Source organism: Rattus norvegicus, chromosome 5, assembly GCF_021556685.1.
Source record: "Rattus norvegicus strain SHRSP/BbbUtx chromosome 5, alternate assembly SHRSP_T2T, whole genome shotgun sequence".
In the NCBI taxonomy this organism is placed as follows: domain Eukaryota; kingdom Metazoa; phylum Chordata; class Mammalia; order Rodentia; family Muridae; genus Rattus; species Rattus norvegicus.
Window position 1 is genome coordinate 163,323,016 of NC_141538.1, and position 1,153,433 is coordinate 164,476,448.

The 1,153,433-nt window shown below is 40.4% G+C and overlaps 15 protein-coding genes, 3 long non-coding RNA genes, 6 other non-coding genes and 11 pseudogenes across 94 annotated transcripts; 16 read left to right on the forward strand and 19 right to left on the reverse strand.

The window, feature by feature from the left end:
- Nucleotides 1–27,363: 27,363 nt before the first annotated feature.
- On the forward strand, nt 27,364–189,215 carry LOC148006145 (uncharacterized; annotated as a pseudogene).
- Nucleotides 122,048–873,047, reverse strand: Rex2l4 (reduced expression 2 like 4). Of its 8 annotated transcripts, none has more exons than XM_087551703.1 (4): nt 872,983–873,047; nt 153,195–153,287; nt 132,682–132,808; nt 122,048–131,781 (listed from the first exon to the last, which is right to left on the reverse strand). In XM_087551703.1, the coding sequence occupies exons 2-4, from the start codon at nt 153,198–153,200 to the stop codon at nt 130,478–130,480; spliced, it is 1,437 nt and encodes a 478-aa protein (XP_087407829.1). In that variant the 5' UTR covers nt 153,201–153,287; nt 872,983–873,047; the 3' UTR covers nt 122,048–130,477. The 8 variants fall into 8 exon arrangements, with proteins under 8 accessions (XP_087407829.1, XP_087407833.1, XP_087407826.1 ...); XM_087551707.1 differs by having other exon boundaries at nt 153,175–153,287; XM_087551700.1 differs by lacking the exon at nt 872,983–873,047 and adding an exon at nt 155,028–155,227.
- Nucleotides 123,682–123,788, forward strand: LOC120103190 (U6 spliceosomal RNA). The gene has a single exon (XR_015621631.1). It is a non-coding gene; the product is annotated as a U6 spliceosomal RNA (small nuclear RNA).
- On the reverse strand, nt 166,448–168,480 carry Csnk1g3-ps3 (casein kinase 1, gamma 3, pseudogene 3; annotated as a pseudogene).
- On the reverse strand, nt 170,092–185,046 carry Rex2l1-ps1 (reduced expression 2 like 1, pseudogene 1; annotated as a pseudogene). Of its 2 annotated transcripts, none has more exons than XR_015621315.1 (4): nt 184,900–185,046; nt 183,744–183,836; nt 173,785–173,911; nt 170,092–172,910 (listed from the first exon to the last, which is right to left on the reverse strand). The product of XR_015621315.1 is annotated as a reduced expression 2 like 1, pseudogene 1, transcript variant X2 (transcript). The 2 variants fall into 2 exon arrangements; XR_015621314.1 differs by having other exon boundaries at nt 183,529–183,836.
- Nucleotides 181,192–182,621, forward strand: LOC148006146 (uncharacterized). The gene is made up of 2 exons (XR_015621322.1): nt 181,192–182,285; nt 182,428–182,621. It is a non-coding gene; the product is annotated as an uncharacterized LOC148006146 (long non-coding RNA).
- Nucleotides 199,787–220,469, forward strand: Zfp34 (zinc finger protein 34). Of its 3 annotated transcripts, XM_087551697.1 has the most exons (5): nt 199,787–199,923; nt 200,967–201,059; nt 206,086–206,194; nt 216,883–217,009; nt 217,875–220,469. In XM_087551697.1, exons 3-5 carry the CDS (start codon nt 206,165–206,167, stop codon nt 219,116–219,118), a joined length of 1,401 nt encoding a protein of 466 aa, XP_087407823.1. In that variant the 5' UTR covers nt 199,787–199,923; nt 200,967–201,059; nt 206,086–206,164; the 3' UTR covers nt 219,119–220,469. The 3 variants fall into 3 exon arrangements, with proteins under 3 accessions (XP_087407823.1, XP_087407825.1, XP_087407822.1); XM_087551699.1 differs by lacking the exon at nt 200,967–201,059; XM_087551696.1 differs by lacking the exon at nt 200,967–201,059 and having other exon boundaries at nt 199,787–199,844.
- Rpl9l3 (ribosomal protein L9 like 3) lies at nt 235,751–236,449 on the forward strand (annotated as a pseudogene).
- On the forward strand, nt 285,426–307,296 carry Zfp715-ps3 (zinc finger protein 715, pseudogene 3). The gene is made up of 4 exons (XM_087551688.1): nt 285,426–285,543; nt 289,029–289,137; nt 303,521–303,647; nt 304,531–307,296. The coding sequence occupies exons 2-4, from the start codon at nt 289,108–289,110 to the stop codon at nt 305,940–305,942; spliced, it is 1,569 nt and encodes a 522-aa protein (XP_087407814.1). The 5' UTR covers nt 285,426–285,543; nt 289,029–289,107; the 3' UTR covers nt 305,943–307,296.
- On the forward strand, nt 309,239–310,503 carry Csnk1g3-ps2 (casein kinase 1, gamma 3, pseudogene 2; annotated as a pseudogene).
- Rex2 (reduced expression 2) lies at nt 330,911–364,941 on the forward strand. Of its 7 annotated transcripts, none has more exons than XM_087551693.1 (6): nt 330,911–331,049; nt 332,678–332,770; nt 342,224–342,332; nt 357,414–357,527; nt 359,161–359,287; nt 360,178–364,941. In XM_087551693.1, exons 5-6 carry the CDS (start codon nt 359,245–359,247, stop codon nt 361,452–361,454), a joined length of 1,320 nt encoding a protein of 439 aa, XP_087407819.1. In that variant the 5' UTR covers nt 330,911–331,049; nt 332,678–332,770; nt 342,224–342,332; nt 357,414–357,527; nt 359,161–359,244; the 3' UTR covers nt 361,455–364,941. The 7 variants fall into 7 exon arrangements, with proteins under 7 accessions (XP_087407819.1, XP_087407821.1, XP_087407815.1 ...); XM_087551695.1 differs by having other exon boundaries at nt 330,911–330,969; XM_087551689.1 differs by lacking the exon at nt 357,414–357,527.
- Nucleotides 368,145–368,251, reverse strand: LOC120103192 (U6 spliceosomal RNA). The gene has a single exon (XR_015621632.1). It is a non-coding gene; the product is annotated as a U6 spliceosomal RNA (small nuclear RNA).
- Nucleotides 400,709–442,906, forward strand: LOC148006147 (uncharacterized). 4 transcript variants are annotated; one of them, XR_015621320.1, is made up of 5 exons: nt 400,709–404,969; nt 406,393–406,501; nt 410,350–410,412; nt 416,306–416,404; nt 428,276–442,906. It is a non-coding gene; the product is annotated as an uncharacterized LOC148006147 (long non-coding RNA). The 4 variants fall into 4 exon arrangements; XR_015621319.1 differs by lacking the exon at nt 410,350–410,412; XR_015621318.1 differs by having other exon boundaries at nt 406,393–416,404.
- On the forward strand, nt 463,784–463,890 carry LOC120103207 (U6 spliceosomal RNA). Its single transcript, XR_015621648.1, has one exon. It is a non-coding gene; the product is annotated as a U6 spliceosomal RNA (small nuclear RNA).
- Zfp534l1 (zinc finger protein 534 like 1) lies at nt 483,580–505,971 on the reverse strand. Of its 8 annotated transcripts, none has more exons than XM_087550754.1 (7): nt 505,817–505,961; nt 504,667–504,759; nt 504,382–504,454; nt 500,040–500,155; nt 499,588–499,695; nt 490,654–490,780; nt 486,644–489,657 (listed from the first exon to the last, which is right to left on the reverse strand). In XM_087550754.1, exons 4-7 carry the CDS (start codon nt 500,088–500,090, stop codon nt 487,994–487,996), a joined length of 1,950 nt encoding a protein of 649 aa, XP_087406880.1. In that variant the 5' UTR covers nt 500,091–500,155; nt 504,382–504,454; nt 504,667–504,759; nt 505,817–505,961; the 3' UTR covers nt 486,644–487,993. The 8 variants fall into 8 exon arrangements, with proteins under 8 accessions (NP_001418166.1, XP_087406880.1, XP_087406881.1 ...); XM_087550755.1 differs by having other exon boundaries at nt 505,670–505,961; XM_087550753.1 differs by having other exon boundaries at nt 504,334–504,454; nt 505,670–505,961.
- Rex2l6 (reduced expression 2 like 6) lies at nt 591,889–612,559 on the forward strand. The gene is made up of 4 exons (XM_087551709.1): nt 591,889–591,995; nt 596,886–596,994; nt 609,009–609,135; nt 610,002–612,559. Exons 2-4 carry the CDS (start codon nt 596,965–596,967, stop codon nt 611,243–611,245), a joined length of 1,401 nt encoding a protein of 466 aa, XP_087407835.1. The 5' UTR covers nt 591,889–591,995; nt 596,886–596,964; the 3' UTR covers nt 611,246–612,559.
- Nucleotides 626,053–626,159, forward strand: LOC120103211 (U6 spliceosomal RNA). Its single transcript, XR_015621486.1, has one exon. It is a non-coding gene; the product is annotated as a U6 spliceosomal RNA (small nuclear RNA).
- On the reverse strand, nt 645,206–649,407 carry LOC148006148 (casein kinase I pseudogene; annotated as a pseudogene). Its single transcript, XR_015621316.1, has one exon. The product of XR_015621316.1 is annotated as a casein kinase I pseudogene, transcript variant X2 (transcript).
- Nucleotides 649,486–668,516, reverse strand: Rex2l2 (reduced expression 2 like 2). 13 transcript variants are annotated; one of them, XM_087659935.1, is made up of 6 exons: nt 668,431–668,495; nt 667,202–667,294; nt 666,869–666,989; nt 662,271–662,378; nt 653,307–653,433; nt 649,486–652,425 (listed from the first exon to the last, which is right to left on the reverse strand). In XM_087659935.1, the coding sequence occupies exons 4-6, from the start codon at nt 662,298–662,300 to the stop codon at nt 650,846–650,848; spliced, it is 1,737 nt and encodes a 578-aa protein (XP_087516061.1). In that variant the 5' UTR covers nt 662,301–662,378; nt 666,869–666,989; nt 667,202–667,294; nt 668,431–668,495; the 3' UTR covers nt 649,486–650,845.
- Nucleotides 723,954–724,157, reverse strand: Vom2r-ps78 (vomeronasal 2 receptor, pseudogene 78; annotated as a pseudogene).
- LOC120103205 (U6 spliceosomal RNA) lies at nt 748,660–748,766 on the forward strand. The gene has a single exon (XR_015621646.1). It is a non-coding gene; the product is annotated as a U6 spliceosomal RNA (small nuclear RNA).
- On the reverse strand, nt 755,086–756,568 carry Csnk1g3-ps6 (casein kinase 1, gamma 3, pseudogene 6; annotated as a pseudogene). The gene has a single exon (XR_015621313.1). The product of XR_015621313.1 is annotated as a casein kinase 1, gamma 3, pseudogene 6 (transcript).
- Nucleotides 758,166–780,556, reverse strand: Rex2l1 (reduced expression 2 like 1). Of its 2 annotated transcripts, none has more exon segments than NM_001408785.1 (5): nt 758,166–760,562; nt 761,566–761,692; nt 775,536–775,636; nt 779,255–779,347; nt 780,401–780,556. In NM_001408785.1, coding segments are annotated over 3 exon segments (1,422 nt in total). In that variant the 5' UTR covers nt 775,566–775,636; nt 779,255–779,347; nt 780,401–780,556; the 3' UTR covers nt 758,166–759,297.
- Nucleotides 810,365–827,529, reverse strand: LOC148006149 (uncharacterized; annotated as a pseudogene).
- Nucleotides 834,976–873,061, reverse strand: Zfp534l2 (zinc finger protein 534 like 2). 2 transcript variants are annotated; one of them, XM_087550757.1, is made up of 4 exons: nt 871,591–873,047; nt 865,551–865,650; nt 838,974–839,100; nt 834,976–838,057 (listed from the first exon to the last, which is right to left on the reverse strand). In XM_087550757.1, the coding sequence occupies exons 2-4, from the start codon at nt 865,578–865,580 to the stop codon at nt 836,433–836,435; spliced, it is 1,782 nt and encodes a 593-aa protein (XP_087406883.1). In that variant the 5' UTR covers nt 865,581–865,650; nt 871,591–873,047; the 3' UTR covers nt 834,976–836,432. The 2 variants fall into 2 exon arrangements, with proteins under 2 accessions (XP_087406883.1, NP_001389457.1); NM_001402528.1 differs by having other exon boundaries at nt 835,014–838,057; nt 872,903–873,061.
- On the reverse strand, nt 840,112–849,183 carry LOC148006150 (malate dehydrogenase, mitochondrial pseudogene; annotated as a pseudogene). The gene has a single exon (XR_015621317.1). The product of XR_015621317.1 is annotated as a malate dehydrogenase, mitochondrial pseudogene (transcript).
- Nucleotides 873,062–944,882: 71,821 nt separating the features above from the next.
- Nucleotides 944,883–944,989, forward strand: LOC120103200 (U6 spliceosomal RNA). The gene has a single exon (XR_015621639.1). It is a non-coding gene; the product is annotated as a U6 spliceosomal RNA (small nuclear RNA).
- Nucleotides 944,990–949,294: 4,305 nt separating this feature from the next.
- Rex2l3 (reduced expression 2 like 3) lies at nt 949,295–980,419 on the reverse strand. Of its 3 annotated transcripts, none has more exons than XM_087551686.1 (4): nt 979,722–980,419; nt 957,426–957,525; nt 953,285–953,411; nt 949,295–952,369 (listed from the first exon to the last, which is right to left on the reverse strand). In XM_087551686.1, exons 2-4 carry the CDS (start codon nt 957,453–957,455, stop codon nt 950,880–950,882), a joined length of 1,647 nt encoding a protein of 548 aa, XP_087407812.1. In that variant the 5' UTR covers nt 957,456–957,525; nt 979,722–980,419; the 3' UTR covers nt 949,295–950,879. The 3 variants fall into 3 exon arrangements, with proteins under 3 accessions (XP_087407812.1, XP_087407811.1, XP_087407813.1); XM_087551685.1 differs by having other exon boundaries at nt 979,642–980,419; XM_087551687.1 differs by lacking the exon at nt 979,722–980,419 and adding an exon at nt 978,329–978,419.
- Nucleotides 980,420–1,016,563: 36,144 nt separating this feature from the next.
- Zfp933 (zinc finger protein 933) lies at nt 1,016,564–1,045,687 on the reverse strand. 4 transcript variants are annotated; one of them, XM_087551256.1, is made up of 5 exons: nt 1,045,577–1,045,687; nt 1,024,267–1,024,423; nt 1,021,590–1,021,716; nt 1,021,177–1,021,390; nt 1,016,564–1,020,200 (listed from the first exon to the last, which is right to left on the reverse strand). In XM_087551256.1, the coding sequence occupies exons 4-5, from the start codon at nt 1,021,191–1,021,193 to the stop codon at nt 1,018,985–1,018,987; spliced, it is 1,233 nt and encodes a 410-aa protein (XP_087407382.1). In that variant the 5' UTR covers nt 1,021,194–1,021,390; nt 1,021,590–1,021,716; nt 1,024,267–1,024,423; nt 1,045,577–1,045,687; the 3' UTR covers nt 1,016,564–1,018,984.
- LOC148006151 (U2 spliceosomal RNA) lies at nt 1,031,393–1,031,513 on the reverse strand (annotated as a pseudogene).
- A 7,505-nt stretch (nt 1,045,688–1,053,192) lies between the features above and the next one.
- On the reverse strand, nt 1,053,193–1,060,288 carry Miip (migration and invasion inhibitory protein). 10 transcript variants are annotated; one of them, NM_001017450.2, is given in 10 exon segments: nt 1,053,193–1,053,493; nt 1,053,764–1,053,901; nt 1,054,638–1,054,734; nt 1,054,850–1,054,979; nt 1,055,303–1,055,355; nt 1,055,437–1,055,545; nt 1,057,285–1,057,369; nt 1,057,734–1,058,096; nt 1,058,355–1,058,551; nt 1,060,122–1,060,288. In NM_001017450.2, coding segments are annotated over 9 exon segments (1,161 nt in total). In that variant the 5' UTR covers nt 1,058,469–1,058,551; nt 1,060,122–1,060,288; the 3' UTR covers nt 1,053,193–1,053,421.
- A 4,746-nt stretch (nt 1,060,289–1,065,034) lies between these two features.
- On the reverse strand, nt 1,065,035–1,096,013 carry Mfn2 (mitofusin 2). 9 transcript variants are annotated; one of them, NM_001429964.1, is given in 20 exon segments: nt 1,065,035–1,066,818; nt 1,068,121–1,068,255; nt 1,069,711–1,069,907; nt 1,070,961–1,071,116; nt 1,072,569–1,072,789; nt 1,074,279–1,074,381; nt 1,074,610–1,074,714; nt 1,075,032–1,075,158; nt 1,077,393–1,077,514; nt 1,077,626–1,077,693; nt 1,078,203–1,078,356; nt 1,079,581–1,079,688; nt 1,079,790–1,079,898; nt 1,081,042–1,081,166; nt 1,082,186–1,082,348; nt 1,086,036–1,086,171; nt 1,089,957–1,090,135; nt 1,094,263–1,094,283; nt 1,094,712–1,094,851; nt 1,095,967–1,096,013. In NM_001429964.1, coding segments are annotated over 17 exon segments (2,274 nt in total). In that variant the 5' UTR covers nt 1,090,132–1,090,135; nt 1,094,263–1,094,283; nt 1,094,712–1,094,851; nt 1,095,967–1,096,013; the 3' UTR covers nt 1,065,035–1,066,748.
- Nucleotides 1,096,014–1,096,062: 49 nt separating this feature from the next.
- On the forward strand, nt 1,096,063–1,096,874 carry LOC134487036 (uncharacterized). The gene is made up of 2 exons (XR_015621323.1): nt 1,096,063–1,096,208; nt 1,096,647–1,096,874. It is a non-coding gene; the product is annotated as an uncharacterized LOC134487036 (long non-coding RNA).
- Nucleotides 1,096,875–1,101,344: 4,470 nt separating this feature from the next.
- On the reverse strand, nt 1,101,345–1,128,267 carry Plod1 (procollagen-lysine, 2-oxoglutarate 5-dioxygenase 1). The gene is given in 19 exon segments (NM_053827.2): nt 1,101,345–1,102,160; nt 1,104,701–1,104,826; nt 1,106,435–1,106,581; nt 1,107,802–1,107,906; nt 1,108,502–1,108,567; nt 1,109,150–1,109,263; nt 1,110,342–1,110,483; nt 1,111,271–1,111,396; nt 1,111,658–1,111,762; nt 1,113,274–1,113,395; nt 1,115,923–1,116,054; nt 1,116,669–1,116,770; nt 1,117,585–1,117,682; nt 1,119,233–1,119,296; nt 1,120,208–1,120,320; nt 1,122,072–1,122,235; nt 1,122,598–1,122,734; nt 1,123,624–1,123,715; nt 1,128,144–1,128,267. Coding segments are annotated over 19 exon segments (2,187 nt in total). The 5' UTR covers nt 1,128,220–1,128,267; the 3' UTR covers nt 1,101,345–1,102,004.
- Nucleotides 1,128,268–1,132,626: 4,359 nt separating this feature from the next.
- 2510039O18Rikl (RIKEN cDNA 2510039O18 gene like) lies at nt 1,132,627–1,138,881 on the forward strand. Of its 5 annotated transcripts, none has more exons than XM_087549484.1 (4): nt 1,132,627–1,133,807; nt 1,136,174–1,137,027; nt 1,137,516–1,137,677; nt 1,138,177–1,138,878. In XM_087549484.1, exons 1-4 carry the CDS (start codon nt 1,132,775–1,132,777, stop codon nt 1,138,192–1,138,194), a joined length of 2,067 nt encoding a protein of 688 aa, XP_087405610.1. In that variant the 5' UTR covers nt 1,132,627–1,132,774; the 3' UTR covers nt 1,138,195–1,138,878.
- The last annotated feature ends 14,552 nt before the right edge of the window (nt 1,138,882–1,153,433 follow it).

Sequence of the window (1,153,433 nt, forward strand, 5' to 3'; positions counted from 1 at the left end):
GAAGCCTCGTGGAGTGGAAAGAGGAATGTAGATCACTGCCTTTAATCTCATAGCAATAAAGAAAATCCTTTAATCTTCCTTTCCTGCATATTTAAGCATTGGAAAAATTATGAGTCACGCCAGCAATGGTGGGAACTGCATCAAAGATGCCATGGAAACTCCCAGGTCACAGGACCTGCTTGGCTAGTGGATAGACAGTTACTAGACCATGACTGAGACCTCTTTTCTGCTCATGAGAACACTGACCTTCAAATCTTATGTTCATATATTAACTGTGTTGGTAATCTGCTGGCTATACATGTCACTCATCCTGATATTTTTCATTCATTTTATTGTTCCCAGAATATTTAAATAATGATTTGTAAGAGAATTTCTTAACTGTTGTTTACAAACATGCTCATATTAGCTTGGTGACAGGTACAAAGCTGGTATAATTCACATCCATCTATGCTTCCTAACTCCCCTGTTTTATCAGTCTCCTAGTCAAAAGTGGCCTTTATGGTTGGAGATATGTCATTCCTAGTGAGATTTTTAGATATCAGTCCCTTAAGTATTACTTCAATTTTGATTTAATGTGAAATTTTATTTAACATTATTTTTAATTTTAGCTGTATTTAGAGTTATGGTTACATAAACATTGATTAAGCCATGAAACACTCCATATTAATTTTTTGCCTGAAATATTTGAAATTTCAGATGAAAATATAGCATTCAGAATGATGCCCTCATATACTGATTTATTATTTTTGCCCTTGGGTTTGAATGACCTCTGAATGGAAGTTTTGGGTCTCAGTTATGCTTACTAAAACTGCTCCATAAAGGTTTTTTCTAATTTTATGCTACACATGAGCTGAGGGGATTTTATGTAAAATTGTATAGGTTCTTTCCTGTTGAGCAAAGTACTTTTAGAAGTCTGGGTACTTTCTGAAGAATATATTTTTCATGTGGAGGTTTCACTGATAAGCATGACCTTTTCAACTGAGAAGCAGAACAGAGTCTTGGAAAGTGCTGTGAAAGGAGACCATAGCAAAAGTACCAGGTGTTTTTCAGGATTCAAGATAGGGATGAGCAGCACTTCAGGGCACTGGGAAGGAAATAGGCATATTCCCTTGGAGGCTGTTTTGATGGTGTACCAGTTCACAGAGGTGCTTTTTTTTAAAAAAAAAAAATAGAAATTCGGTTCAATTCCCATAACACATGGTAGCTGATAACCAACCTTACTGTCAGTTTTGGATTCTGATTCCTTTTTCTCAGTGCAGTTGTCAAGTGACACAAAGAAGACATATATCTGCTCTGAAAACAAACCCCAGCTAACATAAGAATCTTTTGAGAAAGTGCAGTTAAAAAAGATGGTAAAAATTTTTTCCATGTTTTATCTCTCTATAATTGTGTAAAATCTATTTTACATAATCTCAAGATTTTCCTAATGATTATGTGATTGACTTTTTATGTAAGAATTAATGTTAGACACTAGCTACAAACCACTGAACTGAGAAAAGGACCCCTGTTGGAAGAACTAGAGAAAGGATTGAAAGAGCTGAAGGCCCTTGCAACCCCATAAGAACAACAATGTCAACCAACCATAGATTCCAGGGACTAAACCACTGCTCAAAGACTGTAAATGGACTGACCCAGGGCTCCAAGTGCATATGTAGAGGAGGTTGGTCTTGTTGGGCACCAGTGGAAGGAGAAGCCCTTGGTCTTGTCAAGGTTGGACCCTCAGTGCAGGGGAGAGTAAGTGTGGGTGGATGGGGGGGAACCCCCTTATGGGGAAAGGGGAGGGGATGGGGTTGCTTATGTCCAGGAAACCAAGAAAGGGAATAGTATTTGAAATGTAAATAAAGAAATATATCCAATTAAAAAAAAACAAATCCAAATTTTCCCCAATGGTGGGGGAGGAGACTTAATGTTAGAGAAAGTGTAGTTTACCTAACTGTGACTGACAAACTTTTCCACAATCTGGATTGTTTTTCCATTGTTATCTTCTATTGTATTCCTCAGGCCAATAGGCAATAATTCTACTATTCTAATTTTAATATGAATTTTTATTCCAATTCTGGATGCTTTGGAACTCTGCCTTCTTAAAATTCCTTGTCACTCTCACATTAGAAAATAGAATTTTCAAAAATGATTCACCTGCTGAAACAAGTTGTTTACCATCTTTACATAAGAAAACCTGCTTTTAAGTTGTGCATCTATGTTCATTGAGACGATGCTAGTGGTTGAACATGCTTGTGTGGAGGAGGGCTACTGATTTATTTAAGATAACTTTGTATCCAGCCACTTTGTAAAATATTTATCAACTGTAATTTTCTGGGAGAATTTTTGAGCTCATTTATGTATAGTGTCATATCATCTGAAAATAGTGATATTTTGATTTCTTCCTTTCCAATTTGCATCCTATTCATCTCCTTTAGCTGTCTTATTGCTCTTGATAGAACTTCAAGTCCTACATTGAGGAGATATTGGGAGAGTGGATAGCTTTGTCTTATCCCAGGTTTTAGTGGAAATGCTTCAAGTTTTTTCCATTTAATTTGACATGGGGTATTAGCTTGCTCTATATCACCTATATTGTGTTTAGATATGACCACAATATCTCTTCTCTCTCCAAACATATCATAAAAGTGTTACATTTTGTCAAACACACTTTTGGCATCTAGTGAGATATTTTTTTTCCATTTTTTAAAATGGTGCATTATTGTGATGGCTATTCTTGATTGTCAACTTGACTGTTTCTCGAGTGAACTGCAAATCAGAAATAGAGGGAACACTTGTGATCCAGATCTGAATTTCTAATTCACAGGCTTCTGACTGAGAATTTGACAAGGAAGACACAAGCTTTTGATCCAAATATATGATGCCATGAGAAGCTTAAGTATCAGGAGTCATCATAAGACAAGCTAATAACTCACTGGTGATCTTCCTGAGATTAGTTGCCCTTAGACTAAAAATGTTTGATAGTGCTTCAATAGGCAAGGAGAAAATCATTTGAGGAAAGAGTCCTATTGTTGGGGACCAGAACCAGACTACCAGACTGGGCAAAGCTAGAGCCCTGCCCTGAGCAGATTCCTGAGAATGTCTTGACCTTTTCAAAGAAAGAACATATCCCTGGAAGACTGTTGCCTCATTGTCTAAGGAGGATATCTTGTGGTTTAATGATTCACCTTATGTCCTTGGGTACTTCCCAGTACTCCCCCCTCCCCCCCTGCACTAAGCTTAATTCCTGCTTCAGAGCTTTAAATGCTGTACATTCCTCTCAATAAACAGACCTTGACAAGGACACTGCTTGGTCTCTTCATTCTCGCCGGTTCTCCCACAGGTCTGGGTCCCCCTTGACTCCCACGAATAACTGGGTCCTCGCTGGTGGGGGCAAGTGGCACCCAAAGTATGGACCCTCACTGGACAGAAAAAGGAGTTGAGGACACCGGGTATTTGTCCAGAAACGGATGCAGGTAAAGTGAAAGTAGCTGTGCGATCTGGTGTTCATGGCTGTGCACTCTCACCACTCATGAGAGAAAGACGTAGCAGGTAAGAGTTTTCTGTCTAATTGAGAATGGGCAAAAAATATCTAAGGAAGCGGTCTTTATCAAAGACCTTAAGGCTTCTCTCAGGGAAAGGGGAGTAAGAGTTAAGAAAAAGGATCTCATTAAATTTGTTTGTCTTTGTGTCAGAAATTTGTCCTTGGTTTATTATTGAAGGACCAGAAATTAGCTCCTATAGTTGGGACAAGGTTGGAAAGTGTTTAAATGACTTATTGTAAGAAAAAGGATCCGAGGTGGTTCCGATTCAGGACATAGCGTGTTTGTATCTTTGTGTTTTGTGCCTGCTAAACTCTGGGTCTGTATTTGCTACTCTGGGTCTGTATTTACTCGCAAGTTCTGGAGTTCTGGTTTTGCAGTTGCTCCCATCTTGGGCTGAGAGGGAGGCTCGTGTCTCAGGAGAGACTCAAATGTGAGCGGTAGATGTGCCAGGGGCTCACCGATTGGGCTGCCCTGGGAGACATCCCAGGAGGTGAGAAGGGACCCCAGGGACTACTGGGAGATTCCTGACTGGGTGCCTGTGAGGATTCAGTGATTCTCCTGGATTGGAGAAAAGACCCACCTCCCAGCCATCTGTATTTCCAGAGTAGTCTTTGTCTATGTGTCTTAGGTCTTTGTTTTCTGTTACTTGTGGTTTTTGACAATGGGAAGATTCTGGTTGGGAAAGAGGAGTGATGTGGAACCCATTCCCCTTCATCTGTCTTTGGTGAGCTCATGAAAGCTTCCATCGGAATCAGTTCGGTTTTGTGGCAACCTTGTGGAGGCTGCTTGTTTTTTTTTTTTTTTTTTTTTTTTTTGTCTGTTAATCTTTTGATTGTCTTTCTGTATGACTGAATGCTATTTGCCCTCTTCGGCGGACCTCTATTTTATGGACTCTCTTCTTGTTTTCTCACCATCCCACTTGAGATGCTTGCTAGTAGCTTTTACAGGAAATCTATAATGCTCACATGAGGAGTGTGCTTTAGAAGCAAGAATTTCATGTTTGCCCTGGGTTCCATCGGGATAGGTGTGGGCATAGGCTTGATTTCTATTGCAAATGATGTAACATTGCATATGTTAGTATTCCTAACACTTCTTGGGACTGTGCCTCAGGGATCACAACCTGTATAAGGTTAGAAGTTCTAAAAGGCAGTCATGACCTTTGTGTGTAGGTTCAGATAGTGTCCAGATTGGAATTCTGATGCTAAAGACTTAGTAAGACACAAAAGAGAGTTGAGAATTACTTATGGCTATCTTAAGGGTGAATCTAGGTGCTGCAAGGGCAGCTACAAGGACATCTGCAACACAAGGCTTATGGAGAATTCAGAACTGCCATTGACTTCGATATAAAAAGAGTAAAAAGACTTTTTTAGCTGACCTCCAAGAATCCCTAACCTCCCTCTCAGAGGTAGTCCTTCAGAATAGGAGAAGATTAGACCTGATATTCCTTAAAGAAGGAGGTCTGTGTACTACACTAAAAGAAGAATGTTGCTTCTATGTAGACCATTCAGGAGTAATTAAAGACTCCATGAGTAAACTTAAAAAATGGTTAGACAAAAGACAGAGAGACAGAGACCATCAGGGATGGTTCGAGAGCTGGTTTAGTAGATCTCCTTGGATGACTACTCTGATGTCTTCCCTTATGGGACCCTTCTTAATTTTGCTTCTGTTTCTGATTATAAGTCCATGTGTGTTAAATAAACTAGTTACCTTCATTAGAGAAAGAGTAAGTACTGTTCAGATTTTGATGTTATGTCAGCAATATCATGTTTTAATTTAGTTCTATGATTCAAACTAGCCACTAGAAGAAGTGGGGAATGAAAGTTAGAAGTTTTAAGGTTGCCCCCCTCCCCCCAGACAAAGGTTCAGAGTAGAAGAAAAAAAACTGGTTAGACCTTGGAATTGTATGTTTCAGGAAGCTTCTCCTAGGACTATAGAATAGGTAATTACATCAGCGGGTTCGGCACTCTCTCCCAGAAACTAGCTGATCTTAAAGTTAGATTAAAATCTTAGAGAACAATCTTGAAAAGCAGGAAGCTTCTCCCAGGAACTAGCGTACCATAAAGTTAAATAATATTGAGAAGCAGGAAGCTTCTCCCAGGAACTAGCGGACCATAAAGTTAAACAATCTTGAGAAACAGGAAGCTCCTCCTTGTGATCTTTCACTGGTATTCTCGACATTTTCCAATGATGTCCTTCCTACCCCCTTTTCCCCAACAGCAGTGTTTTGGCAGCAATATCCTCTTTACTGGATACATTAACCTGCCTCCTCAAGTAGGGTCCTTCCCACCTATCCCTTGCTGGTGGTGCAGATCATACGTCTTGGAAGAGAACAGTCCCATAAGCTCTTTGGAAGGAACCCGGATGCTTTAATCTTAACCTATAGCCCCTCCCAGGTCTCTCTTGGCTCAGTCAACATGTAGACGAATGGACAATTAGCTGCATTGCCTTTCAAATATAATGATAGATAATCATTACCCCTCAGATAAGTTGATATAGTTTTTTCACAAAATTACAGTCCCAGTGGTCTTTCCAAAGGTAACACGTGATCACCCTATCCGGGAGTCTACTTTGTCTTTACAGATGGCTCCTCTAATGGACAAGCTACATTTTCCATTGATGGTCAAATACAACAGTTCTCTACCCCTTTAGATTCTGCTCAGCTGGTAGAGCTTCAAGCTATCCTTGTAGTATTTCGTGTGCTGCCCAATGCACCCTTTAACCTATATACAGATAGCTCATATCTTGCCTTTTCTATCCCCCTGTTAGAAACAGTGCCCTATATTTGCCACCTTACAAAAGTATATTCAGAGGCGTTCTTGCCCCTTCTTTGTGGGACACATCCGAGCACATACAGGATTGCCAGGCCCCTAGTTCGATAGTAATGATGCTGTTGATCGCCTCAATGATGCTGTTGGCCCAGGGGGCCGTCTCTACACCCCTTACACTTGCCCAAAAAGCACAGGACTTATATCACCTTAATACACAAACCCTTAGGATTAAATATAAGATCACCCGTGAACAGGCTCGCCAAATAGACTGTAATTGCAAAGGCTGCATGACCCTACTGCTTGACCCCCACCTAGGGGTCAACCCCCATGGGCTGGATCCTGGAGAGCTCTGGCAAATGGATGTCACCCATCTTCCCTCCTTTGGTCAATTAAAATATATTCATGTCACCACTGATACCTTTAGTGGCTTTACCTATGCACCCCTGCAGACAGGGTGGCCACCAAACTTGTTATAAGTCATGTTCTGGCTTGCCTCACAGTTTTACCTCAACCTAAGATTGTTAAAACAGATAATGGACCTGGATATACTAGCTCTAACTTTAAAGACTTTTGTTACCAACTCGGAATTAAACATGTCACGGGCATTCCTTATAATCCTCAGTGACAGGGTATAGTTGAAAGAGCTCACCAAACCCTTAAAAATATGATCCATAAATTACAGTCAAATGGGGGAATATTATTCCCCCTCTCTGGTAATCACAAAAATTTAATAAACCATGCACTCTTTGTCCTTAACTACCTTGTTGTGGAAAAGAATGGAAAAACTGCAGCAGACCGCCTGTGGCACCCCCATAATACTTATGATTATGCACGAGTCCTATGGAAGGACCCATTAACATCCCAATGGTATGGCCTTGATCTGGTCCTCATTTGGGGACGTGGATCAGCCTGCACTTATGATTCAAAGACTGGGGGCACCCATTGGCTACCTGAGCACCTTGTTAAGATCTTTAACCCAAATCTAACAAGAGGAACCACAAAAGCCAAGCCAATGTCAGTCCTGAGAAAGCACTCCAGGGTCTTATTTACCTTACAGGAGGATGCCATCCTGTACTAGGTAGTACACAGATGAAAAAGGATCTCTAAGTGCCAGGACTTTTCCTGAACAGACAATGATACTCGTTACTTTTATTAACAGTTATGTGCCTGCCAGCCATCACAGCAAAGGTGATCACTCATATTCTAAAAATTCAAAATCAAATATATCACCATATTAAAATATTCTTGTGGTACTGGAGTAATGCCACCAGTGCGTCACGCCCACCTCGTCCAGCAAGGAAGACACAACACCGTCGGATTCTTCTCAATAGCCTTTATTGCAGGAACACCTCATTGTTGATACGGGGACCCTGAGCAACAAAGGCACTAGCCTTATATACAAAACAGGCTATGGCTGTATATTTGTCCTCTAGGGATTGGTGGAGCGTGAAATACCTCATTAGCATGAATATCACCCCGCCCTTGTAGATGCTGGAGGTATGCCAACACATACACTGTAAGGTTGTTTACCACAAACGACCACCGGATGTCAGTGCCATCTTTTTGTCTATATGTGCCGCTCCCTACAACTCCTCCTTTTTTGTTTTATAAAAAGCCATTAGATGGAGGTAGTGGTCTGAGAGAGATCAGACATGTCTCACAGAGTGCCCAGCTCGGCCATGGCGAGTCACTCTTGCAGTTAGGACTGCACCCCAATGGCGAGAAATGAAATATATGCTGTAACACACCGTTCTGGGCTATACGTGTGTTTTTATTGGGGGAGAAACTGGGCAGAGAAACATTTGACCAGCCCGTATGTTTAAACAGGGTATAACCACCTCTGTCTATGACTGGTCTAGATCAGGGTGTCTCGTCAATATTGTCATTGCTCCTGTCTTAGGTCGTTCCTCTTGGAGGCTCAGTCTTACCCGTCATAGGGTTACCCTATCGCCACCGGGCCCCGTGTCTTAGGTTGGTCCGAGCCCGAGCTAAGTTGCCCGTCTCTGGATACAATGACTTCACATGACAGTGACAAAATATGATCTAGGGTGAACTCTTAATTTTTCAAAGAGGCCAGCCATATGTTGGGAGAAGCACCATTTTCAATGGCAACCATAGCCTGGTAAACAATCGCTTTGTGTCTGGAATGCTCTCTTTTTAAACGGCAGAAGAGCCAGAGACATACTCCGCATCCCAAGAGGACAATGGCCCCCCAGGCAAACATGCCAGCCCATTCTTTAAAAAATGAGAAAGCATGGGTAATCCATGAGGTGAAATCTCCAAACGTGATAGGTTCCAATCTAGTGTTGTTAAGGACAGCAATCTGCATCAGCAATTGTCTTGATAGCTGCTCTGCTTTCATGGACCAGTTTCCTTTCAGATAAATCGAGATTTCTTTGCTCTGTTGAGAATACTGAGAAAAATTAGCTTGCAAAGGAGTAATGCATAAACCTCTAAGGGAGGAAACGCAGAACAGCTGTGTCATATGATATAATGCTTCAATTTGTTCTTGGATTAAATCTATCCATTGATTAGCTAATAGAAAGCCAGATGCCAAGTGGGCATTAAATTCTTCTTGTATCTCTAGTGCCAGTGCGGTTCTTTCCACAATCTGATTGATAGTCTCAGCCGTCTGTACTTGATTAGTCATAGCAATTGCAGCTGTAGTTGCTGCAGCGGCTGATAGTACAATGGCTGAAATTATAGCTGCTGTAATACCAAAATCCCTTTTGGTTCTTAGTAAATGAAGTATGGGAAAGTTATCTGGATTTGCTTCCACAGGGATTGGCATAAAGGAGGGAATCTTGACCATCACTGTGGTATCATTGGTGCCATTCCAGCATTCAGCTAAATAGCAGACTACATCAGAGTTATTACAATTTGAAGCATCATCGCTTAGTGCTTATCAGAAAGAAGAAAGGTGGTCTAACACATACTGAAGCACCAACGGCAGTATCATTTGCTAAAAGTCCATTAATCTTTACATTTACTAAACTGGTTTTGTTATTTGTTCTAGTGGCTGAAATATTATACAATGTAAAGTCTTCACCTAATAATAGGGCAAAAGGAATTAGAGATGTGTATGCTCCCTGCTCATTTGATAATACCCCCTGATACCAAGGCCAAAAATTATGCTTGCCAGTAATTGCTATGAACTGGCATGGGTACTGGCCAGGATCTGGCAATAGCCCACAGAGTGAGTCAATCAACCTGCATTACCATTCCCAGCAATAATAGAGTGCGTAGTTCCATTGTCAGGAATAGCAGGAGGCAGTTTGAGAGTCAAATGCTCAGGCACCCAAATTGGATTGTCTTGATTCTGTGGAAAAACACAAACAGCTCCCCTAGATCTCGAAATCACGGGATCTGGGCCATACCATTCACCAGTTAAGACATCCTTCCACTTTACTTCTGCATTAGTCATAGGTGTAGTAGCAGCATGGTGATCCGCAGCAGAGCGGCCATGAGCATCCAAAATTAAGAAATTTAGAGTAAACAAAGCTAAAGAAAGTTGTTCTTTTGACGTTTGGCCACTGGCAATTCCCTCTTTTTGTTTTTGTATAAGCTCTTTTAAGGTACGATGTGCTCTTTCCACAATTCCTTGACCCTGGGGATTGTATGGTAATCCAGTAGTATGCTCGACCTGCATTGTTTGGCAAAATGCCTGAAAGGACTTTGCAGTATAGGCAGGTCCATTGTCTGTCTTGAGACTATCAGGCTTTCCCCAGGCTGCCCACGTCTCTAAGCAATGACTAATGGCATTATGAGCCTTTTCACCAGTCATCATTGTGGCATGTATAATACTGGAACAGGTATCAACAGAAACATGTGCATATTTTAAATTTCCAAATTGAGATATGTATGTGACATCCATCTTCCAAATTATTAGCAGAATCAGACCATGAGGGTTAATTCCCACCTGAGGAGGGTGGTGAAATTGAACACAATTCTGGCAACGTAATACCACATCACGAGCTGCAGCTCTAGAGATTTTAAATTTTTGCTGAAGAGTGAAGGCAGGAACATGAAACTTTTGATGAAATTTTCTAGTGAAATCAACTGGAACAGCATGAAAAATAAACTCTCTATGAGTACTAGCATCCACCAGGGCATAATTGCTGGCCATGGGACCAGGCAAATTAGTATGGGCTCAAATATGTTGTATGAAAAATTTATTTTTTCTGGCCCAAATCAATTTTTGTAATTCTAAAAGAATTTGACATACAGTACTAGTTGACCTAATTGGCCCTGCAATTTCAAGTGAGCGCACAGCGTTAACTACATAAGCAGAATCAGAAATTAAATTAAAAGAATCATGAAATCTTTTAAAACCTTAAGCTGAGAATCCCCTTTCAGGATCTCAGTAGCAGCCCTTTATCAAACTGTCTCAGTGGGCTAAATGCCCATGTAAAAGAAAACATTAATCCTGACCTTTGCCACAGCCAAAGCCTGAATTCTAAATTTTGACTGGCAAAATAAAGTTCTTCACAGTTTGCTGTAGACTTTTTCTGAAACTACTTCAGGGGCTCCCCTGTCCCCAAACCTGGCACATTTTGACCATAGGGGCAGAAACTGGCTGCTGAGGGGATAGGATCAAAGGCACTCTCCATGTCAATGATGACCAACGGGAAAGGTAACTTAATGTTGGAGATCAACTCCTCTCTTGGAATAAGGCCAGCAGATAAGGTAGGCTCCCTTAAAGAACTTCTCTTAATGAACACTCTCCTTCTGTGAGCAAGTGTTGAAGGTCAGGCCACTAAAGGCAGCAACTGGAATATTTTTTCTCTGACCCTGTTCTTTGAGGGATGGATAAATTCCTTTCTTGTTCTTGTTTTCCTTAGAGTCCTCCCCCGCCTCACTCTCAGCCTTTTCAGATCATTCCTCCTGTAGCATTTCTAATGCAGCCTGTCCCTTTTCTATAGCCTGCTGACAGCATTTCTGATCTAGGCAGCTACGCACTAAGCGCCATACCGGCCGAACCCCCCACCTTTAAGGTTCCTTGCTCCCAAGCAAAATCTAAATCCTTTCCCAGCTTATCCCAGCTGCCCACCATGAGATTCCCAGAGACAGTGAACCAAGGTGCAATGGCATCGCACTCACTAAGAAATCTCTCTATAGTGCTTCTTTTCATCCTAAGCCTTTTTCTTTCAAACAGCTCTTGAAGAGCCAGAAAAATTGGGTGAGACTGAGAAGTCCCCATGCTCGCTACCGGGGCTCCATGGCTAGTTTCACTCCCCCGTACTGTGTGGGCTGCGAGCACAAGCACAGATAAAACACTATGCTTCAAAAAATAATGTTGGCTATCAACCAACACACCGCCACTAGAGCGGGGGTCCATAAAATTAAATTTCCTTTTGATTTTAAGCTTACGCTGACCAAGAAGCTCCTGAAGAGCTGACAGGAGTGGGGTGGAGTGTGAGTTTCCCATGCTCTACGAGCTTATTTACGATTGATTTACAAGCAGGGTGGGCTGACGTGTTTATTAACACACGATCTTGTATCTCATCATTAGTGGGCTCTTCCCAGCAAATGCACTCATGCCTGGGACGGTGGCAATTCAAACAGTAACAACACCACGACACAAAAAGGGTAAAAGGCAAAAGTGCTAGTCCGACCCACAGGGGATCAATTGGGGAAAACAACATTGCTGTGTTCCACAAACCTTTTTGCCTCTAAACCAAGGCTTTCATCATCTCTGCTTACTCCAGAGAACTTTATTGTCCTTACTTGGGAACTTTATTGTCCCTACTTGAGAACTTTATTGTCCCTTTACCCGGGAGCTTTATAGTCCCTCACCCGGGAGCTTTATAGTCCTTTATCCGGGAGCTTTATTGTCCCTTATCCAGGAGCTTTATTGTCCCTTATCCAGGAGCTTTATTGTCCCTTACACGGAAGCTTTATTGTCCCTTACATGGGAGCTTTATTGTCCCTTATCTGGGAGCTTTATTGTCCCTTATCCAGGAGATTTATTGTCCCTTACACGGGAGCTTTATTGTCCCTTATCCGGGAGCTTACCGACGTTGCCATCTTGAGGGCGAAGAGTTCTGAATCCATGCGGATGTCCACGGGTCCCTGTATGGACCACCAGTTGTCACGCCCACCTCGTCCAGCAAGGAAGACACAACACCGTCGGATTCTTCTTAACAATCTTTATTGCAGGAACACCTCATTGTTGATATGGGGACCCTGAGCAACAAAGGCACTAGCCTTATATACAAAACAGGCTATGGCTGTATATTTGTCCTCTAGGGATTGGTGGAGCATGAAATACCTCATTAGCATGAATATCACCCCGCCCTTGTAGATGCTGGAGGTATGCCAATACATGTGCTGTAAGGTTGTTTACCACAAACGACCACCGGATGTCAGCGCCATTTTTTTATGTGCCACTCCCTATATCAGTGGAAATAATCCATGGAAATAATCCGTGATCTCAGCCTTTACTGTCATCTTAACTAAATTTAGAGTCACCCAGGAAACATGCTGCTAGACATGTGTATGAGGATACTTCCTCAGATTTTCAGTTGAGAATGGAACACAAACCCTAGACCTATACAGCACAAAACAGTGGGCTGTGGACATGGACTAAATAAAATGTGGAAAGTAAGCTGATCAGCACCATGCCTCTCTCCTACTTCTTTACTGCTGACACAATGTGACCATTCACACTCATGCTCCCATCATCATGCCTTTCTTGCTAGGAAGATTTGTATCTCTCTGGAACAAGGAGTCTGTCCTATACAAAGTCTTGCTTAAGTGGCTACTGTCTGCTCTATCATCTGTCTGTCTGTTGGTCTTTCTATCTTTCATGTATATATGTATGTATGTACGTTTATATGTATCTATCTATAATTTATCATTGTTGTATGAGTGTATGGGTATGAGTTTGGAGGTCAGAGCAAACCTTTCAGGAATTGGCTATCTGCTTCCAATGAGAGGGTCCATGGGATGGAACTCAGATCACCAGAATTGTGGGGCAAGCACTTTTTCCTTAACAGTCATTTTATTAGACCATGTGGTAGACTCTTTCCTCCATAGATGCATATGTAGAAAAGACACAAGAATCATGTGTTTGAATTTGTTCTTCATGCTGAAAATGTCTCATTGTGTATATAAACGTTTAAAAATCTTGAACACTAAAGGAGATCTAGTCTAAAGCAGTTCAGACCAGGGACAGTGGGCCTGGTGTAGCATCCTTTGGTCTGCCTGGGCTATATGGCACAATATCAGGGACTGAGATGTTAACCCAAGTCAAATATAAATGCTACTAGTCCTGGATGCTGATGTTCAATGTCAGGCATTGGTGATCTGGCTTCTGAAGGTTTCCCTCTTTGCTTCTAGAAAGCCACCATCTAACAGTTTCCTACACGATATCTTGGTGCTTGTTGTACCTTGCTGAAGTTTGACAGAAAATCAGTGTTAGAGGAGTGGGGCCAGATCATTACCTCCTAAGGCTATTCCTCCAGATACAGTCATGTGCTTTGGAGTTTAGACCTTGCACACACAGGTTGTGTGTGTGGTGGTATGGTTCAATCCATGTGCATCTCTCTTCTCTGTAGGGAATGGTTCTGGTGCTTGGTTCATGAATCTGTTTGTGACCACAGAAGTTCCTGTTTTCCAATTGGTTTTTGATTGATCAATAAAGATGCTAACAGCCAACAGGTGGGCAGAAGAGGTGGGAACTCTAGGTTTCCATAGACAGGCTGAGATGCAGGAGGAGGAAAGAAGATTCAGCATGCATCAGAGGGAGAGAGAGCCACTAGCCATGAAATTTCTTGGCCAAGCTTTCTATTTGAAGTCCCCATTGCACTGGAAAACGTTCTGTAGATCAGGTTAGCCACAAGCTCAAGAGGTGCTGCTACCTATGCTACACAATTTCTGGCTTCATTTCTCATTCTTAATGCTGGACACAATCTCCAGTTCAGGTCCCAGCCAGGGGATCTTGAGAACAAATCCTTTAGATACTACAGGGGTAAAGTCAGCAGCACCCTGGGTGGCTATGGCCATAGACAGTTGAAATGAGTTACTGCTCATCAGTCTGTGGCCCCTTCATGTAATTCTAAACAGAGACTGCAATGTCTCCTCCATTTCTCACTGGCTTTGGCCTAGATGATGAAAGATAGCTCCAGGTGCCACACAATATACTCACATTCACAATGTTGGGAGAAGTGTTTCTGAAACCACTCTGTGCTACTGCTATTTAGGCTGAGACAGACAAGACAAGAGCCAGGCAGAGGAAAACCTTAGGTTGTGCCAAAATGTGAATCCCTAGAACATTGTAGCAACACAGACGTACTTGTCTTAGAAGAAGTAAATAATGTTGGAATGAATGCTACAGAATGAACTGGGAAGAGACAAGAAAACAAAAACACAACAAACAATTTAAAAAAATTAGAGTAAGGTAGTGAATGTCCCTCCCCACATACCTGTAATGATAGCAATGGAGAAGGTGAGGTATGTGGATTATGATGTCAACTTCAACACTGGCTTCTACAAAAGAAATATAATATAATATAATATAATATAATATAATATAATATAATATAATATAATATAATATATGTAATTAATATAATATAGTATAATAGACACAGACACACCTGAGAGCATAAGTAAGACCAAATCTCCTTCACCATGCTACCTGCCTGGTGGCTTCAGGACACACAAAGGCAGAAGTCATCTGGGACAGACACTTCCCGTTTCTGTATGCACCTGGAGATGAAATGCTCCTACAGCTATCTGTACCCAAATCCTGTGGGGGAGAGAGCTGAACTCAAAAGTGCTGACAATCCTGAGAGCTCAGGGGAGACTGCCACTTCTGCTCATGTTCCAGGCCCAAGAGCCACCTCCCTAGTGCCATCTGGAGACTGTAACCTAGAAACAGTCAGGGGCAGGACTCTTCCAGTTTCTGCTTGCATGGAGAGTTGACAGTGAGTCACTAGAAGCGTCTACATACCTGAGAGCAGATGTAAGACCAACTCGTTTGCTCCAAGTGACAAACTTGGAGGCTTCAGGTCATACAAACCCAAGAGCACCTCTCTGTTCCCAAATCTGGCTGGAAGAAAACAGAACTACAGGAGTGCTGACACATAGGCTTACCGGAGGGTTAAGCCACTGTCAGAGACAGCAAGACAAGCTAAAACCAGAGACAACCTGATTTTGAGAGTCAAGCACAGGAAATTAAGCAACAGATACTAAGATTACTTGGCATCATCAGAGGCCAGTTCTCCCACCAAAGCAAATACTGGATATCCCAACACAGTGGAAAAGCAAGATTTGGATTTTAAATCACATCACATGATGAAAAGAGGACTTTGAGAAGCACATAAATAACTCTCTTAAAGAAATACAGTACAACACAGGTAAATAGGTAGGATTACTTAAAGAGGAAACAAAAAATTCCCTTAAAGAATTACAGGAAAACACAAACAGGTGAAGGAATTGAACAACACCATCCAGGATTTACAAATGGAAATAGAAACAAAACAGAAATCACAAAGGGAGACAACCCTGGAGATAAAAAACCTAGGAAAGAGATCCGGAGTCATGAACACATGCATCACAAACAGAATACAAGAGATAGAAGAGAGAATATCAGGTGTAGAAAGTACCATAGAAAACATTTAAATAACTGTCAAAGAAAATGTGAAATGCAAATAGCTACTAACCCCAAAAAATCCAGGGAATCCAGGACAGAAGGAGAAGTTCAAACCTAATGATAATAGGTATAGAATAGAGCGAAGATTCCCAAAATAAAGGACCAGTAAATATCTTAAACAAAATTATAGAAGAAAAGTTCCCTAACCTAAAGAAAGAGATGCCCACAAACATACAAGAACCTTACAGAATTTGAAATAAATTAGACCAGAAAAGAAATTCCTCCAGACACATACTAATCAAAACACCAAATGCACTAAAAGCAGTAGGAGAGGAAGGTCAAGTAACATATAAAGGCAGGACTATCAGAATTTCACCAGACTTCTCACCAGAACTCTGTCTGCCTCTTAAGTGCCGAGGAAAGGTCCATCTCACAATGCTTTCTTCTGTCATAGAAACAAGGTCCCATGTAGCATGGGCTGACCTCCAACTCAACACTTTTGACTCTACTTCCCAGTACAGAGATAATTTGTATGAACCTAGTTTACTTATGAGCTGGATAAAGAGTAGGAGGTTACACAAGTTTCCTAGTCTGAGAAAGCCTCATTCCAAATTGTTGAAAGACCAGTTGGTCATGAAGGAGTTCTGCAATACAATACAGCATAGGCACATTTGCAGTGAAGCTGGAGGCTAGACCCAGGTGCCTGCATGCCACAGGGTGGACATTTTAAGAAAGGTCTGACAGGTGATCAGAGTACAGATCTATGAAATCACAGGTACAATTTTAAAGGATACCCCAGGTATAGGTGAAGGTGTCAGGAGCTTGGTGTGCAAGCAACATTCAGGATGAGACCATGGGCTGAGCATAGTGCAGGGTGAGGGTGGAGCGATGCAGCTCACAGTCTGGGAGGATTCAGAGCAAGGTAGGACATGTTTTTATAGGATTCCTCCTTGATGCTGAGATGTAAAAGGAAGCATGGACAGCAAGAGAGAAGTTCTAAATTCTAGAGTTGTATTAAGGAATTTCTAGAGAATGTACTAGCTGTCAGTACATGCAATATGTGAAAGGGAGGCAAAGTCAAGTTTGAGCCCAAGGCATAGGGTGACTTAGTACATTCACGAGGCTGCCAATAACAGATATAGGAGTAGGAGCTAAACTGAGGTTGGAAGTGGAAACCAGGACCTTTGTTATTGATGTGAGATGAGGACTTTTTAAAATTTTCATTTTATTTAATATATTTTCATGTAATTTTTTTTTCTTTTTTTCGGAGCTGGGGACCGAACCCAGGGCCTTGTGCTTGCTAGGCAAGTGCTCTACCGCTGAGCTAAATCCCCAACCCCTGTATTTTTTTTTTTTTTACTTGGAGTGAAACACTTTTTTGTTTGCTTGTTTGTTTGTTTTATTGCCATTTCAGCTTGGGTCTTACTAAGCAGCGTTGTTTGGCCTGACGATTGTTATGTAGAACAGGCTGGTCTTCAATGAAGAGAGATCTGCCAACATACCTCCCTCCCACAACCCCGCACTAGTGTTGGGATTTAAAGCAAGTACACCCAAGCAAGATTTCCTTCATATTTAGATATAGGTCATCCTATGTATTCCAGGCTAGCCGGAAATGAAGATCCTCATGTCTCAGATCATCTACCAAGTGTGAGATGTCACCTACTCTGTGCCTTGAATTTTATTTTTTTACAGAGTCTTATCAGATTTGCCTTATCCAGGGTTGTTACATGCCACCAAACACTCTCAGTTGTCAGAGTAGGTGAGATGAGTGGCCTGATTTCCCAGCCATTCTCAGTGTTGTTTTTAGGCCCAGGTAAGAGGATATGTTAGTTTATACCAAGGGCTGAATAGAGATGACTCAATAACTTAGAGTACTAGATGTTCTTGTAAAGAACCTGGCTTTGATTTCCAATACCTACAAGGCATCACACACTGTGTAGGGACAGAGCAAGCATGACAATGCCACCACTCCTCCGTCTTGTACTGTTGATGAGGCCATTAAAGGTTTTGCTTGAATTTTATCTCCTTAAAGAACCCTTTGAAAATCTCTCAACTTCATTTTCAGGAACCCAAGTTCAGCAAACGGCAGATGACTTATCTCAGCCTGTTTGTGCTGGAATCCCCCCTGCCTAACTTCTTATCTTAAATTCTATTAGAGAATGCTTACTTCTGTAAGGATTCCACCTCAGCTGCCTCATGTGAAAATCTGGTGCTCAGAACACTCAGTGGACTTGGTTGCTCAGCTTCCTTACCCAGGGTTAGGAGTCTGTGTGTTATCCCTGATTTTGCTGTAACAAATTAACTCAATGATTTTGGACCTAATTTAAATCAAGCATTTACTAAATAATAAAAACGTATCAAGATTAGGAAAACTGGTTCTCTATGAGTTGTTATTATTTGCCCTGCTGCATTTTCTTTCCAGGGTCTCTATCTATCTATCTATCTATCTATCTATCTATCTATCTATCTATCTATCTATCTATCTATTTATCTTGGTGTTTCTAACCACTTATTGAACTCAGTTTTCATATCCTATATTGTCCTCTTTTCTTTCAGGCATCTGCTATTTTGTTCTTACCCAGGAACCATTTGGTTCCTCTCTACTTTGAGTTGATTTACATGGTCTACAGGCTTTGATCTCTTTGATCATACCTCAGGTTTTTCAGTTCTGTATCTTGGATATCATGTAAATTGCCCTGATTAGGGGATACATAAAGGTTTGTGGTTTGAGCCAATGACAGTTCCCGTTAGTTTTAATTTGTTTTGGGAATTTGAACTGTGTGTCAGAGTTCAGGGGAATTGCTATGTTTTGTGCATTTTTAGACTAGGGTGCTAGACTGGCAGTGTGAGAAGTTAGTCAGGATAAGTCGGTTCTGAAGAGTTCACAACCCAGGTGCAGTATCCTACTGCATCCAATTCTAGTCTAGATTGGCAGCAAGCTTGTTATGAAGCTGTGCAGAGTAGGTCCTGGGCATCCTGACAGCTGCAGTTGTGTGGAAGGCAGCCTGCAACAGAGTTGGAAAAGTGGTTCCTGATGGGGAGGGTGGGCACACCTGCCTAATCAAATGAGATTAAGAAAAAGATAAAATAAAAACCAGTGAACTATCAATCGAGCACACAAGCAAACAAAAATTCAAAGCAACAACAACAACAACAAAATCTGTGAAGAATTGGGAAGCTAACTAATTAAAAGCTCCTGAAGTATGTGGGATTAAAGGAATCATGTAACAGGAAACTGCTGAATATTGGGCGGGACCAGAATGAGTTGCTAGGAGGAAGCTGGCGGGAGTGACAGGAAGTTCCACCAGTCCAGCGTTCTTGGCATATCTGTGCTGCCTTGTGGTCGGGAATTTCTTGTGGAAGACTCGTCCTGAGTTTTCGTTTACCTGAAATCATCCTCAAGCTGCAGTTTCTTTGCTGGCTTTCTACAATATTCAGGAGCTCTTCCAGTCACCTGCCAGGTCAGAGGAGCTGCTGTGGTGAGAAAAGTTCAGGAGCAGAACCGGGGTGTGGGTCAGGGCTGGATTTTCTGTGGTCGCTCTCAAAATTCTGTTGTGCATATCCTTCCATTGTGAGGAAGTTTGAAATTCTATGAAATTATGATAATGCTTTAATTAATTTTACGGTTGCCAGCATATGTTTCTAAAATAACCGTGTACGTCCTTTGCAGTATCTGCAGTTTGTACATGGGAGTTCTCCTTGCTAAAGCCTTAATAAAACTCCTGAAATTCAAATTTTCCCACGTTTCTAAAGAACTGTGTTCCTCCTTTTGCCATTTTGTTTCCCCTTCTCCAGGGGATTGATAAGGCATCCTGAGAGAGCATATAAGTGACCAGTGCAGATTTGATTGATGTAGAAAATACAGGCTATAAAGCACAATCATATGGCTGTAAATATTAACCTGCAATGAGTAAAATTATACTCCTCATTAATTTTACACTGAGGTGTATGCAAGCTTTGATGTAAATACAGCTTTCGTCATAGGCTTAGCTATTAACATTACAACTTAGGTTTGAATGAAAAATGACGAGAGGCTTGAAGCAAAATTTGGCTGTGGAGAAGACATTTTGTAGGTTCTGTTAACACTGAGTGTCACCAGGCAAAAAACAATTCCACCATGTGGGCAAGCTGTATTAAATATTACATCCTGTCCAAGAGACGGACTTTGAGCACTTGCTACAGGGGATTGTGTAGACCATTGTAGTTCCCAATGAGGATTTATCATTTTTCTAAGATTTGCCACTGGTAGCATTCTAGGAAGGTATTTGTTTCTTGGGCAGCTGGTACTTGGAGGTTGATTTTTGGCTTTTCAGTCTGAAGGAGAAAGCTGTCAGAGTTAATCTGGTTGGGTCCAGACTGAACCCGGATGTGTTTTGTTGGAGACAAGAATTGAGTATTTGAATGGAGGTTAGAGTGCTTGACCCTGGGAGCCGAGGAAGCACCTAAACAACAAGGTGTGCATTGAAATGTTAAAAAGGCACTATTGTTAGCTTAATTCTGCCTGAATTCCTTTGAATTCCTCCAAGGTTCAGCCCACCCGCTGAACTTGGATGGTATCAGACCATGGTATTTTTCTTAGTAGAAAACTGACTATAGATTAAGACACAATTAGACAGCATATTTTGGAATTATTAAGATGGCTCACTTTCATAAGAAAAATGATTCCTTGATTCATGGAAAGCACTCTGCCCATGTACCTCCATGGTTTGTTGAGTTCTGCTGTGTGCACCAGTTGCAGGTGTGGGAATGCTTAGAGCCTGCACTCAAGGCTTTTTTTCTGAGACCTCTTGTTGTTGTAGAAGTTCAACAGTTTGAATTCCGTGGGTCATGATAATTTTCTTGCAGTTTTCCTTAGTTCTCCTTGGAGAACTAATGATCCATTTTCATGGAATGTTTTCTTCTTTCATGTTTAATCTTTTGTCTGGTGTTGGCATCTTAGATTATTTTTCCATGAAAAGTTCTATGGTCTTTCTCAAGAATATGTTCTTATATTCAGGTCTCCATATGCTCAGCTAAATCTGCATAACTGGAAATCAAAACTGAGAGCTCTGGATGCTAAAGGCCAAGGGAATTTTAACAGAGGATCCAGGTATGTGAGAAGGTTTTAACAGGGGTTGGTGTAGGGCTCACCTGTCAGGAGAAAGAGGACCTGAATTTGATTTTGGCAGATTCTACTTCGTTAATGATTCTGGAAATTTTCACTGAGAATAAATTTAGATGTGGTGATATTATGGACTTCCCATTGTGTGTAATGCTGTAATCACTCAGCCGATGTCAATATTGAATTCATTTTCAGGCTCTGAATTAATTGTTGCCCCTTGAAAACAAAGATTATTTTACCAAGAGTGAGAGCAGCATCAGGCTATGGGTGTGACAGTGGTCATTTTCACATGAAACAAATGTCAGTAGTGGATTCCCACCTAGGACCTGTGACCTTCCCTATTGGATATTAGCTGGATTCCCAGTGTAATCTTTTTTTTTTTTTTTTTTGTTTGGTTCTTTTTTTCGGAGCTGGGGACCGAACCCAGGGCCTTGCGCTTCCTAGGTAAGCGCTCTACCACTGAGCTAAATCCCCAGCCCCTTCCCAGTGTAATCTATGTATTATTTTTTTCCTATAGAGCTGACATCAGCTTGAACCAGAAAACCTTGTGTTACCCACAGGTAGTCTTGCCACTGAAAGACCCCCGGAGAACACCTTTCCCTCAGGAGGAGTCCCAAGCGCCCAATGACCGAGCCGAGTCCACTCGGATGCAATCAGCAAGAGGGTTTATTGGAAAACACAGGTACCTGCGGGCACACAGTCTCTTCGGAGGACTTGCGCGCCCAGCAGCTCCAGCATGGGGCTTTTATAGGGATTGGGGAAGCAGAAGCGGGCGTACAGAAGCAGATGCATAGTTACGGGGATTGGTGGATTCAAATGAGGCACATAGACATGTTCACATGTGATTGGCTATTTCACATGATGAGGTAATAAGGTATAGCTACACACATTGGCAGGTTTGGGGTGTCCTGGATGTTGGGGGCTGGGGGCTTATCTCTTCCTGCCAGGTGGCCTGTGAGTCAGATCCGGTACTCCTGGTCTGTTCTGCATTCCTTTCCTTTTATGGTCTGTTAGTTCTAGCGGCAGGGCGGGGCTGCCTGGACTTGCTTTTCACAGTGTTTAGTCCTGAGGTTGTGAATTTTGAAACATACTCTTTTAACTTCATATTTTTAAACCTTAAATCTGTATAATTTTCCTTTCACCACTAGGATAGCAGTGGTCATCCCTTGCCTGACAGATTGAGACTGCAGCACACGGGATGCAAATCTGCTTTAGGCCGTTAATGATTGTCCATTTGCATGACACTATTTGACGTTATGCTGTAAGGAGAGAATCCAAGATATGTGCTGACAGAGTGAAGGGCCTGTTCTGAGGTGTTTTTCTCCGGAGAGTTCCCTTGAATTCTGAATTGTCTATTCTGTCCACTCTAAATATTTTCCTGTCCTTAAACCGTGTTTTTACTGATGCACTGTGTTGAATTTGTCTTGATTAGAGCAGGGTAACTACTATTTCCTTTTTTGCACTGTTTACTCTTCTTTTGTTTTTCTTTGCCTTAGTATTTTAAGTATGTTTCTTCTCCTATATCCTAGAGAACTCTCCCACAGAACAATGTTAGATTTTCCACAGGGTTGTAAAAGTAAATCTTATTCTGCTACTGTTATGTTGTGTCGGAGCCTAACTGCCTCTACCTATTTACTTGGCCTAGTCCTGTAAGCCTCTAGCATCCATTCATTCTTACCAAGGCCTAGCGTACTTTCAAGTTCTGAAATTTCCGGCTCAACATGCTCACCCATTTTATTCCTTTTCAATTCTTAACTGACCGGTTCAACTCAGTTCTACCAGCTCAAACTCCTCTCCCATCTGATTTATTCAACCTGGTTATTCTCTCAGACACTGAATTACTACTCTACTTGGCATTAAATTGAATGTAGCAATCTTTTCTAATCATCTGTCTCTTTCTCTTGCTCATTCTTTCGTTTCCTGTGCCTAGGATGTTCTCTTTTCAATCTGACTCTGTAAAGCTCTCCCAGGAAAACTGTTTCCTTTTCCCTATGTGTTGCTCTAATCTCTTACCTGTACAATACTGCTGTCCATGCAGTCTATTGAATTCCTTTACAATTCTCTTCCTGTACTGTCCTTCTCCCTCGTAAGTAGCTTCCCTTTCCTCTCTCATCTAAGGAGAGTTGCATGTATCCTATTCTGTCAGATCTTTCTCTGCATTTCTGCCATTCAAGGAGACATGAATTTCAAGCATAGGTACCTACTTCTACATACTTTTGCTACTTTTGTTGTTTGGGAATAAAGTGAGTACGAAGGGCTTGCTGGTAGTCCAACCAGAGTGATCAAAGTTATATCCCATGGGGTGAATCACACCCTAAGTCAGGATCAAATATCCCAACATAATATCCTGTCAGGCAAAGTCTGAAATATTTTCCTAGGGAATGTTAGGCTAGCATCCTATGGTCTTCTAGTATTCAACACTTCCAGTTTCTGAACACTACACATTGCTATTTAAGTTTATCTACTTTAAAAAGTTTGTGATGAAAGAAATGATAATAAACTTTGAGTGGATGGCTCAAAAAATTCAGAATTATGTCTGTTTAGAATCATGTGTATATTTGAGGAAATGTCAGTTCCATCATTAAATGTAGAAGCTCTAGTGTTCATGATGATTTCATGGTGGAAGCATGTAAAACTGTGGGTTATTCTTTCCATTGTAGAATGAGATCTTGTTCAGTCTCCATGAAATAGAAGATTCCCATTATATACATAGACAACATAATTCCATGATGCACATTCATTTATGGAGTTACTATTGTTGAAACTTTATCCCAGTGTCTATTACTAGAGCAGGAATTTATGATCTGTTGCTGATACAAATGGCAACAATACTTAGCCTTCAAGTCACAGGCAAGAATCATAACGTGACATGATTTGCATAAAGCTCCTCATCTTTCTCTGAAAATGTATGCATTCCTACGACCATTTTTTCTTACTCACTTGACGCTCCCTACAAGTACCTGAGGCATCGAGTTTTACATGTTGTAAATAGATGACAATAGCATATTTCCCCCTGCATCCCCAATTTCTGTTATACAGAAATTCCTGATGTCAGTAAATTTCCTATCATACGAACTAGGGATTATCCTCAGTTTTTCATTCATATTATAATTGTGTGAATATTTACAGATATTGGTAATTGCTTTTTCTCTTTTGGGTTTTCTTTTGTTTCTTTTTGATTGTTTGTGTGTTTTCTGCTGCAGATATTATAAAGTTCCTAGAGTTTACTGTAATCCGTGCTGTCTAAATCCCTTAGTGCTTACACTTTTAGGTGAATGGCCTTTGGACATGAAGTGCCCTAGAGCATGTGTACAGTTATGCTCTCTTCCTTCTCTGTCCCATCCCTTGTTGTTCATGTTCCCTTTCCTTCCCTTTCCTTCCCTTTCCCCAAATGCTGGCTATGTACAACAGCACTCTCTGAATTCTCAATTTCCCTTTACAAACCATGTTTGAGCCAGGCTGAAAGCACTTCCATGCTCCTCATAGACAGAACTATTTAAATTCATTTCCCATATTTCTACATATAGCAGTATAGCAGTTGTAACTTCCCTTTTTGGCCTTTCCTATCGGAGTGACTTTTGACCCTCTTCCAGTGCCATCTTTGTATTTCCTTTGTAGGCTGACCTCAGTTCAAACCAGTCAAGTTTTGTTACCTACTTGTCACTATTACAGTGGCAGTCATCCATTGTCAGACAGGTTCGTGTTTCAACACAAGGCATCAGCATCTAGAGAAAGGCATAAGGACTCATTATACTCAGCAGTCTACAGAGCACTTTTTAGCAGTTTATAATCTACACCAACATATGCAAGACCCTTTTAGACACGGGGTGTTCTTCTGACTTCTCAGATTATTCTTTAGGAATATATAAAATGGAGTGATGTTTTCTAGTATTTTTCTATAACTTACTAAGTTCATTATAAGATTGGAGGATTCTCTTTGGATATTTGTAGTTTTTCAGTTGAAGACTTTGTTTCTTATAGTTTGAAAAAACTTTCCTTCCTTGTAGCCTTATTTGAACATTGAAAATATTTTAAGTCTCACTTGCTCTATATAAGCACTGCTACACTGTCATAAGCTATTGTGGAGGCTTTGAAAATCCTAGACTCTCTTCTAAAAAGAATAGAATGCTGAAAATTTCTTCAGTTTTTGTAATGATTGGTTTAGGATTTGGGTATGATCTTTATTAGACTAAAGGATGTTCTTTCTCTTTTCACATTACTTAGAACTTTCTTAGTGATATTTTGCCCCAGGCCTTTTGTAGATAATCGACATGGTTATGATATTATCCTCACTGACTGCATGTATTTCTGCCTCAAATTGTTTGCTTTATGCTTGTTGAAACAGTCCTGTATCTCTGATAGGAAATGAAGTCGAGTTCATGTTCTGCATCCATTAGAAACTTTTTTCAATTTACACTGGTATACCTGGATCTTATCATTTTCTTTGTGCTTATTTTTGTGGTCATTTGCTTTTGAATACAGAGAAACCAGCTTCCTGTGATAACTGCACAACATCCCTTTTTTTTTCTGTATTCTGCTCTATTCTCTGTGAAATATTATTGTGGTATTTTCTAAAGAAATTCATGAATTCAGTGTTGCATCTTTTAGTCTCCAGAGAGTCTTAGAAGAAACACTGAGGGCCTGGGTATCAGCACTTGCTTATTTCCTCGGATTAGTGTTATGACAGTGAGAGATTACTTGGTCACTTGTTTCTAGGAAATCTTTATTTTCCTGATCAATTCTTATTAATTTTATATGACTTTCTCCAACACTTTATCACCGATATTTCCCAGTGTCAATATAAACTATTGAGGCAGGGGCATCAAAAATAGATCATCCATATAGATGTGAAATACCAAGAGAATTATCTGACATCAGAGATATATAAGGTCAATGTCATACATAAAATGTGCTGAATATGTGATGATGTCATGGTCATGACAACTTTGTGTAGTAATAGTATCTAAACATTTAGAATGAATTCTAGGTTTTATTTATGCAAAAATGTGTATGTATATGTATTTGTGTACATATATGTGTATGTACATGTATTGGTATGTATGCTAGGAGACCCATATCACACATTCTTTCATGTGAACTTACAGGAGTGATGGCCTGAGAGGAAATCCATAGCAGCAATCTCAGAAGAGTCTCACTGTATTCATGTTTTATGGATTTAGAACCTGAGAACTGCCTGAAAAAAATGTCAAGATGCTAATATATACATGTTCAGGAAGTTATACCAACATTGATAGTATTTTAGCAGATTTGATATAACGTCGGAATAAATCCCTGTGTATTAATATTATACCCCGCAGCCATAAGTGACTTTATACCATCCTCCTCCTTGATTTTGTTTTCACTTTGCCTAGAACTCTTGTTCTCAACCCTTGCCTAGTGATGTCTTTGTGGTCAATTGACAGTTTCAGAAGATTTGTAAAAAACCAACTATCATAAAATATTTACTTCTTATAGTCTTGTGAGCTTATACACCACTTCTGTCAGGAATCTGCATGTGGGTCTGAAAAATTGTAGATGTATCAACTTTCAACTTCATGGAACTGTAATAAAAGTTTACCATACCATTAGAAAATTGGAGAACAAGTGGCTTAAAATTTTAATGTAAGTAAATTCCATTTAAAGACATTCTTCTCTTTAATTGTAATACTCCACATATTAATCCATTTCTGTGGATATTAAGGGGTCTAGGTCAATACATACAAATGTGTGCATGGGAGTTAGAAAACAAAGCCATATTTATAGGAGAAATAAGATGCAAATAGAAGTTTTATCTCATGAAAAATCGAAAGCCTCAGATGATGGTGAAAATTAACAACTTTGTATTTTGCAGAAAAAAAAAGAAAAAAAATATTCAGCAGAGAGGATCTTTGTACTCCAAGACAACAGGACACACATAGGAAAGAGATATCCTGTATCTGCCTGGTAGAATGGACAGGAATCTCATCAAAGTCTCATATATTGTATTTTAGTGTGACGGTTAATGAAACACCATTCAATTCTGTGCATTAATCCTGGTATCCACTAGCCATTTGTCCTTGACTCTAGACCCAGGGAGATAAGTTCTCAGTAATAACCCTGAGTAATCGTGTTTTACAGCAGGTATTCATGTGCTCTGTTTGTGCCTGGTGCCTGCTGATGTTAAAAGAGACCTCAGATTATACTCATATTCCCTACACACTAAATATGTGACTCATGCTCACAATTCTGTAGAAATGTTGACAAGTTTCCTCATATTTTGTTTTTAATGTCCTTTTAGATGGTTTAGTATTGTCCTTAACGAAGTTGTATTAATTTCATCTTTGTAGTTTCAAACCCTTTTGTGAAAGTTCAAGAACACTTCCAATATTTGAATCTGGGAGAAGAACAACATAAAGAATGAGTGTGTCTGTGATAAATACTCTACGGGTCAGTGTGCTTCCACATTTCTTTGAAAAATCCTCATTTATTCCAACCATTCAATAGTTTTATTATCTATATGATGTAATATTGTTTAAAGGGCTTCTTTTCTATAATCTTCATTTTCTTCTGGGACAATGAAAATTAAATGTTTAGGTCTTTCACATGTATGAAATCCTTAAATTTTTAGTGGATTTTCTACTGTGAGGACATACAGTTTTCAAGGGCTGAATACATGCAGGTCTCAAAGAGAATCTATTGTAAATGATTCTCAAAAAGTATAGCGATGACTAATTTGTACATTGGATGGATTTGAATTAGTGGGGAAGGAAGGTCCATGTGTCACAGAAGGTGCATTTCAGATTTGGACATGGTTCCAGACAAAAACTTGTGAATGTGGATATGGAATTGTGTGGAGTCTGATGTCACTGAACAATATATAGAAGAGAAGAATTTGGAGAAGAATAAAATTATAAGGGATTCACTGTCTTGAATCCCAATAGTAAATATATTAGCTCTTTAGAGGCACAGGAAGGAATATGTGTTGTTTTTTTTTTTTTCATTTATTATATATAAGTACACTGTAGCTATCTTCAGACACACCAGAAGAGGGCATCAGATCTCTTTACAGATGGTTGTGAGCCACCATGTGGTTGCTGGGAATTGAACTCAGGACCTCTGGAAGAGTAGTCGGGTGCTCTTAACCGCTGAGCCATCTCTCCAGCCCGGAATATGTGTTTTTATTTTGCAGTAACATAATAGATGTGTTTGTGAGCCAATGCAGAATTCAGCATGCAAATTTTCTTGGCATTTTATGTCACATGATGATTATGGATGTGTATAGACATGAAATCTTTTTGTTCCACAAAGATTTCAAGACACATACTGCCCAGTGTGGTGGTGTGTGGTAATTTCTCAATATAGAAATTGTTATTTCGGGGCTGGAGAAATGGCTCAGCGGTTAGCAGCACTGACTGCTCTTCCAGAGGTCTGGAGTTCAACTCCCAGCAACCACATAGTGGCTACCCACCATATGTAATGGGATCTGATGCCCTTTTCTGGTGTGTTTGAAACAATATATTCATATACAAAAAGTAAAATAAACCTTTAAAAAAGGAATTGTTATTTCCTTTTGACTTTTGTTTCACATTTCAAAGTAATGTAAGTCCTGAGTTCTATTTCTTCCCATGGAATTTATTAGTAGAAATTTTCTGGGGCTCATAGCCCTGGTGTTGTATATGATCTATAAATTTTCAATCCTAAGTAAACATCCTTCCTAACTTGTTTTCTTCTTTAGAAGGAAGAATGCTTTATCTACTCTTTGTTTCCTGTTCTACCAAACTATGTGTTACAGAGGGACATACTGAAGGGTTGTGATGATTTTTCTACATTTCTTTTTTTATTGGTTATTATATTTATTTACATTCTAAATGTTTTCCCAATTCCCAGTTCCCTTTCTTCAAATCCTGTATCCCCTGCTCCCTTCCAGCCCTTACTGTGGATGCTCCCTCAGTCCTGGAACCATTGCTGCCCGAATGCCCTAGCATCCTCCTATGCTGTTACATTGAGCCCCATCATGGGCTTCAACTCACTTTGAAGCCGGATAGGAAAATCTTCTGCTACACTTGGTGCTTGGTGGTGGGTCCCTCTATTTATACTATTTGGTTGCTAGTTTAGTTCCTGGGAGCTCAGGGTATCTGGTTAGTTGACACTGTTGTTCTACTTATGGGGTTGCATTCTCCTTTAACTACTTCACTCCTTCGGGTAACTCTTCCATTTGGGTCTCCTTGCTGAGTCCAATAGTTGGCTGTGAGCATCAGATCCACCTCTGCAATAGTCAGATACTGTCAGAGCCTCTCAGTGCATAGCTGTACCAGGTTCCTCACAGCAAGGGCTTCTTAGCATCAGCAATAATGTTTGGGTTTGATGCCTAGAGATGGGATGGATTCCTACATGGGTAGTCTCTGAATGGCCTTTTCTTCAGTGTCTGTTCCACTCTTTGTCCTTGTTTTTCATTTAGACAGGAACTAATCTGGGTTAATATTTTAGAGATGGGTAGTTAATGCCATCCTTGAACTGGGAGCTGATCCTATCCAATAGATATAGTTACTACAGGTTTTCTCCCCTCTTTGTTGTACATTTCAGCTAACAAAATCTGTGTTGTGTCCTGGGAACCTCTTGCTTCCCAGCTATCTAGGATTTTGTAATAGCTACCTCCAGTTTACCATCCTCCACTGCTATACACATCTGTTAAATTTCCTATCCTCTGTACATCTTCCGTCTCCTCCCACACTTGATCATACCCTTCCTTTTACCTCATCCTCGTCTCTCCCTCCTAGGTCCCTCCTTCCTTTTCCTTTCTGTGATTTTCCTTTACTCCTTTAAAGTAGAACTGAAACATCCATGGTTTGGCCAGAGGTATCCATGGTTTGGGCTTCATGTTTAACTTCATATGGTCTGTGAGTTTTATCATGGTTATTCACAACTTTTTTTCTAATATCCACTCTTCTGCGAGTTCATACCTTGTGTGTTCTTGTGTGAATGGTTACCTCACTCAGTATGATATTTTCTCATTCCATCCATTTGCCTTCTAAGCTCATGATGTCCTCCTTCTTAATAGCTGAGTCATATTCCATTTTGTAAATGTACCATATTTCCTGTATCCATTCCACCTAGCAGGGACATCTAGATTGTTTGCACCTTCGGCCTAGTATAAATAAGGCTGCTATGAACATAGTAGGACATTTATCTTTGTTATTTGTTGGACCATCTTTTAGGCATAGGCTCAGGAGTGGTGTAGCTGAGTCTTCAGACAGAAGTATGTTCACTTTTCTGAGTAACCAACTTGCCATTGCACCAGCAATGGAGGATTGTTCCCTCTATCAACATCTTAGCCATCATATGCTGAACCTGAGTTTTTGATCCTAGCCATTCTGACTCCTGTGAGCTGAAATATAAGGGTCATTAATTTGTGTTTCCCTGATGACTAAGGATGTGAACATGTCTTTATGCTTCTCAGTTATTCCAGATCCCTCAGTTGAGAGTTATTTGTTTAGCTTTGTTCCCCATTTTTGATAAGGTTATCTGATTCTCTGTAGCCTACCTTTTTGAGTTCTCTGTATATATTGGATATCAGCCCTCTGTTAGATATAGGCTTGGTAGAGATCTTTCCAGTCTGTAGGTTGCTGTTTCATCCTCTTATCTGTTTCCTTTGCCTTTCAGAAACTTCTCAATTTTATGAAGTTCCATTTGTCATTAGTTGATCTTAGAGCCTGAGCCATTGGTATTCTGTTCAGAAATTTTCCCATTTGCTGGTGTATTTGAGGATTTTTATCCCACTTCTTCTATTAGATTCAATGTATCTGGTCTTATGTTGAAGTCCTAGATGTATTTGCACTTGAGCTTTGTATAAGCAAAAAAGAATGAATGGATCACTTTGCATTATTATTATGTAAGTGTTCCTCTGCATGTTTTTATGTATACTAAATGATAAATTATGCCCCTAGGTCCCTGAGTTCAGCACCAAACCCTTGAGATTGAAGTCACAGCAAGTGTCTTTATCTCTTAGTCATTTTGTCATATATCGGGTTTACACTTCTCATGACCATTTGTAATAGAAGTAATATATAACCTGAATATCATAGTTTTGAAAAAGAAGAAAGAATTGTACAAAACACTTATCTGTGCACATGACCATTCTGATACTCAAATGAGGTTATATTACAAAGAAAAGAAAATAAAGCTAAAATTACAACATTGAAATTTTCAAATTAAGTCAATGCCATGAGGAATAATATATTCGATACTTATGAACAATTAGCACAATTTTCCCTCCATTGAAAAAGATTTAATCAAGAAAAATGATTCTATTTCATCAAAATGCATTGTCACATGTAACATTCATTTTAACATACATATCAAAGTATTCTTTGTGAAAGATCAGATGGAATTTATGAAATCTATGTTTTATGTATTGCTTGTGCCAGGTTTTATAGAACTTTAAATAATTTAATTCCCTGTAGTAGTGTTTTTTCTTGGTTGTGAATAAATGTATTTACATAAAATACTTTTCCTAGGTATTTCATTCTATGTGTCACTTGCAATGTTTGTTATGTGTCTTGACGTTGCCCTCCTTTTCTGTTTAAGGAAAAAAATCTCTAACATTTGGTTTACCCATTGATTTTTCATTTAATATTCAACTTCTTCCTTATTCTAGCACTGTAGCTAGACCATAGAATGTCAAATGCAGATGTTATAATACAGGATTGAACTATTGTCCATATTAAGTGAGGTAGTCATTGTAGAATTGATAACATATTTTTCCTCATCATAAATTCACCATCTGTGATGTGACATTAGGATTCTATTTGATACCAACCTATACAGCATATAGGTATACTATTGTTTCCAGAAATCAAATGAACATTTTTTATTTTGTAAAAGATTACAGCTTTTGAGATGATGATATCATGCATTCTCAGAGAGATGAAAATACAAGAAAATATATGATTATTTTAATGTGTTTTGAACTTACATTTAATATCTTTTGTTGTATAATGTATGTTTGTAACACTTGTCTGAAATTATGCCTATGTGCTGTATATTCCTCGTGCCAGAAGTCTTCGGCAGAGATTATTGGATTTTAAAGAACTGAGTATAAAACTCCATTTTGTAGTACTATGAGGTTGCAGGCAAGCAAGTTTCATAATAGAGGACTTTAAAAGATATTACACAATCAAATCTGCTAAAAAAAATTCAAATGAACTGATGGTGTAAATCTTTCCTTCACTGCTAAGGTCTCAAAAAAAAAAAAAAAAACCACAGAAAATTCAAGGTTGTGAGAGCCTTCATAAATGAGAGCATTAGTGTAAGTCATTCTGCAGATTGTCTATAGAAGAGCGGCAATTCATAACTTTAGATTCATATCAATGAAACTTTGAGAAAATATTTGCCCTTCAATATTTTTCTTTCATATTCTGTATCCAAAGTATCTCCAATTCTTGAGAGCCATTTTTTTAATGTAGGAAAGCAAGTTAGTACTGTAGCACATAGGTACTTTTCTGTTACAGGGTTTCTTAACCTTCAAGGATGTGGCTCCAGAGTTCACACAAGAGGAATGGGAAAGTCTCAGTTTTGCTTAGTGGGCACTGTACATGGATGTGATTTTGGAGAATTACAACAATCTATTGACTGTGGGTAAGAATGTACTTGTTGTAGATTACTGAATCTTACTTTGAATTTTCTTATATTGTTTTTATGTAAACTCTTTAAAAAGTCTGGACACAACTAGCACAAGGGAAGTTCCTCTTAGCATGATAATTTTTTCATGGTATTTTCTTTACATTTCTCAGCTTAATTTGGAAAAGTAACCAGTATCCTATTCCCCGAGATCTTTCCATACCTCTTTTTTTTTTATTAACTTGAGTATTTCTTTTTTTTTTAATTAACTTGAGTATTTCTTATATACATTTCGAGTGTTATTCCCTTTTCCGGTATCCGGGCAAACATCCCCCTCCCCCCTCCCCTTCCTTATGGGTGTTCCCCTCCCAACCCTCCCCCCATTGCCGCCCTCCCCCCACCAGTCTAGTTCACTGGGGGTTCAGTCTTAGCAGGACCCAGGGCTTCCCCTTCCACTGGTGCTCTTACTAGGATATTCATTGCTACCTATGAGGTCAGAGTCCAGGGTCAGTCCATGTATAGTCTTTGGGTAGTGGCTTAGTCCCTGGAAGCTCTGGTTGCTTGGCATTGTTGTACATATGGTGTCTCGAGCCCCTTCAACCTCTTCCAGTTCTTTCTCTGATTCCTTCAACGGGGGTCCTATTCTCAGTTCAGTGGTTTGCTGCTGGCATTCACCTCTGTATTTGCTGTATTCTGGCTGTGTCTCTCAGGAGCGATCTACATCCGGCTCCTGTCGGTCTGCACTTCTTTGATTCATCCATCTTGTCTAATTGGGTGGCTGTATATGTATGGGCCACATGTGGGGCAGACTCTGAATGGGTGTTCCTTCAGTCTCTGTTTTAATCTTTGCCTCTCTCTTCCCTGCCAAGGGTATTCTTGTTCCCCTTTTAAAGAAGGAGTGAAGCATTCACATTTTGATCATCCGTCTTGAGTTTCATTTGTTCTAGGCATCTAGGGTAATTCAAGCATTTGGGCTAATAGCCACTTATCAATGAGTGCATACCATGTATGTCTTTCTGTGATTGGGTTAGCTCACTCAGGATGATGTTTTCCAGTTCCAACCATTTGCCTACGAATTTCATAAAGTCATTGTTTTTGATAGCTGAGTAATATTCCATTGTGTAGATGTACCACATTTTCTGTATCCATTCCTCTGTTGAAGGGCATCTGGGTTCTTTCCAGCTTCTGGCTATTATAAATAAGGCTGCAATGAACATAGTGGAGCACGTGTCTTTTTTATATGTTGGGGCATCTTTTGGGTATATGCCCAAGAGAGGTATAGCTGGATCCTCAGGCAGTTCAATGTCCAATTTTCTGAGGATCCTCCAGACTGATTTCCAGAATGGTTGTACCAGTTTGCAATCCCACCAACAATGGAGGAGTGTTCCTCTTCCTCCACATCCTTGCCAGCGTCTGTTGTCCCCTGAGTTTTTGATCTTAGCCATTCTCACTGGTGTGAGGTGAAATCTCAGGGTTGTTTTGATTTGCCTTTCCCTTATGACTAAAGATGTTTAACATTTCTTTAGGTGTTTCTCAGCCATTAGGCATTCCTCAGCTGTGAATTCTTTGTTTAGCTCTGAACCCCATTTTTTAATAGGGTTATTTGTTTCCCTGTGGTCTAACTTCTTGAGTTCTTTGTATATTTTGGATATAAGGCCTCTATCTGTTGTAGGATTGGTAAAGATCTTTTCCCAATCTGTTGGTTGCCGTTTTGTCCTAACCACAGTGTCCTTTGCCTTACAGAAGCTTTGCAGTTTTATGAGATCCCATTTGTCGATACTTGATCTTAGAGCGTAAGCCATTGGTGTTTTGTTTAGGAAATTTTTTCCAGTGCCCATGTGTTCCAGATGCTTCCCTAGTTTTTCTTCTATTAGTTTGAGTGTGTCTGGTCTGATGTGGAGGTCCTTGATCCACTTGGACTTAAGCTTTGTACAGGGTGATAAGCATGGATCGATCTGCATTCTTCTACATGTTGACCTCCAGTTGAACCAGCACCATTTGCTGAAAATGCTATCTTTTTTCCATTGGATGGTTTTGGCTCCTTTGTCAAAAATCAAGTGAACATAGGTGTGTGGGTTCATTTCTGGGTCTTCAATTCTATTCCATTGGTCTATCTGTCTGTCTCTGTACCAATACCATGCAGTTTTTATCACTATTGCTCTGTAATACTGCTTGAGTTCAGGGATAGTGATTCCCCCTGAAGTCCTGTTATTGTTGAGGATAGTTTTAGGTATCCTGGGTTTTTTGTTATTCCAGATGAATTTGCAAATTGTTCTGTCTAACTCTTTGAAGAATTGGATTGGTATTTTGATGGGGATTGCATTGAATCTGTAGATTGCTTTTGGTAAAATGGCCAATTTTACTATATTAATCCTACCAATCCATGAGCATGGGAGATCTTTCCATCTTCTGAGGTCTTCTTCAATTTCTTTCCTCAGTGTCTTGAAGTTCTTTTTGTACAGTTCTTTTACTTGCTTGGTTAAAGTCACACCGAGGTACTTTATATTATTTGGGTCTATTATGAAGGGTGTCGTTTCCCTAATTTCTTTCTCGGCTTGTTTCTCTTTTGTGTAGAGGAAGGCAACTGATTTATTTGAGTTAATTTTATACCCAGCCACTTTGCTGAAGTTGTTTATCAGCTTTAGGAGTTCTCTGGTGGAACTTTTGGGATCACTTAAATATACTATCATATCATCTGCAAATAGTGATATTTTGACTTCTTCTTTTCCGATCTGTATCCCCTTGACCTCCTTTTGTTGTCTGATTGCTCTGGCTATATTGAATAAGTAGGGAGAGAATGGGCAGCCTTGTCTAGTCCCTGATTTTAGTGGGATTGCTTCAAGTTTCTCTCCATTTAGTTTAATGTTAGCAACTGGTTTGCTGTATATGGCTTTTACTATGTTCAGGTATGGGCCTTGAATTCCTATTCTTTCCAGGACTTTTATCATGAAGGGGTGTTGAATTTTGTCAAATGCTTTCTCAGCGTCTAAGGAAATGATCATGTGGTTTTGTTCTTTCAGTTTGTTCATATAATGGATCACGTTGATGGTTTTCCGTATATTAAACCATCCCTGCATGCCTGGGATGAAGCCAACTTGGTCATGGTGGATGATTGTTTTGATGTGCTCTTGGATTCGGTTTGCCAGAATTTTGTTGAGTATTTTTGCGTCGATATTCATAAGGGAAATTGGTCTGAAGTTCTCTTTCTTTGTTGTGTCTTTGTGTGGTTTAGGTATAAGAGTAATTGTGGCTTTGTAGAAGGTATTCGGTAGTTATCCATCTGTTTCAATTTTGTGGAATACTTTGGATAATATTGGTATGAGGTCTTCTATGAAGGTTTGCTAGAATTCTGCACTAAACCCGTCTGGACCTGGGCTCTTTTTGGTTGGGAGACCTTTAATGACTGCTTCTATTTCCTTAGGAGTTATGGGGTTGTTTAACTGGTTTATCTGTTCCTGATTTAACTTCGGTACCTGGTATCTGTCTAGGAAATTGTCCATTTCCTGAAGATTTTCAAGTTTTGTTGAATATAGGTTTTTATAGTAAGATCTGATGATTTTTTGAATTTCCTCTGAATCTGTTGTTATGTCTCCCTTTTCATTTCTGATTTTGTTAATTTGGACGCACTCTCTGTGTCCTCTCGTTAGTCTGGCTAAGGGTTTATCTATCTTGTTGATTTTCTCAAAGAACCAACTTTTGGTTCTGTTGATTCTTTCTATGGTCCTTTTTGTTTCTACTTGGTTGATTTCCACTCTGAGTTTGATTATTTCCTGCCTTCTACTCCTCCTAGGTGTATTTGCTTCTTTTTGTTCTAGAGCTTTTAGGTGTGCTGTCAAGCTGCTGACATATGCTCTTTCCTGTTTCTTTCTGCACGCACTCAGTGCTATGAGTTTTCCTCTTAGCACAGCTTTCATTGTGTCCCATAAGTTTGGGTATGTTTTACCTTCATTTTCATTAAATTCTAAAAAGTTTTTAATTTCTTTCTTTATTTCTTCCTTGACCAGGTTATCATTGAGTAGAGCATTGTTCAATTTCCAAGTATATGTGGGCATTCTTCCTTGATTGTTATTGAAGACCAGTTTTAGGCCGTGGTGGTCCGATAGCATGCATGGGATTATTTCTATCTTTCTGTACCTGTTGAGGCCCGTTTTTTGACCAATTATATGGTCAATTTTGGAGAAAGTACCATGAGGAGCTGAGAAGAAGGTATATCCTTTTGCTTTAGGATAGAATGTTCTATAAATATCCGTTAAGTCCATTTGGCTCATGACTTCTCTTAGTCTGTCTACATCTCTGTTTAATTTCTGTTTCCATGATCTGTCCATTGATGAGAGTGGGGTGTTGAAATCTCCCATTATTATTGTGTGAGGTGCAATGTGTGTTTTGAGCTTTAGTAAGGTTTCTTTTACATATGTAGGTGCCCTTGTATTTGGGGCATAGATATTTAGGATTGAGACTTCATCTTGGTGGATTTTTCCTTTGATGAATATGAAGTGTCCTTCCTTATCTTTTTTGATGACTTTTAGTTGGAAATTGATTTTATTTGATATTAGAATGGCTGCTCCAGCTTGCTTCTTCTGACCATTTGCTTGGAAAATTGTTTTCCAGCCTTTCACTCTGAGGTAATGTCTGTCTTTGTCTCTGAGGTGTGTTTCCTTTAGGCAGCAGAATGCAGGGGACTCGTTGCGTATCCAGTTTGTTAATCTATGTCTTTTTATTGGAGAGTTGAGGCCATTGATGTTGAGAGATATTAAGGAATAGTGATTATTGCTTCCCGTTATATTCATATTTGGATGTGAGGTTATGTTTGTGTGCTTTCATTCTCTTTGTTTTGTTGCCAAGACGATTAGTTTCTTGCTTCTTCTAGGGTATAGCTTGCCTCCTTATGTAGGGCTTTACCATTTATTATCCTTTGTAGTGCTGGATTTGTAGAAAGATATTGTGTAAATTTGGTTTTGTCATGGAATATCTTGGTTTCTCCATCTATGTTAATTGAGAGTTTTGCAGGATACAGTAACCTGGGCTGGCATTTGTGTTCTCTTAGGGTCTGTATGACATCAGTCCAGGATCTTCTGGCCTTCATAGTTTCTGGCGAGAAGTCTGGTGTGATTCTGATTGGTCTGCCTTTATATGTTACTTGACCTTTTTCCCTTACTGCTTTTAATATTCTTTCTTTATTTTGTGCGTTTGGTGTTTTGACTATTATGTGACAGGAGGTGTTTCTTTTCTGGTCCAATCTATTTGGAGTTCTGTAGGCTTCTTGTATGTCTATGGGTATCTCTTTTTTTAGATTAGGGAAGTTTTCTTCTATGATTTTGTTGAAGATATTTACTGGTCCTTTGAGCTGGGAGTCTTCACTCTCTTTTATACCTATTATTCTTAGGTTTGATCTTCTCATTGAGTCCTGGATTTCCTGTATGTTTTGGACCAGTAGCTTTTTCCGCTTTACATTATCTTTGACATTTGAGTCAATGATTTCTATGGAATCTTGTGCTCCTGAGATTCTCTCTTCCATCTCTTGTATTCTGTTGGTGAAGCTTGTATGTACAGCTCCTTGTCTTTCTTTTGGTTTTCTATATCCAGGGTTGTTTCCTTGTGTTCTTTCTTGATTGCTTCTATTTCCATTTTTAATTCCTTTAACTGTTTGATTGTGTTTTCCTGGAATTCTTTCAGGCATTTTTGCGATTCCTCTCTGTAGGCTTCTACTTGTTCTCTAAGGGAATTCTTCATGTCTTTCTTGAAGTCCTCCAGCATCATGATCAAATATGATTTTGAAACTAGATTTTGCTTTTCTGGTGTGTTTGGGTATTCCATGTTTGTTTTGGTGGGAGAATTGGGCTCCAATGATGCCATGTAGTCTTGGTTTCTGTTGCTTGGGTTCCTGCGCTTGCCTCTCGCCATCAGATTATCTCTAGTGTTACTTTGTTCTGCTATTTCTGACAGTGGCTAGACTGTCCTATAAGCCTGTGTGTCAGGAGTGCTGTAGACCTGTTTTCCTCTCTTTCAGTCAGTTATGGGGACAGAGTGTTCTGCTTTCGGGCGTGTAGTTTTTCCTCTCTACAGGTCTTCAGCTGTTCCTGTGGGCCTGTGTCTTGAGTTCACCAGGCAGTTTTCTTGTAGCAGAAAAGTTGGTCTTACCTGTGGTCCCGAGGCTCAAGTTCGCTCGTGGGGTGCTGCCCACGGGCTCTCTGCAGCGGCAGCAACCAGGAAGACCTGTGCCGCCCCTTCCGGGAGCTTCAGTGCACCAGGGTTCCAGATGGCCTTTGGTGTTTTCCTCTGGCGTCCGAGATGTGTGTCCAGAGAGTAGTCTCTTCTGTTTTCCCAGGCTTGTCTGCCTCTCTGAAGGTTTAGCTCTCCCTCCCACGGGATTTGGGTGCAGAGAACTGTTTATCCGGTCTGTTTCCTTCAGGTTCCGGCGGTGTCTCAGGCAGGGGTCCTGCCGCTCCTGGGCCCTCCCCCACGGGAGCCCAGAGGCCTTATACAGTTTCCTCTTGGGCCAGGGATGTGGGCAGGGATGGGCAGTGTTGGTGGCCTCTTCCGCTCTGCAGCCTCAGGAGTGCCCACCTGACCAGGCGGTGAGGTCTCTTTCCCATGGGGTCTGGGAGCAGAGAGCTGCTGCGGGCCGGGATCCGCGGGTTGGGACTTCCGGTAAACACAGGACGTGCCCGGTTCTAGAGGAGTTCTGCCTCTGTGTGTCCCGATTTCACCAGGCAGCTTTCTTGCAGCAGACAAGTTGGTCTTACCTGTGGTCCCGAGGCTCAAGTTTGCTTGCAGGGTGCTGCCCACGGGCTCTCTGCGGCGGCAGCAACCAGGAACTTGAGTATTTCTTATTTACATTTCGAGTGTTATTCCCTTTCCCGGATTACGGGCCAACATCCCCCTAGACCCTCCCCCTCCCCTTCTTCCTGGGTGTTCCCCTCCCCATCCGTCCCCCATTGCTGCCCTCTCCCCAACAATCATGTTCACTGGGGGTTCAGTCTTAGCAGGACCCAGGGGTTCCCCTTACACTGGTAATCTTACTAGGATATTCAATGCTACCTATGAGGTCAGAGTCCAAGGTCAGTCCATGTATAGTCTTTAGGTAGTGGCTGAGTCCCTAGAAGCTCTGGTTGCTTGGCATTGTTGTACATATGAGGTCTCGAGCCCCTTCAAGCTTTCCAGTTCTTTCTCTGATTCCTTCAACGGGGGTCCTGTTCTCATTCAGTGGTTTGCTGCTGGCCTTCGCCTCTGTATTTGCTGTATTCTGGCTGTGTCTCTCAGGAGAGATCTACATCCGGCTCCTGTCTGCCTGCACTTCTTTGCTTCATCCATCCTGTCTAATTGGGTAGCTGTATATGTATGGGCCACATGTGGGGCAGGCTCTGAATGGGTGTTCCTTCTGTCTCTGTTTTAATCTTTGCCTCTCTATTCCCTGCCAAGGGTATTCTTGTTCCCCTTTTAAAGAAGAAGTGAAGCATTCACATTTTGATCATCCGTCTTGAGTTTCATGTGTTCTAGGCATCTAGGGTAATTCAAGCATTTGGGATAATAGCCACTTATCAATGAGTGCATACCATGTATGTCTTTCTGTGATTGGGTTACCTCACTCAGGATGATATTTTCCAGTTCCAACCATTTGCCTACGAATTTCATAAAGTCATTGTTTTTGATAGCTGAGTAATATTCCATTGTGTAGATGTACCACATTTTCTGTATCCATTCCTCTGTTGAAGGGCATCTGGGTTCTTTCCAGCTTCTGGCTATTATAAATAAGGCTGCTATGAACATAGTAGGGCATTTTATATATGTTGGGGCATCTTTTGGGTATATGCCCAAGAGAGGTATAGCTGGATCCTCAGGCAGTTCAATGTCCAATTTTCTGAGGAACCTCCAGACTGATTTCCAGAATGGTTGTACCAGTCTGCAATCCCACCAACAATGGAGGAGTGTTCCTCTTTCTCCACATCCTCACCAGCATTTGCTGTTACCTGAGTTTTTGATCTTAGCCATTCTCACTGGTGTGAGGTGAAATCTCAGTGTTGTTTTGATTTGCCTTTCCCTTATGACTAAAGATGTTGAACATTTCTTTAGGTGTATCTCAGCCATTCGGCATTCCGCAGCTGTGAATTCTTTGTTTAGCTCTGAACCCCATTTTTTAATAGGGTTATTTGTCTCCCTGCAGTCTAACTTCTTCAGTTCTTTGTATATTTTGGATATAAGGCTTCTATCTGTTGTAGGATTGGTAAAGATCTTTTCCCAATCTGTTGGTTGCCGTTTTGTCCTAACCACAGTGTCCTTTGCCTTACAGAAGCTTAGCAATTTTATGAGATCCCATTTGTCGATTCTTGATCTTAGAGCATAAGCCATTGGTGTTTTGTTCAGGAAATTTTTTCCAGTGCCCATCTGTTCGAGATGCTGCCCTAGTGTTTCTTCTATTAGTTTGAGTGTATCTGGTCTGATGTGGAGGTCCTTGATCCACTTGGACTTAAGCTTTGTACAGGGTGATAAGCCTGGATCGATCTGCATTCTTCTACATGTTGACCTCCAGTTGAACCAGCACCATTTGCTGAAAATGCTATCTTTTTTCCATTGGATGGTTTTGGCTCCTTTGTCAAAAATCAAGTGAACATAGGTGTGTGGGTTCATTTCTGGGTCTTCAATTCTATTTCATTGGTCTATCTGTCTGTCTCTGTACCAATACCATGCAGTTTTTATCACTATTGCTCTGTAATACTGCTTGAGTTCAGGGATAGTGATTCCCCCTGAAGTCCTTTTATTGTTGAGGATAGTTTTAGCTATCCTGGGTTTTTTGTTATTCCAGATGAATTTGCAAATTGTTCTGTCTAACTCTTTGAAGAATTGGATTGGTATTTTGATGGGGATTGCATTGAATCTGTAGATTGCTTTTGGTAAAATGGCCATTTTTAGTATATTAATCCTGCCAATCCATGGGCATGGGAGATATTTCCATCTTCTGAGGTCTTCAATTTCTTTCTTCAGAGTCTTGAAGTTCTTATTCTACAGATCTTTTACTTGCTTGGTTAAAGTCACACCGAGGTACTTTATATTATTTGGGTCTATTATGAAGGGTGTCGTTTCCCTAATTTCTTTCTCGGCTTGTTTCTCTTTTGTGTAGAGGAAGGGTACTGATTTATTTGAGTTAATTTTATACCCACCCATTTTGCTGAAGTTATTTATCAGCTTTAGTAGTTCTCTGGTGGAACTTTTGGGATCACTTAAATATACTATCATATCATCTGCAAATAGTGATATTTTGACTTCTCCTTTTCTAATCTGTATCCCCTTGACCTCCTTTTGTTATCTGATTGCTCTGGCTAGAACTTCAAGAAGTATATTGAATAAGTAGGGAGAGCGTGGGCAGCCTTGTCTAGTCCCTGATTTTAGTGGGATTGCTTCAAGTTTCTCTCCATTTAGTTTAATGTTAGCAACTGGTTTGCTGTGTATGGGTTTTACTATGCTTAGGTATGGGCCTTGAATTCCTATTCTTTCCAGGAATTTTATCATGAAGGGGTGTTTAATTTTGTCAAATGCTTTCTCAGCATCTAATGAAATGATCATTGTTCTTTCAGTTTGTTTATGTAATGGGTCACGTTGATGGTTTTCCATATATTAAACCATCCCTTCCTGCCTTGGATGAAGCCTACTTGATCATGGTGGATGATTATTTTGATGTGCTCTTGGATTCGGTTTGCCAGAATTTTATTGAGTATTTTTGCGTTGATATTCATAAGGGAAATTGGTCTGAAGTTCTCTTTCTTTGTTGGGTCTTTGTGTGGTTTAGGTATAAGAGTAATTGTGGTTTCATAGTAGGAATTCGGTAGTGATCCATCTGTTTCAATTTTGTGGAATAGTTTGGATTATATTGGTATGAGGTCTTCTATGAAGGTCTGATAGAATTCTGCACTAAACCCGTCTGGACCTGGGCTCTTTTTGGTTGGGAGACCTTTAATGACTGCTTGTATTTCATTAGGAGTTTTCGGGATGTTTAGCTGGTTTATCTGTTCCTGATTTAACTTTGGTACCTGGTATCTGTCTAGGAAATTGTCCATTTCCTGGAGATTTTCAAGTTTTGTTGAATATAGGCTTTTATAGTAAGATCTGATAATTTTTTGAATTTCCTCTGAATCTGTAGTTATGTCTCCCTTTTCATTTCTGATTTTGTTAATTTGGACACACTCTCTGTGTCCTCTCGTTCGTCTGGCTAAGCATTTATCTATCTTGTTGATTTTCTCAAAGAACCAACTTTTCGTTCTGTTGATTTTTTCTATGTTCCATTTTGTTTCTACTTGGTTGAGTTCAGCTCTGAGTTTGATTATTTCCTGTCTTCTACTCCTCCTAGGTGTATTTGCTTCTTTTTGTTCTAGAGCTTTTAGGTGTGCTGTCAAGCTGGTGACATATGTTCTTTCCTATTTCTTTCTGCAGGCACTCAGACCTATGAGTTTTCCTCTTAGCACAGCTTTCATTGTGTCCCATAAGTTTGGGTATGTTGTACCTTCATTTTCATTAAATTCTAAAAAGTCTTAATTTCTTCCTTTATTTCTCGATTGACCAGGTTATCGTTGAGTAGAGCATTGTTCAACTTCCATGTATATGTGGGCGTTCTTCCCTTATTATTATTGAAGACCAGCTTTAGGTTGTGGTGTTCTGATAGCACGCACGGGATTATTTCTATCTTTCTGTACCTGTTGAGGCCCGTTTTTTTTGACCAATTATGGTCAATTTTGGAGAAAGTGCCAGGAGGAGCTGAGAAGAAGATATATCCTTTTGCTTTATGATAGAATGTTCTATAAATACCTGTTAAGTCCATTTGGTTCATGACTTCTCTTAGTCTGTCTACGTCTCTGTTTAATTTCTGTTTCCATGATCTGTTCATTGATGATAGTGGAGTGTTGAAATCTACTATTATTGTGTGAGGTGCAATGTGTGTTTTGAGCTTTAGTAAGGTTTCTGTTACGTATGTAGGTGCCCTTGTATTTGGGGCATAGATATTTAGGATTGAGAGTTCATCTTGGTGGATTTTTCCTTTGATGAATATGAAGTGTCCTTCCTTATCTTTTTTGATGACTTTTAGTTGAAAATTGATTTTATTTGATATTAGAATGGGTACTCCAGCTTGCTTCTTCAGAGCATTTGCTTGGAAAGTAGTTTTCCACCCTTTCTCTCTGAGGTAGTGTCTGTCTTTGTCTCTGAGGTGTGTTTCTTGTAGGCAGCAGAATGCAGGGTCCTCGTTGTCTTTTTATGTCTCATATGTCTATGTCTTTTTATTGGGGAGTTGAGGCCATTGATGTTGAGAGATATTAAGGAATATTGATTATTGCTTCCTGTTATATTCATATTTGGATATGAGGTTATGTTTGTGTGCTTTTCTTCTCTTTGTTTTGTTGCCAAGACGATTAGTTTCTTGCTTCTTCTAGGGTATAGCTTACCTCCTTATATTGGGCTTTATCATTTATTATCCTTTGTAGTGCTGGATTTGTAGAAAGATATTGCGTAAATTTGGTTTTGTCATGGAATATCTTGGCTTCTCCATCTATGTTAATTGAGAGTTTTGCAATACACAGTAACCTGGGCTGGCATTTGTGTTCTGTTAGGGTCTGTATGACATCTGTCCAGGATCTTCTGGCTTTCACATTCTCTGTCGAAAAGTCTGGTGTGATTCTGATTGGTCTGCCTTTATATGTTACTTGACCTTTTTCCCTTACTGCTTTTAATATTCTTTCTTTATTTTGTGCATTTGGTGTTTTGACTATTATGTGACAGGAGGAGCTTCTTTTCTGGTCCAATCTATTTGGAGTTCTGTAGGCTTCTTGTATGCTTATGGGTATGTCTTTCTTTAGGTTAGGGAAGTTTTCTTCTATGATTTTGTTCAAGATATTTACTGGTCCTCTGAGCAGGGAGTCTTCACTCTCTTCTATACCTATTATCCTTAGGTTTGATCTTCTCATTGAGTCCTGGATTTCCTGTATGTTTTGGACCAGTAGCTTTTTCCGCTTTACATTATCTTTGACAGTTGTGTCGATGATTTCTATGGAATCTTCTGCTCCTGAGATTCTCTCTTTTATCTCTTGTATTCTGTTGGTGAAGCTTGTATCTACGGCTCCTTGTCTTTCTTTTGGTTTTCTATATCCAGTGTTGTTTCCATGTGTTCTTTCTTGATTGCTTCTATTTCCATTTTTAATTCCTGCAACCATTTGATTGTGTTTTCCTGGAATTCTTTCAGGGATTTTTGTGATTGCTCTCTGTAGGTTTCTACTTGTTTATTTATGTTTTCCTGTGTTTCTCTAAGGGAGTTCTTCACGTCTTTCTTGAAGCCCTCTAGAATCATGATCAAATATGATTTTGAAACTAGATCTTGCTTTTCTGGTGTGTCTGAATATTCAGTGTTTGCTTTGGTGGGAGAATTGGGCTCTGATGATGCCATGTAGTCTTGGTTTCTCTTGCTTGGATTCCTGCGTTTGCCTCTCGTCATCAGATTATCTCTAGTGTTACTTTGTTCTTCTGTTTCTGACAGTGGCTGGACTGTCCTATAAGCCTGTGTGTCAGGGGTGCTGTAGACCTGTTTTCCTGTTTTCTTTCAGCCAGTTATGGGAACAGAGTGTTCTGCTTTCGGGCGTGTAGTTTTTCCTATCTACAGGTCTTCAGCTGTTCCTGTGGGCCTGTGTCCTGAGTTCACTAGGCAGGTCGCGTGGAGTAGGAAGGTTTGTCTTACATGTCGTCCCGAGGCTCAAGTTTGCTCGTGGGGTATTGCTCATGGGGTATTGCTCATGAGCTCTCCGTGTGGGCAGCAACCAGGAAGATCCGCGCCGCCCTTTCCGGGAGCTTCCGTGCACCAGGGTTCCAGATGGCGTTTGGTGTTTTCCTCTGGAATCAGTAATGTGGGCAGAGTGCAGTCTCTTCTGGTTTCCCAGGCGTGTCTGCCTCTCTGAAGGTTTAGCTCCCCCTCCCACGGGATTTGGTTGCAGAAAACTGTTTATCTGGTCGGTCCCTTCAGGTTCTGGCGGTGTCTCAGACGCAGGGGACTTGCTGCTGCTGTGCCCTTATCCAAGGGAACCCAGAGGCCATACACAGTTTCCTCCTGGGCCAGGGATGTGGGCCGGGGTGGGCAGTGTTGGTGGTCTCTTCCACTCTGCAGTCTCAGGAGTGCCCACCTGTCCAGGTGGTGAGGTCTCTCTCCCACGGGGATTGGGAGCAGCGAGCTGCTGCGGGCAGGGATCCGCCGGTTTGGAAATCCCGCTAAAAACCAGAAGTGTCCGGTCCTAGAGGAATTTTGCCTCTGTGTGTCCTGAGTTCACCAGGCAGTTCGCTTGGAGCAGGAAGGTTTGTCTTAGCTGTGGTCCCAAGGCTCAAGTTTTTTCGTGGGGTGCTGCCTACGAGCTCTCCGCGGGGGCAGCAACCAGGAAGATCTGCACCGCCCTTTCCGGGAGCTTCTGTGCACCAGGGTTCCAGATGGCATTTGGTGTTTTCCTCTGGAGTCAGTAATGTGGTCAGAGTGCAGTGTGTTCTTTTCCATACCTCTTATCTAACTTTAAATGGAAGCTTCGGTATTAAAAAAAATACTGTTCAGAACAAGGAATTATCTTTCTGGACACATAATAATTGGAGCACATTAATCTTAATATCACATTGCACTTGTTATTTATGATTTTTAATAATGCAAATGGTTTTAAGTAGATGTATAGCTGTTGTTTTGGATAATTTTAATTTTGCTTATTTATTTGCATTTTGATATGTGGTCTCTGAGTTTAGTACTGATACAGCTTGTTGTTTATCCTCAGCATTTTGGATGGAGACAGAAGTATATGTATAGAATTCATTTATGAACTTCAATTTCTAGCTGACCACAGCTATACACCGTCAATCTGAATCAAATTGTAATAAAAAACTAGAAATATGTTATTCAGAGATCTACTTTGTGTGTGTTCAATATTGATTGATGACTTATTTTTCCTAACTTCTGCAAGGTACAGTTTTTATGATAATATTTTGAAGTGTATTATTATTCCTTTCAGTTAATATGGATCAGAATTGGGGTATTTCTGAGGATCCAAGGAATGATATGAAAGGAGTAAAACCAATTTTGAGAGAATAAATCCTTGAGATGGTGTAGTTTACCAGATAATTCAGCAAACACCAATTATTGAATCTCTTTCTCTCCAGTGCAGTAACCCTTGTAATCCCTAATTGCACTTTTCTTTTTCAGAAAATCATCTGATACATGGAAAAGATGGGAAGGTCTTGGATCAAGACACAGAGTGCATTGTCCATGAGCATGTGAATATCCAAGATAAGTTTTGTAAATTGAATAAGATTAGCAAAATGACTCTTGAATCCACCCAAAGTACACCTTATAAAACTAATCTCCGAGATTCCCTCCCTTAAATCCTCAAACCTGAAAAGACATAAAGTGTGGAAAACCAGAGAAGTTTACAAATATAAAGACTGTGTACAGTTTTCAAATGAACTTGCTGTCATTGGCGTAAATTCTGGAATCCACACAGAGAACAAAGAACACAAAAATACAGAATTTGATAAGGATTTTGTCTATAAACATAAACTGATGCTGAAACAAGACATTAATGGTGAGAACCTTCACCAATGTAGTGAATGTAAGAAATGCTTTACCCAAAAAAGGAAACTTCATTTGCATCAGAGAATGCATACAGGAGAGAAACCTTACAAATGCATTGAATGTGGCAAATGCTTTGGCCGAAAAGCCTATCTTAGCATTCATCAGAGAATTCATACAGGAGAGAAACCTTACAAATGCAGTGAATGTTACAAATTCTTTATTGTAAAAGGCACTTTGAGAAACCATATGAGAATTCATACAGGAGAGAAACCATACAAATGCAATGAATGTGTCAAATGCTTTAGCTACAAAGATAGTATGAGAATTCATCAGAGAACTCATACAGGAGAAAAGCCATACAAATGCAGTGAATGTGACAAATGCTTTGCTCACCAATCCCATTTTAGTATTCATCAGAGATCTCATACAGGAGAGAAACCTTTCAAATGTAGTGAATGTAAGAAATCCTTTAATTACAAAGGTAGTCTGAGAATTCATCAGAGAACTCATACAGGAGAAAAACCTTATAAATGCAGTGAATGTGACAAAGACTTTGTGTAGAGGGCTGCAATAACATTCGCCACCACTAGATGGCGCTGGCTTCCACTGCGCCCCACGTGGAAGGCCAGGATAGCCTTCGCCATTACAAGATGGCGCCAGCCTTTGCCGCGCCAGCCGACTCCCTTTCAGGAAGTTAACTGTGCGCATGTGCAAGAGTGCCTTCATGCCAGGTCTTTGCCCACTCCGGGGCGTGCCTTATGAGATCATTGGATAAGCAACCAATCAGGTGTAGATGCGCTGCGCTAGAGTGTATATAAGCGCACCATGTTGGCGTGGCAGAGGCTTCTCCTTAAGGTATTAATAAAGTTTGGTCACAGCAAGGATTTCTATGTACCTGTGTGTTTCTTGCCGGCAAGAGGTCGCGCGTGGGACATTTGGTGCCGAGAACCCGGGACATAAAAGCCACATCATCGCCGGCGCCAAGGGGAGCCTCCGTTTCACGGAAGAAATCCAGAAGCTGTGGAATGCGGGTAAGACTCTGAGAGACTATGTTTAGCCTTGATCTGTTCCAACTCACTCCGCTGCAGGATGCAGCAGGAGCCTTTATGGTTCCTCTGGCCGCCGTCGGGCTTTTTCTATTGACCTTTGAGTTTCTAGTTACCGCCAAACGGCGTCAGAGGTCGCGTGGGAATTGCCCAGCTGTAACAGCAAAGCGGAGAGTGTTGAGGGAAGGGTGAGGCGTGTCAGAAACAGCGTGTAGTGAAAGGTTGCAAAGAACTGATCGATCTCAAGCACCAGGCCCCTCTGCGGTCTTACCACTGTTAGAGGCGAAAGGTTGGGGAAAGAACGCCCCGGGTGAGAAGGGAGGAGATAAAAGGAACACAGCATTTTGGGAGAAAAATTTTGTCTTTGTGCCTGTAAAAGGTGTGCTTAAGCTCCGGCGCCGGCTCTCGGGACACCACGGTGTCCGTGCGCCAACGCGACAGCTTTACAGAGTCATACTGATCAGATTTGATAGAAGCAGACCGCCTGAAAATTTATTCAGGAGAATCAAACAAAAGGACATCTCAATGTCCATGCACAGCTTGATGGAGCTAATGTAATTGGGTTGTGAGTGGAAATATTCAAGACTGTGTTTCACTTCCATACCATTTGTGAATGTCAGTCGTGCTGCTCAAATAATATATCTCAGTATCTTACAGGAATTGGGTTTCAACACGTTGGTGGACTAGTCCAGGAATTGAGACAATCCATCGTCCATATCGACTCCACTCGAGTGGATAGTCACCGTGAACACCATCTGTTTTTTTTCCCTCTTTGTCTATTGTTTGTCCCTGGTGCACCAGGATGTCCCCATGTCTGTCAGTGTATGTCTGTGGTTTTTGTTTCTCGTTGTTTAAATGTTTTATGTTTCGTGTTCAAAAGAAAAAATGGTAAAAACTTATTTTGCTGGTCGTTCATACCTTAACTTGGTTTTAACTCGCTTCAAGAAGGGAACAATAAATAAAAAGCAGTTTCAATTGGCTTTTGGAGCCTACATCTGTAGCTAGAAGCCTAAGTCTGCTGGGCAATCCCCCCGGGGGCTGGCTAAATGTTTATACTAGCTAATCCTAAAGGCACCAGGAGCTTCACAGCCTCTATGGTAATGAAAATCTTTGACTGTGATTATTGGACTCAACAGGTGACAAGGTGCTTCTCTTAAAATCACAGCTAGAAAACTAAAAATGGTGTTTGGTGTAAATATTAAGATATGTGTAGCCACTTCAATTTTGTTTCTCATTGGTTTTAAATGTGTATATATGCTCTACTTGCCTTGCTCATAGATTGTTGGCTTTTTAGTTATTGAATATGGTTAAAAAGGTATGATATTGGTAACAGAAAGTTGACATAAAGCTGGTAATCTGGATGAAGTAATTCTAGATAACATGTGACATAAATTGAGATAATATTTTTATGGAATTCTTATTCTAGAAACCAGGCTTCTAAAAGAACTTAGGACAATGTCTCTTTGTTGAGGTATTGGAGACTACACCATGGTGCATTCGTATGTAGGTATTGACAGTCAAACTTTGTAACATAAAAGATAGACTTGGGGTGCCTTGGAGACTAGATTGTTTGTTGGAGGTTGAGTTTTGCTTTCCAAAGTTGTGGTTTGCCCTGAAGCTATCTGTATTTTGATGCTAATTCCACTGCCCGGAGAACAGCTGCCTAGTCACGTACTCAGAACTCAGGTGACCTTGTGGTTGAGCTCTGGTGTTACAAGGAGAATTTAAGGATTGTGATTAAGGATTGCTAATGTTACATTGACTAACTCAAACTTATTTATAATTGAGAAAAAATCAAACAGGTAGAGATTGTTACAGGATTTACAAAGGATTGATGAGGTTTTAGAACTTGTGAGAGCATTACAGCTTGTTTGCTTACTTCAACCACCATTTCAAGATAGATTTAGAGGATTGCTAACAGCCTTGTATTATGCAATTTTGTTGCTTCTTCAGTGTAAGAAGTTAGAACCTTGAATCTTTCAGTGTATATGGAAATTTTTACTACAAACTTTTGTTCTCAAAATGAGCTTTAATATTTGGGGAGTAGCTGTTGCACTACTCCAGAAAAGAATATTTGAAACTAATTTTAAGCTACTAAGGATATGTTAATTGGCTAAGTACCTCACCTTACCAGAGGACTTAGGTCTTTGTTATGCACATTGGAGATAAAGCTTCAGCTGTGTTAGTACAGAGTTGTGGACTAGAGTCATGGAAGTATTTTTAAAAAGAAACCTGGTAAAACATATCTTATTCCAAACAACAGTTAATTGGTTATTACAAAATACTGATATTTGGCCTATTACATATACAAATTTTTTTAGACAAAATTGATAATTTTACTTTTTACATGCTTTTGTATTTACTGTAAATTTGTACATACAACCCATAGGAAATGCGCTTACTATATTTATAGGTGGTTCATCTAATGAAAAGGCTACATATATGATTGGATCACTTGTTTATTCTCTTGAGTTTCTGCTGCTTCAGCACAGATTATTAAATTCCATGCTTTAGTCACTGTGTTTAAAATATTAAAAAAATCAAGCTTTCAATTCATATACTGATAGCCAATGTGTGGCTTGTGGTTTACAATTGATTTCAATTACTTAATGCTTTACTAGAGACAGGTTTTCTATATAAAATCAGTGAATGATTTCAGTGTGAATGTCTGACAACTCACTGTCCTTTCAGTGCTCTGGCTCAGACGACTAAACAAAACCATAGACCCAGCTCTTTGAAAATGGTAATGGAGTTGATAACACACCCTCACGAAAAGAGGAAGACTCCATTTGCTTACTTTCAATGCCCAGCTTCACCCTGCCAACTCAGAGATTTCTAAATAAGGCTAAAACTGGACCTTGTTTGGATTTGACATTTCCAATTAATGCTTATGTTTAGGTAAATAGAGTTTGTGAGGTGCTGGAGAGATGGCTTAGTGGTTAAGAACACTAAGTACTGTTCCTTAATAGACCATTTAAGAACTCAAACTGGATTGCATGGGCTCCTTAAAAAGGGAGGACAATGATACCAGACAGATTATAGGCCTTACATAGAAGCAATTAATCAAAAAATCTCATTCTTTATATATCCAAAACAATAATGCTGGAGACAATAATTTGGTATACAAGTCAATTTATAAATACAAGTGCTCAGCGTCCTCAATTTAATCCTCGAGGACTTACCTTAATAAATAATATCTTTACTATATCTTAATAAATAAAAAGGGGGAGTTATCCCTGTATGCTAAATAATGCTCCTTTTATTTCAGTTTTAAAATTTGGATGCCAAAGTTTATGGCACCCTACAACTAGGCATACTTCTGCCTAGGTGAAATAGAGTGATCCACGTATTGGCATGATCCTGTCCAGATATTTTATATGGGGAAGAGGGAATGTTTGTGTTTTTTCTACAGGATGCTACAAGAGTGTGCCAGCTGCCTGAGTGGCAGATGAGACTTGCTGATCCTGGTTACATGAAGATTCAGCTCTCGTAGTTCGGGTCCCTAGAGTCATTCCTCTGCCCTGAAAGGAAGATGGAAGATCCCCCTTCACCTTTTGTCATCACAGAGATTTTGCCGTTGCTGCAGTCAGTGTTACTGCTGCGTGTGTTCCCGTCCCACTGTGGCCTGCTCTCTGACCCTCTGTACACTGCTGCTTGCCGGAGAAGACTGGACTCCAGCTGTTACCCCTGTCCCTTCATTTCCCTGGTGACTTTTGCTGCTTTAACTGGTAACTGGTGTTGTCATTTTACAGACTGTAGCTTCACAAGAAAGCCACCTGCGTAAAGCTACAGTGGACTGGGGAACTCTGTCCTGGTTATACAGATCTCAGAAATGGTTCCATTGTCTGCTGGTTGTTCCAGAGAAAAATGACTGATCCTAAACTGTCCTGGAAAAGACCTTGACACTTGCGCTGCTATTGTAGCAGCCTTTACTGCTGCAAACATTGTGTCTGCAGTGTCTGGAGTTATCCTCCCCCAATCTATTGTTAGACAAGTACAGTGGGTGATCTTTCTGGAGTAGTTGCTAACAATTGGGAATTCTAAATTTTATTATAGGAGCGGCTTGACTACTGCCCTTGGTGGTAACAGCTGAGGAGGACCAAATGAGGTGCCCACTACTTATCGGGAGTGGCTCTGTTTGATGCAGCCCTATGTTGTGGATTAGTGTTCATACTATGGTTGGTTTGCAAACTCAGATCTCAACAGAAACGTGACAAGGCCGTTATCACTCAAGCACTTGTGGCCATTGAACAAGGGGCCTTCCCTGGAATTTGGTTATCTATGCTCAGGAATTACTCGGTATCTGAGTTCTCTGCTCTTACACCCCATGGATCTGTGGATCCATTGCACTGGGATGAGAGAGACTCATTGATCCTTTGATCAGCCCTTCCACATCGCTGAGGTTTCCTCATTGCACGTGATAGGGTGATCATGACTGTTATAAAATAATATAAATTATAAGGGTGAGATGTAGAGGGCGGCAATAACATTCGCCACCACTAGATGGCGCTGGCTTCCACTGCGCCCCACGTGGAAGGCCAGGATAGCCTCCGCCATTACAAGATGGCACCAGCCTTCGCCGCGCCAGCCGACTCCCTTTCAGGAAGTTAACTGTGTGCATGTGCAAGAGTGCCTTCATGCCAGGTCTTTGCCCACTCCGGGGCGTGCCTTATGAGATCATTGGATAAGCAACCAATCAGGTGTAGATGCGCTGCGCTAGGGTGTATATAAGCGTACCATGTTGGCACGGCAGAGGCGTCTCCTTAAGGTATTAATAAAGTTTGGTCACAGCAAGGATTTCTATGTACCTGTGTGTTTCTTGCCGGCAAGAGGTCGCGCATGGGACTGCTTTGCCCAAAAATCCCATCTTAGTCTTCATCTCATACAGGAAAGAATCCTTTCAAATGTTAGTGAGTGTGAGAAATCCTTTAAATACAAAGTTAGTCTGAGAATTCATCAGAGAATTCACACAGGAGAGAAACCTTACAAATGCACTGTGTGCAACCGATGCTTTGCCCGAAATTTCAGCTTTTATTTGCACCAGAGAATTCATACAGGAGAGCAACCATACAAATGTACTGATTGTCACAAATGCTTTACCAGAAAAATCTTGTCTTAGTATTCACCAGAGAATTCATACAGGAGAGAGACCTTATAAATGCAGTGAATGTGACAAATGCTTTATCCAGAGAAGCAATCTTAGACGTCATCAGAAAGTTCATAAAAAAAGAGAAACCTTACAAATCCTGTGAATGTAACAAGTGTTTCCCAATAATAGCAGTCTTAGCACCACAGCATTCTTATCGTAGAGAAATTTTAGAAATTGCAGTGAGTGAGAAAATCCTTTACCAAGAATGGTCATTTTAGATTTCTCCATAAAATGTATACATGAGAGAAATTCTTCCAGTTCAGTGATGGAGCACACAATGTTTACTTTTGTCTGATCTCTTAGGATAACACAGACAATACATGTAGAAGAGAAACCTCACAAATGCACTGTCTATATAAATATGTTTGACTTTATTTTATGTTAAAAAACTTCTGAATATTTAAAGTGAGGAAAGTGTTTCCACTGGAAAAGAAGTGTAGCATATGTTTTAAATAGGCTTTATTCTTTACAACACTTGATGTTCTACACTATGGAATTATTATGAGTACAGAAAACTTGTGAAAACCTTCATGGCATGTTCAAATCATTGACAATGTCAAATACTTGGGCTGGGGTATACTCTGAAACTGTGAAAATGTAGCAAAGTTTTCATTAAAACTTTTACTTGTTCATCCTCAAATGCTGCAAGATAAAGATGAGGTGGGGAATCCAGAAGAATATACTATTTTTGGACAATTCCCTCAAAACTAAAATAAACCATTCCAAAAGAAAAGTAATTAAAGTATGAAAAGCACATTCCAAACTATTTCACAATGCTGACAGCATTTTGTATATTTAGTTCTATGAAGAAATTCAGACAAATTATACTTAAAAGAGGATTTGATATGCTGAGCCTCAAAATTGGATTTTCTTCATCCTATTGAGATGCCTACAGATATGCTATGTACTTGGAGAACCCAGTATTCATAATCCCTATCACATGTTGGTTTCACATTTCAGGATAACTGACTACGAGTCCCTTGTGCTCTGGTGAACAACTTCTTCCCCATTACCCCATAATTAAATCAGTAATTCTCATTGATTCATCAAGTTTCACTTGGTCATTTTCAATTTCTACTTAAGATGCTTAGAGAAATATGTTGTGTCTCCCAAGGAAATGTCTCTCATGAAACAAATGTAAAAGCCAGTTGTATTTTCTGTAAACTTGTAACATGAACTTAACACTTTATAACAATCTTAACTGCCATAGTACTACTAGGTTAATTTAATAATCCTTGAAGCAGACCAAATAGAGTGTGTGTTAGAGCTTCAACAATAAGTCTGTTCTCTTTCTTGAATTCATGGGAATATGAAAGAAAATGTACCAAACAATAAATGAAAATATGGCCTCATCATTTTCAGGTATAGACATTTATATTGTGCTTTGTAACTGCATGTCTCCAAACTCCTTAATACCCCTTGATTGAGCCAAATTCCAATAACACTCAGAACAATGCTACCAATTGGCACATATTATAGATCATTATTGTGTCCTGTGCTGTTGTGCATTAAGACTCCACTCTACTACAAGAAATGACATAGATTTCCTTTCTATTTCATAAATCATTTCTGGAATGATAATATTTTATACATTTCACAATGAAAATCTTAAAGAAATGTTCAACTTGTTATCAGTGCATTACTTCATCTGAATTTCACGCATGAGTTCATTCATACAAATGTCAGGAACTTCTGAGATAGCCTATCATCATTAGACGAGGTACATTCTCACAGATAGTTTAGATGTCCCAAATATCCTGCAAATACATTAGGAAGTACTGAAAAAAGACAAAAAGGTGTTTCCTTTAAGGTAAAGCTCTATGCTAGAATATTCATACAAAATTCTGGAAAGCTCAAAATAAGGATCTTAGAAAAAGTGAAATGTTAAGATTAACAAATCCATATATAACATAATTTTCCCTTCTTTAAAAAAGTAAAAAAATTGTTGAACTTGTGAGAAACTACTGACTGAAAACATTGAGTTGTTGTCAATATTGCTGTTTGTGGAAACATGACATTTTTCGTAGAATTTTTAGTACACACAAGCTCCTGCTTTACAATTTTCATGAATGAATTCTGTCAATTGGAGCATCACAGATGTTGAAAGCAAACCCGCCAGGCAATTGAAAATTAGATGTTGGAAATAGCTCTTTAAAATCTGGAAATTTTAACCAACCAGATATTTTCTGGAGATTCCAGTTTCACACATCCACTGGATCTAGGCCCCGTTGCGTGATGACTTAAGAAGTCATCACAAATCTGCGGAGATTTCTTGTGCCATGGTATAATTTCAAGATGTGTACTATGAAAACACATCTGACCTACCTGTAACACAATATGATTGTGTTCATTCTATAACTATTTATGTACATACTTCTTGTCTATGGTACAGCAAGTATATAGTGAGGGTGGACAAAAATGGTCCAGGTAGAATCACTGTTGGAGTTATGTGGAAGACAACATATGAAGCATTTGAAGTATACAAGTCATTTGCTCAGAGAAAATGACTATGTGAAATCTGAAGTCCAAGGTATCAGAGGCTTTCTGGATTTGGAACCTATAGTATTTGTGGAAGAACATAGCAAAAGCCACACTATCCATCATATTACAGGATCCAGAAGGATTTTCCTAGAGGAATTTCCAGTGAATACATTTTTAGCAACCTACCAGGACTAAGATAATACCATACAGGGAAAATAAACTTCTTTTCAACTCCAGGAAACCTTGTGGGACAGCCTGGCAAACATTTGGAGTAGGTGAGAAGAATCATTCCTCAATTGAAACTGGTGTTGTGATGGGAGAACTAAGAAAGGGGACTGAGATCCTGAAGGAAGGAGGGTTCAGAAGCCCATCCTTGTTGTCAGGACTCTAGAAGCTTCAAGGAGTGGAATGAGCATTGGAGATCACTGCCTTTTGCCTCATACCAATAAAAATTACCTTCATCTGCATTTCCTGCAAATTTAGGCTTTTGAAAAAATTCTCAGTCATTCCAGTAGTGATGGAATCTGCATCAAAGAAGCCATGGAAACTCCCAGGTCACAGGACCTGCTTGCCTAGTGGACTGACAGGAACTGGACAATGATTGAGACCACTTTGTCTCCTGTTCATGAGAACACTGACTCTCAAATCCTACAGTTCGTATATTAACTGTGTTGGTAATCTGCTGACTATAAGTGTGATTCATTCTGATTATTTCATTTTAATGTTGCATGATATTTGAATAATGATTTCTGAAAGGGATTTCTTGTCTGTTGTTTGCAAACATGGTCATATTTGCTTGGTGACAGGTAAAAAGCTGGTATAATTCACATCCATCCTGGGTTTCTAACTCCCCTGTTTATCATTCTCCTAGTCAAGAGTCTCTGGTCGGAGATTTGTCATTCCCAGTGAGCTTTTTAGATAACAGTCCCTTAAGGATTACCACAATTTTGATTGAATGTGAAATTATATTTAGCAATCTTTTTTTAATTTTATCTGTCTTTGAAGTTATGGTTATATAAACATTGATTAAGCAATGAAACACTCCATATTAATTTAACCTCTGAAATATATGAACTTTCAGGTGAAAATATAGCATTCAGGAAAATGTCCTCAAATACTGATTTATTACTCTCTTATACTTTCGATTCTGTAAAAACACTTTATCTATGTGTGCTATGAGGTGATTTTTGTACACAATGTATTTCTAATTTGAAAATGCATTATAGATTAAGATAACAATAGAAAATAAAATTTAAATTATCCTGGATGGTTAACTATGAGAAAAGTTCTGTCTTTTGTCTCTATCCAAAATGATGCATTGTTCCTGTGTATTCACAGCGAAGGTGAACTGCTGTTGATTGCATTTGATTTGTTTTCTTGAAAAAGCATCTCCATCCCTCAGACATAGTATACCTTGTAACGTCCTCAGAAGCAACTGTCTGTCCCTGCCTTCTTTAACTTTTTTTTTTTTTGGTTCTTTTTTTCGGAGCTGGGGCCCGAACCCAGGGCTTTGCGCTTCCTAGGCAAGCGCTCTACCACTGAGCTAAATCCCCAACCCCTGTCCCTGCCTTCTTAGTACTGGGGTTAAAGCAGTGCAAAAGCACAACTGGCTCAGACAGTCTCTAGGTGACAATTCAAGAGGATGGTCATGACTTAGAACATGATATGCTGGCTTTCATATTTTGATTTACTGAGATTGGATGCTTCAGAACTACAGCCATGTGGAATTTTTCCTTTATTTCTTAATCCTTGTGATTTCAGAAAAAAAAAACCACATTGCAAGTTGATGAGCATTGTGTGAATGAAGATTACATCTCAAAGAGAAAACTGCGGTCATTAGAAGCAAGGGAACATTGTATGTTCCTTTGTTTATTCTTCCTGTTGTTCCTGACTGGAGATATAACTTCATATTTACTTCCAAGGAAATCTCAAGAACTCAATGCTGTACACTATTCTTTTCCAAATCATTTACTCCCATTTGCACCCTTGGGTTTGAATGACCTCTTATTAGAAGTTTTGGGTCTCAAGTAATGCTAACTACCACCCGTCCATAAAGATTTTTTCTAATTTTAAACTATATGTGAGCTGAGGAATTTTATGCAAAATCGCCTAGGTTCTTTTCTCTTTATCTGATGAGCAAAGTACCTTTAGAAGTCCAGATATTTTCTGAAGAATATATTTTTCATGTTGAGGGCTCACTGATATGCATGACCTTTTCTGTTTTTTTCTCCATCTTTATTAATTTGGGTATTTATTTACACTTCAATTGTTATTCCCTTTTCCAGTATCCAGGCAAATATCCTCCTAAACCCTTCCACTCCCCTTCTGTATGGGTGTTCCCCTCCCCATCCTCCTACCATTACCACCCTCCCCACAACAATCCCATTCACTGGGGGTTCAGTCTTGGCAGAACCGAGGGCTTCCCCTTCCACTGGTGCTCTTACTAGGCTATTCATTGCTACATATGCAGTTGGAGCCCAGAGTCAGTCCATGTATAGTCTTTGGGTAGTTGCTTAGTCCCTGGAAGCTCTGGTACGTTGGCATTGGTGTTCATATGGAATCTCAAGCTCCTTCAAGCTCTTTCAGTCCTTTCTCTGATTCCTTCAACGGGGGGGCCTGTTCTCAGTTCAGTGGTTTAATGATGGCATTCGCCTATGTATTTGCCATATTCTGGCTGTGTCTCTCAGGAGAGATCTACATTGGGTTCCTGTCAGCCTGTACTTCTTTGCTTCATCCATCTTATCTAGTTTTGTGGCTGTATATGTAAGGGCCACATATGGGGCAGGCTCTGAGTGGGTGTTCCTTCTGCCTCTGTTCTAAACGTTGCCTCCCAATTCCCTGCCAAAGGTATTCTTGTTCCCCTTTTAAAGAAGGAGTGAATCATTCACATTTTGGTCATCCTTCTTGAGTTTCATGTGTTTTGTGCATCTAGGGTAATTCAAGCATTTGGGCTAATAGCCACTTATCAATGAGTGCATACCATGTGTGTTTTTCTGTGATTGGGTTACCTCACTCAGGATGATATTTTCCAGTTCCATCCATTTGCCTATGAATTTCATGAAGTCATTGTTTTTGATAGCTGAGTAATATTCCATTGTGTAGATGTACCACATTTTCTGTATCCATTCCTCTGTTGAAGGGCATCTGGGTTTTTTCCAGCTTCCAGCTACTATAAATAAGGCTGCTATGAACATAGTGCAGCATGTGTGTTTGTTGTATGTTGGAGCATCTTTTGGGTATATGCCCAAGAGAGGTATAGTTCAGTCCTCAGGTAGTCCAATGTCCAATTTTCTGAGGAACTTCCAGATTGATTTCCAGAATGGTTGTACCAGTCTGCAATCCCACCAACAATGGAGGAGTATTCCTCTTTATCCACATCCTCACCAGCATTTGCTGTCACTGGAGTTTTAGATTTTAGCCATTCTCACTTGTGTGAGGTGTAATCTCAGGGTTGTTTTGATTTGCATTTCCCTTATGACTAAAGATGTTGAACATTTCTTTAGGTGCTTCTCAGCCATTTGGCATTCCTCAGCTGTGAATTCTGTTTTTAGCTCTGAACCCTGCCCCCACCAGTGGGGACCCAGTTATTCGTGGGGGTTGAGGGGGACCCATACCTGTGGGAGAATGGGCGAGAAAGAGGAGTGAGACCAAGCAGTGCCCTTGTCAAGGTCTTTTTAATGAGAGGAATGTACAGCATTTAAAACTCTGAAGCAGGAATTGGAGCAGGCACTGAAGCTTAGGGCAGGGGGAGGGGAAGTACTGGGAAGTGCCCAAGGACATGAGGTGAATCTCTAATCCGAAAGATATCCTCCTTAGTCAAAGAGGCAACAGTCTTTGGGGGACATGTTCTTTCTTTGAAAAGGTCAAGCCCTTCTCATAAATCTGCTCAGGGCAGGGCTCTAGCTTTGCCTAGTTTGGCTGTCCGGTCTCAGTCCCCAACAGAACTCCCATTTTTTAATAGGGTTATTTGTCTCCCTGCAGTCTAACTTTGTGAGTTCTTTGTATATTTTGGATATGAGCCCTCTATAAGTTGTAGGATTGGTAAAGATCTTTTCCCAATCTGTTGGTTGCAATTTTGTCCTAACAACAGTGTCCTTTGCCTTACAGAAGCTTTGTAGTTTTATGAGATCCCATTTGTCGATTCTTGATCTTAGAGCATAAGCCATTGGTGTTTTGTTCAGGAAATTTTCTCCAGTGCCCATGTGTTCGAGACTCTTCCTCACTTTTTCTTCTATTAGTTTGAATGTATCTGGTTTGATGCAAAGGTCCTTGATCCACTTGGAGTTAAGCTTTGTACAGGGTGATAAGAATGGATCAATCTGCATTCTTCTACATGCTGACTTCCAGTTGATCCAGCACCATTTGCTGAAAGTGCTGTCTTATTTCCATTGGATGGTATTAGCACCTTTGTCAAAGATCATGTGACAGTAAGTGTGTGGTATCGTTTCTGGGTCTTCAATTCTATTCCACTGGTCTATCTGCCTGTCTCTGTGTCAACACCATACAGTTTTTATGACTATTGCTCTGTAATACGGCTTGAAGTCAGGGATAGTGATTCGCCTAGAAGTTCTTTTAGTGTTGAGCATAGTTTCACTATCCTGGGTTTTTTGTTATTTCAAATGAATTTGCAAATTGCTCTTTCTATCTCTATAAAGAATTGAGTAGGAATTTTGATGGAGATTGCATTGGATTTGTAGATTGCTTTAGCAAAATGTCCATCTTTACTATATTAATCCTGCCAATCCATGAGCATGGGAGATCTTTCCATCTTCTGGTATCTTCAACTTTTTTCTTCAGAGGCTTGAAGTTCTTATCATACAGATCTTTCAGTTGCTTGGTTAAAGTCACACCGAGGTATTTTATATTTTTTGGGACTATGATGAAGGTGTTGTTTCCCTAATTTCTTTCTTGGCTTGTTTCTCTTTTTGTAGACGAAGGCTATTTGAGTTAATTTTATACTCAGCCACTTTGCTGAAGGTGTTTATCAGGCTTAGTAGTTCTCTGGTGGAACTTTTGGGTTCACTTAAATATACTACTATATCATCGGCAAATAGTGATATTTTCAGTTCTTCCTTTCCAATCTGTATCCCTTTGATCTCCTTTTGTTGTGTGATTGCTCTGGGTAGAACTTCAAGAACTACATTGAACAAGTAGGGAGAAAGTGGACAGCCTTGTCTAGTCCCTGATTTTAGTAGGATTGCTTCAAGTTTCTCTCCATTTAGTTTAACATTAGCTACTGGTTTGCTGTATATGGCTTTTACTATGTTTAGGTATGGGCCTTGAATTCCTGTTCTTTCCAGGACTTTTATCATGAAGGGGTGTTGAATTTTGTCAAATTCTTTCTCAGCATCTAATGAAATGATCATATGGTTTTTATCTTTCAGTTTGTTTATATAGTGGATTACATTGATGGTTTTCCATATATTAAACCTTCCCTGCATCCCTGGAATGAAGCCTACCTGATCATGATGGATGATTGTTTTGATGTGTTCTTGGATTCGGTTGCAAGAATTTTATTGAGTATTTTTTTCATCGATATTCATAAGGGAAATTGTTCTGAAGTTCTCTTTTTTTGTTGGGTCTTTGCGTGGTTTAGAGTAATTGTGGCTTCATAGAAGGAATTTGGTAGCGCTCCATCTGTTTGAATTTCGTGGAATAGTTTGGATAGTATTGGTATGAGGTCTTCTATGAAGGTCTAATAGAATTCTACACTGACCTCATCTGGACCTGGGCTCTTTTTGGTTGGGAGACTTATAATGACTGCTTCTATTTCTTTAGGAGTTACGTGGTTGTTTAAATGGTTTATCTGTTCCTGACTTAACCTTGGTACCTTGTATCTGCTAGGAAATTATCCATTTCCTCCAGAATTTCAAGGTTTGTTGAATATAAAATTTGTAGTAGGATCTGATGATTTTTGAATTTCCTCTGGCTCTGTTGTTATGTGTCCCTTTTCATTTCTGATTTTGTTAATTTGGACACATTCTCTTTGTGCTCTTGTTAATCTGGCTAAGGGTTTATCTATCTTGTTGATTTTCTCAAAGAACCAGCTTTTGGTTCTGTTGATTCTTTTTATAGTCCTTTTTGTTTCTACTTGGTTGATTTCAGCTCTGAGTTTGATTATTTCCTGCCTTCCACTCTTCCTGGGTGTATTTGCTTCTTTTTGTTCTAGAGCTTGTAGGTTTGTTGTCAAGCTTCTGATATATGCTCTCTCCTGTTTCCTTCTGCAGGCGCTCAGAGCTCTGAGTTTTCCTCTTAGCACAGCTTTCATTGTGTCCCATAAGTTTGGGTATGTTGTACCTTCATTTTCATCAAATTCTACGAAGTCCTTTATTTCTTTCTTTATTTCTTCCTTGACCAGGTTATCATTTAGTAGAGCATTGTTCAACTTCTATGTATATGTGGGTGTTCTTTACTTATTGTTATTGAAGTCCAGCTTTAGCCTGTGGTGGTTTGATAGGATGCATTGGATTATTTCTTTCTGTCTCTCTTGAGGTTGGTTTATGACCGATTCTATGGTCAATTTTGGAGAAAGGACCATGAGGTGGTGAGTAGAAGGGCTATCCTTTTGTTTTAGGATATAATATTCTATAAGTATGCTAAGTTCATTGGGTTCATGACTTCTCTAAGTCTGTCTATGTCTCTGTTTAATTTCTGTTTCCATGATCTGTCCATTCATGAGAGTGGGTGTTCAAAACTCCCACTATTATTGTGTGAGGTGCAATGTGTGCTTTGAGCTTTAGTAAGGTTTCTTTTATGTATGTAGGTGCCCTTGTAATTTGAGCATAGATATTTAGGATTGAGAGTTCATCTTGGTGGATTTTTCCTTTGATAAATATGAAGTGTTCTTTCTTATCTTTTTTGATGACTTTTGGTTGAAAATTGATTTTATTCGATATTAGAATGGCCCCTCCAGCTTGCTTCTTCAGACCATTTGCTTGAAAAGTTGTTTTCCAGCCTTTTACTTTGAGGTCGTGTCTGTCTTTGTCTCTGAGGTGTGTTTCCTGTAGGCAGCAGAATGCTGGCTCCTCATCGTGTATCCAGTTTGTTAATCTGTGTCTTTTTACTGGGTAATTGAGTCCATTTATGTTGAGAGATATTAAGAAATAGTGATCATTGCTTCCTGTTATATTCATGTTTGGATGTGAGATTATGTTTGTGTGATTGTCTTCTCTTTGTTTTGTTGCAAGACAATTAGTTTCTTGCTTTTTCTAGGGTGTAGCTTGCCTCCTTCTGTTGCACTTTATCATTTATTATCCTTTGTAGTGCTGGATCTGTAGAGAGATATTGTGTAAATTTGGTTTTGTCATGGAATATCTTGGTTTCTCCATCTATGTTAATTGAGAGTTTTGCAGGATACAGTAACCTGGGCTGGCATTTGTGTTCTCTTAGGGTCTGTATGACATCTGTCCAGGATCTTCTGGCTTTCATAGTCTCTAGTTTTGAGTCTGGTGTAATTTTGATATGTCTTCTTTGATATGTTACTTGACCTTTTTCCCTTACTGCTTTTAATATTCTTTCTTTGTTTTGTGCATTTGTAGTTTTGACTATTATGTGAGTGGCAGAATTTCTTTTCTGGTCCAATCTGTTTTGAGTTCTGTAGGCTTCTCGTATGTTTATGGGTATTACCAAGGCAAGTATTAAAAATGACAACATATATGTAGGACTGGCTTACAGTTTCAGAAGTTCATTCTATTATCATCAAGGTAGGAGCATGGCAGCTTCATGGTGCAGGCAGAACTGGGTGTTCTACATCTTCATCTGAAGGTGCTAGTGGAAGACTGACTTCTATGCAGTAGAATGAGGTTCTTAAACCCATGCCCACAGTGACACACCTACTCCAACAAGGCCACACCTAGTAGTGGGTCAGTCCTTGGGCCAAGCATATACAAACCATCACACTTTTAAACCTCAGATAGAGCAAAAGGGTTTTTAGGACCTTTTAGAAGTTACCATCGGCATTCAGTATAGTCAGAGCTTAGAATGTCCAGAGACTATCAGTCTTTAAAGTCATAGTAGAATGCTGCTATGTGTCCCCTTTCAACCCCTTCTCACTGGGAGGCCCCTGGCAAGCCATCATCTCTAAATGACCAGATCGACTCTGGGCCCCTGTGTGCTGAGTGCCCCGTTACACAGGCTCAGGCAGTGGGACAGCTTTTTCTTGCCTCAGCTGTTCCCTGTGTCCTTCTCTGAGACTCTCATGAAAATAAATAGCACACAGAGGCTCAATTTGTTTGACAAATTCACTGTATAATTGAAAGTATCCTGACATGTAATAAAGAAAATGAAACAGCTTTATGGTCCAGACTATGGAAAGAGTTCTCTGTAATGCTTGTGTATGATATAGGAAGCTCTGGGTTCAACCTCCTGCACTGCATAAAGCCACATGTGACAGCATAACACCATGAACCTAGCCCTTAGGGAAGTGAGGCAGCAGGATTACAGATTGAATATTAACCTCAGAGAGACTCTGAGTCTGAAGTACGCCAGTGCTGCTTGAGAAGTACTATCAAAAATGGAGATAGGCAGCTACGGTAGAATACATCTTTATCCAGCTTTTAGAGGAATGTTGATCTCTGTAAATTCAAGGTAAACCTGGTTTACATAGAGAGTTCCAGACAACCAAGAATCCACAGTGAGTCTTTTTCTCTCAATTAGTAAATGAATAATTAAACAAGCCAGGTTATGTCACACAGCTCCAATCTCAGGTTTGAGGCAGAAGAAGGAGGTTGTCCTAGGACTTCTTTTGTAGACCAGACTGGCCATGAATTACAGACATCCCCTCTCCTCTGATTCTGTGCTTATTTATAGGTGTGCATCACAATGCCTAGCTAAATCCCTCCAGGGCCTCACTTCCTCTTTTAGCTCTTTAAGCGTATAGGTTGCTATATGGTTCTTAACCCAGGGGATGCTGAACACCCATGATAGGAGTCCCCAATCTTCCAAGGGGAATCTGGAAAGCCAATCCAATCTCAGGCCTGAGAAAGCACTCCAAATTCTCATTTTCCCTAGGGGAGGATACCTTCTGTACCAGATGAAAAAGGTTCTCTAATTTTCAGGCCTTTTCCTGAATAGACAATGATACTCATTACTTTATTGAGCAGTTATGTGCATGCCATTCATCACAGCAAATGTTGATCACCCCTAATCTGAAAACCAAAATTGGATAAATCTCCAAATTAAAAATTCTTATAGTAACATAGTAATACCATTAGTGGAAAAAGTCCCTGATCGTATGTGATCTCAGTTGTTATTGTCAACTTACCTAATTTTAGAGTCACCTAGGGAACATGCTGCTAGACATGTCTAGGATTTCCTCAGATCTTCAGCTGAGAATGAAACACACACCCTGGATGTATGCAACACAAAACAGTGGGCTGTGGACTAGGACTAAATAAAAAGTAGAAATTAAGCTGAGCACCACCATGTCTCTCTCCTGCTTCTTTACTACAGACATAATGTGACCATTCACACTCATGCTCCTGTCACCATACCTTCCTTGCCATGCAGGCTTGGATCCCTCTGGAACCAGTAGTCAGTCCTATACAAAGCCTTGCTTAAGTTGCTTTTGTTGGGTTATTCCCCTGTCTGTCTGTAATCTATGTATGTATGTATGTATGTATGTATGTATGTATGTATGTATGCATGCATGCATCTATCTATCTATCTATCTATCTATCTATCTATCTATCTATCTATCTATCTGCCAAACCAACTCCAGTAGATTATATGTGACAAGTTCCACAGCCTGAGGCTTTGACTCCAAAAGGACGAGGTCTCCTGAAACCAGTTGTGGAACTCTCTAGCTGGAGAAATATATTGAGGCTTGGTCCTCATGGCAGTCTGTCTGTTTTATCTTCTATCTCCTTTTCTCTATTTATGTTCCTGATAGCTTGGGCTGAGACTTTAAACAAGAAAATTGGATTAAAATGCCATCCCTTGATACGGGGACACTGGCCATGATCTTTTCTCCAAGAGATCTAACACCTTGACTCGTAATCATTTATGTAATTATAAAATAGTACTATGATGAAAATCCTCCCAACAATACATGAATTTGTATGGCTATGCATGTGTAATTGAGGTGGGCTCTGACATTTTGGTACAGAAAGCATTATTTTTAAGTATAGTTTTAAATTGAACTTTGAGGATTTTTAGTAACACAGAAGCTAGATGTTAGACAAAGATTACCATAGAAGTTTATTAACTTGTTCAGAATCTAGGGATCATTAACAAATTGCCCCTGAAGATCTTTTGAACACACTCTTGGAAGTTTGCTATTAACTATAAATGATATTCTGTACTTATTTTTGTTAAGTGATAATGATATTATCTATTTTGTTTGTAATTGATTCTTTGAACCCACTCTTGGGAAAGTGTATTGCCTGAATGATTTTATATTTCATTGTGTCTGATGATTATGATAATTGTTCTTTGTAACTGCTTCAGTGAACAAATCTTTTAGGATTGTAATACCTGTTTCTCCTGTATTAAAAAAAAACCCATTTGAAAGCTGCAAAATACACTCAGATTCAAACTGCCTCTACCCACCTAGTCTTCGATGACCCATGTCCCAGAAAACCCCGCACCTGGCTGGGGTGGTTTCTGGCATCTATCTATCATTTATAATTCTGGCTGTATGAGCGTATCGGCCTGAGTTTGGAGGTCAGAGCAAACCTTTCAGGTCTTGGCTATCTGCTTCCACTGAGAGGGTCCATGGGACGGAACTCAGATCACCGGGATTGTGGAGCAAGCACTTTTACCTGAAGAGCCATCTTAAACCATGTGATACACTATTTCCTCCATAGATGCATATGTACAAATCATGCACTTGAATTTGTTTCTCATAGCAAAAATGTCTCATTGTGTATGTAAATGTTTAAAAATCCTGAACACTAAAGTAGACCTAGTCTCAAGCAGTTCAGATCAGGGACAGTGGCCCTGGAGTAGCTTCCATTGGTCTGCCTGGGCTATATGGCACAACACCAGAGACTTAGATGTTGACCCAAGTCAAGTCTAACTGCTCCTAGTTCTGGAAGCTGAAGTCCAATGTCAGGCATTGGTGATCTGGCTTCTGAAGGTTTCCCTCTTTGCTTTTAGAAAGTCAATCTCTTACAGTTTCCCACACAATCCCTTTGTGCTTGTACCTTGCTGAAGTTTGATAGAAGAGCAATGTTACAGGAGTGAGCCCAGGTCATACCTGCTTAACGTTCCTAAAGGCTTTTCCTCCAGATACAGCCATGTGATGTGGAGTTTAGACCTTGGACACACAGGTTGTGGGTATGCGAGTACAGTTCAACCCGTATGCATCTCTCTTCTCTGTAGGGAGTGGTTCTAATGCTTTGTTGATGAATCTGTTTATGAATGCATAACTTCCTGTTTCCCAATTGGTTTTTGTATGATCAATAAAGATGCTAGCAGCCAATGGGTGGGTAGAAGATGTGGGACCTCTAGGTTCCCACAGACAGGCTAAGAGATGCAGGAGGAGGAAAGAAGATTCAGCATGGATTGGAGGGAGAGAGAGCCACCAGCCATGAAATTTCTGGGCCTAGGTTTCTATTTGAAATCCTGATTGCACTGGAAATTGTTCTGTAGATCAGATTGACTGCAAGCTCAGAAGGTGCTGCTACCTATGCTATACAATTTCTGCCTTCATTCCTCATTCTTTTTTTCTCGAAGTGAGTTTGTTCTTATTTATTTTTTTAATGTGTGTGTATGTGTGCAAACATTCATGAGTGTCAGCTCATGCATACAACCTGGACACTAGTCCTTGCTTTCATCTTGTTTGCAGCATCATTTCTTCTTTCCATGCCACCGGGAATATGGGGCTACCTGGCCCACTAACTTCTGTGCATTCTCTTGCTCTCTGGCTCCCATTTGGCTGGAAGAGGACTGAGATTTTGGGCATAGGATACTACCTGGGGATCTGAACTCAGGTCTTCAGGTTTACATGGCAAGCACTCTACCCACAGAACCACATTGCCAGTGCAGAGTGTTATAGTTTTAGGTCCATGGTATTAGAGACTGCAGATGTGACAACTTCCTGAAGGGATGCAGATCTGATTGACACTAGAGTGATCTACCTCAGGATAAACTGCTTTCTCTGAGGAACAATCCATGGAAACATGAGACTGGCCTTGGGGAGATTTTCATCCTGGGTAGGGACAGCCATAAATTCTCCTTAAGGATTAATAGACCATTTCAGAAACTGTTTTAGTTTCTTGTTGGTCTCTTCCCCTCACGCTGCCAAATAACCGGTTTCATCTTTGTGTCTTGCTAGAAGCACTCTCAAGCTTATTTTCTTGCCTTGTAGAAGCTGCTTATGAGATCAGAGGCCCCTCCAGTCAAGCTTAGCCCTGCCCTGGGGCAGAGATAAACAGGCCCAGAATCCATTTCTCAGATTGAAACACTGTTGAGTCATGCAGCCTCATCTGACAGCTGCTCCCTCCAAGGTGCCCCTTGTCTGTACCTGATAAGGAAGCTCATTCCAGAGCACCGTCTTGAGAGTTCACAAGTACAAACAGACACTCTCAGGCCCTGGTGTTTTCTTAGAGTAAATTATTGACATTCTGAACAGCTGAAACATGAGGAAATGGGGAAAGCAAAACAAACAGATTCAGTACTAACTTCAGTTTTCTCTAGCAAGGCCATGAAAAAGTTTTTGAATCTATAATTCAGCCCAGGGCAGGCTCAGGAGTTCCTTGAAGCTATGGAAGCAAGAAGGAAGAAGGTTAGACTAAGGGAGGTGCATTCACGAAAGAACAAATGGCAAAATACCCAGAGAAAAATGTGTTCCTACCTTTGCCACAGACAGAGACAATGGATGTTATAGCATCCTCAACAGCACATAAACAAAACTGATTTCCCCAAGAGGAATGTCCTCCTCCTATAAATGATGTGTAAAGGGTGGGGGAAATGGGGTGTTAAGAACATAGTAACAGTTATGTAAGACTAGTATTAGTGCCATACTACACCCAGTCATCAGTATTTCCCACCTCATTCCTCATTCTTAATGCTGGACAGAAATGCCAGCCAGGACAAATCCTTTAGACACTACAGGGGTAAAATTGGCAGCACCCTAGGTGGCTGTGGCCATAGACGATTGAAGTGACTTACTGCTCTGCAGTCTGTGGCCCTCTTGTAATTCTAAACAGAGCAATTTCCTTTCCATTTGTCACTGGCATCAGCCTAAATAATGAAAGGCAGCTCCAGATGTCACACAATATATTCAAGTTCACAATGTTGGGAGAAGCATTTCTGAAGCCATTCTGTGCTTCTGCTATTTAGGCTAAAATGCTCAGAACAAGACAAGAGCCAGGCAGAGGAGAACCTTGGGTTGTGAAAAAATCTGAATTTCTAGAACATCACAGCATCACAGAGTACTTGTTTTAGAGGAAGTAAATAATGTTGCAATGTATGCTGCAGAATGAATTGGGAAGAGACAAGAAAATAAAAACACAACAAACAATTAAAAAAAAAAACTAGAAAAATGTAGTGAATTTCTGTCCCCACACTCCTGTGATGCCAGCAATGGAGAGGGTGAGGTAGGAGGATAGGGATGTCAAGTTCAACACTGGCTTCTACAAAAGAAAAGAATAAGAAATAAAATAAAATAAAATAGTATAATATAAAATAAAATAGACACTGACACACCTGAAAGCAGAGGTAAGACTAACTATTCGTCTCCAACTGACCTACCTGGTGGCCTCAGAACACAAAAAGGCAGAAGGCATCTGGGACAGGACACTTCCGGTTTCTGCCTGAACTTGGAGCTGAACTGCTTGCACAGCACTCTGTACTGAAATCCTGTTGGGGAGAGAGTTAGACTCTCAGAGTGAGACAATTCTGAGAGCTCAGGGGAGAACACCACTTCTGCTCACATTCCTGGCCCAAGAGGAACCTTCCCATTGCCCTTTGGATACAGGAACCTAGGAGCAGTCAGGGGCAGGACCCTTCTGATTTCTGCCTGCACCAAAAGCTGAAATCCAGTCATCAGAAGCACTTACACACCTGAGAGCAGAGGGAAGACCAACTCTTCTGCTCCAAGTGACATTCCTGAATGCTTCAGGTCATGCAATCCCAGGAGCTGCTCTATGTTCCCAGATCCAGCTGGAAAACAAACAGGTCAACAGGAGTGCTGACACACAGGCTTACAGGAGGGTCAAGCCACTGTCAGAGACAAGCTAATACCAGAGACAACCTCATGGTTGAATGGCAAGCACAGGAACCTAAGCAACAGAAAACAAGACAACATGGCATCATCAGAGACTAGTTCTCCCACCAAAGCAAATACTGGCTATCCCAACACACCAGAAAAGCAAGATTTAGATTTAAAATTACATTTTATGATGATGATAGAAGACTTTAAGAAAGAAATAAATAACTCCCTTAAAGAAATACAGGACCACACAGGTAAACAGGTAGAATTCCTTAAAGAGGAAACACAAAAGTCCCTTAAAGAATTGCAGGAAAACATAACCAAACAGATGAAGGAATTGAACAAATCCATCCTTTATTTTAAAATGGAAATAGAAACAATAAAGAAATCACAAAGGGAGACATCTCTGGAGATAGAAAACCTAGGAAAAAGATCAGAAGTCATAGGCACCAGCATCAACAACAGAAGACAAGTGATAAAAGAGAAAATATCAGGTGTAGAAGATACCATAAAAAACATTGACACAACCATCAAAGAAATTGTAAAACACAAAAAGCTCCTAGCCTGAAGAATCCAGGAAATCCAGAACACAGTGAGAAGATCAAACCTAATGGTAATAGGTATAGGAGAGAGTGAAGACTCCCAAATTAAAGGGCAAGAAAGTATCTTCAACACAATTATAGAAGAACACTTCCATAACCTAAAGAAAGAGATACCCATAAACATACAAGAAGCCTACAGAATTCCAAATAGATTGTACCAAAAAAGAAATTCCTCCTGACACACACTAATCAAAAAACCAAATGCACAAAACAAAGAAAGAATATTGAAAGCATTAGGGAAAAAGTCAAGTAACATATAAAGCAGACATATTAGAATTATACCAGATGCCTCACCAGAGCTGATGAAAGCCAGAAGAACCTGGGAAGATGCCATACAGGCTCTAAGAGACCACAAATGCCAGCCCAGGCTACTATATGCACAAAACTCTCAACATAGAGGGAGAAACCAAGATATTCCATGACAAAACCAAACTTACACGATATCTGCAAAGAAATCCAGGCCTGCAAAGGATAATAGATGGAAAACTCCAACACAGGAGGAAAATTCCATCGTAGACAAAACAAGAAAGTAATCTCCTTGCAACAAAACCAAAAGAAGAAAGACACACAAACATAATTCCAGTCCCAAAATAAAAAAATAACAAGAAACGACAGTCACTGTTCTTTAATATCTCTTAATATGAATGAACTCAACTGCCCACAGAAAAAGACATAGACTAACAGACTGGATACATAAAGCAGACCCAGCATTTTGCTTCACACAGGAAACACACCTCAGTAACAGACACTACCTCAGAGTAAAAGGCTAAAAAATAACTTTCCAAGCAAATGGTCCAAAGATACAAGATTGAGTAGCCATTCAAATATAGAATAACATCAGATAATGAGGATAAGATAAACCATCTAAAGAGTACCATAACTCTTAAAGACATAGAAGCATTCATTAAACCCCCCCCCCAAAAAAAAAACAAAAAACAACTCAGGACCAGATTGGTTTAGTGCAGAATTCTATCAGACCTTCATAGAAGACATCATACCAATACTGTCCAAAAGATTCCACAAAATAGAAACAAAAGGAGCACTACCCAATTCCTTCTAGGAAGCCATAATTAAACGTATACCTAAACCACACAAAGACCCAACAAAGAAAGAGAACTTCAGACCAATTTCCCTTATGAATACTGACACACAAATACTCAATAAAATTCTCCCAAACCAAATACAAGAACACATCAAAACGATCACCCACCATGATCAAATAGGCTTCATCCCAAGGTGGGAGGGACAGTTCAATATACAGATATCCATCAACATAATCCACTATGTAAACAAATTCAAAGAAAAAAAAGACACATGATTGTCTTATTACATATTGAGGGAGCATTTGACAAAATTCAACACCCCTTCATGTTAAAAGTCTTGGAAAGATCAAGAATTCAAGGCCCATACCTAAAGATAGTAAAAACAATATATGGCAAACCAGTAGCCAACATCAAACAAAATGGAAAGAAACTTGAAGCAACCCCACTAAAATCAGGGACTAGACAAATATAGTACTCGAAGTCCTAGGGAGAGCAATCAGACAAGAAAAGGAGTTGAAAGAGATACAAATTGTAAAGGAAGAAGTCAAAATATCACTATCTGCAGATGATATGATAGTATACTTAAGTGACCCCAAAAGTTCCACCAGAAAACTTCTAAGCCTGAAAAACACCTTCAGCAAAGTGGCTGGTATGAAATTACCTCAAACAAATAGTAACCTTCTTCTGATCAAAGGTAAATAGGCTGAGAAGGTAATTAGGGAAATGACACCCTTCACAAATAAACACAAATAATATAAAATACCTCGCTGTGAGTGGGAGGGACTAGGGGGATGTTTGCCCGGAAACTGGGAAAGGGAATAACATTCGAAATGTAAATAAGAAATACTTAAGTTAATAAAAAATAAATAAATAAATAAATAAATAAATAAATAAATAAAATACCTCGCTGTGATTCAAATAAAGCAAGTGAAAGATGTATGCGACCAGAACTTCAAATCTCTGAAAAAAAGAAATTGAAGAAGATCTCAGAAATGAAAAGACCTCCCATGCTTTGGCAGGAATAATATAGAAAAAAATGGACATTTTGCCAAAAGCAATCTACAGATTCAATGCAACCCCCATGAAAATTCCAACTCAATTCTTCATAGTCTTAGAAACAGCAATTTTCAAATTCATTTGGAATAGCAAAAAACCCAGGATAGCAAAAACTGTCCTCAACAATAAAAGAACTTCTGGGAGGAATCACCATCCCTGGCCTCAAGCTGTATTATACAAAGAAATAGTGATTTAAAAAAAAAACCTGCATGGTATTGTTACAGAGACAAGCAGGTAGATCAATGGAATAGAATTGAAGACCCAGAAATGAACCCACACACCTATGGTCAATTGATCTTTGACAAAGGAGCTAAAACCATCCACTGGAAATAAGATAGTGTTTTCAACGAATAGTGCTGATTCAACTGGAGGTGATCATGTAGAAGAATGCAAACTGACCCATTCTTATAATCCTGTACAAAGCTGAAATCCAAGTCCATCAAGGACTTCCACATACAACCAGATACACTCAAATGAACAGAATTAAAACTGGAGAAGACCCTAGAACATATAGGTAGTGAACCAAAAAGACCAATGGCTTACACTCTAAGATCAAGAATGGACAAATGGGACCTCATAAAAATACAAATCTCCTGTAAGGCAAAGGACACTGTCATTAGGATGAATGGCAACCAACAAATTGGGAAAAGATCTTTACCAATCCTACATCCAATAGAGGGCTTATATCAAATATATACAAAGGACTCAAGGGTTAGACTCCCGAGAGCCAAATAACGCTAATAAAATGCGGTACAGAGCTAAACAAAAAATTCTTAACTGAGGAATATCAAATGGCTGAGAAGTACCTAAAGAAATGTTCAACACACTTACTCATTAATAAAATATAAATCAAAACAACCCTGAGATTTCACCTTACACTATTCAGAATGGCTAAGCTAAAAAATTCAGGTGACAACAGATGCTGGTGAGGATGTGGAGAAAGAGGAACACACATCCATTGTTGGTAGCATTGCAAGCTGGTACAACTACTCTGGAAGTCATTCTCGAGGTTCCTAAGATAATAGACATTGCACTACCTGAAGACCCAGCTATATACCTTTCCTGAGCATATACCCAAAAGTTGTTCCAACATATAACAAGGGCACATGCCCGACTATGTTCATAGCAGCTTTATTTATAATAGCCAGAAGCTAGAATGAATCCAGGCATCTTTCAACAGAGGAATGGATACAGAAAATGTGGTACTTCTACACAATCGAGTGCCACTCGGCTATTAAAAACATGACCTCATGAAATTCATAGGCAAATGGATGGAACTAGAAAGTATCATCCAAAGTAAGATAATATAATCAGAAAAACAATCACACATGAATATGCACTCATTGATCAGTGCATATTAGCTCAAAAGCTCAAATTACCCAAGATACAATCCAGAGACCACATGAAGCTCAAGAACAAGGATGGCCAAAGTGCAGTTTCTTCAGTCCTTCTTAAAAGGAGGAACAAAGATATTCATAGGAGGCGATATGGAAAGAAAGTTGGGAGCAGAGACCGAAGGAACAACCATTCAATGCCTGCCCCACCTGGTGATCCAGCCCATATACAGTCACCAAAACTTGGCAATATTGATGTTGCCAAGAAGTACACGCTGACAGGAGCCTGATATAGATGTCTACTGAGAGGCCCAGCCAGACCATGAAAAATACAGAGGCAAATACAAACAACAAACCATTGAACTGAGAATATGGTCCCCATTGGAGGAATTAGAGAAAGGATTGAAGGAGCCACTGGAGCTTGCAACCCTATAAGAACACCACCAACCAACTGGATCTCACGGGGACTAAAGCATACCAATAGGAGGAGAAGACCTTTGTCCTGACAAGGCTCGACCCACCAGTGTAGAGGAATGTCAGGGTGGAGAAGCCAGGAAGGGATGGGGAGACTCTTATAGAAGAAGGGGAGGGGAATGTGTTGGGTCTTGTGGATGCAAAACCAGTAAAGGGGATAACATTTGAAATGTAAATAAAAAATATCCCATAAAAATAAAATAAATCCTGCTTAAACAAAATACGGACTAGCCTGTCATGCAATGGAATATTATTCAATTTCCAAATAAGAAAGTAGTGTTGCAGAAAAAGTGTGCACAGTAGGCTTACTATTATCTAGACTAACAGCCGTCCCTATATACTCAATAAACTTGTTTTCTTCCAGGCAATAAAATTAATAAGGGAATTCTGACATACTATGCAATGGATGAATCTTACTATATACAATGAAATAAGCCCAATCTGGCTTGCTGTATTGAGCTGTCCACAGACAGCACCTCCACAGAGCACTTAACAGGGGCCACATAATCATCATCTTTTTATTCTCATCCTAATCCTCCTTCTCCTCGTCCTCCTCTTCTCCCTCCTCCTCCACCTCTTGTTCCTCTTTTTTTTCTTCAGAACTGTGTCTACTTCTTGAATGAAGATTAAAGGCCCTTGTCACCATGCTTTCTTCTGTCTTAGGGACAAGGTTCCATGTAGCACAGGCTGGCCTCCAACTCAACACTTTTGATTCTTCTTCCCAATTCAGAGGTAATACGCAGGAACCTAGTTTACTTATTAGCTGGAGAAAGAGTGGGAGGTTAGACAAGTTTCCTTGTCTGAGGAAACAACATTCTAAAGTGTTGAAAGACCAGTTGATCATGAAGGAATTCTATGATAGAATACAGCATAGAGACAATTGCAGGGAAGCTGAAGGCCAGACCCAGGTGGCTGCATGTCATGGGGGTGAACATTTCAAGAAAGGTTTGAGCAGGTGAGCAGAGTAGAGATCTATGAACTCACAGGAACAAGTCAAAAGGATATCCCAGATGTATGTGAAGTTGTGAACAGTCAGGAGCTTGGTGTGCAAGTAACAGTCAGGATGAGACTATGATGAGGGATAGCACAAGACAACTGGAAAGAGATGTACACTGTTACAGCTCTTAGACGGGACAATGGCCAGATACATCTAGGAGTAAAGGAACCCACTCTCTGAGATACTTTCTTAGGAAATGCTAGGCTAGAGTGCTATGGTCTTCTTGTACTCAAGAGTCTCAGTGTCTGAATACTATACATTACTATTTGTGTTTATCTACATTAAAAAGATTGTGACCATCAAAACAGGTGAAATTAGCATGCAGTAGTAACAAATATTTATCCATAGATTAAAATCAGGAGTGTGGTAAAAATTTAAAATATAAAATGCTGTCTTTTACCCCAACTAGATCTGGCACTGCAGTGTGCCAAGATATCTGCTAGATATCTTGCCTGAAACGCACATCACAACTCCTCGGCAGCCCAGTGTCTCTAGCCGCTGCACACTCTCTTACACTTAAAATCACTACAAGAAAGAACACACAACAAAACAATCTTTGATCTAATTGATAGGATATAATTGCCCACCTAAACATACAAAGCCCTGTACACACCCATCCCTTACGAACATTCATAACAACCTGTAAGCGTACTGCATGGAATGTTGTCCCACGGCTACCTGCAGTCATCTCCTCTCTCTCCCTCTTCCCTCAAACTTTTCTCCTGCCCATCCTTTCTTCTTGTCCAGTGACAGGCCTTGTTCTATCCTGTATTTTACAAATTAAATGGGGAGAAGGTTCTGATGAAATCACCTGAGTCCTGAGTATGCAACTAGGCAGCTGTCCTTGGGGCAGTGGAATTAGCATCATAATACAGATAACTCCAGAGCAAACCACAACACAGAAGAGCATGGAAAAATATTTTTCATACCCTGAGAGAAAAGTGGCTACTAGTATTGACAGTATATAAGGTACATTTGTATGCAGTAATTCATTAAGACATGTTTTTTAATCAAGAACCTACTTAGATAATAAACTAGTAAAAATACACACAAAAGAATAAGACATAAATTTTTCATGAGGTCATAGGAAATTAGACATTTCTTGTGATGAATGAATGAATACCTGAAAATGAGGAATTATTCCTCATGTACAACACAGTAAAGCTCTATCCCACACAAGGAATGGAGAACAATTTAAACCATCTTTTGCCACTCACAATGCCAGCAAAATCTTCTATATTAAAAATCCCAAGGAATACAATCTCACAAAGAACAAAGTTTCATTGACCAATCTTCAAAGAAGTACAGAAAAAATCCGTGGTAGAAGTCAGAATAGATGAAACAGATATCTACATAATGAAGACTGTTATTTCTGAATCTTGGTTGTGAGTTCAGGAAGAAGAAATTCTGCATAACGAAACTGACAGCATATGTAGGGATACTTGAATGCATTCCAATTTAAGGAGTAGTTTAACTCATGGCACACAAATTTAATCACTCTGGTTGGAATACAAACAAGTCCTTACTACTCATTTTAATCTCAAACAACAAAAGTACACTTACTATGTAGGAGGTACCTATGTTTGAAAGGGATGTCTACTTGAATGGCAGAAAATGTGAAATGTCAGAGAACGATCTGACAAAACATGGTATGCCCAAATTTCCTGAGAAGAAAGAGGAAAGGGAAGGTACTTAAGGGAGAGAAAATAGGACAGGAAGAAGAGAATCATAAGGAATTCAGTAGACTGCATGGAGAGCATTCCATTAGAGTAACAAAGAGGGAGAGGGAAATAGTTTTACTGGGAGAGTTTTACAGAGTCAGATTGAAGAGAGAACATGCTAGGAACAGGCAAAGACAGAGTGAGCAAGAGAAAGAGTAGACAGAGGATTAGAAAAGATAGCTATACTCGGTTGGGGATTTAGCTCAGTGGTAGAGCGCTTGCCTAGGAAGCGCAAGGCCCTGGGTTCAGTCCCCAGCTCCGAAAAAAAGAAACAAAAAAAAAAAAAAAAAGAAAAGAAAAAAGAAAAGAAAAGATAGCTATAGTTACTTTAAAGCCAAGCAGAGCACTTTGGTGTCTTAGATAAGAACCAGATTGTGTAAGTCAGCTCAGAGAATAGTTTGAGCTGGAACAGTTGAATTGAACCAGCCAGTTAAGAGTTGAGGAGGAACAAGAAAGCAGGAGCTTATTCAGCAGTAAATTTCAGAGGTTGAAAACTCTCTAGGCTTGAATAAGATTGCATGGAGGCTAGAGGCTACCAGGACTAGGCCAAGATAAATAGAAAGAGGCAGTAAGTCTCCCATAAAACAATTACAGTAGGAGAAAGAAAGATACATTTACAACCCTATGAAAAATCTAACATTGCTCAGTAAAAAAAATCTCTCTGGAACATAAGAGAAGAAACACACCTTAGAATACTAAGGCAAAGAGACACAAAACTAAGCAATACAGAATATATCAACACTAATATTCTATTCTAATGAGACTTAATTCAACACACTGCATCAGTGAGAATACAATTCAAGGACTGAATATCATTTAGTTGGACAGAATATGTGATTCAGAAAGCAAGTGCATCCTGGAGAAATACGATTCAGATCAAACTATTCACTTGTTCAAGAAATATCTTGGATGGACTCTGGTGGTAGCATTCATAGTGTCAAAAACTGCTATGCAGACTTAGGTAGGGGGCAGAGTTATTAAAGGCCATACCGGGATGTCCATCCTGTGTGATACAACCTCAATCTGCCAGGCAAGGCTTGGCCACTGGTATCATAGTGGCAAGATTCTCTGTGGGTAAGAGAAGGTATTCTGCTTCAAGCTGAGGCCAATTCCATGCTGGGGGTGGGACTACATACATTAAACTTGGAATCTGGCTAAAATCCAATAAGGAAAGTCCCAGGCCCTTAGGAGGTAATCAACTACTGACATTTGCTTCATGTATAAATGGCCTTCGCCTAACCCATAGCTAGATGCTGCTTTCAGTATGGGTAAATTAAACTTTGTTTACAATGGGCAACAGCTATTTCAGAGCCCCAGAACTAATCCAATATTGTCATCAACTGACTGCTAACTGCACTGCCAACCGTGGGAAATCCATATGATCAAATCTAGTATTATTCTCACTGAACTTTTCCAGAATAATTGATGTAATGGAATCTGACAAAACCAAATTCATGCCTTCCTTCTACTGACAGATGAGCGCCATCCCACCTCTTGTTCAATCCCTCTAATAAACCTGGATGCTTTGTTAGAAGTCTTTGTTAGATGGCCATTACCATCCCAGAGCTCTTAGTTTTGATTTACAGTTATACAGATTTGGCTGAGGATACAGACACCTGAAAATCAGAAAATATTGCTCAGAAAGAACCTGGAACTTTTCATGGAACCAAAATGAAAGATGCCAACATCTGACAATAGGATTAACATGAAGGAAAGAGGTGATATCATGAAAATGTCTCTTTGCTCTGAAGATTTCACTTTAACCTATGAGATGTGAGAGTTAGTCACTCAGTTAGCATTCATGCAGAGTCGTTTCATAAACAACACTGAGGAGGAGCAAATAACACTGCAAGAAAATTACTTTGACCCACAGAATCCAGAGTATTGAACTTCTGCAACTGTGGGTCTCTGAAAAAAGCTGTGAATGCAGGGTCTAAGCATTCCCACAACTGCAAGAAGTCCACATTGCAGAACCCAACAAACCATGAATGTGCACGGGGAGAGAGCTTTTCATGAACCGAGGAGCCATTTTCTTAGGTGAGCAGTCATAATGATTCAAAAGCTGCTGTCTTATTCTATCTTACTGTACAATAAGTTTTCCACTTATAAAAATATCTTGGCCTGATATCATCCTCTCACTCTATGCTGAGCTGTAACTTGGAAGGATTCAAAGAAATCAGGAGGAAAGGCTAACTGTAGTGCCTATTAACATATCCATGAAGACATTGTTGCTTAGGTGCTTTCTCGGCTCTTCGTTTTCTCTTGGCCAACCCCTTTGTCCTCCCTTCTCATCCTCAGTCTCCACCTCCTTCCCCAATTTCATGGCCTGCTTCAGTCTGGACTCAGCCAGATAACTCTTTCTCCCTCAGACAGAAATGCCAAAAATTGACCTCACCACTAGCCCAAGACCCAGGTATCTTCTTGCAATGAAGTAGGTTGCATGTCTTAGGAAAATAATAAAGCCTCGTGGGAAACTACAATCAGCTATACAACCCCTATAGCATGTGACCAAACTTCATCTCTTGGTCAGGATATAATATTTAATAAAGCTTGCCCACATGGTGAATTATTTTTTTCTCTGGCGACACTCAGGGTTAGCAGAACCTACAATATATCTTCTTCCCAGCCATACCTTGCTGCAATCCTGTCGTTTTTCATTCAAACCTAAGGTATGTTACTAACTAAGCCTATGAAAACATACTTCTGAATGATATATTTACATTACATCCTGCATATTGCTAAGTGTAAAATTAATGGAGAGTATAACTTTACTCAGGAAATGTTAATATTTACAGCCATATGATGTGGCCTTATAACAAGTATTTTGTAATTCAATCAAATCTGCACTTCTTCCTCATATGACAAAATATCTACAAAGCTCTCTTGAAATGCCTATTCAGTACTCTGGAGAAAGGGAAATAGAATGGCAAAGGGAGGAACAGGGGAGTTAAGAAAGAATGAATGAATTTGAATTCAAGGAGCTTTATTGAGGATTTTAGAAAGAACCCTGGCTTATAAACTTAAAATAAGGCCAAGGCAGATATTTTAGAAGACTATTCCGGCAACCATGAAATTAATTAAAACATCACCATAAGCCCAATTCACAGAATCTCAAACTTCCTGACAATGCTAAGATATCCACAACAGAATTATAAATATAGTGGCAGGAAATGCACCCCCACTCCACACCGCTGCTCCGCTCCTGCCTGTTTCTGGTCCCAGCAGCTCCTCTGACCTGGCAGGTGACAGGACCAGCTGATGAATGTCCTAGGAAGCCGGCACAGCAACTGCAGCTTAAGGAAGTTTTCAGGTACCTCCAACACTCAGGACTAGTCTCCCACCAGGACTTCCTGAACCAGAGAAAGGTGAGACACATTGAGAACACAGGAATGGCAGAACTTCCTGTCACTTCTTCTGAGTTTCTCCCAGCAACTCCTTCTGGAGCCCAATATTCAGCAGCTTCTTGTTACTTAATTCTTCTAAGTCCACCTATTTTGGGACCTTTTAATTAATTAGGTTTCCAATTCTTCACAGCTTTTTTTTGTTGATTTGGATTTTTGGTTGCATGATTGATTGATTTTTCCTTTGGTTTTTATTTTATCTTTTTCTTAGACTCATCTGAACAGGCACATCTGCCCATCATCCCCTCAGGAACCACTCCTCCAAGTCTGTTGCAGGCTGCCTTCCACACAACTGAGGCTGTCAGGATGACCAGGACCTACTCTACATAGCTTCCTCATAAGCTTGTTGCCAGACTAGACCAAAAGTGGGTGTAGTAGGATACTGCACCTGGGTTCTGAACCATTTACATCCAAATTCTCCTGCCTAACTTGTCACATTGTGAGTCTAGTATGCTGGACTAAAGATGCTCAAAAGTCATCGATCCCTCTGAATTCTGGTACTTAGAACAAATACCAAAACAAAGTAAAACGAAGATACAATGCCTTTGGCTAAACCACAAACCATTTGTATCCCATAACGATGGCAATTTACATGATATCCAAGATAAAGAATTTAGTACCCAAAGTCATGATCAAAGAGATCAAAGCTTGTATACCGTGAAAATCAACTCAAAGAGGCCAGGAACAAAATGATTCGTGGGCAAGAAAATAATAGCGGATGCCAGAAAGAAACAAGGACAACAACGTGGGATGTGAAAATTGAGTTCAATAGGAGGTTAGACTCACCAAAAATAAGAAAATAAGGAAAATGCAGTAGGATGAAAAATAAAAACTCATAGAGAAGCACTGGGAAACAGATTATCAGACTTATAGTTGGGGAGCTGGATGCCTCAGTCAGAGAAAATAAAGAATTAAAATGATGTTAGATTAAGGCACAATATGATGTTATATTAAGGGTGAGGTAAAAATGAGAAACTCCTTTGGAAAACTGTCTAGATATTTGTCAAAAAAGACAATGTAAGAAGGAAGATAGAAATAGAACTACAATACATACTGCACTCTTTAGCAATTTGTTCATTGACAGTTTCTAGACTGATCTCTATAATCCCTTATGTACACCCATCCACATCTGTAAATGCTGGGGAAAGGAGACTCCACAATTACCCAAGTCTCTGTAGAGAATACAGTTACAAAATCAACTCCTTTCATGATTGTAATGAGTTCTAGGATTATCAGGAGACTCCTGACATTCAAAAACTTTTGTGATGATTGTGATAGTTAAACTGTATTCAAGCTCAGCATGGGGGAGAGAGCTCAGAAACACAATCACAGACCTGGGTGTCTGTCACTAAATTACAGGGTTTTGAGCCCATGGACACGTGTGAGATGGCAGAGCTAAAGTTTTCCATTGTGTGTGAGTTTTAATCTTTCCCACATAAGGCTGACACACAAAAAAATTAAGACCCCAGCTAACTGATTCTGCATATTGAATACATTAAACATAATGGTGATTAATAATTCATGTGATTAGTTAAGGAAAGAAATAAAAGCCTTCCTCAGACACATTTATTTTTTGTTGGTTATTTTATTTATTTACATATCAAATGTTATCCCCCTTAACAGTTTTCCCTCCATAAGCCCCCTATGCTTTCCTTCATTCCCCTGCCTCTATGAAGTGCTCCCCTGCTCAACCGCCCACTCCTAGCTCAGTGGCATAGGGTTTGTTCTTCTATCCTGGGTCATCAAGTCTCCTAAGGACCAAGGGGCTTCTTTGCATGTGATGTCAGATAAGGCAATTCTCTACTACTTATCCAAATGGAGCCATGGGTACCCTCTCTGTACCCTTTGGCTGGTGGTTTAGTCCCTGGGAGATTTGGGGGTGTGTGTTGGGTTGATCTGTTGTTCTTCCTTTGAGGTTGAAAACCCCATAAGCCCCTACAGTCCTTGCCCTAACTTCTCCATTGGGGTCCCAATGCTTGGTCCAATATTTGGCTGTGCATATCCACATCTGTATTGTTCCTGGTCTGTCAGAACCTCTCAGTGGATTAGTGTTATTAAGCACAGGAAAATACCTTCAAACAGATTGCCACATTAAAAGACAACACAAATAAATATAAAGATGCAAAGGAAAACACAAACAAGAGAAGGATATGAAGAAACAGTCCAAGACCTGAAAAGGGAAATGGAAGCAATAAAGAAAATGTAAATTGCAGCAAGCCTAGAAATGAAAAACCTAGGAAAGAGAACAAGATCTAGAGTTGTAAGCATCACCAAGAGAATTCAGGAGATGGAAGAATCTCAGGTGATCTTTGATTGGGTCAGGAGAGAAATAAAAATAGACATTTAAGACTTTCTAGATTTCAATGAAAATGTGGACACAACACACCCAGATTTAGGAGGCACTAGGAAAGCAGAGCTAATAGGAGAGATCATAGCACTAAATGCCATCATATAGAACTTGGGCCTTCTCACACTAACAAATTAAAATTATATCTGAAGGCTCTGTTAAAAAAGTGAACAAAAAAGAGCTAGGAGTAGTACACAGCAGGAGATAAACAAACTCATGCCCAACAGGCCAAAGATAAAACCTGGAGGGCCATCTCTGATAGATAGAAAGGGACTCAATGTGGAGGGATGGTGTCACTGAGCACCTTCAAGGAGCGGTAGGGAATGGCAGCACAAAACAATGTCTAACAGTGTCAACTAACCCAGAAGCCTGGGACTTCTCAAAGTCTACTCTGCCAACTAAAGATCATAGAAAGATTGGATCCAGGCCCACTGAACATGTGTAGAAGAGGACTTCTGTTTCTGTTCTCAGTGAAAGAGGAACTAATCAGAGAGGAACTTGATGTTAAGAGAATGGGAATATGGGGTGGGGGATGTGGGAGAGGGGTTGAGGGAAGAAGAAGGGAGCCCTCTCTCAAGGGAAAGGGGAGGGGTAAGAGAATGAAGAAATTGTGGAAGAGGACCAGGAGGAAGGGCAACATTTAAAATGTGAAAATTAAAAGTTAATATTAAATTATTACTGAAATAAATGTTAAAATATTACTGAAAGGATGACTAAGGATGTTGTCCTTCTTTTTTATTTGCAATCTTCAGTTTTATTGAGTTTCTGTGAGGTTTTCTTCCTGTGACAATAAGAGCAGTTTAATGGTTCCAGCTACTTGTGGTTAAGCTTACAAATAGGATGGCAAACTATCCAGATAGCTTGTAGAATGTTAGCAAATTTAGGTATATTCTTTGAGACCTTGTGAAGAATGGTATGTGGTGGCAGAAGTCCATGGTGATTTGTGGTCCTTGAAGCATGAAGAGATCCCACGTACATGTTGAATATTTCTTTAAATGCTTTTCAGCCAGTCAAGATTGCTCTGTTAAGAATTCTGTTTAGCTCTGGACCCCATTTTTAAATTGCGTTGCATGGTCTTTTGGAGTATAACTTCTTGAGTTCTTTGTATATTTTGGATATTAGTGCTCTATTGGATGGAGGGTTAGTGAAGATCATTTTGTAATTTTAAGGTTGCAATTTTCTCTTATTGAGAGAGTATTTTCCCTTACAGAAGGTATTCAGTTTCAGGAAGTCCCATTCGCCCATTTTGGATCTTAGATCCTGAGCTATAGGTGATATGTTCAAGAAAATTTGCCCTGTTCCAATATATTTGAGGATCTTTCTCACTTTTTCTTAGATTCAGTGTATCTTGTTTTACATTGAGAACCTTGATCCTATTGAATATGAGCTTTGCTCATAATGATAAATATTGATCAATTTGCATCATTAAATATGCAGACCACCAGTTAAACTACCCTGATTTGATGAAGATGCTTTCTTTTATTCACTGTATCGTTTTTGACACTTCTTTTCAAATATCAAGTATTCATAGTTGTATGGATTTATTTCTGGTTCTTTGATTCTATTCCACTGATCTACCTGTCTGTCTCTGTACCAATTCCGTGCAGTTTTGATCACTATTTCTAGGTAGTAGAGCTTGAGGCCATATGTTAATTTTCCCAAAAGTTCTTCTATTGATGAAAAATTGTTTTTGTAATCCTAGGATTTATTTTTATTCCATGTAAAGTTGAGAATTGCTATAATTATAAATTATGTAAATATAGATAATATATTACTATATAATTATAATTATAAAATTAATAAATCAGTATGCAAGAACACATTTCTGAATGCAATATTTATGTCTGACAGCTCACACATTTCAGATGAAAATTTAATATGGAGTGTTTCTTTGCTTAATCAATGTTTATATAATCATAACTTAAAGAGAGAAAAAACATAAAAAATTAATAACATATTGCTTAAGTTCAATAAAAATTCTAGTGGCCCTAAAGGGAATGATATCTAAAAAGCTTCCTGGCATGCATAATCTCCAAGGTCAAAGACCTTGATCCAGACAGTGATAAAAAAATAAGTAGAGTTAGAACCATGAATGGATGTGAAATATACCAGATTTATACCTACCACTAGGCAAATATAACCATGTTTTCAAACAACAGACAAGTATGTCCTCTTAGAAGTTTTTGTGTAAATAGCCTATTAGCCATAAGATGAGTAAAAAAATCAGGATAAGTCACATTCTTATATGTCAGAAATTTAACAACACAGTTATAAAGTGCGCACTAGAATTTGAGAGTCATTGTTTGTATGAGAAGAAGAAAAAGTGGTCTCAATCATGGTCCAGCTCCTGTTTGTACACTAGCCCAGCCAGGTTCAAACTCCTTTAACCTGGGAGTTTCCATGGATTCTTGTTTACAGTTCCTTCCAGTGCTGTGGTGAGTGAAAATTTTGCCAAGGCCTAAATTAAAAACTACATGTGAAGTGAATTTTTACATTGCTGCAAGATATAAGGCACTCCTAGATATACACCATGCAGCTTCCAAACTCCTCCTCACAAGGGGCACTTCTGATCCCACACTCTTTCTTTAATCCCTCCATTCCTTTTCTGAGTTCTCCTGTTACAAAACCAGTTTCAATCAAGGAATAAGTCATCACACCTACTCATAATGTTTCTCATCCCCAGGATGTCCCACCAGGTGTCCTATAGCTAAATAGAAATATCCTTTCCCTACAGGGTACTACCTCAGTCCAGGTGGTTTCATAAATGAAGCCACTGGAAGTTACTCTAGGAAAGCTCATCAGGCTCCTGTAGTGTGGCTCTTACTGTGTAACTTAAAATGCTTCTCCACAAATATGAATGTTTCAAATCCATTGACACTCAGTTTCCATGTTCCTCAAACATGATATGGTTAATTTCTCTGAGACAATGACTTTCTTCTTTGTCAATCTGTACATGTATTCTTGTATATAACTCCAATAGTGAGCCTATGTGAAACTGACCCGTCCAGCAGGTCCAGTTATTCAGGGTCCCGAAGAGGCCTTCTACCTGTGTATCAAATGGGGGTGAAGAGAAGAAGGAGACCAAGCAAAAGTTCTGTTGTCAAGGTCTCATTTATTGGGGTGAACGTTACAGCTTTTAAGGCTTTCAGGTAGGGGGAGTGTCCTTTGTGAAACACAAAGGATGGAGGGAGAAGGGCATTCCAGCAGCGAGAGCAGAAGGTGAAGAGGTCATGCGATGGAGATGCTGGAGACGTCTGGTGTTTGCTCAGACTGAAACATCCTGTGAAAGTTATCTTTCTGTGCTGTAAATTCATGGGAGAGGTTTTTGTCCAACACTCTCAAGACTTATGGCAGTCATTTCAAGGTTGAACATCTGTGGCCATGCAGTCAAGAGTCACGTAGACACTTTGAGCCACAAAGCGGCCAGGCCCAAATCCAATACGGTTCCCTTCATAAAACTACTTTGTCGCCCCTCATCACATGCTTTCTGTACCAAGGACAAGAAGTATGTATATAAATGGTTATAGAATGAAGACACTCATATTGTGTAAGGGGTAAAAGGTAAGAAGTGTTTTCATTGTGCACAATTTGAAACATTACCATGACACTGGAGGTCTCTGCATATTTGGGATAAGGATCTCTAAGTCATCAAGCAGTGGGGCCCAGATCCATTGTCCAGGTGAAATTGGAATCAACAGAGCCTCTCCAGCTGTTTGCAATTTCCAGGCTGTTAAGGGCTATTCCATACACCTAACTTTCAATTGCCTGCTGTGTGAGTTTCAATATTTCTGATGCATCAATTGACAGAAATTACCTTTCACCATTGGAAAGTAAGGGACTCTACTGCTTCTACTGCTAGTTAGATTCTACTAATGATGAGGTTCTGTATCAACAAATTCCAAAACTGAGAAAAATGTAATATTATCATTCAGTCGTTTATCACAAATTGAACAATTTCCTCTTTTAAAAATTATGTAAATATTATATAGTTATATGGATTTGTTTTTGAACCATACAACTCTCTCTTAGATCCTAATTTTCTGAGGCTTCCTGAATTTAGTGTAAATATTATAATATATTGCATTAGCTTGGAAGAAGGATTTTTTTCATCTTTTTCCATTATTTCCAAGTGTACTTCCAGGATGTCTGGGTTTCTAAACTGTGCATGAGCATCTGCCTCATTTACTATACAAAGGGTATTTCTTTAATGATTTATAATTTCATGGTGTTTTGTGAATGGTCTCACACATGAAATTAAAATAAAGATAATACCTTTATAGTGAGTTGTTCGCATTTTCTTCAAAATGTATATTCTCTGGTGTGTAAAATGTTAGAATTCTGTAAATGATTTAAGAAAAATAGAAATCTAAATATTCCTTGTGGCTAATTAAAATATTAAGGGACAACATGACTGGACTGGTGTGTAGCAAATTGGGAGGAGGGTAGACTGGGGATAGTCCCAAGAGATTCCCAGGACCCAACAGGGAGAACATTAGCTAAAATACCCAAAAAAGAGGATATAGAATGTGCAGATACCATATCCAGCGGAAATGCATGTCCCCCAGTTGAGGGAGGGGGCCACATTACTGCAACCTAAAAATATTAATCCAGAATCCCTCCTGTCCAAAGCAAATGCAGGAACAAGAGTAGAGAACAGACGAAAAGAAATGCTATCCATAGAATGCACCACCATCACATCTGAAAACATCAGACCTAAACACTATTGCTGATGTCAAGAAGTGCTTCCTGCTAGTGAAAGGAGAATTATACGAATTCTAGGTTTGGAGATACAAAATTAAGCCCCTGCAGCCAAGACTAGCAGGCCATAAAGATAGAGGAATGCAAGAAGCACTGCCCAGGCAGCACTAGCAGGCCATAAAAGAATAAACCCCCAAAAGGCCACAGAACTAGGGCTAAGCCCTACCGCCAGGACCAGCAGGTCATAAAAGATAAGGAGCACAGGAAACACTGTCCAGGCAGGACTGGCAAGCCATAAAGATAAGGAAAAGGAATGCAGGAACCAGCCTGAGTTAATGAGACTGACTCATGGGACGTCTGGCAGGAAGACATCTCCCCCCAGCTCACTCAGGGCCATATTTCAACTAGGTGTCCTCCGGCCCCTGATAAGCCCCTGACTTCTAGCACGTACTCTTTCTGCTTTGTTCTCACTGCTATGTTTGAATGAGCCAATTGTATGTAACCACGTCAAAACCCCTAGCTTTCTCTATATAACCCTCTGACTTTTGAGTTTCGTTGTCAACTCCTCTGTCTCCTGCGTGAGACACGTGTTGGCCCGGAGCTTCGTTATTATTAAACGACCTCTTGCTTTTACATCAAGACTGGTCTCTCGTGTTACCTGGGGTGCACCATCCTGAGACTAGAGCGAGGGTCTTACACTAGAAGCTGTTATAGATGTCCCCTGATAACCACTGTTAGAGCCTGACCAATACAGATGCAGATGTATTTAGTGAAACCTGAGACTGAGCACAGGAATGCCAGTGGAAAAGTTTGGGGAAAGACTGTAAGAGCTGAAGGGGTTGCAACCCCATAGGAAGAACAATATCAACCAACCAGACACACAAATGCTCCCAGGGACTAATCCACCAATCAAAGTGTTCACATAGGGGGACCTGTCACTCCAGGTGGATATATTGCAGAGAATGCCTTATAGGGCATCATGGGAAGGGGAACTGCTTGTGGAGGCTTGATGACTCAGTGTAGTTGAATGATAGGACACCGAGGCAGGAGTGGGTGGCCAGGTGGAGAACACCCTCATAAAGGCAGAAGGAAAGGGGGAATGGATAGGTGTTGTGGAGGGGAAACCAGGAAGGGGAATAACATTTGAAATGTGAATAAATAAAATAACAAACAAAAAATTTAAAAAATTACAAAAGAAAAAAGAGAATTAATTAAAATCAATATTGTGATATAAATGAGTCAAGGAAATATTGAATGGCAAATATTTTCTTAAGGTTTTATGAAGATGTGTCTGAGGATATGAACTGCTGCTCTCCATAAACAATCTATAGAATAACTTAGCATAAATGTTTGCATTTAGATTCACATTTAGAAAGTCCCTCATCTTCATGAATTTTCTGTGGTTTACCAAAATCTTAGCAGCAAATGAAAGATTTGCCACCATCAATTTAGTGACAACCTGACTTTACGTATTTTGAAAGGTAGGAAAAAATAGAATGCTGTCATAAAGTTACAATATTTAAAATGCAACCCCTAGGGCAATAGTTGTCAGCATCAGGTAAGTATAAAAAATAAGCACAGGAAGGGATAAATGTTCAAGGGAATAAACTGGACAGTTTTTCATAGCATGTTGCCTTATGATTCTTGTCTGTACTACCAGGCTGAGTAATGTTGTCATCTTTCTAAGCAACAGATCATGAAATCCTGCTCCACAGACAAATGCTGTGCTTTAATGTTAACAGTATTTAACATATAAAAGGAGTGGGTATCATGACATTATTCTGCCCATGTCTAAAACTGGAGAAGTACATCTGCTATTTTATCAAAACTGAGCAACAAGTCACCCTAGGACGGAAAGACTATCCCATGGTTTTACATGCTTCCACCATGAAGTCACCATGAACACTAAAGTTTCTACTTTAAAACTTGGAACTGATATTTACTCAAATATATACCTACTTTTGAATGGATATAATTCTGGACTTTTGAGTCTTCCAGTCTAAGTTTAGTATCACCTGTTACAGCAAATCTTTTTACAATAGACAAAATTCAAATAGCTATGTGTAGTGTTCAGACACTGAAAACCTTGATTAGTATAAGTCCATAGCATTTTAATCTAGTATTTCCTAGGAAAGCCTTTCAGAGGTTGGTTTCCTCAACTTCATATGTGTCCAGCCATTCTCACACGTAAGTGCTATGACAGTGTGCATCTGTATTCAATGTAATTTGTCCTATCCCTTACCAACAAAGAAGCTACATAATAATAACATATAATAGCAATAAATACCCATAAATTAAAATCAGGAGAGTATGGCATGATATTTTTAAAGCCCTGAAAATAAACAACTGCCAACTTTACTGTTATGTCCAGAAAAAATGGCTATTAGTATTGATAGTGTTAAATATACACTTGAATGTAGTAAATCATCAAGAAACATTTTTAAGTCAACAACCAACTTAGATAATAAACAGATGAAAATATGCACAAAAGAATGAGATATGAAATATCCATGAGGTCACAGGTAATAAGGTAGTTCTTGGTGTTCAGGGCAGATTGTGAACCACAGATATCTAGACTCCAGTCCTACACCATACCTTAGACCTGGGCAGAGAGAGGTGGTCTCAAAGGAGTGCTACCACACCTAAGAACAAATGCTCACAGGCTTACAGACTCACAGGAAGGACAAGTGCCTGTCAGAGACAACAGAACCAGCTATCACCAGAGATAACAAGATAGCAAGATGTAAGTGTAAAAGAAAAACGAAGGCTCTCTGGCATCATCAGAAACCAGTTCTTCCATCATAGCAAGGCATGGATACCCCAACACACTTGAAAACCCTGATTCTGATTATAATGATGGAGGAATTTAGGAATGACATAAATAACTCCTTTAAAGGAATATAGAAGGACACAGGTCAACAGGCAGAAGCCATAAAACGAAACACATAAGGCTCATAATGAAATACTGGAAAACACACACAGAATGTAACAAAACCATCCAGGATCTAAAAATGGAAATAGAAGCAATAAAGTAATTACAAAGGGGGACAACCAAGGAGATAGAAAGCCTATGAACATAATCAGAAGTCATAGATGCAAGCATGATGAACAGAATACAAGAGAAAGAAGGGAAAATTGCAGACATAGAATATACCATGGACACACATGGTATGCACTACTTGATAAGCGGCTATTAGCCCAAATGCTTGAATTACCCTAGATGCCTAGAACAAATGAAACTCAAGACAGATGATCAAGATGGATGTGAATGCTTCAGTCCTTCTTTAAAAGGGGAACAAGAATGCCCTTGGCAGGGAATAGAGAGGCAAAGATTAAAACAGACACAGAAGGAACACCCATTCAGAGCCTGCCCCACATGTGGCCCATACATATACAGCCATCCAATTAGACAAGATGGATGAAGCAAAGAAGTGCAGACCGACAGGAGCCGGATGTAGATCGCTCCTGAGAGACACAGTAGGAATACAGCAAATACAGAGGCGAATGCCAGCAGCAAACCACTGAACTGAGAACAGAACCCCCGTTGAAGGAATCAGAGAAAGAACTGAAAGAGCTTGAAGGGGCTCGAGACCCCATATGTACAACAATGCCAAGCAACCAGAGCTTCCAGGGACTAAGCCACTACCTAAAGACTATACATGGACTGACCCTGGACTCTGACCTCATAGGTAGCAATGAATATCCTAGTAAGAGCACCAGTGGAAGGGGAAGCCCTGGGTCCTGCTAAGACTGAACCCCCAGTGAACTAGATTGTTCAGGGGAGGGCGGCAATGGGGGGAGGATGGGGAGGGAAACACCCATAAAGAAGGGGAGGGAGGGGGAGGGGGATGTTTGCCTGGAAACCGGGAAAGGGAATAACACTCGAAATGTATATAAGAAATACTCAAGTTAATAAAAAAAAAAAGAATATACCACGGAAAACATTGACACAAGAGTCAAAGAAAATGCAAAATGCAAAAATCTCTTAACCCAAAACATCCAGGAAATCCAGGACACAATGAAAAGTCCAAAGTAAGTATCATAGGTATAGAAGAGAGTAACGATTTGCAGCTCAAAGGACCAATAAACATATTCAACAAAATTATAGAAGCAAACTTCCCTAACCTACAGAAACAGGTGAGATTAAATACATGAGATACCTACAGAACTCGAAATAAATTGAACCAGAAAAGAAATTCTTCTGGTCATATAATAGTCAAAATGCCAAGTGAACAAAGCTGAGAAAGAACATTAAAAACAGCAAGGGAAAAGATCAAGTAACATATAAAGCAGACCTATCAGAATTACACCAGACATCTCAACAGAGACCCAAAAACCCAGAAGGTCCTGGGCAGATGTCATACAGACCTTAAGAGAACACAAATTCCAGACCAGGATACTACACTCAACAGAATTCTCAATTACCAGAGATGGTGAAACCAAGATATCCTCTGACATAATCAAATTTATACAATATCTTTCTACAAATCCAGTCCTACAAATTGCAATAGATGGACAATTTTAACACAAGGAGGATAACCACTGACAAGGAACAGCAAGAAATGAATCTTCTTTCAACAAATCCAAAAGAAGGTAGTCAAACACACTTAATTCCACTTTTAACAACAAAAATAACAGAAAGAAACAATTCCTGTTCTTTAATATTTATTAACATCAGTGGACTCAATTCACAAATTAATACACATAGACTAACAGACTGGATACATAAACAGAACACCGAATTTTAATTCATACAGGAAATGCACCTCAGTGACAAAGACTGACCATACCTGAGAGTAAAAGGCAGGAGATTTTTTTTTCAAGCAAACAGTTCCAAGAAGCAAGCTGGGGTAGCCATTTGAATATTGAATAAAATTGACTTTAAAACAAAAGTTATAAAAAAAAGGTGAGGAAGGGCAATTCTTACTGTTCAAAAAAAATCTACCAAGATGAACTCTCAATACTTAACATCTATGCCCCAAATGCTGTGGTAGCCACATTCATAAAAGAAACTTTACTAAAGCTCAAAGCACACATTGAACTTCACACAATATTAGTAGGAGACTTCAACACTTCTCTCTCACCAATGGACAAATCATAGAAACAGACCCTAAACGGAGACACAGGAAAACTAAAAGAAATTATTAACCAAATGCAGATTGATTAGATTTTTAGAACATTTCATTCCAAAACAAAAGGATATACCTTCTTCTCAGCACCTCATGTTACTTTCTCTGAAATGACCATGTAATCAGTCAGAAAAGAAGCCTCAACAGATACAAGGAGATTGAGATAATCCCATGCATCCTATCAGATCACCATAGACTAAAGCTGGTCTTCACGAACAACAAAAACAACAGAAAGTGCACATACACATGGATGCTGAGAAGAAGGCATATTCTTTTCTTTTTGAATGAAATGTTCGTAACAACTCTCTACTCATTGATAATTGGATCAGGGAAGAAAAAAATAAAGGAATTAAAGAATTTTTAGAATTTAAAGAAAATTAAGGTACAACATTTCTAACCTATGGGAAACAATGAAAGCAGGGATAACAGTAAAACTCATAGATATAAGTGACTCCATAAAGCAATTGGAAAGAGCATATAATATAAGCATAACAGCATATTTAAACCTCTAGAACAAATGGAAGCAAATTACTCAAAGAGTATAGACAACAAGAAATAATCAAACTCAGGACTGAAATCGACCAAGTAGAAACAAAGAGAACTATACAAAAAAAGAACAAAACCAGGAGATGGTTCTTTGAGAAACTCAAGAAGATAGATAAACCCATAGCCAGACAAATAAGAGGGCAAAGGGACAAAATAACAATTAACAAATACAGAAAGGAAAAGGGAGGCATAACAACAAAAACCAAAGAAATTGAAAAAAATTATCAGATCCTTCTGCAAAAGCCAATACTCAACAAAACTTGAAAATCTGGATGAAAAGGATGACATTCTGATCAAGTACCAAAGTTAAATCAGGATTAGATAAACAATTGCCTTATGCCCTAAGATCAACAATTGATAAATGGGACCTCATAAAATCAAAAACCTTCTGTAAGCCAAAGGAGACTATCAATAGGACAAAACAGCAACCCACAGATTAGCAAAAGATCTTTACCAACCATACATCTGATAGAGGGCTAATATTCATTATATACAGAAATAAAAAAATTAGACTCCTGAGAACCAAATAACCCTATTAAAAAGTGAGGAAAGTAACTAAAAAAAAATTCTCAAATGAGGAGTTTCACATGGCTGTAAGCACTTAAAAGTGTTCAACATACTTAGCCATCAAGGAAATGCAAATCAAAACATCCCTGAGATTCTACCTCTCACCAGTCATAATTACTAAGGTGTCACTCAAGTGACAGCGGAAGCTAGAAATGATGAGGAGACAGAAGAAAACTCCTCCATTTCTGGTGGGACTGCAGGTTGGTACAACCACTGTGGAAATCAGTCTGGCAGTTATTCAGAAAATTAGACATAATACCACCTGAGCACACAGCTATACTAATGCTGGATATCTTTCCAACATATAATAAGAACGCATTCACCACTATGTTCATAGCAGTCTTATATTTAATTGCCAGAAGCTGGAAACAACACAGATGTCCCCCAATAGAGGAATATATAAAGAAAATGTGGTAGTTTTATACAATGGAGTACTATTCAGCCATGAAAAACAATGATTTTGGCTCCAGACACTGCCTGGACCTGAAGGGTCTGTATGAACAGTCCTCTGCACCCAAATCCCATGGGAGGGAGAGCTGAACCTTCAGAGAGGCAGACATACCTGGGAAGCCAGAAGAGACTACACTCTGCCCACATTTCTGACTCCAGAGGAAAACACCTAATGCCATCTTGGACCCCAGTGCGCGGGGGCTCCCGGAAAAGGCGGCACAGGCCCTCCTGGTTGCTGCCCTCACGGAGAGTTCAAAAGCAACACCCCAGGAGCAAACTTGAGACGAGGGACCACAGGTAAGACCAACTTTTCTGATCCAAGCAACCTGACTGGTGGTCTCAGGACACACAGAAGCAAAATTCATCTGGGACCGGACACTTCAGGTTTTTAGCTGGATTCCCAACCTCTCTGATCCCCGCCCTCAGGTCGCTGCTCCCAAACCCTGTGGGAGAGAAAGCTCACTGCCTGGACAGGTGGGCACTCCTGAGACTGCAGAGCGGAAGAGACCACCAATACTACCCACCCCTGGCCACATCCCTGGCCCAAGAGGAAACTGTATATGGCCTCTGGGAGCCAGAAGATAGGGGCACTGAAGCTGCAGGTCCCCTGTGCTCCAGACACCACTGGTACCTGAAGGTACTGGATCGACAGTTCTCTGCACCCAAATCCCATGGGAGGGAGAGCTAAACCTTCAGAGAGACAGACACGCCTGGGAAGCCAGAAGAGACTACACTCTGCCCATATTTCTGACTCCAGAGGAAAACGCAATGTGGGACCCAGGTGCTTGGGGGGCTCCTGGAAAAGGCAGCTAGGACCTCCTGGTTGCTGCCCTCATGGAGAGCTCAAAAGCAACACTCTACGAGCAAACATGAGCCCTGGGACCACAGGTAAGACCAACTTTTCTGCTCCAAGACACCTGCCTGGTGAACTCAGGACACGGGCCAACAGGAATAGCTGAAGAGCTGTAGACAGGAAAAACTACACGCCCGAAAGCAGAACACTCTGTTCCCATAACTGGCTGAAAGAAAACAGGAAAACAGGTCTATAGCACTCCTCACACACAGGCCTATAGGACAGTCTAGCCACTGTGAGAAATAGCAGAACAAAGAAACACCAGAGATAAGCTGATGGAGAGGGGCAAGCGCAGGAACCCAAGCAACAGAAATCAAGACTACATGGCATCATCGGAGGCCAATTCTCCCACCAAAGCAAACATTGAATATCCAAACACACCAGAAAAGCAAGATCTAGATTTAAAATCATATTTGATAATGATGCTGGAGGACTTCAAGAAAGACATGAAGAACTACCTTTGAGAAATGCAGGAAAACATAAATAAACAGGTAGAAGCCTATAGAGAGGAATCATAAAAATCCCTGAAAGAATTCCAGGAAAACAAAATCAAACAGTTGAAGGAATTAAAATTGGAAATAGAAGCAATAAAGAAGGAACACAGGAAACAACCCTGGATATAGAAAATGAAAGGAAGAGACAAGGAGCCGTAGATACAAGAATCACCAACAGAATACAAGAGAGAGACGAGAGAATCTCAGGAGCAGAAGATTCCATAGATATCATCGACACAACTGTCAAAGATAATGTAAAACGGAAAAAGCTACTGCTTCAAAACATACAGGAAATCCAGGACTCAATGAGAAGATCAAACCTAAGGATAATAGATATAGAAGAGAGTGAAGACCCCCAATTCAAAGAACAAGGAAATATCTTCAACAAACTCATAGAAGAAAACTTCTCTAACCTAAAGAAAGAGATGCCCATAAACATACAAGAAACCTATAGAACTCCAAATAGATTGGACCAGAAAAGAAACTCCTCCTGTCACATAATAGTCAAAACACCAAATGCACAAAATAAAGAAAGAATATTAAAAGCAGTAAGGGAAAAATGTCAAGTAATATATAAAGGCAGACCTATCAGAATCACACCAGACTTCTCGCCAGAGACTATGAAAGCCAAAAGATCCTGGAAAGATGTCATACAGACCCTAAGGGAACACAAATGCCAGCCCAGGTTAATGTATCCTGCAAAACTCTCAATTAACATAGATGGAGTAACCAAGATATCCCATGACAAAACCAAATTTACACAATATCTTTCTACAAGTCCAGTGCTACAAAGGATAATAAATGGTAAAGCAAAATATAAGGAGGCAAGCTACACCCTAGAAAAAGCAAGAAACTAATCACTTTGGCAACAAAACAAAGAGATGAAAAGCACACAAACATAACCTCACATCGAAATATGAGTATAACAGGAAGCAATACTCACTATTCCTTAATATCTGTCAACATCAATGGTCTCAACTCCCCAATAAAAAGACATAGATTATCAAACTAGATACGCAATGAGGATCCTGCATTCTGCTGCCTATAGGAAACACACCTCAGAGACAAAGACAGACACTACCTCAGAGTGAAAGGCTGGAAAACAACTTTCCAAGCAAATGGTCAGAAGAAGCAAGCTGGAGTAGCCATTCTAATACCGAATAAAATCGATTTTCAACTAAAAGTCATCAAAAAAGATAAGGAAGGACACGTCATATTCATCAAAGGAAAAATCCACCAAGATGAACTCTCAATATAAATATCTATGCTCCAAATACAAGGGCACCTACATACATAAAAGAAACCTTACTAAAGCTCAAAGCACACAATGCACCTCACACAATAATAGTAGGAGATTTCAACACCCCACTCTCATCAATGGACAGGTCATGGAAACGGAAATTAAACAGAGACCAAGACAGACTAAGAGAAGTCGTGAACCAAGTGGACTAAACAGATATTTATAGGAAATTCTATCCTAAAGCAAAAGGATATACATTCTTCTCAGCAAATCATGGTACTTTCTCCAAAATTGACCACATAATCGGTCATAAAACAGGCCTCAACAAATACAGAAAGATAGACGTAATCCCATGCATCCTATCAGACCAGCCTGGGCTTAAGCAGGTCTTCAATACCAATAAGAGAAGAACGCACACATATACATGGAAGTTGAACAATGCTCTACTCAATGATAACCTGGTCAAGGAAGAAATAAAGAAAGAAATTAAGACTTCTTAGCATTTAATGAAAATGAAGGTACAACATACCCAAATTTATGGGACACAATGAAAGCTGTGCTAAGAGGAAAACTCATAGCTCTGAGTGCCTGCAGAAAGAAACAGGAGAGAGCATATGTCACCAGCTTGACAGCACACCTAAAAGCTCTAGAACAAAAAGAAGCAACTACACACTGGAGGAGTAGAAGGCAGGAAATAATCAAACTCAGAGCTGAAATCAACCAAGTAGAAACAAAAAGGACCATAGAAAGAATCAACAGAACCAAAAGTTGGTTCTTTGAGAAAATCAACAAGATAGATAAACCTTAGCCAGACTAATGAGAGGACACAGAGAGTGTGTCCAAATTAACAAAATCAGAAATAAACAGGGAGATATAACTACAGAATCAGAGGAAATTCAAAATATCATCAGATCCTACTACAAAAGCCTATATTCAACCAAACTTGAAAATCTGCAGGAAATGCAAATTTTCCTAGAGAGATACCAGGTACAGAAGTTAAATTAGGAACAGATAAGCCATTTAAAAAACCCCATAACACCTAAAGAAATAGAAGCAGTCATTAAAGGTTTCCCAACCGAACAAGAATACCCTTGGCAGGGAAGAGAGAGGCAAAGATTAAAACAGAGACTGAAGGAACACCCATTCAGAGCCTGCCCCACATGTGGCCCATACATATACAGCCACCCAATTAGACAAGATGGATGAAGCAAAGAAGTGCAGACCAACAGGAGCCGGATGTAGATCGCTCCTGAGAGACACAGCCAGAATACAGCAAATACAGAGGCGAATGCCAGCAGCAAACCACTGAACTGAGAACAGGACCCCCGTTGAAGGAATCAGAGAAAGAACTGGAAGAGCTTGAAGGGGCTCGAGACCCCATATGTACAACAATGCCAAGCAACCAGAGCGTCCAGGGACTAAGCCACTACCTAAAGACTATACATGGACTGACCCTGGACTCTGACCTCATAGGTAGCAATGAATATCCTAGTAAGAGCACCAATGGAAGGGGAAGCCCTGGGTCCTGCTAAGACTGAATCCCCAGTGAACTAGACTGTTGGGGGGAGGGCAGCAATAGGGGGAGGGTTGGGAGGGGAACACCCATAATGAAGGGGAGGGGGAGGGGGAGGGGGATGTTTGCCCGGAAACCAAAGATTTATTATTAAGTATTAAATAAAAAAAATAAATGTCTCCCAACCAAAAAGAGCCAATGTCCAGACAGGTTTAGTGCAGAATTCTATCAGACCTTCATAGAAGACCTCATACCAATACTATCCAATCAATTCCACAAAATTGAGACAGATGGAGCACTACCGAATTCCTTCTATGAAGCCACAACTACTCTTATACCTAAACCACACAAAGACCCAACAAAGAAAGAGAACTTCAGATCAATTTCCCTTATGTATATCGACGGAAAAATACTCAATAAAATTCTGGCAAACCGAATCCAAGAGCACATCAAAACAATCATCCACCATGATCAAGTAGGCTTCATCCCAGGCATGCAGGGATGTTTAATATACGGAAAACCGTCAATGTGATCCATTATATAAACAAGCAGACAGAAAAAAACCGCATGATCATTTCATTAGATGCTGAGAAAGCATTTGACAAAATTCAACACCCTTCATCATAAAAGTCCTGGAAAGAATAGGAATTCAAGGACCATACCTAAACGTAGTCAAAGCCATATATAGCAAACCAGTCACTAACATTAAACTAAATGGAGAAAAACTTGAAATAATCCCACTAAAATCAGGGACTAGACAAGGGTGCCCACTCTCTCCCTACTTATTCAATATACTTCTTGAAGTTCTAGCCAGAGCAATCAGATAACAAAAGGAGATCAAGGGCATACAGATTGGAAAAGAAGAAGTGAAAATATCACAATTTGCAGATGATATGATAGTATATTTACGTGATCCCAAATGTTCCACCAGAGAACTACTAAAGCTGATAAACAACTTCAGCAAAGTGGCTGGGTATAAAATTAAATCAAATAAATCAGTAGCCTTCCTCTACACAAAAGCGAAACAAGCCAAGAAAGAAATTAGGGAAATGACACCCTTCATAATAGTCCCAAATAATACAAAATACCTCCGTGTGACTTTAACCAATTGAGTAAAAGATCTGTACAATAAGAACTTCAAGCCTCTGAAGAAAGAAATTGAAGTAGACCCCAGAAGAAGGAAAGACCTCCAATGATCATGGATTGGCAGGATTAATATAGTAAAAATGGCCATTTCACCAAAAGCGATCTACAGATTCAATGCAATCCCCATCAAAACACCAATCCAGTTCTTCAAAGAGTAAGACAGAATAATTTGCAAATTCATCTGGAATAACAGAAAACCCAGGGTAGCTAAAACTATCCTCAACAATAAAAGGACTTCAGGGGGAATCACTATCCCTGAACTCAAGCAGTATTACAGAGCAATAGTGATAAAAAAAAACTGCATGGTATTGGTCCAGAGACAGGCAGATAGACCAGTGGAATAGAATTGAAGACCCAGAAATGAACCCACACACAACTATGGTCACTTGACTTTTGACAAAGGAGCTAAAACCATCAAATGGAAAAAAGATAGCATTTTCAGCAAATGGTGCTGGTTCACCTGGAGGTCAACATGTAGAAGAATGCAGATTGATCCATGCTTATCACCCTGTACAAAGCTTAAGTCCAATTGGATCAAGGACCTCCACATCAAACCGGATACACTCCAACTAATAGAAGAAAAAGTGGGGAAGAATCTCGAACACATGGACACTGGAGAAAATTTCCTGAACAAAACACCAATGGCTTATGCTCTAAGATCAAGAATCGCCAAATGGGATCTCATAAAACTACAAAGATTCGAGACACCGCCGGAACCTGAAGGGACCGACCGGATAAACAGTTCTCTGCACCCAAATCCCGTGGGAGGGAGAGCTAAACCTTCAGAGAGGCAGACACGCCTGGGAAACCAGAAGAGACTGCACTCTGCCCACATCTCTGACTTCAGAGGAAAACACCAAACGCCATCTGGATCCCTGGTGCACGGAAGCTCCCAGAAAGGGCGGCGCAGTTCTTCCTGGTTGCTGACGCCATGGAGAGCTTGCAAGCAACACCCCACGAGCAAACTTGAGCCTCGGGACCACAGGTAAGACAAACTTTCCTGCTCCAAGCGACCTGCCTAGTGAACTCAGGACACAGGCCCGCAGGAACAGCTGAAGACCTGTAGATAGAAAAAACTACACGCCCGAAAGCAGAACACTCTGTTCACATAACTGGCTGACAGTAAACAGGAAAACAGGTCTACAGCACTCCTGACACACAGGCTTATAGGACAGTCTAGCCACTGTCAGAAATAGAAGAACAAAGTAACACTAGAGATAATCTGATGGCTAGAGGCAAACGCAGGAATCCGAGCAACAGAAACCAAGAATACATGGCATCATCAGAGCCCAATTCTCCCACCAAAGAAAACACTGAATATCCAAACACATCAGAAAAGCAAGATCTAGATTTAAAATCACATTTGATCAAGATGCTGGAGGACTTCAAGAAAGACGTGAAGAACTCCCTTAGAGAAACACAGGAAAACATAAACAAGTAGAAGCCTACAGAGAGCAATCACAAAAATCCCTGAAAGAATTCCAGGAAAACACAATCAAACAGTTGAAGGAATTAAAAATGGAAATAGAAGCAATCAAGAAAGAACACATGGAAACAACCCTGGATATAGAAAACCAAAAGAAGAGACAACGAGCCGTAGATACAAGCTTCACCAACAGAATACAAGAGATAGAAGAGAGAATCTCTGGAGCAGAAGATTCCATAGAAATCATCGACTCAACTATCAAAGATAATGTAAAGCAGAAAAAGCTACTGGTCCAAAACATACAGGAAATCCAGGGCTCAATGAGGAGATCAAACGTAAGGATAATAGGTATCGAAGAGAGTGAAGACTCCCAGGTCAAAGGACCAGTAAATATCTTCAACAAAATCATAGAAGAAAACTTCCCTAACCTAAAGAAAGAGATACCCATAGGCATAAAAGAAGCCTACAGAACTCCAAATAGATTGGACCAGAAAAGAAACACCTCCCGACACATAATAGTGAAAACACCAAATGCACAAAATAAAGAAAGAATATTAAAAGCAGTAAGGGAAAAAGGTCAAGTAACATATAAGGGCAGACCTATCAGAATCACACCAGACTTCTTGCCAGAGACTATGAAAGCCAGAAGATCCTGGACAGATGTCATACAGACCCTAGGAGAACACAACTGTCAGCCCAGGTTACTGTATCCTGCAAATCTCTCAATTAACATAGATGGAGAAACCAAGATATTCCATGACAAAACCAAATTTACACAATATCTTTCTACAAATCCAGCACTACAAAGGATAATAAATGGTAAAGCCCAACATAAGGAGGCAAGCTACACCCTAGAAGAAGCAAGAAACTAATCGTCTTGGAAACAAAACAAAGAGAAGAAAAGCACAGAAACATAACCCCATATCCAAATATGAATATAACAGGAAGCAATAATCACTATTCCTTAATATCTCTCAACATCAATGGTCTCAACTCCCCAATAAAAAGACATAGATTAACGAACTGGATACGCAACGAGGACCCTGCATTCTGCTGCCTACAAGAAACACACCTCAGAGACAAAGACAGACACTACCTCAAATTGAAAGGCTGGAAAACAACTTTCCAAGCATATGCTCTGAAGAAGCAAGCTGGAGTACCCATTCTAATATCAAATAAAATCAATTTTCAATTAAAAGTCATTAAAAAAGATAAGGAAGGACACTTCATATTCATCAAAGGAAAAATCCACCAAGATGAACTCTCAATCCTAAATATCTATGCCCCAAATACACGGGCACCTACATACATAAAAGAAACCTTACTAAAGCTCAAAACACACGTTGCACCTCACGCAACAATAGTAGGAGATTTCAACACCCCACTCTCATCAATGGACAGATCATGGAAACAGAAATTAAACAGAGATGTAGACAGACTGAGAGAAGTCATGAGCCAAATGGACTTAACAGATTTATAGAACATTCTATCCTAAAGCAAAAGGATATACCTACTTCTCAGGTCCACATGGTACTTTCTCCTAAATTGACCAAATAATTCGTCAAAAAGCGGGCCTCAACAGGTACAGAAAGATAGAAATAATCCCATGCGTGCTATCAGACCACCATGGCCTAAACCTGGTCTTCAATAACAATAAGGGAAGAACGCCCACATATACGTGGAAGTTGAACAATGCTCTACTCAACGATAACCTGGTCAAGGAAGAAATAAAGAAAGAAATTAAAGACTTTTTAGAATTTAATGAAAATGAAGGTACAACATACCAAAATTTATGGGACACAATGAAAGCTGTGCTAAGAGGAAAACTCATAGCTCTGGGTGCCTGCAGAAAGAAACAGGAGAGAGCATATGTCACCAGCTTGACAGCACACCTTAAAGCTCTAGAACAAAAAGAAGCAAATACACCCAGGAGGAGTAGAAGGCAGGAAATAATCAAACTCAGAGCTGAAATCAACCAAGTAGAAACAAAAAGGACCATAGAAAGAATCAACAGAACCAAAAGTTGGGTCTTTGAGAAAATCAACAAGATAGATAAAGCCTTAGCCAGACTAAGGAGAGGACACAGAGAGTGTGTCCAAGTTAACAAAATCAGAAATGAAAAGGGAGACATAACTACAGATTCAGAGGAAATTCAAAAAATCATCAGATCTTACTATAAAAGCCTATATTCAACAAAACTTGAAAATCTGCAGGAAATGGACAATTTCCTAGACAGATACCAGGTACCGAAGTTAAATCAGGAACAAATAAACCAGTTAAACAACCCCATAACTCCTAAGGAAATAGAAGTAGTCATTAAAGGTCTCCCAACCAAAAAGAGCCCAGGTCCAGACGGGTTTAGTGCAGAATTCTATCAGACCTTCATAGAAGACCTCATACTAATAGTATCCAAACTATTCCACAAAATTGAAACAGATGGAGCACTACCGAATTCCTTCTATGAAGCCACAATTACTCTTATACCTAAAACACACAAAGACCCAACAAAGAAAGAGAACTTCAGACCAATTTCCCTTATGAATATCGATGCAAAAATACTCAATAAAATTCTGGCAAACCGAATCCAAGAGCACATCAAAACAATCATCCACCATGATCAAGCAGGCTTCATCCCAGGCATGCAGGGATGTTTAATATACAGAAAACCGTCAACGTGATCCATTATATAAACAAACAGAAAGAACAAAATCACATGATCATTTCATTAGATTCTGAGAAATCATTTGACAAAATTCAACACCCCTTCATGATAAAAGTCCTGGGAAGAATAGGAATTCAAGGACCATACCTAAACATAGTAAAAGCCATATACAGCAAACCAGTCGCTAACATTAAAATAAATGGAGAGAAACTTGAAGCAATCCCACTAAAATCAGGGACTAGACAATGTTGCCCACTCTCTCCCTAATTATTCAATATACTTCTTGAAGTTCTAGCCAGAGCAATCAGACAACGAAAGGATATCAAGGGGATACAGATCGGAAAAGAAGATGTCAAAATATCACTATTTGCAGATGATATGATAGTATATTTAAGTGATCCCAAAAGTTCCACCAGAGAACTACTAAAGCTGATAGACAACTTCAGCAAAGTGGTTGGGTATAAAATTATCTCAAATAAATCAGTAGCCTTCCTCTACACAAAAGAGAAACAAGCCGAGAAAGAAATTAGGGAATCGACACCCTTCATAATACACCCAAATAATATAAAGTACCTCGGTGTGACTTTAATCAATGAAGTAAACGATCTGTACAAAAAGAACTTCAAGCCTCTGAAGAAAGAAATTGAAGAAGAGCTCAGAAGATGGAAAGATCTCCCATGCTCATGGATTGGCAGAATTAATATAGTAAAAATGGACATTTTACCAAAAGCGATCTACAGATTTAATGCAATCCCCATCAAAATACCAATCCATTTCTTCAAAGAGTTAGACAGAACAATTTGCAAATTCATCTGGAATAACAAAAAACCCAGGATAGCTCAAACTATCCTCAACAATAAAAGGACTTCAGGGGGAATCACTATCCCTGAACTCAAGCAGTATTACAGAGCAATAGTGATAAAAACTGCATGGTATTGGTTCAGAGACAGACAGATAGACAAATGGAACAGAATTGAAGACCCAGAAATGAACCCACACACATATGGTCCCTTGATTTTGACAAAGGAGCCAAAACCATCAAATGGAAAAAAGATAGCATTTTTAGCAAATGGTGCTGGTTCAACTGGAGGTCAACATGTAGAAGAATGCAGATCGATCCATGCTTATCACCCTGTACAAAGCTTAAGTCCAAGTGGATCAAGGACCTCCACATCAAACCAGATACACTCAAACTAATAGAAGAAAAACTAGGGAAGCATCTGGAACACATGGGCACTGGAAAAAAATTCCTGAACAAAACATCAATGGCTTATGCTCTAAGATCAAGAATCGACAAATGGGATCTCATAAAACTGCAAAGCTTCTGTAAAGCAAAGGACGCTGTGGTTAGGACAAAACGGCAACCAACAGATTGGGAAAAGATCTTTACCAATCCTACAACAGATAGAGGCCTTATATCCAAAATATACAAAGAACTCAAGAAGTTAGACTGCAGGGAGACAAATAACCCTATTAAAAAATGGGGTTCAGAGCTAAACAAAGAATTCACAGCTGAGGAATGCTGAATGGCCGAGAGACACCTAAAGAAATGTTCAACACCTTTAGTCATAAGGGAAATGCAAATCAAAACAACCCTGAGATTTCACCTCACACCAGTCAGAATGGCTAAGATCAAAAACTCAGGGGACAGCAAATGCTGGTGAGGATGTGGAGAAAGAGGAACACTCCTTCATTGTTGGTGGGATTGCAGACTGGTACAACCGTTCTGGATATCAGTGTGGAGGTTGCTCAGAAAATTGGACATTGAACTGCCTGAGGATCCAGCTATACCTCTCTTGGGCATATACCCAAAAGATGCCCCAACATATAAAAAAGACACATGCTCCACCATGTTCATCACAGCCTTATTTATAATAGCCAGAAGTTGGAAAGAACCCAGATGCCCTTCAACAGAGGAATGGATACAGAAAATGTGGTACATCTACACAATGGAATATTACTCAGCTATCAAAAACAATGCCTTTATGAAATTCGTAGGCAAATGGTCGGAACTGGAAAATATCATCCTGAGTGAGGTAACCCAATCACAGAGAAACACACATGGTATGCAGTCATTGATAAGTGGCTATTAGCCCAAATTCTTGAATTACCCTAGATGCCTAGAACACATGAAACTCAAGACGGATGATCAAAATGTGAATGCTTCACTTCTTCTTTAAAAGGGGAACAAGAATGCCGTTGGCAGGGAATAGAGAGGCAAAGATTAAAACAGACACAGAAGGAACACCCATTCAGAGCCTGCCCCACATGTGGCCCATACATATACAGCCACCCAATTAGACAAGATGGATGAAGCAAAGAAGTTCAGGCAGACAGGAACCGCTTGTAGATCTCTCCTGAGAGACACAGCAAGAATACAACAAATACAGAGGCGAATGCCAGCAGCAAACCACTGAACTGAGAACAGGACCCCCGTTGAAGGAATCAGAGAAAGAACTAGAAGAGCTTGAAGGGGCTGGAGACCCCATATGTACAACAATGCCAAGCAACCAGAGCGTCCAGGGACTAAGCCACTACCTAAAGACTATACATGGACTGACCCTGGACTCTGACCTCATAGGTAGCATTGAATATCCTAGTAAGATCATCAGTGTAAGGGGAAGCCCTGGGTCCTGCTAATACTGAACATGATTGTTGGGGAGAGGGCGGCAATGGGGGGAGGATGGGGAGGGGAACACCCATTAAGAAGGGGAGGGGGAGGGATTAGGGGGATGTTGGCCAGGAAACCCGGAAAGGAATAACACTCGAAATGTAAATAAGAAATACTCAAGTTAAAAAAAAATATGAGACAAAAAAAAAAAAAAAACCTACAAAGATTCTGTAAGGCAAAGGACACTGTGATTAGGACCAAATGGGAGGGAACAGATTGGGAATAGATCTTTACCAATCCTACAACAGATAGAGGGCTTATATCCAAAATATACAAAGAACTCAAGAAGTTAGACTACAGGGAGACAAATAACCCTATTTAAAAATGAAGTTCAGAGCTAAACAAAGAATTCACAACTGAGGAATGCCGAATGGCTGAGAAACACGTAAAGAAATGTTCAACAGCTTTATTCATAAGGGAAATGAAAATCAAAACAACCTTGAGATTTCACCTCACACCAGTCAGAATGGCTAAGATCAAAAACCCAGGTGAGAGCAAATGCTGGCAAGGATGTGGAGAAAGAGGAACACACCTCCATTTTTGGTGAGATTTGCAGACATTCTGGAAATCATTCTGGAGGTTCCTCAGAAAATTGGACATTGAACTACCTTAGGACCAAGCTTAACCTCTTTTGGGCATATATCCAAATATGCCCCAATATATAATAAAGACACATGCTCCACTGTGTTCATAGCAGCCTTATTTATAATAGCCAGAAGCTGTAGAGAACCCAGAAGGTGATTACTTAGGTTAGATTCTGTAGTCTCTTCCTTGTACTTTCCCATTGCTATATACAGTGTAGAAGAGAGGACTGATGCTCTCACCAATTTGACAAATGAAAGATAGTTAAAGATTGAAATCTACTGAGACAAGTGTGTTGACACTGCCGAATTCAAATAGTTGGATTACATAAGGAAGGACAGCTGGGAGAAGGGACACTAAATACCTGGGTTAGAGGGCAGGATAGCCCAGCAACACTCAGTAGTAAGTACTTAGAAATGTGGGAGAGGATTACGTTGATGGTTTTCTGTATATTAAACATCCCTGTTTCCCTGGAATGAAGCCTACATGATCTTGATGGATGATTGTTTTGATGTGCTCTTGAATTCAGTTTGCAATAATTTTATTTAGTATCTTAGCATTGATATTCATAAGGGAAATTGGTCTAAAGTTCTCTTCCTTTGTTGGGTCTTTGTGTGGTTTAGATATAACAGTAATTGTGGCTTCATAGAAGGAATTTGGTAGTGCTCTGTCTTATGAATTTCGTGGAATAGTTCAGATAGTATCAGTATGAGGTCTTCTACGAAGGTCTGATAGAATTCTGCACTGAACCCATCTAGACCTGGGCTCTTTTTGGTTAGGAGACTTTTAATGACTGCTTCTATTTCTTTAGGAGTTATGGGGTTGTTTAAATGGCTTATCTGTTCCTGATTTAACTTCGGTACCTGGTATCTGTCTAGGAAATTGTCCATTTCCTGCAGATTTTCAAGTTTTGTTGAATATAGGCCTTTGTAGTAGGATCTGGTGATTTTTTAAATTTCCTCTGATTCTGTAGTTATGCCTCCCTTTTCACTTCTGATTTTGTTAATGTGAACAAACTCTGTGTGTCCTCTGGTTAGTCTGGCTAAGGGTTTATCTATTTTGTTGATTTTCTCAAAGAACCAGCTTTTGGGTCTGCTGATTCTTTGTATAGTCCTTTTTGTTTCTGCTTGGTTGATTTCTGCTCTGAGTTTGATTATTTCCTGATTTCTACTCCTCCTGGGTGTGTTTGCTTCTTTTTGTTCTAGAGCTTTTAGGTGTGCTATCAAGCTGCTGATAAATGCTTTCTCCTGTTTCTTTCTGCAGGCACTCAGAACTATAAGTTTTCCTTTTAGCACAGCTTTCATTGTGTCCCATACGTTTGGGTATGTTGTACTTTCATATTCATTATATTCTAAGAAGATTTTAATTTCTTTCTTTATTTCTTCCTTGACCATGTTATCATTGAGTAGAGCATTATTCAACTTCCATGTATATGTGGGCATTCTTTCCTTACTGTTATGAAGACCAGCTTTAGCCTGCAGTTTTCTGATAGGACATATGGGATTATTTCTATCTTTTTATATCTGTTGAGGCCTGTTTTATGACCGATTATATGGTCAATTTTGGGGAAAGTACCATTATATCCAAAATATAAAAGAACAGAGTTAGACTGAGGGGAGACAAATAACCCCATTAAAAAATGGGGTTCAGAGCTGAACAAAGAATTCAAAGGTGAGGAATGCTGAATGGGTGAGCAACACCTAAAGAAATGCTCAACATCTTTAGTCATAAGGGAAATGCAAACCAAAACAACCCTGAGATCCCACCTCACACCAGTCAGAATGGTTAAGATCAAAAACTTAGGTGACAGCAGATGCTGGAGAGGATGTGGAGAAAGAGGAACACTCCTCCATTGTTGGTGGGATTGCAGACTGGTACAACCATTCTGGAAATCAGTCTGGAGGTTCCTCAGAAAATTGGACATTGAACTGCCTGAGGATCCAGCTATACCTCTTTTGGGCATATACCCAAAAGATGCCCCTAAATATAACAAACACGCATGCTCCACTATGTTCATAGCATCCTTATTTATAATAGCGAGAGGCTGGAAAGAACTCAGATGCCCTTCAACAGAGGAATGGAAATGTTAAGAAAATGTGGTACATCTACATAATGGAATACTTCTCTGCTATCAAAAACAATGACTTTATGAAATTCGTAGGCAAATGGATGGAGCTGGAAAATATCATCCTGAGTGAGGTAACCCAATCACAGAAAAACATACATGGTATGCACTCATTGATAAGTGTATGTTAGCCCAAATGCTCAAGTTACCCTAGGTGCACAGAACACATGAAACTCAAGAAGGATGACCAAAATGTGAATGATTCACTCCTTCTGTAAAAGGGGAACAAGAATACCCTTGGGAGGGAATAGGGAGGCAAAGTTTAGAGTAGAGGCTGAAGGAACACCCATTCAGAGCCTGCCCCACATGTGGCCCATACATATGCAGCCACCAAACTAGATAAGGTGGATGAAGCAAAGAAGTGCAGGCCAACAGGAACTGGATGTAGATCTCTCCTGAGAGACACGGCCAGAATATGGCAAATACATAAGCAAATGCCAGCAGCAAACTAGTGAACCGAGAACTCAACCCCTGTTGAAGGAATTAGAGAAAGGACTGAAAGGGCTTGAAGGGGCTTGAGACCCCATATGAACAACAATGCCAACCAACCAGAGCTTCCAGGGACTGAACCACTACCCAAAGACTGTACATGGACTGACCTTGGGCTCCAACTGCATAGGTAGCAATGAATAGCCTAGTAAGAGCACCAGTGGAAGAGGAAGCTCTTGGTCCTGCCAAGGCTGAACCCCCAGTGAAAATGATTGTTGGGGAAGGGCGGTAATGGGGGGAGGATGGGGAGTGGAACACCCATATCGAAAGGGAGGGGGATGGGTTGGGGGATATTGACCCGGAAACAGGGAAAGGGAATAACAATTGAAATGTAAATAAGAAATACCCAAGTTAATAAAGGTGGAGAAAAAAAAAGGAAAAAGAAATGTGGGAGAGGGCTGGAGAGATGGCTCAGCAGTTAAGAGCACTGACTGCTCTTCCAGAGGTCCTGAGTTCAAATCCCAGCAATCGAATGGTGGCTCACCACCATGTGTCATGAGATATGATGCCCTCTTCTGGTATGTCTGAAGACAGCTACAGTGTACTTCTATAAAATAAATCATTAAATAAATCTTAAAAAAAAGTCACAGAAACTGGTGGTTAGGTCTGCTTTGATTTGTTAATTAGGCACCTCAGCATGATATCCCAGGGTTTGAATCTTAACAGTATAGAGTAGTGAGAAGGTTGACATGGTTTACGTATGATCTCAAAATGTTGAAACAGGCTTTATAGTCTCATATTCTTCAGGGAATAGACATGTGAATTAAAGCATGCCTTGAACTCCTCACAACTTCTCAGGATCTGCATATAATTAAACAGGAAAAATTATATTTCTATTAGGCATAGTTTTATTGTTTAAACACAAACGTGGTTTCCAGACATAAGTTTAGTTACTCATCCAGAAACTTGGCCTATGTAAATGGCCAGTTTAGTCTTTCAGTGATCATCTAAAATTGATTACCTGACAGCAGGTTGCTAATGACAAGTAATGTCAGAGCAGGAAGTCTCTTACCTTCTTTTCTCCCAGTCCATTTATGTTCTGTGAATACACCAATTTCAATATTCCTAACTAAACTCAATTCTTACATAGGTCTCGCTTCGTTTGAAATTTCATGCAAGACCCAGGAATATTGTATGACACACAATCAGTGGTGAATTTTTCTTCTCATAGATCATTGTGGGCCCATCCTGAGAGTAGTTGCAGGACTGTTTTCCAGGCACTGGGCAATAGAATCAGGATTAGAGATTCAAAGAAACTCTTAGCTACACAGCATGAGGAAGGTGGGGCTACATGAGGCTTTGCAGTAGAGAAGAAAAAGGAGTGAAATTTTTAGTTAATTAGAAACTCCCCCAAGCATATTTCTTGCTTTAGAGAAAAAGCACTTTAAAATAATTTTATTTGCCTGAGGTTATCTTCTCTGAGGCATATACCCTCGGTTTGCTTACCTAGCCTAGTCATGAAAATTTCTAGTCTCTGTAAAATACCATCTAGACTTAGAATATATACAGATTCTGAGATTTGAGGGTGAATAAGCTCACATTTCCTAGTTATTCCTGATCTTTTGCTGACTGCTCAACTCAGCTGTTCAGCTAAAAATCCTTCTACACACCAACTGATTTAACTCTGCTCGCTTCCTTCCTTCCTTCCTTCCTTCCTTCCTTCCTTCCTTTCTTTCTTTCTTTCTTTCTTTCTTTCTCTCTCTTCCTATCTATCTCTATCTCTCCATGTGTGTGTGTGTGTGTGTGTGTATGTGTGTGTGTGTGTGTGTCTATATTGCTTACTTCTTCCCTTCTCTCTGTTCATGTCATATTTCTCTTTTTCTTCCCCTCCCTGCCTACCTCTCACACACTGGTTACTTTCCTGAACTCAGTCTTTGCTGAAGGTGAACTCATCCAAGAACAGCTTCCCAATAACCTGGCACTTAATCTAATCTCGTCTTTCTTGAATTGGTACATTTCACCAGCAGAGAACATATAAATTACCAATGGGGATTGGTCTACTAGCAGGGTGTGTGATCCAGGGAATAACTAGAATTTAATCAGACTACACAAGGAGCCACAATTGTCTACTGCAAACCACACCAGCTCCTGAAGCTCAACAGTCTGATCTACCCAGATATGGGCAATTACCCTGTGCTTACCATGTTCAGTTTTGAAGCTTGCTTGAGCTTACCTCTGAGCACCAAGTATGCACTCTTTAAATGAGGATGGATAGCTTGCATCTGTAATTCTCAATTATAACCTGGCTGCATCCATGGTACAAGCACATAACTTCCTGGAATGCTGGGAATTGTAGTTCTTTAAGAATAACAGAGGCTCAAGACCTCAAGAAATGTTCAAAGTCCTTAGTGATCAGAGAAATGCAAATCAAAACGACCCTGTGATTCCACCTTACCCCAGTTAGAATGGCTAACACCAAAACAGCAGGTAACAACACATATTGGCAGGGATGTGGAGAAAGAGGAACACTCCTCCATTGCTGCAAGGAATGCAAACTGGTACTACTACTCTGAAAATTAATTTGAAGATTCCTCAGAAAATTGGAAATAGACCTACCAAAAGACCCAGCAATACAACTCTCGGGAATATACCCAAAAGACGCCTACGGTGCCATAGGGGCACATGTTCCACTATATTCAGAGCAACTTTATTTGTGATCGACAGAAGCTGGAAAACAACCCAGATGTCGGAGGACATAAGAATGGATACAAATATGTTGTTTATTTACACAGTGGAATACTACTCAGCTAATAAGAGGAAGGACATCCTGAAATTTGCAGGCAAATGGATGGAACTAGAATATATTGTAGGGAGCTTCGACGTGCCGCGCCTCAAAGATGGCACTGGTTTCTGCCTTCCACTCTCCCGATGGTGAGCGCTCCTTGTAGTAAACAAGTCCTTATTTGGCTATGCATGCCTGGCCTGCTAGGTTCCGCATAGTGACAGCCTGTCTGCATGACCCACGTGGCACATTGGGGTTGGTTGGCATTGGATACTTAAGCTGATGTAGGGCGTTTCCCAGAGTAGTATCAAGATTGTATCAAGGTTCCTGAATAAACTGCTTGAAGAAGGTCTCCTCTGGTCGTGTCTTCCTTGCTGGTCAAGGTTGGTTGCGATAAGTGGTGGCCCGTACGGGGACCTCCTGAGATCAGAACTTCTTGCAGTCAGGGCAGTGCTGGTAAGTTCCCAAGGTAAGGTGGGATCATAAATACCTCGGGAAATAAGCGGCCATAAAGTCTCAGGGTAGTGAGCAAGAAAGTTCGCAGTAGCAGCGAACCGAAAGTAAAGTTCGTGGCAGCAGTGACCCGAAAGTAGCAAGACGCGCGGTGAATTTAGCCGTAGCAGCGTAGAAAGTTTTTGTCGTGGGGACATCACAGTCTCATCCAATTTTTCTGGCTCTTCAAGAGCTGTTTGAGCAAAAGAAGCTAAAAATAAAAAGGAGCACCATGGAGAGATTCTTGAGCGAATGCGATGCCATTGCACCTTGGTTTGCAGTCTCCGGTAATCTCACGGTGGCGAGCTGGGACAAGTTAGGCAGAGACATTGATTTTGCCTGGGAACAGGGGACTTTAAGACCTGGGGTCCGTCCAGTGTGGTGCTTAGTGCGTAGTTGCCTCGAGGATCAGAAATGTTGTCAGGCAGCTATAGAGAAGGGGCAAGCTGCCCTAGAAATGCTTCAAGAGGAGAGGTCAGAAAAGCAGGGAAGTGCAAAGGAGACAGACTCAGAAAAGACAGATACAGAGGAAGAAACAGATGAAACAGATTCAGAAGAAGAGTTACAAGAGTTGATAGATCAAATGCAGAAACAATCTCTAAGGAATAGACAGAAGAAGAAAAGGAAAAAGTCTAAAATGGCAGAGGAATCTCCTGGGCGGTTCTCCTTGGCTCCTCCTCCCTGCAATGTTGTAGAGGGAGGAAGTAGAGTTTCGGGTAGTATATTCTGCCCTGAAGTGTGGAGAGCAGTTCGTACTGAGCTGCATTTGGCCTATCCTGTCTATGTGGATGCTAATCAACAAAGATATCATGAGCCTCTTGATTTCAAGGTGATTAAAGCCTTGGCTGAGTCAGTGAGAACATATGGTATCACTGCCTCCTTTACTATTGCTCAGATAGAGGCTCTGCACAGATTTTGCATGACTCCTAATGATTGGACTAACCTGGCACAAGCATGCCTCAGCCCAGGGCAGTATCTAGATTGGAGAGCTTTTCTAATACAATATGCCAATGAACAGGCTGCTGCCAATTTATCGGTAGGAGGTGGGCAGGCAGCCTGGGACAGAGACATGTTGTTAGGGCAAGGGAGTTTTGCTAATCAGCAGACAGGTTTCCCTGGGGAAGTTTATGCACAGATAAATGAAATTGCAACAAAGGCATGGAAGTCTTTGCCTAATAAAGGAGAAGTGAGCAGAAATCTTACTAAGATCCACCAGGGTCCCATGGAGCCATTTTCTGATTTTGTGGCCAGATTAGTGGAAGCAGCGGGCCCTGTTAAGGTTACTAGCACTGTGTGCTCTTTGCTAAAAGAGCTCCAAAAATTCATATGGCACAGAGATCAGAAGTTTTTTATTCAACATATTAGAGCTCATACTGGCCTATCTGATCCTTTAAGCGAAGGAAATGATATTGTAGACCGTTGGACCAGGACAGAGTGTATTTTCTTTTTTCTTTTTTTTTTCTTTTTTTTAACTTGAGTATTTACATTTCGAATGTTATGCCCTTTCCTGGTTTCCGGGCAAACATCCCCCTAACCCCTCTCCCTCCCCCTCTATATGGGTGTTCCCCTCCCCATCCTCCCCCCATTACTGCCCTCCCCCCAACAATTACGTTCACTCAGGGTTCAGTCTTGGCAGGACCAAGGGCTTCCCCTTCCACTGGTGCTCTTATTAGTCCATTCATTGCTACCTATGAGGTTGGAGCCCAGGGTCAATCCATGTATAGTCTTTGGGTAGTGGTGTAGTCCCTGGAAGCTCTGGTTGCTTGGCATTGTTGTTCATATGGGGTCTCAAACCCCTTCAAGCTCTTTCACACCTTTCTCTGATTCTCAGTTCAGTGGTTTGTGGCTGGCATTCACCTATGTATTTGCTGTATTCTTGCTGTGTCTCTCAGGAGAGATCTACATCCAGTTCCTGTTGGCCTGCACTTCTTTGCTTCATCCATCTTGTCTAATTGGGTGGCTGTATATGTATGGGCCACATGTGGGACAGGTCCTGAATGGGTGTTCCTTCTGTCTCTGTTTTAATCTTTGCCTCCCTATTCCCTGCCAAGGGTATTCTTGTTCCCCTTCTAAAGAAGGAGTGAAGCATTCGCATTTTGATCATCCGTCTTGAGTTTCATGTGTTCTGTTTCATGTGTTCTAGGGCAATTCCAGCATTTGGGCTAATAGCCACTAATCAATGAGTGGGTACCATGTGTGTTCTTCTGTGATTGGGTTACCTCACTCAGGATGATATTTTCCAGATTCATCCATTTGCCTATGAATTTCATAAAGGCATTGTTTTTGATAGCTGAGTAATATTCCATTATGTAGATGTACCACATTTTCTGTATCCATTCCTCTGTTGAAGGGTATCTGGGTTCTTTCCAGCTTCTGGCTATTATAAATAAGGCTGCGATGAACATAGTGGAGCATGTGTCTTTTTTTATATGTTGGGGCATCTTTTGGGTATATGCCCAAAAGAGGTATAGCTGGGTCCTCAGGTAGTTCAATGTCCAATTTTCTGAGGAACCTCTAGACTGATTTTCAGAATGGTTGTACCAGTCTGCAATCCCACCAACAATGGAGGAGTGTTCCTCTTTCTCTACATCCTCGCCAACATTTGCTGTCACCTGAGTTTTTGATCTTAGCCATCCTCACTGGTGTGAGGTGAAATCTCAGGGTTGTTTTGATTTGCATATCCCTTCTGACTAAAGATGTTGAACATTTCTTTAGGTCTTTCTCAGCCATTCGGCATTCCTCAGCTGTGAATTCTTTGTTTAGCTTTGAACTTCATTTTTTAATAGGGTTATTTGACTCCCTGTGGTCTAACTTCTTGAGTTCTTTGTATATTTTGGATATAAGCCCTCTATCAGTTGTAGGATTGGTAAAGATCTTTTCCTAATCTGTTGGTTGCCTTTTTGTCCTAACCACAGTGTCCTTTGCTTTACAGAAGCTTTGCAGTTTTATGAGATCCCATTTGTCGATTCTTGATCTTAGAGCATAAGCCATTGGTGTTTTGTTCAGGAATTTTCTCCAGTGCCCATGTGTTCGAGATTCTTCCCCACTTTTTCTTCTATTAGTTTGAGTGTATCTGGTTTGATGTGGAGGTCCTTGATCCACTTGGACTTAAGCTTTGTACAGGGTGATAAGCATGGTTCGATCTGCATTCTTCTACATGTTGACCTCCAGTTGAACCAGCACCATTTGCTGAAAATGCTATCTTTTTTCCATTGGATGGTTTTGGCTCCTTTGTCAAAATCAAGTGACCATACGTGTGTGGGTTCATTTCTGGGTCTTCAATTCTGTTCCATTGGTCTATCTGTCTGTCTCTGTACCAATACCATGCAGTTTTTATCACTATTGCTCTGTAATACTGCTTGAGTTCAGGGATAGTGATTCCCCCTGAAGTCCTGTTATTGTTGAGGATAGTTTTAGCTATCCTGGGTTTTTTGTTATTCCAGATGAATTTACAAATTGTTCTGTCTAACTCTTTGAAGAAATGGATTGGTATTTTGATGGGGATTGCATTGAATCTGTAGATCGCTTTTGGTAAAATGTCCATTTTTACTATATTAATTCTGCCAATCCATGAGCATGGGAGATCTTTCCATCTTCTGAGCTCTTCTTCAATTTCTTTCTTCAGAGGCTTGAAGTTCTTATCATACAGATATTTTATTTGGTTGCTTAAAGTCACAGCGAGGTATTTTATATTATTTGGGATTATTTCTATCTTTCTACGTCTGTTGAGGCCTGTTTTTTGTCCAATTATATGGTCAATTTTGGAGAAAGTACCACGAGGAGCTGAGAAGAATGTATATCCTTTTGCTTTAGGATAGAATGTTCTATAAATATCTGTTAAGTCCATTTGGTTCATGACTTCTCTTAGTCTGTCTATGTCTCTAATTTCTGTTTCCATGACCTGTACATTGATCTTTTTTGATGACTTTTAGTTGAAAATTGATTTTATTTGATATTAGAATGGGTACTCCAGCTTGCTTCTTCTGACCATTTGCTTGGAAAGTTGTTTTCCAGCCTTTTACTCTGAGGTAGTGTCTCTCTTTGTCTCTGAGGTGTGTTTCCTGTAGGCAGCAGAATGCAGGGTTCTCATTGCGTATCCAGTTTGTTAATCTATGTCTTTTATTGGGGAGTTGAGACCATTGATGTTGAGAGATATTAAGGAATAGTGTTTATTGCTTCCTTTTACATTCATATTTGGATGTGAGGCTATGTTTGGGTGCTTTTCTTCTTGTTTTGTTGCCAACACGTTTAGTTTCTTGCTTTTTCTAGGGTGTAGCTTGCCTCCTTATGTTGGGCTTTACCATTTATTAATCTTTGTAGTGCTGGATTTGTAGAAAGATATTGTTTAAATTTGGTTTTGTCATGGAATATCTTGGTTTCTCCATCTATGTTAATTGAGTGTTTTGCAGGATACAGTAACCTGGGCTGGCATTTGTGTTCTCTTAGGTTCTGTATGACATCTGTCCAGGATCTTCTGGCTTTCATAATCTCTGGCGAGAAGTCTGGTGTGATTCGGATAGGTCTGCCTTTATATGTTACTTCACCTTTTTCCCTTACTGCTTTTAATATTCTTTCTTTGTTTTGTGCATTTGGTGTTTTGACTATTATGTGATGGGAGGAGTTTCTTTTCTGGTCCAATCTATTTGGAGTTCTGTAGGCTTCTTGTATGTTTATGGGCATCTCTTTCTTTAGGTTAGGGAAGTTTTCTTCTATGAGTTTGTTGAAGATATTTACTGGTCCTTTGGGCTAGGGGGTCTTCCGTCTCTTCTATACCTATTATCCTTAGGTTTGATCTTTTCATTGAGTCCTGTATGTTTTGAACCAGTAGCTTTTTTCACTTTACATTATCTTTGACAGTTGTGTCGACGATTTCTATGGAATCTTCTGCTCCAGAGATTTTCTCTTCTATCTCTTGTTTTCTGTTGGTGATGCTTGTATCTGCGGCTCCTTGTCTCTTCCTTTGGTTTTCTATATCCAGGGTTGTTTCCCTGTGTTTTTTCTTCATTGCTTCTATTTCCATTTTTAATTCCTTCAATTGTTTGATTTTGTTTTCCTGGAATTCTTTCAGGGATTTTTTGGTTCCTCTCTATAGGCTTCTACTTGTTTATTTATGTTTTCCTAAGTTTCTCTAAGAGAGTTCTTCATGTCTTTCTTGAAGTTCTCCAGCATCATGATCAAATATGATTTTAAATCTAGATCTTGCTTTTCTGGTGTGTTTGGATATTCAGTGTTTGCTTTGGTGGGAGAATTCGGCTCCGATGATGCCATGTAGTCTTGGTTTCTGTTGCTTGGGTTCCTGTGCTTGCCCCTCGCCTCTGATTATCTCTGGTGTTACTTTGTTCTGCTATTTCTGATAGTGGCTAGACTGTCCTATAAGTCTGTGTGACAGGAGTGTTGTAGACCTGTTTTTCCTGTTTTCTTTCAGCCAGTTATTGGAACAGAGTGTTTTGCTTTTGGGCGTGTAGTTTTTCCTGTCTACATGTCTTCAGCTGTTCCCGTGGGCCTGAAGAGTTCCTGTGAGTCAGAAATGTGGGCGAAGTGTAGTCTCTTCTGGCTTCCCAGGCTTGTCTGCCTGTCTGAAGGTTTAGCTCTCCCTCTCACGGGATTTGGATGCAGAGAGCTGTTAATCCAGTCCCTTTAGGTTCCAGCAGTGTCTCGGGCACAGGGGTCTGCAGCTCCAGTGCACCTATCTACGGTTTCCCAGGGGCCGTATACAGTTTCCTCTTGGGCCAGGGATGTGGGCAGGGGTGGGCAGTATTGGTGGTCTCTCCCGCTCTGCAGTCTCAGGAGTGCCCACCTGTCTGGGTGGTGAGCTCTCTCTCCCACGGGGTTCAGGAGCAGTGACCTGCGGCAGAGTGTATTTTCTTGAGCTCCTGTCTTGATTTGGCCAGACACTTCCATCAACAGTTTCATGTGCCTGCAAAGACTTTACAACAAAAGTTTCATTTGTCTCCAGCTGATGCTAAACAATAGTTTTGGACTGCCCACAGTGTGTGACTTTGCATCATCCCCCTAGTGTGGGGGTTAATCCCAGGGGCTTACTGCCTTTAAGGATTTGGCAAATGGACGTAACTCACATATCAGGATTTGGACTCTAAAATACATTCATGTTTCTGTGGATACCTGCTCAGATGTCATTCATGCTACCCCTATCAAGGCACGCAATGTTATTGGACACTGCCTAGAAGCCTGGGCTGCTTGGGGAAAGTTCCAACACTTAAAGACTGATAATTACCCAGTGTACACTGCCCACTCCTTCAAATCCTTTTGCAAGTAGATGGATGTGCAGTTGAACCATGGCCTCCTTATAATCCCCAAGGTCAAGGTATTGTTGAGCGAGCACATCGTAATTTGAAGGAATGCGTAATTAAACAAAAAGGGGGAATAGGCCATGGCAGAACTCCCAAGGAACAGATATCCTTAGCCCTTTTTACTCTTAAGTTTTTGATTATGGATGATGATGGCCTTTCTGCCGCTGACCGATATCAGTGTCGGGCGGGCACGTTGAAAGGTTATGTGAAGTGGAAAGATGTGCTCACTGGCTTATGGCATGGGCCAGATCCTGTGCTGGCGTGGGTGAGAGGATCTGTTTGTGTGTTTCCCCAGGACCAGCAAGATCCGTTGTGGGTCCCCAAGAGATTGACCAGGAGGTGCAGCAAGAATGAAGATCCTGCTATTGCTGACACTTCTCAGTGTGACCCAAGTGCTGGTCCAAACAGAGCCCTGGTGGGGGATACTATGGGTGTTCCCGAGACCCATGCCGATACGCCATGACCTTTAAGCCCACTCCTGTATGTGTTTATCTTCCTTTTGTGTGTATTGTTAGTAATGCTAGTCAGGAGTTTCGGGAGGTTTTGGTGTGCTCTAATAATACCCGCTTTATACACAATGCTGGGATGCAGAAAAGTTTGCTATCAATGTGGTTGCTTGCATGCCCAGATGGGTTCCAGTTCCTGTGGATGTCCCCCATGCTATTGAAAGATCCCCGAAGAGAAACCCTTTCTAAAGTTGCGGGAAATCGTGGACCCCAGACACAGAGAGACCATTTTGGATGTAATAAGCAAAGGCGAGGTTTATTACGGAGACCTATTACAGAGATCTCCGGGCTGACACGTATCCCGCGCAGGAGACAGAGGTGTCGACCACGAAACTCAAAAGTCAGAGGGTTATATAGAGAAGGCTAGGGGGTTTTGGCGTGGTTACATATAATTGGCTCATTCAAACATAGCAGTGAGAACAAAGCAGAAAGAGTACGTGCTAGAAGTCAGGGGCTTATCAGGGTCTGGAGGACACCTAGTTGAAATATGGCCCTGAGTGAGCTGGGGGGAGATGTCTTCCTGCCAGATGTCCTATGAATCAGTCCCATTAACTCAGGCTGGTTCCTGCATTCCTTTTCCTTATCTTTATGGCTTGCCAGTCCTGCCTGGACAGTGTTTCCTGTGCTCCTTTATCTTTATGGCCTGTTAGTCCTGGCTGTAGGGTTTAGCCCTCGGTCTGTGGCCTTTTGGGGTTTATTCTTTTAATTTTGTATCTGTGGCCTTTTGGGGTTTATTCTTTTAATTTTGTATCTCCAAACCTAGAATTCGTATAATTCTCCTTTCACTATAACTCTATTTAGACAAAAAGGGGATTTCAGCATCACCGCTGCCATAATTACAGCTATATCCCTTGCCGCAGTAGGAGCAACAACTGCTGCCATAGCTATGAGTCATTCCGTACAGACAGTCCATACGTTGAATAAAGGTGGCCTGATCATGGTCAATCAAAGAATTGACCTGGTACAAAAGCAAATTGACACACTGTGGCAGCTTGCACAGCTAGGTTGCCAGTGGAGATACTCTGGCCTATGTGTGACCAGTATTCAGTATGAAAGTTTTATGCGTGCAGCTAATCTGTCTAAACAGTTGTCAAGTTATCTTCTGGGTAATTGGACTGGAGAATTCGATTTCTTAATGGATCAGCTACGTGTAGTCATCGTGACCGTGACTCCACATGTGCGGATGCTGGACTGGCTACGGGATTGTCATCTTGGATTGCTGCTGCTATGAATCATCTGGGCAGGTATGGGAGCCCTAGCTGGACTCTTGCTGCTGGTCTCCCTAGTGAGCCTGTGATGTCTCTGTAGAATGAGGTTTGTCCAGAGGCAGCACGCGGCTATGGTGGTACAGGCATTTGCAGCCACTGAGGCAGGACAGTCCCATCAAGCCTGGCTTATGGTCATTCAGAAGACCTAGTTGCACCTCGCCCCTGAATATGTGTGAGTGACCCTGCCCAGTGACGGGCAACTTCCCTTCTACCTAAGGCATGGAATCTTGTGGGAGACAAGGTGTCCTAAGACAGGTTTAATGAAGGGATGATCCTAAGACGGGGGTCGCCACGCTCAGCTGTGCCTTTGCCTGCTTGATTAATTAAACAAAAAGGGGCAACTGTAGGGAGCTGTGACGTGCCGTGCCTCAAAGATGGCACTGGTTTCCGCCTTCCACCCTCCCAATGGTGAGCACTCCTTGTAGTAAACAAGTCCTTATTTGGCTATGCATGCCTGACCTGCTAGGTTCCGCATAGTGACAGCCTGTCTGCATGACCCACGTGGCACATTGGGGTTGGTTGGCATTGGATACTTAAGCTGATGTAGGGCGTTTCCCAGAGTAGTAGAAGAATGTATCAAGGTTCCTGAATAAACTGCTTGAAGAAGTTCTCCTCTGGTCATGTCTTCCTTGCTGGTTGAGGTTGGTCGCGACAAAATATCATCCTGAGTGAGGTATCTCAGACCTACAAGGTCTTGTTAATGTGAAATCTTAGGTTTGAATAAAAAATGAAGACAGGATTGCAGAAAGGTATGGCTGAAGAGGTATGGACTTTGATCACATGGTACAGGGGGTTGTGTAACCCATTGTAATTTCCCATGAAGCTTTAGTATTTTCCAAAACATGCAACCTGCAGCATTGCCAAGGTACCTGGTTCTAATGGTGAGATTAATTATAATATTTGGCATTACAATCTGAGGAAGAAAGCATTCAGAGTTATCTGGTTGTGTCCAGACTGAACCAGGAACATGAGGTGTGGGGGAGTGGTATTGTGGACTAGAAGAGAGGATAGATGGGACTGCTAAGGGAGAACCAGGATCCAAGAAAGCACTAGGCCACATTGTCTGCATTGATATGTTAATAGGCATCACAGTTAACCATTCCTCCTGTATTCCTTTGAGTCCTTCCCAGGGTCAGCCCAGCACAATGAGAGGGGATGATATCAGGCCATATTTTTAAAAGTAGAAAAGTTACTCTAGATTAAGGCAGAATTAGACAGCACCTTTTCAATAATTATGATTGCTCACTTACTTAAGAATAATGTCCCCTTATATCATGAAAAGCACTCTGCCCATGCGCGTTCATGGTTTGTAGAATTCTGTAATGTGAACTACTTGCAGGTGTGGGGATGATTAGACCCTGCACTTAGGGCTTTTTTCAGAGACATATAGTTGGAGAAGTTCAACAATCTGCACTCCGTGAGTCACAATAGTTTTCTTAAAGTCTTTTTTGCTCCTCCTCAGTTTTGCTTCTAGAAGGACTCTGAATGTATGTTAACTGTGTGACCAACTCTTACATCTCAGAGGGTAAACTGAAATCCTCAGAGAAAAGAGATATTTTCATGATACTTTTACATTTTCACTTTACTTCATGTTTATTCTTTCACCAGGTATTGGCTCTTTTTGTTGGTTTGAATTTTTCTGGCCTCCCTGATTGATTGTTCCTTTGTTTTGATGTTGTCTTTTTCTTAAACTCATCTGATCATTCATGTGTACCCACCCTCACCATCTGGAAACCACTCCTCCAACCCTGTTGCAGTCTAACATGCAACTGCAGCTGTCAGGATGCCCAGGAACTACTCTGTACAGCTTCCCCTCAAGGTGCTGATAGACTAGACCAGAACTGAATGTAGTAGGATACTGCACCGTGGGTTCTGAACACTTCATACACAAGTTCTCCTGCCTAAGTTCTCACATTGTGAGTATAACCCACTGAGCTAATGATATTGACAGCAATCCCTCTGAATTCTGATGCTCAGAATATATATCCAATACAAAGTAAAACAAAGATAAAGTGCACTTGGTTGGAACCACAAACCATATATCCCATTAGGAATGCAATTTACATGACAGTTAAGATAAAGAATTGAATACCCAGAGTCAAAGCTTGTAAACCAGGGAAATCAATTCAAAGAGGACAAGAACAAAATGATTCTTGGGGAAGAAAATAATAGCAGATGCCTAAAGGAAATGTGGACAACAATGTAGGATAAGAAAATTAAGTTCAATATGAGGTTAGAAACACCAAAATAGACCCTGAAAGGAAAATTCAGTAAGGCAAGTAAAAATAACTCATAGAGAACCTGTAGGAGACAGATTATCAGACTTGAAGAAAAGGTAGAGTAGCTGGATGCTGCATATGTTGCAGACAATGGCCTTGTTGGGTACCAATGGGAGTGGAAGCCCTTGGTCCTGCCAAGGCTGGATCCCCACCCTGATGTATGAGAATGTCAGGGTGTGGAGATGGGAAAGGGATGTTGTTGGGGAGGGGAAACACACTTCTAAAAAAGGGAGGGGGATGGGATAATGGGATTATGGAAGGGAAAATGTGAAAGGGAATAACATTTGAAATGTAAATAAAAATATTATTTAAAAAAAGAAGTAGGCATCTAATTTCAAGGAGTTGGACTTTACCAAAAATAAAACAAATGATGAAATGGTTTAAATGTATAGGACCTGAAGGTCAGGGAGGAAAACTGAAGCCATATATGGTTGATATAGTCATTCATTTATGGAAAAGAGATCTGCTACAGCAGCGGAAGATAAAAAAGCACATCCCCACAGTTTTAGAATCTGACCATGAAACCAGTCAGCCTCCTAAAAAATATTAAATTCATGCTGGCTCCAGCAGCATATATCCTAAAATTGGAACTATACAGAGAAGATTAACATGGCCCCTGCACAAGGATAACATGCAAATTCATGAAGCATTAAATATTTTGAAGCCCTTAAAGAGGAAACACAAAAATCCCTTAAAAATTACAGGAAAACACAGCCAAACAGGTGAAGGAACTGAACAAACCTATCCAAGATCTAAAAATGGAAATATAAACAACAAATAAATCACAAAGGGAGACAACCTTGGAGATAGAAAACCTAGGAAACAGATCAGGAGTCATACATACAAGCATCAGCAACAGAATACAGGAAATAGAAAAGAGAATCTCAGAGGCAGAAGGTATCATAGAAACACTAACACATCTGTCACAGAAATTGTAAAATGCAAAAAGACCGTATCCCAAAACATCCAGAAAATCCAAAACATTATGAGAAGATCAAACATAAGGAAATGTGTATAGAAGAGGTGAAGTTTCCCAACTTAAAGGGTCAACAACTATCTTTAACAAAATTATAGAAGGAAACTTCCCTCACCTAAAGAGAGAGATGCCCAGAAACACATCAGAAGCCTACAGAGCTATGAATAGATTAGACTAGAAAAGAAATTCTACCCATCATATAGTAGTCAAAATACCAAATGCACAAAAGAAAGAAAGAATATTAAAAACAGTAAGGGAAAACGGTCCATTAACATATAAGGGTAGACCTATCAGAATTACACCAGACTTCTCACCAGAGACTATGAAAGCCAGAAGACCCTTGGGTAGATGTCATACAGCCATGAAGAGAACACAAATGCCAGCCCAGGCTACTATATTCAGCAAAACTCTCAATTAACATAAATGGAGAAACAAAGATATTCCAATACTAAAACCAAGGTTACACAATATATTTCCACAAATCCAGCCCAACAAAGGATAAAAATGGAAGACTGCAACACAAGGAGGGAAACGATACCCTCAAAAAAGCAAGAAAGTAATCTTGCCATCATCCCAAATAAAGAGAGACACACAAGCATAATTCCATCACTAACAACAAAAACAACAGGAAACAGCGATCACTATTCCTTAATATCTCTTAACATCCTTAATTGAGGACTCATTCCCCAATAAAGAGACATAGAAGAACTGACTGAATACATAAAGAGGACTCAGCATTTTACTGCACACAGGAAACATACCTCAGTGACAAAGACACAATAACTCACAATAAAAGGTTGGAAAAAATTGTCCAAGCAAATGGTCCAAAGAATCAAGCTGGAGTTGCCATTATAATTTCAGGAGCCTGATTTAGCTGTCCCCTGCGAGTATCTGCCAGAGCATGATAAATGCAGAGGCAAATGCTAGTAGCCAACCTTAGAACTGAAAACAGGGTCCTCATTGGAGGAGTTAGAGAAAGGATTGAAGGAGCTGCAGGGGCTTGAAACCCCATAAGAACTACAATAACAACCAATCAGTTCTCCTAAGGACTAAACCATTGCCCAAAGACTACCATGGACAGACCCATGGCTCCAGCTGCATATGTACCAGAGAATGGTCTTGTTGGGAACCCTGGGAGAAGCCCTTGGTCTGGCCAAAGCTGTACCCCCCAATGTAGGTGAATCTCAGGGAGGGGAGGTAGGAAGGGGTGAGTGGTTGGGTGGCAGAACACACTCATTAAAGAAAGGGTATGGGATATGGGGTTTATGGAAGGGAAACCAGGAAAGGGGATAACATTTGAATAAAATGTAAATGAATAAAAATAAATATAATTAAAAAACAAAAAGAAAAACATTTTCAATAAAAATACTTTTAAAAGAAAAACAAATCTCATTGGATGCCAAAAACATGTTTGATAGAATCCAACCCCCTTTATCATAACTCTTGGAGAGAAAAGGGATGCAAGGGGCATACCTAAATAAAATATTGGCAACATACTGCAAGCCAATACCCAAAATCAAATTAAATGGAGAGAAACTTAAAGAATTTTCCATAAAATCAGGGACAAGTCAAGGGTGTCCACTCTCCCCATAACTCTTCAAAACAGTACTAGAAATTCTAGCTCAAGTAATAAGGCAACTAAAGGAAATCAAAGGGATATAAATTGGAAAGGAAGAAGTAAACTTATCACTATTCGCAGATGATATGATAGTATATACAAGTGAAATAAAAAATTCTACCAGAAAACTACAGTTGATAAAAATTTTAGCTAAGTGGCTGGATAAACAATTGACATGAAAAAAATCAATAGCTCTCCTCTATAAATTCAATAAACAGACTGAGAAAGAATTTATGGAAACAGAACCCTTCACAAGTAACACAAAGAAAATGAAATACCTTAATTTACCTCTCACCAAGCAAGTGAAAACTTGTCTGACAAGAACTTCAAGTATTTGCAAAAAGAAAAAATAACTGAGATGTCAGAGGCAGAAAGATCTACCTTGCTCATGTAACATGAGGATTAACATAATAAAAATGTCCATCTTACCAAAAAGAAACCTACAGATTCAGTGCAATTTCCATCAAAATTTCAACACAGTTCTTCACATATTTTGAAAAAATAAAACCTTCATCTCATTATCAAAATAAATAAACAAAAAATAAACACAGGATAAAACGATTCTGTACCATAAAAAAACTTACTGAGGTGTCAATATCATTGACTTTAATAAACACAGGATAGATAAAATTATCCTGTAGCATAAAAAAACTTACAGAGGTTTCAATATCATTGACTTTAAGCAATAGTGCTGAACAATAGTAATAAAACTTGCTTGTATTGGTATAGATACTGAGAAGTGGTTCAATTCAATACAGCTGTAGATCCAAAAATAAATCCATGTACCAATGTACACTTGATTTGTTGAAAAAGAAGCTAAAACCATACAATGGAAAGGAGAGACTATCTTATATGAACGAGGCTGGTATAACTAGATGTCTTCATGAAGAAGAATGCAGATATTTATCACCCTGCAAAATACTCAATATTTTGATCCAAATGGATCAATGACCTCTTTACAAATCCAGATGAAATCTAAGAACACAGAAATTGGAGAATAGCCTTGAAACTATGTGAACAGGAGAGAACTTCCAAAAGAGAACACCAATGGCTCTGGAACTAAGGTCAAGAATTAATAAATCGAAACTTGTGAATGTGAAAAGCTTCTGTAAGTCAAAAGACACCATCTTCAGGATAAAAGTAGGTGAAGAAAAGATCTTCACTAACTACATCCAATAGACAGGGACTTGTGCTTCTAATGGAAATGGGGTAAAGAATTCAGTTAGGGGTACTGGGAGGAGAGGAAAGGTTGTGTACTTTTATTTTTTTAACTTTTTTTTTATTAGATACATTTCTCTCTCCCCCCATCTTTATAAAATTGGGTACTTCTTACATTTCAAATGTTATTCCCTTTCCCTGTTTCCAGGCCAACATCCCCATAACCAGTACACTTGCCGATCAATATGGGTGTTCCCCTCCCCATCCTCCAGACATTACTGCCCTCCCCCCAACAATCCCGTTCACTGGGGGTCCAGCCTTGGCAGGACCACGGGCTTCCCCTTCCACTGGTGCCTTTACTATGCTTCTCATTGTTACCTATGCACTTGGAGCACACGGTCAGTCCATGTATAGTCTTTGGGTAGTTGCTTAGTCCCTGGAATCTCTGGTTGGTAGGCATTGTTGTTCATATGGGGTCTCAAGTGCCTTCAGCTCTTTCAGTCCTTTCTCTGATTCCTTCAACAGGGGCCTGTTCTTAGTTCAGTGGTTTGCTGTTGGCATTCACCTATGTATTTGCCGAATTAGGGCTGTGTCTCTCAGGAGAGATCTATGTCCAGTTCCTGTCAGCCTGAACTTCTTTTCTTCATCCATCTTATCTAGTTTGGTGGCTGTATATGTATGGGCCACATGTAGGGCAGGCTCTGAATTGGCGTTCCTTCAGCCAATGTTCTAAACTTTGCATCCCTTTCCCCTCCTAAGGGTATTCTTGTCCCCCTTTTAAAGAAGGAGTGAAACATCTGCATTTTGGTCATCCTTCTTGAATTTCATGTGTTATGTGTGTGTTGGGTAATTTGAGCATTTGGGCTAATATCCACTTATCAATGAGTGCATACCATGTGTGTTTTTCTGTGATTGGGTTATCTCACTCTAGATATTTTCCAGTTGCATCTATTTGCCTATGATTTTGATAGTCACTGTTTTTGATAGCTGAATAATATTCCATTGTGTGGATTAACCATATTTTTGTATCCATTCCCCTATTGAAGGCCATCTGGGTTCTTTCCAGCTTCTGACTATTATAAATAAGGCTACTATGAACATAGTGGAGCATGTGTCTTTGTTACATGTTGGAACATCTTTTAGGTATATGCCCAAGAAAGGTATAGCTGGGTCCTCAGGTAGTGCAATGTCCAATTTTATGAGGAACCTGCAGATTGATTTCCAGAATGGTTGTACCAGTCTACAATCCCAAGAACAATGGAGGAGTGTTCCTCTTTCTCCACATCCTCGCTAGCATCTGCTGTTACCTGAGTTTTTGGTTTTATCCATTCTCACTGGTGTGTGGTGGAATCTCAGGGATGTTTTGATTTGCACTTCCCTTCTGACTAAAGATGTTGAACATTTCTGTAGGTGCTTCTCAGCCACTCAACATTCCTCAACTGCTAATTCATTGTTTAGCTCTGAACCTCATTTTTTCATAGGGTTGTCGCACTGCACTTTAACTTCATGAGTTCTTTGTATATTTTGGATATAAGCCCTCTATCAGTTGTAGGAGTGGTAAAGATCTTTTCCCAATCTGTTGGTTGCTGTTTTGTCCTAACAACAGTGTCCTTTGCCTTACAGAAGCTTTGTAGTTTTATGAGATCCCATTTGTCTATTCTTGATCTTAGAGCAGAAGCCATTGGTAATTTGTTCAGGAAAATTTTTCCAGTGCCCATGTGTTCCAGATGCTTCCCCACGTTTTCTTTTATTAGTTTGAGTGTATCTAATTTGATGTGGAGGTCCTTGATCCACTTGGACTTAAGCTTTGTACAGGGTGGTAAGAATGGGTTGATTTGCATTCTTCTACATGCTGACCTCAAGTTGAACGAGAAGCATTTGTTGAAAATGCTATCTTTTTCCATTGGATGGTCTTGGCTCCAAAAATCAAGTGACCATAGGTGTGTGGGTTCATTTCTGGTTCTTCAATTCTATTCCACTGGTCTATCTGCCTGTCTCTGTACCAATACCTTGCAGTTTTTATCACTATTACCTCTGCAATAGTGCTTGAGGTCAGGGATGGTGATTTCCCCGGAAGTTCTTTTATTGTTGAGGATAGTTTCAGGTATCCTGGGTTTTTTGTTATTCCAGATGAATTTGCGAATTGTTCTAAGTCTATGAAGAATTGGATTGGAATTTTGATGGGGATTGCATTGAATCTGTAGACTGCTTTTGGTAAAATGCCCATATTTTCTATATTAATCCTACCAATCCATGAGCATGGAAGACCTATGCAGCTTCTGAGATCTTCAATTTCTTTCATCAGAGACTTGAAGTTTTTATCATACAGATCTTTCACTTGCTTGGTTAAAATCACAACGAGGTGTTTTTTATTATTTGAAACTATTATGAAGGGTATCGTTTCCCTAATTTCTTTTTCAGCCTGTTTACCTTTTGTGCAGAGGAAGGCTACTGATTTATTTGAGTTAATTTTGTACCCTGACACTTTGCTGACATTGTTTATCAGTCTTAATAGTTCTCTGGTGGAACTTTTGGGGTAATGTACATATACTACATATCATCTGCAAATAGTGATATTTTGACTTCTTCCTTTCCAATCTGTATCCCCTTGATCTCGTTTTGTTGTCTGATTGCTCTGGCTAGGAGTTTGAGAACTATATTGAATAAGTAGGGAGAGAGTGGGCAGCCTTGTCTAGTCCCTGATTTTAGTGGGATTGCTTCAAGTTTCTCTCCATTTAGTTTAATATTAGCTACTCATTTGCTGTATATGACTTTTACTATGTTTAGTTATGGGCCTTGAATTCCTGATCTTCCCAGGACTTTTATGATGAAAGGGTGTTAAATTTTGTCAAACGCTTTCTCAGCATCTAATGAAATGATCCTATAATTTTTATCTTTGAGGTTTTTTCTATCGAGGATTATCTTGATGGTTTTCCATATATTAAACCATACCTGCATCCCTGGGAATGTAGCGTACTTGATCATGGTGGATGATCGTTTTGATGTGTTCTTGGATTCGGTTTGCAAGAGTTTTATTGAGTGTTTTTCATCAATATTCATAAGGGAATTTGGTCTGAAGTTCTCTTTCTTTCTTTGATCTTTGTGTGGTTTAGGTATAAGAGTAATTGTGACTTCATAGGATTTTGGTACTGCTCCCTCTGTTTCAATTTTGTGGAATAGTTTGGACAGTATTGGTATGAAGTCTTCTATGAAGGTCTGATAGAATTCTGCACTTAACCCATCTGGACCTGGGCTATTTTTGGTTGGGAGACTTTTAAGGTCTACTTCTATTGCTTTAGGAGTTATGGGGTTCTTTAAATGGTTTATTCGTTCCTGATTTAACTTTTACCTGGTATCTGTCTAGGTAATTGTCCACTTCCTCCCGAATTTTAAGTTTTGTTGAATATAGTCTTTTTTATTAGGATCTGGTGATTTTTTGAAATTCCTCTGATTCTGTTGTTATGTCTACCTTTTCATTTCTGATATTTGTTAATTCGGCCACAGTCTCTGTGCCCTGTGATTATTCTGGCTAAGGGTTTATCTAATTTGTTGATTTTCTCAAAGCATCAGCTTTCAGTTCTATTGATCTTTGTTTCTTTCAAGTATGAATTCTCTGATGAATTCTCAGACTACTTTTGTAGCCAAAGCATTTATCACATTCATTGCATTTGTAACGTTTATCTCCTGTATGTACTCTCTGGTGAATACTACGATGGCATTGTAGGCGAAAACATTTGTCACATTCACTGCATTTATAAGGTTTCTCTCCTGTATGAATTCTCATATGGCTTCTCACAGTGCCTTTCTGAGTAAAGCATTTGTCACATTGACTGCATTTGAAAGGTTTCTCTCCTGTATGAATTCTCTGATGATTACTAAGATGGGATTTGTGGCCAAAGCATTTGTCACATTCACCACATTTGTAAGGTTTCTCTCCTGTATGTATTCTCTGATGAAATCTCAGAGTGCCTTTTTCAGTAAAGCATTTGTCACATTCACTGCATTTGTAAGGTTTCTCTCCTGTATGAATTCTCTGATGAATCCTAAAATTACATTTGTCAGTAAAGTATTTTTCACATTCACTGCATTTGTAAGGTTTCGCTCCAGTATGAATTCTCTGATGAATATTAAGATGGGATTGTAGGCGAAAGCATTTGTCACATTCACTGCATTTGTAAGGTTTCTCTCCTGTATGAATTCTCATATGTCTTTTCAGAGTGCCTTTTTCAGTAAAGCATTTGTCACATTCACTGCATTTGTAAGGTTTCTCTCCGGTATGAATTCTCATATGGGATCTCAGACTGCTTTTTTCAGTAAAGCATTTGTCACATTCACTGCATTTGTAAGGTTTCTCTCCAGTATGAATTCTCTGATGATGCCTAAGATAGGATTCTCGGGCAAAGGATTTGTCACATTTATTACATTTGTAACGTTTCTTTCCTGTATGAATTCTCTGATGCAAATGAAGATCCCTTGTTTTGGTAAAGCATTTCTCACATTCACTACATTGGTGAAGGTTCTTACCATTAATGTTTTGTTTCAGTGCCAGTTTATCTTCATGGACAAAATCCTTATCAAATTCTTTATTTTTGTGTTCTTTGTTCTCTATGTGGATTCTGGAATTTACACCAACGATAGCACATTCATTTGAAAACTGCATACAGTCTTTATATTTGTAAACTTCTCTGGTTTTCCACGCTTTATGTCTTTTCAGGTTTGAGGATTGAAGGGAGGGATCTCGGAGATTAGTTTTATAAGGTGTACTTTGGGTGGATTCAAGAGGCACTATGCTAATTTCTTCCCATTTACAAAACTTCTCTTGGATATTCACATGCTCATGGACAATGCACTCTGTGTCTCTATCCAAGACCTTCCCACGTTTTTCACATATCACATGATTTTCTGAAAAATAAAAGTGCAAATAGGGATGACAAGGGTTACTCCACTGGGCAGAAAGAGATTCAATAATGGGTGTTTGCTGAATTATCTGGTAAACTAGACCATCTCAAAAATTTATTTTCTCAAAATTGGTTTTACTCTTTTCATAATCATTCCTTAGATCCTCAGAAACACCCCAATTCTGATCTATATCAACTGAAAGGAATGAAAATACCTTAATATTGTCTTAAAAACTATACCTTGCAGAAGCTAAGAAAAATAAGTCATCAATCAATATTGAACATACACAAAGTAGATCTCTGAATAACATCTCTAATTTTTTTTATTACATTTTGATTCAGAGTGACATTGTATACATGTACTCAGCTACAAATTCATAATGATAAATGAATCCTATACATATGCTTATGTCAGTATCCAAAATAAAAGAAACATGAAAATAAAGAACATGCTGTCTGAATATAAACTCAGAGACCACATCTCAAAATGCAAAGAAATAGTCAAAATTAAAATTCTCCAAACCAACAGCTTTATATTTACTTAAAACCTTTTGTATTATTAAAAATCATAATTAAAGAGATTAATGTAATAATAAAATGAATGTGCTCCAATTATTATGTGTCAAGAAATACAATTCCTTGTTCTGAACATTATATATTTTTTAACTCAGAAGTTTCCATTTAAAGCTAGATAAGAGGTATTGGAAAGATCTTGGAGAATATAGCAGTGGTTATTCCTCCAAAGAAAGTGCAGAAATGTAAAGGAAATGCCATGGAAAAATTATCATGCTAAGAGGAACTCCCCTTATCCTAGTGCTTTCCAGACATTTCAAAGAGTTCCATAAACACAATGTAGGAAAATTCAAAGTAAGATTCAGGAATTCTACAAAAAGTGCATTCTTACCCACAGACAGTAGATTGTTGTAATTCTCCAAAATCACATCCATGTACAGTGTCCGCTGAGCAAAACTGAGACTTTCCCATTCCTCTAGTGTGAACTCTGGAGCCACATCCTTGAAGGTTAAGAAACCCTGTAATAGAAAATTACCTATTTGTTACTTTACAAAATTGCTTTCCTACATTAAAAAATAGCACTAATGAATTGGAGATAATTTGTTATATATATTAGGAAAGGAAAATATTGAAGGACAAATATTTTCTCAAAGTTTCGCAGATATGAGTCTAAAGTTATGAATAGCTGTTCTTCCACAGACAATCTATCGAATGATTTACAATAATGCTCTCGTGTAATGAAGGCTTTCACATTCATGAATTTTCTGTGGTTTTTTGAGATCTTAGCAGCAAAAGAAAGATTTGCCACCATCAGTACATTTGAATTTTTTTGTGCACTTTGGATTGTATAATAACTTTTTAAGTGCTCTATTATGAAATTTGTTTAACTGCAGCCCATGGTACTACAGATCGGTTTTTATACTCATTTCTTTAAAATCCAATGATCTCTGCTGAAGACTTCTGGCAGGAAGAATATACAGCAAATATGCATAATTTCAGACAACTGTTACCAGCATACATTATAAAACAAAAGACATTAAATATAAGTTCTTAATTAAAATAGTCATATATTTCCTTGTACTTACGTCTTTCTCAAAATGAATGATATAAACATCTCAAAAGCTGTAATCTTTTACAGAACATAATATGTTCATTTGATTTCTGGCTACAGTAATGTACCTATATGTAGTATAGGTTGATATCAAACAGAATCCTAATGTCAGATCACAGATGGTCCAGTTATGATGAGGAAAAGTATGCTATCAATTCTACAATCTCTACACCATACAATATGGACAATAGCTCAATCCTGTGTGCAGCTGGGCCTCACATGCCTGTATTATAACATATGTATTTGACAATCTGAAGTCTAGCTACAATGCTAGAAACTTTCCATAAGGAAGAAGTAGAGTATTAAATGGAGAATTAATGGATGAGTCAAAAGTTAGAGTTTTTTCTTTAAACAGAAAATGAGTGCAACATCAGGACATATATTAAACATTCCAAGTGACACACAGAATCAAATACTTAGGGCAATTATTTTATGTAAGTATCTTCATAACCAAGAGAAAAATGTTACAGGGAATTAAATTATTTAAAGTTCTATAAAAGCTAGCACAAGCAATACATATAACACAGATTTTATAAGTTCCATATGATATTTCACAAAAGAATACTTAGATATGTATGTTAAAATGAATGCTGTACATGACAATGCACTTCAATGAAATAGAATAATTTTCTTTGATTAAATCTTTTTAATGATAGGGATAGTTATCCTAATTTTTCATAAATATGGAATACATTATTCCTCATGTGACTGACTTAATTGAAAACTTCAATGTTGTAAATTTTAGCTTTATCTTTTTCTCTTTGCAATATAATCTCATTTGAGTATCATAATGGACATGTGTGCAGATAAGTGTGATGTACAATTCTTTCTTTTTTTAAAAAATTATAATACTCAGATTATATATTATTTCTACTACAAATGGGCATCCGATATATAAACCTGTGGCATGAGAAAATGACTAAGAGATAAAGATATTTGCGGTGACTTCAATCTCAAGGGTCTGGTGCTGAACTCAGGGACATAGAGGAATAATTTATCATTCAGTGCATCTAAAAATATGCAAATCAACAGTTACATACTTAAAGAGAAAAATATTGGAAAGAAATAAACATGGTCAAAACCCTTCAGTTTTTCCCTATGTATAACATCATTTCAGGTTAGAGGAAAGAGAGCAGTGAACCATTCTTCCTGCTAAAGAAAAGAAGAAAACAAAATTAGGAAAAAATTCCAAGCAAATAGTCTCATGAAACAAGCTAGAGTAGCAACGCTAATATCAAATAAAACTGACTTTCATCCAAAAGTTATCAAAAAATATGAGGAAGGACACTCATCAAAAAAAAAATCCTAGATGAACTGTCGTTTCTGAACATATGTGATCAGAAAGGGCACATTGATAAAAGAAATGATACTGAAGCGGAAAGCACACATTGATCCTCACACAATAATACTAGGAGACTACAACACCCACTCTCACCAATGGACAGATCATGGAAACAGAAACTAAACAGAGACAGAGTGAACCTAACAGAGCTTATGAATCACATAGATTTAACAGATATTATAGAGTATTTTATCCTAAAACAAAATAATATACCTTCTTCTCAGCAACTCACAGTACCTTTACTAAAACTGACCATATAATCAGACATAAAACAAGTCTAAATCAATACAAAAAGACTGAAATAATTCCATATATTCTATCACATCACCACCGACTAAGGATGGTCTTCAATAAAAGCAAACAGCCCACAGACATATGGAAGCTGAATGATTCTCTACTCAAGTGGTCAGGGAAAAATGTAAAAAAATTGAGGATTTTTAGAATTTCATGAAAATGAAAAAACAATATACCCAAACTTATAGGACATCATGAAAGCACTGCTAACAGAAAAATTCAGAGATCTGAGTGCCTCAATAAAGAAATTGGTGAGATCATACACTAGCAGCATAACAGTGTATCTGATAGTTCTAGAACAGAGAGAGGCAAATACACCTAAGAGGAGTAGCCTGTAGGAAATAATCAAATTCAGGGAAAATATTAACTGAGAAGAAACAAAGGAAACTATCCAAAATCAACAAAACCAAGAGATGCTTCTTTGAGAAAAATAGCAAGATGGACATATCGTTAGCCAGACTAACCAGAGGACACAGAGGCAGTATCCAAATTAAAATCAGAACTGAAAATACAGACATAAAATAAAAACTGAAGAAACTCAAAAAATTATGAGATCCTACAACACAAGCCTATACTCTAGAAAACTGAAAAAATCTAGATGAAATGGATGATTTTCTAGACAGATGCCAGGTACCAGAGGAATCAGGATCAGATAAAACATATACACAGCCCCATAACCCCTAAAAAATAGAATAAGTCATTAAAAGACTCCCCACAAAAATGACCAAGGACCAGATGGACATAATACCTGCAAAGTTTAACTAATACCAATGCACTTCAAAATAGTCAACAAATAGAATCACAATTAACACTACCTAATTCATTCTATGAAGGCACAGTTATGCTCATACCTAAACCACCAGAAGAAACAAAAAAGAAAGCTAACATCAGACTAATTTCCCCAATTAATATCAGTGAAAAATATTCAAATTGAATCCAAAAGCAAATCAAAAATCATCATTCGCCATGATCAAGTAGGCTTATTCCCAGGGAAGCACAGGTGGTTCAATATACCAGAAACCACTAGCATAATCCACTATATAAACAAACTCAAAGAAAAAAAACCACATGATCAACTCAGTGGGTGTTCAAGAAGCCTTTGACAAAGCACTCCTTCATGTTAAAAACATTGGAAAGATCAGGAATTCAATGTGCATATCAAAATATAATTAAAGCAATAAACACTAAACCAATAGCCAATATCAAACTAAATGGAGGGAAACATGAAACAATCCTACTAAAATCAAGAAATAGATAAGGATGCCCACTTTCCCCTATCTATTCAACACAGTATTCAAAGTTCTAGCCAGAAAAATTAGAATAAAGAGGAGATCAAAGGTACACAAATTAGAAAGGCAGAAGTCAAAATAACACTATTTGCGATTGATATGGGAATATACCTTGTGACCACAAAAAATCAATCAGAGAACTCCTAGAACTGGTAAATAACTTAAGCAAAATATCTGGCTGTGAAATTAACTTCAAAAAATTAGTAGCATCCCTCTACTCAAAAGAAAGAAGGGTGGGAAAGAAATTGGAGAAATGACACCCTTCATAATAGTCACAAACATTCATAAATATGTTTGTGTGACCCTAACCAATAAGTGAAAGATCTATTTGACAAGAATTTCAAATTTCTGAATAAAGAAGTACAAGACTGCAGAAAATGGAAAGATATCCCAGGCTTGGGGATCAGCAGGATTAACAGAGGAAAAATGGCCATCTTATCAAAAGCAGTCTACGGGCTCAATGCAATACCCATTAAAATTCCAATGCAATTTTTTAGAGGGAAAGAACAATTCTCAAATTCATCTGGAATAACAAAAAAACCAGCATAGCGAAAATTATTCTTGAAAATATAAGGATTTCAGGGGTAATCACCATCCCTGACCTCAAGCTCTACTACAGAGCAACAGTAGTAAAAAAGAAAAGTATGGTATTGGTAAAGACACATGCAGGTAGATTAATGAGATAGAATTGAAGAAGCAGAAATAAACCCATACACCTACAGTGATCTGATCTTTCACTAAGATGCCAAACTATCCAGTGGAAAACAAATAAGATATTCAACAAATGGTACTGGTTCAAGTGGCAGTCTCCATTTAGAATAATGCAAATTGATCCATTTTTTTTTCTTACACAAAGCTCAATTGCAAATGCATCTAGAACTTCCACATAAGAAGAGATACATAAATCTGATAGAAGAGAAATGGGAAAAATCCTCAAATGCACCAGCAATTGGGGACATTTCCTTAACAGAACACCAACGGTTCAGGCTCTAAGATCAACTATTGACAAATGGGACCTCATACAATTGAACATTTTCTGTAAGGCAGAGATAGTTAATAAGACCAAACAGCAAACTATAGACTGGGAAAGATCTCTACCAAGCCATATCTGATAGAGAGTTAATATCCAATAAATACAAAGAATTTAGAAAATTAGACTACAGAGAATCAGATAACCTTATTTAAAAAATGGGGTACAAAGCTAAACAAGGAATTCTCAACTGAGAGATCTGGAATAGCTGAGAAGCACCTATAGACATGTTCACATCCTTAGTCAACAGGGACACAAAAATTAATGAACTTTAGATTCCACCTCACAGGAGTCAGAATGGCTAGGATCAAAAACTCGGATGACAGCATATGATTGTTGTGATGTGGAAAAAGGGGAACACTCTTCTGTTGCTGGTACAATTGCAAGCTGCTACAACCACTCTGGAAAAGTATGGTCGTTCCTCGGAAAAGTGGATATAATTTTACCTGAGGACTCAGCTATACCACTCCTGGGCGTATGACTAAACAATGGTCAAAGGTAAATGTTCCACTATGTTCATAGCAGACTTATTTATAATAGGCAGAATCTATAAACAATCTAGGTGTCCCCTCTGATGTAGAATGAGTAAAGAAAATATGGTACATTTACACAATGGAATATGACTCAGTTATTAAGAATGAGGACATGATGAGCTTAGAAGGCAAATGAATGGAATGAGAAAATATCATCCTGAGTGAGGTAACCATTCACACAAGAACACACAAGTCATGAACTCACGGAAGAGTAGATATTAGAACAAAAGGTTTATGTACCCATGATAAAACTCACAGACCACATGAAGCCAGACAGGAAGACCAAACCATGAATGCCTTTGCCCAAACTGTGGATGTTTAAGTCCTACTTAAAAGGAGTAACAGAAAATCACAGAAGGGAAAAAGGAAGGAGGGACCTAGGAAGGAGAGAGGACGGAAGGGCAGGATCTGGTGCGGGAGGAGATAGGGAGATGTACAGAGGGTAGGAAATTTAACAGATGTGTGTGGCAATAGAGGTGGGAAACTGGAGGTAGCTATTACAAAGTTCCAGATACCTGAAAAGCAAGGGGTTCCCAGGACACAACACAGATGTTGTTAGCTGAAATACACAACAAAGCGGGGAGAGAACCTGTAGTAACCATATCCACTGGATAGGATCAGCTCCCAGTTCAAGGATGGCATTAACTACCCATCTCTAAAATATCAACCCAGATTAGTTCCTGTCAAATGAAAAGCAAGGATAAAGAGTGGAACAGACACTGAAGAAAAGGCCATTCAGAGACTGCTCACCTAGGGATCCATCCCATCTCTAGGCATCAAACCCAAACAGTATTGCTGATGCTAAGAAGCCCTTGCTGTGAGGAACCTGGTACAGCTATGCACTGAGAGGCTCTGACAGTGTCTGACCAATGCAGATGTGGATCTGATGCTCACAGCCAACTATTGGACTGAGCAAGGAGACCCAAATGGAAGAGTTACCCGAAGGACTGAATAGTTAAAGGAGAATGCAACCCCATAAGTAGAACAACAGTATCAACTAACCAGATACCCTGAGCTCCCAGGAACTAAACTAGCAATCAAATAGTGTAACGAGAGGGACCCAAGTCCCCAGCAGCAAGTGTAGCAGAAGATTTTCCTATCTGGCTTCAAAGTGAGTTGAAGACCATGAGGAGGCTCAATGTCACAGCATAGGAGGATGCTAGGGTATTCAGGCAGCAATGGTTCCAGGACTGGTGGACTATCCTCATACATGAAGGGGGAAGGGAGCAGGGGATAGGAGATTTGAAGAAAGGGAACTGGTAATTGGGAGAACATTTCGAATGTAAATAAATACAATAACCAATAAATAAAGCAATGTAGAACCATCCTCACATCCCTTCAGTATGTCCCTATGTAAAACATAGTTGGTAGAACAGGAAACAAAGAGTAGATAAAGCATTCTACCTTCTAAAGAAAAGAAAAAAGCAAATTAGAAAGGACATTTATTTAGGATTGAAAATTTATATATCATGTACAACACCATGCTATATGCCCCAGAAAATTTTTACTAATATACTAAATTGGGAAAAAATAGAATATAGGACTTATACTACTTTGAAATGCAGAACAAAAGACAAAGGGAAGTAACAATTTCTATATTGAGAATTTACCACACAGCATCATACTGGGCAGTATGTGTCTTGGAATCTCTATGGAACAAAAAGATTTCATGTCTATACACACTCATAATCTCCATGTGACATAAAATGCCAAGAAAATTTGCATACTGAATTCTGCATTTCCTCACAAACACATCTATTATGCTACTGCAAAATAAAGACACATATAGCTCCCTGTGCCTCTAAAGAGCTAATATATTTACTATTGGGATTCAAGACAGTGAATCCCTTATAATTTTATTCTTCTCCAAATTCTTCTCTTCCATATATTGCTTAGTGATATCAGAGTCCACATAATTCCATATCCACATTCACAAGCTTTTTTCTGGAACAGTGACCATCTCTGAAATGTACCTTCTATGACACATGTGACCTTCTTTCCACACTAATATAATAGCACACAAATCCATCCAATGTACAAAGTAGCCATCACTATACTTTTTGAGAACATTTACAATAGATTCTTTTTAAGACCTGCATGTATATATATAGTCCTTGAAAACTGTATGTCCTCACAGTAGAAAACCCAGTAAAAATTTAATGGTTTCATATATGTGAAAGACCTAAATATTAAATTTTCATTATCCCAGAAGAAAATGAAATTATAGAAAATAAGCCCCCTTTTTCTGCAACAAGCGACCTGCCTGGCGGACTCAGGACACACAGAGGCAAAATTCCTCTGGGACCGGAAACTTCCGGTTTTTAGCTGGAGCCCAAACCTCGCTGATCCTGGCCCACAGCTCCCTGCTCCCAAACCCCTTGGGAGAGAGAGCCCACCACCCGGACAGGTGGGCACTCTGAGACTGCAGAGCGGGAGAGACCACCAGTACTTCGCACCCACTCCCACATCCCTGGCCCAAGAGGAAACTGTTTAGGGCCTCTGGGAACCAGAAGATAGGGCCACTCGAACGGTGGACTGGGCGGACCTGAAGGGAGTCAACAGTTCTCTGCACACAAATCCCTTGGGACAGAGAGCTAAACCTTCAGAGGGGCAGACATGCCTGGGAAGCGAGAAGAGACTACACTCTGCCCATATTTCTGACTCCAGAGGAAAACACCTAACGCCATTTGGGACCCCCCTGCATGAGGGCTCCAGGAAAAGGCAGTGTAGGCCCTCCTGGTATCCGCCCTCACGGAGAGCTCAAAAGCAGCCCCCCAAGAGCAACTTGAGCCCTGGAACCACAGGTAATAACGACTTTTCTGCTCCAAGTGACCTGCCTGGTGGACTCAGGACAAAGGCTCACAGAAACAGTCGAAGACCAGTAGACAGGAAAGACTACCCGCCCGAAAGCAGAACACTCTGTTCCCATAACTGGCTGAAAGAAAACAGGAAAACAGGTCTACAGCACTCCAGACACACAGGCATGTAGGGCGGTCTAGCAACTGTCAGAAATAGCAGAACAAGGTAATACCAGAGACAACCTGATGGCGAGAGGCAAGTGCAGGAACCCAAGACTACATGGCATCATCAGAGCTCAATTCTCCCACCAAAGCAAACATGGTATATCAAAACACACTAGAAAAGCATGTTCTACACTTAAAATAACATTTGATCACGACGCTGGAGGACTTCAAGAAAGACATGAAGAACTCCCTTAAAGAAACACAGGAAAACATAAATAAACAAGTAGAAGCCTATAGAGAGGAATCATAAAAATCCCTGAAAGAATTCCAGGAAAACATAGTCAAACGGGTGAAGGAATTAAACATGGAAATAGAAGCAATAAAGAAAGGACACAGGGAAACAACCCTGGATATAGAAAACCAAAGGAAGAGACAAAGAGCAGTAGATACAAGCTTCACAAACACAATACAAGAGATAGAAGAGAGAATCGCAGGAGCAGAAGATTCCATAGGAATCACCAACACAACTGTCAAAGATAATGTAAAGCGGAAAAAGCTACTGGTCCAAAACATACAGGAAATCCAGTACTCAATGAGAAGATCAAACCTAACCATAATAGGTATAGAAGAGAGTGAAGACTCCCAGCTCAAAGGACCAGTAAATATCTTTAAAAAAATCATAGAAGAAAACTTCCCTAACATAAAGAAAGAGATGCCCATAAACATACAAGAAGCCTACAGAACTACAAATAGATTGGACCAGAAAAGAAACTCCTCCCGTCACATAATAGTCAAAACACCAAATGCACAAAACAAAGAAAGAATATTAAAAGCAGTAAGGGAAAAAGGTCAAGGAACATACAGGCAGACCTATCAGAATCACACCAGACTTCCCACCAAAGACAATGAAAGCCAGAAGATCTTGGACAGATGACATACAGACCCTAAGAGAACACAATGCCAGCCCAGGTTACTGTATCCTGCAAAACTCTCAATTAACATAGATGGAGAAAACAAGCTGTTCCATGACAAAACCAAATTTACACAATATCTTTTTATAAATCCAGCCCTACAAAGGATAATAAATGGTAAAGCCCAACATAAGGAGGCAAGCTACACCCTAGAAAAAGCAAGAAAACAATCGTCTTGGCAACAAAACAAAGAGAAGAAAAGCATACAAACATAATCTCGCATACAAATATGAATATAACAGGAAGCAATAATCACTATTCCTTAATATCTCTCAACATCAATGGTCTCAACTCCCCAATAAAAAGACATAGATTAACAAACTGGATACGCAATGAGGACCCAGCATTCTGCTGATTACAGGAAACATACCTCAGAGACAAAGACAGACATTACCTCAGAGTGAAAGGCTAGAAAACAACTTTCCAAGCAAATGGTCTGAAGAAGCAAGCTGGAGTAGCCATTCTAATATCGAAAAAAATCGATTTTCAACCAAAAGGCATCAAAAAGGATAAGGAAGGACAATTCAAATTCATCAAAGGAAAAATCCACCAAGATGAACTCTCAATCCTAAATATCTGTGCTCCAAATACAAGGGCACCTACATACATAAAACAAACCTTACTAAAGCTCAAAGCACACATTGCACCTCACACAATAATAGTAGGAGATTTCAACACCCCACTCTCACCAATGGACAGAACATGGAAACAGAAATTAAACAGAGACATAGACAGACTAAGAGAAGTCATGAACCAACTGGACTGAACAGATATTAATAGAACATTCTATCCTAAAACAAAAGGATATACCTTCTTCTCACCACCTCATAGTATTTTCTCCAAAATGGACCATATAATAGGTCATAAAACAGGCCTCAACAGATACAGAAAGATAGAAATAATCCATAGAGTCCTATCAGACCTCCACAGGCTAAAGCCATTCTTCAACAACAATAAGGGAAGAACGCCCACATATACATGGAAGTTGAACAATGCTCTACTCAACGATAACCTGGTCAAGGAAGAAATAAAGATATTAAAGACTTCTTAAAATTTAATGAAAATGAAGGTACAACATACCCAAACTTATGGGACACAATGAAAGCTGTTGTAAGAGGAAAACTCATAGCTCTGAGGGACTGCAGAAAGAAACAGGAGAGAGCATATGCCACCAGCTTGACAGCACACCTAAAAGCTCTAGAACAAAAAGAAGCAACTAAACCCAGGAGGAGTAGAAGGCAGGAAATAATCAAACTCAGTGCTGAAATTAACCAAGTAGAAACAAAAAGGATCATACAAAGAATCAACAGAACTAAAAGTTGGTTCTTTGAGAAAATCAACAAGTTAAAGCCTTAGCCAGACTAATGAGAGAACACAGAGAGTGTGTCCAAATTAACAAAATCAGAAATGAAAAGGGAGACATAACTATAGAATGAGAGGAAATTCAAAAAATCATCAGATCCTACTACAAAACGCAATATTCAACAAAACTTGAAAATCTGCAGGAAATGGACAATTTCCTAGACAGATACCGGGTACCGAAGTTAAATTAGGAACAGATAAACCATTTAAACAACCCCATAACTCCTAACGAAATAGAAGCAGTCATTAAAGTTCTCCCAACCAAAAAGAGCCCAGGTCTAGACGGGTTTAGTGCAGAATTCTATCAGACCTTCATAGAAGACCTCATACCAATACTATCCAAACTATTCCACAAAATTGAAAGAGATGGAGCACTACCGATATCCTTCTATGAAGCTACAATTATCTTTTTTTTTTTTTTTCTTTTTTTCAGAGCTGGGGACGGAACCCAGGGCCTTGAGGTTGCTAGGCAAGTGCTCTATCACTGAGCCAAATCCCCATCCCCGCTACAATTACTCTTATATCTAAACCACAGAAAGACGCAACAAAGAAAGAGAACTTCAGACCAATTTCCCTTATGAATATTGATGCAAAAATACTCAATAAAATTCTGGCAAACGGAATCCAAGAACATATCAAAACAATCATCCACCATGATCAAGTAGGCTTCATCCCAGGCATGCAGGGACAGACGGTTTAATATAGGGAAAACCATTAACGTGATCCATTATATAAACAAACTGAAAGAACAAAACCACATGATCATTTCATTAGATGCTGAGAAAGCATTTGACAAAATTCAACAACCCTTCATGATAAAAGTCCTGGAAAGAATAGGAATTCAAGGACCATACCTAAACATAGTAAAAGGCATATATAGCAAACCAGTAACTAACATTAAACTAAATGGAGAGAAACTTGAAGCAATCCCACTAAAATCAGGGACTCGACAAGGCTGCCCACTCTCTCCCTACTTATTCAATATAGTTCTTGAAGTTCTAGCCAGAGCAATCAGACAACAAAAGGAGATCAAGGGGATAGAGATTGGAAAAGAAGATGTCAAAATATCACTATTTGCAGATGATATGATAGTATATTTAGGTGATCCCAAAAGTTCCACCAGAGAACTACTAAAGCTGATAGACAACTTCAGCAAAGTGGCTGGGTATAAAATTAACTCAAATAAATCAGTAGCCTTCCTCTACACAAAAGAGAAACAAGCCGAGAAAGAAATTAGGGAAACGACACCCTTCATAATAGACCCAAATAATATAAAGTACCTTGGTGTGACTTTAACCAAGCAACTAAAAGATCTGTACAATAAGAACTTCAAGACTCTGAAGAAAGAAATTGAAGAAGTCCTCAGAAGATGGAAAGATCTCCCATGCTCATGGATTGGCAGGATTAATATAGTAAAAATGGCCATTCTACCAAAAGCGATCTACAGATTCAATGCAATCCCCATCAAAATACCAATCCAATTCTTCAGAGAGTTAGACAGAACAATTTGAAAATTCATCTGGAATAACAAAAAACCCAGGATAGCTAAAGCTATCCTCAACAATAAAAGGACTTCTGGGGGAATCACTATCCCTGAATTCAAGCAGTATTACAGAACAATAGTGATACAAACTGCATGGTATTGGTACAGAGACAGACAGATAGACCACTGGAATAGAATTGAAGACCCAGAAATGAACCCACACACCTATGGTCACTTGATTTTTGACAAAGGAGCCAAAACCATCCAATGGAAAAAAGATAGCATTTTGAGCAAATGGTGCTGGTTCAACTGGAGGTCAGCAGGTAGAAGAATGCAGATCGATCCATGCTTATCACCCTGTACAAAGCTTAAGTCCAAGTGGATCAAGGACCTCCACATCAAACCAGATACACTCAAACTAATAGAAGAAAAAGTGGGGAAGCATCTTGAACACATGGGCACTGGAGAAAATTTCCTGAACAAAACACCAATGGCTTATGCTCTAAGATCAAGAATCGACAAATGGGATCTCATAAAACTGCAAAGCTTGTGTAAGGCAAAGGACACTGTTGTTAGGACAAAACGGCAACCAACAGATTGGGAAAAGATCTTTACCACTCCTACACCAGATAGAGGGCTTATATCCAAAACATACAAAGAACTCAAGGAGTTAGACAGCAGGGAGACAAATAACCCTATTAAAAAATGGGGTTCAGAGCTAAACAAAGAATACACAGCTGAGGAATGCCGAATGGCTGAGAAACACCTAAAGGAATGTTCAACATCTTTAGTCATAAGGGAAATGCAAATCAAAACAACCCTGAGATTTCACCTCACACCAGACAGAATGGCTAAGATCAAAAACTCAGATGACAGCAAATGCTGGCGAGGATATGAAGAAAGAGGAACACTCTGCAATTGCTGGTAGAACTGCAGACTGGTACAACCATTCTGGAAATCAGTCTGGAGGTGCCGCAGAAAATTGGACATTGCACTACCTGAGGACCCAGCTATACCTCTTTTGGGCATATACCCAAAAGATGCCCCTACATATAACAAAGACACATGCTCCACTATGTTCAACCCAGATGCCCTTCAACAGAGGAATGGACACAGAAAATGTGGTACATCTACACAATGCAGTACTACTCAGCTATCAAAAACAATGACTTTATGAAAGTCATAGGCAAATGGATGGATCTGGAAAATATCATCCTGAGTGAGGTAACCCAATCACAGAAAAACACACATGGTATGCACTCATTGATAAGTGGATATTAGCCCAAATTACCCTAGATGCACAGAACACATGAAAATCAAGAAGGATGACCAAAATGTGAATGTTTCACCTCTTCTTTAAAAGGAACAAGAAAACCCTTGGCAGGGAATAGGGAGGCACAGTTTAGAGCAGAGGCAGAAGGAACACCCATTCAGAGCCTGCCCCACATGTGGCCCATACATATACAACCACCAAACTAGATAAGATGGATGAAGCAAAGAAGTGCAGGCCAACAGGAACTGGATGTAGATCTCTCCTGAGAGACACATCCAGAATACAGCAAATACATAGGCGAATGCCAGCAGCAATCCACTGAACTGAGAACGGGACCCCTGTTGAAGGAATCAGAGAAAGGTCTGGAAGAGCTTGAAGGGGCTCGAGACCTCATATAAACAACAATGCCAACCAACCAGAGCTTCCAGGGACTAAGCCATGACCTAAAAACCATACATGGACTGACCATGGGCTCCAACCTCATAGGTAGCAATGGATAGCCTAGTAAGAGCACCAGTGGAAGGGGAAGCCCTTGGTCCTGCCAAGACTAAACCCCCAGTGAATGTGATTGTTGTGGGGGAGGGTGGTAATGTGAGGAGGATGGGGATGGGAAGCCATATAGAACTTTTAATATATATAAAGTTCAGACAAGGAATTGTATTTCTTGACACATAATAATTGGAGCACATTCATTTTATTACTACATTAAATTAAAAAATAGTTCTAATGAATTGGAGATTCTTTGTAATACAGATTAGGAAAGGGAAATATTGAAAAATAAATATTTTCTCAAAGTTTCATGGACATGAGTCTAAAGTTATGAACTGCGATTATCCCACAGATAATCTGCAGAATGAGTTACAAAAATGCTCTCATTTATAAAGGCTCCTAATTTATGAATTTTCTGTGGTTTTCTGAGACTTTAGCAGGAAAAGAAAGATTTGCCACCATCAGTATATTTGAATTTGTTTGTGCAGTATGGATTGGATAATATCTTTTAAAGCCCTCAATGATGAAATTTCTTTAACTGCAATCTCATGGTATTACAAAGTGGATTTTTATATTCATTTCTTTAAAATCCAAAAATCTCTGCTGAATATTTGTGGCAGGAGGAATATACAACACATATGTATAATTTCAGACAAATATTACCAACTTACATTATACAAAAAAGATATTAAATATAACTTCAAACTATCTTGGGGTGACTTTAACCAAGCAAGTGAAAGATCTGTATGACAAGAACTTCAAATCTCTGAAGAAAGAAATTGAGGAAGATCTCAGAAGAAGGAAAGATCTCCCATGCTCATAGATTGGCAGGATTAATATAGAATAGATGGCCATTTTGCCAAAAACAATGTACAGATTCAATACAATTCATACTCAGTTCTTTATAGAAAGAACAATTTAAAAATTCATTTGGAATAACAAAAAAAAAAAAACAAAAAACGCAGGATAGTGAAAACTATACTCAACAATAAAAGAACTTCTAGGGGAATCACCATCCCTGACGTCAAGCAGTATTCCAGAGCAATAGTCATAAAAACTGTGTCAAAATTAACAAAATCAGAAATGAAAAGGGAGACAAAACTACAGAATCAGAGGAAATTCAAAAAATCATCAGATCCTACTATAAATGTCTATATTCAACAAAAATTGAATATCTGGAGGAAATGTACAATTTCCTAGACAGATACCAGGTATCAAAGTTAAATCAAGACCAGATTGAACAAGCCCATAACTCCTAAAGAAATAGAAACAGTCATTAAAAATCTCCCAACCAAAAAGAGCCCAAGTCCAGACGGGTTCAGTGCAGAATTCTATCAGACCTTCATAGAAGACCTCATATCAATACTATCCAAACTATTCCACAAAATTGAAATTGAAAGCACACGACCAAATTCATTCTATGGAGCCAAAATTACTCTTATGTCAAAACCACACAAAGACCCAACAAAAAACGAGAACTCCAGACCAATTTCCCTTATGAATATTGACGCAAAAATACACAATAAAATTCTTGCAAACCGAAAACAAGAGCACATCAAAACAATCATCCATTGGGATCAAGTACGCTTCATTCCAGGGATGCAAGCATGGTTTAATATACAGAAAACCATCAACATAATCCACTATATAAACAAACTGAAAGATAAAAACCTCATGATCATCTCATTAGATGCTTAGAAAGCATTTGACAAAATTCAACATCCCTTCATGATAAAAGTCCTGGAAAGAACTGGAATTCAAGGTCCATACCTAAACATATTAAAGGCCATATACAGCAAACCAGTAGATAACATATCCTAAATAGAGAGAAACTTGAAGCAATCTCACTAAAATCAGGGACTAGACAAGGCTGCCCACTCTCTCCCTACTTATTCGATATAGTTCTCTAAGTACTAGCCAGAGCAATCAGACAACAAAAGGAGGTCAAAGGAATACAGATTGGAAAGGAAGAAGTCAAAACATCACTATTTACAGATGATATAATAGTATATTTAAGTGACCCCAAAAGTTGCACCAGAGAACTACTAAAGATGATAAACACCTCCAGCCAAGTGGCTGGGTATAAAATTAACCCAAATAAATCAGTAGCCTTCCTCTACACAAAAGAAAAAAAAGCTGACAAAGAAATTAGGGAAATGACACCCTCCATAAGAGTCCCAAATAATATAAAATACCTTGGTGTGACTTTAACCAAGCACATGAAAGAAAGATCTATATGATAAGAGCTTCGATTCTCTGAAGAAAGAAATTGAAGATCTCAGAAGATGGAAAGATCTTCCATGCTCATGGATTGGCAGGATTAATATAGTAAAAGTGGCTATTTTACCAAAAGTGATCTACAGATTCAATGCAATCCCCATCAAAATATCAATCCAATTCTTCAGAGATCTAGACAGAACAATTTGCAGATTCATCTGGAATAACAAAAAACCCGGGATAGCTAAAACTATCCTCAACAATAAAATGACTTCTGGGGGAATCACCATGCCTGAACTCAAGCAGTATTACAGAGGAATAGTGATTACAAACTGTATGCTATTACAGAGGCGTGCAGATAGACCAGTGGAATAGAATTGAAGACCCAGAAATGAACCCACACACCTATGGTCACTTGATTTCTGACAAAGGAGCCAAAACCATCCAATGGAAAAAAGATAGCATTTTGAGCAAATGGTGCTGGTTCAACTGGAGGTCAGCAGGTAGAAGAATGCAGATCGATCCATGCTTATCACCCTGTACAAAGCTTAAGTCCAAGTGGATCAAGGACCTCCACATCAAACCAGACACACTCAAACTAATAGAAGAAAATATGGAGAAGAATCTCGAACACAGGGGCACTGGAGAAAATTTCCTGAACAAAACACCAATGGCTTATGCTCTAAGATCAAGGATTGACAAAGGGGATCTGCAGAAGCTACAAAGCTTCTGTAGGGCAAAGGACACTGTTTTTAGGACAAAACGGCAACCAACAGATTGGGAAAAGATCTTTACTAATCCTACAACTGATAAAGGACTTCTATCCAAAATATATGAAGAACTCACAAAGTTAGACTGCAGAGAGACAAATAACCCTATTAAAAAATGTGGTAAAGAGATAAACAAAGAATTCATAGCAGAGGACTATCTAATGACTGAGAAGGACCTAAAGAAATGTTTAACATCTTTAGTCATAAGGGAAATGCAAATCAAAACAACTCTGAGATTCCACCTCACACCAGTCAGAATGGCTAAGATCAAAAACTCAGGTGATAGCAGATGCCGGAGAGGATGTGGAAAAAGAGGAACACTCCTCCATTGTTGGTGGGATTGCAGACTCGTACAACCATTCTGTAAATCAGTCTGGAGGTTCCTCAGAAAACGGGACATTGAACTATCTGAGGAACCAGCTATACCTCTCTTAGGCATATACCCAAAAGATGCCCCAACATATAAAAAAGACACGTGCTCCACGATGTTCATAGCTGCCTTATTTATAATAGCCAGAAGCTGGAAAGAACCCAGATGCCCTTCAACAGAGGAATGGATACAGAAAATGTGGTACATCTACACAATGGAATACTAATCAGCTATCAAAAACAATGACTTTGTGAAATTCCTAGGCAAATGGATGGAACTGGAAAATATCATCCTGAGTGAGGTGACCCAATCACAGAAAAACTCACATGGTATGCACTCATTGATAAGTGGATATTAGCCTGAACGCTCCAATTACCCTGGATGCACAGAACACAGGAAACTCAAGAAGGATGACCAAAATGCAAATGCTTCACTCCTTTTTCAAAAGGGGAACAAGAATACCCTCAGGAGGGGATAGGGAGGCAGAGTTTATATATTTGGTTGTGAGCCTAGCCTTTAACGGCTGAGCCATCTCTTCAGCCCGGGAGGAAGAGTTTAAAACAGAGACTGAAGTAACGACCATTCAGAGCCTGACCCACATGTGGCCCATACATACACAGCCACCAAACTAGATAAGATGGATGAAGCAAAGTGGTGCAGGCTGATAGGAAATGGATGTAGATCTTTCCTGAGAGACACAGCCAGAATAAGGCAAATACATAGGCGAATGCCAGCAACAAACCACAGAACCAAGAACGGGACCCCCACTGAAGGAACCAGAGAAAGGAATGAAAGAGCTCAATGGGCTTGAAACCCCATATGAAGAGCAATGCCAACCAAACAAAGCTTCCAGGGCCTAAGCCACTATCCAAAGTCTACACATGGACTGACCCTGGGCTCCAAATTCATAGGTAGCAATGAATAGTCTAGTAGGGGCACCAGTGGAAGGGGAAGCCCTTGATCCTGCCATGGCTGGACCTCCAGTGAATGGGATTTTGGGGGGAGGGTGGTAATGGGGGAAGGATGGGGAGGGGAACACCCATAAAGAAGGGGAGGGAGATGTTGGCCTAGAAACTGGGAAAGGGCATAACATTTGAAATGTACATAAGAAATACCCAATTTAATAAAGATGGGGGGGAGAAAAAAGTGAAACCATAGAAGGCAATTTACACACAAATAAAAAACTCAAATAAGAAAAAAAAAGAGTCATGAATGGCTCTCCCTAGGTGCTGACCCTTTTGGTGAAACACCAAGCTTTCTGACAGTGGATGACTGCCAGTGTAACGGGTCAAGTAGGTAACAGAAACTTTACTGATTTGAACTGAGGTCAGCCTAATAAGGAAATGCACACATGGCACTGGAAGCTGTCAAAAGTCACTCTAAAGATCCATAGGGCCAAAAGTGAATTTATACCTGACACACTGGCTATATTTAGAAATACTAGGAAATCATTTATATCGTTCTGTGTACACCACAGCACGGTGATGCTTTCAGGCGAAGTCAGACACATGTGGTTGGTAAATGGAAGATGCCAGTTCAGAGAGTGCTGAGGAAACAACATGCACTGGGGGAACAGGTAGGGCTGAAAAGGATGGAGGAAGTGGAGGTGTGGAACACACACTGTCATTACCATGGAAGTTGGAATTATGAATATATGACAGTGTGGATGCCCATCCAAAACCTGCCTCAGAACATACATGAAACACAAGGATATGATGAAAACATGAATAACAAGAGATGGCACAGAGAATGAAGACAGGCTAACTGTGGAAGTGCACTAGGGCACTTCACGTGCAAAAGCCGTTCCCCTAAAAATGCAAGTTCTAGGGGACTTAGACAACAGATTAAAGTAAACTCTAAGAGCTCTGAATACCAACAATAGCAAAGAAAACAGATAATACAAATACACTACCAGAATGTTTCTCTCTAAATATTCTAACAATTGTAATATGCATTTAAAAAAGACCCTAATCCCTAGTTTATATGATAGCAAAGTTACTGACAACGGAAATTTATATACCACAGAAAATGGAGATGCAGGGAAAAATATAATGCTGTCATAAATTTAAAATATGTAAGAATTGATGCCCCGGGCATTTGAGGACAGCATCGAGTGGGTAATAAAAGGTGGGCATAGGAATCCATGAATTTCCATGGAGTAATCAGGGAATTTTTGCAAAGCATGTTACTTTATGATTTGAGCCTGTGACACAGGCTGAGCATGGTTTTCATTTCTAACAGCAATAGATCATAAATTCCTCGTCCAGTGATAGACGCTGGGCTTTAGCTCCAACAATAGTGAATACAGAAAATGAATGTGTGTCATGGAACTATTTTGTCTATGTGTAAAACAGGAAAAGTACATTTTCCATTTCATGGAGACAGAGCAAGAGCTCATTCTAGGATGGGAAGGACAGCCCATGGTTTTGCATCCTTCCATCATGAAGTCATCATCAACACTAGGGCTCCTACTTTAACCCTTGGAACTGACTTTTCCTCAAATACACACCTCATTCTGAAAAGACATAATTCTGTACTTTCGAGCCTTTGAGTCAAAGTTTACTGTCACTTGCTTCACCTCAGTCTTTTTAAAGTAGATAAACTCAAATAGCAATGTGCAGTGTTCAGACACTGGGACTCTTAAGACCATAGCATTCTAGCCTAGCATTCCCTAGGAAAATATTAAAGAGATTGACTTCCTCTACTCCCAGATGTATCTGGCTATTGTCATATCTAAGAGCTGTAACAATGTATATCTCTTTCCAGTTGTCCTATCTCTTAACATCAAAAGAGGGGACGTTATAATAGCATACAATAGTAAAAATAGTTATGCATAGATTAAAATCAGGAAAGCATGGAATAATATTTTTCTGGTTCTGAGAAAAATAATTGGCAGTTGTAGTGTTGAATTCAGAAAAGTAGCTACAAGTATTGACAATAGATAAGGTACAGTTGAATGTTGTTATTCATTAAGACATGTTTTTTAATCAAATCCTACGTAGACAATAAACTGAATAAACATGCACAAGAGAATACTACATACATTTTTCATGAGGTCATAGGAAATAAAACTTTTCTTGTGAAGAATGAATGAGAACTTGAAAACTAGGAATGATTCCTCATGAACAATACAGTAAAGCTCTAACCGACACAAGGAATAGAGAACAATGTGAACCATAAGTTGCTACTCACAAGGCCAGCAAAACCTTCCAAATTAAAAATCCTAAGGAACACAACCTCACAAGCAGCAAAATTTCATTGAACAATCTTCAAAGAAGTTCACAATAAAATCCTTGCTGGAAGTGAGAACAGATGAAAACGGTATCTACATAATGAAGCATATTTTTTGTGAATCTTGGTTTTCAGTTCAGGAAGAAGAAAACTGACAGTGTATTCTGTGGTGATACCTGCATCCTTTGTTAGAAGTCTCTTTGGCCTTTACCGTCCAGGGCTCTTAGTTTCGATTTACAGTTATGCAGATTTTCTGAGCATATGGAGACCTGAAAATGGGAAAATATTGTTGAGAAAGAACCTGGAACTTTTCATGGGACAAACATGAAAGATGGGAACAAGTAGCAAAAGGATAAGTATGAAGGAAAGAGAAGATATCATGAAAATGCCTCTTTTCTCTGAGGATTTCAGTTTTCCCTATGAGATGTAACAGGTAGTCACAGTTAACATTCACTCAGAGTCCTTTTCAAAGCAACATTGAGGAAGAGAAAGAAACACGGCCAGAAAACTATTGTGGCCCACAGAATCCAGACTGTTGAACTCCTCCAATCAGAGGGCTCTGAAAAAAGCCCTGAGGGCAGGGACTAAGCATTCCCACACCTGCAAGAAGTGAACATTGCAGAACTCAACAAACCATGAATGTGCATGGTCAGAGAGCTTTTCATGAACCAAGGAGACATTTAACTTAAGTGAGGAATCATAATTATTCAAAAGGTGCTGTCTAATTCTGTCTTCATCTACAGTAAATTTTCCACTTATAAAAATACCTTCTCCTGATAGCATCCTCTCCCTGGACTGAACCTTGGAAGGATTCAAAGAAATTCAGGAGGAATAGACAACTGTGATGCATATTAACATATCAATGCACACACTGTTCCTTAGGTGCTTTCTTAGTTCTCGGTTCTCTCTTGGCCAACCCCTCTATCCTCCCTTCTCATCCTCAACAACTGTGCCACCACCCAATGTCAAGGTGTGGTTCGGTCTGGACCCAACCACAAAACTCTGACTGCTTTCTCCCTCAATCTTAAAAAGTCAAAAATTGACCTCACCACTACCCAAGACCCAGGTATCTTCTTGCACTGCTATATGTTGCATGTCTTGGGAAAATAATAAAGCCTGGTGGGAAATTACAATGGGCTATACAACCCCCTGTAGCATGTGACCAAAGTCCATCACTTGGTCAGGATGTAATATTTTTTTTTTCTTTTTTTCGGAGCTGGGGACCGAACCCAGGGCCTTGCGCTTCCTAGGTAAGCGCTCTACCACTGAGCTAAATCCCCAGCCCCAGGGTGTAATATTTAAGAAAACTTGTCCACACGGTGGAATTGGATTTTCTCTGGCAACACTCAGGGACAACAGAACCTACAATATATCTTCTCTTCAGCAATGCTTTGCTACAATCCTGTCCTCATTTTTCATACAAACCTAAGGTTTAATATTAATAACTAAGTCTATGAAATCACACTTCTGAAATTCTGTGTTTACATCACAGCCTGCATATACCTCAGTGTAAAATTCATGGAGAGTATAACTTTACTCAGAAAATGGTAATATTTACAGTCACATTATGGGGCTTTATAACAAATATTTTCTAATTCAATCAAATCTGCACTAGTTCCTCATATGTCAAAGATCTACAAAGCTCTCTTGGAATACCTGTTCAGTCCGCTAGAGAAAGGGAAATGGAACGGCAAACGGAGGAACAGGGGAATTAAGAAAACATGCATGATTTTGAACTCGAAGAACTTTACTAAGGCTTTTTGAAAGAAAACCCTGCTGTACAAACTACAGATGCAGCCAAGAATCTACGAGGTTATTTTAGAAAAATATTCTGGCGACCACAAAATTAATTAAAGCATCACCTTCAACCCCAGTTCACAGATCTCAAACTTCCTGACAACGCTAAGATATCCACGACAGAATTATAAAAGTGGCGGCAGAAAATGCACCCCCGCTCCACACCGCTGCTCCGCTCCTGCCTGTTTCCCGGTCGCAGCAGCTCCTCTGACCTGGCAGGGTGACAGGACGAGCTGATGAATGTCCTAGGAAGCCGCCAGCGCAACTGCAGCTCCAGGAAGTTTTCAGGTACCTCCAGGACTCTGGACGAGTCTCCCACTAGCACTTCCTGAAAGGGAGACAGCAGAGACTCGGAGAAAGTTTGAGGGGCGGAACTTCCTGTCACTTCCGCGGGTTTCTGGGAGCAACTCCTTCTGGACCCGCCCAATATTCAGCGGCTTCCTGTTACGCAAATCTTCTATGCCCACCTACTTCGGAACATTTTAAATATTTTCCGTCCAAATTCTTCACAGACTTTTTTTTTTTTAATCGGTTTGTATTCTTGCTTGCCTGCTTCTGATTTTTCCTTTGTTTTTATTTTGTCTTTTTCTTAATCTCATCCAATCAGGCAGGTGTGCCCCCGCTCCCGATCGGAACCACTCCCCCAACTCTGTTGCAGGCTGCCTTCCACACAACTGCAGCTCTCAGGAGCACAGGATCTACTCTGCACAGCTTCGCATCAAGCTTGCTGCCAGTCTAGACCAGAAGTGGATGTAGTAGGACACTGCGCCTGGGTTCTGACCCATTTACATCCAAGGTCGTCTGCCTAACAGCTCACATTGTGAGACTAGTGCGCTGGGCGAAATATACACAAAAGATAGCAATCCCTCTGAATTCTGATGCTCAGAACAAATACCCCCCAAAACTAAGACGAAATTAAAATGCCCTTGGGAAAAACCACAAACCTTATATGAACTTCGAAATGAAGGTGATTTACGTGATATCCAAGATAGTGAATTGAATACCTAGAGTCAAAGCTTGTAAACCGGGAAACTCAACTCAAAGAGGACAGGAACAAAATGATTCGTGGGCAAGAAAATAATAGCAGATGTCTGAAGGAAATGAGGACAGCAACATAGGATATGAAAATTAAGTTCAATAGGAGGTTACAAAAACCAAACATAAGACCCTAAAAGGAAAATGCAATAGGAAAAATATGGCAAGTTAAAATGCATTCCAGCTAAGCATTCTCCATGTGGAGAGATAGTGTCAACGACCCAGCTTCAAGGAGCTGTAGGGAATGGAAGCCCAAAACAAAGTCCAACGCAGTCAACTAACCCAGAATCCTGGGACTTCCCAGAGTCTACTCTGCCAACTAAAGACCTTACAAGGGTTGGATACAGGCCCAATGAACATGTGTCGAAGAGGACTTCCGTTTTAGGCCTCAGGGAAAGAGGATGTGCCTAACCATAGAGGAACATGATGGGAAGAGAATGGGGACACCTGAAGGGTTGAGGGAAGAAGGAGGGAGCCCTCTCTCAAAGCAAAGTGAAGGAGTAAGGAAATGAAGAAATCTGGGAAAGAGGACCAGGAGGTAGGGCAACATTTAAAATGGAAATATTAAAAATAAATTTGAAATTATTACTGAAATATTTCTTAAAATATTACTGAAAGGATGATTAAGGATGTTGACCATTTCTCTTTTTTTATGTGAAATCTTCAGTTTTATTGAGTTTCTGTGTGGATTTCTCCTTGTGACAATAAGAGCAGTTTAACGCTTCCTACTACCAGTGGTCCAGCTTACATATAGGATGGCAAACTGTCCAGATAGCTTATAGAACTGCAGCAAATTTAGAAACACTTTTTGAGACCTAGTACCTAATTGTGAGTCATGGTATGTGGTGACCTAAGTCCATGGTGATATGTAGCCCTTGAAGCATGAACTGCTCACCTTCTACATGTTGAATATTTCTTTAAATGCTTCCTGGCCAATCAAGACTGCTCTTTTAAAAATTCTATTTAGCTCCCCATTTTTAAATTTTATTACATGGCTTTTTGCAGTTTAACTTTTGAGTTCTTTTTATATTTTGCAGTATTTTTGTATATTACTCCCATATTGGATGTAGGCTTAGGGGAGACCTTTTCCAAATTTTAAGGTTGCAAATTTCTCTTATTGAGAGAGTATTTTGCCTTGCAAAACGTTTTTAATTTCATGAGGTTTCATTTGCCCACTATGGATCTTAAATCTTGACAAATTGGTGATCTGTTCAAGAAATTTTGACCTGTGCCAATATGTTTGAGGATCTTTACCACTTTTTTCCCCATTAGATTCAGTGTATTTTGTTTTACATTAAGAACCTTGATCCAGAGAGGAGGGCCCAGGTGCAGCAGGTCCGCTGCATCTGAGACACCACCAGAACCTGAAGAGACCGATCGGATAAACAGTTCTCTGCACTCAAATCGTGGGAGGGAGAGCTAAACCTTCAGAGAAGCAGACATGCCTGGGAAACCAGAAGAGAATGCACTCTGCACACATTACTGATTCCAGAGGAAATCACCAAACGCCATCTGGAACCCTGGTACACGGAAGCTCCCGGAAAGGGTGGCGCAGATCTTCTTGGTGGCTGCTGCCTCGGAGAGCTCATAAGCAACACTCCACGAGCAAACATGAGCCTTGGGACCACAGGTAAGATCAACCTTTCTGCTGCAAGCGACCTGCCTGGTGAACTCAAGACACAGGCCCACAGGAACAGATGAAGACCTGTAGATAGGAAAACTACATGCCCGAAAGCAGAACACTCTGTCCCCATGACTGGCTGAAAGAAAACAGGAAAACAGGTCTACAGCACCCCTGAAACACAGGCTTATAGGACAGTCTAGCCACTGTCAGAAATAGCAGAACAAAGTAACACTAGAGATAATCTGATGGCGAGAGGTAAGCGCAGGAACCCAAGCAACAGAAACCAAGACTACATGGCATCATCGGAGCCCAATCATCCAACAAAGCAAACACGGAATATCCAAACAGACCAGAAAAGCAAGATCTAGTTTCAAAATCATATTTGATCATGATGCTGGAGGACTTCAAGAAAGACGTGAGAACTCCCTTAGAGAACAAGTAGAAGCCTACAGAGAGGAATTGCAAAAATCCCTAAAAGAATACCAGGAAAACATAAGTAAACAAGTAGAAGCCCATAGAGAGGAGTCACAAAAATCCCTGAAAGAATTCCAGGAAAACACAATCAAACAGTTGAAGGAATTAAAAATGGAAATAGAAGCAACCAAGAAAGAACACATGGAAACAACCCTGGATATAGAAAACCAAAAGAAGAGACAAGGAGCTGTAGATACGAGTTTGCCCAACAGAATACAAGAGATGGAAGAGAGAATCTCAGGAGCAGAAGATTCCATAGAAATCATCGAATCAACTGTAAAAGATAATGTAAAATGGAAAAAGCTACTCGTCCAAAACATACAGGAAATCCAGGACTCAATGAGAAGATCAAACCTAAGGATAATAGGTATAGAAGAGAGTGAAGACTCCCAGCTCAAAGGACCAGTAAATATCTTCAACAAACTCATAGAAGAAAACTTCCCTAACCTAAAGAAAGAGATGCCCATAAGCATACAAGAAGCCTACAGAACTGCAAATAGATTGGACCAGAAAAGAAACTCCTCCCGTCACATAATAGTCAAAACACCAAATGCACAAAATAAAGAAAGAATATTAAAAGCAGTAAGGGAAAAAGGTCAAGTAACATATAAAGGCAGACCTATCAGAATCACACCAGACTTTTCGCCAGAAACTATGAAAGCCAGAAGATCCTGGACAGATGTCATACAGACCCTAAGAGAACACAAATGCCAGCCCAGGTTACTGTATCCTGCAAAACTCTCAATTAATATAGATGGAGAAACCAAGATATTCCATGACAAAACCAAATTTAAACAATATCTTTCTACAAATCCAGCACTACAAAGGATAATAAATGGTAAAGCCGAATATAAGGAGGCAAGCTATACCCTAGAATAAGCAAGAACCTAATCGTCTTGGCAACAAAACAAAGAGAAGAAAAGCACACAAACATAACCTCATATCCAAATATGACTATAACAGGAAGCAATAATCACTATTCCTTAATATCTCTCAACATTAATGATCTCAACTCCCCAATAAAAAGACATAGATTAACAAACTGGATAGGCTATGAGGACCCTGCATTCTGCTGCCTACAGGAAACACACCTCAGAGATAAAGACAGACACTACCTCATAGTGAAAGGCTGGAAAACAACTTTCCAAGTGGAAAGGAAGAAGTTGGTTGGAAGAAGCAAGCTGGAGTAGCCATTCTAATATCAAAAAAATGAATTTTCAACTAAAAGTCCTCAAAAAAGATAAGGAAGGACACTTCAAATTCATCAAAGGAAAAATCCACCAAGATGAACTCTCAATCCTAAATATCTATGCCCCAAATACAAGGGCACCTACATACATAAAAGAAACCTTACTAAAGCTCAAAAAACACCTTGCACCTCACACAATAATAGTAGGAGATTTCAACACCCCACTGTCATCAATGGACAGATCATGGAAACAGAAATTAAAAAGAGACATAGACAGACTAAGAGAAGTCATGAGCCAAATGGACTTAACAGACATTTATAGAACATTGTATCCTAAAGCAAAAGGATATACCTTCTTCTCAGCTCCTCATGGTACTTTCTCCAAAACTGACCATATAATTGGTCAAAAAACGGGCCTCAACAGGTACAGAAAGATAGAAATAATCCCATGCGTCCTATCAGACCATCACAGCCTAAAACTGGTCTTCAATAACAATAAGGGAAGAATGCCCACATATACGTGGAAATTGAACAATGCTCTACTCAATGATAACCTGGTCAAGGAAGAAATAAGGAAAGAAATTAAAGACTTTTTAGAATTTAATGAAAATGAAGGTACAACATACCCAAACTTGTGGGACACAATGAAAGCTGTGCTAAGAGGAAAACTCATAGCGCTGAGTGCCTGCAGAAAGAAACAGGAGAGAGCATATGTCACCTGCTTGACAGCACACCTAAAAGCTCTAGAACAAAAAGAAGCAAATACACCCAGGAAGAGTAGAAGGCAGGAAATAATCAAACTCAGAGCTGAAATCAACCAAGTAGAAACAAAACGGACCATAGAAAGAATCAACAGAACCAAAAGTTGGTTCTTTGAGAAAATCAACAAGATAGATAAACTGTTATCCTGACTAATGAGAGGACACAGAGAGTGTGTCCAAATTAACAAAATCAGAAATGAAAAGGAGACATAACTACAGATTCAGAGGAAATCAAAACATCATCAGATCTTACTATAAAAGCCTATATTCATCCAAACTTGAAAATCTGCAGGAAATGGACAATTTCCTAGACAGATACCAGGTACCGAAGTTAAATCAGGAACAGATAAACCAGTTAAACTACCCCATAACTCCTAAGAAAATAGAAGCAGTCATTAAAGGTCTCCCAACCAAAAAGAGCCCAGGTCCAGACGGGTTTAGTGCAGAATTCTATCAGACCTTCATAGAAGACCTCATACCAATATTATCCAAATTATTCCACAAAATTGAAACAGATGGAGCACTACTGAATTCCTTCTATGAAGCCACAATTACTCTTATACCTAAACCACACAAAGACCCAACAAAAAAAGAGAACTTCAGACCAATTTCCCTTGTGAATAGCGACGCAAAAATACTCAATAAAATTCTGGCAAACCGAATCCAAGAACACATCAAAACAATCATCCACCATGATCAAGTAGGCTTCTTCCCAGGCAGGCAGGGATGGTTTAATACATGGAAAACCATCAACATAACCCATTATATAATCAAACTGAAAGAACAAAACCACATCATCATTTCATTAGATGCTGAGAAAGCATTTGACAAAATTCAACACCCCTTCATGATTAAAGTCCTGGAAAGAACAGGAATTTAAGGTCCATTCGAAACATAGCAAAAGCCATATACAGCAATCCATTAGCTAACATTAAACTAAATAGACAGAAACTTGAATTAATCCCACTAAAATCAGGGACTAGACAAGGCTGCCCACTCTCTCCCTACTTATTCAATATAGTTCTTGAAGTTCTAGCCAGAGCAATCAGACAACAAAAGGAGATCAAGGGGATACAGATTGGAAAAGAAGAAGTCAAAATTTCCCTATTTGCAGATGATTTGATAGTATATTTAAGTGATCCCAAAAGTTCCACCAGAGAACTACTAAACCTGATGAACGCATTCAGCAAAGTGGCTGGGTATAAAATTAACTCAAATACATCAGTAGCCCTCCTTTATACAAAAGAGAAACTAGCCGAGAAAGAAATTAGGGAAATGATACCCTTCATAATAGTCCAAAATAATATAAATACCTCGGTGTGACTTTAAACAAGCAAATAAAATATCTGTATGATAAGAACTTCAAGCCTCTGAAGAAAGAAATTGAAGAAGACCACAGAAGATGGAAAGATCTCCCATGCTCATGGATTGGCAGGATTAATGTAAAAATGGCCATTTTACCAAAAGCGATCTATGGATTCAATGCAACCCCCATCAAAATACCAATCCAATTCTTCAGAGAGCTAGACAGAACAATTTGCAAATTCATCTGGAATAACCATAAACCCAGGATAGCTAAAACTATCCGCAACAATTAAAAGGACTTCTGGGGGAATCACTATCCCTGAACTCAAGCATTATTACCGAGCAATGGTGGTGAAAACTGCATGGTATTTGTACAGAGAAAGACAGATAGACCAGTGGAATAGAATTGAAGACCCAGAAATGAACCCACACACCTATGGTCACTTGATTTTTGACAAAGGAGCCAAAACCATCCAATGGAAAAAAGACAGCATTTTCAGCAAGTGGTGCTGGTTCAACTGGAAGTCAGTATGTACAAGAATGCATATCGATCCATGCTTATCACCACGTACAAAGCTTAATCCACGTGGATCAAGGACCTCCACATCAAACCAGATACACTCAAACTAATAGAAGAAAAAGTGGGGAAGCATCTTGAACACCTGTGCACTGGAGAAAATTTCCTGAACAAAACACCAATGGCTCATGCTCTAAGATCAAGAATCGACAAATGGGATCTCATTAAACTGCAAAGCTTCGGTAAGGCAAAGGACACATTGTTAGGACAAAACGACAACCAACAGATTGGGAAAAGATCTTTACCAATCCTACAACAGATAGAGGGCTTATATCCAAAATATACAAAGAACTCAAGAAGTTGGATCGCAGGAGACAAATAACCCAATTAAAAAATGGGGTTCAGAGCTAAACAAAGAATTCACAGCTGAGGAATGCCGAATGGCTGAGAAACACCTAAATAAATGTTCAACATCTTTAGTCATAAGGGAAGTGCAAATCAAAACAACCCTGAGATTTCACCTCACACCAGTGAGAATGGCTAAGACCAAAATCTCAGTTGACAGCAAATGCAGGTGAGGATGTGGAGAAAGAGGAACACTCCTCCATTGTTGGTGGGATTGCAGACTGGTACAACCATTCTGTAAATCAGTCTGGAGGTTCCTCAGAAAACGGGACATTGCACTACCTGAGGACCCAGCTATACCTCTCTTGCGCATATACCCAACATATAACATAGACACGTGCTTCCTTATGTACATAGCAGCCTTATTTATACTAGCCAGAAGCTGGAAAGAACCCAGATGCCGTTCAACAGAGGGATGGATACAGAAAATGTGGTACATCTACACAATGGAATATTACTCAGCTATCAAAACAGTGACTTTATCAAAATCATTGCAAATGGATGGAACTGGAAAATATCATCCTGAGTGAGGGAACCCAATCACAGAAAAACACACATGGTATGCACTCAATGGTAAGTGCCTATTAGCCCAAATGCTTCAATTACCCTAGATGCACAGAACACATGAAACTCAAGAAGGATGACCAAAATGTGAATGCTTCACTCCTTCTTTAAAAGGCGAACAAGAGTACCCTTGGCTGGGAATAGAGAGGAAAACTTTGGAAAAGAGGCAGAAGGAACACCCATTCAGAGTCTGCCTGACATATGGTGCATACATATACAGCCACCAAACTAGATAAGATGGATGAAGAAAAGAAGTGCAGGGCGACAGGAACCGGATGTAGATCTCTCCTCAGAGACACACACAGAATACAGCAAATACATAGGCGAATGCCTGCAGTAAACCACTGAACTGAGAACGGGACCCCCGTTGAAGGAATCAGAGAAAGAACTGGAAGACCTTGAAGGGGTTGGAGACACCATATGAACAACAAAGCCAAGGAACCAGAGTTTCCAGGGACTAAGCCACTACCCAAAGACTATACATGAACTAACCCTTGATCATGTATCTGGAGGATTAATATAATAAAAATGTCCATCTTGCCAAAAAGCAATCTACATGTTCAATGCAATTTCCATCAAAATTCCACACAATTCTTCACATATCTTAATAGAATAAAACCTCCACCTCATATAGAAAATGAAAATAAATAAATAAAACACAGGATAGATAAAATGATCATGAACCATAAAGAACTTCTGGTATTATCTATATCAAGAACTTTAAGCAATACTGATGAAATAGAAATAAAAGCTTGCTTTTATTGTAATAGAAACAGACAAGTGGTTCAATTGAATACAACTGTAGATACAAAACTAAGCCCATGTATCAACGAATACTTGATTTGTTGTAAAAAAGCTAAAACCATACAATGGAAAGCAGAAAGTATCTTATACAAATGAGGTTGGTGTAACTGCATGTCTTCATGAAGAAGAATGAAAATATCTATCACCCTGCAAAAAACTCAATACTTTGATCCAAGTGGATCAAAGACATCTTTATAAATCTAGACAAAATCTAAGAAAACAGAAATTGGGGAACAGCCTTCAACCTACTGGAACAGGAGAAGACACTTTCCAAAACAGAACACCAATGGCTCTGGCACTAAGGTCAAGAATTAATACATGGTACCTTGTGAATGTGAAAAGCTTCTGTAAGTCAAAAGACACCATCTTCAGGATACCAATAGGTGATGAAAAGATCTTCACTAACTACATCCAATAGACAGGGACTTGTGCTTTTAAGGGAAATGGGGTAATGAATTCAGTTACAAGTACTAGGAGAAGAGGAAGAGCTGATATTGTGTCCTAATGTGAATAACTTCAATTGAAAAGATACACATGACAAAGAAAGATATTCACTTACATAGAAAACAGAATAGAAACATGACATGTAAGAATGCCCACATTGCTAGTACCACAAAATGAAGAGTGTCTAACGAATTCCCCAAATACTTTTCGACAAAGAAATCTAGAAACATGAATTTTCCTAATTTTACAATACACAACAATTTTAACAACTATTCAATACTTCTATTAATATACAGAGTTATGAATAGAATGGTGACCACATCATCTCCATACACAGTATACTAAATTATAATAGCTCTAATATTAATTCTTATATAGAAAGTAAATAATATGTACATGAAGAAAATCTTGAAAAGAGTAAGTGCTAGAAGCCAGCCTTGGTGGGGTCTTCTTTCCTGTTGGTTCTTCTTGAAGAATCAGAGGAGAAAGTGTCAGCTGAGGATATGACTTTTTCTGATGGGATATGGGGTAAGGCATTGTCTTAAGAGATATTTAGGGTTGCTGTGTCATGATAAGTGTTTACTAATCTAAGTCTAAATTACTGTGCCACTGTAGATGATCTGCCTTCTGTGTTCCTTACAGACGAGAAACTACACTCTGGCACTTAGCACCTCTTCCTAAATCATCAAACTAGCAACTAAATAGTCTATTTACTATCTCAGTAGAAACTGCAAGACTTTCTCAAGCTGCATATACTTTCTCCCCAATAACCCCAACGATGAGTACACCTGGACCTATTTTATGCACCCTCACAATATGCTTGCTGTACCATAGACAAGATGTGTGTGCATAAATGGTAGAGAATGAAGACAATTCTAATGTGGGAGGGGTAAATGGTAACATGGGTTTTCATTGTGCACAACATAAATTTTTCCATGACACTGGTAATCTCTGAATATGTGTTGTAATGATCTCTAAGTCATCAAGCAGTGTGCCTAGATATATTGAATATGTGAACATGGAATCAACAGAGTCTCCAAGTGGTTGCACTTTCCAGAGTGTTAGGGATACTCTAGACCCCTATTAATTGCCTAGTGTGTGAGCTTCAACATCCCTCCCTGATGCAGAAATTGACAGAAATCACCTTTGATCATTTGAAATCAAGGGCCTCTACTGCTTCTGCTAGTAGTTATATTCTACTGTCAATGATGCCCTCGTTCAGCAAATTACAATACTCATTAGTGTCTCACAAGCTGAACAATATCCTTATTTTCTAAATGAAGAACAAAATATGTACAGACATCAATTTGTTCATAGTAACATGCGATTTTGTCTTTGAAACTTAAGAACTCTGAGCCTTCCTGAATTTGGTATAAATATTCTAAAATAATGCTTTACCTTGGAGTAGAAATTTTTTCATCTTTCTTCATTACTTCCAAATGTAGTCCCAGGATGTTGGGTTTCTAAACTGTGCATGAATATCTGCCTCATGTACTATACAAAGGACATTTCTTTAAAGATTTACAGACTCAACATGGTTGTATAAGCGGACTTGAAAATAAAATTAAGATGAATATCTTAATAGTGAGGTTTTTTCTTCACAACGTGCTTTCTTAGATGTGTAAAATGTTAGAATTCTATAAACTATTTAAGAATGGAAATCTAGATGAGATAAAATGTATGCCTGTGTCCTTACATCCTTACAAAGAAGGCTTGCGAAGTGGAATGGACTTGGCTAACGACAGAACTGTTACACTGTTCATATGCAGGCACTGTGAAAGCTATGGAGGCAAAGCTCCCTGCACTCTCTCCAGAATATTCTCCAATCAACAACATTGTGCTCAAGACAGGGAATTCCAGAGACTTAGCCAAGCTGAATACAAGAGATTCATGAGCACAGAGGGCAGCAGAGTGGCCCAGTGTTTGTTGCTGGGAGTATGATTCTTTTCCGTAATTGAAGAACAACATAACAGGCAGCCACCATTGTATAGCATGTCCTCCGGTTTCTGCTTCTGAGAGAAATGTGGCCATGAGCAGTAAGTAGGCTCTTAATGGGGCTCCAGCCTTACACACTGAAAACAAGTTTACATTTTCATCCTATCCTCAGTGTGTTTCTAAACTCTAACACACATTACTTATCCAATACTCACTTCTTGCCATCTATCATATATTATCATCTGGAAGCAGAGTGACATTATCAGATGTTCCTGGTGCTTCTTCTGCAGTTGCACCTCACACAGTGGTGCCAGAGAAGCCGAGCTCATATTTCCAATACTGCCAATTTATTGACTGCCAGAGTTAGCTAATCCCATAGTACTTTTTCCTCAGTACCTCGAGGCAGTGACTGTACCATTATTTCACAAAGAGAAGGTCAATATGATTCATGAATTACAGTACCATCAGACATACTGAAATCAATTAAGATGTCACAAAACAGGAATTGTTCAAAAAAGTTGTTTTTAATATTTGGGCAACTGTTTTCTCTGCTGCACTAACCAGTGAGAGGAATATTCCTGTTTGATTATGCTTTTATAGAAGATATAAAGAAATCAAATTAGGTACAATTAATTGACATTTGGACACCTGAATTGTTTTCCTATGGAACTGTTTTCAACAATACACTTCATTCGTCCATTCCATTCAAGGATGGGAAAAGCACTCACGTTTTGACAAGATTTTAAAGCTTCCATAAAGTTAAATCAGGGATGAGGTGATGAATGTAAGACCACCACAAAATGAAATATGAAAGTATGACGCTTTTGTTTCAAGAGTGAATCCTTGAAAATATATGTGGTCACTATACAGATGATTTTAATCACAAGACAGGATATAAACATGTAAATAACTCCCCAGGATATGTCTGTCTCCAGTCATTTGTGACACTGTATGGTTTTTCTTTCCCTTTGTTTAAAAAAGCAGCAGCACCACATATTCAAAACTCTCTGGCAGTTGGTTTTATCCATCACTTCAACTTCCATAGGGGCTGTAATGGGTACAATTGACCATCCGGCTGTGGGGTCATCCATGTTTAGTTCTCCATTTGCAGAACTTACAACCTGGTTTTTAGACCGCTGTATCTTGTCTCTGTTGGTGTGCTTCTCTGTTTGATGACAGACTGGGGTCTTGCTGAACTGCACCTACAGGAGTAGGCAACTGTTTACCAATCCAGTCACATTCATAATCAAACATATACCCTTTGCAATCAAACAAGAGAGTAAAAAGCTTTTTTAGGTAATCATAGTCTGGCTTTTCAAAACAATCTAGCCTTTGTATGTAACAAAGATATGTTGCCATTTCTTGGAAGTATTCACACAGCACTTCTATCGGTGTGGCTCGTTTCATGTCTCCAATTTTCTGATATCTCTCTTAGTGTATGGACCTTTAAGGCGTGCCAAGGAAGACCGCCTCTCAAGAAGTACATGAACATATGGCTTAAAGGTTCTAATAAATCAGCTCTTCTACTCTGTTCTTTTCCTACATGTGTGTTTAAGCTCATGTATCTGGCTGTTCCAGTAAGGATTCGTGTTCTCTGTATGGTATATGATTCTTTGTCTCTGGATCAATATATTCCTTTGCCAAACCAAAATCTGAAAGACCCCCCTCCAGAAAGGGGATTATACGAGCCCAGCCCTAGGCCCTCAAACATAGAAATGACAGATGAGTTTTAATACACAGGCAGGCCTGGAATGAAAATAAGCCTTATGAGAAAGTTCAAGAAGTTCATATGAGTCTCAAGCTTTGTGGGACAAGCTGACCCAACATTTAGACAAAATAGCCCAGAAAAGAAAACAAAATGCAGAAACTAGACTAAAATATGGGCAATGCTCCATGGGCCACCTGGCAAGGAAAAAGAAACAGTCCCTGACCCCCCGGGAGACCCGACCACCATGTACTTTTTGCTAACTCACTGTTATGATTATAGCCAAAATAGGTAATGTACACGTATGCCTCGTTTACTCCACCAATCACATCCCTGTAACCATGCATCTGCTTCTGTAAGCCTGCTTCTGCTCCCCAAAACACTATAAAAAGCCCATCCCTGGTTCTGGTAGGCGCGCCAGTCTTCCGAATTGACTGGGACGCCCACAGATACCTGTGCTTCCTGATCAATAAAAATCCTCTTGCAGATTGCAGCCTGTGGACTCGGACTGGTCATTGGGGCTTGAGGATCTCCCTCCTGAGGGAAGATTCTCGCTGAGAGAATGATATGAATGACTTGCTGCGCTTTGTTTCCTGGCCGTCCTATTAAGAAATTCTCAGGCTTCATATGTCTGTATATCAAGTTCTTTGAGCGGATATACTCAATGGGAGAAATTGGTTGTATAGCTATCATGAGAACTGTTTTAAGAGGAAATGTTCTATCACAGAGGTCAAACAAATCTTCCAAACTAGGTGCCAGCAGTTCAAGCACCATACCGTTGTATTTACCACAAGGGCCAAAACATTAAACTTGAGGTACACCATCTCCAGATGCTAACTGCTTACAGAATCTGTACTCCAAATGCAGCTGTGGTGCTCTGGATTTCATGGACTCCAGTTTAATCGCCACATATTCATTTGTATATAAACTTTTCCATAATTGTAATTCTCTAAATTTGCCACATCCAATTTTTTCCCACCTCTAAAGTTAGGTCCAACCATTAAAACTCCAGATGAAGAAATCCCAGTTCCTCGAATGCTGTGCCCTGACCAACCACTGGCGTGCCATTCTGTCATCTGATTTGTCCTTGTCTTTCTTTTTCACGAGTTAAAGACCTACACTCAACTGAGAAAACATTCACTGTATAATCTGATCAACAGTTTCCATTCTATATGTATACTGTCATGATATCTGAACTGCAGGAGTTAAATACTGAGTTTTATTGTGTTTGCTTTGAGCAAAGTACATGGATATTTGGGCCATTTATAATGTGATACCACTTCTTTACAGTGTTTGACCAAATTTGTATGTCTATGATATTTGTAAACATATGCATGATCTGTATTTCTTATCATAAAACTACTTAGTTTTATTCTCAGTAGGGTTTTTTTTTGGGCTGTATAATGTTTATATGATCTGACCTCCTTATACATAAGGTGTGTATATTAATCCAATTATGGACTTAAATATTTTAAAGTATGAATAACTTTATTTGCTGCAAAGTCCAGTGTGTAGACATTTGCTTTTTGGCAATATTTTTAAGTGCTCCATTTTAGTGCCAGAGAATAAATCTTTGGCACAGACTGGTCAGTAAGAGGTAATGCAGGTATGTTCAGGTTAAGGCATCTATGTTTTGCATTTTTATGCTTCTTTTCTGGCAACATTAATGAAATCAGCATTGCCTGAATGTCTGAATACTGAAAATCAGCCCTGTTTAAAAGTGTGTAATTGAAAAAGAATTAAATAAAGGTAGTTTTTTAAAAAAAGGAAATCTGCTTTGTTCCTTTTGGTACAGTGGAATATTCAAGTGCAACAGTACAGGATAACATAATGATCTGTAATATGTGTCAGTGGGTAGCATTGTTCTGAAAGTTACTGGAGTTTTGTTTAATTAAGGGGTACTATTGATTTCAGAGCCATGCAGAGACACATCACAGTGTGGATGGCTATACCTGAAGATGATGAAGCCATATTTTCATTTATTTTCTTGTTGACTTTTCTCTCATATTTTCTTGTATTAAGGAAAGAGGACAGACTAATTGTTGAGTCTCTGAAAGCCTCTACATGTTTTCTGATTCAAGTCTTGTTAAATTAACCTAGTACTACTATGGCAGTAAACCTGGACATTGATCAGAATCATCTCTATTTTAGTTAACATAAATCATAATTTCTAATACAGTGTTTCTAACTTTTCTGATGCTAAACACTGACATACAATTCAAATAATTCTAATGTGGGCAGAATAACTTGGAGTTGAATGATTTCTCAGTTCTAAGACCATCATAAGTATATGTTTTCTATGACCTTAATCAACCCCTATGACAGAGCGATTACTGCAACCAAAGTGGTTGATAGCCACCCACTGAAAATGACTACTATAACATTTATTTTATGGGATTGTAGAAAATACTCATGACTTCAGCATATGTTTTATGAGAGACATTTCCTAGGAAGATGGAACATATATTCATCTAAGGATCCCAAGTATGAACTTAAAACAACCAAATCAAACATGGGGACTCATTCACATTTATTTACAGGACAATGGGGAAGGAGTCGTTGACCACACAGCACAAGGACACATAATCAGTCTCAGTAGTTATCCTCAAACATGAAACCAGCATTTAATAAAAATTATGAATACGGATTGTCAAAGGAGACTTAACATCTGTAGACATATTTATAGGATAAAGAACAAACAGTTTTCATATCTCAGTTTGTCAAATAAACCTTTTTAAGTATAATTTGTCTGAATTTGATCACTTGAATATACAGAATGCTGCCAGTATTATTAGATATTTTGAGGGGTGAAGTCCCTTTGAAATAGATAATTTCTCTTGCCATGCACATGTTACACAAGACTATATTATTCTGGCTTCCCCACATGTCTTCATCTTGGAATATTTGAGGGTGAACTGGTAAAAGTTTAATGAAAACTTTCCTACATTGTCAAATTTTCAGAGTTTTTCTCAGCATAAATAGTTGACATTTTCTAAGATTTGAACACTGCATGAAGGTTTCTGAAGTTTTCATAATCATACAAATTCGCTAGTGTGGAAGCTCAATTTTTGCAAGATACACTTACCCACAAAAAATTTAAAATGTTTTCTCAGACCTGAAATGAAGTCAAAGATATTTCCAAATACATTATATTTCTTCAGATTGTCACATGTACGTATTCTGTTAATTCTAAGAGATAGGCCAAAAGAAAATATTCACACCTCTAATACATTTGAAAATTTTCTCTCCTTTAATATTATCTAATTGTTGGGAGCGGCTAAAGATAGCACTGACATCTAGTGGTCGTTTATGGTATACAACCATTAAAGCCATGTCCTTGGCATTCTGGCATTTACATGGCCAGAGTGATATTCATGCTAATAAGGTATTTCATACTCCACCAATCCCCAGAGGACAAGTTTACAGCCACTGTCTGTCTTGTATTTAAGGTGAGTGCCTTTGTTCCCCGGGGTCCCCCGTATCAAGAATAAGGTGTTCCTGCAATAAAGGCAGTTAAGAAGAGCCCAATGGTGTTGCATCTTCCTTGCTGGTCGAGGTGGGTGCTTCATCTAATGAATTTTAAGACGATATTTGCTGGTAAAGAATTGTTTTATTGACTAAATTTATAATGCTTTTCTACTGTATGTAATCTGTCAGACATTGTAGTTAATGCATTTTTCATGTACATGACACTTGCAAGTATTATCTCATGTATGAAATCTCTGATGTCTTCTCAGGCAAACATTTGGGTAAGGCATTTGTCACATTCACTGCATTTGTAAGGTTTCTCTCCTCTATGAAGTCTCTAATGTACATGAAGACTGCATTTCTGGGTAAAGTATTTGTCACACATTTGTAAATTTATTCTCCTGGATGAATTCTCTGAGCAATTGTCAAAGTAACTTTGTGAGTAAAAGATTTGTCACATTCAGTTCACTTACATTGTTTCTCTCCAGTATGAATTCTCTGATGAATTCAGACTTAGTGGGTAAAGCATTTCCCACATAAAGGGAATTTGAAAGGTTTTTGTCCTAAATGAATTCTCTGATGAATACTAAGATGAGACTGTCGGCCAAAGCATATGTCACATTCACCATATTTGTAAGGTTTCTCTCCTGTATGAAGTCTCTGATGTACACGAACAGTATAGTTTTGGGTAAAGCATTTGTCATATTAACCACATTTGTTTGGTTTCTCTCCTGTATGAATTCTCTGAAGAATTCTCAAACTAATTCTGTGGTCAAACCATTTGTCACATTTACTGCATTTGAAAGGTTTCTCTCCTGTATGAATTCTCATATGGTTTCTCAGAGTGCCTTTTTCAGTAAAGCATTTGTCACATTTACTGCATTTGTAAGGTTTATCTCCTGTATGAATTCTCATATGGTTTCTCAGAGTGCCTTTTTCAGTAAAGCATTTGTCACATTCACTGCATTTGTAAGGTTTATCTCCTGTATGAATTCTCTGATGAATAGTAAGATTGGATTGGTGGCCAAAGCATTTGTCATATTCACTGCATTTGTAAGGTTTCTCTCCTGTATGAACTCTCTGATGAATCTTCAGACTGCCTTTGTAGCTGAAGTACTTGTCACATTTACTGCATTTGTAAGGTTTCTCTCCTGTATGAATTCTCATATGGTTTCTCAGAGTGCCATTCTCAGTAAAGCATTTGTCACATTCACTGCATTTGTAAGGTTTATCTCTTGTATGAACTCTCTGATGAATACTAAGATGGTATCCTTGGGCAAAGAATTTGTCACATTGACTACATTTGTAAGGTTCCTCTCCTGAATGGCTTCTTTGATGACGCATAAGACAGGATTGGTGGGCAAAATATTTGTCACATTGACTACATTTGTAAGGTTTCTCTCCTGAATGAATTCTCTGATGCAAATGAAGATTCTCTTTTCTGGCAAAGCATTTATCACATGTACTACATTGGTGAAGGTTCTTACCATTAATGTCTTGTTTCAGCATCAGTTTATGTTTATAGACAAAATCCTTATCAAATTCTGTATTTTTGTGTTCTTTGTTCTCTATGTGGATTCCAGAATTTACACCAATGATAGCATATTCTTTTGAAAACTGTACACAGTCTTTATATTTGTAAACTTCTCTCATTTTCCCAGCTTTATGTCTTTTCAGGTTTGAGGACTGAAGGGAGGAATCTTGGAGATGAGTTTTATAAGGTGTACTTTGGGTGGATTCAAGAGTCATTTTGCTAATTTCCTCCCATTTACAAAACTTCTTTTGGATATTCATATGCTCATGGACAATGCACGCGGTGTCTTGTTCCAAGACATTCCCATGTTTTCCACCTATCAGATTATTTTCTAAAAAATGAAAGTGCAAATAGGGATGGCAGGGGTTACTGCACTGGAGAAAAAGAGATTCAATAATGGGTGTTTGCTGAATTATCTGGTAAACTAGACCATTTCAAGGATTTATGCTCTTAAAATTGGTTTTACTCTTTTCATAATCATTACTTGGATGCTCAGTTCTGATCTGTATCAGAATGATAATACACTTCAAATATTATCTTAAAAGTTGTACCTTGCAGAAACTAAAAAAAATTAATCATCAATCAATATTGAACATACATAAATTAGATCTCTGAATAACATATCTCTAATTTTTGATTATAATTTGATTCAAAGAGACATTGTATACCTGTGGTCAGCTAGAAATTCATAATCACAAATGAATCCTATATATATGCTTGTGTCAATTCCAAAATGCTGAAGATAAAGAGCATGCCGTATAAATACGAAACTAAGAGACCACATATCAAACTACAAAGAAATAGGGGAAATGAAAATTCTCCAAACCAACAACTCTATATCTACATAAAACATTTTTCATTATTAAAAGCCATAATTAAAGAGATTAGTGTAATAATAAAATGAATGTGCTCCAATTACTATATGTCCAGAAATACAATTCCTTTTTCTGAACATTATATTTTTTAACTCATAAGTTTGTTTTATAGCTAGATAAGAGGTACTGGAAAGATCTTGGAGAATATAACACTGGTTATTCCTCCAAAGAAAGTGCAGAAATGTAAAGGAAATGCCATGGAAAAATTATCATGCTAAGAGGAACCTCCCTTATCCTAGTGCTTTCCAGACATTTCAGAGAGTTTACATATACACAATGTAGGAAAATTCAAAGTAAGATTCAGGAATTCTACAAAAAGTGCATTCTTACCCACAGACAATAGATTGTTGTACGTCTCCAAAATCACATCCATGTACAGTGTCCACTAAGCAAAACTGAGACTTTCCCATTCCTCTAGTGTGAACTCTGGAGCCACATCCTTGAAGGTTAAGAAACCCTGTAATAGAATATTACCTATTTGTTACTTTACAAAATTGCTTTCCTACATTAAAAAAATAGCGCTAACGAATTGGAGATAATTTGTTATATATATTAGGAAAGGAAAATATTGAAGGACAAATATTTTCTCAAAGTTTCGCAGATATGAGTCTAAAGTTATTAATAGCTGGTCTTCCACAGATAATCTACAGAATGATTTACAATAATGCTGTCATTCATAAAGGCTCTCACATTTATGAGTTTTCTGTGGTTTTCTGAGACTTCAGCAGCAAAAGAAAGATTTGCCACCATCAGTACATTTGAATTTTTTTTGCACAGTGTATATTGGATAATATCATTTAAAGCCCTCTCTTATGAAATTTGTTTAACTGCAACCCCATGGTACTACAAACTGTATTTTTATATTCATTTCTTTAGAATCCAAGAATCTCTGCTAAATACTTCTGGCAGGAGGAATATATGGCACATATGCATAATTTCAGACAAATGTTACCAACTTCCATTATAAAAGAAAAGGTATTTAATATAAGTTCAAAATATAGGTATTAAAATAGTCATATATTTCCTGGTATTTATATCTCTCTGAGAATGGATGATATAATCATCTCAAAAGCTGTAATCTTTTTCAGAACATAATACATGTTTTTGATTTCTGGATACAATAATGTACCTATATGTAGTATAGTTTGATATCAAAGTGAATACTAATGTTACAGCACAGATGGTCAAGTTATGATGAGGAAAAATATGCTATCAATTCTACTATGTCTACCTCACACAATATGAACAATAGCTCAACCCTGTGTGCAGCTGGGCCTCACAGGATTGTATTATAACATATGTATTCCATATTCTGAGGTCTAGCTACAATAATAGAAACTTTCTGAAAGGAAGAAGTAGAATATTAAATGGAGAATTAATGGATGAATCAAATACTAAAGTTTTTTCTTAAAACAGAAAAGGAGTGCAATGTCAGGACATATATTAAACATTCCAAGTAGCACATAGAATCAAATACTTAGGGCAATTATTTTATGTAAGTATATTCAAAACCAGAGAAACAATGCTACAGGGAATTAAATTATTTAAAGTTCTAAAAATGCTACCATAAGCAATACATATAGTACATAGTCATATATAAATTTCATATGATCTTTCACAAAAGAATACGTGTGATATGTGTGTTAAAATGAATGCTATATGTGACAATGGATTTCGATGAAGTAGAATCAATTCCTTTGATTAAATCTTTTTTAATGATAGGGATAATTACTCTAATTTTTCATAAATATGGAATACATTATTCCCCCTGAGATTGATTAATTGAAAATTTCAATATTGTACTTTTAGCTTTATTTTCTTCTCTTTGGAATATAAGCTCATTTGAATATCTGAATAGCCATGGGCACAGATAAATGTTATGTATAATTCTTTCTTGTTTAACCAAACTATAATATTCAGGTTATATATGATTTCTATTACAAATAGGCATCAGATACATAAACCTGTGGCATGAAAAAAATGACTAAGAGATAAAGACACTTGTTGTGATTTTAATCTCAAGGATTTGGTGATGAACCCAGGAACCTAGGTTCATAATTTATCATTCATTGTACCTAAAAATATGCAGTTACTTACATACTTGAAGAGAAAAATGTTGGAAAAAAAACAAACATGGTATAACATCATTTTGAGTAGAGGAAAGAGAGCCGATGAACCATTCTACCTTCTAAAGAAGAGAACACATGGGGAAAAAAAATCCAAGCCATGATCCCATGGAACAAGCTGGAGTAGCAACTCTAATATCAAATAAAACTGACTTTCAACCCAAGGTATCAAAAAATATAAGGACATTTCACACTCATCAAAAACAAAAATACCAAGATGAACTGTCATCTGTGAACATATATGATCCAAAAGAGCACATTTGCAAAAGAAATGTTACTGAAGCGGAAAGCACACATTGATCCTCACACAATAATACTGGGAGAGTTCAACACCCACTCTCACCAATGGACAGATTAGTGAAACAGAAACTAAACAGAAACTAAACAGAGACAGAGTAAACTTGGATTTAAGAATCATACAGATTTAACAGATATATAGAGAGAATATTTTATCCAAAAACAAAATAATATACCTCCTTCTCAGCACATCATAGTACCTTCAGTAAAATTGACCATATAATCAGACATAAAACGAGCCTCAATCGATACAAAAAGACAGAAATAATTCCATACATTCTATCACATCACCATGGACTAAGGATGATCTTCAATACAAACAAGAAGAAGCCCACATACACACGAAACCTGAATAATTCTCTACTATGTACTATCACTCTACAATGATAAGTGATCAGGGAAAAGCATAAAGTAAAGATTTTTTAGAATTTCATGAAAATGAAGAAACAACATACACATATTTATATGACATGATGAAAACATTGAAAATCCCACAGTTCCCTGCACTCAAATTCCTTGGGGAAGAGAGATGAACACGTAGGAGTGTAGAAATCCTGAGACCACAAGACAGACTGCTACTTCTGCACACCTCAGGAGGAGAAACTGCACAGCGCCTCTGGACACAGGAATATAGGAACAGGTAGCCACTGGTACACACAGTTCTGGTCTGTGCCTAGGACTGAACTGCACCAGCCAAACAGCTCCCCGCACCTAAACACCACGGGGGACCCTCAGAAGTGTGAACACTTCTGAGAAGTCAGAGGAGATTACCCTCTGCCCACATTCCAGACTCAAGAGGGAATCGCCTAGTGCCAACTGTGGTGCCTGGGTGCAAGGACCTAGGAGAACTCAGGGGCAGGACCCATTGATTCCTGCCCGCGCCTTCAGCTGGAAGACAGTCTGCAGGGAGTACCAAGAAACCTGAAAACAGAGCACCTGTTCTCAGAAAAGCCTGACAGAAAAGAGGAAAAGGGTTCTACAGGAGTGCTGACATAGAGGGCTATAGCAGGGTCAAATCAGTCTCAGAAACGGCAAGACAAGCAAACACCACAGACAACTCAATGGCTAGAGGCAGGCGCAGGAACTTAAGTGCAACAGAAACCAAGACTACTTGGCATTATCAGAGCCCAGTTCTCCCACCAAAGAAAATACTGGATATCCAAACACACCAGAAAAGCAAGATTTAGATTTAAAATCGCACTTTTTTGATAATGATGGAGGACTTTAAGAAGAACATAAAGAAGTCCCTTAAAGACATGCAGGAAAAAACAAGTAAACAAGTAGAAGCCCTTAGAAAGGAAACACAAAACTCCCCTGAAAGAATTATAGGAAAACAAAAGCAAACAGGTGAGGATTGAATAAAACCTTTCAGGAGTTAAAAATGGAAAACGAAACAATAAAGAAAGCACAAAGGGAGACAACCCTGGATATAGAAAATCAAAGGAAGAGACAAGGAGTTATATATACAAGCATCAACAACAGAATACAAGAGACAGAAGAGAGGTGCAGAAGATATCATAGAAAACATGGATACATTGTCAAAGATAATATAAAGGGGAAAAAGCTCCTAGCCAAAACATCTAGGATATCAGGACACAATGAGAAGATTAACCCTAAGGATAAGAGGTATAGAAGAAAGTGAAGACTCCCAACTTAAATGGCCAATTAGATATATTCAACCAAACTATAGAAGAAAACTTCCCAAACCTAAAGAAAGAGGTGCCCATAAACATACATGAAACCTGAAGAATTCCAAATAGATTGGACCAGAAGAGAAATTCCTCCCATCACATAATAGTTAAAACACCAAATGCACAAAACAAAGAAAGGTTATTAAAAGCAGTAAGGGAAAAGGGTCAAGTGAGATATAAAGGCAGACCTATTAGACTTACACCAGACTTCTTACCAGAGACTATGATAGCCAGAAGATCCTGGACAGATGTCAAACAAACCCTAAGAGAACACAAATGCCAGCCCAAGTTTACCGTATCGAGCACAACTCTCAATTAACACAGATGGAGAAACCAAGATAGTCCATGACAAAACCATATTTATACAATATCTTTCTACAAATCCAGGCCTACAAAGGATAATAGATGGAAAACACCAATACAAGGAGGGAAACCACCCCATACAGAAAGCAAGTATGCAATTTCCGAGTAATGGAACCAAAAGATATACAGACAAACATAATTCCACCTCTAACAACTAAAATAACAGGGAGCGACAATCACTATTCCTTAATGTCTCTCAACATCAACGGACTCAATTACCCAATAAAAAGCCCCAGGCTGAGAGACTGGATACATAAAGAGAACCCAGCATTTTGCTGCATTCAGGAAACATATCTCAGAGACAAAAACAGACAGGAACTCAGTATAAATGGCTAGAAAACAACTTTCCAAGAAAATGGCCCGAAGAAACAAGCTGCAGTTGCCATTCTAACATCAAATGAAATTGACTTTCAACAAAAAGTCATTAAAAAATATAAGGAAGGAAACTTCATATTCATGAACTCTCAATCCTAAATATCTATGTTCCAAATGCAAGGACACCTACTTTCATAAAAGAAACCTTACTAAAGCTCAAAGCACACATTGCACCTCACACAACAATAATAGGAGTTTTAACTTCACTCTCATCAATGGGCAGATCATGGAAACAGAAACTAAACAGAGATATAGAAACTAACAGAAGTTATGAAGCAAATAGATTTAACAGATATTTATAGAACATTCCATCGTAAAACAAAAGGATATACCTTCTTCTCAGCACCTCATGGTACCTTCTCCAAAACGGACGATATAATTGGTCACAAAACAGTCCTCAACAGACACAGCCAGATAGAAATAATCCCATGCATCCTATCAGATCACCACGCACTAAGACTGGTTTTCGATAACAACAATAATGACAGAAAGCCCATATATACATGGAAGATGACAACTTGGTCAAGGAAGAAAAAAAGAAAGAAATTAAAGACTTCTCAGAATTTAATAAAAATGAATATAAAACATTCCCAAACTTATGAGAAGCAATGACAGTTATGCTAAGAGGTAAACTCATAGCTCTGACAGCCTGCAAAAATAAACAGCAGAGAGCATATATCAGCAGATTGACAGCACACCGAAAAGCTCTAGAACAAAAAGAAATAAATGAAACCAAGAGGAGTAGAAATCAGAAACAAAAAGGACTATACAAGAATCAACAAAACCAGGAACTGGTTCTTTGAGAAAATAAACAAGATAGATAAATCCTTAGCAAGACTGACCAGAGGGAACAGAGAGTGAATCCAAATTAACAAAATCAGAAATGAAAAGGTAGATATAACAACAGACTCTGAAGAAATTAAAAAGATCATCAGATCCTACGACAAATGTCTATATTCAGCCAAATCGGAAAATCAGGAGGAAATGGACAATTTTCTAGACAGATATCAGGTACCAATGTTAAATAAGGTACAAAGAAATCAACTAAACAACCCCATAACTCCTAAAGAAATAGACGCAGTTATTAAAAGTCTCCCAACCAAAAACAGACCAGGACCAGATGGGTTTAGTGAGGAATTCTGATAGATTTCATAGAAGAGCTCATACCAATACTGTCCAAACTATTCCACAAAACAGAAACAGACAGAGCACTACCAAATTCCTTCTATGAAGCCACAATTATTCTTACACTGTAACCACCCAAAGACCCAAAGAAAGAGAACTTCAGACCAATTTCCCTTATGAATATTGACACAAAAATACTCAATAAAAGTCTTGCAAACCAAATCCAAGAACACGTCAAAACGATCAATCATGATCAAGTAAGCTTCATCCCAGGAAGCAAAGATGGTTTACTATACAGAAATCCATCAATGTAATCCATTATATAAAAATTTAAAGAGAAGAACAACACGATAATTTCATTAGATACTGAGAAAGCATTTGACAAAATTCAACACCCCTTCATGATAAAAGTCCTGGAAAGACCAGGAACTCAAGACACATATCTAAGCATAATAAAAGCAATATGCAGCAAACCGGTAGCTAACATCAAACTAAATTGAGAGAAACTTGAAGCAATCCCATTAAAATAAGGAACTATACATGCTGCCCATTCTCTCCATATTGACTCACTATAAGTCCTAGCCAGAGCAATCAGACAATGAAAGGAGGTCAACGGGATACAAATTGGAAGGCAAGAATCCAAACTATCACTCTTTGCAGATGCTATGATGGTATACTTGTGACCCCAAAAGTTCCACCAGAGAAGTACTTAACCTGATAAACAACTTCAGCAAAGTGTTGGAGTATAAAACTAAATTAAACAACTCAATAGCCTTCCTCTACTAAAGAATACACAGGCTGAGAAAGAAATTAGGGAAATGACACCCTTCACAATAGTCCCTAATAATATAAAATATCTGGTTGTGACTTTAACCAAGCAAGTTAAAGATCTGTATGACAAGAACTTCAAGTCTCTTAAGAAAGATATTGAGGAACATCTCAGAAGATGGAAAGATCTTCCATGCTCATGGATTGGCAGGATTTTTATGGTAAAAAAGGCCATTTTGGTAAAAGCAATCTACAGATTCAATGCAATCCCCATCAAAGTTCCTACTCAATTCTTTATAGAGACAAAAAGAGCAATTTGCAAATTCATTTGGAATAACAAAATACCCAATATATGCAGCAAAAACTACACTCAATAATAAAAGGACTTCTGGGGGAATCACCATCCCTGAATTCAAGCAGTATTACAGAGCAATAGGCATAACAACTGTACAGCATTGATACAGAGACAGGCAGATAGATCAGTGGGAGAGGACTGAAGATCCATAAATGAATGGCTAATGGCTACCCTGACTGATGACCTAGATTTGAATGGTGTTTCATTAGCTATTACAACCAAACACTATATCTGAAACTTTGGTGGAGTTCGACTTCTTTTTACCAAGCAGATACAGTATATCTATTTTCCATATGTATCCTATAATCTTGGAATACAAAGATTCTATCTGCCAAATATCATGGGTTCTACAAAAGCATAAGTTGTCATCAGATTTAGGTATAGCCATTTTCATCAGCATCTACGAAGGCTTTCAATAGTTCATGACATAAAACTTCTGTTTCCAACTTTCTTTTCCTTTCAATATGGCCCTGTTTCCAAATGCCCGTGACACATTTTTACGCATGGATCTTGATCCCTTGACATCTCCATGAATGCATTACTATGTAGAGTATTATGATTAAAGCCAGAAATGTCTTCAACTAAAATTTACTATTCTGAAACTTTAAGCCACTTGTTCTCCACTTTTAATGGTGTGGTAAACCTTTATTATAGTTCCAGGAATTCAAAAGTTGCTTTATCTACATGTTTCAGACCCACATGCAGATTGATAACAAGAGTGGTGTATCAGTTCCCAAGACCATAAAAATTATGGGTTTAATAATGGTCAGTCTTTGACAAACCCTGTGAATGTGTCAATGGACCACAAAGAGGTCATAACTCAAGGCTTAAGAACAAGGGTTCTAGGCAATGTCAAAACAAGATCAAGAAGGAGGTATGGTAGAATTCAGTGATGGCTGCCAGGGAAAATACATATACACAGCGATAAGATGAACCATTTAAGGGTATGCTCTTGGAATGATTCCCTCATTATACCAAATCTGTTAAAATAATATCACTGTTGAAAAATCTTCCTGAGCATGCATATATCTGCATTGTGTCATTGTCTCAGGCAATTCTCAGGTTCCAAATCAGTAACAAATATGAATACAATGAGACTCTTGGAGCCTTGCAGTTAAGGATTTCCTTTCTGGCAAACACTCTTGTAGGTTGAAGAATGTGTGACATGTGTCTTCTGGCATATATACCAATACATATACATACACATACATGCAAATATACATACATATGTTTATGTATAGATAAAAACATAAGAATTCAACCTTAATATTGAGATACTATTAGTATACAAAGTTTTCAGGACCCTGGATTCAGCAAATATTCAGCGTTTTTAATGTATGACATTGAACTTATGTCTACCATGTCAGATATCCTGGCATTTGATGGGTATATGAATAGTCTATTTCAATGCCCCTGCCTCAAAGATTAGACTGACACTGGGAAAAAGCAGATGATGGAGTGTCAGGAAAATCATATATAATTAATAAGAATTGATGAAGAAAATAATTTCCTAAGGAACAAGTAAAAAAGCAAACAATCGAGGGTACAGGCGCGGTGCAGGGCTACTTCGAGTCCAGGTGGGCATCGGGGCCAGGTGAGTGGCCCCATAACGTGGAAGGGATGATCGAGTTCTTCTAGAAGATGTCCTGGAAACCTAAGTTGCTGGAGCTCGAAGTGACTTGATGGCACTTCAGAACCATCGGGCTGTTTCATGGAACTTCCACTGAAGCGGTGCGGAAATGGAGACTGAAATGAGACTCCAGCTGTGTTGATCGCTTTTGAAGCCTTCTTCGCCTTCCTTTAACAAAGCAATCCGTAGTTTCTGGTTCCTGGCCTAAGCTTGATTCTATCTATGTGTTTGTCCTCCTCCCAGACTCCTTCAGATTTTGAATAAGGAACCCAGCTATGCCTATTGTCTGACATCTGAATAGAATGAACCTCAGCCATTGTAGCCAGCTAGAGGAAAACACATCTGCTAATCAGTGCTTCTGGACACTAGATCAGGCCAGACTGGGCTTCGAAAGTCCCAGTCTCAAATAAATGTGATTTTATATATATAAAAAAAAAGTAAACAATCTATGTCATAATACTAGGCCAAGCAATAATCAAGTGCAGAAACCCAGGCCCTCCGTGTTCCTTCTAACACTGTCTGAGGAGTAAACAGATGCAGCACTGAATTCTTTAGAAAATCCCACAGTAATCATGTACAGTGAATATTACAGAATACAGAAAGAAAGGGAATGTGGTACAGTCATCAAACAAAGCTGACTTTACTTGGATCCAAAAGCAAATGAACATAAAAATATGCAATTCTGTACTTTTGAGCCTTTCAGTCAAAGTTTACTATCAATTGTTTCACCATAGTCTTTTTAAAGTAGATAAACTCAAATATCAATGTGTAGTGTTCAGATACTGAGGCTCGTAAGACCATAGCATTCTAGCCTAGCATTCCCTAGGAAAATATTAAAGAGATTAACTTCCTCTACTCCCAGACGTATCTCGCTATTGTCATATCTAAGAGCTGTAACAATGTACATCTCTTTCCAGTTGTCCTATCCCTTAACATCAAAAGAGGGGATGTTATAATAGCATACAGTAGTAAAAATAGTTATGCATAGATTAAAATCAGGAGAGCATGGAATAATATTTTTCTGGTTCTGAGAAAGATAATTGGCAATTGTAGTGTTGAATTCAGAGAAGTAGCTACAAGTATTGACAATAGATAAGGTACAGTTGAATGTCGTTATTCATTAAGACATGTTTTTTAATCAAATCCTACGTACACAATAAACTGAATAAAACATGCAAAAGAGAACACTACATACATTTTTCATGAGGCCATAGGAAATAAAACTTTTCTTGTGAAGAATGAATGAGTACCTGAAAACTAGGAATGATTCGTCATGAACAACACAGTAAAGCTCTAGCCCACACTAGGAATGGAGAACAATGTGAACCATAAGTTGCTACTCACAAGGCCAGCAAAACCTTCCAAATTAAAAATCCTAAGGAACACAACCTCACAACCAGCAAAATTTCATTGAACAATCTTCAAAGAAGTCCACAATAAAATCCTTGCTGGAAGTGAGAACAGATGAAAAAGGTATCTACATAATGAAGCATATTTCTTGTGAATCTTGGTTTTCAGTTCAGGAAGAAGAAAACTGACAGTGTATTCTGTGGTGATACCTGGATCCTTTGTTAGAAGTCTCTTTGGTCTTTACCATCCAGGGCTCTTAGTTTTGATTTACAATTATGCAGAATTTCTGAGCATATGGAGACCTGAAAATGGGAAAATATTGTTGAGAAAGAACCTGGAAATTTTCATGAGACAAACATGAAAGATGGGAACAAGTAGCAAAAGGATAAGTATGAAGGAAAGAGAAGATATCATGAAAATGCCTCTTTTCTCTGAGGATTTCAGTTTTCCCTATGAGATGTAACAGGTAGTCACAGCTAACATTCACGCAGAGTCCTTTTCCAAGCAACACTGAGGAAGAGAAAGAAACACTGCAAGAAAACTATTGTGGCCCACAGAATCCAGACTGTTGAACTCCTCCAACCAGAGGGCTCTGAAATAGCCTTGAGTGCAGGCTCTAAGCATTCCCACACCTGCAAGAAGTGAAAATTGCAGAACTCAGAAAACCATTAATGTGCATGGTCAGAGAGCTTTTCATGAGCCAAGGGGACATTTAACTTAAGTGAGTAATCATAGTTATTCAAAAGGTGCTGTCTAATTCTGTCTCAATCTAGAGTAAGTTCTCCACTTATAAAGATACCTGTGAAGCCTATTATGTCACACTTCTGAATGCTGTGTTTACATCACAGCCTGCATATGCCTCAGTGTAAAATTAATGGAGAGTATAACTTAACTCAGGAAATGTTTATATTTACAGCCATATGAAACGGCTTTATAACAAAGATTTTCTAATTCAATCAAATCTGCACTGGTTCCTCATATGTCAAAGATCTACAAAGCTCTCTTGGAATGCCTATTCAGGCCGCTAGAGAAAGGTAAATGGAACGACAAGCGGAGGAACAGGGGAGTTAAGAAAGCATCCATGAATTTGAACCGGAAGAACTTTACTAAGGCTTTTTGAAAGAAAACCCTGCTGTACAAACTACAGATGCGGCCAAGGATCTACGAGGTTCTTTTAGAAAAATATTCTGGCGACCACAAAATTAATTAAAGCATCACCTTCAACCCCAGTTCACAGATCTCAAACTTCCTGACAACGCTAAGATATCCACGACAGAATTATAAGAATGGAGGCAGAAAATGCACCCCCGCTCCACAGCGCTGCTCCGCTCCTGCCTGTTTCCGGGTCGCAGCAGCTCCTCTGACCTGGCAGGGTGACAGGACGAGCTGATGAATGTCCTAGGAAGCCGGCACCGCAACTGCAGCTCCAGGAAGTTTTCAGGTACCTGGAGGACTCAGGCCTAGTCACCCACCAGGACTTCCTGAACGCGAGGAAGCCAAGACACGTGGAGAAAGGCGGAAGGGCGGAACTTCCTGTCACTTCCGCGGATTTCTGGGAGCAACTCCTGCTGGACCCGCCCAATATTCAGCAGCTTCCTGTTACGCAAATCTTCTAAGCCCACCTACTTCGGAACATTTTAATTATTTCCCGTCCTAATTCTTCATAGATACTTTTTAATCGGTTTGGATTTTTGCTTGCTTGCTTCCTTGATTTTTCCTTTGTTTTTATTTTGTATTTTTCTTAATCTCATCCGATCAGGCAAGTGTGCCCCCGCTCCCGATCGGAACCACTCCCCCAACTCTGTTGCAGGCTGCCTTCCACACAACTACAGCTGTCAGGAGCGCAGGACCTACTCTGCACAGCTTCGCATCAAGCTTGCTGCCAGTCTAGACCAGAAGTGGATGTAGTAGGACACTGCGCCTGGGTTCTGACCCACTTACATCCAAGGTCGTCCGCCTAACAGCTCACATTGTGAGACTAGTGTGCTAGGCTAAAGATACACAAAATATAGCAATTCCTCTGAATTATGATGCTCAGAACAAATACTCCCCAAAACTAAGATGAAATTAAAATGCCTTGGGTTAAACCACAAACCTTATATGAACTTCCTAATGAAGGTGATTTACATGATATTCAAGATAATTAATTGAATACCCAGAGTCAAAGCTTGTAAACCCTCTGTACTTCTCTCTCATCTCTTCCCATATCTGAACTGGCCCACCTTTTTCCTTTCTCTCCTCTCTCCCTTACACATCCCGCTCTGCACTTCCCAGAGATTATTTTCTTCACCAGTCTGAGTATCCCTGTAAGGTCTACACTTAGGCATGGTCTTCTTTCTTCTTGGATTTCATATGTTTTTTTTTAGTGGTATTGTGATTATTCAAAGCTACTTTTTGGCTAATATCCACTTATTAGTGAGTGCAAACCATGTGAGTTCCTTTTTTACTGGGTTATCTCACACAGGTTGATTATTTTCAAGTTCCATCCATTTGCATTCAAATTTAATGAATTTATTGTTTTAGTGGCTGAGTAGTACGCCATTATGTAAATGTACCACATCTTCTGTATGCATTCCTCTAGTGAGGGGTATCTGGCTTGTTTCCAGCTTCTGGCTATTATAAATAAGGCTGCTATGAACTTAATGAAGCATGTGTCCTTTTTATATGTTGAAGTGTCATTTGAGAATATGCCGGGAGCAGTATAGCTGGGTTCTCAGGTAGAACAATTCCCAACTTTCTGAGTAACCACCAGACTCTTTTCCAGAGTGGTTGTACCAGATTGCAGCCACATCCACATTCCTTTGTCTCCACATCCACACCAGCATCTGCTGCCACCCAAGTTTTCATCTTAGCTATTCTGACTTATGTATGGTAGAATCTCATGGTTGCTTTAATTTGCATTTCCCTGTTGATTGAAATGATGAACATTTCTTTAAGGGTTTCTCAGCCATTCGAAATTGGTCAGTTGAGAGTTCTCTGTTTAGCTCAGTACACCATTTTTAAATAGGGTTATGTAGTCCTCTGGGGTCTAACTTCCTAAGTTGTTTGTATATTTTCGATGTGAGTACTCTATCACATGTAGTGTAGGGTTGGTAGACATCTTTTCTCAAACTGTGGATTGCCATTTTTTACTTATTACAGTGAGCCTTGCCCTACATAAGGTTTTCAATTTTATGAGGTCTCATTTGTCATTTTTTTATATAAGAGCATAAGCCATTAGGATTCTGTACAGAACAATTTCCCCTGTACCACTTGTTCAAAGTTCTTTCCCACTTTCTCTTGTATTAATTTCAGTTTTTCTGGTGTGATGTGAAGGGCCGTGATCTACTTGGACTTGAATTTGTTAAAGGAGATAAGAATGGGTCAATCTGCATTCTTCTACAGGCACACTGAATGTTGAAACAACCACATTTGTTGAAAATGCAGTAATTACTTTTAGTTAACATAGGTATGCATTTTTTCAGGATAAAATAGGTGATTTTCCATTGCAGGGCCTGTTAACCTTCAAGGATCTGTCTGTGTACTTTTCACTGGAGGAATGGGAATGTCTCTAATTTGCACAGAGAGGATTGTATATAGATGTGATGTTAGAGAATTACAAAAATCTATTATTTGTGGGTAAGAATGTACTTCTTGTTGAATTTCTAATTCTTTCTTTGAAATTTCCTACTATGTGTTTATGTAACTCTTTTAAATGTCTAGAGACCCCAAATGAAGGAAATTCAAGTTAAAATCTGACCTTTTTCATTATGTTCTTTTAATATTTATCTGCTTGCTTTGGAAATGTCCAGATATTTACTTTCTGAAATTTCATTACAGATATATTACTTATCTGTCCTAGCTTCTGCAATGTACAATTAGATTTTGTTTTCTTTTTATTGGTTATTTCATTTACTTACCTTGCAAATGTTATGCCAATTCCCTATTCCCCCTACACAAACCTAATATCCTATCCCTTCTTCCCCAGCTTCTATGAGGGTTCTCCCCCATCTACCCAAAAACCCAATCCTGTCTCACTGCCCAAGGAATACCCTACACTGGGGCATCAAGGGTTCACAGGACTGTGGGCCTTCCCTCCCATAGATGCCATTTAATATAATCCTCTGCTTCATATGCAGGTGGAGACATGTGCCCAATCATATGTAGTTTTTGGTTAGTGGTTTAATACCCGGGAGCTCTGGGGTTTCTGAATGGTTGATACTGTAATCCTTAGTATGGGGTTGAAAACCCCTCCAACTCCTTCAGCCAATATCCTAACATTTCATTGTGGTCCCTGTCCTTAGTCTGATTCTGGCTGCACGCCTCCACTTTTGTATTTGTGAGGCTCAAGAATAGCTTCTGAGAATACAGCTGTATCTAGCTCCCGTCACCAAACACTTTATGGTGTCAGCAATAGTGTCTTGGCTGCTATCTGTATATGAAATGGACCCCATTTGGGGCAGTCTCTAGAGTGCATTTCCTCCAGTCTCCCCTAGAATATTTGTCCCTGTATTTTGTTTAGACATGTGCAGTTCTAGGTTAATATTTTTGAGAAGGGTACATGGTATAATTTGAAAATAAGATTTAAAAGGTTATTATCATTTCATACCATTTGATATAGATAAGATTTGAGGTTCTTTTGAGGAACCATATTATCACTAAAAAAAAAAAAAACCCAAATCCTCTCTTGAGAGCACATATCCATGAGAATATATAGTTTACCTAAAATTCCAGCAAACACTTGATTATTGAATCACTTATTCCTCATTTAAGTAATCCCTGTTATGCCTTATTACATTTTTTCAGAAAATCAATTTGTATGAGGAAAGTATGAGACGGTCTTTAATCAAGACACAGAGCACATTGTCCAAGAGCATGTGAATATCCAAGAGAACTCTTCTATATGTGACAAGCTTAGTAATAATATTTATGAATCCACCCAAAGTACATTTTGTAAAACTAAACACAGATATGCCTCTCTTCAATCCTTAAATCTAACAGGATATAAAACTGGGAACACTACAAAATGTTGTAGATATAAAGACTGTGTAAACCCTTTAAATGTGTGTTCTATCACTAATCTCAATCAAGCAATCCATATAGGGCAGAAAGAACAAAATAGAAATACAGAAGATTAAATTTTTAAGTAAAACATTTGTCACATTCAGTGCATTTAAAAAGCTTCTCTCTTGTATTAATTCTCTGATGAATTTTAAGATAGCATTTTTGGGTGAAGACTTTGTCACATTGACTATATGTGTAAGGTTTAATTTGATACAGTTTTTGTCTCTATACAAAAACTCATGCTCAAAGAAAACAATAGTGAAGGGAGCTCTTATAAATGTAATGAATCTGAGAAATGCTTTACTCAGAAATGCAATCTTCAAAGCATCAAGCAAAGGAACCTTACAAATGTAGTACATGTGACAAAGGCTATACCAAAATTTCCATCTAAGACTTCATCAGCGAATTCAAACAGGAGAGAAACAAATGCAGTGAATGTCACAAATTCTTTATACAATAATCCAAACATAGTGCTTATAAGAGAATTCATGTAGGAGAGAAATATTACAAATGCAATGAATATGAGAAATGCTTTAGCCATCAATCCTGTCTTAGGATTCATCAGAGGATTCATACAGGAGAGAAAACTTACAAATTCAGTGAATGTGACAAATGCTTTACTAGGAAGCATCATCTGATAATTTGTAGGTAGCCGTATTGGATTTGGGCCTGGCTGCTTTGTGACTGCATAGCTCAAGGTGGCTACGTGACTCTGGGCTGTATGGCCACAGATGCTCACCCCTCGGTGGCTGCTGTAAGATTATGAGATTGTTGGACAAAAGCTTCTCCCAGGAAGACCCCGGGAGCAATCACAGGATGTTTCAGCCTGAGCAAAACACCAGATGTCCCTGAGCAGATTCCTGAGAAGGGTTCAACCTTTTCAAAGAACATGTCCCCAGAAGACTGTTGCCTCTTTGTTTAAGGAGGATACCTTGCAGTTTAGTGATTCACCCTATATCCTTGGGCACTTCCCAATACTCCCCCACCCTAAGCTTCAGTTCCCGCCTCTATTCCTGCCTCAGAGCTTTAAATGCTGTACATTTCTCTCAATAAACGAGACCTTGACAACGGAACTTTTGCTTGGTCTCCTTCTTCTCTCCACCCCCTTGACTTACAGGTAGAATGCCTCTTCGGGACCCTGAATAACTGGACCCGCTGGACAGGTCAAACAATTAATCATCAATTAATCATCAAACAATTAATACATGAAACAACACTCACAAATATTGTATATGTGACAAATGTATTACCACAACTTCAGTCTGAGATATCATCAGAGATTTTATACATTAGAGAATCTTTGTAAATAAAGAGAATGAGGCAATCCTTTATGAAGAAATATCATCGTAAATTATTTAGAAAATACAGGAGAAAAACCTTTTGAATGTATTGAAGAGGTGAATACTTTAGTTTTGACTCATTTCTTAGAATTTAACCAAGAATGTATACAGCCAGGAATCTGAGCAAATATAATATATGCATTAATATCTGACTTCATATCAGGTCAGGGGAAACATCTGAACAGCTTTTTGTAGTGAAAGTATTTCTTCTGTGAAAAATGTGGCATGTGTTTTATTCAGGGTGTATGCGTGCAACACTTGAGGATCTACACTAGAGAATTTGTTTGATCGTGAAAAACTTGTTAAAACCATGCAATGTTCAAATCTTAGATAGTGTCAACTATTTGTGCTGGGAGAAACTCTGAAAATGTGACAATGTAGGAAAGTTTTCATTAATCTTTTACTGGTTCACCCTCAAATAATACAAGATGAAGACAAGTGGGGAAGCCAGAAGAATGTAATACTGTGTAATCCTTTCAGGGAGACAGAAATAATCCATTATAAAGGGAAACTAATTAAGATGTGTACTATACCCCTCAAAATTTCCAATAAAACTGGCAGCATTCTGTATATTCAATTCAAATGGATGAATTTAGGCAAATAATACTTCAAAGTATATTTGACATTCTAGGCCAAGAAGACTGCACGTTCTTTATCCTACATATATTCCTACAGATATGAATTGTGCTTTGAGTATCCAGAAACAAAAATTCTTATCAAATGCTGGTTTCATATTTCTGAATAATACCTGATTCTGAGTCCCTTGCGCTCTGGTCAACAACTCCTTCCCCATTGTTCATAAATTAAGAGGAATGATTCAACAAGTGTGAATTGGTTGTTTTCAATTTTCACTTGGGATACGTAGATGAATATATTTCCACCTTCTGGCATCTTCCTCAATTTTTCTTCTTCAGAAACTAAGTTCTTGTCATACATGCTTTCACTATCTTGATTAGATATAAATGAATTTACTTTATTTGGTTTGTGGCTATTGCATAACTTACTTTTTATCCTGTTTACTGCCTCGAGTAGAAGATGTCTACTTCTATTTTTAAGTCAACTGTGCATCCAGCCACTTTGGCAAAATATTTTTCAACTGTAGTTTTCTACACTTTTGGTCTCCTATTATCTGAATAAGTTATATTTTGAGTTTTTCCTTTCTACATTGTAACTCCTTGATCTCCTTTAGTTGCCTGATTGATATTTCTAGAGCTTCCAGTTACTATAATGAAGAGATATGTGGAGAGTGGACAGCCTTGTCTTGTCCATGATTTTAGTGGAAATGCTTGAAGTTTCTCTCCATCTAATTTGATTTTTGGTATTAATTGCTGTATATTGCCTGTATTTTATTTAGATATGCTCCTTGTATCTCTTTTCTCCCCAAACTTATCATGAAGACACGTTGGATTTCATCAAACACATTTGTGGTGTCTAGTTAGATATTTATATGGGGTTTTTCTTTCAGTTTTTTATATTGTGCATTATTGTGATGGTTATACCTTGTTGGCAACTTTATGTACATTCGGAACAAACTGCAATCCAATAATGGAGGGAATACCTGTTATGTAATCTGTGTCATTAGGAAACAGGCTTCTGATTCACAACTTGACATGAGATGACACACACTTTTGATCCAGATCATGAGGCATAGTGGACATGAGTTGTTTAGTCCTTGACAAGGTACTAAATACATTAAATCACAGGAATCTGAGGCAAGCAGAATTCTGAGATCTAGGCCAGTTTGGCACATAGTAAATTTCAAAACAAGGCACGGTTGTGCACATCATTAAGGCGGGGCATACCTTCTGATGTAGGCCTGCATAATGATGATAGAAGGAAGTCTCACTTTTCTTCACCTGCTTGCACTTACTTGCCATATGTCTGTTGTAAACTACTTCTTGAGGAATCCAGTATATACAGAAAAGCAGATGAGACGACTAGTTTCCTAGGATTGACTTAGATTCTTGGCTTTCCCATTAACTGCTTTCCATTGTTAGGTTAGTTGGTAGATTTTTGTATAGTGAACCACTACTGCATCCATGGAAATATTTGCATTAGCTCTTCTTTGAAAGGTTGTTATAATTGTGCACTAAAATCATTTGGCCAAGGATTTTTGTTGTTGATGTTGTTGGGAGAATATTAATGACTCCTTCTATTTCTTTCAGGGTTATAAGACTGCCCAGATAGTTTACCTGTCCTTGATTTATTTTTGGAAATAGTTAAATCATCCATTTACTTTATATTTTCCAAATTTGTGGAATATAGGTTTTTGAAGAAAGACTTAATGCTTTATGAATTACATGAGCATCCATGTTCACGACTCTTTTCCTATTTAACACTGTCATAATTGGGTTACTGTCTCTCTGTCTTTTATTTAATTTGGCTAACGTTTTGTCTGTTGGGAGCAGCCTCAAGATGGTGGAAGCAGCCTTCAGCTTGAAAAGCTATTTTATTCTAGCCATATTTTAGAAAAAAAAAAGCATTAGCCTTAGGTTAGATCAAAGCAGCCATATCTATGCCTGCACCTACAGTTCTGCTTGAATTTAATAGATAGAATAAATCTAGTTCTCAGGTCACTGAGTACTGATGGTCAGGCACTGGTGGTCAGGCCACTAAGCAACCCACCTTACTGTTCTCCCTGATTGGCCGATTTACCCAGCCAATAACCTGGTCATTGAGCCAGGCACATTCTTTTGTAGTTACCTAACCCCTCCCCACATTTTGCTTCTACCAGTATATCTTCTGCCTGAGAAAAATTAAAAATTGTCAGCTTGATCAGACTTCCTGACTTGCTGTCTGTTCTTTGAGTCTCTTGTCCCCCATTCTCTCCTAGGGGAACCCCAGACCCAGGTCAACTGTCCTGCTAGTTTGGGCATTTATCTATCTTTGTTGATTTTCTCAAAAAACCAGCTCATGGGTTCTTTGATTCTTTCTGTTATTTGTGTCTTTTTTTGCTTTTATTCATTTTATTAATTTTTTATATTAATCATTTCATTTATTTACTTCATAAATGCTGTCTTCCTCCTTGGTCTACCTTCTGTGAATTCTTCACTGCATAACTCTCTTCCCTTTGCATATGAGAGTGCTCATCCACCCACCCACTCCTCCCTCACCCTGCTAGCAATACACATGGCTGGGGCATCAAGTTTCTACAGAATTAAGATAATTGCTTCTCACAGAGGCCAAAAAAGGCAGGCATAGTTTACATATTTTTTGAGGAAAATGGAGCAGCCCAAATATTCTCTTTAGTTTGTGGCTTAATTTCTCCCTCTTTCAGCTTGATCCCTCTCTTCTTTTGCCTCCTGTGATTATTTTCCCTCTTTTAACTGGGATTGAAATATCCATAGTTGATCCTTTCTTCTTATACATCATATGATCTACGAGTTATATTATGTGTATTGTGAACATTTTGTCTAATATCCGCTTGTCAGTGAGTGCATACGATATACATTCTTCTGTCCCTGGGTTTCTCACTCGGGATATTCTCTAGTCTTATCTATTGCCATGCAAATTTCATGATATCCCAATTTTAAATAGCTGAGTAGTGCTCCATTGTGCTGAAAAATACTATTTTCTCCAACCATTCCTTTGCTAAGGGACCTCTGGGATGTTCCCATCATCTGACTATTACAAATAAGGCAGCTATGAACACATTTGACATGTGCCATTGTGGTATGTTGAGAATCTTTTATGTATTTGCCCAGGAATGGTATAGCTAGGTCTATAGGTACAACTATTTCAAATTATCTGAGGAGCTGCTAGATTAATTTCCAGAGTGGTTGTGCCAGTTTGCAATCCTACCAGCAATGAAGGAATGTTCCTCCTTTTCCACAGCCTCACCAGCTAGAGCATTTAGACAACAAAAAGAGTTTAATGGGATACAATTTTTTAAGGCAGCAGTCAACATATCATTATCTGTGGTCGCTATGCTTGTATATAGGAGCCACCACCAAAATTCTACCAGAGAATCCACACAGCTAATAAATAACTTCTTCAGAGTGGCTGGATATAAAATTAACTCAAACAACTCATTAGCTTTACATTATACAAGGAGTAAATGGACCATGAAAGAAATTAGGGAAACAACACCATTAACAATAGTCACAAATAAGGTAAAATTTCTTGGTATAACTCTACCCTAGGAAGTGAAAGATCTGTATGACAAGAGCATTAAGTTCTTGAAGAAAGAAAAGGAAGAAATCCTCAAGAGATATATCCCCCATGCTTATAAATCATTATACTTCACATATTAAAAACAATCATGTTACCAAAATCAATCAGCAGATTAAATGAAATCCCCATCAGAATCTCAACTCACTTCCTCACAGACATGGAAAGAGCAGTTCTCAACTTCATATGGAATAACAAAAAAACCTAGGATAGCAAAAACAAATTTTCAGCAATAAAAGAACTTCGGGCTAAATCGTCATCTGACCTCAACCTTACTACAGAGTAATAAAAGTGATAAAAAAATTCATTGTATTGGTACAGAGACAGTTAGTTCAGTGGAATAGAATCAAAGAACCAGAAACAAACCCATAAAACTATGGACACTTGATATTTGAAAAAAGAAGCCAAAACAATAAAGTGGAAAAACTGACAAATCATGTCAGTTTAACTCTTGGTCTGCATGTTTAACAATGCAAATTGATCCATATTTATCACCATGTGCAAAGGTCAGATTCAAATGGTTCAAGGGTCTCAATGTATAACAAGATACACTGAATGTAAGAGGAAAAAAAAGTGGGAAAGTTCCTCAAACATATTGGCACAGGGCAAAAAATTTCTTGAACAAATCACCAATTTGTTAGGATCTAAGATCCACAATGGGCAAATGAAACCTCATGAAACAGAAAATGTTCTATAAGGCAAAATATTCTCTGAGTAAGAGAAATTTGCGACCATAGAATTGGGAAAAGGTCTTTCCTAAGCCTACATGCAATATGGCACTAATATAAAAAAATAGAGCAAAATATAATAAGAATTCAAGAAGTTAAACTCCAAAAAACCATGTAATGCAATTTAAAAAACGAGATGCAGAGTTAAATAGAATAGTTAAAAGAGCAATCTTGACTAGTTGAGAAGCATTTAAAGAAATATTCAGTATGTACAAGGGGAGCAATACATGCTTCAAGGACCACATATCACCATGGACTTCTGCCACCACATACCATGCCTCACGATTAGCTACTAAATCTCAAAGAAATTACCTAAATTTGCTGCAGTTCTACAAGCTATCAGGATAGTTTGCCATCCTATATGTAAGCTTAACCACTAGTTGTAGGAAGCATTAAACTGTCACAAGGAGAAAGCCACACAGAAACTCAACAAAACTGAAGATTCCACATAAAAAAAGGAAAATTTTAACATCCTTGGTTATCCTTTCAGCAATATTTTAATATTTATTTCAGTAATAATTTCAAATTAACTTTTAATCATTCCATTTAAAATGTTGCCCTGTCTCCTGGTCCTCTTTCCCAGATTTTCATTTCCTTACTCCCCCACTGGGATGAGAGAGGGCTCCCTCCTTCTTCCCTCAACCCTCCAGGTGTCCCCATTCTCTTACCTTCAAGTTCCTCCATGATTATGCACATCCTCTTTCACTGAGACCAAAAACGTAGGTCCTCTTCAACATATGTTCAGTGGGCCTGGATCCAACCTTTGTAAGATCTTTAGTTGGAAGAGTAGACTCTGGGAAGTCCTAGGCTTCTGGGTTAGTTGACAACATTGGATTTTGTTTTGGGCTTCCATTCCCTCCAGCTCCTTGAAGCTGGGTCATTGACACTATCTCTCCTCATCGAGTCCATTTCTATCTGTTATGCATGGTCTCTCCAGGTTTAATCTTCAGACTGTTGAACATGAGTTTATTTATCTCTTGCTGTGTATTCTTCCCAGTTGTTTTTGCCTCTTTTTTTAAACAGAGCCTTCAGATAGACTTTGAATTTGTTAGTGTGAAAACTCCCAAGTTCTATATGATGGAATTTAGTGCTATGAACTCTTTTCTTAGCTCTGCTTCCTTAGTGTCTCAAAAGTCTGGGTGTGCTATGCCCACATTTTCATTGAATTCTATGTATTCACATTTCTTTTTTTCTTTTCTTTTCTTTTCTTTTCCGGAGCTGGGGACCGAACCCAGGGCCTTGTGCTTGCTAGGCAAGTGCTCTACCGCTGAGCTAAATCCCCAACCCCCTCATTGAATTCTAGAAAGTCTTCAATGTCTATCATTATTTCTTTCTTTACCCAATCAGTGATCACCTGAGGTTCTCTCTTCCACCTCCTGAATTCTCTTTGTGATGCTTACAACTGTAGCTCTTGTTCTCTTTCCTAATTTTTCCGTTTCTAGCATTGTTGCAGTTACATTTCTTTAATGCTTCCATTTCCCATACAGGCCTTGGACAGTTTCTTCATAGCTTTCTCCTGTTTGTGTTTTTCTTTACATCTTTATATTTATTTGTGTCATCTTTTCATTTGGCTATACGTTTGAATGTATTTTCCTGTGCTTAATGACAGGAGCCCAGTATAGCTGTCCTCTGAGAGGCTCTGTCAGACACGGAAAAATACTGCTGCGGATATATACAGCCAAATACTGGACCAAGCATTGTGTTCTCAATGGTGAAGTTCAGACAAGGGCTGTTGGAGCTGTTGGAGTTTGCAACCTCAAAGGCAGAACAGCACTATCAACCAAACAGACACCCCAAATCTTTCAGTGCTTAAACCACCAACCTAAGACTACAGAGGGGGTAACCTTGGCTCCAGCTTGATATCTAGTCGAGGATTGCCTTATGTGGTATCACATGCAAAGGAACCTTAGTAGGTTTGATGACCCAGGATAGAACAACACTAGTCCACTGAGTTAGGAGTGTGTATATGGGAGGGGGAGCACCCCATACAGGGAGGGAAAGGGAATAAGGTATAGGGGGCTTATGGAGGTAAAACATGGAAGAAGGATAACCTTTGAAATGTAAATAAAAAATTACCAATAGAAAAATAAATACATCTGAGGAAAGGCTTAATTTCTTTCCTTAACTAATCTCAGATGCATTATTAATGACTATTATGTTTAATGTATTCACATATGCAGAATCAGTTAGCTGTAGAAGTTATTTTTTTTTATTAACTTGAGTATTTCTTATTTACATTTCGAATGTTATTCCCTTTCCAGGTTTCCAGGCAAACATCCCCCTATCCCCTCCCCCTCCCCTTCTACATCGGTGTTCCCCTCCCAATCCTCCCCCCATTACCGCCCTCCCCCCAACAATTACATTCACTCGGGGTTCAGTCTTGGCAGGACCAAGGGCTTCTCCTTCCACTGGTGCTCTTACTAGGCCATTCATTGCTACCTATAAGGTCAGAGTCCAGGGTCAGTCCATGTATAGTCTTTGGGTAGTGGCTTAGTCCCTGGAAGCTCGGGTTGGTTGGCATTGTTGTTCATAAGGGGTCTCGAACCCCTTCAAACTCTTCGAGTTCTTTCTCTGATTCCTTCAACGGGGGTCCCGTTCTCAGTTTAGTGGTTTGCTGCTGGCATTTGCCTATGTATTTGCTGTATTCTTGCTGTGTCTCTCAGGAGAGATCTACATCCGGCTCCTGTCAGCCTGTACTTCTTTGCTTCATCCATCTTGTCTAATTGGGTGGCTGTATATGTATGGGCCACATGTGGGACAGGTCCTGAATGGGTGTTCCTTCTGCCTCTGTTTTAATCTTTGTCTCCCTATTCCCTGCCAAGGGTATTCTTGTTCCCCTTTTAAAGAAGGAGTGAAGCATTCGCATTTTGATCATCCGTCTTGAGTTTCATGTGTTCTGTGCATTTAGGGCAATTCAAGCATTTGGGCTAATAGCCACTTATCAATGACTGCATACCATGTGTGTTCCTCTGTGATTGGGTTACCTCACAAAGGATGATATTTTCCAGATCCATCCATTTGCCTATGAATTTCATAAAGTCATTGTTTTTGATAGGTGAATAATATTCCATTGTGTAGATGTACCACATTTTCTGTATCCATTCCTCTGTTGAAGGGTATCTGGGTTCTTTCCAGCTTCTGGCTATTATAAATAAGGCTGCTATGAACATAGTGGAGCACGTGTCTTTTTTATATGTTGGGGCATTTTTTGGGTATATGCCTAAGAGAGGTATAGCTGGGTCCTCAGGTAGTTCAATGTCCAATTTTCTGAGGAACATCCAGACTGATTTCCAGAATGGTTGTACCAGTCTGCAATCCCACCAACAGTGGAGGAGTGTTCCTCTTTCTCCACATCCTCGCCAGCATTTGCTGTTACCTGAGTTTTTGATCTTAGCCATTCTCACTGGTGTGAGGTGAAATCTCAGGGTTGTTTTGATTTGCATTTCCCTTATGACTAAAGATGTTGAACATTGTAGAAGTAATTTTTTTGTGTGCCAGCCTTTTGTAGGAAAGAATAAAACTTACCACAATGGAAAACATGTAGCTCTACCCTGTCGCATGTGTCCAGGGGCTCAGAACCCTGTAATTTAAGGACAGACACCTGAGTCTGTGGTTGTGTTTCTGAGCTCTCTCTCCCATGCTTAGCTGGAATCCATATTAACTTGCCATAGTCATCACAACAGTTTTTGAATGTCAGGATTCTCCTGAGAATCCTAGAACTCATTATAATCATGAAAAGTGTTGATTTCTTAGCTATATTCTCTAAAGAGACTTGGGTAATTTTGGAGTCTCCTTTCCCCAGCATATGCAGATGTGGATGGGTGTACATCATGAATTATAGACATCAATCTAGAAACTATCTATGAATAAATGGCTAATAATGCAGTATGTATTGTAGTTCAATTTCTATCTTCCTTTTCATTTTTTCCTTTTTGAAAAAATCTAGACAGTTTTGCAAAGGAGTTTCTCTTTTTCACCTCACCCTTCAAGAAATAAATAAATAATATTGTGCCTTAACCTAACATCATTTTAATTCTTCATTTTCTTTGATTGAGGCATCCAGCTCCTCAAACTTTTCTTCAAGTCTGATAATCTGTCTTCCAGAGCTTCTCTATGCGTTATTGTTATTCTTCCTACTGCGTTCTCCATTCAGGGTCTTATTTTTGGTGTTTCTCAAGTCCTATTGAATTTAATTTTCATATCCTATGTTGCTGTCCTCACTTCCTTCAGGCATCTGCTATTATTTTCTTGCCCACGAATCATTTTGTTCTTGTCCTCTTTGAGGTCATTTCCCAGGTTTACAATCTTTGACTCTGGGTATTCAATTCATTATCTTGGACATCTTGTAAATCACCTTCATTAGGAAGCTCATGTAAGGTTTGTGGTTTTACCCAGGGGCATTTTAATTTCGTTTCAGTTGGGGGGGGGTATTTGCTCTGAACATCATAATTCAGAGGGATTGCTATCTTTTGTGTATCTTAAGCCCAGCGCACTAGACTCACAATGTGAGAAGTTAGGCAGACGACCTTGGATGTAAGTGGGTCAGAACCCAGGCGCAGTGTCCTACTACATCCACTTCTGGTCTAGACTGGCAGCAAGCTTGATGCGAAGCTGTGCAGAGTAGATCCTGCGCTCCTGACAGCTGCAGTTGTGTGGAAGGCAGCCTGCAACAGAGTTGGGGGAGTGGTTCCGATCGGGAGCGGGGGCACACCTGCCTGATCGGATGAGATTAAGAAAAAGACAAAATAAAAACAAAGGAAAAATCAAGGAAGCAAGCAAGCAAAAATCCAAACCGATTAAAAAATATGTATGAAGAATTAGGACGGGAAATAATTAAAATGTTCCGAAGTAGGTGTGTTTAGAAGAATTATGTAACAGGAAGCTGCTGAATATTGGGCGGGTCCAGCAGGAGTTGCTCCCAGGAACCCGCGGAAGTGACAGGAAGTTCCGCCCTCCCGCCTTTCTCCATGTGTCTTGGCTTCCTCGCGTTCCGGAAGTCCTGGTGGGTGACTAGGCCTGAGTCCTCCAGGTACCTGAAAACTTCCTTAAGCTGCAGTTGCGGTGCCGGCTTCCTAGGACATTCATCAGCTGGTCCTGTTACCTGCCAGGTCAGAGGAGCTGCTGCGACCGGGAAACAGGCAGGAGCGGAGCAGCGCTGTGGAGCGGGGGTGCATTTTCTGCCTCCACTCTTATAATTCTGTCGTGGATATCTTAGCATTGTCAGGAAGTTTGAGATCTGTGAATTGGGGTTTTAGGTGATGGCTTTAATTAATTTTGTGGTCGCCAGAATATTTTTCTAAAAGAACCTCGTAGATCCTTGGCCGCATCTGTAGTTTGTACAGCAGGGTTTTCTTTCAAAAGCTTTAGTAAAGTTCTTCGAGTTCAAATTCATGGATGCTTTCTTAACTCCCCTGTTCCTCCGTTTGCCGTTCCATTTCCCTTTCTCTAGCGGACCGAATAGGTATTCCAAGAGAGCTTTGTAGATCTTTGACATATGCGGAACTAGTGCAGATTTGATTGAATTAGAAAATCTTTGTTATAAAGCCGTTTCATATGGCTGTAAATTTTAACATTTCCTAAGTTATACTCTCCATTAATTTTACACTGAGGCTGTGATGTAAACACAGCATTCAGAAGTGTGTCTTCATAGGCTTCATAGGTATTTTTATAAGTGGAAAACTTACTGTAGATTGAGACAGAATTAGACAGCACCTTTTGAATTACCCACTTAAGTTAAATGTCCTCTTGACATAAAAAGCTCTCTGACCATGCACATTCATGGTTTGTTGAATCGTGCAATGTTCATTCACTTCTTGCAGGTGTGGGAGTGCTTAGACCCTGCACTCGGCTTTTTTTCAGAGCCCTCTTGTTGGAGGAGTTCAACAGTCTGGATTTTGTGGGCCACAATAGTTTTCTTGCAGTGTTACTTGCTCCTCCTCAGTGCTGCTTGGAAAAGAACTGTGCATGAATGTTAGCTGTGTGATTACCTGTTACATCTCATAGGGAAAACTGAAATCCTCAGAGAAAAGAGGCATTTTCATGATATCTTCTCTTTCCTTCATACTTATCCTTTTGCTACTTGTTCACATCTTTCATGTTTGTCTCATGAAAAGTTCCAAGTTATTTCTGAACAATATTTTCCTATTTTCAGATCTCTATATGCTCAGCCAATCTCCATAATTGTAAATCAAAACTAAGAGCCCTGGACAGTAAAGGCCAAAGAGACTTCTAACAAAGGATTCAGGTATCACCACATAATACACTGTCAGTTTTTATGTCACCAATTTATGCTGCAGAATTTCTTTTTCCTGATCTGAAATCCAAGATTCACAAATAACACTCTTTATTGTGAAGAAATATGTTTTCATCTATTCTGACTTCTACAAGGATTTTATTGTGAACTCCTTTGAAGATTATTCGAATAAATTTTGTTCTTTTTGTGATTGTATTCCTTAGGATTTTTAGTTTGGAAGGTTTTGCTGGCCTCGTGAGTAGCTATGTGTCGTTCACATTGTTCTCCATTGATTGTGTGGGTTAGAGACTTACTGTGTTCATGAGGAATCATTCCTAGTTTTCAGGTACTCATTCGTTCTTCACAAGAAAAGTTTTATTTCCTGTGACCGCGGGAAAAATATATGTAGTATTCTTTTGTGCATGTTTTATTCACTTTATTGTCTACGTATGATTTTAACTAAAAAACATGTCTTAATGAGTAACGACATTCAACTATACCTTTACTACTGTAAATACTAGTAGCTACTTTTCTGAATTCAACACTATAGTTACCAATTATTTTCGCTCAGGGCCTGAACAATATTATTGCATGCTCTGATTTTAAACTATGGATAAATATTTTTACTGCTAGGCTAGAATGCTATGTTCTTAAGAGTCCCAGAGTCTCAGCTTGGGGATTTAGCTCAGTGGTGAGTGCTTGCCTAGCAAGCTCAAGGGCCTGGATTCAGTCCCACGCCCCGAAAAAAAGAAAAGAGAAGAAAAAGAATCCCAGTGCCGGAACACTTCACATTGCTATTTGAGTTTATCTACTTTAAAAAGACTGGGGTGAAACAAGTGACAGTAAACTTTGACTGAAAGGCTCAAAAGTACAGAATTATGTCTTTTCAGAATCAGGTGTGTATTTGAGGAAAAGTCAGTTCCAAGGGTTAAAGTCAAAGCCCTAGTGTTGATGATGACTTCATGATGGAAGGATGCAAAACCATGGGCTGTCCTTCCCATCCTAGAATGAGCTCTTGCTCTGTCTCCATGAAATGGAAAATGTACTTTTCCTGTTTTACACATAGACAAAATAGTTCCATGACACACATTCATTTTCTGTATTCACTATTGTTGGAGCTAAAGCCCAGCGTCTATCACTGGACCAGGAATTTATGATCTATTGCTGTTAGAAATGAAAACCATGCTCAGCCTGTGTCACAGGCTCAAATCATAAAGTAACAAGCTTTGCAAAAATTCCCTGATTACTCCCTAAAAATCCATCTATTCCTACGCCCACCTTTTATTACCCACTCGATGCTGTCCTCAAATGCCCAGGGCATCAAGTCTTACATATTTTAAATTTATGACAGCATTATATTTTTCCCTGCATCTCCATTTTGTGTGGTATATAAATTCCTGTTGTCAGTAACTTTGCTATCATATAAAGTAGGTATTAGGGTCTTTTTTAAATGCATATTACAATTGTTAGAATATTTAGAGAGAAACATTCTGGTAGTGTATTTGTATTATCTGTTTTCTTTGCTATTGTTGGTATTCAGAGCTCTTAGAGTTTACTTTAATCTGTGTTGTCTAAGTCCCCTAGAACTTGCATTTTTAGGGGAACGGCTTTTGCACGTGAAGTGCCCTAGTGCACTTCCACAGTTAGCCTGTCTTCATTCTCTGTGCCATCTCTTGTTATTCATGTTTTTATTATATCCTTGTGTTTCATGTATGTTCTGAGGCAGGTTTTGGATGGGTATCCACACTGTCATATATTCATAATTCCAACTTCTATGGTAATGACCGTGTGTGTTCCACACCTCCACTTCCTCCATCTTTTTCAGCCTTACCTGTTCCCCCAGTGCATGCTGTTTACTCAGCACTCTCTGAACTGGCATCTTCCATTTACCAACCACATGTGTCTGACTTAGCCTGAAAGCATCACCGTGCTGTGGTGTACACAGAACGATATAAATGATTTCCTAGTATTTCTACAGATAGCCAGTGTGTCAGGTATAAATTCACTTTTGGGACTGTGGATCTTTAGAGTGACTTTTGACAGCTTCCAGTGTCATGTGTGCATTTCCTTATTAGGCTGACCTCAGTTCAAATCAGTAAAGTTTCTGTTACCTACTTGTCCTTTTACACTGGCTGTCATCCACTCTCAGAGAGGTTGGTGTTTCAGCACAAGGGTCAGCACCTAGGGAGAGCCATTGGTGACTCTTATAGCCAGGAGCCTACAGAGCCCTTGTTAGCAGTTTGTGTGCTAAACCAGCATATCCAAGATCCTTTTAGAGATTGAGTGGTCTTCTTACTTCTCAGGTCATTGTTTAGGAACGTATAAACAAAATGATAGTTTCTTGTATGTTTTCCATAGATTATCAAATGAATTATTAGATTGGTGCATTCTCTTGGGATATTTGTAGCTCCTGAGTTGAAGAATTCTATTTCTTGTAATTTGAGAAAGCTTGCATTCCTCATATACTCATTTGAACATTGAAAATATTGTAAATCTTACTTGCCCTTTGTATGCACTGCTGTTGTGTGAAAGGTTAGTGTGCACACTAGTGTGGATGACAGTACCACATTCCCTTCCTTGTCTCTTTCTCTTTTTAAGAATTATTTATTAATTATTATGTATAAGTACACTATTGCTATCTTCAAACACAGCGGAAGAGAGCCTCAGATCTCATTACGGAAGGTTGTGAGCCACAATGTGGCTGCTGGAATTGAATTCAGGACCTCTGGTAGAGCAGTCAGTGCTCTTTACCACTGAGCCATCTCTCCAGCCCCCTGTTTATCTTCTGAGTAGAGTAGAATAATGACAGCTGTCTTCGTTTTTGTAAAGGTAGGTTTTGGCTGCTGGTTATTATCTTCATTAGTCTGAGGGATCCTCCTTCTCTTCCACATTCTTTAGAACTTTCTTCGTGATCCACTGTGATATTTTGCATTTGGGTCTTTGTAGATTTATTGACATGGTTGAGAGCCTTCTCTCACTGATTGTATGTAGCTTGTGCCGTGGGTTGTGTGGTTTGTTCTGGTTGAAACTGTCTTGCATATCTGTCATGAAATCAAGTCCAGTTCACTGTTTGCAGCAATTAGTGAGAAACTTTTTTCAATGTACACTGGAGCTCCTGGACTGCTATTATTTTCTTTGTACATATTTTTATGTTCATTTGCTTTTGGATCCAGGTAAAGTCAGCTTTGCTTGATGACTGTACCACATCCCCTTTCTTTCTGTATTCTGTAATATTCACTCTGCAAGATTATTGTGGGATTTTCTAAAGAATTCAGTGCTGCATCTGTTTACTCCTCAGACAGTGTTAGAAGGAACACGGAGGACCTGGGTTTCTGCACTTGATTATTGCTTGGCCTAGTATTATGACATAGAAAGTTTACTTTTTTACTTGTTCCTTAGGAAATTATTATTTTCTTCATCAATTCTTATTAATTATATACGATTTTCCTGACACTTCATCATCTGCTTTTTTCCAGTGTCAGTCTAATCTTCTGAGGCAGGGGCATTGAAATAGACTATTCATATATCCATCAAATGCCAGGATATCTGACATGGTAGACATAAGTTCAATGTCATACATTAAAAACACTGAATATTTGCTGAATCCAGGGTCCTGAAAACTTTGCATACTAATAGTATCTCAATATTAAGGTTGAATTCTTATGTTTTTATCTATACATAAACATATGTATGTGTATTTGCATGTATGTGTATGTATATGTATTGGTATATATGCCAGAAGACACATGTCACACATTCTTCAACCTACAAGAGTGTTTGCCAGAAAGGAAATCCTTAACAGCAAGGCTCCAAGAGTCTCACTCTATTCATATTTATTACTGATTTGGAACCTGAGAACTGCCTGAGACAATGACACGATGCAGATATATGCATGCTCAGGAAGATTTTCCAACAGTGATATTATATTAGCAGATTTGGTATAATGAGGGAATCATTCCAAGAGCATACCCTGAAATGGTTCATCTTATCCCTGTGTATATGTATATTCGCTGGCAGCCATCAGTGAGTTCTACAATGCCTCCTTCTTGATCTTGTTTTGACATTGTCTAGAACCCTTGTTCTGAAGCCTTGAGTTATGACCTCTTTGTGGTCCATTGACACATTCACAGGGGTTATCAAAGACTAACCATTATAAAACCCATATTTTTTATGGTCTTGGGAACTGATACACCACTCCTGTTATCAATCTGCATGTGGGTCTGAAACATGTAGATAAAGCAACTTTTGAATTTCTGGAACTATAATAAGGGTTTACCACACCATTAGAAAAGTGGAGAACAAATGGCTTAAAGTTTCAGAATAGTAAATTTTAGTTGAAGACATTTCTGGCTTTAATCATAATACTGTACATAGTAATGCATTCATGGAGATGTCAAGGGATCAAGATCAATGCATAATAATGTGTCACGGGCATTAGGAAACAGGGCCATATTGAAAGGAAAAGAAAGTTGGAAATAGAAGTTTTATGTTATGAACTATTGAAAGCCTTCGTAGATGCTGATGAAAATGGCTGTAACTAAATAAGATGACAACTTATTCTTTTGTAGAACCCATGATATTTGGCAGATAGAATCTTTGTACTTCAAGACTATAGGATACACAGGGAAAATAGATATACTGTATCTGCTTGGTAAAAAGAAGTCAAACTTCACCAAAGTGTCAGATATTGTATTTGAGTGTGATGGCTAATGCAACATCATTCAAATCTAGGTCATCAATCAGGGTAGCCATTAGCCATTTATCCTTGACTCTAGACCCAGGGAGATAAGTTCTCAGTAATAACCCTGAGTAATCGTGTTTTACTGCAGGTGTTCATGTGCTCTGTGTTTGTGCCTGGTGCCTGCTGATGTTGAAATAGACCTCAGATTATACTCATATTCCCTACACACTAAATATGTGACTCCATGCTCACATTTCTGTAGAAATGTTGACAAGATTCTTCATATTTTGTTTTTAATATTCTTTTATGTGGTTTAGCATTGTCTGTAACTAAGTTTTTTTTTTTTTTTAATTTCAGCTTTGTAGTTTTCAAACCTGGTTGTGAAATTTCAAGAAAACTTCCAATATTTGAATCTGTGAGAAGAACAACAAAAAGGATGAGTGTGGCTCTGGGAAACACTCTACAGGTCAGTGTACTGCGCACATTTCTTTGAAAAATCTTTTTATTCAACCATTTAATAATTTTATTATCTCTATCTTGTAATATTATCTGAAGGACTTATTTTCTATAAACTTCAGTTTCTTCTGGGATAACAAAAATTTAATGTTTAGGTCTTTCACTTTTACAAAACCATTAATCTTTTACTGAGGTTTCTACTGTGAGGATGTACTATTTTCAAGGATTGAAGACATGCAGATCTCAAAGAGAATCTATTGTTAATGATTCTCAAAAACTATATCGATGCCTAATTTGTACATTAGATGGATTTGTGTGCTATTATATTAGTGTTGAAGGAAGGTCCCATGCGTCACATAAGTTACATTTCAGAGATGGTCAAGGCTCCAGACAAAAGCTTATTAATGTGGATATGGAATTATGTGGAGTCTGATATCACTGAGAAATATATGGAAGAGAAGAATTTGGAGAAGGACAAAATCATAAGGGATTCACTGTCTTGAACCCCAGTAGTAAATATATTAGCTTCTTAGAGTCATAGGTGATAGAGGAATGTACATTTCTTTTTTGCGTGCAAATGAAGAATTCAGTATGCAATTTTTTTTGGAGTTTTATGTCAAATAATGATTATGGGTGTGTTTAGACATGAAATCTGTGTCTTCCAAGAAACATTCCAAGAGACATTCCAAGAGACATACTGCCCATTGTGGTGCTGTGTGGTAAATTCTCAATGTAGAAATTGTTGTTTCCCTCTGTCTTTTGTTGCACATAGAAGTAGTGTATGTCCTGTATTCTCCACATTTCTATTTCTTCACATGGAATATATTAGTAAATATTTTCTGGGGCAGATAGACTTGGTATTGTGTATGATCTATACATTTTCAATCCTAAATAAACGTCCTTTCTAACTTGTTTACTTTAGAAGGAAGAATGCTTTATCTACTCTTTGTTTCCTGTTCTACCAAACTCTGTGTCACATAGGGACATAATGAAGGGTTGTGATGATGTTTCTATATTTCTTTATTTATTGGTTATTGTCTTTATTTACATTCTAAATGTTCTCCCAATTCCCAGTTCCCTATCCCCTTCTTCTATGGGGATGCTACCCCACTCTCAAATCTATTCCTCATTGACTGCCCTAGCATCCTCCTATGCTGGGACTTCCAGCCTCTTCATGGGCCTCCTCTCCTCTTGATGCCAGATAAGAAAATCTTCTGCTACATATGCTGCTGGTGACTTGGGTCGCTCCATGTGTACACTTTGGTTGCTAGTTTAGTCTCTGGGAGCTCTGGGGATCTGGTTAGTGGATACTGTTGTTCTACCTATAGGGTTGCAATCCCCTTCATCTATTTCAGTCCTTCAGCTATCTCTTCCATTGGGGTCTCCCTGCTCTGTTCAATGGTCAGCTGTGAGCAACTGGTCAAACTCTGCTATGGCCTCTTGGTGGATACCTGTTCCAACTTCCTGACAGCAAGGGCTTCTTGGCATCAGCAATATTGTTTGGATTTGATATCTAGAGATAGGATGGATCCCTAGGTGGGTAGTCTCGGGATGCCCTTGAGTCTCTGTTCCATTCTTTGTCCTTGCTTTTTATTTAGATAAGAACCATTCTGGGTTAAAATTTTGAGATGGGTAGTTGACCGCATCCTTGACCTGTGAGCTGTGCCTATCCAGTGGATATGGTTACTACAGGTTCTCTCTCCCGTTTTTTACTTTTTCAACTAGTATCATCCCTATTGTGTCCTGGTAACTTCTTGCTTACCAGGTATCTGTATTTTCTAAAGGCTATTTCCAGTTTCCCATTGTTCACTGCTACACACATCTGTTAACTATCCTACCCTCTATACATCTCCCCTGTCTCCTCCCACACCTGGTCCTACCCTCTGTTTTTCCTTACCCTCCTCTGTCCCTCCTAGGTCCCTCCTTCCTTTGCCCTTGTGTGATTTTCTTTTATTCCTTTTAACTGGGACTGAAGCATGGTTTGGGCAGAGGCATGCATGGTTTGCGCTTCCTGTTCAGCTTCATATGGGCTGTTAGTTTTATCATGGGTATTCACAACTTTTGGTCTAATATGCAATCATCACTGAGTTCATACCATGTGTTTTTGGATGAATGGTTACCTCACTCAGGATGATATTTTCTCATTCCATCCATTTGCCTTCTAAGCTCATGATGTTCTCATTCTTAATAACTGAGTTGTATTCTATTGTGTAAATGAACCACATTTCCTGTATCCATTCCACCTCAGAGGGACATCTAGATTGTTTACAGCTTCTGCTTATGAAAAATGTGGCTGCTATGAGCATAGAACATTTATCTTTCCTATATGTTGGACCATCTTTTAGGCATATGCCCAGGAGCAGAATAGCTGGATACTCAGGTAGAATTATGTCCACATTTCTGAGGAACCACCATACTTTTTCAGAGTGGTTGTAGCAGCTTACCGTTGCATCAGCAATGGAGGAGTGTTCCCCTTTGTCCACATCCTAGGAATCATATGCTTCTCCTGAGTTTTTGATCCTAGCCATTCTGTCTCCTGTGAGGTGGAATCTCAGATTTGTTAATTTGTGTTTCCCTTTTGATTAAGGATTTTTTTCTTTCTTTCTTTATTAATTTGAGTATTTCTTATTTACATTTCGATTGTTATTCCCTTTCCCGGTTTCCAGGCCAACATCCCCCTAGCCCCTCCCCTTCCCCTTCAATGTGGGTGTTCCCCTCCCCATCCTCCCCTGCATTACCGCCCTCCCCCCAACAATCACGTTCACTGGGGGTTCAGTCTTAGCAGGACCAAGGGCTTCCCCTTCCACTGGTGCTCTTACTAGGATATTCATTGCTACCTATGAGGTCAGAGTCCAGGGTCAGTCCATGTATATTCTTTGGGTAGTCGCTTAGTCCCTGAAAGCTCTGGTTGGTTGGCATTGTTGTTCATATGGAGTTTTGAACCCCTTCAAGCTCTTCCAGTCTTTTCTCTGACTCCTTCAACGGGGGTCCCGTTCTCAGTTCAGTGGTTTGCTGCTGGCATTTGCCTATGTATTTGCTGTATTCTTGCTGTGTCTCTCAGGAGAGATCTACATCTGGTTCCTGCCAGCCTGGACTTCTCTGCTTCATCCATCTTGTCTAATTGGGTGGCTGTATATGTATGGGCCACATGTGGGGCAGGCTCTGAATGGGTGTTCCTTCTGCCTCTGTTTTAATCTTTGTCTCCCTATTCCCTGCCAAGGGTATTCTTGTTCCCCTTTTAAAGAAGGAGTGAAGCATTTGCATTTTGATCATCCGTCTTGAGTTTCATGTGTTCTGTGCATCTAGGGCAATTCAAGCATTTGGGCTAATAGCCACTTATCAATGAGTGCATACCATGTGTGTTTTTCTGTGATTTGGTTACCTCACTCAGGATGATATTTTCTAGTTCCTTCCATTTGCCTATGATTTTCATAAAGTCATTGTTTTTATAGCTGAGTAATCTTCCATTGTATAGATGTACCACATTTTCTGTATCCATTACTCTGTTGAAGGGTATCTGGGTTCTTTCCAGCTTCTGGCTATTATAAATAAGGCTGCTATGAACATAGTGGAGCACGTGTCTTTGCTATATGTTGGGGCATCTTTTGGATATATGCCCAAGAGAGGTATAGCTGGGTCCTCAGGTAGTTCAATGTCCATTTTTCTGAGGAACCTCCAGACTGATTTCCAGAATGGTTGTACCAGTCTGCAATCCCACCAAAAATGGAGGAGTGTTCCTCTTTCTCCACATCCTCGCCAGCATTTGCTGTCACCTGAGTGTTTGATCTTAGCCATTCTCACTGGTGTGAGATGAAATCTCAGGGTTGTTTTGATTTGCATTTCCCTTATGACTAAAGATGTTGAACATTTCTTTAGGTGTTTCTCAGGCATTCAGCATTCCTGAGCTGTGAATTCATTGTTTAGCTCTGAACCCTATTTTTTAGTAGGGTTATTTGTCTACTTGCAGTCTAACTTCTTGAGTTCTTTTTATATTTTTGATATAAGCCCTCTTTATCTGTTGTAGGATTGGTAAAGATCTTTTCCCAATCTGTTGGTTGCCGTTTTGTCCTAACCACAGTGTCCTTTGCCTTACAGAAGCTTTGCAGTTTTATGAGATCCCATTTGTCGATTCTTGATCTTAGAGCATAAGCCATTGGTGTTTTGTTCAGGAAATTTTCTCCAGTGCCCATGTGTTCGAGATGCTTCCCTAGTTTTTCTTCTATTAGTTTGAGTGTATCTGGTTTGATGTGGAGGTCCTTGATCCACTTGGACTTAAGCTTTGTACAGGGTGATAAGCATGGATCGATCTGCATTCTTCTACATGTTGACCTCCAGTTGAACCAGCACCATTTGCTTAAAATGCTATTTTCCATTGGATGGTTTTGGCTCCTTTGTCAAAAATCAAGTAACCATAGGTGTGTGGGTTCATTTGTGGGTCTTCAATTCTATTCCATTGGTCTGTCTGTCTGTCTCTGTACCAATACCATGCAGTTTTTATCACTATTGCTCTGTAATACTGCTTGAATTCAGGGATAGAGATTCCCGCTGAAGTCCTGTTATTGTTGAGGATAGTTTGAGCTATCCTGGGTTTTTTGTTTTTCCAGATGAATTTTCAAATTGTTCTGTCTAAGTCTCTGAAGAATTGGATTGGTGTTTTGATGGGGATTGCAATGAATCCGTACATCGCTTTTGGTAAAATGGCTATTTTTAATATATTAATCCTGCCAATCCATAAGCATGGGAGATCTTTCCATCTTCTGAGGTCTTCAATTTCTTTCTTCAGAAGCTTGAAGTTATTATTGTACAGATCTTTTACTTGCTTGGTTAAAGTCAAACTGAGGTACTTTATATTATTTGGGTCTATTATGAAGGGTGTTGTTTCCCTAATTTCTTTCTCGGCTTGTTTCTCTTTTCTGTAGAGGAAGGCTACTGATTATCTGTTCCTGATTTAACTTCGGTACCTGGTATCTGTCTAGGAAATTGTCCATTTCCTGCAGATTTTCACGTTTTGTTGAATATAGGCTTTTACAGTACGATCTGATGATTTTTTGAATTTCCTCTGATTCTGAAGCTATGTCTCCCTTTTCATTTCTGATTTTGTTAATTTGCACACACTCTCTGTGACCTCTCGTCTGTCTGGCTAAGGGTTTATCTATCTTGTTGATTTTCTCAAAGAACCAACTTTTGGTTCTGTTGATTCTTTCTATGGTCCTTTTTGTTTCTACTTGGTTGATTTCAGCTCTGAGTTTGATTATTTCCTGCCTTCTCCTCCTGGGTGTACTTGCTCCTTTTTGTTATAGAGCTTTTAGGTGTGCTGTCAAGCTGTTGACATATGCTCTTTCCTGTTTCTTTCTGCAGGCACTCAGAGCTATGAGTTTTCCTCTTAGCACAGCTTTCATTGTGTCCCATAAGTTTGGGTATGTTGTACCTTCATTTTCATAAAATTTTAAGAAGTCTTCAATTTCTTTCTTTATTTCTTCCTTGACCAGGTTATCGTTGAGTAGAGCATTGTTCAACTTCCATGTATATGTGGGCTTTGCTCCCTTATTGTTATTGAAGACCAGCTTTAGGCCGTGGTAGTCTGATAGCACGCATGGGATTATTTCTATCTTTCTGTATCTGAGGCCTGTTTTTTGACCAATTATATGGTCTATTTTGGAGAAAGTACCATGAGGATCTGAGAAGAATGTATATCCTTTTGCTTTAGGATAGAATGTTCTATAAATATCTGTTAAGTCCATTTGGTTCATGACTTCTCTTAGTCTGTCTACGTCTCTGTTTAATTTCTGTTTCCATCAGCTGTCCATTGATGAGAGTGGGGTGTTGAAATCTCCTACTATTATTGTGTGAGGTGCAAGGTGTGTTTTGAGCTTTAGTAAGGTTTCTTTTATGTGTGTAGGTGCCCTTGTATTTGGGGCATAGATATTTAGGATTGAGAGTTCATCTTGGTGTATTTTTCCTTTGATGAATATGAAGTGTCCTTCCTTATCTTTTTTGATGACTTTTAGTTCAAAATTGATTTTATTCGATATTAGAATGGCTACTCCAGCTTGCTTCTTCAGACCATTTGTTTGGAAAGTTGTTTTCCAGTCTTTCACTCTGAGGTAGTGTCTGTCTTTGTCTCTGAGGTGAGTTTCCTGTAGGCAACAGAATGTTGGGTCCTCATTGCATATCCAGTTTGTTAATCTATGTCTTTTTATTGGGGAGTTGAGGCCATTGATGTTGAGAGATATTAAGGAATAGTGATTATTGCTTCCTGTTATATTCATATTTGGATATGAGGTTATGTTTGTGTGGTTTTCTTCCCTTTGTTTTGTTGCCAAGTCGATTAGTTTTTTGCTTTTTCTCAGGTATAGCTTGCCTCCTTATGTTGGGCTTTACCATTTATTATCCTTTGTAGCGCTGGATTTGTAGAAAGATATTGTGTAAATTTGGTTTTGTCATGGAATATCTTGGTTTCTCCTCTATGTTAATTGAGAGTTTTGCAGGATACAGTAACCTGGGCTGGCATTTGTGTTCTCTTAGGGTCTATATGATATCTGTCCAGGATCTTCTGGCTTTCATAGTCTCTGGCGAAAAGTCTGGTGTGATTCTGCTAAGTCTGCCTTTATATGTTACTTGACATTTTTCCCTTATTGCTTTTAATATTTTCTTTATATTTTGCATTTGGTATTTTGACTATTATGTGACGGGAGGAGTTTCTTTTCTGGTCCAATCTCTTTGGAGTCCTGTAGGCTTCTTGTATGCTTATGGGTATCTCTTTTTTTAGGTTAGGGAAGTTTTCTTCTATGATTTTGTTGAAGATATTTACTGGTCCTTTGAGCTGGGAGTCTTCACTCTCTTCTATACCTGCTATTGTTAGGTTTGATCTTCTCATTGAGTCCTGGATTTCCTGTATGTTTTGGACCAGTAGCTTTTTCCGTTTTACATTATCTTTGACAGTTGTGTCGATGATTTCTGTGGAATCTTCTGCTCCTGAGATTCTCTCTTCTATCTCCTGTATTCTGTTGGTGATACTTGTATCTACGGCTCCTTGTCTCTTCCTTTGGTTTTCTATATCCAGCGTTGTTTCCCTGTGTTCTTTCTTGTTTGCTTCTATTTCCATTTTTAATTCCTTCAACTGTTTGATTGTGTTATCCTGGAATTCTTTCAGGGATTTTTGCGATTCCTCTCTGTAGGCTTCTAGTTGTTTATTTATGCTTTCCTGCGTTTCTCTAAGGGAATTCTTCATTTCTTTCTTGAAGTCCTCCAGCATCATGATCAACTATGGTTTTAAATATAGATCTTGCTTTTCTGGTGGGTTTGGATATTCAGTGTTTTTTTGTTTATTGTTGGTGGGGAGTCCCATAATGACTTATTCTATTTCTTTAGGGATTTTGGAACTGTTTATATGGTTTATCTGGTCCTTATTACTTTTGCTACATGGCATCTGTCTAGAAAATTATCCATTTCATCTAGATTTTCCAGTTTTGTAGAGTATAGGCTTGTGCTGTAGGATCTCATAATTTTTTGAATTTCTTCTGTTTCTCTTGTTATGTCTCTCTTTTCAATTCTGATTTCAATTTGGATACTGCCTCTGTGTCCTCTGGTTAGTCTGGCTCATTATATATCCATCTTGTTACTTTTCTCAAAGAAGCAACTCTTGGATTTGTTGATTCTTTGTATAGTTCTCTGTGTTTCTTCTGGATCAATTTTTTTCCCTGAATTTGATTACTTCCTGCAGGCTACTTCTCTTAGGTGTATTTGACACTCTCTGTTCTAGAACTATTAGATACACTGCTATACTGCTAGTGTATGATCTCACCAATTTCTTTACGGCGTCACTCAGAGCTCAGAATTTTTTTATTAGCAGTGTTTTTTTTTATTAGATATATTTCTTTACTTACATTTCAAAATTTATTCCCTTTCCTGGTTTCCTGTCCATAAACCCCCAGCCCCCATATTGGTTGTCCCCCATCCATTCCCCTTACTGCACCCCCCCCCATATTCCTCTGCACTGGGGTTCCATCCTTGGCAGGAATAAGGGCTTCCCCTTCCACTGGTACCCCAACAAGTCTATTTTCTGCTACATATGCAATTGGATGCCTGGGTCAGTCTATGTATATCCTTTTGATAGGAGTTTAGTCCCTGGAAGCTCTGGTTGGTTGACACTGTTGTTCTTATGGGGTTCCAAGCTTCTTCCAACTCTTTCAATACTTCTTCTAATTCTCCCCAAGCAGGTCCTGTTCTCAGTTCAGTGGTTTGCTGTTATCATTGACCTCTGTATTGGACATGCTCTGGATGGGTCTCTCAGGAGAGATCTATATCCTTTCCTTTCAGCATGCATTTTTTAGCTTCATCAATCTTATCTAGTTTTGGTGGCTGTGTATATATATATATATATATGGGCCACATGTGGGCCAGGCTCTGAATGGCCGTCCTTGAGTCGCTGTTGTAAACTTTGCTTCTATATCTGCCTCAGTGATTTTTTCCCCCTTTTGAGAAGAGTAGGAGCATCTGCATTTCAGTCATCCCTCTTTTTGAACTTCCTGTGGTCTATGGATTGCATCTTGGGTAATTTGAGCTTTGGGGATAATATCCACTTATCAATGAGTGTACACCAAGTGCATATTTCTGTGATTGGGTTACCTCACTCAAGAAGATATTTTCTAGTTCATTCTATTTGCCTATGAATTTCATGAAGTCATTGTTTTTGATAGTTGTGTAGTACTCGGTTGTATAGGTGTACCACATTTTCTGTATTCGTTCCTCTGTTGAAAGGCATCTGGGTTCTTTCCAGCATCTGGCTATTATTAATAAGGCTGCTATGAACACAGTGCAGCATGTGTGTTTGTTGTCTGATGGAGAATCTTTTGGGTATATGCCCAGGATAAATCTAGATGGGTCCTCAGGTAGTGGAATGTCCAATTTTCTGAGGAACTTCCAGACTGATTTCCAGAGTAGTTGTACCAGTTTGCAATTCCACCAACAATGGAAGAGTGTTCACCTTTCTCCACATCCTCACCAGCATCGTCTGTCACCTGACTTTCTGAGTTTTAGTCTTAGATATTCTGATTAGAGTGAGGTTGAATTTCAGGGTTGTTTTGTATTTCATTTTGCTGATGACTAAGTATGTTGAACAATTTTTAGGTGCTTTTGGCCATTCATCAGCTGAGAATGTTTTGTTTAGCTATATTTTTTAATACAGATATTTGGCTCACTGTAATCTAACTTCTTTTTTTTTTTTTTTCCGGAGCTGGGGATCGAACCCAGGGCCTTGCACTTGCTAGGCAAGCGCTCTACCGCTGAGCTAAATCCCCAACGCCTGTAATCTAACTTCTTAAGTTCTTTGTATATTTTGGATATTACTCCTGTATCAGACGTAGGATTAGTAAAGATCTTTTCCCAATCTGTTGGTTGCCATTTTGTCCTAATGACAGTGTCTTTTGCCTTACAGAACTTTGCAGTTTTATGAGGTCTCATTTGTTGATTCTTGATCTTAGAGCAAAAGCCATTGGTGTTTTGTTCAGGAAAATTTCCCGAGTGCCCATATGTTTCCTACCCTTTCTTCTACTAGTTTGTGTGTATCTGGTTTGATATGTAGGTCCTTGATCCACTTGGACTTAAGCTTGTACAGGGGGATAAGAATGAATCAATTCACATTCTTGTATATGCTGTCCTCCAGTTGAACCAGCACCATATGTTGAAAATGCTATCTTTCTTCCATTTGATGGTTTTAGCTCCTTTGTCAAAGATCAAGTGACTATAGGTGTGTGGATTCATTTCTGGGTCTTCAATTCTGTTCCACTGATTTATCCGCCTGTCTTTGTACCAATACCATACAGTTTTTATGACTGTTGCTGTGGAATACTGCTTGAAATCAGGGATGGTGATTCCCCTAGAAGTTCTTTTATTGTTGAGTATAGTTTTCACTATCCTGCGTTTTTTTGTTATTCCAAATGAGTTTTTAAATTGTTCTTTCTATAAAGAATTGAGTATGAATTGTATTGAATCTGTAGATTGCTTTTGACAAAATGGCCATCTATACTATATTAATCCTGCCCATCATGAGCATGGGAGATCTTTCCATCTTCTGAGATCTTCCTCAATTTCTTTCTTCAGAGACTTGAAGTTCTTGTCATACAGATCTTTCACTTGCTTGGTCAAAGTCACACCAAGATATTTTGAACTTATATTTAATGTCTTTTTTTGTATAATATAAGTTGGTAATATTTGTCTGAAATTATACATATGTGTTATATATTCTTCTTGCCAGAATTCTTCAGCAGAGATTATTGGATTTTAAAGAAATGAATATAAATATCCATTTTGTAGTACCATGAGGTTGCAGTTAAACACGTTTCATAATAGAGGACTTTAAAATATATTATACAATCCAAACAGCACAAACAAATTCAAATGTACTGATGGTGGCAAATCATTCTTTTCCTGCTAATGTCTCAGAAAACCACAGAAAATTCATAAATTTGAGAGCCTTCATAAATGAGAGCATTATTGTAAGTCATTCTGCAGATTGTCTGTGGGAGAACAGCAGTTCATAACTTTAGACTCATATCCATGATACTTTGAGAAAATATTTGTCTTTCAATATTTTCCTTTCCTCATCTGTATTAAAAAGATTCTCTAATTCATTAGCGCTATTTTTTAATGTAGGAAAGCACTTTCGTAAAATAACAAATAGGCACTTTTCTATTACAGGGTTTCTTAACTTTCAAGGATGTGGTTCCAGAGTTCACACTAGAGGAATGGGAAAGTCTCAATTATGCTCAACGGGCACTGTACATGGATGTGGTTTTGGAGACGTACAACAATCTATTGTCTGTGGGTAAGAATGCACTTTTTGTAGAATTTCCGAGTCTTACTTTGAATTTTCCTACATCGTGTTTATGTAAACTCTCTGAAATGTCTGGAGAGCACTAGGATAAGGGAAGTTCCCCTTAGCATGGTAATGTTTCCATGGCATTTCCTTTACATTTCTGCGCTTTCTTTGGAGGAATAACCAGTGTTATATTCTCCAAGATCTTTCCAATATCTCTTATCTAGCTTTAAATGGAAACTTCTGAGTTAAAAAATATAATGTTCAGAAAAACGAATTGTATTTCTGGACATATATTAATTGGAGCACATTCATTTTATTATTACATTAATCTCTTTAGTTATGGTTTTTAATAATGCAAAATGTTTTATGGAGCTATAGAGCTGTTGGTTTGGAGAATTTTAATTTTGCCTATTTCTTTGCATTTTCTTATGTGGTCTCTGAGTATAGTACTCATACACCATGTTCTTTATCCTCAGTATAGGATTCATTTATGATTATGAATTTGTACCTGTATACAGCTATACAATGTTACTCTGAATCAAATTATAATAAAAAATTAGAGATAGGTTATTCAGAGACCTACTTTGTGTATTTTCAATATTGATTAATGACATATTTTTTCCTAGCTTCTGCAAGGTACAATTTTTAAGATAATATTTTGAAGCATATTATCATTCCTTTCGGTTGATATAGGTCAGAGTTGAGGCACTTCTGATGATCCAAGTAATGATTATGAAAAGAGTAAAACCAATTTTGAGAGCATAAATCCTTGAGATGTCTAGTTTACCAGATAATTCAGCAAACACCCATTATTAAAACTCTTTCTCTCCAGTGAAGTAACCCTTGTCCTAATTGCACTTTTATTTTTCAGAAAATCATCTGATAGGTGGAAAACATGGGAAGGTCTTGGAACAAGACACAGAGTGCATTGTCCATGAGCATGTGAATATCCAAGAGAAGTTTTGTAAATGGGAAGAAATTAGCATAGTGACTCTTGAATCCACCCAAAGTACACCTTATAAAACTCATCTCCGAGATCTCTCTGTTCAGTCCTCAAACCTAAAAAGACATAAAGCTGGGAAAACGAGAGAAGTTTACAAATATAAAGACTGTGTACAGTTTTCTACTGAATGTGCTATCATTGGTGTAAATTCTGGAATCCACATAGAGAACAAAGAACACAAAAATACAGAATTTGATAAGGATTTTGTCTATAAATGTAAACTGATGCCGAAACAAAGCAATAATGGTAAGAACCTTCACCAGTGTAGTGAGTGCAAGAAATGTTTCACCACAAAAGGGAATCTTCATTTGCATCAGAGAATTCATACAGGAGAGAAACCTTACAAATGCAGTGAATGTGACAAATGCTTTACTGAAAAAGGCACTCTGAAAACCCATATGAGAATTCATTCAGGAGAGAAACCTTACAAATGCGGTGAATGTGACAAATGCTTTACTGAAAAAGGCACTCTGAAAACCCATATGAGAATTCATTCAGGAGAGAAACCTTACAAATGCGGTGAATGTGACAAATGCTTTGGCCAAAAATTCTATCTTAGTATTCATCAGAGGATTCATACAGGAGATAAACCTTACAAATGCAGTGAATGTGACAAATGCTTTGGCCGACAATCCCATCTTAGTCGTCATCAGAGAGTTCATACAGGAGAGAAACCTTACAAATGCAGTGAATGTGGCAAATGCTTTACTGAAAAAGGCAATCTGAAAAACCATATGAGAATACATACAGGAGAGAAACCTTACAAATGCGATGAATGTGACAAATGCTTTGGCCACATTTCCTATCTTAGGCATCATCAGTGGATTCATACAGGAGATAAACCTTACAAATGCAGTGAATGTGACAAGTGCTTTGGGCGACAATCCTATCTTAGGCGTCATCAGAGGATTCATACAGGAGAGAAACCTTACAAATGCAGTGAATGTGACAAATGCTTTACTGAAAAAGATAATCTGAAAAACCATATGAGAATTCATACAGGAGAGAAACCTTACAAATGCAGCGAATGTGACAAATGCTTTCGCTACAGTGTTGATTTGAGAATTCATCAGAGAATTCATCCAGGAGAGAAACCGTTCAAGTGTGGTTAATATGACAAATGCTTTACCCAAAAATGCAATGTTCATGTACGTCAGAGACTTTGTACAGGAGGGAAACCTCACAAATGCAGTGAATGTGACATATGCTTTGGCCAACAGTCTCATCTTAGTGTTCATGAGAGAATTCATTTAGGAGAAAAATCTTTCAAATGCCCTGAATGTAACAAATGCTTTACCCACTAATTCTGAATTCATCAAAGAATTCATACCTGAGAGAAATCATGTAAGTGTACTGAATGTAACTAATCTTTTACTCACAAAATTACTCTGACATTTTTTCAGAGAATTCATCAGGAGAATAAACTTACAAATGTGTAACAAATATTTTACTCAGAAATGGCAGTCTTCATGTCCATCGGAGACTTCATATAGGAGAGGAACCTTACAAATGCAATGAATGTGACAAATGCTTTACCCAAATGTTAGCTTAAGAAGGCATCAGAGATTTCATACTTGAAATAATACTTGCAAGTGTCATGTATATCAAAAATGCATTACATACAATGTCAGTCTGATAGATTACATACAGTAGAGAAACATTATAAATTTAGTCAATGAGACAACTCTTTACCAGCAAATATCGTCTTAAAATTCATTAGATAATACTTAAAGGAGAGAAAACTTTCAAATGTATTAGCGGTTTGAACCTTTTCTTTTGGCCTTTCTCTTAGAATTAACAGAATATGTACATGTGACAATCTGAAGAAATAGAATGTATTTGGAAATATCTTTGACTTCATTTCAGGTCAGAGAAAACATTTTAATTTTTTTGTCAGGAAAGTTTATCTTGCAAAAATTGAGGTTCTACACTAGAGAATTTGTATGATTATGAAAACTTCAGAAACCTTTATGCAGTGTTCAAATCTTAGCAAATGTCAACTATTTATGCTGAGAAAAACTCTAAAAATATGACAATGTAGAAAAGTTTACATTAAACATTTTTCTTGTTCACACTCAAATATTCCAAGATGAAGACTGTTGAGGAAGCCAGAATAGTAATAGTGTTGTGTAACACTTTCATGGCCACAGAAATTATCTATTTCAAAGGGATTTCACCCCTCAAAATATCTAATAAAACTGGCAGCATTCTGTATATTCAAGTGATCAAATTCAGATAAATTATACTTAAAAAGGTTTATTTGACAAACATATACAAAAACTACTTCTTCTTTATCCTATAAATATGTCTACAGATGTGAAGTCTCCTTTGACAATCCAGTATTTATAATTCTTATTAAATGATGATTTCATATTTGAGGATAACAACTGATTATGAGTCCTTGGGCTGTGTGGCCAACAACTTCTCCATTGTCCTGTAAATAAATGTGAGTGATTCATGAAATTTGATTTGGTTGTTTTCAGTTTACACTTGGGATCCTTAGATGAATATATGTTGCATCTTACTAGGAAATGTCTCTCATAAAATATATGCTAAAGTCATAAATATTTTCTCCAATCCTGTAACCTAAACCTTATAGTAGTGATTTTCAGTGGGTGGGTATCACAACTTTGGAGGCAGGAATGGCCCTGTCATAGGGGTTGCTTATGATCATAGAAAACAGACTTATGATGGTCTTAGCACTGAGAAATCATTCATTCAACTCCAAGTTAGTCTGCCCACATTAGAGTTATTTGAATTGTATGTCAGTATTTAGCATCAGAAAAGTTAGAAACACTATAAGAGATTATGATTTGTGTTAACTAAAGTACGAATGATTCTGTTCAATGTCCAGGTTTACTGACATAGCAGTACTAGGTTAAATTAAAAAGACTTGAAACAGAAAACATGTAGAAGCTTTCAGAGACTCAGCAATTAGTCTGCATTCTTCCCTGAATACAAGAAAATAAGAGAGAAAAGTCAACCAGAAAATAACTGAAAATATGACTTTATCATCTTCAAGTCCAGCCATCTAGACTGTGATGTGTCTCTGCATGTCTCTGAAGTCATTAATACCCCTTAATTTAACAAAACATTAACTTTCAGAACAATGCTACCCACTGTCACATATCACAGATCATTATGTTATCCTGTCCTGTTGTGCCTAAATATTCCACTGTACCAAAATGAAGGAATTAGATTTCCATTCTTAAATAATTTATAGAATTCTAGCATTTTACACATCTAAGATTGTACGTTCTGAAGAAAACACTATTAAGATATTCATCCTAATTTTATCTTTGAGTCCATTTATACAACCATCTTGAATCTGTAAATCTTTAAAGAAATATCCTTTGTATAGTACATGAGGCAGATGTTCATGCACAGTGTAGAAACCCAAACATCCTGGAAATACATTGGGAAGTAATGGAGAAAGATGAAAAAAATTCTACTCCAAGGTAAAGCACTATTTTAGAGTATTTATACAAAATTCAGGAAGGCTCAGAAACTTAGGATCTAAGACAAAATCGTATGTTACTATGAGCAAATTGATGTCTGTACATATTTAGTTCTACATTTAGGAAATAAGGATATTGTTCAACTTGTGAGAAATTAATGAGTATCGGAGTTTGCTGAAAGAGGACCTCATTGTTAGTACAATCTAACTACTACTAGAAGTAGTAGAGCCCTTGCTTTCAAATGATCATAGGTAATTTCTGTCAATTACTGTATCAGGGAGGGATGTTGAAGCTCACACACTAGGCAATTAATAGGTTTCTAGAATAGCCCTTAACACTCTGGAAATTGCAACCACTTGGAGAGTCTCTATTGATTTCAAGTTCAGATATTCAATATATCTAAGCTCACAGCTTGATGACTTAGAGATCATTATCCCAAATATGCAGAGATCTCCAGTGTCATGGAAAAATTTAAATTGTACACAGTGAAAATCCATGTTACCATTTACCCTCCCACATTATAATTGACTTCATGCTCAATCATTTATACACACACTTCTTGTCTATGGTACAGGAAGCATATTGTGAGGGTCGATAAAATAGGTCCAAGTACAATCATCATTGGAGTGGGGAGAAAGCACATGCAGCTTGAGAAATCTTGAAGTTTCTACTGAGATAGTAAAAAGGCTATTTACTTGCTAGTTTGATGATTTAGGAAGAGGTGCTAAATGCCAGAGAGTGTAGTTGCTGGCCTGTAAGGAACACAGGAGGCAGGTCATCTACAGTGGCACAGTAATTTAGACTTAGATTAGTAAACATTTATCATGACACAGCAACCCTAAATATCTCTTAAGACAATGCCTTATCCCATATCCCATAAGAAGAAGTCATATACTTATACTTAGCTAACACTTCCTTCTCTGATTCTTTGAGAAGAACCAACAAGAAAGAAGACCCCACCGAGGCTGGCTTCTAGCACTTATTCTTTTCAAGATTTTCTTAATGTCTATATTATTTACTTTTATTTAATATTAGAGCTATTAGAATTTAGTTTGCTGTATATAGCGATGATGTCACCATTCTATTCATAAATCTGTGTATGTTAATAGAAGTATTAAATAAATTTTTATATAATTGTGTATTATAAAATTAGGAAAATTCATGTTTCTAGATTTCTTTGTCGAAAACTATTTGGAATATTCTTTAGACACTCCTTTTTGTGGCACTAGTGATATGGGCATTCTTACATGTCATGTTTCTATTTTGTTTTCAATGTAAGTGAATGTCTTTTTTTTTTATGTGTATCATCTTGATTGAAGTTATTCATATTAGAACACATTATCAGCTCTTCCTTTTCTCTTAGTACCTGTAACTGAAATCTTTACCCCCATTTCCCTTAGAATCACAAGTCCCTGTCTATTGGATGTAGTGAGTGAAGATCTTTTCTTCACCTATCGGCATCATGAAGATGGTGTCTTTTGACTTACAGAAGCTTTTGACATTCACAAGGTTCCATGTATTAATTCTTGACCTTAGTGCCAGAGCCATTGGTGTTCTGATTTGGAAGTTGTCTCCTCCTGTTCCAGTAGGTTCAAGGCTATTTCCCAATTTCTGTTTTCTCAGATTTTGTTTGAATTTGTAAAGAGGTCTTGGATCCATTTGGATCAAAATATTGAGTATTTTGCAGAGTAATATATATTTCCATTCTTCTTCATGAAGACATCCAGTTTACCAGCCTCATTTGTGTAAGTTACTTGCTTCTTTCCATTGTATGGTATTAGCTTCTTTTCCACCAAATCAAGAAATGGGTTTATTTTTGTATCTGCAGCTTATTCAATTAAATCACCTGTCTGTTTCTATACCAATCAAAGCAAGTTTTTATTACTATTTCATCAGTATTGCTTAATGTCATTGATATTGATAACACCAGAAGTTCTTTCATGGTTCGCGATCATTTTCTCTATCCTGTAATTTATTTATTTATTTGTTTATTTCTTTTTTCTATATGATGTAGAGGAGGTTTTATTTTTTCAAGATATGTGAAGAATTGTGATGGAATTTTAATGAAAATTGCACTGAATATATACATTGCTTTTTGGCAAGATGGACATTTTTATTTTGTTAATCTTCCTGATGCATGAGCAAGGAAGGTCTTTCCCCCTTCTGATACATTCTCAGTATTTTTTTTCAAATATTGAAGTTCTTGTCAGACAACTTTTCACTTGCTAAGTGAGAGGAAAATTAAGGTATTTCATTTTGTTTGTGGCTATTGAAAAGGGTTCTGTTTCCATAACTTCTTTCTCAGTCTGTTTGTTGAATTTGTAGAGGAGAGCTATTGATTTCCTCAAGGCAATTGTGTATCCAGCCTTAGCTAAAATGTTTATCAACTATATTTTTCTGGTAGAAATTTTCAGCTCACATATATATATACACACATACTATCATTTCATTTGTAAATCGTGGTATTTTGACTTCTTCCTTTCCCAGTTGTATCCCCTTGATCTCCTTTATTTGCCTTATTGCTTGAGCTAGGATTTATAGTACTGTTTGAAGAGATGTGGGGAGAGTAGACAGCCTTGCCTTGTCCCTGATTTTAGTGGAATTTCTTTAAGTTTCTCTCCATTTAATTGATTTTGGGTTTTGGCTTGCTGTAAGTTGCCAATATTTTATTTATGTATGTCTCTGTCTCCGTTTCTCTCTGCAAGTTATCATAAGGAGGGTTTGGAGTTTGTCAGATATGTTTTTGGCATCCAATGAGATTTACTTTTCTTTTAAAAGTCTTTTTATTGAAAATCTTTTTCTTTTCATTTTTGTTTTTTTAATTAGATTTATTTTTATTCATTTATACTTCAAATGTTATTTCCTTTCCTGGTTTCCCTTCCATAAACCCCTTTTCCCATACCCCATGCCACTTCTTTCATAAGGGTTTTCTGCCACCCAACCCCACACTGCTTCCTACCTCCCCACCCTGAGATTCATCTACATTGGAGGGTACAGCTTTGTCCAGACCAAGGGCTTTTTCTCCTATTGATTCCCAACAAGGACATTCTCTGGTACATATGCAGCTGGAGCCATGGGTCTGTCCATGGTAGGCTTTGGGCAGTGGTTTAGTCCTTGGGAGAACTGGTTGGTTGGTATTGTTGTTCTTAGGGTCTTGCAATCCCCTTCAGCTCCTTCAATCCTTTCTCTGACTCCTCCAATGAGGACCCTGTTTTCAGTTCTAAGATTAACTACTAGCATTTGCCTCTATATTTGTCATGCTCTGACAGAGCCTCTCAGGAGACAGCTAAATCAGGTTCCTGATATTATAATGGCTACTCCAGCATGATTCTTTGGACCACTTGCTTGGAAAATTGTTTTCCACCCTTTTATTGTGAGATATTATGTCTATGTCATTGAGGTGTGTTTCCTGTATGCAGCAAAATGCTGGGTCCTCTTTATGAATCTAGTCTGTTAGTCTGTCTTTTTATTGGGGAATTGAGTCCCCAATTAAGGATGTTAAGAGATATTAAGGAATAGTGATTGTTATTGCCTGTAATTTTTGTTGTTACAGGTGGAATTATACTTGTGTGTCTCTTTTCATTTAGGTTGGGAGCAAGAAGATTACTTTCATCTCTTTCAGCTCTTTATATTTTTGGTTGTGAACCTTTAACGGCTGAGCCATTTAAGAACAACAAAGCCAACCAGCCAGAGCTTCCAGGGACTAAACCACTACTGAAAGACTATACATGGACAGACCCAGAGCTCCAGCTGCATATGTAGCAGAGCATAGCCTTGTTGAGGCAACACTGGAAGGGGAAGCCCTTGGTCCTGCTGAGGTTGGACCCCCATTGCAGGGGAATGTGGTGGTGGTGGAGCAATAAAGGGGTTGGATGGGGGAACACACATATGGAGGAGGGATAGGGGATGGAGGCTTATGGACAGGAAACCAGGAGAGGGAATAATATTTGAAATGTAAGTAAAAAATATATCTAATAAAAAATTTAAAAAAGCAAAAATAACAACAAAAGAAGACTACAGTCTTGCTTTTTTGACGTTATCATTTCCCTCCTTCTGTAACTGATTATATGGTCAATTTTGGAGAAGGTACCATGAAGTGCTGAGAATCAGGTATATTATTTTATGATGGAATGCTCTAAAATATCTGTTAAATCCATTTGGTTCATAACTTCTGTTAGTTTCTCTATGTCTCTGTTCAGTTTCTCTTCCATGATCTCTCCATTGATGATAGTGGGGGTGTGGAAATTTCCCACTACTGTTGGGTGAGGTGCAAAGTGTGCTTTGAGATTTACTAAGGTTTCTTTTATGAATGTAGGTGTGTCAGTCCATTGATGTTAAGAGATATTGAGGGTTAGTTTTTGTTTTTCCCTGTTATTTTTGTTGTTAGAGGTGAAATTATGTTTGTGTATATCTCTTCTTTTTGTTTCATTATAAGGAGATTACTTTCTTGCTTTTTATAGGGTGTCATTTCTCTTTTTGTATTGTAGTTTCCCATTTATTATCCTTAGTAGGGCTGGATTGGTAGAAACAAATTGTTTAAATTTGTTTCTTATGGAATATCTTGGTTTCTTCATCTATGTTAATTGAGACTTTTGCTGGATATAGTAGCCTGGGCTGTTATTTGTGTTCTCTTAGGGTCTGTATGACATCTGCCCCGGATCTTCTTGTTTTCATAATCTCTCGTGGGAAGTCTGGAGTAATTCTGATAGGACTACTTTTATATGTTACTTGATCTTTTTCTCTTACTGCTTGCAATATTCTTTCTTCGCTTGGTGCATTTGGTGTTTTGACTATTATTCGACATGACAAATTTCCTTTCTTTTCCAGTCTATTTGGAATTCTGTAGGCTTCTTGCATGCTTATGTGCATCTCTTTCTTTAGGGTAGGAAATTTTTCTTCTATAATTTGTTGAGGATATTTCCTGGCCCTTTAAGATGGGAGTCTTTGCTCCCTCCTATACCTATCCTCCTTAGGTTTGATCTCTCATTGTGTCCTGGATTTCCTGTATGTTTTGGGTTAGGAGCTTTCTGCCTTTTATATTTTCTTTGATGGCTGTGTCAACATTTTCTATGGTATCTTCTTCTCCTGAGATTCTCTCTTGTATTCTGTTTGTGATGCTTGCATCTATGCCTCCTGATCTCTTTCTGGGTTTTCAATCTCCAGGGTTGTTACTCTTTGTCCTTTCTTTATTGTTTCTATGTCCATTTTTAAATCCTGGATGCTTTTGTTCAATTCCTTCACCTGTTTGGTGGTGTTTACCTGTAATTCTTTAAGGGACTTTTGTGTTTTCTCTTTAAGTTCTTCTACTTATTTACCTGTGTTGTCTTGTATTTCTTTAAGGTAGATACTCATGTCCTTCTTAAAGTCCTCTATTATCATCATGAGATAGGATATTAAATGCAAATCTTGCTTTTCCGGTTTGTTTGGATATCCACTATTTGCTTTGGTAGGAGAACTGGCCTCTGATGATGCCAAGTATTCTTGATTTCTGCTGCTTAGGTTCCTGTACTTGTTTCTAGCCATCAGTAGGTCTCAGGCGCAAGCTTGTCTTGCATCTCTGATAGGGAGTTGACCTTCCTACAAGCCTGTGTCAGCACCTCTGAAGACCTACTATCCTTCAGCCGGATCTGGGATCAGGGAGCTGCCCCTGGGTTTGTATGTCCTGAAATCTCCAGGTGGCTTTCTTAGAGCAGAGGAGTTGGTCTTACCTCTGCTCTCAGCTGTGTCAGCCCTCCATTTGACTGGCTTTAGGCTCTCAGTGCAGGCAGAAACTTGGAAGGGTGCTGCTCCTGATTGCTTCTAAGTTACTGTATCCAGATGTCACTGGGCAGGTACCTCTTGGGCCATGACTGAGCAGAAGTAGTGGTCTCCCTTGAGTTCTCAAGATTATCTGCACTTCTGAGTGGTCAGCTCTCTCACCCAGATATCTACCTTTTAAGAGTGTAGGACATTGAAATGTACCCTGGTTCTTGGTTGAGGAGGTGTGATACCCTGGTGTCCCTGAAAGGGACAATAGGCATTTCTTCTGACTCCCAGGAAACCAGGCCTGTCACCAGCCCACAGCCCTCCATAGATTTATGGCTATCAGTCTTGTAAGGGCAATATCTCAAACCTCTCCACAGGTAGAGCACAAGGCCACAGGTCATGTAGGCTCAAGAGAGATATCCATTATATTTAGGTACCTAAAGTCCTGGAGGCTTAGCCAATGAAACTTTCCTTCCCAGACATTCCTTCCTGCAAAAGGTATTAATCTCAGGCCCAACCTGAGAAGTGGGGCATAGTTTTACTCATTTACTTTCTGCCATGGCAATACGTGCCTTAAAGCTGTGGGTTGTCTATTTTATCATGATCCACTGTGAGGAGTCACAGAAAAGGCCTTCACCTACAGAGTCATTGTCTAATTTCCCAGCAACAGCTGCCATCCAGCTCAAGCATTCTGCTGTCCACCTGGTACTTCCCCACCATTTCCCCCTAGGCCCTAGGCTAGATTCAGCCCCTTGGTCCCCAACTCAGTGTTCAGCTCTTCGGCAGCCTCCCGGCAGTACCTGGATGCCCAAGAATCTGAGAACCTCGTAGCCCTGGCCTCCTAACGGGGCTGGGGACCCCTGAGCCAGCTCAGGCTGTGTTCAGTGCTCAGACCGTGCTTCCCCACCCCAGGATCAGAGTGGCATTCTGCATCTTCCCACAGCCCGACACCTAACTAGTGGTGACATGGGGTAAGCATTGTCAACTTCCTGTCTCTGGCCCCTGAAGAGCAGAAGAGGCCTGTGGTAGGTTGGGGGCAGGACCCTAATAACCCTACAAATGGCGCCAGTTATAAACCTACAACTGGTGCTACCAATGTGGTACAAACCCAACTAAAGCATACCCCCACCTGGTTACCCACAAAGATACATTCAGAACTCAAAGACCATAAACATGACCTAGTTCCAAAGACTAGGACTTCCTCTGATATCTCTCTCTTTCTTTCCATGTGTTCCTGGTAAATTGCTCTACCACAGTGCTGACTAGCCTTAACTCTCTATCTCTCCCCCATCCTCACAGCAAGGGCTCCAACACAGTTAACAAAGCTGCATTAAAAACAACAGCACTCTGAGCTCTCTGCTTCCCCTGCCTACCAGCTGGGGCCCAACCCAAGGTTCCCTGAGGTCCCCTTCAGTCTGAAAAGGTAGATCTGCCTGCCCTAGTCTTCTTGTACTGGGCAGAAGACAGCTACCACTCGGGCTAGAAACACAGCTAATGTGGATGCTGCCTGTGACTCCTCTGGCCTTAACTGTGCTATCAAGCCTCTATGCTTCTTCCTTTGAGCTTTTCTTCAAAGTTTGCCTTTCATCTCCTTCCTCTCTACATTTAGAATATACCAGCCAATATATGTATAGAAGTGTGTGTGTGTGTGTGTGTGTGTGTGTGAGTGTGTGTGTGTGTGTGTATGTGTGTATGTGTATGTGTAAGTATTTATGTAAACAGGGGGATATGTCGGCTAGAGCACACAGAGCAGCCCACCCTCATCCCCTTTCTTCTTGCCTGGTCAAAGACAATAGAAAAACACACCTGAAAACAAAAAGTTTTCAGGCTGTTTTAAAAATGTTTATTCTCCCTAACAGGAGCAGGAGCACCTAAGGAAAGGTTTATGCTTCTCAACCCAAAATTTTCATACTTTGCTTAAATGTGTGTTTTGTCCCTAACATTTGTGACTTATGTCCATTTTTTTTTAATTTTTAAAGATTTCTTTGAAGTTACAAAGTTATCTACTCATACAGGTCAAACTAACTATATTGATAATCATTATTTAATACTTAATCAACAAGTTTCCTTTTACAGACCAACTGTTTCTGCTTCTCCCAGATGCATAATTCACATCTTATTCTTTTCCTCAGCCATCCAAAGCAGACCTAAAGGATGCTTTCCAGTATTAAGTTCCTCTAACACCCTTGCTTTCCTAGGATCATAACAACAGACCATGATTTACTCCTAAGCAAACTGTCATAGGCTTAACACATGCCACCCAGCCTTTGCAGACAACCCCCTGCTGGGATACTGCTCTTCTGTTCCTAGTCCCCTAGAGCTTTATCTACTGTGATATTTCTACCAATCCAGCTGAGACTAAATGGCATCTCTCTGACCTGCCTGGGACAACAAAGCTACATTCCTCCTGACACCTGATCTGACTAAAGACTCTCAAGACACATTGAGACCCACAGAGGACAAACTTGGGAGCTTCCAGCTACAGATGAACTCTCTTGCTACAGCCAAATGGCTACTGAACTTTCAGAAAGTTACATGATAGTAAGGAAAACATGGTGTCTATCTAGATTAATCAAATGTTATTCAAAACCAATGTTAATACACTCAAACTGTATAACCCATGGCATATTTACTTGGCCCAATAATCCTTTGTCTCCCTAGTGTCCACCTGAATCCTTCTTACCCCTCTGGTTTGTTCCTGCTACCCCTGCAGCCTGTCTAGTGTTTTCTTTGGGCACCCCCATACCACCTAAAATTATCACTACAAATGACACCATCATTCTTGTGAACCTCTCTTTAAAAAAAAAGTTAAAAGGGGGAGTTGTTGAACTGTGAAAGGCACCCTGGTTACCAGTTGAGGAGGTTTGATACTCCAGTGACCCTGAAAAAGACAGTAGGCATTCCTCCTGACTCCCAGCGCCCCAAACCCCTCTATAGGTAGAGGACATGGTCACAGCTCAAGTAGGCTCAAGACAAGTCTCCATTATAATGAGGTACCTAAAGGCCTGGAAGCTTAGCCAATGAAACATTCCTTCCCAGAATCCCCTTCCTACAAAAGTTATTTAATCTCAGGCCCACTAGAGAACTGTGTTACAGTTTTACTCATCTCCTTTCTACCATGACAATAAATACCTTAAAGCCATGGACTGTCTCTTTTCATCAGGATCCATTGTGGGGAGTCTCAGAAATGGCCTTCGCCTACAGAGCCAGTCTAATCTCATTTACAAGGTCTCCCTGCACTCCCAGACACCTCTGCCATCAAGCCTGCAGCCTTCCACCATCATGCCAAGGATTATCCACCACAGGACCAGCTGGGGCGCCCACATTGCCCCTCAGCCCCAGGCTTGATCCATCCCTGCCGATGCCCATTCTGTTCTAAGTTATTCTGTGGCATCCCAGCAGCACCTAGATACACAAGGGCCTGAGAACCTGACATCCCTGGTATCCTTGCAGGCCCCAGGAATCCTGAGCCAGTTGTTGCTATGTCCTAATACCAGACTGTACTTTCCAAACTCAGAGCTGTATACCCTAGGCCTGACATCTACCAGGCGGTAACAGGGGTTAAGCATGGTCAACTTCCCACATTTTGCCTGAACTAGTGGCCCAAGCCCTGTGGTGGAGCTGAATGGGGACCCATGAACCATACAGAAGTGGCCAACTTGCAAGCCAAGATTTTGGAGAGAAAATGGTGACATTGTTTCCACTGTCACCCATTCCTTCAATCTCGATATTATTCACTTGTATTCTTTGTTTTTCACTTGATCATCTCTAGAGTTTGCCAAAATATTTTGTCTTGGTCCGCTTAGGTTTTTTGAATTGTCTGTAGAATTTGCCTCAGCCTTGTCATCTGGTCTCAAAATACCTATTTTTAGAGCAGTGATGTTTAATTGTCCCGAGGACGAGAACTCTACCTGCCTGGCTTTGCAACCTGTAGGCTGTCCCCCTGGGAGATTTTTGCTAAGGTATTGCTCCACTTGTCTGTTGTTGGTCTACAATCCCTAGCCAAATGTCAGCCTTTGCACATCTTTGACATATCCACAATGCTAGGCCCACTTTTGGGATTAATTTGGTTTTTCCTGCAGTGATTATGGGATAACATTTGCCACCACCATTAAGACATTTGAAATCTTGGGCTGTATCTAGGTCTGTACTGGCCACTTCTCCTATTAAGGTCATATCATGTGAATGAGGTCTAACATCAGCTGTATATCTAATCCACTTGCCTATTGATGCTGACCTTGCCCTCAGTGGTCTGCTTATTTCCTTTCATTCGCAATGCTCATTTCTAAAGGCTAAAGAGTCAATTATTGCCTTTCTTGCTACTGGATCTGTAACACTTCTTTCCACATCTGAGGTCAACTTTAGCAAGAGGTATGGGAAGGTTTCCTTTTTAATTTGCATGATTTGAGAAAATGGTTTAAGTCTTTTCCCTGAATCTGCACCTTTGTCCCAGGCATTCAGACGGCAAATTGACACAATGACATAGTTTCCTCATCATATACAGTCTGCACCTCTATTTCAGCAAAGCAACGCTCATCAATCAGATGACCTTTGCAAGTCTCTCTACCACTGGCTCTTTTTTCACATGCTATCTCCTTCGCCTCTTCTCTCCACCATGACAAGTATTGTAAATGTGATGCAGGTCCTAGTATTGCCTTTGCCAAATCCTTCCAGGCTTGGCGGATTATAATATATTTAATAGTCCAAGAAGTCAGGATTTGTTGTTCAAATGGTGAATGCATTCTAAAGTTTGTGACACTTTCCTCAAATTTTCTTAATTCTAACACATCCATTCGAATTCCTGGTCAACATGTGGATGATGATATTCTGGATGTTTTTGTTGTGTACTGAGAAGATATACTGAAGTTTCTTTTCTAATTACTTTGGTTGGCTTTCTATCTTCTCTCTCTACCTGAGTATTTTCCTTAATTGAAAATTTAATTTCCTCCTTAAGGTCTGTGTCCATGCTTCATATCTCTACTTTTGTCACTCCTTTTGCTCCTCGAGTTCCTGTGTTCTCTGTTTGAGGTTCTGTCTCCACATTTTAAATTGTTCTTTATATATTAATTCTGATATTCTGCTATCAATTTCATTTTAATTGATTAATTTTAATCAGTTAATTCCTAAGGTTTTCTTGCAATCCATCTTTACCTCTCTTATTCTGAACTATAATTTCCTTTGTTTTCAATTCTAATGTTTCCTCTGGATCATGTTACCATGTCTTAACTTTCTCTTCCTGTTGTTCATGCTGCTCTATAAATTCCCATACCTTCTCTTCTAGGCCTTGCTTCCATAATATTAGCTTCCCTTTCCATTGTAATTCTAATATTGTAGCATATACCTTAATGATTTACTAGCTTTAGTAAATTTTCCTCAAGATTTTGCTTCCAAATTTTATCTCTATCATCTTGCTATTCAGTCTGATCTGTGAATTATTGAATCCCTTCTTCTAGCTTGTCTACCAGCTCCTGTCTCCAGTCTTCATTCTCCTCTTCCTGTTGCCAATCTTGACTGATAAAATCCTCAACCTTTAGCTCTAGAGTTTCTTCTAGGCCATGTTGCCAAGTCTTATGTTTATGACTTATGCTGTGTTATTTATGGATTTCTCAAATGTTTCCTCTAATCTTTTTCCTATGGTACCCAGTTATTTCTTATCTAGGGCTCTGTCTTTTGAGAAGACAGTAAATCAAGAGGACAAATATTGCAGTACCACTGAATGTCAATGTGTGTATTTTCTTTAAATCCTTCCCTGTCAAACAGTTCAAAATCTCATCCCATAGCACCCAGAAGGTAGTTATTGTTTCTCACCTTTAAGTATCAAAAATCACACACACACACACACACACACACACACACACACACACACACACACACTCACAGGCAGGTGCTGACTGTAGAATTATCAGCAGTTTCTGTGTTTCTTAGCTGCCTCTCTGTTTGGGTCGCAGCTGGCAGTGTGTGCTTGTGTGCTGCTCTCAGAAGCCCTGTAGCACAAGCATTTGGGGGAGTCAGTCTGTTCCATGTCCTGTGTAGACTTGAGGGATATGGTGAGAGTAAAATGCTCTTTCAGGCTTAGATGCCCAGATCAGCTCACTGTACTGACAGACAAACTGTCTCCCTAGCAGTTGGGATCTAAGGAACCCTGTGGCTCCCATGGAATCTTACTTAGGGCTGTCCAAGTCCACCTGCAGGCTGGGGTGCTACCTGTGGGTGTAGCTGCTGTCTGAGCCTCACTGCAGCTCTCTATTTGCCCCTCACACCCAGTCAGCTTCAATTCAAAGTGTGCTACAGCTTTAGAACACTGATTCAGCTGTGTATTTGGGACTGGGGGAAGGACGGTGGATTTTTATCTGAGGACAGATGGATTATAATTGATACTTTGGGTGCCAATTTGTTACAGTAAATTTCCAACACTAAAAAGCCCCTGAAAATAACACAAAACTCAGATACAATATTTACAAGCCTTGATTGGGCAGAGTTCCCACTGCAGTCCTCTATTCACCAGCTAGGAGATCCCTTGCTGTTTGCAGCTTCTCCAGGCCATGTGATTCTTCTCCATCTTCCTCTGTCTCCTCCATTTCCTTTTCTGCCACTTCTCCTTCCTCTCCTCTCCCTCTCTAAAACCTCCAGCCCCATCTTTACCTTGTACTGCCAAATTACAGGCTAGAACTTTATTTGACCAACTAAAACAGGGGAAAGTTCACATGAAATCACCAGAGTTCATGATCTAGTCCTTTTCAGGCCAGTCCCTCTGAAGGAAGATTTAGAATCAAAATACAAACATAAGCAGGGCAATCCACAAAAACATTATTCTTCCCACAACCCCAATGTCCTTCATCCACTGGAGCTACCAGATTGGCATACAACTGTGGCCTAACAACCATGGAAGTCCCCACTAAGCACAAGACACTTGAGTGCAACACACTTTTCTCCTTCCTCAATTTTTCCCTTACTTGTTAGTTTACACCCTTGTTTCCTCTGGCCATTGTTAGCCTCTCCTCCCAAGGCATGGATCCCCAAATAAGATCCCTTAGGTTCCTCCTTTTCCAAAGGGTTGTGAATGTCAAGTTCTCAGATCTGGAATCCTTCCAGACTGAGCTGCAGTTCTAGCCCCACCATGAACCCCTCTGAGAACATGTGGGAACCTGATATATGGTGAAGGTTTTCTTTCAGGCCCAGACATGTGTGTTGCATTCTTGGATAGTTCCCCTGACCTCTTTTGTTTTGGTTCTTCTTGGCATTATTACTAGTCTAATATCTTTTTCCCCAGAGGAAGTTATTGCCACTCAGAATGAACACAAGTCAGAAAAATGTGAGTGTGAACACATCCATCATTGCCTTTGCCCCCAGCCCTCTTGGCCTTGACTGTTCCTTAAGACGGTCAGGAGGAGGCGTGTTTTGAAGGTGTCTGAATTCCTGTTGCTAACACCCAGCTCCCCATCCACAGTTCCTATGGCATGCATTTAGTGCCAGGCATGCTACTGCCCTAATTCTCCAATACTTACAAGCCTCTCTCACATTTGCATCATGACCTAGGAATGGCTTATGAGTTTCCGAGCCCATCCCATCATTTTCATATGTCCATGGTTATTATGTATATTTTCCAATTGGCAGAAATATCTCATGGTTTTTCCCAGAATTCAGGGCTGGTGAGATGTCTCTGAGGACAAAAGCCTAAAATGGAGTCAAAAAAGTAAAATGGAGGTTTTTTTTCTATGTCAGTCCTTTCACACATGGACCAACAGGGTCACAATATATCCATGGCCCTTCTCAGTCCCAGCAGATCAGACTCTCATAGCTCAGCATCCCTGCTCTTTCTTGCCTGCAGACTTTGGCTCCCAAATTCATCATGGTGTGGCTTGAAGTCTCCTCATAGTTCCGTACAGCTGCTACAGAGTTATCCCTAGACAGAACAGTGGAATAACCTCGCATTGGTGCTCCTCTTTGCTAGTCCTGTCCAGAGTCCCTCCGTGGCTTCTACCATGAAGCTAGATCATAGGACGCAGCATCTCCTCTACTTTGGGGAATCAGGTATAAAATGCCGCATACAGTTGGGACATTTCTTGCTCTGCTCTGCCACCCTAGTCTGTGCAATGTGCATTTTAGGCGTTTTTTTTTTTTTTTTTTTTTTTTTTTTTTTTGTCTTCCAGAACATTTCCTGTTCCTATTCCTAAGCACAGGATAGCTTGTGTGCACATTCTACTATACATTTTATGCCCACTTCAGCAATCTCTATTTCATAGTTGGGAAGTCTTCAAGGCAAACTTCAGTCAATGTCAAATGGTAACAATTAAAGCAAAAGGGAGCTATGAATTTGAAAGTATTGTCCAGTTAATAGGAGGTGAATGAAAACATGAACACAGAAAAGTATATGGCTCCTCCTAGGTATCAAATGTTTCTTATGGATAAAAGAGAGAGCATAGCCAGACACAGGGAGAGTCCACAATGGACATTACCATGAGCCACATGAAGAGAGACAGGAGGCAGAGCCAGACTAAGAGGTCAGGAGTTTAAATGATCAATTAAAAAAACAAGTGGCCTCTCTTTGCCCCATCTACTTCAAGAATGAAGACCATTCTCAGCAATCAGACTGTCAACATTCCAGAAAATGTTGACATCACTCTGAAGGGGTGCACAGTCATTGTGAAGGGCCCCAAAGGAACTCTGAGGAGGGACTTCAATCACATCAATGTAGAGCTGAGTCTTCTTGGAAAGAAAAAGAAAAGGCTCCGTGTTGACAAGTGGTGGGGTAACAGGAAGGAACTGGCCACTGTCAGAACCATCTGCAGTCATGTTCAGAACATGATCAAGGGTGTGACACTGGGCTTCTGTTACAAGATGAGGTCTGTGTATGCTCACTTCCCTATCAACGTCGTTATTCAGGAGAATGGGTCTCTGGTTGAAATCCGAAATTTCTTGGGTGAAAAATACATCCGGAGGGTTCAGATGAGGACAGGTGTTGCTCGTTCTGTCTCTCAAGCCCAGAAGGATGAGTTAATCCTTGAAGGAAATGATATTGAACTTGTTTCAAATTCAGCGGCTGTGATCCAGCAAGCCACAACAGTTAAAAACAAGGATATCAGGAAGTTTTTGGATGGCATCTATGTTTCTGAGAAGGGAACCATGCAGCAGCCTGACAAATGAGACCTCAGTTTCGTAGCTTCAGAAACAAGATCCTGATAACAAGTACAGTTTGGGCTCTGTGGGAACAATAAAAGACTTATATATTGAAAAAAAAAACAAGTAGCCAAAATAGTTGCATTAAATGAGGAATGACAGCTGGGAGGACATATTCCTGACCCCTGGGTGAGGGGTCTGGGAATGACAGCAATAACATGTAACAGGTAGGTATGGGGGGATGTTAGGAGAGTCTGGAACCCAGGACTTAGGCACCTTATTAATTAGGCACCTTGGTCTTTGTCCCAGGGTTTAAGATTTACCAGTATGGAGGATCGGAAAGATTGAAATTATTTAATTATAAGCTTAAATTTAAACTAGGTTTTTATTCCTTCCCTTGACTAAGTTATCAATGGAAGCCACCAGAAAGAGGGGTATAGATGGGAGATGGGAGAAGCAGGGGAAAAGCTGAGCAGGATCAGTTATGGGTGGGAGAATAGAGAGCCTAGAGGGCCAGGAGAATGAATGGAAACATGGACCTGTAAGAGGCGGGTATTGGAGGGAAACATCTAGTAGGTCCTATAAATCTTGGTTGTGAGAGACTTCCTTCATGTTGCCATGCTCCCACATTGATGACAACGAACCAAATCTCTGAACCTGTAAGTTTTCAATATTTAAATGTTGTCATTATAAGAGTTGTCTTGGTCACCTGACTGTTCATAACAGTAACACCTTAACTAAGACAGCAAGTCTTAGTTACAGAGCAGGAGGAACATCTGAGATACTTGAGATGTTGCTCTACACAGAAACAAACATGAAAGCACTTGAGCAAAGGAATGAAATTCTTCATGACTGGAAAACCTTGGGAATAGAAACGAGTAAGAGATAGGAGCTGGGATGCTTAAAGAAAACGGTTTTAAGAGCAGTACCAAGAGAAATTACATAATTTGAAAAACCCCAAGGAATAGCAAATTTGTTGTGGTAGGTTGTTTTAACTTAAGAATTCACGAGGTTTAATCAAGGGATAAAGCAAGGTCATTATCCAAGGGTACAACAGATTGGCACCCAGATGACCCAAGACAGCACAGCTTTTCTCAGAAACATTTTTTCTAATGTAATTCCTTTTGTAAAAGCCTGAAGATGGAGCTATCCTAGAATTATTATGCCTTCCCTGAGAGAAATCACTCCACAGAAAAGTAAAAGACGAATTAAGAAAAATCAGTTTAGTGATCACATGCATTCATCTCAGGCTAATTATCAGAGTATTCAGCCTAGTATAAATTTTGCATTCAACACATGCAGTCATCCTTAAGTCTCTTTTAGGTTCAGGCCCCAGGTTATGCTTTGAACAATTTAAATATGGACTGGAGATTACAAGCCTAGACACTCAGGCAAATGAAAGATTCACATAATACATATCCTGGGAGACTCATTTCTTACATAACCATTGTCCTAAAAGAGAAGCTTGTTCTACCTGGCTGATTCAACTCAGCTGTACAGGATCAAACTCCTCTCCATGATGGCATTCAATCTGGCTTCTCTCAGATTCTCTTCCATTACTCTGTTTGGTCTCCGGAAATACCTTCCAATCTTCTATTTCCTTATCATTCTCTGGATTGTTCAATCTTCACCTGTGTCTTCCTTGTCCTCTGTCCAATTTGTCTCTGTAAACTTCTCCTGAGAAAACTGCCCATTTCTCTACACTGTTCTCTATGAGGAAATTCCCTTTCTTCCGTCGTTCTGGGACAATTGGCCATATTTAGTTCTGTAATATCTCTGATTTGTCACTTTATCTGACATTGAATTAAATATCACTTTGAAATTTGGGTGCATTATTTTACATATTCATTTGACGTTGCTTGTGTCAAGGGCATATGAGTATTCAAGGCTTAAGTATTAAAGTCATGTGCTAAGGGCTGAGTCACACCAGAGCACACTCTCTGATTTCTCTATGTGATCAAATATCCTGCATCAAAGCTCTATTTTATTGTCAATAATTTGGGAGTTTAGTGAATGCTCCCCATGTTCTAGGCCCCAGGCTGTTACTGGCTCTGCCAAGCATGTCCCTGTGTTGAAAATGAGCTATGTCATTCTCCATATGTGAAGGCTTTATGGAAATCCTTGTTTGATCAAGCTAGCTTTCAAGAGGACAGTGTTTTTTTCCTTTGCCAAGAGTTTACGACACTGTAATCTTGATCTTGTGGAAGACTATGCTTTTCTTCAAAAGAAAATTGTACCATTTAGGCACACCAGGCCTTAATGTTGTTTGTGACCCTATATTGCCCCATTGAACAGCTCCTTAGAGTTCTGGTCTTTGATATGGGGTGTCCTAGTGGCTGGATGTGATCAGTGTTCTCTCATTTGTTATGGGTTGGAGTCAAATTTTGAGACAATTCTGGTAAACAAGTGTATATTTCATCATTCTCATCTCTACCATGCCTGATTTGCATACTACTTATCTGGGTGGTGTTTTAGAGGCAGTCCTCCCTCTGCTACATTCTAATTGGTGTCACTATTACTTAATTATTTGTCAATGCTTCACATATCAGTTGTACTCTTGAACAACACACTTAAAATTTAAGTGCTACCCAACACATGAAATACCTTTTACAACCTCCATCAAATTAACTATGATAGGATCTTACTCTTACATTTTAAATGTTGAGGGCAGAAGTTGTAGAAGATAGCAAGAAAAACTAGGGCTCTAAAAATTTTAAATCCTGCCCGGGATGTTTCCACAAAAGCAACTGCTCCAAAATGCTCTGTGCAGATGCAGCCCTGCAGAGCCCACCATCAATTCCAGGAAATGACCAGAACAACAACAACAACAACAACTACTACTACTACTACAAGAAGAAGAAGAAGAAGAAGAAGAAGAAGAAGAAGGAGAAGGAGAAGGAGAAGGAGAAGGAGAAGGAGAAGGAGAAGGAGAAGGAGAAGGAGAAGGAGAAGGAGAAGGAGAAGAAGGAGAAGAAGGAGAAGAAGAAGACGAAGAAGAACAACAAAATAATAATAGTAATAATAATAATAATAATAATAATAACAAAAACCCTCAGGTGAGTACATCTGGCTTGCACTCACCGTCTACACCCATGGAGGACCCAGCACACCAACTCCAGTCATTAACTCCTGAGCTACCTGCTCCTCCCTGTTGTGAACAATGACCCTGGAATCAATATGTTGCTTGCTACTTCTGATCTTACCTGAGTTCCCCTCACAGCACTCAATAGAAACTTCTCCTTCTTCATCCTGAAATCAAGGTGGAGAGGTTGGATTTGTAGTTTTCAAAATGAACTTGTATGCCTCACATACCCAGGAGTCAGGTAATTCCCTGGAATGTGGAGAATTGTAGTTGTATGGTAATAAAAAAGCCTGCTGGGAAATTATAGTGACCTAATATATTTTTCTGTTAAAGCCCCTGGAATATGTCACTGGCCCTTTCCAGCAGGCAAATCCTGGGGGAATTTTCCTGATAAGGTTCAATTATCGGTTTATGTTTAATATTTAATAATTGAGTACTTTAAATATGGCCTCAAATGGTTGAGTTGGGTTTTTTTGGCAAACATCAAGATTACATAGAGTCCCACAGTCAGATAACTCTACACTAAATTTGCCCTTCAATCCAGATACTAGAGAAGTGACTTGAACTGCCAATGTCAATGGCTATCCTGAGGAACACTTCTTCCCATCAGGTACCTGAAGTTAGTCCTCACAGAAGTAAGTAGTCTCTAGTAAAATCTAAGATAAGCAGTTAGCTACATGGTGGCTCATAACTATCTGTACTGCGATCTGCTGTCCTCTTCTGTCCATGAATGCATACGGGCTGGCAGAACATTGTATACATAATAAATATGGTGTCTTTTGTCTGCACTTACTATGTGATTTCTTGAGATGAAATCAATGGAGTCTTTTGTTTCAAGTGATATCATATGCTCTTATCAGGGTTTAAAAATATTTTTGTCTGTGCTGTAGTGTGCACATGCCACTGCCTAAGTGTCAATGTAAGAGATAAGTTTGTAGGAGATTTATAGGTCTCACAGACACTGAACTGACATCATCAGGAACAATAACCAACTTTAGTCATTGAGACAATTCTCTGGCATTCGTTTGAACTTATGAAAAGGAAACAACTGTTTAGTGCTCAGTATAAACTAACACATGCGAGAAAAAAGATATCAGTTTATATTTTCATTTGCAAGTGAGATTTATTTTTCAAATTGTTTTGTTTTACTCCATCTTGGATGAAGATACGTTTAAAATTAGAAAGAATACAAAATTTTGATGTAATGCATAACCCTTTTTGAGCATCATCTCTTAGAAGACTCAGTGTACAGTATCTGTAGGGTGTAAAGCTAGCAACCTGACCTTGATCATCATATAAAAATGTCCAATGTAGACTCTACAAAGTTGTCTTTCCAATCTGCACATATATGCCATGGCTTGAAACCTTGTAATAATAGCAGACACACACACACACACACACACACACACAAACACACCACACACACACAGCAGAAATGTTTTGATGTATATTAATTTCATTGCTGTTACAATATCTACCATCTCTACATAATTCCCTTACAAGTCACTCTTTGAAGATGCAGTTCCCACCAATATCTAATAGAAAGTTGAAGTAGCATGGGTTTTCAAATATTATCCACATATCCATAGCAATTGAGGTATATTGAGTGATATGCAGTTGATTGCTGATTATTTTATTTCATTACATCTCTGACTGATAAGGTATTAAATGTTTTTGATATTCTCTTCTATTAAACATTTTAACATTAACATTGGTAAATGAATTGACAAGATAAGAAAAGTTAGCTGTACATCTTCTACCATTGGACATGTACTCAGGAAGGGTCACATGAAAATAAAGAATTCATTAATAATAAAGAATCATTAGCCTTGCCTAATGATTGACACCATAACCAGGCTAGATAACAAGCAACATTTCTTTCTTTTTTTAATTTGATATATTTCTTTACTTACATTTCAAATGTTATTCCCTTTCTGGTTTCTTGTCCATAAGCCCCCATCCCCTCCCCTACCTTATATGGGTGTTCCCCCACACCAATCCCCCATAGCAGCAACACCCCCAACATTCTCGTGCACTGGGGATCCAACCTTGGTAGGACCAAGGGCTTCCCATTCCACTGGTGCTTCATCAAGTCTATTCTCTGCTACATATGCAGTTGGAGCCCTGGGTCAGTCCATGTATATTCTTTCATTAGTGGTTTAGTACCTGGAAGTTCTGCTTGGTTGGCATTGCTGTTCTTATTGGGTTGTAAGCTCCTTCAGCTCTTTCAGTCCTTCTTCTAATTACCCCAAAGGGGTCCTGTTCTCGGTTCAGAGGTTTGCTGTTAGCATTGACCTTTGTTTTGTACATGATCTGGATGTGTCTCTCAGGAGATATCTATATCGGGTCCCTTTTAGCATGAACATTTTAGCTTCATCAATCCTATCTAGTTTTGGTGGCTGTATATCTATGGTCACTTGATCTTTGACAAAGGAGCTAAAGCCATCTAATGGAAAAAAGATAGCATTTTCAACAAATGGTGCTGGTTCAACTGGAGGTCAGCATGTAGAAGAACACAGATCGATCCATTCTTATCACCCTGTACAAAGCTTAAATCCAAGTGGATGAAGGACCTCCACATCAAATTAGATACTCGCAAACTAACAGAAGAAAAAGTGGAGAAGAGTCTCGAGCACATGAGCACTGGGGAAAATTTCCTGAACAAAACACCAATGGCTTATGCTCTAAGATCAAGAATCGAGAAACGGGACCTCATAAAACTGCAAAGACTTTGTAAGGCAAAAGATGCTGTCATTAGGACAAAACGGCAACCAACAGATTGGGGAAAGATTTTTCCTAATTCTACATCTGACAGAGGGCTAATATCCAAAATATACAAAGAATTCAGGAAGTCAGACTCCAGAGAGCCAAACAACTGTATCAAAAACGGGGTACAGAACTAAACAAAACAATGTGAGCTGAGTAATTCAAATGGCTGAAAAGCACCTAAAGAAATGCTCAACATCCCTAGTCATCAGGGAAATGCAAATCAAAACAACCCTGAGATTTCCCTTACACCAGTCAGAATGGCTAAAATCAAACACTCAGGTGATAGCACATGCTGTTGAGGATGTGGGGAAAGAAGAACATTACTCCATTTTTGGTGGGATTGCAAACTGGTACAACTACTCTGGAAATCACTCTGGAGGTTCTTCTGAAAATTGGACATTCCACTACCTGAAGACCCAGATATGCCTCTTCTGGGCATACACCCACAAGATGCTCCAACAAGCAACATTTCTAGTGATTTTGAGAACATCTGAAAAACAAAACCAGTGACAACCACACAACACCATTCACACAAACACCCTTGCTTGAAAAATGTGAGTACACATAGTCTGATATTTAAATAAACAATGGACCACACAGGTGATTGGCATACATTCCATACATTGGAGCAACTAAAATACAAATCACAAGTGAAAATGCAAAAGAAGATGACCAAGAATCACAGAAGGAAAATAACAATGGCCTAATAAATTTCTCTAAATGGAATTGTCTCACATATATTAAACTTTAATATCTACTTCAAATATTTCAAAATAAAACCAACAATTGGTGATCACCTTCAATATATCTCAGTGAACATGATAAACAATATGTTTCCTTCAAATTCATGATTAAAAAGAGAAGCTGCAATATTTTTTCCAGAAACTTAAAAAACAACTTTCATATTTAAAGTCTATTGCTGTAAAATTAAAATAATTCACTGTCTTTTATCCCACACTAGACCTGTCCCCATACTGCCCCAAGATATCTGGTAGATCTCTTCATCTCAGACAGAAAAGCATCTCACTCACTCTGCTACTCCATCCAATATCATACTGCCGATGACTTCTCTCAGAGCCTGGCAACAATCTCTCTACCCATCTAGTCCCCAAGGCAGGGAACCATGCCACAAATATACATCCCAATTCTGTGACGGCCTATTGTCTCCCCACCACATACTCTCTGGAACTTAAATGGACACATGAAAGGACACACAGCGAGACAGGAGGGAGAAAGGGAGAGAAGCCATGGCAGGACATTGGAGGCTGCTGTTAAGATTCCACTTTGTGTATTTACAGGTTGTTATTAATATTCTTAAGGGATGGATGGCACTGGGCTTTGTAGGATTAAGTGGGCAAATATATCTTATCAATTGGGTCAAAGATTATTGTGTTGTGTGTTCTTTTATGTGACAGTTTGAGTGTAGGAAAGTGTGTGGTGGCAGGAGACACTGGGCTGCCAAGGAGTTGGGATGTGTTTCTGCCAAGATATCTAGCCAATATCTTGGGGCACCATGGTGCCCAACCTAGCCAGGTAAAAGACAGCAATACATTTTTATTTTTATATTTTTATAACAATAGTTGGCAAACCAATGTGATGGGCAAGAATCCACTAGTAATCCAAAGATTTGAGAGAAAGTTTTATTTCCTAAGTCAGAGGAGACCAGTGCCATTTTAAGTCATGTGATATCTCAAACATGGGAATTCAACAAAGAAGCAGGGAAGTAGCCTGGGCTGTCAGGCTGTAACTCCCAGGCTGTGTGATAAGGTAATTGTAGATCAGAGAGTTAGATATTAAAGCTACTTTTAAAAGAAAGTTGTTTAGAAAGTCTTTCAGGATACTCATATTCCTTCGAACATGGGCTCCATAGGAATTTTGGGTTGAAATCCTAGTTACACAAGCTACTTCTTTTTTTTTTTCACAAGCTACTTCTTAATTATAGGTCTTATTAGAAGGTGATTATATTTGTTCTTAGAAAGGAGAGAGTAATGAGATTTCCTGAATCATGTGATGATTTTCACCCATGGTTCAGAACTTAGGGAAAAATTAGTCACTAACTCCAAGTAGAGAGTTGTGATAAATGTCTGTAATACCAGGCAGAGTGAATGCAGATATATATTATAGAAGTTATTAAGGTTAAAGAAAAAACTGTGGCTCTGGATAGAAAGCTTAACAGATGGATATATTTTGGGCTAAAGTCCTGAGTTTTAAGTTGCTTATTCGTTTCAGAATTGATAGACGATGTTTAAGTTTGTTTTAAGGAGAGCAGAGAGATTACCTGAATCATGTGGGGATTTTCATCTATGGTTCGGAACGTAGATAGGGAAAAATTGGTCACTAACTCCAAGTAGAGAGTTGTGATAAATGTCTGTAACACCAGGCAGAGTGAATGCAGATATATATTATAGAAGTTATTAAGGTTAAAGAAAAAACTGTGGCTCCGGGTAGAAAGCTTAACAGATGGATATATTTTGGCCTAAAGTCCTGAGTTTTAAGTTGCTTATTGGTTTCAGAATTGATAGACGGTGTTTAAGTTTGTTTTAAGGAGAGTAGAGAGATTACCTGAATCATGTGGGGATTTTCATCTATGGTTCGGAACTTAGATAGGGAAAAATTGGTCACTAACTCCAAGTAGAGAGTTGTGATAAATGTCTGTAACACCAGGCAGAGTGAATGCAGATATATATTATAGAAGTCATTAAGGTTAAATAAAAATCTGTGGCTCTGGGTAGAGAGCTTAACAGTTGGATGTATTTTGGTCTGATGTCCTGGTTTGATATATTGCCTATTGATATTGGAGTTGATAGAAGGTATTTGGTTTGTTTTATGAATTACCCCGCTAAAGGCCATATGGGTTGTTGATGCTGGCTAGCGAGAGTTTGTGGTTATTTCTTTTTTTTTTAATATATCTACCACAATAGGAAGCTCAGATTCTCTTAACATGGGCTCCGCAGGAATATTGGGTTAATTTCCTGATACCACAGAGTACAAAAGCCTATCAGGCTCATTGTTTTGATTAATTCCTTTTTAAAAATTGTTTAATCTTCATAATGGGTGTGACTTTTAGTTTTATGGTTATATCACTCTGGAAGAGAGTGCAAGATACAAGCTTTTTGGTTACAGACTAGGGAACACAGTAGTTTGGGAGAAAGATTTTGTCTTTGTGTTTTGAAAAAGTGTGATTAGGCTCTGGAATCCCCACAGAGTCATACTGATCAGATTTGATAGAGGTAGACCGCCTGAAAAATTTATTCAGGAAAATCAAACAAAAAGATATCTCCATTCAAACTTTTGTCTTGAGAGTTGTATTTTGCCGAGTGTACCTACTTGGATTCCTGGTATGAAGGATGTTCAGCTGGAGTGGACTTGAGATTTTACCTCCACATACCATTTCTAGGTCCCAATCTCTGCTTCATGCTTCAGGTTTGGCCGTGAATTTTGAGTATCCTCATTTAGCTCCCATGTGTGACACTTGTGATGCCAGTTTCTTGGTGATTTTATGTTCCTCTCAGCACTAAGTCAAACTAAATGCTTTTATAAATTGCATTAGACATTGTGTTTTATCACAGTGCCAGAAAAGGCACTAATACACACCCATAAAACTTCCCATTTAGATGAGTTATTTCTTTAATTGAAGACAATCATGAAATCTAAAAGGCTTCCCTTATTGTCTAAACTCCTAGAGCTGTTTTCCATATGAGACTGCAAGGGCAAATGTGAAGAAGAGTGACAACGTAATGTTTGAATAGATTGTTGACACTTTTCGGAATCTTTTTCTCTAGAATAATGTTTTATGACAGGTTATAATTGTGTTGGCTAAATATATCACAAATTCTTTATAGTCTGAGATTCCCTAAGTATGAGTTTTTTCAGATGCTCAATACTAAATCAATGTGCACAGGCTCTTACACATTCATTATACACTAAAGGTTGTACTTGTACATAAAGGTAGCAAGAAGTGCAATACATTACGAAACTGAACACATTAATGGGATTTCTCAGCAGTATGATTTTTTTAATGATTTCTAAGAGTACTACAATATTCAAAAGCTTTATCTCATCACTTACTTATTGGTGTTTCTCTCCTGTGTGTACACTTTTATCTATTAAGGGATGTTATTTAAGTGAAATGGCTTCATCACATTGCTTTCATTTGTGGCATTTATCTTCTGTATGAATTCTTAAATGACATTGAAGATGATAGCAATGTACAAAGGCTTTGCTGCATTGATTACTTTGATAGGGTTTGTCTTCAGTATGGGTCCTTTTTTGCAGACTCTAGAGTTTATAGTTTATTTTATTCATATTGTGTCACAATCTAATTTTCGGGGACATATATCTAAGGGAAACTCAGGCACAGAATCGGTTTAACAGTGCCTCATTTCCTTGTAAATATCAACCTAATGAAGCAAAAGAATCTCATGCCAACTTTCCTGAAAATGCAGCATTGATAAAATGGTTTTTGATAACAATGACAAAACAAAATCCAAAACAAAATTGCATTAAAGTTAAAAGCCATCCTTGCAAAATTTAACATTTGTGACTCCTGTGACTCATGCAGGTTTATGGGGAAATTAAGTTTGGAAAGTGGATATTACTTATATCCCTAGTTTTGGGATGTTCACGTCATTGTGGACACTTTCAAGACAATCTCCCTCATGGACAGCGAAGTAGTGGGATAGTGAATCTAAGAACATCACAAATGAACCATATAAAATGACCAAGAATCTTTTCTTATACTTTGTTTATATATATATATCTTGGAGAGTTTCCTGTCCCTCTACCCTCCAATTTCTTCTATACTTTCCCCTTCAGCAAAAATCCCTTCAATAACTCATTAGAAAAAGAATAAAAAACAAAAACACAGAGCCACTCATTCTCAAATGCTCCCCCAAAATCTACATCGAAATCTGTAATATATCCAGAGGACTTCATGCAGATGCTTATGTGTACTATGCTTGCTGTTGTAGTCTCATGATTTCACATGAACTTGGTTCAGTTCATTCCAATGGCCTTTTCTACGTGTGTCCTCCATCATTTCTAGTTTTTACACTTTTTTTTCTCTCATTGGGTTTTCTGGCCTATTTGTGGGATGTTTTGATAGAGAAATCCTATTTAGAGCTCTATGTTCCAAGCACTCTGAATTTACCAGTAGGTGTTAGAATTCCTTCCCTTCTGATGCTGGGGAAAGCTTCTCTGATGATGATTGAATAAGACACTAGTCTATGAGTATTACAGAGTATCATTGGGAATCACATTATTGATGCATTTTTTTTCTAGAATGGTAGTGTCTGGTTTCCCCATGGGTCTTTGCTCTATTTAGTATCTGGATTTTAGTTACCCAAGGAGGGTTGGATATGAGTTCCATCTTTCAGAATAGGACATAAATCAAATGAGATATTGGTTTGCCTCTTATAACCTTTGTTTCACCATTGCTCTAGCATATCTGGTAAGTGGGAATTTTTTTTGCCATATGTTTTGTGGCTAGATTGGTTTTCACATTTTTCTTTTGTTAGTCTGCTAAGTAACTTCTAAAACAAAAGACAATGGTATATAGGCAGGAAGGTTCAACTTCTCCCTGTTCAATCGGTTCTGTTGCTGATACTCTTGGCAATGGAGCCCTGCTCTCAATTTTGTCAGAGCAAAGAGTTATTATAGCAGCACAATGGGTTGCTTGTGGATTTGAAAGTGGTGAATTCAATTCAATTGAATGAAACTCAGTTGGGATACTGTAATATTTATTTGATGTAACTACAGGGTCAGTTTGGACTTCTTCACTCTCATTAGTCAGATACTGCATTTGGATTGCCTTTCTCTCATTTAGGGAATGTACACAAGAGTAGGTTTCCCTATCATCCCTCAAATACTCTCTCAATTCCACCTGTCTCTCAGCATTTTTGCCCTCAACCTTAACTTCCCTCCACTGTCTATCTCATACTCCCATTCACATTCCCACTTTACTCCAGTCCGTCCATGAAATCTATTTTATTTTCCTCTCCTAGGGAATCTGTGTGCCACAATGCCCAACCCAGTCAACTTTTTTTTTATTAACTTGAGTGTTTCTTATTTACATTTCGAGTGTTATTCCCTTTCCTGGTTTCCGGGCAATCATCCCCCTAATCCCTCCCTCTCCCCTTATGGGTGTTCCCCTCCCCATACTCCCTCCATTGCAGCCCTCCCCACAACAATCACTTTCACTGGGGGTTCAGTCTTAGCAGGAACAAGGGCTTCCCCTTCCACTGGTGATCTTACTAGAATATTCATTGCTACCTATGAGGTCAGAATCCAGAGTCCAGGGTCAGTCCATGTATAGGTAGTGGCTTAGTCCCTGGAAGCTCTGGTTGCTTGGCATTGTTGTTCATAAGGGGTCTCGAGCTCCTTCAAGCTCTTCGAGTTCTTTCTCTGATTCCTTCAACGGGGGTCCCGTTCTCAGTTCAGTGGTTTGCTGCTGGCATTCGCCTCTGTATTTGCTGTATTCTGGCTGTGTCTCTCAGGAGCGATCTACATCCGGCTCCTGTCGGTCTGCACTTCTTTGCTTCATCCATCTTGTCTAATTGGATGGCTGTATATGTATGGGCCACATGTGGGGCAGGCTCTGAATGGGTGTTCCTTCTGTGTCTGTTTTAATCTTTGCCTCTCTATTCCCTGCCAAGGGTATTCTTGTTCTCCTTTTAAAGAAGGAGTGAAGCATTCACATTTTAATCATCTGTCTTGAGATTCATTTGTTCTAGGCATCTAGGGTAATTCAAGCATTTGGGCTAATAGCCACTTATCAATGACTACATACCATGTGTGTTTTTCTGTGATTGGGTTACCTCACTCAGGATGATATTTTCCAGATCTAACCATTTGCCTACGAATTTCATAAAGTCATTGTTTTTGATAGGAGAATAATATTCCATTGTGTAAATGTACCACATTTTCTGTATCCATTCCTCTGTTGAAGGGCATCTGGGTTCTTTCCAGCTTCTGGCTATTATAAATAAGGCTGCTATTAACATAGTGGAACACGTGTCTTTTTTATATGTTGGGGCATCTTTTGGGTATATGCCCAAGAGAGGTATAGCTGGATCCTCAGGCAGTTCAATGTCCAAATTTCTGAGGAACCTCCAGACGGATTTCCAGAATGGTTGTACCAGTCTGCAATCCCACCAACAATGGAGGAGTGTTCCTCTTTCTCCACATCCTCGCCAGCATTTGCTGTCCCCTGAGTTTTTGATCTTAGCCATTCTCACTGGTGTGAGGTGAAATCTCAGGGTTGTTTTGATTTGCATTTCCCTTATGACTAAAGATGTTGAACATTTCTTTAGGTGTTTCTCAGCCATTCGGCATTCCTCAGCTGTGAATTCTTTGTTTAGCTCTGAACACCATGTTTTAATAGGGTTATTTGTTTCCCTGCGGTCTAACTTCTTGAGTTCTTTGTATATTTTGGATATAAGGCCTCTATCTGTTGTAGGATTGGTAAAGATCTTTTCCCAATCTGTTGGTTGCCGTTTTGTCCTAACAACAGTGTCCTTTGCCTTACAGAAGTTTTGCAGTTTAATGAGATCCCATTTGTGGATTCTTGAATTTAGAGCATAAGTCATTGGTGTTTTGTTCAGGGAATTTTTTCCAGTGTCCATGTGTTCCAGATGCTTCCCTAGTTTTTCTTCTATTAGTTTGAGTATATCTGGTTTGATGTGGAGGTCCTTGATCCACTTCGACTTAAGGTTTGTACAGGGTGATAAGCATGGATCGATCTGCATTCTTCTACATGTTGACCTCCAGTTGAACCAGCACCATTTGCTTAAAATGCTATCTTTTTTCCATTTGATGGTTTTGGCTCCTTTGTCAAAAATCAAGTGCCCATAGGTGTGTGGGTTCATTTCTGGGTCTTCAATTCTGTTCCATTGGTCTATCTGTCTGTCTCTGTGCCAATACCATGCAGTTTGTGTCACTATTGCTCTGTAATACTGCTTGAATTCAGGGATAGTGATCCCCCCTGAAGTCCTTTTATTGTTGAGGATAGTTTTAGCTATCCTGGGTTTTTTGTTATTCCAGATGAATTTGCAAATTGTTCTATCTAACTCTTTGAAGAATTGGATTGGTATTTTGATGGGGATTGCATTGAATCTGTAGATCGCTTTTGGTAGAATGGCCATTTTTACTATATTAATCCGGCCAATCCATGAGCATGGTAGATCTTTCCATCTTCTGATGTCTTCTTCAATTTCTTTCTTCAGAATCTTGAAGTTCTTATTGTACAGATCTTTTACTTGCTTGGTTAAAGTCACACCGAGGCACTTTATATTAGTTGGATCTATTATGAAGGGTGTCGTTTCCCTAATTTCTTTCTCGGCTTGTTTCTCTTTTGTGTAGAGGAAGGCTCCTGATTTATTTGAGTTAATTTTATACCCAGCCACTTTGCTGAAGTTGTTTATCAGCTTTAGTATTTCTCTGGTGGAACTTTTGGGATCAGTTAAATATACTATCATATCATCTGCAAATAGTGATATTTTGACTTCTTCTTTTCCGATCTGTATCCCCTTGACCTCCTTTTGTTTTCTGATTGCTCTGGCTAGAACTTCAAGAACTATATTGAATAAGTAGGGAGAGAGTGGGCAGCCTTGTTTAGTCCCTGATTTTAGTGGGATTGCTTCAAGTTTCTCTCCATTTAGTTTAATGTTAGCAACTGGTTTGCTGTATATGGCTTTTACTATGTTTAGGTATGGGCCTTGAATTCCTATTCTTTCCAAGACTTTTATCATGAAGGGGTGTTGAATTTTGTCAAATGCTTTCTCAGCATCTAATGAAATGATCATGTGGTTTTGTTCTTTCAGTTTGTTTATATAATGGATCACATTGATGGTTTTCTGTATATTAAACCATCCCTGCATGCCTGGGATGAAGCCTACTTGATCATGGTGGATGATTGTTTTGATGTGCTCTTGGATTCGGTTTGCCAGAATTTTGTTGAGTATTTTTGCGTCGATATTCATAAGGGAAATTGGTCTGAAGTTCTCTTTCTTTGTTGGGTCTTTGTGTGGTTTAGGTATAAGAGTAATTGTGGCTTCATAGAATGAATTCGGTAGTGCTCCATCTGTTTCAATTTTGTGGAATATTTTGGATAATATTGGTATGAGGTCTTCTATGAAGGTTGATAGAATTCGGCACTAAACCCGTCTGGACCTGGGCTCTTTTTGGTTGGGAGACCTTTAATGACTGCTTCTATTTCGTTAGGAGTTCTGGGGCTGTTTAAATGGTTTATCTGTTCCTGATTTAACTTCGGTACCTGGTATCTGTCTAGGAAATTGCCCATTTCCTGCAGATTTTCAAGTTTTGTTGAATATAGGCTTTTATAGTAAGATCTGATGATTTTTTGAATTTCCTCTGATTCTGTAGTTATGTTTCCCTTTTCATTTCTGATTTTGTTAATTTGGACACACTCTCTGTGTCCTCTCATTAGTCTGGCTAAGGGTTTATCTATCTTGTTGATTTTCTCAAAGAACCAACTTTTGGTTCTGTTGATTCTTTCTATGGTCCTTTTTGTTTCTACTTGGTTGATTTCAGCTCTGAGTTTGATTATTTCCTGCCTTCTACTCCTCCTGGGTGTATTTACTTCTTTTTATTCTAGAACTCTTAGGTGTGTTGTCAAGCTGGTGACATAAGCTCTTTCCTGTTTCTTTCTGCAGGCACTCAGTGCTATGAGTTTTCCTCTTAGCACAGCTTTCATTGTGTCCCATAAGTTTGGGTACCTTCATTTTCTTTAAATTCTAAAAAGTCTTTAATTTCTTTCTTTATTTCTTCCTTGACCAGGTTATCATTGAGTAGAGCACTGTTCAATTTCCACGTATATGTAGGCATTCTTCCCTTATTGTTATTGAAGACCAGCTTTAGCCCGTGGTGTTCGGATAGCACACATGGGATTATTTCTATCTTTCTGTACCTGTTGAGGCCCATTTTTTGACCAATTATATGGTCAATTTTGGAGAAAGTACCATGAGGAGCTGAGAAGAAGGCATATCCTTTTGCTTTAGGATAGAATGTTCTATAAATATCTGTTAAGTCCATTTGGCTCATGACTTCTCTTAGTCTGTCTACATCTCTGTTCAATTTCTGTTTCCATGATCTGTCCATTGCTGAGAGTGGGGTGTTGAAATCTCCTACTATTATTGTGTGAGGTGCAATGTGTGTTTTGAGCTTTAGTAAGGTTTCTTTTACATATGTAGGTGCCCTTGTAATTGGGGCACAGATATTTAGGATTGAGAATTCATCTTGGTGAATTTTTCCTTTAATGAATATGAAGTGTCCTTCCTTATCTTTTTTGATCACATTTAGTTGAAAATTGATTTTATTTGATATTAGAATGGCTACTCCAGCTTGCTTCTTCCGACCATTTGCTTGGAAAGTTGTTTTCCAGCTTTTCACTCTGAGGTAGTGTCTGTCTTTGTCTCTGAGGTGTGTTTCCTGTAAGCAGCAGAATGCAGGGTCCTCATTGCGTATCCAGTTTGTTAATCTATGTCTTTTTATTGGGGAGTTGAGGCCATTGATGTTGAGAGATATTAAGGAATAGTGATTATTGCTTCCTGTTATATTCATATTTGGATATGAGGTTATGTTTGTGTGCTTTTCTTCTCTTTGTTTTGTTGCCAAGACGACTAGTTTCTTGCTTCTTCTAGGGTATACCTTGCCTCCTTATGTTGAGCTTTACCATTTATTATCCTTTGTAGTGCTGGATTTGTAGAAAGATATTGTGTAAATTTGGTTTTGTCATGGAATATCTTGGTTCTCCATCTATGTTAATTGAGAGTTTTGCAGGATACAGTAACCTGGGCTCGCATTTGTGTTCTCTTAGGGTCTGTATGACATCTGTCCAGGATCTTCTGGCTTTCATAGTTTCTGGCGAAAAGTCTGGTGTGATTCTGATAGGTCTGCCTTTATATGTTACTTGACCTTTTTCCCTTACTGCTTTTAATGTTCTTTCTTTGTTTTGTGCATTTGTTGTTTTGCCTATTATGTGACGGGAGGAGTTTCTTTTCTGGTCCAATCTATTTGGAGTTCTGTAGGCTTCTTGTATGCTTATGGGTATCTCTTTCTTTAGGTTAGGGAAGTTTTCTTCTATGATTTTGTTGAAGATATTTACTGGTCCTTTGAGCTGGGAGTCTTCACTCTCTTCTATACCTATTATCCTCAGGTTTGATCTTCTCATTGAGTCCTGGATTTCCTGTATGTTTTGGACCAGTAGCTTTTTCCGTTTTACATTATCTTTGACAGTTGAGTCAATGATTTCTATGGAATCTTCTGCTCCTGAGGTTCTCTCTTCCATCTCTTGTATTCTGTTGGTGAAGCTCGTATCTACGGCTCCTTGTCTCTTCTTTTGGTTTTCTATATCCAGGGTTGTTTCCATGTGTTCTTTCTTGATTGCTTCTATTTCCATTTTTAATTCCTTCAACTGTTTGAATGTGTTTTCCTGGAATTCTTTCAGGGATTTTTGTGACTCCTCTCTATGGGCTTCTACTTGTTTATTTATGTTTTCCTGTAATTCTTTTAGGGATTTTTGCGATTCCTCTCTGTAGGCTTCTACTTGTTCTCTAAGGGAGTTCTTCACGTCTTTCTTGAAGTCCTCCAGCATCATGATCAAATATGATTTTGAAACTAGATCTTGTTTTTCTGGTGTGTTTGGATATTCCGTGTTTACTTTGGTGGGAGAATTGGGGTCCGATGATGCCATGTAGTCTTGGTTTCTGTTGCTTGGGTTCCTGCGCTTGCCTCTCACCATCAGATTATCTCTAATGTTGCTTTGTTCTGCTATTTCTGACAGTGGTTAGACTGTCCTATAAGCCTGTGTTTCAGGAGTGCTGTAGACCTGTTTTCCTGTTTTCTTTCAGCCAGTTATGGGGACAGAGTGTTCTGCTTTCGGGCGTGTAGTTTTTCCTATCTACAGGTCTTCAGCTGTTCCTGTGGGCCTGTGTCTTGAGTTCACCAGGCAGGTCGCTTGAAGCAGAAAAGTTGGTCTTACCTGTGGTCCCGAGGCTCAAGTTTGCTTGTGGGGTGTTGCTTATGAGCTCTCTGCGGCCGCAGCAACCAGGAAGATCTGCATCGCCTTTTCCAGAAGCTTCCGGGCACCAGGGTTCCAGATGGTGTCTGGTGTTTTCCTCTGGCGTCAGAGATGTGTGCAGAGTGCAGTCTCTTCTGGTTTCCCAGGCGTGTCTGCCTCTCTGAAGGTTTAGCTCTCCCTCCCACAGGATTTGGGTGCAGAGAACTGTTTATCTGGTTGGTCCCTTTAGGTTCCTGCGGTGTCTCCCCCAGTCAACTTTTCTACTCTTAACTTCTCCAGATGTAATGGTTTGTAAGGTGATTATTTTAGTATTGGTTGATATCCACACATAAGTAAATATATTGCTCATTTTTCTTTCTGTGTCTCTGATAATGTAGTGGATTATTTTTTCCAGGTATATCCTTTTGTCTTCAACTTTTTTGAACTATCTATCTATCTATCTATCTATCTATCTATCTATCTTTATCATCTATTTGTCTATCTCTATCATATATATAAGACTATATATATGATAGATATATAACTTCATCATTATAATCTACCATTTATTAACAGATACCTTTCTAAAAAGCAGAAAATTTGAAACTGAATACCACATCCAAAAAAGTTGCATCTCTTGCTGTGAAGATTCCAGGACAAAGGCTACATTCATTTCTTTTAACCTGGTGTCTCAGATTCGTTACTTTCTCCAGGTATCTAATGGGACCTAAATGGGGGGAAAGGACATTGCAAAAATCCCTGAGTACTGGAAGGTCACAACAACCTTACACTACTGATGTTAACTACCACACAATCAAGACTGTAATTCTAGAAACAGTGTCAAAACCAACTGTCAAACACCTGTTCCCGTTGACCCTTGCTGTCCTTACTGGATAGACTCAATATGTCTTTTTGTAAAGTTATATGCTTATGCTTATTCTTAAACACTAATCCTTTTTTCCAATATACTGAGCTTCTAAAGACACCATGCGCCTATATAGGAAGTGTCTTGTTTTGGTACTGGAAGAATCCAGGTTTCATGATTTGCAGAGGAAGCTGGCATATCTGCTCTTTCCTGGGTTGCCAGAGTATCATGAATTTCTCTCTGTTGGTGACCTGAAGATATGGTTTCATTTAGGGTTCAGCATCTGACAATTGATCCTATCCATTCCTGCTTTTGAACTGAATCATGCTCTGCCTTACCCATTTCTCAAACAGTTCTTGTTTGTTGCAAGATTGCATTTCTCTTTATTCAGATGTTTGGACACAAAATTATCCACTTTATGCTGCAGTTTCTCATGAATCAGCATGGTATGCTGGCAATTCAGTCCTGGCAAAACTTTCCAAGTAGGCCATAGCTCTTCAGCTGTTGAGAGAGAGAACAATGAATTATTTGTCTTCCATAGGCAGCAGAATGGAAATTGACAAGGAGGCCTACTCCATTCCACTATCTAGAAATACTAAGAAATGTGTACTTTCTAGCAACATCAATAACATAAGAACATCCACTCACAGGTGAATAAAAACTTTCTTAGATTTTGATTGGATGATAGGCATTTTGAAATAGATTTGTTGCTGTACAGCAGTTTCCTTCAGTTACACCCTCAACTGCAAAGTCTGTGCATGATCCAAAGCTTCTCCCTCTTGTGATCGGGAAGTGTCCTGTTGAAGCTGCAGTGATGATACTTTCTTTTCTCCATCCAATTTGGATTAATGAGTGAAGTGTTCAGAGGTCTGGTATGCCAACACAGAGCATAACTACTGGCTCTAGAAACCTGTGACTTCTCTGGCCTAGGGAGACCCTTGATAATGTCTCTTGCCTGTATGCCACTAAAATCTTCTTATTCCTTGGCACTTTTCTATTCATACCACATTCAAATCAAACAATTTTATATTATCTGGTCCCCCCACGCCACCCAGTTTTTGCCCAAATGACCATGTTTCTAGATTTCAAAATGATCTTTTCCTGACATTTCTGCAGTCTATGAATACTATCATTCATATTTAATGTGCAGACATTAGTATATGGTCCCACATATTATAGTCTCAAATTTCTGGTGTGTTTTTCTGCAATTTTCTATGAAATTTTGTGAATTTTGCTGGGTGCTGATAAAGTACATTCAATATTGATCATTATAAATAAAGGCGTTTTAAAAGCTACAATTCAAAGGAGAAGAAAGATTATGTTTAACTCTGAGTGTATTAGTCACAATGAAAGACTATGCTTGTTGTTTATTGGCTGGGGGATATAAGTGTAGGGTTTGCTGCAAATAATAGGTCTGGCAGAGTAACACTCCATGGGACAATAAACAAATATATTATAATAGAACTCTGTAATCATTTCAGCACTGGTCAATGGTGTATTGTGTGTTACTGACAATGAAATTCTTGCAGCACTCAGGGAAAAGGTGTCCCAGTGCAAGTGTTACAGCTCTGAAATAAAAGGTCTCCTGGCAGCCAAAATCCAAGATATATCTCGAAACCCCCATGGAACAACTAACCACACACGAGATTTACTGGGAAAAAAGACTGAAGGAAGGCTTCCTCTGCTCAGCCAAGAAGCACAGAAATGAGTGGCAGGCAGGCTTTGTATAGGGTTTCTTTGAGGGATAGGATTTTTAAGAGTAGACGTATCTCAGGTTGGAGACTGGTGCAATTTTATGTCCTAAGATTGAGTGAGCTTAGGGATTCCTGAGTAATTAAAACTGGAAGGTTTAATTTTGTTTAGTCCAACCAGCCTCTTGGCCCCTCAAATTTTTTCCTGGAGACTGGCCCATTAGCTTGGAGAAGGACTGAGTGATGGACCCCAGTATTCAGCAAGAATCGGATGAGTTTCCCTTCCACTTTCAAGGTAACAATATATGTAGGGATGGGGTCTGAATCCTGTCCTCCCTAGTTGCTGCCTTCCCCAGGGCCAAAACTTTCACCACTTGGGGGTACTTTTCTCAAGTCCTAGGATTTCCTGCCCCCAGGTTCCATTTGTTGCAAAACGCTTAGGCACAGTGGGCCCTCTCCTTGCAATATGCACACTGGTCCTTTTCAAGGGGTTTTCTGTCTCTTTTTGGTTGGAGTCTCTCTTCTCTGCTTTCCCTAATTACTGTAGTCAAGATTCTCTGTAAATTCCTTTTCTGTCACTTTTCTTTTTATCTTCTTTTCATCTTCTTTTCTCTTTCTCTGCTCCTTCTCTGTCTCCCTGTTTTGGTAGACTTTCTCATCAAGATCCAATAAATCCCTCAATCATTTATTCTGTAGTCCCTCTAGCCTTGGAAAATTTACCCCAATACCTCTTCTAGTATGGTCTATAAAAGCCATAGTCACAGTAGTTGTGCTACACCCTGCTGGGGTCACATGTGTACATTGGAGGAATGCTTCCAAAAGCCACTCTATAAAGGCTGAGGGCCTGCTCCACTGGTCCCTGTTTCACTTCACGTACCTGGAGCAAATAGGTGGGTCATCCTGCAACCCACTTAAGACCTGCCAATAGAGACTGTTGATAGAGCTTCAGGCGCTCCTTACCACCTACTGTATTAAAGTCCCAGTCAGGTCTAGTCAGGGGAAATCCACTGTTGATGACACCTTGGTCAATTGATGGCGCCCTTGTTTCTGAGGGAACAGACATTCTTTCACGCTTCCTGCATTATGCTCTCTTGTTCCTTGGTCATGAAGAACACTCTCATGAGTTGTTAGATATCATCCCAGGTGGGCTGATGAGTAAATAAAACAGTCTGGGATTTAGACTGAAGAGGGAGTCAGGGGTATTGGGCCTTCCAGTTGTACAGTTTGGCTGAAAAGAAAGGCCAATGTTGCATGAGCTTTTAGCAATCCTCATCTGTGGGGCTGTAGGCTCAGAGGGGCAGGGCCAATGCTGTATCCAGTGAAGTGGGCCTTTTGGTCCATGTCTCGATTGCAAGTCCTAGTTCTGAGGGTCCCTCTCTACTTTCCCTCCCTTGCTGGGAGGAGGAGGAAGGGCATGTGGCAAGGTGATGCTGGATGAGGGCTAAAGAGAGATCCTTGAGGAGGAGCCTTAGGGAACTTGGGCCATGGTAGGAGGTAAGGGAGTGAAGGATCCATCAGTATCAGCTCCACTGTGGAAGGGGCCAGTAGAATGTTCGTTCAAAGTCTGTATTCCTGACAGGCTTCTCCTTCATGGAAAGGACCTGTGAAAGTCTTGAAGAAATATAAAGCTGTTATCCAAAAGAGGGGTTGGTGGGGGGACCTCTACTAGATCCTTCTATGTAACGATATAGTGCACTTGGTCTGGATGCCTGAGGGATCCTGGTCTAAAGATTCTTTCCTTTACTGCTTTGATAACCTGCAAATCAAAGTTCCCTAGGTATGGCTACCCTACTCTAAAGGTGGACCATTTGGAGGATCAGAGAGTAACTAACTTTCCCTTCATTATTACTGCTAACAAGTTTTCTCCTCTTTCCCCAACTTCCCTCCAGTGGTTAACTAGGGTGTTTAACGTGGTAGATTTGGTCTGTCTCATGTCCAAAACTGCATCAGTCTAAGTCCAAAAATAGAGAGAAAAACAATCTACACACAGACAGTTAGCCCCTGCCATGGGTGCAGAGAAAGATTCAATATTCTCCTGCCAATACTGTAGTCCAAAACCAAAGAGAAAGACAATCCAGACAGCTTTCTCCTGCCTAGGGCACAGAAACCAGGTAATGAGGTAATTTGGCCAACATATTGGTATTAGGTCTAACAGGTTCCTAAAGGAGCAGAGTCCTCCTGACTCCCTCTGGGCAGGTTGGGAGGACTGTAGCATGCACCAGACTCCCCATGGTCACTACGTTAATTCACATCTGCCAGTGGCAGTTTGAATGCAACAGACCAGAGGTTCTCTAAGCCTTACAGATATTCACAAGCAAATCAAAAGTAAGACAGAAAACCCTGATACAGTGAACATGGATACATACAACCATGGTACCTGACACCAAGTTAGAAATATTCCTCTGACAACCATCCTTCTTGAAATCATAGTGGGGGGGTCTACCTTCCTGAAAATGCACCAACTTAGTCTTAACAATTAGGAGACCCCACTCCCAGCCTCTAGAGAGACACAAGAACAGAGTTTCTATTTCAAGCACATTGGGGTCGATCTTCAACGTCATGCCAAGAGACTATAAGGTGACTCTGAATGGCTATAACCAGTAGTTTTTAAACTTTTGGGGGGGACAAATTATATCAGCAAAGTTATAACTTAAACTTATTGGCTAAGCATATTAACCTTTGAATCTATTGGCAAGGAAGCATATGACATGCTTTCAAACTCTATGTGGGACCAGAGGGTCAGGTGACCAACAATCAGTACATTTTGCAGTTTTTCAAGAATATCCCTGCTCCTCCTGAGAACTATGGGTGAAGATGTAAATTGACCAAGACTTGACACATGGTGGGAAGCTGGTACTTGGCCTAATCTTGACCTGAGGTAGTTGGTGTGAGTCTGGTGAAGGCCACTTGAGTACTTCAATTTCACTTTGCATCTCTTGCAAAGCAACTTTCCATAACAAGGGCACTGGAACATAGAGTCAATGTTCTTGCAGACACCTGCTTGACTTATTCATATACAATGAGTTGTGTTGGTCTTGTCTTTCGCCATGAGAACTTGCTGTCAGTTTGTGAAAAGCACCCCTTTTCGTTATCAAAAGCCTGAATTGTTTAGGTATTTTTATGAAATCATAATGACCAACAACTCAGTTGATGTAACCCAGTGAAAAGACAAGATCAATGAGAACTCCATAGCTTTCAGTATTTAGAAAATTCATTAAAATCACCTTCATACACTTATAAGATGGCACTTTTCTTTTGGAGCCCGTGCCACCGTGGTACCTAGATCCAGACGTAGGCCTAAGCAAAAACACGTATTCGGTCCATTAGTGTTACAAGAATGCCAAAGCTTTTACTGTGGTCAACAGAATATATGCCCCGATTTTACTGACTGGAGAAATCCAGGAAGCACAGTGGAAAAGCAGGCTTATGCCCTCAGGAACAAACAAAGAGGAACAAACACCAGGAACCAATTCACCATGTTACTCACCACCCAGGTGTACCACCCATGCATACCTCCCAGGGAAAACAAATTTCATGGAGTTCCTTTGTTAGGAATAAAATGCTTCCAAATATATCAGCAAGGCTGAGCAGGGGCCAAACACTGATCAGGTCCAGGAGGGTCCAACAAGTTTCAATTTTTATTTTCATTTATTTTTACAAACATGTTAGAAAGAATAAGACAGTGGAACTCCATGGTTTTTTGCTCCCTGGTGCTATACTATGCGTTGCTATAATCATAAGTGTGGCAATATATTATACAAAAGATCTTACCTTCTAAAAGAAGGCAAATTTTCCTGAACCTCACAGTCAGAGTTAAGGCAACTAGAATTAAAGATTAACACTGTCATCCTACTATGTACTCAATTGATGGTTTAAAAGATACTTTCAAAGAACAATGCAATAATAAAATTTATTTTACTTGGATTTCTATCAGCTTTTAAATCTTACTTGAGTCATATCTACAGTCATAATTTATGTACTTTTCAATTCCATGCCCAAAATCTGCATGAGTATCACTTGCTGAAAGCATGAAATACAGAGGCTTAAAGCAACCTTCCAAAATGAATATAGCATTATGGGCACTGATTGATAAACAGTGATGTTTATAAATATTTGTTGTCTTAATCACTTGGAGTCACTTACCTAATCCTTTTGAAAACTTTGTTAGAGATTTCTGTAAACTATTTCATAACCTCCCCCACATGTAGGTTACCTTGATATTCCATAAACAATTCAAAGCTCTTCCTTAGGGCCAGCCAGGAGGATAAAAATAGACATCAGACAGATACAAGCAGTGTAAGCATACACTTCCACAGTGACAAGTCATACCATTATAGAGAGAGATACACAAGACGGCCTTCAGACAGTTACATATTTAAACTTACACAACAGACTGAGGATGGACTGCACAGAAAAATGAAGCAGAGAATTGACCTTTGTACTCAATCTTTATTGGTATATGTGAAAGTTTCTGGAAAAGAACTCCAATGACTTATGCTCTAACATCATGAATTGACAAATGGGACATCAGAATATTGAAAATCTTCTGTAAGGTGAAGGACACTGTCAATAGGACAAAATGGTAACCAACAGATTGGAAAAAGATCTTTACCAATTCTACATCCAATAGAAGGCTAATATCCAAAATATGCAAAGAACTTGAAAAGTTAGACTCTGGAGAGCCAGATAACCCTATTGAAAAATAAGATACAGGGCTAAGCAGAGAATTCTCAACTGAGGAATGGATACAACAAACATGGTACCCTTAGACTATGGAGTACTACTCAGCTATTTAAAGCAACACTTTTATGAAATTAGCAGGCCAATGGATGGAACTTGAAAATATCCTGAATGAGGTAATCCAGTCACAAAATGACACACATGGTATGTTTTCACTGATAAGTGGATATTAGCCAAAAAGAAGCTTGGAATACCAAAGATTCAACTCACAAACCATATGAAACCCAAGAAGAAGATTACATCAAAGTGTGGATGCTATGGTACTACTCATTAGGGGGTAGAGAATATTCTCTAGGAGGTAGAGTGAGATGGAGATCTGAGAGGCAGAGAAGAGAGGGAGAGAAAAAATGGTTGCCAGTTCAGATAAAGAGGAGATGTGGGAGAAAGGCAGAAGACCAGAAATTTGAAAGTAAGTGCATAGCAGTGGGGCAGGTGAACTGGGGCTAACCACAAGAAAGTCCCAGATGCCAGGGACCCAGGTATTCCCATGACCCAACAGAGAGCACGTTAGCCAAATTACACAACAAAGTGGAGATAGCACCTGGAAAGACTATATTCAGTGGATAGGATGGGCCCCTAGTTAAGGAATGTGTCTACCTACCCATCTAAAAATGTTAATTCAGAATTCCTCCTGTCAAAAGGAAATTCAGGGACAAAGAGTGAAACAGAAACTGAAGGAAAGGCCACTGAGAGACTGCCCCACCTATGGATACTTCTTATGTGCTCACAACCAACCGAGACACTATTGCTGATGTCAAGAGGTACTTAATGGCAGAAGTCCAGTTTAGCTGTCACCTGAGATGCTCTGCTGGAGCCTGAACAATACAGATACTATGGACACAGCCAAACATCGGAGTACACTTGGGAAGCCCAATGAAAAAGTTAGGGCAAGGACTGTAAGAGCTGAAGGGGTTTGCGACCACATAGGAAGAGTAACATTATCATCCAACCAGATCCTCCAAGCTCCCAGGGCCTAAACAACCAACCGAAGTATATAAGGGATACCCTCAGCTGTATATGTAGCAGAGGATTGCTTTATCTGGCATTACTGGGAAAGGACCCCTTAGGGGGTTCTTTGCTGATGAGGCGGTAGTGGGTGGGGGAGCACCCTCATAGAGACAGGGGTAGGGAGGATGGGATAGGAGGATTACGGAGGAAAAACTGGGAAAGGGGATAACATTTGAAATATATATATATATATATATATTCATAAAATAAGCAATAAAAATAAATGGAACTTAGTGAAAGGTTTTTTATTTTTCCTTAATCTCAGATTAATAATTAATCACTGTAGAGGGCCGCTATAACATTCGCCACCACAAGATGGCGCTGGCTTTCACTGCGCCCCACGTGGAAGGCCAGGATAGCTTCCGCCAATACAAGATGGCACTGGCCTCCGCCTCGCCAGCCGACTTCCTTTCAGGAAGTTAACTGTGTGCGCATGTGCAAGAGTGCCTTCGTGCCAGGTCTTTGCCCACTCCGGGGCGTGCCTAATGAGATCATGGGTAAGCGACCAATCAGGTGTGGATGCGCCGCGCTAGGGTGTATGTAAGCTGTGCCATGCAGGCGCGCGGGGCTTCTCCTTAAGATTGAATAAAAGTTTTGTCCCCGCGTGTTTTCTTGCTGGCGAGAGGTCGAGAGCGGGACAAATCACCATTAACTTTAACCTATTCACACTTGCAGAATCAGTTAGCTGGTGACATTATTTTTTTTGCATCAGTCTAATATGGGAAAGAATAAAATTCACCACAGTGGAAGCAAGTAGCTCTGCCATCTCAAAGGTGTCCATGGACTCAGAACCCTGTGATTTAAGGACAAACCCCCACACATGGGCTTGTGTTTCTCAGTTGGAATCCTGTCACAATCATCACAACTGTTTTTGAATGTCAGTCTCCTGAGAATCCTAGAACTCATTAAAACATGAAGAGCTGATTTCCTAGCTACATTCTCTAAAGAGTCTTCGGTAAATCTGGAGTCTCTTTTCCCCAGCATATGTAGATTTGTATGGGTATACGTAAAGAATTATAGAGAACAATCAGTAAATTATTTATGAAAAAATAACTAAACAGTGCTCTATTATTGTAATTCTATTTCAATCTTTCTTTTTACTATTTCTCTTTTTTGACAAAAATCTGGACAGTTTTCCAAAGGAGTTTCCCTTTTTAACCTCACCCTTCAACCAGTAAATAATGTTGTGCCCTACGCTAACATCATTTTAATTCATCATCTTCTTTGACTGAGGCATCCAGCTCCTCTACCTTTATTCAAGTCTGATAATCTGTCTCATACAACTTCTCTATGATTTATTCTTATTCACCTTACTGAATTTTCCTTTCAGGGTCTTATTTATGGTGTTTCTAACCTCCTATTGAACTGAATTTTCATATCCTACATTGTTGTCCTCATTTCCTTTAGGCATCTGATATTATTTTCTTGTGCATGAATCATTTTGTTCCTGTTCTCTTTGAGTTGACTTCCATGGTTTACAAGCTTTGAATCAGGGTATTCAATTCTTTATCTTAGATATCACATAAATTGCACTTCCTATGGGATATGTATGGTTTGTTGTTTCAAGCTGGTGCATTTTATCTTTGTTTAATTTAGTATTGGATATATATTATCAGCATCAGAATTCAGAGGGATTGCTGTCTTTTCTGTATCTTTAGCACAGCAGATTAGACTCAAAATGTGCAAAGTTAGGTAGGAGAACTTTTGTCTGAAGGGTTCAGGACCGAGGTGCAGTATCCTACTACATCCAGTTCCAGGCTAGCCTAGCAGCAAACTTGAGGGGAAACTGTGCAGAGTAGGTCCTGGGTGTCCTGACAGCAGCTGTTGTATGAAGTCAGGCTGCAACAGGGTTGAAGGAGTGGTTTCCAGATTGGGAGGGTGGGCACACCTGCCTGATCAGATGAGTTAATTCAGTCAGTGTGTAGAATTTTGAGCCCGAACAGCTGAGTTGAGCAACCAGCAAAAGGTCAGGAATAACTAGAAAATGTGAGCTTATTAACCCTAAAATTTCAGAGTCTGTAAATATTCTAAGCCTAGATAGAATTTATAGAGCAGACATTTTCATGACAAGGTTGGTAAGCAAACTGAGGGTATATTCCTCAGAGAAGACAACATAAGGTGAAAAAAATTACTCTTACAGAGCTTTTTCTCTAAGGGAAGAAATATGCTTTGGAGTGCTAGTAATGATTTGTGGCAGGATTCTGTGGTGAGGGGTTATTTCAGATCCTGAGAACCCATGTCTTGCCACCTAGTGGAACTGTGGTTATCAGTCCACTGTTGGCTTGTTCAGTAATGTTCCTGATATATCCTGTCTTCCCCGTGAACAGCAAGGATTTGTTAGACTCCACCTGAGTTTGTCCCAGTGTATGATAGTTTCTACTGACCTCATAGAAGTGTCTCATTTCTGTCCACGGTTCCCCTGTAAATATTGTACAAGTTACTCTTCTTCTTCTTCTTCTTCTTCTTCTTCTTCTTCTTCTTCTTCTTCTTCTTCTTCTTCTTCTTCTTCTTCTTCTTCTTCTTCTTCTTCTTCTTCTTCTTCTTCTTCTTCTTCTTTTCGGAGCTGGGGACCGAACCCAGGGCCTTGCGCTTCCTAGGCAAGCGCTCTACCACTGAGCTAAATCCCTAACCCCTGCTATTCTTCTTAAGATTACTGCATTACATGTAGCTTGTGAAAGACACTTGTCGCAGGATATTTGATAATTTTGTGAACCTTGAGTATAAACAATTTTAAATAAAATCAACCATATATCAAGAAGTGTAGCAAGCAACCAGTGAAGAGCAAGGGAACCTAGGATTATTAAGAAATAACCTAGAGGGTAAGAGGGAGTTGGGAGCACAGACAGAGATGCACAGGACACAGCAGGTAGGTGCATTCAATTTGGAGGAGGTCATTTGAAATGGTGTGGTTGAAAAAGAACCCTTCTGGGTTTTCAGCTGAAGAGGAAGGTCAACAGGTGCTTTCTATGCCTCTCTGAGATAGAAGGCTTCATCCCCAGAATCTGGCTCCTGTGTCTTCCTTGGTAAAATTGAATGATTCAGATCATTCAAACAAAAAACCTCACTATTGCACGTTTTATAATTTCCATCTTCTACTTTTGCTAACTTTCTCATCCTCTGGGACTTCCCACTTAGGACCCTGCCACTGATGACTGACATGTTGATTTACAGTACTAATTTTCTTATAAGACAATTATGGGAATATCTTTTCTATGTAAATCTCCTATTTAGCTAAGTGCTTAGAATTGAAATCTGTGGTCCACACTTAAATTTTTCAAAGCATAACATGGCTTCTGATCCTAAAACTGACTTAAGGGTGACAGCATATGTGTAAAGCTAAATCTATTTTGGGCTGATTCATCTTTGAGGACTACTCAGAGCCAAATGCATGATGTTCTTACAAAGATGTATTTAAATAATCTTTACTATTGTGTAGAGTGATTTTCCTTGGGAAAACACATTGATTCTAGGACAGCTACATCTTCAAACCTTTACAAAATTGTTTCTGATATGAGTTGTGTTGAATCAGGTCACCTTGATCCCTGTCTGCTGCTCCTGAGGACAATTACCTTGGTTTTCTCTTGATTAAACTTCTCAAATTCTTCAATTTAAAGGCTGTCACACAACAGAGTTTTAAAATTACCCATTTGAGTTCTGTAAATAAGAGTTCACTACAGCAACAGGAAAAGTATTTGCTGTAGGAGTATGGCTTCCACTTTCAGACCAGAACTGGAGGAATGATTTGAGGCATACACTGCAAGGAGAAGCAGGATAGGCAATATGTAGATCGAGACTAAAGTTTAAGGGAGTGAGCTGTAGGGGTCACTGTTATTTAGAAGAAACTGATTCAGGCAAGTGAGGGATGCTATAATTTCTGAGCATGCACCAAATCATGCATTTAAATAAAATCAGAGCTGATTGGTAGGTGTACAATTTGAGAAGGTGAGATTGAGCCAGTGAATGTGAAATTTCCAAGCAATGGTCATTCCTTTGCAGGTATGTGCAACCTGCATTGACATTGTTAGCTCAGAGATTTCAGACAGAGGTTAGTGGCTGTAGCTGTGTGTTTGGGGTTACAGATCTCAGTAGCTAACATTGCACAAAGTGCCAAGATCAAACAAGGCCTTATTATTGCATCTCCTCTACCAGGAAATAGTCTGCTCCTTTTCAAAGTCAGTATACCTATCTCTTTTTCAATTATATTTATGTTTTTTAATAGTCAATTCTTGCTACTACTATTTAAATTTCATTTTCTTTATGAAACACTACTCTGATCTGGTATTTCGGTCTATTCTCCAAAGTTTCTAATTTACTAAAAATTTCATTCCTTTTTCTCCTCTATTGCAAAGCCTCATGTAGCCCCACCTTCCTCATACTGTGTAGCTAGGAGTTTCTTTGAATCCCTAATCCTGATTCTATTGCCCAGTACCTGGAAAACAGTCCTGCAAGTACTCTCAGACTGGTCCCACACTGGTCTATGGGAAGAAAAATTCACCACTGACTCTGTGTCCTACAATCTCCCTGGATCTTGAAGGAAATTTCAAACAAAGCAGGACCTATGTAAGAATTGAGTTTAGTTAGGAACTTTGAAACTGGTGTATTCACAGAACACAAATGGACTGGGAGAAACGAAGGTAAGAGATTTCCTTTTTTTTCCCTCCATTTTTATTAAATTGGGTATTTCTTATTTACATTTCTCTTTTTTATTTTTTTATCTTAATAACTTGAGTATTTCTTATTTACATTTCGATTGTTATTCCCCTTCCCGGTTTCCAGGCCAACATCCCTCCCCCTCCCCTTCTATGTGGGTATTCCCCTCCCCATCCTCTGCCCATTACTGCCCTTCCCCCAACAATCACTTTCACTGGGGGTTCAGTCTTGGTAGGACAAAGGGCTTTCCCTTCCGCTGCTGCTCTTACTAGGCTATCCATTGCTACCTTTGAAGTTGGAGCCCAGGGTCAGTCTATTTAAAGTCTTTCGGTAGAGGCTTAGTCCCCGGAAGCTCTGGTTGGTTGGCATTGTTGTTCATATGGGGTTTCAAGCCCCTTCAAGCTCTTTCAGTCTTTTCTGATTCCTTCAACGGGGGTCCTGTTCTCAGTTCAGTGGTTTGCTGCTGGCATTCGTCTATGTATTTGCCATATTCTGGCTGTGTCTCTCAGGAGAGATCTACATCTGTTTCCTGTCAGCCTGCACTTCTTTATTTAATTATCTTATCTAGTTTGGTGGCTGTATATGTATAGGCCACATGTGGGACAGGCTCTGAATGGGCATAACTTCAGCTTCTGTTCTAATCTTTGCCTCCCTACTCCCTCCCAAAGGTATTCTAGTACCCCTTTTAAAGAAGGATTGAAGAATTCGGATTTTGGTCATCCTTCTTGAGTTTCACGTGCTCTGTGCATCTAGAGTAATTCGAGCATTTGGGCTAATATCCACTTATCAATGAATGCATACCATGTGTGTTTTTCTGTTATTTGGTTAGCTCGCTCAGGATGATATTTTCCAGCTCCATCCATTTGCCTATGAATTTCATAAAGTCATTGCTTTTGATAGCAGAGTAGTATTTCCTTGTGTAGATGTACCACATTTTCTGTATCCATTCCTGTGTTGAAGGGCATCTGGCTGAATTCCATCTTCTGGCTATTATATATAAGGCTGCTATGAACATAGTGGTGCATGTGTCTTTGATATATGTTGGAGTATCTTTTGGATATATGCCCAAGAGAGGTATAGCTGGGTCCTCAGGTAGTGGAATGTCCAATTTTCTGAGGAACCTCCAGACTGATTTCCAGAATGGTTGTATCAGTCTGCAATCCCACCAACAATGGAGGAGTGTTCCTCTTTCTTCACATCCTCACCAGCATTTGCTCTTGCCAGAGTTTTTGGTTTTAGCCATTCTGACTGGTGTGTGGTGGAATCATAGGGTTGTTTTGATTTGTATTTCCCTTATCACTAAAGATGTTGAACATTCCTTTAGGTGCTTCTCAGCCATATTGCATTCCTCAGCTATGAATTCTTTGTTTAGCTCTGAACCCCATTTTTAATAGGGTTATTTGTCTCCCTGCAGTCTAACTTTGTGAGTTCTTTGTATATTTTGAATATGAGCCCTCTATCAGTCGTAGGATTGGTAAAGACCTTTTCCCAATCTGTTGGTTGCCATTTTGTTCTAACAATGGTGTCCTTTGCCTTACAGAAGCTTTGCAGTTTTATGAGATCCCATTTATTGATTCTTGATCTTAGAGCATAAGCCATTGGTGTTTTGTTCAGGAAATTTTCTCCAGTGCCCATGTGTTCAAGATGCTTCCCCACTTATTCTTCTCTTAATTTGAGTGTATCTGGTTTGATTTGGAGGTCCTTGATTCACTTGGACCTAAGCTTTTTACAGGGTGATAAGAATGGTTCGATCTGCATTCTTCTACATGCTGACCTCCAGTTGAACCAGAACCATTTGCTGAAAATGCTATCTTTTTTCTATTGGATGGTTTTGGCTCCTTTGTCAAAAATCAATTGACCATAGGTGTGTGGGTTCATTTCTGGGTCTTCAATTCTATTCCACTGGTATATCTGCCTGTCTCTGTACGAATACCATACAGTTTTTTTTTAATCACTATTGATCTGTAGTACTGCTTGAGTTCAGGGATAGTGATTACCCTGGAAGTCCTTTTATTGTTGAGTATAGTTTTAGCTATCCTGGGTTTTTTGTTATTCCAGATGAATTTGCAAATTGTTCTGTCTAACTCTTTGAAGAATTGGATTGGTATTTTGATGGGGATTGCATTGAATCTGTAGATTGCTTTTGGTAAAATGGCCATTTTTACTATATTATTCCTGCCAATTCATGAGCATGGGAGATCTTTCTAACTTCTGAGATCTTCAATTTCTTTCTTCAGAGGCTTGAAGGTCCTATCATACAGGTCTTACACTTTCTTGGTTAAAGTCACACGGAGGCATTTTATATTATTTGGGACTATTATAAAGGGTGCCCTTTCCCTAATTTCATTCTCGGCTTGTTTCTCTTTTGTGTAGAGGAAGGGTACTGATTTATTTGAGTTAATTTTATTCCCAGCCACGTTGCTGAAGGTGTTTATCAGGTTTGTAGTTCTTGGTGATACTTTTGGGATCACTTAATATACTATATCATCTGCAAATAGTGATATTTTGACTTCTTCCCTTCCAAACTGTATCCCTTTGATCTCGTTTTGTTGTCTGATGGCTCTGGCTAGGATTTCGAGAACAGTATTGAATAAGTAGGGAGATAATGAGCAGCCTTGTCTAGTCCCTGATTTTAGTGTGATTGTGTCAAGTTTCTCTCCATTTATTTTAATATTAGCTACTCATTTGCTGTATATGGCTTGACTATGTTTAGCTATGGGCCTTGAATTCCTATTCTTTCCAGGATTTTTATCATGAACCAGTTGTCCTCGGCAAGGTACTAAATACATTAAATCACAGGAGTCTGAGGCAAGCAGAATTCTGAGATCTAGGCCAGTTTGGCACAGAGTAAAATTCAAAACAAGGCATGGTTGTTCACATCATTAAGGTGGGGCATACCTTCTGCTGTAGGCCTGAATAACGATGATAGAAAGAAGTCTCACTTTTCTTCACTGCTTGCACTTATTTGCCATACATCTGTTGCAAACTACTTCTTCAGGAATCCAGTACATACAGAAAAGCAGATGAGTTGACAATCCTCCTGGCACTGACTTAGATTCTTGGCTTTCCCATTAACTGCTTTCCATTGTTAGGTTAGTTGGCGGATTTTTGTATAGTGAAACACCACTGCATCCATGGAAATATTTCCCTTAGCTCTTCTTTGAAAACTTGTTATAATTGTGCACTAAAATCATCTGGCCAAGGATTTTTGTTGTTGATGTTGTTGGGAGAATATTAATGACTCCTTCTATTTTTTTCAGGGTTCTAAAACTGCTCAGATAGTTTACCTCTTCTTGATTTATTTTTAGCAATAGTTATCTGTCTAGAAAAATCACCCATTTACTTTATATTTTCCAAATTTGTAGAATATACATTTTTGAAGAAAGACTTAATGCTTTCTGAATTACATGAGCATCCATGTTCACGTCTCTTTTCCTATTTACAATTTTCATAATTTGGTTACTGTCTCTCTGGCTTTTAGTTAATTTGGCTAACATTTTGTCTGTTGGGAGCAGCCACAAGATGGTGGAAGGAAACTTCAGTTTGAAAAGCAATTGTATTCTAGCCTTATGTTAGAAAAAAGCAATAGCCTTAGGTTAGATCAAAGCAGCCATATCTATGCCTGCATCTACAATTCTGCTTGAATTTCATAGATAGAATCTATTCCAATCTAGTTGTCAGGTCACTGAGTACCGATTGTCAGGCCGTGGTGGTCAGACCACTAAGAAACCCACCTTACTGTTCTCCATGATTGGCCGATTTACCCAGCCAATATCCTGGTCATTGAGCCAGGCCTATTCTTTTGTGGTTACCCAACCCCTCCCCACATTTTGCTTCTACCAGTATATCTTCTGCCTGAGAAAATTAAAAATTGTCAGCTTGATCAGACTTCTTGACTTATTGTCCTTTCTTTGCGTCTCTTGTCCCTCATTCTCTCCTAGATGGACCCAAGACCCTGGGGAACTGCCTTGCAGGTCTCGGCAAATGGAGCCAGAACAGGGACCTCCTGGGGATCACAGAGGAGAGGACACCACTCACAAGTAGACAACAGTCCTGTCTGTCCATCGCAGAAGCACCAGAGAGCAACTCAAGATTGTTAGGATGCCACGGAACACCCACCATGAGACAGTCTTGGAGGAGTTCATAGTGTGGCACAGATCTTAAGGTTAGTGTAAGTGATGTGACAAGCATTTTCAAAACAGTCACTATTTGTGACAGGGCTGAAACAGTCACTCAAGATGTGAGGAATTAGGGTTGAAAAGAAGAATCTAAAGAAATTTTAGATTTGCTAGAGGATATATGCCTCTGGTTTCCCCGGGAAGGAACAATTGATCAGAAAATGTGGTTCAGATTTGGAGATTGTTTCAAAGACTATTATGAGGTTCTCAGGCCTGAGAAAATTCCATTCACTACCTTCAGTTACTGGTCTCTTATTACTGACATCCTTAGAACCACCCCTGAGTGGCCAGACCTTCATCACTTGGTCACAGGAGAGCATTCACTGAGAGAAAGTTCTTTGAGGGCGCTTGCTTCCCTCCCTTGAACCGCTGACCCTATCTCAGGAGAGGAGTCAGTCTCTGGCATTAAATCACCTTCCCTGTTTAAGTCACCTTCCCCAACTGTCATTATTAACATGGAGAGTGCCTTTGTTCCTATCCCCGCTAGACCTACCTCTGCCGAAAAGACTATACCCAATTTCCCACCCAATACAGCAGAATATTAATCCAGTAGGCGACTTTATCCTTCCCTTCAATGTTTAGGCAGTGGTAGTGGTTTTGTCCTGAGGGGGAGACAAAATTAGAGGAGGGAGCTGCCCATTTTGAGTCAAAACCGGCCACTATTGCACTGGCGACAGCCATAACTGGTACCCACTTTCTGTCATTCTTTACCCCTCCACCTTATGACATTCTAGATGAAGTCCTTGATTCACCCCCTGTCTCAGATGCCTGTCGCCAGCTGGCCAATGATGTGGCATCACTGAGACACATGGTAGATACTAGAAAAGGGCAGGTACAATTACTTAAAGCACTTCATGATTTAGAGGCAGAATTGACAGAACTGACATTGTCCCCAACTTAAAGCTACAGGCCAGGGTAAATCAAGAAGCTCAAAGTTTTAGCCATTCCTCTCTCCATAAGGAGTGGGGCAAAAGCCCCTAGAGACCCCTCCAACCCAGGTACCCTGGAGGAAGTGGAGGATCTAGATACAGAAGGAGATTCTGAGGAGGAGGCAGAACATCACCCTGACTCACAAGAGCTGGGAGTTAACTCTGCCTCTGCAGCAGCTAGCTCAGGTCCCGCATAGCTTGGGCTGTGCCGGATCCTACATGCTATCACTATCAGACCCTAGATTTCAAAATATTAGAAAAATTCAAAACAGCGGTAGCAAATTATGGCTCCATTTACATTGGCACTGTTATGATCCTCTACTGAGGGATGGCTTAAGCCAAAATAATTTTCGCAGCTCGCCTGAGCCGCACTCTCAGGCAGCGACTTTGTGCTTTGGAAATCTGAAATGGCTGAGGCTGCAAACGAAATTGAAATGAAAAATCATGGACGTCCTGATACCAGGTCATGGACAGCAAAAAAATTCTTGGCAAGCCGCCCTTTTATACTCTAGAGTCTCAGATGCTATTTTCTCCTGGTCTTTTGGCACAAGTTCATCAGGCACGCCTGACAGCCTGGAAAAGGCTGCCTCCCAAGCCTGGTTTCTCTTCCCTGCTCACTAAGGTATTCCAGGGAGCTGACGAACCATACAATTCTTTTGTCAGCCATTTGACCGTGACAGCAGAGCGTTTATTTGGTGTCCAAGAGCCTGAAAATCCCTTTATTAAACAGCTAGCATTTGAAAACACCAATCCCACTTACCAGGATATTCTCAAACACCACTGGTCAAAGCCTCTGGCAGAGTCTGTAAACCTCTGTGCAGAGGCAGGAACAAGCCACGCAATTGGTTTAGCTATCAGAGCTGATCTTCAAAGGGCAGCCTTATATAATTCTCAAAAAACCTGCTTTAACTGCAAACAAGTTGGTCATTCCATGTGAGAATGCCCCCACCCTCGCCAAAATAAAAGACCTCCAGCTGAGGGAGAAGGAAATACGCCCCTGATGCTGGCTCTGCTGACTACTTTGTGCCCCTGCTGCCTTAAAGATTGATGCTGGGCTAGGGAATGCTGATCCAATACTGACAGCCAAGAGCGCCCTATGCCACCGCAGCAGTCAGGAAACTTCCCATGGGGTCATCCTCCAGTCACCTCTTTCAGGACCGACCTGGGGCCATAGGGTTTGTCCCTCAGCAAGCCAGCCACCCCTCACTAAATCGATTGCAACCCTCACCCAATCAATTGCCCATCTCTGGAGAGCCACAAAGAACAGTTCAGGACTGGAACTCTGTGCCTCCGCCAGTACAATATTAACTCCAGAGGAAGGCATCCAGGCCATATCAATGGGAGTTCATGGCTCCTTATCCCCAAATACTCATGGCTTGATTTTAGGTAGAACTTCACTCTCCCTGAAAGGACTCCAGATCACACCTGGGGTTATGGACCCCGACCACCAGGGAGAAATACCGGTCCTGGCCAGTCCCACAAGTAGCCCGGTGCTTGTACCCACACAGCAAGCCATTGCACTTTTTTTTTTACTCCCCACAATGCCAGTCAAAAATCCACATCATAAAGATGCCAGGACCCTGGGAGAATGAGGAATATTTGAGGTGTTTTGGGCCAAGAAGATATCTTCTTCTTGACCTATGCTTACTTTGAGTCTGAACGGCAAAATCTTCCAAAGACTTTTAGACTCAAGAGCTGATGCCACCTTTATTTCTGACAGTTTCTAGCTGACTGCCTGGCCGTTAACTGACTCAGTCACTCACCTACAAGGAATTGGACACTCTAAAAATCCACAAGTTAGTGCTCAGACCATTAGGTGGACAGATCTGGAACTGTGATTCCCTATGCAATACCTGACTTGCCAATTAATCTCTGGGGAAGAGACATCCTTTCCCAGATGAATGTTATTATGTGTAGCCCTAATGAGACAGTTGCAGAGCCTATGTTAGCCCAGGGATTCCTACCTGGACAAGGATTGGGAAAATAGGCACAGAGCATTAAAGAACCATTGGCCATGATACAAAAGTTAGATCAAAGAGGCTTGGGATCCCCGCCTTCACATTTTCCCTAATGGTCACAGTCATGCCTGCTCCCCCGACTTATACAGAGAATATCTCTCATGCAGAGAAGATCTCTTGGAGAGATAATATCCCTGTCTGGGTTGATCAATGGCTGCTAACTCAGGAAATACTGGCAGCTGCTAGGCAGTTAGTGCAGGAACAGTTAGCAGCTGGCCACATTAAGCCATCCTCTTCCTCTAGGAATGCCTCAATTTTTGTATTTAAGAAAAAAAATCTAGCAAATGGAGACTCTTACAGAATCTTCGCATGCTAAATAAAGTTATGATACCCATGGGAGCACTACAACCTGGTCTTCCTTCTCTTCCTGCCATTCCTGCTGAGCTTTTTTAAATGATTATTGATTTAAAAGATTGCTTATTTACCATATCTCTTCACCTGGAAGGTTGTCACCATTTTGCATTTAGCATTCCCCAAGTTGATTTCCAGGGGCCTATGGATCGCTTTCATTGGCAGGTCCTTCCTCCGGGCATGGCCAACAGCCCTACCCTGGCTCAAAAATATGTAGCCCAGGTAGTTCAGCCCATCAGGAGAGCTTGGCCACGGATTTATCTCCTCCATTACATGGCTGATATATTATTGGGAGCTCCTTACATCCAACAAGCCTTTTCTTGTTTTCAACAATTTCAAGAGGCACTCAGCTCCTAGGGGCATAAAAATTGCCCCTGGAGGGGGCTGGGGATTTAGCTCAGTGGCAGAGCGCTTACCTAGGAAGCGCAAGGCCCTGGGTTCGGTCCCCAGCTCCGAAAAAAAGAACAAAAAAAATTGCCCCTGGAAAGATTCAAATGTGAGACCCATATTTCTATCTGGGGTATGAGCTTGAGTTAGAACAGATCCGTACCCCCAAAGTTGAGCTTTAGCTTTCATCCCTTACAACTTTATATGCTTTTCAACAATTACTTAGAAACCTCCAATTTATCCACCCCTATCTAAAGATCCCCCCAGGCTCTAGTCCCTCTTAATGAAATTCTTTCAGGAGATTCTCATCCCTTGTTCCCCTGAGTCCTCACCCCCGAGGCCACTTTGGCACTCCAATAGATAGGTCAGGCTATTTCCTGTAAGATCTCATTCCAGATACATTATGCTTCTCCCCTATATTTTATTGTTTGTGCTACCACACATACCCCAGTGGGAGGTTTTTAAAAATAACCCCAGGCTCCAAAAGAAAAGGACGCCCTCTATTTTGGGTATATCTTTCCTCTAATCCAAACAAGGTTTTGGCCATCTATTACTCCCTATCTTCTACCTTAATAAGAAAAGGAAGAAAAACGTCTAGACAATATTTTGGAAAAGACCTTGAAATTATCATTGTCCCCTATACTTCAGAGTAAGTTGACTGGCTATTTCAGTCCAATGATGATTAGGTCATAGCTTGTGCCTCTTTTGCAGGAACTGTAGATAGACATTATCCAAATGATCCCCTTATGTAGCTTATAAAATTATATTCATTGACCTTTCCTAAATTTCCTCCAATACCCCATTATGTCAAGCTACTTTGGTATTCAGAGATGGTTCCTCAAATGGAAAAGCTGTTTATGTTATACAGGCACACATCACCATGACACAGTCCCCATATTCCTCTGCCCAGCTTGTTGAGTTGTTTGTGGTACTCCAGGGTTTTTTTAAATATTTTATTTATTTAGTATATATGAGTACATTGTAGTTGTCTTCAGATACAACAGAATCTGCTATAGATGGTTTTGTGACATCATGTGGTTGCTGGGATTTGAACTCAGGACCTCTGGAAGAGCAGTCAGTGCTCTTAGCCACTGAGCCACCTCTCCAGCCCTCCAGGTTTTTAAAATATTAGCAACAACCCCATTTAATTTATACACTGAAAGTGTCTACATAGCCCATTCTATTCCAGTATTAGAAACAGTCCCATATATTAAGCCTGCTTCTCCTGTTCCCAAGTTGTTCATAGAAATTCTATCCCTTATTATGAAGAAAACAGAGACATTTTTCAAGGAATACTTGAGGCCCACTCCAGTCTAGGTGGCCCTCTGTCAAAAGAGATCTCTCTGACTGACGAAGCCACCCGTGTTACCTTCCCTGCCCTTACAGACCCCATAGATCAGGCAAAGCGGGTTCATACTCTACACCATCTAAATGCCTCCACCTTGTGTCAGATGTTTAAGATCTCCAGAGATCAAGCAAGGGAAATAGTTAAGTCCTATGGAGGATGTGCCACCTTGCTACCAGTTCCCCACCTGGGAGTCAACCCCTGAGGATTGGTTCCCCACAAACGATGGCAAAGGTATATTACCCACCTTCCCCATTTTGGGAAGTTAAAATACCTTCATGTCACCATAGATACTTACAGTGGGTTCATTCACGAATTCCCCCTCTCAGGAGAAGCATTCCTTGATGTGATCACCCGCACATTACAGTGTATGGCCACCATGAGAAAGCCACAGGTTATCAAAAATGACAATGGCCCTGGATACGCGGGAGCTAAATTTCAACAGTTTTGTGCAAAGTTTGACATTAAACATGTCACAGGCATTCCATATAATCCTCAGGGCTAAGGCATAGTATAATGAGCCCATCAGACCTTGAAGAACATGCTTCAATATTTAAAAAAGACACAGATGCTTATTCTCCTCTGACACCTCAACATAGGCTCAATAATGCCCTCTTTGTACTTAATTTCCTATCTCTAGATATTGATGGCCAGTCAGATATTGACTGATGGTGGCATCTTAGGTCACAAGACTCCCACACTTAGTGCGATAGAAAGATTCCCTCACAGGACAGTGGAAAGGACCGGACCAAGTCCTCACTTGGAAGTGAGGATCTGCCGGTATATATGACAAAGGAAATCCTGGTACAAGATGGTTGCTAGAAAGACTTTTAAGAACTATTTACCCACCTATGTCCAGAATGAAGCTGTCGTCTCCTCCTGGTACTCATCTCTTTTCTCTTCCAGATGCTGCTCCAGAAAAGATCCTTGAGATCCTGCTGTTGATGAAGGTGTTCTCCATCCCTTGTCACCACAAGCCCAAGTACTCTAATAATAGTTTTATGCCTTGGAACTATACCTGGGTAGTTCTTACAGAAAGGTAGATGTGGATTGGTCAATATCATGGACTTCTAATGCTATCTCTTGGCCTACTTCACTCCATCCAGATCTCTGTAAACTAGCCCTTGGGGCCAGAGCTCTTTGGAGCCTTGAACATTGGTTTGAGTTACAAGTTGCCCCAGAGGATAGTATGCCCCACACTCAGAGTGATCAATCCCACAATTTGTTCATTTTGGTCCACAGATCTGAGCAGCCTGGCTGCAATAATTCAATTAGATGCACCTTGCTCCAGGCCACTGACTTTTCCTTATGTCATGGGTATCACAGAGGTAGTGCTGTGGACAATAAATGTGGCAGCAAGTCAGATTATTACTGTGCCTCCTGTGGATGCAAGACCACTGGAACAACTTATTGGGAACCATCCTCTTCTTGGGATTACATCACAGTGTCTAGAAATTTCTCTCTCCCCTCTAACTATATCAACCGCAACGCCCTCTCTAGGGGCAGTGAGCCTTCCACCTTGGGCTGGTGTCTTCCCATAGATATTAAATTCACAGACCAGTCAAAGGGCAAAGACTGGACACACAGCTTCTCATGTGTCCTCGATCTATATCAGACTAGGACAGACAGAGGTCTCACTTTTACCATAAAACTTCTCAAGGAACTCATCCATGCTTCCAAACCAATACCAATTGGGCCTAATCCTATCTTAGTACATCCACTTCAATCTCCTTCAAAACCACAATCCCCTACCCCTGCTAAACATGTTCCCCCACTGTCAGTTTCTTCTCCCCAAAACCATGCATGTCCTTACCCTAATAAATCAAACCTTTATTATGTTTAATGCTACATCCCCCGACTTTGTGGTCAATTTCTAGTTATGTTATCACTCTCAGCCACCCTTCTACGAGGGAATCACTATTCCTGGTACATTTTTCCCCACCAATGACTCTCGACATTGCTGTTGACAACCTGGAGAATGGAATGGTTTGTCCCTCTCCCAGGTCTCTGGATGAGACCTTTGTGTCACCCTTACTACTCCCCCCTCACAATATGCCCACCTTTGTAATCTCACCCTTGCCCCTGATAAAAATATCCAATACCTGCTGCCCCCAATGATGACTGGTGGGCTTGCCTTGATGGCCTTACTCCCTGCTTTTCAACTGAGGCTTTCCCCACAAAAAATTCAGACTTTTGTATTCTTGGATAAATAGTCCCTTAACTAATCTACTACCATTCAGAGGAATTTTTTCATCTCTGGGATTAGTGTTCTGACCTACCCCCCACATTAGTCCATCAACGCTGAGAACCCATTTCTGCCATCACCATATCTGTTCTCCTTGGCCTTGGTGCCATGGGAGCATGGACAGGTATCTCTTCACTGGTTCTCTCTAAATCCAGGTACCAGGAACTCAGCACTACCATATAGAATAAATCTGGTTGTCAGGTCACTGAGTACCGATGGTCAGTCACTGGTGGTAAGATCACTAAGGAACCCACCCTACTGTTCCCCCTGCTTCGCCAATTTACCCAGCCAATTACCTGGTCATTGAGCCAGGCCCATTCTTTTGTGGTTACCTAAACCCTCCCCACATTTTGCTTCTACTAGTATATCTTATGCCTGAGAAAAATTAAAAATTGTCAGCTTGATCAGACTTCTTGACTTGCTGTCTATTCTTTAAGTCTCTTGTCCCCCATTCTCTCCTAGGTGAATGCCAGTCCCAGGTCGACTGCCCTGCTAGTTGGGGCATTTGTCTATCTTTGTAGATTTTCTCAAAAAGCAGCTCATGGTTTCTTTGATTCTTTCTGTTGTTTGTGTCTTTTTTTGCTTTTATTCATTTTATTAATTTTTTATATTAATCATTTTATTTATTTACTTCGCCAATGTTGTCTTCCTCCTTGGTCTACCTTCTGTGAATTCTTCACTGCAGAACTCTCTTCCCTTTGCATCTGAGAGTGCTCATCCACCCACCCACTCCTCCCTCACCCGGCTAGCATCCCACATAGCTGGGGCATCAAGTTTCTACAGAATTAATATAATTGCTTCTCACAGAGGCCAAAAAAGGCAGTCATAGTTTACATATTTATTGAGGAAAATGAACCAGTCTAAATATTCTCTTTAGTTTTTGGCTTAATTTCTGGGAGTCTGAGTGTCTGGGTTAGTTGATACTGCCTTTCTTCCTATGGTGTTACAATCCCATTCATCTCCTTCAGTTCTTCTCCTTACTGTTCCATGTGGGACCCTGACTTCAGCTTAATGATTGCCTGTATCTGCATCTCTCTTTGTCTGCTGCTGGTAAAGCATCTCAGATGACAGTCATTCCAGCCTCCTTTCTGAAAGCAACATGGCATCAATTACAGTGTCATGATTTGATGCCAGCCCATGGGATCAATCCCAAGTTGGACCAGTCAGTAGATAGTCTTTTCTTCAGTGTCAGATCCCCTTTGACACTGCTTGTCCTTTGACTTGAACAATTCTGGTCAAGATTTTTTTTCTTCTTTTTTTTTGGAGCTGGGGACCGAACCCAGGGCCTTGCACTTGCTAGGCAAGCGCTCTACTCTGGTCAAGATTTTTGAAGATGATCAGGTAACCCCATTCCACGAAGGGGGCCAATTCTTTCTACTGGACATGTTCTATTTATATCCCATCTACCTACTGTTGTACATTTTGACTAAGGTCATCATCACTGGTTCCCAGGATCCTCCAACATCCACTGTGTCTGGAACTTTCTAGAGTTTTGCCCTTTCCCACACTCCAACACCTTTGCATACGTCTATTCTGTGTCATGGCCCTCTGGCCTTCTCTCCTGTCTCCCTCATACCTGATTTTTGCCCCATTTCCCTCCCTTCCCCCTCTTTCAGCTTAATCACTTTTCTACCTCTTCTGATTATTTCCCCCTTTTAACTGGGATTGAAATATCCATACTTGATCCTTTCTTCTTACACATCATATGATCTATGAGTTATATGATGTGTACTGTGAACTTTTTATCTAATATCCGCTTATCAGTGAGTGCATATGATATACATTCTTTTGTCCCTGGGTTCCTCACTCAGGATATTTTCTAGTTTTATCTATTGGCATGCAAATTTCATGATGTCCCCAATTTTAATAGCTGAATAGTGCTCCATTGTGTTGAAAAATACAATTTTCTCCATCCATTCCTTTGCTAAGGGACATCTGGGTTGTTTCCATCATCTGACTATTACAAATAAGGCAGCTATGAGCACAGTTGACATGTGCCATTGTGGTATCTTGAGAAACTTACATATATGCCCAGGAATGGTATAGCTAGGTCTACAGGTACAACTATTTCTAATTTTCTGAGGAACTGCCAGATTGATTTCCAGAGTGGTTGTGCCGGTGTGCAACCCTACCAGCAATGAAAGAGTGTTCTCCACAGCCTCACCAGCTATAGCATTTAGGCAACAAGAAGAGTTTAATGGGATACAATTTTGTAAGGCGGCAGTCAACGTATCGTTATCTGTGGTCGCTATGCCTGTATATAGAAGCAACCACCAAAATTCTATAGAGAATCCCCACAGGTGATAAATAACTTCTTCAAAGTGGCTGGGTATAAAATTAACTCAAACAAATCGTTAGCCTTACATTATACAAGGGGTAAATGGACCATGAAAGAAATTAGGAAAACAACACCATTAACAGTAGTCACAAATGATGTAAAATATCTTGGTATAACTTTTCCCTAGGAAGTGAAATATCTGTATGACAAGAGCATTAAGTTCCTAAAGAAAGAGAAGGAAAACCTCCAGAGATAGAAAGATCTCTCATGCTCATGGGGCATTAGACTCCATATATTAAACAGCCATGTTACCAAAATCAGTCTGCAGATTAAATGAAATCCCCATCAGAATTTCAACTCAATTCTTCACAAACATGGAAAGAGCAGTTCTCAACTTCATATGGAATAACAAAAAAAAAAACAAACCTAGTATAGCAAAAACAAATTTTCAGCAATAAAAGAACTTCTGGGTAAATCATCATCTGACCTCAACCTTACTACAGATTAATAAAAGTGATAAAAAAATTCATGATATTGGTGCAGAGACAAACAGTTAGGTCAGTGGAATAGAATCAAAGAACCAGAAACAAACCCATAAAACTATGGACACTCAATATTTGAAAAAAGAAGCCAAAATCATACAGTGGAAAAATAGAAAGCATCCTCAACAAATCATGGCAGTTTAACTGGTGGTCTGCATGTTTACCAATGCTAACTGATCCATATTTATCACCATGTGCAAAGCTCATATTCAAATGCTTGAAGGGTCTCAATGTATAACAAGATACACTGAATCTAATAGAAAAAAAGGTGAGAAAGGTCCTCAAACATATTGGCACAGGACAAAAAATTTCTCAAACAAAACACCAATTTGTCAGGATCTAAGATCCACCAGGGGCAAATGAAACGTCATGAAACAGAAAATGTTCTATAAGGCAAAATATTCTCCCAATAAGAGAAATTTGCAACTTTAAAATTGGGAAAAGGTCTTTCCTAAGCCTACATGTAATATGGCACTCATATAAAAAATAGAGCAAAATATAAAAGGAATTGAAGAAGTTAAAGTCCAAAAACACCATGCAATGCAATTTAAAAATGAGATCCAGAGTTAAATAGAATTGTTAAAAGAGCAATCTTGACTAGTCAAGAAGCATTTAAAGAAATATTCAACATGTACAAGGTAAGCAATTCATGCTTCAAGGACCACATATCACCGTGGACTTCTGCTACCACATCCCATGCCTCACAATTAGCTACTAGGTCTCAAAGAAATTACCTAAATTTGCTGCAGTTCTACAAGCTATCTGGATAGTTTGCCATCCCATATGTAAGCTTAACCACTAGTAGTAGGAAGTGTTAAACTGCTCTCATTGCACAAAGAGAAAGCCACACAGAAACTCAACAAAACTGAAAATTCCACATTAAAAAAGGAAATGTTTAACATCCTTGGTTATCCTTTCAGCAATATTTTAATATTTATTTCAGTAATAATTTCAAATTATCTTTTAATTATTCTATTTTAAATGTTGCCCTATCTCCTGGCCCTCTTTCCCAGATTTCTTCATTTCCTTACTCCTCTACTTTGCTTTGAGAGAGGGCTCCCTCCTTCTTCCCTCAACCCTTGACCTGTCCCAGTTCTCTTACCATCAAGTTCCTCTATGATTAGGCACATCCTCTTTCACTGAGGCATAAAACCAAAGTCCTCTTTGTCATATGTTCAGCGGGACTGAATCCAACCTTTATAAGATCTTTAGTTGGCAGAGTAGACTCTGGGAAGTTCCAGGATTCTGGATCAGTTGACAGCATTGGACATTGTTTTGGGCTGCCATTCCCTACAGCTCCTTGAAGGTGGGTCGTTGACACTATCTTTCCACATTGAGTCCCTTTCTATCTGTCATGCATGGACTCTTCAGGTTTCATCTTCAAACTGTTGAGCATGAGCTTTTTTATCTTCTGCTGTGTATCTGTCCCATTGTTTTTGCTTCTTTTTTAAACAGAACTTTCAGGTATACTTTTAATTTGTTAGTGTGAGAACTCCCAAGTTCTATATGATGGAATTTAGTGCTATGAACTCTCTTCTTAGCTCTGCTTTCTTAGTGCCTCAAAAGTCTGGATGTGCTATCCTCACATTTACATTGACTTCTGGAAAGTCTTCAATGTCTATCTTTATTTCTTTCCTGACCCAATCAGTGATCACCTGAGGTTCTCTCTTCCATCTCCTGGATTCTCTTTGTGATGCTTACAACGGTAGCTCTTGTTCTATTTCCTAGGTTTTCCATTTCTAGCATTGCCACAGTTATATTTCTTTATTGTTTCCGTTTCCCTTTCAGGCTTTGGACAGTTCCTTCATAGCCTTCTCCTGTTTGTGTTTTTCTTTACATCTTTATATTTGTTTGTGTCTTCTTTCAATGTGGCTGTCTGTTTGAATGTATTTTCCTGTGCTTAATGACAGGAGCTCAGTATAGCTGTCCTCTGAGAGGCTCTGCCAGACCCGGAAAAATAGTGATTCGGATATACACAGCCAAATATTGAGACCCTAATGGTGAAGTTAGGACAAGGACTATAGGAGCTGTTGGGGTTTGCAACCTCAAAGGCAGAAACACAGTATCAACCAAACAAACCCCCCAAATCTTTCAGGACTTATAACCACCAACTAAAGTGTATAGAGGGGGTACCCATGGCTCCAGCTGGATATGTAGCAGAGGATTACCTTATCTGGTAACACATGCAAAGGAGCCCCTTGGTCCGTAGGAGGTATAAAGACCCAGGATAGAAGAACACTAGGCCACTGAGTTACAAGTGGGTGGATGGGAGGGGGAGCACACAATACAGGGAGAGGGAAGGGAGTAAGGTATAGGGGGCTTATGGAGGTAAAACTTGGAAGGGGGATAACCTTTGAAATGTAAATAAACAAAATTACCAAGAGAAAAATAAATACATCTGAGGAAAGGCTTAATTTCTTTCCTTTACTAATTCAGATACATTATTAGTGACTATTATGTTTAATATATTCACCTATGCAAAATCAGTTAACTGTAGAAGTTATTTTCTTGTGTGCCAGACTTATGTAGGAAAGAATAAAACTCACCGCATGGAAAACATGTAGCTCTGCCCTTTCCTATGTGTCCATGGGCTCAGAACCCTGTATTTAAGGATAGACATCTGAGTATGTGCTTGTGTTTCTGAGCTCTCTCTCCCATGCTTAGCTGGAATCCATTTTAACTTACCATAATCATCACAACAGTTTTTGAATGTCAGGATTCTCCTGAGAATCCTAGAACTCATTATAATCATGAAAAGTGTTGATTTCGTAGCTATATTCTCTAAAGAGACTTGGGTAATTCTGGAGTCTCCTTTCCCCAGCATATGCAGATGTGGACGGGTGTACATAATGAATTTTAGGGACCAATCTAGTAAATATCTATGACCAAATGGCTAAAGAATTCCATATGTTTTATAGTTCTATTTCTATCTTCCTTCTCACTTTCCTTTTTGACAAAAATCTAGACAGTTTTCAAAAGGAATTTCTCTTTTTCACCTCACCCATCAAGCAGTAAATAATATTGTACCTTAACCTAACGTCATTTTAATTCTTCATTTTCTTTGACTGAGGCATCCAGCTCCTCAAACTTTTCTTCAAGTCTGATAATCTGTCTCCCAGTGCTTCTCTATGCGTTATTATTATTCTTCCTACTGCATTTTCCTTTCAGGGTTTTATATTTGGTGTTTCTAACCTCCTGTTGAACTTAATTTTCATATCCTATGTTGCTGTCCTCATTTCCTTCAGGCATTTGCTTTATTTTCTTGCCGACCAACCATGTTGTTCTCGTCCTCTTTGAGTTCATTTCCCGGGTTTAGAATCTTTGACTCTGGGTATTCAATTCATTATCTTGGATATCATGTAACTCACCTTCATTAGTAATCTCATAAAGGTCTGTGGATTCACCCAAGGGCATTTTAATTTCGTCTTAGTTTTTGGGGGTATTTGTTCTGAGCATCAGAATTCAGAGGGATTGCTATCTTTTCTGTATCTTTAGCCCAGCGCACTAGTCTTACAATGTGAGAAATTAGGCGGACGACCTTGGATGTAAGTGGGTCAGAACCCAGGTGCAGTGTCCTACTACATCCACTTCTGGTCTAGACTGGCAGCAAGCTTGATGAGAAGCTGTGCAGAGTAGGTACTGTGCTCCTGACAGCTACAGTTGTGTGGAAGGCAGACTGCAACAGGGTTGGAGGAATGATTCCTGATCCGGAAGGTGGGCACACCTGCCTGATCGGATGAGATTAAGAAAAAGACAAAATAAAAACAAAGGAAAATCAAGGCAGCAAGCAAGCAACAATACAAACGGATTTTAAAAAATGTCTATGAAGAATCTGGACGGGAAATATTTAAAATGTTCCGAAGTAGGTGGGCTTAAAAGAATTATGTAACAGGAAGCTGCTGAATATTGGGCGGGTCCAGAAGGAGTTGCTCCCAGAAACCCGCGGAAGTGACAGGAAGTTCCGCCCTTCCAGTTCTCTCCATGTGTCTTGGCTTCCTCGCGTTCAGGAAGTCCTGGTGGGTGACTAGGCCTGAGTCCTCCAGGTACCTGAAAACTTCCTTAAGCTGCAGTTGCGGTGCCGGCCTCCTAGGACATTCATCAGCTCGTCCTGTCACCCTGCCAGGTCAGAGGAGCTGCTGAGACCAGGAAACAGGCAGGAGTGGAGCAGCGCTGTGGAGCGGGGGTGCATTTTCTGCCGCCACTCTTATAATTCTGTCGTGGATATCTTAGCATTTCAGGAAGTTTGAGATTCTGTGAATTGGGGTTGAAGGTGATGCTTTAATTAATTTTGTGGTCGCCAGAATATTTTTCTAAAATAACCTCGTAGATCCTTGGCCGCATCTGTAGTTTGTACACCAGGGTTTTCTTTCGAAAAGCCTTAGTAAAGTTCTTCGAGTTCAAATTCATGGATGCTTTCTTGACTCCCCTGTTCCTCCGTTTGCCGTTCCATTTCCCTTTCTCTAGCGGACCGAATAGGTATTCCAAGAGAGCTTTGTAGATCTTTGACATATGAGGAACTAGTGCAGATTTGATTGAATTGGAAAATACTTGTTATAAAGCCGTTTCATATGACTGTAAATATTAATATTTCCTGAGTAAAGATATACTCTCCATTAATTTTACACTGAGGTATATGCAGGCTGTGATGTAAACACAGCATTCAGATGTGTGATTTCATAGACTTAGTTATTACCTACTGTCCTGTTACACTGGCAGTCATCCACTGTCAGACAGGTAGGTGTTCCAATGCAAGGCTCAGCACCTAGGGAGAGCCATTGGTGACTCTTATAGCCAGGAGGATACAGAGCCCTTGTTAGCAGTTTGTGTGCTACACCAGCATATCCAAGATCCTTTTAGAGATTGAGTGGTCTTCTTAATTCTCAGGTCATTCTTAAGGAATGTATAAAACATTGTGATATGTTCTTGTATTTTTTCTATAGATTATCAAATGAATTATCAGATTGGTGCATTCTCTTGGGATATTTGTAGCTCCTGAGTTGAAGAATTCTGTTTCTTGTAATTTGAGAAAACTTGCCTTCCTCATATTCTTATTTGAACATTGAAAATATTGTAAATCTTACTCGCCCTTTGTAAGCACTGCTGTTGTGTGAAAGGTTAGTGTGCAGGCTGTGCACACTAGTGTGGATGACAGTACCACATTCCCTTCCTTGTCTCTTTCTCTTTTTAAGAATTATTTATTAATTATTATGTATAAGTACACTATTGCTATCTTCAAACACAGCAGAAGAGAGCCTCAGATCTCATTACGGAAGGTTGTGAGCCACAATGTGGCTGCTGGAATTGAATTCAGGACCTCTGGTAGAGCAGTCAGTGCTCTTTACCACTGAGCCATCTCTCCAGCCCCCTGTTTATCTTCTGAGTAGAGTAGAATAATGACAGCTGTCTTCGTTTTTGTAAATGTAGGTTTTGGATGTTGGTTATTATGTTCATTAGTCTGAGGGATGCTCCTTCTCTTCTACATTCTTTAGAACTTTCTTCGTGATCCACTGTGATATTTTGCCTTTGGGTCTTTGTAGATTTATTGACATGGTAGTGAGCCTTCTCTCACTGATTGTATGTAGCTTGTGCCGTGGGTTGTGTGGTTTGTTCTGGTTGAAACTGTCTTGCATATCTGTCATGAAATCAACTCCAGTTCACTTTTTGCAATAATTAGAGAGAATCTTTTATCAATGCACACTGGAGCTCCTGGACTGCTATTATTTTCTTTGTGCATATTTTTATGTTCATTTGCTTTTGGATCCAGGTAAAGTCAGCTTTGTATGATGACTGTACCACATTCCCTTTCTTTCTGTATTCCGCAATATTCATTGTGCAAGATTATTGTGGGATTTTTCTAAAGAATTCAGTGCTGCATCTGTTTACTCCTCAGAGAGTGTTAGAAGGACAACTGAGGGCTTGGGTTTCTGCACTTGATTATTGCTTGGCCTAGTATTATGACATAGAATGTTTACTTGTTCCTTAGGAAATTACTATATTCTTCATCAATTCTTATTAATTATATATGATTTTCCTGACACTCCATCTTCTGCTTTTTCCTGGTGTCACTAATTTTCTCATGCAGGGACATTGAAATAGACTATTCATATATCCATTAAATGCCAGGATGCCTGACATGATAAACATAAGGTCAATGTCATACATAAAAATCGCTGAATATTTCCTGAATCCAAGGTCATGAAAACTTTGTGTACTATAATTACCTCAACATTAAGGATGAATTCTTATGTTTTTATCTATACATAAACATATGTATGTATGTATGCATGTATGTGTATGTATATGTATTGGTATATATGCCAGAAGACCCATGTCACACATTCTTCAACCTACAAGAGTGTTTGCCAGAAAGGAAATCCTTAACCGCAAGGCTCCAAGAGTCTCAGTATATTCATATTTATTACTGATTTGGAACCTGAGAACTGCCTGAGACAATGACACAATGCAGATATATGCATGCTCAGGAAGATTTTTCAACAGTGATATTATATTAGCAGATTTGGTATAATGAGGGATCATTCCAAGAGCATACCCTGAAATGGTTCATTTTATCCCCGTGTATATGTATTTTCCTTGGCAGCCATCAGTGAGTTCTACAATGCCTCCTTCTTGATCTTGTTTTGACATTGTCTAGAACCCTTGTTCTGAAGCCTTGAGTTGTGACCTCTTTGTGGTCCATTGACACATTCACAGGGGATTTCAAAGACTGAACATTATAAAACTCATATTTTTTATGGTCTTGGGAACTGATACACCACCCCTGTTATCAACCTGCATGTGGTTCTGAAACATGTGGATAAAGCAACATGAATTTCTGGAACTATAATAAGGGTTTACCACACCATTAGAAAAGTGGAGAACAAATGGCTTAAAGTTTTAGAATAGTAAATTTTAGTTGAAGACATTTCTGGCTGTAATCATAATACTGTACATAGTAATGCATTCACGGAGATGTCAAGGGATAAAATCAATGCATAAAAATGTGTCACGGGCATTAGGAAACAGGGCCATTTGGAAAGGAAAGGTAAGTTGGAAATAGAAATTTTATGTCATGAACTGTTGAAAGCCTTCGTAGATGCTGATGAAAATGGCTGTAATGAAATCTGATGACAACTTATTCTTTTGCAGAAACCATAATATTTGGCAGATAGAATCTTTGTACTCAAAGACTATAGGATACACATGGAAAATAGATATACTGTATCTGCTTGGTAAAATGAAGTCAAATTTCACCAAAGTGTCAGATATTGTATTTCAATGTGATGTCTAATGAAACGTCCTTCAAATTTAGGTCATCAATCAGGGTAGCCATTAGCCATTTATCCTTGACTCTAGACCCAGGGAGATAAGCTCTCAGTAATAACCCTGAGTAATCGTGTTTTACAGCAGGTATTCATGTGCTCTGTGTTTGTGCCTGGTGCCTGCTGATGTTGAAATAGACCTCAGATTATACTCATATTCCCTACACACTAAATATGTGACTCCATGCTCACATTTCTGTAGAAATGTTGACAAGATCCTTCATATTTTGTTTTTAATATCCTTTGATGTGGTTTACCATTGTCCATAACTAAGTTGTATTAATTTCAGCTTTGTAGTTTTCAAACCTGGTTGTGAAATTTCAAGAAAACTTCCAATATTTGAATCTGGAAGAAGAACAACAAAAAGAATGAGTGTGGCTCTGGGAAACACTCTACAGGTCAGTTTGTTGAGCACTTTTCTTTGAAAAATCTTTTTTGTATTCAACCATTTAGTAATTTTATTATCTATATGTTTAATATTATCTAAAGGACTTATTTTCTGTAATTTTCATTTCCTTCTGGGATAATGAAAATTTAATGTTTAGGTCTTTCACTTTTACAAAACCATTAATTTTTTACTGAGTTTCTAGTGTGAGGACATACTATTTTCAAGGACTGAAGACATGCAGATCTCAAAGAGAATCCATTGTTAATGATTCTCAAAAACTATATTGATGCCTAATTTGTACATTAGATGGATTTGGGTGCTATTATATTAGTGTTGAAGGAAGGTCCCATGTGTCACATAAGTTACATTTCAGAGTTGGTCAAGGCTCCAGACAAAAGCTTTTTAATGAATTATGTGGAGTCTGATATCCCTGAGCAATATATGGAAGAGAAGAATTTGGAGAAGGATAAAATTATACGGGATTCACTGTCTTGAACCCCAATAGTAAATATATTAGCTCCTTAGAGGCACAGGTGATAGAGGAATGTATCTTTCTTTTTCATGCACAAATGAAGAATTCAGTATGCAATGTTTTTTTGGAGTTTTATGTCAAATAATGATTATGGGTGTGTTTAGACATGAAATCTGTGTCTTCCAAGAAACATTCCCAGAGACATTCCAAGAGACATACTGACCATTGTGGTGCTGTGTGGTAAATTCTCAATGTAGAAATTGTTGTTTCCCTTTGTCTTTTGTTCCACGGTTAGAAGTAGTGTATGTCCTGTATTCTCCACATTTCTATTTCTTCACATGGAATGTATTAGTAAATATTTTCTGGGGCATATAGCCTTGGTGTTGTGAATGATGTGTAAATTTTCAATCTTAAATAAACGTCCATTCTAACTTGTTTTCTTTAGTAGGAAGAATGCTTTATCTACTCTTTGTTTCCTGTTCTACCAAACTCTGTGTCACGTAGGGACATAATGAAGGGTTGTGATGATGTTTCTACATTTCTTTATTTATTGGTTATTGTCTTTATTTACATTCTAAATGTTCTCCCAGTTCCCAGTTCCCTATCCCCTTCTTCTATGGGGATGCTACCCCACTCTCAAAACCATTCCCCACTGACTGCCCTAGCATCCTCCTATGCTGGGACTTCCAGCCTCTTCATGGGCTTCCTCTCCTCTTGATGCCAGATAAGAAAATCTTCTGCTACATATGCTGCTGGGCACTTGGGTCCCTCCATGTGCTCTCTTTGGTTGCTAGTTTAGTCCCTGGGAGGTGTGGGGTATCTGGTTAGTTGATACTGTTGTCCTACCTATAGGGTTGCAATCCCCTTCAGCTATTTCAGTCCTTCAGCTATCTCTTCCATTGGGGTCTCCCTGCTCTGTCCAGTGGTTAGCTGTGAGCATCAGATCCTCATCTGTACTGGTCAGACTCTGCCATAACCTCTCAGTGGATGGCTGTTCCAGCTTCCTAACAGCAAGGGCTTCTTGGCATCAGCAATAAGGTTTGTATTTGATGTCTGGAGATGATATGGATCCCTAGGTGGGTAGTCTTGGGATGTCCTTGGGTCTCTGTTCCACTCTTTGTCCTTGCTTTTTATTTAGACAAAACCATTCTGGGCTAAATTTTTGAGATGGTTAGTTGACCGCATCCTTGTCCTGCGATCTGTGCCTCACCAGTGGATATGGTTACTACAGGTTCTCTCTCCCCTTTTTTGGTTATTTCAACTAATATCCCTATTGTGTCCTGGGAACTTCTTGCTTACCAGATATCTGTATTTTGTAAAGGCTATTTCCAGTTTCCCATTGTTCACTGCTACACACATCTGTTAACTATCCTCCCCTCTATACATCTCCCTGTCTCCTCCCACACCTGGTTCTACCCTCCATTTTTCCTTACACTCCTCTCTCCCTCCTAGGTCCCCCCTTCCTTTTTCCCTTGTGTGATTTTCTTTTATTCCTTTGAAGTAGGACTGAAGCATGGTTTGGACAGAGGCAGCCATGGTTTTAGCTTCCTGTTCAGCTTCATATGGGCCGTGAGTTTTGTCATGGGTATTCACAAGTTTTGGTCTAATATGCAATCATCACTGAGTTCATACCGTGGGTGTTGTTTCCCCAATTTCTTTCTCGGCTCGTTTCTCTTTTGTGTAGAGGAAGGCTACTGATTTATTTGAGTTAATTTTATACCCAGCCACTTTGCTGAAGTTGTTTATCAGCTTTAGTAGTTCTCTGGTGGAACTTTTGGGATCACTTAAATATACTATCATATCATCTGCAAATAGTGATATTTTGACTTCTTCATTTCCAATCTGTATCCCCTTGATTTCCTTTTGTTATCTGATTGCTCTGGCTAGAACTTCAAGAACTATATTGAATAAGTAGGGAGAGAGTGGGCAGCCTTGTCTAGTCCCTGATTTTAGTGGGATTGCTTCATGTTTCTCTCCATTTAGTTTTATGTTAGCAACTGGTTTGCTGTATATAGCTTTTACTATGTTTAGGTATGGGCCTTGAATTCCTATTCTTTCCAGGACTTTTATCATGAAGTGGTGTTGAATTTTGTCAAGTGCTTTCTCAGCATCTAATGAAATGATCATGTGGTTTTGTTCTTTCAGTTTTTATATAAAGGATCATGTTGATGGTTTTCTGTATATTAAACCATCCCTGCATGTCTGGGATGAAGCCTACTTGATCATGGTGGATGATTGTTTTGATGTGCTCTTGGATTCAGTTTGCCAGAATTTTATTGAGTATTTTTTGCATTGATATTCATAAGGGAAATTGGTCTGAAGTTCTCTTCCTTTGTTGGGTCTTTGTGTGGTTTAGGTATAAGAGTAATTGTGGCTTCATAGAAGGAATTCGGTAGTGCTTCATCTGTTACAATTTTGTGGTATAGTTTGGATAGTATTGGTATGAGGTCTTCTATGAAGGTCTGATAGAATTCTGCACTAAACCCGTGTGGACCTGGGCTCTTTTTGGTTGGGAGACCTTTAATGACTGCTTCTATTTCGTTAGGAGTTCTGGGGTTGTTTAAATGGTTTATCTGTTCCTGCCCACCTGTCCGGGCAGTGACCTCTCTCTCTCATGGGGTTTGGGAGCAGTGAGCTGTGGGCGGGGATCCAATGTATCTGGTCTTATGTAGATGCATTTGCACTGGAGCTTTGTATAAGGAAAAACAAATGCATCAATATGCATTATTCTAAACGGTGACTGTCACTTGAACCAGTGCCATTTGTTGAATATCTTGTTTGTTTTCCACCGCATGGTTTTGGCTTTTTAGTTAAAGATCAGATGACTGTAGGTGTATGGCTTTCTTTCTGCTTCTTCAGTCCTATCTCATTAATCCACCTGCCTGTGTCTTTAGCAAAACCATACCTTTCTTTTTTACTACTATTGCTCTGTAGTAGAACGTGTGGTCAGGGATGGTGATTACCCCTGAAATCCTCATATTGTTAAGAATAATTTTCTCTATGCTGGGGTTTTTGCTATTCCAGATGAATTTGAGAATTACTCTTTGTATCCCTCTGAAAAATTGCATTGAAATTTTTATGGGTATTTCATTGAGCCTGTCGACTGCTTTTGATCAGACGGCCATTTTTCCTCTGTTAATCCTGCTGAACCCTGAGCCTGGGATTTTTTTCCATCTTCTGCAGTCTTCTTTTTATTCTTTATTCAGATATTTGAAGTTCTTGTCAAAAAGATCTTTTACTTATGGGTTACTCACACTAAGATGTTTATGAATATTTGTGACTATCTTGAATGGTGTCATTTCTCCAATTCCTTTCCCACCCTCTTATCTTTTGAGTAGAGGAATGCTACTGATATTTTGTTGTTAATTTCACACCCAGATATTTTGCTTAAGTTATTTACCAGCTCTAACAGTTCTGATTGATTTTTTTGGTCACATCAATGGCAAATAGTGATATTTTGACGTCTTCCTTTCTAATTTGTATTCCTTTGACCTCCTCTTTATTCTAATTATTCTGGCTAGATCTTTGAGTGCTATGTTGAATAGATAGGGGAAAGTGGGCTTCCTTATCTATTCCTTGATTTTAATACGATTGCTTCATGTTTCCCTCCATTTAGTTTGATGCTGTCTATTGGTTTAGTGTTTATTGCTTTTATTAAATTTTGGTATGCACATTGAATTCCTGATCTTTCCAATGTTTTTAATATGAAGAAGTGTTGTATTTTGTCAAAGGCTTCTTGAACATCCAATGAGGTAATCATGGGGTTTTTTTCTTTGAATTTGTTTATATAGTGGATTATGGTGATGGTTTTCTATATATTGAACCAACTGTGCTTCCCGGGGATCACCTATTGGATCATGGTGAATGATCCTTTTGATGTGCTTTTGGATTCAGGCTGCTATAATTATAATTATATTGAATATTTTTCATTGTTGTTAATAAATGAAATTAGTCTGAATGTAGCTTTCTTTGTTGGGTTTTTCTGTGGCTTACATATGAACATAACTGTACCGTCATAAAATGAATTAGGTAATGTTCCTTGTGATTCAATTTTTTAAGTATTTTGAAGGGTATATTGGTATTAGCTAATCTTTGAAGGTCTGGTAGAATTCTGCACTATGACCATCTGGACTTGTTTATTTTTGGTGGGGAGTCTTTTAATGATTTATTCTATTGCTTTAGAGATTATGGAACTTTTTATATGGTTTATCTGATCCTGATTACCTTTGCTACATGGCATCTGTCTAGAAAAATCATCTGTTTCATTTAGATTTTCCAGTTTTGTAGAGTATAGGCTTGTGCTGTAGGATTTCATAATTTTTTGAATTTCTTCAGTTTCTCTTGATATTTCTCTGTTTTCAATTTGGATACTGCCTCTCTGTCCTCTGGTTAGGCTGGTTTAGGATATACACATCTTGTTATTTTTCTCAAAGAAGCAACTCTTGGTTTTGTTGATTCCTTGTATAGTTCTCTTTGTTTCCTCTGGCTTAACTTTTACCTGAATTTGATTACTCCCTGAGGGCTACTCCTCTTAGGTGTATTAGACTCTCTCTATCTAGAACTATCAGAAACACTGTTATGCTGCTAGTGTATGACCTCACCAATTTCTCTATGGAGGCACTTAGAGCTCTGAATCTTTCTGTTAGCAGTGCATTCTTTTTTATTAGATATATTTTATTACTTATATTTCAAATGTTCTTCCCTTTCCTGGTTTCCTATCCATAAGCCCCCATTCCCTCTCCTTCCCCAATATGGGTATTCGCCCCATCCATCCACCTAACTGCCCCCCCACCCCCGTATTCATATGCACTGGAGACAACCTTGGCAGGAACAAGGGCTTCCCTTTCCACTGGTGCCCCAACAAAGCTATTCTCTGCTACATATGCTTCTGGAGCCCTGGGTAAGTCTATGTACAGTCTTTCGGTAGTGGTTTAGTCCCTGGATGCTCTGGTTGTTTGGCATTGTTGTTCTTATGGGATTCCAAGCTTCTTCAACTATTTCAATCCTTTCTCTATTTTTTCCCAAGGGGGTTCCTGTTCTCAGTTCAGTGGTTTGCTGCTAGTATTGACCTCTGTATTGGACATGCTCTGGATGTGTCTCTCAGGCTGTATGTGTGTGTGTGTGTGTGTGTGTGTGTGTGTGTGTGTGTGTGTAGGCCACTTGTGCGACAGGTTCTGAATGTCTGTTCCTTCAGTTGCATTAAACTTTGCTTCCATATCCCCTCCTATGGATTATTTTCCCCCTGTTAAAAAGGAGTAAGAACATCTGCATTTTGATTGTCCTTTTTTTTTTTTGAGCTTCCTGTGGTCTGTGAATTGCATCTTGGTTAATTTGAGCTTTTAGCCTAATATCCACTTCTCAATGAGAGCATTCCAAGTGTGCTTTTCTGTGACTGGGTTGCTTCACTCAGCATGATATTTTCTACTTCTTTCCATTTGCCTCTGAATTTCATAAAGTCATTGTTTTTGATAGCTGATTAGTACTCCATTGTGTAGATATACCACATATTTTGAATCCATTCCTCTGTTGAAGGACATCTGGGTTCTTTCCAGCTTCTGGTTATGATAAATAAGGCTGCTATGAACATAGTGGAGCATGTGTCTTTGTTTTCTGTTGGAGCATCTTTTGGGTATATGCCCAGGAGAGGTCTAGGTGGGTCCTCAGGTAGTGGAAGGTCCAATTTTCTGAGGAACCTCCACACTGATTTCCAGAGTGGTTGTACCAGTTTGCAATCCCACCAACGGTGGAGGAGTATTCCTCTTTCTCCACATCTTTGCCAGCATCTGTTGTCATCTAATCTTAGCCATTCTTACTAGTGTGAGGTGGAGTCTCAGGGTTCTTTTGATTAGTATTTCCCTGATGACTAAGGATGTTGAACACTTCTTTAGGTGCTTTTCTGCCAGTCAATATTCCTCAGCTGAGAATGTTTTGTTTACCTCTGTACCCCATTTTTAAATAGGGTTATTTGGCTCTATGGAGTCTAACTTCTTGAGTTCTTTATATGTCTTGGATATTAGCCCTCTATGGGATGTAGGATTAGTCAAGTTCTTCCCCAATCTGTTGGTTGCCATTTTGTCCTAATGACAGTGTCTTTGGACTTACAGAAGTTTTGCAATTTTATGAGGTCCCAATTGTCGACTCTTGATTTTAGAGCATAAGCCATTGGTATTTTGTTCAGGAAAATTTCCCCAGTACCATGTGTTCGAGGCTCTTCCCCACTTTTTCTTCTATTAGTTTGGTTCTTGATCCACGTGGACTTAAGCTTTGTACAGGATGATAAGATTGGATTGTTTTGCGTTCTTGTACATGCTGACCTCCAGTTGAACCAGCACCATTTGTTGAAAATCCTATCTTTCCTCCCTTGGATTGTTTTAGCTCCTTTGTCAAAGATCAAGTGACCATTGGTAGGTGGGTTCACTTCTGGGTCTTCAGTCCTCTTCCACTGATCTATTTGCCTGTCTCTGTATGAATGCTGTACAGTTGTTATGCCTATTGCTCTGTAATACTGCTTGAAGACAGGGATGGTGATTCCCCCAGAAGTTCTTTTATTATTGAGTATAGTTTTTGCTACATATATTGGGTATTTTGTTAATCCAAATGAATTTGCAAATGCTCTTTTTATCTCTATGAAGAATTGAGTAGGAATTTTGATGGGGATTGCACTGAAATTATAGATTGCTTTTGGCAAAATGGCCTTCTTTACCATATTAATCCTGCCAATCCATGAGCATGGAAGATCTTTCCATTTTCTGAGATCTTCCTCAACTTCTTTCTTCAGAGACTTGAAGTTCTTGTCATACAGATCTTTAATTTGCTTGGTTAAAGTCACAACCAGATATTTTATATTATTAGGGACTATTGTGAAGGGTGTCATTTCCCTAATTTATTTCTCAGCCTGTGTATTCTTTGAGTAGATGAAGGTTATTGATTTGTTTGAGTTAATTTTATATCCTGACACTTTGCTGAAATTGTTTATCAGATTAAGTAGTTCTCTGGTGGAACTTTTGGGGTCACAAGTATGTCATATCATCTGCAAAGTTTGATAGTTTCGATTCTTGCCTTCCAATTTGTACACCTTTGACCTCCTTTCACTGTCTGATTGCTATGGCTAGGACTTATATTGAGTAAGTATGGAGAGAATGGGCAGCATGTCTACCTTCTGATTTTAATGGGATTGCTTCAAGTTTCTCTTAATTTAGTTTGATGTTAGCTACTGGTTTGCTGTATATTGCTTTTACTATGCTTAGATATGTGCCTTGAATTCCTGGTCTTTCCAGGACTTTTATCATGAAGGGGTATTGAATTTTGTCAAATGCTTTCTCAGTATCTAATGAAATTATCATATTGTTCTCTTTAAGTTTGTTTATATAGTGGATTACATTGATGGATTTTTGTATATTAAACCATCCTTGCATTTCTGGGATGAAGCTTACTTGATCATGATAGATGATCGTTTTGTCATGTTCTTGGATTTGGTTTGCAAGAATTTATTGAGTATTTTTGTGTCAATATTCATAAGGGAAATTTGTCTGAAGTTCTCTTTCTTTGTTGGGTCTTTGGGTGGTTTCAGTATAAGAGTAATTGTGGCTTCATAGAAGGAATTTGGTAGTGCTCTGTCTCTTTCTATTTTGTGGACTAGTTTGGACAGTATTGGTATGAGCTCTTCTATGAATGTCTGATAGAATTCCTCACTAAACCTATCTGATCCTGGGCTCTTTTTGGTTGGGAGGCTTTTAAAAACTGCTTCTATTTCTTTAGGAGTTATGGGGTTCTTTAGTTGATTTATTGGTTCCTGATTTAATGTTGGTACCTGGTATCAGTCTAGAAAATTGTCCATTTCCTCCAGATTTTCCAGTTTTCTTGAATATAGACATTTGTAGTAGGATCCAATGATTATTTTAATTTCTTCAGAGTCTGTTGTTATATCTCCCTTTTCATTTCTGATTTTGTTAATTTAGATACACCCTCTGTACCCTCAGGTCAGTCTTGCTAAGGATTTATCTATCTTGTTGATTTTCTCAAAGAACCAGCTCCTGGTTTTATTGATACTTTATATAGTCCTTTTTGTTTCTACTTGGTTGATTTCTGCCCTGAGTTTGAATATTTCCTACTTTCTACTCCTCTTGGGTTCATTTATTTCTTTTTGTTCTAGAGTTTTTCGGTGTACTGTCAATCTGCTGACATATATTCTCTCCTGGTTTTTTTTTTTTTGTTTTTTTTTTGTTTTTTTGCAGGCTGACAGAGCTATGAGTTTACCTCTTAGCACAACTTTTATTGTGTCTCATAAGTTTGGGGATGTTTTATATTCATTTTTATTAAATTCTAAGAAGACTTTAATTTCTTTCTTTATTTCTTCCGTGACAAAGTTGTCATTGAGTAGAGCATTGTTCATCTTCCAGGTATATGTGAGTTTTCTGTCATTATTGTTGTTATTGAAAACCAGTCTTCGTGTATGGTGATCTGATAGGATTTATGGGATTATTTATATCTTCCTGTATCTGTTGAGGCCTGTTTTGTGACCCAATTATATCGTCAGTTTTGGAGAAGGTACCAAGAGTTGCTGAGAAGAAGGTATATCCTTTTGTTTTAGGATAGAATGTTCTATAAATATCTGTTAAATCTATTTGCTTCATAATTTCTGTTAGTTTCTCTATATCTCTGTTTAGTTTCTATTTGCATGATCTCTCCATTGATGAGTGAGGTTAATACTCCTATTATTGTTGTGTGAGGTGTATTGTGTGCTTTGAGCTTTAGTAAGGTTTCTTTTATGAAAGTAGGTGTCCTTGCATTTGGAGCATAGATATTTAGGATTAAGAGTTCATCTTGGTGAATTTTTCCTTTGATGAATATGAAGTTTCCTTCCTTATATGTTTTAATGACTTTTTGTTGAAAGTCAATTTCATTTGATATTAGAATGGCAACTGCAGCTTGTTTCTCCGGGCCATTTTCTTGGAAGTTGTTTTCTATTGTTGTAAAAATATAAAAATAAAACGGTAATATTGGTCTTTTACCCTGCTGGGTCTACACCTCGGTGCCCCAAGATAGCTGCTAGATATCTTGGTGGAAACACATCCCAGAAGCACACTTTCCTACACTCAACCCCTCACGTAAAAGAACACTCAACACAATAATCTTAGATCCAATTGGAAAGATATAATAGGCCACTTAAACGTACAAAGCCCGGTACCATCCATCCCTTAGGAACATTGCTAACAACCTGTAAATACACAGAGGAGAATCTTAACATCACCTGCCATGGTTTCTCCCCTCTCTCTCCCCTCTGTCCTGTCTCTTCCCCTCTGTCTCTCCTCTGTCCTGTCTCTTCCCCTCTCTCCTAGTCTCCTCCACCTCCTTCAAACTTCTCTTCCACCCATCCTTCCTTCTCCTCCAATGGCAGGCTTCTTTCTATCCTGTACCTGTTCCTCACCTGTACTTTACAAATTCAGTGGGTTCTGGTGAAGTCATCTGACTTCTGAGTACAACACTAGGTAGCTGCCCTTGCGGCAGTGGAATTAGCATCAAAATACAGATAACTTCTGGGCAAACCACAACAGTTTTCTAGCCATTTATACTGAGGTCCTGTCTGTTTTTGTCTCTGAGGTGTGTTTCCTGAATGCAGCAAAATGCTGGATCCTCTTTATGTATCCAGTCTCTTAGCCTAGGGCTTTTTATTGGGTAATTGAGTCCATTGATGTTGAGAGACATTAAGGAATAGTGATTGTCGCTCCCTGTTATTTTCGTTGTTACAGGTGGAATTATGTTTGTCTGTCTATCTTTTGTTTCCATTACACAGAAATTACATATTTGCTTTATGTACAGTGTAGTTTCCCTCCTTGTATTGGTGTTTTCCATCTATTATCCTTTGTAGGGCTGGATTTGTAGAAAGTTATTGTATAAATTTGGTTTGGTCATGGAATATCTTGGTTTCTCCATCTATGTTAATTGAGAGTTGTGCTGGATACAGTAACTTGCGCTGGCATTTGTGTTCTCTTAGGGTTTGTATGACATCTGTCCAGGGTCTTCTGGCTAACATAGTCTCTGGTAAGAAGTCTGGTGTAATTCTAATAGGTCTGCCTTTATATGTCACTTGACATTTTTTCCTTACTGCTTTTAATAACCTTTCTTTGTTTTGTGCATTTGGTGTTTTAACTATTATGTGATGGGAGGAATTTCTCTTCTGGTCCAATCTATTTGGAATTCTTTAGGCTTCTTGTATGTTTATGGGCATCTCTTTTTTTAGGTTAGGGAAGTTTTCTTCTATAGTTTTGTTGAATATATCTATTGGCCATTTATGTTGGGAGTCTTCACTTTCTTCTATACCTATTATCCTTAGGGTTAATCTTCTCTTTGTGGCCTGGATTTCCTAGATGTTTTTGGCTAGGAGCTTTTTCCCTTTTATATTATCTTTGACAATTGTATCCATGTTTTCTATGATATCTTCTGCACCTATATTGTATCTCTTGTATTCTGTTTTTGATGCTTGTATATATAACTCCTTGTCTCTTCCTTCGATTTTCTATATCCAGGGTGGTCTCCCTTTGTGTTTTTGTCATTGTTTCTGTTTCCATTTTTAAATCCTGAAAGGTTTTATTCAATCCTTACCTGTTTGGTTTTGTTTTCCTATAATTCTTTCTGGGGAGTTTTGTGTTTCCTCTCTAAGGGCTTCTTCTTGTTTACTTGTTTTTTTCCTGCATGTCTTTAAGGAACTTCTTTATGTTCTTCTTAAAGTCCTCCATCATTATCAAAGAAGTGCGATTTTAAATCTAAATCATGCTTTTCTGGTGTGTTTGGATATCCAGTATTTTCTTTGGTGGGAGAACTGGGCTCTGATAATGCCAAGTAGTCTTGGTTTCTGTTGCACTTACGTTCCTGCGCTTGCCTCTAGCCATTGAGTTGTCTCTGGTGTTTGCTTGTCTTGCTGTTTCTGAGACTGATTTGACCCTGCTGTAGGCCTCTATGTCAGCACTCCTGTAGAACTCTTTTCCTCTTTTCTTTTAGGTTTTTCTGAGAATACGTGCTCTGATTTCGGGTATGTCTGTCCTCCTGCAGACTGTCTTCCAGCTGTAGGCACAGGCAGGAATCAATGGGTCCTTCCCCTGATTTCTCCTAGGTCCTTGCACCCAGGGGCCACAGTTGGCATTAGGCGATTCTCTCTTGGGTCTGGAATGTGCGCAGAGGGTAATCTCCTCTGACTTCTCAGATGTGTCCACACTTCTTAGGGTCTAGCTCTGCCTCCTGTGGGATTTAGGTGCAGGGAGCTGTTTGCCTGGTGCAATTCAGTCCTGGGCACAGACCAGAACCATATGTAACAGCGGCTGGCTGTTCCCATATTCCTGTGTCCAGAGGCATTGTGCAGTTTCTCCTCCTGAGGTGTGCAGAAATAGCAGTCTGTCCTGTGATCTCAGTATGTCTGCACTCCTGGGTGTTCAGCTCCCTTCCCCAGGGGATTTGAGTGCAGGGAACTGTGGGATTTTCAGTGTTGTCATCGTGTCCTATAAATATGTGTATGTTGTTTCTTCATTTTCATGAAATTCTAAAAAATCTTTAATTATTTTATGCTTTTCTCTGATTACTTATCATTGTAGAGTGATAGTACATAGTAGAGAATTATTCAGGTTTCACGTGTATGTGGGCTTCTTGTTTATATTGAAGATCATCCTTTGTCCATCATGATGTGATAGGATGTATGGAATTATTTCTTTCTTTTTGTATCGATTGAGGCCTGTTTTATGTCTGATTATATGGTCAGTTTTAGTGAAGATACTTGGACGTCCTGAGAAGGAGGTATATTATTTTGTTTTAGGAGAAAATATTCTCTAGCTGTTAAATCTATATGATTCTTAAATCTTAGGTTCACTCTGTCTCTGTTTAGTTTCTGTTTCTGTTTACTTTCTGTTTAGTTTCTGTTTCACTCATCTGTCCATTTGTGAGAGTGGGTGTTGAACTCTCCTAGTGTTATTGTGTGAGGATCACTGTGTGCTTTCTGCTTCAGTACCGTTTCATTTGCAAATGTGCCCTTTTGGATCATATATGTTCACAAATGACAGTTCATCTTGGTATTTTTGTTTTTGATGAGTGTGAAATGTCCTCATATTTTTTGATACCTTGGGTTGAAAGTCAGTTTTATTTGATATTAGAGTTGCTACTCCAGCTTGTTCCGTGGGATTATTGCTTGGATTTTTTTCCCATCTGTTCTCTTCTTTAGAAGGTAGAATGGTTCATCGGCTCTATTTTCTCTACTCAAAATGATGTTATACATAGAGAAAAACTGAAGGGTTGTTACCATGTTTGTTTTTTCCAAATTTTTCTCTTCTACTATGTAAGTGTTCATCTGCATATTTTTAGTTACAATGAATGATAAATTATGCCCCTAGGTCCCTGAATTCATCACCAAACCCTTTAGATTGAAGTCACAGCAAATATCTTTATTTCTTAGTCATCTTTTCATGCCACAGATTTATGTATCTGATGCCCATTTGTAATAGAAATCATATATAACTTGAATATTAAAGTTTTGTAAACAAGAAAGAATTGTACATAACATTTATCTGTGCCCATGGCTATTCAGATATTCATATGAGCTTGTATTCCAAAGAGAAGAAAATAAAGTTAAAAGTACAATATTGAATTTTTCAATTATTTTTGAAAAATTAGAGTAATTATCCCATCATTAAAAAAGATTTAATCAAAGAAATTGATTCTACTTCATCGAAGTGCATTGTCACATATAACATTCATTTGAACACACATATCTAAGTGTTCTTTTGTGAAAGATCATATGAAACTTATATATAACTATGTACTATATGAATTTCTTGTGGTAGCATTTTTAGATCTTTAAATAATTTAATTCCCTGTAGCATTGTTTCTCTGCTTTTGAATATACTTACACAAAATAATTGCCCTAAGTGTTTATTAAGTATCTATGTGCCACTTGGAATGTTTAATATATGTCCTGACATTGCACTCCTTTTCTGTTTTAAGAAAAAATTCTAATATTTGATTCATCCATTAATTCTCCATTTAATAGTCTACTTCTTCCTTTTGGAAAGTTTCTAGCATTGTAGCTAGACCTCAGAATATGAAATACATATGTTATAATACAGTTCTGTGATGACCAGCTGCACACAGCATTGAGCTATTGTGTGAGATAGACATTGTAGAATTGATAGTATATATTTCCTTATCATAACTTGATCATCTGTGATGTGACATTAGGATTCACTTTGATATCAAACTATACTACATATAGGTACATTATTGTATCCAGAAATCAAAAACACATGTTATGTTCTGAAAAAGATTACAGCTTTTGAGATGATTATATCATTCAATCTCAGAGAGATATAAGTACAAGGAAATATATGACTATTTTAATACCTATATTTTGAACTTACATTAAATACCTTTTCTTTTATAATGAAAGTTGGTAACATTTGTCTGAAATTATGCATATGTGCTGTATATTCCTCTTGCCAGAAGTCTTTAGCAGAGATTCTTGGATTCTAAAGAAATGAGTATAAAAATCCAGTTTGTAGTACCATAGGGTTGTAGTTAAAGAAATTTCATAATAGAGGGCTTTAGATGATATTATCCAATACTAACTGTGCAAAAAAATTCAAATGTACTGATAGTGTCAAATCTTTCTTTTGCTGCTAACGTCTCAGAAAACCACAAAAAATTCATAAATGTGAGAGCCTTCATGAATGAGAGCATTATTGTAAATCATTCTGTAGATTGTCGGTGGAAGAGCAGCAATTTATAACTTTAGATTCATATCCAAGAAACTTTGAGAAAATATTTGTCTTTCAATATTTTCCTTTCCTAATCTGTATTACCAAGAATCTCCAATTCGTTAGCGCTATTTTTAATGTAGGAAAGCAATTTTGTAAAGTAACAAGTACATACTTTAATATTACAGGGTTTCTTAACCTTCAAGGATGTGGCTCCAGAGTTCACACTAGAGGAATGGGAAAGTCTCAATTATGCTCAGCGGGCACTGTACATGGATGTGATTTTGGAGACATACAATAATTTATTGTCTGTGGGTAAGAATGCACTTTTTGTAGAATTCCTGAATCTTACTTTGAATTTTCCTACATTGTGTATATGTAAACTCTCTGAAATGTCTGGAGAGCACTAGGATAAGGGAAGTTCCCCTTAGCATGGTAAGTTTTCTATGGCATTTCCTTTACATTTCTGCGCTGTCTTTGGAGAAATAACCAGTGTTATATTCTCCAAGATCTTTCCAATATCTCTTATCTAGCATTAAATGCAAATTTCTGAGTTACGAAAAATAATGTTCAGAAAAAGGAATTGTATTTCTGGACATATAATAATTGGAGCACATTAATTTTACCATTACATTAATCTCTTTAAATATGGTTTCTAATAATGAAAAAATGTTTTATGTAGATATAGAGCTGTTGGTTTGGAGAATTTTCATTTTGCCTATTTCTTCGCTGTTTGATATGTGGTCTCTGAGTTTAGTTTTCATACAGCATGCTCTTTCTCTTCAGTATTTTGGATGCTGACACAAGCATATATATAGGATTCATTTGTGATTATGAATTTCTAGCTGACCACATGTATACAATGTCTCTTTGAATCAAATTATAATGAAAAATTAGAGATATGCTATTCAGAGATCTACTTTATTTATGTTCAATATTGATTGATGATTTAGTTATCTTAGTTTCTGCAAGATACAATTTTAAGATAATATTTGAAGTGTATTATCATTCCTTTCAGTTGATATAGATCAGAATTGAGCATCCAAGTAATGATTATGAAAAGAGTAAACCAATTTTAAGAGCATAAATCCTTGAGATGGTCTAGTTTACCAGATAATTCAGCAAATACCCATTATTGAATCTCTTTCTCTCCACTGCAGTAACCCCTGTCATCGCTAATTGCACTTTTATTTTTTAGAAAATAATCTGATAGGTGGAAAACATTGGAATGTCTTGGAACAAGACACCGTGTGCATTGTCCATGAACATATGAATATCCAAGAGAAGTTTTATAAATGGGATGAAATTAGCAAAATGACGCTTGAATCCACCCAAAGTACACATTATATAACTCATCTCCAAGATCCCTCCCTTCAGTTCTCAAACCTGAAAAGACATAAAGCTGGGAAAATGAGAGAAGTTTACAAATATAAAGACTGTGTACAGTTTTCTAATGAATGTGCTAACATCGGTGTAAATTCTGGAATCCACATAGAGAACAAAGAACACAAAAATACAGAATTTGGTAAGGATTTTGTCTATAAACATAAACTGATGCTGAAACGAGACATTAATGGTAAGAACCTTCACCAATGTAGTACATGTGATAAATGCTTTGCCAGAAAAGAGAATCTTCATTTGCATCAGAGAATTCATTCAGGAGAGAAACCTTACAAATGTAGTCAATGTGACAAATATTTTGCCCGACAATCCTGTCTTATGCGTCATCAAAGAAGCCATTCAGGAGAGAAACCTTACAAATGTAGTCAATGTGACAAATTCTTTGCCCAAGGATACCATCTTAGTATTCATCAGAGAGTTCATACAGGAGATAAACCTTATAAATGCAGTGAATGTGACAAATGCTTTACTCAGAAAGGCACTCTGAGAAACCATATGAGAATTCATACAGGAGAGAAACCTTACAAATGCGATGAGTGTGACAAATACTTTGGCCAAAAATTCCATCTTAGTAAGCATCAGAGAATTCATACAGGAGAGAAACCTTACAAATGCATTAAATGTGACAAATGCTTTGGCTGCAAAGGCAATCTGAGGATTCATCAGAGAGTTCATACAGGAGAAAAACCATACAAATGCAGTGAATGTGACAAAGGCTTTGGCCACCAATCCAATCTTACTATTCATCAGAGAATTCATACAGGAGATAAACCTTACAAATGCAGTGAATGTGACAAATGCTTTACTGAAAAAGGCACTCTGAGAAACCATATGAGAATTCATACAGGAGAGAAACCTTTCAAATGCAGTAAATGTGACAAATGCTTTGGCCACAGAGTTAGTTTGAAAATTCATCAGAGAATTCATACAGGAGAGAAACCATACAAATGCAGTGAATGTGACAAAGGCTTTGGCCACCAATCCAATCTTACTATTCATCAGAGAATTCATACAGGAGAGAAACCATACAAATGCAGTGAATGTGACAAATGCTTTACTGAAAAAGGCACTCTGAGAAACCATATGAGAATTCATACAGGAGAGAAACCTTTCAAATGCAGTAAATGTGACAAATGGTTTGGCCACAGAGTTAGTTTGAGAATTCATCAGAGAATTCATACAGGAGAGAAACCAAACAAATGTGGTTAATATGACAAATGCTTTACCCAAAACTACAGTCTTGGTGTACATCAGAGACTTCATACAGGAGAGAAACCTTACAAATGTGGTGAATGTGACATATGCTTTGGCCAACAGTCTCATCTTAGTATTCATCAGAGAATTCATTTAGGACAAAAACCTTTCAAATGCACTTTATGTGGCAAATGCTTTATCCACTAAGTCTAAATTCATCAGAGAATTCATACTGGAGAGAAACAATGTAAGTGTACTGAATGTGACAAATCTTTTATTCACAAAGTTACTTTGACAATTGTTCAGAGAATTCATCCAGGAGAATAAATTTACAAATGTGTGACAAATACTTTACCCATAAATGCAGTCTTCATGTACATTAGAGACTTCATAGAGGAGAGAAACCTTACAAATGCAGTGAATGTGACAAATGCCTTACCCAAATGTTCGCCTAAGAAGGCATCAGAGATTTCATACATGAGATAATACTTGCAAGTGTGATGTACATGAAAAATGCATTAACTACAATGTCAGTCTGACAGATTACACACAGTAGAGAAACATTATAAATTTAGTCAATAAAACAATTATTTACCTACAAATATTGTCTTAAAATTCAATACATAATACGTAAAGTAGAGAAAAATTTCTAATGTATTAAAGATGTGAACCTTTTCTTTTGTCCTATCATTTAGAATTAACACAATATGTACATGTGACAATCTGAAGAAATATAATGTATTTGGAAATATCTTTGATTTAATTTCACGTCAGAGAAAACATTTTAAATTTTTTGTGCGAAAGTACATCTTGCAAAAATTGAGCTTCCACACTAAGGAATTTGTATGATTATGAAAACTTCAGAAACCTTCATGCAGTGTTCAAATCTTAGAAAATGTCAACTATTTATACTGAGAAAATCTCTGAAAATATGACAATGTAGGAATTTTTTCATTAAACTTTTACCTGTTCACCCTCAAATATTCCAAGATGAAGACATATGGGGAAGCCAGAATAATAAAGTGTTGTGTAACAGTTTCATGGCAAGAGAAATTATCTGTTTCAATGGAACTTCACCCCTCAAAATATATAATACAACTGGCAGGATTCTGTATATTCAAGTGATCAATTCAGACAAATTATGCTTAAAAAGGTTTATTTGACAAACTCAGATACCAAAACTCTTTGTGCTTTATCCTATAAATATGTCTACAGATGTTAAGTCTCCTTTGATAATCCGTATTCATAATTCTTATTAAATGCTGGTTTCATGTTTGAGGATAATGACTGAGACTGATTATGTGTTCTTGTGATGTGTGGTCAACAACTCCTTCCCCATTGTCCTGTAAATAAATGTGAATGATTCCCCAAGTTTGCTGTGTTTGTTTTAAGTTTATACTTGGGATCATTAGATGAATATATGTTGCATCTTACTAGGAAATTTCTCTCATAAAATATATGCTGAAGTCATGAATATTTTCTACAATCCCGTAACATAAACGTTATACTAGTCATTTTCAGTGGATGGATATCAACCACTTTGGTTGCAGTAATCGCTCTGTCATAGGGGTTGCTTAAGATCATAGAAAACATATACTTATGATAGTCTTAGAACTGAGAAATCATTCAACTCCAAGTTATTCTTTCCATATTAGAATTATTTGAATTGTATGTCAGTGTTTAAGCATTAGAAAAGTTAGAAACACTATAATAGAGATTATGACTTGTGTTAACTAAAGTAGGGATGATTCTGTTCAATGTCCAGGTTTACTGCCATACTAGTACTAGGTTAATTTAAAAAGACTTGAATGAGAAAACATGTAGAGGCTTTCAGAGACTCATCAATTAGTCTGCACTCTTTCCTGAATACAAGAAAATATGAGAGTGAAGTCAACAAGAAAATAAATGAAAATATGGCTTCATCATTTTCAGGTATAGTCATCCAGATGTGTCTGGATGTGATGTGTCTCTGCATGGCTCTGAAGTCATTAGTACCCCTTAATTAAACAAAACTCCAGTAATTTCCAGAAAAATGCTACTTACTGACACATATTCCAGATCATTATGTTATCCTGTCCTGTTGCACCTGAATACTCCACTGTACCAAAAGGAACAAATCAGATATCCATTCTTTTTTTTAAAACTACCTTTATTTAATTCTTTTTCAATTACATACTTTTAAACAGGGCTGTGTTTAAAAGACATTCAGGCAATGTTGATTTCATTAATGTTGCCAGAAAATAAGCATAAAAATGCAAAACATAGATGCATTAATCTGAACATACCTGCATTACCTATTACTGACCAATCTGTGCCAAAGATTTATTCTCTGGCACTAAAATGGAGCACTTAAAAATATTGCTAAAAAGCAAATGTCTGCACACTGGCCTTTGCAGCAAATAGATTTATTCATACTTTAAATTATTTAAGTCCATAATTGGATTAGTATACACGCCTTCTTATGGATAAGAGTTCAGATCATAAAAACACTATACAAGGCTGGAGAGATGGCTCAGCGGTTAAGAGCACCCAACTACTCTTCCAGAGGTCCTGAGTTTAATTCCCAGCAACCACATGGTAGCTCATAACCATCTGTAAAGAGATCCAATGCCCTCTTCTGGTGTATCTGAAGACAGCTACAGTGTACTTATATATAGTAAATGAATAAATCTTAAAAAAAAAAACAGTATACAGTCCAAAAAAACCCTACTTAGAATAAAACTAAATAGTTTTATAAGAAATACAGATATCACATATTTTTCAAATATCATAGACACACGAATTTATTCAAATACTGTAAAGAAGTGGTTTTACATTATAAATGGCCCAAACATCCATTTACCTTGCTCAAAGCAAACAAAATAAAACTCAGTATTTAACTCCTGCGGTTCAGATACCATGACAGTATACATATAGAATGGAAACTGTTGATCAGATTATACAACGAATGTTTACTCAGTTGAGTGTAGGTGTTCAAAAGCAAGAAAAAAGATAAACAATGTCCTGATCTGCTATGTTCATGGGGGTGCCTGATTTATCAAAACAACACATTGAACTTTTGGCTAATAAGAAAAATAAATTACAAAATACAATTAAATACCTGTAAGTTCAATAATGAAGTAAAAAAATGTGGACTCATTTCACTTACTACATATTTTAATGTTACCTCAAGACAAACCAAAAAAATAAATTAGCACACCTGAAGGCTCACAGGTAAGACAGAGGATAGAGTGTGTGGAAGGAGCAACAACTTTCTAGGTAGAAGATGAATGTGTGGTATGGTCAACAGCATCGTTCTATTCAGTCTTTAACTCCTGTAAAAGAAAGACAAGGACAAATCAGATGACAGAATGGCACAGCCCAGTGGTCGGTCAGGGCACAGCACTCGAGGAACTGGGTTTTCTTCATCTGGAGTTTTAATGGTTGGACCTAACTTTAGAGGTGGGAAAAAAAATTGGATGTGGCAATTTTAGAGAATTATGATTAGGGAAAAGTTCATATACAAATGAATATGTGGCGATTAAACTGGAGCCCATGAAATCCAGAGCACCACAGCTGCATTTGGAATACAGATTCTATAAGCAGTTAGCATCTGGAGGTGGTATACCTCAAGTTTACTGTTTTGGCCCTTGTGGTAAATACAAACGGTATGGTGCTTGAACTGCTGGGACCTACTTTGGAAGATTTGTTTGACCTCTGTGATAGAACACTTTTTCTTAAAACAGTTCTCTTGATAGCTATACAACCGATTTCTCGCATGGAGTATGCCCACTCAAAGACCTTGATATACAGAGATATGAAGCCTGAGAACTTCTTAATAGGACGGCCAGGAAACAAAGCCCAGCAACTCATTCATATCATAGATTTTGGTTTGGTAAAGGAATATATTGATCCAGAGACAAGGAAACATATACCATACAGAGAACACAAATCCTTACTGGAACAGTCAGAACATGAGCATAAACACACATCTAGGAAAAGAACACAGTAGAAGAGCTGATTTAGAAGTTTAAGCCATATGTTCATGTACTTCCTGAGAGGCGGTCTTCCTTGGCAAGGCTTAAAGGTGCATATGTCAAAAGAGAGTTCAGAAAATTGGAAACACGAAATGAGCCACACCGTTAGAAGTGCTGTGTGAAAACTTGCCAGAAATGGCAACATATCTTTGTTACATAGGAACGCTAGATTTTTTTGAAAAGCCAGACTATGATTACCTAAGAAAGCTTTTTACTGACTTGTTCGATTACAAAGGGTATATGTTTGATTATGAATGTGACTGGATTGGTAAACAGTTGCCTACTCCTGTAGGTGCAGTTTAGCAGACCCCACTCTGTCATCAAACAGAAAAGCACACCAACACAGAGACAAGATACATCAGTCTAAAAACCAGGTTATAAGTTCTACAAATAGAGAACTAAACATGGATGACCCCATGGTGGGATGGTCAAATGAACCAATTATAACCCCTACGGATGTAGAAGTGATGGATGAGGCCAACTGCCAGAAAGTTTTGAATATGTGGTGCTGCTGCTTTTTCAAATGAAGGAAAAGGAAAACCATACAACGTCACAAATGACTGGACACAGACAGATCCTGGGGAGTTACTTACCTGTTCATATGCTGTCTTCGTGATTAAAATCATCTCTATAGTGACCACATATATTGTCAAGGACTCACTCTTGAAACAAAAACGTCATACTTTCTTATTTCATTGTTGGTTGTCATACATTCATTCCCCCATCCCTTATTTAACTTTATGGAAGCTTTAGAATCTTGTCAAACATGAGTGCTTTGCCCATCCTTGAATGGAATGGACGAATGAAGTGTATTGATGAACACAGTTCCACAGGAAAACAATACAGGTGTCCAAATGTCAATTAATTGTACCTAATTTGATTTCTTTATGTCTTCTATAAAAGTATAATCAAACAGGAATTTTCCTCTCACTGGTTAGTGCAGCAGAGAAAACAGTTGACCAAATATTAAAACAACTTTTTTGAACAATTCCTGTTTTGTGACATCTGCATTGACTTCAGTATGACTGACGGTACTGTAATTCATGAATCATATTGGCCTTCTCTTTGTGAAATCATGGTACAGTCACTGCCTAGAGGTACTGAGGATAAAGTACTATGGGATTGGCAAATTCTGGCGGTCAATAAACTGGCAGTATTGGAAATATGAGCTCAGCTTCTGTGGCACCACTGTGTGAGGTGCAACTGCAGAAGAAGAAGCGCCAGGAACATTTGCTTAATGTCACTCTGCTTTCAGATGATAATATATGATAGATGGCAAGAAGTGAGTACTGGAGAAGTAATGTGTGTTAGAATTTAAAAGCACACTGAGGAAAGGATGAAAATGGGAACATATTTTCAGTGTGTAAGGCTGGAGCACCATTAAGAGCCAATTACTGCTCATGGCCACATTTCTCTCAGAAGCAGAAACCCGAGGACATGCTATACAATGGTGGCTGCCTGTTATGTTGTTCTTCAATTAAGGAAAAGAATCATACTCCCAGGAACAAACACTGGGCCACTCTGCCGCCCTCTGTGCACACAAGTCTCTTATATTCAGCTTGGCTAAGTCTCTGGAATTCCCTGTCTAGAGCACAATGTTGATGAGTGGAGAATATTCTGAAGAGAGGGTGGGCAGTGTGCTTTGCCTCCATAGCTTTCACAGTGCCTGCATATGAACAGTGTAACAGTTCTGTTGTTAGCCAAGTCCATTCCACTTTGCAAGCCAGTTTTGTAAGGGCATAAGGACAAAGTCATACATTTTGTCTCATCCAGATTTCCATTCGTAAATAGTTTATGGGAATCTAACATTTTAAACATCTAAGAACGTACGTTCTGAAGAAAAAAACTCACTATTAAGATATTCATCTTAATTTTATTTTTGAGTCCATTTACACAATCATCTTGAGTCTGTAAATCTTTAAAGAAATGTCCTTTGTATAGTACATGTAGCAGATGTTCATACACAGTTTAGAAACCCAAACATCCTGGATCTACATTGGGATGTAATGGAGAAAGATGAAAAGATTTCTACTCCAAGTAAAACATTATTTTAGAATATTTATACAAAATTCAGGAAGGCTCAGAAACTTAGGTTCTAAGACAAAATCGTATGTTACTATGAGCAAATCGATGTCTGCACATATTTTGTTCTTCATTTAGAAAATAAGGGTATTGTTCAGCTTGTGAGACACTAATGAGTATTGGAATTTGCTCAAAGAGGGCATCATTGACAGTAGAATATAACTCCTATTAGAAGCAGTAGAGCCGGGGGCTGGAGAGATGGCTCAGTGGTTAAGAGCACTGACTGCTCTACCAGAGGTCCTGAGTTCAATTCCCAGCAACCACATGGTGGCTCACAACCATCTGTAATGAGATCTGATGCCCTCTTCTGGTGTGTCTGAATACAGCTACCATGTACTTATATTCAATAAATAAATAAAATCTTAAAAAAGAAAAAGAAGCAGTAGAGCCCTTTGCTTTCAAATGATCATAGGTGGTTTCTGTCAATTACTGCATCAGGGAGGGATGTTGAAGCTCACACACTAGGCAATTATTAGGTGTCTAGAATATCTCTAACACTCTGGAAATTGCAACCACTTGGAGAGTCTCTGTTGATTCCATGTTCACATATTCAATATATCTAGGTACACTGCTTGATGAATTAGAGATCATTACACCACATATGCAGAGATTACCAGTGTCATGGAAAAATTTATATTGTGCATAATGAAAACCCATGTTACCATTTATCCCTCCCACATTAGAATTGTCTTCATTCTCTACCATTTATATGCACACATCTTGTCTATGGTACAGCAAGCATACTGTGAGGGTGGATTAAATAGGTCCAGGAGTACTCATCGTTGGTGTTATTGAGGAGAAAGCACATGCAGCTTGAGAAAGTCTTGCAGTTTCTACTGAGATAGTAAAAAGTATGTTTAGTTGCAAGTTTGATGATTTAGGAAGAGGTGCTAATTACCAGAGTGTAGTTTCTGGCCTGTAATGAACACAAGAGGCGGGTCATCTACAGTGGCACAGTAATTTAGACTTAGATTAGTAAACATTTATCATGACACAGCAACCCTAAATATCTCTTAAGACAATGCCTTACCCCATAAACCATCAGAAAAAGTCATATCCTCAGCTGACACTTTCTCCTCTGATTCTTCAAGAAGAACCAACAAGAAAGAAGACCTCCACCAAGGCTGGCTCCTAGCACTTATTCTTTTCAAGATTTTCTTCATGTACATATTATTTACTTTCTATATAAGAATTATTATTAGAGTTATTATAATTTAGTATACTGTGTATGGAGATGATGTCACCATTCTATTCATAACTCCGTGTATGTTAATAGAAGAATAGTAGTTACAGTTGTTGTGTTTTGTAATATTAGGAAACTCCATGTTTCTAGATTTCTTTGTTGAAAACTATTTGGAGAATTCTTTAGATACTCTTCATCTTGTGGTACTAGCAATGTGGGCATTCTTACATGTCATGTTTCTATCCTGTTTTCTATGTAAGTGAAAGTCTTTCTTTGTCATGTGTTCTTTTCAATTGAAGTTATTCATATTAGGACACAATATCAACTCTTCCTCTTCTCCTAGTACACGTAACTGAATTTTTTACCCCATTTCCCTTAAAAGCACAAGTCTCTGTCTATTGGATGTAGTTCGTGAAGATATTTTCTTCACCTATTTGTATCCTGAAGATGGTGTCTTTTGACTTAAAAAAGGTTTTCACATTCACAAGGTACCATGTATTAATTCTTGACCTTAGTGCCAGAGCCATTGGTGTTCTGTTTTGGAAAGTGTCTTCTCCTGTTCCAGTAGGTTGAAGGCTGTTCCCCAATTCCTGTTTTCTTAGATTTTTGTCTGGATTTATAAAGATGTCTTTGATCCATTTGGATCAAAGTATTGAGTTTTTTGCAGGGTGATAGATATTTTCATACTTCTTCATGAAGACATGCAGTTACACCAATCTCATTTGTATAAGATAATTTCCTCTTTCCATTGTATGGTTTTAGCTTTTTTACAACAAATCAAGTATTCGTTGATACATGGGCTTAGTTTTGTATCTACAGTTGTATTCAATTGAACCACTTGTCTGTTTCTATTACAATAAAAGCAAGTTTTTATTACTATTTCAGCAGTATTGCTTAAAGTCCAAGATATAGATAACACCAGAAGTTCTTTATGGTTCATGATCATTTTATCTTCCTGTGTTTTATTTATTTATTTTCATTTTCTATATGAGGTGGAGGTTTTATTCTTTTAAGATATGTGAAGAATTGTGTGGAATTTTGATGGGAATTGTACTGAACATGTAGATTGCTTTTTGGCAAGATGGACATTTTTATTATATTAATCCTCCAGATACATGATCAAGGGAGGTCTTTCCCCCTTCTGATATCTTCTCAGTTTTTTTTTTCTTTTTCCAAATGTTGAAGTTCTTGTCAGACAAGCTTTCACTTGCTTGGTGAGAGGTAAAAGAAGGTGTTTCATTTTGTTCATGGTTATTGTGAAGGGTTCTGTTTCCATAACTTCTTTCTCACTATGTTTGTTGAATTTGTAGAGGAGAGTTATTTATTTCGTCTACTCAATTTCATTCTTGGCTTGTTTCCCTTTTGTGTAGAGGAAGGCTAATGATTTATTTGAGTTAATTTTATACCCAGCCACTTTGCTGAGTGTGTTCATCAGGTTTAGTAGTTCTCCACTGGAACTTTTGAGATCACTTAAATATACTATCATATCATCTGCAAATGGTGATATTTTGACTTCTTCTTTTCCAATCTGTATCCCCTTGATCTCCTTTTGTTGTCTGATTGCTCTGGCTAGAACTTCAAGAACTATATTGAATAAGTAGGGACAGAGTGTGCAGCCTTGTCTAGTCCCTGATTTTAGTGGGATTGCTTCAAGTTTCTCTCCATTTAGTTTAATGTTAGCGACTGTTTTGCTGTATATGACTTTTACTATGTTTAGGTATGGGCCTAGAATTCCTATTCTTTCCAGGACTTTTATCATGAAAGGGTGTTGAATTTTGTCAAATGCTTTCTCAGCATCTAATGAAATGATCATGTGGTTTTGTTCTTTCATTTTGATTATATAATGGATTACATTGATGGTTTTCCGTATATAAAACCATCCCTGCATGCCTAGTATGAAGCCTACTTGATCATGGTGGATGATTGTTTTGATGTGCTCTTGGATTCTGTTTGCCAGAATTTTATTGAGTATTTTTGCGTCGATATTCATAAGGGAAATTGGTCTGAAGTTCTCTTCCTTTGTTGGGTCTTTGTGTGGTTTAGGTATAAGAGTAATTGTGGCTTCATAGAAGGAATTCGGTAGTGCTTCATCTGTTTCAAAATTCTGGAATAGTTTGGATAGTATTGGTATGAGGTCTTCTAGGAAGGTCTGATAGAATTCTGCACTGAACCCATCTTCACCTGGGCTCTTTTTGGTTGGGAGACCTTTAATGACTGCTTCTATTTCATTAGGAGTTCTGGGGTTGTTTAAATGGTTTATCTGTTCCTGATTTAACTTTGGTACCTGGTATCTGTCTAGGAAATTGTCCATTCCCTGCAGATTTTCGTGTTTTGGTGAATATAGATTTTTGTAGTCGGATCTCATGATTTTTTGAATTTCCTCTGATTCTGTTTTCTCTCCCTTTTCATTTCTGATTTTGTTAATTTGGACACACTCTCTGTGTCCTCTTGTTAATCTGCCTAAGGGTTTATCTATATTGTTGATTTTCTCAAAGAAACCAACTTTTGGTTCTGTTGTTTCTTTGCATGGTCCTTTTTGTTTCTACTTGGTTGATTTCATCACTAAGTTTGATGATTTCCAGCCTTCTACTCCTCCTGGGTGTAGTTGCTTCTTTTTGTTCTAGGACTTTTAGGTGTGCTGTCAAGCTGCTGTTATATGCTCTCTCCTGTTTCTTTTTGAGGCACACATAGGTATGAGTTTTCCTCTTAGCCCAGCTTTCATTGTGTCCCATAAGTTTGGGTATGTTGTACCTTCATTTTCATTAAATTCTAATAAGTCTTTAATTTTGTTATTTCTTCATTGACTAGGTTATCAATGAGTAGAGCATTGTTTAGCTTCCATGTACATGTGGGCGTTGTTCCCTTATTGTTATTGAAGACCAGCTTCAGTCTATGGTGGTCTGATAAGACGCATGGCATTATTTCTATCTTTCTGTATCTGTTGAGGCCTGTTTCATGATCTATTATATGGTCAATTTTGGAGAAAGTACCATGAGGTGGTGAGAAGGTATATCCTTTTGTTTTAGGATAGAATGTTCTATAAATATCTGTTAAGTCCATTTGGTTCATGACTTCTCTTTGTCTGTCTATGTCTCTGTTTAATTTCTGTTTCCATGATCTGTCCATTGATGAGAGTGGGGTTTTGAAATCTCCTACTATTATTGTGTGAGGTGCAATGTGTGCTTTGAGCTTTAGTAAGGCTTCTTTTATATATGTAGGTGCCCTTGAATTTAGAGCATGGATATTTAGGGTTGAGAGTTCAACTTGGTGGATTTTTCCTTTAATGAATATGAAGTGTCCTTCCTTATCTTTTTTCATGACTTTTAGTTGAAAATCACTTTTATTAGATATTAGAATGGCTACTCCAGCTTGCTTCTTCAGACTATTTGCTTGGAAAGTTGTTTTCCAGCCTTTGACTCTGAGGTAGTGTCTGTCTTTGTCTCTGTGCTATATTTCTTGTAGACAGCAGAATGCAAGTTCCTCATTGCATATCCAGTTTGTTAATATATATCTTCTTATTGGGGAGTTGAGACCATTGATATTTAAATATATTAAGCAATAGTGATTATTGCTTCCTGTTATATTCATATTTGGATGTGAGATTGTGTTTATGTGCTTTTCTTCTCTTTGGTTTGTAGCCAAGACGATTGGTTTTTTGCTTTTTCTAGGGTGTAACTTGCCTCCTTATGTTGGGCTTTACCATTTATTATCCTTTGTAGCACTGGATTTGTAGATACATATTATGTAAATTTGATTTTGTCATGGAATATCTTGGTTCCTCCATCTATGTTAATTGAGAGTTTTTCAGGATCCAGTAACCTGGGCACAGGCATTTGTGTTCTCTTAGGGTTTGTATGACATCTGTCCAGGATCTTCTGGCTTTCATAGTCTCTGGTGAGAAATCTGGTGTGATTCTGATAGGTCTGCCTTTATATGTTACTTGACCTTTTCCCCTTACTGCTTTTAATATTCTTTCTTTATTTTGTACATTTGGTGTTTTGACTATTATGTGATGGGAGGATTTTCTTTTCTGGTCCAATCTATTTGGAGTTCTGTAGGCTTCTTGTGTGTTTATGTGTATCTCTTTCTTTAGGTTAGGGAAGTTTGCTTCTATGATTTTGTTGAAGATATTTACTGGTCCTTTGAGCTGGGAGTCTTCATTCTATTCTATACCTATTATCTTTATGTTTGATCTTCTCATTGAGTCCTGGATTTCCTGTATGTTTTGGACCAGTAGCTTTTTCCATTTTACATTATCTTTGACCGTTGTGTTGATGATTTCTATGGAATCTTCTGCTCCTGAGATTCTGTCTTCTATCTCTTCTATTCCTTTGCTGATGCTTGTATCTGTGGCTCCTTGTCTCTTCCTTTGGTTTTCTATATCCAGAGTTGTTTCCCATTGTGCTTTCTATATTGCTTCTATTTCCATTTTTCATTCCTTCACATGTTTGATTGTGTTTTCCTGGAATTCTTTCAGGGATTTTTGTGATTCCTCTTTATAGGCTTCTACTTGTTTATTTGTTTTCCTGCGTTTTTTTCTAAGGGAGTTCTTCATGTCTTTCCTGAAGTCCTCCAGCATCATGATCACTTGTGGTTTTAAATCTAGATCTTGCTTTTCTGGTGTTTGGATATTCAGTGTTTGCTTTGGTGGGAGAATTGGACTCTGATGATGCCATGTAGTCTTGGTTTCTGTTGCTTGGGTTCCCACGCTTGCCTCTCACCATCAGGTTGTCTCTGGTGTTACCTTGTTCTGCTATTTCTGACAGTGGCTAGACCTTCCTATAGGCCTGTCTGTCAGGAGTGCTGTAGACCTGTTTTCCTGTTTTCTTTCAGCCAGTTGTGGGAACAATGTTCTGCTTTCGGGCGTGTAGTCTTTCCTGCCTATTGGTCTTCAGCTGTTCCTGTGGGCCTGTGTCCTGATTCCACCAGGCAGGTCACTTGGAGCAGAAAAGTTGGTCTTATCTGTGCTACCCCGGCTCAAGTTGCTTATGGGAGTCTGCTTTTAAGCTCTCCGTGATGTTCGCAACCAGGAGTGTCTGCGCTGCCTTTTCCCGGAGCAGCCGGGCACCGGGGTCCTAAATGGCATTAGGTGTTTTCCTCTGGAGTCAGAAATGTGGTGAGTGTAGTCTCTTCTGGCCTCCCAGGTGTGTCTGCCCCTCTAAATATTTAGCTCTCCCTCCCACGGGATTTGGGTGCAGAGAGCTGTTGATTGGTCCCTTCAGGTCTGGGCGGTGTCTGGACCACAGGGGACCTGTCTTCCGGTTCCCAGAGGCCCTATACAGTTTCCTCTTGGACCAGGAATGTGGGCAGTGGTGGGCAGTATTGGTGGTCTCTCCTGCTCTGCAGTCTCAGGAGTGCCCACCTGTCTGGGTGGTGAGGTCTCTCTCCTCTGTAGGCTTCTTGTATGTTTATGGGCATCTCTTTCTTTAGCTTAGGAAAGTTTTCTTCTATGATTTTGTTGAAGATATTTACTGGTCCTTTGAGCTGGGGATCTTCACTCTTTTCTATACCTATTATCCTTAGGTTTGATTTCTCATTCAGTCCTGTGTTCCTGTATGTTTTGGATCAGTAGCTTTTTCCGTTTTACATTATCTTTGACCATTGTGTCAATGATTTCTATGGAATCTTCTGATCCTGAGATTCTCTCTTCTATCTCTTCTATTTTGTTGTTGATGCTTGTCTCTACGGCTCCTTGTCTCTTCTTTTGGTTTTCTATATCCAGGATTGTCCCCCTTTGTGCTTTCTTTATAGCTTCTATTTCCATTTTTAATTGCTTCACCTGTTTGATTGTGTTTTCCTGGAATTCTTTCAGAGATTTTTGTGATTCCTCTCTATAGGCTTCTACTTGTTTATTTATATTTTCCTCTGTTTCTCTAAGGGAGTTCTTTCTTGAAGAACTTCTTTCTTGAAGTCCTCCATCATCATGATCAAATGTGATTGAAAATCAAGATCTTGCTTTTCTGATTTGTTTGGATATTCAGTGTTTGCTTTGGTGGGAGAATTGGGCTCTGATGATGCCTTGTAGTCTTTGTTTCTGTTGCTTGGGTTCCTTCGCTTGCCTCTCGCCATCAGGTTGTCTCTGGTGTTACATGTTCTGCTATTTTTGACAGGCTAGATTGTCCTGTAGGCTTGTGTGTCAGGAGTGCTGCAGATCTGTTTTCCTGTTTTCTTTTAGGCAGTTGTGGGAACAGAGTGTTCTGTTTTCATGCATGTAGTCTTTCCTATCTACTGGTCTTCAGATGTTCCTGTGGGCATGTGTCCTGAATCCACCAGGCAGGTCGCTTGGAGCAGAAAAGTTGGTCTTACCTCTGGTCCCAGGGCCGAAGTAGCTCCTGGAGGCCTGCTTTTGAGCTCTCTGTGAGGGCGGCAACCAGGAGGGCCTGCCCCTCCATTTCCTGGGACCCCTATGCACAGGGGTTCCAGATGGCATTAGGTGTTTTCCTCTGGAGTTAGAAATGTGGGGAGAGTGTAGTCTCTTCTGGCTTCCCAGTCATGTCTGCCCCTCTGAAGGTTTAGCTCTCTCTCCTTCAGGATTTGGGTGCATGAGCTGTTGACCATGTCCCTTTACATCCGGGTGGTGTCTGGACTGCAGTGGACTTGTCAATTGAGTGCCCCTATCTTCCTGTTTCCAGAGGCCCTATACATTTTCCTCTTGGGCCAGGCATGTGGACAAGGGTGGGCAGTAATTGTGGTCTCCCCCACGCTGTAGTCTCAGGAGTGCCCACATGTCTGGGTGGTGAGCTCTCTCTCTCATGGGATTTGCGAGGAGGGAGCTGGGGGCCTGGATCTGCGAGGTTCCGGCTCCACCTAAAACCGGAAGTGTCCAGGCCCAGAGGAATTTTGCCTCTGTGGGTCCTGAGTCCACCAGGCAGGTCACTTGGAGCAGAAAAGTCGTTCTTAACTCTGGTCCCGTGGCTGAAGTTGCTCCTGGGGGCTGCTTTTGAGCTCTCCCCTTCCATGGTTTCTGACTTTGCTTTTAATCACTGTCTGACTGAAGACCTTTGCCTTTGGAAATTATGCATTCCTAGGGAAATTTTCAGATATTGGTCCCTTAAGGACCGATGGAAGTTTGATTGAATCTTAAATCATATTTTATCAATTCTTTTAAGTTTTTGTTCTCTTTAAATTTATAATTATATAAACATTGATTAAGCAATGAAACAGTCCATGTTAAATTTTTATCTGAAATGTATGAACTGTCAGACATGAATACAGCATTCAGAAATGTGTCCTCACATACTGATTTATTAATGTTATACCTTAGATATTGAAAAAAAACACACTGTGTATGATGCTATGGGATGGTAAGTGACCACATGTTTTTGTAGTTTGAAAATGCATTCTGAATTATAATAAAAATAAATATCAAATTTTAAAGAATCCTAATCTGGTAACACTGAAAAATTCTGTGTCTTTTGTCTGCATCGAAGCAGTGCATTATTGCCCTATGTACATGGCTAAGGTGGCAAGTTGTTGAGTGATTTGATTCGTTTTGTTCAATAAGCTTCTTTTTCCTGTCTTAATAAGAAGTCAGCTTGTAAACCTAGTAATATCTCAAGAAGCATCTGTCTGATTCTCCTTTCTTAGTACTGTGTTCAAGTGGTGCAAGAATATTTCTGGCATAGTTACTTCTCTTCTTGACATTTAAGATTTTTAAACAGTCGTGGATGTGACTATGAACTCCTCTTAAGTGGAGGGTCAATATTTAGACCCTGTTCATCTTGTTTTGTAGTGAGTTTGGGTGCTGAAGAGCTGCAACTCTGTGGTTTTTTAAGTGAGAATAGGTATATTGCTTCATGTCTTGCTTTTCCTTCTGGTTTTTGAGGAAGTGTAGGAGCATTTTGTAAATGAATGTTACATATCCATCAGAAAACTGAGATCTTCAGAAGAGAAGAGAACATTACATGATCCTCTGTCTTTTCTTTATGTTATTCCTTACTGGGGGTGTAAGCCATCCTTCACATTTTATTCCACGAAAATTTTAGGAACTCAGTGTTATATAATAGTGTCATCTCAATGATTTAGTCCCATTTATACTCTTGGTATATTATTGACCTGTGATTAAAAGTGTTGAGACTCAAGTTATGCTAACTTAAAGTGCTCCATAAGGATTTTCCCTAATGCGAAACTCTCTACGAGCTGAGGAAGCTTATATAGGATCTTCTGCAATGTTTTATCTTTATCCTTTGAGCCAAGTCATGTTAGAAGTCCAGGTTCTTTCTGAAGAATATAATCGTCAGGGGCAGGGCTCACTGATAAGCATGATTATTTCAACTGAGGCCCAGAACTAAGAGTCTTGCGAGGTGCAGTGAAAAGAGACTATGGCAAACACACCAGATATTTTTTCAGGTCTGTGGATAGGGATGATCTGGGTTTAAGGAACCTAGGACTGAAAGGGCATTCCCTTGGAGGGGTATTCTGATGGTGTACCAGTTAATATGGTTGTTATTTTTGGTAATAGATGATCAATTCAAAGCTCAAGCCACATGGTGGCTGACAACCATCCTAAATGTGAGTTCGGGACATCTGATGCCTTTTATGAGTCCAGTTGGCAACAGACACAGAGCATAAACACATATGGTCTACAAACAGGTAACCTAAGCTAAAATTTTTAAAAAATCCATTGAAGAAGTATGGGAGCAAATATATTACAAATTTGTTCTTCACATTCTGTCTTTCTAATTGATTCCATCTTTATTATTGATTCTGCATGAAATCATTTTAAATATTATTTTCCTATTTCAAGATTTATTAGTTTCAAGATTTTCCTAATGTCCGTGTGATTGACTTTCAATATAAAAGTTAATATTAGGGAAATTATAATTTACCAAACTGTACATGTCAATGATGATGACATCATTCTCTTCATATCTCTATGTATGTCAATAAAGGTACTAAATAATTTGTCATAATTTAAAAATTAGGAAAATTCGTGTTTCTAGCTTTTTTGTCTGAAATATCTAGAGAGTTCTTTAGACACCCATCACTTCTTGATGCAATAATATGTGCATGTTCACCTGTCAAATTTCTGTTCTTCTGTTTTCCATGTCAGTGAATGTCTTCTTTCCTTAATGAGTTTCATTTTGATTGAAATTACCCATTCACATTATTTCCCAGTATCACCCTTCCTCTCTGCCCAGTGACCACTTACACAAGTCACCCCCTTCCCCTTAGAATCAGAAGTCCCCATCTGTCAGATGTAGAGCTACTAAAGATCTTTTCCTAACCTGTAGGTATCCTGACAATCGTGTCTTTGACTTGCAGAAGCTTTCATATTCATGAGGTTTTATTTATTAATTCTTCATCTTAGTGTCAGAGGCATTGCTGTTCTGTTTAGGAAGTTGTCCCCTGTTCCAACAAGTTCAAAGCTGTCCACCTCTTTTTGTTCTATTAGATTAAATATATTTAGATTTATAACAAGGTCTTTGATTCACTTGGACTTGAGTAATATACAGGGTGATAATATGGATCTATTTACATTTTTCTTCATGAAGACATCCAGTTAGAAAAGCATCATTTGTAAAAGATACTCTCCCCTTTCCATCGTAGTTTTTAGTTTCTTTGTCAAAAATCAAGTGTCAATAGGTTTGGGGGTTTATTTTTTGGTACTTAAATTGAATTCCATTGATCCACTTATCTATTTATATAACACTACTATGCAATTTCTAATTACTGTAGTTCTTCAGTACAGCTTAAACTCATGAATATTGATCCCCCAGAAGTTCTTTATATGTTTTTCAGTACCATTTTATCTATTCTGTGTTAAGAATTTTGTTTTTCATTTTTGTATGTGGTCGAGAATGTTTCTTGCAAGATCTGTGAAGAATTATGTTGGAAATTTGATGGAAACTGCACTGAATCTTTAGAATGGATTTTGGTAAGATTGAGATGTTCATTATGTTATTTTTACTGATATATCATCAGCAATGGAGAAATTTCTACCTTCTGGTATCTTCATTAGTTCTTCTTCTTCTTCAGAAACCTTAAGTTCTTATCATACAGGCTTTCACTTGCTTGATGAGAGGTAAATGAATTTACTTTATGCTGTTTGTGGTTATTCCATAACTTACTTTTTATCCTGTTTACTGCCTTGAGAAGGGGATGTCTACTTCTATTTTCAGGTCAACTGTGTATCCAGCCACTTTGCTAAAATGTTTATCAACTGTAATTTTCTACAGTTTTGGTCGCATATCATCTGAATACAGTGATAGTTTGAGTTCTTCCTTTCTACATTGTATCCCCTTGATCTCATTCAGTTGCCTGATTGCTTTTGCTAGTTCTTCCAGCTACTATATTGAAGAAATGTGGAGAGAGTGGACAGCTTTGTCTTATACCTGATTTTAGTGGAAATGCTTGAAGTTTTTCTTTGTTTATTTTGATTTTTGATATTAGCTTGCAGTATAGTGCCTACATTTTATTTAGGTATGCCCCTTGTATCCTGCATCTCTCCAAACTTACCATAAAGACATGTCGAATTTTATCAAACATATTTTTGGTGTCTAGTGAGATATTTATATGGGGTTTTTCTTTCAGTTTTTTACATTGTGCATTATTATGATGTCTATATCTTGTTGGCCTCCTGTCTACATCGGGAATAAACTGCCATCCAGTAATGAAGGGAATACTTGTTATCTAGATCTGTGTCTTTAAGAAACAGGCTTCTGATCCACATCTTAACATGGAATGACACATAGTTTTGACCCAGATCTTGAGTCATAGTGGCCATGAGATGATTAGGCCTAGACAAGGTAGTAATTACTTTTAATCAAAGGAATCTGAGGCAAGCAGAATTCTGAGATCTAGGCCAGCCTGGCACAGAGCAAATTTCAAAACAAGGCATGGTTGTGCACATCATTAAGGTTGGGCATACCTACTGATGTAGGCCTGCATAATGATGATAGAAGAAAGAAGTCTCACTTTTCTTCACCTGCTTGTACTTACTTGACACACATCTGTTGGAAACTACTTCTTGGAGACTCCAGGTTATACAGAAATACAGATGAGAAAACTAGCCTCACGGGAATGAGTTAGATGCTTGACTTTCCCATTCACTGGGTTCCATTGATAGGATAATTGGTGGATTTTTTGTATATTGAAACATGGGTGCATGCCTGGAAATATTGGCATTATCTCTTCTTTGAAAACCTGTTAGAATAGTGCACTAAAACCATCTGGCCAAGGATTTTTATTGTTGCTGTTGTTGGGAGAATATTAATGACTACCTCTATTTCTTGCAGGATTATAAGACTGCTCAGATAGTTTACCTGTTCTTGATTTAGTTTTGGCAATTGTTATCTGTCTAGAAATATAATCCATGTAATTTATATTTTCCAAATTTATGGAATATAGGTTTTTGAAGAGAGACTTAGTGATTTTTTGAATGACATGAGCATCCATATTCATGTATTTTTTCCCCCCATTTCCAATTGTCGTAATTTGGTTACAGTCTCTCTGGCTTTCAGTTAACTTTTCTAAAGTTTTTTCTGTCTTTGTTGATTTTGTCAAAAACCAGCTCATTGTTACTTTGATTCTTTCTTTTGTTTGTTTGTTTCTTTCTTTCTACTTTTTTTGCTCTTAATCATTTTATTCATTTTTTAAATTAATCGTTTTATTTACTTATTTTACAAATGTTGTCTTTGTCCTTGGTCTACCTTCCATGAATTCTTCACTGCATAACTATCTTCCCTTTGCATATGAGTGTGCTCATCCCACACACTGACTCCTACCTCACACTGCTAGCATCCCACATAGCTGGGGCATCAAGTTTCTACAGAATTAAGATAATTGTTTTCCACCAAGGCCAAATAAGGCAGTCGTAGGTTACATATTTATTGAGGAAAATGGACCAGCCCAAATATTCTCTTTAGTTTGTGGCTTAATTTCTGGGAGCTCTGAGGGTCTTGGTTAGTTGATGCTGCTTTTCTTCCTGTGGTGTTACAATCCCATTCATCTCCTTCAGTTCTTCTCCTAACTCTTCCATATGGGTCACTCACCTCAGCTCAGTGGTTGGCAGTATTTGTATCTTTCTCTGTCTGCTGCTGGTAAAGTCTCTCAGATGACAGTCATGCCTTCTCCTTTCTGAAAGCACAACATGGCATCAATAATAGTGTCAGGGTGTGGTGCCAGCGCATGGGATGAATCCCAAGTTGGGCCAGTCAGTGGATAGCCTTTTCTTCAGTCTCAGATGCCCTTTAACACTGTATGCCCTTTGACTTGAAAAATTCTGGTCAAATTTTTTGAAGATGATCAAGTATCACCATTCTGCCAAGGGGGCCATTTCTGTCTACTGGATATGCTCTATTTATATCCCATCTACCTACTGTTGGACATTTTGGCTAAGGTCATCACCTCTGGTTCCTGGGATCCTCCTACATCCATCATGTCTGGAACTTTCTAGAGTTTTGCCCAGTCCCCACTCCAAAACTGTTGCATATTTCTATTCTCTGTCATGGACCTCTGGGCTTCTCACCTGATTCTTCCACACCTGATTTCCCCCCATTTTCCCTTCCTTCCTCCTCTTTCAACTTGGTCCCTCTCTTCTTCCTCCTGTGATTATTTTTTCTCCCTTTTAAGTGGAATTTAAGTATCCATTCTTGATCCTTTCTTATATTTCATATGACCTGTGAGCTATATAATGTATATTGTGAATTTTTTGTTAATATCTACTTATCAGTGAGTGCATATGATATGCATTCTTTTGGTCCTGGGTTCCTCACTCAGGATATTTTCTATTTTTATGCATTTGCATGTAAATTTCATGGTGTCTCCATTTTTAATAGCTGAGTAGTATCCATGTGTTAAAAATACTATTTTCACCATCCATTCCTTTCCTAAGGGACATCTGGGTTGTTTCGATCATCTGACTATTACAAATAAGCCAGCTATGTACACAATGGAGCATGTGCCATTGTGGTATGGTGAACATCTTTTATGTTTATACTCAGGAGTGGTATAGCTAGTTCTATAGGTAGAACTATTTCAAAATTTCTGAGGAACTGCCTGATTAATTTCCAGAGTGATTGTGCCAGTTTGCGATCCTACCAGCAATGAAGAACTGTTTCTCTTTCTCCAAAGTCTCACCATCTAGAGTATTTAGACAACAAAAAGACATTAAACGGATACAGTTTTGAAAGGCAGCAGTCAACATATCACTCTCTGTGGTTGCTATGATTGTATATATGAGCAATCACAAAAATTCTACCAGAGAATCCCTACATGTGCTAATCAGCTTCTTCAAAGTTGCTGGGTATAAAATTAACTCAAAGATTTCAATAGCCTTACATTACACAAGGGGTAAATGGACCATGAAAGAAATTAGGAAAACAACACCTTTCTAGTAACAAATAATGTAAAACATCTTGGTATAACTCTACCATGGGAAGTGAAAGACCTGTATGACAAGAGCATTAAGTTTCTGAAGAGAGAAAAGGATGAAGACCTCCAGATAGCAAGATCTCAGATGCTCCTGGATCATTAGACTCCATATAGTAAAAACAGCCATGTTACCAAAATCAGTCTGATTTTAAATGAAATCCCCATCAGAATTTCAACTCAATTCTTCACAGACATCAAAAGATCAGTTCTCAACTTCATATGGAATAATCAAAAAACCTAGGATAGCAAAAACAATTTTTCACCAATAAAAGAACTTCTTGGTAAATCACCATCTGACCTCAACCTGTACCTTTGATTAATAGTGATTAAAAAAATTCATGGTATTGGTACAGAGACAGATGGTTAGATCAGTGGAGTAGAATCAAAGAACACGAAATAAACCCACACAACTATGGACACTTGATATTTGAAAAAAGAAGCCAAAATGATACAGTGGAAAAAAGAAAGTATCTTCAACAAATCATGGCAGTTTAACTGGTGTTTTGCATGTTTAACAATGCAAATTGATCCATATTTATCACCATATGCAAAGCTCATACTCAAATGGATCAAGGTTCTTAATGTAAAAGAAAATACACTGAATCTAATAGAAAAAAAAGTGGTAAAGATCCTCAAACATATTGGCACAGGGAAAAATTTCTTGAACAGATCACCAATTTGTCAGGATTCAAGATCCATAGTGGGCAAATGAAACCTCATGAAATTAAAAACGGTTTGTAAGGCAAAATACTCTCTCAATAAGAGAAATTTGAAACCTTAAAATTGGGAAAAGGTCTTCCCTAAGCCTACATCCAATATGGGACTAATATACAAAATACTGCAAAATATAAAAGGAACCCAAAAGTTAAACTGCAGAAAGCCATGTAATACAATTTATAATTGGGGAGCTAAATAGAATTCTTAAAAGAGCAATCTTGACTGGCCAGGAAGCATTTAAAGAAATATTCAACATGTACAAGGTGAGCAATTCATGCTTCAAGAACTACATATCACCATGGACTTCTGTCACCACATACCATGCCTCACAATTAGCTACAAGGTCTCAAAGAGAATATATAAATTTGCTGCAGTTCTATAAGCTATCTGGACAGTTTGACATCCTATATGTAAGCTTGTCCACTGGTAGTAGGAAGTGTTAAACTGCTCTTATTGTCACAAGGAGAAAACCTCACAGAAACTCAGTAAAACTGAAGATTGCACATAAAAAAAGAGAAACGTTCAACATCCTTAGTCATCCTTTCAGTAATATTTTAATAAATGTTTCAGTAATTATTTCAAATTTACTTTTAATCTTTCCATTTTAAATGTTGCCCTACCTCCTGGTCCTCTTTCCCAGATTTCTTCATTTCCTTACTCCTTCACTTTGCTTTGAGAGAGGGCTCCCTCCTTCTTCCCTCAACCCTCCAGGTGTCCCAATTCTCTTACCATCAAGTTCCTCTATGATTATGCGCATCCTCTTTCACTGAGACCAAAAACGTAGGTCCTCTTCTACACATGTTCATTGGGCCTGGATCCAACCTTTGTAAGATCTTTAGTTGGAAGAGTAGACTCTGGGAAGTCCTAGGATTCTGGATTAGTTGACAGCATTGGACTTTGTTTTGGGCTTCCATTCCCTACTGCTCCTTGAAGCTGGGTCGTTGACACTATCTCTCCACATGGAGTCCCTTTCTATCTGTCATGCATGGTCACTTCAGGTTTCATCTTCAGACTGTTGAGCATGAGTTTGTTTATCTCCTGCTGTGTATCCCTCCCAGTTCTTTTTGCTTCTGTTTTTTAGCAGAACCTTCATGTATACTTTTAATTTGTTAGTGTGAGAACACTCAAGTTCTATATGATGGAATTTAGTGCTATGAACTCTCTTCTTAGCTCTGCTTTCTTATTGTCTCAAAAGTCTGGATGTGCTATCCTCACATTTACATTGACTTCTGGAAAGTCTTCAATGTCTATCTTTATTTCTTTTCTGACCCAATCAGTCATCACCTGAGGTTCTCTCTTCCATCTCCTGGATTCTCTTTGTGATGCTTACAACGGTAGCTCTTGTTCTCTTTCCTAGGTTTACATTTCTAGCATTGCTGCAGTTACATTTCTTTATTGCTTCCATTTCCCATTCAGGCCTTGGACAGTTTCTTCATAGCCTTCTCCTGTTTGTGTTTTTCTTTACATCTTTCTATTTATTTGTGTCATCTCTTAATGTGGCTATCTGTTTGAATGTATTTTCCTGTGCTTAATGATAGGAGCCCAGTATAGCTGTGCTCTGAGAGGCTCTGTTAGTCCCAGAAAAATACAGATGGGGATATACACAGCCAAATATTGGAACAAGAATTGGGACCCCAATGTGGAAGTTAGGACAAGGACTGTAGGAGCTGTTGGGTTTTGCAACCTCAAAGGGAGAACAACAGTATCAACCAAACGACCCCCCAAATCTTTCAGGACTTAAACCACCAACTAAAGTGTACAGAGGGGGTACCCATGGTTCCAGCTGGATATGTAACAGAGGATTGCTTTATTTGGTATCACATGCTAAGGACCCTTTTGTCCTTTGGTGGTTTGATGACACAGGATAGAAGAATGCTAGGCCACTGAGGTAGGAGTGAGTGGACGAGAGGGGGAGCAAGTCATGTGGATGGGGAAGGGAGTAAGGTATACAGGGCTTATAGAGGGAAAACTGGGAAGGGGGATAATATGTGAAATGTAAATAAAGTAAATAATAAAAAATAAATGCATCTGAGGAAATTCTTTTATTTCTTTCTTAACTAGTCTCAGATGAATTATTAATGACTATTATGTTTAATGTATTCACATATGCAGAATCAGTTAGCTGTGGAAGTTATTTTGTTGTATACCAGCCTTATGTGGGAAAGAATAAAACTCACCACAATGGAAAACATGTAGCTCTGCCCTTTCCTATGTGTCCATGGGCTCAGAACCCTGTAATTTAAGGACAGACACCCGAGTCTGTGGTTGTGTTTCTGAGCTCTCTCTCCTATGCTTAGCTGGAATCCATTTTAACTTGCCATAATCATCACAACAGTTTTTGAATGACAGGAGACTTCTGAGAATCCTAGAACTCATTATAATCATGAAAAGTGTTTATTTCTTAGCTATATTCTCTAAAGAGACTTGGATAATTCTAGAGTATTTCCTTTCCCCAGCATATGCAAATGTGGACGGGTTTATATAATGAATTGTAGGGACCAATCTAGAAAGTATCTATGACCAAATGGCTAAAGAATGCCATATGTTTTATAGTTCTATTTCTATCTTCCTTCTCACTTTCCTTTTTGACAAAAATCTAGACAGTTTTCAAAAGGAATTTCTCTTTTTCACCTCACCCATCAAGCAGTAAATAATATTGTACCTTAACCTAATGTCATTTTAATTCTTCATTTTCTCTGACTGAGGCGTCCAGCTCCTCAAACTTTTCTTCAAGTCTGATAATCTGTCTCCAGTGCTTCTCTATGCGTTATTGTTATTTTTCCTATTGCATTTTCCTTTTAGGGTCTTATGTTTGGTTTTTGTAACCTCCTATTGAACTTAATTTTCATATCCTATTTTGCTGTCCTCATTTCCTTCAGACATCTGCTTTATTTTCTTGCCCACGAATCATTTTGTTCTCGTCCTCTTTGAGTTGAGTTTCCCGGTTTACAAGCTTTGACTCTGGGTATTCAATTCATTATCTTGAATATCATGTAAATCACCTTCAGTACGAAGTTCATATAAGGTTTGTGGTTTAACCCAAGGGCATTTTAATTTCGTCTTAGTTTTGGGGGGTACTTGTCTGAGCATCAGAATTCAGAGGAATTGCTATATTTTGTGTATCTTTAGCCTAGCACACTAGTCTCACAATGTGAGCTGTTAGGCAGAAGACCTTGGATGTAAGTGGGTCAGAACCCAGGCGCAGTGTCCTACTACATCCACTTCTGGTCTAGACTGGCAGCAAGCTTGATGCGAAGCTGTGCAGAGTAGGTCCTGCGCTCCTGACAGCTGCAGTTGTGTGGAAGGCAGCCTGCAACAGAGTTGGGGGAGTGGTTCCGATCGGGAGCGGGGACACACCTACTGATCGGATGAGATTAAGAAAAAGACAAAATAAAAACAAAGGAAAAATCAGAAGCAGGCAAGCAAAAATCCAAACCGATTAAAAAAATCTGTGCAGAATTTGGACGGGAAATAATTAAAATGTTCCGAAGTAGGTGGGCTTAGAAGAATTATGTAACAGGAAGCCGCTGAATGTTGGGCGGGTCCAGAAGGAGTTGCTGAGAGAAACCCGCGGAAGTGACAGGAAGTTCCGCCCTTCCAGCTCTCTCCCTGTCTTGGCTTCCTCACATTCAGGAAGTCCTGGTGGGAGACTCGTCCCGGAGACCTAGAGGTACCTGAAAACTTCTTTAAGCTGCAGTTGCTGTGCCGGCTTCCTAGGACATTCATCAGCTGGTCCTGTCACCCTGCCAGGTCAGAGGAGCTGCTGCGACCGGGAAACAGGCAGGAGCGGAGCAGCGCTGTGGAGCGGGGGTGCATTTTCTGCCTCCACTCTTATAATTCTGTCGTGGATATCTTAGCATTTCAGGAAGTTTGAGATCTTTGAATTGGGGTTTTAAGTGATGCTTTAATTAATTTGGTGGTGGCCAGAATATTTTTTCTAAAACAACCTCGTAGATTCTTGGCTGCATCCGTAGTTTGTACAGCAGGGTTTTCTTTCAAAAAGCCTTAGTAAAGTTCTTCGGGTTGAAATTCCTGGATGCTTTCTTGACTCCCCTGTTCCTCCGTTTGCCGTTCCATTTCCCTTTCTCTAGCGGACCGAACAGGTATTCCAAGAGAGCTTTGTAGATGTTTGACATATGAAGAACCAGTGCAGATTTGATTGAATTAGAAAATATTTGTTATAAAGCCCCATAATGTGACTTAAATATTAACATTTCCTGAGTAAAGTTATACTCTCCATTAATTTTACACTGAGGTATATGCACGCTGTGATGTAAACACAGCATTTCAGAAGTGTGATTTCATAGACTTAGTTATTAATATTAAACCTTAGGTTTGTATGAAAAATGAGGACAGGATTGTAGCAAGGAATGGCTGAAGAGAAGACATATTGTAGGTTCTGTTAACCCTGAGTGTTGCCAGAGAAAATCCAATTCAACCGTGTGGACAAGTTTTCTTAAATATTACATCCTGACCAAGTGATGTACTTTGGTCACATGCTACAGGGGGTTGTATAGCCCATTGTAATTTCTGACCAGGCTTCATTATTTTCCCAAGACATGCAACATATAGCAGTGCAAGAAGATACTTGGGTCTTGGGTAGTGGTGAGGTCAATTTTTGACTTTTTAAGATTGAGGGATAAAGCAGTCAGAGTTTTGTGGTTGGGTCCAGACCGAACCACACCTTGACATTGGGTGGTGGGAGAGTTGTTGAGGATTAAAAGGGAGGATAGAGGGGTTGGCAAAGAGAGAACCAAGAACTAAGAAAGCACCTAGGGAACAATGTGTGCATTGATATGTTAATAGGCATCACAGTTGTCTATTCCTCCTGAATTTCTTTGAATCCTTCCAAGGTTCAGTCCAGGGAGAGGATGCTATCAGGAGAAGGTATGTTTATAAGTGGAAAATTTACTGTAGATTGAGACAGAATTAGAGAGCACCTTTTGAATAATTATGATTCCTCACTTAAGTTAAATGTCCCCTTGGTTCATGAAAAGCTCTCTGACCATGCACATTCATGGTTTGTTGAGTTCTGCAATGTTCACTTCTTGCAGGTGTGGGAATGCTTAGTCCCTGCCCTCAGGGCTTTTTTCAGAGCCCTCTCCTTGGAGGAGTTCAACAGTCTGGATTCTGTGGGCCACATTCTGGCAGTGTTTCTTTCTCTTCCTCAATGTTGCTTGGAAAAGGACTCTGAGTGAATGTTAACTGTGACTACCTGTTACATCTCATAGGAAAACTGAAATCCTCAGAGAAAAGAGGCATTTTCATGATATCTTCTCTTTCCTTCATACTTATCCGTTTGCTACTTGTTTTCACCTTTCATGTTTCTCCCATGAAAAGTTCCAGGTTCTTTCTCAACAATATTTTCCCATTTTCAGGTCTTCATATGTTCAGCAAATCTGCATAACTATAAATCGAAACTAAGAGTACTGGATGGTAAAGGCCAAAGAGACTTCTAACAAAGGATGCAGGTATCACCACAGAATACACTGTCAGTTTTCTTCTTCCTGAACTGAAAACCAAGATTCACAAAAAATATGCTTCATTATGTAGATACCGTTTTCATCTGTTCTCACTTCCAGCAAGGATTTCATTGTGAACTTCTTTGAAGATTGTTCAATGAAATTTTGCTGGTTGTGAGGTTGTGTTCCTTAGGATTTTTAATTTGGAATGTTTTGCTGGCCTTGTGAGTAGGAACTTACGGTTCACATTGTTCTCCATTCCTAGTGTGGGTTAGAGCTTTACTGTGTTGTTCATGAGGAATCATTCCTAGTTTTCAGGTACTCATTCATTCTTCCCAAGAAAAGTTTTATTTCCTATGACCTCATGAAAAATGTATGTAGTATTCTTTTGTGCATGTTTTATTCAGTTTATTGTCTATGTAGGATTTTGATTAAAAAACATGTCTTAATGAATAATGACATTCAACTGTACCTTATCTATTGTCAATACTTGCAGCTACTTTTCTGAATTCAACACTACAATTGCCAATTATTTTTCTCAGAACCAGAAAAATATTATTCCATGCTCTCCTGATTTTAATCTATGCATAACTTTTTACTACTGTATGCTATTATAACGTCCCCTCTTTTGATATTAAGGGATAGGACAACTGGAAAGAGATATACATTGTTACAGCTCTTAGATATGACAATAGCCAGATACATCTGGGAGTAGAGGAAGTCAATCTCTTTAATATTTTCCTAGGGAATGCTAGGCTAGAATGCTATGTTCTTAAGAGTCCCAGTATCTGAACACTACACATTGCTGTTTGAGTTTATCTACTTTAAAAAGACTGTGGTGAAACAAGTGACAGTAAACTTTGACTGAAAGGCTTGAAATACAGAATTATGTCTTTTCAGAATGAGGTGTGTATTTGAGGAAAAGTCAGTTCCAAGGTTTAAAGTTGAAGCCCTAGTGTTGATGATGACTTCATGATGGAAGGATGCAAAACCATGGGCTATCCTTCCCATCCTAGAATGAGCTCTTGCTCTGTCTCCATGAAATGGAAAATGTACTTTTCCTGTTTTACACATAGACAAAATAGTTCCATGACACACATTCATTTTCTGTATTCACTATTGTTGGAGCTAAAGCCCAGCGTCTATCACTGGACCAGGAATTTATGATCTATTGCTGTTAGAAATGAAAACCATGCTCAGCCTGTGTCACAGGCACAAATCATAAAGTAACATGCCTTGCAAAAATTCCCTGATTACTCCATGGAAATTCATGGATTCCTACGCCCACCTTTTATTACCCACTCGATGCTGTCTTCAAATGCCCGGGGCCTCAAGTCTTACATATTTAAAATTTATGACAGCATTATATTTTTCCCTGCATCTCCATTTTCTGTGGTACATAAATTCCTGTTGTCAGTAACTTTGCTATCATATAAACTAGGGATTAGGTTCATTTTTTCATGCTTATTACAATTGTTAGAATATTTAGAGAGAAACAATCTGGTAGTGTATTTGCATTATCTGTTTTCTTTGATATTGTTGATATTCAGAGCTCCTAGAATTTCCTTTAATCTGTGTTGTCTAAATCCCCTAGTACTTGCATTTTTGGAGGAATGGCCTTTGCATCCAACGTGACCTAGTGCACTTCCACAGTTAGCCTGTCTTCATTCTCTGTCCCATCTCTTGTTATTCATGTTTTCATTATATCCTTGTGTTTCCTGTATGTTCTGAAGCAGGTTTTGCATAGGTATCCACTCTGTCATATATTCATAATTCCATCTTCCGTGGTAATGACAGGAGATCCGCTTTGTCAATCCTTGATCTTAGAGCAGAAGCCATTGGTGTTTTGTTCAGGAAATTTTCTCCAGTGCCCATGTGTTCGAGATTCTTCTCCACATTTTCTTCTATTAGTTTGAGTGTATCTGGTTGATGTGGAGGTCCTTGATCCACTTGGACTTAAGCTTTATACAGGGTGATAAGCATGGATAGATCTGCATTCTTCTACATGCTGACCTACATCTTCTACATCTTCTACAGTTGAACCAGCATCATTTGCTGAAAATGCTATCTTTTTTCCATTTGATGGTTTTGGCTCCTTTGTCAAAAATCAAGTGACCATAGGTGTATGGGTTAATTTCTGGGTCTTCAATTCTATTCCACTGGTCTATCTGCCCGCCTCTGTACCAATATCATATAGTTTGTAATCACTATTGCTCTGTAATACTTCTTGAGTTCAGGGATGGTGGTTCCCCTGGAAGTCCTTTTATTGCTGAGGATAGTTTTAGCTATCCTGGGTTTTTTGTTATTCCAGATGAATCTGCAAATTGTTCTGTCTAGCCCTGCGAAGAATTGGGTTGGAATTTTGATAGGGATTGCATTGAATCTGTAGGTCACTTTTGGTAACATGGCTACTTTTACTATATTAATCCTGCCAATCCATGAGCATGGAAGATCTTTCCATCTTCTGAGATCTTCAATTTCTGTCTTCAGAGAATCGAAGTTCTTCTCATATAGATCTTTCTTTCATGTGCTTGATTAAAGTCACACCGAGATATTTTATATTATTTGGGACCCTTATGGAGGGTATCATTTCCCTAATTTCTTTCTCAGCTTTTTTCTCTTTTGTGTAGAGGAAGGATACTGAATTATTTGGGTTAATTTTATACTCAGCCATTTTGCTGGAGGTGTTTATCAGGTTTAGTAGTTCTCTGGTGCAACTTTTGGAGGTCACTTAAATATACTATCATATCATCTGTAAGCAGTGATATTTTCACTTCTTCCTTTCCAATCTGTATCCCTTTGATCTTTTGTTGTCTGGTTGTTCTGGCTAGTACTTCGAGAACTATATCGAATAAGTAGGGAAAGAGTGGGCAGCCTTGTCTAGTCCCTGACTTTAGTGAGATTGCTTTCAGTTTCTCTCCATTTAGGATAATGTTAGCTACTGGTTTGCTGTATATGGCTTTTATTATGTTTAGGTATGGGCCTTGAATTCCACTTCTTTCCAGGACTTTTATCATGAAGGGGCATTGAATTTTGTCAAATGCTTTCTCAGCATCTAATGAGATGATCATGTAGTTTTTATCTTTCAGTTTGTTTATTTAGTGGATTATGTTGATGGTTTTCTGTATATTAGACCATCCTTGCATTCCTGGAATGAAGCCCACTTAATCACGATCGATGATTATTTTGATGTGCTCTTTTTTTCGGTTTGCAAGAATTTTATTGTGTATTTTTGCGTCAATATTCATAAGGGAAATTGGTCTGGAGTTCTCTTTCTTTGTTGAGTCTTTGTGTGGTTTTAGTATAAGAGTAATTTTGGCTCCATAGAATGAATTTGGTAGTGCTCTTTCTATTTCAAATTTGTGGAGTAGTTTGGATAGTATTGGTATGAGGTCTTCTATGAAGGTCTGATAGAATTCTGCACTGAACCCATCTGGACCTGGGCTCTTTTTGGTTGGGAGACTTTTAATGACTACTTCTATTTCTTTAGGAGTTATGGGATTGTTCAATTTGGTCTTGATTTAACTTTGGTACCTGGTATCTGTCTAGGAAATTGTACATTTCCTCCAGATAATTCAAGTTTTGTGGAATATAGACATTTGTAGTAGGATCTGATGATTTTTTGAATTTACTCTGATTCTGTAGTTATGTCTCCCTTTTCATTTCTGATTTTGTTAATTTTGACACACTCTCTGTATCCTCTGGTTATTCTGGCTAAGGATGTATCTATCTTATTAATTTTCTCCAAGAAACAGCTTTTGGTTCTGTTGTTTCTTTGTATGGTCCTTTTTGTTTCTACTTGGTTCAGTTCAGCTCTGAGTTTGATTATTTCCTGCCATCTACTCCTCCTTGTTGTATTTGCTTCTCTTTGTTCTAGAGCTTCAAGACTTGCTGTCAAGCTGCTGATATATGCTCTCTCCTGTTTCTTTCTGCACGCACTCAAGAGCTATGAGTTTTCCTCTTAGCACAACTTCCATTGTGTCCCATAAGTTTGGGTATGTTGTACATCATTTCATTAAATTCTAAGAAGTCTTTTATTTCTTTCTTTATTTGCTCCTTGACCAGGTTATCATTGAGTAGAGCATTGTTCAACTTCCATGTATCTGTTATTGTTCTTGCCTTATTTTTATTGAAGACCAGCTTTAGCCCATGGTGGTCTGATAGGACACATGGGATTGTTTATATCTTTCTGTATCTGTTGAGGCCTGTTTTGTGACCGATTATCTGGTCAATTTTGGAGAAAGTACCATGAGGTGGTGAGAAGAGGGTGTATCCTTTTGTTTGAGGATAGAATGTCCTATAAATATCTGTTAAGTCCATTTGGTTCATGACTTCTCTAAGTCTGTCCCTGTTTAATTTCTGTTTCCATGATCTGTCTCTTGATGAGAGTGGGGTGTTGAAATCTCCTACTATTATTGAGTGAGGTGCAATGTGTGCTTTGAGCTTTAGTAAGGTTTCTTTTATGATGTAGGTGCCCTAGTATTTGGAGCATAAATATTTAGGATTGAGAGTTCATCTTGTTGGATGAATATGAAGTGTCTTTCCTTTTTTTTTTTTTTATACCTTTTGGTTGAAAATCTATTTTATTCGATATTAGAATGGCTACTCCAACTTGCTTCTTTAGACCATTTGCTTGGAAAGTTATTTTCCAGCCTTTTACTTTGAGGTAGTGTCTGTTTAGTCTCTGAGGTGTGTTTCCTGTAAGCAGCAAAATGCTGAGTCCTCATTGTGTATCCAGTTTGTTAATCCGTGTCTTTTTATTGGGGAATTAAGTCCATTGATGTTGAGAGATATTAAGGATAGTGATTGTTGTTTCCTCTTATCTTAGTATTTGGAGGTGAGATTATGTTTGTGTACTTCTCTTTATTTTGGTGTAAAGAGGTCAGTTTTTTGCCTTTTCTAGGGTGTAGCTTGTTTCCTTGTGTTGGGCTTTACCGTTTCTTATCCTTTGTAGGGCTGGATTAGTAGAAAGATGCTGTGTAAATTAAGTTTTGTCATGCAATATCTTGGTTTCTCCATCTCTGTTAATTGAGAGTTTTGCTGGATACAGTAACCTGGGCTGGCATTTGTGTCCTATTACGGTCTGTGTGACATCTGTCCATGATCTTCTGGCTTTCATAGTGTCTGGTAAGAAGTCTGATGTAATTCTGATAGGTCTGTCTTTATATGTTACTTGACATTTTTCCCATACTGCTTTTAATGTTCTTTCTTTGTTTTGTGCATTTTTGTTTTGACTGTTATGTGACGGGAGGAGTTTCTTTTCTGGTCCAATCTATTTGGAGTTCTGTAGACTTCTTGTTTGTTTATGGGCATCTCTTTCTTTAGGTTAGGAAAGTTTTCTTCTATGATTTTGTTGAAGATATTTACTGGTCTTTTGAGTTGGGAGTCTTCACTCTCTTCTATACCTATTATCCTTAGGTTTGATCTTCTTATTGTGTCCTGGATTTACTGTATGTTTTGGGATAGTAGCTTTTTTCATTTTACATGATCTTTGACAGCTGTGTAGATGATTTCTTTGGAATCTTCTCCTCGTGAGATTCTCTCTTCTATCTCTTGTATTCTGTTGGTATGCTGGCATCTGTGACTCCTGATCTCTTTCTTAGGTTTTGTATCTCCAGGATTGTCTCCCTTTTTTCTTTCTTTATTGTTTCTCTTTCCATTTTTTACCCCTGGTTGGTTTTGTTCATTTCCTTCTCCTGCTTTGTTGTTTTTTCCAGTAGGCCTTTAAGGGATTTTTGTGTTTCCTCTTTAAGGGTTTCTTGTTGTTTACTTGTGTTGTCCTGTATTTCCTTAAGGGAGTTATTTATGATCTTCTTAAAGTCCTGCATCTTTATGATAAAATGTGATTTTAAATCTAGGTCTTGCTGTTTTGGTGTGTTTGTATATTCAGTGTTTTCTTTGGAGGGAGAATTGGGCTCTGATGATGCCATTTAGTCTTGATTTCTGTTGCTTGGGTTCCTGTGGTTACCTCCTGCCATCAGGTTGTCTCTGGTGTTACCTTGTTTTGCTATTTCTGACAGTGGCTTGAGTGTCTTATAGGCCTATGTCTCAGGAATGCTGTAGACCTGTTTACTTTCAGCCAGTTATGGGAACAGAGCATACTGCTGTCAGGCATGTAGTTGTTCATTTCCACTGGCTTTCATCTGTCCCTGTGGGCGGGAACCAGAAGGTTCTGCCCCTACTTCTCTTGGGTTCCTGGGTTTTGGAGCAAGGAACTATGGGCCAGGATCAGTGAGGTTCAGTGCCAGCTAGAAACCGGAAGTGTCCGGTCCCAAAGGAATTTTTGCCTTTGGGTGTCCTGAGTCCACCAGGCAGGTCACTTGGAGCAGAAAAGTTGGCCTTACCTCTGGTATAGGGCCTGAAGTCTTTTCTCATTTCTGGCTATCAGCTAGCTCTCTGTGAGGGCAGCAACCAGAAGGGCCTGCCCCTACTTCTCCTGAGTCCCTGTGTGCCAGGGTCCGAGAAGGCGCTAGGCATTATCCTCTAGAGTCAGAAACGTGGACAGAGAGTAGTCTCCTCTGGTTTCCTTGGCGTGTCTGCCCCTCTGAAGGTGTACCTTTCCCTCCCATGGGATTTGTGTGCAGGGAGCTGTTTGACCAGGTACGTTGAGATCCGGGCGAATTCTGGACTGCAGGGCTCCGCAGCTTAACTGCTCCTATCTTCCTGTTCAATATATTCTTGTATTTTTTCTATAGATTATCAAATGAATTATCAGATTGGTACATTCTCTTGGGATATTTGGAGGTCCTGAGATGAAGACTTCTGTTTCTTATAATTTGAGAAAACTTGCCTTCTTCATATCATTGTTTGAACATTGAAAATATTGTAAGTCTTACTTGCCCTTTGTAAGCACTGCTGTTCTGTGAAAGGTTAGTGTGGAGGCTTTACACTTCCTTGTCTCTTTCTTTTTTTAAGATTTATTTATTTATTATTATTTATAAGTACACTGTAGCTATATTTAAACACAACAGAAGAGAGCATAAGATCTCATCAAGGAAGGTTGTGAGCCACTATGTGGCTGCTGGAATTGAATTCAGAACCTCTGGAAGAGCAGTCAGTGCTCTTTACCACTGAGCCATCTCTCCAAGTCCCCTGTTTCTCTTCTGAGTAGAGTGGAATAATGACAGCTAACTTCAGTTTATGTAATGATAGGTTTGGGATGTTGGTTATTATCTTCATTAGTCTGAATGATGCTCCTTCTGTTCCACATTCTTCAGAACTGTCGTAGTGATCTACTGTGATATTTTGCCTTAGGCCTTTCTTAGATCTATTGAGAAGGCTGTGAGCCTTCTCTCACTGATTGTATGTAGCTTGTGCTGTGGGTTGTGTGGTTTGTTCTGGTTAAAACTGTCTTGCATATCTGTCATGAAACCAAGTCCAGTTCACTTTTCGCATCCATTAGTCAGAAACATTTTTTTCAATGTACACTGGTGTACTTGGACTGCTATTATTTTCTTTGTGCATATTTTTTATGTTCATTTGCTTTTGGATCCAGGTAAAGTCAGCTTTGTGTGATGACTGTACCATATTCTCTTTCTTTCTGTAGTCTTCAATATTCACTGTGCAAGATTATTGTGGGATTTTCTAAAGAAATGTGTGGATTCAGTGCTGCATCTATTTACTCCTCAGATAGTGTTAGAAGGAACACTGAGGGCCTAGGTTCTGCACTTGATTATTGTTTGGCCTAGTATTGTGGTATAGAATGTTTACTTGTTTACTTGTTCCTTAGGAAATGACTATCTTCTTCATCAATTCTTATTAATTATATATGATTTTCATGATACTCCATCATCTGCATTTTCCCAGTGTCACTCTAAACTTCTGAGGCAGGGGCATCGAAAGAGGCCATTCATATATCCATTAAATGCCAGGAGAGGTATCTGACATGAAAGACATAAGGTCAATGTCATACAAAAAATGTTGTATATTTGCTGAATCCAGGGTCATGAAAAATTTGTGTACTAATAGTATCTTGACATTAAGGATGAATTCTTACGTTTTTATCTATCCCTAAACATATGTATGTATATATGCATGTATGTGTATGTATATGTATTGGTATATATTCCAGAAGATCCATATCACACATTCTTGAACCTACAAGAGGTTTTGCCAGAGATGAAAGCCTTAACAGCACAGCTCCAAGAAGCTCACTGTATTCATATTTATTAGTGATTGGGAACCTGAGAACTGCCTGGAACAGTTGCACAATGTAGATATATGCATGTTCAGGAAGGTATTCCAACAGTGATAGTATTTTAGCAGATTTGATATAATGAGGAAATCATTCCAAAAGCATGGCCTGAAATGGTTCATTTTATCCCTGTGTGTATATGTGTTTGTGTATGTTCGTGTGTGTGAGTGTGTGTGTGTGTGTGTGTGTGTGTGTGTGTGTCTGTCTGTGTGTGTGTGTGTGTGTGTGTGTGTGTTTATTTCCCCTCCCCCCTGGAAGCCATCAGTGAATTCTACCATACCTCCTTCTTGATCTTGTTTTGACATTGCCTAGAACCCTTGTTCTTAAGCCTTGAGTTGTGACCTCTTTGTGGTCCATTCACACTTTCACAGGTTTGTCAAAGACTGACCATCATAAAACCCATATTTTTTGTGGTCTTGGGAACTCATACACCACTCCTGTTATCAATCTGCATGTAGGTCTGAAACATGTAGATACAGCAACTTATGAGTTTCTGGAACTATACTAAAGGTTTACCACACCATTAGAAAATTGGAGAACAAATGGCCTAAAATTTTAGAATAGTAAAGTTTATTTGAAGACATTTCTGGCTTTAATTGTAATATTCTACATATTAATGTATACATGGAGATGTCAAGGGATCAAGATCAATGCATACAAATATGTCATGCAAATTAGCAAACGGGATAATTGAAAGGAGAAGTAAGTTGGAAATAGAAGTTTCATGTCATGAACTATTGAAAGCCTTCGTAGATGCTGAAGAAAATGGCTATAACTAAATATGAAGACAACTTACTCTTTTGCAGAACCCATAATATTTGGTAGATAGAATCTTTGTACTCCAAGACAATAGGATACACATGGAAAATAGATATACTGTATCTGCTTGGTAGAAAGTAGTTGAATTTCACCTAAGTGTTAGATAGTATATTTGATTGTGATGGCTAATGAAACACCATTCAAGTCTAGGTCATCAATCAAGGTAGCCACTAACCATTTGTCCTTGACTGTAGACCCAGGGAGATAAATTCTCAGTAATAACCCTGAGTAATCGTGTTTTACAGCAGGTATTCATGTGCTCTGTGTTTGTGCCTGGTGTCTACTGATGTTAAAATAGACCTCAGATTATACTCATATTCCCTACACACTAAATATGTGACTCCATGCTCACATTTCTGTAGAAACGTTGACAACATTCTTCATATTTTGTTTTTAATATCCTTCCATGTGGTTTAGCATTGTCCATAACGAAGTTGTATTAATTTCAGATTTGTAGTTTTCAAATGCGGTTGTGAAATTTCAAGAACACTTCCAATATTTGAATCTGGGAGAAGAACAACAAAAAGAATGAGTGTGGCTCTGGGAAACACTCTTCAGGTCTGTGTGCTGTCCACATTTTTTTGAAAAATCTTTTTTGTATTCCAACCATTTAATAATTTTATTATCTATATGTTATAATATTGTCTAAAGGACATATTTTCTATAATCTTCATTTTCTTCTAGGAAATGAAAATTTAATGTTTAGGTCTTTCACATATATAAAACCATTAAATATTTGTTGGGTTTTCGACTGTGAGTACATAGAAATTTTCAAGGACTGAAGAAATGCAGATCTCAAAGAGAATCTAGTGTAAATGATTCTCAAAAACTGTATCAGTGCTTAATTTCTACATTAGATGGATTTGTGTGCTATTGTATTAGTGTGGAAGGAAGGTCCCATGTGTCACCTAAGTTGCATTTCAGAGATGTTAGGGTTCCAGACAAAAGCTTGTGAATGTGGATATGGAATTATGTGGAAGCTGATATCTCTGAGCAATGTATGGAAGAGAAAAATTTGGAGAAGGATAAAATTATAAGGGATTCTCTGTTTTGAGCCCCAATAGTAAATATATTAGCTCCTTAGAGGCACTGGTGATGGGAGGAATGTATCTTTCTTTTTTGTGAGCAAGTGCAGAATTCAGTATGCAAATTTTTTTGGAATTTTATGTACAATAATGATTATAGGTGTGTTTAGACATGAAATCTGTTTGTTCCAAGAAACATTCCAAGAGACATACTGTCCATTGTGGTGCTGTGTGGTAAATTTTCAATGTAGAAATTGTTATTTCCCTTTGTCTTTTGTTCCACGTTTATAAGTAGTATGAGTCCTGTGTTCTCCATCTTTTTATTTCTTCACAGGAATTATACTAATAAAAATTTCCTGGAGCATATAGCCTTGGTGTTGTACATAATGTATAAATTTTCAATCCTAAATAAATGTCCTTTCTAACTTGTTTTCTTCTTTTCTTTACAAGGAAGAATGATTTATCTACCCTTTTTTTCCTGTTCTACCAAACTAAAAGAATGATTTATCTACCCTTTTTTTCCTGTTCTACCAAACTCTGTGTTACATAGGGACATCATGAAGGGTTGTGATACTGTTTCTACATTTCTTTATTTATAGTTTATATATTTATTTACATTCTAAATGTTCTCCCAATTTCCAGTTCCCTATTCCTTTCTTCAATGGGGATGCCACCCCACTCTCAGAACCATTCCTGGCTGATTGCCATAGCATCCTCCTATGCTGCGACCTCCAACGTATAATGAACCTCCCCTCTTATTGAAGATAGGTAGGAAAATCTTCTGCTACATATGCTGCTAGGGACTTGGGCCCCTCCATGTGTACTATTTGGTTGCTAGTTTAGTCCTTGGGAGCTCTGGGTTATCTGGTTAGTTGATACTCTTGTTCTACCTATAGGGTTGCAATCCCCTTCAGCTACTTAAGTCCTTCAGCTAACTCTTCCATTTTGGTCTCCTTGTTCAGTCCAATGGTTAGCTGTAGGGATAAAGTTCACATCTGTGTTGCTCAGACTCTGTCATAGCCTCTCAGTGGATAGCTCTTCCAGCTTCCCGACCTCAAGGGTTTCTTGGCATCAGCAATAATGTTTGGACTTGATGTCTGTAGATGGGACGGACCCCTAGGTGGGTAGTCTTGGGATGGCCTTGAGTCTCTGTTCCATTCTTTGTCCTTGCTTTTCATTTAGACAGGAAACATTCTGGGTTAATATTTTTGAGATGGGTGGTTGACCGCATCCTTGACCTGCAAGCTGTGACTATCCAGTACCTATGGTTACTATAGGTTCTCTCTCCCTTTTTTTGATTATTTCAACTAAAATCAACCCTATTGTGTCCTGGGAACTCTTGCTTACCAGGTATCTGGATTTTATAATGGCTACCTCCAGTTTCCTATCGTCCACTGTCTCACACATCTGTTAAATATCGTACCCTTTCTCTATACATCTGTCCTGTCTCCTCCCACACTTGATCCTACTCTCCGTTTTTCTCACCCTCCTCTCTCCCTTCTTGGTCCCTCCTTCCCTTTCCGTTCTGTGATTTTTGTTTTAGTCCTTTTAAGTAGGACTGAAGCATCCATGGTTTGGGCAGAAACATCTATGGTTTGGGATTCCTGTTGAGCTTCATGTGGTCTGTGAGTTTTATCATGGGTATTCACAACTTTTGGTCTAATATGCACTCATCACTGAGTTCATACCTTGTGTGAATGGTTATTTCACTCAAGATGATACTTTCTCATTCCATCCATTTGCCGTCTAACCTCATGATGTCCTCCTTCTTAATAGCTGAGTCATATTCCATTGTGTAAATGAACCATATTTCCCTTATCCATTCCACCTCAGAAGGACATCTAGATTGTTTACAACTTCTGCTTATGATAAATAAGGCTGCTACGAGCACAGTACATTTATCTTTGCTATATGTTGGACCATCTTTTAGGCATATGCCCAGGAGTGGTATAGCTGGGTCCTCAGGTAGGACTATGTTCACTTTTCTGAGCAACCACCATACTTTTCCAGAGTGTTAGCAGCTTGCATTTGCACCAGCAATGGAGGAGTGTTCCCCTCTGTCCACATCCCAGCAATCATATGCTTCTCCTGAGTTTTTCATCCTAGCCATTCTGACTCCTGTGAGGTGCAATTTAAAGTTCATCAATTTGTGTTTCCCTGATGACTAAGGATGTGAACATGTCATTAGATGCTTCTCAGCTATTCCACATCTCTCAGTTGAGAATTCTTTCTTTAGTTTTTTACCCCAATTTTAATAATTTCATCTGATTCTCTGTAGTCTTAACTTTTTGAATTCTTTTATATATTGGATATTTGCTCTCTATCAGATATAGGCTTGGTAGAGATCTTTCCCAGTCTGTAGGTTGCTGTTTCTTCCTATTAACAGCATCCTTTTCCTTACAGAAAATGTTCAATTGTATGAGGTCCTGTTTGTCAATGGTTGATCTTAGAGCCTGAGCCATTGGTATTCTGTTCAGGAAATTTTCCCATTTGCTGGAGTATTTGAGGATTTTTTTCCCCCACTTTCCCTTCTGTTAGATTCAATGTATCTGGTCTTATGTAGAAGTCCAAATGCATTTGCACTTGAGCTTTGTATAAACAAAAAAGAATGGATCAATTTGCATATTCTAAAGGGAGACTGCCACAGAAATGAAAGATCCCGCTTAACATTAGTGCAGCCATTTCTTAAAAATAAAAAATTTTAAGTTGGCCTCTGCTTAGCCCCTAGACGTTAGACCAGAAAGTACAGAAAGCACATTCCCACCCACTCTCCAGGAAGCTACCCGGGCACAAGAACAGATGATATAGCTGTGGCCTTGTCCTGGGAACTGCAAGAGGGGAACCATCTGCCAAGTCAGATATCCTTGGTCCTTGTCCTGGGAACTCCAGGATGGGAAAACATTTGTCAAGTCAGATGTCCTTGATACTGGAAGAGCTGCACTGATATGGTTGCGGCCTTGTCCCGGGAACTCCAGGACGAGAACCATCTGCCTAGTCAGATATCCTTGCCCCCGAAATAGCTGAGCTAATGAAGCTGTGTGACCTTGTGGTGACTATATAGACTGTATGTTCCTTCTGTTCGGGGCTGTTCACATCCCTCCTGCGTGAGGACCATGTTGAGCCCCAGTGCACTGGTATCCCAAGTAAACCTCTTGCTTTTGCATCAAAATGCGAGTCCCACGTGTTGGGGAGGGGGAGGGTTCCTCAGGATTGGAGTGAGAGTCTCCTCATTCTGAGGGTCTTTTAGAACTAGTACCATTTGTTGAATATCTTGTTTGTTTTCCACTGGATGGTTTCAGCTTCTTTGTTAAAGATCAAATGACTGTAGTTGTATGGGTTTATTTCTGCTTCTTCAATTCTATCTCATTAATCTACCTCCATGTGTCTTTAGCAAAACCATACCTTTCTTTTTTACTACTATTACTCTGTAGTAGAACTTGTGGTGATTAATGCGGAAATCCTCATATTGTTGAGAATACTTTTTGCTATGCCAGGGTTTTTGCTATTCCAGGTGAATTTGAGAATTACTCTTTCTATCCCTCTGAAAAATTGCATTGGAATTTTGATGGGTATTCATTGAGCCTGTAGACTGCTTTTGATAAGATGGCCATTTTTCCTCTGTTATTCCTGTTGTTCCCTGAGCCTGGAATATCGTTCCATCTTCTGCAGTCTTCCTGTAATTCTTTATTCAGAAATTTGAAATTCTTGTCAAAAAGATCTTTCCCAGGGTTGGGGATTTAGCTCAGTGGTAGAGCGCTTGCCTAGCAAGCGCAAGGCCCTGGGTTCGGTCCCCAGCTCTGGGGGAAAAAAAAAATTAACAACAAAAAAAAGATCTTTCCCTTGTGGGTTAGTCACACTAAGATTTTATGAATATTTATGACTATCTTGAACGGTGTCATTTCTCCAATTCCTTTTCCATCCTCCTCTCTTTTGAGTAGAGGAATGCTACTGATTTTTTGGAGTTAATTTCACACCCAGATATTTTGCTTAAGTTATTTTCCAGCTGTAGGAGTTCTGATGGATGTTTTGGGTCACCTAGGTATACTACCACATCAATGGCAAATAGTGATATTTTGACTTCTTCCTTTCCACTTTTTATTCCTTTGACCTCCTCTTTATTCTAATTATTCTGGCGAGAACTTTGAGTGCTATATTGAATAGATAGGGGAAAGTGGGCATCCTTATCTATTTTTTGATTTTAATAGGATTGCTTATGTTTCCCTCCATTTAGTTTGATACTGGCTATTTGTTTAGTGTTCATTGCTTTTATTATATTTTGGTATGCTCATTGAATTCGTGATCTTTCCAGTGTTTTTAAGATGGAGTGTTGTATTTTGTCAAAGTCTTCTTGAACATCCAATGAGGTGATTATGTAGTTTTTTCTTTGAGTTTGTTTATATAGTGGATTATGTTGAATGTTTCCCATATATTGAACCAACTGTGCTTCCCTGGGATGAAACCTACTTGATCATATTGAATGATCATTTTGATGTGCTTTTGGATTCAGTTTTATAAAATTATATTGAATATTTTTCACTGATATTAATAGGGGAAATTAGTCTGAAGTTAGCTTTCTTTGTTGGGTCTTTTGGTGGTTTAGGTATGAACATAACTGTGCCTTCATAGAATGAATTAGGTAGTGTTCCTTGTGATTCTATTTGTTGAATATTTTGAAGCGTATTGATATTAACTAATCTTTGAAGGCCTGATAGAATTCTGCAGTATGACCACCTTGCCCTTGATTCTTTTTTGGTGGGGAGTCTTTTAATGTCTTATTCTATTTCTTTAGGGATTTTAGAACCATATTTTCCAGTTTTGTAAAGTATCAGCTTGTGCTGTAGGATCTCATAATTTTTTTTTAATTTCTCCTGTTTTTATTGATATATCTCTATTTTCAATTCTGATTTTAATTTGGAATCTGCCTCTGTGTCCCCTGGTTAGTCTGGCTTAGGATATACCCACCTTGTTATTTTTCTCAAAGATTCAACTCTTGGTTTTGTTGATTGTTTGTATAGTTCTCTTTGTTTCTTCTGGGTTAATTTTTTCCCTGAATTTGATAACTCCTTGCAGACTACTCTTCTTAGGTATACTTGCCCCTCTCTGTCTAGAACTATCAGATACACTGTTATGCTGCTAGTTTATGATCTCACCAATTTCTTTATGGAGGCACTCAGAGTTATGAAATTTTTTGTTAGCAGTTGCTTTTTTTTAATTAGATATATTTCTTTACTTATATTTCAAATGTTATTCCCTTTCCCGGTTTCCTGTCCATAAACCCCCATCACCTGCCCTTCCCCCATTGGGTTTCCCCCCATCCACCCCCCTTAATGCCCCCGCACCCCCCATATTCCACTGCACTGGGGTTCCAACCTTGGCAGGACCAAGGACTTCCCCTTCCACTGGTGCCCCAACAAGGCTATTCTCTGCTACATAGGCAGTTGGATCCCTGGGTCAGTCCATGTATATTCTTTCGATAGGTGTTTAGCCCTGGAAGCTCTGGTTCATTGGCATTGTTGTTCTTATGGGGTTGCAAGCTCCTTCAACTCTTTCAATCCTTCCTCTAATTCCCCCCAAGTGGGCCCTGTTCTCAGTTCAGTGGTTTGCTGCTATCATTGACCTTTCTCTATTGGACATCCTCTGGATAGGTCTCTCAGGAGAGATCTATATCCTGTCCCTTTTGGCATGCATTTTTTAGCTTCATCAATCTTATCTAGTTTTGGTGACTGTATATATATGGGCCACATGTGGAGCAGGCTCTGAATGACCGTTCCTTGAGTCGCTGCTCTTAACTTTGCTTCCATATCCTATGGATTTTTCCCCCTTTTAAGAAGGAGTGAGGACATATGCATTTTGGTCATTCTTTAATGGATTGCATCTTGGGTAATTCGAGCTTTGTGGCTACTATCTACTTATCAATGAGTGTACACCAAATGCATTTTTCTGTGATTGGGTTACCTCACTCAGGAAGATATTTTCTAGTTCATTCAATTTGCCTATGAATTTCATGAAGTCATTGGTTTTGATAGTTGTGTAGTACTCCATTGTGTAGGTGTACCACATTTTCTGTATCCATTCCTCTCTTGAAGGGCATCTGGGCTCTTTCCAGCATCTGGCTATTATACATAAGGCTGCTATGAACATAGTACAGCATGTGTATTTGCTGTATGTTGGAGCATCGTTTAGGTATATGCCCAGGAGAGGTCTAGCTGGTTCCTCAGGTAATGGAATGTCCAATTTTCTGAGGAACTTCCAGACTGATTTCTAGAGTGGTTCTACCAGTTTGCAATCCCAACAACAATGGAGCAGTGTTCTTCTTTCTCCCCTTCTTCGCCAACATGTGCTGTCACCTGAGTTTTGGAGTTTTAGTCTTAGCTATTCTGACTGGTGTGAGGTGGAACTTCAGTGTTGTTTTGATTTGCATTTCCCTGATGAATAAGGATGTAGAACATTTTTAGGTGCTTTTTGGCCATTCGATATTCCTCAGCTGAGAATATTTTGTTTAGCTCTGTTCCCAATTATTAATAGAGTTATTTGGCTCTCTGGAGTCTGACTTCTTGAATTCTTTGTATATTTTGTATATTAGCCCTGTGTCAGATATAGAATTAGTAAAGATTTTTTTCCTAATCTGTTGGTTGCTGTTTTGTCCTGACAGTGTCTTTTGCCTTACAGAATCTTTGTAGTTTTATGAGGTCCCATTTGTTGATTCTTGATCTTAGAGCAAAAGCCATTGTTGTTTTGTTCAGGAAATTTTCCCGAGTGGACATGTGTTCGAGATTCTTTCCCACTTTTTCTTCTATTAGTTGGAGTGTATCTGGTTTGATGTGAGAAGACTGGTGTGATTCTGATAGGTCTGCCTTTATATGTTACTTGACCTTTTTCCCTTACTGCTTCTAATATTCTTTCTTTATTTTGTGCATTTGGTGTTTTGACTCTTATGTGACGGGAGGAGTTTCTTTTCTGGTCCAATCTGTTTGGAGTTCTGTAGGCTTCTTGTATGTTTATGGGTATCCGTTTCTTTAGGTTGGGGAAGTTTTCTTCTACGATTTTGTTGAAGATATTTACTGGTCCCTTGAGCTGGGAGTCTTTACTCTCTTCTATATCTATTATCATTAGGTTTGATCTTCCCATTGAGTACTGGATTTCCTGTATGTTTTGGACCAGTAGCTTTTTCCGTTCTACATTATCTTTGACAGTTGTGTCAATGATTTCTATGGAATCTTCTGCTCCTGCGATTCTCTCTTCTATCTCTTGTATTCTGTTTATGATGCTTTTATCTACTGCTCCTTGTCTCTTCCTTTGGTTTTCTATATCCAGGGTTGTTTCCCTGTGTCCTTTCTTTATTGCTTCTATTTCCATTTTTAACTCCTTTACCTGTTTGATTATGTTTTCCTGGAATTCTTTCAGGGATTTTTGTGATACCTCTCTATAGGCTTCTACTTGTTTATTTATGTTTTCCTGTGTTTCTCTAAGGGAGTTCTTCATGTCTTTCTTGAAGTCCTCCAGCATGGTTATCAAATGTTATTTTAAGTGTAGATCATGCTTTTCTAGTGTGTTTTGATATTCAGTGTTTGCTTTGGTGGGAGAATTGGGCTCAGATGATGCCATGTAGTCTTGGTTTCTGTTGCTTGGGTTCCTGCGCTTGCCTCTCATCATCAGGTTGTCTCTGGTGTTGCCTTGTTCTGCTATTTCTGACAGTGGCTAGACCTTCCTATAGGCCTGTGTGTCAGGAGTGCTGTAGACCTGTTTTCCTTTTTTTTTTTTTCAGCCAGTTATGAGAATAGAGTGTTCTGCTTTCAAGCGTGTAGTCTTTCCTGTCTACTGGTCTTCAACTGTTTCTGTGGGCCTGTGTCCTGAGTCCACCAGGCAGGTCGCTTGGAGCAGAAAAGTTGTTCTTACCTGTGGTCCCGAGGCTCAAGTTGCTCGTGGGGGGCTTCTTTTGAGCTCTTGGTGAGGGCGGCAACCAGGAGGGCTTCCGCTGCCTTTTCCTGGAGCCCTCGTGCAGGGGGGTCCCAGATGGCGTTAGGTGTTTTCCTCTGGAGTCAGAAATATGGGCAGAGTGTAGTCTCTTCTAGCTTCCCAGGCATGTCTGCCTCTCTGAAGGTTTAGCTCTCCCTCCCAAGGGATTTGGGTGCAGAGAACTGTTGACTGATTCCCTTCAGGTCCAGGTGTGTCTGGACTGCGTGGGGTCTACAGTTCGAGTGCCCCTGTCTTCTGGTTCCCAGAGGCCTTATACAGTTTCCTCTTGGACCAGGGATGTGGACAGGAGTGGGCAGTATTGGTGGTCTCTCCCACTCTGCAGTCTCAGGAGTGCCCAACTGTCAGGGCGGCGAGCTCTCTCTCCCAAGGGGTTTGGGAGCAGGGAGCTGTGGGCCAGGATCAGCGAGGCTGCGGCTCCAGCTAAAAACGGAAGTGTCTGGTCCCAGAGGAATTTTGCCCTGTGTGTCCTGAGTCCAGAAGGCAGGTCGCCTGGAGCAGAAAAGTTGGTCCTGAGGCTCAAGTTGCTGGTGGGGGGCTGCTTTTGAGCTCTCTGTGAGGGCGGCAACCAGGTGGGCCTGTGCAGCCTTTTCCTGGAGCCCCCGTGTACCGGGGTCCCAGATGGCGTTAGGTGTTTTCCTCTGGAGTCAGAAATGTGGGCAGAGCATAGTCTCTTCTGGCCTCCCAGGTATGTGTCTCCCCTCTGAATGTTTAGCTCTCCCTCCCATGGGATTTGGGTGCAGAGAGCTATTGATCAGGTCTGGGTGGTGTTCTGGACCTCGGGGGACCTGCCACTCCAGTGCCCCTGTCTTCCGATTCCCAGAGGCCCTATACAGTTTTCTCTTTGGCCAGGGATGTGGTCAGGGATGGGCAGTATTGGTGGTCTCTCCCGCTCTGCAGTCTCAGGAGTGCCCACCTGTCCGGGCAGTGAGCTCTCTCTCCCAAGGGGTTTGGGAGCAGGGAGCTGTGGGCCAGGATCAGCAAGGTTTGGGCTCCAGCTAAAACTGGGAAGTGTCCGGTCCCAGAGGAATTTTGCCTCTGTGTGTCCTGAGTCTGCCAGGCAGGTCGCTTGTTGCAGAAAAAGGGGGCTTATTTTCTATAATTTCATTTTCTTCTGGGATAATGAAAATTTAATATTTAGGTTTTTCACATATATGAAACCATTAAATTTTTACTGGATTTTCTATTTCTACTGTGAGACATACAGTTTTCAAGGACTATATACATACAGGTCTTAAGAAGAATATATTGAAAATGATTCTCAAAAAGTATAGTGATGGCTAATTTGTACATTGGATGGATTTGTGTGCTATTATATTAGTGTGGAAGGAAGGTCCCATGTGTCATAGAAGGTGCATTTCAGAGATGGTCACTGTTCCAGAAAAAAGCTTGTGAATGTGGATATGGAATTATGTGGATTCTGATATCACTGAGCAATATATGGAAGAGAAGAATTTGGAGAAGAATAAAATTATAAGGGATTCACTGTCTTGAATCAATAGTAAATATATTAGCTCTTTAGAGGCACAGGGAGCTATATGTGTCTTTATTTTGCAGTAGCATAATAGATGTGTTTGTGAGGAAATGCAGAATTCAGTATGCAAATTTTCTTGGCATTTTATGTCACATGGTGATTATGAGTGTCTATATACATGAAATCTTTTTGTTCCATAGAGCTTCCAAGACACATACTGCCCAGTATGGTGCTGTGTGGTAAATTCTCAATATAGAAATTGTTATTTCCCTTTGTCTTTTGTTCTGCATTTCAAAGTAGTATAAGTCCTATGTTCTATTTTTTCCCAATTTAGTATATTAGTAAAACTTTTCTGGGGCGTATAGCGTGGTGTTGTACATGATATATAAATTTTCAATCCTAAATAAATGTCCTTTCTAATTTGTTTTCTTCTTTTCTTTAGAAGGTAGAGTGCTTTATCTACTCTTTGTTTCCTGTTCTACGAACTATGTTTCACATAGTGACATACTGAAGGGATGTGAGGATGGTTCTACATTGCTTTATTTATTGGTTATTGTATTTATTTACATTCAAAATGTTCTCCCAATTACCAGGTCCCTTTCTTCAAATCTCCTATTCCCTGCTCCCTTCCCCCTTCATGTATGAGGATAGTCCCCCAGTCCTGGAACCATTGCTGCCTGAATACCCTAGCATCCTCCTACGCTGTAACATTGAGCCTCCTCATGGTCCTCAACTCACTTTGAAGCCAGATAGGAAAATCTTCTGCTACACTTGCTGCTGGGGACTTGGGTCCCTCTGGTTATACTATTTCATTGCTAGTTTAGTTCCTGGGAGCTCAGGGTATCTGGTTAGTTGATACTGTTGTTCTACTTATGGGTTGCATTCTCCTTTAACTACTTCAGTCCTTTGACTAACTCTTCCATTTGAGCATCAGATCCACATCTACATTGGTCAGACACTGTCAGAGCCTCTCAGTGCATAGCTGTACCAGGTTCCTCACAGCAAGGGTTTCTTAACATCAGCAATACTGTTTGGGTTTAATGCCTAGAGATGGGATGAATCCCTAGGTGAGTAGTCTCTGAATGGCCTTTTCTTCAGTGTCTGTTCCACTCTTTATCCTTGCTTTTCATTTGACAGGAACTAATCTGGGTTGATATTTTAGAGATGGGTAGGTGTCACCATCCTTGAACTGGGAGCTGATCCTATCCAGTGGATATGGTTACTACAGGTTCTTTTCCTGCTTTGTTGTGTATTTCAGCTAACAACATCTGTGTTGTGTCCTGGGAACCCCTTGCTTTTCAGGTATCTGGAGCTTTGTAATAGCTACCTCCAGTTTCCCACCTCTATTGCCACACACATCTGTTAAATTTCCTACCCTCTGTACATCTCCCAATCTCCTCCCGCACCAGATCCTGCCCTTCCGTCCTCTCTCCCTCCTAGGTCCCTCCTTCCTTTATCCCTCCTGTGATTTTCTGTTACTCCTTTGAAGTAGGTCTTAAACATCCATGGTTTGGGCAAAGGCATTCATGGTTTGGTCTTCCTGTCTGGCTTCATGTGGTCTGTGAGTTTTATCATGGGTACATAAACCTTTTGTTCTAATATCTACTCTTCCGTGAGTTCATACCTTGTGTGTTCTTGTGTGAATGGTTACCTCACTCGGGATGATATTTTCTCATTCCATTCATTTGCCTTCTAAGCTCATCACGTCCTCATTCTTAATAACTGAGTCATATTCCATTGTGTAAATGTACCATATTTTCTTTACCTATTCTACATCAGAGGAACACCTAGATTGTTTATAGATTCTGCCTATTATAAATAAGTCTGCTATGAACATAGTGGAACATTTACCTTTGACCAGTGTTTAGTCATACGCCCAGGAGTGGTATAGCTGAGTCCTCAGGTAAAATTATATCCACTTTTCCGAGGAACGACCATACTTTTCCAGAGTGGTTGTAGCAGCTTGCAATTGTACCAGCAACAGAGGAGTGTTCCCCTTTGTCCACATTGCAGCGATCATATGCTGTCACCCGAGTTTTTGATCCTAGCCATTCTGACTCCTATGAGGTGGAATCTAAAGTTTGTTAATTTGTGTTTCCCTGTTGACTAAGGATGTGAACATGTCTATAGGTGCTTCTCAGCTATTCCAGATCTCTCAGTTGAGAATTCCTTATTTAGCTTTGTACCCCATTTTTTTTAAATAAGGTTATCTGATTCTCTGTAGTCTAATTTTCTAAATTCTTTGTATTTATTGGATATTAACTCTCTATCAGATATAGGCTTGGTAGAGATCTTTCCCAGTCTATAGGTTGCTGTTTTGTCTTATTAACTATCCTCTGTCTTACAGAAAATGTTCAATTGTATGAGGTCCCATTTGTCAATAGTTGATCTTAGAGCCTGAGCCATTGGTATCCTGTTCAGCAAATTTCCTCAATTGCTGGTGTATTTGAGGATTTTTCCCACTTCTCTTCTATCAGATTTTATGTATCTCTTCTTATGTGGAAGTTCTAGATGCATTTGCAATTGAGCTTTGTGTAAGAAAAAAAAGAATGGATCAATTTGCATTATTCTAAATGGAGACTGCCACTTGAACCAGTACCATTTGTTGAATATCTTGTTTGTTTTCCACTGGATGGTTTTGGCATCTTAGTTAAAGATCACATGACTGTAGGTGTATGGCTTTATTTCTGCTTCTTCAATTCTAGCTCATTAATCTACCTGCATGTGTCTTTACCAATACCATACTTTTCCTTTTTACTACTGTTGCTCTGTAGTAGGGCTTGAGGTGAGGAATGGTGATTACCTCTGAAATCCTTATATTTTCAAGAATAATTTTCGCTATGCTGGGTTTTTTGTTATTACAGATGAATTTGAGAATTGTTCTTTCCCTCTAAAAAATTGCATTGGAATTTTAATGGGTATTGCATTGAGCCCGTACACTGCTTTTGATAAGATGGCCATTTTTCCTCTGTTAATCCTGCTGATCCCTGAGCCTGAGATTTCTTTCCATTTTCTGCAGTCTTGTAATTCTTTATTCAGAAATTTGAAATTCTTGTCAAATAGATCTTTCACTTATAGGTTAGGGTCACACAAACATATTTATGAATGTTTGTGACTATTTTGAAGGGTGTCATTTCTCCAATTTCTTTCCCACCCTTCTTTCTTTTGAGTAGAGGGATGCTACTAATTTTTTGAAGTTAATTTCACACCCAGATATTTTGCTTAAGTTATTTATCAGTTCTAGGAGTTCTCTGATTGATTATTTGTGGTCACAAGGTATACTTCCATATCAATCGCAAATAGTGTTATTTTGACTTCTGCCTTTCTAATTTGTGTCCCTTTGATCTCTTTATTCTAATTATTCTGGCTAGAACTTTGAGTACTGTGTTGAATAGATAGGGGAAAGTGGGCATCCTTATTTATTTCTTGATTTTAGTAGGATTGTTTCATTATTTCCCTCCATTTAGTTTGATATTGGCTATTGGTTTAGTGTTTATTGCTTTAATTATATTTTGATATACACATTGAATTCCTGATCTTTCCAATGTTTTTAACATGAAGGAGTGCTTTGTCAAAGGCCTCTTGAACACCCACTGAGTTGATCATGTGTTCTTTTTCTTTGAGTTTGTTTATATAGTGGATTATGCTAGTGGTTTCTGGTATATTGAACCAACTGTGCTTCCCTGGGAAGAAGCCTACTTGATCATGGCAAATGATGATTTTTGATTTACTTTTGGATTCGATTTGAATCTTTTTCACTGATATTAATTGGGGAAATTAGTCTGATGTTAGCTTTCTTTTTTGTTTCTTCTGGTGGTTTAGGTATGAGCATAACTGTGCCTTCATAGAATGAATTAGGTAGTGTTACTTGTGATTCTATTTGTTGACTATTTTGAAGTGCATTGGTATTAGTTAAATTTGCAGGTCTTATGTCCATCTGGTCCTTGGTTATTTTTGTGGGGAGTCTTTTAATGACTTATTCTATTTTTTAGAGGTTATGTGGCTGTTTATATAGTTTATCTGATCCTGATTCCTCTTTTACCTGGCATCTGTCTAGAAAGTCATCCATTACATCTAGGTTTTTCAGTTTTGTAGAGTATAGGCTTGTGTTGTAGGATCTCATAATTTTTTGAGTTTCTTCAGTTTTTATTTTTATGTCTGTATTTTCAGTTCTTATTTTAATTTGTATACTGCCTCTGTGTCCTCTGGTTAGTCTGGCTAAGGGTATATCCATCTTGTTATTTTTCTCAAAGAAGCATCTCTTGGTTTTGTTGATTTTGGATAGTTTCCTTTGTTTCTTCTCAGTTAATATTTTCCCTGAATTTGATTATTTCCTACAGGCTATTCCTCTTAGGTGTATTTGCGTCTCTCTGTTCTAGAATTATCAGATACACTGTTATGCTGCTAGTGTATGATCTCACCAATTTCTTTATTGAGGCACTCAGATCTCTGAATTTTTCTGTTAGCAGTGCTTTCATGATGTCCTATAAGTTTGGGTATATTGTTTTTTCATTTTCATGAAATTCTAAAAATCCTCAATTTTCTTACATTTTTCCCTGACCACTTTAGTAGAGAATCATTCAGCTTCCATATGTCTGTGGGCTGTTTGCTTTTATTGAAGACCATCCTTAGTCAGTGGTGATGTGATAGAATATATGGAATCATTTCAGTTGTTTTGTATCGATTTAGGCTTGTTTTATGTCTGATTATATGGTCAATTTTAGTAAAGGTACTGTGAATTGCTGAGAAAAAGGTATATTATTTTGTTTTAGGATAAAATACTCTATAATATCTGTTAAATCTACATGATTCATAAGCTTTGTTATGTTCACTATCTCTGTTTAGTTTCTGTTTCCATGATCTGTCCATTGGTGAGAGTGGATGTTGTAGTCTCCTAGTATTATTGTGTGAGGATCAATGTGTGCTTTACGCTTCAGTATCATTTCTTTTATCAATGTGCCCTTTCTGATCATATATGTTCAGAAACGACAGTTCATCTAGGATTTTTATTTTCTTTGATGAGTGTGAAGTGTCCCTCCTCATATTTTTTGATAACTTTTGGATGAAAGTCAGTTTTATTTGATATTAGCGTTGCTACTCTAGCTTGTTTCATGAGACTATTTGCTTCGAATTTTTCCCCATTTTGTTTCTTCTTTTCTTTGGCAGGAAGAATGGTTCACCTGTTCTCTTTCCTCTAACCTGAAATGATGTTATACATACAGAAAAACTGAAGGGTTTTGACCATGTTTATTTCTTTCCAATATTTTTCTCTTTAAGTATGTAAGTGTTGATCTGCATATTTTTAGATGCACTGAATGATAAATTATTCCTCTTTGTCCCTTAGTTCAGCACCAAACCCTTGAGATTGAAGTCACAGCAAATGTCTTTATCTCTTAGTCATTTTCTCATGCCACAGGTTTATATATCTGATGCCAATTTGTAGTAGAAATAATATATAACCTGAGTATTATAATTTTGATAAAAAAAGAACGAATTGTACATCACATTTATCTGCACACATGTCCATTCTGATACTCAAATGAGATTATATTGCAAAGAGAAAAAGATAAAGCTAAAATTTACAACATTGAAGTTTTCAATTAAGTCAATCACATGAGGAATAATGTATTCATATTTATGAAAATTAGGATAATTATCCCTATCATTAAAAAGATTTAATCAAAGAAACTTATTCTAGTTCATTGACATGCATTGTCACATACAGCATTCATTTTAACATACATATCTTAAATATTCTTTTGTGAAACATCATATGGAACATATGAAATCTGTGTTATATGTATTGCTTGTGCTAGGTTTTATAGAACTTTAAATAATTTAATTCCTTGTAACATTTTTCTCTTGGTTATGAAGATACTTACATAAAATAATTGCCCTAAGTATTTGATTCTGTGTGTCACTTGGAATGTTTAATATATGTCCTGATGTTGCACTCATTTTCTGTTTAAAGAAAAAACTCTAACTTTTGACTCATTAATTCTCCATTTAATACTCTACTTCTTCCTTATGGAAAGTTTCTAGCATTGAAGCTAGACTTCAGAATGTCAAAGACATATGTTATAATACAGGCATGTGAGGCCCAGCTGCACACAGGATTTAGCATATTGTCCATATTGTATGGTGTAGATATTGTAGAATTGATAGCATATTTTTCCTCATCTTAACTTGACCATCTGTGATCTGACATTAGGATTCTGTTTGATATCAACCTATACTACATATAGGTATATTATTGTATCCAGAAATCAAATGAACATATTATGTTCTGTAAAAGATTACAGCTTTTGAGATGCTTATATCATTCATTTTGAGAGAGATGTAAGTACAAGGAAATATATGACTATTTTAATACCTATATTTTGAACTTATATTTAATGTCTTTTATTTTATAATGTATGCTGGTAACAGTTGTCTGAAATTATGCATATTTGCTGTATATTCTTCCTGCCAGAAGTCTTCACCAGAGATCATTGATTTTAAGGAAATGAGTATAAAAACACATCTGTAGTACCATGGGGCTGAAGTTAAACAAATTTCATAATAGAGCACTTAAAAAGTTATTATACAATCCAAAGTGCACAAAAAAATTCAAATGTACTGATGGAGGCAAATCTTTCTTTTGCTGCTAAGGTCTCAAAAAAACCACAGAAAATTCATGAATGTGAAAGCCTTCATTACATGAGAGCATTATTGTAAATCATTCGGTAGATTGTCTATGGAAGAATAGCAATTCATAACTTTAGACTCATATCTGTGAAACTTTGAGAAAATATTTGCCCTTCAATATTTTCCTTTCCTAATGTATATAACAAATTATCTCCAATTCGTTACCTATTTTATAATGTAGGAAAGCAATTTTGTAAAGGAACAAATAGGTAATTTTCTATTACAGGGTTTCTTAACCTTCAAGGATGTGGCTCCAGAGTTCACACTAGAGGAATGGGAAAGTCTCAGTTTTGCTCAGCGGGCACTGTACATGGATGTAATTTTGGAGACTTACTACAATCTATTGTCTTTGGGTAAGAATGCACTTTTTGTAGAATTCCTGAGTCTTACTTTGAATTTTCCTACATTGCATTTATGTAAACTCTCTGAAATGTCTGGAAACCACTAGGATAAGGGATGTCCCTCTTAGCATGATAATTTTTCCATGGTATTTTCTTTATATTTCTCTGCTTTCTTTGGAGGAGTAACCAGTGTTATAGTCTTCGAGATCTTTCCAACACATCTTATCTAGCTTTTAGGGGAATTTGTGAGTTAAAAAATATAATGTTCAGAACAAGGAATTATATTTCTGGACACATAATAATTGTAGCACATTCATTTTATTATTACATTAATCTCTTTAATTGTGATTTTTAATAATGCAAAAGGTTTTAAGTAAATATAGAGCTGTTGGTTTGGAGAATTTTAATTTTGACTATTTCTTTGCATTTTGAGATGTGGTCTCTGAGTTTAGTATTCACACAGCATGTTCTTTATTTTCAGTATTTTGGATACTGACATAAGCATATGTATAGGATTCATTTATAATTATGAATTTGTAGCTAATTACATGTATACAATGTCACTCTGAATCAAATTGTAATAAAAAAATTAGAGATGTTATTCAGAGATCTACTTTGTGTATGTTCAATATTGATTGATGACTTATTTTTCTTAGCTTCTGCAAGGTACAATTTTTAAGAAAATATTAAGGTATTTTGATTCCTTTCAGTTGATATAGATCAGAATTGGGGTGTTTCTGAGGATCCAAGGAATGATTATAAAAAGAGTAAAACCAATTTTGAGAAAATAAATCCTTGAGATGGTCTATTTTACCAGATAATTCAGCAAACACCCATTATTGAATCTCTTTCTGCCCAGTGGAGTAACCCTTGTCATCCCTAATTGTACTTTTATTTTTCAGAAAATTATGTGATATGTGAAAAACATGGTAAGGTATTGGATAGAGACACAGAGTGCGTTGTCGATGAGCATGTGAATATCCAAGAGAAGTTTTGTAAATGGGAAGAAATTAGCAAAGTGACTCTTGAATCCACCCAAAGTACACCTTATAAAACTAATCTCCGAGATCCCACCCTTAAAGCTGGAAAAACCAGAGAAGTTTACAAATATAAAGACTGTGTACAGTTTTCAAATGAATGTGCTATCGCTGGTGTAAATTCCAGAATTCACATAGAGAACAAAGAGCACAATAAAGAATTTGATAAGGATTTTGTCCATGAAGATAAACTGACACTGAAACAAAACATTAATGGTAAGAACCTTCACCAATGTAGTGAATGTGAGAAATGCTTTACCAAAACAAGGGATCTTCATTTGCATCAGAGAATTCACACAGGAAAGAAACGTTACAAATGTAGTCAATGTGACAAATCCTTTGCCCGAGAATCCTATCTTAGGCATCATCAGAGAATTCATACCGGAGAGAAACCTTACAAATGCAGTGAATGTGACAAATGCTTTACTGAAAAAGGCACTCTCAGAACCCATATGAGAATTCATACCGGAGAGAAACCTTACAAATGCAGTGAATGTGACAAATGCTTTACTGAAAAAGGCACTCTGAAAAGACATATGAGAATTCATACAGGAGAGAAACCTTACAAATGCAGTGAATGTGACAAATGCTTTCGCCTACAATTCCATCTTAACATTCATCAGAGAATTCATACTGGAGAGAAACCTTACAAATGCAGTGAATGTGAAAAATACTTTACTTACAAATGTAATTTTAGGATTCATCAGAGAATTCACACAGGAGAGAAACCTTACAAATGCAGTGAATGTGACAAATTCTTTACTGAAAAAGGTACTCTGAGATTTCATCAGAGAATACATACAGGAGAGAAACCTTACAAATGTGGTGAATGTGACAAATGCTTTGGCCACAAATCCCATCTTAGTATTCATCAGAGAATTCATACAGGAGAGAAACCTTTCAAATGCAGTCAATGTGACAAATGCTTTACTGAAAAAGGCACTCTGAGAAGCCATATGAGAATTCATACCGGAGAGAAACCTTATAAATGCAGTGAATGTGACAAATGTTTTCGCCTACAATGCCATCGTAGTATTCACCAGAGAGTACATACAGGAGATAAACGTTACAAATGCAATGAATGTGACAAATGCTTTGGCTACAAAAGTAGTCTGAGAATTCATCAGAGAATTCATACTTGAAAGAAACAAAGATAAACAGAACCGAAAGCTGATGCTTTGAGAAAATCAACAAGATAGATAAACACTTAGCCAGAATAATCACAGGGCATAGAGACTGTGGCCAAATTAACAAATATCAGAAATGAAAAGTTAGACATAACAACAGCATCAGAGGAATTTAAAAATATCACCAGATCCTAATAAAAAGACTATATTCAACAAAACTTAAAAATCGGGAGGAAGTGGACAATTACCTAGACAGATACCAGGTACTGAAGTTAAATCAGGAACAAATAAACCATTTAAAGAACCCCATAACTGCTAAAGCAATAGAAGTAGACATTAAAAGTCTCCCATCCAAAAAAAGCCCAGGTCTAGAAGGGTTAAGTGCAGAATTCTATCAGACCTTCATAGAAGACTTCATACCAATACTGTCCAAACTATTCCACAAAATTGAAACAGATGGAGCAGTACCAAATTCCTTCTATGAAGTCACAATTACTCTTATACCTAAACCACACAAAGATCCAACAAAGAAAGAGAACTTCAGGCAAAATTCCCTTATGGATATTGATACAAAAATACTCAATAAAACTCTTGCAAACCGAATCTAAGATCACATCAAAACGATCATCCACCATGATCAAGTATGCTACATCCGAGGGATGCAGGTATGTTCAATATATGGAAAACCATCAAGATACTCCACGATAGAAAAAAACTGAAAGATAAAAATCACATGATCATTTCATTAGATGCTGAGAAAGCATTTGACAGAATTTAACACCCTTTGATCATAAAAGTCCTGGGAAGATCAGGAATTCAAGGCCCATACCTAAACATAGTCAAAGCCATACATAGCAAACCAGTCACTAACATTAAACTAAATGGAGAAAAACTTGAAGCAATCCCACTAAAATCAGGGACTAGACAAGGGTGCCCACTCTCTCCCTGCTTATTCAATATAGTTCTCGAACTCCTAGCCAGAGCAATCAGACAACAAAAGGAGATAAAGGGGGTACAGATTGGAAAGGAAGAAGTCAAAATATCACTATTTGCAGATGATATGTAGTATATGTACATTACCCCAAAAGTTCCACCAGAGAACTACTAAACCTGATAAACAATGTCAGCAAAGTGTCAGGGTATAAAATTAACTCAAATCAGTAGCTTTCTTGTGCGCAAAAGATAAACAGGCTGAGAAAGAAATTAGAGAAACAATACCATTCATAATAGTGTCAAATAATCAAAAACACCTCAGTGTGATTTTAACCAAGCAAGTGAAAGATCTGTATGATAAAAACTTCAAGTCTCTGAAGAAAGAAATTGAAGATTTCAGAAGATGTATAGGTCTTCCGTGCTCATGGGTCAGCAGGATTAATATAGAAAATATGGCCATTTTACCAAAAGCAATCTATAGATTCAGTGCAATCCCCATCAAAATTCCAATCCAATTCTTCATAGACTTAGAACAATTCGCAAATTCATCTGTAATAAAAAACCCAGGATACCTAAAACTATCCTCAACAATAAAAGAACTTCCGGGGAAATCACCACCCCTGACCTTAAGCACTATTGCAGAACTATAGTGATAAAAAACTGTATGGTATTGGTACAGAGACAGGCAGATAGACCAGTGGAATAGAATTGAAGAACCAGAAATGAACCCACACACCTATGGGCACTTGATTTTTGACAGAGGAGCCAAGACCATCCAATGGAAAAAAAGATAGCATTTTCAACAAATGCTTCTCGTTCAACTGGAGGTCAGCATGTAGAAGAATGCAAATCGACCCATTCTTACCACCCTGTACAAAGCTTAAGTCCAAGTGGATCCAGGACCATCACATCAAATTAGAGGAAAACGTGGGGAAGCATTTCGAAAACATGGGCACTGGAAAAAATTTCCTGAACAAAACACCAATGGCTTCTGCTCTAAGATCAAGAATCGACAAATGGGATCTTATAAAACTACAAAGCTTCTGTAAGGCAAAGGACACTGTTGTTAGGACAAAACGGCAACCAACAGATTGGGAAAAGATCTTTACCACTCCTACAACTGATAGAGGGCTTATATCCAAAATATACAAAGAACTCATGAAGTTAAACTGCAGTGTGACAACCCTATGAAAAAATGGGGTTCAGAGCTAAACAATGAATTCGCAGCTGAGGAATGTTGAATGGCTGAGAAGCATCTACAGAAATGTTCAACATCTTTAGTCATAAGGGAAATGCAAATCAAAACAACCCTTAGATTCCACCACACACCAGTCATAATGGAAAAGACCCAAAACTCAGGTAATAGCAGATGCTGGCAAGGATGTGGAGAAAGGAACACTCCTCAATTGCTGGTGGGACTGCAGACTGGTACAACCATTCTGGAAATCAGTCTGGAGGTTCCTCAGAAAATTGGACAGTGAACTACCTGAGGATGCAGCTATACCTCTCTTGGGCATATACTCAAAAGATGCCCCTACATATAACAAAGACACATGCTCCACTATGTTCATAGCAGCCTTATTTATAATATCCAGAAGCTGGAAAGAACCCAGATGCGCTTCAACAGAGGAATGGATACAGAAAATGTTGTACATCTGCACAATGGAATACTACTCAGCTATCAAAAACAGTGACTATCAAAACCATAGGCAAATAGATGCAACTGGAAAATATCATCTAGAGTGAGATAACCCAATCACAGAAAAACACACATGGTATGCACTCATTGATAAGTGGATATTAGCCCAAATGCTCAAATTACCCAAGACACACAGAACACATGAAACTCAAGGATGACCAAAATGCAGATGCTTCACTCCTTCTTTAAAAGGGGAACAAGAATACCCTTAGGAGGGGAAAGGGATGCAAAGTTTAGAACAGAGGCTGAAGGAACGCCAATTCACAGCCTTCCCCACATGTGGCCCATACATATACAGCCACCAAACTAGATAAGATGGATGAAGCAAAGAAGTTCAGGCTGACAGGAACTGGACGTAGATCTCTCCTGAGAGACAGCCAGAATTGGCAAATACATAGGTGAATGCCAACAGCAAACCACTGAACTAAGAACGGGCCCCCTGTTGAAGGAATCAGAGAAAGGACTGAAAGAGCTGAAGGCGCTTGAAACCCCATATGAACAATAATGCCTACCAACCAGAGATTCCAGGGCCTAAGCAACTACCTAAAGACTATACATGGACTGACCGTGTGCTCCAAGTGCATAGGTTGTTAATGAGCAGCCTAGTAAGGGCACCAGTGGAAGGGGAAGCCCGTGGCCCTGCCAAGGCTGGACCCCCTGTGAACGGGATTGTTGGGGGGAGGGCAGTAATGGTGGGAGGATGGGGAGAGGAACACCCATATTGATGGGCAAGTGTAGTGGTTATGGGGATGTTGGCCTGGAAACGGGGAAAGGGGATAACATTTGAAATGTAAGTAAGAAGTACTCAATTTTATAAAGATTGGGGAAAAGAGAAATATATCTAATAAAAAAAAAGTTAAAAAAATAAAAGTACACAACCTTTCCTCTCCTCCCAGTACCCCTAACTGAATTCTTTACCCCATTTCCATTAGAAGCACAAGTCCCTGTCTATTGGATGTAGTTAGTGAAGATCTTTTTTTCACCTATTTTTATCCTGAAGATGGTGTCTTTTGACTTACAGAAGCTTTTCACATTCACACGTTTCAATTTATTAATTCTTGACCTTAGATCCAGAGCCATTGGTGTTCTCTTTTGGAAGTTCTCTCCTCCTGTTCACATATTTTCAAGGCTATTCTCCAATTTCTGTGTTCTTAGATTTCATCTGGATTTGTAAAGACATCTTTGATCCATTTGGATCAAAATATTGAGTATTTTGCAGGATAATAAATATCTGCATTCCTCTTCATGAAGACATCTAGTTGTACCAGCCTCATTCATATAAGATAGTCTCTCCTTTCCATTGTATGGTTTTAGCTTCCTTTTCAATACATCAAGTGTACATTGATACATGGATTTATTTTTGGATCTACAGCTGTAGTGAATTGAACCACCTCTCAGTATCTATACCAATACAAGCAAGTTTTATTACTATTGTTTAGCACTATTGCTTAAAGTCAATGATATTGACACCTCTAAGTTTTTTTTTTTAAGGTACAGGATCATTTTATGTATCCTGTGTTTATTAAAGTCAATGATATTGACACCTCGGTAAGTATTTTATGGTACAGGATCGTTTTATCTATCCTGTGTTTATTTTTTGTTTATTTATTTTGATAGTGAGATGGAGGTTTTATTTTTTCAAAATATGTGAAGAGCTGGGTTGAAATTTTGATGAAAATTGCACTGAATCTGTAGATTTCTTTTTTGGTAACATGCACATTTTTATTATGTTAATCCTCATGATACATGAGCAAGGTAGATCTTTCTGCCTCTGGCATCTCAGTTATTTTTTTCTTTTTGCAAATACTTGCAGTTCTTGTCAGACAAGTTTTCACTTACTTGGTGAGAGGTAAATGAAAGTATTTCATTTTATTTGTGTCACTTGTGAAGGGTTCTGTTTCCATAAATTCTTTCTCAGTCTGTTTATTGAATTTGTAGAGGAGAGCTATTGATTTTTTTCATGTCAATTGTTTATCCAGCCACTTAGCTAAAATTTTTATCAACTGTAGTTTTCTGGTAGAATTTTTGATTTCACTTGTAGATACATACTATCATATCATCTGCGAATAGTGATAAGTTTACTTCTTCCTTTCCAATTTATATCCCTTTGATTTCCTTTAGTTGCCTTATCACTTGAGCTAGAATTTCTAGTACTGTTTTGTAGAGTTATGGGGAGAGTGGACACCCTTGCCTTGTCCCTGATTTTATGGAAAGTTCTTTAAGTTTCTCTCTGTTTAATTTGATTTTGGGTATTGGCTTGCAGTATGTTGCCAATATTTTATTTAGGTATGCCCCTTGCATCCCTTTTCTCTCCAAGAGTTATGATAAAGGGGGTTGGATTCTATCAAACATGTTTTTGGCATCGAATGAGATTTGTTTTTCTTTTAAAAGTATTTTTATTGAAAATGTTTTTCTTTTTGTTTTTTAATTATATTTATTTTATTCATTTACATTTTATTCAATGTTATCCCCTTTCCTGGTTTCCCTTCCATAAACCCCATATCCCATACCCTTTCTTTAATGAGTGTGTTCTGCCACCCAACCACTTACCCCTTCCTACCTCCCCTCCCTGAGATTCACCTACATTGTGGGGTACAGCTTTGGCCAGACCAAGGGCTTCTCCCAGTGGTTCCCAACAAAACTATTCTCTGGTACATATGCAGCTGGAGCCATGGGTCTGTCCATGGTAGTCTTTGGGCAATGGTTTAGTCCTTAGGAGAACTGATTGGTTGTTATTGTAGTTCTTATGGGGTTTCAATCCCCTCCAGCTCTTTCAATCCTTTCTCTAACTCCTCCAATGAGTACCCTGTTTTCAGTTCTAAGGTTGGCTACTAGCATTTGCCTCTGCATTTATCATGCTCTGGCAGAGACTCTCAGGAGACAGATAAATCAGGCTCCTGAAATTATAATGGCAACTCCAGCTTGATTCTTCGGACCATTTGCTTGGACAATTTTTTCCAACCTTTTATTGTGAGTTATTGTGTCTTTGTCACTGAGGTGTGTTTCCTGTGTGCAGTAAAATGCTGAGTCCTCTTTATGTATTCAGTCAGTTAGTCTATGTCTCTTTATTGGGGAATTGAGTCCTCAATTAAGGATGTTAAGAGATATTAAAGAATAGTGATTGCTGTTTCCTGTTGGTTTTGTTGTTAGTGATGGAATTATGCTTGAGTGTCTCTCTTCGTTTGGGATGATGGCAAGATTACTTTCTTGCTTTTTTTGAGGGTATCGTTTCCCTCCTTGTGTTGCAGTCTTCCATTTTTATCCTTTGTTGGGCTGGATTTGTGGAAATATATTGTGTAACCTTGGTTTTAGTATTGGAATATCTTTGTTTCTCCATTTATGTTAATTGAGAGTTTTGCTGACTATAGTAGCCTGGGCTGGCATTTGTTTTACCTTCATGGCTGTATGACATCTCCCCAAGGGTCTTCTGGCTTTCATAGTCTCTGGTGAGAAGACTGGTGTAATTCTGATAGGTCTGCCCTTATATGTTAATGGACCATTTTCTCTTACTGTTTTTAATATTCTTTCTTTTGTGCATTTGGTATTTTGACTACTATATGATGGGTAGAATTTCTTTTCTGGTCTAATCTATTCAGAGCTCTGTAGGCTTCTTAACGTGTTTCTGGGCATCTCTCTCTTTAGGTTAGGGAAGTTTCCTTCTATAATTTTGTTAAAGATATTTATTGACCCTTTAGGTTGGGAATCTTCACTCTCTTCTATACCTATTTCCTTATGTTTGATCTTCTCATAATGTTTTGGATTTTCTGGATGTTTTGGGATAGGATCTTTTTGCATTTTACAATTTCTGTGACAGATGTGTTAGTGTTTCTATGATATCTTCTGCCTCTGAGATTCTCTTTTCTATTTCTTGTATACTGTTGCTGATGCTTGTGTGTATTACTCCTTGACTGTTTCCTAGGTTTTCTATCTCCAAGGTTGTTTCCCTTTGTGATTTATTTGTTGTTTATATTTCCATTTTTAGATCTTGGATAGGTTTGTTCAATTGCTTCACCTGTTTGGCTGTGTTTTCCTCTAATTTTTAAGGGATTTCTGTGTTTCCTCTTTAAGGGATTCAAAATATTTAATGCTTCATGAATTTGCATGTTATCCTTGTGCAGGGGCCATGTTAATCTTCTCTGTATAGTTCCAATTTTAGGATATATGCTGCTGGAGCCAGCATGAATTTAATATTTTTTAGGAGGCTGACTGGTTTCATGGTCAGATTCTAAAACTGTGGGGATGTGCTTTTTTATCTTCCGCTGCTGTAGCAGATCTCTTTTCCATAAATGAATGACTATATCAACCATATATGGCTTCAGTTTTCCTCCCTGACCTTCAGGTCCTATACATTTAAACCGTTTCATCATTTGTTTTATCTTTGGTAAAGTCCAACTCCTTGAAATTAGATGCCTACTTCTTTTTTTAAAGGATATTTTTATTTACATTTCAAATGTTATTCCCTTTCACATTTTCCCTTCCATAATCCCATTATCCCATCCCCCTCCCTTTTTTAGAAGTGTGTTTCCCCTCCCCAACAACATCCCTTTCCCACCTCCACACCCTGACATTCCCATACAACAGGGTGGGGTTCCAGCCTTGGCAGGACCAAGGGCTTCTACTCCCATTGGTACCCAACAAGGCCATTGTCTGCTACATATGCAGCATCCAGCTACTCTAACCTTTTCTTCAAGTCTGATAATCTGTCTCCTACAGGTTCTCTATGAGTTATTTTTACTTGCCTTACTGAATTTTCCTTTCAGGGTCTTAATTTTGATGTTTCTAACCTCATATTGAACTTACTGTTCTTATCCTACATTGTAGTCCACGTTTCCTTTAGGCATCTGCTATTATTTTCTTGCCCAAGAATCATTTTGTTCCTGTCCTCTTTGAGTTGATTTCCCTGGTTTACAAGCTTTGACTCTGGGTATTTAATTCTTTATCTTAACTGCCATGTAAATTGCATTCCTAATGGGATATATGGTTTGTGGTTCCAACCAAGTGCACTTTATCTTTGTTTTACTTTGTATTGGATATATATTCTGAGCATCAGAATTCAGAGGAATTGCTGTCAATATCATTAGCTCAGTGGGTTATACTCACAATGTGAGAACTTAGGCAGGAAAACTTGTGTATGAAGTGTTCAGAATCCAGGTGCAGTATCCTACTACATCTAGTTCTGGTCTAGTCTATCAGCACCTTGAGGGGAAGCTGTACAGAGTAGGTCCTGGGCATCCTGACAGCTGCAGTTGCATGTTAGACAGACTGCAACAGGGTTGGAGGAGTGGTTTCCAGATGGGGAGGGTGGGTACACCTGAATGATCAGATGAGTTTAAGAAAAAGACAACATCAAAACAAAGGAACAATCAATCAGGTAGGCCAGAAAAATTCAAACCAACAAAAAGAGCCAACACCTGGCAAAAGAATAAACATGAAGTAAAGTGGAGACATCATGAAAATATCTCTTTTCTCTGAGGATTTCAGTTTAGTCTCTGAGATGTAAGAGTTGGTCACACAGTTAACATACATTCAGAGTCCTTTTAGAAGCAAAACTGAGGAGGAGTAAAAAAGACTTTAAGAAAACTATTGTGACCCACGGAGTGCAGATTGTTAACTTCTCCAACTATATGTCTCTGAAAAAAAGCCCTAAGTGCAGGGTCTAATCATCCCCACACCTGCAAGTAGTTCACATTACAGAATTCAACAAACCATGAACGTGCATAGGCAGAGTGCTTTTCATGATATAAGGGGACATTATTCTTAAGTAAGTGAGCAATCATAATTATTGAAAAGGTGCTGTCTAATTCTGCCTTAATCTAGAGTAACTTTTCTACTTTTAAAAATATGGCCTGATATCATCCCCTCTCAGCATGCTGGACTGACCCTGGGAAGGACTCAAAGGAATTCAGGAGGAATGGTTAAATGTGGTGCCTATTAACATATCAATGCAGACAATGTGGCCTAGGTGCTTTCTTGGATCCTGGTTCTCCCTTAGCCATCCCATCTATCCTCTCTTCTAGTCCACAATACCCCTCCCCCAAACCTCATGCTCCTGGTTCAGTCTGGACACAACCAGATAACTCTGAATGCTTTCTTCCTCAGATTGTAGTGCCAAATATTAATCTCATCATTAGACCAGGTACCTTCTTGCAATGCTGCAGGTTGCATGTTTTGGAAAATAGTAAAGCTTCATGGGAAATTACAATGGGTTATACAACCCCGTGTACCATGTCATCAAAGTCCATACCTCTTCAGCCATACCTTTCTGCAATCCAGTCTTCATTTTTCATTCAAACCTAAGATTTCACATTAACAAGAACTTGTAGGGCTGAGACACCTCACTCAGGATGATATTTTCTAGTTCCATCCATTTGCCTGCAAATTTCAGGATGTCCTTTTTCTTATTAGCTGAGTAGTATTCCATTGTGTAAATAAACCACATATTTGTATCCACTCTTCTGTCATGGGACATTTTGGTTGTTTTCCAGCTTCTGTCTATCACAAAGTTGCTCTGAATATAGTGGAACATGTGCCCCTATGGCACCGTGGGCGTCTTTTGGTTATATTCCCGAGAGTTGTATTGCTGGATCTTTTGGTAGATCTATTTCCAATTTTCTGAGGAATCTTCAAATTAATTTTCAGAGTAGTTGTACCAGTTTGCATTCCCTGCAGCAATGGAGGAGTGTTCCTCTTTCTCCACATCCCTGCCAATATGTGTTGTTACCTGTGGTTTTGGTGTTAGCCATTCTAACTGGGGTAAGGTGGAATCACAGGGTCGTTTTTATTTGCATTTCTCTGATCACTAAGGACTTTGAACATTTTTTGAGGTCTTGAGCCTCTGTTATTCTTAAAGAACTACAATTCCCAGCATTCCAGGAAGTTATGTGCCTCCTGTACCATGGAGGCAGCCAGGTTATAATTGAGAATTACAGATGCAAGCTATCCATCCTCATTTAAAGAGTGAATGCTTGGTGTTTAGAGGCAAGCTCAAGCAAGCTTCAAAACTGAACATGGGGAGCACAGGGTAATTGCCCATATCTGGGTAGATCAGACTGTTGAGCTTCAGGAGCTGGTGTGGTTTGCAGTAGACAATTGTGGCTCCTTGTGTAGTCTGATTAAATTCTAGTTATTCCCTGGACCAGACACCCTGCTAGTACACCAATCCCCATTGGTAATTTATATGTTCTCTGCTGGTGATGAAAGAACCTAGCTCGAGTCTCAGGATGGTGCTCCCCAGGAAACACCGATCCCAGACGAGCCCCCAAATGAAAGAACCTACCTCGAGTCTCAGGATGGCGCACCCCAGGAAACACCGATCCCGGACGAGCCCCCAAATGAAAGATCTCTGAAGAGAGAGACCCTTATTCAAGTCTTGGGAAATCAAGGACCCCAGACACAGAGAGACCATTTTGGATGTCATAAGCAAAGGCGAGGTTTATTACGGAGATCTATTACGGGGATTTCCGGGCCGACATGTATCCCATGCAGGAGACAGAGGTGTCGACCCCGAAGCTCAAAAGTCAGGGGTTTATATAGGGAAGGCTAGGGTGTTTGGCGTAGTTACACACAATTGGCTAATTTCTGGCACGGCTATAAGTGATTGGCTCATTCAAACATGGCAGTGAGATTACAGCAGCAGAAGAGTACGTGCTGACTGGAGAGTACAGGATTTTAGAAGCTAGGGGCTTATCAGGGTTTGAAGGACATCTGGTTAAGGTGTGACTCTGAGTAAGCTGGGGGAGGTGCCCTTCTGCATCTTTATGGCCTGTCAGTCCGGGCTGCAGGGTGGGCCCCGCCCTGCCTGGACAGTGTTTAGCCCTGAGTCTGTGGATTTTGAAACTTACTCTTTTAATTTTATATTTTTGAACCTTAAATCTGTATAATTTTCCTTTCAGTGAAATGAACCAATTCAAGAAAGACTAGATTAGATTAAGTGCCAGGTTATTGGGAAGCTGTTCTTGGATGACTTTGAAAGACCCCCAGAGTGGGGAGACCCTCACTCAAGTCTCGGGATGACGCGACCCCCCAAGAACTCACAAAAGACCGTCCTTGTTGTAATCACATGAGGTTTATCGATAGCAACCGGTGCACTGGGGTCGAGACTCGTATCCCACGCAGGGGCAGTGGAGTTCGACCCCGAGAGGCTGGGTGAAGAGGTATTTAAAGGGAGAAACCACAACCCGAGGGGACAGGGATGGCGTCATTGGAAAGTGTGTAGAATAACAGTGAAAAATCACAAGGAAGAACTCTCTGTCCCCCAAGATTGTTTCCTAGGAGAAGCTGTCTCCTACTTCTCAGATTGTTTAACTTCATGGTCCGCTAGTTCCTAGGAGAAGTTGTTTCCTGCTTCTCAAGATTGTTCTCTAAGATTTATGGTCAGTTAGTTTCTGGGAGAAAGCTGTTGAGCTGACCAATGTAATTATCCATTCTAATAGCCCTAGGAGAGGCTTCTTGGAACATACAATTTTGGGGCCTAACATGTTTTTTTTCTGCTCTAAACTTTGTGTCTAGGGGGGCAACTTTAAAACTTTTATCTTTTAACTTCACCTTCAGCAAAGACTGAGTTCAGGAAAGTAACCAGTGTGTGAGAGGTAGGCAGGGAGGAGAAGAAAAAGAGGAATATGACATGAACAGAGAGAAGGGAAGAAGTAAGCAATATAGACACACACACACACACACACACACGGAGAGATATAGATAGGGAGAGAGAGAAAAAAGAAAGAAAGAAAGAAAGAAAGAAAGAAAGAAAGAAAGAAAGAAAGAAAGAAACCAAGCAGAGTTAAATCAGTTGGTGTGTAGAAGGATTTTTAGCTGAATAGCTGAGTTGAGCAGCCAGCAAAAGGTCAGGAATAACTAGTGAAAAGCTCTCAGAGAGAACTTTCCCTAGGGAAGGAGACCCTCCAGCCCAATGACCAGACCGAGACCACAGGATGCAATCAGAGGTGCAAGAGGATTTGGTTTATTGTCAGGATACACAGGCACCTGTGGGCACTTCAGTCAACTCGGGGGACTGGCGTGCCCAGCAGAACCAAGGACGGGTTTTTTATAGGGTTTTGGGAAGCAGAAGCAAGCATACAGAAGCAGATGCATGGTTACAGGGATATAATTGGTGGATTCTAATGAGGCGAGGGTTCAGCCTGGGGGCAAGTTCCCTAGCCGCCTTCCTGGAACATAAAGGCTGACTTGGCCCCCCACCAGGGTGTGGGACCTCTCCCAGGGCTTTCCACATTCCTCTTTTTCATTGTCAGGCGCTTAACCACAATCATCCTGTTGCCAGGCGCTCAACCACACACATCCTGCTTGGCAGCCACTGTGTTCTCAGTGTTCTGACCTTTCCCTGCACCAGTCATCTTAAGTACAGTCTTGCAAAATGGCGTTACTGCTGCTAAGCTGGGGTCTTTCATTCCCCCATTTTTTTGCTAACTTTGAGTGAAATCTTTCACTCGACTTGGTTAAGAAATCTCTGTCTCCAGTTGTCTCAGCCTATGGTACTGCTGGGTCAGTACAAGGGTCTGAATGACTGAAAATCTATCCCTCATGAACTGTACCAGCCTGTTAAGGATACAGGGTCCAAAAAGGAGAATTAGGAGAAGATTAAGTAGACAGGAGGGTAGCAAATCAAGGGGATCGGTTAAACCACCCCTCGAACCACCCTTGTTGGGAATCAAACAGCTTTTGTCTCTGGGCCAAGCATTCTCAAAGCTTAGCCATATTATCTCTTACTATTCCGCTATGGTCTGCATAGAAGCAACACTCTTCTTTTAGAGCAGCACACAATCCACCCTCGTGGAGGAACAGCATATCTAGCCCCCGTCTGTTTTGGAGGACTACCTCAGACAACAATGTCAAGCACTTTTCTAATGCTGACAGGAAGTAGGTCCCAGTGGGAACCCTCTGAGTGGTGTTGCAGAGGGTATGGTGTGTGGGGGGTACATTCCCCAAGCAAAGCCCTCATCCCAATACCTCGGGCAGAGTTAGTTTGTGGCTAGGGGTATTGGCACAGCTGTCCGGGGCAGTGGTCAGATTGGTATAGTTTCCAATGACTGCCACCCCTTCATAATATGGCAGACCAGAAACGAGGCACAACCAGCACTCCTGAGTCCTAGAAGGGTCTGAATAATTGAGAGCCAGATATGCACCAGTCACCAAATTGAATAGTCGATCCCCGGTGCCTGGCGACGGGGAGGTCAGAATGGTGGAGCCCCCCGTCGTAGAGAAGGGGTTTGTAGGGGTGTTACCAGGGGCCTGAGTGACTTTAGGCAATGACGGGGGTTGGGCCTGTGCTGGGAGCAAGGGAGGTTTCTGATCTTGTAGAACTAGGTTGGGTCCAATGGGTCAAGTGGCCAGGGGAGAAACCTGTCTATTTAGAGAGAACAGGCCCACCGGGTCGGTCCCTGTGACATATAAGCGCAGGCCCCAAGATTTGGGCCCATCCCAAGTCGCTCTCCTACCTGAGTCGGTGAAGTGGAGGATGAGGGGATTGCATTTCCTGCCCTGTTTACACGAGGTGTAAGGAGAACGACCGTCTCGTTTCAGAGTGATCAGGTCTCAAGAGGAGGATGGCTTCCAATACTCATCCCCAGTGGTCTCACATCCCCACTGGGCACAGTATCCACTCCCCAGCCCTCTGCACTCCTGGCTCACTCTGTGTCCAGGGCAAACGTAGATCTCCTTGCCGTGGGACGCCAGGCCGCAACCATAGTAAGTGGTTGAGGGATGCCAATTATGGGTAGTGCCAGGCTCCCACCTGTAGTCCACCACATCACAAAGGTCAAAGTATAAGGGAGGGAAGGCATCGGCCAGCGTCCCCCTTATGGAGGTAGCATTAGCCATCCCTCCCGTCATGAGATTAGTGACTGTCCAGGTAATGTTATAAATGTGGTGGGGGCTTATTCCCCTACTGACTCCGGGCCACAAAAGGGCTAGGAGGAGCCACGTAGGAGTTTTAACTTTAAGGGGTTTGGGGTGCGCTGAACTTTCCATGTCTGGGGTGTAGTGTTGTAATTAGTCTATTCCTCAGACCGGGCTGCCTTGCCGTGTGACGCGTGGATCCAGGCCGCGATCCCGTCCACCTTTAGGGCTGTCGGGGTAGTCAGGAGGATGGTGTAGAGTCCTTTCCACCGTGGATCGAGATTCTTGGTCTGATGTCTGAGCACCCACACGGTGTCTCCAATCTGGAACGGGTGTGGCACCACTGGATGCTCAAGCTTGTCCTGGTAAGCAGCAGCCAGAGGTTTCCAGATGTCTCTCTGCACGATCTGTAGGACCTGCAGATCGGCCCTCAGAGAAGGGCTGTCAGCAGAATCAGCAATGTTTGAATCAAAGAAATGGACAAATGGGGGTGGTGCTCCATACATTATTTCAAAGGGAGTTAGACCATGGGGGCCCGGGGTGTTCCGGGCCCGATATAGAACTAGGGGAAGGAGGGCCACCCAGTCCTTTGAGCCAGTTGCAAGCATAAGTTTGGATAAAGTCTCCTTAATTGTTCTATTCATGCGTTGTACCTGACCTGAACTCTGGGGTCTATAGGCACAATGTAGTTTCCAATCAATCCCCAGTAATTTGGCCACCAACTGACTTACTTGGGAGACGAAAGCGGGTCTGTTGTCCGACCCCAACGCTTGAGGCATGCCATACCTGGGAAAGATTTCTTTGAGGAGCTTCTTGGTGACCATCTTTGCAGTCTCGTGCTTTGTGGGGAAGGCTTCGACCCATCCTGAGAAGGTGTCTACCAACACTAGAAGATACTTGTATCCATACATACCTGGTCTAATTTCAGTAAAATCAATTTCCCAATGGATGCCTGGCGGTGTCCCCTAGGACGAACTCCTTGTCCAATCATGGTCCTTCCCGGGTTAACCTGAGCGCATGCTTTGCAACTCTCAGTCACCTTTTGTATTGCTTTGTCCCTATTCAAAAAAACACAGGTTTATCTTTTCTCGATCTAGTAAGGTTTTCATCTTCTTAAACCCCAAATGGGTCAATTTATGTAGGAAGGAGATCAATTCAAAAGTCATATTTATTGGCATAACTGTCTTTCCTTTGTAGACCCACTGTTTTACTTGAGGATAGTAGATGGCCCCCATTTTTTCTAGGAGCCCTATATCCTAATGGGTATAAACCCAACTGGTTTGTCTCACCGGTAGGGACGTGGGTTGATCTGGGCTTTTTAAGGGCAGAGTTTGTTTGCTCATGGCCACTTCTCGCGCCGTGGTGTCAGCCAGCTGGTTTCCTCGTGCCTCTGGGTTGTGCCCTTTCTGGTGTCCTGGACAATGCATAATACTCAGTCTTTTGGGCAAAAATAGGGCTTCTAAGAGGGCCAGCATTTCGGCCTTATTTTTGATATCCTTACCCTCGGATGTGAGCAGCCCCTGCCTTCGGTAGATCTCCCCATGGATGTGTGCCGTGGCAAAGGCGTAACGGCTGTCTGTATACACATTTAGCCTCTTACCTTTTGCCATCTTGAGCGCCTGAGTCAAGGCGATGAGTTCAGCCCGTTGTGCAGAGGTACCAGCAGCCAGGGTTCTCGCCCAAATCACTTTGTCCTCCGTAGTGACCGCGGCTCCAGCCTTTCGCTCCCCGTCTGCCAAGAAACTGCTGCCATCCGTGTACCATGTGTGGTCAGCATTCTGAAGAGGCTGGTCTGATAGGTCCTGCCTGGTTCCATGTACTTCTGCAAGTATTTGTAGGCAGTCATGCTGTTCTGCCTCCTCTGGTAGAGGAAACAAGGTGACAGGATTGAGAGCGACTATGGGCCCAAACTGAACTCGCTCTGCATCCAGTAACAAGGCTTGGTAGTGGGTCATGCGGGAATTAGAGAGCCAGCGGTCCGGGGGCTGCTTTATCAAGGCTTCCACTACATGGGGTGCCAGGATGGTGAGTGGCTGTCCCAAGGTCAATTTTCCAGCGTCTTTGGTCAGGACGGCAATAGCTGCCACCATCCTCAGGCACGGTGGCCAGCCAGAGGCCACACGGTCCAATTTCTTAGACAGGTAGGCTATAGGGCGCTTCCAGGGTCCCAACCTGTGTGTTAGGACCCCTTTAGCATACCCCTGTTTCTTGTCTATGAACAGTTCAAAGGGTTTGGTAATATCAGGGAGACCCAAGGCAGGGGAGGACAATAAGGCCTATTTGATGTTATTAAATGCTTTTTGTTGCTCTGGTCCCCACTGGAAGAGCACCCCCAGTTTAGTGAGGGGGTACAAAGGGGCTGCCATCTCAGCAAACCCAGGAATCCAGAGGCGGCAGAATCCCGCCTTCCCCAAGAACTACCGTAGCTGTCGGCCATTCTTGGGGGCAGGGATGCCGGTCACAGTCTGTTTCCTGGCTGGGGTCAGCCATCGCTGTCCATCCCGTAGCTGATATCCTAAATAAGTAACCTGGGTCTGGCAAATTTGACCCTTTTTGGCAGAGGCTCGATAGCCCAATCGTCCCAAAGTCTGTAAAAGTGATTCGGTTCCCTGGTGGCATGCAGTTTCAGAAGTGGCAACTAGGAGGAGGTCATCTACATACTGCAAGAGTATGAGGGTGGGGTGCTGAACTCGAAAGTCAGCTAAGTCCCGATGTAAGGCCTCATCAAAGAGCGTTGGGCTGTTTTTAAAACCTTGAGGCAGTCTTGTCCAAGTTAATTGTCCTGAAAGCCCTATTTCAGGGTCTTTCCACTCAAAGGCAAATAAGGGTTGGCTTTTTGGGCTCAGCCAAAGGCAAAAGAAGGCATCCTTCAGGTCTAAAACTGTATACCAAGTATGTGTAGGGGGCAGTGTACTGAACAAATTATAAGGGTTTGGGACAGTCGGATGGATATCTTCTACCCTCTTGTTGACCTCTCTCAAATCTTGTACTGGCCTATAATCTCCAGTGCCGGGTTTCTTAACAGGCAGAAGAGGCGTGTTCCAAGGCGACCGGCAGGGGACTAGGATGCCTTGATCCAGGAGCCTCGTGATGTGAGGTCTCATGCCTTGATAAGCTTCATGTGACAGAGGGTATTGTTTTATGGAGACTGGAGTTGCAGTGGCCTTTAACTGGATAATTAAGGGGGGCTGTTGGAGCGCCAACCCCATTCCACCAGTCTCTTCCTAAGCCAGTGGAAAATTCGTGACCCAAGTGTCTATTTCTAGGGATTGTGAATTGTCCTATCCCGGTTCATATAGTCTATATTCATCCTCTAATTGAAGGGTTAGAACTTGAAGGGGAGTTCCGTGGGGGCCAGTTATTCGGGCCCCTCCTTCCTCAAAATGGATTTGTGCTTTTAATTTGGTGAGCAGGTCACGGCCCAGCAGAGGGTATGGGCAGTCCAGAACATGTAAGAAGGAATGTGTCACCTTACCGGTAGCCAGCTGAACCCGGCGGTCTGTAGTCCATTGGTATTGTTTCCCGCCAGTGGCTCCTTGTACCCAGGCCATCCGGGCACTGAGTTGTCCTGAAGCTCGGGTGAGGACTGAATGCTGGGCTCCTGTGTCTACCAGGAAGGTAACAGGCTGCCCCCCAACTTTAAGCGTTACCCTGGGCTGGGGGGGGGGCTCCTGGCCCTGACCTCCCTAACCTTCATCTAGGGCCAGAAGGGAGGTTCGTGGTTGAGGCTTTCAGGGTCCGCCAGGCTTCTTGGGGCATTCTCTGGCCCAGTGCCCTCTCTCTTTGCAATAGGCACATTGATCTTTATCCAGCTTCGGCCCCTTTCGAGCTCCCACCCTATATCCCTTCCTTTCCTGGCCCTGAACTACAGTGGCCAAGATTCGGCTCAACTCTTTGTTTCTTTTTTTTATCTCTCTCTTCCCTCTCTCTGCGGACTCTATCTTCTTTCTCTTCTTGTGTCTCCCTCTTGTTAAAAATCCTTTCAGCTTCTTTAATAAATCCTGTAATGTATAGCCCTACAAATTCTCTAATCTCTGTAACTTAGTCCTGGTATCTGGTGCGGCCTGCCAGATGAAGGACATAGAGACACTTGTCATTTTTCCTGAGTCATCTGGGTCATAGGGGGTATACATACAGTAGGCCTCCTTGAGTCTCTCTAGAAAGGCGGAGGGAGTTTCCCCAGCTTCCTGTAAAACCTGCTTTACCTGAGCCAAATTGGTAGGGCGTCATATTTAAAGACCCCCAGAGTGGGGAGACCCTCACTCAAGTCTCGGGATGACGCAACCCCCCCAAGAATTCACACAAGACCGTCCTTGTTGTAATCACATGAGGTTTATCGATAGCAACAGTGCACTGGGGTCGAGACTCGTATCCCACGCAGGGGCAGTGGAGTTCAACCCCAAGAGGCTGGGAGAAGAGGTATTTAAAGGGAGAAACCACAACCCGAGGGGGCAGGGATGGCGTCATAGAATAACAGTGAAAAATCACAAGGAAGAACTCTCTGTCTCCCAAGATTGTTTCCTAGGAGAAGCTGTCTCTTACTTCTCAGATTGTTTAACTTCATGGTCCGCTAGTTCTTAGGAGAAGTTGTTTCCTGCTTTTCAAGATTGTTCTCTAAGATTTATGGTCAGTTAGTTTCTGGGAGAAAGCTGTTGAGCTGACCAATGTAATTATCCATTCTATAGCCCTAGGAGAGACTTCTTGGAACATACAATTCTGGGGCCTAACCTGTTTTCTTTTTCTGCTTTAAACTTTGTGTCTAGGGGGGCAACTTTAAAACTTTTATCTTTGATTCCCCACTTCTTCTCGTGGCTAGTTCTAATCTTAGAACTAAATTTTTGTATCTTTATAATATTGTTTTTTTTTAACCTTGTAAAACATGATATTGTTGACATAACATCAAAATCTGAACAGTACTCATCTTTTTTTAATGAAGGTAACTAGCTTATTTAACACACAGGGACCTATAATCGGAAACAGAAGCAAAATTAAGAAGGGTCCCATAAGGGAAGATATCAGAGTAGTCATCCAAGGAGATCTACTAAACCAGCTCTCGAACCATCTCTGATGTGTAAGTCTAGGGAGCTTTTTGAAGATCTGAGTGTCTCTCTAGGTCCCAGCTCTCAGCCCCAATGGCTAGTGTGTGGCTGGTGAAGGCTGAGACTTGACAGCTGTCAGGGTGGTCAGCAGCACCAGGTACGGTCCTTTCTAGCGAGGCTCAAGTGTCTGGGCTCAGTGTCATTGTATGTAGCCAAGTCTCCAACCTGGAACTGGTGAGATGTCTCAGGGGTCCCCGGGGCATATGTTGCCAGCTGTGAGCAGATTTCTTTCTGTATCACCTGTAGGTCTTTTAGCCTGGCATACAAATCATTATTACTATGACATGTTGGTTCAGTAACATCATCTAATACAGTCAGAGGAGCTGAAGCCCCATATAAGATCTCAAAGGGGGTTAGGCTGAATCTAGAAGGGAGATTTCTTGCTTTGAAGAGAGCAAGAGGGAAGGAGTATCTCCATGGTTAATTTGGTCAGGGTCTCTTTTAGAGCTTATCTATTCCTGGAAAGGTATCTACAAACACTAGGAGATAAGCAATTTGGGCCTTTTCTTCTGTTGTACATTCTAAGTGAGGCCATTCCTTAGTCTAATCTCAGTTCCCAGTGGCTGTCTCTTGTAGGCCTGTAAGCAGGATAGGCTCCTGCATAGCTATTCCCCGAGCCACTTTATCTGCTTTGTTCTGACCTTTATGAAGAGAACTGTTTCTTTCGGTAGACAAGGTAGCCTCGGCTTTCAGCAGGGATCAATCAGCCAGTTGAAGAGGTCTTTTTCCCCACCCATTGGCTTCTGCCAGTACTTGATACTCATGCTATGGTGGCTCCAGGTCAGGATTGGGCAGCAAGGTGACCAGATTGCCCCCAACCGGTGGAGAATCTAGTCCATGGCAGCTGACCAGTGGTCCCATCTTTTGGGACATTCTATTCAGAGGCAAAACATCAGCCACTCTATCACCCTGGATTGGGTGACAGTTGTTAGTGCCCAGCTGGCAGGAGTGATGGGTTCTAGGCAGAACAGCACTAAGCCACACATCTCCCAGCATCAGGTACTGGTGCACTGAGACAGTCTTAAGCTCCACATACACAGTCTGCAGATATGCATACACATGGCCTCACCCAGCCATTTTAGCCCACGCAAGCCATCTTGGAGAGCAAATTTTTCATGGATAGGGGCAGTCAGGGATGACCATGAGCTAGTGGGTTACCCAGCCCATGCCAAGGTCCACTGTTCTTCGGGTAGTCCATAAGTATTGTTTGTTGCCAGTAGCCCCCTGTACCCAAGGTCTTTGGATACTGGCCCACTGGGGCATAGGAGCACAGAGCGTTGGGTCTCTGTATCCATAAAACAACTGGACAGGCTTCTCTTCTATCTCTGCGCATAGCCAGCACTCTAGGACCAAGAGGCTCTCCAGTGGCCCCTCTTGTTCTTTCTGGGGCAGTCCCTGACCCAGTGTCCTTTTTCTTTGTATTAGGCACACTGATCTTTAGCCAGGAATTCTCTTCTGTTGTCAGGTACTGTCTTCTTAGGTTCCCTAACTACTGTGGCCAGTATATGTTCCTCTCTTGTCTTTTATCTCTCTTTAGCTCTCTAACTTCTTAACCCTTTAAATTTCTGTAACTTTCTCTTTATATCTTTCCCTTATCTTAGCCAGATTGGTGGGGCATTTTCCAGCCCCCCGGAGACCCACCTTTGGAGCCTGGGGGCAGACCTGGAGCACTCCCTACCTCCAGGCATATTGAATCCAACAGGCAGAAGTGAGGGCCTTCCATCCATGTCTGGAACATTTTTTTCTGGTCTCTAGTTGGATTCTGTATTTCCTGTAACAGCTATTAACAAGCATCTCAAGTGGGATGTTGAGAAAACAAGAAGAGAGTCCAGAAAATAGAGGTCTGCCAAAAAGGACAAAAGCATTCAGTCACACAGAAAGACAATCAAAAGATTAACAGACAAAAAAAAAGTGTGCACAAAAACAAAAGACAAGTGGCCACCGCAAGATCACCACAAAACCAAACTGATTCAGATGGGAGCTTCCGTGAGCTCACCAAAAACAGATGAAGGGGAGCGGATTCCACATCACTCCTCTTTCCCAACCAGAACACAAAACAAAGACCTAAGACACACAGACAAAAACCACTCTGGAAATACAGATGGCCAGGAGGGCAGGTCTTTTCTCCAATCCAGGAGAATCACTGAATCCTCACAAGCACCCAGATGGGAATCTCCCAGGCGTCCCTGGGGTCCCTCCTCACCTCCTGGGACGTCTCCCAGGGCAGTGCAATCAGTGAGCCCCAGGCACGTCTACCACTCACACTCGCTTCTCTCCTGAGACACAAGCCTCCCTCTCAGCCCGAGATGGGAGTGACTGCAAAACCAGAACTCCAGAACTCGCGAGCAAATACAGACCCAGAGTAGCAAATACAGACCCAGAGTTTAGCCGGCACAAAACACAGACACAGACAAAGACACAGACGCTATCTCACCTCCAAGTGGGTCTTTGGAGACGAGGGTGGTCACCCATCCCGGACGAGCCCCCAAATGAAAAGACCCCCAGAGTGGGGAGACCCTCACTCAAGTCTTGGGATGACGCAACCCCCCCAAGAATTCACACAAGACCGTCCTTGTTGTAATCACATGAGGTTTATCGATAGCAACCAGTGCTCTGGGGTCAAGACTCGTATCCCACGCAGGGGCAGTGGAGTTCGACCCCGAGAGGCTGGGAGAAGAGGTATTTAAAGGGAGAAACCACAACCCGAGGGGGCAGGGATAGCGTCATAGAATAACAGTGAAAAATCACAAGGAAGAACTCTCTGTCTCCCAAGATTGTTTCCTAGGAGAAGCTGTCTCTTACTTCTCAGATTGTTTAACTTCATGGTCCGCTAGTTCTTAGGAGAAGTTGTTTCCTGCTTTTCAAGATTGTTCTCTAAGATTTATGGTCAGCTAGTTTCTGGGAGAAAGCTGTTGAGCTGGCCAATGTAATTATCCATTCTATAGCCCTAGGAGAGGCTTCTTGGAACATACTGGGCCTAACCTGTTTTCTTTTTCTGCTCTAAACTTTGTGTCTAGGGGGGCAACTTTAAAACTTTTATCTTTCAGTATAGCCCCTCGGAGACCTGCTAGGAGCAACTGGCGATAAAGGCGTAGGTGTCCCTTACCTTCAGCCGTATTGAAATCCCAGTTTGGTCTCTTGAGTGGGAATGCAGCACCAATTTCCTCAGGCAGCTGGGTGGGGTGCCCATCATCCCCCAGAATATGCTTTCTGGCCTCTAGGAACACTCTCTGTTTTTCTTCTGAAGGTAAGAGGGCCTGTAAGAGCTGTTGGCAGTCATCCCAAGTGGGCTGGTGGGTAAGTAAAACAGATTCTATTAGGTCGGTGAGGGCCACCAGATCTTTTGAGAAAGAGGGGTTGTGTTGTTTCCACTTGTAAATGTCGGCCGCTGAAAACGGCCAGTATTGGGTCTGGCCACCGGTTCCCTGTCTAAGTGGGTAAGCCTGGGAAGTTGAATCCGGCATCACCTCGTGCCTACTGTGCAATCTCCCTGCGACAGGGGAGAAAACCTCATCAGACTGTGGCCCGGCAACTGATCTGGCAGGCGGCTCTGCCTCCTCCACTTCAACCGGGCATGTAGGTAAACGATATGGGGAAGGGTCTTCAGAGAGATCTATAAGAGGGGAATTTGAATCTGCCGGGAGGACAGGTTTCTCAGAAGGCTATGATTTAGTTAGAGTGGGGTAAAAAGAGGAAGACGTGGCCAGAGGGCCAGGTGGGGCTGAGGGGACCGGATGGGGGTTGAGGGGAGGCCAATTCGGGTCTACGAAGGGTTCCGCCCAAGGGGGGTGGGGTCCAAGGTGAGACTCTCCCAAGTGATGATATAAGGAACCTGATCAGGATGTCCGTGGAAGACCCGATCTTTAACCTGTAAAATAATGGTCTTATTAAACGTGCCATTCACTGGCCATCCTGCTCTGAAAGTGGGCCATTCGGAGGTGCAGAGGGTCTGCCATTTTCCTTTTTTGACCTCGACAGACTGATTGTTTGCCAGGTCATGGACGTCCTTCCAATGGTCAAGAGTGAGACTTAGGGGCATTGTTAGAGACTGTCCCATGTTAGTTCTAAAGAAGATTAGAACACAGAGAAAACAAACAATCCCAACAGTTAAACAAGCAACAGACAGGCATGCTGCGCGGCTTTGGTACCAAACTGAAAGCAAAAAGTCAGATGGAGGTGACGAAGGCCCTCTGAAAGCAAAAATGCAGACAGAGGTGCCGTACGTCCAGATCCTTCTCCTCCAACCAGAGTCTCAGATTGAGCCCCGAAAAGCCGGGCTCCAAGCACCCTTGGAACGTCTTCCAGGGCTGCAGGGCAAGAAGTCCGAGCTCGTCAGCTCCTTCTCCATCCCGCCCAGATTCAAAACAACCCAAATTAGAGTCAAACTAGCTGACCGCTTATAGAACAAACAGAATAGGGCAGAACAGACAGAATCAGACAGACGCCGGCCAGCTTACCTCCCTGGGGGTGGACGGTGGTCTCTGGGTGGAGGATCTCGAATCCCGGATGAGCTCCCAAATGAAAAACTCTCAGAGAACTTTCCCTCGGGAAGGAGACCCTCCAGACCAATGACCAGACCGAGACCACAGGATGCAATCGGCAAGAGGATTTGATTTATTGTCAGGATACACAGACACCTGTGGGCGCTTCAGTCAACTCGGGGGACTGCCGCGCCCAGTGGAACCAAGGATGGGTTTTTTATAGGGTTTTGGGGAGCAGAAGCAAGCATACAGAAGCAGATGCATGGTTGCAGGGATATAATTGGTGGATTCTAATGAGGCGAGGGTTCAGCCCGGGGGCAAGTTCCCTAGCTGCCTTCCTGGAACATAACGGCTGACTTGGTCCCACACCTCTCCCGGGGCTTTCCACATTCCTCATTTTCATTGTCAGGCGCTTAACCACAATCATCCTGTTGCCAGGCGCTCGACCACACACATCCTGCTTGGCAACCGCTGTGTTCTCAGTGTTCTGACCTTTCCCTGAACCAGTCATCTTAAGTACAGCCTTGCAAAATGGCGTTACTGCTGCTAAGCCAGGGTCTTTCACTAGGAAATGTGAGCTTATTCATCCTCAGATCTTGGAATCTGTATATATTCTAAGTCTAGATAGGATTTTACACAGAATAGAAATTTTCATGACTAGGCTAGGTAAGCAAACCGAGGGTATATGCCTCAGAGAAGATAACCTCAGGCAAATAAAATTATTTTACAGTGCATTTTCTCTAAAGCAAGAAATATACTTGGGGGAGTTTCTAATTAACTAAAAATTTCACTCCTTTTTCTCCTCTACTGCAAAGCCTCATGTAGCCCCACCTTCCTCATGCTGTGTAGCTAAGAGTTTCTTTGAATCCCTAATCCTGATTCTATTGCCCAGTGCCTGGAAAACAGTCCTGCAACTACTCTCAGGATGGGCCCACAATGATCTATGAGAAGAATTCACCACTGATTGTGTGTCATACAATCTTCCTGGGTGTTGCATGAAATTGCAAACAAAGCAGGACCTGTGTAAGAATTGAGTTTAGTTAGGAACATTGAAATTGGTGTATTCACAGAACACAAGTGGACTGGGAGAAAAGAAGGTAAGAGACTTCCTGCTCTGACATTACTTGTCATTAGCAACCTGCTGTCAGGTAATCAACTTTAGATGATCATTGAAAGACTAAACTGACCATTTACATAGGACAAGGTAATCAAGTTTCTGGATGAGTAACTGAACTTATACCTGGAAACCAAGTTTGTGTTTAAACAATGAAACTATGCCTAATAGAAATATAATTTTTCCTGTATGAATGTGCAGATACTGAGAAGTTGTGAGGAGTTCCAGGCATGCTTTAATTCACATGTCTATTCCCTGAAGAATATGAGACTATAAAGCCTGTTTCAACATTTTGAGATCATATGTACACCATGTCAACCTTCTCACTACTCTGTACTGTTAAGATTCAAACCCTGGGATGTCATGCTGAGGTGCCTAATTAACAAATCAAAGCAGACCTAACCACCAGTTTCTGTGGCATTTCTTTCTTTTTTTTAAAAAGATTTATTTAATTATTTATTCTATAGAAGTACACTGTAGCAGTCTTCAGACACACCAGAAGAGGGCATGAGATCTCATGACACATGGTGGTGAGCCACCATGCAATTGCTGGGATTTGAACTCAGGACTTCTGGAAGAGCAGTCACTGCTCTTAACTGTTGAGCAATCTCTCCAGCCCTCTCCCACATTTCTTTTTCCTTTTCTTTTTTTTTTTCCTCCACCTTTATTAACTTGGGTATTTCTTATTTACATTTCAATTGTTATTCCCTTTCCCTGTTTCAGGGCCAATATCCCCCCTCCCCCTCCCTATCAATATGGGTGTTCCCTCCCTATATTGCCCCCATTACCGCCCTCCCCCAGCAATCATTTTCACTGGGAGTTCAGCCTTGGCAGGACCAAGAGCTTCCCCTTCCACTGGTGCTCTTACTAGGCTAGTCATTGCTACCTATGCAGCTGGAGCCCAAGGTCAGTCCATGTATACTCTTTGGGTAGTGGTTCAGTCCCTGGAAGCTCTGTTTGGTTGGCATTGTTGTTCATATAGGGGTCTCAAGCCCCTTCAAGATCTTTCAGTCCTTTCTCTAATTCCTTCAACAGGGGTTGAGTTCTTGGTCCACTGGTTTGCTGCTGGCATTCGCCTATGTATTTGCCATTTTCTGGCTGTGTCTCTCAGGAGAGATCTACATCCGGTTCCTGTCAGCCTGCAGTTCTTTGCTTCATCCACCTTATCTAGTTTGGTGGCTTATATGTATGGGCCACATGTGGGGCAGGCTCTGAATCGGTGTTCCTTCTGACTCTATTCTAAACTTTGCCTCCTTATTCCCTCCCAAGGGTATTCTTGTTCGCCTTTTAAAGAAGGAGTGAAATGTTCACATTTGGTCATCCTTCTTGAGTTTCATGTGTTCTGTGCATCTAGGATAACTTGAGCATTTGGGCTAATATACCCTTATCAATGAGTGCATACCATGTATGGTTTTCTGTGATTGGGTTATGTCACTCAGGATGATATTTTCCAGTTCCATCCATTTGCCTATGAACTTCATAAAGTCATTGTTTTTTTATAGCAGAGATTTATTCCATTATGTAGATGTACCACATTTTCTGTATCCATTCCTCTGTTGAAGGGCATCGGGTTCTTTCCAGCTACGAGCTATTATAAATAAGGCTGCTATGAACATAGTGGAGCATGTGTCTTTGTTATATGTAGGGGCATCTTTTGGATAAATGCCAAAGACCGGTATAGCTGTGTCCTAAGGCAGTTCAATGTCCAATTTTCTGAGGAACCTCCAGACTGATTTCCAGAATGGTTGTACCAGTCTGCAATCCCACCAAAAATGGAGGAGTGTTCCTCTTTCTCCACATCCTCACCAGCATTTGCTCTCAAATGGGTGTTTGATCTTAGCCATTCTGACTGGTGTGAGGTGAAATCTCAGGGTTGTTTTGATTTGCATTTCCCTTATGAATAAAGATGTTGAACATTTCTTTAGGTGTTTCTCAGCCATTCAGCATTCCTCAGCTGTGAATTCTTTGTTTAGCTATGAACCCCATTTTTTAATAGGGTTATTTGTCTCCCTGCGGTCTAACTTCTTGAGTTCTTTGTATATTTTGGATATAAGCCCTCTATCAGTTGTAGGACTGGTAAGGATCTTTTCCCAATCTGTTGGCTCCCGTTTGGTCCTAACCACAATGTCCTTTACCTTACAGAAGCTTTGTAGTTTTATGAGATCCCATTTGGCGATTCTTGATCTTAGAGCATAAACCATTGGTGTTTTGTTCAGGAAATTTTCTCCAGTGCCCATGTGTTCAAGATGCTTTTCCACTTTTTCTTCTATTAGTTTGAGTGTATCTGGTTTGATGTGGAGGTCCTTGAGCCAATTGGACTTAAGATTTGTAGAGGGTGATAAGCATGGATCGATCTGCATTCTTCTACATGTTGACCTCCAGTTGAACCAGCACCATTTGCTGAAAATGCTATCTTTTTTCCATTGGATGGTTTCAGCTCCTTTGTCAAAAATCAAGTAACCATAGGTGTGTGGGTTCATTTCTGGATCTTCAATTCTATTCCACTGGTCTATCTGCCTGTCTCTGTACCAATACCATGCAGTTTTTATCACTATTGCTCTGTAATACTGCTTGAGTTCAGGGATAGTGATTCCCCCAGATGTCCTTTTATTGTTGAAGATAGTTTCAGCTATCCTGGGTTTTTTGTTTTTCCAGGTGAATTTGCAAATTGTTCTGTCTAACTCTTTGAAGAATTGGATTGGTATTTTGATGGGGATTGCATTCAATCTGTAGATCGCTTTTGGTGAAATGGCCATTTTTACTAAATTAATTCTGCCAATCCATGATCATTGGAGATCTTTCCATTTTCTGAGGTCTTCTTCAATTTCTTCTTCAGAGTCTTAAAGTTCTTATTGTACAGATCTTTTACTTGCTTGGTTAAATTCAAACCGAGGTACTTTATATTGTTTGGGTATATTATGAAGGGTGTCGTTTCACTAATTTCTTTCTCAGCTTGTTTCGCTTTTGTGTAGAGGAAGGCTACTGATTTATTTGAGTTAATTTTATACCCAGCCACTTTGCTGAAGTTGTTTATCAGCTTTAGTAGTTCTCTGGTGGAACTTTTGGGATCACTTAAATATACTATCATATCATCTGCAAATAGAGATATTTTGACTTCTTCTTTTCCAATCTGTATCCCCTTGATCTCCTTTTGTTGTCTGATTGCTTTGGCTAGAACTTCAAGAACTATATTGAATTAGTAGGGAGAGAGTGGGCAGCCTTGTCTAGTCCCTGATTTAGTGGGATTCCTTCAAGTCTCTCTCCATTTAGTTTAATGTTAGCAACTGGTTTGCTGTATATGGCTTTTACTATGTTTAGCTATGGGCCTTGAATTACTATTCTTTCCAGGACTTTTTTATCATGAAGGGGTGTTGAATTTTGCAAATGCTTTCTCACCATCTAGTGAAATGATCATGTGCTTTTCTTCTTTCAGTTTGTTTATATAATGGATCATGTTGATGGTTTTCCGTATATTAAACCATCCCTGCATGCCTTGGATGAAGCCTACTTGATCATGGTGGGTGATTGTTTTGATGTGCTCTTGGATTCGGTTTGCCAGAATTTTGTTGAGTATTTTTGCATTTATATTCATAAGGGAAATTGGTCTGAAGTTCTCTTTCTGTGTTGGGTCTTTTTTTTTTGGTTTAGGTATAAGAGTAATTGTGGCTTCATAGAAGGAATTCGGTAGTGCTCCATCCATTTCAATTTGTGGAATAGTTTGGATAGTATTGGTATGAGGTCTTCTATGAAGGTCTGATAGAATTCTGCACTAAACCCGTCTGGACCTGGGCTCTTTTTGGTTGGAAGACCTTTAATGACTGCTTCTATTTCTTTAGGAGTTATGGGGTTGTTTAAATGGCTTATCTGTTCCTGATATCTCTCTAGGAAATTTTCCATTTCCTGTAGATTTTCAAGTTTGGTTGAATATAGGCTTTTGTTGTAGGATCTTATGATTTTTTGAATTTCCTCTGATTCTGTTGTTCTGTCTCCCTTTCTTTTCTGATTTTGTTAATTTGTACACACTCTCTGTGTCCTCTTGTTTGTCTGGCTAAGGGTTTATCTATCCTGTTGATTTTCTGAAAGAATCAACTTTTGGTTCTGTTGATTCTTTCTATGGTCCTTTTGGTTTCTACTTGGTTGATTTCAGCTCTGAGTTTATTTCCTGCCTTCTACTCCTCCTGCGTGTATTTGCTTCTTCTTGTTCTGGAGCTTTTAGGGGTACTGTCAAGCTGGTGACATATGCTCTGTCCTGTTTCTTTCTGCAAGCACTCAGAGCTATGAGTTGTCCTCTTAGCACAGCTTTCATTGTGTCCCATAAGTTTGGGTATGTTGTACCTTCATTTTCATTAAATGCTAAGAAGTCTTTAATTTCTTTCTTTATATCTTCCTTGACCAGGTTATCACAGAGTAGAGTATTGTTCAACTTCCATGTATATGTGCGCGATCTTCTCTTATTGGTATTGAAGACCAGCTTTAGCCCATGCTGGTCTGATAGGATGCATGGGATTATTTCTATCTTTCTGTATCTGTTGAGGCCTGTTTTATGACCAATTATGTAGTAAATTTTGTAGAAAGTACCATGATTTGCTGAGAAGAATGTATATCCTTTTCTTTAGGATAGAATGTTCTATAAATATCTGTTAAGTCCATTTGGCTCATGACTTCTCTAAGTCTGTCTGCGTCTCTGTTTAATTTCTGTTTGAATGACCTGTCCATTGATGAGAGTGGGATGTTGAAATCTCCTACTATTAGTGTGTGAGGTGCAATGTGTGTTTTGAGCTTTAGTAAGGTTTCTTTTATGTATGTAGGTGCCCTTGCATTTGGAGCATAGATATTTAGGATTGAGAGTTCATCTGGGTGGATTTTTCCTTTGATGAATATGAAGTGTCCTTCCTCATCTTTTTTGAGGACTTTTAGTTGAAAATTGATTTTATTTAATATTAGAATGGCTACTCCAGCTTGCTTCTTCCGACCATTTGCTTGGAAAGTTTTTTCCAGCCTTTCACTCTGAGGTAGTGTCTGTCTTTGTCTCTGAGGTGTGTTTCCTGTAGGCAGCAGAATGCAGGGTCCTCGTTGCATATCCAGTTTGTTCTCTATGTCTTTTTATTGGAGAGTTGAGACCATTGATGTTGAGAGATATTAAGGAATAGTGATTATTGCTTCCTGTTATATTCATATTTGGATGTGAGGTTATGTTTGTGTGCTTTTCTTCTCTTTGTTTTGTCGCCTAGACGATTAGTTTCTTGCTTTTTCTAGGGTGTTGCTTGCCTCCTTATGTTGGGCTTTACCATTTATTATCCTTTGTAGCACTGGATTTGTGGAAAGATATTGTGTAAATTTGGTTTTGTCATGGGATATCTTGGTTTCTCCATCTATGTTAATTGAGAGTTTTGCAGGATACAGTAACCTGGGCTGGCATTTGTGTTCTCTTAGGGTCTGTATGACATCTTTCCAGGATCCTCTGGCTTTCATAGTCTCTGGCAAGAAGTCTGGTGTGATTCTGATAGGTCTGACTTTATATGGTACTTGACCTTTTTCCCTTACTGCTTTTAATATTCTTTCTTTATTTTGTGCATTTGGTGTTTTGAGTATCATGTGACAGAAGGAGTTTCTTTTCTGGTCCAATCTATTTGGAGTTCTGTAGGCTTCTTGTATGTTTATGGGCATCTCTTTCTTTAGGTTAGGAATGTTTTCTTCTATGCGTTTGTTGAAGATATTTACTGTTTCTTTGAGTTGGGGGTCTTCACTCTCTTCTATATCTATTATCCTTAGATTTGATCTTCTCATTGAGTCCTGGATTTCCTGTATGTTTTGGACCAGTAGCTTTTTCCGTTTTACATTATCTTTGACAGTTGTGTTGATTATTTCTATGGAATCTTCTGCTCCTGAGATTCTCCCATCTATCTCTTGTATTCTGTTAGTGATGCTTGTATCTACGGCTCCTTATCTCTTCCTTTCGTTTTCTATATCCAGGGTTGTTTCCCTGTGTTCTTTCTCATTGCTTCTATTTCCATTTTTATTTCCTTCAACTGTTTGATTGTCTTTTCCTGGAATTTTTTCAGGGATTTTTGTGATTCCTCTCTATAGGCTTCTACTTGTTTATTTATGTTTTCCTGCATTTCTCTAAGGGAGTTCTTCATGTCTTTCTTGAAATCCTTCAGCATCATGATCAAATATGATTTTAAATTAAGATTTTAAATAAGATTTTAAATTCTGGTGTGTTTGGATATTCAGTGTTTGCTTTGGTGGGAGAATTGGGCTCCGATGATGCCATGTAGTCTTGGTTTCTGTTGCTTGGGTTCCTGCACTTGCCTCTCGCCATCTGATTATCTCTGGTGTTACTTTGTTCTGCTATTTCTCACAGTGGCTAGACTGTCCTATAGGCCTGTGTGTCAGGAGTGCTGTACACCTGTTTTCCTGTTTTGTTTTGTTTTTTTTCAGCCAGTTATTGGAACAGAGTGTTCTGCTTTTGGTTGTGTAGTTTTTCCTGTCTACTGGTCTTCCGCTGTTCCTGTGGGGATGTGTCCTGAGCTAACCAGGCACTTCACTTTGAGCAGAATAGTTGGTCTTACCTGTGGTCCCAGGGCTCAAGTTTGCTCGTGGGGTGTTGCTTTTGAGCTCTCCGTGAGGGCAGCAACCAGGATGTCCTGCGCTGCCTTTTCTAGGAGCCCCCGTGCACCGGGGTCCCAGATGGCGTTAGGTGTTTTCCTCTGGAGTCAGAAATATGGGCAGAGTGTAGTCTCTTCTGGCTTTCCAGGCGTGTCTGCCTCTCTGAAGGTTTAGCTCTCCCTTCCACGGGATTTGCGTGCAGAGAACTGTTGATCCAGTCCCTTCAGGTGCCAGAGGTGTTGAGCCAATATCATTGTTTTTAATGGCTGAATAGTATTCCATTGTGTAAAACTACCACACTTTCTTTATATATTCCTCTTTTGGAGGACATCTGTGTTGTTTCCAACTTCTGGCAATTAAAAATAAGGCTGCTATGAACATAGTGGTGAATGCATTCTTATTATATGTTGGATAGATATCCAGCATTAGTATAGCTGTGTGCTCAGGTAATACTATGTCTAATTTTCTGAATAACTGCCAGACTGATTTCCACAGTGGTTGTACCAACCTGCAGTCCCACCAGAAATGGAGGAGTTTTCTTCTGTCTCCTCATCGTTTCTAGCTTCTGCTGTCACTTGAGTGACACCGTAGTAATTATGACTGGTGAGAGGTAGAATCTCAGGGATGTTTTGATTTGCATTTCCTTGATGGCTAAGTATGTTGAACATTTTTAAGTGCTTACAGCCATGCGAAACTCCTCAGTTGAGAATTATGTTTTTAGTTACTTTCCTCATTTTGAATAGGGTTGTTTGGTTCTCAGGAGTCTAATTTTTCATTTCTGTATATAATGAATATTAGCCCTCTCTCACATGTATGGTTGGTAAAGATCTTTTGCTAATCTGCGGGTTGCTGTTTTGTCCTATTGACAGTCTCCTTTGGCTTACAGAAGCTTTTCGATTTTATGAGGTCCCATTTAACAATTGTTGAGGGCATAAGGCATTGGTTTATCTAATCCTGATTTAACTTTGGTACTTGATCAGAATGTCATCCTTTTCATCCAGATTTTCAAGTTTTGTTGAGTATTGGCTTTTGCAGAAGGATCTGATAATTTTTTCAATTTCTTTGGTTTTTGTTGTTATGTCTCCCTTTTCCTTTCTGTATTTGTTAATTTTTATTCTGTCTCTTTGCCCTCTTACTTGTCTGGCTATGGGTTTATCTATCTTCTTGAGTTTCTCAAAGAACCATCTCCTGGTTTTGTTCTTTTTTTTTTTTTTTTGTATAGTTCTCTTTGTTTCTACTTGGTTGATTTCAATCCTGAGTTTGATTATTTCTTGTTGTCTATGCCTTTTGAATACATTTGCTTCCTTTTGTTCTAGAGGTTTCAAATATGCTGTTATGCTTATATTATATGCTCTTTCCAATTGCTTTATGGAGTCACTTATAGCTATGAGTTTTACTCTTACCTCTGCTTTCATTGTTTCGCATAGGTTAGGAATGTTGTACCTTAATTTTCTTTAAATTCTAAAAATTATTTAATTCCTTTCTTTTTTCTTCCCTGATCCAGTTATCAATGAGTAGAGGGTTGCTAAGAACATTTCATTCAAAAAGAAAAGAATATGCCTTCTTCTCAGCATCCATGTGTATGTGCACATTCTGTTGTTTTTGTTGTTCGTAAAGACCAGCTTTAGTCTATGGTGATCTGATAGGATGAATGGGATTATCTCAATCTCCTTGTATCTGTTGAGGCTTCTTTTCTGACTGATTATATGGTCAATTTTGGAGAAAGTAACATGAGGTGCTGAGAAGAAGGTATATCCTTTTGTTTTGGAATGAAATGTTCTAAAGATCTAATCAATCTGTATTTGGTTAATAATTTCTTTTAGTTTTCATGTGTCTCCGTTTAGGGTCTGTTTCTATGATTTGTCCATTGGTGAGAGAGAAGTATTGAAGTCTCCTACTAATATTGTGTGAAGTTCAATGTGTGCTTTGAGCTTTAGTAAAGTTTCTTTTATGAATGTGGCTACCACATTTGGGGCATAGATGTTAAGTATTGAGAGTTCATCTTGGTAGATTTTTTTTTGAACAGTAACAATTGCCCTTCCTCAACTTTTTTTTTTATAACTTTTGTTTTAAAGTCAATTTTATTCAATATTAAAATGGCTACACCAGCTTGCTTCTTGGAACTGTTTGTTTGAAAAAAAAAATCTCCTGCCTTTTACTCTCAGGTATGGTCAGTCTTTGTCACTGAGGTGCATTTCCTGTATCAATTAAAATTCGGTATTCTGTTTATGTATTAAGTCTGTTAGTCTATGTCTATTAATTTGTGAATTGAGTCCACTGATGTCAATAAATATTAAAGAACAGGAATTGTTTCTTTCCATTATTTTTGTTGTTAAAAGTGGAATTGAGTGTGTTTGACTATCTTCTTTTGGGTTTGTTGAAAGAAGATTCATTTCTTGCTGTTCCTTGTCAGTGGTTATCCTCCTTGTGTTAAAATTGTCCATCTATTGCATTTTGTAGGACTGGATTTGTAGAAAGATATTGTATAAATTTGATTATGTCAGAGGATATCTTGGTTTCACCATCTCTGGTAATTGAGAATTCTCTTGAGTGTAGTATCCTGGTCTGGAATTTGTGTTCTCTTAAGGTCTGTATGACATCTGCCCAGGACCTTCTGGGTTTCTGGGTCTCTGTTGAGATGTCTGGTGTAATTCTGATAGTTCTGCTTTATGTTACTTGACCTTTTCCCTTGCTGTTTTTAATGTTCTTTCTCAGCTTTGTTCACTTGGCATTTTGACTATATTATATGACCGGAAGAATTTCTTTTCTGGTTCAATTTATTTCGAGTTCTGTAGGCATCTCACGTATTTAATCTCACCTGTTTCTTTAGGTTAGGGAAGTTTGCTTCTATAATGTTGTTGAATATGTTTATTCGTCCTTTGAGTTGCAAATCTTTACTCTCTTCTCTACCTATGATACTTATTTTGGTCTTTTCATTGTGTCCTGGATTTCCTGGATATTTTGGGTTAAGAGCTTTTTGCATTTTGCATTTTCTTTGACTCTTCTGTCAATGTTTTCCGTGGTATATTCTATGTCTGTGATTTTCCCTTCTTTCTCTTGTATTCTGTTCATCATGCTTGCATCTATGACTTCTGATTATGTTCATAAGCTTTCTATCTCCTTGGTTGTCTCTCTTTGTAATTACTTTATTGCTTCTATTTCCATTTTTAGATCCTGGATGGTTTTGTTACATTCTGTGTGTTTTTTGTTTGTGTTTTCCAGTATTTCATTATGAGCCTTATGTGTTTCATTTTATGGCTTCTGCCTGTTGACCTGTGTCCTTCTATATTCCTTTAAAGGAGTTATTTATGTCATTCCTAAATTCCTCCATCATTATAATCAGAATCAGGTTTTTCAAGTGTGTTGGGGTATCCATGCCTTGCTATGATGGAAGAACTGGTTTCTGATGATGCCAGAGAGCCTTCGTTTTTCTTTTACACTTACATCTTGCTATCTTGTTATCTCTGGTGATAGCTGGTTCTGTTGTCTCTGACAGGCACTTGTCCTTCCTGTGAGTCTGTAAGCCTGTGAGCATTTGTTCTTAGGTGTGGTAGCACTCCTTTGAGACCACCTCTCTCTGCCCAGGTCTAAGGTATGGTGTAGGACTGGAGTCTAGATATCTGTGGTTCACAATCTGCCCTGAACACCAAGAACTACCTTATTACCTGTGACCTCATGGATATTTCATATCTCATTCTTTTGTGCATATTTTCCTCTGTTTATTATCTAAGTTGGTTGTTGACTTAAAAATGTTTCTTGATGATTTACTACATTCAAGTGTATATTTAACACTATCAATACTAATAGCCATTTTTTCTGGACATAACAGTAAAGTTGGCAGTTGTTTATTTTCAGGGCTTTAAAAATATCATGCCATACTCTCCTGATTTTAATTTATGGGTATTTATTGCTATTATATGTTATTATTATGTAGCTTCTTTGTTGGTAAGGAATAGGACAAATTACCTGGAATACAGATGCACACTGTCATAGCACTTACATGTGAGAATGGCTGGACACATATGAAGTTGAGGAAACCAACCTCTGAAAGGCTTTCCTAGGAAATACTAGATTAAAATGCTATGGACTTATACTAATCAAGGTTTTCAGTGTCTGAACACTACACATAGCTATTTGAATTTTGTCTATTGTAAAAAGATTTGCTGTAACAGGTGATACTAAACTTAGACTGGAAGACTCAAAAGTCCAGAATTATATCCATTCAAAAGTAGGTATATATTTGAGTAAATATCAGTTCCAAGTTTTAAAGTAGAAACTTTAGTGTTCATGGTGACTTCATGGTGGAAGCATGTAAAACCATGGGATAGTCTTTCCGTCCTAGGGTGACTTGTTGCTCAGTTTTGATAAAATAGCAGATGTACTTCTCCAGTTTTAGACATGGGCAGAATAATGTCATGATACCCACTCCTTTTATATGTTAAATACTGTTAACATTAAAGCACAGCATTTGTCTGTGGAGCAGGATTTCATGATCTGTTGCTTAGAAAGATGACAACATTACTCAGCCTGGTAGTACAGACAAGAATCATAAGGCAACATGCTATGAAAAACTGTCCAGTTTATTCCCTTGAACATTTATCCCTTCCTGTGCTTACTTTTTATACTTACCTGATGCCGACAACTATTGCCCTAGGGGTTGCATTTTAAATATTGTAACTTTATGACAGCATTTTATTTTTTCCTACCTTTCAAAATACATAAAGTCAGGTTGTCACTAAATTGATGGTGGCAAATCTTTCATTTGCTGCTAAGATTTTGGTAAACCACAGAAAATTCATGAAGATGAGGGACTTTCTAAATGTGAATCTAAATGCAAACATTTATGCTAAGTTATTCTATAGATTGTTTATGGAAGAGCAGCAGTTCATATCCTCAGACACATCTTCATAAAACCTTAAGAAAATATTTGCCATTCAATATTTCCTTGACTCATTTATATCACAATATTGATTTTAATTAATTCTCTTTTTTCTTTTGTAATTTTTAAAATTTTTTATTTGTTATTTTATTTATTCACATGTCAAATGTTATTTCCCTTCCTGGTTTCCCCTCCACAACACCTATCCATTCCCCCCTTCCTTCTGCCTTTATGAGGATGCTCTCTACCTAGCCACCCACTCCTGCCTCAGTGTCCTAGCATTCAACTACACTGAGTCATCAAGCCTCCACAAGCGGTTCCCCTTCCAATAATGCTCTATAAGGCATTCTCTGCAATATATCCACCTGGAGTGACAGGTCCCCCTATGTGAACACTTTGATTGGTGGATTAGTCCCTGGGAGCATTTGTGTGTCTGGTTGGTTGATATTGTTGTTCTTCCTATGGGGTTGCAACCCCTTCAGCTCCTACAGCCTTTCCCCAAACTTTTCCATTGGCATTCCTGTGGTCAGTCTCAGGTTTGACTGCATACATCTGCATCTGTATTGGTCAGGCTCTAACAGTGGTTATCAGGGGACATCTATAACAGCTGCTAGCAGGAAGCACTTCTTGACATCAGCAATAGTGTTTAGGTCTGATGTTTTCAGATGTGATGGATCCCTAGATGGTGCATTCTATGGATAGCATTTCTTTTAGTCTGTTCTCTACTCTTGTTCCTGCATTTTCTTTGGACAGGAGGGATTCTGGATTAATATTTTTAGGTTGCAGTAATGTGGCCCCCTCCCTCAACTGGGGGGCATGCATTTCCACTGGATATGGTATCTGCACATTCTATATCCTCTTTTTTGGGTATTTTAGCTAATGTTCTCCCTGTTGGGTCCTGGGAATCTCTTGGGACTATCCCCAATCTACCCTCCTCCCAATTTGCTACACACCAGTTCAGTCATGTTGTCCCTTAATATTTTACTCAGCCACAAGGAATATTTAGATTTCTATTTTTCTTAAATCACTTACAGAATTCTAACATTTTACACACCAGAGAATATACATTTTGAAGAAAATGTGAACAACTCACTATAAAGGTATTATTTTTATTTTAATTTCATGTGTGAGACCATTCACAAAACATCATGAAATTATAGATCATTAAAGAAATACCCTTTGTATAGTAAATGAGGCAGATGCTCATGCACAGTTTAGAAACCCAGACATCCTGGAAGTACACTTGGAAATAATGGAAAAAGATGAAAAAAATCTTTCTTCCAAGCTAATGCAGTATATTATAATATTTACACTAAATTCGGGAAGCCTCAGAAAATTAGGATCTAAGAGAGAGTTGTATGGTTCAAAAACAAATCCATATAACTATATAACATTTACAAAATTTTTAAAAGAGGAAATTGTTCAATTTGTGATAAATGACTGAATGATAACATTACATTTTTCTCAGTTTTGGAATTTGTTGATACAGAACCTCATCATTAGTAGAATCTAACTAGCAGTAGAAGCAGTAGATCCCCTTACTTTCCAATGGTGAAAGGTAATTTCTGTCAATTGATGCATCAGAAATATTGAAACTCACACAGCAGGCAATTGAAAGTTAGGTGTATGGAATAGCCCTTAACAGCCTGGAAATTGCAAACAGCTGGAGAGGTTCTGTTGATTCCAATTTCACCTGGACAATGGATCTGGGCCTCACTGCCTGATGACTTAGAGATCCTTATCCCAAATATGCAGAGACCTCCAGTGTCATGGTAATGTTTCAAATTGTGCACAATGAAAACACTTCTTACCTTTTACCCCTTACACAATATGAGTGTCTTCATTCTATAACCATTTATACACATACTTCTTGTCTGTGGTACAGAAAGCAAGTGATGAGGGGCGACAAAGTAGTATCATGTAGGGAGCCGTATTGGATTTGGGCCTGGCCGCTTTGTGGCTCAAAGTGTCTATGTGACTCTTGGCTGCATGGCCACAGATGTTCAACCTTGAAATGACTGCCATAAGTCTTGAGAGTGTTGGACAAAAACCTCTCCCATGAATTTACAGCACAGAAAGATAACTTTCACAGGATGTTTCAGTCTGAGCAAACACCAGACGTCTCCAGCATCTCCATCGCATGACCTCTTCACCTTTTGCTCTCGCTGCTGGAATGCCCTTCTCCCTCCATCCTTTGGGTTTCACAAAGGACACTCCCCCTACCTGAAAGCCTTAAAAGCTGTAACGTTTACCCCAATAAATGAGACCTTGACAACAGAACTTTTGCTTGGTCTCCTTCTTCTCTTCACCCCCATTTGATACACAGGTAGAAGGCCTCTTCGGGACCCTGAATAACTGGACCTGCTGGACGGGTCAGTTTCACATAGGCTCACTATTGGAGTTATATACAAGAATACATGTACAGATTGACAAAGAAGAAAGTCATTGTCTCAGAGAAATTAACCATTTCATGTTTGAGGAACATGGAAACTGAGTCTCAATGGATTTGAAACATTCATATTTGTGGAGAAGCATTTTAAGTTACACAGTAAGAGCCACATTACAGGAGCCTGATGAGCTTTCCTAGAGTAACTTCCAGTGGCTTCATTTATGAAACCACCAGGACTGAGGTAGTACCCTGTAGGGAAAGGATATTTCTATTTAGCTATAGGACACCTGGTGGGACATCCTGGGGATGAGAAACATTATGAGTAGGTGTGATGACTTATTCCTTGATTGAAACTGGTTTTGTAACAGGAGAACTCAGAAAAGAAATGGAGGGATTAAAGAAAGAGTGTGGGATCAGAAGTGCCCCTTGTAAGGAGGAGTTTGGAAGCTGCATGGTGTATAACTAGGAGTGCCTTATGTCTTGCAGCAATGTAAAAATTCACTTCACATGTAGTTTTTAATTTAGGCCTTGGCAAAATTTTCACTCACCACAGTACTGGAAGGAACTGTAAACAAGAATCCATGGAAACTCCCAGGTTAGAGGAGTTTGAACCTGGCTGGGCTAGTGTACAAACAGGAGCTGGACCATGATTGAGACCACTTTTTCTTCTTCTCATACAAACTGTGTTGTTAAATTTCTGACATATAAGAATGTGACTTATCCTGATTTTTTTATTCATCTTATGGCTACTAGGCTATTTACACAAAAACTTCTAAGAGGACATACTTGTCTGTTGTTTGAAAACCTGGTTATATTTACCTAGTGGTAGGTATAAATCTGGTATATTTCACATCCATTCATGGTTCTAACTCTACTTATTTTTTTATCACTGTCTGGATCAAGGTCTTTGACCTTAGAGATTATGCATGCCAGGAAGCTTTTTAGATATCATTCCCTTTAGGGCCACTAGAATTTTTATTGAACTTAAGGGATATGTTATTAATTTTTTATGTTTTTGCTCTCTTTAAAGTTATGATTATATAAACATTGATTAAGCAAAGAAACACTCCATATTACATTTTCATCTGAAATGTGTGAGCTGTCAGACATAAATATTGCATTCAGAAATGTGTTCTTGCATACTGATTTATTAATTTTATAATTATAATTATATAGTAATATATTATCTATATTTACATAATTTATAATTATAGCAATTCTCAACTTTACATGGAATAAAAATAAATCCTAGGATAACAAAAACAATTTCTCATCAATAGAAGAACTTTTGGGAAAATTAACATATGACATCAAGCTCTACTACCTAGAAATAGTGATCAAAACTGCATGGAATTGGTACAGAGACAGACAGGTAGATCAGTGGAATAGAATCAAAGAACCAGAAATAAATCCATACAACTATGAATACTTGATATTTGAAAAGAAGTGTCAAAAACGATACAGTGAATAAAAGAAAGCATCTTCATCAAATCAGGGTAGTTTAACTGGTGGTCTGCATATTTGATGATGCAAATTGATCAATATTTATCATTATGAGCAAAGCTCATATTCAATAGGATCAAGGTTCTCAATGTAAAACAAGATACACTGAATCTAAGAAAAAGTGAGAAAGATCCTCAAATATATTGGAACAGGGCAAATTTTCTTGAACATATCACCTATAGCTCAGGATCTAAGATCCAAAATGGGCGAATGGGACTTCCTGAAACTGAATACCTTCTGTAAGGAAAAAATACTCTCTCAATAAGAGAAAATTGCAACCTTAAAATTGCAAAATGATCTTCACTAACCCTCCATCCAATAGAGCACTAATATCCAAAATATACAAAGAACTCAAGAAGTTATACTCCAAAAGACCATGCAACGCAATTTAAAAATGGGGTCCAGAGCTAAACAGAATTCTTAACAGAGCAATCTTGACTGGCTGAAAAGCATTTAAAGAAATATTCAACATGTACGTGGGATCTCTTCATGCTTCAAGGACCACAAATCACCATGGACTTCTGCCACCACATACCATTCTTCACAAGGTCTCAAAGAATATACCTAAATTTGCTAACATTCTACAAGCTATCTGGATAGTTTGCCATCCTATTTGTAAGCTTAACCACAAGTAGCTGGAAGCATTAAACTGCTCTTATTGTCACAGGAAGAAAACCTCACAGAAACTCAATAAAACTGAAGATTCCAAATAAAAAAGAAGGACAACATCCTTAGTCATCCTTTCAGTAATATTTTAACATTTATTTCAGTAATAATTTAATATTAACTTTTAATTTTCACATTTTAAATGTTGCCCTACCTCCTGGTCCTCTTCCACAATTTCTTCATTCCCTTACCCCTCCCCTTTCCCTTGAGAGAGGGCTCCCTTCTTCTTCCCTCAACCCCCTCTCCCACATCCCCCACCCCATATTCCCATTCTCTTAACATCAAGTTCCTCTCTGATTAGTTCCTCTTTCACTGAGAACAGAAACAGAAGTCCTCTTCTACACATGTTCAGTGGCCTGGATCCAATCTTTCTATGATCTTTAGTTGGCAGAGTAGACTTTGAGAAGTCCCAGTCTTCTGGGTTAGTTGACACTGTTAGACATTGTTTTGTGCTGCCATTCCCTACCGCTCCTTGAAGGTGGCTCAGTGACACCATCCCTCCACATTGAGTCCCTTTCTATCTATCAGAGATGGCCCTCCAGGTTTTATCTTTGGCCTATTGGGCATGAGTTTGTTTATCTCCTGCTGTGTACTACTCCTAGCTCTTTTTTGTTCACTTTTTTAACAGAGCCTTCAGATATAATTTTAATTTGTTAGTGTGAGAAGGCCCAACTTCTCTATGATGGCATTTAGTGCTACGATCTCTCCTATTAGCTCTGCTTTCCTAGTGCCTCCTAAATCTGGGTGTGTTGTGTCCACATTTTCATTGAATTCTAGAAAGTCTTTAATGTCTATTTTTATTTCTCTCCTGACCCAATCAAAGATCACCTGAGATTCTCTCTTCCATCTCCTGAATTCTCTTGGTGATGCTTACAACTCTAGATCTTGTTCTCTTTCCTAGGTTTTTCATTTCTAGGCTTGCTGCAATTTACATTTTCTTTATTGCTTCCATTTCCCTTTTCAGGTCTTGGACTGTTTCTTCATATTCTTCTCTTGTTTGTGTTTTCCTTTGCATCTTTATATTTATTTGTGTTGTCTTTTAATGTGGCAATCTGTTTGAAGGTATTTTCCTGTGCTTAATAACACTAATCCACTGAGAGTTCCAACAGACCAGGAACAATACAGATGTATATATGCACAGCCAAATATTGGACCAAGCATTGGGACCCCAAAGGAGAAGTTAGGGCAAGGACTGTAGGAGCTTATGGGGTTTTCAACCTCAAAGGAAGAACAACAGATCAACCCAACACACACCCCCAATCTCCCAGGGACTAAACCACCAGCCAAAGGGTACAGAGAGGGTACCCATGGCTCCATCTGGATATGTAGTAGAGGATTGCCTTATCTGACATCACATGCAAAGGAGCCCCTTTGTCCTTAGGAGGCCTGATGACCCAGGATAGAAGAACAAACCCTATGCCACTGAGTTAAGAGTGGGTGGTTGAGCAGGGGGGCACTTCATAGAGGCAGGGGAATGAAGGAGGGCATAGGGGGCTTATGGAGGGAAAACTGTTAAGGGGGATAACATTTGATATGTAAATAAATAAAATAACCAACAAAAAATAAATGTGTCTGAGGAAGGCATTTATTTCTTTCCTTAACTAATCACAGATGAATTATTAATCACCATTATGTTTAATGTATTCAATATGCAGAATCAGTTAGCTGGGGTCTTAATTTTTTTGTGTGTCAGCCTTATGTGGGAAAGATTAAAACTCACACACAATGGAAAACTTTAGCTCTGCCATCTCACACGTGTCCGTGTCCGTGTCCATGGGCTCAAAACCCTGTAATTTAGTGACAGACACCCAGGTCTGTGGTTGTGTTTCTGAGCACTCTCCCCCATGCTGAGCTTGAATCTAGTTTAACTGTCACAATCATCACAAAAGTTTTTGAATGTCAGGAGTCTCCTGAGAATCCTAGAACTCATTATAGTCATGAAAGGAGTTGATTTTGTAACTATATTCTCTACAGAGACTTGGGTAATTCTGGAGTCTCCTTTCCCTAGCATTTACAGATGTGGATTGGTGTACATAAGGGATTATAGAGATCAATCTAGAAACTGTCTATGAACAAATGGCTAAAGAGTGCAGTATGTATTGTAGTTCTATTTCTATCTTCCTTCTTACATTGTCTTTTTTGACAAAAATCTAGACAGTTTTCCAAAGGAGTTTCTCGTTTTTACCTCACCCTTAATCTAACATCATATTGTGCCTTAATCTAACATCATTTTAATTCTTTATTTTCTCTGACTGAGGCATCCAGCTCCCCAATTATAAGTCTGATAATCTCTTTCCCAGTGCTTCTCTATGAGTTATTATTTTTCATCCTACTGCATTTTCCTTATTTTCTTATTTCTGGTGAGTCTAACCTCCTATTGAACTCAATTTTCACATCCCATATTGTTGTCCTTGTTTCTTTCTGGCATCCACTATTATTTTCTTGCCCACGAATCATTTTGTTCCTGGCCTCTTTGAGTTGATTTCCATGGTTTACAAGCTTTGATCTCTTTGATCATGACTCTGGGTACTCAATTCTTTATCTTGGATATCATGTAAATTGCCATCCTTATGGGATACATATGGTTTGTGGCTTAGCCAAAGGCATTATATCTTCATTTTACTTTGTTTAGGGTATTTGTTCTAAGCACCAGAATTCAGAGGGATTGATGACTTTTGAGCATCTTTAGTCCAGCATACTAGACTCACAATGTGACAAGTTAGGCAGGAGAATTTGGATGTAAATGGTTCAGAACCCAGGTGCAGTATCCTACTACACCCACTTCTGGTCTAGTCTGGCAGCAAGCTTATGGGGAAGAAAATGTAGAGTAGGTCCTGGGCATCCTGACAGCCTCAGTTGTGTGGAAGGCAGCCTGCAACAGACTTGGAGGAGTGGTTCCTGAGGGGAGGATGGGCAGACGTGCCTGTTCAGATGAGTTTTAAAAAAGACAAAATAAAAACCAAAGGAAAAAATCAATCAATCATGCAACCAAAAATCCAAATCAACAAAAAAAGCTGTGAAGAATTGGAAACCTAATTAATTAAAAGGTCCCAAAGTAGGTGAACTTAGAAGAATTAAGTAACAGGAAGCTGCTGAATATTGGGCTCCAGAAGGAGTTGCTGGGAGAAACTCAGAAGTGACAGGAAGTTCTGCCATTCCTGTGTTCTCAATGTGTCTCACCTTTCTCTGGTTCAGGAAGTCCTGGTGGGAGACTAGTCCTGAGTGTTGGAGGTACCTGAAAACTTCCTTAAGCTGCAGTTGCTGTGCCAGCTTCCTAGGACATTCATCAGCTGGTCCTGTCACCTGCCAGGTCAGAGGAGCTGCTGGGACCAGAAACAGGCAGGAGCGGAGCAGTGGTGTGGAGTGGGGGTGCATTTCCTGCCACTATATTTATAATTCTGTTGTGGATATCTTAGCATTGTCAGGAAGTTTGAGATTCTGTGAATTGGGCTTATGTTGATGTTTTAATTAATTTCATGGTTGCCGGAATAGTCTTCTAAAATATCTGCCTTGGCCTTATCTTAAGTTTATAAGCCAGGGTTCTTTCTAAAATCCTCAATAAACTCCTTGAATTCAAATTCATTCATTCTTTCTTAACTCCCCTATCCCTCCCTTTGCAGTTCTATTTCCCTTTCTCCAGAGTACTGTATAGGCATTTCAAGAAAGCTTTGTAGATATTTTGTCATATGAGGAAGAAGTGCAGATTTGATTGAATTAGAAAATACTTGTTATAAGGCCACATCATATGGCTGTAACTATTAACATTTCCTGAGTAAAGTTATACTCGCCATTAATTTTACACTTAGCAATATGCAGGATGTAATGTAAATATATCATTCAGAAGTATGTTTTCATAGGCTTAGATAATAACATACCTTAGGTTTGAATGAAAAACGACAGGATTGCAGCAAAGTATGGCTGGGAAGAAGATATATTGTAGGTTCTGTTAACCCTGAGTGTCACCAGAGAAAAAACAATTCACCATATGGGCAAGCTTTATTAAATATTATATCCTGACAAAGAGATGAAGTTTGGTCACATGCTACAGGGGTTGTATAGCTGATTGTAGTTTCCCACGAGGCTTTATTATTTTCCTAAGACATCCAACCTACTTCATTGCAAGAAGATACCTGGGTCTTGGGCTAGTGGTGAGGTCAATTTTTGGCATTTCTGTCTGAGGGAGAAAGAGTTATCTGGCTGAGTCCAGACTGAAGCAGGCCATGAAATTGTGGATGGAGGTGGAGACTGAGGATGAGAAGGGAGGATAGAGGGTGTCAGAGCCTCCTGGGTCCCCTGCAATGTTTCACCCACCTGGTCAGACCCTTCTGGGTCTCTTGCAGGGTTTGACCCCAGCTGAGCCCTGCTGATGCATGTGGAAGCCTTTTGTTCCTAACAAAGGAGCAGTCTGGCCTGGTACCAACACACCTTGCTGGTGGTCAATTTGTTCCTGCCTTTTGTCTTCTCGGTCTTTGTCTTTAAGATTTAGGCTGATCTTCCTGGATATTTCCCTAGTTTATTCAGGACACATAGTTGGCCTTTTGTTACCAAAGTTGGTGTGCTTCCCAGATATTTTCTATCTGGTGTACTTGGGGTATATATTTGGTGAATAAAGTTACAGGAGCCCTTCCTCTTCTGGCTTGACACGAATAACCTGTGTGTGTGTGTGTGTGTGTGTGTGTGTGTGTGTGTGTGTGTGTGTGTGTGTGTGTGTGTGTGTTTCTTTAATCCCGCAGACTTCTGCCCGATTCTCAGTACCGTGTCGGTGCAGGCACGGACAAGAGGGGTTGGCCAAGAGAGAACGAAGAGCCAAGAAAAAGCACCTAAGCAAAAATGTCTTCATGGGTATGTTAATTGGCACTACAGTTAGCCTTTCCTCCTGATTTCTTTGAATCCTTCCAAGTTTCAGCTGAGCATGGACTGAGAGGATGATATCAGGCCAAGATATTTTTATAAGTGGAAAACTTATTGTACAGTAAGGTAGAAGAAGACAGCAGCTTTTGAATCATTATGACTGCTCACTTAAGAAAATGGCTCCTCGGTTCATGAAAAGCTCTCTGCCCATGCACATTTATGATTTGTTGGGTTCTGCAATGTGGACTTCTTGCAGTTGTGGGAATGCTTAGACCCTGAATTCACAGCTTTTTTCAGAGACCCACAGTTGCAGAAGTTCAATACTCTGGATTCTGTGGGTCACAGTAATTTTCTTGCAGTGTTATTTGCTCCTCTTCGTGTTATTTATAAAACGACTCTGCATGAATGTTAACTGAGTGACTAACTCTCACATCTCATAGGTTAAAGTGAAATCTTCAGAGCAAAGAGACATTTTCATGATATCACCTCTTTCCTTCATGTTAATCCTATTGTCAGATGTTGGCATCTTTCATTTTGGTTCCATGAAAAGTTCCAGGTTCTTTTTGAGCAATATTTTCTGATTTTCAAGTGTCTATATCCTCAGCCAAATCTGTATAACTATAAATCAAACAAAGAGCTCTGGGATGGTAATGGCCATCTAACAAAGACTTCTAACAAAGCATCCAGATTTATTAGAGGGATTGAACAAGAGGTGGGATGGGGCTCATCTGTCAGTAGAAGGAAGGCATGAATTTGGTTTTGTCAGATTCCATTACATCAATTATTCTGGAAAATTTCAGTGAGAATAATACTAGATTTGATCATATGGATTTCCCACGGTTGGCAGTGAAGTTAGCAGTCAGTTGATGACAATATTGGATTAGTTCTGGGGCTCTGAAATAGCTGTTGCCCATTGTAAACAAAGTTTCATTTACCCATACTGAAAGCAGCATCTGGCTATGGGTTAGACGAAGGCCATTTACACATGAAGCAAATGTCAGTAGTTGATTCCCTCCTAAGGGCCTGGGACTTTCCTTATTGGATTTTAGCCAGATTCCAAATTTAATGTATGTAGTCCTGCCCCCAGAGTGGAATTGGCCTCAGCTTGAAGCAGAATACCTTCTCTTACCCACAGAGAGTCTTGCCACTATGATACCAGTGGCCATACCTTGCCAGGCAGATTGATGTTGTATCACACAGGATGTACATCCTGGTATATCCTTTGATCACTCTGCCCCCTGCCCAAGTCTGCATAGCAGTTTTTGACACTATGAATGCTACCACCAGAGTCCATCCAAGATATTTCTTGAACAAGTGAATAGTTTGATCTGAATTGTTTTTCTCCAGGATGCACTTGCTTTCTGAATCACATATTCTGTCCAACTAAATGATATTCAGTCCTTGAATTGTGTTCCCACTGATGCAGTGTGTTGAATTAGGTCTCATTAGAATAGGATATCAGTGTTGATATATTCTGTACTGTTTACTTTAGTTTTGTGTCTCTTTGCCTTAGTATTCTAAGGTGTGTTTTTAATGAACAAATGAAAGAACCCCAAATTGGGACTCTCGCTCCAGTCTCGGGATGGCGGCATGCCCCAGGAAGCTCGAGAAGCCATTCATGATGTAATAACAAGAGGCAGCTTTATTAACGAGATCTCAGGCTGACACCGAGGTCTCAGGTCGACACACCACACCTCTCACGCAGGAGATAGAGGGCCGACAACGAGCCTCTTCAGGCAGTGGTTTATATAGGGGAAGCTAGGGAATTTCGCGTGGTTACACAGGATTGGCTGATTCAAATTGTGCACAGTTACTTTTGGCCCGGAGTTACATCAGCAAAGAGTACATGCTACCTAGCCGCTCAGCAATGTGGGGTGGGATGATCCATCACACTCAGCAGGGGGATGACTCACCTCTAGGGAGTGAAGGAAGGGGAGGGGGTGGCTCCAAATGGTCCGGCAAGCCCTATAGTCTCCCTCAGGTACGTCCGGACCTTGTTTCTGACTAACTTTTTGAAATTTATCTCTTCAGTTTCTTCTCTTATGTTCCAGAGAGATTTTTTTTTTTACTGAGCAACGTTAGATTTTTCATTGGGTTGTAAATGTATCTTTCTTTCTCCTACTGTAATTGTTTTATGGGAGACTTACTGCCTCCTTCTATTTACATTGGCCTAGTCCTGGGAGCCTCTAGCATCCATACAATCTTATTCAAGCCTAGAGAGTTTTCAACCTCTGAAATTTACTGCTGAATAAGCTCCCGCTTTCTTGTTCCTCCTCAACTCTTAACTGGCTGGTTCAATTCAACTGTGCCAGCTCAAACTACTCTCTGAGCTGACTTATACAATCTGGTTCTTGTCTAAGATGCCAAATTGCTGTCCTTGGCTTTAAAGTAACTATAGCTATCTTTTCTAATCCTCTGTCTACTCTTTCTCTTGCTCACTCTGTCTTTGCCTGTTCCTAGCATGTTCTCTCTTCAATCTGACTCTGTAAAACTCTCCCAGTAAAACTGTTTCCCTCTCCCTCTTTGTTACTCTAATGGAATGCTCTCCATGCAGACTACTGAATTCCTTTTGATTCTCTTCTTCCTGTCCTGTCTTTCTCTCCCTTAAGTACCTTTCCTTTCCTCTTTCTTCTCAGGAAATTTGGGCATACAATGTTTTGTCAGATCTTTCTCTGACATTTCACATTTTCTGCCATTCAAGTGGACATCCCTTTCAAACATAGGTACCTCCTACATAGTAAGTGTACTTTTGTTGTTTGGGATTAAAATGAGTAGTAAGGACTTGTTTGTATTCTAACCTGAGTGATTAAATTTGTGTGCCATGAGTTAAACTACTCCTTAAATTGGAATGCATTCAAGTATCCCTACATATGCTGTCAGTTTAGTTATGCAGAATTTCTTCTTCCTGAACTCACAACCAAGATTCACAGATAACAGTCTTCATTATGTAGATATCTGCTTCATCTATTCTGACTTCTACCACGGATTTTATTCTGTACTTCTTTGAAGATTGGTCAATGAAACTTTGTTCTTTGTGAGATTGTATTCCTTAGGATTTTTCATATAGAAGATTTTGCTGGCATTGTGAGTGGCAAAAGATGGTTGAAATTGTTCTCCATTCCTTGTGTGGGGTAGAGCTTTACTGTGTTGTACATGAGGAATGATTCCTAGTTTTCAGGTATTCATTCATTCATCACAAGAAATGTCTAATTTCCTATGACCTCATGAAAAATTTATGCCTTGTTCTTTTGTGCATATTTTTACTAGTTTATTATCTAAGCAGGTTCTTGATTAAAAAACATGTCTTAATGAATTACTGCATACAAATGTACCTTATATACTGTCAATGCTCGTAGTCACTTTTCTGGATTTAACACTACAGTTGACACTTTTCTCTCAGGGTACGAAAAATATTTTTCCATGCTCTCCTGTGTTGTGGTTTGCTCTGGAGTTATCTGTATTATGATGCTAATTCCACTGCCCCAAGGACAGCTGCCTAGTTGCATACTCAGGACTCAGGTGATTTCATCAGAACCTTCTCCCCATTGAATTTGTAAAATACAGATGAGAGCCAGTACAGGATAGAACAAGGCCTGTCACTGGACAAGAAGGAAGGATGGGCAGGAGAAAAGTTTGAGGGAAGAGGGAGAGGGAGGAGAGGACTGCAGGTAGCCGTGGGACAACATGGAAGCTGACTTTAAGATTCCATGCAGTACGCTTACAGGTTGTTAGGAATGTTCGTAAGGGATGGGTGTGTACAGGGCTTTGTATGTTTAGGTGGGCAGTTATATCTCATCAATGGGATCAAAGATTATTTTGTTGTGTGTTCTTTCATTTAGTGATTTTAAGTGTGCAGCGGCTAGAGACACTGGGCTGCTACAGAGTTGGGATGTGTGTTTCAGGTAAGATATCTAGCAGATATCTTGGGACACTGTGGTGCCAGATCTAGTGGGGGTAAAAGATAGCATTTTATATTTTAAATTTTTACCACACTTCTGATTTTAATCTATGGATAAATATTTGTTACTACTGCATGCTAATTTCACCTGTTTTGATGGTCACAATCTTTTTAATGTAGATAAACACAAATAGTAATGTATAGTATTCAGACACTGAGACTCTTGAGTACAAGAAGACCATAGCACTCTAGCCTAGCATTTCCTAAGAAAGTATCTCAGAGAGTGGGTTCCTTTACTCCTAGATGTATCTGGCCATTGTCCCATCTAAGAGCTGTAACAATGTACATCTCTTTCCAGTTGTCTTGTGCTATCCCTTATCATGGTCTCATCCTGACTGTTACTTGCACACCAAGCTCCTGACTGTTCACAACCTCACATACACCTGGGATATCCTTTTGACTTGATCCTGTGAGTTCATAGATCTCTACTCTGCTCACCTGGTCAAACCTTTCTTGAAATGTTCACCCCCATGGCATGCAGCCACCTGGGTCTGGCCTTCAGCTTCCCTGCAAGTGTCTCTATGCTGTATTCTATCATAGGATTCCTTCATGATCTACTGGTATACCAACACTTTAGAATGTTGTTACCTCAGACAAGGAAACTTGGCTAACCTCCCACTCTTTCTCCAGCTAATAAGTAAACTAGGTTCCTGCGTATTATCTCTGAATTGGGAAGAACCAAAAGTGATGAGTTGGAGGCCAGTCTGCGCTACATGGAACCTTGTCCCTAAGACAGAAGAAAGCATGGTGACAAGGGCCTTTAATCTGCATGCAAGAAGTAGACACAGTTCTGAAGAAAAAAAGAGGAACAAGAGGTGGAGGAGGAGGGAGAAGAGGAGGACGAGGAGAAGGAGGATAAGGATGAGAATAAAAAGATCATGATTGTGTGGCCCCTGTTAAGTGCTCTGTGGAGGTGCTGTCTGTGGACAGCTCAATACAGCAAGCCAGTTTGGGCTTATTTCATTGTATATAGTAAGATTCATCCATTGCATAGTATGTCAGAAATCCCTTATTAATTTTATTGCCTGGAAGAAAACAATTTTATTAAGTATATAGGGTCGGCTGTTAGTCTAGACAATAGTAAGCCTACTGTGCACACTTTTTCTGCAACACTACTTTCTTATTTGGAAATGGAATAATATTCCATTGTATGACAGGCTAGTCCGTATTTTGTTTAAGCATAATTTATTTTATCTTTACAGGATTTTTTTATTTACACTCCAAATGTTATCCTCTTTGCTGGCTTTCCATCCACAAGACCCCACCACATTCCCCTCCCCTTCTTCTATAAGAGTCTCCCCATCCCTTCCTGCTTCCCCACCCTGACATTCCTCTACACTGGTGGGTCGAGCCTTGACAGGACAAAGATCTTCTCCTATTGGTATGCTTTAGTCCCCATGAGATCCAGTAGGTTTGTGTTGTTCTTATAGGGGTGCAAGCTCCATTGGCTCCTTCAATCCTTTCTCTAATTCCTCCAATGGGGACCATATTCTCAGTTCAATGGTTTGTTGCTTGTATTTGCCTCTGTATTTTTCATAGTCTGGCTGGGCCTCTCAGTAGACAGCTATATCAGGCTCCTGTCAGCATGTACTTCTTGGCAACATCAATATTGCCAAGTTTGATGGATGTATATGGTCTGGATCACCAGGTGGGGCAGGCATTGAATGGTTGTTCCTTTGGTCTCTGCTCCCAACTATCTCTCCATATCACCTCCTATGAATATTTTTGTTCCTCCTTTTAAGAAGGATTGAAGAAACTGCACTTTGGCCACCCTTGTTCTTGAGCTTCATCTGGTCTCTGGATTGATCTTGAGTAATTTGAATTTTTGAGCTAATATGCACTGATCAATGAGTGCATATTCATGTGTGATTGTTTTTCTGATTATATTATCTTACTTTGGATGATATTTTCTAGTTCTAGCCATTTGCCTATGAATTTCATGAGGTCATTGTTTTTAATAGCCGAGTGGCACTCGATTGTATAGAAGTACCACATTTTCTGAATCCATTCCTCTGTTGAAAGACGCCTGGATTCATTCTAACTTCTGGCTATTATAAATAAAGCTGCTATGAACATAGTTGGGCATGTGCCCTTGTTATATGTTGGAACAACTTTTGGGTATATGCTCAGGAAAGGTATAGCTGGGTCTTCGGGTATTGCAATGTCTATTTATCTTAGGAACCTCGAGAATGACTTCCAGAGTAGTTGTACCAGCTTGCAATGCCACCAACAATGGATGTGTGTCCCTCTTTCTCCACATCCTCACCAGCATCTGTTGTCACCTGAATTTTTGATCTTAGCCATTCTGAATAGTGTAAGGTGAAATCTCATGGTTGTTTTGATTTATATTTTATTAATGAGTAAGTGTGTTGAACATTTCTTTAGGTACTTCTCAGCCATTTGATACTCCTCAGTTGAGAATTTTTTGCTTAGCTCTGTACCCCATTTTATTAGCATTATTTGGCTCTTGGGAGTCTAACCCTTGAGTCCTTTGTATATATTTGATATAAGCCCTCTATTGGATGCAGGATTGGTAAAGATCTTTTCCCAATCTGTTGGTTGCCATTCATCCTAATGACAGTGTCCTTTGCCTTACAGGAGATTTGCATTTTTATGAGGTCCCATTTGTCCATTCTTGATTTTAGACTGTAAGCCATTGGTGTTTTTGGTTTAGGAAATTTTTCACACTACCTATATACTCTAGGGTCTTCTCCAGTTTTAATTCTGTTCATTTGAGTATATCTGGTTTTATGTGGAAGTCCTTGATGGACTTGGATTTCAGCTTTGTACAGGATGATAAGAATGGGTCAGTTTGCATTCTTCTACATGATCAACTCCAGTTGAATCAGCACTATTTGTTGAAAACGCTATCTTATTTCCAGTGGATGGTTTTAGCTCCTTTGTCAAAGATCAATTGACCATAGGTGTGTGGGTTCATTTCTGGGTCTTCAATTCTATTCCATTGACCTACCTGCTTGTCTCTGTAACAATACCATGAAGTTTTCTTAAAATCACTATTTCTTTGTATAATACAGCTTGAGGTCAGGGATGGTGATTCCTCCCAGAAGTTCTTTTAATATTGAGGATAGTTTTTGCTATCCTGGGTTTTTTGCTATTCCAAATGAATTTGAAAATTGCTGTTTCTAAGACTATGAAGACTTGAGTTGGAATTTTCATGGGGGTTGCCTTGAATCTGTAGATTGCTTTTGGCAAAATGTCCATTTTTTTTTCTATATTGTTCCTGCCAATCCATGAGCATGGGAGGTCTTTTCATTTCTGAGATCTCCTTCAATTTCTTTTTTTCAGAGATTTGAAGTTCTGGTCATATACATCTTTCACTTGCTTTATTAGAATCACAGCGAGGTATTTTATATTATTTGTGTTTATTGTGAAGTGTGTCATTTCCCTAATTACTTTCTCAGCCTATTTATCTTTGATCAGAGGAAGGTTACTATTTGTTTGAGGTAATTTTATACCAGCCACTTTGCTGAAGTTGTTTTTCAGGCTTAGAAGTTTTCTGGTGGAACTGTTGGGGTCACTTAAGTATACTATTATAGTATCTGCAGATAGTGATATTTTGACTTCTTCCTTTCCAATTTGTATCTCTTTCAACTCCTTTTCTTGTCTGATTGCTCTGCCTAGGACTTCGAGTACTATATTGAATAAGTAGGGAGAGAGTGGGCAGCCTTGTCTAGTCCATGATTTTAGTGTGCTTTCTTCAAGTTTCTTTCCATTTTGTTTGATGTTGGCTACTTGTTTGCTGTATATTGTTTTTACTATCTTTTGGTATGGGCCTTGGATTCTTGATATTTCCAAGACTTTTACCATGAAGGGGTGTTGAATTTTGTCTAATGCTCCCTCAATATGTAATAAGACGATGATGTGTCTTTTTTTTCTTTGAATTTGTTTACATAGTGGATTATGTTGATGGATATCTGTATATTGAACCGTCCCTCCCACCTTGGGATGAAGGCTATTTGATCCTGGTGGGTGATCATTTTGATGTGTTCTTGTATTTGGTTTGTGAGAATTTTATTATTTGTGTGTCAATATTCATAAGGGAAATTGGTCTGAAGTTCTCTTCCTTTGTTGGGTCTTTGTGTGGTTTAGGTATACGATTAATTATGTCTTCCTGGAAGAAATTGGGTAGTGCTCCTTTTGCTTCTATTTTGTGGAATCATTTGGACAGTATTGGTGTGATGTCTTCTATGAAGGTCTGATAGAATTCTGCATTAAACCAATCTGGTCCTGAGCTATTTTTCTCTTTGATTCTTTTTTTTCTTTGTTTGGGAGATTTTTAATGAATGCTTCTATGTCTTTAAGAGTTATGGTACTCTTAAATGGTTTATCTTATCCTCATTATCTGATGTTATTCTATATTAGAATGGCTACTCCACCTTGCATCTTTGGACCATTTGCTTGGAAAGTTATTTTTTAGCCTTTTACTCTGAGGTAGTGTCTGTTACTGAGGTGTGTTTCCTGTGTGAAGCAAAATGCTGAGTCCCCTTTATGTATCCAATCTGTTAGTCTATGTCTTTTTCTGTAGGCAATTGAGTCCATTCATGTTAAGAGATATTAAAGAACAGTGACGGTCGTTTCTTGTTATTTTTGATTTTGGGACTGGAATTATGTTTGTGTGCCTTTCTTCTTTTGGTTTTGTTGCAAGGAGATTACTTTCTTGTTTTGTATAGGATGTAATTTCCCTCCTGTGTTGGAGTTTTCCATCTATTATCCTTTGCAGGCCTGGATTTCTTTGCAGATATCATGTAAGTTTGGTTTTGTCATGGAATATCTTGGTTTCTCCCTCTATGTTGAGAGTTTTGTGGATTTAGTAGCATGGGCTGGCATTTGTGGTCTCTTAGTGTCTGTATGGCACCTTCCCAGGTACTTCTGGCTTTCATCATCTCTGGTGAGAAGTCTGGTATACTTCTAATATGTCTGCTTTATACATTACTTGACTTTTTCCCTAATGCTTTCAATATTCTTTCTTTGTTTTGTGCATTTGGTTTTTGGACTAGTATGTGTCAGGAGGAATTTCTTTTTTGGTACAATCTATTTGGAATTCTGTAGGCTTCTTGTATGTTTATGGGTCTCTCTTTATTTAGGTTAGAGAAGTGTTCTTCTATAATTGTGTTGAAGATACTTTCTGGCCCTTTAATTTGGGAGTCTTCACTCTCTTCTATACCTATTACCATTAGGTTTGATCTTCTCACTGTGTCCTGGATTTCCTGGATTCTTCAGGCTAGGAGCTTTTTGTGTTTTACAATTTCTTTGATGGTTGTGTCAATGCTTTTTATGGTATCTTCTACACCTGATATTTTCTCTTTTATCACTTGTCTTCTGTTGGTGATGCTGGTGCCTATGACTTCTGATCTTTTTCCTAGGTTTTCTATCTCCAGAGATGTCTCCCTTTGTGATTTCTTAATTGTTTCTATTTCCATTTTAAAATAAAAGATGGATTTGTTCAATTCCTACACCTGTTTGCTTATGTTTTCGTGCAATTCTTTAAGGGACTTTTGTGTTTCCTCTTTAAGGAATTCTACCTGTTTACCTGTGTGGTCCTGTATTTCTTTAAGGGAGTTATTTAGGTCCTTCTTAAAGTCTTCTATCATCATCATGAAGTGTAATTTTAAATCCTAATCTTGCTTTTCTGGTGTGTTGGGATAGCCAGTGTTTGTTTTGGTGGGAAAAATGGTCTCCGATGATGCCATGTAGTCTTGTTTTCTGTTGCTTAGGTTCCTGTGCTTGCCACTCAACCATTAGCTTGTCTCTGACAGTGGTTTGACCCTCCTGTAAGCCTGTGTGTCAGCACTCCTGTTAACCTGTTTGTTTTCCAGCTGGATCTGGGAACATAGAGCAGTTCCTGGGATTGTGTGACCTGAAGCATTCAGGAATGTCACTTGGAGCAGAAGAGTTGGTCTTCCCTCTGCTCTCAGGTGTGTAAGTGCTTCTGGTGACTGGATTTCAGCCTTTGGTGTAGGCAGAAATCAGAAGGGTCCTGCCCCTGACTGCTCCTAAGTTCTTGTATCCAAAGGGCAATGGGAAGGTTCCTCTTGGGCCAGGAACGTGAGCAGAAGTGGTGGTCTCCCCTGAGCTCTCAGGATTGTCAGCACTCTGAGAGTCTAACTCTCTCCCCAACAGGATTTCAGTACAGAGTTCTGTGCAAGCAGTTCCACATATATGTTGTCATTCTTAATACTTGCCTTGGTAATAGTGTCTGTTTAGAGCAATAAAAAATTAAGCCAGGTGTTGGGACCAGGGACTTGGCTATGGCTGTGATAGGCTTGACCATGCTTTTGTTTGGAAAAAGGTGTATTTTGGAGATTTTGGATTTGTTAAGCAGTGGAATGTTTTAAGTGGGGCTTAATGAATGATTCTAGTGCAAATACAAATACTTTGTACAGAGAGTGATTTGAACTGTGCAAACATAGCTAAAGAGATTTCACTGAAAAATTTCAATATGTGGCCTAGAGACTGGTTCTGTGGGATTTTGCTGGAAAAAAAGTGTCTGTTTTTGCCATTGTCCAAAGAGTGTACCTGAGGGTAAGGTGAAGAGATTAAGAACAATTGCTTTGAAAATGGAAGTCTAAAAACTGCCTAGTATAAATTCTGTTGTGTGGTTACAGAAGTTCATTCTTATGGAGAGCATTTTAATGGAATGGATCAAGTTGAGAAAGGAAAACTATAAAATATATGGTTAGAGTATTGAAGCGGCACCAGGAAGGAAAGGGAAGCTCAATCCTGTGTTCTAGGAGATAACAGATTAAGGGAGTAGAACCTTAGGGCAAGTTCCTACCGAGCTAAGTTTGGATCCAGGCATGGTGATACGAACATTTTAAACCCAGGAGAAAAAAAACCAAGCAGGTCTCTGAGTGGAAGACCACTTGAGAAAGAGAAATTCTAGATAAAGAAAAGCTTAAATCCAGGAATAGAGGTACAAATTTTAATCCCAAGAGATAGGCATGCAGGTCTCTGAGTTCAAGGTCAATGTACAGAGCAAGATACAGGACAGCCAAGCTTAAGACATGAAGGGGTTGGAAAAGAGGAGACTAGTGATAATGTAATAGAAAAGGGGATCATTTCCAGCTCCTGAAAGCAGAACTTGGAAGCTTTGGCTTTACAGTCAAGAAGAGAAGGAGACTACTAGAACAACTGATGCTGGTTAGCTGAAGCTAAGAAATTAGTGGTGATTGAGAAGAAACCAGCCTGACTGAGGTGAAATCTTCTGGGAAGTGTTTTCTTAGAGCACAAAGAAGCTGTGTTCCAGAGATAGCCATGATTGTATCTCATACTACAGCTGTACTGGGTAATGTGTAAGAGTCACCCAGGTGGTCCTGGTTTTGGGGTTCTGGGTTCATACAAAGTATCTGAGGCTTGGCACTATGAAGAGAGCCCATGAAAGGCTATTTGTGAAGCCTAATTGTAGCACAAGACCCCAGTGTATTGGAGATGCCAGTACCAGGGGATGAACACCAAGAAGAGCCAGCACAGATATAGGCAAGTTGACAGCCAAGAATAGCTATCACAATAATGCACCATTTTTAAAAATGGAAAGAAAAACCCCATGTAAATGTCTCATTAGATGCCAAAAAAATGTTTGCCAAAATGTAACCCTTTTATGATATGTTTGAAGAAAGAAGAAATACTGAGGTGAAATCTAAACACAATATGGGTGATATAGAGGAAGCTAATACCCCTTATCAAAATAAATGGAAAGAAAATTGAAGCATTTCCACAAATCTGGGAACAAGACAAAGTGGTCCACCCTTCCAATATCTTCAATGTATTACTTGAATTTGTACCAGAAGTAAGACAGCACAAGGATATGAAAAAGATGTAAATTGGAAAGGAAGCAGTCAAAGTAGCACTATTTTCAGATGACATGACAGTATACATAAGTGAGCTCAAAAATTCAACCAGAAAATTACAGTTGATAAATATTTTAGCAAAGTGGCTGGACACAGTTACCTGAAAGAAATCAGTAGCCCTCCTGCATACAAGCATATTCTACCATCAGCATCATGTTACTGAACATGGGTGCACAACTGAAAAGCAGGTTTTCTCATGTAATGATGGTAAATAATTTGTTTCAGAAGGAATGAACCATTTCTGCAAAATATAAAAAGCAATGCTAAAATGACATGGAATGTTAAGAAGGCAGAGTTCAAAAGCAACTAGATTTGGAATAAAAATTGATATTAAAGTTATAATAGTGGAATTATTGACTATTGGCTGAGAAATACAACAGAAGATAACAATGGAAAGATAAGCCAGACTGCGTAAAAGTTTGTCAGTCACAGTTTATTAATTATACTTTCTATAACATTAATTCTTACGTAGTCAATTACATGAATTTTATGAAAATCTTGAGATTATGTAAAATAGATTCATAGATAACTAATTATATAGAGACAAAATATGGAAAAAAACTTTTACCATCTTTTTAAACTGTACTTGTTTGAAAGATTTTTTGTTTATGTTTGCTGAGGTTTTGTGCCAGGTACCAATTGAACTCACAAAAAGGCATTAGATGTCCAAAACTAACTGTAAGGTTGGTTATCATGTGTTATGGAATTGAACCGATTTCCTATTTTTAAAAAGGAGCACCTTTTGAACTGGTACACCATCAAAACAGCCTCGAAGTGAATGTGCCTAATTACTTCCCAGCCCCTGGAAGGGCTGCTCAACCCTATCTTGAAACCTGAAAAATACCTAGTACTTTTGCTATAGTCTCCTTTCACAGCACCTTCCAAGACTCTTTGTTCGGCTTCTCAATTGAAAAGGTCAGGCAGATAGGGCCTCTGGGAACAGGAAGATAGGGACACTCAAGCTGCAGGTACCCCCAGGTCCAGACACCAGACAGATCTGAAGGGACCCTGTCAAATAGCTCCCTGCACCCAAATCCTGTGGTAGGGAGAGCTAAACCTTCAGAGGGGCAGACATGCCTGGGAAGCCAGAGGAGACTATACTCTCCCAACATTTCTAACTCTAGAGGAAAATGACTACTGCCATCTGGGACCCCTGTGCACAGGGACCTGAAAAAAGGTGGGGCAGGCCCTTCTGGTTGCTGCCCTCATGAAGAGCTGAAACACAGACCCCGAGGAGTGACTTCAGGCTTGATACCAGAGGTAAGATCAACTTTTTGGCTTCAAGTGACCTGCCTAGTGGACTCAGAACGCCCGCCCACAGGAACACCTGAAGACCAGTAGACAGGAAAGACTACACGACTGAAAGCAGAATACTATGTTCCCATAACTGGCTGAAAGAAAACAGGAAAACAGATCTACAGCACTCGTGACACACAGGCCTATAGGATGGTCTAGCCACTATCAGAAAGACCAGAACAAAGTAACACCAGAGACAACCTGAGGGCGAGAGGCAAGTACAGGAACCCAAGCAATATATGGCATCATCAGAGCACAATTCTCCCACCAAAGCAAACACTGGATATCCAAACACACCAGAAAAGCAAGATCTAGATTTTAAATCACATTTGATCATGATGATGGAGGACTTCAAGAAAGACATGAATAACTCCCTTAGACAAACACAGGAAAACATAAAAAACAAGTAGAAGCCTATAGAGAGGAATCACAAAAATCCCTGAAAGAATTACAGGAAAACACAAACAGGTAAAGGAATTAAAAATGGACATAGAAGCAATAAAGAAAGCACAAGGGGAGACAACCCTGGATATAGAAAACCAAAGGAAGAGACAAGTAGCCATAGATACAAACATCACCAACAGAATACAAGAGATAGAAGAGAGAATCTCAGGAGCAGAGGTTCCAGAGAAATTATTGACACAACTGTTAAAAATAATGTAAAATGGAAAAAGCTACTGGCACAAAACATACAGGAAATCCAGGACAAAATAAGAAGATCAAACCTAAGGATAATATGTATAGAAGACAGTGAAGATTTCCAGGTCAACGGACCAATAAATATCTTCAACAAAATCATAGAAGAAAATTTCCCTAACCTAAAGAAAGAGATGCCCATAAACATACCGGAAGCCTACAGAACTCCAAAGAGATTCAACCAGAAAAGAAACTCCTCCAGTCACATAATAGTCAAAACTACAAATACACAAAACAAAGAAAGAATATTAAAAGCAGTAAGGGAAAAATGTCAAGTAACATATCAAAGCAGATGTATCAGAATTACACCAGGCTTCACACTAGAGAATATGAAAGCCAAAATATACTGGACAGGTGTCATACAGACCCTAAGGGAATACAAATGCCAGCCCAGGTTACTGTATCCAACTGAACTCTCAATTAATATAGATAGAGAAACCAAGATATTCCATGACAAAACTAAATTTACACAATATCTCTCTACAAATCCAGCACTACAAAGGATAATAAATGGTAAAGCACAACACAAGGAGGCAAGCTGCACCCTAGAAAAAGCAAGAAAGTAATTGTCTTGCAACAAAGCAAAGAGAAGGCAAGCACACAAGCATAACCTCACATCTAAACATGAATATAACAGGAAGCAACAATCACTATTCCTTAGTATCTCTCAACATCAATGGACTCAATTCCCCAATAAAAAGACACAGATTAACAAACTGGATATACAATGATGACGCAGCATTCTGCTGCCTACAGGAAACACACCTCAGAGACAAAGACAGACACGACCTCAGGGTAAAAGGCTGGAAAACAAATTTCCAAGCAAATGGTCTGAAGAAGCAAGCTGCAGTACCCATTCTAATATCGAATAAAGTTGATTTTCAACCACCTACATTCATAAAAGAAACCTTACTAAAGCTCAAAGCACACATTGCACCTCACATGATAATAGTAGGAGATTTCAACACCCCACTCTCATCAATGGACAGATCATGGAAACAGAAATTAAACAGAGACATAGAAAAACTAACAGAAGTTATGAACCAAATGGATTCAACAAATATGTATAGAACATTCCATCCTAAATCAAAAGGATATATCTTCTTCTCAGCATCTCATGGAACCTTCTCCAAAAATGACCATATAATCAGTCACATAACAGGCCTCAACAGATAGAGGAAAATAGAAATAATCCCATGCATCCTATCAGATCACCACGCACTAAGACTGGTCTTCAATAACAACAATAATGACAGAAACCCCATGTATACATGGAAGTTGAACAATGCTCTACTCAATGACAAATAGGTCAAGGAAGAAATAAAGAAAGAAATTAAATACTTCTTACAATTTAATGAAAATGAAGATACAACATTCCAAAACTTATGGGACACAATGAAAGTGGTACTAAAAGGAAATCTCATATCTCTGAGTGCCTACAAAAAGAAACAGTAGAGAGCAGATTGACAAGACGCCTTAAAGCTTTAGAACAAAAAGAAATAAAGAAACCCAAGAGGAAGCAGGAAATAATCAAACTCAGGGTTGAAATGAACCAAGTAAAAAGGAAAAGAAGCAACAAAACCAGAAGCTGTTTTTTTGAGAAGATCAACAAGATAGATAAACACTTAACCAGACTAAGCAGAGGCCACAGAGAGTGTACCCAAATTAACAAAATCAGAAATGAAAAGAGAGGCAAAACAAAAGAATCTGAAGAAATTAAAAAAAAATCATCAGATCCTTCTACAAAAGCCTGTATTCCACAATACTGGAAAATCTGGAAGAAATGGACAATTTTCTAGACAGATACCATGTATAAAAGTTAAATCAGGAACAGATAAACCATATAAACAATCCCATAAACCCTAAAAAAAGGAAGCAGTTATTAAATGTCTCCCAACCAAAAAGAGCACAGGAACAGATGGGTTCAATGCAAATTCTATCAAATCTTCATAGAAGACCTCATACCAATACTCTCCAACCTATTGCACAAAATTGAAACAGACGGAGCACTACTAAATTCCTTCTATGAAGCCATAATTACTGTTATACAGAAACCACACAAAGACCCAACAAAGAAAGAGAACTTCAGGCCAATTTTCCTTATGAATACTGACGCAAAAATACTCAATAAAATACTTGCAAACCGAATCCAAGAACATATCAAAACGGTCATCCATCATGATCAAGCAGGCTTCATCCCATGGATGCAGGGATGGTTTAATATATGAAAATCCATCAATGTAATCCACTATATAAACAAACTCAAAGATAAGAACCACATTATCATTTCATTAGATTCTGAGAGAGCATTTGACAACATTCAACCCCCCTTCATGATAAAAGTCATGGAATGATCAGAAACTCAAGGCTCATATCTAAACACAGTAAAAGCAATAAACAGCAAACCAGTAGCTAACATCAAACTAAATGGAGAGAAACTTGAAGGAATCCCACTGAAATCAGGGACTAGACAAGGCTGCAGACTCTCTCGCTACTTATTCAATATAGTACTCAACGTCCTAGCCAGAGCCATCAGACAGTGAAAGGAGGTCAAAGGAATACAAATTGGAAAGGAAGAAATCAAAATATCACTATTTTCAGATGATATGATAGTGTACTTAAGTGACTTGAAACCTTCCACCAGAGAACTATTTAATCTGATAAACGACTTCAGCAAAGTGTCAGGGTATAAAATTAACTCAAACAAAGCAGTAGCCTTCCTCTACTCAAAGGATAAACAGGCTGAGAATGAAAATACGGAAATGACACCCTTCACATTAGTCCCAAGTAATATAAAATATCTTGGTGTGACTTTAACCAAGCAAGTGAAAGGTCTGTATGACAAAAACTTCAGTTCTCTGAAGACAGAAATTAAGGAAGATCCTAGAAGATGGAAAGATCTCCTGTGCTCATGGATTGGAAGGGTTAATTTAGTAAAGATGGCCATTTTGCTAAAGCAATCTACAAATTCAATGCAATCCCCATCAAAATTCCTACTCAATTCTTTATAGAGATAGAAAGAGCAATTTGCAAATTCATTTGGAATAACAAAAAACCCATGATAGTGAAACTATGCTCAACACTAAAAGAACTTCTAGCTGACTCACTATCCCTGACTTCAATCAGTATTATAGAGCAATAGTCATAAAAACTGTATGGTATTGATACAGAAACAGGCAGATAGACCAGTGAAATAGAACTGAAGACCCAGAAACGAAACTACACACCTACCATCACATGATCTTTGACAAAGGTGCTAAAACCATCCAATGGAAATAAGACAGCATTTTCAACAAATGGTGCTGGTTGAATTGGAGGTCAGCAGCTGGAAGAATGCAATTCTATCCATGCTTATCACCCTGTACAAAGCTTAAATCCAGTTGGATCAAGGACCTCCACATCAAACCAGATACACTCAAAGTAATAGAAGAAAAAGTGGGGAAGAGGCTCAAACACATGGGCACTCGGGAAAATTTTCTGAACAAAACACCAATGGCTCATGCTCTAAGATCAAGAATCAACAAATGGGACCTCATAAAACTGCAAAGCTTCTGTAAGGCAAAAGACATTGTCATTATGACAAAACGGCAGCCAACAGATTGGGAATTATTGTTACCAATCCTACATCTGATAGGGGGCTAATATCCAAAAGAACTCAAGAAGTCAGACTCCAGAGAGCCAAATGACCCTACTAAGAAATGGGGTACAGAGCTAAATAAAACATTCTCAGTTGAAGATTATCGAATGGCCAAAAAACACCTAAAGAAATGTTCAATATCATTAGTCATCAGGAAAATGCAATTCAAAACAATCCTGAGAGTCCACCTCACACCAGCAGAATGGCTAAGACAAATAACACAGGTGACAGCAGATGTAGGTGAGGATGTGGAAAAAGAGGAACTGTCTCCATTGTTGTTTGGATTGCAAACGAATACAAACATTCTGGAAATCAATCTGGAGGTTCCTCAGAAAATTGGACATTCCACTACCTGAGGACCCAGATATAGCTCTCCTGGTCAAATACCCAAATGATGCTCCATCATACAACAAAGACACATGCTCCACTATGTTCATATTAGCCTTATTTATCATAGCCAGAAGCTGGAAAGAACCCAGATGCCCATCAACAGAGGAATGGATTCAAAAAATGTGGTACAATGCAGTACTACTCAGCTATCAAAAACAATGAATTCATGAAATTCATAGGCAAATGGAATGAACTAGAAAATATCATCCTGAGTGAGGTAACTCAACCACATGAAAACACACTTGGTATGCACTCATTGATAAGTGGATATTCGTCAAAAAGCTCATATTACCCAAGATACAATCCACAGACCACAGGAATCTCAAGAAGGATGACCAAAATGCAGATGCTCCCACTCCTTCTTAAAAGAGGAAAAAATATCCATAGGAGGAGATATGGAAGCAAAGTTTAGAGTAGCGGCTCAAGGAACGGCCATTCAGAGCCTGCCCCACTTGTGGCCCACATATATACAGCCATCAAAACTAGATCAGATTGATGAAGCTACAAAATGCATGCTGACAGGGACCGGATATAGATCTCTCCTAAGAGACACATGCAGAACATGTCCAATGCAGAGGTCAATGCTAGCAGTAAACCACGGAACTGAGAACAGGACCCCTTTGGGGGGAATTAGAGCAAGTATTGAAAGAGTTGAAGGAGTTTGCAATCCCATAAAAATTACAATGCCAACCAACCAGAGCTTTCAGGGACTAAACCACTATTGAAAGACAATATCTGAACTGACTCAAGGCTCCAACTGCATATGTAGCATAGAACAGTCTTGTTGGGGCACCAGTGGAAGGAGAAGCCCTTGGTCCTGCAAAGGTTGGACCCCCAGTGCAGGGAAACATGGGGAGGGCAGTAAGGGGAATGTATGTGGGGAATACCTGTATGGGGGAGGGGGAGAGGAGGGGGTGAGGGCTTATGGAGAGGAAACCAGGAAGGTGAATAACATTTGAAATATATGTAAACAAATATATCTAATAAGAAATTAAAGAAAGAAAGAAATTAACATTTGGAAATATACGGCACTCCTCCATACCTTTTTAGGAAATTTACTTTTACCCATGTACAGCATCTATTTATGCCAAAAGAACAAATTGGAGCCTATAGCTTGGAATGTCACTTTGATGTAGAGTAGTCTGGCCTCAAATGAAGAGGAAGACACCTGCCCCAGTTCTCCTAATAAGATAATGCCAATATAAATAACTTGACTATTTTTTCTCTACAGAGTCTTGCAATATAATCATACTTTATATCTCAAGAATATAATTTATATTCTAGAAAACATTATTTCACTGTCGATTTACACAGCACTAACATTGTAAGAACTAGAAACATCCATAAAATGTATTTTATCTGTACAGGGCAAAAGGAACTTGTTGTCCAAGATAAGCGCTAGGGAAATACGTTATGTAACAGCATAGGGTTTTCTCTTCAATGCGAGAGAAGTGCACTCCTTTCTGATCAGAAGTCAGGGAATGGATGTAGTAAGTAGTTTGGCAACCTGTATTATATGTAGTGCAGGCTACATCTGAAATTGCCCATCTATTAAGTTTGTCCCATACTCTTCCTTCCTACGGTATTGTTTCTGAGTCAATAGAATCTAGCCTTAGAGAGATGTGACTTGCACTGTCAGCATGGTATCTTCTACTCTAGGCTTAGTCCTCTTCTAGAACCTTTAGTATTAGAATCCAACATAGAAATTCCCGAATTTACTCAAGCTCAGGACTTACAAATCCCACCAATCTCCAACCTGATATATTTCCCCTCCTAAAAATCCTACCCCCACAAAAAAACCCTATAGAAAGCCTGATTCCCGCTCAGTTTTCTTCTGCTTCTGACTTGAGCAGAAACAGCCTCCCTCTAGAATTCTTCTCGTATGTGTAGTTAGTTGTTCCATGGGGCTTTGAGGTATATGTTGACCTCTGACTGCCACTGGACCTTTATGTGAGAGCTGTTAACACTAGGCACTGAGACATTTTTTCCCCTGAGCACTGAAAGAAGTTCATTGAGGATATCCCACAATACACATCCCACCAGTGCTGAATTACTTACAGAGTGATAGTGAACAAGATTTCTTTTGGTTTTGTTTCATGAGTTGTTACTCTGCCAGACCTAGTGTTTGCAGAGACCCCCACACTTATACCACCCAACCAGTAAAAATCAATCTTTTATTCTGACTAATAAACACAGAGTTAAACACAATCTTTCTTCCCTTTGAAATTAAGCTTTATGATATCTTATGTACAATGGCTCACAACGAATATACATTATCACCACCCAAAAAATGTTTCACTGCAAACAGCAGAAAAACAGACCAGGAATTTGAAATTAGAATATGGGAGACCCATATAGTACTGACTGCACATAAAGTATTCATGATGCTGTTCATAGTGTTCATCATTGTCAGTAAAGGAAGACTCTGACATCCAGAACCATGATCGATTTGACAAAAACAATAGGGAAGAAAATTCCCAGTCTATGCTACTACAAATATGGTTTGCCTCACTATCAGAGTCACTGATTTTGAATGGCTTGTGGTTATCAAGGACCCAAGGAAACGAAAGATGAGGGAAATGAGCAGAATGTAGTTGACAGTGTGCATATTACCTTTCCAAATGGAATGGACTTCATGATTCAGAAAAACACCAAGAATGAGAACACTTAAGGCAATGAAGCAGAGAGGAACACAGGCAAGAGACATTCTCAAGGGATCTCCGTAAGCCAGAGAGGACACAGGTTTATGGAGGCAGGAGTTATGCTCTATGTTGGCAGACCAGTACTCTGGACCCTTCACATACTAATCCACATTTGGTGGAAAACAGAAAGTATCATTATTGCAGCTTCCACACTTCTAATCTACATGACACTTCATGAACACACATGGTAGAAACTTTGCAACATGCACAAACTTTGCAGTTAAGGGTGTAACTGAAGAGCATTGTTGTATACCAACAATCCTAATTAAAAATGCTCATCATCTTCACTGATTAAATTCTAAGAAATATATATTTTTAAATTTTGTTTATCTAGGTGTGGATGTTGCTAGGTTATTGTTTTTGGTAGAAACACACATTTCTTAGTACATTCTAGATAATTGAATAGAGTAGGCCTCCTACTCAATGACCATTCTACTGCCTCAGGAAGACCAGTAAGTAGCTCACTGCTCTCATAGTAGAAGAGTGAAGATCAATGGTCTCTTTGAAAAGTTTTGCCAGCACTGCATTCCCAACATACCAAGCAGACAGTCACAGAAAGTGGAACATTTTGTGTCAAGACATTTGGACAAACAGAAATGTGATTTTGCAATGAACATGAACTAGTTGGGGAGAGGCAGAGCATGGTTCAGACAGAGAGATTGGAAGCAGGAATGGACAGGATCAGTTCTCAGTGGTGAGCCCAAAGTAAAGCACATAATCAGGCCACCCATAGAGAGAAATCCATGAAATCCTGCCATCCCAGAAAGAGAATCTATGCCAGCTTCCTCTGAAGAACGTGAAAGCTGCGATTCCTGGCACTATCAGAAAACACTTCCAAGAAGTGTCTTGATTTCTTTAGAAACACAAATTAATGAAGACATGGATTTCTGTTTCATATGCATATAATTTTAGTCAAAGACAGGCTGTAGGCTAGCCTGTCAGGACCTCAAGGGTCAATGGAAAAAGGTATCTGACAGTTTCTTATGATACTGTTGCTTGTATTAGAAGCTGTGATGTGGGGTTGGGGATTTAGCTCAGTGGTAGAGCTCTTGCCTAGGAAGCACAAGGCCCTGGGTTCGGTCCCCAGCTCCGAAAAAAAAAGAACAAAAAAAAAAAAAAAAGAAGCTGTGATGTGTAGCAGTAAATATCAGTAAGGGTAAGGTTATTCTGACCTTCCTGTGCTTAGGGAGTTTAACTATTTCCTTTCCCCTTTCATAGGTACCATTGGCAACTGATAGAGAGTGAAGAATCTGAGATATAAGGAAAGCCCAGCAGCCTATGCCCTCGCATTCCCAAAACAACAGGTGAAACTTACTCTGGATGTAGGGCTCAATTCCAATTTTTTGATTTTAAAAGACAGCTGCTAATAAAAAGTATACATTTATTATTATTATGAAGATAGATAAATAGATAGACAGACAGACCGACAGTCATTACTCAAATTTACATTTGAATACTTCATCCTCATGAGTCAGTAACCTGAGAATATATCCAAGGGCAGAATATGGTCCCCTAAACTGTCGTCTTTTGTCAACATATTTTTCACAACAGTAATGTTAACATGCTCAACATAAGAGAATATAATAAATGTTAAATACCTTATCTGACACAGATGTAATGAAGTAGATTAATCAGTAATCAACTGCTTATCTCACAAGATATTGTGAATGCTATAGATATATTATTTGATGTTTCATGCTTCTTCACGTTCCCATCAGTTACGTTTTGGCACTGTATCCTGAAATAGTAACTTCTAAGTGAATTATCTAGACATGGTAGATGCTATAACTGCAATGAAATTAACTAAAATAGAAATATTTATGGTGTGTGTGTGTGTGTGTGTGTGTGTGTGTGTGTGTGTGTGTGTGTGTGTGTTATTACACGGTTTTAGGCCATGAAAAATATGTGCAGATTGTAATAGAATGTTGTGTAGTCTAAACTATACATTTTTTTATGTGATGATCAAGGTCAGTTTGCTACCTTTGCATCCTACAGACATTTCACATTGAACATTTTAACAGACGGTCAAAATATGTTAGGCATTACAAGAATAAAATAATGTATTCCTTCTGATTGTAAACATACTATCATGCAAAGATGGCAGAAACCAAAACAATTTGAATAATAAACCTATTTGCAAATAAGTATTATATACTGCTATCTTTTTTAGTCAAATGTGGTAGTTTGTAATTAGGACTAAAGAGGTCCTTCATTCACAGAACCACAAACAGATACCAGAGAATTAACTAAATTAATTCTAAGCTAAAGTTAGTTGATGCTGAGCCTGATGCCCTCAGTGCGGTAGCTCCAATACTCATATGACTCCTAAAATATTTTCTCTTATATTTACACTTGGACTATAGCCTATGCATTTTCATACTCCAGCACATACATGAATATTTTTAAACCCACATAAGAGCAAATGACATCACTTGAATCTAATACTTTGTAGGTCTCATCTCTAGAACTCACATGATATAGGCAGTTGATAGACAACAATAAGTGTTTCTCTCACTAACACATACACAGTGTGGTACAGGTGCATACACAAACAGTTCAAACTTTTGAATTAACCAATTTACTACATACACACACACACACACACACATAATGTTTTGCCTGCAGGTATGGATAAATGGAGAATAGGGCGTGCTTCCTTGCAGACTAAAATTCAGTTGGATGATGAGAGAAAGTGGTCCTCTGGAAATTCATGGACTCTGTCAACTCAGGCTGCTTCTCCAGTATTTGGATTTAAGAGTAAATTTGGGTGAGAGAGTTATCTGGTTAGGAGACACTATATGTTAGTTCTGATTTTTGGCCGAAAACTAACTGAACCATTTTGGGCCATATTTAAAGCAATAATTTACTAAATATAAAATGCTGATCAAGAGCTGGACATTGTTCACTAAATTTTCCCAGAATTTGCAATATGGACAGGCCCAGTTACATAATCCAGGAGCTCATATACAAAATTCAATTAGATCACCATATTTTCCTATTGGGATTACTTATTTCCACAGAACTACAATTTCCAACATTCCAGAAAGTTACAAAATTAACAGTTTAATTTAGGAAATTGCATATACAACCTCTCCACCTTGATTTGAGGAGGAAGAACAAATGCCGACTGAGTGCTTTGAGATGAGCTCAGGCAAGTTCAGAAGTATCCACATGGATGGCCTAGAGTTACTGCCTAAAATGAGGAGGAGCAATCAGCTTAACAGTAGAGCTGGTATGGGGGTCCTCCATGGACCCCAGGCACCCAGATGTGGTCACCTGTGAGGTGTCTTTTAGTTCTAGTCATTCCCTATACTCAAGGGTAGGCTCTGAATAAATTCACTCTGCAAGGCTGCATCTGCACAGAGCATTTGGAGCAAGTGTTTGTGTCAAAACCTCCTTGGCAGCATACAAAATTTACAGAACCCTAGTTTCTCTTACTATCCTCTATAAGTTCTGCCTCAGCGTTTAAAATTTAGGGGTAAGATACTTTTGTAATTAGTTTGATGGAGATTGTAAAAGGTATCTCATGTGTTCGGTAGCGCTCCAATATTAAATGAGATGTACAAGAGTACAACTGATATGTCAAGGATTTACAAATTCTTATGTATTAATGAAACCAAGTAGAATGTAGCAGATGGAGGACTGCCTCTAAAACACTACACAGATAAGTAGTATGCTAACCAGGCGTGGTAGAGATTAGAGCCTAGGCCTTGGGGGCTTTCATTGAGGACAAGATGTATTAACAATAAAATAGACCTCGGTTGCAGAGATTAATCACACATATGTTTACAGAATCTGGTTGAAGATAGGACATGCTAGGCACAGTGGACAAAACAAACCAGAGAATGATAAAAAGATAAAAGATTAGAGCATATTGACAGAGATGCTGGAAAAAACAGATTGAATGCCATCATGATGAGAAGTTTGAGCTTGAACAGCTGACTTGAATTATCAGGTGGGATGATGTGCTGTTTTAGGGCAATGGTATTAGTAAGAAGTGAGTCTGATAACATCTGTATGATGTAAATCTTTCATCTGCATAAGTATCTAGATTTGCAGTCTCCAGTCCATATTTAATTTGTTCAAACCATAGCATGGGACCTGAACCAAAAAGGACCTTAAAGGTGACAGTTTACGTTGAATGCAAAAATGTATTCTGTTATGACTACTCTGATAATTAGCCAGAGTTGAATGCATATGGTCACTAAAGAGATTTTTTGGAATTCTTCTTTTGTTTGTGAGTGGTGTGATTTTTCTCTGCAAAAGCATATTGATTCTAGGACATCTCTATCTTCAGCCTTTTACAAAAGGAAACCTTTACAAAAAATGTTTCTAAGAAAAGCTGCGGTGACTCAGGTCACCTTGAGTCTAGTGTGTTTGCTCCCCTGGGCAATGACCTTGCATTTCCTCTTGAATCAATGCAAAATCTTGAATTAAAGGCCCTACCACAAAAGAGTTGGTACACATTGAGGTTTATTCAGTTACATTATTTATCTTGGTATTGCTCTATACATTTTGTTTTCTGTAAGCATCACTACTCCAATCTCTTACTTGTTTATATTCCCAATGCTTCCCAGCCATGAAGAATTTCACTCCTTTGCTCAACTGCTTTCATATTTGTTTCTGTTTAGACCAACATCTCCTGTAGCTCAGGCTTTACTCATGCTCTAAGACTTGCTGTCTTAGTTAGGGTTTTACTGCTCTGAACAGAGAGATGACCAAGGCAACTCTTATAAGGACAACATTTAATTGGGTATAGCTTACAAGTTCAGAGGTTCAGTTTATTATCATCAAGGTGGTAGCATGGCACCATGCAGGAAGCCTCTGAAAACCCAGGTCTGTAAAACTTTCTAGAGGTTTCTCTAACCCCCACCTCCTGCAGCTCCATGTTTCCATTCATTTTTCTGGCCCTCTGGAATTACTCTTGCCTCCCACACATAAAAGATTCTGCTCCTCTTTTTCCTACACCTCCTCTTTCCAAAATAGTTCTCACCCTCCCTTGGTCTCCATTGATTACTTAGTCATGACAGAAATGAAAACAATAGCTCAATTTATTCCAATAAGTTTTGAGATTACACTGAAATCATTTTAGTCTTTTCTATCCTCCCTACTATTAAGTCTTATACCCTGGGATAAAAGCCAAGCTGCCTAATTAACAAATCAAAGCAATCTTGGGTTCTAGATTGTCCTAACATCCATGCCTCCCTACCTCATAGAGGGTATTGCTGTCATTCCCATTCCCATAGTTCAGGGTTTGAATAAACCTTCTCACAGCAGTCCTTCATCATGTACTGTAACCATGGATACCTCATCTTTTTATTGCCCATTTTACACCTGGCCTCTTGGTTCGGTTGTCCCTCCTCCCTCGGTGTGACTCAAACCAAGGAAGTGAAAGATCTGTATGACAAGAACTTTAAGCCTCTGAAGAAAGAAATTGAAGATCTCAGAGGATAGAAAGAACTCCCATGCTCATGGATTGACAGGATTAACATAGTAAAAATGGCCATTTTGCCAAAAGCAATCTACAGATTCAATGCAATCCCCATGAAAATTCTAACTCAATACACCAAAGAGATAGAAAGAGCAATTTGCAAGTTCATGTGGAAAAACAAAAAATGCAGGAGAGTAAAAACTATCCTCAAAATAAAAGAACTTCAGGGGAAATCATCAACCCTGACCTCAAGCAGAATTACAGAGTGATAGTGATAAAAACTGTGTGGTATTGGTACAGAGACAGGCAAGTAGATCAATGGAATAGAATTGAAGACCCAGAAATGAACCTACACACCTATGGTCATTCGATCTTTAACAAAGGAGCTAAAACTATCCAGTGGAAACAAGATGGCATTTTGAACAGATGTTGCTTGTTTAACTGGAGATCATCATGTAGAAGAATGCAAATTGACCCATTCTTATCGCTCTGTACAAAGCTGAAGTACAAGTGGATCAAGAACTTCCACATAAAATCAGATACCCTCAACATAATAGAAGAAAGACAGGGGAAGAGCTTCGAACATATGGGCACAGGGGAAAATGGCCCAAACAAAACACCAATGGGTTATACTCTAAAATCAAGAATGGACAAATGGGACCTCAGAAAAATGCAAAGCTCCTGTATGGCAAAGGACACTGTCAACAGGACAAAACAGGGACCAGCAGATTGGGAAAATGTGGGGAGCGAGTGTGGCAGCAGTCCCAAATGGCGCCGGGGACTGCAGCTAAATCTCATGACTAGCACCTGACTTCCTCACACACCCGAAATTACTCACGTCCATTGTGAGAGCTGCACAGGCACACCATGACACAAGATAAGACCGCATGACGTGGACCTATGAATTGAGATTATGTAGACTGGATTGATGAGGCAGAGTTGAGGGAGGATATAAGGGAGTATGTTCGGGGGCTGGAGAGGAGGAGAAAAAAGAAAGATTCCTGCTTGCATGCTGTAAGGTTCCTGAATAAACTGCTTTGAGAAGAACGCTGTGTCATCGCTCTTTTCTGTGGGTCGGAAACAGAAGCGACAAGTGGGGGCCCGTACGGGGACCCTCCTCCTTCGTTCAGAACTCATTGCTGTCAGGGTGGCTAGCCGGTAAGTTCCCAGGTAAGTGGGATGAGAAAAGTTCTCTGAATGAGACTATAAGGTTCCCGGTTTTGGGACAAGTCGCACCAAGCACAATGGGGAACTCAACATCAGCTCAGATAGTTCGCCAAGCCCTCAAGGATTTGTTAAAAGTGAAAGGAATCGGGCTAAAGAAAGAAACAGTAGAGAATTTTTTAAAAGCAGTGGACCAGGTTGCTCCGTGGTTTCCAGTGACAGGACATCTTACAATGACCAGTTGGGAGAAATTAGGGAAAGATTTGAGGTTTGTCGAGGAGCAGGGGGTTTTACCAAAAGGAGTGCTGCCAGCGTGGAAATTAGTGAAAAATTGCATAGGAGATGAGGAAAGGTGTGGCGTGGAGCTCCAAAAGGGAAATGAGGCACTAAATCAGGTTAGGAAGGAACGTTCTCAAAAATCAGAGATGAAGGAAATTCTAACGAGGGGGAAATGTCGGAAGATGATCTGGAAAGCATCGCCGACAGCTTGGAGAAAGCGAAACTAAACCATCGGCTCTGAGGCTGCCTCATCCACCTCCGTATGCTCTGGGTGGGGCAGAAGGACATATTTTACACCCAGAAACCTGGAGAGATCTGCGAGCCCAATGATTCCCTGTATTTCAGGATGTGCTGGGCAATCGCACACATGAGCCGCTGGACTGGAAGATCGTCCAAAGACTGGCTGAGGGAGTACGTGCATACGGAGTTAGCGCTGCTTATGTAGTCATGCAGCTAAAATCCTTACACTGCTTTTGCATGACTCCTAGCAATTGGCAAAATCTGGCTGGCGCCTGTCTGACACCAGGCCATTACTTGCACTGGAAGGCATATTATATTGAATTTGCCGCTGAGCATGCAGCGCTCAATGCTTGTAATGGGCAGCCTGCTTGGGATCAAGATATGTTGTTAGGACAAGGGAGATTGATAGCGGCACAAATCAATTATCACCTTCAAGTGTATGAACAAATCAATACCCTAGGGACCAGGGCATGGAAATCCCTTCAAAATAGAGGACAGGTGAGTGGGAATTTGACTAAGGTTCTCCAAGGGCCCACAGAGCCTTTTGCAGATTTTGTGCCAAGGATAATGGAAGCCGGAGGCCGTGTTTTTGGAGATCCTGATACTGCCATGCCCCTGTTGAAACAACTTATCTTTGAGCAGTGTACTAAAGAGTGTAGGCAAGCTATTAATCCTTATAAGAATAAAGGATTGGAGGTGTGGATGAAGCTCTGCAGGGACTTAGGGGGGCCTTTGACTAATGCAGGGCTGGCTGCTGCCATCATGCAGATGTCCCAAGGAGGGAATGGCCAAAAGAATGATAACTGCTTTAAATGTGGCCAGCCTGGTCACATGAAGCACCAATGCCCACAGCTGAGTGGGTCCGAAAAGCAGCAACCTCAGCGGCCTAGGATGCCTGGACTGTGCCCAAAATGCAGAAAGGGTAATCACTGGGCCAATGAGTGCCGTTCAGTAAAGGACATTCACAGGCAGCCACTTAATCCCGGTGCCCAGCCAAAAATTTGAGGAGGGGTCCCCAACCCCAGGGCCCGCAAATATATGGAGCAGTATCGGAGCGATGGCCCAACCTGAATCCTCTGATGCAGTGGGGCCGCCCTGTTGGGAGCAACTAAAGATGGCACTGACTTCTAGTGGTCGTTTGTGGTATACAATCATTAAGCCGTGTCTTTAGCTTTCTTCTGGCATTTTACAAGGCCAAAGATGATAAGCATTTTAATAAGATATCTCTACATCACCAATCCCCAGAGGACAAGTTTACAGCCACTGTCTGTTTTGTACTTAATGCGAGTGCCTTTGTTCCCCGGTGTCCCCGGAATCAACAATGAGGTGTTCCTGCAATAAAGGCTGTTAAAGAAGAATCCAACGGTGTCGCGTCTTCCTTGCTGGTCAAGGTGGGCGCTTCAACTGGTGGCCAAAGTACGGGGACCCGAGAAAATTATCTTTTCTCGTTTGGATTCAGAACTTTTTCAGCCTCAGGATGGTCGACATCGGTAAGTTCCCAGAAGGGGCAATTAGCTTCCGGAATTGGGACAATAAAGTTACTGGAATTGGGACGATAAAGTTCCCGGAATTGGGACGATAAAGTTCCCAGAATTGGGACGATAAAGTTCCCAGAATTGGGACGATAAGCCTCCCAGAATTGGGACGATAAGGCTCCTGGAATTGGAACGATAAAGCTCCTGGATAAGGGATTATAAAATTTCCCTAATAGGACAATAAGGTTCTCTGGAGTAAGCAGAGACGATGAAAGCCTTGGTTTAGAGGCAAAGGGGTTTGTGGAACACGGCAATGTTGTCTTTCCCATTTGATCCTTTGTGGGTTGGACTAGCACTTTTGCCTTATACTCTTTTTGTGTTGTTGTGTTGCTACTGTCTGAATTACCACCGTCTAGGGCACGAATGCATTTGCTGGGAAGAGCCCACTAATGATGAGCCACAAGATCGTGTGTAAATAAACACACCAGCTCGCCCTGCTCGTAAATCGATCGTAAATCGATCATAAATAAGGTCGTAAAAGCATGGGAAACTCACACTCCACCCCGCTCCTGTCAGCTCTTCAGGAGCTTCTTGGTCAGCGTAAGCTTAAAATTGAAAAGAAAATCCTGTTGCGTTTTCTTGATGAATGTAACCGTTGTGCTCCATGGTTTATAGTGTCAGGTTCGCTCACTTTAAGAGCATGGGACAAGTTAGGAAAAGATCTGGATAGGGAAACAACAGAGGGCAAGCTTAAACCAGGGACAAAGCCGCTTTGGCGTATGGTTCGTGCCTGCTTAGAAGATAAACGATGTGAAGAAGCTGTTCGGACAGGTCAGAAAATCCTTACAGAGCAATAAGAGAACATGTCAGAAGGAGGGAAAGTTTTGAAGGAAGGAAAGAAAAGAAAAGGAGGAAGAGAGGTAAAAGAAAAGACAGAAAAAAATCAAAGAGAGGATAGACAAAGGCGGGAATAATAATCAGGACCTAGAGACAAAGAAAATATATCCCTCATTAAAGGCATTGACCTTGGGAATGTCTAGTGACTCAGAGCTTAGTGATAATGACTTAGTTGACCTTGAGGAAGAAGCCGCTTGGTATGAGAAAGAGATTTATCATCCTGACTGGCCACGTGCCAACGCTATGCAGAAAAAAGCCAAAGAATTAGATAAGAAAGCAATTATACCAACGGCACCACCTGCATCTCCATATAACTTTCAATGTAAAAGGACAGTGAAGCCTGCAGGAGGTACTTCTTTTTGCCCAGAAGTATGGAAAGAGTTAGGATTGAGTTTTCCAGTTTTTCTGGATGTAAACGGGCAGCAACATCATGAACCTGTTGACTTTAAGACAATAAAGCAATTAGCAGAGTCAGTCAAAACCTATGGAGTCAAGGCAGCTTTTGTTATCGCTCAAATTGAGGCTCTTGGCAGATACTGTCTCACCCCTGGAGATTGGGGGAGTTTAGCTAGAGTTTGCCTCTCTCCGAGTACGGAGCAAGTGTAGTGAAAGGAAATTTAATTTTATGGACCCCGCTCTAGTGGCAGTGTGTTGGTTGATAGCCAACGTTAATTTTTTGAAGCATAGTGTTTTATCTGTGCTTGTGCTCCCAGCCCACACAGTAGGGGGGAGTGAAAATAGCTGCAGAGCTGCTGCAGTGAGCATAGAGACTTCTCAGTCTCACCCAATTTTTCTGGCTCTTCAGGAAATGTTTGAAAGAAAAAGGCTTAGGATAAAAAAGAAGCACTATAGAGAGATTTCTTAGTGAGTGCAATTGCCATTGCACCTTGGGCTCGCTGTCTCTGGGAATCTCACAGCGAGACAGCTGGGATAAGCTGGGAAGGATTTAAATTTTGCTTGGGAGCAAGGAATCTTAAAGGCAGAGTTTCAGCCGGTATGGCACTTAGCTGCCTCTTAGAAGATCAGAAGTGCTGTCAGCAGGCTATAAAAAAGGGACAGGCTGCATTAGAAATGCTACAGGAGGAATGATCTGAAAAGGCTGAGAGTGAGGTGGGGGAGGACTCTAAGGAAAACAAGAACAAGAAAGGAATTTCTGCCAGTTGAAGGCCTGACCTTCAACTTTTGCTCACAGAAAGAGAGTGCTCATTAAAAGAAGCTCTTTAAGGGAGCCTACCTTATCTGCTGGCCCTATTCCAAGAGAGGAGTCAGTCTCCAGCATTAAGTTACTTTTCTCCTTAGTCATCATTAACATGGAGAGTGCCTTTGATTCTATCCCCAAAGCAGCCAGTTCCTGCCCCTATGGTCAAAATGCCCCAGGTTGGGGGGCAGAGAAGCCCCTCGGACTACAAAACTGCCAACAGCCAAAGGTGAAAGTTAAAACAGAGAGCATTCCAGGAAACTGGTCGGCCCAAGCCTAACCAGATGTGTTTCAAATGAAGATGCTTCATCAACTCTGACCAACTTTTACTCTGACAGGACGAGATAAAAATAATGAGGACCTGAAGATCTGACCCTTCTCCTGATTTAGTAGCTCTGTTCCAAGAACCAGGGGCCATAAAACCTTTTGGCGTCTCCTTATCTCCTGGAGCCATAAAACAGGGACATATTGGGGTAAGATGGGCTAGAAAAGGCTTTGATGATTTGGGCTAGCATGAGTAAAACTTATAATAAAAAAGAGACAAGGTAATGGTAAAGTGTTTTTGTGTATGCGTTCTTTTAGAGTTATGTTTTAGTCTTTGGACCCTGATTAGAGATAGTTTACACCCTAGACATGAGAGAGAATAGGTTTTGGAAAAACAGTCCTCCCAGACTCTCCACAGATGCTTTGGAGAAAGAGAAAAACTTTCAGAGCTCTCCTGGGAACAGAAGAAAGGCAGGAGACGTCCTGCCTCTCTGCTGGCTCCTATTGGAGAAAATGTTTATTTCTGGTTCTGGGTTCCATAGGCAGGATATCTGGGTCCCCTCAGTGGGACACCATCTAGTTTTTCCCCTCTATGTCTATTGTCTGTCCTTGGTGCACCAAGCTGTCCATGTCTGTCAGTTTATGTCTGTGGTTTTTGTTTCTCGTTTAAATGTTTTATGTTTCATGTTCAAAAGAAAAAATGGTAAAAACTTTATCTGCCGATCGTTCACACCTTGATTTGGTCTTAACTCGTTTCTAAAAAGGGAACAAATGAATAAAAAGCAGTCTCAATCGGCCTTTGGAGCCCTGTACCTTCGGCAAGGAGCCTAGGTCAGCTGGAGAAGCTGCCCAGGGGCAGAGCATCTGCAGGAGCTGATCTTAAAGGCGCCAACAGCTCCTCAGCTTCTTGGTACAGGAGCTGATGGCTACTTCTCTTAGAAAAATCCCTGACTTGTTATTAGACTTAGCAGGTGACAAGGTGCTTCTTTTAAAATCACAGCTAGAAAAGCAAAAATGGTGCTTAATCTAAATATTAAAGACATGTGTAACCACTTCAATTTTGTTTCTGACTGGTTTTAAATGTATAAATATGCTCTACATGCCTTGGTCATAGATTATTGGCCTTTAAGTTATTGGATATGGTTAAAAAATTATAACATCTATAACAAGAAGTTGACATAAAACTGGTAATTTGGATGGAGTCATTCTAGACAATATGTGACATGAGCCAACCTAGATAACAGGTCTAAATTGAGATAATATTTTTATAGAACTCTTATCCTAGAAGCCAGGCACCCCCCAAATTACAGAATGTAAAATCGTATTGGAAGTTTTTTAAAAGATTTCATGATTCTTTTAATTTAATTTCTGATTCTGCTTATGTAGTTAACGCTGTGCGCTCACTTGAAATTACAGGGCCAATTAGGTCGACTAGTACTGTATGACAAATTCTTTTAGAATTACAAAAATTGATTTGGGCCAGAAAAAATAAGTTTTTCACACAACATATTCGAGCTCATACTAATTTGCCTGGTCCCATGGCCAGTAATAACGCCCTGGTGGATGCTAGTACTTGTAGAGAATTTATTTTTCATGCAGTTCCACTTGATCTCGCTAGAGAATTTCATCAAAAGTTTCATGTTCCTGCTTTCACTCTTCAACAAAAATTTAAAATCTCTAGAGCTGCAGCTCGTGATGTGGTATTAAGTTGCCAGAATTGTGTTCAGTTTCACCACCCTCCTCAGGTAGGAATTAACCCTTGTGGTCTGATTCCACTAAAACTTTGGCAGATGGATGTCATGCACATATCTCAATTTGGAAATTTAAAATATGCGCATTTTCTGTTGATACCTGTTCTGGTATTATACATGCCACTCTGATGACTGGTGAAAAGGCTCGTAATGCCATTAGTCATTGCTTAGAGGCCTGGGCAGCCTGGGGAAAACCTGATAGTCTCAAGACAGACAACAGGCCTGCCTACACTGCAAAGTCCTTTCAGGCATTTTGCCAAACAATGCAGGTCAAACATACTACAGGATTGCCATACAATCCCCAAGGTCAAGGAATTGTGGAAAGAGCACATCATACTTTAAAAGAGCTCTTACAAAAACAAAAAGGGGGAATTGCCTATGGCAGAACACCAAGAGAACAGTTGTCTTTAGCTCTTTTTACTCTAAATATTTTAATTTTGGATGCGCATGGCCGCTCTGCTGCGGATCGCCATGCTGCTACTAAACCTATGACTTAGGCAGATGTAAAGTGGAAGGATGTCTTAACTGGTGAATGGTGTGGCCCAGATCCCGTAATTTCGAGATCCAGGGGAGCTGTTTGTGTTTTTCCACAGAATCAAGATAATCCAATCTGGGTGCCTGAACGTTTGACTCGCAAACTGCCTTCTGCTCTTCATGAAGATGAGACTACTAACGCTACTATTACTACTGGGAATGGTAATCCAGGTTGATTCACTCATGCTGTGGGCTATTGCCAGATCCTGGCCAGTACTTATGCCAGTTCATAGCAATTCTACTGTCTTGCCAACCTTTTTCTCCACATCCTGTTTGCGTGATGTTCCTTGTATAGTGCCTAAAGGAGAATCGCCACAACAGTATACTGCCACTAATCTTTCTTTATTACATACATTATGTTTCACTCTTAAAAATTCCTCCCAGCCTTGTATATGGCTGCGAAGGACCACATTGGCTAATTGGTTAGATCCTGTTAGCAATAGTGGTATGGGCACTGGAAACATCCTGGCTGCTTTGAGTCAAATTACCCAAGGAGCCTCTTCAGGCAGTGGAGACACATCAATCAATAAGTCTGCTAAGTTGAACATTACAACTTTGATTATGATGCATAATTGTAGTTTTCCATCACCCCCGGGGCAAGGCATTCACACACTGGATGACTCTACCTGTCGTAGAGTCCTACCTACTTGCCCCCCATATCAAGCCTTTCCACCTAAATTTACCCCATGTTAGAGTCCATTCCATAGAGCAAAACAATTCCTACCAGGATTTGAATTTTCCCCTCCTCTTGGCAATGTACAGTATAATCGGAAAAAAAAAAAAAAAGACTGGCAGGCGTAATTTTTGGCCTTGGTATCAGTGGGTATTATCAAATGAACAGGGAGCATACACATCTCTAATTCCTTTTGCTCGATTATTAGGTGAAGAATTTACATTGTATAATATTTCAGCCGCTAGAGCAAATCACAAAACCAGATTAGTAAAAATAAAGATTAATGGCCTTTTAGCAAATGATACTGCCGTTGGTGCTTCAGTATGTGTTAGACCACCTTTCTTCTTTCTGATAAGCACTAATGTAAGCAATAATGCTTTAAATTGTAATACCTCTGATGTAGTCTGTTATTTAGCTGAATGCTGGGATGGCACCAATGATACTGCAGTGATGGTCAAGATTCCTTCTTTTGTGTCTATCCCTGTGGAAGCAAATCCAGATAACTTTCCCATACTTCTTTTAGTAAGAACCAAAGGGATTTTGGTATTACGGCAGCTATAATTTCAGCCATTGTACTATCAGCCGCTGCAGCAACAACAGCCGAGATTCCTATGACTAATCAAGTACAGACGGCTGAGACTATCAATCAGATTGTGGAAAGAACTGCAGTGGCATTAGTGATACAAGAAAAATTTAATGCCCACTTGACATCTGGCTTTCTATTAGCTAACCAACGAATGGATTTGATTCAAGAACAAATTGAGGCATTATATCATATGACACAGCTGTCCTGTGTTTCCTCCCTTAGACGTTTATGTATTATTCCTTTGCAACATAACCTTTCTCAGTATTCTCAACAGAGCAAAGAAATCTCGAATTATCTGAAAGGAAACTGGTCCATGAAAGTGGAGCAATTATCGAGACAATTGCTGATGCAGATTGCTGTCCTTAACAACACTAGAATGGAACCCATCACGTTTGGAGATTTCACCACGTGGATAACCAATGCTTTCTCCTTTTTCAAAGAATGGGCTGGCATGTTTGCCTGGGGGGCCATTGTCCTCTTGGGTTGTGGAATATGTCTATGGCTCTTTTGCTGTTTACAACGAGAGCATGCCAGACACCAAGCAATTGTTTACCAGGCTATGGCTGCCATTGAAAGTGGTGCTTCTCCCAACATATGGCCGGCCTATTTGAAAAATAAAGAGTTCGCCATAGATCGTATTTTGTCACTGTCATGTGAAGTCATTGTATCCAGAGACGGGCAACTTTCCGCGGGCTCAGACCAACCTAAGGCAGGAGCCCGGTGGCAATAGGGTTTTTCCAACGATGGGCAAGGCCGAGTTTTGGAGAGGAATGACCTAAGACAGAAGCAATGACATGTATTGATGTGACACCCAGATCTAGACCAGTCATAGAAAGAGGTGGCTACGCCCCGTTTGAACATTTGGGCTGGTCAAATGCCCCTCTGCCCAGTTTCTCCCCCAAATTAAACACACACGTATAGCCCAGAACGGTGTGTTGTAACATAAGTCATCTCTAGCCATTGGGGTGCAGTCTTAACTGCAAGAGTGGCTCGCCATGGCCGAGCTGGGCACTCTGTGAGGCATGTGTGATCTCTCTCAGACCACTACCTTCATCTAATGGTTTCATTTTTTTTATAATACAATAAAGGAGGAGTTGTTGGGAGCAACTAAAGATGACACTGACATCTAGTGGTCGTTTGTGGTATACAACCATTAAGCCGTGTCTTTAGCTTTCTTCTGGCATTTTACAAGGCCAAAGATGATAAGCATGTTAATAAGATATCTCCACTCCACCAATCCCCAGAGGACAAGTTTACAGCCACTGTCTGTTTTGTACTTAAGGCGAGTGCCTTTGTTCCCCGGTGTCCCGGGAATCAACAATGAGGTGTTCCTGCAATAAAGGCTGTTAAAGAAGAATCCAACGGTGTCAAGTCTTCCTTGCTGGTCGAGGTGGGCGCTTCACTGCCCCGGAGAGCAACAAAAGGAAGCGCAGGACTCAAACTCAGTTCCACCACCAGACTCGTATTGACCCCTCAAATGGGAACTCAGGTGGTGGATACAGATTTTTAAAGGCCCCTTACCTGCTGACACCGTAGGTTTGATTTTAGGAAGTAGTTCTGTTACCATGCAAGGATTAATAGTTCATTCGGGAGTGATTGATCCAGATTTTACCGGACAAGTTAAGATAATGGTGTCGTCCCCTCGAGGCATTGTTGCAATCTCTCCTGGGAATAGGATAGCTCAATTGCTCCTTTTACCTAGCTGTCACTCTAAGTTTCCTGCTAAAGATTTAGAATGGGGAAGCAAGGGTTTTGGCTCCACTGGGGTCTCTAACATTTTTTGCTCATTGGACCTTGAGACCCAGGCACTATTATGGCTACCTATTGAAGGAAAGTCCATATCTGGCCTCCTTAATACAGACGCTGACTGTAGCATCATCAGCATCAAGGATTGACCCACTGGATGGCCAAGACAACAGTCAGAGCAAACTTTACGAGGATTAGGATATGCTCAAATGCTGGAAATGAGCTCTCGCTCCTTGCACTGGAAGGATGAGGAGGGACATTCTGGCCAGTTTCAGCCATATGTATTGGCTGTCCCAGTGTCTTTGTGGGGCCGGGATTTAATGAGGGAGATGGGTTTTATTTTAACTAATGAAGGAAGCTATAGCTCCCAGACCCAGAATATCATGAGAAAGATGGGCTATGTCCCTGGAAGAGGGCGAGGCCGCTCATTACAGGGAAGGGCCTCCCCGGTGACAGCACACAAAAAGACTGATCGTGGTAGACTGGGTTTTTCCTAGAGGACACTGTGGAAGCACTACTTATTACATGAAAAACTGAGGTACCGGTGTGGGTTCCACAGTGGCCACTACCGTCAGAAAAATTGAAAGCTGCCCAGGAACTGGTGCAGGAACAGCTGGACTTGGGCCATTTACGACCCTCTACGTCTCCCTAGAATACCCCTATATTTGGTATAAAGAAAAAAATCAGGAAAAATGGAGACTTTTACATGATTTGAGAGAAATAAATAGACAAATAGTTCTGATGGGACCAGTACAGAGAGGGCTTCCATTGCCTTCTGCCTTACCCAGAATTTGGCCTTTAATAGCTTTAGATATTAAAGATTGTTTTTTCTCTATTCATTTACATCAGAATGATATGGTTAGGTTTGCCTTTACTGTCCCTTCTCAAAATCATGAGATGAGCCTGATAAAAGATTTGAATGGACAGTTCTGCCACAGGGTATGGCAAATAGTCCTAGTATGTGTCAATTATATGTTGACATGGCCTTAAAAGGGGTTAGACAGAGATTTCCTAAGGTAAAATGTTATCATTACATGGATGACATCCTTATTGCAGCTCCAAGAGAGGAGTTGCTTGATGAGGCATATGGCTGGTTACACAGCTACAGGAAAGGAACTTAGTTGTGGCCCCGGAAAAGGTACAAAAGGACTTAGTAGTAAACTATTTAGGGACAAAAATAACTGCAGATTCAGTGACCCCACAAAACATCCACATTCGTACTGATAAGTTATGTACCTTAAATGATTTTCAAAAATTATTAGGAGACATTCAGTGGGTTCGACCTTATTTGTCTTTAACCAATAAACAATTGCAAAATGACCTTTTGCCAGACGATACTGACTTGAATTCTCCCAGATATCTTACTGACATTGCCAGAGCGGCTTTGAATTTAGTGGAGCAGGGTATTCAAGTTGCTGCCTTGAAACGCCGAGATGAGTCACAGCCTATTGTGCTGTGTATCTTGCCAACAGAAGCACAGCCAATAGGGGTCTTATGGCAGGGAGCTCCCTTGCTCTGGATACATCCAAAGATATCCCCAGCCAAAACACTTGTTCATTATCCCACTTCAGTGGCTCACTTAGCCTTGCTTGGCATTCAGCAATGTATACAGTACTTTGGCATCCCACCAAAGGATTTGATAGTTCCCATAATGTAAAGCAGCTGGAAGTGTTGTCAGCCTCAATAGATGATTGGGCTATTTTGTGGTACAGTTTTCAGGGCAACTTTGATAATCACTTTCCCAAAGATCCAATCCTACAAGTGCTTACAGCACATCCTGTGATTTTTCCTCATATTACTTCAAAATATCCTTTATCGAATGCTCCACTCATCTTTACAGATGGCTCCAAGACAGGGCAGGGAGCATATTTGGTGGCAGGGTCCTCACCAGTTATCATACAATTTCCCCCTGCATCACCCCAAGTTATTGAGTTACAAATTGTGATTAAGGTGTTTGAATTATTTCCAGGTCCTTTTAATTTGATTTCTGATAGCCAATATGTTAATATGTTACTCTGTTTGGAAGTGGTGGGCAAAGTTAATTTAAAATCTACCATTGGAAATTTAATTGTTCCCTTATGTGATTTAATTTTAAAGAGATCCTCACCCTTTTTTGTATAACACATTGGTGCTCATACCGGATTGCCTGGACCCTTGGCTGAGGTATGATATTGTAGATAAAGCCTCTAGGGCATGCATGACCTTCTTCATTGCTTCACCTGTTACATTGGCCCAAGATTTTCATTCACATTTTCATGTTAACTCCAAGACCTTGTCCTCCTGATTTAAAAGTTCTCGTGCAGAGGCGAGAGATATTGTAAAAATGTGCCAAAAATGTGCCCTGTTATTGCCTCAGATTGGGGTTGGTGTCAATCCACGTGGCTTGCGCCCTCTATACCTATGGCAAATGGATGTTACCTACTTTCTAGAATTTGGAAAGTTAAAATATCTTCATGTTTCCATCAATACAGTTTCTGGAGTTGTTTCTCCCTCTCTACATACAGGAGAGAAGGCACATCATGTGATTGCACATTGCTTTGAAGCTTGGGGTGCCTGGGGGCAGCCTAAAGAATTGAAAACTGATAATGGGCCGGCCTATACTTCTGTTTCTTTTGTGTCCTTTTGTAAAATGATGGGTATTCGATTGACTCATGGATTGCCCTATGACCCTCAGGGGCAGGGCATTATTGAATGAGCCCATCGCACCCTAAAGGAATACTTAATTAAACAAAAGGGTGGAATTGCCACCGCTGGCTCCACCCCTAGGGAAAGATTAGCCATTGCCCTTTTTACTTTGAATTTTTTGAATGAGGACAATCATGGGTGGGTTGCAGCTGAGCTTCATGGCAACCCTGATGCTTCTTCAAAAGGCATGGTCATGTGGAAGGACGTCCTAACTGGTACTTGGCAGGGCCCTGATCCAGTGTTGGTTTGGGCGAGAGGGTCTGTTTGTGTGTTTCCCCAGGATCATTAGCAGCCGCTGTGGGTCCCGGAGAGGCTGACCAGAGCGGTACAAGATGAACGGAGGGAGGATACTTTGGATGTTCCTAGTGTTGCCGATGCTTTCTGTGGTGATGGCTGAAGACCTACACTGGGGGCTTTTATCCTATCCGTGTTTCCCAAGCCCCTGCCGCTGATGCATTTGGCACAAGTGTTCCCACGACTTTTTTCCTCTAATGCTTCACTAAAGCTACCCTTCCTACCCTGGGATGGTGATATAGAGCCTATAAATGATTTGATGCGGCTTTTCCAACTGAGTGGACATGTCCTTAGTGGGAGGACTGGCCAATTGGATCGCCGCCGCTGCCTCATGGCTGAAGGAATGGGCTGGACTTGCTGGGTTTACCCTATGCCTGATTCTTATTAGTGTCCTGGCCTTTTGGTGCATGTGCCGTATACAGTTTCGTCAGAGCAGAACTCAAGCCTTAATGATACATACAGGCTTTTGCAGTGGTGGAGACGGGACAGTCTCCTCAAGTGTGGCTTGGCATGCTTGACAAGTAGTCAATGACGGGTAAGACTCCCTGGGCGTGTCACCAACCTAAGACAGGGATCAAACCTAAGCTGTTTGTCTCCTGATGATGGGTAAGGGGCATTGCTATAGGGGGCAACCTAAGATAGGCATTCTCTCTGCCAAAAACATAAAGAAGGGGGAGATGTGGGGAGCAGGTGTGGCGGCAGTCCTGAGATGGCCCCCCGGGACTGCAGCTAAGTCTCATGACTAGCACCTGATTTCCTCACATACCCGAAATTAGCCACGTCTATTGTGAGAGCTGGGCAGGCGCACCATGATGCAAGATCAGGCCATGTGACATGGACCTATGTACTGAGATTACGCAGACTGGACTGATGAGGCAGAGTTGAGGGAGGATATAAGGGAGTGTGTTTGGGGGCTGAGGGAGGAGGGGAAAAAAGAAAAGAAAGATTCCTGCTTGCATGCTGTAAGGATCCTGAATAAACTGCTTTGAGGAGAGCGCTGTGTCATTGCTCTTTTCTGCCGGTCGGAAACAGAAGCGACAGGAAAAGGTCTTTTCCAATTCTACATCTGATAGATAGCTAATATCTAATACGTAAAAAGAAGTCAAGAATTTTGACTCCAAAGAAACAAATAACCCTATTAAAAATGGGGTGCACATCTAAACAAGGAATTCTCAACTGAGGAATACTGAATGGCTGTGGAGCACTGAGGAAATGTTCAACATCCTTACTCATTAGGAAAATGAAAGTCAAAACAACCAGATATTCCACCTCACACCTGTCAGAATGGCTAAGGTCAAAAACTCAGGTGATAGAAGATGCTCACGAGGATGTGGAGAAAGAGGAAAACTCATCCATTGTTGGTGGCATTGGAAGATAGTACAACCAATGGGGAAATCATTCTGGCAGTCTCTCAGAAAATTGGAGATAGAATTACCTGAGGATCCAGCTATACCACTCCAGGCTATACAGCCAAAAGATGTTCCAAAATATAACAAGGACACATGCTCCACTAAGTTCAAAGCAGCCTTATTATAATAACCATAAGGTGGAAAGAACACAGATGTTCTTCATCAGAGGAATGACTACAGAAAATGTGGTACATTTACAGAATGCAATGTGCATATATGCTTATAGAATGAAGACAATCATATTGTTTTGGGGTAGACAGTCAGATGAGTTTTCACAGTGCACAATTTGAAATTTTACCATGGCACAAGAAATCTGCAGGTTTGGGATAATGATTTCTAAGTCATCAAGCAGTGCCGCCTAGATCCATTTAACTGAAACTGAATCTTCAGAAACTGTCCCGTTGGTTGCAATTTTCAGATTGTAAAGGGCTGTCACCAAAACCTAACTTTCAATTGCATGGTAGGTGTACATTCAAGTTCCATGATGCTCCAACTGACAGGAATCATCCATGATAATTTTAAAGCAGGGGCCTGTGTGTACTAAAAATTCTACTAAAAATGCCATGTTTCCACAAACAGCAATATTGAAAACAACTCAATATTATCTCTCAGTAATTTCTCACAAGTTCAACAATTCCATTACTTTTATAAAATAGCGGAAAAGTATGTTATATATGTTCACTGTACCATATTACTTTTTCTAAGATCCTAATTTTCTGAGCTTTCCAGAATTTTGTATGAATATTCTAATATACTGCTTTCTCTTGAAGTAAAGACATTTTTGTCTTTTATCAGTACTCCCAAATGTATTTGCAGGATGTTTGGAATATCTAAACTATCTGTGAGAATGTTCTTCCTCTAATGTTGATAGGCTATCTCATAGGTTTGTGTTATTTGTATATGAATAAACACACACATGAAATTAAGATGAAGATAATGCATTGACAATGAGTTGAATATTTCTTTAGGATTTCTACTGTCAGATGTGCAAAATATTAGAAATGACTTATGAAAGGGAAATCTAATCATTACTTGCAGTAGAGTGGAGTATTAGGGCACAACAGCACAGGGCACCATAATGATCTACACTATGTGCTAATGGGTAGCATTGCTCTGAGTGTTACTGGAATTTGGCTCAATCAAGGGGTATTGAGGAGTTTGGAGACATGCAATTACACAGCACAATATGTATGTCTCTACCTGAAAATGATGCATCCATATTTTCATTATTGTTTGGTACTTTTTATCATATTTCCATGAATTCAAGAAAGAGATCAGGCTCACTTTTGAGGCTCCAACATGCTCTCTATTTTGTCTGTTTCAAGGCTTATAAAATTAACCTAGTAGTACTATCACAGTAAGACTAGTATTAAATATTAAGTTCATGTTACAAGTTTGCAGAAAATACTATTGGCTTTTACATATGTTTCATGAGAGACATTTCCTTAGGAGACATGATATATATTTATCTAAGAATCCTAAGTAGAAATTGCAAACCACCAAGTCAATCTATGGGCTTTATTGGATTTAATTTCAGTATAATGGGAAAGGAGTTGTTCACCAAAGCACAAACGACTCATAGTTGTTATCCTGAAACATGAAACCAGCATTTGATAGGGATTGTGAATATTGGATACTCCAAGTACACTGCATATCTGTAGGCATCTCTATAGAATGAAGAACATCCAATTTTGGTGGCTCAATGTATCCAATCCTATTTTAAATATAATTTGTCTGAATTTCTTCATGTGAATTAAATATATAGAATGCTCTGAGTATATTAGTTTAAAATGTGTTTTACATACCTTAATGAGTTTTCCTATATAACGATTTATTTCACTTTCAAGGAAATTATCCAAAAAATACTATATTCTTCTGGCTTCCCCACTTTATCTTTATCCTGCAATATTTGAGGGCAAACAAGTGAAAGTTTTAATGACAACTTTCCTACATTGTCACAATTTCAGAGTACATCCCAGCAGAAATATTTGAAGTTATCTACGATTTGAATAAGGCATGAAGGTTTTCACAAGTTTTCTGTACTCATAATAATTCCGAAGTGTACAACCTCAAGTGTTGTAAAGAATAGATCCTATATAAAACACATGCCACACTTTTTTTCTCCGGTGGAAACACTTTCCTCACTATAAACATTCAGAAGGTTTTTTTAACCTAAAATGATGTCAAAGATATTTCTGTAGACACTGCATTTGTGAGGTTTCTCTTCTATATGTAATGCCTGTGGCATCCTAAGAGATAGGACAAAAGTGAAAAATTTGTACCACATCACTGAATTTGAAGAATTTGCCACCAGCTCTACATAAGAAATTTTGTGTGCAACTGGGATTGTATAGCACCTTTTAAAGTCCTCTATCATGAAATGTTTCCCAGCAACCTCATGGCACCACACAATGGATTTTTAAACCCAGTTCTTTATAATCCAATGATCCCTTCTGAACACTACTGGCAGGAGGAATATACAGCATGTATGCATAATCTCAGGCGAATGTTCCCAACATACATTGTAGAACAAAAGACCTTAACTCTAATAAAACATACTTCCTAAAATAGTCATAGATTTCCTTGTGTTTATATCTCTCTGAGTATGCATGATAAGCTCATCTTAAAAGCAGCGAACATGTACAGAATGTACCATGTACATTTGATGTCTGCATGTAGTAATGTACCTTTATGAAGTATGCATTAATATCTAACAGTATCCCAGTATCATATCAAAGACGGTCAAATTAAGATGAGCAAAAATATGGTTTCAATTCTACAATGTCCACTTTGTTCAAATAGGGACACTAGTTCAATCCTGTGCAAAGCTGTGTCTCACATGACTGCATTGTAACATATCTATTTCACATTATAAGGCCTATAAAAGATTATAACCTTTCTATAACAAACCGGTAGTATATAAAATGCAGAATGACTAAATATCAGAGTTTTATCTTTAAACAGAAAAGGACTGCATAGTCAGGTTATAACAGTAAACAATTAAAAAGATATATAAAATCAAATACATAAGGAAATTATTTTATGAAAATATATTCCTAACCAAGAAATAGAAAAACCACTAGTAGAGAGCATTAAATTACTTAATGTTATATAGAAGTGGGGAAAATAATACACATAATACAATTTCATAAATTTCATAATACCTTTCACAACAGAATACTTAGGTCTCTATGTGGAAATAAATGGAATGTGTGGCAATGCATTTTTTTCTTTCTTTCTTTTTTTTTTTTTGAACAGGGGATTGAACACAAGGCCTTGCGTTTGCTAGGCAAGTGCTAAATCCCCAACCCCATGGCAATGCATTTTGATGAAGTAGAATCATTTTCTTAGACCAAATCTTGTTTTTAATTGAGGGAGAATTGTGCTAACACTTCATAAATATGGGATATATAATTCTTCATGTGATTGTATTAATAGGAAATTTCAATCTTGTATTTTTAACATTATTCTCTTCTTTGGAATATGACTTCATTTATATATAAGAATAGTAGCCTACATAGATAAGTATTACATTTAATTCTTCCTTTGTTTTTTAAAAACTATAACATACATGTTACATCTTATGTCTATTACAAATGGGAACAGAAATATACACCTGCAGAATGAAAACAAATAACTGAGAAGTAAAGGCACTTGCTGTGACTTCAGTTTCAAGCATTTGGTACTGAACCCCAGGATCTACAGGCATAATGGATCATTCAGTATACATAAAAACATGCAGATGAATGATTATGTACTGAAAAAAATATAAAGAAAAAGAAAACATCAACACAACCCTACAGTTCTTTCCCTATGTAACACATCATTTCAGGGAAGAGGAAATAAAGTAGATGAACCATTCTTCCTTTTAAGAAGAGAAGAGAACAAAATTGGGAAAAAATATTTCCAAGCAAATAGTCCCAAGAAACAAGCTGGAGTAGCTATTCTAATGTTGGATACAATTGACTTTCAATCAAAAGTCATCAAAAAAGGTAAGGAGGGACAACACTTCATACTCATCAAAGGAAAAATCTAAGAGGATGAACTCTAAATTCTGATCATCTATGTCCCAAATGCAAGGGCACCCTCATTTGTAAAAGAAACTTTACTACAGCCCAAAGCACACAATGAACCTGACACAAAATAGTACGAGACTTCAACACCACACTCTTCACCAATGGACAGATCATGGAAACACAAATTAAACAGAGACACAGTGAAACAGGAATTATACAACCAAAAGGATTTAACAGATATCTACAGAACATTTCATCCTAAAACAAACAAACAGAAATACCTTCTTCTCTGCACCTCATGGTACTTTCTCCAAACCTGACAAGACAATCGACCACAGAAGAGCAGACCAACTTTCACAAAATCAACTGATAAAAGAAGATTGCAATAGTTCCATGCATCATATGACATCACCATGGACTAAGGATGGTCCCTCATAACACCAAAAACAACAGAAAGCCCACATACACATGGAAGCTGAACAACTCTCTACTCAATAACTTGGTCAGAAAAGAAATATAGAAAGATATTGAAGACTTTTTAGAATTCAACATAAATAAAGGAACAACATTCCCAAACTTATTTGAACAAAGAGGAAAATTCAAAGCTCTGAGTGCCTCCATAAAGAAATTGGAGAGATCATAAGCTAGCAGCTTAACAGCATTTCTGAATGCTCTAGAACAAAAAGAAGCAAACACACACAAGAGGAATAGAAGGCAGGAAACGATCAAACTCAGAGATAAATTCAACTAAGAAGAAAAAAGAAAACTATTGAAAGAGTCAACAAAAACCAGAAGCTGTTTTTTTGGGGGGAAGAGGAAAATCACCGAGATGGATAAACCTTTTGCCAGACTAACCAGAAGGCACAGAGATGGTATGGAAATAAACAAAATATGAAATTAAAAAGGACACATCACAACAGAAACTGAGGAAATTCAAACAATCATGACATCCTACAACAAAAGTGTATACTCAAGAAAACTGAAAAATCTAGAAGAAATAGAAGGTTTTCTAGACAGATACCAGGACCCAAAGTTAAATCAGGGTCATATAAATCATTCATAACCCATAAAAAAATAGAAGCAATCATTAAAAGTCTGTGAGCTAAAAAAAAAAAACCCAAGACCATATGGTTTTAGTGCAAATTCTACCAGAACTTCAAAGAAGACCTAATAACAATGCTTTGCAAACTAATCCACAAAATAGAATAAAAAAGAATACTACCTAATTCATTTTTGAAGCCCCTGTTACACAGATACCGAAACCACTCAAAGACCCTAAAAAGAAAGAGAACTCCAGATGAATTTCCCTTATGAATATCAATGCAAAAGTACTCAATAAAATTCTAGCAAACTGAATCCAAGAACACATCAAAATGGTCATTCGCCATCAACAAGTAGGCTTCATCCCAGAGATACAGAGATGGTTCAATATACAGAAATCTATCAACATAATACAGGATATCAACAAATTCAAAGGGGAAAAAAACACATGTGATCATCTCATTAGATGCTGAAAAAGCATTTGACAAAAATACAACACCCCCCTTGTTATAAACATCGCAAAGATCAGGAATTCAAGGCCCATATGTAAACAAAATAAAAAGCAATATACTACAAACCAATAGCCAACATCAAATTAAATAGAAAGTAACTTGAAACAATCCCACTAAAATCAGGGACTAGACAAGGCTGTCCACTTTCTCCCTATCTATTCCATGTAGTACTCTAGGTTTTAGCTAGCAAAATTAGACAACGAAAGGAGGTCAAAGGGATACAAATTAGAAAGGAAGTCACGAAATCACTATTTGCAGATGATATGATAGTATACATGAGTAACCGCAAAAATTCCACCAGAAAAGTCATAGAGCTGGTAAAAAATTTCAGCAAAGTGGCTGGATATAAAATTAATTAAATCAGTAGCCTTCCTCTACTCAAAGGATAAACAGGCTGAGAAAGACATTAGAGAAATAATACCCTTCATAATAGTCACAAATACCATAAAATATCTTATGTTACTACTAACCAAGCAAGTGAACGATCTGTTTGACAAGAACATCAAGACCCTGAGGAAAGAATTCGAAAAATACCTCAGAAGATAGAAACATATCCCATGATCATAGATAGGCAGGATTAACAGTGGGAAAAAATTAGCCATCTCTACAGATTTAAGAAATCTACAGATTCAATGCAATAGCCATCAAAACTACAATTCAATTCTTCACAGAGAGTGAGCAATTCTCAAATTGATCTGGAATAGAAAAAAAAAAGATAGCAAACACTATTATCAATAATATAAGGATTTTGCACGGGAAATCACCATCCCTGACCTCAAGCTTTACTACAAAGCAAGAATGATAAAACCCTCAGGGTATTGGTACAGAGACAGGCAGGTAGAACAATGGAATAGAATTGGTGACCCAGAAATAAACCCACACACCAAAATTCAAAGGGAAATACACATTTCTATATTGAGAATTTACCACAGAGCACCACACTGGGCAGTATTGCTCTAGAGACAACTAGATTACAATACTGAGCACACCCATTTATCATGGTGTGAGATAAAATGACAAGAAAACTTAGAACACTGAAATAAATCTGCACTTGCTCAAAAACACAACAGAGACATGCCTGGGAAGCCAGAGGAGACTACTCACTGCCCACATTTCTGACTCTAGAGGAAAACGCCTAGCGCCATCTGGGCCCAGTGTGCAGAGGGTCCTGAGAGAAGGCAGGGGAGGCCCATCTGGTTGCTGCCCACTCGGAGAGCTGAAACCCAGCTCTGAGTAGTGACTTGAGGCCCGAGACCAGAAGTAAGACCAACTTTTCTACTCCAAGTGACCTGCCAGGTGGACTCAGGACACACAAAGGCAAAATTCCTCAGGGACCAGACACTTCTGGTTTCTAGCTAGGGCCTGAACCTCACTGATCGTGGTGCACAGCTCCCCGCTCCAAAACCCCGTGGGAGACAGCGCTCATCACCCAGACAGGTGGACACTCCTGAGACTGCAGGGCAGGACAGACCCCCAGTACTGACCACCCTTGCACAGATCCGTGGCCCAGGAGGAAACTGGATAGGGCCTTGGGGAACAGGAAGATAGGGGCACTCAAGCTGCAGGAACGCTGCAGACTAGCCTCCAGCCAGATCTGAAGGGACCTGCTCAAACAACTCCAGGACACAACGAGACTATCAAATCTAAGGATAGTAGGTATAGAAGAGAGTGAACACTCCCAATTCAAAGGACCAGTAAATGTCTTCAAAAAAATCATGGAAGAAAACTTCCCTAATCTAAAGAAAGAAATGACCATAAACGTATAAGAAGCCTACAGAACTCCAAATAGATTGGACCAGAAAAGAAACTCCTCCCGTCACATAATAGTCAAAACACCAAACGCACAAACAAAGAATATTAAAAGCAGTAAGGGAAAAAGGTCAAGTAACATATAAAGGCAGACCTATCAGAATTGCACCAGACTTCTCAACAGAGACTATGAAAGACAGAATATCTTGGACAGATGTCATACAGACCCTAAGAGAACACAAATGCCAGCCCAGGTTACTGTATCCAGCAAAACTCTCAATTAATATAGATGGAGAAACCAAGATATTCCATGCAAAACCAAATTTACACAATATCTGTCTACAAATCCAGCCCTACAAAGGATTATAAATGGTAACGCCCAACAAAAGGAGGCAAGGCACACCCTAGAAAAAGGAAGAAACTAATCATTTTGCAACAAAACAAAGAGAAGACAAGAACAAACATAATGTCACATCCAAACACGAATATAACAGGAAGCAACAATCACTATTCCTTAATATCTCTCAACATCAGTGGACTCAATTCCCAAATAAAAAGACACAGATTAACAAACTGGGCAGGCAATGAGGACCTAACATTTTGCTGCCTACAGGAAACACACCTCAGACACAAAGACAAACACTACCTTAGATTAAAAGACTGGAAAACAACTTTCCAAGCAAATGGTCTGATGAAGCAAGCTGGAGTAGCCATTCTAATATCGAATAAAATTGATTTTCAACCAAAAGTCATCAAAAAAGATAAGGAAGGACACTTTATAGTCATCAAAGGAAAAATCAACCAAGATGAACTCTCAATCCTAAATATCTATGCTCCAAATACAAGGGAACCTATTACATAAAAGAAACCTTACTACAGGTCAAAGCACACATTGCACCTCACACAATAATAGTAGGAGATTTCAACACACCACCCTCATAACTGGACAGATCATGGAAATAGAAATTAAACAGAGACATAGACAGACTAAGAGAAGTCATGAACCAAATGGATTTAACAGATATTTATAGAACATTCTACCCTAAAAAAAATTGGATATACCTTCTTCTTATCACCTCATGGTACTTTCTCCAAAATTGACCACATAATTTGTCATAAAACAGGCCTCAACAGATAGAAATAATCCCATGTATCCTAGCAGACTGCCACAGGTTAAAGCTGGTCTTCAATAACAATAATGAAAGACTGCCCACATATACATTGAAGTTGAACAATGCTCTACTCAACCATAACCTTGTCAAGGAAGAAATAAAGAAAGAAATAAAAGACTTCTTAGAATTTAATGAAAATGTATGGGACACAATGAAAGCTGTGCTAAGCGGGAAAGTCATAGCTCTGAGTGCCTGCAGAAAGAAACAGAAGAGAGCACATATCAGCAGCTTGACAGCACACCTAAAAACTCTAGAACAAAAAGAAGCAAATACACCCAGGAGGAGTAGAAGGCAGGAAATAATCAAACTCAGAGCAGAAATCGACCAAGTAGAAACAAAAAGGACTATACAAAGTATCAACAGAACCTAAAGCTGGTTCTTTGAGAAAATCCACAAGAGAGATAAACCCTTACCCAGACTAAACAGAGAACACAGAGAGTGTGTCCAAATTAACAAAATCAGAAATGAAAACGGAGACATAACAACAGAATCAGAGGAAATTCAAAAAATCATCAGATCCAACTACACAATCTATATTCAACAAAACTTGAAAATCTGGAGGAAATGGACAATTTCCTAGAGAGATACAAGGTACAGAAGTTAAATCAGGAACAGATAAACCATTTAAACAACCCCATAACTCCTAAAGAAATAGAAGCACTCATTAAAAGTCTCCCAACCAAAGAGAGCCCAGGTCCAGATGGGTTCAGTGCAGAATTCTATCAGACCTTCATAGAAGACCTCATACCAATACTATCCAAAATATTCTACAAAATTAAAACAGATGGTGCGTTACCGAATTCCTTCTATGAAGCCACAATTACTCTTATACCTAAACAACAGAAAGACCCAACAAAGAAAGAGAACTTCAGACCAATTTTCCTTAGGAATATCGACGCAAAGATACTCAATAAAATTCTTGCAAACTGAATCCAAGAGCGCATCAAAACAATCATCAATCATGATCAAGTAGGCTTCATTCCAGGGACGCAGTATGGTTTAATATAAGAAAACCATCAACATAATCCACTATATAAACAAATTGAAATATAAAAACCACATGATCATTGAATTAGATGCTGAGAAAGCATTTGACAAAATTCAACACCCCTTCATGATAAAAGTCCTGGAAGGAACAGGAATTCAAGGCCCATACTTGAACATAGTATAGTCATATACTGCAAACCATTAGCTTATATTAAACTAAATGGAGAGAGACTTGAAGCAATCCCACTAAAATCATTGACTAGACAAGGTTGCTCACTCTCTCCCTACTTATTCCAATATAGTTCTCGAAGTCCTAACCAGAGCAATCAGACAAAAAAGGGAGATCAACGGGATACAGATTGGAAAGGAAGAAGTCAAAATATCACTATTTGCAGATGATATGATTGTATATTTAAGTGATCCAAAAAGTTCTACCATAGAACTACTAAACCTGATAAACACCTTCAGCAAAGAGGCTGGGTATAAAATTAACTCAAATAAATCAGTAGCCTTCCTCTACACAAAAGAGAAACAGGCCAAGAAAGAAATTAGGTGAACGACACCCTTCATAATAGTCCCAAATAATTTAAAGTACCTTGCTGTGTCTTTAACCAAGCAAGTGAAAGATCTGTATGATAAGAACTTGAAGCCTCTGAAGAAAGAAATTGAAGAAGACCTCAGAAGATGGAAAGATCTCCCATGCTCATGGATTGGCAGGATTAATATAGTAAAAATGGCCATTTTACAAAAAACGTTCTACAGGTTCAATGCAATCCCCATGAAAATTCCAATCCAATTCTTCATTGAGTTAGACAGAACAATTTGCAAATTCATCTGGAATAACAAAAAACCCACGATAGCTAAAACTATCCTCAACAATAAAAGAACTTCTGGGGGAATCACTATCCCTGAACTCAAGCAGTATTACAGAGCAGTAGTGATAAAAATCTATGGTTTTGGTATAGAGAGAGGCATAGACCAGTGGAATTGAATTGAAGACCCAGAAATGAACCCACACACCTATGGTCATTTGATTTGTGACAATGGAGGCAAAACCATCCAATGGAAAATAATACAGCATTTTCAGTAAATGGTGCTGGTTCAACTGGAGGTCAGCATATAGAAGAATGCAGATTGATCCATTCTTATCACCCTGTACGAAGCTTAAGTTCAACTGGATCAAGGACCTCCACATCAAACCAGATACACTCAAACTAATAGAAGAAAAAGTGGGGAAGCATCTCAAAAACATGGCCACTGGAGAAAATTTCCTGAACAAACCACCAATGGCTTATGCTCTATGATAAAGAATCAACAAATGGGATCTCATAAAACTACAAAGCTTCTGTAAGGCAAAAGACACTGTTGTTAGAACAAAAGGGCAACCAACAGATTGGGAAAAGATCTTTACCAATCCTACAACTGATAGAGGGCTTATGTCCAAAATATACAAAGAACTCATGAAGTTAGACTGCAGGGAGACAAATAACCCTATAAAAATGGGGTTCAGAGGAAAACAAAGAATTCACAGCTGAGGAAGCACCTAAACAAATGTTCAACATCTTTAGTCATAAGGGAAATGAAAATCAAAAGAACCCTAAGATTCCACCTCACACCAGTGAGAATGGCTAAGTTCAAAAACTCCTGGGCCAGCAGATGCCGGCAAGGATGTGGAGAAAGAGGAACACTCCTTCATTGTTGATGGGATTGCAGACTGGTACAACCATTCTGGAATTCAGTCTGGAGGTTCCTCAGAAAATTGGTCATTTAACTACCTCAGGACCCAGCTCTACCTCTCTTGGCCATATACCCAAAAGATACACCAACATATAACAAAGACCCATGCTCCACTATGTTCATAGCAGACTTATTTATAATAGCCAGAAGCTGGAAAGACCCAGATGACCTTCCACAGAGGAATGTATACAGAAAATATGGTACATCTACACAATGAATTACTACTGTAATATCAAAAACAATGACTTTATGAAATTCATAGGCAAATGGGTGGAACTGGAAAATATCATCCTGAGTGAGGTAACCCAATCACAGAAAAACGCACATGGTATGTACTCTTTGATAAGTGGATATTAGCCCAAATGCTCGAATTACCCTAGATGCACAGAACACATGAAACTCAAGAAGGAAGATCAAAATCCAGATGCTTCACTCCTTCTTTAAAAGGGAACCAAGAATACGTTGGAAGGGGATAGGGAGGCAAAGTTTAGAACAGAGACTGAAGGAATGCCCATTCAGAGCCTGCCCCACATGTGACCCATACATATACAGCCACCAAACTAGATAAGATGGATGAAGCAAAGAAGTGCTGGCTGACAGGAACTTGATGTAGATCTCCCCTGAGAGACACAGCCAGAATTTGATAAATACATAGGAGAATGCCAGCAGCAAACCACTGAACTGAGAACTGGACCCCAGTTGAAGCATTCAGAGAAAGGTGTGAAAGAGCTTGAAGGGGCTTGAGACCCCATATGAAACATACCAACCAACCAGAGCTTCCAGGCTCTAAGCCACTACCCAAAGACTATATACATGGACTGACCCTGGGCTCCAACTGCATAGACAGCAATGAATAGCCTAGTAAGAGTGCCAGTGGAAGGGGAAGCCCTTGGTCCTGCCAAGATTGAATCCCCAGTGAACAGGATTTTTGTGGTAGAGTGGTAATGGGGGGAGGGTGGGGAGGGGAACACACATATATAAGGGGAGTGGGATGGGTTAGGGGGATGTTGGCCTGGAAACCGGGACAGGGAATAACAATTGAAATGTAAATAAGAAATACCCAAGTTAATAAAGATGTAGAAAAAAAAAAGGAAGCATGCATGAATTTAAACCCAAAGAACTTTACTAAGGCTTTTTGATGAAAACCCTGCTGTACAAACTACAGATGCAGCCAAGGATCTACGGTGTTACTTCATAAAAACATTCTGGCGGCCACAGAATTAGTTAAAGCATCACCTTAAACTCCAGTTCACAGTATCTCATGCTTCCTGACAATGCTAAGATATCCACGACAGAATTATAAGAGTGGAGGCAGAAAATGCACCCCCGTGCCACACAGCTGCTCCGCTCCTGCCTGTTTCCTGGTCGCAGCAGCTCCTCTGATCTGGCAGGTGACAGGACCAGCTGATGAATGTCCCAGGAAGCCTGCGCGGCAACTGGGCTTAAGGAAGTTTTCAGGTACCTCCAGGACTCAGGACTACTCTCCCAACAGGACTCCCTGAACACTAGAATGGCTAGATTCTCAAAGAATCTGCTGGAAGTGCAGAACTTCCTGTCACTTCTGGGGGTTTCTCAGAGTAACTCCTTCTGGGCACGCTCAATATGTAGCAGCTTCCTCTTACTTAATTCTTCTAAGCCCACCTACTTCGGAGCATCTTAATCATTTCCCGTCCAAATTCTTCATAGATATTTTTTTAAATCTGTTTGGATTTTTGCTTGCTTGTTTACCTAATTTTTCTATTCTTTTTATTTTGTATTTTTCTTAATCTCATCCGATCAGGCAGGTGTGCCCACGCTCCCGATCGGAACCACTCCCCCAACCGTGTTGCAGGCTGCCTTCCACACAACTGCAGCTGTCAGGAGCGCAGGACCTACTCTGCACAGCTTCGCATCAAGCTTGCTGCCAGTCTAGACCAGAGGTGGATGTAGTAGGACACTGCACTTGGGTTCTGACCCATTTACATCCAAGGTCGTTTGCCTAACTTCTCACATTGTTAGTCTAGTCCACTGGGCTAAAGATACAGAAAAGATAGCAATCCCTCTGAATTCTGATGTTCAGAACAAATACCCCCAAAAAACTAAGATGCAATTAAAATGCCCTTGGGTGAATCCAGAAACCTTATATGAGCTTCCTAATGAAGGTGATTTACATGATATCCAAGATAATGAATTGAACACCCAGAGTCAAAGCTTGTAAACCCGGGAAATGGACTCAAAGAGGACATGAACAAAATGACTTGTGAGTCAGAAAATAATAGCAGATGAAATGAAAGAAATGAAAGCTGAAAGAAATGAGGACAGCAACATAGGATATGAAAGTTAAGTTCAATAGGAGGTTAGAAACAACAAACATAAGACCCTGAAAGGAAAATGCAGTAGGAATAATAATAATAATAATGCATAGAGAAGCACTGGGAGACAAATTATCAGACGTGAAGAAAAGTTAGAGGAGCTGGATGCCTCAGTCAAAGAAAATGAAGAATTAAAATGATGTTAGGTTAAGGCACAATATTACTTATTGCTTGAAGGGTGAGGTGAAAAAGAGAAATTCCTTTGGAAACCTGTCTAGATTTTTGTCAAAAAAGGAAAAATGTGAAGGAAGATAGAAATAGAACTACAGTATACACTGCATTCTTTAGCAATTTGTTCACAGATAGTTTCTAAATTGATGTCAATAATTCATTATGTACACCCGTCCACATCTGCATATGCTGGGGGAGACTCCAGAATTACCCAAGTCTCTTTAGAGAAAATAGCTAAGAAATCAACACTTTTCATGATTCTAATGAGTTCTACGATTCTCAGGAGAATCCTCACATTCAAAAACGATTGTGATGATTATGGCAAGTTAAAATGGATTCCAGCTAAGCATGAGAGAGAGAGAGAGAGCTCAGAAACAGAAGCACAGACCAGGGTGTCTATCCTTAAATTACAGGGTTCTGAGCCCACGGATACATGTGAGACGGCAGAGCTTCATGTTTTTCATTGTGGTGACTTTTATTCTTTCCTACATAAGGCTGGCACGCAAAAAAATTACTTCCACAGTTTACTGATTCTGCATATGTGAATACATTAAACATAATAGTCATTAATAATGCATCTAAGATTAGTCAAGGAAAGAAATTAAGCCTTTCCTCAGATGTATTTAGTTTTCTATTGGTAGTTTTGTTTATTTACATTTCAAATGTTATCCCCCTTCCAAGTTTTACCTCCATAAGCCCCCTATACATTTCTCCCTTGCCCCTCCCCGTATGCGGTGCTCCACCTCCCATCCACCCACTCTTAACTCAATGGCCTATTGTTCTTCTATCCTGGATCATCAAACTTCCTAAGGACCAAGGGGCTCCTTTGCATGTGATACCATATAAAGCAATCCTCTGCTACACATCCAGCTGGAACCAAGGGTACCCCCTTTGTAGTCTTTGATTGGTGGTTTAAGCCCTGAAAGGGGGGGGGTCTGTTTGGCTGATACTATTGTTATGCCTTTGAGCTTGTAAACTCCAACAGCTCTAGGTCCTTGTCCTAACTTCACCATTGGGGTTACAATGTTTGGTCCAATATTTGGCTGTGTATATCTGCAGCAGTATTTTTCAGGTTCTGGCAGAGCCTCTCAGGGATAGCTATACTGGTCTCCTGTCATTCAGCACAGGAAAATACATTCAAACAGATAGCCACATTAAAGATGACCCAAATAAATATCAAGATGTAAGGAAAAACACAAACAGGAGAAGCCTATGAAGAAACTGCCCAAGGCCTGAAAGTGAAATGGAAGCAATAAAGAAATGTAACTGCAGCAATGCTAGAAATGGAAAACCTAGGAAAGAGAACAAAAGGTATGGTAGTAAGCATCACCACGAGAATTCAGGAATTGGAAAAGCTCCAATTACCAAACATACAATCCATAAACCACATGAAGCTAAAGAAGAAGGAAACACAATGTATGATTGCTTAAGTCCTCCATAAAAGGGGCAAAATATTCATAAGAGAGAGTACGGAGACAAGAAGGAATGATCATTCACAGACTGTCCCACCTGGGGATCCAGCCCATATATATAATGCCAAAAAAAAAAAAAACCAAAAACAAAAAAACTAAACATTATTGATGAAACCAAGAAGTGCATGCTGACAGCAGACTGATATAGCTGTCTCCTGAGAGGTTCAGCCAGAACGTGAGAAATACAAAGGCAAATGCTAGCAGCAAACCACTGTACTGAGAAGAGGGTCCCAATTGGAGGAATTAGAGAAAGAATTGAAGGAGTTGAAGGAGCTTGCAGCCCCATAAGAACAACAACACTAAGCAACCAGAGGTCCCAGGGACTAAACCATTATCCAAAGTCTACACACAGACAGACCCATGGCTCCAGCTGCATAAGTAGCAGAGAATGGCATTGTTGGGCACCAATGAGAGGAAAAGACCTTGATCCTTGATCCTGCTAAGGCTGGACCACCTACCCCAAACACGCTATACAGGAACATCCAGGTGTAGAGGTAGGAAGGTGGGGTTGTTGGGGAGGGGGAACACCCATAACAGAAGGGAGGGGAATGGGATAAAGGGACTATGGAAGGGAAACTGGGAAAGGGAGTAACATTTTAAATGTAAATAAAAATATACATTAAATTAAAAAAAAGAAGTAGACATCCAATTTCAAGGAGTTGGGACTTTACCAAAAATTAAAAACAAAAAAAAAAACAAAATAAACAGTGAAATGAATAAAACATATAGGATCTGAAGGTCTGGGGAGAAAATTGAGGCCATACATGGTTGATATAGCCATTTATTTACGGGAAAGAGATCTCTTACAGGAGTGAAAGTTAAAAAACTATAACCCCTGAGTTTCAGAATCTGGCCATGAAACCAGTCAAGCTCCTAATAAAAAGTTAAATTAGTGCTCGCTCCAGTAGCACATATCCTAAAATTGGAAGTATACAGAGAAAATTAACATGGCCTCTGCACAAGGATAACATGCAATTTCATGAAGCAGTAAATATTTGGAAGGCCTTAAAGAGAAAACACAGAAATCCCTTACAGAATTACAGGAAAACAGCCAAACATGTAAAGGAATGGAACAAAAATATACAGGATCTAAAATTGGAAATAGAAACAATAAATAAATCACAAAGGGAGACAACCCTGGAGATAGAAATCCTAGGAAACAGATCAGGAGTCATAGACACAAGCATCAGCAACAGAATATAGGAAAGGGAACAAATAATATCAGAGGCAGAATATACCATAGAAAACATTAGCACAACTGTCACAGAAATTGTAAAATGCAAAAAGCTCCTATCAGAAAATATTTGGAAAATCCAGAACACAAGAAGATCAAACATAAGGATAATAGGTATAGAAGAGAGCGAAGAGTCCCAATTAAAGGATCAGTAACTACCTTCAATAAAATTATAGAAGGAAACTTCCCTAACATAAAGAAAGAGATGCCCACAAACATACAATAAGCCTACAGAACTCTGAATAGATTGGATGAGAAAAGAAATTCTTCCTATCAAACAATTGTCAAAATACTAAATGCACAAAACAAAGAAAAATATTAAAAACAGTAAGGGAAAACAGTTCATTAACATATAAGGGCAGACCTATCAGAATTACACCAGATATTGACAAGAGACTATGAAAGCCAGAAGACCGTGAGCAGATAGCAAAAAGTCAAGTCATGAAGGGAACAAAAATGGCAGCCCAGGCTACTATATGCAGCAGAGCTCTCAATTAACATAGATGGAGAAGCCAAGATATTCTATGACAAACACCAAATTTACACATTAGCTTTCCACAAATCCAGTCCTAGACAAAGGAAAAAATTGAAGTCTCCAACACAAGGAGGGAAAGGATACTGTGAAAAAAGCAAGGAAGTAATCTTTTTTTGTTGTTGTTGCTTTTTTAAATGTTTTATCAGATATATTTTTTCACTTACATTTCAAATGTTATTCCCTTTCCTAGTTGCCTGTCAATAAGACCCTATCCTCTCCCCCTCCCTAATATGGGTGTTCCCCCATGTATCACTCTTACCTCCTCCCTCACCTTGCCTGGCAATGGGGGTCCAACCTTGGCAGGACGAAGGGCTTCCCCTTCCACTGGTAATTCAACAAGGCTATTCTCTGCCACATATGCAGTTGGAGGCCTGGGTTAGTCCATGTATAGTCTTCTGGTACTGGTTTAGTCCCTGGAAGCTCAGGTTGGTTGGCATTGCTGTTCTTAGATGGATCAGTCGTTAAAGCCTAGGCTCACAACCAAAAATATAAAGAGCTGAAAGCATTGAAAGTAATCTCCTTGTTCCCAACCCAAATGAAAAGAGACACACAAATATAATTGTACAACTAACAACAAAAATAACAGGAAAACATTATTCCTTAATACCTCTTAACATCATTAATTGGGGACTCAATTCCCCAATAAAAAGAAAAACTAATAGACTAGATACATAAAGAGGACCCAGCATTTTGCTGCGTACAGGAAAAACACCTCCCTCAGAGACAAAAACACAGTATCTCACAATAAAAGCCTGGAAAACAAGTTTTTAAGCAAATGGTCCAAAGAATCAAGCTACAGTAGCCATTATATCATCAGGACCCTGATTTAGCAGTCTCCTGAGAGTTTCTGCCAGAACATGACAAATACAGAGGCATATGCTAGTAGCCAACCTTAGGATTGAAAACAGGGTCCCCACTGGAGGAGTTACAGAAAGAACTTAAGGAGCTGAAGGGGTTTGCAAGCTCATAAGAAAAACAATACCAACCAACCAGTTTTCCCAAGGACTAAACCACTATCCAAAGTCTACCATGGACACAAGCATGGCTCCAGCTGCATATGTGCCAGAGGATGTCCTTGTTGGGAACCAAACGGAGAAGCCCTTGGTCGGGCCAAAGTTGAACCCCCCAATGTAGATGAATCTCAGGGCAGGGAGGTAGGAAGGGGTGGGCGGTTGGGTGGCAGAACTCACTCATTAAAGAAGGGGCATGGGGTATGGGATATGGGCGGTTTTTAAAGGGAAAATGGAAAAGGTGATAATATTTGAAATGTAAATGCATAAAATAAATCTAATTAAAAAACAAAAAGGAAAAGAAAAATATTTTCAATAAAAAGACTTTTAAAAGAAAAACAAATCTCACCAGATGCTAAAAACATATTTGGCAAACTCTAAACCCCCTTATGATAACTCTTGGCGAGAAAAGGGATACAGGGGGCATACCTAAAGAAAATATTGGAAACATACTGCAAGCCAATATCCAATATCAAATTAAATGGAGAGAAACTTAAAATATTTATACAAAAATCATGGACAAAGCAAGGCTGCCCTCTCTCCCCATATCTCTTCAAATAGTACTAGAAATTCTAGCTCAAGCATAAGGCAACTAAAGGAGATCAAGGCGATAAAAGTTGGAAAGGAAGAAGTCAAAATACCATGATTTACAAATGACATGAGAGTATATATAAATGAGCTTAAAATTTCTACCAGAAAAGTACAGTCGATAAACAATTTAGCTAAGTGGCTGGATACACAATTGACTTGAAGAAATCAATAACTCTCCTCTACAAATTCAACAAACAGGGTGAGAAAGAAATTATGGAAACAGAACCCTTCACAATAGCCACAAACAAAATGAAACACCTTCATTAATCTCTCACCAAGCAAGTGAAAACTTGTCTGACAAGAACTTCAACATTTGTTGTTGGGGATTTAGCTCAGTGGTAGAGTGTTTGCCTAGCAAGTCAAGGTTTGGTTCTCAGCTCCAGAAGAAAAAAAAACAAAAAAACAAAAAAAAACGAACTTCAACATTTGCAAAAAGAACAAAAAAACCTGGGAAGATATCAGAAGAGGGAAACACTTCCCTTGATCATGTACCTGGAGGATTATCATATTAAAAACGTCCATCTTGCCAAAAAGCAATCTACATGTTCAGTGCAATTTCCATCAAAATTCCACACAATTCTTCACATATCTTAAAAGAATAAAACCTCCACCTCATATAGAAAATGAAAATAAATAAATAAAACACAGGATAGATAAAATGATCGTGAACCATAAAGAACTTCCGGTGTTATCAATATCAATGACTTTAAACAATACTGCTGAAATAGTAATAAAAATTTGCTTTTATTGGTATACAAACAGAAAAGTTGTTCAATTGAATACAACTGTAGATACAAATGTAAGCCCATGTATCAATGAATACTTGATTTGTTGAAAAAGAAGCTAAAACCTTACAATGGAAAGGGGAAAGGATCTTATACAAATGCAGTTGGTGTAACTGATGTCTTCATGAAGAAGAATGAAAATATCTATCACCATGCAAAATACTCAAAACTATGATCCAAATGGATCAAAGACCTCTTTACAAATCAAGACAAAATCTAAGAAAACAGAAATGGGGAACAGTTCAACCTACTGGAACAGGAGGAGACACCTTCCAAAACAGAACACCAATGGCTCTGGCACTAAGGTCAAGAATTAATAAATGGAACCTTGTGAATGTGAAAACCTTCTGTAAGTCAAAAAACACCACCTTCAGGATACCAATAGGTGAAGAAAAGATCTTAACTAATTACATCCAATAGACAGGGACTTCTGCTGTTAAGGGAAATGGGGTAATGAATTCAGTTATGGGTACTAGGAGAAGAGGAAGAGCTGATATTGTGTCTTAATGTGAATAACTTCAATTGAAAAGATACACATGACAAAGAAAGACATTCACTTACACAGAATAGAACCATGACATGTAAGAATGCCCACATTGGGTCCCCATAGAGAAGGGCCCAGGAGCAGCAGATATACTGCGTCTGAGACACCGCCAGAACCTGAAGGGACAGACCGGATAAACAGTTCTCTGCACCCAAATCCTGTGGGAGGGAGAACTAAACCTTCAGAGAGGCAGACACGCCTGGGAAACCAGAAGAGACTGCACTCTGCACACATCTCTGACGCCAGAGGAAAACACCGAACACCATCTGGAACCCTGGTGCACTGAAGCTCCCGGAAAGGGTGGCGCAGATCTTCCTGGTTGCTGACGCCGTGGAGAGCTCGAAGGCAGCACCCCACAAGCAAACTTGAGCCTCTGGACCACAGGTAAGACCAACTTTTCGGCTGCAAGTGACCTGCCTGGTGAACTCTGGACACACAGAGGCAAAATTCCTCTAGGATCAGGCACTTCCAGTATTTAGCGGGGTGGGGGTGGGGAGTCCCAAACCTGCAGATTCCTGCCCGCAGCAGCTCTCTGCTCCAAACCCCGTGGGAGAGAGACCTCACTGCCTGGTCAGGTGGGCACTCCTGAGGCTGCAGAGCGGAAGAGACCACAAACACTGCCCACCCCTGCTCACATCCCTGGCCCAAGAGGAAACTGTATATGGCCTCTGGGTCCCTGTAGAGGAGGGCCCAGAAGCAGCAGATCCACTGCGTCTGAGACACCGCCATAACCTGAAGGAACAGACCGGATAAACAGTTCTCTGCACCCAAATCCCGTGGGAAGGAGAACTAAACCTTCAGGAGGCAGAGACGCCTGGGAAACCAGAAGAGACTGCACTCTGGACACATCTCTGACGCCAGAGGAAAACACCAAATGCCATCTGGAACCCTGGTGCACGGAAGCTCCTGGAAAGGGCGGCGCAGATATTCCTGGTTGCTGCCGCCACAGAGAGCTCGTAAGCAACACCCCACGAGCAAACTTTAGCCTCGGGACCACAGGTAAGACGAACTTTTCTGCTGCAAGTGACCTGCCTGGTGAACTCAAGACACAGGCCCACAGGAACAGCTGAAGACCTGTAGAGAGGAAAAACTACACGCCCGAAAGCAGAACACTCTGTCCCCATAACTGGCTGAAAGAAAACAGGAACACAGGTCTACATCACTCCTGACACACAGGCTTATAGGACAGTCTAGCCACTGTCAGAAATAGCAGAACAAAGTAACACTACAGATAATCTGATGGCGAGAGGCATGCGCAGGAACCCAAGCAACAGAAACCAAGACTACACGGCATCATTGGAGCCCAATTCTTCCACGAAAGCAAACACGGAATATCCAAACACACCAGAAAAGCAAGATCTAGTTTCAAAACCATATTTGATCATGATGCTGGAGGACTTCAAGAAAGGCGTGAGGAACTCCCTTAGAGAACAAGTAGAAGCCTACACAGAGGAATCACAAAAATCCCTGAAAGAATTCCAGAAAAACATAAATAAACAAGTAGAAGCCCATAGAGAGGAGTCACAAAAATCCCTGAAAGAATTCCAGGAAAACACAGTCAAACATTTGAACGAATTAAAAATGGAAATAGAAGCAATCAAGAAAGAACACATGGAAACAACCCTGGATATAGAAAACAAAAAGAAGAGACAAGGAGCTGTAGATATGAGCTTCACCAACAGAATACAAGAGATGGAAGAGAGAATCTCAGGAACAGAGGATTCCATAGAAATCATCGACTCAACTGTCAAAGATAATGTAAAGAGGAAAAAGCTACTGGTCCAAAACATACAGGAAATCCAGGACTCAATGAGAAGATCAAACCTAAGGATAATAGGTATAGAAGAGAGTGAAGACTCCCAGCTTGAAGGACCAGTAAATATCAACAAAATCATAGAAGAAAACTTCCCTTACCTAAAAAAAGATATACCCATAGGCATACAAGAAGCCTACAGAACTCCAAATAGATCGGACCAGAAAAGAAACACCTCCCGTGACATAATAATCAAAACACCAAACGCACAAAATAAAGAAAGAATATTAAAAGCAGTAAGGGAAAAAGGTCAAGTAACATATAAAGGCAGACCTATCAGAATCACACCAGACTTTTCGCCAGAAACCATGAAAGCCAGAAGATCCTGCACAGATGTCATACAGAACCTAAGAGAACACAAATGCCATCCCCGGTTACTGTATCCTGCAAAATTCTCAATTAACATAGATGGAAAAACCAAGATATTCCATGACAAAACCAAATTTACACAATATCTTTCTACAAATCCAGCACTACAAAGGATAATAAATGGTAAAGCCCAACATAAGGAGGCAAGCTATGCCCTAGAAGAAGCAAGAAAGTAATCGTCTTGGAAACAAAACAAAGAGAAGAAAAGCACACAAACATAACCTCATATCCAAATATGAATATAACAGGAAGCAATAATCACTATTTCTTAATATCTCTCAACATCATTGGCCTCAACTCCCCAATTAAAAGATATAGATTAACAAACTAGATACGAAACGAGGACCCTGCATTCTGCTGCCTACATGAAACACACCTCAGAGACAAAGACAGACACTACCTCAGAGTGAAAGGCTGGAAAACAACTTTCCAAGCAAATGGTCAGAAGAAGCAAGCTGGAGTAGCCATTCTAATATCAAATAAAATCAATTTTCAACTAAAAGTCATCAAAAAAGATAAGGAAAGACACTTTATATTCATCAAAGGAAAAATTCACCAAGATGAACTCTCAATCCTAAATATCTATGCCCCAAATACAAGGGCACCTACATACGTAAAAGAAACCTTACTAAAACTCAAAACACACATCGCACCTCACACAATAATAGTAGGAGATTTCAACACCCCACTCTCATCAATGGACAGATCATGGAAACAGAAATTAAACAAAGACGTAGACAGACTAAGAGAAGTCATGAGCCAAATGGACTTAACAGATATTTATAGAACATTCTATCATAAAGGAAAAGGATATACCTTCTTCTCAGCTCCTCATGGTACTTTCTCCAAAATTGACCATATAATTGGTCAAAAAACGGGCCTCAACAGGTACAGAAAGATAGAAATAATCCCATGCGTGCTATCAGACCACCACGGCCTAAAGCTGGTCTTCAATAATAATAAGGGAAGAATGCCCACGTAGACATGGAAATTGAACAATGCTCTACTCAATGATAACCTGGTCAAGGAAGAAATGAAGAAAGAAATTAAAGACTTTTTAGAATTTAATGAAAATGAAGGTACAACATACCCAAACTTATGGGACACAATGAAAGCTGTGCTAAGAGGAAAACTCATAGCGCTGAGTGCCTGCAGAAAGAAACAGGAAAGAGCATATGTCAGCAGCTTGACAGCACACCTAAAAGCTCTAGAACAAAAAGAAGCAAATACACCCTGGAGGAGTAGAAGGCAGGAAATAATCAAACTCAGAGCTGAAATCAACCAAGTAGAAACAAGAAGGACCATAGAAAGAATCGACAGAGCCAAAAGTTTGTACTTTGAGAAAATCAACAGGATAGATAAACCCTTAGCCAGATTAAACAGAGAACACAGAGAGTGTGTCCAAGTTAACAAAATCAGAAATGAAAAGGGAGAGATAACTACAGAATCAGAGGAAATTCAAAAAATCATCAGATCTTACTATAAAAGACTATATTCAACAAAACTTGAAAATCTGCAGGAAATGGACAAATACCTAGACAGATACCAGGTACCGAAGTTAAATCAGAAACAGATAAACCAGTTAAACAACCCCATAACTCCTAAGGAAATAGGAGCAGTCATTAAAGGTCTCCCAACCAAAAAGAGCCCAGGTCCAGACGGCTTTAGTGCAGAATTCTATCAAACCTTCATAGAAGACCTCATACCAATATTATCCAAACTATTCCACAAAATTGAAACAGATGGAGCACTACCGAATTACTTCTATGAAGCCACAATTACTCTTATACCTGAACCACACAAAGACACAACAAAGAAAGAGAACTTCAGACCAATTTCCCTTATGAATATCGACGCAAAAATACTCAATAAAATTCTGGCAAACCGAATCCAAGAGCACATCAAAACAATCATCCACCATGATCAAGTAGGCTTCATCCCTGGCATGCAGGGATGGTTTAATATACGGAAAACCATCAACGTGATCCATTATATAAACAAACTGAAAGAACAAAACCACATGATCATTTCATTAGATGCTGAGAAAGCATTTGACAAAATTCAACACCACTTCATGATAAAAGTCCTGGAAAGTATTGGAATTCAAGGCCCATACCTAAACATAGTAAAAGCCATATACAGCAAACCAGTTGCTACCATTAAACTAAATGGAGAGAAACTTGAAGCAATCCCACTAAAATCAGGGACTAGACAAGGCTGCCCACTCTCTCCCTACTTATTCAATATAGTTCTTGAAGTTCTAGCCAGAGCAATCAGACAACAAAAGGAGGTTAAGGGGATTCAGATCGGAAAAGAAGTCAAAATATCACTATTTGCAGATCATATGATAGTATATTTAAGTGATCCCAAAAGTTCCACCAGAGAACTACTAAAGCTGATAAACAACTTCAGCAAAGTGGCTGGGTATAAAATTAACTCAAATAAATCAGTAGCCTTCCTCTACACAAAAGAGAAACAAGCCGAGAAAGAAATTAGGGAAATGACACCCTTCATAATAGACCCAAATAATATAAAGTACCTCGGTGTGACTTTAACAAAGCAAGTAAAAGATTTGTACAATAAGAACTTCATGACTCTGAAGAAAGAAATTGAAGAAGACCTCAGAAGATGGAAAGATCTCCAATGATCATGGATTGGTAGAATTAATATAGTAAAAATGGCCATTTTACCAAAAGCGATCTAGATATTCAATGCAATCCCAATCAAAATACCAATCCAATTCTTCAAAGAGTTAGACAGAACAATTTGCAAATTCATCTGGAATAACAAAAACCCAGGATAGCTACAACTATCCTCAACAATAAAAGGACTTCAGGGGGAATCACTATCCCTGAACTAAAGCAGTATTACAGAGCAATAGTGATAAAAACTGCATGGTATTGGTACAGAGACAGATAGACCAGTGGAACAGAACTGAAGACCCAGAAATGAACCCACAAACCTATGAGAGTTGATTTTTGACAAAGAAGCCAAAACCATCAAATGGAAAAAAGACAGCATTTTCAGCAAATGGTGCTGATTCAACTGGAGGTCATCATGTAGAAGAATGCAGATCGATCCATGCTTATCACCCTGTACAAAGCTTAAGTCCAAGTGGATCAAGGACCTCCACATCAAACCAGATACACTCAAACTAATAGAAGAAAAACTAGGGAAGCATCTGGAACACATGGGCACTGGAAAAAATTTCCTGAACAAAACACCAATGGCTTATGCTCTAAGATCAAGAATCAACAAATGGGATCTCATAAAACTGCAAAGCTTCTGTAAGGCAAAGGACACTGTGGTTAGGACAAAATGGTATCCAACAGATTGGGAAAAGATCTTTACCAATCCTACAACAGATAGAGGCCTTATATCCAAAATATACAAAGAACTCAAGAAGTTAGACCGCAGGGAGACAAATAACCCTATTAAAAAATGGGGCTCAGAGCTAAACAAAGAATTCACAGCTGAGGAATGCCAAATGGCTGAGAAACACCTAAAGAAATGTTCAACATCTTTAGTCATAAGGGAAATGCAAATCAAACAATACTGAGATTTCACCTCACACCAGTGAGAATGGCTAAGATCAACAACTCAGATGACAGCAGATGCTGGCGAGGATGCGCAGAAAGAGGAACACTCCTCCATTGTTGGTGGGATTGCAGACTGGTACAACCATTCTGGAAATCAGTCTGGAGCTTCAGCAGAAAATTGGACATTGAACTGCCTGACCATCCAGCTATACCTCTCTTGGACATATACCCAAAAGATGCCCCAACATATAAAAAAGACACGTGCTCCACTATGTTCATCGCAGCCTTATTTATAATAGGCAGAAGCTGGAAAGAACCCAGATCCCCTTCAACAGAGGAATGGATACAGAAAATGTGGTACATCTACACAATGGAATATTACTCAGCTATCAAAAACAATGACTTTATGAAATTCGTAGGCAAATGGTTGGAACTGGAAAATGTCATCCTGAGTGAGCTAACCCAATCACAGAAAGACACACATGGTATGCACTCATTGATAAGTGGCTATTAGCCCAAATGCTTGAATTACCCTAGATGCCTAGAACAAACGAAACTCAACACAGATGATCAAAGTGTGAATGCTTCACTCCTTCTTTAAAAGGGGAATAAGAATACCCTTGGCAGGGAAGGGAGAGGCAAAGATTAAAACAGAGACTGAAGGAACACCCATTCAGAGCCTGCCCCACATGTGGCCCATACACATACAGCCACCCAATTAGACAAGATGGATGAAGCAAAGAAGTGCAGGCCGACAGGAGCCGGATGTAGATCGCTCCTGAGAGACACAGCCAGAATACAGCAAATACAGAGGCGAATGCCAGCAGCAAACCACTGAACTGAGAATAGGACCCCCGTTGAAGGAATCAGAGAAAGAACTGGAAGAGCTTGAAGGGGCTCGAGACCCCAATTACAACAATGCCAAGCAACCAGAGCTTCCAGGGACTAAGCCACTACCTAAAGACTATACATGGACTCTGACCTCATAGGTAGCAATGAATATCCTAGTAAGAGCACCAGTGGAAGGGGAAGCCCTGGGTCCTGCTAAGACTGAACCCCCAGTGAACTCGATTGTTGGGGGGAGGGCGGCAAAGGGGGGAGGATGGGGAGGGGAACACCCATAAAGAAGGGGAGGGGGAGGGATTAGGGTGATGTTTGCCCGGAAACCGGGAAAGGGAATAACACTCGAAATGTATATAAGAAATACTCATGTCAATAAAAAAAAAAATGCCCACATTGCTAGTACCACAAAATGAAGAGTGTCTAAAGAATTCTCCAAATAGTTTTCGACAAAGAAATCTAGAAACATGGAGTTTCCTAATTTTACAATACACAACAACTGTAACTACTATTCAATACTTCTATTAACATACATGGAGTTATGAATAGAATTGTGGCCGCATCAATGCCATAAACAGTGTACTAAATTATAATAGCTCTAATATTAATTCTTAAATAGAAAGTAAATAATATGTACATGAAGAAAATCTTGAAAAGAGTAAGTGCTAGGAGCCAGCCTTGGTGGGGGTCTTCTTTCTGGTTGGTTCTTCTTGAAGAATCAGAGGAGAAAGTGTCAGTTGAGAATATGACTTTTTCTGATGGGATATGTGGAAAGGCATTGTCTTAAGAGATATTTAGGGTTGCTGTGTCATGATAAATGTTTACTAATCTAAGTCTAAATTACTGTGCCACTGTAGATGACCCGCCTCCTGTGTTCGTTACAGGCCAGAAACTACACTCTCTGGCACTTAGCACCTCTTTCTAAATCATCAAAGTAGCAAGTAAATAGCCTTTTTACTATCTCAGTAGAAACGGCAAGACTTTCTCAAGTTGTTTGTGCTTTCTCCCCAATAACTCCATCAATGAGTACACCTGGAGATATTTTATCCACCCTCACAATATGCTTGCTGTACCATAGACAAGAAGTGTGTGTATAATGAAGAATGGTGAATGAAAAAATAATAATGTGGGAGGGGTAAATGGTAACCTGGGTTTTCATTGTGCACAATTTAAATTTTCTATGACATTGGTAATCTTTGCATATTTGGTATGATGATCTCTAAGTCATCAAGCAGTGTGCCTGGATATATTGGATATGTGAACATGGAATCAACAGAGACTCTCCAAGTGGTTGCAATTTCCAGAGTGTTATGGATATTCTAGACACCTAATAATTGCCTAGTGTGTGAGCTTCAACATCTCTCCCTGACGCAGTAATTGACAGAAATCACCTATGATCATTTGAAAGAAAAGGCCTCTACTGCTTCTACTAGTAGTTATATTCTACTGTCAATGATGCCCTCTTTCAGCAAATTCCAATACTCATTAGTGTCTCACAAGCTGAACAATATCCTTATTTTGTAAATGAAGATCAAAATATGTAAAGTCATCGATTTGCTCATAGTAATATACAATTTTGTCTAGGAAATTAAGTTTCTGAGCCTTCCTGAATTTTGTATAAATATTCTAAAATAATGTTTCACTTGGAGTAGCAATTTTTTCATCTTTCTCCATTACTTCCCAATCTATTTCCAGGATGTTTGTGTTTCTAAACTGTGTATGAACATCTGCCTCATGTACTATACAAAGGACATTTCTTAAAAGATTTACAGATTCAAGATGGTTGTATAAATGGACTCAAAAATAAAAGTAAGATGACAATCTTTTTTTTATTATTAATAACTTGAGTATTTCTTATATACATTTCGAGTGTTATTCCCTTTCCCAGTTTCCGGGCAAACATCCCCCTCCCCCCTCCCCTTCCTTATGGGTGTTCCCCTCCCAACCCTCCCCCCATTGCCGCCCTCCCCCCATAGACTAGTTCACTGGGGGTTCAGTCTTAGCAGGACCCAGGGCTTCCCCTTCCACTGGTGCTCTTACTAGGATATTCATTGCTACCTATGGGGTCAGAGTCCAGGGTCAGTCCATATATAGTCTTTAGGTAGTGGCTTAGTCCCTGGAAGCTCTGGTTGCTTGGCATTGTTGTACTTTTGGGGTCTCGAGCCCCTTCAAGCTCTTCCAGTTCTTTCTCTGATTCCTTCAATAGGGGACCTATTCTCAGTTCAGTGGTTTGCTGCTGGCATTCGCCTCTGTATTTGCTGTATTCTGGCTGTGTCTCTCAGGAGCGATCTACATCCGGCTCCTGTCGGTCTGCACTTCTTTGCTTCATCCATCTTGTCTAATTGGGTGGCTGTGTATGTATGGGCCACATGTGGGGCAGGCTCTGAATGGGTGTTCCTTCAGTCTCTGTTTTAATCTTTGCCTCTCCCTTCTCTGCCAAGGGTATTCTTTTTCCTCATTTAAAGAAGGAGTGAAGCATTCACATTTTGATCATCCGTCTTGAGTTTCGTTTGTTCTAGGGATCTAGGGTAATTCAAGCATTTGGGCTAATAGCCACTTATCAATGAGTGCATACCATGTATGTCTTTCTGTGATTGGGTTAGCTCACTCAGGATGATATTTTCCAGTTCCAACCATTTGCCTACGAATTTCATAAACTCGTTGTTTTTGATAGCTGAGTAATATTCCATTGTGTAGATGTACCACATTTTCTGTATCCATTCCTCTGTTGAAGGGCATCTGGGTTCTTTCCATTTTCTGGCTATTATAAATAAGGCTGCGATGAACATAGTGGAGCACGTGTCTCTTTTATATGTTGAGGCATCTTTTGGGTATATGCCCAAGAGAGGTATAGCTGGATCCTCAGGCAGTTCAATGTCCAATTTTCTGAGGAACCTCCAGACTGATTTCCAGAATGGTTTTACCAGTCTGCAATCCCACCAACAATGGAGGAGTGTTCCTCTTTCTCCACATCCTCGCCAGCATCTGCTGTCACCTGAGTTTTTGATCTTAGCCAATCGCACTGGTGTGAGGTGAAATCTCAGAGTTGTTTTGATTTGCATTTCCCTTATGACTAAAGATGTTGAACATTTCTTTAGGTGTTTCTCAGCCATTCGGCATTCCTCAGCTGTGAATTCTTTGTTTAGCTCTGAACCCCATTTTTTAATAGGGTTATTTGTTTCCCTGCGGTCTAACTTCTTGAGTTCTTTGTATATTTTGGATATAAGGCCTCTATCTGTTGTAGGATTGGTAAAGATCTTTTCCCAATCTGTTGGTTGCCGTTTTGTCCTAACCACAGTGTCCTTTGCCTTACAGAAGCTTTGCAGTTTTATGAGATCCCATTTGTCGATTCTTGATCTTAGAGCGTAAGCCATTGGTGTTTTGTTCAGGAAATTTTTTCCAGTGCCCATGTGTTCCAGATGCTTCCCTAGTTTTTCTTCTATTAGTTTGAGTGTGGCTGGTTTGATGTGGAGGTCCTTGATCCACTTGGACTTAAGCTTTGTACAGGGTGATAAGCATGGATCGATCTGCATTCTTCTACATGTTGACCTCCAGTTGAACCAGCACCATTTGCTGAAAATGCTATCTTTTTTCCATTGGATGGTTTTGGCTCCTTTGTCAAAACTCAAGTGACCATAGGTGTGTGGGTACATTTCTGGGTCTTCAATTCTATTCCATTGGTCTATCTGTCTGTCTCTGTACCAATACCATGCAGTTTTTATCACTATTGCTCTGTAATACTGCTTGAGTTCAGGGATAGTGATTCCCCCTGAAGTCCTTTTATTGTTGAGGATAGCTTTAGCTATCCTGGGTTTTTTGTTATTCCAGATGAATTTGCAAATTGTTCTGTCTTACTCTTTGAAGAATTGGATTGGTATTTTGATGGGGATAGCATTGAATCTGTAGATTGCTTTTGGTAAAATGGCCATTTTTACTATATTAATCCTGCCAATCAATGAGCATGGGAGATCTTTCCATCTTCTGAGGTCTTCTTCAATTTCTTTCCTCAGTGTCTTGAAGTTCTTATTGTACAGATCTTTTACTTGCTTGGTTAAAGTCACACCGAGGTACTTTATATTATTCGGGTCTATTATGAAGGGTGCCGTTTCCCTAATTTCTTTCTCGGCTTGTTTCTCTTTTGTATAGAGGAAGGCAACTGATTTATTTGAGTTAATTTTATACCCAGCCACTTTGCTGAAGTTGTTTATCAGCTTTAGTAGTTCTCTGGTGGAACTTTTGGGATCACTTAAATATACTATCATGTCATCTGCAAATAGTGATATTTTGACCTCTTCTTTTCCGATCTGTATCCCTTTGATCTCCTTTTGTTGTCTGATTGCTCTGGCTAGAACTTCAAGAACTATATTGAATAAGTAGGGAGAGAGTGAGCAGCCTTGTCTAGTCCCTGATTTTAGTGGGATTGCTTCAAGTTTCTCTCCATTTATTTTAATGTTAGCAACTGGTTTGCTGTATATGGCTTTTACCATGTTTAGGTATGGGCCTTGAATGCCTATTCTTTCCAGGACTTTTATCATGAAGGGGTGTTGAGTTTTGTCAAATGCTTTCTCAGCATCTAATAAAATGATCATGTGGTTCTGTTCTTTCAGTTTGTTTATATAATGGATCACGTTGATGGTTTTCCGTATATTAAACCATCCCTGCATGCCTGGGATGAAGCCTACTTGATCATGGTGGATGATTGTTTTGATGTGCTCTTGAATTCGGTTTGCCAGAATTTTATTGAGTATTTTTGCGTCGATATTCATAAGGGAAATTGGTCTGAAGTTCTCTTTCTTTGTTGTGTCTTTGTGTGGTTTAGGTATAAGAGTAATTGTGGCTTCGTAGAAGGAATTCGGTAGGGCTCCATCTGTTTCAATTTTGTGGAATAGTTTGGATAATATTGGTATGAGGTCTTCTATGAAGGTTTGATAGAATTCTGCACTAAACCCGTCTGGACCTGGGCTCTTTTTGGTTGGGAGACCTTTAATGACTGCTTCTATTTCCTTAGGAGTTATGGGGTTGTTTAACTGGTTTATCTGTTCCTGATTTAACTTCGATACCTGGTATCTGTCTAGGAAATTGTCCATTTCCTGAAGATTTTCAAATTTTGTTGAATATAGGTTTTTATAGTAAGATCTGATGATTTTTTGAATTTCCTCCGAATCTGTAGTTATGTCTCCCTTTTCATTTCTGATTTTGTTAATTTGGACACACTCTCTGTGTCCTCTCGTTAGTCTGGATAAGGGTTTATCTATCTTGTTGATTTTCTCAAAGAACCAACTTTTGGTTCTGTTGATTCTTTCTATGGTCCTTTTTGTTTCTACTTGGTTGATTTCAGCTCTGAGTTTGATTATTTCCTGCCTTCTACTCCTCCTGGGTGTATTTGCTTCTTTTTGTTCTAGAGCTTTTAGGTGTGCTGTCAAGCTGCTGACATATGCTCTTTCCTGTTTCTTTCTGCAGGCACTCAGCGCTATGAGTTTTCCTCTTAGCACAGCTTTCATTGTGTCCCATAAGTTTGAGTATGTTGTATCTTCATTTTCATTAAATTCTAAAAAGTTTTTAATTTCTTTCTTTATTTCTTCCTTGACCAGGTTATCATTGAGTAGAGCATTGTTCAATTTCCACGTATATGTGGGCATTCTTCCCTTATTGTTATTGAAGACCAGTTTTAGGCCGTGGTGGTCCGATAGCACGCATGGGATTATTTCTATCTTTCTGTACCTGTTGAGGCCCGTTTTTTGACCAATTATATGGTCAATTTTGGAGAAAGTACCATGAGGAGCTGAGAAGAAGGTATATCCTTTTGCTTTAGGATAGAATGTTCTATAAATATCCGTTAAGTCCATTTGGCTCATGACTTCTCTTAGTCTGTCTACATCACTGTTTAATTTCTGTTTCCATGATCTGTCCATTGATGAGAGTGGGGTGTTGAAATCTCCCACTATTATTGTGTGAGGTGCAATGTGTGTTTTGAGCTTTAGTAAGGTTTCTTTTACATATGTAGGTGCCCTTGTATTTGGGGCATAGATATTTAGGATTGAGAGTTCATCTTGGTTGATTTTTCCTTTGATGAATATGAAGTGTCCTTCCTTATCTTTTTTGATGACTTTTAGTTGGAAATTGATTTTATTTGATATTAGAATGGCTACTCCAGCTTGCTTCTTCTGACCATTTGCTTGGAAAGTTGTTTTCCAGCCTTTCACTCTGAGGTAGTGTCTGTCTTTGTCTCTGAGGTGTGTTTCCTGTAGGCAGCAGAATGCAGGGTCCTCGTTGCGTATCCAGTTTGTTAATCTATGTCTTTTTATTGGGGAGTTGAGGCCATTGATATTGAGAGATATTAAGGAATAGTGATTATTGCTTCCCTTTATATTCATATTTGGATGTGAGGTTATGTTTGTGTGCTTTCATTCTCTTTGTTTTGTTGCCAAGGCGATTAGTTTCTTGCTTCTTCTAGGGTATAGCTTGCCTCCTTCTGTTGGGCTTTACCATTTATTATTCGTTGCAGTGCTGGATTTGTAGAAAGATATTGTGTAAATTTGGTTTTGTCATGGAATATCTTGGTTTCTCCATCAATGTTAATTGAGAGTTTTGCTGGATACAGTAACCTGGGCTGGCATTTGTGTTCTCTTAGGGTCTGTATAACATCAGTCCAGGATCTTCTGGCCTTCATAGTTTCTGGCGAGAAGTCTGGTGTGATTCTGATAGGTCTCCCTTTATTTGTTACTTGACCTTTTTCCCTTACTGCTTTTAATATTCTTTCTTTATTTTGTGCGTTTGGTGTTTTGACAATTATGTGACGGGAGGTGTTTCTTTTCTGGTCCAATCTATTTGGAGTTCTGTAGGCTTCTTGTATGTCTATGGGTATCTCTTTTTTTTAGGTTAGGGAAGTTTTCTTCTATGATTTTGTTGAAGATATTTACTGGTCCTTTGAGCTGGGAGTCTTCACTCTCTTCTATACCTATTATCCTTAGGTTTGATCTTCTCATTGAGTCCTGGATTTCCTGTATGTTTTGGACCAGTAGCTTTTTCCGCTTTACATTATCTTTGACAGTTGAGTCAATGATTTCTATGGAATCTTCTGCTCCTGAGATTCTCTCTTCCATCTCTTGTATTCTGTTGGTGAAGCTTGTATCTACAGCTCCTTGTCTCTTCTTTTGGTTTTCTATATCCAGGGTTGTTTCCATGTGTTCTTTCTTGATTGCTTCTATTTCCATTTTTAATTCCTTCAACTGTTTGATTGTGTTTTCCTGGAATTCTTTCAGGGATTTTTGCGATTCCTCTCTGTAGGCTTTTACTTGTTTATTAATGTTTTCCTGTGCTTCCCTAAGTGTGTTCATGTCTTTCTTGAAGTCCTCCAGCATCATGATCAAATATGATTTTGAAACTAGATCTTGCTTTTCTGGTGTGTTTGGATATTCCATGTTTGTTTTGGTGGGAGAATTGGGCTCCGATGATGGCATGTAGTCTTGGTTTCTGTTGCTTGGGTTCCTGCGCTTGCCTCTCGCCATCAGATTATCTCTAGTGTTACTTTTTTCTGCTATTTCTGACAGTGGCTAGACTGTCCTATAAGCCTGTGTGTCAGGAGTGCTGTAGACCTGTTTTCCTCTCTTTCAGTCAGTTATGGGGACAGAGTGTTCTGCTTTCGGGCGTGTAGTTTTTCCTCTCTACAGGTCTTCAGCTGTTCCTGTGGGCCTGTGTCTTGAGTTCACCAGGCAGTTTTCTTGCAGCAGAAAATTTGGTCTTACCTGTGGTCCCGAGGCTCAGGTTTGCTCGTGGGGTGCTGCCCAGGGGCTCTCTGCAGCGGCAGCAACCAGGAAGACCTGTGCCGCCCCTTCCGGGAGCTTCAGTGCACCAGGGTTTCAGATGGTCTTTGGCTTTTTCCTCTGGCGTCCGAGATGTGTGTGCAGGGAGCAGTCTCTTCTGGTTTCCCAGGCTTGTCTGCCTCTCTGAAGGTTTAGCTCTCCCTCCCACGGGATTTGGGTGCAGAGAACTGTTTATCCGGTCTGTTTCCTTCAGGGTCCGGCAGTGTCTCTGGCAGGGGTCCTGCCGCTCCCCCACGGGAGCCCAGAGGCCTTATACAGTTTCCTCTTGGGCCAGGGATGTGGGCAGGGGTGAGCAGTGTTGGTGGTCTCTTCCGCTCTGCAGCCTCAGGAGTGCCCACCTGACCAGGCGGTTGGGTCTCTCTCTCACCGGGTCTCAAGATGACTATCTTAATAGTGAGTTTTTTCTTCTTCAGAATGTACATTCTTAGATGTTTAAGATGTTAGAATTCCATAAATTATTTAAGAATGGAAATCTGGATGGGACAAAATGCATGACTGTGTCCTTACGTCCTTACAAAACTGGCTTGCGAAGTGGAATGGACTTGGCTAGCAACAGAACTGTTACACTGTTCATATGCAGGCACTGTGAAAGCTATGGAGGCAAAGCACACTGCCCACTCTCTCTTCAGAATATTCTCCACTCATCACCATTGTGCTGTAAACAGGGAATTCCAGAGACTTAGCCAAGCTGAATACAGACTCATGAGCACAGAGGGCAGCAGAGTAGCCCAGTGTTTGTTGCTGGGAGTATGATTCTTTCCGTACTTGAAGAACAATATAACAGGCAGCCACCACTGTATGGCACGTCGTCGGGTTTCTGCTTCTGAGAGAAATGTGGCCATGGGCAGTAAGTAGGCTCTTAATGGTGCTCCAACCTTACACACTGAAAATATGTTCCCATTTTCATCCTATCCTCAGTGTGTTGTTAAACTCACACAGTACTTCTCCAGTACTCACTTCTTGCCATCTATCATATATTATCATCTGAAAGCAGAGTGACATTAAGCAAATGTTCCTGGCGCTTCTTCTTCTGCAGTTGCACCTAACACAGTGGCGCCACAGAAGCTGAGCTCATATTTCCAATACTGCCAATTTATTGACCGCCAGAGTTTGCCAATCCCATAGTACTTTATCCTCAGTACCTCTAGGCAATGACTGTACCATTACTTCACAAAGAAAAGGCCAATATGATTCATGAATAACAGTACCATCAGACATACTGAAATAAATGCAGATGGCACAAAACAGGAATTGTTTACAAGAGTTGTTTTTAATATTTGGGCAACTGTTTTCTCTGCTGCACTAACCAGTGAGAGGAAAATTCCTGTTTGATTATGCTTTTATAGAAGACATAAAGAAATCAAATTGGATTACAGTTAATTGACATTTGGACACCTGTATTGTTTTCCTTTGGAACTGTGTTCATCAATACACTTCATTCGTCCATTCCATTCAAGGATGGGAAAGCACTCATGTTTGACAAGATTCTAAATCTTCCATAAAATCAGGGATGGGGGAATGAATGTAAGACAACCACGAAATGAAATATGAAAGTATGATGTTTTTGTTTCAAGAGTGAGTCCTTGACAATATATGTGTTCACTATAGAGATGATTTTAATCACGAGTCAGCATATGAACATGTAAATAACTCCCCAGGATATATCTGTGTCCAGTCCTTTGTGACGTTGTATGGTTTTCCTTTTCCTTTGTTTGAAAAAGCAGCAGCACCATATATTCAAAACTTTCTGGCAGTTGGCTTCATCCATTACTTCTACTTCCATAGAGGCTGTAATTGGTCCATTTGACCGTCCCACCATGGGGTCATCCATGTTTAGTTCTCTATTTGTAAAACTTACAACCTGGTTTTTAGACTGATGTATCTTGTCTCTGTGTTGGTGTGCTTTTCTGTTTGATGACAGAGTGGCGTCTGCTGAACTGCACCTAGAGGAGTAGGCAACTGTTTACCAATCCAGTCACATTCATAATCAAGCATATACCCTTTGCAATTGAACAAGTCAGTAAAAAGCTTTCTTAGGTAATCATAGTCTGGCTTCTCAAAAAAATCTAGCGTTCCTATGTAACAAAGATATGTTGCCATTTCTGGCAAGTTTTCACAAACCACTTCTAACGTTGTGGCAAATTTCGTGTTTCCAATTCTCTGAACTCTCTTTTGACATATGCACCTTTAAGCCTTGCCAAGGAAGACCGCCTCTCAGGAAGTACATGAACATATGGCTTAAACTTCTAAATCAGCTCTTCTACTGTGTTCTTTTCCTAGATGTGTGTTTATGCTCATGTTCTGACTGTTCCAGTAAGGATTTGTGTTCTCTGTATGGTATATGTTTCCTTGTCTCTGGATCAATATATTCCTTTACCAAACCAAAATCTATGATATGAATGAGTTGCTGGGCTTTGTTTCCTAGCCATCCTATTAAGTTCTTAGGCTTCATATCTCTGTATATCAAGGTCTTTGAGTGGGCATACTCCATGCGAGAAATCGGTTGTATAGCTATCAAGAGAACTGTTTTAAGAAAAAGTGTTCTATCACAGAGGTCAAACAAATCTTCCAAAGTAGGTCCCAGCAGTTCAAGCACCATACCGTTTGTATTTACCACAAGGGCCAAAACAGTAAACTTGAGGTATACCACGTCCAGATGCTAACTGCTTATAGAATCTGTATTCCAAATGCAGCTTTGGTGCTCTGGATTTCATGGGCTCCAGTTTAATCGCCACATATTCATTTGTATATAAACTTTTCCCTAATCGTAATTCTCTAAAATTGCCACATCCAAATTTTTCCACCTCTAAAGTTAGGTCCAACCATTAAAACTCCAGATGAAGAAAACCCAGTTGCTCAAGTGCTGTGCCCTGACCGACCACTGGGCCATGCCATTCTGTCATCTGATTTGTCCTTGTCTTTCTTTTTCAGGAGTTAAAGACTGGCTAGAAAGATGCTGTTGACCACACCACACATTCATCTTTTACTTGGAAAGTTGTTACTCCTTTCACACACTCTCTCTTCTGTTTTACGTGTGAGCCTACAGGTGTGCTTATTTATTTTTTTGGTTTGTCTTGAGGTAACATTTAAAATATGTAGTATGTGAAATGAGTCCACATTTTTTTACGTCATTATTGAATTCACAGGTATTTAATTGTATTTTGTAATTTATTTTTCTTCTTAGCCAAAAGTTCAATGTGTTGTTTTGATAAACTGGGCACCCCCATGAACATAGCAGATGAGGACGTTGTTTATCTTTTTTCTTGCTTTTGAAAAGCTACACTCAACTGAGATAACATTCACTGTATAATGATCAAGTTTCCATTCTATATGTATACTGTTATGATATCTGAACTGCAGGAGTTAAATACTGAGTTTTACTTTGTTTGCTTTGAGCAAGGTAAATGGATGTTTGGAACATTTATAATGTAAAACGACTTCTTTACAATATTTGAACAAATTCATGTGTCTATATTTGTAAACATATGCGATATCTGTATTTCTTATCATAAAACTATTTAGTTTTATTCTAAGTAGGGTTTTTTTTTTTTTTTTGGACTGTATTGTGTTTTTATGATCTGAACTCCTTATATGTAAGAAGGCGTGTATATTCATCCAATTATGGACTTAAATATTTTAAAGCAGGAATAACTTTATTTGCTGCAAAGGCCAGTGTGTAGACATTTGCTTTTTAGCAATATTTTTAAGTGCTCCATTTTAGTGCCAGAGAATAAATTTTTGGCACGGACTGGTCAGTATTAGGTAATGCAGGTATGTTCAGGTTAAGGCATCTATGTTTTGTATTTTTATGTTTATTTTCTGGCACCATTAATGAAATCAACATTGCCTGAATGTCTTTTAAACACAGCCTTGTTTAAAAGAATTTAACTGAAAAAGGTTAAATAAAGGTAGTTTAAAAAAAAAAGAATGAAAATCTGATTTGTTCCTTTTGGTACAGTGGAATATTCAGGCGCAACAGGATAGGATAACAATGATCTGTAATATGTGTCAGTGTGTAGCATTGTTCTGAAAGTTACTGGAGTTTTGTTCAATTAAGGGGTACTAATGACTTCAGAGCCATGCAGAGACACATCACAGTCTGGATGGCTATACCTGAAGATGATGAAGCCATATTTTCATTTACTTTCTTGTTGACTTTTCTCTCATATTTTCTTGTATTCAGGAAAGAGTCCAGAAACTGTTGAGTCTCTGTAAGCCTCTACAGGTTTTCTGATTCAAGTCTTTTTAAATTAACCTAGTAATACTATGGCAGTAAACCTGGATATTGAACAGAATCATCCTACTTTAGTTAACACAAATCATAATCTCTAATACAGTGTTTCTAACTTTTCTGATGCTAAACACTGACATACAATTCAAATAATTCTAATGTGGGCACAATAACTTGGAGTTGAATAATTTCTCAGTTCTAAGACCATCATAAGTACATGTTTTCTATGATCTTAAGCAACCCCTATGACAGAGCGATTACTGCAACCAAAGTGGTTGATATCCACCCAATGAAAATCACTACTACAACGTTTATGTTATGGATTGTAGAAAATATTCATGACTTCAGCATATATTTTATCAGAGACATTTCCTAGGAAGATGGAACATATATTCATCTAAGGATCCCAAGTATGAACTTAAAACAACCACATCAAACTTGAGGAATCATTCACATTTATTTACACAACAAAGGGGAAGGAGTTGTTGACCACACAGCACAAGGACACATAATCAGTCTCAGTCGTTATCCTCAAACATGAAACCAGCATTTAATAAGAATTATGAGTACTGGATTGTCAAAGGAGACTTAACATCTGTAGACATATTTATAGGATAAAGAACAAACAGTTTTGGTATCTGAGTTTGTCAAATAAACCTTTTTAAGTATAATTTGTCTGAATTGATCACTTGAATATACAGAATCCTGACAGTTTTATTAGACATTTTGAGAGGTGAAGTTCCTTTGAAATAGATAATTTCTGTTGCCATGAAAGTGTTACACAACACTATATTATTCTGACTTCCCCACATGTCTTCATCTTGTAATATTTCAGGGTGAACAGGTAAAAGTTTAATGAAGACTTTCCTACATTGTCATATTTTCAGAGTTTTTCTCACCATAAATACCTGACATTTTCTAAGATTTGAACACTGCATGAAGGTTTCTGAAGTTTTCATAATCATACAAATTCTCTAGTGCGGAAGCTCAATTTTTGCAAGATATACTTCCGCACAAAAAAAATTTAAAACGTTTTCTCTGATCTGAAATGAAGTCAAAGATATTTCCAAATACATTATATTTCTTCAGATTGTCACCTGTACATATTTTGTTGATTCTAAAAGATTGGCTAAAAGGTTCACATCTCTAAAACATTTGAAATTTTCTCTACTTTAAGTATTATCTAATGAATTTTAAGACGATATTTGCAGGTAAAGAATTGTTTTATTGACTAAATTTATAATGTTTCTCCACTGTATGTAATCTGTCAGACTTACATTGTAGTTAATGCATTTTTCATGTACATCACACTTGCAAGTATTATCTCATGTATGAAATCTCTGATGCCTTTCTAGGCTAACATTTGGGTAAAGCATTTGTCACATTCACTGCATTTGTAAGGTTTCTCTCCTCTATGAAGTCTCTAATGTACTTGAAGACTGCATTTATGGGTAAAGTACTTGTCACACATTTGTAAATTTATTCTCCTGGATGAATTCTCTGAACAATCGTCAAAGTAACTTTGTGAGTAAAAGATTTGTCACATTCAGTTCACTTACATTGTTTCTCTCCAGTATGAATTCTCTGATGAATTAAGACTTAGTGGGTAAAGCATTTCCCACATAAAGGAAATTTGAAAGGTTTTTGTCCTAAATAAATTCTCTGATGAATACTAAGATGAGACTGTCGGCCAAAGCATATGTCACATTCACATTTGTAAAGTTTCTCTCCTGTATGAAGTCTCTGATGTACACGAACACCGTAGTTTTGGGTAAAGCATTTGTCATATTAACCACATTTGTTTGGTTTCTCTCCTGTACAAATTCTCTGATGAATTCTCAAACTAACTCTGTGGCCAAACCATTTGTCACATTTACTGCATTTGTAAGGTTTATCTCCTATATGAATTCTCCGATGAATAGTAAGATTGGATTGGTAGCGAAAGCATTTGTCACATTCACTGCATTTGTATGGTTTCTCTCCTGTATGAATTCTCATATGGTTTCTCAGAGTGCCTTTCTGAGTATAGCATTTGTCACATTCACTGCATTTGTAAGGTTTATCTCCTGTATGAACTCTCTGATGAATCCTCAGACTGCCTTTGTAGCCAAAGCATTTGTCACATTCACTGCATTTGTAAGGTTTATCTCCTGTATGAATTCTCTGATGAATACTAAGATTGGCTTGCTGGCTAAAGTATTTATCACATTCACTGCATTTGTATGGTTTCTCTCCTGAATGAATTCTCTGATGAATTTTCAGACTGCCTTTGTAGCGAAAGCATTTGTCACATTCACTGCATTTGTATGGTTTATCTCCTGTATGAATTCTCTGATGAATACTAAGATAGGATACTTGGGCAAAGGATTTGTCACATTGGTTACATTTGTAAGGTTTCTCTCTTGTATGGCTTATTTGATGACACATAAGCCAGTATTGTCGGGCAAAATATGTGTCACATTGACTACATTTGTAAGGTTTCTCTCCCGTATGAATTCTCTGATGAATCCTCAGACTGCATTTGTAGACAAAGCATTTGTCACATTTACTGCATTTGAAAGGTTTCTCTCCTGTATGAATTCCCATATGGTTTCTCAGAGGGCCTTTTTCAGTAAAGCGTTTGTCACATTCACTGCATTTGAAAGGTTTATCTCCTGTATGAATTCTCTGATGCACTCTAAGATGGGATTTTCTGCCAAAGTATTTGTCACATTTATCGCATTTGTAAGGTTTCTCTCCTGTATGAATTCTCATATGGCTTCTCAGAGTGCCTTTCTGAGTATAGCATTTGTCACATTCACTGCATTTGTAAGGTTTATCTCCTGTATGACTTCTCTGATGAATACTAAGATGGGACACTTGGGCAAAGAATTTGTCACATTGGTTGCATTTGTATGGTTTCTCTCCTGAATGGCTTCTTTGATGACGCATAAGACACGATTGTTGGGCAAAATATTTGTCGCATTGACTACATTTGTAAGGTTTCTCTGCTGAATGAATTCTTTGATGCAAATGAAGATTCCTTTTTCTGGCAAAGCATTTATCGCATGTACTACATTGGTGAAGGTTCTTACCATTAATGTCTTGTTTCAGCATCTGTTTATGTTTATAGACAAATTCCTTATCAAATTCTGTATTTTTGTGTTCTTTGTTCTCTATGTGGATTCCAGAATTTACACCAAGGATAGCACATTCATTTGAAAATTGTACACAGTCTTTATATTTGTAAATTTCTCTCATTTTCCCAGCTCTATGTCTTTTCAGGTTTGAGGACTGAAGGGAGGAATCTCGGAGATGAGTTTTATAAGGTGTACTTTGGGTGGATTCAAGAGTCATTTTGCTAATTTCATCCCATTTACAAAAGTTCTTTTGGATATTCATATGCTCATGGACAATGCACTCTGTGTCTTGTTCTAAGACATTCCCATGTTTTCCACCTATTAGATTATTTTCTAGAAAACAAAAGTGCAATTAGGGATGACAGGGGTTACTGAACTGGAGAGAAAGAGGTTCAATAATGGGTGTTTGCTGAATTGTCTGGTAAACTAGACCATCTCAAGGATTTATGTTCTTAAAATTGGTTTTACTCTTTTCATAATCATTACTTGGATGATAAATTCTGATCTATATCAACTGAAAGGAATGATAATACATTTCAAATATTATCTTAAAAATGGTACCTTGCAGAAACTAAGAAAAATTAATCATCAATGAATAATGAACATACATAAATTAGATCTCTGAATAACATATCTCTAATTTTTTATTATAATTTGATTCAAAGAGATATTGTATACCTGTGTCAGCTAGAAATTCATAATCACAAATGAATCCTATATATATGCTTGTGTCAGCATCCAAAATACTGAAGATAAAGAGCATGCTGTATGAATACTAAACTCAGAGACCACATATCAAACTGCAAAGAAATAGGGGAAATGAAATTTCTCTAAACCAACAGCTCTATATCTACATAAAACATTTTTCGTTGTTAAAAACCATAATTAAAGAGATTAATGTAATAATAAAATCAATGTGCTCCAATTATTATATGTCCAGAAATATAATTCCTTTTTCTGAACATTTTATTTTTTTAACTCAGAAATTTGCATTTAATGCTAGATAAGAGATATTGGAAAGATCTTGGAGAATATAACACTAGTTATACCTCCAAAGAAAGTGCAGAAATGTAAAGGAAATGCCATAGAAAAATTATCATGTTAAGAGGAACGCCCCTTATCCTAGTGCTTTCCAGACATTTCAGAGAGTTTACATATACACAATGTAGGAAAATTCAAAGTAAGAATCAAGAATTCTAAAAAGTGCATTCTTGGGGCTGGGGATTTAGCTCAGTGGTAGAGCGCTTACCTAGGAAGCACAAGGCCCTGGGTTCGGTCCCCAGCTCCGAAAAAAAGAACCAAAAAAAAAAAAAAAAAGTGCATTCTTACCCACAGACAATAGATTGTTGTACGTCTCCAAAATCACGTCCATGTACAGTGCCCGCTGAGCATAATTGAGACTTTCCCATTCCTCTAGTGTGAACTCTGGAGCCACATCTTTGAAGGTTAAGAAACCCTGTAATATTAAAGTATGTACTTCTTACTTTACAAAATTGCTTTCCTACATTAAGAATAGCACTAACGAATTGGAGAATCTTTGTAATACAGATTAGGAAAGGAAATTATCGAAAGACAAATATGTTCTCAAAGTTTCTTGGATATGAGTCTAAAGTTATAAATTGCTGCTCTTCCACAGACAATCTACAGATGATTTACAATAATGCTCTCATTCATGAAGTCTCTCACATTTATGAATTTTTGGTGGTTTTCTGAGACTTTAGCAGCAGAAGAAAGATTTGCCACCATCACTACATTTGAATTTTTTGCACAGTTAGTATTGGATAATTTCATATAAAGTCCTCTATTATGAAATTTATTTAACTGCAACCCCATGGTACTACAAACTGGACTTTTATACCCATTTCTTTAGAATCCAAGAATCTCTGCTAAAGATTTCTAGCAGGAGGAATATATGGCACATATGCATAATTTCAGACAAATGTTACCAACTTTCATTATACAAGAAAATTATTGGATCCTACTACAAATGTCTATATTCAACAAAACTGGAAAATCTGGAGGAAATGGACAATTTTCTAGACAGATACCAGGTTCCAATGTTAAATCAGGTACAAAGAAACCAAGTAAAGAACACGATAACTGATAAAGAAATAGAAGCAGTTATTAAAAGTCTCCCAACCAAATAAAGCCCAGGACCAGATGTGTTTAGTGAAGAAGTCTATCAGATTTCATAGAAGAGCTCATACCAATACTGTCCAAACTATTCCACGAAATAGAAACAGACAGAGCACTACCAAATTCCCTCTATGAAGCCACAATCACACTTATACTGAAACCACCCAAAGACCCAACAAAGAAAGAGTACTTCAGACCAATTTCCCTTATGAATATTGAAACAAAAATACTCAATAAAAGTCTTGCAAACCAAATCCAAGAACACGTCAAAACGATCATCCATCATGATCAAGTATGCGTCATCCCACGAATGCAAGGATGGTTTAATATACAGAAATCCATCAATGTAAGCCACTACATAAACAAACTTAAAGAGAAGAACAACATGATTATTTCATTAGATACTGAGAAAGCATTTGACAAAAATCAACACCCCTTCATGATAAAAGTCCTGGAAAGACTGGGAATTCAAGGCACATATATAAGCATAGTAAAAGCAATATACAGCAAACCAGTAGCTAACATCAAACTACATTAAGAGAAATTTGAAGCAATCCCAGTAAAATCAGGAACTAGACATGCTGCCTGTTCTTTCCCTATTTATTCAATGTAAGTCCTAGCCAGAGCAATCAGACAATGAAAGGAGGTCAAAGGGATACAAATTGGAAGGCAAGAATCCAAACTATCACTCTTTGCAGATGATATTATGGTATACTTGTGACCCCAAAAGATCCACCAGATAACTATTTAACCTGATAAACAACTTCAGCAAAGTGTCGGAGTATCAAACAAACCAATAGTCTTCCTCTCCTAAAGAATACACAGGCTGAGAAAGAAATTAGGGAAATGACACCCTTCACAATAGTCCCTAATAATATAAAATATCTGGTTGTGACTTTAACCAAGCAAGTTAAAGATCTGTATGACAAGAACTTCAAGTCTCTGAAGAAAGAAACTGAGGAAGATATCAGAAGATGGAAAGATCTTCCATGCTCATGGATTGGCAGGATTAATATGGTAAAGAAGGCCATTTTGCCAAAAGCAATCTACAGATTCAATGCAATCCCCATCAAAATTCCTACTCAATCCTTTATAGAGATAAAAAGAGCAATTTGCAAATTCATTTGCAGTAACAAAATACCCATATATGTAGTGAAAACTATACTCAATAATAAAAGGACTTCTGGGGGAATCACTATCCCTGACTTCAAGCAGTATTACAGAGCAATAGGCATAAAAACTGTACAGCTTTGGTACAGAGACAGGAAGATAGATCAGTGGCAGAGGACTGAAGTCCCAGAAATGAACCCACCTACCAATGGTCACTTAATCTTTGATAAAGGAGCTAAAGCAATCCAATGGAAGAAAGATAGCATTTTCAACAAATGGTGCTGGTTCAACTGGAGGTCAGCATGTACAAGAGTGCAAAACAATCCAAACTTATCATTCTGTACAAAGCTTAAGTTCAAGTGAATCAAGAACCTCCACATCAAACCAGATACATGCAAATTAATAGAAGAAAAAGTGGGGAAGAGTCTCGAACACATGGGGACTGGGGAAAATTTCCTGAATAAAATACCAATGGCTTATGCTCTAAAATCAAGAATTGACAAATGGGACCTCATAAAATTGCAAAGCTTCTGTAAGGCCAAAGACACTGTCATTAGGACAAAATGGCAACCAATAGACTGGGAAAGATTTTTACCAATCCCACAACAGATAGAGGGCTAATATCCAAAATATACGAAGAACTCAAGAAGTTAGACTCCAGAGAGCCAAATAAACCTATTAAAAATGGGGTACAGAGCTAAAAAAAACATTCTCAGCTGAGGAATATCGAATGGCAGAAAAGCACCTAAAGAAGTGTTCAACATCCTTAGTCATCAGGGAAATGCTATACAAAAAACCCTGAGATTCTACTTCAGACCAGTAAAAATGGCTAAGATTAGGTGACAGCAGATGCTGTCGAGGATGTGGGGAAAGAAGAACACTCCTACGTTGTTGGTGGGACTGCAAAGTGGTACAACCACTCTGGAACTCAGTCTGGAAACTGCTCAGAAAATTGGACCTTCCACTACCTGAGGACCCACCTAGATCTCTCCTGGGCATATACCCAAAAGATGCTCCAACACACAACAAAGACACATGCTCCATTATGTTCATAGCAGCCTTATTTATCATAGCCAGAAACTGGAAAAAACCCAGATGCCCTTCCATAGAGGAATGGATTTAAAAAATGTGGTGCATCTACACAATGGAGTACTACTCTGCTATGAAAAACAATGACTTTATGAAATACATAGGCAAATGGAAAGAACTAGAAAATATCATCCTGAGTGATGCAACCCAGTCATAGAACAGCACACTTGGAATGCACTCATTGATAAGTGGATATTAGCCCAAAAGCTCGAATTAACCAACATGTAATTCACAGACCACAGGAAGCTCAAAAGAAGGATGACCAAAATGCAGATGTTCTTACTCCTTTTTAACAGGGGGAATATATCCATAGGCGGGGTTATGGAAGCAAAGTTTAGTGCAACAACTGAAGGAACGGCCATTCAGAGCCTGTTCCTCATGTGCCATATCTATCTATCTATCTATCTATCTATCTATCTATCTATCTATCTATCTCCACTAAAACTAGACAAGATTGATGAAGCTAAAAAAAATGCTTGCTGAAAGAGATTAGATATATATCTCTCCTGAGAGACACATCCAGAGCATGTCCAATACGGAGGTCAATGCTAGCAGCAAACCATTGAACTGAGAATAGGACGTCCTTGGGGAAAATATTGAAGGAAGGATTGAAAAATATTGAGGAAGGATTGAAATAGTTGAAGAAGCTTGAAATCCCATAAGAACAACAATGCCAAACAACCAGAGCATCCAGGGACTAAACCCCTACCAAAAGTCTGTACATAGACTTACCCAGGGCTCCAGAAGCATATGTAGCAGAGAATAGCCTTGTTGGGGCACCAGTGGAAGAGGAAGACCTTGGTCCTGCCAAGGTTGGATCACCAGTGCATGGAAATATGGGGGGGGGAGAGTTAGGTGGATGGATGGGGCAAATACCCATATTGCGGAGGGAGAGGAAATGGGGGCTTATGGATAGGAAACCAGGAAAGGGAAGAACATTTGAAATATAAGTAAAAAAATATATCTAATAAAAAAGAAGAAAGCACTGCTAACAGCAAAATTCAGAGCTCTAAGTGCCTCCATAGAGAAATTGGTGAGGTCATAAACTAGCAGCATAACAGTGTATCTGATAGTTCTAGAACAGAGAGGGTCAAATACACCTAAGAGGAGTAGCCTGCAGGGAATAATCAAATCAGGTAAAAGTTAACCCAGAAGAAACAAAGAGAACTATACAAAGAATCAACAAAACGAAGAGTTACTTCTTTGAGAAAAATAACAAGATGTATATATCCTAAGCCAGCCTTACCAGAGGACAGAGAGGCAGTATCCAAACTGAAAATAGAAAAATTTCAATAGAAACTGAAGAAATTAAAAAACGTATGGGATTCTACAGCACAATCCTATACTCTACAAAACTGAAAAATCTAGATGAAATGGATGATTTTCTAGGCAGATGCCAGATAGCAAAGGTAATCAGGATCAGATAAACCATATAAACAGTTCTATAATCCCTGAAGAAATAGAATAAGTTATTAAAAGATTCCCCCACCAAAAATAAACAAGACCAGATGATGATACTGCAGAATTCTATCAAACCTTCAAAGATTAGCTAATACAAATATACCCTTCAAAATACTTAGAAAATTGAAGCACAAGGAACAGTACCTAATTCATTCTATGAAGGTACAGTTATGCTCATATTTAAACCACAAAAAGACCCAACAAAGAAAGCTACCTTCAGACTAATTTCCTTTATTAATATAAATGAAAAATATTCAATATAATTATAATTATAGCATCCTGAATCCAATAGCACATCAAAAGGATCATCCACTATGATCCAATAGGTGATCCCAGGGAGCACAATTGGTTCAATATATAGGAAACCATCACCGTAATCCACTATATAAACAAATTCAAAGAAAAAAAACCACATGATTACCTCATTGGATGTTCAAGAAGGCTTTGACAAAATACAACACTTCTTCATGTTAAAAACATTGGAAAGATAAGGAATTCAATGTGCATACAAAAATTTAATAAAAGCAATAAACACTAAACCAAAAGACAGCCATAAAACTAAATGGAGGGAAACATGAAGCAATCCTATTAAAATCAACAAATAGATAAGGTTGCCCACTTTCTGCTATGTATTCAATATAGCACCCAAAGTTCTGGCCATAATAATTAGAATAAAGAGGAGGTCAAAGGAATACAAATTAGAAAGGAAGACGTCAAAATATCACTATTTGCCACTGATGTGGCAGTGTACCTAGGTCACCCGAAACATCAATCAGAACTGCTAGAGCTGGAAAATAACATAAGCAAAATATCTGGGTGTGAAATTAACTCCAAAAAATCAGTAGCATTCCTCTCCTCAAAAGATAGGAGGGTGGGAAAGGAAATGGAGAAATGACACAGTTCAAGATAGTCACAAATATTCATAAATATCTTAGTGTGACTAACCCATAAGTAAAAGATCTTTTTGACAAGAACTTCAAATATCTGAATAAAGAATAAAAAGAAGACTGCAGAAGATGGAAAGAAATCCCAGGCTCAGGGTTCAGCAGGATTAACAGAGGAAAAATGGCCATCTGATCAAAAGCAGTCGACAGGCTCAATGGAATACCCATCTAAATTTCAATGCAATTTTTCAGAGGGATACACATAGTAATTCTCAAATGCATCTGGAATAGCAAAAACCTCAGCATAGCAAAAATTATTCTTAACGATATGAGGATTTTAGGAGCAATCATCATTCTTGACCACAAGTCCTACTACAGAGCAATAGTAGTAAAAAAGAAAGGTATGGTTTTGCTAAAGACACATGCAGGTAGATTAATGAGATAGGATTGAAGAAGCAGAAATAAACTCAGACACATACAGTCATCTGATCTTTACCTAAAAAGCCAAAACCATCCAGTGGAAAACAAACAAGATATTCAACAAATGGCACTGGTTCAAGTGACAGGCTCCATTTAGAATAATGGATATTGATGCATTCGTTTTTCATTATACACAGCTCAAGTGCAAATGCATCTACGACTTCTACATAGGACCAGATATGTTGAATCTAATTGAAGAGAAAGTGGGATAAAAATGTTCAAATACACCAGCAAATGGAAAAATTTCCTGAACCGAATACCAATGGCTCAGGCTATAAAATCAACTATTGACAAATGGGACTTCATACAACTGAACATTTTCTGTAAGGAAAACTATACTGTTAATGGGACGAAACGGCAACTTACAGACTGGAGAAGATCTCTACCAAGCCTATATCTGACAGAGAGCTAATATCCAATGTATAAAAATAACTCAAAAAGTAAAGACTACAGATAATAAGATAAAATTATTAAAATTGGGGTAGCTAAAGAAAGCATTCTCAACTGAGAGATCTGTAATAGCTGAGAAGCCCCTAAAGACATGTTCAAATCCTTAGTCATCAGGGAAACACAAATTAACAAATCTTAGGTTCCACCTTCCAGGAGTCAGAATGGCTACGATCAAAAACTCAGGAGAAGCATATGATTCCTAGGATATGGACAAAGGGGAACACTCCTCCATTGCTGGTGCAAATGTAAGCTGCTACAACCACTCGAAAAGTATGGTGGTTCCTCAAAAAATTGAACATAATTCTACCTGAGTATCCAGCTATTCCACTCCTAGGCATATGCCTAAAAGATGGTCCAACACATAGGAAATATAAATGTACTATGGTCATAGCAGCCACATTTATCATAGGCAGAATCTGTAAACAATCTAGATGTCCCTCCAAGGTGGAATGGATACAGGAAATATGGTTCATTTACACAGTGGAATACAACTCAGCTATTAAGGATGAGGACATCATGAGCTTAGAAGGCAAATGGATGGAATGAGAAAATATCATCCTGAGTGAGGTAACCATTCACACAAGAACACACACGGTATGAACTCAGTGATGATTTCATATTAGACCAAAACTTGTGAATACCCATGATAAAACTCACGGCCCATATGAAGCTGAACAGGAAGCTCAAACCATGGAAGCCTCTGCCCAAACCATGCTTCAATCCCACTTAAAAGGAATAAAAGAAAATCACAGCACGGAAAAGGAAGGAGGGACCTAGGAGGGAGAGAGGAGTGTAAGGAAAAACGGAGGGTAGAACCAGGTGTGGGAGGAGACAGGGGAGATGTATAGAGGGGAGGATAGTTAACAGATGTGTGTACCAGTGGATGATGGGAAACTGGAAATAGCCATTACAAAATCCAGATACCTGATAAGCAAGAAGTTCACAGAACACAATAGGGATGATATTAGTTTAAAAAATAAAAAAAGGCGAGAGAGAATCTGTAGTAACCATATCCACTGGTAAGGCACAGCTCTCAGATCAAGGATGCAGTCAACTACCCAACTCAAAAATTTTAACCCAGAATGGTTCTTATCTAAATAAAAAGCAAGGACAAAGAGTGGAACAGAGACTCAAGGCCATCCCGAGACTACGCACCTAGGGATCCATACCATCTCTAGATATCAAATCCAAACATTATTGCTGATGCCAAGAAGCCCTTACTGTGAGGATGCTGGAACAGCTATCCACCGAGAGGCCATGGCAGAGTTTGATCAGTTGCTCACAGCTAACCATTGGACAGAGCAAGGAGACCCCAATGGAAGAGATAGCTGAAGGACTGAAATAGATGAAGGGGATTGCAACCCTATAGGTAGGACAACAGTATCCACTAACCAGATCCCCAGAGCTCCCAGAGACTAAACTAGCAACCAAAGAGTACACATGGAGGGACCCAAGTCCACAGCAGCATATGTAGCAGATTTTCTTATCTGGCATAAAGAGGAGAGGAGGCCCATGAAGAGTCAGCAAGAGAGGAAGTCCCAGCATAGGAGGATGCTAGGGCAGTCAGCAATGAATGGATTTGAGAGTGGGGTAGCATCCCTATAGAAGAAGGGGATAGGGAACTGGGAATTGGGAGAACATTTAGAATGTAAATAAAGACAATAACCAATAAATAAAGAAATGTAGAAACATCATCACAACCCTTCATTATGTCCCTATGTGACACAGAGTTTGGTAGAACAGGAAACAAAGAGTAGATAAAGCATTCTTCCTTCTAAAGAACACAAGGTAGAAAGGACGTTTATTAAGGATTGAAAATTTATAGATCATACACAATACCAAGTCTATATGCCCCAGAAAATATTTACTAATACATTCCATGTGAAGAAATAGAAATGTGGAGAATACAGGACATACACTACTTCTAACTGTGCAACAAAAAACAAAGGGAAATAACAAATTCTACATTGAGAATTTACCACATAGCACCACAATGGGCAGTATGTCTCTTGGAATGAGACTTGGAAGACAGATTTCATGTCTAACACACCCATAATCATTATTTGACATAAAATTCCAAAAAAATTGCATAGTGAATTCTGCATTTGCACACACAAAAAAATGTACATTCCTCTATCACCTATGACTCTAAGGAGGTAATGTATTTACTATTGGGAATAATTTTATCCTTCTCCAAATTCCTCTCTTCCATATATTGCTCAGTGATATCAGACTCCACATAATTCCATATCCACATTAAAAAGCTTTTGTCTGGAGCCTTGACCATCTCTGAAATGTAACTTATGTGACACATGGGACCTTCCTTCAACACTAATATAATAGCACAGAAACCCATCTAATGTACAAATTAGGCATCAATATAGTTTTTGAGAATCATTAACAATGGATTCTCTTTGAGATCTGCATGTCTTCAGTCCTTGAAAATAGTACGTCCTCACAGTAGAAACCTCAGTAAAAAATTAATGGTTTTGTAAAAGTGAAAGACCTAAACATTAAATTTTCATTATCCCAGAAGAAAATGAAGATTATAGAAAATAAGTCCTTTAGATAATATTACAACATAGAGATAATAAAATTATTAAATGGTTGAATAAAAAAAGATTTTTCAAAGAAAGGTGCGCAACACACTGACCTGTAGAGTGTTTCCCAGAGCCACACTCATTCTTTTTGCTGTTCTTCTCACAGATTCAAATATTGGAAGTTTTCTTGAAATTTCACAACCAGGTTTGAAAACTAAAAGCTGAAATTAATACAACTTAGTTACGGACAATGCTTACCCACATAAAAGGATATTAAAAACAAAATATGAAGAATCTTGTCAACATTTCTACAGAAACGTGTGCATGGAGTCACAAATTACTGTGTAGGAATATGAGTATAATCTGAGGTCTATTGTAACATCAGCAGGCACCAGGCACAAACATAGAGTACATGAACACCTGCTGTAAAACACGACTACTCAGGGTTATTACTGAGAACTTATCTCCCTGGGTCTAGAGTCAAGGATGAATGGCTAATGGCTACCCTGATTGATGACCTAGATTTGAATGGTGTTTCATTAGCCATTACAATCAAACACAATACCTGACACGTTGGTGAAGTTCGACTTCTTTTTACCAAGCAGATACAGTACATCTATTTTCCATATGTATCCTATAGTCTTGGAGTACAAAGATTCTATCTGCCAAATATCATGGGTTCTACAAAAGAATAAGTTGTCATCAGATTTAGGTATAGCCATTTTCATCAGCATCTACGAAGGCTTTCAATAGTTCATGACATAAAACTTCAATTTCCAACTTTCTTTTCCTTTCAATATGGCCCTGTTTCCTAATGCCCGTGACACATTTTGATGCACTGATCTTGATCCCTTGACATCTCCATGAATGCATTATTATGTAGAGTATTGTGATTAAAGCCAGAAATGTCTTCAACTAAAATTTACTATTCTGAAACTTTAAGCCATTTGTTCTCCACTTTTAATGGTGTGCTAAACCTTTATTATAGTTCCAGGAATTCAAAAGTTGCTATATCTACATGTTTCAGACCCACATGCATAGTGTATCATGTGTATCAGTTCCCACGACCATAAAAAATATGGGTTTTATGATGGTCAGTCTTTGTCAAACCCTGTGAAAGTGTGAATGGACCACAAAGAGGTCACAACTCAAAGCTTAAGAACAAGGGTTCTAGGCAATGTCAAAATAAGATCAAGAAGGAGGTCTGGTAGACTTCAGTGATGGCTGCCAGGGAAAATACATATACACAGGGATAAGATGAACCATTTAAGGGCATGCTCTTGGAATGATTCCCTCATTATACCAAATCTGCTAATATAATATCACTGTTGGAAAATCTTCTCGAGCATGCATATATCTGCATCGTGGAGACTTGCTGTTAAGGATTTCCTTTCTGGCAAACATTCCTGTAGGTTAAAGAATGTGTGACATGGGTCTTCTGGTATATATACCAATACATATACATACACATACATGCAAATATACATACATATGTTTATGTATAGATAAACACATAAGAATTCACCCTTCATATCGAGATACTATTAGTACACAAAGTTCTCATGACCCTGGATTCAGCAAATATTCAGCATTTTTAATGTATGGCATTGACCTTATGTCTACCACGTTAGACATCCTGGCATTTAATTGATATATGAATAGTCTATTTCAATGCCCCTGCCTCAGAAGATTAGACTGATACTGGGAAAAGGCAGATGATGGAGTGTCAGGAAAATCATATATAATTAATAAGAATTGATGAAGAAAATAGTAATTTCCTAAGGAACAACTAAGTAAACATTCTATGTCATAATACTAGGCCAAACAATAATCAAGTGCAGAAACCCAGGCCCTCAGTGTTCCTTCTAACACTGTCTTAGAAGTAAACAGATGCAGCACTGAATTCTTTAGAAAATCCCACAGTAATCTTGCACAGTGAATATTACAGAATACAGAAAGAAAGGGAATGTGATACAGTCATCACACAAAGCTGACTTTACCTGGATCCAAAAGCAAATGAACATAAACATATGCACAAAGAAAATAATAGCAGTCCAGGAGCTCCAGTGTACATTGAAAAAAGTTTCTCACCAATTGCTGCAAAAAGGGAACTGGACTTGATTTCATGACAGATATGCAAGACAGTTTCAACCAGAACAAACCACACAACTCACGGCACAATCTACATACACTCAATGAGAGAAGGCTCACAACCATGTCAATAAATCTACAAAGACCCAAAGGCAAAATATCACAGTGGATCACGAAGAAAGTTCTAAAGAATGTAGAAGAGGGGTTGGGGATTTAGCTCAGGGGTAGAGCGCTTGCCTAGGAAGCGCAAGGCCCTGGGTTCAATCCCCAGCTCCGAAAAAAAGAACCAAAAAAAAAAAAAAAAAAAAAAAAAAAAAAAAAAAGAATGTAGAAGAGAAGGAGGATCCCTCAGACTAATGAAGATAATAACCAACATCCAAAACCTACCTTTACAAAAACGGAAGACAGCTGTCATTATTCTACTCTACTCAGAAGATAAACAGGGGACTAGAGAGATGGCTCAGTGGTAAAGAGCACTGACTGCTCTACCAGAGGTCCTGAGTTCAATTCCAGCAGCCACATTGTGGCTCACAACCTTCCGTAATGAGATCTGAGGCTCTCTTCTGCTGTGTTTGAAGATAGCAATAGTGTACTTATACATAATAATTAATAAATAAATCTTAAAAAGAGAAAGAGACAAGGAAGGGAATGTGGTACTGTCATCCACACTAGTGTGCACAGCCTGCACACTAACCTTTCACACAACAGCAGTGCTTACAAAGGGCGAGTAAGATTTACAATATTTTCAATGTTCAAATAAGGATATGAGGAAGGCAAGTTTTCTCAAATTACAAGAAACAGAATTCTTCAACTCAGGAGCGACAAATATCCCAAAAGAATGCACCAATCTGATAATTCATTTGATAATCTATAGAAAAAATACAAGAAAATATCACTTTGTTTCTACATTCCTAAACAATAACCTGAGAAGTAAGAAGACCACTCAATCTCTAAAAGGATCTTGGATATGCTGGTTTAGCACACAAACTGCTAACAAGGGCTCTGTAGGCTCCTGGGTGTAAGAGTCACCAATGGCTCTCCCTAGGTGCTGACCCTTGTGCTGAAACACCAACCTCTCTGACAGTGGATGTCTGCCAGTGTAAAAGGACAAGTAGGTAACAGAAACTTTACTGATTTGAACAGAGTCAGTCTAATAAGGAAATACACACATGGCACTGGAAGCTGTCAAAAGTCACTCTAAAGATACATAGGCCCAAAAGTGAATTTATACCTGACACACTGGCTATATGTAGAAATACTAGGAAATCATTTATATCGTTCTGTGTACACCACAGCACGGTGATGCTTTCAGGCTAAGTCAGACACATGTGGTTGGTAAAGGGAAGATGCCAATTAGGAGAGTGCTGAGGAAACAGCATGCACTGGGGAAACAGGTAAGGCTGAAAAAATTGGAGGAAGTGGAGGTGTGGAAACACACACGGTCATTACCATAGAAGTTGGAATTATGAATATATGACAGTGTGGATACCCATCCAAAACCTGCCTCAGAACATACATGAAACACAAGGATATAATGAAAACATGAATAACAAGAGATGGCACAGAGAATGAAGACAGGTTAACTGTGGAAGTGCACTAGGGCACTTCATGTGCAAAAGCCGTTCCCCTAAAAATGCAAGTTCTAGGGGACTTAGACAACAGATTAAAGTAAACTCTAAGAGCTCTAAATACCAACAATAGCAAAGAAAACAGATAATGCAAATATAGTACCAGAATGTTTCTCTCTAAATATTGTGAACAATTGTAATAAGGATGAAAAAATGAGCCTAATCCCTAGTTTATATGATAGAAAAGTTACTGACAACAGGATTTTATGTACCACAGAAAATGGAGATGCAGGGAAAAAATAATGCTGTCATAAATTTAAAATATGTAAGAATTGAGGCCCCGGGCATTTGAGGACAGCATTGAGTGGGTAATAAAAGGTGGGCAGAGGAATACATGAATTTCCATGGAGTACTCAGGGAATTTTTGCAAAGCATGTTACTTTATGATTTGAGCCTGTGACACAGGCTGAGCATGGTTTTCATTTCTAACAGCAATAGATCATAAATTCCTGGTCCAGTGATAGACGCTGGGCTTTAGCTCCAACAATAGTGAATACAGAAAATGAATGTGTGTCATGGAACTATTTTGTCTATGTGTAAAACAGGAAAAGTACATTTTCCATTTCATGGAGACAGAGCAAGAGCTCATTCTAGGATGGGAAGGACAGCCCATGGTTTTGCATCCTTCCATCATGAAGTCATCATCAACACTAGGGCTTCAACTTTAACCCTTGGAACTGACTTTTCCTCAAATACACACCTGATTCTGAAAAGACATAATTCTGTATTTTCGAGCCTTTCAGTCAAAGTTTACTGACACTTGTTTCACCCCAGTCTTTTTAAAGTAGATAAACTCAAATAGCAATATGTAGTGTTCAGATACTGGGACTCTTAAGAACATAGCATTCTAGCCTAGCAGTAAAAATATTTATCCATAGATTAAAATCAGGAGAGCATGGAATAATATTGCTCAGGCCCTGAGGGAAATAATTGCTAACTGTAGTGATGAATTCAGAAAAGTAGCTACTAGTATTTACAGTAGTACAGGTAAGTTGAATGTCACTATTCATTAAAACATGTTTTTTAGTCAAAATCATATGTAGACAATAAACTGAATGAAACATGCACAAGAGAACACTACATACATTTTTCATGAGGTCATAGGAAATAAAACTTTTCTTGTGAAGAATGAATGAGTACCTGAAAAGTAGGAATGATTCCTCATGAACACAGTAAGTCTCTACTCACACAATCAATGGAGAACAATCTGAACCACACATAGCTGCTCATGAGGCCAGCAAAACCTTCCAAATTAAAAATCCTAAGAAATACAATCACAAAAAGAACAAAATTTAATCAAATAATCTTCAAAGGAGTTCACAATAAAATCCTTGTAGAAGTCAGAATAGATGAAAACATATTTCTTCACAATAAAGAGTGTTATTTGTGAATCTTGGGTTTCAGATCAGGAAGAAGAAATTATGCAGCATAAATTGGTGACATAAAAACTGACAGTGTATTCTGTGGTGATACCTGGATCCTTTGTTAGAAGTCTCTTTGGCCTTTACCGACCAGGGCTCCTAGTTTTGATTTGCAATTATGGAGATTGGCTGAGCATATAGAGACCTGAAAATGGGAAAATATTGTTGAGAAAGAACCTGGAACTTTTCATGAGACAAACATGAAAGATATGAACAAGTAGCAAAAGGATAAGTATGAAGGAAAGAGAAGATATCATGAAAATGCCTCTTTCTCTGAGGATTTCAGTTTTCCCTATGAGATGTAACAGGTAGTCACACAGTTAACATTCATGCACAGTTCTTTTCCAAGCAGCACTGAGGAAGAGAAAGAAACACTGCAAGAAAACTATTGTGTCCCACAGAATCCAGACTGTTGAACTCCTCCAACCAGAGGGCTCTGAAAAAAGCCGAGTGCAGGGTCTAAGCATTCCCACACCGGCAAGAAGTGAACGAACATTGCAGAATTCAACAAACCATGAATGTGCATGGTCAGAGAGCTTTTCATGAACCAAGGAGACATTTAACTTAAGTGGGTAATTCAAAAGGTGCTGTCTAATTCTGTCTCAATCTAGAGTAAGATTTCCATTTATAAATATACCTATGAAGGCTATGAAGTCACACTTCTGAATGCTGTGTTTACATCACAGCCTGCATATACCTCAGTGTAAAATTAATGGAGACTATAACTTAACTCAGGAAATGTTTACATTTACAGCCATATGAAACGGCTTTATAACAAATATTTTCTAATTCAATCAAATCTGCACTGGTTCCTCATATGTCAAAGATCTACAAAGCTCTCTTGGAATACCTATTCGGTCCGCTAGAGAAAGGGAAATGGAACGGCAAACGGAGGAACAGGGGAGTTAAGAAAGCATCCATGAATTTGAACTCGAAGAACTTTACTAAGGCTTTTGAAAGAAAACCCTGCTGTACAAACTACAGATGCGGCCAAGGATCTACGAGGTTATTTTAGAAAAATATTCTGGCGACCACAAAACTAATTAAAGCATCACCTTCAACCCCAGTTCACAGAATCTCAAACTTCCTGAAATGCTAAGATATCCACGACAGAATTATAAGAGTGGAGGCAGAAAATGCACCCCCGCTCCACACCGCTGCTCCGCTCCTGCCTGTTTCCCGGTCGCATCAGCTCCTCTGACCTGGCAGGGTGACAGGACCAGCTGATGAATGTCCTAGGAAGCCGGCACAGCAACTGCAGCTTAAGGAAGTTTTCAGGTACCTCCAGGACTCTGGGACGAGTCTCCCACCAGGACTTCCTGAAAGGGAGACAGCAAAGACACTGAGAAAGTTTGAGGGGCGGAACTTCCTGTCACTTCCGCGCGTTTCACAGAGCAACTCCTTCTGGACCCGCCCAACATTCAGCAGCTTCCGGTTACATACTTCTTCTAAGCCCACCTACTTTGGAACATTTTAATTATTTCCCGTCCTAATTCTTCATAGATACTTTTTTATCGGTTTGGATTTTTGTGTCCTTGCTGCCTTGATCTTTCCTTTGTTTTTATTTTGTCTTTTTCTTAATCTCCTCCGATCAGGCAGGTGTGTCCCCGCTCCCGATCGGAACCACTCCCCCAACTCTGTTGCAGGCTGCCTTCCACACAACTGCAGCTGTCAGGAGCGCAGGACCTACTCTGCACAGCTTCTCATCAAGCTTGCTGCCAGTCTAGACCAGAAGTGGATGTAGTAGGACACTGCGCCTGGGTTCTGACCCACTTACATCCAAGGTCGTCCGCCTAACTTCTCACATTGTGAGACTAATGCATTCTTTAACCATTTGGTCATAGATACTTTCTAGATTGGTCCCTACAATTCATTATGTACACCCGTCCACATCTGCATATGCTGGGGAAAAGAGACTCCAGAATTATCCAAGTCTCTTTAGAGAATATAGCTAAGAAATCAACACTTTTCATGATTATTATGAGTTCTAGGATTCTCAGAAGACTCCTGTCATTCAAAAACTGTTGTGATGATTATGGCAAGTTAAAATGGATTCCAGCTAAGCATGGGAGAGAGAGCTCAGAAACACAACCACAGACTCGGGTGTCTGTCCTTAAATTACAGGGTTCTGAGCCCATGGACACATGTGAAAGGGCAGAGGTACATGTTTTCCGTTGTGGTGAGTTTTATTCTTTCCCACATAAGACTGGTACACACACACACACACACACACACACACACACACACACACAAAATAACTTCAACAGCTAACTGATTCTGCATATGTGAATACATTAAACATAATTGCCATTAATAATTCATCTGAGATTAGTTAAGGAAAGAAATAAAAGCCTTTCCTCAGATGCATTTATTTTTTATGATTTATTTTATTTACATTTCAAATATTATCCCCCTTCCCAGTTTTCCCTCTATAAGCCCTGTATACCTTACTCCCTTCCCCCATCCACATGACTTGCTCCCCCTATAGTCCACTCACGCCTACCTCAGTGGCCTAGCATTCTTCTATCATGTGTCATCAAACCACCAAAGGACCAAAGGGCTCCTTAGCATGTGATACCAAATAAAGCAATCCTCTGTTACATATCCAGCTGAAGCCATAGGTACCCCATCTGTACACTTTAGTTTGTGGTTTAAGTCCTGAAAGATGTGGGGGGTCGTTTGGTTGATATTGTTGTTCTGCCTTTGAGGTTGCAACCCCTATCAGCTCCTACAGTCCTTGTCCTAACTTCCACATTGGGGTCCCAATTCTTGTTCCAATATTTGGCTGTGAATATCCCCATCTGTATTTTTCCGGGACTGACAGAGCCTCTCAGAGCACAGCTATACTGGGCTCCTATCATTAAGCACAGGAAAATACATTCAAACAGATAGCCACATTAAGAGATGACACAAATAAATATAAAGATGTAAAGAAAAACACAAACAGGAGAAGGCTATGAAGAAACTGTCCAAGGCCTGAATGGGAAATGGAAGCAATAAAGAAATGTAACTGCAACAATGCTAGAAATGTAAACCTAGGAAAGAGAACAAGAGCTACAGTTGTAAGCATCACAAAGAGAATCCAGGAGATGGAAGAGAAAACCTCAGGTGATCACTGATTGGGTCAGGAAAGAAATAGAGATAGACATTGAAGACTTTCTAGAAATCAATGAAAATGTGGGCATAGCACACCCAGACTTTTGAGGCACTAAGAAAGTAGAGCTAAGAAGAGAGTTCATAGCACTAAATGCCATCATATAGAACTTGGTAGTTCTCACACTAACAAATTAAAAGTCTATCTGAAGGTTCTGTTTAAAAAACAGAAGCAAAAACAACTGGGAGGGATACACAGCAGGAGATAAACAAACTCATGCTCAACATTCTGAAGATGAAACCTGAAGAGACCATGCATGACAGAAAAAAGGGACTCGATGTGGAGAGAGTGTCAATGACCCAGCTTCAAGGAGCTGTAGGGAATGGAAGTCCAAAACAAAGTCCAATGCTGTCAACTAACCCAGAATCCTAGGATTTCCCAAAGTCTACTCTGCCAACTAAAGATCTTAGAGAGGTTGGATACAGGCCCACTGAACATATGTCAAAGAGGACCTACGTTTTTGGTCTCAGTGAAAGAGGATGTGCATAATCATGGAGGAACTTGAAGGTAAGAGAATGGGGACACCTGGAGGGTTGAGGGAAGAAGGAGGGAGCCCTCTCTCAAATCGCAGTGGGGGAGTAAGGAAATGAAGAAATCTGGGAAAGAGGACCAGGAGATAGGGCAACATTTTAAAGGGAATGATTAAAACTTAATTTGAAATTATTACTCAAATAAATATTAAAATATTGCTGAAAGGATAACCAAGGATATTAAAAATTTCCTTTTTTATGTGGAATCTTCAGTTTTGTTGAGTTTCTGTGTGGCTTTCTCCTTGTGACAATAAGAGCAGTTTAATGCTTCCTACTACTAGTGGTTAAGCTTACATATGGGATGGCAAACTATCCAGATAGCTTGTAGAACGGCAGCAAATTTAAGTAATTTTTTTTGAGACCTTGTAGCTAATCGTGAGGCACGGTATGTGGTGGCAGAAGTCCATGGTGATATGTGGTCCTTGAAGCATGAATTCCTCACCTTGTTCATGTTTAATATTTCTTTAAATGTTCCTTGACTAGTCAAGATTGCACTTTTAAGAAATCTATTTAACTCTGGATCCCATTTTAAATTGTATTACATGTTTTTTTGGATTTAACTTCTTGAATTCTTATTATATTTTGCTCTATTTTTCTATATTAGTGCCACATTGGATGTAGGCTTAGGAATGACCTTTTCCCATTTCTATGGTTGCAAATTTCTCTTACTCAGAGACTATTTTGCCTTATAGAACATTTTCTGTTTCATGAGGTTTCATTTGCCCATTGTGGATCTTAGATCCTAACAAATTGGTGATGTGTTCAAGAAATTTTTTGCCCTGTGCCAATATGTTTGAGGAACTTTCACACTTTTTTTCCTTTTAGATTCAGTGTATCTTGTTATACATTAAGACCCTTGAACTATTTGAATATGAGCTTTGAACATGGTGATAAATATGAATCAATTTGTATTGTTAAACATGCAGATCACCAGTTAAACTGCCATGATTTGTTGAAGATGCTTTCTTTTTTTTCCACTGTATTGTTTTGGCTTCTTTTTTCAAATATCAAGTGTCCATAGTTTTATGGGTTTGTTTCTGGTTCTTTGATTCTATTTCACTGACCTAAGTGTTCTGTCTCTGTACCAATACCATGAATTTTTAACCACTATTATTACTGTGTAGTAAGGTTGAGGTCAGATGGTGATTTACCCAGAAGTTATTTTATTGCTGAAAATTTGTTTTTGCTATCCTAGGTTTTTTTGTTATTCCACATGAAGTTGAGAACTGCTCTTTCCATGTCTGTGAGGAAGTGAGTTAAGATTCTGATGGGGATTTCATTTAATCTGCAGATTTATTTTGGTAACATGGCTGCTTTTAATATGTGGAGTCTAATGATTTACGAGCATGGGAGATCTATCTCTGGAGGATTTCTTCCATTTCTTTCTTCAGGTACTTAATGCTCTTGTCGTACATACCATTGACTTCCTAGGGTAGAGTTATGCCAAGATATTTTACATTATTTGTGACTATTGTTAATGGTGTTGTTTTCCTAATTTCTATCATGGTCCATTTACCCTTTGTATAATGTAAGGCTAATGAGTTGTTTGAGTTAATTTTGTATCCAGTCACTCTGAAGAAGTTATTTATTACCTGTGGGGATTCTCTGGTAGAATTTTGGTGGTGGCTCCTATATACAAGGATAGCGACCACAGATAATGATATGTTGACTGCTGCCTTACAAAATTGTATCCCATTAAACTCTTTTTGTTGTCTAAATGCTCTAGCTGGTGAGGCTGTGGAAAAAGAGGAACATTCCTTCATTGCTGGTAGGATTGCAAACTGGCACAACCACTCTGGAAATTAATCTGGCAGCTCCTCAGATAATTTGAAATACTTGTACCTATAGACCTAGCTGTACCATTCCTGGGCAAATACATAAAAAATTCTCAACATACCACAATGGCACATGTCAAATGTGTTCATAGCTGCCTTATTTGTAATAGTCAGATGATGGGAACATCCCAGATGTCCTTTAGCAAAGGAATGGTTGGAGAAAATAGTATTTTTCAGCACAATGGAGCACTACTCACTATGAAAAATTGGCACATCATGATATTTGCATGCTAATAGATAAGACTAGAGAATATCCCAAGTGAGAAACGCAGGACAGAAGAATGTATATCGTATGCACTCGCTGACAAGCAGATATTAGACAAAATGTTCACAATACACATAATATAACTCATAGATCATATGTTGTATAAGAAGAAAGAATCAACTATGGATATTTCAATCCCAGTTAAAAGAGGGAAAATAATCACAGGAGGCAAAAGAAGAGAGGGATCAAGCTGAAAGAGGGAGAAAGGAGGGAAATGGAGCAAAAATCAGGTATGGGGGGAGAGGAGAGAAGCCCAGAGGGCCGTGCACTAAATAGACGTATGCAACAGTGTTGGAGTGTGGGACAGGGCAAAACTCTAGAAAGTTCCAGACACAATTGATGTAGGAGGATCCAAGGAACCAGTGGTGATGACCTTAGCCAAAATGTACAACAATAGGTAGATGGGATATAAATAGAACACGTCCAGTAGAAAGAGTTGGCCCCCTTTGTGGAATGGGGGTACCTGATTATCTTCAAAAATCTTGACCAGAATTGTTCAAGTCAAAGGAAATGCAGTGTCAGAGTGGATCTGACACTGAATAAAAGGATATCCACTGACTGGCCCACCTTGGGACAAATTCCATGGGCTGGCATCAACAATGACACTGTAATTGATGTCATGTTGCTTTTAGAAAGGAGCTTGGCATGACTGTCATCCAAGAGTCTTTACCAGCAGCAGAAAGAGATAGATGCAGATACAGCCGTTCATTGAGCTGAAGTCAGGGTCCCACCTGGAATAGTTAGAAGAAGAACTGAAGGAGATGAATGGGATTGTAACACCATAGGAAGAAAAGCAGTATCAACTAACCCAGACCCTCAGAACTCCCAGAAATTAAGCCACAAAATAAAGAGAATATTTGGGCTGGTCTAGTTTCCTCAATAAATACGTAAACTATGACTGCCTTTTTTTGGCCTCTGTGGGAAGCAATTATCTTAATTCTGTAGAAACTTGATGCTCCAGCTATGTTGGATGCTAGCAGGGTGAGAGAGGAGTGGGTGGGTGGATGAGCACTGTCATATGCAAAGGGAAGAATGTTATGCAGTGAAGAATTCATGGAAGGTAGACCAAGGAGATAGACAACATTTGGAAAGTAAATAAATAAAATGATTAATATAAAAAATTAATAAAATTAATAAAAGCAAAAAAGAAGACAGAAACAACAGAAGAATCAAAGAACCCATGAGCTTGTTTTTTGAGAAAATCTACAAAGATAGACAAATGCCCCAACTAGCAGGACAGTTGACCTGGGTCTGGGGTTCCCCTAGGAGAGAATGAGGGACAAGAGACTCAAAGAACAGACAGCAAGTCAGGAAGTCTGATCAAGCTGACAATTTTTAATTTTTCTCAGGCAGAAGATATACTAGTTGAAGCAAAATGAAGGGAGGGGTTAGGTAACCACCAAAGAATAGGCCTGACTCAATGACCAAGTTATTGGCTGGGTAAATCGGCCAATCAGGGAGAACAGTATGGTGGGTTGCTTAGTGGCCTGACCACCAGTGCCTGACCATCTGTACTCAGTGAACTGACAACCAGATTTATTCTATCTATTAAAAATTAAACCAGAAGTGTAGGTGCAGGCGCAGATAGGGCTGCTTTAATGTAACCTAAGGCTATTGCTTTTGTTCTGATATTGCTTTCCAGTGTTGTACAGAGTTTTCTTGCATTCATTTATTCCTCACGAGAACTGTCTTTTTTAAATTATTGATTATTTTGCTTATTTGCATTTCAAATGTTATCCCCATTCCTGTTTTCTTCTCTGCAAATGCCCTCTCCTACCCCTCCCCATTTCTCCATGACATTGCTCCCCCAACTCACTTACCCATTCCTGCCCCTCTGACCTAGAATTCCCCTATATTGAAGCATCAAGGCTTCACAGGATCAAGGGCCTCCCACCCCTGTGGTGCCAGACAGGGCCATCAACTACTACATATACAGCTGGAGCCATGGATCCCTCCATGTTTTCTTTGGTTGGTGGTTTAGTCCCTGGGACCTCTGCGGGGGAGGCTGCCAGGTTTGTGGAGATATTGTTCTTCTTGTGGGCTTGCAAACCTCTTCAGCTCCTTTATTCCTTTCTGTAACTCTTCCACTGGGTTTCCCCTGTTCAGTCTGATGGCTGGCTTCAAGCATCCCCATCAGTACCAGGAAGGCATCTCAGGAGATATCCATAGCAGTCTACTGTCGGCAAGCATTTCTTGGCATCAACAATACTGTCTGGGTTTGCCGGCTGTATACGAGATGGATCCCCATGTGGGGCAGTCTATGGTTGGTCTTTCCTTCAGTCTCTGCTCCCCTCTTTGTCCCTTTATTTCCTTTACACAGGAGAAATTCTGAGCTAAAATTTGTGAAGAGAATGTGCCCCTATCCCTCAACTGGGAGTCATTCCTAACCTCTGGATAGGGTCTCTCTCCCCTTTGTTGGGTAATTCATCTAATGTCATCCCCATTGGGTACTAGAAGCCTCTTTTTCCTGGTGTCTTGGAATTACTGTTGGTTACACCCAATTTCCCATACGCAATTGCTACACAACTCTGTTCATTTTTCTGATCCTCTGTAATCTTCTCAATCTCCTTCCACATCTGATCCTGCTTCCCTTTTTTCCTCTCTCCTTCCTACATTCTTTCCAAGTCCCATTGAGCCTCTGCCTTCTTTGATTATTTCATTACCACTTCTAAGTAGGACTGAAATTCAACATATTGGTCTTCTCTCTTCTTGATCTTCATATAGTCTATGTTGTGTCATGAATATTCTGAGCTTTTTTTCCCTAATATTGACTAATCAGTGAATACATAACCATGTTTGTTCTTTTGTGATGTTATCTCACTCAGGATATTATCTAGTTTCATTCCTTTGCCTGCTGATTTCATCAAGTCATTGTTTTTAATGGCTGAATAGGACTCTATTGTGTAAAACTACCACATTTTCTTTATATATTCCTCTGTTGAGGGAAATCTGGGTTGTTTCCAGCTTCTGGCAATTATAAGTAAGGCTGCTATGAAAATAGTGGAGAATACATTCTTGTTTTATGTTGGATAGATATCCAGCATTAGTATAGCCGTTTGCTCAGGTAGTACTATGTCCAATTTTCTGAATAACTGCCAGACTGATTTTCACTGTGGTTATACCAACCTGCAGTGCTACCAGAAATGAAGGAGTTTTCTTCTGTCTCCTCATCCTTTGTAGCTTCTGCTGTCACTTGAGTGACTCATTAGCAATTATGACTAGTGTGAGGGGGAATCTCAGAAATGTTTTGATTTGCATTTCCCTGATGACTAAGTATGTTGAACATTTTTAAGTGTTAACAGCCATGTGAAACTCCTCAATTGAGAATTATCTTTTTAGTTACTTTCCTCATTTTTAATAGGGTTATTTCGTTTTCCAGAATCTATTTTTTTTTAGTTTTTGTATATGTCAGTTATTAGCCCTCTATTAGATGTAGGGTTGGTAAAGATCTTTTGCTTATCTGTGGCTTGCTGTTTTATCCTATTGACAGTCTCCATTGGCTTACAGTAGCTATTCAATTTTATGAGGTTCCATTTACCAATCTTAGGGCATAAGGAATTGATTTATCTAATCCTGATTTAACTTTGGTACTTGATCAGAATGTGATCCTTTTCATCCAGATTTTCAAATTTTGTTGAATAATGGCTTTTGTAGAAAAATCTGATATTTTTTCAATTTCTTTGGTTTCGGTTGTTATGTCTCCCTTTTCCTTTCTGTATTTGTTAATTTATATTCTGTCTCTGTGCCCTCTTTTTGTGTGGCTATGGGTTTATGTATCTTCTTGAGTTTCTCAAAGAACCATCTCCTGGTTTTGTTCTTTTTTTTTGTATAGTTCTCTTTGTTTTTACTTGGTTGATTTCCGTCCTGAGTTTGATTATTTCTGGCTGTCTATTCCTTTTGATTACATTTGTTCCTTTTGTTCTAGAACTTTCAGATGTGCTGTTAAGCTTCTAGTATATGCTCTTTCCAGTTTCTTTATGGAGTCACTTATAGCTATGAGTTTTACTGTTGGACCTGCTTTCATTGTGTCCCATAGGTTTAGGAATCTTGTGCCTTAATTTTCTTTAAATTCTAAAAAGCCTTTAATTCCTTTCTTTTTTCTTCCCTGATCCAATTATCAACGAATAGAGAGTTGTTAAGAACATTTCATTCAAAAACAAAAGAATGTACCTTCTTCTCAGCATCCCTGTGTCTGTGCACTTTCTGTTGTTTTTGTTGTTCTTGAAGATCAGCTTTAGTGTGTGATGATCTGGTAGGATGCATGGGATTATCTCAATCTCCTTGTATCTGTTGAAGCTTGTTTTGTGACTGATTACATGGTCAGTTTTGGAGAAAGTAACATGAGGTGCTGAGAAGAAGGTATATCCTTTTGTTTTGGAATGAAATTTTCTAAAAATATCTGTTACATGCATTTGGTTCATAATTTCTTTTAGTTTCTCTGTGTCTCCATTTAGGTTCTGTTTCTATGATTTGTCCATTGGTGACAGAGAAGTGTTGAAGTCTCCTACTACTATTGTATGATGTCCAACGTGGGCTTTGAGCTTTAGTAAAGTTTCTTTTATGAATGCAGCTGCCCAAGTTTTTGGGGCATAGATGTTAAGTATTGAGAGCTCATCTTGGTAGATTTTTTCCTTTGATAAGTAAGAATTGTCCTTCCTCATCTTATTTTTAGAACTTTTCTTTTAAAGTCAACTTTTTTCCAATATTAAAATGGCTACCCCAGCTTGCTTCTTGGAACTGTTTACTTGAAAAAAAATATCCTGCCTTTTAATCTGAGGTAGGGTCTGTCTTTGTCACTGAGGTGCATTTCCTGTATGAATTAAAATTCAGTGTCCTCTTTATGTAACCTTGTGAGTGGTTATTGTCCTTGTGTTAAAATTGTCCATTTATTGCAATTTGTAGGGCTGGATTTGTAGAAATATATTTTATAAATTTGATTATGTCATAGGATATCTTGGTTTCTCGATCTATGGTAATTGAGAATTTTCTTCGGTGTAGTGTCCCGGACTGGAATTTTTTTTTCTTTTTTCTTTCTTTCTTTTTTTTTGTGCATGCTATTTCTTTTTATTAACTTGAGTAATTCTTATATACATTTCTAGTGTTATTCCCTTTCCCGGTTTCCGGGCAAACATCCCCCTCCCCCCACCCCTTCCTTATGGGTGTTCCCCTCCCCACCCTCCCCCCATTGCTGCCATCCCCCCAACAGTCTAGTTCACTGGGGGTTCAGTCTTAGCAGGACCCAGGGCTTCCCCTTCCACTAGTGCTCTTACTAGGATATTCATTGCTACCTATGAGGTCAGAGTCCAGGGTCAGTCCATGTATAGTCTTTAGGTAGTGGCTTAGTCCCTGGAAGCTCTGGTTGCTTGGCATTGTTCTACATATGGGGTCTCGAGCCCCTTCAAGCTCTTCCAGTTCTTTCTCTGATTCCTTCAATGGGGGTCCTATTCTCAGTTCAGTGGTTTGCTGCTGGCATTCGCCTCTGTATTTGCTGTATTCTGGCTGTGTCTCTCAGGAGCGATCTACATCCGGCTCCTGTCGGCCTGCACTTCTTTGCTTTATCCATCTTGTTTAATTGGGTGGCTGTATATGTATGGGCCACATGTGGGGCAGGCTCTGAATGGGTGTTCCTTCAGTCTGTTTTTTTTTTTTTTTTGGTTCTTTTTTTTTCGGAGCTGGGGACTGAACCCAGGGCCTTGCGCTTCCTAGGTAAGCGCTCTACCACTGAGCTAAATCCATTACTCTCACTGGTGTGAGGTGAAATCTCAGGGTCGTTTTGATTTGCATTTCCCTTATGACTAAAGATGTTGAACATTTCTTTAGGTGTTTCTCAGCCATTCGGCATTCCTCAGCTGTGAATTGTTTGTTTAGCTCTGAACCCCATTTTTAATAGGGTTATTTGTCTCCCTGCGGTCTAACTTCTTGAGTTCTTTGTATATTTTGGATATAAGGCCTCTATCTGTTGTAGGATTGGTAAAGATCTTTTCCCAATCTGTTGGTTGCCATTTTGTCCTAACCACAGTGTCCTTTGCCACACAGAAGCTTTGCAGTTTTATGAGATCCCATTTGTCGATTCTTGATCTTAGAGCATAAGCCATTGGTGTTTTGTTCAGGAAATTTTTTCCAGTACCCATGTATTCCAGATGCTTCCCTAGTTTTTCTTCTATTAGTTTGAGTGTATCTGGTTGATGTGGAGGTCCTTGATCCACTTGGACTTAAGCTTTGTACAGGGTGATAAGCATGGAGCGATCTGCATTCTTCTACATGTTGACCTCCAGTTGAACCAGCACCATTTGCTGAAAATGCTATCTTTTTTCCATTGGATGGTTTTGGCTCCTTTGTCAAAAATCAAGTGACCATAGGTGTGTGGGTTCATTTCTGGGTCTTCAATTCTATTCCATTGGTCTATCTGTCTGTCTCTGTACCAATACCATGCAGTTTTTATCACTATTGCTCTGTAATACTGCTTGAGTTCAGGGATAGTGATTCCCCCTGAAGTCCTAATATTGTTGAGGATAGTTTTAGCAATCCTGGGTTTTTTGTTATTCCAGATGAATTTGCAAATTGTTCTGTCTAACTCTTTGAAGAATTGGATTGGTATTTTGATGGGGATTGCATTGATTCTGTAGATCGCTTTTGGTAAAATGGCCATTTTTACTATATTAATCCTGCCAATCCATGAGCATGGGAGATCTTTCCATCTTCTGAGGTCTTCTTCAATTTCTTTCTTCAGTGTCTTGAAGTTCTTATTGTACAAATCTTTTACTTGCTTTGTTAAAGTCACACCGAGGTACTTTATATTATTTGGGTCTATTATGAAGGGTGTCGTTTCCCTAATTTCTTTCTCGGCTTGTTTCTCTTTTGTGAAGAGGAAGGCTAATGATTTATTATAGTTAATTTTATACCCAGCCACTTTGCTGAAGTTGTTTATCAGCTTTAGTAGTTCTCTGGTGGAACTTTTGGGATCACTTAAATATACTATCATATCATCTGCAAATAGTGATATTTTGACTTCTTCTTTTCTGATCTGTATCCCCTTGACCTCCTTTTGTTGTCTGATTGCTCTGGCTAGAACTTCAAGAACTATATTGAATAAGTAGGGAGAGAGTGGGCAGCCTTGTCTAGTCCCTGATTTTAGTGGGATTGCTTCAAGTTTCTCTCCATTTAGTTTAATGTTAGCAACTGGTTTGCTGTATATGGCTTTTACTATGTTTAGGTATGGGCCTTGAATTCCTATTCTTTCCAGGACTTTTATCATGAAGGGGTGTTGAATTTTGTCAAATGCTTTCTCAGCATCTAATGAAATGATCATGTGGTTTTGTTCTTTCAGTTTCTTTATATAATGGATCACGTTGATGGTTTTTTGTATATTAAACCATCCCTGCATGCCTGGGATGAAGCCTACTTGATCATGGTGGATGATTGTTTTGATGTGCTCTTGGACTCGGTTTGCCAGAATTTTATTGAGTATTTTTGCGTCGATATTCATAAGGGAAATTGGTCTGAAGTTCTCTTTCTTTGTTGGGTTTATGCGGTTTAGGTATAAGAGTAATTGTGGCTTCATAGAAGTAATTCGGTAGTGCTCCATCTGTTTCAATTTTGTGGAATAGTTTGGATAATATTGGTATGAGGTCTTCTATGAAGGTCTGATAGAATTCTGCACTAAACCCGTCTGGACCTGGGCTCTTTTTGGTTGGGAGACCTTTAATGACTGCTTCCATTTCCTTAGGAGTTATGGGGTTGTTTAACTGGTTTATCTGTTCCTGATTTAACTTCGGTTCCTGGTATTTGTCTAGAAATTTGTCCATTTCCTGCAGATTTTCAAGTTTTGTTGAATATAGGCTTTTATAGTAAGATCTGATGATTTTTTGGATTTCCTCTGAATCTGTAGTTATGTCTCCCTTTTCATTTCTGATTGTGTTAATTTGAACACACTCTCTGTGTCCTCTCGTTAGTCTGGCTAAGGGTTTATCTATCTTGTTGATTTTCTCAAAGAACCAACTTTTGGTTCTGTTGATTCTTACTATGGTCCTTTTTGTTTTTACTTGGTTGATTTCAGCTCTGAGTTTGATTATTTCCTGCCTTCTACTCCTCCTGGGTGTATTTGCTTCTTTTTGTTCTAGAGCTTTTAGGTGTGCTGTCAAGCTGCTGACATATGCTCTTTCCTGTTTCTTTCTGCAGGCACTCAGCGCTATGAATTTTCCTCTTAGCACAACTTTCATTGTGTCCCATAAGTTTGGGTATGTTATACCTTCATTTTCATTAAATTCTAAAAAGTTTTTAATTTCTTTCTTTATTTCTTCCTTGACCAGGTTATCATTGAGTAGATCATTGTTCAATTTCCACGTATATGTGGGCATTCTTCCCTTATTGTTATTGAAGACCAGTTTTAGGCCGTGGTGGTCCAATAGCACGCATGGGATTATTTCTATCTTTCTGTACCCGTTAAGGCCCATTTTTTGACCAATTATATGGTCAATTTTGGAGAAAGTACCATGAGGAGCTGAGAAGAAGGTATATCCTTTTGCTTTAGGATAGAATGTTCTATAAATATCTGTTAAGTCCTTTTGGCTCATGACTTCTCTTAGTCTGTCTACATCTCTGTTTAATTTCTGTTTCCATGATCTGTCCATTAATGAGAGTGGGCTGTTGAAATCTCCTACTATTATTGTGTGAGGTTCAATGTGTGTTTTGAGCTTTAGTAAGGTTTCTTTTACGTATGTATGTGCCCTTGTATTTGGGGCATAGATATTTATGATTGAGAGTTCATTTTGGTGGATTTTTCCTTTGATGAATATGAAGTGTCCTTCCTTATCTTTTTTGATGACTTTTAGTTGAAAATTGATTTTATTTGATATTAGAATGGCTACTCCAGCTTGCTTCTTCCGACCATTTGCTTGGAAAGTTGTTTTCCAGCCTTTCACTCTGAGGTAGTGTCTGTCTTTGTCTCTGAGGTGTGTTTCCTGTAGGCAGCAGAATGCAGGGTCCTTGTTGCATATCCAGTTTGTGAATCTATGTCTTTTTATTGGGGAGTTGAGGCCATTGATGTTGAGAGATATTAAGGAATAGTGATTATTGCTTCCTGTTATATTCATATTTGGATGTGAGGTTATGTTTGTGTGCTTTTCTTCTCTTTGTTTTGTTGCCAAGATGATTAGTTTCTTGCTTCTTCTAGGGTATAGCTTGCCTCCTTATGTTGGGCTTTACCATTTATTATCCTTTGTAGTGCTGGATTTGTAGAAAGATGTTGTATAAATTTGGTTTTGTCATGGAATATCTTGGTTTCTCCATCTATGTTAATTGAGAGTTTTGCAGGATACAGTAACCTGGGCTGGCATTTGTGTTCTCTTAGGGTCTGTATGACATCAGTCCAGGATCTTCTGGCCTTCATAGTTTCTGGCGAAAAGTCTGGTGTAATTCTGATAGGTCTGCCTTTATATGTTACTTGACCTTTTTCCCTTACTGCTTTTAATATTCTTTCTTTATTTTGTGCGTTTGGTGTTTTGACTATTATGTGATGGGAGGTGTTTCTTTTCTGGTCCAATCTATTTGGAGTTCTGTAGGCTTCTTGTATGCCTATGGGTATCTCTTTTTTTAGGTTAGGGAAGTTTTTTTCTATGATTTTGTTGACGATATTTACTGGTCCTTTGAGCTGCGAGTCTTCACTCTCTTCTATACCTATTATCCTTAGGTTGATCTTCTCATTGAGTCCTGGATTTCCTGTATGTTTTGGACCAGTAGCTTTTTCCGCTTTACATTATCTTTGACAGTTGAGTCAATGATTTCTATGGAATCTTCTGCTCCTGAGATTCTCTCTTCCATCTCTTGTATTCTGTTGGTGAAGCTTGTATCTACAGCTCCTTGACTCTTCTTTTGGTTTTCTATATCCAGGGTTGTTTCCATGTGTTCTTTCTTGATTGCTTCTATTTCCATTTTTAATTCCTTCAACTGTTTGATTGTGTTTTCCTGAAATTCTTTCAGGGATTTTTGTGTCTCCTCTCTATGGGCTTCTACTTGTTTATTTATGTTTTCCTGGAATTCTTTCAGGCATTTTTGGGATTCCTGTCTGTAGGCTTCTACTTGTTTATTCATGTTTTCCTGTGTTTCTCTAAGGGAGTTCTTCACGTCTTTCTTGAAGTCCTCCAGCATCATGATCATATATGATTTTGAAACTAGGTCTTGCTTTTTTGGTGTGTTTGGATATTCCATGTTTGTTTTGATGGGAGAATTGGGGTCCGATGGTGCCATGTAGTCTTGGTTTCTGTTGCTTGGGTTCCTGCGCTTGCCTCTCACCATCAGATTATCTCTAGTGTTACTTTGTTCTGCTATTTCTGACAGTGGCTAGACTGTCCTATAAGCCTGTGTGTCAGGAGTGCTGTAGACCTGTTTTCCTGTTTTCTTTCAGCCTGTTATGGGGACAGAGTGTTCTGCTTTCGGGCGTGTAGTTTTTCCTCTCTACAGGTCTTCAGCTGTTCCTGTGGGCCTGTGTCTTGAGTTCAACAGGCAGGTCACTTTCAGCAGAAAAGTTGGTCTTACCTGTGTTCCCGAGGCTCAAGTTCGCTCACGGGGTGCTGCCCACGAGCTCTCTGTGGCGGCAGCAACCAGGAAGATCTGCGCTGCCGTTTCCGGGAGCTTCAGTGCACCACGGTTCCAGATGGAGTTTGGTGTTTCCTCTGGCGTCCGAGATATGTGGAGAGTGCAGTCTCTTCTGGTTTCCCAGGCGTGTCTGCCTCTCTGAAGGTTTAGCTCTCCCTCCCACGGGATTTGGGTGCAGAGAACTGTTTATCCGGTAGATCTCTTCAGGTTCTGGTGGTGTCTCAGACACAGCGGTCCTGCTGCCCTTGGGCCCTCCTCCACGGGAACCCAGAGGCCTTATACAGTTTCCTTTTAGGCCAGGGATGTGTTCAGGCGTGGGCATTGTTGGTGGTCTCTTCCGCTCTGCAGCCTCAGGAGTGCCCACCTGACCAGGCGGTGAGGTCTCTCTCCCATGGGGTCTGGGAGCAGAGAGCTGCTGCAGGCCGGGATCCACGGGTGTGGGACTCCCCCCCCCCCCGGTCTGGAATTTTTATTCTCTCTCTTTTTTTTTTTTTTAAACAATGTTCAATTTTTTTGATTCAGAATACTTGTGTCATTCATGGAAAATAGTTTGATACTGTACGTTGTATGTTATAGATTTTTATTTTCCCCTCAAAAGTTCTAAGTCTCTCCTCCTCCCTCTCCTTTACTAAAGTAAGGACACCCTAAAAATGTGTGAACAACTTTTTTAAAAACAAAGTTAATTGAACCAAACTGTAATAGCACTACACGAGACAGCTTAAATCAGGACAGAAGAGTGCACACTGATGCCTTGCCTGACAGAGGTCGCTACTCACACTTTTGTAATCAGAAAGCATGCTCACAAATCAGCAACCCCAACGAGTAAAAGGAAACACTGTCTGCGACAATCATTTCAGTTTGTAGAACCAACTGTCTTCTATCAGTGACAATATATTAATCAAGCAGCTTTAGGGAATTTTTGTTCTCTTAAGGTCTATGTGACATCTGTCCAGGACCTCTGGGTTTTTAGGTCTCTGTTGAGATGTCTGGTGTAATTCTGATAGGTCTGCTGTATATGTTACTTGACCTTTTTCCCTTACTGTTTTAATGTTCTTCCTTAGCTTTGTGCACTTGGCATTTTGACTATTATATGACAGGAAGAATTTCTTTTCTGGTTCAACTTATTTCAAATTCTGTAGGCTTCTCGTGTATTTATTCTAACCTGTTTCTTTAGGTTAGGGAAGTTTTCTTCTATGATTTTGTTGAAGATATTTACTGGTCCTTTGAGTTGAGAATCTTTACTCTCTCTATACCTATGATACTTACTTTGGCCTTTTCATTGTGTCCTGGATTTCCTGGATGTTTTGGGTTAAGAGCTTTTTGCATTTTGCATTTTCTTTGACTCTTGTGTCAAATGTTTTCTGTGGTATATTATATGCCTATGATTTTCCCTTCTTTTTCTTGTATTCTGTTCATCATGCTTGTATCTATGAGTTCTGATTTTGTTCATAGGCTTTCTATCTCCTTGGTTGTCTCCCTTTGTAATTACCTTATTGCTTCTATTTCCATTTTTAGATCCTGGATGATTTTGTTCCATTCTGTGTATATTTTTGTGTGTGTTTTCCACGATATCATTATGGCCCTTATGTGTTTCCTTTTATGGCTTCTGCCTATTGACCTGTGTTTTCTGTTTTTCTTTAAAGGAGTTATTTATGTCATTCCTAAATTCCTCCATCATTATAATAAGAATCAGGCTTTTCAAGTGTGTTGGGGTGTCCATGGCTTGCTGTGATGGAAGAACTGGTTTCTGATGATGCCAGAGAACCTTGGTTTCTGGTGATTATGTTTTACACTTGCTTCTTGCTATCTTGTTATCTCTGGTGATAGCTGGTTCTGTTGTCTCTGACAGGCACTTGTCCTTCCTGTGAGTCTGTAAGCCTCTGAGCCTGTTAGCATTTGTTCTTAGGTGTGTTACTGCTCCTGTGAGACCACCTCTCTCTGTGCAGGTTTAAGGTATGGTGTAGGACTGAAGTCTAGATGAGGATGGTTCACAATCAGACCTGAGCATCAAGAACTACCTTGTTATCTGTGACCTCATGGATATTTCATATTTCATTCTATTGTGCATATTTTCATCCATTTATTATCTAAGTTGGTTGTTGACTTAAAAACGTTTCTTAATGATTTACTACATTCAAATGTGTATTAAACACCATTAATACTAATACCCACTTTTTCTGGACACAATAGTAAAGTTGGCAGTTGTTTATTTTCATGGCTTTAAAAATATCATTCCATACTCTCCTGATTTTAATTTGTGGGTATCTATTGTTATTGTATGTTATTATTGTGTAGCCTCTTTGTTGGTAAGGGATAGGAAAAATTACCTGGAATAGAGATGCGCACTGTCATAGCACATAAATGTGAGAATGGCTGGACACATCTGAAGTTGAGGAAACCAATCTCTGAAAGGGTTTCCTAGGAAATACTAGATTAAAATGCTATGGACTTGCACTAATCAAGATTTTCTGTGTCTGAACACTACACATAGCTATTTGAATTTTGTCTATTGTAAAAAAGATTTGCTTTAACATGTGATAACAAACTTAGACTGGAAGACTCAACGTTCAGATTTATTGCCATTCAGAAGTAGGTATATGTTTGAGGAAATATCAGTTCCAAGTTTTAAAGTAGAAGCTTCTTTAAAGTGTTCATGGTAACTTCATGGTGGAAGCATGTAAAACCATGGGATATTCTCCATCCTAGAGTGACTTGTTGCTCCATCTTGATAAAATAGCAGGTGTATTTCTTTAGTAATAGACATGGACGGAATAATGTCATGATACACACACATTTTATATGTTAACTACTGCTAACATTAAAGCATAGCATTTGTACGTGGAGCAGGATTTTGTGATCTGTTGCTTACAAAGATGACAATATTACTCAGCCTGTTATTACAGATGAGAATCATAAGGTAACATGGTATGAAACAACTGTCCTGATTATTCCATTGAACATTTATCCCTTTCTATACTTATTTTTTCATACCTACCTGGTGCTGTCCACTATTGCCCTAGAGGTTGAGTTTTAAATATTGTAACTTTGTGACTGCATTTTATTTTTTGATGTCTTTCAAAGTACATAAAGTCCTTTTGTCACTAAATTTTCTATCACACAGACTAGGGATTATCCTCATTTTTGCATATTATAATTATTAGAATATTGAAAATATTAGAAAAAAACTTGTTAGAGTATTTGCATGATCCCTTTGCTTTGCTATTGCAGATATCACAAAGCTCCTGGAGTTTACTTTAATCTGTGTTTTCTAAATCCCTTGCTTTTTCAGGTGAATGGCCTTTCTTCAAAAAGTGCCCCCAAAACACTTGCACAGTTACCCTCACTTCATTCTCTTTCCTTGTTATCACAATTTAATCCTATCTTTCTGTTTCATGTGAGATCTGAGGCAGGGTTTTGATGGGCAGCCATGCTCTCTTGGATTCATAATTCTATATGCCACTGTACATGACAGTATGGATTTCCATACCTCCCCTTCCTCCATCTTTTATTGTCTCCCCTTTTCTCCCACACTTCCAGATTTTGACCCAGCAGTCTCTGAATTGGCAGGTGTGCATTGAAACCATGATTGTCTTATTTAGCCTGAAGGCACCACAATGCTATCTTGTAGAGAGAGAACCATTTACAGGCATTTCTAGTATTTTACATGTAACAGTGTGTCAGTTATAAATTCCATTTTCCTTATGATCTTTAGTGTGACTTTTGACCAGCTTCCAATGCCATCTATGTATTTCCTTGTAGGTTGACCTCAGTTCAAAGTGATAAAATTTCTGTTACCTAAAAAATATCCTTGTCACTATTACACTGATGGACATAAGTTGCCAGACAGGTTGGAATTGCAGAAAAGGTGTCAGCATCTGGTGACAGCCTTTGGTGATTCCTTATGCCCATCAACCTACATAGCCCTTTTTCCAATTTGCATGCAACATCAGCATTTCCAAGACCTTTGAAGACACTCAGCACTCTTCTGACTTCTCAGACTATCTTTCAGGAATGTGTAAAACCAAGTAATGTTTTCTTTTATTTTAATAACTTATTAAGTGTATTATCAAATGTTAGTTTTTTCTTGGTATATTTGAAATTCTTGAGTTGAAGAATTATATTTCTTATAATGTGAGAAAACTTGGCTTCCATGTATCCCTTTCTGATATATTGAAAATAGTCTGGGTTTTAGTTGATATTTATAAGCACCGTTACACTGTGATAAGTTACTGTGGCAGTTTTGCAATTCTTTGTCTCTCTTCTGAAATGAGTAGAATGAGGACAGCTGTCTTCCATTTTCATAACGATAAATTTAGCATGTTGGCTATTATCTACATTGGACTGAGGGTGTTCCTTCTGTTCTCATGATGTACAGAGTTTGCATTATCATCTACTGTCTATTTTGCCCCAGGAACTTCATAAGTATATTGAAATTGTTCTGAGCCTTCTCTCACTCTATGTATATTGAGCCTTGCCTTAAATGAGGTAAAATTCTGAAGGAATGAAACTTAATATTAGAAGGTTGAAATCTTCAATTAAGTAAAACTCCTGAAAAATAATGTATTAAATATTCATGGAGTGTTAGTTTAATTCTCCGTTCAGTTTGAAAGCAAAATTTGTTCAAAGAAAATAATTCTACTTTGTTGGAATGAATTGTCACAGATGCTATTTATTTTTACACAATTATCTAATCATTTTGTAATGAAAGGCCATATGGAATTTATGAAATTCTTATTATGTTATCGCTCATGCAAACTTACATAAAACATTATTTAATCTTGTCTGTCTATTTATGCTTTTGAATATATATTCTCATAAATAAACTTCCCAAACTATTTGATTCTATATGTAATATGGAATGTTCTATGTATGCCTTGATGTTGCAGTCCATTTCTGTTTAAAGAAAAACCTCTGACATCTAATCCATCCATTAATTCTGCATTTCACATTCTACCCATTTATTCTAGAAAGTGAGTACAATGGTATCTAGGCCTCAGAATGTCACATAGATATGTTGTAATAAAGTCATGTAAGACCCAGCTGCACACAGAATTGAGCTAGTGTCCTTACTTGTACAAGGTGGACACTGAAAAATTTGAAAGCATATTTCCCTCATCATAACTTTACCATCTTTGATGGAACACTGGGATTGTGTTTGGTATCAACCCATACTTCATTAAGGTGCACTACTGCATCTAGACATCAAAGGTACATGTTACATTTTGTAACCATTTGCTGATTTTAAGATGATTATATAATGTTTTTAGGAAAGATCTAAATACAAGGAAGTCAATGACTATTTTAGAACGTATCTCTTATTAAAGTTAAGGTTCATTTTTCTTCAATTTATGTTGCTTACATTTGCCTGAATGTATGCATATGTGCTATGTATTCCTCCTGCCAGTAATGTTCAGAAGAGATAATTGGACTTTAAAGGAGTGGTTTTAACTATTCATTGTGTATTGCCTTGTGTACAGAGAAACAAATATTGTAACAAAGGACTTTAAATGATATAACATAAATAAAACTGCACACAAAAATTTCAAATATAGTGATGATGGTGAATCTTTCATTTGCTGCTAAGATTTTGGTAAACCACAGAAAATTCATAAGACGGGGACTTTTTAAATGTGAGTTTAAATGTGAACATTTATGCTATGTTATTCTATAGATTGTCTATAAAAGAGCAGCAGTTCATATCCTCAGACATATCTCCATAAAACCCTAAGAAAATATTTGCCATTCAACATTTTCTTGCCTCATTTATATCTCAAAATTGATCTTAATTAATTCTTTGAGTTTTTTGTTCTCTTATAAATTTTTTTATTTTTTACAGGTTATTTTCTTTATTCACATTTCAAATGTTATTCTTCCCAGTTTCTCCTCCACAACGCCTATCCACTCCCCACCCCCCGCCTTTATGAGGGTGTGTTCCACATGGCCACCCACTCCTGCCTCAGTGTCCTAGCATTCCACTACCCTGGGTCATCAAGCCTCCATAATAGGCTCCCCTTCCTGTTATGCCCTATAAGGCATTTTCTGCAATATATCCAGAGGAGTGACAGGTCTCCTTATGTGAACACTTTGATTGGTGGTTTAGGCCCTGGTAACATTTGTGGGTCTCATTGGTTGATATTGTTGTATTTCCTCTGGGGTTGTAAACCCCTTCTGCTCCTACAGTCCTTCCCCTAATTTCTCCATTGGCTTTCCTGTGCTCAGTTTCAGGTTTGACTGCATACATATGCATCTGTATTGGTCAGGCTCCGGCAGAGGTTCTCAGGGCACATCCATAACAGCTGTAAGCAGGAAACACTTCTTGACATCAGCAACAGTGTCTGGTGTTGTGGTCTTCAGATGTGTTGGTTCCGGGGAAACTCTTGGGACTTTTGAGTGGCTACCACCAATCTGCCCCACTCCTGACTGCCACACACCTCATTTCAATTTCCTGACCCTCTGTACTTCTCTCTCATCTATTCCCATATCTGAACTGGCCCACCTACTTGCTTCTTCTCCTCTCTCTCTTGCACATCCCTCTCTGCACTTCCCAGAGATTATTTTCCTCACCCTTCTGAGTAGCACTGTAATGTCTACACTTTGGCATGATCTTCTTTCTTCTTGTGTTTCATATGTTTTATTACTGTTATTGTAATTATTCAAAGCTACTTTTTGGCTAATATCCAATTATTAGTGAGAACATGCCATGTGAGTTCCTTTTTTACTGGGTTATCTCACACAGGTTGATTATTTTCAAGTTCCATCCATTTGCATTCGAATTTAATGAATTTATTGTTTTAGTGGCTGAGTAGTACGCCATTATGTAAATGTACCACATCTTCTGTATGCATTCCTCTAGTGAGGGGTATCCAGCTTGTTTCCAGCTTCTGGCTATTATACATAAGGCTGCTATGAACTTAATGGAGCATGTGTCTTTTTATATGTTGAAGCATCATTTGAGAATATGCCGGGAGCAGTATAGCTGGGTTCTCAGGTAGAACAATTTCCAACTTTCTGAGTAAGCACCAGACTCTTTTCCAGAGTGGTTGTACCAGATTGCAACCACATCCACATTCCTTTGTCTCCACATCCACACCAGCATCTGCTGCCACCCAAGTTTTCATCTTAGCTATTCTGACTTATGTATGGTAGAATCTCATGGTTGCTTTAATTTGCATTTCCCTGTTGATTGAAATGATGAACATTTCTCTAAGGGTTTCTCAGCCATTGGAGATTGGTCAGTTCAGAGTTCTCTGTTTAGCTCAGTACACCATTTTTAAATAGGGTTATGTAGTCCTCTGGGGTCTAACTTCTTAAGTTCTTTGTATATTTTCGATGTGAGTACTCTATCACATGTAGTGTAGGGTTGGTAGACATCTTTTCTCAAACTGTGGTCTGCCACATTTTACCTATTAGAGTGAGCCTTACCTTACATAAGGTTTTCAATTTTTTGAGGTCTCATTTGTCAATTTTTGATCTAAGAGCATAAGCCATTAGGGTTCTGTACAGAAGAATTTCCCCTGTACCACTTGTTCAAAGTTCTTTTCCACTTTCTCTTCTATTAATTTCAGTTTATGTGGTGTGATGTGAAGGTCCGTGATTTACTTGGACTTGAGTTTTGTACAAGGAGATAAGAATGGGTCAATTTGCATTCTTCTACAAGCACCCCGAATGTTGAAACAACTGCATTTGTTGAAAATGCAGTAATTACTTTTAGTTTAACATAGGTATGCATTTTTTTCAGGTAAAATAGGTTATTTTCCGTTGCAGGGTCTGTTAACCTTCAAGGACGTGTCTGTGTACTTTTCACTGGAGGAATGGGAATGTCTCTAATTTGCACAGAGAGGATTATATATAGATGTGATGTTGGAGAATTACAACAATCTATTATTTGTGGGTAAGAATGTACTTCTTCTTGAATTTCTAATTCTTTCTTTGAAATTTCCTACTATGTGTTTATGTAACTCTTTTAAATGTCTAGAGACCCCAAATGAAGGAAAATCAAGTTAAAATTTGACCTTTTTCATTATGTTCTTTTTATATTTATCTGCTTGCTTTGGAAATGTCCAGATATTTACTTTCTGAAATTTCATTACAGATATATTAATTATCTGTCCTAGTTTCTGCAATGTACAATTAGATTTTGTTTTCTTTTTACTGGTTATTTTATTTACTTACCTTGCAAATTTTATTCCAATTCCCTATTCCCCTTACACAAACCTAATATCCTATCCATTCTTCCCCAGCTTCTAAGGGTTCTCCCCCATCTACCCAAAAACCCAATCCTGTCTCACTGTCCAAGGAATACCCTACACTTGGGCATCAAGGGTTCACAGGACTGTGGGCCTTCCCTCCCACAGATGCTATTTAATATAATCCTCTGCTTCATATACAGCTGGAGACATGTGCCCAATCATATGTAGTTTTTGGTTAGTGGTTTAGTACTCGGGAGCTCTGGGGTTTCTGAATGGTTGATACTGTAGTCCTTTGTATGGGGTTGAAAACCTTCAGCCAATATCCTAACATTTCATTGGGCTCCCTGTGCTTAGTCTGATTCTGGCTGCATGCCTCCACTTCTGTATTTGTGAGGCTCAAGAATAGCTTCTGAGAATACAGCTATATCTAGTTCCCATCACCAAACACTTTATGGTGTCAGCAATAGTGTCTTGGCTGGTATCTATATATGAAATGGACCCCATTTGAGGCAGTCTCTAGAGTGCATTTCCTCGTCTCCCCTAGAATATTTGTCCCTGTATTTTGTTTAGACATGTGCAATTCTAGGTTAATATTTTTGAGAAGGGTACATGGTATAATTTGAAAATAAGATTTAAAAAGTTAATATCATTTCATACCATTTGATATAGATAAGATTTGAGGTTCTTTTGAGGAACCATATAATCACTAAATAAAACCCAAAAACCTCTTTGAGAGCACATATCCATGAGAATATATAGTTTACCTAAAACTCCAGCAAACACTCGATTATTGAATCACTTATTCCTCATTTAAGTAATCCCTGTTATTCCTTATTACATTTTTTCAGAAAATCAATTTGTATGAGGAAAGTATGAGATGGTCTTTAATCAAGACACAGAGCACATTGTCCAAGAGCTGTGAATATCCACGAGAACTCTTCTATATGTGACAAGCTTATTAATAACATTTATGAATCCACCCAAAGTACATTTTGTAAAACTAAACACAGATATGCCTCTCTTCAATCCTTAAACCTAAAAGGACATAAAACTGGGAACACTACAAAATGTTGTAGATATAAAGACTGTGTAAACCCTTTAAATGTGTGTTCTATCACTAATCTCAATCAAGCAATCCATATAGGGGAGAAAGAACAAAATAGAAATACAGAAGATTAAATTTTTAAGTAAAACATTTGTCACATTCACTGCATTTAAAAAGCTTCTCTCCTGTATTAATTCTCTGATGAATTTTAAGATAGCATTTTTGGGTGAAGACTTTGTCACATTGACTTCATCTGTAAGGTTTAATTTGATACAGTTTTTGTCTCTATACAAAAACTCATGCTAAAAGAAAACAATAGTGAAGGGATCCCTTATAAATGTAATGAATATGAGAAATGCTTTACTCAGAAATGCAATCTTCAAAATCAGCAGATAATTCATCAAGCAAAGGAACCTTACACATGTAGTCAGTGTTGCACTTACTTGTCATACATCTGATGGAAACTACTTCTTGAGGCATCCAGTATATACAGATAAGCAGATGAGATGACTAGTTTCCTAGGATTGACTTAGATTCTTGGCTTTCCCATTAACTGCTTTCCATTGTTAGGTTAGTTGGTAGATTTTTGTATAGTGAACCACGACTGCATCCATGGAAATATTTGCATTAGCTCTTCTTTGAAAGCTTGTTAAAATTGTGCACTAAAATCATATGGCCAAGGATTTTTGTTGTTGATGTGGTTGGGAGAATATTAATGACTCCTATTTCATTCAGGGATATAAGACTGCTCAGATAGTTTACCTGTTCTTGATTTATTTTTGGCAATAGTTATCTGTCTAGAAAAATCATCCATTTACTTTATATTTTCCAAATTTGTGAAATATATGTTTTTGAAGAAAGGCTTAATGCTTTATGAATTACATGAGCATCCATGTTCATGACTCTTTTCCTATTTAAAATTGTCATAATTGGGTTACTGTCTCTCTGTCTTTTATTTAATTTGGCTAACGTTTTGTCTGTTGGGAGCAGCCTCAAGATGGTGGAATCAGCCTTCAGTTTGAAAAGCTATTTTATTCTAGCCATATTTTAGAAAAAAAAAGCATTAGCCTTAGGTTAGATCAAAGCAGACATATCTGTGCCTGCACCTACAGTTCTGCTTGAATTTTTTTCTTTACAATAATTGATCAAAATTAACAAGAGGTATATGCATAGACTAGCTAACCTGTGTTAATTAGTTCCTCCCCCTCTTTTTTTTTTTATTAACTTGAGATTTTCTTATATACATTTCGAGTGTTATTCCCTTTCCCAGTTTCCGGGCAAACATCCCCCTCCCCCCTCCCCTTTCTTATCGGTGTTCCCCTCCCCACCCTCCCCCCATTGCCCCCCTCCCCCCAACAGTCTAGTTCACTGGGGGTTCAGTCTTAGCAGGACCCAGGGCTTCCCCTTCCACTGGTGCTCTTACTAGGATATTCATTGCTACCTATGAGGTCAGAGTCCAGGGTCAGTCCATGTATAGTCTTTAGGTAGTGGCTTAGTCCCTGGAATCTCTGGTTGCTTGACAATGTTGTACATATGGGGTCTCGAGCCCCTTCAAGCTCTTCCAGTTCTTTCTCTGATTCCTTCAACGGGGGTCCTATTCTCAGTTCAGTGGTTTGCTGCTGGCATTCGCCTCTGTATGTGCTGTATTCTGGCCGTGTCTCTCAGGAGCGATCTACATCCGGCTCCTGTCACTCTGCACTACTTTGCTTCATCCATTTTGTCTAATTGGGTGGCTGTATATGTATGGGCCACATGTGGGGCAGGCTCTGAATGGGTGTTCCTTCAGTCTCTGTTTTAATCTTTGCCTCTCTATTCCCTGCCAAGGGTATTCTTGTTCCCCTTTTAGAGAAGGAGTGAAGCATTCACATTTTGATCATCCGCCTTGAGTTTCATTTGTTCTAGGCATCTAGGGTAATTCAAGCATTTGGGCTAATAGCCACTTATCAATGAGTGCATACCATGTATGTCTTTCTGTGATTGGGTTAGCTCACTCAGGATGATATTTTCCAGTTCCAACCATTTGCCTACGAATTTCATAAACTCGTTGTTTTTGATAGCTGAGTAATATTCCATTGTGTAGATGTACCACATTTTCTGTATCCATTCCTCTGTTGAAGGGCATCTGGGTTCTTTCCAGTTTCTGGTTATTATAAATATGGCTGCAATGAACATAGTGGAACACGTGTCTCTTTTATATGTTGAGGCATCTTTTGGGTATATGCCCAAGAGAGGTATAGCTGGATCCTCAGGCAGTTCAATGTCCAATTTTCTGAGGAACCTCCATACTGATTTCCAGAATGGTTGTACCAGTCTGCAATCCCACCAACAATGGAGGAGTGTTCCTCTTTCTCCACATCCTCGCCAGCATCTGCTGTCACCTGAGTTTTTGATCTTAGCCATTCTCACTGGTGTGAGGTGAAATCTCAGAGTTGTTTTGATTTGCGTTTCCCTTATGACTAAAAATGTTGAACATTTCTTTAGGTGTTTCTCAGCCATTCGGCATCCTCAGCTGTGAATTCTTTGTTTAGCTCTGAACCCCATTTTTTAATAGGGTTATTTGTTTCCCTGCGGTCTAACTTCTTGAGTTCTTTGTATATTTTGGATATAAGGCCTCTATCTGTTGTAGGATTGGTAAAGATCTTTTCCCAATCTGTTGGTTGCCGTTTTGTCCTAACCACAGTGTCCTTTGCCTTACAGAAGCTATGCAGTTTTATGAGATCCCATTTGTCGATTCTTGATCTTAGAGCGTAAGCCATTGGTGTTTTGTTCAGGAAATTTTTTCCAGTGCACATGTGTTCCAGATGCTTCCCTAGTTTTTCTTCTATTAGTTTGAGTGTGTCTGGTTTGATGTGGAGGTCCTTGATCCACTTGGACTTAAGCTTTGTACAGGGTGATAAGCATGGAGCGATCTGCATTCTTCTACATGTTGACCTCCAGTTGAACCAGCACCATTTGCTGAAAATGCGGTCTTTTTTCCATTGGATGGTTTTGGCTCCTTTGTCAAAAATCAAGTGCCCATAGGTGTGTGGGTTCATTTCTGCATCTTCAATTCTATTCCATTGGTCTATCTGTCTGTCTCTGTACCAATACCATGCAGTTTTTATCACTATTGCTCTGTAATACTGCTTGAGTTCAGGGATAGTGATTCCCCTTGAAGTCCTTTTATTGTTGAGGATAGCATTAGCTATCCTGGGTTTTTTGTTATTCCAGATGAATTTGCAAATTGTTCTGTCTTACTCTTTGAAGAATTGGATTGGTATTTTGATGGGGATTGCATTGAATCTGTAGATTGCTTTTGTTAAAATGGCCACTTTTACTATATTAATCCTGCCAATCCATGAGCATGGGAGATCTTTCCATCTTCTGAGGTCTTCTTCATTTTCTTTCCTCAGTGTCTTGGAAGTTCTTATTGTACAGATCTTTTACTTGCTTGGTTAAAGTCACACCGAGGTATTTTATATTATTTGGGTCTATTATGAATGGTGTCGTTTCCCTAATTTCTTTCTCCTCTTGTTTCTCTTTTGTATAGAGGAAGGCAACTGATTTATTTGAGTTAATTTTATACCCAGCCACTTTGCTGAAGTTGTTTATCAGCTTTAGTAGTTCTCTGGTGGAACTTTTGGGATCACTTAAATATACTATCATAACATCTGCAAATAGTGATATTTTGACCTCTTCTTTACCGATCTGTATCCCCTTGATCTCCTTTTGTTGTCTGATTGCTCTGGCTAGAACTTCAAGAACTATATTGAATAAGTAGGGAGAGAGTGGGCAGCCTTGTCTAGTCCCTGATTTTAGTGGGATTGCTTCAAGTTTCTCTCCATTTAGTTTAATGTTAGCAACTGGTTTGCTCTATATGGCTTTTACTATGTTTAGGTATGGGCCTTGAATTCCTATTCTTTCCAGAACTTTTATCATGAAGGGGTGTTGAATTTTGTCAAATGCTTTCTCAGCCTCTAATGCAATGATCATGTGGTTCTGTTCTTTCCGTTTGTTTATATAATGGATCACATTGATGGTTTTCCGTATATTAAACCATCCCTGCATGCCTGGGATGAAGCCTACTTGATCATGGTGGATGTTTGTTTTGATGTGCTCTTGAATTCGGTTTGCCAGAATTTTGTTGATTATTTTTGTGTCGATATTCATAAGGGAAATTGGTCTGAAGTTCTCTTTCTTTGTTGTGTCTTTGTGTGGTTCAGGTATAAGAGTAATTGTGGCTTCATAGAAGTAATTCGGTAGTGCTCCATCTGTTTCAATTTTGTGGAATAGTTTGGATAATATTGGTATGAGGTCTTCTATGAAGGTTTGATAGAATTCTGCACTAAAGCCGTCTGGACCTGGGCTCTTTTTGGTTGGGAGACCTTTAATGACTGCTTCTATTTCCTTAGGAGTTATGGGGTTGTTTAACTGGTTTATCTGTTCCTGATTTAACTTCGATACCTGGTATCTATCTAGGAAATTGTCCATTTCCTGAAGATTTTCAAGTTTTGTTGAATATAGGTTTTTATAGTAAGATCTGATGACTTTTTGAATTTCCTCTGAATCTGTAGTTATGTCCCCCTTTTCGTTTCTGATTTTGTTAATTTGTACGCACTTTCTGTGTCCTCTCCTTAGTCTAGCTAAGGGTTTATCTATCTTGTTGATTTTCTCAAAGAACCAACTTTTGGTTCTGTTGATTCTTTCTATGTTCCTTTTTGTTTCTACTTGGTTGATTTCAGCTCTGAGTTTGATTATTTCCTGCCTTCTACTCCTCCTGGGTGTATTTGCTTCTTTTTGTTCTAGAGCTTTTAGGTGTGCTGTCAAGCTGCTGACATATGCTCTTTCCTGTTTCTTTCTGCAGGCACTCAGCGCTATGAGTTTTCCTCTTAGCACAGCTTTCATTGTGTCCTATAAGTTTGGGTATGTTGTACCTTCATTTTCATTAAATTCTAAAAAGTTTTTAATTTCTTTCTTTATTTCTTCCTTGACCAGGTTATCATTGAGTAGAGCATTGTTCAATTTCCATGTATATGTGGGCATTCTTCCCTTATTGTTATTGAAGACCAGTTTTAGGCCGTGGTGGTCCGATAGCACGCATGGGATTATTTCTATCTTTCTGTACCTGTTGAGGCCTGTTTTTTGACCACTTATATGGTCAATTTTGGAGAAAGTACCATGAGGAGCTGAGAAGAAGGTATATTCTTTTGCTTTAGGATAGAATGTTCTATAAATATCCATTAAGTCCATTTGGCTCATGACTTCTCTTATTCTGTCTACATCTCTGTTTAATTTCTGTTTCCATGATCTGTCCATTGATGAGAGTGGGGTGTTGAAATCTCCCACTATTATTGTGTGAGTTGCAATGTGTGTTTTGAGCTTTAGTAAGGTTTCTTTTACGTATGTAGGTGCCCTTGTATTTGGGGCATAGATATTTAGGATTGAGAGTTCATCTTGGTGGATTTTTCCTTTGATGAATATGAAGTGTCCTTCCTCATCTTTTTTGATGACTTTTAGTTGAAAATTGATTTTATTTGATATTAGAATGGCTACTCCAGCTTGCTTCTTCCGACCATTTGCTTGGAAAGTTGTTTTCCAGCCTTTCACTCTGAGGTAGTGTCTGTCTTTGTCTCTGAGGTGTGTTTCCTGTAGGCAGCAGAATGCAGGGTCCTTGTTGCATATCCAGTTTGTTAATCTATTTCTTTTTATTGGGGAGTTGAGGCCATTGATGTTGAGAGATATTAAGGAATAGTGATTATTGCTTCCCGTTATATTCATATTTGGATGTGAGGTTATGTTTGTGTGCTTTCACTCTCTTTGTTTTGTAGCCAAGACGATTAGTTTCTTGCTTCTTCTAGGGTATAGCTTGCCTCCTTATGTTGGGCTTTACCATTTATTATCCTTTGTAGTGCTGGATTTGTAGAAAGATATTGTGTAAATTTGGTTTTGTCATGGAATATCTTGGTTTCTCCATCTATGTTAATTGAGAATTTTGCAGGATACAGTAACCTGGGCTGGCATTTGTGTTCTCTTAGGGTCTGTATGACATCACTCCAGATCTTCTGGCCTTCATAGTTTCTGGCGAGAAGTCTGGTGTGATTCTGATAGGTCTGCCTTCATATGTTACTTGACCTTTTTCCCTTACTGCTTTTAATATTCTTTCTTTATTTTGTGCGTTTGGTGTTTTGACAATTATGTGATGGGAGGTGTTTCTTTTCTCGTCCAATCTATTTGGAGTTCTGTAGGCTTCTTGTATGCCTATGGGTATTTCTTTTTTTAGGTTCGGGAAGTTTTCTTCTATGATTTTGTTGAAGATATTTACTGGTCCTTTGAGCTGGGAGTCTTCACTCTCTTCTATACCTATTATCCTTAGGTTTGATCTTCTCATTGAGTCCTGGATTTTCTGTATGTTTTGGACCAGTAGCTTTTTCCGCTTTACATTATCTTTGACAGTTGAGTCAATGATTTCTATGGAATCTTCTGCTCCTGAGATTCTCTCTTCCATCTCTTGTATTCTGTTGGTGAAGCTTGTATCTACAGCTCCTTGTCTCTTCTTTTGGTTTTCTATATCCAGGGTTGTTTCCATGTGTTCTTTCTTGATTGCTTCTATTTCCATTTTTAATTCCTTCAACTGTTTGATTGTGTTTTCCTGGAATTCTTTCAGGGATTTCTGCGATTCTTTCAGGCATTTTTGCGATTCCTCTCTGTAGGCTTCTACTTGTTTATTAATGTTTTCCTGTGTTTCCCTAAGGGAGTTCTTCACGTCTTTCTTGAAGTCCTCCAGCATCATGATCAAATATGATTTTGAAACTAGATCTTGCTTTTCTGGTGTGTTTGGATATTCCATGTTTGTTTTGGTGGGAGAATTGGGCTCCAATGATGCCATGTAGTCTTGGTTTCTGTTGCTTGTGTTCCTGCGCTTTCCTCTCGCCATCAGATTATCTCTAGTGTTACTTTGGTCTGCTATTTCTGACAGTGGCTAGACTGTCCTATAAGCCTGTGTGTCAGGAGTGCTGTGGACCTGTTTTCCTCTCTTTCAGTCAGTTATTGGGACAGAGTGTTCTGCTTTCGGGCGTGTAGTTTTTCCTCTCTACAGGTCTTCAGCTGTTCCTGTGGGCCTGTGTCTTGAGTTCACCAAGCAGCTTTCTTGCAGCAGAAAAGTTGGTCTTACCTGTGGTCCCGAGGCTCAGGTTCGCTCGCGGGGTGCTGCCCACGGGCTCTTTGCGGAGGCAGCAACCAGGAAGACCTGTGCCGCCCCTTCTGGGAGCTTATGCAGCCTCAGGAGTGCCCACCTGACCAGGTGGTGAGGTCTCTTTCCCACGGGGTCTGGGAGCAGAGAGCTGCTGCGGGCCGGGATCCGCGGGTGTGGGACTTCCGGTAAACACAGGACGTGCCCGGTCCTGGAGGAATTCTGCCTCTGTGTTTCCCGATTTCACCAGGCAGCCTTCTTGCAACAGACAAGTTGGTCTTTCCTGTGGTCCCGAGGCTCAAGTTTGCTCGCGGGATGCTGCCCACGGGCTCTCTGCGGCATCAGCAACCAGGAAGACCTGTGCCGCCCCTTCCGGGAGCTTCAGTAAACCAGGGTTCCAGATGGCCTTTGGTGTTTTCCTCTGGCGTCCGAGATGTATGTACAGAGAGCAGTCTCTTCTGGTTTCCCAGGCTTGTCTGCCTCTCTGAAGGTTTAGCTCTCCCTCCCACGGGATTTGGGTGCAGAGACTGTTTATCCGGTCTGTTTCCGCGTTTGGTGTTTTGACTCTTATGTGACGGGAGGTGTTTCTTTTCTGGTCCAATCTATTTGGAGTTCTGTAGGCTTCTTGTATGCCTATGGGTATCTCTTTTTTTAGGTTCGGGAAGTTTTCTTCTATGATGTTGTTGAAGATATTTACTGGTCCTTTGAGCTGGGAGTCTTCACTCTCTTCTATACCTATTATCCTTAGGTTTGATCTTCTCATTGAGTCCTGGATTTTCTGTATGTTTTGGACCAGTAGCTTTTTCCGCTTTACATTATCTTTGACAGTTGAGTCAATGATTTCTATGGAATCTTCTGCTCCTGAGATTCTCTCTTCCATCTCTTGTATTCTGTTGGTGAAGCTTGTATCTACAGCTCCTTGTCTCTTCTTTTGGTTTTCTATATCCAGGGTTGTTTCCATGTGTTCTTTCTTGATTGCTTCTATTTCCATTTTTAATTCCTTCAACTGTTTGATTGTGTTTTCCTGGAATTCTTTCAGGGATTTTTGTGTCTCCTCTCTATGGGCTTCTACTTGTTTATTTATGTTTTCCTGGAATTCTTTCAGGCATTTTTGCGATTCCTCTCTGTAGGCTTCTACTTGTTTATTAATGTTTTCCTGTGTTTCTCTAAGGGAGTTCTTCACGTCTTTCTTGAAGTCCTCCAGCATCATGATCAAATATGATTTTGAATCTAGATCTTGCTTTTCTGGTGTGTTTGGATATTCCATGTTTGTTTTGGTGGGAGAATTGGGCTCCGATGATGCCATGTAGTCTTGGTTTCTGTTGCTTGTGTTCCTGCGCTTGCCTCTCGCCATCAGATTATCTCTAGTGTTACTTTGTTCTGCTATTTCTGACAGTGGCTAGACTGTCCTATAAGCCTGTGTGTCAGGAGTGCTGTAGACCTGTTTTCCTGTTTTCTTTCAGCCTGTTGTGGGGACAGAGTGTTCTGTTTTCGGGCGTGTAGTTTTTCCTCTCTACAGGTCTTCAGCTGTTCCTGTGGCCCTGTGTCTTGAGTTCACCAGGCAGGTCACTTGCAGCAGAAAAGTTGGTCTTACTTGTGGTCCCGAGGCTCAAGTTTGTTAGCGGGGTGCTGCCCACGAGCTCTCTGTGGCGGCAGCAACCAGGAAGATCTGAGCTGCCGTTTCCAGGAGCTTCAGTGCACCAGGGTTCCAGATGGCATTTGGTGTTTTCCTCTGGCATCAGAGATGTGTGCAGAGTCCATTCTCTTCTGGTTTCCCAGGCGTGTCTGCCTCTCTGAAGTTTTAGCTCTCCCTCCCACGGGATTTGGGTGCAGAGAACTGTTTATCTGGTAGATGCCTTCAGGTTTTGGCGGTGTCTCAGACGCAGCGGTCCTGCCGCTCCTGGGCCCTCCTCCACGGGAACCCAGAGGCCTTATACAGTTTCCTCTTGGGCCAGGGATGTGGGCAGGGGTGGGCAGTGTTGGTGGTCTCTTCCATCTGCAGCCTCAGGAGTGCCCACCTGACCAGGCGGTGAGGTCTCTCTCCCACGGGTCTGGGAGCAGAGAGCTGCTGTGGGCCGGGATCCGCGGGTGTGGGACTCCCCCCGGTCTGGAATTTTTATTCTCTCTTTTTTTTTTTTAACAATGTTCAATTTTTTTGATTCAGAATACTTGTGTCATTCATGGAAAATAGTTTGATACTGTACGTTGTTTATTATAGATTTTTATTTTCCCCTCAAAAGTTCTGAGTCTCTCCTCCTCCCTCTCCTTTACTGAAGTAAGGACACCCTAAAAATGTGTGAACAACTATTTTAAAAACAAAGTTAATTGAACCAAACTGTAATAGCACTACACGAGACAGCTTAAATCAGGACAGAAGAGTGCACACTGATGCCATGCCTCACAGAGGTCGCTACTCACACTTTTGTAATCAGAAAGCATGCTCACAAATCAGCAACCCCAACGAGTAAAAGGAAACACTGTCTGCGACAATCATTTCAGTTTGCAGAACCAACAGTCTTCTATCAATGACAACATATTAATCAAGCAGCTTTAGGGAATTTTTGTTCTCTTAAGTTCTATGTGACATCTGTCCAGGACCTTCTGGGTTTTTAGGTCTCTGTTGAGATGTCTGGTGTAATTCTGATAGGTCTGCTTTATATGTTACTTGACCTTTTTCCCTTACTGTTTTAATGTTCTTCCTTAGCTTCATGCACTTGGCATTTTGACTATTATATGACAGGAAGAATTTCTTTTCTGGTTCTACTTATTTCAATTTCTGTAGGCTTCTCGTGTATTTATTCTAACCTGTTTCTTTAGGTTAGGGAAGTTTTCTTCTATGATTTTGTTGAAGATATTTACTGGTCCTTTGAGTTGAGAATCTTTACTCTCTCTATACCTATGATACTTACTTTGGCCTTTTCATTGTGTCCTGGATTTCCTGGATGTTTTGGGTTAAGAGCTTTTTGCATTTTGCATTTTCTTTGACTCTTGTGTCAAATGTTTTCTGTGGTATATTATATGCCTATGATTTTCCCTTCTTTTTCTTGTATTCTGTTCATCATGCTTGTATCTATGAGTTCTGATTTTGTTCATAGGCTTTCTATCTCCTTGGTTGTCTCCCTTTGTAATTACCTTATTGCTTCTATTTCCATTTTTAGATCCTGGATGATTTTGTTCCATTCTGTGTATATTTTTGTGTGTGTTTTCCACGATATCATTATGGCCCTTATGTGTTTCCTTTTATAGCTTCTACCTATTGAACTGTGTTCTTCTGTATTCCTTTAAAGGAGTTATTTATGTCATTCCTAAATTCCTCCATCATTATAATAAGAATCAGGCTTTTCAAGTGTGTTGGGGTGTCCATGGCTTGCTGTGATGGAAGAACTGGTTTCTGATGATGCCAGAGAACCTTGGTTTCTGGTGATTATGTTTTACACTTGCTTCTTGCTATCTTGTTATCTCTGGTGATAGCTGGTTCTGTTGTCTCTGACAGGCACTTGTCCTTCCTGTGAGTCTGTAAGCCTCTGAGCCTGTTAGCATTTGTTCTTAGGTGTGTTACTGCTCCTGTGAGACCACCTCTCTCTGTGCAGGTTTAAGGTATGGTGTAGGACTGAAGTCTAGATGACTATGGTTCACAATCAGACCTGAGCATCAAGAACTACCTTGTTACCTGTGACCTCATGGATATTTCATATTTCATTCTATTGTGCATATTTTCATCCATTTATTATCTAAGTTGGTTGTTGACTTAAAAACGTTTCTTAATGATTTACTACATTCAAATGTGTATTAAACACCATTAATACTAATACCCACTTTTTCTGGACACAATAGTAAAGTTGGCAGTTGTTTATTTTCATGGCTTTAAAAATATCATTCCATACTCTCCTGATTTTAATTTGTGGGTATCTATTGTTATTGTATGTTATTATTGTGTAGCCTCTTTGTTGGTAAGGGATAGGAAAAATTACCTGGAATAGAGATGCGCACTGTCATAGCACATAAATGTGAGAATGGCTGGACACATCTGAAGTTGAGGAAACCAATCTCTGAAAGGGTTTCCTAGGAAATACTAGATTAAAATGCTATGGACTTGCACTAATCAAGATTTTCTGTGTCTGAACACTACACATAGCTATTTGAATTTTGTCTATTGTAAAAAAGATTTGCTTTAACATGTGATAACAAACTTAGACTGGAAGACACAATGTTCAGAATTATTGCCATTCAGAAGTAGGTATATGTTTGAGGAAATATCAGTTCCAAGTTTTAAAGTAGAAGCTTCTTTAAAGTGTTCATGGTAACTTCATGGTGGAAGCATGTAAAACCATGGGATATTCTCCATCCTAGAGTGACTTGTTGCTCCATCTTGATAAAATAGCAGGTGTATTTCTTTAGTAATAGACATGGACGGAATAATGTCATGATACACACACATTTTATATGTTAACCATTGTTAATAAAGCATAGCGTTTGTACGTGGAGCAGGCTTTTGTGATCTGTTGCTTAGAACGATGACAATATTACTCAGCCTGTTATTACAGATGAGAATCATAAGGTAACATGGTATGAAACAACTGTCCTGATTATTCCATTGAACATTTATCCCTTTCTATACTTATTTTTTCATACCTACCTGGTGCTGTCCACTATTGCCCTAGAGGTTGAGTTTTAAATATTGTAACTTTGTGACTGCATTTTATTTTTTGATGTCTTTCAAAATACATAAAGTCCTTTTGTCACTAAATTTTCTATCACACAGACTAGGGATTATCCTCATTTTTGCATATTATAATTATTAGAATATTGAAAATATTAGAAAAAAACTTGTTAGAGTATTTGCATGATCCCTTTGCTTTGCTATTGCAGATATCACAAAGCTCCTGGAGTTTACTTTAATCTGTGTTTTCTAAATCCCTTGCTTTTTCAGGTGAATGGCCTTTCTTCAAAAAGTGCCCCCAAAACACTTGCACAGTTACCCTCACTTCATTCTCTTTCCTTGTTATCACAATTTAATCCTATCTTTCTGTTTCATGTGAGATCTGAGGCAGGGTTTTGATGGGCAGCCATGCTCTCTTGGATTCATAATTCTATATGCCACTGTACATGACAGTATGGATTTCCATACCTCCCCTTCCTCCATCTTTTATTGTCTCCCCTTTTCTCCCACACTTCCAGATTTTGACCCAGCAGTCTCTGAATTGGCAGGTGTGCATTGAAACCATGATTGTCTTATTTAGCCTGAAGGCACCACAATGCTATCTTGTAGAGAGAGAACCATTTACAGGCATTTCTAGTATTTTACATGTAACAGTGTGTCAGTTATAAATTCCATTTTCCTTATGATCTTTAGTGTGACTTTTGACCAGCTTCCAATGCCATCTATGTATTTCCTTGTAGGTTGACCTCAGTTCAAAGTGATAAAATTTCTGTTACCTAAAAAATATCCTTGTCACTATTACACTGATGGACATAAGTTGCCAGACAGGTTGGAATTGCAGAAAAGGTGTCAGCATCTGGTGACAGCCTTTGGTGATTCCTTATGCCCATCAACCTACATAGCCCTTTTTCCAATTTGCATGCAACATCAGCATTTCCAAGACCTTTGAAGACACTCAGCACTCTTCTGACTTCTCAGACTATCTTTCAGGAATGTGTAAAACCAAGTAATGTTTTCTTTTATTTTAATAACTTATTAAGTGTATTATCAAATGTTAGTTTTTTCTTGGTATATTTGAAATTCTTGAGTTGAAGAATTATATTTCTTATAATGTGAGAAAACTTGGCTTCCATGTATCCCTTTCTGATATATTGAAAATAGTCTGGGTTTTAGTTGATATTTATAAGCACCGTTACACTGTGATAAGTTACTGTGGCAGTTTTGCAATTCTTTGTCTCTCTTCTGAAATGAGTAGAATGAGGACAGCTGTCTTCCATTTTCATAACGATAAATTTAGCATGTTGGCTATTATCTACATTGGACTGAGGGTGTTCCTTCTGTTCTCATGATGTACAGAGTTTGCATTATCATCTACTGTCTATTTTGCCCCAGGAACTTCATAAGTATATTGAAATTGTTCTGAGCCTTCTCTCACTCTATGTATATTGAGCCTTGCCTTAAATGAGGTAAAATTCTGAAGGAATGAAACTTAATATTAGAAGGTTGAAATCTTCAATTAAGTAAAACTCCTGAAAAATAATGTATTAAATATTCATGGAGTGTTAGTTTAATTCTCCGTTCAGTTTGAAAGCAAAATTTGTTCAAAGAAAATAATTCTACTTTGTTGGAATGAATTGTCACAGATGCTATTTATTTTTACACAATTATCTAATCATTTTGTAATGAAAGGCCATATGGAATTTATGAAATTCTTATTATGTTATCGCTCATGCAAACTTACATAAAACATTATTTAATCTTGTCTGTCTATTTATGCTTTTGAATATATATTCTCATAAATAAACTTCCCAAACTATTTGATTCTATATGTAATATGGAATGTTCTATGTATGCCTTGATGTTGCAGTCCATTTCTGTTTAAAGAAAAACCTCTGACATCTAATCCATCCATTAATTCTGCATTTCACATTCTACCCATTTATTCTAGAAAGTGAGTACAATGGTATCTAGGCCTCAGAATGTCACATAGATATGTTGTAATAAAGTCATGTAAGACCCAGCTGCACACAGAATTGAGCTAGTGTCCTTACTTGTACAAGGTGGACACTGAAAAATTTGAAAGCATATTTCCCTCATCATAACTTTACCATCTTTGATGGAACACTGGGATTGTGTTTGGTATCAACCCATACTTCATTAAGGTGCACTACTGCATCTAGACATCAAAGGTACATGTTACATTTTGTAACCATTTGCTGATTTTAAGATGATTATATAATGTTTTTAGGAAAGATCTAAATACAAGGAAGTCAATGACTATTTTAGAACGTATCTCTTATTAAAGTTAAGGTTCATTTTTCTTCAATTTATGTTGCTTACATTTGCCTGAATGTATGCATATGTGCTATGTATTCCTCCTGCCAGTAATGTTCAGAAGAGATAATTGGACTTTAAAGGAGTGGTTTTAACTATTCATTGTGTATTGCCTTGTGTACAGAGAAACAAATATTGTAACAAAGGACTTTAAATGATATAACATAAATAAAACTGCACACAAAAATTTCAAATATAGTGATGATGGTGAATCTTTCATTTGCTGCTAAGATTTTGGTAAACCACAGAAAATTCATAAGACGGGGACTTTTTAAATGTGAGTTTAAATGTGAACATTTATGCTATGTTATTCTATAGATTGTCTATAAAAGAGCAGCAGTTCATATCCTCAGACATATCTCCATAAAACCCTAAGAAAATATTTGCCATTCAACATTTTCTTGCCTCATTTATATCTCAAAATTGATCTTAATTAATTCTTTGAGTTTTTTGTTCTCTTATAAATTTTTTTATTTTTTACAGGTTATTTTCTTTATTCACATTTCAAATGTTATTCTTCCCAGTTTCTCCTCCACAACGCCTATCCACTCCCCACCCCCCGCCTTTATGAGGGTGTGTTCCACATGGCCACCCACTCCTGCCTCAGTGTCCTAGCATTCCACTACCCTGGGTCATCAAGCCTCCATAATAGGCTCCCCTTCCTGTTATGCCCTATAAGGCATTTTCTGCAATATATCCAGAGGAGTGACAGGTCTCCTTATGTGAACACTTTGATTGGTGGTTTAGGCCCTGGTAACATTTGTGGGTCTCATTGGTTGATATTGTTGTATTTCCTCTGGGGTTGTAAACCCCTTCTGCTCCTACAGTCCTTCCCCTAATTTCTCCATTGGCTTTCCTGTGCTCAGTTTCAGGTTTGACTGCATACATATGCATCTGTATTGGTCAGGCTCCGGCAGAGGTTCTCAGGGCACATCCATAACAGCTGTAAGCAGGAAACACTTCTTGACATCAGCAACAGTGTCTGGTGTTGTGGTCTTCAGATGTGTTGGTTCCGGGGAAACTCTTGGGACTTTTGAGTGGCTACCACCAATCTGCCCCACTCCTGACTGCCACACACCTCATTTCAATTTCCTGACCCTCTGTACTTCTCTCTCATCTATTCCCATATCTGAACTGGCCCACCTACTTGCTTCTTCTCCTCTCTCTCTTGCACATCCCTCTCTGCACTTCCCAGAGATTATTTTCCTCACCCTTCTGAGTAGCACTGTAATGTCTACACTTTGGCATGATCTTCTTTCTTCTTGTGTTTCATATGTTTTATTACTGTTATTGTAATTATTCAAAGCTACTTTTTGGCTAATATCCAATTATTAGTGAGAACATGCCATGTGAGTTCCTTTTTTACTGGGTTATCTCACACAGGTTGATTATTTTCAAGTTCCATCCATTTGCATTCGAATTTAATGAATTTATTGTTTTAGTGGCTGAGTAGTACGCCATTATGTAAATGTACCACATCTTCTGTATGCATTCCTCTAGTGAGGGGTATCCAGCTTGTTTCCAGCTTCTGGCTATTATACATAAGGCTGCTATGAACTTAATGGAGCATGTGTCTTTTTATATGTTGAAGCATCATTTGAGAATATGCCGGGAGCAGTATAGCTGGGTTCTCAGGTAGAACAATTTCCAACTTTCTGAGTAAGCACCAGACTCTTTTCCAGAGTGGTTGTACCAGATTGCAACCACATCCACATTCCTTTGTCTCCACATCCACACCAGCATCTGCTGCCACCCAAGTTTTCATCTTAGCTATTCTGACTTATGTATGGTAGAATCTCATGGTTGCTTTAATTTGCATTTCCCTGTTGATTGAAATGATGAACATTTCTCTAAGGGTTTCTCAGCCATTGGAGATTGGTCAGTTCAGAGTTCTCTGTTTAGCTCAGTACACCATTTTTAAATAGGGTTATGTAGTCCTCTGGGGTCTAACTTCTTAAGTTCTTTGTATATTTTCGATGTGAGTACTCTATCACATGTAGTGTAGGGTTGGTAGACATCTTTTCTCAAACTGTGGTCTGCCACATTTTACCTATTAGAGTGAGCCTTACCTTACATAAGGTTTTCAATTTTTTGAGGTCTCATTTGTCAATTTTTGATCTAAGAGCATAAGCCATTAGGGTTCTGTACAGAAGAATTTCCCCTGTACCACTTGTTCAAAGTTCTTTTCCACTTTCTCTTCTATTAATTTCAGTTTATGTGGTGTGATGTGAAGGTCCGTGATTTACTTGGACTTGAGTTTTGTACAAGGAGATAAGAATGGGTCAATTTGCATTCTTCTACAAGCACCCCGAATGTTGAAACAACTGCATTTGTTGAAAATGCAGTAATTACTTTTAGTTTAACATAGGTATGCATTTTTTTCAGGTAAAATAGGTTATTTTCCGTTGCAGGGTCTGTTAACCTTCAAGGACGTGTCTGTGTACTTTTCACTGGAGGAATGGGAATGTCTCTAATTTGCACAGAGAGGATTATATATAGATGTGATGTTGGAGAATTACAACAATCTATTATTTGTGGGTAAGAATGTACTTCTTCTTGAATTTCTAATTCTTTCTTTGAAATTTCCTACTATGTGTTTATGTAACTCTTTTAAATGTCTAGAGACCCCAAATGAAGGAAAATCAAGTTAAAATTTGACCTTTTTCATTATGTTCTTTTTATATTTATCTGCTTGCTTTGGAAATGTCCAGATATTTACTTTCTGAAATTTCATTACAGATATATTAATTATCTGTCCTAGTTTCTGCAATGTACAATTAGATTTTGTTTTCTTTTTACTGGTTATTTTATTTACTTACCTTGCAAATTTTATTCCAATTCCCTATTCCCCTTACACAAACCTAATATCCTATCCATTCTTCCCCAGCTTCTAAGGGTTCTCCCCCATCTACCCAAAAACCCAATCCTGTCTCACTGTCCAAGGAATACCCTACACTTGGGCATCAAGGGTTCACAGGACTGTGGGCCTTCCCTCCCACAGATGCTATTTAATATAATCCTCTGCTTCATATACAGCTGGAGACATGTGCCCAATCATATGTAGTTTTTGGTTAGTGGTTTAGTACTCGGGAGCTCTGGGGTTTCTGAATGGTTGATACTGTAGTCCTTTGTATGGGGTTGAAAACCTTCAGCCAATATCCTAACATTTCATTGGGCTCCCTGTGCTTAGTCTGATTCTGGCTGCATGCCTCCACTTCTGTATTTGTGAGGCTCAAGAATAGCTTCTGAGAATACAGCTATATCTAGTTCCCATCACCAAACACTTTATGGTGTCAGCAATAGTGTCTTGGCTGGTATCTATATATGAAATGGACCCCATTTGAGGCAGTCTCTAGAGTGCATTTCCTCGTCTCCCCTAGAATATTTGTCCCTGTATTTTGTTTAGACATGTGCAATTCTAGGTTAATATTTTTGAGAAGGGTACATGGTATAATTTGAAAATAAGATTTAAAAAGTTAATATCATTTCATACCATTTGATATAGATAAGATTTGAGGTTCTTTTGAGGAACCATATAATCACTAAATAAAACCCAAAAACCTCTTTGAGAGCACATATCCATGAGAATATATAGTTTACCTAAAACTCCAGCAAACACTCGATTATTGAATCACTTATTCCTCATTTAAGTAATCCCTGTTATTCCTTATTACATTTTTTCAGAAAATCAATTTGTATGAGGAAAGTATGAGATGGTCTTTAATCAAGACACAGAGCACATTGTCCAAGAGCTGTGAATATCCACGAGAACTCTTCTATATGTGACAAGCTTATTAATAACATTTATGAATCCACCCAAAGTACATTTTGTAAAACTAAACACAGATATGCCTCTCTTCAATCCTTAAACCTAAAAGGACATAAAACTGGGAACACTACAAAATGTTGTAGATATAAAGACTGTGTAAACCCTTTAAATGTGTGTTCTATCACTAATCTCAATCAAGCAATCCATATAGGGGAGAAAGAACAAAATAGAAATACAGAAGATTAAATTTTTAAGTAAAACATTTGTCACATTCACTGCATTTAAAAAGCTTCTCTCCTGTATTAATTCTCTGATGAATTTTAAGATAGCATTTTTGGGTGAAGACTTTGTCACATTGACTTCATCTGTAAGGTTTAATTTGTTACAGTTTTTGTCTCTATACAAAAACTCATGCTAAAAGAAAACAATAGTGAAGGGATCCCTTATAAATGTAATGAATATGAGAAATGCTTTACTCAGAAATGCAACCTTCAAAATCAGCAGATAATTCATCAAGCAAAGGAACCTTACACATGTAGTCAGTGTTGCACTTACTTGTCATACATCTGATGGAAACTACTTCTTGAGGCATCCAGTATATACAGATAAGCAGATGAGATGACTAGTTTCCTAGGATTGACTTAGATTCTTGGCTTTCCCATTAACTGCTTTCCATTGTTAGGTTAGTTGGTAGATTTTTGTATAGTGAACCACGACTGCATCCATGGAAATATTTGCATTAGCTCTTCTTTGAAAGCTTGTTAAAATTGTGCACTAAAATCATATGGCCAAGGATTTTTGTTGTTGATGTGGTTGGGAGAATATTAATGACTCCTATTTCATTCAGGGATATAAGACTGCTCAGATAGTTTACCTGTTCTTGATTTATTTTTGGCAATAGTTATCTGTCTAGAAAAATCATCCATTTACTTTATATTTTCCAAATTTGTGAAATATATGTTTTTGAAGAAAGGCTTAATGCTTTATGAATTACATGAGCATCCATGTTCATGACTCTTTTCCTATTTAAAATTGTCATAATTGGGTTACTGTCTCTCTGTCTTTTATTTAATTTGGCTAACGTTTTGTCTGTTGGGAGCAGCCTCAAGATGGTGGAATCAGCCTTCAGTTTGAAAAGCTATTTTATTCTAGCCATATTTTAGAAAAAAAAAGCATTAGCCTTAGGTTAGATCAAAGCAGACATATCTGTGCCTGCACCTACAGTTCTGCTTGAATTTTTTTCTTTACAATAATTGATCAAAATTAACAAGAGGTATATGCATAGACTAGCTAACCTGTGTTAATTAGTTCCTCCCCCTCTTTTTTTTTTTATTAACTTGAGATTTTCTTATATACATTTCGAGTGTTATTCCCTTTCCCAGTTTCCGGGCAAACATCCCCCTCCCCCCTCCCCTTTCTTATCGGTGTTCCCCTCCCCACCCTCCCCCCATTGCCCCCCTCCCCCCAACAGTCTAGTTCACTGGGGGTTCAGTCTTAGCAGGACCCAGGGCTTCCCCTTCCACTGGTGCTCTTACTAGGATATTCATTGCTACCTATGAGGTCAGAGTCCAGGGTCAGTCCATGTATAGTCTTTAGGTAGTGGCTTAGTCCCTGGAATCTCTGGTTGCTTGACAATGTTGTACATATGGGGTCTCGAGCCCCTTCAAGCTCTTCCAGTTCTTTCTCTGATTCCTTCAACGGGGGTCCTATTCTCAGTTCAGTGGTTTGCTGCTGGCATTCGCCTCTGTATGTGCTGTATTCTGGCCGTGTCTCTCAGGAGCGATCTACATCCGGCTCCTGTCACTCTGCACTACTTTGCTTCATCCATTTTGTCTAATTGGGTGGCTGTATATGTATGGGCCACATGTGGGGCAGGCTCTGAATGGGTGTTCCTTCAGTCTCTGTTTTAATCTTTGCCTCTCTATTCCCTGCCAAGGGTATTCTTGTTCCCCTTTTAGAGAAGGAGTGAAGCATTCACATTTTGATCATCCGCCTTGAGTTTCATTTGTTCTAGGCATCTAGGGTAATTCAAGCATTTGGGCTAATAGCCACTTATCAATGAGTGCATACCATGTATGTCTTTCTGTGATTGGGTTAGCTCACTCAGGATGATATTTTCCAGTTCCAACTATTTGCCTACGAATTTCATAAACTCGTTGTTTTTGATAGCTGAGTAATATTCCATTGTGTAGATGTACCACATTTTCTGTATCCATTCCTCTGTTGAAGGGCATCTGGGTTCTTTCCAGTTTCTGGTTATTATAAATATGGCTGCAATGAACATAGTGGAACACGTGTCTCTTTTATATGTTGAGGCATCTTTTGGGTATATGCCCAAGAGAGGTATAGCTGGATCCTCAGGCAGTTCAATGTCCAATTTTCTGAGGAACCTCCATACTGATTTCCAGAATGGTTGTACCAGTCTGCAATCCCACCAACAATGGAGGAGTGTTCCTCTTTCTCCACATCCTCGCCAGCATCTGCTGTCACCTGAGTTTTTGATCTTAGCCATTCTCACTGGTGTGAGGTGAAATCTCAGAGTTGTTTTGATTTGCGTTTCCCTTATGACTAAAAATGTTGAACATTTCTTTAGGTGTTTCTCAGCCATTCGGCATCCTCAGCTGTGAATTCTTTGTTTAGCTCTGAACCCCATTTTTTAATAGGGTTATTTGTTTCCCTGCGGTCTAACTTCTTGAGTTCTTTGTATATTTTGGATATAAGGCCTCTATCTGTTGTAGGATTGGTAAAGATCTTTTCCCAATCTGTTGGTTGCCGTTTTGTCCTAACCACAGTGTCCTTTGCCTTACAGAAGCTATGCAGTTTTATGAGATCCCATTTGTCGATTCTTGATCTTAGAGCGTAAGCCATTGGTGTTTTGTTCAGGAAATTTTTTCCAGTGCACATGTGTTCCAGATGCTTCCCTAGTTTTTCTTCTATTAGTTTGAGTGTGTCTGGTTTGATGTGGAGGTCCTTGATCCACTTGGACTTAAGCTTTGTACAGGGTGATAAGCATGGAGCGATCTGCATTCTTCTACATGTTGACCTCCAGTTGAACCAGCACCATTTGCTGAAAATGCTATCTTTTTTCCATTGGATGGTTTTGGCTCCTTTGTCAAAAATCAAGTGCCCATAGGTGTGTGGGTTCATTTCTGCATCTTCAATTCTATTCCATTGGTCTATCTGTCTGTCTCTGTACCAATACCATGCAGTTTTTATCACTATTGCTCTGTAATACTGCTTGAGTTCAGGGATAGTGATTCCCCTTGAAGTCCTTTTATTGTTGAGGATAGCATTAGCTATCCTGGGTTTTTTGTTATTCCAGATGAATTTGCAAATTGTTCTGTCTTACTCTTTGAAGAATTGGATTGGTATTTTGATGGGGATTGCATTGAATCTGTAGATTGCTTTTGTTAAAATGGCCACTTTTACTATATTAATCCTGCCAATCCATGAGCATGGGAGATCTTTCCATCTTCTGAGGTCTTCTTCATTTTCTTTCCTCAGTGTCTTGGAAGTTCTTATTGTACAGATCTTTTACTTGCTTGGTTAAAGTCACATCGAGGTATTTTATATTATTTGGGTCTATTATGAATGGTGTCGTTTCCCTAATTTCTTTCTCCTCTTGTTTCTCTTTTGTATAGAGGAAGGCAACTGATTTATTTGAGTTAATTTTATACCCAGCCACTTTGCTGAAGTTGTTTATCAGCTTTAGTAGTTCTCTGGTGGAACTTTTGGGATCACTTAAATATACTATCATAACATCTGCAAATAGTGATATTTTGACCTCTTCTTTACCGATCTGTATCCCCTTGATCTCCTTTTGTTGTCTGATTGCTCTGGCTAGAACTTCAAGAACTATATTGAATAAGTAGGGAGAGAGTGGGCAGCCTTGTCTAGTCCCTGATTTTAGTGGGATTGCTTCAAGTTTCTCTCCATTTAGTTTAATGTTAGCAACTGGTTTGCTCTATATGGCTTTTACTATGTTTAGGTATGGGCCTTGAATTCCTATTCTTTCCAGAACTTTTATCATGAAGGGGTGTTGAATTTTGTCAAATGCTTTCTCAGCCTCTAATGCAATGATCATGTGGTTCTGTTCTTTCCGTTTGTTTATATAATGGATCACATTGATGGTTTTCCGTATATTAAACCATCCCTGCATGCCTGGGATGAAGCCTACTTGATCATGGTGGATGTTTGTTTTGATGTGCTCTTGAATTCGGTTTGCCAGAATTTTGTTGATTATTTTTGTGTCGATATTCATAAGGGAAATTGGTCTGAAGTTCTCTTTCTTTGTTGTGTCTTTGTGTGGTTCAGGTATAAGAGTAATTGTGGCTTCATAGAAGTAATTCGGTAGTGCTCCATCTGTTTCAATTTTGTGGAATAGTTTGGATAATATTGGTATGAGGTCTTCTATGAAGGTTTGATAGAATTCTGCACTAAAGCCGTCTGGACCTGGGCTCTTTTTGGTTGGGAGACCTTTAATGACTGCTTCTATTTCCTTAGGAGTTATGGGGTTGTTTAACTGGTTTATCTGTTCCTGATTTAACTTCGATACCTGGTATCTATCTAGGAAATTGTCCATTTCCTGAAGATTTTCAAGTTTTGTTGAATATAGGTTTTTATAGTAAGATCTGATGACTTTTTGAATTTCCTCTGAATCTGTAGTTATGTCCCCCTTTTCGTTTCTGATTTTGTTAATTTGTACGCACTTTCTGTGTCCTCTCCTTAGTCTAGCTAAGGGTTTATCTATCTTGTTGATTTTCTCAAAGAACCAACTTTTGGTTCTGTTGATTCTTTCTATGTTCCTTTTTGTTTCTACTTGGTTGATTTCAGCTCTGAGTTTGATTATTTCCTGCCTTCTACTCCTCCTGGGTGTATTTGCTTCTTTTTGTTCTAGAGCTTTTAGGTGTGCTGTCAAGCTGCTGACATATGCTCTTTCCTGTTTCTTTCTGCAGGCACTCAGCGCTATGAGTTTTCCTCTTAGCACAGCTTTCATTGTGTCCTACAAGTTTGGGTATGTTGTACCTTCATTTTCATTAAATTCTAAAAAGTTTTTAATTTCTTTCTTTATTTCTTCCTTGACCAGGTTATCATTGAGTAGAGCATTGTTCAATTTCCATGTATATGTGGGCATTCTTCCCTTATTGTTATTGAAGACCAGTTTTAGGCCGTGGTGGTCCGATAGCACGCATGGGATTATTTCTATCTTTCTGTACCTGTTGAGGCCTGTTTTTTGACCACTTATATGGTCAATTTTGGAGAAAGTACCATGAGGAGCTGAGAAGAAGGTATATCCTTTTGCTTTAGGATAGAATGTTCTATAAATATCCATTAAGTCCATTTGGCTCATGACTTCTCTTATTCTGTCTACATCTCTGTTTAATTTCTGTTTCCATGATCTGTCCATTGATGAGAGTGGGGTGTTGAAATCTCCCACTATTATTGTGTGAGTTGCAATGTGTGTTTTGAGCTTTAGTAAGGTTTCTTTTACGTATGTAGGTGCCCTTGTATTTGGGGCATAGATATTTAGGATTGAGAGTTCATCTTGGTGGATTTTTCCTTTGATGAATATGAAGTGTCCTTCCTCATCTTTTTTGATGACTTTTAGTTGAAAATTGATTTTATTTGATATTAGAATGGCTACTCCAGCTTGCTTCTTCCGACCATTTGCTTGGAAAGTTGTTTTCCAGCCTTTCACTCTGAGGTAGTGTCTGTCTTTGTCTCTGAGGTGTGTTTCCTGTAGGCAGCAGAATGCAGGGTCCTTGTTGCATATCCAGTTTGTTAATCTATTTCTTTTTATTGGGGAGTTGAGGCCATTGATGTTGAGAGATATTAAGGAATAGTGATTATTGCTTCCCGTTATATTCATATTTGGATGTGAGGTTATGTTTGTGTGCTTTCACTCTCTTTGTTTTGTTGCCAAGACGATTAGTTTCTTGCTTCTTCTAGGGTATAGCTTGCCTCCTTATGTTGGGCTTTACCATTTATTATCCTTTGTAGTGCTGGATTTGTAGAAAGATATTGTGTAAATTTGGTTTTGTCATGGAATATCTTGGTTTCTCCATCTATGTTAATTGAGAATTTTGCAGGATACAGTAACCTGGGCTGGCATTTGTGTTCTCTTAGGGTCTGTATGACATCACTCCAGATCTTCTGGCCTTCATAGTTTCTGGCGAGAAGTCTGGTGTGATTCTGATAGGTCTGCCTTCATATGTTACTTGACCTTTTTCCCTTACTGCTTTTAATATTCTTTCTTTATTTTGTGCGTTTGGTGTTTTGACAATTATGTGATGGGAGGTGTTTCTTTTCTCGTCCAATCTATTTGGAGTTCTGTAGGCTTCTTGTATGCCTATGGGTATTTCTTTTTTTAGGTTCGGGAAGTTTTCTTCTATGATTTTGTTGAAGATATTTACTGGTCCTTTGAGCTGGGAGTCTTCACTCTCTTCTATACCTATTATCCTTAGGTTTGATCTTCTCATTGAGTCCTGGATTTTCTGTATGTTTTGGACCAGTAGCTTTTTCCGCTTTACATTATCTTTGACAGTTGAGTCAATGATTTCTATGGAATCTTCTGCTCCTGAGATTCTCTCTTCCATCTCTTGTATTCTGTTGGTGAAGCTTGTATCTACAGCTCCTTGTCTCTTCTTTTGGTTTTCTATATCCAGGGTTGTTTCCATGTGTTCTTTCTTGATTGCTTCTATTTCCATTTTTAATTCCTTCAACTGTTTGATTGTGTTTTCCTGGAATTCTTTCAGGGATTTCTGCGATTCTTTCAGGCATTTTTGCGATTCCTCTCTGTAGGCTTCTACTTGTTTATTAATGTTTTCCTGTGTTTCCCTAAGGGAGTTCTTCACGTCTTTCTTGAAGTCCTCCAGCATCATGATCAAATATGATTTTGAAACTAGATCTTGCTTTTCTGGTGTGTTTGGATATTCCATGTTTGTTTTGGTGGGAGAATTGGGCTCCAATGATGCCATGTAGTCTTGGTTTCTGTTGCTTGTGTTCCTGCGCTTTCCTCTCGCCATCAGATTATCTCTAGTGTTACTTTGGTCTGCTATTTCTGACAGTGGCTAGACTGTCCTATAAGCCTGTGTGTCAGGAGTGCTGTAGACCTGTTTTCCTCTCTTTCAGTCAGTTATGGGGACAGAGTGTTCTGCTTTCGGGCGTGTAGTTTTTCCTCTCTACAGGTCTTCAGCTGTTCCTGTGGGCCTGTGTCTTGAGTTCACCAAGCAGCTTTCTTGCAGCAGAAAAGTTGGTCTTACCTGTGGTCCCGAGGCTCAAGTTCGCTCGCGGGGTGCTGCCCACGGGCTCTTTGCGGAGGCAGCAACCAGGAAGACCTGTGCCGCCCCTTCTGGGAGCTTATGCAGCCTCAGGAGTGCCCACCTGACCAGGTGGTGAGGTCTCTTTCCCACGGGGTCTGGGAGCAGAGAGCTGCTGCGGGCCGGGATCCGCGGGTGTGGGACTTCCGGTAAACACAGGACGTGCCCGGTCCTGGAGGAATTCTGCCTCTGTGTTTCCCGATTTCACCAGGCAGCCTTCTTGCAACAGACAAGTTGGTCTTACCTGTGGTCCCGAGGCTCAAGTTTGCTCGCGGGATGCTGCCCACGGGCTCTCTGCGGCATCAGCAACCAGGAAGACCTGTGCCGCCCCTTCCGGGAGCTTCAGTAAACCAGGGTTCCAGATGGCCTTTGGTGTTTTCCTCTGGCGTCCGAGATGTATGTACAGAGAGCAGTCTCTTCTGGTTTCCCAGGCTTGTCTGCCTCTCTGAAGGTTTAGCTCTCCCTCCCACGGGATTTGGGTGCAGAGACTGTTTATCCGGTCTGTTTCCGCGTTTGGTGTTTTGACTCTTATGTGACGGGAGGTGTTTCTTTTCTGGTCCAATCTATTTGGAGTTCTGTAGGCTTCTTGTATGCCTATGGGTATCTCTTTTTTTAGGTTCGGGAAGTTTTCTTCTATGATGTTGTTGAAGATATTTACTGGTCCTTTGAGCTGGGAGTCTTCACTCTCTTCTATACCTATTATCCTTAGGTTTGATCTTCTCATTGAGTCCTGGATTTTCTGTATGTTTTGGACCAGTAGCTTTTTCCGCTTTACATTATCTTTGACAGTTGAGTCAATGATTTCTATGGAATCTTCTGCTCCTGAGATTCTCTCTTCCATCTCTTGTATTCTGTTGGTGAAGCTTGTATCTACAGCTCCTTGTCTCTTCTTTTGGTTTTCTATATCCAGGGTTGTTTCCATGTGTTCTTTCTTGATTGCTTCTATTTCCATTTTTAATTCCTTCAACTGTTTGATTGTGTTTTCCTGGAATTCTTTCAGGGATTTTTGTGTCTCCTCTCTATGGGCTTCTACTTGTTTATTTATGTTTTCCTGGAATTCTTTCAGGCATTTTTGCGATTCCTCTCTGTAGGCTTCTACTTGTTTATTAATGTTTTCCTGTGTTTCTCTAAGGGAGTTCTTCACGTCTTTCTTGAAGTCCTCCAGCATCATGATCAAATATGATTTTGAATCTAGATCTTGCTTTTCTGGTGTGTTTGGATATTCCATGTTTGTTTTGGTGGGAGAATTGGGCTCCGATGATGCCATGTAGTCTTGGTTTCTGTTGCTTGTGTTCCTGCGCTTGCCTCTCGCCATCAGATTATCTCTAGTGTTACTTTGTTCTGCTATTTCTGACAGTGGCTAGACTGTCCTATAAGCCTGTGTGTCAGGAGTGCTGTAGACCTGTTTTCCTGTTTTCTTTCAGTCAGTTATGGGGACAGAGTGTTCTGCTTTCGGGCGTGTAGTTTTTCCTCTCTACAGGTCTTCAGCTGTTCCTGTGGCCCTGTGTCTTGAGTTCACCAGGCAGGTCACTTGCAGCAGAAAAGTTGGTCTTACTTGTGGTCCCGAGGCTCAAGTTTGTTAGCGGGGTGCTGCCCACGAGCTCTCTGTGGCGGCAGCAACCAGGAAGATCTGAGCTGCCGTTTCCAGGAGCTTCAGTGCACCAGGGTTCCAGATGGCATTTGGTGTTTTCCTCTGGCATCAGAGATGTGTGCAGAGTCCATTCTCTTCTGGTTTCCCAGGCGTGTCTGCCTCTCTGAAGTTTTAGCTCTCCCTCCCACGGGATTTGGGTGCAGAGAACTGTTTATCTGGTAGATGCCTTCAGGTTTTGGCGGTGTCTCAGACGCAGCGGTCCTGCCGCTCCTGGGCCCTCCTCCACGGGAACCCAGAGGCCTTATACAGTTTCCTCTTGGGCCAGGGATGTGGGCAGGGGTGGGCAGTGTTGGTGGTCTCTTCCATCTGCAGCCTCAGGAGTGCCCACCTGACCAGGCGGTGAGGTCTCTCTCCCACGGGTCTGGGAGCAGAGAGCTGCTGTGGGCCGGGATCCGCGGGTGTGGGACTCCCCCCGGTCTGGAATTTTTATTCTCTCTTTTTTTTTTTAACAATGTTCAATTTTTTTGATTCAGAATACTTGTGTCATTCATGGAAAATAGTTTGATACTGTACGTTGTTTATTATAGATTTTTATTTTCCCCTCAAAAGTTCTGAGTCTCTCCTCCTCCCTCTCCTTTACTGAAGTAAGGACACCCTAAAAATGTGTGAACAACTATTTTAAAAACAAAGTTAATTGAACCAAACTGTAATAGCACTACACGAGACAGCTTAAATCAGGACAGAAGAGTGCACACTGATGCCATGCCTCACAGAGGTCGCTACTCACACTTTTGTAATCAGAAAGCATGCTCACAAATCAGCAACCCCAACGAGTAAAAGGAAACACTGTCTGCGACAATCATTTCAGTTTGCAGAACCAACAGTCTTCTATCAATGACAACATATTAATCAAGCAGCTTTAGGGAATTTTTGTTCTCTTAAGTTCTATGTGACATCTGTCCAGGACCTTCTGGGTTTTTAGGTCTCTGTTGAGATGTCTGGTGTAATTCTGATAGGTCTGCTTTATATGTTACTTGACCTTTTTCCCTTACTGTTTTAATGTTCTTCCTTAGCTTCATGCACTTGGCATTTTGACTATTATATGACAGGAAGAATTTCTTTTCTGGTTCTACTTATTTCAATTTCTGTAGGCTTCTCGTGTATTTATTCTAACCTGTTTCTTTAGGTTAGGGAAGTTTTCTTCTATGATTTTGTTGAAGATATTTACTGGTCCTTTGAGTTGAGAATCTTTACTCTCTCTATACCTATGATACTTACTTTGGCCTTTTCATTGTGTCCTGGATTTCCTGGATGTTTTGGGTTAAGAGCTTTTTGCATTTTGCATTTTCTTTGACTCTTGTGTCAAATGTTTTCTGTGGTATATTATATGCCTATGATTTTCCCTTCTTTTTCTTGTATTCTGTTCATCATGCTTGTATCTATGAGTTCTGATTTTGTTCATAGGCTTTCTATCTCCTTGGTTGTCTCCCTTTGTAATTACCTTATTGCTTCTATTTCCATTTTTAGATCCTGGATGATTTTGTTCCATTCTGTGTATATTTTTGTGTGTGTTTTCCACGATATCATTATGGCCCTTATGTGTTTCCTTTTATAGCTTCTACCTATTGAACTGTGTTCTTCTGTATTCCTTTAAAGGAGTTATTTATGTCATTCCTAAATTCCTCCATCATTATAATAAGAATCAGGCTTTTCAAGTGTGTTGGGGTGTCCATGGCTTGCTGTGATGGAAGAACTGGTTTCTGATGATGCCAGAGAACCTTGGTTTCTGGTGATTATGTTTTACACTTGCTTCTTGCTATCTTGTTATCTCTGGTGATAGCTGGTTCTGTTGTCTCTGACAGGCACTTGTCCTTCCTGTGAGTCTGTAAGCCTCTGAGCCTGTTAGCATTTGTTCTTAGGTGTGTTACTGCTCCTGTGAGACCACCTCTCTCTGTGCAGGTTTAAGGTATGGTGTAGGACTGAAGTCTAGATGACTATGGTTCACAATCAGACCTGAGCATCAAGAACTACCTTGTTACCTGTGACCTCATGGATATTTCATATCTCATTCTATTGTGCATATTTTCATCCATTTATTATCTAAGTTGGTTGTTGACTTAAAAACGTTTCTTAATGATTTACTACATTCAAATGTGTATTAAACACCATTAATACTAATACCCACTTTTTCTGGACACAATAGTAAAGTTGGCAGTTGTTTATTTTCATGGCTTTAAAAATATCATTCCATACTCTCCTGATTTTAATTTGTGGGTATCTATTGTTATTGTATGTTATTATTGTGTAGCCTCTTTGTTGGTAAGGGATAGGAAAAATTACCTGGAATAGAGATGCGCACTGTCATAGCACATAAATGTGAGAATGGCTGGACACATCTGAAGTTGAGGAAACCAATCTCTGAAAGGGTTTCCTAGGAAATACTAGATTAAAATGCTATGGACTTGCACTAATCAAGATTTTCTGTGTCTGAACACTACACATAGCTATTTGAATTTTGTCTATTGTAAAAAAGATTTGCTTTAACATGTGATAACAAACTTAGACTGGAAGACACAATGTTCAGAATTATTGCCATTCAGAAGTAGGTATATGTTTGAGGAAATATCAGTTCCAAGTTTTAAAGTAGAAGCTTCTTTAAAGTGTTCATGGTAACTTCATGGTGGAAGCATGTAAAACCATGGGATATTCTCCATCCTAGAGTGACTTGTTGCTCCATCTTGATAAAATAGCAGGTGTATTTCTTTAGTAATAGACATGGACGGAATAATGTCATGATACACACACATTTTATATGTTAACCATTGTTAATAAAGCATAGCGTTTGTACGTGGAGCAGGCTTTTGTGATCTGTTGCTTAGAACGATGACAATATTACTCAGCCTGTTATTACAGATGAGAATCATAAGGTAACATGGTATGAAACAACTGTCCTGATTATTCCATTGAACATTTATCCCTTTCTATACTTATTTTTTCATACCTACCTGGTGCTGTCCACTATTGCCCTAGAGGTTGAGTTTTAAATATTGTAACTTTGTGACTGCATTTTATTTTTTGATGTCTTTCAAAATACATAAAGTCCTTTTGTCACTAAATTTTCTATCACACAGACTAGGGATTATCCTCATTTTTGCATATTATAATTATTAGAATATTGAAAATATTAGAAAAAAACTTGTTAGAGTATTTGCATGATCCCTTTGCTTTGCTATTGCAGATATCACAAAGCTCCTGGAGTTTACTTTAATCTGTGTTTTCTAAATCCCTTGCTTTTTCAGGTGAATGGCCTTTCTTCAAAAAGTGCCCCCAAAACACTTGCACAGTTACCCTCACTTCATTCTCTTTCCTTGTTATCACAATTTAATCCTATCTTTCTGTTTCATGTGAGATCTGAGGCAGGGTTTTGATGGGCAGCCATGCTCTCTTGGATTCATAATTCTATATGCCACTGTACATGACAGTATGGATTTCCATACCTCCCCTTCCTCCATCTTTTATTGTCTCCCCTTTTCTCCCACACTTCCAGATTTTGACCCAGCAGTCTCTGAATTGGCAGGTGTGCATTGAAACCATGATTGTCTTATTTAGCCTGAAGGCACCACAATGCTATCTTGTAGAGAGAGAACCATTTACAGGCATTTCTAGTATTTTACATGTAACAGTGTGTCAGTTATAAATTCCATTTTCCTTATGATCTTTAGTGTGACTTTTGACCAGCTTCCAATGCCATCTATGTATTTCCTTGTAGGTTGACCTCAGTTCAAAGTGATAAAATTTCTGTTACCTAAAAAATATCCTTGTCACTATTACACTGATGGACATAAGTTGCCAGACAGGTTGGAATTGCAGAAAAGGTGTCAGCATCTGGTGACAGCCTTTGGTGATTCCTTATGCCCATCAACCTACATAGCCCTTTTTCCAATTTGCATGCAACATCAGCATTTCCAAGACCTTTGAAGACACTCAGCACTCTTCTGACTTCTCAGACTATCTTTCAGGAATGTGTAAAACCAAGTAATGTTTTCTTTTATTTTAATAACTTATTAAGTGTATTATCAAATGTTAGTTTTTTCTTGGTATATTTGAAATTCTTGAGTTGAAGAATTATATTTCTTATAATGTGAGAAAACTTGGCTTCCATGTATCCCTTTCTGATATATTGAAAATAGTCTGGGTTTTAGTTGATATTTATAAGCACCGTTACACTGTGATAAGTTACTGTGGCAGTTTTGCAATTCTTTGTCTCTCTTCTGAAATGAGTAGAATGAGGACAGCTGTCTTCCATTTTCATAACGATAAATTTAGCATGTTGGCTATTATCTACATTGGACTGAGGGTGTTCCTTCTGTTCTCATGATGTACAGAGTTTGCATTATCATCTACTGTCTATTTTGCCCCAGGAACTTCATAAGTATATTGAAATTGTTCTGAGCCTTCTCTCACTCTATGTATATTGAGCCTTGCCTTAAATGAGGTAAAATTCTGAAGGAATGAAACTTAATATTAGAAGGTTGAAATCTTCAATTAAGTAAAACTCCTGAAAAATAATGTATTAAATATTCATGGAGTGTTAGTTTAATTCTCCGTTCAGTTTGAAAGCAAAATTTGTTCAAAGAAAATAATTCTACTTTGTTGGAATGAATTGTCACAGATGCTATTTATTTTTACACAATTATCTAATCATTTTGTAATGAAAGGCCATATGGAATTTATGAAATTCTTATTATGTTATCGCTCATGCAAACTTACATAAAACATTATTTAATCTTGTCTGTCTATTTATGCTTTTGAATATATATTCTCATAAATAAACTTCCCAAACTATTTGATTCTATATGTAATATGGAATGTTCTATGTATGCCTTGATGTTGCAGTCCATTTCTGTTTAAAGAAAAACCTCTGACATCTAATCCATCCATTAATTCTGCATTTCACATTCTACCCATTTATTCTAGAAAGTGAGTACAATGGTATCTAGGCCTCAGAATGTCACATAGATATGTTGTAATAAAGTCATGTAAGACCCAGCTGCACACAGAATTGAGCTAGTGTCCTTACTTGTACAAGGTGGACACTGAAAAATTTGAAAGCATATTTCCCTCATCATAACTTTACCATCTTTGATGGAACACTGGGATTGTGTTTGGTATCAACCCATACTTCATTAAGGTGCACTACTGCATCTAGACATCAAAGGTACATGTTACATTTTGTAACCATTTGCTGATTTTAAGATGATTATATAATGTTTTTAGGAAAGATCTAAATACAAGGAAGTCAATGACTATTTTAGAACGTATCTCTTATTAAAGTTAAGGTTCATTTTTCTTCAATTTATGTTGCTTACATTTGCCTGAATGTATGCATATGTGCTATGTATTCCTCCTGCCAGTAATGTTCAGAAGAGATAATTGGACTTTAAAGGAGTGGTTTTAACTATTCATTGTGTATTGCCTTGTGTACAGAGAAACAAATATTGTAACAAAGGACTTTAAATGATATAACATAAATAAAACTGCACACAAAAATTTCAAATATAGTGATGATGGTGAATCTTTCATTTGCTGCTAAGATTTTGGTAAACCACAGAAAATTCATAAGACGGGGACTTTTTAAATGTGAGTTTAAATGTGAACATTTATGCTATGTTATTCTATAGATTGTCTATAAAAGAGCAGCAGTTCATATCCTCAGACATATCTCCATAAAACCCTAAGAAAATATTTGCCATTCAACATTTTCTTGCCTCATTTATATCTCAAAATTGATCTTAATTAATTCTTTGAGTTTTTTGTTCTCTTATAAATTTTTTTATTTTTTACAGGTTATTTTCTTTATTCACATTTCAAATGTTATTCTTCCCAGTTTCTCCTCCACAACGCCTATCCACTCCCCACCCCCCGCCTTTATGAGGGTGTGTTCCACATGGCCACCCACTCCTGCCTCAGTGTCCTAGCATTCCACTACCCTGGGTCATCAAGCCTCCATAATAGGCTCCCCTTCCTGTTATGCCCTATAAGGCATTTTCTGCAATATATCCAGAGGAGTGACAGGTCTCCTTATGTGAACACTTTGATTGGTGGTTTAGGCCCTGGTAACATTTGTGGGTCTCATTGGTTGATATTGTTGTATTTCCTCTGGGGTTGTAAACCCCTTCTGCTCCTACAGTCCTTCCCCTAATTTCTCCATTGGCTTTCCTGTGCTCAGTTTCAGGTTTGACTGCATACATATGCATCTGTATTGGTCAGGCTCCGGCAGAGGTTCTCAGGGCACATCCATAACAGCTGTAAGCAGGAAACACTTCTTGACATCAGCAACAGTGTCTGGTGTTGTGGTCTTCAGATGTGTTGGTTCCGGGGAAACTCTTGGGACTTTTGAGTGGCTACCACCAATCTGCCCCACTCCTGACTGCCACACACCTCATTTCAATTTCCTGACCCTCTGTACTTCTCTCTCATCTATTCCCATATCTGAACTGGCCCACCTACTTGCTTCTTCTCCTCTCTCTCTTGCACATCCCTCTCTGCACTTCCCAGAGATTATTTTCCTCACCCTTCTGAGTAGCACTGTAATGTCTACACTTTGGCATGATCTTCTTTCTTCTTGTGTTTCATATGTTTTATTACTGTTATTGTAATTATTCAAAGCTACTTTTTGGCTAATATCCAATTATTAGTGAGAACATGCCATGTGAGTTCCTTTTTTACTGGGTTATCTCACACAGGTTGATTATTTTCAAGTTCCATCCATTTGCATTCGAATTTAATGAATTTATTGTTTTAGTGGCTGAGTAGTACGCCATTATGTAAATGTACCACATCTTCTGTATGCATTCCTCTAGTGAGGGGTATCCAGCTTGTTTCCAGCTTCTGGCTATTATACATAAGGCTGCTATGAACTTAATGGAGCATGTGTCTTTTTATATGTTGAAGCATCATTTGAGAATATGCCGGGAGCAGTATAGCTGGGTTCTCAGGTAGAACAATTTCCAACTTTCTGAGTAAGCACCAGACTCTTTTCCAGAGTGGTTGTACCAGATTGCAACCACATCCACATTCCTTTGTCTCCACATCCACACCAGCATCTGCTGCCACCCAAGTTTTCATCTTAGCTATTCTGACTTATGTATGGTAGAATCTCATGGTTGCTTTAATTTGCATTTCCCTGTTGATTGAAATGATGAACATTTCTCTAAGGGTTTCTCAGCCATTGGAGATTGGTCAGTTCAGAGTTCTCTGTTTAGCTCAGTACACCATTTTTAAATAGGGTTATGTAGTCCTCTGGGGTCTAACTTCTTAAGTTCTTTGTATATTTTCGATGTGAGTACTCTATCACATGTAGTGTAGGGTTGGTAGACATCTTTTCTCAAACTGTGGTCTGCCACATTTTACCTATTAGAGTGAGCCTTACCTTACATAAGGTTTTCAATTTTTTGAGGTCTCATTTGTCAATTTTTGATCTAAGAGCATAAGCCATTAGGGTTCTGTACAGAAGAATTTCCCCTGTACCACTTGTTCAAAGTTCTTTTCCACTTTCTCTTCTATTAATTTCAGTTTATGTGGTGTGATGTGAAGGTCCGTGATTTACTTGGACTTGAGTTTTGTACAAGGAGATAAGAATGGGTCAATTTGCATTCTTCTACAAGCACCCCGAATGTTGAAACAACTGCATTTGTTGAAAATGCAGTAATTACTTTTAGTTTAACATAGGTATGCATTTTTTTCAGGTAAAATAGGTTATTTTCCGTTGCAGGGTCTGTTAACCTTCAAGGACGTGTCTGTGTACTTTTCACTGGAGGAATGGGAATGTCTCTAATTTGTACAGAGAGGATTATATATAGATGTGATGTTGGAGAATTACAACAATCTATTATTTGTGGGTAAGAATGTACTTCTTCTTGAATTTCTAATTCTTTCTTTGAAATTTCCTACTATGTGTTTATGTAACTCTTTTAAATGTCTAGAGACCCCAAATGAAGGAAAATCAAGTTAAAATTTGACCTTTTTCATTATGTTCTTTTTATATTTATCTGCTTGCTTTGGAAATGTCCAGATATTTACTTTCTGAAATTTCATTACAGATATATTAATTATCTGTCCTAGTTTCTGCAATGTACAATTAGATTTTGTTTTCTTTTTACTGGTTATTTTATTTACTTACCTTGCAAATTTTATTCCAATTCCCTATTCCCCTTACACAAACCTAATATCCTATCCATTCTTCCCCAGCTTCTAAGGGTTCTCCCCCATCTACCCAAAAACCCAATCCTGTCTCACTGTCCAAGGAATACCCTACACTTGGGCATCAAGGGTTCACAGGACTGTGGGCCTTCCCTCCCACAGATGCTATTTAATATAATCCTCTGCTTCATATACAGCTGGAGACATGTGCCCAATCATATGTAGTTTTTGGTTAGTGGTTTAGTACTCGGGAGCTCTGGGGTTTCTGAATGGTTGATACTGTAGTCCTTTGTATGGGGTTGAAAACCTTCAGCCAATATCCTAACATTTCATTGGGCTCCCTGTGCTTAGTCTGATTCTGGCTGCATGCCTCCACTTCTGTATTTGTGAGGCTCAAGAATAGCTTCTGAGAATACAGCTATATCTAGTTCCCATCACCAAACACTTTATGGTGTCAGCAATAGTGTCTTGGCTGGTATCTATATATGAAATGGACCCCATTTGAGGCAGTCTCTAGAGTGCATTTCCTCGTCTCCCCTAGAATATTTGTCCCTGTATTTTGTTTAGACATGTGCAATTCTAGGTTAATATTTTTGAGAAGGGTACATGGTATAATTTGAAAATAAGATTTAAAAAGTTAATATCATTTCATACCATTTGATATAGATAAGATTTGAGGTTCTTTTGAGGAACCATATAATCACTAAATAAAACCCAAAAACCTCTTTGAGAGCACATATCCATGAGAATATATAGTTTACCTAAAACTCCAGCAAACACTCGATTATTGAATCACTTATTCCTCATTTAAGTAATCCCTGTTATTCCTTATTACATTTTTTCAGAAAATCAATTTGTATGAGGAAAGTATGAGATGGTCTTTAATCAAGACACAGAGCACATTGTCCAAGAGCTGTGAATATCCACGAGAACTCTTCTATATGTGACAAGCTTATTAATAACATTTATGAATCCACCCAAAGTACATTTTGTAAAACTAAACACAGATATGCCTCTCTTCAATCCTTAAACCTAAAAGGACATAAAACTGGGAACACTACAAAATGTTGTAGATATAAAGACTGTGTAAACCCTTTAAATGTGTGTTCTATCACTAATCTCAATCAAGCAATCCATATAGGGGAGAAAGAACAAAATAGAAATACAGAAGATTAAATTTTTAAGTAAAACATTTGTCACATTCACTGCATTTAAAAAGCTTCTCTCCTGTATTAATTCTCTGATGAATTTTAAGATAGCATTTTTGGGTGAAGACTTTGTCACATTGACTTCATCTGTAAGGTTTAATTTGATACAGTTTTTGTCTCTATACAAAAACTCATGCTAAAAGAAAACAATAGTGAAGGGATCCCTTATAAATGTAATGAATATGAGAAATGCTTTACTCAGAAATGCAATCTTCAAAATCAGCAGATAATTCATCAAGCAAAGGAACCTTACACATGTAGTCAGTGTTGCACTTACTTGTCATACATCTGATGGAAACTACTTCTTGAGGCATCCAGTATATACAGATAAGCAGATGAGATGACTAGTTTCCTAGGATTGACTTAGATTCTTGGCTTTCCCATTAACTGCTTTCCATTGTTAGGTTAGTTGGTAGATTTTTGTATAGTGAACCACGACTGCATCCATGGAAATATTTGCATTAGCTCTTCTTTGAAAGCTTGTTAAAATTGTGCACTAAAATCATATGGCCAAGGATTTTTGTTGTTGATGTGGTTGGGAGAATATTAATGACTCCTATTTCATTCAGGGATATAAGACTGCTCAGATAGTTTACCTGTTCTTGATTTATTTTTGGCAATAGTTATCTGTCTAGAAAAATCATCCATTTACTTTATATTTTCCAAATTTGTGAAATATATGTTTTTGAAGAAAGGCTTAATGCTTTATGAATTACATGAGCATCCATGTTCATGACTCTTTTCCTATTTAAAATTGTCATAATTGGGTTACTGTCTCTCTGTCTTTTATTTAATTTGGCTAACGTTTTGTCTGTTGGGAGCAGCCTCAAGATGGTGGAATCAGCCTTCAGTTTGAAAAGCTATTTTATTCTAGCCATATTTTAGAAAAAAAAAGCATTAGCCTTAGGTTAGATCAAAGCAGACATATCTATGCCTGCACCTACAGTTCTGCTTGAATTTTTTTCTTTACAATAATTGATCAAAATTAACAAGAGGTATATGCATAGACTAGCTAACCTGTGTTAATTAGTTCCTCCCCCTCTTTTTTTTTTTATTAACTTGAGATTTTCTTATATACATTTCGAGTGTTATTCCCTTTCCCAGTTTCCGGGCAAACATCCCCCTCCCCCCTCCCCTTTCTTATCGGTGTTCCCCTCCCCACCCTCCCCCCATTGCCCCCCTCCCCCCAACAGTCTAGTTCACTGGGGGTTCAGTCTTAGCAGGACCCAGGGCTTCCCCTTCCACTGGTGCTCTTACTAGGATATTCATTGCTACCTATGAGGTCAGAGTCCAGGGTCAGTCCATGTATAGTCTTTAGGTAGTGGCTTAGTCCCTGGAATCTCTGGTTGCTTGACAATGTTGTACATATGGGGTCTCGAGCCCCTTCAAGCTCTTCCAGTTCTTTCTCTGATTCCTTCAACGGGGGTCCTATTCTCAGTTCAGTGGTTTGCTGCTGGCATTCGCCTCTGTATGTGCTGTATTCTGGCCGTGTCTCTCAGGAGCGATCTACATCCGGCTCCTGTCACTCTGCACTACTTTGCTTCATCCATTTTGTCTAATTGGGTGGCTGTATATGTATGGGCCACATGTGGGGCAGGCTCTGAATGGGTGTTCCTTCAGTCTCTGTTTTAATCTTTGCCTCTCTATTCCCTGCCAAGGGTATTCTTGTTCCCCTTTTAGAGAAGGAGTGAAGCATTCACATTTTGATCATCCGCCTTGAGTTTCATTTGTTCTAGGCATCTAGGGTAATTCAAGCATTTGGGCTAATAGCCACTTATCAATGAGTGCATACCATGTATGTCTTTCTGTGATTGGGTTAGCTCACTCAGGATGATATTTTCCAGTTCCAACCATTTGCCTACGAATTTCATAAACTCGTTGTTTTTGATAGCTGAGTAATATTCCATTGTGTAGATGTACCACATTTTCTGTATCCATTCCTCTGTTGAAGGGCATCTGGGTTCTTTCCAGTTTCTGGTTATTATAAATATGGCTGCAATGAACATAGTGGAACACGTGTCTCTTTTATATGTTGAGGCATCTTTTGGGTATATGCCCAAGAGAGGTATAGCTGGATCCTCAGGCAGTTCAATGTCCAATTTTCTGAGGAACCTCCATACTGATTTCCAGAATGGTTGTACCAGTCTGCAATCCCACCAACAATGGAGGAGTGTTCCTCTTTCTCCACATCCTCGCCAGCATCTGCTGTCACCTGAGTTTTTGATCTTAGCCATTCTCACTGGTGTGAGGTGAAATCTCAGAGTTGTTTTGATTTGCGTTTCCCTTATGACTAAAGATGTTGAACATTTCTTTAGGTGTTTCTCAGCCATTCGGCATCCTCAGCTGTGAATTCTTTGTTTAGCTCTGAACCTCATTTTTTAATAGGGTTATTTGTTTCCCTGCGGTCTAACTTCTTGAGTTCTTTGTATATTTTGGATATAAGGCCTCTATCTGTTGTAGGATTGGTAAAGATCTTTTCCCAATCTGTTGGTTGCCGTTTTGTCCTAACCACAGTGTCCTTTGCCTTACAGAAGCTTTGCAGTTTTATGAGATCCCATTTGTCGATTCTTGATCTTAGAGCGTAAGCCATTGGTGTTTTGTTCAGGAAATTTTTTCCAGTGCACATGTGTTCCAGATGCTTCCCTAGTTTTTCTTCTATTAGTTTGAGTGTGTCTGGTTTGATGTGGAGGTCCTTGATCCACTTGGACTTAAGCTTTGTACAGGGTGATAAGCATGGAGCGATCTGCATTCTTCTACATGTTGACCTCCAGTTGAACCAGCACCATTTGCTGAAAATGCGGTCTTTTTTCCATTGGATGGTTTTGGCTCCTTTGTCAAAAATCAAGTGCCCATAGGTGTGTGGGTTCATTTCTGCGTCTTCAATTCTATTCCATTGGTCTATCTGTCTGTCTCTGTACCAATACCATGCAGTTTTTATCACTATTGCTCTGTAATACTGCTTGAGTTCAGGGATAGTGATTCCCCTTGAAGTCCTTTTATTGTTGAGGATAGCATTAGCTATCCTGGGTTTTTTGTTATTCCAGATGAATTTGCAAATTGTTCTGTCTTACTCTTTGAAGAATTGGATTGGTATTTTGATGGGGATTGCAGTGAATCTGTAGATTGCTTTTGTTAAAATGGCCATTTTTACTATATTAATCCTGCCAATCCATGAGCATGGGAGATCTTTCCATCTTCTGAGGTCTTCTTCATTTTCTTTCCTCAGTGTCTTGAAGTTCTTATTGTACAGATCTTTTACTTGCTTGGTTAAAGTCACACCGAGGTATTTTATATTATTTGGGTCTATTATGAAGGGTGTCGTTTCCCTAATTTCTTTCTCCTCTTGTTTCTCTTTTGTATAGAGGAAGGCAACTGATTTATTTGAGTTAATTTTATACCCAGCCACTTTGCTGAAGTTGTTTATCAGCTTTAGTAGTTCTCTGGTGGAACTTTTGGGATCACTTAAATATACTATCATAACATCTGCAAATAGTGATATTTTGACCTCTTCTTTACCGATCTGTATCCCCTTGATCTCCTTTTGTTGTCTGATTGCTCTGGCTAGAACTTCAAGAACTATATTGAATAAGTAGGGAGAGAGTGGGCAGCCTTGTCTAGTCCCTGATTTTAGTGGGATTGCTTCAAGTTTCTCTCCATTTAGTTTAATGTTAGCAACTGGTTTGCTCTATATGGCTTTTACTATGTTTAGGTATGGGCCTTGAATTCCTATTCTTTCCAGAACTTTTATCATGAAGGGGTGTTGAATTTTGTCAAATGCTTTCTCAGCCTCTAATGCAATGATCATGTGGTTCTGTTCTTTCCGTTTGTTTATATAATGGATCACATTGATGGTTTTCCGTATATTAAACCATCCCTGCATGCCTGGGATGAAGCCTACTTGATCATGGTGGATGTTTGTTTTGATGTGCTCTTGAATTCGGTTTGCCAGAATTTTGTTGATTATTTTTGTGTCGATATTCATAAGGGAAATTGGTCTGAAGTTCTCTTTCTTTGTTGTGTCTTTGTGTGGTTCAGGTATAAGAGTAATTGTGGCTTCATAGAAGTAATTCGGTAGTGCTCCATCTGTTTCAATTTTGTGGAATAGTTTGGATAATATTGGTATGAGGTCTTCTATGAAGGTTTGATAGAATTCTGCACTAAAGCCGTCTGGACCTGGGCTCTTTTTGGTTGGGAGACCTTTAATGACTGCTTCTATTTCCTTAGGAGTTATGGGGTTGTTTAACTGGTTTATCTGTTCCTGATTTAACTTCGATACCTGGTATCTATCTAGGAAATTGTCCATTTCCTGAAGATTTTCAAGTTTTGTTGAATATAGGTTTTTATAGTAAGATCTGATGACTTTTTGAATTTCCTCTGAATCTGTAGTTATGTCCCCCTTTTCGTTTCTGATTTTGTTAATTTGTACGCACTTTCTGTGTCCTCTCCTTAGTCTAGCTAAGGGTTTATCTATCTTGTTGATTTTCTCAAAGAACCAACTTTTGGTTCTGTTGATTCTTTCTATGTTCCTTTTTGTTTCTACTTGGTTGATTTCAGCTCTGAGTTTGATTATTTCCTGCCTTCTACTCCTCCTGGGTGTATTTGCTTCTTTTTGTTCTAGAGCTTTTAGGTGTGCTGTCAAGCTGCTGACATATGCTCTTTCCTGTTTCTTTCTGCAGGCACTCAGCGCTATGAGTTTTCCTCTTAGCACAGCTTTCATTGTGTCCTACAAGTTTGGGTATGTTGTACCTTCATTTTCATTAAATTCTAAAAAGTTTTTAATTTCTTTCTTTATTTCTTCCTTGACCAGGTTATCATTGAGTAGAGCATTGTTCAATTTCCATGTATATGTGGGCATTCTTCCCTTATTGTTATTGAAGACCAGTTTTAGGCCGTGGTGGTCCGATAGCACGCATGGGATTATTTCTATCTTTCTGTACCTGTTGAGGCCTGTTTTTTGACCACTTATATGGTCAATTTTGGAGAAAGTACCATGAGGAGCTGAGAAGAAGGTATATCCTTTTGCTTTAGGATAGAATGTTCTATAAATATCCATTAAGTCCATTTGGCTCATGACTTCTCTTATTCTGTCTACATCTCTGTTTAATTTCTGTTTCCATGATCTGTCCATTGATGAGAGTGGGGTGTTGAAATCTCCCACTATTATTGTGTGAGTTGCAATGTGTGTTTTGAGCTTTAGTAAGGTTTCTTTTACGTATGTAGGTGCCCTTGTATTTGGGGCATAGATATTTAGGATTGAGAGTTCATCTTGGTGGATTTTTCCTTTGATGAATATGAAGTGTCCTTCCTCATCTTTTTTGATGACTTTTAGTTGAAAATTGATTTTATTTGATATTAGAATGGCTACTCCAGCTTGCTTCTTCCGACCATTTGCTTGGAAAGTTGTTTTCCAGCCTTTCACTCTGAGGTAGTGTCTGTCTTTGTCTCTGAGGTGTGTTTCCTGTAGGCAGCAGAATGCAGGGTCCTTGTTGCATATCCAGTTTGTTAATCTATTTCTTTTTATTGGGGAGTTGAGGCCATTGATGTTGAGAGATATTAAGGAATAGTGATTATTGCTTCCCGTTATATTCATATTTGGATGTGAGGTTATGTTTGTGTGCTTTCACTCTCTTTGTTTTGTTGCCAAGACGATTAGTTTCTTGCTTCTTCTAGGGTATAGCTTGCCTCCTTATGTTGGGCTTTACCATTTATTATCCTTTGTAGTGCTGGATTTGTAGAAAGATATTGTGTAAATTTGGTTTTGTCATGGAATATCTTGGTTTCTCCATCTATGTTAATTGAGAATTTTGCAGGATACAGTAACCTGGGCTGGCATTTGTGTTCTCTTAGGGTCTGTATGACATCACTCCAGATCTTCTGGCCTTCATAGTTTCTGGCGAGAAGTCTGGTGTGATTCTGATAGGTCTGCCTTCATATGTTACTTGACCTTTTTCCCTTACTGCTTTTAATATTCTTTCTTTATTTTGTGCGTTTGGTGTTTTGACAATTATGTGATGGGAGGTGTTTCTTTTCTCGTCCAATCTATTTGGAGTTCTGTAGGCTTCTTGTATGCCTATGGGTATTTCTTTTTTTAGGTTCGGGAAGTTTTCTTCTATGATTTTGTTGAAGATATTTACTGGTCCTTTGAGCTGGGAGTCTTCACTCTCTTCTATACCTATTATCCTTAGGTTTGATCTTCTCATTGAGTCCTGGATTTTCTGTATGTTTTGGACCAGTAGCTTTTTCCGCTTTACATTATCTTTGACAGTTGAGTCAATGATTTCTATGGAATCTTCTGCTCCTGAGATTCTCTCTTCCATCTCTTGTATTCTGTTGGTGAAGCTTGTATCTACAGCTCCTTGTCTCTTCTTTTGGTTTTCTATATCCAGGGTTGTTTCCATGTGTTCTTTCTTGATTGCTTCTATTTCCATTTTTAATTCCTTCAACTGTTTGATTGTGTTTTCCTGGAATTCTTTCAGGGATTTCTGCGATTCTTTCAGGCATTTTTGCGATTCCTCTCTGTAGGCTTCTACTTGTTTATTAATGTTTTCCTGTGTTTCCCTAAGGGAGTTCTTCACGTCTTTCTTGAAGTCCTCCAGCATCATGATCAAATATGATTTTGAAACTAGATCTTGCTTTTCTGGTGTGTTTGGATATTCCATGTTTGTTTTGGTGGGAGAATTGGGCTCCAATGATGCCATGTAGTCTTGGTTTCTGTTGCTTGTGTTCCTGCGCTTTCCTCTCGCCATCAGATTATCTCTAGTGTTACTTTGGTCTGCTATTTCTGACAGTGGCTAGACTGTCCTATAAGCCTGTGTGTCAGGAGTGCTGTAGACCTGTTTTCCTCTCTTTCAGTCAGTTATGGGGACAGAGTGTTCTGCTTTCGGGCGTGTAGTTTTTCCTCTCTACAGGTCTTCAGCTGTTCCTGTGGGCCTGTGTCTTGAGTTCACCAAGCAGCTTTCTTGCAGCAGAAAAGTTGGTCTTACCTGTGGTCCCGAGGCTCAAGTTCGCTCGCGGGGTGCTGCCCACGGGCTCTTTGCGGAGGCAGCAACCAGGAAGACCTGTGCCGCCCCTTCTGGGAGCTTATGCAGCCTCAGGAGTGCCCACCTGACCAGGTGGTGAGGTCTCTTTCCCACGGGGTCTGGGAGCAGAGAGCTGCTGCGGGCCGGGATCCGCGGGTGTGGGACTTCCGGTAAACACAGGACGTGCCCGGTCCTGGAGGAATTCTGCCTCTGTGTTTCCCGATTTCACCAGGCAGCCTTCTTGCAACAGACAAGTTGGTCTTACCTGTGGTCCCGAGGCTCAAGTTTGCTCGCGGGATGCTGCCCACGGGCTCTCTGCGGCATCAGCAACCAGGAAGACCTGTGCCGCCCCTTCCGGGAGCTTCAGTAAACCAGGGTTCCAGATGGCCTTTGGTGTTTTCCTCTGGCGTCCGAGATGTATGTACAGAGAGCAGTCTCTTCTGGTTTCCCAGGCTTGTCTGCCTCTCTGAAGGTTTAGCTCTCCCTCCCACGGGATTTGGGTGCAGAGACTGTTTATCCGGTCTGTTTCCGCGTTTGGTGTTTTGACTCTTATGTGACGGGAGGTGTTTCTTTTCTGGTCCAATCTATTTGGAGTTCTGTAGGCTTCTTGTATGCCTATGGGTATCTCTTTTTTTAGGTTCGGGAAGTTTTCTTCTATGATGTTGTTGAAGATATTTACTGGTCCTTTGAGCTGGGAGTCTTCACTCTCTTCTATACCTATTATCCTTAGGTTTGATCTTCTCATTGAGTCCTGGATTTTCTGTATGTTTTGGACCAGTAGCTTTTTCCGCTTTACATTATCTTTGACAGTTGAGTCAATGATTTCTATGGAATCTTCTGCTCCTGAGATTCTCTCTTCCATCTCTTGTATTCTGTTGGTGAAGCTTGTATCTACAGCTCCTTGTCTCTTCTTTTGGTTTTCTATATCCAGGGTTGTTTCCATGTGTTCTTTCTTGATTGCTTCTATTTCCATTTTTAATTCCTTCAACTGTTTGATTGTGTTTTCCTGGAATTCTTTCAGGGATTTTTGTGTCTCCTCTCTATGGGCTTCTACTTGTTTATTTATGTTTTCCTGGAATTCTTTCAGGCATTTTTGCGATTCCTCTCTGTAGGCTTCTACTTGTTTATTAATGTTTTCCTGTGTTTCTCTAAGGGAGTTCTTCACGTCTTTCTTGAAGTCCTCCAGCATCATGATCAAATATGATTTTGAATCTAGATCTTGCTTTTCTGGTGTGTTTGGATATTCCATGTTTGTTTTGGTGGGAGAATTGGGCTCCGATGATGCCATGTAGTCTTGGTTTCTGTTGCTTGTGTTCCTGCGCTTGCCTCTCGCCATCAGATTATCTCTAGTGTTACTTTGTTCTGCTATTTCTGACAGTGGCTAGACTGTCCTATAAGCCTGTGTGTCAGGAGTGCTGTAGACCTGTTTTCCTGTTTTCTTTCAGCCTGTTGTGGGGACAGAGTGTTCTGTTTTCGGGCGTGTAGTTTTTCCTCTCTACAGGTCTTCAGCTGTTCCTGTGGCCCTGTGTCTTGAGTTCACCAGGCAGGTCACTTGCAGCAGAAAAGTTGGTCTTACTTGTGGTCCCGAGGCTCGTTTGTTAGCGGGGTGCTGCCCACGAGCTCTCTGTGGCGGCAGCAACCAGGAAGATCTGAGCTGCCGTTTCCAGGAGCTTCAGTGCACCAGGGTTCCAGATGGCATTTGGTGTTTTCCTCTGGCATCAGAGATGTGTGCAGAGTCCATTCTCTTCTGGTTTCCCAGGCGTGTCTGCCTCTCTGAAGTTTTAGCTCTCCCTCCCACGGGATTTGGGTGCAGAGAACTGTTTATCTGGTAGATGCCTTCAGGTTTTGGCGGTGTCTCAGACGCAGCGGTCCTGCCGCTCCTGGGCCCTCCTCCACGGGAACCCAGAGGCCTTATACAGTTTCCTCTTGGGCCAGGGATGTGGGCAGGGGTGGGCAGTGTTGGTGGTCTCTTCCATCTGCAGCCTCAGGAGTGCCCACCTGACCAGGCGGTGAGGTCTCTCTCCCACGGGTCTGGGAGCAGAGAGCTGCTGTGGGCCGGGATCCGCGGGTGTGGGACTCCCCCCGGTCTGGAATTTTTATTCTCTCTTTTTTTTTTTTAACAATGTTCAATTTTTTTGATTCAGAATACTTGTGTCATTCATGGAAAATAGTTTGATACTGTACGTTGTTTATTATAGATTTTTATTTTCCCCTCAAAAGTTCTGAGTCTCTCCTCCTCCCTCTCCTTTACTGAAGTAAGGACACCCTAAAAATGTGTGAACAACTATTTTAAAAACAAAGTTAATTGAACCAAACTGTAATAGCACTACACGAGACAGCTTAAATCAGGACAGAAGAGTGCACACTGATGCCATGCCTCACAGAGGTCGCTACTCACACTTTTGTAATCAGAAAGCATGCTCACAAATCAGCAACCCCAACGAGTAAAAGGAAACACTGTCTGCGACAATCATTTCAGTTTGCAGAACCAACAGTCTTCTATCAATGACAACATATTAATCAAGCAGCTTTAGGGAATTTTTGTTCTCTTAAGTTCTATGTGACATCTGTCCAGGACCTTCTGGGTTTTTAGGTCTCTGTTGAGATGTCTGGTGTAATTCTGATAGGTCTGCTTTATATGTTACTTGACCTTTTTCCCTTACTGTTTTAATGTTCTTCCTTAGCTTCATGCACTTGGCATTTTGACTATTATATGACAGGAAGAATTTCTTTTCTGGTTCTACTTATTTCAATTTCTGTAGGCTTCTCGTGTATTTATTCTAACCTGTTTCTTTAGGTTAGGGAAGTTTTCTTCTATGATTTTGTTGAAGATATTTACTGGTCCTTTGAGTTGAGAATCTTTACTCTCTCTATACCTATGATACTTACTTTGGCCTTTTCATTGTGTCCTGGATTTCCTGGATGTTTTGGGTTAAGAGCTTTTTGCATTTTGCATTTTCTTTGACTCTTGTGTCAAATGTTTTCTGTGGTATATTATATGCCTATGATTTTCCCTTCTTTTTCTTGTATTCTGTTCATCATGCTTGTATCTATGAGTTCTGATTTTGTTCATAGGCTTTCTATCTCCTTGGTTGTCTCCCTTTGTAATTACCTTATTGCTTCTATTTCCATTTTTAGATCCTGGATGATTTTGTTCCATTCTGTGTATATTTTTGTGTGTGTTTTCCACGATATCATTATGGCCCTTATGTGTTTCCTTTTATAGCTTCTACCTATTGAACTGTGTTCTTCTGTATTCCTTTAAAGGAGTTATTTATGTCATTCCTAAATTCCTCCATCATTATAATAAGAATCAGGCTTTTCAAGTGTGTTGGGGTGTCCATGGCTTGCTGTGATGGAAGAACTGGTTTCTGATGATGCCAGAGAACCTTGGTTTCTGGTGATTATGTTTTACACTTGCTTCTTGCTATCTTGTTATCTCTGGTGATAGCTGGTTCTGTTGTCTCTGACAGGCACTTGTCCTTCCTGTGAGTCTGTAAGCCTCTGAGCCTGTTAGCATTTGTTCTTAGGTGTGTTACTGCTCCTGTGAGACCACCTCTCTCTGTGCAGGTTTAAGGTATGGTGTAGGACTGAAGTCTAGATGACTATGGTTCACAATCAGACCTGAGCATCAAGAACTACCTTGTTACCTGTGACCTCATGGATATTTCATATCTCATTCTATTGTGCATATTTTCATCCATTTATTATCTAAGTTGGTTGTTGACTTAAAAACGTTTCTTAATGATTTACTACATTCAAATGTTTATTAAACACCATTAATACTAATACCCACTTTTTCTGGACACAATAGTAAAGTTGGCAGTTGTTTATTTTCATGGCTTTAAAAATATCATTCCATACTCTCCTGATTTTAATTTGTGGGTATCTATTGTTATTGTATGTTATTATTGTGTAGCCTCTTTGTTGGTAAGGGATAGGAAAAATTACCTGGAATAGAGATGCGCACTGTCATAGCACATAAATGTGAGAATGGCTGGACACATCTGAAGTTGAGGAAACCAATCTCTGAAAGGGTTTCCTAGGAAATACTAGATTAAAATGCTATGGACTTGCACTAATCAAGATTTTCTGTGTCTGAACACTACACATAGCTATTTGAATTTTGTCTATTGTAAAAAAGATTTGCTTTAACATGTGATAACAAACTTAGACTGGAAGACACAATGTTCAGAATTATTGCCATTCAGAAGTAGGTATATGTTTGAGGAAATATCAGTTCCAAGTTTTAAAGTAGAAGCTTCTTTAAAGTGTTCATGGTAACTTCATGGTGGAAGCATGTAAAACCATGGGATATTCTCCATCCTAGAGTGACTTGTTGCTCCATCTTGATAAAATAGCAGGTGTATTTCTTTAGTAATAGACATGGACGGAATAATGTCATGATACACACACATTTTATATGTTAACCATTGTTAATAAAGCATAGCGTTTGTACGTGGAGCAGGCTTTTGTGATCTGTTGCTTAGAACGATGACAATATTACTCAGCCTGTTATTACAGATGAGAATCATAAGGTAACATGGTATGAAACAACTGTCCTGATTATTCCATTGAACATTTATCCCTTTCTATACTTATTTTTTCATACCTACCTGGTGCTGTCCACTATTGCCCTAGAGGTTGAGTTTTAAATATTGTAACTTTGTGACTGCATTTTATTTTTTGATGTCTTTCAAAATACATAAAGTCCTTTTGTCACTAAATTTTCTATCACACAGACTAGGGATTATCCTCATTTTTGCATATTATAATTATTAGAATATTGAAAATATTAGAAAAAAACTTGTTAGAGTATTTGCATGATCCCTTTGCTTTGCTATTGCAGATATTACAAAGCTCCTGGAGTTTACTTTAATCTGTGTTTTCTAAATCCCTTGCTTTTTCAGGTGAATGGCCTTTCTTCAAAAAGTGCCCCCAAAACACTTGCACAGTTACCCTCACTTCATTCTCTTTCCTTATTATCACAATTTAATCCTATCTTTCTGTTTCATGTGAGATCTGAGGCAGGGTTTTGGTGGGCAGCCATGCTCTCTTGGATTCATAATTCTATATGCCACTGTACATGACAGTATGGATTTCCATACCTCCCCTTCCTCCATCTTTTATTGTCTCCCCTTTTCTCCCACACTTCCAGATTTTGACCCAGCAGTCTCTGAATTGGCAGGTGTGCATTGAAACCATGATTGTCTTATTTAGCCTGAAGGCACCACAATGCTATCTTGTAGAGAGAGAACCATTTACAGGCATTTCTAGTATTTTACATGTAACAGTGTGTCAGTTATACATTCCACTTTCCTTTTGATCTTTAGTGTGACTTTTGACAAGCTTCCAATGCCATCTATGTATTTCCTTGTAGGTTGACCTCAGTTCAAAGTGATAAAATTTCTGTTACCTAAAAAATATCCTTGTCACTATTACACTGATGGACATAAGTTGCCAGACAGGTTGGAATTGCAGAAAAGGTGTCAGCATCTGGTGACAGCCTTTGGTGATTCCTTATGCCCATCAACCTACAGAGCCCTTTTTCCAATTTGCATGCAACATCAGCATTTCCAAGACCTTTGAAGACACTCAGCACTCTTCTGACTTCTCAGACTATCTTTCAGGAATGTGTAAAACCAAGTAATGTTTTCTTTTATTTTAATAACTTATTAAGTGTATTATCAAATGTTAGTTTTTTCTTGGTATATTTGAAATTCTTGAGTTGAAGAATTATATTTCTTGTAATGTGAGAAAACTTGGCTTTCATGTATCCCTTTCTGATATATTGAAAATAGTCTGGGTTTTAGTTGATATTTATAAGCACCGTTACACTGTGATAAGTTACTGTGGCAGAATTGCAACCCTTTGTCTCTCTTCTGAAAAGAGTAGAATGATGACAGCTGTCTTCCGTTTTCATAAAGATAAATTTAGCATGTTGGCTATTATCTACATTGGACTGAGGATGTTCCTTCTGTTCTCATGATGTACAGAGTTTGCATTATCATCTACTGTCTATTTTGCCCCAGGAACTTCATAAGTATATTGAAATTGTTCTGAGCCTTCTCTCACTCTATGTATATTGAGCCTTGCCTTAAATGAGGTAAAATTCTGAAGGAATGAAACTTAATATTAGAAGGTTGAAATCTTCAATTAAGTAAAACTCCTGAAAAATAATGTATTAAATATTCATGGAGTGTTAGTTTAATTCTCCGTTCAGTTTGAAAGCAAAATTTGTTCAAAGAAAATAATTCTACTTTGTTGGAATGAATTGTCACAGATGCTATTTATTTTTACACAATTATCTAATCATTTTGTAGTGAAAGGCCATATGGAATTTATGAAATTGTTATTATGTTATCACTCATGCTAACTTACATAAAACATTATTTAATCTTGTCTGTCTATTTATGCTTTTGAATATATATTCTCATAAATAAACTTCCCAAACTATTTGATTCTATATGTAATATGGAATGTTCTATGTATGCCTTGATGTTGCAGTCCATTTCTGTTTAAAGAAAAACCTCTGACATCTAATCCATCCATTAATTCTGCATTTCACATTCTACCCATTTATTCTAGAAAGTGAGTACAATGGTATCTAGGCCTCAGAATGTCACATAGATATGTTGTAATAAAGTCATGTAAGACCCAGCTGCACACAGAATTGAGCTAGTGTCCTTACTTGTACAAGGTGGACACTGAAAAATTTGAAAGCATATTTCCCTCATCATAACTTTACCATCTTTGATGGAACACTGGGATTGTGTTTGGTATCAACCCATACTTCATTAAGGTGCACTACTGCATCTAGACATCAAAGGTACATGTTACATTTTGTAACCATTTGCTGATTTTAAGATGATTATATAATGTTTTTAGGAAAGATCTAAATACAAGGAAGTCAATGACTATTTTAGAACATATCTCTTATTAAAGTTAAGGTTCATTTTTCTTCAATTTATGTTGCTTACATTTGCCTGAATGTATGCATATGTGCTATGTATTCCTCCTGCCAGTAATGTTCAGAAGAGATAATTGGACTTTAAAGGAGTGGTTTTAACTATTCATTGTGTATTGCCTTGTGTACAGAGAAACAAATATTGTAACAAAGGACTTTAAATGATATAACATAAATAAAACTGCACACAAAAATTTCAAATATAGTGATGATGGTGAATCTTTCATTTGCTGCTAAGATTTTGGTAAACCACAGAAAATTCATAAGACGGGGACTTTTTAAATGTGAGTTTAAATGTGAACATTTATGCTATGTTATTCTATAGATTGTCTATAAAAGAGCAGCAGTTCATATCCTCAGACATATCTCCATAAAACCCTAAGAAAATATTTGCCATTCAACATTTTCTTGCCTCATTTATATCTCAAAATTGATCTTATTAATTCTATGAGTTTTTTGTTCTCTTATAAATTTTTTATTTTTTACAGGTTATTTTCTTTATTCACATTTCAAATGTTATTCTTCCCAGTTTCTCCTCCACAACGCCTATCCACTCCCCCCCCCCGCCTTTATGAGGGTGTGTTCCACATGGCCACCCACTCCTGCCTCAGTGTCCTAGCATTCCACTACCCTGGGTCATCAAGCCTCCATAATAGGCTCCCCTTCCTGTTATGCCCTATAAGGCATTTTCTGCAATATATCCAGAGGAGTGACAGGTCTCCTTATGTGAACACGTTGGTTGGTGGTTTAGCTCCTGGTAACATTTGTGGGTCTCATTGGTTGATATTGCTGTATTTCCTATGGGGTTGTAAACCCCTTCTGCTCCTACAGTCCTTCCCCTAATTTCTCCATTGGCTTTCCTGTGCTCAGTTTCAGGTTTGACTGCATACATATGCATCTGTATTGGTCAGGCTCCGGCAGAGGTTCTCAGGGCACATCCATAACAGCTGTAAGCAGGAAACACTTCTTGACATCAGCAACAGTGTCTGGTGTTGTGGTCTTCAGATGTGTTGGTTCCGGGGAAACTCTTGGGACTTTTGAGTGGCTACCACCAATCTGCCCCACTCCTGACTGCCGCACACCTCATTTCAATTTCCTGACCCTCTGTACTTCTCTCTCATCTATTCCCATATCTGAACTGGCCCACCTACTTGCTTCTTCTCCTCTCTCTCTTGCACATCCCTCTCTGCACTTCCCAGAGATTATTTTCCTCACCCTTCTGAGTAGCACTGTAATGTCTACACTTTGGCATGATCTTCTTTCTTCTTGTGTTTCATATGTTTTATTACTGGTATTGTAATTATTCAAAGCTACTTTTTGGCTAATATCCAATTATTAGTGAGAACATGCCATGTGAGTTCCTTTTTTACTGGGTTATCTCACACAGGTTGATTATTTTCAAGTTCCATCCATTTGCATTCGAATTTAATGAATTTATTGTTTTAGTGGCTGAGTAGTAGGCCATTATGTAAATGTACCACATCTTCTGTATGCATTCCTCTAGTGAGGGGTATCCAGCTTGTTTCCAGCTTCTGGCTATTATACATAAGGCTGCTATGAACTTAATGGAGCATGTGTCTTTTTATATGTTGAAGCATCATTTGAGAATATGCCGGGAGCAGTATAGCTGGGTTCTCAGGTAGAACAATTTCCAACTTTCTGAGTAAGCACCAGACTCTTTTCCAGAGTGGTTGTACCAGATTGCAACCACATCCACATTCCTTTGTCTCCACATCCATACCAGCATCTGCTGCCACCCAAGTTTTCATCTTAGCTATTCTGACTTATGTATGGTAGAATCTCATGGTTGCTTTAATTTGCATTTCCCTGTTGATTGAAATGATGAACATTTCTCTAAGGGTTTCTCAGCCATTGGAGATTGGTCAGTTCAGAATTCTCTGTTTAGCTCAGTACACCATTTTTAAATAGGGTTATGTAGTCCTCTGGGGTCTAACTTCTTAAGTTCTTTGTATATTTTCGATGTGAGTACTCTATCACATGTAGTGTAGGGTTGGTAGACATCTTTTCTCAAACTGTGGTCTGCCACATTTTACCTATTACAGTGAGCCTTACCTTACATAAGGTTTTCAATTTTTTGAGGTCTCATTTGTCAATTTTTGATCTAAGAGCATAAGCCATTAGGGTTCTGTACAGAAGAATTTCCCCTGTACCACTTGTTCAAAGTTCTTTTCCACTTTCTCTTCTATTAATTTCAGTTTATGTGATGTGATGTGAAGGTCCGTGATTTACTTGGACTTGAGTTTTGTACAAGGAGATAAGAATGGGTCAATTTGCATTCTTCTACAAGCACCCCGAATGTTGAAACAACTGCATTTGTTGAAAATGCAGTAATTACTTTTAGTTTAACATAGGTATGCATTTTTTTCAGGTAAAATAGGTTATTTTCCGTTGCAGGGTCTGTTAACCTTCAAGGACGTGTCTGTGTACTTTTCACTGGAGGAATGGGAATGTCTCTAATTTGCACAGAGAGGATTATATATAGATGTGATGTTGGAGAATTACAACAATCTATTATTTGTGGGTAAGAACGTACTTCTTCTTGAATTTCTAATTCTTTCTTTGAAATTTCCTACTATGTGTTTATGTAACTCTTTTAAATGTCTAGAGACCCCAAATGAAGGAAAATCAAGTTAAAATTTGACCTTTTTCATTATGTTCTTTTTATATTTATCTGCTTGCTTTGGAAATGTCCAGATATTTACTTTCTGAAATTTCATTACAGATATATTAATTATCTGTCCTAGTTTCTGCAATGTACAATTAGATTTTGTTTTCTTTTTACTGGTTATTTTATTTACTTACCTTGCAAATGTTATTCCAATTCCCTATTCCCCTTACACAAACCTAATATCCTATCCATTCTTCCCCAGCTTCTAAGGGTTCTCCCCCATCTACCCAAAAACCCAATCCTGTTTCACTGCCCAAGGAATACCCTACACTGGGGCATCAAGGGTTCACAGGACTGTGGGCCTTCCCTCCCAGAGATGCCATTTAATATAATCCTCTGCTTCATATACAGCTGGAGACATGTGCCCAATCATATGTAGTTTTTGGTTAGTGGTTTAGTACTCGGGAGCTCTGGGGTTTCTGAATGGTTGATACTGTAGTCCTTTGTATGGGGTTGAAAACCTTCAGCCAATATCCTAACTTTTCATTGGGCTCCTTGTGCTTAGTCTGATTCTGGCTGCATGCCTCCACTTCTGTATTTGTGAGGCTCAAGAGTAGCTTCTGAGAATACAGCTATATCTAGTTCCCATCACCAAACACTTTATGTTGTCAGCATTATGTCTTGGCTGGTATCTATATATGAAATGGACCCCATTTGAGGCAGTCTCTAGAGTGCATTTCCTCGTCTCCTCTAGAATATTTGTCCCTGTATTTTGTTTAGACATGTGCAATTCTAGGTTAATATTTTTGAGAAGGGTACATGGTATAATTTGAAAATAAGATTTAAAAAGTTAATATCATTTCATACCATTTGATATAGATAAGATTTGAGGTTCTTTTGAGGAACCATATAATCACTAAATAAAACCCAAAAACCTCTTTGAGAACACATATCCATGAGAATATATAGTTTACCTAAAACTCCAGCAAACACTCGATTATTGAATCACTTATTCCTCATTTAAGTAATCCCTGTTATTCCTTATTACATTTTTTCAGAAAATCAATTTGTATGAGGAAAGTATGAGATGGTCTTTAATCAAGACACAGAGCACATTGTCCAAGAGCTGTGAATATCCACGAGAACTCTTCTATATGTGACAAGCTTATTAATAACATTTATGAATCCACCCAAAGTACATTTTGTAAAACTAAACACAGATATGCCTCTCTTCAATCCTTAAACCTAAAAGGACATAAAACTGGGAACACTACAAAATGTTGTAGATATAAAGACTGTGTAAACCCTTTAAATGTGTGTTCTATCACTAATCTCAATCAAGCAATCCATATAGGGGAGAAAGAACAAAATAGAAATACAGAAGATTAAATTTTTAAGTAAAACATTTGTCACATTCACTGCATTTAAAAAGCTTCTCTCCTGTATTAATTCTCTGATGAATTTTAAGATAGCATTTTTGGGTGAAGACTTTGTCACATTGACTTCATCTGTAAGGTTTAATTTGATACAGTTTTTGTCTCTATACAAAAACTCATGCTGAAAGAAAACAATAGTGAAGGGATCCCTTATAAATGTAATGAATATGAGAAATGCTTTACTCAGAAATGCAATCTTCAAAATCAGCAGATAATTCATCAAGCAAAGGAACCTTACACATGCAGTCAGTGTTGCACTTATTTGTCATACATCTGATGGAAACTACTTCTTGAGGCATCCAGTATATACAGATAAGCAGATGAGATGACTAGTTTCCTAGGATTGACTTAGATTCTTGGCTTTCCCATTAACTGCTTTCCATTGTTAGGTTAGTTGGTAGATTTTTGTATAGTGAACCACGACTGCATCCATGGAAATATTTGCATTAGCTCTTCTTTGAAAGGTTGTTATAATTGTGCACTAAAACCATCTGGCCAAGGATTTTTGTTGTTGATGTGGTTGGGAGAATATTAATGACTCCTTCTATTTCATTCAGGGTTATAAGACTGCTCAGATAGTTTACCTGTTCTTGATTTATTTTTGGCAATAGTTATCTGTCTAGAAAAATCATCCATTTACTTTATATTTTCCAAATTTGTGAAATATATGTTTTTGAAGAAAGGCTTAATGCTTTATGAATTACATGAGCATCCATGTTAGTGACTCTTTTCCTATTTAAAATTGTCATAATTGGGTTACTGTCTCTCTGTCTTTTATTTAATTTGGCTAACGTTTTGTCTGTTGGGAGCAGCCTCAAGATGGTGGAATCAGCCTTCAGTTTGAAAAGCTATTTTATTCTAGCCATATTTTAGAAAAAAAAAGCATTAGCCTTAGGTTAGATCAAAGCAGCCATATCTATGCCTGCACCTACAGTTCTGCTTGAATTTAATAGATAGAATAAATCTAGTTCTCAGGCCACTGAGTAGTGATGGTCAGGCACTGGTGGTCAGGCCACTAAGCAACCCACCTTAATGTTCTCCCTGATTGGCCGATTTACCAAGCCAATAACCTGGTCATTGAGCCAGGCACATTCGCTTGTGGTTACCTAACCCGTCCCTTCATTTTGCGTCTACCAGTATATCTTCTGCCTGAGAAAAATTAAAAATTGTCAGCTTGATCAGACTTCCTGACTTGCTGTCTGTTCTTTGAGTCTCTTGTCCCTCATTCTCTCCTAGGGGAACCCCAGACCCAGGTCAACTGTCCTGCTAGTGGGGCATTTGTCTGTCTCTGTTGATTTTCTCAAAAAACCAGCTCATGGGTTCTTTGATTCTTCTGTTGTTTCTGTCTTCTTTTTTGCTTTTATTTATTTTATTAATTTTTTATATTAATCATTTTATTTATTTACTTTCCAAATGTTGTCTATCTCTTTGGTCTACCTTCCATGAATTCTTCACTGCATAACATTCTTCCCTTTGCATCTGAGAGTGCTCATCCACCCACCCACTCCTCCCTCACCCGGCTAGCATCCAACATAGCTGGAGCATCAAGTTTCTACAGAATTAAGATAATTGCTTCTCATAGAGGCCAAAAAAGGCAGTCATTGTTTACATATTTATTGAGGAAAATGGACCAGCCCAAATATTCTCTTTATTTTGTGGCTTAATTTCTGGGAGTTCTGAGGGTCTGGGTTAGTTGATACTGCTTTTCTTCCTATGGTGTTACAATCCCATTCATCTCCTTCAGTTCTTCTTCTAACTATTCCAGTTGGGACCCTGACTTCAGTTCAATTGTTGGCTGTATCTGCATCTGTCTCTGTCTGCTGCTGTTAAAGACTCTCCGATGACAATCATGCCAGGCTCCTTTCTAAAAGCAACATGACATCAATTACAGTGTCATGATTGATGCCAGCCCATGGGATGAATCCCAAGTTAGGCCACTCAGTGGATATCCTTTTCTTCAGTGTCAGATCCACTCTGACACTGCATTTCCTTTGACTTGAACAATTCTGGTCAAGATTTTTGAAGATAATCAGGTACTCCCATTCCACAAAGGGGGCCAACTCTTTCTACTGGTCGTGTTCTATTTATATCCCATCTACCTATTGTTGTACATTTTGGCTAAGGTCATCACCACTGGTTCCTGGGATCCTCCTATATCCATTGTGTCTGGAACTGTCTAGAGTTTTCCCCTATCCCACACTCCAACACCTTTGCATACGTCTATTTAGTGCACGGCCCTCTGGGCTTCTCTCCTCTCTCCCCCATACCTGATTTTTGCCCCATTTCCCTCCTTTCTCCCTCTTTCAGCTTGATCCCTCTCTTCTTTTGCCTCCTGTGATTATTTTCCCTCTTTTAACTGGGATTGAAATATCCATAGTTGATTCTTTCTTCTTATACAACATATGATCTATGAGTTATATTATGTGTATTGTGAACATTTTGTCTAATATCTGCTTGTCAGCGAGTGCATACGATATACATTCTTCTGTCCCTGCATTTCTCACTTGGGATATTCTCTAGTCTTATCTATTGGCATGCAAATATCATGATGTGCCAATTTTTCATAGTGAGTAGTGCTCCATTGTGCTGAAAAATACTATTTTCTCCAACCATTCCTTTGCTAAGGGACATCTGGGATGTTCCTATCATCTGAGTATTACAAATAAGGCAGCTATGAACACATTTGACATGTGCCATTGTGGTATGTTGAGAATCTTTTATGTATTTGCCCAGGAATGGTATAGCTAGGTCTATAGGTACAAGTATTTCAAATTATCTGAGGAGCTGCCAGATTAATTTCCAGAGTGGTTGTGCCAGTTTGCAATCCTACCAGCAATGAAGGAATGTTCCTCTTTTTCCACAGCCTCACCAGCTAGAGCATTTAGACAACAAAAAGAGTTTAATGGGATACAATTTTGTAAGGCAGCAGTCAATGTATCATTATTTGTGGTCGCTTTGCTTGTATATAGGAGCCACCACCAAAATTCTACCAGAGAATCCACACAGGTAATAAATAACTTCTTCAGAGTGGCTGGATATAAAATTAACTGAAACAACTCATTAGCTTTACATTATACAAGGGGTAAATGGACCATGAAAGAAATTAGGAAAACAACACCATTAACAATAGTCACAAATAATGTAAAATATCTTGGTATAACTCTACCCTAGGAAGTCAATGATATGTATGATATGAGCATTAAGTTCTTGAAAAAAGGAAAGGAAGAAATCCTCAAGAGATACATCCCCATGCTTATAAATCATTACACTTCACATATTAAAAACAATCATGTTACCAAAATCAATCAGCCCATTAAATGAAATCCCCATCAGAATCACAACTCACTTCCTCACAGACATGGAAAGAGCAGTCCTTAACTTCATATGGAATAACAAAAAAACCTAGGATAGCAAAAACAAATTTTCAGCAATAAAAGAACTTCGGGCTAAATCATCATCTGACCTCAACCTTACTACAGAGTAATAAAAGTGATAAAAAATTTATTGTATTGGTACAGAGACAGTTAGTTCAGTGGAATAGAATCAAAGAACCAGAAACAAAGCCATAAAACTATGAACACTTGATATTTGAAAAAAGAAGCCAAAACAATATAGTGGAAAAACAGAAAGCATCTTCAACAAATCATGTCAGTTTAATTCTTGGTCTGCATGTTTAACAATGCAAATTGATAGACTTTGAATTTGTTAGTGTGAAAACTCCCTAGTTCTCTATGATGGAATTTAGTGCTATGAACTCTCTTCTTAGCTCTGCTTTCTTAGTGTCTCAAAAGTCTGGGTGTGCTACGCCCACATTTTCATTGACTTCTAGAAAGTCTTCAATGTCTATCTCTATTTCTTTCCTGACCCAATCAGTCATCACCTGAGGTTCTCTCTTCCATCTCCTGGATTCTCTTTGTGATGCTTACAATGGTAGCTCTTGTTCTCTTTCCTAGGTTTTCCATTTCTAGCATTGCTGCAGTTACATTTCTCTTTGCTTCCATTTCCCTTTCAGGCCTTCGACAGTTTCTTCATAGCCTTCTGCTGTTTGTGTTTTTCTTTACATCTTTATATTTACTTGTGTCATCTTTTAATGTGGCTATCCATTTGAATGTATTTTCCTGTGCTTAATGACAGGAGCCCAGTATAGCTGTCCCCTGAGAGGCTCTGTCAGACACGGAAATATACTGCTGCGGATATATACAGCCAAATACTGGACGAAGCATTGTGATCCCAATGGTGAAGTTAGGACAAGGGCTGTTAGAGCTGTTGCAGTTTGCATTCTCAAAGGCAGACCAGCAGTATCAACCCAACAGATTCCCCCCAAATCTTTCAGGGCTTAAACCACCAATGAAAGACTACACAGCTGGATATGTAGCGGAGGATTGCCTTATGTGGTATCACATGCAAAGGCGCCTTTGTAGGTTTGATGACCCAGAATAGAACAACACTAGTCCACTGAGGTAGGAGTGTGTGGAGGGGAGGGTGAGCACACCATACGGGGAAGGGGAAGGGAGTAAGGTAAAGGGGGCTTGTGGAAGTAAAACGTGGAAGGGGGATAACCTTTGAAATATAAATAAACAAAATTACCAGGAGAAAAATAAATACATCTGAGAAAAGGCTTAATTTCTTTCCTTGACTAGTTTCAGATGCATTATTAATGACTATTATGTTTAATGTATTCACATATGCAGAAACAGTTAGCTGTAGAAGTTATTTTTTGTGTACCAGCCTTATGTAGGAAAGAATAAAACTTACGACAATGGAAAACATATAGCTCTGCTCTCTCATATCTGTCCATGGGCTGAGGAACCTGTAATTTGGTCTGTGCTTGTGTTTCTGAGCTCTCTCTCTCATGCTTAGCTGGAATCCATTTTAACTTAATCATCACAACAGTTTTGGAATGTCAGGATTCTCCTGAGAATCCTAGAACTCATTGTAATCATGAAAAGTGTTGATTTCTTAGCTATATTCTCTAAAGAGACTTGGGTAATTTTGGAGTCTCCTTTCCCCAGCATATGCAGATGTGGATGGGTGTACATCATGAATTATAGACAACAATCTAGAAACTATTTATGAACAAATGGCTAAAGAATGCAGTATGTATTGTAGTCCTATTTCTATCTTCCTTCTCATTTTTTCCCTTTTGAAAAACATCTAGACAGTTTTTCGAAGGACTTTCTCTGTTTCACCTCACCCTTCCAGCAGTAAGTAAAATTGTGCCTTAACCTAACATCATTTTAATTCTTCATTTTCTTTGACTGAGGCATCCAGCTCCTCAAACTTTTCTTCAAGTCTGATAATCTGTCTTCCAGAGCTTCTCTATGAGTTATTATTATCTTCCTACTGCGTTCTCCATTCAGGGTCTTATTTTCGGTGTTGCTCAAGTCCTATTGAATTTAATTTTCATATCATATGTTGCTGTCCTCATTTCCTTCAGGCATCTGCTATTATTTACTTGTCCAGGAATCGTTTTGTTCCTGTCCTCTTTGAATTCATTTCCCGGGTTTACAATCTTTGACTCTGGGTATTCAATTCATTATCTTGAATATCATGTAAATCACCTTCAGTACGAAGTTCATATAAGGTTTGTGGTTTAACTCAAGGGCATTTTAATTTCGTCTTAGTTTTTGGGGGTACTTGTCTGAGCATCAGAATTCAGAGGAATTGCTATATTTTGTGTATCTTTAGCCTAGCACACTAGTCTCACAATGTGAGCTGTTAGGCAGAAGACCTTGGATGTAAGTGGGTCAGAACCCAGGCGCAGTGTCCTACTACATCCACTTCTGATCTAGACTGGCAGCAAGCTTGATGCGAAGCTGTGCAGAGTAGATCCTGTGCTCCTGACAGCTGCAGTTGTGTGGAAGGCAGCCTGCAACAGAGTTGGGGGAGTGGTTCCGATCGGGAGCGTGGACACACCTGCCTGATCGGATGAGATTAAGAAAAAGACAAAATAAAAACAAAGGAAAAATCAGAAGCAGGCAAGCAAAAATCCAAACCGATTAAAAAAATCTATGAAGAATTAGGACGGGAAATAATTAAAATGTTCCGAAGTTGGTGAGCTTAGAAGAATTATGTAACAGGAAGCTGCTGAATATTGGGCGGGTCCAGAAGGAGTTGCTCCCAGAAATCTGCGGAAGTGACAGGAAGTTCCGCCCTCCCGCCTTTCTCCATGTGTCTTGGCTTCCTCGCGTTCAGGAAGTCCTGGTGGGAGACTAGGCCTGAGTCCTCCAGGTACCTGAAAACTTCCTTAAGCTGCAGTTGCTGTGCCGGCTTCCTAGGACATTCATCAGCTGGTCCTGTTACCTGCCAGGTCAGAGGAGCTGATGCGACCGGGAAACAGGCAGGAGCGGAGCAGGGGTGTGGAGCGGGGGTGCATTTTCTGCCTCCACTCTTATAATTCTGTCGTGGATATCTTAGCATTGTCAGGAAGTTTGAGATTCTGTGAACTGGGGTTGAAGGTGATGCTTTAATTAATTTTGTGGTCGCCAGAATATTTTTCTAAAATAACCTCGTAGATCCTTGGCCGCATCTGTAGTTTGTACAGCAGGGTTTTCTTTCAAAAGACTTAGTAAAGTTCTTCCGGTTCAAATTCATGAGTGCTTTCTTAACTCCCCTGTTCCTCCGTTTGCCGTTCCATTTCCCTTTCTCTAGGGGACCGAATAGGTATTCCAAGAGAGCTTTGTAGATCTTTGACATATGAGGAACCAGTGCAGATTTGATTGAATTAGAAAATATTTGTTATAAAGCCGTTTCATATGGCTGTAAATGTAAATATTTCCTGAGTTAAGTTATACTCTCCATTTATTTTACACTGAGGTATATGCAGGCTGTGATGTAAACACAGCATTCAGAAGTGTGTCTTCATAGGCTTCATAGGTATTTTTTAAGTGGAAATCTTACTCTAGATTGAGACAGAATTAGACAGCACCTTTTGAATAATTATGATTACCCACTTAAGTTAAATGTCCACTTGGTTCATGAAAAGCTCTCTGACCATGCACATTCATGGTTTGTTGAGTTCTGCAACTTTCACTTCTTGCAGGTGTGGGAATGCTTAGAGCCTGCACTCAGGGCTTTTTTCAGAGCCCTCTGGTTGGAGGAGTTCAACAGTCTATATTGTGTGGGACACAATAGTTTTCTTGCAGTGTTTCTTTCTCTTCCTCAGTGCTGCTTGGAAAAGAACTGTGCATGAATGTTAACTGTGTGACTACCTGTTACATCTCATAGGGAAAACTGAAATCCTCAGAGAAAAGAGGCATTTTCATGATATCTTCTCTTTCCTTCATACTTATCCTTTTGCTACTTGTTCGCATCTTTGATGTTTGTCTTATGAAAATTTCCATGTTATTTCTCAACAATATTTTCCCATTTTCAGGTCTCTATATGCTCAGCCAATCTCCATAATTGTAAATCAAAACTAAGAGCCCTGGACGGTAAAGGCCAAAGAGACTTCTAACAAAGGATCCAGGTATCACCACAGAATACACTGTCAGTTTTTATGTCACCAATATATGCTGCACAATTTCTTCTTCCTGAACTGAAAACCATGATTCACAAATAATACTCTTTATTGTGAAGATATCTGTTTCATCTATTCTGACTTCTACCAAGGATTTTTATTGTGAACTTCTTTGAAGAGTGTTCAATGAAATTTTGTTCTTTTTGTGATTGTATTCCTTAGGATTTTTAATTTGGAAGGATTTGCTGGCCTTGTGGTTCACATTGTTCTCCATTCTGTGGTTTACAGATTTACTGTGTTCATGAGGAATCATTCCTAGTTTTCAGGTACTCATTCGTTCTTCACAAGAAAAGTTTTATTTCCTATGACCTCATGAAAAATGTATGTAGTGTTCTCTTGTGCATGTTTCATTCAGTTTATTGTCTACATACGATTTTGACTAAAAAACATGTTTTAATGAATAGTGACATTCAACTGTACCTTTACTATTGTAAATAATAGTAGCTACTTTTCTGAATTCATCACTACAGTTAGCAATTATTTTCCCTCAGGGCCTGAGCAATATTATTCCATGCTCTCCTGATTTTAATCTATGGATAAATATTTTTACTGATAGGCTAGAATGCTATGTTCTTAAGAGTCCCAGTGTCTGAACACTACACATTGCTGTTTGAGTTTATCTACTTTAAAAAGACTGAGGTGAAACAAGTGACAGTAAACTTTGACTGAAAGGCTCAAAAGTACAGAATTATGTCTTTTAAAGAATCAGGTGTGTATTTGAGGAAAAGTCAGTTCCAAGGGTTAAAGTTGAAGCCCTAGTGTTGATGATGACTTCATGATGGAAGGATGCAAAACCATGGGCTATCCTTCCCATCCTAGAATGAGCTCTTGCTCTGTCTCCATGAAATGGAAAATGTACTTTTCCTGTTTTACACATAGACAAAATAGTTCCATGACACACATTCATTTTCTGTATTCACTATTGTTGGAGCTAAAGCCCAGCGTCTATCACTGGACCAGGAATTTATGATCTATTGCTGTTAGAAATGAAAACCATGCTCAGCCTGTGTCACAGGCTCAAATCATAAAGTAACATGCTTTGCAAAAATTCCCTGATTACTCCATGGAAATTCATGGACTCCTACGCCCACCTTTTATTACCCACTCGATGCTGTCCTCAAATGCCCGGGGCATCAATTCTTACATATTTTAAATTTATGACAGCATTATATTATCCCTGCATCTCCATTTTCTGTGGTACATAAATTCCTGTTGTCAGTAACTTTGCTATCATATAAACTAGCGATTAGGTTCATTTTTTTCATGCTTATTACAATTGTTAGAATATTTAGAGAGAAACAATCTGGTAGTATATTTGCATTATCTGTTTTCTTTGCTATTGTTGGTATTTAGAGCTCTTAGAGTTTACTTTAATCTGTTGTCTAAGTCCCCTAGTACTTGGATTTTTATGGGAATGGCCTTTGCATCCAAGGTGCCCTAGTGCACTTCCACAGTTAGCCTGTCTTCATTCTCTGTGCCATCTCTTGTTATTCATGTTTTCATTATACCCTTGTGTTTCATGTATGTTCTGAGGCAGGTTTTGGATGGGCATCCACCCTGTCATATGTTCATAACTCCATCTTCCATGGTAATGACCGTGTGTGTTCCCACACCTCCACTTCCTCCATCTTTTTCAGCCTTACCTGTTCCCCCAGTGCATGCTGTTTACTCAGCACTCTCCGAACTGGCATCTTCCATTTACCAACCACATGTGTCTGACTTCACCTGAAAGCATCACCGTGCTGTGGTGTACACAGAACGATATAAATGATTTCCTAGTATTTCTACAGATAGCCAGTGTGTCAGGTATAAATTCACTTTTGGGCCTGTGGATCTTTAGAGTGACTTTTGACAGCTTCCAGTGCCATGTGTGCATTTCCTTATTAGACTGACTCTGTTCAAACAGGAAAGTTTCTGTTACCTACTTGTCCTTTTACACTGGCAGTCATCCACTGTCAGAGAGGTTGGTGTTTCAGCACAAGGGTCAGCACCTAGGGAGAGCCATTGGTGACTCTTACACCCAGGAGCCTACAGAGCCCTTGTTAGCAGTTTGTGTGCTAAACCAGCATATCCAAGATCCTTTTAGAGATTGAGTGGCCTTCTTACTTCTCAGGTTATTGTTTAGGAATGTAGAAACAAAATGATGTTTTCTTGTATTTTTTTCTATAGATTATCAAATGAATTATCAGATTGGTGCATTCTCTTGGGTTATTTGTAGCTCCTGAGTTGAAGAATTCTATTTCTTGTAATTTGAGAAAACTTGCCTTCCTCATATCCTTATTTGAACATTCAAAATACTGTAAATCTTACTCGCCCTTTGTATGCACTGCTGTTGTGTGAAAGGTTAGTGTGCAGGCTGTGCACACTAGTGTGGATGACAGTACCACGTTCCCTTAGTTGTTTCTTCCTCTTTTTAAGATTTATTTATTAATTATTATGTATAAGTACACTATTGCTATCTTCAAACACAGCAGAAGAGAGCCTCAGATCTCATTACGGAAGATTGTGAGCCACTATGTGGCTGCTGGAATTGAATTAAGGACCTCTGGTAGAGCAGTCAGTGCTCTTTACCACTGAGCCATCTCTCCAGTCCCCTGTTTATCTTCTGAGTAGAGTAGAATAATGACAGCTGTCTTCCGTTTTTATAAAGGTAGGTTTTGGATGTTGGTTATTATCTTCATTAGTCTGAGGGATGCTCCTTCTCTTCCACATTCTTTAGAACTTTCTTTGTGATCCACTGTGATATTTTGCCTTTGGGTCTTTGTAGATTTATTGACACGGTTGTGAGCCTTCTCTCACTGAGTGTATGTAGATTGTGCCGTGGGTTGTGTGGTATGTTCTGGTTGAAACTGTCTTGCATATCTGTCATGAAATGAAGTCCAGTTCACTTTTTGCAGCAATCAGCGAGAAACTTTTTCAATGTACACTGGAGCTCCTGGACTGCTATTATTTTCTTTGTGCATATGTTTATGTTCATTTGCTTTTGGATCCAGGTAAAGTCAGCTTTGTGTGATGACTGTACCACATTCCCTTTCTTTCTGTATTCTGTAATATTCACTGTGCAAGATTACTGTGGGATTTTCTAAAGAATTCAGTGCTGCATCTGTTTACTCCTCAGACAGTGTTAGAAGGAACAATGAGGGCCTGGGTTTCTGCACTTCATTATTATTGACCTAGTATCATGACATAGAATGTTTCTTATTTACTTGTTCCTTAGGAAATTACTATTTTCTTCATCAATTCTTATTAATTATATATGATTTTCCTGACACTCCATCATCTGCTTTTTCCCAGTGTTATTCTAATCTTCTGAGGCAGGGCCATTGAAATAGACTATTCATATATCCATCAAATGCCAGAATATCTGACATGGTAGACATAAGGTCAATGTCATACATCAAAAACGCTGAGTAATTGCTGAATCCAGAGTCATGAAAACTTTGTGTACTAATAGTATCTCGATATTAAGGATGAACTCCTATGTTTTTATCTATACATAAACATATGTATGTATATTTGCATGTATGTTTATGTATATGTATTGGTATATATGCCAGAAGACACATGTCACACATTCTTCAACCTGCAAGAGTGTTTGCCAGAAAGGAAATCCTTAACAGCAAGGCTCCATGAGTCTTATTCTATTCATATTTATTACTGATTTGGAACCTGAGGATTGCCTTAGACAATGACACGATGCAGATATATGCATGCTCAGGAAGATTTTTCTACAGTGATATTATATTAGCAGATTTGGTATAATGAGGAATCATTCCAAGAGCATGCCCTTAAATGGTTCATCTTATCCCTGTGTTTTTTCCCTGGCAGCCATCAGTGAGTTCTACAATGCCTTCTTCTTGATCTTGTTTTGACATTTTCTCAAACCCTTGTTCTGAAGCCTTGAGTTGTGACCTCTTTGTTGTCCTTTAACACATTCACAGGGGATTTCAAAGACTGACCATTATAAAACCCATATTTTTTATGGTATTGGGAACTGATACACCACTCCTGTTATCAATCTGACTGTAGGTCTGAAACAGGTAGATAAAGCAACTTACGAGATTCTGGAACTATACTAAAGGTTTACCACACCATTAGAAAAGTAGAGAACAAATGGCTTAAAGTTTCAGAATAGTAAATTTTAGTTGAAGACATTTCTGGCTTTAATCATAATACTCTACATAGTACTGCATTCATGGAGATGTCAAGGGATCAAGATCAATGCATAAAAATGTGTCACAGTCATTAGGAAACAGGGCCATATTGAAAGGAAAAGTAAGTTGGAAATAGAAGTTTTATGTCATGAACTATTGAAAGGCTTTGTAGATGCTGATGAAAATGGTTATCCCTAAATCTGATGACAACTTATTCTTTTGTAGAACCCATGATATTTGGCAGATAGAATCTTTGTACTCCAAGACTATAGGATATGTATTGGAAATAGATATACTGTATCTGGTTGTTAAAAAGAAGTCGAACTTCACCAAAGTGTCAGATATTGTGTTTGATTGTAATGGCTAATGAAACACCATTCAAATCTAGGTCATCAATCAGGGTAGCCATTAGCCATTTATCCTTGACTCTAGACCCAGGGAGATAAGTTCTCAGTTATAACCCTGAATTATCATGTTTTACAGCAGGTATTCATGTGCTCTGTGTTTGTGCCTGGTGCCTGCTGATGTTGAAATAGACCTCATTATACTCATATTCCCTACACACTAAATATGTGACTCCATGCTCACGTTTCTGTAGAAATGTTGACAAGATTCTTCATATTTTGTTTTTAATATCCTTTTATGTGGGTAAGCATTGTCCATAACTAAGTTGTATTAATTTCAGCTTTGTAGTTTTCAAACCTGGTTGTGAAATTTCAAGAACACTTCCAATATTTGAATCTGTGAGAAGAACAACAAAAAGAATGAGTGTGGCTCTGGGAAACACTCTACAGGTCAGTGTATTGCACACCTTTCTTGGAAAATCTTTTTTTCTTCAATCATTTAGTAATTTTATTATCTCTATGTTGTAATATTATCTAAAGAACTTATTTTCTATAATCTTCATTTTCTTCTGGGATAATGAAAATTTAATGTTTAGGTCTTTCACTTTTACAACAACATTAATTTTTTACTGAGGTTTCTACTGTGAGGACATACTATTTTCAAGGACTGAAGACATGCTGATCTCAAAGAGAATCTATTGTTAATGATTCTCAAAAACTATATTGATGCCTAATTTGTACATTAGATGGATTTGTGTGCTATTATATTAGTGTTGAAGAAAGGTCCCATGTGTCACATAAGTTACATTTCAGAGTTGGTCAAGGCTCCAGACAAAAGCTTTTTAATGAATTATGTGGAGTCTGATATCACTGAGCAATATATGGAAGAGAAGAATTTGGAGAAGGATACAATTATAAGGGATTCACTGTCTTGAATCCCAATAGTAAATATATTAGCTCCTTAGAGTCATAGGTGATAGAGGAATGTACATTTCTTTTTTGTGTGCAAATGCAGAATTCACTATGCAATTTTTTTTGGAATTTTATGTCAAATAATGATTATGGGTGTGTTAGACATGAAATCTGTGTCTTCCAAGACTCATTCCAAGAGACATACTGCCTATTGTGGTGCTGTGTGGTAAATTCTCAATGTAGAAATTATTATTTCCCTTTGTGTTTTGTTGCACAGTTAGAAGTAGTGTATGTCCTGTATTCTCCACATTTCTATTTCTTCATATGGAATGTATTAGTAAATATTTTCTGGGGCATATAGACTTGGTATTGTGTATGATCTATAAATTTTCAATCCTAAATAAACGTCCTTTCTACCTTGTTTTCTTTAGAAGGAAGAATGCTTTATCTACTCTTTGTTTCCTGTTCTACCAAACTCTGTGTCACATAGGGACATAATGAAGGGTTGTGATGATGTTTCTACATTTCTTTATTTATTGGTTATTGTCTTTATTTATATTCTAAATGTTCTCCCAATTCCCAGTTCCCTATCCCCTTCTTCTATAGGGATGCTACACCACTCTCAAATCCATTCATTGCTGACTGCCCTAGCATCCTCCTATACTGGGACTTCCAGCCTCTTCATGGGCCTCCTCTCCTCTTGATGCCAGATAAAAAAATCTGCTACATATGCTGCTGTGGACTTGGGTCCCTCCATGTGTACTCTTTGGTTGCTAGTTTAGTCTCTGGGAGCTCTGGGGATCTGGTTAGTGGATACTGTTGTCCTACCTATAGGGTTGCAATCCCCTTCATCTATTTCAGTCCTTCAGCTATCTCTTCCATTGGGGTCTCCTTGATCTGTCCAATGGTTCGCTGTGAGCAACTGGTCAAACTCTGTCATGGCCTCTCGGTGGATAGCTGTTCCAGCACCCTCACAGTAAGTGCTTCTTGGCATCAGCAATAATGTTTGGATTTGATATCTAGAGATGGTGTGGATACCTAGGTGTGTAGTCTCGGGATGGCCTTGAGTCTCTGTTCCACTCTTTGTCCTTGCTTTTTATGTAGATAAGAACCATTCTGGGTAGTTGACCGCATCCTTGACCCGAGAGCTGTGCCTATCCAGTGGATATGGTTACTATAGGTGCTCTCTCCCCTTTTTTACTTTTTCAACTAGTATCATCCCTATTGTGTTCTGTGAACTTCTTGCTTATCAGGTATCTGGATTTTGTAATGGCTATTTCCAGTTTCCCATCGTCCACTGCTACACACATCTGTTAACTATCCTGCCCTCTATATATCCCCACACCTGATCCTACCCTCCCCTTTTCCTTACCCTCCTCTCTCCCTCCTAGGTCCCTCCTTCCTTTTCCCTTCTGTGATTTTCTTTTATTCCTTTTAAGTAGGACTGAAGCATGGTTTCGGCAGAGGCATCCATGCTTTGGGCTTCCTGTTCAGCTTCATATGGGCCATGAGTTTTATCATAGGTATTCACAAGTTTTGGTCTAATATGCAATCATCACTGAGTTCATACCGTGCGTGTTCTTGTGTGAATGGTTACCTCACTCAGGATGATATTTTCTCATTCCATCCATTCGCCTTCTAAGCTCATGATGTCCTCATCCTTAATAGCTGAGTTGTATTCTATTGTGTAAATGAACCACATTTCCTGTATCCATTCCACCTCGGAGGGACATCTAGATTGTTGACAGCTTCTGCCTATGATAAATGTGGCTGCTATGAGCATAGTACATTTATCTTTCCTATATGTTGGACCATCTTTTAGGCATATGCCCAGGAGTGTTATAGCTGGATACACAGGTAGAATTATGTCCACTTTTCTGAGGAACCACCATACTTTTTCAGAGTGGTTGTAGCAGCTTACAGTTGCATCAGCAATGAAGGTGTTCCCCTTTGTCCATATCCTAGGAATCATATGCTTCCCCTGAGTTTTTGATCCTAGCCATTCTGACTCCTGTGAGGTGGAATCTAAGATTTGTTAATTTGTGTTTCTCTGATGACAAAGGATGTGAACATGTCTTTAGGGGCTTCTCACCTCTTACAGATCTCTCAGTTGAGAATTCTTTCTTTAGCTTCGTACCTACCCCAATTTTAATAATTTTATCTTATTATCTGTAGTCTTTACTTTTTGAGTTATTTTTATACATTGGATATTAGCTCTCTGTCAGATATAGGCTTGGTAGAGATCTTTCCCAGTCTGTAAGTTGCCGTTTCGTCCCATTAACAGTATAGTTTTCCCTAGATTGTTGGGGGGAGGGTGGCAATGGGGGTAGGATGGGGAGGGGAACACCCATAAAGAAGGGGAGGGGGAGGGATTAGGGGGATGTTTGCCCGGAAACCGGGAAAGGGAATAACACTCGAAATGTATATAAGAAATACTCAAGTTAATAAAAAAAAATTCAAAAAAAAAAGTATAGTTTTCCTTACAGAAAATGTTCAGTTGTATGAAGTCCCATTTGTCAATAGTTGATCTTATAGCCTGAGCCATTGGTATTCTGTTCAGGAAGTTTTCCCATTTGCTGGTGTATTTGAGGATTTTTATTCCAATTTCTCTTCTATTAGATTCAACGTATCTGGTTCTAAGTAGAAGTCGTAGATGCATTTGCACTTGAGCTGTGTATAATGAATAACGAATGCATCAATATGCATTATTCTAAATGGAGCCTGTCACTTGAACCGGGGCCATTTGTTGAATATCTTGTTAGTTTTCCACTGGATGGTTTTGGCGTTTTAGTTAAAGATCAGATGACTGTATGTGTCTGAGTTTATTTCTGCTTCTTCAATCCTATCTCATTAATCTACCTGCATGTGTCTTTAGCAAAATCATACTTTTTTTTTAATACTATTGCTCTGTAGTAGAACTTGTGGTCAAGAAGGGTGATTACTCTTAAAATCCTCATATTGTTAAGAATAATTTTTGCTATGCTGGGGTTTTTGCTATTCCAGATGAATTTGAGAATTACTGTGTGTATCCCTATGAAAAATTGCATTGAATTTTGATGGGTATCTCATTGAGCCTGTCAACTGCTTTTGATCAGATGGTCATTTTTCCTTTGTTAATCCTGCTAAACACTGAGCCTGGGATTTCTTTCCATCTTCTGCGGTCTTCTTTTTATTCTTTATTCAGATAGTTGAAGTTCTTGTCAAAAAGATCTTTTACTTATGGGTTAGTCACACTAAGATATTTATGAATATTTGTGACTATCTTGAATGGTGTCATTTCTCCAATTCCTTTCCCACCCTCCTATCTTTTGAGTAGAGGAATGCTACTGATTTTTTGGAGTTAATTTCACACCCAGATATTTTGCTAAGTTATTTCCAGCTCTAGCAGTTCTGATTGATGTTTCGGGTCACCTAGATAAACTACCACATCAATGGCTATTAGTGATATTTTGACTTCTTCCTTTCTAATTTGTATTCCTTTGACCTCCTCTTTATTCTAATTATTCTGGCCAGAATTTTGGGTGCTATATTGAATACATAGGGGAAAGTGGGCATCCTTATCTATTTGTTGATTTTAATAGGATTGCTTCATGTTTCCCTCCATTTAGTTTGATGGCTGTCTATTGGTTTAGTGTTTATTGCTTTTATTAAATTTTTGTATGCACATTGAATTCCTTATCTTTCCAATGTTTTTAACATGAAGAAGTGTTGTATTTTGTCAAAGGCTTCTTGAACATCCAGTGAGGTAATCATGTGTTTTTTTTTCTTTGAATTTGTTTATATAGTGGATTATGGTGATGGTTTCCTATATATTGAACCAATTGTGCTTCCCTGGGATCACCTATTGGATCATAGTGGATGATCCTTTTGATGTGCTATTGGATTCAGTATGCTATAATTATAATTATATTGAATATTTTTCATTTATATTAATAAAGGAAATTAGTCTGAAGGTAGCTTTCTTTGTTGGGTCTTTTTGTGGTTTAAATATGAGCATAACTGTACCTTCATAGAATGAATTAGGTACTGTTCCTAGTGATTCAATTTTCTAAGTATTTTGAAGGGTATAATGGTATTAGCTAACGTTTGAAGGTTTGATAGAATTCTGCAGTATGACCATCTGGTCTTGTTTATTTTTGCCGTGGAGTCTTTTAATGACTTATTCTATATCTTCAGGGATTATGGAACTGTTTATATGGTTTATCTGATCCTGATTAGCAACCTTTGCTACCTGGCATCTGCCTAGAAAATCATTCATTTCATCTAGATTTTCCAGTTTTTTAGAGTATAGGATTGTGCTGTAGGATCTCATTATTTTTTTAATTTTCTTTAGCTTGTATTGACATTTCTCTATTTTCAATTTGGATACTGTCTCTCTGTCCTCTGGTGAGGCTGACTTAGAATATATAAATCTTGTTATTTTCTCAAAGAAGTATCTCTTCCTTTTGTTGATTCTTTGTATAGTTCTCTTTGTTTCTTCTGGGTTAACTTTTACCTGAATTTGATTACTCCCTCTTCGGTGTATTTGACCCTCTCTCTTGTAGATCAGATACACTGTTATGCTGCTAGTATATGACCTCACCAATTTCTCTTTGGAGGCACTTAGAGCTCTATATTTTGCTGTTAGCAGTGCTTTCTTCTTTTTATTAGATATATTTTGTTACTTATATTTCAAATGTTCTTCCCTTTCCTGGTTTACTATCCATAAGCCCCCATTCCCTCTCCCTCCCCAATATGGGTATTCGCCCCATCCATCCACCTAACTGCCTCCCTCCCCCCATATTCCCATGCACTGGTGATCCAACCTTGGCAGGACCAAGGGCTTCCTCTTCCACTGGTGCCCCAACAAGGGTATTCTCCAACAGCTGCATATGCTGTTAGAGCCCTAGGTAAGTCTATGTACAGACCTTCGGTAGTGGTTTAGTCCCTGGATGCTCTGGTTGTTTGGCATTGTTGTTCTTATGGGATTTCAAGCTTCTTCAACTATTTCAATTCTTCCTCAATATTTTTCAATCCTTCCTTCAATATTTTCCCCAAGGGGGTCCTATTCTCGGTTCAGTGGTTTGCTGCTAGCATTGACCTCCGTATTGGACATGCTCTGGATGTGTCTCTCAGGAGAGATATATATCTAATCTCTTTCAGCATGCAATTTTTAGCTTCATCAATCTTGTCTAGTTTTAGTGGATATATATATATATATATATATATATATATATATATATATATATATGTATATGTATATGTATATGCCACATGTGGAACAGGCTCTGAATGGCAGTTCCTTCAGTTGTTGCACTAAACTTTGCTTCCATAACCCCTCCTATGGATATATTACCCCTGTTAAAAAGGAGTAAGAACATCTGCATTTTGGTCATCCCTCTTTTGAGCTTCCTGTGGTCTGTGGATTGCATTTTGGTTAATTCTAGCTTTTAGCCTAATATCCACTTATCAATGAGTGCATTCCAAGTGTGCTTTTCTATGACTGGGTTGCGTCACTCAGGATGATATTTTCTAGTTCTTTCCATTTGCCTATGTATTTCATAAAGTCATTGTTTTTCATAGCAGAGTAGTACTCCATTGTGTAGATGTACCACATTTTTTGAATCCATTCCTCTATGGAAGGGCATCTGGGTCTTTCCAGTTTCTGGCTATGATAAATAAGGCTGCTGTGAACATAGTGGAACATGTGTCTTTGTTGTGTGTTGGAGCATCTTTTGGGTATATGCCCAGGAGAGGTCTAGGTGGGTCCTCGGTAGTGGAAGGTCCAATTTTCTGAGCAATCTCCAGAATGATTTCCAGAGTGGTAATACCACTTTGCTGTCCCACCAACAACGGAGGAGTGTTCTTCTTTCCCCACATCCTCAACAGCATCTGCTGTCACCTAATCTTAGCCATTCTTACTGGTCTGAGGTGGAATCTCAGGGTTCTTTTGTTTAGTATTTCCCTGATGAGTAAGGACGTTGAACACTTCTTTAGGTGCTTTTCTGCCATTCGATATTCCTCAGCTGAGAATGTTTTTTTTTAGCTCTGTACCCCATTTTTAATAGGGTTATTTGGCTCTCTGGAGTCTAACTTCTTGAGTTCTTTGTATATTTTTGATATTAGCCCTCTATCTGATAAAGGATTGGTAAAAATCTTTCCCAATCTGTTGGTTGCCATTTTGCCCTAATGACAGTACAGTGTCTTTGGCCTTACAGAAGCTTTGCAATTTTATGAGGTCCCATTTGTCAATTCTGATTTTGTTAATTTGGATACACTCTCTGTAACCTCTGGTCAGTCTTGCTAAGGATTTATCTATCTTGTTGCTTTTCTCAAAGAACCAGCTCCTGGTTTTTTTGATTCTTTGTATAGTCCTTTTTGTTTCTACTTGGTTGATTTCTGTCCTGAGTTTGAATGTTTCCTACTTTCTACTGCTCTTTGGTTCATTTATTTCTTTTTGTTCTAGAGCTTTTCGGTGTGCTGTCAAGCTGCTGTCATATGCTCTTTCCTGTTTGTTTTTGCAGGCTGTCAGAGCTATGAGTTTACCTCTTACCATAACTTTCATTGTGTCTCATAAGTTTGGGAATGTTCTATTCATTCATATTAAATTCTATGAAGTCTTTAATTTCTTTCTTTATTTCTTCCTTGACCAAGTTCTCATTGAGTAGAGCTATGTTCATCTTCCATGTATATGTTGGCTTTCTGTCATTATTGTTTTTATCGAAAATCATTCTTAGTGCGTGGTTGTCTGATAGGATGCATGGGATTATTTCTATCTTCCTCTAACTGCTGACTCCTGTTTTGTGACTGCTTATATCGTCAGTTTTGGAGAAGGTACCTTGAGGTGCTGAGAAGAAGGTATATCCTTTTGTTTTATGATGAAATGTTCTATAAATATCTGTTAAATCTATTTGCTTCATAACTTCTGTTAGTTTCTCTATGTCTCTGTTTAGTTTCTGTTTCCATGATCAGTCCATTGATGAGAGTGGGGTGCTGAAATCTCCTATTATTTTTGTGTGAGGTACAATGTGTGATTTGATCTTTAGTAAGGTTTCTTTTCTGAAAGTAGGTTTCCTTGCATTTGGAGCATAGATGTTTAGGATTGAGAGTTCATCTTGGTGGATTTTCCCTTTGATGGATATGAAGTTTCCTCCCTTATATTTTTTAATAACTTTTCATTGAAAGTCAATATCATTTGATATTAGAATGGCAACTGCGGCTTGTTTCTTCGGGCCATTTTCTTGGAAAGTTATTTTTTAGCCATTTATACTGAGGTCCTCTCTGTTTTTGTCTCTGAGGTGTGTTTCCTGCATGCAGCAAAATGCTAGGTCCTCTGTATGTATCCAGTCTCTTAGCCTATGTCTTTTTATTAGGTAATTGAGTCCGTTGATGTTGAGAGACATTAAGGAATAGTGATTGTCGCTCCCTGTTATTTTAGTTGTTAGAGGTGCAATTATGTTTGTCTGTCTGTGTTGGTTCCATTACATTCTTGCTTTCTGTATGGTGTAGTTTCCCTCCTTGTATTAGAGTTTACCATCTATTATCCTTTATAGGGTTGGATTTGTAGAAAGATATTGTATAAGTTTGGTTTTGTCATGGAATGTCTTGGTTTCTCCATCTATGTTAATTGAGAGTTGTGCTGGATACAGTAACTTGGGCTGGCATTTGTGTTCTCTTAGGGTTTGTATGACATCTTTCCAGGATCTTCTGGCTATCATAGTCTCTGGTAAGAAGTCTGGTGTAATTCTAATAGGTCTGCCTTTATATGTCACTTGACCTTTTTCCCTTACTGCTTTTAATAACCTTTCGTTGTTTTGTGCATTTGGCGTTTTAACTAGTATGTGATGGGAAGAATTTCTCTTCTGGTCCAATCTATTTGGAATTCCTTAGGTTTCTTGTATGTTTATGGGCATCTCTTTCTTTAGGTTAGGGAAGTTTTCTACTATAGTTTTTTGAATATATCTATTGGCCATTTAAGTTGTGAGTCTTCACTTTCTTCTATACCTATTATCCTTACGGTTGATCTTCTTTTTGTGTCCTGGATTTCCTAGATGTTTTTGGTTAGGAGCTTTTCCCTTTTATATTATCTTTGACAATTGTATCCATGTTTTCTATGATATCTTCTGCCCCTCTATTGTATCTCTTGTATTCTCTTGTTGATGCCTGTATGTATAGCTCCTTGTGTCTTCCTTCGATTTTCTATATCCAGGGTTGTCTCCCTTTGTGCTTTCTTTATTGTTTCGTTTTCCATTTTTAAATCCTGAAAGGTTTTATTCAATCCTCATCTTTTTGGTTTTGTTTTCCTATAATTCTTTCAGGGGAGTTTTGTGTTTCCTCTCTAAGGGCTTCTATTTGTTTACTTGTTTTTTCCTGCATGTCTTTAAGGGACTTCTTTATGTTCTTCTTAAAGTCCTCCATCATTATAAAAAAAAGTGCAATTTTAAATCTAAATCATGCTTTTCTGGTGTGTTTGGATATCCAGTATTTTCTTTGGTGGGAGAATTGGGCTCTGATAATGCCAAGTAGTCTTGGTTTCTGTTGCACTTAGGTTCCTGCGCTTGACTCTAGCCATTGAGTTGTCTCTGGTGTTTGCTTGTCTTGCTGTTTCTGAGACTGACTTGACCCTGCTGTAGGCCTCTATGTCAGCACTCCTGTAGAACTCTTTTCCTCTTTTCTTTTAGGTTTTTCTGAGAACAGGTGCTCTGATTTCGGGTATGTCTGTCCTCCTATAGACTGTCTTCCAGCTGTAGGCACAGGCAGGAATCAATGGGTCCTGCCCCTGATTTCTCCTAGGTCCTTGCACCCAGGCGCCACAGTTGGCATTAGGCGATTCTCTTTTGGGTCTGGAATGTGGGCAGAGGATAATCTCCTCTGACTTCTCAGATGTGTCCACACTTCTGAGGGTCTAGCTCTGTCCCCTGTGGGATTTAGGTGCGGGGCCCTGTTTGCCTGGTGCATTTCAGTCCTGGGTACAGACCAGAACAGTGTGTACCAGTGGCTGCCTGTTCCTATATTCCTGTGTCCAGACGCACTGTGCAGTTTCTCCTCCTGAGGTGTGCAGAAATAGCAGTCTGTCCTGTGGTCTCAGGATGTCTGCTCTCCTGGGTGTTCAGCTCTCTTTCCCAAGGGATTTGAGTGCAGGGAACTGTGGGATTTTCAGTGTTTTCATCGTGTCCTATAAATATGTGTTTCTTCATTTTCATGAAATTCTAAAAAATCTTTAATTTATGCTTTTCCCTGATCACTTTTCACTGTAGAGTGATAGTACTTAGTAGAGAATTATTCAGGTTTCGCGTGTATGTGGGCTTCTTCTTGTTTGTATTGAAGATCATCCTTAGTCCATGGTGATGTGATAGGATGTATGGAATTATTTCTGTCTTTTTGTATTGATTGAGGCTTGTTTTATGTCTGATTATATGGCCAATTTTAGTGAAGGTTCTGGGACGTCCTGAGAAGGAGGTATATTATTTTGTTTTAGGAGAAAATATTCTCTGTATACCTGTTAAATCTATATGATTCTTAAATCTTAGGTTCACTCTGTCTGTTTAGTTTCTGTTTCTGTTTACTTTCTGTTTCACTAATCTGTCCATTTGTGAGAGTGGGTGTTGAACTCTCCTAGTATTATTGTGTGAGGATCAATGTGTGCTTTCCGCTTCAGTAACATTTCTTTTGCAAATGTGCCCTTTTGGATCATATATGTTCACAGATGACAGTTCATCTTGGTATTTTTGTTTTTGATGAGTGTGAAATGTCCTCATCTTTTTTGATACCTTGGGTTGAAAGTCAGTTTTATTTGATATTAGAGTTGCTACTCCAGCTTGTTTCATGGGATTATTGCTTGGATTTTTTTCCCATCTGTTCTCCTCTTTAGAAGGTAGAATGGTTGATCGGATCTCTTTCCTCTACTTGAAGTGATGTTATACATAGAGAAAAACTGAAGGGTTATTACCATATTTGTTTTTTTCCAAAATTTTTCTCTTCTACTATGTAAGTGTTCATCTGCATATTTTTAGGTACAATGAATGATAAATTATGCACCTAGGTTCCTGGGTTCATCACCAAATCCTTGAGATTAAAACCACAGCAAGTGTCTTTATCTCTTAGTCATTTTTTCATGCCACAGGTTTATGTATCTGATGCCCATTTGTAATAGAAATCATATATAACCTGAATATTATAGTTTTGTAAAACAAGAAAGAATTGTACATAACATTTATCTGTGCCCATGGCTATTCAGATATTCAAATGAGCTTATATTCCAAAGAGAAGAATATAAAGCTAAAATAACAATATTGAAATTTTCAATTATTTATGAAAAATTAGAGTAATTATCCCATCATTAAAAAAGATTTAATCAAAGAAATTGATTCTACTTCATCGATATGCATTGTTACATATAACATTCATTTTAACACACATATCTAAGTATTCTTTTGTGAAAGATCATATGAAACTTATATATAACTATGTACTATATGTATTTCTTTTGGTAGAATTTTTAGAACTTTAAATAATTTAATCCCTATAGCATTGTTTCTCTGCTTTTAATATACTTACATAAAATAATTGCCCTAAGGATTTAATTCTATGTGCCACTTGGAATGCTTAATATATGTCCTGATGTTGCACTCCTTTTCTGTTTTAAGAAAAAACTCTAATATTTGATTCATCCATTAACTCTCCATTTAATACTCTATTTCTTCCTTTCGGAAAGTTTCTAGCATTGTGGCTAAACCTGAGAACATGAAATACATATGTTATAATACAGTTCTGTGAGGCCCAAGCTGCACACAGGATTAAGCTATTGTCCATATTGTATGAGGTAGACATTGTAGAATTGATAGCATATATTTCCTCATCATAACTTGACCATCTGTGATGTGACATTAGGATTCACTTTGATATCAAACTATACTACATATAGGTACATTATTGTATCCAGGAATCAAAAACACGTTATGTTCTGAAAAAGATTACACCTTTTGAGATGATTATATCATTCATTCTCAGAGAGATATAAATACAAGGAAATATATGACTATTTTAATGCCTATATTTTGAACTTATATTTAATGTCTTTTCTTGTATAATGAAAGTCGGTAACATTTGTCTGAAATTATGCATATGTGCCATATATTCCTCCTGCTAGAAATCTTTAGGAGAGATTCTTGGATTCTAAAGAAATGAGTATAAAAGTCCAGTTTGTAGTACCATGGGGTTGCAGTTAAATAAATTTCATAATAGAGGACTTTAAATGAAATTATCAATACTGACTGTGCAAGATGGTGGCAAATCTTTCTTTTGCTGCTAAAGTATCAGAAAACCACCAAAAATCCATAAATGTGAGAGACTTCATGAATGAGACCATTATTGTAAATCATTCTGTAGATTGTCTGTGGAAGAGCAGCAATTTATAACTTTAGACTCATATCCAAGAAACTTTGAGAAAATGTTTGTCTTTCAATAATTTCCTTTCCTAATCTGTATTACAAAGAATCTCCAATTCGTTAGCGCTATTTTTAATGTAGGAAAGCAGTTTTGTAAAGTAACAAGTACATATTTTAATATTACAGGGTTTCTTAACCTTCAAGGATGTGGCTCCAGAGTTCACACTAGAGGAATGGGAAAGTCTCAATTATACTCAGCGGGCACTGTACATGGATGTGATTTTGGAGACGTACAACAATCTATTGTCTGTGGGTAAGAATGTACTTTTTGTAGAATTCCTGAATCTTAACTTTGAATTTTCCTACATTGTGTATATATAAACTCTCTGAAATGTCTGGAAAGCACTAGGATAAGGGACATTTCTCTTAGCATGATAACTTTTCCATGGCATTTCCTTTACATTTCTGCACTTTCTTTGGAGGTGTAACTGGTATTATATTCTCTCTTATCTAGCATTAAATGCAATTTTCTGAGTTAAAAAATAAAATGTTCAGAAAAAGGATTGTAGTTGTGGACACACAATAATTGGAGCACATTAATTTTATTATTACATTAATCTCTTTAATTGTGGTTTTTAACATCGAAAAATGTTTTATGTAGATATAGAGCTGTTGGTTTGGAGAAATTTCATTTCCCCTATTTCTTTGCAGTTTGATATGTGGTCTCTGAGTTTAGTATTCATACAGCATGCTCTTTATCTTCAGTATTTTGGATGCTGACACAAGCATATATATAGGATTCATTTGTGATTATGAATTTCTAGCTGACCACACGTATACAATGTCTCTTTGAATCAAATTATAATCAAAAATTAGGGATATGTTATTCAGAGATCTAATTTATGTATGTTTAATATTGATTGATGATTTATTTTTCTTAGTTTCTGCAAGGTACAATTTTTAAGATAATATTTGAAGTATATTATTGTTCCTTTCTGTTGATATAGATCAGAATTGATCATCCAAGTAATGATTATGAAAAGAGTAAAACCAATTTTAAGAGCATAAATCCTTGAGATGGTCCAGTTTACCAGATAATTCAGCAAACACCCACTATTGAACCTCTTTCTCTCCAGTGCAGTAACCCCTGTCATCCCTAATTGCACTTTTATTTTTCAGAAAATAATCTGATAGGTGGAAAACATGGGAATGTCTTGGAACAAGACACAGAGTGCATTGTCCATGAGCATATGAATATCCAAAAGAACTTTTGTAAATGGGATGAAATTAGCAATATGACTCTTGAATCCACCCAAAGTACACCTCATAAAACTCATCTCCGAGATTCCTCCCTTCAGGCCTCAAACCTGAAAAGACATAGAGCTGGGAAAATGAGAGAAGTTTACAAATATAAAGACTGTGTACAGTTTTCAAATGAATGTGCTATCATTGGTGTAAATTCTGGAATCCACATAGAGAACAAAGAACACAAAAATACAGAATTTGATAAGGATTTTGTCTATAAACATAAACTGATGCTAAAACAAGACATTAATGGTAAGAACCTTCACCAATGTAGTACATGCGATAAATGCTTTGCCAGAAAAGGGAAACTTCATTTGCATCAGAGAATTCATTCAGGAGAGAAACCTTACAAATGTAGTCAATGTGACAAATGTTTTGCCCAAAAATCGTGTCTTATACGTCATCAAAGAAGCCATTCAGGAGAGAAACCTTACAAATGTAGTCAATGTGACAAATGTTTTGCCCAACAATCGTGTCTTATGCGTCATCAAAGAAGCCATTCAGGAGAGAAACCTTACAAATGTAGGCAATGTGACAAATTCTTTGCCCAAGTATCCTATCTTAGTATTCATCAGAGAATTCATACAGGAGAGAAACCTTTCAAATGCAGTGAATGTGACAAATGCTTTACTGAAAAAGCCACTCTGAGAAACCATATTAGAATTCATACAGGAGAGAAACCATACAAATGCAGTGAATGTGATAAATACTTTAGGCTGCAATCCTATCTTAGTATTCATCAGAGAATTCATACAGGAGAGAAACCTTTCAAATGCAGTGAATGTGACAAATGCTTTACTCAGAAAAGCCATCTGAGAAACCATATGGGAATTCATACAGGAGAGAAACCTTTCAAATGCAGTAAGTGTGACAAATGCTTTGGCTACAAAGACAGTCTGAGGACTCATCAAAGAGTTCATACAGGAGAGAAACCATACAAATGCAGTGAATGTGACAAATGCTTTACTCAAAAAGGCCCTCTGAGAAACCATATGAGAATTCATACAGGAGAGAAACCTCTCAAATGCAGTAAATGTGACAAATGGTTTGGCCACAGAGTTAGTTTGAGAAATCATCAGAAAATTTGTACAGGAGAGAAACCAAACAAATGTGGTTAATATGACAAATGTTTTACCCAAAACTACAGTGTTCGTGTACGTCAGAGACTTCATACATGAGAGCAACTTTACAAATGTGGTGAATGTGACATATGCTTTGGCCAACAGTCTCATCTTAGTATTCATCAGAGAATTCATTTAGGACAAAAACCTTTCAAATTTCCTTTATGTGGGAAATACTTTACCCACTAAGTCTTAATTCATCAGAGAATTCATACTGGAGAGAAACGATGTAAGTGAACTGAATGTGACAAATCTTTTACTCACAAAGTTACTTTGACGATTGTTCAGAGAATTCATCCAGGAGAATAAATTTACAAATGTGTGACAAATACTTTACCCATAAATGCAGTCTTCAAGTACATTAGAGACTTCATAGAGAGAAACCTTACAAATGCAGTGAATGTGACAAATGCTTTACCCAAATGTTCACCTAAGAAGGCATCAGAGATTTCACACATGAGATAATACTACTTGCAAGTGTGATGTACATGAAAAATGCATTAACTACAATGTAGTCTGATATATTAAATACAGTAGAGAAACATTATAAATTTAGTCAATAAAACAATTCTTTACCTGCATATATTGTATTATAATTCATTAGATAATACTTAAAGTAGAGAAAATTTCAAATGATTTAGAGATGTGAATCTTTTCTTTTGGCCTATCTTTTAGAATTTACAGAATATGTACATGTGACAATCTGAAGAAATATAATATATTTGGAAATACCTTTGACTTCATTTCAGGTCAGAGAAAACGTTTTAAATTTTTTTGTGTGGAAGTATATCTTGCAAAAATTGAGCTTCCACACTAGAGAATTTGTATGATTATGAAAATTTCAGAAACCTTCATGCAGTGTTCAAATCTTAGAAAATGTCAGGTATTTATGCTGAGAAAAACCCTGAAAATATGACAATGTAGGAAAGTAAAAAAAAAAAGAAAAAGAAAAAAAAATTTATCCAATCTCAAAAAAAAAAAACCCAGCGAACATGTACAGAATGTACCATGTACATTTGATGTCTGCATGTAGCAATGTACCTTTATGAAGTATGCAATAATATCTAATAGTATCCCAGTATCATATCAAAGATGGACAAATTAAGATGAGCAAAAATATGCTTTCAATTCTACAATGTCCACTTTGCACAAATAGGGAGACTAATTCAATCCTGTTTAAAGCTGTGTCTCACATGACTACATTGTTACATATCTATTTGGCATTCTAAGGCCTATAAAAGATTATAACCTTTTTATAACAAACCAGTAATATATAAAATGCAGAATGACTATCAGAGTTTTATCTTTAAACAGAAAAGGGCTGCATAGTCAGGATATAACAGTAAACAATTCAAAAGATATATAAAATCAAATACATAAGGAAATTATTTTATGAAAATATATTCCTAACCAAGAAATAGAAAAACCACTAGTAGAGAGCATTAAATTACTTAATGGTATATAAAAGTTGGGAAAATAATACACATAATACAATTTCATAAATTCCATGAGATCTTTCACAACAGAATACTTAGGTACATATGTGGAAATAAATGGTATGTGGCAATGCATTTTTTCTTTCTTTTTTTTTTTTCGGAGCTGGGGATCGAACCAGGGCATTGCCCTTGCTAGGCAAGTGCTCTACCACTGAGCTAAATTCCCAAACCCATGGCAATACATTTTGAGGAAGTAGAATCATTTTCTTAGACCAAATCTTGTTTTAAATTGAGGGAGAATTGTGCTAACACTTCATAAATATGGGATATATAATTCTTCATGTGATTGTATTAATAGGAAATTTCAATCTTGTATTTTTAACTTTATTCTCTTCTTTGGAATATGACTTCATTTATATATAAGAATAGTAGCCTACATAGATAAGTATTACATTTAATTCTTCCTTTGTTTTTTAAAAACTATAACATACATGTTACATCTTATGTCTATTACAAATGGGAACAGAAATATACACCTGGAGAGTGAAAACAAATAACTGAGAAGTAAAGGCACTTGCTGTGACTTCAGTTTCAAGCATTTGGTACTGAACCCCAGGATCTGCAGGCATAATGGATCATTCAGTATACATAAAAACATGCAGATGAATAATTATGTACTGAAAAAAATGTAAAGAAAAAGAAAACACCAACACAACCCTTCAGTTTTTTCCCTATGTAACACATCATTTCAGGGAAGAGGAAATAAAGTAGATGAACCATTCTCCCTTTTAAGAAGAGAAGAGAACAAAATTGGGAAAATATTTCCAAGCAAATACTCCCAAGAAACAAGCTGGAGTAGCTATTCTAATGTTGAATAAAATTGACTTTCAACCAAACTTCATCAAAAAAGGTAAGGAGGGACAACACTTCATACTCATCAAAGGAAAAATCTAGGGGGATGAACTCTAAATTCTGATCATCTATGTCCCAAATGCAAGGGCACCCACATTTGTAAAAGAAACTTTACTACAGCCCAAAGCACACAATGAACCTGACACAAAATAGTACAAGACTTCAATACCACACTCTTCACCAATGGACAGATCATGGAAACAAAAATTTAACAGAGACACAGTGAAACAGGCATTATACACCAAAAGGATTTAACAGATATCTACAGAACATTTCATCCTAAAACAAACAAACAAAAATACCTTCTTCTCTGCACCTCATGGTACTTTCTCCAAACCTGACCACACAATTGACCACAGAAAAACAGACCAACTTTCACAAAATCAACTGATATAGGAAGATTGCAATAGTTCCATGCATCATATGACATCACCATGGACTAAGGATGGTCCCTCATAACACCAAAAACAACAGAAAGCCCACATACACATGGAAGCTGAACAACTCTCTACTCAATAACTTGGTCAGAAAAGAAATATAGAAAGATATGGAAGACTTTTTAGAATTCAACATAAATAAAGGAACAACATTCCCAAACTTATTGAACAAAGAGGAAAATTCAAAGCTCTGAGTGCCTCCATAAAGAAATTGAAGAGATCATAAGCTAGCAGCTTAACAGCATTTCTGAACGCTCTAGAACAAAAAGAAGCAAACACACACAAGAGGAATAGAAGGCAAGAAACAATCAAACTCAGAGATAAATTCAACTAAGAAGAAAAAATAAAACTATTAAAAGAATCAACAAAACCGGAAGCTGTTTTTTGGAGGGGAAGAGGAAAATCACCAAAATGGATAAACCTTTTGCCAGACTAACCAGAAGGCACAGAGATGGTATGGAAATAAACAAAATATGAAATTTTAAGGACACATCACAACAGAAACTGAGGAAATTCAAACAATCATGACATCCTACAACAAAAGCGTATACTCAACAAAACTGGAAAATCTAGAAGAAATAGAAGGTTTTCTAGACAGATACCAGGACCCAAAGTTAAATCAGGGTCATATAAATCATTCATAACCCATAAAAAATAGAAGCAGTCATTAAAAGTCTCTGAGCTAAAAAAAAAAAAACCCAAGACCATATGGTTTTAGTGCAAATTCTACCAGACCTTCAAAGAAGACCTAATAACATGCTTTGCAAACTAATCCACAAAATAGAATAAAAAAGAACACTACCTAATTCATTTTTGAAGCCCCTGTTACACAGATACCAAAACCACTCAAAGACCCTAAAAAGAAAGAGAACTCCAGATGAATTTCCCTTATGAATATCAATGCAAAAGTACTCAATAAAATTCTAGCAAACTGAATCCAAGAACACATCAAAATGGTCATTCGACATCAACAAGTAGGCTTCATCCCAGAGATACAGAGATGGTTCAATATACAGAAATCCATCAACATAATACAGGATATCAACAAATTCAAAGGGAAAAAAACACATGTGATCATCTCATTGCCTGAAAAAGCATTTGACAAAAATACAACACCCCCTCTTGTTATAAACATCGCAAAGATCAGGAATTCAAGGCCCATATGTAAACAAAATAAAAAGCAATATACTACAAACCAATAGCCAACATCAAATTAAATAGAAAGTAACTTGAAACAATCCCACTAAAATCAGGGACTAGATAAGGCTGTCCACTTTCTCCCTATCTATTCCATGTAGTACTCTAGGTTTTAGCTAGCAAAATTAGACAACGAAAGGAGGTCAAAGGGATATAAATTAGAAAGGAAGTCACGAAATCACTATTTGCAGATGATATGATAGTATACATGAGTAACTGCAAAAATTCCACCAGAAAAGTCATAGAGCTGGTAAACAATTTCAGCAAAGTGGCTGGATATAAAATTAGTTAAATCAGTAGCCTTCCTCTACTCAAAGGATAAACAGGCTGAGAAAGACATTAGAGAAATAATACCCTTCATAATAGTCACAAATACTATAAAATATCTTATGTTACTACTAACCAAGCAAGTGAACGATCTGTTTGACAAGAACATCAAGACCCTGAGGAAAGAATTCGAAAAATACCTCAGAAGATAGAAAGATATCCCATGCTCATAGATAGGCAGGATTAACAGTGGGGAAAAAAATAGCCATCTTTACAGATTTAAGAAATCTACAGATTCAATGCAGTAGCCATCAAAACTACAATTCAATTCTTCACAGAGATTGAGAAATTCTCAAATTGATCTGGAATAGCAAAAAACAGATAGCAAACACTATTATCAATAATATAAGAATTTTGCAGGGGAAATCACCATCTCTGACCTCAAGCTTTACTAGAAAGCAAGAATGATAAAACCCTCAGGGTATTGGTACAGAGACACGCAGGTAGAACAATGGAATAGAATTGATGACCCAGAAATAAATCCGCACACCAAAATTCAAAGGGAAATAACCATTTACATATTGAGAATTTACCACAGAGCACCACTGGGCAGTATCGCTCTAGAGACAACTAGATTACAGTACTGAGCACACCCATTTACCATGGTGTGACATAAAATGACAAGAAAACTTAGAACACTGAAATAAATCTGCACTTGCTCAAAAACACATCGGAGACACGCCTGGGAAGCCAGAGGAGACTACTCTCTGCCCACATTTCTGACTCTAGAGGAAAATGCCTAGCACCATCTGGGCCCCCTGTGCACAGGGTCCGGAGAGAAGGCGGGGCAGGCCCTTCTGCTTGCTGCCCTCATGGAGAGCTGAAACCCGGATTTGAGGATTGACTTCAGTGTCGAGATCAGAGGTAAGACCAACTTTTCTGCTCCTAGTGACCTGCCTGTTAGACTCAGGACACATGCCCACAGGAACAGCTGAAGACCAGTAGACAGGAACGACTGCATGCCTGAAAGCAGAACACTCTATTCCCGCAACTGGCTGGAAGAAAACAGGAGAACAGGTCTACAGCATTCCTGACACACAGGCCTATAGGATGGTCTAACCACTGTCAGAAATAGCAGAACAAGGTAACACCAGAGACAACGTGATGGCAAGAGGCAAACACAGGAACCCATACAACAGAATGCAAGACTACATGGCATCATCGGAACCCAATTCTCCCACCAAAGCAAACACTGAATATCCAAACACACCAGAAAAGCAAGATCTAGATTTAAAATCACATTTGATCATGATGATGGAGGACTTCAAGAAAGACATAAAGAACTCCCTTAGAAAAATGCAGGAAAACACAAATAAAGAAGCAGAAGCCTATAGAGAGGAAACACAAAAAATCCCTGAAAGAATTAAAGGAAAACACAATCAAACATGTGAAGGAATTAAAAATGGAAATAGAAGCAATAAAGAAAGCACAAAGGGAGAAAACCCTGGATATAGAAAAAAATGGAAAAGACAAGGAGCTGTAGATACAAGCATTACCAACAGAATAGAAGAGATAGAAGAGAGAATCTCAGGAGCAGAATATTCCATAGAAATCATCGACACAACTGTCAAAGATAATGTAAAATGGTAAAAGCTAGTGGCTCAAAACATAAAGAAAATCCAGGACACAACAAGAATATCAAATCTAAGGATAATAGGTATAGAAGAGAGTGAACACTCCCACCTCAAAGGACCAGTAAATGTCTTCAAAAAAATCATGGAAGAAAACTTCCCTAATCTAAAGAAAGAGATGCCCATAAACATACAAGAAGACTACAGAACTCCAAATAGACTGGACCAGAAAAGAAACTCTTCCCGTCACATAATAGTCAAAACACCAAATGCACAAACAAAGAAAGAATATTAAAAGCAGTAAAGGAAAAAGGTCAAGTTACATATAAAGGCAGACCTATCAGAATTGCACCAGACTTCTCACCAGAGACTATGAAAGACAGAATATCCTGGACAGATGTCATACAGACCCGAAGAGAACACAAATGCCAGCCCAGGTTACTGTATCCAGCAAAACTCTCAGTTAACATAGATGGAGAAACCAAGATATTCCATGACAAAACCAAATTTACACAATATCTGTCTACAAATCCAGCCCTACAAAGGATAATAAATGGTAAAGTCCAACACAAGGAGGCAAGGCACACCCTAGAAAAAGGAAGAAACTAATCATTTTGCAACAAAACAAAGAGAAGACAAGCACAAACATAATGTCACATCCAAACACAAATATAACAGGAAGCAACAATCACTATTCCTTAATATCTCTCAACATCAGTGGACTGAATTCCCCAATAAAAAGACACAGATTAACAAACTGGATACGCAATGAGGAGCTAACATTTTGCTGCCTACAGGAAACACACCTCAGACACAAAGACAAACACTACCTCAGATTAAAAGGCTGGAAAACAACTTTCCAAGCAAATGATCTGATGAAGCAAGCTGGAGTAGCCATTCTAATATCGAATAAAATCGATTTTCAACCAAAAGTCATCAAAAAAGATAAGGAAGGACACTTTATATTCATCAAAGGAAAAATCAACCAAGATGAACTCTCAATCCTAAATATCTATGCTCCAATTACAAGGGATCCTACATACATAAAAGAAACCTTAGTAAGGGTCAAAGCACACATTGCACCTCACACAATAATAGTAGGAGATTGCAACATGCCACCCTAATAACTGGACAGATCATGGAAACAGAAATTAAACAGAGACATAGACAGACTAAGAGAAGTTGTGAACCAAATGGATTTAACAGATATTTATAGAACATTCTACCCTAAAAAAATTGGACATACCTTCTTCTTATCACCTCATGGTACTTTCTCCAAAATTGACCACATAATTGGTCATAAAACAGGCCTCAACAGATAGAAATAATCCCATGTATCCTAGCAGACCACCACAGGCTAAAGCTGGTCTTCAATAACAATAATGAAAGACTGCCCACATATACATTGAAGTTGAACAATGCTCTACTCAACCATAACCTTGTCAAGGAAGAAATAAAGAAAGAAATAAAAGACTTCTTAGAATTTAATGAAAATGAAGGTACAACATACCCAAACTTATGGGACACAATGAAAGCTGTGATAAGCGGGAAAGTCATAGCTCTGAGTGCCTGCAGAAAGAAACAGAAGAGAGCACATATCAGCAGCTTGACAGCACACCTAAAAACTCTAGAACAAAAAGAAACAAATACACCCAGGAGGAGTAGAAGGCAGGAAATAATCAAACTCAGAGCAGAAATCAAAAAAGTAGAAACAAAAAGGACTATACAAAGTATCAACAGAACCTAATCTGGTTCTTTGAGAAAATCCACAAGAGAGATAAACCCTTACCCAGACTAAACAGTGAGTGTGTCCAAATTAACAAAATCAGAAATGAAAACGGAGACATAAAAACAGAATCAGAGGAAATTCAAAAAATCATCAGATCCAACTACAAATGCCTATATTCAACAAAACTTGAAAATCTGGAGGAAATGGACGATTTCCTAGACAGATAACAGGTATAGAAGTTAAATCAGGAACAGATAAACGATATAAACAACCCCATAACTCCTAAAGAAATAGAAGCAGTCATTAAAAGTCTCCCAACCAAAGAGAGCCCAGGTCCAGATGGGTTCAGTGCAGAATTCTATCAGACCTTCATAGAAGACCTCATACCAATACTATCCAAAGTATTCCACAAAATTGAAACAGATGGAGTGTTACTGAATTCCTTCTGTGAAGCCACAATTACTCTTATACCTAAATCACAGAAAGACCCAACAAAGAAAGAGAACTTCAGGACAATTTTCCTTAGGAATATTGACACAAAGATACTCAATAAAATTCTTGCAAACTGAATCCAAGAGCGCATCAAAACAATCACCCATCATGATCAAGAAGGCTTCATTCCAGGGACGCAGGGTTGTTTAATATAAGAAAACCATCAACATAATCCACTATATAAACAAATTGAAAGATAAAAACCACATGATCATTGAATTAGATGCTGAGAAAGCATTTGACAAAATTCAACACCCCTTCATGATAGAAGTCCTGGAAAGAACAGGAATTCAAGGCCCATACCTAAACATAGTATAGTCATATACTGCAAACCAGTAGCTTATATTAAACTAAATGGAGAGAGACTTGAAGCAATCCCACTAAAATCATTGACTAGACAAGGCTGCTCACTCTCTCCCTACTTATTCCAATATAGTTCTCGAAGTCCTAACCAGAGCCATCAAACAAAAAAAGGAGATCAACGGGATACAGATTGGAAAGGAAGAAGTCAAAATATCACTATTTGCAGATGGTATGATTGTATATTTAAGTGATCCCAAAAGTTCTACCATAGAACTACTCAACCTGATAAACACCTTCAGCAAAGAGGCTGGGTATAAAATTAACTCAAATAAATCAGTAGCCTTCGTCTACACAAAAGAGAAACAAGCCAAGAAAGAAATTAGGGGAACGACACCCTTCATTATAGTCCCAAATAATATAAAATACCTCGCTGTGTCTTTAACCAAGCAAGTGAAAGATCTGTATCATAAGAACTTCAAGCCTCTGAAGAAAGAAATTGAAGAAGATCTCAGAAGATGGAAAGATCTCCCATGCTCATGGATTGGCAGGATTAATATAGTAAAAATGGCCATTTTACAAAAAACGTTCTACAGGTTCAATGCAATCCCCATGAAAATTCCAATCCAATTCTTCATAGAGTTAGACAGAACAATTTGCAAATTCATCTGGAATAACAAAAAACCCAGGATAGCTAAAACTATCCTCAACAATAAAAGAACTTCTGGGGGAATCACTATCACTGAACTCAAGTAGTATTACAGAGCAATAGTGATAAAAATCTATGGTTTTGGTATAGAGAGAGGCAGATAGACAAGTGGAATAGAATTGAAGACCCAGAAATGAACCCACACACCTATGGTCATTAGATTTGTGACAATGGAGCCAAAACCATTCAATGGAAAAAAATACAGCATTTTCAGTAAATGGTGCTGGTTCAACTGGAGGTCAGCATATAGAAGAATGCAGATTGATCCATTCTTATCACCCTGTACAAAGCTTAAGTTCAACTGGATCAAGGAACTCCACATCAAACCAGATACACTCAAACTAATAGAAGAAAAAGTGGGGAAGCATCTCGAACACATGGGCACTGGAGAAAATTTCCTGAACAAACCACCAATGGCTTATGCTCTATGATAAAGAATCAAGAAGTGGGATCTCATAAAACTGCAAAGCTTCTGTAAGGCAAAGGACAATGTCGTTAGGACAAAAGGGCAACCAACAGATTGGGGAAAGATCTTTACCAATCCTACAACTGATAGAGGGCTTATGTCCAAAATATACAAAGAACTCATGAAGTTAGACTGCAGGGAGACAAATAACCCTATTAAAAATGGGGTTCAGAGGAAAACAAAGAATTCACAGAGAGGAAGCACCTAAAGAAATGTTCAACATCTTTAGTCATAAGGGAAATGCAAATCAAAAGAACCCTGAGTTTCCACCTCACACCAGTGAGAATGGCTAAGATCAAAAACTCCTGGGCCAGCAGATGCTGGCGAGGATGTGGAGAAAGAGGAACACTCCTCCATTGTTGGTTGGATTGCAGACTGGTACAACCATTGTGGAAATCAGTGTGGAGGTTCCTCAGAAAATTGGACATTGAACTACCTCTCTTGGCCATATACCCAAAAGATACCCCAACATATAACAAATACCCATGCTCCACTATGTTCATAGCAGCCTTATTTATAATAGCCAGAAGCTGAAAAGAACCCAGATGACCTTCCACAGAGGAATGTATACAGAAAATATGGTACATCTACATGATGGATTACTACTGCAATATCAAAAACAATGACTTTATGAAATTCATAGGCAAATGGGTGGAACTGGAAAATATCATCCTGAGTGAAGTAACCCAATCACAGAAAAATGCACATGGTATGCACTCTTTCATAAGTGGATATTAGCCCAAATGCTCAAATTACCCTAAATGCACAGAACACATGAAACTCAAGAAGGAAGATCAAAATCCAGATGCTTCACTCCTTCTTTAAAAGGGAACCAAGAATACGTTGGGAGGGTATAGGGAGGCAAAGTTTAGAATAGAGACTGAAGGAATGACCATTCAGAGCCTGCCCCATATGTGACCCATACATATACAGCCACCAAACTAGATAAGATAGATGAAGCAAAGAAGTGCCGGCTGACAGGAACTTGATGTAGATCTCCCCTGAGAGACAGAGCCAGAATTTGGTAAATACATAGGCGAATGCCAGCAGCAAACCACTGAACTGAGAACTGGACCCCAGTTGAAGCATTCAGAGAAAGGAATGAAAGAGCTTGAAGGGGCTTGAGACCCCATATGAAACATACCAACCAACCAGAGCTTCCAGGCTCTAAGCCACTACCCAAAGACTATATACATGGACTGACCCTGGGCTCCAACTGCATAGACAGCAATGAATAGCCTAGTAAGAGTGCCAGTGGAAGGGGAAGCCCTTGGTCCTGCCAAGATTGAATCCCCAGTGAACAGGATTTTGTTGGTAGAGTGGTAATGGGGGGAGGATGGGGAGGGGAACACACATATATAAGGGGAGTGGGATGGGTTAGGGGGATGTTGGCCTGGAAACCGGGACAGGGAATAACAATTGAAATGTAAATAAGAAATACCCAAGTTAATAAAGATGTAGAAAAAAAAAAAAAAAAGGAAGCATGCATGAATTTGAACCCGAAGAACTTTACTAAGGCTTTTTGATGAAAACCCTGCTGTACAAACTACAGATGCAGCCAAGGATCTACGATGTTATTTCATAAAAATATTCTGGCGGCCACAGAATTAGTTAAAGCATCACCTTAAACGCCAATTCACAGTATCTCATGCTTCCTGACAGCGCTAAGGTATCCACAACAGAAATATAAGAGTGGAGGCAGAACATGCACCCCCGCGCCACAGCGCTGCTCCGCTCCTGCCTGTTTCCTGGTCGCAGCAGCTCCTCTGACCTGGCAGGTGACAGGACCAGCTGATGAATGTCCCAGGAAGCCTGCGCGGCAACTGGGCTTAAGGAAGTTTTCAGGTACCTCCAGGACTCAGGACTACTCTCCCACCAGGACTCCCTGAACACTAGAATGGCTAGATTCTCAAAGAATCTGCTGGAAGTGCAGAACTTCCTGTCACTTCTGGGGGTTTCTCAGAGTAACTCCTTCTGGGCACGCTCAATATGTAGCAGCTTCCTCTTACTTAATTCTTCTAAGCCCACCTACTTCGGAACATCTTAATCATTTCCCGTCCAAATTCTTCATAGATATTTTTTTAAATCTGTTTGGATTTTTGCTTGCTTGTTTACTTAATTTTTCCATTCTTTTTATTTTGTATTTTTCTTAATCTCATCTGATCTGGCAGGTGTGCCCCCCCGATCCCAATCAGGAACCACTCCCCCAACCGTGTTGCAGGCTGCCTTCCACACAACTGCAACTGTCAGGAGTGCAGGACCTACCCTGCACAGCTTCACAACAAGCTTGCTGCCAGTCTAGACCAGAGGTGGATGTAGTAGGACACTGCACCTGGATTCAGACCCATTTACACCCAAGGTCGTCTGCCTAACTTCTCACATTGTGAGTCTAGTCTGCTGGGCTAAAGATACACAAAAGATAGCAATCCCTCTGAATTATGATGTTCAGAACAAATGCCCCCAAAAACTAAGACGAAATTAAAATGCCCTTGAGTGAAACCACAAACCTTATATGTACTTCCAAATGATGGCGATTTACATGATATCCAAGATAATGAATTGAATACCCAGAGTCAAAGCTTGTAAACCCAGGAAATGAACTCAAAGAGGACACGAACAAAATGACTTGTGAGTCAGAAAATAATAGCAGATGGCTGAAAGAAATGAGGACAGCAACATAGGATATGAAAGTTAAGTTCAATAGGAGGTTAGAAACAACAAACATAAGACCCTGAAAGGAAAATGCAGTAGGAAGAATAATAATAATGCATACAGAAGCACTGGGAGACAAATTATCAGACGTGAAGAAAAGTTAGAGGAGCTGGATGCCTCAGTCAAAGAAAATGAAGAATTAAAATGATGTTAGGTTAAGGCACAATATTACTTATTGCTTGAAGGGTGAGGTGAAAAGAGAAATTCCTTTGGAAAACTGTCTAGATTTTTGTCAAAAAAGGAAAAATGAGAAGGAAGATAGAAATAGAACTACAGTATACACTGCATTCTTTAGCTATTTGTTAACAGATAGTTTCTAAATTGATGTCAATAATTCATTATGTACACCCATCCACATTTGCATATGCTGGGGAAAGGAGACTCCAGAATTACCCAAGTCTCTTTAGAGAAAATAGCTAAGAAATCAACACTTTTTATGATTATAATGAGTTCTAAGATTCTCAGGAGAATCCTCACATTCAAAAACGATTGTGATGATTATGGCAAGTTAAAATGGATTCCAGCTAAGCATGAGAGAGAGAGAGAGAGATCAGAAACAGAAGCACAGACCAGGGTGTCTATCCTTAAATTACAGGGTTCTGAGCCCACGGATACATGTGAGAGGGCAGAGCTTCATGTTTTTCATTGTGGTGACTTTTATTCTTTCCTACATAAGGCTGGCACACAAAAAAATTACTTCCACAGTTTACTGATTCTGCATATGTGAATACATTAAACATAATAGTCATTAATAATGCATCTAAGATTAGTCAAGGAAAGAAATTAAACCTTTCCTCAGATGTATTTAGTTTTCTATTGGTAATTTTGTTTATTTACATTTCAAATGTTATCCCCCTTCCAAGTTTTATCTCCATAAGCCCCCTATACATTTCTCCCTTGCCCCTCCCCATATGGTCCTTCACCTCCCATCCACCCACTCTTAACTCAATGGCCTATTGTTCTTCTATCCTGGATCATCAAACTTCCTAAGGACCAAGGGGCTCCTTTGCATGTGATACCACATAAGGCAATCCTCTGCTACACATCCAGCTGGAACCAAGGGTACCCCCTCTGTAGTCTCTGATTGGTGGTTTAAGCCCTGAAAGATTTGGGGGGGTCTGTTTGTCTGATACTACTGTTATGCCTTTGAGCTTGCAAACTCCAACAGCTCTAGGTCCTTGTCCTAACTTCACCACTGTGGTCACAATGCTTGGTCCAATATTTGGCTGTGTATATCTGCAGCAGTATTTTTCCGGTTCTGGCAGAGCCTCTCAGGGGATAGCTATATTGGGCTCCTGTCATTCAGCACAGGAAAATACATTCAAACAGATAGCCACATTGAAAGATGACCCAAATAAATATAAAGATGTAAGGAAAAACACAAACAGGAGAAGCCTATGAAGAAACTGCCCAAGGCCTGAAAGTGAAATGGAAGCAATAAAGAAATGTAACTGCAGCAATGCTAGAAATGGAAAACCTAGGAAAGAGAACAAAAGCTACGGAAGTAAGCATCACCACGAGAATTCAGGAATTGGAAAAGCTCCAATTACCAAACATACAATCCATAAACCACATGAAGCTAAAGAAGAAAGAAACACAAAGTATGATTGCTTCAGTCCTCCATAAAAGGGGCAAAATATTCATAAGAGAGAGTACGGAGACAAGAAGGAATGATCATTTACAGACTGTCCCACCTGGGGATCCAGCCCATATATATAATGCCAAAAAAAAAAAAAACTAGACATTATTGATGAAGCCAAGAAGTGCATGCTGACAGCAGACTGATATAGCTGTCTCCTGAGAGGTTCAGCCAGAACGTGAGAAATACAAAGGCAAATGCTAGCAGCAAACCACTGTACTGAGAAGAGGGTCCCAATTGGAGGAATTAGAGAAAGAATTGAAGGAGTTGAAGGAGCTTGCAGCCCCATAAGAACAACAACACTAAGCAACCAGAGGTCCCAGGGACTAAACCATTATCCAAAGTCTACACACAGACAGACCCATGGCTCCAGCTGCATAAGTAGCAGAGAATGGCATTGTTGGGCACCAATGAGAGGAAAAGACCTTGATCCTGCTAAGGCTGGACCACCTACCCCAAACATGCTATACAGGAATATCCAGGTGTAGACGTAGGAAGGTGGGGTTGTTGGGGAGGGGGAACACCCATAACAGAAGGGAGGGGAATGGGATAAAGGGACTATGGAAGGGAAACTGGGAAAGGGAGTAACATTTTAAATGTAAATAAAAATATACATTAAATAAAAAAAAAGAAGTAGACATCCAATTTCAAGGAGTTGGGACTTTTCCAAAAATTAAAAAAAAAAAAAAACAGTGAAATGAATAAAACGTATAGGATCTGAAGGTCTGGGGAGAAAATTGAGGCCATACATGGTTGATATAGCCATTTATTTACGGGAAAGAGATCTCTTACAGGAGTGAAAGTTAAAAAACTATAACCCCTGAGTTTCATAGTCTGGCCATGAAACCAGTCAAGCTCCTAACAAAAAGTTAAATTAGTGCTCGCTCCAGTAGCACATATCCTAAAATTGGAAGTATACAAAGAAAATTAACATGGCCTCTGCACAAGGATAACATGCAAATTCATGAAGCAGTAAATATTTGGAAGGCCTTAAAGAGAAAACACAGAAATCCCTTACAGAATTACAGGAAAACAGCCAAACATGTAAAGGAATGGAACAAAAACATACAGGATCTAAAATTGGAAATAGAAACAATAAATAAATCACAAAGGGAGACAACCCTGGAGATAGAAATCCTAGGAAACAGATCAGGAGTCAGAAACACAAGCATCAGCAACAGAATATAGGAAAGGGAAGAAATAATCTCAGAGGCAGAATATACCATAGAAAACATTAGCACAACTGTCACAGAAATTGTAAAATGCAAAAAGCTCCTATCAGAAAATATTTGGAAAATCCAGAACACAAGAAGATCAAACATAAGGATAATAGGTATAGAAGAGAGCGAAGAGTCCCAACTAAATTATCAGTAACTACCTTCAGTAAAATTATAGGCCTGCCCACATCCCTGGCCAAGAGGAAACTGTATAAGGCCTCTGGGCTCCCGTGGGGGAGGGCCCAGGAGCGGCAGGACCCCTGCCACAGACACCGCCGGACCCTGAAGGAAACAGACCGGATAAACAGTTCTCTGCACCCAAATCCCGTGGGAGGGAGAGCTAAACCTTCAGAGAGGCAGACAGGCCTGGGAAACCAGAAGAGACTGCTCCCTGCACACACATCTCGGACGCCAGAGGAAAAAGCCAAAGACCATCTGGAACCCTGGTGCACTGAAGCTCCCAGAAGGGGCGGCACAGGTCTTCCTGGTTGCTGCCGCTGCAGAGAGCCCCTGGGCAGCACCCCACGAGCGAACTTGAGCCTCGGGACCACAGGTAAGACCAAATTTTCTGCTGCAAGAAAGCTGCCTGGTGAGCTTGGGACACACGGAAGCAGAATTTCTCTAGAACCGGGCACGTTCTGTGTTTACCGGAAGTCCCACACCCGCGGATCCCGGCCCGCAGCAGCTCTCTGCTCCCAGACCCGGTGAGAGAGAGACCCAACCGCCTGGTCAGGTGGGCACTCCTGAGGCTGCAGAGCGGAAGAGACCACCAACACTGCTCGCCCCTGCCCACATCCCTGGCCCAAGAGGAAACTGTATAAGGCCTCTGGGCTCCCGTGGGGGAGGGCCCAGGAGCGGCAGGACCCCTGCCACAGACACCGCCGGACCCTGAAGGAAACAGACCGGATAAACAGTTCTCTGCACCCAAATCCCGTGGGAGGGAGAGCTAAACCTTCAGAGAGGCAGACAGGCCTGGGAAACCAGAAGAGACTGCTCCCTGCACACACATCTCGGACGCCAGAGGAAAAAGCCAAAGACCATCTGGAACCCTGGTGCACTGAAGCTCCCGGAAGGGGCGGCACAGGTCTTCCTGGTTGCTGCCGCTGCAGAGAGCCCCTGGACAGCACCCCACGAGCAAACCTGAGCCTCGGGACCACAGGTAAGACCAAATTTTCTGCTGCAAGAAAGCTGCCTGGTGAACTCAAGACACAGGCCCACAGGAACAGCTGAAGACCTGTAGAGAGGAAAAACTACACGCCCGAAAGCAGAACACTCTGTCCCCATAACTGACTGAAAGAGAGGAAAACAGGTCTACAGCACTCCTGACACACAGGCTTATAGGACAGTCTAGCCACTGTCAGAAATAGCAGAACAAAGTAACACTAGAGATAATCTGATGGCGAGAGGCAAGCGCAGGAACCCAAGCAACAGAAACCAAGACTACATGCCATCATCGGAGCCCAATTCTCCCACCAAAACAAACATGGAATATCCAAACACACCAGAAAAGCAAGATCTAGTTTCAAAATCATATTTGATCATGATGCTGGAGGACTTCAAGAAAGACATGAACACACTTAGGGAAGCACAGGAAAACATTAATAAACAAGTAAAAGCCTACAGAGAGGAATCGCAAAAATCCCTGAAAGAATTCCAGGAAAACACAATCAAACAGTTGAAGGAATTAAAAATGGAAATAGAAGCAATCAAGAAAGAACACATGGAAACAACCCTGGATATAGAAAACCAAAAGAAGAGACAAGGAGCTGTAGATACAAGCTTCACCAACAGAATACAAGAGATGGAAGAGAGAATCTCAGGAGCAGAAGATTCCATAGAAATCATTGACTCAACTGTCAAAGATAATGTAAAGCGGAAAAAGCTACTGGTCCAAAACATACAGGAAATCCAGGACTCAATGAGAAGATCAAACCTAAGGATAATAGGTATAGAAGAGAGTGAAGACTCCCAGCTCAAAGGACCAGTAAATATCTTCAACAAAATCATAGAAGAAAACTTCCCTAACCTAAAAAAAGAGATACCCATAGACATACAGGAAGCCTACAGAACTCCAAATAGATTGGACCAGAAAAGAAACACCTCCCGTCACATAATTGTCAAAACACCAAACGCACAAAATAAAGAAAGAATATTAAAAGCAGTAAGGGAAAAAGGTAAAGTAACATATAAAGGGAGACCTATCAGAATCACACCAGACTTCTCGCCAGAAACTATGAAGGCCAGAAGATCCTGGACTGATGTTATACAGACCCTAAGAGAACACAAATGCCAGCCCAGATTACTGTATCCAGCAAAACTCTCAATTAACATTGATGGAGAAACCAAGATATTCCATGACAAAACCAAATTTACACAATATCTTTCTACAAATCCAGCACTACAAAGGATAATAAATGGTAAAGCCCAACATAAGGAGGCAAGCTATACCCTAGAAGAAGCAAGAAACTAATCGTCTTGGCAACAAAACAAAGAGAATGAAAGCACACAAACATAACCTCACATCAAATATGAATATAACGGGAAGCAATAATCACTATTCCTTAATATCTCTCAATATCAATGGCCTCAACTCCCCAATAAAAAGACATAGATTAACAAACTGGATACGCAACGAGGACCCTGCATTCTGCTGCCTACAGGAAACACACCTCAGAGACAAAGACAGACACTACCTCAGAGTGAAAGGCTGGAAAACAACTTTCCAAGCAAATTGTCAGAAGAAGCAAGCTGGAGTAGCCATTCTAATATCAAATAAAATCAATTTCCAACTAAAAGTCATCAAAAAAGATAAGGAAGGACACTTCATATTCATCAAAGGAAAAATCAACCAAGATGAACTCTCAATCCTAAATATCTATGCCCCAAATACAAGGGCACCTACATATGTAAAAGAAACCTTACTAAAGCTCAAAACACACATTGCACCTCACACAATAATAGTGGGAGATTTCAACACCCCACTCTCATCAATGGACAGATCATGGAAACAGAAATTAAACAGTGATGTAGACAGACTAAGAGAAGTCATGAGCCAAATGGACTTAACGGATATTTATAGAACATTCTATCCTAAAGCAAAAGGATATACCTTCTTCTCAGCTCCTCATGGTACTTTCTCCAAAATTGACCATATAACTGGTCAAAAAACGGGCCTCAACAGGTACAGAAAGATAGAAATAATCCCATGCGTGCTATCGGACCACCACGGCCTAAAACTGGTCTTCAATAACAATAAGGGAAGAATGCCCACATATACGTGGAAATTGAACAATGCTCTACTCAATGATAACCTGGTCAAGGAAGAAATAAAGAAAGAAATTAAAAACTTTTTAGAATTTAATGAAAATGAAGATACAACATACTCAAACTTATGGGACACAATGAAAGCTGTGCTAAGAGGAAAACTCATAGCGCTGAGTGCCTGCAGAAAGAAACAGGAAAGAGCATATGTCTGCAGCTTGACAGCACACCTAAAAGCTCTAGAACAAAAAGAAACAAATACACCCAGGAGGAGTAGAAGGCAGGAAATAATCAAACTCAGAGCTGAAATCAACCAAGTAGAAACAAAAAGGACCATAGAAAGAATCAACAGAACCAAAAGTTGGTTCTTTGAGAAAATCAACAAGATAGATAAACCCTTAGCCAGACTAACGAGAGGACACAGAGAGTGTGTCCAAATTAACAAAATCAGAAATAAAAAGGGAGACATAACTACAGATTCGGAGGAAATTCAAAAAATCATCAGATCTTACTATAAAAACGTATATTCAACAAAATTTGAAAATCTTCAGGAAATGGACAATTTCCTAGACAGATACCAGGTATCGAAGTTAAATCAGGAACAGATAAACCAGTTAAACAACCCCATAACTCCTAAGGAAATAGAAGCAGTCATTAAAGGTCTCCCAACCAAAAAGAGCCCAGGTCCAGACGGGTTTAGTGCAGAATTCTATCAAACCTTCATAGAAGACCTCATACCAATATTATCCAAACTATTCCACAAAATTGAAACAGATGGAGCCCTACCGAATTCCTTCTATGAAGCCACAATTACTCTTATACCTAAACCACACAAAGACACAACAAAGAAAGAGAACTTCAGACCAATTTCCCTTATGAATATCGACGCAAAAATACTCAATAAAATTCTGGCAAACCGAATTCAAGAGCACATCAAAACAATCATCCACCATGATCAAGTAGGCTTCATCCCAGGCATGCAGGGATGGTTTAATATACGGAAAACCATCAACGTGATCCATTATATAAACAAACTGAAAGAACAGAACCACATGATCATTTCATTAGATGCTGAGAAAGCATTTGACAAAATTCAACACCCCTTCATGATAAAAGTCCTGGAAAGAATAGGAATTCAAGGCCCATACCTAAACATAGTAAAAGCCATATACAGCAAACCAGTTGCTAACATTAAACTAAATGGAGAGAAACTTGAAGCAATCCCACTAAAATCAGGGACTAGACAAGGCTGCCCACTCTCTCCCTACTTATTCAATATAGTTCTTGAAGTTCTAGCCAGAGCAATCAGACAACAAAAGGAGATCAAAGGGATACAGATCGGAAAAGAAGAGGTCAAAATATCACTATTTGCAGATGACATGATAGTATATTTAAGTGATCCCAAAAGTTCCACCAGAGAACTACTAAAGCTGATAAACAACTTCAGCAAAGTGGCTGGGTATAAAATTAACTCAAATAAATCAGTTGCCTTCCTCTATACAAAAGAGAAACAAGCCGAGAAAGAAATTAGGGAAACGACACCCTTCATAATAGACCCAAATAATATAAAGTACCTCGGTGTGACTTTAACCAAGCAAGTAAAAGATCTGTACAATAAGAACTTCAAGACACTGAGGAAAGAAATTGAAGAAGACCTCAGAAGATGGAAAGATCTCCCATGCTCATGGATTGGCAGGATTAATATGGTAAAAATGGCCATTTTACCAAAAGCAATCTACAGATTCAATGCAATCCCCATCAAAATACCAATCCAATTCTTCAAAGAGTTAGACAGAACAATTTGCAAATTCATCTGGAATAACAAAAAACCCAGGATAGCTAAAGCTATCCTCAACAATAAAAGGACTTCAGGGGGAATCACTATCCCTGAACTCAAGCAGTATTACAGAGCAATAGTGGTAAAAACTGCATGGTATTGGAACAGAGAAAGACAGATAGACCAATGGAATAGAATTGAAGACCCAGAAATGAACCCACACACCTATGGTCACTTGATTTTTGACAAAGGAGCCAAAACCATCCAATGGAAAAAAGATAGTATTTTCAGCAAATGGTGCTGGTTCAACTGGAGGGCAACATGTAGAAGAATGCAGATCGATCCATCCTTATCACCCTGTACAAAGCTTAAGTCCAAGTGGATCAAGGACCTCCACATCAAACCAGACACACTCAAACTAATAGAAGAAAAACTAGGGAAGCATCTGGAACACATGGGCACTGGAAAAAATTTCCTGAACAAAACACCAATGGCTTATGCTCTAAGATCAAGAATCGACAAATGGGATCTCATAAAACTGCAAAGCTTCTGTAAGGCAAAGGACACTGTGGTTAGGACAAAACGGCAACCAACAGATTGGGAAAAGATCTTTACCAATCCTACAACAGATAGAGGCCTTATATCCAAAATATACAAAGAACTCAAGAAGTTAGACCGCAGGGAAACAAATAACCCTATTAAAAAATGGGGTTCAGAGCTAAACAAAGAATTCACAGCTGAGGAATGCCGAATGGCTGAGAAACACCTAAAGAAATGTTCAACATCTTTAGTCATAAGGGAAATGCAAATCAAAACAACCCTGAGATTTCACCTCACACCAGTGCGATTGGCCAAGATCAAAAACTCAGGTGACAGCAGATGCTGGCGAGGATGTGGAGAAAGAGGAACACTCCTCCACTGTTGGTGGGATTGCAGACTGGTAAAACCATTCTGGAAATCAGTCTGGAGGTTCCTCAGAAAATTGGACATTGAACTGCCTGATGATCCAGCTATACCTCTCTTGGGCATATACCCAAAAGATGCCTCAACATATAAAAGAGACACGTGCTCCACTATGTTCATCGCAGCCTTATTTATAATAGCCAGAAGCTGGAAAGAACCCAGATGCCCTTCAACAGAGGAATGGATACAGAAAATGTGGTACATCTACACAATGGAATATTACTCAGCTATCAAAAACAACGAGTTTATGAAATTCGTAGGCAAATGGTTGGAACTGGAAAATATCATCCTGAGTGAGCTAACCCAATCACAGAAAGACATACATGGTATGCACTCATTGATAAGTGGCTATTAGCCCAAATGCTTGAATTACCCTAGATCCCTAGAACAAACGAAACTCAAGACGGATGATCAAAATGTGAATGCTTCACTCCTTCTTTAAATGAGGAAAAAGAATACCCTTGGCAGGGAAGGGAGAGGCAAAGATTAAAACAGAGACTGAAGGAACACCCATTCAGAGCCTGCCCCACATGTGGCCCATACATATACAGCCACCCAATTAGACAAGATGGATGAAGCAAAGAAGTGCAGACCGACAGGAGCCGGATGTAGATCGCTCCTGAGAGACACAGCCAGAATACAGCAAATATAGAGGCGAATGCCAGCAGCAAACCACTGAACTGAGAATAGGTCCCCTATTGAAGGAATCAGAGAAAGAACTGGAAGAGCTTGAAGGGGCTCGAGACCCCAAAAGTACAACAATGCCAAGCAACCAGAGCTTCCAGGGACTAAGCCACTACCTAAAGACTATACATGGACTGACCCTGGACTCTGACCCCATAGGTAGCACTGAATATCCTAGTAAGAGCACCAGTGGAAGGGGAAGCCCTGGGTCCTGCTAAGACTGAACCCACAGTGAACTAGTCTATGGGGGGAGGGCGGCAATGGGGGGAGGGTTGGGAGGGGAACACCCATAAGGAAGGGGAGGGGGGAGGGGGATGTTTGCCCGGAAACCGGGAAAGGGAATAACACTCGAAATGTATATAAGAAATACTCAAGTTAATAAAAAAAAAATAAATAAAAAAAATAAAATTATAGAAGGAAACTTCCCTAACTTAAAGAAAGAGATGCCCACAAACATACAACAACCCTACAGAACTCTGAATACATTGGACGAGAAAATATATTCCTCCTATCATACAATTGTCAAAATACTAAATGTACAAAACAAAGAAAAATATTAAAAAAACAGTAAGGGAAAACAGTTCATTAACATATAAGGGCAGACCTATCAGAATTACACCAGATATTGACAAGAGACTATGAAAGTCAGAAGACCGTGAGCAGATAGCAAAAAGTCAAGTCATGAAGGGAACACAAATGCCAGCCCAGGGTCCTATATGCAGCAAAGCTCTCAATTAACATAGATGGAGAAGCCAAGATATTCTATGACAAAATCCAAATTTACACATTAGCTTTCCACAAATCCAGTCCTAGACAAAGGAAAAAATTCAAGTCTCCAACACAAGGAGGGAAAGGATACTGTCAAAAAAGCAAGGAAGTAATGTTTTTTTTTGTTGTTGTTGTTGCTTTTTTAAATGTTTTAGCAGATATATTTTTTCACTTACATTTCAAATGTTATTCCCTTTCCTAGTTGCCTGTCAATAAGACCCTATCCTCTCACCCTCCCTAATATGGGTGTTCCCCCATGTATCACTCTTACCTCCTCCCTCACCTTGCCTGGCAATGGGGGTCCAACCTTGGCAGGACAAAGGGCTTCCCCTTCCACTGGTGACTCAACAAGGCTATTCTCTGCCACATATGCAGTTGGAGGCCTGGGTCAGTCCATGTATAGTCTTCTGGTAGTGGTTTAGTCCCTGGAAGCTCAGGTTGGTTGGCATTGCTGTTCTTAGATGGATCAGTCGTTAAAGCCTAGGCTCACAACCAAAAACATAAAGAGCTGAAAGCGTTGAAAGTAATCTTCTTGTTCCCGACCCAAATGAAAAGAGACACACAAATATAATTGTACGACTAACAACAAAAATAACAGGAAAAAACAATCATTATTCCTTAATACCTCTTAACATCATTAATTGGGGACTCAATTCCCCAATAAAAAGAAAGACTAACAGACTAGATACATAAAGAGGACCCAGCATTTTGCTGCGTACAGGAAACACACCTCCCTCAGTGACAAAAACACAGTATCTCACAATAAAAGCCTGGAAAACAAGTTTCTAAGCAAATGGTCCAAAGAATCAAGCTACAGTAGCCATTATATCATCAGGACCCTGATTTAGCTGTCTCCTGAGAGTTTCTGCCAGAACATGACAAATACAGAGGCATATGCTAGTAGCCAACCTTAGGATTGAAAACAGGGTCCCCACTGGAGGAGTTACAGAAAGGACTTAAGGAGCTGAAGGGGTTTGCAAGCTCATAAGAAAAACAATACCAACCAACCAGTTTTCCCAAGGACTAAACCACTATCCAAAGTCTACCATGGACACAAGCATGGCTCCAGCTGCATATGTGCCAGAGGATGTCCTTGTTGGGAACCAAACAGAGAAGCCCTTGGTCGGGCCAAAGTTGAACCCCCCAATGTAGATGAATCTCAGGGCAGGGAGTAGGAAGGGGTGGGGGGTTGGGTGGCAGAACTCACTCATTAAAGAAGGGGCATGGGGTATGGGATATGGGCGGTTTTTAAAGGGAAAATGGAAAAGGTGATAATATTTGAAATGTAAATGCATAAAATAAATCTAATTAAAAAACAAAAAGGAAAAGAAAAATATTTTCAATAAAAAGACTTTTAAAAGAAAAACAAATCTCACCAGATGCTAAAAACATATTTGGCAAACTCTAAACCCCCTTATGATAACTCTTGGCGAGAAAAGGGATACAGGGGGCATACCTAAAGAAATATTGGCAACATACTGCAAGCCAATATCCAATATCAAATTAAATGGAGAGAAACTTAAAATATTTATACAAAAATCATGGACAAAGCAAGGCTGCCCTCTCTCCCCATATCTCTTCAAATAGTACTAGAAATTCTAGCTCAAGCAATAAGGCAACTAAAGGAGATCAAGGTGATAAAAGTTGGAAAGGAAGAAGTCAAAATACCATGATTTACAAATGACATGAGAGTATATATAAATGAGCTTAAAATTTCTACCAGAAAAGTACACTCGATAAACAATTTAGCTAAGTGGCTGGATACACAATTGACTTGAAGAAATCAATAGCTCTCCTCTACAAATTCAACAAATAGGGTGAGAAAGAAATTATGAAACACCTTCATTAATCTCTCACCAAGCAAGGGAAAACTTGTCTGACAAGAACTTCAACATTTGTTGTTGGGGATTTAGCTCAGTGGTAGAGTGTTTGCCTAGCAAGTCAAGGTTTGGTTCTCAGCTCCAGAAGGAAAAAAAAAAAAAAAGAACTTCAACATTTGCAAAAAGAACAAAAAAAAAACCTGGGAAGATATCAGAAGAGGGAAACACTTCCCTTGATCATGTACCTGGAGGATTATCATATTAAAAACGTCCATCTTGCCAAAAAGCAATCTACATGTTCAGTACAATTTCCATCAAAATTCCACACAACTCCTCACATATCTTAAAAGAATAAAACCTCGTATAGAAAATGAAAATAAATAAATAAAACACAGGAGAGATAAAATGATCATGAACCAAAAAAGAACTTCTGGTGTTATCAATATCAATGACTTTAAGCAATACTGCTGAAATAGTAATAAAAACTTGCTTTTATTGGTATACAAACAGACAAGTGGTTCAATTGAATACAACTGTAGATACCAATATAAGCCCATGTATCGATGAATACTTGATTTGTTGAAAAAGAAGCTAAAACCTTACAATGGAAAGGGGAAAGTATCTTATACAAATGCGGTTGGTGTAACTGGATGTCTTCATGAAGAAGAATGAAAATATCTATCACCATGCAAAATACTCAATACTATGATCCAAATGGATCAAAGACCTCTTTACAAATCAAGACAAAATCTAAGAAAACAGAAATGGGGAACAGTTCAACCTACTGGAACAGGAGGAGACACCTTCCAAAACAGAACACCAATGGCTCTGGCACTAAGGTCAAGAATTAATAAATGGAACCTTGTGAATGTGAAAACCTTCTGTAATGTAGGGAGCGGCTAAAGATGGCGCCGACATCCGGTGGTCGTTTGTGGTAAACTCCTACAGCGCATGTGTTGGCAGACCCCCAGCACCTACAAGGCCAGGGTGATATTCATGCTAAATAGGTATTTCATGCTCCACCAATCCCCAGTGGACAAATTTACAGCCACAGCCTGTCTTTTATTTAAGGCGAGTGCCTTTGTTCCCCGGGGTCCCCGTATCATCAATAAGATGTTCCTGCAATAAAGGCTGATTGAGAAGGATCCAACGGTGTTGCGTCTTCCTTGCCGGTCGAGGTGGGCGCAACAACTGGTGGCCTGTACGGTGACCCGAGAAAATCTTTTCTCGTCTGGATCCAGAACTTTTTCAGCCTCAGGACGGTCGACGTCGGTAAGTTCCCAGTAGGGGCAGTTAGTTGCCGGAATTGGGACAATAGAGTTCCTAGAAGTGGAACGGTAAAGTTCCTGAAGTTGGGATGATAAAGCTCCGGGATAAGGGATTGTAAAACTTCCCTGGTAGGACAATAAAGTTCTCTGGAAAAGCACAGACAATGATAGCCTTGGTTTAGAGGCAAAAAGGGGTTTGTGGAGCACGGTAATGTTGTCTTTTCCATTTGATCCTTTGTGGGTTGGACTAGCACTTTTGCCTTATACTCTTTTTGTGTTGTGGTGTTGCTTCTGCCTGAATTGCCACCGTCCAGGGCACGAATGCATTTGTTGGGAAGAGTCCATGATGAGCCACAAGATCGTGTGTAAATAAACATGCCAGCTCGCCAGCTCGCCTTGCTTGTAAATCGATCGTAAATAAGGTCGTAAAAGCATGGGAAAGTCACACTCCACCCCGCTCCTGTCAGCTCTTCAGGAGCTTCTTGGTTAGCGTAAGCTTAAAATTGAAAAGAAAATCCTGCTGAGTTTTCTTGATGAGTGTAACAGTTGTGCCCCGTGGTTTATAGTGTCAGGGTCGCTCACTTTGAGAGCATGGGAGAATCTGGGAAAAGATCTGGATAAGGAGACTACAGTGGGCAAGCTTAAACCAGGGACAAGGCTGCTTTGGCGTATGATCCGTGCCTGCTTGGAAGATAAACGATGTGAAGAAGCTGTTAGGACAGGTCAGAGAATCCTCACAGAGCAACAGGAGAGTATGTCAGAAGGAGAGAAAGTTTTGAAGGAAGGAAAGAAAGGAAAAGGAGGAAAAGAGGTAAAAGAGAAGGCAGAAAAGATCAAGGAGAGGACAGACAAAGGCAGGAAAAGTAATCAAGATCAAGGAAAAAAGAAAATTTATCCCTCATTAAAGGCATTGACCTTGGAGATGTCTAGTGATTCAGAGTTTAGTGATAGTGACTTAGCTGACCTTGAGGAGGAGGTAGCTCATTATGAGAAAGAGATTGATCTTTCTGACTGGCCAAACACTTACGCTGTGCAGAAACAAGCCAAGGACTTAGATAAGAAGGCAATTATGCCAACAGCACCTCCTGCACCACCGTATAACTTTCAGGGTAAAACAATGGTGAAGCCTGCAGGAAGTACTTCTTTTTGCCCGGAAGTATGGAAAGAGTTAGGATTGAGTTTTCCAGTTTTTCTGGATGCAAACGGGCAGCGACATCATGAACCTGTTGACTTTAAGACAATAAAACAATTAACAGAGTCAGTCAAAACCTAAGGAGTCAACTCAGCTTTTGTTATCGCTCAAATTGAGGCTCTTGGCAGATACTGTCTCACCCCTGGAGACTGGGGGAGTTTAACCAGAGCCTGCCTCTCTCCGGCTATGGAACAGGTGTAGTGAAAGGAAACTTAATTTTATGGACCCTGCTCTAGTGCCGGTGTGTTGGTTGATAGCCAACGTTAATTTTTGAAGCATAGTGTTTTATCTGTGCTTGTGCTCCCAGCCCACACAGTAGGGGGGAGCGAAACTAGCTGCGGAGCTGCTACAGTGAACATGGAGACTGCTCAGTCTCACCCAATTTTTCTGGCTCTTCAGGAGCTGTTTAAAAGAAAAAGGCTTAGGATAAAAAGAAACACTATAGAGAGATTTCTTAGTGAGTGCGATTGCCATTGCACCTTGGCTCGCTCTCTGGGAATCTCGAGGTGGACAGCTAAGAAAAGCTGGGAAAGATTTAAATTTTGCTTGGGAACAAGGAACCTTAAAGGGACAGGCTGCGTTAGAAATGCTACAGGAGGAATGATCTGAAAAGGCTGAGAGTGAGGTGGGGGAGGACTCTAAGGAAAACAAGAACAAGAAAAGAATTTCTGCTTTTAGTGGCCAGACCTTCAACTTTTGCTCACAGAAAGAGAGTGCTCATTAAGAGAAGTTCTTTCAGGGAGCCTGCCTTATCTGTTGGTTTTATTCCAAGAGAGGAGTCAGTCTCCAGCATTAAGTTATTTTTCTCGTTAGTCATCATTAACATGGAGAGTGCCTTTGATCCTATCCCCACAGCAGCCAGTTCCTGCCCCTGTGGTCAAAATGCCCCAGGTTGGGGGACAGAGAAGCCCCTCGGACTACAAAACTGCCAACAGCCAAAGGTAAAAGTTAAAACAGAGAACATTCCAGGCCCACGCCTAACCAGATGTGTTTCAAATGCAGATGATTCATCAACTCTGACCAACTTTTACTCCGACAGGACGAGATAAAAATAATAAGGACTTGAAGATCCGATCCTTCTCCTGATTTAGTAGCTCTGTTCCAAGAACCAGGGGCCATAAAACCTTTTGGCCCTTATCTCCTGGAGCCATAAAACAGGGACATATTGGGGTAAGATGGGCTAGAAAAGGCCTCGATGATTTGGGCTAGCATGAGTAAAACTTGTAATAAAAAAGAGACAAGGTAATGGTAAAGTGTTTTTGTGTATGCATTCTTTTAGAGTTATGTTTTAGTCTTTGGACCCTGATTAGAGACAGTTTACACCCTAGACATGAGAGAGAATGGGTTTGGGAAAAACAGTCCTCCCAGACTCTCCACAGATGCTTTGGAGAAAGAGAAAAACTTTCAGAGCTCTCCTGGGAACAGAAGAAAGGTAGGAGACGTCCTGCCTCTCTGCTGGCTCCTATTAGAGAAATGCTTATTTCTGGTTCTGAACTCCATAGATAAGATATCTGAGTCCTTTCAGTGGGACACCATCTAGTTTTTTCCCTCTATGTCTATTGTCTGTCCTTGGTGCACCAAGCTGTCCATGTCTGTCAGTTTATGTCTGTGGTTTTTGTTTCTCATTGTTTAAATGTTTTATGTTTCATGTTCAAAAGAAAAAATGGTAAAAACTTTATCTGCCGGTCATTCACACCTTGATTTGGTCTTAACTCGTTTCTGAAAAGAGAACAAATAAATAAAAAGCAGTTTCAATCGGCCTTTGGAGCCCTGTACCTGCAGCAAAGAACCTAGGTCAGCTGGACAAGCTGCCCGGGGGCGGAACATCTGCAGGAGCTGATCTTAAAGGCGCCAGCAGCTCCTCAGCTTCTTGGTATGGGAGCTGATGGCTGTTTCTCTTAGAAAAATCCCTGACTTGTTATTAGACTTAGCAGGTGACAAGGTGTTTCTTTTAAAATCACAGCTAGAAAAGCAAAAATGGTGCTTGGTCTAAATATTAAAGACATGTGTTAACCACTTCAATTCTGTTTCTGACTGGTTTTAAGTGTATAAATATGTTCTACATGCCTTGGTCATAGATTATTGGCCTTTAAGTTATTGGATATGGTTAAAAAATTATAACATCTATAACAAGAAGTTGACATAAAACTGATAATTTAGATAGAGTCATTCTAGACAATATGTGACATGAGCCAACCTAGAGAAACAGGTCTAAATTGAGATAATATTTTTATAGAATTCTTATCCTAGAAGCCAGGCACCCCCAAATTACAGAATGTAAAATTGTGTTGGAAGTTTTTAAAAGATTTCATGATTCTTTCAATTTAATTTCTGATTCTGCTTATGTAGTTAACGCTGTGCGCTCACTTGAAATTACATGGCCAATTAGGTTGACCAGTACTATATGTCAAATTCTTTTAGAATTACAAAAATTAATTTGGGCCAAGAAAAAAAATGAGTTTTTCATACAACATATTCGAGCTCATACTAATTTGCCTGGTCCCATGGCCAGTAATAACGCTTTGGTGGATGCTAGTACTCGCAGAGAATTTATTTTTCATGCAGCTCCAGTTGATCTTGCTAGAGAATTTCATCAAAAGTTTCATGTTCCTGCTTTCACTCTTCAACAAAAATTTAAAATCTCTAGAGCTACAGCTCGTGATGTAGTATTACGTTGCCAGAATTGTGTTCGGTTTCACCACCCTCCTCAGGTGGGAGTTAACCCTCGTGGTCTGATTTCACTAAAACTGTGGCAGATGGATGTCACACACATATCTCAATTTGGAAATTTAAAATATACACGTTTCTGTTGATACCTGTTCTGGCATTATACATGCCACTCTGATGACTGGTGAAAAGGCTCGTAATGCCATTAGTCATTGCTTAGAGGCGTGGACAGCCTGGGGAAAGCCTGACAGCCTCAAGACAGACAATGGACCTGCCTACACTACAAAGTCTTTTCAGACATTTTGCCAAACAATACAGGTCAAACATACTACAGGATTGCCATACAATCCCCAAGGTCAAGGAATTGTAGAAAGAGCACATCGTACTTTAAAAGAGCTCTTACAAAAACAAAAAGGGGGAATTGCCTATGGCAAAACACCAAGAGAACAGTTGTCTTTAGCTTTTTTTACTCTAAATTTCTTAATTTTGGATATGCATGGCCGCTCTGCTGCGGATCGCCATGCTGCTACTAAACCTATGACTAATCAAATACAGACAGCTGAGACTATCAATCAGATTGTAGAAAGAACCGCAGTGGCATTAGAGATACAAGAAGAATTTAATGCCCACTTGGCATCTGGCTTTCTATTAGCTAACCAACGAATAGATTTGATTCAAGAACAAATTGAGGCATTATATCATATGATGCAGCTGTCCTGCGTTTCCTCTCTTAGAGGCTTATGTGTTACTCCATTGCAAGCTAACTTTTCTCAGTATTTTCAACAGAGCAAAGAAATCTCAAATTATTTGAAAGGAAACTGGTCCATGGAAGCGGAACAATTATCAAGACAATTGCTGATTGCTGTCCTTAACAACACCAGAATGGAACCCATCACATTTGGAGATTTCACCTCCTGGATCACTAATGCTTTCTCATTTTTTAAAGATTGGGCTGGCATGTTTGCCTGGGGGGCCATTGTCCTCTTGGGATGTGGAGTATGTCTATGGCTTTTTTTGCTGTTTACAACGAGAGCATGCCAGACACAAAGAGATTGTTTACCAAGCTATGGCGGCATTTGAAAGCAGTGCTTCTCCCAGTGTATGGCTGGCCTCTCTGATAATTTGAGAGTTCGCCCTAGATCATATTTTGTCACTGTCATGTGAAGTCATTGTATCCAGAGACGGGCAACTTTCCCCAGGCTCGGACCAACCTAAGACAGGAGCCCGGTGGCGATAGGGTTAATTTCGTGACGGGTAAGGCCGAGTTTTTAGAGAGGAACGACCTAAGACAGGAGCAATGACGTGTATTGACGTGACACCCAGATCTAGACCAGTCATAGACAGAGGTGGACTTGCCCTGTTTGAACATTCAGGCTGGTCCTATGCCCCTCTGCTCTGCTTCTCCCCTAATATTAAACACACACGTATAGCCCAGGACGGTGTGTTGTACATAAGTCATCTCTAGCCATTGGGGTGCAGTCCTAACTGCAAGAGTGGTTCGCCATGTCCGAGCTGGGCACTCTGTGAGACATGTCTGACCTCTCTCAGACCACTACCTCCACCTAATGGGTTCATTTTTAAAAAAAACAAAAAAGAGGGAGATGTAGGGAGCGGCTAAAGATGGTGCCGACATCCGGTGATCGTTTGTGGTAAACACCTACAGCGCATGTGTTGGCAGACCCCCAGCACCTACAAGGTCAGGGTGATATTCATGCTAAATAGGTATTTCATGCTCCACCAATCCCCAGTGGACAAATTTACAGCCACAGCCTGTCTTGTATTTAAGGCGAGTGCCTTTGTTCCCCGGGGTCCCCGTATCATCAATAAGGTGTTCCTGCAATAAAGGCTGATTGAGAAGGATCCAACGGTGTTGCGTCTTCCTTGCCGGTCGAGGTGGGCACGACACTGTAAGTCAAAAGACACCACCTTCAGGATACCAAAAGATCTTAACTAATTACATCCAATAGACAGGGACTTGTGCTTTTAAGGGAAATGGGGTAATGAATACAGTTATGGGTACTAGGAGAAGAGGAAGAGCTGATATTGTGTCCTAATGTGAATAACTTCAATTGAAAAGATACACATGACAAAGAAAGACATTCACTTACATAGAATAGAACCATGACATGTAAGAATGCCCACATTGCTAGTACCACAAAATGAAGAGTGTCTAAAGAATTCTCCAAATACTTTTCGACAAAGAAATCTAGAAACATGGAGTTTCCTAATTTTACAATACACAACAACTGTAACTACTATTCAATACTTATATTAACATACACAGAGTTATGAATAAAATTGTGACCGCATCATTGCCATACACAGTGTACTAAATTATAATAGCTCTATTATTAATTCTTATATAGAAAGTAAATAATATGTACATGAAGAAAATCTTGAAAAGAGTAAGTGCTAGGAGCCAGCCTTGGTGGGGGTCTTCTTTCTGGTTGGTTCTTCTTGAAGAATCAGAGGAGAAAGTCTCAGCTGAGGATATGACTTGCATTGTCTTAAGAGATATTTAGGGTTGCTGTGTCATGATAAATGTTTACTAATCTAAGTCAAAATTAGTGCCACTGTAGATGACCCACCTCCTGTGTTCGTTACAGGCCAGAAACTACACTCTCTGGCACTTAGCACCTCTTCCTAAATCATCAAAGTAGCAAGTAAATAGCCTTTTTACTATCTCAGTAGAAACTGTAAGATTTTCTCAAGCTGCATGTGCTTTCTCCCCAATAACTCCAGCAATGAGTACACCTGGAGATATTTTATCCACCCTCACAATATGCTTGCTGTACCATAGACAAGATGTGTGTGTATAATGAAGAATGAAGAATGAAGAAAATTCTAATGTGGGAGGGGTAAATGGTAACATGGGTTTTCATTGTGCACAATTTAAATTTTTCTGTGACACTGGTAATCTTTGCATATTTGGTATAATGATCTCTAAGTCATCAAGCAGTGTGCCTAGATATATTGGATATATGAACATGGAATCAACAGAGACTCTCCAAGTGGTTCCAATTTCCAGAGTGTTAGGGATATTCTAGACACCTATTAATTGCCTAGTGTGTGAGCTTCAACATCCCTCCCTGATGCAGTAATTGACAGAAATCACCTATGATCATTTGAAAGCAAAGGTCTCTACTGCTTCTACTAGTAGTTATATTCTACTGTCAATGATGCCCTCTTTCAGCAAATTCCAATACTCATTAGTGTCTCACAAGCTGAACAATATCCTTATTTTCTAGATGAAGATCAAAATATGTAAAGTCATCAATTTGCTCATAGTAACATATGATTTTATTTTAGAAACTAAGTTTCTGAGCCTTCCTGAATTTTGTATAAATATTCTAAAATAATGTTTCACTTGGAGTAGCAATTTTTTCATCTTTCTCCATTACTTCCCAATCTATTTCCAGGATGTTTGTGTTTCTAAACTGTGTATGAACATCTGCCTCATATACTATACAAAGGTCATTTCTTAAAAGATTTACAGATTCAAGATGGTTGTATAAATGGACTCAAAAAATTAAGATGAATATCTTAATGGTGAGTTTTTTTCTTCAGAACGTACATTCTTAGATGTTTAAGATGTTAGAATTCCATAAATTATTTAAGAATGGAAATCTGGATGAGAAAAACTGTATGACTGTGTCCTTATGTCCTTACAAAACTGGCTTGCGAAGTGGAATGGACTTGGCTAACAACGGAACTGTTACACTCTTCATATGCAGGCACTGTGAAAGCTATGGAGGCAAAGCACACTGCCCACTCTCTCTTCAGAATATTCTCCACTCGTCAACATTGTGCTGTAGACAGGGAATTCCAGAGACTTAGCCAAGCTGAATACAAGAGACTCGTGAGCACAGAGGGCAACAGAGTGGCCCAGTGTTTGTTGCTGGGAGTATGATTCTTTTCCTTACTTGAAGAACAACATAACAGGCAGCCACCACTGTATGGCACGTCTTTGGGTTTCTGCTTCTGAGAGAAATGTGGCCATGAGCAGTAAGTAGGCTCTTAATGGTGCTCCAGCCTTACACACTGAAAATATGTTCCCATTTTCATCCTTTCCTCTGTGTGCTTTTAAACTCTAACACACAGTACTTCTCCCGTACTCACTTCTTGCCATCTATCATATATTATCATCTGAAAGCAGAGTGACATTAAGCAAATGTTCCTGGCGCTTCTTCTTCTGCAGTTGCACCTAACACAGTGGCGCCACAGAAGCTGAGCTCATATTTCCAATACTGCCACTTTATTGACCGCCAGAGTTTGCCAATCCCATAGTACTTTATCCTCATTACCTCTAGGCAGTGACGGTACCATTATTTCACAAAGAAAAGGCCAATATGATTCATGAATAACAGTACCATCAGACATACTGAAATAAATGCAGATGGCACAAAACAGGAATTGTTTACAAGAGTTGTTTTTAATATTTGGACAACTGTTTTCTCGGCTGCACTAACCAGTGAGAGGAAAATTCCTGTTTGATTATGCTTTTATAGAAGACATAAAGAAATCAAATTAGGTACAATTAATTGACATTTGGACACCTGTATTTTTTTCCTTTGGAACTGTGTTCATCAATACACTTTTTCATCCATTCCATTCAAGGATGGGAAAGCACTCACGTTTGACAAGATTCTAAAGCTTCCACAAAGCTAACTCAGGGATGGGGGAATGAATGTAAGACAACCACGAAATGAAATATGAAAGTATGACGTTTTTGTTTCAAGAGTGAGTCCTTGACAATATATGTGGTCACCATAGAGATGATTTTAATCATGAGACAGCATATGAACAGTTAAGTAACTCCCCAGGATATGTCTGTGTCCAGTCCTTTGTGACTGAAAGATCCCATGCAGAGAGACCCTTACTCAAGTCTTGGGAAATCACGGACCCCAGACACAGAGAGACCATTTTGGATGTAATAAGCAAAGGAGAGGTTTATTATGGAGACCTATTACAGAGATCTCCGGGCTGACACATCTCCCACGCAGGAGACAGAGGTGTCGACCCTGAGAGGCTGGGAGAAAGAGAATTTAAAGGCAGAGGCTGTGAGCACCAGGGGATGGGGGGGATGTCAAAGGGGAATGCACCACAAGTTACAGGATTGTTTTATGGCTCCAGGAGATAAGGGGACGCCAGAAGGTTTTATGGCCCCCTGGTTCCTGGAACAGAGCTACTAAATCAGGAGAACGGTTGGGCCTTTAGGTCCTCATTATTTTTAAGTTTGTCAAAATTGATGAAACATCTGTATTTGAAACACCTCTGGTTAGGCTTGGGCTGCCTGGTTTCCTGGAATTCTCTCTGTAGGACACAATGGCTGAAAAGCACAAGTATGGGCTTATCAGGGTCTGGAGGACATCTGGTTAAAGTATGATTCTGAGTAAGCTGGGGGGGATGTCTTTGGATGGTTTATGGGTCAGTCCTCCTTTATCTTTATGGCCTGTTATTCCTGGCAGCAGGGCTTACTCTTTTAATTTTATATTTTTAAACCTTAAATTTGTATAATTTTCCTTTCAGTGACATTGTATGGTTTTCCTTTTCCTTTGTTTGAAAAAGCTGCAGCACCATATATTCAAAACTTTCTGGCAGTTGGTTTCATCCATTACTTCTACTTCCATAGAGGCTGTAATTGGTCCATTTGACCGTCCCACCATGGGGTCATCCATGTTTAGTTCTCTATTTGTAAAACTTACAACCTGGTTTTTAGACTGATGTATCTTGTCTCTGTGTTGGTGTGCTTTTCTGTTTGATGACAGAGTGGCGTCTGCTGAACTGCACCTAGAGGAGTAGGCAACTGTTTACCAAACCAGTCACATTCATAATCAAGCATATACCCTTTGCAATTGAACAAGTCAGTAAAAAGCTTTCTTAGGTAATCATAGTCTGGCTCTTCAAAAAAATCTAGCGTTCCTATGTAACAAAGATATGTTGCCATTTCTGGCAAGTTTTCACACACCACTTCTAACGGTGTGGCAAATTTCGTGTTTCCAATTTTCTGATCTCTCTTTTGACATATGCACCTTTAAGCCTTGCCAAGGAAGACCGCCTCTCAGGAAGTACATGAACATATGGCTTAAAGCTTCTAAATCAGCTCTTCTACTGTGTTCTTTTCCTAGATGTGTGTTTATGCTCATGTTCTGACTGTTCCAGTAAGGATTTGTGTTCTCTGTATGGTATATGTTTCCTTGTCTCTGGATCAATATATTCCTTTACCAAACCAAAATCTATGATATGAATGAGTTGCTGGGCTTTGTTTCCTAGCCATCCTATTAAGTTCTCAGGCTTCATATCTCTGTATATCAAGGTCTTTGAGTGGGCATACTCCATGCGAGAAATCGGTTGTATAGCTATCAAGAGAACTGTTTTAAGAAAAAGTGTTCTATCACAGAGTTCAAACAAATCTTCCAAAGTAGGTCCCAGCAGTTCAAGCACCATACCGTTGTATTTACCACAAGGGCCAAAACAGTAAACTTGAGGTATACCACCTCCAGATGCTAACTGCTTATAGAATCTGTATTCCAAATGCAGCTTTGGTGCTCTGGATTTCATGGGCTCCAGTTTAATCGCCACATATTCATTTGTATATAAACTTTTCCCTAATCGTAATTCTCTAAAATTGCCACATCCAAATTTTTCCACCTCTAAAGTTAGGTCCAACCATTAAAACTCCAGATGAAGAAAACCCAGTTGCTCAAGTGCTGTGCCCTGACCGACCACTGGGCCGTGCCATTCTGTCATCTGATTTGTCCTTGTCTTTCTTTTTCAGGAGTTAAAGACTGGCTAGAAAGATGCTATGTCTTGAGGTAACATTTAAAATATGTAGTAAGTGAAATGAGTCCACATTTTTTACTTCATTATTGAATTTACAGGTATTTAATTGTATTTTGTAATTTATTTTTCTTCTTAGCCAAAAGTTCAATGTGCTGTTTTGATAAATTGGGCACCCCCGTGAACATAGCAGATGAGGACGTTGTTGACCATATCACACATTCATCTTTTACTTAGAAAGTTGCTGCTCCTTCCACACACTCTCTCTTCTGTTTTACGTGTGAGCCTAGAGGTGTGCTTATTTATTTTTTTGGTTTGTCTTGAGGTAACATTTAAAATATGTAGTAAGTGAAATGAGACCATATTTTTTTACTTCATTATTGAATTTACAGGTATTTAATTGTATTTTGTAATTTATTTTTCTTCTTAGCCAAAAGTTCAATGTGTTGTTTTGATAAATTGGGCACCCCCGTGAACATAGCAGATGAGGACGTTGTTTATCTTTTTTCTTGCTTTTGAAAACCTACACTCAACTGAGAAAACATTCACTGTATAATCTGATCAAGTTTGCATTCTATATGTATACTGTTATGATATCTGAACTGCAGGAGTTAAATACTGAGTTTTACTTTGTTTGCTTTGAGCAAGGTAAATGGATGTTTGGGACATTTATAATGTAAAACCACTTCTTTACAATATTTGAACAAATTCGTGTGTCTATGATATTTGTAAACATATGCGATATCTGTATTTCTTATAAAACTATTTAGTTTTATTCTAAGTAGAGTTTTTTTTTTTTTTGGACTGTATTGTGTTTTTATGATCTGAACTCCTTATATGTAAGAAGGCATATATATTCATCCAATTATGGACTTAAATATTTTAAAGTAGGAATAACATTATTTGCTGCAAAGCCCAGTGTGTAGACATTTGCTTTACAGCAATATTTTTAAGTGCTCCATTTTAGTGCCAGAGAATAAATCTTTGGCACAGACTGGTCAGTAATAGGTAATGCAGGTATGTTCAGGTTAAGGGATCTATGTTTTGCATTTTTATGCTTATTTTCTGGCACCATTAATGAAATCAACATTGCCTGAATGTCTTTTAAACACAGCCTTGTTTAAAAGAATTTAACTGAAAAAGGTTAAATAAAGGTAGTTTTAAAAAAAGAGAATGAAAATCTGATTTGTGCCTTTTGGTACAGTGGAATATTCAGGCACAACAGGATAGGATAACAATGATCTGTAATATGTGTCAGTGTGCAGCATTGTTCTGAAAGTTACTGGAGTTTTGTTCAATTAAGGGGTACTAATGACTTCAGAGCCATGCGGAGACACATCACAGTCTGGATGGATACCTGAAGATGATGAAGCCAAATTTTCATTTACTTTCTTGTTGACTTTTCTCTCATATTTTCTTGTATTCAGGAAAGAGTGCAGACTAATTGTTGAGTCTCTGTAAGCCTCTACATGTTTTTTCATTCAAGTCTTTTTAAATTAACCTAGTAATACTATGGCAGTAAACCTGGATATTGAACAGAATCATCCCTACTTTAGTTAACACAAATCATAATCTCTAATACAGTGTTTCTAACTTTTCAGATGCTAAACACTGACATACAATTCAAATAATTCTAATGTGGGCAAAATAACTTGGAGTTCAATAATTTCTCAGTTCTAAGACCATAAGTACATGTTTTCTATGATCTTAAGCAACCCCTATGACAGAGTGATTACTGCAACCAAAGTGGTTGATATCCACCCACTGAAAATCACTACTACAACGTTTATGTTATGGATTGTAGAAAATATTCATGACTTCAGCATATATTTTATGAGAGACATTTTCTAGGAAGATGGAACATATATTCATCTAAGGATCCCAAGTATGAACTTAAAACAACCACATCAAACTTTGGGAATCATTCACATTTATTTACACAACAAAGGGGAAGGAGTTGTTGACCACACAGCACAAGGACACGTAATCAGTCTCAGTCGTTATACTCAAACATGAAACCAGCATTTAATAAGAATTATGAATACTGGATTGTCAAAGGAGACTTAACATCTGTAGACATATTTATAGGATAAAGAACAAACAGTTTTGGTATCTGAGTTTGTCAAATAAACCTTTTTAAGTATAATTTGTCTGAATTGATCACTTGAATATACAGAATCCTGACAGTTTTATTAGACATTTTGAGAGGTGAAGTTCCTTTGAAATAGATAATTTCTGTTGCCATGAAAGTGTTACACAACACTCTATTATTCTGACTTCCCCACATGTCTTCATCTTGGAATATTTCACGGTGAACAGGTAAAAGTTTAATGAAGACTTTCCTATACTGTCATATTTTCAGAGTTTTTCTCACCATAAATACCTGACATTTTCTAAGATTTGAACACTGCATGAAGGTTTCTGACGTTTTCATAATCATACAAATTCTCTAGTGCGGAAGCTCAATTTTTGCAAGATATACTTCTGCACAAAAAAATTTAAAACGTTTTCTCTGACCTGAAATGAAATCAAAGATATCTCCAAATATATTATATTTCTTCAGATTGTCACATGTACATATTTTGTTGATTCTAAAAGATAGGCCAAAAGAAAAGGTTCACATCTCTAAAACATTTGAAATTTTCTCTACTTTAAGGATTATCTAATGAATTTTAAGACGATATTTGCAGGTAAAGAATTGTTTTATTGACTAAATTTATAATGTTTCTCCACTGTATGTAATCTGTCAGACTTACACTGTAGTTAATGCATTTTTCATGTACATAACACTTGCAAGTATTATTATCTCATGTATGAAATCTCTGATGCCTTTCTAGGTTAACATTTGGGTAAAGCATTTGTCACATTCACTGCATTTGTAAGGTTTCTCTCCTCTATAAAGTCTCTAATGTACATGAAGACTGCATTTCAGGGTAAAGTATTTGTCACACATTTGTAAATTTATTCTCCTGGATGACTTCTCTGAACAATCGTCAAAGTAGCTTTGTGAGTAAAACATTTGTCATATTCAGTTCACTTACATTGTTTCTCTCCAGTATGAATTCTCTGATGAATTAAGACTTAGTGGGTAAAGTATTTCCCACATAAAGGAAATTTGAAAGGTTTTTGTCCTAAATGAATTCTCTGATGAATACTAAGATGAGACTGTTGGCCAAAGCATATGTCACATTCACCACATTTGTAAAGTTTCTCTCCTGTATGAAGTCTCTGATGTACACAAACACTGTAGTTTTGGGAAAAGCATTTGTCATATTAACCACATTTGTTTGGCTTCTCTCCTGTACAAATTCTCTGATGAATTCTCAAACTAACTCTGTGGCCAAACCATTTGTCACATTTACTGCATTTGTAAGGTTTATCTCCTATATGAATTCTCTGATGAATAGTAAGATTGGATTGGTGGCCAAAGCATTTGTCACATTCACTGCATTTGTAAGGTTTCTCTCCTGTATGAATTCTCTGATGAATCCTCAGACTGCCTTTGTAGCCAAAGCATTTGTCACATTCACTGCATTTGTAAGGTTTCTCTCCTGTATGAATTCTCTGATGAATACTAAGATTGGATTGCTGGCTAAAGTATTTATCACATTCACTGCATTTGTATGGTTTCTCTCCTGAATGAATTCTCTGATGAATTTTCAGACTGCCTTTGTAGCGAAAGCATTTGTCACATTCACTGCATTTGTATGGTTTATCTCCTGTATGAATTCTCTGATGAATATTAAGATAGGATACTTGGGCAAAGGATTTGTCACATTGGTTACATTTGTAAGGTTTCTCTCTTGTATGGCTTATTTGATGACACATAAGCCAGTATTGTCGGGCAAAATATGTGTCACATTGACTACATTTGTAAGGTTTCTCTCCCGTATGAATTCTCTGATGAATCCTCAGACTGCATTTGTAGACAAAGCATTTGTCACATTTACTGCATCTGAAAGGTTTCTCTCCTGTATGAATTCTCATATGGTTTCTCAGAGGGCCTTTTTCAGTAAAGCATTTGTCACATTCACTGCATTTGAAAGGTTTATCTCCTGTATGAATTCTCTGATGCACTCTAAGATGGGATTTTCTGCCAAAGTATTTGTCACATTTATCACATTTGTAAGGTTTCTCTCCTGTATGAATTCTCATATGGTTTCTCAGAGTGCCTTTCTGAGTAAAGCATTTGTCACATTCACTGCATTTGTAAGGTTTATCTCCTGTATGACTTCTCTGATGAATACTAAGATGGGACACTTGGGCAAAGAATTTGTCACATTGGTTGCATTTGTATGGTTTCTCTCCTGAATGGCTTCTTTGATGACGCATAAGACAGGATTGTTGGGCAAAATATTTGTCGCATTGACTACATTTGTAAGGTTTCTCTCCTGAATGAATTCTTTGATGCAAATTAAGATTCCTTTTTCTGGCAAAGCATTTATCACATGTACTACATTGGTGAAGGTTCTTACCATTAATGTCTTGTTTCAGCATCTGTTTATGTTTATAGACAAAATCCTTATCAAATTCTGTATTTTTGTGTTCTTTGTTCTCTATGTGGATTCCAGAATTTACACCAAGGATAGCACATTCATTTGAAAATTGTACACAGTCTTTATATTTGTAAATTTCTCTCGTTTTCCCAGCTCTATGTCTTTTCAGGTTTGAGGACTGAAGGGAGGAATCCCGGAGATGAGTTTTATAAGGTGTACTTTGGGTGGATTCAAGAGTCATTTTGCTAATTTCATCCCATTTACAAAAGTTCTTTTGGATATTCATATGCTCATGGACAATGCACTCTGTGTCTTGTTCCAAAACATTCCCATGTTTTCCACCTATTAGATTATTTTCTAGAAAACAAAAGTGTAAATAGGGATGACAGGGGTTACTGAACTGGAGAGAAAGAGGTTCAATAATGGGTGTTTGCTGAATTGTCTGGTAAACTAGGCCATCTCAAGGATTTATGTTCTTAAAATTGGTTTTACTCTTTTCATAATCATTACTTGGATGATAAATTCTGATCTATATCAACTGAAAGGAACGAAAATACACTTCAAATATTATCTTACAAATGGTACCTTGAAGAAACTAAGAAAAATTAATCATCAATCAATAATGAACATACATAAATTAGATCTCTGAATAACATATCTCTAATTTTTTATTATAATTTGATTCAAAGAGACATTGTATACCTGTGTCAGCTAGAAATTCATAATCACAAATGAATCCTATATATATGCTTGTGTCAGCATCCAAAATACTGAAGATAAAGAGCATGCTGTATGAATACTAAACTCAGAGACCACATATCAAACTGCAAAGAAATAGGGGAAATGAAATTTCTCTAAACCAACAGCTCTATATCTACATAAAACATTTTTCGTTGTTAAAAGCCATAATTAAAGAGATTAATGTAATAATAAAATGAATGTGCTCCAATTATTATATGTCCAGAAATATAATTCCTTTTTCTGAACATTTTATTTTTTTAACTCAGAAATTTGCATTTAATGCTAGATAAGAGATATTGGAAAGATCTTGGAGAATATAACACTAGTTATACCTCCAAAGAAAGTGCAGAAATGTAAAGGAAATGCCATAGAAAAATTACATGTTAAGAGGAACGCCCCTTATCCTAGTGCTTTCCAGACATTTCAGAGAGTTTACATATACAAAATGTAGGAAAATTCAAAGTAAGAATCAAGAATTCTAAAAAGTGCATTCTTACCCACAGACAATAGATTGTTGTACGTCTCCAAAATCACGTCCATGTACAGTGCCCGCTGAGTATAATTGAGACTTTCCCATTCCTCTAGTGTGAACTCTGGAGCCACATCTTTGAAGGTTAAGAAACCCTGTAATATTAAAGTATGTACTTCTTACTTTACAAAATTGCTTTCCTACATTAAGAATAGCACTAACGAATTGGAGAATCTTTATAATACAGATTAGGAAAGGAAATTATCGAAAGACAAATATGTTCTCAAAGTTTCTTGGATATGAGTCTAAAGTTATAAATTGCTGCTCTTCCACAGACAATCTACAGATGATTTACAATAATGCTCTCATTCATGAAGTCTCTCACATTTATGAATTTTTGGTGGTTTTCTGAGACTTTAGCAGCAGAAGAAAGATTTGCCACCATCACTACATTTGAATTTTTTTACACAGTTAGTATTGGATAATTTCATATAAAGTCCTCTATTATGAAATTTATTTAACTGCAACCCCATGGTACTACAAACTGGACTTTTATACTCATTTCTTTAGAATCCAAGACTCTCTGCTAAAGATTTCTAGCAGGAGGAATATATGGCACATATGCATAATTTCAGACAAATGTTACCAACTTTAATTATACAAGAAAATTATTGGATCCTATTACAAATGTCTATATTCAACAAAACTGGAAAATCTGGAGGAAATGGACAATTTTCTAGACAGATACCAGGTACCAATGTTAAATCAGGTACAAAGAAACCAAGTAAAGAACACGATAACTGATAAAGAAATAGAAGCAGTTATTAAAAGTCTCCCAACCAAATAAAGCCCAGGACCAGATGTGTTTAGTGAAGAAGTCTATCAGATTTCATAGAAGAGCTCATACCAATACTGTCCAAACTATTCCACGAAATAGAAACAGACAGAGCACTACCAAATTCCCTCTATGAAGCCACAATCACACTTATACTGAAACCACCCAAAGACCCAACAAAGAAAGAGTACTTCAGACCAATTTCCCTTATGAATATTGACACAAAAATACTCAATAAAAGTCTAGCAAACCAAATCCAAGAACACGTCAAAACGATCATCCATCATGATCAAGTATGCGTCATCCCAGGAATGCAAGGATGGTTTAATATACAGAAATCCATCAAGAAATCCATGTAAGCCACTACTTAAACAAACTTAAAGAGAAGAACAACATGATTATTTCATTAGATACTGAGAAAGCATTTTACAAAATTCAACACCCCTTCATGATAAAAGTCCTGGAAAGACTAGGAATTCAAGGCACATATATAAGCATAGTAAAAGCAATATACAGCAAACCAGTAGCTAACATCAAACTACATTAAGAGAAATTTGAAGCAATCCCAGTAACATCAGGAACTAGACATGCTGCCTGTTCTTTCCCTACTTATTCAATGTAAGTCCTAGCCAGAGCAATCAGACAATGAAAGGAGGTCAAAGGGATACAAATTGGAAGGCAAGAATCCAAACTATCACTCTTTGCAGATGATATTATGGTATACTTGTGACCCCAAAAGATCCACCAGAGAACTATTTAACCTGATAAACAACTTCAGCAAAGTGTCGGAGTATCAAACAAACCAATAGTCTTCCTCTCTAAAGAATACACAGGCTGAGAAAGAAATTAGGGAAATGACACCCTTCACAATAGTCCCTAATAATATAAAATATCTGGTTGTGACTTTAACCAAGCAAGTTAAAGATCTGTATGACAAGAACTTCAAGTCTCTGAAGAAAGAAACTGAGGAAGATCTCAGAAGATGGAAAGATCTTCCATGCTCATGGGTTGGCAGGATTAATATGGTAAAGAAGCCCATTTTGCCAAAAGCAATCTACAGATTCAATGCAATCCCCATCAAAATTCCTACTCAATCCTTTATAGAGATAAAAAGAGCAATTTGCAAATTCATTTGCAGTAACAAAATACCCATATATGTAGTGAAAACTATACTCAATAATAAAAGGACTTCTGGGGGAATCACTACCCCTGACTTCAAGCAGTATTACAGAGCAATAGGCATAAAAACTGTACAGCTTTGGTACAGAGACAGGAAGATAGATCAGTGGGAGAGGATTGAAGTCCCAGAAATGAACCCACCTACCAATGGTCACTTAATCTTTGATAAAGGAGCTAAAGCAATCCAATGGAAGAAAGATAGCATTTTCAACAAATGGTGCTGGTTCAACTGGAGGTCAGCATGTACAAGAGTGCAAAACAATCCAAACTTATCATTCTGTACAAAGCTTAAGTTCAAGTGAATCAAGAACCTCCACATCAAACCAGATACATGCAAATTAATAGAAGAAAAAGTGGGGAAGAGTCTCGAACACATGGGGACTGGGGAAAATTTCCTGAATAAAATACCAATGGCTTATGCTCTAAAATCAAGAATTGACAAATGGGACCTCATAAAATTGCAAAGCTTCTGTAAGGCCAAAGACACTGTCATTAGGACAAAATGGCAACCAATAGACTGGGAAAGATTTTTACCAATCCCACAACAGATAGAGGGCTAATATCCAAAATATACAAAGAACTCAAGAAGTTAGACTCCAGAGAGCCAAATAAACCTATTAAAAATGGGGTACAGAGCTAAAAAAAACATTCTCCGCTGAGGAATATCGAATGGCAGAAAAGCACCTAAAGAAGTGTTCAACATCCTTAGTCATCAGGGAAATGCTATACAAAAAACCCTGAGATTCTACTTCAGACCAGTAAAAATGGCTAAGATTAGGTGACAGCAGATGCTGTCGAGGATGTGGGGAAAGAAGAACACTCCTACGTTGTTGGTGGGACTGCAAAGTGGTACAACCACTCTGGAACTCAGTCTGGAAACTGCTCAGAAAATTGGACCTTCCACTACCTGAGGACCCACCTAGATCTCTCCTGGGCATATACCCAAAAGATGCTCCAACACACAACAAAGACACATGCTCCATTATGTTCATAGCAGCCTCATTTATCATAGCCAGAAACTGGAAAGAACCCAGATGCCCTTCCATAGAGGAATGGATTTAAAAAATGTGGTGCATCTACACAATGGATTACTACTCTGCTATGAAAAACAATGACTTTATGAAATACATAGGCAAATGGAAAGAACTAGAAAATATCATCCTGAGTGACGCAACCCAGTCATAGAACAGCACACTTGGAATGCACTCATTGATAAGTGGATATTAGCCCAAAAGCTCGAATTAACCAACATGTAATCCACAGACCACAGGAAGCTCAAAAGAAGGATGACCAAAATGCAGATGTTCTTACTCCTTTTTAACAGGGGGAATATATCCATAGGCGGGGTTATGGAAGCAAAGTTTAGTGCAACAACTGAAGGAACTGCCATTCAGAGCCTGTTCCTCATGTGCCATATATATCTATATCTATATCTATATCTATATCTATATCTATCTATATATATATATATATATATATATATATATATATCCACTAAAACTAGACAAGATTGATGAAGCTAAAAAAATGCATGCTGAAAGATATTAGATATATATCTCTCCTGAGAGACACATCCAGAGCATGTCCAATACGGAGGTCAATGCTAGCAGCAAACCACTGAACCGAGAATAGGACACCCTTGGGAAAAATATTGAAGGAAGGATTGAAAAATATTGAGGAAGGATTGAAATAGTTGAAGAAGCTTGAAATCCCATAAAAACAACAATGCCAAACAGCCAGAGCATCCAGGGACTAAACCACTACCGAAGGTCTGTACATAGACTTACCCAGGGCTCTAGAAGCATATGTAGCAGAGAATAGCCTTGTTGGGGCACCAGTGGAAGAGGAAGCCCTTGGTCCTGCCAAGATTGGATCACCAGTGCATGGGAATATGGGGGGAGGGGGGAGTTAGGTGGATGGATGGGGCAAATACCCATATTGGGGAGGGAGAGGAAATGGGGGCTTATGGATAGGAAACCAGGAAAGGGAAGAACATTTGAAATATAAGTAACAAAATATATCTAGTAAAAAAGAAGAAAGCATTGCTACCAGCAAAATTCAGAGCTCTAAGTGCCTCCATAGAGAAATTGGTGAGGTCATACACTAGCAGCATAACAGTGTATCTGATAGTTCTAGAACAGAGACGGTCAAATATACCTAAGAGGAGTAGCCTGCAGGGAGTAATCAAATTCAGGTAAAAGTTAACCCAGAAGAAACAAAGAGAACTATACAAAGAATCAACAAAACGAAGAGTTACTTCTTTGAGAAAAATAACAAGATGTATATATCCCAAGCTAGCCTAACCAGAGGACAGAGAGGCAGTATCCAAATTAAAAAGAGAAATATCAATAGAAACTGAAGAAATTAGAAAACGTATGGGATCCTACAGCACAATCCTATACTCTACAAAACTGAAAAATCTAGATGAAACGGATGATTTTCTAGACAGATGCCAGGTAGCAAAGGTAATCAGGATCAAATAAACCATATAAACAGTATCATAATCCCTGAAGAAATAGAACAAGTTATTAAAAGATTCCCCACCAAAAATAAACAAGACCAGATGATCATACTGCAGAATTCTATCAAACCTTCAAAGATTAGCTAATACAAATATACCCTTCAAAATACTTAGAAAATTGAAGCACAAGGAACACTACCAAATTCATTCTAAAGGTACAGTTATGCTCATATGTAAACCACAAAAAGACCCAACAAAGAAAGCTACCTTCAGACTAATTTCCTTTATTAATATCAATGAAAAATATTTAATATAATTAGGATTGTAGCAACCTGAATCCAATAGCACATCAAAAGGATCATCCACTATGATCCAATAGGTGATCCCAGGGAAGCACAATTGGTTCAATATATAGGAAACCATCACCATAATCCACTATATAAACAAATTCAAAGAAAAAAACCACATAATTACCTCATTGGATGTTCAAGAAGGCTTTGACAAAATACAACACTTCTTCATATTAAAAACATTGGAAAGATAAGGAATTCAATGTGCATACAAAAATTTAATAAAAGCAATAAACACTAAACCAAAAGACAGCCATCAAACTAAATGGAGGGAAACATGAAGCAAGCCTATTAAAATCAACAAATAGATAAGGTTGCCCACTTTCCCCTATGTATTCAATATAGCACCCAAAGTTCTGGCCAGAATAATTAGAATAAAGAGGAGGTCAAAGGAATACAAATTAGAAAGGAAGAAGTCAAAATATCACTAATAGCCATTGATGTGGTAGTTTATCTAGGTGACCCGAAACATCAATCAGAACTGCTAGAGCTGGAAATAACTTAGCAAAATATCTGGGTGTGAAATTAACTCCAAAAAATCAGTAGCATTCCTCTACTCAAAAGATAGGAGGGTGGGAAAGGAATTGGAGAAATGACACCATTCAAGATAGTCACAAATATTCATAAATATCTTAGTGTGACTAACCCATAAGTAAAAGATCTTTTTGACAAGAACTTCAAATTTCTGATTAAAGAATAAAAAGAAGACTGTAGAAGATGGAAAGAAATCCCAGGCTCAGGGTTCAGCAGGATTAACAGAGGAAAAATGACCATCTGATCAAAAGCAGTTGACAGGCTCAACGAGATACCCATCAAAATTCAATGCAATTTTTCAGAGGGATACACATAGTAATTCTCAAATTCATCTGGAATAGCAAAAACCCCAGCATAGCAAAAATTATTCTTAACGATATGAGGATTTTAGGGGCAATCATCATTCTTGACCACAAGTCCTACTACAGAGCAATAGTAGTAAAAAAGAAAGGTATGGTTTTGCTAAAGACACATGTAGGTAGATTAATGAGATAGGATTGAAGAAGCAGAAATAAACTCAGACACATACAGTCATCTGATCTTTACCTAAAAAGCCAAAACCATTCAGTGGAAAACAAACAAGATATTCAACAAATGGCACTGGTTCAAGTGACAGGCTCCATTTAGAATAATGGATATTGATGCATTCGTTTTTCATTATACACAGCTCAAGTGCAAATGCATCTACGACTTCTACATAGGACCAGATACGTTGAATCTAATTGAAGAGAAAGTGGGATAAAAATGTTCAAATGCACCAGCAAATGGAAAAATTTCCTGAACCGAATACCAATGGCTCAGGCTATAAAATCAACTATTGACAAATGGGACTTCATACAACTGAACATTTTCTGTAAGGAAAACTATACTGTTAATGGGACAAAACGGCAACTTACAGACTGGGAAAGATCTCTACCAAGCCTATATCTGACAGAGAGCTAATATCCAATGTATAAAAATAACTCAAAAAGTAAAGACTACAGATAATAAGATAAAATTATTAAAATTGGGGTAGCTAAAGAAAGAATTCTCAACTGAGAGATCTGTAATACCTGAGAAGCCCCTAAAGACATGTTCAAATCCTTAGTCATCAGGGAAACACAAATTAACAAATCTTAGATTCCACCTTCCAGGAGTCAGAATGGCTACGATCAAAAACTCAGGAGAAGCATATGATTCCTAGGATATGGACAAAGGGGAACACTCCTCCATTGCTGATGCAACTGTAAGCTGCTACAACCACTCTGAAAAAGCATGGTGGTTCCTCAAAAAATTGAACATAATTCTACCTGAGTATCCAGCTATTCCACTCCTAGGCATATGCCTAAAAGATGGTCCAACACATAGGAAATATAAATGTACTATGGTCATAGCAGCCACATTTATCATAGGCAGAATCTGTAAACAATCTAGATGTCCCTCTGAGGTGGAATGGATACAGGAAATATGGTACATTTACACAATAGAATACAACTCAGCTATTAAGGATGAGGACATCATCAGCTTAAAAGGCAAATGGATGGAATGAGAAAATATCATCCTGAGTGAGGTAACCATTCACACAAGAATACACACGGTATGAACTCAGTGATGATTTCATATTAGACCAAAACTTGTGAATACCCATGATAAAACTCACGGCCCATATGAAGCTGAACAGGAAGCCAAAACCATGGTTGCCTCTGCCCAAACCATGCTTCAGTCCTACTTAAAAGGAATAAAAGAAAATCACAGAAGGGAAAAGGAAGGAGGGACCTAGGAGGGAAAGAAGAGGGTAAGGAAAAAGGGAGGGTAGGATCAGGTTTGGGAGGAGTCAGGGGAGATGTACAGAAGGTAGGATAGTTAAACAGATGTGTGTAGCAGTGGACGATGGGAAACTGGAAATAGCCATTACAAAATCCAGATACCTGATAAGCAAGAAGTTCACAGAACACAATAGGGATGATATTAGTTGAAAAAATAAAAAAAGGGGAGAGAGCACCTATAGTAACGATATCCACCAGAGAGGCACAGCTCTCAGGTCAAGGATGCGGTCAACTACCCAGAATGGTTCTTATCTAAATAAAAAGCAAGGACAAAGAGTGGAACAGAGACTCAAGGCCATCCCGAGACTACGCACCTAGGGATCCATACCATCTCTAGATATCAAATCCAAACATTATTGCTGATGCCAAGAAGCACTTACTGTGAGGATGCTGAAACAGCTATCCACCGAGAGAGGCCATGACAGAGTTTGACCACTTGCTCACAGCTAACCATTGGACAGAGCAAGGAGACCCCAATGGAAGAGATATCTGAAGGACTGAAATAGATGAAGGGGATTGCAACCCTATAGGTAGGACAACAGTATCCACTAACCAGATCCCCAGAGCTCCCAGAGACTAAAGTAGCAACCAAAGAGTACATATGGAGGGACCCAAGTCCCCAGCAGCATATGTAGCAGATTATCTTATCTGGCATCAAGAGGAGAGGAGGCCCATGAACAGACTGGAAGTCCCAGCATAGGAGGATGCTAGGGAAGTCAGCAATGAATGGATTTGAGAGTGGGGTAGCATCCATATAAAAGAGGGGGGTAGGGAACTGGGAATTGGGAGAACATTTAGAATGTAAATAAAGACAATAACCAATAAATAAAGAAATGTAGAAACATAATCACAACCTTTCATTATGTCCCTATGTAACACAGAGTTTGGTAGAACAGGAAACAAAGAGTAGATAAAGCATTCTTCCTTCTAAAGTAAACAAGTTAGAAAGGACGTTTATTTAGGATTGAAAATTTATAGATCATACGCAATACCAAGTCTATATGCCCCAGAAAATATTTACTAATACATTCCATGTGAAGAAATAGAAATGTGGAGAATACAGGACATACACTACTTCTAACTGTGCAACAAAACACAAAGGGAAATAACAATTTCTACATTGAGAATTTACCACACAGCACCACAATGGGCAGTATGTCTCTTGGAATGATTCTTGGAAGACAGATTTCATGTCTAACACACCCATAATCATTATTTGACATAAAATTCCAAAAAAAAAATTGCATAGTGAATTCTGCATTTGCACAAAAAAAGAAATGTACATTCCTCTATCACCTGTGCCTCTAAGGAGCTAATATATTTACTATTGGGGTTCAAGACAGTGAATCCCGTATAATTTTATCCTTCTCCAAACTCTTCTCTTCCATATATTGCTCAGTGATATCAGACTCCACATAATTCCATATCCACATTAAAAAGCTTTTGTGTGGAGCCTTGACCATCTCTGAAATGTAACTTATGTGACACATGGGACCTTCCTTCAACACTAATATAATAGCACACAAATCCATCTAATGTACAAATTAGGCATCAATATAGTTTTTGAGAATCATTAACAATGGATTCTCTTTGAGATCTGCATGTCTTCAGTCCTTGAAAATAGTACGTCCTCACAGTAGAAACCTCAGTAAAAAATTAATGGTTTTGTAAAAGTGGAAGACCTAAACATTAAATTTTTGTTATCCCAGAAGAAACTGAAGATTATAGAAAATAAGTTCTTTAGATAATATTACAACATAGAGATAATAAAATTACTAAATGATTGAAGAAAAAAAGATTTTCCAAGAAAGGTGTGCAATACACTGACCTGTAGAGTGTTTCCCAGAGCCACACTCATTCTTTTTGTTGTTCTTCTCACAGATTCAAATATTGGAAGTTTTCTTGAAATTTCACAACCAGGTTTGAAAACTAAAAGCTGAAATTAATACAACTTAGTTACGGACAATGCTTACCCACATAAAAGGATATTAAAAACAAAATATGAAGAATCTTGTCAATATTTCTACAGAAATGTGAGCATGGAGTCACATATTTAGTGTGTAGGGATATGAGTATAATCTGAGGTCTATTTTAACATCAGCAGGCACCAGGCACAAACACAGACAACATGAATACCTGCTGTAAAACACGACTACTCAGGGATATTACTGAGAACTTATCTCCCTGGGTCTAGAGTCAAGGACAAATGGCTAATGGCTACCCTGACTGATGACCTAGATTTGAATGGTGTTTCATTAGCCATTACAATCAAACACAGTACATGATACGTTGGTGAAGTTTGACTTCTTTTTACCAAGCAGATACAGTATATCTATTTTCCATATGTATCCTATAGTCTTGGAGTACAAAGATTCTATCTGCCAAATATCATGGGTTCTACAAAAGAATAAGTTGTCATCAGATTTAGGTATAGCCATTTTCATCAGCATCTACGAAGGCTTTCAATAGTTCATGACATAAAACTTCTATTTCCAACTTTCTTTTCCTTTCAATATGGCCCTGTTTCCTAATGCCCGTGACACATTTTGATGCACTGATCTTGATCCCTTGACATCTCCATGAATGCACTACTATGTAGAGTATTGTGATTAAAGCCAGAAATGTCTTCAACTAAAATTTACTATTCTGAAACTTTAAGCCATTTGTTCTCCACTTTTAATGGTGTGGTAAACCTTTATTATAGTTCCAGGAATTCAAAAGTTGCTGTATCTACATGTTTCAGACCCTCATGCAGATTGATAACAAGAGTGGTGTATCAGTTCCCACGACCATAAAAAATATGGGTTTTATGATGGTCAGTCTTTGTCAAACCCTGTGAAAGTGTGAATGGACCACAAAGAGGTCACAACTCAAAGCTTAAGAACAAGGGTTCTAGGCAATGTCAAAACAAGATCAAGAAGGAGGTATGGTAGAATTCAGTGATGGCTGCCAGGGAAAAATACATATACACAGCGATAAGATGAACCATTTAAGGGTATGCTCTTGGAATGATTCCCTCATTATACCAAATCTGCTAATATAATATCACTGTTGGAAAATCTTCTCGAGCATGCATATATCTGCATCGTGGAGACTTTCTGTTAAGGACTTCCTTTCTGGCAAACAAACACTCTTGTAGGTTGAAGAATGTGTGACCAATACATACACATACACATACTTGCAAATATACATACATATGTTTATGTATAGATAAACACATAAGAATTCACCCTTCATATCGAGATACTATTAGTACACAAAGTTCTCATGACCCTGGATTCAGCAAATATTCAGCATTTTTAATGTATGACATTGACCTTATGTCTACCATGTTAGATATCCTGGCATTTAATGGATATATGAATAGTCTATTTCAATGCCCCTGCCTCAGAAGATTAGACTGACACTGGGAAAAGGCAGATGATGGAGTGTCAGGAAAATCATATATAATTAATAAGAATTGATGAAGAAAATAGTAATTTCCTAAGGAACAACTAAGTAAACATTCTATGTCATAATACTAGGCCAAACAATAATCAAGTGCAGAAACCCAGGCCCTCAGTGTTCCTTCTAACACTGTCTTAGGAGTAAACAGATGCAGCACTGAATTCTTTAGAAAATCCCACAGTAATCTTGCACAGTGAATATTATAGACTACAGAAAGAAAGGGAATGTGGTACAGTATTCACACAAAGCAGACTTTACCTGGATCCAAAAGTAAATGAACATAAACATATGCACAAAGTAAATAATAGCAGTCCAGGAGCTCCAGTGTACATTGAAAAAAGTTTCTCACTAATTGCTGCAAAAAGGGAACTGGACTTGATTTCATGACAGATATGCAAGACAGTTTCAACCAGAACAAACCACACAACCCACGGCACAAGCTACATACAATCAGTGAGAGAAGGCTCACAACCATGTCAATAAATCTACAAAGACCCAAAGGCAAAATATCACAGGGGATCACAAAGAAAGTTCTAAAGAATGTGGAAGAGAAGGAGCATCCCTCAGACTAATGAAGATAATAACCAACATCCAAAACCTACCTTTATAAAAACGGAAGACAGCTGTCATTATTCTACTCTACTCAGAAGACAAACAGGGGGCTGGAGAGATGGCTCAGTGGTAAAGAGCACTGACTGCTCTACCAGAGGTCCTCAATTCAATTCCAGCAGCCACATAGTGGCTCACAACCTTCCGTAATGAGATCTGATGCCCTCTTCTGTTGTGTTTAAAGATAGCAATAGTGTACTTATACATAATAATTAATACATAAATCTTAAAAAGAGAAAGAGACAAGGAAGGGAACGTGGTACTGTCATCCACAGTAGTGTGCACAGCCTGCACACTAACCTTTCACACAACAGCAGTGCTTACAAAGGGCAAGTAAGATTTACAATATTTTCAATGTTCAAATAAGTATATGAGGAAGGCAAGTTTTCTCAAATTACAAGAAACAGAATTCTTCAACTCAGGAGCGACAAATATCCCAAGAGAATGCACCAATCTGATAATTCATTTGATAATCTATAAAAAATACAAGAAAGTATCACTTTGTTTCTACATTCCTAAACAATAACCTGAGAAGTAAGAAGGCCACTCAATCTCTAAAAGGATCTTGGATATGTTGGTTTAGCACACAAACTGCTAACAAGGGCTCTGTAGGCTCCTGGGTGTAAGAGTCACCAATGGCTCTCCCTAGGTGCTGACCCTTGTGCTGAAACACCAACCTCACTGACAGTGGATGACAGCCAGTGTAAAAGGACAAGTAGGTTACAGAAACTTTCCTGTTTGAACAGAGGTCAGCCTAATAAGGAAATGCACACATGGCACTGGAAGCTGTCAAAAGTCACTCTAAAGATCCACAGGCCCAAAAGTGAATTTATACCTGACACACTGGCTATCTGTAGAAATACTAGGAAATCATTTATATCGTTCTGTGTACACCACAGCACGGTGATGCTTTCAGCCTAAGTCAGACACATGTGGTTGGTAAATGGAAGATGCCAGTTCAGAGAGTGCTGAGTAAACAGCATGCACTGGGGGAACAGGTAAGACTGAAAAAGATGGAGGAAGTGGAGGTGTGGGAACACACACGGTCATTACCATGGAAGATGGAATTATGAATATATGACAGGGTGGATGCCCATCCAAAACCTGCCTCAGAACATACATGAAACACAAGGATATAATAAAAACATGAATAACAAGAGATGGCACAGAGAATGAAGACAGGCTAACTGTGGAAGTGCACTAGGGCACTTCATGTGCAAAAGCCGTTCCCCTAAAAATGCAAGTACTAGGGGACTTAGACAACACAGATTAAAGTAAACTCTAAGAGCTCTAAATACCAACAATAGCAAAGAAAACAGACAGTGCAAATACAAGGTTGTTTCTCTCTAAATATTCTAACAATTGTAATATGCATTTAAAAAAGACCCTAATACCTACTTTATATGATAGCAAAGTTACTGACAACAGGAATTTATATACCACACAAAATGGAGATGCAGGGATAATATAATGCTGTCATAAATTTAAAATATGTAAGACTTGATGCCCCGGGCATTTGAGGACAGCATCGAGTGGGTAATAAAAGGTGGGCATAGGAGTCCATGAATTTCCATGGAGTAATCAGGGAATTTTTGCAAAGCATGTTACTTTATGATTTGAGCCTGTGACACAGGCTGAGCATGGTTTTCATTTCTAACAGCAATAGATCATAAATTCCTGGTCCAGTGATAGACGCTGGGCTTTAGCTCCAACAATAGTGAATACAGAAAATGAATGTGTGTCATGGAACTATTTTGTCTATGTGTAAAACAGGAAAAGTACATTTTCCATTTCATGGAGACAGAGCAAGAGCTCATTCTAGGATGGGAAGGACAGCCCATGGTTTTGCATCCTTCCATCATGAAGTCATCATCAATACTAGGGCTTCAACTTTAACCCTTGGAACTGACTTTTCCTCAAATACACACCTGATTCTGAAAAGACATAATTCTGTACTTTTGAGCCTTTCAGTCAAAGTTTACTGTCACTTGTTTCACCCCAGTCTTTTTAAAGTAGATAAATTCAAATAGCAATGTGTAGTGTTCAGATACTGGGACTCTTAAGAACATAGCATTCTAGCCTAGCAGTAAAAATATTTATCCATAGATTAAAATCAGGAGAGCATGGAATAATATTGCTCAGGCCCTGAGGGAAAATAATTGCTAACTGTAGTGATGAATTCAGAAAAGTAGCTACTAGGATTTACAGTAGTAAAGGTACAGTTGAATGTCATTATTCATTAAAACATGTTTTTTAGTCAAAATCGTATGTAGACAGTAAACTGAATGAAACATGCACAAGAGAACACTACATACATTTTTCATGAGGTTATAGGAAATAAAACTTTTCTTGTGAAGAACGAATGAGTACCTGAAAACTAGGAATGATTCCTCATGAACACAGTAAATCTCTACTCACACAATCAATGGAGAACAATCTGAACCACAAGTAGCTACTCACGAAGCCAGCAAAACCTTCCAAATTAAAAATCCTAAGGAATACAATCACAAAAAGAACAAAATTTATTCGAATAATCTTCAAAGGAGTTCACAATAAAATCCTTGTAGTAGTCAAAATAGATGAAAATATATTTCTTCACAATAAAGAGTGTTATTTGTGAATCTTGGATTTCAGATCAGGAAGAAGAAATTCTGCAGCATAAATTGGTGACATAAAAACTGACAGTGTATTCTGTGGTGATACCTGGATCCTTTGTTAGAAGTCTCTTTGGCCTTTACCGTCCAGAGCTCCTAGTTTTGATTTACAATTATGGAGATTGGCTGAGCATATAGAGACCTGAAAATGGGAAAATATTGTTGAGAAAGAACCTGGAACTTTTCATGAGACAAACATGAAAGATGTGAACAAGTAGCAAAAGGATAAGTATGAAAGAAAGAGAAGATATCATGAAAATGCCTCTTTCTCTGAGGATTTCAGTTTTCCCTATGAGATGTAACAGGTAGTCACACAGTTAACATTCATGCACAGTTCTTTTCCAAGCAGCACTGAGGAAGAGAAAGAAACACTGCAAGAAAACTATTGTGTCCCACAGAATCCAGACTGTTGAACTCCTCCAACCAGAGGGCTCTGAAAAAAGCCGAGTGCAGGGTCTAAGCATTCCCACACCTGCAAGAAGTGAACGAACATTGCAGAATTCGACAAACCATGAATGTGCATGGTCAGAGAGCTTTTCATGAACCAAGGAGACATTTAACTTAAGTGGGTAATTCAAAAGGTGCTGTCTAATTCTGTCTCAATCTACAGTAAATTTTCCACTTATAAAAATACCTATGAAGCCGATGAATTCACACTTCTGAATGCTGTGTTTACATCACAGCCTGAATATACCTTAGTGAAAATTAATGGAGACTATAACTTAACTCAGGAAATATTAATATTTACAGCCATATGGAACGGCTTTATAACAAAGATTTTCTAATTCAATCAAATCTGCACTAGTTCCTCATATGTCAAAGATATACAAAGCTCACTTGGAATACCTATTCGGTCCGCTAGAGAAAGGGAAATGGAACAGCAAACGGAGGAACAGTGGAGTTAAGAAAGCATCCATGAATTTGAACTCGAAGAACTTTACTAAGGCTTTTGAAAGAAAACCCTGGTGTACAAACTACAGATGCGGCCAAGGATCTACGAGGTTATTTTAGAAAAATATTCTGGCGACCACAAAACTAATTAAAGCATCACCTTCAACCCCAGTTCACAGAATCTCAAACTTCCTGAAATGCTAAGATATCCACGACAGAATTATAAGAGTGGAGGCAGAAAATGCACCCCCGCTCCACAGCGCTGCTCCGCTCCTGCCTGTTTCCCGGTCGCAGCAGCTCCTCTGACCTGGCAGGGTGACAGGACGAGCTGATGAATGTCCTAGGAAGCCGCCACCGCAACTGCAGCTTAAGGAAGTTTTCAGGTACCTCCAGGACTCTGGGACGAGTCTCCCACCAGGACTTCCTGAAAGGGAGGCAGCAAAGACACGGAGAAACTTTGAGGGGCGGAACTTCCTGTCACTTCCGCGGGTTTCTCAGAGCAACTCCTTCTGGACCCGCCCAACATTCAGCAGCTTCCGGTTACATACTTCTTCTAAGCCCACCTACTTCGGAACATTTTAATTATTTCCCGTCCTAATTCTTCATAGATACTTTTTTATCGGTTTGGATTTTTGTGTCCTTGCTGCCTTGATCTTTCCTTTGTTTTTATTTTGTCTTTTTCTTAATCTCATCCGATCAGTAGGTGTGTCCACGCTCCCGATCGGAACCACTCCCCCAACTCTGTTGCAGGCTGCCTTCCACACAACTACAGCTGTCAGGAGCGCAGGACCTACTCTGCACAGCTTCGCATCAAGGTTGCTGCCAGTCTAGACCAGAAGTGGATGTAGTAGGACACTGCGCCTGGGTTCTGACCCACTTACATCCAAGGTCGTCCGCCTAACTTCTCACATTGTGAGACTAATGCATTCTTTAACCATTTGGTCATAGATACTTTCTAGATTGGTCCCTACAATTCATTATGTACACCCGTCCACATCTGCATATGCTGGGGAAAAGAGACTCCAGAATTACCCAAGTCTCTTTAGAGAATATAGCTAAGAAATCAACACTTTTCATGATTATTATGAGTTCTAGGATTCTCAGAAGACTCCTGTCATTCAAAAACTGTTGTGATGATTATGGCAAGTTAAAATGGATTCCAGCTAAGCATGGGAGAGAGAGCTCAGAAACACAACCACAGACTCGGGTGTCTGTCCTTAAATTACAGGGTTCTGAGCCCATGGACACATGTGAAAGGGCATAGCTACATGTTTTCCGTTGTGGTGAGTTTTATTCTTTCCCACATAAGACTGGTACACACACACACACACACACACACACACACACACACACACACACAATTACTTCAACAGCTAACTGATTCTGCATATGTGAATACATTAAACATAATTGCCATTAATAATTCATCTGAGATTAGTTAAGGAAAGAAATAAAAGCCTTTCCTCAGATGCATTTATTTTTTATGATTTATTTTATTTACATTTCAAATATTATCCCCCTTCCCAGTTTTCCCTCCTGAAGCCCCATATACCTTACTCCCTTCTCCCATCCACATGACTTGCTCCCCCTCTCGTCCACTCACTCCTCCCTCAGTGGCCTAGCATTCTTCTATCATGTGTCATCAAACCACCAAAGGACCAAAGGGCTCCTTAGCATGTGATACCAAATAAAGCAATCCTCTGTTACATATCCAGCTGGAACCATGGGTACCCCCTCTGTACACTTCAGTTTGTGGTTTAAGTCCTGAAAGATGTGGGGGGTCATTTGGTTGATATTGTTGTTCTGCCTTTGAGGTTGCAAAACCCATCAGCTCCTACAGTCCTTGTCCTAACTTCCACATTGGGGTCCCAATTCTTGTTCCAATATTTGGCTGTGAATATCCCCATCTGTATTTTTCTGGAACAGACAAAGACTCTCAGAGCAGAGCTATACCTGGCTCCTACCATTAAGCACAGGAAAATACATTCAAACAGATAGCCACATTAAGAGATGACACAAATAAATATAAAGATGTAAAGAAAAACACAAACAGGAGAAGGCTATGAAGAAACTGTCCAAGGCCTGAATGGGAAATGGAAGCAATAAAGAAATGTAACTGCAACAATGCTAGAAATGTAAACCTAGAAAAGAGAACAAGAGCTACCGTTGTAAGCATCACAAAGAGAATCCAGGAGATGGAAGAGGGAACCTCAGGTGATAACTGATTGGGTCAGGAAAGAAATAAAGATAGACATTGAAGACTTTCTAGAATTCAATGAAAATGTGGGCATAGCACACCCAGACTTTTGAGACACTAAGAAAGCAGAGCTAAGAAGAGAGTTCATAGCACTAAATGCCATCATATAGAACTTGGGTGTTCTCACACTAACAAATTAAAAGTCTATCTGAAGGTTCTGTTTAAAAAACAGAAGCAAAAACAACTGGGTGGGATACACAGCAGGAGATAAACAAACTCATGCTCAACATTCTGAAGATGAAACCTGAAGTGACCATGCATGACAGAAAAAAGGGACTCGATGTGGAGAGAGTGTCAATGACCCAGCTTCAAGGAGCTGAAGGGAATAGAATCCCAAAACAAAGTCCAATGCTGTCAACTAACCCAGAATCCTAGGACTTCCCAAAGTCTACTCTACCAACTAAAGATCTTAGAGAGGTTGGATACAGGCCCACTGAACATATGTCAAAGAGGACCTACGTTTTTGGTTGCAGTGAAAGAGGATGTGCATAATCATGGAGGAACTTGATGTGAAGAGAATGGGGACACCTGGAGGGTTGAGGGAAGAAGGAGGGAACCCTCTCTCAAATCGCAGAGGGGGAGTAAGGAAATGAAGAAATCTGGGAAAGAGGACCAGGAGATAGGGCAACATTTTAAAGGGAATGATTAAAAATTAATTTGAAATTATTACTCAAATAAATATTAAAATATTGCTGAAAGGATAACCAAGGATGTTAAAATTTTCCTTTTTTATGTGGTATCTTCAGTTTTGTTGAGTTTCTGTGTGGCTTTCTCCTTGTGACAATATGAGCAGTTTAATGCTTCCTACTACTAGTGGTTAAGCTTACATATGTGATGGCAAACTATCCTGATAGCTTGTAGAACTGCAGCAAATTTAGGTAATTTCTTTGAGACCTTGTAGCTAATCGTGAGGCACAGTATGTGGTGGCAGAAGTCCATGGTGATATATGGTCCTTGAAGCATGAATTGATCACCTTGTACATGTTGAATATTTCTTTAAATGTTCCTTGACTAATCAAGATTGCACTTTTAAGAAATCTATTTAACTCTGGATCCCATTTTTAAATTGTATTACATGGGGGTTTTTTGGGGGGGTTTAACTTCTTGAATTCTTATTATATTTTGCTCTATTTTTTATATTAGTGCCATATTGGATGTAGGCTTAGGAATGTCCTTTTCCCATTTCTATGGTTGCAAATTTCTCTTACTCAGAGAGTATTTTGCCTTATAGAACATTTTCTGTTTCATGAGGTTTCATTTGCCCATTGTGGATCTTAGACCCTAACAAATTGGTGATGTGTTCAAGAAATTTTTTGCCCTGTGCCAATATGTTTGAGGAACTTTCACACTTTTTTTCCTGTTAGATTCAGTGTATCTTGTTATACATTAAGACCCTTGAACTATTTGAATATGAGCTTTGAACATGGTGATAAATATGAATCAATTTGGATTGTTAAACATGCAGATCACCAGCCATGATTTGTTGAAGATGCTTTCTTTTTTTCCACTGTATCGTTTTGGCTTCTTTTTTCAAATATCAAGTGTCCACAGTTTTATGGGTTTGTTTCTGGTTCTTTGATTCTATTCCACTGACCTAAGTGTCTGTCTCTGTACCAATACCATGAATTTTTAACCACTATTATTACTCTGTAGTAAGGTTGAGGTCAGATGGTGATTTACCCAGAAGTTCTTTTATTGCTGAAAATTTTGTTTTTGCTATCCTAGGTTTTTTTGTTATTCCATATGAAGTTGAGAACTGCTCTTTCCATGTCTGTGAGGAAGTGAGTTGAGATTCTGATGGGGATTCCATTTAATCTGCAGATTGATTTTGGTAACATGGCTGCTTTTAATATGTGGAGTCTAATGATCTACGAGCATGGGAGATCTATCTCTGGAGGATTTCTTCCATTTCTTTCTTCAGGTACTTAATGCTCTTGTCATACATATCATTGACTTCCTAGGGTAGAGTTATGCCAAGATATTTTACATTATTTGTGACTATTGTTAATGGTGTTGTTTTCCTAATTTCTATCATGGTCCATTTACCCTTTGTATAATGTAAGGCTAATGAGTTGTTTGAGTTAATTTTGTATCCAGTCACTCTGAAGAAGTTATTTATTACCTGTGTGGATTCTCTGGTAGAATTTTGGTGGTGGCTCCTATATACAAGGATAGCGACCACAGATAATGATATGTTGACTGCTGCCTTACAAAATTGTATCCCATTAAACGCTTTTTGTTGTCTAAATGCTCTAGCTGGTGAGGCTGTGGAAAAAGATGAACATTTCTTCATTGCTGGTAGGATTGCAAACTGGCACAACCACTCTGGAAATTAATCTGGCAGTTCCTCAGAAAATTTGAAATAGTTCTACCTATAGAACTAGCTATACCATTCCTGGGCATATACATAAAAGATTCTCAAGATACCACAATGGCACATGTCAAATGTGTTCATAGCTGCCTTATTTGTAATAGTCATATGATGGAAACATCCCAGAGGTCCCTTAGCAAAGGAATGGTTGCAGAAAAAGTATTTTTCAACACAATGGAGAACTACTCAGCTATTAAAAATTGGGACATCATGAAATTTGCATGCCAATAAATAAGACTAGAGAATATGCCGAGTGAGGAACCCAGGGACAAAAGAATGTATATCATATGCACTCACTGACAAGCAGATATTAGACAAAAACTTCACAATACACATCATATAACTCATAGATCATATGATATATAAGAAGAAAGGATCAACTATGGATATTTCAATCCCAGTTAAAAGGGGGAAAATAATCACAGGAGGCAAAAGAAAAGAGGGATCAAGCTGAAAGAGGGAGAAGGGAGGGAAATGGGGCAAAAATCAGGTATGGGAGGAGAGGAGAGAAGCCCAGAGGGCCGTGACACTGAATAGATATATGCAACAGTGTTGGAGTGTGGGACAGGGCAAAACTCTAGAAAGTTCCAGACAAAATGGATGTAGGAGGATCCTAGGAACCAGTGGTGATGACCTTAGCCAAAATGTACAACAGCAGGAAGATGGGATATAAATAGAACACGTCCAGTATAAAGAGTTGGCTCCCTTTGTGGAATGGGGGTACCTGATCATCTTCAAAAATCTTGACCAGAATTGTTCAAGTCAAAAGAAATGCAGTGTCAAAGGGGATCCGACACTGAAGAAAAGGCTATCCACTGACTGGCCCAACTTGGGACAAATTCCATGGGCTAGCCTCAAACCATGACACTGTAATTGATGCCATGTTGCTTTTAGAAAGGAGCCTGGCATGACTGTCATCCGAGAGTCTTTACCAGCAGCAGAATGAGATAGATGCAGATACAGCCGTTCATTGAGCTGAAGTCAGGGTCCCATCTGGAATAGTTAGGAGAAGAACTGAAGGAGATGAATGGGATTGTAACACCATAGGAAGAAAAGCAGTATCAACTAACCCAGACCCTCAGAACTCCCAGAAATTAAGCCACAAACTAAAGAGAATATTTGGGCTGGTCCATTTTCCTCAATAAATATGTAAACTATGACTGCCTTTTTTGGCCTCTATGGGAAGCAATTATCTTAATTCTTAGAAACTTGATGCCCCAGCTTTGTGGGATGCTAGCACGGTGAGGGAGGAATGGGTGGGTGGATGAGCACTCTCATATGCAAAGGGAAGAGAGTTATGCAGTGAAGAATTCATGGAAGGTAGACCAAGGAGGAAGATGACATTTACAAAGTAAATAAATAAAATGATTAATATAAAAAATTAATAAAATGAATAAAAGCAAGAGAAAAAAACACAAAAAAACAGAAAGAATCAAAGAACCCATGAGCTCGTTCTTGAGAAAATCTACAAAGATAGACAAATGACCCAACTAGCAGGACAGTTGACCTGGGTCTGGGGTTCCCCTAGGAGAGAATGATGGACAAGAGACTCAAAGAACAGACAGCAAGTCAAGAAGTCTGATCAAGCTGATAATTTTTAATTTTTCTCAGGCAGAAGATATACTGGTAGACGCAAAATGTGTGGAGGGGTTAGATAACCACAAAAGAATGTGCCTGGATCAATGACCAGGTTATTGGCTGGGTAAATCGGCCAATGAAGGAGAACAGTAAGGTGGGCTGCTTAGTGGCCTGAACAGTAGTGCCTGACCATTGGTACTCAGTGACCTGACAACTAGATTTATTCTATCTATTAAATTCAAGCAGAACAGTAGGTGCAGGCATAGATATAGCTGCTTTGATCTAACCTAAGTCTATTGCTTTTTTTTCTAACGTAAGACTAGAATACAATTGCTTTTCAAACTGACAGCTGCTTCCACCATCTTGAGGCTGCTCCCAACTGACAAAACATTAGCCAAATTAACTAAAAGACAGAGAGACAGTAACCAAATTATGACAATTTTAAATAGGAAAAGAGATACGAACATGGATGCTCATGTAATTCAGAAAGCATTAAGTCTTTCTTCAAAAACCTATATTCCGGAGAGCCCTTGGGCAGCACCCCGCGAGCAAACTTGAGCCTCGGGACCACAGGTAAGACCAACTTGTCTGCTGCAAGAGAGCTGCCTGGTGAGATCGGGACACACAGAGGCAGAGTTCATCTAGGACCAGGCACGTCCTGTGTTTGCCGGAGGTCCCACGCCCGCGGATCCCGGGCCCGCAGCAGCTCTCTGCTCCAAGACCCTGTGGGAAAGACACCTCACCGCCTGATCAGGTGGGCACTCCTGAGGCTGCAGAGCGGAAGAGACCACCAACACTGCCCACCCCTGCCCACATCCCTGGCCCAAGAGGAAACTGTATAAGGCCTCTGGGCTCCCGTGGGGGAGGGCCCAGGAGCGGCAGGACCCCTGCCTGAGACACCGCAGGAACCTGAGGGAAACAGACCAGATAAACAGTTCTCTGCACCCAAATCCCGTGGGAGGGAGAGCTGAACCTTCAGAGAGGCAGACAAGCCTGGGAAACCAGAAGAGACTGCTCTCTGTACATACATCTCGGACGCCAGAGGAAAACACCAAAGGCCATCTGGAACCCTGGTGCACTGAAGCTCCCGGAAGGGTCGGCACAGGTCTTCCTGGTTGCTACCGCCGCAGAGAGCCCTTGGGCAGCACCCCGTGAGCAAACTTGAGCCTCGGAACCACAGGTAAGACCAACTTGTCTGCTGCAAGAAAGCTGCCTGGTGAATTCAAGACACAGGCCCACAGGAACAGCTGAAGACCTGTAGAGAGGAAAAACTACACGCCCGAAAGCAGAACACTCTGTCCCCATAACTGACTGAAAGAGAGGAAAACAGGTCTACAGCACTCCTGACACACAGGCTTATAGGACAGTCTAGCCACTGTCAGAAATAGCAGAACAAAGTAACACTAGAGATAATCTGATGGCGATAGGCAAGCGCAAGAACCCAAGCAACAGAAACCAAGACTACATGCCATCATCGGAGCCCAATTCTCCCACCAAAACAAACATGGAATATCCAAACACACCAGAAAAGCAAGATCTAGTTTCAAAATCATATCTGATCATGATGCTGGAGGACTTCAAGAAAGACATGAACACACTTAGGGAAACACAGGAAAACATTAATAAACAAGTAGAAGCCTACAGAGAGGAATCGCAAAAATCCCTGAAAGAATTCCAGGAAAACACAATCAAACAGTTGAAGGAATTAAAAATGGAAATAGAAGCAATCAAGAAAGAACACATGGAAACAACCCTGGATATAGAAAACCAAAAGAAGAGACAAGGAGCTGTAGATACAAGCCTCACCAACAGAATTCAAGAGATGGAAGAGAGAATCTCGGGAGCAGAAGATTCCATAGAAATCATTGACTCAACTGTCAAAGATAATGTAAAGTGGAAAAAGCTACTGGTCCAAAACATACAGGAAATCCAGGACTCAATGAGAAGATCAAACCTAAGGATAATAGGTAGAGAAGAGAGTGAAGACTCCCAGCTCAAAGGACCAGTAAATATCTTCAACAAAATCATAGAAGAAAACTTCCCTAACCTAAAAAAAGAGATACCCATAGGCATACAAGATGCCTACAGAACTCCAAATAGATTGGACCAGAAAAGAAACACCTCCCGTCACATAATAGTCAAAACACCAAATGCACAAAATAAAGAAAGAATATTAAAAGCAGTAAGGGAAAAAGGTCAAGTAACATATAAAGGCAGACCTATCAGAATCACACCAGACTTCTCGCCAGAAACTATGAAGGCCAGAAGATCCTGGACTGATGTCATACAGACCCTAAGAGAACACAAATGCCAGCCAAGGTTACTGTACCCTGCAAAACTCTCAATTAACATAGATGGAGAAACCAAGATATTCCATGACAAAACCAAATTTACACAATATCTTTCTACAAATCCAGCGCTACAAAGGATAATAAATGGTAAAGCCCAACATAAGGAGGCAAGCTATACCCTAGAAGAAGCAAGAAACTAATCGTCTTGGCAACAAAACAAAGAGAATGAAAGCACACAAACATAACCTCACATCCAAATATGAATATAACGGGAAGCAATAACCACTATTCCTGAATATCTCTCAACATCAATGGCCTCAACTCCCCAATAAAAAGAAATAGACTAACAAACTGGATACGCAACGAGGACCCTGCATTCTGCTGCCTACAGGAAACACACCTCAGAGACAAAGACAGACACTACCTCAGAGTGAAAGGCTGGAAAACAACTTTCCAAGCAAATGGTCAGAAGAAGCAAGCTGGAGTAGCCATTCTAATATCAAATAAAATCAATTTTCAACTAAAAGTCATCAAAAAAGATAAGGAAGGACACTACATATTGATCGAAGGAAAAATCCACCAAGATGAACTCTCAATCCTAAATATCTATGCCCCAAATACAAGGGCACCTACATATGTAAAAGAAACCTTACTAAAGCTCAAAACACACATTGGACCTCACACAATAATAGTGGGAGATTTCAACACCCCACTCTCATCAATGGACAGATCATGGAAACAGAAATTAAACAGAGATGTAGACAGACTAAGAGAAGTCATGAGCCAAATGGACCTAACGGATATTTATAGAACATTCTATCCTAAAGCAAAAGGATATACATTCTTCTCAGCTCCTCATGGTACTTTCTTCAAAATTGACCATATAATTGGTCAAAAAACGGGCCTCAACAGGTACAGAAAGATAGAAATAATCCCATGCGTGCTATCGGACCACCACGGCCTAAAACTGGTCTTCAATAACAATCAAGGAAGAATGTCCACATATACTTGGAAATTGAACAATGCTCTACTCAATGATAACCTGGTCAAGGAAGAAATAAAGAAAGAAATTAAAAACTTTTTAGAATTTAATGAAAATGAAGGTACAACATACCCAAACTTATGGGACACAATGAAAGCTGTGCTAAGAGGAAAACTCATAGCGCTGAGTGCCTGCAGAAAGAAACAGGAAAGAGCATATGTCAGCAGCTTGACAGCACACCTAAAAGCTCTAGAACAAAAAGAAGCAAATACACCCAGGAGGAGTAGAAGGCAGGAAATAATCAAACTCAGAGCTGAAATCAACCAAGTAGAAACAAAAAGGACCATAGAAAGAAACAACAGAACCAAAAGTTGGTTCTTTGAGAAAATCAACAAGATAGATAAACCCTTAGCCAGACTAACGAGAGGACACAGAGAGTGCGTCCAAATTAACAAAATCAGAAATGAAAAGGGAGACATAACAACAGATTCAGAGGAAATTCAAAAAATCATCAGATCTTACTACAAAAACCTATATTCAACAAAACTTGAAAATCTTCAGGAAATGGACAATTTCCTAGACAGATACCAGGTACCGAAGTTAAATCAGGAACAGATAAACCAGTTAAACAACCCCATAACTCCTAAGGAAATAGAAGCAGTCATTAAAGGTCTCCCAACCAAAAAGAGCCCAGGTCCAGACGGGTTTAGTGCAGAATTCTATCAAACCTTCATAGAAGACCTCATACCAATATTATCCAAACTATTCCACAAAATTGAAACAGATGGATCACTACCGAATACCTTCTACGAAGCCACAATTACTCTTATACCTAAACCACACAAAGACACAACAAAGAAAGAGAACTTCAGACCAATTTCCCTTATGAATATCGACGCAAAAATATTCAACAAAATTCTGGCAAACCGAATCCAAGAGCACATCAAAACAATCATCCACCATGATCAAGTAGGCTTCATCTCAGGTATGCAGGGATGGTTTAACATACGGAAAACCATCAACGTGATCCATTATATAAACAAACTGAAAGAACAAAACCACATGATCATTTCATTAGATGCTGAGAAAGCATTTGACAAAATTCAACACCCCTTCATGATAAAAGTCCTGGAAAGAATAGGAATTCAAGGCCCATACCTGAACATGGTAAAAGCCATATACAGCAAACCAGTTGCTAACATTAAACTAAATGGAGAGAAACTTGAAGCAATCCCACTAAAATCAGGGACTAGACAAGGCTGCCCACTCTCTCCCTACTTATTCAATATAGTTCTTGAAGTTCTAGCCAGAGCAATCAGACAACAAAAGGATGTCAAGGGGATACAGATCGGAAAAGAAGAAGTCAAAATATCACTATTTGCAGATGATATGATAGTATATTTAAGTGATCCCAAAAGTTCCACCAGAGAACTACTAAAGCTGATAAACAACTTCAGCAAAGTGGCTGGGTATAAAATTAACTCAAATAAATCAGTTGCCTTCCTCTATACAAAAGAGAAACAAGCCGAGAAAGAAATTAGGGAAACGACACCCTTCATAATAGACCCAAATAATATAAAGTACCTCGGTGTGACTTTAACCAAGCAAGTAAAAGATCTGTACAATAAGAACTTCAAGACACTGAAGAAGGAAATTGAAGAAGATCTCAGAAGATGGAAAGATCTCCCATGCTCATGGATTGGCAGGATTAATATAGTAAAAATGGCCATTTTACCAAAAGCAATCTACAGATTCAATGCAATCCCCATCAAAATACCAATCCAATTCTTCAAAGAGTTAGACAGAAAAATTTGCAAATTCATCTGGAATAACAAAAAACCCAGGATAGCTAAAGCTATCCTCAACAATGAAAGGACTTCAGGGGGAATCACTATCCCTGAACTCAAGCAGTATTACAGAGCAATAGTGATAAAAACTGCATGGTATTGGTACAGAGACAGACAGATAGACCAATGGAATAGAATTGAAGACCCAGAAATGAACCCACACACATATGGTCACTTGATTTTTGACAAAGGAGCCAAAACCATCCAATGGAAAAAAGATAGCATTTTCAGCAAATGGTGCTGGTTCAACTGGAGGTCAACATGTAGAAGAATGCAGATCGATCCATGCTTATCACCCTGTACAAAGCTTAAGTCCAAGTGGATCAAGGACCTCCACATCAAAGCAGACACACTCAAACTAATAGAAGAAAAACTAGGGAAGCATGTGGAACACATGGGCACTGGAAAAAATTTCCTGAACAAAACACCAATGGCTTACGCTCTAAGATCAAGAATTGACAAATGGGATCTCATAAAACTGCAAAGCTTCTGTAAGGCAAAGGACACTGTGGTTAGGACAAAACGGCAACCAACAGATTGGGAAAAGATCTTTACCAATCCTACAACAGATAGAGGCCTTATATCCAAAATATACAAAGAACTCAAGAAGTTAGACCACAGGGAAACAAATAACCCTATTAAAAAATGGGGCTCAGAGCTAAACAAAGAATTCACAGCTGAGGAATGCCGAATGGCCGAGAAACACCTAAAGAAATGTTCAACATCTTTAGTCATAAGGGAAATGCAAATCAAAACAACCCTGAGATTTCACCTCACACCAGTGAGAATGGCTAAGATCAAAAACTCAGGGGACATCAGATGCTGGCGAGGATGTGGAGAAAGAGGAACACTCCTCCATTGTTGGTGGGATTGCAAACTGGTACAACCATTCTGGAAATCAGTCTGGAGGATCCTCAGAAAATTGGACATTGAACTGCCTGAGGATCCAGCTATACCTCTCTTGGGCATATACCCAAAAGATGCCCCAACATATAAAAAAGACACGTGCTCCACTATGTTCATTGCAGCCGTATTTATAATAGCCAGAAGCTGGAAAGAACCCAGATGCCCTTCAACAGAGGAATGGATACAGAAAATGTGGTACATCTACACAATGGAATATTACTCAGCTATCAAAAACAACGACTTTATGAAATTCGTAGGCAAATGGCTGGAACTGGAAAATATCATCCTGAGTGAGCTAACCGAAACACAGAAAGACATACATGGTATGCACTCACTGATAAGTGGCTATTAGCCCAAATGCTTGAATTACCCTAAATGCCTAGAACAAATGAAACTCAAGACAGATGATCAAAATGTGAATGGTTCACTCCTTCTTTAAAAGGGGAACAAGAATACCCTTGGCAGGGAAGAGAGAGGCAAAGAGTAAAACAGAGACTGAAGGAACACCCATTCAGAGTCTGCCCCACATGTGGCCCATGCATATACAGCCATCCAATTAGACAAGATGGATGAAGCAAAGAAGTGCAGACCGACAGGAGCCGGATGTAGATCGCTCCTGAGAGACACAGCCAGAATACAGCAAATACAGAGGCGAATACCAGCAGCAAACCACTGAACTGAGAATAGGACCCCCGTTGAAGGAATCAGAGAAAGAACTGGAAGAGCTTGAAGGGGCTCGAGACCCCATATGTACAACAATGCCAAGCAACCAGAGCTTCCAGGGACTAAGCCACTACCTAAAGACTATACATGGACTGACCCTGGACTCTGACCCCATAGGTAGCAATGAATATCCTAGTAAGAGCACCAGTGGAAGGGGAAGCCCTGGGTCCTGCTAAGACTGAACCCCCAGTGAACTAGACTGTTGGGGGGAGGGGGACAATGGGGGGAGGGTGGAGAGGGGAACACCGATAAGAAAGGGGAGGGGGGAGGGGGATGTTTGCCCGGAAACTGGGAAAGGGAATAACACTCGAAATGTATATAAGAAATACTCAAGTTAATAATAAAAACAAAAAACAAAAAAAAAAGAATACATTGTAAATACTTAAAATGACAACACAATGAGATACGTATAAAACTAGTGATTTTATCACTTGCTTCTAAAATTTTAAAAACTCTATTTAAAAAATTTGAGATAACTATATCATTTCCCCTTTCTTTTCCTCCCTCTAAACCCTTCCACATACACTTCCTTGTTTTCATTCAAATTCATGGCCTCTTTTTCTTTAATCCTTGTTGTTGTTGTTGTGTGTGTGTGTTCCTAAGTTCATAAATACAACCTGCTCAGTCAATATAATGTTAGTTGTATGTATATGCTTCTCGGGCCCACCATTTGGTATTGGATAACCAATTGGCATGATCTTCTGTCAGAGAGACTATTTCTCCTGCACTCACCATTTTTAGTTGTCTGTAGTTCTTTGTCTAGGGTCAAGGCCTCAAGCGTTTCCCCTTTCTGCATCTGCTTTGTCTATTGATATCAATCTTGTTCAGCTCATGCTTTGACAGTCGGCTTGGTTTGGCTTTGTGGGTGTAGCTACTGACATTTCTAGGAGACACAATCTCACAGCAAACTATGGTTTCTCTGCTTCTTATAATCCTTCAGCCCCTCTTCTGAGACAATCCCTGAGCATTAGGTACAGGGGTTGTGCGGTAGATGTATCTTTGGGACTGGGCTTCATAATTCTGCATTCTAACAATTTTACTTTCGGATGTAGCAGTTGTCCACTAGAGCTGAGAATACACATTTGTATGTGTTTCTTGGATTTTCATCTACTAAGGAAATACTCTGTATATTTTTTTAATGAAGAGAGGTGTTCTTTATTAGCTGCTGTTTCATTGTAAGTTTTGCTTGGTTTTCCAGTAGGCTAACCTTCCTCTAAAGAGTGGCCCCATAGCCGTGAGAATATGGGTAACACAAACCAGAAACAATAGACTATGGAAAAACAAGAGGGCAGTGAGGTGAGAGGAATGGGGAGTATGATCAAAATACATTATATGCAATATATTCTCAAAAAATAATAAAAATATTATATTAAAAACCAAAAAAAACCTATATTCCACAAATTTCAAAAAAATAAAGTACATGGATGATTTTTCTAGACAGATAACTATTCCCAAAAATAAATCAAAAACATATAAACTATCTGAGCAGTCTTATAACCCTGAAAGAAATAGAAGGAGTCATTAATATTCTCCCAACCACATGAACAATAAAAATCGTTGGCCAGATGATTTTAGTGCACAATTATAACAAGCTTTCAAAGAAGAGCTAATGGAAATATTTCCATGGATGCAGTGGTGTTTCACTATACAAAAATCTACCAACTAACCTAACAATGGAAAGCAGTTAATGGGAAAGCCAAGAATCTAAGTCAATCCTAGGAAACTAGTCGTCTCATCTGCTTTTCTGTATATACTGTATTCCTCAAGAAGTAGTTTCCAACAGATGTATGGCAAGTAAGTGCAAGCAGGTGAAGAAAAGTGAGACTTCCTTCTATCATCATTATGCAGGCATACATCAGAAGGTATGCCCCACCTTAATGATGTGCACAACCATGCCTTGTTTTGAAATTTACTCTGTGCCAAACTGGCCTAGATCTCAGAATTCTGCTTGCCTCAGATTCCTGTGATTTAATGTATTTAGTACCTTGTCTAGGACTAAACATCTCATGTCCACTATGCCTCATGATCTGGATCAAAAGTGTGTGTCATCTTATGTCAAGATGTGGATCAGAAGCCTGTTTCCTAATGACACAGATTACGTAACAGGTTTTCCCTCCATTATTGGATTGCAGTTTATTCCAAATGTAGATAAAGTTGCCAACAAGGTATAGCCATCACAATAATGCACAATATAAAAAACTGAAAGAAAAACCCCATATAAATATCTAACTAGACACCAAAAATGTGTTTGATGAAATCCAACGTGTCTTAATAATAAGTTTGGAGAGAGAAGAGATACAAGGAGCATACCTAAATAAAATACAGGCAATATACATCAATTAATACCAAAAATCAAATTAGATGGAGAGAAACTTCAAGCATTTCCACTAAAATCATGTACAAGACAAGGCTGTCCACTCTCCACATACCTCTTCAATATAGTAACTTGAAGTTCTAGAAATATCGATCAGGCAACTAAAGGAGATCAAGGGGATACAATGTAGAAAGGAAAAACTCAAAATATAACTCATTCAGATAATAGGAGACCAAAAGTGTAGAAAACTACAGTTGAAAAATATTTTGCCAAAGTGGCTGGATGCACAGTTGACTTGAAAATAGAAGTAGACATCCTCTACTCGAGGCAATAAACAGGATAAAAAGTAAGTTATGCAATAGCCACAAACCAAATAAAGTAAATTCATTTACATCTAATCAAGAAAGTGAAAGCATGTATGACAAGAACTTAGTTTCTGAAGAAGAAAAATTGAGAAAGATGCCAGAAGGTGGAAATATATTCATCTACGTATCTCAAGTGCAAATTGAAAACAACCAAGTCACACTTGTTGAATCATTCCTTTTAATTTACAGAACAATGGGGAAGGAGTTGTTGACCAGAGCACAAGGGACTCAGAATCAGGTGTTATTCAGAAATATGAAACCAGCATTTGATAAGAATTTTTGTTTCTGGATACTCAAAGCACTATTCATATCTGTAGGAATATATGAAGGATAAAGAACGTGCAGTCTCTTTGGCCTAGATTGTCAAGTATACTTTGAAGTATTATTTGCCTAAATTTGTCCATTTGAATTGAATATACAGAATGCTGCCAGTTTCATTGGAAATTTTGAGGGGGATAGTACACATCTTAATTAGTTTCCCTTTGTAATGGATTATTTCTGTCTCCCTGAAAGGATTACACATTATTACACTCTTCTGGCTTCCCCACTTGTCTTCATCTTGTATTATTTGAGGGTGAACCAGTAAAAGATTAATGAAAACTTTCCTACATTGTCACATTTTCAGAGTTTCTCCCAGCACAAATAGTTGACACTCTCTAAAATTTGAACATTGCATGGGTTTAACAAGTTTTTCATGATCAAACAAATTCTCTAATGTAGATCCTCAAGTGTTGCATGTATACACCCTGAATAAAACACATGCCACATTTTTCACAGAAGAAATACTTTCACTACAGAAAGCTGTTCAGATGTTTCCCCTGACCTGATATGAAGTCAGATATTAATGCATATATTATTTTGCTCAGATCCTGCCTATATATATCCTTGGTTAAATTGTAAGAAATAGGTCAAAACTAAAGTATTCACCTCTTCAATACATTCAAAAGGTTTTTCTCCTGTATTTTCTAAAGTAATTTACAATGATATTTCTTCATAAAGGATTGCCTCATTCTCTTCATTTATAAAGATTCTCTAATGTATAAAATCTCTGATGATATCTCAGATTGAAGTTGTGGTAATATATTTGTCACATAAACAATATTTGTGAGTGTTGTCTCATGCATAAATTGTTTGATGAATTATCAGATGGTGCTTCCTAGTAAACCATTTGTCACATTCACTGCATTTGTAAGGTTTCTCTCTTCTATGAATTCTCATATGAATTCTCCAATTGCCTTTTTCATTAAAGTATTTGTCTTGTCACATTCACTGCATTTGTAAGGTTTCTCTCCTGTATGAATTCTCTGATGAATCCTAAGACAGGATTGATGGCTAAAGCATTTGTCACATTCACTGCATTTGTAATATTTCTCTCCTATATGAATTCTCTTATGAGCACTACGTTTGGATTTTTATGTAAAGAATTTGTGACATTCACTGCATTTGTTTCTCTCCTCTATGAATTCGCTGATGAAGTCTTAGATGGAAATTTTGGTATAGCCTTTGTCACATTTACTACATTTGTAAGGTTTTTCTCTTATATGAATTCTCACAGGATTACTGAGATTAAATTTTTAGGTAAAACATTTGTCACATTCACTGCATTTAAAAAGCTTCTCTCCTGTATTAATTCTCTGATGAATTTTAAGATAGCATTTTTGGGTGAAGACTTTGTCACATTGACTACATGTGTAAGGTTCCATTGCTTGATGAATTATCTGCTGACTTTGAAGACTGCATTTCTGAGTAAAACATTTCATTACATTTATTTTTTTTTATTAACTTGAGCATTTCTTATCCACATTTCGAGTGCTATTCACTTTCCCGGTTTCCAGGCAAACATCCCCCTAACCCCTCCCCCTCCCCTTCTTCATGGGTGTTCCCCTCCCCACCCTCCCCCAATTGCCGCCCTTCCCCCAACAATCTAGTTCACTGGGGGTTCAGTCTTAGCAGGACCCAGGGCTTCCCATTCCACTGGTGCTCTTACTAGGATATTCATTGCTACCTATGAGGTCAGAGTCCAGGGTCAGTCCATGTATAGTCTTTAGGTAGTGGCTTAGTCCCTGGAAGCTCTGGTTGCTTGGCATTGTTGTTCATGAGGGGACTAGAGCCCCTTGGAGCTCGTCCAGTTCTTCCTCTGATTCCTTCAACGGGTGTCCTATTATCAGTTCAGTGGTCTGCTGCTGGCATTCGCCTCTCTATTTCCTGTATTCTGGCTGTGTCTCTCAGGAGAGATCTACATCCGGCTCCTGTCGGCCTACAATTCCTTGCTTCATCTATCTTGTCTAATTGGGTGGCTGTATATGTATGGGCCACATGTGGGGCAGGCTCTGAATGGGTGTAACTTATCTCTCTGTTTTAATCTTTGCCTCTCTATTCCCTGCCAAGGGTATTCTTGTTCCCCTTTTAAAGAAGGAGTGAAGCATTCACATTTTGATCATCCGTCTTGAGTTTCATTTGTTCTAGGCATCTAGGGTAATTGAAGCATCTGGACTAATAGCCACTTATCAATGAGGGCATACCATGTATGTTTTTCTGTGATTGGGTTACCTCACTCAGGATGATATTTTCCAGTTCCAACCATTTGCCTACGAATTTCGTAAAGTCATTGTTTTTGATAGCTCAGTAATATTCCATTGTGTAGATGTACCACATTTTCTGTATCCATTCCTCTGTTGAAGGGCATCTGGGTTCCTTTCAGCTTCTGGCTATTATAAATAAGGCTGCTATGAACATAGTGGAGCACGTGTCTTTGTTGTATGTTGGGGCATCTTTTGGGTATATGCCCAAGAGAGGTATAGCTGAATCCTCAGGCAGTTCAATGTCCAATTTTCTGAGGAACCTCCAGACTGATTTCCAGAATGGTTGTACCAGTGTGCAATCCCACCAACAATGGAGGAGTGTTCCTCTTTCTCCGCATCCTCGCCAGCATCTGCTGTCACCTGTGTTTTTGATCTTAGCCATTCTCACTGGTGTGAGGTGAAATCTCAGGGTTGTTTTGATTTGCATTTGCCTTATGACTAAAGATGTTGAACATTTCTTTAGGTGTTTCTCAGCCATTCAACATTCCTCAGCTGTGAATTCTTTGTTTAGCTCTGAACCCCATTTTTTAATAGGGTTATTTGTCTCCCTGCGGTCTAACTTCTTGAGTTCTTTGTATATTTTGGATATAAGACCTCTATCTGTTGTAGGATTGGTAAAGATCTTTTCCAAATCTCTTGGTTGCCATTTTGTCCTAGCCACAGTGTCCTTTGCCTTACAGAAGCTTTGCAGTTTTATGAGATCCCATTTGTCGATTCTTGATCTTAGAGCAGAAGCCATTGGTGTTTTGTTCAGGAAATTTTTTCCAGTGCCCATGTGTTCGAGATGCTGCCCTAGTTTTTCTTCTATTGGTTTGAGTGTATCTGGTTTGATGTGGAGGTCCTTGATCCACTTGGACTTAAGCTTTGTACAGGGTGATAAGCATGGATCGACTTGCATTCTTCTACATGTTGACCTCCAGTTGAACCAGCAACATTTGCTGAAAATGCTATCTTTTTTCCATTTGATGGTTTTGGCTCCTTTGTCAAAATCAAGCGCCCATAGGTGTGTGGATTCATTTATGGGTCTTCGATTCTGTTCCATTGGTCTATCTGTCTGTCTCTATACCAATACCATGCAGTTTTTACCACTATTGCTCTGTAATATTGCGTGAGTTCAGGGATAGAGATTCCCCCAGAAGTCCTTTTATTGTTGAGGATAGTTTTAGCTATCCTGGGTTTTTTGTTATTCCAGATGAATTTGCAAATTTTTCTGTCTAACTCTTTGAAGAATTGGATTGGTATTTTGATGGGAATTGCATTGAATCAGTAGATCGCTTTTGCTAAAATGGCCATTTTTACTATATTAATCCTGCCAATCCATGATCATGGGAGATCATTCCATGTTCTGAAGTTTTCTTCAATTTCTTTCTTCAGAGGCTTCAAGTTCTTAGTGTACAGATCATTTACTTGCTTGGTTAAAGTCACACTGAGGTACTTTATATTATTTGGGTCTATTATGAAGGGTATTGTTTCTCTAATTTCTTTCTCGGCTTGTTTCTCTTTTGTGTAGAGGAAGGCTACTGATTTATTTGAGTTAATTTTATACCAAGCCACTTTGTTGAAGTTGTTTATCAGCTTTAGTAGTTCTCTGGTGGAACTTTTGGGATCACTTAAATATACTATCATATCATCTGCAAATAGTGATATTTTGACTTCTTCTTTTCTGATCTGTATAGCCTTGACCTCCTTTTGTTGTCTGATTGTTCTGGTTAGAACTTCAAGAACTATATTGAATAAGTAGGGAGAGAGTAGGCAGCCTTGTCTAGTCCCTGATTTTAGTGGGATTGCTTCAAGTTTCTCTCCATTTAGTTTAATGTTAGCAACTGGTTTACTGTATATGGCTTTTACTTTGTTTAAGTATGGGCCTTGAATTCCTATTCTTTTCAGGACTTTTATCATGAAGGGGTGTTGAATTTTGTCAAATGCTTTCTCAGCATCTAATGAAATGATCATGGGGTTTTGTTCTTTCAGTTTGTTTATATGATGGATCACGTTGATGGTTTTCCATATATTAAAGCATCCCTGCATGCCTGGGATGAAGCCTACTTGATTATGGTGTATGATTGTTTTGATGTGCTCTTGGATTCGGTTTGCCAGAATTTTATTGAGTATTTTTGCATCGATATTCATAAGGGAAATTGGTCTGAAGTTCTCTTTCTTTGTTGGGTCTTTGTGTAGTTTAGGTATAAGAGTAATTGTGGCGTCATAGAAGGAGTTCGGTAGTGCTCCATCTGTTTCAATTTTGTGGAATAGTTTGGATAATATTGGTATGAGGTCTTCTATGAAGGTCTGATAGAATTCTGCACTAAACCCATCTGGACCTGGGCTCTTTTTGGTTGGGAGACCTTTAATGACTGCTTCTATTTCCTTAGGAGTTATGGGGTTGATTAACTGGTTTATCTGTTCCTGATTTAATTTTGGTACCTGGTATCTGTCTAGGAAATTGTCCATTTCCTGCAAATTGTCAAGTTTTGTTGAATATTGGCTTTTATAGTAAGATCTGATGATTTTTTTTGAATTTCCTCTGAATCTGTAGTTATGTCTCCCTTTTCATTTCTGATTTTGATAATTTGGACACTCTCTCTGTCCTCTCATTAGTCTGGCTAAGGGTTTATCTATCTTGTTGATTTTCTCAAAGATCATGATGCTGGAGGACTTCAAGAAAGACATGAAGAACTCCCTTAGAGAAACACAGGAAAACATAAATAAACAAGTAGAAGCCTACAGAGAGGAATCACAAAAATCCATGAAAGAATTCAAGGAAAACATAAATAAACAAGTAGAAGCCTATAGAGAAGAATCACAAAAATCCCTGAAAGAATTCCAGGAAAACACAATCAAACAATTGAAGGAATTAAAAATGGAAATAGAAGCAATCAAGAAAGAACACATGGAAACAACCCAGGATATAGAAAACCAAAGGAAGAGACAAGGAGCCGTAGATATGAGCTTCACCAACAGAATACAAGAGATGGAAGAGAGAATCTCAGGAGCAGAAGATTCCATAGAAATCATCAACTCAACTGTCAAAGATAATGTAAAGTGGAAAAAGCTAATGATCCAAAACATACAGGAAATCCAGGACTCAATGAGAAGATCAAACCTAAGGATAATAGGTATAGAAGAGAGTGAAGACTCCCAGATCAAAGGACCAGTAAATATCTTCAACAAAATCACAGAACAAAACTTCCCTAACCTAAAAAAAGGGATACCCATAGGCATACAAGAAGCCTACAGAACTCCAAATAGATTGGACCAGAAAAGAAACACCTCCCGACACATAATAGTCAAAACACCAAATGCACAAAATAAAGAAAGAATATTAAAAGCAGTAAGGGAAAAAGGTCAAGTAACATATAAAGGCAGACCTATCAGAATCAAACCAGACTTTTCGCCAGACACTATGAAAGCCAGAAGATCCTGGACAGATGTCATACAGACCCTAAGAGAACACAAATGCCAGCCCCGGTTACAGTATCCTGCAAAATTCTCAATTAACATAGATGGAGAAACAAAGATAATCCATGACAAAACCAAATTTACACAATATCTTTCTACAAATCCAGCGCTACAAAGGATAATAAATGGTAAAGCCCAACATAAGGAGGCAAGCTATACCCTAGAAGAAGCAAGAAACTAGTCGTCTTGACAACAAAACAAAGAGAAGAAAAGCACACAAACATAATCTCATATCCAAATATGAATATAACAGGAAGCAATAATCACTATTCCTTAATATCTCTCAACATCAATGGCCTCAACTCCCCAATAAAAAGACATAGATTAACAGACTGGATACACAATGAAGACCCTGCATTCTGCAGCCTACAGGAAACACACCTCAGAGACAAAGACAGACACTACCTCAGAGTGAAAGGCTGGAAAACAACTTTCCAAGCAAATGGTCGGAAGAAGCAAGCTGCACTAGCCATTCTAATAGCAAATAAAATCAATTTTCAACTAAAAGTCATCAAAAAAGGTAAGGAAGGACACTTCATATTCATCAAAGGAAAAATCCACCAAGATGAACTCTCAATCCTAAATATCTATGCCCCAAATACAAGGGCACCTACATACATAAAAGAAACCTTACAAAAGCTCAAAGCACACATTGCACCTCACACAATGATAGTAGGAGATTTCAACACCCCACTCTCATCAATGGACAGATCATGGAAAAAGAAATTAAACAGAGACGTAGACAGACTAAGAGAAGTCATAAACCAAATGGACTTAACATGTATTTATAGAACATTCTATCCTAAAGCAAAAGGATATACCTTCTTGTATGCTCCTCATGGCACTTTCTCCAAAATTGACCATGTAATTGGTCAAAAAACGGGCCTCAACAGGTACAGAAAGATAGAAATAATCCCATGCGTGCTATCAGACCACCACGGCCTAAAGCTGGTCTTCAATAACAATAAGGGAAGAATGCCCACATATACGTGGAAGTTGAATAATGCTCTACTCAATGATAACCTGGTCAAGGAAGAAATAAAGAAAGAAATTAAAGACTTCCTAGAATTTAATGAAAATGAAGGTACAACATACCCAAACTTATGGGACACAATGAAAGCTGTGCTAAGAGGAAAACTCATAGCTCTGAGTGCCTGCAGAAAGAAACAGGAGAGAGCATATGTCAGCAGCTTGACAGCACACCTAAAAGCTCTAGAAAAAAAAGAAGCAAATGCACCCAGGAGGAGTAGAAGGCAGGAAATAATCAAACTCAGAGCGGAAATCAGCCAGGTTGAAACAAAAAGGACTATACAAAATATCAACAGAACCAAAAGTTGTTTCTTTGAGAAAATCAACAAGATAGATAAACCCTTAGCCAGACTAACGAGAGGACACAGAGAGTGTTTCCAAATTAATAAAATCAGAAATGAAAAGGGAGACATAACTACAGATTCAGAGGAAATTCAAAAAATCATCAGATCTTACTATAAAAGCCAATATTCAGCAAAAAACTTGAAAATCTTCAGGAAATGGACAACTTCCTAAACAGATACCTGGTACCAAAGTTAAATCAGGAACAGATAAACCAATTAAACAACCCCATAACTCCTAAGGAAATAGAAGCAGTCATTAAAGGTCTTCCAAAAAGAGCTCAGGTACAGGCGGGTTTAGTGCAGAATTCTATCAGACTTTCATAGAAGACCTCATACCAATATTATCCAAACTATTCCACAAAATTGAAACAGATGGAGCACTACCGAACTCCTTCTATGAAGCCACAATTACTCTTATACCTAAACTACACAAAGACCCAACAAAGAAAGAGAACTTCAGACCAATTTCCCTTATGAATATCGACGCAAAAATACTCAATAAAATTCTGGCAAACCGAATCCAAGAGCACATCAAAACAATCATCCACCATAATCAAGTAGGCTTCATCCCAGGCATGCAGGGATGCTTTAATATACAGAAAACCATCAACGTGATCCATTATATAAACAAACTGAAAGAACAAAACCCCATGATCATTTCATTAGATGCTGAGAAAGCATTTGACAAAATTCAACACCCCTTCATGATAACAGTCATGGAAAGAATAGGAATTCAAGGCCCATACATAAACATAGTAAAAGCCATATAGAGCAAACCAGTTGCTAACATTAAACTAAATGGAGAGGAACTTGAAGCAATCCCACTAAAATCAGGGACTAGACAATGCTGCCCACTCTCTCCCTACTTATTCAATATATTTCTTGAAGTTCTACCCAGAGCAATCAGACAACAAAAGGAAATCAAGGGGATACAGATTGGTAAAGAAGAAGTCAAAATATCACTTTTTGCAGATGATATGATAGTATATTTAAGTGATCCCAAAATTTCCACCAGAGAACTACTAAAGCTGATAAACAACTTTAGCAAAGTGGCTGGGTATAAAATTAACTCAAATAAATCAGTAGCCTTCCTCTACACAAAAGAGAAACAAGCCGAGAAAGAAATTAGGGAAACGACACCCTTCATAATAGCCAAACAATATAAAAAACCTCGGTGTGACTTTAACCAAGCAAGTAAAAGATCTGTACATTAAGAACTTCAAGACTCTGAAGAAAGAAATTGAAGAAGACCTCAGAAGACGGAAAGATCTCCCATGCTCATGGATTAGTAGGATTAACATAGTAAAAATGGCCATTTTACCAAAAGCTATCTACATATTCAATGCAATCCCCATCAAAATACCAATCCAATTCTTCAAAGAGTTAGACAGAAAAATTTGCAAATTCATCTGGAATAACAAAAAACCCAGGATAGCTAAAACTATCCTCAACAATAAAAGGCCTTCAGGGGGAATCACTATCCCTGAACTCAAGCAATATTACAGAGCAATAGTGATAAAAACTGCAGGGTATTGGTAGAGAGACAGACAGATAGACCAATGGAACAGAATCGAAGACCCAGAAATGAACCCACACACCTATGGGCACCGGATTTTTGACAAAGGAGCCAAAACCATTCAATGGAGAAAAGATAGCATTTTCAGCAAAAGGTGCTGGTTCAACTGGAAGTCAACATGTAGAAGAATGCAAATCGACCCATGCTTATCACCCTGTACAAAGCTTAAGTCCAAGTGGATCAAGGACCTCCACATCAAACCAGATACACTCAAACCAATAGAAGAAAAACTAGGGCAGCATCTCGAACACATGGGCACTGGAAAAAATTTCCTGAACAAAACACCAATGGCTTCTGCTCTAAGATCAAGAATCGACAAATGGGATCTCATAAAACTGCAAAGCTTCTGTAAGGCAAAGGACACTGTGGCTAGGACAAAATGGCAACCAAGTGATTGGGAAAAGATCTTTACCAATCCTACAACAGATAGAGGCCTTATATCCAAAATATACAAAGAACTCAAGAAGTTAGACCGCAGGGAGTCAAATAACCCTATTAAAAAATGGGGTTCAGAACTAAACAAGGAATTCACAGCTGAGGAATGTCAGATGGCTGAGAAACACCTAAAGAAATGTTCAACATCTTTAGTCACAAGGCAAATGCAAATCAAAACAACCCTGAGATTTCACCTCACACCAGTGAGAATGGCTAAGATCAAAAACTCAGGTGACAACAAATGCTCGCGAGGATGTGGAGAAAGAGGAACACTGCTCCATTGTTGGTGGGATTGCAGACTGGTAAAACCATTCTGGAAATCAGCCTGGAGGTTCCTCAGAAAATTGGACATTGAACTACCTGAGGATCCAGCTATACCTCTCTTGGGCATATACCCACAAGGTGCCCCAACATATAAAAAAGACACGTGCTCCACTATGTTCATAGCAGCCTTATTTATAATAGCCAGAAGCTGGAAAGAACCCAGATGCCCTTCAACAGAGGAATGGATACAGAAAATGTGGTACATCTACACAATGGAATATTACTCAGCTATCAAAAACAATGCCTTTATGAAATTCATAGGCAAATGGTTGGAACTGGAAAATATCATCCTAGTGAGGTAACCCAATCACAGAAAAACACACATGGTATGCACTCATTGATAAGTGGCTATTAGCCCAAATGCTTGAATTACCCTAGATGCATAGAACACATGAAACTCAAGACGGATGATCAAATTGTGAATGCTTCACTCCTTCTTTAAAAGGGGAACAAGAATACCCTTGGCAGGGAAGAGAGAGGCAAAGATTAAAACAGACAGAGAAGTTACACCCATTCAGAGCCTGCCCCACATGTGGCCCATACATATACAGCCACCCAATTAGACAAGATGGATGAAGCAAAGACGTGCAGGCTGACAGGAGCCGGATGTAGATCTCCCCTGAGAGACACAGCCAGAATACAGCAAATACAGAGGCGAATGCCAGCAGCAAACCACTAACTGAGAATAGGACCCCCGTTGAAGGAATCAGAGAAAGAACTGGAAGAGCTTGAAGGGGCTCGAGACCCCTTATGAACAACAATGCCAAGCAACCAGAGCTTCCAGGGACTAAGCCACTACCTAAAGACTATACATGGACTGACATTGGACTCTGACCTCATAGGTAGCAATGAATATCCTGGTAAGATCACCAGTGTAAGTGAAAGCCCTTGGTCCTGCTAAGACTGAACCCCCAGTGAACTAGATTGTTGTGGGGAGGGCGGCAATGGGGGGAGGGTGGGGAGGGGAACACCCATAAAGAAGGGGAGGGGAATGGGGGAGGGGTTGTTTGCCCAGAAATCGGGAAAGGGAATAACATTCGAAATGTAAATAAGAAATACTCAAGTTAATAAAAAATAAATAAATAAATAAATACCTTAAAAATTAAAAAAAAGAAGGAAACAAATGGAAATCATGTGAGATCTCACAGTGAAAGTAATTGTAACTGACCTCTTACTGAACAGGCTACGTTAAGGGATGGCGCTATACTGATGACTCAAAATCAGCTTTTTCAGATGAGAAAATAGCCTCTCATAGAAGTTCATGTCTTGATGAGAGGAAGCCTGCATTGCTAAGTCATCCAGCATCTTTATTCCTGATAATTCATTCATGACTATTGTATTACTGAATTATTTTATTTGTCATAGATAAGAAAAGAAACAACTGAAACCCACAGTCATTATATCCTCTTAATTATTCAGTACTGTTTCTGCAAGGTATGCTCCAGTGAGAATAGAACAGAGACAAGAAAAAAAGAAAAGAACCTCAAATCTTATCTATATCAAATGGTATGAAATGATAATAACCTTTTAAATCTTATTTTCAAATTATACCATGTACCCGTCTCAAAAATATTAATGTAGAATTGCACATGTCTAAACAAAATACAGGGACAAATGTTCTAGGGGAGACTGGAGGAAATGCACTCTAGAGACTGCCCCCAAATGGGTTCCATTTCATATATAGATACCAGCCAAGACACTATTGCTGACACCAATGTTTTCTAAGAGGAGCCAGATATAGCTGTATTCTCAGAAGTTATACTTGAGCCTCACAAATACAGATGTGGAGGCATGCAGCCAATAATCAGACTAAGCACAGGGACCCCAATGGAAATGGTAGGATAATGGCTGAAGGAGTTGATGGGGTTTTCAACCCCATAGAAAGGACTATAGTATCAACCATTCAGAAACCCCGAGCTCCCGAGTATTAAACCACTAACCAAAAACTACATATGATTGGGCACATGTCTCCAGCTGTATATGAAGCAGAGGATTATATTAAATGGCATCTCTGGGAGGGAAGGCCAACAGTCCTGTGAACTCTTGATGCCCCAGGGTAGGGGATTCCTTGGGCAGTGAGACAGGATTGGGTTTTTGGGTAGATGGGGGAGAACCCTCATAGAAGCTGGGGAAGAAGGGATAGGATATTAAGTTTGTGTAGGTGGGATAGGGAATTGGCATAACATTGGTAAGTAAATAAAATAACCAATAAAAAGAAAACAAATTCTAATTGTACATTGCAGAAGCTAGGACAGATAAGTAATATATCTGTAATGAAATTTCAGAAAGTAAATATCTGGACATTTCCAAAGCAAGCAGATAAATATAAAAAGAAGATAATGAAAAAGGCCAGATTTTAACCCGAATTTCCATCATTTGGGGTCTCTAGACATTTAAAAGAGTTACACAAACACATAGTAGGAAATTTCAAAGAAAAATTTAAAAATTCAACAAGAAGTACATTCTTACCCACAAATAATAGATTTTTGTAATTCTCTAACATCACATCTATATACAATCCTCTCCGTGCAAATTAGAGACATTCCCATTCCTCCAGTGAAAAGTACACAGACAGGTCCTTGAAGGTAAACAGATCCTGCAATGGAAAATAACCTATTTTACCTGAAAAGAATGCATACCTATGTTAACTAAAAGTAATTACTGCATTTTCAACAAATGCGGTTGTTTCAACATTCAGTGTGCCTGTAGAAGAATGCAAATTGACCCATTCTTATCTCCTTTTACAAATTCAAGTCCAAGTAGATCACGGACCTTCACATCACACCAGATAAACTGAAATTAATAGAAGAGAAAGTGAAAAAGAACCTTGAACAAGTGGTACAGGGGAAATTCTTCTGTACAGAACCCTAACAGCTTATGCTCTTAGATCAAAAATTGACAAATGAGACCTCATAAAATTGAAAACCTTATGTAAGGCAAGGCTCACTGTAATAGGTAAAAAATGGCAATCCACAGTTTGAGAAAAGATGCCTACCAACCCTACTCTATATGTGATAGAATACTCGCATCCAAAATCTACAAAGAACTTAAGAAGCGAGACGCCAGAGGACTAAATAACCCTATTTAAAAATGGTGTACTGAGCTAAACAGAGAACTCTCTACTGACCAATTTCGAATGGCTGAGAAACCCTTAAAGAAATGTTCATCATTTTAATCAACAGGGAAATGCAAATTAAAGCAACCATGAGAGTCTACCATACATAAGTCAGAATAGCTAAGATGAAAACTTGGGTGGCAGCAGATGCTGGTGAGGATGTGAAGACAAAGGAATGCGGATGTGGTTGCAATTTGGTACAACCACTCTGGAAAAGAGTCTGGTGGTTACTCAGAAAGTTGGAAATTGTTCTACCTGAGAACCCAGCTATACTGCTCCCGGCATATTCTCAAATGACGCTTCAACATATAAAAAGGACACATGCTCCATTAAGTTCATAACAGCCTTATTTATAATAGCCAGAAGCTGGAAACAAGCTGGATACCCTTCATTAGAGGAAGATGTGGTACATTTACATAATGGCGTACTACTCAGCCACTAAAAACAATGAATTCATTAAATTTGAATGCAAATGGATGGAACTTGAAAATAATCAACCTGTGTGAGATAACACAGTAAAAAAGGAACTCACATGGTTTGCACTCACTAATAAGTGGATATTAGCCAAAAACTAGCTTTGAATAATCACAATACCACTAACAAAACATATGAAACCCAAGAAGAAAGAAGATCATGCCAAAGTGTAGACATTACAGTGCTACTCAGACAGGTGAAGAAAATAATCTCGGGGAAGTGCAGAGAGGGATGTGCAAGGTAGAGAGGAGAGGAAGGAAAAAGGTGGGCCAGTTCAGATATGGGAAGAGATAAGAGAGAAGTACAGAGGGTCAGGAAATTGAAATGAGGTGTGTGGCAGTCAGGAGTGGGGCAGATTGGTGATAGCCACTCAAAAGTCCTAAGATGTTCCCAGGAACCAACACATCTGAAGACCACAACCCCAGACACTATTGCTGATGTCAAGAAGTGCTTCCTGCTTACAGCTGTTATAGATGTGCCCTCAGAAGCTCTGCCAGAGCCTGACCAATACAGATGCAGATGTATGCAGTGAAACCTGAGACTGAGCACAGAAATGTCAATGGAGAAATTAGGGGAAGGACTGTAGAAGCTGAAGGGGTTTGCAACCCCATAGGAAGTACAACAATATCAACTAACCAGAACTACAAATGCTCCCAGGGACTAAACTACCAATCAAAGTGGTCACATAGGGGGACCTGTCACTCCAGGTGGATATATTGCAGAGAATGCCTTATTGGTCATAACAGGAAGGGAGCCTATTATGGAGGCTTGATCACCCAGGGTAGTGGAATGCTAGGACACTAAGGCAGGAGTAGGTGGCCATGTGGAGAACACCTTCATAAAGGTAGGGGGAAGGGGGAGTGGATAGGCATTGTGGAGGAGAAACTGGGAAGAAGAACATTTGAAATGTGAATAAATAAAATAACCTGTAAAAAATAAAAAATTACAAGAGAACAAAAAGCCCAAAGAATTAATTAAGATCAATTTTGCAACATAAATGAGGCAAGAAAATATTGAATGGCAAATATTTTCTTAGGGTTTTATGAAGATATGTCTGTGGATATGAACTGCTGCTCTTTTATAGACAATCTATAGAATTACTTAGCATAAATATTCACATATAGACTCACATTTAGAAAGTCCCTCATCTTATGAATTCTCTGTGGTTTACCAAAACCTTAGCAGCAAATGAAAGATTTACCATCGTCACTATATTTGGTTTTTTTTTTTTTTTTTTTTTTTTTTTTATTAACTTGAGTATTTCTTATATACATTTCGAGTGTTATTCCCTTTCCCGGTTTCCGGGCAAACATCCCCCTCCCCCCTCCCCTTCCTTATGGGTGTTCCCCTCCCAACCCTCCCCCCATTGCCGCCCTCCCCCCATAGACTAGTTCACTGTGGGTTCAGTCTTAGCAGGACCCAGAGCTTCCCCTTCCACTGGTGCTCTTACTAGGATATTCATTGCTACCTATGGGGTCAGAGTCCAGGGTCAGTCATGTATAGTCTTTAGGTAGTGGCTTAGTCCCTGGACTCTGGTTGCTTGGCATTGTTGTACTTTTGGGGTCTCGAGCCCCTTCAAGCTCTTCCAGTTCTTTCTCTGATTCCTTCAATAGGGGACCTATTCTCAGTTCAGTGGTTTGCTGCTGGCATTCGCCTCTATATTTGCTGTATTCTGGCTGTGTCTCTCAGGAGCGATCTACATCCGGCTCCTGTCGGTCTGCACTTCTTTGCTTCATCCATCTTGTCTAATTGGGTGGCTGTATATGTATGGGCCACATGTGGGGCAGGCTCTGAATGGGTGTTCCTTCAGTCTCTGTTTTAATCTTTGCCTCTCCCTTCCCTGCCAAGGGTATTCTTTTTCCTCATTTAAAGAAGGAGTGAAGCATTCACATTTTGATCATCCGTCTTGAGTTTCGTTTGTTCTAGGGATCTAGGGTAATTCAAGCATTTGGGCTAATAGCCACTTATCAATGAGTGCATACCATGTATGTCTTTCTGTGATTGGGTTAGCTCACTCAGGATGATATTTTCCAGTTCCAACCATTTGCCTACGAATTTCATAAACTCGTTGTTTTTGATAGCTGAGTAATATTCCATTGTGTAGATGTACCACATTTTCTGTATCCATTCCTCTGTTGAAGGGCATCTGGGTTCTTTCCAGCTTCTGGCTATTATAAATAAGGCTGCGATGAACATAGTGGAGCACGTGTCGTCACTATATTTGTAATTTTTGTGTGCAGTTTTATTTGTGTAATGTCATTTAAAGTCCTTTGTTACAATATTTGTTTCTCTGTACACACAAGAATACACACTCAATATACAATGAATGGTTAAAACCAGTCCTTTAAAATCCAATGATCTCTCCTGAACATTGCTGGCAGGAGGAATACATAGCACATATGCATACATTCAGGCAAATGTAAGCAACATAAATTGAAGAAAAATGAACCGTAACTTTAATAAGAGAAATGTTCTAAAATACTCATCGATTTCCTTGTATTTAGATCTTTCTTAAAAACATTATATAATTATTTCAAAATTAACAAATGTTTACAAAATGTAACATGTACCTTTGATGTCTAGATGCAGTAGTGCACCTTAATGAAGTATGGGTTGATATCAAACACAATCCTAGTGTTCCATCAAAGATGGTAAAGTTATGATGAGGGAAATATGCTTTCAAATTTTACAATGTCCACCTTGCACAAGTAAGAACACTAGCTCAAACTGTGTGCAGCTGGGTCTAACATGACTTTATTACAACATATCTATGTGACATTCTGAGGCCTAGATACCATTGTACTCACTTTCTAGAATAAATGGGTAGAATGTGAAATGCAGAATTAACAGATGGACTAGATGTCAGAGTTTTTTCTTTAAACAGAAATGGACTGCAACATCAAGGCATACATGAACATTCCACATTACGTATAGAATCAAATAGTTTGGGAAGTTTTTTATGAGAATATATATTCAGAAGCATAAATAGACAGACAAGATTACATAATGTTTTATGTAAGTTAGCATGAGCGATAACATAATAACAATTTCATAAATTCCATACGGCCTTTCACTACAAAATGATTAGATAATTGTGTAAAAATAAATAGCATCTGTGACAATTCATTCCAACAAAGTAGAATTATTTTCTTTGAAAAATTTTGCTTTCAAACTGAACGGAGAATTAAACTAACACTCCATGAATATTTAATAAATTATTTTTCAGGAGTTTTACTTAATTGAAGATTTCAACCTTCTAATATTAAGTTTCATTTCTTCAGAATTTTACATCATTTAAGGCAAGGCTCAATATACATAGAGTGAGAGAAGGCTCAGAACAATTTCAATATGCTTATGAAGTTCCTGGGGCAAAATAGACAGTAGATCATAATGAAAACTCTGGACATCGTGAGAACAGAAGGAACATCCCTCAGTCTAATGTAGATAATAGCCAACATGCTAAATTTATCATTATGAAAATGGAAGACATCATTCTACTCCTTTCAGAAGAGAGATAAAGGGTTGCAAAGCTGCCGCACTAACTTATCACAGTGTAGCAATGCTTATAAATATCAACTGAAACACAGACAATTTTCAATATATCAGAAAGGGATACATGGAAGGCAAGTTTTCTCAAATTACAAGAAATATAATTCTTCAACTCAAGAATTACAAATATCCCAAGAAAAAACAAAATTTGATAATACACTTAAGTTATTAAAATAAAAGAAAGCATTACTTGGTTTTACACATTTCTGAAAGATAGTCTGAGAAGTCAGAAGAGTGCTGAGTGTCTTCAAAGGTCTTGGAAATGTTGATGTTGCATACAAATTGGAAAAAGGGTTCTGTAGGTTGATGGGCTCTGTAATTCCAAACTGTCTGGCAACTTATGTCCATCAGTGTAATAGTGACAAGGATATTTTTTAGGTAACAGAAATTTTATCGCTTTGAACTGAGGTCAACCTACAAGGAAATACATAGATGGCATTGGAAGCTGGTCAAAAGTCACAGTAAAGATCACAAGGAAAGTGGAATTTAAAACTGACACACTGTTACATGTAAAATACTAGAAATGCCTCTAAATGGTTCTCTCTCTACAAGATAGCATTGTGGTGCCTTCAGGCTAAATAAGACAATCATGGTTTCAGTGCACACCTGCCAATTCAGAGACTCCTGCGTCAAAAGCCGGAAGTGGGGGAGAAAAGGGGAGACAATAAAAGATGGAGGAAGGGGAGGTATGGAAATCCATACTGTCATGTACAGTAGCATATAGAATTATGAATCCAAGAGAGCATGGCTGCCCATCAAAACCCTGCCTCAGATCTCACATGAAACAGAAAGATAGGATTAAATTGTGATAACAAGGAAAGAGAATGAAGTGAGGGTAACTGTTTAAGGGTTTTGGGGGCACTTCTTGAAGAAAGGCCATTCACCTGAAAAAGCAAGGGATTTAGAAAGCACAGATTAAAGTAAACTCCAGGAGCTTTGTAATATCTGCAATAGCAAAGAAAAGGGATCATGCAAATACTCTACCAAGTTTTTTCTCTAAATCTTCTAATAATTATAATATGCAAAAATGAGGATAATCCCTAGTCTGTGTGATAGAAAATTTAGTGACAACAGGACTTTATGTATTTTGAAAGGTATCAAAACATAAAATGCAGTCACAAAGTTACAATATTTAAAACTCAACCTCTAGGGCAATAGTGGACAGCACCAGGTAGGTATGAAAAAATAAGCATAGGAAGGGATAAATGTTCAAGGGAATATTCAGGACAGTTTTTTCATACCATGTTAGCTTATGATTCTTATCTGTACTAACAGGCTGAGTAATGTTGTCATCTTTCTGAGAAACAAATCACGAAATCCTGCTCCACGGACAAACGCTATGGTTTAATGTTAACAGTAGTTAACATATAAAATGAGTGTGTATCATGACATTATTCCGTCCATGTCTATTACTAAAGAAATACACCTGCTATTTTATCAAGATGGAGCAATAAGTCACTCTAGGATGGAGAATATCCTATGGTTTTACATGCTTCCACCATGAAGTCACCATGAACACTAAACCTTCTACTTTAAAACTTGGAACTGATATTTCCTCAAACCTATACCTACTCCTGAATGGCAATAATTCTGGACGTTGAGTCTTCCAGTCTAAGTTTATTATCATGTGTTAAAGCAAATCTTTTTTACAATAGACAAAATTCAAATAGCTATGTGTAGTGTTCAGACACTGAAAATCTTGGTTAGTGCAAGTCCATAGCATTTTAATCTAGTATTTCCTGGGAAACCCTTTCAGAGATTGGTTTCCACAACTTCAGATGTGTCCAGCCATTCTCATATCTATGTGCTATGACAGTGTGCATCTCTAGTCCAGGTAATTTTTCCTATCCCTTACCAACAAAGAGACTACATAATAATAACATTCAGTAGCAATAGATACCCACAAATTAAAATCACGAGAGTATGGAATGATATTTTTAAAGCCATGCAAATAAACAACTGCCAACTTTACTATTGTGTCCAGAAAAAGGAGGTATTAGTATTGATGGTGTTTAATACACATTTGAATGTACTAAATCATTAAGAAACGTTTTTAAGTCAACAACCAACTTAGATAATAAACGGATGAAAATGTGCACAAAAGAACGAGATATGAAATATCCATGAGGTCACAGGTAATAAATAAGGTAGTTCTTGATGCTCAGGTCTGATTGTGAACCATAGTTATCTAGACCTCAGTCCTACACCATATCTTAGACCTGCGCAGAGAGAGGTGGTCTCACAGGAGCAATGACACACTTAAGAACAAATGCTAACAGGCTCAGAGGCTTACACACTCACAGGAAGGACAAGTGCCTGTCAGAGACAACAGAACCAGCTATCACTAGAGATAACAAGATAGCAAGAAGCAAGTGTAAAACAATCACCAGAAACCAAGGCTCTCTGGCATCATCAGAAACCAGTTCTTCCATCACAGCAAGCCATGGACACCCCAACACACTTGAAAAGCCTGATTCGGATTGTAATGATGGAGAAATTTAGGCATGACATAAATAACTCCTTTAAAGGAATACAGAAGAACACAAGTCAATACGCAGAAGCCATAAAAGGAAACACATAAGGGCCATAAGGAAATCGTGGAAAACACAAACAAAAAATACACACAATGGAACAAAACCATCCAGGATCTAAAAATGGAAATAGAAGCAATAAAGTAATTGCAAAGGGAGACAACCAAGGAGATAGAAAGCCTATGAACAAAATCTGAACTCATAGATGCAAGCATGATGAACAGAATACAAGAAAAAGAAGGGAAAATCACAGGCATATAATATACCACAGAAAACATTGACACAAGAGTCAAAGAAAATGCAAAATGCATAAAGCTCTTAACCCAAAACATCCAGGAAATCCAGGACACAATGAAAAGAGCAAAGTAAGTATCATAGGTATAGAAGAGAGTAAAGATTCACAACTCCAAGGTCCAGTAAATATCTTCAACAAAATTATAGAAAAAAACTTCCCTAACCTAAAGAAACAGGTGAGAGTAAATACACGAGAAGCCTACAGAAATCGAAATAAGTTGAACCAGAAAAGAAATTCTTCCTGTCATATAATAGTCAAAATGCCAAGTGCACAAAGCTAAGGAAGAACATTAAAACAATAAGGGAAAATGTCAAGTAACATGTAAAGCAGACCTATCAGAATTACACCAAACATCTCAACAGAGACCTAAAAACCCAGAAGGTCCTGGGCAGATGTCACACAGACCTTAAGAGAACAAAAATTCCCTAAAGCTGCTATTTGATTAATGTTGTCATTGATAGAAGCCTGTTGGTTCTGCAAACTGAAATGATTGTCGCAGACAGTGTTTCCTTTTTCTCGTTGGGGTTGCTGATTTGTGAGCATGCTTTCTGATTACAAAAGCATGAGTAGCAACCTCCTTGAGGCATGGCATCAGTGTGCACTCTTCTGTCCTGATTTAAGCTGCCTCATGTAGTGCTATTACAGTTTGGTTCAGTTAACTTTCTTTTTAAAAAGTTGTTCACACATTTTTAGGGTGTCCTTACTTCAGTAAAGGAGAGGGAGGGGGAGAGCCTTAGAACTTTTGAGGGGAAAATAAAAAGCTATAACATATAACATACAGTATCAAACTATTTTACATGAATGACACAAGTGTTCTGAATCAAAAAAAATGAACATTGTTTAAAAAAAGAGAGAATAAAAATTCCAGACTGGGACACTACACCCAAGAAAATTCTCAATTACCGTAGATCGAGAAACCAAGATATCCTATGACACAATCCAATTTATAAAATATATTTATAAAATCTACAAATCCAGCACTACAAATTGCAATAGATGGACAATTTTAACACAAGGACAATAACCACTCACAAGGTTACATACAGAGGACACCAAATTTTAATTCATACAGGAAATGCACCTCAGCGACAAAGACAGACCCTACCTCAGAATAAAAGGCAGGATATTTTTTTTTCAAGCAAACAGTTCCAAGAAGCAAGCTGGGGTAGCCATTTTAATATTGAAAAAAAGTTGACTTTTAAAGAAAAGTTATTAAAAAAAAAGATGAGGAAGGACAATTCTTACTTATCAAAGAAAAAAATCTACCAAGATGAACTCTCAATACTTAACATCTATGCACCAAAAGCTAGGGCAGCCGCATTCATAAAAGAAACTTTACTAAAGCTCAAAGTGTACATTGAACATCATACAATAGTAGTAGGAGACTTCAACACTTCTCTCTCACCAATGGACAAATCATAGAAACAGAACCTAAACGGAAACACAGAGAAACTAAAAGAAATTTTGAAGCAAATGCATGTAACAGATAAATTTAGAAAATTTCATTCCAAAATTGACCATGTAATCAGTCACAAAACAAGCTTCAACAGATACAAGGAGATTGAGATAATCCCATGCATCCTATCAGATCACCACAGACTAAAGCTGATCTTCAAGAACAACGAAAACAACAGAAAGTGCACAGACACATGGATGCTGAGAAGAAGGTATATTCTTTTGTTTCTGAGTGAAATGTTTTTAACAACTTTCTATTCATTGATAATTGGATCAGGGAAGAAAAAAGAAAGGAATTAAAGACTTTTTAGAATTTAAAGAAAATTATGGCACAAGATTCCTAAACCTATGAGACACAATGAAAGCAGGTCTAACAGTAAAACTCATAGCTATAAGTGACTCCATAAAGAAATTGGAAAGAGCATATACTAGAAGCTTAACAGCACATCTGAAAGTTCTAGAATAAAAGGAACAAACGTAATCAAAAGGAATAGACAGCCAGAAATAATCAAACTCAGAATGGAAATCAACCAAGTGTAAACAAAGAGAACTATACAAAAAAAGAACAAAACCAGGAGATGGTTCTTTGAGAAACTCAAGAAGATAAATAAACCCATAGCCACACAAATAAGAGGGCACAGAGACAGAATATAAATTGACAAATACAGAAAGGAAAAGGGAGACATAACAACTGAAACCAAAGAAATTGAAAAAATTATCAGATCTTTCTGCAAAAGCCAATATTCAACAAAATTTGAAAATCTGGATGAAAAGAATCACATTCTGATCAAGTACCAAAGTTAAATCAGGATTAGATAAACCAATTCCTTATGCCCTAAGATTGATAAATGGAACCTCATGAAATTGAAAAGCTGTTGTAAGCCAAAGGAGACTGTCAATAGGATAAAACAGCAAGCCACAGATAAGCAAAAGATCTTTACCAACCCTACATCTGATAGAGGGCTAATAACCAACATATACAAAAACTGAAAAAAATAGACTCCTGAGAACCAAATAACCCTATTAAAAATGAGGAAAGTAACTAAAAAGATAATTCTCAACTGAGGAGTTTCCCATGGCTGTTAACACTTAAAAAATGTTCAACATGCTTAGTCATTAGGGAAATGCAAATCAAAACATTTCTGAGATTCCCCCTCAGACTAGTCATAATTGCTAAGGTTTCACTCAAGTGACAACAGAAGCTACAAAGGATGAGGAGACAGAAGAAAACTCCTCTATTTCTGGTGGGACTGCAGGTTGGTACAACCACTGTGGAAATCAGTCTGGCAGTTATTCAGAAAATTGGACATAGTACTACCTGAGCACACAGCTATACTAATGCTGGATATCTATCCAACATGAAACAAGAATGTATTCTCCACTATGTTCATAGCAGCCTTACTTATAATTGCCAGAAGCTGGAAACAACCCAGATTTACCTCAACAGAGGAATATGTAAAGAAAATGTAGTGGTTTTACACAATAGAGTCCTATTCAGCCATTCAAAACAATGACTTGATGAAATCAGCTGGCAAATGGATGAAACTAGATAATATCCTGAGTGAGGTAACAACGTCACAAAAAGAAGAAACATGGTTATGTATTCATGATAAGTCAATAATAGGAAAAAAAAGCTCAGAATATCCATGACACAACATAGAATATATGAAGATCAAGAAGAGAGAAGACCAACATGTAGAATTTCAGTCCTACTTAGAAGTGGGAATAAAGTAATCAAAGAATGCAGAGGATCAATGGGACTCGGAAAGAATATAGGAAGGAGAGAGGAAAAAAAGTGGAGCAGGATCAGGTATGGAAGGAGACTGAGAAGATTACAGAGGATCAGAAAAATGAACAGCGGGCTGGAGAGATGGCTCAGTGGTTAAGAGCACTGACTGCTCTTCCAGAGGTCCTGAGTTCAAATCCCAGCAACCACATGGTGGCTCACAACCATCTGTAATGGGATCTGATGCCCTCTTCTGGTGTGTCTAAGACAGAAAAATGAACAGAGTAGTGTAGCAATTATGTATGTGAAATTGGGTGTAACCAAGAGTAATTCCAAGACACCAGGAAAAAGAGGCTTCTAGTACCCAATGGGGATGACATTAGATGAATTACCCAACAAAGGGGAGAGAGAATCTGTATAGACCATATCAAGAGGTTAGGAATGGCTCCCAGTTGAGAGATAGGGTCACATACCCTTCACAAATTTTAGCTCAGAATTTCTCCTGTGCAAAGGAAATAAAAGGACAAAGAGGGAAGCAGAGACTGAAGAAAAGACCAACCATAGACTGCCCCAGCTGGGGATCCATCTCGTATACAGCCAGCAAACCCAGACACTGTTGCTGATGCCAAGAATTGCTTGTTAACAGTAGACTCTTATGGATGTCTCCTGAGGTGCCTTACTGATACAGATGGGGATGCTTGAAGCCACCCGTCAGACTGAACAAGGGAAACCCACTGGAAGAGTTAGAGAAAGGAATAAAGGAGCTGAAGAGGTTTGCAACCCCACAGGAAGAACAATATCTCAACAAACCAGACAATCCCCCCTTCCCCCAGAGATCCCAGGGACTAATCCACCATCCCAAAAAAACACGGAAGGATCCATGGCTCCAGCTGCATATGTAGTAGCTGATGGCCCTGTCTGGCACCGCAGGGAGGAGAGGCCCTTGGTTCTGTGAAGGCTTGATGCCTCAATGCAAGGGAATACTAGGTCAGAGGGGCAGGAATGAGCAAGTGAGTTGGGGGAGCAATGTCATGGAGAAATGTGGAAGGGTAGGAGAGGGCGTTTGCAGAGAAGAAAACAGGAATGGGGTTAACATTTGAAATGCAAATATGCAAAATAACCAATTTTTTTAAAAAAATAAAAAGACAGTTCTTGTGAGGAATAAATGAATGCAAGAGAACTCTGTACAGCACTGGAAAGCTCTATCTCTCACAAGGAATGGAGAACAATGTGATCCATAATATACCACTCACAATGTCAGTCAAATCTTCTCAATTAAAAGTCCTAAGGAATAAAATCTCAGAAAGAGCATTATTTCATCCAACAATCTTCCAAAAGCTTCAACATAAAATTCCTAGTATAAGTCAGAATTGATGCAACAGATATCTACATATATAAGGAATATTATTCGTGAATCTTGGTTTCATATTCAGGAAGAAGAAACTGCAGAACTCAACAGACAGCCTAACAAGACAAAGGTTCACATTCCTCTCAATTGTACTTAATATATTTCTAATCTACCTACAGGGGATGGAGTGAGGATTATTGGTTAGGAGCACTGTCTTCTTCCAGATGACTGATGTTTTATAAGAACATTCAACAGGCAGCTCTTATGCCTGAGTATCCTATGCCTTCTTCCATACTCTGCAGACCATGCACATGTATGATTCAATGACATCCATGCACACTAAATACTCAGAGACATGAAACAACGAAAAGAGAAGAAAAAAACTAGGTACAGACATTTGAAAAACACAAAGAAAACAGATACAATAAGAAAGGAAGATATCTAATTTTATATTTTCAATGATGGTATGATTTCATAAATAAACAAAATACACAAGAACTATACTTTGTTCTAGGCAAATTCCTTAGATATTGAAGACTATATGATTAAACACTCTATATTACTACACACACACACACACACACACACACATACACACACACACATTCATATATGACATTATTTAGAAAACTCCTGTATTTCTAACACAGTCTTGTTCTCAGTAGAGCAAGAAAAAACTGAGAATTGTACAAATTATTTCCTAATGCTCAAGTAATTAAGACTGATATTTAGGTAACATTTTAGGTTGGAAAACATGAGACCCACTCTAATTAAAGATCACACAAAACTCAAGAGCATGCAACCTTATGTTCATAGTGACAATACTGTACCCTACTCAGTTTATGAGTCAATTATGGAACAACAAGGTAAGGATCCTAACAACATCCAAAAGAACACACATGAAAAAATAAAAAAAGATAGCTTCTTTAAAATGTTCTTTATACTTTTTATAATTTCACTGTAATCCATCTCACATAAGACGCATTCACACACAATCAACACAAATATCTCAGGGTTCTAATCGCTGCACTCTGGAGGCAGAGGCAGATCATGAGGATACTGGAGATTCCTCAGGAGAGGTTCTTTTTAGTCCCTCTAGCACTTGAGAGCATGGGCACTCCACAAGTCCAACCCACAATCTCTTTACTTAAGGTTATGTTTCATTTCTAACTCTGCCATTCTAGGCAATTCCTTTTAACAATTTTCCACTGCACTGACCTACACTTCCCATTCATTATCAGGAAGACTTCATATAGCTGTGAGGATGCTCTGGGTCTACTGTACACCAGCCCACATGTGTTTTACACGCCCATTACAGAGCTGGATCTAGAAAGAAGCTGGAACATAATTCCTGCCCAGCATCCTTGGTTTTCTAAGATTAAGCATAATATCTTATATGGAATCCCGGCTTCATGACCTAATGCGAGAAAACTTAGAGCTGGGACTAAAACAATTTGCCAATGTAGATAAAATTTCCCCACCCATAATCACAAGTACAATACTAATCTCAAAACAAAATGAATTATTAAGCAAACTCAAGACAGAACTCAAAATACTATTCAAACTCCATTCAATGAGGTCAAAGCTCACACAGAAAAAACAAGCACAGGAAGTCAAAGGGGACAGGATCAAATTAAATAAAAGACATGAGAGCTCCTGCAAGTGGCTAAGGAATTAATTAGGATAATGTAGGATATGAACTTCACTTCCAGAGATATAAAAAATCTAAGGAATCCATAATCTGAAATCAGTAAGAAATGAACTTGTAATCCTGATGGTAATTAAGTGGGAGGAAATCTATGAAGGAACTGCTTGCAGAAGACAAATATCAGTGTTTCAATGCAAGCTGAAGCAGCTGGCTCAATCAAGGAAGTGATAGGTGACAGAAATGAACAAAATACTTGTTGTGTGTCAGCAGAAATAATAAAAGGTAAAAGTTTAATTCAAGTATGATAAACTGGGGTAAGTCTTTCATTCTAGCACACAGAGGACTCAGGCAGGCATCTTTATGTGAGCTAGAAGCCATTCTGGTGTCCATAGCAGGATACATGAATGTCAAGTCTGCAGGGGAGACACCATTTTACAAACCCAAACCAATAAACGAAAACAAGAAATGAAACCTTCATTTACAGGGTTGAACTCAAACCAGTTACAATGTGCAAGGATAAGAAGACTGATTATATAGTTCTGAATTTGTCTCCCATAATCATATCCAATTGATCTTGGTCCCCTAGTTGGTCACCATATTTGGGGAAATTTAGTTGTTGGAACATTATTGAGTAAACTATGACACTGGGGATAGGTTCTGAGAAAAAAAGAATAGACATAAGTCACTTAAGTCTCCTGCCGTTTGTCACTCAGGTACCTCCTCTGGAAAAATAAATCAAAAAACAGTGAGACAGAGTGAATGGAGCATGAAGAATACTTTCTTAGAGTGTCAGGTAGAGTGCCAGATGGCCAGGAAAGACAATTGCAAATAAGTGGGATGATAAAGTTATATTGAGACATTTGACAGTGAGACACTGATTATGAAAGAAATTTTCACATAATTATATACATGAGGTCTTACAAGAAGGAAACTAAGTCATACTAAAATAGTACAGAGAAAGAGTAAGTTTATGTAGAAATTAATGAGTAGAGACTCATAGAAAATGCAATGATTCAATATAACAGACTTGTTTCTGTTAAGATACTATTGTCCTGACAAAATATGTTCAGGTTATTTAAACTAAAAAATGTATGTATATGTATTAGAACAAGAACTAAAAAGGGGACTTAGCAATGTACGACAATGATGCCAATGTTACCTTATGAAGAACTAAAGAGAGTTATATACCAATTCATCACAAGTGAAGAAGGGATGAGTTCTAGAAACAAGTGAAAGTGCAAACCTCCTACAACATAAAAGTAGAAGATATATCAAAGATGTGCTTAGACTGATGCATGAAGAGTTTCCTCTAACAGTGCCCTAGGACTGGCCAGATCAGCATGGAATTCTCCTTTCCTTGGGCAAACTTCATTCTAATACCAAAAGGATGATAGTGCATAAAATACAAAAAAAGAGGAACACTACAAAGTCATCAAACAAAGTTGGTGTACCTCTATACCCCAAGCAGGTAAACAGAAGCAAATACATGCAAAGAAAAGTTACAGAGAAGTTGCCAAAATATACACAGAGACAGTTATTTTTGCTAAATTATAGGGAAATTGAAGGAAAGCTGAGTTCATCCAAAGAATGCTAGACTCTTTCAATACCTAAAAGTAATCAATGTAAGTCTACAAGGATGTAGGGTCAGGAAAAAAAACTATATTGGTATATCTGAACTGATTTCTAATTAGTGTGTAGTTCTGCCCATAATACACATTTAATCACTCTGGTTGGAATACAGGCAAGCCCTTCATACTCACTTCAAACTGAAAAAAATGTAGGTTGGTTCCTGCATAGAAGGAAGCACCCAAGTTTAAAAATGGTGCCTAATTGGTGGTGACAAGTGTGACAGTTCAGAGCAAGATTTGACAAAATGGGAAAAGCCCAACATTCATGAGAAGAAAGTGGAAAGGAAAGATACTTAAAAGAAAGAAGGACAGTACAGGAAGAAGACAACAGTAATGGAATAGAGCAGAGCGCATGGACAGCAATACCTTACAGCTGAGAGAGGAGAGCAACAGAGCGGGAGAAGGAAAAAGTTTTACTGGGAGAATTTTACAGAGTCAGATTGAAGAGAGAACATGCTAGGCACAGGTCAAGACAGAGTGAGCAAGAGAAAGAGAAGGAGCCAAAAGATTAGAAAAGACTGCTGCAGTTAATTTAAGGCCATGCAGAGCAATTCTGTATCTGAGAGTGACTAGATTGAATAGATCAGCTAGATGATGAGTTTGAACCTGAACAGCATAGTTCAACCAGCCAGGTCAGAGTTGAGAAGGAACAAGAAAGAGTAGCTTATTCATCAGCAAACTGCAGAGGATGAAAACACTCTAGGCCTAGATAAGATTGTACGGAGGCTAGAGGCTTCCAGGATGAGGCCTATATTAACTTACAGTCAGTAGGCCTCAGACACAACAATTAGAATAGGAGAAGGAAAGTCATTCTTACAGCCCTGTAGAAAATCTGACTTTGATCAGTATAAATGCTCTAAAGGAAGAAAGCAGAATAGAAACATACCTCAGAATAATAAAGGCAAGAGACAAAAAGAAAAGCAAACAGTACAGAAATTGTTAACAGTAATTATTCCACTCTAATCAGGAAAACTTTAACATGGTGCATCAATAAGAACTCAATTCAAGGACAAGAAAACATTTAGATTGGATAGAATCGGCCATTCAGAAAGCAAGTGCATCTTCTTGAGGAAAGGAACTCAGGTCAGAGCATTCACTCTTTCAACAAACATCTTAGACTCCTTGGTGGTAGCATTCATAGTGTCAAAAACTGCTATGCAACCTGGGGCTCAGGTCAAAGTTATCAATGGCCATACCCAGATGTGCATCCTATGTGCTACAATGTCAATCTGCCAGGCAAGATATGGCCACTGTGATCATAGTGTCAAGACTATATGTGTGTAACAGAGGGTTTTCTGGTTCAAGCTGATATCAGATCCACAGGAAAAAGTGCAAAGGGTACAGTGGGAACCTAGCTAAAATCCAATAATGAAGGTCATAGGTCCTAGGTGAGAATCCACTACTGACATTTGCTGGAGGTATAAATGGCCCTTATCTTATACCCATAGCCTGAGGCTGCTTTCTTTCAATCTGGGTAAAAGAAGCTGTTTTGAAAAAAGCAACAGTTATTTCAGAGTCTCAAAACAAATCAAATATTGAGATCAACTCACTGCTGACTACACTGACTATCAAGGGAAATCCATAAAATCATATCTAATATTCTTCTCAGTTAAACTTTACAGAATCATTATTGAACTAGAATGTGGGAAAACCAAATTCATGTCCTCTATACATTGACAAAGGAGCAACACTCCACACCTTGTTCAAACTTTCTAACAGGGTCCCCTTAGCCTTTACCCTCCATGACTCTTAGGTTTGATTAAAGGGTGAGCATATTAGGCTGAGCAGGAGATCTAAATATGGAAAGGCATTGTTCAGAAAGAGCCTGAAACTTTTCATGAAACAAAAATGAAAGATTCCAACAACTGGCAAAATATATGTGAATAAAAGAGAAGATATCATGGAAAATGTCTCATTTTCCCTGAGGATTTCAGTTTACTCTATGAGATAGGAATCTCCTTGATCCAGTTCATACAGATTTAGAGTCCTTTCCATATGAACCCTAAAAAAAGCCAGGAAGACAGCAAGAAAACTATTCTGGCCCACAATCGTGACAACTAAAGTTCCCCAACAAGATCTCTCTGAAAAAAGCTATGAATGCAGGGTCTAACCATTCCCACACCTGCAAGCTATCTACAGTATAGAACTCAACAAACCACAAATATGCTTGGGCAGAGAGCTTTTCATGAACCAAAGAGACATTTTATCATGTAAGATAGTAATCATAATTATTCAAAAGGTGCTGTCTAATTCTTTATTAATCTATAGTAAGTTTTCTACTTTAAAAAATCTCCTTGCCTGTTATCATTCCCTCACATGATGCACATGGGGCTGACCTGGATCTTGCTACGTCTCAAAAGATATCAGGATGACAGGCTACCAGGAGTGTCTATTAACATTTCAAGTTGAACATTGTTAGCTAGGTGCTTTCTTGGCCTCTCTTGGCCAACCACTCTATCCTCCCTTCTCTTCCTTAATATTACTGCCCTTTCTCGTGGTCTGTTTATATGTGGGGACAGCAAGATAGCCCTGATTGTTTTCTACCTCACACTAGAAAATCCAAAATTAAGTCATAAGCACCTTGTGCCTTACAGTAATGCTGTCTACTGCAAGTCTTAAAAAAATAAAGACTCATGGGAAAATACAGTTGAGAACAAGGTAGAGATGCTAAAATAGCTTAGTGGAAGGAAATGATGGATTGAAATAATGTTAGGTAAAGAAGAATATTATTTACTGCTTGTAGTAGTGTTTAGGGAGTAAAATAGGGAAGATCCATGGGGGAAATATCTAGATTTTTTCTAAAAGCAAACAACACTACAAGTAGAACTATAATAGATGCTATGCTGTTTAACCATCTATTCATGGATGGATCCTGATTGTTCTCTATCATTCTCTGTGTAAACCCATGAACAAATGCTTAAGTTTATGAATAGAAACTCCAGAATTACCCAAGTCTCTTTACATATACCAGGTAAGAAATGGACCTTTTCTGTGATTATAATGATGACCAGGTTTCTATAGTGAGTTCTGAGGTTCAAAGAAATGTTGTCATGATTTTGCCAGGTTTAAAAGGATTTCAGATCAGCATGGAGGTGAGAGATCAGAAACACAAGCCCAGAGCTATGGGTCTGTCCTTAGAGCACAGGGATCTGACTGAGCCCATGGACATCAGTCAGTAGGGGGCTAGTTTTTTCGAGTGTTTTTCTTTATAACATTATAATTTTATTGTTAATTTTTCATCTTTATTAACTTGGGTATTTCTTATTTATATTTCAATTGTTATTCCCCTTCCCAGGTTCTGGGCCAACATCCCCCTAACACCCCTCCTCTGCACTACAGGTGTTCCCCTCCCCATCCTCCCCCCATAACCGCCCACCCCCTACACTCACTTTCACTGGGGGTTCAGTCTTGGCAGGACTAAGGGCTTCCCCTTCCACTGGTGCTCTTACTAGGCTATACATTGCTACCTATGATGTTGGAGCCCAGGGTCAGTCCATGTATACTCTTTGGGTAGTGGCTTAGTCCCTGGAAACTCTGGTTGGTAGGCATTGTTGTTCATATGGGGTCTTAAGTCCCTTCAAGCTTTTTCACTCCTTTCTAAGATTCCTTCAACGGGGTTCCCGTTCTCAGTTCAGTGGTTTAATGATGGCATTCGCCTATGTATTTGCTGTATTCTGGCTGTGTCTCTCAGGAGAGATCTACATCTGGTTTCTTTCGGCCTGCACTTCTTTGCTTCATCCATCTTATCTAGTTTGGTGGCTGTATATGTATGGGCCACATGTGGGGCAGGCACTGAATGGGTGTTCCTTCTGCCTCTGTATTAACTTTGCCTCCCTATTCCCTCCCAAGGGTATTCTTGTTCACCTTTTAAAAAAGGAGTGAAGCATTCACATTTTAGTCATCCTTCTTGAGTTTCACGTGTTCTGTGCATCTAGGATAATTGGAGCATTTGGGCTAATATCCACCTATCAATGAGTGCATACCATGTGTGTTTTATGTGATTGGGTTACCTCACTCAGGATGATATTTTCCAGTTCGATCCATTTGCCTATGAATTTCATAAAATCATTGTTTTTGATAGCTGAGTAGAACTGCATTGTGTAGATGTACCACATTTTCTGTATCCATTCCTCTGTTGAAAGGCATCTGGGTTCTTTCTAGCTTCTGGCTATTGAAAATAAGGCTGCTATGTACATAGTGGAGCATGTGTCTTCTTATATGTTGGGGCACTTTTTGGGTATATGCCCATGAAAGTTATAGGTGGGTCCTCAGGTAGTTCAATGTCCAATTTTATGAGGAACCTCCAAACTGATTTCCAGAATGATTGTACCAGTCTGCAATCCCACCAACAATGGAGGAGTGTTCCTCTTTCTCCACATCCTCGTCAGCATCTGCTGTCACCTGAGTTTTTGATCTTAGCCATTCTCACTGGTGTGAGGTGAAATCTCAGGATTCTTTTGATTTGCATTTCCCTTATGACAAAAGACGTGGAACATTTCTTTAGGTATTTCTCAGCCATTCCTCATTCCTCAGCGGTGAATTCTTTGTTTAGCTCTGAACCCCATTTTTAATAGGGTTATTTGTATGCCTGCAGTCTAACTTCTTGAGTCCTTTGTATATTTTGGATATAAGTCTGCTATCAGTTGGAGGATTGGTAAAGATCTTTTCCCAATCTGTTAGTTGCGGTTTTGTCCTAACAACAGTGTCCTTTGCCTTACAGAAGCTTTGCAGTTTTATGAGATCCCATTTGTCAATTCTTGGTCTAATTTTTATATTTTTATATTTAATTTTATATCAACTTTCAAAACACATCATTAATTCAATTAATTGCAGTTGATATCTGTGGAAAATCCCAACCTAATCCTATTAGAGTTTATTTTGTCAGGTAATACATAATTCCTAGTCACATTCAGATATAATTTTCAGCTCTGAACCATGTTTTATTTTTACTTTTTATCTTTTCAATAAAGATATATTTGGTAGGATACATTCTCTGTGGCCATAGCAATGTATTCTGTGTTAATAAACTCATACTGAAGCCCTCATTCTATGCCTTTAAATTTTTTCACATCTGTTTCAGTTTTCTCTTTCCCATGGATCCACACTCAGGGAGTGACCAAGGTCAAAAGTCTCTGCCCAGGTCATCACACAGACCAACATAACCATACTCTGACCCACAGTCAGCCTCATTCCCAGTAGATCAGATCCTGATAGCTCAGAAGAACTACTCCTCCTGTCCTTGGGACAGAGGGCTCCACACTTACCATTTGCTCTCCCTCACTTCTCCATACAGCTGCATCAGAGGACACTCCTGAAAAGAATATTCAAGCTACCTCCCTTTGGACTAGTGATTGCTAGGCCTGCTGAGTATCTTGATTTAGCTTGGACAACCCTGCTGGGCCATGGGACAACAGCTCTTGCTCTGCTGGAGGAATCAGAGATCAAAAGTCTTAGATAGCTGAGACATTTTTGCTCTACTCCCCCACCCAAGTTTCAGACAGAGCCCTGGCCTGGGAAATTTGCATTTTAATACAATTTTCAAGTCTCCCAGAGCACTTCTTGTTCCTCTTCCAAACCACAGGATCATTTGTGTACACATTCCATTCCACACACAATGCCCGCTGTAGCAATCTTTACATCATAACTAGGAAGTCATGCAGGAAACCTTTAGTTAATGTCAGGCAATTAATTTTACCTTGAATTTGAAAGCAAAAAGTGGTTAATGGAAGTAAATGTGAAAAAGAAATAAAAAGGAAAGGACAAGGCTGATTCTAGTTATTGTGCTGCGGAATGTTCATTATAGATAAAAGGGAGAGCAAAGCCTGACATAGGGTCATCTGGTAGAATCCCTGGGTCCCTGGCATCTGGGACTTTCTTGTGGCTACCCCCAGTTCCCCTCCCCCACTGCTACATACTTACTTTCAAATTCCTGATCCTCTGCCTTTCTCCCACATCTCCTCTTTATCTGAACTGGCCACCAGTTTTTCTCTCCCCCTCTTCCCTTCCTCTCAAATCTCTATCTCCCTCTACCTCCCAGAGAATATTCTCTACCCCCAAATGAGTAGTACTGTAGAATTCACACTTTGGTGTAATCTTTTTTATTCTTGGGTTTCAAATGGTCTGTGAGTTAAATCTTTGGTATTCCAAGCTAATTTTTGGCTAATATCCACTTATCAGTGAATACATACCATGTGTATCATTTTGTGACTGGTTTACATCACTCAGGATATTTTCAAGTTCCATACATTTGCCTGCTAATTTCATGAAATCATTGCTTTGAATAGCTGAGTAGTACTCCATAGTGTAAAGATACCATTTGTGTTGTATCTATTCCTCAGTTGAGAATTCTCTGTTTAGCCCTATATCTCATTTTCCAATAGGGTTATTTGGTTCTCTAGAGCTTAACTTTTCAAGTTCTTTGCATATTTTGGATATTAGCCCTCTATTGGATGTAGGATTGGTAAAGGTCTTTTCCCAAACTTTTGTTGACCATTTTGTCCTGAGGGACCAGGAAAAATTCAGACCCCCTAGCAAACAGAGTAGAGCAAAAATGTAGGTTAGACAGTTCAGTGACTCTGCTCCAGGAACTAGCTGACCATAAAGTTAGATTAAAATCTGAAAGAACAATCTTGTGAAACAGAAGCTTCTTGTGATTTTTTTCACTGGTATTCTCAACATTTTTCAATGACGCCATCCCGGCCCCCTTGGGTTGTAGCTTCTTCCTTTAAATACCCCTTCTCTTAGCTACTTGGGGTCAAACTCCTCTACCCCTGAGATAAGAGACCTTATACTGGCCACAGTAGTTAGAGAGACTAAGAAGACAGTACCTGGCAACAGAAGAGAATTCCTGGCTAAAGATCAGTGTGCCTATTATAAGGAAAAAGAACACTGGGGCAGGGACTGCCCCAAGATAGAGGGGAAGCCCACCCAGTGTTTTGTGGATACAGTGGCCCAACACTCTGTGCTCCTACGACCCAGTGGGTCAGTGTCCATCAAAAGACCTTGGGTACAGAGGGCTATCAGCAACAAACAATACTCATGGACTACCCGAAGAATAGTGGACCTTGGCGTGGGCAGGGTAACCCACTAGTCATAGTCATCGCTGACTGCCCCTATCCCTTTCTTATGAAAAATTTGCTCTCCAAAATGGTTTGTGTGGGCTGAAATGGCTGGGTGAGGTCATATGCATGCATATCTACAGACTGTGTAGGTGGAGTTTAAGACCTGTCACAGTGCACCAGTACCTGATGCTGGGAGATGTGTGGCTTAGTGCCATTCTGCCTGGAACACACTGCTCCTGCCAGCAGGACACTAATAATTATCACCCAATCCAGAACTTAAACTGTGGTAGAGTGGCTGATGTTTTGCCTTTGAATGAACTGTCCCAGAGGATGAGACCACTGGTCAGCTGACATGAACTAGATTCTCCCCCGGTTGGACGCAATCTGGTCACCTTGCTGCCCAATTCTGACCTTGAGCCACCACAGCATGAGTGTCAAGTACTGGCAGAAGCCCATGGGTAGAGGGAAGACTTCTGTGACTGACTGATCAACCCCTGCTGAAAACTGAGGCTACCTTGTCTACAGACAGGAACAGTTCTCTTCATAAATGTCAGAGATGAGTGGGTGCTGCCATCATAGAAAACATAATGTCATCTGGGACGGCTGAACCTCTACACCCCCAGCACATCAGCACAGATGCCTTTGCCATCTCTTGGATGCCCTGTTTACACCGCTTGTGTCTGTCTAATGTCTATTTTTATCCTCCCAGCTGGCCCTAAGAAAGAGCTTTGAAATGTTTATGGAATGTCAAGGAAAACTTCAGGTGGGGAAAAGAATGACTTAGTTTACAGGTATCTTAAACAGAGTTTTAAAAATGATTAGGTAAGTGACTCCAAGTAACTAAGACAACTAATATTTATAAGCACCACTGTTTATCAATCAGTACCCATCATTCTATATTCATTTTGGAAGGTTGCTGTAAGCCTCTGTATTTCATGCTTTCAGCAAATAATACTCATGCAGACTCTGGGCATGGAATTGAAAAGTACATAAATTATGACTGTAGATACGACTCAAGTTAGGTTTAAAAGCTAAGAGAAATCCAAATAAAATAAATTTTGTTATTACATTGCTCTTTGAAAAATATCTTTTAAACCATCAATTGAGTACGTAGTAGCATCACAGTTTTAATCTTAAATTAATTCTAGTTGCCTTAACTCTGATTGTGAGGTTCAAGAATATTTGCCTTCTTTTAGATGGTAAGATCTTTTGTATAATATATTGCCATACTTATGATTATAGCAATGCATAGGATAGCACCATGGAGCAAGAAACCATGGAGTTCCACTGTCTTATTCTTTCTAACAAGTTTGTAAAAGTAAATAAAAATAAAATTTGAAACTTGTTGGACCCTCCTGGGCTCCAGTCAGTGTTTGACCCATGCTAAGCCTTGGTGATATATTTGGAAGCCTTTTGTTTCTAAAAAAGGATGGTACTGACCTTTCTGTTTGCCCTGGGAGGTATGACTAGGTGGTACACCTGGGTGGTAACACTGTGAAATCAGTTCCTGTTTTTTGTTCCTCTTTCTTTGTTCCTGAGGGCTTAAGCCTGTTTTTCACTGGGCTTCTTGGATTTCCCCACCCAGCGAAATTGGGGTATATATTCTGTTGATCACAGTAAAAGCTTTGGCATACTCTTAACATTAATGAACCGAATATGTGTTTTTTCTTAAACCTCAAATGCCTCTTCCCGGTTCTCAATACCGTGGTGGCACAGGCTCCAACAGAAAAGTGCCATATTATAAATGTATGAAGGTGATTTTAATGAATTTTCTAAATACTGAAAGTGATGGAGTTCTCATTGATCTTGTCTTTTCCACTGTTTTACATCAAATCAGTTGTTGGTCATTATGGTTTCATAAAATACCTAAACAATTCAGGCTTTTGATAACCAATGGTGTTGCTTTTCAGAAACTTATAGCAAGTCCTCATGGCTAAAGACAAGACTGACACAACTCATTGTATATGAAGAAATCAAGTTGGTGTCTGCAAGAACATTGACTCTATGTTCCAGTGCCCTTGTTATGGAAAGTTACATTGCAAGAGATGCAAAGTGAAATTGACATACCTAGGGACCTTCACAAGACTCACACCAACTGACTCAGGTCAAGATTACGCCAAGTACCTGCTTCCCACCATGTGTGAAGTCTAGGTCAAGTTCCATCTTCACCCATAGTTCTCAGGAGGAGCAGGGCCATTCTTGAAAAACTGCAAATTGTACTGACTGATTGTCACCTGACCCTCTGGTCCCACATAGAGTTTGAAAGCATGTCATCTGCATCCTTGCCAATAGATTCAAAGGTAAATATGCTTAGCCAATACATTTAAGTTACAACCTTGCTGATGTAATCTGCACCCTCAAAAAGTTTAAAAACGACTTGTTATAGCCATTCAGAGTCACCTGATAGTCTCCTGCCATGAGGTTGAAGATCGACCCCAATGTGCTTGAAATATAAACTCCGTTCTTGTGTCTCACTAGGGGCTGGGACTGTGGGTCTCCAGATTATTAAAACTAAGTCGGTGTATTTTCAGGATGGAAGACCTGCACTCTGAGTTCAAGAGGGATGGTTGTCAGAGGAACATTTCTAACTTGATGTCAGGTAAAATGGTTGTCTGTATCCATGTTCACCATATCAGGGTTTTCTGTCTTGCTTTTGGTTTGCTTGTGAACATCTGTAAGGCTTAGAGAACCTCTGGTCTGTTGCAGTCAAATTGCCACTGTCAGACATGAATTAACATAGTGATCATGGGTTGTCTGGTGCATGTTACAGCCCTCCCAACCCCCACAGAGGGAGTCAGGAGGACTCTGCACCTTAAGGAACTTGTTAGACTTAATACAATATGTTGGCCAAGTTACCTTGGCAGGGGAAAGCTCTCTGTGTGTTGATTGTCTTTCTCTTTGTTTTTGGACTACAGTATTGGCAGGAGACAATTGAGTCTTTCTCTGCACCCAAGGCAGGGGTAAACTTTCGGTGTGTTGACTGTTTTTCTCTGTGTTCTTCGACATCAACTGACACAGTTTTGGACATGAGACAGACCAAATGTACCACGTTAAACATCCTAGTTAACAACTGGAGGGAAGTTGGGGAAAGAGGAGAAAACTTGTCAGTAGTAATAAAGAAAGGCAGGTTAGTGAGTCTCTGCTCCTCCAAATGGCCCACCTTTAAAATAGGGTGGCCACCCATAGGGAACTTTGATTTGCAGGTTATCAAAGCAGTAAAGGAAAGAATGTTTAGACAAGGATCTCTCAGGCACCCAGACCAAGCGTACTATAGCGTTATCTAGAAGGATCTAGTAGAGGACCCCCACCACCCCTCCCTTGGATAACAGATAATTTCTTCAAGATTTTCACAGGTCTTTCCATGAAGGAGAACTCTGTTGAGACTACAAACTTTGAAAGAATATTCTACTGGACCCTTCCACAGTGGATCTGATATTGATGGATCCTTCACTGCCTTACCTCCTACCATGGACCAAGTTCCTTAAGGCTTCTCCTCAAGGATTACCACTGAGCTCTCATCCAGCATCCTCTTGCCACACCCCTTCCTCCTCCTCTCAGCAATGGGGGAAGGAAATGAGGGACCCTTAGTACTGGGACTGGCCATGGGGACTCAGAGCAAAAGGTCCACTTCACTGGATATAGCAGTGGCCCTCTCCCTCTGAGCCTACAGGGCCATAGATGAGGATTGGTATCAGGCCATGCAATATTGGCCTTTCTTTTCAGCCAAACTGTACAACTGGAATGCCCAATACCCCTGACCCCCACTTTAGTCGAAATCTCAGACTATTTTATTTACTCATCAGCCCAACTGGGATGATATCTGACAACTCATGAGAGTGTTCTTCATGAACAAGGAACAAGAGAGAATGATGCAGGAAGCCTGAAAGAATGTTCCCTCAGACACAAGGGTAACATCGATTGACCAGATGTCATCAACAGTTGATTTCCCTAACTAGACCTGACTGGGACTTTAATACAGCAGGAAGTAAGGAGCACCTGAAGGTCTAACAACAGGCTCCATTGACAAGTCTTAAGTGGGTTGCAGGATGACCGACAAGTTTGGTCCAGGTATGTAAAGTGAAGCAGGGACCAGTGAAGAAAGCCCTCAGCCTTTCTAGAGTAGCTTTTGGAGGCATTCCTCTAATATACACATGTGACCCCAGCAGTGAGGAAGACAGCTACTGTCACTATGGCTTTTATAGACCAGACTAGTAGAGATATCAGGAGAAAATTTTTCCAAGGCTAGAGGGGCTACAGGAGAAGTGATTGAGGGATTTAGTGGATCTTGATGAGAATGTCTACCATAACAGGGAGAGAGAAAAGGAGCAGAGAAAGTGAAAAGAAGAAGATGAAAAGAAGATAAAAAAAGAAAAATTACAGAAAAGGAATTTACAGAGAATGTTGACTACAGTAATTTGGGAAAGCAGAGAAAGGAGACTCCAACCAAAGAGGGACAGAAAACCCCTTGAAAAGGATGAGAGTGCATATTGCAAGGAGGGCCTACTGTGCCTAAGCATTTTGCAACAAATGGAACCTGGAGACAGGAAGTCCCAGGACTTGGGAAAAGCATCCCCAAATGGTGAAAGTTTTAGCCCTGGGGGAAGACAGCAACTATGGAGGACAGGATTCATACCCCATCCCCAAGTACACAGTTACCTTGAAAGTGGTAGGAAAACATATCCAATTCTTGCTGAATACTGGGGCTCAACACTCAGTCCTTCTCCAAGCTGAAGGGCCAGTACCCAGTAAAAAATATGAGGGTCCAAGAGGCTGCTGGGACTAAAGAAAATTAAACTTACCTGTTTTAATTACTTAGAAATCCGTAAGCTCACTCAAGCTTAGGACATAAATCCCACCAGTCTCCAACCTGAGATACTCCTTCTCCTGAAAATACTATCCCACAAAAAAAACCCTATACAAAGCTTGCCTCCCACTCATTTCTCTGCTTCTCGGCTGAGCAGAGGAAGTCTGCCTTCAGTGTTTTTTTTTCCAGTAAATCACCTATGTGCTTAGTTGTTCCATGGGGCTTTGAGGTATAGCTTGGATTTTGGCTGCAAGGAGACCTTTTATTTCAGAGCTGTAACACTTGCACTAGGACACTTTTTCTCTGAGTGCTACAAGAACTTCATTGGCAGGAACCCAAAATACACCATTAACCAGTGCTGAAATGATTACAGAGTGGTGTTGAAATATATTTGTTTATTATCTCATGGAATGCTACTCTACCAGGCCTATTGATTTCCATGACCACCCCACTATATCACCTAGCCAATAAACAACAAGCATAGTCTTTAATTCTCACTAATAGACTCAGTGTTAAACATATCTTTCTTCCCCTTTGAATTGTAGCTTTTTAAATGTCTTTATTTATAATGATCTATATAGAATGTACTTTATCATCACCCCGCAAAATTCACAAATTTTCACAGAAAATTGCAGAAAAACACACCAGAAATTTGAGACTAAAATGTGGGACCATATACTAATGTCTGCACATCAAATATGAATGCTAGTATTCATAGACTGCAGCAATGTCAGGAAAAGAAGATCATCTTGAAATCCAGAAACATGGTCATTTTGGCAAAAACTGGGAGGGGCGGGGGGACCAGTTTATATAAAGTTGTCAGAATTTGAATGTGGAGTGAATAGAAAAGAGCCAAGGAATAAGAAGTTTATGAAGATGAAGAGTATTTATATGAGATTGTGTTTTTTGGCTTTCCAAATGGGACAAGTTTGATGATTCACAAAACCTCCAAGAATCAGACCTCTGAATGCAATGAAACCTAGAGGCATACAGGCAGGAGACATTCTCAAGGGGACTCCATAAGTCAGAGAAGTCACAGGTTTCTGGATCCAGTAGTTATGCTCTGGGTTGGCATACCAGTCCTCTGGACACTTCACTCACAAATCCAAATCAGATTGAGAAAAGAAAGTATCATCATCGCAGCTTCAGCAGGACACTTCCCGAACACAAGAGGGAGAAGCTTTGGAACGTGCACAGACTTTGCAGTTGAGGGTGTAACTGAAGGAAATTGCTGTACAGCAACAATTGTAATTCAAAATGCCCATCATCTGATCATATATATAATATATAACATATATAGTATATATTATATATATGATAGAGATAGATAGATAGATAGATAGATAGATAGATAGATAGATAGATAGATAGATAGATGAATAGATACTTCAAAAAAGTTGAAGGTGAAAAGATATGCCTAGAAAAAATAATCCACTATGTTATCAGAGACACAGAAAGATAAATAAGCAATATATTTACTTAAGTGTGGATATCAACCAATACTAAAATAATCACCTCACAAACCATTATATCCAGAGAAGTTAAGAGTAGAAAATGTGACTGGGTTGGGCATGGTGGCACACAGATTCTCTAGGAGAGAAAAATAAAATAGATTTCATGGATGGACTGGAGGAAGGTGGAAATGTGAATGGGAGAATGAGTTAGACAGTGGAGGGGAGTTAAGTTTGAGGACAAAAATGATGAGAGACAGGTGGAATTGAGAGAGCATTTGAGGGATGATAGGGAACCCTACTGTTGTGTACGTTCCCTAAATGAGAGAAAGGCAATCCAAATTCAGTATCTGACTAATGAGAGTGAAGAAGTCCAAACTGATCCTGTATTTACTTCAAATAAACCTTACAGTACATTGACTGAGTCTCAGTCAATTGAGTTGAATTAGCCGCTTTGAAATCCACAAGCAACCCATTGTGTTGCTACAATAACTCTTTGCTCTGACAAAATTGAGAGCAGGGGTCCATTGCCAAGAGTATCACCAACAGAACCCATTGAATGGGGAGAAGTCGAATCTTCCTGCCTATATACCATGGCCTTTTGTAGTAGAAGTTACTTAGCAGACTAACAAAAGAAAAATGTGAAAACCAATCTAGCCACAAAACATATGGCAAAGAAATTACCAACTTGCCAGATATGCTAGAGCAATGGTGAAACAAAGGTTATAAGAGGCAAACCAATATCTCATTTGATTTACATCCTATTCTGAAAGATGGAACTCATATCCAACCCTGTTTGGGTAACTAAGACCCAGATACTAAATAGAGAAAAGACCCAGGGGAAAACCAGACACTACCAATCTAGAAAAAATACATCAATAATGTGATTCCCAATTATATTCTCTAATACTCATAGACCAGTGCCTTATTCAATCATCATCAGAAAATTTTTCCCCTTATTCAGAAGGAAAGGAATTCTAACACCTATTGGTAAATTCAGAGTGCTTGGAACATAGAGCTCTAAATAGGATTTCTCTATCAAAACGCCCCACAAACAGGCCAGGAAACCCCATGAGAGAAAAAAGTATAATAACCAGAAAAGATGGAGGACACATGTAGAAAAGGCCATTGGAATCAACTGAACCAGGTTCATATGCCCTTGACACAAGGAATGTGAAGTGAATATGTAAAATAATCCACCCAAATTTGAAAGTGATATTTAATTCAATATCAGATAAAGTGACAAATCAGAGATATTTCAGAACTAAATATGCCCAATTGTCCCAAAAGGACAGAGGAAAGGGAATTTCTTCATAGAGAACAGTGTAGAGAAAGGGGCAGTTTTCTCAGGAGAAGTTTACAGAGACAGATTGGACCGAGGACAAGGTAGACACAGGTGAAGACTGAACAATCCAGAGAATGATAAGGAGATAGAAGATTGGAATGTATTGCCAGAGACCAAACAAAGCAATGGAAGAGAATTTGAGAGAAGCCAGATTGAATGCCATCATGGAGAGGAGTTTGATCCTGTACAGCTGAGTTGAATCAGCCAAGTAGAACAAGCTTCTCTTTCAGGACAATGGTTATGTAAGAAATGAGTCTCCCAAGATATGTGAATCTTCTATCTGTCTAAGTGTCTAGACTTGCAATCTCCAGTCCATATTTAAATTGGTCAAAGCATAACCTGTGGCCCGAACCTAAGAGACTTAAGGATGACTGCATGTGTTGAATGCAAAATTTATACTAGGCTGAATACTTTGATAATTAGCCTGAGATGAATGCATGTGATCACTAAACTGATTTTTCTTAATTCATCTTTTACTTTTCTGTGGAGTGATTTCTCTCAGGGAAGGCATATTAATTCTAGGATAGCTCCTTCTTCAGGCTTTTACAAAAGGAATTCCATTAGAAAAAAATGTTTCTGAGAAAAGCTGTGCTGTCTTGGGTCATCTTGATGCCAATCTGTTGTACCCTTGGATAATGACCTTGCTTTATCCCTTGATTAAACCTCACGAATTCTTAAGTTAAAACAGTCTACCACAACAAATTTGGTATTCCTTGGGGTTTTTCAAATTATGTAATTTCTCTTGGTACTGTTCTTAAAACTGTTTTCTTTAAGCATCCCAGCTCCTATCTCTTACTCGTTTCTATTCCCAAGGTTTTCCAGTCATAAAGAATTTTATTTCTTTGCTCAACTGCTTTCATGTTTGTTTCTGTGTAGAGCAACATCTCAAGTATCTCAGATGTTCCTCCTCCTCTGTAACTAAGACTTGCTGTCTTAGTTAAGGTGTTACTGTTATGAACAGTCAGGTGGCCAAGACAACTCTTATACTAACAACATTTAAATATTGAAAACTTATAGGTTCAGAGATTTGGTCCATTGTCATCAATGTGGGAGCATGGCAGCATGAAGGAAGTGTCTCACAACCAAGATTTATAGGACCTACTAGATGTTTCCCTCCAATACCTACCTCTATGGTTCCATATTTCCATTCATTCTCCTGGACCTGTAGGCTCTCTATTCTCCCACCCATAACTGATCCTGCTCCGCTTTTCCCCTGCTTCTCCCATCTCCCATCTATACCCCTCTTTCTTGTGGCTTCCATTGATAACTTAGTCAAGGGAAGAAATAAAAAACTAGTTTAAATTTTAAGCTCATATTTAAATCATTTCAACCTTTTTGATCCTCCATACTGGTAAATCTTAAACCCTGGGACAAAGACCAAGGTGCCTAATTAATAAATCAATGAAGTCCTGGATCCCAGACTTTCCCAACATCCCCCCATACCTACCTGTTACATGATAGTGCTCTCATTCCCAGACCCCTTGCCCAGGGGTCAGGAATATATCCTTCCAGCTGCCATTCCTCATGTAATGCAACCATTTTGACCACTTGGTTTTTTTAATTGATCCTTTACACTCCTGACCTCTTTGTCTGGCTCTGCCTCCTCTCTCTCCTCATGTGGCTCATGCTCATGTCCACTGTGGACTCTCCCTGTGTCTGGCTATGCTCTCTCTTCTATTCATAAGAATCTTTTGAAACCTAAGAGGAGACATATACTTTACTTTTGTTCATTTTTTTCATTCACCTCCTATTAACTGCACAATACTTTCAAATTCATAGCTCCTTTTTGCTTTAGTTGTTACCATTCGACATTGACTGAAGTTTGCATTCAAGACTTCCCAACTATGAGGTAGAGATTGCTGAAGTGGGTATCAACTGTGTAATAGAATGTGCACACAAACTATCCTGTGCTTAAGAATAGGAACAGGAAATGTTCTGGAAGACCAAAACATCGCCTAAATTTCACAGACTAGGGTAGAAAACCAGAGCAAGAAATGTTCCAACTGTATGCGGCATTTCATACCTGATTCCCCCAAGCAGAGGAGGTGCTGTACCCTATGATCTAGCTTCATGGTAGAAGCCACTGAGGGACTCTGGACAGGACTAGCAATGAGAAGCACCAGTGCAAGGTTGCTTCACTGTTCTATCTAGGGGAACTCTGAAGCAACTGTAGGGAACTATGAGGAAGTCTTCAAGCCATACCATGATGAATTTGGGAGCCACGGTCCGCAGGCAAGAAAGAGCAGGACTGCTGAACTATGAGAGTCTTATCTGCGGGGACTGAGAATGACCGTAGATAGATTGTGAACCTGCTGGCCCATGTGTAAAAGGACTGAGGTAGCAGAAAAACACCATTTTGCTTTTTTGACACCATTTTAGGCTTTGTCCACAGAGACATCCCACCAGCCCTGAATTCTGGGAAAAACCATGTGATATTTCTGCCAATTGGAAAATATACATAACAGTCATGGCCATATGAAAATGATGGGATGGCTCAGGAACACATAAGCCATTCCCAAGTCATGGTGCAAATGTGAGAGAGGCTTGTAAGTATGGGAGAAGTAGGGCAGTAGCTTACCTGGCACTAAATTCATGACATGAGAACTGTGGAGGGAAGGCTTGCTGTTAGCACCAGGAATTCAGATGCTTTCAAAACACTCCTCCTCGTGACCATCTTAAGGAACAGCCAAGACAAAGAGGGCTGAAGAGAAAAGCAATTATGGATGTGTTCACGCTCACATTTTTCTGACTCTGTTCATTGTGAGTGGCAATAACTTCCTCTGGGGAAAAAGATATTAGACTACTAATAATGCCAAGAAGAATCAAAGCAAAAGAGGTGGGGGAAATTATCCAAGAATTCAACACACATTTCTGGGCCTGAAAGAAAACCTTCATCCATATATCAGGTTCCCACATGTTCTCAGAGGGGTGCATGGGGCTAGAACTGCAGCCTCAGTCTGGAAGGTTTCCAGATCTGAGAACTTGACATTCACGACCCTGGGGGAAAGGATCTTATTTGGGGATCCACGCCTTGAGAAGAGAGGCTACCAATGGCCAGAGGAAACACAGGTGTAAACTAACAAGTAAGGGAAAAATTGAGGAAGGAGAAAAGTGTGTTGGACTCAAGTGTCTTGTGCTTAGGGGGGACTTCCATGGTTGTTAGGCCACAGATGTATGCCCATCTGGTAGCTCCAGTGGATGAAGGACATTGGGGTGGTGGGAAGAATGTCTTTGTTGTGGATTGCTCTAGTTATGTTTGTATTTTGATGCTAATTCTGCTTCCTCCAGAGGGGTTGCATGGACATGGAGTAGATCATGAACTCTGGTGATTCATGTGAACTTTTCCCCATTTTAATTGGTCAAATAAAGCTCCAGCCTGTAATTTGGAAGTACAAGTTAATGGTGGGACTGGAAGTTTTAGAGAGGGAGAGGAGAGGAAGGAGAAGTGGCAGAAAAGGAAATGGAGGAGATAGAGGAAGATAGAGAAGAATCACATGGTCTGGAGAAGCTGCAAGCGGCAAGGGATCCCCTAGCTGGGGAATAGAGGACTGCAGTGGGAACTCTGCCCAATCAAGGCTTGTAAATATTGTATCTGAGTTCTGTGTTATTTGAAGGGGCTTTTTGGTGTTGGAAATTTTCTGTAAAAAATTGGCACCCAAAGTATCAATTATAATCCATTTAACCTCAGATAAATATCCACTGTCCCTCCTCCAGTCCCAAATACACAGCTGAATCAATGTTCTAAAGCTGTAGCACACTTTGAATTGAAAGCTGACTGTGTGTGAGGGGCAAATAGAGAGCTGCAGAGAGGCTCAGACAGCAGCTACACCCAGGGGTAACACCCCAGCCTGCAGGTGGACTTGGACAGCACTTAATAAGATTCCCTGGGAGCCACAGGATTCCTTAGACCACAACTACTAGGCAGATAGTTTGCCAGTCAGTACAGTGAGCTGATCTGGGCATCTAAGCCTGAAAGAGTATTTTACTCTTACCATATCCCCCAAGTCTTCACAGGACATGGGACAGACTGGCTCACCCAAATGCTTGTGCTATAGAGTTCCTAAGATCAGCACACAAGCACACACTGCCAGCTGCAACCCAGAGAGGCAGCTAAGAATCACAGAAGTTGCTGATTTTTCTACAGTCAGCACCTGCCTGTGAAGGTTTGTGTGTGTGTGAGTGTGTGTGTGTGTGTGTGTGTGTGTGTGTGTGTGTGTGTGTGTGTGATTTCTGATACTTAAAGATGAGAAACAATAACTACCTTCTGGGTCCTATGGGTAAGATTTTTTTTATTTTATTTTTTATCTTATTTTTTTATTAACTTGAGTATTTCTTATTTACATTTCGAATGTTATTCCCTTTCCCGGTTTCCGGGCAAACATCCCCCTAATCCCTCCCCCTCCCCTTCTTTTGGGATGAGATTTTGAACTGTTTGACAGGGAAGGATTTAAAGGAAATACACACATTGTCATTCATTGGTACTGCAATATTTGTCCTCTTGATTTACTGTCTTCTCAAAACACAGAGCCCTAGACAAGAAATAACTGGATGCCATAGAAAAGAGATTAGAGGAAACATTCGAGAAATTCATAAATGACACAGCATAAAACATAAACATAAGACTTGGCAACATGGCCTAGAAGAAACCCTAGAGCTGAAGGTTGAGAATTTTATCAGTCAAGATTGGCAACAGAAAGAGGAGAATGAAGGCTGTAGACAGGAGCTGGTAGACAAGCTAGAAGAAGGGATTCAATAATTCACAGATCAGACTGAATAGCAAGATGATAGAGATAAAATTTGGAAGCAAAATCTTGAGGAAAATTTACTAAAGCTAGTAAATCATTAAGGTATATGCTACAATATTAGAATTACAATGGAAAGGGAAGCTAATATTATGGAAGCAAGGCCTAGAAGAGAAGGTATGGAAATTTATAGAGCACATGAAAAACAGAAAGAGAAATTTAAGACATGGTAACATGATCCAGAGGAAACATTAAAATTGAAAACAAAGGAAATTATAGTTCAGAATAAGAGAGGTAAAGACAGAATGCAAGAAAAACTTGGGGATTAACTTATTAAAATTAATCAATTAAAATGAAATTGACAACAGAATATCAGAATTAATATATAAAGAACAACTTAAAATGTGGAGGCAGAACCTCAAACAGAGAACACAGGAACTCGAGGAGCAAAAGGAGTGACAAAAGTAGAGATATGAAGCATGGGCACAGACCCTAAGGAGGAAACTAAACTTTCAATTAAGGAAAATACTCAGGTAGAGAGAGAAGATAGAAAGTCAACCAAAGTAATTAGAAAAGAAACTTCTGTATACCTTGTCAGTACAAAACAAAAACTTCCAGAAGATGATCATCCACATGTTTACCAGGAATTCAAATGTATGTGTTAGAACTAAGAAAATTTGAGGAAAGTGTCCTAAATTTTAGAATGCATTTACCATTTGAACAACAAATCCTGACTTATTGGGCTATTAAAAATATTATAATCCAGGGGCTGGGGATTTAGCTCAGTGGTAGAGTGCTTACCTAAGAAGCGCAAGGCCCTGGGTTCGGTCCCCAGCTCCGAAAAAAAGAACCAAAAAAAAAAATATTATAATCCCCCAAGCCTGGAAGGATTTGGCAAAGGCAATACTAGGACCTGCATCACATTTACAATATTTGTCATGGTGGAGAAGAGAGGCAAAGGAGATAGCATGAGAAAATAGAGCCAGTGGTAGAGAGACTTGCAAAGGTCATCTGCTTGATGAGGGTTGCTTTGCTGAAATAGAGGTGCAGACTGTATATGATGAGGAAACTTTGGCATTGTGTCAAATTGCCGTCTGAATGCCAGGGACAAAGGTGCAGATTCAGGGAAAAGACTAAAACCATTTTCTCAAATCATGTAAATTAAAAAGGAAACCTTCCCATACCTCTTGCTAAAGTTGACCTCAGCTGTGGAAAGAAGTGTAACAGATCCAGTAGCAAGAAAGGCAATAATTGACTCTTTAGCCTTTAGAAATGAGCATTGCGAATGAAAGGAAATAAGCAGACCACTGAGGGCAAGGTCAGCATCAATAGGCAAGTGGATTAGATATACAGCTGATGTTAGACCTCATTCACATGATATGACCTTAACAGGAGAAGTGGCCACTACAGACCTAGATACAGCCCAAGATTTCAAATGTCTTAATTGTGGTGAGAAATGGTATCCCAGAATAACTGCAGGAAAAACCAAATTAACCCCAAAGTGGGCCTAGGCATTCCGGATATGTCAAAGATGTGGCAGAGGCTGACATTTGGCTAGGGAATGTAGACCAACAACAGACAAGTGGGGCAATACCTTAGCAAAAATCTCCCAGGGGGACATCCTACAGGTTGCAAAGCCAGGCAGGTAGAGTTCTCTTCTTCGGGACAATTGAACATCACTGCTCTAAAAACAGGTATTTTGAGACCAGATGACAATGGTGAGGCAAATTCTACAGACATTTCAAAAAACCTAAAAGGGGACCAAGATGAAATATTTTGGAAAACTCTAGAGATGATCAAAGGAAAAACAAAGAATACAAGTGAATAATAACGAGATTGAAGGAATGGGTGACAGTGGAAACAATGTCACCATTTTCTCCCCAAAATCTTGGCTTGTAAGTTGGCCACTTCTGTATGGTTCATGGGTCCCCATTCAGCTCCACCACAGGGCTTGGGCCACTAGTTCAGGCAAAATGTGGGATGTTGACCATGCTTCCCCCATGTCACTGACTGCTGGATGTCAGGCCTAGGGTATACAGCTCTGGGCGTGGAGAAGTACAGTCTGGTAGTAGAAGATAGCAACAACTGGCTCAGGATTCCTAGGGCCTGCAAGGAGACCAGGGATGTCAGGTTCTCAGGCTCTTGTGCATCTAGGTGTTGCTGGGATGCCACAGAATAACTGAGAATGGAATGGGCATCTGCAGGGATGGATCAAGCCTGGGGCTGAGGGGAAATGTCGGGGCCCCAGCTGGTCCTGTGGTGGATAATCCTTGACGTGATGGTGGCAGGCTGCAGGCTTAATGGCAGAGGTGGCTGGGAGTGCAGGGAGACCTTGTATATGAGATTAGACTGGCTCTGTAGGCGAAGGCCATTTCTGAGACTCCCCACAGTGGATCCTGATGAAAAGAGACAGTCCATGGCTTTAAGGTATTTATTGTCATGGTAGAAAGGAGATGAGTAAAACTGTAACACAGTTCTCTAGTGGGCCTGAGATTAAATAACTTTTGTAGGAAGGAGTGTCTGGGAAGGAAAGTTTCATTGGCTAAGCTTCCAGGCCTTTATGTACCTCATTATAATGGAGACCTGTCTTGAGCCTACTTGACCTGTGGCCATGTCCTCTACCTGTAAAGGGACTTGGGGCGTTGGGAGTCAGGAGGAATGCCTACTGTCTTTTTCAGGGTCACTGGAGTATCAAAACTCCTCAACTGATAACCAGGGTGCCTTTCACAGTTCAACAACTCCCCCTTTTACCTTTTTTTAAAGAGAGGTTCACTAATATGATAGTGTCAGTTGTAGTGATAATTTTGGGTGGTATGGGGGGTATTCAAAGAAAACACTACACAGGGTGCAGAGGTAGCACGAACACACCAGAGGGGTAAGGGGGGATGCAGGTGGGGACTAGGGAGACAAAGGAATATTTGGCCAAGTATATATTCCTTGGGTTGTACAGTTTGAGGGTATTAACATTGGTTTTAAGCAACATTTGATTAATCTAGATAGACATCATATTTTTCTTACTATCATGTAACTTTCTGAAAGTTAAGTAGCCATTTGGTTTTGGCAAGGGAGTTCATCTGTAGCTTGAAGCTCTAGTTTGTCCTCTGTGGGTCTCAATGTGTCTTGAGAGTCTTAAGTTAGATCAGGTGTTTGGAGGAATGCAGGTTTGTTATCCCAGGCAGGTCAAATAGATGCCATTTAGTCTCAGCTGGATTGGTAGGAATATCATAGTAGACAAACCTGTAGGGGACTCACAACAGAAGAGCAGTATCCCAGCAGGGCTTTGTCTGCATAGGCTGGGTGGCATGTTTTAAGCCTATGACAGTTTGCTTAGGAGCACATCATGGTCTGTTGTTATGATCCTAGGAAAGGAAGGGTGTTAGAGGAACATAGTACTGGAAGACACCCTTTAGGTCTGCTTTGGATGGCTGAGATAGAGAATAAGATGTGAGTTATGTATCTGGGAGAAGCAGAAACAGTTAATCTGTAAAAGGAAACTTGTTGTTAATTAAGAATTAAATAATGGTTATCAGTATAGTTGGTTTGACCTATGTGAGTAGATTGGATAACTTTTGTAACTTCAAAGAAATCTTTAAAAATCAAAAGAGTTGGACATGAATTGTGGGGAGCGGGTGTAGCGGCAATCCCAAGATGGTGCCCAGGACTGCTCCGAGTCTTAAGACTAGCACCTGAAAGTAAGCTATGACCCATCGTGAGAGCTGCATAGGTGCACCATGACGATAAATCAGGCCATGTGACGTGGACCTATGAACGAAGGTTACACAGACTGGACAGTTGAGGCAGAGTTGAGGGAGGTTATAAGGGAGTGCGCTCAGGGGCTGAAGAGAGATTGTTGCTGCTTGCATGCTAAAAGTTTCCTGAATAAACTGCCTTGAGAAGAACATCATGGTGTCACTCCTTTCCTGCTGGTCAGGGTTGGAAGCAACAATGAATCACAAATGTTAGGGAGAAAACACACATTTTAACAAAGCTTGAAATTTTGGCTTGAGAAGCCTGAACATTTCCTTAGGTGTTCCTGTTAGGAAGAATAAACATTTTTAAAACAGCCTGAAAATTTTTTAGTTTCAAGTGAGTTTTTCCATTGTCTTTGGCCAGGCAAGATGTAGGGGGATAGGAGGGGGCTCCTCTGCCATGTTGGGGCTATGTTGTCTAGCTGACAGGTCCCCTTGTTTGCATAAACACACACACACACACACACACACACACACACACTTATATACATATATTGGCTGGTATATCCCAAATGAAAGGCAAACTTTGAAAAGCTCAAAGGAAGAAGCATAGAGGCTTGATAGCACAGTTAGGGCCAGAGGGAGTCACAGGCAGCATTCACAGTAGCTGTTTCTAGCCCCAGTGACAACAGACTTCTGACATGTACAAGAGGGGTAGAGTAGACAGATCTATCTTTTTAGATGGCACGGGACTTCAGGGAACCTAGGGTTGGGCCCCAGCTGGTTTTCAGAGGAAGCAGAGAACATGGGGTGCTGTTGTCTTTAATACAGCTCTGTTAACTGCATTTGAGCCCTTGCTGTGGGGCTGGAGGAAGAGTAGAGAGTGGAGGCTAGCCAGCACTGTGGTAGAGTAAGTTACCAGGAACACACAGAAAGGAAGAGAGAGATATTAGAGGAAGGCCTAGTCTTTTGAACTAGGTCAAGTGTTATGGTCTTTTAAGTTCCAACGTGTACCTTTGTGGGACACCCGCTGGCAGTATACTTTAGCTGGGTGTGTCCCACATTGGTAACACAAGTTGCAGGTTTATAACTCTCACCATTTGTAGGATTGTTAGGGTCCTGCCTCCAATATGCCACAGACCTCTTCTGCTCTGGTAGGCCAGAGACAGGAAGTTGACCATGCTTATACCATGTCACCAATGGTTAAGGGCTGGGCCTTGGGAAGATACAGAACATCACTCTGATCCTGGGCTGGGGAAGCATGGTCTGAGCACTAAACACAGTCAGAGCTGGCTCAGGGGCCCTTAGGTCTGCAAGGAGGCCAGGGCTACCAGGTTCTCAGGCTCTTGTGCATCCAGGTGCTTCTGGGAGGGTGAAGAATAACTGAGTACTGAGTTGGGGCCCAAGGGGCTGGATCTAGCCCAGGGCCTAGGGGGAAATGTTGGGGAAGTCCCAGATGGAAAGGAGAATGCATGAGCTGCATGGCAGCTGCTGCTGGGAATGCAGGGAGACCTTCTAAGGAGATTAGACAGTGTCTCTGTAAACCAAGGCCTTTTCTGTGACTCCGCACAGTGGATCCTGATGAAATAGACAGTGGATGGCTTTAAGGCATTTGTTGTCATGGCAGAAAGTCAATGAGTAAAACCATACTCCACTTGTCAGGGTAGGCCTGAGATTAATACCTTTTGCAGGAAGGAATGTTTGGGAAGGAAAATTTCATTGGCTAAGCCTCATTATAACTGAGATCTCTCTTGAGCCTACATAACCTGTAGCCATGTCCTCTACATGCAGAGAGGCTTGGGATATTGCCCTTATGATACTGATGGCCACAAATTTGTGGAAGGCTGTAGGCTAGTGACAGGCCTGGTTTCCTGGGAGTCAGAAAGAATGCCTATTGTCCTTTTCAGGGACACCAGTGTATCACACCTCCTCAACCAAGAACCAGCGTGCCTTTCAATGACCCAAACTCTTCAAAGGTAGATGTCTGGGGGAGAGAGATGCTACTTAGAAGTGCAGGCAATTCTGGGAGCTCAGGGGAGAAAACCACATCTGATCACCTTTCTGGCCCAAGAGGAACTTACCCAGTGACCTCTGGATACAGTATCCTAGGAGCAGTCAGGGTCACCACCCTTTCAGTTTCTGCCTGCACTGAGAGGCTAAAGCCAATCAAGTGGAGGGCTGACACAGCTGAGAGCAGAGGTAAGACCAACTCCTCTGCTCTAAGAACCCACCTGGAGGTTTCAGGACACACAAACCCAGGAGCAGCTCCCTAATCCCAGATCCAGCTGAAGGATAATAGGTCCTCAGAGGTGATGACACAGGCTTGCAGGAGGGTCAACTCACTTTCAGAAATGCAATACAAGCTTATACCTAAGAACACCTGATGCCTAGAGGCAAGCCCAGGAATGTAAGCAGCAGAAACCAAGAATACTTGGCATCATTAGAATATTGGCATACCCAGTTCTCCTATCAAAGCAAATACTGGATATCCAAACACACCAGAAAAGCAAGATTTTGATTTAAAATCATATCTCCTGATGATGATACAGGACTTTAAGAAGGACATAAATAACTCCCTTAAAGAAATACATGACAACACAGGTAAATGAGTAGAAGAACTTAAAGAGAAAACACAAAAATTCCTTCAATAACTACAGGAAAACAGGATGAAAAAGGTGAAGAAATTGAACAAAAGCATCCAGGATTTTAAAATGGGCAAAGAAACAATAAAGAAAGGACAAAGAGTAACAACCCTGGAGATTGAAAATCCAGAAAGAGATCAGAACTTATAGATGCAAGCATCACAAACAGAATACAAGGAAGAATCTCAGGGGAAGAAGATACCATAGAATATGTTGACACAAACATCAAAGAAAATATAAAAGGCAAAAAGCTCTTAACCCAAAACATCCAGGAAATCTTGAACACATTGAGAAGTTCCAACCTAAGGATAATAGGTATAGAAGAGAACAAAGACTCCCAAATTAAAGGGCCAGTAAATGTCTTCAAAAATTATAGAAGAAAAATTTCCTACCCTAAAGAAAGAGATGAACATAAACATATAAGAAGCCTACAGAATTCCAAATAGACTGGAAAAGAAAGGAAATTTGTCCTGTCAAATAATAGTCAAATCACCAAACGCAAAACAACCAAAGAATGTGAAATTAGAAAAAAAAGATCAAGTAAAGGCAGACCTATCAGAATTACACCAGACTTCTTTCCAGAGATTATGAAAGCCAGAAGATCCGGGGCACATATCATTCAGACCCTAAGAGAACACAAATAACAGTCCAGGCTTCTATAGCCATCAAAAGTCTCAATTAACATAGATGAAGAAACCAAGATATTCAATGAAAAAAAAACAAATTTACACAATTTGTTTCTACAAATCCAGCCCAGCTAGGATAATAAATGGGAAACTCCAATACAACAGGAAAATGACACCTTGAAAAAAGCAAGAAAGTAATCTCCTTACAATGAAACCAAAGGAAGAGATATACACGAACATAATTCCAACTCTAACAACAAAAATAATAGGAAAAAACAAGCACTAACCCTCAATATCTCTTAACTTCAATGGACTCACCTACATTCATAAAAGAAACCTTACTAAATCTCAAAACACACTTTGCACCTCACCTAACCATAGTGGGAAATTTCCACACACCACTCTAATCAATGGATAGATCATGGAAGAGAAACTGATTAGTGACATAGAGAAACTAACAGAAGTTATGAAACAAATGGTTTTAACAGATATTTATAGAACATTCCATCCAAAAATAAAATAATATATCTTCTTCTCAGCAGTTCATAGTACCTACTCCAAAATTAACCATATAACCAGTCACAAAACAGGCCTCAACAAATACAAGAAGATTGAAATAATCCTATGCATCCTATCAGATCACTATGGACTAAGGCTGGTCTTCAATAATAACAGTAATGACAGAAAACCCATGAATACATGGAAGTTGGACAAAGCTCTACTCGACCATAACCAGGTCAAGGAAGAAATAAAGAAAGAAATTGAACACTTTTAGTAATTTAATGGAACAAAGGCACAACATATGCAAACTTATGGAACATAACAAAGGCAATATGAAGAGAAAAATTCACAGTTTGAGTGTCCCCAAAATGAAACTGGAGAGAGCATACAATCACACCTTGACAACACACCTAAAACCACTATAAGAAAAAGAAGCAAATACACTCAAGAAGAGTAGAAGGCAGGAAAAAAAAACAAACTCAGGGCTGAAATCAACGAAGTAGAAACAAAGAGAACTATACAAAGAATCAACAAAACAAGGAGCTGGTTCTATGAGAAAAATCAACAAGATAAATAAATCCTTAGCCAGATTAAACCAGAAGGCACAGAGAGTGTATCCAAATTATCAAACTCAGAAATGAAAAGGGAGACATAACGGAATAGGAGGAAAGTCACGAAATCATCAGATCATACTACAAAAGGCTATATTCAACAAAACTGGAAAATCTGGATAAAATGGACATATTTCTAGACAGATACAAGTTACAAGAGTTAAATAAGAATCAGATAAACACCACCCCTGCCCACATCCCTGGCCCAAGAGGAAACTGTATAAGGCCTCTGGGTTCCCGTGGGGGAGGGCCCAGGAGCAGCAGGACCCCTGCGCCTGAGACACCGCCGGAACCTGAAGGAACAGACCGGAGGAAAACACCAAACGCCATCTGGAACCCTGGTGCACTGAAGCTCCCGGAAGGGGCGGCACAGATCTTCCTGGTTGCTGCCGCCCCAGAGAGCTCGAGGGCAGCACCCCAGAGCAAACTTGAGCCTTGGGACCACAGGTAAGACGAACTTTTCTGCTGGAAGTGACCTGCCTGGTGAACTCAAGACACAGGCCCAGAGAAACAGCAGAAGACCTGTAGAGAGAAAAAACTACACGCCCAAAAACAGAACACTCTGTCCCCATAACAGGCTGAAAGAAAACAGGAAAACAGGTCTACAACACTCCTGACACACAGGCTTATAGGACAGTCTAGCCACTGTCAGAAATAGCAGAACAAAGTAACACTAGAGATAATCTGATGGCGAGAGGCAAGCGCAGGAACCCAAGCAACAGAAACCAAGACTACATGGCACCATCGGAGCCCAATTCTCCCACCAAAACAAAAATGGAATATCCAAACACACCAGATAAGCAAGATCTAGTTTCAAAATCATATTTGTTCATGATGCTGGAGGACTTCAAGAAAGACATGAAGAACTCCCTTAGAGAACAAGTAGAAGCCTACAGAGAGGAATCACAAAAATCCCTGAAAGAATTCCAGTAAATCATAAATAAACAAGTAGAAGCCCATAGAGAAGAGTCACAAAAATCCCTTAAAGAATTCCAGGAAAACACAATCAAACAGTTGAAGGAATTAAAAATGGAAAAGAAGCAATCAAGAAAGAACACATGGAAACAACCCTGGATATAGAAAATCAAAAGAAGAGACAAGGAGCTGTAGATACAAGCTTCACCAACAGAATACAAGAGATGGAAGAGAGAATCTCGGGAGCAGAAGATCCCATAGAAATCTTGACTCAACTGTCAAAGATAATGTAAAGCGGAAAAAGCTACTGGTCCAAAACATACAGGAAATCCAGGACTCAATGAGAAGATCAAACCTAAGGATAATAGGTATAGAAGAGAGTGAAGACTCCCAGCTCAAAGGACCAGTAAATATCTTCAACAAAATCATAGAAAAAAACTTCCCTAACCTAAAAAAAGAGATACCCATAGGCATACAAGAAGCCTACAGAACTCCAAATAGATTGGACCAGAAAAGAAACACCTCCCGTCACGTAATAGTCAAAACACCAAATGCACAAAATAAAGAAAGAATATTAAAAGCAGTAAGGGAAAAAGGTCAAGTAACATATAAAGGCAGACCTATCAGAATCACACCAGACTTTTCGCCAGAAACTATGAAGGCCAGAAGATCCTGGACTGATGTCATACGGACCCTAAGAGAACACAAATGCCAGCCCCGGTTACTGTATCCTGCAAAACTCTCAATTAACATAGATGGAGAAACCAAGATATTCCATGACAAAACCAAATTTACACAATATCTTTCTACAAATCCAGCACTACAAAGGATAATCAATGGTAAAGCCCAACTTAAGGAGGCAAGCTATACCCTAGAAGAAGCAAGAAACTAATCGTCTTGGCAACAAAACAATGAGAGGAAAAGCACACAAACATAACCTCACACCCAAATATGAATATAACAGGAAGCAATAATCACTATCCCTTAATATCTCTCAACATCAATGGCCTCAACTCCCCAATAAAAAGACATAGATTAACAAACTGGATATGCAACGAGGAACCTGCATTCTGCTGCCTACAGGAAACACACCTCAGAGACAAAGACAGACACTACCTCAGAGTGAAAGCCTGGAAAACAACTTTCCAAGCAAATGGTCAGAAGAAGCAAGCTGGAGTAGCCATTCTAATATCAAATAAAATCAATTTTCAACTAAAAGTCATCAAAAAAGATAAGGAAGGACACTTCATATTCATCAAAGGAAAAATACACCAAAATGAACTCTCAATCCTAAATGTCTATGCCCCAAATACAAGGGCACCAACATACGTAAAAGAAACCTTACTAAAGCTCAAAACACACATTGCACCTCACACAATAATAGTAGGAGATTTCAACACCCCACTCTCATCAATGGACATATCATGGAAACAGAAATTAAACAGAGACGTAGACAGACTAAGAGAAGTCATGAGCCAAATGGACTTAACAGATATTTATAGAACATTCTATCCTAAAGCAAAAGGATATACCTTCTTCTGAGCTCCTCATGGTACTTTCTCCAAAATTAACCATATAATTGGTCAAAAAACGGGCCTCAAGAGGCACAGAAAGATAGAAATAATCCCATGCGTGCTATCGGACCACCATGGCCTAAAACAGGTCTTCAATAACAATAAGGGAAGAATGCCCACATATACGTGGAAATTGAACAATGCTTTACTCAATGATAACCTGGTCAAGGAAGAAATAAAGAAAGAAATTAAAAACTTTTTAGAATTTAATGAAAATGAAGGTACAACATACCCAGACTTATGGGACACAATGAAAGCTGTGCTAAGAGGAAAACTCATAGCTCTGAGTGCCTGCAGAAAGAAACAGGAGAGAGCATATGTCAGCAGCTTGACAGCACACCTAAAAGCTCTAGAACAAAAAGAAGCAAATACACCCAGGAGGAGTAGAAGGCAGGAAATAATCAAACTCAGAGCTGAAATCAACCAAGTAGAAACAAAAAGGACCATAGAAAGAATCAACAGAACCAAAAGTTGGTTCTTTGAGAAAATCAACAAAATACATAAACCCCTTAGCCAGACTAATGAGAGGACACAGAGAGTGTGTCCAAATTAACAAAATCAGAAATGAAAAGGGAGACATAACTACAGATTCAGAGGAAATTCAAAAAATCATCAGATCTTACGATAAAAGCCTATATTCAACAAAACTTGAAAATCTGCAGGAAATGGACAATTTCCTAGACAGATACCAGGTACCGAAGTTAAATCAGGTACACATAAACCATTTAAACAACCCCATAACTCCTAAGGAAATAGAAGCAGTCATTAAAGGTCTCCCAACCAAAAAGAGCCCAGGTCCAGACATGTTTAGTGCAGAATTCTATCAGACCTTCATAGAAGACCTCATACCAATATTATCCAAACTATTCAACAAAATTGAAACAGTTGGAGCACTACCGAATTCCTTCTATGAAACCACAATTACTCTTATACCTAAACCACACAAAGACCCAACAAAGAAAGAGAACTTCAGACCAATTTCCCTTATGAATATCGACACAAAAATACTCAATAAAATTCTGGCAAACCGAATCCAAGAGCACATCAAAACAATCATCCACCATGATCAAGTAGGCTTCATCCCAGGCATGCAGGGATGGTTTAATATACAGAAAACCATCAACGTGATCCATTATATAAACAAACTCAAAGAACAAAACCACATGATCATCTCATTAGATGCTGAGAAAGCATTTGACAAAATTCAACACCCCTTCATGATAAAAGTCCTGGAAAGAATAGGAATTCAAGGCCCATACCTAAACATAGTAAAAGCCATATAGAGCTAACCAGTTGCTAACATTAAACTAAATGGAGAGAAACTTGAAGCAATCCCACTAAAATCAGGGACTAGACAAGGCTGCCCACTCTCTCCCTACTTATTCAATATAGTTCTTGAAGTTCTAGCCAGAGCAATCAGACAACAAAAGGAGGTCAAGGGGATACAGATCGGAAAAGAAGAAGTCAAAATATCACTATTTGCAGATGATATGATCGTATATTTAAGTGATCCCAAAAGTTCCACCAGAGAACTACTAAAGCTGATAAACAACTCCAGCAAAGTGGCTGGGTATAAAATTAACTCAAATAAATCAGTAGCCTTCCTCTACACAAAAGAGAAACAAGCCGAGAAAGAAATTAGGGAAACGACACCCTTCATAATAGACCCAAATAATATAAAGTACCTTGGTGTGACTTTAACCAAGCAAGTAAAAGATTTGTACAATAAGAACTTCAACACACTGAAGAAAGAAATTGAAGAAGATCTCAGAAGATGGAAAGTTCTCCCATGCTCATGGATTGGCAGGATTAATATAGTAAAAATGGCCATTTTACCAAAAGCGATCTACAGATTCAATGCAATCCCCATCAAAATACCAATCCAATTCTTCAAAGAGTTAGACAGAACAATTTGCAAATTTATCTGGAATAACAAAAAACCCAGGATAGCTAAAACTATCCTCAACAATAAAAGGACTTCAGGGGGAATCACTATCCCTGAACTCAAGCAGTATTACAGAGCAATAGTGATAAAAACTGCATGGTATTGGTACAGAGACAGACAGGTAGACCAATGGAATAGAATTGAAGACCCAGAAATGAACCCACACACCTATGGGCACTTGATTTTTGACAAAGGAGCCAAAACCATCCAATGGAAAAAAGATAGCATTTTCAGCAAATGGTGCTGGTTCAACTGGAGGTCAACATGTAGAAGAATGCAAATCGATCCATGCTTATCACCCTGTACAAAGCTTAAGTCCAAGGGGATCAAGGACCTCCACATCAAACCAGACACACTCAAACTACTAGAAGAAAAACTAGGGAAGCATCTGGAACACATGGACACAGGAAAAAATTTCCTGAACAAAACACCAATGGCTTCTGCTCTAAGATCAAGAATCGACAAATGGGATCTCATAAAACTGCAAAGCTTCGGTAAGGCAAAGGACACTGTGGTTAGGACAAAACGGCAACCAACAGATTGGGAAAAGATCTTTACCAATCCTACAACAGATAGAGGCCTTATATCCAAAATATACAAAGAATTCAAGAAGTTAGACCGCAGGGAGACAAATAACCCTATTAAAAAATGGGGTTCAGAGCTAAACAAACAATTCACAGCTGAGGAATGCCGAATGGCTGAGAAACACCTAAAGAAATGTTCAACATCTTTAGTCATAAGGCAAATGCAAACCAAAACAACCCTGAGATTTCACCTCACACCAGTGAGAATGGCTAAGATCAAAAACTCAGGTGACAGCAGATGCTGGCGAGGATGCGGAGAAAGAGGAACACTCCTCCATTGTTAGTGGGGTTGCAGACTGGTACAACCATTCTGGAAATCAGTCTGGAGGTTCCTCAGAAAATTGGACATTGAACTGCCTGAGGACCCAGCTATACCTCTCTTGGGCATATACCCAAAAGATGCCCCAACATATAAAAAAGACACGTGCTCCACTATTTTCACCGCAGCCTTATTTATAATAGCCAGAAAATGGAAAGAACCCAGATGCCCTTCAACAGAGGAATGGATACAGAAAATGTGGTACATCTACACAATGGAATATTACTCAGCTATCAAACAATGACTTTATGAAATTCGTAGGCAAATGGTTGGAACTGGAAAATATAATCCTGAGTGAGCTAACCCAATCACAGAAAGCCATACATGGTATGCACTCATTGATAAGTGGCTATTAGCCAAAATGCTTGAATTACCCTAGATGCCTAGAACAAATGAAACTCAAGACGGATGACCAAAATGTGAATGCTTCACTCCTTCTTTAAAAGGGGAACAAGAATACCCTTGGCAGGGAATAGAGAGGCAAAGATTAAAACAGAGACTGAAGGAACACCCATTCAGAGCCTGCCCCACATGTGGCCCATACATATACAGCCACCCAATTAGACAAGATGGATGAAGCAAAGAAGTGCAGACCGACAGGAGCCGGATGTAGATCGCTCCTGAGAGACACAGCCAGAATACAGCAAATACAGAAGCGAATGCCAGCAGCAAACCACTGAACTGAGAACAGGACCCCCGTCGAAGGAATCAGAGAAAGAACTGGAAGAGCTTGAAGGGGCTCGAGACCCCATATGTAGAACAATGCCAAGCAACCAGAGCTTCCAGGGACTAAGCCACTACCTAAAGACTATACATGGACTGACCCTGGACTCTGACCTCATAGGTAGCAATGAATATCCTAGTAAGAGCACCAGTGGAAGGGGAAGCCCTGGGTCCTGCTAAGACTGAACCCCCAGTGAACTAGACTGTTGGGGGAGGGCGGCACATGGGGGGAGGTTTGGGAGGGGAACACCCATAATGAAGGGGAGGGGGAGGGGGATGTTTGCCCGGAAACCGGGAAAGGGAATAACACTCGAAATGTATATAAGAAATACTCAAGTTAATAAAAAAAAAAGAAAAGAAAAGAAAAAAAAAGAATCAGATAAACAATGTAAACAGTTCCATAACTCTCAAAGAAATAGAAGCATTCATTAAAGGTCTCCCAACCAACAAAAGCCCAGGACCAGATGAGTATACTGCAGAATTCTATCAGACCTTCATAGAAGACATCATACTAATACTATCCAAACTATTCCACACAATAGAAACAAAATGAGCATACCTGAATTCTTTCTCTGAAGCCACTATTATGCTTATATTTAAACCATACAACGACTCAAAAAAGAAAAAGACCTACAGACCAATTTCCCTTATTAATATCAATGCAAATATATTCAATTAAATTCTTGTAAACTGAATACAAGAAAACATCAAAACCATCATCCATCATGATCAAGTAAGCTTCATCCCAGGGATTCAGGTATTGTTCAATGTATGGAGATGCCTTAATGTAATCCACTATGCAATCAAACTTAAAGGAAAAAAACCACATCATCATCTCATTAGATGCTGAGAAAGCATTTGACAAAATGTAACACCCCTTCATGGTAAAAGTCTTGAAAAATCAGGAATTCACGGACCATACCTAAACATAATAAAACCAACATACATCAAATCAGTAGCCAACATCAGAATAAATGGAGAGAAACTTGATGCAAGCCCCCTAAAGTTAGGGACTATACAAGACTGCCCACTTGCTCCTTACTCATTCAATATAGTACTCGAAGTTCTAGCCAGAGCAATCAGAAAATGAAAGAAGGTCAAAGGGATACCAAATAGAAAGGGAGAAATCAAAATATCACTATTTGCAGATGATATGGTAGTATATTTAAATGACCCCCAAAGTTCCACCAGAGTACTACTAAGCCTTTTGAACAACTTTAGCAAAGTGGCAGGGTATAAAATTAACTCAAACAAATCAGTAGCCTTCCTCTACTCAAAGGATAAACAGGCTGAGAAAAAAATTAGGAAAGTTAAACCATTCACCATAGTCACAATTAACATGATATACCTTGGTGTGACTCTAACCAAGCAAGTGAAAGACCTGTAGGATAAGAACTTTAAATATTGGAAGAAAGAAATTGATTAACATCTCAGAAGATGGAAAGATACCCCATGTTCATGGACAGGTAGGATTAAAATAGTAAAAATGGCCATTTGCCAAAGGAATCTATAGACTCAGTGCAATTCCCATCAAAATTCTAACTCAATTCTTCATGGAGTTAGAAAGATCAATTTGCAAATTCATTTGGAATAACAAAAAACCCAGGATTTACTATGCTCGACAATAAAAAAATGTCCAGGGGAATCACAATCTCTGACCTCAAGCATTATTTCAGAACAATAATGATAAAAACTATAAGGGACTGGTACAGAGTCAGGTAGATAGATCAAGGGAACAGAACTGAAGACCCAGAAATGGAACCCCACAAGTATGGTCACTTGTTCTTTAACAAAGGAGCTAAAACCATCCAATGGAGAAAAAGCATTTTCAAAAAATGGTGGTGATTCAACTGAGGGTCAGCATGTAGAAGTATGCAAATCAACCCGGTAAAAGCTTAAGTCCAAGTGGATCAAGGATATCCACATCAAACCAGATACATTCAATCTCAAAGAAGAAAAAGTGGAAATGAGGTTTGAACACATGAACACTGGGGGAAATTTCCTCAACAAAACACCAATGGCTTATGCTCTAAGATTAAGAATTGAGAAATGGTACCTCATAAAGCCACAAAGCTTCTGTAAGGGAAGTTACACTGTTGTTAGGACAAAACAGCAACCAGCAGATTGTGAAAAGATCTTTACCCATTCTACATATTATAGAGGGCTATTATGCAATATATACAAAGAATTCAAACAGCTAGACTCCAGAGAGCCAAATAACACTATTAAAAATGGGATAGAGAGCTAAAAATTCTTAACTGAGGGTTATCAAATGTCTGTGAAGTTCCTAAAAAATGTTCAGTATCATTTGTTATTAGAAAAATGCAAATCAAAGCAACCCTGAGAGTCTACCTTACAGCAGTCAGAATGGTTATGATCAAAAACTCAGGTGAAGACAGAGGCTAACAAGGATGTGGAGAAAAAGAAACAATCCTCCATTGTTGCTGGGATTGCAAGCTGGTACAACTACTTTGGAAATCAATCTGCAGTTTCCTCAGAAAATTGGACATTGAGTACCCAGGTATACCAATCCTGGGCATATAGCCTAGTGATGCTCCAACATACAGCAAAGACACATACTCCACTAGATTCAAGGCAGCCTTATTTATAATAGCCAGAAGCTGGAAAGAGCCCAGTTGCGTTTCAACAGAGGAATGGATACAGAAAATGTGGTACATATACCCAATGGAGTACTACTCTGGTATCAAAAACAATGACTTCATGAAATTGATAGGCAAATGGATAGAACTAGAAAATATCCTGAGTGAGGTAACCCAACTGCAAAAAGAAAACACACATGTTATGAACTCACTGATAAGTGGATATTAGCCCAAAAATTCCAATTACCAAACATAATACAATCCATAGACCACATGAAGCTAAAGAAGAAGGAAAACCAAAGTGTGAATGCTTTGGTTTTTATGAAGTCCTTCATAAAAGGGGGAACAAAAATATTCACAACAGATAATACAGACACAAAGTTAGGAGCAGAGACTGAAGGAATGACCATTCAGAGACTGTCCCTCTTGGGGATCAAGTTATATATATATATATATATATATATATATATATATATATATATATATATATACATACATACATACATATACATATACATATATACATATATATACATATATATACATATATATACATATATATATATCCAAAGAAACTAGACATTATTGATGAATCCAAGAAGTGCATTCTGACAGCAGACTGATACAGCTGTCTCCTGAGAGATTCAACCAGAACGTGAAAAATACAGAGGCAAATGGTAGCAGCAAACTGTACTGAGAACAGGGTCCCAGTTGGAGAAATTAGAGAAAGAATTGAAGGAGTTGAAGTGGCTTGCAACCCCATAAGAACAACAACACTAAGCATCCAAAGCTCCCAGGGACTGAACCATTATCCAAAGTCTACACATGGACAGATCCATGGATCCAGCTGCATAAGTAGCAGAGGATGGCATTGTTGGTCACCAATGGGAGGAAAAGACCTTGATCCTGATAAGACCTACCCCTAAGCCGCTGTATAGGAATGTCAGGGTGTAAAAGTAGTAATGTGAGTTTTTGGGGAGAGGGAAACCCATAAAAGAAGGGAGGGGGATGGGATAAAGGAATTATGGAAGGGAAACTGGGAAAGGGAGTAACATTTGAAATGTAAATAAAAATATACATTAAATAAAAAAAAGAAGTCGACTTCCAATTACAAGGAGTTGGGACTTTACCAAAAATAAAACAAACAGTGAAATGAATTAAATGTATAGGATCTGAAGGTCAGGGGAGAAAATTGAGGCCATATGTGGTTGATATAGCCATTTATTTATGGGAAAGAGATCTGTTACAGCAGTGGAAGTTAAAAAATTATAACCCCTCAGTTTCAGAATCTGGCCATGAAACCAGTCAAGCTCCTAACAAAAAGTTATATTAGTGCTGGCTCCTGCAGCGCATATCCTAAAATTGGAACTATACAGAGAAAATTAACATGGCCTCTGCACAAGGATAACATGCAAATTCATGAAGCAGTAAATATTTGGAAGCCCATAAAGAGAAAACACAGAAATCCCTTAAAGAATTACAGGAAAACAACCAAACATGTAAATGATTGGAACAAAAACATCCAGGATCTAAAATTGGAAATAGAAACAATAAATAAATCACAAAGGGATACAACCCTGGAGATAGAAAACCTAGGGAACAGATCAGGAGTCATAGACACAAGCATCAGCAACAGAATATACGAAATAGAAGAAAGAATATCAGAGGCAGAAGATAACATAGAAAACATTAGCACAACTGTCACAGAAATTGTAAGATGTGAAAAACTCCTATCAGAAAATATTTGAAAAATCCAGAATACAAGGAGAAGATCAAACATAAGGATAATAGGTATAGAAGAGAGCGAAGATTCCCAATGAAAGAGTCAATAACTACCTTCAACAAAATTATAGAAGGAAACTTCCCTAACCTAAAGAAAGAGATGCCCACAAACATACAACAACCCTACAGAACTCTAAATACATTGGACGAGAAAATATATTCCTCCTATCATAAGTGTCAAAATACTAAATGCACAGAACAAAGAACATATATTAAAAACAGTAAGGGAAAATGGTTCATTAACATATAAGGGCAGACCTATCAGAATTACACCAGACTTCTGACCAGAGACTATGAAAACCAGAAATCCGTGGGCAGATAGCATAAAGTCAAGACATGAAGGGAACACAAATGCCAGCCCAGGCTACTATATCCAGCAAAACGCTCAATTAACATAGATGGAGAAACCAAGATATTCTATGACAAAAACCAAATTTACACAATATCTTTCCACAAATCCAGCCCTATACAAAGGAGAAAAATGGAAGTCTCTAACACAAGGAGGGAAAGGATACCATCAAAAAAGCAAGAAAATAATCTTTTATTGTTGTTGCTTTTTAATTTTTTATTACATATATGTTTTCACTTACATTTCAAATGTTATTCCATTTCCTGGTTTCCTGTCCATAAGCCCTCATTCCCCTCACACTCCCTGATACAGGTGTTCCTCCATCTCTCCATCTTGCCTCTCCCCTCACATTGCCCTGCAATGGGGGTTCAACCTTGGCAGAACCAAGGGCTTCCCCTTCCACTGGTGCCCCAACAAGGCTATTCTCTGTCACATATGTAGTTGGAGTCCTAGGTCAGTCCATGTATAGTCTTCCGGTAGTGGTTTAGTCTCTGGAAGCTCAGGTTGGTTGGCATTGCTCTTCTTAGATGGTTCAGTCGTTAGAGCCTAGGCTCACAACCAAAAATATAAAGAGCTGAAAGCGTTGAAAGTAATCTTCTTGCTTCCAACCCAAATGAAAGGAGACACTTAAGTATAATTCTACCACTAACAACAAAAATAACAGGAAAAAAACAATCACTATTCCTTAATATCTCTTAACATCCTTAACTGGGGACTCAGTTCCCCAGTAAAAAGACAAAACTAACAGGCAAGATACATAAAGAGGACCCAGAATTTTGCTGCATACAGGAAACACACCTCCCTCAGTGACATAATATCTTACAATAAAAGCCTGGATAACAATTTTCTAAGCAAATGGTCCAAAGAATCTAGCTAGAATACCCATTATAATATCAGGATCCTGATTTAGCTGTCTCCTGAGAGTGTCTGCCAGAGCATGACAAATACAGAGGCATGTGCTAGTAGCCAGCCTTATAATTGAAAACAGGGTCCTCATTAGAGGAGTTAGAGAAAGGACTGAAGGAGCTGAAGGGGTTTGCAAACTCATAAGGAAAACAATACCAACCAACCAGTTCTCCCAAGGACTATACCACTATCCAAAGTCTACCATGGACACACCCATGGCTCCAGATGTATATGTACCAGAGAATGTCATTGTTGGGAACCAAAAGGAGGAGAAGCCCTTGGTCTGGCCAAAGCTGTACTCCCCAAATGTAGATGAATCTCAAGGCAAGAGGTAGGAAGGGGTGGGTGGTTGGGTGGCAGAACACGCTTATTAAAGAAGGGGTATGGGGTATGGGATATGGGGATTATTGAAGGGAAAGTGGGAAAGGGGATAACATTAGAAATGTAAATGAATAAAATAGATCTAATTAAAAAACAAAAAGGAAAAGGAAAATATTTTCAATAAAAAGACTTTTAAAAGAAAAACAAATCTCACCAGATGCCAAAGACATTTGGCAAACTCCAAACCCTCCTTATGAGAACTCTTGGAGAGTAAAGGGACACAAGGGGCATACCTAAATAAAATATTGGCAACATACAGCAAGCCAATACCCAATATCAAATTAAATGGAGAGAAACTTAAAGAATTTCCACTAAAATCATAGACAAAGCAAGGCTGTCCACTCTCCCCATATCTCTTCAAATAGTACTAGAAATTCTAGCTCAAGCAATAAGGCAACTAAAGGAGATCAAGGGGATAAACGTTGGAAAGGAAGAGGTCAAAATACCACGATTTACAAATGACATGATAGTATATATAAGTGAGCTTGAAATTTCTACCATAAAAGTACAGTTAATAAACATTTTAGCTAAGTGGCTGGATACACAACTGACTTGAAGAAATCAATAACTCTCCTCTACAAATTCAACAAACAGAGTGAGAAAGAAGTTATGGAAACAGAACCCTCCACAATAGCCACAAACAAAATTAAACACTTTCATTTACCTCTCACCAAGCAAGTGAAAACTTGTCTGACAAGAACTTCAACATAGGCAAAATGAAAAAAAAAAACTGAGAAGATATCAGAAGGGGGAAAGACCTCCCTTGATCATGTATCTGGAAGATTAAGTGTCCATTTTGCCAAAAAGCAATCTAAATGTTCAGTGCAATTTCCATCAAAATTCCACACACTTCTTCATATATATTGAAAGAATAAAACCTCCACCTCATATAGAAAATGAAAATAAATTTTAAAAAACCCATGGTAGGTAAAATGACCATGAACCATAAAAGAACTTCTGGTGATATCAATATCAATGACTTTAAGCAATACTGCTGAAATAGTAATAAATGGTATAGAAACAGGCAAGTGGTTCAATTGAATACAACTGTAGATACAAAAATAAGCCCATGTATCGACGAATACTTGATTTGTTGAAAAAGAAGCTAAAACCATACAATGGAAAGGGGAAAGTATCTTATACAAATGAGGTTGGTGTAACAGGATGTCTTCATGAAGAAGAATGAAAATATCTATCACCCTGCAAAACACTCAATACTTTGATCCAAATGGATCAAAGGCCTTTTTACAAATCCAGACAAAATCTAAGAAAATAGAAATTTGTGAACAGTCTTCAATCTACAGAAACAGGAGGAGACAACATCTAAAACAGAACACCAATGGCTCTGGCCCAAAGTCAAGAATTAATAAATGGAATCTTGTGAGTGTGAAAAGCTTCTGTAAGTCAAAAGACACCATCTTCAGAATACGAAGGTGAAGAAAAGATCTTCACTAACTACATCCAATAGTCAGGGACTTGTGCTTTTAGGGGAAATGGGGTAATGAATTCAGTTACGGGTACTAGGAGAAGAGGAAGAGCTGATATTGTGTCCTAATGTGAATAACTTCAATTGAAAAGATACACATGACAAAGAAAGACATTCACTTACATAGAAAACAGAATAGAACCATGACATGTAAGAATGCCCACATTGCTAGTACCACAAAATGAAGAGTGTCTAAAGAATTCTCCAAATACTTTTCGACAAAGAAATCTAGAAACATGGAGTTTCCTAATTTTACAATACACAACAATTTTAACAACTTTTCAATACTGCTATTAACATGCATGGAGTTATGAATAGAATGGTGACCACATCATCTCCATACACAGTATACTAAATTATAATAGCTCTAATATTAATTCTTATATAGGAAGTAAATAATATGTACATGAAGAAAATCTTGAAAAGAGTAAGTGCTAGGAGCCAGTCTTGGTGGGCTCTTCTTTCTTGTTGGTTCTTCTTGAAGAATCAGGATATGACTTTTCTGATGGTTTATGGGGTAAGGCATTGTCTTAAGAGATATTTAGGGTTGCTGTGTCATGAAAAATGTTTACTAATCTAAGTCTAAATTAGTGCCACTGTAGATGACCTGCCTCCTGTGTTCCTTACAGGCCAGCAACTACACTCTCTGGCACTTAGCACCTCTTCCTAAATCATCAAACTAGCAAGTAAATAGCCTTTTTACTATCTCAGTAGAAATTGCAAGACTTTCTCAAGCTGTATGTGCTTTCTCCCCACTCCAATGATGATTATACCTGGATCTATTTTATCCACCCTCACAATATGCTTGCTGTACCATAGACAAAAGTGTGTGTATAAATGGTAGAGAATGAAGACAATTCTAATGTGGGAGGGGTAAATGGTAAGATGGGTTTTCACTGTGCACAATTTAAGTTTTTCCATGACACTGGTAATCTGCATATTTGGTGTAATGATCTCTAAGTCATCAAGCAGTGTGCCTAGATATATTGAATATGTGAACATGGAATCAACAGAGACTCTCCAAGTGGCTGCAATTTCCAGAGTGTTAGGGATATTCTAGACACCTATTAATTGCCTAGTGTGTGAGCTTCAACATCCCTCCCTGATGCAGTAATTGACATAAATCACCTATGATCATTTGAAATCAAGGGCCTCTACTGCTTCTACTAGTAGTTAGCTTGTACTATCAATGATGACCTCTTTCAGCAAATTCCAATACTCATTAGTTTCTCACAAGCTGAACAATATCCTTATTTTCTAAATGAAGAACAAAATATGTACAGACATCGATTTGCTCATAGTAACATACGATTTTGTCTTTGAACCTAAGTTTTTGAGCCTTCCTGAATTTGGTATAAATATTCTAAAATAATGCTTTACCTTGGAGTAGAAATTTTTTCATCTTTCTCCATTACTTCCCAATCTATTTCCAGGATGTTTGGGTTTCTACACTGTGCATGAACATCTGCCTCATGCACTATACAAAGGACATTTCTTTAAAGATTTACAGACTCAAGATGGTTGTATAAGTGGACTCGAAAATAAAATTAAGATGACTATCTTAATAGTGAGTTTTTCTTCAGAATGTACATTCTTAGATGTGTAAAATGTTAGAATTCTATAAACTATTTAAGAATTGAAATCTGGATGAGACAAAATGTATGCCTGTGTCCTTACATCCTTACAAAGCAGGCTTGCGAAGTAGAATGGACTTGACTAACAACAGAACTGTTATACTGTTCATATGCCAGCACTGTGAAAGCTATGGAGGCAAAGCACACTGCCCACCCTCTCTCCAGAATATTCTCCAATCATCAACATTGTGCTCAAGACAGGGAATTCCAGAGACCTAGCCAAGCTGAATACAAGAGACATGTGAGCACAGAGGGCAGCAGAGTGGCCCAGTGTTTGTTGCTGGGAGTATGATTCTTTTCTTTAATTGAAGAACAACATAACAGGCAGCCACCACTGTATGGCATGTCCTCAGGTTTCTGCTTGAGAGAAATGTAGCCATGAGCAGTAAGTAGGCTCTTAATGGGGCTCCAGCCTTACACACTGAAAACACGTTCACATTTTCATCCTATCCTCAGTGTGTTTTTAAACTCTAACACACATTACTTATCCAGTACTCACTTCTTGCCATCTATCATATATTATCATCTGGAAGCAGAGTGACATTTAGCAAATGTTCCTGGTGCTTCTTCTGCAGTTGCACCTCACACAGTGGCACCACAGAAGTCGAGCTCATCTTTCCAATACTGCCGATCTATTGACCGCCAGAGTTTGCCAATCCTACAGTACATTTTCCTCAGTACCTCTAGGCAGTGACTGTACCATTATTTCACAAAGAGAAGGCCAATATGATTCATGAATAACAGTACCATCAGACATACTGAAATCAATGCAGATGTCACAAAACAGGAATTGTTCAAAAGAGTTGTTTTTAATATTTGGGCAACTGTTTTCTCTGCTGCACTAACCAGTGAGAGGAAAATTCCTGTTTGATTATGCCTTTATAGAAGACATAAAGAAATCAAATTAGGTACAATTAATTGACATTTGGAAACCTGTATTGTTTTCCTGTGGAACTGTGTTCATCAATACACTTCATTCGTCCATTCCATTCAATGATGGACAAAGCACTCACATTTTGACAAGATTTTAAAGCTTCCATAAACTTAAATCAGGGATGGGGTGATGAATGCAAGACAACTACAAAATGAAATATGAAAGTGTGACATTTTTGTTTCAAGAGTGAATCCTTGAAAAAATATGTGGTCACTATAGAGATGATTTTAATCACAAGACAGCATGTGAACATATAAATAACTCCCCAGGATCTGTTTGTCTCCAGTCATTTGTGATGTTCTATGGTTTTTCTTTTCCTTCATTTGAAAAAGCAGCAGCACCACATATTCAAAACTTTCTGGCAGTTGGTTTCATCCATCACTCCAACTTCCATAGGGGCTGTAATGGGTGCATTTGACCGACCCACTGTGGGGTCATCCATGTTTAGCTCTCCATTTGCAGAACTTACAACCTGGTTTTTAGGCTGCTGTATCTTGTCTCTGTTGGTGTGCTTCTCTGTTTGATGACAGAGTGGAGTCTTGCTGAACTGCACCTACAGGAGTAGGCAACTGTTTACCAATCCAGTCACATCCATAATCAAACATATACCCTTTGCAATCTAACAAGACACTAAAAAGCTTCCTTAGGTAATCATAGTCTGGCTTTCCAAAAAAAAATCTAGCCTTCGAGATATGTTGCCATTTCTGGGAAGTATTCACACAGCAGTTCTATCGGTGTGGCTCATTTCATGTCTCCAATTTTCTGATATCTCTCTTAATGTATGGACCTTTAAGGCGTGCCAAGGAAGACCACCTCTCAAGAAGTACATGAACATATGGCTTAAAGCTCCTAATAAATCAGCTCTTCTACTCTGTTCTTTTCCTAGATGTGTGTTTAAGCTCATGTATCTAGCTGTTCCAGTAAGGATTCGTGTTCTCTGTATGGTATATGTTTCTTTGTCTCTGGATCAATATATTCAAACCTTTGTCAAACCAAAATCTATGATATGAGTGACTTGCTGGGCTTTGTTCCCTGACCATCCTATTAAGAAATTCTCAGGCTTCATATGTCTGTATATAAGTTCTTTGAGTTGATATACTCCATGCAAGAAATTGGTTGTATAGCTATCATGAGAACTCTTTTAAGAGAAAATGTTCTATCACAGAGGTCAAACAAATCTTCCAAACTAGGTCCCAGCAGTTCAAGCACCGTACCATTGTATTTACCACATGGGCCAAAACAGTAAACTTGAGGTATACCATCTCCAGATGCTAACTGCTTATAGAATTTGCATTCCAAATGCAGCTGTGGTGCTCTAGATTTCATGGGCTCCAGTTTAATCGCCACATATTCATTTTTATATAAACTTTTCCCTAATCGTAATTCTCTAAAATTGCCACATCCAATTTTTTCCACCTCTAAAGTTAGGTCCAACCATTAAAACTCCAGATGAAGAAAACCCAGTTTCTCGAGTGCTGTGCCCTGACCAACCACTGGGCCGTGCCATTCTGTCATCTGATTTGTCCTTGTCTTTCTTTTTCAGGAGTTAAAGACTGGCTAGAAAGATGCTGTTGATCACACCACACATTCATCTTTTACTTAGAAAGTTGTTGCTCCTTCCACACACTATCTCCTCTGTCTTACCTGTGAGCCTACAGGTGTGCTTATTAATTTTTTTGGTTTGTCTCAAGGTAATATTTAAAATATGTATTCTATGAAATGAATCCACATTTTTTTTACTTCATTATTGAATTTACACGTATTTAATTGTATTTTGTAATTTATTTTTCTTATTAGCCAAAAGATCAATGTGTTGCTTTGATAAAATGGGCACCCACGTGAACATCACAGATCAGGATGTTGTTTATTTTTTCTTGCTTTTGAAGACCTACAATCAACTGAGAAAACATTCACTGTATAATCTGGTCAAGTTTCCATTCTATATGTATACTGTCATGATATCTGAACTGCAGGAGTTAAATACTGAGTTTTATTGTGTTTGCTTTGAGCAAAGTAGATGGTTATTTGGGCCATTTATAATGTGAAACCACTTCTTTACAGTATTTGACCAAATTTGTGTATCTATATTTGTAAATATATGTGATATCTGTATTTCCTATCATAAAACTATTTAGTTTTATTCTCAGTAGGGTTTTTTTTTTTTTGGACTGTATAGTGTTTATATGATCTGAACTCCTTATACATAAGGTGTGTATATTAATCCAATTATGGACTTAAATATTTTAAAGTATGAATACCTTTATTTGCTACAAAGGCCAGGGTATAGACATTTGCTTTTTAGCAATATTTTTAAGTGCTCCATTTTAGTGCCAGAGAATAAATCTTTGGCACAGACTGGTCAGTAATAGGTAATGCAGGTATGTTCAGGTTAAGGCAACTATGTTTTGCATTTTTATACTTCTTTTCTGACAACATCAATGAAATCAACATTGTCTGAATGTCTGAATACTGAAACACAGCCCTGTTTAAAAGTATGTAATTGAAAAAGAATTAAATAAAGGTAGGTTAAAAAAAAGAATGGAAATCTGCTTTGTTCCTTTTGGTACAGTGGAATATTCAGGTGCAACAGGACAGGATAACATAATGATCTGTAATATGTGTCAGTGGGTAGCATTGTTCTGAAAGTTACTGGAGTTTTGTTCAATTAAGGGGTACTAATGACTTCAGAGCCATACAGAGACACATCACAGTCTGGATAGCTATACCTGAAGATGATGAAGCCAAATTTTCATTTATTTTCTTGTTGACTTTTCTCTCATATTTTCTTGTATTCAGGAAAGAGTGCAGACTAATTGATGAGTCTCTGTAAGCCTCTACATGTTTTCTGAATCAAGTCTTTTTAAATTAACCCAGTACTACTATGGCAGTAAACCCAGACATTGAACAGAATCATCCCTACTTTAGTTAACACAAATCATAATTTCTAATACAGTGTTTCTAATTTTTCTGATGCTAAACACTGACATACAATTCAAATAATTGTAATGTGGGCAGACTAACGTGGAGTTGAATGATTTCTCAGTTCTAAGACCATCATAGGTGGTCATATGATCATAAGCAACCCCTATGACAGAGCGATTACTGCAACCAAAGTGGTTGATATCCACCCACTGAAAATCACTACTATAACATTTATGTTACGGGATTGTAGAAAATATTCATGACTTCAGCATATATTTTATGAGAGAAATTTCCTAGTAAGATGCAACATATATTCATCTAAGGATCCCAAGTATAAACTTAAAACAAACAAATCAAACATGGGGACTCATTCACACTTATTTACAGGACAATGGGGAAGGAGTTGTTGACCACACAGCACAAGGACACAATCAGTCTCAGTCATTATCCTCAAACATGAAACCAGCATTTAATAAGAATTATGAATACTGGATTGTCAAAGGAGACTTAACATCTGTAGACATATTTATAGGATAAAGAACAAACAGTTTTGGTATCTGAGTTTGTCAAATAAACCTTTTTAAGTGTAATTTGTCTGAATTTGATCACTTGAATATACAGAATGCTGCCAGTTTTATTACATATTTTGAGAGTGAAGTCCCTTTGAAATAGATAATTTCTGTTGCCATGAACATGTTACACAACACTATATTATTCTGACTTCCCCACATGTCTTCATCTTGGAATATTTGAGGGTGAACTGGTAAAAGTTTAATGAAAACTTTCCTACATTGTCATATTTTCAGAGTTTTTCTCAGCATAAATAGTTGACATTTTCTAAGATTTGAACACTGCATGAAGGTTTCTGAAGTTTTCATAATCATACAAATTCGCTAGTGTGGAAGCCCAATTTTTCCAAGATACACTTCCCCACAAAAAATTTAAAATGTTTTCTCAGACCTGAAATGTAGTCAAAGATATTTCCAAATACATTATACTTCTTCAGATTGTCACATGTACATATTCTGTTAATTCTAAGAGATAGGCCAAAGAAAAGGTTCACACCTCTAATACTTTTGAAAATTTTCTCTCCTTTAATATTATCTAATGAATTTTAAGACGATATTTGCTGGTATTGTTTTATTGACTAAATTTATACTGTTTCTCTACTGTATGTAATCTGTCAGACATTGTAGTTAATGCAATTTTCACATACATTACACTTGCATGTATTATTTCATTGTGAAATCTCTGATGCCTTTTTAGGCTAACATTTGGGTAAAGCATTTGTCACATTCACTGCATTTCTAAGGTTTCTCTCCTCTATGAAGTCCGCATTTCTGGATAAAGTATTTGTCACACATTTGTAAATTTATTCTCCTAGATGAATTCTCTCAACAATTGTCAAAGTAACTGTGAGTAAAAGATTTGTCACATTCAGTACACTTCCATGGTTTCTCTCCAGTATGAATTCTCTGATGAATTCAGACTTATGGGTAAAGCATTTCCCACATAAAGGAAATTTGAAAGGTTTTTGTCCTAAATGAATTCTCTGATGAATACTAAGATGAGACTGTCAACCAAAGCATATGTCACATTCACCACATTTGTAAGGTTTCTCTTCCATATGAAGTCTCTGATGTAAACAAAGACTGTAGTTTTGGGTAAAGCATTTGTCATATTCACCACATTTGTTTGGTTTCTCTCCTGTATGAATTCTCTGATGAATTCTCAAACTAACTCGGTGGCCAAAGCATTTGTCACATTTACTGCATTTGTAAGGTTTATCTCCTGTATGAATCCTCTGATGAATACTAAGATTGGATTGCTGGCTAAAGTATTTGTCACATTCACTGCATTTGTATGGTTTCTCTCCTGAATGAATTCTCTGATGAATTTTCAGACTGCCTTTGTAGCCAAAGCATTTGTCACAAACACTGCATTTGTATGGTTTATCTCCTGTATGAATTCTCTGATGTATACTAAGATTGGATAGCTGGCCAAAGCATTTGTCACATTCACTGCATTTGTATCGTTTATCTCCTGTATGAATTCTCTGATGAATAGTAAGATTGGATTGCTGGCTAAAGTATTTATCACATTCACTGCATTTGTATGGTTTCTCTCCTGTATGAACTCTCTGATGAATTCTCAGACTGCCTTTGTAGCCAAAGCATTTGTCACATTCACTGCATTTGTATGGTTTATCTCCTGAATGAATTCTCTGATGAATACTAAGATGGGATTCTTGGGCAAAGAATTTGTCACATTGATTACATTTGTAAGGTTTCTCTCCTGTATGGATTCTTTGATGACGCATAAGCCAGGATTGTTGGGCAAAATATTTGTCACATTGACTACATTTGTAAGGTTTCTCTCCTGTATGAATTCTCTGATGCAAATGAAGATTCCCTTTTCTGGCAAAGCATTTCTCAGATTTACTACATTGGTGAAGATTCTTACCATTAATGTTTTGTTTCAGCATTAGTTTATGTTTATAGACAAAATTCTTATCAAATTCTGTATTTTTGTGTTCTTTGTTCTCTGTGTGCATTCCGGAACTTACACCAATGATAGCACATTCATTAGAAAACTGTACAAAGTCTTTATATTTGTAAACTTCTCTCATTTTGCCAGCTTTATGTCTTTCCAGGTTTGAGGACTGAAGAGAGGGATCTTGGAGATGAGTTTTATAAGGTGTACTTTGGGTGGATTCAAGAGTCATTTTGCTAATTTCATCCCATTTACAAAACTTCTTTTGGATATTCACATGCTCATGGACAATGCACTCTGTGTATTGTTCCAAGACCTTCCCATGTTTTCCACGTATCAGATGATTTTCTGAAAAATAAAACTGCAATTAGCGATGACAGGGGTTACTGCACTGGAGAGAAAGAGATTCAATAATGGGTGTTTGCTGAATTAACTGGTAATTCAGACCTTCTCAAGGATTTATGCCCTCCAAATTGGTTTTACTCTTTTCATAATCATTGCTTGGATGCTCAGAAGTACCTCAATTCTGATCTATAACAACTGAAAGGAATGATAATACACTTCAAATATTATCTTAAAAATTGTACGTTGGGGGTTGGGGATTTAGCTCAGTGGTAGAGCGCTTGCCTAGAAAGCACAAGGCCCTGGGTTCGGTCCCCAGCTCCGAAAAAAAGAAAAAAGAAAAAAAAATTGTACCTTGTAGAAGCTAAGAAAAATAAATCATCAGTCAATATTGAACAAAACAAAGTAGATCTCTGAGTAACATACCTCTAATTTTTTATTATAACTTGATTTAAAGTGACATTGTATACCTGTGGTCAGCTAGAAATTCATAATCACAAATGAATCCTATATATATGCTTGTGTCAGCATCCAAAATACTGAAGATAAAGAGCATGCTGTATGAATACTAAACTCAGAGACCACATATCAAAATACAAATAAATAGGCAAAATAAAAATTCTCCAAACCAACAGCTCTATATATACGTAAAACATTTTTCATTATTAAAAACCATAATTAAAGAGATTAATGTAATAATAAAATGAATGTGCTCCAATTATTATATATCCAGAAATACAATGCCTTTTTCTGAACATTATATTTTTTTAACTCAGAAATTTGCATTTAATGCTAGATAAGAGATATTGGAAAAATCTTGGAGAATATAACACTGGTTATTCCTCCAAAGAAAGCGCAGAAATGTAAAGGAAATGCCATGGAAAACTTATCATGCTAAGAGGAACGCCCCTTATCCTAGTGCTTTCCAGACATTTCAGAGAGTTACATAAACACAATGTAGGAAAATTCAAAGTAAGATTCAGGAATTCTACAAAAAGTGCATTCTTACCCACAGACAGTAGATTGTTGTACGTCTCCAAAATCACATCCATGTACAGTGCCCGCTGAGCATAATTGAGACTTTCCCATTCCTCTAGTGTGAACTCTGGAGCCACATCTTTGAAGGTTAAGAAACCCTGTAATATTAAAGTATGTACTTGTTACTTTACAAAATTGCTTTCCTACATTAAAAATAGCGCTAATGAATTGGAGATTCTTTGTAATACAGATTAGGAAAGGAACATATTGAAAGACTAAGATTTTCTCAAAGTTTCTTGGATATGAGTCTAAAGTTATGAATTGCTGCTCTTCCACAGACAAATCTGTAGAATGACTTACAATAATGCTCTCATTCATGAAGGCTCTCACATTTATGAATTTTTGGTGGTTTTCTGAGACTTTAGCAGCAAAAGAAAGATTTGCCACCATCAGTACATTTCAATTTTTTTGCACAGTTTTTATTGGATAATATCATTTAAAGCCCTCTCTCATGAAATTTGTTTAACTGCAACCCCATGGTACTACAAACTGTATTTTTATACTCATTTTGTTAAAATCAAAAAATCTGTGCTAAAGACTTCAGGCAGGAGAAATATACAACACATATGCATATTTTCAGACAAATGCTACCAACTTTCATTACACAAGAAAAGACATTAAATGTAAGTACAAAATATAGGTATTAAAATAGTCATATATTTCCTTGTATTTACATCTCTCTGAGAATGAATGATATAATCATATCAAAAGCTATAATTTTTTCAGAACATAACATGTGTTTTTGATTTCTGGATACAATAATGTACCTATATGTAGTATAGTTTGATATCAAAGTGAATTCTAATGTCACACCACAGATGGTCAAGTAATGATGAGGAAAAATATGCTATCAATTCTACAATGTCTACCTCATACAATATGGACAATAGCTCAATCCTGTGTGCAGCTGGGCCTCACAGAACTGTATTATAACATATGTATTTCATATTCTGAGGTCTAGCTACAATGCTAGAAACTTTCCAAAAGGAAGAAGTAGAGTATTAAATGGAGAATTAATGGATGAATCTAATATTAGAGTTTTTTCTTAAAACAGAAAAGGAGTGCAATGTCAGGACATATATTAAACATTCCAAGTGGCACATAGAATCAAATACTTAGGGCAATTTTTTTATGTAAGTATATTCAAAACCAAAGAAACAATGCTACAGGGAATTAAATTATTTGAAGTTCTAAAAAAGCTAGCACAAGCAATTCATATAATGCATAGTTATATATGTTTCATATGATCTTTCACAAAAGAATACTTAGATATGTGTGTTGAAATGAATGCTATATGTGACAATGCATTTCGATGAAATAGAATCAATTTCTTTGATTAAATCTTTTTTAATGATGGGGATAATTACTCTAATTTTTCATAAATATGGAATACATTACTCCTCCTGGGATTGATTAATTCAAAAATTCAATATTGTACTTTTAGCTTTATTTTCTTCTCTTTGGAATATAAGCTCATTTAAGTATCTGAATAGCCATGGGCACAGATAAATGTTATGTACAATTCTTTCTTGTTTTTCCAAACTATAATATTCAGGTTATATATGATTTCTATTACAAATGGGCATCAGATACATAAACCTGTGGCATGAAAAAATGACTAAGAGTTAAAGACACATGCTGTGACTTCAATCTCAAGGGTTTTGTGATGAATTGAGTAACCTAGGGGCATAACTTATCATTCATTGTACCTAAAAATATGCAGATGAACACTTACATACTAGAAGAGAAAAATATTGGAAAAAAACAAACATGGTAAAAACCCTTCAGTTTTTCTCTATGTATAACATCATTTCGAGTAGAGGAAAGAGAGCCATTCTACCTTCTAAAGAAGAGAACAGATGGGGAAAAAAATCCAAGCAATAATCCCATGAAACAAACTGGAGTAGCAACTCTAATATCAAATAAAACTGACTTTCAACCAAAGGTATCAAGAAATATGAGGACATTTCACACTCATCAAAAACAAAAATATCAACATATATGATCCAAAAGGGCACATTTGCAAAAGAAATGGTACTGAAGCAGAAAGCACACATTGATCCTCACACAATAATACTAGGAGAGTTCAACAACTCACTCTCACAAATGAACAGATTTGTGAAACAGAAAAAGAACAGAAACTAAACAGAAACATAAACTAAACAGAAACAGAGTAAACCTAAGAGAACTTAAGAATCATATAAATTAACAGATATAGAGAGTATTTTATCCTAAAACAAAATAATATACCTCCTTCTCAGCACGTCACAGTACCTTCACTAAAATTGACCATATAATGAGACATAAAACAAGTCTCAATCGATACAAAAAGACAGAAATAATTCCATACATCCTATCACATCACCACGGACTAAGGACGATCTTCAATACAAACAAGAAGAAGTCCACATACACATGAAACCTAAATAATTCTCTACTATGTACTATCACTCTACAATGATAAGTGATCAGGGAAAAGCATAAAGTAATTAAAGATTTTTTTAGAATTTCAGGAAAATGAAGAAACAACATACACATATTTATAGGACATGATGAAAACACTGAAAATCCCACAATTCCTTGCACTCAAATCCCTTGGGGAAGAGAGCTGAACACCCAGGAGTGCAGACATCCTGAGACCACAGGACAGACTGCTACTTCTGCACAGCTCAGGAGGGGAAACTGCACAGTGCCTCTGGACACAGGAATATAGGAACAGTCGGCCGCTGGTACACATACTTCTGGTCTGTGCCCAGGACTGAACAGAAACAGCCAAACAGCTCCCTGCACCTAAATCCCACGGGAGACAGAGCTGGACCCACAGAAGTGTGGACACTTCTGAGAAGTCAAAGGAGACTACCCTCTGCCCACACTCCAGACCTAAGAGGGAATCGCCAAGTGTGTCCCCTGGGTGCAAAGACCTAGGAGAAATCGGGGGCAGGACCCATTGATTCCTGCCCGTGCCTAGAGCTGGAAGACAGTCTGCAGGAGTACCAAGACACCCGAAATCAGAGCACCTATTCTCAAAAAAGCCTGAAAGAAAAGAGAAAAAGAGTTCTATAGGAGTGCTGACATAGAGGCCTATAGCAGGGTCAAGGCAGTCTCAGAAACAGCAAGACAAGCAAACACCAGAGACAACTCAATGGCTAGAGGCAAGCACAGGAACCTAAGTGCAACAGAAACCAAGACTACTTGGCATTATCAGAGCCCAGTTCTCCCACCAAAGAAAATACTGGATATCCAAACACACCAGAAAAGCAAGATTTAGATTTAAAATCGCACATTTTTGATAATGATGGAGGACTTTAAGAAGAACATAAAGAAGTCCCTTAAAGACATGCAGGAAAAAACAAGTAAACAAGTAGAAGCCCTTAGGAAACACAAAACTCCCTTGAAAGAATTATAGGAAAACAAAACCAAACAGGTGAGGATTGAATAAAACCGTTAAGGATTTAAAAATGCAAACATAAACAATAAAGAAGCACAAAGGGAGACAACCCTGGATATAGAAAATCTAAGGAAGAGACAAGGATTTGTATATACAAGCATCAACAACAGAATACAAGAGATAGAAGAAAGGGGCAGAAGATATCATAGAAAACACTGATACAACTGTCAAAGATAATATAAAGGGCAAAAAGCTCCCAGCCAAAAACATCTAGGAAATCCAGGACACAATGAGAAGATCAAGCCTAAGGATAATAGTTACAGAAGAAAGTGAAGACTCACAACTTAAAGGGCCAGTAGATATATTCAACGAAATTATAGAAGAAAACATCCCTAACCTAAAGAAAGAGATGCCCATAAACATACAAGAAGCCTAAAGAATTTCAAATAGATTGGACCAAAAGAGAAATATCATCACATAATAGTTAAAACACCAAATGCACAAAACAACGAAAGCTTATTAAAAGCAGTAAGGGAAAAAGGTCAAGTGACATATAAAGGCAGACCTATTAGGATTACACCAGACTTCTTACCAGAGACTAATAGTTAGAAGATCCTGGACAGATGTCATACAAACCCTAAGAGAACACAAATGTCAGCCCAAGTTACTGTATCCAGCACAACTCTCAATTAACATAGATGGAGAAACCAAGACATTCCATGACAAAACCAAACTTATACAATATCTTTCTACAAATCCAGCCCTACAAAGGATAATAGACGGAAAACTCCAATACAAGGGGGGAAACTATACCATACAGAAAGCAAGAATGTAATGGAACCAAGATAGACAGACAAACATAATTGCACCTCTAACAACTAAAATAACAGGGAGCGACAATCACTATTCCTTCATGTCTCTCAACATCAGTGGACTCAATTACCTAATAAAAAGCCATAGGCTAAGAGTCTGGATACATAAAGAGGACCCAGCATTTTGCTGCATGCAAGAAACACACCTCAGAGACAAAACCAGACAATACCTCAGTATAAATGGCTAGAAAAAACTTTCCAAGAAAATGGCCTGAAGAAACAAGCTCCAGTTGCCATTCTAATATCAAATGAAATTGACTTTCAACAAAAAGTCATAAAAAAATGTAAGGAAGGAAACTTCATATTCATCAAAGGAAAAATCCACCAAGTTGAACTCTCGCTCCTAAATATCTATGCTCCAAATGCAAGGACACCTACATTCATAAAAGAAACCTTACTAAAGCTCAAAACACACACTCCACTCACACAATAGGACTTTTAACACTTCATTCTCATCAATGGACACATCGTGGAAACAGAAATAAACAGAGACATAGAGAAACTAACAGAAGTTATGAAATAAATGGATTTGACAGATATTTATAGAACATTCCATCATAAAACAAAAGGATATACCTTCTTCTCAGCACCTCATAGTACCTTCTCCAAAACTGACGATATAATCGATCACAAAACAGGCCTCAACAGATACAGGAAGATAGAAATAATCCCATGCATCCTATCAGATCACCACGCACTAAGACTGGTTTTCCATAACAACAATAACGACAGAAAGCCCACACATACATGAAAGATGAACAATGCTCTACTCAATGGCAACTTGGTCAAGAAAGAAATAAAGAAATTAATTCTTCTTAGAATTTGATAAAAATGAATATAAAACATTCCCAAACTTATGGGACACAATGAAAGCTATGCTAAGAGGTAAACTCATAGCTCTGACAGACTGCAAAAATAAACAGGAGGGAACATATGTCAGCAGCTTGACAGCATACCGAAAAGCTCTAGAACAAAAAGAAATAAATGAACCCAAGAGGAGTAGAAAGTAGGAAATATTCAAACTCAGGACAGAAATCAACTAAGTAGAAACGAAAAAGACTATACAAAGAATCAACAAAACCAGGAGCTGGTTCTTTGAGAAAATCAACAAGATAGATAAATCCTTAGCAAGACTGACCAGAGGTTGCAAAGAGTGTATCCAAATTAACAAAATCAGAAATGAAAAGGGAGATATAACAACAGAATCTGAAGAAATTAAAAGAATCATCGGATCCTACTACAATTGTTTGTATACAACAAAACTGGAAAATCTGGAGGAAATGGACAATTTTCTAGACAGATACCAGGTACCAACGTTAAATCAGGAATAAATAAATCAATTAAACAAACCCATAATTCCTAAAGAAATAGAAGCAGCCATTAAAAGTCTCCCAACCAAAAATAGCCCAGGACCAGATGGGTTTAGTGAGGAATTCTATCAGACTTTCATAGAAGAGCTCATACCAATACTCTCCAAACTATTCCACAATATAGAAACTGACAGAGCACTACCAAATTCCCTCTATGAAGCCACAATTACTGTTATACTGAAACCACACAAACCCAACAAAGAAAGAGAACTTCAGATCAATTTCCCTTATGAATATCGACGCAAAAATACTCAATAAAATTCTTGCAAATCGAATCCAAGAACCCGTCAAAACGATCATCCATCATGTTCAAGTAGGCTTCACCCCAGGAATGCAAGGATGGTTTAATATACAGAAATCGATAGATGTATTCCACTGTATAAACAAACTTAAAGAGAAGAACAATATGATCATTTCATCAAATACCCAGAGAGCATTTGACAAAACTCAACACCCCTTCATGATAAAAGTCCTGGAAAGACCAGGAATTCAAGACACATATCTAAGCATAGTAAAAGCAATATACAGCAAACCAGTAGCTAACATCAAACTACATTGAGAGAAACTTGAAGCAATCCCAGTAAAATCAGGAACTAGACATGCTGCCTGTTCTTTCCCTACTTATTCAATATAAGTCCTAGCCAGAGCAATCAGACAATAAAAGGAGGTCAAAGGGATACAGATTGGAAGGCAAGAATCCAAACTATCACTCTTTGCAGATGATATGATGGTAGACCCCAAAAGTTCCACCAGAGAACTACTTAACCTGATAAACAACTTCAGCAAAGTGTCAGAGTATAAAATTAACTCAAACAAATCAATAGCCTTCCTCTACTCAAAGAATACACAGGCTAAGAAAGAAATTAGGGAAATGACGCCCTTCACAATAGTCCCTAATAATATAAAATATCTAGTTATGACTTTAACCAAGCAACTTGAAGATCTGTATGACAAGATCTTCAAGTCTCTGAAGAATGAAATTGAGGAAGATTTCAGAAGATGAAAAGATCTTCCATGCTCATGGATTGGCAGGATTCATATACTAAAGATGGCCATTTTGCCAAAAGCAATCTACAGATTAAATGCAATCCCCATCAAAATTCCTACTCAATTCTTTATAGAGATAAAAAGAGCAATTTGCAAATTCATTTGAAATAACAAAATACCCAATATATATATATATATATATATATATATATATATATATTGAAAAATATTCTCAATCATAAAAGAACTTCTGGGGGAATCACCATACCTGACTTCAAGCAGTATTACAGAGCAATAGGCATAAAAACTGTTCAACATTGGTACAGAGACAGGCAGATAGGTCAGTGGAAGAGGATTGAAGACCCAGAAATGAACTCACATACCAATGGTCACTTGATTTTTGACAAAGGAGCTAAAACAATCCAATGGAAAAAAGATAACATTTTCAAAAAATGGTACTGGTTCAACTGGAGGTCAGCATGTAGAAGAATGCAAAATGATCTGATGTTATCATCCTGTACAAAACTTAAGTCCAAGTGGATCAAGGATCTCCACATCAAACCAGATACACTTAAACTAATAGAAGAAAAAGTAAGAAGAGTCTCATACACATAGGCACTGGGGAAAGTTTCCTGAACAAAACACCAATGGCTTATGCTCTAAGATCAAGAATCGACAAATGGGACCTCATAAAATTCCAAAACTTCTGTAAGGCAAAAAGACACTGTCATTAGGATGAAATTCAACCAAGAGATTGGCAAAAGATCTTTACCAATCCTATATCTGATAGAGGGCTAATATCCAAAATATACAAAGAACTCAAGAAGTTAGATTCCAGAGAGTCAAATAACCCTATTAAAAATGGGGTACAGAGCTAAACAAAACATTCTCAGCTGAGGAATATTGAATCGCCGAAAAACACTAAAGAAATGCTCAACATCTTTAGTCATAAGGGAAATGCTAATCAAAAGCACCCTGAGATTCCACCTCACACCAGTAAGAATGGCTAAGATTAGGTGACAGCAGATGCTGGCAAAGATGTGGAGAAAGAGGAACACTCCTCCACTGTTGGTGGGATTACAAACTGGTACAACCACTCTGGAAATCAGTCTGGAGGTTCCTCAGAAAATTGGACCTTCCACTACCTGAGGACCCAGCTAGACCTCTCCTGGGCATATACCCAAATATTCCAACATACAACAAAGACACATGCTCCACTATGTTCACAGCAGTCTTATTTATAAGACTGAAGTTGGAAAGAATCCAGATGTCCTTCAACAGAGGAATGGGATTCAAAAAATGTGGAACAACTACACAATGGAGTACTACTCAGCTATCAAAATCAATGACTTTATGAAATTGATAGGCAAATGGAAAGAACTAGAAAATATCATACTGAGTCAGGCAACCAGTCACAGAAAAGCACACTTGGTATGCACTCATTGGTAAGTGGGTATTAGCCGAAAAGCTTGAATTACCCAAGATGCAATCCACAGACCACAGGAAACTCAAGAAGGATGACCAAAACGCAGATACTCCTACTCCTTTTTAACAGAGGGAAAATATCCATAGGAGGGATATGGAAGCAAAGTTTACTGTAATGACTGAAGGAATGGCCACTCAGAGCCTGTCCCACATGTGGCATATATATATATATATATATATACACACATACATACACATACAGCCACTAAAACTAGACAAGATTGATGAAGCTAAAAAATGCATGGTGAAAGGGATCGGATATATATATCTCCTGAGAGACACATCCAGAGAATGTCCAATACAGAGGTCAATGCTAACAGCAAACCACTGAACTGAGAACAGGACCCCCTTGGGGGAAATTAGAGGAAGGATTGAAAGAGTTGATGGAGCTTGAAATCCCATGAGAACAACAATGCCAAACAACCAGAGCATCCAGGGACTAAATAACTACCAAAGGACTATACATAGACTTACTCAGGGCTCTAAGAGCATGTGTATCAGAGAATAGCCTTTTTGGGGCACCAGTGGAAGGGGAAGCCCTTTGTCCTGCCAAGGTTGGATCTCCAGTGCATGGGAATATGGGGACAGTGGGCAGTTAGGGGGATGGATAAGGCACATACCCATACTGGGGAAGGAGAGGGAATGGGGGCTTATGTATAGGAAACCAGGAAAGGGAAGAACATTTGAAATGTAAGTAACAAAATATATCTAAAAAAAAAAAAATAAGGGGTTGGGGATTTAGCTCAGTGGTAGAGCGCTTGCCTAGGAAGCGCAAGGCCCTGGGTTCGGTCCCCAGCTCCGAAAAAAAAAAGAACCAAATAAATAAATAAATAAATAAATAAAGGAAAACACTGCTAACAGAAAACTTCAGAGCTCTAAGTGCCTCCATAAAGAAATTGGTGAGATCATACACTAGCAGCATAAAAGTTTATCTGGTAGTTCTAGAACAGAGAGGGTCAAATACACCTAAGAGGAGTAGCTTGCAGAACTAATCAAATTCAGGTAAAAAATTAGCGCAGAAGAAACAAAGAGAACTATACAGAGAATCAACAAAACCAAGAGTTGCATCTTTGAGAAAATAACAAGATGGATATATCCTAAGCCAGACTAACCAGAGGACACAGAGGCAGTATCCAAATTGAAATCAGAATTGAAAATAGAAACATATCAATAGAAACTGTATGAAAAAATTATGAGGTCCTAGAGCACAAGCCTATACTCTACAAAACTGTAAAAATCTAGATGAAATGGATGACTTTCTAGACAGATGCCAGGTAGCAAAGGTAATCAGAATCAGATAAACCATATGAACAGTTCCATAATCCCTAAAGAAATAGAATAAGTCATTAAAAGACTCCCCACCAAAAATAAACAAGACCAGATGGTCATACTGCAGAATTCTATCAGACCTTCAAAGATTAGCTAATACCAATATACCCTTCAAAATACTTAAAAAATTGAATCACAAGGAACACTACTTGATTCATTCTATGAAGGAATAGTTATGCTCATAAGTAAACCACAAAAAGACCCAACAAAGAAAGATAACTTCAGACTAATTTCCTTTATTAATATTCTGGTATTTCCCACATCAAAATATGAAAAAGATTCAATGTAATTATAATTATTGCAACCTGGATCCAAAAGCACATCAAAAGGATCATTCACCATGATCCAATAGGTGATCCCAGGGAAGCACAGTTGGTTCAATATATAGGAAACCATCACCATAATCCACTATATAAACAAATTCAAAGAAAAAAACCACATGATTACCTCATTGGATGTTCAAGAAGCCTTTGACAAAATACAACACTTCTTCATGTTAAAAACACTGGAAAGATCAGGAACTCAAAATGCATACCAAAATTTAATAAAAGCAATAAACACTAAACCAATAGCCAGCATCAAACTAAATGGAGGGAAACATGAAGCAATCCTATTAAAATCAACAAATAGATAAGGATGCCCACTTTCCCCTATCTATTCAATATAGTACTCAAAGTTCTAGCCAGAATAATTAGAATAAAGAGGAGGTCAAAGGGATACAAATTAGAAAGGAAGAAGTCAAAATATCACTATTTGCCATTAATGTGACCCAAAAAAATCAATCAGAACTGCTAGAACTGGAAAATAACTTAAGCAAAATATCTGGGTGTGAAATTAACTCCAAAATATCAGTAGCATTCCTCTACTCAAAAGATAGGAGGGTGGGAAAGGAATTGGAGAAATGACACCATTCAAGATAGTGACAAATACTCATAAACATCTTAGTGTGACTAGCCCATAAGTAAAAGATCTTTTTGACAAGAACTTCAAATTTCTGATTAAAGAATAAAAAGAAGACTGTAGAAGATGGAAAGAAATCCCAGGCTCAGGGTTCAGCAGGATTAACAGAGGAAAAATGGCCATCTGATCAAAAGCAGTCGACAGGCTCAATGAGATACCCATCAAAATTCAATGCAATTTTTCAGAGGAATACACATAGTAATTCTCAAATTCATCTGGAATAGCAAAAACCCCAGCATAGAGAAAATTATTCTTAACAATATGAGGATTTCAGGGTTAATCACCATCCGTGACCACAAGTTCTACTACAGAGCAATAGTAGTAAAAAAGAAAGCTATGGTTTTGCTAAAGACACATGCAGGTAGATTAATGAGATAGGATTGAAGAAGCAGAAATAAACTCAGACACATACACTCATCTGATCTTTAACTAAAAAGCCAAAACCATCCAGTGGAAAACAAACAAGATATTCAACAAATGGCACTGGTTCAAGTGACAGGCTCCATTTAGAATAATGCATATTGATGCATTCGTTTTTCCTTTTACAAAGCTCAAGTGCAAATGAATCTAGGACTTCTACATAGGACCAGATCGTTGAATCTAATTGAAGAGAAAGTGGGAAAAATACTCAAATACACCAGCAAATGGGAAAATTTCCTGAACGGAATACCAAAGGCTTAGGGCATAAGATCAACTATTGACAAATGGGACTTCATACAATTGAACATTTTCTGTAAGGAAAACTATACTGTTAAAGGAACGAAACAACTTACAGACTGGGAAAGATCTCTACCAAGCCTATATCTGACAAAGAGCTAATAACCAATATATACGAATAACTCAAAAAGTAAAGACTACAGAGAATAAGATAAAATTATTAAAATTGGGGTAGATACCAAACTAAAGAAAAAATTCTCAACTGAGAGATCTAGAATAGCTGAGAAGCACCTAAAGACATGTTCACATCCTTAGTCATCAGGGAAATACAAATAAATGAACCTTAGATTCCACCTCACAAGAGTCAGAATGGCTAGGATCAAAAACTCAGGAGAAGCATATGATTGCTAGTATGTGGACAGAGGGGAACAGTCCTCCATTGCTGGTGCAACTGCAAGCTGCTACAACCACTCTGAAAAAGTATGGTAATTCCTCAGAAAAGTGGACATAATTCTACCTGAGGATCCAGCTATACCACTCCTGGGCATATGCCTAAAAGATGGTCCAACATATAGGAAAGATAAATGTACTATGTTCATAGCAGCCTCATTTATCATAGGCAGAATCTGTAAACAATCTAGATGTCCCTCCGAGGTGGAATGGATACAGGAAATATGGTACATTTACACAATAGAATACAACTCAGCTATTAAGGATGAGGACATCATCAACTTAGAAGGCGAATGGATGGAATGAGAAAATATCCTCCTGAGTGAGGTAACCATTCACACAAGAACACACACGGTATAAACTCAGTGATGATTTCATATTAGACCAAAACTTGTGAATACCCATGATAAAACTCACGGCCCATATGAAGCTGAACAGGAAGCTAAAACCATGGTTGCCTCTGCCGAAACCATGCTTCAGTCCCACTTAAAAGGAATAAAAGAAAATCACAGAAGGGAAAAGGAAGGAGGGACCTAGGAGGGAGAGAGGAGGGTAAGGAAAAAGGGAGGGTAGGATCAGGTGTGGGAGGAGTCAGGGGAGATGTACAGAGGGGAGGATAGTTAACAGATGTGTGTAGCAGTGGACAATGGGAAACTGGAAATAGCCATTACAAAATCCAGATACCTGGTAAGCAAGAAGTTCACAAAACACAATAGGGATGATATTAGTTGAAATAACCAAAAAAGGGGAGAGAGAACCTGTAGTAACCATATCCACCGGAGAGGCACAGCTCTCGGGTCAAGGATGCGGTCAACTACCCAGAATGGTTCTTGTCTAAATAAAAAGCAAAGACAAAGAGTGGAACAGAGACTCAAGGCCATCCCGAGACTACCCACCTAGGCATCCATCCCATCTCTAGATATCAAATCCAAACCTTATTGTTAATGCCAAGAAGCCCTTGCTGTCAGGAAGCTGGAACAGCTATCCACTGAGAGGTTATGGCAGAGTCTGACCAGTACAGATGAGGATCTGATGCTCACAGCTAACCACTGGACAGAGCAAGGAGACCCCAATGGAAGAGATAGCTGAAGGACTGAAATAGCTGAAGGGGATTGCAACCCTATAGGTAGGACAATAGTATCCACTAACCAGATCCCCAGAGGTCCCAGAGAGTAAACTAGCAACCAAAGAGTACACATGGAGCGACCCAAGTGCCCAGCAGCATATGTAGCAGAAGATTTTCTTATCTGGCATCAAGAGGAGAGGAGGCCCATGAAGATGGTGGATGTCCCAGGATAGGAGGATGCTAGGGCAGTCAATGAGGAATGGATTTGAGAGTGGGGTAGCATCCCCATAGAAGAAGGGGACAAGGAACTGGGAATTGGGAGAACATTTAGAATGTAAATAAATACAATAACCAATAAATAAAGAAATGTAGAAACATCATCACAACCCTTCATTATGTCCCTATGTAATGTAACACAGACTTTGGTAGAACAGGAAGCAGAGTAGATAAAGCATTCTTCCTTCTAAAGAAAAGAAGAAAACAAGTTAGAAAGGACGTTTATTTAGGATTGAAAATTTATAGATCATACACAACACCAAGGCTATATGCCCCAGAAAATTTTTACTAATACATTCCATGTGAAGAAAGAGAAAGGTGGAGAATACAGGACATACACTACTTCTAACTGTGCAACAAAAGACAAAGGGAAATAACAATTTCTGCATTGTAAATTTACAACACAGCACCACACTGGACAGTATGTCTCTTGGAATGCTTCTTGGAACACACAGATTTCATATCTAAACACACCCATAATCATTATTTGACATAAAATTCAAAAAAACATTGCATAGTGAATTCTGCATTTGCTCACAAAAAAGAAATGTACATTCCTCTATCACCTGTGCCTCTAAGGAGCTAATATATTTACTATTGGGGTTCAAGACAGTGAATCCCTTATAATTTTATCCTTCGCCAAATTCTTCTCTTCCATATATTGCTCAGTGATATCAGACTCCACATAATTCCATATCCACATTCACAAGCTTTAGTCTGGAACCCTGACCTTGTCTGAAATGCAACTTACGTGACACATGAGACCTACCTTCCACACTAATATAATAGCACACAAATCCATCTAATGTACAAATTAGGCATCAATATAGTTTTTGAGAATCATTAACAATAGATTCTCTTTGAGATCTGCATGTCTTCAGCCCTTGAAAATAGTACGTCCTCACAGAAGAAACCTCAGTAAAAAATTAATGGTTGTGTAAATGTGAAAGACCTAAATATTAAATTTTCACTATCCCAGAAGAAAATGAAGATTATAGAAAATAAGTCCTTTAGATAATATTATAACATATGGATAGTAAAATTATTAAATGGTTGTAATAAAATGGGGGTTTTTCAAAGAAATGTGGACAGCACACTGACCTGTAGAGTGTTTCCCAGAGCCACACTCATTCTTTTTGTTGTTCTTCTCCCAGATTCAAATATTGCAAGTGTTCTTGAAATTTCACAACCGGATTTGAGAACTACAAAGGTGAAATTGATACAACTAAGTTATGGACAATGCTTACCCACATAAAAGGACATTAAAAACAAAATATGAGGAAACTTGTCAACATTTCTACAGAATTGTGAGCATGGAGTGACATATTTACTGTGGTAAGGAATGAGTATAATCTGAGGCATCTTTCTAATATCAGCAGGCACCAGGCACAAACACAGACAACATGAATACCTGCTGTAAAACACGATTACTCAGGGTTATTACTGAGAATTTATCTCCCTGGGTCTAGAGTCAAGGATAAATGACTAGTGGCTATGCTGATTGATGACCTAGACTTGAATGGCGTTTCATTAGCCATCACAATCAAATACAATATCTGACACTTTGGTGAAATTCGACTTCTTTCTACCAAGCAGATACAGTATATCTATTTTCCATGTGTATCCTATTGTCTTGGAGTACAAAGATTCTATCTGCCAAATATCATGGGTTTTGCAAAAGAATAAGTTGTCATCAGATTTAGTTACACCCATTTTCTTTTTTTTTTCTTTTTTTTCTTTTTTTTTCTTTTTTTTGGGGGGGCTGGGGATTTTTCCTTTTTTTTCCTTTTCTTTTTACTCAGGGCTGGGGATTGAACCCAGGACCTTGCGCTTCCTAGGCAAGCGCTCTACCACTGAGCCAAATCCCCAACCCCAGTTACACACATTTTCATCACGATCTACAAAGGCTTTCAATTGTTCATGAGATAAAACTTCTATTTCCAACTTACTTCTCCTTTCAATAGGTTCTGTTTGCTAATTCGCAAGACACATTTGTATGCATTGATCCTGATCCCTTGACATCACCATGAATGCATTAATATGTGCAATATTATAATTAAAGCCAGATGTCTTCAAATAAAATTTATTATTCTAAAACTTTAGGCCATTTGTTCTATACTTTTATAATGGTGTGGTAAACCTTTAGTATAGTTCCAGAAATTCATAAGTTACTTTATCTACATGTTTCAGACAAACAAGCAGATTGATAACAATAGTGGTATATCAGTTCCCAAGAAAATAAAAAATATGGGTTTTATGATGGTCAGTCTTTGAAAACCCCCGTGAATGTGTCAATGGAGCACAAAGAGGTCACAACTCAAGGCTCCAGAACAAGGGTTCTAGACAATGTCAAAACAAGATCAAGAAAGGGAACATGGTACGTCACCCACACTAGTGTGCACAGCCTGCACACTAACCTTTCACACAACAGCAGTGCTTACAGAGGGCAAGTAAGATTTACAATATTTTCAATATTCAAATAAGGATATGAGGAAGGCAAGTTTTCTCAAACTACAAGAAACAGAATTCTTCAACCCAGGAGCTACAAATATCCCAAGAAAATGTACCAATCTTATAATGCATTTGATAATCTATAGAAAAAATACAAGAACTTATCACATTGTTTTATACGTTCCTAAACAATGACCTGAGAAGTAAGAAGACCACTCAATCTCTAAAAGGATCTTGGATATGCTAGTGTAGCACACAAACTGCTAACATGGGCTCTGTAGGCTCCTGGCTATAAGAGTCACCAATGGCTCTCCCTAGGTACTGACCCTTGTGCTGAAACACCAACCTCACTGACAGTGGATGACAGCCAGTGTAAAAGGACAAGTAGGTAACAGAAACTTTCCTGTTTGAACAGAGTCAGCCTAAGAAGGAAATATACACATGGCACTGGAAGCTGTCAAAAGTCACTCTAAAGATCCACAGGCCCAAAAGTGAATTTATACCTGACACACTGGCTTTATGTAGAAATACTAGGAAATCATTTATATCATTCTGTCTACACCACAGCACGGTGATGCTTTCAGGCGAAGTCAGACACATGTGGTTGGTAAAGGGAAGATGCCAGTTCAGAGAGTGCTGAGGAAACAGCATGCACTGGGGGAAAGGTAAGGCTGAAAAAGATGGAGGAAGTGGAGGTGTGGGAACACACACTGTCATTACCATGGAAGATGGAATTATGAACATATGACAGTGTGGATGCCCATCCAAAACCTGCCTCAGAACATACATGAAACACAAGGGTATAATGAAAACATGAATAACAAGAGATGGCACAGAGAATGAAGACAGGCTAACTGTGGGAGTGCACTAGGGCACCTTGGATGCAAAGGCCATTCCCATAAAAATGCAAGTACTAGGGGACTTAGACAACAGATTAAAGTAAACTCTAAGAGCTCTGAATATCAACAATAGCAAAGAAAACAGATGATGCAAATACACTACCAGATTGTTTCTCTCTAAATATTCTAACAATTGTAATATGCATGAAAAAAGGAACCTAATCGCTAGTTTATATGATAGAAAAGTTACTGACAACAGGAATTTATATACCACAGAAAATGGAGATGCAGGGAAAAATATAATGCTGTCATAAATTTAAAATATGTAAGACTTGAGGCCCCGGGCATTTGAGGACAGCATCGAGTGGGTAATAAAAGGTGGGCGTAGGAATACATGGATTTTTAGGGAGTAATCAGGGAATTTTTGCAAAGCATGTTACTTTATGATTTGAGCCTGTGACACAGGCTGAGCATGGTTTTCATTTCTAACAGCAATAGATCATAAATTCCTGGTCCAGTGATAGACGCTGGGCTTTAGCTCCAACAATAGTGAATACAGAACATGAATGTGTGTCATGGAACTATTTTGTCTATGTGTAAAACAGGAAAAGTACATTTTCCATTTCATGGAGACAGAGCAAGAGCTCATTCTAGGATGGGAAGGACAGCCCATGGTTTTGCATCCTTCCATCATGAAGTCATCATCAACACTAGGGCTTCAACTTTAACCCTTGGAACTGACTTTTCCTCAAATACACACCTGATTCTGAAAAGACATAATTCTGTACTTTCGAGCCTTTCAGTCAAAGTTTACTGACACTTGTTTCACCCCAGTCTTTTTAAAGTAGATAAACTCAAACAGCAATGTGTAGTGTTCAGACACTGGGACTCTTAAGAACATAGCATTCTAGCCTAGCAGTAAAAATATTTATCCATAGATTAAAATCAGGAGAGCATGGAATAATATTGCTCACGCCCTGAGGGAAAATAATTGGTAATTGTAGTGTTGAATTCAGAAAAGTAGCTACTAGTATTTACAGTAGTAAAGGTACAGTTGAATGTCACTATTCATTAAAACATGTTTTTTAGTCAAAATCGTATGTAGACAATAAACTGAAACATGCACAAGAGAACACTACATACATTTTTCATGAGGTCATAGGAAATAAAACTTTTCTTGTGAAGAACGAATGAGTACCTAAAAACTAGGAATGATTCCTCATGAACACAGTAAATCTCTACTCACACAATCAATGGAGAACAATGAGAACCATACATAGCTACTCATGAGGCCAGCAAAACCTTCCAAATTAAAAATCCTAAGGAATACAATCACAAAAAGAACAAAATTTAATCGAATAATCTTCAAAGGAGTTCACAATAAAATCCTTGTAGAAGTCAAAATAGATGAAAACATATTTCTTCACAATAAAGAGTGTTATTTGTGAATCTTGGATTTCAGTTCAGGCAGAGGAAATTCTGCAGCATAAATCGGTGACATAAAACTGACAGAGTATTCTGTGGTGATACCTGCATCCTTTGTTAGAAGTTTCTTTGGCCTTTACCGTCCAGGGCTCCTACTTTCGATTTACAATTACGCAGATTTGCTGAGCATATGGAGACCTGAAAATGGGAAAATATTGTTGAGAAAGAACCTGGAAATTTTCATGAGACAAACATGAAAGATGTGAACAAGTAGCAAAAGGGTATGTATGAAGAAAAGAGAAGATACCATGAAAATGCCTCTTTTCTCTGAGGATTTCAGTTTTCCTATGAGATGTAACAGGTAGTCACACAGTTAACATTCATGCACAGTTCTTTTCCAAGCAACACTGAGGAGAAGCAAGTAACACTGCCAGATTCTGTGTCCCACAGAATCTAGACTGTTGAACTCCTCCAACCAGAGGGCTCTGAAAAAAGCCGAGTGCAGGGTCTAAGCACTCCCACACCTGCAAGAAGTGAACGAACATTGCAGAATTCAAAAAACCATGAATGTGCATGGTCAGAGAGCTTTTCATGAACCAAGGAGACATTTAACTTAAGTGGGTAATTCAAAAGGTGCTGTCTAATTCTGTCTCAATGTACAGTAAGTTTTCCACTTATAAAAATACCTATGAAGCCGATGAATTCACACTTCTGAATGCTGTGTTTACATCACAGCCTGCATATACCTCAGTGAAAATTAATGGAGAGTATAACTTAAATCAGGAAATATTAATATTTACAGCCGTATAGAACGGCTTATAACAAATATTTTCTAATTCAATCAAATCTGCACTAGTTCCGCATATGTCAAAGATCTACAAAGCTCTCTTGGAATACCTATTCGGTCCGCTAGAGAAAGGGAAATGGAACGGCAAACGGAGGAACAGGGAAGTTAAGAAAACATGCATGAATTTGAACTCGAAGAACTTTACTAAGGCTTTTCGAAAGAAAACCCTGGTGTACAAACTACAGATGCGGCCAAGAATCTACGAGGTTGTTTTAGAAAAAATATTCTGGCCACCACCAAATTGATTAAAGCATCACTTAAAATCCCAGTTCACAGATCTCAAACTTCCTGACAACGCTAAGATATCCACGACAGAATTATAAAAGTGGCGGCAGAAAATGCACCCCCGCTCCACAGCGCTGCTCCGCTCCTGCCTGTATCCCGGTCGCAGCAGCTCCTCTGACCTGGCAGGGTGACAGGACGAGCTGATGAATGTCCTAGGAAGCCGGCACAGCAACTGCAGCTCGAGGAAGTTTTCAGGTACCTCCAGGACTCCGGGGCGAGTCTCCCACCAGGACTTCCTGATCCCCAAGAAGACAATACACACGGAGAGAGCTGGAAGGGCGGAACTTCCTGTCACTTCCGCGGGTTTCTCAGAGCAACTCCTTCTGGACCCGCCCAATATTTAGCGGCTTCCTGTTACGTAATTTTCTAAACCCACCTACTTCGGAACATTTTAATTATTTCCCGTCCTAATTCTTCATACATATTTTTTAATCGGTTTGGATTTTTGTGTCCTTGCTTCCTTGATTTTTCCTTTGTTTTTATTTTGTATTTTTCTTAATCTCCTCCGATCAGGCAGGTGTGTCCCCGCTCCCGATCGGAACCACTCCCCCAACTCTGTTGCAGGCTGCCTTCCACACAACTGCAGCTGTCAGGAGCACAGGAACTTCTCTGCACAGCTTCGCATCAAGCTTGCTGCCAGTCTAGACCAGAAGTGGACTTAGTAGGACACTGCGCCTGGGTTCTGACCCACTTACATCCAAGGTCGTCTGCCTAACAGCTCACATTGTGAGACTAATGCATTCTTTAGCCATTTGGTCATAGATACTTTCTAGATTGTTCCCTACAATTCATTATATACACCCGTCCACATTTGCATATGCTGGGGAAAGGAGACTCCAGAATTACCCAAGTCTCTTTAGAGAATATAGCTAAGAAATCAACACTTTTTATGATTATAATGAGTTCTAGGATTCTCAGAAGACTCCTGTCATTCAAAAACTGTTGTGATGATTATGGCGAGTTAAAATGGATTCAACCTAAGCATGGCAGAGAGAGCTCAGAAACACAACCACAGACTCAGGTGTCTGTCCTTAAATTACAGGGTTCTGAGCCCATGGACACATGTGAAAGGGCAGAGGTACATGTTTTCCATTGTGGTGAGTTTGATTCTTTCCCACATAAGGCTGGTACACAAAAAAATAACTTCCACAGCTAACTGATTCTGCATATGTGAATACATTAAACATAATAGTCATTAATAATTCATCTGAGATTAGTTAAGGAAAGAAATAAAAGCATTTCCTCAGATGCATTTATTTTTTATTTATTATTTTATTTACATTTCAAATATTATCCCCCTTCCCAGTTTTCCCTCCTGAAGCCCGATATACCTTACTCCCTTCTCCCATCCACATGACTTGCTCCCCCTCTCGTCCACTCACTCCTCCCTCAGTGGCCTAGCATTCTTCTATCATGTGTCATCAAACCACCAAAGGACAAAAGGGCTTCTTAGCATGTGATACCAAATAAGGCAATCCTCTGTTACATATCCAGCTGGAGCCATGGGTACCCCCTCTGTACACTTTAGTTGGTGGTTTAAGTCCTGAAAGATGTGGGGGCTCTGTGTGGTTGATATTCTTGTTCTTCCTTTGAGGTTGCAAAACCCATCAGCTCCTACAGTCCTTGTCCTAACTTCCACATTGGGGTCCCAATTCTTGTTCCAATATTTGGCTGTGTATATCCCCATCTGTATTTTTCCGGGACTGACAGAGCCTCTTAGAGCACAGCTATACTGGGCTCCTATCATTAAGCACAGGAAAATACATTCAAACAGATAGCCACATTAAAAGATGACACAAATAAATATAAAGATGCAAAGAAAAACACAAACAGGAGAAGGCTATGATGAAACGGTCCAAGGCCTCAAAGGGAAATGGAAGCAACAAGAGAAACAAGACTAGAAAGAAATTAGGGAAACGACACCCTTCATAATAGACCCAAATAATATAAAGTACCTCGGTGTGACTTTAACCAAGCAAGTAAAAGATCTGTACAATAAGAACTTCAAGACACTGAGGAAAGAAAATCAGGAAGACCTCAGAAGATGGAAAGATCTCCCATGCTCATGGATTGGCAGGATTAATATAGTAAAAATGGACATTTTACCAAAAGCAATCTACAGATTCAATGCAATCCCCATCAAAATTCCAATCCAATTCTTCAAAGAGTTAGACAGAACAATTTGCAAACTCATCTGGAATAACAAAAAACCCAGGATAGCTAAAGCTATCCTCAACAATAAAAGGACTTCAGGGGGAATCACTATCCCTGAACTCAAGCAGTATTACAGAGCAATAGTGATAAAAACTGCATGGTATTGGTACAGAGACAGACAGATAGACCAATGGAATAGAATTGAAGACCCAGAAATGAACTCACACACCTATGGTCACTTGATTTTTGACAAAGGAGCCAAAACCATCCAATGGAAAAAAGATAGCATTTTCAGCAAATGGTGCTGGTTCAACTGGAGGGCAACATGTAGAAGAATGCAGATCGATCAATCCTTATCACCCTGTACAAAGCTTAAGTCCAAGTGGATCAAGGACCTCCACATCAAACCAGACACACTCAAACTAATAGAAGAAAAACTAGGGAAGCATCTGGAACACATGGGCACTGGAAAAAATTTCCTGAACAAAACACCAATGGCTTATGCTCTAAGATCAAGAATCGACAAATGGGATCTCATAAAACTGCAAAGCTTCTGTAAGGCAAAGGACACTGTGGTTAGGACAAAACGGCAACCAACAGATTGGGAAAAGATCTTTACCAATCCTACAACAGATAGAGGCCTTATATCCAAATATACAAAGAACTGAAGAAGTTAGACCGCAGGGAGTCAAATAACCCTAATAAAAATGGGGTTCAGAGCTAAACAAAGAATTCACAGCTGAGGAATGCCAAATGGCTGAGAAACACCTAAAGAAATGTTCAACATCTTTAGTCATAAGGCAAATGCAAATCAAAACAACCCTGAGATTTCACCTCACACCAGTGAGAATGGCTAAGATCAAAAACTCAGGTGACAGCAGATGCTGGCAAGGATGTGGAGAAAGAGGAACACTCCTCCATTGTTGGTGGGATTGCAGACTGGTACAACCATTCTGGAAATCAGTCTGGAGGTTCCTCAGAAAATTGGACATTGAACTGCCTGAGGATCCAGCTATACCTCTCTTCGGCATATACCCAAAAGATTCCTCAACATACAAAAGAGACACGTGCTCCACTATGTTCATCGCAGCCTTATTTATAATAGCCAGAAACTGGAAAGAACCCAGATGCCCTTCAACAGAGGAATGGATACAGAAAATGTGGTACATCTACACAATGGAATATTACTCAGCTATCAAAAGAACGAGATTATGAAATTCGTAGGCAAATGGTTGGAACTGGAAAATATTATCCTGAGTGAGCTAACCCATTCACAGAAAGACATACATGGTATGCACTCATCGATAAGTGGCTATTAGCACAAATGCTTGAATTACCCTAGATCCCTAGAACAAACGAAATCCCTGATCAAAATGTGAATGCTTCACTCCTTCTTTAAATGAGGAAAAAGAATACCCTTGGCAGGGAAGGGAGAGGCAAAGATTAAAACAGAGACTGAAGGAACACCCATTCAGAGCCTGCCCCACATATGACCCATACATATACAGCCACCCAATTAGAGAAGATGGACGAAGCAAAGAAGTGCAGGCCTACAGGAACCGGATGTAGATCGCTCCTGAGAGACACAGCCAGAATACAGCAAATACAGAGGCGAATGCCAGCAGCAAACCACAGAACTGAGAATAGGTCCCCCGTTGAAGGAATCAGAGAAAGAACTGGAAGAGCTTGAAGGGGCTCGAGACCCCAAAAGTACAACAATGTCAAGCAACCAGAGCTTCCAGGGATTAAGCCACTACCTAAAGACTATACATGGACTGACCCTGGACTCTGACCCCATAGGTAGCAATGAATATCCTAGTAAGAGCACCAGTGGAAGGGGAAGCCCTGGGTCCTGCTAAGACTGAACCCCCTGTGAACTAGACTATAGGGGGAGGGCGGCAATGGGGGGAGGGTTGGGAGGGGAACACCCATAAGGAAAGGGAGTGGAGAGGGGGATGTTTGCCCGGAAACCGGGAAAGGGAATAACACTTGAAATGTATATAAGAAATACTCAAGTTAATAAAAAAAAAGAATAATAAAAAAAAAGAAATCTAACTGCAGCAATGCTAGAAATGCAAAACCTAGGAGAGAAAACAAGAGCTACCGTTGTAAGCATCACAAAGAGAATTCAGGAGATGGAAGAGAGAACCTCAGGTGATGACTGATTGGGTCAGGAAAGAAATAAAGATAGACATTGAAGACTTTCTAGAATTCAGTGAAAATGTGGGCATAGCACACCCAGACTTTTGAGGCACTAAGAAATCAGAGATAAAAGGAAAGTTCATAGCACTAAATGCCATCGTATAGAACTTGGGAGTTTTCACACTAACAAACTCAAAGTCTATCTGAAGTTTCTGTTAAAAAAGAGAAGCATTCCCATAACTGGCTGAAAGAAAACAGGAAAACAGGTCTAGAACACTCCTCTCACACAGGTTTATAGGACAGTCTAGCCACTATCAGAAATAGCAGAACAAAGTAACACCAGAGATAATCTGATGGCAAGGGGCAAGCGCAGGAACCCAAGCAACAGAAACCGAGACTACATGACATCATCGGAGCTCAATTCTCCCACCAAAGCAAACACTGAATATCCAAACACACCAGAAAAGCAAGATCTAGATTTAAAATCATATTTGAACATGATGCTGGAGGACTTCAAGAAAGACATGAAGAACTCCCTTAGAGAAACGCAGGAAAATATAAATAAACAAGTAGAAGCCTATAGACAGGAATCACAAAAATCCCTGATAGAATTCCAGGAAAACACAATCAAACAATTGAAGGAATTACAAATGGAAATAGAAGCAATCGAGAAAGAACACAGGGAAACAACTCTGGATATAGAAAACCAAAGGAAGAGACAAGGAAACGTAGATACAAGCATCACCAACAGAATACAAGAGATAGAAGAGAGAATCTCAGGAGCAGAAGAGTCCATAGAAATCATCAACACAACTGTCAAAGATAATGTAAAACAGAAAAAGCTACTGGTTCAAAACATACAGGAAATCCAAGACTCAATGAAAAGATCAAACCTAAGGATAATAGGTATAGAACATAGTGAAGACCCCCAGCTCAAAGGACCAGTAAATATCTTCAATAAAATCATAGAAAAAAACTTCACTAACCTAAAGAAAGAGATGCCCATAAGCATACAAGAAGCCTACAGAACTCCAAATAGATTGGACCAGAAAAGAAACTCCTCCCATAACATAATAGTCAAAACACCAAATGCACAAAAATAAAGAAAGAATATTAAAAGCAATAAGGGAAAAAGGTCAAGTAACATATAAAGGCTGACCTTACAGAATCACACCATACTTCTCACCAGAGACGATGAAAGCCAGAAGATCCTGGACAGATGTCATACAGACCCTAAAAGAACACAAATGCCAGCCCAGGTTACTGTATCCTGCAAAACTCTCAATGAACATAGATAGAGAAACCAAGATATTCCATGACAAAACCAAATCTACACAATATCTTTCTACAAATCCAGGGCTACAAAGGATAATAAATGGTAAAGCCCAACATAAGAAAGCAAGCTACACCCTAGAAGAAGCAAGAAACTAATCGTCTTGGCAACAAAACAAAGAGAACAAAAGCACACAAACATAGCCTCAAATCCAAATATGAATGTAACAGGAAGCAATAAACACTATTCCTTAATATCTCTCAACATCAATGGTCTCAACTCCCCAATAAAAAGACATAGATTAACAAACTGGATATGCAACGAGGACCCTGCATTCTGCTGCCTACAGGAAACACACCTCAGAGACAAAGACAGACACTACCTCAGAGTGAAAGGCTGGAAAACAACTTTCCAAGCAAATGGTCAGAAGAAGCAAGCTGGAGTAGCCATTCTAATATCAAATAAAATCAATTGTCAACGAAAAGTCATCAAAAAAGATAAGGAAGGACACTTCATATTCATCAAAGGAAAAATCCACCAAGATGAACTCTCAATCCTAAATATCTATGCTCCAAATACAAGGGCACCTACATACGTAAAAGAAACCTTACTAAAGCTCAAAGCACATATTGCTCCTCACACAATAATAGTAGGAGATTCCCACACCCCACTCTCATCAATGGACAGGTCATGCAAACAGAAATTAAACAGAGACGTAGACAGACTAAGAGAAGTCATGAACCAAATGGACTTAACAGATATTTATAGAACATTCTATCCTAAAGCAAAAGGATATACATTCTTCTCAGCTCCTCATGGTACTTTCTCCAAAATTGACCATATAATTGGTCAAAAAATGGGCCTCAACAGATATAGAAAGATAGAAATAATCCCATGCGTACTATCACACCACTACGGCCTAAAGCTGGTCTTCAATAACAATAAGGGAAGAACGCCCACATATATGTGGAAGTTGAACAATGCTCTACTCAATGATAACCTGGTCAAGGAAGAAATAAAGAAAGAAATTAAAGACTTCTTAGAATTTAATGAAAATGAAGGTACAACATATCCAAACTTATAGGACACAATGAAAGCTGTGCTAAGAGGAAAACTCATAGCTCTGATTGCCTGCAGAAAGAAACAGGAGAGAGCATATGTCACCAGCTTGACAGCACTCCTAAAAGCTCTAGAACAAAAAGAAGCCAATACACCCAGGAGGAGTAGAAGGCAGGAAATAATCAAACTCAGAGCTGAAATCAACCAAGTAGAAACAAAAAGGACCATAGAAAGAATCAACAGAACAAAAAGATGGTTCTTTGAGAAAATCAACAAGATAGATAAACCCTTAGCCAGACTACGAGAGGACACAGAGAGTGTGTCCAAATTAACAAAATCAGAAATGAAAAGGGAGACATAACTACAGAAACAGAGGAAATTAAAAAAATCATCAGATCCTACTACAAAAACCTATATTCAACAAAACTGGAAAATCTGGAGGAAATGGACAATTTCCTAGACAGATACCAGGTACCGAACCTAAATCAGGAACAGATAAACCATTTAAACAACTTCATAACTCCTAAAGAAATAGAAGCAGTCATTAAAGGTCTCCCAACCTAAAAGAGCCCAGGTCCAGACGGGCTTAGTGCAGAATTCTATCAGAACTTCATAGAAGACCTCATGACAATACTATCCAAACTAATCCACAAAATTGAAACAGATGGAGCACTACCGAATTCCTTCTATGAAGCCACAATTACTCTTATGCCTAAACCACACAAAGACCCACCAAAGAAAGAGAACTTCAGACCAATTTCCCTTATGAATATCGACACAAAAATAGTCAATAAAATTCTGGAAAACCGAATCCAAGAACACATCAAAACAATCATCCACCATGATCAAGTAGGCTTCATCCCAAGCATGCAGGGTTGGTTTAATATAAGGAAAACCATCAACGTAATCTATTATATAAACAAACTGAAAGAACAAAACCACATGATCACTTCATTAGATGCTGAGAAAGCATTTGACAAAATTCAACACCCCTTCATGATAAAAGTCCTGGAAAGAATAGGAATTCAAGGCCCATACATAAACATAGTAAAATCCATATACAGCAAACCACTCGCTAACATTAAACTAAATGGAGAAAAACTTGAAGCAATCCCACTAAAATCAGGGACTAGACAAGGCTGCCCACTCTCTCCCTACTTATTCAAGATAGTTCTTGAAGTTCTAGCCAGAGCAATCAGACAACAAAAGGAGGTCAAGGGGATACAGATCAGAAAAGAAGAAGTCAAAATATCACTATTTGCAGATGATATAATAGTATATTTAAGTGATCCCAAAAGTTCCACCAGAGAACTACTAAAGCTGATAAACAACTTCAGCAAAGTGGCTGGGTATAAAATTAACTCAAATAAATCAGTTGCCTTCCTCTATACAAAAGAGAAACAAGCCGAGAAAGAAATTAGGGAAACGACACCCTTCATAATAGACCCAAATAATATAAAGTACCTCGGTGTGACTTTAACAAAGCAAGTAAAAGATCTGTACAATAAGAACTTCAAGACACTGAAGAAGGAAATTGAAGAAGACCTCAGAAGATGGAAAGATCTCCCATGCTCATGGATTGGCAGGATTAATATAGTAAAAATGGACATTTTACCAAAAGCAATCTACAGATTCAATGCAATCCCCATCAAAATACCAATCCAATTCTTCAAAGAGTTAGACAGAACAATTTGCAATTCATCTGGATTAACAAAAAACCCAGGATAGCTAAAACTATCCTGAACAATAAAAGGATTTCTGGGGGAAATCACTATCCCTGAACTCAAGCAGTATTACAGAGCAATAGTGATAAAAAACTGCATGGTATTGGTACAGAGACAGACAGATAGACCAATGGAATAGAATTGAAGACCCAGAAATGAACCCACACACCTATGGGCACTTGATTTTTGACAAAGGATCCAAATCATCCAATGGAAAAATGGTGCTGGTTCAACTGGAGGTCAACATGTAGAAGAATGCAGATTGATCCATGCTTATCACGCTGTACAAAGCTTAAGTCCAAGCGGATTAAGGACCTCCACATCAAACCTGATACACTCAAACTAATAGAAGATAAACTAGGGAAGCATCTGGAACACATGGGCACTGGAAAAAATTTCCTGAACAAAACACCAATGGCTTATGCTCTAAGATCAAGAATCGACACATGGGATCTCATAAAACTACAAAGCTTCTGTAAGGCAAAGGACACTGTGGTTAGGACAAATCAGCAACCAACAGATTGGGAAAAGATCTTTACCAATCCTACAACAGATAGAGGCCTTTTATCCAAAATATTCAAAGAACTCAAGAAGTTAGACCGCAGGGAGACAAATAACCCTATTAAAAAATGGGTTTCAGAGCTAAACAAACAATTCACAGCTGAGGAATGCCGAATGGCTGAGAAACACCTAAAGAAATGTTCAACATCTTTAGTCATAAGGCAAATGCAAATCAAAACAACCCTGAGATTTCACCTCACACCAGTAAGAATGGCTAAGATCAAAAACTCAGGTGAGAGCAGATGCTGTTGAGGATGTGGAGAAAGAGGAACACTCCTCCATTGTTGGTGGGATTGCAAACTGGTACAACCATTCTGGAAATCAGTCTGTGTAGAGTGCCGCAATAACATTCGCCACCACTAGATGGCGCTGGCTTCCACTGCGCCCCACGTGGAAGGCCAGGATAGACTCCATCATTGCAAGATGGCGCCAGCCTTCGCCGCGCCAGCCGGCCCCCTTTCAGGAAGTTAACTGTGCGCATGTGCAAGAGTGCCTTCGTGTCAGGTGTTTGCCCACTCCGGGGCGTGCCTTATGAGATCATGGGTAACAACCAATCAGGTGTGGGTGCGCCGCAGTAGGGTTTTATAAGCGCACCATGTTGGCCCGGCGTGGATTTTCCTCTTCTAAGATTAATAAAGTGGTCACAGTAAGGATTTCTAAATGTCCGCGTGCTTCTTGTCGGCGAGAGGTCACGCGCAGGACAATTGGTGCCGAGAACCCGGGACACAAAAAAGCTACATCATCGCTGGTGCCAAGAGGAAGCCTCCGTTTCACGGAAGAAATCCAGAAACTGTGGAATGCAGGTAAAAAACTCTGAGAGACCATGTTTAGCCTTGATCTGCTCCAGCTCAGTCCCCTGCCGGACGCTGCAGGTGCCGTTATGGTTGCTCTGGCAACCCTCGGGTTGTTTCTATTGACCTTTGAGTTTCTAGTTACCGCCAAACGGCGTCAGAGGTCGCATGGGAACTGCCCAGCTATAACAGCAAAGCAGAGAGTGTTGGGGGAAGGGCGAGGCGACAGAGGGTCAGAAACAGAGGGTAGTGAAAAGTTGCAATGAACTGATCGATCTCAAGCACCAGACCCTTCCAATTTGGAAGTGAAAGATTGGGGAAAGAACGCCCCGGGTGAAAAGGGAGGAGGTAAAAGGAACACAGTATTTTGGGAGAAAAATTTTGTCTTTGTGCCTGTTAGAAGCGTGCTTAAGGTCCGGTGCCGGCTCTGGGGACGCTGCGGCGTCCAGGCGCTGACGCGACAGCTTTACAGAGTCATACTGCTCAGATTTGATAGAGGCAGACCGCCTGAAAATTTATTCAGGAGTATCAAACAAAAGGACATTTCAGTGCCCGTGCACAGCCTGATGGAGTTAATGTAATTGGGTTGTGAGTAAATATACTCAGGGCTGTGTTTCACTTCCATACCATTGGCGAATGTCGGTCGTACTGCTCAGATAATATCTCTCAGTATCTTACAGGAATTGGGTTTCAACACGTTGGTGGACTAGTCCAGGAATTGAGACAATCCATCGCCCATATCAACTCCACCCGAGTGGATAGTCACCGTGAACACCATCTGGATTTTTCCCTCTTTGTCTATTGTTTGTCTCTGGTGCACCAGGATGTCCCCATGTCTGTCAGTGTATGTCTGTGGTTTTTGTTTCTCGTTGTCTAAATGTTTCATGTTTCATGTTCAAAAGAAAAAATGGTAAAAACTTTACCTGCTGGTCGTGCACACCTTGACTGGGTTTTAACTCGTTTCAAAAAGGAACAAATGAATAAAAAACAGTTTCAATCAGGTTTTTAGAGCCCTGTGCCTGGAGCCAGGTGTCTAGATTAGCTGGAGAAGCTGCCCAGAGGCTAAGCGTCTACAGGAGCTGATCTTAAAAGCACCAACAGCTTCTTCATACAAGGGTTGATAGCTGTTTCTCTTAGAAAAATCCCTGACTTATTATTTGACTCAACAGGTGACAAGGTGCTTCTCTTAAAATCATAGCTAAAAAGGTAAAAATGGTGTTTGGTCTAAATATTAAAGATAGGTGTAGCCACTTCAATTTTGTTTCTCATTGGTTTTAAATGTATAAATATGCTCTACTTGCCTTGGTTATGGACTATTGGCTTTCAAGTTATTGGATATGGTTAAAAAGGTATAATATTGGTAACAGAAAGTTGACATAAAGCTGGTAATCTGGATGGAGTCATTCTAGATAACATGTGACATGAGCCAACCTAGGGAAACAGGTCTAAATTGAGGTAATATTTTTATGGAACTCTTATCCTAGAAACCAGGCTTCTAAAAGAATTTAGGACATTGTCCCTTGTTGAGGTATTGGAGACCGCACAATGCGTCCAAATGTAAGAATTGACAGTCAAACTTTGTAACATAATAGATAGACCTGGGGTGCCTTGGAGACTAGATTGTTTGTTGGAGGTTGAGTTTTACTTTCCAAAGTTGTGGCTTGCCCTGAAGTTATCTGTATTTTAATGCTAATTTCCACTGCCCGGAGAACAGCTGCCTAGTCACATACTCAGAACTCAGGTGACCTCGTGGCTGTGTTCTGGTGTTACAAAGAGAACTTAAAGATTGTGATTTAGGATTGTCAGTGTTACATTGACTAACTCAAACTTATTTTTAATTACGGAAAAATCAAACAGGTAGAGATCGTTACAGGATTTATAAAGGATTGATGAGGTTTTAGAACTTGTGAGAGCATTACAGCCAGTTTCCTTACTCCAACTGCCATTTCAAGACAGATTTAGAGGATTGATTTTATACAATTTGTTTTCGTCATAGCAATTGTGAGTTTTCATTTCGTGAGCTTGCTTATAGTTTTAGAGAGCCCATAAAGTGATATCATTAAGAATGGCTAACAGCCTTATATTATATAATTTTGTTGCTTCTTCAGTGTAAGAAGTTAGAACTTAAATCTTTCAATGTATATAGAAATTTTTACTACAAACCTTTGCTCTTAAAATGAGCTTTAATATTTGGGGAGTAGCTGTTGAACTACTCCAGATAAGAATATTTGAAACTAATTTTAAGCTACTAAAGATATGTTAATTGGCTAAGTACCTCACCTTACCAGAGGACTTAGGTCTTTGTTATGCACATTGGAGATAAAGCTTCAGCTGTGTTAGTACAGAGTTGTGGACTGGAGTCATGGAAGTATTTTGAATAGAAACCTGGTAAAACATATCTTATTCCAAACAACAGTTAATTGGTTACTACTAAATACTGATATTTGGCCTATTACATATACAAATTTTTCAGGCAAAATTGATAATTTTACTCTTTACATGCTTTTGTACTTCCTGTATATTTGTGCATACTACCCATAGGAAATGCGCTTACTGTATTTATAGGTGGTTCATCTAATGAAAAGGCTACATGTATGATTGGATCACTTGTTTATTCTCTTGAGTTTCTGCTGCTTCAGCACAGATTATTACATTCCGGGCTTTAGCCACTGTTTTTAAATGTTAAAAAATCAAGCTTTCTATTCATATACTGATAGCCAACGTGTGGCTTGTGGTTTACAATTGATTTCAATTACTTAATTCTTTATTAGAGACAGGTTTTCTACTTAAAATCAGTGAATGATTTCAGTGTAAATGTCTGACAACTCACTGTCCCTTCAGTGCTCTGGCTCAGACAACTAAACAAAACCATAGACCCAGCTCTTTAAAAATGGTAATAGAGTTGATAACACACCCTCACGAAAAGAGGAAGACTCCATTTGCTTACTTTCAACTCCCAGCTTCACCTTGCCAGCTCAGGGACTGAATCTGGACAATATTTACAAGATTTGACATTTCTAATTAATGCTTATGTTTAGGTAATTAAAGTTTGTGAGGTGCTAGAGAAATGGCTTAGTGGTTAAGAGCACTAAATACTGTTCCTTTATAGGACATTTAAGAACTCAAACTGGATTGCCTGGGCTCTTTAGCAAGGGAGGACAAGATACCAGACAGATTATAGTCCTTACATAAGAACAATTAGTGAAAAAATCTCATTCTTTATATATCCAATACAATTATGCTGGAGACAATAATTTGGTACACAAGTCAATTTATAAATACAAGTGCTCAGTGTCCTCAACTTAATCCTTGAGGACTTACATTAATAAATAATATCTTTACTATATCTTAATATATTAAAGGGGGAGTTATCCCTGTATGCTAAAATATGCTCCTTTTATTTCAATTTTAAAATTTTGGATGCCAAAGTTTATGGCACCCTACAACTAGACATACTTCTGCCTAGGTGAAATAGAGAGATCCACTTATTGACATGTTCCTGTCCAGATATTTTATATGGGGAAGAGGGAATGTTTGTGTTTTTTCTACAGGATGCTACAAGAGTATGCCAGCTGCCAGAGGTGGTTGCTGAGACTTGCTGATCCTGGTTACATGAAGATTCAGCTCTCGTGATTCTGGTCCCTGGAGTCATTCCTCTGCCCTGAGAGGAAGATAGAAGATTCCCCTCCATCCTTTGTCATCATAGAGATTTTGCCATTGCTGCAGTCAGTGTTACCGATGCGTGTGTCCTGTCCCACTATGGCCTGCTCTCTGACCCTCTGCACACTGCTGCTTGCTGGGGAAGACTGGACTCCAGCCATTGCTGTCCCTTCATTTCCCTGGTGACTCTTGCTGCCTTAACTGGTAACTGGTGTTGTCATTTTACAGACCTTAGCTTCACAGAAAACTACCTGTGTAAAGCTACAGTGACTGGAGAACTCTGTCCTGGTTATACAGATCTCAGAAATGGTTCCATTATCTGCTGGTTGTCCCAGAGAAGAATGACTGATCCTGAACTGTCCTAGAAAAGACCTTGACACTTTCGCTGCTATTGTAGCAGCCATTACTGCTGCACACATTGTGTCTGCAGTATCTGGAGTTCCTCCCCCAATCTATTGTTAGACAAGTACAGTGGGTGAACTTTCTGGAGTAGTTACTAACAATTGGGAATTCAAAATTTTATTATAAGAGCAGCTTGACTATGGTCCTTGGTGGTAACAGCTGAGGAGGACAAAATGAGGTGCCCACTACTTACTCAGGAGTGGCTCTGTTGATGCAGCCCTATGCTGTGATCAGTGTTCATACTTGGTTGGTTTGCAAACTCAGATCTCAACAGTAACGTGACAAGGTCGTTATCACTCAAGCACTTGTGGCCATTGTACTAGGGGCCTCCCCTGGAATTTGGTTATCTTGCTCAGGACTCTCTCTGTATCTGAGTTCCCTGCTCCTGCACCCCATGGATCTGTGGGTCCATTGCACTGGGAGGAGAGGGACTCTCTCTGTATCTGACTTCTCTGCTCCTGCACCCCATGGATCTGTGGATCCATTGCACTGGGATTGAGAGAGACTCAGTGATCCTTTGATCAGCTCTTGCACATCGCTGAGGTTTCATCATTGCACGCGATAGGGTGATCATGACTGCTATAAATTATATAAATTATAAGGGTGAGATGTAGAGGGCCGCAATAACATTCACCACCACTAGATGGTGCTGGCTTCCACTGCGCCCCACCTGGAAGGCCAGGATAGACTCCGCCATTGCAAGATGGCGCCAGCCTTCGCTGCGCCAGCCGGCCCCCTTTCAGGAAGTTAACTGTGCGCATGTGCAAGAGTGCCTTCATGCCAGGTCTTTGCCCACTCCGGGGCGTGCCTTATGAGATCATGGGTAACAACCAATCAGGTGTGGGTGCGCCGAACTAGGGTTTTATAAGCGTGCCATGTTGGCGCAGCGTGGCTTTTCCTCTTCTAAGATTAATAAAGTGGTCACATTAAGGATTTCTAAATGTCCGCGTGCTTCTTGTCGGCGAGAGGTCGCGCGCGGGACAAGTCTGGAGGTTCCTCAGAAAATTGGATATTGAACTGCCTGAGGATCCAGCTATACCTCTCTTGGGCATATACCCAAAAGATGCCCCAACATATAAAAAAGGCACGTGCTCCACTATTTATAATAGCCAGAAGCTGGAAAGAACCCAGATGCCCTTCAACAGAGGAATGGATACAGAAAATGTGGTACATCTACACAATGGAATATTACTCAGCTATCAAAAACAACGGCTTTATGAAATTCGTAGGCAAATGGTTGGAACTGGAAAATATCATCCTGAGTGAGCTAACCCAATCACAGAAAGACATACATGGTATGCACTCACTGATAAGTGGCTTTTAGCCCAAATGCTTGAATTACCCTAGATGCCTAGAACAAATGAAACTCAAGACGGATGATCAAAATGTGAATGCTTCACTCCTTCTCTAAAAGGGGAACAAGAATACCCTTGGCAGGGAAGAGAGAGGCAAAGATTAAAACAGAGACTGAAGGAACACGCATTCAGAGCCTGCACCACATGTGGCCCATACATATACAGCCACCCAATTAGACAAAATGGATGAAGCAAAGAAGTGCAGACTGACAGGAGCCGGATGTAGATCGCTCCTGAGAGACACAGCCAGAATACAGCAAATACAGAGGCGAATGCCAGCAGCAAACCACTGAACTGAGAATAGGACCCCCGTTGAAGGAATCAGAGAAAGAACTGGAAGAGCTTGAAGGGGCTCGAGACCCCATATGTACAACAATGCCAAGCAACCAGAGCTTCCAGGGACTAAGCCACTACCTAAAGACTATACATGGACTGACCCTGGACTCTGACCTCATAGGTAGCAATGAATATCCTAGTAAGAGCACCAGTGGAAGGGGAAGCCCTGGGTCCTGCTAAGACTGAACCCCCAGTGAACTAGACTGTTGGGGGGAGGGCGGCAATAGGGGGAGGGTTGGGAGGGGAACACCCATAAGGAAGGGGAGGGGGGAGGGAGATGTTTGCCCGGAAACAAAAGAATTATTATTAAGTATTAAATGAATTTAAAAAAAAAAAAGAACCTTAAGTCAGATGGGAAACAGACTGGTGGACCCTGGAGAGGGGGCATTGAAGGGATGTGGTAGCTGGGTGAAAAAGATAAAAATACATTGTATGCATGTTTAAATTTTACAAAAAAAAAAAAAGAAACTGTTTTGTTTCATGGAAGCTGTAAATAAGATTAGTCCTGAGTACCAAATGAAAAAAAAATCATGTAAACCACTAGGAAATTGCCACAGAAATCGATGGGAAATATATAAGTGTATGTTATGAGAAAGCAAATATTAAAAAGAAAAAGCATATGATTAAAAAAAAACAATAAAAGGACTTCAGGGGGAATCACTATCCCTGAACTCAAGCAGTATTACAGAGCAATAGTGATAAAAACTGCATGGTATTGGTACAGAGACAGACAGATAGACCAGTGGAATAGAATTGAAGACCCAGAAATGAACCCACATACCTATGGGCACTTGATTTTTGACAAAGGAGCCAAAACCATCCAATGGAAAAAAGATAGCATTTTCAGCAAATGGTGCTGGTTCAACTGGAGGGCAACATGTAGAAGAATGCAGATCGATCCATGCTTATCACCCTGTACAAAGCTTAAGTCCAAGTGGATCAAGGACCTCCACATCAAACCAGATACACCAAAACTAGTAGAAGAAAAACTGGGGAAGACTCTCAAACATATGGGCACTGGAGAAAATTTCCTGAACAAAACACCAATGGCTTATGCTCTAAGATCAAGAATCGACAAATGGGATCTCATAAAACTGCAAAGCTTCTGTAAGGCAAAGGACACTGTGGTTAGGACAAAACAGCAGCCAACAGATTGGGAAAAGATCTTTACCAATCCTACAACAGATAGAGGCCTTATATCCAAAATATACAAAAAACTCAAGAAGTTAGAACGCAGGGAGTCAAATAACCCTATTAAAAAATGGTGTTCAGAGCTAAACAAAGAATTCGCAGCTGAGGAATGTCGAATGGATGAGAAACACCTAAAGAAATGCTCAACATCTTTAGTCATAAGGGAAATGCAAATCAAAACAACCCTGAGATTTCACCTCACACCAGTGAGAATGGCTAAGTTCAAAAACTCAGTTGACAGCAAATGCTGGCGAGGATGTGGAGAAAGAGGAACACTCCTCCATTGTTGGTGGGATTGCAGACTGGTACAACCATTCTGGAAATCAGTCTGGAGGTTCCTCAGAAAATTGGACATTGAACTACCTGAGGATCCAGCTATACGTCTCTTTGGCATATACCCAAAAGATGCTCCAACATATAAAAAAGACACGTGCTCCACTATGTTCATCGCAGCCTTATGTATAATAGCCAGAAGCTGGAAAGAACCCAGATGCCCTTCAACAGAGGAATGGATACAGAAAATGTGGTACATCTACACAATGGAATATTACTCAGCTATCAAAAACAATGACTTTATGAAATTCATGGCAAATGGATGGATCTGGAAAATATCATCCTGAGTGAGGTAACCCAATCACAGAAAAACACACATGGTATGCACTCATTGATAAGTGGCTATTAGCCCAAATGCTTGAATTGCCCTATATGCACAGAACACATGAAACTCAAGACGGATGATCAAAATGCGAATGCTTCACTCCTTCTTTAGAAGGGGAACAAGAATACCCTTGGCAGGGAATAGGGAGGCAAAGATTAAAACAGAGGCAGAAGGAACACCCATTCAGGACCTGTCCCACATGTGGCCCATACATATACAGCCACCCAATTAGACAAGATGGATTGAGCAAAGAAGTGCAGGCCAACAGGAACCAGATGTAGATCTCTCCTGAGTGACACAGCAAGAATACAGCAAATACAGAGGCGAATGCCAGCAGCAAACCACTGAACTGAGAACGGGGCCCCCGTTGAAGGAATCAGAGAAAGGACTGAAAGAGCTTGAAGGGGTTCAAGACCCCATATGAACAACAATGCCAACCAACCAGAGCTTCTAGGGACTAAGCCACTACCCAAAGACTATACATGGACTGACCCTGGGCTCCAACCTCATAGGTAGCAATGAATGGCCTAGTAAGAGCACCTGTGGAAGGGGAAGCCCTTGGTCCTGCCAAGACTGAACCCCGAGTGAAAGTAATTGTTGGGGGAAGGACGGTAATGGGGGGAGGATGGGGAGGGGAACACCCATATAAAGGGGGAGGGGGAGGGGTTGGGGGGATGTTTGCCCGGAAACCAGGAAAGGGAATAACATTCGAAATGTAAATAAGAAATACTCAAGTTAATTTAAAAAAAAAACAGAAGCAAAAACAACTGGGAGGGATAAACAGCAGGAGATAAACAAACTCATGCTCAATAGTCCGAAGATGAAACCTGAAGAGACCATGCATGACAGAAAGAAAGGGACTCGATGTGGAGAGAATGTCAACGACCCAGCTTCAAGGAACTGTAGGGAATGGAAGCCCAAAACAAAGTCCAATGCTGTCAACTAACCCAGAATCCTGGGACTTCCCAGAGTCTACTCTGCCATCTAAAGATCTTACAAAGGTTGGATACAGGCCCACTGAACATGTGTAGCAGAGGACCTACGTTTTTGGTCTTAGTGAAAGAGGATGTGCATAATCATAGAGGAACTTGATGGAAAGAGAATGGGGACACCTGGAGGGTTGAGGGAAGAAGGAGGGAACCCTCTCTCAAGTCGCAGTGGGGGAGTAAGGAAATGAAGAAATCTGGGAAAGAGGACCAGGAGACAGGGCAACATTTTAAAGGGAATGATTAAAAATTAATTTGAAACTATTACTCAAATAAATATTAAAATATTGCTGAAAGGATAACCAAGGGTGTTAAAGTTTTCCTTTTTTATGTGGAATCTTCAGTTTTGTTGAGTTTCTGTGCGGCTTTCTCCTTGTGACAATAAGAGCAGTTTAACACTTCCAACTACTAGTGGTTAAGCATACAGATAGGATGGCAAACTATTCTGATAGCTTGTAGAACTGCAGCAAATTTAGGTAATTTCTTTGAGACCTTGTAGCTAATCGTGAGGCACAGTATGTGGTGGCAGAAGTCCATGGTGATATGTGGTCCTTGAAGCATGAATTGATCACCTTGTACATGTTGAATATTTCTTTAAATGTTCCTTGACTAATCAAGATTGCACTTTTAAGAAATCTATTTAACTCTGGATCCCATTTTTAAATTGTATTACATGGTTTTTTGGGTTTAACTTCTTGAATTCTTATTATATTTTGCTCTATTTTTTTATATTAGTGCCATATTGGATGTAGGCTTAGGAATGTCCTTTTCCCATTTCTATGGTTGCAAATTTCTCTTACTGAGAGATTATTTTGCCTTATAGAACATTTTCTGTTTCATTTGGTTTCATTTGCCCATTGTGGATCTTAGACCCTAACAAATTGGTGATGTGTTCAAGAAATGTTTTGCCCTGTGCCAATATATTAGAGGAACTTTCACACTTTTTTTCCTGTTAGATTCAGTGTGTCTTGTTATACATTAAGACCCTTGAACTATTTGAATATGAGCATTGCACTTGGTGATAAATATGGATCAATTTGGATTGTTAAACATGCAGATCACCAGTTAAACTGCCATGATTTGTTGAAGATGTTTTCTTTTTTTCCACTGTATCATTTTGGCTTCTTTTTTCAAATATCAAGTGTCCATAGTTTTATGGGGTTTTTTCTGGTTCTTTGATTCTATTCCACTGACCTAAGTGTCTGTCTCTGTACCAATACCATGAATTTTTAACCACTATTATTACTCTGTAGTAAGGTTGAGGTCAGATGGTGATTTACCCAGAAGTTCTTTTATTGCTGAAAATTTGTTTTTGCTATCCTAGGTTTTTTTGTTATTCCATATGAAGTTGAGAACTGCTCTTTCCATGTCTGTGAGGAAGTGAGTTGAGATTCTGATGGGGATTTCATTTAATCTGCAGATTGATTTTGGTAACATGGCTGCTTTTAATATGTGGAGTCTAATGATCTATGAGCATGGGAGATCTATCTCGAGGATTTCTTCCATTTCTTTCTTCGGGTACTTAATGCTCTTGTCATACATATCATTGACTTCCTAGGGTAGAGTTATACCAAGATATTTTACATTATTTGTGACTATTGTTAATGGTGTTGTTTTCCTAATTTCTATCATGGTCCATTTACCCCTTGATAATGTAAGGCTAATGAGTTGTTTGAGTTAATTTTATATCCAGTCACTCTGAAGAATTTATTTATTACTGAAAGAATAAAAAAATGCAGCTAAGAAGTCAGAAGTTTTAAAAAAGCCCTAAATACCTCAAATTCCAGACCCTGCCCTCTACCTGTACTAGCTGACCATAAAATTAGATTAAAATCTTAGAGAATAATCTTGAGAAGCAGGAAGCTTCTCCCAGGAACTGATGGGCCATAAAGTAAACAATCTTGAGAAACAGTAAGCTCCTCCTTGTGATTCACTGGTATTCTCGACATTTTCCAACGATGCCCTCCCTACCCGCTGGGCTTGAGGTATCTTCCTTTAAATTTCCCCTTGTCTTAGGTACTGGGGGTCCAACTCCACTGCCCCTGCGTGGGATATGAGTCTCAACCCCAGTGCACTGGTGCCTATCAATAAGCCTCATGTTTATTACAGCAAGGACGGTCTCACGTGAGTTCTTGGGGGGTCACATCATCCCGAGACTTGAGTGAGGGTCTCCCCGCTCCAGGGATCTTTCATTTGGGGGCTCGTCCGGGATCAGCAACCATCCTCGTCTCCGAAGACCCACTTGGAGGTGAGATAGCATCTGTGTCTTTGTCTGTGTCCTTGTGTTTTGTGCCGACTAAACTCTGGATCTGTAATTGCTACTCTGGGTCTGTATTTGCTACTCTGGGTCTGTATTTGCTTAAGAGTTCTGGAGTTCTGGTTTTGCAGTCGCTCCCATCTCGGGCTGAGAAGGGAGGCTCGTGTCTCAGGAGAGACGTGAGTGTGAGCGGTAGATGTGCCAGGGGCTCACCGATTGTGCTGCCCTGGGAGACATCCCAGGAGGTCTGGGGGCACCCCAGGGACACCTGGGAGATTCCCGTCTGGGTGCTGGTGAGGATTCGGTGATTCTCCTGGACTGGAGAAGAGACCTGTCCTCCCAGCTGTCTGTATTTCTAGAGTGGTCTTTGTCTGTGTGTTTTAGGTCTTTGTTTTGTGTTACTTGTGACTTTGCTGATGGGACTCCTCTGAGTTTTCTAGAGTGGTCTTTGTGCATTTTAGGTCTTTGTTTTGTGTTACTTGTGACTTTGACGATGGGACTACTCAGTTTGACTTTAGACCACTGGACTGCTAGAGCACACAATTTGCACCGTGGCAGACTTTTTGCTCCTTGGAGTGGCCTGCGTTTGATATTGGCTGGCCTCCAGAAAACACCTTTGACTTAACCATTACTTTTGATCTGCTGTCCTTCATCTGTCTTTGGTGTCCCCTTGGGAAGGAGGAGTGAAGTGGAATCCACTCCCCTTTCATCTGTCCTTGGTTGAGAAGGAAGAGTGATGTGGAAACTGCTCTCCTTCATCTGTCGTTGGTGAGCTCATGGAAGCTCCCTTCTAAATCAGTTCAGTTTTGTGGTGATCTTGCGGTGGCCGCTTGTTTTTTGTTTTTGTGCGCACTTCTATTTTTTGTCTGTTAATCTTTTGATTGTCTTTCTGTGTGACTGAATGCTATTTGTCCTGTTCGGCAGACCTCTATTTTCTGGACTCTTGTTTTCTTGCCATCCCACTTGAGATGCTTGTTAGTAGCTGTTACAGGAGATACAGAATCCTACTAGAGGCCAGAAAAAATGTTCCAGACACGGATGGAAGGCCCTCACTTCTGCCTGTTGACTTCAATATGCCTGAAGGTAGGGAGCGCCAGGTCTACCATCAGACTCCAATGGTGGGTCTCTGAGGGGCTGAAAAAACGCCCCAACAATTTGGCTAAAGTAAGGAAAAGATATGAAGAAAAAGTTGCAGAAACTTGAAGGGTTAAGCTAAGTCACTGAGAGAGTTATTGTAAGTTGCAGAGAAAATAAGGTTGATGTGTGGTTCAGGGTCTGTGCACAAAAGTGGACAGCACCTAATAGTTGTAGAAGAAGATGCAGACAGAGAGACTGAAAAAAGAAAGAAAGAGGACTAAAAGAGCAGAAAGCTAGGAAAGAAAAGAGACAAAAAAGAAGAGGAAGCTGGAGAGCTAAAGAGAGATAAAAGACAAGAGAGGAACATATACTGGCCACAGTAGTTAGGGAACCTAGGAAGACAGCACCTGGCAACAGAAGAGAATTCCTGGCTAAAGATCAGTGTGCCTAATGCAAAGAAAAAGGACACTGGGTCAGGGACTGCCCCAGAAAGAACAAGAGGGGCCACTGGAGAGCCTCTCGGTCCTAGAGTGTTGGCTATGCACAGAGATAGAAGGGAAGCCCGCCCAGTTGTTTTGTGGATACAGGGACCCAACACTCTGTGCTCCTATGCCCCAGTGGGCCAGTATCCAAAGACCTTGGGTACAAGGGGTACTGGCAACAAACAATACTTATGGACTGCCTGAAGAACAGTGGACCTTGGCATGGGCCGGGTAACCCACTAGTTCATGGTCATCCCTGACTGCCCCTATCCCTTGCTCATGAGAAATTTGCTCTCCAAAATGGCTTACATGGGCTGAAATGGCTGGGTGAGGCCATGTGTATGCATATCTGCAGACTGTGTATGTGGAGCTTAAGACCTGTCTCAGTGCACCAGTACCTGATGCTGGGAGATGTATGGCTTAGTGCCATTCTGCCTGGAACACACCGTTCCTGCCAGCCGGGCACTAACAATTATCACCCAATCCAGGACTTAAACTGTGATAGAGTGGCTGATGTTTTGCCTTTGAATAGAACGTCCCAAAAGATGGGACCACTGGTCAGCTGCCATGGACTAGATTCTCCACCGGTTGGGGGCAATCTGGTCACCTTGCTGCCCAATCCTGACCTGGAGCCACCATAGCATGAGTGTCAAGTACTGGCAGAAGCCAATGGGGGGAGGAAAGACCTCTATGACTGGCTGATTGACCCCTGCTGAAAGCCGAGGCTACCTTGTCTACAGACGGGAACAGTTCTCTTCATGAAGGTCAGAGATAAGTGGGTGCTGCCGTGGTGGACAACACAAATGTCATCTGGAATGGCTGAACCCCAACCCCCTAGAACATCAGCACCACAGATGCCTTTACCATCTCTTGGATGCCCTGGTGAAGCCAACATCTGTGAGTACTATTCATTGCTCAGGATATCAGGAGAGAAGAGATTCAGTGGCATGGGGCAGTAACAAAGCAGATAAATTGGCTCGGGAAATGACTATGCAGGAGCCTATCCTGGTTACAGGCCTGCAAGAGATAGCCACTGGGAACTGGGATTGGACTAAGGGATGGCCTCACTTAGAATGTACAATAGAAGAAAAGGCCCAAATTACTTAAACGAAAAAAAGACAATGGCACACTTGAGGGAAAACTATATTCCTCAGAGAACAAACAAAAGACTCACTTTGCCAAATACAGAAATGGACTCACTTAGATGAGAAGCTTGTCCAAGTAGTTAAGATTTATGTAATAGACTTTAAGATTTTAGCCAGAGGGGTTGGGGATTTAGCTCAGTGGTAGAGCGCTTGCCTAGCAAGCGCAAGGTCCTGGGTTCGGTCCCCAGCTCCAAAAAAAAGAAAAGAAAAAAAAAGATTTTAGCCAGAAAGGCAGTAAAAAAGTATAAGGTATGTCAGTAAGTGGCTTAGCAAACAAACAGGGCAAAGAGATCTAGAGAGTTTAGTGAAAAGTCGAAGTGTACTTCACTGAGATAAAACCAGGAAAATATGATCACAAGTATCTCCTAGTGCTTGTAGATACATTTCCAGGAATAGATAGAAGCTTTCCTCACCAAGCAAGAGACGGCCTCGGTAGTCATCAAGAAGATACTGGAAGAAATCTTCCCTAGGTCTGGAGTGCCCAAGGTAATCTGGTCAGACAATGGCCCTACTTTCGTTGCCAAGGTAAGCCAGGGTGTGGCCAAGTATTTAGAGGCCGATTGGAAATTACGTTGTATTTACAGACTTTTAGCCAGGCTAAAAGACCTACAGGTGATACAGAAAGAAATCTGCTCACAGCTGGCAGCAGCCTATGCCCCGGGGACCCCCGAGACATCGCATCAGTTCCAGGTCAGAGATGCAGCTACATACAATGACATGGAGCCCAGACACTTGAGCCTCGCTGGAAAGGACCATACCTGGTCCTGCTGACCACCCTGAGAGCCATCAAGTCTCAGCCCTCACCAGCCGCGTACTAGCTGTTGGGGCTGAGAGCTGGGACCTAGAGGGACACTCAGATCTTCAAAAAGCTCCATAGACTTGCACATCAGATAAGTAGATACATCAGAGACATGACTGGGAGGTTGCTATAATGCTCACTTGAGGAGTGTGCTTTAGAAACAAGAATTTCATGTTTGCCCTGGGTTCCATCGGGATAGGTGTGGGGATAGGCTTGATTTCTATTGCAAATGATGTACCATCCCCTTACTATGAAGGCATTATGTGTGTTAGTACTTCTAACACTTCTTGGGACTGTGCCTCAGGGATCATAAGTTTAGAAGTTCTAAGCTAGTCATGACCTTGGTGTGTAGGTTTAGATAGTGTCCAGATTGGAATCCTGATGCTAAAGACTTAGTTTAAAAAAAAGGAGTTGAGAATTACTTAAGGCTATCTAGATGCTGCAAGGGCAGCACAAGGACATCTGCTGTTGCCCTGCAATGCAATGCTTATAGAGAATTCAGTACTGCCAATGACTCAGATATAAAAAGAGTAAAAAAGACTTTTTAGCTGACCTCCAAGAATACCTAACCTCCCTCTCAGAGGTAGTCCTTCAGAATAGGAGAAGATTAGACCTGATGTTCCTTGAAGAAGGAGGTCTGTGTGCTACACTAAAAGAAAGAATGTTGCTTCTATGTAGACCATTCAGGAGTAATTAAAGACTCCATGAATAAACTTAGAGAAAGGTTAGAGAAAGACAGAGAGACAGAGAAGCGCATCAGGGATGGTTCGAGAGCTAGTTTAGTAGATCTCCTTGGATGACTACTCTGATATCTTCCCTTATGGGACCCTTCTTAGTTTTGCTTCTGCTTCTGATTATAGGTCCATGTGTGTTAAAGAAACTAGTTACCTTCATTACAGAAAGAGTGAGTACTGCTCAGATTTTGATGTTATGCCAACAGTATCATGCTTTAGGAGGACAAGAAAGCCAATATTATAAAGATACTAAAATTTAGTTCTATGATTAGAACTAGCCACTAGAAGAAGTAGGGAATGAAAGAATAAAAAATGCAGCTAAGAAGTCAGAAGTTTTTAAAAAGGCCTAAATACCTCAAATTCCAGACCCTGCCCTCGACCTGTACTAGCTGACCAAAAAGTTAGATTAAAATCTTAGAGAATAATCTTGAGAAGCAGGAAGCTTCTCCCAGGAACTGATGGGCCATAAAGTAAACAATCTTGAGAAACAGAAAACTCTTCCTAGTGATTCACTGGTATTCTCGACATTTTCCAATGATGCCCTCCCTACCCGCTGGGGTTGAGGTTTCTTCCTTTAAATTTCCCTTGTCTTAGGTACTGGGGGTCAAACTCCACTGTCCCTGCGTGGGATATGAGTCTCGACCCCAGTGCACTGGTTCCTATCAATAAACCTCATGTTTATTACAGCAAGGGCGATCTCACGTGAGTTCTTGGGGGGTCACATCATCCCAAGACTTGAGTGAGGGTCTCCCCGCTCCGGGAGTCTTTCATTACCTGTGGGGATTCTCTGGTAGAATTTTGGTGGTTGCTCCTATATACAAGGATAGCGACCACAGATAATGATACATTGACTGCTGCCTTACAAAATTGTATCCCATTAAACTCTTTTTGTTGTCTAAATGCTCTAGCTGGTGAGGCTATGGAAAAAGAGGAACATTCCTTCATTGCTGGTAGGATTGCAAACTGGCACAAACACTCTGGAAATTAATCTGGCAGTTCCTCAGAAAATTTGAAATAGTTGTACCTATAGACCTACCTATACCATTCCTCGGCGTATACATAAAAGATTCTCAAGATACCACAATGGCACATGTCAAATGTGTTCATAGCTGCCTTATTTGTAATAGTCAGATGATGGAAACATCCCAGAGGTCCCTTAGCAAAGGAATGGTTGCAGAAAATAGTATTTTTCAACACAATAGAGAACTATTCAGCTATTAAAAATTGGGACATCATGAAATTTGCATGCCAATAGATAAGACTAGAGAATATCTCAAGTGAGGAACCCAGGGACAAAAGAATGTATATCATATGCACTCACTGACAAGCAGATATTAGACAAAAACTTCACAATACACATAATATAACTCATAGATCATATGATATATAAGAAGAAAGGATCAACTATGGATATTTCAATCCCAGTTAAAAGGAGGAAAATAATCACAGGAGGCAAAAGAAAAGAGGGATAAAGCTGAAAGAGGGAGAAAGGAGAGAAATGGAGCAAAAATCAGGTATGGGGGAGAGAGGAGAGAAGCCCAGAGGGCCGTGCACTAAATAGATGTATGCAAAGGTGTTGGAGTGTGGGACAGGGCAAAACTCTAGAAAGTTCCAGATTGTAGGAGGATCCTAGGAACCAGTGGTGATGACCTTAGCCAAAATGTACAACAGCAGGAAGATGGGATATAAATAGAACACATTCAGTAGAAAGAGTTGGCCCCTTTGTGGAATGGGGGTACCTGATTATCTTCAAAAATCTTGACCAGAATTGTTCAAGTCAAAGGAAATGCAGTGTTAAAGGGGATCCGACACTGAAGAAAAGGCTATCCACTGACTGGCCCAACTTGGGACAAATTCCATGGGCTGGCATCAAACCATGACACTGTAATTGATGCCATGTTGCTTTTAGAAAGGAGCTTGGCATGACTGTCATCCAAGAGTCTTTACCAGCAGCAGATGGAGATAGATGCAGATATAGTCGTTCATTGAGCTGAAGTCAGGGTCCCACCTGGAATAGTTAGAAGAAGAACTGAAGGAGATGAATGGGATTGTAACACCATAGGAAGAAAAGCAGTATCAACTAACCCAGACCCTCAGAACTTCCAGAAATTAAGCCACAAACTAAAGAGAATATTTGGGCTGGTCCATTTTCCTCAATAAATATGTAAACTATGACTGCCTTTTTTGGCCTCTGTGGGAAGCAATTATCTTAATTCTGTAGAAACTTGATGCCCCAGCTATGTTGGATGCTAGCAGGGTGAGGGAGGAGTGGATGGGTGGATGAGCACTCTCATATGCAAAGGGAAGTGTATTATGCAGTGAAGAATTCATGGAAGGTAGACCAAGGAGCAAGACAACATTTAGAAAGTAAATAAATAAAATGATTAATATAAAATTAATAAAATGAATAAAAGCAAGAGAAGGAACACAACAGAAAGAATCAAAGAAACCATGAGCTTGTTTTTGAGAAAATCTACAAAGATAGACAAATGACCCAACTAGCAGGACAGTTGACCTGGGTCTGGGGTTCCCCTAGGAGAGAATGAGGGACAAGAGACTCAAAGAACAGACAGCAAGTCAAGTCTGATCAAGCTGACAATTTTCAATTTTTCTCAGGCAGAAGATATAATAGTAGAAGCAAAATGAAGGGAGGGGTTAAGTAACCACCAAAGAATGGGCCTGGCTCAATGACCAAGTTATTGTCTGGGTAAATCGGCCAATCAGGGATATAGTAAGGTAGGCTGCTTAGTGGCCTGACCACCAGTGCCTGACCATCAGTACTCAGTGACCTCACAACTAGATTTATTCTATCTATTAAATTCAAGCAGAACTCTAGGTGCAGGCGTAGATATGCCTGCTTTGATCTAACCTAAGGCTATTGCTTTTTTCTAACATAAGGCTAGAATACAATTGCTTTTTAACCTGAAGGCAGCTTCCACCATTTTGAGACTGCTTCCAACAGACAAACCATTAGCCAAATTAACTAAAAGACAGAGAGACAGAAACCAAATTATGAAAATTGTAAGTAGGAAAAGAGATGTGAACATGGATGCTCATGTAATTCAGAAAGCATTGTCTTTCATCAAAAACCTATATTCTACAAATTTGGAAAATATAAAGTAAATGGATGATTTTTCTAGACATAACTCTTACCAAAAATAAATCAAGAGCAGGTAAACTATCTGAGCAGTCTTATAACCCTGAAAGAAATAGAAGGAGTCATTAATAATCTCCCAACAACATCAACAATAAAAGTCCTTGGCCAGATGGTTTTAGTGCACAATTATAACTAGCTTTCAAAGAAGAGCTAATGGAAATATTTCCATGGATGCAGTGGTGGTTCACTATACAAAAATCCACCAACTAACCTAACAATGGAAAGCAGTTAATAGGAAAGCCAAGAATCTAAGTCAATCCTAGGAAACTAGTCGTCTCATCTGCTTTTCTGTATATACTGGATTCCTCAAGAAGTAGTTTCCAACAGGTGTATGGCAAGTAAGTGCAAGCAGGTGAAGAAAAGTGAGACTTCCTTCTATCATCATTATGCAGGCATACATCAGAAGGTATGCCCCACTTTAATGATGTGCACAACCATGCCTTGTTTTGAAATTTACTCTGTGCCAAACTGGCCTAGATCTCAGAATTCTGCTTACCTCAGATTCCTGTGATTTAATGTGTTTAGTACCTTGTCTAGGACTAAACATCACATGGCCACTATGCCTCATGATCTGGATTCAAAGTGTGTGTCATCCCATGTCAAAATGTGGATCAGAAGCCTGTTTCCTCCATACACAGGTCTACATAACAGGTATTCCCTCCATTATTGGATTGCAGTTTATTTCGAATGTAAATAAGTTGCCAACAAGGTATAGCCATCACAATAATGTACAATATAAAAAAACTGAAAGAAAAACCCCATATAAATATCTCACTAGACACCAAAATTGTGTTTGATGAAATCCAACGTGTCTTTATGATAAGTTTGGAGAGATAAGAGATACAAGGCACATATCTAAATAAAATACAGGCAATATACAGCAATTAATACCAAAAATCAAATTAGATGGAGAGAAACTTCAAGCATTTCCACTAAAATCATGGACAAGACAAGGCTGTCCACTCTCCACATATCTCGTCAATACAGTAACTGGAAGTTCTAGAAATAGCAATCAGGCAACTAAAGGAAATCAAGGGGATACAATGTCAAAAGGAAGAACTCAAAATATCACTTATTCAGATAATATGAGACCAAACGTGTGGAAAACTACAGTTGAAAATTATTTTGCCAAGTGACTGGATGCACAGTTGACTTGAAAATAGAAGTAGACACCCTCTACTCAAGGCAATAAACAGGATAAAAAGTAAGTTATGCAATAGCCACAAACCAAATAAAGTAAATTCATTTACATCTAATCAAGCAAGTGAAAGCATGTATGACAAGAACTTAGTTTCTGAAGAAGAAAAATTGAGGAAGATGCCAGAAGGTGGAAATATATTCATCTACGTATCCCAAGTGAAAATTGAAAACAACCAAGTCACACTTGTTGAATCATTCCTCTTAATTTACAGAACAATGGGGAAGGAGTTGTTGACCAGAGCACAAGGGACCCAGAATCAGGTGTTATTCCGGAACATGAAACCAGCATTTGATAATTATTGTTTCTGGATACTCAAAGCACGATTCATATCTGTCGGAATATATATAGGATAAATAACATGAAGACTTCTTGGCCTAGATTGTCAAATATACTTTGAAGTATAATTTGCCTAAATTTGTCCATTAGAATTGAATATACAGAATGCTGACAGTTTCATTGGAAATTTTGAGGGGTATAGTACACATCTTAATTAGTTTCCGTTTGCAATGGATTATTTCTGTCTCCCTGAAAGGATTACACATTATTACATTCTTCTGGCTTTCCCCACTTGTCTTCATCTTGTAATATTTGAGCATGAACCAATGAAAGATTAATGAAAACTTTCCTACATTGTCACATTTTCAGAGTTTCTCCCAGCACAAATAGTTGACACTATCTAAGATTTGAACACTGCATGGTTTTAACAAGTTTTTCATGATCAAACAAATTCTGTAGTGTAGAATCTCAGGTGTTGCATGTATACACCCTGAATAAAGCACATGCCACATTTTTCACAAAAGAAATACTTTTCACGGAAAAAAACTGTTCAGATGTTTCCGCTGACATGATATGAAGACAAAGATTAATGCATATATTATATTTGTTCAGATTCTTGCCTGTATATATTCTTGGTTAAATTCTAAGAAATAGGTCAAAACTAAAGTATTCACCTCTTCGATACATTCAAAAGCTTTTTCTCCTATATTTTCTAAATTAATTTACGATGATATTTCTTCATAAAGGATTGTCTCATTCACTTCACTTATAAAGATTCTCTAATGTATAACATCTCTGATGATATCGCAGACTGAGGTTGTGGTAATACATTTGTCACATACACAATATTTGTGAGTGTTGTCTCATGTATGAATTGTTTGATAACTTATGAGATGGTGCTTCCTAGTAAAGCATTTGTCACATTCACTGCTTTCGTAAGGATTCTCTGCTGTATGAATTCTCTCATGAGTACTAAGATTGGATTTATGGGAAAGAATTTGTCACATTCACTGCATTTGTAAGGTTTATCTCCTGTATGAATTCGCTGATGAAGGCTTAGATGGAATCATTTGGTAAAGCCTTTGTCACATTCACTACATTTGTAAAGTTTCTCTCTTATATGAATTGTCTTGTGATTATTAAGATTAAATTTTTAAGTAAGACATTTGTCACATTCACTGCATCTAAAGAGCTTCTCTCCTGTATTAATTCTCTGATGAATTTTAAGATAGGATTTTTGGGTGAAGCCTTTGTGACATTGACTACATGTATAAGGCTTCTTTTCTTGAGGAATTATCTGCAGACTTTGGAGATTGCATTTCTGAGTAAAGCATTTGTCGAATTCACTACATTTATAAGGGCTCCCTTCACTATTGTTTCTTTGAGCATGAGTTTTTGTATAGAGACAAAAACTGTATCAAATTCTGTATTTCTATTTTGTTCTTTCTGCCCTATATGGATTGCTTGATTGATATTAGTGATAGAACACACATTTTAAGAGTTTACACAGTCTTTATATCTACAACCTTTTTTAGTTTTCCCAGTTTTATATCCTTTTAGGTTTGAGGGTTGAAGAGAGGCATATCTCTGGTTAGTTTTACAAAATGTACTTTGGGTGGATTCATAAATGATATTACTAAACTTGTCACATAGAGAAGAGTTCTCTTGGATATTCACATGCTCTTGGACAATGTGCTCTTTGTCTTGATTAAAGACCTTCTCATACTTTCCACAAATAAATTGATTTTCTGAAAAAATGTAATTAGGAATAACAGGGATTACTTAAATGAGGACTAAGTGATTCAATAATCAAGTGTTTGCTGCAGTTTCAGGTAAACTATATATTCTCATGGATATGTGCTCTCAAGAGAAGTTTTTGAAGTTTTTTTTAGTGATTATATGGATCCTCAAAAGAACCTCAAATCTCATCTATATGAAATGGTATGAAATGATAATAACCTTTTAAATCTTATTTTCAAATTATACCATTTACCCTTCTCAAAAACATTAACCAAGATTAGCGGATGTCTAAACAAAATAGAGGGACTAATATTCTAATGGGGAATGAAGAAAATGCACTCTAGAGACTGCCCCAAATGGGGATCCATTTTATATATAGATACCAGCCAAGACAGTATTGTTGACACCATAAAGTATTTGCTGACAGGAGCCAGATATAGCTGTATTCTCAGAGGCTATTCTTGAGCCTCGCAAATACAGATGTGGAGGCATGCAGCCAATAATCAGACTAAGCACAGGGACCCCAATGGAAATGCTAGGAGAATGGCTGAAGGAGTTGAAGGGGTTTGCAACCCCATACAAAGGACAATAATATCAACCATTCAGAAACCACAGAGCTCCTGAGGATTAAGCCACTAACCAAAAAGTACATATGATGGGGCCCATGTTTTCAGCTGCATATGAAGCAGAGGATTATATTAAATGGCATCAATGGGAGGGAAGGCCCACAGTCCTGTGAACTCTTGATGCCCCAGTGTAGGGGAATCCTTGGGCAGAGAGACAGGATTAGGTTTTTGGGTAGATGGGGGAGTACCCTCATAGAATCAGGAAAAGAAGGGATAGGATATGAAGTTTGTGTAGGGGGAATGGGCAATTGGCATAACATTTGAAAGGTAAGTAAATAAAATAACCAATAAAAAGAAAACAAAATCTAATTGTACATTGCAGAAGCTAGGACAGATAAGTACTATATCTGTAATGAAATTTCAGAAAGTAAGTATCTGGACATTTCCAAAGCAAGCAGATAAATATAAAGGGAACATAAAGAAAAAGGTCAGATTTTAACCTGAATTTCCATCATTTGGGGTCCCTAGACATTTAAAAGAGTTACATGAACACATAGTAGGAAATTTCAAAGAAAGAATTAGAAATTCAACAAGAAGTACATTCTTACCCAAAAGTAATAGATTGTTGTATTTCTCCAACATCACATCTATATACAATGCTCTCTGCTCACATTTGAGACATTCCCATTCCTCCAGTGAAAAGTACACAGCCACGTCCTTGAAGGTTAACAGACCCTGCAATGGAAAATCACCTATTTTATCCTGAAAAAAAAAAGCATACATATGTTAAACCATAAGTAATTACTGCATTTTTCAACGAATGAGGTTGTTTCAACATTCAGTGTGCCTGTAGAAGAATGCAAATTGACCCATTCTTATCTACTTGTACAAAACTCAAGTCCAAGTAGATCACGGACCTTCACATCACACCAGATAAACTGAAACTAATAAAAGAGAAAGTGGACAAGAACCTTGAACAAGTGGTACAGGGGAAATTCTGTACAGAATCCTAATGGCTTATGCTCTTAGGTCAAAAATTGACAAATGAGACCTCATAATACTGACAACCTTCTGTAAGGCAAGGCTCACTGTAATAGGAAAAAAATGGCAATCCACAGTTTGAGAAAAGATGCCTACCAACCCTACTCTATATGTGATAGAGTACTCGCATCCAAAATATACAAAGAACTTAAGAAGTTAGATGCCAGAGGACTAACTAACCCTATTTAAAAATGGTGTACAGAACTAAACAGAGAATTCTCAACTGAACAATCTTGAAAGGCTGAGAAGTCCTTGAAGAAATGTTCAACATTCTTAGTCATCAGGGAAATGCAAATTGAAGCAACCCTGAGATTCTACCATACATAAGTCAGAATAGCTAAAATGAAAACTTGGGTGGCAGCAGATGTGGAGACAAAGGAACTCTCCTCCATTGCTGATGCGATTACAATCTGGTACAACCACTCTGGAAAATAGTCTAGAAGTTACTTAGAAAATTGCAAATAGTTCTACCTGAGAATGCAGCTATACTGCTCCTGGGCATACTCCCAAATGATGCTTCAACATATAACAAGGACACATGCTCAGCTGTGTTCATAGCAGCCTTATTTATAATAGCCAGAAGCTGGAAACAAGCCAGATACCCCTCATTAGAGGAATGCATACAGAAGATGTGGTACATTTACATAATGGATTACAACTCACCCACTAAAAACAATGACTTCAAGACACCACCCAGACCTGAAGGGACCCGGTCGAAAGGTCCCTGCACCCAAATCCTGAGGGCGGGACAGCTAAACCTTCAGAGGGGCAGACACGCCTGGGAAGCCAGAAGACACTACACTCTGCCCACATTTCTGACTCCAGAAGTAAACACTTAACGCCATATGGGACCCCAGTGGATGGGGGCCACAGGAAAAGGCAGCACAGGCACTTCTGGTTGCTGCCCTCACAGAGAGCTCAAAAAAGCCCCCACCCAGGAACAACTTCAGCCACAGGACCACAGGAAAGACCAACGTTTCTGCTCCAAGCAATCTGCCTGGTGGACTTAGGATACACCTTCACAGGAACAGCTGAAGACCAGTAGACAGGAAAAACTACGTGCCTGAAAGCAAAACACTCTGTTCACATAACTGGCTGAAAAAAAAAAACAGGAAAACAGGTCTACAGCACTCCCGAAACACAGGCCTATAGGACAATCTAGCCACTGTCAGAAATAGCAGAGCAAGGTAACACCAGAGACAACCTGATGGCAAGAGGCAAGCGCACGAACCCAAGCAACAGAAACCAAGACTACATGGCATCATCAGAGCCCAATTCTCCCAATAAAGCAAACACTGAATATCCAAACACACCAGAAAAGCAAGATCTAGATTTAAAATCACATTTGATCATGATGATGGAGGACTTAAGAAAGACATAAAGAACTCCCTTAGAGAAATGCAGGAAAACATAAATAAACAAGTAGAAGCCTATAGAGAGGAATCATAAAAATCCCTGAAAGAATTACAGAAAAGCACAGTCAAACAGGTGAAGGAATTAAAAATGGAAATAGAAGCAATAAAGAAAGCACAAAGGGAGACAACCCTGGATATAGAAAACCAAAGGAAGAGACAAGGAGCTGTAGATACAAGCATCACCAACAGAATACAAGAGTTAGAAGAGAGAATCTCAGGAGCAGAAGAGGCCATAGAAATCATAAACAAAACCATCAAAGATAATGTAAAACGGACAAAGCTACTGGCCCAAAACATACAGGAAATCCAGGACTCAATGAGAAGATCAAACCTAAGAACAATAGGTATAGAAGAGAGTGAAGACTCCCAGCTCAAGGGACCAGTAAATATCTTCAACATAATCATAGATGAAAACGTCCCTAACCTAAAGAAAGAGATGCCCATAAACATACAAGAAGCCTACAGAACTCCAAATAGATTGGACAAGAAAAGAAACTCCTCCCATCACATAATAGTCAAAACATCAAATGCACAAAATAAAGAAAGAATAAAGAAATAAAAGCAGTAAGGGAAAAAGGTCAAGTAACATATAAAGGCAGACCTATCAGAATCACACCAGACTTCTCGCCAGAGACTATGAAAGTGAGAAGATCCTGGACAGATGTCATACAGACCCTAAGAGAACACAAATGCCAGACCAGGTTACTGTATCCTGCAAAACTCTCAATGAACATAGATGGAGAAACCAAGATATACCAAATTTACACAATATCTTTCTACAAATCCAGCCCTACAAAGGATAATAAATGGTAAAGCCCAACATAAGGAGGCAAGATACACCAAAGAAAAAGCAAGAAACTAATCGTCTTGACAACAAAACAAAGAAAAGCACACAAATATAATCTCACATCCAAATACGAATATAACAGGAAGCAGCAATCACTATTCCTTACTATTTCTCAACATTAGTGGACTCAACTGGCCATTAAAAAGACATAGATTAACAAACTGGATACGCAATGAGGACCCTGCATTCTGCTGTCTACAGGAAACACATCTCAGTGACAAGGACAGAAACTACCTCAGAGTGAAAGGCTGGAAAACAACTTTCCAAACAAATGGTCTGAAGAAGCAAGCTGGAGTAGCCATTATAATATCGAATACAATTTATTTTCAACCAAAAGTCATCAAAAAAGATAAGGAAGGACACTTCATATTCATCAAAAGAAAAATCAATTAAGACGAACTCTCAATCCTAAACAACTATGCTCCAAATAAAAGGGCACCTACATACATAAAAGAAACCTTACTAAAGGTCAAAGCACACATTGCACCTCACACAATAATACTAGGAGTTTTCAACACCCCACTCTCATCAAAGGACAGATCATGGAAACAGAAATTAAACAGAGACATAGACAGACTAAGTGAAGTCATGAACCAAATGGACATAACATATTTATGGAACATTCTATCCTAAAACAAAATGATGTACCTTTTTCTCACCACCTCATGGTACTTTCTCCAAAATTGACCATATAATTGGGCACAAAACAGGCCTCAACAGATACAGAAAGATAGAAATAATCCCATGCGTCCTATCAGACCACCATGGGCTAAAGCTGGACTTCAACAACAATAAAGGAAGAACACCCACATATACATGGAAAGTGAACAATGCTCTACTCAATGATAACCTGGTCAAGGAAGAAAGAAAGAAAGAAATTAAAGACTTCTTAGAATTTAATGAAAATGAAGATACAACATACCAAACTTATGGGACAGAATGAAAGCTATGAGTGCCTGCAGAAAGAAACAGGAGAGAGCATATATCAGCAGCTTGACAGCACACCTAAAAGCTCTAGAACAAAAAGAATCAAATACACTGCAGAGGAGTAGAAGGCAGGAAATAATCAAACTCAGAGCTGAAATCAACCAGGTAGAAACAAAAAGGACCATAGAAAGAATCAACAGAACCAAAAGTTGGTTCTTTGAGAAAGTCAACAAGATAGATAAACCCTTAGCCAGACTAACCAGAGGACATAGAGAGTGTGTCAAAATTAACAATATCAGAAATGAAAAGGGAGACATGACTACAGAATCAGAGGAAATTCAAAAAAAATCAGATACTACTACAAAAGCCTATATTCAAAAAAATTGAAAATCTGCACGAAATGGACAATTTCTTAGACAGATACCAGGTACCAAAGTTAAATCACGACCAGATTGAACAACCCCATAACTCCTAAAGAAATAGAAGCAGTCGTTAAAGATCTCCCAACCAAAAAGAGCCCAGGTCCAGATGGATTCAGTGCAGAAATCTATCAGACCTTCATAGAAGACCTCATACCAATACTATCCAAACTATTCCACAAGATTGAAACAGATGGAGTGCTACCGAATTCCTTCTATCCACAATGATCTAGTAGGCTTCATCCCAAGCATGCAGGGATGGTTTAAAATATGGAAAACCATCAATGTAATCCACTATGAAACCAAACTGAAAGAACAAAACCACATGATCATTTCATTAGATGCTGAGAAAGCATTTGAAATTGCAACCCCACTTCATGACAAAAGTCCTGGAAAGAATAGAGAACAAGGCCCATACCTAAACATAGTAAAAGCCGTATGCAGCAAACCAGTAGCTAACATTACTCTAAATGGAGAGAAGCAATCCCACTAAAATCAGGGACTAGACAAGGCTGCCCACTCTCTCCCTACTTATTCAAAATAGTTCTTGAAGTTCTAGCCAGAGCAATCAGACAACAAAAGGAGATCAAAGGGATACAGATTGGAAAAGAAGAAGTCAAATTGTCACTATTTGCAGATGATATGATAGTATATTTAAGTGATCCCAAAAGTTCCACCAGAGAACTACTAAACATAACAAACACCTTCAGCAAAGTGGCTGTGTTTAAAATTAACTCAAATAAATCAGTAGCTTTCCTCTACACAAAAGACAAACAAGCCCAGAAAGAAATTAGGGAAACGACACCCTTCATAATAGTCCCAAATAATATAAAATACCTCGGTGTGACATTAACCAAGCAAATAAAAGATCTGTATGATAAGAACTTCAAACCTCTTAAGAAAGAAACTGAAGAAGACCTCAGAATATGGAAAGATTTCCCATGTTCATGAATTGGCAGGATTAATATAGTAAAAATGGCCATTTTACCAAAAGCGATCTACAGATTCAATGCAATCCCCATCAAAATACCAATCCAATTCCTCAGAGAGTTAGACAGAACAATTTGCAAATTCATCTGGAATAACAAAAAACCCAGGATAGCTAAAACTATCCTCAACAATAAAAGAACTTCAGGGGGAATCACTATCCCTGAACTCAAGCAGTATTACAGAGCAATAGTGATAAAAACTGCATGGAATTGGTACAGAGACAGACAGATAGACCAGTGGAATAGAATTGAAGACCCAGAAATGAACCCACACACCTAGGGTCACTTGATTTTTCACAAAGGAGCCAAAACCATCCAATGGAAAAAAGATAGCATTTTCAGCAAATGGTGCTGGTTCAACTGGAGGGCAACATGTAGAAGAATGCAGATCGATCTATGCTTATCACCCTGTACAAAGCTTAAGTCCAAGTGGATCAAGGACCTCCACATCAAACCAGATACACCAAAACTAGTAGAAGAAAAACTGGGGAAGACTCTCAAACATATGGGCACTGGAGAAAATTTCCTGAACAAAACACCAATGGCTTATGCTCTAAGATCAAGAATCGACAAATGGGACCTCATAAAACTACAAAACTTCTATAAGGCAAAGGACACTGTTGTTAGGACAAAACGGTATCCAACAGATTGGGAAAATATCTTTACCAATCCTACAACTGATAGAGGGCTTATATCCAAAATATACAAAGAACTCAAGAAGTTAGACTGCAGGGAGACAAATAACCCTATTAAAAATGGGGTTTAACATAGTGAAAGTGTTTGTTGGGGGGAGGGTGGTAATGGGGGGAGGTTGGGGAGCATAACTTCCAAATAAAAGGGGAGTGAGAGGGGCTAGGGAGATGTTTGCCCAGAAACCACTAAGGGGAATAACAATCGAAATGTAAATAAGAAATACTCAAGTTAATAAAGATAAAAAAAAATTTTAAACCAGACACACTCAAACTAATAGAAGAAAAACTAGGGAAGCATCTGGAACACATGGGCACTGGAAAAAATTTCCTGAACAAAACACCAATGGCTTATGCTCTAAGATCAAGAATCGACAAATGGGATCTCATAAAACTGCAAAGCTTCTGTAAGGCAAAGGACACTGTGGTTAGGACAAAACGGCAACCAACAGATTGGGAAAAGATCTTTACCAATCCTACAACAGATAGAGGCCTTATATCCAAAATATACAAAGAACTCAAGAAGTTAGACCGCAGGGAAACAAATAACCCTATTAAAAAATGGGGTTCAGAGCTAAACAAAGAATTCACAGCTGAGGAATGCCGAATGGCTGAGAAACACCTAAAGAAATGTTCAACATCTTTAGTCATAAGGGAAATGCAAACCAAAACAACCCTGAGATTTCACCTCACACCAGTGAGAATGGCTAAGATCAAAAACTCAGGTGACAGCAGATGCTGGCGAGGATGTGGAGAAAGAGGAACACTCCTCCATTGTTGGTGGGATTGCAGACTGGTAAAACCATTCTGGAAATCAGTCTGGAGGTTCCTCAGAAAATTGGACATTGAACTGCCTGAGGATCCAGCTATACCTCTCTTGGGCATATACCCAAAAGATGCCTCAACATATAAAAGAGACACGTGCTCCACTATGTTCATCGCAGCCTTATTTATAATAGCCAGAAGCTGGAAAGAACCCAGATGCCCTTCAACAGAGGAATGGATACAGAAAATGTGGTACATCTACACAATGGAATATTACTCAGCTATCAAAAACAATGAGTTTATGAAATTCGTAGGCAAATGGTTGGAACTGGAAAATATCATCCTGAGTGAGCTAACCCAATCACAGAAAGACATACATGGTATGCACTCATTGATAAGTGGCTATTAGCCCAAATGCTTGAATTACCCTAGATCCGTAGAACAAACGAAACTCAAGACGGATGATCAAAATGTGAATGCTTCACTCCTTCTTTAAATGAGGAAAAAGAATACCCTTGGCAGGGAAGGGAGAGGCAAAGATTAAAACAGAGACTGAAGGAACACCCATTCAGAGCCTGCCCCACATGTGGCCCATACATATACAGCCACCCAATTAGACAAGATGGATGAAGCAAAGAAGTGCAGACCGACAGGAGCCGGATGTAGATCGCTCCTGAGAGACACAGCCAGAATACAGCAAATATAGAGGCGAATGCCAGCAGCAAACCACTGAACTGAGAATAGGTCCCCTATTGAAGGAATCAGAGAAAGAACTGGAAGAGCTTGAAGGGGCTCGAGACCCCAAAAGTACAACAATGCCAAGCAACCAGAGCTTCCAGGGACTAAGCCACTACCTAAAGACTATACATGGACTGACCCTGGACTCTGACCCCATAGGTAGCAATGAATATCCTAGTAAGAGCACCAGTGGAAGGCGAAGCCCTGGGTCCTGCTAAGACTGAACCCCCAGTGAACTAGTCTATGGGGAGAGGGCGGCAATGGGGGGAGGGTTGGGAAGGGAACACCCATAAGGAAGGGGAGGGGGGAGGGGGATGTTTGCCCGGAAACCGGGAAAGGGAATAACACTCGAAATGTATATAAGAAATACTCAAGTTAATAAAAAAAAAAATTTTAAAAAAAAAATTTAAAAAAAAATGATGGGGTTCAGAGCTAAACATAGAATTCACAGGAATTCTGAATGGCTGAGAAACACCTAAAGAAATGCTCAACATCTTTAGTCATAAGGGAAATGCAAATCAAACAACCCTGAGATTTCACCTCACACCAGTGAGAATGGCTAAGATCAAAAACTCAGGCAACAGCAGATGCTGGCAAGGATGTGGAGAAAGAGGAACACTCCTCCTTTGTTGGCGGGATTGCACTAGTGCAACAATTCCGGAAATCAGTCTGGAGTTTCCTCAGAACATTGGACATTGAACTACCTGAGGACCCAGCTATACCTCTCTTGTGCATATACCCAAAAGATGCCCCAACAAATAACAAAGACACATGCTCCACTATGTTCATACCAGCCTTATTTATAATAGCCACAATCTGGAAAGAACCGAGATGCCCTTCAACAGAGGAATGGATACAGAAAATGTGGTACATCTACACAATGTAATATTACTCAGCTATCAAAAACAATGACTTTATGAAATTCATAGGCAAATGGATGGAACTGGAAAATACCATCCTGAGTGAGGTTACCCAATCACAGAAAAACACACATGGTATGCACTCATTGATAAATGGCTATTAGCCCAAATGCTCAAAACACCCTACATGTACAGAACACATGAAACTCAAGAAGGATGACCAAAATGCAGATTCTTCACTCCTTCTTTAAAAGGGGAACAAGAATACCCTTGGGAGGGAATAGGGAGGCAAAGTTTGGAACAGAGGCTGAAGGAACACCCATTCAGAGCATGCCCCACATGTGGCCCATCCACATACAGCCACCAAACTAGATAAGATGGATGAAGCAAAGAAGTACAGGCTGACAGGAACCAGATGTAGATCTCTCCTGAGAGACACCGCCAGAATACAGCAAATACATAGGCGAATGCCATCATTAAACCACTGAATTGAGAACGGGAACCCCGTTGAAGGAATCTTAAAAAGAACTGAAAGACCTTGAAGGGGCTTGAGACCCCATATGACCACCAATGCTGATCAACCAAAGCTTCCAGGGACTAAGCCACTACCCAAAGACTTTACATGGACTGACCCTGGGCTCCAACCTCATAGGTAGCAATGAACAGCACAGTAACAGCACCAGTGGAAGTGGAAGCCCTTGGTCCTGCCAAGACTGAACCCCAGTGAACTTGATTGTTTGGGGGAGGGTGGTAATGGAGGGAGGATGGGGAGAGGAACACCCATATAGAAGGGGAGGGGGAAGGTTTAGTGGAATGTTGGCCCGGAAACCGGTAAAGGGAATAAAAATCAAAATGTAAATAAGAAATAACCAAGTTAATGAAGATGAAAAAAAACAATGACTTCATTAAATTCAAATTCAAATGGATGGAACTTGAAAATATCAACTTGTGTGAGATAACCCAGTCACAAAGTAACTCACATGGTATGTACTCACTAATAAGTGGATATTAGCCAAAAAGGAGCTTAGAATACTCACAATACAACTAAAAATACATATGGAACCCAAGAAGAAAGTAGATCATGCCAAAGTATAGGCGTTACAGTGCTACTCAGAAGGGTGGAGAAAATAATCTCTAAGAAGTGGAGAGAGGGATGTGCAAGGGAAAGAGGAGAAGAAGCAAAAAGGTGGGCCAGTTCAGATATGGGAAGAGATGAGAGAGAAGTACAGAGGGTCAGAAAATTGAAATGAGGTGTGTGGCAGTCAGGAGTGGGGCAGACTGGTGGTAGCCACTCAAAAGTCCCAAGAGGTTCCCAGGAACTAACACATCTGAAGATCTCAAACCCAGACACTATTACTGATGTCAAGAAGTGCTTCCTGCTTACAGCTGTTATAGATGTCCCCTGAGAAGCTCTGCCAGAGCCTGAGCAATACAGATGCTTACGTATGCAGTCAAACCTGAAACTGAGCACAGGAATGCCAATGGAGAAATTAGGGGAAGGACTGTAGGAGCTGAAGGGACCTGCAGCCCCATAGGAAGAACAACAATATCAACCAACCAGACCCACATATGCACCCACGGACTAAACCACCAATCAAGGTGTTCACATAGAGGGACCTGTCACTCCAGGTGGATATATTGCAGAGAATGCCTTATAGGGCATTATGGGAAGGGGGGCCTCTTGTGGAGGCTTGATGACCCAGGGTAGTGGAATGCTAGGACACTGAGGCAGGAGTGGGTTGCCATGTGGAGAACACCCTCATAAAGGCAGGGGGAAGAGGAAGTGGACAGGTGTTGTGGAGGAGAAACTGGGAAGGGGAATAACATTTGAAATGTGAATAAATAAAATAACCTATAAAAAAATAAAGAAATTACAAGAGAACAAAAAAAACCAAAGAATTAATTAAGGTCAATTTTGTGTTATAAGTGAGGCAAGAAAATGTTGAATGGCAAATATTTTCTTAGGGTTTTATGAAGATGTGCCTGAGGGTATGATCTGCTGCTCTTCTATAGACAATCTATAGAATAACTTAGCATAAATGTTCACATTTAGACTCACTTTTAGAAAGTCCCTCATCTTTATGAATTTTCTGTGGTTTACCAAAACCTTGGCAGCACATGAAAGATTTGCCACCATCACTACATTTGAAATTTTTGTATGCAGTTTTATTTGTATAATATCATTTAAAGTCCTTTGTTACAATATTTGTTTCTCTGTACACACAAGGCAATACACAACGAATGGTTAAAACCAGTCCTTTAAAATCCAATGATCTCTTCTGAACATTACTGGCAGGAGGAATACATAGCACATATGCATACATTCAGGCAAATGTAACCTACATATATTGAAAAAAATGAACCCTAACTTTAATAAGAGATATGTTCTAAAATACTCATTGACATCCTTGTATTTAGATCTCTCTGAGAAAACATCACATGATCATCTCAAAATGAGCAAATGTTTACAAAGTATAACATGTACCTTTGCTTTCAAACACTCCATGAATATTTAATAAATTATTTTTCAGGAGTTTTACTTAATTGAAGATTTCACCCTTCTAATTTTGTTTCTTTTCGTCAGAATTTTACCTCATTTGAGTATTAGAATAGTAGCTTGCATACATAAGCGTGATCTATACTTCTTCCTTTTTTATAATTTTAATACACTGGTTATATACTGTTTCTATTTCAAATGAGTATCAGTAACATGAATTGGGGCATGAAGAATGACTAAGAGGAAAAGGCACCTGATGTTTCTCCATAGAAACCTAATATAATTCTTTCTAAATATATTGCATGTCTGTACTATGTGTGACTTAAATCCTCAGGGTTTGGCACTGAACGCAGGGCTCTAGGGACAAAATGTATCATTTACTGTATACAAAAACATTCAGATAAACACTTATATACTTAAAGAAAACATTATTGTAATGAAAAGATAGAAACATTCCAACAACACTCTAATTTTCCCTATGTAATTCATAGTTTGGCTGAAGAAGAATAACACTGGTTGTATGAACCTGTCTTACTTCTAAAGAAACACAACAACAAATTGATTCTTGAAACAAGTCTATCCTCTCCTGAAAATTCGCAATAGTACATTTCATGTGATGAACTACAAAGGGTCAGAACACAGGATGTGTTCTAAATATTGAAAACAAAAAATAACCATTTGTAATTTGAGAATTTGCCCTAGGGTCAGTGTCTCTCTTGAGCCAAATAGACAGATTTCATAAACACACCAGTGATTACTATGTGACATGAAATATCAAAAAGGGTTGTCAGAGTACTGAAATCGGAGTCATTTCAAAAACACTCAATCACCTACCTTACTTCCACACTAATATAAAAAGACATGACCCCATCCAACAGAGAAAATAGTCACCAGTGTATTCTTTGAGCATCATTTACAATAGATGGTCTTTGTGGCCTGCAGGTCTTGAGTCCATAAATATTATATGTATAAAATCCAGTGAAAATATACAGATGTTATATACATGAAAGACCAATACATTAAATTTTCATTATCACAGGGACAAATGAAAATGCTAAAAAATAAGCCCTTTAGCTAATAACATAACACATACAGGTAATTAAACTTTTGTATGTTTTGAATGGAAAGAGGAATTTTAAAAAGAAACGTGGACAGTGCACTGACCCTTGGAGTGCTTACCAGGAACTCACTCATTCTTCTTGTTGTTGTTCTCTCAGGTTCTGTGTGAGGAACAAAGATTGAAATTCTTCTTGAAATTTCACATGAAGAATTGAACAATTCTTGATCAAATAAATCCAAGTCCATTTTTAGACAATACTAGAACACATTAAAAAAAAACATTAGAAGCAAATTGACACCAGGGATTTTGATGTTTCTACAGGCTTGAGAGCATGAAATGGTATATTTAGACTATTAACAATGTGAGTATAACTTGAGGCATATTTCTAACTTCAGCAGTCACCAGGCACAAAACACAGAGCAGAGATATACCTTATGTTGAACACTAATGCTCAGAATTATTACTGAAAACTGATCTTTCTGGAGTAGAATCAAAGAAAAATGGCTATTAGGTACCAAGACTGATTTCTAGAATTAAACTGAATATCATTGGTAATCACACTAGAGTACAATATCTGAGCCTTTGATGAGATTCCAATTCATTCTACCCAGCAGATACAGTACACCTATTTTCCGTGTGTATCCTGTTGCCCTGAAATACAGACCAAAATTCCATCTGTTAACTATGTTGGAGTTCCACATGAAAGTATGAATGTATGGCATTATACAAATCTGCATATGCTGGGGGAAAGGAGACTCCAGAATTACCAGTCTGTGTAGAGAATGTAGCTAGGAAATCAACTCTTTATGTTTCTAATGAGTTCTAGGATTCTCAGGAGACTGCTGACATTCAAAAACAGTTGTGATGATTGTGACTGGTTTCCAACTGAGAAGCACAAGCCCATGTGTGGGGGTTCTGTCCTTAAATCACAGGGTTCTGAGCCCATGGACACATTTGAGATGGCAGAGCTACTTATTCTTTCCCACATTAGACTGATGCAAATGAATATAATGTCACCAGCTAACTGATTCTGCATGTGTGAATAGGTTAATGGTAATGGTGATTAATAATTAATCTGAGATTAAGGAACAAATAAAAAAACTTTCCATGAGTTCCATTTATTTTTATTGGTTATTTTATGAATATACATTTCACATGTTATCCCCCTTCCCCGTTTTTCCTCCATAAGCCCCCTATCCCATCCTCCCTACCCCTGTCTCTATGAGGGTGCTCCCCGACCCACTACTGCCTCATCAGCACAGAACCCCCAAAGGGGTCCTTTCCCAGTAATGCCAGATAAGGCAATCCTCTGCTACATATCCAGCTGGGAGTATCCCTTATATACTTCAGTTGGTTATTTAGGCCCTGGGAGCTTTGTAGGATCTGGTTGGAAGATAATGTTACTCTTCTTATGTGCTCGGAAACCCCTTCAGCTCTTACAGTCCTTGCTAACCTCTTCATTGGGCTTCCCAAGCTTAGTCCAATGTTTGGCTGTGTATATAAGTATCTGGATTGTTCAGGCTCCAGCAGAGCATCTCAGAGGGCAGCTATATGGACTTCTGCCATTAAGTACCCCTTGACATCAGCAATAGTATCTGGGTTTGATGTCAGCACATGAGAAGGATTCCTAGGTGGGGCAGTCTCTCAATGCCCTTTCCTTCAGGTTCCATTTCATTCTTTGTCCCTGAATTTCCTTTTGACAGGAGAAATTCTGAATTAACATTTTTGAGGTGGGTAGGTAGACACATCCCTTAACTAGGGGCTGATCCTATCCACTGAATATGGTCTTTCCATGTGCTATCTCCACTTTGTTGTGTAATTTGACGAAAGTTCTCTCTGTTGGGTCCTGGGAATCCCTGGGTCTCTGGCATCTGGGCTACCCCCAGTTCCCCTCCCCCATTTCTATGTACTTACTTTCAAATTCCTGATCCTCTGCCTTTCTCCCACATCTCCTCTTTATCTGAACTGGCCACCAGTTTTTTTCTCCCCCTCTTCCCTCTCTCTCAGATCTCTATCTCCATCTACCTCCCAGAGAATATTCTCTACCCCCTAATGAGTAGTACTGTAGCATTCACACTTTGGTGTAATCTTCTTTATTCTTGGGTTTCATATGGTCTGTGAGTTAAATCTTTGGTATTCCAAGCTCCTTTTTGGCTAATATCCACTTATCAGTGAATACATATCATGTGTGTCATTTTGTGACTGGTTTACCTCATTCAGGATATTTTCAAGTTTCATCCATTTGCCTGCTAATTTCATGAAATCATTGCTTTAAATAGCTGAGTAATACTCCATAGTGTAAAGGTACTATTTGTGTTGTATCCATTCCTCAGTTGAGAATTCTCTGTTTAGCCCTATTTTAGCCAAATAGGGTTATTTGGTTCTCTAGAGTCTAACTGTTCAAGTTCTTTGCATATTTTGGATATTAGCCCTCTATTGGATGTAGGATTGGTAAAGAACTTTTCCCAATCTTTTGGTTATCATTTTGTCCTGATGGACCATGAAAAATTCAGACCCCTTAGCAAACAGAATAGAGCCAAAAATGTAGGTTAGCCAGTTCAGTGACTCTGCTCCAGGAATTAACTGACCATAAAGTTAGATTAAAATCTGAAAGAACAATCTTGAGAAACAGGATCTTTTCCTTGTGATTTTTCACTGGTATTCTCAACATTTTTCAATGACGCTATCCCCTACCTCTTGGGATGTGGCTTCTTCCTTTAACTAATCCTTCTCTTAGCTACTTGGGGTTGAACTCCTCTACCCCTGCGTGGGATATGAGTCTTGACCCCAGTGCACTGGTTCCTATCAATAAACCTTGTATGATTACAGCAAGGATGGTCTTACATGAGTTCTTGAGGGGTTGCGTCATCCCGAGACTTGTGTGAGGGTCTCCCCACTCTGGGTGTCTTTCATTTGGTAGCTTGTCTGGGATAGGTGACTACCCTTGTCTCCGAAGACTCACTTGGAGGTGAGATAGCTTCCTTGTCTTTGTGTTGTTTCTTTGTGTATCCGTGCCAGCTGAACTCTGAGTCTGTAGTTACTCACGAGTACTGGTATTTGCAGTCGCTCATGTGTTGGATAGAGATGGAGGTTCACGTCTGGGGAGGAGATGAGAGAGTGTGAGTATTGGTAGACCTGACAGGGGCTCACTGACTGTGCTGTCCTAAGAGACAACCCAGGAGCTGAGGAGGGACCACAGGGAGGCCTGGGAGATTACCGTCTGGGTGCCGGTAAGGATTCAGTGATACTCCTGGATTGGAGAAGATTCCCACCATCCCGGCCGTCTGGGTGCTGGTGAGGATTCGTTGATTCTCCTGGACTGGAGAAGAGACCCGCCCACCTGGCCATCTGTATTTCCAGAGTGGTCTTTTTCTGTGTGTCTTAGGTCTGTGTTTTGTGTTATTTGTGACTTTGACGATGTGACTCCTCTGAGTTTGACTTTAGACCACTGGATTGAAGTAAGGGCTAGAGCGCACAACTTGTCAGTTGAGATTAAGAAGGGCCCGCGGCAGACTTTTTGCTCCTCGAAGTGGCCGACATTCGGTGTCAGCTGGCCTCCAGAGGGCACCTTTGACTTAAACATCATTTTTGTAGAATCTGCTCTCACCCATCTGTCTTTGGTGTCCTGTTGGGAAGGAGGAGTGATGTGGAATCTGCTCCCCTTCATCTGTCTTTGGTGTCCTGTTGGGAAGGAGGAGTGATGTGGAATCTGCTCCCCTTCATCTGTCTTTGGTGAGCTCACGGAAGCTCCCGTCTGAATCAGTTCAGTTTTGTGGTGATCTCAGGGCAGCCGCTTGTTTTTTGTTCTTGTGCACACTTCTGTTTTTGTCTCTTAATCTTTTGATTGTCTTTCTGTGTGATTGAATGCTATTTGTCCTCTTTGGCCGACCTCTATTTTCTGGACTCTCTTCTTGTTTTCTCACCATCCCACTTGAGATGCTTGTTACAGGTCCTCTTTACCACCAAGGAAATACAGAATCCTACGAGAGGCCAGAAACAATGTTCCAGACACAGATGGAAGGCCCTCACCTCTGCCTGTTGACTTCAGTATGCCTGAAGGTAGGGAATGCTACAAGTCTTTCACGAGGCTCCAATGGTGGGTCTCTTAGGGGGAAAAATGCCCCATCAATTTGACTTAAGTAAGGAAAAGATAATTTTTAAAAGGTTGCAGAAAGTTAAAGGGTTAAGCTAAGTCGCTAAGAGAGTTAGTGTAAGTTGCAGAGAAAGTAAGGTTAAAGTGCGGTTCAGGGTAAAAGAAAGAAGACAAAAAGAGCAGAAAGTTAGGGAAAAATGATGAAAGAAGAAGCTAAAGACAGATAAAAGACAGTATAAAAAACTTATACTGGGAAGCGGCAGGTTCCCTGTGGTCCAGACACCGCCCAGATTTGAAGGGACCCGATCAAAAGCTCTTAGCACCCAAATCCTGTGGGAGGGAGAGCTAAATCTTCAGAGGGGTAGACACGCCTCGGAAGCCAGAAGAGACTACACTCTGCCCACATTTCTGACTCCAGAGGAAAATACCTAATGCCATCTGGAACCTTGGTCCACAGGGGGTGAGGGGGGGGCAGGAAAGGCGGCTCAGGCCCTCCTGGTTGCTGCACTCCCAGAGAGCTCAAAAACAGCCCTTCAGAGGCAGGACCACGGGGTTGGGGATTTGGCTCAGTGGTAGAGCGCTTACCTAGGAAGTGCAAGGTCTTGGGTTCGGTCCCCAGCCCCGAAGGAAAAAAAAAATCTCAGAGGCAGGACCACAGATAAGATCAACTTTTGTGCTCCAAGCGACCTGCCTGGTGGACTCAGGACACACAGAGGCTAAATTCCTCTGGGACCAGACACTTCCAATTTTTAGCTGGAACCCCATCCTCACTGATCCCGGCCCACAGTTCCCTGCTCCCAAACCCCTTGGGAGAGAGAGCTCACCTCCCAGACAGGTGGGCACTCCTGAGACTGCAGAGCGGGAGAGACCACCAATATAGCCCACTCCTGCCCACATCCCTGGCCCAAGAGGAAACTGGATAGGGCCTCTGGGAACATGAATTTAGGGGCACTCAAGCAGCAGGTCCCCTGTGATCCAGACACTGCCCGGATCTGAAGGGACCCAATCAAAAGCTCCCTACACCCAAATCCCATTGTAGGGAGAGCTAAACCTTCAGAGGTGCAGACATGCCTGGGAAGCCAGAAGAGACTACACTCTGCCCACATTTCTGACTCCAGAGGAAAACACCTAACGCCATCTGGGACCCTGGTCCACAGAGCCCCAGGAAAAGGTGGCGAGGCCCTCCTGGTTGCCACCCACACGGAGAGCTCAAAAGCAGCCGCCCACGAGCAACTACAGCCTGAGACCACAAGTAAGACCAACTTTTCTGCTCCAAGAGACCTGCCTGGTGGACTCAGGAAACAGGCCCACAGGAACAGCTGAAGACCAGTAGACAGGAAAGATGGCACACCCGAAAGCAGAACACTTTGTTCCAATAACTGGCTGAAAGGAAACAGGAAAACAGGTCTACAGCACTCCCGAAAAACAGGCCTATATGACGGTCTAGCCACTGTCAGAAATAGCAGAATAAGGTAACACCAGAGACAACCTGGTGAGAGGCAAGCACAAGAACCCAAACAACAGAAACTACATGGAATCATCAGAACCCAATTCTCCCACCAAAGCAAACACTGAATATCCAAACACACCAGAAAAGCAAGATCTAGATTTAAAATCACATTTGATCATGATGATGGAGGATTTCAAGAGAGACATAAAGAACTCCCTTAGAGAAATGCAGGAAAACACAAATAAACAAGTAGAAGCCTATAGAGAGGAATCATGAAAATCCCTGAAAGAATTACAGAAAAGCACAGTCAAACAGGTGAAGGAATTAAAAATGGAAATAGAAGCAATAAAGAAAGCACAAAGGGAGACAACCCTGGATATAGAAAACCAAAGGAAAAAACAAGGAGCCGTAGTTACAAGCATCACCAACAGAATACAAGAGATAGAAGAGACAATTGCAGGAGCAGAAGATTCCATAGAAATCATCGACACAACTGTCAAAGATGATGTAAAATGGAAAAAGCAACTGCTCCAAAACATATAGGAAATCCAGGAATCAATGAGAAGATCAAACCTAAGGATAATACATATAGAAGAGAGGGAAGGCTCCCAGCTCAAAGGACCAGTAAATAGCATTAACAAAATCATAGAAGAAAACTTCCCTAACCTAAAGAAAGAGATGCCCATAAGCATACAAGAAGCCTACAGAACTCCAAGTAGATTGGACCAGAAAAGAAGCTCCTCCCATCACATAACAGTCAAAACACCAAAGGCACAAAACAAAGAAAGAAAATTAAAAGTACTAAGGGAAAAAGGTCAAGTAACATATAAAGGCAGACCTATCAGAATCACACCAGACTTCTCGCCAGAGACTATGAAAGTGAGAAGATCCTGGACAGATGTCATACAGACCCTAAGAGAATACAAATGTCAGCCCAGGTTACTGTATCCAGCAAAACTCTCAATGAACATAGATGGAGAAACCAAGATATTCCATGACAAAACCAAATTTACACAATATCTTTCTTCAAATCCAGCCTTACAAAGGATAATAAATGGTAAAGCCCAACATAAGGAGGCAAGCTACACCCTAGAAAAAGCAAGAAACTAATCATCTTGGCCACAAAACAAAGAGAAGAAAAGCACACGAACATAAGCTCACATCCAAATACAAATAGAACAGGAAGCAACAATCACTATTCCTTAATATCTCTCAAAATCAATGGACTCAACTCCCCAATAAAAAGACATAGATTAACAAACTGGATATACAATGAGGACCCTGTATTCTGCTGCCTACAAGAAACACACCTGAGAGACAAAGACAGACACTACCTCAGAGTGAAAGACTGGAAAAAATTTTTCCAAGCAAATGGTCTGAAGAAGCAAGTTGGAGTAGCCATTCTAATATCGAATAAAATCAATTTTCAACTAAAAGTCATCAAGAAAGATAAGGAAGGACACTTCATATTCATCAAAGGAAAAATCAACCAAGATGAACTCTCAATCCTATATATCAATGCTCCAAATACAAGTGTAGCTACATACATACATAAAAGAAACCACACTAAAGCTCAAAGCAAACATTGCACCTCATACAATAATAGTAGGAGATTTCAACACCCCACTCTCATCAATGGACAGATCATGGAAACAGAAATTAAACAGAGACATAGACACACTAACAGAAGTCATGCACCAAATGGACTTAACAGATATTGATAGAACATTCTATCCTAAAACAAAAGGATATACATTCTTCTCACCACCTTATGGTACTTTCTCCAAAATTGACCATATAATCGGTCACAAAACAGGCCTCAACAGATACAGAAAGATAGAAATAATCCCATGCGTCCTATCAGAACACCACAGGCTAAAGCTGGTCTTCAATAACAATAAGGAAAGAACACCCACATATACATGGAAGATGAACAATGCTGTACTCAATGATAACCTGGTCAAGGAAAAAATAAAGAAAGAAAATAAAGACTTCTTAGAATATAATGAAAATGAAGGTACAACATACCCAAATTTAAGGGACATAATGAAAGCTGTGCTAAGAGGAAAACTCATAGCTCTGAGTGCCTGCAGAAAGAAACAGGAGACAGCATATATGAGCAGCTTCACAAAACCCTGAAAAGCTCTAGAACAAAAAGAAGCAAACACACCCAGGAGGAGTAAAAGGCAGGAAATAATCAAAGTCAAGGCTGAAATCAACCAAGTAGAAACAATAAAGACCATACAAAGAATCAACAGAACAAAAGGTTGGTTCTTTGAGAAAATCAACTAGATAAACCCTTAGCCAGAATAACAAGAGGACAGAGATTATGTTCAAATTAACCAACGCAAAAATGGCCGGTTGTGGTGGCGCACACCGGGAGGATTTGCTGAAGGAGGCAGAGGCAGGAGGATCACAAAAGCAAAAATGAAAAGGGAGACAGAACTAAAGAATCAGAGGAAATTCAAAAGATCATCAGATCCTGCTACAAAGCCTGTATTCAACAAAACTGGAAAATCTGGAGGAAATGGACAATTTCCTAGTCAGATGTCAGTTACCGAAGTTAAATCAGGAACACATAAACGATTTAAACCCCAAAACTCCTAAAGAAATAGAAGCAGTTATTAAAGGTCTCCCAACCAAAAAGAGTCCAGATGGGTTCAGTGCAGAATTCTATCAGACCTTCATAGAAGACCTCATACCAATACTATCCAAACTATTCCACAAAATTGAAACAGACAGAGCACTACCGAATTCCTTCTATGAAGCCACAATTACACTTCTACCTAAACCACACAAGGACCCAACAAAGAAAGAGAACTTCAGACCAATTTCCCTTATGACTATCAACGCAAAAATACTCAATAAAATTCTGGCAAAGCAAATCCAAGAGCACATCAAAACAATCATCCACCATGATCAAGTAGGCTTCATCCCAGGCATACAGGGATGGTTAAATATACAGAAAACTGTCAGTGTAATCCATTATATAAACAAACTGAAAGAACAAAACCACATGGTCATTTCGTTAGATGCTGAGAAAACATTTGACAAAATTCAACACCCCTTCATTATAAAAGTCATGGAAAGAATAGGAATTCAAGGCCCATACCTAAACATAGTAAAAGCCATATACAGCAAACCAGTTGCTAACATTAAAATAAATGGAGAGAAACTTGAAGTAATCCCACTAAAATCAGGGACTAGGAAAGGCTGCCCACTCTCTCCCTACTTATTCAATACAGTTCTTGAAGATCTAGCCAGATAAATCAGAAAACAAAAGGAGATCAAAGGGATACAGATTGGAAAAGAAGAAGTCAAAATATCACTGTTTGAAGATGATATGATAGTATATTTAAGTGATCCTAAAAGTTCCACCAGAGAATTACTAAACCTGATAATCACCTTCAGCGAAGTGGCTGGGTATAAAATTAACTCAAATAAATCAGTAGCTTTCCTCTACACAAAAGACAAACAAGCTGAGAAAGAAATTAGGGAAATGACATCTTTCATAATAGTCCCAAATAATATAAAATACCTCGGTGTGATTTTAACCAAGCAAATAAAAGATCTGTATGATAAGAACTTCAAGCCTCTTAAGAAAGAAATTGAAGAAGACCTCAGAAGATGGAAAGATCTGCCATGCTCATGGATTGGCAGGATTAATATAGTAAAAACGGCCATTTTACCAAAAGCGATCTACGTGGTATTGGTACAGAGACAGACAGATAGACCAGTGGAATAGAAATGAACCCACACACCTAGGGTCACTTGATTTTTCACAAAGGAGCCAAAACCATCCAATGGAAAAAAGATAGCATTTTCAGCAAATGGTGCTGGTTCAACTGGAGGTCAACATGTAGAAGAATGCAAATCGATCCATGCTTATCACCCTGTACAAAGCTTAAGTCCGAGTGGATCAAGGACCTCCACATCAAACCAGATACACCAAAACTAGTAGAAGAAAAACTGGGGAAGACTCTCAAACATATGGGCACTGGAGAAAATTTCCTGAACAAAACACCAATGGCTTATGCTCTAAGATCAAGAATCGACAAATGGGACCTCAGAAACTGCAAAGCTTCTGTAAGGCAAAGGACACTGTTGTTTTCTTTATGCATTACTGCTCCAATCTCTTACTCATTTCTATTCTCAATGTTTTCCAGTCATGAAGAATTTCATTCCTTTGCTCAACTGCTTTCATGTTTCTTTCTGTATACAGCAACATCTCTGGTATCTCAGGGAGACCTGCTCTGTAGGTAAGACTTGCTGCCTTAGTTAGGGTGTTACTGTTGTGAACAAACAAGTGAATAAGACAACTCTTATAAGGACAACAATTAAATGTTGAAGGCTAATAGGTTCAGAGATTCAGTCCATTATCGTCAAGGGGGGAGCATGGCAGCATGAAGGAAGCCTTTCACAAACAAGATTTATGGGACCTACTAGATGCTTCCCTATATCCTTCCAATACCCAGCTCCTCAGTTCCATGTTTCCATTGATTCTTCTGGCAATCTAGGCTCTCTATTCACTGACCCATAACTGATTATGCTCCCCTTTTCCCCTCTTCCTCCGATCTCCCACCTTCAGCTTCCATTGATAACTTAGTCAAGAGAAGAAATAAAAGAACTAGTTCAAATTTTAAGTTTATAATTAAATTGTTTCACTCTTTTAAATTCTCCTCACGGTTGCATTTTAAATCATGGGACAAAGGCAAATGTATCTAATTAAGAAATCAAAGGAGCCTTCTGGTTGCTGCCCTCACAGAGAGCTGAAACCCAGCCCCGAGGGGCGATGTCAAGCCAAAACAAGACCAACTTTTCTGTTCCAAGTGACCTGCCTGGTGGACTCAGGACACATGCCCACAGGAACAGCTGAAAGCCAGTAAACAGAAAAGACTACACGCCTGAAAGCAGAATACACTGTTCCTATAACTGGCTGAAAGAAAACAGGAAAACAGGTATGTTTTCTATGATCTTAAGCGACCCCTATGACAGGGCCATTCCTGCCCCCAAAGTGGTTGATACCCACCCACTGAAAATTACTACTATAATTTATGTTATAGGATTGTAGAAAATTCATGACTTCAGCATATGATACATGAGAGACACTTCCTGGGAAGATGTAACATACATTCATCTAAGGATCCCAAGTGTAAACTAAAAATAATCAAATCAAACTTGGTGAATTATTCACATTTATTTACAGGACAACGGGGAAGGAGTTGTTGACCACACAGCCCAAGGACACATAATCAGTTGTTATCCTCAAACATAAAACCAGCATTTAATAAGAATTATGAATACTGGACTGTCAAAGGAGATTTCACATCTGTAGACATATTTATAGGATCAAGAACAAGCAGTTTTGGTATCTCAGTTTGTCAAATAAAACAAAGTATAATTTGTCTGAATTTGATTCCTTGAATATACAGGATGCTGCCAGTTTTATTAGATATTTTGAGGGGTGAAGTCCATTTGAAATAGATAATTTCTGTTGCCATGAAAGTGTTACACAACACTATATTATTCTGGCTTCCCCACATGTCTTCATCTTGGAATATTTGAGGGTGGACACGTACAAGTTCAATGAAAACTTTCCTACACTGTCATATTTTCAGAGATTTTTCTCAGCATAAGTAGTTGACATTCACTAAGATTTGAACATCGAATGAAGGTTTCTGAAGTTTTCATAATTATACAAATTCGCTTGTGTGGAACCTCAATTGTTGCAAGATATACTTTCCCCACAAAAAAATTTAAAATGTTTTCTCTAACCTGAAATGAAGTCAAAGATATTTCCAAATACATTGTTATATCTTCAGATTGTAACATGTATTTTCTTAATTCTAAGAGATAGGCCAAAAGGTTCATACCTCTAATACATTTGAAAGTTTTTCTCCATTAAGTATTATCTAATCAATTTTAAGATGATATTTGTTGGTAAAGAATTGTCCCATTGGCTAAATTTATAATTTTTCTCTATGTAATCTGTCAGACATTGTAGTTAATGCATTTTTCATGTACATCACACTTGCAAGTATTATCTCATGTATGAAATCTCTGATGCCTTCACAGGCGAATATTTGGGTAAAGCATTTGTCACATTCACTGCTTTTGTAAGGTTTCTCTCCTCTATGAAGTCTCTAATGTACATGAAGACTGGATTTTTGAGTAATGCATTTGTCATATTAACCACATTTGTATGGTTTTTCCCCTGTATGAATTCTCAGATGAATTCTCAGACTCTGGGACCAAAGCATTTTTCATAATTACTGCATGTGAAAGGTTTATCTCCTGTATGAACTCTCTGATGAATACTAAGATGGGATTGTTCACCAAAGCATTTGTAAGGTTTCTCTACTATATGAATTCTCTGATAAATTCTTGGACTAACTTCTTAGTCAAATCATTTGTCACATTCACTGCATTTTTAAGGTTTATTTCCTGTATGAATTCTCATACGGTTTTTCAGAGTACCTGTTTCAGTAAAGCATTTGCAGATTCTCTGCATTTGTAAGGCTTCTCTCCAGTATAAATTCTCTGATAAATACTAATATTAAATTTGTACGTAAAGTATTTCTCACATTCACCACATTTGTAAGGTTTCTCTCCTTACAAATTCTCTAATGAATTCTCTAATGAATACTGAGATAGGATTCTCCGGCAAAGTATTTGGCACATTGATTACATTTGTAAGGTTTATCTCCTGTATGAATTCTCTGATGACGCCTACGACAGGATTCTCGGGCAAAACATTTGTCACATTGACTACATTTGTAAGGTTTCTCTCCTGTATGACTTCTCTGATGAACAGTAAGATGGGATTGTTGGACAAAGGATTTGTCACATTCACTGCATTTGTAAGGTTTCTCTCCTGTATGAAGTCTCATATGGTTTCTCAGAGTGCCTTTTTCAGTAAAGCATTTGTCACATTCACTGCATTTGTAAGGTTTCTCTCCTGTATGAATTCTCTGATGAATACTAAGATAGAATTCTTGGGAAAAGTATTTGTCACATTGACAACATTTGTAAGGTTTATCTCCCGTATGAATTCTCTGATGACGCCTAAGACAAGATTCTTGGGTAAAATGTTTGTCACATTGACTACATTTGTAAGGTTTCTCTCCAGTATGAATTCTCTGATGAATACTACGATGAGATTGTTGGCCAAAGCATTTGTCACATTCACCGCATTTGTAAGGTTTCTCTCCTGTATGAATCCTCTGATGAATTCTCAGACTACCTTTGCGGCCAAAGCATTTGTCACACTCACTACATTTGTAAGGTTTCTCTCCTGTATGAATTCTCATATGGTTTCTCAGAGTGCGTTTTTCAGTGAAGCATTTGTCACACTCGCTACATTTGTAAGGTTTCTCTCCTGTATGAATTCTCTGATGAATACTAAGATGGAATTTTTGGGAAAAGTATTTGTCACACTGACTACATTTATAAGGTTTTTCTCCTGTATGAATTCTCTGATGACGCCTAAGACAGGATTCTTGGGAAAAGTATTTGTCACATTGACTACATTTGTAACGTTTCTCTCCAGTATGAATTCTCTGATGAATACTAAGATAGTATTTTTGGGCAAAGTATTTGTCACATTGACTACATTTGTAAGGTTTCTCTCCTGAATGACTTCTCTGATGACGTCTAAGACAAGATTCTCGGGCAAAGTATTTGTCACACTGACTACATTTGTAAGGTTTCTCTCCTGTATGAATTCTCTGATGAATTATCAGACTAAGGTTGGAGACAAAGCATTTGTCACATTCACTGCATTTGTAAGGTTTCTCTCCTGTATGAATTCTCTGATAAAAATGAAGCTTCCTTGTTTTGGTAAAGCATTTCTCACATTCACCATCTTGGTGAAGGTTCTTACCATTAATGTCTTCTTTCAGCATCAGTTTATGTTTATAGACAAAATCGTTATCAAATTCTGTATTTTTGTGTTCTTTGTTCTCTATATGGATTCCAGAATTTACACCAATGATAGCACATTCATTTGAAAACTGTACACAGTCTTTATATTTGTAAACTTCTCTTGTTTTCCCAGCTTTATGTCTTTTCAGGTTTGAGGACCGAAGGGAGGGATCTCGGAGATGAGTTTTATAAGGTGTACTTTGGGTGGATTCAAGGGTCATTTTGCTAATTTCGTCCCATTTACAAAACTTCTCTTGAATATTCACAAGCTCATGGACAATGCACTCTGTGTCTTGTTCCAAGACCTCCCCATGTTTTCCATGTATCAGATGATTTTCTGAAAAATAAAAGTGCAATTAGGGACGACAGGGGTTACTGCACTGGGGAGAAAGAGATTCAATAATGGGTGTTTACTGAATTATCTGGTAAACTAGACCTTCTCAAGGATTTATGCCCTCAAAATTGGTTTTACTCTTTTCATAATCATTACTTGGATCCTCAGAAATCCCTCAATTCAGATCTATATCAACTGAAAGGAATGATAAAACACTTCAAAATATTACCTTAAAAATTGTACCTTGCAGAAGCTAAGAAAAATAAGTCATCAATCAATATTGAATATACATAAATTAGAACTCTGAATAACATACTTCTAATTTTTAATTATAATTTGATTCAAAGTGACATTGTATAGCTGTGTTCAGCTAGAAATTCATGATCATAAATGAATCTTATACATATACTTGTGTCAGCATCCAAAATACTGAAGATTAAGAACATGGTGTATGAGTACTAAACTCAGAGACCACATATAAAAATGCAAAGAAATAGGCAAAATTAAAATTCTCCAAACCAACAGCTCTATATCTACTTAAAACATTTTGCATTATTAAAAATCATACTTAAAGAGATTAATATAATAATGTAATAATAATGTAATAATAAAATGACGCCAAATATTATGTGTCCAGAAATATAATTGCTACTTCTGAAAATTATGTTTTTTTAACTCAGAAATTTCCATTTAAAGCTAGATAAGAGGTATTGGAAAGATCTTGGAGAATATAACACTGGTTACTCCTCCAAAGAAAGTGGAGAAATGTATAAAAAAAAAATACCATGGAAAAATTATCATGCAAAGAGGAACCTCCCTTATCCTAGTGCTTTCCAGATTATTTCAGAGAGTTTACATAAACACGATGTAGGAAAATTCAAAGTAAGATTCAGGAATTCTACAAAAAGTGCATCCTTACCCACAGACAATAGATTGTTGTACGTCTCCAAAATCACATCCATGTACAGTGCCCGCTGAGCATAAGTGAGACTTTCCCATTCCTCTAGTGTGAACTCTGGAACCACATCCTTGAAGGTTAAGAAACCCTGTAAAAGAAAAGTATGTATTTGTTACTTTACAAAATTCCTTTCCTACATTAAAAAGTAGCACTAATGAACTAGAGACACTTTGTAATACAGATAAGGACAGGAAAATATTGAGGGACAAACATTTTCTCAAAGGTACATGGATATGAGTCTAAAGTTATGAAATGCTGCTCTTCCACAGACAATCTATAGAATGACTTACAATAATGCTCTCATTTATGAAGGCCCTCACATTCATAAATTTATTGTGGTTTTCTGAGACCTTAGCAGCAAAAGAACGATTTTCCACCATCAACACATTTGAATTTTTTTGCGCAGTTTGGATTGTATAATATCTTTTAAAGTCCTCTATTACAAAATTGTTTGCCAGCAATCCTATGCTACTAGAAAATGGATTTTGACACTCATTTCTTTAAAATCCAATAATCTCTGCTGAAGACTTCAGGCAGGAGGAATATACAACACATATGCATAATTTCAGACAAATGTTACCAACATACATTATATAACAAAAGACATTAAATAGAAGTTGAAAATCTGTATCGTAAAATAGTCATATACTTCCTTGTATTTACATCTCTCTGAGAATGAATGTTATAATCATCTCAAAAGCTGTAATCTGTTATGAAATATAACATGTTCATTTGATTTCTGGATACAATAATGTACCTATATGCAGTAGAGTTTGATAAAAAAAAAATTTTAATGTCACATCACAGATAGTTGTTATGATGAGGAAAAATGTCCTATCAATTCTACAATGTCCACCTTACTCCATATGGACAATAGCTCAGTCCTGTGTACATCTGGCCCTCAGGTGACTGTACTATAACATATGTATTTGATGTTATAAGGTCTAGCTAAAGTGCTAGAAATGTTCAATAAGGAAGAAGTAGAATATCAAATGGAAAATTAATGGAAGAAGCAAATGTTAGAGTTTGTTCTTTCAACAGAAAAGGAGTGCAACATCAGGAAAAATATGAAACATTCCAAGTGACACATAGAATCAAATACTTAGGAAAATTATTTTATTTAAGTATATTCACAACCAAGGAAAAACACTAGTACAGGAAATTAAATTGTTAAAAATTATAAAACATCTGGCACAAAGCTCCCTGCTCCCAAACCCCATAGGAGAGAGAGCTGATCGCCCAGAAGTGTTGGCAATACTAAGATGGCAGGGCAGGGGAGACCGCCACTTCGGCCCACTTTTGCCCATATCCCTGGCTCTTGAAGAAACTATATAGGGCCTCTGGGAACAGGAAGATAGGGGCACTCAAGCTGCAGGAAACCTGTGATCGAGACACCAGCGGGATCTGAAGGAACACAGCCAAACAGCTCTCTGCACCCAAATCTTATGGGACAGAGAGGCAGACCTTTAGAGGGGCAGACACGCTTGGGAAACCAGAGAAGTCTACTGTCTGCCCACCTTTCTGACTCTAGAGGAAAAAACACCTACAGCCACCCTGTGCACAGGGACCCCAGAGAAGGAGGGGCAGACACTCCTGGTTACTGCCCTCATGAAGAGCTGGAAACCAGCCCTGAGGAGCGACGTCAGGCCCAAGAACAGAGGTAAGACCAACTTTTCTGCTCCAACTGACTGCCTGGTGGACTCAGGACAAATGCCCACAGAAACAGCTGAAAGCCAGTAGACAGGAACAACAACACGCTTGAAAGCAGAATACTCCATTCCCATAACTGGCTGGAAGAAAACAGGAAAACAGGTCACAACTCTCCTAACACACAGGCCTATAGTATGGTCTAGCCACTGTCAGAAATAGCAGAACAAGGTAACGCCAAGGACAACCTGATGACGAAAGGCAAGCTCAGGAACCCAAGCAACAGAAACCAAGACTACACGGCATCATCGGAGCCTAATTCTTCCACCAAAGCAAACACTTAATATCCAAACAAAAGCAAGACCTAGATTTAAAATCACATTTTATCCTGATAATGGAGGACCACAAGAAAGACATGAGGAAGTCCCTTGGAGAAATGCAGAAAAACACAAATAAACAAATAGAAGCCCTTAGAGAAAAAACACAAATATCACTGAAAGAATTAGAGGAAAACACAAACAGGTGAAGGAATTAAAAATGGAAATAGAAACAATAAAGAAAGCACAAAGTAGGATAACTCTGGATATAGAAAACCAAAGGAAGAGACAAGGAGCCGTAGATACAAGCATCACCAACAGAATACAAGAGATAGAAGAGAGAATCTCAAGAGGAGGAGATTCCATAGAAATCATCGACACAACTGTCTAAGGTAATGTAAAACTGAACAAGTTACTGGCCCAAAACATACAGGAAATCCAACACACAGTGAGAAGATCAACGGTAAGGATAATAGGTATTGAAGAGAGTGAAGACTCCCAACTCAAAGGACCAGTAAATATCTTCAAAAAAATCATAGAAGAAAACTTCAATAACCTAAGAAAGAGATGCCCATAAACATATAAGAAGCCTAGAGAACTCCAAATAGATTGGACAAGAAAAGTAAGTCCTCCCATCACATAATAGTCAAAACACCAAATGCACAAAACAAAGAAAGAATATTAAAAGCAGTAAGGGTAAAATGTCAAGTAACATATAAAGACAGACCTATCAGAATTACACCAGATTTCTCACCAGACACTTTGAAAGCCAGAAGATCCTGGACAGATATCATACAGACCCTAAGAGAACAAAAATGCCAGGCCAGGTTACTGTATCCAGCAAAACTCAATTAACATTGATGGAAAATCCAAGATATTCCATGACAAAACCAAATTTACACAATATCTTTCTACAAATCCAGCCCTACAAAAGATAATAAATGGTAAAGCCCAACACAAGGAGGTAAGCTATACCCTAAAAAAAGAAGAAATTGATCATTTTAAAACAAAACAAAGAAAAAACAAGCAAACAAAGATAATCTCACCTCCAAGTACAAACAGGAAGCAACAATCATTAATCCTTAATATCTCTCAACATCAATGGATTCAATTCCCCAATAAAAAGACACAGATTTACCAACTGGATACGAAATGAGGACCCAGCATTTTGCTGCCTACAGGAAACACACCTCAGAGACAAACACAAACAATACCTCAGAGTGAAAGGCTTTAAAACAACTTTCCAAACAAACGTTCTGAAGAAGCAACCTGGAGTAGCCATTCTATTATCAAATAAAATCGATTTTCAACCAAAAGTCATCAAAAAAGATAAGGAAGGACACTTCATATTCATCAAAGGAAAAATCCACCAATATGAACTCTCAATACTAAATATCTATGCTCCAAATACAGGGGCACCTACATACATAAAAGAAACCTTACTAAAGCTCAAAGCACACATTGAACCTCACACAATAATAGTAGGAGATTTCAACACCCCACTCTCATCAATGGACAGGTCATGGAAACAGGAATTAAACAAAGACATAGACAGACTAACAAAAGACATGAACCAAATGTGCTCAACAGATATTTATAAAACATTCTATCCTAAAACAAAAGGATACACTTTCTTCTCACCACCTCATGTTACTTTCTCCAAAATTGAACATATAATTGGTCATAAAACAGGCCTCAACAGATACAGAAAGATAGAAATAATCCCATGAGTCTTATCATACAACCACAGGCTAAAGCTGGTCTTCAATAACAATAAGGGAAGAACACCCACATATTCTTGGAAGTTGAAGAATGCTCTACTCAATGATAACCTAGTCAAGGAAGAAATAAAAAAAGAAATTAAAGAAATTAGAATTTAATGAAAATGAAGGAACAACATACCCAAACTTACGGGACACAATGAAAGCTGTGCTAAGAGGAAAAACTACTAGTTGTGATTGCCTGCAGAAAGAAACAGGACAGAGGATATCAGCAGCTTGACAACACACCTAAAAGCTCTAGAACAAAAAGAAGAAAATACATCCAGGAGGAGTAGAAGGCAGGAAATAATCAAACTCAGAGCTGAAATCAACCAAGTAGAAACAAAAAGGACTATACAAAGACTCAAAAGAACCGAAAGCTGGTTCTTTGAGAAAATCAACAAGTTAGATAAACCCTTAGCCAGATTAACCAGAGAGCACAGAGAGTGTGTCCAAATTAACAAAATCAGAAATGAAAAAGGAGATATAACTATAGAATCAGAGGAAATTCAAAAAAATCATCAGGTCCTGCTACATAGGCCTATATTCAACAAAACTCAAAATTCTGGAGGAAATACACAATTTCCTAGACTGATACCAGGTACCAAAGTTAAATCAGGAACAGATAAGCCATTTACACAACCCCATAACTGTTAAAGAAATAGAAATCGTCATTAAAAGTCTCTCAACCAAAGAGAGCCCAGGTCCAGATGGGTTCAGTGCAGAATTCTATCAGACCTTCATAGAAGACTTCATATTAATACTATGCAAACTATTCCACAAAATTGAAACAGACGGAGTGCTACTGAATTCTTTCTATGAAGCCACAATTACTCTTCTACCTAAACCACACAAAGACCCAAAAAAGAAAGAGATCTTCAGACCAATCTCCCTTATGAATATCAATGAAAAAATACTCAATAAAATTCTTGCAACGTGATCCAGTATATAAACAAACTTAAAGATAAAAACCACATGAACATTTCATTAGATGCTGAGAAAGCATTTGACAAAATTCAACACCCCTTCATGATAAAAGTCCTGGAAAGAATAGGAATTCAAGGCCCATACATAAACATAGTAAAAGCCATATGCAGCAAACCAGTTGTTAACATTAAACTAAATGGAGAGAAACTTGAAGCAATACAACTAAAATCAGGGACTAGGAAAGGCTGCCCACTCTCTCCCTACTTATTCAATATACTTCTTGAAGTTCTAGCCAGAGCAATCAGACAACAAAAGGAGATCAAGGGGATACAGATTGGAAAGGAAGAAGTCAAAATATCACTATTTGCAGATGATATGATAGTATATTTAAGTGATCCCAAAAGTTCCACCAGAGAAATACTAAATCTGATAAACAACTTCAGCAAAGTGGCTCGGTATAAAATTAACTAAAATAAATCACTAGCCTTCCTCTACCCAAAAGAGAAACAAGCCGAGAAAGAAATTAAGGAAAAAACACCCTTCATAATAGTCCCAAATGATATAAAGTACCTCGGTGTGACTTTAACCAAGCAAGTGAAAGATCTGATTGATAAGAACTTCAAGCCTCTGAAGAAAAAAATTGAAGAAGATTTCAGAAGATGGAAAGATCTCCCATGCTCATGGATTGGCAGGATTAATGAAGTAAAAATGGCCATTTTACCAAAAGCAACCTACAAATTCAATGCAATCACCATCAAAACTCCAATCCAATTGTGCAGAGAGTTAGACGGAACGATTTGCAAATTCATCTGAATAACAAAAAACCCAGAATAGCTGAAACTGTCCTCAACAATAAAAGGACTTCAGGGGGAATCACTATCCCAGAACTCAAGCAGTATTACAGAGCAATAGTGATAAAATCTGTATGGTATTGGTACAGAAAAAGGCAGATCAGTTCAACAGGATTGCAGATATAGAAATGAACCCACACACCTACGATCACTTGATTTTTGACAAAGGGGACAAAACCATCCAATGGAAAAAAGATATCATTTTCAGCATATGGTGCTGGTTCAACTGGCAGTCAGCATGTAGAAGAATGCAGATCGATCCATGCTTATCACCCTGTACAAAGCTTAAGTCCAAGTGAATCAAGGACCTCCACATCAAACCAGATACACTCAAACTAATAGAGGAAAACTTGGGGAAGAGTCTCGAACACATGAGCACTGGAGAAAATTTCCTGAACAAAACCCAATGGCTTATCCTCTAAGATCAAGAATCAAATGGGATCTCATAAAATTACCAAGCTTCAGTAAGGCAAAGGACACTGTTGTTAGGACAAAACGGCAACCAACAGATTGGGAAAAGATCTTTACCAATCCTACAACTGATAGAGGGCTCATATCCAAAATATACAAAGAACTCACAAAGTTAGACGACAGGGAGACAAATAACCCTATTGAAAAATGGGTTTCAGAGCTAACCAAAGAATTCACAGCTGAGGAATGCCATGTGACTGAGAAGCACCTAAAGAAATGTTCAAAATCTTTAGTCATAAGGGAAATGCAAATAAAAACAACCCTGAGATTCCACCTCACACCAGTCAGAATGGCTAAAATCAAAAACTCCAGCGACAGCAGATGCTGTTGAGGATGTGGAGAAAGAGGAACACTCCTCCATTGTTGGTGGGATTGCAGACTGGTACAACCATTCTGGAAATCAGTCTGGAGGTTCTTCAGAAAACTGAACATTGAACTACCAGAGGGGGAATCACTATCCCTGAACTCAAGCAGTATTACAGAGCAATAGTGATAAAATCTGTATGGTATTGGTAGAGAGACAGGCAGATAGATCAGTTCAACAGAATTGCAGACCCAGAAATGAACCCACACACCTATGATCACTTGATTTAGGACCCAGCTATCCCTCTCTTGGGCATATACCCAAAAGATGCCCCAACATATAACAAAGACACATGCTCCACTATGTTCATAGCTGCCTTATTTATAATAGCCAGAAGATAGAAAGAACCCAGATGCCCTTCAACAGAGGAATGAATACAGAAAATGTGGTACATCTACACAATGGAATACTACTCAGCTATCAAAAACAATGACTTTATGAAATTCATAGGCAAATGGATGGAACGGGAAAATATCATACTGAGTGAGGTTACCCAATCACAGAAAAACACACATGGTATGCACTCATTGATAAGTGGCTATTAGCCCAAATGCTTGAATTACCCTAGATGCACAGAACACATGAAACTCAAGAAGGATGACCAAAATGCAAATGCTTCACTCCTTCTTTAAAAGTGGAACAAGAATACCCTTGGCAGGGAATAGGGAGGCAAAGTTTAGAATAGAGGCTGAAGGAACGCCCATTCTGAGCCTGTCCTACATGTGGCCCATACATATACAGCCACCAAACTAGATAAGATGGATGAAGCAAAGAAGTGCAGGTCAACAGGAAACGAATGTAGATCTCTCCTGAGAGACACAGCCAGAATATGGGAAATACATAGGTGAATGCTAGCAGCAAACCACTGAACTGAGAATGGGACCCCCGTTGAAGGAATCAGAGAAAGGACTGAAAGACCTTGAAGGGGCTTGTGACCCCATATGAACAACAATGCCATCCAACCATAACTTCCAGGGACTAAGCAACTACCAAAAGACTATACATGGACTGACTGGGCTCCAACTGCATATGTAGCAGTGAATAGCCTAGTAAGAGCAGCAGTGGAAGGGGAAGCCCTTGTCCCTGCCAAGGCTTGACCCCCAGTGAACAGGTTTCTTGAGGGAGGGCAGTAACGTGGGCAGTTTTGGGAGGGGAACACCCATATAGAAGTGGAGGGGGAGGGGTTAGGGGGATGTTGGCCATGGAATCTGGGAAAGGGAATAACATGTGAAATGCAAATAAGAAGTACCCAATTTAATAAAGATGGAAGAAAGAAAGAAAGAAAGAAAGAAAGAAAGAAAGAAAGAAAGAAAGAAAGAAAGAAAGAAAGAAAGGAAAGAAAGCCAACCCACCCTATGTTGAATAGAGATCCAAGGGGCAACATCTTGTTATATATCTTATTCCTACATCCTCATGTTTTCAGATTTGAAAATCTGATTTAAAGGACAGGAATCTGCTTGTTTGTATTAAAATAGCCTAAAAAAAGAATAAAACACACACCCTGTTGGGGGTTTTTTGACCATACAATTAAAGGGTTTGGAAAATCATGGATTTCAGGTTGTGGGGTGCTGGTGACATTCATCTCAGTCCTGTACTCTAGAACCTTGATGTCACTTTATTTTAAAGTGTGAAGGTGTTTTGTGACCTTGTGGGTTTAATCCTAGTTTTTCCAAAGTACAGTTATGAACCTTATACATCTCATACAGAGCAGTCATGAGAAGACTCTCAATGGTGGCAAAGCAACTTACTAACTCGGGTATTGAACACAGATGAGTTCCTTGAGTTTTCTTTGTGCTCTATAGATCCCACATTTTGAGCGGAACATGTTAATGTACTCAGAACTGACAACGAATGGAGTCACAAAACCGAGGCAAAAATTGTCCATTGTCCCATAAAGCAGATGTGTGTAGCTTTTTGTTTTTTAAAGAAAAACCAGTGACTGTTTTACTGTCATTATCAACAGAGCAGCTAGAATTTGGAAGGGATGCTGATGCCGATACAATTCCTTCCATCAGAGCAAATTAGAGTCTGAAGTGTTTTCAATGACATGATGCTGGATAGGTTAGGATGCTCCTGCTGCTCTAGACTCAAGCCTCTCACTCACTTCATGCTCTTGACAAAGTCCTTGCCTTTCTTGACAGACGCTTTCAGTTCAGGGATGGCCTCAGCAATCATTTTCTCCTCAAAATGAGATTTTGTCAATGCCCAGGTTCATCTCCGGGCCCTTTCTTCCCAACAGCAAAGGTGTTGAGAAATCGGTGTACTCTGTCTCTTTAGACTAAACAGAAGATCACTCAGCAGCTCCTTCCTTCCTCATCATGGTGTCTACAAGAGAGAAGACAAAGCCGACTCCAGCTGAAGCCGTGGACAGAGTGCAAAACCTGCTCTAGCCTTGGCCTTCACAGCTACTGTGCCAGCCTCCTGGATCCTCCCGGATAGTGTGGCTGGTCTTTGGGAAAGTCAACCTTGGGGATACACTGAGAGATTGGGGAGATGATCGTCTTCCCAGTGTGGCCACAAATGAAAGATATGTTGACTCAAACTGGATCTAAACCCTTTACCTCTGCCACAAACATATTCACTCTGATGATATCAAAGGTTGTCATGATATTGTTGGGGTTGTACATGCCATAAACTTCTGCTGTGACAGTGATGGTGGAGTTGACTAGATTGGCAATGCTGCAAATCATGGCTTCAGGGAAATGCTGGGTCATCCTGCGTCCTCCCTGACTTCCTGGGCACTCCGGCTTGAATGACCACCACATCACAACCTTTTAGGCAATCTGGCAACAGCCCCGGTCTCAGGTAGGCTTCCGCATTTTCTCTGTTCTCAATATGACTCAGATCTGCTGCCACAGAAGGTCAGGCAGCTCATTACGGGCTGTTCTTCAGAAAAAGTGAAAGGGGTTGCTCAATGTCCCCAGAAGCTCTCGATACAGCTACTTTAGCATTGTTCTGGGCCGAAGTTCTGAAGCTGTGGAGGAGAGTCGCAGTGGTTGGATGAGTGAGAGCAGAGAGCATGGCTGGGGCCAGCAGAGCACAGACTTACAGGTACAGGAGCTAAGAGTTGTCAAGAAACTCCAAAGATTTCCATTTTGCCACATAACAGATCTTGCAACAAAAATACTCACAGGAGGAAATTCAGAGCAGAGACTGAAGGAAAGGCCATCCACAAACTGCCCGACCTGGGAATCCAGCCCATTTACAGCCACCAAACCCAGACAATATTGGTGATGCCAAGAAGTACAAGCTGACAGGAGCTTGATATAGTTATCTCCTGAGAGGCTCTGCCAGAGCATGACAAATACAGAGACAGGTGCTCACAGACAACCATTGAACTGAGAACAGGATCCCCAATAGAGGAGTTAAAGAAAGGATTAAAGGAACTGAAGGGGTCTGTAACCCCTTAAGAACAACAATACCAACCAACCAGAGCTCCCAGGGACTAAACCACCATCCAAAGAGTATACATGGACAGATCCACGACTCCGGCTGCATATATAGTAGAGGATGACCTTGTTGGGCATCAATGGGAGGAGAAGCCCTTGGTCTTACCAAGGTCCAATATCCCATTGTAGGGAAATGTCAGGGTGGAGAGGCGGGAACGGGAGGGTGGAAGAGGTAACATCCTCATAGAAGTAGGGGGAGGGGAGATGGGATAGGGATTATGAACAGGGAAACAGGGAAAGAGGATAACATTTGAAATATAAATTTAAAAAAATCCAAAAAAAGAGTCAGTTAAATACCTTTCAGGCTGAAAAGCCCAAGAAACTGTTTTGTGAAGAACCTAGAACATCTACTTGAAAGCTGATGCCCAGCTGAGATAACAACAATCATCATTTGCCTAATAGTTAAGAACTTTAATTTCCTAAGGATACTGACAAAACTATTTCCTTTGCAAAGCTGTGAGGTACTCAGTTCCTTATCACACTCGAAATTAGTAAACCCACAATGCCATATTGTCATCCTAATTATCAGGTGAATTCAGAGGGAATGTGGGAGAAAATTCAAGTCCTCTTCCAGGATAAGTCATCTGGAAAACTCGAAGCTAACGAAGATCGAGCTCTGTAAACGAGGGCAGGTTCTTTCTTTCACACTCTTTTCAGTAGACTGCTTGTGAATGGCAACACATTCTGGTTTACTGCTGATTCAATAATAAGACTGCTTCATTTATCCTCTACCCTTTGGCCACGGTTTTTAAAGTAGGCACACAATTTTTAATTATACTTCCCTAAGATAACATATAGAGTATAAGTCACATGATATCATGGAAAGTATAGTTCTGAATTAAGACTATCAAATCATAGAAATGTAAAAGAACACACCAAAAGAAATAGATATATTCCTGAAGAAGACACAATTATAAAAAAAATTCAGTGTGCATACATACCTCTACACAAATAAAGCCCGGCTTTGAAGGAATAGAAATATCTTTTAGCCTCTGACCTCTTCTCTATTGAGTAAAATAAATCTTATCATATATATATATATATATATACACACACACATATATATTAGATATATGTACACATATATACATATATATTAGATATATATACACACATATATATACATATATATATTAGATATATATACATATATATTAGATATATATATATACATATATATTAGATATATATATAATCTTAAATTATATGTATATATATATAATTATATAATGTCTACAGTAAGTTGAATATTTGGTGTTATACTCTATATGGAAATAAGGAAGGAAGGAATTTGGGGCCAGGAACTGTGAGATCTTGATTCTTGTCCACCTTGTCATATAATATCCCATGGTGGTGTCTGCTTTACCTATTCTGCACAGTGTCAGTTTCTCTATTATCTATGGGACGTGACATTGGGTAAATGAGTTATACACATCTTTATACTCTGGAATTTTCCACAGATATGTATCTATGCATGTATCAGAGACTATGCAACAATATCTCCGAAGTTGATAATATTCATAATGATTAAATTTATGATGATGTTGTAAAATAGAATATTTGTTACGAAATGCATTTTACGAGTTCTATAAAGATACTACATGAGAGCTCAAAAGCAACACCCCAACGAGCAAACTTGAGCCGCGGGACCAAGGGTAAGACCAACTTTGATGCTCCAAGCGACATGACTGGTGGTCTCAGGACACACAGAGGCAAAATTCCTCTGGGACCGGACACTTCCGGTTTTTATCTGGATTCCCAACCTCGCTGATCCCCACCCGCAGCTCACTGCTCCCAAATCCCGGGGGAGAGAGAGCTCACCGCCCGGACAGGTGGGCACTCCTGAGACTGCAGAGCAGAAGGGACCACCAATAATGCCCACCCCTGTCCACATCCCTGGCCCAAGAGGAAACTGTATACAGCCTCTGGAAACCGGAAGATAGGGGCACTGGAGCTACAGATCCCCTGCGCTCCATACACCAACAGAACCTGAAGGGACCGGATCAACAGTTCTCTGCACCCAAATCCTGTGGGAGGGAGAGCTAAACTTTCAGAGAGGCAGACACGCCTGGGAAGTCAGAAGAGACTACATTCTGCCTACATTTCTGACTCCAGAAGAAAACACCTAACACCATCTGGGACCCCGGTGCACGGGGGGGGGGGGGGCTTCCGGAAAAGGCGGTGCAGGCCCTCCTGGTTGCTGCCCTCACTGAGAGCTCAAAAGCAATACCACACGAGCAAACGAGCCTCGGGACCACAATAAGACCTACTACTGTTCTGCTCTAAGCGACCTGCCTGGTGAACTCAGGACCTGGGCCCACAGGAACACCTGAAGACCTGTAGACAGGAAAAACTACACGCCTGAAAGCAGAACACTCTGTTCCCATAACTGGCTGAAAGAAAACAGAAAAACAGGTCTAAAGCACTCCTGACACACAGGCCTACAGGACAGTCTAGCCACTGTCAGAAATTGCAGAACAAAGTAACACCAGAGATAATCTGATGGCGAGAGGCAAGCGCAGGAACCCAAGCAATAGAAACCAAGGCTACATGGCATCATCGGAGCCCAATTCTCCCACCAAAGCAAACACTGAATATCCAAACACACCAGAAAAGCAAGATCTAGATTTAAAATCATATTTGATCATGATGCTGGAAGAACTCGCTTAGAGAAACGCAAGAAAACATAAATAAACAAGTAGAAGCCTATAGAAAGGAATCACAGAAATCCCTGAAAGAATTCCAGGAAAACACAATCAAACAGTTGAAGGAATTAAGACTGGAAATAGAAGCAATCAAGAAAGAACACAGGGAAACAACTCTGGATATAGAAAACCAAAGGAAGAGACAAGGAACCGAAGATACAAGCATCACCAACAGAATACAAGAGATAGATGAGAGAATCTCAGAAGCAGAAGATTCCATAGAAATCATCAACACAACTGTCAAAGATAATGTAAAATGAAAAAGAAACTACTCCAAAACATACAGGAAATCCAGGACTCAATGAGAATATCAAACCTAAGGATAATAGGTATAGAAGAGAGTGAAGACTCCCAACTCAAAGGACTAGTAAATATAGTCAACAAAATCATAGAAGAAAACTTCCCTAACCTGAAGAAAGAGATGCACATAAACATACAAGAAGCCTACAGAACTCCAAATAGATTGGACCACAAAAGAAACTCCTCCCATCACATAATAGTCAAAATACCAAATGCACAAAATAAAGAAAGAATATTAAAAGCAGTAAGGGAAAAAGGTCAAGTAACATATAAAGGCAGACCTATCAGAATCATACCAGACTTCTCGCCAGAGACTATGAAAGCCAGAAGTTCCAGGACAGATGTCATACAGACCCTAAGAGAACACAAATGCCAGCCCAGGTTACTGTATCCTGAAAAACTCTCAATTAACATAGATGGAGAAACCAAGTTATTCCATGACAAAACCAAATTTACACAGTATCTTTCTACAAATCCAGCCCTACAAAGGATATTAAATGGTAAAGCCCAATTAAGGAAGCAATCTACACCCTAGAAAAATCAAGAAACAAATCATCTTGGCCACAAAACAAAGAGAAGAAAAGCACACAAACATAACCTCACATCTAAATGCGAATATAACAGGAAGCAATAATCACTATTCCTTAATATTTCTCAACAGCAATGGATTCAATTCCCTAATAAAAAGACATAGATTAACAAACTGGATATGCAACGAGGACCCTGCATTCTGCTGTCTACAGAAAACACACCTCAGAGACAAAGACAGACACTACCTCAGAGTGAAAGGCTGGAAAACAACATTCCAAGCAAATGGTGTGAAGAAGCAAGCTGGAGTAGCCATTCTAATATCAAATAAAATAGGTTTCCAACTAAAAGTCATCAAAAAAGATAAGGAAGGACACTTCATGTTCATCAAAGGAAAAGTCCACCAACATGAACTTTCAATCCTAAATATCTATTCTCCAAATACAAGGGCACCTACATACATAAAAGAAACCTTACTAAAGCTCAAAATACAAATTGCACCTCACACAATAATAGTAGGAGATTTCAACACCCCACTCTCATCAATGGACAGATCATGGAAACAGAAATTAAACAGAGACGTAGACAGACTAAGAGAAGTAATGAACCAAATGGACTTAACAGATATTTATAGAACATTCTATCCTAAAGCAAAAGGATATACATTCTTCTCAGCTCCTCATGGTACTTTTTTCAAATTTGACCATATAACTGATCAAAAAACAGGCCTCAACAGGTACAGAAAGATAGAAATAATCCCATGCGTGCTATCAGACCACCACGGGCTAAAGCTGGTCTTCAATAACAATAAGGGAAGAATGCCCACATATACGTGGAAGTTGAATAATGCTCTACTCAATGATAACCTGGTCAAGGAAGAAATAAAGAAATTAAAGACTTCTTAGAATTTAATGAAAATGAAGGTACAACATAACCAAACTTATGGGACACAATGAAAGCTGTGCTAAGAGGAAAACTCATAGAGCTGAGTGCCTGCAGAAAGAAACAGGAGAGAGCATATGTCAGCAGCTTGACAGCACACCTAAATGCTCTAGAACAAAAAGAAGCAAATACACCCAGGAGGAGTAGAAGGCAGGAAATAATCAAACTCAGAGCTGAAATCAACCAAGTAGAAACAAAAAGGACCATAGAAAGAATCAACAGAACCAAAAGTTGGTTCTTTGAGAAAATCAACAAGGTAGATAAACCCTTAGCCAGACTAACGAGAGGACACAGAGAGTGTGTCCAAATTAACAAAATCAGAAATGAAAAGGGAGACATAACTACAGAATCAGAGGAAATTAAAAAAAATCATCAGATCTTACTACAAAAGCCTATATTCAACAAAACTAGAAAATCTGCAGGAAATGGACAATTTCCTAGACAGATACCAGGTACTGAAGTTAAATCAGGAACAGATAACCCATTTAAACAACCCCATAACTCTTAAGGAAATAGAAGCAGTCATTAAAGGTCTCCCAAACACAAAGAGCCCAGGTCCAGACGGGTTTAGTGCAGAATTCTATCAGACCTTCATAGAAGACCTCAGGCCAACATCCCCCAACCGCTACCCCTCCCCTTCAATTAGGATGTTCCTCTCCCCATCCTCCCCCCATTACCGCCATATCCCCAACAATCACGTTCACTGGGGGTCCCGCCTTGACAGGACCAAGGGTTTCCCCTTCCAATAGTGCCCTTACTAGGCTATTCATGCTACCTATGCAGTTGGAGCCGAGGGTCAGACCATGTATAATTTTGGGGTAGTGGCTTAGTCCCTGGAAGATCTGGTTGGTTGGCATTGTTGCTCATATGGGGTCTCAAGCCCCTTCAAGGTCTTCCAGTCCTTTCTCTACTTCCTTCAACGGGGGTCCTGTTCTCAGTTCACTGGTTTGCTACTAATATTCGCATATGTATATGCCATATTCTGGCTGTGTCTCTCAGAAGAGATCTACATGGGTTGCTGTCAGCCTGCACTTTGATTAAGTCTTTTTCAATGGAGGGATAATTAAGATAATTTTTCATATAGATGGAAAACATTATTCCTCTTGGGATTGATTAATGAAAATTTCAATGTTGTACTTTTAGCTTTCTTTTCTTCTCTTAGGAATATAACCTCATTTGAGTATCTGTATGGCCATATACACAGATAAGTGTTATGTACAATTCTTTCTTGTTTTTCAAAACTATAATACTCAGGGCTTTTATCATTTCTATTAAAAATGGGCATCAGAAATATAAACCTGGTGTTGGGGATTTAGCTCAGTGGTAGAGTGCTTGCCTAGCAAGCGCAAGGCCCTGGGTTCGGGCCCCAGCTCCAAAAAAAGAAATATAAACCTGGAACAAGAAAAATGACAAACAGATGTTGTGGTTTGCCCTGAAGGTATCTGTATTTTGATGCTAAATCCACTTCTCCACGTTGGGCACCATCTGTTGTTGAAAAATAGAAAAGTAAAAAAGGTAGTGCTGTCTTTTCTGAACATAAATGATCCAAAAGGGCACATTTGTAAAAGAAATGCTACTGAAGCTGAAAGCACACATTGATCCCCACACAATAATAATAGCAGACTACAACACCCACTCTCACCAATAGACAGATCATAGAAACAGAAACTAAACAAAGAGAGTGAACCTAACAGAACTTATGAATCATAAAGATTTAATGGATATATATAGAATATTTTATTCTAAAACAAAAGAATATACCTTCTCAGCACCTCACAGCAACTTCACTAACACTTATCATATAATCAAACACAAAAGAAGCCTCAATCAAAACCAAAAGATTGAAATAATTCTATATGTCCTATCACATCACCATGGACTAAGGATGGTCTTCAATAAAAACAAGAAGAAGCTCGCATACACATGGAAGCTGAATAGTTCTCTACTCAATGATAATGTGGTCGGGGAAAAAAAGGAAATTAAAGACTTTGTAGAATTTCATGAAAATGAAAAAGCAACATACCCAAACTTATGGGACAGGATGAAAGCACTGGTAAGAGGAAAACCCTGAGCTGTGAGTGCCTCAATAAAGAAATTAGTGAGATCATACACTGGCAGCATAACAGCATATCTGAAAGTTCTAGAACAGAGAGAAGCAAATAAACCTAAGAGAAGTAGCCTGCAGGAAATAAACTCAGGGGAAAAAATTAACCAAGAAGAAATAAAGAGAACTATACCAAGAATCAACAGAACCAGGAGATGGTCTTTGAAAAAAACCAACAACATGGATACACCCATAGCCAGACTAACCAGAGGACACAGAGGCAGTATTCAAATTAAAATCACAATTGAAAACAGAGATATAACAATAGAAACGGAAGAAATTCAAAAGATTATGTCATCCTACAACACAAGCCTATACTCTAAAAAACTGGAAAATTTAGAATAAATGGGTGATTTTCTAGACAGATACCAAGTATCAAAGGTAATCAGGATCAGATAAACCACATAAACAGTTCCATAAAGCCTACAGAAATAGCATCAATCACTAAAACACTCCCCCAAAATATGACCAAGGACCACATGGTCATAGTGCAGAGTTCTATCAGACCTTCAAAGATTAGCTAATACCAATACACTTCAAACTATTCAACAAATAGAATCACAAGGAACACTATCTAATTCATTCTATGAAGGCACAGTTATATTCATAAACCACCAAAAGACCCAACAAAGAAAGCTGACTTCAGACTAATTTCCCCTATTAATATCAATGAAAAATATTCAATAAAATAATAGCAAACTGAATCCAGAAGCACATCAAAATAATCAATCACAATGATCAATTAGGCTTCATTCCAGGGATGCACAGTTGGTTCAATATACAGGAAACCATCCACATAATCCACTATATAAACAAACACAAAGAAAAAAAAAAAAACATGATCATCTCAGTGGACATTCAAGAAGCCTTTGACAAAATACAACCCTCCTTCATGCTAAAAATATTGGAAAGATGAGAATTCAATGCCCATGCCAAAATATAATAAAAGCAATAAATAGCAAACCAATAGCCAACATCAAACTAAATGGAGGGAACATGAAGCAACCCTACTAAAATCAAGGAATAGATAAGGGTGCCTACTTTCCCCTATCTATTCAACATAGTACTCAAAGTTCTATCCAGAATAATTAGACCAAAAAGGAGGTCGAAGTGATACAAATTAGAAAGGCAAAAGTCAAAAATATCACTATCTGTGATTTTTACGGTATTATACCTAAGTGACCCCAAAGTCAATCAGAGAACTTCTAAAGCTGGTAAATAACTTCAGCAAAATATCTGGATGTGAAATTAACTTCAACATACACTAGCAACATAACAGGATAGGAGTGTGGGAAAGGAATTTGAGAAATGACACCCTTCAAAATACTCACGAATAATCATAAATATCTTAGTGTGACTCTAACCCATAAGTGAAAGATATCTTTGACATATCTTTCAAATTTCAGAATGAATTCAGAACTTCAAATTTCTGAATAAAGAATTACAAGAAGTCTGTAGAAGATGGAAAGATATCCCAGGCTCAGGGATCAGCAGGATTAACAGAGGAAAAATGGCCGTATTATCAAAACCAGTCTACAGGCTCAGTGCAGTACTCATCAAAATCCCACCACAATATCTGAGATGGATAGAAAGAGCAATTCTCAAATTCATCTCAAATAACAAAAACCCCAGCATAGTGAAAATTATTCTTAACAATGGGAGGATTTCAGGGGTAATCACCATCCCTGACCACAAGCTCTACTACAGAGCAATAGTAGTAAAAAAGAAAGGTACACAGAGAAATGCATGTAGATTAATGAGATAGAACTGAAGAAGCAGAATTAAGCCCATACACTTACAGTCATCTGATCTTTAACCATCCAGTGGAAAACAAACAAGATATTCAACAAATGGCACTGGGTCAAGTGTCAGTCTCCATTTAGAATAATGCAAATTGATCCATTCTTTTTTTCCTTATACAAAGATCAAGTGCAAATGCATCTAGAACTTCCACATAAGACCAGATACATTGAACTTAATAGAAGAGGAAGTGAGAAAAATCCTCAAATACACTAGCAAATGGGAAAATTTCCTGAACAGAATACCAATGGCTCAGGCTTTGAGATCAACTATTGACAAATGGGACCTCATACAACTGAACATTTTCTGTAAGGAAAAGGATAATGTTAATAGGATGAAACAGTAACCTACAGACTGGGAAAGCTCTCTACCAAGCCTATATCTGACAGAGGGCTAATATCAAATATATACAAATAACTCAAAAAGTAAGGCCACAGACAATCAGATAACGTGATTAAACAATGGGATACAAAGCTAAAGAAAGAATTCTCAGCTGAGAGATCTGGAATAGCTGAGAAGCAACTAAAGACACATACTTAGTCATCAGGAAAACACAAATTAACGACCCTTAGATTCCACCACACAGGAGTCAGAATGGCTAGGATCAAAAACTCAGAAGAAGCATATGATTGCTAGGATGTGGACAGAGGGGAACAGTCCTCCATTGCTGGTGCAATTGAAAGCTGCTACAACCACTCTGGAAAAGTATGGTGGTTCTTCAGAAAAAAGGACATAATTATACCTGAGGACCCAGCTATACCACTCCTGGGCATATGCCTAAAAGATGGACCAACATAAAACAAAGAGAAATGCTCTACTATGTTCACAGCAGCCTTATTTATAATAGGCAGAAGCTGTAAACAATCTAGATGTCCCTCCGAGGTGGAATGCATACAGGAAATATGGTACATTTACACAATAGAATACGACTCAGCTATTAAAAAATAAGGACATAAAAAAAAAATGAGGACATCATGAGCTTAGAAGGTAAATGGATGAAATGAGAAAAATATCATACTGAGTGAGATAACCATGCACACAAGAACACACATGGTATGAACTCACTCATGATTGGATATTAGACCAAGAGTTGTGAATATCTATTTTAAAACTCACAGACCATATGAAGCTGAACAGGAAGCCCACACCATGGATGCCTCTCCCCAAACCATGGATGCTTCAGTCCTACTTGAAAGGAATAACAGAAAATCACATAAGGGAAAAAGAAGGAGGGACCTAGGAAGGAGAGAGGAGAATTAGGAAAAAAGGGAGGGTAGGATCAGGTGTGGGAGAGACAGGGAAGATGTACAGAGAGAGAGTAGGATATTTAACAAATGCTTACAGCAGTGGAGCATGTGAAACTGGAGGAAGCTAAATACAAAATCCCAGAGACCCAGGAAGCGAGAGGTTCCCAGGACAGAATAGGTATGATGTTAGGTGAAATAACCAAAATAGGAGAGAGAACCTATAGTAACAATATCCACTGGAGAGGCACAGATCGCAGGTCAAGGATGCGGTCAACTACCCATCTCAAAAATTTTAACACAGAATGATTCTTGTCTAAAAAAAAAGCAAGGACAAAGAGTGGAACAGAGACTCAAGAAAAGGTCATACCAAGACTATGCACCTAGGTATCCATTCCATCTCTAGACATCAAACCAAAACATGATTGCAGATAACAAGAAGCACTTGCTGTCAGGAACCTAGTACAGCTATCCACTGAGAGGCTCTGGCAGAGTCTGACCAATACAAATGTCAATCTGATGCTCACAGCTAACCATTGGACAGAGCAAAGAGACCCGAATGGAAGAGTGAGAAAAAGGACTGAAGTAGCTGAAGGGGATTCCAACCCCATAGGTAGGACAACACTATCAACTAAACAGACACCCCAGAGCTCTCAGGGATTAAACTAGCAACCAAATAGTACATGTGGAGGGGCCCAAGTCCCAGCAGAATATGTAGCATAAAATAAAGAAAGAATATTAAAAGCACTAAGGGAAAAAGGTCACGTAACATATAAAGGCAGACCTATCAGAATCACACCAGACTTTTCGCGAGAAACTATGAAAGCGAGAAGATCCTGGACAGATGACATACAGACCCTAAGAGAACAAAAATGCCAGCCCAGGTTACTGTATCCTGCAAAACTCTCAATTAACATAGATGGAGAAACCAAGATATTCCATGACAAAACCAAATTGACACAATATCTTCCTACAAATCCAGCACTACAAAGGATAATAAATGGTAAAGCCCAACATAAGGAGGCAAGCTATACCCTAGAAGAAGCAAGAAACTAATCGTCTTGGCAACAAAACAAAGAGAAGAAAAGCACACAAACATAACCTCATATCCAAATATGAATCTAACAGGAAGCAATAATCACTATTCCTTAATATCTCTCAACATCAATGGCCTCAACTCCCTAATAAAAAGACATAGATTAACAAACTGGATACGCAACGAGGACCCTGCACTCTGCTGTCTACAGGAAACACACCTCAGAGACAAAGACAGACACTACCTCAGAGTGAAAGGCTGGAAAACAACTTTCCAAGCAAATGGTCGGAAGAAGCAAGCTGGAGTAGCCATTCTAATATCAAATAAAATGAATTGTCAACTAAAAGTCATCAAAAAAGATGAGGAAGGACACTTCATATTCATCAAAGGAAAATCACCAAGATGAACTCTCATTCCTAAATATCTATGCCCCAAATACAAGGGCACCTACATCCGTAAAAGAAACCTTACTAAAGCTCAAAACACACGTTGCACCTCACACAATAATAGTAGGAGATTTCAACACCCCACTCTCATCAATGGACAGATCATAGAAACAGAAATTAAACAGAGACATAGACAGACTAAGAGGAGTCATGAGCCAAATGGACTTAACGGATATTTATAGAACATTCTATCCTAAAGCAAAAGGATATACCATCTTCTCAGCTCCTCATGGTACTTTCTCCAAAATTGACCGTATACTTGGTCAAAAAACGGGCCTCAACAGGTACAGAAAGATAGAAATAATCCCATGCATCCTATGAGACCAATGGCCTAAAACTGGTCTGCAATAACAATAAGGGTAGAATGCCCACATATACGTGGAAATTGAACAATGCGCTACTCAATGATAACCTGGTCAAGGAAGAAATAAAGAAAGAAATTAAAGAATTCTTAGAATTTAATGAAAATGAAGGTACAACATACCCAAACTTATGGGACACAATGAAAGCTGTACTAAGAGGAAAACTCATAGTGCTGAGTGCCTGCAGAAAGAAACAGGAAAGAGCATATGTCAGCAGCTTGACAGCACACCTAAATGCTCTAGAACAAAAAGAAGCAAATACACCCAGGAGGAGTAGAAGGCAGGAAATAATCAAACTCAGAGCTGAAATCAACCAAGTAGAAACAAAAAGGACCATAGAAAGAATCAACAGAACCAAAAGTTGGTTCTTTGAGAAAATCAACAAGATAGATAAACCCTTACCCAGACTAACGAGAGGACACAGAGAGTGAGTCCAAATTAACAAAATCAGAAATGAAAAGGGAGACATAACTACAGATTCAGAGGAAATTCAAAAAATCATCAGATCTTACTATAAAAGCCTATATTCAACAAAACTTGAAAATCTGCAGGAAATGGACAATTTCCTAGACAGATACCAGGTACCGAAGTTAAATCAGGAACAGATAACCCATTTAAACAACCCCATAACTCCTAAGGAAATAGAAGCAGTCATTAAAGGTCTTCCAACCAAAAAGAGCCCAGGTTCAGACGGGTTTAGTGCAGAATTCTATCAGACCTTCATAGAAGACCTCATACCAATATTATCCAAACTATTCCACAAAATTAAAACAGATAGAGCACTACCGAATTCCTTCTATGAAGCCACAATTACTCTTATACCTAAACCACACAAAGACCCAACAAAGGAAGAGAACTTCAGACCAATTTCCCTTATGAATTATCGATGCAAAAATACTCAATAAAATTCTGGAAAACTGAATCCAAGAGCACATCAAAACAATCATCCACCATGATCAAGTAGGCTTCATCCCAGGCATGCAGGGATGGTTTAATATACGGAAAACCATCAACGTGATCCATTATGTAAATAAACTGAAAGAACAAAACCACATGATCATTTCATTAAATGCTGAGAAAGCATTTGACAAAATTCAACACCCCTTCACGATAAAAGTCCTGGAAAGAATAGGAATTCAAGGCCCATACCTAAACATAGTAAAAGCCATATACAGCAAACCAGTTGCTAACATTAAACTAAATGGAGAGGAACTTAAAGCAATCCCAATAAAATCAGGGACTAGACAAGGCTGCCCACTATCTCCCTACTTATTCAATATAGTTCTTGAAGTTCTAGCCAGAGCAACCAGACAACAAAAGGTGGTCAAGGGGACACAGAACGTAAAGAAGAAGTCAAAATATCACTATTTGCAGATGATATGATAATATATTTCAGTGATCCCAAAAGTTCCACCAGAGAACTACTAAAGCTGATAAACAACTTCAGTAAAGTGGCTGGGTATAAAATTAACTCAAATAAATCGGTAGCCTTCCTCTACACAAAAGAGAAACAAGCCGAGAAAGAAATTAGGGAAACGGCACCCTTCATAATAGAACCAAATAATATAAAGTACCTCGGTGTGACTTTAACCAAGTAAGTAAAAGATTTCTACAATAAAAACTTCAAGCCTCTGAAGAAAAACAATGAAGAAGACCTCAGAAGATGGAAAGATCTCCCATGCTCATGGATTGGCAGGATTAATATAGTAAAAATGGACATTTTACCAAAAGCGATCTACAGATTCAATGCAATCCCCATCAAAATACCAATCCAATTCTTCAAAGAGTTAAACAGAACAATTTGCAAATTCATCTGGAATAACAAAAAACCCAGGATAGCTAAAACTATCCTCAACAATAAAAGGACTTCAGGGGGAATCACAATCCCTGAACTCAAGCAGTATTACAGAGCAATAGTGATAAAAACTGCATGGTATTGGTACAGAGACAGGCAGATAGACCAATGGAACAGAATTGAAGACCCAGAAATGAACCCACACACCTATTGGCACTTGATTTTTGACAAAGGAGCCAAAACCATCAAATGGAAAAAAGATAGCATTTTCAGCAAATGGTGCTGGTTCAACTGGAGGTCAACATGTAGAAGAATGCAGATCGATCCATGCTTATCACCCTGTACAAAGCTTAAGTCCAAGTGGATCAAGGACCTCCACATCAAACCAGATATACTCAAACTAATAGAAGAAAAACTAGGGAAGCATCTGGAACACATGGGCAGTGGAAAAAATTTCCTGAACAAAACACCAATGGCTTATGCTCTACGGTCAAGAATCGACAAATGGGATCTCATAAAACTGCAAAGCTTCTATAAGGCAAAGGACACTGTGGTTAGGACAAAATGGCAACCAAGAGATTGGAAAAAGATCTTTACCAATCCTACAACAGATAGAAGCCTTATATCCAAAATATGCAAAGAACTCAAGAAGTTAGACCGCAGGGAGACAAATAACCCTACTAAAAAATGGGGTTCAGAGCTAAACAAAGAATTCACAGCTGAGGAATGCCGAATGGCTGAGAAACACCTAAAGAAATGTTCAACATCTTTAGTCATTAGACAAGTGCAAATCAAAACAACCCTGTGATTTCACCTCACACCAGTGAGAATGGCTAAGATCAAAAACTCAGGTGACAGCAGATGCTGGAGAGGATGCGGAGAAAGAGGAACACTCCTCCATTGTTGGTGGGGTTGCAGACTGGTACAACCATTCTGGAAATCAGTCTGGAGGTTCCTCAGAAAATTGGACATTGAACTGCCTGAGGATCCAGCTATACCTCTCTTGGGCATATACCCAAAAGATGCCCCAACATATAAAAAAGACACGTGCTCCACTATGTTCATCGCAGCCTTATTTATAATAGCCAGAAGCTGGAAAGAAACCAGATGCCCTTCCAACAGAGGAACGGATACAGAAAATGTGGTACATCTACACAATGGAATATTACTCAGCTATCAAAAACAATGACTTTATGAAATTTGTAGGCAAATGGATGGAACTGGAAAATATCATGCTGAGTGAGGTAACCCAATCACAGAAAAACACACATGGTATGCACTCATTGATAAGTGGCTATTAGCCCAAATTCTTGAATTACCCTAGATGCTTAGAATAAATGAAACTCAAGACGGATGATCAAAATGTGAATGCTTCACTCCTTCTTTAAAAGGGGAACAAGAATACCCTTGGCAGGGAATAGAGAGGCAAAGATTAAAACAGACACAGAAGGAACACCCATTCAGAGCCTGCCCCACATGTGGCTCATACATATACAGCCATCCAATTAGACAAGATAGATGAAGCAAAGAAGTGCAGGCCGACAGGAGCCGGATGTAGATCGCTCCTGAGAGACATAGCCAGAATACAGCAAATACAGAGGCGAATGCCAGCAGCAAACCACTGAACTGAAAACAGGACCCCCGTTGAAGGAATCAGAGAAAGAACTGGAAGAGCTTGAAGGGGCTCGAGGCCCCATATGTACAACAATGCCAAGCAATCAGCGCTTCCAGGACTAAGCCACTACCTAAAGACTATACATGGACTGACCCTGGACTCTGATCTCATAGGTACCAATGAATATTCTAGTAAGAGCACCAGTGGAAGGGGAAGCCCTGGGTCCTGCTAAGACTTAACCCCCAGTGAACTAGATTGTTGGGGGGAGAGGGGCAATGGGGGAAGGATGGGGAGGGGAACACCCATAAAGAAGGGGAGGGGGAGAGATTAGGGGGATGTTTGCCCGGAAACCGGGAAAGAAAATAACACTCGAAATGTATATAAGAAATACTTAAGTTGGGGTTGGGGATTTAGCTCAGTGGTAGAGCGCTTGCCTAGGAAGCGCAAGGCCCTGGGTTCAGTCCCCAGCTCCGGAAAAAAAGAACCAAAAAAAAAAAAGAAATACTTAAGTTAATAAAAAAAAAAAAAAAAAAGAAAGAAAGTGTAGCAGAAGATTTTCCTATCTAGCATCAATAGGAGGGAAGGCTGATTAGAGGCTGGATGTCCAAGCACAGGAGGATGCTATGGCATTTAGCCAGGATTGGTTCTGAGAGTGGGGGAGCATCTTCAAAGAGGAAGGGTAGGAATCATGGGATAGGAGTTTTGATGAAAGGGAACGTGGAACAGGAAGAACATTTCGAATGTAAAAAATACAATAACCAATAAAAAAAGAAATGTAAGGGTTGGGGATTTAGCTCAGTGGTAGAGCGCTTGCCTAGCAAGCGCAAGGCCCTTGGTTCGGTCCCCAGCTCTGAAAAAAAAAAAAAAAGAAAAAAAGAAATGTAGAAAAATCATCAAAACCGTTCATTATGTCCCTATAACTCTGTGTAATGTAACACAGAGTTTGGTAGAACAGGAAACAAAGAGTAGATAAAGCATTCTTCCTTCTAAAGAAAAGAAGAAAACAAGTTAGGAAGGACGTTTATTTAAGATTGAAAATTTATAAATTATGCACAACACCAAGGCTATATGCCCCAGAAATTTTTTATTAATATATTCAATGTGAAGAAATAGAAAGGTAGAAAACACAGGACTTACACTCCTTATAAACGTGGAACAAAAGACAATGGAAAATAACAATTTCAACATTGAGAATTTACCTCACAGTAACACACTGGACAATATGTCTCTTGGAACAAAGAGAGTCAATGTCTAAACACACTCATAATTCTTATGAGACATAAAATGACAAGAGAATTTGAATACTGAATTCTGCATTTGCTCACAAAAAGAAAGACACATTCCTCCCATTACCTGTTCCTCTAAGGAGCTAATATATTTACTATTGGGATTCAAGACAGTGAATCCCTTATAATTTTATCCTTCTCCAAATTCCTCTCTTCCACATATTGCTCAGGGATATCAGACTCCAAAAATTCCATATCCACGTTCAAAAGCTTTTGTCTAGAACTGTGACCATCTCTGAAATGCAACATAGGTGACACATGGGACCTTCCTTCCACACTAATATAATAGCACACAAATCCAACAAATGTAAAAATTGGGCATCGATATAGTTTTTGAGAATCATTTACAATAGATTCTCTTTGAGATCTTCAGTCCCTGAAAATTATATGTCCTCACAGTAGAAAACTCTGTAAAAATTTAATGGTTAAATCTGAAAGACCTTAACATTAAATGTTCAATATCTCAGAAGAAAATGAAGATTATACAAAATAAGCCCTTAAGATAATATTACAACATATAGGTAATAAAACTATTAGACAGTTGGAATAAAAAGGGGATGTTTCAAAGAAACATGGACAACACACTGACCTGTAGAGTGTTTCCCAGAGCCATACTCATTCTTGTGTTGTTCTTCTCCCAGATTCAAATATTGGAAGTGTTCTTGAAATTTCACAAACGGGTTTGAAAACTACAAAGATGAAATTAATACAACTTAGTTATGGACAATGCTTACCCACACAAATGGACATCAAAAACAAAATATGAGGAATCTTGCCAACATTTCTACAGAATTGTGAGCATGGAGTCACATATTTAATGTGTAGGAAATATGAGTATAATCTGAGTCTACTTTAACATCAGCAGGCACCAAGAACAAATACAGAGCACATGAATACCTGCTGTAAAACACAATTACTCAGGGTTATTACTGAAAACTTATCTCCCTGGGTCTAGAGTCAAGGACAAATGGCTAGTGGCTACCATGATTGATGACCTAGATTGAATGGCATTTCATTAGCCATCACACTCAAGTACAATATCTGACACTTTGATGGCATTCCTGATCATTCTACCAGGCAGATACAGGATATCTATTTTCAATGTGTGTCCTGTTGTCTTGGAGTACAAAGATTCTATCTGCCAAATATGGTTTTTTGGTTTTGTTTTGTTTTTTTCCAAAATACTAAGTTGTCAATTTTTACCATCATCTAAGAAGAATTTTAAATTTTCATGAGATAAAACTAGAAGACCCGGGTCCCAAGCAAAGGCAGGACAGGCCCTTCTGGTTGCTGCACTCACGGAGAGCTGACACCCAACTCTGAGGAGCGACTCCAGGCCTGAGACCAGAGGTAAGACCAACTTTTCTGCCCCAAGTGACTGGCCTGGTGGACTCAAGAAACACAGAGGCAAAATTCCTCTGGGACCAGGCTCATCCGGTTTCTAACTGGGACCCGAGCCTCACTGATCACAGGCCACAGCTCCCTACTCCCAAACCCCTTGGGAGAGAGAGCTCAGTGCCCAGACAGGTGGGCACTCCTGAGACTGCAGGGCAGGAGAGACCGCCAGTACTGCCCACCCCTACCCACATCCCTGGCCCAAGAGGAAACTGTATACGGCCTCTGGGAACAGGAAGATAGGAGCACTCAACGCTGTGGCCCAGACACTGCACTGCGCTGTAAGAACAACTGCTCTGCTCCAAGTGACCTGCCTGGTGGACTCAGGACACATGCCCACGGGAACACCTAAAAACCAGTATACAGGAACGACTACACGGCTAAAAGCAGAACACTGTTCTCATAACTGGCTGAAAGAGAACAGGAAAACAGGTCTACTGCACTCCTGACACACAGGCCTATAGGACGGTCTAACCATTGTCAGAAATAGCAGAACAAGGCAACACCAGAGACAACCTGATGGCAAGAGGCAAGCGTGGGAACCCAAGCAATAGAAACCAAGACTACATGGCATCATCGGGGCCCAATTCTCCCACCAAAGCAAACACTGGATAACCAAACACAACAGAAAAGCATGATGTAGATTTAAAATCATATTTGATCATGATGATGGAGGAATTCAAGAAAGACATAAAAAACTCCCTTGGAGAAATGAAGGAAAAAACAATAAACAAGCAGAAGCCTATAGAAAGAAAATACAAAAATCCCTGAAAGAATTACAGGAAAACACAATCAAACAGGTGAAGCAATTAAAAATGGAAATAGAAGCAATAAAGAAAGCACAAAGGGAGACAACCCTGGATATAGAAAACCAAGGGAAGAGACAAGGGGCCGTAGATACAAGCATGGCCAATAGAATACAATACAGAGAAGAGAGAATCTCAGGAGCAGAAGATTCCATAGAAATCATCAACACAACTGTCAAAGGTAATGTAAAACGGAAAAAGACACTGCTCCAAAACATACAGGAAAAACAGGACACAATGAGAAGATCAAACCTAAGGATAATAGGTATAGAAGAGAGTGAAGACTCCCAACTCAAAGGACCAGTAAATATATTCAACAAAATCATAGAAGAAAACTTCTCGAACCTAAAGAAAGAAATGCCCATAAACATACAAGAAGCCTACAGAACTCCAAATACATTGGACCAGAAAAGAAACTCCTCCCGTCATATAATAGTCAAAACACTAAATGCACAAAACAAAGAAAGAATATTAAACAGCAGTAAGGAAAAAAGGTCAAGTAACATATGAATGCAGACCTATCAGAATCACACCAGACTTCTCACCAGAGACTATGAAAGCCAAAAGATCCTGGACAGATGTCATACAGACCCTAAGAGAACAAAAATGCCAGCCCAGGTTACTGTATCCTGCAAAACTCTCAATTAACATAGATGGAGAAACCAAGATATTCCATGACAAAACCAAATTTACACAATATCTTTCTACAAAGCCAGCACTACAAAGGATAACAAATGGTAAAGCCCAACACAATGAGGGAAGCTCCACCCTAGAAAAAGCAAGAAACTAATTGTTTTGCAACAAAACAAAGAGAAAACAAGCACACAAACATAAACTCACATCCAAACACGAATATAACAGGAAGTAACAATCACTATTCCTTAATATCTCTCAAAAGCAATGGACTCAATTCCCACATAAAAAAGACACAGATTAACAAACTGGATACGCAAGGAGGACCCAACAATTCACTCCCTACATGAAACACGCCTCAAAGACAAAGACAGACACTACCTCACAGTGCAAGGCTGGAAAACAAAGTTCACAGCAAATGATCTGAAGAAGCAAGCTGGAGTAGCCATTCTAATATCAAATAAAATTGATTTTCAACCAAAAGTCACCAAAAAAGATAAGGAAGGACACTTTTTATTCATCAAAAGAAAAACCCACCAAGATGAACTCTCAATCCTAAATATCTATGCTCCAAATACAAGGGCACCTGCATACATAAAAGAAACCTTACTAAAGCTCAAAGCACACATTGCACCTCACACAATAATATTAGGAGATTTCAACACCCCAAACTCATCAATGGACAGATCATGGAAACAGAAATTAAACAGAGACATAGACACACTAACAGAAGTCATGAACCAAATGGATTTAACAGATATTTATAGAACATTCTATCCTAAAACAAAAGGATATACCTTCTTTTCACCACCTCATGGTACTTTCTCCAAAACTGACCATATAATAGATCAAAAAACAGGCCTTAACAGATACAGAAACATAGAAATAATCCCATGGTCCAGATGGGTTCCGTGCAGAATTCTATCAGACCTTCATAGGAGATCTCATACCAATACTATCCAAACTATTCCAGGAAATTGAAACAGAGCGCTACCGAATTCCTTCTATGAAGCCACAATTACTCTTATACCTAAACCACACAAAGACCCAAAAAGAAAGAGAGCTTCAGACCAATTTCCCTTATGAATATCAACACAAAGATACTCAATAAAACTCTTGCAAATTGAATCCAAGAGCACATCAAAACAATCATCCACCATGATCAAGTAGGCTTCATCCCAGGCATGCAGGGATGGTTTAATATATGGAAAACCATCAATGTGATCCATTATATAAACAAACTGAAAGAACAAAACCACATGATCATTTCACTAGATGCTGAGAAAGCATTGGACAAAATTCAACACCCCTTCATGATAAAAGTCCTGGAAAGAACAGGAATTCAAGGTCCATACCTAAACATAGCAAAAGCCATATACAGCAAACCAGTAGCTAATATTAAACTAAAAGGAGAGAAACTTGAAGCAATCCCACTAAAATCAGGGACTAGACAAGGCTGCCCACTCTTTCCCTCCTTATTCAATATAGTTCTCGATGTCATAGCGAGAGCAATCAGACAACAAAAGGAGATCAAAGGGATACAGATTGGAAAGAAAGAAGTCAAAATATCACTATTTGCAGATGATATGATTATATACTTAAGTGATCCCAAAAGTTCCACCAGAGAACTACTAAACCTGATAAATACCTTCAGCCAAGTGGTACCTTCCTCTCCACAAAAGAGAAACAAGCCGAGAAAGAAATTAGAGAAACGACACCCTTCGTAATAGTCCCAAATAATATAAAATATCTTGGTGTGACTTTAACCAAGCAAGTGAAAGATCTGTATGATAAGAACTTCAAGCCTCTGAAGAAAGAAATTGAAGATCTCAGAAGATGGAAAGATCTCCCATGCTCATGAATTGGCAGGATTAATATAGTAAAAATGGCCATTTTACCAAAAGCAAATACAAATTCAATTCAATCCCCTTCAAAATTCCAATCCAATTCTTCACAGAGTTAGACAGAAATATTTGCAAATTCATCTGGAATAACAAAAAACCCAGGATAGCTAAAACTATCCTCAACAATAAAAGGACTTTCAGGGAAATCACTATCCCTGAACTCAAGCAGTATTACAGAGCAATAGTGATAAAAACTGCATGGTATTGGTACAGAGACAGACAGATAGACCAATGAAACAGAATTGAAGACCCAGAAATGAACCCACACACCTATGGGCACTTGATTTTTGACAAAGGAACCAAAACCATCAAATGGAAAAAAGATAGCATTTTCAGCAAATGGTGCTGGTTCAACTGGAGGTCAACATGTAGAAGAATGCAGATCGATCCATGCTTATCAGCAGAATGGCAGAAAATGTGAAATATCAAGGAAAGATCTGACAAAACAGGATATGCGCTACTGAAGAGAGTACAGGAAAAAGAGAAGAGTAAAGGAATACAGTAGAATGCATGGAGAGCAGTGCAGTACAGTTGGGAGATTAGCGCAACAGAGAGGGAGAAGGAAACAGTTTTACTTGGAGAGTTTTACAGAGTCAGACTGAAGAGAGAACATGCTAGGCACAGGTAAAGACAGATAAAGCAAGATGAGCAAGACAAGGAGAAGCCAGAAGATTTAAAGACGATCGCTACAGTTAATTGTAGGCCAAGCAGAGCAATACAGTGTCTGAGAGAAAAACCAGATTGAACAAGTCAGATGGGAGAGCAGTTTGAGCTGGGAGAACAGAGTTGAACCAGCCAGTTAAGAATTGAAAGGAAAGAAGAAAGGGGCAGCATGATCAGCAGGAAATCTCAGAAGATGAAAATACTCAAGGCCTGAATAAGATTGTATGGAGGCTAGAGGCTTCCAGGACGAGGCCAAGTAAACAGACAGAGGCAGTGAGCCTCCCAGACAACAATACAATAGGAGAATGAAAGTGTCTTTTACAGCCCTGTGGAAAATCTAACATTGCTCAGTAGAAAAGCTCTCTGGAACGTAAGAAGAGAAGAAAAATACCTCAGAATACTAAAGCAAAGAGACACAAAACTGAAGCAAACTGTACAGAAAAGGTCAACAGTAATTACTCCATTATACTAAGACCTAATTCAACACACTGCATCAGTGAGAACACAATTCTAGGACTGAATATCATTTAGACTGGACAGAATAAGTGATTCAGGAAGCAAGTGCACTGTGGAGAAAAACATTCAGATCAGACCACTCAGTCTGTCAACAATTATCTTGGATTCCTCAGTCTCCTTAGTGGTAGCATTCATAGTGTCAAAAACTGCTATGCAAACCGGGGCAGGGGGGCAGAGTTATCAAAGGCCACACCCAGATGTGTATCCTGTGTGCTACAACCTCTGCCAGGCAAGGCAAGGCCACTGGTATCGTCGTGGCAAGATTCTCTGTGGGTAAGAGAAGGGATTCTGCTTCGAGCTGAGGCTAATTCCACAGGGGAAATGATACATAAATTAAACTGAAAATCTGGCTAAAATGCAAGAAGGAAAGTCCCAGGTCCTTAGGAGGGAAACAACTACTGGCATTTGCTTCATGTGTAAATGGCCCTTGTCTCACCCATACCCTGAGGCTGCATTCAGTATGGGTAAAAGAAACTTTGTTTCCATGGGCAACAGCTATTTCAGAGCCTCGGAACTAATCCAATATTGACATCAACTGACTGTTGACTGCACACTGCAGACCATGGGAAATCCATATGATCCACTCTAGTATTATTCTCACTGAAAGTTTCCAGAATCATTAATGAAATACAGTCTGGCAAAACCAAACCCATGTCCTCTTCCTACTGACAGATGAGCCCCACCCCATCCCTTGTTCAATCCTCTAACAAACCTGGATCCTTTGTCAGAAGTCTCTTCAGCCTTTACCATCCAAGGCTCTTAGTTTTGATTTAGTTATGCAGATTTGCTGAGTATATGAAGACCTGAACATGGGGAAATACTGTTCGTGGCCATGTCTTACTCTGTCTTAATCTACAGTAAGTTTTCCACTAATAAAATATCTTGGCATGATATCATCCTCTCACACCATGCTGGGCTGCAACATGGAAGGATTCATAGAAATCAGGAAGAATGGCTAACTGTGGTGCCTATTAACATATCCACGCACACAATGTTCCCTAGGTGCTTTCTTGAATCCTGGTTCTCTCTTGGCCAACCCCCCTATCCTCCCTTCTCATCCTCAATTCCCTTCCCACCCTCCCAGTCTCATGGCCTGGTTCAGTCTGGACCCAACCACAGAACTCTGACTGCTTTCTCCCTCAATCTTGAAAAGGCAAAAATTGACCTCACCACTACCCAAGACTGAGGTATCTTCTTGCACTACTGTAGGCTGCATGTCTTGGGAAAATAATAAAGCTTCATGGGAAATTACAATGGTCTATACAACCCCCTGTATCATGTGACCAAAGTCCATCACTTGGTCAGGATGTAATATTTAATAAAACTTGCCCACACGGTGGTATGATTTTTTACTCTGGCAACACTCAGGGCTAACAGAACCTAAAATATATCTTCTCTTCAGCCACACCTTGCTGCAATCCTATCTTCCTTTCTTATACAAACATAAGGTTTAATATTAATAACTAAGTCGATGAATTCACACTTCTGAATGCTGTGTTTACATCACAGCCTGCATATACCTCAGTGTAAAATTCATGGAGAGTATAACTTAACTCAGGAAATGTTAATATTTACAGCCTTATGATGGGCTTTATAACAAATATTTTCTAATTCAATCAAATCTGCACTAGTTACTCATATGTCAAAGATCTACAAAGCTCTCTTGGAATGCGTATTTGGTCCGCTAGAGAAAGAGAAATGGAACGGCAAACGGAGGAACAGGGGAGTTAAGAAAACATGCATTAATTTGAACCCGAAGAACTTTACTAAAGCTTTTGAAAGAAAACCCTGCTGTACAAACTACAGATGCGGCCAAGGATCTACGAGGTTCTTTTAGAAAAATATTCTGGCGGCCACAAAATTAATTAAAACATCACCGTAAACCCCAGTTCACAGATCTCAAACTTCCTGACAACGCTAAGATATCCACGACAGAATTATAAGAGTGGAGGCAGAAAATGCACTCCCGCTCCACAGCGCTGCTCCGCTCCTGCCTGTATCCCGGTCGCAGCAGCTCCTCTGACCTGGCAGGGTGACAGGACGAGCTGATGAATGTTCTAGGAAGCCGCCACCGCAACTGCAGCTCCAGGAAGTTTTCAGGTACCTCTAGGTCTCCGGGACGAGTCTCCCACCAGGACTTCCTGAAAGGGAGGCAGCAAAGACACGGAGAAAGTTTGAAGGGCGGAACTTCCTGTCACTTCCGCGGGTTTCTCAGAGCAACTCCTTCTGGACCCGCCCAATATTCAGCAGCTTCCTGTTACGTAATTCTTCTAAGCCCACCTACTTCGGAACATTTTAGTTATTCCCCGTCCAAATTCTTCACACATTTTTTTTTTATCGGTTTCGATTTTTGCTTGCTTACTGCCTTGATTTTTCCTTTGTTTTTATTTTGTCTTTTTCTTAATCTCATCCGATCAGGCAGGTGTGTCCCCGCTCCCGATCGGAACCACTCCCCCAACTCTGTTGCAGGCTGCCTTCCACACAACTGCAGCTGTCAGGAGCGCAGGACCTACTCTGCACAGCTTCGCATCAAGCTTGCTGCCAGTCTAGACCAGAAGTGGATGTAGTAGGACACTGCGCCTGGGTTCTGACCTATTTACATCCAAGGTCGTCTGCCTAACTTCTCACATTGTGAGACTAGTGCTTTGGGCTAAAGATACACAAAAGATAGCAATCTCTCTGAATTCTGATGCTCAGAACAAGTACCCCCAAAAACTAAGACGAAATTAAAATGCCCTTGAGTAAAACCACAAACCTTATATGTACTTCCTAATGTGGGCGACTTACATGATATCCAAGATAGTGAATTGAATACCCAGAGTCAAAGCTTGTAAACCAGGAAAATCAACTCAAAGAGGCAGGAACAAAATGATTCATTGGCAAGAAAATAATAGCAGATGCCAAAAGGAAATGAGGACAGCAACATAGGATATGAAAATTAAGTTCAATAGGAGGTTAGAAACACCAAACATAAGACCATGAAAGGAAAATGCAGTAGAAAGAATAATAATAACGCATAGAGAAGCACTGGAGACAGATTATCAGACTTGAAGAAAAGTTTGAGGAGCTGGATGCCTCAGTCAGAGAAAATGAAGAAGTAAAATGACGGTACAATATTATTTACTGCTGGAAGGGTGAGGTGAAAAAGAGAAATTCCTTTTGAAAACTATCTAGATTTTTGTCAAAAAGGAAAGTAAGAAGAAGGAAGACAGAAATAGAACTATAAAACATATGGCATTCTTTAGCCATTTGGTCATAGATACTTTCTAGATTGGTCCCTACAATTCATTATGTACACCCATCCACATCTGCATATGCTGGGGAAAGGAGACTCCAGAATTACCCAAGTCTCTTTAGAGAATATAGCTAAGAAATCACTTTTCATGATTATAATGAGTTCTAGGATTCTCAGAAGACTCCTGTCATTCAAAAACTGTTGTGATGATATGGCAAGTTAAAATGGATTCCAGCTAAGCATAGGAGAGAGAGCTCAGAAACACAACCACAGACTCAGGTGTCTGTCCTTAAATTACAGGGTTCTGAGCCCGTGGACACATGTGAAAGGGCATAGCTACATGTTTTCCATTGTGGTGAGTTTTATTCTTTCCCACATAAGACTGGTACACAAAAAAATAACTTCCACAGCTAACTGATTCTGCATATGTGAATACACTAAACATAATTGTCATTAATAAGTCATCTGAGATTAGTTAAGGAGAGAAATAAAAGCCTTTCCTCAGATGCATTTATTTTTTATGATTTATTTTATTTACATTTCAAATATTATCCCCCTTCCCAGTTTTTCCTCCATAAGCCCCCTATACCTTACTACCTTCCCCATCCACATGACTTGCTCCCCCTCTCGTCCACTCACTCCTACCTCAGTGGCCTAGCATTCTTCTATCATGTGTCATCAAACCACCAAAGGACCAAAGGGCTCCTTAGCATGTGATACCAAATAAGGCAATCCTCTGTTACATATCCAGCTGGAGCCATGGGTACCCCCTCTGTACACTTTAGTTGGTGGTTTAAGTCCTGAAAGATTTGGGGGCTCTGTGTGGTTGATATTCTTGTTCTTCCTTTGAGGTTGCAAAACCCATCAGCTCCTACAGTCCTTGTCCTAACTTCCACATTGGAGTCCCAATTCTTGTTCCAATATTTGGCTGTGTATATCCCCATCTGTATTTTTCTGGGACTAACAGAGCCCCCCAGGGCACAGCTATACTGGGCTCCTATAATTAAGCACAGGAAAATACGTTCAAACAGATAGCCACATTAAAAGATGACACAAATAAATAGAAAGATGTAAAGAAAAACACAAACAGGAGAAGGCTATGATGAAACTATCCAAGGCCTCAAAGGGAAATGGAAGCAATAAAGAAATCTAACTGCAGCAATGCTAGAAATGGAAAACCTAGGAAAGAGAACAAGAGCTACAGTAGTAAGCATCACAAAGAGAATTCAGGAGATGGAAGAGAGAACCTCAGGTGATCACTGATTGGGTCAGGAAAGAAATAAAGATAGACATTGAAGACTTTCTAGAATTCAATGAAAATGTGGGCATATCACACCCAGACTTTTGAGGCACTAAGAAAGCAGAGCTAAGAAGAGAGTTCATAGCACTAAATGCCATCATATAGAACTTGGGAGTTTTCACACTAACAAATTCAAAGTCTATCTGAAGGCTCTATTTAAAAAAAGAAGCAAAAACAACTGGGAGGAATACACAGCAGGAGATAAACAAACTCATGCTCAACAGTCTGAAGATTAAACCTGGAGAGACCATGCATGACAGATAGAAATGGACTCGATGTGGAGAGATAGTGTCAAAGACCCAGCTTCAAGGAGCAGTAGGGAATGGAAGGCCAAAACAAAATCCAATGTTGTCAACTAATCCAGAATCCTAGGACTTCCCAGAGTCTACTCTTCCAACTAAAGATCTTACAAAGGTTGGATCCAGGCCCACTGAACATGTGTAGAAGAGGACCTACGTTTTTGGTCTTAGTGAAAGAAGATGTGCATGATCATAGAGGAACTTGATGGTAAGAGAATGGGGACACCTAGAGGGTTGAGGGAAGAAGGAGGGAGCCCTCTCTCAAAGCAAAGTGGAGGACTAAGGAAATGGAGAAATCTGGGAAAGAGGACAAGGAGGTACGAATGGAAAGATTAAAAGTAAATTTGAAATTATTACTGAAATAAATATTAAAATATTACTGAAAGGATGACTAAGGATGTTGATTGTTTCTCTTTTTTTTATGTGCAATCTTCAGTTTTATTGAGTTTCTGTGAGGTTTTCTCCTTGTGACAATAAGAGCAGTTTAATGCTTCCTACTACCAGTGGTCAAGCTTACATATAGGATGGCAAACTGTCCAGATATAGAACTGCAGCAAATTTAGAAACACTTTTTGAGACCTTGTAGCTAAATGTGAGGCATTGTATGTGGTGGCAGAAGTCCATGGTGATATGTAGTCCTTGAAGCATGAATTGCTCACCTTGTACATGTTGAATATTTCTTTAAATGCTTCCTGGCCAGTCAAGATTGCTCTTTTAAGAATTCTATTTAGCTCCCCATTTTTAAATTGTATTACATGGTTTTTTGCAGTTTAACTTTTGAATTCTTTTTAAATTTTGCAGTATTTTTGTATATTAGTCCCATATTGGATGTAGGCTTAGAGAATACCTTTTCCCAATTTTAAGATTGCAAATTTCTCTTATTGAGAGAGTATTTTGCCTTACAAAACGTTTTTAATTTCATGAGGCTTCATTTGCCCACTATACATCTTAAATCCTGACAAATTGGTGATCTGTTCTAGAAATTTTGCCCTGTGCCAAAATGTTTCATTACCACTTTTTTTTCTATTATATTCAGTGTATCTTGTTTTACATTAAGAACCTTGATCCATTTGAATACGAGCTTTGCACATGGTGATAAATATGGATCAATTTGCATTGTTACACATGTGGAACACCAGTTAAACGGCCATGATTTGTTGAAGATGTTTTCTTTCTTTCCACTGTATCATTTTGGCTTCTTTTTTCAAATATCAAGTGTCCATAGTTACATGGGTTTATTTCTGGTTCTTTGATTCTACTCCACTGATCTAACTATCTGTCTCTGTACCAATACAGTGAATTTTTTATCACTATTACTCTGTAGCACAGGTTGAGGTCAGATGGTGATTTACCCAGCAGTTCTTTTATTGCTGAAAACTTGTTTTTGCTATCCTAGGTTATTTGGTTATTCCATATGAAGTTGAGAACTGCTCTTTCAATGTCTGTGAAGAATTGACTTGAAATTCTGATGGGGATTTCATTTAAACTGCAAATTCATTTTGGTAACATGGCTGTTTTTACTATGTGGAGTCTAATGATCCATGAGCAAGGGAGATCTTGCTTTCTCTGGAAGTCGTCCTTTTCTCTCTTCAAAAACTTAATGCTCTTGTCATACAGGTCTTTCACTTCCCATGGTAGAGTTATACCAAGATGTTTTACATTATTTGTTACTATTTTGAAAGGTGTTGTTTTCCTAATTTCTTTCATGGTCCATGTACCCCTCGTATAATGTAAGGCGATTAAAATCTTTGAGTTAATTTTATACCCAGCAACTTTGAAGAAGCTGATTAGCACCTGTAGGGATTCTCTGGTAGAATTTTAGTGATTGCTCATATATACAATCATAGCAACCACAGAGAGTGATACGTTGACTGCTGCCTTTCAAAACTGTATCCCTTTAAACACTTTTTGTTGTCTAAATACTCTAGATGGTGAGGCTGTGGAGAAAAAAGAACAGTTCTTCATTGCTGTTATGATCGGGAACTGGCACAACCACTCTAGAAATTAATCAGGCAGTTCCTCAGGAATTTTGAAATAGTTCTGCCTATAGACCTAGCTTTACCACTCCTGAGTATATACATAAAAGATGTTCACCATGCCACAATGGCACATGATCCATTGTGTACATAGCTGCCTTATTTGTAATAGTCAGATGATGGAAACAACCCAGATGTCCCTGGAATGGATGATGAAAATACTATTTTTTTAAAGTGATCATTTTATTTTTTACTGATTTTAGTTATCTTAGTATTATGCTTGGATTTTTACCTTTTAGATTATTGTTATTCCTTATTTTTTTTATTAACTTGAGTATTTCTTATATACATTTCGAGTATTATTCCCTTTCCCGGTTTCCGGGCAAACATCCCCCTAATCCCTCCCCCTCCCCTTCTTTATAGGTGTTCCCCTCCTCATCCTCCCCGCATTGCCACCCTCCCCCCAACAATCTAGTTCACTGGGGGTTCAGTCTTAGCAGGACCCAGGGCTTCCCCTTCCACTGATGCTCTTACTAGGATATTCATTGCTACCTATGAGGTCAGAGTCCAGGGTCAGTCCATGTATAGTCTTTAGGTAGTGGCTTAGTCCCTGGAAGCTCTGGTTTCTTGGCATTATTGTACATATGGGGTCTCGAGCCCCTTCAAGCTCTTCCAGTTCTTTCTCTGACTCCTTCAATGGGGGTCCTATTCTCAGTTCAGTAGTTTGCTGCTGGCATATGCCTCTGTATTTGCTGTATTCTGGCTGTGTCTCTCAGGAGAGATCTACATCCGGCTCCTGTGGGCCTGCACTTCTTTGCTTCATCCATCTTGTCTAATTGGATGGCTGTATATGTATGGGCCACATGTGGGGCAGGCTCTGAATGGGTGTTCCTTCTGTGTCTGTTTTAATCTTTGCCTCTCTATTCCCTGCCAAGGGTATTCTTGTTCCCCTTTTAAAGAAGGAGTGAAGCATTCACATTTTGATCATCCATCTTGAGGTTCATTTGTTCTAGGCATCTAGGGTAATTCAAGCATTTGGGCTAATAGCCACTTATCAATGAGTGGATACCATGTATGTTTTTCTGTGATTGGGTTACCTCACTCAGGATGATATTTTTCAGTTCCAACCATTTGCCTACGAATTTCATAAAGTCATTGTTTTTGATAGCTGAGTAATATTCCATTGTGTAGATGTACCACATTTTCTGTATCCATTCCTCTGTTGAAGGGCATCTGGGTTCTTTCCAGCTTCAGGCTATTATAAATAAGTCTGCAATGAACATAGTGGAGCACGTGTCTCTTTTATATGTTGGGGCATCTTTTGGGTATATGTCCAAGAGAGGTATACCTGGATACTCAGGCAATTCAATGTCCAATTTTCTGAGGAACCTCCAGACTGATTTCCAGAATGGTTGTACCAGTCTGCAATCCCACCAAAAATGGAGGAGTGTTCCTCTTTCTCCGCATCCTCTCCAGCATCTGCTGTCACCTGAGTTTTTGATCTTAGCCATTCTCACTGGTGTGAGGTGAAATCTCAGGGTTGTTTTGATTTGCATTTCCCTTATGACTAAAGATATTGAGCATTTCTTTAGGTGTTTCTCAGCCATTCAGCATTCCTCAGCTGTGAATTCTTTGTTTAGCTCTGAACCCCATTTTTTAATAGGGTTATTTGTCTCCCTGCGGTCTAACTTCTTGAGTTCTTTATATATTTTGGATATAAGGCCTCTATCTATTGTATGATTGGTAAAGATCTTTTCCCAACCTGTTGGTTGCCGTTTTAGCTAACCACAGTGTCCTTTGCCTTATAGAAGCTTTGCAGTTTTATGAGATCCCATTTGTCGATTCTTGATCTTAGAGCATAAGCCATTGGTGTTTTGTTCAGGAAATTTTTTCCACTGCCCATGTGTTCCAGATGCTTCCCTAGTTTTTCTTCTATTAGTTTGAGTGTATCTGGTTTTATGTGGAGGTCCTTGATCCACTTAGACTTAAGCTTTGTACAGGGTGATAAGAATGGATCAATCTGCATTCTTCTACATGTTGACCTCCAGTTGAACCAGCACCATTTGCTGAAAATGCTATCTTTTTTCCATTGGATGGTTTTGGCTCCTTTGTCAAAAATCAAGTGCCCATAGGTGTGTGGGTTCATTTCTGGGTCTTCAATTCTGTTCCATTGGTCTATCTGTCTGTCTCTGTACCAATACCATGCAGTTTTTATCACTATTGCTCTGTAATACTGGTTGAGTTCAGGGATAGTGATTCCCCCTGAAGTCCTTTTATTGTAGAGGATAGTTTTAGCTATCCTGGGTTTTTTGTTATTCCAGATGAATTTGCAAATTGTTCTGTCTAACTCTTTGAAGAATTGGATTGGTATTTTGATGGGGATTGCATTGAATCTGTAGATCGCTTTTGGTAAAATGGCCATTTTTACTATATTAATCCTGCCAATCCATGAGCATGGGAGATCTTTCCATCTTCTGAGGTCTTCTTCAATTTCTTTCTTCAGAGTCTTGAAGTTCTTATTGTACAGATCTTTTACTTGCTTGGTTAAAGTCACACCAAGGTACTTTATATTATTTGGGTCTATTATGAAGGGTGTCGTTTCCCTAATTTCATTCTCGGCTTGTTTCTCTTTTGTGTAGAGGAAGGCTACTGATTTATTTGAGTTAATTTTATACCCAGCCACTTTGCTGAAGTTGTTTATCAGTTTTATTAGTTCTCTGGTGGAACTTTTGGGATCACTTAAATATACTATCATATCATCTGCAAATAGTGATATTTTGACTTCTTCTTTTCCGATCTGTATCCCCTTGATCTCCTTTTGTTGTCTGATTGTTCTGGCTAGAACTTCAAGAACTATATTGAATAAGTAGGGAGAGAGTGGGCAGCCTTGTCTAGTCCCTGATTTTAGTGGGATTGCTTCAAGTTTCTCTCCATTTAGTTTAATCTTAGCAACTGGTTTGCTGCATATGGCTTTTGCTATGTTTAGGTATGGGCCTTGAATTCCTATTCTTTCCAGGACTTTTATCATGAAGGGGTGTTGAATTTTGTGAAATGCTTTCTCAGCATCTAATGAAATGATCATGGGGTTTTGTTCTTTCAGTTTGTTTATATACTGGATCACGTTGATGGTTTTCCGTATATTAAACCATCCCTGCATGCCTGGGATGAAGCCTACTTGATCATGGTGGATGATTCTTTTGATGTGTTCTTGGATTCGGTTTGCCAGAATTTTACTGAGTATTTTTGTGTCGATATTCATAAGGGAACTTGGTCTGACGTTCTCTTTGTTTGTTGGGTCTTTCTGTGGTTTAGGTATAAGAGCAATTGTGGCTTCATAGAAGGAATTCGGTAGTGCTCCATCTGTTTCAATTTTGTGGAATAGTTTTGATAATATTGGTATGAGGTCTTCTATGAAGGTCTGATAGAATTCTGCACTAAACCCGTCTGGACCTGGGCTCTTTTTGGTTGGGAGACCTTTAATGACTGCTTCTATTACCTTAGGAGTTATGGGGTTGTTTAAATCCTTTATCTGTTCCTGATTTAACTTTTGTACCTGGTATCTGCCTAGGAAATTGTCCATTTCCTCTAGATTTTCAAGTTTTGTTGAATATAGGCTTTTATATTAAGATCTGATGATTTTTTGAATTTCCTCTGAATTTGTAGTTATATCTCCCTTTTCATTTCTGATTTTGTTAATTTGGACACACTCTCTGAGTCCTCTCGTTAGTCTGGGTAAGGGTTTATCTATCTTGTTGATTTTCTCAAAGAACCTACTTTTCGTTCTGTTGATTCTTTCTATGGTCCTTTTTGTTTCTACTTGGTTGATTTCAGCTCTGAGTTTATTTCCTGCCTTCTACTCCTCCTGGGTGTATTTGCTTCTTTTTGTTCTAGAGCTTTTAGGTGTGCTGTCAAGCTGCTGACATATGCTCTCTCCTGTTTCTTTCTGCAGGCACTCAGCACTATGAGTTTTCCTCTTAGCACAGCTTTCATTGTGTCCCATAAGTTTGGGTATGTTGTATCTTCATTGTCATTAAATTCTAAAAAGTCTTTAATTTCTTTCTTTATTTCTCCCTTGACCAGGTTATCATTGAGTAGAGTATTGTTCAATTTCCACGTACATGTGGGCATTCTTCCCTTTTTGTTATTGAAGACCAGTTTTAGGCAATTGGTCTGATAGCACGCATGGGATTATTTCTATCTTTCTGTGCCTGTTGAGACCCGTTTTTTGACCAATTATATGATCAATTTTGGAGAAAGTACCATGAGGAGCTGAGAAGAAGGTATATCCTTCTGCTTTAGGATAGAATGTTCTATAAATATCTGTTAAGTCCATTTGGCTCATGACTTCTCTTAGTCTGTCTACATCTCTGTTTAATTTCTATTTCCATGATCTGTCCATTGATGAGAGTGGGGTGTTGAAATCTCCTAATATTATTGTGTGAGGTTCAATGTGTGTTTTGAGCTTTAGTAAGGTTTCTTTTACGTATGTAGCTGCCCTTGGATTTGGGGCATAGATATTTAGGATTGAGAGTTCATCTTGGTGGATTTTTCCTTTGATGAATATGAAGTGTCCTTCCTTATCTTTTTTGAGGACTTTTAGTTGAAAATTTACTTTATTTGATATTGGAATGACTACTCCAGCTTGCTTCTTCCGACCATTTGCTTGGAAAGTTGTTTTCCAGCCTTTCACTCTGAGGTAGTGTCTGTCTTTGTCTCTGAGGTGTGTTTCCTGTAGGCAGGAGAATGCAGGGTCCTCATTGCGTATCCAGTCTGTTAATCTATGTCTTTTTATTGGAGAGTTGAGGCCATTGATGTTGAGAGATATTAAGGAATAGTGATTATTGCTTCCTGTTATATTCATATTTGGATGTGAGGTTATGTTTGTGTGCTTCTATTCTCTTTGTTTTGTTGCCAAGACGATTAGTTTCTTGCTTCTTCTATGGTATAGCTTGCCTCCTTATGTTGGGCTTTACCATTTATTATCCTTTGTAGTGCTGGATTTGTAGCAAGATATTGTGTATATTTGGTTTTGTCATGGAATATCTTGGTTTCTCCATCTATGTTAATTGAGAGTTTTGCAGGATACAGTAACCTGGGCTGGCATTTGTGTTCTCTTAGGGTCTGTATGACATCTGTCCAGGATCTTCTGGCTTTCATAGTTTCTGGCGAAAAGTCTGGTGTGATTCTGATAGGTCTGCCTTTATATGTTACTTGACCATTATCCCTTACTGCTTTTAATATTCTTTCTTTATTTTGTGCGTTTGGTGTTTTGACTATTATGTGACAGGAGGTGTTTCTTTTCTGGTCCAATCTATTTGGAGAACTGTAGGCTTCTTGTATGCTTATGGGCATCTCTTTCTTTAGGTTAGGGAAGTTTTCTTCTATGATTTTTTTTTATTAACTTGAGTATTTCTTATATACATTTCGAGTGTTATTCCCTTTCCCGATTTCCGGGCAAACATCCCCCTCCCCCCTCCCCTTCCTTATGGGTGTTCCCCTCCCAACCCTCCCCCCATTGCCGCCCTCCCCCCATAGACTAGTTCACTGGGGGTTCAGTCTTAGCAGGACCCAGGGCTTCCCCTTCCACTGGTGCTCTTACTAGGATATTCATTGCTACCTATGGGGTCAGAGTCCAGGGTCAGTCCATGTATAGTCTTTAGGTAGTGGCTTAGTCCCTGGAAGCTCTGGTTGCTTGGCATTGTTGTACTTTTGGGGTCTCGAGCCCCTTCAAGCTCTTCCAGTTCTTTCTCTGATTCCTTCAACAGGGGACCTATTCTCAGTTCAGTGGTTTGCTGCTGGCATCCGCCTCTGTATTTGCTGTATTCTGGCTGTGTCTCTCAGGAGCGATCTACATCCGGCTCCTGTCGGTCTGCAGTTCTTTGCTTCATCCATCTTGTCTAATTGGGTGGCTGTATATGTATGGGCCACATGTGGGGCAGGCTCTGAATGGGTGTTCCTTCAGTCTCTGTTTTAATCTTTGCCTCTCTCTTCCCTGCCAAGGGTATTCTTGTTCCCCTTTTAAAGAAGGAGTGAAGCATTCACATTTTGATCATCCATCTTGATTTTCATTTGTTCTAGGCATCTAGGGTAATTCAAGCATTTGGGCTAATAGCCACTTATCAAGGAGTGCATACCATGTATGTCTTTCTGTGATTGGGTTAGCTCACTCAGGATGATATTTTCCAGTTCCAACCATTGGCCTACGAATTTCATAAACTCGTTGTTTTTGATAGCTGAGTAATATTCCATTGTGTAGATGTACCACATTTTCTGTATCCATTCCTCTGAGGAGGGCATCTGGGTTCTTTCCAGCTTCTGGCTATTATAAATAAGGCTGCGATGAACATAGTGGAGCACGTGTCTCTTTTATATGTTGAGGCATCTTTTGGGTATATGCCCAAGAGAGGTATAGCTGGATCCTCAGGCAGTTCAATGTCCAATTTTCTGAGGAACCTCCAGACTGATTTCCAGAATGGTTTTACCAGTCTGCAATCCCACCAACAATGGAGGAGTGTTCCTCTTTCTCCACATCCTCGCCAGCATCTACTGTCACCTGAGTTTTTGAACTTAGCCATTCTCACTGGTGTGAGGTGAAATCTCAGGGTTGTTTTGGTTTGCATTTCCCTTATGACTAAAGACGTTGAACATTTCTTTAGGTGTTTCTCAGCCATTCGGCATTCCTCAGCTGTGAATTCTTTGTTTAGCTCTGAACCCCATTTTTTAATAGGGTTATTTGTTTCCCTGCGGTCTAACTTCTTGAGTTCTTTGTATATTTTGGATATAAGGCCTCTATCTGTTGTAGGATTGGTAAAGATCTTTTCCCAATCTGTTGGTTGCCGTTTTGTCCTAACCACAGTGTCCTTTGCCTTACAGAAGCTTTGCAGTTTTATGAGATCCCATTTGTCGATTCTTGATCTTACAGCATAAGCCATTGGTGTTTTGTTCAAGAAATTTTTTCCAGTGCCTATGTGTTCCAGATGCTTCCCTAGTTTTTCTTCTATTAGTTTGAGTGTGTCTGCTTTGATGTGGAGGTCCTGGATCCTCTTGGACTTAAGCTTTGTACAGGGTGATAAGCATGGATCGATCTGCATTCTTCTACATGTTGCCCTCCAGTTGAACCAGCACCATTTGCTGAAAATGCTATCTTTTTTCCATTGGATGGTTTTGGCTCCTTTGTCAAAAATCAAGTGACCATAGGTGTGTGGGTTCATTTCTGGGTCTTCAATTCTATTCCATTGGTCTATCTGTCTGTCTCTGTACAAATACCATGCAGTTTTTATCACTATTGCTCTGTAATACTGCTTGAGTTCAGGGATAGTGATTCCCCCTGAAGTCCTTTTATTGTTGAGGATAGCTTTAGCTATCCTGGGTTTTTTGTTATTCCAGATGAATTTGCAAATTGTTCTGTCTAACTCTTTGAAGAATTGGATTGGTATTTTAATGGGGATTGCATTGAATCTGTAGATCGCTTTTGGTAAAATGGCCATTTTTACTATATTAATCCTGCCAATCCATGAGCATGGGAGATCTTTCCATCTTCTGAGGTCTTCTTCAATTTCTTTCCTCAGTGTCTTGAAGTTCTTATTGTACAGATCTTTTACTTGCTTGGTTAAAGTACCGAGGTACTCTATATTATTTGGGTCTATTATGAAGGGTGTCGTTTCCCTAATTTCTTTCTCGGCTTGTTTCTCTTTTGTATAGAGGAAGGCAACTGATTTATTTGAGTTAATTTTATACCCAGCCACTTTGCTGAAGTTGTTTATCAGCTTTAGTAGTTCTCTGGTGGAACTTTTGGGATCACTTAAATATACTATCATGTCATCTGCAAATAGTGATATTTTGACCTCTTCTTTTCCGGTCTGTATCCCCTTGATCTCCTTTTGTTGTCTGATTGCTCTGGCTAGAACTTCAAGAAGTATATTGAATAAGTAGGGAGAGAGTGGGCAGCCTTGTCTAGTCCCTGATTTTAGTGGGATTGCTTCAAGTTTCTCTCCATTTAGTTTAATGTTAGCAACTGGTTTGCTGTATATGGCTTTTACTATGTTTAGGTATGGGCCTTGAATTCCTATTCTTTCCAGGACTTTTATCATGAAGGGGTGTTGAATTTTGTCAAATGCTTTCTCAGCATCTAATGAAATGATCATGTGGTTTTGTTCTTTCAGTTTGTTTATATAATGGATCACGTTGATGGTTTTCCGTATATTAAACCATCCCTGCATGCCTGGGATGAAGCCTACTTGATCATGGTGAATGATTGTTTTGATGTGCTCTTGAATTCGGTTTCCCAGAATTTTATTGAGTATTTTTACGTCGATATTCATAAGGGAAATTGGTCTGAAGTTCTCTTTCTTTGTTGTGTCTTTGTGTGGTTTAGGTATAAGAGTAATTGTGGCTTCGGAGAAGGAATTCGGTAGTGCTCCATCTGTTTCAATTTTGTGGAATAGTTTGGATAATATTGGTATGAGGTCTTCTATGAAGGTCTGATAGAATTCTGCACTAAACCCGTCTGGACCTGGGCTCTTTTTGGTTGGGAGACCTTTAATTACTGCTTCTATTTCCTTAGGAGTTATGGGGTTGTTTAACTGGTTTATCTGTTCCTGATTTAACTTCGATACCTTGTATCTGTCTAGGAAATTGTCCATTTCCTGAAGATTTTCAAATTTTGTTGAATATAGGTTTTTATAGTAAGATCTGATGATTTTTTGAATTTCCTCTGTATCTGTAGTTATGTCTCCCTTTTCATTTCTGATTTTGTTAATTTGGACGCTCTCTCTGTGTCCTCTCGTTAGTCTGGGTAAGGGTTTATCTATCTTGTTGATTTTCTCAAAGAACCAACTTTTGGTTCTGTTGATTCTTTCTATGGTCCTTTTTGTTCCTACTTGGTTTATTTCAGCTCTGAGTTTGATTATTTCCTGCCTTCTACTCCTCCTGGGTGTATTTGCTTCTTTTTGTTCTAGAGCTTTTAGGTGTGCTGTCAAGCTGGTGACATGCTCTTTCCTATTTCTTTCTGCAGGCACTCAGCGCTATGAGTTTTCCTCTTAGCACAGCTTTCATTGTGTCCCATAAGTTTGGGTATGTTGTATCTTCATTTTCATTAAATTCTAAAAAGTTTTTAATTTCTTTCTTTATTTCTTCCTTGACCAGGTTATCATTGAGTAGAGCATTGTTCAATTTCCACGTATATGTGGGCATTCATCCCTTATTGTTATTGAAGACCAGTTTTAGGCCGTGGTGGTCCGATAGCACGCATGGGATTATTTCTATCTTTCTGTACCTGTTGAGGCCCGTTTTTTGACCAATTATATGGTCAATTTTGGAGAAAGTACCATGAGGAGCTGAGAAGAAGGTATATCCTTTTGCTTTAGGATAGAATGTTCTATAAATATCCGTTAAGTCCATTTGGCTCATGACTTCTCTTAGTCTGTCGACATCACTGTTTAATTTCTGTTTCCATGATCTGTCCATTGATGAGAGTGGTGTGTTGAAATCTCCCACTATTATTGTGTGAGGTGCAATGTGTGTTTTGAGCTTTAGTAAGGTTTCTTTTACGTATGTAGGTGCCCTTGTATTTGGGGCATAGATATTTAAGATTGAGAGTTCATCTTGGTGGATTTTTCCTTTGATGAATATGAAGTGTCCTTCCTTATCTTTTTTTTTGATGACTTTTAGTTGGAAAATGATTTTATTTGATATTAGAATGGCTACTCCAGCTTGCTTCTTCTGACCATTTGCTTGGAAAGTTGTTTTCCAGCCTTTCACTCTGAGGTAGTGTCTGTCTTTGTCTCTGAGGTGTGTTTCCTGTAGGCAGCAGAATGCAGGGTCCTCGTTGCGTATCCAGTTTGTTAATCTATGTCTTTTTATTGGGGAGTTGAGGCCATTGATATTGAGAGATATTAAGGAATAGTGATTATTGCTTCCCTTTATATGCATATTTGGATGTGAGGTTATGTTTGTGTGCTTTCATTCTCTTTGTTTTGTTGCCAAGACGATTAGTTTCTTGCTTCTTCTTGGGTATAGCTTGCCTCCTTATGTTGGGCTTTACCATTTATTATCCTTTGTAGTGCTGGATTTGTAGAAAGATATTGTGTAAATTTGGTTTTGTCATGGAATATCTTGGTTTCTCCATCAATGTTAATTGAGAGTTTTGCTGGATACAGTAACCTGGGCTGGCATTTGTGTTCTCTTAGGGTCTGTATGACATCAGTCCAGGATCTTCTGGCCTTCATAGTTTCTGGCGAGAAGTCTGGTGTGATTCTGATAGGTCTCCCTTTATATGTTACTTGACCTTTTTCCCTTACTGCTTTTAATATTCTTTCTTTATTTTGTGCGTTTGGTGTTTTGACAATTATGTGACAGGAGGTGTTTCTTTTCTGGTCCAATCTATTTGGAGTTCTGTAGGCTTCTTGTATGTCTATGGGTATCTCTTTTTTTAGGTTAGGGAAGTTTTCTTCTATGATTTTGTTGAAGATATTTACTGGTCCTTTGAGCTGGGAGTCTTCACTCTCTTCTATACCTATTATCCTTAGGTTTGATCTTCTCATTGAGTCCTGGATTTCTTGTATGTTTTGGACCAGTAGCTTTTTCCGCTTTACATTATCTTTGACAGTTGAGTCAATGATTTCTATGGAATCTTCTGCTCCTGAGATTCTCTCTTCCATCTCTTGTATTCTGTTGGTGAAGCTTGTATCTACAGCTCCTTGTCTCTTCTTTTGGTTTTCTATATCCAGGGTTGTTTCCATGTGTTCTTTCTTGATTGCTTCTATTTCCATTTTTAATTCCTTCAACTGTTTGCTTGTGTTTTCCTGGAATTCTTTCAGGGATTTTTGTGTCTCCTCTCTATGGGCTTCTACTTGTTTATTTATGTTTTCCTGGAATTCTTTCACGGATTTTTGTGTCTCCTCTCTATGGGCTTCTACTTGTTTATTTATGTTTTCCTGGAATTCTTTCAGGGATTTTTGCGATTCTTTCAGGCATTTTTGCGATTCCTCTCTGTAGGCTTCTACTTGTTCTCTAAGGGAGTTCTTCATGTCTTTCTTGAAGTCCTCCAGCATCATGATCAAAAATGATTTTGAAACTAGATCTTGCTTTTCTGGTGTGTTTGGATATTCCATGTTTGTTTTGATGGGAGAATTGGGCTCCGATGGTGCCATGAGGTCTTGGTTTCTGTTGCTTGGGTTCCTGCGCTTGCCTCTCGCCATCAGATTATCTCTAGTGTTACTTTGTTCTGCTATTTCTGACAGTGGCTAGACTGTCCTATAAGCCTGTGTGTCAGGAGTGCTGTAGACCTGTTTTCCTCTCTTTCAGTCAGTTATGGGTACAGACTGTTCTGCTTTCGGGCGTGTAGTTTTTCCTCTCTACAGGTCTTCAGTTGTTCCTGTGGGCCTGTGTCTTGAGTTCACCAGGCAGCTTTCTTGCAGCAGAAAATTTGGTCTTACCTGTGGTCCTGAGGCTCAAGTTCGCTCGTGGGGTGCTGCCCAGGGGCTCTCTGCAGCAGCAGCAACCAGGAAGACCTGTGCCGCCCCTTCCGGGAGCTTCAGTGCACCAGGGTTCCAGATGGTCTTTGGCTTTTTCCTCTGGCGTCCGAGATGTGTGTGCAGGGAGCAGTCTCTTCTGGTTTCCCAGGCTTGTCTGCCTCTCTGAAGGTTTAGCTCTCCCTCCCACGGGATTTGGGTGCAGAGAACTGTTTATCCGGTCTGTTTCTTTCAGGTTCAGGTGGTGTCTCAGGCAGGGGTCCTGCCGCTCCTGGGCCCTCCCCCACGGGAGCCCAGAGGCCTTATACAGTTTCCTCTTGGGCCAGGGATGTGGGCAGGGGTGAGCAGTGTTGGTGGTCTCTTCTGCTCTGCAGCCTCAGGAGTGCCCACCTGACCAGGCGGTTGGGTCTCTCTCTCACCTGGTCTGGGAGCAGAGAGCTGCTGCGGGCCGGGATCCGCGGGTGTGGGACTTCCGGTAAACACAGAACGTGCCCGGTCCTAGAGAAATTCTGCTTCCGTGTGTCCCAAGCTCACCAGGCAGCTTTCTTGCAGCAGAAAATTTGGTCTTACCTGTGGTCCCGAGGCTCAGGTTCGCTCGTGGGGTGCTGCCCACGGGCTCTCTGCAGCGGCAGCAACCAGGAAGACCTGTGTCTTCTTCTATGATTTTGTTGAAGATATTTACTGGTCCTTTGAGCTGGGAGTCTTCACTCTCTTCTATACCTATTATCCTTAGGTTTGATCTTCTCATTGAGTCCTGGATTTCCTGTATGTTTTGGACCAGTAGCTTTTTCCACTTTACATCATCTTTGTCAGTTGTGTCGATGATTTCTGTGGAATCTTCTGCTCCTGAGATTCTCTCTTCCATCTCTTGTATTCTGTTGGTGAAGCTCGTATCTACAGCTCCTTGTCTCTTCTTTTGATTTTCTATATCCAGGGTTGTTTCCATGTGTTCTTTCTTGATTGCTTCTATTTCCATTTTTAATTCCTTCACCTGTTTGATTGTGTTTTCCTGGAATTCTTTCAGGGATTTTTGTGATTCCTCTCTGTAGGCTTCTACTTGTTTATTTATGTTTTCCTGGAATTCTTTTAGGGATTTTTGCGATTCCTCTCTGTAGGCTTCTACTTCTTCTCTAAGGGAGTTCTTCACGTCTTTCTTGAAGTCCTCCAGCATCATGATCAAATATGATTTTGAAACTAGATCTTGCTTTTCTGGTGTGTTTGCATATTCTGTGTTTGCTTTGGTGGGAGAATTGGGCTCCGATGATGCCATGTAGTCTTCGTTTCTGTTGCTTGGGTTCCTGCACTTGCCTCTCGCCATCAGATTATCTCTAGTGTTACTTTGTTCTGCTATTTCTGACAGTGGCTAGACTGTACTATAAGCCTGTGTGTCAGGAGTGCTGTAGACCTGTTTTCCTGTTTTCTTTCAGCCAGTTATGGAGACAGAGTGTTCTGCTTTCCAGCGTGTAGTTTTTCCTATCTACAGGTCTTCAGCTGCTCCTGTGGGCCTGTGTCTTGAGTTCACCAGGCAGGTCACTTGCAGCAGAAAAGTTGGTTTTACCTGTGGTTCTGAGGCCTAAGTTTGCTCGTGGGGTGTTGCTTATGAGCTCTCCGCGGCAGCAGCAACCAGGAAGATCTGCGCCGCCCTTTCCAGGAGCTTCCGTGCACCAGGGTTCCAGATGGCGTTTGGTGTTTTCCTCTGGCGTCCGAGATGTGTGCAGAGTGCAGTCTCTTCTGGTTTCCCAGGCGTGTCTGCCTCTCTGAAGGTTTAGCTCTCTCTCCCACGGGATTTGGGTGAGAGAACTGTTTATCTGGTCAGTCTCTTCAGGCTCTGGTGGTGTCTCAGACTCAGCGGACCAGCTGCTCCTGGGCCCTCCTCTATGGGAACCCAGAGGCCGTATACAGTTTCCTCTTGGGCCAGGGATGTGAGCAGGGGTGGGCAGTGTTGGTGGTCTCTTCTGCTCTGCAGCCTCAGGAGTTCCCACCTGACCAGGCAGTGAGGTCTCTCTCCCACGGGGTTTGGGAGCAGAGAGCTGCTGCGGGCAGGGATCCGCCGGTTTGGGACTCCCTTCCCCCCCACCCCCCCGCTAAATACCAGAAGTGCCCGGTCCTAGAGGAATTTTGCCTCCATGTGTCCTGAGTTCACCAGGCAGGTCGCTTCAGCAGAAAAGTTGGTCTTACCTGTGGTCCCGAGGCTCAAGTTTGCTCGTGGGGTGCTGCCTACGAGCTCTCCGCGGCAGCAGCAACCAGGAAGATGAAAATAGTATTTTTAACACATGGATACTACTCAGCGACTAAAAATGGGGACATCATGAAATTTGCATGCAAATGGATTAAAAACAGAAAATATCCTGAATGAGGAACCCAGGATCAAAAGAATGCATATCATATCCACTCACTGATAAGTAGATATTAAACAAAAACTTCAAAATACACATTATATAACTCACATGTTATATGAAGTGTAAGAAAGGATCAAGTATGGATACTTAAATTCCAGTTAAAAGGGAGAAAAATAATCACAGGAGGCAGAGGAAGAGAGGGACCAAGTTGAAAGAGGAGGAAGGAAGGGGAAATCGGGTATGGGAGAAACAGAAGAGAAGCCCAGAGGGCCAAGACAGTGAATAGAAATATGTAACAGTATTGGAGTGGGGACAGGGCAAAACTCTAGAAAGTACCAGACACGATGGATGTAGGAGGATCCCAGGAACCAGAGGTGATAACGTTAGCCAAAATGTCCACAATAGTTAGAAGGGATGTAAACAGAACATGTCCAGTAGTCTGAGTGGCCCCCTTTGTGGAATGGGGGTACTTGATCATCTTCAAAAATTTTGATCAGGAATTTTCAAGTCAAAAGACATGCAGTGTCAAAGGGGATGCAATCCCTATCAAAATAAAAACCCAATTCTTCAAAGAGTTAGAAAGAACAATTTGGAAATTCATCTGGAATAACAAAAAACCCAGGATAGCTAAAACTATCCTCAACAATAAAAGGACTTCTGGGGGAATCACTATCCCTGAACTCAAGCAGTATTACAGAGCAATAGTGATAAAAACGGAATGGTATTGGTACAGAAACAGACAGATACACCAGCGGAATAGAATTGAAGCCCCAGAAATGAACCTACACACCTAGGGTCACTTGATTTTTGACAAAGGAGCCAAAACCATCCAATGGAAAAAAGATAGCATTTTCAGCAAATGGTGCTGGTTCAACTGGAAGTCAACATGTAGAAGAATGCAGATCGATCCATGCTTATCACCCTGTACAAAGATTATGTTCAAGTGGATCAAGGACCTCCACATGAAACCAGATACACTCAAACTAATAGAAGAATAAGTGGGGAAGCATTTCTAACACATGGGCACTGGAGAAAATTACCTGAACAAAACACCAATGGCTCATGCTCTCAGATCAAGAATCGACAAATGGGATCTCATAAAACTGCAAAGCTTCTGTAAGGCAAATGACAATATGGTTAGGACAAAATGGCAACCAACAGATTGGGAAAAGATCTTTACCAATCCTACAACAGATAGAGGCCTTATATCCAAAATGTACAAAGAACTCAAAAAGTTAGACCTCAGGGAGACAAATAACCCTATTAAAACAAGGAGTTCAGCTCTGTCCCCAGACCCGGTGAGAGAGAGACCCAACCGCCTGGTCAGGTGGGCACTCCTGAGGCTGCAGAGCAGAAGAGACCACCAACACTGCTCACCCCTGCCCACATCCCTGGCCCAAGAGGAAACTGTATAAGGCCTCTGGGCTCCCGTGGGGGAGGGCCCAGGAGCGGCAGGACCCCTGCCTGAGACACCGCCTGAACCTGAAAGAAACAGACCGGATAAACAGTTCTCTGCACCCAAATCCCGTGGGAGGGAGAGCTAAACCTTCAGAGAGGCAGACAGGCCTGGGAAACCAGAAGAGACTGCTCCCTGCACACACATCTCGGACGCCAGAGGAAAAAGCCAAAGACCATCTGGAACCCTGGTGCACTGAAGCTCCCGGAAGGGGCGGCACAGGTCTTCCTGGTTGCTGCCGCTGCAGAGAGCCCCTGGGCAGCACCCCACGAGCGAACTTGAGCCTCAGGACCACAGGTAAGACCAAATTTTCTGCTGCAAGAAAGCTGCCTGGTGAACTCAAGACACGGGCCCGCAGGAACAACTGAAGACCTGTAGAGAGGAAAAACTACACGCCCGAAAGCAGAACAGTCTGTACCCATAACTGACTGAAAGAGAGGAAAACAGGTCTACAGCACTCCTGACACACAGGCTTATAGGACAGTCTAGCCACTGTCAGAAATAGCAGAACAAAGTAACACTAGAGATAATCTGATGGCGAGAGGCAAGCACAGGAACCCAAGCAACAGAAACCAAGACTACATGGCACCATCGGAGCCCAATTCTCCCATCAAAACAAACATGGAATATCCAAACACACCAGAAAAGCAAGATCTAGTTTCAAAATCATTTTTGATCATGATGCTGGAGGACTGCAAGAAAGACATGAAGAACTCCCTTAGAGAACAAGTAGAAGCCTACAGAGAGGAATCGCAAAAATGCCTGAAAGAATTCCAGGAAAACATAAATAAACAAGTAGAAGCCCATAGAGAGGAGACACAAAAATCCCTGAAAGAATTCCAGGAAAACACAAGCAAACAGTTGAAGGAATTAAAAATGGAAATAGAAGCAATCAAGAAAGAACACATGGAAACAACCCTGGATATAGAAAACCAAAAGAAGAGACAAGGAGCTGTAGATACAAGCTTCACCAACAGAATACAAGAGATGGAAGAGAGAATCTCAGGAGCAGAAGATTCCATAGAAATCATTGACTCAACTGTCAAAGATAATGTAAAGCGGAAAAAGCTACTGGTCCAAAACATACAAGAAATCCAGGACTCAATGAGAAGATCAAACCTAAGGATAATAGGTATAGAAGAGAGTGAAGACTCCCAGCTCAAAGGACCAGTAAATATCTTCAACAAAATCATAGAAGAAAACTTCCCTAACCTAAAAAAAGAGATACCCATAGACATACAAGAAGCCTACAGAACTCCAAATAGATTGGACCAGAAAAGAAACACCTCCCGTCACATAATTGTCAAAACACCAAACGCACAAAATAAAGAAAGAATATTAAAAGCAGTAAGGGAAAAAGGTCAAGTAACATATAAAGGGAGACCTATCAGAATCATACCAGACTTCTCGCCAGAAACTATGAAGGCCAGAAGATCCTGGACTGATGTCATACAGACCCTAAGAGAACACAAATGCCAGCCCAGGTTACTGTATCCAGCAAAACTCTCAATTAACATTGATGGAGAAACCAAGATATTCCATGACAAAACGAAATTTACACAATATCTTTCTACAAATCCAGCACTACAAAGGATAATAAATGGTAAAGCCCAACATAAGGAGGCAAGCTATACCCTAGAAGAAGCAAGAAACTAATCGTCTTGGCAACAAAACAAAGAGAATGAAAGCACACAAACATAACCTCACATCCAAATATGAATATAAAGGGAAACAATAATCACTATTCCTTAATATCTCTCAATATCAATGGCCTCAACTCCCCAACAAAAAGACATAGATTAACAAACTGGATACGCAACGAGGACCCTGCATTCTGCTGCCTACAGGAAACACACCTCAGAGACAAAGACAGACACTACCTCAGAGTGAAAGGCTGGAAAACAACTTTCCAAGCAAATGGTCAGAAGAAGCAAGCTGGAGTAGCCATTCTAATATCAAATAAAATCAATTTCCAACTAAAAGTCATCAAAAAAAAGATAAGGAAGGACACTTCATATTCATCAAAGGAAAAATCCACCAAGATGAACTCTCAATCCTAAATATCTATGCCCCAAATACAAGGGCACCTACATACGTAAAAGAAACCTTACTAAAGCTCAAAACACACATTGCACCTCACACAATAATAGTGGGAGATTTCAACACACCACTCTCATCAACGGACAGATCATGGAAACAGAAATTAAACAGTGATGTCGACAGACTAAGAGAAGTCATGAGCCAAATGGACTTAACGGATATTTATAGAACATTCTATCCTAAAGCAAAAGGATATACCTTCTTCTCAGCTCCTCATGGTACTTTCTCCAAAATTGACCATATAATTGGTCAAAAAACGGGCCTCAACAGGTACAGAAAGATAGAAATAATCCCATGCGTGCTATCGGACCACCACGGCCTAAAACTGGTCTTCAATAACAATAAGGGAAGAATGCCCACATATACGTGGAAATTGAACAATGCTCTACTCAATGATAACCTGGTCAAGGAAGAAATAAAGAAAGAAATTAAAAACTTTTTAGAATTTAATGAAAATGAAGGTACAACATACCCAAACTTATGGGACACAATGAGAGCTGTGCTAAGAGGAAAACTCACAGCACTGAGTGCCTGCAGAAAGAAACAGGAAAGAGCATATGTCAGCAGCTTGACAGCACACCTAAAAGCTCTAGAACAAAAAGAAGCAAATACACCCAGGAGGAGTAGAAGGCAGGAAATAATCAAACTCAGAGCTGAAATCAACCAAGTAGAAACAAAAAGGACCATAGAAAGAATCAACAGAACCAAAAGTTGGTTCTTTGAGAAAATCAACAAGATAGATAAACCCTTAGCCAGACTAACGAGAGGACACAGAGAGTGCATCCAAATTAACAAAATCAGAAATGAAAAGGAAGACATAACTACAGACTCAGCGGAAATTCAAAAAATCATCAGATCTTACTATAAAAACCTATATTCAACAAAACTTGAAAATCTTCAGGAAATGGACAATTTCCTAGACAGATACCAGGTATCGAAGTTAAATCAGGAACAGATAAACCAGTTAAACAACCCCATAACTCCTAAGGAAACAGAAGCAGTCATTAAAGGTCTCCCAACCAAAAAGAGCCCAGGTCCAGACAAGTTTAGTGCAGAATTCTATCACACCTTCATAGAAGACCTCATACCAATATTATCCAAACTATTCCACAAAATTGAAACAGGTGGAGCCCTACCGAATTCCTTCTATGAAGCCACAATTACTCTTATACCTAAACCACACAAAGACACAACAAAGAAAGAGAACTTCAGACCAATTTCCCTTATGAATATCGACGCAAAAATACTCAATAAAATTCTGGCAAACCGAATCCAAGAGCACATCAAAACAATCATCCACCATGATCGAGTAGGCTTCATCCCAGGCATGCAGGGATGGTTTAATATACGGAAAACCATCAACGTGATCCATTATAAAAACAAACTGAAAGAACAAAACCACATGATCATTTCATTAGATGCTGAGAAAGCATTTGACAAAATTCAACACCCCTTCATGATAAAAGTCCTGGAAAGAATAGGAATTCAAGGCCCATACCTAAACATAGTAAAAGCCATATACAGCAAACCAGTTGCTAACATTAAACTAAATGGAGAGAAACTTGAAGCAATCCCACTAAAATCAGGGACTAGACAAGGCTGCCCACTCTCTCCCTACTTATTCAATATAGTTCTTGAAGTTCTAGCCAGAACAATCAGACAACAAAAGGAGATCAAGGGGATACAGATAGGAAAAGAAGAAGTCAAAATATCACTATTTGCAGATGATATGATAGTATATTTAAGTGATCCCAAAAGTTCCACCAGAGAACTACTAAAGCTGATAAACAACTTCAGCAAAGTGGCTGGGTATAAAATTAACTCAAATAAATCAGTTGCCTTCCTCTATACAAAAGAGAAACAAGCCGAGAAAGAAATTAGGGAAACGACACCCTTCATAATAGACCCAAATAATATAAAGTACCTCGGTGTGACTTTAACCAAGCAAGTAAAAGATCTGTACAATAAGAACTTCAAGACACTGAGGAAAGAAATTGAAGAAGACCTCAGAAGATGGAAAGATCTCCCATGCTCATGGATTGGCAGGATTAATATAGTAAAAATGGCCATTTTAAAAAAAAGCGATCTACAGATTCAATGCAATCCCCATCAAAATACCAATCCAATTCTTCAAAGAGTTAGACAGAACAATTTGCAAATTCATCTGGAATAACAAAAAACCCAGGATAGCTAAAGCTATCCTCAACAATAAAAGGACTTCAGGGGGAATCACTATCCCTGAACTCAAGCAGTATTACAGAGCAATAGTGATAAAAACTGCATGGTATTGGTACAGAGACAGACAGATAGACCAATGGAATAGAATTGAAGACCCAGAAATGAACCCACACACCTATGGTCACTTGATTTTTGACAAAGGAGCCAAAACCATCCAATGGAAAAAAGATAGCATTTTCAGCAAATGGTGCTGGTTCAACTGGAGGGCAACATGTAGAAGAATGCAGATCGATCCATGCTTATCACCCTGTACAAAGCTTAAGTCCAAGTGGATCAAGGACCTCCACATCAAACCAGACACACTCAAACTAATAGAAGAAAAACTAGGGAAGCATCTGGAACACATGGGCACTGGAAAAAATTTCCTGAACAAAACACCAATGGCTTATGCTCTAAGATCAAGAATCGACAAATGGGATCTCATAAAACTGCAAAGCTTCTGTAAGGCAAAGGACACTGTGGTTAGGACAAAACGGCAACCAACAGATTGGGAAAAGATCTTTACCAATCCTACAACAGATAGAGGCCTTATATCCAAAATATACAAAGAACTCAAGAAGTTAGACCGCAGGGAAACAAATAACCCTATTAAAAAATGGGGTTCAGAGCTAAACAAAGAATTCACAGCTGAGGAATGCCGAATGGCTGAGAAACACCTAAAGAAATGTTCAACATCTTTAGTCATAAGGGAAATGCAAACCAAAACAACCCTGAGATTTCACCTCACACCAGTGAGAATGGCTAAGATCAAAAACTCAGGTGACAGCAGATGCTGGCGAGGATGTGGAGAAAGAGGAACACTCCTCCGTTGTTGGTGGGATTGCAGACTGGTACAACCATTCTGGAAATCAGTCTGGAGGTTCCTCAGAAAATTGGACATTTAACTGCCTGAGGAGCCAGCTATACCTCTCTTGGGCATATACCCAAAAGATGCCTCAACATATAAAAGAGACACGTGCTCCACTATGTTCATCGCAGCCTTATTTATAATAGCCAGAAGCTGGAAAGAACCCAGATGCCCTTCAACAGAGGAATGGATACAGAAAATGTGGTACATCTACACAATGGAATATTACTCAGCTATCAAAAACAACGAGTTTATGAAATTCGTAGGCCAATGGTTGGAACTGGAAAATATCATCCTGAGTGAGCTAACCCAATCACAGAAAGACATACATGGTATGCACTCCTTGATAAGTGGCTATTAGCCCAAATGCTTGAATTACCCTAGATCCCTAGAACAAACGAAACTCAAGACGGATGATCAAAATGTGAATGCTTCACCTCTTCTTTAAATGAGGAAAAGGAATACCCCTGGCAGGGAAGGGAGAGGCAAAGATTAAAACAGAGACTGAAGGAACACCCATTCAGAGCCTGCCCCACATGTGGCCCATACATATTCAGCCACCCAATTAGACAAGATGGATGAAGCAAAGAAGTGCAGACCGACAGGAGCCGGATGTAGATCGCTCCTGAGAGACACAGCCAGAATACAGCAAATACAGAGGCGAATGCCAGCAGCAAACCACTGAACTGAGAATAGGTCCCCTACTGAAGGAATCAGAGAAAGAACTGGAAGAGCTTGAAGGGGCTCGAGACCCCAAAAGTACAACAATGCCAAGCAACCAGAGCTTCCAGGGACTAAGCCACTACCTAAAGACTATACATGGACTGACCCTGGACTCTGACCCCATAGGTAGCAATGAATATCCTAGTAAGAGCACCAGTGGAAGGGGAAGCCCTGGGTCCTGCTAAGACTGAACCCCCAGTGAACTAGTCTATGGGGGGAGGGCGACAATGGGGGGAGGGTTGGGAGGGGAACACCCATAAGGAAGGGGTGGGGGGAGGGGGATGTTTGCCCGGAAACCGGGAAAGGGAATAACACTCGAAATGTATATAAGAAATACTCAAGTTAATAAAAAAAAAAAAAAACATGGAGTTCAGAGCTAAACAAAGAATTCACAGCTGAGGAATGCCAAATGGCTGAGAAACACCTAAAAAATGTTCAACATCTTTAGTCATAAGGGAAATGCAAATCAAAGCAACCCTGAGATTTCACCTCACACCAGTGAGAATAACTAAGATCAAAAACTCTGGTGACAGGAGATGCTGTTGAGGATGTGGAGAAAGAGGAACACTCCTCCATTGTTGGTGGGATTGCAGACTGGTACAACCATTCTGGAAATCAGTCTGGAGGTTCCTCAGAAAATTGGACATTGAACTGCCTGAGGATCCAGCTATACCTCTCTTGGGCATATACCCAAAAGATGCCCCAACATATAACAAAGACACATGCTCCACTATGTTCATAGAAGCCTTATTTATAATAGCCAGAAGCTGGAAAGAACCCAGATGTCCTTCAACAGAGGAATGGATACAGAAAATGTGGTACATCTACACAATGGAATACTACTCAGCTATCAAAACAATGACTTTATGAAATTCATAGGCAAATGGATGGAACTGGAAAATATCATCCTGAGTGAGATAACCCAATCACAGAAAAACACACATGGTATGCACTCATTGACAAGTGGGTATTAGTCCAAATGCTCGAATTGCTCTAGATGCACAGAACACATGAATCAAGAAGGATGACCAAAATGTGAATGCTTCATTACTTCTTTAAGTGGGGAACAAGAATACCCTTGAGATGGAATAGGGAGGCAAAATTTAGAACAGTGACAGAAGGAACACCCATTCAGAGCCTGCCCCACATGTGGCCCATACATATACAGCCTCCAAACTAGATGAGATGGATGAAGCAAAGAAGTGCAGGCTGACAGGAACAGGATGTAGATCTCACCTCTGAGACACAGCCAGAATACAGCAAATACCTAGGTAAATGCCATCATTAAACCACTGAATTGAGAACGGGACCCCCGTTGAAGGAATCTTAGAAAGGACTGGAAGAGCTTGAAGGAGCTTGAGACCCCATATGACCAACAATGCTGACCAACCAGAGCTTCCAGGGACTAAGCCACTACCCAAAGACTTTACATGGACTGACCCTGGGCTCCAAACTCATAGGTAGCAATGAATAGCCTAGTAAGAGCACCAGTGGAAGTGGAAGCCCTTGGTCCTGCCTAGACTGAACCCCCCGTGAACGTGTTTGTTTGGGGGATGGCGGTAATGGGGGGAGGATGGGGAGCGGAACACCTGTAGAAAAGGGGAGGGGAAGGGGATAGGGGGATGTTGGCCTGGAAATCAGGAAAGGGAATAACAATCAAAATGTAAATAATAAACACCCAAGTTAATAAAGATGAAAAAAAAACGACTTCATTAAATTCAAGTTCAAATAGATGGAACTTGAAAATATCAACCTGTGTGAGATAACCCAGTAACAAAGGAACTCACATGGTATGTACTCACTAATAAGTGGATATTAGCCAAAAAGAAGCTTGTAATACTCACGATACAACTAAAAATACATATGGAACCCAAGAAGAAAGTAGATCATGCCAAAGTGTAGACGTTACAGTGCTACTTAGAAGGGTGGAGAAAATAAACTCTGGGAAGTGCAGAGAGGGATGTGTAAGGGTGAGAGGAGAGGAAGCAAAAAGGTGGGCCAGTTCAGATATGGGAAGAGATAAGAGAGAAGTACAGAGGGTCAGGAAATTGAAATGAGGTGTGTGGCAGGAGTGGGGCAGACTGGTGGTAGCCACTCAAAAGTCCCAAGAGGTTCCCAGGAACTAACACATCTGAAGATCTCAAACCCAGACACTATCACTGATGTCAAGAAGTGCTTCCTGCTTACAGCTCTTATAGCTGTCCCCTGAGAACCTCTGCCGGAGCCTGACCAATACAGATGCATATGTATGCAGTGAAACCTGAGACTGAGCACAGGAATGCCAAAGGAGAAATTAGGGGAAGGACTGTAGGAGCAGAAGGGGTTTACAACCCCATAGGAAGTACAACAATATCAACCAATGAGACCCACAAATGTTACCAGGGGCTAAACCACCAATGAAAGTGTTCACATAAGGAGACCTGTCACTCCAGGTGGATATATTGCAGAGAATGCCTTATAGGGCATTATGGGAAGGGGGGCCTCTTGTGGAGGCTTGATCACCCAGGGTAGTGGAATGCTAGGACACTAAGGCAGGAGTGGGTGGCCATGTGGAGAACACCCTCATAAAGGCGGTGGGGGGAGTGGACAGGTGTTGTGGAGGTGAAACTGGGAAGGGGAATAACATTTGAAATGTAAATAAATAAAATAACCTATAAAAAATAAAGAAATTACAAGAGAACAAAAAAACCCAAAGAATTAATTAAGGTCAATTTGTGATATAAGTGAGGCATGGAAATGTTGAACGGCAAATATTTTCTTAGGGTTTTATGGAGATGTGCCTGAGGGTATGAACTGCTGCTCTTCTATAGACAATCTATAGAATAACTTAGCATAAATGTTCACATTTAGACTCACATTTAGAAAGTCCCTCATCTTATGAATTCTCTGTGGTTTACCAAAACCTTGGCAGCACATGAATAATTTGCCATCATCACTATATTTGAAATTTTTGTGTGCAGTTTTATTTGTGTAATATCATTTAAAGTCCTTTGTTACAATATTTGTTTCTCTGTACACACAAGGCAATACACAACGAATGGTTAAAAGCAGTCCTTTAAAATCCAATGACCTCTTCTGAACATTACTGGCAGGAGGAATACATAGCACATATGCATACATTCAGGCAAATGTAACCAACATATATTGAAGAAAAATGAACCTTAACTTTAGTAAGAGATGTGTTCTAAAATACTCATCGACTTCCTTGTATTTAGATCTTTCTGAAAATCATTATATAATCATCTCAAAATCAGCAAATGTTTACAAAGTATAACATGTACCTTTGCTTTCAAACTGAGGGAAAATTGTACTAACACTCCATGAATATTTAATAAATTATTTTTCGGGAGTTTTATTTAATTGAAGATTTCACCCTTCTAATTTTGTTTCTTTTCTTCAGAATTTTACCTCATTTGAGTATTAGAATAGTAGCTTGCATACAGAAGCATGATCTATACTTCTTCCTTTTTTATAATTTTAATACACTGGTTATATACTGTTTCTATTTCAAATGAGTATCAGTAATGTAAATTGGGGCATGAAGAATGACTAAGAGGAAAAGGCACCTGATGTTTCTCCATAGAAACCTAATATAATTCTTTCTAAACATATTGCATGTCTGTACTATGTGTGACTTAAATCCTCAGGGTTTGGCACTGAACGCAGGGCTCTAAGGACACAATGTATCATTTACTGTATATAAACACATTCAGATAAACACTTATATACTTAAAGAAAACATTATTGTAATGAAAAAATAGAAACATTCCAACAACACACTAATTTTCCCTATGTAATTCATAGTTTGGCTGAAGAAGAATAACACTGGTTGTATGAACCTGTCTTACTTCTAAAGAAACACAACAACAAATTGATTCTTGAAACAAGTCTATCCTCTCCTGAAAATTCGCAATAGTACATTTCATGTGATGAAGTACAAAGGGTAGAACACAGGATGTGTTCTAAATATTGAAAACAAAAAATAACCATTTGTAATTTGAGAATTTGCCCTAGGGTCAGTGTCTCTCTTGAGCCAAATAGACAGATTTCATAAACACACCAGTGATTACTGTGTGACATGAAATATCAAAAAGGGTTGTCAGAGTACTGAAATCGGAGTCATTTCAAAAACACATCAATCACCTACCTTACTTCCACACTAATATAAAAAGACATGAGATTCCAATTCATTCTACCCAGCAGATACAGTACATCTATTTTCCATGTGTATCCTGTTGCCTTGAAATACAGACAAAAATTTGATCCGTTAACTATGTTGGAGTTCCACATGAAAGTTTGAATGTATGACAATATACAAATCTGCATATGCTGGGGAAAGGAGACTCCAGAATTACTGAAGTCTCGTTAGAGAATGTAGGTAGGAAATCAACTCTTCATGTTTATAATGAGTTCTTGAATTCTGAGGAGACTGCTGATATTCAAAATCAGTTGTGATGACTGTGACAGGATTCCAACTGAGAAGCACAAGCCCATGTGTGGGGGTTCTGTCCTGAAATCACAGGGTTCTGAGCCCATGGACACATTTGAGATGGCAGAGCTACTTATTCTTTCCCACATTAGACTGATGCAAAAGAATATAATGTCACCAACTAACTGATTCTGCATGTGTGAATAAATTAATGGTAATGGTGATTAATAATTAATCTGAGATTAAGGAACAAATAAAAAAACTTTATATAAGTTCCATTTATTTTTATTGCTTATTTTATGAATATACATTTCAAATGTTATCCCCCTTCCCTGTTTTTCCTCCATAATCCCCTATCCCATCCTCCCTACCCCTGTCTCTATAAGGTTGCTCCTCGTCCCACTCTTGCCTCATCAGCAAAGAACCCCCAAAGGGGTCCTTTCCCAGTAATGCCAGATAAGGCAATCCTCTGCTACATATACAGCTGGGAGTATCCCTTATATACTTCAGTTGTAGAAGAACCCTTTAGGCCCTGGGAGCTTTGTAGGATCTGGTTGGAAGATAATGTTACTCTTCTTATGTGCTCGGAAACCCCTTCAGCTCTTACAGTCCATGCCTAACCTCTTCATTGGGCTTCCCAAGCTTAGTCCAATGTTTGGCTGTGTATATAAGTGTCTGGGTTGTTCAGGCTCCAGCAGAGCATCTCAGAGGGCAGCTATATGGACTTCTGCCCTTAAGTACCCCTTGACATCAGCAATAATGTCTGGGTTTGTTGTCAGCACATGAGAAGGATTCCTAGGTGGGGCAGTCTCTCAGTGGCCTTTTCTTCAGGTTCTATTTCATTCTTTGTCCCTGAATTTCCTTTTGACAGGAGGAATTCTGAATTAACATTTTTGAGGTGGGTAGGTAGACACATCCCTTAACTAGGGGCTGATCCTATCCACTGAATATGGTCTTTTCAGGTGGTATCTCCACTTTGTTGTATAATTTGACTAAAGTTCTCTCTGTTGGGTCCTGGGAATCCCTGGGTCCCTGGCATCTGGGCTGCCCCCGAAGCCCCTCCCCCACTGCTATGTACTTACATTCAAATTCCTGACCCTCTGCCTTTCTCCCACATCTCATCTTTATCTGAACTGGCCGCCAGTTTTTCTCTCCACCTCTTCTCTCCCTCTCAGATCTCTATCTCCCTCTACCTCCCAGAGAATATTCTCTACCCCCTAATGAGTAGTACTGTAGCATTCACATTTTGGTGTAATCTTTATTCTTCGGTTTCATATGGTCTGTGAGTTAAACCTTTGGTATTCCAAGCTCCTTTTTGGCTAATATCCACTTAACAGTGAATACATATCATGTGTGTCATTTTGTGACTGGTTTACTTCACTCAGGATATTTTCAAGTTCCATCCATTTGCCTGCTAATTTCATGAAATCGTTGCTTTAAATGGCTGAGTAGGGGAAGTCCCACACCCTCGGATCCCGGCCCGCAGCAGCTCTCTGCTCCCAAACCCCGTGGGAGAGAGACCTCACCACCTGGTCAGGTGGGCACTCCTGAGGCTGCAGAGCGGAGGAGTCCACCAACACTGTCCACCCCTGCCCACATCCCTGGCCCAAGAGGAAACTGTATAAGGCCTCTGGGTTCCCGTAGGGGAGGGTCCAGGAGCGGCAGGACTCCTGCGCCTGAGACACCGCAGGAACCTGAAGGAAACAGACTGGATAAACAGTTCTCTGCACCCAAATCCCGTGGGAGGGAGAGCTAAACCATCAGAGAGGCAGACACGCCTGGGAAACCAGAAGAGACTCTACTCTGCACACACATCGTGGACGCCAGAGGAAAACACCAAACGCCATCTGGAACCCTAGTGCACTGAAGCTCCCGGAAAGGGCGGCGCAGACCTTCTTCGTTGCTGCCGCAGCAGAGAACTCATGGGCAGCACCCCACGAGCAAACTTGAGCCTCAGGACCACAGGTAAGACCAACTTTTCTGCTGCAAGTGACCTGCCTGGTGAACTCAAGACACAGGCCCACAGGAACAGCTGAAGACCTGTAGACAGAAAAAACTACACGCTGGAAAGCAGAACACTCTGTCTCCATAACTGGCTGAACGAAAACAGGAAAACAGGTCTACAGCACTCCTGACACACAGGCTTATAGGACAGTCTAGCCACTGTCAGAAATAGCAGAACAAAGTAACACTAGAGATAATCTGATGGCGAGAGGCAAGCGCAGGAATCCAAGCAACAGAAACCAAGACTACATGGCATCATCGGAGCCCAATTCTCCCACCAAAATAAATATGGAATATCCAAACACACGAGAAAAGCAAGATCTAGTTTCAAAATCATATTTGATCATGATGCTGGAGGACTTCAAGAAAGACGTGAAGAACTCCCTTAGAGAAACACAGGAAAACATTAATAAACAAGTAGAAGCCTACAGAGAGGAATCGCAAAAATCTCTAAAAGAATTCCAGGAAAACACAATCAAACGGTTGAAGGAATTAAAAATGGAAATAGAAGCAATCAAGAAAGAACACATGGAAACAACCCTGGATATAGAAAACCAAAAGAAGAGACGAGGAGCTGTAGATACAAGCTTCACCAACAGAATACAAGAGATAGAAGAGACAATTGCAGGAGCAGAAGATTCCATAGAAATCATTGACTCAACTGTCAAAGATAATGTAAAGCAGAAAAAGCTACTGGACCAAAACATACAGGAAATCCAGGACTCAATGAGAAGATCAAACCAAGGATAATAGGTATAGAAGAGAGTGAAGACTCCCAGCTCAAAGGACCAGTAAATATCTTCAACAAAATCATAGAAGAAAACTTCCCTAACCTAAAAAAAGAGATACCCATAGGCATACAAGAAGCCTACAGAACTCCAAATAGATTGGACCAGAAAAGAAACACCTCCCGTCACATAATAGTCAAAACACCAAACGCACAAAATAAAGAAAGAATATTAAAAGCAGTAAGGGAAAAAAGTCAAGTAACATATAAAGGCAGACCTATCAGAATCACACCAGACTTTTCGCCAGAAACTATGAAGGCCAGGAGATCCTGGACAGATGTCATACAGACCCTAAGAGAACACAAATGCCAGCCAAGGTTACTGTATCCTGCAAAACTCTCAATTAACATAGATGGAGAAACCAAGATATTCCATGACAAAACCAAATTTACACAATATCTTTCTACAAATCCAGCACTACAAAGGATAATAAATGGTAAAACCCAACATAAGGAGGCAAGCTATACCCAAGAAGAAGCAAGAAACTAATCATCTTGGCAACAAAACAAAGAGAAGAAAAGCACACAAACATAACCTCACATCCAAATATGAATATAACAGGAAGCAATAATCACTATTCCTTAATATCTCTCAACATCAATGGCCTCAACTCCCCAATAAAAAGACATAGATTAACAAACTGGACACGCAACGAGGACCCTGCATTCTGCTGCCGACAGGAAACACACCTCAGAGACAAAGACAGACACTACCTCAAAGTTAAAGGCTGGAAAACAACTTTCCAAGCAAATGGACAGAGAAGCAAGCTGGAGTAGCCATTCTAATATCAAATAAAATCAATTTTCAATTAAAAGTCATCAAAAAAGATAAGGAAGGACACTTCATATTCATCAAAGGAAAAATCCACCAAGATGAACTCTCAATCCTAAATATCTATGCCCCAAATACAAGGACACCTACATACGTAAAAGAAACCTTACTAAAGCTCAAAACACACATTGCACCTCACACAATAATAGTGGGAGATTTCAACACCCCACTATCATCAATGGACAGATCATGGAAACAGAAATTAAACAGAGACGTAGACAGACTAAGAGAAATCATGAGCCAAATGGACTTAACGGATATTTATAGAACATTCTATCCTAAAGCAAAAGGATATACCTTCTTCTCAGCTTCTCATGGTACTTTCTCCAAAATTGACCATATAGTTGCTCAAAAAACGGGCCTCAACAGGTACAGAAAGATAGAAATAATCCCATGCGTGCTATCAGACCACCACGGCCTAAAACTGGTCTTTAATAACAATAAGGGAAGAATGCCCACATATACGTGGAAATTGAACAATGCTCTACTCAATGATAACCTAGTCAAGGAAGAAATAAAGAAAAAAATTAAAAACATTTTAGAATTTAATGAAAATGAAGGTACAACATACCCAAACTTATGGGACACAATGAAAGCTGTGCTAAGAGGAAAACTCATAGTGCTCAGTGCCTGCAGAAAGAAACAGGAAAGAGCATATGTCAGCAGCTTGACAGCACACCTAAAAGCTCTAGAGCAAAAAGAAGCAAATACACCCAGGAGTAGTAGAAGGCAGAAAATAATCAAACTCAGAGCTGAAATCAACCAAGTAGAAACAAAAAGGACCATAGAAAGAATCAACAGAACCAAAAGTTGGTTCTTTGAGAAAATCAACAAGATAGATAAACCCTTAGCCAGACTAACGAGAGGACACAGAGAGTGTGTCCAAATTAACAAAATCAGAAATGAAAAGGGAGACATAACTACAGATTCAGAGGAAATTCAAAAAATCATCAGATCTTACTATAAAAGCCTATATTCAACAAAACTTGAAAATCTACAGGAAATGGACAATTTCCTAGACAAATACCAGGTACTGAAGTTAAATCAGGAACAGATAAACCAGTTAAACAACCCCATAACTCCTAAGGAAACAGAAGCAGTCATTAAAGGTCTCCCAACCAAAAAGAGCCCAGGTCCAGACGGGTTTAGTGCAGAATTCTGTCAAACCTTCATAGAAGACCTCATACCAATATTATCCAAACTATTCCACAAAATTGAAACAGATGGATCACTACCGAATTCCTTCTATGAAGCCACAATTACTCTTACACATAAACCACACAAAGACACAACAAAGAAAGAGAACTTCAGACCAATTTCCCTTATGAATATCGACGCAAAAATACTCAATGAAATTCTGGCAAACCGAATCCAAGAGCACATCAAAACAATCATCCACCATGATCAAGTAGGCTTCATCCCAGGCATGCAGGGATGGTTTAATATACGGAAAACCATCAACGTGATCCAGTATATAAACAAACTGAAAGAACAAAACCACATGATCATTTCATTAGATGCTGAGAAAGCATTTGACAAAATTCAACACCCCTTCATGATAAAAGTCCTGGAAAGAATAGGAATTCAAGGCCCATAACTAAACATAGTAAAAGCCATATACAGCAAACCAGTTGCTAACATTAAACTAAATGGAGAGAAACTTGAAGCAATCCCACTAAAATCAGGGACTAGACAAGGCTGCCCACTCTCTCCCTACTTATTCAATATACTTTTTGAAGTTCTAGCCAGAGCAATCAGACAACAAAAGGAGGTCAAAGGGATACAGATCAGAAAAGAAGAAGTCAAAATATCACTATTTGCAGATGATATGATAGTTTATTTAAGTGATCCCAAAAGTTCCACCAGAGAACTACTAAAGCTGATAAACAACTTCAGCAAAGTGGCTGGGTATAAAATTAACTCAAATAAATCAGTAGCCTTCCTCTACACAAAAGAGAAACAAGCCAAGAAAGAAATTAGGGAAACGACACCCTTCATAATAGACCCAAATAATATAAAGTACCTCGGTGTGAATTTAACCAAGCAAGTAAAAGATCTGTACAATAAGAACTTCAAGACACTGAGGAAAGAAATTGAAGAAGACCTCAGAAGATGGAAAGATCTCCCATGCTCATGGATTGGCAAGATTAATATAGTAAAAATGGCCATTTTACCAAAAGCGATCTACAGATTCAATGCAATCCCCATCAAAATACCAATCCAATTCTTCAAAGAGTTAGACAGAACAATTTGCAAATTCATCTGGAATAACAAAAAACCCAGGATAGCTAAAGCTATCCTCAACAATAAAAGGACTTCAGGGGGAATCACTATCCCTGAACTCAAGCAGTATTACAGAGCAATAGTGATAAAAACTGCATGGTACTGGTACAGAGACAGACAGATAGACCAATGGAATAGAATTGAAGACCCAGAAATGAACTCACACACCTATGGTCACTTGATTTTTGACAAAGGAGCCAAAACCATCCAATGGAAAAAAGATAGCATTTTCAGCAAATGGTGCTGGTTCAACTGGAGGTCAACATGTAGAAGAATGCAGATTGATCCATGCTTATCACCCTGTACAAAGCTTAAGTCCAAGTGGATCAAGGACCTCCACATCAAACCAGACACACTCAAACTAATAGAAAAACTAGGGAAGCATCTGGAATACATGGGCACTGGAAAAAATTTCCTGAACAAAACACCAATGGCTTATGCTCTAAGATCAAGAATCGACAAATGGGATCTCATAAAACTGCAAAGCTTCTGTAAGGTAAAGGACACTGTGGTTAGGACAAATCGGCAGCCAACAGATTGGGAAAAGATCTTTACCAATCCTACAACAGATAGAGGCCTTATATCCAAAATATACAAAGAACTCAAGAAGTTAGACGGCAGGGAGACAAATAACCCTATTAAAAAATGGGGTTCAGAGCTAAACAAAGAATTCATAGCTGAGGAATGCCAAATGGCTGAGAAACACCTAAAGAAATGTTCAACATCTTTAGTCATAAGGGAAATGCAAACCAAAACAACCCTGAGATTTCACCTCACATCAGTGAGAATGGCTACGATCAAAAACTCAGGTGACAGCAAATGCTGGCGAGGATGCGGAGAAAGAGGAACACTCCTCCATTGTTGGTGGGATTGCAGACTGGTACAACCATTCTGGAAATCAGTCTGGAGGTTCCTCAGAAAATTGGACATTGAACTGCCTGAGGATCCAGCTATACCTCTCTTGGGCATATACCCAAAAGATGCCCCAACATATAAAAAAGACACGTGCTCCACTATGTTCATCACAGCCTTACTTATAATAGCCAGAAGCTGGAAAGAACCCAGATGCCCTTCAACAGAGGAATGGATACAGAAAATGTGGTACATCTACATAATGGAATATTACTCAGCTATCAAAAACAACGAGTTTATGAAATTCGTAGGCAAATGGTTGGAACTGGAAAATATCATCCTGAGTGAGCTAACCCAATCACAGAAAGACATACATGGTATGAACTCACTGATAAGTGGCTATTAGCCCAAATGCTTGAATTACCCTAGATGCCTAGAACAAATGAAACTCAAGACGGATGATCAAAATGTGAATGCTTCACTCCTTCTCTAAAAGGGGAACAAGAATACCCTTGGCAGGGAAGAGAGAGGCAAAGATTAAAACAGAGACTGAAGGAACACCCATTCAGAGCCTGCCCCACATGTGGCCCATACATATACAGCCACCCAATTAGACAAGATGGATGAAGCAAAGAAGTGCAGACCAACAGGAGCCGGATGTAGATCGCTCCTGAGAGACACAGCCAGAATACAGCAAATACAGAGGCGAATGCCAGCAGCAAACCACTGAACTGAGAATAGGACCCCCATTGAAGGAATCCGAGAAAGAACTGGAAGAGCTTGAAGGGGATCGAGACCCCATATTTACAACAATGCCAAGCAACCAGAGCTTCCAGGGACTAAGCCACTACCTAAAGACTACACATGGACTGACCCTGGACTCTGACCTCATAGGTAGCAATGAATATCCTAGTAAGAGCACCAGTGGAAGGGGAAGACCTGGGTCCTGCTAAGACTGAACCCCCAGTGAACTAGACTGTTGGGGGGAGGGTGGCAATGGGGGGAGGGTTGGGAGGGGAACACCCATAAGGAAGGGGAGGTGGGAGGGGGATGTTTGCCTGGAAACCAAAGAACTATTATTAAGTATTAAATAAATTTAAAAAAAATAGCTGAGTATTACTCCATAGTGTAAAGGTACCATCTGTGTTATATCCATTCCTCAGTTGAGAATTCTCTGTTTAGCCCTATAACTCATTTTCCAATAGGGTTATTTTGTTCTCTAGAGTCTAACTTTTCAAGTTCTTTGCATTTTTTGGATATTAGCCCTCTATTGGATGTAGGATTGGTAAAGAACTTTTCCCAATCTTTTGGTTACCATTTTGTCCTGATGGACCAGGAAAAATTCAGACCCCCTAGCAAACAAAATAGAGCCAAAAATGTAGGTTAGCCAGTTCAGGGACTCTGCTCCAGGAATTAGCTGACCATAAAGTTAGATTAAAATCTGAAAGAACAATCTTGAGAAACAGGAGCTTCTCCTTGTGATTTTTCACTGGTATTCTCGACATTTTTCAATGACGCCATCCCTACCTCTTGGGTTGTGGCTTCTTCCTTTAAATACCCCTTCTCTTAGCTACTTGGGGTCGAACTACTCTCATACCCCTGTGTGGGATATGAGTCTTGACCCCAGTGCACTGGTTCCTATCAATAAACCTCATATGATTACAGCAAGGACGGTCTTCCATGAGTTCTTGAGGGGTTGTGTCATCCTGAGACTTATGTGAGGGTCTCCCCGCTCTGGGGCTCTTTCATTTAATGGCTTGTCCAGGATTGGCAACCACCGTTGTATCAGAAGACTCACTTGGAGGTGAGATAGCATCTGTGCATTTGTGTGGTTTCTTTGTGTATCTGTGCCAGCTGAACTTTGGGTCTGTAGTTACCCACGAGTACTGGTATTTGCATTCTCTCATGTGTTGGATAGAGATGGAGGCTCACATCTCAGGAGGAGACAGGAGAGTGTGAGTATTGGTAGACCTGACAGGGGCTTACCAACTGTGCTGTCCTGGGAAAAGTCCCAGGAGCTGAGGAGGAACCTCAGGGATGCCTGGGAGATTCCCATCTGGGTGCCAATGAGTATTTGGAGATACTCCTGGATTGGAGAAGATACCCACCATCCCAGCCATCTGGAGGCCGATGAGGATTCGGTGATTCTCCTGGATTGGAGAACAGACCCGCGCACCCGGCCATCTGTATTTCCAGAGTGGTCTTTGTCTGTGTGTCTTAGCTCTTTGTTTTGTGTTACTTGTGACTTTGATGATAGGACTGCTCTGAATTTGACTTTAGACCACTAGACTGAAGTTAGGGCTACAGCACACAACTTGTCAGTTGAGATTAAGAAGGGACCATGGCAGACTTTTTGCTCCTCGAAGTGGCCGACTTTTGATGTCAGCTGGCCTCCAGAGGGCACCTTTGACTTAAACATCACTTTTGTAGAATCTGCTCTCATCCATCTGTCTTTGGTGACCCGTTGGGAAGAGGAGTGATGTGGAATCCACTCCCCTTCATCTGTCTTTGGTGAGCTCATGGAAGCACCCGTCTGAATCAGTTCAGTTTTGTGGTGATCTCAGGGCAGCCACTTGTTTTGTGATCTTGTGCACACTTCTGTTTTTGTCTCTTAATCTTTTGATTGTCTTTCTGTGCGATTGAATGCTATTTGTCCTCTTTGGCTGACCTCTATTTTCTGGACTCTTTCCCTATTTTCTCACCATCCCGATTGAGATGCTTGTTAGTAGCGGTTACAGGTCCTCTTTAGCAACGAGGAAATACAGAATCCTACTAAAGGCCAGAAACAATGTTCCAGACATGGGTGGAAGGCCCTCACCTCTGCCTGTTGACTTCAATATGCCTGAAGGTAGGGAATGCTACAAGTCTTTCACCAGGCTCCAATGGTGGGTCTCTTATGGGGAAAAAATGCCCCACCAATTTGAATTAAGTAAGGAAAAGATACTTTTTAAAAAGTTGCAGAAACTTAAAGGGTTAAACTAAGTCACTGAGAGAGTTAGTGTAATTTGCAGAGAAAGTAAGGTTAAAGTGTGGTTTAGGGTAAAAGAAAGAAAACAAAAAGAGTAGAAACCTAGGGAAAAAAGAGACAAAAGAAGAAGCTAAATAGAGATAAAGGACAGTATGAAAAATCTTATACTGGGAAGCAGCAGGTTCCCTGCAGTCCAGACACCGCCCAGATCTGAAGGGACCTGATCAAAAGCTCGCTGCACCCAAATCCCATCGGAGGGAGAGCTAAACCTTCAGATGGGCAGACACACCTGAGAAGCCAGAAGAGACTACACTCTGACTCCAGAGGAAAACACCTAACACCATCTGGGACCCTGGTCCATGGGGACACCGGGAAAATGTGGTGCAGGCCCTCCTGGTTGCTGCCCTCACAGAGAGCTCAAAAGCAGCTGCCCACGAGCAACTACAGCCACCGGACCACAGGTAAGACCAACTTTCCTGCTGCAAGCGACCTGCATGGTGGAGTCAGGACACAGGCCCACAGGAACAGCTGAAGACCAGTAGACAGGAAAGACTATACGTCTGAAAACAGAAGACTCTGTTCCCATAAGTGGCTGAAAGAAAACAGGAAAACAGGTCTAAAGCACTCACAAAACACAGGCCTATAGGACAGTCTAGCCACTGTCAGAAATAGCAGAACAAGGTAACACTAGAGACAACCTAATGGTGAGAGGCATGCGCAGGAACCCAAACAACAGAAACCACGACTACATGGCATCATCAGAAGCCAATTCTCATACCAAAGCAAACACGGAATATCCAAACACACCAAAAAAGCAAGATCTAGATTTAAAATCACATTTGATCATGATGATGGAGGACTTCAAGAGAGACAAAAAGAACTCCCTTAGAGAAATGGAAGAAAATATAAATTAAAAAGTAAAAGCCTATAGAGAGGAATCACAAAAATCACTGAAGAATTACAGGAAAGCACAATCAAACAGGTGAAGGAATTAAAAATGGAATTAGAAGCAATAAAGAAAGCACAAAGGGAGACAAACCTGGATATGTAAAACCAAAGGAAGAGACAAGGAGCCATAGTTACAAGCATCACCAACAGAATACAAGCGATAGAAGAAAGAACCTCAGGAGCAGAAGATTCCATAGAAATCATTGACACAACTGTCAAAGATAATGGAAAATGGAAAAAGCAACTGGTCCAAAACATATAGGAAATACAGGAATCAATGAGAAGATCAAAACTCAGGATAATAGCTATAGAAGAGAGTGAAGACTCCCAGCTCAAAGGACCAGTAAATAACATTAACATAATCATAGAAGAAAACTTCCCTAACCTACAGAAAGAGATGCCCATAAACATACAAGAAGCCTACAGAACTCCAAATAGATTGGACCAGAAAAGGAGCTCCTCCCATCACATAACAGTCAAAACACCAAATGCACAAAATAAAGAAAGAATATTAAAAGTACTAAGGGAAAAAGGTCAAGTAACATATAAAGGCAGACCTATCAGAATCACACCAGACTTCTCGCCAGAGACTATGAAAGCCAGAAGATCCTGGACAGATGCCATACAGACCCTAAGAGACCACAGATGCCAGCACAGGTTACTGTATCCAGCAAAACTCTCAATGAACATAGATGGAGAAACCAAGATAATCCATGACAAAACCAAATTTACACAATATCTTTCTACAAATCAAGCCTTACAAAGGATAATAAATGGTAAAGCCCAACATAATGAGGCAAGCGACACCCTAGAAAAAGCAAGAAACTAATAATCTTGGCCACAAAACAAAGAGAAGAAAAGCACACAAACATAATCTCACATTCAAATACGAATATAACAGGAAGCAACAATCACTATTCCTTAACATCTCTCAAAATCAATGGACTTAACTCCCCAATAAAAAGACATAGATTAACAAACTGGATATGCAATGAAGACCCTGCATTCTGCTGCCTACAGGAAACACACCTCAGAGACAAGGACAGACACAATCTCAGAGTGAAAGACTGGAAAAAACATTCCAAGAAAATGTTGGAAGAAGCAAGCGGGAGTAGCCATTGTAATATCGAATAAAATCAATTTTCAACCAAAAGTCATCAAAAAAGATAAGGACACTTCATATTCATCAAAGGAAAAATCCACCAAGATGAACTCTCAATCCTAAATATCTATGCTCCAAATACAAGGGCACCTACACACATAAAAGAAACCTTACTAAAGCTCAAAACACACATTGCACCTCACACAAGAATAATGGGAGATTTCAACACACCACTCTCATCAATGGACAGGTCATGGAAGCAGAAATTAAACAGAGACTTAGACAGACTAAGAGAAGTCATGAGCCAAATGGACTTAACAGATATTGATAGAACATTCTATGCTAAAACAAAAGGAAATACCTTCTTCTCACCAGCTCATGGTACTTTCTCCAAAATGGACGATATAATTAGTCATAAAACAGGCCTCAATGGATACAAAAAGATAGAAATAATCCCATGCATCCTATCAGACCACCACGGGCTAAAGCTGGTCTTCAATAACAATAAGGGAAGAATGCCCACATATACATGGAAGTGGAACAATGCTCTACTCAATGATAACCTGGTCAAGGGAGAAATAAAGAAAGAAATTAAAGACTTCTTAGAATTTAATGAAAATGAAGGTACAACATACCCAAACTTATGGGACACAATGAAAGCTGTGCTGAGAGGCAAACTCATAGCTCTGAGTGCCTGCAGAAAGAAGCAGGAGAGAGCATATATCAGTGGCTTAACAGCACACCTAAAAGCTCTAGAACAAAAAGAAGCAAATACACCCTAGAGGAGCAGAAGGCAGGAAATAATCAAACTCAGGGCTGAAATCAACGAAGAAGAAACACAAAGGACTATACAAAGAATCAACAGAACAAAAACCTGGTTCTCTGAGAAAATCAACAAGATAGATAAACCCTTAGCCAGACTAACCAGGGGACACAGAGAGTGTGTCCAAATTAACAAAATCAGAAATGAAAAGAAAGACATAACAACAGAGCCAGAGTAAATTCAAAAAATCATCAGATCCTACTACAAAACTCTATATTTAACACAACTGGAAAATCTGGAGAAAATGGACAATTTCCTAGTCAGATATCAGGAACCAAAGTTAAATCCAGAACAAATAAACCATTTAAAAAACCCCATAACACCTAAAGAAATAGAAGCAGTCATTAAAATTATCCTATCCAAAAAAGAGCCCAGGTCCAGATGGGTTCAGTGCAGAATTCTATTAGACCTTCATAGAAGACCTCATACCAATACTATCCAAACTATTCCACAAAATGAAACCGATGGAGCGCTACCAAATTCCTTCTATGAAGCCACAATTACTTTTACACCTAAACCACACGAAGACCCAATAAAGAGAGAGAACTTCAGGCCAATTTCCCTTATGAATATCGACGCAAAAATACTCAATAAAATTCTGGAAAACCGAATCCAAGAACACATCAAAACAATCATCCACCATGATCAAGTAGGCTTCATCCCAGGCATGCAGGGATGGTTTACTATACAGAAAACCATCAAAGTAATCCATTATATAAAAAAACTGAAAGAACAAAACCACATGATCATTTCATTAGATGCTGAGAAAGCATTTGACAAAATTCAACACCCCTTCATGATAAAAGTCCTGGAAAGAACAGAAATTCAAGGCCCATACCTAAACATAGTAAAAGCCATATACAGCAAACCACTCGCTAACATTAAACTAAATGGAGAGAAACTTGAAGAAATCCCACTAAGGACTAGGAAAGGCTGCCCACCCTCTCCCTACTTATTCAGTATAGTTCTTGAAGTTCTAGTCAGAGCAATCAGACAACAAAAGGAGATCAAGGGGATACAGATTGGAAAAGAAGAAGTCAAAATTTCACTATTTGCAGAAGATATGATAGTATACTTAAGTGATCCCAAAAGTTCCACCAGAGAACTACTAAACCTGATAAACACCTTCAGCAAAGTGGCTGGGTATACAATTAACTCAAATAAATCAGTAGCCTTCCTCTACACAAAAGACAAAGAAGCCTAGAAAGAAATTAGGGAAACGACGCCCTTCATAATAGTCCCAAATAATATAAAATACTTCGGTCTGACTTTAACCAAGCAACTAAAAGATCTGTATGATAAGAACGTCAAGGCTCTGAAGAAAGAAAATGAAGAAGACCTCAGAAGATGGAAAGATCTCCCATGCTCATGGATTGGCAGGATTAATATAGTAAAAATGGCCATTTTACCAAAAGCAATCTACAGAATCAATGCAATCCCCATCAAAATACCAATCCAATTCTTCAGAGAGTTAGACAGAACGATTTGCAAATTCATCTAGAATAACAAAAAACCCAGGATAGCTAAAACTATCCTCAACAATAAAAGGACTTCTGGGGGGAATCTCTATCCCTGAACTCAAGCAGTATTGCAGAGCAATAGTGATAAAAACTGCATGGTATTGGTACAGAAACAGATAGATACACCAGTGGAATAGAATTGAAGACCCAGAAATGAAACCACACACCTATGATCACTTGATTTTTCACAAAGGAGCCAAAACCATCCAATGGAAAAAAGATAGCATTTTCAGCAAATGGTGCTAGTTCAACTGGAGGTTGGCATGTAGAAGAATGCAGATCGATCCATGCTTATCACCCTGTACAAAGCTTAAGTCCAAGTGGATCAAGGACCTCCACATCAAACGAGACACACTCAAACTAATAGAAGAAAAAGTGGGGAAGCATCTCGAACACATGCGCACTGGAGAAAATTTCCTGAACAAAACACCAATGGCTTATGCTCTAAGATCAAGAATCGACAAATGGGATCTCATAAAACCGCAAAGCTTCTGTAAGGCAAAGGACACTATTGTTAGGACAAAACAGCAACCAACAGATTGGGAAAAGATCTTTACCAATCCTACAACAGATAGAGGGCTTATATCCAAATATACAAAGAACTCAAAAAGTTAGACAAATAACCCTATTTAAAAATGGGGTTCAGAGCTAAACAAAGAATTCACAGCTGAGGAATGCCGAATGGCTGAGAAACACCTAAAGAAATGTTCTACATCTTTAGTCATAAGGGAAATGCAAATCAAAACAACCCTGAGATTTCACCTCACACCAGTGAGAATGGCTAACATCAAAAATTCAGGTGACAGCAAATGCTGGCGAGGATGAGGAGAAAGAGGAACACTCCTCCATTTGGTGGGATTGCAGACTGGTACAACCATTCTGGAAATCAGTCTGGAGGTTCCTCAGAAAATTTAACATTGAACTACCTGAAGACCCAGCTATACCTCGCCTGGGCATATACCCAAAAGATGCCCCAACATATGACAAAGACACATTCTCCACTCTGTTCATAGCAGCCTTATTTATAATAGCCAGAAGCTGGAAAGAACCCAGATGCCCTTCAACAGAGGAATGGATACAGAAAAGGTGGTACATCTACACAATGGAATTCTACTCAGCTATCAAAAACAATGACTTTATGAAATTCATAGGCAAATGGATGGAACTGGAAAATATCATCCTGAGTGAGGTAACCCAATCACAGAAAAACACACATGGTGTGCACTCATTGATATGTGGATATTAGCCCAAATGCTCAAATTACCCTAGATGCACAGAACACATGAAACTCAAGAAGGATGACCAAAATGTGAATGCTTCACTCCTTCTTTAAAGGGGAACAAAAATACCCTTGGCAGGGAATAGGGGGGCAAAGTTTAGAACAGAGGCAGAAGGAACATCCATTCAGAGCCTGCCCCACATGTGGCCCATCCATATACAGCCTCCAAACTAGGTAAGATGGATGAAGCAAAGAAGTGCAGGCCGACAGGAACAGAGAGACACAGCCAGAATACAGCAAATACATAGGCGAATGCCAGCAGCAAACCACTGAACTGAGAACAGGACCCCCATTGAAGGAATCAGAGAAAGGACTGGAAGAGCTTGAAGGGGCTCGAGACCCCATATGTACAACAATGCCAGCCAACCAGAGCTTCCAGGGACTAAGCCACTACCCAAAAACTATACATGAACTGACCCTGGACTCCAACCTCATAGATAGCAATGAATAGCCTAATAAGAGCACCAGTAGAAGGGGAAGCCCTTGGTCCTGCCTAGACTGAACCCCCAGTGAACGTGATTGTTGGGGGGAGGGTGGTAATGGGGGGAGCATGGGGAGGGGAAGCCTATATAGAAGGGGAGGGGGAAGGTTTAGGGAGATGTTGGCCTGGAAAGTGGGAAGGGGAATAACATTCGAAATGTAAATAAGAAATACTCAAGTTAATAAAGATTAAAAAATAAAATGGAAAGATTAAAAGAAATTTTGAAATTATTACTGAAATAAATATTAAAATATTACTGAAAGGATGACTAAGGATGTTGAACATTTCTTTTTGTTTTATGTGCAATCTTCAGTTTTATTGAGTTTCTGTGAGGTTTTCTCTTTGTGCAATGAGAGCAGTTTAATGCTTCCAGCTACTAGTGGTTAAGCTTACATATAAGATGGCAAACTATCAAGATAGCTTGTAGAACATCAGCGAGTTTAGGTAGATTCTTTGAGACCTTGTAGCTAAATGTGAGGCATGGTATGTGGTGGCAGAAGTCCATGGTGATATGTAGTCCTTGAAGCATGAATTGCTCACCTTGTACATGTTGAATATTTTTTTAAATGCTTCCTGGCCAGTCAAAATTGCTCTTCTAAGAATTCTATTTAACTCTGGACCTCATTTTTAAATTGTATTACATGGTTTTTGGAGTTTAACTTCTTGAATTCTTTTTATATTTTGCTCTATTTTGTATATTGGTGCCATATAGGATGTAGCCTTAAGGAAGACCTTTTCCCAATTTTAAGGTTGCAAATTTCTCTTATTGAAAGAGGATTTTGCCTTATAGAACATTTTCTCTTTCATGAGGTTTCATTTGCCCATTGTGGATCTTAGTTCCTGACAAACTGGTGATCTGTTCAAGAAATTTTTTGCCCTGTGCCACTATGTTGAAGACCTTTCCCACTTTTTTTTTCCTGTTACCTTCAGTGTATCTTGTTTTACATTAAGAACTTTGAACCATTTGAATATGAGCTCTGCACGTGGTGATAAATATAGATCAATTAGCATTGTTAAACATGCAGACAATCAATTAAACTGCCATGATTTGTTGAATATGCTTTCTTTTTTTTCCACTCTATGGTTTTGGCTCCTTTTTTCAAATATCAAGTGTCCATAGTTGTATGGGTTTATTTCTGGATTTTTTATTCTATTCCACTGATCTAACTATCTGTTTCTGTACAAATACCAGGAATTTTTATCACTATTACTCTGTAGTACAGGTTGAAGTCAGATGATGATTTACCCAGAAGTTCTTTTATTGATGAAAAATTGTTTTCACTACCCTAGGATTTTTGGTTATTCCATATGAAGTTGAGAACTGCTCTTTCCATGTCTGTGAAGAATTGAGTTGAAATTCTAATGGGGATTACATTTAATGTGCAGATTAATTTTGGCAACATGCCAGATTTTACTATGTGGATTCTAATGATCCGTGAGTATGGGAGATCTTTCTATCTCTGGAGGTCTTCTTCCTTTTCTTTCTTCAGGAACTTAACGCTCTTGTCATACATGTCTTTCACTTCCTAGGGTAGAGTTATATCAAGATATTTTACATCGATTGTGACTATTTTGAATGGTGTTGGTTTCCTAATTTCGTTCATGGTCCATTTACCTCTTGTATAATGTAAGGCTACTGATTCATTTGAGTTAATTTTATATCCAGCCACTTTGAAGAAATTATTTAGGTAGGGATTCTCTGGCAGAATTTTAGTGATTGCTCATGTATACAATCATAGTGACCACAGATAATGATACGTTGACTGCTGCCTTTCAAAATTGTATCCCCTTAAACTCTTTTTGTTGTCTAAATGCTCTAGCTGGTGAGGCTGTGGAGAAAAAAGAACACTTCTTCATGGCTGTTAGGGTTGCAAACTGGCACAACCACAATGGAAATTAATCTGGCTGTTCCTCAGAAAATATAAAATAGTTCCAGCTATACCATCCCTTGGGCACATACATAAAAGATGCTCACCATACCACAATGGCACATGCTCCACTGTGTTCATAGCTACCTTATTTATAATAGTCAGATGATGGAAGAAACCCACATGTCCCTTAGCAAGGAATGGATAGACAAAATAGTATGTTATAACACAATGGAATGTTAATCAGCTATTAAAAATGGGAACATCATGAAATTTGCATACAAATGGATAAAACCAGAAAATATTCTGAGTGAAGAACCCAGGGCCAAAAGAATGTATATCTTATGCACTCTCAAATAAGTGGATATTAGGCAAAAATTTCAGAATACACAGTGATACAACTCACAGATCTTATGAAGTGTAAGTAGAAAAGATCAAATGTGGATACTTCAATCCCAGTTAAAAGGGGAAAATAATCACAGGACGCCAAGGAAGAGAGGGACCAAACTGAAAGAGGGGAAGGGAAGAAAAATGGGGGTGATCAGGTATGGGGGAGACAGGAGAGAAGCCCAGAGGGCCATGACAATAAATAGATGTATGCAACAGTGTTGGAGTGGGATGACAGAGAAAAACTCTAGAAAGTTCCAGACATGATGGATGTAGGAGGATCCCAGAAACAAGAGGTGAAGACCTTAGTCAAAATGTCCAACAGTAAGTAGATGGAATGTAAATAGAACACGTCCAGTAAACAGAGTTGGCCCCCTTTGTGGAATCAGGGTACCTGATCATCTTCAAAAATTTTGACCAGAATTGTTCAAGTCAAAGGACATGCAGTGTCAAAAGGAATCCAAGAGTGAAGAAAAGGCTATCCACTTACTGGCCCAACTTGGGATTCATCCTATGGGCTGGCACCAAACCATGACACTATTATTGATGCCATGTTATGCTTTCAGAAAGGAGACTAGCATGACTATCATCCAAGAGGTTTTACCAGCAGCAGAAAGAGAAAGATGCAGATACAGCCAAACATTGAGTTGAGGTATAGGTCCTACATGGAAGAGTTGGGAGAAGAACTGAAGGAGATGAAGGGAATTCTAACACCACAGGAAGAAAAGCAGCATCAAGTAACCCAGAGCCTCAGAGTTCCCAGAAATTAAGCCACAAACTAAAGAGAATATTTGGGCTGGTCCATCTTCCTCAATAAATATGTAACATACAACTCTCTTATTTGGCCTCTGTCAGAAACAATTATCTTAATTCTGTAGAAACTTGATGCCCCAGCTATGTGGGATGCTAGCAGGGTGAGGGAGGAGTGGGTGGGAAGGTGAGCACTCTCAGATGCAAAGGGAAAAAGTTCTGCAGTGAAGAATTCATGGAAGGTAGACCAAAGAGGAAGACAACATTTGGAAAGTAAATAAATAAAATGATTAATTTAAAAAATTAATAAAATGAATAAAAGCAAAAAATTAGAAAAAAAGAAACAATCAACAGAAGGAAACCATGAGCTGGTTCTTTGAGAAAATCAACAAAGATAGACAAAACTTTAGCTAAATTAACTAAAAGCCAGGGAGATAGTAACCAAATTATGACACCTGGAAATGAGAAAAGAGACTTGAATATGGATGCTTGTGTAGTTCAAAAATCATTAAGTCTTTCTTTAAAAACCTATATTCCACAAATTTGGAAGATATAAAGTAGATGGATGATTTTTCTAGACAGAAAACAATTGCCAAAAACTAAATCAAGAACAGGTAAAGTATCTGAGTAGTCTTATAATCCTGAAAGAAATAGAAGTAGTTATTTTTTTTTCATTTTCTTTTTTTCAGAGCTGGGGACCGAACCCAGGGCCTTGTGTTTGCTAGGCAAGTGCTCTACCACAGAGCTAAATCTCCAACCCCTAGAAGTAGTTATTAATATTCTCCCAACAACAACAACAACAAAAATTTTTGGCCAGATGGTTTTAGTGCACAATTCTAACAGGCTTTCAAAGAAGAGATAATGGCAATATTTCCAGGGATGCAGTGGTGGTTCACTATACCTAAAAATGAAACCCAGTGAATGGGAAAGCCAAGTATCTAGTTCAGTCCCAGGAGGTTAGTTATCTTGTCTGCTTTACTGTATAATGCAGATTCCACAAGAAGTGGTTTCCAACAGATGTGTGGCAAGAAAGTGCAAGCAGGTGAAGAAAAGTGAGGCTTCTTTCTTCTATCATCATTATAAACCTTACATCAGAAGGTATGCCCCAGCAGTCAGGGTTTGGGGTAGAATGGGGGTACCCACTCAAAATTCCCAAGAGGTTCCCAGGACCCAAAAGGGAGAACATTAGCCGAAATACCCAACAAAGGGAAAATAGAAACTGCAGATACAATATCCAGTGGAAATGCATGGCCCCCAGTTGAGCGATGGGGTCACGCTAATGCGTTCTTAAAAATAATAATCCAGAATTCCTCCTGTCATAAGCATATGCAGTGACAAAGAGTAGAGACTAAAAGAAATGCTATCCAGAGAGTGTCCCACTTAGGGATCCATCACATCTGCAGATATCAATAACAGACACTATTGCTGATGTCAAGAAGTGCTTCCTGCTAGCAGCTGTTATAGCTGTCCCCTGAGAAGCTCTGCCAGATCCTGACCAATACAGATGCAGATGTATGCAGTGAAACCTGAGACTGAGCACAGGAATGCCAGTGGAGAAATTAGGGGGAGGACTGTAGGAGCTGAAGGGGTTTGCAGCCCCATAGGAAGAACAAGAATATCAACCAATGATACCCACATATGCACCCACGGACTAAACCACCAATCAAAGTGTTCACATAGAGGGACCTGTCACTCCAGGTGGATATGTTTCAGAGGATTGCCTTATAGGGCTTTACTGGAAGGGGGGCCTCTTGTGGAGGCTTGATGACCCAGGGTAGTGGAATGCTAGGATGCTGAGGCAGGAGTGGGTGGCCATGTGGAAAGCACCATCATAAAGGCAAGGGGAAGACAGGAATGGATAGGCTTTGTGGAGAAGAAACCTGGAAGGGGAATAACATTTGAAATGTGAATAAATAAAATAACCAATAAAAAAATTACAAAAGAACAAAAAAACCCAAAGAATTAATTAAGATCAATTTTGTGATATAAATGAGGCAAGAAAATGTTTAACGGCAAATATTTTCTTAGGGTTTTATGAAGATGTGTCTAAGGATATGAACTGCTGCTCTTCCATAGACAATCTATAGAATAACTTAGCATAAATGTTCACATTTAGACTCACATTTAGAAAGTCCCTCATCTTATGAATTTTCTGTGGTTTACCAAAATCTTAGCAGCAATTGAAAGATTTGCCACCATCACTACATTTGAAATTTTTGTGTGCAGGTTTATTTGTATAATATCATTTAAAGTCCCTTATTATAATATTTGTTTCTCTGTACCCACAAGGCAATACACAATGAATGGTTAAAACCAGTCCTTTAAAATCCAATGATCTCTTCTGAACATTACTGGGAGTAGGAATGCATAGCACATATGCATACATTCAGGCAAATGTAACCAACATATATTGAAGAAAATGAACCTTAACTTTAGTAAGAGATATGTTCTAAAATACTCATAGACTTCCTTGTATTTAGATCACTCCAAAAAAACATGATATAATCATCTCAAAATCAGCAAATGTTTACAAACTATAACATGTACTTTTGATGTCTAGATGCAGTAGTGCACCTTAATGAAGTATGGGTTGATATCAAATACAATCCCAGTGTCCCATCACAGGCAGTAAAGTTATGATGAGGGAAAATATGCTTTCAAATTCTACAATGTCCACCTTGTACACTGAAAAATATATTTATACTGATTTAAAAAAAAAACGTGAGTATAACCTGAGGCATATTTGTAACCTCAGCAGTCCCCAGGCACAAATAACAGAGCTCATGTATACCTGATGTAGAAAACTAATACTCAGGGTTATTACTGAAAATTTATCTTCCTGGACTAAAATCAAAGAAAATGGCTACTGGGTACCGAGACTGATAGCTAGTATTGAATGAAGTTTCATTAGTAATCACAATAGAATATAATATCTGAGCTTTTGATGAGATTCCCGTTCATCCTACCCAGTAGATGCAGTATATCTATTTTCCATGTGTGTCCTGTTGTCTTGAAATAGAGACAAAAATTCTATCTGTTAACTATGTTGGAGTTCCACATGAAAGTATGAGTGTATGGCATGGGTCTCTGGGAATAAATACCAAAATATACACGTATATACACACAACATACATATACATACATATCTTCATGTATGAATAAAAACATAAAACCTCGGGTTGCTTCCCTCATGGAGAGCTGAAACCCACCTGAGAGGAGCGACTTCAAACCCGAGACCACAAGTAAGACCAACTTTTCTGCTCCAAGTGGCCTGCCTGGTAGACTCAGGACACACAGAGGCAAAATTCCTCTGGGACCGGACATTTCCGGTTTGTAGCTGGAGCCCAAACCTCGCTGAGCCCAGCCCACAGCTCCCTGCCTCCAAACGCTGTGGGAGAGAGAGCTCATCCTCCAGATAGGTGGGCACTCCTGAAACTACAGGACAGGAAAGACCGACGGTACTGCCCACCCTTGCCCACATCCCTGGCCCAGGAGGAAACTGTATAGTGCCTCTGGGAACAGGAAGAACGGGACACTCAAACTGCAGGTTCCCTGCGGCCCAGACTGTGGGCAGATCTGAAGGGACCTGGTCAAACAACTCCCTGTACCCAAATCCCATGGAAGGGAGAGCTAGACCTTCAGAGGGGCAGACACGCCTGGGAAGCCAGAAGAGACTACTCTCTGCCCACATTTCTGACTCTAGAGCAAAACGCCTAGCTCCATCTGGGCCCCCTATGCACAGGGACCAGAGAAAAGGTGGGGAAGGCCCTTCTGGTTGCTGCCTTCATGGGGAGCTGAAACCCAACCCCGAGGATCAACTTCAGGCCCAAGACCAGAGGTAAGAACAACTGTTCTGCTCCAAGTCACCTGCCTGGTGGACTAAGGGCACACACTCACAGGAAGAGCTGAAATCCAATAGACAGGAAAGACTACACGCCTGAAAGCAAAACACTCTGTTCTCATAACTGGCTGAAAGAAAACAGGAAAACAGGTCTACAGCACTCCTGATACACAGGCCTATGGGACAGTCTAGCCACTGTCAGAAATAGCAGAACAAGGTAACACCAGAAACAACCTGATGGTGAGAGGCAAGCGCAGGAACTCAAGCAACAGAAACCAAGACTACATGGCTGTTTCAGTAACCTCTCCAACCCGAATCGACCCGTACAAAGAAAACGCAACTCTATTAATATGAAAACAAGCTAGCGTCTAGATTGGGCAGGTCCACCCTACACTGTCGTGTTCCCTCTCCAAATCCCTGATCACTTGCACCTTTTTTATGCCATGTCTCCAGCTTCCCCTTCTCTGAGGACTCTTTTCTTCTCCTCCTTCTTCCTCTCTCAACTCAACTGGATTTAACAGATATTAATAGAACATTCTATCCTAAAACAAAAGGATATACCTTCTTCTCACCACCTCAAAGTACTTTCTCCAAAATTGACAACATAATAGGTCTTAAAACAGGCCTCAACATATACAGAAAGATAGAAATAATCCACAGAGTCCTATCAGACCACCACGGGCTAAAGCTGTTCTTCAACAACAATAAGGGAAGAACACCCACATATACATGGAAGTTGAACAATGCTCTACTCAATGATAACCTGGCCAAGGAAGAAATAAAGAAAGAAATTAAAGACTTCTTAGAATTTAATGAAAATGAAGGTACAACATACCCAAACTTATGGGACACAATGAAAGCTGTGCTAAGAGGAAAACTCATAGCTCTGAGTGCCTGCAGAAAGAAACAGGAGAGAGCATATGTCACCAGCTTGACAGCACACCTAAAAGCTCTAGAACAAAAAGAAGCAAACACACCCAGGAGGAGTAGAAGGCAGGAAATAATCAAACTCAGAGCTGAAATCAACCAAGTAGAAACAAAAAGGACCATACAAAGAATGAACAGAACTAAAAGTTGGTTCTTTGAGAAAATCAACTAGATAAACCCAAGCCAGACTAATGAGAGGACAAAGAGAGTGTGTCCAAATTAACAAAATCAGAAATGAAAAGGGAGAAATAAGTACAGAATCAGAGGACATTCAAAAAATCATCAGGTCGTACTACAAAAGCCTATATTCAACAAAACTTGAAAATCTGCAGGAAATGGACAAATTCCTAGACAGATACCAGGTACCAAAGTTAAATCAGGAACAGATAAACCATTTAAACAACCCCATAACTCCTAACGAAATAGAAGCAGTCATTAAAGGTCTCCCAGGTCCAGATGGGTTCAGTGCAGAATTCTATCACACCTTCATATAAGACCTCATACTAAAACTATCCAAACTATTCCACAAAATTGAAACAGATGGAGCACTACCGAATTCCTTCTATGAAGCCACAATTACTCTTATACCTAAACCACACAAAGACCCAACAAAGGAAGAGAACTTCAGACCAATTTCCCTTATGAATACCGACACAAAAATACTCAATAAAATTCTGGAAAACCGAATGCAAGAGCACATCAAAACAATCATCCACCATGATCAAGTAGGCTTCATCCCAGGCATGCAGGGATGGTTTAATATACGGAAAACCTTCAACATGATCCAGTATATAAACAAACTCAAAGAACAAAACCATATGATCATTTCATTAGATGCTGAGAAAGCATTAGACAAAATTCAACACCCCTTCGTGATAAAAGTCCTGGAAAGAATAGGAATTCAAGGACCATGCCTAAACATAGTAAAAGCCATATACAGCAAACCAGTTGCTAACATTAAACTAAATGGAGAGAAACTTGAAGCAAACCCACTAAAATCAGGGACTAGGAAAGGCTGCCCACTCTCTCCCTACTTATTCAATATAGTTCTTGAAGTTCTAGCCAGAACAATCAGACAACAAAAGGAGATCAAGGGGATACAGATTGGAAAGGAAGAAGTCAAAATATCACTATTTACAGATAATATGATAGTATATTTAAGTGATCCTAAAAGTTCCACCAGAGAACTACGAAAGCTGATAAACAACTTCAGCAAAGTGGCTGAGTATAAAATTAACTCAAATAAGTCAGTAGCCTTCCTCCACACAAAAGAGAAACAAGCCAAGAAAGAAATTAGGGAAACAACACCCTTCATAATAGTCCCAAATAATATAAAATACCTCGGTGTGACTTTAACCAAGCAACTAAAAGATCCGTATGATAAGAACTTCAAGACCCTGAAGAAAAAATTGAAGAAGACCTCAGAAGATGGAAAGATCTCCCATGCTCATGGATTGGCAGGATTAATATAGTAAAAATGGCCATTTTACCAAAAGCGATCTACAGATTCAATGCAATCCCCATCAAAATACCAATCCAATTCTTCAAAGAGTTAGACAGAACAATTTGCAAATTCATCTGGAATAACAAAAAACCCAGGATAGCTAAAGCTATCCTCTACAATAAAAGGACTTCAGGGGGAATCACTATCCCTGAACTCAACCAGTATTACAGAGCAATAGTGATAAAAACTGCATGGTATTGGTACAGAGACAGACAGATAGACCAATGGAATAGAATTGAAGACCCAGAAATGAACCCCCACACCTATGGTCACTTGATTTTTGACAAAGGAGCCAAAACCATCCAATGGAAAAAAGATAGCATTTTCAGCAAATGGTGCTGGTTCAACTGGAGGGCAACATGTAGAAGAATGCAGATCGATCCATGCTTATCACCCTGTACAAAGCTTAAGTCCAAGTGGATCAAGGACCTCCACATCAAACCAGACACACTCAAACTAATAGAAGAAAAACTAGGGAAGCATCTGGAACACATGGGCACTGGAAAAAATTTCCTGAACAAAACACCAATGGCTTATGCTCTAAGATCAAGAATCGACAAATGGGATCTCATAAAACTGCAAAGCTTCTGTAAGGCAAAGGACACTGTGGTTAGGACAAAACGGCAACCAACAGATTGGGAAAAGATCTTTACCAATCCTACAACAGATAGAGGCCTTATATCCAAAATATACAAAGAACTCAAGAAGTTAGACCGCAGGGAAACAAATAACCCTATTAAAAAATGGGGTTCAGAGCTAAACAAAGAATTCACAGCTGAGGAATGCCGGATGGCTGAGAAACACCTAAAGGAATGTTCAACATCTTTAGTCATAAGGGAAATGCAAATCAGAACAACCCTGAGATTTCACCTCACACCAGTCAGAATGGCTAAGATCAAAAACTCAGGTGACAGCAAATGCTGGCGAGGATGAGGAGAAAGAGGAACACTCCTCAATTTCTGGTGGGAATTCAGACTGGTACAACCATTCTGGAAATTAGTCTGGAGGTGCCTCAGAAAATTGGACATTTAACTACCTGAGAACCCAGCTATACCTCTCTTGGGCATATACCCAAAAGATGCCCCTACATATAACAAAGACACATGCTCCACTATATTCATAGCAGCCTTATTTATAATAGCCAGAAGCTGGAAAGAACCCAGATGCCCTTCAGCAGAGGAATGGATACAGAAAATGTACATCTACACAATGCGGTACTACTCAGCTATCAAAAACAATGACTTCATGAAATTCATAGGCAAATGGATGGAACTGGAAAATATCATCCTGAGTGAGGTAACCCAATCACAGAAAAACACACATGGTATGCACTCGTTGATAAGTGGATATTAGCCCAAATTACCCTAGATGCACAGAACACATGAAACTCAAGAAGGATGACCAAAATGCAATTGCTTCACTCCTTCTTCAAAAGGGGAACAAGAATACCCTTGGCAGGGAATAGGGAGGCAAAGTTTAGAACAGATGCAGAAGGAATACCCATTCAGAGCCTGCCCCACATGTGGCCCATACATATTCAGCCACCCAATTAGATAAGATGGATGAAGCAAAGAAGTGCAGGCTGACAGGAACCAGATGTAGATCTCTCCTGAGAGACACATCCAGAATACAGCAAATACCTAGGCGAATGCCAGCAGCAAACCACTGAACTGAGAACGGGACCTCCATTGAAGAAATCAGAGAAAGGACTGGAAGAGCTTGAAGGGGCTTGAGACCCCATATGAACAACAATACCAAACAACCAGAGCTTCCAGGGACTAAGCCACTACCCCAAGACTATACATGGACTGACCCTGGGCTCCAACCGCATAGGTAGCAATGAATAGCCTAGTAAGAGCACCAGTGGAACGGGAAGCCCTTGGTCCCGATAAGACTGAACCCCCAGTGAACGTGATTGTTGGGGGGGGAGGGTGGTAATGGGGGAGGATGGGGAGCAGAACACCCATACAGAAGGGGAGTGGGAGGGGTGTAGGGGGATGTTGGCCTGGAAACTGGGAAAGGGAATAACAATCAAAATGTAAATAAGAAATACTCAAGTTAATAAAGAAAAAAAAGAAAGGGAAAAAAAGAAGAGGAGGAGGAGAAGAGGAAGAGGAAGAAGAGGAGATGAAGAAGAAGAAAGAGAGAGGAAGGAGGGAGGGAAGGAGGAAGAGAGAGAGGGAGGGAGGAAGGAATTAAGGAAGGAAGGAAGGAAGGAAGGAAGGAAGGAAAGGGAAAATAATCATTAACAATCATAGATTATGAAAATGTCTTGGTTAATTATTCCTCAGTGTCAGTCCTGACTTCAAGTGTGATTGACATTACTGTTGTGGTTGCAGTGAAGAAACTTATTTACCTCTCCTAGACAGAATTAACATTGGTGGAATTTTGAAATAACGTATTTTTATTAATTCTATGAAAATAGAACTCTGGCAACAGCAGATGCTGGCAAGGATGTGGAGAAAGAGGAACATTCCTCCATTGTTGGTGGGATTGCAGACTGGTACAACCATTCTGGAAATCAGTCTGGAGGTTCCTCAGAAAATTGCACATTAAAATACCTGAGGACACAGGTATACCTCTCTTGGACATATACCCAAAAGATGCCCCAACATATGACAAAGACACATTCTCCACTCTGTTCATAGCAGCCTTATTTATAATAGCCAGAAGCTGGAAAGAACCCAGATGCCCTTCAACAGAGGAATGGATACAGAAAAGGTGGTACATCTACACAATGGAATATTACTCAGCTATCAAAAACAATGACTTTATGAAATTCATAGGCAAATGGATGGAATTGTAAAGTATCGTCCTGAATGAGGTAACCCAATCACAAAAAAACACACATGGTATGCACTCACTAATAAGTAGATATTAGCCCAAATGCTCAAATTACCCTAGATGCACAGGACACATGAAACTCAAGAAGGACGACCAAAATGTGAATGCTTCACTCCTTCTTTAAAAGTGGAACAAGAATACCCTTGGGAGGGAGTAGGGAGGCAAAGTTTAGAACAGAGGCAGAAGGAACACCCATTCAGAGCCTGCCCCACATGTTGCCCATACATTAACTGCCACCCAATTAGATAAGATGGATGAAGCAAAGAAGTGCAGGCCAACAGGAACCGGATGTAAATCTCTCCTGAGAGACACATCCAGAATTCAGCAAATACATAGGCGAATGCCAGCAGCAAACCACTGAACTGAGAACGGGACCCCCGTTGAGGGAATCCGAGAAAGGACTGGAAGAGCTTGAAGGGGCTCGAGACCCCATATGAACAACAATGCCAAGCAACCAGAGCTTCCAGGGAAAGCCACTACCCAAAGACTATACAGGGACTGACCCTGGCTCCAACCTCATAGGTAGCAATGAATAGCCTAGTAAGAACACCAGTGGAAGGGGAAGCCCTTGGTCCTACCAAGGCTGGACCCCCAGTAAACGGGTTTCTTGGGGGGAGGGCAGTAATGGGGGGAGGTTTGGGAGGGGAACACCCATATAGAAGGGGAGGGGGAGGTGTTAGGGGGATGTTGGCCTGGAAACCCGGAAAAGGAATAACAGTTGAAATATAAATGAGAAATACCCAATTTAATAAAGATGGGGGAAAAAGAAATCAAAGGAGTCCTGGATTCCATACTCTCGCAACATTCCACATTTCTACCTGTTACATGGCATTGCTGTCATTCCCAGATCCCTAACCCAGGGATCATGAAATTTTCCTTCCAGCTGTCTTTCCTCAAGTAAAGAAACCATTTTGGTCACTTGGTCTTTTTATTGATCCTTTACACTCCTGAACTCCTGGTCTGGCTCTGCCTCCTCTCTCTCCTCATGTGGCTCAGGATCATGTCCATTGTGGACTCTCCCTGTGTCTGGCTATGCTCTCTCTTTTATCCATGAGAAACAGTCTATACCTAGGAGGAGCCATATACCTTCCTTTTGTTTAATTTTTTTCATTCACCTCCTATTAACTGAACAAAAGTTTCAAATTCATAGCTACTTTTGCAATAGTTGTTGTTACCATTTGACATTGACTGAAGTTTGCCTTCAGGACTTCCCAACTATGATGTAGAGATTACTGAAGTAGGCATGGAATGTGTAATAGAATGTACACACAAGCAATCCTGTGCTTTAGAATAGGAACAGGAAGTGATCTGAGAGACAAAAAATTCACCTAACATACACATTTCACAGACTAAGGTAGCAGAGCAGAGCAAGAAATGCCCTAACTGTATGAGTCATTTGATACCTGACTCCCCCAAGTAGAGGAGATTCTGTATCCTATGATCTAGCTTCATGGTAGAAGCCACTGAGGGACTCTAGACAGGACTAGCAATGAGGAGCACTAGTGCAAGGTTGCTTCACTGTTCTGTCTAGGGGAATGCTAAAACAGCTGGAGGGAACTAGGAGGAAGTCTTCAAGCCATACCATGATGAATTTGGGAGCCATGGACCTCAGGGAAGAAGGAGCTGGGCTGCTGAGATATGAGAGTCTGATCTGCTTGGACTGAGAATGGCCATGGATAGACTGTGAACCTGTTGCTACATGTGTGAAAGGACTGAGTTAGCGGACAAACTCCATTTTGCTTTTTTTATTCCATTTTAGGCTTTAGTCGTCGTAGATTTCCCGCCCAACATGAGTTCTGGGAAAAAAACATGAAGATATTCCTGCCAGTTGAAAAATGGACATTACAGCCATGGCCATATGAAAATGATGGGATGGGCTCAGGAGCACATAAGCCATTCCCAGGTCATGATGCAAATGTGAGAGAGCCTTATAAGTGTAGAAGTAGGGCAGTAGCATGTCTGGCACTAAATTCATGCCATGGGAACTGGGGAGGGGCAGCTTGATGTTAGCACCAGGCATTCAGATGCCTTGGAAAGACTCCTCCTCATGACCATCTTAAAGAACTGCCAAGCCAAGAGGGTGGGGGAGAGGCAATTATGGATGTGTTCACACTCATATTTTTCTGTGAGTGGCAATACATTTCTCTGGGGGAATAAGATATTTGACTAGTTATAATGCCAAGAAGAATCAAAACAAAAGAGGTTGGGGCACCGGGGGGAATTATCCAAGAATTCAACAGATATTTCTGGCCCTGAAAGAAAAGCCTCATCCATACATCAAGTTCCAACATGTTCTCAGAGAGGTGCATTGGGCTAGAACTGTGCCCTCTGTCCGGAAGATTTACAGATCTGAGAACTTGATATTCATGTCCCTGGGGACAAGAAGGAACCTAAGGGATCTTATTTGGGGTTCCATGTATTGGAAGGAGAGGCTACCAATGGCCAGAGGAGATACAAGTGTAAACTAAGAAGAAAGGGAAAAATTGAGGAAGGAGAAAAGTGGGTTGCACTCAAGTGTCTTGTGCTTAGGGGGGACTTCCATGGTTGTTAGGCCACAGCTGTATGCTAATCTGGTAGCTCCAGTGGATGAAGGACATTGGGGTGGTGGGAAGAATGTCCTTGTTGCAGATTGCCCAGGTTATGTTTGTATTTTGTTGCTAATTCTGCTTCCTCCAGAGGGGCTGTCCTGACAATGTATGGATCATGAACTCTAGTGATATCATGTGAACTTTTCCCCCATTTAATTGGTCAAATAAAGGCTACAGCCAGTAATTAGGCAGAACAAGGTAAAGGTGGGGCTGGAGATTTTATAGAGGGAGAGGAGAGGAAGAAGTGGCAGACAAGGAAATGGCAGATAAGGAAATGGAGGAGACAGAGGAAGATGGAGAAGAATCACATGGCCTGGAGAAACTGCAAGTAGCAAGGGATCTCCTAGCTGGGGAATAGAGGACTGCAGTGGGAACTCTGGCCAGTAAGGTTTATAAATATTGCATCTGAGTTTTGTGTTCTTTGTAGGGGCGTTTTGTGTTGGAAATTTATTCTAACCAATTGGCACCCAAAGTATCAATTACAACCCATCTAACCTCAGATAAAAATCAACTGTACCTCCCCCAGCCACAAATACACAACTGGAACACTGACTGTTCTAAAGCTGTAGCAGACTTTGAATTGAAAGCTGACTGGGTCTGAGAGGGAAATAGAGAGTTGCAGAGAGGCTCAGTCAACAGCTACACCCAGAGTTAGCACCCCAGCCTGGAGGTAGACTTGGGCAACACTAAGTAAGATTCCCTGGGAGCCACAGGGTTCCCCATATCCCAACTGCCAGGGACACAGTTTGCAGGTCAATAAAGTGAGCTGATCTGGGCATCTAAGCCTGAAAGTGCATTTCATTCTCATCATATCCCCCAAGTCTACACAGGACATGGGACAGACTGGCTCTTCCAAATGCCTGTGCTACAGGGTTCCTGAGAGCAGCACACAAGCACATACTGCCAGCTGCAACCCAAACAGAAAGGCAGCTAAGAAGCACAGAAGCTGCTGATCTTTCTACAGTCAGCACCTGCCTGTGAATGTGTGTGTGTGTGTGTCTGTCTGTCTGTCTGTCTGTCTCTGTGTGTGTGTGTATATGTGTTTGTTTGTTTAATTTTTGATGCTTAAAGACAAGAAACAATAACTACCTTCTGGGCGCTATAGGATGATATTTTGAACTGTTGACAGGGGAGGATATAGAGGAAATACACACATTGTAATTTACTGTTACTGTAATATTTATCCTCTTGATTTACTTTGTCTTCTCAAAAGACAGAGCCCTACATGAGAAATAATGGCATGCCATAGAAAAGAGATTAGAGAAAACATTTGAGAAATCCATAAATGACACAGCATAAGACATGAAGATATATCTTGGCAACATGGCCTAGAAGAAACCTCAGAGCTAAAGTTTCATGATTTTTAGGCCAAAATAAACAACAGAATGGGGAGAATGAAGGTTGGAGACAGGAGCTGGAAGAGATGCTGGTACAGAAATTCCACAAATCCACATATGAGACTTAACCACAGAAAGACAAGATTAAGATGTGGCAACAAAGCCTAGAGGAAACACTAGAACTAAAGGTTGAGAATTTTATTGGTCAAAGACTGGCAACAGAAAGAGGAGAAAGAAGGCTGGTGACAGGAGCTGGTAGAGAAGCTGGAAAGGGGGATTCAAAAATTCACAGATCAGACTGAATAGCAAGCTGATAGAGATAAAGTTTGGAAGCAAAATTCAGAGGAAAATTTACTAAAGCTAGTAAATCAAAATAAGGTATATGCTACAATATTAGAATTACAACATAAAGAGAAGCTAAAAATTATGGAAGCAAGGCCTAGAACAGAAGGTATGGGAATTTATAGAGCAGCATGAACAACAGAAAGAGAAATTTAAAGCTTGGTAACATAGTCCAGAGGAAACACTAGAATTGAAGACAAAGGGGGAAGGGGGGAACTACCAGGTGGACAGCAGAATGCTTGAGCTTGGTGGCAGCCACTGCTGGGAAGGCAGGAAGACCTCGGAGATTGGACAGTGGTTCTGGAGGTGAAGGCCATATCTGCAGCTCCCCACTTCAGATTATGATGAAAAGAGACAGTCAACAGCTTTAAGGCATTTATTGTCATAGCAGAAAGTAAATGAGGAAAAACCATACCCCATATCTGAAGGGTGGGCCTGAGATTAATACCTTTTTCAGGAAGGAATGTCTGGGAAGGAAAGTTTCATTTTCTAAGCCTCCAAAATTTTAGGTACCTCATTATAATAGAGATCTCTCTTGAGCCTACATGACCTGTGGCCATGTCCTCTACCTGTGGAGGGGATTGGGATATTGCCCTTACGAGACTGATGGCCACAAATCTATGGAGGGCTGTGGGCTAGTGACAGGCCTAGTGTCCTGGGACTCAGAAGAAATGCCTACTGACCCTTTCAGGGACACTGGGGTATCACACCTCCTCAACTGAGAAACAGGGTACATTTCAATGCCCCACACTCTTCAAAGGTAGACATCCGGGGGAGAGAGTTTGCCACTCAGAAGTGTGAACCATCCTGAGAGCTCAGGGGAGACCACAACATATGCTCACACTCATGGCCCAAGAAGAACCTGCCCAGTGCCCTCTCGATACAGTAACCTAGTAGCTCTCAGAAGCAGCACCCTTCCAGTTTCTGCCTGAACTGAGAGCCTAAAGCCAGTTGCCTAGACTGCTGACATACCTAAGAGCAAAGGTAAGACAAACTCCTCTTCTCTAAGAAACACAACTTGAGTTTGCAGAAACACAAACCCAGGAGCAGCTCCCTGATCTCAGATCCACCGGAAAAGTAATAGGTCTTCAGGGGTGCTGACACAGGCTTGCAGTAGGGTCAACCTACTGTCAGACACACAAGACAAGCCGACGCCAGAGACAACCTGATGGCAAGAGGCAAGCACAGGAACCTAAGCAACAGAAACCAAGATTACTTGGTATCATCAGAGCCCAGTTCTCCCAAAGCAAATACTGGATATCCAAATATACTAGAAAAGCAAGACTTGGATGTAAAATCATATCTCATAATAATAATAATAGAGGACTTTAAGAAGAAAATAAATAACTCCCTTAAAGAAATACAGGACAACACAGTTAAACAAGTACAAGTATTTAAAGAGAAAACACAAAATCCCTTAAAGAATTACAGGAAAACACAACCAATCAGGAGAAGGATTTGAACAAAAGCATCCAGGATTTAAAAATGGACATAGAAACAATAAAGAAAGCACAAAGAGTAACAACTCTGGAGATGGAAAACCTAGAAAAAGAGATCAGGAGTCATAGACGCAAACATCACAAACAGAATACAACGGAGAATCTCAAGGGAAGAAGATACCATAGAAAATGTTGACACAATCATCAAAGAAAATGTAAAAGCCCAAAAGCTCCTAACTCAAAACATCCAGGAAGTCCAGGACACAATAAGAAGAATAAACCTAAGGATAATAGGTATAGAAGGGAGCAAAGACTCCAAACTTAAAGGACCAGTAAATATCTTCAGTAAAATTATAGAAGAAAACTTCCCTAACCTAAAGAAAGGGATGCACATAAACATATAAGAAGCCTGCAGAATTCCAAATAGGTTGGACAAGAAAGGAAATTTGTCCTGTCACATAATAGTCAAAACACCAAACACACAAAACAAAGAAAGAATATAGAAAGCATTAAGAGAAAATGATCAAGTAACATGTAAAGGCAGACCTATCAGAATTACACCAGACTTCTCACCAGAAACTGTGAAGCCAGAAGACCTGGGAAGATATTGTACAGTCATGAATGAAAGAGAAAGGGTAGCCCAGGCTACTATATCCACCAAACTCTCAATTAACATAGATGGAGAAACCAAGATATTCCATGAAAAAAAAATTTACGCAATTTGTTTCTAGAAATCCAGCCCTACTGACGATAATAGATGGGAAACTCCAATACAATAAGGGAAACGATACACTATAAAAAAGCAAGAAAGTAATCTCTTTGCAATGAAACCAAAGAAGAGAGATACACAAACATAATTCCGCCTCTAAGAACAAAAATAATAGGGAAAAATAATCACTAACCCATAATATCTCTTAACATCAAAGGACTCAATTGCCTAATAGGAAGATATAGAATACCAGACTGGATACAAAAAGAGGATGCAGTATTTCGCTGGATAGTGCAAACACACCTCAGTGACAAAGACAGACACTCCCTCAGATAAAATGGATAGAAAACAATTTTTCAAGCAAATGGTCTGAAGGTGTAGGGAGTGGCTAAAGATGGCGCCGACATCCGGTGGTCGTTTGTGGTAAACACCTACAGCGCATGTGTTGGCAGACCCCCAGCACCTACAAGGCCAGGGTGATATTCATGCTAAATAGGTATTTCATACTCCACCAATCCCCAGTGGACAAATTTACAGCCACAGTCTGTTTTGTATATAAGGCAAGTGCCTTTGTTGCTCAGGGTCCCCGTACTATCAATGAGGTGTTCCTGCAATAAAGGCTGATTGAGAAGGATCCAACGGTGTTGCGTCTTCCTTGCCGGTCGAGGTGGGCGCGACAACTGGTGGCCCGTACGGGGACCCGAGAAAATCTTTTCTGGATCCAGAACTTTTTCAGCCTCAGGACGGTCGGCGTCAGTAAGTTCCCGGGGGGGGGGGGGGGCAGTTAGTTGCCGGAATTGGGACAATAGAGTTCCTAGAAGTGGAACCGTAAAGTTCCTGAAGTTGGGACGATAAAGCTCCGGGATAAGGGATTGTAAAACTTCCCTGGTAGGACAATAAAGTTCTCTGGAAAAGCAGAGGCAATGATAGCCTTGGTTTAGAGGCAAAAAGGGGTTTGTGGAGCACGGTAATGTTGTCTTTTCATTTGATCCTTTGTGGGTTGGACTAGCACTTTTGCCTTATACTCTTTTTGTGTTGTGGTGTTGCTTCTGTCTGAATCGCCACCGTCCAGGGCACGAATGCATTTGTTGGGAAGAGTCCATGATGAGCCACAAGATCGTGTGTAAATAAACACGCCAGCTCGCCAGCTCGCCTTGCTCGTAAATCGATCGTAAATAAGGTCGTAAAAGCATGGGAAGCTCACACTCCACCCCGCTCCTGTCAGCTCTTCAGGAGCTTCTTGGTCAGCGTGGATTTAAAATTGGTAAGAAAATTCTGTTCTGTTTTCTTGATGAGTGTAACCGTTGTGCCCCGTGGTTTATAGTGTCAGGGTCACTCACTTTGAGAGCATGGGAGAAGCTGGGAAAAGATCTGGATAAGGAGACTACAGTGGGCAAGCTTAAACCAGGGACAAGGCCGCTTTGGTGTATGATCCGTGCCTGCTTGGAAGATAAAAGATGTGAAGAAGCTGTTAGGACAGGTCAGAGAATCCTTACAGAGCAACAGGAGAGTATGTCAGAAGGAGAGAAAGTTTTGAAGGAAGGAAAGAAAGGAAAAGGAGGAAAAGAGGTAAAAGAAAAGGCAGAAAAGATCAAGGAGAGGACAGACAAAGGCAGGAAAAGTAATAAAGATCAAGGAAAAAAGAAAATTTATCCCTCATTAAAGGCATTGACCTTGGAGATGTCTAGTGATTCAGAGTTTAGTGATAGTGACTTAGCTGACCTTGAGGAGGAGGTAGCTCATTATGAGAAAGAGATTGATCTTTCTGACTGGCCAAACACTTACGCTGTGCAGAAACAAGCCAAGGACTTAGATAAGAAGGCAATTATGCCAACAGCACCTCCTGCACCACCGTATAACTTTCAGGGTAAAACAATGGTGAAGCCTGCAGGAAGTACTTCTTTTTGCCCGGAAGTATGGAAAGAGTTAAGATTGAGTTTTCCAGTTTTTCTGGATGCAAACGGGCAGCGACATCACGAACCTGTTGACTTTAAGACAATAAAACAATTAGCAGAGTCAGTCAAAACCTATGGAGTCAACTCAGCTTTTGTTATCGCTCAAATTGAGGCTCTTGGCAGATACTGTCTCACCCCTGGAGACTGGGGGAGTTTAACCAGAGCCTGCCTCTCTCCGGCTATGGAACAGGTGTAGTGAAAGGAAACTTAATTTTATGGACCCCGCTCTAGTGGCGGTGTGTTGGTTGATAGCCAACGTTAATTTTTGAAGCATAGTGTTTTATCTGTGCTTGTGCTCCCAGCCCACACAGTAGGGGGGAGCGAAACTAGCTGTGGAGCTGCTGCAGTGAACATGGAGACTGCTCAGTCTCACCCAATTTTTCTGGCTCTTCAGGAGCTGTTTAAAAGAAAAAGGCTTAGGATAGAAAGAAGCACTATAGAGAGATTTCTTAGTGAGTGCGATTGCCATTGCACCTTGGCTCACTCTCTGGGAATCTCGTGGTAGACAGCTAAGAAAAGCTGGGAAAGATGTAAATTTTGCTTGGGAACAAGGAAGCTTAAAGGGACAGGCTGCATTAGAAATGCTACAGGAGGGATGATCTGAAAAGGCTGAGAGTGAGGTGGGGGAGGACTCTAAGGAAAACAAGAACAAGAAAAGAATTTCTGCTTTTAGTGGCCAGACCTTCAACTTTTGCTCACAGAAAGAGAGTGCTCATTAAGAGAAGTTCTTTCAGGGAGCCTGCCTTATCTGTTGGTTTTATTCCAAGAGAGGAGTCAGTCTCCAGCATTAAGTTATTTTTCTCGTTAGTCATCATTAACATGGAGAGTGCCTTTGATCCTATCCCCACAGCAGCCAGTTCCTGCTCCTATGGTCAAAATGCCCCAAGTTGGGGGACAGAGAAGCCCCTCAGACTACAAAACTGCCAACAGCCAAAGGTAAAAGTTAAAACAGAGAACATTCCAGGCCCAAGCCTAACCAGATGTGTTTCAAATACAGACGGCTGAGACTATCAATCAGATTGTGGAAAGAACCACAGTGGCATTGGAGATACAAGAAGAATTTAATGCCCACTTGGCATCTGGCTTTCTATTAGCTAACCAACGAATAGATTTGCTTCAAGAACAAATTGAGGCATTATATCATATGACGCAGCTGTCCTGCGTTTCCTCTCTTAGAGGCTTATGTGTTACTCCATTGCAAGCTAACTTTTCTCAGTATTCTCAACAGAGCAAAGAAATCTCAAATTATTTGAAAGGAAACTGGTCCATGAAAGCGGAACAATTATCGAGACAATTGCTGATGCAGATTGCTGTCCTTAACAACACCAGAATGGAACCCATCACGTTTGGGGATTTCACCTCGTGGATCACCAATGCTTTCTCATTTTTCAAAGAATGGGCTGGCATGTTTGCCTGGGGGGCCATTGTCCTCTTGGGATGTGGAGTATGTCTATGGCTTTTTTGCCGTTTACAACGAGAGCATGCCAGACACAAAGCGATTGTTTACCAGGCTATGGCGGCCATTGAAAGCGGTGCTTCTCCCAGTGTATGGCTGGCCTCTCTGATAGATTGAGAGTTCGCCCTAGATCATATTTTGTCACTGTCATGTGAAGTCATTGTATCCAGAGACGGGCAACTTTCCTCAGGCTCGGACCAACCTAAGACAGGAGCCCGGTGGCGATAGGGTTAATTTCCAGTGACGGGTAAGGCCGAGTTTTTAGAGAGGAACAACCTAAGACAGGAGCAATGACGTGTATTGACGTGACACCCAGATCTAGACCAGTCATAGACAGAGGTGGCCTTGCCCTATTTGAACATTCGGGCTGGTCCTATGCCCCTCTGCTCTGTTTCTCCCCTAATATTAAACACACGTATAGCCCAGGACGGTGTGTTGTACATAAGTCATCTCTAGCCATTGGGGTGCAGTCCTAACTGCAAAAGTGGTTCGCCATGGCCGAGCTGGGCACTCTGTGAGGCATGTCTGACCTCTCTCAGACCACTACCTCCACCTAATGGGTTCATTTTTAAAAAAACAAAAAAGAGGGAGATGTAGGGAACGGCTAAAGATGGCGCCGACATCCGGTGGTCGTTTGTGGTAAACACCTACAGCGCATGTGTTGGCAGACCCCCAGCACCTACAAGGCCAGGGTGATATTCATGCTAAATAGGCATTTCATACTCCACCAATCCCCAGTGGACAAATTTACAGCCACAGTCTGTTTTGTATATAAGACAAGTGCCTTTGTTGCTCGGGGTCCCCGTACTATCAATGAGGTGTTCCTGCAATAAAGGCTGATTGAGAAGGATCCAACGGTGTTGCGTCTTCCTTGCCGGTCGAGGTGGGCGCGACATGAATGAACAATCTGGAATAGCCATTCTAATATGGAAAATTGACTTTCAACCAAAAGTTATCAAAAAAAGATAAGGACACTTCATATACGTCAAAGAAAAATCTAGCAAGATGAACTCTCAAGTCTGAATATCTATGCTCCAAATGCAAGGGCACCTAAATTCATAAACAAAACCTTACTAAATCTCAAAGCACACTTTGTACCTCATCCAATAATGGTTGGAAATTTCCACACCCCACTCTCATCAATGGAAAGGTCATGGAAAAGAAACTGAACACAGACATAGAGAAACTAAAAGAACTTATGAACCCAATGGATTTAATAGATATTGATAGAAAATTAAATCCTAAAATAAAAGAATATACCTTCTTCTCAGCACCTATGGTACCTTCTCCAAAACTGGCCATATAATCAGTGACAAAACAGGCCTGAACAAGTACAAGAAAATTGAAATGATCCCATGTATCCTATCATATCACCATGGACTAAGGGTGGTTTTCAATAACAACAATAACAACAGAAAGACCACATATACATGAAAGTTTAAAAATGCTCTACTCAATGATAACTAGGTAAAGGAAGAAATAAAGAAAGAAATTAGACACTTTTAATAATTTAATGGAATGAACGCATAACATACCTAGACTTATGGGACACAATGAAAGAGGTGCTGACAGAAAAACTCATAGCTCTGAATGCCTCCAAAGTGAAACTGGAGAGAGCATATATTATCAGCCTAACAGCACAGCTAAAAGCTCTAGAACACAAAGAAGCAAATATACCCAAGAAGAGTAGAGGGAGGAAAAAATCAAACTCATGGCTAAAATCAACCAAGTAGAAACAAAGAGAACTATACAAAGAATCAACAAAACAAGGACCTGTTTCTTTGAGCAAATCAACAAGATAGACAAAGCCTTAGCCAGACTAAACCTGAGGGCAGAGAGAGTGTATCAAAGTTAACAAAATCAGAAAGGAAAAAGCAAACATAACAACAGAATCATAGGAAATTCAAGAAAGCATCAGATCCTACTACAAAAGCCTATATTCAACAAAATTGGAAAATCTGGATGAAATGGACACATTTCTAGACAGATACAAGGTACAAAAGTTAAATAAGGATCAGATAAACCATGTAAACAGTCCGATGACTCCTAAAGAAATAAAAACATTCATTAAAAGTCTCCCAACCAGTAGAAGCCCAGGACCAGAAGGATTTAATGCAGAATTCTAACAGACCTTCATAGAAGACATCATACTAATACTGTCCAAACTACTCCACAAAATAGAAACAAAAGGACTACTACCAAATTCCTTCTATGAAGTCATGACTATGCTTACACTTAAACCACACAAAGGCCCAAAAAAGAAAGAGAACTTCAGACCAATTTCCCTTATGAATATCAAGGTAAAAATATACAAATAAATTCTCATGAACTGAATCCAAAAAAAGATCAAAACCATCATCCAACATGATCAAGTAGACTTCATCCAAGGGATACAAGGATGTTTCAATATATAGAAATTCATTGATATAATCCATTGTGAAAGCAAACCCAAAGGAAAAAAACACACAATCATCTCGTTAGATGCTGTGAAAACATTTGAGAAAATTCAACACCACTTGATGTTAAAAGTCTTCAAAAATCAGGAATTCAAGGACCATATCTAAACATAGTAAAAGCAATATACGGAAAACCAGTAGCAACCATCAAACTAAACAGTGAGAAACTTGAAACAATCCCACTAAAATCAGGGAGTAGACAAGGCTGCCACTCTCTCCCTACTGATTCAATATAGTTCTTGAAATCCTGGCCAGAGCAATCAGAAAACGAAAGGAGGTCAAAGGGATACACATTGGAAAGGAAAGATTCAAACTATCACTATTTGCAGATGATATGATAGCATACTTAAATGACCCCAAAAGTTCTACCAGAAAACTACTAAGTCTGATAAACAACATTGGCAAAGTGGCAGGGTATAAAATTAACTCAAACAAATCAGTAGCCTTCTACTACTCAAAGGACAAACAAACTGAGAAAGAAATTAGGGAAATGACACCCTTCACCATAGTCACAATTAACATGATATACCTTGGTATGACTCTAACCAAGCAAGTGAAAGATCTGTATGACAAGAACTTCAAATCTCTGAAGAAAGAAATTGAAGATCTCAGAAGATGGAAAGATACCCCATGTTCATGGTTTGATAGAATTAATGTAGTAAAAATGACTATTTTTGCCAAAAGCAATCTACAGAGGCAGTGCAATCCCCATCAAAATTCTCACTCAATTCTTCATGGAGTTAGAAAGAGCAATTTGCAAATTCATTTGAAATAAGAAAAATCCCAGGATAGCAAAAATTACCACTAAACCACTGCCCAAAGATTACACATGGACAAGGCTCCAGTGGCACATGTAGCAGAGGATGTCCTCGTTGGGCACCAATAGGAGGAGAAGCCCTTAGTCCTGCCAAGGCTGGAGCCCACGCCCCAACCCAGCTGTACAGGAATGTCAGGGTGCAGAGTTTGAAAGGTAGGGTTGTTGGGGAGGGGGAACATCCTTGTAAAAGAAGGGAGGGATTGGATAATGGGATTATGGACGGGAAACTGGGAAAGGGTATAACATTTGAAATGAAAATAAAAATATCCATTAAAAAAAGTAGACATCAAATATCAAGGAATTGGGACTGTACCAAAAATAAAACAATGAAATGTATTAAATGTATAGGACCTGAAGGTCAGTGAGGAATATTGAGGCCATAATATTTATGGGAAAGAGATCTGTTACAGCAGTGTAAATCAAAAAATTATATCCTCTCAGTTTCAGAATCTGGCCATGAAACCAGTCAGCCTCCTAAAAAAAATTAAAGTAGTGCTGGCTCCAGCAGCACATATCCTAAAATTGGAACTACACAGAGAAAATTAACATGGCCCCTGCACAAGGAGAACATGCAAGTTCGTGAAGGAGTAAATATTTTTAAGGCCTTAAAGAGGAAACACAAAAACCCCTTAAAGAATTACAGGAAAACACAACCAAACATGTGAAGGAATTGAACAAAAACATCCAGGATCTAAAAATCAATATAGAAACAATAAATCACAAAGGGGACAACCCTGGAGATAGAAAACTAGGAAACAGACCAAGAGTCATAGACACAAGCATCAGCAAGAATGCAAAGATAGAACAGAGACTCTCAGGGGCAGAAGATACCATAGAAAACATTAACACAACTGTCATAGAAATTGTAAAATACAAAAAGCTCCTATTCCAAGACATCCAGAAAATCCAGAACACAATGAGATGATCAAACCTAACGATAATACGTATAGAAGAGTGCAAAGATTACCAATTTAAAGGGTCAGTAACTATCTTTAATAAAATTATAGAAGGAAACTTCCCTAACCTACAGAAAGAGATGCCCATAAAGATACAAGAAGCCTACAGAACTCCAAATAGATTGGACCAGAAAAGAAATTCCTCCCGTCACATAATAGTCAAAATACCAAATGCACCAAACAAAGAAAGACTATTAAAAGCAGTAAGAGAAAAAAATCCAATAACATATAAGGGCAGACCTATCAGAATTACACCAAACTTCTCACCAGAGACTATGAAAGCCAGAAGACCCTGGGCAGATGTCATACAGTTATGAAGGTAACACAAAAATCAGCACAGGCTACTATATCCAGCAAAACTCTCAATTAACATAGATGGAGAAACCAAGATATTTCATGACAAAAAACAAATTACACAACACCTTTCCACAAATTCGGTCCTACAAAGGATAAAAATGGAAGACTCCAACACAAGAAGGGAAACGATACCCTCACAAAAGCAAGAAAGTAATCTTCTTGCAACCGACCCAAAAGAAGACAGAAAAACAAACATAATTCCACCACTAACAACAAAAAATAACAGGAAACTGCAATCACTATTCCTTAATATGTCTTAACATCAATGGACTCAATTCCCCAATACAAGGACATAGACTAACATACTGGGTTCTTAAAGAGGACCCAGCATTTTGCTGCATACAGGAAACACACCTCAGTGACAAAGACAGACAATAAATCACCATAAAATGCTGGGAAACAATTTTCCAAGCAAATGGTCAGAAGAAACAAGCTGCAGTAGTCATTATAACATCAGGAGCCTGATTTAGTTGTCTCCTGAGAGGCTGTGCCAGAGCATGACAATTAGAAGCAAATGGTAGCAGCCAACCATTGAAAGGAGAACAGGGTCCCTGTTGGAAGAGTTACAGAAAGAATTAAAGGAGCTGAAGGGACTTGAAACCCCATAAGAGCAATACCAACCAACCAGTTCTCCCAAGGACTAAACCACTACCCAAATACTACCATGGATAGACTCATGACTCCAGCTGCATATGTAGCAGAGGATGGCCTTCTAGGGAACCAATTGAAGGAGAAGCCCTTGGACTGGCTAAAGCTGGAACCACCCTCCCCCTGCCATGTAGGTGAATCTCATGGCAGGGAGGTAGAAAGGGTTGGGTTGTTCAGTGGCAGAACACACTTATTAAAGAAGGAAGATGGGGTATGGGATATGGGCTTATGGAAGGGAAACCAGGAAAGGGGATAACATTGGAAATGTAAATGAATAAAAATATGTCCAATTAAAAAACAAAAAGAAATTCAAACATTTTCAATAAAAATACTTTTAAAAGAAAAACAAATCTTACCAGATGCCAAAAACCTGTTTGACAAAATCCAACCCCCCTTTATCACAACTCTTGGAAAAAAGGTATACAAGGGGCATATCTAAATAAAATATTGGCAACATACAGCAAGCCAATACCCCAAATCAAATTAAATGGAGAGAAATTTTGAGAATTTCCACTAAAATCAGGGACATGGCAAGGCTTTTCACTCTCCCCATATCTCTTCAAAACAGTACTAGAAATTCTAGCTCAAGCAATGAGGCAACTAAAGGAGATCAAGGGGATACAAATTAGAAAGGAAGAAGCAAAAGTATCACTATTTTCAGATGATATGATAGTGTATATAAGTGAGCTCAAAAATTCTACCAGAAAATACAGTTGATAAACATTTTTAGCTAAGTGGCTGGATACTCAATTTACTTGAAGGACTCAATAGCTCTGCTCTACAAATTCAATAAGAGAACTGAGAAAGAAGTTGTGGAAACAGAACTGTTCACAATAGCCACAAACAAAATGAAATAATTTCATTTACCTCTCACATAGCAAGTGAAAACTTGTCTGACAGGAACTTCAATATTTGCAAAAAGAAAAAACTGAGAAGATATCAGAATGGGGAAATATCTCCCTTGCTCATGTATCAGGAGGATTAACATAATAAAAAATAACCATCTTTCCAAAAAGCAATCTACATATTCAGTGCAATTTCCATCAAAATTCCAACACAAGTCTTCACATATCTTTAAAGAATAAAACCTCTACCTCATATAAAAAAAACAAAATAAATAAAAAAACACAAACAAATAAATAAAACACAAGATAGATAAAATGATCCTGAACTATAAAAGAACTTCTGGAGGCATCAATATCAATGACTTTAAACAATACTGCTGAAAAATAGTAAGGAAAACTTACTTGTACTGGTATAGAAAGAGACAGGACATTCAGCTGAATACAATGGTAGATCCAAAAATAAACCCATATATCAATGGACACTTGATTTCTTGAAAAAGAAGCTAAAACCTTATACAATGGAAAGGGGAAAATACCATAGACAAGAAGTATGTATATAAATGGTTGAGAATGAAGACAATTATAATGGGGGAAGGGTAAATGATAAAATGGGTTCACTGTGCACAATGTAAGTTTTCCATGACGCTGGTAATTTCTGCACATTTGAGATAATGATCTCTAAGTCATCAAGCAGTGGACCTAGATATATTGGATATGTGAACTTGGAATCAACAGAGACTCTCCAAGTGACTCAAATTTTAAGACTGTTAAGGGCTATTCTAGACACCTATTAATTGCCTAGTGTATGAGCTTCAACATCCCTCCCTGATGCAGTAATTGACAGAAATTACCTATGATCATTTGAAAGCAAGGGCCTCTACTGCTTCTACAACTAGATTCTACTATCAATGAGGTCCTCTTTCAGCAAATTTCAAAACTCACTAGTTTCTCACAAGTTGAACAATTTCCTTACTTTTTAAACCAAGAAAAAAGTATGTACAGATATGGATTTATTCCTTGTAACACATGATTTCGACTTAGATCCTAATTTTCTGAGCTTTCCTGTTTTGTATATTCTAAAATAATGCTTTAGCTTGGAATAATTTTTTTTCATCTTTCTCCTTACTTAACTTACATTACTTCCTAATGTATTTCCAGGATGTCTGGGTCTCTAAACTGTGCATGAACGTCTGTCTCATGTACTATACAAAGGATATTTCTTTAAAGATTTAAGGATTCGTGATGTTTATATAAATGGCCTCACACATAAAATTAAGATGAATATCTTAATAGTGAGTTTTTTCTTTAGAATTTACATTCGTAGATGTGTAAAATGTTAATATTCTATAAATGATTTAAGAATAAATCTAATTTGTTCCTTGTGGTACAGTGGAATATTCTGGCACAACAGGACAGGATAACATAATGATCTGTAGTATGTGTCAATGGGTAGCATTATTCTGAACGCTACTGGACTTTTGGTAAATTAAGGGGTATTAAGTACTTTAGATCCATGCAGAGACACATCACAGTCTGGATGGCTATACCTTAAAATGATGAAGTCATATTTTCATTTATTTTCTGGTTGACTTATCGCTCGTATTTTCTCATATTAAGGAAAGAGTGCAGACTAATTGCTGAGTCTCTGAAAGTCTCTACATATTTTCTGATTCAAGTCTTTTTAATTTAACCTAGTACTACTATGGCAGTAAGCCTGGACATTGAACAGAATCATCCCTACTTTAGTTAACACGAATCATCTCTAATACAGTGTTTCTAATTTTTCCGATGCTAAACACTCACATACAATTCAAATAATTCAAGTGTGGGCAGACTAACTTGCACTTGAATGATTTCTCAGTTCCAAGACCATCATAAGTATGTTTTCTATGATCTTAAGCGACCCCTATGACAGGGCCATTCCTGCCCCCAAAGTGGTTGATACCCACCCACTGAAAATTACTACTATAATTTATGTTACAGGATTGTAGAATATTCATGACTTCAGCATATGATACATGAGAGACACTTCCTGGGAAGATGTAACATACATTCATCTAAGGATCCCAAGTGTAAACTAAAAATAATCAAATCAAACTTGGTGAATTATTCACATTTATTTACAGGACAATGGGGAAGGAGTTGTTGACCACACAGCCCAAGGACACATAATCAGTTGTTATCCTCAAACATGAAACCAGCATTTAATAAGAATTATGAATACTGGACTGTCAAAGGAGATTTCACATCTGTAGACATATTTATAGGATCAAGAACAAGCAGTTTTGGTATCTCAGTTTGTCAAATAAAACTTTTTAAGTATAATTTGTCTGAATTTGATTCCTTGAATATACAGGATGCTGCCAGTTTTATTAGATATTTTGAGGGGTGAAGTCCATTTGAAACAGATAATTTCTGTTGCCATGAAAGTGTTACACAACACTATATTATTCTGGCTTCCCCACATGTCTTCATCTTGGAATATTTGAGGGTGGACACGTAGGAGTTCAATGAAAACTTTCCTACACTGTCATATTTTCAGAGATTTTCTCAGCATAAGTAGTTGACATTCACTAAGATTTGAACATTGAATGAAGGTTTCTGAAGTTTTCATAATCATACAAATTCGCTAGTGTGGAACCTCAATTGTTGCAAGATATACTTTCCCCACAAAAAAATTTAAAATGTTTTCCCTAACCTGAAATGAAGTCAAAGATATTTCCAAATACATTGTTATATCTTCAGATTGTAACATGTATTTTCTTAATTCTAAGAGATAGGCCAAAAGGTTCATACCTCTAATACATTTGAAAGTTTTTCTCCATTAAGTATTATCTAATCAATTTTAAGATGATATTTGTTGGTAAAGAATTGTCCCATTGGCTAAATTTATAATTTTTCTCTATGTAATCTGTCAGACATTGTAGTTAATGCATTTTTCATGTACATCACACTTGCAAGTATTATCTCATGTATGAAATCTCTGATGCCTTTCTAGCCTAACATTTGGGTAAAGCATTTGTCACATTCACTGCTTTTGTAAGGTTTCTCTCCTCTATGAATTCTCTAATGTACATGAAGACTGGATTTTTGGGTAAAGCATTTGTCATATTAACCACATTTGTATGGTTTTTTCCCCTATATGAATTCTCAGATGAATAATCAGACTCTGGGGCCAAGGTATTTTTCATAATTACTGCATGTGAAAGGTTTATCTCCTGTATGAACTCTCTGATGAATACTAAGATGGGATTGTTCACCAAAGCATTTGTAAGGTTTCTCTACTATATGAATTCTCTGATAAATTCTTGGACTAACTTCTTAGTCAAATCATTTGTCACATTCACTGCATTTTTAAGGTTTATTTCCTGTATGAATTCTCATACGGTTTTTCAGAGTACCTGTTTCAGTAAAGCATTTGCAGATTCTCTGCATTTGTAAGGCTTCTCTCCAGTATAAATTCTCTGATAAATACTAATATTAAATTTGTACATAAAGTATTTCTCACATTCACCACATTTGTAAGGTTTCTCTCCTGTATGAATTCTCTAATGAATAATGAGATAGGATTCTCCGGCAAAGAACTTGGCACATTCACCACATTTGTAAGGTTTATCTCCTGTATGAATTCTCTGATGACGCCTACGACAGGATTCTTGGGCAAAACATTTGTCACATCGACTTCATTTGTATGGTTTCTCTCCTGTATGACTTCTCTGATGAACAATAAGTTGGGATTGTTGGACAAAGGATTTGTCACATTCACTGAATTTGTAAGGTTTCTCTCCTATATGAATTCTCATATGGTTTCTCAGAGTACCTTTTTCAGTAAAGCATTTGTCACATTCACTGCATTTGTAAGGTTTCTCTCCTGTATGAATTCTCATATGGTTTCTCAGAGTGCCTTTTTCAGTAAAGCATTTCTCACATTCACTGCATTTGTAAGGTTTCTCTCCGGTATGAACTCTCTGATGAATGCTAAGATAGAATTCTTGGGCAAAGTATTTGTCACATTGACAACATTTGTAAGGTTTATCTCCCGTATGAATTCTCTGATGACGCCTAAGACAAGATTCTTGGGTAAAACGTTTGTCGCATTGACTACATTTGTAAGGTTTCTCTCCTGTGTGAATTCTCTGATGAATTCTCAGACTACCTTTGCGGCCAAAGTATTTGTCACATTCACTGCATTTGTAAGGTTTCTCTCCTGTGTGAATTCTCTGATGAATTCTCAGACTACCTTTGCGGCCAAAGCATTTGTCACATTCACTGCATTTGTAAGGTTTCTCTCCTGTATGAATTCTCATATGGCTTCTCAGAGTGAGTTTAACAGTAAAGCATTTGTCACATTCACTACATTTGTAAGGTTTTTCTCCTGTATGAATTCTCTGATGACGCCTAAGACAGGATTCTTGGATAAAATGTTTGTCACATTGACTACATTTGTAAGGTTTCTCTCCAGTATGAATTCTCTGATGAATACTACGATGAGATTGTTGGCCAAAGCATTTGTCACATTCACTGCATTTGTAAGGTTTCTCTCCTGTGTGAATTCTCTGATGAACAGTAAGATGGGATTGTTGGACAAAGCATTTGTCACATTCACTGCATTTGTAAGGTTTCTCTCCTGTGTGAATTCTCTGATGAATTCTCAGACTACCTTTGCAGCCAAAGCATTTGTCACACTCACTACATTTGTAAGGTTTCTCTCCTGTATGAATTCTCCGATGCAAATGGAGCTTCCTTGTTTTGGTAAAGCACTTCTCACATTCACTACACTGGTGAAGGTTCTTACCATTAATGTTTTGTTTCAGCATCACTTTATGTTTACAGACAAAATCCTTATCAAATTCTGTATTTTTGTGTTCTTTGTTCTCTATGTGGATTCCAGAATTTACACCAATGATAGCACATTCATTTAAAAACTGTACACAGTCTTTATATTTGTGAACTTCTCTCGTATTCCCAGCTTTATGTCTTTTCAGGTTTGAGGACCGAAGGGAGGGATCTCGGAGATGAGTTTTATAAGGTGTACTTTGGGTGGAATCTAGAGTCCTTTTGCTAATTTCATCCCATTTACAAAACTTCTCTTGGATAGTCACATGCTCATGGACATTGCACTCTGTGTCTTGTTCCAAGATCTTCCCTTGTTTTCCACGTATAAGATTATTTTCTGAAAAATAAAAGTGCAATTAGGGATGACAAGGGTTACTGCACTGGGGAGAAAGAGATTCAATAATGGGTGTTTGCTGAATTATCTGGTAAACTAGACCTCCTCAAGGATTTATGCCCTCAAAATTGGTTTTACTCTTTTCATAATCATTACTTGGATCCTCAAAAGTCCCTCAATTCAGATCTATATCAACTGAAAGGAATGATAAAACACTTCAAAATATTACCGTAAAAAATGTACCTTGCAGAAGCTAAGAAAAAAAAGTCATCAATCAATATTGAATGTACATAAAGTAGATCTCTGAATAACATACCTCTAATTTTTAATTATAATTTGATTCAAAGTGACATTGTATAGTTGTGTTCAGCTGGAAATTCATGGTCATAAATGAATCTTATACACATGATGGTGTCAGCATCCAAATACTGAAGATTAAGAACATGGTGTATGAGTACTAAACTCAGAGACCACATATAAAAATGCAAAGAAATAGGCAACATTAAAATTCTCCAAACCAACAGCTCTATATCTACTTAAAACATTTTGCATTATTAAAAATCATACTTAAAGAGATTAACGTAATAATGTAATAATAATGTAATAATAAAATGACGCCAATTATTATGTGTCCAGAAATATAATTGCTACTTCTGAACATTATGTTTTTTTAACTCAGAAACTTCCATTTAAAACTAGATAAGAGGCATTGGAAAGATCTTCGAGAATATAACACTGGTTACTCCTCCAAAGAAAGTGGAGAAATGTATAAAAAAAAAATACCATGGAAAAATTATCATGCAAAGAGGAACCTCCCTTATCCTAGTGCTTTCCAGATTATTTCAGAGAGTTTACATAAACACAATGTAGGAAAATTCAAAGTAAGATTCAGGAATTCTACAAAAAGTGCATCCTTACCCACAGACAATAGATTGTTGTACGTCTCCAAAATCACATCCATGTACAGTGCCCGCTGAGCATAAGTGAGACTTTCCAATTCCTCTAGTGTGAACTCTGGAGCCACATCCTTGAAGGTTAAGAAACCCTGTAAAAGAAAAGTACCTATTTGATACTTTACAAAATTCCTTTCCTACATTAAAAAGTAGCACTAATGAACTAGAGACACTTTGTAATACAGATAAGGACAGGAAAATATTGAGGGACAAACATTATCTCAAAGGTACATGGATATGAGCCTAAAGTTATGAAATGCCGCTCTTCCACAGACAATCCACAGAATGACTTACAATAATACTCTCATTTATGAAGGCCCTCACATTCATAAATTTATTGTGGTTTTCTGAGACCTTAGCAGCAAAAGAACAATTTTCCACCATCAACACATTTGAATTTTTTTGCGCAGTTTGGATTGTATAATATCTTTTAAAGTCCTCTATTACAAAATTGTTTGCCAGCAATCCTATGCTACTAGAAAATGGATTTTGATACTCATTTCTTTAAAATCCAATAATCTCTGCTGAAGACTTCAGGCAGGAGGAATATACAACACATATGCATAATTTCAGACAAATGTTACCAACATACATTATATAACAAAAGACATTAAATAGAAGTTGAAAATCTATATCCTAAAATAGTCATATACTTCCTTGTATTTACATCTCTCTGAGAATGAATGTTATAATCATCTCAAAAGCTGTAATCTCTTATGAAATATAACATGTTCATTTGATTTCTGGATACAATAATGTACCTATATGCAGTAGAGTTTGATAAAAAAACCAATTTTAATGTCATATCACAGATAGTTAAGTTATGATGAGGAAAAATGTCCTATCAATTCTACAATGTCCACCTTACTCCATATGGACAATAGCTCAGTCCTGTGTACATCTGGCCCTCAGGTGACTGTACTATAACATATGTATTTGACGTTATAAGGTCTAGCTAAAGTGCTAGAAATGTTCAATAAGGAAGAAGTAGAATATCAAATGGAGAATTAATGGAAGAAGCAAATGTTAGAGTTTGTTCTTTCAACAGAAAAGGAGTGCAACATCAGGAAAAATATGAAACATTCCAAGTGACACATAGAATCAAATACTTAGGAAAATTATTTTATTTAAGTATGTTCACAACCAAGGGAAAACACTAGTACAGGAAATTAAATTATTAAAAATTATAAAAAATCTGGAACAAAGCTCCCTGCTCCCAAACCCCATGGGAGAGAGAGCTAATCGTCCAGAAGTGTGGGCAATACTGAGATGGCAGGGCAGGGGAGACCGCCACTTCGGCCCACTTTTGCCCATATCCCTGGCTCATGAGGAAACTCTATAGGGCCGCTGGGAACAGGAACATAGGGGCACTCAAGCTGCAGGAACCCTGAGATCTAGACACCAGCGGGATCTGAAGGAACACAGCCAAACAGCTCCCTGCACCCAAATCTTATGGGACAGAGAGGCAGACCGTTAGAGGGATAGACACGCTTGGGAAACCAGAGGAGACTACTGTCTGCCGACCTTTCTGACTCTAGAGGAAAACACCTACAGCCACCCTGTGCACAGGGACCCCAGAGAAGGAGGGGCAGACGCTCCTGGTTACTGCCCTCATGAAGAGCTGGAAACCAGCCCTGAGGAGCAACGTCAGGCCCAAGAACAGAGGTAAGACCAACTTTTCTGCTCCAACTGACTGCCTGGTGAACTCAGGACAAATGCCCACAGAAACAGCTGAAAGCCAGTAGACAGGAACAACAACACGCCTGAAAGCAGAATACTCCGTTCCCATAACTGACTGAAAGAAAACAGGAAAACAGGTCACAACTCTCCTGACACACAGGCCTATAGAACGGTCTACCACTGTCAGAAATAGCAGAACAAGGTAACACCAGAGACAACCTGATTACGAAAGGCAACCTCAGGAACCCAAGCAACAGAAACCAAGACTACATGGCATCATCGGAGCCTAATTCTTCCACCAAAGCAAACACTTAATATCCAAACGCACGAGAAAAGCAAGACCTAGATTTAAAATCACATTGGATCCTGATGATGGAGGACCACAAGAATGTCCCTTAGAGAAATGCAGGAAAACACAAATAAACAAGTAGAAACCCTTAGAGAGGAAACACAAATATTGCTGAAAAAATTAGAGGAAAACACAATCAAACAGGTGAAGGAATTAAAAATGGAAATAGAAACAATAAAGAAAGCACAAAGTGCGACACTCTGGATATAAAAAAACAAAGGAAGAGACAAGGAGCCGTAGATACAAGCATCACCAACAGAATACAAGAGATAGAAGAGCAAATCTCAGAAGCAGAAGATTCCATAGAATCATCGACACAACTGTCAAAGGTAATGTAAAACTGAACAAGTTACTGGCCCAAAACATACAGGAAATCCAACACACAATGAGAAGCTCAAACGTAAGGATAATAGGTATAGAAGAGAGTGAAGACTCCCAACTCAAAGGACCAGTAAATATCTTCAAAAAAATCAAAGAAGAAAACTTCCATAACCTAAAGAAAGAGATGCCCATAAACATAGAAGAAGCCTACAGAACTCCAAATAGATTGGAAAAGAAAAGTAAGTCCTCCCATCACATAATAGTCAAAACACCAAATGCACAAAACAAAAAAGAATATTAAAAGCAGTAAGGGTAAAAGGTCAAGTAACATATAAAGACAGACCTATCAGAATTACACCAGACTTCTCACAAGACACTTTGAAAGCCAGAAGATCCTGGACAAATGTCACACAGACGCTAAGAACAAAAATGCCAGCCCACGTTATATCCAGCAAAACTCTCGATTAACATAGATGGAAAAAAACCAAGATATTTCATGACAAAAAAAAAAATTTACGGGGGCTAGGGATTTGGCTCAGTGGTAGAGCGCTTGCCTAGGAAGCGCAAGGCCCTGGGTTCGGTACCCAGCCCCGGAAAAAAAAAAATTTACACAATGTCTTTCTACAAATCCAGCCCTACAAAGGAAAATAAATGGTAAAGCCTAACACAAGGAGGTAAGCTATACCCTAGAAAAAGCAAGAAATTGATCATTTTAAAACAAAACAAAGAAAAAACAAGCACACAAACATAATCTCACTTCCAAGTACGAACAGGAAGCAGCAATCATTAATCCTTAATATCTCCCAACATCAATGGATTCAATGCCCCAATAAAAAGACGCAGATTAACCAACTGAATACTAAATGAGGACCCAGCATTTTGCTGCCTAATGGAAACCCACCTCAGAGAAAAACACAAACAATACCTCAGAATAAAAGGGTGGAAAACAACTTTCCAAACGAATGGTTGGAAGAAGCAAGCTGGAGTAGCCATTCTAATTTCGAATAAAATCTATTTTCAACTAAAAGTCATCAAAAATGATAAGGATGGGAAATAACAATTTCTACATTGAGAATTTACCTCACAGTAACACACTGGACAATATGTCTCTTGGAACAAAGAGAGTCAATGTCTAAACACACTCATAATTCTTATGAGACATAAAATGACAAGAGAATTTGAATACTGAATTCTACATTTGCTCACAAAAAGAAAGACACATTCCTCCCATTACCTGTTCCTCTAAGGAGCTAATATATTTACTATTGGGATTCAAGACAGTGAATCCCTTATAATTTTATCCTTCTCCAAATTCTTCTCTTCCACATATTGCTCAGGGATATCAGACTCCAAAAATTCCATATCCACGTTCAAAAGCTTTTGTCTAGAACCGTGACCATCTCTGAAATGCAACATAGGTGACACATGGGACCTTCCTTCCACACTAATATAATAGCACACAAATCCAACAAATGTAAAAATTGGGCATCGATATAGTTTTTGAGAATCATTTACAATAGATTCTCTTTGAGATCTTCAGTCCCTGAAAATTATATGTCCTCACAGTAGAAAACTCTGTAAAAATTTAATGGTTAAATCTGAAAGACCTTAACATTAAATGTTCAATATCTCAGAAGAAAATGAAGATTATACAAAATAAGCCCTTAAGATAATATTACAACATATGGGTAATAAAACTATTAGACAGTTGGAATAAAAAGGGGATGTTTCAAAGAAACATGGACAACACACTGACCTGTAGAGTGTTTCCCAGAGCCACACTCATTCTTGTGTTGTTCTTCTCCCAGATTCAAATATTGGAAGTGTTCTTGAAATTTCACAACCAGGTTTGAAAACTACAAAGATGAAATTAATACAACTTAGTTATGGATAATGCTAATCCACACAAAAGGACATCAAAAACAAAATATGAGGAATCTTGCCAACATTTCTACAGAATTGTGAGCATAGAGTCACATATTTAATGTGTAGGGAATGTGAGTATAATCTGAGGTCTACTTTAACGTCAGCAGGCACCAAGAACAAATACAGAGCACATGAATACCTGCTGTAAAACACAATTACTCAGGGTTATTACTGAAAACTTATCTCCCTGGGTCTAGAGTCAAGGACAAATGGCTAGTGGCTACCGTGATTGATGACCTAGATTGAATGGCATTTCATTAGCCATCACACTCAAGTACAATATCTGACACTTTAATGGCATTCCTGATAATTCTACCAGGCAGATACAGGATATCTATTTTCAATGTGTGTCCTGTTGTCTTGGAGTACAAAGATTCTATCTGCTAAATATGGTTTTTTGGTTTTGTTTTGTTTTGTTTTTTTCCAAAATACTAAGTTGTCAACTTTTACCATCATCTAAGAAGAATTTTAATTTTTCATGAGATAAAACTAGGGGAAGGGGCGGCGCATATCTTCGTGGTTGCTGCCGCTGCAGAGAGCCCGTGGGCAGCACCCCACGAGCAATCTTGAGGCTCAGGACCACAGGTAAGACCAACTTTTCTGCTGCAAGAAAGCTGCCTGGTGAGCTCGGGACACACGGAGGCAGAATTCCTCTAGGACTAGGCACGTCCTGTGTTTACCGGAAGTCCCACACCCGTGGATCCCGGCCTGCAGCAGCTCTCTGCTCCCAGACCCCGAGAGAGAGAGACCCAACCGCCTGGTAAGGTGGGCACTCCTGAGGCTGCAGAGCGGAAGAGACCACCAACACTGCCCACCCCTGCCCACATCCCTGGCCCAAGAGGAAACTGTATAAGGCCTCTGGGCTCCCGTGGGGGAGGGCCCAGGAGCGGCAGGACCCCTGCCTCAGACACCGCCGGAACCTGAAGGAAACAGACCGGATATACAGTTCTCTGCACCCAAATCCCGTGGGAGGGAGAGCTAAACCTTCAGAGAGGCAGACAAGCCTGGGAAACCAGAAGAGACTGCTCTCTGCACACACATCTCGGACGCCAGAGGAAAACACCAAAGGCCATCTGGAACCCTGGTGCACTGAAGCTCCCGGAAGGGGCGGCACAGGTCTTCCTGGTTGCTGCCGCCACAGAGAGCTCGTGGGCAGCACCCCGCGAGCAAACTTGAGCCTTGGGACCACAGGTAAGACCAACTTTTCTGCTGCAAGTGACCTGCCTGGTGAACTCAAGACACAGGCCCACAGGAACAGCTGAAGACCTATAGAGAGGAAACACTACACGCCCAAAAGCAGAACACTCCGTCCCCATAACAGGCTGAAAGAAAACAGGAAAACAGGTCTACAGCACTCCTGACACACAGGCTTATAGGACAGTCTAGCCACTGTCAGAAATAGCAGAACAAAGCAACACTAGAGATAATCTGATGGCGAAAGGCAAGCGCAGGAACCCAAGCAACAGAAAACAAGACTACATGGCACCATCGGAGACCAATTCTCCCATCAAAACAAACATGGAATATCCAAACACACCAGAAAACCAAGATCTAGTTTCAAAATCATATTTGATCATGATGCTGGAGAACTTCAAGAAAGACATGAAGAACTCCCTTAGAGAACAAGTAGAAGCCTACAGAGAGGAATCCCAAAAATCCCTGAAAGAATTCCAGGAAAACACAATCAAACAGTTGAAGGAATTAAAAATGGAAATAGAAGCAATCAAGAAAGAACACATGGAAACAACCCTGGATATAGAAAACCAAAAGAAGAGACAAGGAGCTGTAGATACAAGCTTCACCAACAGAATACAAGAGATGGAAGAGAGAATCTCAGGAGCAGAAGATTCCATAGAAATCATTGACTCAACTGTCAAAGATAATGTAAAGCGGAAAAAGCTACTGGTCCAAAACATACAGGAAATCCAGGACTCAATGAGAAGATCAAACCTAAAAATAATAGGTATAGAAGAGAGCGAAGACTCCCAGTTCAAAGGACCAGTAAATATCTTCAACAAAATCATAGAAGAAAACTTCCCTAACCTAAAAAAAGAGATACCCATAGACATACAAGAAGCCTACAGAACTCCAAATAGACTGGACCAGAAAAGAAACACCTCCCGTCACATAATTGTCAAAACACCAAACCCACAAAATAAAGAAAGAATATTAAAAGCAGTAAGGGAAAAAGGTCAAGTAACATATAAAGGGAGACCTATCAGAATCACACCAGACTTCTCGCCAGAAACTATGAAGGCCAGAAGATCCTGGACTGATGTCATACAGACCCTAAGAGAACATAAATGCCAGCCCAGGTTACTGTATCCAGCAAAACTCTCAATTAACATAGATGGAGAAACCAAGATATTCCATGACAAAACCAAATTTACACAATATCTTTCTACAAATCCAGCACTACAAAGGATAATAAATGGTAAAGCCCAACATAAGGAGGCAAGCTATACCCTAGAAGAAGCAAGAAATTAATCGTCTTGGCAACAAAACAAAAAGAATGAAAGCACACAAACATAACCTCACATCCAAATATGAATATAACGGGAAGCAATAATCACTATTCCTTAATATCTCTCAACATCAATGGCCTCAACTCGCCAATAAAAAGAAATAGATTAACAAACTGGATACGCAACGAGGACCCTGCATTCTGCTGCCTACAGGAAACACACCTCAGAGACAAAGACAGACACTACCTCAGAGTGAAAGGCTGGAAAACAACTTTCCAAGCAAATGGTCAGAAGAAGCAAGCTGGATTGGCCACTCTAATATCAAATAAAATCAATTTTCAACTAAAAGTCATCAAAAGAGATAAGGAAGGACACTTCATATTCATCAAAGGAAAAATCCACCAAGATGAACTCTCAATCCTAAATATCTATGCCCCAAATACAAGGGCACCTACATACGTAAAAGAAACCTTACTAAAGCTCAAAACACACATTGCACCTCACACAATAATAGTGGGAGATTTCAACACCCCACTCTCATCAATGGACAGATCATGGAAACAGAAATTAAACAGAGATGTCGACAGACTAAGAGAAGTCATGAGCCAAATGGACTTAACAGATATTTATAGAACATTCTATCCTAAAGCAAAAGGATATACCTTCTTCTCAGCTCCTCATGGTACTTTCTCCAAAATTGACCATATAGTTGCTCAAAAAACGGGCCTCAACAGGTACAGAAAGATAGAAATAATCCCATGCGTGCAATCGGAGCACCACGGCCTAAAACTGGTCTTCAATAACAATAAGGGAAGAATGCCCACATATACGTGGAAATTGAACAATGCTCTACTCAATGATAACCTGGTCAAGGAAGAAATAAAGAAGGAAATTAAAAACTTTTTAGAATTTAATGAAAATGAAGGTACAACATACCCAAACTTATGGGACACAATGGAAGCTGTGCTTAGAGGAAAACTCACAGCACTGAGTGCCTGCAGAAAGAAACAGGAAAGAGCATATGTCAGCAGCTTGACAGCACACCTAAAAGCTCTAAAACAAAAAGAAGCAAATACACCCAGGAGGAGTAGACGGCAGGAAATAATCAAACTCAGAGCTGAAATCAACCAAGTAGAAACAAAAAGGACCATAGAAAGAATCAAAAGAACCAAAAGTTGGTTCTCTGAGAAAATCAACAAGATAGATAAACCTTTAGCCAGACTAACGAGAGGACACAGAGAGGGCGTCCAAATTAACAAAATCAGAAATGAAAAGGGAGACATAACTACAGATTCAGAGGAAATTCAAAAATCATCAGATCTTACTATAAAAACCTATATTCAACAAAACTTGAAAATCTTCAGGAAATGGACAATTTCCTAGACAGATACCAGGTATCGAAGTTAAATCAGGAACAGATAAACCAGTTAAACAACCCCATAACTCCTAAGGAAATAGAAGCAGTCATTAAAGGTCTCCCAACCAAAAAGAGCCCAGGTCCAGACGGGTTTAGTGCAGAATTCTATCAGACCTTCATAGAAGACCTCATACCAATATTATGCAAACTATTCCACAAAATTGAAACAGACGGATCACTACCGAATACCTTCTATAAAGCCACAATTACTCTTATACCTAAACCACACAGAGACACAACAAAGAAAGAGAACTTCAGACCAATTTCCCTTATGAATATCGACGCAAAAATACTCAATAAAATTCTGGCAAACCGAATTCAAGAGCACATCAAAACAATCATCCACCATGATCAAGTAGGCTTCATCCCAGGCATGCAGGGATGGTTTAATATACAGAAAACCATCAACGTGATCCAGTATATAAACAAACTGAAAGAACAGAACAACATGATCATTTCATTAGATGCTGAGAAAGCATTTGACAAAATTCAACACCCCTTCATGATAAAAGTCCTGGAAAGAATAGGAATTCAAGGCCCATACCTGAACATAGTAAAAGCCATATACAGCAAACCAGTTGCTAACATTAAACTAAATGGAGAGAAACTTGAAGCAATCCCACTAAAATCAGGGACTACACAAGGCTGCCCACTCTCTCCCTACTTATTCAATATAGTTCTTGAAGTTCTAGCCAGAGCAATCAGACAACAAAAGGAGATCAAGGGGATACAGATCGGAAAAGAAGAGGTCAAAATATCACTATTTGCAGATGATATGATAGTATATTTAAGTGATCCCAAAAGTTCCACCAGAGAACTACTAAAGCTGATAAACAACTTCAGCAAAGTGGCTGGGTATAAAATTAACTCAAATAAATCAGTTGCCTTCCTCTATACAAAAGAGAAACAAGCCGAGAATGAAATTAGGGAAACGACACCCTTCATAATAGACCCAAATAATATAAAGTACCTCGGTGTGAATTTAACCAAGCAAGTAAAAGATCTGTACAATAAGAACTTCAAGACACTGAGGAAAGAAATTGAAGAAGAACTCAGAAGATGGAAAGATCTCCCATGCTCATGGATTGGCAGGATTAATATAGTAAAAATGGCCATTTTACCAAAAGCAATCTACAGATTCAATGCAATCCCCATCAAAACACCAATCCAATTCTTCAAAGAGTTAGACAGAACAATTTGCAAATTCATCTGGAATAACAAAAAACCCAGGATAGCTAAAGCTATCCTCTACAATAAAAGGACTTCAGGGGGAATCACTATCCCTGAACTCAACCAGTATTACAGAGCAATAGTGATAAAAACTGCATGGTATTGGTACAGAGACAGACAGATAGACCAATGGAATAGAATTGAAGACCCAGAAATGAACCCACACACCTATGGTCACTTGATTTTTGACAAAGGAGCCAAAACCATCCAATGGAAAAAAGATAGCATTTTCAGCAAATGGTGCTGGTTCAACTGGAGGGCAACATGTAGAAGAATGCAGATCGATCCATCCTTATCACCCTGTACAAAGCTTAAGTCCAAGTGGATCAAGGACCTCCACATCAAACCAGACACACTCAAACTAATAGAAGAAAAACTAGGGAAGCATCTGGAACACATGGGCACTGGAAAAAATTTCCTGAACAAAACACCAATGGCTTACGCTCTAAGATCAAGAATCGACAAATGGGATCTCATAAAACTGCAAAGCTTTTGTAAGGCAAAGGACACTGTGGTTAGGACAAAACGGCAACCAACAGATTGGGAAAAGATCTTTACCAATCCTACAACAGATAGAGGCCTTATATCCAAAACATACAAAGAACTCAAGAAGTTAGACCGCAGGGAAACAAATAACCCTATTAAAAAATGGGGTTCAGAGCTAAACAAAGAATTCACAGCTGAGCAATGTCGAATGGCTGAGAAACACCTAAAGAAATGTTCAACATCTTTAGTCATAAGGGAAATGTAAATCAAAACAACCCTGAGATTTCACCTCACACCAGTGAGAATGGCTAAGATCAAAAACTCAGGTGACAGCAGATGCTGGTGAGGATGTGGAGAAAGAGGAACACTCCTCCATTATTGGTGGGATTGCAGACTGGTACAACCATTCTGGAAATCAGTCTGGAGGTTCCTCAGAAAATTGGACATTGAACTGCCTGAGGATCCAGCTATACCTCTCTTGGGCATATACCCAAAAGATTCCTCAACATATAAAAGAGACACGTGCTCCACTATGTTCATCGCAGCCTTATTTATAATAGCCAGAAACTGGAAAGAACCCAGATGCCCTTCAACAGAGGAATGGATACAGAAAATGTGGTACATCTACACAATGGAATATTACTCAGCTATCAAAAACAACGAGTTTATGAAATTCGTAGGCAAATGGTTGGAACTGGAAAATATCATCCTGAGTGAGCTAACCCAATCACAGAAAGACACACATGGTATGCACTCATTGATAAGTGGCTATTAGCCCAAATGCTTGAATTACCCTAGATCCCTAGAACAAACGAAACTCAAGACGGATGATCAAAATGTCAATGCTTCACTCCTTCTTTAAATGAGGAAAAAGAATACCCTTGGCAGGGAAGGGAGAGGCAAAGATTAAAACAGAGACTGAAGGAACACCCATTCAGAGCCTGCCCCACATGTGGCCCATACATATACAGCCACCCAATTAGACAAGATGGATGAAGCAAAGAAGTGCAGACGGACAGGAGCCGGATGTAGATCGCTCCTGAGAGACACAGCCAGAATACAGCAAATACAGAGGCGAATGCCAGCAGCAAACCACTGAACTGAGAATAGGACCCCCGTTGAAGGAATCAGAGAAAGAACTGGAAGAGCTTGAAGGGGCTCGAGACCCCATATGTACAAAAATGCCAAGCAACCAGATCTTCAAGAGACTAAGCCACTACCTAAAGACTATACATGGACTGACCCTGGACTCTGACCTCATAGGTAGCAATGAATATCCTAGTAAGAGCACCAGTGGAAGGGGAAGCCCTGGGTCCTGCTAAGACTGAACCCCCAGTGAACTAGACTGTGGGGGGGAGGGTGGCAATGGGGGGAGGGTTGGGAGGGGAACACCCATAAGGAAGGGGAGGGGGGAGGGGGATGTTTGCCCAGAAACCGGGAAAGGGAATAACACTCGAAATGTATATAATACTCAAGTTAATAAAAAAAAAAAAAAAAAAAAAAAAAAACTAGAAGACCCGGGTCCCAAGCAAAGGCAGGACAGGCCCTTCTGGTTGCTGCACTCATGGAGAGCTGACACCCAGCTCTGAGGAGCGACTCCAGGCCTGAGTCCAGAGGTAAGACCAACTTTTCTGCCCCAAGTGACCCGCCTAGTGGACTCAAGACACACAGAGGCAAAATTCCTCCGGGACCGGGCTCATCCGGTTTCTAGCTGGAGCCCGAGCCTCACTGATCACGGGCCACACCTCCCTGCTCCCCAACCACGTGGGAGAGATAGCTCAGTGCCCAGACAGGTGGGCACTCCTGAGACTGCAGGGCAGAAGAGACCGCCAGTACTGCCCACCCTTGCCCACATCCCTGGCCCAAGAGGAAACTGTATAGGGCCTCTGGAAACAGGAAGATAGGAGCACTCAACGCTGCGGCCCAGACACTGCACTGCGCTGTAAGAACAACTGTTCTGCTCCAAGTGACCTGCCTGGTGGACTCAGGACACATGCCCACGGGAACACCTAAAAACCAGTATACAGGAACGACTACACGGCTAAAAGCAGAACACTGTTCTCATAACTGGCTGAAAGAGAACAGGAAAACAGGTCTACTGCACTCCTGACACACAGGCCTATAGGACGGTCTAACCACTGTCAGAAATAGCAGAACAAGGCAACACCAGAGACAACCTGATGGCAAGAGGCAAGCGTAGGAACCTAAGCAATAGAAACCAAGACTACATGGCATCATCGGAGCCCAATTCTCCCACCAAAGCAAACACTGGATGACCAAACACACCACAAAAGCAAGATGTAGATTTAAAATCACATTTGATCATGATGATGGAGGACTTCAAGAAAGACATAAAGAACTCCCTTGGAGAAATGCAGGAAAACACAAATAAACAAGCAGAAGCCTATAGAAAGAAAATGCAAAAATCCCTGAAAGAATTACAGAGAAACACAAACAGGTGAAGGAATTAAAAATGGAATTAGAAGCAATAAAGAAAGCACAAAGGGAGACAACCCTGGATATAAGAAAACCAAAGGAAGAGACAAGGAGCCGTAGATACAAGCATGGCCAACAGAATACAAGACAGAGAAGAGAGAATCTCAGGAGCAGAAGATTCCATAGAAATCATCAACACAACTGTCAAAGGTAATGTAAAACGGAAAAAGACACTGCTCCAAAACATACAGGAAATCCAGGACACAATGAGAAGATCAAACCTAAGGATAATAGGTATAGAAGAGAGTGAAGACTCACAACTCGAAGGACCAGTAAATATATTCAACAAAATCATAGAAGAAAACATCCCTAACCTAAAGAAAGAAATGCCCATAAACATACAAGAAGCCTACAGAACTCCAAATACATTGGACCAGAAAAGAAACTCCTCCCGTCATATAATAGTCAAAACACTAAATGCACAAAACAAAGAAAGAATATTAAACAGCAGTAAGGGGAAAAGGTCAAGTAACATATGAATGCAGACCTATCAGAATAACACCAGACTTCTCACCAGAGACTATGAAAGCCAAAAGATCTGGACAGATGTCATACAGCCCCTAAGAGAACAAAAATGCCAGCCCAGGTTACTGTAGCCTGCAAAACTCTCAATTAACATAGATGGGGAAACCAAAATATTCCATGACAAAACCAAATTTATACAATATTTTTCTACAAATCCAGCCTACAAAGGATAATAAATGGTAAAGCCCAACACAATGAGGGAAGCTACACCCTAGAAAAAGCAAGAAACTAATTGTTTCACAACAAAACAAAGAGAAGACAAGCACACAAACATAAACTCACATCCAAACACGAATATAACAGGAAGTAACATTCACTATTCCTTAATATCTCTCAACAGCAATGGACTCAATTCCCAAATAAAAAAGACACAGATTAACAAACTGGATATGCAAGGAGGACCCAACAATTCACTCCCTACATGAAACACGCCTCAGAGACAAAGACAGACACTACATCAGAGTGAAAGGCTGGAAAACAGAGTTCAAAGCAAATGATCTGAAGAAGCAAGCTTGAGTAGCCATTCTAATATCGAATAAAATCGATTTTCAACCAAAAGTCATCAATAAAGATAAAGAAGGACACTTGATATTCATCAAAGGAAAAAATCCACCAACATGAACTCTCAATCCTAAATATCTATGCTCAAAATACAAGGGCACATGCATACATAAAAGAAACCTTACTGAACCTCAAAGCACACGTTGCACCTCACACAATAACAGTAGGAGATTTCAACACCCCACTCTCATCAATGGACAGATCATGGAAACAGAAATTAAACAAACATAGACAGACTAAGAGAAGTCATGAAACAAATGGACTTAACAGACATTTATAGAACATTCTATCCTAAAACAAAAGGATATACATTCTTCTAACCACCTCATGGTACTTTCTCCAAAATTGACCATATAACTAGTCATAAAACAGGCCTCAACAAATACAGAAAGATAGAAATAATCCCACGCGTCCTATCAGACCACCAGAGGATAAAGTTGGTCTTCAATAAAAATATGGAGAGAATGTCCACATATACATGGAAGTTGAATAATGCTCTACTCAATAATAAACTGGTCAAGGGAGAAATAATGGAAGAAATTAAAGAATTCTTAGAATTTAATGAAAATGAAGGTACAGCATACCCAAACTTATGGGACACAATGAAAGCTGTGCTAAAAGGAAAACTCATAGCTCTGAGGGCCTGCAAAAAGGAACAGGAGAGAGCATATATCAGCAGCTTGACAGCACACCTAAAAGCTCTAGAACAAGAAGAAGCAAACACACACAGGAGGACTAGAAGGCAGGAAATAATCAAACTCAGAGCTGAAATCAACCAAGTAGAAACAAAAAGGATTATACAAAGAATCAACAGAACCACAAGCTGGTTCTTTGAGAAAATCAACAAGATAGATAAACCCTAAGCCAGACTAACCAGAGGACATGGAGAGTGTGTCTAAATTAACAAAATCAGAAATGAAAAGGGAGATATAACAACAGAATCAGAGAAAACTCAATGAATCATCAGATCGTACTACAAAAGCCTATATTCAACAAAACGTGAAAATCTGGAGGAAATGGACAATTTCCTAGACAGATACCAGGTACAAAAGTTAAATCAGGAACAGATAAACCATTTAAACAATCCCATAACTCCTAAATAAATAGAAGGAGTCATTAAAAGTCTCCCAACCAAAAAGAAACCAGGTCCACATGGGTTCAGTATAGAATTCTATCAGACCTTCATATAAGACCTCATACCAATACTATCCAAACTATTCCACAAAATTCAAACAGATGGAGCACAACTGAATTCCTTCTATGAAGCCACAATTACTCTTATACCTAAACCACACAAAGACCCAACAAAGAAAGAGAACTTCAGACCAATCCCGCTTATGAATATCGATCCAAAGATACTCAATAAAATTCTTGCAAACCAAATCCAAGAGCACATCAAAACAATCATCGATCATGATCAAGTAGGCTTCATTCCAGAGATGCAGAGATGGCTTAATATAAGGAAAACCATCAACGTAATCCACTAAATAAAAAACTGAAAGATAAAAACCACATGATCATTTCACTAGATGCTGAGAAAACATTTAACAAAATTCAACACCCCTTCATCATAAAAGTCCTGGAAAGAACAGGAATTCAAGGCCCATAACTAAACATAGTAAAAGCCATATACAGCAAACCAGTAGCTAATATTAAACTAAATGGAAAGAAACTTGAAGCAATCCCACTAAAAAAAGGGACTAGACAAGACTGCCGACTCTCTCCCTACTTATTCAATATAGTTCTCAAGGTCCTAGCCAGAGCAATCAGACAACAAAAGGAGATCAAGGGGATACAGATTGGAAAGGAAGAAGTCAAAATATCACTATTTGCAGATGATATGATTGTATACTGAAGTGATCCCAAAAGTTCCACCAGAGAACTACTAAACCTGATAAACACCTTCACCAAATTAGCTGTGTATAAAATTAACTCAAATAAATCAGTAGCCTTCCTCTACACAAAAGAGAAACAAGCCGAGAAAGAAATTAGGGAAACAACACCCTTCATAATAGTCCCAAATTATATAACATACCTCAGAGTGACTTTAACCAAGCAAGGGAAATATCTGTATGATAAGAACTTCAAGCCTCTGAAAAAAGAAACTGAAGAAGATCTCAGAAGATGGAAAGATCTCCCATGCTCATGGATTGGCAGGATTAATATAGTAAAAATGGCCATTTTACCAAAAGCGATCTACAGATTCAATGCAATCCCCATCAAAATTCCAATCCAATTCTGCAGAGAGTTAGACACAACATTTTGCAAATTCATCTGGAATAACAAAAAACCCAGGGTAGCTAAAACTATCCTCAACAATAAAAGGACTTCTGGGGGAATCACTATCCCTAAACTCAAACAGTATTACAGAGCAATAGACATAAAAACCATGTGGTACTGGTACAGAAACAGACAGATAGACCAGTGGAATAGAATTGAAGACCCAGAAATGAAACCACACACCTACAGTCACTTGATTTTTGGCAAAGGAGCCAAAACCATCCAATGGAAAAAAGATAGCATTTTCAGCAAATGTGCTGGTCTAACTGGAGGTCAGCATGTAGAAGAATCCAGATCGATCCATTCTTATCACCCTGTACAAAGCTTAAGTCCAATGGATCAAGGACCTCCACATCAAACCAGATACACTCAAACTAATAAAGAAAAAGTGGGGAAGAATCTCAAACACATGGGCACTGGAGAAAATTTCCTGAAAAAAACACCAATGGCTTATGTCCTAAGATGAAAAATCAACGAATGGGATCTCATAAAACTGCAAAGCTATACATAGGCGAATGCCAGCAAACCACTGAACTGAGAACGGGACCCCCGTTGAAGGAATCAGAGAAAGGACTGGAAGAGCTTGAAGGGGCTTGAGACCCCATATGAACAACAATGCCAAGCAACCAGAGCTTCCAGGGACTAAGCCACTACCCAAAGACTATACATGGTCTGGCCCTGGGCTCCAACCTCATAGGTAGCAATGAAAAGCCTAGTAAGATCACCAGTGGAAGGGGAAGCCCTTGGTCCTGCTAAGACAGAACCCCCAGTGAATGTGATTGTTGTGGGGAGGGCGGTAATGGGGGGAGGATGGGGAGGGGAAACCTTGAAGGGGAATAACAATCGAAATGTAAATAAGAAAAACTCAAGTTAATAAAGATGGGGGGGAAAAACTGCAAAGCTTCTGTAAGGCAAAGGACACTGTTGTTAGGACAAAACGGCAACCAACAGATTGGGAAAAGATCTCTTTACCAATCCTACAACTGATAGAGGGCTTATATCCAAAACATACAAAGAACTCACGGAGACAAATAACCCTATTAAAAATGGGGTTTCAGAGCTAAACAAAGAATTCACAGCTGAGGAATGCCAAATGGCTGAGAAGTACCTAAAGAAATGTTCAACATCTTTAGTCATAAAGGAAATGCAAATCAAAACAACCCTGAGATTCTACCTCACACCAATCATAATGGCTAAAATCAAAAACTCTGGCAACAGCACATGCTGGTGAGGATGTGGAGAAAGAAGAACACTCCTCCATTGTTGGTGGGATTACAGACTGGTACAACCATTCTGGAAATCAGTCTGGAGGTTCCTCAGAAAATTGGGACATTGCAATGCCTGAGGACCCAGCTACACCTCTCTTGGGCATATACCCAAAAGATGCCCCAACATACAACAAAGAGACATGTTCCACTGTGTTCATAGCAGCCTTATTTATAATAGCCAGAAGGTGGAAAGAACCCAGATGCTCTTCAACAGAGGAGTGGATACAGAAAATGTGGTACATCTACACAACGGAATACTACTCAGCTTTATGAAAATCATAAGCAAATGGATGAAACTGGAAAATATCATCCTGAGTGAGGTAACCCAATCACAGACAAACACACATGGTATGCACTCATTGGTAACTGGATATTAGCCCAAATGCTCGAATTACCCTAGACGAACAGAACACGTAAAACTCAAGAAGGATGACCAAAATGCAAATGCTTCACTCTTTCTTTAAAAGGGGAACAAGAAAACCCTTGGGATGGAATAGGGAGGCAAAGTTTAGAAAAGAGGCTGAAGGAACATATCACTTTGTTTTATACATTCCTAAAGAATGACCTGACAAGTAATAAGGCCACTCAATCTCTAAAAGGATCTTGGATATGCTGGTTTAGCACACAAACTGCTAACAAGGGCTCTTTAGGCTCCTGGGTGTAAGAGTCACCAATGGCTCTCCCTAGGTGCTGACCCTTGTGGTGAAACACCAACCTGTCTGACAGTAGATGACTGCCAGTGTAAAAGGACAAGTAGGTAACAGAAACTTTCCTGTTTGAACAGAGTCAGCCTAATAAGGAAATACACACATGGCACTGGAAGCTGTCAAAAATCACTCTAAAGATCCACAGGCCCAAAAATGAATTTATACCTGACACACTGGCTATATGTAGAAATACTAGGAAATCATTTATATCATTCTGTCTGCACCACAGCACGGTGATGCTTTCAGGCCAAGTCAGACACATGTGGTTGGTAAATGGAAGATGCCAGTTCAGAGAGTGCTGAGGAAACAGCATGCACTGGGGGAACAGGTAGCTGAAAAAGATGGAGGAAGTGGAGGTGTGGGAACACACACGGTCATTACCATGGAAGATGGAGTTATGAACATATGACAGGGTGGATACCCATCCAAAACCTGCCTCAGAACATACATGAAACACAAGGATATAATGAAAACATGAATAACAAGAGATGGCACAGAGAATGAAGGCAGGTTAACTGTGGAAGTGCACTAAGGCACTTTGGATGCAAAGGCCATTCCCCTAAAAGTCCAAGTACTAGGGAACTTAGACAACACAGATTAAACTCTAAGAGCTCTGAATATCAACAATAGCAAAGAAAACAGATAATGCAAATACACTGTAGGGAGCTGCGTGCCGCGCCTCAAAGATAGCGCTGGTTTCCGCCTCCCACCCTCCCAACAGTGAGCGCTCCTTGCAGTAAACAAGTCCTTATTTGGCTATGTCTGCCTGGCCCACTAGCTTCCGCATAGTGACAGCCTATCTACATGACCCACGTTGCTTGTTAGGACTGGCCAGTGCTAGCTATTTAAGTGTGGTGCAGGGCGTTCCCCAAGAAAGGGAGAGAGTCAGAAGGAGAGAGAGTCAGAAGAGAGAAAGGGAGAGAGTCAAAAGAGAGAGAGAGAGTCAGAAGGGAGAGAATCAGAAGAGAGAGAGTCAGAAGGGAGAGAGTCAGAAGAGAGAGAGTCAGAGGAGAGTCAGAAGAGAGAGAGTCAGAAGAGAGAGAGGGAGAGAGTCAGAAGAGAGAGAGAGAGTCAGAAGGGAGAGAATCAGAAGAGAGAGAGTCAGAAGGGAGAGAGTCAGAAGAGAGAGAGTCAGAGGAGAGTCAGAAGAGAGAGAGTCAGAAGAGAGAGAGGTCAGAAGATTGTATCAAGGTTCCTGAATAAAACTGCTTGAAGAAGATCTCCTGTGGTCGTGTCTTCCTTGCTGGTCGAGGTTGGGCGCGGCAAGTGGTGGCCCGTACGGGGAATCCTCGAATCCACCATAAAGGGACTCAACTCTCTCCGAGATCAGAACTTCTTGCAGTCAGGGCAGCGCTGGAAAGCTCCCAAGGTAAGGTGGGACAATAAGGACCGCGGGAAATAAGCGGCTATAAAGTCTCAGGGTAGTGAGCAAGTAAAGTTCGCGGTAACAGCGAACCGAAAGTAAAGTTCGCAGTAGGAGCGAACCGAAAGTAAAGTTTGCGGTAACAGCGAACCAAAAGGAGACAATAAAGTTCCCAGGTTTTGGGACGAGGGTTAAGTTCTCGGATTGAGACAATAAGGTTCCCGGTTTTGGGACAAGTCGCAAAGCTCTCGGATTGAGACTATAAGGTTCCTGGTTTTGGGACAAGTTAAGAGGGACGTAACTTACACCTGGAAATCTGGAGAGTTTTCTGCATTACTACAGCCATTGTTAGTGTTAATAGCAGTTTCTGCCACCGCAGCCATTGCTGCGGCCATATCCCGTACCTCTGTAGTACACACTGCAGCAGCTGTAAGTAATTTATCCCCAGCTGTAAGTAATCTATCCGCAGGTGTTGCAGAAGCTTTAGATGTTTAGGGTAATATTAATAGTCAGTTAAAAGCGGGAATTTTGCTGCTGTATCAAAGGGTCGATTTGCTCCAGGAACAAGCAGATATTATGATGGGTGTGACTTTGAGTTTTATGGTTATATTATTACTCTGGGAGAGAGTACAAGATACAAGCTTTTCTGGTTTCAGACTAAGGGACATAGTATTTTGGGACAAAGATTTTGTCTTTGTGCTTTTAAAAGGTGTGATTAGGCTCTGGAAACCTCACAGAGTCATACTGATCAGATTTGATAGAGGTAGACCGCCTGAAAAATTTATTCAGGAGCAGCGAACCGAAAGCAAAGTTCGTGGTAGCAGCGAACCGAAAGTAAAGTTCGCGGTAGCAGCGAACCGAAAGTAGCAAGACGTGTGGTGAATTTAGCCGTAGCAGCACGAAAGTTTTTGTCATGGGGACCTCACAGTCTCGTCCAATTTTTCTGGCTCTTCAAGAGCTGTTTGAGCGAAAGAAACTAAAAATAAAAAGAAGCACTATAGAGAGATTTTTGAGCGAATGCGATGCCATTGCCCCCTGGTTTGCAGCCTCTGGTAATCTCACGGTGGCAAGCTGGGACAAGTTAGGGAAAGACCTTGATTTTGCCCGGGAACAGGGGACTCTAAGACCTGGGGTCCGTACAGTATGGCGCTTAGTGCGTAGCTGCCTTGAGGATCAGAAATGTTGTCAGGCAGCTATAGAGAAGGGGCAAGCTGCCCTAGAAATGCTTCAAGAGGAGGTCAGAAAAGCAGGGAAGCGCAAAGGAGACAGACTCAGAAAAGACAAATACAGAGGAGGAAACAGACGAAACAGATTCAGAAGAAGAGTTACAAGAGTTGATAGATCAAATGCAGAAACAGTCTCTAAGGAATAGACAGAAGAAGAAAAGGAAAAAGCCTAAAATGGTGGAGGAACCTCCTGGGCGGTTCCCCTCGGCTCCTCCTCCCTGCAATGTTGTAGAGGGAGGAAGTAGAGTTTCGGGTAGTACATTCTGCCCAGAAGTGTGTAAGGCAGTCTGCACAGAACTACATTTGGCCTATCCTGTCTATGTGGATGCAAATCAACAAGGATATCACGAGCCTCTTGATTTCAAGGTGATTAAAGCCTTGGCTGAGTCAGTGAGAACACATGGTATCACTGCCTCCTTTACTATTGCTCAGATAGAGGCTCTGCACAGATTTTGCATGACTCCTAATGATTGGACCACCCTGGTGCGAGCGTGCCTCAGCCCAGGGCAGTATCTAGATTGGAGAGCTTTTCTAATTGAATATGCCAATGAACAGGCTGCTGCCAATTATCGGTGTTCCCGAGACTCATGCCGATACGTCATGACCTTTAAGCCCACTCCTCTAATTTGTCTAAACAGTTGTCAAGTTATTTTTTAGGTAATTGGACTGGAGAATTCGATTTCTTAATGGATCAGCTACGTGTAGCCATCGTGACCGTGAACTCCACATGTGCAGATGCTAGACTGGCTATGGGATTGTCATCTTGGATTGCTGCTGCTATGAATCATCTGAGGGAGTGGGCAGGTATGGGAGCCCTAGCTGGACTCTTGCTGCTGGTCTCCCTAGTGAGCCAGTGCTGTCTCTGTAGAATGAGGTTTGTTCAGAGGTGGCACGCGGCTATGGTGTACAGCCACTGAAGCAGGACAGTCCCCTCAAGCCTGGCTTACGGTCATTCAGAAGACCTAGTTGAACCTCGCCCCTGAGTATATGTGAGTGACCTTGCCCAGCGACGGGCAACTTCCCTTCTACCTAAGGCATGGAACCTTGTGGGCGACAAGGTATCCTACGATGGGTTTAATGAAGGGATGATCCTAAGACGGGGGGGTGGGGGGGTCACCACACTCAGCGGTGCCCTTGCCTGCTTGATTAATTAAACAAAAAGGGGGAACTGTAGAGAGCTGCGATGTGCCGTGCCTCAAAGATAGCGCTGGTTTCCGCCTTCCACCCTCCCAACAGTGAGCGCTCCTTGCAGTAAACAAGTCCTTATTTGGCTATGTCTGCCTGGCCTGCTACCTTCTGCATAGTGACAGCCTATCTACATGACCCACGTGGCTTGCTAGGACTGGCCAGTGCTAGCTATTTAAGTGTGGTGCAGGGTGTTCCCCAAGAAAGGGAGAAAGTCAGAAGGAGAGAGAGTCAGAAGAGAGAAAGGGAGAGAGTCAGAAAAGAGAGAGAGTCAGAAGGGAGAGAGTCAGAAGAGAGAGAGTCAGAAGAGAGAGAGTCAGAAGAGAGAGAGTCAGAGGAGAGAGAGTCAGAAGAGAGTCAGAAGGGAGAGAGTCAGAAGAGAGAGAGGTCAGAAGATTGTATCAAGGTTCCTGAATAAAACTGCTTGAAGAAGATCTCCTGTGGTCGTGTCTTCCTTGCTGGTCGAGGTTGGGCGTGGCAATACACTACCAGAATGTTTCTCTCTAAATATTCTAAACAATTGTAATATGCATGAAAAATGAACCTAATCCCTAGTTTATACGATAGCAAAGTTATTGACAACAGGAATTTATATACCACAGAAAATGGAGATGCAGGGAAAAATATAATGCTGTCATAAATTTAAAAGATGTAAGACTTGATGCCCTGGGCATTTGAGGACAGCATCGAGTGGGTAATAAAAGGTGGGCATAGGAATCCATGAATTTCCATGGAGTAATCAGGGAATTTTTGCAAAGCATGTTACTTTATGATTTGTGCCTGTGACACAGGCTGAGCATGGTTTTCATTTCTAACAGCAATAGATCATAAATTCCTGGTCCAGTGATAGATACTGGGCTTTAGCTCCAACAATAGTGAATACAGAACATGAATGTGTGTCATGGAACTATTTTGTCTATGTGTAAAACAGGAAAAGTACATTTTCCATTTCATGGAGACAGAGCAAGAGCTCATTCTAGGATGGGAAGGATAGCCCATGGTTTTGCACGCTTTCATCATGAAGTCATCATCAACACTAGGGCTTCGACTTTAAACCTTGGAACTGACGTTTCCTCAGATACACACCTGATTCTGAAAAAGACAGAATTCTGTACTTTCGAGCCTTTGAGTCAAAGTTTACTGTCACTTGCTTCACCACAGTCTTTTTAAAGTAGATAAACTCAAATAGCAATGTGCAGTGTTCAGACACTGGGACTCTAAAGACCATACATAGCATTCTAGCCTAGCATTCCCTAGGAAAATATTAAAGGGATTGACTTCCTCTGCTTCAAGATGTACTGTCACATCTAAGTGCTGTAACAATGTTCATCTCTTCCCAGTTGTCCTATCCCTTAACATCAAAAGAGGGGACGTTATAATAGCATACAGTAGTAATAAATATTTATCCATAGATTAAAATCAGGAGAGCATGGAATAATATTTTTCAAGGCCTGAGAGAAAATAACTGGCAGCTGTAGTGTTAATTTCAGAAAATTAGGTACTAGTACTGACAGCAGATAAGGTAAACGAGGACTGATTCCTCATGAACAACACAGTAAAGCTCTAACCCACACAAGGAATGGAGAACAATGTGAACCATACTTTGCCACTCATGATGCCAGCAAAACCTTCTAGATTAAAAATGCTAAGGAATACAGTCTCACAAAGAACAAAATTTCATTGAACAATCTGCAAAGAAGTTCACAATAAAATCCCTAGTAGAAGTCAGAATAGATGAAAGTGACATCTATCTAATGAAGAGTATTATTTGTGAATTTTGGTTTTCAGTTCAGGAAGAAGAAATTCTACAGCATAAACTGGTGACATAAAACTGGCAACCACATATTATGTGGTGATATTTGAAACCGTTCTGACGTAGGATGTGGTTCAGCCCATGGCCCACAACTTGAACTACTCTGGTTAGAAGACAAGGAAGCCCTTACTACCCACTCTAATCCCAAACAACAAAAGAACAGAGAGTATGGAGAGGAGGCACCTATGTTCGAAAGTGATGTCTAACTGAATGGCAGAAAATGTGAAATATCAAGGAAAGATCTGACAAAACAGGATATGCGCTACTGAAGAGAGAGAAAGACAGTACAGGAAAAAGAGAAGAGTAAAGGAATACAGTAAAATGCATGGAGAGCAGTGCAGTACAGTTGGGAGATTAGCGCAACAGAGTGGGAGAAGGAAACAGTTTTACTTGGAGAGTTTTACACAGTCAGACTGAAGAGAGAACATGCGAGGCACAGGTAAAGACAGATAAAGCAAGATGAGCAAGAAAAGGAGAAGCCAGAAGATTTAAAAACGATCGCTACAGTTAATTGTAGGCCAAGCAGAGCAATCCAGTGTCTGAGAGAAAAACCAGATTGAATAAGTCAGATGGGAGAGGAGTTTGAGCTGGGAGAACTGAGTTGAACCAGCCAGTTAAGAATTGAAAGGAAAGAAGAAAGGGGCAGCATGATCAGCAGGAAATCTCAGAAGATGAAAATACTCAAGGCCTGAATAAGATTGTATGGAGGCTAGAGGCTTCCAGGACGAGGCCAAGTAAACAGACAGAGGCAGTGAGCCTCCCAGACAACAATTACAATAGGAGAATGAAAGTGTCTTTTACAGCCCTGTGGAAAATCTAACATTGCTCAGTAGAAAAGCTCTCTGGAATGTAAGAAGAGAAGAAAAATACCTCAGAATACTAAAGCAAAGAGACACAAAACTGAAGCAAACTGTACAGAAAAGGTCAACAGTAATTACTCCATTATACTAAGACCTAATTCAACACACTGCATCAGTGAGAACACAATTCTAGGACTGAATATCATTTAGACTGGACAGAATAAGTGATTCAGGAAGCAAGTGCACTGTGGAGAAAAACATTCAGATCAGACCACTCAGTCTGTCAACAATTATCTTGGATTCCTCAGTCTCCTTAGTGGTAGCATTAATAGTGTCAAAAACTGCTATGCAAACCGGGGCAGGGGGGCAGAGTTATCAAAGACCACACCCAGATATGTATCCTGTGTGCTACAACTTCACTCTGCCAGGCAAGGCAAGGCCACTGGTATCATCGTGGCAAGATTCTCTGTGGGTAAGAGAAGGGATTCTGCTTCGAGCTGAGGCTAATTCCACAGGGGAAATGATACATAAATTAAACTGAAAATCTGGCTAAAATGTAAGAAGGAAAGTCCCAGGTCCTTAGGAGGGAAACAACTACTGGCATTTGCTTCATGTGTAAATGGCCCTTGTCTCACCCATACCCTGAGGCTGCATTCAGTATGGGTAAAAGAAACTTTGTTTCCATGGGCAACAGCTATTTCAGAGCCTCGGAACTAATCCAATATTGACATCAACTGACTGTTGACTGCACACTGCAGACCATGAGAAATCCATATGATCGACTCTAGTATTATTCTCACTGAAAGTTTCCAGAATCATTAATGAAATACAATCTGGCAAAACCAAACTCATGTCCTCTTCCTACTGACAGATGAGCCCCACCCCATCCCTTGTTCAATCCTCTAACAAACCTGGATCCTTTGTCAGAAGTCTCTTTGGCCTTTACCATCCAAGGCTCTTAGTTTTGATTTAGTTATGCAGATTTGCTGAGTATATGAAGACCTGAAAATGGGGAAATACTGTTCGTGGCCATGTCTTACTCTGTCTTAATCTACAGTAAGTTTTCCACTAATAAAATATCTTGGCATGATATCATCCTCTCACACCATGCTGGGCTGCAACATGGAAGGATTCATAGAAATCAGGAAGAATGGCTAACTGTGGTGCCTATTAACATATCCACGCACACAATGTTCCCTAGGTGCTTTCTTGAATCCTGGTTCTCTCTTGGCCAACCCCTCTATCCTCCCTTCTCATCCTCAATTCCCTTCCTATCCTCCAAGTCTCATGGCCTGGTTCAGTCTGGACCCAACCACAAAACTCTGACTGCTTTCTCCCTCAATCTGGAAAAGTCAAAAATTGACCTCACCACTACTCAAGACCCAGGTATCTTCTTGCACTGCTGTAGGCTGCATGTCTTGGGAAAATAATAAAGCTTCATGGGAAATTACAATGGTCTATACAACCCACTGTATCATGTGATCAAAGTCCATCACTTGGTCAGGATGTAATATTTAATAAAACTTGCCCACACGGTGGTATGATTTTTTACTCTGGCAACACTCAGGGTTAACAGAACCTACAATATATCTTCTCTTCAGCCACACCTTGCTGCAATCCTATCTTCCTTTCTTATACAAACATAAGGTTTAATATTAATAACTAAGTCGATGAATTCACACTTCTGAATGCTGTGTTTACATCACAGCCTGCATATACCTCAGTGTAAAATTAATGGGGAGTATAACTTACCTCAGGAAATGTTAATATTTACAGCCTTATAATGGGCTTTATAACAAATATTTTCTAATTCAATCAAATCTGCACTAGTTACTCATATGTCAAAGATCTACAAAGCTCTCTTGGAATGCGTATTTGGTCCGCTAGAAAAAGGGAAATGGAACGGCAAACGGAGGAACAGGGGGGTTAAGAAAACATGCATTAATTTGAACCCGAAGAACTTTACTAAAGCTTTTGAAAGAAAACCCTGCTGTACAAACTACAGATGTGGCCAAGGATCTACGAGGTTATTTTAGGAAAATATTCTGGCGACCACAAAATTAATTAAAACATCACCGTAAACCCCAGTTCACAGAATCTCATACTTCCTGACAACGCTAAGATATCCACAACAGAATTATAAGAGTGGAGGCAGAAAATGCACTCCCGCTCCACACCGCTGCTCCGCTCCTGCCTGTATCCCGGTCGCAGCAGCTCCTCTGACCTGGCAGGGTGACAGGAGCAGCTGATGAGTGTCCTAGGAAGCCACCACCGCAACTGCAGCTTAAAGAAGTTTTCAGGTACCTCGAGGACGAATCTCCCACCAGGACTTCCTGAACTGAGGGCAGCAAAGACAAGGAGAAAGTTTGAGGAGCGGAACTTCCTGTCACTTCCGCTCGTTTCTCAGAGCAACTCCTTCTGGACCCGCCCAATATTCAGCAGCTTCCTGTTACGTAATTCTTCTAAGCCCACCTACTTCAGGAAGTTTTAATTAATCAGCTTCCCAGTTCTTCACGGCTATTTTCGTTGGTTTGGATTTTTGCTTGCTTGCCTATTGATTGTTCCTTTGTGTTTATTTTGTCTTTTTCTTAATCTCATCCGATCAGGCAGGTGTGCACGCCCTTCCGATCAGGAACCACTCCTCCAACTCTGTTGTTTGCTGCCTTCCACACAACTGCAGCTATCAGGAGCGCAGGACCTACTCTGCACAGCTTCACATCAAGCTTGTTGCCAGTCTAGACCAGAAGTGGGTGTAGTAGGACACTGCGCCTGGGTTCTGACCCATTTACATCCAAGGTCTTCTGCTTAACTTCTTGCTTTGTGAGTCTAGTGCGCTGGGCTAAAGATACACAAAAGATAGCAATCCCTCTGAATTCTGATGCTCAGAACAAATACCCAAAACAAAGTAAAACGAAGATAAAATGCCTTTGGCTAAAACCACAAACTTTATATGTGTCCCATAAGGAGGGCGATTTACATGATATCCAAGATAAAGAATTGAATACCCAGAGTCAAAGCTTGTAAACCCTGGAAATCAACCCAAAGAGGACAGAAGAAAATAATAGCAGATGCCTGAAGGAAGTGAGGACAACAATGTAGGATATGAAAATTAAGTTCAATAGGAGGTTAGAAACACCAAACATAAGACTATGAAAGGAAAATGCAGTAGGAAGAATAATGCATAGAGAAGCGCTGGAGACAGATTATCAGACTTGAAGAAAAGTTTGAGGAGCTGGACGCCTCAGTCAGAGAAAATGAAGAATTAAAATGACGTTAGGTTAAGGCACAATATTATTTACTGCTTGAAGGGTGAGGTGAAAGAGAGAAATTCCTTTGGAAAACCGTCAGATTTTTGTCAAATAAAAAGAAAAAGAATGAAAAGAGAAATAGAACTACAATACATACTCCACTGTTTAGCCATGGACACGTTTTTCAGATGTCAGGGCTACTTGTTTTCCATTGTTGTGAGTTTTATTCTTTCCCATATTATGCTTATGCAAAAATAAGTTGATGTCACCGGCTAATTGATTCTGCATATGTGAAGATTAAACTTATTATTGATTAATAATGCATCTGAATTGAGTTAAAGAAAGAAAAGCCTTTCCCTCAGAGGTATTTAACCAACTGTCAGTCCAAAGTTGAATTCTCTACTTCATGTTCTCTGTCCCTTCAATCCCCTATCTATTCCCTGCCTTTGAATCTGTAACTGCCTTAAGGCTTTCTTGTGTTTCTCTCCCTGTATGTCTGCCTTCTATCTCTGTGTGTGTGTCTATCTGTGTAATCTGCTTGTTTCTCTCTCTTTTCTGTTTGTATCTTCCTGGCTGGTCTTAAGAAAGAGCTTTGCAGCCTTCATGGAACACCAGGGAAACCATCAGATAGGGATGGAATGGGATAGTGTACAGAAATCTCTAACAGAGATTAGGTAAAAATGATTAGGTAAGTGACTCCAAGTGATTAAGACAACAAATATTGATAAACAGAAATGTTTATCAAACAATACTCATTATGGTATATTCATTTTGGAAGGTTGCTTTAAGCCTCTGTATTTCATGCTTTCAACATTGAAATTCAAGCAGTTTCTGGGAAGGACACAGAAAACTATGTAAATCACCATTGTAAATATGCATGAGATTACATTTTAAAAGTTGATAACTAGAGGCACAGTTTCCTTCCAGCTTGTACTCGGGCCTGGAGCAGACCCAGGGTTGTGGCTCCCCACCTACTCCTGCAACAACCTAAGAAAGCTTGTCTCCCAGGAGTTCTGACACACCCAGGATCTCAGAACCACAAGATCCCAGAATCATAAAATCACAGAGAGCTGGACTCTGAGGAGTTCTGACACAAGCGGGATCACAGGAGGGACAGGTTCCAGTCAGAGACAGCATGGGCAGGTAGCACTAGAGACAACCAGATGGCAAGAGGCAAGCACAAGAACATAAAAAACACAAAGCAATGCCACTTGGCATCATCAGGACTCATTTCTCCCACTACAGCAAGTCCTAGATGCACCACCACACAGGAAAAGCAAGGTGTGGATTTAAAATCACATCTCATGATGATAATAAAGAACTTTAGGAAGGACATAAATAACTCCCTTGAAAACCTACAGGAGAACAGAGGTAAGCACGTAGAAGCCCTTAAAGAAGAAACACAAAATCCCTTAAAGAATTACAGAAAAACACAACCAAACAGTTGAAGGAATTAGACAAAACCATCCAGGACCTGAAAATGGAAATAGAATCAATAAAGAAATCACAAAGGGAGACAACCCAGGAGATAGAAAGCCTAGGAAAGAGATCAGGAGTCATAGACGCAAGCATCACCAACAGAACACAAGAGATAGAAGAGAGAATCTCAGGGGCAGAAGATTCAATAGAAAACATTGACACAATCATCAAAGAAAATGTAAAATGCCAAAATCTCCTAACAAAAAACATCCAGGAAATGCAGGGCACAATGAGAAGATCAAACCTGATCTGGGCCTCCTGTGCACAGGGACCCCGGAGAAGGAGGAGCAGTCCTTTCTGGATGCTGCCCTCACGGAGAGCTGAAACCCAACACCAAGGAGCAACTTCAGGCCCGAACAAGAGGTAAGACCAACTTTTCTGCTCCAAGTTGACTGGCCTGGGAGACTCAGGACACACAAAAGCAAAATTCCTCTGGGATGGAACACTTCCAGTTTCTTGCTGGCGCCCAAACCTCGCTGATCCCAGCCCACAGCTCCCTGCGCCAAAACCCCATGGGAGAGAGAGCTCATCACTCAGACATGTGGGCACTCCTGAGACAGCAGAGCAGGAGGACAGCCACTTCCTCCCACATTTGCCCAGATCCCTGGCCTAAGAGGAAACTGTAAAGGGCCTCTGGGAACAGGAAGATAGGGGCACTCAAGCTGCAGGAGCCCTGCGGTTCAGACTGCGCCGCCGGGATATGAAGGGACCCAGGCAAACAGCTCCCTGCACCCAAATCCCATGGGAGGGAGAACTAGACATTTAGGGAACAGACACACCTGGGAAACCAGAGAAGACTACTCTCTGACCACATTTCTGACTCTAGAGGAAAACACCTAACACCATCTGGGCCCCATGTGCACAGGGAGCCCAAAGAAGGAAGGGCAGGCCCTTCTGGTTGCTGCCATCATGGAGAGCTGAAAGCTAGACCCGAGGAGCGACTTCAGGCCTGAGACCAGAGGTAAGACCAACTTTTCTGCTCCAAGTGACCTGCCTGGTGGACTAAGGACACATTCCCACAGGAACAGCTGAAAGCCAGTAGACAGGAACGACTACACGCATGAAAGCAGAACACTCTGTTCCCAAAACTGGCTGAAAGAAAACAGTAAAATAGGTCTACAGCACTCCTGACACACAGGCCTATAGGACAGTCAAGCCACTGCAAGAAATAGCAGAAAAAGGTAACATCAGAGGCAACCTGATGGCGAGAAGCAAGAGCAGGAAACCAAGCAACAGAAACCAAGACTACATGGCATCATGATCATCAGAGCCAATTGTCCCACCAAAGCAACCACAGAATATCCAAACACACCAAAAAAAAAAAAAAAAAAAAAAAAAAAAAAAAACAAAAAAAAAAAAAAAAAACACTATCTGGATTTAAAACCACATTTGATCATGATGATGGAGGACTTTAAGAAAGACATAAAAAGGGACTGGAGAGATGGCTCAGAGGTTTAGAGCACTGTCTGCTCTTCCAGCGGTCCTGAGTTCAATTCAGCAACCACATGGTGGCTTACAACCATCTATAATCTGTTGGGAGCGGCACATATCGATAAGATGGCGCTGACATCTAGTGGTCGTTTGTGGTATACAACCATTAAAGCCGTGTCCTTGGCGTTCCTCTGGCATCTACAAGGCCAGGGTGATATTCATGCTAATAAGGTATTTCATACTCCACCAATCCCCAGAGGACAAGTTTACAGCCACAGTCTGTCTTGTATATACGGCTGGTGCCTTTGTTCCACGGGGTCCCCTGTATCAACAATGAGTTGTTCCTGCAATAAAGGCTGTTGAGAAGAATCCAACGGTGTTGCGTCTTCCTTGCTGGTCGAGGTGGGCGCTACAACTGGTGGCCAAGTACGGAGACCCGAGAAAATTCTCTTTTCTCATGTGGATTCAGAACTCTTCAAATTCAGGACGGCAACGTCGGTAAGGCTCCCAGATTGGGGACAATAAGGCTCCCGGATATGGGACAATAAGGCTCCCAGATATGGGACAATAAGGCTCCCGGATAGGGGACGATAAAGCTCCTGGATAAGGGACGATAAAAGCTCCTGGATAAGGGACTATAGAATTCCCCAATAGGGACAATAAGGTTCTCTGGAGTAAGCAGAGATGATGAAAGCCTTGGTATAGAGGCTACAAAGTAAGGTTCTCTGGAGTAAGCAGAGACGATGAGAGCCTTGGTTTAGAGGTTAAAAAGTCTGTGGTCTAGGATTTGTAATTTTGTTTCTTCTTTGTGTGGTGGATTTGTTTTTCTTTTGAATTGCTACCGTCCAGGAGTGCATTTGCTGGAAAGAGCCCACTAATGATGAGCTACAAGATCCTGTGTAAATAAACACGCCAGCTCGCCCTGCTCATAAATCGATCGTAAATAAGCTTGTAAAGCATGGGAAACTCACACTCCACCCCGCTCCTGTCAGCTCTTCAGGAGCTTCTTGGTCAGCATAAGCTTAAAATCGAAAAGAAAAACCAAGGAGAGGATAGAGAAAGACAGGAGTGATAGTCCAGACCTAGAGACAAAGAAAATATTTCCCTCTTTAAAGGCATTGACCTTGGGAATGTCTAGTGACTCAGAGCTTAATGAGAATGACTTGGCAGACCTTGAGGAAGAAACCGCTTGTAAATAAAAGTTCCCCAGATAAGGCCTCCAGCTATGGAGCAAGTGTAGTGAGTAGGAAATTTAATTTTATGGACCCCACTGTAGTGGCGGTGTGTTGGTTGATAGCCAACGTTATTTTTTGAAACATAGTGTTTTATCTGTGCTTGTGCTCACAGCCCACACAGTAGGGAGGAGCGAAACTAGCTGCGGAGCTGCTGCAGTGAGGATGGGGACTTCTCAGTCTCACCCAATTTTTCTGGCTCTTCAAGAGCTGATTGAAAGAAAAAGGCTTAGGATAAAAAGAAGCTATATAGAGAGATTTCTTAGTGAATGCGAAGCAATTGCACCTTGGTTCGATGTCTCTGGGAATCTCACGGTGGACAGCTGAGATAAGCTGGGAAAGGATTTAGATTTTGCTTGGGAGCAAGGAATCTTAAAGGCGGAGGTTCGGTCAGTATGGCACTTAATGTGTAGTTGCCTGGAAGATCAGAAATGCTGTCAGCAGGCTATAAAAAAGGGACAGGCTCTGTTAGAAATGCTACAGGAGGAATGATCTGAAAAGGCTGAGAGCGAAGCGGGGGAGGACTCTAAAGAAAACAAGAACAAGAAAGGAATTTATCCATTTTATCAAAGAACAAGGTCAGAGAAAAAAAATAAAAAAATTCCAGTTGCTGCCTTTAGTGGCCTGACCTTCAACACTTGCTCACAGAAAGAGAGTGCTCATTAAGAGAAGTTCTTTAAGGGAGCCTACCTTATATGTTGGCCTTATTCCAGAGAGGAATTGATCTCCAACATTAAGTTACATGGAGAGTGCCTTTGATCCTATCCCCTCAGCAGCCAGTTCCTGCCTCTTTGGTCAAAATGCCCCAGGTTGGGGGGGGGGGGACAGAGAAACCCCTAAAATAGTTTCAGAAAGAATCTGTAGAAAACTACAAAGAACTTTGTTTTGCCGGTCAGAATTTAGAATTCAGGCTTTGGCTGTGGCCAAGGTCAAGATTAATGTTTTCTTTTCCATGGGCCTTTAGCCCACTGAGACAGTTTTGATAAAGTGCTGCTACTGAGGCTCTGAAAGTCCCAGGTGAACTGGTTACAATTCTTTTGTCAGCCACTTGACAAAAGGATCATTTAAAAACATTAAATGACTTTCAGAAATTACTAGGAAGCATAAATTGGATTTGACCCTATATTAAAATGTCCAATGTAGATTTACAACCACTCCATGAGATCCCGAAAGGGGATTCTCAGCTTACTTCACACCGTGCTTTAACCAAGGAAGCACGATTATCCTTAAGGAAAGTAGAAGAAAGACTGGAAAAGGCAATGCTAAGAAGGTACAAGGAAAAGGAAGATCTCTTTTTGTGTATACTGAGAACCTTTCGTCAGCCTACAGGAGTACTATGGCAATAAGGACCACTTCTGTGGATTTATCCTCATTTTTCTCCTAATAAGACCCTTGAATATTACCCTTCTGCTGTTTCACAGCTTACTATGTTAGGTGTTAAGTCTTGTATTCAGCATTTTGGTATTTTACCCAAGAAAATTATTATACCATATACTGCAACTCAGGTGGAAACATTGTGTGCCTTGATAGATGACTGGGCCATATTATGCTGTAGTTTTGATGGAGAGTTTGACAATCATCATCCTAAGGATCCTTTGCTACAATTTTTTAACTGAACATCTAGTGATTTTTCCTAAGGCCACTGCCTCAGAGCCTTTGTCTGGAGCGTTGGATATTTATACAGATGGCTCCAAAACAGGTGTAGGTGCCTATATGGTTGATTCTCAAGAACCAGTACTAATTCAATACAGTCCAGGAACCCCCCAAATTACAAAATGTAAAATTGTATTGGAAGTTATTAAAAGATTTCATGATTCTTTTAATTTAATTTCTGATTCTGCTTATGTAGTTAACGCTGTGCGCTCACTTGAAATTGCAGGGCCAATTAGGTCGACTAGTACTGTATGTCAAATTCTTTTAGAATTACAAAAATTGATTTGGGCCAGAAAAAATAAGTTTTTCATACAACATATTCGAGCTAATACTAATTTGCCTGGTCCCATGGCCAGTAATAACACCCTGGTGGATGCTAGTACTCATAGAGAATTTATTTTTCATGCAGCTCCAGTTGATCTCGCTAGAGAATTTCATCAAAAGTTTCATGTTCCTGCTTTCACTCTTCAACAAAAATTTAAAATCTCTAGAGCTGCAGCTCATGATGTGGTATTACATTGCCAGAATTGTGTTCAATTTCACCACCCTCCTCAGGTGGGAATTAACCCTCGTGGACTGCTCCTGCTAAAACTTTGACAGATGGATGTCACACACATATCTCAATTTGGAAATTTAAAATATGCGCATGTTTCTGTTGATACCTGTTCCAGTATTATACATGCCACTCTGATGACTGGTGAAAAGACTCGTAATGCCATTAGTCATTGCTTAGAGGCGTGGGCAGCCTGGGGAAAGCCTGATAGTCTCAAGACAGACAACGGACCTGCCTATACTGCAAAGTCCTTTCAGGCATTTTGCCAGACAATGCAGGTCAAGCATACTACTGGATTACCGTACAATCCCCAAGGTCAAGGAATTGTGGAAAGAGCGCATCGTACCTTAAAAGAGCTCTTACAAAAACGAAAAGGGGGAATTGCCTATGGCAGAACACCAAGAGAACAGTTGTCTTTAGCTCTTTTTCTCTAAATTTCTTAATTTTGGATGCGCATGGCCACTCTGCTGCAGATCGCCATGCTGCTACTAAACCTATGACTAATGCAGATGTAAAGTGGAAGGATGTCTTAACTGGTGTGGCCCAGATCCTGTAATTTCAAGATCTAGGGGAGCTGTTTGTGTTTTTCCACAGAATCAAGACAATCCAATCTGGGTGCCTGAACGTTTGACTCGCAAACTGCCTCCTGCTATTCCTGAAGATGAGACTACAAACGCTACTATTACTACTGGGAATGGTAATCCAGGTTGATTCACTCATTCTGTGGGCTATTGCCAGATCCTGGCCAGTACTTATGACAGTTCATAGCAATTCTACTGTCTTGCCAACCTTTTTCTCCACATGGTGTTTGCGTGATGTTCCTTATATAGTGCCAAATGGAGAATTGCCCCAATGGTATACTGCCACTAATCTTTCTTTATTACATACATTATGTTTCACTCTTAAAAATTCCTCCCAGCCTTGTATATGGCTGCAAAGGACATTTGCTAATTGGTTAGATCCTGTTAGCAATAGTGGTATGGGCACTGGAAACATCCTGGCTGCTTTGAGTCAAATTACCCAAGGAGCCTCTTCAGGCAGTGGAGACACATCAATCAATAAGTCTGCTAAGTTGAACATTACAACTTTGATTAGGATGCATAATTGTAGTTTTCCATCACCCCTGGGGCAAGGCATTCACACGCTGGATAACTCTACCTGTCGTAGAGTCCTACCTACTTGCCCCCCATATCAAGCCTTTCCACCTAATTTTACCCCATGTCAGAGTCCATTCCATAGAGCAAAACAATTCCTACCAGGATTTGAATTTTCCCCTCCTCTTGGCAATGTACAGTATGATTGGGGGAAAAATAAGACTGGCAAGCATAATTTTTGGCCTTGGTATCATTAGGTATTATCAAATGAGCAGGGAGCATACACATCTCTAATTCCTTTTGCTCGATTATTAGGTGAAGAATTTACATTGTATAATATTTCAGCCACTAGAACTAATAACAAAACCAGTTTAGTAAATGTAAAGATTAATGGCCTTTTAGCAATTGATACTGCCATTGGTGCTTCAGTATGTGTTAGACCACCTTTCTTCTTTCTGATAAGCACTAATAGAAGCGATAATGCTTTAAATTGTAATAACTCTGATGTAGTCTGTTATTTAGCTGAATGCTGGGATGGCACCAATGATACCGCAGTGATGGTCAAGATTCCCTCCTTTGTGCCAATCCCAGTAGAGGCCAACCCAGAAAATTTTCCCATACCTCATTTGCTAAGAACCAAAAGGGATTTTGGTATTACAGCAGCTATAATTTCAGCCATTGTACTATAAGCCACTGCAGCAACAACAGCCGCGATTGCTATGACTAATCAAGTACAGATGGCTGAGACTATCAATCAGATTGTGGAAAGAACCGCAGTGGCATTAGAGATACAAGAAGAATTTAATGCCCACTTGGCATCTGGCTTTCTATTAGCTAACCAACGAATGGATTTAATTCAAGAACAAATTGAGGCATTATATCATATGACACAGCTGTCCTGTGTTTCCTCCCTTAGAGGCTTATGTATTACTCCTCTGCAAGCTAACTTTTCTCAGTATTCTCAACAGGGCAAAGAAATCTCGAATTATCTGAAAGGAAACTGGTCCATGAAAGCGGAGCAATTATCGAGACAATTGCTGATGCAGATTGCTGTCCTTAACAAAACTAGAATGGAACCCATCACGTTTGGAGATTTCACCTCATGGATTACCAATGCTTTCTCCTTTTTTAAAGAATGGGCTGGCATGTTTGCCTGGGGAGCCATTGTCCTCTTGGGATGCGGAGTACGTCTATGGCTCTTTTGCCGTTTACAACAAGAGCATGCCAGACACAAAGCGATTGTTTACCAGGCTATGGTTGCCATTGAAAGTGGTGCTTCTCCCAACATATGGCTGGCCTCTTTGAAAAATTAAGAGTTCGCCCTAGATCATATTTTGTCACTGTCATGTGAAGCCATTGTATCCAGAGACGGGCAACTTTCCTCGGGCTCAGACCAACCTAAGGCAGGGGCCTGGTGGCAATAGGGTTATTCCAAAGACGGGTAAGGCTGAGCTGTCGAGAGGAACAACCTAAGACAGGAACAATGACAATATTGACGTGACACCCTGATCTAGACCAGTCATAAACAGAGGTGGCTACACCCCGTTTGAACGTACGGGCTGGTCAAATACCCCTCTGCCCAGTTTCTCCCCCAAATAAACACACACGTATAGCCCAGAACGGTGTGTTACAACGTAAGTTCATTTCTAGCCATTGGGGTGCAGTCCTAACTGCAAGAGTGGCTCGCCATGGCCAAGCTGGGCACTCTGTGAGGCATGTCTGATCTCTCTCAGACCACTACCTCCACCTAATGGTTTCATTTTTATAATACAAAAAAGGAGTTGTTGGGAGCGGCACATATCGATAAGACGGCGCTGACATCTAGTGGTCGTTTGTGGTATACAACCATTAAAGCCATGTCCTTGGCATTCCTCTGGCATCTACAAGGCCAGGGTGATATTCATGCTAATAAGGTATTTCATACTCCACCAATCCCCAGAGGACAAGTTTACAGCCACAGTCTGTCTTGTATATAAGGCTGGTGCCTTTGTTCCTCGGGGTCCCCTGTATCAACAATGAGGTGTTCCTGCAATAAAGGCTGTTGAGAAGAATCCAACAGTGTTCCCATAAAGGCTGTTGAGAAGAATCCAACGGTGTTCCGTCTTCCTTGCTGGATGAGGTGGGCGCTTCAATAATCAGGTCTGGTGCCCTCTTCTGGCCTGCAGGTGCATGCAGGCAGAAAGCTGTATGATGTATACATAATAAATAAATAAATGTCTAAAAAAAAAAGAAAGACATAAAAAAATGCCTTAGAGAAATGCAGGAAAACAAAAGTAAACAAGTAGAAGCCCTTAGAGAAAAAACACAAAAATACCTGAAAAAAATTTAAAGGAAAACACAATCAAACAGGTAAAGTATTTGAAAATGGAAATAAAAACAATGAAGAGAGCACAAAGGGACACAACCCGGGATATAGAAAACCAAAGGAGGAGACAAGGAGCCGTAGATACAAGAATCACCAACAGAATACAAGAGCTAGATGAGAGAATCTCAGGAGCAGAAGATTCCATAGAAATCATTGACACAACTGTCAAAGATAATGTAAAACAGAAAAAGCTACTGGCCCAAAATATACAGGAAAACCAGGACACAATAATAAGATCAAACCTAAGGATGATAGCTATAGAAGAGAGCAAAGACCAGTAAATATCTTCAACAAAATCATTGAAGAAAACTTCCCTAACCTAAAGAAAGAGATACCCATAAGCATACAAGAAACCTACAGAACTACAAATAGATTGGACCAGAAAAGAAACTCCTCCCATCACATAAGAGTCAAAACACCAAATGCACAAAACAAAGAAAGAATATTAAAAGCAGTAAGGGATAAAGGTCAAGTAACATATAAAGGCAGGCCTATCAGAATTACACCAGACTTCTCACCAGAGACTATGAAAGCCAGAAGATCCTGGACAGATGTCATACAGACCCTAAGAGAACACAAATTCTAGCCCAGGTTACTGTATCCACAAAAACTCTCAATTTACATAGATGGAGAAACCAAGATATTCTATGACAAAACCAAATGTACAATATATCTTTCTACAAATCCAGCCTTACAAAGGATAATAAATGGTAAAGCCCAACCCAAGGAGGCAAGCTACACCCTAGAAAAAGCAAGAAACTAATCCTTTTGGAAAAAACAAAGAGAAGAAAAGCAGACAAACATAATCTCACCTCCAAAACAACACTCACTATTCCTTAATATCTCTCAATATCGATGGACTCAATTCCCCAATAAATTGACACAGAATAACAAAGTGGATACGAAATGAGGACCCAGCATTTTGCTGCCTACAGGAAACACACCTCAGAGACAAAGACAGACACTACCTCAGAGTGAAAGGCTGGAAAACAACATTCCCAGCAAATGGTCTGAAGAAGCAAGCTGGAGTAGCCATTCTAATATTGAATAAAATCAATTTTCAACCAAAAGTCATCAAAAAAGATAAGGAAGGACACTTCATATTCATCGAAGGAAAAAATCCACCAAGATGTACTCTCATTCCTAAATATCTATGCTCCAAATACAAGGGCACCTACATATATAAAAGAAACCTTACTAAAGCTCAAAGCACACATTGTACATCACACAATAATAGTAGGAGATTTCAATACCCCACTCTCATCAATGGACAGATCATGGAAACAGAAATTAAACAGAGACATAGGCAGACTAACAGAAGTCATGAACCAAACGGACTTGACAGATATTTATAGAACATCCTGTCCTAAAACAAAAGGATATACCTTCTTCTCACCACCTCATGGTACTTTCTCAAAAATTGACCATATAATGAGTCACAAAACAGACCTCAACAGATACAGAGAGATAGAAATAATCCCATGCATCCTATCAGAAGACCACAGGCTAAAGCTGGTCTTCAATAACAATAAGGAAAGAACTCCCACATATACATGGAAATTGAACAATGCTCTACTCAATGATAACCTGGTCAAGGAAGAAATAAAGAAAGAAATTAAAAACTTTTTAGAATTTAATGAAAATGAAGGTACAACATACCCAAACTTATGGGACACAATGAAAGCTGTGCTAAGAGGAAAACTCATAGCGCTGAGTGCCTGCAGAAAGAAACAGGAAAGAGCATATGTCAGCAGTTTGACAGCACACCTAAAAGCTCTAGAACAAAAAGAAGTAAATACACCCAGGAGGAGTAGAAGTCAGGAAATAATCAAACTCAGAGCTGAAATCAACCAAGTAGAAACAAAAAGAACTATACAAAGAATCAACAGAACCAAAAGCTGGTTCTTTGAGAAAATCAACAAGACAGATAAACCCTTAGCCAGACTAACCAAAGAATACAGAGAGTGTGTCCAAATTAACAAAATCAGAAATGAAAAGGGAAACTCAACAACAGAATCAGAGGAAATTCAAAAAATCATCAGATCCTGCCACAAAAGCCTATATTCAACAAAACTTGAAAATCTGCAGGAAATGGACAATTTCCTAGACAGATGCCAGGTACCAAAGTTAAATCAGAAACAAATAAACCATTTAAACAACCCCATTACTCCTAAAGAAATAGAAGCAGTCATTAAAAGTCTCCCAAGCTGTATCAGTGACAGTAAAATGATTAGCCATTCTTTCATGCTGACCCAAAGTTTCCTGATTCTAAAAGATAAAGTTCTCATAGGGTATTTAATTAGCCATATCCTATCTCACACAGAATAGTCTTTTAATGACTTCGAAGCTGAGTGAACAGTTATAAATTATGTTTAGCTATGTCTGCTTCTGTTGGACCAAAAAGAAGGACACAATTCTTGTATCTGACTCATATATCGTCTTGACCAGAAGGCAGATTTGATACATCTCAATAAAATCCTCAATGGTTGGATGAAGCCTCAAAGAACAGGGTTCTGTGTTCTCTACACATGTACCCCATTAAATTCTAGACAGATATATTATTTAACCTCTACTTCATTAAAAGTTGCTTATCTGTTAAAAAAAAAGTCTCCCAAGCAAAAAGAGCACAGATCCAGATGGGTTCAGTGCAGAATTCTATCAGACCTTCATAGAACACCTCATACCAATACTATCCAAACTATTCCACAAAATGGAAACACACGGAGCACTACCGAATTCGTTCTATGAAGGCACAATTACTCTTACACCTAAACCACACAAAGATGAAACAAAGAAAGAGAACTTCAGACTTATTTCCCTTATGAATATTGACAAAAAATACTCAATAAAATTCTTGCAAACTGAATCCAAGAACACATCAAAACAATCAGCGATCATGATCAAGTAGGCTTCATCCCAGATATGCAGGGATGGTTTAATATATAGAAAACCATCAACATAATCCACTATATAAAAAAAACTGAAAGATAAAAACCACATGATAAAGGTCCTGGAAAGAACAGGAATCCAAGGCCCATATCTAAACATAGTAAAAGCCATATACAGCAAACCAGTAGCTAACATTAAACTAAATGGAGAGAAACTTGAAGCAATCCCACTAAAATCGGGGACTAGAAAAGGCTGCCCACTCTCTCCCTACTTATTCAATATAGTTCTCGAAGTCCTAGCCAGAGCAATCGGAAAACAAAAGGAGATCAAAGGGATACAGATTGGAAAGGAAGAAGTCAAAATTTCACTATTTGCAGATGATATGGTAGTATATTTAAGCAATCTCAAAAGTTCCACCAGAGAACTACTAAACCTGATAAACACCTTCAGCAAAGGGACTGGGTATAAAATTAACCCAAATAAATCAGTACTCTTCCTCTACAAAAAAAGAAAAACTAGCCGAGAAAGAAATTAGGGAAACAACACCCTTCATAATAGTCCCAAATTATATAACATACCTCAGAGTGACTTTAACCAAGCAAGTGAAATATCTGTATGATAAGAACTTCAAGCCTCTGAAGAAAGTTATTGAAGGAGATCTCAGAAGATGGAAAGATCTCCCATGCTCATGGATTGGCAGGATTAATATAGTAAAAATGGCCATTTTACCAAAAGCAACCTACAGATTCAATGCAATCCCCATCAAATTTCCAATTCAATTCTTCATAGAGTTAGACAACAGTTTGCAAATTCATCTGGAATAACAAAAAACCCAGGGTAGCTAAAACTATCCTCAACAATAAAAGGACTTCCAGGGGAATCACTATCCCTGAACTCAAGCAGTATAACAGAGCAATAGTGATAAAAACTGTATGGTATTGGTACAGAGACAGGCAGATAGACCAATGGAATATAATTGAAGACCCAGAAATGAACCCACACACCTATGGTCACCTGATTTTTGACAAAGAAGTCAAAACCATTCAATGGAAAAAAGATAGCATTTTCAGCAAATGGTGCTGGTTCAACTGGAGGTCAACATGTAGAAGAATGCAGATCGATCCACGCTTATCACCCTGTACAAAACTTAAGTCCAAGTGGATCAAGGACTTCCACATCAAACCAGATACACTCAAACTAATAGAAGAAAAAGAGGGGAAGAATCTCGAACACATGGGCACTGGAGAAAATTTCCTGAACTTTAAAACACCAATGGCTTATGCTCTACAATCAAGAATTGACAAATGAGATCTCATAAAACTACAAAGCTTCTGTAAGGCAAAGGACACTGTTGTTAGGACAAAACTGCAACCAAAAGATTGGGAAAAGATCTTTACAAATCCTACAACTGATAGAGGGCTTGTATCTAAAATATACAAAGAACTCATGAAGTGAGACTGCAAGGAGACAAATAACCCTATTAAAAAAGGGTTTCAGAGCTAAACAAAGAATTCACAGCTGAGGAATGCCGAATGGCTGAGAAGCACCTAAAGAAATGTTCAACATCTTTAGTCAAAAAGGAAATTCAAATCAAAACAACCTTGAGATTCCACCTCACACCAGTCAGAATGGTTAAGATCAAAAACTCAGGTGACAGCAGATGCTGGTGAGGATGTGGAGAAAGAGGAACATTCCTGCATTGTTGGTGGAATTGCAGACTGGTAACAACCATTCTGGAAATCAGTCTGGAGATTCCTCAGAAAATTGGACATTGCACTACCTGAAGACCTAGCTATAAAACTCCTGGGCATATACCCAAAAGATGTTCCAACAAATACAAAGACACATGTTCCATTATGTTCATAGCAGCCTTATTTATAATAGCCAGTAGATGGAAAGAACCCAGATGCCCTTCAACAGAGGAATGGATACAGAAAATGTGGTACATCTACACAATGGAATACTACTCAGCTATCAAAAACAATGACTTCATGAAATTCATAGGCAAATGGATGGAACTGGAAAATGTCATCCTGAGTGAGGTAACCCAATCACAGAAAAACACACATGGTATGCACTCATTGATAAGTAGCCCAAATGCTCAAATTACCCTAGATGCACAGAACACTTGAAACTCAAGTAGGATGACCAAAAAGCAGATGTTTCGCTCCTTCTTTAAAAGGGGAACAAGAATACCCTTGGAAGGGAATAGGGAGGCAAAGTTTAGAATACAGGCTGAAGGAATGCCCATTCAGAGCCTGTCCCACATGTGGCCCATGCATATACAGCCACCAAACTAGATAATATGGATGAAAGAAAGAAGTGCAGGCTTTTAGGAACTAGATGTAGATCTCTCCTGAGAGACACAGCCAGAATACGCAAATACATAGGTGAATGCCAGCCGCAAACCACTGAACTGAGACCAGGACCCTTGTTGAAGGAATCAGAGAAAGGACTGAAAGAGCTGAAGGGGTTTGAGACCTCATATGAACAACTATGCCAAACAACCAGAGCTTCCAGGGACTAAGCCACTACCCAAAGGCTATACATGGACTGACCCTGGGCTCCAACTGCATAGGTAGTGATAAATAGCCTAGTAAGGGTACCAGTGGAAGGGGAAGCCCTTGGTCCTTCCAAGGCTTGACCCCCCAGTGAACAGCATTCTTGGGGGAAGTCTGGTAATGGGGGGAGGATTGGGAGAGGAACACACATATAGAATGGGAGGGGGAGGGGTTAGGGAAATGTTCGCATGGAAACCTGGAAAGGGAATAACATTTGAAATATAAGTAAGAAATATCCAATTTAATAAAGATGGGGAGGAAAAAGATCAAACCTAAGGATAATAAATATAGAAGACAGTAAAGATTCCCAACTTAAAGGGCCAGTAAATATCTTCAACAAAATTATAGAAGAAAACTTCCCAAACCTAAAGGAAGTGATGCCCATGAACATAAAAGAAGCCTACAAAACTCCAAATAGACTGACCCAGAAAAGAAAATCTTTCTGTCACATAATAATCAAAATACCAAATGCACAAAAAAAGAAATAATAAAAGCAGTAAGAGAAAAAGGTCGAGTAACATATAAAGGCAGACCTATCAGAATTACACCAAACTTTTCACCAGAGCCAATGAAAGTCAGAAGATCCTGGGCAGATGTCATACAGACCCTAAGAGAACACAAATGCCAACCCAGTCTACTATATCCTGCAAAACTCTCAATTAACATACATGGAGACACCAAGATATTCCATGACAAACCCAAATTTATACACTATCTTTCTGCAAATCCACCCCTACTAAGGATAACAGATAGAAAACTCCAACACGAGGAGAGAAACTACACCCTAAAAAAGGCAAGAAAGTAATCTTCTTGCAGTAAACCCAAAAGAAGATAGCCACACAAACATAATTCCACCTCTAACAACAAAAATAAGAGAAAGCAACAATCACTTTTCCTTAATATCTCTTAACATTAATTCATTAAATTCCCCAATAAAGAGATATAGACTAACTGACTTGATACATAAACAGGACTCAGAATTTTGCTCCATATAGGAAACGCACCTCAGTGACAAAGATAAACACTATCTCAGAGTGAAAGGTTGGAAAAAATTTATCCAAGCAAATGGTCCCAAGAACAGGCTGGAGTAGCCATTCTAATATCAAATAAAATCGACTTTCAACCAAAAGTTATCAAAAAAGACAAGGAAGGACACTTTATATTCATAAAAGAAAAAAAATCTACCAAGATGAACTTTCAATTTTGAACATCTATGCTCCAAATGCAAGAGCACCCACATTCATAAAATAAACTTTAATAAAGCTCAAAGCACACATATCACCTCACACCATAATAGTGGGAGACTTCAACACCCCACTCTCCTCAATGGACAGATCATGGAAACAGAAACTAAACAGAGACACAGTGAAACCAAGTTATGAACCAAACGGATTTAACAGATATCTATAGAACATTTCAACCTAAAACAAAAGAATATACTTTCTTCTCAACACCTCATGATATAGGACCTTAGGTCAGCTTCCTGAGTTTTAGGTGTGTGGGTATATTCAGGCCTTGCTGTGGTAGGACAACTGGGTTCTGATAATGCCCATGTATATTGGCTTCTATTGCTTATGGTCTTGCAGTTGCCTCTCACCATCTAGTTAACCCTGATGTTTGATGGTCTGGATGTCTCTGTCTGGAGCCTGCCTTTGACCCTGGGTTGCTTTAGGTCTCCTGGTAGGCCTGTGGCCCTGGCTGTAGCAGATCTCCTGTGGTGCCTTCCCACCAGAGGGTCTTCCGATGAGCATGTACACTGGTGACTTGTTGCCTTGGCTGAGTGGCTCTTCTGGGAGGCCGTTTGGGAGGCCTTTAAGCTGTGGGGTCTTCAGAAAAGCAGAGGAACTGCTGATCTTTTACCCTGACTGCAGCAGATCTCCTGGGAGACCTTCAGACTGTTGGGTCTTCAAAGGAGCAGTCAAGCTGTTGCCCTGTGTGAAGCAGTTCTCCAGGGAGGCCTACAGACTGTGGGTTCTGTTTCCCTGTGTGCAGCTGAACTCCAGAGAGGTTTTCAGACTGTTGGGTCAGTTGCCCTGCATGCTGTGGAGGCCTTGGGACATCTTCAGACTGTGGTATTAGTTGCCCTGTGTGCAGCAGACCTCCTGGGATGCCTTCAGGCTGTGGTGTCTTCAGGTGAGCAGACTAGCTGGCAATCTGCCCTGGCAGAATGTATCAACCTGAAGAGGAGTAGAATTCAGGCGTTGGAGGATTTGAGGGGTGATGGGTTCTAAGTCCACTGGGTTCCCAGCAGCAGCTGTGGGCCTTCTGGAGGGTACCTATCAGTTGCCCTGTGTGCAGCAGACCTCTTAAGATGCCTTCAGGCTGTGGTGTCTTCAGGGGAGAAGGCTAGCTAACACATGTGTGTTTCTTGTATGTAGCAAATTGCTGGATCCTCTTTGCATATCTAGTCTGTTAGTTTAAAACTTCTTATAGGAGAATTAAACCCATTGATATTGGGAGATATTAAAGGCAGATGATTGTTAGTTCCTGTTATGTTTGTTTTGTTTTTATAGGTGGCATCATGTGCATGTGATTCTCTCTTTTGAGCTTTGTTATGGGATGATTAATACCTTGTTTTTTCATTGGTGTGGATACCCTCCATGTGGTGAAGTATTCCTTCTAAAATCGTCTATAGGGACGGATTGGTAGATACTGATTGAATTTGGTTTTGTCCTGGAATATTTTGGTTTCTCCATCTATGTTGATTGGGAGTTTTGCTGGGTAGAGTAGCCTGGGCTGGCATTTTTGTTCTCTTAGAGTCTGCATGACCTCTGTCTAGGCACTTCTGGCTTTTAGCATCTCTGTTGAGAAGTCTGATGTAATTCTGATCGGTCTGCTTTAGATGTGACTTGACCTTTTTCCCTTGCAGTTTTTAATATTCTTTCTTTGTTCTGTGCATTTAGTGTTTTGATTATTATGTGATGAGAGGATTTTCTTTTCTGGTAAAATTTATTTGGTGTTCTATAGGCTTCTTGTATGTTTATGGCCATCTCTTTCTTTAGGTTGGGGAAGTTTCCTTCTATAATTTTGTTGAAGAAATTTTTGGGTCCTTTGAGCTGGGAATCTTTGCTTTCCTCTATTCTTATCTGCAGTTGGGTCTCTATAACCTGATTCTATTCTAAAGTGCTCCACTATTATCCAAAGGCCTAAATACAATGCTGCATCCTTTCTAGAACAAAGAGGTAGAGTATGGAATGTAGAATGCATGCAAATGAAAAGACAGTTTGTTTCTTTGTAGTTCAGAAGTGTAACATCAGTGCATACACCCAACATTATAAACAAGATACAGAAAAAACACTTTGTGATGTGATTTTATAAGAATATTTACCAAAGAATTAGATGACTGTTCAACAAAGAAGCAATTTGAGAATATTTAATGAAATAAATAAAGCTAACATTAGGTAGCATTAATATCATGTAACGTTTTCTAAAAGGTGACAAAACCAATACAGATAATAACTTCATCAATACTACAGAGGTTTCACTTAAGAAGAGTCAGGGGCTGGAGCTATGGCTCAGTGGCTAAGAGCACTGACTGCTCTTCCAGGGGTCCTGAGTTCAAATCCCAGCAACCACATGGTGTCTCATAGCCATCGTAATCAGATGCCCTATTCTGGTGTGTCTGAAGACAGGTACAGTGTGTAATAAATAAATAAATAAATAAATAAATAAATAAATAAATAAATCTTTTTTTAAAAAGAAGAGTTAGAAGTCTTATGAGTAAATAAATGGCAAATATGACAGTGTAGTAATGAATTTTGTCAGGAGCCATAACGGGAAAAGCTAATAACTAGCAGGTGATCATCCTGAGAAGGCCAGCCTTGGATTATTATATAATCCATAACCAGTTCACCCTTATTAAGCAAGGCTTTAAGGGATTCATTTTAGGAAATATTCCTGCTATTAAAATGATTTTCCTCTTATTATTAAATATATATAACAATCATTAAGTAATAGCACACCCCTTTGGAGCAGACCTTTGCAGATCTATGAAGATGTACTGTCCTATAGTGATACTATATAGAAAAAATAGATGACTTCTTAAGTCTTAATGATGATCCTATGAGAATTCCTAAAATTATATCAGTGATTATTAAGCTCTTTTATAGTGGGACTGCTATTAAGTCTTTTTCTCATAGTCAAAACTGCAGTGAGAACTCTGCCAGTCTCCCAAGTGTCACCAGTTAATTGCTCTTAGATAGTAACCAGACTTTCTCCTACTCAGAGCACATTCCAAGAAGTTGTAAAACAATTAACCAAAGGTCATAAAAAGGGAACTAATGATTTATTATAGGTGGAAGGCTAAAGAATAAAATATTGACTGGGTTTATTCAAAACTTCACTAATAACTTAGTTATGGTTTTAAACCTTCAATGAACCTGTGGAGCTGTGATAGGTGATGGATGGTTTAGTCCGATAGTTACTCCTAACGGATATGCATGTAAACATACTCTGTTGTAAAGTTCTATTTCAACTTATGATTTGATTTTTTGTATGAACTTGTGATGAACTTTGTAACATGTGATCATGTATTCTGAAAGATGTTTAAGTGTTGAGGACAAAGAGAAGAGTAAGGACTGAGCTGGAGAGGGACTGAGCTGAAGACTCAGGAGTGAGCAAAAGAGAACTGAGCTAAGAAGTGTGCTAAGAAGAACTGAGCTGAATTGAGCTAAGGAGAAGTGAGCTAAAAAGATCTGGGCTGAGAAGAAATGCAGAGTGGAATAACTTAGAGACTATAGGTAACATAAGAGAGCAATGTGCATAATGCACAGGAAAAGAGGAAAAAAGAAGCTGGAGAGAGCAAAAGGAGCAGGCAGGTTTTTCCTTACCATGGGACAGAACAGGCCATTTCTTACAGATTTGGTTCTTTTTTTTTTTTTCGGGGCTGGGGACCGAACCCAGGGCCTTGCGCTTCCTAGGCAAGCGCTCTACCACTGAGCTAAATCCCCAACCCAGGCCATTTCTTAATAGCAAGGCTTGGTCTTATTAAAAGGAACAAGCCTTTTTTCTTACAAATTTTGGTTTAATTCATTTAGCATTAAAAGGGTAGAAGCTTTTTCTTTCACTATGCAATAAAGATTGTAGTTCATTTTTCATCCAGAATGAGTGAGTTCTTTCTGCACTGGTGCTTGGTCTTTTGCTCCATATGCATATGTGAGTATGGATGTGTGTGTAAGTATGTAATTGTGAGAATGTTTGAATGTGTGTATGTATGTGTGTAAGAATGTAATTGTGAGAGTGCATGTAGGCTGGACCCAACTATTTTGAGTCAAAATTATAAATACGCATTCATGATTCTGTATATGGCCTTATATAAGTTTATGCATATTTACCGATGTAAAAGATTTTCCTTTTGCAAGCACTATTCACTTCTCTTGGTTCAATAGAATAGTTTATTGCTCCAAACTTCCCCCTAGCCCGACAAGCAAGAAGCACAGGGACAAAAGGGAAAGGCTCTAGCAATTAATCCTATACTTTATCTCCTGCTGTTTTAGAATGAGGTGCTAAATGCCAGAGACTGCAGTTTCTGACCTTAGAGGAACACAGAAGGCAAGTCAGGTATAGTAACAGAGCATAGTGAATTAGATATAGATAAGTAAGTCAGCTACAGTAACATAGTAACTTAGACTTAGATACGTAAACTTATTATACAGCAACCCTAAATATCTCATAAGACAAAGTCTTACCCTCTGCCAATGCTCTTCCCCCTCTGCTACCTCAAGAAGAACCAACAAGAAAGAAAAATAATGCTGGGGTTGGCCCCAGCAGAATTTGGATTATTTTATGATGGAAATGACCATATTAAATTGAATAAGAATTATATGAACTTTTCATTAAGTGGATATACTATTGTGCATGAATCTCTTACTGGCTCAATTACAATGTGAATATTTTGACTTCAGCAATATTCTGTTATTATATCAGCTCATTCATCAAGCATGATTATAGACTGCACAGATAATAATTTATGATTATTTTACTTCATTATTATTTTTTTATTATTTGAGCTCATTAATATAACATGATTATAGGTTACGGAGATGAGTACTGAAAGACCCCCGGAGCTGGGAGATCCTCACTCAACTCTCGGGATGATGCGACCCCCTCCCCCAAGAACTCATGTAAGACCGTTCTTGCTGTAATTACATGAGGTTTATTGATAGGAACCAGTGCACTGGGATCGAGATTCATATTCCATGCAGGGGTAGAGGAGTTCAACCCAGAGTAGCTGAGAGAAGGGGTATTTAAAGGAAGAAGCCACAACCCAAGGGAGTAGGGATGATGTCATTGGAAAATGTCGAGAATACCAGTGAAAAATCACAAGGAGAAGCTTCCTGTCTCTCAAGATTGCTTGTAAGATTGTAATCTAACTTTATGGTCAGTTAGGTCCTGGGAGAAGCTTCCTGTTATCTTACTAGGCCGGGGTCATCTACTTAAGGGCCTTATCTTATATCCTTTTATCTAGTTCCATTCAGAGAGCAGGCTCAAGAAATGTGACCTTTTACCTACTTACAGGCAGAGAGCAGGGTCTGGAATTTGAGGTATTTAGGGATACTTAGGTGTGAGATAGCATTTTAGCATTTCTAAACTTTTGACTTCTTGGCTGTGTTTTTTATTCTTCCATTCTCCACTTCTTCTAGTGGCTAGTTCTGATCATAGACTAAATTTTAGCATCTTCATAAGCCTTGTGTTGCAGGGCAACAGCAGACGTCCTTGTAGCTGCCCTTGCAGGACCTAAACTCAGCCCTAAGATAATTGTCAGAGTAATTTTTAACTCTCTTTGGTGCCTTACTAAGTCTTTAGCATCAGGATTCCAATCTGGACACTATCTGAACCTACACACAAAAGTCATGACTGCCTTTTATAACTTCTAAACTTATACAGGTTGTGATCCCTGAGGCACAGTCCCAAGAAGTGTTAGGAGTACTACCATATGCAATGTTACATCATTTGTAATAGAAATCAAGCCTACCCCCACACATGAAATTGGGGGGACCTATCTCAATGGAACCCAGGGCAAACATGAAATTCTTGTTTTTAAAGCACACTTTTCAAGTTAGCATTACAGTAACCCCACCAGTCACATCTCTGATGTATCCACTTATCTGACGTGCAGATCTAGGGAGCTTTTTGAAGCTCTGAGTGTCCCTCTAGGTCCCAGCTCCCAGCCCCAACAGCTAGTATGCAGCTGGTGAGGGCTCAGACTTGACGGCTGTCAGGGTGGTCAGCAGTACCAGGTACGGTCCTTTCCAGCGAGGCTTGAGTGTCTAGGCTTGGTGTCATCATATGTAGCCAATTCTCCAACCTGGAACTGGTGAGATGTCTCAGGGGTCCCCAGGGGATAGGCTGCTGCTAACTGTGATCAGACTTCTTTCTGTATCACCTGTAGGGCTTTTAGCCTGGCATACAAATCATTATTACTATGACATGTTGGTTTAATAACATCATCTAACACAGTCAGAGGAGCCAAGGCCAGCTGAGGCCCCATATAAGATCTCAAAGGGGGTAAGGATGAATCTGGAAGGGGTATTTCTTGCTCTGAAGAGAGGAAGATGGAAGGAGTGCCACCCAGTCTGTGCCAGTCTCCATGGTCAATTTGGTCAGGGTCTCTTTTAGAGTTCTATTTATTTATTCTACCTGTCCTGAACTTTGAGGTCTGTAGATACAATGTAATTTCTAATCGACCTCTAAATATCTGGCCACAGCCTGGCTTACCTTGGCAACGAAAACAGAGCCATTGTCTGACCCAATTACCTTGGACACTCCCAAACCGGGGGAAGATTTCTTCCAGTATCATCTTGATGACTACAGAGGCCATCTCTTGCTTGATGAGGAAAGCTTCTATCTATTCCTGAAAAGGTATCTACTAGCACTAGGAGATACTTGTAACCATACTATTTCAGTGAAGTTTACTTCGACTTCTCACTAAACTTCTTAGGTCTTTTTGCCCTGTTTGCTTGTTAAGCATTTACTTGCTGACATACCTTACACTTTTTTACTACCTCTCTGGCTAAATCTTAAAGTCTAATACATATACCTTAACTACTTGGATAAGCTTCTTATCTCTTAAATGAGTCCATTTGTGTATTTGGCAAAGTGAGTCTTTTGTTTGTTCTCTGGGGAGTATAGCTTCCCCTCAAGTGTGCCATTGTCTTTTTTTTTTCTTTTAAGCAATTTGGGCCTTTTCTTCTGTTGTACATTCTAAGTGAGGCCATCCCTTAGTGCAATCCCAATTCCCAGTGGCTGTCCCTTGCAGGCCTCCAACCTGTATAGGCCCCTGCATAGCCATTTCTTGAGCCACTGGATCTGCTTTGTTATTGCCCCATTCCACTGAATCTCTTCCTGATGTCCTGGGCAATGAATAATACTCACAGTTGCTGACTTCATCAGGGCATCCAAGAGATGGCAAAGGCATCTACGCTGATGTGCTGGGGGGTAGAGGTTTGTCTATCCCAGATGAAACTGTGATGTGCACCATGGCAGCACCCACTCATCTCTGACCTTCATGAAGAGAACTGTTCCCATCTGTAGACAAGGTGTAGCCTCGGCTTTCAGCAGGGGTTGATTGGTCAGTCGCAGAGGTCTTCCCTCCACCCATGGGCTTCTGCCAGTACTTGACACTCATGCTGTGGTGGCTCCAGGTCAGGATTGGGCAGCAAGGTGACCAGATTGCCCCCAACAGGTGAAGAATCTAGTCCATGTCAGCTGACCAGTGGTCCCATCCTCTGGGACATTCTATTTAAAGGCAAAACATCAGCCACAATGTTTTAATGTGATAATTGTTAGTGCCCAGCTGGTAGGAACGGTGTGTTCCAGGCAGAATGGCACTAAGCCACACATCTCCCAGCATCAGGTACTGGTGCACTGAGACAGGTCTTAAGCTTCACATACACAGTCTGCAGATATGCATACACATGGCCTCACCCGGCCATTTCAGCCCACACAAGCCATTTTGGAGAGCAAATTTCTCATGAGCAAGGGATAGGGGCAGTCAAAGATGACCATGAACTACTGGGTTACCTGGCCCATGCCAAGGTCCACTGTTCTTCAGGTAGTCCATAAGTATTATTTTTTGCTGGTAGCCCCCTGTACCCAAGGTCTTTTGATGGACACTGGTCCACTTGGGCATAGGAACGCAGAGTGTTGGGCCCCTGTATCCACAAAACACTGGGTGGGCTTCCCCTCTATCCTGGGGCAGTCCCTGACCTAGTGCCCTTTTTCTTTACAATAGGCACACTGATCTTTAGCCAGGAATTCTTTTCTGTTGCCAGGTACTGTCTTCCTAGTCTCTCTAACTACTGTGGCCAGTATAAATTCCTCCCCTGCCTTTTATCTCTCTTTAGCTCTCTAGCTTTCTCTCCTTTCTGTCTTTCTTCTTTCCTAGCTTCCTGCTCTTTTTGCCTTCTTTCTTTTACCCTGAACTGCACTTCAACCTTACTTTCTCTGCAACTTACACTAACTCTCTCAGCGACTTAGCTTAACCCTTCAAGTTTCTGCAACTTTTTCTTTATATCTTTTTCTTACCTTAGCCAAATTGGTGGAGTGTTTTTTAGCCACTCAGAGACCCACCATTGGAGCCTGGTGAAAGACTTGTAGCATTCCCTACCTTCAGGCATATTGAAGTCAACAGGCAGGAGTGAGGGCCTTCCATCCATGTCTGGAACATTCTTTCTGGCCTCTAGTAGGATTCTGTATTTTCTCAGTGGTGAAGAGGACCTGTAACAGCTACTAACAAGCATCTCAAGTGGGATGGTGAGAAAACAAGAAGAGAGTCCAGGAAATAGAAGTCCTCTGAAGAGGACAAATAGCATTCAGTCACACAGAAAGACAATCAAAAGATTAACAGACAAAACAGAAGTGCACACAAAAACAAAAACAAGTGGCCGCCACAAGATCACCACAAAACTGAACTGATTCAGACAGGAACTTCATTAGCTCACCAAAGACAGATGAAGGGGAGCGGATTCCACATCACTCCTCCTTCCAAACGGGACACCAAAGATAGATGGAGGAGAGCAGATTCTACAAAAATGATGGTTAAGTCAAAGGTGCCCTCTGGAGGCCAGCTGACATAGAACGTTAGCCACTCCGAGGAGCAAAATGTCTGCCACGGTCCCTTCTTAATCTCAACTGACAAGTTGTGTGCTCTAGCCCTAACTTCAGTCCAGTGGTCTAAAGTCAAACTCAGAGGAGTCCTATCATCAAAGTCACAAGTAACACAAAACAAAGACCTAAGACACACAGACAAAGACCACTCTAGAAATACAGATGGTCAGGAGGGCGTGTCTCTTCTCCAATCCAGGAGAATCACCGAATCCTCACCGGCAACCAGACGGGAATCTCTCAGGTATCCCTGGGGTCCCTCCTCACCTCCTGGGACATCTCCCAGGGCAGCGCAGCTGGTGAACCCCTGGCACATCTACCAATACTCACACTCCCCCGTCTCCTCCTGAGACACGAGTCTCCATCTCTACCCAAGATGAGAGCCTCTGTCTCTACCCAATACGGAGTGAATGCAAACACCAGTACTCATGAGTAACTACAGACCCAAAGTTCAGCCAGGACGGATACACAAAGACACAACACAAAGATACAGATGCTATCTCACCTCCAAGTGGGTCTTCGGAGACGAGGGTGGTCACCAATCCTGGATGAGCCCCCAAATGAAAGACCCCAGAGCGGGGACACCCTCACTCAAGTCTCGGGATGACGCGAACCCCCAAGAACTCACATAAGACCACCCTTGCTGTAATTACATGAGGTTTATTGATAGGAACCAGTGCACTGGGGTCAAGATTCATATCCCACACAGGGGTAGAGGAGTACGACTCCGAGTAGCTGAGAGAAGGGGTATTTAAAGGAAGAAGCCACAACCCAAGGGAGTAGGGATGGCGTCATTGGAAAATGTCGAGAATACCAGTGAAAAATTACAAGGAGAAGCTTCCTGTCTCTCAAGATTGCTTGTAAGATTGTAATCTAACTTTATGGTCAGTTAGGTCCTGGGAGAAGCTTTCTGTTATCTTACTAGGCCGGGGTCATCTACTTAAGGGCCTTATCTTATGTCCTTTTATCTAGTTCCATTCAGAGAGCAGGCTCAAGAAATGTGACCTTTTACCTACTTACAGACAGAGAGCAGGGTCTGGAATTTGAGGTATTTAGGGCTTCTTAGATGTGAAATAGCATTTCAGCATTTCTAAACTTTTGACTTCTTGGCTGTATTTTTTATTCTTTCAGTATCATTTATGATTCTTTCATTTTTCAAAAAATAGAACTCAGGCTCTATCATGAAAGTGTACCAGATATGTAAACCTCTGGACGGGGGAGATGACTCAGGCGTAAAGGACATTTGTTGTTCCTGAAAGGAAGCACAGTCTAATTGTCTTTATACACATGGCAAGGTATGATTTTGCCTGACTCTTGTGCCATACATTTGGTTACCACTTCAAGACTCCATTGGTTTCCTGTAGGCATGCAATGCATATAAAAATATACAGATGAACACTTCTATACTTAAATGAACTTTTAAAGAAATAAACAGAAGTCTGTCTGCCAGGTCTGACATGGCTGTGGAAGAGATGGTTTGCCATGATTCCTAACCCTGGAGCGGGAACAACAGTGTGAGTGACTTCTCTGGTGCTGATGGTTACTGAAGGCATAAGGCTTGTTCGATAATATTATACATGTTTTACTACATCTTCCTCTTGAGCAGAATGTTCTCTCTGCCAGTGTTCTCCTTGCTAAGGCTAATGCCTACATGATAATCAGAAACAGCAGGATTCCAGAAAGCAACAATGTGTCTGATGTTCTTTGGTAATGCTGTGGGAAAGAATTTCAGAAGAGCTGTGGGAAAGAACTCTAAAAACATGAGTTCACAAATATATAAATTTGGGTAAGAGCTGTTCTTTACCAAATTTCTCAACTATTCAAATTATAAGGATGCAATATGAATTTCATAAGGGGCTCCATGGACCTGAAAGAACAGAGGCAGCCACAATAGTGAGTTAGTAAAGGAAAAGAAATAGTTAAAAAACAAAGTTCATAAAGGAGCACAAGGAAGTGAGGTAATAAAGATCTCAGAGCAAGACCCCACACAGGTAAGTTAATTGTTTATGTTTAAAAAGACAGGCACAATTCTGAGTTCAAGAACATCCTGGGGGAAGAGACAGAAGGGAGAGAGAGAGAAGCCGTGGCAAGAGAATATGGCAGGTGACGTTAAGATTCCACACTGTACCTTTACAGTCCTGTGAGATAGCACTGTGCTTCCAAGTGGCTGACCCCTACACACTGAGAGAGCCCTGGGCCCACATTACCTGCTCTAACACATGGCAGCTCCAGGAACAGTATTATTGCCTCCTGAGACCCAGTCCCCAAGTTGGTGTTTAGATCAGAAACTCCTACCTACACCAATCAGCGTGCAGCTCCCAGGCTGCTGGTCTCCAGCCACAGGAGAATCGATGTAAGCATCAAATCCAAGGGGAGAGGAGACAAAACCAGAAGAACTTAAGAAAAAGGTGCAGAGCCTACCCCGTATGTCCAGTTCTGTGTTTCCAGCTATCTTAAGTGAGCCTTTTATTGTAGTAAGCCGACATAATCTTGATATAGCAAGTATTGTATGTGCTAAGTGACCATTAAATAGTATTTCTTCTGTGCTAGGACTTTTAAAAAAATATATCCAAGGCTGATATTAAAAAAAAAAATCCTAGGACAGAGCAAGTTTTAGATGAGGAATAGGTTAGATCCAAGCATGATGGTACACAACTTTAACATCCAGCATTCAGGAGACAGAACCATGTAGACTTGAGTTCAAGGTCTGTCTACAAAAAAAGTTCCAGGACATCTAAACTTAGACACTGAAGGAGTGGAAAAACAGAAAGCCAACTTTCTCACATAAAAATAGCCTGTATGTCTAGACTTGGCAACCAGAAAGTGAAACTAACCAAACTATATGGGAGCTACTATGTTTTTTTTTTTCTTTTTTTTTTTTTCTTTCTTTTTTTTTTTTTTTCGGAGCTGGGGACCGAACCCAGGGCCTTCCGCTTGCTAGGCAAGCGCTCTACCACTGAGCTAAATCCCCAACCCCCTGTTTTTTTTTTTTTTTAAAAAAGTGTACTTGTTATCTTTTCCTAAGAGTTAAGGGGCTAGGATTAAAAAAAATGCTGATTCGTGGGATAATCAAAAGGGAACATGGGGTAAATGATTGAAATGCTTTGTAATTCCTGAGGAAGTAGCTTATGCAAGTCAAAGATTGGGCTTCCGTCTTTAACTCTGAGTCATTCTCCCACCACTCCCACTCACTCCTTAGGACCCTTTCCCACCCAAGGCAGGTCCTCCACATCTATGCATCATGACTTCTCTTCAGAATCTCAAACTACAAACTCAAAAACTCAAAAACATGGAGGACAATAGCCTTCCATCTCCAAAACAAAAGAATAGATAATGCCATTAAATGGGACATTGGTTAATGCTTTTAAATAGAAGTCTTCAGCCTGAATAGCATCAATATCTATAGAAAATTCTTACTGATTTAAACCATGTGATATAACCTAGAGGTAGAGAATGCTTAAAGTCTGTCTGAAAACTGCTGTCAGCTTTCTAGTGGTAGAATATACTTAAAATCCACCTTATTTCATTCTACCTGGCTGGAGGAGTTCATGAATTTAACATGTGTGTTGGACTTTCTTGCAGAACAAACACATCATATAATGGCTCGGTTTACATAGCAAATATCATGGATCTTTTTCTCTATGGTAAACTTAACCTTACATCCACTTACAACCATTCTCATCATTGTCTAATGTACATTGTAGATTTCTAACTTACTCCTCCTTCAAGATGGACTTGTTTCTGCTTTAGTTGCATGCACAACTTTGTGTAAGAACATTTATCACTTGAAACATTGCTTGAACCAATTTAAAAGTTAGAGTATTAAAATTCAGTTCACAAAACTGTTTAAAACTTCATGTGTATGCGAAATTGTTGTAGGCAACAATGATACAGACTGGCCATGTTGGAGGTATAGGAGAATCCAGCTAGTGAGACTCCAGTCAGAGAGAAAACTATGTTCAGGACCTTATAGGACCAAGGAGCATCCTTTTAAGCTTGCCCATGTGATTATATCCTCTCTTAGATTTTTCTTCTTCTTGGCTTTTCTACAAGCTCCCAACAACCAGATCCATTATAAGCTAATATATGGATGATTAAATTAGGCAAAAATCTTCAAACTCTATCTATGCCTTGTGGAAAGACCTTCCTGTACACACACAGAAGCGTGTCATACTATTCTTCTAGGCGGTTTTTATACAATTTTGAGATTAAATTTGTTCATCTTATTTTCTTTGGTTTCATTTGTGAATGTTCTCCCTGCACATATATATGTGCCCCACTTGCATGCTTTGTGGCAATGGTCATCAGAAGAGGAGGTCAGATTCCCACAAACTGGAAGTATAGGTCGCTATGGAATGTGATGTGGTTCTAACAATCCAATCCTGGTCCTTTGCAAGAGTAACAAGTGCTCTTCACATCAGAGCCATCTCTCCATTATTCAAACCATTATTAGTACACTAAGTGGAAATAAATGTTCACTGGGACAAATCTGAAAGCCTTCAGTCCCTGGTTGCTACCATTTTCTTCTTCTATCAAAATCAATCAATTTTATACTTTCACAAGAAATTATGTATGACATGTTACCACCCCCTTGATTATGTTACTAACTGTTGTATCTTGTGTTAATCGTGTGTCACAAAATGTGTCTCCATTGTGGATGAGAGATTTTATGTTTTCATAATTTTGGAACCACTGTATATGTACATATGCATGTACACTGCATGACCTCACACAATTACCTTAACACTGTAAATTTCTATGATTTCTGATTGAAGACTATAAGGGTAACTATGTGGAAGCAGGTGCCACTTATCACTAACTTCATACCCAACTTATCTTACCCAATCACAGGCCACGGGCATTCTATATTTCTTCTACATGACGTCAGCAGAGTTGCTCCACTTTTTCCACATTTGATATAATTTGACACAGATTCTTAAATGATCAAGTGCAAACAAGAGCATTTTCAAAGATGAAGGTAAATAAAAGTACTAAAGTAAATTTGTAGGGAAAAATCCAGATATTTATGAATCCTTTGAGGAATTTAGAAGATATACATTGAGCTAACGAAGAAGAATAAAAGGTAAAAAAAAAAAAGTCAGGAAATCATAGTATCAATAAAAAGAAAATAGGTAAAGTAGCACCAAGACAACGAACTGTATCTCAGAAAGCTACAAGGTGAGAAAACAGGAGACAAATCCACAACTGAGGAAAGAAAAAGACATCATCACTCAAGAGCTCCTCTAATCCGACCCAACAGAAACCAGAGGACACAAGAATAGAGGATTCACTGTTTTTAAATCAACAAAGGGGGACAGACCCATAGAGCAGCAAAGGTCAGTGGAAGTCATAGCAGCAACAGAGAATGGAAGAGCAGTGTAGACGTTGTTGCTATCAGGAATTGCCTTTAGAGCGACACGGTTTGGCCACTATTGCCATGGCAACTGCCATACATTCCCAGAAGACCTTTTGGCTCACTTTGCACCTCCACCTGGGAACCTTTACATCACATCACATTCCAAATAAAAGACAGATTCCCTGCCCCCAAGTCCTTTTTTCCTCTTTCTCTTGCCCCTTCCCTTTGTCTCATTCCCCCATTAAAATTTCACCACATGGAACTGTATTGGTGTTGGTTTGTTGTGCTCTTTCCCCACGGGTGCAGCCAATATTCTGATATTATTAACAACTGATATCTGATATTAATATCTGAGATTAAATAACAACAGACATGAAGGTGAAATGCAGTAAACTTAAAAGCTCTCAGTGAATACACTACATACAGAAAATTCCCCTCAGGGAATAGGCACAATATTCAGGACCTTAAAAGTTCTACTGCAAACCACAGCACTGGAGTGAGTGTTACGATGGGAATGTCACTCTGTGTATTTGGTTTCAGTGCAGGTCACATGTGAGCCAAAATGCCATGGAAGAGTTGAGTGAACATGTAGCGCTAATCCAATTCATTTTACTAATGCAGATGATGGGTCTTGTTTAGTGATCATGAACTATTTGCAGTGGGAAACTGTCCTTTCTACATTATGCCTGACTAACCAGTGAGGAGGTTTAAGATCTGGGGCCCATGGTTATTACTGCAATAAGAAAACAGTGGAATTTGATACAATTCACTTTCCTATATAGAAGATTTCTTTGTTGATGGGTTCCTGGATAACAGTATTTTCCTGTATTAAAATTCCTCCAAAATTATGGAGCATCCTCATAAAAGTTAATATCTAAATGCATCGATATGATACATCTTGTTTTCCCACAGTACAATGAGCATAGGATGGTCTCCAACTCTGGGATCTATGAATACAAACAACATTTTTCATATATAGGGATCATTCCTAACTGTTAAAAATGTTTATATGAGGGTTCAGCTGTCCTGTAACATATTCAGGCTACACATTTTCTCTCATACATTTTCCTGTACTGTTGCTTGGGCCATAATGCAATTCTTCTAGACCATCTATAATTTTTTAAATAAAGTTTATTTTTATATGGAAGGTTTTCTTTGCCTGTGTGTAGCTCTGTGCACTTTAGGCACACAGAAGCTACAGCATCCAGACAAGGGTAACACATCCTCGGGAACAGGAGTTATGGAAGGAAGTAAAGTCCCCAGGCAGTTACAGGAAACTGAACCTGAAAACTGCAAGTTAAGTGTCCTTTCCTGCTGAGCCACATCTCCTGCCCTTTGCTTTGTTAATTAGCTACTCTGGAGACAGAAATCAATAAACACTGAGACAGAGTGAATGGAGCATGAAGGACACTTTCTTAGAGTGTAGGATGAGTGCCAGGTCAGCCAGGAAAGACAGTTGCAAATAAATGGGGTGACAAAGATACATAGAGAAATTCGGCAGTTAGACACTGGTTGTGAAAGGTATTTTCACATAATTATGTACATGAGGGCTTACAAGCATGAGTTATTCTAAATTAGTCATCTGATCTGACAGAGTGCCCGCCCTCCCGATCGGGAACCACTCCTGATCGGGTTGCAGGCTGCCTTCCACACAACTGCAGCTGTCAGGATGCCCAGGTCCTCCTCTGAACAGCTTCGAATCAAGCCTGCTGCCAGACTAGACCAGAAGTGGATGTAGTAGGACACTGCACCTGGGTTCTGAACCCTTCAGATACAAGTTATCCTGCCTAACCTCTCACATTTTGAGTCTAGCCCCGTAGGCTAAAGATGCACAGAAGACAGCAGTCCCTCTGAACTCTGATGCTCAGAACATCTTTGACTCTTTGCATTTACACCAACACAACACTAACATCCTAAGAAGTACAAACATCCACACAATGTGTTTTATCTGTAGAGGGCAAAGGTCCTTGTGGTCAGGGATAAGCTCTAGGAAACCAGGAATGGAAAACCACAGGGTTTTCTCTTCAAGGGAAGAGACACTCATTTCTGACCAGAAGTTAGGGAATGGATGTAGTAAGTAGCATGGTGACCTATGGTATATGTGTGCCAGGCCACACATGAAACTCCCAGGTTATTAAGTTTATCCCAGACTCTTCCTCCCTAGGCATTGTTTCTCAGTTAATAGTCTTAGGGGAGATGCCACACGCATTTCATAGCTTGGTGACATCTACACTGTGTCTTCTAGGCCCTTAAGTTTGAGGACTCAATTAAAAAAAAGAGTCACAAGTACTTTGCAAAAAAGTTTTGAGGTAGTCCCACCTTAATCTTTATTGCTCACAAAGGATTGAGATAATTGGTACTGGGAAAATGTTTCACAAAATAATACTGTACTTAAATATTCCTAAATAAACCACCTTGAGGTCAGAATCTAGAAGTCTGACCAAACACTGGCTATTGAGTCTAGAGGGTAAAAATTCAGAGTTTACCCCCAGGTTTCAATAAACATATGAGTCCCTGAGCTCACTCAAGCTCAGGACACAAAATCCTACAAATCTCCAACCTGAGATATTTCCACCTTTGAAAATCCTACCCCACAAAGAGACCCTATACAAATCCTGTCTCCCACTCATTTCTCTGCTTCTCACCTGAGTAGAAGCAGCCTCCCTCCAGTGTTTTTTCCAGTAAATCTCTGGTGTGGTTACTTGTCCAATGGGGCTTTATGGTATATCTTTTACTTCAGAGCTATAACAATTGTACCTGGATACCTTTTCCAAAAGCAAGCAACAAGACTTCCATTGGGGATAACCCACAACACACCCCAGCAAGCTCTGAAATACTTACAGAGTAATGTTGAAATATATTTCTTTTTTTTTTCTTTTTTTTTTTTGTCTCATGTGGATTGTTACTCTGCTAGACCTTGGATTTGCAGAGACGCCTACACTTACTAACCAGTAAACATCTAGCATAGTCTTTCGTTCTGATCAATAAACTCAGAGTTAAACACAATCTTTCTTCCCCTTTGAAATGGGAGGGGTTTTTTGTTTGGTTGGTTTTGGTTTTTTTGTTGTTGTTGGTTTTGGTTTGTTTTCTTTTGTCTTTGTTTTTTGTTGGGGTGTGTGTGTGTGTGTGTGTGTGTGTGTGTGTGTGTGTGTTTATGTATAATGGACCCTTCGAGAAAATTCTTTATCATCATCCAGGAAAAACTGTCTCTGAAAATTGCAGAAAAACAGACCAGAAATGTGAGACTAGAATTTGTGGGATCCAAATACTAATGCCTGCATATTGAACATGAAAGAGCATCAAAAGAAGAATTGTCAGAGTGGCCTAGTGACCAATGTGTTGTGTTTGATGAACAACTGTCAGCCGCCCCCAGAAACAAATGCTTATAGTGAACACGTTGGTAACATATGTAGCTGTGTTTAGCAAAGTCATTGAAAGAGAGAAATGGGTTAAAAGTGCCAGACAATAAAATATTTAGATGTAAAGGCATCAGATCCATACATCTTCGATAGCAGCAAAAATAACCCAATTTGTAACTTCTCATCTCTATCCTCAAACTTTAAAAGCTACCACAAACAAAAACCTGCCATCCCTGTGCTGGGGACCCTGCCCCCCCCCAAAGTAGATTGTAGCTGGACACAGAGTTGGACATACAAGTAGCTTTAAAGAATGATGGTCTCACTGGTACTTTAAAAGATTGATGGTCTCAGGTCCTTTCTGCTGGGACAAACACCATATCCTGAAGCATCCCAGAAGATCTGTGCACTCAGAGCATTTGGTAAGACCCTCCCCAAAGTCACACAGTTGCCACTGGGAGTTCAGTGGACTCAGTACTCACCATAGCCCAAACCTGTGCCCACCAAATACCACTCCCGTTCCACCTAGTCCTTTCTGCTGGGACAGACTGCTAGCTAGTCTGCTACCTGGAAGACACCATATCCTGAGGCATCTCAGAAGATTTGCTGCACTCAGAGCATTTGACACCACATCCTGAGGCATCCCAGGAGATCTGCTACACTTAGGGCATCTGACACCACCACTGAAGAGAACCCAGAAATTCCCATATGTAGAAAAATGAAAATAGACCCATATTTGTCACCAAGCACATAGCTCAAGTCCAAGTGGATCAAGGACCTCAATATAAAACCAGATATGCTGAGTCTAATAGAAGAGAAAGTAGGAAAAAGCTTTGAACTCATTGGCACAGGGGAAAACTTCCTAGGGAGGGAACGTGTAGAGCCCACCTCCAGAAGAAAGACAGGACATCAAGTGAGGGATGGGGTTGCTGTCCCACAGTCAAAACTCTGACTCATAATCGTTCCTGTATGAAAGAACTGCAGGGATGGAAACAGAGAGGAGCCTGAGGAAAAGATGGTCCATTGACAAGCCTAAAGTGGGTTCCAGCTCAGGGCGGGCCCCAAGACCTGACACTGTTACTGAAGCTATGAGGCATTCACAAAAAGGGACCTATCATGACTGCCCTCCAAAAGACCCAACAAGCAGCTGAAAGAGTCAGATGCAGATATGTGCACCCAACCAATGAATGGAAGCTGCTGACCCCTCTGGTTGAATTAGGGAAAATCTGGAACAGTCAGAGGGTGGACTGGGAAGGGAATAAATCTGGAGTGTAAAAAAAGGGGGGCGGGAATAAATAAATTAATAATAATAATAATAATGATAATAATGATAATAATAATAATAAAAAGCTGATGTGTCTTGCCTTCCAACTTTCTAACTATATGGAATGCTTGCTGGTAACTTCCAAAATATCCCAAAAACTTTCTTGTTTATTTCAAGGGTTAAAAACTGCTGACTTGGGAAATTAACACCTGTAGCTAACAGCAGAAGATTAAGTAAAGGATTAATGGGCTTTTTCTCTCTTGACCAGAAGCCTCCCCTCTTGCTTGTCAGGCTGGAGGGAGGTTTGGAGCAATAAACTTTTATTGAACCAGAATAAAAGAGTCAAGCTCACAGGAGGAAAAACTTTTACATAGGCAAATATGTATAAACTCACATTAAATTCATATACAAATTCACACACACACACACATACACACATCCATGCAAACAGTTGAACCTAACTACATACTTATTTCACAATTACACGCTTACACACACATCCATACTTACATATGCATACGAAGCAAAAGACCAAGCACCAATGCAGAAAGAAGTCACTCATTCTGGATGAAAAAGAACTCCAATCTTTATTGCATAGAGAAAGAAAAGGTGTCTACCCTTTTATTGCTAGATGAATGCAGCCCAAGTCTGTAAGGAAACTGGGTTGCCCTCTTGAGTAAGACTCACCCTGCCTTGCTGTTAAGAAAAAAAACCTGTTCCCACACGTAGTAAGAAGCCTGCCTGCTCTTCCTGCTCCCTCTGCAGATTCTGTTTTTGCTCTCCTTCTCTCTTCACTCTGTGTATTACTCTCTTAATTTCTAAGTTTCCTTTTAATGTCTAAGTTCTTTTACTCTGCTGTCCTTCTCCTTCCTCCTCCTAACCTTGCTGTCCTCCTGCTCTGGGGTTATAGTGCCCTATGATGTAATAATGCCCTACAGTGTGATTGTTCCTAGTCTTTTGTACCTTTTCAGGGAGACTAGATCACCATGGCAAACATGGTGAAAACAGAAAGCCAGGGGTGGGGGTTGGGGAGCTCAGTGGTTAAGAGCACTGGATGCTCTTCCAGAGGTCTCAAGTTCAAAACCACACAGTGGCTCACAATCATCTGTAATGGAAACTTCCAGTATGCACTCATAAATTTTTAAAATATCAAAAAAAATTTAAAGAGGAAGCTAGGGCCATACAATCAGGCTATGGGGAATGATATTTCCCCAGATCAGTGGTGAGATGAAGGTCAATAGGCTGAGTTGCACAGCGAGCTTAAATTTAATAATCACATCATGGTGCTATGTCATTTGGCAGCTTTAAATACTTGGGACCAGGCTTAAGGTTCAGGAAAGAGGGCTGAGTTGTTTACTAAAATTATACACGGCCCAACAGAAGCCTTCTCTGATGTTTTGCAAAAACTGACTTCAGTTATAAATAGAATAGTATCAGATTTAAGAGTCAGAAAAATGCTAATTGCAATTTTTGGCTTTTGAACATGCTAATTCAGAATGCAAAACATTGATTAGACCTTTACAGGCAAGATCAGCACCAAAAGGAATAGATTAGGAATATGGATGGCATTGAATCTCAAATTTATGATGCTACTCTGATAGAAGTAATTTCTCAAGGTTTAGGAAACATCAAAATGCCAGATGCTCTCATTGTGGGGAGCCTGGACATTTGACAAGGGGTTGTGGGCCAGGCATTCCAAGAAAGAATGGTTTTTCCAGAGATAATCCAAAAGGATTATCTGGAGCATGCAGAAGGTATGGCATAGGTCAACACTAGACTAATGAATGCAGATCAAGGGATAAGCAAGGTAAGCTTTGCCTTGAGAGACACCCTATGGGGCCTACCACAGGGCCCCGGAATCAAATTCAGTTCAATCACATCCTGTTAGTCTCTTATATATTTGGTTGTGAGCCTAGCCTTTAACGGCTGAGCCATCTCTCCAGCCCCCGTTAGTCTCAAAGAAACTCACCTACACAGCAATTAAACGATTTAATGCCTGTTGTTAAAAACAACACTAGTCTGCATGTGATCAAGGACATAACAGCTTCTGTAAACAAATACAGCAGTGACCGGAAAACAAGAATTTGGGGGCTGGGGATTTAGCTCAGTGGTAGAGCGCTTGCCTGGGAAGCGCAAGGCCCTGGGTTCGGTCCCCAGCTCCGAAAAAAAGAACCAAAAAAAAAAAAAGAAAAGAAAAGAAAACAAGAATTTTCACCAACTGCTAGAAATGATGAAAGATAAGAGCTGAAAACACAAATAAATGGCGCTGAAATCGAGGGTTTAGTACACACAGGAGCAGATGTAGCCATAATTTCACCAAAATCTTGGCATCTAGGTTTGTCCCTTCGGGAGGTAAATATTCTTTACAAAATTCTAGATGAATAGAAAAAAGGAACATTACCCAATTCATTTTATGAAACCACAGTTACCCTGATACCCAAAGCACAAAAAGACTCAGTGAGAAGAGTATTATAGACCAATTTCCCATGGGAGCACAGATGTAAAAATAATACTTGAAAATTCAAGCAAAGAAAAGACCGGAAGGATCATGTATGATGTTCAGGTAGGCTTCATTCCAGAGATGCAGAAAGTGTTCAACATACAAAAATGAGTGGGAAAATGAAAAGTGCAACCAAAACAGTAACATTGTAATGCTTGGAAAGATTGTTGACACCTGTTACACTTTTTTCTCTAGAATAAATAATGTTGTGTGACTGAATGTGTGATTGGCTAAAGTTCATACCAAGCCCCTTACAGTCCTAGACTCCCTTCAGAAGATCTTTCAGAACCTCAGAGACTACTGGGATATGCAAAGTCTTTAACAGATTGCTTACGCACTGAAGGTTTTCCTCATGTACAAAGATACAGGGAAGTACAAAACTTTGCCACACTCACTACATGTGTGGGGTTTCTCTGTAGGCTGACTTTTCTCATGTTGTCTAAGACTACTGCTATATGCAAAGGCTTTACCATATGGCTTGCTTATTCAAAGTGTTTCTCTCCAGTATGTGTTCTTTTATGTATTCTAAGATAGCTGCTTTGTGAAAAGGCTGAGCCACATTGGTTACATTCATAGGGTTTCTCTCCAGTATGCGTTCTTTTGTGTCTTCGAAGGTGACTATTATCTGCGAAGGCTTTACCACATTGATTACATACATAGGGTTTCTCTCCAGTGTGTGTCCTTTTGTGTATTTGGAGACTATGTGACTGTGAAAAGACTTTATCACACTGATTACATTTGTAAGGTTTCTCTTCAGTATGAATTCGTTCATGACATTGAAGATGATAGTAACGGGCAAAGGCTTTACCACATTGATTACATTCGTAAGTTTTCTCACCAGTATGTGCTTTTTTATGTATTTTGAGATTAATGTTTTGCAAAAAGGCTTTATCACACTGATTACACTCATAAGGTTTCTCTCCAGTGTGTGTCCTTTTATGTATTCGGAGATTACTGTGCTGTGCAAAGGCTTTATCACACTGATTACATTTGTAGGGTTTCTCTCCAGTATGTATTCTTCTATGTATTCGAAGCTGACTTTGATCTGCAAAGGCTTTCCCACACTCAATACATTCATAGGGTTTCTCTCCAGTATGCGTTCTTTTATGTATTATGAGGTGACCGTTCTGCGCAAAGGCTTTATCACACTGATTACACTTGTAGGGTTTCTCCCCGGTATGTGCTCGTTTGTGTATTCTGAGATTAATGTTTTGTAAAAAGGCTTTATCACATTGATTACATTTGTAGGGTTTCTCTCCAGTGTGTGCTTTTTTATGTATTCGAAGTTGACTCTGATCTGTAAATGCTTTACCACACTGACTGCATTCATAGGGTTTCTCGCCAGTATGTGTTCTTTTGTGTATTATGAGGTGACCGTTTTGAGAAAAGGCTTTACCACATTGATTACATTTGTAGGGTTTCTCCCCAGTATGTGTTCTTTTATGTCTTCGAAGCTGACTATGATAGGTAAATGCTTTACCACACTGACTACATTCATAAGGTTTATCTCCAATATCTAATCTTTTATATATTTGGAGACTACTGTGATATACAAAGTCTTCACCATATTGAATAACTTCATAGGGTTTCTCTCCAGTATGAATTCTTTCATGCCGTTGAGGATGACTGTGATATGCAAAGGTTTTACCACTTTTAATACATTCATAGGGTTCCTCTCCAGTATGCCTTCTTTCATGCCTGCAAAGACAATTGGCACATGAGAAAGTTTTACCACATTCATTACATGATTAATCTTTTTTATCTCTATGGCTTATTATTTTTACAATGTGGTCTGATGTAAGGAGGAATCAGAACTTAAGGTTTTGTCACTTTGTTACAATTATGCTATTCCCCACATTATGCGATCATCTCTTGAGTCTTTGAAGACACCAGTGACTGTAAGAACATTTATTACACTCCCAATCACAGCATCCTTTTTCTATATGAGGTTTTTCATATAACTAAAAAGAGCTGAAAGAACTCAGAGCTTTTCCATACTGATTGCATTCAAAACTTTTCCCACAGTGTGAGTCATAGTCCATTTGTAAAGTGAACCAGAACACACAGAAGAATTTCCACATTCCTAGCATTCATAGGGATTTTCTGTGGAGTGAGTTTGTGGATGTATTCTCAAGAAAGTTAGAAAACCAATTCACTTTAATTTTGTCTATCATATTCAGAAAGTCCACTCAATGTGGGATCTGCTACACATCTTCTAGCTGTTCTGGGAGAGAGAAGGTATATCACTGTTTTCAACACCTCTAGTCTCACAGGACTTGTATACACTGTCGCATATGATAGAACTACGAAAGGAAGAACTACAAATGAAAGGTTTCCACATTACAGTCACACAGGTTGACTTCTTGTTTCTCTTGGGTATGTGGTATAGGGATGGAGGTATCTACACAACAACCTTCTTGACTCTCATAAACTGCCCTCTCCCTAAACTGAATAACATTACTACAAGCCTATAAGTAACACCAGCTTTGCTACTGACTATATGGATATTAAAAGGCTTTGGACACACACACACACACACACACACACACACACACACACACACATATGCACTCCTACATCTTATGGTGCTATGATTCAAATAGTGATATGTGTTAAGGCACTGTTTCCATGTCTTCCTTCTTTGAGAAATGTCTAGCAAATACAAATCAGATACCTGACGTTGAGGTGCATGGTTTGATGAGAATTTAAGAATCATCTATACACTTAAAGGAATACTTTTTGACGCTGTTTCTGTTCTTTAAAACTTCCAGGACATATTACGGTTTCTTCAGAGGCGAAGTCGTATCAGCTTATACATGAACATTACCTTCCGCGTCTTCTAGAACTTTGACAGTGTTCTTCAGTATGACGGTCTTCCCAATTGTAGCCTAAAATATAGTACCAGAAAATGTAGGATCTGTTACTGGAAATATGGCGCAATTTACGTTCCTGGTTCAGTGAACCTTAGAACCATGCCTGATTTATTCATCTCATTCTTCCTCATTCGCAATTGAAATTACAGAAGAGTATCGATACAAAAGAGTTCTCCCCTTACTTTAAAGAGTGAAAGGAAACTCACTGTCTTACCTATGGCACTGAGGTTCCTGTAGGTCTCCAGCATCACATCTTTGTAGAGACTCTTCTGGGAAGGATCCAGCAAAACCCATTCTTCCTGAGTGAAGTTCACATGCACATCGTCATAGCTCACTGCATCCTACAATTTCCCATCCGTGCATGTGTACAAGAGAAAACATGATGATAATAATGCTGTAAATGTATACATTCCTTATAATATAGTCATATAATTCTGGTGCTTCCTTCACTTATTTCCTATGACAGAAGTTCTAATGTCATCGACAAGAAGGAAACTGAATAGTAAGGTTCACCTCTGTCATTTCTGTGACCTTTGACTAGGATACAGCCTTGCAAGAGAAAATGTCAATTCACACACACACACACACACACACACAGAGAGAGAGAGAGAGAGAGAGAGAGAGAGAGAGAGAGAGAGAGAGAGAACACATCAGAGAAGTTATGTGAACAATTACTAACTAGAAATAATGATGGATGAGCTGGGTGTACTAGTTCATGTCTTTAGTTCCAACACTCAGGAGGCAGAAACAGGTGTAGCTCATTGAGTTGGATTCAAGCCAGGCCTATGGAATGAATTCTAGCAAAGCCAGTGGTACCCAGCAAGACCCTGACTCCCCTGCAAAAAGCAAACAAACAAAAAACACAGAAAGAACTCAGAGGTTTTCGTGGAGTTCTTACAAAGAATTATACATTCACTCCAGTCCCGTCTTCACATTACAGAAAGGCAAAGGGCCCCAGTCTACACTGTAACATTAGTAACATCTTACCGAAAGGGAGTGCGTGTTTAAACAGTCACAACTGGACAGATGAATATATCACCAAAGTAAAGGTAGATAATCAATATAGGGCAGGAGAGATGGCCCATCAGTTAAGAGCTCTTGCTGGTCTTCCAAATAAGTGGGCTCAACTACAACTGCTTACATGGAGGATTCACGGCTGTCTATCAGTCCAAGTTCAACTTTCAAAACAAACAGAACAGGTAGGAAGAATGTCAAGCAATTCCATGACTTGGAAGGCTCGGGCAGCATTAATGTCAAGATTATTTGCCATCCTGAGAAATACAATATACACTCTGCCAAATTTCAAAATGTAGGGGAAGGAGCTGATACTAAAATCTGATTCCCTAATTGGTTCTTGATTTGGTCAATAAAGAAGGCAGAAGGGGTTGGGGATTTAGCTCAGTAGTAGAGCGCTTGCCTAGCAAGCGCAAGGCCCTGGGTTCCGTCCCCAGCTCCAAAAAAAAGAAGAAAAAAAATAAATAAATAAAGAAGGCAGAGCCAATTGCTGGGCAAAAGGAAAGAGGGACTTCCAGGTCCCAGGAGGAAGAGAAGGGATGCAGGGAAGGTGAAAGTGCTTTTGGCCAGGCTTTGGAATGGGAGGCATGGAAACAGCGGCCTCCGTCACCAGTGGAGAGCTGAAGTAGGCTACTAACGATAAGGTTAGCGTAGAAGACTCTTCACCCAGCATTTATGTTTTCTGGCAAGTTCTAAATTACTAAAGCTCCCTGGTATTTTTCTTCCATGGAGCTAAGGTGGGCGGGAGAAAGAGGGAAGACTGGGCAGTTGATGGCGGCTTGGCACAGCTAACCTGGAGGAGCTAAGCCGAGAGCACAGCCCCGGGCAGGGGAGGAATCGTGGTTTTTAAAATTACAGGAGACGTCAAAATTCAAGGAGTGGGTAAAGCTCAGGACAATAGCATATGTTTGATATGTACAAACTCTACAATCCGGGGTCATCAGCCAACAATATAAAAACAAAAAGCCAGACATTTTGGTCCACATGTATTCCCTTACTCTGAAACCAGAGGCAAATGGATCTCCAAGTTTGAGGCCTATCTGGTCTACACCTACTTTCAGGACAGCAGGGCTACACAGAGAAACTGTCTTCACAAACGCAAAATTAAAAATAATTAAAATAAAAAAAACAGCATCGGGGTAGAAAAATAGCTTAGTATTGAATAGCACTCATTTCTACTGTACCTTATTTGACTTAGGAATAGAGTCTATTATGGTGAATGCAGGACAGCATGAGAAGGAAGCCGACTGATCAGTTTCAGATACAACACAGTAGACACAATGAAGAAGAAATGGGTTGAGGCTATAGACACTCAAATCCCATCCCAATAAGGAATTTCATCTTGAAATGTTTCTCCTACAAAAGCCTCCATGAACTCCCCCAAAGAAAGCCACCATGGAGAAACAAGTGCCCAGAGGCGTCACCCTGTATGAAGAACTACATTCTGATCCTGGTCACTATATTCTCATGGCCATCCCAGGATGCAAATGCATTTATCCTGAGTTCAATGTTCTTTAAATCTACAACAGCCCCTATACTGTTCCAATGTCTAAAGTCTCTTCTGACACTCAAGACGATCTCTTGTTGCCACATCTTTTAAAACCAGAAAACAAGTTACTTCTTTCCAACATACAGTGACAGAGAATACCTTTTTGAATTCTAATGGAGAGGGAAAAAAAATTAAGTGTGTGTGTGTGTGTGTGTGTGTGTGTGTGTGTGTGTGTGTGTGCGCGCGTAGTGTGTGAGGGAAGATTGGATCAAGGCAAGAAACCCAGCAGGACAAACAACAAATCCTATAGCTCTGTTCCAGACACAGGTGGGGTTCAGTTTCAAAGGGCTTAGATGGCCATATCCCTGGAATTTCTCATCCATCTCACCATGTGGTTGCTTCCATTCCCTATAGGTAGCTCTCCATGGCAGGTGTCTCATAACTTAGGTATCTCAACAGCTTCTGCTCTTAAACTGTCACTGGGCTTCATCCTCACAGCTTCAGACAATGGACTCTCAGTGTCCTCCCTCCCGGTGGCTCTGACTCTGTAAATCATACAAGGGTGGAACAACACTGAATTGACACTGAAAATTGAAGGCAAAACCACGGGCAAACATTGGTTCCAGGCTTGCTGCCTTGCTTGGTTACTGTCTCATGCTCAGTTAAACGTTTTATCCAGTCCAGGGCCACTGCTTAAAGGGATATGTCCACTCTCCCAGGAAATGCTTTACCACATCAATCATCAGTCAACACAAAATCTCGCAGGCATAGCCACCAGCCATTCTGATGGGGTCATAACCTTGATTAATGCTTCCTCAGATGGATGTAGGCTCTGAGATGTTAGAACTGAAGATAATTGGGACACAGAGACAATAATATATGAGAAAGTTTTAAAAACCCAAATCCAATGTCTTAACCACGTCAATCACTTAAGTAGCAAGACCTCAAACGTGGATGATTGCGACAACCGTGAAACACAGATCTGTGAAGAAATGAAGAGAGGCGAGCCTTTGGGATCAGGCAGAGAAAACTAAAAGTCTTCCTCCACAGAAAGTCCCTACAGCAACAAAAACTTAAACTCATAACATAATATTGCATATTTTCAGAAAACATAGTTGAACGTCTATTGTTTTCTAGAGAAACAATATAATCAGATTCTAGTGAGTAAAAATTACACAACATGGATGGTGCCACTGATGAAAGGAGACACAAAGGAAGACCTATAAATACGACCCAGTCCTTCAAACACATACAGTAAGAGTATATCAGAATCAAAATACAAGAATATCACTGGCCAGCTCTCACAGTGGGCCCTCTGCTTCTCTCCATTGACAACAACGGGAAGTGCACTGGAAGTGGAGGGCTCCAATTGCAGAGATTTGCTCAGAGCGTACAAACGGTTCAACACTGGAGAACTCCTCCATTGCTGGTGGGACTGCAAACTGGTACAACTACTGTGGAAATCAATATGGAGGTTCCTCTGAACATTGAAAATAGATCTACATGAAGATCCGGCTATTCCACTCTTGGGCATATACCTAAATGATGGCCCACAATACCTCACAGGTACGGGCTCCATTGTGGTCTTATCAGTGATAGCCAGAACCTGGAAACAACCCAAATGTCCTATGACAGAAGAATGGATACAGAAAATGTGGTTCATTTACACAATGGAATACTACTCAGCTATGAAGAATGAAGACATCATGAGTTTTGTAGGCAAATGGATGGAACTAGAAAATATCATCCTGAATGAGGTAACTAAGACCTAAAAGGACATGCATGGTATGTACTCACTATTAAGTGGATATTAGCCAAAAAAAAAAGTACAGAATACCCAGGATACAGTCCACAGAACTCAAGAGACTAACAAGGGCCCAAATGAGGATGCTTTAGTCCCACTTGGGAGGGAAAAGAAAACAACACAGGAAGCAGAGAAAGGGAGGGACCTGGATGAGAGAAGGGAGGGGGAGGGGAAAGGGGGAACATAATCAGGTATTGGGGGGACAGGGGAAGGACAAGAGAGAAGCCCTGAGAAGAATGAAAGGAAATATGCAACCTTGGCAAGGGGGAAACCTCTAGAATGTACCAGAGACCTGTTAAGTGAGAAACTCTTAGGACTCAAAAGGAGGGACCTTAAAGGAAATGCCCAACAGTGGGGAGAAGAAATTTGTAGAGCCCACCTCCAGTACAAAAACAGGGCATCAAGTGGAGGGATGGGGTTGCCATCCCACAGTCAAAAAATCTGACCCAGAGTTGTTCCTGTCTAAAAGAACTGCAGGGACAAACACGGAGAAGAGACTGAGGGAAAGGAAGTCCAGTGACCAGCCCAACTTGGGATTCATCTCAAGGGAATCCCAGGCCAGACATTATGACTGATGAAATGGTGCTACTCACAGGAATCTGGCATGGCTGTCCTCTGAGAGGCCCAACAAGCAGATGACTGAGACATTCAATTGATTTGATTGCACTTGAAAATGTTCATTTACTACAGCAGGGTCATTATTCTAACAATGTAATTGGAACCTAGACTGTTATGACCTCAGGAAATAGGATGTAGCAAAGCTATGCAGAAATATTACCATGCAGATTCTTACAATCAATGGGCTGAAGCCGGGGACCACTGTGGTTAAATTAGGGAAAGGGTGGAAGGAGCTGAGGAGGAGGGCTACTCCATAGAAAGACTAGCAGTCCAACTAACTCAGACCCTGAGATCTCTCAGACACTGAGCCATCAACCAGGCAGCATACAAGAGCTGATCTGAGGCTCTAGACACATATACAGCAGAGGAATGCCTAATCTGGCCTCAGTGAGAGAAGTGCCTAACCCTCGAGGGACCCAAGGAGTGGGGAGGCCTAGTGGGGAGGGCATCCTTTTGGAGACCAGAGATGGGGAGCACATCATGAGGGGTGAGGGTGGGGGGAATGAAGAATGGGGATGAGGAACTGTGGGATGGTGGACAGGGGTGGGGGTAATGACTGGACTATAAAGAAACAAATGTAATAAATTATTCATTCTCTTATGATAAGGAAAATGATATATTTAGGATCACTTAACTACTATATTGTCTTCTGTGATGGCTGGGTATATATAAGTCTGCACCAGTGAGAGGAAATGTAAACTTTTAAAAACCAAATGCAAGAAAGCAGATTGTTGAAGGAACAGTGTTTGCACTAACTGCTTTGTACGTCACAAGCTCTTGTGAGAACAAGTCCATTTTCTGTTTTTCTGTGTACGTTTACGTGTGCTAGAGAGAATGTCTTTGATGTATGTACAGGTGAAACACCAGAGAAGAGGGTGTGAGATCCCCTGGGTCTTAAGTAGCAGGTGGTTAAGGGCGTCTCAAGTGGCTGGGTGTTGGTATCTTAAGTCAAGTGAACCCCAAGAAGAATATTTTCTGAGTGACTTGCCCAGAATATATACTTTTTATTCAATAAATGAAAATTCCTAAACAGATTAACAACACCACCTAAATAAACAAAGAAGTAAATAAAAGAGCCCTGAGATCATTATTAAGAAGTTTAGTATGAGACCAGGTATGATGTCTCCAGACCTTCCCCACACTGTCTTACCTGAGACCCAATATCAGGGTTGCCCCTCATGAGCAGCTTCCTCCTCCCACTCCCCCACCCCCTGCCCATACCTTCTGTAGATACAACAGATCATCCCCATCTGCCCTGATAATGGGAGTATTCAACATCACTTTCACCAAAAGACAGGTCCTCCAGATAAAAACTAAACAGAGAAATGCTACAGCTAACTGACAATTTTTTTTGAAAAGTGAAAACAAGTGATATTTATAGAACATTCCTCCCAAACACAAAGAAATGTGCCTTCTTCTCAGCAACTCATGGAACTGTCTCCAAATATTGATGGCCTGTTCGAGCAGGTGCAAAGCTCCACAGATTGAAAGAAAGAAACAATGAAACAAAGAGAAAAGGAAAAGAAAGAAGGAAAAATGGCCTCTGTATCTTATCAGTTCACCATGGATTAAAGCTGTGTGTCATCAACAATAAAAATAAAAGAAAGCTTAAGAACTCATGGGGGGAGGGGGAGGGGTTAGGGGGATGTTTGCCCGGAAACCGGGAAAGGGAATAACATTTGAAATGTAAATAAGAAATACTCAAGTTAATTAAAAAAAAAAAAAAAAAAAAAAAAAAGAACTCATGGAAACTGAAAAATGTTCTCCTGAATGAAAAGTGGGTCAAGAAATAAAGAACGAAATGAAATAGTTTATAAAATACATTAAAATAATACACAACATATTCCAAAGTATGGGTGGGACACAATGAAAGTTGCGATAAGAGGACAGTTGATAGCACGAAGTGCATACATAAGAACATTGGCAAGATCTCTTAGTAGCAACTCAACAGCACACCTGAAAATTCTACAACAAAAAAAAGTAAGTGCTCCTATCGGAGGGGACAACAAGAAACTATGGAATTGAGGGCCAGTCAATAAAATTGAAACAAAGAGACCAAAACAAAAACAAACAAACAAACAAAACAATAAAACACTGAGTTGAGAAAAATCAACAAAATAGACAAACCCTTATCTAAACAAGAATATGCAAATTAATAGTCAGAAATGAAAATGGGGACATAGCAGAAAACGAGGAAATGCTGAGAATAAAAAGAGTAAAGAGCAATTTCCTGCATGAAAATAGAAGAAAAATACTCAATAAAACCATGTAAACCAAATCAAAGAACAGATCAAAAAGATCACCTACAATGTTTGAGTAGGTCTCATCCCAAAGATACAGAAATGATTCAACATACAAAAATTAGTAAATATAATCCACAATATAAATAAGTGCACACGTGTGCAGACACACACATACACACACTCTCACACACACACTCACACACACACACTCACACACACACATACAGTCAGTCACACACACATACACACACTCACACGCGTGCACACACACGCACACTCACACATACACATAAACACACACACATACACACACTCACATGTACACACATACACACTCAAACACATATACACACACACTCACTCACATGCACACACTCACATGCACACACTCACATGCACACACACTCAGACACATAGTCAGTCACACAGTCAGTCACACATACATACACACTCACATGCACACACACACATACACACACATACACACACTCACACACATACACACACTCACATGCACACACACACACACACTCACACACACTCACACACTCATACATACATACACACACACTCACACACACACTCTCACACACATACACACTCATATGCACACACACACATACACAGACTCACATGCACACATACATGCACACTCACACACACAGTCACACACACTCACACACACATACACACACTCACACACACACTCACATGCACACGCACACACACACCAAGAAAAACAACAACGAATACCAACCACAGTGTCATCTCATTAGATCCCAAAAAGGTGTTTCACAAAATCGAGCATCAGTACATGACGGAAGTTTTGGAGAAATTAGAGATGTAAGGGACATATCTAAACATATGAATATGTCCACAGGAAGCTTACAGCAACATCAAATTAAATAGAGAAACACTCAAAACAACTACACTAAACTCAGGAACCTCACCCTATCTTTTGAATATAGTACTTGAAGTTCTAGCTACAGCAATAAAACAACTGGAAGAGAGCAAGGGGATATCATTTGGAAAGGAAGAACTCAAGTTTCCTAACTGGCAGATGATAGGATAGGATACATAAGGAACCCTGAAAATTCCACTATCAAATTACAAAATACAAATTACAATATACAAATGTATAAAGAACTCAAGCAACTAGATGTTCAGAGAACAAACAATTCTGTTTAAAAATGGGGTGCAGATCTAAACAGAGAATTCTCAAAAGAGGGAGCTTAAATGGCCTAAGAAACACTTCAAGAAATGTTGAACATCATTAGCTATCACAGAAATGCAAATGAAAACTACTGTGAGATTTCTTTTTACACATGTCAGAAGAGCTAAGGTCAATAAGACAGGTGACAGCTCATGCTTGCAAGGATGTGGAACAAAAGGACCACTCTTCCATTGTTGGTGGGAGGGCAAACTAAAACAGACACTATGGAAATCAATATTGTGTTTCCTCAGAAAACTGGGACTTGGGCTATTTTGAGACTAAGCTTGGGCATATTCCCAAAAAGTGCTCCATTCTACTGGAAAGACAACTGCTCAATTGGCTTAAATCACACTGGACAGAAACTTGAAATGAGCTAGATTTCCCTGAACTAAAGAAGATATGGTACATTTACACAAAGGGGTACTACTCAGCTGTTAAAAAAAATGACATTAAGACATTTACAGGAAATAGATGTAACTAGAAAAAAATCCACCTTTAAGTGGGGTAACCAAAACCCAGAAACACGAATATGGCATGCATTCACTTAATAAATTGACAGTAGCTATTAGGTGAATGACAAGTCAGCTACAGTCCACAGACCCGAGCAGACAGGGAAATAGGAAGGCTATAGAGGGAAACATGGATCTCTCTGGAAAGGAGAAAGAAAAAAGAATCTGAGGGTAGACTGGGTGAATGGGCACAGGAGTAGTAGGGATCAGTTGGGGAGGCAGGGAAAGTGCAGTGCAGGGAGGAACAGCTGGAAGTAGGGGTGCAGTGTAATTGAGGTGGATACCTAGAGCACTGGTATCTTCCTAGAATCTATGAAGGTGGCCTTAGTGAGCACTCCTAATATTGGAAAATACAGACCCTGAACTGACCATTCTTTGAGAACAGGCACAGCTTCAGTGGTGAATTACATTTCATTGAATTGTTCCCAAAGAGGTCCCATGGAGATTCCTCAACAACCCAGACTGATACTAGGACAAAAGGGTGCTCTCTGAAAATGGCAGGAAGGCCACATTGCTGAGGAAAACTTCCACACAGCTCACTGAATGAGGCGGGGTCAAGCAGGTGCAGGCTTGGACATTTCACTCCTAGGTTCTGGTCTCTTTGGGGTGAGAGTCCTTTAGAAGTGTATAGTCTCTTAACCATTGTTACTGTCTTCATTTCTTTAGCACAGTGTCCTACTAGGTACCCAGCTTGTCCTCGATGAAAACAGCATTTAGGTTATTTTAAAATTTGGGCCGCCATGAATATTACCACAATGAGCATAAGAATTCTGAAAATTCTTAAAACTAATATTGAGTGCCTGGAAAATATACCGAGATTTCTTAGACCCATACAAAGTCTGTCATTTTATGAGAACCCTGTAGACTGCAGGCACCCACAAGCTTGGATAGAATGAGACTGTGTGGAGAACATGGTTTTAGGGTGCTGTTTGTGGTAATGAGGTTCCATGGGTGTAGCTACTGTGTACAAATGGATCAGAATACATACACTAAACATGTGCAATTTTTACATCGACTATAAAAATGCAATAACATTTTAATTAATGGCAGTTTGTGTCTGTGGTAAATCCGAGTTTATTTTGTACGCTAATACACAATTCCCTGCGTGGTTCAATTCTAAACTCATACTAAAGTCCTCTGCCCAGGTCACCACATGGACCAACATAACCACAGTCTGACCTACAGTCGGCCTCCGTCCCAGCAGATCAGACACTACACTTGATCTTAGCCAAAAGGCCGAGAAGCGATCCAGCAGATCAGACCCTAATAGCTCAGAAGAACTACTCCTCCTGGCCTGGGGGCAGTGGGCTCCATACTTACCATCTGTTCTCCCTCACTTCTCCATACAGCTGCATCAGAGGAGACTCCTGCAAAGAATATTGAAGCTACCTCCCTTTGGACTAGTGATTGCTAGGCCTGCTGAGTATCTTGATTTAGCTTGGACAACCCTGCTGGGCCATGGGACAACAGCTCTTGCTCTGCTGGAGGAATCAGAGATCAAAAGTCTTAGATAGCTGAGACATCCTTGCTCTACTCCCCCACCCTAGTTTCAGACAGAGCCCTGGCCTGGGAAATTTGCATTTTAGTACAATTTTCCAGTCTCGCAGAGCTCTTCTTGTTCCTCTTCCAAACCACAGGATCATTTGTGTACACATTCCATTGCACACACAATGCCCGCTGTAGCAATCTTTACATCATAACTAGGAAGTCCTGTGGAAACCTTTAGTGAATGTCAGGCAGTAACAACAATTAAAGCAAAAGGTGCTTTAAAGCGACCATTAATTGGGAATTTAACATTCACTGGCTCAAGCTCACCTTCTCAAACTGTGCACCCACCGATCTGCTCTGATTTCATTCAAATACATGAATTGATGCATGCTGGGAAGTTACAACATGACTCACTTGCCTGAATCAGTTTCTTCTAAATAACAGTGACCCATACAGCTCACTCCCTTAAACTTTAGTCTTGATCTACATATTGCCTATCCTGATTCACCTTGAAATGTATACCTTAAATCATTCCTCCAGTTCTGGTCTCAAAGTGGAAGCCATACTCCTACAGCAAATACTTTTCCTGTTGCTGCTACGGACCCTTAATTACAAAACTCAAAAGGGTAATTTTAAAACTCTTGTTGTGGGACAGCCTTTTATTTAAAGAATCTGGGAAGTTCAATCGAGAGAAAAAGCAAGGACATTGTCCAGGGGAGCAGGTGACCTGAGTCAACACGGCTTGCTTAGAAATAGTTTGGGAGAAGGGTGAAGATGCAGCTGTCCTAGAATTGATATGCCTCCCCAGGGAGAAATCACTTCAGACAAAATTAATTAAGAAAAATCTCTTTAAGGACACCACGCATTTGGCTCTGGGAGTCCTCAAAGAGGAGTCGGCCTAGAAGAGATTTTTGCATTCCAAATATGGTGTATCCCTTAAGTCTCTTTTAGATTCAGACCCCAGGTTACACCATGAAGTGTTTAAACATGGACTGCAGAGTCCTAACGTAAACACAGGCAGACGGGATACATACAAAACAAAGTAAATATACCAGCGTTCTAGTAAAGCAGTGCTTCAGTGACAGGGTCTTAGGCGGAAGTCCCAGCGGGTGAGAAAAATAGGGAAAGTAGTAGATAGAAAAGACAAAAGCTGCAGTGCAGAAGTCTGTTGTTTTTAATAAAATCTAAATCGTTCAATTTTGCCAAGGAAGACTCAGGAGCCAGATTCTGGGGATGAAGCCTTCTAGCTGAGAGAGGCAGAGAAAGCACCTGCTGGCCTTCCTCTTCAGCTGAAATCCCAGAAAGAATGCCCCTACCTCCTGCTTCCGGTGTATCTCTCTGTCTGTGCGTCCATCTCCCTCTTACTGGTTTTTTTTTTTTCTTAATAATCCTAGGTTTCAGGACTTGAGGGGAGAAGGGGGACTACAACCCCAACAGAAGAACAACACCTGACCACCCAGTTCTCCCAGAGTCCAGATCACCAACCAAGGAGTGTCCCTGGAGGGATCCATGGCTCCAGATAGGTATGTAGCAGAGGATGGCCTTGCCTGACAGCAGAGGAAGAGAGGCCCTGGGTCCTGGGGAAGCTTGATGCCCTAGCATAGGGGGATGCTGGAACGGTGGGGCAGAAGAGTGTATGTGGGGGAGCACTCTCATACAGGCAAAGGGTAGGGGGGAGGGCGCGTGTGGGATGGGGGTTATCTTGGGATGGGGTGTTGGTGGAAGGGGTACCCAAGAAGTGGGATATCATTTGAGATGTAAACGAATGGAATGATTAATAAATATAATAATCCTACGCTCCCTTCCTGGCCAGCAGTTGCTTGTTCCACCTCTTGACCTACAGTTGATTTTACTTAATCTTGTTAACACTCAGGGTTCACAGTGTGATCAAATATCCTGCAACAGAGGTCTTGCGCAAGCTAGATCTCATGCAGTAAGCATCTTAAGAAGATTAGCATCTTGTATACTACTTATAGGGGAAAACTGAAATGAGAGACTTCTCTGAAGTCAGCAGAAACTATCATACACTGGGACAAACTCAGGAGGGGTCGAACAAACCCATGCTGTTCACAGGGAACACGGCATATCAGGAACGTTACTGAACAAGCCTACAGTGGACTTTGGACTGATAACCGCAGCCCCTTGTGCTGTCAAGAGTTGGGTTCTCAGGATCTGAAGCCACCCCTCTCCACAGGTCGTGGTTCTAGACCATAACCAGCTTTCCCAAACATATTCCTTACTTTAGACAAGGAGCTCTGTGAAAGTAATTTTATTCACCAGACATAACTGTCATCTCTGAGGCTTACTGACCTAGCCTGTTTACCTAGCCTAGTCCTCTCTGCACAATCCCAGCCTCGGAGATTTACTGCTGAATAAGTTCACCTTTCCTAGTTCTTCCTCAACTCTTGCTGGCTGGTCAACTCATGGGTTCTGGTTCAAAACTCCTCTCTACACTGACAAATTCAATCTGTGCTGTTTGTCTGTCTGTCTATCTATCTATCTATCTATCTATCTATCTATCTATCTATCTATCCATCCACGTCTCTCTGTTCCCCAACCCCCACACCACACCATCCCCGTGTCTCTCTCTCTCTCTCTCTCTCTCTCTCTCTCTCTCTCTCTCTCTCTCTCTCTCTCTCTTCCCCCCCCCCCAATATATTCTAGTCTATCTCCTCATTCTCTGGCTTGATCTGTCTGTACCTAACTTGTTTCCTCTTCAACCTATCTTTATAAAGCTCTCCTGGTAAAAACCCCTATTCTCTTTTTTTTTTTCCTTAAAGATTGATTGATTGATTATATATTAAGTACACTGCAAACTGTCTTCAGACACACCAGAAGAGGGCATCAGACCTTATTACAGATGGTTGTGAGCCACCATGTGTTTGCTGGGAACTGAACTCAGGACCTCTGGAAGAGCAGTCAGTGCTCTTAACCACTGAGCCATCTCTCCAGCCCCACCATTCTCTCTGAAGTAGCTTCTCTTTTAGATCTCTTCTCGTGAGCATTGGGCAAATCCTATTCTGTCAAATCATTTTGATATGTCACTTTTTCTGCCACTCAATAACACATCCCTTTCAAACACAGGCATTCCTTCTACACACTTTTGCCTTCCTTGTTTGTGATTGAAAGTGTGGAGTAGGGGTTGGGGATTTAGCTCAGCGGTAGAGCGCTTGCCTAGCGAGCGCAAGGCCCTGGGTTCTGTCCCCAGCTCCGAAAAAAAAGAAAAGAAAAAAAAAAGAAAGAAAGAAACAAAGTGTGGAGTAAGGGCATACCTGTATTCCAAGCAGAAGGATTAAATCTGTGTGCTAAGGGCTGAGGCACAACAGAACACAATCCTGGGGTTTACAGTGTGAACAAATCCTGAACAGAGATCTATTTTATTCTCAACACTTTAGGGAAAGCTCCCCTGGCATAGGCCCCAGACTATTACTGGCTCTGCCTAGCATGTGCCTGGCTATGTCATTCTCCATATGTGAGAGTCACATGGAAAGCCTTACTTGATAAAGCCATCCCTCAACACTACAGGGTTGTTCCTTTCCGAAGAGTTGACAACAGTGTAGTCTTGCCCATGTTGCAGAACTATGCTTTTCTGGAGAAGAAAACTGGACATTTATGGCACTTCAGGCCTTAGGGTTGGTTGTAACCCTATAACACCATCTTGACCAGCTTGTTAGAGGCCTGTTCCTTGATAAGGGCATTTGGTTTCACATCTGGGATAAGGAACTGAGGTCCATCTTTTATATATGAAAGCAGACCTGGACTCCAGGTTCTCCCAGCATCCCTCAGTTCCCACCTAGCATACCCTGCTCCCAACCCCGACTTTCCAGTCCAGGGGCTATGCTGCTCTTCCCCCAGAGCTCTTCCCTATAAAATCCAGATATTTTGGTCTCCTTAATCATCGCTCTCTCCCTCTCTCCCTCCTTCCCCCCTTCTCCTCCTCTTCTTCCTCCTCCTCCTCCTTCTTCTTCCTTCTTTTTCCTCCTTCTCTTCTCTCTGTGTTCCCGCCTGCTTTCTCTCTTTCTCTTCTCCCTTCCTGCCTCCCTCTCTCACCATGGTCACTTCCCTGACCTCAGTCCTTGGGGGCCAGTGAACTCGCCTGAGAGCAGCTTTCCAATAAACTGGCATTTAGTATAATCTAATCCGCCTTGAATTGGCTCTCTTTACCAGCAGAGAACAGATAACTTGTCAATGGTGATGGGCCTGGTGGCTGGTTGCAAGTCTGGTTTGCCGCCTTTGTTCTGCTCTTTAGTCATATCTCTGAACAATCCTGGTGAACACACATGTTTATGCTAGCATCCCATGGCTAACAGGCATGGTTAGCATAGTACTCATCTGTGGGTTATTTTAGAGGCAGTCCTCCCTCATCTAAATTCTACTTGGTGTGACTTACTCTCTCCTAAACGCAGCAAATCCTTTGAAGGGTTAAAATTTCTAAAAGTTAGTCCTGAACAAAGTCTGACTATGCCTAAAAGAATTTGAGATAGGGCTCCAAGGACACTGACCATCTGGAGCTACCCCTGGAGCTACCTCCCTTCCCTTCCTTCACTCCCTGATACGAGTCATCCCTTAGCTGAGCGAGATAAGGCACCTTGCCCATACTGCCAAGATGCTAGAATGCTTTGTTAATACAATTCCGCACAGAAAAAAAAAAATAATAACTGTACACCCTTTGTACTAACCAATTTGTTTTCCCTATATAAGCTCCGACCTAGAGAGGCTCGGGGCTGGACTCAATCTCCTGTGTGAGATATGTGTCAGCCCGAGATCTCGTAAATAAAACTGCCTCTTGCTGATTACATCAAGACTGGCTTCTCGTGTTTCCTGGGGGTACCTCAACCCGTGACTGGAGCGAGAGTCTCCCCAAAATCTGGGGGTCTTTCATTGGGGGCTCGTCCAGGATAGGAGCGTAACCCCCGGAGATCCGAATGCCTCTTGGAGGTACGTTAGTGTGAGTGCTGGAAAGCGGCCGCTGTGTGAGTGTGAAACTAGTGTGTGTGTGAATTAAGTCCTGTAGTCTGTGTTTTTCAGTACCGGTTTAAGGTCTAGGTGCACTGTCTGGGCAGAAGAAGATTCCCCACTCCGTTGTTTTTGAGTGCTCTCGAGTGGATGGGCTTCCCACTCTGTGTTGTTTTTGAGTGTACTCGGGTGGATGGGCTTCCCACCCTGTTGTTGTTGAGTGCACTCGGGTGGATGGGCTTCCCACCCCGTTGTTTTTGAGTGCTCTCGAGTGGACGGGCTTCCCACTCTGTGTTGTTTTTGAGTGCACTCGAGTGGATGGGCTTCCCACTCTGTGTTGTTTTTGAGTGCACTCGGGTGGATGGGCTTCCCACCCTGTTGTTTTTGAGTACACTCGGGTGGATGGGCTTCCCACCCCGTTGTTTTTGAGCGCACTCGGGTGGATGGGCTTCCCACCCTGTTGTTTTTGAGTACACTTGGGTAGATGGGCTTCCTACCCCGTATTTAAGTGTGCTTGGATGGAAGGGCTTCCCACCCCGGACAGACGCCTGTGAGTAGGTACTGGGTTTCTACTTCGAATAGCTGTTTTCTTTTTGTTCTTTTTTTTAGATAGCGGAAGTGAGGACACCCCAGCTCTGGGAGACGTCCCACGAGCCGACTTTTGTCGGGAAGACCCGGCAGGTGACAGTCAAAGAGATCAGACTGTGACTTTTCGTAACCAAGGAGACGGAGAACTTCTCCTACCTGGGCGGTGGATTCGAGACCCAACGCCGTCCGAGGTTGCGTTTGGCTGGATATATCAGTCCAGGCGCGGACGAGTGTGTGTAGACGCACTGCTTTTTCTTTTTGGGGTTTCATTTTTTTGTCTAGTCCTTTTTCTCTTCACCATGGGACAGTCTGTGTCCACCCCGTTGAGTCAAACTTTGAATCATTGGTCAGAGGTTAAAACTAGAGCCCAAAATTTGCTCGTGGAAGTAAGAAAGGGACGTTGGCAAACTTACTGCACTTCTGAATGGCCAACATTTGGAGTAGGTTGGCCACAAGAGGGCACTCTAGACCAAGCTATTATTTCATCAGTCAAAAAGATTGTCTTTCAGCCCGGGCCTGGATCTCACCCAGATCAGGTCCCTTACATCGTAGTATGGGAAAACCTCGCCTCTGACCCCCCCACCGTGGCTGAAGGCCTGGTCCCGACCATCCCCATCCCCAGCTTCACACGTATTGGTAGCACAGGAGCTACAGACGGAGAAGAAGAAGACAACCCCCCGGATTTATCCTGACATCGAGGGGCCTCCAGATGAAAATGAGCCCACACCGTCGGCACCCAGTCCTCCTCCTCCCCCTTATCAGCATGGAAAACCTGAGGGTCCTGCAGCCGGTACCAGAAGCCGGCGCGGGACCGGTCCAGAGGGTCCTCCTTCAGCTCCCACCTTCCCACTTAGGGCCTATGGCCCCCCTGTAGATCCTCCTGAACTCCAACCCTTACAGTATTGGCCTTTCTCCTCAGCTGACCTTTATAACTGGAAAACTAACCATGATTCTTTCTCTGAAAATCCTTCCAGTTTAACTAATCTTATAGAGTCCCTGATGTTCTCCCATCAGCCCACTTGGGATGATTGTCAGCAGCTTTTACAGGTTCTTTTTACCACTGAAGAGAAGGAGCGGATTCTCCTAGAAGCTCGGAAGCATGTTCCAGGACCAGACGGAACTCCGACCAGGATGCCCAACCTCATTGACGCTGCCTTCCCCCTTGATCGCCCCCCCTGGGATTATAACACGACTGAAGGTAGGGAGAGGTTGACCACTTACCGCCGGGCTCTCGTGGCAGGTCTCAAGGGGGCAGCTCGTCGCCCCACTAATTTGGCCAAGGTAAGAGAGGTACTTCAGGGACCCACGGAGGTCCCCTCCGTGTTCTTAGAGAGGCTTCTGGAGGCGTATCGAAGGTACACTCCCTTTGACCCTTTGTCTGAGGGACAGCAGGCAGCAGTAGCCATGTCCTTTATAGGTCAGTCCTACCCGGACATCAAGCGCAAGTTACAAAGACTAGAAGGCCTACAAGATCTTACAGTAAAAGACTTAGTTAAGGAAGCAGAGAAAGTGTACCATAAGAGAGAGACAGAAGAAGAGAAGAAGGAGAGGGAGAAAAAGGAAAGAGAAGAAAGAGAAGATGAGAGAGATAGACGTAGGGACCAGAATTTAACACGAATACTGGCCGCAGTAGTACCTGAAGGAAACAGGAATGTAGGGAGAAAGATAGAGAATCTGGGCAACCCACGCCACCGGAACAACTGGGCTTCACAAGATCGGAGACTTTCACGGATGGATAAAGGACTTTCACAGGTAGATAAAGACCAGTGCCGTTATTGCATGAATAAAGGACATTGGGCCAGGGATTGTCCGAACAAGAGGGAAAAGATGCGGAGTCCCAGGACCCTTGCCCTGAGGAACGAAGATGATTAGGATAGTCAGGGCTCGTACTCCCTCCCCGAGCCTAGGGTAATTTTAGATGTGGAGGGAACCCCCGTGGACTTCCTAGTAGATACGGGGGCAGAGTTTTCAGTTTTACAACACCCTCTGGGGAAGCTTACTGACAAGACCAGTCTGGTGGTGGGGGCAACCGGCATGAAAATACACAAGTGGACAACAGCTCGCCGTGTCAATTTAGGGGCTGGCCGGGTATCCCATTCTTTCTTAGTAGTGCCTGAGTGTCCCACTCCCTTGCTCGGTCGAGACCTGCTGACTAAAATGAATGCCGAAATACAGTTTTCACCGGAAGGACCCCGAATAAAGTGGCACCCCCCCAGGCCAGTATGGACTTTGACTTTCAATTTGGCTGACGAGTATCGCATACATGAAAAAGGTAAGAAGATGGACAACCCGCAGTGGTGGCTTTCCAGGTTCCCCGAAGCCTGGGCGGAGACTGGGGGAGTTGGAATGGCCTCCCAAGTTCCCCCTATAGTGATTGCAGTCAAGTCAGGTGCTACTCCCATCAGTGTGCGCCAGTACCCTATGGGCAAGGAAGCGAAAGAAGGCATTCGGCCTCATATAAACAAATTTTTACAACTGGGCATCCTAACCCCATGCCGGTCCTCCTGGAACACCCCACTATTACCAGTAAAGAAGCCTGGGACACGAGACTATCGACCCGTTCAGGACTTGAGAGAGGTCAACAAAAGGGTAGAAGATGTACATCCCATAGTGCCTAATCCCTACACCCTCCTCAGCACTCTGCCGCCAGAGAGGATATGGTACACTGTCTTAGACCTCAAAGATGCTTTCTTTAGCCTGAGATTACACCCCACCAGCCAACATCTGTTTGCCTTTGAGTGGAAGGACCCGGAAACCGGACATTCTGGACAATTGACTTGAACCAGACTACCACAGGGGTTCAAGAATTCACCCACCCTCTTTGATGAGGCTCTACATCGGGACCTGACGATTTTCAGAACCAATAACCCACAGCTGACTCTTCTTCAATATGTTGATGATTTACTTTTAGGTGCTGAAACCCAGGATGAGTGCCAAAAAGGGACTGAGCAATTACTATCTGAATTAGGTCGCCTAGGATACCGGGCATCAGCGAAGAAAGCGCAGTTATGCCGCACAGAAGTGACTTACCTGGGTTACATCCTTAGGGATGGTAAGCGATGGCTCACAGAAGCCCGGAAAAAGACTGTGCTTCAGATACCTGTACCTCAGACGCCTCGACAGGTGAGAGAATTCCTAGGCACCGCCGGGTTCTGCCGGCTGTGGATTCCTGGGTTCGCTGCACTGGCTGCCCCCCTCCACACCTTGACCAGGTTAGAGACAGAGTTCCAGTGGAAGCCTGAACATCAAATGGCCTTTGATGCCATCAAACGGGCCTTATTGACTGCGCCTGCTCTAGCCCTGCCTGACCTAACCAAACTTTTTACGCTGTTTGTAGATGAGAGAGCGGGGGTAGCAAAGGGAGTGCTGACACAGGCCCTGGGTCCCTGGAAGCGGCCTGTAGCGTACCTCTCCAAGAAGCTAGACCCAGTGGCTAGCGGTTGGCCGTCCTGCCTCAAGATCATTGCAGCAGTAGCTACTCTGATAAAAGACTCTGATAAACTAACCCTAGGTCAGCCAGTAACGATTATAGCCCCACACGCTCTAGAAAGTATTATCCGGCAGCCCCCAGACAGGTGGATAACTAATGCCCGCCTGACTCACTACCAGAGCCTGCTACTGAATGATAGAATTTCGTTTGGCGCTCCTGTCATTCTAAATCCAGCCACGCTGCTCCCAGAGACAACAGGTCAGAACCCAATACATGTGTGTACAGACATCTTGGCCGAGGCCTCTAGTACCAGAGAAGATCTGACGGATGTCCCCCTACCTGGCTGCCCCTCCTGGTTTACGGACGGCAGCAGTTTCCTGGTAGAAGGAAAGAGGAAGGCGGGAGCGGCAGTGGTGGATGGGAAAAGGACCATTTGGTCCAGTGGACTGCCAGAGGGTACCTCAGCCCAGAAGGCTGAATTAATAGCCCTCACTCAGGCTTTGAGGCTGGCTGAAGGAAAAAACATTAACATTTACACTGACAGTCGCTATGCTTTTGCCACTGCACATGTCCATGGGGCCATCTACAGGCAGAGAGGACTCTTGACGTCCACGGGAAAAGAAATTAAAAATAAAGATGAGATTCTCAGCCTCCTAGAAGCTATACACCTCCCAAGAAAGGTAGCCGTCATCCACTGTCCCGGACATCAGGGGGGACAGGATGCTGTGGCAAAAGGCAACCGTATGGCAGATGCCACTGCCAAACAGGCCGCACTCGGGGCTGTAATTCTGACAGTAGTAAATAAAGAGCTTCCCCCAATAAAGGACTCCAGCTTCCAATACACCCAAGAAGAACTAGAGGAATTTCATCGGTCTGATTGGGTACAAGGGTTTTCTCCCTGCGGTGTGGCTGAGACAGCAGATGGCAAACAAGTCCTCCCAAACAAGGAAGGACGCGACTTCATTACCAACCTCCATCGTCTGACCCACCTGGGTACACGGAAGTTAACAGAACTGGTGAAATCCTCTGGATACTATGTTCAGAGATTACCAGACTTAGCCCAAGAGGTTGTACAGAGTTGCCAAGCCTGTGCTCTCGTCAACCCTAATAGACCCCCGTCTCTCCATGGCAAGAGACTTAGGGGAGATAGGCCGGGGGCTCATTGGGAAATTGACTTTACAGAAATAACTCCAGCCAGGTATGGTAATAAATATCTACTAGTGTTCGTAGACACCTTCTCAGGTTGGGTAGAAGCATTTCCTACCCGCTCAGAAACAGCTCAAGTGGTGGCTAAGAAGATACTGGAAGAGATCTTTCCACGGTTTGGACTCCCCAAGGTAATCGGGTCTGACAATGGACCTGCTTTCGTTGCCCAGGTAAGTCAGGGGCTGGCCAGTCAGCTGGGGATTAATTGGAAATTACATTGTGCTTACAGACCCCAGAGCTCAGGACAGGTAGAAAGAATGAATAGAACCCTTAAAGAGACCTTGACTAAATTGGCCTTAGAGACCGGCGGGAAAGATTGGACAGCCCTCCTTCCCTTCGCTCTGTTCCGTGCTCGGAACACTCCGGGAAGGTTTAAGCTGACACCGTATGAGATTCTATGGGGCAGTCCGCCACCTATAGGTGAAGCCGGGGGAATACATGATCCTGACCCTCCTCTTTCTCAACCCCTCCTCACCCGCCTTAGGGCTCTTGAGATTGTCAGACGCCAGGTGTGGGACTTGCTGAAGGAGACCTACCGGACGGAAAGCCCCAACATCCCACACGGATTTCAGGTCGGAGATCTGGTTCTGGTCAGACGACACCGAGCTAATAACCTTGAACCTCGCTGGAAAGGACCTTATTCAGTCCTACTCACCACCCCGACAGCTATAAAGGTCGACGGAATAGCTGCCTGGATCCACGCTTCACACGCTAAGAAGGCTCCCAAGACCCCTGAAGATGAATGGACTGTGGAAAGGACTCCTCACCCTCTTAAGCTTCGCCTCCGCCGCCGCTTCACCCCGGGAGATGACATCGAATAAGGATCCACATTCCCCCCAACAACTAACTTGGCAGGTTTTCTCTTCAACAGGAGACCTAGTGTGGTCCGTCACTGGTAAACATCCCCTCTGGACCTGGTGGCCACCACTGTACCCGTCCTGGTGTAAGCTGGCTGCGGGAGCACCAGGGTGGGGCTTAGAACATATGGCCCCTGACGAGGTGAATGACATGCTAGATTTCTCACCACACTTATACACTTCCCCCCGGTTCGGAGGACCTGGAGCTGTACGTGCTCCACCCCCGAAACCCGATGCCGGCTGCCGGACTCCTGGGGCTAGGACAGAACTCACTAAGACCCCCTTCTATGTCTGCCCAAAGAACCGGCCCCTCAGGTCTGATATGTGGAAATGTGGAGGAGAATCACACTTTTTCTGTTATTATTGGGGCTGTGAGACTACAGGGCAGACAAGCTGGAATCCCTCGTCCACTTGGGGTTCTATAGACATCAAATGGGCCAAGGGTAGAGTTGCCACCCTCAACATCACCTTTACTCAAATGGGAAAAAAATACACCAAAGACTGGTTCCAGACCCGACGCTGGGGACTGCGCCTCTACGTACCTGGAACAGATCCTGGAATTCTCCTAGATATTAGACTTAAGGTAGAATCTATTAGCCCCAAAATTATAGACCCAAGCGCTGTTCTTAGGAATAGACGACCCCTCACCAAACCCAGGCCCAAAACTACTACTACTACGACTACTACTACTTTAAAACCTGAGGTTTCTACACTTGCCGGGGACATGACCACGGGAAATTACCTGGCCCCTCACCTGCCCGGTGCCCAGGAACGCATGTTTAGGCTGGTCCAAGGTGCTTTCCAGGCCCTTAATTACTCCAATCCCGATCTGACATCAGAATGTTGGTTTTGTCTTTCCTCGAGCCCCCCTTATTACGAGGGAATAGCAATCTCGGCCAACTTCACCATAGACTCTAACCCTGAAGTTTGCCTTTACACCAACAAGCCCCGGCTAACTTTAACTGAGGTATCGGGAGAAGGAACGTGTGTGGGAAAGGTTCCCCAGTCTCACAGGCACTTATGTCGCTATGTTATCCCAGTTGACACCACCCCCTCCGATATTGCTTCTTACTTGATTCCTCCTTCTGGGTTTTGGTGGGCCTGCGCCTCTGGCCTCACCCCCTGCTTGGCTGACTCGGTGGTCAATAGGCTTTCAGATTACTGTGTAATGGTACAGTTGGTCCCAAGAATCTATTACCTTCATTCTGAAGAACTCTTGTCTCTATATGGTCAGAACCCCAGGACCAAAAGAGAGCCCATCTCCCTAACGGTAGCCATACTCCTGGGCTTGGGAGTAGCCGCTGGGGTAGGTACCGGATCAGCCGCTTTAATTACAGGACCACAACAATTACATCAGGGGCTAACAGCTTTAAACACTGCCATTTCTGAAGATATAGAGGCGTTAGAAAAATCCATCAGTCATCTAGAAGAATCCCTGACTTCCTTGTCAGAGGTGGTGCTTCAAAATAGAAGAGGGTTAGATTTACTATTCCTTAAAGAAGGAGGGCTGTGTGCTGCTTTAAGAGAAGAGTGCTGTTTTTATCTTGACCACTCCGGGACCATTAAAGATTCCATGGCTAAACTTAGAGAAAGGTTAGATAAGAGACGACGAGAACGAGAAACCACTGATAACTGGTTTCAAAGCTGGTTCAATAGTTCCCCATGGCTTACCACCCTGTTGTCAGCTTTAGCTGGTCCCTTGATTATCCTCCTCCTTTTGCTCACTGTTGGGCCCTACGTCATTAACCGCCTTTTTGCTTTTATTAGGGAACGGATTAGTGCTATACAAGTCCTTATGTTGAGACAACAGTATCGGGCTATACGGAGTGAAGAGCCACTAGACGCTAGATTCATCATAGAGTCCTAGGATTAGGACTACTTACTAAGAGCAGAGGGGAATGAAGGGTTAAAATTTCTAAAAGTTAGTCCTGAACAAAGTCTGACTATGCCTAAAAGAATTTGAGATAGGGCTCCAAGGACACTGACCATCTGGAGCTACCCCTGGAGCTACCTCCCTTCCCTTCCTTCACTCCCTGATACGAGTCATCCCTTAGCTGAGCGAGATAAGGCACCTTGCCCATACTGCCAAGATGCTAGAATGCTTTGTTAATACAATTCCGCACAGAAAAAAAAAATAATAACTGTACACCCTTTGTACTAACCAATTTGTTTTCCCTATATAAGCTCCGACCTAGAGAGGCTCGGGGCTGGACTCAATCTCCTGTGTGAGATATGTGTCAGCCCGAGATCTCGTAAATAAAACTGCCTCTTGCTGATTACATCAAGACTGGCTTCTCGTGTTTCCTGGGGGTACCTCAACCCGTGACTGGAGCGAGAGTCTCCCCAAAATCTGGGGGTCTTTCACCTTTACATCGCAAATCCTACTGTTCCACACCACAGGTTAATATTGGAGTGCTATCCAACACATGAGATGCCTTTTACAACCTCCACAAGACTAACTCCAGATGGATCTTACAACGAAATCTTAAATGCTAAAGTTGTAGAAGATACTAAGAGAAACTGGGGCTCTTCGAGTCTGGCGTTTTGCCAAGGATGTTTCTGCACAGAAGCCCCTACTCCAAATGCTTGGCGCAGAAGCAGCCCCGACAGTGAAGTTATTCAGAGCCCACCACCGAGTCCACGGAAAGACTAGAACTAAAAGAGACCCCACAGGTGGCTACCTCTGGCTGCCGCTTTCCACCCAGTCCCAGAGAGGACACAGTACACCAGCTCCCGAGGCTCAGCCGCCCGCTCCTCCCCGATGTGGGCAGTGACCCTGTGCTCACCATGTCGCGGCTCCAGACTTCGCCTGCGTGGGTCTCAGAGTACCCAGAACGAACTTCCCCTTCTCCCTCCTGAAATCAAGGTGCTGCTCAAAATTAACCTGGAAGCCTTCTTGCCCCAGGATTACGTAACTTCCTGGAATGCTGGGAATTGTAGTTCTTAGGAAATAACAAAGGCTCATGGGAAAGTATGGTAGCCTAACTGAATTTCTCTGTATAGACCGCTGTAAAACGTCACGGAGGCCGTTCGAGCTGGCAAATTCCGGGGATATTTTACTGACCGAGGTCTGTGTCTTGGTCAGTATTTAATATTTAATAAATTTGGTTCAAATTTGTTGAGTTGGCTTTTCCCAGCAAAAATCAGGATTAACATACAAAAGTTCATAGGAAGGTAACTCTGCCCCACAATCGCTCTGAATTCAATACATATACTGGAGAGTAAGCTGAGCTGCTATCCGCACTGAGTGTCCTAGCGCCAGATTTTTACATCTGGCAGCCAAAGTGGGATCATCACAGAAGGAAGCAGTCTCTAGTAGAAGCTAAGATAAGCAGTTAGCCAGAGCAGGTTCCAGCACAAACAGGCTGAGATAAACTAGCAAGGATAAACTGACCTTGGGTTCCTAGAAATGGAATTGGGTCATTTTCCTAGAATTCTTGATCAAGGAAATCAAATTCTGGTTAAATCTGAAATGACCTCAGCAACAGTACAAGATGGAGGAGTGGGGTCTCTGTCCAGCATCAAGAAGGAGGAATGAAGCCAGACATGGTATAGCATAGGTAGAGGGATCTCGAGTTTGAGGCCAACTTGATCTACAAAGAGAATTCCAGAACAGCCAGGGCTGCAGAAAGAAACCTTGTCTCAAAAAAAAAAAAAAAAAAAAGTTGACTTAACTGGCTTCCTGTGAAAGCATGGTAGTCACATGGACGGTTGTAAGTTGGACATAATAAGTAGGGGATGTCTGCAATGAGGGAGATGTGGAGACACCCCCCTCCCAACTCTTCTTGTACTCTGCCTGTTCTAACCTCAAGATATATCCCATAAAAGGTAAGGCAACTGAATTCACCCTTGTTCAACATTCCCCAGGCCTTTTGTCTTTGCCTCTCTGTGACCAGTTAGGGGATGCATCTTCTCATCCCGTTTGCACTCAGAGTTCTGTTCACAGAGAGCAAGGAGTGCTGTGCATGACTGGGCTTTTTCTGTAACCAGCACCTGAGAGCTGAGGATGGCTGTCTAGGATGACTGAAACCATCCTAGTTTCATGGCTGAAACTGGAATTGTTCCAGGCTGGGAGAAGGAAAAGGGCTGCCATTCCTCAGAGCAGAAATCAGTATCACACAGTTCCGACTGCCAGACCTCCTTGCAGGAGAGACTGAGTTTGAAGTGATGGGCTGGTTTAGCAGCATGCGATGGGTTCATGCCTTTAAGTCTAGAACTAAGAAGCAGAGGCAGCAGATCACTGAGTTGAGGACAGGCTAGTCCACAGAACTAATTCCAGAACAAGCTAGAACAAATCCCAGGAATACAAACGGAAACCCTGTCTTGCAAAAGAAAGAAAGGGAGGAAGAAAGAAAGAAAGAGAGAGAGAGAGAGAGAGAGAGAGAGAGAGAGAAAGGATGGAAGGAAGGAAAGAGAGAGAGAGAGGAAGAAAGAAAGGGGGAAGGAAGAAAGGAAGGAGAAAGAAAGAGGAAAGAAGGAAGGAAGGAGAAAAAGAAAGGATGGAAGGAAGAAGAAAGAAAGAAGAAAGAAAGACAGGAAGGAAGGAAGAGAAAAGAGAAGAAAGAAGGAAGGAAGAAGAGAGAAAGAAAGAAAATGATGGGCCATTGATGAACACCTTGACAGGACTGCTTAGCCGCAAACAACACTTGCTTTCTACTTTAATGTTAAACCTGTCAGAATCAAGATGGAGTAGGAGAGGGAATGCTGGGATCCTCCCTGCCCTGCTCAATATCTTTTAAGAAATATTTATTTTGGGGCTGGGGATTTAGCTCAGTGGTAGAGCGCTTACCTAGGAAGCGCAAGGCCCTGGGTTCGGTCCCCAGCTCCGAAAAAAAGAACCAAAAAAAAAAAAAAAAGAAATATTTATTTTTATTTATATGCATATCTCCACGTAAGTATGTCGTGTGTGTGTGTGTGTGTGTGTGTGTGTGTGTGTGTGTTTGTGTGTGTGTGTGGCATCTGAGGCTATCTGGACTTACAGGCAGTTGTGAACTGCCCAGTGGGTGTGCTGAGAACCAGATAAATTCCGTTCCTCTGGAAAGAGCAAGAAGCACTCTAACCTGCTAAGCCATCTCTTCAGCCCCCTCACCTTAATATCTTATCTACAAAATGCCTTTTACCACGCCCACTTTGTGTGCTCTAGAGAAGAGAGGTGAGCATGGCTTGAACCGTACCCCCATTCTCCCAACCTGTGTGTCCAAGGTCTAAACTCCACAGCACATGGCTGTATCTGGAGACAAAGCCTTTGAGAAGGCAAGCAGGTAACGGTCTTGGGTTACTCCTGTAACATTGACCTTCTGTTAAACAGGGAACTTCAGCAAGGTACAAGCACAAAGAGATTGTGTGGGAAACTGTGGGAGTATCATTCATGGTGTTCGGATTAACAAAGTATCACTAATAGTGTTCAGGACTGGGGCTTGCCCATGGGATGGCTTTCAAGTTGGGCTGTTTGGTGGTTGGCCATTCCCTCTGTCTCTGCTCCCTCCCCTGGGACCACATTACTTGTAGAAAGGATAAATGTGGGGTGGAAAATGTTGTGGATGTGTTGGTGTCTCTATCTCTCAACTGGGGTTCTTGTGTACTTCAGGTTCCGTATCCCCCCAATGTAGTGATACGGATAAGGCGATTCATTGATTCTTGGGAGCCTCCCTTATCTCAAGTCTCTATCTAGCCCTGGAGTTGCCCCCCACTTCCTCAACCCCATCAGTTGCATTTTTCCATTCATTTTCATGGCCATCTAGCCACATCTCCTGTCCTTCCCCACACCTGATCCCAAACCCCCAATTTCCCTCCCCGTCCCTTCCTCTGAGTTCCCCTCTTCTGTTTGTCTCTTATGACTATTCTTTTTCCTCCCTTGTGAGAGTCAAGCTTCATCCCTTGGAGCTTCCTAATTGTGTACCCTCTTTGGGTCTGCGGAGTGTAACAAGGTACCTGTATTTAATGTCTAATACCCATTTACAAGTGATTACGTACCACGCATGCCCTTTTGGGACTGCGTTACCTCATTCAGGATGATATCCTCAAGTTCCATCCATTTGCCTGAGTAAGCAATATGGTAAAGCCGTTGCATATAGCAGGAGTCTTAGCTATCGTGAGAAAAGCCTACTGCAGAGAAACTCCATTAACGTAGTCAGTGTGGTAATGTTTTGCACTTGGTGGTAATCTTTGTACAAGAGTACGACCTTTAGTATGCAACAATCTGTTAGAGCCTTTGCATCTCCCAGTAGTCTTTGAGGACCTGAAAGAACGCAGACTGAAGGGAACCCTATGACTAGAAAGGATTTGGTAAGACCTTTAGCCAACACACATTCAGTTACACAAGGTTATTTATTCTGAAGGGAAAAAAAATCTGACAAGTGTCAGGAAGCTATTCAAGAACTATGATGTCGGGTTGGAGAGATGGCTCAGCGGTTAAGAGCACCGACTGCTCTTCCAGAGGTCCTGAGTTCAATTCCCAGCAACCACATGGTGGCTCATAACCATCTGTAATGGGATCCGATGCCCTCTTCTGGTGTGGCTGAAGACAGATACAGTGTACTTACATAAAATAAATTAAAAAATATTTTAAAAAAAAGAATTATGATGTCACTATATTTTTTTGCACTTGCAAACGCATCTGGACAAAAGCCCTGGTGACTTAAACAATTAGGTAACCCTGCTAGATTTCACAATTCCATTACATAAAATAACTCACCCAAGTGTAAAGCTTTGTGAGTATATGTACCAGTGCCTTTTCCTTTGCTGTGATAACCCACAAAGTCTAAGGAAACTAATAAGAGATTTTAATTTGGCTTAGTGTTGAGGGGAATCCATGATGACCAAGGAGGTGGCATCGCAAGTGTAACATAGGGCAGCAAAAGCAGGAAGCTCACAACTCACATCCTCAACCTGAAGCATAGATGTAAATTCTCAAGGCCACTCCAAGTGACACGTTAACCTCCAGGAGGGCAATTCCTAAATCTTACCAAATCAAAGTAGCAAGTGAGAAGGAACAGTTTCTCTGACTTCAATCGTACATGCTTGGTTTCTGTTACAGGAACCAATTCATGATGAAGAAAGACTGTATGTAGGTGGTCCTTTAGAGGCCTCAACACCTGAGTTACGTGAATGTGTGTGTGCAAAAGCACTTTGAAGTAAAAATGTATGTGTTTAACCATCTGTTTCTATCTTAAATTTCTATTTCTTTTTATGTGCATTGGTGTTTTGCCTGCATGTATGTCTGTGTGAGGGTGTCAGATTCTGGAGTTACAGACAGTTAAGAGCTGCCATGTGGGTATTAGGATTTGAACCTGGTCCTCCGGAAGAGCATCCCAAATATTAAGCCAAATCTAATCCTCTGTTCAATTTTAATTATGTGATGCCACTCTGTCTGTCTGTGTATGTGCATGTGACTGCTGGTTCCCAAAATTAGACCCTTGAATCTTCTTGTAGCAAGAATTACAGAAAATTGTCAAAAAAAACCTGACCTGTCATCGCAACAAACGTGTCTTCACTACTTAGCTATGTCTCTAGACCTGTAAATATTTTAAACCCTTTACATATCATCTTGATGTCAGGAAGGAGGGAAGAACTAATACAAGAGAAAACCCCTCTTCATGTAAATTTTTATAAAGATAATGGACATCATAGATGTCTTTAGTTTAAGAAAAAAAATCTAGGGCTGGAGAGGTGGCTCAGCGGTTAAGAGCACTGACTGCTCTTCCAGAGGTCCTGAGTTCAAATCCCAGCAACCACATGGTGGCTCACAGAGATCTGATGCCCTCTTCTGGTGTGTCTGAAGACAGCTACAGTGTACTTTCATATAATAAATAAATCTTTAAACAAAAAAAAAGAAAGAAAAAATCTATCTTTCATCTCTCTTTTTTTTCATAGCCTTGAAGGAAGGATATTGTTTCCTATGTTCACTCAAGTGTCATGGAGGAGATGACCAATCGTGGCTGGAGTCTGCATTTTGCAATATTTGAAGTAGATATTAAAGTTTAATATATGTGAGGCAATTCCATTTACAGAACTTTATTAGGCCATTGTTATATTCTTCCGTGACTCCTGGTCATCTTCTTTTGTATTTTCACTTGATGATCTTTATTTTTGTTGCTCCGATGTATAGAATGAAAGCCCATCACCTGTGTGGTCCATTGTTTATTTAAATATCAGACGATGTGTACTCATGCTTTTCAAGCAAAGCTGTTTGTGAATGGTGCTGTGTGGTTGTCCCTGGTTTTGTTTTTCAGATGTTCACAAACTTCCTAGAGGTGGTGTAGTTCGTTATCCAGCCTGGCTTGGATGTCAATCATTAGTCAAGGCTACATTTTAATGTTTGATTCTCATGTGTCAGCCTCCTGAGTTCAATTCCCAGTGACCACATGGTGGTTCACAACCATCTGTAATGGGATCTGATGCCCTCTTCTGGTGTGTGTGAAGACAGCTACAGTGTACTCATACATGTAAAATAAATCTTAAAAAAAACTTTTTTTAATTTTTAAATTTAAATTTGAAATTTTAAGCAGGGCAAGAGTGTACAAACCTGCATTCTTTGGACCCACAGGCTAAGGTGTCAGGATTAGTATGACTTTGAAGCCAATCTGGTAAGATCCAGGTTCTCTTGATCTCAAAAAACAACAACAACAAAAAAAAAACAAAAACAAAAAAACCCCAACAACAGGACACACATACACACAAAGCAAGAATCTACAAATAGCTAAAGCTCCCATTTGTTCGGCTTTGATCTATCGATCTGGCATTAAAAGAGAATATACTGTTTTTGCTTTGTTTTAGATGTGTGGGTATTTAACCTGTGTGCATGCCTCCCTGTGCGTCACACGCATGTCTGGTGCCTGTGAATTCGGAAAAGACCATCAAGTGACCTAGGAAAGGAGCTACAGAAGGTTATGAGTCATGATGTGGGTGCTGGAAAGTAAACCTGGGGCCTCTCACAGAGCAGCCAGTGTCCACTGCTGAGCCATCTCTCCAGCCTGCAACTGGAACTTTAGAAAAACTAGTTCCCCGTGCATGCACATCTGTGCAGTATCTTCAGAAGCTGTAGAGGTAATCTCGGGCCCCGCTGCGATTGGAGTTACAGACATCCGTGTACCACTAGATATGGGTGATCCAATGCCGGCCCTCTGATGCAGAAGCGTCTTAGCTATTTTTCCACGACTATGGTAAAACAGCGTGAGCAAGACAATGTACGGAGGGAAGGTTTTATATAGTCCTAAAGGTTAGAGCCCACGGTGAAGGGCGCAGTGTGGCGGCTGAACTAGAAGCCGAGAGCTGAGGGCTCATATGCAGAACCACCAAGAGGATACGGAGTGAATGGATGCAGAAGAATGAGCTTTTCACCTCCCAAAGCCCACATTCAGTGACATTGTTCCTCCAAGGTCACATCTTCACAGACACGCATCCCTTAGACTACAAAGAATATGTTCATTCGAACCACGAGCAGTATGTACTCTTACGTGCTGAGCCGTCTCTCACACGTCGAATTTAATCTTATGAAACCTAAAGGATCCAAGGCACTGGGGAAACAGAGTCCCATTCCCTACCGCCTGCCAAGTCTGTCTTTGATGGGGTTGTTGGCTGTGAGCTCCCTAATGTATTCTTCCTAGGGTTGTGGGTCACCCACTTTCTATAGGTGAGCCCAGAGAGGAACATGGAAGATACCAGAGACCTCAAGAGAACCCTTCCAGGGAGGTCAAGGAGCAAGCTCACTCAACATGAGATGCCGTTTTCAGTGAGTCCCATGCTGAGAGAATGTGTGTGGACACAGGTGTACACACGCTATGGCATGCATAGGAAATCCTGAAGACCACATTAGGTGTGGGTCCATACCTTCTTCCAATGTGTATGTCAGATTACCTTGCCCATCAGCCTGTGGGATTCCTCTATCTCCCCTTCCCACCTCCCCATAGGTTTATGAACACTTGCTCAGCACCTGGCTTTTACATGGGTCCTGGGGATTTGAACTCAGATCCTCAAACTTACATAGCAAGGATTCTTATCCATTGAGCCAGCTCCCCTGGCCTGAGATATTTTGACTCTCACCTTGGCCTAGTCTGCTTTGGGGGACACAAACCCCCATCTGTCTGGTAGACAGCCATCTATCTAGATCTGAGAGCAACAGAAAAAGCTAGTATCCCGACCAGGGTCCAGTGGCACATGCCCACATTCCATAATGAAGAGGTAGAGGCAAAAAGATCAGAAGTTCAAGGTCATCCTTGGCTACATTGTAAGTCTCAAGCCATCTTAGGTTTTGTGAGACCATATGGTAGAAAATACACCAAAAAGCCACACTCCCAGTGTGGCCCCCAGGTAGCCAGTGTCTCCCTTAGGCAAAAGGGCCCAGGTGAGGCCAGGACACCTGGACCTCAAGAAGGCCATCAGAAATGAGAGGCTTACATGGAACTGGAAGTGTACGGCCCTGAGCTTTATTAGTACACTACTCAGAGCACTCCCTCCCCTCTGCCCTGGATTTTCCACTTTCTAGCTCTCAGGAGACGAAGGGGACAACCGAGGAGAGACAGCTCAGCCACCGCCATCTTGTCCACTTCCAGCTCTCCGGTGCTTCTCCTCAGGGGAAGCTGATGGCACTGGTAGAATACTGTCGCCTTCTGTATAGTCAGTCCTCATGGCTTCTAGTGGGAGGGACAGAGCCGGGCAACCTGAGGCTCTGACCAGAAAGGTGGTGGGACCCGTGATCGCAAGGCCTGGAAGAAGAGTGAGGTCTTAGGGAGTTACTAGTGGACAGATGAATAGTGAGACATTGTGGGGTCCCTCAGGGATAGATGGAACTCATACCAGCCTCAGCTCCTCCTGCAGCCTGCAGTGAGGGCCTCCTTCCTGGCTAGACGGGAGCAGGTGTCAAGGACCATCAAAGCTGCAGGGACACCTTGTCAGAGCCTGGGCTCCCATCTTGACAGGATCTGTCTTACCCGGACACTTTGCCACCCCAGGTTGGGACACACCCAAGACCCTACCTGATAGGATGGGTTTGTGGCTGACAGATTCCGGCGCTGTGCTGCTCCATGGGACACAGAGGACCAGAGGTCCAGGCTCTTGGGGACAGAGGTTTTCTCTGACTTTGGAGGCAGGATGTCCCAGCCCAGCAGACAGTGCTGTGGAAAGCCAATGTTAAAGGCAGTTGTCATACACAACTACGGAAAAGCCCCCTGAGGAACTACGATCCCCTCCCTGGGGCGGAAGCTCTGTTTACCCACTGGCTTACTTACCCTAGGTCACCCCAAACTGGGGCACCACAACCCTCCCCAGGATGGAGGAGAGGGTGTGGATATTAATGGAATCCTCCCACACTGGACTTAGCCTTGAACAAGTCAGTTGCATGACTTCACTAAGCCACCCACGAAACTCCAATACTGACAATGGTCCCTTTATTCCCACTTTACAGGGAAGCCAAAGCGTTTTTCTCCCAATTGCAGCTGCTTTGTCCTCCACCAGGTTTAAACAGGACACTCTTTGACCCCCATCCTGACTAGGAATATGGGACGTTATGTTGGAAATTTAAAGGTCTGGGTTCAAGTCCATCTCTGCCACCAGCCCTCATCTGCTTCCATGGCCTGTGTGGGGGTGAGATAAGACAGTGGCTGCAGTTGCTCTGGGGAACAGGATTCCTAAGAGCTTTGAATGTGGTACCCAAGAGCTCAGTGATTATGGCGCACGTAGATACACATTTTAGACACCCTGTAGGGGACAAATACCACACCTGGCCAGGGACTGAGGATTTCACCAGCCAAAACCTGGTAGCATTCAATATCCTTAGAGCGAGTTCTCTTCCTAAGGCTAGCTCAGGACCCTGGCCCAGCGGCCTCTAGCCTCTTAGGGCAGGGAGCTTACCCGAGGCAGAGCAAAAGTGTCAGATGCATCAAAGCTCTTCCTTCTGTGAATTCGGTACTGGTGTGGAGGGTCCATGATGGACAGGGGGATGCTCACCCTATGTAAGAGGGCAGGCACAGCATGAAAATCAGCAAGGGTCACATTCTGCACCTCACCCTAGTTACAACTGTCCACTGGGACCCTCCAGGATTCCCAATGTTCTCAACACTCACCTGACTTGTACTGGCTCTACCAGAGTTTGAGGGCCCTGCTCATCCCGGGGTATCCCACACAGACAGCAAGGGGCACCCGGATCCAGAGGCTCAGGAAACAGGCGGCGGTTGATGCGGTAACAGTACACACCTGTGAAGTCCATGAGACACCACAGTTCCCTCTATAAGCTAGGGGTGTTGTTTCCAGAGCCGAGGGCTGTCCTCGGTACACGAGCCATGCCATCCCCTGAAGAATGGCTTTTTCCCAGCACTTTTCCTCTCAAAGTCTTGGTTCTATACCTAAGTTCAGGGAGAAATGTCCTCCCAGGGGCAGCTTCTGGAGAGAGGTGGTTATAGAAGGCAGAACCAAAGCCAGTCAAAGCCCTAGGGAAGATGCATCCCATGATGCTTGGACCCCAGGCTGCCCTCCCTGAGTCTGCAGCTCAGAGTGACCCAGCACAAGTGTACACTCACACTCATGGTCCTCTTCCACACCACTGCTCTCTTGCAGCTCTGGGAATACAGCTCTGGGGATGGAGAAAGAACATGAGTGGGGTGAGTGATGGAGTCCCCCAACCTTTGGACAGGCCCCACCAACCCCTGCTTACTCAGGGGAATTGCAAACACAATCCTCTCTGTTGTCCTCTCGAAACCTCTGCAGCATAGAGAAGTAGGCTTCGGATTCACTACTGACGGGAGAGCTACTGTCCAGGGACCCTGGGGTGGGCGAACCAGCAGCGGGTGAGTAGAAGCACCCTGCCCCGCAGACTCGTCATCCCCTGTTAATGCCAGCTCTGTTTGAGCACCAGCCTGGCCTGCTGTGGTCCAGCAGTCCCCAGACAGCACAACCAGGGCCCTTAACAGGGACCACACACTCTTTATATTTTAGAGACAGTAACTATGTAACTAACTGAGTTGCCTCTTGAGCTCTGAGATTAAAGGCCTAAGTCTCCACGCTTACTTCTGTTCTAGAGACGAGGTCCCCTGTAGCCCAGACTGGCCTGTGACTCAACGCTTGTCTCACCTCCCAGTGCAGAGATAATAGGCAGAAGCCTGGCATACGTCTTAGCTGAGGAAAAAGTGGGAGGCGAGACAAGGTTCCCTCTCTGAGGAAGCCACATTCTAAAGAGGTAAAAGATGAGTTAGTCACCAAGGATCTCTGTGATATGATACTGAACGGGGACACTTTCTGGGAAGCTGGAGGCCACAGCCAGGTGGCTGCAGACCAGAGGGTGGATGTTCTGAGGGAGGTCTGTGAAGGTGACCTAGGTAGCCACAGGGACAAACTGAAAGGATACCCCAGTAGGTGAAGTTGTGAAAGCCCCAGAACAGACAGGAGGGGACTGTGGCCAGAGCACAGTGAGGAGTGAGGGTGGAGGGATGGAACCCAGAGTCAGAGAACTCAGGGACAACAGACATGTTTTTACAGGATTCTTCTTTGAGGCTAAGAGGTGAGAGGAAGCATGGCCAGCAGGAGAGAAGTTGAAAATTCTAGAGTTGTACTAAGGAATTTCTAGAGATTGTACTAGTCGTCAGTACATGGAATATGTAAAAGGGAGGCGAAGTCAAGGCTGAGTCCAAGGCATAGGGTGACTTATTAGGTGCATGAGGCTGCCATTTACAGAGATAGGAGGAGGGGCTACACTGAGGTTGGAGGTAGAAACCACACCTTGGTTACTGATGTGAGATTAAGATACTCTTTAAAATTGCATCTTAGTTTTCTTCTTTTGGTGACTAAATTTTTTTAAGTGGAGTGAAAATACTTATAATCTTAGCAGTTGGAAGGCAGAGTCTTGGGGATCTCTGTGTTTCTAAGGAAGGCTATTCTACATAGGGAGTTTCAGGATACTCGAAAAATTTACCAAGAAGATACTAAGGTAGCGCTGGAGTGATAGCACACGCCTTGGACACCAGCACTGGGGAGGTAGAGGCAGGAGGTGGAGCTCTGACATCCAGGACAGCCAGGACTAAATAGAGACCCAGTGTATACAAACAAACAAGAAAAGAACACTGGCCGCTTTTGCACCCACCCAGTGGCTCACAACCACAATTCCAGCCTCTCCCATGCCCGTGTGGCCTCCACAGCCACCAGGTATGTGCGTGATGGACAGACACACATACGGGCAAACTCACACGTCAATGGATGGTTAAAAAGCGAAAAGCTGAAATGGGCATCATTTCTGCTGCATGCATTTTAACACTCGGTTTTCAGAAATGAAGCAGAAGAGGTTAGAAAGACGACAGGAAGCCCTGGGAAGCCAGAGGGGCAGAAGAGTTGAGATAGTTCCATTAGTGTCGATCGGGGGCCTGGCTTCTATAAATTCTCAACTATAGACTGGCAGTCCTGACTCACTAGCTCATGCGTTCACTCTCATTTCTGTCCAGGCTAAGATTAGTCCAACCCCGGCCCTCCCTTGCCTGAACCCCTACCCGGCACCTGTAACCCCGCCCCTCACCTGCGGTCCAATCATAGTCTAGGCATGGCCTAGAGTACCAGCTGCTCTCAGGCACTGAAGACTCCTGGGAGAAGGTCACTTTGGGCTGAGGAGGTAGACAGAGGCTACATCAGCAGGTCTGGGCCCAGAGGTCCCAATACAGGGGGACACCATGCCTCGTCCTGACTTAGACTCCAGCGTGGCGCCAGCCTCACTGGGGAACTCAGAAATGGGAAGGTCAGTTTGGACCCGCTTTGGGTGTGGCTTTGAATAAGCCCGGGCTCCAAGCATGTCTTCCTACCTGTACAATAAGGCTTGCTTCCTTTTTTCACAAAGCACTGACTAAGAAACACTCCAGACCTTCTAGAAGCCTCACCTGGACAAGAGACACTTTTCTAGGGACAATCTGTCAGACAGGGAAACTAAGGGTCCTTAAGGCTCCCCGCGATTTCCAGGAACTACTTAGTTACCTTAGACAGCTTGCCTAGTCGTAACGGGAGGGACCTTGAGACCTGTGCCTTGTCAGGCCCCAGACCTTTTGGTCCTCCCAAAGACACTGGCCGCTTCAGACCTTCAGTGGCTAGCAAGGGTACTGAGGAGGGCCGTAGTCCTTCCTGGGGCTCCTGGTGTTGGCATGTGGCAGGTGGGAGAGAGTCCACCCTGGAGTTGACTTTGCCATACCAGGCCACATCATAAGTGTCACCTCGATGACTGTCCAATGGGTCCCACACGTGTCTTTTGTCCTGTGAGTTGGGGGCCACTGAGGAAGCAGAAGTCTCTTGGGACAGTGGCATCTCTAAGTTGTTGCTGCTGCTGCTATAGTCCAGGTTTGACTGTAAGAAACAGGTCAAGTTACCCAGGCAGCAGCCTGGCCAGTGCCCAGCCACTCTGACCTGCTGTGGACCCGTAGGTCTTTACCCTTCTGTGGTTTTGGGGTTTCCCAGTCCAGTCCCTTCCTCCCAAGGCCTCTGTTTTACACCATCAACGAAATGGGTGCATCAGGAAAGGCTGACCCTGGAGGCTTGGACATAGTCACTGAGGATAAGTTGTCTTTTCCTCATCACCTGGGCATTACCAAGGTGGCCACCCACCTCTGATGCTGCTCTGGTCACTGACTGACACATGGCCTCGTGCCCAGCCCAAAGCTGCTTCAGGAGCTCCAGGCTGAGCAGTCGAAGCTGGACAGTATCTTTAGTCTCCGCCATGTTGGTCATGTAGGCTTCTCACAGCAATGTCACCATCTCTGGGCTGCGGTGCACTCACAGGAGGTACTCAGCCTGGGTTCCACCTGAAGTCAAAGCAGCAAGGACAAGCAATGAGGGAGGAACCCTGCCCCACAGGCCTAGATTCGAAACATCACCGCGATGCTCCTTCACTCTGCGGCCTCACCCCGTGTACTTAACCTCTCTGTGTCTCTCATCCTCACCTGACAGATCGGGAAACACAGTGTTTACCCCACCACACTGACACTGAGGCGGCAACAGTTTAACGCGTGTTAAACCTGTAGTATAGCACTTGACTGATGTCCAATACCCACTAACACAGCCAGGGTGTGCTTCCTCGCCCACCAAGAGACTAAGACTCCCACTGGGCCTTCCCTATGTAATCTGATTCCTGGGGCCTGTGAGATGGCTCCGTTGGTAAAGGTGCTTGCTGCCAAGCCTGACGATCTGAGTTCAACTCCTAGGGCCTACATAGTAGAGAGAACTGACTCCCACAAATCGTCTTCTCCCCTTCATACATGGGTCATGGCATGTGCATGTCTACACCCCCACACGTATACCCACATCTGATTCCTTTATCATATAGAAAAGACTAGTACAGCATGCTAACTAACTTGCTTAACATGTTTAATAACTTCTGCTATCTGGAGCTGGCATTGAACCCAGGACCTGAAGCACTGAGTCTTTTCTCTACCACAAATTTTCCAGCCAATTCTTTTTTCTTTTTCTTTCATTTCTTTAGCTCTTTCTTTTTCCTTTACTTGCATTTGTGACCTCATCCCAAGGGCACACAACTACTAAATGTCAAAAGCTGAGTTTGAAGCAAAATGTAGGTTCCTGCTTGTTGTGTAGTGGCTACTTCCCTGACATTCAAACTTCTCCCTCATGGTGGGAGGAGAGAGTCTCCTCAGAATGTTGCAAATGCCCAAGGCCCATTCCACAAGGTTGATTTAAAAACTGTCCAGGGAGAGAGGATTCTCCGATGGAGCTGCCTGAACGCTGCGCAGGGGTGGTTCGCTGCGCAGGGGTGGGTCAGAACCCGTGCTAGGTGTGCGTGCCAGTGATGCAGCTGCCTTTGGGTCATGCAAGTTCCCGCGGTAAACCCAGTGTGTACACTCATTGGTTCACCCGGCTACGCTCGGGTGGAATCATTCCTCTGCTCTGTTGGCTGTGCTCTGGGGCAAATAAACCTTTGCTGACATAGGACTCGGAATGAAGGGTCTGCAGTTAGTAAAGCACGGCCGTGATAGGGTTGGTACGATGCCGGGACACCCTCCACCTCTTCTCCAGCCAGCTTTGGTCCCTCGTAAATTAAACTCAGTGACACTTCTTTTGCTTCCGGAAGAGATGTCTGCACTATAAAGAAGCACTTCCCACTTCTCTTAAAACCCCAGGCCAGACTCCTTCAGCAGTATCAGAACCCCAGTCCTGTCCCAGCTCTGCCACCCCACACACCCCTGGGGACTTGGGCTGCAGGGGGCGAGCAGAGATGACCCTAGCATCCCACTCACGCACACTCAGGCAGGGTGCACACCGGGCCTGGGCGCTTGCCCCTTCTCTCCTGGTCTGGCGGGACTTAAGCACACCTCTCTGTTCCCAAGATCAGTGGCTACCTTGGACGCCAACGCTCCTCACCCGGAAGCCCAGGTTTCCAGCAGCCAGGGATCCGCACCTAGCAGGGGCGGAACCTCCAGTGGTTGTCCTAATTGGCTAGTGCCGAGGCGGGGCCTCCGCCGCTGTCCCAGTCGGCCAATTGGCGGTACCAGGACTTGTTTCTTCGCATCCGGAAGCGGCGGTTTCATTTGGGGGCGGGGAGAATTTATGGGGCCTCACTGCTAATTGGTTAACCGATGATGCTAATTCTACCAGTTCAAATTTTACCGAATAGCACGGTACCAGGAGGACAGGTTCCGATTGGTCAGTGTGGCCCGGTTACGCAATTTCCGGATGTGAAACGGCTACTGGCGGTGCATAGGTGGGGCTAGAGACTACGGCAAACTTTTTTTCTTTTTCGTTTTCTTTTTAAAAGGCTTACTTCAACCTAGGGGCTCCTCCGGCTTGGGCGGGTGTGTGAATATACAGACGTGCCGTATTAGCCCAGCTTTCTATAACACTTTAAGTCTTCCTGAAGTGCCTATTTTGTGCCAGAGACACAGGGATGCAAAGATTTAAACGGGTGGGGACAGAAAAAGAGAACTTGGTGCGAAGATTACAACATAGATACCAAAAATCTGCTGCTGTAAGATACAAGCCAAAATTTAGTGTAGTCCAGGCTGGCCTCAAACTCTCTGTGTCTTGAGGATCATCTTTAACTCCTTTCTAAGCCTGCAGCCTCAACCTCCTCTAGTGCTGGAATTACAGGTGTGTTCCAGCGCACCCAGTTTGTACGGTGCTGGGAATTGAGCCCAGGACTCTAGGCATAAAAATGTTTTACCTTAGCTGTTCTCAAGGGCACCTTGTTTTTAATACCCATGGCTGACAGCCGCTCCATGTCACATAGGCAAAGCCAGCCTGCCCGGGGAAAGGGTCTTGGAATATACATCTGGAGTCCAGGTTAAGGGGCTTGTTTACCCTACAGTCTTCATTCAAGAAGCGAAGTGTACTGCTACATTTTAGGTTGCAAGTACCTATTCTATGGCAGGTTGGGGGTAGGGGGTGGGGATAGCATATGCAGCCGGGATAAAGTGCCCTGGCTAGGACTGCACATTACAATCAATAGAATTCGCTGGGTGTGGTTGTGCACACTTTTAATCCAGGCACTCAGTAGGTAAGGGTCAGGCATCTTTGTGAACTCCAGGCCAGCCTGTAGTGAGGTCCAGGAAAACCAGGGCTACACCATGAGATGCTGTCTCAAAACAATCATATGGCATGCACAAATTTTTAAAAAGAGGTATTTACACTGGGGATGTTGATCGGATAGCAGAGTGCTTGTCTGTTGTGCACAGATTGATGGGTTTGATCTCAGCACAAACCGAGCATGAGAGTGCACACCTTTCATACCGGGTAGAGGCAGGTGGATCTTCAGATCCCAGCATCTCCCTAGCCATCCTAACACACGCACACACGCGTGCACGTACACACACACGAACACGCGCACACACACACACACACACACACAGAGACAGACATACACATAGCCACACACACGCACACACGAACACATACACACACACACACCAGCTCTAAAAGTAGTTTTGTTTTTAAAAAAAAGGGGGGGGGGGGCTGGAGAGATGGCTCAGCGGTTAAGAGCACCCGACTGCTCTTCCAGAGGTCATGAGTTCAATTCCCAGCAACCACATGGTGGCTCACAACCATCTATAAAGAGATCCGATACCCTCTTCTGATGTATCTGAAGATAGCTACAGTGTACTTATATATAATAAATGAATAAATCTTTAAAAAAAAAAAAAAGCACTGACTGCTCTTCCAGAGGTCATGAGTTCAAATCCCAGCAACCACATACATGGTGGCTCACAACCATCTGTAACGAGATCCGATGCCCTCTTCTGCTGTGTCTGAAGGCAGCTACAGTGTACTCGTTATATATAAAATGAATAAATAAAATCTTTTTAAAAAAGGGAGTGGGGGGAGTGGGACGCATGCATGCCTTTAATCCCAGCACTCGGGAGGCAGAGGCAGGCAGATCTTTGGGGCCAGCCTGGTCTGCAGAGTGAGTTCTAGAGAGCAAAATCCTGTCTTGAAAAACAAAAAAACAAAAAAACAAAAAAAAAAGAAAAAAAAAAAAAGAGGGACACATCATTGTGTTTCAAAAAGGTGTATAGACTCTGACCCTTCTTCCCTGTGTGGCTTTATTGTAAGCACCCACCTAGGGCACTTTCATGGCCCTCCCAGGGTACTGTCATTGACTGGCTGTTCTCTTTGCTTCCCTCACTCTGACCTCTGTCTCCACCAGCAGCACTGCAGACCCCTAGTAAGATGTAAGTCAGCTCTTCTTACTTTCCCCTTCCTTTCCTCAGAAGCACATGCCTCAAAAAAAAAAAAAAAAAAGTTCCACCCCAGGTCCTACCTGCTCTTTCCTCTCCCTTCTCCTTCACTCTTCGTTGGCTACACTCCTTTAGTTCTATGAAGACAATTCAAATACACTCACCTCAGGCCCTTTGTACTTGCTCTTTCTGCCATGGAACACCCTACCCAGATCTACCAGGACTTCATTACCCAGTCTGTATGTAGGGGATACCTCAGATCTCCAACCAACCATCCTTTTACCCTTTCACACCTCCCTTCCTTCTCTTCTTGACCTCTTGTTTGTATGGAATAGATCTTGGCTTTTATCTACAGATGAGCTTCATAAAGGCAGGGGTTTTTGTTGTTGGAATGCTGGGAATCAAACCTACAGCCTCCTGTATGCTGGGCAAGTCAGCCCACCCCGAGACAGGGTTTCTCATTGTGATTTCAGGCTGGCCTCAAACTCAGATCAACTGCCTGGTTCTTTAATCACGAGCCACCACACTCCACTTTTTTATTTTTTAAAGACAGGAGTCACTATGCAGCATGGCCAGCCTGAAACTTGCTGTCAGAGAGTTGGGTTGGGTCTCCTTGGGACCCCAGCACTGGACAGTTAAAGCCCCCATGACCCTCTGTTGCCCTCCCCTTCGAGTGAGCAGATGAAATGGAGAACTATCTGACCTTACCTGAGAATAATTAACTCAGTGCACCCTTCCTCGTTAACCACCACCCAGCAGGCCATCAGTAGTAGCATGCTAATGACAGAACAACCCCTACGCTTAATAAACTTTTTGCTTCACATACATGTGTACTAACTAGATCATGTGTTTCTACTGCAGGGGAGAGTGAAGGGCACATTTAAAGGCTGACAGGCTTGGGGAAATTAAGATTTGGGTGCAAAGGCAGGCTCCCCTTCTACCCTTCATCTTCCCTTCCCCAGTCAGCCCAAGATGCCCAGGACATCAGCTAGTCTTATTTCCCTGAACTTCAGTTTCCACAAAGTTGCTGAGCAAGCCGAATTCTCAACGCACACTTGAATGTCCTATAACTGGGTCCACCCACAGGCTTCCAGGAGCATTTGAGTTCTTCCAAAGTCCTGGACTGAAAATGTGTAAACAGACTTGCTCTCCTGAGACAGAACGGAACAGCCCCGGCCTTTAGAGAGCCCCTTCTATAGGGGAGATACACGCACCATGATTGTTCTAGGATACATGCATATCCTGTATGCTATTCACAAAGAACGGGTATCTGTTCAGGGTGAGGAAAGACAGAGACACTTGTAGACAAGCAGAGGTGGCAGGGAGAGAAAGAACATGAATCTGAGGAACCAAGTAAGAACTTGGGCTTCTATCCTGGATGGGAGTCTGGGTGTTTGGAGTGTGGCACGTGCTGAACTCCAAGTGCAAGGGTCATAAGAGGCAAGGGTGGGAGAGGAAATAGGGTAAGAGGCAAGAAGTCCTATCAGCACAGAGTAGCTGTAATGAGGAAGAAGAGGTCAGGGTCTCATAGATTCATAAAGTGGCAGACTAGGTACAGCATGTGTGATGGTGGACTCGATGATCCATCGAGTTTGTGGCCTGGGAATCTGGGAGGGTGTAGTTACCATTGAGAGGTCAAACCTATGCCATCTTGGCACAGGCCTCCATTTTAAAAGAAAAAGTGCCTGAGAACTTGACCTACAGCAGACCCCAAGCTGTACCCAAGTATCAGGAAGAACCACACAGCTTGTCTCTGGCCCATCTGCCAGAGTTACTCCCTAGCAACGGCCAATCAGGATCAGTCTGGTGGTTCCGGATGTACCTTTAGACTGATTGTTCATGGTTTTGCTTCAGAGCACCCACCGGCGTATAGCAGTCATTTAATTAGAAGCCTGCCAGGTTAGAACCCCCTCACTTACTCATCATTTCTTTAAAACCTTGTCCTGCTGGAAGCCCAGGGCTTCATCCTCCCATCCTGCTGCATCACTGACAGGAACCCAAGCTCCAGCTTGAATAAATCCCCTAGTGCAATTGCATCGGAATCAACTCCTTGGAGGACTTGTGGTTCAAGAATGCTTCCGAAACAGGTGCTACACCATCAGCTGAGCTCACAGCTTCCGAGACACACAAGTGGGTGGGTACAGTTGGAGGCTCAGACAGGAGGACACATGGGAGGCCTTTTCCACTCCCAAGGGCCTTTCAAACAAGAAAGGTCACAGGCGGGGCTGGAGAGATGGCTCAGTGGTTAAGAGCACTGACTGCTCTTCCAGAGGTCCTGAGTTCAATTCCCAGCAACCACATGGTGGGTCACAACCATCTGTAATGGGATCTGATGACCTCTTCTGGTGTGCATGAAGATGTTACAGTGTGTGTACATACACACACACACACACACACACACACACACACACATTTAAAAAAAGAAGGGTCGGTCACAGACAAGTTCTCAGAAGGTGAAGCAGGGTGGCCACTGAGTCACTGCTGTTGTACTGAGAATTGAAGTGGAATTAGAGAACTCTGTTCGGGAACTGCTCCATCTCCTGGCTGTGGAGGCTGGTCATGGCCTTCTCCCTGACTAGACCACTGCAAGGCAGAGAGCTCACACAGGGTCACAACTGGGGCTTTATTTTAGGTTCCAATACTATCAGCAGAGATACAAGTAACCCAGGCAGATGCATCACCTATATATACCAGAAGCAAACACACTGTGTCTGGTGCCTTCTACACCCCAGCAAAGGATCACACAACAATTAGCAGCAAGAAACTAAAGTGCTCTCTGCTAAACGTCTCTCAGATACAGGCTCTCCCTGGTGGTATAAATGAATCTTTACTTATATAAGCTCAAAATTCCATTCATTACTCAAGGGCTATACAGAAAAAGAATTTGAGTTTATTCTACCCCCCCCCCCCAAAAAAAAAGCACATAACACTCATTGGGATTACACGACACTGATGTGTCCTGACCCACTGTGAGATGACCCCGTCCAGCCTGGCAATGACCCACTGTGAGATGACCCCGTCCAGCCTGGCAATGCACTATGTCTTTCCATTCACGCTGACCTTGGCCAAGACCAGCACTGTCCCAGCAAAAAGGGTAGACTGAGGGGAAGTGACACACAGACATGGGCAGGAGAGGACATGGCCCATGGGTCCCACAGAGAGCTCCTGGTTGTGGGCTTCTGGGAGGGGCTGGAGCCCAGTGCTTTATCTCTAACTCTACCTGTCCTACAAAGGATTCATCACTCTAAAACTGCTCTTCCAAGACAATCAACCTTGGTGACTGAAATCCTCCCTGTTTTGACCATTAACAATTTCAACACTTAACAGTAAGAAGTTCAGCGTTGACATGAGGCGAAGCAAGCAGCAGGAGGCTTCAGGAGCAGAAGAGGAGGAGGCTTGAGGGTTGGGGCAGAAGGAGAACAGCCGCCAGGCTTCTCCTGTCGTTTTGTAACCAGCTGCAGTCATCGGCACAATCCAGTCCAGAGAACGGTGGCCACAGGGAGCTTGTAGCAAGGCAGGGATGAGCTCAAATTAGCAAGGTGAGCCTTACAGGTTTGTGAGCCACTCAGTGCTAGGTCAGATAGAGAGACCTCTTCTGTACTAACCCGGGCAGCTCCCATCTTCCACCATTCCTCCTGCAACATCCTTTAACCACCTGGAGCAAACTTGCAAGAAGGGAGGCGAGTCCCTTGTCATCACAATGCCAGACACCAACCTCACTACCACATCGGACACCCTAGTTCACATACCGTCCCCTGAGCTCTTACTTTGCTCTGGCTGGCAAGGGTCTCCAGCTTTCCCTATAAGCTGGTTGAGTCTAAAGCCCAGGGTGTGTGAGCCTGGCCACCAAGCACAACTGAAAGACTCTGCAAGTGGGAAAAAGTGCTAAAGCTGAGGGCCAAATGCAAGACACAAGTTCTTCAGTACCCTGAACTTTTCTGGGGAGTCCAGTCACCCCCAACATTCTCTCTCTGTAGGTGTACTCGGGCTGAAAGGAGTGCCTGCCTGATGCCTGTGAAGGCGCCCATCAGTCGTTCTGCAGGATGGCATCCTGAGGAAGACCTTATCAAATGCACAGTGACTTCCAACCGACTGAGCATGATGAGCAGACACAGACACATGCATGACTCCTTGGGGCTGAGCTGTCCAGTCCTTGTTGGTCTCCACTGGGTATGAGCTGGGGGTCTTCCTGCAGGGGGTAGGGAGTAACTGGTACAAGACAGTGGGTGCTTTCTTTCTCTCTGCAGCAGCCAAGGACTAGAGCTGATGGGAGGTGCGGCCCTGCCTCTTCTCGGTGCAGGTCCGCCCTGGCTGCCCACTATCTGCTGGGCTGCAGGTACTGGTGTATGAACATGTTGAGTTCGCTGTCCAACCAGCCAGCTTTATTCCTGCAAATACAAGATTAATATAGATAGCTGCTATGGCGGATCACAGTAGCCTGACTGAACTTTCATGTAATCCTTCAATAGCACATTTCCCTCTTTGCAAATAAAAAAAGGTCACAAGCTGGTGGAATAGAGCCAGGCAATTTTAAAAGGGGGTAAACAGGATCTCTCTAATCTCTAAGTAGTCCAGGCTGGCCTGGAACTCACAGCTGTCCTCCTGCCTCACCTTCCTATGTCCTCTGATTACAGGAATGAACCACCACAGTTGGTTTTAGGTTTTTCTAGTTTGGCTACAGCACAGAGCAAGTCTCGATTTCTGGAAGCCAACTTTCTTGACAGATAAAAGGTTTGGGTGTTAGCTCAGGCTATCTTTGTGGCTACAAGCAGCAACAGACACTCTGTCCTTTGAGTCCTAGTGGAAGAGCAGTGTATCCCTGGTGATGGACAGAAGGGGCATATCTGCACAGGCCAGACAAAGGAGAGAAAGTCCACTGATCTGTCAGGGCTAGAGCTCAAACCCTCTCAGTACCTCTTCCCTACCTCTGTCCCCTGTGGGCTTCAGACATCAGAGGTGGGGGCAGGAAATGCAGGTCCCCATATAATAATGTTACCATGGCCTGAGCAGACCAAGGACTTAGCAGAATACTTCTATCTTCAGCTGTGGCCCATGTCACAGATAAAAGCCACAGGACACAGCAAAGCTGAGAGAGTACAGGGCTAGAACCCAGAACCAGGCCCTTTCAACTGATACCCCCGCTGCCCTACCCCCTCAGCAAACCTCACAGTGCTACAGAGACCACCAATCCTGTTCCTGTGGAGAGATCTGGAGCTACACACCCCAGCTCCTGGGCTCAGCATGAAACTGAGCATGACTGACATGCTCTCACATAGAGCAAGAAAAACCAAAATGCAGCCCACCTGCACCCCATGTTCCTGTAGATCTCCAGACAAGGGACTGAGCTTCCTCTCCTCTAGGGGTAACAAAAACAGGCTGGGACAGCTGGGTCAAGTACTGAGGCCCTCCAGTTCAGAGGGCAACCCATGAGCTGTGACATCACTACCTTGCTCGTTTCCTGACATCATAATGCCCCATCTGGAAGCCTTGAGGACGGCGACACTCTACTAGACCTCCAGCACCAGCACTACCTACCCCACACTCATCAGTGCCGAGCAAACAGCTCACAGGAAGGCTCAATCCCCCAAGAGCACCTCCTGTCCACAATGAGACACCAGCCGGCAGACAAGGTCCACCTGCCCCCACCCCGCCCTACCACACCCCTCCCCACTTGGTCCTGGGCCACTCACCTGAGCAATTTGGCTTTGCTCTGAAGTGAATCCAGAGCCTCAACTTTCTTGTTCATGGCAGCAATTTCCTGCTCCAGATTATCCCGGGTGATGTCAACTTGCTGGCACAGATGAGCAAATGTCCCAGACAATTCTCTGAGGGGACAGAGGTTGGATTAACTGGGCACATGGTGGTTTAGGTAGGATTCTTCTATTCATAGTTAAATCTACCCAGAACAGAGTAGCAGCTGAGTCCTGCTTTTTGGGATCCTTTCCACCTCTACTGAAACCACAAACAGCTCCCAATGCTCACATCAAAGACGGTGGACATCACCACAGGAGGCACAGCATTGCAGTGCCGAGGCCAGGATTCTAACTCTGATGCTCACCAGCTAAGTGACTCAGCTCCCTTATCTGAGTCCAAGGTTCAGTGTCGTCCTGTACACAATGTGTGTGTGTGTGTGTGTGTGAGAGAGAGAGAGAGAGAGAGAGAGAGAGAGAGAGAGAGAGAGAGAGAGACAGAGACAGAGAGAGAGAGAGACAGAGAGACAGAAACAAAGACAGACAGAGACACAGAGAGAGAGACACAAAGAGAGACAGAGACAGAGACACAGAGACAGAGAGAGGCTAGGGATTAACTTAGGCCTTCACGCAAGGCAAGCGCTCCCCGACAGGGCTATGTCCCTAGCCCCTGTCAGTGCTCTCGTTTGAGAAAGTACACACCAATAAACACTCAGCTCACAGCTACAAGAGCAAAGGGAAGCTACTGCAGAAAGGGTCTGTCATGCACAGAGGGTCAATGGAAAACACTGAGCATGGTGGCTCATGCCTGCAGTTCTAGGGCTTGGAGGCTGAAGCTGGAAGATTGCTCTGAATTTGAGATTAGGCTGGGCTATAGTCAGAGGCTGGGAGACAGGGACAAAGAGAGAGAGTACAGGATAGTGCAGCTACCTGCTTTCTCCTGCTCTAAGATCTAGCACCCATAGGGACCCCTGACCCACCGAGGCAATGAAACCAGGCTTTGATTTAGGATCCCAAAGCTCATGCCCTTGTAGCATCACCCATCCATCCATCCATCCTTCCTTCCTTCCTTCCTTCCTCTTTCTCTCTCTCTCTCTCTCTCTCTCTCTCTCTCTCTCTCTCTCTCTCTTTCTTTCTTTCTTTCTTTCTTTCTTTCTTTATGCAGAGACAGGGTCTCACGTAGCCCAACCTGGCTCCAAACTCCCTATAGCCAAGGCTGATCCTCCTGCCTCCACCTCCTGAGTACTGAAGTACAGGTGCTAAGACATCACAGCTGATCCACAAGATACTGGAGACCAAGCCCAGGGCTTCATGTATGCTAGGCAAGCACTCTGCCAACCAAGCTGCACTTCCAGTCCCAAAGCCACCTTTAAAACCTATGAAATGAAGTGTGTCTTCCCAACCTGGGGCACCAAGGCCTGCCCGACCTCAGCCTGGGACCCTCTTGTCATCCAAGGATGCAAAGCTGGCACTGCCCAGCCGAAGTCCTAGAACCCATGATGCTAAGACCTGGGGACTCTCAGGTTAGGCTCAAAGGAGGTGGAAAGCCCACCTACTGGGATGTCCTCCCCGGGCCCCTGGGCCACTCACTGCTGAACTTGGTGGCTGCAGTTAGAGCCGGTATAACTGATAATGAGCTGCAGCTTCTCACTGGCATACTCCACAAACTGGCGCTTGAAGGCCCTCTCCTTGGCTCTGGTGGTCCAGGTCAGCCGCTCATACACGTACAGGAGGCCATACAGTCCAAAGGAGAGGGCGATGAGTCTCCAGCCCACTGCCTTCCACACCTGTAAAGATGCATGCTCAATGTGCAGCAGTCTCTGCGAGCCCAGTGAGGTAAGAGGACTGCAGCGGAAAGTGAGGGACCGGGTGTTGGCCACAGTACATAGCTTAGGGTTGGGACCACTGTACTGATCTAGGTGAGGTTTGTTTGCTCTGTATTTTAAGTGCTCGGAATGGAGTACTGGGATTGGTATGTGTTGAGCAAGCTCTCCTCTGCTGAGCTTCACCCCAAGCTGAGAAACAGGCTTCTTAGCGAGAGACACAGATAATCCAAAGTAACAGCCTATTCTGGTGGAAGCCAGAGTCAGAAGTTGGCATCCCACCTCACAGCTGTAGTCCAGCCACAGAACGGGGCTTGGAGCTCAGCTTCAGAGCTCATGTCATCCTCACCCTGGCTGTACGAACATGGGCACACAGGGCACGTTTAATCCACAGGTGGTGTAGCCAGGTAAATAAGATGCTAGAAAGGGGTCTGTGGACGGTCAGTGCGGCAGACCATGGCCCTCTTCTAGGACACTCTCTGTGGAAAACACCACAGAGTGTGACTCTCGGCCCGGGGAAGAGGCCTTGGCTAATCCATCTTGTACTGCATGCTGGAAGAGCAACCACAGTGTTGGTGACGGTCACCCCCTGCCATGGCTCTGCTCAGTGCTACAGAAGGGCATGAGAGCTGGCCAACACTATGGGAGGCACTGAGCTGAGTCAGAACAAGGTGAGCTCCACAGAACCAGAGGAGGGCCAACTGCTCCTCAGGGCTTGGGTCAGAGCCACCCAGAGGCAGTAGAGAGAAGATCAAGGGCCAGGTGGGCCTCCTCCTCCTTAACCTGTTCCCTATTTGCCGTGGAAGAAGAGACCTCAGTGTCAGATGGGGAGTTCAAACTAGCTATGGATTTCTGAAAGCCATGCCCAGGAAATGGAAGAACATCCTTAGTTAGTGATGTCTCAGCAGAGCAGCTGTCTGTGAAAAGGCTCTGACCATATAGCTCCCCAGCACAGAAAACACTCACTGAGCCCCCACGTCCCTCCCGCTGCCCCTTCCCCAAGCAAGTGTCACTGACCACTCCTCCGACCACGAGAATGCCCATAGAGGTCCTGGAAGTCAGAGAGGCCAGGCCAGTAACCATGGAGACCATGAGCTCCTCCTGGGTGAGGGAGCCCTGTGGCAAGGGTGGCATGCTGGGGTTGGCAGGTGTCAGAGGGAGAGGACGCTGAACCTGATGAGAGATGACAAAGGTATGAGAAGAATGTTGCAAGTCTGCCATTCAAGCACAGCTTCAGTGACCCTCAGGACTGTACCAGGTAGAAGAACAGGGACTGAGCAAAAGATACCTGAGGGAGAATGAGCTTTGTATGCACCACAGTGGGATGCCTGCCTCCCAGAAAACCTGCAAGCCCAAGGTGTATACTCTGGCATGCCACAAGATGTAAGCCCTGGCTACTGGGCTTTCACCAGCACAGCACCTGTACTAAAAGCAGTAATTTAAACATGCGTGTGTATGTGCATTGTATGGCACATGCATATGAGTGTGTGCATATGTATGTGGTGGGGGTAGGGGATGCCTCTATGCTCTCACAGACAGAACCTAGAGCAGACGGTCAGATGTCCTTCTCTACAGCCTTCTGTGTTAACACAAGAGTCTCTCAAGGAACTGGAAGCTCACTGTTTCAGTGAGGCTGACTGACTAGCTTTGGAGTAAGAATGAGTGTTTATACCCACTGAGCTATCTCCTCAGTCACTAAATGGACTTTTTATTCTAAAATTGAAAGTAATGATATGTTTTATTCTCTAAGATTTAGTTTCTGGGGTTGGGGATTTAGCTCAGTGGTAGAGCGCTTGCCTAGTAACCGCAAGGCCCTGAGTTCGGTCCCCAGCTCTGAAAAAAAAAAAGAACCAAAAAAAAAAAAAAAAAGATTTAGTTTATATGTATGAATCCTTTGTTTGCATACCACATGTGTGCCTATTGCACATGAAATTCAAGAGATCACTATATGCCTTGGCCTTAGAACTAAAGTTAAGGACAGCTGCAAACCACCATGCGGGTGCTGAGAGTGGAATCTGTGTCCTCTTCAAGAACAACAGCACTCTAAACTGCTGAGCCAGCCATCTTGCCAGCTCCTAATGTATCTTTATTCTAGTAATCTTTTTAAAGTTATTCTTTATTCTAAATTTTAAAGTGGTGGTTTATAGGTAAGTATTTTTAAATTCTCCCCACCCCTCCAGTGGTAAGGATGACATCCAAAGCCCAGGCAAACACTTCTCTGCTGAGCTACATCCCCAGACTCCAAGTGGTCTGCCTTGAACAGCACATACTTATTAACAAGCATTAGAAAAACACCCAGAATTTTGTTTTTCCAAGACAGGTTTTCTCTGTGTAATAGTCCTGGCTGGATAGAACTCACTTTATAGACCAGGCTGGCCGCAAACTTACAGAGATCTGCCTGCCTCTGCCTCTGAAGCCCTGGATTAAAGGTGTATGCCACCACCACGCGGCCAGCCCTCAGCATTTGTAACTAGGACAAGACCAAGTTGGTAATGGCGGCAATTCTGACCACTGCCCTGATGACACTGTAAATGGCTTCTGCCCTAAGGTCCCCAGTAGTAGACTGACTGTGTATCTGGTAGCAGGGTGATCTCCCATGATGCACCAGGGAAAAGAGTTTCTTGCCTGATCATTGTAGCCCAGCAAGGCCCGCCGGCTATTCTTAGGGCCCAGGAACCTATTCACTAGCATAGTCCATCCAAGGGAGAAATGGAATTCGATGTCCTCCTGAAAGTCAGCGCACAGCTTGTCACAGTTCAGGTCATAGCTGAGGGAGAAACACTGTCGAGGGACCAGCATGTCTATCTGATTCCGCACAGACACAGGAAGAAGGGGCTTCAAGCCGTCTGTCAGGGCAAAGCAGGGAGAGAGTGCATCAGCTAAGGTCTGTGTCACCCCAGGGCCACCCAACCTGAGGCACACTGTTTGCACCAGCTGCTAGAGACACTGCAGCTCTGTGCAGAAACTACACTTGGTTGGTCAGTTGGTGGGACTGGTTGACAGGTTACCTTCCCAAACCTGCCAGGAGTCATGCAAACTTCTATACCGTCCCCTATGGCAACCTCAAGTTCATACAGAATGAATTGAGAATGCACACCCAGAAGACAAAGGTAGTGAGTTAAATCACTATCAAGGTAACATAAGCTGGAGAGATGGCTCAGGGGTTAAGAGCACTGTCTGCTCTTCCAGAGGTCCTGAGTTCAATTCCCAGCAACCACATGGTGGCTCACAACCATCTGTAATGGGATCCAATGACCTCTTCTGGTCTGCAAAGACATACATGCAGGCAGAAAGCTGTATGATGTATACATAATAATTTTTAAAAAAAGGTAACATAAGGAAGTTGATTTATTATTTTTGATTAGATGTATGTGTATCTGGGGCTGTGTGCGCACATGGGTGCAGAAGCATATGAAGTCAGGGGCACATGAAGTCAGGGGCACATAAAGTCAGGAACATATGAAGTCAGGGGCACATGAAGCCAGGGGCACATGAAGTCAGGGGCACATGAAGCCAGGGGCACATGAAGTCAGGAACATATGAAGTCAGGAACATATGAAGTCAGGGGCACATGAAGTCAGGGATACATGAAGTCAGGGGCACATGAAGCCAGGGGCACATGAAGTCAGGAACATATGAAGTCAGGAACATATGAAGTCAGAGGCACATGAAGTCAGGGGCACATGAAGTCAGGGGCACATGAAGTCAGGAACATATGAAGTCAGGGGCACATGAAGCCAGGGGCACATGAAGCCAGGGGCACATGAAGTCAGGGGCACAAGAAGTCAGGGGCACATGAAGTCAGGGGCACATGAAGTCAGGGGCACATGAAGTCAGGAACATATGAAGTCAGGGGCACATGAAGTCAGGGGCACATGAAGTCAGGGGCACATGAAGTCAGGAACATATGAAGTCAGGGGCACATGAAGTCAGGGGCACATGAAGTCAGGAACATATGAAGTCAGGGGCACATGAAGTCAGAGGCACATGAAGTCAGGGGCACATGAAGTCAGGGGCACATGAAGTCAGGAACATATGAAGTCAGGGGCACATAAAGTCAGAGGCACATGAAGTCAGGGGCACATGAAGTCAGAGGCACATGAAGTCAGGGGCACATGAAGTCAGGGACACATGAAGTCAGGAGCATAGGATCTCCTGGATGGATCTGAAGTTCAGGCAGCTATAAACCTTGAGACATGGTTTCTGGGAACCAAAGTCAGGTCCTCTGTGAAGGCAGTACCCGCTCTACTCTGAACACACTGAACTCTCTCTCCAGCCATATCCTCAGCTTGGATATGGCAGCCCCACATACTCCAGGTCCCTTGTGGCACTAACCTATCATGTCTTGCTGCATAGTCTGCAGTGAACTGGCAATGGCTGTGGAGCAGCGGTCAGACATGTTTCGTCCCAGGCCTTCCTCTATATGGCGGTGCAGTTCCTGCCTCCAGAAAAGAAAGGTTGTGAGAAGAGGTACCACCAGCAGGAGTCTGTAGGATGTTCAACCAGACCTCACCTACCAGCTGACCAAAGAGGCAGCTTGGACCTCATGTCCCTGGCTGTCATTTCCACTCAGGGACCCTGATATGGAGCAGCTAAGGCTGAGTTGCTGTCACCAAGGTGACTCTGTCCAATGGTCCCTGCCAAGAGCACATGCTGCTTCACTCACATTCTTATAAACCTTGAGGACAACTGGGGATGGGTGAAAGTCCATCTGGTACTCGTCAACCAGCACAGAGAGGCGCCTGATCTCTTCAGCCATGGCTGTGGACACCTGCAGTCAAGGGAGGGCACAGTCAGCATCAGGAGAACTGAGCTTTGCTTCTGCAGGGGAGGCTGCAGTTAACTACCCAGCTGTCCCTATACCCTACAGTCTTCCCAGCTCCTCTTGATTTGAAGTCACAGGGGTGGAAGAAAATGGACAATCAAGGTGGCCCTGGAAGGAGGCCCAGGGAAACCTGTGTTCTTGAATTAGGGCCACAAAAGCTTCCCAGAAAGCTGGGGAATCCCAGGTGTCTTGCCTAGGTATTTGCTGCCACTGAACTGACTTTGAGTCTGAGTGTCCACACAGAGCTTTCTCTTCATTCTCACCTGCCTTTCCACTTCCTCTGTCATCTGCTTAATCCGTAGCTTATAGTCTTGAGCCAGGAGCTCCAGCTGCTTGTCAATGAATCTCAGCCGGTCTTGCCGCTCTTCCCGCATTTCAAGACAATAAACCCTGAGAGAACAAAAGCACTGCTTAGAAACTCATGTCCCCACAAGACCAAGCAGAGGAGCCAAGGGAAGCTGGGAAGCACCCAGGCCACTCTGTCCTGCCCCTCATCCCTCCAGCTCCCATTAGGAGGAGGGATGGTGACAGAGAAGAGAAGTACCTGAAGGGGGTTAGAGTTAAAAACAGCTCTGCTGGGGTTGGGGATTTAGCTCAGTGGTAGAGCGCTTGCCTAGGAAGCGCAAGGCCCTGGGTTCGGTCCCCAGCTCCGAAAAATAGAACCAAAAAAAAAAAAAAAAAAAACAGCTCTGCTAACAACATGGGAAACAGAATACTTGATAACCCAGCAAGATGGTTCAACAGACCAAGCCCTTGCTCTGCAAGCCTGATTCAGTCCCTAGAACTCAGCTAAAGGTGGAAGGAGATCTGATTCCACAAAGCTGCCCTCTGACCCCCATGCATATGCCATGCCAAAGACAGGGGTTCAAAAATAACATTGTGAAAACTTTTAAACAAAATAACAACAAAAGAATGTTTTACTTTTCACTTGTCCAGGAATTGGGAAATTAAAAAAAGATACTACCAGACCCTCAGGGCATGGCCCTGATTTAAGTGTGGTAAGAGCTACAGAAATGGGAGGTCCTCCAGGCAGGAGCAGCAGATGCTCTGGAAAGCACCCATGACAAGCTGAGTCACTGGGTAAAAGGACGTGGTCAGTTCCTAAAAGAGCCAGAGTTGGTGCCAATATGAGGCTAACACAAGGACCCCTTCCCTTCCAGGAAGAAAAAAGCTGGTTTAGTTCTTGGAAAAGCTGCAAGCCAAACTGTCACACAAAGTTACCTTTGGCTTCCAACTGACCCCCTCCTTGGTAAAGTCTTGAAAGGTATACTGAGTTGATCTGAAAGTTGTTTTGCTCCACCGAATGCACATAGTATCCTGCCTAGTTACTATTGTTTGAATTCTGCCCCAACTGTTTGCAAGTTATATAACTCCCTGTTAAGAGTCTGCTCAGGGTTGTCTGCCTTTGAAGTGGGAGGACCCCGACAGGTCGACATGTCAGAATGATTAAACTCCTCTCGCTTTTGCATCAATCACTGCCTCCGTGAGTCTCATTCAAGAGATCCCGGAAGAGGTTCAATTCAGACCTCACATTCCCAGCACCCATGTCAAGTGTCCCAACAAGAACTAAGGGAAGGGAAACCAGGCTGCGTGGCAAAACCAGCAGCTACACTGTCAAAACAGGTAGCGCCATGCCTCAACATGTGTGGCATGTGCCCAACAGCCTACAGTCTTCTATGCTCTCCTCAGCACTACCTTTAATTTTGGGTAGTGGAGCACACAAACCCACCATCACCAGAGGACTGGGTAGGACCACAGAATCAAAGTCACTTAGCTCCTTGTCTCTTCTAACTTAGGGCCAATACTGTTGAGTCTCTCTAGTAGAACCATTGGTATATTATTCCCTGTGATTTTCTGTACTTTAAATTTCCCAATTTTTCTTTTTCTTTTTTTTTTTTCTTTTTGAAGCAGGATCCCATGCATCCTATGCTCGCCTCAAACTTACTATATACCCAAGACTGACAGAACGACACTGAACTTCTGATCCTCCTATATCTTGACTCCATCTCTAAAATACTGAGATTATAGGCTGTCACTACCACAGCCAATATGTCTGTACTGGAGATGAGCTTAGGAGTTCCTATGTAAGCACTCTGCAAACTGAGCATACCCCTGAACCCAACCATATTTTAATGTCCCTTTAGTCCCATCATTCATGTGGCAGAGGTAGGCAGGTCTGAGTTCAAGGCTACTTGGTCTACATAGAGAGTTCTGAGCCAACCAGAGATGCATAGATGGATAGATAGACAGACAGACAGACAGACAGGTAGGCAAATTCAGGTGGAATGTGGTATATTGGGGTAGGGGTTCTGGAGCAATAAAATCTTAAGATTAAGACTAACCTGGGACTACATAGTTAGAATCTGTTGGAAATAAAACAAAACAAAACCCTGGGCCAGGGCTGCAACCCAGTAGTAAGGTGCCTTTCTAGCTGATATAAGGCCTCAGTTCTGAACCCTGTACTCCTGAAAATTAAAAACAAACACAAAGGCCAAGAAAGACCTCCAACAAAGAGCCTGCCTTACTGTACATGCTGGGTGGGATGATGAGACACCAGGTGGCCCTCCTGACCAGTGTGACCAGGTGGCTCTAATGCGGGTCTGATCATACATGCAGACTCTCACCGCTGCTCCTGAGCCGCAATGTGCAGGGAATCCATGATGAGACGGACGGCCTCTGCGATCTGCTTGGCCCGGACTGTGTGCTGCTCAAATTTGGTCTTTACTGCAGACTGGGAAATGCACTCCTGCAACAGACAGAGGAACTGAGGGAGGTGAGGGCTAAGTTGTCCTTTCACAGCCAGGCTAGAGAGAGCTTGGAAGGACAGAAGTACCACAGACCAGAATCAAAGACTTACCTCAAATCGCCTCTCGAAATTCTGAAACTCAAACATCCTCACTTGAAAACCTTCTGCAAGAGCGCCACCTAGGAGAATGGCAGGGCTGATGAGGAAACTGCTGTCTGGTGAGGAAACTGGGGAGGATCCCCTCTCCAGGATGCTTTTCTAGCCCTGTGACCAAAAACACCTGCCAAGAAGCAACTTACGGGAGGAAGGAAGGCTTTCCTGGCTCACAGTCTGAGGGGCTGCAGTCGGTCAGGGTAGGAAAGGAACAGCCACAGGGACTGCTTGCCCAGACCTCACTGGGCAGAGATCCAGAAGGACAGCGGTGCTCGGCTGGCTTTCTCCATTTTACCCAGTGCGGGACTCAGCCCATGACATGCTGCACTTCACATTCATGAAGCATCACCCCTTCTCAGGCAAGACTCTCTGGTAATGCCCTCAAAGATATGCCCAGAAGGAGTCTCCTAGATGCCTCTAAGGAACAAAAACCTCCCTCCACCTCACTGCCAGAGCAGTTTCCACCAACAGTCCCAGTAAGAGACTCCACATTTTAAATAACAAGTAAAAGGAAGTCACTAGCTCTCATAGTTACCTCCTTCTGGCATGCCCTGGGCTTTCTGGACCCTGGCACTGAGCACCTCCTTGGCAGACACAAAGAAGATCCGGTCCCCGGCCTGAGCTCGATCCACCACGCCTAGCTCATCCACCAGAAAGCTGGTGCAGCGTTCCATGTGCTGCCGCCGCACCTGGGCCAGACAGATGTGTGCATGAGCAGGGCAGTGGTGGGGAAACCCAGTCCACAGGCTCAGTAAGCACAAGGATAAACCTGAAACAATGGAAGGTCACCCACTACCATCTCTGCTCGGGAGTCACCATCCTCCCAGCTCCTCTCTGTGGGTTCCTGAGGCACAGGACAGGCCCAGGCTGCCTCAAGTTTTGAAAATAGGCCTAGTATGTTCTTTGGTATCCCAGAAGGAAAGTATCCTAAAATCCCTCTACACTGACAAGCCAAGTCTCCCAGAATCTTGATTTATAAAACAAGTAGGCACCAGTGGGCAGTCCCAGCTCCATACAAGACTGGTAGGATTTAAAGGGTTAAGAGACTCCATGAACAAGCTGGGCATGGTGGCGCAGGCCTTTAATCCCAGCACTCAGGTGGCAGGCACAAGTGAACCTCTGTAAATTCAGGGCCAGCCTGGTCGACAGGTCTACAAAGTAAGTTCTAGTACAGCCAGGACTATACAGAGAAACCCTGTCTTGAAAAAACAGGAACAACGAAAAGAGCCTCCATAGATACCCACCATATCAGTCAGGCACTGTGAGTGGATCCCATCCTCCTCAGATGTGGAGCCAGGTTTGCAACCAAGGCCCTACTGCTGAGCTCCAGCCGCACTTTGACTCACAAACCACTCTTCTTTTAGTTCACAGAAAATTAGAGCTAGGAGTTGTACTAGCTGTACTAAGAACCTCCTATCCTTCATTCTCTTTAAGCTTCTTCCCCAACTGCCTTTCTTTTTTTTTTTTTTCTTTTTTTTTTTTTTCTTTTCTTTTTTTTTCGGAGCTGGGGACTGAACCCAGGGCCTTGCGCTTGCTAGGCAAGCGCTCTACCACTGAGCTAAATCCCCAACCCCACCAACTGCCTTTCTAAAGCCTGTCTCTGCATGCACTGAGCCTTTGTGAGCCAGTTACTGGCCCAAGCAAAAACATGAAAAACAAAAAACAAAACCTGAAAGCAAACAAAGACAACAATAAGTACAGCAGGGCTGCTCTTTTGACCCAGAAGAAACCAAGGAAAAGGAAGGAATGGAAGGGGAAGGGAAGGACTGAAGCCAGCAGTGAACACATGGGCAATCTTTGGCACTGACTTTAACTGAGGAAAGACACTAGACCCGAGGCTGCCTGGGACATACAGCAGAGTAGTTAGTGCTCATGGCTCATGGCAGTCTCCAAACTCCCAGAGAAACACCCACCTCCTCCATGTACTCAGGCTCCGAGGCAGACGCATCCCAGCGGTTGTTCAGGATGAAGATGTTGGGCCGGGAGAGACGCTCACTCACTTTGTGGAAGAACTGCTTCTCCTAAACAAGAGCAGGACCTTGATGGAGGAGGGGGCCTGCCAGCCCAGGCCCCACTAGCCACCTGTCCAGCAGGCCCAGGGACAAAGCGAGAAAAGAGTTACCGTCTGCATCAGCGTGGACTCTGAGTTGGCCACCAGTACAAACACATCAGCATCCAGGCAAAACTTATCAATCCAGCTGTCCAGCTCCGTGGTGACATCGATCCCAGGGCTGGTGGTGACAGGTATAAATCAGTATGGTCAGGCACAGGACATGGGCCCCAGGGTGAAGAGCCCTGGGACTTGCAAAGTAACCCAACATGGGAGGGTAAGGATATCTCTACCCCCACCCCTCTCCTGACCACTGAGGACTCCAAGGTTGTTTGTAGCACCCATCACTTCTTTCCCTTGCTTTTTAGGACAGGGTTTTTGTGTGCAGCCCTGGCTGTCCTGGAACTCACTCTGTAGACCAGGGATCCACCTGCCTCTGCCTTCCAAATGATGGGATTAGAGGTGTAGACCACCCAGCAGCACCTATCACTTTTATGAAAAGCAAAGGCGTGTAATCATCCACCTCTCTAGAGAGGTGATTATAGGCATCTACTGCCCGCCCGACTCTCAGGTTTGTATCTGAGGCCAGGGACTGCACAAGGCCATGGTACTGGGGCTGTTTTGTTTTTGTTTTTGTTTTTGTTTTTTGGTGTAGGTGTAACATGTCCAAAAGGCAGGGACAAAGCACTCCTTCAAGAGGAACAAAATGCCCACATAGGCTACCTAACACACACACACACATACAGATGGACACACAGACACACACACACACACACACACACACACACACACACACACACACACACGCCATCAGACTTCCCAGAGCCAATGTCCCGAGGACTGCTAAGGCATTTCAGGCAAAGGCAAACAGAATGATTAAACAGATCCTAACTGTCTCAGACTACAGTCTTCACAGTATTGTATTTTGGTCTTTCAGAAGGAAAGGAAGTAAGGGAGTAAGGAGCCTAAATCTGCTTGCACAGATCTCCCAAGGCCTTGTTTCATAGAACAAATGGGTGCCTGGACTGGCAGAACCCAACCATAGTGGATGACATGTAGGGCACCCCCCAACACTTCTAAGTGCCCTCCTATCACTCAAATAACCCACTGCTGGGAATCTGCAGGTCACTAATGCCAAAGGGCACAATGACCACCAGCCCCTGGAAGAAATCCAAGAGGCACAAGGCTTTGGTTGAGCTACCCGAAAGGCACCACCACTTAAACAGAGCAAAGAGAGGGCACAGGAACCCTGAACCTGAGTCACCCAGAAATGGAGACTTGGTACCTTCTGACTAGGCTTCTAGGAGCATATTTCCCTCCTCACCTGTCCATCAGCACGAGGTCATCCTTCAGAAGTGGACACTTGGAGTTGGGCCACATCACACTCACCAGGCTGCCTGCATGCAGCTGCTCATCCTGATGGAGGGCATGGGCTAGCTGGTTCACGGTCTGATGGTGGAGGAAGGAGATAAATATCAGGCTAAATAAGAAGTGTCATCAGCTAGGAGATGTCCTGTGTCATCTCTGTCACCTGTACAACACAACAACCTGGGATGACTGACCAAAAAGCTACCCTTTTCCTTAAAAAAAAAAGGGGGGGAGATGGCTCAGTGGTTAAGAACACTGACTGCTCTTCCTGAGAACCTAGTTTAATTTCCCAGCACCTACATGGCAGCTCACAACTATAATTTCAGTTCCAGGATATCTAATACCACATTGGATGAACTGTGCACACCAGGCATCTATGTAGCACATAGACATACACATAAGGCAGACACACAGATAAACTATTTTTTCCTAATGATTCATTATTTTTCCTATGTGCATGTGTGTGTTTAGGCATGTGCATGTGTGTGTATAGGCATGTGCATGTGTGTATATAGGCATGTGTGTGTATAGGCATCCACAGAAGCCAGAAAATGGTGTTGGATCTCCTGGAGCTGGAGTTGTAGAAGGCTGTGAGACACCTGACAGTGCTGGAGCCTGAACTCCTATCCTCAGAAAGAGGAGCCATCTGCAGGTGTCTGTAAGAACCAGCCTTCTGCACTCCCCCTTTAAGCCTCTTTCTCAAACATTGGTTTATCCTGCAATGATTAATTTCCTATGAATCAAATGTGTACTTGGCTCCAAGCAGAGCACAGCTGCCTCAGGATATGAGAGTGTACCAGCGGCTGGTGAGCATGACACTCCCAGAGCACTCAGAAACCCTCTGGCAAGCCCAAGACGAACATGTGTGCTCCCCTCCCTGCTCAGCGCACAGGTCAGCCAGCTCACTCTGCCTCTCACCCTCAGGCTGGGCCCTTGTTCTTGGTACCCTACTCTGATCCTCCCAGATATTCTCAAAGTCTTCCACAACGTTCATGAGCATGGAGGCTGGGTGAGTCTTGTGACACTGATGTGCTAGCTGTTACAAGTCACGACTACACTCACTGCCACCCAAGGCAGAGAGCTGTCTGGCTAGCACCCACCTTGACACTCTTCTTCTCTTCTGAGCCCTCCGTGAGGAGGAAGGCCTCGTGGCCATCCGTGCCCCCAACCCGCAGGAAGCAATTGGTGGTGTGGCCAATCCCAGATGGCAGAACTTTGTCCCAAAGCATGGCATTGATCACGGTGCTCTTCCCATTGCTCGTCCTAGGATGAAAAAGCAGAGGCCATAGGGCACCAGAGTCTTGTTCTCTGCCATGTCAATGGTGCCCAGACAGCACTGAAAGGAAGGCCGTGTGTTTATTAAGGAAAATACCCCTTAGCCTGAACCTGTGATGTCCTCATCACTTCAGACCAACTAGTGCAGCAGGTGGCTGGTGTGAACACGTGACCTGTCTCACAGGCCAGCAGCGCTCATTACGCATCGATGGAGGCTGCCTTCTTCCAAAGTATCCCTGCCCCGGGGCTGTCTTTCTGTCCAAATGATCCCAAGTCCTGGCGTCCCCACACTGAGCCTGCTTTGTGGCTATGTTCCTATTATGCTCCTCCTCACACAGGAAGCCCCACTTCTCAGACCCACCATTGCCAGGCCAAAGGGAGCTTCCTTTCCTGCTCTGTAGCACACACCCTTCTGTGCTCTGCTTCTGGCAAACAGCTCTACTTGCTGACTTGCCCTCTCTAGGCTTTGGTGCTGACCACTCATCTTACTCTGCATGGCACTCCTCAGCAGCATGCAGCTTCAGGGCCACCAGTTTCCACGTGCCCAGTGACACAGCAGGCACTAGCACCCAGGTGAGGGCCAGCCCACACCTTCCAGAAGAGGATGAAGAAACAACAAGCCAGACTTGAGAACACGATCATCAAGAATAGGACTTGAGACACGGCACCCACTCTACAGTGCCACCGTGTGCCAAGCATCTGCCTTATCTAGAGACCTTCAGCCTGGGTAGAATTTTATTTGTTTTTGACACAGGCTGACTTCAGACGCCATACAGAGGATGACCTTAAGCTCGTAATCCCCCTGCTGCTACCTTCAGAGCGCTGGGACTGGAGGTGTGTACTCCATTCTGCTGGGCCCCAGGGCTTCGTGCACACCAAACTTAGCAAACTGAAACACACCTCAGCTTTGGGTGTGGTTCTTTTGTGCCTGATTCTCCTTATAACATTTAAAATCTTAAAACGAGAGGGAGGCTTCAGCAGTTACTGTTTAGATATGATACCACAACAGAGAGGGAAAGAGTTCAAGACACATCGAAGATTGGACAAAGTGAAAAGGTAGCCCACAGAATGCCTAGGATCTATAAATATACAGAACATATTTAAAGGGATGGACAGCTAGATGTCTCAGTGCAGTGTTCTCAACCTTTCTAATGCTGCAGTTCAATACAGTTCCTTATGCTGTGGTGACCCCAATCATAAAACTTATTTTTGTTGCTACTTTGTTAACTATAATTTTACTACTGTAATGAGTCACAATGTAAAATCTGTGTTTTCTGATTGTCTTAGGTGACCTCTGTAAAAGGGTCATTCAACCCCCAAAGGGTTCAGTGGTTGAGAGTTTCCACTGCTCTTAGACAACCCAGGGTCAGTCCATGTTGGGCAGCTCACAGCTGTCTGTAACTCTAGCTCCAGCAGGATCTAATGCCACAGGCCTGTACTGAGAGGCATGCTTCTGTGAGTATACTCATAAACACAGTAAAAAATAAATAACCTCTAAGGAAGGCCCACCAATATATTTAAAAGTTCCTATAATGCAACAATAACCAAAAGAACCTACTTAAGGAACAGACATGGCTCCTAGATATGTAAAAGGCCAACAACACATGAAAAGCAGCTCAACATCATTACCCACACTGGAGACCAACGGAGGCCCAGTGCTTAGACAGTGCAGGACCACCTGAGCCCAGGAGCTGAAGACTTGTCTGGACAGCATGTAAGCCCTCATCTCCAAACACAAAACTAAAACAAATAAATAAAAACAAAAAATCCCACATGAGGCTGTGACTCTCACAGAGGCATGGCTGCTATCATGACAGAGAACCGTGTGGACAAGGGTGTGCAGACAGACATGTACCCAGGTGCACTGCTGGGTACTGGACAACGGTGCAGCTGCTGAAGAAAACAGCAGCGGAACCTAGGAAGCTTCAGAACAGAATGGCAGCATTCTCCACCAATCCCACTTCCAAGAACACACCCAAAGCAGGGACCAGAAAGGACATCTACACACTATACACAGTGATATTATGTTACCATCAAAAAGCCAAAACAGGGGTTAGGGATTTAGCTCAGTGGTAGAGCGCTTGCCTAGCAAGCACAAGGCCCTGGGTTCGGTCCTCAGCTCTGGAAAAAAAAAGGCAAAACAACCCAAATGTTTGTGGAGAAGAACAAATAAAATGTCAGATGCACATACAATGAAATAGTCAGCCTTACAAGGAAGAAGCTGGGCTGGGGAGATCCCCAGAGCCTATGAGAGCCGCAGGGAGGTGTGGCAGCCACCTGCAATCCCAGCTCTTTACTCCTGGGGGCAACCTGGCTACCTAAACAAGCTGGAATTAGCCAGTTCCGGTTTTAGTGAGAACTTGCCTCAGTAGAGAGCAACTGAGGAAGATACACAGCATCAACAATCACCAGCCCCACACACATACACAGAGACAGTTCTGACACATGCTACACAGACCACCAACCGTGAGGACACTGTGCTGAGACAAGTCCATAACTGGATGAGAAATCCTGCCGGATGCTGTAACAAATGTCTTTAGTCCTAGCTCTCAGGAGACAGAGGCAGGAGGATCTCCATGAGTTTGAGAGCAACCTAGTTTACACAGCGGCTACACAGACGACCCCGTCGCGTCTCAAACAACCAAGCTCCAGAAAACACTACGATTCCATGTGTGTGGTATCTAGAGCAGTAAACTCTCCCTCAAGTTTAGGCTTCCTACTTAGGATTACGTACAATCAAATCCCAGCGCTGAGGAGGCTGAGGTGAGATGACCATGGCAGCTGGCTTGAGGTTATGATAGAGGCTGCCAAGGGCTGAGGTGAGTAGGGATCAGAAAGCCACCACTCACTAGAAACCATTTCCGTTCCACAAGATGCTAGGCTCAGGGACTAGCCACACAGCAGACAGGCACCATCGGCTTCTCACCAGGGACACACAGCTCCCAACGGCTGAGCCAGGAGCTAGGCACAGCTCAGTCAGTGACAGACATAGAGCCACATGTGTGAGGTCCCGGGCTCCATCTACAGCAACTTCCATGAAGATTTCTATGTTAAGTTACCACAATTAAAAATAAAAAGACCTGGCGAGATGGATGAGTGTTTCAGTAAAAACATTTGCTGATAATCCAGACAACCTGAGTTTGATCTGCTAAGACAGAAGGAGGGAACTGACTCTCATAAGCTGTCTTGACCTTCACACGTCTCCAACAAATAAATAAAAATGTAGTTAAAAAAAAAAAAGCTCGGGGTTGGGGATTTAGCTCAGTGGTAGAGCGCTTGCCTAGGAAACGCAAGGCCCTGGGTTCGGTCCCCAGCTCCGAAAAAAAGAACCAAAAAAAAAAAAAAAAAAAAAAAAGCTCTAGCCAATGGTAGTGGCTAGCACTCTGGAAAGGCAGGCAGATCTCTTTGAGTTTGAGGCCAGTCTGGTCTACAAGAGGAGTTCCAGGACAGCCAGGGTTACAGAGAAACCCTGTCTCCAAAAAACAAAAACAAACAAACAAACAAAAAACCCAAAAAATAAAATAAAGCAGTGTTCCTTTAAAAAAAAAAATCAAAAGAAACATATGAACTCAGGTTTGCCACTGCTCCCAGCAGAGAGGGCCTCCCTCCTCACCTGCATCTACCCCCACCCCCACACCAGGAAAAGAAGCAGCAGAGAGGGCTTCAAGTACTCACCGGCCAAAAAAAGCCACCTTCATGTGCCGCCTGGCCAGCACCTCGCTGATTCCCCTGACCTTGGACAGGTACCCTTTGACATCCAGGACCTGCTCTTCTGTAGTAACTGGGTCCAGTTCTGTATTCCTGTGGGTGTCTAGAGAGAGGACAGTGGGTTAGTGTGTGGCGAGAGGAGCTCTAGAGTGACAGTGCCCCCTGTTCTGAGGCCTTCTGGGCCTTCATCGCCAACACAAGACCACCTCTGTTCACTCCCTGCTCTGCCATAAGGAGGAACACCCAGACTCCATACTGTGGACTGGAAAGCAAGACTGGCAGGGTTCCCCCATGCTGCATCTTCTCTCATAAGAACAGCAACTTCCCAAGGGGTTTAAAAATAAAAAAGTACAAATGCAAAGTGCTGGGTGATATCTGAACACTGACGCTTCAGGACTTTTTTTTTTTTACAATTTATTTATGACACAGTGGAAGAGGGCCTCAGATCCAATTACAAATGGTTATGAGCTGGGATTTGAACTCATGGACTCTGGAAGAGCAGTCAGTCCTCTTAACTACTGAGCCATCACTTTTTCTTAAAAAAAAAAAAATGTTGTATGTGTGTGTGCACGACAGAGGGGTTTTATGTACCACAGTACATGTGAGGTCAGAGGACAACTTTTGGAGTCAGCTCCTCCTCCTGCCTTCGCCTAGGTTCCATGAATCTAATTCAGGTCACAAGATTTGCTCAGTAAGTACCTTTGCCTGCCAAGCCATCCCAACGGCCCTATTCTCTCTCCTTAGATTTTATTTTATGTTTATCAGCGTCTGGTCTTCATGGGTATGTGTGCACCACAGCTGTGCCTGGTGCCTTCAAGGTTACACAAAGGCACCAGATTCTGGGGAATCAGTTACCGATGGCTGTGAACCACCATGTGGTGCTGAGGACCAAACTAGAATACGAAGCAGCCAATGTTCCTAACCCCTGAACCTCCCGCCCCATCAGTCACAATATCTCTTAGTAAACGTTAACAAAGCGCTCACATGCCAGGCACTGTTATGGTCACTTTGATTCATTTATTTAGCGTGTAGCATACATGTGTCCCACTATGCATGTGGAAAACAGAGGACAACTTAAGGAATCAGTTCTCTTCTTCTACCGTGTAGGTCCCAGGGACTGACTCTGGGTAATCAGGGATGCAGGAGACAAGTGCCTTTCCTCACTGAGCCATCTTGCCTGCCCTCTAGCCAGTTTTCAAACACGGTCTCATTTCTTACGTACATGATACACAATTTGAATCATACAGTATGGCTCTAGAGTATAGGCCTTCCCCACTCCATGTCACATTGAGAGGTCCTTCCTGACCCGGCTCAGGCCAGCTGGCTCTCTCTGACATACAGCCTCGTCAGCCCCTACTTTTAAGTCCACCACACCTTCTCCCCAAACTCATAAGCTTCCCTGTCCCTCTAGGCTTTCTTCTGCTGCTCACCCCGGTTCACCTCATGTCCTGAAGAATAGGCGACACTGCTGTAGAGTAGTGAGGCTCATTCCCACTTGGCCGCAGGTCTAGCTCGGACAGCACGGGCCCATGAAGCCTTCCCTGGCTACACTGTAACCTGAGCAGGTGCCTGTCTGTGCACTCACAAGCTGTACTTCTCCCATGTAACCAGCCAGCCCACCTGTCCGCTTTATCTGCTGTGTGACTGCTGAGCCAGCAGCTGCAGCATACCGGCTGTGTGAACGGATGCTTAGATGACTCTATGGCTTTTCCCCAGTGCCCAACAGGCAGATGGGTAAAAAAGAAATCACTGTACAAGATGGAACTGAGCAAGATCCTGCCTCACCCTCACCCTTCCACCAGTCAAGTGCTTCAGCTATCTGGCAAGCAGATGTCTGCTTGAACCTGCAGCAAACTCTTGCAAATTACCAGACTGGCAGGTCCCAGTCCCAAGAACACTCCCCCAAAGCATCTGAAGTATTACAAGTGGCATGTCACAGACTACCTAGTGAGTTCTCCCTCTAGTTAGTACCGTGAAAGGAAGTGACCCGGCTAACATACCCCACCCCAGCCCATCACCCCAGCCCAGATGCATCAACATTCCTCCCTTATATAGGCACATGGGCATGACCTTTTCGATGCCCCATAGAAGGAAGCTGGCTCTCAGGAACATGGCTCCACTGAACAAGTGCTGACTAGGTCTCATTAACAGCCTGGGTGGGAAGGAAACATCCTTACCAGAACCAGAACAGTCCCAAAACTGCTCAAAACACGCAGCCTCTTTTCCTTCCATGTGGTCAATAAACAAGGGCCTCGTATTTTCACAAAGAGACACATCAAAGAACCATGACAAGACACCTTCTGGAAACACCTGACAGTCCACATCATGTGAGTGAGTGACTCAGTCTGGGAAGGCAGCAGCCTGGTCAGTCTGTAAAGCCCTAGCCGCGGCTCAGGGAAGGCAGAGCAGAGCTGTGATCTGCAGCCAGTTCAACCTCAATCGGACTGCAAGATTCAGGCTTGAAGGGTTGGGGGTTTAGCGCAGTGGTAGAGCTGAGAGTGTGGAGGTGGGGAGGATATTCAGGTTCAAACCTGTCTACCAAGGAGACATTATTTTCTCCTTAAGCCCCTGCACAGGGCAAGGCACAGGCAGGTTAACAAAGTGGACATGGCCCTTTTCTTTAATGGGGTCTCAGGTACTGGCCTGCCCATGAGAGACAATGAACAAGCTGAAGACACGTTCCACCTGAGCTAGCTAGGGGTCAATCCCTGCAGCACCACCACGGGCTCTGTCAAGTCTGCAGAAAAACCTGAAAATTCTTAAGTCTCATACGAACTCCTCTTCCACACACAAGAAAACCACAGACAGAGAAGACAAAGCACGAGTCTCCACAGATGGGACCCAGACCTAGAGGGAGCCTGAGACAACTGGTGGCTGGAGCTGCTCTCAGAGAGGGGCTCTAGGAAGCAGTCCTCGCTGACGGAGGCTGTGCTCAAATTAGTAACGGGAGAAAAGGCAGTGCCATGAGTTTGCTACTGGCGCTTCAACTGCCAATATAAAAACGCCAACCAGGGCACCCTGTCCAGAATAACCAACACCCAACAGTGCTGGATGCTATGGCAGCCAGAACTGGGCCAAAGGTGACTAACTCACGGGCTGTGGGCAAAGCTAGTTCAGTCACACTGACACTCAGCTGTCAGGTTACTCTCAAACCTCAGTCTACCGGCCTTTAGGTTTTTGGCTTTGGTTGATTTTTGGAGACAAGGTTTCACTAAGCCCAAGCTGACCACAAACTCACTGGCAGCCAACACCTTCGACTCTTGCTGCTCCCACTACAACCTCCCAAGTGCTGGGACTGCAGGCATTCACCACCACACCTATGCATGTGCTGGGGATGGCACAGGCGTCGTGTCAGCCAGGCTCTACCCAGCGAGACAATCATCACGCGCACACATCCCTGCCTGCTCGTCTCGGATTCTGAGAGGGACAAGATTCACTTACCTCTGATGGCTCCCACCTCTAGTTCCAGCACTTGGGAGGCAGGGGCAGGCAGATTTCTGAGGCCAGCCTTGTCTACAGAGTGAGTTTTAGTTCTAGTTCAGTCAGGGTTACACAGAAACCTGTCTCAGACTAAGTGTAGTGGTGCATATGGAGGCAGCGGCAGGTGGATCTCTGTGAGTTCAAGGCCAGCCTCGTCTACAAGTTCCAGAACAGTCAAAGCTACACAGAGAAACACTGTCTCAAAAATCAAACAAACAAAATCTTCAAATAAAACATAGCAATTGCCTGAGCTTCCTGGTACTCAGAATCCAAAGGGATCCAGGCAGAACACAGTTGAGGGCAATGACCCATTTAGGCTTGAGTGTCCCTAGACCTGAGCTATCTGGGACCCCCAAATCCTTTTACTCAAATTCTCACAGGGCCTGCCTGAGCAGAGGCCCACCTCACCTTCAAGGAAGCCGGCACTCTCTTGGATGTAGGCCCCCAGCTGCTCAAAGATGCCATTGATCTTTTTCTTGGCAGTGACAAAGTGCTTGAGAGGGGAAGCATTCACCTCAGCCATGTGTCGCTTATCCTTCTTGACGGTGACGATGGAGTTGCATCGAGAAAAGAGCAGGGACATCTCGCTGCAAGGGAACCAAGACTATATGAGCACAGGCACACTAAGTGTTCGGTCATGCTGCTGGGCACAGATCGGGGAAGAGAACTGCGACTACCAAGAACATGGGGCACTCCTGTCTCACTCAAGAGAGACATCTTAAATTGGAAGGGAGTTCTCAGCACACTTGGGCCCATTTCCACATCACACTGTGTGGATGCACAAACATCTGGTTGTAGATCCCTGAGACCAGATTTTGTCTATGCCAGCAACCCCTGCCTTGCCTGTTCAACACTGTCCAGTACCTCAGAGACAAGGGAGATCTCAAAATCACACACACAGCTCCTCAGGTAGAGAAGACAGGTAGCCCTATCTCACGACACCATCAACCAAGGAGAACACCAGACAATGACAGCAAAGTACATTCAAGGTCAGAGTTGCCCACACCCTTCTATGGCCACTGCAGTCCAGGAACACTGTGGTCTTCATTCCTCATGGCCTTACTTAATTTGTTTGCTTAAGGAGCAGAGACACAGGAAATTGATCCTCAAACAAGAGAGATCTACTTCTAAAACTTAAGAAAAAAGGATATGTACTGAGGCAAACATGGAAACACATGCCTGAGATTCTAGCACTTGGGAGTTGAAGACAGCAGATCAGGAGTTCAAGTCCGGCTGAGACTACAGAGTGAGTTTAAGGTCACTCTGGGCTATGTGAGACCCAGTCTTAAATGAACAAGTAAAGGACAGCAGCAAAGACTACCGGTTCCTCCTGGGAATACTGTTTTGTGATGACACTGGACATTTTACTTCCTGCTAGTCTATCTTGTGTGTCCTTTTCCCAATCTCTCACATCTTCATAGAAGTCATGACACCTAACTCCAAAGTCCTCGAGATCTTTGGTCAAAAGCCAAAACATATGCCAGTGTCTCTCGGATGTGGTTAGTTCCCAAGTGGAGCCTTGGATGGTCCTACTCAGAGTTTCAACCATGGAGAGAGACTATTCCCCCAGCAGAGCCTGAGACATGAAAAGAAAAAAGCCTTCCCACGATGAAGGGACAACACAGCTGTGTGGTCTGTCACTCTGTGCAGAGCCACGCTAGCCATGGTGCCATCAAGCCTCTCCCCACTGTTTATGAGTAGCACACAAGATAACCCAACTACAGCACCAAAAGCTACAGCACAAGGTCCCTCCTGTGGGAAAGCTTTCCTGAAGAAAATCTCCAGTCTGGAGTGCTAAAATTGGGCCTTTGAGAAAGGCCATCTTCAAGGTAAACAGAAAGGCAGGTCCTGACGTGGAGACGAACCTGCATTGCTCAAATCAACAAACCCTTTTGTAGTGTTACATCCAATGCAGGGGCCAGGAGAAGGAAATGAGCACAATGCTGTTTCCACCTTCTCCTTCGTTCTTCAGGGGGAGGGAGAGGGGGAGGGGGAGGGAGAGAGAGAGGGGGGCTAAGGGTAGGGGGTGGTGTAATAAAACGATTTAATGGAGGCCTTGAACTTCTGATCCTCCTGCTCTGTCTTCCAAGTGCTACAATCATGGGCTTAGCCACCACACTCAGCTTCTGAGGCACATTTCCTCAAGTAGGAAAGACAATAGAGCTCCGAGGATGGGCACTGAAAATAAAATAGCTCAACACAGCAAAGGAAGAGTGCCCTGAAGTCAGAGGGTAGGGCAGGCAGAGGAGAACAGGAAAGGAAGGAGTGTAGGATGTGGTGAGGTTGCATAGGACAAAGACTTTGAAATCAGCAGCACAAAGTGAGAGCCCCTGTGTTCTTCCTGCAGAAATCCAAGCCAGTCATTTCACTTTGGAATCCTGGCTTCTTGATGTTCAACAAATAAGATATGATATGGTGTAAGTTGTACAATGACTAGAAATGATGGCACACGCATCATGCTCAGCAGTCAGGGTTCAAAGGTAGCAGCAGCTTACAGTCCCAAACTGTAATAAACTACAGCCACATCACAAGACTCTCCTCAGGATCATCTAGCAACCAAGCCTAGGGTGCTGGGAAGCAGTGTTGGTTAGTAACATCCAGCCTTTCCCACACCTGCTACCATGGAAACAGAGTAAACAGGTCAGCTGGAAGAGATAAGTAGTGCCCAGCCCACAAGTGACTAGGTTGAACCAAAAAGTTCATTGACAGCTGCTGGACACACAGAAAAGGGTGCTGCCAAGGTGCTGGCCATTGTCTGCAAGCCCAAGAGGTATTAGTGTTCAGTAAATGCAAGATTCAAGGGCATGCACACTAGTAAAAGCCCAGTGGCTGGAGGGTAAGGGCCTGCTGGGGGTTCAGGTGGTTTGGAGCTGCCCTGATCGAGCTCCGGGTCCTAGCCCTGCAGACACACACCTAGCACTCAGCTGCGAGCTCGTTTCTCTGGCTCTGCTGGTTCCCAGGCAGAGTGTCTGCACGTGGCCCTGCTTCCTGCCTAGAAGCATGCTCCTCTTCCATCCACTTGGCTTACTCTTACTCTCATCCTACACATAACTCAGAAGTCACCACCCACAGAGGACAGCCACACAACCTCACAAGATTTCTAGTTTGAACTGTTAAAATCATACCATGTCTCTCTAGGTGCTGAGCTTCTAGAAAACCAGTTTTTGAGAGTACAGCACCCTCATTTCCACCTTCCCCAGCCACAGTTCTGACAAGTACAGGCTGCTTAGTGAGTGTCCCCCACGGGGGAAACAATCTAAAGCCTTCCATCCTTAAATACTCAAATTCGCTTTCCTGAAAAGCAGTTTCCAGCTAGGTAGTTGGAGCTCAGCCAGTCAACAAAGATGAACGAATGCTTCCGATTCTGAAATTTAATCCTTCCAGACAGCAAACTGTACACACACATATCCATGTGCACAAAAGTACCAAATTTGCAAAACACATGCACAAAAGCCCCAAAAGAGCCCTTACTATCTGGGGCCTTGCCTGCCAGTTCTCCCCACCCCACTCCCCATGGGGGAGGAGGTGGACTTCCTGCTCCTCTTCTGGAAAGCCCTGATAGGCCACCCTTTACCACCACATGGCTTGCTGCAGGCACATGGTACCTGTCCCTAAACTACAACTGGACCACAATTAGTTACACTAAATGGCACATTCTGAGGGTTTGGGTTTTTTTTTTTTTTTTTTTTTTTTGACACCCTCAAAGTGATCCCAGTTTTGAAGTGTTTAACAGCAGCATTTCCCAAAGAGTAATCCCCACAACTCTAGTTGTACCCAATGGTCCATGCAAAAAAAGTGCCTGTGGACATCAATATGTAAAACACTATATGGCCAAGTCACCTCTGTGTACATGAATGTGGCAGAGAGGCCTGGGAAGAAAGGCAGACCTAAACATAATGCCACTGCAACTGATCTGCATCCGGCTATTTATTCAATGAAGACACTGAGCCTGATTGGACACAATTGTGTTCCTAGAGCTTGGGAGATGGAGGCAGGAGAATCACCAATTCAAGGCTGGAGAGAACAAATTCCCACAAGTTGTCTGACCTCCCCATGTGCACCGTGACTCACATGCACACAAAATAAATTTGGAAAAAAAATAACAAGAAAAAAGAGCATCAGGTCATCCTCAGTTAATCAGGGTGTGTGTGTGTGTGTGTGTGTGTGTGTGTGTGTGTGTGTGTGTGTGTGTTCAAGGCCAGCTGCGGTTTCATGTGACCCTGCCTGTCTCAAAAGAAATGGAATGAAGAATGAGAAGAAACTTCTAACAGGCTTTAAAATTCTAAAGACCAGCCCAGCAGTGGTGGTGTATGCCTTTAATCCTAGTGTTTGAGAGGCAGAAGCAATCGAATCTCTGAGTTCTATACCGTAAGGCCCAAGACAGCCAGGGATACAGAAAAACCCTGTCTGGAAAAAACAAAAAACAAACAAATAAAATTCTAAGGATCCCGCTTTAGGGAAAGGCTCATTCACCTGGCAGTCTTCTCCCACCCCTGGAAGTTGCAGGAGTACAGTAATAACATCCTTAACCTGAGATCAGAAATAATCGCAACTCTCAACAGAAACCAGTACGGCACTTGAAGGCCATCAGAAGCTTTGCGTTGGCCCAGGCTATTAGTGGAGGAGTATTAGGTGTTTGCATAGCAGTAGCAAAACTCAGTGCAAGGTGCTTGGATCCCAGGTGTGGCTCCTTGAATCCTCGCCACCTCCTTACCCAGTTTATATGCAGCAACTCCTAGCAGAGAAAACAAAACAGGTCCAGAGATCGTCTGCTGCACAACTGGAATAGAGCAGAAGCTGAGAAATTGAAGCCAAACAGTACAGAGGGTAAAGGGCATAGCAGACTTTTGGAGCCATGATAAGGATCCAACCTCTGCCAAGCAGAGACAAAATGAGCCGGCACAGGGGAAAACAAACAAGGAGAGGAGACTACTTCTTCAGAGACACCCAAGAGATAGATCTTGGCCATGTTTTGAACTGTCAACTAGTGAAATCCCCATGGAAGAAGAAAGGAGATACAGTAGAAGCTGAAAGCAGAAGCTGGAAGCTACAAGCTCTGTGCTCCAGGTTCCACTCCAAGAGACTTGTACCCCAGAGCCAGCAGAACACACCCTTTTGCTCTTAATCCAGATCCATGGTGACCAAACCACATCTTCCACTTACTTTCTAGCTGGTAAGGGACCTTCACAGGTTGGGCATCATGGACATGGCTGGAGTCAAAAAGATGAAAAGAACTTGAGGTCTCCTCTGTGCCGATTCAGGTCCAGATTGGCTACTGATGGTGTTGACTCCACCTGTCTGAACTTTTGGAAAGGAAAAGGGAGAGGTCAACTGGGCAACCAGGAAAGAAAATGCAAACTATGCCTAATGAGGTGTTAAGCCAAACTAACACATCCCTGAGGGAAGCTTACTCATTGAGGTGCTTCGGGAGCAGGTGAGGAAGTGTGGAGGGGGAGGAGGAAAACAACAACAATGACAAGGACACAAAGCACAGGTGTGCTCGCGCACACATTAGCCATGTGCTAAAGCACCAAAGAGGTCTTTGCAAAGGCACAGTCAGAGAGAGAGAAGGGATCAGAATCAGGACAAGGCCTGGCCTTGAGGACTGGGAAACTGCCAACTAGAAATGGAAGGGGCATGGAGAGGAAGAGTATTAGACCTGATAAAAGCCAGAGTGTCCCTGATGCTATAAAGTATCCCCTTCCATTCAAGTCTATGGAGTAAACTTGTCCCCTGGAGTACTAGGAAGATGTAGAAAGTCAAGTAGCCAAGCTAGACACCAAAATACACTAGCTGTGACTCTAAAGCTCGCTTTGTTAAAGCTCGCTTTGTTTTCCTACATAAGACAAGAGGGGGTTGGGGCATCAAGAGTCCTTTTCTGACAGAAGGAGCGATGATCCGGAAAGGAAAACAGGATAAAAGTATTACAAGAGATGGAGGCCAACAGCTTTGCCTTTCTTCATCAGCTGTCCTTTTTAGAGATTACTGTGGCCTTTCGGTGTGTTAGGTGCTAGGGTCAGGGACGGATAAGAATAGCTCCAATCCTCGGGGTCTTAACGGTGCAATGAGAAGCCATGTAAGTAAAAAGACCTCCACCGTAAGTGAGGTACAGTGTACTGGGTCCTGGAAAGATGCTGGCAACAGAAAAGAAAAGTACTGGATGAAAACCGGGAATGGGGCAGGGGTCAGGAATGAGACCAAGGAGCCCACCTCCCAGCCCTGAGTCCTGTGGCCCGCCCCCTCCTCAGAGACGAGGAGGGCCCGGCGGCGAGGCCGGAGCAGGGGAAAAGCCCGTATGACCGGAGCCTGAGCCCAAGGCCCAGGGGCCCCAGCGTCCCAGCGTCCCAAGCCGGGTGGCTCAGGACTCTCCCGGCCGGGGCCTGCCGGTTCCCCCTCCCCAGCGCGCTCGCCCTCTCACCTTCACCTTCCCGGCCTCGCGGCGGCCATCACACCCAACACGTCACTGGCCAGCGCCACATTGAGAGAAGCGGGAGGGGAGGGGGCTGCGCTCGTCACTAGCCCTGCTGAAGCCCGGATGAACCGATGGCCTCTGAACACCGTCACTTCAACCCTATCACTCCTATACAGTGTCGAGGAACTCCGCGCTCCAAAAGGAGCCTCCGCGTGCCTGATAACCGTCCCGCGTCTTATGCAGATGACGTAAGCTGTGGGGTGGGGCTCCCAGCGCATCATGGGAGTTGTAGTTTGAACCAGCGCCCGGCAGGGTGGGGTAGGGCGGAGCCTCGAGCTGTCAAGCAGGGGTTGGGAAGGGGAAGGGGGGGGAGTGGAGGGGAGAGGGTGGACAGAGGAGAAGGGGACCGGCACAAAAACGATAAGGGTGCGGATTAGAGGTTTGCGTGCCCTTTTGTTGTTGTTGCTCCAGAACATGACCCTGTAACACCTGTCATCTTTGAAATCCAGACTTGCGTTTCATAATTTGAAAGTGTGTCTTCAAAGGGAACAAACAGACCGTTAGGGTGAAGTAATTGTCCTTCAGTTGCCTTTGAGGCAACAAAACAGCAGCCACAGTGCACCAGGCACCTACTAGGTGACAGTCATTGAGCTGGGTATCTAACATGCAATTTTTAATTTTCACAGCAGTCCCAGGACACCCGGGGCATGATGAGTTGCTCATATGTCATTCACTGGCCTCTTATTTTGTTCCAAGAACTGGGATACAGCATACAACCCCAAGCTGGGAGTGCTCCAAGCCTAGGCTCTGTAGTAACACCCACCAGCCACCTGTAGCTACTGAGGACCTGAAATGTAGCTGCTGTAGAGAGATGCCCCAATATTTATTATTAAAAAGAAATGCAAACTACCTTACTAATGTTTTCATATTGATATGTTGCTATAACTTTGGATTCGCTCGACTAAATGAAATACATTATCTTAATTAAACTCCCATTTCTTTTTACTTCTAAAACTACAGCTAATAGTGGTGGTCACAAAATGGCTCAGTAGGTACAGATGGCTGCTACCAAGCCTGCCAACTTGAATTCCATCTCCAGGAACCCACATGATGGAAGGAAAGAACCTACTCGTAAAAAGTTGTCCCCTAAACCTCCATACGAGAGCCATGACATGTGTGCATCAACCACACGCCATAAATAAATATGGCTGGGGCCAAGAGAGATGGCTTTTACAGAGGAACCAACACCCATGCAACATTTGTAACTACAATTCAGGGGATCCAGTGTCCTCTCTGTCCTCCAGGAGAACCAGGCTGGAGAGATGGTTCAGTGGTTAAGAGCACTGACTGCTCTTCCAGAGGTCCTGAATTCAGTTCCCAGCAACCACATGGTGACTCACAACCATCTGTCATGGGATCTGATGACTTCTTCTGGTGTGTCTGAAGACAGGCACACATCTCATACATGCAGGCAGGAACTTGTACATATTAAATAAAAACAATAAACAAAGTATTTAAAAGCATAGGATATGGCTAGCTGAGTATTTTAAATTATTTGTGGCCTGCATCTGTGGCACATACGACATTGCTTGTGTTTGTTTGTTTTTAAGGCAGGCTTCCCACTAGGTAGCCCCAACTAGCCTTGAACTGATGATCTTTTTACTCTATCTCCTAAGGGGTTAAGACTGTAGTTCATCCCACCGACACACCTAGCTGTCATGTTATGCTTTCTCCCGACTGGCACTGCCCTAGAGAGGCATGTAACAGCCTCAGAGGTAAACCAGCACTCCAGTTACCAGTCTCCAGGGAGGTGACTCACAGGAGCTGCCCTGTAGTCACTGCCCACAGGGCAGCCTCCTCTCTGTAACGTCTGACTCTGAACTAGAGGGCCACACCCAGCCCTCGCCTTGGGGACTCATGTGCACTGAGTGTCTCCTCCCCCGTCATCTCCAGCCTCCCCAGGGGATTCTTTTGAGTATGAAACTGAACAGTTTCCTTTCCCTTGGGTGGAATCTTACTCCCAGAGGCTTGGAGGAGCTTTTCTAAAATCTCTCCTTTCCATTCTTCCTCTGCTGTGGCCTCCCTGAAAGCTTTGGCCTAGGCTCTCCTCCCATCCTAGGCAGCAGAAAGAACTTCTGAGCCCATTCCCAGGCTTCTAATCTTACACTCCATGCGGGCTTCTCTAAACCGGAACTCCGAACTGGGAGGCCCTTCCTTTAACCCATCAATGACAAGGTTCCTCCAGTACTGCTGACTGCCACTAGAAATAGGTCCCAGGAGTGCTGGGGTTCAACCTCAAGGGGTGGGGTCTTATGTCAATTATTCCTATTTTGATTGACTTTTCCACAGCATATATGAATTACATATACCAGAAAATGGTCACTACTAGAGATAGCCCTTGACAGGACACAACGGTTCATGCCAGTCATCCCAGTATTCAGGAGCTGAGGTAGGAGGACCACAGGTGAGAAGCCAGCCTGGATTACACCGGCAAACTTTGCCACAAATGAACAAAACTCGGGCTGGAGAGATGGCTCAGAGGTTAAGAGCACTGACTGCTCTTCCAGAGGTCCTGAGTTCAATTCCCAGCAACCACATGGTGACTCACAACCATCTGTAATGGATCTGATGCCCCCTTCTGGTGTGTGAAGACAGTGACAGTGTACTATATTTATATATAGTAAATGCATCTTTAAAAAAAAAAAAGCCCTACTTAAAAAAAATGAACAAGGGGTTGGGGATTTAGCTTAGTGGTAGAGTGCTTGCCTAGCAAGCGCAAGGCCCTGGGTTCGGTCCTCAGCTCCGGAAAAAAAACAAAACAAAACTCAAGAATCCTCTAAAAGGCATGCATGGTTTTTAACTTTTATTATGTTTGTGTGTATGTGTGTGTGTGTGTGTGTGTGTGTGTGTGTGTGTGTGTGTGCGCATTCATGAATGATGTATGTAGGGGATACACATGTGGAGTTCATTCTTTCCTTCTATCCTTTACATGGTAGGTTCTGGTAATGACACTAAGGTCATCAGGTTTGCTCAGGTAACTACTGGATGAGCCAACTCACTAGCTCCAGTGTACACAATGACTGACTGACTGGTTGTTTCCAAGTGGAGTTCTAACTCCTTTTCACCTACCTCTATGGTTTGAATGTGTTTGATATCTGTGCAGGTCAGTTTTGGGGTTGTTTGTTTGTTTGTTTTGTCAACTTGACACAAGCTCAGAGTCATCTGAACAGAGGAAATCTGTCAAGAAAATACCTCCATAAGATTGGTCTGTAGGCAAGCCTGTGGAGTGTTTCCTTGATTGGTGATTGATGTGGAAGGACCCAGCTCAATGTAGGTGTTGCTGTGGTCAGGCAGGTGGCCCCAGGTTGTATGAGAAAGCAGGATGATAAACCAGACATCTGTAATCTGATGCCCTCTTCTAGTGTGTCTGAAGACAGCTACAGTGTACTTACATATAAATAAAACCATTCTTTAAAAGAATGTAACTTGAAATAAACCCTTTCCTCTCTAAGTTTCTTTTAGTGAGGGCTTTTTCTCTCAAACCCTTGGAAACCTAAGACACTATGCATGTTCAGTTGTGGCCATTAAAGGCAATGACTTCTGGGGAGCAATCAGGAAGCACAGCTTCCAGACGTACAGAACTCACCAGCTTCTGTGCTTTGGTTTAATCCATTATGGGTTCTTTGTTTGTTTGTTTGTTTTTGGTTTTTTGAGATAGGGTCTCTATGTAGCCCACGCTTCAAACTTCCCATTCTCCCACCTCTGCCTCCCGGTGCTGGGATTACAGATGTGCACCACCAGACCCAATGGCATAAACTTCTAATCCAGGTGTATCCAACCTGTGGCCTGAGTGTCACGTGTCCCAAGATAGCTATGGAATCAGCTTAACACACTTGAAGATGACAGCATCTGGTGGGCAAGGACAAAAGGTTGGATACCCCTGCGTCTTTGCAAATTACCCAGACCTACAGTATCTGTAACAGTGTAACAACAGAAAACAGACTAAGAAGCAAGCCTGTAACATTGAGCACTAGGGACCTAAGGTAGAGTATGAGGCCAGTCTAGATTACATGAGTTCCAGATCACCCTTAGCTACATAGAGACCAGTACAGTAACCTCCTGCTTCTCCATAAGAAACTAGACTATAGGACAGCCACCTAGGGACCCAGTCCTTTACCTACCCCACCTCTTCCAACCATCAACATTCTCCAAGCCTTGGGGGTCTTTGCCTACCAGGACTAGACAAAGTGTCCTCCCTCCGCCTCGCACTAAGGCCCCACGGTCACATAACGTCACACAGCTTCAGTGGCATCTTCAAGGGGCATCTGCTGACAAGCCTTCCCCAGCACTACTGGCATTTTAGGATAAACCTTTTTGGTCCATAGTGGTTAGGAGTTGCCCGGTTCCCCGCTAGTCTCTGTCTACCAGAAGCCAATAGCGCCCCCCCCCTTCTCCAGTTGTAACAACCAAACCCCCCCCCCAAAAAAAAAGCCTCAGACATGATGGAAAGTCTCCTGGGAGGCAAAAAAACATATAAATTAGAGCAAAGGCTTATACTTAGCTGGCCATGCCCAACTGCTCCCACACCACACTGGTTTGTTTTTATGGTCACTGATGACATTTTACATTGACCACAGAGACTGCAGTGAAGCACATCTGGTTGGGTTGTTTTTTTTGGTTTTTTTTTTTTCCCTGCTTTTTAACCACTAGTGACAATCCCTTAGGACAGGAATTTGATAGCTTCAACTACAGAAACCGTATTCAAGCCCCTGTCTCTATCACGTACCTGCCATGTCCCTAAGCCAACAGTTACTTCTCTACCAGTGAAGAAGAAATGGCCCTTACCCAGGAGGGCTACGTGCTCAGGGCCACGCTGTCACCACAGCCAGCTTACCAGAAGAGATGGATAGATGGTAGAGACAGGTGGAGAGACAGGTGGTAGCAAGCCTGTAGCCTAGTTCTTGGGGTTCAAACAAGAGGACCCTGAGTTGGAGTCCAGCCTGGGCTACACAGATGTTATATCTTAATAGCAGATGTCCTGAGGTATAACCAGGCCACTGTGCCCAGGGTATGGTGAGGGCCACCCAAAGTTCTACTCTTTACCTCAGGTTCATGGCTGAAGGAAGGGCTGGAAGAGGCGATGACAGGTAATGCAGGTCTCGGCAACTGAAACAACATGTCCCAGCCAGTCCCCAGTTCACAGTAGAGGCTTTTATAAAAGGTAAGTGCACCCTAGAGGCAGCAAGGCACTGAGTTTGTGAAACAGGAATCGTACAGTCTACTGACAGCCTGTACCTTCCAGCCACGGACTCTTTCAAGATCGGACTGGTACCTGTTGATATCTGCCAGTGGTGTGTATGCTGGCCCACCCCAGGCATCTCTCCTACAGTGGTTTGAACAAAATTTAATAGAACTCTCATCTCTGTCCCTGTCCCCACAGGCATCGGGGCAGGGTGACCTAGTACAGTGTGAACATGTGCCCCTCCCTCAAGCAGGGTCAGCAGCGAGCCAAGCATTGTCACAGATGTCTTTCCTGCCCCTCCGGGAGGATTTCGAGTTATAGTCTCAATAGAGACAACTATTTGCTCCGGTGATAAAAACCTGGAAGAGAGCGTATCAACAGTCCAGGCAGGGGTGAAGTTGGGGTAAGTTGGTTGACCCAGATCTTGGTGGCACTGAATCTTGAAACAGGATCCCGGGGGCTAGCTCTTCTAGAAGTCCTCTAGGCAAAGCTTCTGACTCTCCAGAAACTCTCCAGCAGAAGTCTGGCCCCAGGGAAAGTCAGAGAAGAAGGGAGGTTGGGAACTCCAGGAAGATAAACATTGCTACCATCTCCGGAGACTGGTGGGAGCACCACGGGCAGCCCCAGTCTTGGAGGGGGTGCCCCATTTCTGGCCTGCACCCAATCCTTCCAACTGGCAGCTTCAAGAGCAACAGGAATTCAGGAATCAGAGGTCGGATTGGGTTCCTTGGCCCCAGAGGCTGCTAGGCAGTGGTTGTCAATGAAGAGATAGGTCGAATGGAAGCAGGCACTGGGCAAGCAGTTAGGGATCGACGAAGGACACGGCAATGTAGCGGGTACCCTTGGTAGTGGGAAGCCCCTCGTGGTAGTGTGTGAGCCGCCCGGGGTGCATGAGGGCCCAGCCCTTCCTTGGGGCTCTCACGGAGCAGTTGTAGCGTAGAAATCGGCAACCTCCACCCTAGGAGAGAGGAAGCATCCATGAGTTCTTCCTCAGTTCGAATCCCCTGTCCCTACAGCTCCCAGTCCTCTATTCTATTATGGCCAAGGGGCCCCTCAGCACTGAGCATCTGGGAATGCCTGAGAAGGCACTAGGAGATACAGAGGCTGACGTCTCCAGGAGTCGGGAGTCAGGCATCCCCAGGCAAAGTCACCACTATCCTTCACCCTTTTCTAAGTTTGTAATTCCCCTAAACCTCAGGCTCTGCTTCTGTGGATAACTGATGGGGATAAGGAAGAACACTCTGAGAGTTTAGCTATGTGTGGGCCTGTAGTCCCAGCACTGGACAGGTTATGACAGAAGAATTATGAGTTCAAGGCCAGCCTCAGCTTCATATCAAGTTCGTGGCCAACCAGGGCTACATGAGACCTTGTCTGAAAAGCAGACACAACATATACACACATTCACTCATACATTTAGCTCAGTACTGCTCGGGGCTGTGGCTCAGCAGGAGCACAGATGCCTAGGAAGCAAGAGAACCCCTGGGTTTCTGTAGCTCCTGGACAAATTACTCATTCCAGAACTACTGATACTTTGTTCCCTGGGCTGTCCTGGGCAATCCTGGCCTCCAGTCCTACTAACAACCTCAGAGTCTGACACTTGTATCTTCAAAAATGGTTGATGCTCCCTAGGAGTCAAAACCCCTCCTGGCTAAGAACTCCTGGCTCTAGGCTATATTGCTTCACTGTTAATTTGTTTCCTTTGGCTTTTTAAAAGACAGGGTCTCTCTACATAGCCCTTGCTATCCTGGAAATCCATATATAGATCAGGCTGGCTTTGAACTCACTGAGAACCTCTTGTCACTGCCTACACCACACATAACTTCCTTCTGTTACGTTCTTTAAAATATACCGCGATAGGGCAAAACAGTGCCGAGGCCCCTCCAGGTTTAGCTAGGCTGTGATCTCCTTGATGGAGAAGCCCATGGAAAATTACCCAACTCTCAAACTGTCTATGTCTATGAAGCTCCCTGCAGCTGCCAAGTGAGATGGCATTGTTTGGTTTCTGCCTTTAAAAAAAAAAACTCAAGTTCTCATACTGGGCACCTCTCATCCCAGCACTTGGGAGGCAGAGGCAGGAGGATTTCTGATTTACTGGCCAGCCTGGTCTACAGAGCGATGAGTTCCAAGATAGCCAGGGATACTACATAGGGAAACTGTCTCAAAAAACCAAAACAAAACAAAACAAAAACCAACTGTGTTCCAGACACTTAGGTGTGGTCCTAACCAGTTTTCAACTAGCTATAAACTGTCTGAGTGGTCCCCTCTGGTAAGTTCCTGTAACAATAACTATTTTGGTTTTGAAGACAGAGTCACATGTGGCTCAGGCTAGCCTGGACCTTGCTATGGACCCGAACGTGACCCTGAACTTGTGAACGTCTTGCTTCTGTCTCCTAAGTGCTGAGGTTGCCAGTGTGCACCACCATGCCTGGTTTTATATAGTGCCACAGTGAACACAGAGACTGGTGAACAACAGGCAATCCCACTATCCCCAGAGCCACCTCTGCAGTCCCAACACAGTTGTTTTCATGGGTGTCCTTCACACTGTCTACCTACTCCAGGGCCGAGTCCAGAAGAACTTAAAATAGCTGTACCCAGACTCGATGGCCCAGCATTCAGGAGGCAGAGTCAGGCAGATCTCTGTGAGTTTGAGGCCAGCCAAAGCTACATGGGGAGACCATGTCTCAACACATTTTTTTATAAATCACAGGCAGACGTGGATGGAGGCCCAAGCTAGGTCACTCACAGGCCCTCTTGCTGATTGCAGCCTGTGGACTCGGACTGGTCATTGGGCTCGAGGATCTCCCTCCTGAGGGAAGATTCTCTCTGAGGGTCCTTCATATAGTATATTTTATATAGTATAACATATTACATACAATAAGTATATTTTACATATAATGTATAATATATACATATATTACAAAAATTTCCTCCTAAATATTACATTCTTTCTTTTCCTTTATTTTATGCCCTGCACAGAGCCTAGCTTCCCTTGACCTCAATGACTTCTTGGTTTCCCTAGTGCTTTCTTCCAGCCACAGTTTTGTGTCCCGGACCAAGGCTAACAGTCTCCATACTCCTAAAGAAACTTTCTTCCTCCTTATGAGGAGAGTCCTCAGTTCCTTCACCAGTGGCTGTCACTCGGGATTTATTGGGGTTTCTGGTAAGCTGTGACCTGGGTCCCCCTCGCTTGTATTCACAACTCACACGAAGACAGAAGGAAACAGAGGTGAGGAAACCTCATGGGACACAGGGCTCCTGAGGAAGGCCAGATGCAGAAAAACTGCCCAGACCTTCTGGAATGTGTGTCGGGGTTCCTGTGAAGACACTTCCTCTTGCCAAGTGGAGCCTTGATTTACCCTTCCAGGAAGTCCTCCCCACATACTTAGCACCATCTCCCTCTGAGCCCTGGGACTGTCCGTTTCATAAGCACTGGGTTTAGCTCACTAGAGCCTGGCTGTTCCCTCAGCCTATCCCCCAAGGCCTGAGGTCCTGGCTCACCTCATAATCTTCCCCAACCCTGTTCAGGGCTATGTTGATGGTGAAAGTAGAGGCGTCATGGTGAGGCATCAAGGAAGGCTGCTCATCAGGCTTATAGCGGACGACGAAGGCTAGATCAAACTGGGCCTGTGATAGGGCAGGGGGTGGGTGAGAAAGCCTACATCAGTCAAAAGGGGCTTTAAGGGCAAGGAGAGGCAGAGTGCATTGTGGGATCCCCTCTAATCTGCTGTAGTATTCACCCCCCAGAGGATGGGGCTGCTTACGTTCTCCAGTGCCTAGGACGGCAGCTAGCACAGAAGAGTCTCAGGAAGAGTGTAAGGGAAGAGAGGAGGGGTAAGGGGAGGGGGGATGGGAAGAGGGAAAGGAAAGGAAGGCAGAGTGGGAGCAGGAAGGAGTCCAACTCCGTTTTCCCTCTCTGGCTACTATATACATTGCCGATTCTCTGAGAATAGACCCAGGTACACTAGAGAAGGTATGCTCTTCCAGAGGACCACGGTTTGATTTCCAGAACCCATGTGGTGTCTCACGACCTTCAGCAACTCCAGTCCAGTCCCAGAGAACCTGACCACCTCTGTGTCTTCCACAGGCACTATACACCCGTGGTGAACAGACATACATGCAGGCAAAACACACACATAGAGTTAAAAGAAAAAGAAAAGGGCAGTGTGGTGGTTTGAATATGCTTGGCCCAGGGAATGGCACTATTTGGAGGTGTGGCCTTTTGGGAGTGGGTGTGGCCTTGTTGGAGGAGTTATGTCGCTGTGGGCATGGGCTTTTAAGACCCTTGTCCTAGCCTCCTGGAAAACAGCCTTCTCCCAGTGACCGCCAGATGAAGACGTAGAACTCTCAGCTCCTCCTGCACCATGCCTGCCTGGATGCTGCCAGGCTCCCACCATGATGATAATGGACTGAACCTCTGAACCTGTAAGTCAGCCCCAATGAAATGTCCTTGTAAGAGTTGCCTTGGTCATGGTGTCTGCTCACAGAACTAAAACCCTAACTAAAGCAAACAGGCATGCAGGGGAGTCTAAAGTCCTAGGCCTGCCTGAGCTACAAAGTGAGTTCAAGGTCAGCTTGAGCAAGTTAGTGAGACCACGTCTCACAGAAGAAAGCAGGGGACCAAGATTTAAGCTCAGTGGTTCAGACCTGTAATCCCAGCTCTTAAGAGGCCAAACAAGGAGGATCATCCCAAGGCCAAGGCCAGACAAGACTGCTCTGTATAGAGACCTGTCTCGAAAGACCTATTTCCGATAAAATGAACAAACAAAAAAAAACCCAAAGAAACAAAAACAAAACCACAAACAAAATTAAGAGAGCTGGGGATATGACTCTGTGGTAAACTGACTGTCCAGTCATGCAAGGCCCTAGGTTCAATTCCCAGTGCAGATAGATATAGACAGACAGACAGACAGTCAGACAGGATGGGTGAGTGGATGGATGGATGGATGGATGGATGGATGGATGGATGGATGAAAGATTCACAGGAGGCACAGTCAGAGCCTAAGATTGCATGCCAGATTCATGGGTGCTTCTCATGGCCCCTCCCAGAGGCTCTGTGTCGACCCCCCACCCCCCCCACACACATTCTCATTCTCTCTCTCCACACACATTCCTTCATACCTCCCTTAGTGGGGTGGAGATATCATTCTTCCTTGGAGACCAAACCATCTAGCCTCTCCTTAAAGCTGGAACTGTCCCCCTCACTCCCCATCCTGTGCCTCCAGTCAGACCCACCTTGGTGTAGTAGCCGGGGTACAGCTTCTCTGTCAGGGGGGCGATGTACTCCACCAGGAACTTGTGCCACTCCCGCTCGAAGGTGATCTGGTTCATGTGGATGTCAATAGTGGGCACGTTTTCATAGCCACCCTGGATACGGTTGTCCTGGAAGTGACCACGGAGAGAGAATCTAAGACTCCACACAGACTCCCAGGCTCTGATACCCGGGCTCTGACCCATTCCTTCCCTTTGACCTTGGCACAGGATAGACATTATATGACAAAGAAGAGGAGCGTTAAAGTCCTCATCCATTGACTTTGGGTTAATCAACAGAGAGGTTATCCTGGGTGGTCAGACCTAACAGGTGAGCCTTTTTAACAGAGAATCTTGAGCAGGCAGGTAGGTCATGGCTCTGTTCCCCAGCTTCAGGGAACTGGCCTATTCCAGCAACAACATCATGAGCTTATAATGAGTCCTCACTCAATCCACAGACAAAAAAAAAAAAAAAACAGCCCCAGCAGACCCACCAACTGCAGCTTTGTAAGATCCTGAGCTGAGGATCCAGGTAAGGCATCCTCAGAAACTAAGAGACGGTGCATGGGTGCTTTGGGAGTTTGTCTTTGGTGCTGAGAACTGGATTTAGAGCCTTGTGACTCTAAGCAGGTGTTCTGCCACTGAGTTACACAGTAAGTCCCTTAGAAATGGCATAGATGGGGTTGGGGATTTAGCTCAGAGACAGAGCGCTTGCCTAGGAAGCGCAAGGCCCTGGGTTCGGTCCCCAGCTCCGAAAAAAAAAAAAAAGAAATGGCATAGATACAGGAGTTACCATCGCTGAGGTTCTGGGCTCCGTAACTGTCCCTGTCACTACAGCAGAGATCTTCCCAGACACTGAAATAAATAGGTTGGGCAGGAAACCCGCTCAGTTAGTCCAATGGTAGGGTCAGAGTTCAGCCAACCGGAGGCACAGAGGCCTAGGAACGCGTGTGTCTTTAAGGGCAACGCTGAAAGTTCCCAAGTCATGTGTAGGCACGGACTCCGGACAATCTTCACCGCGCCACTTGCGTCAGATGTCAGATGAACGTGGACCTGGTACCCAATGACCTTTGTACCGTGTTGGCTCATTTCTCCCCACTTTCAAATGCTTGCCCGGGGCAGGAAGCTGAAGCACTCAACAGACAAGCCAGGAAATAAAAACTCTGCACCTCACTTTAAGGCAGATCAAAGCCACACGACTGGCAATGTCTGCTTGGGAACCTCCACACCCTGTTTCTAAACCTTGTACACTCGCCTGCCTGCAGCCTGAGAGTAAAGGGTCCTGGGCAGACTGGCTAGTAGGTTCTAGAAGAACCTAGAAGGGCGGTCTCCCGCAGCCTCCCAGGAATTACCTTATTGTCACCCAGAGACCATTGGCCGTAGTGTTCCATTTCCTCCACCAGCTCATCACAGGCCACCTCCGTGAAGATGGGGAACCAGTAGACATCCGGACAAGGCTGGGAAGAGTGAAGACTCCATCATGGGGGTCCAGAGTGACAGCACCATGTCGTCCTCAGAATGTGGGAACCCCCTCAGGGCTCCTCATGAGTCTCCCCCAGCCCACTCCTTGATCCTCGAGGAACTCTCTGAGTGTCCCCGAGGAGTAAGGGCTCAGCAGATGCTGGTTAGATTGAGGGGCTGAAGAAAGACAGATCAGACAGACTTTCCAGCCAAGGTTACAGACAGCCACTGCTACCGGTATCAGCTGGGGAGAGTGTGCACCTTGGGCAGACACTACTGGTGTGAGTGAGAAGAGAGCCCCATCCCTCACTCTTGCCTCAGAGGCTCTATTTGGGGACAGTCCGTCTGAGTTCTGGGGTTTCAGACTCACCCCATCATGCTCAGCGGTTCTGTCCTTCTTGTCAAACGATCTACAGCCCTCGGCTGGAAAGTTCTGCTGGAGAGGCCAATCCACCCCAAGCACTGCCAGAGCAGCAGGCAGGCAGGCAGGCAGGCAGGCAGACAGACAGACGCCTCCCCCTACACACACATATTGAAACCTCACCCCCATATGCTCCCACAGCAGCAAGTGTGGGTTATGAACCCCCCTACCGTCTCCACCAGCTTCCCTGCCAGGGCCTTGGTGTAATTCTCGTGGATGTACTTCTCTTTCCAATCCTGTAGAGAATGCGACATGGAATGGGGTTCCCAGGCCCGGCCTGGGTCAGCTGTGGTCACCGCACGCAAAAAAAGCATTGGTGGCTCCCAAAGATCGCAGGCCCCCAAAACGTGAGTAGGCATGACCTCATCAGAGGCAAATTAGATGTGCCTGCTGGGTGTGGGAGTGTTGTCGGGATTCACAGGATCTCACATTTGCACATATATGTACATGTGTTTATCTGTGTCTGTGTTCAGTCATGTACAAATGCCCATGTCAGCTACATGCCCCATCATTTATGTATACTGTCACACACTGTCACAAATGCTGCTTCCTCTGATCAAGGCAACACCCTCGGGGGTAAGCCAAGCCAGGGAAGACCCATTTTAGAACTGAAATAAGGGTGGCGGGAAGGTTGAAAGAGCCCAATTAAGTCATGGCTCCCCGATCCACTAGGTGGCAATGTGTCCCTCTATACTAGACTAGGGCCCTGGAGGTGAGTGGGGACCTGTGGAGAACAGGTCATGCAGTCTCCAGTTGACAACATCAACCAACTGGAGTCTCTTTGACTTCCAACCCAGGTCCAACCACCCAGGTCTTACCTCAGGGTTGCTGAACACCTCCCAGAGATCATTATGTAGGTGGGTGGTCTGGTAATTATCCAGCGACAGCAGGTGGCCAAAGGTATGCCGGTTAGTCAGGAACATGAACACCTCCTACAGAGAGTTGACGGGTAGACAGAAAAGCTTCCGCACCCTGCACACCCCAGAGGATGGGGGCAGAGCCCCACAGCCAGATTCAACCAGATTGAAGACCTGTGAGTACAGTGGGTGTCCCCAGTACCCAGCACAGCCCCACCCTGGGATGCAATCAGAGAAGGCTTCCTGGAGGAGTAAAGTAAAAGAAAATGGACTCTCTCCCTTCCTCCCTTTCTTGTTTGCCACACTGGGGATTGAATTCAGAGCCTCAAGCCTGGAAGGCAGGAATGCTCCCAAGGGCTGTGATCGGACAGTCGGATCACAGGGGAAAACTTAACCACGATGTTACAGCAAAACAAATGCACCAGGACTGGAGAGAGGGCAAAAGCCTGACAACCCAAGTGCGGTCCTTGGGACCCACGTAAAGACAAGAAGAGAAAACCAACTCCATGAAGTTTCCTCAGCTCCACGTGCATGCTGTGGGATATATGCACCACACAGCCCCTCTCTCACACACAGACACAGACAAAGAGCCAAACAGACACACAGACATGGACAGACAGATACACACACAGACAGACTCACACAGACATGGACAGACAGATACATACACAGACAAACAGACACACACATACACACATAAGCAGACACACACAGACAAACACACACACACATAGGAAGAAAATTCACACTAATGAGACACTCGGGACACTGAGTTTGATCCCAACACACACACACACACACACACACACACACACACACACACACACACACACACAAACCCAAAAAACCAAAGCAGAAAAATAAGAGCTATGAGGCAAGATATGAGGACGCATAAATGTCTCGGGCATAATTGCCAGAGAACATTGAGGCAGGAAGTTCCATTTTCTTCAGGCTCTATCAAAATAACAAACAAGCTGGGTGTGGGCGCACATGTCTGTAATCCCAGAACCCGGGAAACTGAGGCAGAAGGACCAGTCTCACCCCGGTGCCCTGAGAAGCTCCTGCCTACCCCAAGAAGACGGCCTAGTGTGCCGGTCAAGGCTGGAGGACCACAGCCCTGGCACAAGTACACCCCCCTCAAAGCCCCACTGACCTGCTGTCGGACATTGGCGCAGAAACTCATGTCAGGATCCAGCTTGCTGTAGTGGAACAGGTCTACGTGCCGCAGCTCGGCCCGCAGGGCACTGCCCTTGATCAGGTAGATGTTTGAGATGTAAGGCACATTCCAGACGCCACTGAGGGAGAGAGAAGACACGACTGGGTCACAGGCTCGCTGAGGGCTCAAAACCTGGGAGCCTTGAGCTGGGAAGAAAAGGCTGTATCAAAATTATAAATAAGGGGCTGGGGATTTAGCTCAGTGGTAGAGCGCTTGCCTAGAAAGCGCAAGGCCCTGGGTTCGGTCCCCAGCTCCGGAAAAAAAAGAAAAAAAAATATAAATAAACCAGGTGTGCTGGCACCCATGTCATACCAGAATTTGAGAGACTAAGGCAGGAGAATCAAGAGTTGAGTCTATTGAACCTGAGGTCATAGTCAATGTTGGGGGTGGGGTGTTCATTTGAGGGTGCTAATCTGTTTTTATATGTTTTTATTTTGTGTACATACATGTGGATGTGCATGTATGAGCCAGGGGACATGGGTGGAGATCAGAGGACAGATTTTGGGAACTGGCTCGCTCCTGTTCCCATGTGGTTCCCGGAGACCAAGCTCACGTTGTTGTCAAGTTTGGCAAAAGGTGCCCTTACTCACTGAGCCATCTTGCCAGATCTGATCGGACTTTTCTTCTCTTGCTTCGGTGCTGGAGACTGAACGCAGGAGCTTGCAAATATTCTACTACTGAGTTAAGTCCTAAACTCAACAGTGCTGATCTCCCTGCCCCTGGGCATGGGAGCCCAAGATGCCTTTCAGGGATTCTTCTGTGTGTCTGACTCTAGTCCTCTTTGCTTGGGGTTCAGCGCGACCAGAACAGTAATGATGGGGAGAGGTACCACAAACCCTGAAGAGGTGAAGGCCATGGGTACTCACACACGACGGCCCTGCACGATGTCCACGTAGTCCTCCGAGCGGGCGTAGTACCCATCCGCACTCAGTGCCCCCCAGAAGTTGGACCAGAGCCTCCCGTGACGGGTCATGAGTGGAGCAATGACATTCCTGAGTGGGGGACACAGGCAGACCAGACTGAGGATGGGGAAGGGGAGGAGCCTGGCAACCTGTGATTTGCATGCTGGGATCTCTGGGGAAGGGCAGGCCCGGCTCATTTGAAACCTCATCCCTCCTGTGCTAAGGACAGACACAGGAAGGTGCCATTCTATCAACCTTTGAAGTTGTCAGGCTGGGAGCCCCAAGGAGTAGAAAGCAAAGGGGCCTCCCGGCCTGACCAGGTTTAGCCCAGGAGGCCGCCCACAGTCTCACTTGTTTTGCTCAATCAGGAGCCGTAGGCTGTTCGGCTCGGTCAGGGCCACGTCAGCATCCACACTGAAGTAGTAGGTGCATGTTTGATCCTGGCGGCACAGGTCGCTGTGAGAGGAAAAGGGATGAAGAAGGGGAGAGGAAGGGAGAGGCTGGTCCCAGAGCTTTCTCAGAAGATACCACATCTGTCACCACAGCTTGGCTTTATGATGTACGGAGGAAAGGGCCTTAGAACTCATGGGAACTCCAGGAGCAGGCTGGGATCTCAAAGGTCCCCCTCCCAACTCTAATGGGGCGGGCATCTGAGCTTACGGATTAAGGACTTGGTAGTGCAAAGTCTTAAGCTGGGGGAGGCCCAGCCCTTCAGATGGGGCTTAACCTTGCCTGTCTTGAGAGCAACTGAGCAATGAAAGTTGGGGTACACAAGAGTAGCAGAGCACTTGGTTGGTTTGTGTGAGGTCCCGGGCTCATTTCTAGCACCCCAGATTTAACAAAACAAACAAACGCACCCCTGGGTATGACGGCGCACACCTGTAAGAAACTGCACTTGGGAGAGGGGAATCTGAAGTTTAAGGGCAGCTTTGGCTATACAGTGAGTTAAAGGCCAGCCTGGGCTACATGAGACCCTGCCTCAAAATGCTGAAAACCCTCCCTTAAAAGATCCCTTTTGTTTAACCAGTCCAGGGCTCAGAAGGCAATGGCCCCTTAGTCTGAGGCTTCCCGTTCCACCCAGAATGGTTTTCTGTTCCTAAATGACTAGGAGAGAGGGGGAAAGAAGAAAATTACACCTTCCTGTGAAGAAGTCAAATTTCAGTGTCCCTAATAAAAGTCCTTCTGGGGCACAATCTCACTCATTCATTATACATCGGTGGCCATCTTCATGCTACATGGGCAGACAGCTCAGCAAGGGCGATGGAACCCGCTAAGAGCCGATTCCTATCCGGTACTTTATAGGAAGATTGAAGGGAGTCTGCCGGCCCCAGACCGAGATGATAAGTTTCATTCTTTTGAAACAGCACATAGCCCCAGCTGGCCTTAATCCAGCTGTAGAATTGAGGATGACCTTGAATTCCTGACCCTCCCGCCTGAGATTTCAGGTGTGTGTGACCATAGCCAGTTTACATGGTGCTTAGGATCACAGTGTCACCGCGCACCACACAGTGTCACATTGGTCCCTAAACCTGGACCAATGGAGTCTTGTTTTTAATGAGTATTAGCATGTGAGTGCACCACAGTATGCTTATGAAGGTCAGAGGATAACTTTATGAGGTCGGACCTACCCTCCCACAGCCAGGAGGTAAATGCATTTACCAAGTCACCGTATGTCTAATAATAAAAATGAATAGTGAGAGACTGTTTCTCTGTCAGCCTCGATCTCTTTCTAGCCCTGCAGCCTTTCGTCTATCTCCAATTTGCCTTCTAAACCCACATGACACTGCCTGGGAGCCCCCAAGTTGTCCAGACAGAGACCACTTCCTCATCTCACAGAAAGCCCTGAAGCCCAGACGGGGTTAGGACTAGGTTGGGGCCCGAGCCGTCTGAATTCCCAGCCTGCTGCCCCCAATGCCATGGCCCATCTGCCCACCGCCACGAATGAAGAGGACCCAGAAGTGACTCACGCGCCCATGTTCCTGGCGTCTGCGTTGGCCATGCGTACCTCGGGACCCACTAGCTTCACAGACTGGTACTCACCGCCGTGCTCTGCCAGGAACTGCTCTACCTGAAGCTTGTGGTGCTGTTCCTAGGGTGGTGAGGAGGCAGGGGACAGATGGAGACGCAGCACCCCTGTCACTTGCCAGAGTGCTATCTCTGACACACTCATGCCATCTGCGTCTCTGTCAGGTCATTCTCTGACCTTCTCCATGCTCAACTTCCCCAGCCAGGCTCTGCCCCATTGGCCTCTTCTCAGCTCCGTCATCAGGACATCCCCTCCTCCCAAAGACCCCCACATCCAGAAACCCTGATGACCTTTGGGGTGTCGTGTTAACCAGTGTACCAGAGGGATCTGGCAGTCTGCACCTGGGGCCCCTATCCTGGGATGCGTGTCCGGCCGCCATTCTGTCCGTAGGGGCTTGATGTACATTGGAAGTGAATGTGGGTAAGTCAAGAAGGGAGCCAAGCTGAATGGGAGACTGTGGGTCCCTGGTACAGGCATCTCATTACAGCTGGAAGATTGTGATGGTTTACATACGCTTGGCCCGGGGAGTGGCACTATTAGAAGGTGTGGACTTGTTGGAGGAAGTGTGTCACTGTGGGGTGGGCTTGGAGACCCTCCTCCTAGCTGCCTGAGGATGCTCAGTCTGCTCCTAACTTCCTTCGGATGAAGATAGAAAACTCTGAGCTCTTCCTGCATCATGCCTGCCTGGATGCTGCCATGCTCCCACCTTGATGATAATGGACTGAACCTCTCAACCTGTAAGCCAGCCCCAATTAAATGTTGTCCTTTATAAGAGTTGCATTGGTCATGGTGTCTGCTCACAGCAGTAAAACCCTAACTAAGATAAAGAAATACAGGGGAGACACAGGCAAGGCATCTGAGCAAAGCTCAGAGGGGACAAAGGCCCCATAGATTAAATAAGACTTGGCCAGTCAAAGACACATCAAAGTAGAGGAGAGACAAGGCTTTTTACCTAGCCAGAAGAGTGCTTAGCCACCAGGCCTGCTCCCCACAGAGCTCAGGGCTCAGGGCTTGTACCCATGTCCCCTGAAGCTCCTAAATCAATGGTAACCCAACTTGACTGTCATCAAATCAAACCCAGAAGGCACTAAGGAGTCCAGAAACAAAAATGACAACAGTCAAGGTGTGGCTTGAATGAGAAGAGCCCCCATAGCCTCCTATGTTTGAATAGCTGGTCCCCGGTTGGCGGAACTCTTTGGGAAGGATTGGGGGCGTGACCCTGCTGGAGGAGGTGTGTCATGGGGGCGGGGGCGGGCTTTGAAATTTCAAAAGCTTTCTGCCATCCCTACTACTCTCTCACTCTGCCTGCTGCTCATGGCTCCACACGTGTGCTCTCAGCTCTTGCACACCGTTGTTCCACTACCACAGACTCTAACTTTCTGGAATCATAAGCCCAATCCATTTGTGATTTATTTCGTACACTGCCTCAGTCATAGTGTTTTGTCACAGCAGCAAATAGGAAACTAAGACCCAAGGTTACCCACTACACACTACCTGTGAACGGCAGCCTCTCCCCCTCCACTCCCCTTACTATTGAGGGTAAAACCCAGGGGCTCGGGCCTGGAGAGACTTGACTATTCATCCATTAAGAGAACTTGCTGAGCTGGGAATGGTGGTGCACACCTTTAGTCCCAGCAGTCGGGAGGCAGAGAGAGGTGGATCTCTGAGTTTCAGGCCAACCTGGTCTACAGGGCAAGTTCCCGGACAGCCAGGGCTACACTGAAAAACCCTGCCTCCAAAAAAAGAAAGAAAGAAAGAAAGAAAGAAAGAAAGAAAGAAAGAAAGAAAGAAAGGAAGGAAGGAAGAAGGGAGGGAGGGAAGGAGGAAGGGAGGGAGGGCTAAAAATAAATAAATAAATAAATAAATAAATAAATAAATAAATAAATAAGTAAGTAAGTAAGTAAGTAAGTGCGTGCTTGCTGCTCTCCCAGAAGACCTGCGCCTTGGTTCCCAGCACCCGTGTCAGATGGTTCATAACCACTTGCAACTCCAGCTTCAGGGAGTCCAACACCCTCACCTGGCTTCCACAGGCACCTACTCTCAAGTTTACAAGCACACGCATATACACATAATTTTAAAAGTCAAAACACTTAGAACCCACACATTCTAGGCAAGTATACTACAGCTGAGCTACCTACCCCTTTATTAAAAAAACAATTTTTTTAATGGGAGAAGGCTAAGCTCACTGTGTAGCCCAGGGTTGGCTTTGAACTTACAAACCTTGCCCCTCAGCCCTCTCTGTAGCTACCCAGCTCCTCCTGACCCCCTTACTCTTCTGGGCACTTCATAGGTTAACTTGTTTTTAATGTTTGCAGCAATTCTAGGTGATGAGTGCAGTGCTGACCTCGGTTCAACTGGTGAGAAGTCAGAAGGAGAGAGTTTAAGTTGATGCCCCAGGTCACACAACCAAGAAAAGCCACAGTGCTGGGTGACAAGCCCAGTCTGCCCGGCCTAGACAGCCTAGTGATTCAGGGACGCAGCCCACTGCTCACTTCCACTTTGCCCAGGCTCACTGAGATCCTCAGAGGTCTTAGGCCACCTCACGAGGCTGGGCCCTTGAGCCGAGCCCCACAGGGTAGCTTCCACTCACTTGGTTGTGAATGAAGAGCCGCATCTGTTTCTGAGGGTATCGTAGGTGCAGCAGCCGCCGAAAGAACAAGGATAGGAATGGTGTGGGCTGCTCAATGAACACACCGACCAGGACGGTAGGGAGAGCTTCATCCTGCAGAGGGAAGGACAGAACAAAAGTGGAGCAGGCTCTAGTCACTGGCGGCCGCTGCCGCCACCGCCGCGCCCCTACCACGGCCCTGGGACACCTGAGGTGGAGGCACATGGCCTTGAGAGGCTAGATGCCCAGGTCACAGATCGAAGCAGGCCATGCAGGCATAGGGCTGGCAGGACACATGGTAAGGCCTGTTTAAGAAAGGTACCACCAAGGGGTTGGGGATTTAGCTCAGTGGTAGATCGCTTGCCTAGGAAGCGCAAGGCCCTGGGTTCGGTCCCCAGCTCTGAAAAAAAGAACCAAAAAAAAAAAAAAAAAAGGTACCACCAATCCCCAGGTTCCTACCAAGGCCAATGGATAGCACGACACCAGATCCTGGCCATAACTGATGACGAGGGCTCACAGCAGAGGAGGACACTATAGGGGTGTGAAGGGCCAGGGAGAAGAAAGGAACTTGGACATCAGGAGGGAAAAGCTGGACTTGGGTGACCCACAGACAGACAAAACCTCCTTACCTTCTCACCTTAGCATCGTTCTAGTCAAGATCACCCCCTCCTCCCCACCTCTCATGCGACTGCCCTCAACTGTCCCCCTCAGCTCATGCCAGGCCTTACCCCAATGCCCTTGAGGCTTCGCAGGCCCTCGTCGCACACGGTGCAGCCCGTTTCGAAGGTCCAGAATCGAGGAATGTAGTTGCCCAGGTAGTTCACCTGCAGCTGTTGGGAGTCAGATGCAAGGTTTCAGAGGAGCCAAGCCGGCCACAGACCCCGCTGCCAAAATAGCAAATTTCATCTCCCTGCCTACTATCTTTTCCTGTCTCTGGAGGAATGCTCCGTCGTGCAGGAGGGCATCCTGGCTATAGAGAGCCAGGGGCTTATAAAAACCCAGATTCCTAGACACTTGCCCTCCTAGGAGTCCAGGTAGCAGAGGTGGGTGAAGCCAAGATGTGCATTTTTTTTCTGTTTATTTAGGGGTTGGGGGTTAGGGAGAGGGGAGTTGGGGGGAGGGAAGAACAGAATCTCAGTTTGTCCAGGCTGGCCTTGAACTCACCATGTAGCCAAAGATGACTTTAAATTCCTGATCCCCACCCACAGGATTCTAAAGCTGGTGACAGGCAAACATACTATGAGCCACAAACCAGTCCTCTGGGACCATGGGTGTGCTGTCCCCAGACACTATCTGCCTCCAGCCCCTTCCACTCCACCATGAAGAAGGGACTCTCCTATATGTGACAGATTGGTCCCTGGTGCAGGCACCCGATACGTGTTCACTCAATGAATATGTGACTGCCATTATCACGACAGCCCAAGATGGTTCTGGAACCTTCCTCAAAGCCTAGGTGGGACAGTGGCCTCTTTTGTGGATTCTGTGGTCCATCAGGGATGGACCTGCCCGCCACCATAGAGAAACAGGACACCATTTATCAAAGGACCCCAAACAGTGCCGCTCCCCCAGAGAGAACAATCGCAGTAGAAGAATTGGGATTCTGGCTTCCTCCCACACTCCCCTAAGGCTGGGCCCCAGCCGTACCTTGGTGGGCCCGTTGCCGTGGATGACCACTGGGAGGGTGTCATAGGCCAGATTCCGGGCTCTCACGTGGCCCATTTCAAACTTGAGTACGACTTCATCTGGGGATCGGAAAGTACAGTGGCAGAGAGGCCAGGGCTTCGGCTCTGCAAAAGCTGCTTCACCCTCTAAGCCTCAGTTTCCCCATCTGTGAATTCCTTCTTTTTGTTTTTAAAGACTTGGTCTTGGTGTGTGTGCGCGTGTGTGTGTGCGCGCGCGTGTGTGTGTGTGTGTGTGTGTGTGTGTGTGTGTGTGTGTGTGTGTGTGTGCGTGCGCGCACATAAATGCAGGTGCCCAAGAAGGCCAGAGAAATCAGCTCCCCTGGAGCCGGAGTTAACAGGTAGCCATGAACTGCCTGACATGGGTGCTGGGAACCAACTCCCATCTTCTGGAAGACTTCCTAACCACTGCGCTATCTCTCCAGCCACGCTTCTTTTAAAATTATATTTAGCCAAGCATGCCTTTAATCCTAGTAGGTAGAGGCCGGCAGATATCTGAGACTACATAGAGAAACTCCGTCGCAGAAATTAAAATTGAAATTACATTTATGAACTTAGTGTCTGCGGATACGTTATGTGGACGTAATGGAACGCCTTGCCAAAGTCGGTTCTTCTGCGGCTCAAACTCACATCTTCAAGGCTTGGTAATGTGCCACTGAGCCACCTTCCCAGCCCTGAGATCCCTTCCTCGGGGGGGTAAATGTGTGGCCAACAAATACTTTTTTTTAAAGATTTCTTTTATGTATGTGAGAACACTGTAGCTGTCTTCAGACACACCAGAAGAGGGCATCAGATCCCGTAACAGATGGTTGTGAACCACCATGTGGTTGCTGGGAATTGAACTCAGGACCTCAGGAAGAGCAGTCAGTGCTCTTAACGGCCAAGCCATCTCTCCAGCCACCACCCCCACCCCACCCCCGTTTTTTTCCCTCCTCAGAACTGAGGACCAAACCCAGGGCCTTGCACTTGCTAGGCAAGCACTCTACTACTGACCTAAATCCCCAACCCTGGCCAGCAAGTACTTGACACAACAGAACGGAAGGAGCACAGAGGCCACAGTGACCCCACTTAGTGTATTGACTCATTAGAGCCAGAAGGAAGAGGGGGAGGGGGAGGGGCAGCAGAGACTGAGAACATCCCAGCTGCAGACACAAGGGGCAGCACTGAGGGAAGCATGACATGTGGTCAATCAGGACGACCTGTAGTAAAGTCATCACCAGCTTTGGGCCCAAGGAGAAGGGGTCACTTGTACTGATATGACATGTAGGGCAGGTACCTGCCCAAGGATGTCACTGCCTCCTCCTAAGTGAAACAGCTGCTCTTCTCCCTCCTTTGGAGACACAACTTTGTCCCCAAAACATCTGAAGGGTCTCTGGGGACCTGGGCAGAAGGCTCACAACAGCCCAGTACAATGACCAAGGAGGAGCCACTTGGTTATTGAAAACCTTCCTCAACTCCTCAAGCCTCCCACTCAGCTCCCTTTCCTCCTCAGGCTCCACCCTTCCTTCCCTCTAAGGCCCGCCTCCTCTTCTCTCTGGCCCCACCCCTCCTCCCTTCTGAGTGGCCACCTCTTTTCCTCTCCGGCCCCACCCACTCGCAATGCAACTGCTCACCCAAGGCTCCATCCAGGTTCTGGAAGATTCGGCAGCGATGGTCCAGGCTGATATTGATTTGCTCCTGCAGGAAGGACGGACGGCATGGGCTGCAGCAGGGACAGGCACCAGCGGGGACAGGCCCAAAGCCAAGACCAGGTCCCCAGCACACCCAGCATGGGGAGCCTTCCCCCCACTAGCTCAGCCTGCCACATCCTGGCTCCATCCACAGAGGACCGGGAAGTCTCAAGATGGGCAGGAAGCTAAGGAAGCGGCTGGCTCGACCATAAGGATGCTAACCACGTGACAGCTGAGGCATATTGTCACTGTGGGTCAGTCTCCAGTCCCGGGTTCCTATATACATATATGAATCCGATCCTCACGACATTCCTGTGAGAAGTGCTAACAATATTGTTCTTCATTCCTCACTACGTTAACTTTTGGTTTCCGATGCGGGATCTTAGACTCTGAAGGACGGTTTGGGCTGACCTCAAGTTCATGACCCACCTCCAGCCTCAGTCTCCCACATGCTAGGATTACAGACACGCCATCAGGCCTGGCTTTTTAAATTTTATTTATTTTTTTTTTAGATGAGCGTTTTGCCTGCGTGTCTGTGTGTCATACGCATGTTCCCTGGGAGATCAAAAGAGGGCATCAGGTCCCCCTGGAACTAGAATTCCTGACAACTGTGCGTCATCATGTGGATGCAGGGAAGAGACCCCCCCACCCCCGGCCTGTGTGACAGCAGCAATTTCTCTTAATCATGCAACAGGCTTTGCTTTAACCCAAACAGGGCGCACTAGTTACTCCAGAACACCGGGCAATGGCCGTCCCCAAGTCTATGGCAGTCTGTTAGTTACAGCAGCCCAAATGAACCGAGACACCAACCCACTGGCTCAGATCCCGGGGGGGTTGTCCCCTGTGCAGCCTGGCCAGTGGGATCCAGGGTCAGGATTCCCCCAGACCCTTCTCCCTAACCCACCTACCACCTCTTACCCTCTTCTCCGGGTCCAAGAAGATCTTGGTATAAAAGAGCTGGTCGCTGTCATTGTCCTGGCCCTCCCACTCGGCCACCAGTTTGCTGAGGCTGGGAGCATAACCAATGAAGCCTGGAGAGGTAGTGGGGCCCGAGACACATGCTTAGCTTCCAGCCTCTGGGAAGCTTCTATTCGCCACCACCACCTCCCACTGCCTTACTCTTCTCTTCTGACTGAGGGGAGGTGGGATGCAAGCCAGCTAAGGCCACCAGGTGAGCATTCCAAGACCAATGGAACCCACTGAGCTGGGCCCACTTGGCGCTAGGTCCCTAGAAAGAGGATTAGGAAGGATCCCTGTTTCCCTTTTATACAATCATCTGAGCAGCTTGCATCAGAGAAGGGGAGAGGCTAAAAAACTGTCACCCAGCACTCCAGGGTCTGAGCCCCAGCAGGGAGAGAAAGCCCCAAGGTGCTCCTAGAAGCAGGAAGGGAAGAAACAAGACACTTGGCCCCAGGGCTAGCCCCCCTCCTCCCTCCCCCCCCACCCCACCCCCCACCCCCCCACCCCCCACCCCCCCACCCCCCCACCCCCCCCACCCCCCGGCCAGGCCATGGCAATTGTGTTAGCTCTCTGGGGCTGGTGGGAACAGCTCTCCCTGCTGAGGCAGGGGGAGGCCTGTGGGTTCTACTCTCTGAAAGGACTGAAAAAGGCTGAGGGCCAGGCTCAGTATCAGAAGAGAATGAGTCTAGATGGGAGTGGGTGTAGGTGTGCAAAGGAAGACACAGGGGAATTTAGTTGTTTTTGAGAAAGGGTCTCACATAGCTCTGGCTGGCTTCACCCTTTCCATTTAGCAAAGAATGACCTTATGAACTCTCGCCACCATGTCTCCAATTCTTGGGAACCCAGGGCTTAGTATATGCGGGCAAGCATTCTACCAACTCAGCCACCCGCCCCACCCTGTTTTTCTGCTTTTAATTTCTTTTTTACACATTTGTGTGTGTGAGTGTGTGTAAGTGTATTGTGAGTGTGTGGGTGAGTGTGGGGTGTGTGTATGTGTGGGGGTGCTGGGGGGGTGAGTGTATGTGTGAGTATAGGGGGTGTGTGTTTGTCTGTGTGAAGATGAGTGTGTATGAGAGTGAGTGTATATCTGTGGGTATAGGTGAGTGGAGGGATGAGTGTGTTTGTGATTATGAGTGCGTGTATATGTGAGTGTGTGTGTGTGTGTGTGGGGTGTGTGTATGTGTGGGGGTGCTGGGGGGGAGTGTATGTGTGAGTATAGGGGGTGTGTGTTTGTCTGTGTGAAGATGAGTGTGTATGAGAGTGAGTGTATATCTGTGGGTATAGGTGAGTGGAGGGATGAGTGTGTTTGTGAGTATGAGTGCTTGTATATGTGAGTGTGTGTGTGTGTGTGTGAAAATGAGTGCGTATGAGAGTGAGTGTGTATCTGTGGGTATAGGTGAATGGGGAGTGAGTGTGTGTCAGTGTGTGTGTGTGTGCGCGCATGTGGGGGGGGCGAGGGGTTTGTAGGTCAGAGGACAACTTGAGACAGTTGCTTCTCTCCTTCTACCACGTGGGTTCTGAGGATTAAACCCAGATTGTTAGGCTATATGGCAAGAGGCTATGCCCACTGAGAAATTTCATCAGTCCAGTCTTTTGAAATAAGGTCTCACAGAGCCCACTGAGTCACTGGGTTCTAGAGATCTTTGGAAAGCAGAATGAGGTTATCAGGGGTGATTCAGTTTCTCCAGTATAGATAGATGGCCCTTCAACAGAGTGAGGAGGACCCCCCTCAGAGGCTCTCTTTGACACAGTATGCATTTGAAACCTAAGACCCACGGCGAAGTCAGGCACCGGTCCCCACACCCTGTGCAGAACCACTTACCTCCAGAGCCCAAGAATCGTTTGCCATCGGGGACTGTGGGATACTTGGCCTCCAGCCTCCGGTCAGGGTAGATAAGCTCCTCTGCTGAGAAGACCACCCGGCTCTTGGCCTGCTGGAACTTCTTTAAGAGTTCCCGGGGTCCCGAGGCAAACACCACGTCATAGCTGTGGCCAAAGCAAGAAGGTGCTCCAGAGAGAGCACCCACAGGGGGACACAGGGATCAGGACCCCCTCACATCCTATGCCAGCCACCATCTGAGAGACAGATCTGCACACCGCCACATACTGCTGTCTGCCCCATTTCCATGTCATATTAAAACTGGTTCCTCTGTCATCTTCGGCCGCTCACACCTCTTATCTCTTCCCCAACAGGAGTATTGGCTTACATCAGAGAGACATACCCTGGGCTCTTCTGACCTTAGATAAGCTTAGCAAGGGAGCCTCCTGATGTCCAGGAAAGGTCTTACTTGGGACCCCGCCCCTAACACCACTCCGAACTCCCAGGACCCGATTCCCCGCACACCCACCTGTCAATGAAGAGAATAACCAGGTCTTCCTTGTCTGCATACTTTTTCAGTGCCTTCTTCAGCAGCCGAACCTTCTGTCCTCCACCTGCTGCCGATGGTCCCCCGGCCGCGCTCCAGTCCTCCCCCAGGCCCAGTGACTGCAGAGAGAGGTCCCCAGCTTTTGGTGGAGAAATATTCTCCCACCCAGTTTGAGCAGTGGCTATCTTTGCTTCCATACCAGGTGATGCCAGTGGTGGTCATGTGACCGTGCATAAACATTCGCTACATCCACACTCCTTCGGCCCCTCCCACAGCTGGAGCTTTGAGCATATAATCCAAACATGGCCTATCAGAGTCTTCCCTGGGACCATTGTTAAAATTAAGGCAAGGATGTCATGATTGGCTGAGGTTGAAAAGGTTGTGGTATGAGTCTACGGTTAGAGTCACCACAATGGAGAGAGCCTGTTTCTGGAGATGGGAAAATAAAGCCCTTTGATGCCTGGGACCCTGGATCTAGCAACGCCTGAAATAACACCCAGCTCTCTATAGGCCATGACTAGGCTGAGTGCGTCTCTGTCCCCAGTGCCCAACACTCAGAATGGCCCACTGAGGTGAGGGCTGACTTCCGGCAGGCAGGTCCCATAACGACATGAAGTCTATGCCCAGCAGACAAGCAGTGTACACACTCCAGAGAATGTATTTAGACCACATCCACTAAGATGTGGGATTGTGGGAGTGCTGGTTCCCAGGCTCTGCCATCTACACTACCACTCCCAGTGAGGCCGGTGCACACTGCCATCCGGGTACCAGTCCGCATCTCTCTAGCCTCCACTCTCCCTCTCGTTCACCTCCTAGAATCTACTCACACTCCGCCCTTCATCCTAATCCAAGCTCACTCTTTGGCCCCTGGGAAGCTGCCTCTTGACATCTAAATCTGTCCCAAGAGCCCTAACTGTGGGAAGGAGATGCCCCAGCCCCTGGACTCCCCCCCCCCCACACATATATACATGTCACACACCGTCTCTGCCTTTCCCAGGAAGCCCTCACCTGGATCTTGTAGTTGAAGAACTGGGCTGAGCGCTTGAATCGGCGGAAGCCCTCTGTCTCTTTTGTGGCCACGGTGAGGACCAAAAGGTTGTCTGTGGACAGAGAAGGGGGTGGTGAGGAGAAAGGAGGACATGAGCCTTGAACGGTGGCCTTCATCACACCACTACAGTCAAGGGCTCAGGCTATGCCACGGACCATCTAGTGGGGTAAGGAAAAAAACAGGGATGTAACCCTTGTCTCCCAATTCCCTCCCTCGGCGTCCTTGTATGTAGAAATTGACAAATATGTCAGGCAGCAATGGGGGTAGGGGTGCACCCTGCCTTGTGAAACAAAGTCTCTGGCTTTAGAGGGTGCAGGCATCACGTGGGGTGGAAGGGAGGATACCCTGAGCGCTGACCATGGGAGGATCTCTCTGGCCGGTGCTGGGCATTAGTCTGGGGATGGCAAGTACAGGATTCAGAGGCTGCTTCCTCTCTACGCATGCACCAAGGGTGGACATACTCATCCACTCTGGTCCTTCCCAACCCTGCATAGCTGACTCTCCCAATGCCATGTTTCCAGTTCAGGCTGCCTGAGGTAGAGACCAACTTAAAGTCCACCCATCTGTCCATGTCTGTGGCCAGAGGAGCTCATACCATCTCTCCTCCCTCTCATTTTGAAAATGGTTCTCATGTGACCCAAGCCCATACCCAACTCAACAGGTAGCAAAGCTGTCCTTGCATTTGTCTCTCGGACTTCCTACCTCCACTCCCAAACGCTGAGATTCCAAGAATGCACTACCAACATGTCTGGCTTTGTTACTACCTTCTTAACAAGGGACCTCAGCCAGGTCTGCAGGGCGACTTCACCTCGGCAACAGAACGTGCTAGAAGCAATTGCCAAGACAGCGTCTATGGGAGTCCCCAGCATCCCCTGTAGACCCTATTGTGAGGCTGTGATGCTTGAGAAGGGAGGGTAGGGGCTGGCCTGCCAGCTTAGATCCTAACACTGCCTTACAAACTATGTGACCCAGGGCAAGGCCCTGAAACTCAGTTCTTTATTGTCCTTATTCAGTAAGGACAATAAAGTGCCTGCCTTTCGGGGCTGCTAGACACTTGGCACACAATGAGAGAAATCAGTGGGGTTGACCAGTGAGGGGGATGCCTTGTCCAGTATCCATGACTCTGTGTGGCTAGAGGGTAGACTCATTTTATGGTTTGTGTATGACTTTTCTTCAGCCTGAGTCTTGCTGATGGCTTCTGTCCTTCTTGCCAAAAATCCCAGGGCCAGTCAGACATACTAGCACCCCTTTCCTTCCTCTGCTATCAACCCCTGTGATTCCCACTCAGATGTTTGCCCATGGAGGTTGAGGGACAGGCCCACTATTCAATGGCTGGTATGGCTCCTCTGAATCCAGAACTCCCATTTATGTAAATGAACAGGACAACACACACACACACACATACACACACACACACACACACACACACACACACACACACACACACACTCAAAAACAAACCAAATAGTAACAATAACAACAAACTAGTCAGGCCAGCAGCAGGCAGGTAAGACCTTTCCCTTCCCACCTCTTGACATCAGGAGTTTGAGCTGAGAGAACAAAGGAAACCAGGTCTCCCAGCTGCTTAGGCAGGAAGTTATCCCCTGCAGCAAGGGATCAGTGCCAGAACTCAAAGCAGGAATTGGCAGGACCCGGTGGGATGGGTTCAGGGGCCTGGGCAGGAGCAGATGATGCCATAAACAGCTGTGGAAGGGGTTGGAGAAATGGCTCAGCGGTTAAGAGCGCTGACTGCTCTTCCAGAGGTCCTGAGTTCAATTCCCAGCAACCCCATGGTGGCTCACAACCATCTGTAATAGGATCCGATGCCTGGTGTGTCTGAAGACAGCGACAGTGTACTCATGTACATAAAATAAATCTTTAAAAAAAAAAGAAAAGAAAACAGCTGTGGAGGGGTAACCTCCCCACTTGGCCCTGGGGGCCCAGAGAAGAAAGCTGCTGCCTCTCACAAGGGAGGAAGGGCTGCCAACGCTTGCCTGAAAAGTTAAGTCTCCCTGCAGGTGAGGAAAACCAGTCCGGTCATCAGCTCTGAGGCCCTCTTGCCAAAAGGGGGCAGGAAGAGCAGCATAGGCCAGCACATGCCTCGGCTGTCCCGGAACTCACTCTGTAGACCATGCTAGCTGGCATCGAACTCACACAGATCCACCTGACAGAGGTGCTCCCAGCCACGTTCACAGCACGCAGCATGGTGGAACAGCTGACTAAAGACAGAACCCTGAGCCACTGGGGTTTCTCCAAGCTCCCCTAGTACAGGTACCTTCTCCAGTCCACTGTCAAGCCCATCAGAGCTCTGGGCCACCCACATAGTGTCAACAGGAGTTATAGGTTGATTGGGATAGCACCCCCACCCCCACCCCACTCACATCCCCCATCCCCGCCCCCAAGGCCTGTTTTGTCTGCTCAACAGCCACGAAAACCAAATGGGCCTGGCACCCTGAAAGCTCAGCCCTCCCCACCTGCTGCCCAAAGTCCGGCGATGATCTCCTCAGATGGACAAACTGTGACCCCAGTCAGCAGAGGTGAAAGAGGGGTGGTAGAGCAAAGCGGTAAGAGCAGACGGCTCAGCAGGGGATTGACCCTCCCCATGCCTCCGTGTCCTCAACTGCACCATAGGAACCGTGGATAAAGGAGCCCTCTCTCAGAGATTAATGTGAAGGCTCAATGAGTATCTTAATTACTGGGTGTCTGTGAGGTGATGCCTCCATTCTTGGCACGGAGGGGTACCCTTCCAAGAGGGGGAGCTGAGTACCCTCAGGCACCGGCTTTCACCTGCCGCTGCTGGGTCAGGATGAAGGACCGTGTCCTCAGTAGTGAGGAGCATCTCTGACCCCCTCCCACTCTGGGCGGAAGCTCTTGTAACTTGGATGGTCTGGGTAGAAGGGCATACACCAGCAGAAGCAGGAGAGCACGTGAGACAGAGAAGAGGTGGCTTACCACAGGGCCCCAGGCTCCCGTCACTGGGTGGACCAGGCTTTTGCACACTTTACCAACCCCGTGGTCGCGTCGGACTTACCAAATAGTCTCTCATCCATCTTCCTTCCACGCCAGATTAGACCCTACAGAAAACTAGCTGCTCTGAGCTGGGAAAGAATGCCCAGAGCCTTGACTTTACGGGGACTCAGGGACCAGCCTCATCTGAGGAATCTCTCGTGATCTCTGGGAATGAGGTATTGCCACCCTGTGTATCGGTCTAGAATACCAAGCTTCTCAAAGACTGTGCATCCCCAATGTAACCAGTGGAAGGTGTGTGATCCTGTGTCTAATAGCATGGATGCAGCAGGCATTCGAAAACCAGTGGTTCCCAGCACATGGGTCTCAAAGCCTTGGGGTTTTTTGGTTTTTGTTTTTTGTTTTTTTTTTGGGGGGGGGGGTTGTTTGATTTTGGTTTTGGCCAGGGTCTCATGTAGCCTAGACTGACCTCAACCCTTTGTGTAGTAGAGGATGACTTTAACGTCTGATAATCCTGCTCCAACCTTCCTCAGTACTGGGGTTATAAGCACGCACAGCCATGTTTTACTTTATGCAGTGCTGGGAACCAAACCCTGGGCTGCATGCAAGCTAGGCAAGCGCTCTTACCCACAGGGCTCACCCACCAGAGTCCGCCACTCTCCTACCACCCACCACGACTAGGCCAGCTCCCAGGTCTCCAGGAGGATGGGCAGAAGGAAACAGGATGCCCTAGAGAATGTGGCTGGTTTGGTTTTGCCTGTCTGGGTGGTCCACAGTCTGTTCTCCTGGGATGGGGTGGGGTCTCAGACAGCAGGACTGGGGGTGGTCTAGTCCAGCATGGGCTGGGGGGACAGGATAGTGGGGCAGTCGGGACACAGTTCAGAATCCAGTAGCCCTTGGAGAAGCAGAATGAGCACTGGCTGCGAGTTCAAGCGACCTGGGACCAACCACTCCCGGCTGCATGCCTCGCTAAGCTCCTTCACTCCAAATCCCCTTACTCTAAAGATAACAAGAACTCAAGGCTGGGCTCCGGAACCAGACACACCCAGAGAGGTAGATAAAGCCATTCCCAATGCCCACAAGCTGTGTGCCCTTCGGGAGAACCAATCAACTCTGGAGCCTCAGTTTGTGAAGCTAGAAAATGGGGTTAAACATAAGAAAACACTTACAGCAAACGTGCTTAACTGGTGCTTAACTGGTGAGGCCCGGCTACTGTAGGAGCCTTGCTACTTAATATGGGAACTGTGATTGATCATGGGCTCCTCTGGGAGCCAAATGAGGTTAGGGGGCGCGCGTGGGTGGATGAGGGGTGTACTCCGGCTGTCCTCTCCTCTGCTCGCAGGACAAACCTAGGAATCCCGACCCCATGAGAGGAAGTGATCTATCGGAGTCACCCGCGGGCAAGTGGACAGATGACCAAGACCCAGTTCCCCCCGCCCTTCCAGCCCAGGTCGCCTGGACACCCGGGTCCTCGGCGAGACAGCCTGACACAGCTCCGCCACCGCGCCCTCACCCTCCAGCTTGGCGTCGTCCTTCGCCTGGGCCAGAAGAAGCCAGGCCAGCGAGGCCAGGAGCAGCAGGGACCGCATAGTCGAGTCTTGGAGACGATCCGCCGGCACTGAAACACAAGCTGAACTGGAAACTTCGCGATGGGGCGGGCGAGCGCTGCCACGCACTGGGGCCCGCCCCGGGGGCGGTGCCCCGCACTCCTCCGCCCGCCTCCGGGTAGGGTCTTCCTGCTTAAGCTTGCGGGTCTTCCAGACTTGGGGCAGGTCACTGTGGCCCCTTAGTCCTGTTGCCGGACTGTCCATGTCCCATACACCTCCAAGTGGGCGATGAAGGCAAGGCCTTGATGTCTAGAAAAGGGTGCTTAACACCATGCACAGCGATGATGGGATCTGTAGAGCATTTCAGTGTCTCTTAGAGATTTCATTTTCTTTATGCGTTCCCCAAATTCCAGAGGTGAGCGGTTAAGCCTAGAGTGGACACAGTTGTTGACACCTCTGCAGACGCTGGAACTGTTAGGGAAAAAAAAAAAGAGTCTAGCCCCAGCTCCCAAAAGGGAATCACTTAATTCAACTTTCCGCCCCTTGAAAGGAAATCTGAAAATAGTCAAGGAAATTCTGGCTGCAGAGGTTAATTGTGGGATGGACGGGGGTGTAGATGGATGGGTGGGTAAGTGGATGGATGGATAGATGAATGGATGGATGGATGGATGGATGGATGGATGGGTGGATGGATGGATGGGTAGGTGGGGTGGGTGGGCGTGGATGAATAGCAGTTAAATGGATGGAGTGAAATTTTTCAATGCCATTCATTGACACTCAAAGTAAAAGCTGATCAAAGGTTTCTGGGGCAAGAGCTCCTGGTCCAGATGTCAGCCATGTACGTTCGCCTCTGAATAAAATCCGACAAGCCACGGAAGAGAGCTCAGACAGGGACCCTGGAACCTCTTTCCCACAGATTAGACTCTAGGGCAGGGTTGGGGGGGGGGGCTTGAAGGAATCAGGAAGTTGGGAAGAAGTGGACTTTCACAGAGGAAACACTATCTACAGAATGCTACTCGGGAAAAGCTGTCTCTTCAGTATGAGTCTTTGTCAAAGACAGACTACTCTCAGCCTTGTAGATAGGTAAAATCAGTGCTGGGTGGGGTAGGGTGGGGTGTGCCTAAATCCTAGCACTTGGGAAGTAGAAGAGCTCCATTGTCCAAAGCCGGCCAGAGTTGCACAGCCAGACCCGGTCAGGAAAGAGAGAAGGAAGGGGAGGGTCAGTCAAACTAGAATGCCTGCACTCAGGAGGTGTAGCAGGATCAGGAGTTTGGGACATGCTCAGCCATGCAGCTGGTGACTATATAGCTTGAGGCCAGTGTGGACTGAGTGAGACCCTAACAACACCCATTCACCTCCAACCAAAGAAAGGAAGTCACAGACAAACGTTGGCAAAGATTACTTCCAGGTTGTGGTATAAACCGGTGCATAACTTACACAGCATTTCTAGGTCATATTACTGTGGAGAATTCTTTTCTTATTTCTCTCTCTCTCTCTCTCTCTCTCTCTCTCTCTCTCTTTGTTAAGAAAGATGTACAATATTTGTATAGTTTTAGAACTTGTGTCCTTTCTCGAAAATGAGAACCGGCTGGAAGACGGGAGTCCGCCTCATTATGCAGAGGCTCACTCACACTCTCAGACTGTAGGGGGCCCAGGGCTCTCCAGCAGCAAGCTCGAAGTCACAAGACAAACCAGAGGAAGAGACCTCAGCAGAATGCAGAACATTGGCTTCCCAGCTGGGACTTAGGGCCAGGAGCTGCTGCAGCTGGAGACAGGACTTGGTGCCAAAGATCCACCAGCGTCTACCGGGTGTTTTAGACTCAGAAGGCCGAGGACTGAGATTTCCAAACCCCCAAAGGAGGAAATGCAAGTGTAAATGGGGGGGGGGGGGGGGGGGAGAAGCAGCCAGCCTGTGTTGGCTGGCTCAGTTTTCAAAGCTCTTCTTCATGCTTGTAACTGTTTGCAAAAGGAGAAACTAAGGCTCGGAGAAGCATTATCTGCTTGGCATCACACACGTGACGTGGGGCCGCAGTAAGGAAGCATCAGACAGCTCCCAGCTAGAACTGCCTTTTTGCCAGAGTCCACGGAGACCCTCACCAGTGATATACCCCAGATAGAAGACATTCCTGGGCAGTCATCAGAGTCTAAATTAAAAGAGGGATGGGCTCTAGAAACTGCCTGAACCTTCAAGAGGAAGGGTTCACTCTTGTAAAGCCCGACTTTACACGCTTCTGGTATCTGTTTCCTGTTTGGTTCATCGAATTGCTAGAACTTGAACACCGTCCAAGATTCGTGTACGGCGGCCTGTTTCTTTAAGCAGGGGTGGTGGCTGCTGTCCAGATGTTGCTTCTCGAATTTCTAGTACGTGCTCCACGTGCTTTGGACTGTTAAAGGCGCAGGACTCCACTTTGCGCAGACGCCGGAGAGGCTTCCTCTTGTCATCCACTAAAAAGAGAGGCTGGAGAGATGGTTGGGCAGTTAAGAGACTGGCAGCACCACTTCCAGGGATCCCGCACCATCTTCTGACTTAGACATACAATATGCACATGGAGTTGTCTGTTCTCTCATTCCACCATATAGGTCCTAGGTACAGAAGTCATCACACTTCCTGGCGAATGAATGCCTTTACCTACTGAGCCATCTTGCCATTAGATTTTTATTTTAATTTTGAGGTTCTGGGAAATCGCTTGTGCTCTGTTCTGAGCTAAAACTCTGCCAAAGGGGGGAGGGGAGTGTGATTTTTTTTTAAAGATTTATTCATTTATTATGTATAAGTACACTGGCTTCAGACACACCAGAAGAGGGCATCAGATCCCATTACAGATGGTTGTGAGCCACCATGTGGTTGCTGGGAATTGAACTCAGGACCTCTGGAAGACTAGTCGGGTGCTTTTTTTTTTTTTTTTTTTTTTTTTTTTTTTTTTTTGGTTCTTTTTTTCGGAGCTGGGGACCGAACCCAGGGCCTTGCGCTTCCTAGGTAAGCGCTCTACCACTGAGCTAAATCCCCAGCCCCTCGGGTGCTCTTAACCGCTGAGCCATCTCTCCAGCCCGTGATTGTTTTGTTGTTTACTTTGAGATAAAGTCTCACTGTGTAGACAGGCCAGCCTTGAACTCACTAAAATCCATCTACCTCTGCCTCTTCAAAGAATCAGATTAAAGACATGTACACAATACCTGGCTAAAAATGTGCTATTGAGCTTTGGGGCATTTGTTTGTTTGTTTTTTTTCTTTGTTTAGTTTAGTTTTTCAAGACAGGGTTTCTCTGTGTAGCCCTGGTTGTCCTGGAACTCTGTAGACCAGACTGGCCTCCAACTCCGAGATCCACCTGCCCCTGTCTCTTAAGTGCTCGGACTAGAGGCATGTGCCACCACTGCCGGGCTCTTAGCATGGATTCTTGTGTGAAAATAAAAACGGGTAAAAGCTGGACATGTGCCTTTAATTCTAGCGACTGGGAATGCTGAGAAAGAATCTTTGGGGCCTAGGAATTGTTTGAAGTCCAGTCTGGACAATACAAGAGAGATCCTGTCTCAAAGATGAACAAAAAAATAAAGTAAAAGCAAAACAGGATGAGCATTCTTCCAATGCGACGCGGGCTCACAACTTCAGCAAACAACTTTCTGTCTGCTTACAGCCCACTAGAAACCACCTCAAGTGACCGTTTAATTGTCAACTGTGAATTTGCAACAGCCCATCTAGCTCTGGATTGCTCAGACTCCAAAATGGGAAACAATCGCCCGTTGTCTGCCTAGAATCCAAAGTGGAAACAACCACCCACTGTCTGCTCCAGGGCTCCAGTCGATTCCCAGGCCGCGCCGCCCCTCCCCCCCATATGGATGCTGTAGGTCATGTCAAAGTATGAGAAAAGTATGTTTCGTGTTATTGAATGAGTTAAAACTGTTATTGAATGAGTTAAAGATGGACCTTAAGAAAACTACTTGGTGTGTTTAAGAAACAGGCATTCCTGAGCTGGATTTATGTCCCACTCTGGTGTACTCAACAGCCAGGCAGGTTTGAAACGCTGCCGACAAAATATTTCCTTAGGACATCGTTTTTCAGTGGCTACCCTTCCTCCTCCTCTTCCTTCCCTCTACACTTCATTCCTCCCTGTCTCCTTTCCTTCTTTCCTTCCTTCCATTTACCTCTATGTCTTTTCTTCATTCAGTTAAAAATAGTTTACAGAAACAGTACGTTTTTATTTTTTAACTTTAGGGCTGTTGAAACCATCAGCAGCTAACGAGGCGCAGCTCTCGTTGGGTTTGGCTTGCTCTCTGATTTTCTTTTCTCTTTTTTCCACCAAGCCATTTGGATTCCTGCCCACATTTTGCCCCGCCCTGCCCCCGCCCGGCCACGCCCTCAAAGAAACTCCGCCCCTTCCCCAAATCCCGCCCTTGGCCGCTTTTCCACCTTGTCGCAAAAAAAAAAACTCAGCGATGCTTTACGGCCGGCGGCGTTTGACGTCTAGGAGGCAACCAAGAAGAAGGAGGAAGCGGTGAAGGTGGCTGCTGGGGCGGCTACGGTGGGCTTTGAGGTGGGCGCGGCGACGCGGCCCGGGGAGTGAGCGGCGGCGGCCGGGCGGGAGGGCTGGGCGGCGGGCCCGATGTGGCTGCAGCAGCGCCTGAAGGGGCTGCCGGGGCTGCTGTCGAGCAGCTGGGCCCGCCGCCTCCTCTGCCTGCTCGGCCTCCTGCTGCTGCTCTTGTGGTTCGCGAGCTCCGGGGCGCGGCGGGCGGCGGGTGGCCTGCACCTGCCGTCCTGGGCCCGCAGCGAGCCGGGCGCCGCCGAGCCGTCCGCCTGCCTGGAAGCGGCCACCCGCGCGTGGCGCGGCCTGCGTGATCGCGGCGAGGCGGTGCCGCTGGGCCCCGGGGTGCCAGCTCTGGTGGCCAACGGCTTTCTGGCTCTGGACGCTGCCAACAACCGGCTGTGGGTGACGCCCGGAGAGCGGGAGCCTGCCGTGACGCCGGACTTCGTGCCCTTCGTGCAACTACGCCCGCTGAATGTGGTGGCTGAGGCTGGAGAGGCGGTGCTGCTGCTGCGGGAGGGCCTGCTGCGCCGAGTGCGCTGCCTGCAGCTGGGGACCCCGGGCTCAGGCCCTGCCGCTGGTGTCCCCGGGCCCGCCTCAGCCTCCGGGCTGTCCACGGGTTCAGGCCGTGACTGCGTGCTACTGCAGGAGGACTTCCTGGCGCACCGAGGCCGACCCCACGTCTATCTGCAGCGCATCCAGCTCAACAATCCCACGGAGCGCGTGGCCGCGTTCCAGACTGTGGGGCCCACCTCGGGCCCAGTCCCCAAGTCCTTCACCAGCACTCTGGAGAAGGTTGGAGATCACCAGTTTCTCCTATACTCGGGCCGGTCCACACCCCTTCCATCAGGGCTGGTGCACTTGGTAGTGGTGACCTCTAAGAAGTTAGTGAACAGGCTCCAGGTGGCTCCCAAGACACAGATGGACGAGACGGTGCTGTGGGTGGTGCATGTCTCTGCTCCCATCCACCCCCAGGTGCTCAAAAGCAAAGGAACCAAGGAGCTCAAGGCACTGCAGGACTTAGCAAGGAAGGAAATGCTGGAGCTGTTGGAAATGCCCGCCTCGGAGCTGCTTCAGGACCACCAGTACCTCTGGGCCCAGCTTTTCAGTCCGGGTGAGGCCTTGGTGTGGGCTTGGTACACAGTCACCACTTGGCACCAGTGTGCATAGGGTCCACTTTAGAGATGTCCCCCATGCTCGGAGGTGGTCACACAGAGGATTGCAACTTGGCCTTGATATTCAAGGGTTGACTCTTCTTAACCACTTTGAAGCTATATGGTCTTGGCTCTGTGGTCTTAGCCTTTTAAGCCTTCACAGTAAGTTTTATAGGGTTTTAATGAAGATTTGAGTGTAAACATTCAGTTTTATTGTCTGTTCTTGGCCTTGGGCCTAACCTGAGCAGGTGGAGGGTTTTGTTTGTAAAGAATAAACCATCAGGGAGGTGCACAGACACTCTGACACTCTAGTTTGGCCGCACAACATGCTTCAGCTTCTGACACTTGAGACTGAGATTCCTTCCTCTTGCCGTCGTGGCTGCAGCTCTTGTGCCGGAATGCAGGAGGGTTCTTCCAGTGGGTTGGAATGTGCAGGCCGAACGAAAACTTTCTTTAAAAAACAAACAAACAAACAAAAACCCAAAAACTTTTATTTACTCTTTGGGAACGGAAACCTTCCCTGTCAACTGTTTAAGAAAAGAAAGGCAATGCACAGCACTGAGTTTTGGTTTTCAGGGTTACAGTTGCCAGCACTCCTGTGTGGTTGTGCAGATAGAGTTTAGTTCATTCAAGAGGTATCTATCTGTTCATCAAGTGCATTTGCTGGTGGACAAGTGGACAGACGAGTCCTTGTCCATGCAATGCTTCCTTTAGCCTGGTTTGGGGGGAGACAGGAACATGAACATTTTAAAAGTGAGACAACTTTGCTGTGAAGAAGACTGAACTGTGGAGCACTGGTGAGGTATGGGGTGCGAGGGCCACCCCTCTGCTCCCTGGATGTCGAGCCACTTAGAAGCAGCCTGTCATGTGACCAGGAAGAGGGCATTCAAGCCTGGAGACTGTCCTAAGGAAGTTAAGCCTGGTGATGAGCAGGAAAAGGGTGGTATGAACTTGAAGCCTTGAGAAAGGACAAGGAGTTTTATCCTGAGATGGGAAAATGGCACAGTATAAGTATAGACTAAGGAGGCAGTAGGTACACAGACAGGGTAAGAGGTTCCTGGGGAGCCCAAGGGAAGGAGGAGACATCCCAGTTGTGACATGGACGTAGAAGTGGTGGGTCTTGGTATATTTTTGGAGGAAGGACTCTTGGGCCGTGGTTTGACTGTGGGAAGTGAGACTGGGAGGGCAGCTCCCTGATTTGGGGTTGTGAACAGTTTACACTAGGTCAGTTGTGCCTGTCAGATACCCAGGTGGAGATGCTAAGGGGTGTGGTTAGCCCCTTGAATCTAGAATCATTTAAATAGGAGGCTTCGTCCTTTAAAGCACAGTACTGAACCAGGTTAGGTTCTATAATCTAGCATTCCAAGAGAGTGAGGCCGAAGGATGACTGAGTTCAAGGCCAGCCTGTGCTACATAGAGAGCCTGCCTCCAAGAAGAAGAAAAAAATTGAATAAAATCAAATATTAAGATAGCTATATGGGGACTGGAGAAATAGTTCAGTGGACAAGAGCACTTGCTGCTCGTCCATGGAATCTGAGTTTAATTCCCAACACCCACATGGTGTCTCACAATGTACTGTAACTCCAGATTCAAGGGATCAAAGTCCAAGAGACTTGTATGTAAACGCTGCATAGACACACATGCATATGTACACACATAAGGTAATGTTTAAGCTGTAGTTGTTAGAGTGATAGAACCAGCCAGAATTGGCTATGACACAAATGACATCTGATTGGGAGTTCTAGACCATAGGATTCACACCAAGTGCTGACTAAGTGTATGGTGGCTTGGCTCTGGCAAGAGGTCCCATACCTCCGTTAGATGTCCTGTTGGTTAACTTTTCATCACTGCGACAAAAGCAGTCTGCTGAAGAAAGTTTATTTTGGCTTACAGTTCAAAGAGGTGCAACTCATCATGGGGGGAAAGACATAGTAGCAGAAGTAGGAGGTAGCTGGCCACACAACATCTGCAAGTCAGGAAGTAGGGAGAAATGGATGCTGGTACCCAGCTACAGTTGTGGATGGAACCCAGTCCCTGGTATAGGACCACCAACATTTAAGGTGGATCTCCTCACATCAGTCTAAGGTAGAAAATCTTACATAGACATGTCCAGAGGTGTGTTTGTGTGATGATTTAATCCCTACCACATTGAGTCAAGATTGGCCATCTCAGGAAGTAAAGATTGCTCCATCATACCCAGGGCACCAAACCGCTATCTTTTATTACTGACCAAAAGCTCTGCCTTCTTTAGCCCTCACCTTTGTTCCATCTCCTCTGCCTCCAGCCAGGCCTTCCTACCTAATGCACAGCTTCTCTGGTGTTACAGGTGTGGAGATGAAGAGAATCACGGATGCTCACACTCCGTCTGGCCTGACCGTGAACCTAACGCTGTACTACATGCTTTCCTGCTCACCAGCCCCACTGCTTAGCCCCTCTCTGAGCCACAGGGAACGCGACCAGATGGAGGCAACGCTCAACTACGAAGACCACTGCTTCAGTGGCCATGCCACCATGCACGCCGAGAACCTGTGGCCAGGCCAGCTCTCCTCAGTGCAGCAGATCCTGCAGCTGGCTGACCTATGGAAGTTGACCCTCCAGAAGCGCGGCTGCAAGGGGCTGGTGAAGGTCGGAGCTCCAGGCATCCTGCAAGGCATGGTGCTCAGTTTTGGCGGGCTACAGTTCACAGAAAACCACCTGCAGTTCCAGGCCGACCCTGAGGTGCTCCATAACAGCTACGCACTCCACGGCATCCGCTACAAGAATGACCACATCAGCCTGGCTGTCCTGGCGGATGCTGAGGGCAAGCCCTACCTGCATGTGTCTTTGGAGTCCCGGGGCCAACCTGTCAAGATCTATGCCTGTGAGGCAGGCTGCCTCCATGACCCCGTGGAGCTGACCTCAGAGCCTGGGGGCCACACGTTCTCTGTCATGGTGACACAGCCCATCACACCACTGTTGTACATCTCCACCGACCTCACACATCTGCAGGACCTGCGGCACACGCTGCACCTTAAGGCCATCCTGGCCCATGATGAGCACATGGCCCAGCAGGATCCTGGCCTGCCCTTCCTCTTCTGGTTCAGTGTGGCCTCCCTCATCACCCTTTTCCACCTCTTCCTCTTTAAACTCATCTATAATGAGTATTGTGGGCCTGGAGCTAAGCCTCTCTTCAGGAGCAAGGTAGGTTACCTCAACTCCTAAAGCCCCAAGCCGTTTGTCCAAAGCGGGTAGCCTTGGCAGGGGACAGTCAAGGCAGGAATGAGAAACCCTCCAAGCCAGTGCCACAGCTCTCAGTGTCATTTTCCATTATATCAGTATCAAATATCAGTATCAGCTGTCTATTGACCGCACACTGGTTGTGGTGCACTCCTGTTATCCCAGCATTGATACTGAAGCAGGAAGGTTGTGAGCTATATATCAAACCCTGCCCTTGGAGGTCAGGCCATCAGTATGTTTGGGCGGTAGTTAATTCTGTCAGCCTACCACAGTAGGAGAGCCTGGTCTTCCCTGGCCCTCCCCTCTTCCTCTTCCTAAGCCTTGGCTGCTGCAGAAAGGTAGACCAGACAGTAAACCTGTGCCCCAGCATTTAGGAAGCCCTGATCCCATGCAGGAGATGGGCCCTGTCCCTTCCACCAAGAAGCTCTGTGGCATTTGGTTTCTGGTTCAAGGCCAGGCTTTCAGGGAAAGCAGTCCTTGGCCCCCAGGAGCAGGCAGCAGACGGAGGCAGGTCTGAGTTCCTCACGATGGGGGAACCAGTGGAGACTTGGGTCGGAAAGCAGTGTGGAGAAGGCCTTCCAAGTAGCCAGCTTTTGGCCAGCTATATAGAAAAGGTGGGTCCTGCAGCTGCTGGAGCCAGGAGGCTCTTCCCCCTACTGGCCACTGCCCTCCTGCCCTTGCTCTTGCTTTGGCATATATGTTCTTATATGTCCAGCATACAATTGGGAAGACAGCTCAAACTGCCTCCCTGAGGAACTGCCCATGCCCCTCACTGCAGTGCCAGAGAGAGCCCCAGCCAACATGCCACATCAACCCAAGGCCCTGGGCCAGGAGCTGCCTGTTTGGCTAGTTCTAAGACATTATCCCTGTGGTCTGGTTCCCTGCCAGTGTGTACATTTGTCTGTTTTGAGATGGCCTCATGTATCCTAGGCTGGCCATGAACTTGCTATGTAGTAGAGGCTGCTATGAACTCTGATCTTCTTGCCTCTACTTCCCAGATGCTGGGATCATGGGGGGTGTTCACCACCGTGTATGGCTCCCCTCCCTCCCCGAAGCTTTCTGCAGCTTGGCTGTGGTTGGTGGTAAGCAGTGCTCTCTTGTCTCATTGAACAGGAAGATCCCAGTGTCTGAGTGAACCTCGAGTCCTGCTCTCGGCCACCGTTTGCACAAGACACCCAGCACTGAGCATCCTGCTGCCGCATGAACAGGGAGCCTTTGGAAGCACCAACCCTTTGTGCCTTGTGGGGGACAGTGACTCAGGAGCGCTTGTGGGTACAAGAGTTTGCACTGGAGGGGAGGGAGGGCCGAGGACTTGTGTAAGTTTTCCAGTCAATAAAACAAACCCTTAGGGAGAATACTTGAAGTTGAGCGCACCCCTCCACTTCCCCCGTTTCTTCTATCCCAGGAATAGATCCTCTTTAAAGACTTGTTTAGGAAAAATTGTGTTCCTAATTTAATGTGTTCTTTCTCGAATGGATTTCTAATTTATTTTTGTTGAAGTTTTGCTGGGTGGCTTTTCTTCCACCTTAATCAGGACTGTTGGTGACAGCAACTGATCCCTGCCACCTCATTGTCACCCAGAGGCCCCACACAGTCTGTAGGCTGGGCCTGTGGCCACCCTGCCTGGGGAAGGCGTGGCTCCCTGCCCTCTGCTGGTTTGCACATTGCCTCTGTATTACTTTGAGCCAGGGGGGTCTGTGTTTTTGAACTTTGGGTCCCTGGGAGAGGTGTTTGACTTTCTAGTGATGATGGTTGTTGGGTTTTGAAATACCAAAGCTTTTTTGTTCTTTTTTAAATAAATATCTTTCAAACTTCCGGGACTAGTTTGTTTGTGGTTAAGCCCTTGGGCACACTCAGCACATTCTCCTGTCACTAGAGTTTCGGGGTGGTCTCCAGTGGTGCTCTCTGCCTCAGCGTGCTGCTTTGTCTTGTGGAGGTCACTGTGCTGCTTCAGGGCCTGGAACATCTCCCCTACTCTGCTGCAGGCACCTCCTCCCTTAGCTGCCCCAAGGGCTCTGAACCCTGCAGCCCTGGATTTTTCTAGTAGAGGGTAGAGGCAGCAGGCAGTGACGGCCTTTGCTCATGGGAGGAGAGGGAACTGTCTACTTCAGGGCTCTGAAAGGGACTGAATGGGAATAACAACCCCCTACTGGGGCTGTCACCCGTAGAGTCTGGTGTCCTTCCTGCCCCCCACTCCTACCCTGGGGTTCCCTGACTTTGACTCACCAGGAAGCCTGACCTGATTTCCAAGGATTTGTGTGTCTGCCACCACAGGTGTTCAAGAGTAGACAAGGGGATAGGGCTGTGTTCTAGGCAGCCCTGGTTCTTACTGCTTTAGTCCACAGCACTGGCTGTGTCATGTCAGGAGCCATCTAGGGAAGGCTAAGGCTACCAGGTGGCCTTCCTGGAGGTGGCCCACCTTGTTGCATAGACTAAGATGGGTGAGCTCTGGGAAGCAAGGCCTCAAGAGACTTCATCCCAGGACTGCTTCTTGCTATTGATATACCTTTGCTGTCACTAGTAAATTAATATAACAATTCCTAATAGCATTTTCCACCCTATTGGACAAATTTTCTGCAGATCAACAGAGATATACTGTCTTGTAGTGATGCTATGTAGATAAACGATATCTTAGTTCCTAATACTGATACTGTAGAATTCCTAAGTTTACACTGGTAATTATTGAACCCTTTATAGAAAGGGCCACAATTGCTGGGAAGATGGTCTCAGTGGTTAAGAGCAGCGGCTGCACTTCTAAAGGTCCTGAGTTCAATTCCCAGCAACCACATGTTGGCTTACAACCATCTGTTATGGGATCTGAGTCTTCTGGTGCGTCTGAAGACAGCTACTTATATACATACATAAATAAATAAATCTTTTTTAAAAAGGGGGCTGCAATTAAGGTTCTGCAAGTCTTTTTGAGTCACAGGCTAATTGTACTAGAAAGCAGACATGTTAAGGATTTACAATCAAAATTCCTTTCTGGGCTGGTTGTAAAACCATTATTTGGTAACTAAAGGTAGTAAAGGGGAATAAATTGTTGTAGGTGCAAGGACAGAAGATAGACTATTGACTGGATTTCTCCATACAAAACTTCAGTACTAATTACATACTAGGCAGATGATTTGCCAACTTAGACCTAAGAATTATAGTTTTAAACTCAATGAACCTGTGGAGCAAGTGGCAGATAATGAATGTTTAGTTAGATATCTAGTCTTAGTGGAAACACAGATAAATATCCCTGTTGTTACTTCTCGTTCAATTTATGATTCGAGTTTATGTTTGAACTTGAGAACTTTTGAAAAAGAGGCTTGGAATACCATGTGATCTATTCCCTTAAGAAGAAAGCACAATTGTGAATGATGACATTGAGTAAGCAGAAGGAGAACAGAAGAGAGGCATGCAAAAGAGACAGCAGAATATGGTAGAGCTGAGGAGAAAGAAAAGAGACAAGAGAAGAGGTTAACAGCTGAGGAGAAAGAGGCAAGCCAGGATAGAACACAGCCGAGAAGAAGCTGCAGAGAGAGCAGACGGCAGCAGGCAGGCTTCTCCTTACCAAAAAAGGACGAAGCCTGTTCCTCACATTCCTGGGTTTCTTCATTTGGCAAGAGAAAGGTAGAAGCTTTTTCTTTCTCTATGCAAAGGTTGGAGCTTAGTTTTCACCCAGAATGACTGAGTCCTTTCTCTGCTGCCACTTGGGCTTCTGCCCCACCCACCAAATATACACATATGTAAATATAGGTGTGTCTGTGTAATATATACATATGTAAGTATAGGTGTGTCTGTGTAATATACACATATGTAAGTATAGGTGTGTCTGTGTAATATATACATATGTAAGTATAGGTGTGTTAAGAGTTAAGTTTTCTAGAGCTTAAGGAAGCACAAAACAGCAATGATGAGTTGAGTTTTTAGCACAGAATAGTAAGAAGGAATTAAAAAGCCAGATCAGTCTTTGGGCCTGCGTCGACACTGTGTCCTGTTTCAACCCATTTCCAGGCCAGTGTGTGTGTGTGTGTGTGTGTGTGTGTGTGTGTGTGTGTGTGTGTGTGTGTGTGTGTGTGTGTGTGTGTGTGAGAGAGAGAGAGAGAGAGAGAGAGAGAGAGAGAGAGAGAGAGATGACTATAGACCAGCTTGCTTCTTCCAGAAGGTAGGGAATGCTCAGTAAGGGTGTCATTTATAGTGTGACAAATCCTGCAGTTCTATTGAACTGAAAGCTGCTAGTAGCTAGGTATAGTATGCGGGCCTGGCAGTGGCAGGAAACCCAGGAGCTCAAAAGTATTCCTGATATAATGAGGTTAAAGCCTGCAAACTTGGTGGCCTGCATTCAGCCCCACAGTGGAAGGAGAGAACCAATTCCCAAAGGTTACCCTCTGATCCCCAAGGATATACTGTGGCCCATTCAAACCATCACACACTTGTAATACACACTACAGACCTTAAATTGGCCTCAGATTAAACCGGCACCTCTAAATTACAGCTTTCACTTGCATGCCAGGTATGGTAGCGTTTACCTGCAACTGCAGCACCCTGAGGATGCAGATGCAGGAGATTGAAGCAAGGTTGAAGCCAGTCTCTGCCACATAACAAGTGCTAGGAAGTACCAGGCCGCCAGGGCTACAGAGCAAGACACTGTGTCAATGGCCTCACACCCAAAGCCCTTCACGAACTGTCAGGTATTTTATATCAAGGTGGCTTCGTGTGGGAAGAGGTTGCTGGGAGGTTAAGATCTCAAACGCAGGTCAGATTTGATAGTGCACACCTCTAGTCCTAGCACTCAGTGACAAGGAGTGTGGACAGTAGTTCAAGACCAGCATGGGTTATGTAGCAAGAGGGTCTTAAAACCCAATTGCAGCGCTTACCTAGGAAGCGCAAGGCCCTGGGTTCGGTCCCCAGCTCCGAAAAAAAAAAAAAAAAGAACCAAAAAAAAAAAAAAAAACCCAATTGCAACCTAGTCTACATATTGAGTTCCAGGACAGCCAGGACTACATACAAAGACCTGTTTCAAACAACAGCAAAGCCTCAATTAGCCAGGGGTGGCAGGACAGGGAGTGGAGAATGCCTTTGATCCCAGGACTTGAGAGGCAGAGGTAGACAGATCAACCTGGTCTACAGAGAGAATTCTAAGACAGCCAGGACTATACAGAGAAATCCTGTTTCTAGGGTGGGTTCGGGAAGTGAGAGGTGGGGGAGAAGACAAACCAATGCCATAATTGTCTAGATAAGGATTTGGGCCTCAGACACTAGAAACGAAGTCTCTCCTCCCCACAGCACCCTCAGTGACGTTGGTAGAATGATTAGCATATTATCTGCAGTGTACCCTCAAACTGCCACCAAGGGAGCCACCCCTCTGAAGGGTCTCTGGGATTGGGTTTATTAGTGTATTGGTGGTTTTGGGGTTGAAGGTGTTTATATGTGTAGGTACATGCAGAGATCAAAAGAGGCATTGGCTGTCCTCTCCCTCACTCTTTGCCTGTTCCTCTCAGGCACTGTCTCTTCCCAACCCCGGGAACTTGCATCACATGGAAATTAGAAGCCAGCAAGCCCCTGTCTCCACCCTCAGAGCTGGGGTTATCTGTGGCTTCCTTGGATGTGCTGTTTGCTGGGATCTGAAATCCAGTCCTCACTAGCTGCGAAGCAAGTGTTTAACCACTGAGCTGTCTCTCCAGTCCATCTGCCTCCCCATCTTGTGTTGTTGCAAAAATAAAAAAAAAAAAAGTATTGTTATCTTTTACCCTGCTAGGTCCAGCACTGCGGTGCCTCAAGATATCTGCTAGATATCTTAAGTCTCAGTCAGCAAAGCCTCTCACCCGCTCTGCTCCATCCCATATCACACTGCTGAAGGCCTCTCTCTGAGCCTGGCAGCAATCTCTACCTATCTAGTTCCCAAGGCAGGTTTCCATGCCAGAAACACACATCCCAACTCCGAGGTGATCCAGACCAGCCGTCCCACACTCCATTACGCTTAAATCTACACATGAAAGAACACACAACACAATAACCTTTGACTCAATTAATAAGATATAATTGCCCACCTAAACATACAAAGCCCTGTACACATCCATCCCTTAAGAACATTAATAACAACCTGTAAATACACAGAGTGGAATCTTAAGGTCAACTGCCATGGCTTCTCTCTCTCCCTCCTCTCTCTTTCTCCTTTCTGTTCCAGTCTCCTCCTCCCTCAAACTTCTCTCCCGCCCATCCTTCCTTCTCATCCAATGATAGGCCTCCTTCTATCCTGTACCTGCCTCACCTGTATTTTACAAATTCAATGGGGAGAAGGTTCTGGTGAGGTCGCCTGAGTCCTGAGTACGTGAGTAGGCAGCTGTCCTTGAGGCAGCAGAATAAGCATCAAAATACAGATAACTCCAGGGCAAACCACAACAATCTTGTCGAGATTGCTGAGATTCTAGACTGCATGTTCTTTATGGGGTTCTGGGGATCAGAACTCAAATGTCACACTTACCTGGCACCCACTGACCCATCTCCTTTAGACTCTTTTTCTTCCTTCCTTCCTTTTTTTAAAAAGTATGTTTCATGTGTCTCAAACCTGGCCTTGAATTTGGTACGTAGCCGAGGATGGTTTTGAACTTATAATCCTCCTGGTCCTACCTTTCAAGTGCTGAGTTCATAGGCATATGCCACTAGGCCTAGCTTGACTTGCGATTTTAAACATTTTTTTATTATTTTAAATTACACCTATATATACCTGCCAGTGTGTGGATATATGCATGTAAGAACAAGTGTTCTCGGAGACCAGAGGCGCCTGAGTCCCTGGAGCTGAAGTTACTACAATCATAACTCAACTCATGTAGGTGCTGGGAATCAAACCTGGGTCTTCTGCAGAAGCAGCAGGTGCATTCAACTGCTGAGCCACCTCCCCAGACGACCGGTCCCAGGGCCAGGACAGGAGAGATGGTAACCACCCCACCCCCACCCTCATCTCGATCACTAAAACAGTTTTAGACAATCTTTTTTTAAAAAGGTTTATTCATTTATTATATATATATATATAAGTACACTGTCGCTGTCTTCAGATACACCAGAAGAGGGCATCGGATCTCTTTACAGATGGTTGTGAGCCACCATGTGGTTCCTGGGAATTGAACTCAGGACCTCTGGAAGAGCAGTCAGGTGCTCTTAACCGCTGAGCCATCTCTCCAGCCCAGTTTTAGGCAATCTTCATAGTTCCCTCCAAAGCCAAAGGAGGACAACCCCATCCCCAATGTCCCCAATCCCACCTGGGAAAGACTGAGACCAAAGGAAAAAGAGAGTGACTTGCTAAAGGTCACGGAGAGGCAAGAAAGCCTGCCAGGGCTGGAAGACAGGCACTCTCCCTAGCAGGCTCATGTTAATGATTGTCCTGTTCTTCATGAGGAGCTCTATAAACCCTGAGTGCTGCATGCCTCAGGGGCCACAGGGACCAACTTGACCACTGGGGAGAGGGGATAGCAAACAGGACTGGCAAGCCACTGGGAAAGGAGGCTGTGGCTTCTGGAATGAAACCTGAGGTCACTAGGCTGCATTCCCTTGGAGCTGTGTGGGAGGGCAGTGGGCTGGTGGAGTGGGACACGGATTAGGTGACCTCACATGTGACCTCTTACACTCTATACAACCCCCAAGCCCTATAAAATGCGCCTAGTAGCATCTCCCTGCTTCATAAGACAGTCGGGAAGTGCTGCTAAATAAGCGACTGTGGAAGAACGGGTGTGCTCTGATGAATGTCCAGACAGTCGGGGGATTGTTGTTACATACCATGGGGGTGAAAGACCCCCAGAGCAGGGAGGCCCTCACTCAAGTCTCAGGATGACATGACCTGCCAAGAACTCGCATAAGACAGTCCTTGCTGTAATCACATGAGGTTTATAGATAGGAACCAGTGCACTGGGGTCGAGACTCGTATCCCACGCAGGGGCAGAGGAGTTCAACCATGAACTCAATTTCGGGACTCATTTTATAGAGAAAACCACTCAGGTAGGAAGCAGTAGGCACGTAACAATTCCATTGGCTCATTCAAATTGGCACACTCTATAACACAAGTTTAGTCAACTTATCTAAGTAAACCATTTCCCTGCTCTTGTCTTTCTCAGAATTACTGAACCAGCCCTGATCCAGGCCAGATGGACTTGTGGTTAGCCTATTTCTTGGAACAGGAGGCTATGTCCCCAGGCTGGGTACGAGTAGGTCTCTGAGTGCCTGTAGTGGAGTTAACTAAAAATTTTTTATTCTTACAGGGGCAGGCCAGCACTTCTTTACTCGAAGTCCAAGGATGGAACTCAGGGGTTCTGTGAACCCGGGTCCGAAACCCATCTTTCATTGTATTAATTTTTTTCTTTTTTTCTTTCGAAGCTGGGGACCCAACCCAGGGCCTTGCGCTTGCTAGGCAAGTGCTCAACCACTGAGCTAAATCCCCAACCCCTCGTTGTATTAATTAACTTCGAGCTGAAAACTGACATTTCCCCCCACTGTTTGTGCTTTGTTATTCTTTTTACTTCTGATATTACAGGATCCCCTGTGTACTGAATCGGCTTCAAACACACGAGCAAAGGGTGAGCTTGACATAAGCAATGATTTATTTAACGCGTATGTGTGAGTGTACGTTTGAGCGCCACAGGCATGCACAGGCCACAAGAGGGCACTAGGTCTCCTGGAACTGGAGCTAAAAGGCAGTTATAGTCAGCACAGGGCTCTGTCCAAAGGAAAGCAAGAAGTCCAAATGTTTCTTGCATGCTAGGCAAGCCCTCTGCTGACAGAGCTACGTCCCCAGCCATCAATGGGATTTTTTTTTCTCCTTTTCTTTTTCTTTCTCCCCTTCCATGGTGGTTTGAATGAGAATGCCTCCAGGGGCTCAGATGTTTGGAGACTGTCTGGTTGGTGACGTGGTTTGGTCATTGGGGGGAGGGCGATCCTTGAGGGCTTAAAGCTTCACCCCAACCCTCATTCATGCTTTGCTTGCAGTTTGAGGTGAGTGCCTCAGCTGCTACTCCAGCAATCACTGCTTGCTGTCGTGATTCCTTGGCATGGCAGAACTGTTTTTGAGGGTGGGGGGGTGTTCTGAGACAGGGTCTCTCTGTGTAACCCTTACTGTCCTAGACTGGCTTTGTAGACCAGGCCGGCTTCAAACTCATAAGAGATCCACCTGCCTCTGCTTCCAAGTACTGGGATTAAAGGCGTGCACAACTATGTCCAGCCTCCATAACAGATTTTTTAAAAAATATTATTTATTTATTTTTATTTATATGATTACGCTGTCGCTGTCTTCAGACAAACCAGAAGAGGGCATTGGATCCTGTTACAGATGGTTGCTGGGAATTGAACTCAGGACCTCTGAAAGAGCAGCCAGTGTTCTTAACTGCTGAGCCATCTCTCAACTGTCATTATGACCCCTGAAGAACCTCAGGATCTCCACTTGCAGGAGTAGATAGCATGGAATTCCTCTTCTCCAGTAGCAAAGAAACTAGGAAAGCATTTTGGCTCCTTGAGAGCAGACACTGGTGTGCTGCAGGTGACCAATCTAAGCCCAAACTCTATCCCTTCCAGGGCACCCAGTGATTGGTCAGCAAGTCGGGATAGGTGGCCAGGGAAGCTCAGGAGGGAGGGCTAGGAGCTGACACTATGAAACAAACTGAACTCAACTGTGAGCCCTGAACAGTTATTTTTATAGAAGGAAAGCGATTTTACTGACAGTGGAGAGAAACAAGGAGATAAGGAGATGTGGAGACTAGAGAGCTCACATCAGAGTTGAGAGAGCTGAGAGCATAGAGGAAAGGACCAGATGGACACTCCTGGGTCCTCGATACAGTGGTCTTGTAGTTACTGGGGAGGAAGGAGATACCTCAACCCCAGCGCACTATGCCTCACAGTTCTCCTCTCTTCCATGGCTGTTAGCTAGCTCTGTTCCCTCATGAGGTCCTGCCAGAGGTGAGCCATTGCAGTGACACTTGCCAGAACTCAGTAGCTGGTTCTCGATGGAAAGGCAAGGGGTCTGGGAGAAAAGAGACAGTTTTCCAGAAACAGTTGAGGGTAAAAGTGAGGAATTCTGAAATGTAGTGAGGGTGGGAAGGGATCAATTGCTTTAAAAATAATACAGTGGGTTTGAGAGTCTGAGCATAAGACCTGGGGATGCACACCCCAGGGCCATCGTGCAGGGCCAGAGTAGTGGCATCGACTTTGAATCCAGGGCTTGGGAGGTAGTAGCAGGAAGATCTGGGAATCAGAGATCAGCTCAGTAAAACAAAAGACAAAAACCAAACAAAACAGTCATTGGTGTCTACTCAAAGAAGTGTCCAGAATGCAAAAAAAAGACAGTTTCCTGGGAGAGAAGGCAGTATTTGAACATACAAATACAAAGGCTGAGGCCCATTGAGCCACTGAAACAAATCCTTCGAAGAGGACGTGATTCTCCCAGAGCTGAGCACCATTGCAAACAACGATTTTTTTTCAGCACCACGGACAGGGCTGTTCTCCCATCCAGAGCATCCCCCAAATTGTCCTCATCTGGAGCATGCGGGGCATGTCCTACCAATGAGCCACACTCTTGGCCTCAGCCACTGTACATACATGAACTATGTTAGGCTCATAAGCCAGACTATCAAGATGAGTCCGTGGCTGCGCACGCTGTCATGCAGCTCCCAGAGAGAAGCATCTCAAAGGCTCTTGGATTGTCTGTGGCCCTGGGTCATTCTGACTTCTGTTTCTATGCAGGATGGGGATTATTAAGTGCCCAGTAAGGTTCATTCCTTGATTCCAGAAACACATCCCTAATGTTGACTCCATTATGACCCCTGAAGCACCTCAGGATCTCCACTTGCAGGAGTAGATAGCATGGGCTTCCTCTTCTCCAATGGCAAAGAAACTAGGAAAATATTTTGGCTCCTTGACAGCAGGCACTCCTGTGTCCAAAGGACGGCCTGGTGTGCTGTAGGTGACCAGTCTAAAGTCCACACTTTATCCCTTCCAGGGCACCCAGTGATTGGTCAGCAAGTCAGGATAGGTGGCCAGGGAAGCCCAGGAGGGAGAGCTAGGAGCTGCCACTATGAAGCAAACTGAAGGTGGAGAGGTGTAGAAGCTGCCTTTGACATTCATGAAGAGAAGCAAGCATATGCACATTAAAGTCAGACACATCCTAATCCTGGGCTGTGGGCAGGAAGGGGTGGTCCTATTTCTGGACACCACAGTTCTAGTAAGACTCCCAGTTCAAGGTGGCTTAAGCAGAATAGAGGATATTTTTGCTCCCGCTCCTAAAAAATGCTATGCAACTCCAGGCATGGCTGGATCCAAGGTTTCAGATGCTGTCCTTGGGAGTCCTTTCTCCTCTCCATCTTAGAGATACTCTTCCATTTTACTGCTTTCTCCACACCAGAAGAGAACGGCTTCCAGAGAGTCTTTGACCCCACAGATTGCAGAAGTAAGAAAACATATTGCCATGGTGTAGAGAGGGCCACACATTTAAATCACAGACACAGGAGCAGGGCTGCAGGGGTGGGCTCCTTATTTTATGGATAATAGTGTGTGTGTGTGTGTGTGTGTGTGTGTGTGTGTGTGTGTGTGTGTTTTGAGATGGAGTTTCTCTGTGTGTCCTGGAGGTTGTCCTGGAACTCACTTCATAGACCAGGCTGACCTCGAACTCACAGAGATCTGTAGGCTCATATTTTTCAAACGGTGATCAGTAAAGAGTGGCAAGGCGAATCAATACCACACAGTGTCATCCACCATCTGTTGGGTTATATTTACACCTTTCCCAAAACATCAAGTGTTCTCTCAAACCTCTGCTCCAGCAAAACATTGCATGCCATTTTTTTTTTTCCAGGCGGCTTCCAGAAAAAAACACCATGTGTCATCAAAACAACCTCTCATGAGACAGTCCCCAGAAAAACGTCACACATCTGAGTCCCCAAAGAAACCAGAAATTTCCACTTCAGAGATTGTCTGCGCTTCCCTAGGCTGGTAGCAAAGCGTGTGCCACCAACCCCGGGCATGTATGAGTGTTTTGCCTGCAAGCATATCACATACATGCCTGATACCTGTAGAGTCCAGAAAAGGGTGTCAGACCCTGGAACTGGGGTTATGGATGGTTGTAAGCCAAAATGTGGGGGCAGGGAATTGAACCCGGGTCTTCTGTAGCAAGTAGAAGTCCTCGTGTCATATGAAGCAACGAGGTTGTACTTGGTGGTCTCCAGTTCCGGGGTATGTCTGTTAGTTGTTAACTGAACTGACTTGACACAGCCTAGGCTTCCTTGGGGAAAGAGTCTCTAGATCAGGTTGGCCTGTGGGCACGTCTGCAGGGGACAGGCGTGACTGCCTTAACCGATGCCAGAGGACAGAGCTTGAAAGTGGGAGGCATGGTCCCATGGCTTGAGGCCCTGGATGGCTTGAGGCCCTGGGTTGTGTGTGTAGAGGAAGGGAGCCGAGGGTGCACGCCTCCATTTCTCTCTGCTCTTGGCCGTGAAGGGACTAGCTGGTTCACCTTTCTTGACGTCCTTGTAACATTGGGCTGCAAGCTGGAACTGTCAGCTAAGACTAACCCTTTCCCACCAAAGTGCTTTTCGTCAGAGTATTTTTTCACAGTAACAGAGGTGAAGCTAGGACACGGGCTTCCCACATGCTGGCTAAGCTCTCTGCCAATTGAGCTATATATCCTCAGCCTCTAATATTTTTTATAATAGAAAGTCTGTGGGTGCAGACGATTGTGGCACATAGTCTGTCATGAACCCCTGTACAGTCTTAGCCCAGCAAACACTGGCATATTTAAAACAAGTCATGTGATCTTGTATATACTGCCACCAACGATCTAATTTTTGGTATTTGTTTTATATGTTTGCGTGGTTTGCCTTCATGTATGTCTATGCATCTGGTTCCTCAGAGGCTGGAAGAACATGTCTGATCCCTTTGGACTGGAGTTACAGACAGTGATGAGCCACCGTGTGGGTGCTGGGAATTGAACTCAGGTCCTCTGGAAGAACAGCCAGTGCTCTGAACTGCCACATGGTGGTTCACAACTGTCCATGACTCCAGTTCTAGGAAGTCCTACATCCTCTCTCATCTCCACAGGCGCCAGGTATGTACCTGATACACATACACATTGCACACAAAACACTCATACACATAAAAAAAAACAAAATAAAAATAAAATTTAAAGTTACTGCCACTAGCACACAGTCCAGTCTCCAGAGAGAACATTGGCTGTTACGTGGCTTGTGACACCTGAGCAATATGGATCTGTGCTGTTACCAGCTCATACCACAGATGAGGAGACTAGCCTGTCCTTCCATCCACCCATCTGTCCACCCACCCATCCATCCATCTATCTATCCCCACATTTATTCATCCATCTGTCCACCCATCCATCCATGCATGCATCCATCCATCCACTCATCCACCCATGCATCCATCCATCCATCCACCCATCCATCCATCCATCCATCCATCATCCATCCACCCATCCATCCATCCATCCATCCACCCATCCATCCATGCATGCATGCATCCATCCATCCATCCACTCATCCACCCATGCATCCATCCATCCATCCACCCATCCATGCATGCATCCATCCATCTGTCTTAGGGTTCCTACTCCTGCACAAACATCATGACCAAGAAGCAAGCTGGGGAGGAAAGGGTTTATTCAGCTTACACTTCCACATTGCTGTTCATCACCAAAGGAGGTCAGGACTGGAGCTCAAGCAGGTCAGGAAGCAGGAGCTGATGCAGAGGCCATGGAGGGATGCTGCTTACTGGCTTCCTTCCCCTGGCTTGCTCAGCTTGCTCTCTTATAGAACCCAGGACCACCAGCCCAGGGACGGCACCACCCGTAATGGACTGAGTCCTCCACCCTTGATCATTAGTTGAGAAAATGACTCACAGCTGAGTTTCATGGAGGCGTTTCCTCAATGGAGGCTCCTTTCTCTGTGGTAACTTCAGCTTGTGTCAAGTTGACACACGAAACCATCCATCCGCGCCCCCATTTATTCATCCATTCACCTGTCCGTCCATCCACTTAGGTCTCCATCCATGCCTTCATCCACACACCCATCCTTGTAAGGCCAGGCTCAGGTTATGAGCTTTCCAGCTTCGTATTCTCGAGGCTGCTACAAGACAGATGCTCATACCTATTTATAGTCAAGTATAGGCCTCTAGAGATGCCCCTGAGCCCCTCCTTGTCCCTACTCAAACCTCTCCTCAGTCTCACAAGACATCCTTGGGACGTCCCCCATAGAATGCTGCTACTGTACCTCCAGCAGGTGGCGCTGAAGGTCTTTTCCTTACCTTGGCGACATGACAAGTTCCTGGTCAGCTGGATGACACTGAACAGACATCCCACAGCTTCCTGGGTATGTGGAAGTGAGATCCTGCCCCAGTCTTTTTGGGGCTACATTAAGGGGTCCATTTGGCTGTCGTCTGCAGCACAGCCAGCTTACTGTCTAGGAAGGGAGGGACCTGATTGGAGGCCTCTGAGCTGTTCTTCCTCTTTTCCGTGTATCACTAGGGGGAGTGGGGAGACTGTAGTTTAGAGGGTTAGGAAGCTCGTGGATGGGGTGAGGGGCCACAGGAAACTTATGAATGGGGTATGATCTCAGAGGCAGGCAGTCTCAGCTTGGACATTGGAATCTACCCATCATTGACACCTGCTGGCCATTCCTTTCTGCATTCCACAGTGGCCCTGAAGAGTGGGGACCGTCTGCAGAGCTACAGAGATGTCTGTCACAATCCCCATAAGCACCTCAGAAACTTAATCTCCACTCTGAGCTTTTGTGAGGATGCTGACAGCGGGCAGCAAGGATGATGGGCATGGGTCAGCACTCCTGGGAAAAGTAGGTCTTGGTGCCATTGGTCAACTCGCTCCTCTCCTCACCCCATAGCTTTGGCAGGTAGATGGGAGAGAGAGCACCCACTTTGAATAAAAGACACCCTAGTTTAAATCTCAACTCTTCCAAGTGCTTCGCTTAGCGGGGCTTCAGTTTTCCTAGTCTGGTGAGATGGATCCCATCTAGTTAGAAGGATGAGGCTGAACTGTCCATGCTGGCTCACAAGGTCAGAGTGGCAGACAGATAAGACAATATGGTTTCTTTGAGGGATAAGGGAGCGGTCTCCTGCATACTGGGCTGCTCTCAAACTTACTAGGTACTTGAGAATAACCTTGAACTTCTGATCCTCCTGTTTCTACCTATTAAGTCATGGGTTACAAGTTTGCACTACCATGCCTGGTTCATGTAGAGTTGGGGACTAAACCCAGTGTAGTCATGCACACTAGACAGGCACTCTATTAACTGTGCCATATCCCAAGCCCAAGACAATGTACTTTTTAGAAAGATCTCTCTCTCTCTCTCTCTCTCTCTCTCTCTCTCTCTCTCTCTCTCTCACACACACACACACACACACACATATATATATATACACATACATATTAGCTATCTTCAGACACACCAGAAGAGGAACAACAGATCCCATTACAGATGGTTGTGAGCCAATATACTTTTTAAACAAGAAAAGCATAACTTAGACTGGAGGAATGGCTCAGCGGTTAAGAGCACTGACTGCTCTTCCAGAGGTCCTGAGTTCAAATCCCAGCAACCACATGGTGACTCACAACCACCTCTTCTGGCGTGTCTAAAGATAGCTACAGTGTACTTTTATATAATAAGTAAATAAATCTTAAAAAGAAAATAGAAAGCCACAATGTCAAGAAAAATATACTATTAAAAAAAAAAAGCAAAGAAAAGCACAGCTTTCCCTTGGGCTGCTTCCCATCTCTCGCCACAGCTGGGCACGGGTGCAGACATGTTGGAAAACTTTAACATTTAAATTTCTGCTGTTGCTTTCATCTTTCTAGTGATGGAGAGGGAGCCTAGGGTCTTGTATGCTAGTAAGTGCTCTCCCATGGAGCCACACCCAGACCTCAACCTTTTAGTACCATTTCAAAATCAGATTTTCCCAGAAAACCATTTTAAGTATCCCATAATATCTTTATTCTACTTCTGTATCTGGCAAAACCACCCATTCCCCTGAGAGACACTCCTCCTGCCCTCTGAGCACTCTGGGCCTCAGTGTCCTGTTATGTCCCCAATACCCACAGCTGGCTGTTAGGTGTGATTTGTCACTGGCTGGCATCACTCACTGCAGGATCCCTGCAGGTATGTTTGAGCTGCAATCCTGGAGAGCTAGGCTCTTGCCTTGCCATGGGCCTCAGGCCACCCCCCTCTGTTCTCTCTCTGCTTCCCTGTTTGCTTGCTTTCTCTGACCCCCCTGGTGCTGACAGCCAGTTCAGGAGACCAGGAAGCACTTGTGTTTCTACCGGGCCCTGACTTCTCGCAGAAGAGCTGTTATTCCTTCCAATAATAAACTATACAGTCTGTCCTGGAAGCCAA

Coding starts and splice junctions, on each gene's coding strand:
- Rex2l4 (XM_087551703.1), bottom strand. Junction 131,782..132,681: donor CAACAATCTACTGTCTGTGG/GTAAGAATGCAC, acceptor TTTATTTTTCAG/AAAATCATGTGATATGTGAA.
- Zfp34 (XM_087551697.1), top strand. CDS start 206,165: ATGAGTGTGGCTCTGGGAAACACTCTACAG. Junction 206,195..216,882: donor CTCTGGGAAACACTCTACAG/GTCAGTGTACTG, acceptor TTTCTATTACAG/GGTTTCTTAACTTTCAAGGA. Junction 217,010..217,874: donor CAACAATCTATTGTCTGTGG/GTAAGAATGCAC, acceptor TTTATTTTTCAG/AAAATCATCTGATAGGTGGA.
- Zfp715-ps3 (XM_087551688.1), top strand. CDS start 289,108: ATGAGTGTGGCTCTGGGAAACACTCTACAG. Junction 289,138..303,520: donor CTCTGGGAAACACTCTACAG/GTCAGTTTGTTG, acceptor TTAATATTACAG/GGTTTCTTAACCTTCAAGGA. Junction 303,648..304,530: donor CAATAATTTATTGTCTGTGG/GTAAGAATGCAC, acceptor TTTATTTTTTAG/AAAATAATCTGATAGGTGGA.
- Rex2 (XM_087551689.1), top strand. CDS start 332,733: ATGGTAAAGGCCAAAGAGACTTCTAACAAAGGATGCAG. Junction 342,333..359,160: donor CTCTGGGAAACACTCTTCAG/GTCTGTGTGCTG, acceptor TTTCTATTACAG/GGTTTCTTAACCTTCAAGGA. Junction 359,288..360,177: donor CTACAATCTATTGTCTTTGG/GTAAGAATGCAC, acceptor TTTATTTTTCAG/AAAATTATGTGATATGTGAA.
- Zfp534l1 (XM_087550756.1), bottom strand. CDS start 500,090: ATGTACTGTATCTGCTTGGTAAAAAGAAGTCGAACTTCACCAACGTGT. Junction 499,696..500,039: donor GAACTTCACCAACGTGTCAG/GTATTGTGTTTG, acceptor TATTAATTTCAG/CTTTTAGTTTTCAAACCTGG. Junction 490,781..499,587: donor CTCTGGGAAACACTCTACAG/GTCAGTGTGTTG, acceptor TTAATATTACAG/GGTTTCTTAACCTTCAAAGA.
- Rex2l6 (XM_087551709.1), top strand. CDS start 596,965: ATGAGTGTGGCTCTGGGAAACACTCTACAG. Junction 596,995..609,008: donor CTCTGGGAAACACTCTACAG/GTCAGTGTATTG, acceptor TTAATATTACAG/GGTTTCTTAACCTTCAAGGA. Junction 609,136..610,001: donor CAACAATCTATTGTCTGTGG/GTAAGAATGTAC, acceptor TTTATTTTTCAG/AAAATAATCTGATAGGTGGA.
- Rex2l2 (XM_087659936.1), bottom strand. CDS start 662,300: ATGAGTGTGGCTCTGGGAAACACTCTACAG. Junction 653,434..662,270: donor CTCTGGGAAACACTCTACAG/GTCAGTGTATTG, acceptor TTAATATTACAG/GGTTTCTTAACCTTCAAAGA. Junction 652,426..653,306: donor CAACAATCTATTGTCTGTGG/GTAAGAATGCAC, acceptor TTTGTTTTCTAG/AAAATAATCTAATAGGTGGA.
- Rex2l1 (XM_087660174.1), bottom strand. CDS start 775,565: ATGAGTGTGGCTCTGGGAAACACTCTACAG. Junction 761,693..775,535: donor CTCTGGGAAACACTCTACAG/GTCAGTGTGCTG, acceptor TTAATATTACAG/GGTTTCTTAACCTTCAAAGA. Junction 760,563..761,565: donor CAACAATCTACTGTCTGTGG/GTAAGAATGCAC, acceptor TTTATTTTTCAG/AAAATCATCTGATACGTGGA.
- Zfp534l2 (XM_087550757.1), bottom strand. CDS start 865,580: ATGAGTATGGCTCTGGGAAACACTCTACAG. Junction 839,101..865,550: donor CTCTGGGAAACACTCTACAG/GTCAGTGTGTTG, acceptor TTTCTTTTACAG/GGTTTCTTAACCTTCAAGGA. Junction 838,058..838,973: donor CAACAATCTATTGTCTGTGG/GTAAGGATGCAC, acceptor TTTATTTTTCAG/AAAATCATCTGATACATGGA.
- Rex2l3 (XM_087551686.1), bottom strand. CDS start 957,455: ATGAGTGTGGCTCTGGGAAACACTCTACAG. Junction 953,412..957,425: donor CTCTGGGAAACACTCTACAG/GTCAGTGTGTTG, acceptor TTTCTTTTACAG/GGTTTCTTAACCTTCAAGGA. Junction 952,370..953,284: donor CAACAATCTATTGTCTGTGG/GTAAGGATGCAC, acceptor TTTATTTTTCAG/AAAATAATCTTATACGTGGA.
- Zfp933 (XM_087551255.1), bottom strand. Junction 1,021,391..1,021,589: donor CAGGAACCTCAGTGCCATAG/GTAAGACAGTGA, acceptor ACTATATTTTAG/GCTACAATTGGGAAGACCGT. Junction 1,020,201..1,021,329: donor AGTTCTAGAAGACGCGGAAG/GTAATGTTCATG, acceptor TTGTCTTTGCAG/GCATGAAAGAAGGCATACTG.
- Miip (XM_087548504.1), bottom strand. CDS start 1,058,477: ATGACCAACATGGCGGAGACTAAAGATACTGTCCAGCTTCGACTGCTC. Junction 1,057,370..1,057,733: donor GACTAGGCAAGCTGTCTAAG/GTAACTAAGTAG, acceptor CTACCTCCTCAG/CCCAAAGTGACCTTCTCCCA. Junction 1,055,546..1,057,284: donor AGACTATGATTGGACCGCAG/GTGAGGGGCGGG, acceptor CGCCCACCCCAG/GGTCCCTGGACAGTAGCTCT.
- Mfn2 (XM_087550932.1), bottom strand. CDS start 1,090,131: ATGTCCCTGCTCTTTTCTCGATGCAACTCCATCGTCACCGTCAAGAAG. Junction 1,081,167..1,082,185: donor AAGAGAAGAAGAGTGTCAAG/GTGGGTGCTAGC, acceptor CTCCACCATCAG/ACCGTGAACCAGCTAGCCCA. Junction 1,074,382..1,074,609: donor TCCTCAAGGTTTATAAGAAT/GTGAGTGAAGCA, acceptor TTCTGGAGGCAG/GAACTGCACCGCCATATAGA.
- 2510039O18Rikl (XM_087549487.1), top strand. CDS start 1,132,775: ATGTGGCTGCAGCAGCGCCTGAAGGGGCTGCCGGGGCTGCTGTCGAGC. Junction 1,133,808..1,136,173: donor GGCCCAGCTTTTCAGTCCGG/GTGAGGCCTTGG, acceptor CTGGTGTTACAG/GTGTGGAGATGAAGAGAATC. Junction 1,137,682..1,138,176: donor CAGCTATATAGAAAAGGTGG/GTCCTGCAGCTG, acceptor CTCATTGAACAG/GAAGATCCCAGTGTCTGAGT.